Source organism: Pseudorca crassidens, chromosome 10 (genome assembly GCF_039906515.1).
Source record: "Pseudorca crassidens isolate mPseCra1 chromosome 10, mPseCra1.hap1, whole genome shotgun sequence".
NCBI lineage: Eukaryota > Metazoa > Chordata > Mammalia > Artiodactyla > Delphinidae > Pseudorca > Pseudorca crassidens.
The window spans coordinates 9,247,886-10,389,944 of record NC_090305.1 but is presented as its reverse complement, the minus strand read 5'-3'; the positions used below and the strand labels follow the sequence as shown (position 1 = coordinate 10,389,944).

Below are 1,142,059 nucleotides of genomic sequence, written 5' to 3'. Positions count from 1 at the left end.
CTGACTTCCAGTGCCTCTCTGAGGCTGAAGATCAGGCTGTGCTCATAGTTTGGACATGGCTTTCAGGGAGGATGCCCAGACCATGGACGGGACATTGATGAGAATGAGAACTTGGATTTTTTTTGGGGGGGGGGTCCACTAATTGATAATACAATGGCATCCGGAGAGTTAGAGGTGGGATTCCCGCTCTAACTCTCCAGGATATAAGGTTTCATGGCTGGACTTCCCTGGTGGCACAGTGGTTAACAATCCGCCTGCCAATGCAGGGGACACTGGTTCGAGCTCTGGTCCGGGAAGGTCCCACATGCCACAGAGCAACTAAGCCCGTGCACCACAACTACTGAGCCTGCGCCCTAGAGCCCGCGAGCCACAACTACTGAGCTCACACACCACAACTACTGAAGCCACCGCAACGAGAAGCCCGCGCACCGCAATGAAGAGTAGCCCCCGCTCGCCGCAACTAGAGAAAGCCCGCGCGCAGCAACAGAGACCCAACTCAGCCAAAAATAAATCAATTAATTTTTTAAAAAAGTTAGGAAAAAAAAAAACCAAACAGCTTCATGGCCTATGTCCTTGACTCAGAATCAAGGGATCAAAGGGTTCAAGATGGAAACCCACAGGGAATGTGACAATGGCCAATGACTAGAGCCAGGTCAGAGCAAGACCAGCACTGGCCTGCTGTGTGGCGGCCACTATTCTCGTTAGCACCGAAATAGCCATGAACAAGACAGATGAAGTCCTTGCCCTTATGGAGGCAGAGTATAAAGAGAGAAAACAAATAAACAAGTAGTTAACAAATACTGATAAATAACATAGAAAACAGTTCAGCCGACTCAGGGGGATAGAAATGTTGATGGTGGTGGTGCCTGCTATTTTCCATAAGGGAGTCAGGAAGGGCCGCTCGCTACGGGACACGTGAGCTGAGACTTGAAAGCAGTGAGGGAGCAGGCTGTGCAAATATCTGGGAGAAGAGATTTACAAGCAGAAGGAACAGTAACTGCAAAAGCCCTGAGGCAAAAGGGTACTTGGGGCGTTGGAGGAATAGCAGAGATGGGTTTCCCAGGTCGGGTTCCCCAGGGAACAGTGTCTGAGTTGGGGATTAGCACACAGGTTGTTTATTAGGGAACGCTCTTGGGGTCAACCTGTAGAAGGGAAGGGAGGGCCAGGAAGCAAGCCTGGGCAGAAGAAGAGGAAGAGCTGTGATGGTCTCAACAAACGCCTCAGACCACCAACGGGGAGTTCTGGAGATAGGATGGCCCTTCAGAGCTGCCTCACATTGAGCAGAAGGGGCTGAGCTCTCACACCCTGGTGTCCGTCAGCCGTGGCTGCCATGGGAAAGGGGCAAGATGGGATGGGGGGGCCATCTCTCCTCCTCCGAGGCATCCTCAGTGCCTGTGGGCTGTCAGCCAGCAGCACACCCAGCGCTAAGTCCTCAGTTCTTGATGGTTCTGGGTGGCTCCTCCCACCATCCACTGCCTGCTGGTGTGATTGGAGCAGAGTGAGCAAGGAATTAGTGACAGAAAATGAGCTCAGAGAGGTGTCCAGGGGCCAGATTGCGAAGGCCCTTACAGGGCTTGGTGAAGACTTGGACTTTTGTTCCACTGGAGGTGGGAAGCCATTGAAGGTTTTTTGAAAGTAATCCTAAACTCTAGCTTATGTTTTAACCTGCTGGCTCTAGCAGCTAAGTGGAATCGACCGTAGATGAGCAAAGGGGGTAGCGGGGGAAGGGTTAGGAAGACTCATTCAGAGATACTTGCGATAAAGAGGTGACGATGGTTTAGATCAAAATGGTACTGGTGGTGGTTGTGAAAAGTTGTTGGACTTTGGGTATATTTTGAAGGTAGAGCCAATAGCATTTGCTGCTGGATTGGATGTGGGGTGTGAGTGAGTGAGAGGAAAAACAGAGACAACTCTACTGTCCCCTGGAGTCTAGGACACTAGAGAGGATGGAGCCGCCCTTTCCTGGCATGGAGAAGCCTGTATGTATTAGTTTCCTGTTGCTGCTGTAACAAATCGCCACAGACTTAGTGGCTTCAAACAACATAAATTTACTCCCTTACCGTTCTTGAGATCAGAAGTCTAAGGTCAAGGTGTTGGGTGGGTTATGTTCCTTCTGGAGGCTTTGGGGAGAATACATTTCTTGGCCTTTTCCAGGTTCTAGAGGCTGCCTGCCTTCCTTTGCTCATGGTCCTTTCCTGCATCTTCAAAGCACATCATTCCAACCTCTCGTTCTGCTGTCATATCTCCTTTTTCTCTCTGTAACTCTGATCCTCCTGCCTCTATCTTATAGGACTCTTGTGATGACATTAGCCCCACCCACATAATCCAGGATAATCTCACCATCTCAAGATTCGTAACTTGATCACATCTGCAAAGTCCCTTTTGCTATGTAAGGTGACATGTTCAGAATTCTAGGGATTCGGACATGGACCTACTTGGGGGGCCATTATTCACACTGCAGAAAGAGCTGGATTTGCAAGGTGGAATCAGAGCTTAGCTGTGCCTATGTTAAATTTGAGATATCTTGTAATATCCAAGTGGAAACATCAAGTCAGCAGTTGGATAAATGAGTCTGGAGTTCAGAGGAGAGGTCCCAACTGAAATATGAATTCGGTAGTTTTCACAGTATATTTAAAACCACATGACCAAAGATATTACTTAGGGACTGAATGCAGAAGGAGGAGAGGAGAAGTCCTAGGACTGAGTCTTGGAATATATTCCATTGGTTGGGGATCCATAGAAGAGGAGGAACCAGCAGAGAGGGACAAGGGCGGCAGGAGGAGAAGCCTGAGAGAATGGTGGTCCAGAGGCCAAGCCAGGAAAGGGGTTCACAGCAGAGAGAACAGTCAGCTGCTGAGAGGTCAAGTAAGATGAGGACTGCGCAGCACCCATCAGACTTGGCTGGTGACCTTGACGTGAGCAGTTCAAGGCCGTGGTGGGATGAAAGCCTGACTAGAACAGGTTCAAGAGATAAAGGGAGGAAAGGAATTGGAAACAACTGGTATCAACAACCTTCTGAAAGTTTTGTTGGAAAGAAGAGCAAAGAAATGGGTCAGTAGCTGGAGTGACTTTGGGGTCAAGAGAAGGCTGATGAGCCTAGGGTCTTCCAAGGACAGCTCCAGTTCCAGAGTCTGGACTGGGCGAAGTCTGGGGGTGAGCGCAAAGGGGGCCCAACTGAAGCTTGGAGAGGAGAGGAGGGGCCAAGTAAATCCTGCTGTAATGAGTGACAGGAGCAAGGAAACACTAATACAGATGTGCCTCTCTGTACAATGACTATCTTCCTACAGATGCTGAGAAGCTGGGTATGGACGGAGGCTTTTGGAAAATTTGATCTTACTTTAACTACACAGGAAATTATTTAGAGGACACAGGGGTGATGTTTTAATGTGGAAAATCCTTTCCAAATGTAACTATTATGAGAATGTCCGTGTATCAGTTTTCCCAAAAACTGCATACACCTCTCATTACACTTTTAGTTCCCCACCAACATCTAATATGAAAGGAAATATGATTATATAATATTTTCTTCAAAGGATGAATCTTAAACTTTTTTATTTTTGCAACCGAGGAGATCACAGTGCAGTTGTGAGATGACAGAATAGCACGTAGTTTGAAAAAACTAAAACACGGGGCAGGAAAGTCATTTTCCAGATGTCACTGAATAAACCTGGCCAAGCCTGGCAGTGAAGCAAGAGAACAGGAATTCAGGGCCAGCAGGCCAGTTGCCCTCAGGACCCAAGGGAGATAGACGCACATTAGGAGCCATAAGGGGGGTGGGTGTGGGGTTAAAAATTCAAGGACCAGAGTCTAATATATAAACAGGACCTGGATAGCAGCCTGGGGCATGGGGACAGAAGACACCCCAGAATGCCTGCAGCGCGGCCAGGCTAACAGCTTTGGTTTACACTAAGGAGATGGTGCCCCCCACCCGTGCTTGGAGACTCAAGGCTATAGAGTATCACCTTGGAAATGAGATCTTCAAAATCATCCAGATACACCCAGAGAAAACCATCATTCAAAAAGACACATGCACCCCAGTGTCCACAGCAGCACTGTTTACAGTAGCCAGGTCATGGAAGCAACCTAAATGCCCATCCTCAGAGGAACGGACAAAGAAGATGTGGCGCATATATACAATGGAATATTACTCAGCCATAAAAAGGAATGAAATTTGGTCATTTGTGGAGACATGGATGGACCTAGAGACTGTCATACAGAGTGTAGTAAGTCAGAAAGAGAAAAACAAATATTGTATATTAATGCATATATGTGGAATCTAGAAAAATGGTATAGATGATCCTGTTTGCAAAGCAGAAATAGAGACACAGACGTAGAGAACAAATGTATGGATACCAAGGGGGAAAGGGGGGGGTGGGAGGAATTGGGAGATTAGGATTGACGCATATACATTATTGATACTATGTATAAAATAGATAACTAATGAGAACCCACTGTATAGCACAGGGAACTCTACTTAATGCACTATGGTGAACTAAATGGGAAGGAAGTCCAAAAGGGAGGGGATATGAGTATATATATGGCTGATTCATTTTGCTGTACAGTAGAAACTAACACAACATTGTAAAGCAACTATACTCCAATAAAAATTAATTTAAAAAACAAAATCAGCCGGCCTCCTCAGGGCCTTTGACGCACTGTTCCCTCTGCACCGCCGACTCAGCCCTTCCCTGCACCCCTGGCTGACTCTCCCTCATCCTTTAGGTCTCATCTGAAATGTCACTTGGTCAGGAAAGCCTTTTCTGAGTGCCCCAGCCAGCCTCATTCCACCTGAATCCATTTGCAGGGCCAATTAATTTGAAAGCTACAAATATTTTTTCTATCCCAACCTTAGAATAAAATTTTTAAAAACTGTTTTAAAGAAGGTAAGCATCTCATTCTAATCAGGTATCGTTGAGGCCATGACCAATGCTTTGTGAGCTAGGCCAATTGTGTAGACGCTGGAGCCCAATATAAGATTCTGGGCCCCTTCCAGTTCTCGGAGTTAAGGTCCATAATGTTTCTGCCTGAAGCACTCTTCCTACAAAGGTCTAGAGAGCCTGCTCCCTTTTTTCTCTAAGTCTCTGCTAAGCACCATCAGAGTCCGCATTCCTGAACTCTCCACAAAGAATGGCAAATTCACCCAGGCCACCGCATTCCCATCCCTCTAACCTTGTTTTGTGGTTCTCCACAGCCTCTGCTGGCATTTTCACGTGTCTGTTTATTGGCCAACTTCCCCCTTCCCATGAGGGCAGGGAGTGTCTTGTGCACTGTTGTATCCCCAGGGCCTGGCGAGGAACAAGTGCTTGATAAATATCTGTTGAATGAATGAGTGGATTAGTCAATGTCAGACAACGGGGAGGGCAGGCTGCCCAGATACTGACCTGCCCATCACACCCCAGCCCCTAGCACAGTCCCCAGGCCTCCAGGTAAGGAAAATCCTCCAGACTTCCCCTCACCTCCTTTTGTTGCTTCTTCTGCAGCATGGAGGTGATCTCCTGGCCTCTTCTCCATTTCTTGCTTTGGTTCTCACCTTGTCCTGGCCCTGATTTCCCCGTACCTCTTGGATTAAAGCAAGGCTCTGGCGGCCTGTTCATGCACTACTGTTCTCCAGCAGCTCCCCTCTGGCTCCATCCCGCCAGTGCTGAATATTGTACACCTCTTTATCTATTTTCACATTTTATGGCTCATTTGTAATAAAAATGGATTAAAATAAATCCGCCACTGATTGGCTCCAATTTTTACATAAAAGAAACAAACTCAATGGCTCTATAATTCTGAAGAAGTCCCGATTTTAGTTCAAGAGGACTGTCCTCTCTGAGTTGGCCTAATTTAAGACAATTCTAACTCCTGCATTTTTCACACATTTATTATGGCTTAAACGGGGCAATCTTCCTCACCCTGATGTCCACGGGAAAACTGGAAAGAACAAAATGATCAGACTGGGCACCATCATGATACAATGACAAAAAAGAGAAACTTTTAAATGCTTCTTTGAACCTGCCTGCAGGATCTGAAGGACGGCAGAGGGCCCACTGCTTCTCTGTACAGTAAGAGGGGAGCTTAGACTTCCTAAAGAGTAAAACCAGAGCTGTGCTCAAAGGAGGAACATCCTTTTCTTGATTTATGATCGGACTGACCTTGGACCCTGAGGAACATTGTCTCTGTAATGTGTTTACTTCATAGATAACTTAAAGAACATAGCTCTTACCAGGTAGGGAAATAAATCAAAATTAGGGAGCTCATGTTCGGCTTCTGTCACGGGAGCTGTATTAGTCAGGGTTCTCCAGAGAGACAGAATCAGAGGGAGAGAGAGAGAGAGAGAGAGATTTATTATAAGGAATCAATTCACAAGGTGATGGCAGTTGAGAAGTCCCAAGATCTGTAGTCAGCAGGCTGGAGACTCAGGAAAGCCAATAGCATAAATTCCAGTCTGAAAGCTGGCAGACGTAGACCCAGGAAGAGCCAAGTTTCAGTTTGAGTCTGGAGGCAGGAAAAGACCAATGTCCAAACACAAAACAGTTAGACAGAGAGTTCCCTTTCACTGGCAGAAGGGTCAGCCTTTTTGTTCTATTCAGGTTTTCCACTGATTGGATGAGGCCCACCCACATTGTGGAGGGCAACCTACTTTGCTCAGTCCACTGATTCAAATGTGGATCTCATTCCAAAACACCCTCACAGAAACACACCCAGAATAATGTTTGACCAAATATCTGGGCCCCCAGGGCCCAGTCAAGTTGGCACACAAAATTAATCATCACAGGATCACAGACTAACGATGAGACAAAGAAGCATGTTCATGTTGGAGGTTCTATCAATACTTGAGTTTTCTGGATGGAAAGGAACCTAAGAGGGAAACTCCCTCTTGTACAAAGGAGTGTGACTATCTCCCTGAGGACTTTCCCTGGCTGCCGGAGCACACTCCCTCTGAATAGCTGGAAGGTAGGGACCCACCGCCCCAGGGGGAGCAGTCCTCAACCAATGATGATTGCAAGTTGGTAGAGAAATACCCCAATTTCCTCACCTCTCTCATCAAGCAAATCTAACGTATATTCTATACCGCCTCCCAGAGGACCTTAGTGGAATTGGGCCCCAGTTGTCCAAGGGTAACTCATCCTCATTAATGCACCTTATCCACTTCCTTTTCTTGTCTAATCCCACCCTCCCCTACTGGGGCTACCTGAAATCACCTCCAAAATAAACTACTTGCACTCAGATCACATCTCAGGGTCTGTTTCTGGGGAAACCAGACCTAAGATAGGGGATAAATTGGACTTACTGATGAATTCACTTTACCTGGTCCTCCAAAAAAATCCTACCTGAAATTTTGGTCTAATGTAGGCCAGGGTAGTAAATTATACCTGGGAAAAATAAGTACAACTCTTCTCTGATAAATGTATTTTAAATCCAAGCCTCAAAAAATTATCAGAGATAGATTTCCAAGGAATATGAGCACACAATAAATATATCTCAGAACATACAAGGAAACAAGCCCTCAGGCACAAGAGTTAGCAAAATCAGAATGAAATTTTTTAAGTGAAAAAATATTGATCCAGAGATTCAGTGCAATCCTTGTCAAAATCTCAGCACATTGTTTTGAAAAAATTGACAAGCTCATTCCAAAATCTATATGGAATTGCAAAGGGCATAGAAAAGTCAAGAACTTTTGAAAAAAAAAAAAGAAAGGAATTACACTAACTGATTTCAATACTAGCTATAAAGCTACAGTAATTAAGACAGTGTTGTACTGGTGTACGAACAAGCATATCAATTAATGGAATATGGTAGAGTCCAGAAACAGATCTTCACATATATAGCCAATTGATTTTTGACAAAAGTACCAAAATAATTCAATGAGCTAAGGATATCTTTTCAATAAAATGTGCTGGAAAAACTGGATAACCACATGGAAAAAATGAGCTTTGACTTTTACCTCTCCCCAAACCCCAGGATTAACTTGAAATAACCAAAGACCTAGACCTAAAAGCTAAAACTATAACACTTCTAGAAGAAAAGATAGAAAAAAGTCTTCGCAATCTCGGATTAAGCACTTGAAAAATGCTCATCATTTTTATTAACCAGAGAAATGCAAACTAAAACCACAAATTAAATCCACTAGAATGACCAAAATTTTAAAAACTGACAACACCACCAAGTAAGTGTTGGCAAAGATGTAGAGCTGGTGGAAATATAAAATGGAACGACCACATTGGAAAATAGTTGGGCCATTTCTTATAAAGTTACACTAATCATATGACCCAGCAATTCTACCCCTTTTACTTTACCCAAGAGAAATGAAAGCATTTGTCCACCCAAAGACTTGCACATGCGTGTTTAAAAGCAAAACAAAACTGAAATTAACCAAAATGGCTGTCAGCAAGTGAATTGATAGACACATTTTGGTATGTCCATATAATGGAATACTACTCAGCAATAAAAAGGAACAAACTATTGGTATACCCAACAGGGATGAATTTCAAAAACATTATACTGGGTGAGAGAAGACAAATACCAAAGAGTATACACTCTATGATCCCATTTTTATGAAATTCTAGAAAAGAAGAAAGCAACCTACAATGACAGAAACATTCTCAATCTCATACACATTTTTTAAAAGGCAAAGTAAAACCACAACTAGATGTGGTTTTTCAATCTGTAGGATCGCCAAAGTATGTGCTTTGAATAAAGCACAAATCTGCAGCAGAGGTCAGAGCTGGAGTCTGGGAACTGACTGCAGAGGACCATGAGAGAATATTTTGATTATGGTGGTCAATACCCAAGAGTATACATTTGTCAAAATCCAACAAAATGTACACTTAAAGTGGATTTTATTGTAAGTAAATTATCCATCAACCAGGGGAATGGGGAGTTGCTGTTTAACGATTATAGTTTCAGTTGGGGAAGATGAAAAAGTTCGTCTTTTTCATGTGGTGATAAATGGTACTTAATGTGAATTTCTAAACAACAATGTGAATGTACTTAATGCCATAGAACTATACACTTAAAACATGGCTAAAATGGTAGATTTCATATTATATATATATTTAATATAATTTAATATAAATTTATTTAATATAATTTAATATAAAGTTCATATTATATATATATATTTACCACAATATATTTACCAAATATATATATATATTTATTATATATATATATATTTACCACAATAAAAAGAATTATACCTCAATAATGTTGATTTTGCAAAAATGAAAAGAGGGTGTCCAAAATATAAGTTTGAAAGAGAATGAAATACAATGTCTGGAAATGAATATATAATATTTGGAAATATCTATGGAGGATCTACTAAATGTTAGCAAGATGTTAGACTCTGTCAAAGAAGACAAAAATGGCAGCCATAGAGTAGAAAAACAGTTGGAATTCAAAGCCAGAGTTCTAGCACCTGCACAGTTCCCTGTGTGGCCTGGTCATGTCACTTTTCCTCTTTGAGCTTCAGCTGCCTCACCAGTAACACGTGGGTGATGGACTGGCTTCCACCCAAGGGCCCTCCAGCACTGCTAACACTCTCTGCTTTTATGTCCATTTGGGGTTTACTTCCTTATAGAGTGAGAGGTGGAAAAGGGAAGATCCAAAGCTTGGGGCAGACAGACCTAAGGCGTGCTTTAAAGAAGTGAACATTTGCATTCATGAAAATAATGATTTGTCTTAAAGAAGTCATGCCAGTTTGTTTGTTTTCAGTTAATTTTTACTAAGCACTCATGGTTTGCACCCAGGCTTATCTCTCTCTTTCTCTCTTTGTCTGTCTGTTTGTCTCTCTCTCTCCTGCCCTCCCTCCCTCTCTGTTTTTTTTCTTTCTTGTGACTCAAAAGCCTGTGTATCAACCCTCCCCCAAACCTGTTCTACCAAAGGTCACAGTGACCTGCTTCCTCATTGCCAGTTCCAAAGCACTCTTAAATCTTCATCTTACCTGAATTCTTGGCCAAATGCTGATAACTCCTCCAATCTACTAAAATTTTCGACTCTTGTCTTCTGAGCTGCCAGTCTGTCTGAATCTCCTCCTGTGTCCTAGACGGCTCCGTGTCAGCCTCCTCTTATTCTCTTCATCCCAGATTCCAGGGTTTGACAGATGTTTTCTGTAAAAGGCCAGATGGTTAATATTTTAGGCTTCATGGGCCACAGGGTCCCCCACTCACTCTGGGGGTTCTTCCTGGGCCACTCCACCCACTGCCATTGCTCCAACGCCCATCTGTAACCCAACAGCCTCAATAGTGATGCCCTTTAAGTTCCATCTTCCCATCGAGGGGTGTAAGGATGCCCCATTTTCTGCATTCCAAGAAAAATTATAGCTGTGCAAAAGAGAAAAGGGCAAAGTACACGAACAGACGATTTACAAAATAATAAATGTCAACGGCTTTAACGCATATGAAGATTCTCAACCTACACGATAGAAGAAAGGCAAAGTTGAACCACAATGAGATGTTGTTTTTCAATCTTGCAGGCTAACAGAAATGAAAGAGTGATAACCAAAAGTGTTGTTGGGGTATTGGAGAAACAAGCATCGTCCTTTTTGGTGGGTGATTCAGCATTATCTATCAAAATATAAAATGCACATATCTTCTGACCCGGGAGGTCCATTTTTAAGTAGTTATATGAGAAAGGCAGAATGGAGAATACATGTGTGGCATGTTACTACTTGTATACAGAAGGTACGGGGAGAATATATGCATAAACAACAGCTTGTTACAAGTGGTTAGGGCGGGGCAGAAACTGGAGTGGTAGAAGTCAAGGGTGGGGGAGAAACTGACTTTTTTCACTGTGTAACTTTTTGTATTGTTAGAATATTTTTGTCTTATGCATATAGTATTTTTACCAAAAAATTAACATAAGTAAATGAGTGGATAGATAGATAGATAGATAGATAGATAGATAGATGATAGATAGAAGAATCTTATAAACAAAAAGAGAGAAATAGTTGAGGTAGAAGGGTCCATAAGGGCCATTGTACCCAACACCACCTTTTGCAGATGAGGAAACCGAGCCCAGAGCAGTTCTGACTTTTCTAAGATCTTACTGTTACTGTTACTTGAGTCCAGGCCTCCAAATTCCAATCCAGCACTGGTCCCTGTATACATACTACATCACATCTCTAAGCTGACGCCCTTGATTCAGGAAGTTCATCTACATAATTTGAACTTGAGGAAGAAATAAGGCATTTATAAAATTGAACATTTGCAATGTATTTTCTTTAAAAAAAAAAGTCCTTTCTTGTATTTTTAAAATTACCAAAGTATAGGCATACCTCATTTTATTGCGCTTTTCTTTCTTGTGCTTTACAGATACTGTGCTTTTTTTTTTTTTTCTAGCAAATTGAAGGTTTGTGGAAACCCTGCATCGAGCAAACCTATCGGTGCCGTTTTTCCAACAGCATTTGCTCGCTTCATGGCTCTGTGTCACATTTTAGTAATTTTCACAATATTTCAAACTATTTTACTGTTATATTTGTGTTGGTGATCTGTGATCAGTAATCTTGTACTCGTGAAAAAATTATGACTTGCTGAAGGCTCAGGTGGTGGATAGCATTATTTAGCAATAAGGTATTTTTAAATTAAGGCATGTACATTTTTTTAAGACATAATGCTAGTGCACACTTAACAGACTACACTGTAGTGTAAACATAACTTTTATATGCACTGGGAAACCAAAAGTCCACGTGACTCGCTTTATTGCGGTATTTGCTTTACTGCGGTGGTCTGGAAATGAACATGTCATATCACCGAGTTATGGCTGTATTAGATGATTTGGTATCTAGAGAACTGGTAGAAAATTTAAATAATGCAGAAGTGTATTGTAGTGTTGTTTCCTCAACAAACATTCCACCCCTCTCCATCATGTGGCAGCCATGAGTGATTTGCGTGGGACAGATCCCACTCCCAATTCCAGGGGACACCCTGATTGATCCAAGCAGGCCTCCTTGCTACAGTCATTTATTTAGAGTATATAGGCCTTAGCCAATCAGCATTTGCCATTCCCCTGGCCACAGAGGTTCATTCGGGATTGATCCAATCAGTGTCAAACCTGAAAACTTTTGCTGAGAATTATGGGACACAAACACGTGCTGCCTCTGGGTTCCATGGGGTACATATGAGAAGCTTGGAACTGCTGCAGCGTTTTTGCTACCATGAGAGAACCTTGTCTAAGAATTCAGCTGACACGCCAGAAGGCAGAGTAGAGAGGTAGAAAGAAACCAACTCCTTGAAGACATTATTAAGCTGCCGAATCACACCAGACCTCTGAACCTTCCAATTACATGAGCAAAAGTCCCCCATTTGTATTAGAGCTAATTTGAGTCAGGTTTTGTTACTTCTCCATGAAGAGACCTAAATGATACATATTTAAAGTAAAGAAGTGCAAGTCCTCCCACTTCCACCATGTCTAAAGAATAACTACTATAAATGATTTGGTGTGTGTCCTTTTTTACATACACCTATGTATAATTTTTTGAAGAATCAATTCTACTACTCACATTCTTTTACAACCTGTGTTTCACCTACTCAATAATGTGACATGGGTAGATTCCCAGTCAATACAAACAAAACTACCTACTTGCTGCATAGTATCCCAGGGTGTGGCTGTAACATTTATCAAACTATCCTTCCAATTTAGATTTAATCTCTATATTATAATAATGCTGTGAGACAGGGAGCGATTATACCTGTGGGCTCTGGAATCAGACTTATATCCTGGCTTCACTAATGATTTGCTGTGAAAACTTAACTACCCTAAGCCTCAGTTCCTTCTTCTGGAAAACGAAGGTAATTATAGACCTACGTTCAGCAGGCCGTCTTGTGCAGAAAGCGAGGAGGTCCACGTAACGTACCTGGCGTGGGATCTAGCTCACTGCACTCAGGTAAGGTAAGCGGCTGTTACTTTCCCTGGAATCAGTTCCTAAAATTGGACTCTCTGGGCACAAACATGTTTACCTTTGAAATTTTAATAGAAGCTGCCAATTGCCCTCCAGAAATAAACCAAGTTACACTTTCCCTCAGAGCGCCCTTTAACCTCCACCATTACCAACGCTAGATCTTTTTCATTTTTGCTAATCCAGGAGGCAAAAAAAAGTCACTCATTGCCATTTTAATTTGCATTTCTTAGATCACAGGTAAGCCCTCTGATTGTTTGTCAGCCACTTGTTTTGCTAATACGCAAATCGCTTGTTCATCTCCATTGCCTCCTGTTCCTTGAATTTGTATTTTTCTTTCTAGCTCTTTGTGTGCACTGAGGATACTAAACCTTAGTCTAATATTTGTAATGTAAATATTTTATTGTAGCCTGTCATATGTCTTTTAACTTTTTTTTTAATTTTAATTTTTGGCTGTGTTGGGTCTTCGTGGCTGTGCGTGGGTTTTCTCTAGTTACAGCGAGCAGGGGCTACTCTTTATTAGCGGTGTGCGGGCTTCTCATTGCGGTGGCTTCTCTTATTGCGGAGCTGGGGCTGTAGGTGCGTGGGCTGCAGTGGCTGTGGCGTGCAGGCTCAGTAGTTGTGGCGCGTGGGCTCTAGAGCACAGGCTCAGTAGTTATGGAGCACAGGCTTAGTTGCTCCACGGCATGTGGGATCTTCCCCGACCAGGGTTCAAACCCGTGTCGCCTGTATTGGCAGGTGGATTCTTAACCACTGTGCCACCAAGGAAGTCTCATTTTTTTAAACTTTTTAAATGTCTTTTTTTTGTTTGTTTAATGTAGTCAAATCTTGTCCTTTTTTTTTTTTTTTTTTCTTGTGGCTTCTGGATTGTGTCTTTTTAGGATAGTTTTTGTTCAGGATTTCTGATGCACATTTGGCTTTTCTATTTAGAGCAGGGCTGCTTCTGGGTTTGCAGCATATCATGGGCTTTTTTTCTGGAATGATCTGGGCCTCCTGGGCATCATTATAGGCTATTAACTCCTTGGTGGGAGAAAGGCTTATAATGCCGAGCCCTGGGGGCTTGAAACTGTGTCCACAGTGCCCCCTCCTGGGCACCACAGGACACCCACCCTAGAACAGGCCCGGGGCAGGGAGGGTTATGTCTCTGGCCTTCAGTTAGTTTAGTATTTACTGAACTACTGAGCATGGTATTTAGCTGTGGGCTACAGGTATGATACAGGATATAGAAACAATAGTGTTCCTGCCCCAAAGGTACCTGGAGGGTAATGAAGGAAACAGACACAGAAAAATCCTTTCAGTTTTTTTCCTAATGCCTGATTAACCATCTACCTTCACAAAACATTGAAGTATAGATACTGAGGTTGACTAGCTTACTTCATTTACTATTCCAGAATTCTACCTTTAATTTCTCTTTGTATCCCACCCAGCACAATGTCTAACATGCAATGGTGTTAATGAACAAATGAACAATTTTTTTTTACAAATTCCACTTTTAAAAATTACTAAGTGTGGCAACAATTAATATTTCTACTCTAAAACTTAGATGCAAGGATTGCTAAGCTCAAAACAAAGAAAAAGCCAGGACACATTTTTTATATTTGAGGACATGTATATTATGAAGACAAAATCATTGTCACTTGGCTAACCCTGAGCAGTAGATGCTAATTGTTGGTAAGGAATCTCACTGAACTTCCCTATCTCTTGACCTTTCCTCTTGGCCTTGGTTCAAGGAGGTGAGTCTTGCACTGGGTTCAATTTAAGGGTTTAAAATAAGTGTTTGAGGGAACTCCCTGGCTATCCAGTGGTTAGGACTTGGTGCTTATAATAAGGGGGGCACGGATTCGATCCCTGGTCGGGGAACTAAGATCCCACAAGCCACTCAGGGTAGCCAAAAAAAAGAATACATGCTAGAGAAAAAAAAGTCTGTGGAGGAAAAAAACATCGAGATCATAGTGATGGAAGCGAGTGGCCTCTGGAAAGAAGTGGGCATGTCGGGAAGCAGGAGGCAAAGTGGAAGAGAAGCAGGTCGCTGCCTGTGCAATGCTGCTCCTGATGAGATCAGAGCAGGCCAGCCACCAAGCGCCCAACGCAGCGGTAAGTGCCTTGTCTCCTTTCACTCCTGCAACAGCTCTGTGATGTACTTATCCTTCTCCCGACTCTACTGATACAGAAACTTGGGTTTAAAGAGGTTAAGCTGAGGTTAAGGTGAAGGTCTTACAGCTGGTGATGGCACAGCTGGGATTTGGAGTTCGTGTGGCCCCAGGGCCCACACTCTTAACTACCACTTCCTCTCAGCACGTTGTACTCGTCTGTCTGTCACTGCGCTACAGGCCCCTTGAAGGCAGACGTTTTATGTGCATCTTGCAGGTAGGTTTTCTAATTTTTTTTTTTTTTTAATGGGAGAATATAACAATGGCTTGCCAAATCAGTTGATTTTGATTCAGGAAAGCGCATCATACTCCCCAAATTCATTTTTCTTGTTATTCAGCATAATATTTACTTGAGGGTGGTAACTCATTGAATCAAGACCTATTCAGTTAGAATTATCAAACACTTAGCATTTATTCTGTGCCAGGCACAATTTCACTTGATCTCTGTATATTAACTCACATGATCCTCCCAGGAGCCCTCTAAGCAGGGCAGCAGCCTCCAGCCATGCAGGTTGTGACCGGTGCCCCCTAAAACTGTGCCGTTTTCAGCCTGCACAAGTTCATGTGGTGCCCTGCCTGCAACCCTCAATATACCCATTTTACAGATGGAGAAACTGAGGCATAGAGATGTCCAGTGAAACTTTCTTAGTTCAAGTTTTAATGAAACTCATGCTAACTACCTAAAACTATTTAAAACTTGGTAAGATAAAACCACATTAATTCAGCCCAGTTGTGAAGGTGAGTGGGAAAACTGGTAGCATTTACTTGAAAAGTGTATAAATAGTAGACTCATTTCTAAGAATTTAGTTCTAGTACATTAAACTACATTTAACCAGTTTGTTAAATACTATCAGAATGTCTATCGAAAATTACAGTCATGTTCCTTTAATGAAAGCTGATATCTCATTTACAGTCAGGAACAATTAATAAACTAATCTTAAAATTAAAAAAGGAGCTAGCTTTATTTAGTCAGTTAAATATGCCCCCTTGCAAGTCAGTTGGCTAGCTTGACAATTTATTTACTAAACAATTTCTACTTAAATTCCTCAGACTTCACCATATTCCAAATAAAGGCATTACAATTCAGAACTGAGTTCAAGTTAATGAGGTTTTTTTTTAATAGGATTAAGCATTCTTTCCTTAAATTTATTTATTTATTTATATATTTTAAATTTATGTATTTTATTTTATTTATTTTTTGCTGTGTTGGGTCTTCGTTGCTGCACGCGGGCTTTCTCTAGTTGCAATGAGCACAGGCTACTCTTCGTTGTGGTGCGCGGGCTTCTCGTTGCGGTGGCTTCTCTTGTTGCGGAGCACGGGCTCTAGGCACGCGGGCTTCAGTAGTTGTGGCTTGCAGGCTTCATTAGTTGTGGCTCGCGGGCTCTAGAGCGCAGGCTCAGTAGTTGTAGCGCATGGGCTTCACTGCTCCGCGGCATGTGCGATCTTCCCGGACCAGGGCTTGAACCCGTGTCCCCTGCATTGGCAGGCAGATTCTTAACCACTGTGCCACCAGGGAAGCCCAGTAAGGTTTTATTATATTGTTAAAGATTGAGTTTGGAAGGCCCTAGGCAGGAGTTCCAGAGAAAAGCATTTCTAAACTTTTGACAGAATAACATTTTTTAATAGCAATTCTTTTTTATTTTAATTTTTAATTTTTTATACAATTTTTAAAGGTTACTCTCCATTTACAGTTATTGCAAAATATTGGCTCTATTCCCTGTGTTATACAAGACATCCTTGAGCCTATCTTAAACCTAAAAGTTTTTTTTTTTTTTTTTGGTCTACTTTCTAAAATAAACTGCTCAGTTAAAAAAAAAAAAGTCTACAGAATTCCAAATAAAGTTTTTTTAATGCACACATTAATGAGTTGACCCTTGAACAACACAGTTTTGAACTGCGCAGATCCACTTATATGCAGATTTTTTCAATAGGAAATGCTACAGTTTTATGTTGCATGATCTGTGGTTGATTGAATGCCTGGATGTTGAACCAGGTAGACGAGGCGGAGGGCCAACTCTAAGCTCTATGTGGACTTTCCACCGTGAGGAAGGTGGGTGCCTTTACCCCCATGTTGATCGTGGGTCAACTGTATTTATTATTATTCTTACAAAAGTGGCATTAAATGTTGCATAGCAGCTTGGGCTTCAGTCTTCCCAGCCTCCGATATACACAGAATCACCTGGGGATCTTGTTACTGTGCAGATGCTGATCCAGTAGGTCTGGGGTGGGGCCTGAGAATCTGAATTTCTAAAATGCTCCCAGGTGAAGCCGATGCTGAAGAGTTTAGTGGAACTCAGTCTTCGGAAGCCACATAGTTGGAGCTAGATCAGAATTCTAGCTCTAACACTTATCAGATCTGTGTCCTTGGGCAAGGAAGTTAACCTCTCTGTGCCTTAGTTTCCTCATCTGCAAAATGGGGGTAATTATAATATTCTATACATCATAGGGGTGTTGCAAGGTAAGATTAGTTAATAAATGTAAAGCAATTCAAGCAGAAAAAACTGGCATTATACTACACATGCAGTTGTAATTTGCCTTTGTCATCTAGCAATGTATCCTGGGCATCTTTCTATGTCAGTAGAATAAAATCTACCTCATTTTTCTAACAGCTTCCACGGTTGGATATATGTTGATCTGCTTCATTCCAGTAGATTTTTTTTTTCTATTTTTTTAAACTGTGGTAGAATATACATAACATAAAATTGACCATTTGGACCATTTTAAATGTATATTTCAGTGGTATTAAGTACATGCACACTGTTATGTAACCATTACCATTATCCATCTCAAGAATTTTCTTCATCATCCCAAACTGAAGCCCTATACCCATTAAACAATAACTCCCCAATATCCCCCAGCCCCTGGTAACCTCTATTCTATATACTTTCTGTCTCTATGAATTTGCCTATTCTAGGTCCCTCGAATAAGTGGAATCATCCAATGTTTATCCTTTCGTGTCTCCAGTGGATTTTGAAGGACGTGTTTTCTCAATGGCCCTTCCTGCAGAATCCACACTCTCAATTTTGAAACCTCTGAGGAGATGGTAGTTGCCCCTCTTCGTGGCCTAGGCGAGACGTAGGTCCAACTGCTGACCTTTTATGACAGGCAACCTCGGCAGGCTTCTGACTCTGTAATTAACAAAACCCATCGTTGCTTTCATTCCCTGAGCAGCTACCCTGGGACAGCGCTGTACCTGGTTTTGCAGGGTGTTCTCTGAGGTTGGGAAATGCAACCTCATTTTACAGCTGCAGACGCTGAGGATCAGAGAGGCTAAATGACCTGCCCGCTATTAGTTAGGGACAGATGTCGGTTATAGTCAGGGCTGGCTCCAAAGCTCATGCCCTTTCTACCACCTACTAGTCTGGCAAACGAAAAAGCAAGCATTTCCAGTGTTTTTCAACAATATTCTGATTAATATAGATAGAACTTAAATAAACCTCATAAGTGGAGACTCTGATATATAGCCAAAATACCTGGGGTACTGGCTAAGCAAAAGAACTCATCACAGAAGCTCTCTTGAGCAAAAGCTTCTCATTTCTTCCTCAGCTTCCCAGACAGAGAACATTTCAACTGCACGTGTGTCTGAGTAGGTTTATGCTGCCTGCTGCTGTGCAGCCTCCTTTTTCAAGGGGTCTCATTCTCATCATGAGAGTATGTTAATTTAAAATGGTAGTTAATGAAAGTATTTCCACTAAGATCAGGAACAAGACAAGGTTGCCCACTCTCACTGCTCTTATTCAACAGAGTTTTGGAAGTTTTAGCCACAGCAATCAGAGAGGAAAAGGAAATAAAAGGAATCCAAATCGGAAAAGAAGTAAAGCTGTCACTGTTTGCAGATGACATGATACTATACATAGAGAATCCTAAAGATGCTACCAGAAAACTACTAGAGCTAATCAATGAATTTGGTAAAGTAGCAGGATACAAAATTAATGCACAGAAATCTCTGGCATTCCTATACACTAATGATGAAAAATCTGAAAGTGAAATCAAGAAAACATTCCCATTTACCATTGCAACAAAAAGAATAAAATATCTAGGAATAAACCTACCTAAGGAGACAAAAGACCTGTATGCAGAAAAGTATAAGACACTGATGAAAGAAATCAAAGATGATACAAATAGATGGAGAGATATACCATGTTCTTGGATTGGAAGAATCAACATTGTGAAAATGACTCTACTACCCAAAGCAATCTACAGATTCAATGCAATCCCTATCAAACTACCACTGGCATTTTTCACAGAACTAGAATAAAAAATTTCACAATTTGTATGGAAACACAAAAGACCCCGAATAGCCAAAGCAATCTTGAGAACGAAAAACGGATCTGGAGGAATCAGGCTCCCTGACTTCAGACTATACTACAAAGCTACAGTAATCAAGACAGTATGGTACTGGCACAGAAACAGAAACATAGATCAATGGAACAGGATAGAAAGCCCAGAGATAAACCCACGCACATATGGTCACCTTATCTTTGATAAAGGAGGCAGGAATGTACAGTGGAGAAAAGACAGCCTCTTCAATAAGTGGTGCTGGGAAAACTGGACAGGTACATGTAAAAGTATGAGATTAGATCACTCCCTAACACCATACACAAAAATAAACTCAAAATGGATTAAAGACCTAAATGTAAGGCCAGAAACTATCAAACTCTTCGAGGAAAACATAGGCAGAACACTCTATGACATAAATCACAGCAAGATCCTTTTTGACCCACCTCCTAGAGAAATGGCAATAAAAACAAAAATAAACAAATGGGACCTAATGAAACTTCAAAGCTTTTGAACAGCAAAGGAAACCATAAACAAGACCAAAAGACAACCCTCAGAATGGGAGAAAATATTTGCAAATGAAGCAACTGACAAAGGATTAATTTCCAAAATTTACAAGCAGCTCATGCAGCTCAATAACAAAAAAACAAACAACCCAATCCAAAAATGGGCAGAAGACCTAAATAGACATTTCTCCAAAGAAGATATACAGACTGCCAACAAACACATGAAAGAATGCTTAACATCATTAATCATTAGAGAAATGCAAATCAAAACTACAATGAGATATCATCTCACACCAGTCAGAATGGCCATCATCAAAAAATCTAGAAACAGTAAATGCTGGAGAGGGTGTGGACAAAAGGGAACACTCTTGCACTGCTTGTGGGAATGTGAATTGGTACAGCCACTATGGAGAACAGTATGGAGGTTCCTTAAAAAGCTACAAATAGAGCCTACCATATGACCCAGCAATCCCACTACTGGGCATATACCCTGAGAAAACCATAATTCAAAAAGAGTCATGTACCACAATGTCCATTGCAGCTCTATTTACAATAGCCCGGAGATGGAAACAACCTAAGTGCCCATCTTCGGATGAATGGGTAAAGAAGATGTGGCACATATATACAATGGAATATTCCTCAGCCATAAAAAGAAATGAAATTGAGCTATTTGTAATGAGGTGGATAGACCTAGAGTCTGTCATACAGAGTGAAGTAAGTCAGAAAGAGAAAGACAAATACCGTATGCTAACACATATATATGGAATTTAAGGAAAAAAAATGTCATGAAGAACCTAGGGGTAAGACAGGAATGAAGCCACAGACCTACTAGAGAACGGACTTGAGGATATGGGGAGGGGGAAGGGTGAGCTGTGACAAAGCGAGAGAGAGGCATGGACATATATACACTACCAAACGTAAGGTAGATAGCTAGTGGGAAGCAGCCGCATAGCACAGGGAGATCAGCTCGGTGCTTTGTGACCGCCTGGAGGGGTGGGATAGGGAGGGTGGGAGGGAGGGAGACGCAAGCGGAAAGAGATATGGGAACATATGTATATGTGTAACTGATTCACTTTGTTATAAAGCAGAAACTAACACACCGTTGTAAAGCAATTATACCCCAATAAAGATGTTAATAAATAAATAAAATGGTAGTTAAGCAAACAAAGGACTCAGAGAACCTCAACAAACAGTTCCCTGTAGAGCTAACCCTCTCCTAAAACACTGCAGCCTTTCCCTTCGTGCTTCTGAAGGAACGAGAACACAGAGGCAACCACTGCGATCTCTGGAATACAGAACAGAATCAAAATGCTGGTTTCATTTCTTCAGATATTTCGCGCCCAGCTAAATGGGCAAGTGGGGTGTGTGTGTGTGTGTGTATTCAATTACTTTACAGAACTAGAATCAAATGTTCTAGTTTTTTAAAAACCTACTTCTGAATTTGCTGGAAAAATCCTCTAAAAATGGCCATAACTATCACATCTAAAAATTCTGTTTCTTTCTCCTCAGAGCTGTCTTTTGTGTCTTGTTTTTGCCAAGAAGAGCTCTGTTTACATTTTGCAAAACCCTCTTCACGAGTTCGGGATCCTCTTCCCCAGGCTCATGGGTTTTGGCAGCCGCAGGCCTTCTCTGCTGCTCCGACCCCTTAAAGGAACCTTGTGCATATGTGTGGAGCCAGGGCTGTCCCCCGGCAGCGGCAGCGGTAGGAAGGGTGTACTGCATGTTGTGATTGCGGGATGCTATGCTTTGGGTCTGTTTTGACTAGCTGGGTGTTAAACCAGGGTGATGAGGGAAGGCTTGATAATATCGCTTGAATATGAAGTACTACCCAAAGCCACTATCTTATTCATGATGAACACTAAGAAAGAAAAATAATATCCACAAGGCCTCTTGGAAGGTGTGCTGGTCAGGTCAAGATTTTCCACGTCTGATGCTTTCTGGTGACTTGGGTCAAGTTAACATTTCTGTGGTGATGACTAATATCCACCCCCCTACACAGTTACTACAGATTTTATTATAAGAAAAACTTCTGGTTTGTTATTATAAATAAGTCTGAAATTCAGATCACATGCAGCTCCATCTACTGAATAGCTTTGAAGGATCCACAAGAAGCAAGTGCCTTAAACACCATGGCTGTGACACAATCAAAGACTGAGGGTACGTGTCACGCTAGGAAGTTGTTCTTTTTTTTTTTTTTTATTGCAATCAAAGCTGCTGCCTTTCTTAACTCAGACTTCGTGTCAGAAGAGGATCTGAATGTTTGATCCCTCTCTTTCAATGGTTTGTAAATATAATCGTGCATCCATGTTCAGTGAGACTCTTTAAATTATGGCATTCATGTTACATACAGGGTCCAGAAAACCAGGGATATAAATAGAGCCATCCCTCCAGTTTTATATGCGTGTCACTGACCATCACCTACCAACCACTGGGGTAGGTGAAATATGATGTACGTGGCTTCTGAGGTCCACATATTCTGCAGAGACTGTTACTGTATGTGCTAAATTCTAATTCAGTCCATATTTACTGAACTTTTTTGAGGCTGTGCTTGCCTTCAGCCAAGAGACAGAACTAAACAAGGGCACGAGATGAAATAGCTAGTGGCCCACCCTTCTGAAAATATTCTCACCTTTCTCTCTTCACCCCAATAACGTGTGCCTACCCAGGGTGGCTCAACAAACATGTGAAAGACACAATGAGGTATATCTTTAAGGAACTTACTATCTAGTTCAGGAGAAAAGATGTGTATACATAAAAGAGCTAGAGATCAATGCAAGGTCATATAGAATTAAGCGCTAGAATGTCGTGACAAAGATGGAGCATGGACTGGAATTTTAAAAGGGGATAAAATGTCTGGTCTCAGGTTAGTGAGGGTCTTCTGTGGAAGATGGAGGCTTGCGAACTGGCCCTTGAATGAAGTGAGGAATTGAACTAATGTAAAGGACAGCAAAGTGGGCTTTTCTGACTGGAAAACAGATGAGCTCAAGCAAAGCATAGAGCTAGAATGAAAGGACTGTGCATCCTTGTTTCCCTTTGCCCTTCCTTCATATTTTTTTCTGCTGCTTCACACATCAGAGTTCCTCCAACTGCAGCTAATAGGCTGCAATTTTATAGAATAGCCACCTGTATTTTACGCCATCTGTTCAGGGAATATTTTGTACATACTCTCCCATCTTTGGGGGCAGGGGAGGTGCATCATATTCAATGAGGAAAAGATGGAATCATTAAAGAGAAGTGGCTCTTTCCCTGCCTGGCCCTTCCCTTTCTTCCCAAATGATCCAGTCATCCTAAAGTATTAGATGGGGCAGAGCAAAGTGGACATCCATGGTGTGGGAGAGAGGGTTAGGTGTGGTGTGTCGGCACCCAAGCAAGGTAAAGAAGGTCTCCATGCAAGAGGGAAGCCTGCCGTGGGGGTCAGAGCCCATGAGGGTGGGAGCGTCCACATATGGGGTGGCTCCGTGTGTGTGTCAGAGTCTGAGCACGATGACCAAGGCATCCTTGTGTGACGGTATCAGAGCCTGAACAGAGAGGAAAGCATTCATAAGAGGGGAGGGGTGGAGGTAAGCATAGGGAATTGATCAGATAAATAAATATATGAAGGTTTCTCACTCTCAGAGAAAGGAATTACAAATATGGAAAGGGAGAAAACTAGAATGAACATGGTGATGTTGGGTTGGAATTGGATGTATTAGCACAATTTTCAAGATGGAAGGATAAGTCATAGAGACATAGAGAGACTAGACAGATGATAGATAGAAATATAGGCATAATGTGCATGTGCACATATGTACTGCAGCGTACAGACTCCCCAGTTCTTCACTTTGGGAGGCCTGGGTCTCCCCTTGCCTTTGCCTCTTAGTCAGGTGATTACAGTAAAAGATCCTAAGATGGTCCCCAATGGTCCACAACTCCTGGTACTACTCATGCCCTTGTGTGATTCCCTCCCCTTGTGTGTGACATGACCTATGACTTGCCTTCAACCAGTAGAATACAAAACTAATAAGATATCATTTATACAATTATGCTCTATAAGATTATGTCTATCTTGCTTGGAGACTCTCTCCCTTGCTGGCTTTGATGAAGGAAGCTGCTGTGTTTAGTGACTTGCCCTGTGGAGAGGCCCACATGGCAAAAAAAAAAAAAAAAGTGGGTGCAACCTCTAGCCAGCAGCCTCCAAGAAACTGAGGCTCTCTGTCCCACAAACCCACAGAGAGCTGAATTCAGTCTTCACAAGGGCTTGAAAGTGGGTCCTTCCCCAGTTGAGCCTGGAGACAAAAGCACAGCCCCAGGTGACAATTTGGGGGTCTGTGATGCAGAGGAGCAGCTAAGCCTGGCAGGGCTCCTGACCTCAGAAACCATAAGGTAATAACTGTGTGTTGTCATACGCTGCTAAATTTGCGGTCATTTGTTATGCAGCTATAGAGAGCTAGTACATATACTAGTACTAGTAGTATATGTACCTTAGCTCTCCCTGAGGACGCCTAAGGCAGCAGCACTCCAGCAGAAGTGATCACACCTCGTGCCCACATTTGGGCTTCAAGGCCATTTTCAACTAAAAGGAACCACGGCTCTTTAGAGAAATGGCTGATTCCAGGACTGCAGCAGAGAAGGTACAAAATGAATCTGGAACATTTTCTTGTGCCAGAAAGTAAGAAAGTGCTCAAAGAATGATGGGGACATGTCAAAAGGATATAGAAGCCAGCCTGAAAGAGCTCCCACGAACGAAATCAGGGATAATTTGAGCAGCAGGATGAATGATCGTAGTAGCAGATTAGGAGCCTATTGAATAAAATAAGAAGCCATGAGTCCATAGAGTTATCAGTAAATAAGCTCATGAATAAATTGAAAGTTTGGTAAGTGAGATATTTAGATCATTTCAAAATACTTCGTCATATAACAGTTACTAATTATAAAGAGGAAAAGAGTGACTTTATATCAGAGAAGCCTGACAGATACGACCTTTATTAAATGATTGAAGTTCACCTCATCATTAATGGGAAAGATTGAAACCATGTAGCCTGATGGTATGCACTGAGAGGAACACAGAGATACTTATATGAGATTCCTGCCCAAGATGCATAACTTGAGCCTACTCATGAGGAAATATCAGACAAATCCAAATTGGGGGACGCTCTAAAAATAACTTGACTGTGAACTTCAAAAGTGTCAGTGTCATGAAAGTCGAGGATATACTAGGAACTGGCTATGGGTACGTGACAAGTCAATGCAATGCATGATTTTGAACTGGATCCTTTGGCTGTGAACAATGTTATGGGGCAGTATGCAAATTTTGAAGAGCATGTGAGGATTAGATGGTAGCAATGTATTGGAGTTCCAATGGTCATACTCTGGTGATGTAGCAGAATATCTTTGTTTGTAGGAATTCCACACTAAAGTATTAGAAGGTGATGGGCTATGATGTTGGCAACTTATTTTCAAATAGCTCAATAAAAAAAAAAGGTTTTTGTACTGTATTTCCAACTTCTTTGAAACTTTGTGATTGTTTCAAAAATTTTAAAAATACATTAAATGAAGAAGAAATTCCAGTCCAGTGATTGATCTCAGAGTGTGGTCCCCCAAATAGAAGCAGCATCACTACTTGGGAACTTGTTGGAAATGCAAAATTCTTGGGTCCCACCCTGACTCCATCCTTTAGGTGATTCTGAAGCACTCTTAAAGTTTGAGAACCACTGTACTAATCCATTTATTCAAAATATCATTCAAAAAGCCGTTGTTTTTTAGCTGAGTGTAACTTGAACTACTGAATGCAAGTAAGATTGGTCTTTTTGAATTCCTACCTCTCTTTCTGTTGATGATCCATTATAAAGGTGACAAACTTGATACTAAGTAAAGAAAGTGGAATAATAGATTTTAAAGCTGTTTTGGAAAAAGAAGAAAGGAACTACTATTTATCGAGAGTATGTCCTATGCCGGGTTTCATGCTAGGTTCTTTCCCATAGGAAAGAAAATCCATAGATTTTCAGGATAGCCTCCAGAAATTTAGAAAATTAAATTGACCAGAATTCCCCATCCCAATTCAATGAATATTCTAGGTTTTTAGAAATCTATTCAACATTCATTCAATAGACATCTATTGATCACCTACCATATACCATACAGTGAGGAAAGCACTGGAAGTTATACTGCAGTAGATTCATACCCACAGTATTTGGTGTCTAGGACCCAAACCTTCACAGTACATATAATCTTCTTTTAAATCACAGCTTTACTGAGCTATATTTCACACAGCACATAATTGACCTATTCAAAGTGTACAATTCAATTGTTTTTAGTATATTCAAAAGTTGTACAACCATCACCACAATCAATTTTAGAACATCTTCATCACCTCAGAAAGAAACCCTATACTATTAGTAGCCACTCCCCATTCCCTCCTCCCAGCCCCTGGCAACCACTAATCTACTTTCTGTCTCTGTGGATTGCCCTACTTTGGACGTTTCATATAAATAGAATCATAAAATATGTGGTCTTTTGTGACTGGCTTCCTTCCCTTAGCATAATGTTTTCAAGGTTCATACATGGTGTGGCATGTGTCAGAATTTCACTCCCTTTTATTGCTGAATGCCATTCCATCGTATGGCTATGCTGCCTTTATCCACTCGACCACTGGTGGACATTTGGATTGTTTCCAACTTTCGACTGTTATGAATAATGCTGCTATGACATTTGTGAACAAGTTTTTATGTGAACATATGTTTTCATTCATTCATTTTGGTAATATACCTAGGAGTAGAATTGCTGGGTCATATGATAACTCCATGTTTAACTTTTTTTTTTTGCTGTATAACTGGCCTCATTTATTTATTTATAATTAATTTTTTTATTGGAGTATAGTTGATTTACAGTGTTTATGTTTAACTTGAGAACCCACCATACTCTTTTTCACAGTGTCTGCCCCATTTTGCATTCCCACCAGCAGCGTATGAGGGTTTCAATCTTTCCACATCCTCAGCAACACACTACCCGTACATGTAGTCTTTGCATCATAATCAAACTGAAAAAATTCATTCTTAAGATAAAAGCCATGGGGTGGGTTAGAAAGACCTGGAATCAAGTATTATGAAGCTAGCTTGTTCGTAGCATCAGGAAGGTTCAAAGGAGTGCCTACTAGGTGTAGGGCATTGTAATAGGAAGTGGGCTCTTCTGAGGTGTTTATCTTGGCTTGTTAAGCAAATGGGACACCTATGACTCAGATTTCCCTGGCAAGTCAGGAAGTATCTCAAGATCTCTACATCTGGTTCTACAGGCAGAGCAGCGTGACTGAAAAAACTGGTGCTTCCAATCACCCACTGTGGGCAATGGGCAGGGGCAAATGTAACAGTTTTAAAATTTTTTAAATTTTTATACAATTTTTAAAGGTTACTTTCCATTTACAGTTATTACAAAATATTGGCTATGTTCCTGTGTTGTACAATACATCCTTGAGCCTATTCTATACCCAATAGTTTGTACCTCCCTCTTCCCTCCCTTTATTCCCCCCTCCCACTGGTAACCACTAGTTTGTTCTCCGTATCTGTGAGCCTGCTTCTTTTATGTTATATTCGCTAGTTTGTTGTATTTTTTAGATTCCACATATAAGTGATATGATACAGTATTTGTCTTTCTCTGTCTGACTTATTTCACTTAGCATAATACCCTCCAGGTCCATCCTTGTTGCTGCAAATGGCAAAATTTTGTTCTTTTTTGTGGCTGAGTAGTATTCCATTGTATATATGTAGCACATCTTTATCCATTCATCTATGGATGGACACTTAGGTTGTTTTCATGTCTTGGCAATCGTAAATAATGCTGCTATGAACATTGGGGTGCATGTATCTTTTTGAACTAATGTTTTTGTTTTTTCCAGATATATACATAGGAGTAGAATTGCTAGGTCATATGGTAGTTCTATTTTTAGTTTTTTAAGAGACCTCCATACTGTGTTCCACAGTGGCTGCACCAATTTGCACTCAGCAACAGTGCCTGGGGGTTCCCTTTTCTCCACATCCTCACATTGTGGTTCTGAAATAATAACAGTTTTCCGCTTCTCAGGGAGCCAGACAGAAGTAAGACAGCAAGGCCCATCCAGGACATCTGTAATTGGCCTGAATTTTCAGCTCTGAGTTCAGATCAGCCTTTGGGCCACCAAATGGTCACTCATTAGCCAGATCTGACCCACAGAAGTGTTTTGTTCGGCCCGTGTCGTGTTTCAAGCATTCTGATTTGAATTCCTTTACAGTCTCTAGTGTGTTACAACTCCCACTGATCTCTATTGTTTTATACCGCATTGTCTTCACTCTTTTACATTATCATCTGTCTCCTGGGAGTATTTGAATGTGCACATCCTGCTTCGGATGATGTCTTAGTCAGATGGTTAATGCCTGGGCAATTATTAAGTAGAACATCATTGCCATCACTCCAAAGCAAATAGTCACATATCTACACTTCACTGTCAACAAGAAGCAGTAACTAAGCAGATAATTGTGCAACATATTACGTAGAGAACAATACATAGATGGGACCTGTACCTACTTGGACCTTAGAGACTAAAATAAACCCCACTGACACAGACAGACATTCATGTGGCCGACAGAGAATGGAAAAATACATACAGACCATGAAAATAGACATGATGGAGGTCAGCCCTGGGCCCGACAGCACAGCCAAACCTGTGACAGGGCTCCTGCTTACATGTGCATTCTAAAAACGGACTTCCTTACAAAAGATACTCTTCCCAGATTATTCCTATCAAGATTTGAAAGTATTTGCTGGTTATAACTCCATAATATGATTTGCAAGACTTGTGAAATTCCAACACTCTTCGGTAATGCAAGCATGTTTTTTTCTTTCAGAGTTCTCTAACGGCAGGTGTAGCCACTAAAATGATCAGCTGTGTGATTAGAATGTAGTTTGAAGCAAAGTCCATGCATCCTTAGATGCTACTGGTGCCCTGACCAGTTCTCCTTACCTGCCGGTGTGCCCATCTCAGGCTGCCATGAGCGTTGGTTACCAAGGGCTCCCTCCACACCCTTCTCCAGAGAACTACCCTCGCCTGAAGGGAGCCTCCTTGCCCAGAGATGCCCAGGATGTTATGCTCCCCCAGGGAGGAAGGTGGTCTGCGGCTAATGAGTGATTAATACAGGTTCTAAAAGTCCTGGACTCTTGCCTAAGGAGAGGGCAATTCTGTCGTGCTACATACTCTCCAGCTCCCCAAGCTGAAGCCAGACTTCATGGAACCTTCATTTTTTCCTGGCTTCTTCCCCTGCACTGTCCTGCTTCCCTTATTCCCTAACAGATTTCACTTGAGAGCACTCTCCCCCCAAAAGTCACCTGCATCAGAAACCCCATCTCAGGGTCTGCTTCTAGGAAACCTGATATAAGACCCCTGACCTATCCCACAAAGTTATCCTCATGGAGTCAGATTTTTAAATGGTTGTTAAAGTATAATACACGTGACATTAGGCATGTAATGGTTAAAAAGTAACAGCCCTGAACTGTGGCAGCCAAGGTGACCCTCTAATAGTGTCCTTAAGGCAGCTTTATGGCATTTATGCTTCTGCTCAGTGGAAGAGCCATTTCAATTCATACCCTAATTATAAAATTACTTTTCCATCAAACCAGAGTGCTTATAGCGCCCCCCTTCTTTTTTTACTGAAGTGTGGTTGGAACCCAGAGGGAGAGAGAGAGTAAGCTACAAAATTATGAAGACAAGTCGTGAATCTAGACTTGCTTTATCGATGTATAAAATTTACATAACACGTGAGTTCTGCATCTGATGGAAAAGTACATTCAAATAAAAAGCACTGCAGTTTTGATGAGGGAGAGATGTGTTACCGTATCACTCTAGCTTCCACCATCCACAGTATACTTAATCTTTTCAACGACTTTGTACAACTCTTTTACCCAGGACCTAAAATGTTTGAGCTGCACGTGTGGCCTCTGTAACAAATGACCGCAAACTTGGTGGCGTAAACCAGCAGAAGCTTATCCTCTCACAGTTCTAGGGGCCAGAAGTCCAGGTGTTGACAGGGCTGCACGCCCCCCACTTCTGTAGGGGCAGATCCGTTCTTTACCTCTTCCAGCTGCTGGTGGCTGTTGGCATTCCTTGGCTTGCGCAGCATCTCTCTGCTCCATCTTTACGTGGCCTTTTCCTCTGTACGTGTCTCCTCATCTGTCTGTCTCAAATCTCCCTATGCTTCTCTTCATAAGGACATTTGCCATCGGTTTCAGGGCACAATGGGATAACCCAGGATCATCTTGTTTCAAGATCCTTAATCACATTTGCAAAGACCCTCTTTCCCAATAAGGTCACATGCACAGGTTCATAGGTGGATATCTTTTGGGGGGCCATTTTCGGGTCTACCACATATGTACATGTGTGTACAGACACAACCACAGCAAGATAAAGAGAGACATGCACATGGGAAGAATCTGATCAGGGCACTGCTTGCACACTTTTACTCATATTGAACACCCACAGTCTTTAGAAGCAGTCCAGAAAGTTCTTGACATAGTTCTGGTTCATAATTCTGCCAAGCACAAACTGTATCGCATGTGTGATGAGGTTATTGCACGACATGAAACTATGCACTTGATCACTGAGTGGCCTAACCAACTACCCAACACCCACATGTCAGTGTGACTTTGACATTCTCTAATCATGTAGATTATTCTCATTATACTTATTGAATTTTATGGAGTGGCATAACATGCTATAGTAGAATTTGGAGTTTAAGGATTTCGAAAGCTCTTGGGCCTCTTAAAAATGCCAAAGATTGGGAATTCCCTGGCAGTCCAGTGGTTAGGACTTTGTGCTTTCACTGTCAAAGGAGCAAGTTCATCCCTGGTCGGAGAACTAAGGTCCCCAAAGGCATGCAGCCAAAAAAAGGAATGCCAAAGATAAATTACCTATGTGCAATTGTCAGATGGACAGTGGCATAAGGCGCATATGAAGGACTGAGACTGTTGGTGACATTAGGAGACAGACCTGTAATTCCACAGCAAATGCCACTCCTCTTTGAATGACTGACATCTATTTCTAAGTTAAATATTCTTCGGACAATTGCAGCTGAAACAGAAAAATACTAAAGAAGTCTCTGAGACAGTTTTTAAGATACAGATGTTCTGACAGCTTTGAAATATTAAAAATTTTAAAAGCCTCACATATTGCCGGGCATATTTTTTGCATATCTTTAAAGGCACTTAAGGAAAACAAGCAAAGATGCTTAAAAAATTAATTACCAAGCATAAAATTATATAGAGCCATGATGAAAGAAATAGTAAATTGTGAAATAAATCACTTCACTAAATTGCTTTCTTCTTATATTTACTTAGATAACAAATTAGGCCTTGTACCTTCATTGAGGATCGTCGTGGTAAAATATGTATACATGTTAGTTACCTCCACGCTGTAACCTAGGTACAAAGAAACTTACACTGAAAAAATTCATTTTGGTGACAACAATGGGTTAGTCTGCAGAATTACTTTTTCTGGGATATTAGAAAAATAGCCCTGGTGCTCTTTGTCAATACTGTAGCACTTTTCATACTCTACCCTGAAAAATTGGTTATATAAGTAATGTTCTCTCCCACAAAACTTAAGGACCTTAAGTTCTCTCCCTTTCTCTTTCTCTCTCTGTTTTTTAAAAAATTTCCACGTGCTGCTGCCTGGCACTGTGTATTGCATATAATAGGCATTCAATAAATTATGACTGAAAGGCAGCCCACATCTCACGAAAATAGGTGGCTAACTCACAGAGGGTAGGCAAGTTACAGCTTTTGTCTCTAAAGAGCATCAGCTATTTCTCTAAGTCCTTGTTATTCAAAGGATGGCCTGTGGACCAGCAGCAGTGGCATCCCCTGGAAGCCTGCTAGAAATGCAGAATCTCAGGTCCTGTTCAGCAAATGCCCACATCCAGGTTTGAGAAGCCCTGTTGTCATTCATGTGTACTCTTGCCTCTCCAACTAGATTCTATTCACTGAAGGAATAGTTTCCATACTGCCTTTTTCATCTTTGTAATCCTTCATTCTTTTCCTTACTCTGTGCCCAGAACATAACACGGGGTTCCATACACAATAGGTGCTTCATAAATGCTCACTGAACATTACTCCCAATTTGGACCTCTTCCTGTTGCAGTTTCCTAGCATTGTTCAGCCATTTGCCATCCAGTTCAATTTGCCACATGTTAGGGGCAGAAATATCCTGACTCTGTTCACGTATGGTATACAGCCTGTCCAGGACCCTAGGGTAAATCATACTTTATTGGTCACAGAGTGAACTTGTTATCTTCTGGGATTTCATTGCTAATGACTTGGTCTTGCCATTTAGTGTTGAGAATGTTTTATAAGAGATGTCAATAGAAGGGTCTAGAACTGGGATCAGCCAGTACAGCCTGTAGACCAAGTACAGCCTGCTGCCTCTTTTCTTGTAAATGAAGTTTTGTTGGAATGCAGCCATGCCCATTGCTTTATGTATTGTTTATGGCTCCTTTTCATCCACGAAGGCAAAGTTGAATAGTTTCAACAGGCACACAGAGCCTAAAATATTTACTATCTGACCCGTTACAGAAAAAGTTGGCCAATTCCTGGTCTAGAAGCTATATTTGATGTGTGTGTGTGGCAAGTGCAGTCCCCCTGGATCACCGGAAGTTGCAACAACCCTGTGATAGGCACTTTTCAAAGGTGGCCTGCAAGATCCCTGCCTTCTGGTATTCATGCCCTTGTGTCATCCCCTCCCCTTGAATGTGGGCTGGACCTAGTGACTTACTCTGAACAAACAGATTATGGCAAAAGCGATGGGACGTCACTTCTGTGATGCGGTTACAAAAGACTGGGACCTCTGTTCCGCTGCTAGTGCTTTCTTGGCCTGCACATTTTGACGAAGCAAGCTGCCATGTTGGAGAGGCCTATGTGGCAAAGAACTGAGGGCCACTTCCGGCCAATAGCCAGCAAGGAACCGAGGCCCTTAGACCAATGGTCTCCAGAAACAGAATCCAATCCTCCAGAAACAACCACGTAAGTGAGCTTAGAAGTGGATCCTTCCTCAGTCAAGTCTGGAGATAACTTTAGCCCCAGCTGACACCTTGAATGCCCATGAGGTTTCTGAGTCACAGAAACTGTATGATAATAAATGTTGTTATTTTAAACCACTTAGTTTGGGGGTAATTTGTTCAGCAGCAATGGATATAGACAGTACTACAGACGGCACACTACAGACGGCACACTCTGCCATCCCATTTTCCAGTACCTAGGAGGATACTCTCATGGACACTTACTGAAACTGGCTGGCCAGTGTCTGCACCTCTTTCCTAGTACTGGAAAATCCTTGACTGAGAGCATCAGTGGCCACTGTCCCATTAGGGCAGTGTGTTCTAACTTCTTCATGTCACGCCAAGCATAGAAAATGAATGAGACGTGTAAAGCGCTCTATGAACGCACGGGGCTGCTCACTGCCAGAAGGGACCACAGGCTCTAGCCACTCCAGGCCCACCCTGAGCTGAAGGTCTCAATAACTCAGTACCTCTATAAGCTGGGGATATCTGCTCACTGGCGGCCCCTGGCATGAACATGCAACCTAGGCTTGGCCAACTTTGAAACATGAGTGAGTAGTAAAAAGACTGGAGGTCGGAAAGGTGACAGTCTAGGTGGTGGAGGTGGCATCTGATGGTGGCTGATGAGACCAGTGGTGGGGCCAGTCTATTTGTGCTGCCTGAACCCTTTTGGTCTTTGTTTTAGGCCTGGTTGTCTAGCCTTCTGGTCAATTCTGAGACCCACCAAATATCATTCCAATAAGTTGCTTCCACTTAAGAGAGCCAGAATTGGCTCCTAACTGTTCACTACTGAGAACCTCAGCAGATATGTGTGTATCAATATTACAGCAATACATGGGAAGGACTGAAAATATAGGTGCAAAAATGTTGTGGACAAGTTCAAGGCTGGTGGATTTTTATCATTTACATCTCTATGTAAAAGTCTAATATATTGGTAATAAAATTTTAATTATGTATTATAATTGCCCATTATAGAAACATTTTGTGATTTTCCTTCATGCCTTTTGCTAACAGCTTTGGCAGTGTAAATTATTGTATAGCCTTTTTCCAGTTAGAACATCAGAATCATTTTTCCATGTCTTCATTTTCAAGAGGGTATATAATATTTATTTCAGGCTGTGCTTGTGCAGGAGGCCTGGAAGGAGTGGGTAAGAAACTGGGCCCAATATCCACTAAGTCAAGAGAAAGGAGTGCCTTTTCTCTAATTAGTTGGCCCTGTCTTTTGGGGATTCCACTGCCCAGAGGGGATGCATTTAAAAAAAATTCAAACAAATTTCCTCTATGTGCTCCTGATTCCGTTGAGTGGAATTTCGTCAACTAGTCCCTTCATGCTGGGCACTTAGTTTGCTTCCATATTTCATCTATCAGTACTATCTGTTGAAGCTTTTTAGGCCTAAATTTCTTCGACACTTCAGATTTGTAGTTGTGGCTCGTGGGCTCAGTAGTTGTGGCTCACGGGCTCTAGAGCACAGGCTCAGTAGTTGTGGCATACGGACGGCTTAGTTGCTCCACAGCATGTGGGATCTTCCCGGATCGGGGCTCAAACCCATGTCCCCTGCATTGGCAGGTGGATTCTAAACCACTGCGCCACCAGGGAAGCCCAATGTCAAGATACTTTTATTCTCTCTGCCTTTCCTAGGATATGTAAAGTTCTAAATGGTTTTTCAGTGTGCTGACAGAAGAAAGTACACCGTCATAAATAAAACCTTGGTGACTATTTCAAGAAAGTTTGATGAGACTTGGAGCCCATTTATTCTACCTTGGCTAGCCAACATTTAAATAGAGCTTGGTTTACATTTAACTCGTTACTTTAATATAAATGACAGGCTTAGAACAATTTACATACAATGACATCATGTAATTTAAAGTGCAGTGGCTTGAAAAAAGTCATCAAGCAGCAGGTTAGAATTATCGGATATTTTTATTAAAGAACAACAGGGCATCTAGTTGCTGGGTAATTGAGGGAGAAATTAGACTAAATGACTATTAGTTCTGGCCAGCCGTTGAGGGCCTTCAATTAAATCACCATTTACCTACCCTCTTCAAGACAAAATAATTCTCTATTCAGCAAAGAACACTCCTTGCTTATTTGGCCAAACAATTAGCACCATAATATCTTTGGAAGCAAACAAAATACCAATTTGTATGGTGTAGATTACACGTGTAAAGCTCGATTTTGCCAGCTAAGGAAACGATAACCTAAACAAAGAGATGTGATGAAAACAAAATAGTAATGTTAGGACGGGTCAGAGAGCAACACTTGGCGAGTTGTGCCCAATTAGTCGACCAAGCAAAGCACTGTTGGGAATTGCAAAGTAGGAAGTCCTATTTTTGACTCTGCTGACCTCAGTGAATATTTCCTTGTTTTCAAAATGGTCATAATTCTTTGCTACGTAACAAAGAGGCCTGTTACGAAAACGAAGGAGTCTCTAAAATGTTTTGACGCCTCCAGAAGCCCTGCGTAAATACACCTTGTATTCGTACGGTTCGTGTTCCTGCTCTTTGATGAGATGCCAGTCTTTATTAGCATTCCTAATAAATTAGTGACACCTTCTGCCACCCTGGGTTCACTTTAAGTCCTCATAAAATTACTTAACAAAATGCTCCCTGTTTTAAGTGGGAGACTTTCCCTTCAGAAATGGTTATGAAGTATGCAGAGCAGTTGGTTCCTTAAGAGTGAGACGGCAAACAGGGACCTGTACTGGTGCAGGAGCTGGAGCCCGAGCAGCCCGTGGGCGCCGCCCGGACGGCTCGCCCCGGGGACCCAATTTGGGAGCCGGGAGCCGGAGCCGCCCCGCTCGTCCCTGGGGCCCGCAGACCGGACTCGCGACGGCCCCAACGGGGCTCGATTACTTTCGCCTGGGCGAGAAGCGGGCCCCGCCGCGCCAGCGGGAACCCTACGGTTGGGGAGGTGGGGCGACGACAACAAAAAGAAGTAAAGTAGGAGGAGATTCTCCCGGGGAGGGCCCGGGCGAGCGGGGCGAGGCGGCGGGCTCCCGGCAGAGGCGGGGACCCCAGCATCCGGTCCGCGAACGGCTGGCGGACCCGGGCAAAGGCGGAGTCCGCGCGGGGCCACCCGCCTCCCTAGTGCGGTCTCCCGGCGCCGGGACCCCCGCGGGCCCGCCCTCCGCCGCCCGCACGGCCCCGCCCCCCGCTCGGCCCCGCCCCTCGCGCCGAGCTCGCCCCTCCGGCCCCGCCCCTTCGCCCAGCACCGCCCGCGCGCAGCGTCTCGCGCCGGCCCGGCCCGCCCGCCGGGAAACAGCCGAGAGAGTAGCGGCCGCGGCTGCTGCCACCGCGCCTTCTCTTCCCGCGCCTCCGCCTCGCCCCCGCCCTCAGCGCCTCGTCCCGGGCCAGCGCCCGCGCTCCGGCCAGCGTTCTCTCGGGACCTCCCCGGGCCTGGCGCCCACTCCCCCGGCTCCGAGCCCCCCAACCGTCGTGCTTTCTCCCTCTCGGCGCGCGGCCCGCCGCCTGCTTCCGGGGCGGGCGGACTGGGCGCCTGGTGCCGGCGGCCGCAGCGACAGCGCCCCCGGGAAGCGGAGGAGGAAGGAGAGAAGAGGTGGAGGTGGCCGCAGGCTGAGTCGCGGCCGGGATGTCCGGGCAGCCGCCGCCGCAGCAGCAACAACAGCAGCAGCAGCTGCCGGCGCCACCGCCGGCGGCCGTGGCCCCGGTGTCCGGAGTCGTCCTGCCGGCGCCCCCGGCCGTCAGCGCTGGCTCCTCTCCGGCCGGCTCGCCCGGCGGCGCGGGCGGCGGTGGCGGCTTAGGGGCCGCGGCGGCCGCCCTGCTCCTCCACCCGCCGCCGCCGCCGCCGCCGCCGCCCCCGGCCACCGCGGCCCCGCCACCGCCGCCGCCGCCGCCGCCGCCGCCGCCGCCCCCGCAGCCCGCCTCGGCGGCCGCCCCCGCCACCGCGCCCCCTGCGCCCCCGGGTCTTGCCGCGGGCCCCGGCCCGGCCGGAGGCGGCCCGGCCCCGGCCGTGGCGGCGGGCAGCAGTGCTGCGGCCCCCTTCCCGCACGGGGACTCGGCCCTGAACGAGCAGGAGAAGGAGCTGCAGCGGCGGCTGAAGCGCCTCTACCCGGCCGTGGACGAGCAGGAGACGCCGCTGCCTCGGTCCTGGAGCCCGAAGGACAAGTTCAGCTACATCGGCCTGTCTCAGAATAACCTGCGGGTGCACTACAAAGGTACTGGGCGTGTGTCCTGCGGTGGGAGTGGGGCCGCAGACCCTCGGGCCGCCCCCGCCCTCCCGGGGCCGGGTGTCCTCGGAGGGGACTCGCCGCCGGCTCTGGTGCTCCCAGGGTGGGATTGGGGTCGCGGGGAGAGGTGCGAGGGAAAGCAGGCGATTCTGGGAAGGGAAAGGTGAGTATAATGGTCCTGGGTAGAATGGAGCTGGTAATCCCAGGCCAGGAGCAGGACACCTCGGGGGAATCCAGGATGACAGGACATAACTCGCTTTCTGATTTCCCTTTGAGATAAATCGTAGGGCTGGGATGGAGGAATCTATGGGCTCGGAGTTGGGTTACATTGTTCTCCAGGTGGTGTTGGGTCAGGCGCTCTCCTCTTACGTGGGGGGAAGAGAGGCACGATTCTGAGGGATAATTTCTAATTAAGGGAGAGCAGGGATGTATAGGGGGAGGAGTAATCAGTGGAGGATTTTGCCCCAAATTAAGCTAGAGATTGTCTAGGGGAACACACGGGCCGGGGCCCCAAGTTTGCCGTCAGTGTATCTTGCTAAAAGCAACTGGAGGGTGCGAGAGGTGAAACCTCAGGAGTACGTGTTTTCTTAGGGGAGCAGTAACCTACCACGACTGATTGGATATGCCCTATATTTATATGTTGGCATTATGAAAGTCTCGTTGAAAACAGGGATTTGTTAAAAACGTTATTTAGCATTTTAAAGAAAATTGGCTCCTATTTTCCACCTGCAGTTAAAAAAAAAGCCTTAGGCTAGTGCTCTCCCCCTCCTCCCTCACCTACCTCTCCTATGTTAAAACAAAGCTTTAAGCAGATCAGTTGTATATAAAATTATAAATTGCTCTGGGAGTTTTTGAAATGTAGCCCACATTAATAACACGCATCAAATTTACTTATCTGGGGGAAAAAAATCAATCCAATGTGTCAGTCTATCTGGAAACAAATCCAGTTTTTTAGGCCCCAAACCTGCTGCTTTTACATTCAGAGCAGCCTCATTTTGATTGGCTTCAAAGGGAGGGTCTTTATCAGATCCTAGTGACATGGATATAGAGGGTATAAACAACCATTGTGGTGAAATTCTTAAAGTTTACTGGACTGAAATTTGAGAAGAACCTTGATAAATAAGTTACTATTTAATCAGGAACGAGAATGGCCACCGAAGTCTTCCAAATGATTTGGCTGCAAAGAATAACGCACAAAAATAGGCCTTGTTGAATATTCCTTCCTTTTATCCATAGATCCAGAGAAGTACTTTCAATTTTAAATGTTATGCTTCTTAATCTAAGTGGCTGAAATTTTCCAAATATTGGACCTTTGGTTTTTCTTAAGTTAGGACATTTTGTTAATATCCTGTGAAGGCTGTTGTTTAATTTTGTGTTTTAATTTGTGTGAACAGTGCTATGTATGAAGTGTTTACTTCTGATCTGGCTACCAGAATGCTTTTTGTCAGACTCCACAAAACTTTACTTTAAATTTTATGGTTGATGGTTGATAGTTGGCTTATAAAATCAGAGGGAGTAGATATAAGAGATTATTGAACAAAGAATTCTAGCTTTCCGAGTCCTGCCATCATTTGTGATTTTAGGCATGTTACCAGACAGGGTCTCAGTTTCTTCCTCTGAGTGATGAGGGAGTTGAGCTGGGTGTTGGTAAGGAGATTTCCAGCTCTGAATTTCCATATCTAAGATCTGTGATTATAGTCTATTTAGCACTGTAACATGCCTTGACTAGTTTTACTAACTACTTTTACATAAAATTGATGATTTGGGTCACGCAAAAGTGCAGCTTATGTGAAATTGGTTGGAGTTTGGAATATTTATGACACTGCTGTCTCAGTTATTTTTCCTCTTGGCCTCTTTATTACTTTCTGTTGTGTAATACTAAGATTCACTTTCTGGAAACTTCACTCTTTTGTAAACATAAACCATTATTTCTGGAAGAACAGATTTTGCTGTTTGTCATTCTTTTTCTTTCCTCTCGCTTTTTTCTATCTCCCCTTTGTCTCTCCCTTCCCCCTTGTCACAAACACGGGCCCTTTTTCCCCTTCTACTGCCTCTTCCTCGTCTTGTTATTTTAATATGTGCCTCTGTGTTTTTCCTGTTGTTTTTCTGTGTGCCTTCAGAGTGGACCACACCAGAAGTTACTGGGCATCTAAGCAAGGGGGAAGTGTCTTAGGTAGTGGTAAGCAAATTTGAAGTCAGAAAATAACATTAAAAACTATTGTTCTTAAAGTATTTTTGCATATTACAGAATTTCAAAAGATTGATGATAATTATTTTCCATATGATGAGGATTTTTCTTACCTTTGAAATATAAATTTCTTTTGGTCTGAACGTATTCTGTTTTGAAGATGTTATTCTTCTAAATTGGAGTTACTCTTTTGGAAACAGTGGGGTTCCTTAAATGATTTGAAGGGATTAATGTTAAACAGTGTCAGCCATACAGACCAAGTTGATTGGATTGCAGAGGAATTGGGTGTGTTTACTACCTGTTAAAAATTTTTAGAAGACTTTTTGCTTAGCAGTCACACACCAACTGTTGAAATCCTCAAGCATGGCCCCTTTTGTTTTTGAAATTCTTGTCAGCTTTGAATAAGTATAAATGTGACAAGTTTAGACCTAGTTATAATGATCACTTTATTCCAATTTAAAGCATTTTAATGAATGTGACAATGGGTTTGATTAGTCTAAATGTTTCAGTTACAGGTTGCATTTTTATATTTGTGAAATTACCACGATTTGTTTACTTTGCCAAGCGTTTTGATACATACACTCAGGAGCATGTTAGTGAATTTGCATAAGATGGTGGAATTCTCATTTAAGACGAGAAAAAGTGGGAGCACCTGGAAGTTAGAGCTTCCCAGTCACAAGTAAGCCAGGATTGGAAACTAATTTTCATTGATTTTAGATTTAGTGTTCTTTCCACCACACTGTATTGCCTATTTCAATTTGTATGAGACTTAATTATCTCAAGTAGTTAAAATCCAGTGATCACATTTATAACTTTTTGAAGAATAGTTGACTTTGAAGAATAGTTGATGTTGAAAGTACTTCCTCTGGGGAAAGTGCTACCTGGAGCACACTAATGCCATGGAAAAGTCCAGACGCTTTGATTATACTGATTTAGGGCAGCTTAGAAGAAATGTAAGATAAGTGAAAGTTGGGAATGATAGGAAGAAATGAATAGTGAACTGCACCTTCTAACTGAAGTATTATTAACAGTGACCAAATCGGTTGAACTTTTGGTATGCCCAGCTCCCCTCCCCCTCCGTATCACCAGCCACTAGGCCTTTAACGTGTCCTCAGTTTAACTGCTTATCTAATTTCTTGCACTTCTTTATGTAGAATAAGTATCTCAACACATATTTGCTTGCTTACCAATAGAAATGTCTTTAGAGATTTATGGGAGGTGATACAAAAATGTGCTTCAAAATCAAGGAATTTAAAAACCAAGCTTTCCCAGGGATCCCTTTGCCAAAATTGAGCTTTAAGAATGCTAGTTATAACTGCAAGGATTAAGTGATTCTAATAATCATATTGAACAGAAGTAGACAATAGTAATGATTTTTTTTTGGTAATTTATTGAGCAATTGCTGTAGGGCAGATATTCTTCTAGACAATTTGTATATATACCTTACTCTCTATTTATTCATTTTGTTTATTCAGCAAGCTTTTAGTGAGTGTTTACTTTGTGCCAGGTTCTGGATACTCAAAGGTGAATAAGACACTGTTTTTGAATTCGAAGAGCTCAAAGGACATCAAGCAGTGTGTGTAGTAGGGAAGTGTCATAGAGTACTGTGGAAGATGGGGGAGCATCTGCTGCAGGCTGCCCTTGTCAGGGGTGAAGTTGGTGGGTCAGGGAAAGCTTCTTGAAGGGGATGAGGCCAGCGGTCAGTCTTGAAAGATGAGTATGATATAGGGGAGGAGGGGCTGGGCATTACAAGGGAAAAAGCATAAACAAAAGCATAGAGGAGAGAATTATTCTATATGTTTGGATCTACAAGCAATATGGGGTTGTTGGAATTTAAGTGTGTGACAAGGTACAGCTGGGAAAAGATCATGCGGGGCCTTATAGAATATTTTATCGAGCTTGGATCTTATTCTGTAGGAGACAAAGAATCATCTAAGGATTTTAAGTAGGAAGTGACTGGCTCATTTTCATCTTTGTCGGATTATACAACTAATTGGGAGGTGGACTCAAGGACACAAGCCTGGAAATAGCAGACTCATTTAGAAGGCTGTTGCAAACCACATAAGAAATAAGGACCTGAACTGGTCAGTGGTGGGGGCAGAGAAGAGCAGACATATCTGTGATCTGTGCTGAAGTAAATCTGACTGGATATGATGGAATGATGGAGAAATCAAGGCTGATGCTGGGTTTCCAGCCCTGTTAGGTTTTTGCAGTGAACCGTGAAGCAAATAATTATCGCAAGGAAGTATTACAGTACACTTAGAGGTAAGTGAAAATGGGAATCTTAGCCATGTGATCTGACCATGTAAACCAGAAGAAGCCAAAGAAATAGCGTTGGAGAAAGAACAGAAAGAGGTCTTCTGGAGTTAGGGTGGCTCTGTGTCATCACCACAGCTGGAGTTCCTGATTTGTCACTTTATTCTAATGTTCAGATGATTCAGCTACAGTGCTAGTTTCTGGTGGTTTTCTGTTCTTTTCCCTACTAACTGGTTTATCCTTTTTCCTATTTTAAACTCCCAAGAGACTCAGCAGATTGGCCTAGCTAGTTGCCGTCTTTCTTAGTTGGGCAGAGCTTTTCATTCTGTGCTGTGGAGTGAATTGGTGGCCTTCCCATAGATGCTGACCTGTGTTGAATCAGCTGTAGGGGTGTGAGGGTTGTTATGAAATACAAAATGTCCTCCTGGTGGAAGGATAGTGTGGACCCCACTCCTCTCAGTAGGGACAGTGTGGGGGTCAGTTTCTCCTAGGAGGGGCTGAACCTGGAGGAGAGGCTGAGGTCATGACTGACCTGGGAGTCGCCTGTAGCTGGTAGTTGAAACTCAGAGTGTGAGAGAGAGTGAGTAAAGTGAGAAGAGCAGTGGGCCAAAGATGGAACCTTGAGCAAGACCAACATTAAAAGACTGCAGGGAGCCCAAGAAGGAGTAGTTAAGAGGCACCTGGACAGCGGGGAGGGTGGTGTCACAGAAGCTGAGCAGAGGAGTGTCAGAAATGAGGAAGTGAACTTTCGTGTCAAATGCAACATATAGGTTTAGTGACTTAGGCACAGAAAAATTTCCACTGGATTTGGAAAGTAGTTTGTTGTGACCTTAGGTAGAACAGTGTGAATTGAGTGATGGGGGCAGAAATCAGGGTCAGTAGAAGGGACCAGGCAGAAAGTATAGTGAATATATGTTATTCTTGAGAAATATAGATGAGGAAAGAGATTAGTCAATACCTGGAGGAGAATGGAGGTTAGGGCAGCTGTGGGTTTTTGTTTTTTTTTAATGATTGATATTGGAGTTATGTTGTATCTGGAGATTAGCTTATAACATCAGCATGTAAGATGAAAATCCACATACTTAAAATTATCCCTAGAAAACCCTTTGGAAGTTACTGTGTTAGAAACTATTGTATCATTTCTAAGTAGGCCTAGTTTTAGTTTGGCTGCGTGGGTAAAACTGAAGTGACGTAAGTTAGATGACAGTATGATGTTAGTGCAAGGTATGGAGTCTCAATAAGTGTCTACAGAATTTAATGTGTTTTAACAAATAAGATAAATAGTACCAATACTTGGTTTTATTACCTTAAAGTTAAAAAAAAAGTTCATTATACTAACCACCAACTCCAGTGCATTATTGACAATGATTTATAACACAGAGACATATAATTTTATGAGAAGGATATACATTTTTGGGACACTGTGCCCTTATAGATCGAAGGGAAGGAGAGTAAAGAGGGAAAGGATGAAAATACAAGCTTGGGAGGCTGACAGAGTAAGGACTTGGAGGGAGGAAGGTGGTTCAGAAGCTTAAGATGCTTGCCCTTGAAGAGGAGAGGAGTACGTACTGTTCCTTCGATAACAGTGGAAGAGGTGGACTGGTGTAGACAGACGAGTTAGTAATGCGTGAGAGGAGAGTAGAACGTAACCATATATATATGGCTGGTATATGGTATAATGTTGGAGTCCCATTTCAGTCCCGTTTTGTGATAGAGGAGGTGAGGTAGTTTGCTCACTGAATTCAGGTAGAGGACTTAAAGCCTAAAGTGAATGATGGAGATGTGGACCATCTTCATCTTTCTAAAGATTGCTGTGTGGTATTGATAACAGTGGAGAATGCCAGCTGACATCATTAGTTCACAGTGGTGACTGTTTGCAGGACGGTTGGACTTTATTCTGCAAAGGCCAGCTGCCCAGTGCAGGAATAGGGAAGGTGGATTATAATGTTGATTTAAGGCTGTGGTTTTGCTGGCTGGGTTTGATGGAAGGATAGGCATATGAGGGAAATCAAGATATTTGGGAGCTTTTAAATAATTACCATGTATACCATCCTGGAAGAGGAAAGAGAAGAACAAACAAACAAGAAAGGGTTCAGTGCACTGGAGTTCCTTGACTTTTTTTTTTTTTGCGGTACTCGGGCCTCTCACCGTTGTGGCCTCTCCCGCCGCGGAGCACAGGCCCCGGACGCGCAGGCCCAGCGGCCATGGCTCACGGGCCCAGCCACTCTGCGGCATGTGGGATCTTCCCGGACCGGGGCACGAACCTGCGTTCCCTGCATCAGCAGGTGGACCCTCAACCACTGCGCCACCAGGGAAGCCCTGGAGTTCCTTGAATTTTGAAGTGCAGAGTGAATTCTTTAGACAGGGGAGAGGATAGGGGGGTGTGTCCTAGGGGAAGATGTCGGTATTTCCACTGTAATGCCAAAATTGTGTTGCTGGAAAAACTTAATGTTTTTCACAGAATTGCGCACTAAAAGTAACAGGGCTTATGGGAAAAATAGGGCTGGGGCAGACCACTTAAAACCTATGGAACTTTGTAACCAGAGCACTACAGAAATAACAGTCCTAATAAAATACAAGCCCAGTTAAATTTCCACTCCCATGTGTGCCCAACATCACAGGCTGCTGATCCTTCACAGCCTTCAACCCTGGGGTTTGGTCTTCCTTGTTAGAGATGTAAGTTCTTGACAGCTGTTTAATCAAAAATAAAAATCTGATTCAGGGTTTAGCTCTTTTCACCTTTTTTTTTTTTTAAAGCAATTGGAAATGCTTAGCTTTAGCTATTAGAATGGCTAAAATCCAAAGAAAACCTGGCCACGACAACTGCTGGTGAGGGTGCAGAGAGCAACGGGAACTCTCATACTCTGCTGGTGGGGGTGCAAAATGATACAGCCACTTTGGAAGATGGTTTGGCAGTCTCTACCAAAGCTAAACATAGTTTACCATATGATCCAGCAGTTGAGTTCCTAGGTGTTTACCCAACTGGTTTGAAAACTTACGCCCATACAAAAACCTGCATGTAAATGTTCATAACGGCTTTTCTCGTAATCACCAAAACAGGAAACAACCAAGATGTCTCTCAGTAGGTGAATGGATAAACTGCAGTACATCCATACAATAGAATATTATTCAGTGATAAAAAAGAAATGAGCTATCTATCCACACAGAGACACATATGGATCTTAAATGCATATTGCTGAGTGAAAGACTCCAGTCTGAAAAGATAACATACTGTATGATCTCAGTGATATGATATTCTGGAAAAGCAAAACTATAGAGCTAGGAAAAAGATGAGTGGTTGTCAGGGGCTTGAGGGGATGGAGAGAGGGCGAGTGAGGCGAAGAACAGGATGTTTTAGGTCAATGAAAGTATTCTGTATGATGCTGTAATTGTGGCTGCATGACACTGTGTGCTCATCAAACCCTCAGAATTTTAGGACATAAAGAGTGAACCTTAATAGGTACATATTTTTTAGAAAGTCACTTGGTGGGGGGGAATCCCAGTGTAGAATGTAGCATGTGACAAAACAGTGTAACTATATTACAAATATATGAAGCAATCTCAGAAGAGGAGGGAAAAGGCACTGACCTAAATAAGTAACTGGAAATCAGTGGAGTCTGTAAAACTAAAGGTAAAAGAAACTATATAAGCACTGAATTCTTGTTGATAAGTTGCATCCCAGGGGGATATGAGTTAACAATTCTGATACTGCTGTCCATGTATACTAGAACTTAACAGTTAAATCAGTGGATGGTGCACAGTGGGAGCTGGGTTTCTCACCACTGGAGTGGTTAGAATGATCCACATGGTAATGGATTAGAGCCGGAGACAGTAGTATGAACTCATGTTCAGTTTAATATGTACACAGATGATTAAATAAAAAGCACAGATGTGTGTATATACAGGGGTTTAGTGTACACACATATATTTCTTCGCTCTTGTCAATGAGAGGGCCTAAAAGCAATGACACCCCAGTAACTGTGAGCATACCTAGTACCTAGATCTTGGATTCTAATGCCATTTGCCCATAAAAGGAGCCAGGACCCCTTGGAGAAATGGCTGATTCTAGGACTAGGGTAGGAAATGCACAAGATGAGCTTCCAGCATCTTGTAGTGCCAGAAAGTAACAAAAACAAGAAACACATAATGGAGGTATGTCAGAGCGCCAGAGCAGCCAACTGAAAAAGCTCCCAGTGGCTAAACGGGGAACAGTTTGAGCAACAAAAGAAATGAACTAGTCTTGAATTATAACCCAAAGTATAAAATAAATATGCATGAGATGCATGAGTCCATACTGATATAAACAAAGAGGAAGTATCTTAGCTTTTTTTGATCTGTACTGCACTTGAATTTTCCCCAGATGGGTTAATACAGTGGCAGGTATAGCAGTTCCTGAAGCCACCAAACACTGGGCACAATAGGAATGCACTTCTGGAGGAATCCCAGCTTTTTTGACTTAGGGCCTCTGTTTATTGCTAAAATTTTCTCTTTAATTCATTAATGTACTGGGAAAAGCTATGTTATGAGCTGAGTGACTTCTTTATTATGCTGATATCATTGCCATGTTTATCAAGTGCATGTGGGCTAATTTGTATTCAAGAAATGTGCTTTGTAGCAAAACAGACTTTACTGCAATTTAATATTTCTGAGGTGGAGTAGTTTCAGGTGATGTCAGCATCCAGAGTGTGGCTCCAGGAAGAATGATTGAAATTAGAATGGAAGTCAGTGGGAATAAAGAGGTCTGGAATTAAAATGCAGAAACAATAAAATAATCAAAATTAAGTGTTAACATGTGTTAATGTTGTGTGGCGGGCATATAAAAAAGGTTAGACCGAGTCAGAGAGACTAGAGAAAGAATAATTGAGGAAGTAAAACTTGAACTAAGATAGAAGGGCTGAGGAGGACCTGGCCAGTCTGAGAAGGAAGGGTACACAGCTTTCCAGTTAGAGGGAGTAGCTTGGGCACGGCCTGGCCTGGCCAGTGTGGCTGGAGCAGAAAGGAGGAGGTGGAAAATGCAGAGGGAGGGCAAGATCAAACAAGGTTTTCTGGAAGTTTATCTTTTTCTAGCCTGAATGGGAAGGAGTGTTAGTTGTCTTGAGGGCTAGTGGTACAAGGAAGGCTGATTTATATTTTCAGAACGGCACTTGGCTGCAGGTTGGAGAGTGGAGGGGTCTGGGGGAAGGCTTTATTCAAACCCTTTCTGTTTCAGTTAAATGCAGTCAACAGACTGAATAGGAGGAGGTGACCTTGCTAGTCTTAGAGTCCTGAAGCAGTACATGTATTTTCTTCTTGAACCATCTAGAAAACACTTAACATTGAAGACTGTGGTTTTAAAAATGTACACTTTGGTAGTGTGAGGGTTGTACTTTGGTCACCACAGAATTGAAGGTAATAAACTTCCTGCTGATGAACATTATTAGAAATAGGCTCTTCACTCTGATATTAATATCTTATATCTCAACTTTTTCTTGAGTCTTTACATCTTAAGGTTAATTTTAAAATGGAACAAATCCTTTTAACATTTACAGAATTTTTCTATAGTGTCTTGGTAGAGCATAATGAATATACTAAAACCTTGAAGATTTATGACTCTGTAGTTCTTTACAGTTAATTTTGCATAATGGTAAGATGTAGGGGATTTTAAATCAGACATAGATTTAATGCACGATTCTACCAATTTTGGGCAAGTTATATAATCTCTGTAAGAATTTCTCCATTTTTAGAAATGAGGTTAAATTATACCTATTTCACAGATGTCGAATGAGAAAAATCTATACAGAAGCACCTAGTACTTTGAGAGATTGTTTACTCTCAAATATTAGTTTTCTTTCTCTTTTCCCACAAAAGTAGCTAGAATAGGAGGTGGGAATACATGTGAAGTGATCCCAGAACGTTCCCTGTAACTAAATCTTTCCTGTGGGTTCAGAGCTCGCACTGGATCAGGCTTCTTGAATTTAAATCCCAGCACAAATCCTGGTTTGGGATTCTCACCCAGCAGTACGACCTGAGTTTCTTTATCTTCCCTTGGCTTCCTCAACTATGAAATGATAATAAATAGTACCTACTTCATAAGTTGTTTTGAATGTGAAATGAGTTAATAAATACAGTGCTTTTATTTATCATTTTAAAAATTGAAGTACAGTTAATTTACAATGTTGTGTTAGTGTCAGATGTACAGCATAGTGATTCAGTTATACATACATACATATACATTTTTTTCAGATTCTTTTCCATTGTAGGTTATTACAAGATATTGAATATAGTTTCCTGTGCTATATAGTAGGTCCTTGTTATTTATCTGTTTTTTTTTTGTTTTTTTTTTTAATGATCCATATAGCATTCTTATTTTTCTATTTCTATGAATACCAGCTACTTTCAGAGCATATTATCATTAACTTCTGAACCTCTTCTTTTTTTTAATTAATTAATTAATTTATTTATTTATCCTTGGCTGTGTTGGGTCTTCGTTTCTGTGCGAGGGCTTTCTCTAGTTGCGGCAAGCAGGGGCCACTCTTCATCGCGGTGCGCGGGCCTCTCACTATCGTGGCCTCTCGTTACAGAGCACAGGTTCCAGACGCGCAGGCTCAGTAGTTGTGGCTCACGGGCCCAGTTGCTCCGCGGCATGTGGGATCTTCCCAGAGCAGGGCTCGAACCCGTGTCCCCTGCATTGGCAGGCAGATTCTCAACCACTGTGCCACCAGGGAAGCCCTTATCTGTTTTTTGTATAGTAGTGTGTATATGTTAATCCCAAACTCCTAATTTGTCCACCCTGCCCACCCCCCCATCACCCTTTGGTAACCATAAGTTTGTTTTCTCTGTCAGTACAGTGCTTTTAGAATGGTGCCTTTCACATAGTATTAAATGTATGTCAACTGTTATCACTTACTATTATTAAGTATACTTTGAGATTCCCTTATCCCTAAAAGTTTTGGTCACTTCTCTTCAGAAAAACCAAAACCAAAAATAAGGGCTAGTTGATTTAGGATTCCTGGGTTAATTGGGGTTTTCTTTAGATTTATTTTTAACTGTCTAAATTTTAAAAGTGCTTTTAGTTTACATGACCTTTTCCCAGGCAGCCAATTATTTGAACATAATGTTACCGAAAAATATATTTTGCTGAAACCATAATTTATTAAATGTCTGTTTTTAAAAAGTGATTAGTGTATCATTCTGCAGATTTATGCCATTACTTTCTTCTGCTTAGCTCCATGTAAATACTACCTACATATATTAAAGCAGTTTTATCAGCATCTGTACATTGCTGCTTCCATTTTTATCTTTCTAGCCAAGTTTATCACCTCTCAGTGTTCATCCTGCTGAGACATATACTTAAGACATCTATGAATGGTAATAGAGTGGCTGAGTTCATTTAGTTCCTTTTAGGCCATGTGAACATGTGCTAATTTGCATTGCAAGTGTAAACTTAACTGTTTAATGGTAGGATACGCATTGATAATTTGACAGAGTGTATGGTAAGGGAAGATGTGATCTCATTGGTGTTTGATGGTTCTTGTATAAACAGGATATAATTTTTGACTGATAAGAGGTGTTTAGTTTTAAAACAGTCATGGTAAATTTGAGAAGGGGAGTTCTGCTACCCATGAAGGTAATGGTATAGTCTGACTGAAAGATTAATGACATAAGTTTGTATTGGGTGAAGCATATCTAACTAGAACACCTGAGTAATGATTTGGAGCATTGTTGCTCATACGGCCCTTTTCGGGATTGTGGAGTCTGTCTCACTCACTCTCTCTGAATACTTTCTGACATGCTACTTCAGCTTTATTCTTCTGGTGGTTTTATGGGCATATTTTCTCTTGCTCACGTGGTTTTATTCACATGCTAGCTTTCAACGTAATTTGTGTCTTGGGTGATGGACAGGGGAGGTGATCTTAGTGAATAAAACTCTGGGTTAGATTGAGGAATAGCTAATTTAACAAGTTTAAAAGCCTTTATCTAACAGATTCCCTAAAGATGTCAGCATTAGTATGGTTATTATATTGCTTTCTTAAAAAAGAAAGAAAAGACAACGAGAGGTTAGCTATGTTTCTCAGAAGGCTGTAATTGACCAAAGAAATTTTATGGATCAGCCTTTGGATAGAATTAATGATCAAAGATTAATGATTTTTTTTTTTACATATTAAAATTTTTAATTTTTCTAAACACCAACAATGCAATTTTGCTAAAGTTACAATTTTGGAAAATTGACTGGCCTCAAGACCACTCCCAGGCTTTCTGTCAAGTGTATCTGTCTGTGTATCTGGTCTCTACCATCTCAGGGCTGTGTGCATTTCTCCCAGGACTTGGGGTGGAGTAAAGGTGGGTAGAGAAGATTTTCTAAAGGTCTCCTGGAGTATAGAGCCCAGGAGAGTCCTAAGTGAGGCCCTGGGCTCCTTGAATGCTGTGTATAGTAACCTCTCTCTGCCCTTGTCTCCCAAGCTCTCTTTTGCCTTCCTCAGGTTTGGTATCTGGGAAGTTTGATTTTCCAGAGGAAATTAAATATTTTTAAAAACTATTTATTGATTGATTGATTGCTGTGTTGGGTCTTTGTTTCTGTGCGAGGGCTTTCTCCAGTTGTGGCAAGCAGGGGCCGCTCTTCATCGGGGTGCGCAGGCCTCTCATTATCGCGGCCTCTCTTGTTGCAGAGTGCAGGCTCAGTAGTTATGGCTCACGGGCCTAGTGCTCTGCGGCATGTGGGATCTTCCCAGACCAGGGCTCAAACCTGTGTCCCCTGCATTGGCAGGCAGACTCTCAACCACTGCGCCACCAGGGAAGCCCTTAAATATTTTTATGTCGAATTATATTACAATAAATATTACCAAATGCTTTCCTTTTACGTTGTTCCCCATCTAACTGTTAAGTTCAGGTAGTTGAAATGTGGATGATGAAATGAGTGAAACCATCAAAATCTATCCAAAGTTTGGATCTAACCAACAAAATTGTAAATTCTTAAAGTAAGAAAGCTGTTATGCCAATTCAATCTAATTATAAAAATTTCACTTAAAAAAATAGTGTATGAGGGCTTCCCTGGTGGTGGGGTGGTAAAGAATCCATCTGCCAATGCAGTGGACACGGGTTCAAGCCCTGGTCTGGGAAGATCCCACATGCCGCGGAGCAGCTAAGCCCGTGTGCCACAACTACTGAGCCTGCGTGCCGCAACTATTGAAGCCCTGCTCACTGCAACTAGGGAAAGCCTGTGCACAGCAATGAAGACCCAACGCAGCCAAGAACAAAATAAATAAATTAAAAAAAATAGTGTATGATACAGGTGCTTCTGGTTTAAAAAGTTAGGCCATTTGGCAAAAAAGTGTTGTTTAGGAATTTGATAGATTATATGCAAATTTAGATCTAATAAAATTAATCATATTCTCATCTTGTTCTTAAAGTGTATCCTTTTGTCTCTTAAAAATACCGGCTACCTTAAAATACTTTATTTAATTTGCATAAAGGACTGCTAGGTTCACTGTGCTTAGATTCTGAAATTTTATCAAAACTAGTAATAGTGTGAAGAGTTCCATGTTTAACTTGGGCTGTGTTGCATATTGGATTAATTGTGATGATAAATGTGTTATTAAGTCTTTGATTATTTGTACTGATGAAAGCAGAAATGTGTATCTCATTCAAAAACCATATTGGTTCCTGAATTATTTGTTAAGATTTTCATTTGATTATCTCTCTTGATTTTTTTTTTCCTTCCTGTTCCTTATGCAGGTCATGGCAAAACCCCAAAAGATGCAGCTTCAGTTCGTGCCACGCATCCAATACCAGCAGCCTGTGGGATTTATTATTTTGAAGTAAAAATCGTCAGTAAGGGAAGAGATGGGTAAGTGTACATTTTGATGGGAAAATCGTTTGCTTACGGGTAATTATTTTTGCTTTGATTCATAACCGTTTATGATGTATTTGGAAAATTGGAATTTTTGGGAAATTTTGGTAATTGGAAAAGTGGAATATGAATATTCTAGTATAGCATGTTGTACCTGGCTCAGCTTAAATACTAGTTGAAGTTAACACTTGAGTTGGTGAAATTACCAGGTTTTTCTGGTAGGTTTGTCGTTAAAGTGGAGAATTGGAATAAAACAGTAGAGAGATAATGACTCATTTTCCATGCCTTTCTTACACTGCCATTTTCTGAATTCTGCTGAGAAATTAAATCTTCTCAAAGGTAATTAACCAAAACCAAAAGGTGATTCATAGATATTTTACAGGGATGGGGCCTCAGAATTTTAGGTTTAGATCAGGGAATTGTATGTTTGTATGCTCTCAGTTGGAGGCCATTCCCAAGTATTAGGATGTAGTTTAGAAGCTTCCAAATGAGAACTTCATGTAGGTGCTAGAACCAACTTTTATATCATTGCTTTTCAACTTGAGATCACTGGGTGTATGTGTGTGTGTGTGTGTGTGTGTGTGTGTGTACACATCAGAGTCACTTAGGGGACTATTAAAAATATAGTAGTTTGGGTCTTACCCCAAAAGTTCCTTAATCAGTATTTTCAGATGTAGAGTTTGGAAGATAGGCATTTCGAGAAAGCTCCACAGGGAATTTCGGTGCATCCCTCTGATTGAGAGCTAATTACGTAGAATCATTGGATCTATCCTGTGGTATTTCCTGATAACTTCATTGTGGTATCAGAGATCCTTTAAAGCATCTATAGAGTCATTTGTGCAGCTACCAAGGTAAATTTATGGGGCTGTGTAAGTTTACCTGTACTTGAAGTGAGTCATTTAACCCCTCTTGGTGCTTCTTCTGTGTTTAATTGACAAAATAAGTATGTTCAGTAGATCATTCCTCTTTATTTGCTGAATATTCTCAATGTCAACAATACGGAAAGTACAAAGTGAAACCTTGGGTTCAACGATAACTTTTTAACTACCTTAGTTTTCCCAGGGTGATCAAGCCAAAGGTAAAATCAGAGAAGCCAACGATAAAGTGGTTGAGAGACCCCCAAATTGAAATAGGCACATGATTGTAACCATTTCTAACTCTACTGCTGTATACTCAGTAAGCCAGTTCTTTTGTACTTCAAGTTATATCACCAACTCCATAATGGTGGTGTTGCTCAGGATAATTCCCAGGATTCTCTTTACCTTTCACTCTGCATATTGTATCTTTGCATGAGCTTGACCTTATATTTTCATGACTGCACATTCCCTGACGAGTCTCAAATCTAAAGCTACATCTCAGGTCATTCCCTTGAGCTCTAGACCAATATATCTGCCCAGATGTTTGTATTTGAATGTCCCACAGGCATTTAAATTTAGCTTGTTTAAAATCTTTTTCTCAGCCCTAGCTTGGTTAATGGTTACACTGTTGCTAGAAACTTGAGAATTTCTTGCCTTAAACTTTCTCTGTCCATTTCTACAGTTTCTGCCTGAGTCAGGTCTTGGTACTTTGTCCCCTAAATTACTGAGGTCTCCCAGTTGCTCCCTATTTTGCTCTCACTCCAGTGAGAGAGCAGTATAACTATTGCTCATCTTCTTCCTAATACAGAACTCAGTTGTGTCTGTCCCTTCTTGAGATTATTTGGTACACCTGTTGCTTTGAGATTAAAATCTAAAGCTTCTTAGCAGGGTCCTTCATGATGTGACCTTTGTAATTTTTCAGTCTCATCTTTTTGTTGCCAGAATCCCTCATTATTTTTTTTTAAATTAGGTATGTTTTACATGTAGTAAAACTTACCGTTTTTAGTGTGCAGGCCTGTGAGTTTTGACAGATGTGTACAGTCTTGTAACCATCACCACAATCAATATATAGAACAGTTCCATCACCCTGCAGAATTCCTCCATACCCCTTTTTAGGCAACCTTTCCCCATCTCCAGCCCCTGGTAACCACTGATTGGTTTTCTTCCTTTATAGTTTTGCTGTTTCTAGGATGGTGTATAAATGGAATCATAGAGTATGTTGAGTAGAGTAGCCTTTTAAGTCTGGCATCTTTCACTGAGTGTAATGCATTTGAGGTTCATCTCTATTTTTGTATGTATTGGTAGTTCATTCCTTGTTATTGCTGATTATGTGGATGAACCAACCACAGTTTGCTTACTCACTCTTCAGTTGAAGGACATCAGATTATTTCCAGTTTTTGGCAATTAGGAATATACCACTCTAAACATTTATGTATAGGTTTTTTCGTAAACATGAGTTTTCATTTAACTCGGGTAAATACAAAGGAGTGCGATTGCTGGGTCCTTTGTTAAATGTATTTTTAACTTTATAGGAAACTGCCAAATCGTTTTGCAGCATGGCTGTACTAGTTACGATCCCACGAGCAGCGTGTGAGACTTCCTGTGGCTCTGCCTCCTCAGTAGCACTTGCTGTTGTCAGGGGTTTTGTTTTGTTTTGTTTTAAATTTGTAGCCATTCTAATAGGTATCTAGTGGTTTTCTTGTTGTGGCTTTAATTTACTTTTCCCTAATGACTAATGATGTTGAAGACATCATTAATGTCTTCATTAATTCTTATCTGTCCTGTTTTTTTTTTTTTTTTTTTTTTTTGCGGTACGAGGGCCTCTCACTGTTTTGGCCTCTCCCGTTGCGAAGCACAGGCTCCAGACGCGCAGGCTCAGCGGCCATGGCTCATGGGCCCAGCCGCTCCACGGCATATGGGATCTTCCCGGACTGGGGCACAAACCCACGTCCCCTGCATTGGCAGGTGGACTCTCAACCACTGGGCCACCAGGGAAGCCCTGTCCTGTTTTTTTTAAACAAACTCAATAGTTCCTTTATTTCGATTTTATTTTATTTTATTTTTAAGATTTTTTTTTTTAATATGGACCATTTTTAAAGTCTTTATTGAATTTGTTACAGTATTGCTTCTGTTTTATGTTTTGGTTTTTTGCCATGAGGCATGTGGGATCTTAGCTCCCCAACCAGGGATCAGACTCCTGCATTGGAAGGTGAATTCTTTAACCACTGGACTGTCAGGGAAGTCCCCTATTTTGATTTTAAATTAATTACTTGTCAACCACTGTGGACATGGTTAAGAAATGACTTAACAGAGATATACTTAAAAATACTGAATTGACAGCTCAATTGAACGGAATGCTTCTTAGGGCAGTTCTCATTTTGGCATTCACCCTGATTAAATTTAAGGTCCTTATTCCTCATCTCTTTTCTGAGCTATGGGAGCTCTAACTGGGGCATCCAGTTAATCTCCATTTCCATTTTTCTGCCAGCTTAGGCTTGGAGAAATAAGCCCCAGAAAATAGAAAGTAGTATGTTAAACAGAGTTGAATCAACATAAAGTGACCCCAAAGGAGAGGGATGGAACCCCAAAGGAGAGGGATAGGTTAGAAAATACTACCTAACCAAACTGGGGTCCACTTGCCCGGCACCCAGCAAAGCCAATCTACTGACACTGGGTTGTGGTAAAGTACAGTGTTTATTGCAGGAACCAAGCAAGGAGGATGGGCAGCCCATGCTAAAAAGACCCAAACTCCCCAGTGGCTTTCTGGGAAGGGTTTTTAAAGGCAGCATTAGGGGTGAGGGTTGTAGGGTGTGTGATCAGCTTGTGGACTTCCTTCTGATTGGTTGGTGGTGAGGTAACAGGGTGTTGTTTTGGGAATCTTAATCATCAGCCTCCTGGTTCCATCCTGTCCAGGGTGTACATGCTTGTGGTCAGCACGAAGTCACCATCCGCCTCTTGGGAGGGAGACTTAGTTTCTGCAGAACTACTCAAAGATATTTGTCCGATTGTTATGTATACGCCTTGAGGAGGAAGTAGGACCCTGTTCTGTGGCTGCTGTTGTTTAAAGCTGTCATCACTTCTCTTGCTTGACTGCTTTTCCTTGGTTTCTGCATTCCCTCGCTTCCCCAATTAGTAACTGCTTGAGTCTGCTCTTTGGAAGTCAGGAAAGGCCTAGGGACTAAAGCCTTTTTCCTACAAACAAGAAGCACAGAGGGGCTTTTGTACCCGGGAAGGTCTCGCAGGGTCCTACTGGGTTTCAGTCTCCCTTTTTCTTTGATACTTCTCAATCCTGAGGGGAACAAGTGTGCGACAAGAAAGGGAATAAAGTTTTGGATAGAGAGGTTAACCATAAACCTGGCAGGGGGACTTGGTTTCAAAAATACCCCCAAAGACCTTTTTCTAATCAGAGTTGGCATCTGTGGAAAGTAGATGGCAGGTATGTAGTGCCGTAAGATACTCTCTGTAGTTCTCTGATGGTACTTGCTGGCTCATGTTTCTAGTTGTGTGCAGGTTCTTTCCTTCCTCCTTATATTCACCTTCTCTTGTCTCTTTTCCCATTTGCCAAGCTTAACTAGTTACTCTTCAAGTCGTAGTTTACAGTTACTTTTTTTTGGTGGCACTTTCTCCTCCCCAAAATAAGATTGTGCCTTTATTATGCTTCCTTTGCTTTTTGGGCAGACTAATTATAATATTTATACAGCTAACTGTCTGCTTATTGGTGATGTAAAACGGTACAGATTCAAGGGTGAGGGACTATTTTATATTTCTGTAATTCTAGTACTTACTTTTTAGCTAGCACTCATATGAATGAACAAATGGATGGATGAGAAACAGTACCCACCTCCTGTATATTCTTGGAGAAAACTGTTGTGTTTTTTTGGTCTGATTTTGTTTATTTCTGGTAATCTTTTTTTTTTTTTTTTATTGTAATCTTTTTGAACACAGTTTTAGGTCCAACCCAATGCTTTTGGAAGGAAAGAGCAAACAGTTCACTTATGGAAGAAAAGCAAGTCATGTAGCTTATTTTGGCCAAGTATTGTCTTTCTGGAGATATATTGAACTGTATCAAGAAATATAAAAATTCCTTCCTAAAATCCTAATGTCATTGTAAAGACTTGACCAGAAAGAGCAGCTGTTAGTTACCTTTCATTTGCAGTGATACATGCTCATCTGAGAGTTTATTATACTTAATTTAAAATTGAATTTTCTTTTAAACAGTGTGTTTATCCAAGATTAGGACAGGTAAATAAATATTTGGATCCAAGATGTCAGTTTTATTACGAGAAATTGTCTTTGTAGCAAGTTTTCTCATGAAATGGCAAGAGTTGGGTATGAATTGCTTCTCAGTTTTTTTGTAAAATGCATGATTTCTAGGTCTGCCTTGGAAAAGTAGGAATATGACTGTGTTGATTGGTACTTGTTTTCTTCATTACCTAAGAAGTGAGGCTTGAAGGAAGTTCCTTTTATTGAATGAAACAAATAATATGTTCTGTTTTCTGCCTTGGATTTTCATTTAAACTAAACATAATTTTTGTGTATGTTCAGCAAAATAAGCTTACTTTATTAGGACAAAATAGCCTGTCTCAATTTTTTGATTAATTTGAAAATGAATTCCTAACACCTTTTGCACCCCAAAAATTAAATCACCTTATCTGCATGAAATCATTTTCTTCAGGAGACATATTTAAAGGGTATATATTTACTTTATGTTCTTGTTAATTCTTGTTGACTGTCAAGATGAATTTCTAAAAGTAGTCTCTAAAAGTGTCTTTTGAACGTACTTTCAGTTCAGGAATTTTATTCAGGTTTTAAATTATGTATACTGATAGAGGCAATGGAGATACAGTTAATTATAAATGTGAGAGATAATAAAATTTTTATTTGGAAATTTTTAGAATTATAATTTATTATGAGTGTGATATTTTTAACTCTTCAAACAAAATATTGATGCCATTCTGCCAGTGTGATTCAGGAGAAATCAGCAAGTAATCCAGTCTCTGTTCTGTTCCTAAATTCTGCTGATAATAAAAGCATAGAACATTCCTTCTATGCTTCCTGACTTTCTGGATTATTTCTTGGGGGAGTGGAAGAGAAATAAAGGCCTTTCTTTCCATCTAGGTTTAAAAGGCTTTAAAAGGTCTTTCCTTCTAGTTTCTATTGGTGGTAAGCAGTAAGTGGAAACACAGATGGAAAATGTGAACAAAGATATCAAATAAACTATATATTTATTAACTTAATGAATATATATTGAACGGGTATGGTGTATCTGGCATTGGCAGCAGCTGAGCGAGTATAAGAAATTATTTTATTTATCTCTGTCTTATCCATAGTTTCTAGTAGAGGACCTGACACTTAGCAGAAACTCAATAAATGCATTGAGTGAACTGAATGTGCGTTCTTGTTCTCAGGGAATATTGAATTCAGTATTTGGAGGGTACGGTGGGGCAGAGCAGGGAGCAGACATATGCAAATAACTCTAGATTAAGACATAATATACTAAGTACTTAGAATGAGAGAGTATATGGGAGAACTGAGGAGATGATGATTAATTCTAGCTCAAGGAAATAGATTTATAAAGGAAGTAGTGTTTGATAGGCCTTAGAAAATGAGTAAAAATTTGAGACACTTCGATGGGGAAAAATATTCCAGACTATGACAAATGGCTGGACTTGTCTCATGGGAGGAATGGAACTGTATGGTGTCTTTGGCTGAGGTAGATGACTCAATATTGCTGGAGACTTGAGGGCTTATAGTGAAGAGTTTACAGAAGTAAGAGTGGAATTGGAATCATATTAGAGAGCCTTGATGATAGTTCTAAGGGCAAATGCTCTATAGGTAGTAGGGAGCCTTCAGTCTTTTTGAGTAGGGCAGTGATAGGGTATCTGTTTTAGGAAAACAGTACTGGGTGGGGAGGGGATGCAGTGTGTGATGGCAGTGTGAAAGATGGCTAGAGATAGGAGTTAGGCTACGAGGCTATTGCCTAGGGATGAATTGTGATAGAGGTTAAAAAAATAGAGGAGGAGGAGGTAGTTTAACTTGTTGGGTGGTACCTAGTATGTACCAGATACTGTGCTAGGAACCTAGGGTTTACAAGGAGGGATTGGCCAGGACAGGGTCTCTGCCCTCCAGAAGTTTGTAGGTAAGAATAGAAATGAACATGTCAATAAATAATTAAATATAGCATAAAAAATGTATAGTAATAGCTATATGAACAAAGTAGAGAAGCAGTATGGTGGAGGAAGTGACCAACTCTGTTGGAAGATGGGGTGGCAATCAAGGAAGCCTCTAGAAAGCTTGCAAAGAGTTATGGAAGAGGAAGAAAGTTAAACATAAGTCTCTCTCACTTCCCTGTCCTTCAGCTACCTATTTACCCTCCTTAGACTGATTTCCTAGGAATTACTCCAGAGATACTCTATGAGCAGAGTTTTCAAAGATGAATAGTTGTTTTAGAAGCTGATTTAGTTACTTTTGCTAAGAAATACAGTGAAATACTTTGGGACAAGAAAGATGGAGATTTGAATATTGGCTTTGCCACTTACTAGTTCTGTGGCCTTGTACTTTTCGACAAACTCTTTGTTTCCTTTTCTGTAAAATGGAAACAGTAGTGCCAGCCTCATAGGATGAGATTAAATAGTTCACTTAAAGTACCCATTAGAGTGCCTGCCTGGTGCACAGCCTTGATGCTTCTGTTGCTGATGGAGAAGGAGCAACACAAAGGTTTGTGGCATGAATGTGTCTGGAGGTGATCATGAAGGGACTTCTAATGGATAATCTTTATCTTCTAGGTGCTAGCTTTAAAAGGGAATGATAACGATTGGATTTGCATTTTGGGGAGGTTACGCTGATACAGAAAAGAGAGGTCTGAGAGACGCAAGAGGTCCAGTTGGGCCATTATGATTTTGCATTGGCTTAATCTGTGTAGTGGAGTTAGTGAGGAAAGTAGATAGATTTATTAGCTATTTAGGACTTTAAAGAAAAAGAAAAAACTTGATTAGGAGGTGGGAATGGTAAGGGTAGCTGTTGAAAGGGAAAGAATGAAGGGTGACTTCCACTGTTCTGGCTGGGACAGTCGATTAGATAGATGGTGCTGTGACTGAACATAATAAAAAATACTGGAGAGAAGTAGAACTTTGAAATTGCAGATGATGGGGACATTGTTTGAACTGCTGTGAGACATCCAGATGATGAATTAATAGTAGGAGCTTTGACTGAAAATAAATGGGATTTAGGAGAGAGAAAAGTTGTAGGTGGATTTTGGAGTCATCAGAATGTAACTTGTTGAAGCCATGAGGATTGATATGATCACCCAAGTATGTGGTGTAAAAAAAGAAGAGGTCTGAGAATGGACATCTGAAACACCATATTTACTAGAAATGTAGGAGGGAAGAATCTAGCTAAGGATTCTGAGAAGGAATGGTCCGAGTTAGAAGGAAGATTCTAGAGAGTACTGTGTGTTAGAAGCCAAGGAAGTCAATTAAAAGGAGAACTGAAGTGTCCGCTGGTTTGTCACTTAGGAGGTTGTTAATCTTTATTCTGGCAGTTTCCTTAAAGTTGGGGTGGGAATGAGTGCAGTGCATCAGAGAGTTAGAGGTAAGGGATGGAGTTGGTGGAGCTGGAGGACTGCCTAGCTGTGCAGCACTTGTGGGAAACAGTATTTCTCCATCCATTCAGAAAAATCGGCCTAAGAAAATTATATCTTGTATAAATTCTATTAATAATTCAACTTGTTTTCTTCCAGTTTTTATATATACACCTTTTTTACACAGCTGTACTCTTCTTACACATTTTTTTAAAATGTATTTATTTATTTATTTTTGGCTGTGTTCGGTCTTTGTTTTTGTGCGAGGGCTTTCTCTAGTTGCGGCGAGCAGGGGCCCCTCTTCATCGTGGTGCGCAGGCCTCTCACTATCGTGGCCTCTCTCATTGCAGAGCACAGGCTCCAGACGCGCAGGCTCAGTAGTTGTGGCTCACGGGCCTAGTTGCTCCGCAGCATGTGGGATCTTCCCAGAGCAGGGCTCGAACCCGTGTCCCCTGCATTGGCAGGCAGATTCTCAACCACTGCGCCACCAGGGAAGCCCTTCTTACACATTTTTACATCCTGTTTTTATTATTGATTTGCCAAGACATATTTATTACTATGTATTTTTTAACCTAGTTACAGGTATAAGTACTTTACTATGAGATTAAAAGCTCTGACCATCTTTTTTCTTTTTGTTTTATTTTTTTTTGCTGCAACATAGTCTGTTGCAGGTGTATTAAGGCACATCCATAGCTATTCTCCTATCGTTATTTAAGTTGTTTCTAACTCTTTTCACTATTATAAATAATTTTTATGCATGGTATCTGTATTTCTTTAGGAAAGATTTCTTGAAGTAGAATTATTGGATCAAAAGAGAAAGTATGTACACTATTAAGGTGCATGAGGCACTGGCCAAATTACTCTCTAGAAAGATGAGTCCAATTTCCGTGTGGGCGGGAGAAACTTGGTCATATGTGTAAATTGAGGAGAGGAAATCACTAGGGAATCCAAGGCAAGTTGAGGAGGCTAGTTCCTTTGCTGAGGGGAGTGGGGTTGAGGGGTTAAATATAAGTTTGGAATGTGGGCTGGAATACGGAATTGATTAGAACAGAAACATCTCTACTTTGGGAAGCCTGTCTTGACAACCTTTCCACCTCCAAACTGGGTTAGACTCCTCTGTTATGTGCTTTCATAGCACTTTTACTCCCCCTTTATAGGATTTCGTCATATTCATAATTATTTATGTAAGATCTGTCTTCCTTGTTAGAGTGTCAGCTCCACGGGAGCACAGACTTCTGTCTTTTTCACAGTTTAGTCTGTGTTGGCCCACACATAGCTACTTAGTAAATATTTATTGATCAGAGAAGTAAAAGTATTGAGAAACTGTGAGATTTTAAACCATGAATTTAAAATCATGTAGTGACAGCAGTTTACATATGTAAAATCATTTTTCTGTATGTACTCAGCTGGTTGGGGAGGAAAGTTGAATTGTATGATTGATACAGGATGGGAAATCATAGTTTAGGTAAGTTAGAAGCACAGTTGTAGTTGAGGTTACTGGTGAGAGAATGTTTAAATGGACAGTTTTTTAGTTCAGGCTGGATAAGGAGGAAATGAAATCAGTAGAGTGGGTAAAAGCAGACAAAATGGAGAAATTTGTATGTTGCTGTTTCTAGTGAGGTTTAAGAAGAGGTGTGGTGGGATTTCTGAGGTGGGGTTTCTGGAGCTGCCAGGTAGGAGGTACCAATGAAAGACAGCTTATGTGAAGAGAAGCAGGAGGGATTTTGGGTTGATTTTCTTCGCTACTGTCTCCTCAGTGCATAGAACAATGCCAGGCACAAAACAGGTGCCTGAGTGGAGGCGATGGGGTAACAGCTTTGCCTCTGCGTACCCCCAGCTCTGTGCCTTGTACAGAGTATAGGTATTGGTGTTTATGGAGTGAACAAAGTGAGCCTTGGATTTTGGACTTTTCTTTACTGACATTTTGAAACCAGCAAAGATGATTGGGAGCTGCATTTCTGTTGGTGAGGAAAATGTTTAACAAAGTGCCCAGTGAATGTGGGAAAAGTGCCCTAGAGATATATAACCATCACGTTTCTTAAATTATTCTCGAGTTGGTTATCCATCTTCATTGTAGCGGAAATCCGAAATCACCTTTACCCCTTACTCCATCACTTATTTTATACCCAGTAAATGCATGTGGAATTTTTTTAAGAACCTTTTCTCCAGCTGTAAGGTAATGTATTCTTAATGCAAAAGGGAAAATCAAACAGATCCTGTGAAATAGAAGAAAAGCATAACTATTTTTAAAAGCATGTGCAGTCCTACCACTCATACTAAGGTACAGTTGACATTTTGGGGTATATTCTCCCTGCCTTTTTTTTCCCTCTATTCAAACAAATTTTAACATTAGTCCGAGAAAGAAAAATTGGTTTAAGATGTATGTGAATCACGTAAAAGAGATTTAAAAAATATATTATGCTTATGTGTACCACTACCTATACTTAATATGAGTTTAATTAAAAATTCAGAGAGAAAAATCCCATTTTAATGATGTCTTGAAGATACCCATAATCTTTCAATATGTTGTTGAGGTTGTATAGCTTTGTCATAATGAATATATTACTTGAAATCGTATTTCAGTTTTGCAGAACCAGAAAAAGTTTGTAACCAATCTATTTATTTTTATCTCAGATACATTGAGTGCTTGCTGTTTGCCTTCTTCTGGAATCACTTATATGAAAGTAAATGTTCCAAAATAAGGAGACATGGTCTGTTAGTCCTGGACCTTTTGATTTTCTGTGGATGATTTGGCAGTTGGGTAGGTTTTTCAGGAGGAGTGGCTGAGATGTTTAAAATGATTACAGAGTAGTAACTGTTTTGGAACAGAAACACAGGCTGGTGAGGAGTTGTGCTTCATCCCAGTGCTGCTTTCTCTGTGATTTAGATGGTGTGGAATCTCAGCAGTTTTCCTCCCCAACATTTTCAAGCATAAAGACGAGTTAATACAGTGAACAGCCATATACCACCTTGATTTTAGAGTTAGGATTTTGCTCTGTTTGCTTTATCACAGATCTGTCCATCCATGAACACATCTTATTTTTTAATACATTTCAAAGTCAGAGTTTCCAAATTAGTTTTATTTAAATTCTCTAATTTTACACTTGTACCTCTTTTTTCTTACTCTGAAAATCTTTGTTTCTAATGCTTTTGACATAATTTTTTATTTGCTTTGTCCTAGAACATAACTATACGTTTCTAAATTAGCATACCAATATTATTACTAAAAAAATATTGAATACCGTATTTTTTTTTAGTACTTTTTTTTTTTTTTTTTTTTTTTGCGGTACGCGGGCCTCTCACTGTTGTGACCTCTCCTGTTGCGGAGCACAGGCTCCGGACGCGCAGGCTCAGCAGCCATGGCTCACAGGCCCAGCCGCTCCGCGGCATTTGGGATCTTCCCGGACCGGGGCACAAACCCGTGTCCCCTGCATCGGCAGGCGGACTCTCAACCACTGCGCCACCAGGGAAGCCCTTTTTTTATACAGTTTTACACCAACTTGACATATTATTTCACATATTTAAGTTTATCTTCCGTTTATAGGGATTGCTTTTTTCTTTTTGATTTTTGTTTTAATTAAATAAAACATTTGAACATTTACATTGTTCCCCAATTAAAACTGTGCAAGAAGGCACTTCACAGAAGGCTCACTTCATCCTGGTCTTCCTCCCATAGGTAACCATTTTTACTAGTTCTTGTATTTTCTTTGTATTATTTCCTTTTGAAAATATAAACAAATATGCCATAGAAAAGTGTGAACAGATCTCACAAGTAACTGGTGACAGACATTAGTTGCTTCTAGACAGGGGAAGTGGTTAGCTGGAGATAGGAGTGAAAGGAAACTTTAAACATTTTTGTCACTTTTGAATTTTTTTTTTTAATGATGTGGTCTGTTTGCTTTTTTTGGGGGGTTAGTATATTTTTACATTTAGAAAATTATACTAATACCTGTAGTCTCCTCTTTTAAAGATATCCTCTGTTGTGAGCAGTGATGGAATTAGCTACTAATCTCTTCTTGACCTTCCCTTCCCTCTTCCCTAGAATCTTTTTTTTGTTTTTTTTTTTTGGTATTTAAAAACTTGTTACTGATTCACATGCAGTAAAACTCACTTTTTTGAGGGTGATGACGTAGGTCTGTGAGTTTTGACAAATGCATAGAACCATGTAACAACCACCATAATAAGATCTAGAACAATTCACCTCCCAAAATTCCCTCTTGATATCTCTTTATAATCAAATCCTCCCCCATACCCTAACTCTTGGCAACTGCTGATCTGTTTTCTATTCCTATAGTTTTTCCTTTTGAAACCAGAGTGTATTTTGTCATATAAATGGAAATGTCATATAAATGTAACCTTTAGAATATGGCTTTTTTCCCACTTAGCATGATGCATTTGAGATTCATCTAGGTAGTCTAGTGTATCCGTAGAACATTCCCTTTTTGGTAAACTCTCCCCTTCTCCATTTTGTTAATTAATTCTCTCTCTCTCTCTATATATATATATACACACACACACACACACATATACATTAAAAGTACATAACATTTGCATACACAGCTCTGTTGCCTCATCATTAGTGTTAGTTCTAAATTCAGTATATTTAATACTTACCACCAGATCTTATTTCAAAGCTTCTCTTAGGGTTTTTTGGTTGTCTGAAGCTCATTCTTTACTAGAGAGCTCAGGGAGAGCTCATGGGAACAATATTATTTAAGTCCTTTCTGGTTCATAACTTGTTTGTGACCATTACACCCATTATATTTGAAGGTTTGGTTGGATATAAAATCCCTGGTTTACATTTTCTTGAGCTTTGTGGACTTGGATATGAAGTATCACTGTCAAAGTCTTATGCCATTTTTTTCCTTGCAAGAGATTCGGTCTTTTGCTTGGATGCCCAAAAGATTTTTCTTTAAGGAACCAGTATTGAATATGTCTTGGTGTTAACCTTCATGTATGACCTTAAATAATAGGTTCAAGTCTTCTTTTATTTCAGAAATGTTTTCTTCTATGATAATTTTCAATATTTGCTCTTTTCAATTACACAGGTTTCATTTTTGGGGACTCCAATTTTGAGTATGTTGGATCTTCTTTGCCTAACTTCTGTATCATTTACTCACAAAATTTTTTTCTTTCCTCCTTTGTTATTTTAAAAATTTCCTGCATTCTGTTTCATCTTTTCTTCTGGTGTCTATTCACTCTTGTGTTCCATTTAGTTTTTCTTCATTTCTGATGTAATTTTTTTCCTAATTCTCATATAATGCTAATAAAAACACCATTTTCCTACTTATTTATATTAAAAAATGGAGACTTCCAATGAAAAAGTTAAGTTAGAACACTGGTGGAGAGAAACGCTATTGCTGAAAAACAGTAAAGTACACCCCAATCTCCAGAGTTACAGGTACACCTCACTTGGTATGATGGATAGTATCTGTAAAGTTTATAAAATTGAAGTGAGGCAGTTTCTTACTAACTTCTTTGCATGATTTGGAATTACTGCTCTTCATTCTTCATCAATTTTTTAGGGAGATGATGAGAAGTAAGAAGATTTTAAATATGGGGTATAATATAAAGAATTAATTTTATTAACCAAAAACTTCACTTTATTGGAGTTGTAAATAATTTAGTGCCTATGAGGTGAAAGTAGGATGTGTTTTATACCTATTATGTGATCAATTATTTTCATTACCCTACATTTAACACTATAACACGCTACTTTAAAAAATTGATTTGTTGCTCTTGTAATTAACTACAGATCAGATTCTTTGATAGTTATTAGAGAAACTCTAAAAATAGTGTTCTGCTTTTGTTGATCCTAGAGTTTATTGTCTTAATTATTATTTAAAAGGCCGGAAAAATGAAAAGGTACTTGAAGTCCATCTTAGGAAACATAGCCAGGCCTTAATTTAAGGTATTTTGTATTTATATAGCTATTTGAGAGGTAGTGGAAGAAATATGCAACTCAGGGGTTGATGTATATTATTGTGGACTTTCCAAAGGCAAGAAGTAGAGCCTGTTAATTTTTGTTTTCTGTGATCCTTTTGCTTTGGGAGAAATGGGGGAGGGGTTAGTATGGTATATATAGAAAGAAGTAGCTGCTTTACTGTCCGTGTAGAATTAGAATAAAAATTTTTTTACCACAGACAAATGCTCTAGGTTTGAATAGTAATACTGAGAAAAAGAATTTCTGTTTTCTCTAATTTCAGTTGTAAAATTTTTACCTCAATTCTGTTGGCTCAGATATCATTTAGAGATTACTACTTAATTTGTAGTATTTTAGATATGCATATTCTTGAATTTTTTTGTATATTAATAGTGCATATCTAAGAATGTGCATGTTGGATATGGTATGGTAAAGTTGTTGGGACAGCAGAGGCTTGGCAGGAAGTTTATTATACTCACAGGACCCAGAGGGGAGTTACGCATGCCATGCAGGGTCACAGGAGAAGCACCAGGTTTCAGTCAGGTGGCAGAAGATAGTGGGGGAAGGCAAGGCCGAGCCAGGGTAAACAGTTTAGGATTGGCTGGTTTGAATAATATTGGCGGGCCTTGCGCTATAGGGCTGATCTCTAGTTGTTTGGGACTTGACCTGAGATGATTTAGGGCAGGAAAAATTGGCTTGCGTGTGAGAGTAAAATAAGGAGATGATGGGGGCTATGGACTCAGAATCAGTTGGTTTGTATATGAGAGGCATATTCCTGGCCAGGCCCTTTGTTATCTCTTAAGAAAAGGCTTGCCTTGGAAGGGGCTGGTCAGAGATGGGGAAGGAGCAGTCTCTGACCAGCACGCTCTTTAAGATGTCAAAACTTCACATAAGTTACGGGAGATAAGAAACATGACTAGTGCAGCCGCCCAGTGAAGTTTACCTGTTTACTCTGTCATACAATATCTGATATATTCATAATCTTAGCTTTCTAGACAATTGCTTTCTTTTTGTTTGTTTGCTTTTTCATACTTTTTAAACCTTTTGGTTCGTGATTGCTTTTTTTTCTTTTACCCCTGAAATATGCATCTTTTAAAAATTTGATTAATGTATTTTCACAGGAGCATCTGCAACTTTTTTTTTTCTTTTTTTGCGGTGCGCGGGGCTCTCACTTCTGTGGCCTCTCCCGTTGCGGAGCACAGGCTCCAGACACGCAGGCTCAGCGGCCATGGCTCACGGGCCCAGCCACTCTGCGGCATGTGGGATCCTCCCGGACCGGGGCATGAACCTGTGTCCCCCGCATCGGCAGGCGGACTCTCAACCACTGCGCCACCAGGGAAGCCCTATCTGCAACTTTTGATGAAATGATTTTGATTTAATTTTATAGCACTACTGAATGAATCACCAGTTGGATATATGTCAGCAGTTCACTTTTAATGGTTGAGAGTAGACATACGTTTCTTCTTTTTCTTCATAAAGAAGAGATAGATGTATGTTCATATCTTTTTGAAATGTTTAAGATTGATAGCTTGTGAGTTGCAGATAAGTGTCCCTGAGTTTCTATGTAGAAATATTACCTAGATATACATACAGCAGTGAATCTTGCAGCAATACTTATCTTTTGGTGCTCTTATTTGGAGTCTTATTTCATTATATTTATGATGCCATTTGACAGAAATAAAATATTTTATTTCAAAAGGTATTAAGTAATTTTAAAATCCTGTAAGACAAAAAGATCCCTCTTGTACCTTGAGTAACGTGAAAATACTATTCAGAATTTGAAATTTAAAAATTAAACATCAAGCAAGAAATTTGATAGATGACCGTTAGGCCCATTAGAGGAATGCTTACTGAGCAGCTAAGTTATTCAGATTCATATAATTTGAAACTTTCTTTATTTCTGAAATTCCTAAACACTTGTGTTAAGAAATTATGTTTGTAAAATTGCTTTTGAGTTTCAAATAACACACTGATTCAATAAATTACTTTGCAAATTAAAATCTAATTCCAATCCTATAGGACAGAAATGTCTTTTCACCAGTCTTTTTGACATTGAATTACTTCACTCGAAAGGGCCATATCTACCCCATATTTACCCTTTTGGAAAGCATTGTTTCTTTGCACACAGTACAAGCTGTTTATAACATACTTCCCCCATTATTGTTTAATGTCTTTACATTTTATTTAATACTATTTTTATAACAGCATTTATAGTGACCACATAGCACATTCAAGATTAAAACCATGCTGGTGCTTGAACCAATAGTTCAGTGCTTTTAATTACTGGGTAGTCGTCCATTGTCAAGAGGTACCACGTTTCATCATCCCTTTACCAGTTGAAGGACTTTGGGTTGTTTCCAGGTTATGTCAGTTATGAGTATAGGTGTAATAAGTATTTGCAAACAGGTTTTTGTGTAGTTTACCTATATTCTTGTTTTACTGAGAGTTTTAATCATGAATGAGTGTGTTACATTTTGTCAAGTGCTTTTCTATTATGATCATATGATTTTTCTTCTAAATTATTGATGAAAGATTATATTAATTTTCAAAGGCTGAACCAGCTTTGCATACCTGGAATAAACTGCACTTGGTTGTAGTGTTTAATTCTTTTGTATACATTGTTGGATTCATATGCTGATAGTTTGTTGTGGATTTTTTACATCTATGTTCCTGAGAAATAGGTCTGTGCTTTTCCTTTCTTGTAATCTCTTTATCTGGTTTTCATATTAAGGTAATGCTGGCTTCAAAAAATGATTTAGGAAGTCTTCCCTCTGCTTGTATTTTCTGGAAGGGATTTGTAGACAGTTGTATCATTTCTTCCTTAAATGTTTTGTAGGATTCAACAATTAAACTACATGAGTGTAGTGTTTTCCTTTTTGGAAGGTTGTTAATTATTGATTGAATTTCTTTAATCGTTTCTTTAATATAGAAGCATATTCAGATTATCTGTTTCTTCTGTTGTTAGTCTTGGTAGATTATGTCTTTTAAGGAATTGGTCCATTTAATCAAAATTATTAAATTATTATCTAAGTTATTATGAATTGGTCCATTTTATCTATATTATTAAGTTATTATTAAATTTTTTTCCTTTTAATGTCCATGAGATCACTAGTGATATTATTACTGACAACAGTAATTGCTGATTTCTTTCAGTTCTGATATTAATAATTTGTTAGTTTGGCTAGAGGTTTATTAATTTTATTGAGCTTTTCAGAGAACCAGCTTTTAGGTTTCTTTTGGTGGGAAGAATCATTCTGTCCTCCTTTCATTGGTTGATTGAAGTATAGTTGCTTCACAATATTATGTTAGTTTCAGGTGTACAACATAGTGATTGAATATTTTTATGGATTATACCCCATTTAAAGTTATTATAAAATACTGGCTATATTTCCTGTGCCGTACAATATATCCACATAGCTTATTTATTTTATCCATAGTATATGTATAAAATATGTATTTTATACATAGTAGGTTATACCTCTTAATCCCCTACTCCTACCTTGCCCCTCTCCCATCTCTCTCTCCACTGGTAAACACTAGTTTGTTCTCTGTATCTGTGAGTCTGTTTCTGTTCTGTTATATTCATTCGTTTTATTTTTTAGATTCCTCATATAAGTGGTAACATACAGTATTTGCCTTTCTCTGTCTGACTTATTTCACTAAGCTTAATACTCTTCAGGTCCATCCATGTTGTTGCAAATGGCAGAATTCTTTTTTATGGCTGCATAGCACTCGTGTGTGTGTGTGTGTGTGTGTGTGTGTGTGTGTGTGTGTGTGTGTGAGAGAGAGAGAGAGAGTGTGTGTGTGTGTGTGTGTGTGTATCACACCTTCTTTATCCATTTATCTGTTGATGGACACTTAAGTTGCTTCCATATGTTGACTATTGGAAATAATGTGACTATGAACACTGAGGTACATGTATCTTTTCAAATTAGTGTTTTCATTTTCTTCAGGAGTGGAATTGCTGGATCATATGGTAGTTCTATTTTTAGAACTGTTTTTTAATTGGCTACCCCAAATTACATTCCCATGAACAGTATATAAAGGTTCCCTTTTGCCCACATCTTTGCCAGCATTTGTTATTTGTGGTCTGTTTGATGATAGCCATTCTGACAGGTGTGAGGTGATATCTCATTGTGGTTTTGATTTGCATTTCCCTGATGACTAGCAATATATAAAGAACAAGCTTTTAGTTTTGTTGATTTTCTCGGTTTTCCTATTTTCAATTTCATTGATTTCTGCTCTGATTTTTATTATTTCTTTTCTTCCTAAAATCTAAAATATTAAGAAAAATTAATATTTTTCTTAATTACTGGTTTCCTAAGGTAGAAGCTTAAATTATTGATTTTAGATTATTATAATCAGTGCTATAAATTTTCCTCTAAGTACCTTTTTTTAAAGCTGCATCCCACAAATTTTGATAAGTTATGTTTTCATTTTCATTTAATCCAAAATAATTTTAAAATTTCTCCTGAGAATCTTCTTCTGTGACCCATTTGTTATTTAGAAGTGTAATGTTTAATCTCTAAATATTTGAGATTTTTCAACTTTTATTGGTTTCTAGTTTAATTTTATTGTGGTCTGAGAGTGTACGTTGTATTATTTCAGTTTTTAAAATGTGTTAAGGTATGTCTTAACACGGAATCTGGCCTTTCTTGGTGAATGTTTCTGTGAACTTGAGAAGAACGTGTATTCTTATGTTATTGGATGTAAATGTCGGTGAAATCCAGTTGATTGATGATGCTGTTGACTTTGACTGTATCCTTACTGGTTTTCTACCTGCTGTGTCTGCCAGTTACTGATGCAGGTTTGTAGATGTCTTCAGTTATACGAGTGGATTTAACTGTTTTTCTTTGCAGTTCTGTCAGTTTTTGCCTCATATCTTTTGATACTTTGTTATTAGGTGCATAAACATTAAGAATTGTTATGCCTTCTTCAAGAGTTGACACTTTACATAGTGCTCCTCTTTACCCCTGATAATTTTCCTTGTTCTGAAATTTGCTTTGTTTGGAACTAATATAGCTAGTCCAGCTTTCTTTTGATTAGTATTAGCATGGTATACCTTTCTCCATCCTTTCCTTTTAATCTACCTGTGTCTTTATAATTAAAGTGGGTTTCTTGTAGACAGCAGATACATGGGCCTTGTTTTCTTATTCAGTCTGTCAGTTTCTTTTAATTGGTGTATTTAGACCTTTCACATTGAAAGTGAGTATTGTTATAGTTGGGGTGATATCAACCTTGATTATAACTTTTCTATTCATTGCGTTTGTTCCTTGTTGCTTTCTTAAAAATCTCTCCCCCATTTGTTTTTTTTTTGTTGTTTTGTTTGCGGTACGCGGGCCTCTCACTGCTGCGGCCTCTCCCGTTGTGGAGCACAGGTTCCAGACGCGCAGGCTCAGCGGCCATGGCTCACGGGCCCAGCCACTCCGCAGCATGTGGGATCTTCCCGGGCCGGAGCACGAACCCGTGTCCCCTGCATCGGCAGGCGGACTCTCAACCACTGCAGCACCAGGGAAGCCACCCATTTGGTTTTAATTGAGCATTTTTTTATGATTGCATTTTCTCTTCTATCTTAAGATATCAATTACACTTCTTTTAAAAATTTTATTGGTAGAGTTTGCAGTAGACATTTTCAGCTAATAAAAGTCCATTTTCAAGTAACACTTTACCACTTTACAGGTAATGCAGGTGCTTTGTAACAGATTATAACCCATTCCTCCCTCCTGTGCCTTATAATATTGCTGTCACTCCTTTTACTTATCTATAAAATGTGGTTACATAATTCATTGTTGCTGTTATTATTTTGAACAGTTATCCAAGATCAATTCAAAATCAGAAAAATAAAATATTTTATCTTCATTTATCCTGACTCTCTTTCTTTCTTTATGTAAATCTGAGTTTCTTACCTATATTTCCTTCTTTCTGAAGAACTTCTTGCAAGACAGGTCTGTGGCAATAAATAGTCTCAGTTTTTGTCTGATGAAGTCTGTTTGTCCTTTTTTGAAGGATAAATTTCACTGGATATCAAATTCTGGTTGGTAGATTTTTTTTCTTTCACACTCAAATATTCACTCCAGTCTCTTCTTGCTTGTATGGTTTCTGAAGTCTGATGTAATTCTTATTTTTCTTTCGTATAGGTAAGGTGTTTGGTTTGAGTTTTGGTTTTCTGTTTTTGTTTTTTTTGGTTCTTTAGCTTATTTTAATATTTTCTTTTTGACTTTCTGCAATTTGAATATGATAAATTAGGTATTGATGTTGGGTATTTGTCCTATTGGTGTTCTCTGAGCTTTCTGGAATTTTGGGTTGGAAAAAATTCTCGGCCAGTATTACTTAAAATACTTAAGTTTCTCACTTCTCCTTGCCGTATCCTCATTACGTGTTGCACCTTTTATTGTTGTCCCTCAGTTCTTGTGTATTCTTCTCTGGTTTTTTCATCCCTTTTTTCTCTTGCCATGTAAGTTTGGGAAGTGTCTATTCACATACCTTCAAGCTCACAGATTGTTTCCTCGGTTGTGTTTAGTCTAATGATGAGCCTGTTGAAAGCATTCTTCATTTGTGTTAGTGTTTTTGATTTCTAGCATTTGTTTTGATTCTTTTTTGTAGTCCATAGCAGGTTAATCACAGTTATCTTAAATTTTTAGTTTGATAATTCCAAAATTCTGCCATATCTGGTTTAGTTGTGATGCTTGCTCTGTCTCTTCAGAATGTAATTTTTCTTTTTAGCATGTAGTGAATTTTTTTGTTGTTGAAAACTACATGATTTATTGGATAGCAGGAACTCAGGTAAATAGGTCTTTAGTGTGAGGTTTTATAATTATCTGGCTAAGAGTTAGGCTGTGTTTAACGTTTGCCAATTTGTTTGTATTATTTTTCGGTGTCAGAAGCTTAATTTACCTCTAGTTTCCTTGCTTTTGTTTTCCCTGCTGTTTTGGGTTTCCCTAGAAACTCCTTAAATAGAGTCTGTCTTTCAGCTGTCTCACTTGTAATTTGTTTTTATACTGGAGCCTTGTTGATGTGGTGCTAGGTACTGGAAAGGGAAGTGTTCTGTAACTTATGATTAAATACCAGTTGTGGCCTTCCCTGGTGGCGCAGTGGTTGAGAGTCCGCCTGCCGATGCAGGGGACACGGGTTCGTGCCCCGGTCTGGGAGGATCCCACATGCCGTGGAGCGGCTGGGCCCGTGAGCCATGGCCGCTGAGCCTGCGCGTCTGGAGCCTGTGCTCGTAAACGGGAGAGGCCACAACAGTGAGAGGCCCGCGTACCGCCAAAAAAACGAACAAACAAAAAAAAAACCAGTTGTAGTTGACCAGAGTTCCTGGGCTGTGATCCTTTTTTCCTTCTCCCCTTACTTGGAAGAGTTTTACCCTTTTTTCCTTCTCCCCTTACTTCAATTGGGAAGGCTAGCTGGTACTGGAGTTGTCTAATTACCCTTCCTTTAGGTCAAAAAGGCTCTGGAAAGTAGTTACCCTTGAAGGCAGGTCTTTGTTAAAGAGACCAGATTGCTCTGGGCATATCTCAGAATGGTTACTTTTCCTCTCCCCAGCACAAAACTGGAAGGGTTTTCTTTGTTTGTTTAATGATAACATGGTGGAGCTCCTGAAGGTAAAACTCATGAGCATATGGAAGGTTCTCTAAGAGCGGGACCCTAAGAGGTTTAAAGCTCAAGCTAGTTCACACTCAGCCTCCAGCAAGTCATTCACCTTTAAAGTATTTCTACCAGTTAAAGTCTCCAGAGACTCCTACTCCTGGTAAGCTCTCATTCTCTGTGTTCACTTGTCTCTTCAATTTTCCTGGAGGCACTTTGCCCTGTGAACTCAGTTTTCTGACGAATCTAAGAGGGGTGGTTGCTTTTCAATTTGATCACCTTTTTTTTCCGGTTGTGAGGGAGTGATAAATTTCAGTCTCTTTACATATCAGAGTTGAAGCCAGAAGTCCTCTTGTTTATGTTTTAATGAGAGTTTTATGGAGACATAATTCATATACCCATCAAAATTTACCCTTGAAAGCATGGTTTGGTAGTTTCTAGTATATTTACAGAATTGTGCAACCCTTACCGCTGTCTAACTTCAGAACATTCGTATCACCTGAAAAAGAAATCCTATTATATCTATTAGCAGCCACTCTTCCCAGTCCTAGGCAACCACTTAACTATTTTGTTTTTTTGGATTTGCCTATACTGCACATTTTATGTAAATGGAATCATATAATGTGTGATCTTTTGTTTCTGGTTTGTCTTAGTGTAGTGTTTTCAAGGTTCCTCATGCTGTAGCATTTATCAGTACTCACATTTCTTTTTGAGGTCAAATAATATTCCATTGTAAAGATATTACATTTGTTTATCCATTCATTAGTAGGTAGAAACACTTTTTTGGCTATTAGGAAGAATGCTGTTAGGAACATTTGTGTAACATTTTTATGAGTGGATATGTTTTCATTTCTCCTGAATAGATACCTAGGAGTTGAATTAATGGTTCATAAGGAAACTGTGATTACCATTTCAAGGAACTGCTAAACTGTTTTCCAAAGTGAGTGCACTATTTTACATTGCCACCAACTATGAAAGTTCTAAGTTCTCCACATCCTTGCCAACACGTCTTCTTGATTTTAGCCATCCTAATGTGTGTGAAGTGATAGTGGTTTTGATTTGCATTTTCTAATGACTAATGATATTGAGCATCTTTTCATGTGCTTATTGGTCATTTGTATATCTTTTTTGGAGAAATGTCTATTCAGATCCTTTGCCCATTTTTTTAGTTGGGTTTTCTTTTTATTGTTGAGTTCTAAGAATTGTATATATGTTCCGGATAGAAATCACATATCACCTATGTAGATTTGTATATATTTTCTCCTATTCTGTGGTTTGTCTTTTAATTTCCTTGACAGTATCCTTTGAAGCACAAAAGTTTTAAATTTTTATGAAGTCTAGTTTATTTTTCTTTCATTGCTTGTGCTTTTGCTGTCATATCTAAGAAACCATTGCCTGATCCAGGGTCATGAAGATTTACTCCAGTGTTTTTGTCTAAGAGTATGTGGTTTTAGCACTCCCTCTTAGTTTCTGATTCCATTTTTAAATTAATTTTTGTATATGATGTGAGGTATTGATTCACTTTCCTTGGTTTGCATAGATATATCCAGTTGTCCCAGCACAGTTTGTTGTAAAAACTATTTTCTCCTCCTTTGAATTGTCTTGTCCAGCTTGTCAAAATCAACTGATCATAAATGTAAGGGTTAATTTCTAGATTCTAAATTTTATTGCATTAATATTTATGTCTATTCTTAAGCCAGTAATGTACTCTCTTGATTACTGTAACTTTACAGTGAGTTTTAAAATTGGGAACTGTGAGTCCTCCAATTTTGTTCTTTTTCAAGATTACTTTGGCTCTCCTGGGCCCTATTACATTTCCATACGAGTTTCAGGATCAGTTTGTCACTTCCTGCAGAAAACCAAGTTCGACTTTTGATAGAGATTGCCTTGAATCTCTAGATTAGTTAGGGGAATATTGCTATCTTTTTTTTTATTTTTATATATTGCTCTCTTAACAGTATTAATTCTTCCAATCCATAAACGTGGTAGCCTTTCCACTTATTTAGGTGTTCTTTAATTTCTTTCAACAGTGTTTTGTAGTTTTTCGTGTTCAAGTCTTGTACTGTCCTGTTAAGTTTATTTGTAGATATTTTATTCTTTTTGATTCTGTTGTAAATGGAATTGTTTTCTTAAATTTATTTTTAAATTGTTCATTGCTCGTGTGTAGAAATAAAATTGGATTTTCATATTGAACTTGTATCCTGCAGTCATGCTGATTTTGTTGATTAATTTTAATAGTATTTTGGCAAGGATTTTTTATGTACAAATTTATGTTGTATGTGAATAGAGGATGTTTACTCCTTCCTTAACAAGCTGGTATCTTTTCTTTTTCATGCCTTACTGCCCAAGCTGGAACCTCCAGTACCATGTTGAATAGAAGTGGTAAAAGAGGGTATCTTTTTCTTGTTCATGATTTTAAGGGAAAAGCAGTCTCTTACCATTAAGTCTGATGTTAGCTACAGATGTTTTTTCATAGGTGCCCTTTATCAGGTTGGGAGTTTCCCTTTTATTTCTAATTAGTTGAGTGTCTTTATCAAGAAAGGTGATGAATTTTGCCTAATTCTTTTTCTGTGTCTGTTGAGATGATCTTGTGGCTTTTATCCTTTATTATATTAATATTATATTAATTATATTAATATTACATTGATTTTGTTTCTAAACCAGCCTTTATTCCTGGCATAAGTCCTCCGTGGTCATGATGTATAATCCTTTTTGTGTGTTACTGGGCTTCATTTACTAGTAATTTGTTGAGGATTTGTGTGTCCGTGTCCATAAAGGATATTTTTCTGTTGTTTTCTTGTGATATCTTTATCTGATTTTGGCAGCAGGGTAACACTGGCCTTGTAGTATTAGTTAGGAAGTGTTTCTAACTTCGGGGGGAAGAAGAGTCTGAGAAGGATTGGTGGTCATTGTTCTCTATATGTTTCGTAGAATTCATCAGGGAAGCCATCTGAGCATGGGCTTTTCCTTGCGGGAAGTTTTAAGATTGCTTATCAGTTTTGGTAGTTTATGACTTTCTAGGAATTTGTTCATTTTTAAGTAGGTTGTTTAATTTGTTGCTATATAGTTCATAGTATTTTCTTATAATCCTTTTAATTTTTTAATCTTTTTTAGTTTGGTGTTAATATTTTTTCTTTCATTTCTGATTTCTGATAATTGGAGTCTTTTTTTCTTGCTTAGTGGAACCAATTTTTTGGCTGATTGATTCTGTTGTTTTTCTGGTCTCTTTTATTTCTGCTCTAATCTTTATTATTTCCTTCCTGTTGCTTGCTTTGGGTTTAATAGTTTGTTGTTCTTTTTCTAGTTTCTTGAGGTTGAGAGTTGGATTATTCATTAGAGATCTTTCTTTTTTATTTTAGGCAATTGCAGCTATAAACTTCCCTCTAAGAACTACTTTAGCTGCATCTTATAAGTTTTGGTGTATTGTGTTTTCATTCTCATTCACTTCTAAGTGTTTAAAAATTTCCCCTATTATTTCTTTTTTTGTATTGGTTTTTTAGGAGCATGTTTAGTATCCATATATTTGTGTACATTCCAAATTTCCTTCTGTTTGTGATTTCTAACTTGATTTTCTTGTAGTTGGAGAGTATACCATGTATGGTTTCAATTTTTTTTAATTTATTGAGGCTTGTTTTATGGCCTAATATGTCTTGGAAAATCTGTGTGCACTTGAGGAGCATGTGTATTCTACCATGGTTGGTGGAGTGTTGTGTAAACGACTGTTGGTTCTGGTTGATTTATAGTTATGTTCAAGTTTTACATTTCTTGTTGATTTTCTATCAGTTGTTGCATCCATTATTGAAAGTAGGTTATTGAAGTCTCCAACCATTATCATGAATTGTGTATTTCTCCCTAATTCTGTGGGTTTTTGCTTTAAATATTTTAGGGCTCTGTTGTTAGGTTCATATTTGTATATAATTTTTATGTCTTCTTGATGTATTGACCCTTTTTATCATAATAAATATATTGTTTTGTTTCTAGTAACAAATTTTGTCTTAAAGTCTATTTTGTCTGATGCAAGTATAACTATTTCAGCTCTCATTTGATTACTGTTTGCATAGTATTTCTTTTTCCTTCCTTTTAATTTCAACCTATTTGTGTGTTCAGATCTGAAATGTCTCTGTAGACAACATCTCTTTGGATCTTTAAAAAAAGAAAAATGTGTTCTGTGAGTCTCTGCCTTTGAATGATTTTATCCATTTGCAGTTATTGCAATTACTGATAAGGGAGGACTTATGTCTGCTATTTTGGTCTCATGTCTTTTTGTTTTTCTGTTGCTTTCTTTTGTTTGAAGTAGACTTTTTAGTGTACCTTTTAATAATTTTATTGTGGTTTCTTTTCTGTAGTTTTTGAGTTATTTTCTTAATGGTTGCTCTGGAGGATTACTCATATAATATCCTAACTCAAAACAATATAAATTGGATTAATATCAACTTAATTCCAACAGTGTGTTAAACCTAGCTTCATAATATTTTCATTGTCTCCCCTCTTCTTTTTGCTATTATTGTCATAAATTATACCTTTATACAGTTTAGGCCGAGAGAGTTATAATTATTGCTTTATGTCTTTTAAGTTAGATAGGAGAAGAAAAGAGTTACAAAGAAAAATACACTTACACTGCCTTTTATGCTTACCTGTGCAGTTATCTTTACTGATGTTCTTTATTTCTTTGTATACATTTGAGTAACTGACTAGTTTCTTTTCCACCTTATTTCTTTTTTTTCCCACCTTATTTCTTATAGCACAGGTCTGCTAGTGACAGATTCTCTGTTTTTGTTATTTAGGAGCGTCTTAATTTCTCTTTTGAAATATAGTTTTAGTGGATATAGAATTCTTGGTTTATAGTTTTTTTTTCTTTCAGCAGTTGCAGAATATTATCCCACTGCGTTCAGGCTTCCATGGTTTCTCATGAGAAGTCTGTTGTTGATCTATCTGGGTTACATAGCATTAGTTATATAAAGCAATAATAGTAACTTGCTTTTGTGGAGTTTGTGACATATAATGAAGCAAAACATGACCACAGTATCAGAACATGTGGGAAGAGGTAAAAAGGTTTTTAAAAGTTGTGTGTTGCATTGCCAGCATTTGATAAATATACTAATTCAATCAAGAATATGACATATTAAAGGTGCAGTTTTTTAAACTTATGTGGTACTCATTAATGCAATGCCAAAATATATAGCAAAAAGCTAACAAAGGTCATAAAATACAAAGAGCACAGAAAAGGACAAAGCGAGAGAACAGGTAGGACGAATAATAAGTTAGTAAACTTAAATCTATCTATAATAGGAATTAAACTAAACTAGTCCTCTTAGTCTCTCTTCTTTGATATTTGGCACACTATTATTAACAATGCTAATAATGTATAATTTGAAGTTATTTGTATTGATATATTGATCTAAAAAAACTTCATGTCCATTTCCCTTTTTAAACACAAGAAGTCCTCTACACATGAATGAGTTCCATTCCGAGAGTGCATTTGTAAGTCCAGTTTGTTCATAAGTCCAACAAAGTTAGCCTAGGTACCCAACTAGCACAGTCGGCTATATAGTACTGTCCTGTAATAGGTTTATAGTACTTTTCACACAAATAATACATAAAAAACAAAAAATAAAACGTTTTTAATCTTACAGTACAGTACCTTGAAAAGTACAGTAGTACAGTACAACAGCTGGCACACAGGGGCTGTCATCGAGTGAACAGGCAAGAAGAGTTACTGACTGGAGGAGGGAGAGGAGGTGGGAGACGGTAGAGCTGAAGGATCGTCAGCAGTAGGAGGCGGAGGGCAAGCTGCCATTTCACTCACGCCTGACGTCGATGGCACAGGTTCTGGTTCCTTGCTGGATTCAATTTTATCTACCCTTTTGAAAAAACGATCCAGTGATGTCTAGGTAGTAGCTCTTTTTTTCTCATCATAGATGACACAGTAGCACTTGATTACATTCTGAACGGCTGCTTCGTGAACAGTACTTTCGTGTACTGTTCTGTGTTTGGGTCCTGTGCCTCAAAAACTAACAGTGCCTCCTCAAATAAAGAAAACCCCCTTGCCGTTTCCTGCATCGTGAATCTCTTCGGTTTTTCAGTTACTTTTTCTTCCTCTTGTCTCTCTTCGTCCTTTCTCTGGGCCTCCAGTTCCATCAGGTCTTCATTAGTCAGCTCCTTGTGTTGCACAGCAAGGAGTTCAGTGAAGTCGTCCTCTTGCAGATCTAGCTCCAGCTTCTTGCTGAGGGCCACTTGGTCTTCTTGCTGGAGACCTCTTTGGACTCCTCATCCACCTTCTCAAATCCACGAAAATTGTGAACACACTGCTGGCAAAGGTTCTTCCAAATCCCGTTCAGGGTGATGGCCATAACCTCACGCCAAGCAAAGTCAGTGTTTTTTATGGCCTTGTAGATGTTCTAGTCCTTCCAAAATTGTCACAGGGTTGTTCCTGATTCGTCACTTGCCTTTACTGTCTGATGAAAAGTGTGACGTAAATAATATTTCCTGAAAGTCGCTATAACTCCCTGGTCCATAGGTTGGATGAGGGACACAGTATTCAGTGGCAGATGCACTACTTTGACATTGGGATGAAAGTTGTCCCATGAATGGGAGAGTGGCCCGGAGCACTGTGGAGCAGCAAAAGAATGTTTAATGGGACGTCCTTCTCCAAGCAGTATTTCTCTACCTCTGGGCTAAAGTGGTGGAAAAACCAGTCCTGGAAAATGGCCTTTGTAACACAGGCTTTGGGGTTACTCTTCCACACAACAGGAAGAGAGAGCCCTTGGCTATGTGTTTAAGGGCTCTTGGGTTCTCTGAATGATAAACCAAGAGAGGCTTCAGCTTCATATCACCGGAAGCATTGCCACCAAACAGCTGAGTTAGCCTAACCTTTGCTGCTTTATATATAACCTGGCATCAACTTTTCCTTCCTCCTTACTGATGTAACTTCAGTCTGGCATCCTCTTCCAGTACAGTCCTGTCTCATTTACATTAAAAACCTGCTCGGGTAAATATGAGCCTTCATCAATAACTTCTTGAAGTGTTTCAGGAAATTCCTGGGCAGCTACCGTATCTGCCCTTGCTGCCTCACCACTTACTTTTACATTGCGAAGGTTGGTTCTAGCCTTGAACCAGTGAAACCAGCAATGGCTGGCATTAAAAGATGTGCCCTCTGATTCTTTGCCGTGTTTCTTCTTCAAGTCTTCATAAAGGCTTCTGGCTTTCTCTTGAATCAGCATTAAGCTGAGCACCTCGACACATGCTGATCCTGCATCCACACAAGTTTCTCCATCTCCTCCATCACTTTCCCACACTTCTTCGATATTATTGTTGACACCATCGGCACAGCAGACTTCACATGTTCCATGATCTTGTCCTTATTCTTCAGAATCGTGCTGATGGTCGGACGATTCATGTTATAAGAACGAGTGATGTCTCCCATCTTTTCGCCTCTTTCCACTCTCTCAATTGTTTTCACTTTTGTTTCCATTGTTCTCACTTGGCACTTCTTAGCAGTACCAGCTACGTCACCGCTGCTTTTACGCTTGCTTGTGGACATCCTGGGCTTGAAATGAAGATCCTGTACTCTGTACAGTACTGTACAGTAAAGTACCAAAAGCACTACCACTCATAGAGGATGCACTCACATGACAACATACACCAGACACATGAACTAACTTATGTGACTGGACATGCGAACGCACGTTGGCATCTTTGAAAGTTCGCAACTTGAAGGTTCATATGTAGGGGACTTACTGCACATAATACCACAGTAAGTTTCTTGTCCGTCAATTCTTTCCACTCCCTCACTGCTACTGAATTTGAGTGTGTTTTTATATGTCATGCAACACCTCAAGCATCTACCAGCTTTCTTGGTTCACTGTTTGTTGGGAGCCACACCCATCCACATCTGGTGTTGCATATTTCCCCTGTCAACTCCTTCCACCACTTCACAGTAACTCACAAGCTGCAGCCCTGCTTCACCTACTTCCCCAAGTAAACTTCAGGTCTTTTTCAGTGTAAGGTACCATATTTATTGTAGTATTTATGTATTTCTTGACAATTCAACATGTGTAAAACCATTTTTATTGAATTTTGGTGGGTTTTTTTGGATTCTTATATTTTTAAAAATATGTTACTAATGAAGTTTATGACTGTTTTGCTCTTAACCCCACTTCCCCCATAAACTCTGTGGTTTTTATTGCATCATGTTGTATAGTGCAGTGATTTTAAGGAACTCAAATGTCATGCTATGGTAGAACTGACTGTAATTGCTCTATCCCATATGTGCCCATTACTTTGTCCACCCAATGATCCATCTTATTTTTTGATGCATTTCGAAATAAGTAGACTTAACTCCTAATTACTACACCATGCATATCACTAAGTAGAATTTGATACTTGCTTATTGTTCTTTTTTTAATCATCATAAAAGTTACATACAGTGAAGTCTGAAGTGTACCATTTGATGAGTTTTGCAGATGCATACACCTGTGAAATGCAAGCTCCCATCAAAACATAGAACTGGACCATCATCCTCAGAAGTGTTCCCTCATACTCTTTCCCGGTTAGGCCCTGTCCTCACCCTCTCAGAGGTGACTGTTATTTTCATTTTGTCCGTTCGGAACTTCATATACAGGCATACCTTGGAGAAATTGCAGGTTCAGTTTCAGACCGCCACAATAAATCAAATGCAACAAGAAAGTGAGTCACATGAATTTTTTGGTTTCCCAGTGCATATAAATTATGTTTACATTATACTGTAGTCTGTTAATTGTGCAATAGCATTATGTCAGAAAAAGTATTTACATTAAATACTTTACTACTAAAAAATGCTAATAATAAAGAAAAAGTTTGAAATATTATAAAGAATTACCAAAATGTGACAGAGACATGCAGTGAGCAAGTGCTGTTGGAAAATTGGTGCTGATACACTTGCTGGATGCAGGACTGCCACAGACCTTCACTTTGTAAACAAACACAGCATCTGTGAAGCTCAATAAAATGAGGTATGTCTGTAAAGAGAATCATATGAGAAATCTTAGTACGATTTCTTTGATTCACGGAAACATCTTTTGGATCATCCATGTTGTGTATATCGGTAATTCATTTTCCATTTTATTTCTGAGTAGAACATACCACAGTCTGTGTATCCATTCATTTGTTGATAGATACCCAGACTGTTTCAGTTTTTCCTCCATTGTGAAGAGCTCTTATGAACGTATTTGTACAAGTCTCTAGGTGCACGTAGTGCCTTCATTTATCTTTTGAGTGGAATTGCTGGGTCTTGGGATAAGTACATGTTCGGTCTTTTGAGACACTGCCAGCCATAGTTCCAAAGCAGTTGTCCCGTTTTACATTCCCACCAACAGTGTATGAAAGCTCTCACTGTGCCAAATCTGTGGCAGTACTGGTGTGGCCAGTCTTACATTTTAACCGTTCTGCTGGGTGCATGGTGGTATCTCAGTGTGGTTCTAATTTGTGTTTCTCTAGTGACTGACTAGTGCTGTGTAGCAGTTTCATGTGCTTCTTGGTTATTTGCAGTATTATTTTGTGAAGTGTCTATTCAGATCTTTTGTCCATTTATAAAAATTGGATAGTCTTATGTCTTTTGAGCAGAAGATTTTAATTTTGCTGATGTCTGATTTATGAGTTTGTTATTTTATGGTTCTTGCTTTCTGTGTCCTGATAGGTATTTGCTTTATCCCAAAGTCATTAAGACATTTTCACGTGTTTTTTTTTTTAGAAGCTTTATAGTTTTAACTTTCGTGTTTAGGACTATGATCCGTCTTCAGTTGAGTTTTATATATTGTGTGAGGTAGAGATTAATGTTTACTTTTCCAAATGGGTATCAGTTCTATCACTGTTTGTTAGAAAAACTTTCCTTACTCTTTTGGATTGTTTTGGCACCCTTGTAAAGTATTAAATGATTGTATAAGTGTGGATCTCTTTTTGAGCTCTTTTTGAATCCATTCCATTGATTTATTTGTTGATCCTTAATTCTGGTACCATACTGTCTTGCTTACTCAGGTTTATGGTAAATCTTGAGGTCAGATGGTGTAAGTCCTACATCTGTATTCTTTTTCAAACTTTCTTTGGGTATTTTAGATCCTGTTTATTTCTGTATAAACGTTAGAATCAGCCTGTCAGTTTTTACAAAAACCTCCTAGCGTGAGTATAATATGGATTGCATTGACTCTAGAGATCAATTTGGAGAGAATTGCAGCCTTAATAGTATTGAGTCTTCTAGTCCATAAATGTGATATATCTCTCCATTTATTTACATCTTCTTTAATTCCCCCCGTCAGTGTTTGGTAATTTTCAGCAGAGAAATTCTTCATGCCTTTTTTTCAGTTCTTAAAATGTTTTATGCTTTCTAATGCTATTGTAGACATAATTGTTTTTTAACTTTTATCTTCTTAGTGTTTACTGCCAGTATATACAAATACAATAGATTTTTTTATATAATAACTTTATATCCTGCAGCCATGTTAAGTTCACTTATTCTGATTATTTTATGTTTCTTTAAGATTATCTCTTGTTAAATTAATGTTATCTACAAGTAAAGTCAGATTTATTTCATCCTTTTTTTCCCCCAAATAGGATGTTTTTATTAGATGAATATATTTATATGTCTGTATTCAGCTTTAACAATAAGATGTGTTGGGACTTCCCTGGTGGTGCGGTGGTTGAGAATCCGCCTGCCAATTCAGGGGACACGGGTTCGATCCCTGGCCCAGGAAGATCCCACATGCCTTGGAGCAACTAAGCCCATGCGCCACAACAACTGAGCCTGCGCTCTAGAGCTCGTGAGCCACAACTACTGAGCCCGCACACTGCAACTACTGACACCCACGTGCTCTAGGGCCCGTGCTACGCAATAAGAGAAGCCACTGCAATGAGAAGCCCGTGCACCTCAAGGAAGAGTAGCCCCCACTTGCCATGGTTAGAGAAAGCCCGTGCACAGCAATGAAGACCCAACGCAGCCCAATAAATAAATAAATAAGCAAGCTATGTTAAACTCTAAAAATATGTCATACCATTACTTTGTGAGATTTTTTTTTAAAATCAAACTAATCATTCATTCATTTATTCATTCCTTCAAAACTGTGCATTGAGCACCTTCTATGTGCCAGGCCTCCACTGGGCACAGAGAATAAAATGCTAACAGTCACAGTAACACAGTTCTTGTTATAAATTTGGCACATCTCTGAGTTCCTTGCATTTGCAAATATACTTAGCCCGCACAACAAGCCAGTGAGGTAGGTTCCGTTATTATCAGCACATTGTTCAGATGAGTAACTTGCCCAATAAGTTCTGCCACTTATTAGCTGTGTGACATTGGACAAGTTATTTCTTCCTTTTTTATTTATGCCTTTTATTTCTCTTTATTGCCTTATTGAAATGCTTAGGGTTTTCAGTACAGTGTTGAATAGAAATGGTGAGAGCTGGCATTCTTACCTTGTTCTTGATCTCACGGGAATAGCTTTCAATATTTCACTATTACGAATGCTAGCTGTAGGTTTTTTGTAAATGTAGGTTGGTGAAGTTCCCTCGTATTTCTGGTTTGCTGAGAGTTTTTATTGTGAATAGGTGTTGAATTTTGTCAAATGTTTTTCTACAGCTAATTACATGATCATAAGCGTTTTCTCCTAATTTGATAAAATATATTGATCGGTGTTTTGAATGTTAAACCAGTGTTGTGTTCTGGATTAACACCACCTGGTCTTGATATATTATCATTTTGATATATTGCTAGAATTCTGTCTTAATTTACCTGTTGGCTTTTTAACTAATATCTCTGTAGTTTTTTAGTGGCTACTCTAAAGATTTTAGTATATATCCCTATTTTCATAACTTACTAAGAATGTTTTACTATTTCACATAAAATACAGAAATTTGCAACCGTATAGGTCCATTTACTGCCTCTTCCTGTACTTTTTGCTGTAGTTACCCATATGTATTACATCTACTTATCTTATCAACTGGGCAATACATGTTATTTTTGCTTTAAGGAGTCATACATGTTTTTAAGGAAATCAAGAGTGAAAACAGTCTTTTATTATGTACCCATGTGTGTGCCATTTGCAATGCTCTTCTTTCCTTCCTGAAAATCGAGGTATCTATCTGATGTACCTGTATATGTTATATCTGGTATACCTTTATATATATATATCTGATTCCTTTCAGTTTGGCAGATTTACTTTAGTATTTTTCTTAGTGCAGGTCTACTGGCAACACATTCTTTTTCTCTTATCTGAGAAATATTTTTATTTCGCTTTCATTCTTGAAGGATATTTCCTTAATATAACACCCTGTGTTGGCATGGGTTCCCCTTCCCCTTTTCTGCTCTTGTGAATGTTTTGCTCAGCCATCTTCTGGCCTCTTCGTATTTTCTTCTGAGAAGTCAGGAGATATTCAGCTTAGCGCTCCTGTTGAAAGTAATGCATCATGTTTTTCTGGCTGCTTTCAGTATTTTCTCCTCATTCTTAGTTTTTAGCTCTTTGGCTGTGATGTGTGCCTATGTGTGCTTTTCTTTGTACTTAACCTGCTGAGGTTTCTATGCTTTTTAAATGTGTAAATTTTTTTCTTTTACCCAATTTGGGGAATTTTTCTCAGTTTTTTTGTTCCATTCTCTTTCTCCTTGTGGGAGTTCGGTTACATTTATGTTAGACATTTTGCTACTGCCCAAGGGACTCTCTTTTTATTCCATCAGTATTTTTTCTCTGTTCTTCAGATCAGTTCTGTCATTGTTTACTTACTCATTTTGCTATTTCCAGTGTGCCATTAGGTACATTAGTAAATATTTATTTCAAATATATTTCAGCTCCAGAATTTCTTTTGTGTGTGTGTGTGTGTGTGTGTGATACGCGGGCCTCTCACTATTGTGGCCTCTCCCGTTGCGGAGCACAGGCTCCGGACGCGCAGGCTCAGCGGCCATGGCTCACGGGCCCAGCCGCTCCACGGCATGTGGGATCTTCCCGTACCGGGGCACGAACCCGTGTCCCCTGCATCGACAGGCGGACTTTCAACCACTGCGCCACCAGGGAAGCCCCAGAATTTCATTTTTTTATTGTTTCTTTTTCTTTGTTGAAATTTCCTATTTCATTCATTACAAGCATATTTCCCTTTACATCCCTAAGCATAGTAACAGCAGCTGCCTTAAATACTTTAGCTTTAATTCCAATGACTTGAGGCTCTCCCGGTCATTGTCTTGTTTGTCTTTTCTCTTGAATATGGGTCATGTTTTACTATATCTTTATATGTCAAGTAATTTTGAATTGTATTCTAGCACATTATAACTGGATTATAGATTTTTAAAATTCTTAATAGCGTTTTTTTCAGTAATTAATTTTAATTACATTTCATCATTTTCTTTTCTAGTTGTCATTTCTTTGTCCCATGCATTCCTTCTGTTTTCACTTGTCTTCCTGCTAAAGTCTATTCTCAAATAGTTCTTTTGTGAACACTTGTGGATAGTAAAGTGTTAGCTTTCTTATGCCATAAAATATCTTATTTTGCCCTCATTCTTGGATGATGCTTTACCTGGGAATTAAGTTCTAGGTTGACAGTTCTTTACTTTCAGTACTTCGTGCCATTGTTTACAGTCATCACCTGTTGCTGGGGAGAAGTCAGCTGTCATTTTAATCGTCATTCCTTCTGAGGTAATCTGCCTTTCTTTTTGGAAGCTTTTAGGGTTTTGTTTGCATTGATAGTTTGTGATGTGTTTTTATCTTTCTCTGTTTGTGGTGTGCACTTTCAACTTACCAACGTATTTTTCAGTTGAGTTGTGGAAAATCACTAGCTAAATTATCTCAGTAAATATTGGTGCTCCACTGTATATTTTAGTGATGGTGATTCCTTTTTTTCTTTCACATAATCCTAAATGTATTAAAAAAACTTTTTTGTCATACTCTCCATTGTTTGATGTCATCTAGAATGAATTCATGTTCCAGTTGTGTATTTTGTTGGTCTTATATATATATTTGGTATATTTTAGAATTTTGTTTTTGTGGCCTCATTTTAATTAGAAAGTTTAACATTTTTCTCCATTTTGTTTATCTATCTAGTTCTATACTTATTCCCTTTATTATACTTTATAGTTGCTTTCTAACTCCTGGGTCCCCAATCTAAAACCAGGTGTACGTTAGAGTTTCCAGGTTCTTTCTTCAAAGTGGTATTGGGAGTATTGCAGATTCAGTAACAAATCCATTCAGTAACTTTGTTCAGATCTTAAGAGGCTATTCCTTCCCCCTTCCCTTCAACTAGGCAACAATGTCAAATGAATTTTAACCAAGGCAGCAGGTGGTATCAGTGTTTTCTTCCCCTTCAGGAGGGGAAGCCTATTACAGTTGTTGGCTTTAAGCAGTGAGCATAGCTAATGATCCCCTTGTGGAGCCTTTTTAGTCTTTGTTTCCTCAGGAGAAACTCCTACCCATTAATGGGTGCTCAAGGACGCAGAGCTTTACAGGGCCAGAGCACAGTTTTGTGTTTCTTCTCAAAGATTATCTTGTGACTTACTACTTTTTAAAAAAATAAGTAATTACGTTGTATACTGTATTTGGAACAAAGGGGCTGAGTCAAAATACCAACTTATAGAGTCTTGACTAGACATCCAAAATGCTGTTTCTTAATGTTTTGTTATTCTTGTGTCACTTGACTCTTACTCTTATTAGTAATATTGCACTTGTGAATTCCATTTTCTGAGTTTTAATATCTAGTAGGACAAACACTAAGTTTTTTTTAAAAATTTTGTCTTGATCAAAATTCTGTTTTTACATATGAACTTTTAAAATCACTTTCTCTAGTTTTAAATATTCATTTGGAGTATATCGTGAATCTCATTACATGTATATATTCATTTTAGAAAGATTGCTATTTTTGTGCTGTCAAGTTATCCAGATACCTAAAATACTCATTTATTTACCACTTTTAAGATATCATTCTGGAGCTTTACTTGAGCTCTTTACTCTTGTTTTATAATTTCTGTAGTTATTATGACTGATATGTCTATATATTCCACTTCCTTTCTCTAGCTGGTTATTACTAGAAAAGAAGTTAAAATGTTTTTCTTAAATTCAGTCATTTTTCCAAAATAACTAGTTAATTCTAAAAGCTTTTAGTATGTTCCATAGTTTCCTATGTATATAATCAGAGCAACTACAATTAAGATAATTTTATGTCTTGTAATATTTATACTGGTTATTTAGTTCTCTTATTAAGCTTCCTATTTTCTTATTTTATTAAACTAAAACCTTCAAAACAATGTTTAACAGTGGTTGGCGTCTCTATGTTCCTGATTTTAATGGAAATGACTTCATTGTCTCACTGTTGAATGCCTTGCTTGCTGTATTAGATTTGGAAAAAGGTGTGTTATATTTAAGTAGTTTCCTTTTATTTTTATTTGAGTTTTTATTAGGAGTGGTAGCTGAAATTTGTCAGATACCATTTTAAATCATGATACAATCACCGACAATTAGCCTTCTAACAAATGGATTCAGTTTGCTTTTTTATTTAGTTTTTCTTTTTTTGCGTCGATACTTATAAATATATTTCTTTATGCTTTCCCCCTTTTGAACTGTCTTTATCAGTTTTTATTAATATCTTATAAGCTTTTAAAATAAATTGCATACCCTAATAATTACCTTTTCCTCTTGTATTTCTTTTGTGGAGATAATTTTGTTCTAGTGTTTCATAAATTAATAATTGAGTCTCATATTTAAGTCCATATTATCAATTTGCCAAAATACTTTTGGAAAACGAATATATAGATACCCCATAGCATATACTTTTTAGTATAATTCTGTTAAGTATTTCAGATGTTTTTATATGAATTGGATATCTTTTCAGTATGTCTCCATGTCTTTGTGTGTGTATGTGTGTGGAACTAGATTTTTACTGTATCCTTTTGAAAACACATTTGTTTCTTATTTAGTATTTCGTTTTTCTTCCACAAGTCCCTCTATACTTTTTGTTAGAAGTCTTAATTCTAAATATTTGTGTAGATACGTTGGAAAGATTTTTATAGTTTTTAGAGTATTTAAGTATTAATAATACTTTGGGTATATTTATGAATGATTGCTATAGGAATTTGCTGTGAATCTGGATTTTATTGTTGCTTAATATTGCCCTTTTTGCTATTTCATGAATTCTAGTAACTTTTTTGTAGCTACCCTGTGAGTTTCATCTTGGGCTTGGTTCAATAATGTTTGAGAGTGTTTGGTAATTTATACATATATGATTATAATAACCAGCTTTTCTTCCTTCCTTCCTTTTTTTTTTTAAACAGTTACATGGGAATTGGTCTTTCTGCTCAAGGTGTGAACATGAATAGACTACCAGGTACACTTGTAATTGAATTACAGTACAGTCTTATGGCTAACTCTGGCTAAAAATGTCAAGTAATAACTTGGAGATAGTTAAGTACATTAATCTTCTATATTTTTAATCACTTATGAGTTCAAAGTCGAGCTGAATGGTTTTAATAAATTTTATGCTATTTAGCAAAACATAACAAGTATACCATGCATTGTTTTGTTTTGTTTTGTTTTGCTTGTTTTTGTTTTGTTTGTTGGTATTTTTAACTTCCAGTACATAGTCATATCAACTACTTTAAATGTTTTAATGTGGTTGGTTCTGTTTCCTACCCAACACATTCCTAGGTTTTAAACCATTTTTAGTTGTTTTAATATTCTGGGAATGTAGGCTGATATTAAAAGTAAACTAAGAAAGGTGTGAATTGAGGTAGGAGAACTGTTTCCTAAAACCATTAATCATATGGAAGTGATTCTTCGATTATATTTTCTGGTATTCTATTTACTAATGTTAAAAATTAACCTTGGAGGAAATTTTTTGAAAATTGAAAGAAAAATCTTTTGTTATATTAAAGTGTGTGTGTGTGTGTGTGTGTGTGTGTGTGTGTGTATCTGTGTGTGTGTGTGTGTGTGTGCTTAAACCAAATCAAAGCAAAATTCCTTTGGTCTGTTAGCAAAGGAAATATGCATGGAAAATGTGTCTTGCTATGTTTGTTTGTGTTTTCTGATAGGAGTCCTCTCTGTTTAAGATATATTTTAGCATTCCGTGTGGTGGATTTATTTTCCTTAATGTGGTAAGCAGTGTTTTATATAGAAGTTATGTACTGTAATTGTTGAGAATTTAAATGTACTTTTGGGAATTTTATCTTTGTACTATCTGTTGTACTATTCTTGCTTAGCTTGTTATAATCTTAGTGAATAGCTCTAGTATAGAGTAACCTTACTTTTCACTGTAAATATACTGGAACTTTCTCTTTAGGCTGGGATAAACATTCATATGGTTATCATGGTGATGATGGACATTCATTTTGTTCTTCTGGAACGGGACAACCTTATGGACCAACTTTTACGACTGGTGATGTCATTGGCTGTTGTGTTAACCTTATCAACAATACCTGCTTCTACACCAAGAATGGACATAGTTTAGGTACTAAGATAATGAATTGCATGTTAAATAACCAGATGTTATGATTATTGTACTTACATCATGGTAGTAATATTTTTGTGTAATTCTCCTTCATGAGTAGTTGCCTCTGGAAATTATTTCTTTGCCCCTTCTAGGTAGAAGCTGAGGAAATGGTGACAATTTAAATCCGAAGTATAATGGACACATATTCAACTAAAAACCCTTATTTTTTACAATGAAGGCCACATTGTATCACATATATAGGACTAACTAGAAATAACCTCGTACTCAGATATTTATTCTAGTAGTAGAAATGCTAATTGTTTTCTGCTTTGCTTTGAATAAAGCCTGTCCCAGTATGATCCAGTTCTCTAGGTAACAGTTGCTTAGAAGAAAGAGCTGTCAGTTTTTAGTATAGTACGGGGGTAATGACAAAGCGAGAAAAAACTTGATGCCCCCAACCAAATGAAGGGCGTTGACATACTGAAAAATCAGGCCTGCTCACAAAGGTTGATAAAGGATGGTGACTACAAGTTAGTTCTGCAAAAGTGAGCAGAATTAAATGAGCAAATAACAGCAAAACTTGTAAAAGACAGGTGGCAAATAAGTAGATTAATGAAAACATGAGGAAATCTATCCATTGTAAGACTAATAGGAAATCAGGGGTTTTAGTTGAATATGCATAATACTTCAGATTTTAAATTGTGTATAATTGTTATGCTCCCTTTTCTTAGAAGTTGCTTGTTTTTGTTTTGTATTAAAGAAAGTATAAAGGATAGCAAAACTGATGCTTTAAAAGTAAAAAAGTTTCACATTACTTTACTGTTTGAAACATCCTTGATTTATGGCAAATTATTTCTGTTGAAGTAAAGTGAAAAAAGGCAAAAACTAAGTAGCTCCAGAAGGCAGAAAATTCAGTTTGCTTATTAATAGTATTTAAAAAGTAAGCTGCAGATAGTATGCTTAGACATACGGTAAATGTTCTTGAATATAACACAAAAACTATTCTGTAATTTCATAGTAGAAGATTCTAAATTTTTGGCTACATTGGTAATAGTATTTTTTTTTTTTTTTTTAGTGTCTCAACATACTCCTTATATAAAGTTACTGTCTTCTTCATATTTACATTCAGCTTAAAACTTTTCCTTCTGATTATTAATATTGATTCTGAAGTCCTGTGCTATCTAATTTAAAGGCTGTCACAAAGATTCTTACATTCTTTTTGGTGCAAGAATGTTGATAAAGGTCGCCATGCAGATTATATGTATTTGTGATTTGATTGCTGTGGCAAACTGGTTTCCAGAAGGATACAGGCATTGTAGTGTATTTGTTGTTAGTGCTCAGCTCTGACTTACCAGAGCAGTTCACCGGCATAGTCTTCGTTGGCTTGGCTGCTTAAGATATTTGCGATCTTAAAGTAAACCAGGAGAAATCTGCTTTTAGGTATGACCTTCAAAAATGCAAAAGGTGACATTTTTAAAACCAAAATTAATCTTTTTACAGTTTTCAAACTTTATTTCAGAGAAGAAATTTTATTTTAGGAGATGAGAAGATCATAGGTGATGTGATATTATTTTTTTCCTGTTAGATTTTCACAAGTATTTACCTTGAAATTTTCTTTTGAGCAAGGAAGCTGTTTTTAAAATGTGAGATGCTGTTTAAGAAAAGGGTGCCTAATGATAGGATCACATTCTAGAATTAAGTCACTTTGAAATATTTGGCATTATTCATTCATAAATTTAGTAAATATTTATTAAGCACATACAGAGGCAGTATAACAGTGGTCAGTATGGGTTCTTTAGTTGCCTGAGATTATCTCCTGGTTTGGCTGTGTGACCTTATGCAAGTTACTTAACATTTCTGTGCCTCAGATCATAAAATCAGATCACTATATTACCTACCTTATTAAAGTTGTTAGAGCAAGCCAAAGTGATGCATGTGAAGTTCTCAAGTGATTGCCCGACACATAGTGAGTACTCACTAAAGGTTATTTATTATCGTTGGCCAGGTGCTGGGGGTGCAGTGGTAAAACATTGGTGAGCAGAAAGTGTTCCACTGGAACAGAGGCCAGCAAGCTGTGGTGGCCCATGGGCCAAATCGGTCTCCTCTCTGTTTTCTAAGTAAAGTTTCATTGGAACACAGCTACACCCATTCATTTATGTACTGTATATGGCTGCTTTCCTGCTACTGTAGCAGAATTGAGTAGTTGAAACAGAGACCACGTGGCCTAGAGAGCAGAAAATATTTACTTGCTGGCCCTTTATAGAGTAGTGTGCTTATCTCTGATCCAGATTCTAGCATCTAGAAGATAAGAAATTACTCAGTTATGCTTCCCTTGTATTTCCCAAAGTAGATAATTTCTGCCCCAAGGCTGATACATCTTTAGTTTCTGTCTCATGAAGGTTTTCAAAATATATATTTACTTACCATATAAAGAGAAATGGAAAGATTTTTGAGAAAATAATTAAAGGAGAAACATTTCAGTATGCAAGTTAATTTACTTGAAATTTTAAAATTTTGTTTTATTGATTATCATTCATCAATTGAAGATAACTTTTCAAAAAGCCTCTTGATAATCAGATTAGGAAATAGGGGAAAATTATTTTCTGTGTAAAATTTAAATAATTACACAGCTTGTTAAAGTGCCGTCTTTGTGGTCTGAACATGCATAGGTTGTGGATGCTGTATTTGGCAATATTCAAAAGTATTCATCTATAGAATTAAGTTGGGTTTTTCATTAGAGGTTTTGGTAAAGTAAGGATTTCAGTAATTACTGACAGAAGGGAATTTTTGCTAAAACAATATGAATTTAGACAATCTTTATCAATAGACATTTTTGAGGAAAATAATTGATTAGACTGCTGTTTTATGAAAAATGGTAGAAATATGTATGGTCATATTTATTCTTGCTGCTTTCTGTGTTCTTTTTAGTTTTCTGAAATTTTTAGAATAAATTCTCATATTCGTTTGGCCCATAGTCAGTTTGCTTTCTACTTACTAATGAAGCTGAAGGTAATCCGAATGTTTTATGGAGGGTGGGGGGATCTCCAGCTTCGCTTTTCCTTTTGACAAGCTAACATGAGTTCACTAGTTTTTAAAAGTCATAAAAACAGTACTTTAATTACAAAGCACTGTTTTTACTGTTTATTTAAAAACATGTACAATAGAGATTTAGTCACTTTGCCTTTTAACTTTATTACTTTAATAAATAGAGTTAGATAGTTGTGTTTTCTGGTGATACAGCACAATTACAGAGCCATAGACTCTCAAGTGGGAGGAGACCTTAAACATAATATAACAGGAGGGCCCTCCATTTTTAGAAGGCGATCAGCACTGCAGAGGCAGTGGTGCTGGCGTGGCTGTATTTTGTGTCAATGTGTGTTTACACTGGAAGAGCTTTGCTTAGCTGGCTCACCAACACTGCCCCTCCCATTCTTCTAGAGCTCAGTCTTTGTAAACCTATGAATGAGGTCCTGCAGAAATATTTGGTTTGCTTATTACCTTATTTTCAGCTAAGTAATATATTTGAATATTTGGAGGGAGATTACACCATCACTTTGGGATGTCAGTAGATGTATTCCGGTGATATTGCCATTGTGCAAGTGTATTTGGTACATGACTGTTGAAATTACTGTCACCGGACATTTAAGAGAAATTCTCAACTGTATAAATCATTGTCCTTTGAAGGAGGAATTAAAATTTTTTGTCCAGAGTAAGAGCTCTGAGAATGTACTTTTATAAGATTTTTTTAAAGGAAACAAAAGTACTATATTTTCTATTCACCCCCCACCCCCATTTTTAACAGAAAATCTTTCCTTTCCCCTCAAAGTTATTTAAAAGATAAATATAGGTAAGGAAAATTAAATAGTAAGGTTGGATAAAGCAGCTTAGGTGTTAGTGAGAAAAAAATTAGTCTTATTATTTTATATTTAGCTTTTTAAGTTTTTTCTTCCTTTGCTATTTTTCCCCTTCTTTTTAGTTAGAAATTCAGCTTGTCGCCATACTCTGCCTTTGAAAAACAGCTTCTAATGCCACTTTTTTTTTTCTTTTTAGGTATTGCTTTCACTGACTTACCGGTAAGACATAATTTCTTGTAAAAGTAGTTTTGTATTTTTAATTAAAAGTATATAAGAACTAGTACTAATCATGTTTAAAATGCAGTCTTATTGGTAATTAAGTTTATATGCCATGCCATGCATAAGCTAGAGCTCCTTTCTCAAGCTGCCGTTGGTCTGGACCATCAGAAATTAACCTCCAAATTGCACTGGACACCATTGTCCAAGGGAACTTAGCTGTAGCTAAAAACTCAATGGGAAATGATTATTTAAAATACACTTTTTGGTGTCACTGTGGATTCATTCGAAATATGTCTCTGGTATTGCTGGACTTTTTAGTAAGTGGCTGTGCAACACTTCTAGTCATTCACTAATTCAGTGTATGTTGAGTGCCGCTGTGCTGCAGGTTCTGTGCCTGGGCTACACTGTTCAACAAAGCAGATAAAGAGCTCTGTCCCCTTGGAGTATTCAGGCTGAGCAACTTAGAGAATAAATAATGCATTAAAAATATTTTTAAAGGATTTAAATACTTTTTAAAGAAAAAGAAACAGTAGAGCTTGGGAGTACCAAAGACAGAACACACGTGGTATAATTTGCTCACCTTTGTTCAAGGTAATTCTTGAGCAGAGACTTTTGAGGAAGTGAGGGAGTTAACTAAACGGATACAGAGAACAAGAATGTTCCAGGAAGAGGGAATAGTTAGGGGAATGGTACTAAGGCAGTAGCACATCTGGCATGTTTGAAGAATAGCATGAAGGGAGGTAGAGAGACATGAAAGTAGGAGGTGAGTCAGATATGATGACAGGGAGGATGAGGAGATCATCTAGACCTTGAGGGACATTGTAAGAGCTTGGGCATTTACTCTGAATGAAATACAAAGACACTGCAGAGTGTTAGTTATTATGGTATACTGGGATGAAAAATAGACTGCAGGGGGAGGAAGGGTAGAAGCAAGCCGACATGTGAAGGGCTATTGCAGAAATTCAGGCGGGAGATGATGGTGACTCAGCATCACTAGAGATGTAAGAAGCAGTTTGATTCTACATACCTTATGCCCCAAATCTAAGGCTCTATCAGTGTAACATGCGTCATACGTAGCCCTAAGGGCAGCGTGGTGGTGGTGGTGGAAACGAACAAACTAATAAACTATGATAAAGTGCTTTCATATCATTTAGAATTTATATTTTATATTCACTGAATGATCTCTTCAGGTATTTAACTTTTTAATCAGTATCACATTACACACCTAAAAATGTTACAGTAAACGATATAAATTGATTAAAGTTTTCCCCAAACTTCTTCATGTTCAGAGTCCAACCTTTTAAAACACTTGTTCAGAGTTAATGTCTGTGGTTTTCTACATGATATTGTCTTCTCTGCCATTAAGAACATTTCTTAAGAGTTCTCCATTATATCTCTGGCACTTTCTTCCAAGCTCCTGACCGCATTGTACAGGGTTTCATATGCTCACTTTTTTCATGTGACCAGAAGGTATTAACTAAAGGTTTTCTGACACAACAAGGACTCTGACATTCCTTTCTCAGTTGGTCCATAGTGGCTTGTTGACTAAAATGTCTTAGGAATTGCATTTATCCAGCTGTTTGACCAGGAAAAACAGTCAAGACTCAAGAGTTTTTGGTGAGCTCATCCTTCAGCAAATTCACACCTATGCAGGTGGTGACCACTGCTGCCTCATGACAGCTGCCGGAACAGACGTAAGGTGCCAGTGATTATAAGATATATTCCAGCTCTAGAAATGTTTTGAGAGAGATGACAGTAGACTCAAAGGCAGAGAATAGACACCCTATCTATAGGTTATTAATCTTCCTGAAGAAAAATCCTAGAAAAACCAGAAGAAATCCAAGTTATAATAGAAAACAAGCAAGGGAAAATATGGAGTCTTACAGATCAGAATTGCTCATCAAGAGGTGTTATTTGATAAGCAGTGATGGAAGAAGTGTTTATCTTTTTGAAAAAATATATAGTGTTAGGATTTTGTCTGTATACTACAGTAGGTTCCAAATGGATTAAAGAGTTAAATGATTGATAAATAAATAAGATTTTTTTAGAAATCTGAGAGCCAAGAGAATTTTCTGATGGATTGGATGTGAAAATGTAAGAAAGAGGATTTGACTTCAAGATTTTTGGCCTGAAGAGTTGAAAGAACGGAGATGCCACTTACTGATATGGAGAAGGCTGTGTTTTAGCTGGAGCACTTTTTTGAGGGGGGGAATCTGGAGTTCATTTTGGATAAGTTAAGTGGACTTGTCAAGCATGCAGTTGGCTATACAAGCCTGGAATTCAAGAGAGTGATCTGGGCTGGAGATGAAAATTTGGGAGTCACTGGCATTTCAGTGTTTAAATTTAAAGTCATGAGACTGTTTGAAGTCAACAAGGGAGTATGTGCTTGTAGAGAAATGGAGCAAGGACTGAGTTCTGGGGCGTGCCATACTGGGGAGAAGAGAAGGAACCCGCACCAGGAAAGTGAGGAGCAGAGATCAGAGGGGTAGGAGGAAGACTAAGAGCTGGGTGTCCTCAAAAAGCCAACTAAAGAAAATATATCCAGAAGGAAGGAGAAATTAACTGTGTCAAATGCCACTGCAACATACCACATAAGACAGGGCTGTTGATCAGTGGGTTTAGCAGAGTGGAGGTCACTGGTGACCTTGTCGAGAGAGTTTCAGCAGAGTGACGGAGAAGTCCTGACTGGGACAGGTTTAAGAGAGAATCGGAAGAGAGAAGCTATTATAGATTATGGATAGCTTTGGAGGATTTTGACCACAGTAAGGAGTAAAGAAGTGGGATGTGGTAGCTGGTGGTAGAATGGGGAACAGTAGGAGATTTTTTGTTAGATTCAGCAGGGTGTTTGCTGATGAGAACGATTCAGTAGCGAGAAACACAGTTGATGTTGTATACAGAGAGGAAAAGTAGCAATGATCGTACTCTCGACTGGACAAGGGAAGTGATCCAGTGTGTTAAGTGGAAAGAGGAGGCTTTAGAGAAGAGCGGCTGTGGTGGAGGGGCGGGGTGTAGGTGTGGGTGCAGGTAGGCAGGTTCATGTGGCTCAGTGTTGTTGCAGGGGTTTTGCTAAGGCTCCATTCCGAATGGAGTTGGTTAAAGCAGGGATCCCCAAACCCTGGGCTGCGGACTGGTGGCGGGCCGTGGCCTGTTGGGAACCGGGCCGCACAGCAGGAGGTGAGCGGCGGGCGATCGGTGAAGCTTCATCTGCTGTTGCCCACCGCTCCCCGTTGCTCCCCACCACTCCTCATCACTCCACACCGCTCCCCATCACTCCCCATCGCTCCCCATCACTCCCCATTGCTCCCTACCGCTCCCCATCACTCCCCGTCACTCTCCATCGCTCCCCGTCACTCTCCATCGCTCCCCGTCACTCCCCACTGCTCCCCACCGCTCCCCGTCACTCCCCATCGCTCCCCGTCCCTCCCCACCGCTCCCTGTCGCTAACCATCGCTCCCTGTCACTCCCCAGCTCTCCCCATCGCTCCCCGTCACTCCCCATCGCTCCCCACTGCTCCCCGTCACTCCCCACTGCTCCCCACCGCTCCCCGTCACTCCCCACTGCTCCCCATCACTCCCCACCGCTCCCCATCACTCCCCATCGCTCCCCACCGCTCCCCGTCACTCCCCATCGCTCCCCACCACTCCCCGTCACTCACAGTCACTCCCCATCGCTCCCCGTCACTCCCCACTGCTCCCCGTCACTCCCCACTGCTCCCCACCGCTCCCCGTCACTCCGCATCGCTCCCCACTGCTCCCCATCGCTCCCCACCACTCCCCGTCACTTGCCATCACTCCCCGTCACTCCCCATCTCTCCCTGTCACTCCCCACTGCTCCCTGTCACTGCCCTTTTTTTTTTATGACTGTGAGATCTGGGATTTCCACATGTCGCTCCCCACCTCTCCCCATCGCTTGCATTACCGCCTGATCCCCGCCCCCCTCCAGTCTGTGAAAAAATTGTCTTCCACAAAACCAGTCCCTGGTGCCAGAAAGGTTGGGCACCGCTGCGTTAAAGGGCCTATGTAGCTGGTTTGCTTTTCCTTTCTTCCCCCTCTTTTTGTGGCACTGAGCAAGTAAAACCAACTTGTCAGTTAGCAGGTTTTGTTCCTCACTGATAGCTAGTGGGGACCATTTGAAAAAGGCTTAGCTAGTTGTAGACATGTTGACTTTTTTTTTTTTTTTTTTTTGGCGGTACGCGGCCACTCACTGTTGTGACCTCTCCCCTTGCGGAGCACAGGCTCCGGACGCACAGGCTCAGTGGCCATGGCTCACGGGCCCAGCCTCTCCACGGCATGTGGGATCTTCGCGGACCAGGGCACTAACCCGTGTCCCCTGCATCGGCAGGCGGACTCTCAACCACTCCGCCACCAGGGAAGCCCGACATGTTGACTATTTTTGTGTTGCCTTCTGATTATTTTTTGTCCTGCTTTAGAATCGCCAGTTCTACTTTTTGCCTTGTCTGTGATTAACCAAGGTTGTTACTCAGCTCTGTAGCAGTGGGTAAAGTGGTGGTTATGGTGGTAGTTGTAAGTTTTCTTTTAAGATACAGTGGTTCTGAGAGCTCTTTTGTTTTTTTATGACTGTGAGATCTGGGACTTCCACATGTAACATATCATTCTTCTACTTAAAAAGGAAAGAAGAAGTTAGTCTTTCTCTTAAAGGCACCACCAAACAAGTGTTTCTATGTTGTGTACCTGTGATCCTTCACTAGCCAGTTGTAGCATTCAATCCCAGTGGAGAGTATGTTCACAGAAAAAAAGTGTACCTATTACGGAACATAGGGTGCTTTACATCTCAGAAAACCTTAGATGTTTTTCAAAATGATCTTTCTTCCCCAGCTCACCTCACCAGTTTGAGAAATGTCCATGTATAAGCTGACTAATTCAGTTGGGATTAGATAAATTCTTTTGTTATAGAAGCTATTCACGTTTAACATGATGCTGCTTTCTAGTTCCTTGGCCTGATTTGAAATCTACCTTTTATAGAAAGCATTATTTGCTTCAATTTTCTTTAGAAAAAAATCTTTTATATATAAAAGAACAAAACTATGATATTGAGGATATAATTTTATTGTGTATACTTAGCTTTTGAATAGCATTTTTAGTAGCTGTCTTCATCTTTCATGGGTTAATAGAAATGAGACCTATGTATTTTTCTGTTCTTTTCATAGAAACTTAAATTATTCTCACTTCTAATTCTACATAGACAGGAGTGCTTTTTTATTTTAATTTAAAATCAGTTTCCCTGAAAACATTGTTTTACATATATCCATACTCTAGATAGATGCTACAGCGTGGATGCACCTTGAAAACATTATGCGAAGTGAAAGAAGCCGGACAGAAAAGACCACCTATTGTATAATTACACTGATATGAAATATCCAGAATAGGCAGATCTGTGGAGTCAGAAAGTAGATCCGTGGTTGGCAGTGGTTAGGAACTGGTGGTCTGCAGAGAGGGACTGCTAATAGGTATGGAGGTTTTTTCGGAGTGATGCAAATGTTGTAAAATTAGATGGCGATGGCTGCACAGCTCTGTGATTATACTAAGACCCATTGCATTGTTGTACTGTGCTTTTAGAAATCTATAATTTAGCAATTTAGAAGTCTATTATATTTTTAAAAATTTGTAGTTTAGTCAGTTAAGGGCTGTGTCCTTAATCTCTCCCTCAAGTTTTAAGGTTGAGTAAGTGGAATAAAAGGTACAGTTAGTTACTTTTCATTGAGCTTAAACTGACTTTGTCATTTTTAGTTTTTTATCACTTTCTGATTACAGAAGGTAATATAGAGTGTTAGTCAAATGGTAAATGTTTATAAATACAGGAATGTATAACAGAGGAGTTCCTTATAATCCCAGACTCTGTAGATACAATGATTGTGTTGAGTGTATACCCTTCTAGATCTGTTTTAAACTTACGTTAGCCAGTATCTCCATAATTGAATGTAGGATGGAAGAAGACGGGGTCATAGCTGAGGCACTGTTCTATAGCTTGCGTTCTTCATTTAGGAATGTATCTTGGGCCTCTTTCTGTGTCAGTATACACATTTTTAACTCTTCTTTTTGCTTGTTTTTATAATATCTTACTGTGATGTACTACCGCAATTTGAAGATGTACATTTTTGCATATTTTAACATTTATGATATGGGGTGCATCTTAGAATCCATGGCCTGTCAGAGTTTAATGGGCAGTGTTTTTGCTTAGACATAAAATAATGGTAAATCTTGTAGTTAGTGGGGTCTGAGCTTCAGTGATTGTGGTATATAATACCACCTGTGAATAGACATTCTTTTTAATTTTTTATTTGCTATTACAAATCATGCTGTGGGACATATATATTTGCACATGTTTGTTTTTCTGTGGGATTAATTTCTTACAAGTGAAATTGCCTTGTCAGTTTTAATAGATTTTGCTGAATTTCTTTCTTAAAAGGTTCTGTGGGTTCACATTGGTATGTACAGTGGATGAGAGGGCTTATTTTCCCAACGTTCATCAGCACTGGGTATTATTCTCAGTCTTTAAAATCTTAATCTGCTGTGCAAAAACATCTGTTTGTTTTAATTTGCATTTTAAAAAGTTCACTATGTCTCTTCATATTTTTATCATCTTATATTTCTTCAAATTGCCTATTGCCAATTAAATTTTTTTGAACTAGTAATCTTTGTCTTCCTATATTGTGAGAATATTTTTTAAGTATTTGGAACATTGATGCTTATATGTGTGGCAGATTGTTTTCTATAAAGTCTAGTTTTCTTGACATAAGAGTCTTTGGCTTTATATATTTTTGTTTTAAAGTATGTCACAATTTTGTAATGGGGTTTCATGAAAAGAATACTGTGCTACGAGTAGAGAGCCATGAGTTTTTTCCTTTATGTGTGTCATTAACAAGCTGTGTGCTTTTGGAGACACCCCTTAAGCTCTTTAGGTCTCAGTTTTCTCATTGATGAAATGAGAAGGTTGTAATAAGTATCTCACTTGTCTTCGGCTTAAAATTCTATTAACTTGCAAGTTTTGTTGATTGTTAAGAATCAGTACATTTGTTCAGTATCTTTGTGTGCATTGTGTTACCATTTATTTCCCTAATCCAGTGTGAATATATTTCTCAATATTTTGACACAGTACTCCTTCTGTTTCTGGTTTTGGTTGCTTGGTTGGTCAGCTGATTTTAAAAACACCCTCTTTAAAAAAAAAAAAAAAAAACCCTCTTAGCTTTTTGCAGTGAAATCTGTCTAAGCACCTTATATGTACACACGAATTATACTCAATCTTTACCTAATTTTGTACTGAAAATACTTGTGATAACCATTAAAGCAAAGAGATAAGGCATGAATACAGAGACTGAAGATGAAGTAGGATTTGGAGTTACAGAAAGAAAAATTGAACTTAAGATTTGGTGTTAAATAAACCTGTGTTCTAATCCCACCTCTGCCATAGTGTAGAACAACTGTGAGCAAGTTAATTTACCCCTAATCCTCAGTTTCTGTATCTTTATAATGCAAATAATAATAATAATGATTTAACAGGATAATTATGATTAAACCTGACCGTTTAGTAGACATTCAGTAACTTATTCTCCGTTTAGATGTAACAACTAGGGATAGAGCCAAAAGAAGGACTCCTGTATTTTTGTACAAAATTTTTGAAGCTATTAAACTTGATTGTTTTACCTTGAAATCTTGGAGTATATCTTGGAGTAAATGTATTTCTTCATGAATCTGAATATTTAAATCCATCCTTTCCTTTTCTTGAAATGTGCGCGTTTTATTTTTACGTAAAGAATCTCTATTCTTAATGGCACTGTTTTGCTTATAATTAAGTTCTTATCACGATCCCTTAATAAAAGCATCCCAGATGTACAGATAAGTGAAATTATAGAATAGTACGTGCCCAGTTAGGATGTACTTTCATAGTAACTAGCTTCACGTGCAGTTTCTAGAAATGCATCACTTATATCATACATAGAAGGATAAACCTGCGTTATACTTGAGTCTCTACAGCTATTATATGACATATTCTTAAGAGCAAGAATGGTGTCTTCATTTATTAGAAGTATAATGCCACATGGTCTCTGAATAAATAAGTAGCTTAGGTTGCTGCGAATTTTTTTTGATGATTAGATTACAGGAAGTGATAGTTTTCATCCAGCATATAATGTATTTTAGATGATTTGCTGTAGTCTTCCTCTACTAGTTTTTGATTGAGATTTTAAAATATTCATGAAGTAAATTTGTAGTTCTGTAGCATTTGAAAGAATATGTTTTTAACATAAAAGGGATAGATGTTTAGTAAAATGTGTTTGTCTTACAGCCCAATTTATATCCTACTGTGGGGCTCCAGACACCAGGAGAAGTCGTCGATGCTAATTTTGGGCAGCATCCTTTCGTGTTTGATATAGAAGATTACATGCGAGAGTGGAGAACCAAAATACAGGCACAGATAGACCGGTTTCCTGTTGGAGATCGAGAAGGAGAGTGGCAGACCATGATACAAAAGTAAGTGAAGAAATGTGTATTGACATATTCAGAAGTACATTTTTTATAAAACATCTCATCCTTTTGGTAGAAAAGACTATTTATTGAAGCTTTTAAATCTCTTAATATATATCCTAATGATTTTAATGTTTGATTTGGTGACACACATACCAAATTTGTATTTTAGTCTGATTTATTAATTTGCTGGAAGAAATAAAGTGACACTAGATCTCTTAGGTTAATTCATTTGCTATCCTTAGTAACGGATTTAACGGTTTCCATAGGTTACATGATTCAACTATTAATAGTGCCAATGCAAAAGATAAATTCAGAAAGATAATCTAGATTGTATAATTCAGCATTGTGGTATTTGGACATGAACTTGGCTGTGTTGTTCAGCAGTAATGTAAATATTTATGAAGAATAAATTATTGCTCAGTAAGAATAAGCATCAGAATAATGGTGTAATTTACATACTGGAATACAGACTTGATGTGTACATTTCATGTTTCAGGATTTGGCTAAATTTTTCCAGTGAATGGGTTGCTATATAAGAATAATATCAACTATTTTTGTTTACTAGGATCCCTTTTTTTTTTCCTGACTAAAAGCCTCCAGCTTAAGGAATTTTTAAAACTCCATTTACTTATTGTGTGTTCTGTAATTAGACATTTAAGAGGAGCTAAAGGGAATAAAGACCAAGGAACAGTGAGTATGGGGTTAAGATGCCTCAATGCGGGTTAAATATTTAGGAGTTAGTAGTAACAGTGGTAGAGGATGGGCAGCAGCAGAGCAAACAGTGGGTGTCAATAAAAGTACTGCTTATCTCAACTCATTTTTTACCCAAAATTTTCAACTTGTTTTTTTAGGCAGCCTTTTATGAAAAGGTAGAATTCCAATATGGAAGTCAGCAGGAAAATGTAACTCCTGTGACAGTCAACTTTTTAGACTGTGCCTTTGCTTGAAAGGCTAGCCATGACACATGAATGTCAGTAGTACTGAATAGTAGCTCTTAGAACTTGAAATAGTGTAGACTTTAAAATAAATACCAGTAAGTTTAAATTGTCATTCTCCCTACTGTAATCTAACCTGAGAAAATTAAAGATACCATCAGCTTGACACAGTTCATCTTAAATGTCTCTATAATTGCTTTGAACAGTCTTAAATTTACAAATCTAATAAAACTTTGCATATTTTTTTGAGGAGATAATTTTGGACATGATGATGATTCTGAAAACAAGCTTTTTCCCTAGAGCTGTTATCAGAGCCTCAACACTAGTATTTTGTCTTGCACAGTTGAAAGAATAGTGAAACTGACTCAGAATCCCATAGTTGTCATGAGTTAGAGTTGGAGCTAGGATAGACTGCTCTCTGGGGGTCACATCTCTTAATGCTTTGAAAATGGTTACCACTGAGCAACATGGCAGGATAGTTGTAGAGGAAGCATTGTTTATCTTAATCCTATAGCCAGGGTTCAGTGAGGGCACCCCCCCCACCCCATGCTTCAGAAAATTGATACTCACCATGACCTCCTGGGAAGTCCATTTTAAGAGGTTCTCCCCTACCCTCTTAAATTAATTTGAATAATTAGATGAAATAAAATGAAAAAAATCTGGTTCTTAGAGATCTTCCCCTCTGCCACCTCAGTCCCCTTTTCCTGAACCACTGCTTCACACCATTTTCTCATGGACCCCTTAGTTGTGCTGGATGGAGGCAGGTTTAAAAGTTGGGTGTTTAGAGAGATATTGGGTATTCGAGTTAATATCGTGTAGTCAACAGTTTTTCTAAGGTTTTGTGGTTAGATGTAAATGCCAACACCACTTGGTAGCTTTTTAAAAAAAGAAACTTTCCCTTTGGCAGTGTCACTTACATGTAAATCATATTTGAGGAATTAATGTCCTGTGCACGACCATACTAACTGATTTAGATTAGAAGGCTGACTCCTCATTGATTAATATTATCACCCTCATAGACTTTGTTCTGGAAGATTCTCTCTCTGGGTTCACCTTAGTATTTTTTGTGTTCACACCTTGTGATCCCATCTTATGTAACTGATGGATAAAGAAAATGGTTCAACTACAGAACACAAAGAGTTAATCTGTTGTTTTAAAATTGTTTTATTTTACAAAATGGCAGCACTTTGCTAGGATAATTCATATGATAAAGGTAAAATAGAAATTATGGTTAGTACGATTGAATAAGGATGGGAAATAATAGGAAAGGACCTGGGGATAATGGAGTACCAAGAGTCAAAGTCATTTAATGTCCTTGATTCTCTGGTAATACTTATTTCTAGGGAGAGTAGTCTCACCTCAGCATTTGCAGTTATCTTTTTGGAAATATTACATGAATAAGACAAAATGATCTTTTTTAACTTATTTTAAAGTTGAGGTACTTAAAGCCTTAATTGTTCCAACGGCATAGGTTGGTCTTGTGATATCAGAGTAGTCCTTGTTTATATAAATTGTAGTATGAAGCATGTATTCTCTTGACTAAAAGATGTGTGTTTCTTCTTTTTATTTTAAGAATGGTTTCATCTTATTTAGTCCACCATGGGTACTGTGCCACAGCAGAGGCCTTTGCCAGATCTACAGACCAGACCGTTCTAGAAGAATTAGCTTCCATTAAGAATAGACAAAGTAAGGACCCTGTGGTGCATGGCTAACACTTGTTTTCAGATTATAGGTTTGGTTACATTGATTTTTAGAAATTTTATTTTTTAAATTAAAATTTTTTCAAATATATTAACTTGAAATTATGCCTCTGAAATTTATTTTTATTGACATTTTTGAAGATTACATTAAAAATTCACTTATTAGCATTCTGGATGTAGAAAGATACAATTTTGGAGAAATTTTTGTAAAAATATTTGCCATTTTTTCTTAAAATACGTTTTCTTGAGCTTTCAGGAAGTAAACATTTACTAAACAGTGTTTTTTTAAATTGGTAAAGTAGTCCACGATTAGATGTTAGTGGAGATAACATGTAAAATAAATTTAAGTATCTTTGCATTTAAATTGCTGTCTAAATTTAAGATAGTATTGATCTTAAGTATTTATGGCTTAGGTCCTGGTGCTTGTGGCCAGAGCTGTGGAGTCTGTTCTGACCAGGGCAGGTCAGCATAACAGCTGGTTCACAGTAGCCATCCAAAGATTGGTGCGGTTAGGCCATCAGGGAGGGCATGGTTTGATGAAAGTATAGGGATAAAAACAAGACATTACGGGTAAGATCATGATGGATGAAAACAAATTTTTTATAGGTCAGACTGCTGTGATAGCACTGATGACACTGCGTTGTAGCTAATCGTATGCTTGCCTGTCTTTCTCACGGCGTTGTAAGCTCTGGCAAGCAGGAGGTGACCGCTTACTCTTCGTATCCCCATCATCTAACCCACAGGGACTGCTCACTGAGTAGCTATTGGATTCAGGTCTTACTCAAAGGCTAGCATTCGTTTAGTACTGGGTGCAAAAGGTTATAGTATTTGATAAGACACTTGGAATATTATTTCTTTAATGTTTCCTATGGTCTTTTTTTAAAAAAAAAAAACCACTTTTATTGAGGTATGGTTGACATGTTAAAAACTGTACATACTTAGCATATACACCTGGCTGAGTTTGGAGATAAGTATATATCCATGAAATCATCACCACAGTGTATGCCATAACGTACCCATCTTTTTCATTTTAGTGTTTAGTACATCAGTATTGCTCAACAGGTATTTTTCCTATGCTACTTGTATGCGAGTTTGTGGGGTTTTTTAGTAGTTTAATAAAGTACTTGTTTTTCTAATTTTTTAATTTGTCTGAAAATTTTCATTGAAGTAGAAACTGAGTTAGAAAAAGAAGTGGAAAGTAATCATGATAATTTATTTAAAGATTTTTTACTAAATTTTTTTTGAGGATCCACTAAGTTTCTGTTTCTATTCTTTTTAAAAAAAATTTATCTTTTGCTTTCTTTTTCTAAATAGGAATTCAGAAATTGGTGTTAGCAGGAAGAATGGGAGAAGCCATTGAAACAACACAACAGTTATACCCAAGTTTACTTGAAAGAAATCCCAATCTCCTTTTCACATTAAAGTGAGTTTAATAAAATGTTATATTAATGATACATGTGTGTATTATATAATCAAAATTATTTTCATACTTTCAGATATTTGGATATAATTTTGTAATGTAGCCCCTTTAAGTGACAGGTTATAGAATGTGCTTCTGTGTCGAGGACTGTGGGCAGAAGGCAGCTGTTGCTTCGTGTTTGCACTCTGTCATTCTGTCCTGTGTCTAAGAATGTGAAAGTCTGACTTAGAAGATGGATGTCTATTTTTCCTCCTGTAAAGTGCCTTATAGTAAGTTTGGGGCATTTTAAAAAACTGTGGTAAAAATATACATAAAATTTGCAATTTTTGCATGTACAGTTTTCTGGTATTTACATTGTTTCTGGTACATTCACATTGTTTTTCAACCATCCCTTTCTAGAACTTTTTTCATTATCCGAGACTGAAACTTGGTACGCATTAAACACTGCCTCCCCATTCCTCTCTCTCCCCCCAGCTCCTGGCAACCACCGTTCTACTTTCTGTCTCTATAAATTTGAATTTGACTGCTCTAAATACCTCATATAAATAGAATCATAAAATATTTGTCCTTGGTAACTGCTTTGTCTCACTTAGCATAACGGGTGTACAAATATATGTTAGAGTCCCTGCTTTCACTTCTTTTGCATATACAGTCAGAAGGGGAATTGTTGACCATATGATAATTTTGTGTTTAATTTTTTGAAAATTAGTCCTCACAGTTCCGTAGCCCTGCACTGTTTTACATTCCCACCAACAGTGCACAAGAGTTCCAGTTTCTCCACATCCTCACCAACACTTGTTTTCTGTTTCTTTTTTTGTTTTTGTTTTTTTCATAAATAATAGCCACCCTAACTTGGCATTTTTTAATTGGTCGTATGAATCTTCGTTATTTTAAAATTCAGGTGTTATTAGGTTTAAGATTTAAACTTTAAGCACCAGAAATTCTAAGCCCAGTGTCAAAATTGTCTTGCTTTAGAATCAAAGTTTAAATGTGGCCTGTTTTGGTTAAGAGGGATGAGGAAACTTGGGGACTTAGGCTCTTATTTTGTATGTAGGTAAGTATGTATATAAAAGTACATGTTTATAAAGCAATTATACTCCAATAAAGATGTTAAAAAAAAGGTACATGATGTTCTTATGTACTGTTTGGTTTGCTTCCAAGTGCAAATATTATTTTGATTATTTTAGCTAAAAAAAATGAGGTCCATTTTGGTTTGTTTATTATAGCTACAGATAGATTTTCATTTTCTTAGTAAATCTTGATTAAAGGCGATAAAATGTCTTTTGCATTATACTCTCATTTTTCTGGAAAATTTTAAATTGATTCTAAGCAGTACAGTATATGGAACCATGTTTAGTGTTTTTAGCATACTATCTAAAGCCCACATTTACTGATAAAAATACAAGTTCTTAAAATATTTCCTTTCAGAAATCTGTTGCTATTAAATAAACAAACAGTAATTTGAAGATCATGTAAGTAAATTTTTCTTTTCTCTTTTTAGAGTGCGTCAGTTTATAGAAATGGTGAATGGTACAGATAGTGAAGTACGATGTTTGGGAGGCCGAAGTCCAAAATCTCAAGACAGTTACCCTGTGAGTCCTCGACCTTTTAGTAGTCCAAGTATGAGCCCCAGCCACGGAATGAGTGTCCACAGTTTAGCATCAGGCAAAGGAAGTGCTGCACATTTTTCTGGTGAGGTTCAGTCTTATGACGTTATCTTAAAATTTTTACCCTTCTTCGTGGTTTTGAACCAAAATAAAATTTTTTCAAAAATCTAGACATTTCTGCTAGGCGTTTGGTACATTTGTATACTTGATCTCAAGATGTTCTGGAGGAAAAATTGTGGGTGGGTCAGATTCATGTGTTTTTAGTACCAGGAAGTGACTTAAAGATGAGCTGTTTCTAAGAACAGGTTATTAACAGATCTCCATAAATGAAGGGCAACATTCAAGTTGTCTCTAGAAATTAAAGCGGAGATATTTGGTCATGAGAAGGTAATTGTGTGTTTTAGGAAAGGATAACTGTAAAGGCGGTGACGTGGCTGTGGTGTCTGGAGCCACCGATCACCATACCCAGCCACCTAGCCCGGCTGCCTCTTGCTCACTCTTTCCCAGCCAAGCTGCCAGCAGGAGTCAGCTCTGCCTGTTCATTTCCTCCTATCCTTTTCTGGACTCACCAAGGCCTTTGGTGTTCTCTTAATTAAAATTCTCTCCTTTCTTGGCTTTTATGACATCACTTCTGCAGGTTTATTTCTGATCCTTCTCAGTCCTTTTTCTTTGCTTGTCTCTTTAATTCTGTTTTTCCCAAGGTATTATGTTTCCTCTGTACATTTAACGTTCTAAAGCAGAAATCAAATACTGTTTCCTGTCCTTTCAAAGAGTAGAGCAACACCTTTGCGTTTTCTCACTCAGCATATACCTTTCTACGTTGCTGCCTCTCAGCCTGTTTACATCACCATCCTGCACAGTGTGCGTGATTCTCATGTTTGTGTCCTTAGTCACCACCCCCTGACACCATGTGTCACGTCAGGCTTGGACAGATTCTTAGCCTCGGTGTATTCATATGTAAAATGGGGTTATGATAACTGGGCTTCATGGGCGGGGGCTGGGGGGTTGTGAGGATTAAATGAGACCTATAATTAAGCCTTCAATAAATACAGGAGGAGATGACAGCTCACAATTAAGTAACCTTATGTTCTTTCAAAGAAGTTATCCATTTGTTTTCTATTTAAGTAGTCCATTGACTTTCCTGCATTATAAAAGTCTTAAATACATGATCAGAATATGGTACATCTGTTACAACCTTATGTGTTTGTTTCTATTTTTATAAAGTTTCTCTTTCTTTTTTCCCAGGTTTTGAAAGTTGTAGTAATGGTGTAATATCAAATAAAGCACATCAGTCATACTGCCATAGTAAACACCAGTCGTCCAGTTTGAATGTACCAGAACTGAACAGTATAAACATGTCAAGGTCACAGCAAGTTAACAACTTCACCAGGTAACGATATCCCTAGCTTTTGTGTTACTATAAGCAACCTTAATTATAGATGTCATCATTTTTAATAATTTGGAGAAATTGAGTTAGATGGTCCATAGTGGGGCTCTGAGAGTTCCCAAGCCCCCAGAGGTTAAAGGGGTGGGGAGTAAGTTCTCCAAAGCTTTCTGTTCTCCTAGAGTTCATGGAGGCTCATCCTTCTGTTCCTTCCCCTTCCTCTACGTCACTCTTCCCTCTAGTGGGGTGATAGGGACACATCCAGGTTCTGCATTTCATCTTCCTGCCACCGCAGACCCGTACAGGTGGTTACGTACATGCCACTTGTTATGGTTCTGCATTTCATCTTCCTGCCACCGCAGACCCGTACAGGTGGTTACGTACATGCCACTTGTTATGTTTCCATTAGTATATTTAACCTCTGCAGTTAACATTTGATACAGTTACAACTATTTTTTTTCTTTGTGTGTGGTTTTTTTGGTGTAAGTGTGTGAAGTGTTTCCTGAGTTCCAAATAACTAACTTTACAAAAAATATTTGTTGATGAGAACCTATCTTTAAGTAGCTTGCGTATAACAGACGGTTAAGTCATTTAGTAAAAATATACAGTGCGAGGAGAGTATTGAGAACCTGTTGGGTGTCAGACACTGCTGGGCATGGTCTCCACTCGAAGAGCTTTGAGAGAAGAGATGTCTCTCTCAGCATACTATGACATACTCAGGTTTACTATTCATGAAACCTGAAGGTTTCATTTGAATTGAATGCTAGTGTGTGACAGCAAGTTCTTATGGATTTTATCAATTTGATGTTGGTTTGGTCTTAGAACGTGAATTGATTGGTCACACTGCGTTTTGGGGGAATGTTTATCAGTGCAAAATTCTCCCATTGAAGGAGAGAGAACCTAATGTTTACCATGACTCTTAATGGAAATATGACTCTGGAGAAAGAAGTATGTGTAAAAATCTGTTTTCACAAATTTGGAGATTAATCAGAATTTCCAGGTTATCTGTCACAAATGACAAAAATGTACTGAAGTAATGGTATTGTGTGGTACAGGTGATAATGAAGTCCACAAAAATGGTATGAGAAGAACAGTAGGAAAACAGACTCTCTTGCAGAGGAGGTCAGGGTAGTCAGTAGAGATGACATAACTAGAAAATATAAGATTAGAATATTCTGAAAATTTTGTATGGAAATTTAAAAGATTAAGCCTTTAGTACATCATTGTACTTTATAGTATATTAGTACTTTATCATTGTTAGAGGGTTCTACCATAGTTTGAGGGTAGGATTGCAGTTTCTTCATGAGTTTTTCTCTTAAATACTATCTTCATGGCAGGAAGTTGCTAAAGAGACCTATTATTACCTGAGTTGAGGGAAGCAAGCTTAACGGAAGGGGTTGATGACACAGCATCCTCTTTTGTGTGCAGTATAGAAGAAAGTAAGCTTTTAAACTGTCTTAAACTGTTAAGCAGTAACAGTTACTTTCTAGTTGGTAATGGCTTTCCTTACCAACGGTATTGTGAAGTAGGCAAAGATGGTATTAACTGTGAAAACCATTTTACAGATGTAGAGCTGAGTACCAGAGAAGTAAATGACTTTTTTTTTTTAAGGTCCATAATTAGTAACTAGTAAGTTGCAGAGCTGTGACTACTTCCTGGGATGTCTGACTTCTAGACTTGTGCCTTCTCCATTACCCCCCATCAGAAATGCTCTTCTCCCCGCCCTCCTTCTTCTCCCCCATCTTAACTTCTGTTCAAGCTGTAAAACTCAACTTCAGATGTTACCTCTTCCAGGATGTTTTCTTTGATTTATATCCCCGCCAAATGTTGTGTCACTCCTTGTGGAGCTTTCATCACAGAACTGAGTCTCTGTACTATAATAACTTTATTAGCTTTTTCTAGGCTGTTCACTCCTGGAGGGCAGGGGCTGTTTCATTAAATCCTTAGCACCTAACACAGAGCATGGCCCAGAGGCTCTTAAATGTGTGTTGAATGAAAGTATCCCTCTCAAATATTATATTGGATTATGAAAAATGCACTTTAGTATATTAATAAGATCACTAAAAGCTACGATCTTAAGGATTTCCCTTAAATTAAACATTATTTTCAAAGTTTGATTTTTCTTATCAATTCTCAAATTTCATCAGGATACTAAACAAGCTTTTCTGACTGACAGGAATGTCCTGGGGCCATGGCCCTCTTCTTCCTAGATCTCTATGGGCCTTTTTACCCTGATAGGTCTTACGGATAGAAGTATGTATGCACCCACGCGCGCCCACGCACCCAAGCTGTTAACCATTGGTTACCTTTGCTGGCATTATTAACGCATAAGGTGCTTTTTGCTTATCTGCATTCGATGTTCTTTTTTTCCTACAAACATTGCCTTTTTAATGAGAAAAGATCATTTTTATTTAAATATTCTCTAAATTTTCATCAAATGTTTCCTTTTGAGCTGTATAATCATAACCTAGATCTTCATAGGAGAAATTTGGATGGTTAGATATTGTTACTTGGGGTGTGGAAGGATCTGAAGGGCAAATATTGACGAGCTCAGCATGGAACTGTCGGCACATGCTATTCGTTCAGGCAGCGTGACGTAGGTGAGAATTGGCAATGCCCTAAGTATCTCCAGAGCAGTCTTTTAAAAATTAAGATGCAGCAAAAATACTTGAGAATCTTCACCAATAAGAAAGCCTGTGAGAGAAAAATAGTGTTGGGCGCTGGGAAGGTATGAAGGGATGAGACTGAGTAGTTTTGCAGGTTATTACTTGCCATTGAGAAAGAGTATATTTTTGAGTAGTGAGGACAAATGCCAAAACATCAAGGCTGTTAGTGAAAAAAGATAGTCTAGAAGCGAGTCGAGTATGAGGGTGGGGAAAGAGCTGAAGAGAGGTGGGTTCCAGGAGTAGTTTGAGAGGGAGGGTTTCCCTTACACGCTGCAAGTGCATGCTGGGGTGAGGGCCAGGGATTCTGGGGCAGGAGTTGATTAACAAAGAATGGAGAGCAGATCTGAGTTTGAAAAATAGTGGGAAATACGTTCTGAAAAATGATTTCTCCATATTGATCGGAAGTCATCAAACCACTACATTTTAGTCCACGTACTTTATCTCCAGGAGTACAGAGTTGTTAAAGGTCAGCTACAGATTGGGCTTTGAATACATTCAGGATGTAACTAAATACCTTTATTCCAGATTGCTGTTGCCTTGTGAAGTCAGTTTATACGTAGGCTCTGTAGTTGAGTAGTAATTTATTTTAAACTAAGCTGCAAGTATGCTATTTCTAAAATTAGGTTTGTTTTTTCATTTTCAGTAATGATGTAGACATGGAAACAGATCACTACTCCAATGGAGTTGGAGAAACTTCATCCAATGGTTTCCTAAATGGTAGCTCTAAACATGACCACGAAATGGAAGATTGTGACACCGAAATGGGTCTGCAGTGATATTTCTTACATTTTTAATAAAAAATGATGACTACAAGGTTATGTTTTTACTTGTACTGATTCACAGCTGATGAGCACAAATCAAATTTAAAGATGTATGTGCCATTGGATTTTACAGTGATACGTATTACTTCTCGTAAAATTTCTTGTGAGAGGGGGTTGCCAGAGAGGGTAGAGTTTAATTTTTTAGTATCTTCTTTGCTGAACTGTTTCTGCGCAACTGTAGTGCTTTCATTAATGTAGGAGTACTAACTTATTAGTGTTAAATATCCTTTAGGACAGCTAAGGTTGGAGATATGAAAAGTTTTTATACCTATTTCAGTATAGCCAATAAAGGCCAAATGGGTAGAGATGATTTTATAAGTTCTAATCAAACTTTCTTAAATTCATTCAATGTGAATATATGTGACTCTGCGCAGCCCAGCGCCTGGCAGATAGTAGGCGCCTGCATTTGACACCCCCTGGCTCCTGCCCCCTCAGAACATGTGGCTGACAGATACGTTCGCACACATAAGTTTACTTTGTTGACAACTTGTGCAGTAAATTGTACCGAAAAGTTCAACCATCAGCAAACTTTCCCATCAATCGGAGAGTGAAAATTATTGAAGCTTATACATTCTGATTTGTCAGAACGTTAGATTTCTTAGTATTTTGAGATTAAAGGTATTGATTCAGATTGCTAGAAACTACTTTATAAATGCAAACTTATTACACAACCACCTTGTTGTTGAGGATTGTGTGTCCAATGCATAATTCACTCTTTCAAGCAAGGAGTATGATTGAAAAGGCAGCCTAGCTTCACTCTATCAAGTATCAGCAAGCAACCTCAACATTCCAAGAGTCATTTGAGCATAGTGATTAAGAGCAGGAGCTCTAGAGCCGGATCACCTGGATTTGAATTCTGCAACTGCCACTTACTAGCTGTGTAACCTTGGACAAATTACTTAGGAGCTCTTTGCCTCAGTTTCTTCATCTGTAAAATGGGTATAATAATAACTGCCTCATAGCTGATCTGTAAAAAGCTAATAGCACAAAGTAAGTGCTTCGTAAACAGTAACTATTATCATTATCATTAGTGATTTATGATGTTGTTATTAGTGACTTATACTGTTTGTTATTGATCAGTGATTATTGTCAGTCAAGATATACACTGTAAAATTTTTTCCTAAAAGTAGTATTTTTCTAAAAGTAGTATAATTAACCCTTTTGATTAGTATGTGGTGTCTTCTGTGTTTTTATTGGAGTCATTTAGCCTTTCTTACCTTCTATCTCTGTTCTTTGTCAGTTAAAGTAGCCTGAGAAGCACTACTTTTTTCTTTTTCTTTTTTTCATGTTGCTGTAGTTTTAGAAAATCGTGCTTATTATTAACCTTTCATAAAATTTTCCCTGAGACATATGTACATGCTAACACTGAAAGGTTTGTCACCTGACTTTCAGCTGAAAGCTGGGTATTGGATCCTAGACTCTTGAGGCCTAGATAAAGTATACCTTTTAGCTACAAAGTTCCACATTAAATTAAAAATCTGCATATTTAGGTAAAATATTAGGAAGTAATTACTAAATGAAACGTCCAAAATGTTGTAAGCAGTTTATGTTCATTTCTCCCTTGTACTCCAGATGTAAGGTAGTAAAATACCTGTTTGTTTTGCTTACAGAAGTTGATTCAAGCCAGTTAAGACGCCAGCTGTGTGGAGGAAGTCAAGCCGCCATAGAAAGAATGATTCACTTCGGAAGAGAGCTACAAGCGATGAGTGAGCAGCTGAGGAGAGAGTGTGGCAAGAACACAGCAAATAAAAAGATGTTGAAGGTAAGTTTGTTTTTCCTTGAAAACTTATAAATGTGTCAAAGGAACTAAAATGTAGTTTTGTAACACATTGAGCAACACTGGAATTCCTGTTGGGAACTTGGACGCGCGCCCCTCCCTGGCTTCCAGCCCGGCTGAGGGTGCGGACACGCGGCAGGGTTCGGCAGCCCGGCTCTACTGGACAGGCGCTGGACTTCTGTACAACATACAGATTAAATCTCAGTTCTGCCACTTACCAGTGTTGTGTGCCCCTTGTCAACTTGCTTTCTTAGTTTTCTCGGCTATAAAATTGGCAGAGTTATTAGGAGAAATGTGGGTGTGCTGATAAAACTATAAATTTGAGATATTTTTACTTCAGTAGAGATTGTTCAGGGTTGCAGCAAATTGAATGTATAACGTGTGGCTTTTCTTTTGAGATTGGTGAAGGGTTGGGTCATCTTTCACAGGGAAGAGATAAAACACGTCTTCAAGTCTCTTCTGGATTGATGTCTGCGCTGGATATAGTGAGATGGAGAAAATGGAAACAGTTCATTAAGTTAGCCACAGTTCTGTGTAGCAGTTAAAGATGGAGTTTTGCCTACCTTAAGTCAGCATTGCAGTTAGTGGTAGAGATGAGGTTTTTTTCATGTTCATAGAAGTCCCACCAGCCCTGTACACCTGTGAAACATGAACCTAGCCATTGTAGTTTTTTGTTTGTCCTGCACGAGGTTGGGCTCAAAGTTGGTTTGTTACAAATATCTTCTCCTGAATGTTTTGAAATAAGCCCAAAAAACGAAGGGGAGATGCACGTAGGCCTTTACACTGATGCTTGGGTATAGGAGAGGGCGAGACTCAAGACTCCTGCCATCCCTTCCTGACCTAAACTGAGAGAGGGCCAGCGAGCAACACGTAGTAGTGCTAAATATGGCATAAAATCAGTCCCCCCAAAAGAAACCCATCCCAGCTGCATGCACTGTAGCCTCAGTAGAGCACCTGTCTAGTCTAGGATGGGTTAAGAAGCCACGTATATACACCTCCAGATAAAAAGGCATGCATAACTTGATTTTTCCAGACTGGGAATTTTCATCATTATACAACTTTGAGAATCTTTTCTGATATCAACAGTGCTAAGAAACTTCTCAGGCTTTATTATTATTTCACATATCCAAAGCTATCCATTTGGGAAACTTCTTTACTAGGTACTGGGGTTGTTTTAGAGCAGTGGTTCTCAACCTTTTTGGTATCTAAACACTTTAAAAACTATTAAAGATTCCCAAAGGGCTCTTGTTTGTATAAGTTATATTTATTGATTTTACTCTACTAGAAATTAATACTAAAATTATTAATTCATTTTAAAATAAGTCATTGTTATTTTTCATAAGTGTTATTTTATCTTCCTAAAATAAACAAACAAAAATAGAAGAGTGGCCCTGCTTTACATTTTTGTAAATCTCTTTAATGCTAGGTTTAGTAAATGATAAGCTGGATTCTCATACCTGCTTCTGTATTCAGTCTGTTGTGATATAACACACGTGTAGCCTCTGGGAAACCCCACTGTATAGTTTTGAAAGAATGAGAGTGAGAAACGAGCAAGTAATATCTTAGTATTACTATGAAAATAGTTTTGCCCTCACAAGAGACCCTGAAAGGGTCTTCAACCCAGTTGTTCCTGGATCGTGCTTTGAGAACTGATGTTTTAGGAGATACTTGGGGATGTGAAATGTTTTTAAAAAAGAAATCATAGGCTTTTTTACACTGGGTCATCTGACTCTGTTTTCTTGTTAATACTTTATGCTGATGGAGTATGATTTTATGTAGTCCCTTTGAAAATTTCACTCCATTGCTTATTCTTTGATTCTAATTTGCGTGAAGCACAGGAAGTGGCATTACATGGCCTGTCCTCAAAGATACTCCTTGATTATATATTGAATTAAGTGAAGATGTGATTCATCATCTAAAGAATGTGGATGGCTTTGATTTTGTACCTATGACTTCTGAGCAAATGCCACCTACTTCAAGAGATTGTCTTAACATTCTGAGCTGCTTCTCTCCCATTCCCCAAACTTATCTTGATCCAGGTAAGAGATAAGATGGGTGGCTGATCCAGCTTCTAAGCACCTAAAGAACACTGCTGGAGGATTGAGGGTAACACAAAGAGAACTTTTTTTTTTGCCCTGCTTGAGAAGGTTTAGAAATTACTGTTTTCTTTTATTCTTCACTTCAGGTCATGGGTGGTTGAAATGGGTGTTTTTATCTTTAGTTTTGTTTGAATTTGCACAGACTTCTGAAGCATGCATACATGTGTAGAGAGACAGGATTTGGTTAAGGCCGGCTTGAGACTTACCGAAGTTGCCGTAAGGTACACGCGTGTTGTGCTTCCCCTCAGTCGCGGAGTAGCAGGCGCACCGCAGACCTTGGGGTAGCCCACCTGTGCTAAACACGGGCTGGGCGGCCTGCTGCAGCCGTGGTTCTCTTGACCTTTTTCTGACTTTCTTGGTTTTCCTTTCCTGTTTTCCTGTTGTCTTTGTTTTTGTTGCTTACCTGCCTGAATCTGCCAGTGGCTCCCGGGAGAGCCACCTGAATTGTTCAACAGCTGTTTACTGCGCTTGCGCAGAGCAGCAGGGCACCTGCTGGAGGGCCGGGAGAGTCAGGTTAGAGCGAGCAGCCCCAGCTGCAGGTAGCTCTCAATCTAGTAACTTTAGATGCACCCTGTTTAGAAACTGCTACAGAGTTTAAGCCAAGTGTAAGTACAGTTTGAGAATCCTACCTAAATGTCACACTTTGTCAGAAATTTTCCCACTGAGGTAATGTTTTTTCTAAAATAAAAAGTAACCCATAATACCATGATATTTAACAGGTATTTTCAGTTTTGTGCCTTCAATCGCATGGGCATATATTTTATCTGGTTGGTAAGTGTAGTTATCCTATTTGTATTGTTCTCATTATCATAAAAAATGTATTTCCAGTTTCTATGCGTTACTGACAATTATTTTTAAATGGCTACATGATATTCTAGTGTGTTGCTATATCAGTTTATTTAAGCATTGCTCTATTTTTAGATTTTCTATTTGCCTTTTAAAAAATGCTTTGAACACCTTTATACATGTATCTTTGTTTCTTCCTTAAAATTATTCCACTGGAATAAAGTCCTAGAAATAGAATTATTGAGTCAAAGGATACAATTATTGTGGCTCTTGCTACGTGTTGCTGCGTTGCTTTCCAGAAACGTCTACCAACTTAGCAGCAGTAATAAAGGGATGTGCCGGTGGCACTGATACCTTAATTCTACTTTAGTGGGTTTAACATGTATCTCAAAATTGCTTATTTGCATTTCTTTGGTTACTCTCACCAATTAGTCTTACAGCAGAATTTAAAACATTAAGGTTGCTTTGCTGATTTCATTCCCCTTGTAAAGAAAGATGAAGTTCTAGATATTTACTCCTGGGAACTTGATGGCATAAACCGGTTGTTTTTTTTTTTTAAGGGTTTTTTCAGTTTTCTTGCTTAAAGCTTCACTCTACTTGCAAGCTGTGCTTCATAGTGTTGTGTGATCCATCTAAAATCAAGTCTAATTCATATCACTCCGTTATGTAAAACTCTGTTGCCTTATTGGAAAAAATGGAAGCTTTTTAGTGTGATTTTTAGGGTGTTTTAGGATCTAAGCCCTTACCCATGGTTCCAGCCATGCCTTTTCTTCTTTCCAGCCTCAGTTTCCATGTAGCTTGAGCCTATATCTGTGATTGCTTCTTGTGACACAATACACTCTGTTAATAAGCAATACACGGTACATCATTTACATGTCTGCCTTCCCCATAGGACTGTGTGAGTCCTCGAAACAGTGATGAGGTCCTGGTGGTCCCCGTCTGTGTCCAATAAATATTTGTTCAGCTATACTGAAAATATGGGGGCAAAATTTTAGACTTTTTCCTCTTAATATTTAGATTGGTAATTAAAAGAAAGAAACTGTATCCTACTAAAAGAAGTACAGTACCGTGTGGTGGTAATCTCTCACTGCCTCAGTTCGCGTCTAAGATGGGCATAGTAGTAACCACCTCCTAAGGTTATTGTGAGGATTAAATGAGATGATACACATTAGCGCTTGAAACATTGCCTCACACAACATTAGTGCACAGTAAATTACTACCATCATTATCTTTTTCTGTGAATTTTGTTTTAAATGCTAGAAGGTGTATTTGACAGAATGGTCTTGATTTGACTTTTGGGACTACAGCATTTCACCTTTTTGGTAGCATGTCAGGATGTAGACGCAAGAGGATAGTTCTGTGCTTAAAATAGTGATGTAGCAGTTATTCCTTGGACAGATTCTTTAGTCTGTCTTTTAAAATTCATGTGCGCTATAGGGATGGTACCTCATTAGATGGTTGTGGGGTGAATTAAGTCTTGAGCAAAGCTCAGTCTTTAGAAATAGCGTGATTAGAGTTAGCTTCACAGGATATCAGATATTAATCTTTCTCCATCAATAAATTTGGATTGGGGGGAACCAGAAGTAGAATCTAGTAGCTCTGTGAGATGCATAAAATATCTTAAATACTGTTAAGAAGCAGATCTTGCAATCAGCAGGTATATGAAGTTTTTTTTCTTCTCCTTGTATCTACTAGCACCTGTGAGTAGCTGCAGGGGATTCCAACTAGTGTAAGTTCTTCAAAGAACTTTCATTAATAACTGTGGCCAGAAGTCTCATGTGAATGAGATACTCAGCAGTGTAGGACAGTGGAGGTGCCCCGTGTATCCCTGTCTGTAGCCTCAGGCCGCACAGCTCTGCTTTACGGGCAGTTCTTCTCCAGTCATCACAACGTAGAGGCCAATTCAGATAAGAAAGGGCAAGAGCAGGCTTGACCAGGAAGCCTCACCCCCACTAATAAGATGGCTAGAGGGGTGCCGGAGCAGCTTCACGTTGGGAGGTGCTATTCTTTAGGAATTTGTCCTCCACGTGTGAACGAGCAGCAGTTTGAGTGTCGCGCTACCGAATTCACTGGTTTGGTTTCCCCAGCGCCTTTCCACGTGCCGTCTGAACTGGGAAGGTGTGCTGTGTCTACCTGTATCTGTATCTGTATCATAATGTTACTCTGGATTAGGGCATTGGCTTCTGGCAAAACGATAATATATCCTTTACTGAAAGAGTGAGCTGACATTACTAATTTTGTTTAGCTCAGTCCTCATAAACTCTGTGAAATAGGACCTTTTATAATCCCCATTATACAAATGATGATACTGATACTTAGGAAGGTTGTTCTTGCCAAAGGCCACTCTGGTGATGCAGCTTAACTTGAAGCCAGTGTCTGAAACCACTGTAGTTATGTGCTTCCCACAGAAAGATGACAGGAAGACAGAGCCATCGTCTGAAAAGAAGACTGTGTGTCAGTTACTTCAGGAGGGGCAGCTTGAGGATGGCTGGAACTACTGAATGTTCCTGAAGCGGAGCCAGTTTAATTTTGTTGATTACTGAGTTTGAGAAGATGACGTCCAGTGAGATACGCCCAGTTCCCACGTGTGTTTAAAAAAATACATGGGCTGGTCCTAACCTTTTAATGTCAAATTCATATTAGTGGTCATAAATGTTTTCTCTTTCTCTTTACTTTAACCAGTAATATAGCCCATTCCACAGGAATTAAGTTTTTTCCATTTTTATTCTATTCTGTTCTGCATGTGTTGTAGGGATAAGGGGTAGATGATGAAAATGGCTGTTTACAAGAAAAATGAAAACAAATTAGGCTTTGCTGCATAATCTAATTGTTAAAAAATACATAGCCTCCTAGTCATAGGGGTAAATGGGCTTGTGTTAGTCTAGTGCCTTAAAGCCATATTTTTACCTTTCTCTCAACGCGTAATCATGGTGAGCACAGTCGCTGAACTGTTTGAATTAAAAACCAAATTGCTGTGTTTTCAACAGGATGCATTCAGTTTACTAGCCTATTCAGATCCTTGGAACAGCCCAGTTGGAAATCAACTTGACCCAATTCAGAGAGAACCTGTGTGCTCAGCTCTTAACAGTGCAATATTAGGTAAGTGAAGCCAGAAAGCACTTTAGCTAGTCTCTGGGGTATTTGAGATGGTATTTGTGCTGGCATTTATGTTTTGGTAAAATCATAAGGGAAATGTTTTCTACATTTAAAAAATTAAAATTACCTTAAAGTATAGAAAACTTCCTCTGGTATCTCAATCCCAGATTAAATAGATTCAAATGGAGTAAAAACAGGTATATTGGGGTGCATCTTGTGATTCTGGAAGACGGAAGTTTTGTGTGAACGTGTACATAAGCACATCTGGCCCGAGCCACCTGCGTCACAGCTCCCACGGGGCTCGAGTGAGTGCTGTCAGCATCAACCCTTGGAGACACGTGACATTCTCATTGAAGTTCAGCATATTTAACTACATGCCCTTACCAAGTAAAAAAGGGAGGGAAGGGGAGAACAGCAGGCTTAGGCAGGGGGAGCACGAAGTGAGAAACTGGGATTTGCTGTCCCCTGGTTGGTTGCCATTCCTGTGAGCAACTCATTGCAAAGTAGGAGTGTGGTATTTATGTACTGAACAAATACTTTTTTTTTTTTTTAAACAGAGGACAATTTTTTTTTTTAATCTTTATTTATCCTTGGCCGTGTTGGGTCTTCGTTGCTGCACGCGGGCTTTCTCTAGTTGTGGCGAGCAGGGGCTACTCTTCGTTGCGGTGCGCGGGCTTCTCACTGCAGTGGCTTCTCTTGTTGCAGAGCATGGCCTCTAGGCGCGCGGGCTCCAGTAGTTGTGGCTTGCGGGCTCTAGAGCACAGGCTCAGTAGTTGTGGCGTGCGGGCTTAGTTGCTCCGCGGCATGTGGGATCTTCCCGGACCAGGGATCGAACCCGTGTCCCCTGCATTGGCAGGTGGATTCTTAACCACTGAGCCACCAGGGAGTCCCCTGAACAAATACTTTCTATGTGAATTCAGTAACTGCACATTTTGTGCGTTTATATATAAACTACAGGGTTGATTGTTCACATAAAACTTTTCATATCTGGGCAGTTTTTCTCAGAGGTAGTTCAGATGAGAGCGATTTTTCACCTTTTTAGAATGTAATTCCTCAAGAAAAATGGGGACTACCAGTTTAGAAGTCTGTTCTGTGCTGTTTGGCCCTGTTAGGTTTATGTCTGAAACTATCTTAGATAGGATCAGTGTCACACAGAGAGACTTGTTGGAGTGAAGGCCAGGGCTCATGTGGCTGGAATGTAAAGGAAGCAGTTTAAAAGTATGCACGTTTGGGCCTTAATCTGCTTCTTTGTCCTTCTGAAATTCATTATTAATTCATGGTGTTATGGTCTAACACTGAAGTTCTGGAATAGTAGTAGTGTTTTTTGTTATACAAATTCAATGTGAATTTTCTTTGGGTAATGTGTATTTTCTTTGGTTATACGAAATTCATTTAGCTTTATTGGTAAAAATAAGTGTACTTAGTAGCAGTGCTGGGATCGTAGGGCAAATAATGGTTTACTATAATTGTCCTTTTGAAATGACTACATTATAGGTAATCATGAAGCCCTAAATTGCTTTGTATCTAGGTAAACACTCAGACTTCAAAAGAATTTTTGAAAAGTGAACAGTTTTCTTATGACAGTTAAAAATCTTGGGTTCTCCAGGGGAATTAAAATTTTCAGTAGTAAATTGCTTAGGACCATTATCCAGGACATGTGTATTCTTACATGTTGTGCCATGTATTATGTAGTTCAGCTGTAAACAGTGCTTAAACTATATTAAATGTATATACTTCTTGCAAAAGTAATGAGACTTAAATTGCTGTGGATGTATGTGTGCATATTCATAAACTGTGCTGTATCATACAGCTTCACCTCTAAATAGTGCTTCAAGTTATATGATCTGTAATTCCTGTGAGTTTCATATGCTAAAAAAATTTAAAGATGCTTACAGATGTGCCTCCCTCGGCCAAAATAAAACTGTAATGTGCTTACCTCTGAGCAAGGTTACTTCCCTGTGAACCTTCAAGAGATATTTTTGAAAGGATGGTTTCCTTTTCATTGTTTATTGTTATGTTGATTTTGTGTAAAAATTAAATTGTTCCTGATTCTAGCTGAGGCAGAGTTAGTTTATAAAGTCATTCCTGCTTAGAGTTGACCAAAAAATGTATCACCATCAGAATTTAGCTGAAGAGCATCTTGCCAGAGAAGAGCTAGTACTTGAATAATCTTAACCCACAGACCACTTTTCACCAGCGTGTGCATCTTTTCTTGCATTATCTGTATTCTAATATTCTTCATCCTGTGTTACTTCCCCTTACACCTTAAGTCCGGAACCTGCTCCCTTTATTTCTGCCTCATCCCTTCCGGAACTTCTCTTTCTCCCACCGCTATGTGCAGCCTCAGAACCAACCACATGGAGCCTTAACCAGCCCTGGATCACTGTTCTTGCCCTGCTGTCAGCTGTGCCTACAAGGACTGATTAGTAATTTTACTAACTGGGAATCTGCCTAAAATTAAAATTTGGACACCTGCACACAAGGAAAAGTTATCAGCTTCTATGGGTTTGGTCACTTTTATCATTAGTCCAGTTTTTCATTTCTGGCAAAGAATGAATTTTGCTGATGGTTACATTTGTACTACAGCTGTCTGACAAATGTCTGGTAGGTAGGACCCTGAAAATTCCATTTAATGGTGATTTTTACAGATGTTTATCCTATCAATTGTAAATTAACTCCTCAGACTATAGGGTCGTTGGGCTCAGTTGTCTCTCGTGGTCACCATCACCACCTGCTCCCTTACCAACCCAAATGACATTCACCAACATGCCGTGGAAAGGATTCGGCAGCCTCTGTTGGGTCCTGTTCCCAGAAGGGGAAGAATCCATCAGTGAAACTTGTACCGAAAACCTGGTGCCGTTTTCTTTGGTAATGTCAATTGACCTTGGAAAAATAGCAGGGAAATACTAAATATTCCTTACTCCCCACTGCAAACATTAGATAATTACATCGTTTCCATCATAGTAAATGTGGAAGTTTTTGAGTGTCTAACACCTTGAAAGTCTAATTCTGCAAGAATTTTTTCTTATTACTTGAATACCCAGTAACCATATTACCTTGTCAGAGTAGATGTCCAAGGCATGTGCTGTTTGCTTAAAAACCACCTTTGCTAGCTAGCTAGGTAGTTAAGAGCAGTATAGACATCGGTAATTTTGTAAGTAATGCAGTATTTTCCTGATTGAGAGACGTTGTTTGAAATGTATTGCTAATTGCTATTTCCATTTTTAATCATTTTTCCTCAGAAACCCACAATCTGCCAAAGCAACCTCCACTTGCCCTAGCCATGGGACAGGCCACACAGTGTCTAGGACTGATGGCTCGATCAGGAATTGGATCCTGTGCTTTTGCCACAGTGGAAGACTACCTACATTAGCTATGCATTCACGGAGCTCACACTTATATTGTGGCATATAGTCAACATGGAAGTAGACCAGTTCTGCTGATTTGAAATTTAGATTTTTTAAATTATGTACTGGGGACAGGTTTTTGTTGCTTTACATTGCTTCCTAGTTTACAGCATGATGCAAATGATTTTCTAACTTAGTGTTAGGAGAAATTATTTTCCATCTTTAACCTCTTAGTTGTCTAAGAGTTAAATATTACTGAATTTCAGACGTTCAAATTGATCATCACAAATCCTTTAAAACAATTACCTAAAAGAAACCAAAAAATCCTGCCTTCTTTGTTGGGGGGAGAGAGGGGGGAAGGAAACGGAACAAGTTGTGTTTGTGTTAGCATGTGGGTGATGTAAACTTCAAATTGGGAGGTGTTCTGACCCCTGCTCCCATGTAAGCAATTCAATCAGTGTAACTTGCAAAATGCATAAACATCTGACAGTTTGAATTTATAGTGTTGATGGAAGAAATCATTTTTAATGTGTACTGTAAAACTTGAAATACTCAGGAGCTGAGTGAATATGTTTGTTGCTACTTACAATCCCGACCTGTTAAGTCCCAGTAGTTTTGTTTTAACATGGTCTTTTTCAACTTTGTTTCCTGTTTAACTACAGAGACTTCTGTTGTAGACTCACAAGTTTAACTGTTGTATTATAACAGTATTACATGTCAACAGTGTGGTCATGACCTTTATTTATATAAAAACCAAATATTTAGTCAATTTACCGTGTCTTAATTTAATCTTTGTACACCTTCCATTTTTAAGTGCTTAAATGAGTACTATATTGCAATAAAAATGTAGTGATATAATTAACCAGCCATTAAAAATTTACTTCTACAGATACTAGAGTGTCAATTGAATTTATATTAGGTACTGGCATACTTCTCACGATTAATATAAAGTTAGAACAACTAAAATGAGTGGTTGCTACTATAAATCTGAGTTCTGCAACCTCAGACTGCCTTGAGTTTACTGGCCTCTGTGGATTAGGGTCAAACCCGATACTACGGGTGATACAGAAAGAAAGCAGGAAATGAATCTTCTTGTTTTCACAATCATAATATGGCATGTGACTTGCCATTTTTACAGCAAACTCCCAAACTGGTTAAAAGTAAAACATAAAAACAAGCTGTTCAACAGGATAACAACCAACCATGTCCTTTGGTTTGGTAAACCTTCTTTTAAAAAAGAACAGATTATCTAGCTACACTTAGATACTGCACTCTTCCTCGTATTCTGTGAAATTCTCATCAATAGCACAAAAATATCCAAGAAACTAAAGCATCTGAGAGCTGTAGTGGAAGACTTTTCCTGCCACACACCCTGCAGGGGAGGGGGGGAGGGGTAGCAGAGGAGCCCTACTGGTGTGGGCACTGCTTGTGTTCAGTAAAATGGGTAAACAATTATAAAAAGAAAGGAAAACAAGTCCTTTTAAACTGCTTTTTCTTCCAGGATGCTCAAAGACTATAAGGCACAATTACTTATACTCCATGGATGACATGTGACTGGGTACTACCCCAAACAGACTTACGATTTTTATAATGACCCTCTAAAATGATTTGTAAGTCTTTTATTAATCTTTTCAGAAAAATTAAATGCTCTAAACTAAAAATTTATAAGTTCTGTACATACAAAGTCCTCGTTCTTCATTTAGCTTTGATTTACTTCTTAGAAGTTTTCATCTTTATGACCATCCAACGTCTTTTAAACCTCTTGGCATTTTGTTTTTTCTGGGATGCTAGAATAGAAGGTTTTGTGCAGTTAAGAATAATAAAGAGATAAAATCCCCAAGAAACAATTCCAAATTTTCTAGTTAACACATGAGTGTAAATATTAAAATTACGTACATGTGCATACATACTACACTGACCTATTCTTCAGAAGCAAGTTTAAAATAGTAATAGAAGCCATTGTAAGAAAAACATCGATACTGCATGAGTATTTACTATCTCCTTAAAAAAGAACATCTTTCAGGGACTTCCCTGGTGGTCCAGTGGTTAAGACTGTGCTCCCAATGCAGGGGGCCCGGGATCGATCCCTGGTCAGGGAACTAGAGCCTGCACGCGCAACTAAAGATCCCACACGTGGCAGTGAAGATCCCACGTGCCGCACGCAACTAAGACCCAGCACAGCCACATAAACAAAAATTTTTTTTTTTAAAGAACATTATTCAATATATAAAACTATCAGATTCAGAGAATAAAGCTGAATCTTACCCCAAGCATTATTCAAAAACTGGGCTGCGGCCTTTTTCACCGGTAACCTCTTGTTGTCAAGAGACAGGAACTTGTTTACTAGGAAAGAGAATTATTTATCATTGCTTTGTTTAACTTGCAGTTAAAAGGGAGAAAAATAGTCCATAAAGAAATTACCAGTAGTTCTGTTGGTTCCAGGACCATATAAACAATTTTGTATGAAGGCTTTGGCCGCTTCTTGCCTTGAATCTCTCAAATCTTGGTCTTTCAGCCTTACAGCCAAGTAGCTTTTATTCTGGCTGGTAATCAATACGAAAGGTCAAAATGAGGCAGTGCTTATTTTCAAAATAAAGTATTTTTGTTAGTTGACTCAAATAGTGGAAAACAATATCCCAAGTCCTAATTTTGTATATGCACGGGTAAGATGATAAAACTAAATTACAGGACTATTTTACAAGTAATGTTTACATCTTAGTAGAGCAAATAAATATTTTTTTAAATATAAATACCAAAAACTTTCCACAGAGGATCCAATCTGAAACTGCTACTAATTAAGCCAATACTCTCCTCCAAAGGTCTTTACATCCTACACACAAAAAAAGAAGACTCTTCTTACCCAACAGTCTGTACTTTTTGCACTTTTTCTTTAGCTTTCTTTGAGTCACTTCCTTTCTCACATTCTTCATTTTTCTTTTGCAAATTCACTAAAACATTGAGTTATATTTCTAATTAGCATTGGTGTAAAAATAAATCAGGAACACATACTGGAGTTCACTTTAAATACCCACTGCACACCAGTGTGTGGTTTTTATTTGTAAGAAATAAGCTACAACTGGCAGGCCTGTTCCCATGCTCTTTCTAAGGGTCAGTAACATTTGACTGCAAATATCTGCAAATGCAGTTGACACTTAATGAGAAGTTATTTAAATTAGAATAGTTCATACCTTCTTTCAACTTTGCGGGTGATTTCTTCACACTAAGGAAGAACAAGAAGAACACTAATTGGGATGGCAGAGAGCAAAGGTGACTCAACCTGTTACAAAATTTCATCTGGTTTTACAAATAAGATACTCCTCCCCCCCCCTTTACTACCACCATTCTCAGTTTTTACTTAGGCTCTTTAGAAAGAAAGAGTCTCTCCCCAGTGAACTGACAACTCAAAATCAACAAACTATACTAGGTTGGGAATATCTTCTCAGAATTTAAAATCTGAAAATATATTAGCAGGCTTCCAAAGCAGACTGTTGTGTTTAACAGAGTTAAAGTGAAATATTTAAGAATTATATAGTACAGGGCTTCCCTGGTGGCGCAGGTGTTGAGAGTCTGCCTGCCGATGCAGGGGACACGGGTTCGTGCCCCGGTCCGGGAAGATCCCACATGCCGTGGAGCGGCTGGGCCCGTGAGCCATGGCCGCTGAGCCTGCGCGTCCGGAGCCTGTGCTCCGCAACGGGAGAGGCCACAACAGTGAGAGGCCCACGTACCGCAAAAAAAAAAAAAAAAAAAAAAGAATTATATAGTACAGTATTTGAAATACAAAGTGAAAGGTGGTAGGCCTGCCTCACTTTGTTTGGAGAGATCTCGAAGCATTAATTGAACAATTTAGACACAAACGAGGATAGAGACAAGAATTTATAGCCTCAAGAAGTGCGGTCTAATGGAGAGAAAGACAAATGGCAAAATACAATGAGATATCTACACAGAAGCACTTGCACACTGGAAAAGCTCGATGGTGGGGCGAGCGATGGGGTAGAGGGAGTGAGAGAAGACAGGTGACATCTGGACTTGGTTTTGAAAGGTGAAAAGGACTTTGTCACCGTGATGTATCCAGAAACCGAGTAACTGGAAAAAGTTCTTTTACTGAAAATTTGAGAACCACTGTCCTAAGTCAAAGATGCAGGGCTAAACTTCTAAACTGAAAGCAGTAAGAGGAGATAAGGGGGAATGGGGAGGGGGGAAAGCAAATATTTAGAAATGTAAATTAAGTATGGTTTGATTGATTCCCTGGCACAGATGAGGAAAAGTAGCTTTAAACGTGCAGTGGATGTCAGAGCTGCTAAGTGAAATGGGGAACGAGGAGGGAGGCCAGGTTAGCGGCAGATAGGGCAAGTATGGGACAAGCTTGAGTTTTAGAAGCCTATGGATAATTGCCTGCTACTCCACTAAAGGATAAATTTCAAAACACTGTTTTATTCACACCATCTATCCTACCCCTAGTACAATGACAGTGGCCCACAACTTATTGAATGAACACACTGGGATCAGCAACTCAGAAACTAGTTACCTATGGGGAAAACAACAAACATTATAAAAACCAGAAGACTGAAAAGAAGTGGAATATTTCCCTCAACCTGTCCCGCCAAATTCAAATACTGTGTAGCTTTTTAATTTAGACTTTACAATTTCTTCAGTTATTTGAGTTCAAATAAATGTACCAATATGTAATTCAAAGACTGTATGTAGGCAAGTAATAAAACGAGATCCATTACTTACCTAGTTTGTGAAGCTGTAGTTAACTTCTCTAGAATAGTATCTGGAAGAAGTTTTCTTTTCTTAAAAACGTTTTAAAAATCAATTAAAAGTGAGGTACACGACAGTAAGCCCTGGATTGCTTTTAAAAGTTACCATTTTAAGGACAGCCCTACCTCTAGGCAAATAAATGAATTGGGCTGAACACCGCCCTCCACTATCTCTAAGCTGTGGGAAGACTGGGACCAAGCATCTCAGAAACTATTCCACATTCTTTGGAAGATGTGAAGGCTGGAACCCTCAGGTCACTATCATACACTGGAAGCAGTTAATATCACGTCCACATGGAGTCAGTTCTGTGGCCAATCTGCTAAACAGCAGAGAGCACGTCAATCATCCTCCATGTTGGAACGGCCCTTATTATCCAAAGCACTTAATTCTCACGGCGACCCAGTTTCAAATAAACTACTTCCGCCGAGCGTCAGAGGTGGGGCTGACCCTACGATTTCAGGTTCCCACTTCTTCCCACTCCCTTTTTCAATCGGTGGACAGCAAAGAGCACGAGCACCTTGTCACTGTAGTCAGAAGAAAATATTAGCGACTTTCCTCTACCCCACATCCCAGCAACTTTGAATTCTACCCCGAGCCGTGTTGTGAAACGCCGCCCTCCCCTCCAACCTTCTGTTCGATGAACAACTCCTCGCGTCGCTTCCTCTTCTCCTTCAGAAGCGTTTTATCTCTGGGAGAAAAGGCGACAAGTCAGTGCGGGCAGGGACGAGCGGGATGGGAAGGGGCGCTTCTCCCCGCCCGGCCGCGGGCTCCGAACCTGCGCACGGACTCGCGAACTCGCCGCTCCTCTTCTTTCGCTTCCGCCTGAGCGCTGGCGAAAGTCAGCTCCTCCGGGGCCTCGTCGTCAAGCTCATCGTCCCCTTCCTCGTCTTCCTCCAGCGGCTCGGCAGCCGCGCCGCTGCTCGGCTGCCCGAGCAACAGGCCGTGCTCCGCCTCCTCCTCCGAGGCGGGCTGGCCCTCGTCCACCATCGCCGACGCCGAAACCGGAGCGCGGGACGCGCGCGGTCTGAGCTGCACCATGACCCAAGCTGCGCCCGACCTCTGACCCGGAATCAGCACGCAAGCGGAGCGTGACGTAAAAGGCAGGCGCCGCGGGTTCTGTCGCCCTCTGCAGGTTCCGAGGCCCCATTGAGCTATGCAGAGGCGCATGCGCAGAGCGGGGACGGGCGTGGCCTGAGGAAAGCTGGGGGCCCTTCCCTTCCGCCCGGCTCCGGGGCTGCGCGCATGAGGCCTCGCGGCTCCCTCCTCGCTCACGACTGCGAGGGCAGGTGGCCGTGGTTTCTAGGCGGGAAAGATACATCCTGCTGCCTCCTTGGCGGGGATGCCGGGTGCAGGGTTGGCTGGGTCCTCGCGCTCCTTGGGGTGGGCTCGCAGGTCCCGCCTCCGGTGACCACAAGCCCCAGTCGCCCTATCTCCGCCTTTTTTAGCTCCGAGATCCGCTTGGTCGATATTCGGCTTTCCGCACTCCCCACAGCAGTGCAGTTTCAAAAGGAAGACGTGCGCTATAGCGGCAGGACCCCATGCCTTTCAGCCCTGTTGTCGCCGACGAGAGACAAGGTCGACAGACTCGGATTTAAATCGATCCTCAGCACCAAACGTGGGCGTGGCGACCTCGGCCGCCCTCTCACGGGCATCCCTGACCACCAGCCCTCGGCCACTGCCTGTTCTGTGTCCATCACTGACTTCTCGCCTTAACAGCTTGTTGTCTGACTCTCCCGTTAGAACGTGAGCTCACTGAGAGCGGGGACCCCCCTCCCCGGTTCCCTGCTGTAACCCCAGGACCTTGCATGGTGTCTGCCCATCCTACCGTCACTTAGTGACGCAACCCCCCATACTGTGTATATTTATGCCCCCGCCCCCGCCCCAAGTATACTTATTTCATTTCCTAGCATACGTGGCCCTTCATGACCTTTGTGTTTATCTTCTCCCACCCATTATACGATAGCAAAAGATTCATCTTTCTCTGAACAAACCAAGCTATTTCTTATTTACCTTGCATTTGGACATGCTCTAGTGACACACACTCTGCCCTTGCAACTCCTATTTATACCTTCAGAAACTCCCACCCAGGCTGACTTCCTCTTAAAGACTTCAAGCACCTTAAGATCGACCCCATCCCCACTCTGCTCATCTCTAATTGCATTCTCTGAATCTTGAACAAATTTCTGTAACTATAGCTTCCATGCTGTTTACCAGTTCATATGACAATTGTCCCAACCCAGTCTTTGTGAACTCCTTGAGGGACGGTCCATCTCTCTCTAAGCACTGTACTTCTAATGTCTGTCATACGGCAGATGTTCAGTAAATATTGAATTGAATTGAATAATCCTACCGCACATAAACTGTGGAGTATTTTCAATTCGCTTTTCCTCTGCTCTGATTTGGAAGCAATTCCTAGTTTAAAAACAAGACCAAAACATGAACAAAATTGACAAAACAGAAACAAAAACAGCTACTGGTACCAACAACCTAGTAGGAAGGGAGTTGCAAAGAACAGTTCTGAAATATCTGGATCTTGGTCAGATAGAAATTACGAATTAAAAATATAGTCCGACTCCCTGAAACAGTGTTCTGACTTCCATCACTGCTAACACTAGGGAATTGTATACAGTACACTTTTGAGAAGCCCTACAACAAACCTGCTAGAAGTGAATGATGGTATTTTATGTACAAAACCTGCATTATAAGTATTACAAGTCCCGTCAGTGTGCGTGCTTTGACCCACCCACGTAAAAGCATCTGACGGGAGCCCTCAGGGTGCCTGGCTGATCTTTCAGACTCCCTGTGGGTTATGGGCGCCCCTCTTGCCCATGCAAAGGATACTTGGGATTTATTAAAAGGCGTGACTTGCAAATGCAGTACAAAGTTTTATGTCACGGCATCTTGTCATCTACTTCTACAAACGCCAAGGGTGTAATATTAAATGCAATTTTGTAAGGGGTGGGTGGGGATGATATGGACCAGCTGCATAATCACCCAGGGAGCCCACCTGATCCAAGGGAGCTAGTTATGTACGACCTTCATGCGCTGTTTACTGAAGGCCGCTCCTCCGTCAGGCCTCTGATGCTTGCCTTGCCGGCAGCAGGCATCCCTGGGAGCTGCATGAGATGGTGGGACTTGAGGAGAGGGCTGTATTCTTCCTACTTTACGCAGAGGTAGTATGAGCATAAAACTTTCAAGTCCCACGGGAAAAACTCCCTTCAAAATTCAGCGTCGGGGGAAGCGTGTGTTGATGATAGTGAGAAATGTCCTTCTGTGTTTATAATATTGAGGAACGACCAACCATCACCTCTCCCTTTCCTCCTTGTCCGCTCGGAAGCCCAGTGCTAAATTTTAGGCAGCTGTGTTTGTCCTTGGAGTCCATATATTTGCATTATTCTTTTTTCTCATCCTGATTTTCTACCTTACTGCTAATTTCTCTTCCTTCCTTGCCTGAATTCTTGTTGAAAGCTATCCCCCTGGAACTGAGGTTAGGCAGCCAAACAAGATAAACATTGACAAGAGAAAGTCCCCAACAAAGATATCTCTTGGGGTAACACCTTTATACAGTCAATTACCTGCTGTAGAAAGGGATTTTATTTTCCACCAAACCTTGCACAAAAATCAGAAATACCAGGATTTTACCCCTCTACCCAAATACCAAAAAAAAAAATTACTTTTTTTAGACAATCTAATTACAAAGTTGTTTCCCTCCCGGTAACCAACCAAACACATCAGAGGTATCTTATGTTTAGTTCAAACCAGATAACGTGAATTGACTTGAGAAGTTCTGTGACTTCTCCTTCTAAACACGTTTACTACTATTTCCTCTAAGTCCCATCACTTATCAGCAGTTTGGATTCCAGAAGATACATTCAGACCTTTCAGTATTCAGCTCACCATCCACAAGACTGTTTCTCCTGTTGGTGGCCTGGTACTTATAGATGCACTGTGATTTCTTCCTTCCTCAGGGCAATTAAGAAACAGTTTCAGTTTCATGAGGCGCAAGGGCTTCAGGAAGCGTTGTCCCACATGGCCCCTGGAAATGAAACCTGAAATAGCAGGACGAACACAGCAGAGTTAGGAGCAAGATGAACATTCTGCTTCAGCAAGTCAACTTTCTTAGTTACAACCAGAGTAAAATTCACATTCTCACAAATGCGGTCTTACGCGTTTCTGTGCCCAGTTCTTTCATCTAGTTTCTGAAAACTCCAAATGCAGACACTTCACTATGGGTTGGCCCCTGTCACCAAGGGAATTTGGGAAAGCAATTGCTTAGAATTTAGGTGCTATAAATAAGGATTTTCTTTTAAGGAAGAAGGGGAGACATGGTTGTATTTTGTGATTGCTTTGCCAAACTCATAACTGACATATTGTAAGTTTTACAAAATCTTACTGACAGGTAATAAGGACAAGAAAAAAAGAGCCTCATGCGCCATGTGGACCGTACGGACTTTACATGAGGCCACAGGCCTCTGCAGCCGTCCACTGAACTCGCAACTAGCCCTGACTTGCAGTCAGAAAGTAGGAAAAAGAGAAAGATCAAGAAAGAGGAGGGAGAGAAAAGAAGAAAAACCAACGACTTCTGCTTCCTTCAAGGGAAAACACTTAGGACAGGGGGAAAAAATACCCAACTAATTCTAGTGTATCGTTAATAAGAAAATCAACTGAGCACAGTTAAAAATGAAAAAAGCATTTCGTCATATTACTTATTCTTGATACAACACAAATCATGAATGCCTTAGCCCTTGAATACTCTGTTCTCTGTGCCACGAACAGACATCCCCGACCAAATGGCCTCTCTGATCCTTCTACCACTGGCAGCATGTGGAACACTGGCCACTAAAAAGCTCCGCCCCAGCACAGTCCCTTGAGGACTTTCCGAGAAGCACAGCCAGGCACGGAGAGCCTCAGCTTCCACATGTTCTTCCTTGTGCCCCTTTCCACATTCACCCTCCTCCCTATTTACCAAAGCAAGCTGCAGCTCACCTCACCCATCCCAAACCTTACAATGGCGCCTTATCCCAGAACGTGAAAAGAAAGGGATGTCTGAAATATCAGTGTGGATCTGAGAAAACAAACGGTTTCTAAAGACCGGCTAACACATGCGAGCAGGGCCGTTTCATCCTTGCTTTCAGTAAAATTGAAAGAGGGTCTTATAGAGTTGTCAATGAACAGATCACTAAACGTGATTCAAGATTACTATGGGTATTTCAGCGTATAACTTGGAAGGCGGTCCAAAATCTGAGTGGCGATGCCATAATGAAATTCCTTTCACACCCAGGGTTTATGAAGCCCAGGTTTCTCAGTACTTTCATCTATAAAAAGCAAAAACTGGGACTTCCCTGTGGATAAGACCCTGCGCTCCCAATTCATGGGGCCTGGGTTCGATCCCTCATCAGGGAACTAAATCCCACATGCATGCTGCAACTAAGGAGCCCACAAGCTGCAACTAAGGAGCCCGCCTGCCACAACTAAGGAGCCCATGTGCCACAACTAAGGAGCCCGCCTGCTGCAACTAAGGCCCAGTGCAACCAAGTAAATAAATATTTTTTTAAAAAAGCAAAAACAAAGAATTACAATTGACATTGGACATTGAAAAGGCAAAATTTAGCTCGGCCAGTAAAAATCTTCCCTGCCATCCCTCAGACTGGAATTAGAGACACAGACACAGCCAGCTGCAAAGCTAGTAAGAAACACAATTTTTTCCCCCCAGGACAAGCTGCACAGTATCATAACAACTCCCTTCTTTGAGCGACCACTGCTTTGTTACTCACTGAGTAGGAATTCTGTCCTCTAAAATCATACACTACCAGTATGACGGCAGTAAAGAATGAAATATCCTGCATCTGGAGGACCTAAGCCTCCGAGAAGCAGCCTTACTTCCAACCCAGGTGCAGAGCTCCAGGTAAGGGATGTCTGGGACCAGGGTTCCACATCTACCTTCAAGGAAACAGGACCTTGCGGCCACTTTGCAGCCAGAGAAGATCTGACCCCTCTCCACACCCACAGCCCTGCTAGTTGCTGAGTCTATCAAAAACTGCTTCATTTAAACTTTACCTGAACTCAACCCTCCTTCCAAATCCTATAATAACTCCATCTTTTCCTTTGTTTGGGGACATGCCCCGCGGCTCCTCTGGGGTCTCGCTCACTGCAGTGGGTCAGGAAACCTGATCTTCTCAGAATACAGGTTTCCTGTGACCACAGGCCGACTGGGCTACAACAACATGAACTCCGTCTCCTTCTAACAATGCGTAATACTCAGCCATGGATACCCGAACTAATTCAAAAAACTCATGCCCCATGCATCTATTAAGAGGTGCATTTCCCATAGTTTTACTTTTATGGAATTATTAATCAAAATGTATCATTTGTTGTTTTCAACAACTTAGTACTATAAATTACTGCAGTGATAATTCCATCTACAAGAATTTTTCAATGGAACAATTTTTAAGTTTTAAAGAACTTGAAAATAGTTCAGTAACTCATATATTTTACAGCAGAATATAATAGGATAGTCAACAAAAGATTTTCAAGCATAAAAATACATTAATATAAATTTCTACGGTAGAAGTAGGATGGGAATACCAGTTCAAAGAGAAAAAGAAAAAATGTGAAGGTTCTCATTGTTAAAAAGGGCTTGTATATTTATTCTGTAAATGGATGACGTGGGTATCAAGCAGTTGTGACATTTCGATTTGACTGGATACATTCAAATGGCAGTTTAGGATAATGGCAGTTTTATTTTTAAATGTCGGTATTTTATTTCCAGTAATTCGGAATCACATCTTTTTCAATGATTTTGATAAATTTTAGATGTCAAGTTTAAACATGTAAACGGGGGAGCTTCCTGGTGGCGCAGTGGTTGAGAGTCCGCCTGCCGATGCAGGGGACACGGGTTCGTGCCCCGGTCTGGGAAAAACCCACATGCCGCGGAGCGGCTGGGCCCGTGAACCATGGCCACTGAGCCTGCGCGTCCGGAGCCTGTGCTCTGCAACGGGAGAGGCCACGGCAGTGAGAGGCCCACGTGCCGCAAAAAAAAAAAAAAAGTGTAAACGGGGTACAAGAACAAAGGTGTTTGAAGACCCCTGTTCTAGCAGGCCGGTGCCTCTCCCCTCATCCCTCCCATTGTAGGATAACCAAGACCACTGGTGTTTCGCCCAGAATATGTTCATGCCACTTTTATTGGTTAATGTAATGATCCAATTTAATTAAAAATTTAATTAATGCAAAAATATAGCTATTAAAAGAGGATTATTTCTAGGAAAATTAGCTGAATGCTTTGGAAAGACAAAACATGTTATTAAAAACAATTCTGTCAAATTAGATGTAGGTGGACAAGATGAGGGGAAAATGCTTCAAAGTTTTTTTGTATGTTCTTTCTCCACTTAAAAAAAGAAAAAACAGGGAATTCCCTGGTGGTCCAGTGGTTAGGACGCTGTGCTTTCACTGCCGAGGGCGTGGGTTCAACCCCTGGTGGGGGAACTAAGTTCCTGCAAGCCTCACAGCGTGGCCCCCCCAAAAACACAAATAAACAGAAAAATATCTAAACCAGGAGTTGTATTCCAGTGTTTTCCAAGATTTCCTGATGATAAGAATCACCTAGGTCACTCGTTAAATATACAAATAAACAGCCCTCTTGCCCTGGCTATTCTGACTCAGGAAGTCCAGACCGGCGCCTTGGGGTCTGATTTTCTTGGTTATCTGTTTTGTTTTATAAAATAAAGGCTCAGGTGATTTTTCTCCTCAGGGAAATTTGGGGAACACCAGGAGGATTATGAATATGATTTATGCAAGAAAGGTGAGCTCCAGTCAGTAGATTCCCACTAACGAAAAGGCCTTTGGCTCTATCAGAAAAAAAAAGGCAAATGAATGCACACTTATGCTTTAAATGAAAATGAAATACTTACGTGTCCTTTTTTATTATATTCTTGCTTTAAGTGACTTTTTTGGTTAACAGACCACAGGGCCCCTTTGCCTGGGAGAGCACGGGCCTTCCCTATCAAATGTGATCAGCTGTAAATTAAAAGAACTAACCTCTTTATACTCTTGAGGAGTAAATACATAAATAAGACAAGCGATAAAACCATCTTCTAGCTAAGAATTCCTGAGACTTCTCAACTCCACCTGCAGTGAGCTTCTTCTGGGAGCACCTGCCCAGCACACAGGTCACTTCCTCACCGTACCGACCCCTCTACCTCTCCTGGAGCGCCTCCCTGCTCCTTCCTCTCCAAGCATGCTGGCCTCCCTGCTGCCCCTCAAACCGCCCAGGCTTGCTTTCCCCTTGGGGCCTTTGCTCCAGCTGGTCCCGGCATCTGGAAAGCTCTCAGCCCAGACACCTCTTTAGCTAACTCCTTCCCCTCCTCCAAGTCTGCTCAGGCCTCTTCTCAGTGAGGCTCCCCCCACCCACCCACTGAGTCCTGCGACCCACCTGCTCCCCCCAGCTCTACCTCTGCTTTTCCCACGGCCTAATCCCCACTTGTCATAGGCCACAGAATCTGCGCACTTATTATCCCTATTGTGTACTGTTTGCCTCCACCGCTAGAATGCCATCTTCACACGGTAGGGTTTGTGTATCGTTTACTAATATATCCTACCCTAAGCACCCAGAGCAGTGCCTAGTACATAGTAGGTGCTAAATAAACAATTATGGGCTTTGACTAAATTCCAAAGTTTAGAGAAATGCAAAGAGGAACAACAGGTGGTCGCAGGGCGTGGAGGGCCAGGGTGCTTGGAGAGCCCTGCACACCAGCGTCTCGGGAGCACAAATCCCACTTCCGCCTCAACAAATGCACGCAGACCCTTACTTGCCAAGGACCTCTGGGAATGAGTAACAGCTTGAAGCCTAAATCTGAAAATGCCTAGTGTAACGGTTTTTCAGAAATCATCTAAGACAACCATCTGGGACAGGGAAAGAAAACAAAAAAAACTGGAACTAATTAAATTAACACCTTGAAAATATTAATACATTTCAGTGGGAGGTAAATTCTACACGACTTAGACTCTAAATTAGAATTGGGGCAAAGAATCCAAACAACTTGTACAAGGTCGAAGGAGTCTTGTGAGATCCAAGTTTAAAACAGAGGCAGCATTCCCACTATCTATTTAGATAACAAAGAAAATCAGGTTAAAAGGAGGTATCATTCCAATTTTCATTTTTCTTATTAACCTAGAGCAGGGGTTGGCAATTTGCTTTCTGTAAAGAGCCAGAGAGTAAATCTTTTCACCTTTGCAGGCCTGACGGTCTCTGCTGCAACTCCTCACTTCCGCTGTTGAAGTTCAACGGCAGCCACAGACAATACAGGAACATGTGGCGGTGGCTAGGTTCCAATAAAACTTTATTTACAAAAAGCATGGTGGGTGCATTTGGCCTACAGGCAGCAGTTTGCCCACCCCTTGACCTAACTAAAGTTTAGCCAACATCTGTTACACATAAGATGTGAGAAATTTCTGCTTTTGTTGAGCTGCGTGTTTAAACAAGCCTCTTAATCACCCTGGGCTTGGTTCCCCATTTGAAACACTGAGTAGGATGAGAAGATGATCACCCAGGCCTCTTCTAAATGTCAGCTTCGGTGACGCCTAGACAAAAGCATTGCTGGCTTCACTGGTCAGTTATACTCATCTGGGAAAATTCCCAGACTCCGTGGTACAGAGAGTCTCGGCTCCCAAAGGAGCCCACGAGCATCTGTTCTCGTGGTGCTTGTGGTCGGTGCTGTCCAAATCCGATCCAAGTCTCTGACTAGCAAGTAGCCTGTTTGTCTAAACAGAGACACGGCAGGTTTTCAGGACGTGACGCTGAAGAATTCTGGTTGAAGAAGAGTAGCAGCTGCAGCAGGTCTGCGGCTTGAGGAGGCCCAACTTATGAAGTGATATCATTGGTACGTGCCAAGAACCTCTTCTTAACTTGCGTGGAAAACCACCAAGTTCCATTTCCTTTCACGTGAAGACCAACACGATGGATGCCCAGTCCTTGCTGGTCAGTCCTGAGCGTGAAAGGCAGAGGCCAACTCTTATCTTGGGCTGTGGAAACACTCGAGTTTTATTTTCTTCTTTTTCCCTATCTGCATTTTACTTTTCTACAATGACGTGTACTTTTCTGTACACTTATTAGAGATGAGCTGGAGATCAACTGACTGAAAATAAGCCACATTAGAATAAAAATAGAATTTGGGGATGAACCACATTTCCTGCTTCAGAAAATTTACCCTGTCCCCACCTGGGAGCGTTCTGATGCTCTTCCAAGCAGACAAGAGGCTTGGGTTACCTGGCTGCGATGCTACTTTTGATGATGCTAAGTGGCCCAGGTGCTACACGTAAGTGCCACAATGTACCAATATTTTAGTGGATAGGTTAGAAGACAATAACTTTTTTAATAGAACAACTTTATTGAGATGTAATTCACATACAATCCACTCATTTAAAAGGTATAATTTAACAGGTTTTTTAGTATATTCACAGAACTGTACAACCATCGCCACAAGCAACTTTAGAACCTTTTCATCATCCCAAAGTAAACCTGCACCCATTAGCAGTTGGTTACTCCCCATTCCTCCCTACCCCAACCCTAGACAACCACTAATCTACCTTCCGTCTCTGCTGATTTGCCTATTCCGGATATTTCGTACAAAACAGAATCATACAATATGTGATCTTGTGTGCCTGGCTTCTTTCACTAAATACAATGTTTCCAAGCGTCATCCATGTTGTAGCATGTATCAGTACTTCATTCTTTTTACGGCTGAATAACGTTCCACCGTATAGATAACAAGTTTTGTTTATCCATTCATCAGTTAAAGGACATGTGGGTTGTTTCCATTTTTTATTATGATCCATGCTACTATAAACATTCATGTACACATTTCTGTGTAGACATGTATTTTCATTTCTCTTCACCACATACCTAGGAGTAGAATGCTGGGTTATATGTCAACTGTGTATGTACTCTTTTGAGGAACCACCATACTCTTTTCCAAAGCAGCTGAATCATTTTACATTCCCACCAGCGATGTAGGAGGGGTCCAGTTTCTTCACCAACACTTGGGATTCTCCATTCTTTAAATTATAGCCATGCTAGTGGTTAAGTGGTATCTGGTTGTGGTTTTGCATTTCCCTAATGATTAATGATGCTCAGCATCTTTTCAATATGCCTATTGACCATGTATGTATATATCTGGAGAAGTATCTGTTCAAATCTTTGGCCCACTTTTTAATTGGGTTATTCGTCTTTTCATTATTGAGTTGTGAGCGTTCTTTATATACTCTGGATACCAGTTCCTTTAAAATATTAGACTTGCCAATATTTTCTCCCACTCTGTGGACTGTCTTTTTCATTTTAGTGGTGGTGTCCACTGAAGCACAGAAGCTTTAACTTTGATGAAGTTCAATTTCTCCATTTTTCTTATGCTACTTGTGCTTTTGATGTCATATCAAGGAGGCTTTGACTAACTTAAGGTCACAAAGATTTACTCCTATATTTTAAGAAATTTATAGTTTTAGCTCTTACATTTAGGTCTGTGATCCACTTTTGTTTATGGTGTAATTAAGGGGTCCAATTTCATTCTTTTGCAGGTGGCTATCCAGCTGTTCCAGCACCACTTGTTAAAAAGATTCTTCTTTCCCTTTCTGATTTGTCTTCATACCCTTTTCAAAAATCAATTGACTATAAACATGAGGTTTATTTTCTGGACTCTTTTCAGCTTTGTCCTTCCATATACTTAGGTCTTCTGTATTTCTTCCAGCAGCATTCTGTCATTTTCAGAGTATAAGTTTCACACAGAAGGCAATGTTTTAAAAGGTGCCTTCCTGGGGTTTCCCTGGTGGCGCAGTGGTTGGGAGTCCACCTGCCAGTGCAGGGGACACGGGTTCGAGCCCTGGTCCGGGAGGATCCCACATGCCGTGGAGTGGCTAGGCCGTTTGCCACGGCTGCTGAGCCCGCGCTCTGGAGCCCGTGAGCCACAACTGCTGAGCCCGCGTGCCACAGCTGCTGAAGCCTGTGTGCCTGGAGCCTGTGCTCCACAACGGGAGAGGCCACCTCAATGAGAAGCCCGTCGACACAATTAGAGAAAGACTGCCTACAACAACAAAGACCCAACACAGCCAAAAATAAATAAATTAAATAAATAAACTTAAAAGGCGCCTTCCTAGTTCCCACCTCTTACACACAAATGAAGAACTATGGTCTAAGCACATAGGCTGTAGCTGACTAAAAAGACCTGGAGAAGTCTAGGAAGAAAGTCAGCTCACTCACCTGAAGAGGATTATATCTGAGTGTTTCCATACTGTCTGTGACACGATTTTATTCCAATGAAAAAGAGCATTGGTTCTCATCCTGGCTGCACATTAGAATTACCTAGAAAGCTTATAAAAGTCATGGGGCTCAGGCTACACCTCACACCAATTACACCAGAATCTCCTGGGTCATCAGATTTTTAAAACCTGAGGTAAAAACCACTGACTAAAGTAGTGACAAGAAGCTTCAGTGAAGTTTTCTTTTATTTATTCATATTTATTTATTAGTTTATAGTCTACCTTATTCTGGAAAGGAATTAAACAGACTGACAAGAATATATAAAGTACATTAAAAATGAAGAGAGAAAAGCAGGGGTGAAAAAAAGCAGAACAAAGGTGAAGACATAAAATGGAACCTAGAATGAGACTACAAACGAATACTGCGATAATCTACACTTTGCACACAAATTTGGGAAACAGGATCAGTATCACCATATGGCCACAAGTACAAATATTCTTGACAGTGAGACCAAAGGGGAATTTGCCCAGGGAGCCCCACGGTGAGAAGCGTGGGAGATGCAGTTCCGCATGGGTATCTCCTGGGCTGACGTGCCGAGTCTTCGGCTGACCTACCTCTAAATGCCATCACTAAATCTAGCTTAAAAATACAAATAAAAGTCAAGTCTGAAGAATCAAGGAAGAACTTTCAAAATGTGAAAAACAAAAGCCCTATGGCAAACTTCCCGTAAAAAGACACAGCTACCTTCATCTAGGTTTAATACTTTGTTTTCTTCCATCAAAGCAACTATAGGCCAAATAAGAAAACACAAACTCCGTGTTTTTAAATTAGAATAGTAGCAAAATCTGCTTGGATGAGCACGTCCAAACCCGCTCAATAGCGTGCATTCCCACCCTGGTGATCCCGGTACCTGAATCTGTTCGCTGCAACGGTGGCTTCTATGTTAAATTCGGCCACCGGTACCCCCCGGGCAGACACCTCGGGGGCAAACATGGCGGCGGGGTAGACCACGGAGGAAGTTCCCACCTACAGAGCAAACAAACGGAAACGGACAAATGACCACACCGTGGAGAGGAAACAGCTTTTCAGAAAACCTACCAGAAACCTGGGCCAGTTTGTGGTGGCGGGTGTGAGGACAGCTAAGCTGAATGGGATAAGTGGAGAGCGTCTGAGGGACAAACAGGGAGGCAGGAGGCGCCCCTCTGGCTGACCCCTAGAATTCGGGAAGGACACACGATACGAAGACAAAAGCTGCACACACGGAGAGAATGGCAAAGAAATGACTCGATCGTCACCCAAAGGGGGTTCGTTTTAGTTTTGCTTCTGCTCTTTGAAGAGATGCAAATAATCCAGGTTCCTTTTAAGTTAGAAAATACAAAGAGAAAACACATACACGTCATTCATAATCCTACTTCTACCAAGATTATCGCTGTTCGCATTCTGATGTATATTCTTTCAGGCTTTTCCCTACGAATATATATTTATAAACATTCTTTACAAGAGCAGGGAGACCAGACCAAGTTTTACAAGCCAGCTTTCCTTGCTTAACCGTCTATCGAGCACATTGATACTAGATTCAACAGTGGGACGCACTCAAGAAATACCGGCTGAATGAACACACACCCGTGAGAGGCCGCTTCTGCTTTTAGAGATGTGTTAGGAGAATCTGAAATGTGCATGCCCTTTGTCCCATTAATTCCACTTCCAGGAAATCTGCCCTCAGGAAATAACTTGAAGAGCCTGCTAAGAGTTACATCTAAGGACATTCATCATAGCATTGTTTTAAAATATCAAAATCTGAAACAGCCTAAGTGTCCAACAGCAGAGGATTGGTTAACTATGTCCTTTTACATCCATACAAAGGAACACCACCACGCAGCCTGTTAAAAGGTGACGTGGATTTGGACGTACGGGCATGAAATAGGCTAAGTGAACTGCTATGTGAACAAAGCAGCTTCCAAGCAGGACATACAGTATGAACCCACTTTCAAATTTGAATATGTCTACATCTACATAAGCAGAGGTCTAGACCAGGGTGGGTCAACTCTGTGTAAAGGGCCAGATAGTAAATTTTTTAGGCTTTGCAGGCCATGCAGTCTGTCACAAAGACTCAACTCTGCTATTATAGTGTGACAGCAGCCACAGGCAATACATAGAAGGAAGGGTACGGCTATGCTCTAATACAACTTTGTTCCCAAGACAATGTACATCATAGTTTGCTCCCCTCTGGTCTAGAAGAGATCACACCAAAATGCTAACAGGGACTATTTTTGGATTGTGGAATTATTGGTGATCTCTAATGTCTTCTTTATAATTTTATACTTTTTTGTATTTTCTCAAATTTAATAACGAGCATGTGTTACTTTCAAAATCAGAACCAATAACATGCTCTTTTCATTATTTCTCTTCTGGGGGGAAAGGCTTTGAGAAGCCCCAGACATGGTCTTCCCTAGTTTCATATTTTGAGATCGTATCTTATTCACCGTTTCTTAGTTTTTCTGTAGGGCACCCCCCGACTCTCAACACACCCTTAAGAAAAGGAAGGAAGGGAGGGCGGAGGGGGAGAGAGGGAGAAGGAGGGGAAGAGGGAGGAAGGAAAAGAGGGGGAGGGAGCGAGGAAGCAACCCCCACCCCCACCCCCCCGCCTGGTGTTTCAGAGCCTCCCGAGGATCAGGGACGGGCATGACCTACCACGAGACACAAGTCACAGAGGGCCAGCTCCCTGCCAGCCTCCTCCAGGATGGCAGGGTCCAGGTTTTCTCCAAACCACACCACGTGAGGTCGCAGCAGGCCCCCGCATGCTGCCTCTTCACACCTGGAAGAGTGTCATCCTTAAGCCAACCCCAAGACCTGCTCTCAGGAAGATCTGCCCAAGTGGATCGGGGACAGCCAGGAGCTGCACCAGGGCCAGTCTGTCCAGGTAGGTCACTCTGAGCCTTCCTATCCCCCATCCCTTCCCTCCAGCCCACATGAGCTTGTCCTGAAGGTGTAGTTCTACCTGCCCTTATGAAGTTTCTATTCTGTCTGGATGCACCGGGTTGACGTGCTGGTGGAGGCATTTCAGCCAGGCTCGCTCTTCTCCTTCTAAGCAGCTGTCTCTTCCCCAGCCGCTTCCCCACGGTCATGGGCACGGTCGTGCTCACGGTCAGCCAGGCCCAGGAGGAATGTACTGGGCTGAGGTTTGCCTCTAACACGTCAACTGCTTGCTAATTTCATCAGTGACCTCCTTCTTTCTTCTCTCAGATTCACCTCTCTCTTGCCCTGTCTCTAGCCAAGTTCTCCAGCGTCAATTCCTAAAAATCTCTCATCTTTCACTCGTTACTACCCCAGGTCATCTTATAATTTACCTTCTAAAATAATCTCCCCCAAACACCGTTTTCATCATATTAATCTCCTACTCAAGATTCTTTTAGATCAAAACTTTCAGATCAAAACTTCAAAATTTAGTAATGAAAACATTCTTTTAGAGCAAAACTTTGAATTTAGTAATGGAAACCCTCATTAAGAAAAATAAAAAAGGTTAAGTCAACCAGGGAAATACTAACATAATCGCTTTTTAGAGAGTAACAGTGTACTTTCACATATTCAGTGCTCTGATTAGTCCTGCAGTAAAGGAAACATACTTTAACTTCGTTCAATCTAGCGCTTCCATATTTATTTGAGCACATGACATCTTTTTTTTCAAGTAATGCCTATAACTTCACATGGATCTAGTGCTCTGAGAAACACTTTTGGAAGCGCTATTTTAATGTCTAGTTTTGAAAAACTGACATACAAGTTTTTTGTTGTTGTTACTCTACAAAAATTCTATTTGGCCCTACAACTTCACCTTTGCAAGACCTCCTCCTGCCTCCGTGACCCTGGATTGATAACTCTGAAGATTAGGAGGAGGACAGAGAGGGTAGCAGCCGAGGCTTATGGACCAGTTAGTCCCGGGATGCCAGCCTCTACGCCTCGTGTACACTGCTAAGTGTCTACCACATAACAGCTGCTGAAACTTTCACACCTGAAATGATCCCGCCATAACACACAGGAGAAAGGGACGAGACAGAAGCACTTCTCTTAAGCCTGGCTTGGTTCACCTTTTGTCCTTTCGCCCTTGGCCTCATAGATTAGGGCTGTTTTCGGCATTTGCACATCTAAGAGGCATCTCACCAAGTGAACTTGGATTTTGACTCCTAATTTTCTTTTTTTTGCAATCTGGAACACCAAATACAGATCAAAGATTTTTACCCACCGGGGAAGTTCCTCCACTGGGATTCTGGCATCTTGAGTTTCAGGTTCTGGAGCCCTGAAGTAAATAGTATCAGAAAAGAAAGAACGTCACTGGTGTAATCGAAGAACAATGAAATAAGATAACCCAATGAGACTGCCTCTTTGCCTCGCAGTATATGGTACAAAACTCCTAATGAATACACACTGACTTAGAAGGGTACTAGGAGGATGGACACCAAACAGTTGATTACCACTGGTTCTACCTCAGGAGAGGGAATTTGTATGTGGGAAGCGGGTGGAGTACCTGTTATGCTAAGGAGAGTTTCATGATTTGCATGGTATATGTCATCCTAGTTGGAATCATCTGCAATGACATTATGTTAATAAGTTACATGGATAATTTATACTGATTTAAAGTAGCCAGGTAGAATTTTTCTCAATATTCTGAGTCTACTCTTAATTTTTTGCCCTAATTATAATAATAGTAAACGTTCATCATAGAAATGTTGGAAAATTCAGAAAGATATATATAAAGAAGAAATCAAAATTGTCCATAATCTTACCACTCCTGTTAATATTTTGTTGTATTTTCTTCTGGACTTTTATCTATATAAAGATACGTCAACATGGTGTGTTTGTGTTTGTGTGTGTGTGTGTGTGTGTGTGTGTGTGTGTATGTGTGTGTGTGTTTAAATGCAAAGTTGGGATCATACTGTATAGAGTTAGATTCCGTTGTTTTCACTTCACATTGTAAATTGTGAGCAAAACACCTCTTTGATCATATAGCTGTACTGTACCCGGTTTCATTTCGCATAAATATCCACGGGCATCTTAGATGAATGTTCAATTTCTTCGCATTTATATTCAACTTAAGACAAAACGACACACGTCTATTCTGAAGTGCAGTATAATTACCCTTTTCCTGATAAAGCTGGACAAATTGGACTCTTGTAATTCTCAGCCACAACTCCACAAGAGGTACATCGAGTTTTAAATAAGCTACCTGAAAAACAGAAGTTAAACAAGACTGGAATTTAGTATAATCAGGCGCAATTGTCTCCACGTCTAAAAGGGTACGAAATAATTTTGTTTTATACATCGTTTTAACAAATGGGCCTACCCCAGGCATCGCAGGGAACATAATAAAGGCATGCAGTACTACTGAACAAGCCAGAACATCTGCCCTCCTGGACCGCATAACCTGTAGGAGAGAGAGGCGGATGAAATAACTCACTGCGTGACTAAGGAGCTCTCTGATTGCCCTGATGTTCGGGTGGAACTGAAGTAGTCAGTTGGGCAGAAGAAGCCAATCTAACCCTAAGGGCAGGATTTACTAAGTGTATGACTGATAAAGGCTCAATAGCTTGGGACGTGCTTTACAGAATCTTAATTTTGACTTAATAAAGCTTGAATCTTTTCTACAAAAGCAGCTCAATAAATAATCAACTAACAAACGAAGAAAGTAACTGTTAAAACTAGCAATGACTTATTGAGCTTAACCAATAAAAGGTGACCTCAATTCACTAAATAGTCACCCCACGCCCAGTGTTGAGCACGTCACACTGCGGTGGACACACACTGTTCCATTCTGGCCAGGACTCCTTCTTTGGGGAGCCACCTCTCCTCTATCCCAGGCCAAGCTGACGGAGCTGTCAGTCACATCCCCAGATACGAGCTTGGGCACGAGTTCCAGACCGGTCCCATCGTAGCAGCCTATCCTTCTAGCAGCAGTGTCTGGTCAAAAGGGAGGTATGTGACCCAAGCAAGGCCATCCAGAGACTTATTTTCTGAGGAGACAGCTACACTAGAGGGAGCCTGGAGCCCCACTGGGTCACTGCTTCTGGGAATTCCACAATTTGAAATGCGTTTCTTGGGATTGAACTTTTGTAGACTATTGAATGCCCTTGGGGAGAAATTCCTGCATACCCATTTATGCTCTTGTATGAATGAACTGATCAGATTTTCGGCGAGAGCAAAAAAGGGGGAGGATTAAGAAGAGGAAAGAGAAGGGTGTCATTAAGCGCAGAGAAGGGAAGCCAGAGGGATCCAAGACAAGCTCCGCGGTGTCACAGACCTGCTGGGCTCATTGCAGCGAAGGTCACTGAGCTGGAAGCTCCCTAAAGGCTCGAGGGCTGAGCAGAAGCACAGCCTCGGCGGACGCTGCCCATCGGGGACACAGGGACAGTAAATGGTTCCCCCGGGGATGCCAGGCCTTTCCGGAGCTGGATCCTGCTGAAGCCACAGCGGTTCAATGGCCCAAGCCTCCTGCTTCCGTCAGCCCAGCTTGGGGGGCTATCTGGGAACATAAGGCCCCTCAACAGGACACCCAGGGAGGGGAGAGCACATATCAGAGCAGGCGGGGCTTCTCCAGGCAGGGTGGTCCACATTCCAGACACCTGGGGTCTTGTTAAGATGAAGTGGGCCCAGCTGGGACATGGCAGCACCTGTGTTTTCAGGTCTGGTTCCCCCCTCCCACGGAAGACCGAGGGTCCCTCACCATGGATTTCCAGAAGGTTCTTGGTGCCAGCCTTGCGGTGCAGCTCGTCGATGTTCTGCGTGATGACCGTGACCCGTCGGCCCTGCCTGCCCAGCCGGGCCTCACACTCAGCGATGGCCAGATGACCGGCGTTGGGCTCCTTGCTCTGCACCACCTCCCGCCGGTAGTGGTAGAACTCCCACACCTGGGATGGGTTTCGGGCAAAGGCCTGAGGGGTGGCCAGGTCCTGGGGGGCAGAAAGGAGGCAGGGGTCAGGGAGGGAAAGAAGCTCTGATGCTTCAGAAGCTGGGCGGCAGGGCTGCTGCAGCCGGCGGGACACTCCCAGGGCCCCTTTGTTCTAAGCAGAGTGGCAGCTTCGGGAGGTGCCCACAGGGACACGTCCGTGTAGGTACATGTGGCGTGGCAGCCACAGGGCGGGGCCTGGGGCTCACGAGGGACCTTGGAGAAATCGGTTTAACTTCCCCAGTGATGACGCAGGGAGACTGCAACCTGCCTCATCTTCCACTCGAGTAAGTTACGAACGTGAAGTCGAGTAACCGGCGGGAAGGTAATTGAGTCTGGAATCCAGTTTTCCATGGAGCTCCACATTACAGGATGCCAAGCTCATTTATCCAGGAAGAAAAGTAAAATGCCAAATGCCCAACTGAGGTATAATGGCCATAGTTGAAAGCCCCGGTTTTTATAACTATAATGATAGGTACACACACACACACACACACACACACACAATTAGACATATAAAAAATAGTATATACATTATAGTAACAGGATATGTATAAAATACATATTTTTAAAGTGCGATTCCTCTTCTAGGAGAGGCAAATCTCATCGACGGTGGAAGAGCAGTGTGGTCCGCAGCTGTCTGGGGCTGGAAGCTCGGGGGAGGGGAACCCTTGGCAATGACTGAAATGTTCCATAAACGGATTGAGGCAGGGTTGGGATTATGTATTTTACTATGAAGGTCACCCTTCGACCTGGTGGTAAAGTCAGCCTGCATCGGAGGAGCGGATCGTCATCTACATCAGCCCTGTACCTCCTTCCTTCCTGTCCCCACTTAGACCTCCGGTGGCCCGAAGCGGTCACAGGCAGCCCATGAAGCTGCAGCCCTGGAACACAGGTGGACTCAAACCGTCGACTGACTTCTTTGGGTCCCCACAGACCCTGAGCTGCTTTGACACCACCGACCACCCCTCTGGAAGGCCCTCCTGATGCCTGCTGAGCACCCCCGTCCGCCCCCACCCCGCCCTGCTTCTCAGACCCAGGGACTGCCCTCCACAGCTGCTCCTTCTTGTGGGACCCTAAGGGCCCTCTGCTCTCCTTTCTCCCCTCCCTCACCTTTAAGGTGATGATCCCCAGACTCGCCCGGAGGGCAGCAGAGAGGTGACAAGACATCCTAAACATGTGCCAGCCTGAGACATTTAATCGGGAAGGAAGGGCAGATTCATTAACCCTTCCCTCGGTAAGAAACTACCTATGAAATCTGGAAGTCATGCATTGAAGTAATTACTCATGATTGCCTTCTTTCGACCAACAGAAATCTGCTAAGCGTCTACATGTGCCAGAGTTCTGGGAGCTGGGGATAGAGCGATGAAGAAAATAGGCACATTTCCCTGCCCTCCAAAACTAGGGATCTCCTGGGCCAGGGGGAGGGGAGGAGACTGCCTACAGGGGCCTTGAGGGAATATTCTGGGGCACAGAAATGTTCCACACCGTGATCCTGGTGGTGGCTGCACCACTGTATACATTTATTAAAACTCACTGAATTGTACACTTATATTGGCGAATTTTATTGCATGTATGGGGTTGGCCAAAAAGTTTGGGTTTTTCCCAATATATTATACCTCAATAAAAACTGAATTAAAAAAACTGCATGCCCCCAGAGAACTTACATCCTAATGACCTTCATGTAAAGTTTTGAGCATCAAGGCCTAAGCCTTTAACAATTCAACACTGTTTTTCACATGAAAAGTTCAGAGAAACTTTTTAAAAATGTGTAATTCTTAATTTCAACATCGATAGAAAAGTAATGAATTATGCTAACCAAAGTTTTCTGGTTCCACTTTAGTTACTGGAAGAAACCCAATTGTTATCTGAATAAGTGCAGTCAATACATGCCTAGAAAGAAAGGAAAGAGGCTGCTTTGCTTAAATCTGAGATCTTAATCATACGGACCGTGTGTCGATGCCAAAACAAATGGGACAAAAGGGTCATGGTAAGTTTCAAAACTTTCCTCTCTGGGTGTCAGGAGTAGGTATAGGTTGCGAGTCAAACACTATTATGGCTTCATGCAGAAGAGCCTCTCGCTGTTGTGGAGACATGACTAACCTGAGCCTTCCATCTTCTCCAATAACCTCCCGCTCCTCTGAAAGTCGGTACCCCACTCTCAGCACTGACGCCAGCCCCTGAAATGATGACTATGTGCTTGGCTTTTGCAAAACACTTCCGGAAGTCAGCCATACCTAGAGGGAATAAAATCTTGGTCAATTCAGTGCACCATTTGGACATTTACATCCCAAATCAACTGCCTGTATTTTGAAACTTGACCTTGCGTGAAATTATACTTTAAGATGAGCAAATGAAAATCCTTCTCGTACCATGAAGACGGCCCCAGGCACCTGATGTGTGAGTGTTCAACGTCTAAGAAAGAGATAGGGGCTTGGGGCGCACAGCACTGGCCCTGCATCCCACCCCATCTCCCGCAAGAGAGATCTTATGTGAATGACTGACCCTCTGCTATCCTGGGTTTCCTTGGCTGTTTCATGTGCACAATAGTGCCTTCCGTAAAGGGTGGCTACTATGAGGATTAAAAAACGCTAATGGGGGCTTCCCTGGTGGCGCAGTGTTTGAGAGTCCGCCTGCCGATGCAGGGGACAGGGGTTCGTGCCCCGGTCCGGGAAGATCCCACATGCCGCAGAGCGGCTGGGCCCGTGAGCCATGGCCGCTGAGCCTGTGCGTCCGGAGCCTGTGCTCTGCAACGGGAGAGGCCACAACAGTGAGAGGCCCGCGTACCGCAAAATAAATAAATAAATTTAAAAATTTAAAAATTTAAAAAAACGCTAATGGACGGGGTTGCACCTTCCTTCTTAAAAGTAAAAACAAGCTTGTGTGTGTGTGAGGACTGACCTCAGGCCCGCGGGACCCCAAAGCATTCCCTTCCTTTCCAATTTCACTTCCCTTTGAGGATCTTGCTAATCCCAGCTTCGCTCGGCATCACCACCGGGGTGAAGGTGAGGGCCCCTCCTCTGTGAATAAACGCTCTGTCCCAATCTGGACCCATGACCTTCTCCCTTACAGCTCGAGTCAGAGCTGGTCTTTACAACAAGACGTCCCCAGAGACTTGGGGTAACGGAAGGGAACTGAACACAGAGAATAACACGACAGCAGGGAGTCGTGGTCACAGCCTGTGGCTTGCGCTCCAGGATGCAAGGCCTAACCCTGCACCTCCGGGCATCCTCCCGCCTGACCTCAGACCAACAGGGGCAGCAGCCCTCCTGCCGTGAGGGCTCACGGTGCCCAGGCGCCGCACCAAGCACTCGATGAGCATCGCCGCCAAAGGTGGACTTTGGTCCTGAAACGAAATGTCATCCATCGCCAGGCTTGGAACTGCCGTCGTTTCTCCGGGCGGCAGAGATGAGGCCGAGAGCGACGCCCTCTCTCCCAGGCGCCGCGGCTCTGTGGCCCTCGTGCCTGGGGTGAGGAAACGCCACGGCCCCGCAGGCCAGGCCTAAGCAGTGCCGCAGAGCCGAGCATAAGCTGCGGGGGAAGAGACTTCCTCCAGTGCCCCTACCCGGAGAAGCGAGTGTGGACCAGCGCGGCCTGCGGCTGGCCTGGGCCACCAGGGCAGGGTCTGCCGGGCACAGGTATCTTCCAGGAGTGGCCAACCTGCGCTCAACCTGCAGTGGAAGCAGGCTGCTTGGCTGCTGGAACAGGCTCTCTGGTCTCCCTCGGGAGGAATGGCAACCGAGGCTCATCAACCCTCGGACTGATCGAGCGCCCCTGAGACGTGGAACAGGCGAAGGAGGAAGGGAAGGAAGACAGTGGGATGGGGGCTCACAGACAACAAAGTGGACGTTAAACGGAAGGCGACGTCATTGCGCACCCTAGGCTGGTGATGTGCATCTTTGGTAAGATGCACACCAGTTTCTCATACCTGATGGCTCCTCCAGGCAGGGCGGGGACCTCCTCCCCCTTGTAAGCTCAGAGCTGCCTCTATGGCTAGCCCAGGACAGAGAATCTCAAAAGAGGCTCCAAATCTCTCCTCCCCTTCCCTTCCTCCCTGACGACTGGCAAGAATAAACAAAGAATAAAAGCAGAGCCTCAGAAACAGAAGATGCAGAGGCTCCGGCCCCCTCTCCCGCTCGGTCCTGGAGCTCTGGGACCATGCTTTCAGCAGCACAAGCTCAACGGGATGAAGACGGTCTAGGCACACGGTGCCCCTGCGTGCAACCAGCCCGGTGGCCTGCCAACCACACTAGCGCTGCCTGAATTCGCACCCCTTTCAGAGACAGACCAGTGTGAAAAGCAGGGCCCACGAAAGCTGTCCAACCAGGAAGAATTCAGAAAAAGAAACCCAGTCTGGGTGGGTTAGAGGTTGTAATCCGATCTAATCTCCTGAAAGAACAAGATGCTTAATAAGAAAATACATCAGTACTTTTCTAGGAACTATTTACATGACTCCTGGATTCAAAACCTACAAACATCCTTACGGACCTAAAGTTCACCCATAGAACTTTACCCTAGAGGTCTTTTCTACCTCAAATGTAAACTCTGTCATCCTACTGATGAATAGATTCGTAGGTCAGAGTTGACTTGCAGGTTTCTGTCAGGTAGAGATACAAATCATTTCTGTCTGGTAGAAAATTTAACCCCATAGTACCCACAGCACGATCACTAGCTTTCTTGCCCGGCCGAGAGGTGAGGGGTTTAAAATACAAATCATGTGTGAAAAGCTTAAATGCAAACATTCTGAAGAAGCAACAGGATGTCTTAAATGGACTTAACTTGGCTACTGAGAGATAATTCTGACCCTGTCCTAGAAAGGGCTTCCCTAAGGACAACAGGACAGAGCGACTTTCTCCGCCATCCTGCCCCGTACCCACTTCAATACAGACATTCCCCCTCACGGGGCAGGAACTTTCAGGTATTTCAAATTCCACTGGAGATGAGAGGGCAGGCTGCGAAGACCTACTTGAACTTGGACGAGCCATTGTTAGGCAAATCTTGGTTTGTATAGAGGCTGGAGGTTTCAATCCACAATGCAGCTGGGAAAGTAAACGGCTTGGGACAATCCGGAGAGGTGGCATCAGGTTCTCTGCGTCGCACTAATTATTGAGACGGGATTTAGAAAAATCACAAAACAAAGAGAAACAATCAGAAAATACTGGTATTTCTGCAAATATATACATACACACATATATGCAAAAGAATGCCCTTAACAGAAATCTTCTGTAAATTTTCAGGGTGTTCATCCTCTAAACCAGCTGTTTTCATTGTGTGTTCTCAAGCGCTCCTAGGTGCCCAGAATAGTGGTTTACAAAGTATGGTCCCCAGACCAGCAGCAGCAGCATCCCCTGAGATCCTGTTAGAAATGCAGTCATGGGCTCCACCCCAGATCCACTGAATCAGGAACTCTGGCAGTGGGGCCCATCTCTGTCTCCGGGTGATTCTGATGAGTGTGCGAGTTTGAGAACCACAGCCTCAGAGACTTGGGAAGGGGTCAGATGGGAGAACTCATTTGAAACACAGCTTCTGATGCTTTCAAAAAGGTATGAAAACCACTGGCTTCTCAACTTTGCATCAAAATATAGCTTCTATGAGAATGTAAATTCTGAGAACTGAACTAGGCAGGGAAGATATGCGCTATGACAACAAATAGGGTTAAGATGACATCGTCTCAAAGAAACTTGCGAGTCTTCAAGCACATTTAGTAAATCTTTACCTATCCGAGGAGTTATATAAAAGAAAAACAGACACAGAGAAAGGCAATATTCAGATCCATGACATCAAAAGGGTAACTGACATAGCTGACTTCTATCTAGTGGATCACACTGTTGGCAAAACTCAGGATTAAAGGTCTGTATATACAGGAAAAATAGAAAAATAACACATTTCCCAAAACTTTCCAATCCCCTTGGAGGACAACCTATCAAAAACAAATGCATTTTCCCTTTGACTTAGCACTCCCAAGTCTGGGTAGTTTTACAACAGTGACACTTGCACACATCCAAAATGACACATCTACAGGGCTGTTCTTTAGACTACTGTGATTAACAGCAAGAGACTAGAAACAACCTACATGTCCATCTGCAGGGGATGAGTTCAATAAACAATGACACGTTCACAGTATGCAACATGGCTGCTATAAAAAAAGAATGCACGTATGACTCTACGTATATGATATTCTGGACTAGATAAAACTATGGGGACAGAAAACATATTAGTGGCTGCCGGACCAGGGAGGAGTGAATACACAAAAGGGCACGAGGGGATATGGGGGAGTGACAGAATTGTCCTACATCATGATTGTGGTGGTGGTTACATGATTGTGTTGTCACAACCCATAGGACTCTGCACTAAAAAGGTTAATTTTACTGCATGTAAACTATAAAATGGTTTAAAAATAAAAATAATGGGTTTCAGTTTTGCAAGATAAAAAGAGTTCTGGAGAATGGATGCACAACAATGTGAATGTACTTAACACGACTGAATCGCACCCCAAGTAACAGTTAAGATGGTAAATTTTACATTATATGTATTTTACTACAATTAAACAACAACAACGACCCAAATGAACAAAGTCTAATTCAAAGTCTGATTAAATGTGATTTGCTGGCTGACCCAGTATTTATAAGCAGACAGCTCGCTGGCTTCAGAAGTGAGTGTTGCTATCAGTAGAGCAGAGGGTATTCAGAGAGGTTAAAAATAAATGTCTGGAAGATGAGCCTCCAAACTCTGTTAGTGCCAAATCAGATTATTTCATTCCATAAATCTTTCCAATGTTCAGATTTCACATGTTAAAAATAAAAAACAGAATGAGCTGTCCCCTCTAATCTGATAGAGATTTCCAGAATAGGGGACAAAAGTCAGGTGTAAATAGCGCCTTGTAAGAGGAAGGAAGGGGGATACAAGTTATACCATAGTACTTACTTGCATTTGTGTTTAAAAAATAAATGGAAGAATTCCCAAGAAATTAGTAACAAGAATTGGGGTGAGAAGTAGGATGTATGGCGACAAGAGTGGAAGTGAGGATTTTCAACCTCACTTTATATATTTATATATTGTTTATATATTTTGTTTATATATTGTTTGCATTGTCAGTGCTCTCCAGCAGAAGTCTAGAACACACCTGCAGCTGAGCAAGTGCAGGGACGGAGCAGCTCACGGTGAGGAACTGCAGGTGTCCCGGTGATGTGCTGGGAAGGATTTATTACAGGATTTGGGCTTGTGTTGGGTAAAGCTGGGGAGGGTCAGGAAGGAGGCTTTGATCTGGATTGGATGCTGTCAGGAAAAAGTATACTTTAATTGGATAATTCAGTGAGTGTGATCTAGGAGGAAGGAGAGAAGTGAGGCTTGAGCTGGGATTGGTCAAGAGGCAGCAGCCCTCCTATTAGCCAGGGTAGGAGGGTGTTTTGCCATTTTAGTGGTTTAGACAAAGTTCTCATTTATGTCTGGGTTCAGACCTAATTATGGAGTTGTCTTATTTTTGTCCGGATTCATCGTGATCACAGGGTAGCCTTGCCTGATGTTGGTGTTCTGTGAAATTATTGATGTTCAACAGGCCTAGCAGATAGTGCCCGGTCTAAATCTGGAAGCAAACCAAATGTCTATCAACTCTTAAAAGGGTAAACAAATTGTGATTCATCCATACAATGAAATCTTATTCAGCAATAAAAAGAAAAAACTGGTAATACGTGCAACACGGATGCATTTTCAAAGTATTACACAATAGTAATACGACAGTGGAGATGCCTGGCAGATACGACCTTAACCAAGTAACCAAAGTTAACATCACCAGTTCTAAGACATACTGACTTCATCTACCTCCCTCATACTACTTCATCTTCGTCTATCATATGATGCCATGAGAAGAGCAAAACGTCACTTGGGTGGTATTTTTCCCCAAAATGCATTAGTTCAATTTAATTGTAAGAGAATATCAGACAGACCCCAACTGAGCAAGCATTCTATGGCAAAAGTGGCCAGTACTCTTCAACAAAGCTATCAAAGTCATGAAGGATAAAGACTGGGGACATGTCCCAGTTTGTAGACTAAGGAAGCATGACAACTAAATGCACTGTGGGATCCCGGACTGGATTCGAGACATGAAAAGGGACATTAGTGGCAACATATGAAGTGAGCCAATTAGTTAACGGTACTATATCAATGTAAACGTCCTAGTTTAGATCATTGTACTAAACTGAGTAAGGTGTTAACCTTAGGGGAAACAGGGTAAATGGTATATGGGAACTCTGTATACTATGTCTGCAACATTTCTATTAACCTAAAATTATTTCAAAAATAAAGTTGCTGGGCTTCCCTGGTGGTGCAGTGGTTGAGAGTCCGCCTGCCGATGCAGGGGACGCGGGTTCGTGCCTCGGTCCGGGAAGATCCCACATGCCGCGGAGCGGCTGGGCCCGTGAGCCATAGCCGCTGAGCCTGTGCGTCCAGAGCCTGTGCTCCGCAATGGGAGAGGCCACAACAGTGAGAGGCCTGCCTACAGCAAAAAAATAAAATAAAAATAAAGGTGCTTTCTTTTGAAAAAAGGAAAGCATTATGCTTAGTGAAGGAAGCCAGACCTAAAAGGCTGCCTACTGTTTGAGACCATTTATATGATGTTCTGAAAGGGCAAAACTACAGGTACAGAAATCACCTCCGTGGTACCCAGGGACTGAGGGAAGGGAAGGCAGGTAGGACCAGGGAAAATTCTATGTCTTTATTTTGTGGTGTTTTTACAAAACTCATAGACTGTGTAACAAAAGGGTGAATTTTACAGTATATAAGTTGCATTTCAATAAACCTCACTTAAAAACAACAAGAAGCAAACAAACTTTCAAGCAAACAAAATATCAACAAATTTTCACTGTAACCTGTCTCTGCTTTAATCAAAAAGACTGGACAAGTAGCTTGGAATTCTGAAAAAGAGAGTAGGTTAGAGAAAAATAGTGTAGTGTTGGTTTCCAGAACAACCTCAGGGGACAAGACCCTCTGCAGTCATGAGGTCAGAGGCAAAGATAGTGCCAAAAAAGGCCCCTGGCTGACAGGCTGCCAGGGGGAGAAGGTGGGCAGGCTCAGATGCCCAGTGGCCAAGGAGGGCCACTCTGGTGGGCAGCCTGCAGACTACAACAATGGGGATGCCCGACTATCCTGGAAAGCCCCCCAGTGCTTTATTTAAAGGAAGCATGAGGAAAACAACTTGGCAGGATTTTCCACCAGCACGGGCGTAAGCTTCTGACAAACTTCAATTGATTTGGAAAAGCTAACTACTTGAACACCTCAATAACGGTGTAACTATCTACAGTTTATGCTTTATTTTTTTAACTATGGAAAAATTTAAACATATACAAAAATAGAATAGTATTACTAACTCGTATGTATGTTCCCATCACTCAGCTTCAATAATTATCAAGAAAAGGGGTTTTCCTCACATCCAGCTGAGGCTTTAAGATGTTGTCATAGCTGATAAATGTTAAACTTGCCCATCTTGATGAACACTGTAAAGATTAATGTTCCCAAAACTGCTTCACTTTACTAAAAGCTCCTTCTATGTTGCATGAAGTTACTTATGCTATTTTGTGCTTAATATGTTCCGTTATTTCTCTCAAAGATGTTTGATTGCACTGTTGCTTTCTAATATTTAAATCTGGAGACATCAATTTGATCCAGAAAATTATTTTCTTCCTCTGTTAAGTTTTTAAATGTTAGAAAACATTCCCACTTATTTTCAAAGAATTCTAGACCAACTCCTGAGTAAACTGTCATGTTTTTTCTTAGACATGAGGTAGGATTTTTAAAGTCATTAAGCATTTAAAAGGATTTAAGGATTTAAAATCCAATCAACAAAGGCATCAACATAAAGCAATTGACTATACTGCTATATGTACAGCTCTTCTGCATGAGCGTCTAAATAGTGGGTCTTCTGCTGGACAGCTGTGAAATGAAGGCAAATCTTCATTCTACTCTGAACTTAAGTACTGAATTTGTTGCTAATTATAAAGAGTTGTCAAAAATTTGAGATTATTAAGAAGGAGTTTTTAATTAGAATTGACAAAATTAAGACTTGTATTATCTGGGTAAAATGTTATTAATTTTTCATCTAAGTTTTTCTATTCAAATGTTCTCATTATTGAGTAATAATAGTTACTTTCACCATAATACTGAACTCAAAATAATAAAATGGAAAAAAGTTTTCCTTGCTCATGTTTCAATATTTCCAAAAACCACTAGTATCTAGATTGTTTGTCTAGGAAATGCAATGAGCAAGTACTTTGGGGGAAGACAGCTTTAGTTCTCATCTTATGTGAATTATAACGTCTACTGACATACACATATATCTTATATATATATATAAACATATATATGCATATAAACATACTCATGAACTGTATACAATTAAAATACTTCTAAATATGTATATTCTTTTTATTTCAAATCTTTTATCATACTAATTTATTAGTGGAGTCTAAGTTTTTCATGTCTATCCGAAGTAATGCATCAGTGAGATAATTTTGGTCTTGTGGGTTACAAAAACTAAACAGGTCTACTGCCTGTTTTATTAGTCATCACAAGATTTTTTTTTTTAAATGAATGTAGGAATTGTTTTGCTAAATTTTCCATTAACTTACAAGATGTTCTCCAAGTCTCTCAGTAAATGTGAAAACAAAGGAGAGATTAAGAACAAAACTTTTACACGTTTTAGAACAGTGCCACCTGAAGTTTATCTCCATGATTGTAAACGCTCAGAACATAAGTCTATTTTCAAGATGCTACCTCAAAGTATTCATCAGAAGCATCCTCTGTGCCAACACTTATCTGCGTTTCTGAGGGATCAGGGTGGGCAGTGGTTCTAGCTTCTGCAAGCTCACATCCCGATTCAAGTGCAAAAGCAAATACCTGGGTGGTGCGGTGGTAGGGTAGAAGGTCCCCACTGTGCTGAGTCAGAGGAGGAAGAACTCAGGTTATCTGGTCCAAAAGCCCTCAGGGGTGAAAAATGCCCTGGGTGAAGCCACCAATTATCCTGCCTTGCTTTTACCTTCAGGTGGGAAGAAAGGCCCCAGGAGACAAAAACTCATTCATCACAGTCATTGGGAGCTTTCTGGGTGCAGGATAGGTGCCCAAACACTGATATTACTCTGGGTGAATGGCAGTACCTACTTAACCAGGCTTTCTTGTGAAACTGGAAACTCACCTACCCAATTAGAAAAAAAGAAAAATGTCTCAGGTTCCCTGTTGAGAAAGGGGGCACCCCACCAATTCTGAAAAACACAATAAATGTAAGGTTATATTAGGAATTCGAGAAAAAAAAATTTACAGAACATTAATTTAAAATACATGATAATGGGCTTCCCTGGTGGCGCAGTGGATAAGAATCCGCCTGCCAATGCAGGGGATACGGGTTTGAGCCCTGGTCCGGGAAGTTCCCACATGCCGCAGAGCAACTGAGCCCGTGCGCCACAACTACTGAGCCTGTGCTCTAGAGCCCGCGAGACACAACTACTGAAGCTCGTGCGCCTACAGCCCGTGCTCTGCAACAGGAGAAGCCACCGCAGTGAGAAGTCCGCATACCGCAACTAGAGAAAGCCCACGTGGCAGCAATGAAGACCCGTCGCAGCCAAAAATAAATAAATTTATTAAAAAAAAAATACACAGTAAGTACATTGCAAAGGAACTGCAAAAACTTACACAGCTGTTCACTAAATACTTTTTGAACACCTATGAGCTAAATAAATGCAATGCTCTAGCCCCCTGGTATCGACACTGGCAGACTCACTCCCTCTCCCCTACTACCACCTGCTCTTGTCAAGGTCACCAGCCTTGCTAAACCCAAGGCTCCTACTGGATCACGTCTCCGGAAACCACTTCCTCCTCCCGGCTTCCAGGCGCCATCCTCTCCTGGTTTTTCTCCTACCTCGCTGGATCTCCCAACCTCCCAAGGCTTCAAGATGGCGCTCCCACCTCACACAGCCAAGCCCGAACTCCGGAACTTTCCCCAAAACTTCTTCCTACAAAGCCTTAGGGCACCATCCTCCTTGATGCCCACTTCTCCTTTCCTTCAGCATCTCGCACCCACAGCTCAGCAAATCCCGAAGGCTGCAGCTTTACACTACGTGCGGGTCTGGCCGTTCCTCCCAGGCCCACCAGCCGGCCTAGGCCACCCCACATCTGCCACCCGGGCTGCTGCAGTGCCCAGAGTGACTCTACTCCAAGGGGACGTCCTGCCTGGGGCCCCCGGGGTCTCCCCCTTCACAGCAGCCTACCAGGCCCACCTGCCCTGGCCACATGACTTTCCGACCTCGTTTCCTCCCCTCCCTCGTCTCTCGGCCGCGCTGTGCCGGGAAGACACAGGGCCTCGGGCCTCCGCACGTGCGGCTGCGGCCGGGGCTGCCTCCCGGGTCCACCCGCAGAAGTTGGGCGCACTCCCCTCCCCCTCGCGCTCCTCCCCCTCCTCTGCCACCATCTTGGACCCCGGAATCGGCGGGTGCTTTCAAGCCGCGCAGGCGCGCCGCTGGCCGGCTGGCCCCGCCTCCGCGTCCGGCCCGGTGAGCCCCCGGTCCACACCCAGCCGCTGAGCTCGGCCCCGCGGGAACGCGTGCTCTGCCGGACCCCAGTCTGGAGCCCAGGAAGGCCGCGCAGATGCCGGCCTGGCCCCGGCGCAGACGCACCTGCAGCAGGCCCGAGCGGCGGCGGCAGCGGCGGCGGCTCTGGCGCGGGGACTGGACGACGAGGCCGGGGGGCGGGACGACGAGGCCGGGGGCGGAGCGGCTTGACCCACGTGGCCGGGCTTCCGCGGCCCCTGCCGGAGACCCACACCTGGCCGGGTTCCCGAGCCTTGGGGGGCCATTCTTTGGGCCTGTTCATCGTCGAACAAGATTGTTCTTTTGCATTTCTTTCTTTGGGGGCCGACCGGCCCGGGGGAGGGGACAGGATCTTACTTCGCCTTTGTGAGCTTCCCAGATGTGTTGTGAACGACGAGCTGCTTTCCTCCTTGAGCCTGCAGCCGATCGCACAACTTTGCGACAGAGCACTTGGAATTATAGGTGGGCTTCCTCTGAGACGCTATTTGCAATGATGGTCAGCGGGGCTCCCAGGCCAGCCCACCAAAGCTGAGTGCCGGTGCTGAGATCCTGACCCCTTGTCTGAAGGGAACAGTTTCAGGTCCTCGAGGACTCTGTGACCCACGTGGCTGCACGTGTCTGATTGCCCATAAAATCACTCATCTTTCTTTGTCCTTGATTTAGTGTTACCACCAGCGCTAATTTTCTCAGAATAGAATTGCTTCTGGCTGCGCCAGTAATCCTAAAGGCAAGCGGTCTGAGAACTTGGTTGCATAGAATGTTATGGTAACATTTGTTTTCCCAGCTCAGACCTCAACCACTTCCCTCAGTCTGGCTGGAAATTCAGCCCACTTTGCGGCCTCTCTTGCTCCTGCAAGCTGTACCAGCCTTCACGGCCCTATGGAGTCCAAGAAAATTGGAGAAGGGCTTCACCTCTGGCTGCTATATTTTCCTAACATGTACATAGCACTTTGCACCAGCCACCTCTAAGAACTTCACATGTATTAACCAATTGAAATCTTCCCCACCACTCGATAAAACATATAGGGTTATCCCCACTTTCCCCTCAGTGGGGATGAGACCCAAGGAGGTCAAGTAACTGCCCAAGATGGAAAGACTGTTGAATAGTAGAACTGGGATTTGTAAGTGCTTTGGCTCCAGACACGAGGGTCCATGCCACCACATATACTGCTACTCATTAAAGTGTTGTTGTTTCATTGCTTTTCCTGCTTATGATGTTAGCCATCAAGTGTTAATCCTTTCCTTCATTCAGACATTGGGGGAGGAGGGAAGGCAGGCTGTGGGGAAGGCCCAGTGCCCCTCACTGCAACCTTCTGTGGTCCAAAGGCCCAATATGTAGCCCTCTGCCACCTCCCACAGGCTAGGCCCCCTCTGAGGCATCGCATTCCATCAAGCCCCAGGGGTCACCACCCACAGCTACCCACCACACATCCCTCAACCACATCCCTTCTTCCAGGCTTACAAAAGCTGGCTCTTCCATCAGTGTCAGGCTACTTCCTCTTCTTGAAGCATCAACCACCATCTTTTCCATCCTTAGAGCAACTCCAGCTTAATTTCTTGATGGCCTTGTTCTAAAACAAAGGCTGGTCCCTCTTCCTGGAATGTTCATTTTTCATTCCTTCCATAGTAACTCCTCTCATCCTTCCAGCCTAACTCAGTTGTCACTTCCTCAAGGAGCCTTCTCTGACCCCAGCTCCCCCTGCCTCTATTAGGTGAGATGCAGGCTCTTACAGCACCATAGCAGTTAGCCCAATGAAAACTTCAAATAGATTTCTGTTCATTTGATGAAATTTTCTCTCCCCACCAGGCTGTAAGTTTCCCTGAAGATGACCCTTTTGTCTCTGTTTGCCATGATATTTCCAGTCCCTCACAGTGCCTGATAGAAGATACTCAATTTATGAATGCATTTAATATGTATTAAATGAATGAATGAACAACCTTGCAGGAAAAGCAGCCCAGAACTCAGAGGATAATGGCTTGGCTATCTTTACTAAATTGAAGACGAAGCAAATTACTTTTTCTTTCATGTTGCTTGTGGGTCCCTAGCAGCACAAAACAATTAGAAAATAAGCAAAAAACAGTTTATTGATAACTCACCCTATCTACAGAGGTTTTTCTGGGATAACCAGGTAGGTGATGTAAGAGTTTAGGAGCACATATACTGGGAGTTGGTTCTGCCTCCTTCCTTTAGTGAAATTCAGACGTGCCAAGCTTTATCTCTGGAAAGACAATCTTCCCCCACCCTGACTTTTATGTCCTCTTGGGGCCATTCACTTTGCTGATTACCATGCTGCCCCTCAGGCGTGGACTGTCCTCTTTAAGCCTCTGGTACAAATATAAACTTGGACATAAACCCCTAGGCTTGGTGTCTTTCACTGATTGATTTTGACACACTAGGAGAAGGCTAAAACTTTCTAAGGGAGAACAACAAGAAAATAACCATCAAGAACACAAAACTGCAAGAGATAAACACAATCCAGAAATTGTGCAAAATCCCAGCCCCACTCGATTCTGTATTTCCCAGCTCCAACCTGCTTCCATGAGATCGTGCCAACGTAACATCAACACTACGAGGCCACTCCCCACCCCGTGTGTGTTGGGTCTTTCATGGAGGAAGGCAAGAGAGCAAGGCCCTCTCCGCACAGGCCCTCAGATTCTTTAGGCTCCAGTGTGAGTCCTGAGGGGTGGCTAACACTAAGCGTGACCCTGCCCTAGGAGGGATCCACATACACAGCACCCAAGGCTTGTGGCTCTTACCCCCTGCAGCTGGTCAGTGCATGTGCCTAGGATATGGCTACATATATTATAGCAACCATGCACACAGCCCAAGCTGAAGAAGTAACATTGACACGAATAGGTGAACTGAGTGGTGGTGGACAGGAAATGGGGTTGCAGATGTTTGCAGTATCTGCAATGAGGAGTGTAAGGTTGTGAGGACAAGGCTACATCAGACAGTCTGGAGCAATGAGAAGGAAACAGTCTTTCAGGGTTGGATGGTGAGCTGTGGAGGAGCCCATACCTGTATTCTTAATGTCTGAGAGCCCTATCCTTTCTTTTCATGTTTAAAACATCCAGTTTGTTGTTGGTTTTTTTGGTGGATGCAATACCTTCATCTTTTTAAAGATATTGGAAGAATGACCACACCCCCTCCCAAAGAGAATTTCCCCACTGGGTCTCTTCCATTCCACCTTTATCTGAAGATACAGCTCTCCTTTCATGCCCCCATCCATCTCCAATAAGATGTCTGCGTTCTCCACACTTAACGAGTGTTTGCCACCAGATGGAAGGCTGTTCACACTTATTGAGTAGGGGGAGGAGAGGGCTAAGTGGGAAGGTCCATGCTTGAGGACATCTCTCTTCGGAGACCTCTCCACCTTGCTACTTGGTCTCCAGGGTACTTCAGAGATAAGGACCAAAGTCCCAGGAGCTTCCAAATCCTGATTCATCCTGTTGTGGGCAACCTCTGTAGTTTGGGAGGGTTCGTTTATCCACAGTTCCCTTGACATAGGCCAAGCCTCCTCAGCCTCTGCATCTTGGTGTGTTTGAACCTTTTCTGGCTGAGGCCATCTCTACCCTGGCAGAAAGCCTGTGGGACAGGATCATTTCTATGAAAACTACCAGCCAACTCCCCTTCCACGGGGCCACATTCAGCTTACAAAAAACGTGCATGAAAAACTTTCCCTGCCGAACTCTGGAAATGAAGCCATTCCCAACACAACCCTAACTCTCTTTGCTCTGCCCCTTAGGTGCTTCTAGCTGCACCATCCCACCTTTGGGCTTTTTCAGGTACGTGCTGGATATCAATCCCTGAGTCCCTCCAGCTTCAGGGGGACACAGGTCAAGCTCTCTGGGGGGTTTACTGAAGCCCTCCTCACTTGGCATGAAGTGAGAGCAAAAGCTCCCCTCTGTTCCCCCATGAAGGTACAGGAAAGACACCTACATTTTAACAACTATACCCAAAGAATATTTTTCCTTTTATACACCCAAGGGTGGGTGAGGGACCTATCATGCTGTATTCTATATTGTCAAAACCTGGGAACAACCCAAATGTCCGTCAACTGTGAATGGATAATCATATTGTGGCACAACCTTACAATGAGATACTACTCAGCAATAAAAAAGGACAAATGAATAACATATGCCACAATATGGATGAATGTCAAAAGCCTTATGTTAAGTGAAAATAGCCAAACTCAAAAGGCAACAAACTATATGATTCCATATATATCACATTCTGGAAAAAGCAAATCTGTAGACACAAAACTCAGATCAGTTGCCAGGTAATGGGGTAGAGCAAGGGATTGACTACAAATGGTCATGAGAAAATTTGGGGGAGAGAAAGTCTGTATCTTCACTGTAGTGAGGATTATATGACTACATATATTTGTTGAAACTCATAAGACTGTACATGAAAGAAGGATGAGTTTTGGTGTATATAAATTATAACTCAGTAAAACTGACTTTAAAAAATAAGAGCTCTCAGTACTTTATAAGCAAAGAATGAGGACACAGTTTTATATTAGCTATCTATTGCTGTGTAACAAATTATGACAGAACTTAGCAGCTCTAAACAACATTTATTATCTCACAGTTTCTGTAGGTCAGGAATTTGGGAACAGCTTAGCTGTGTAGTTCTGGCTCGGGATCTTTCATGAAGTTGCAGCTAATATGTCAGCTGAACTGCTGTCATCTGAAGGCTGGATTGGGGCTGGGATACAACAACCTTGGGATACTGTAGTTACACAAGCTGTTTGACTAACAAAATAAGTGTCTAACTAGTAAACTGACCTCAGCTTTTTTGCACCCTCAGCTGGTGAGGTCTGGGGACATTCCAGGTATAGAAGAATAGTAGCTTGGTTCTTAATTGCAAGCAACAGAAACCAATTCTGGCTTGTTTAATAAGAAAATTTATCTTATTAAACAGATATTGTATAAATAACTGTTACTACAATAATTTGTTAATGGATAGTTTGATATAAATTGTGACATCAAAAACATGAAATGTGTAAGAGGCACAAATTACTATGTATAAAATATGCTACAAGGATATATTGTACAGCACAGATAACATAGCCAATATTTTACAATAACTTTAAAAGGAGTATAATCTATAAAAAATTTGAATCACTATGTTGTATACCCAAAACTAATATAATATTGTAAATCAACTGTGAAAAAGAAACAAACACCATAAGAAAACATAAAATGTGGAGTGGGGAAGCATAAAAATGTAGAGCTTTAGAATGCATTTGAAAAAGTTGTTATTAATTTAAAATAGACTGTTATAAATATAATTTGTTTTATGTAAGCCTCATGGTAACCACAAAGCAAAAATCTATAGTAGGTACATAAAAGATAAAGAGAAAGGAACCTAAGCAAACCACTACAGAAAGTCATCACAAAGGAAGAGAGCAAGAGAGGAAGAAAGGAAAAAAGGAATTACAGAACAGGCAGAAAATCCTTAACAAAGTTGTAATAAATCTATACCTCTCAATAATTACTTTAAATATAAATGGACTAAATTCTCCAATAAAAAAATAGAATGGCTGAATGGATAAAAAAACAAACCCAACTCTATGCTGCCTATAAGTGACCTGCTTCAGCTTTAAGGACACACACAAACTGAAAGTGAAGGGAAGGAAAAAGATATTCCATTCAAGTGGAAACCAAAAGAAAGCTGGAGTATCTATGCTTATAGCAACATACAGAAATCAGTTGCTTCTGCATACACTGAAAACAAAATATCTGAAAACGAAATTAAAACATCACATTCACAAAAGCATCATAAAGAATAAAATACGTAGGAATAAATTTAACCAAGGAGGTGAAAGACCTGTACACTGATGAAAGAAATTGAGGAAGACACAAATAAATGGAAAGATACTCCATGCTCAGGGACTGGAAGAATATTGTTAAAATGTCCATACTACCCAAAGCAATCTATAGAAACAGTGTAATCCCTATCAAAATTCCAATGGCATTTTTCATAGAACTACAACAAGCAGTCCTAAAATTTGTATGGACCACAAAAGACCCCGAATAGCTAAAGCAAGCTTGAGAAAGAACAAAGCTAGGGGCATCACACTTTCTGATTTAAAACTACATTACAAATCTACAGTAATCAAAATATTATAGTATTGGCATGAAAACAGATACATACATCAATGGAACAAAATAAAGAGCCCAGAAATAAACCCATACATGTGTGGTCCATTATATACAACAAAGGAGTCAAGAATATACAGTTGGGAAAGGATAATCTCTTCAATAAATGGTGCTGGGAAAACTGGACAGCCACATACAAAAGAATGAAACTGGACCCCTATCTTACACTGTACACGAAAATCAACTCAAAATGGATTACAGACTTGAATGTAAGACCTGGAACCATAAATCTCCTTGAAGAAAACATAGGTGATAAGCTCCTTGACATAGGTCTTGGTGATGACTTTTGAGGCTTACACCTAAAGCAAAGGCAACAAAAACAAAAATAAACAAATGGGGCTACATCAAAGTAAACAGCTTCTGTACAGCAAAGGAAACCATTAACAAAATGAAAATGTAATCTACGGAATGAGAGAAAATATTTCTAAATCATATTTGTGATAAGGGATTAATATCTAAAATACAAAAAGAACTCATACAACTCACTAGCAAAAGAAAATCTGATTAAAAAATGGGCAGAGGAACTGAATAGACATTTTTCCAAAGAAGATACACAAATGTCCACCTGATACATGAAAAGGTGCTCAACATCACTAATCATCAGGGAAATGCAAAGCCAAGCCACAGTGAGATATCACCTCACACCTGTTAGAATGGCTATTGTTTTAGAAAAGCACACAAGGAATAACAAGTGCTGTTGCAGGTGTGGAGAAAAGGAGACCCTTGTGCACTGTTGGTAGGAATGTAATCTGGTGCAGCCACTGTGGAAAAGAGTATGGAGGTTTCTCAAAAAATTAAAAATAGACTTACATATGATCCAGCAATTGATCCAGCAATGGTGTAAGTCATATTTCTCACTGGCAGGCAAGGGAGTCACAAGAAAGGGGAAAAAACTAAAATAAACTCTGTAGTGTTGGTTTGGAATTGGAGGTATTGGTATAAACTAATAATATTCATTAGAGAGATAGATAGATGATGATAGATGACACAGGAAGGAAGGAACAGAGAGAGAGAGGGAGAAAGGAAGGAAGGAAGGAAGGAAGGACGGAAGAAAAGAAAAGAGATAGATGTAATGATGTGTATGTGTATATACGTATATATTTTTCCCTGAAAGACTGAGAGCTGCAGTGTCCTGATATCAATTAACACGCCTGGCACAAGGAAAGAACAAGATGATACTGGAACATCTTGTAGGACCAGAAAGCAAGAACGTGCCCCAAGAATCATGCGGACATCAAAGGACACAGGAGCCAGTGTGAAGGGGCTCCCAGCTGGCCAAATCTGGGACAATTTGAGCATCAAAATATGCAATGAGAATAAAGGATGATAAACTATTAAGTAAAACAGAAAACCATGGGAATGTAGATACCTGAAAAGATAAACAGTCGGCTCTCCATATCCACAGGTTCTGTATTCTCAGATTCAACCAACAGCAGATTGAAAATATTCTAAACCTGCCCCCCCAAGTTCCAGAACGTTTCAAAAAACAAAACAAATTCATGCCACTCGTGGGCAACTATTTACATAGCCTTTACATTGTATTCGGTATTCAAAGTAATCTGAAGGTGACTTAAAGTATACAGGGAGATGTGCATTGGTTATATATTGGTTATATGCAAATACTACACCATTTTCTATAAGCGACTTGAGCATCTGTAGATTTTGGTATCCATGGGGGTCCTGGAGCCCATCTTCCACGGATATTGTGGGACATCTAGATCAAGATCTAGACCTAGATCTAAACTTTGATGCAGAACAGGATATCTAGATAGTTTCCAAGTACCACCCCACAAAATACTTTTTAAGCCTGGTATATACCACCTAAATCAAGGGATCAAAGTGAACGTCACCAGTAATGGGACCAAAAAAATGATAGGATACAATCACTTCCAAAAATGATAAAGCTTAATTTAATCAAGAGGAAACATCAGGCAAACCCAACTGAAGGACATTCTACAAAAGGACTGGACTGTTGATTTTTAAAGTGTCAAGGTCATGAAAGCCACTGAAAGACCGAGGCACTGCTCCACACAGAAGGGGACTAAAGAAACATGACAGCTAAATGCTCCTCGTGATTGTGACCTGGATATTTTCACTATAAAATTCATTATTGTGTCAACTGAATAAACTTGAATGGGTCTGAGGATTAGGTGGTAGTGCCGCATTAAGGTTAATTTTCTGATTTTTTTTTTTTTTTTTTTTTTTTTTGCGGTACGCGGGCCTCTCACTGTTGTGGCCTCTCCCACTGCGGAGCACAGGCTCCAGACCCGCAGGCTCAGCAGCCATGGTTCACGGGCCCAGCCGCTCTGCGGCATGTGGGATCTTCCCGGACCGGGGCATGAACCCACGTCCCCTGCATCGGCAGGCAGACTCTCAACCACTGCGCCACCAGGGAAGCCCAATTTTCTGATTTTGATTGTTGTGCTGTGGTTATATAGTAGAATATTCTCGTTTGTAGAAAATACAAAGTATTGGGAGATCATGGGACATCAGATTAGCAATTACTCTCAAATGGTTTAGAGAAAAACTTATTTGTATAACTTTTATTTGTCCCAACTTTTCTGTAAGTTTGTTTCAAAATGAAAAATATTTTTTAGAACATAAAAAGGATATTGGGGGCTTCCCTGGTGGCGCAGTGGTTGAGAGTCCGCCTGCTGATGCAGGGGACACTGGTTCGTGCCCCGGTCCGGGAGGATCCCACATGCCGTGGAGCGGCTGGGCCCGTGAGCCATGGCCGCTGGGCCTGCGCGTCCGGAGCCTGTGCTCCGCAATGGGAGAGGCCACAACAGTGAGAGGCCCGCGTACCGCAAAAAAAAAAAAAAAAAGGATATTGGGTAGCAGCTCTATTCACAATTGTCACCACCCCACACCAATACCCCACAAACAAAACAAAAGGAAATAGAAACAATGCAAATGACCATCAAGAGGTGAATGGATAAACCAGCTGTGGTATATCCATACAACAAAATAGTTAATAGAAAGGAGTAGACTATTAGCACATGCAGCAGCTTGGATGACTCTCAGAGGCGTTGTGCAAAGACATAAAAGACTATCTATCGTATGATTCCATTTATATGACATTCTAGAAAAGACAAAACTGTAGAGACGGGGAACAGAGCAGTGGTCTCAGGGTCGGAAGCAGGGAGGGTATGACCATAGATAGCAGAGGGGAGTACTTTGGGGTGATGAAAACTATTCTGTATCCTGAGTGTGGCTGTGGCTGAACAAATCTATATGGGTCAGAATTCCTAGAACTGTATACTAAAACAAAACGAACATGTCATGAGATGGGGGGGATGGTTATATAGCTCTATACGTTTACTAACACACATTGAGTTATTCAACTACGATGTTCGAATACTCTAGTAAGTGAATTATACCAGGCGGAGTAGACGGTGGGCAGATGGAGGATTTGTATATGTTTGGAAATATTCATATTAAAAAGGTAATAACAACAAAGGGGCACTGGGTATCTCAGAGTATCACTGGGACGGGGACCTCCAGGCAGGAGCAAAACTCAAAATCCCACGGCAGGTCTGCTGTAGAAAGAACGTCTACAGACACCACCATCGAGAACCACATCTGAACTTGGACCATGGACTCTGGTCATCGTGGATACGGGTGCGGCCACAGCACCACTCTCTCTGCTGCCCAAGAACATGGGCTTCTGCATCCTTTGCCAATGTCAGACAGAGTTACGTCTGATTCTTCTTTGTGTCACTAGTTCTGTTTTCAGAGTCCGGAGTAGGTACCTCTGCCTGCCAGGCCTCCGTCCTCTGGCTGTGCCTTGGGAAAGTGAGTATCTTGCATTTCCACCTGCTAGAGTGAAAGGCAGACTCTGCCTCTCACCAAAACTCCTAAGGTGGGAGGATTCCCCAACCATGGGAATGGGTTACAGATGCTGAGCTTGCAAAAAGAAGGACACGCCCACTGTGACAGTCAGCACCATCTCTTTGAAGTCTTGACTTAAATTGGCCTCTTTTGGTCTAGAAATGCTTCATATTCCAGTACAGTAAATTCTCCAAATTTACTGCACAAACGTTTACTACACGTTTTCCGAAACACTAAGACGGTTGACAAAGTATCCACTTGTCTGTCCATCTCTCCTTCCACATGCTCCACCGCAGTTTCTAGACAGACCCTTACACGCTCCAAACCTCTTAGCATTTTCTGCTCCAACATGTTTAATAACACAAGCTTTGTATTCTACATTCTTGGTCCAAAAAAACCAAAGGCAATGAGGAGACCCCAGACTGTTTGACACATAAAGACAACTTTGGGTCACATCAAATCGTTACAGAACAGCCACAGGGACATAAGTAGAAGTCAAGTTTACAAGCGTCCCCTTACTTTGATGCATTTGCCCTTTGGCAAAACCTCTGTGGTGGAAGAGGGCTATCCTCCTTTGCTTAAATTTCACAGAACACCAAAATGGCACCTAAGTGGTTCATTTCCGCTCTGGAACTGGCTATCATGCTATACTTATGCTATCCGTATATTATTGCAGGAAGGATTTTTATAGTGCTTTATAGGTCCTAAGTGCTCTCAAATCATTAATAAGTTATTCATCCCTGAATCTTCTGGTCAATGTTAACATCTTCTGATTGAAGTGCAGCCACCTGGACGTAGAGGTTAAGCGCCTGGCCCAAGGTCAGGGGGTGAGGCACTGTCAAACCTGGGATTGCATGATTTTATAGAGAAAGAATCCAACACTATGTCATTCATCGGAAGAAGAGGCTACTCTTGACCCAGGCCACTTTAAAAGTCAAAGGAAAGATGAATTAAGTGCTGAGCTGGTGTGTTTCAAAGTTTGCTTAGGGGGGTACCAGCCGAGGAAGGGTCAATTACTTTGCTGTGATAGGACTTCTAAATCAATCCAGTTCAGCATCTTGACCACCGAAACTAAAACTGTCCCTTGAGGTGTCTCTCCCTGTGTTTTTATATATTCACACTCATGTTCTAAAAATGACCTTCTAAGGGATTAATGGAAGAGGTGATTTAGACCCAGAGTCACTAAAATTGATAATAAAAGAAAGAATTTTAGCTTTAATGCAGTAGTCATTTCTTAAACACGCTCAGTAGCTAATATTCTATTATTCTTTTCTTAATAGTAGGCTCAAGTTAAAATATATTTGGCAAAAAATATGATACTTTTTTTGTAGGACTCTCCAGCAGGGGAAGGTTAAAAGCAGTGAGAGGACTCCTCGGGCATTGCCATGCAAAATCAATAGTTGCTACCTCCGGGCTGCAGCATCAGAAGCTTGCCTGTCTTCCAATTCCCCTTCTTACGTTCCTCAGAGAGGCTGAAGAAAAGCTCCAGAAGGGAATTCAAGCTCAGATTCCTTGGCTTTCCAGAGATCGCTGTAATTAAGCAACAGTGATTTAATGAAAGAATCTAAGAAGAAGGATTCAGTCTCAGTAGAAAAAGCTTCTGCCTAAACCAACTTCTTTGTTCACTCTTGCATTCTGTTTTCTCGGCACCTACGTGTCTTCTCAGCTCTTCGCTGTGAGTTGTTTGTTTGTGAGGCAGCATGAAGCAGTATTTCTAGAGAAGGCAAGTATATGATTATTTGAGCCAGAGCAGGTGGAAATGGAGCCTGAGGAGTGAATCACTGGGGCCAGGAGGCTGGAAGATGGTGATTGGCCAGACTTGGGTCACATGCCCTCCTATGGACTAGAGAGGTGGGTCAGCTCCATCTGAGCCACATGTGCTAAATAAGAACAGAAGAGGGGGGCTTCCCTGGTGGCGCAGTGGTTGAGAGTCCGCCTGCCGATGCAGGAGACACGGGTTCGTGCCTCGGTCCGGGAGGATCCCGAAATGCCGCGGAGCGGCTGGGTCTGCGCGTCCGGAGCCTGTGCTCCGTGACGGGAGAGGCCGCAGCAGTGAAAAGCCCGCGTACTGCAAAAAAAAAAAAAAAAAAAGAGGATGATCACCCAAGAGAAAATTAAGATGCTATTAGAAGACAAAGGAGAAACAGATGCTGGGCAGGCAAAAGCAACAGGTGGCACGACAGAAGTCCATCTTATATATGAGGAAAATAAGGCTCAGAATGTTTAAGAAACTTAGTTGAGGCCATGTAGCTAGTGGTCCAACCAGGCTTGTGGCACTATTATTTTTATTAGTCTGATTTCTTTTCCTAAGGATATTTTAAGGAAAATATAGGGAATGCATCCCATTCTCAGAAAATATCTTAATCATTTTGAGAGTTACATATAGTCACTAGGACTCTGTTGACTTTATCATCTTGCATCCATGATAAGTATTTTCACTGCTAATGACAATCTGTTAGTGTTGAAACTGGCGAAAATTCAATCCAATGTCAGCTTGTGAGCCACAGTTAGTTACTGCTCATGCCTAGCATTCCTGGACCTGAGGACTCAGTTCTGTCCCCAGCCAGCCCTGTCCCTTCTGGCCTTACATCTTTGACTCAGCCTGCATCTATAACAGGGAGAAAGAGATGCTTAAGGACCGTCTACACCACATCTCCGGGTGAGACAAACTGCCGGTGAGGGTGCTAGTGGCTCTCAGCACACCCCTGAGAGCTCTGGGGCAGGAGTGACCAGAGGACACAGACTCTTCTGTCTCAGCTTGGAAACTGTGCTTCAAGAGGGCCAGGAACTCCCGGAAGTAAGTTAGAGAGACACATAGAGATGATCCAAGGGGTTAAAAAAAGAAGTAGTTAGCTCATTTAACTCGGAGAAAGGAAGCCTGAGCATAGTTCTGATTAGAGATGTTAAATATCAACTTTAATCAAGACATATTTATTGAGCCCACCATGCACTGGGCCAGGACTACCCACGAGGAATACTTGCCTGGGGAACAATGCCTCGCTGTTCTGTCTCTGCTGAGGATGGAACAAAGGAAATGGATCTGTGTGGCATAAGAAGAGCTTCAAAGTAGCTGTAATGGAGAATTTTCCACATCACATAATGAGAGTCTTTTAAATACAGGGCTGGCTCGCCAGGCGGATGCCGAGCCCAAAGCGTGCCTGGGGCAGGCTTGCACAAATCAGTTCTGGCTGGTTTGAGATGTGTAGTTTACAGCAATCAATTGTCCACATAGGGCTGGGGTTGAGATACGATGATGTCGTTTTCCTCTGTGTTATTTTGAACCCTCACTTTAATAAATACTACCGAGAAACTTCTCAGAAGTGTTAAAAACAGGTTATTTGGAGAAAAGAGAAGTGAGTATCTGAACTCTACATGAAGGACGTTACAATGGAAAACACCCAGAGGTTTAAATAAACATTTTCAAATGTTGTAAAGAAAAGCACGGAAACCTTAAAGGAAGATAGCAACCTGAGGACAATACTGAAACTATGACCATTGACAAAATATTTGCTATCTAACTGTTCATTGCAGTTGGTTAGGAAACATTAAAATCCCAATAGATAACTGGATTAAAAAAAAAACTCATAAAAAATTTATATTTGGCCAAAAATGAATGAAACAAAATTTTGACCTACTTATAAAGCAAAATTCAATTTAAACAATGTACTAAATTCTTTTCTCAAAAAATCACCTAATTTTTTTTTCAATAATAATTTCCGTTGCTGATGAAGACACTGAAAAAGGAGCCTATCTGGATATCAATGTGACTGTTTTATAGGTAAAACTCCTTTAAAAACATTTTTAGTAATTCCATTTTTGTTTTTGGAAATCTATCCCTAAAAATATTTAAATCCAAAAATAGCTTTGCTCAAAAATGTTCATTGCATCATCCATAGTCCAGAATAAAAATGTTTAACATCACCTGCAACCACAAGAGACTGGACGTAACCCAAATGTCCAATGGTAGGTGAATGTTTCCTAAATTATGATGCAACAACTCATAATACTGGACAGCAATTAAAATTTTTAAAGAGTCATCATCACGAGATTTTAAGCCAAAAGCTAAGCTTAGAGTGATCCTTGGAAAGAAATAGGTCAATGGCAGGGGTTGTCTCTGTGAGTATTCAACTATGGGTCAAATATGGTTCAATGATTATTTTCTCTACATTTTCCTTTCTTTGTATATTCTGAGTTTTTCCCTTGGCTATTTCTACTACTTTTATAATGGATGAAAAGACCAAGTTTTAAAACAAAAATTTAGTTTAATAGAATGCTTATTACTCAACCATAAAAAAGAACGAAATATTGCCACTTGCAGCACCATGGATGGACCTAGAGAATATTACACTAAGTGAAGTAAGTCAGACAAAGACAAATACTATACAATGTCACTTATATGTGGAATCTAAAAAATAATGCAAATGAATCTATATACAAAACAGAAACAGACTCACAGACATAGAAAACAAACTTCTGGTTACCAAAGGGGAAAGGGTCAGGGGGTGGGATAAATTGGGAGTATGGGATTAACAGATACAAACTACTATACAGAAAATAGATAAGCAACAAGGAACTTGTTGCACAGGGAACTATATTCAATATCTTGCCATGACATATAAAGAAAATAATCTAATATATATGTATAGACGTACATATATATACATTTATAACTGAATCACTTTGCTGTTCACCTAAAACTAACACGATATTGTAACTCAACTATACTTCGATTAAATAAACAGTTTAGTTTAGAATACTTTCCAAAGAGAAATAGAGTAAGTCACTAAAGTTCAGACAGAAATTACAAACATTAAATTTGACAGTAAAGTCAATGACTTTACTGGACCAAAACATGATGTCCTGGTCATCGAGGACAGAGGGGTTGCCGTCACCTTCCTCCCAGCGCCCATGCCTCACTCTCACCATTTTGTTGTCTAGGCCATGCTAGGCCACAACTGAGCCTAAATGGGGCTTTTCCGGTGTTTATAAAGCTGTCTGCACGGCCCCTCTTCTTATGCTTCTTGCATTCTTTTCTCCAGCAAGCAGAGAACTGCAAAGGCAGATTTTCCATAAGTAGTCAAGCTTTTATATAACCAAAAGCCTGCTTCATCTTGCTTGACTTAATGAATGCCTGAATGGAGTTTAATGTTTGAATTCTCCAAAACCCTAGTCTCTCACCTTGAGTCAGCAGTTAGTGGCTCTTAAAATAAAGTTTTTAGAATTCTTATGCAAAAAATTAATCAAATAAAGGAAAAAACCTACCAGCAATTTTTGTCCTAGGGCCATCAAGTTCTGCAAATTGGGTGGCTAAGGGTGCACGTTCATTCTTTTGCACATACACCGACACGTGTGACACACGGGTCTGCTGGGAGGGAAGGAAATGGGGGCCGGATGTTGCAGAAAGGAGCGATGACCCCTGAATTCTAATGTTCTGGTATTCATTTCAGGGCCAACTGTGAATAGGGCTTGGGGAAAATATCCTCAGATAACCTCCCTTGAATTTATACACGTCTCATGACCAGAAAACATTCAGAACCTTCCCTACCCCTGTGCTTCCTTACTCTCTTGTTCTTTTAAAAGTCGTTTGATTAACAGCTGTGTCATGCCATCCCCACCTTCTTGCCACTGGCTCCCCTCCCACCCCAGGGCCCGCGAAGAAAGCGTCTCTTCATGAGAAGTGCAGCTGTGCAGCTCACAGCACTCTCCTCCCAGGCAGGAAGGTGGAAGTCTCGCCTGAATGAGATGGGCCAGGCCCCCTCCATCCCCACCCCCAGCTCTTCAGGGCTGCTTTGTGAGGCTGGCCCTCATGCCCTGAACTTAACATAAATGCTGTCTTATCTTGGCCAGCTCTTCCTTGGTCTCCTTATTAGCTACAGAAGAAAACTAAGAGGAAAGAGTGCCTGGAGTTTTTGCTGTGAACGTGGGTAATAGGTCATGCCGAGATTTTAAAAATAAATGAATGTGCCCCACTCTGGCCACAAAATGTCAGGCAGGAGTCTGGTGCTTTATTCTCTGGAGAAGCTGAAAAGAAAAGCCTTTGCCTTAAAGCAGGATTTCTCAGCTTTGGCACCACTGACATTTTGGACCAGATAATTTTTTGTGGTGGGAGACTTTCCTGGGCATTGCAAGATGTTTAAGCGTCATCCCTGGCCTCTACCCACCCCTGGAATTGTAACAACCGAAAATGTCTCCAGACTTTGCCAACACTATCCCCTGGGTACCACCAGGTTACCAGATAAAATATAGGATGCCCAGGCACATGTGAATTTCAGATAAATAATGCAGTATTTGGAACATACTTAAACTGACAAATTATTTGTTGTTTATTTGAAATTCACATTTAACTGGGCACCCTGTGTATTTATTTGCCAAATCTGGCAACCCTAGCGGGGGAACAAAATCACTCCCAGTTGAAACCCACTGCCTTGAAGATACCAGAAACTGGAGGCATAGTCTTGAGGCTTGGGGTTGTCATCAGGGGATCAATTACCTAATCAATCTGAGAGCCTGGGAAGGGAAGAGAAATTAATTACCGTGGCACTCTGTTTACTATGCCAGGAGATAGGGGAGAATGCCACTGTATGTCCAACTCTTTCTTTTCAAGGAGTAGCATTCAAGACATCCCTACATTCTTGCAAAATTAATTTCTCAGTAGAAAGAGTCTCTCAGAGAAACGAGTGCACAACTCACAGATTCGAGATAATTGGGATCAACTGGTTTTTCCCTGGCAAGGTTGACATCAAGACTGTCTCTTTCCTCTCTCAACTCTCAGCTATCAACCCCTTTGGCAACATCGACGTATTGGTTTCTCAAACATATGTTTTGCCTGGATGGCTGCCCTAAGGACCACAGTTTGGCTTGTTTTCTGTGTGTGCTTGTTTTTGTTTTGCCAACGAGTAGGTATGGGGCCAGGGCCACCCACAGCCTTGCCTCTTGTGGACACTCTGGACTCTCTGAAAAGTGCTGTGATGGGTGACGTTTCAGATATCCTGAAGGAACACAACCACTCCGGGCCGGCGCTCCTAGATGGAGTCTCTCCATCTACCCAAGGCACCAAGATTCCCTTTGGTTGGAACTGAGTAGAAGAAATTGGGGAAAGACTGTAATTTATTTTAAAATTAACCCAAGGAATTTGGACTTCACACTTAACTTACAAGGGCAAACATATTTGATTAATTCCTTTGAAACTGAACTTAAAAATTCTGGACTTCAACTTCTTTGGGATTTTAATCTTTGAACTTTAAAGCCGTGGTGGACATCATGATAGGAGGAATGTGTTGTTGGCGTTTTACTACCATTATGATACCATTTGAGCTCATGGCAGAACCTCTATAATAGACTACACTGAACAACCCGACTGATGATTTGGGATGGGAAATCGACTAGGGAGAGGATTTTTTAGCTTTCCAGTACTTTGGAGTTAATTGGAAAGGGAAGGAGGGAATGGATTTAGGTTTTACGAGGCCTGATGCTTATACACTACGGTGACCCTTTTAAGAAAAAGAACAAAATTATGAATATGAAATTATATGTGAAAGTATCTATTTAGAATGAGAAAAGAAATCACAACAAGTTACAATTTTATAAAGCTGACAGGTACCACAACTATCACAAATCCAGAAAGTACCATTAATATTATTTTAAATAAATTGCTTGATCCTCCTCTACATTTTTTTTTTCTGCCTACTCTTTGGTTATCTCTTCACAACAATGCTTTCTAATATCATTTTATGTAGAAAGATTAGAAAGATAATCTGGTTAATTAACTTTTCCTCAATTGCACATTTTTCCTCAGCAGTGAAGGTTCACCTGAAGAAGTAGAGCTTGACCTTAAAACGTATCTAAAAAGGTGAGTGCTTTCTGCAGAACTCAGCTTCCCAAAGAGAAAGGCGCAAAAGGATGACTTCTTCCAAAATCACCAATCTGATGAGTGACTGCTCCTCCCCGAGGATGCAGGGGTGGGTGGGTGAAGACCGTTTAGGGAAAAATCCCTCCTCATAGAACCAGAAAAATGGCGGTGATGTAACGAGTGTTCTCTCTTCCCTCCCCCAGCTTTTTGTTGCTGTAACCGGTTGGGCTTAACCATTAAATCTGTGGTCAAAAAGAGTGGGCTTGGCCCCCTTCGGGGAGAAGACCAAATTGATCAGGGAAGTCCTGCTCCCACCTTCCTTCAAGACCAATCCCTACTCTTCTGTAGCTCCTCTGAGCAATGTTGGCGAACAGCATTGATTTTGTCCTCAGAAAACTTCCCAAGTGCTCAGAAGCCCAGAGGTGGGTTGACCTTGAAGCTAATGAGATCTAAGCTCCAGGGCCTGTCAGTTGTGCAGGCCTCTCCGGGGGCTCACCCACCGTATTCTGCAGAGCCCGCAGTGGGTTCTGTTTTTTTTGTTTTTGTTTTTCTTTTTTTTGGTGGTACGCGGGCCTCTCACTGCTGTGGCCTCTCCCGTTGTGGAGCACAGGCTCCGGACGTGCAGGCTCAGCGGCCATGGCTCAGGGGCCCAGCCGCTCCGCGGCATGTGGGATCTTCCCGGACCAGGGCACGAACCCGTGTCCCCTGCATCGGCAGGCGGACTCTCAACCACTGCGCCGCCAGGGAAGCCCTGTGGGTTATCTTTTCACTTCACTGATGATGTCCTTTAAAGCACAAAAGTTTTTAATTTAGGTGAAATCTATGTTTTTCTTTTGTTGCTCATGCTTTTGGTATTATATCAATATAAGAATCCTTTGTCAAATCCAAGGTCATGAAGACTTACCCCTATGTTTTCTTCTGAGAGTTTTATTGGTTTTGCTCTTACATTTAGATCTTTGATCGAGTTTGCGTTAATTTTTTATATATGGTATGAGACAGGGCATCCAACTTCATCTTTTCCATATTTTATCCCAGCACCCTTTGTTGAAAAGACTATTCCTTCTCCCACTGAATGGTTCTCATACTCTTGTCAAAAATCATTTGACCATAGATGTGTGGATTTATTTCTTAACTCTCGGTATCTATTCCATACATAGATACATGTCTATCCTTTGCCAGTACTACATTGTCTTTGTTACTGTTTCTGCTCGAGTGTTGTTACAGTATTTCATCAAATTAATTTTTATTTTGGAGCTATTAAAATGTAAAAAAGAATGGTCAGTGTTTATTGTAATCCAATTTCAGAGATACTAAAGTCTTAGAACTGATTAAGTATGCTGCATCTGGGGAAACTCTCACTATAGAGATAGAAACTATCTCTATAGTATATGTGCTTATGCTAGCACTTATACTATTGTGGCTGTAATCATCTTAGAACAGTGGTTCTCAAAGTAGGGTCCCAGGCTAGCAGCATCACCATCACCTGAGAACTTGTTAGAAATGCAAATTATCAACCCCCCAACCCCGGACCTACTGAATCAAAATTCTGGGGGATACAGCAACTTTTTTTATACAAGTCCTCCGGGTGATTCGGATGCACAGCAAGTTGAGATTCTCTGTATCAGTAAAGTCTGTGCAGGCAGGAACCATACTTGTCTCCCCACTATTGTGTCCCTAGCACCAAGACAGGTGGGGTAGTGGTGCCAAGCATGGATTAACGATCAGTGAATGTTTGTTGAATAAAGAAATGATGTGACTTGCCCAAGGTCACACAGCCAGGAGGTGAAAGTTTAGAAGTAAGTTACCTCTTTTTGCCCTGGTTGCCTGGTTTATGGTGTGAGGTTGGTAAGAATATCCTAGTCCATTCAACAGCACCTGTTGAGGAATTACTATCTATTCAACATTTTTCAAAATTTGTCCAAATATTCCAGCTTTGGTAATAACTTGTGAGGCATCAATGGATAGCTTTTTAAGATAATTAGAAGCAGTTAGAGTCCAAAAAGAATTGGGGAAAAGTTGGACTTTATTAAACACCAGGGGGAGCTTTGTGAAGTAAGTAGCAGACCATATTGTAGGGCAAGCCATCTCAACATAAGGCGCTTATTATTTTTAAGAAAAAACGTGTTCAAAGATGCCCATAGACTGAATTTTTTATAGATAAACCCCTTTTCCTCACTAGACTTTATTAACTGGATATTTTCATTACTTAGACATAATAAAATCACTTAAGATCGCTACAAGTCTTTAAAAAACACATTTACAGAAAAACAATTATACAATTTCCTGAAATAATAATATTCAGTTAATCACAAAACAGATGCATGGTAGCCAGGGATACTTACATTTTACACAATAGTTTTGAGTTCTACAGGGAAAAATGAGAGATTAACTAAACAAAGCACATTGTTCTTCCAGAATTTTGAATGGTTGTGTAGAGTTCAAGGATTTCTATTTCAAGAATTATTAGAACAGTGATGCTTTTCTGATAAATCCTTGCGAGTATTTAAAGTCTGTTCTAAAAAATATTAGGCACAGTAGAAGGAAACCACTCCTGTGAGTTTGATTAGCTTACTTTAAAAGGCAAAGGTTATCATTCCAGAGGAAATTGAGTTACGTGGAAGGGAGAACACACCGTTTATGGCCAAGTTCAGCATCTACACGTGGAGTCTCATTACCAAGGAAAAGCCTTCCTCAGTCGTCCAAGTTTCATTTGACAATACTGCTTTAGTAGAAGTTCACACTCTGCTGCTTTATCAGAAGTGGATCTAATTCTGGGAAAGTGCCAGGACTTTGTGGGTGTCCAACAAGCAGCAAGTGAATGAACTGAATCAACCACAAGTTTTCCCTTGAACTTCCCAAGACTTCTAGCTGTGCTCAAAGGGGAAGACCTACCGTTTTGTGTGGATTGGCTGCTGCTAAGGCAAGATGGATAATACAAAGTGGACGCAAATTTAAAGCTACAGACCATGGACTTTCAGCTCAAAGCCCAGTGTCCAGCCAGTTATTCTGGAAATGTTCCACCATTCAATAAGAAAAGGTTATTCTCTAAGGATTTAACTATAAGGTTTTAATTAAAACAGGGGCTGAACGAATGAATGGACTTAGGTGATTTTAGGTAAGTTACTTAGCTCACCCATGCCTATTCTCTGATTTTGAGCCTGAGAATAGTAATACTACTTATCTTGCGAGGTTATTGTGAGGGTTACGCACGCCCAGAGCTTTGCAGAATGTCTGGCAAATGCTCACTATTCAGTAATTGTTCGTTATTATGTACGTACATTTATTTCCTTTGACGTTCAGCTCCACAATCCCTTATCTGCAACTCTAAAACCCCCAAAGCTCTGAAAACCCCAAATTTAGTGGTACAACCTTACCTGAATTGGTAAAAGGTTGACCCGTTTAGTGAAAATATTAATATGTTTTGCCACAGAAATATTAATGTCTATACCTTTCTAAAATCTGAAAATTTCTAAATTCCAAGCCACTCAGGCCCCAGACGTTTCAAGTAACTGATCATGGGCCTATTTCAACACGATGCCAATACAACTCAGAGAAAAACCAACTAACTTCGGATTCACACACCTGGCTTTGAATCCAGGCCTGGTCATCACTCTGCATCCTTGGGAAAGCTACTTAACTTCTCTAAAGGCTCAAGCGGTTGGTTGTTTGATAGATAATTCCTTTTATCTTTTTATTTATATTTATTTATCTTTTATTGGATTAGTTGCTTTACAATGTTGTGTTAGCTTCTGCTGTACAGCAAAGTGAATCAGTTATATTTACATATACATATATCCACTCTTTTTTAGATTTACTTCCCATTTAGGTCACCACAGAGCACTGAGTAGAGTTCCCTGTGCTACGTAGTAGGTTCTCATTAGTTATCTGTTTTATATATAGTAATGTATAGATGTCAATCCCAGTCTCCCAATTCACCCCCTTCCCCCTCTTCTCCCCTTGGTAACCATAAGTTTGTTTTCTACATCTGTGACTCTATTTCTTTTTTTTTTTTTTTTTTTTGCGGTATGCGGGCCTCTCACTGTTGTGGCCTCTCCCGTTGCGGAGCAACAGGCTCCGGACGCGCAGGCTCAGCGGCCATGGCTCAGGGGCCCAGCCGCTCCGCGGCATGTGGGATCCTCCCGGACCAGGGCACGAACCCATGTCCCCTGCATCGGCAGGCGGACTCTCAACCACTGCGCCACCAGGGAAGCCCTGTGACTCTATTTCTGCTTTGCAAAAAAGTCCATCTGAACCATTTTTCTAGATTCCACATATAAGTGATATTATATGATATTTGTCTTTCTCTTTTTGACTTACTTCACTCTGTATGACAATGTCTAGGTCTACTCATGTTGCTGCAAATGGCATTATTTCATTCCTTTTTATGGCTGAGTAATATTCCATCGTATATATGCACCACATCTTCTTTATCCATTCCTCTGTTGATGGGCATTTAGGTTGCTTCCATTACCTGGCCATGGTAAATAGTGCTGTAGTGAACATTGGGGTGCATGTGTCTTTTTGAGTTATGGTTTTCTCTGGGTAAATGCCCAGTAGTGGGATTGCTGGGTCATATGGTAGTTCTATTTTTAGTCTTTTAAGGAACCTCCATACTGTTCTCCATAGTGGCTGTATCAATTTACATTCCCACCAACAGTGCAGGAAGAGGGCTCCCTTTTCTCCACACCCTCTCCAGCATCTCTCATTTGTAGATTTTTTGATGATGGCCATTCTGACTGGTGTGAGGTGACACCTCATTGTAGTTTTGATGTGCATTTCTCTAATAATTAGCGAGGTTGAGCACCTTTTCGTGTATTTTTTGGTCATCTGTATGTCTTCCTTGGAGAAATGTCTATTTAGGTCTTCTGCCCATTTTTGAATTGGGTTGTTTGTTTTTTTGATATTGAGCTGCATGAGCTGTTTTTATATTTTGGAGATTTAATCCCTTGTCCGTTGCTTCCTTTGCAGATATTGTCTCCCATTCTGAGGGTTGTCTTTTCATCCTCCCATTCTGAGGGTTGTCTTTTCATCCTTTTCATAAACCTGTTTATGGTTTCCTTTGCTGTGCAAAAGATTTTAAGTTTCATTAGGTCCCGTTTGTTTATTTTTGTTTTCATTTTCTTTAGGCGGTGGGTCTGGATAATTCCTTTTAATACACAGGATGTGAACCTCCTCGAATTCCTGCGCTGCCCCACCGCCAAATGTATCTTTCTTTTCATTCATCCTCAGTGACGGCCCATCTTTGGAGACTGTTGCATGCCTGGGCTGTTTAAGGCCACCCTCCCCCTGCGCACCTCACCAACTGAATCACAGGTGGGTGCATAGGAGCCAAGTGAGAAAGATCTATGGAATTTCAAGAATTAAGAGAATGGTTTGGATGAAGGGGTTGGTTTGATTTGTGGGTCTTTTCCTATTTGCCTCTCACTGACCTTCTGCCACTAGCAGTGGATGAGTTAACTTCCCAAACGGTTGCTGACCCAAAGAAGTGTATACACGCGTAAAGGTATAAACGGCTCACAGCTTAAGGTGGCGTCGGTTTTAATTCACATATAGACTAGAAGGGGGGAAGAGTGGAGTTTCACCTCCTCCTATCATTGTTGGCTGCAGAAAGCAGCAGTAGAAAATTGCAGGACGTGTGAGAGGCAAGATTCAAGGATGGTTCATGGCCTGGACAGAGTTAATTAAGGGAGCAGCTTTAGGCTAGACATTCTCAATTCTGGCTGCACAATAGATTCATCTGGGCACCTTAAAAGAATGCCCAGGTCCTCTGCAGATCAGCTGGGGCAGCATCTGTGAGGAGGGGGGCCCAGGCGTCAGTGTTTTAAAAAGTCTCTCCAAGTGATGCTATATTCAGGCCTGCCTTAGGCTTGTGAAATTCGTTGGAAACACTTGAGAGCTTTAAAATATTGATACTCAGGTTCTGCCCCCAGAGATTCTGATCCAACTGGCCTGGAATATAATTGCTCTGCCCCATCAGGGGCAGCTGGGGCAACAGGATTCTTACAAACTGATTGGAATAGTGAGAAGCATTGCCTGGGTAACCCAGGTGTTCTTCAGATGTGCAGTATTCCTCGCTCCTTTCAACTAGGTTTCCTAGAATTTTTATTAAGAACTTCAGATAGTGTAGCAATAATGTTCAGATAATACAATTTAAATGCTTATTTGGCTCTTTACTGAAAATTCACATTTTCAGGAGACGATTCCATTTTTGAAAAGCCTAAAATAAGTTGGGCACATTTTAGTGAGAATGGAAAGCATAACTCACAGCCATTGAATTGAATCAACTGAATTGACTACCTGGCTGGGTATATTTCCTGTTGCTAAGAATCTCTGTTATCAGATGAATTAATACCCTGACACTGAGAAGGAATGGAAAGAACTGGGGAATATAGAACATGCAGTGAGAATAACTTAAAATGTTTTATCTATGAAGTTGGTATATATCACAAGCACGATATATTTTCACAATCTACTGTATGTTTGGTAACTGAGAAATGTTTTGTTTTTCACCAGCAGCCATATAGTCTACCAACGTCGCTGCCTTCATGGCACTTTACCCAGCACATGAGACCCCAGAATGAGGGTGACAAGCCTGGCTTCTCAGAGATGAGCAGTGGAGACTGAACTCACGGCTAACGATCCTGCTTCATCGCCCTTTGAATAATTCTTCGACTTTGTTTCACACCCACTGTCGGTAGCCAGAAGGGCCAAGGGTGCTTTCATTGCCCTGACCTTCAAGGGCTCCCCATTCCCTATGAGATACTGTCCAAACGCTTTATCTGGGCATCCAGGGCCTTTCCCCACCTGACCCTCACCCCCTTCCAGCCTCTTCTTCTGCCCAGCCCTTACCATGCAAGGAGGCTGCAGTGGGCAGCTCACTATTCCGCCAGGTCACCTGACCCCTGACCTTTGCCATTCTCCACCTGGCACACTGAAGTACCTTTTACCATCAAATATCACCCCCTTTGTGAAGCTTTGGGGAGCAGAACCCCTCTCTCCTACCATGCTCCTTTTACTGAGTCAGGTTCCTTTTGCCCGATGAGCAGCAGGCTGAGGATGCAGCAGAGAGAGTTATTCACAAGGCAGCCAGGAGAGGAGCCGGAAGAACAGGTCTCAGATCCACCTCCCTACAGGCGAGGGCCTGGGTTATTTTTGGGATAAAGAATAAAGAAGCAGCGTGGTCTGAGGCGTGGGGAGCATGGGGAAAGCTGATTGGAAAAAGTTTCGGTAGTCGTCTTTCTGCGCAGGTGTAACTAAGCTACGGCCTCTGCCCGTTCAAAAATGGAGGTGCTTAGCGCGATCTGAGAGTGGAGTTTTCAGCCCTCCGATGTCAAAAGGTCACCAAGAGGACACTCACCCAGTTGGAGGGTTGTTGGCCCTACCCATTCTTAACCAGCTCAGCTTGAACTAGACACAGCTGACTCCAAGTTCCTGGAGAATAACTCAGGCAAACATCTTATTGTTTACTGCTAAGTGCTGCCTGGCGGACAGGCCAGTCTTCTGTAGCAACGATGAAAACAGTCTTGATGAGTGAAGACAGGTGAAATGAATTTGACTAATTATTACCCACAGTTTCACTCTCAGAATAGTTTAGCTTCTTAACTACTGGACCAGCCATATCATCAGTGAGAGAGAATGTTCCCTGGGTCTGTGGACAGAGGAGCTGCCCAAATAGAGGGAGAACATTTTAAAATTTCATGCGTTCATTCATCCATCCGTTTAGCAAATACATATTAAGTGCCTGTGACCTGTTCAATACAAGATAGTATTGTAGGTATGGGAGATACAGCAGACCTCTATTTTCATTTGGGGGTTGAGAAGATTGAGTGTGGGAAATAGTACACAAAACAAAAATTTAAAAGATAATTTCTAAGAATACAGATAAAGAAAACAAAACAGAGTAATGGCAGGGGCTGCTATGTGGAGACACATTTGAGCTGAGAGACCTGAGGAAGTAGTCCGCAAATGAAGATCTGGGGCGAGAAAGCTCTGGGATTGATTCTAGAACTTTTGTGAGGGCTGGGTCAAAACATCTACACGTGCCTTCTCCCTCAGCTGCATTCCCGAGCACACAGCTGGGGGAGCCCTAGTCCACAGACATCCCCATTGTCTAACTGTGGCTTCACCCTCACGATTACTCTTCCCCAGCTGAGGTGAGGAGATGAAGATGTGCTAGCCCAGAGAGGCCACAGGATGTTTCCTCCACTCAACCTTCCCACACTTGGGTAATAGCCTGAAAACACCCGCCTCCCCAGGATCCCCTGACTGCATGCATGCCGCTCCCCAAGTTGTGGACTTATACTTGCTGTAAGTGTGCAAAGGACACCAACAACAAGGCTTGTCTCTTCCTCTTCTGAGTTTTCACAGCAGTTTTAGTCATTATCTTGTTTCATCTTCAGAATGATCAGCTAGACCAGACTTGTTTAATCCCTATCTTGTTGAGGTCACGGAGTAGTTAAGTGTGGGAATTTCAAGTCAGGCAGGTCTGGTTGATAATCTTGGTTCTGGAACATTCTAGCGTGTGACCCTTGATAAGTTCCTTTATCTCTTTGAACCTTGGTTTCCTTGTCAGATCCAGACGTGCCATCCAGCTCACAGGTCGTAGGAAAGAGGAAACGTATAAACTGTTTAGGAAAGCCCCTGGCGTGTAGTAACATCTGATGTATGTAGTTATGATCACTGGTTGCGGGATCTGAGACACAAAGTGCCCAATCGCTGGTTATACACCCGGCACACTCCAGTGTGGGCTGGGCTTCCTCCCAGACCCCCCTCTGTTACTCCTGAGAAAACAAACACTACTGCATTCGTGTGGCATCCCCTGACCTCCCCCCAAAGGCACTGGATTTTATTCCCTCTGGACCAATAAAGAACAGTCGCGCATCGTGGGTTTTGGGTAACAGGCAGGGCCTGTTAACTATCTTCATCTAAAACAACAATAACAATCATTGAAAACCGGTTGAGTCAATGTTTTCAGCCGGTTTCTAGAGAGAATAAATGAATCCCCCAGATAGATTAGTGGTTGGGTCAAAATGCCAAGTTAGGACCATCATGGACTCCTCTGAAGTCATTTGTTAGGTTCAGAAAGCGCTCTTTGATAGGCTTGGTTTAGAAAAAATTCCCTTCATACCTGTAGTGTTTTCCTGCCACAGAGAAACGAAACTTGCCAGCTCCGGGGCACCTCGGCCGGGGAAGGTGGTTTGGGGAGATCTCGGCCAGATCCCAAAGTCTTTCAAATCACAAGCTGGGGGCTCCCCATCGATGAGTCAGTCCTCTCGAAGCACTTCAGTTAATCAAGATTTCGGTGAATTCTCCTAACGTCATCGGAAGCCGAACATCTCACCAGGCTCCCCTGGCTGCCGAGCCCCAGCTGGGTTTCCGGTGAGGATGAAGCTCTGCCCGTCTCCTTCAGGGTGGCTCTGTAGCTGAGTCCCCCTCTCTCCCATACTTCCTAGTCTTCCTTCTTTAATGCCTTTCTCCATAGGTCAGGAGCATGGAGACATGTCTCTCTCCACCCTGAGACCCCTCCAGCCCAGGCACAACCTCTCGTCTTTTCTTACAGCCCAACTTCTGAAAGGAAGCCCCCGCTAACTCACCTCCTACCCGCTCATTGAGCCCTTAAGATCTGATTCTGTCCCCACAACTCAGTGGAAAGCTTTGCCCAAGGGTCACCAATGTCTTCTTGTTGCCGCATCCAGTGGGATTTTCTCAGTGCTTCTCTTGTTTGCCCTCTCTGCAGCACATGGCAGTACTGACTACTGTTGCTTTGAGTATCTTCTTCCCCTTGTTTCCAAGACCCTGGACCCTCTTGGTTTTCCTTCCACCTACAGGAGCCCTTCTCAGGTGGCTTTGCTGTTTTCTCCTCTGCTCACCCTTCAGGGATGCCATTTCCGGTTACCTCCTCTCTTGGTTCTCTTGGAGCCCATCAAACCCATACCTCCAGCCTGGGTCTCTGCCCCTTTCTCCAGGACCTTGAGTAAGTCATGCATCTCCCTTGCCCTGACTTCCTTATCTGCAAAATGGTGGGCTGGACGATGCCTAACATCTGACCCTCAATGTTTTAAGGTGTTAACTGTTGTGTTTAGGCAACCATAGCATGATTCTTACGGATGCAGAGCTTCCTAAGGTAGAAAAAGTCTAACCTTGGAAAATTGTCAGAGCTCCGCCATGCTAAGCTTTTTGGCTTATATTAGAGACCTGCCTATGGCCGGGTAAGCAGGGTTGAAGTGCATGCACATGTATGATGCATTCACACGTGCCTGTTGGTACATATTGATACCTCTTTGGGGGAAATAAGAATTAAAGCCCTGGTCCCTCTATTATTCAACAGAAGTGTACACAGGTTTGCTTAGGGGACGCCTGGTTTGTATCAACCTCTGTTGGCATTTTAGCTTTCCTAGCACAGGAGGGTTTTATACTGATTTTATTTGATAAAAACATAACTCAGAATAGTAGGCAGAGCCTTTTAGGAACCTCTGAGTGATCTGACTCATTGGTCAATTACATAGTTGGAATAAATATGTCCTTTTTGGGTGAGAAATCATTCTGCCTCTTGTTTACAGGACTGAATTAACTAGAATTATATCACACAATGCCTTTCACATCTAAGATTCCTTTCTATCTTGTAAAAATGCTAATATTCAAAGAATGACCATTGCAGATTCTGAGAAGGAAAGTCACTTAGGAAACAAAGGACTGGCCTGACACGGGGGTGTGCGCAGGTGCTGAGTCGCCTGTGGCTCTGGTTTTGAGACTCGTCCTTTGAAGTTAGCCCTCACCCCTTCTTCCTCCCTCTCCTCTCCTAGCCTTTATTTCTATCTGTGACCTCTCTGCTCACTAGGCCAGGCTCCAAAGCCTCCAGATATTGCTTTTAAAAATAGAACAGAGTCGGAGTGCGAGAGGCAGCACGGCCCAGGGGTGAGCCCACAGAGCGGAGCCCAGACGATGTGGGCTCCAAGCCTTACTGGTTCTAGAACTTACTAGGTTTGTGACTATAGCTACACATTTCATTTCCTTTTGCCCCTGTGTGTGTGTGTGTGTGTGTGTGTGTGTAATGCAGGCTTCAAAGTCTAAGTCAGGGTGTGGTTAAAGGCTTGTCATTCTGGTTCCCCAAATCTTTCCCCCTGTGCCGTCTATCACACCCCATCTGCAAACGACGCGCTGCGACCACATGCTCACCTTTTATTCCGGAACCCAGCTTCTGCCCTGAAACCCAGCTAGCCCTGGGGGTAGCTGCCTCCCCCCAGCTACCTCCATTGTGCTTGGTACGCTATCCCACCTGGTGACAGAGCTGGGAAACTAGATCAGCCTGGGCTGGCCACTTACCTGCTTCTTTCTCTAGCCCCACATGGACCCCTTTGGGTTCTTAAAGTATAAGGCACTGCAAACCCCCAAACGTACCCCAACCCCAAAACAGATTTCAAAAGACCATTGCCCCAAAGCCCCCTTCCTAATATCTATTAACTCTTATGATTATTTCTCTCCTTTCAAATGTCTTATCCTCAGCCAATTCATTTATTCAACCAACCTACCAACCAACCAACAAATGAACAAGTTTACCCTAGCTCCACGTGCTGTGTGGAAGCCAGTTCCCCTGGAGAGTTATAAGTGATACCTTAGTAGTGAGCTCTGGTATGTGGGAGCACAGCAGAGGGACATCTAGCCCAGCTGAGGGGTCCATGGGTAGAGTGGTAGGGAAGGAGTCTTTCCAAAAGAGGTCCCTGTGAGCTGGGTCCCAAGGTTAAGTGACAGTGCGCCACATGAGAGGCTGGGGTATGCAAGACATCTTCTAGGTTAGACACAAAACAGCTAGATTGGGAGGGAGACAAGGCTTCTTCCCGGGGCAGCGGAGCCTGAGTTCAAACACTGGTTCCACGACTTCCTTGCCATGGGACCTTGAGAGTGGTGGGTAGAATAATGGCTCCCTAAAGATACCCCTGTCCTAATATCAGTATCCTGTGACCATGTCATCTTACACGGCCAAAGAGACTTTGCAGATGTATTAAGTTCAGGATCTTGTGATGGGAGAGTATCCTGCATTATCTGGGTGAACCCCATGCAATCACAAGGGTCCTTCTAAGGGGAGGCAGGAAATCAGAAAGGAGAGAAGGCAATGCGACGATGGAAGCTGGTCAAGCGCTGTGGCCACGAGGCAAGGAATACAGGCAGAGTCTCTAAAAGGCGGAAGAGGCAAGAAAACACAGCTCCTCGGGAAGAAACGCAGCACTGCCGGCATCTTGATTTTGAAACTGATTCTGCACGTCTGTCCTCTAGAAGTGAGGGTAGTGAATTTGCGTTGTTTTAAACCACTAGGTTTGTGGTAATGTTTTACGGCAGTCATAGGAAACTAACACAGAGACTAGTCAGTTAACATCCCAGTGCCTGATGACCTCGCTTACATAATGGGGTTATGAAAGCACTTCCTGAGAGTTGAGTTAGATAACACAATAGAAAGTGCTTAGAGCACTGCCTTGTACGTGGCAAGTATTCACTTACCTCCTCATGCTGAAAGGTTTTTTATTCCATGAAATAAGGAGCTACAGGAGCATTGTAACCAAGAAAATGACATAAGCAGATTTGCATTTTAGGCAGATCCAACGGGGCCACATGAAGGATGGGTTCATGGAGTGAGGGTGGAGGTGAAGCAGGCCGGTGGCTGGAAGACCAGTTAGGAGGCTACGGCCATAACCCCAGCCGGTGGCAACGGGGTGAGATCTAAGCCCGCCTTTCCTGACCCCTCTGTTGTTACCCCATTTAATTTTGAAATGCCCTTTTAATATTGTGTCAACACTGTTGGCTGCAACCCAGAATGTGTCCCCCTCTTCTTCCTTCCTAAAAGGAACCCTAACGTTGGTCCCTTAGTGCCCTCCCACACAGCCCCTTGGGGCAGAGACTCCGTCCTCTTTGATCTAAAGGGAATCCCATTCCCTCTGCCAGTCTTGGTTCTGGAATAGGCAGGTGACCCAATTATAACTAATGAGACTTGAGGAGAAGTCTACGGGGGGTTCTAGTGAAGGGTCCCTCTCTCCTTGGATTGCCACAGGAGGAGAAGACCTCTCTTCTCCCTCTGGCTTTGGTAATATCCGAATGGGATGTCCGTTGCTGCTGCAGCCCTCTTGCTTCTGGCTTTAGGCTAAAGCAAAACAAGATGGTGGAGCAGAAAGATAGGAAAAATCCTGGGTCCTTGATGACATTTTTGAACCCCTGATCATACATCTCCGAAGTCTTTGCCAGAATGGGAATTAAGCCAGTTTCTTATACCCAACAGACAAAAACAGTTTAACACCGAATCTGAGATGACTTTGTTTATATGTTGATTCCTATCTCACCTGATAAGCTTGTAAGTTTCTTGACGATGAGGTCTGTATGCCTGTAGAACTGCCTCCCTCCAGCTACCTCGATGGTGCTTGGTACGTCAGAGGTGTGCGATAAATATGTTTTATTTGACTTTTCAATCGGGCCTGGTGACTGTTGGAATATGGGATGTTGGGGAAAAGGGAAGAGTCCAAGATGACATCCTGGTTTGGGGCCCAAGTGACATGTTAACAGGCCTGCCATCAATAGAGCAATACCGGAAGTGGAACAGCCCAGACTCATGACACCACTGGGCATTTTTATAGTGACTTTTTGGACCTCTGTCTCCACCACATCCCTGGTTGCTACCATGGACCCTTTGTGAAAACAGTGAGTAAGGGAAAATGGGTGGGACCCCCAAGACCAAGATTAAGAAACATGGGCTGGGCCACTTACTGTTCCTCACCCCTTCTTTTCCCCACACCCCAGCGTATTTGGGACTCGGATATCTTTCAGTGTGGGTCTCCTCCTAACGTGCCGTTTTGTATAATCATTCTCCACTTGAGAGAAGTTCTTGTCAAAACTCATCAGGATTCTGATCTTCCAGGTGCCGTGGGAGACGAAGCTGAGTGACAGGTCTAACAGGGGTAAGAAACGCCCCCCTTCCCACAATTTAAATAAAATCCATCTCATCGCTAATAAAAAAGATACACTATAAAAACTCCCCTTCCAACCTGCTCACTCCCATCACCACACAAAGTTTTCAAAGCAGTTGTCACTCAAGCTTTGCGATTGTGGGTCTTCAAAACAGCCGGCCAAGTGCTGGGAGGGCCTTACGATCTGGCCCCAGGAAGTCCCTCTAATGAAGGTGTTTTGTATTCAGGCCTCGGAAGTTGCTCTCTGCTTTGAAGCATCCTCCTTCTCTCCGTGTTTTCCTGGTTATCAGGAGAAAGTCCTGCCTCTCCTCTTTCCTTGGTAACAGATTGAGCTCCCGGGCGCCACCCGCCTTCCTCCCCTCCTTCCTCAGCAGAAATCCTTGGCCAACACGTGCACCACCCCCTGTCACCTCTGCCACAGAGACAACTACGGCGCTGTCTGCTCCAGGACCACGTCTGGCAACTGATCTGCTCTCTGTCGCTGCTTTCCTCCTGAATGAATTAAAAAGAAAAAAAAAGAGAGAGAGAGAGAGATGCCAAGGGTTAAAAGACTGGCTCAGAGAAGAAAAACAGCCCTTGGGTATTGATTCTGCTCGTTCTTGATAAAGGTTGGGGGGTCGGGAAAGAATTCTCCTTTGTTAGGGGAAGCTAGGCTGGAAGGCTCTGCTGATTGAACCCCGGGGCCCGTCCCTGGAAGAATAAACACAGGAGCTGGTGATGGTCGGGTCTGCTTAAAACAGTTGTGTTTTTGGAGGAAGCACGAGCCACTCCCCGTTAGCTGGGTTGGAGAGGCAAGAGGCATCCAACCGTCCGGGCGTGGGCCGGGTCAGGATGAGAAGGGTGGGTCACTGGCTGATGCGCCCCCTTGCTTCCGCTGCCTCTTCATCCTCTGCCCTCCTCCGCCCTGACTGTGGTCCGTAGCATCTATAGGCAGCTTCACCAAGGTCCCTCGGCCCCGGGGCTTCCTGCTAATGGTGGGCACCTGCAGGAGATGGAAGGGGCGGGGCCGTCCCATGGGTGGCTCCAGCGCTCCCTGAGTTCTGGTGACCCGGTCCCTCCATCAACCCCACAGTCCGAGAGGTGGTGACAACTTCCGGCATTTGTTGTTTCCAGGGCCTCACCACCCCCTTGCTGCTTCCTTTAATCCTGCCTACCCTCTGTAAACAGTCCCTTCATTAAATTCTTTTCAGTTAAACACTTTGGATTGTGCCATCTGTTTCCTGCCAGGCCTGGCTGATACTGCCAGTAAACCTTCTTTTCCTTTAGGCTTAAAACAAGTTGGTGCTGCCTGTCTATCCAGAGTTAGTAGCAAACACCTGTAGCGGCTGACTGCTTGTGGGCTGAGCTCTTGGTTGTGCACCCCCGTCTGGGTCCTAAGTGTTGGCTCTGCCTTTCCCAAGCTTTCTATTTGGGCCATTATCCGTTTATTACTTTGCTTCCTAGCCTGAGTTCATGATCTGTAAGGAAGTAGGAATAGGAAAATTGTAGGCAGCTATAGGATAGTGTGGTATAGTGTGTGACCTTGGGCAATGACACAACCTCCTCGTGCCTCAGTTTTCCTCATTACTAAAATGGGTAATAATATTAGCATCTTATCTTACAGGGTTTTCATGAGAGTTAACTAAATTTACGTGTGTAAGTACATAGGATGGGGCATGGCACAGAGTAAGTGCTCAGTAAATGGGAGCTATTTTTATTACCTTATTAGAGAAAGGATCTTACTTGGAATTAAATGACAAGGTTTGGATTCCAGTTCTGTCACTGAGTAAGTGGGTGACTTTGGAATGATCCCTTAAGCTCTTCAAGTCAAAGTTTCGACGTTCCTAGCATGGGATTCATAATTGCCTCACTCAGTGCGAAATGTTTTTGTAAACTTGCAAGCGCTATACAAATACGAGGTAGTCTAACCACATGGTGGCAGAAGATTCCCTGATGTCGTATGTGGGTCTTTGCTCTGGTTCATGAGTTACCATCTTGCTAGGAGGGATTCCCAAGAGAGAAATGGCATTGTTCCCCATCTGATATCTGTGGGGAATGAATTTTTATCCAGGGAAGAGAAGAGAAAGGCAGGGTGATGGTTACGGAGGGAATCTGTGAGGGGTATGGTGGGGTGTGCGTGTGTGTGTGCGTGTGTGTGTGTGTGCGTGCGTGCGTGTGCGTTGTGTGTGTGTGCGCGTGCACGCGCGCGTATGTGTGTGTGTGTGTGTGTGGTACTTGTTCAGCTTTCAGAGGAGCCATGTTCTGCAGGAGCCCAAGGCCAGCTCTCCTTGGCTAAGGGTGAGGGTGTGCCTGGGAACCTGGGTGACTAGGAAGGACAAGGCCCAGAAAAGACCTGGAATATTTGGCCATCAGGATAGAGAGGGCACAGCCTGGCTGGGATGGAGGGGGCTGCAGAGATCACTGCTGGTTACCAAAGGGCCCAGCCCAGTGGACCCTGAAAGCCTATGGGAGCCTGAGGCTGTCACATGACACTTGTGTTTGTGTTTCCGCTTACCTGGGCCCATCTATACCAGCCAGTATTTTGGACGCTGCCCGTCTGGTAGATGGTCCCTCCTCTCCAGGGTGGTCCTTTCTTTGTCCCTAGGCATTTCTGGTTAAAAAGTGCAGAATGATGATTGCTGTTACTTTGTTTCAGATTACCTGGACCCCGACCATCCCCATGTAATATGCCCAGCGCTCCTTGCTCTAGGCGGTTTCTGGAAAATCCTGTTGGCTCAGCGTCGGCAGAGCCCGCGTGTCTCCCCTCTGACCTCGCTGCTCCTTGTGGCCCGGCCTGAGGCCCAGCAGACTCCAGTGTTCCCAGCCAGCCTCCTCGGCCTGATGCAAACGCTCCCCTGGCAGTGACCCAAAGGCTCTTTCTGAGGCCCTCCCAGCATCTGTGTCCAAGGGCAACTGTGCCAGCCTTTGAGGGACCCACGTTTCTCTGTCTCCAGACTCTCCTTCCCTCTCCCGTTGCCCTCTTTTCCCAGCAAATTACTCCTCCGTGACTTTGACTTGGTCGCCCTGCGGTGATGGGGTGTTTCTCTGCCCCGGCTTGGGTATTTGTAGATGCTGACAGACTGACCCACTCCCCCTTTGCTGAAGGTTTGGTTTTGTTTTCTTCAGTTTGCAGAGACACTTGCAGGCACTGGTGTCCTGTCTGCCTCACCTATCACTCAGCCCCAGTGAGTCCACACTGTTTGGGATTCACTGCTGTCAGACCCGGGGGGGCCCAGAGCACCCGGGCCCCTCCCAGCAGCCTGGACAGACTGACAAGGGACCTGGCATCTCAGGGGAAGCTTGGCTCTCTCCTTGTCCAGCTCACTCCTCTCAGAACAGAAAAGGACAGTCAGAGGTCTGGAATCCTGGACTGAAACGTCAAATCAGGGCACCCATTTGACAAGGCTCTCATTATACTGGTCAAGATTTCGCACCAAACAACTTCCCTAAAAACCTGATTTCTACTTTCACTTAGAAACCATTATGCTGAGTCCCGTCCTTCACGCCTGCTTGGGCCCCACTGATGAATTATTTGGGGAACAGAGCAGATGGGAATTTCTTCCTTTGTGTCCATTTCAACAAGTTCTCTGACCCAGTTCTGCCGGTGCTGAAAAAATTTAATGATTTTTTTTGTTTGCAGATTCCAATACAGAGTATGAGTTTTCTGAAAACGCCTATTCTTAAAATAATTAAAATGCTTCAACCTTCAAAAGTGCATTTATTATTAGGTGAAAAATCTCCTGTTATTCTTCAGAAAAAAAAAATCAAATATCCTAAGTAACAACCTTGGTTCTGGCTCTTTTTTTTTTCTTTTTTACAGATGAAACCACTTAGCATTCCTTAGCTAAACAGAAATGTAGTCAGAGGAAGCTGGAGGCAAATATTTGCATTTATATATGATTTTAGTAGAAAATATTCTAAGCTTTTCCCGGACAAAGTGGGAGAACTACAGAAGCATAACAATGGTAATTAATGCATTTTGAAGCTAGTAACAGGGATTTATATGATAATGTGGTATATCATCTAGATCTTTGGAAGGCAAATCTCAAAAATCCTCATCAGGGGACTTCTCCGGTGGTCCAGTGGTTAAGACTCCGCCTTCCAATGCAGGAGGCGTGGGTTTGATCCCTGGTCAGAGAACTAAGATCCCACATGCCGTGGGGTGTGGCCAAAAACTTAAAAAAAAAAAACAAAAACCCTCATCAGCTACTGTGGTTTCAATTGCAGGAAACCCTGAATGACATGCTCTGGTGGAGACAGGGAATTTTTTTTGACAGTGTTCTTCCCACCATGTGATATGACGATCATTTTAATGAACTCCATGTCCTTGAGTCATATCTTAATAAGAACTTGCTGGCTGAATAGAAAAGGAAGCTACGGATCAGAGCAGGACAAAAGTACTTAAAGAATTTCATTATTAAAACCTTCATCTTCCAAAGTGTAAAGAAGGTGTGTGAATTCTTCCTGTCATTATTGGGTTGGGACATGGTAGTCTCATGAATATTTCTTTTAAATGGCTCATGATAGAAAGTTTCAGACAATAATATAATGAAATTCCACTTCTGCAGCACCCAGTTTTAACAATTGTCAACATTTTGCCAACCATGTTTCATCTACCTTCTCCGGATTAGTTTTTTTTTTTTTTTTTGCGGTACGTGGGCCTCTCACTGTTGTGGCCTCTCCTGTTGCGGAGCACAGGCTCCGGGCGTGCAGGCTCAGTGGCCATGGCTCACGGGCCCAGCCGCTCTGCAGCATGTGGGATCTTCCCGGGCCGGGGCACGAACCCATGTCCCCTGCATCAGCAGGCGGACTCTCAACCACTGCGCCACCAGGGAAGCCCTGGATTAGTTTTTAAATTAAAAACAATTGTTTTTGAGTATTTTAAAGCAAACTCCAGGTAATACAAGTGCTTGTGTGATGATTAATTTTATGTGTCCATTTGGCTGGGTCACTGTATTAGTCTGCTAGCGCTGCCGTAAGAAAATACCAGAGTGGCTTAAACAACAAAAGCTTATTTCTCACAGCTGTGGGGGCCAAGTCCAAGATCAAGGTGCCAGCAGCATGGATTTGATTCTGAGGGCTCTTCTCTTGGCTTGTAGGCAACAACCGTCTTGTGGATGCTCATGTGACCTCTACTTCGTGTGCACTTACTAAGGTCAATTATCCTACTGATCTGGGCCCCACCCTTATGACCTCATTTAACCTTAATTACCTCCTATAGGCACTATCTCCAAATACAGTTGCATTGGGGATTAGAGTTTCAACATATGAATTTGGGGGTGGGGGTGGGGGACACAATTCAGTCCATAGCAGCCACTGTGCCCAGCAATTTGGTCAAATATTCTGGATGTTTCTGTGAAGGTGTTTTCCTAGATGAGAATAACGTTTAAATCTGCAGACTCAGAGTAAAGGAGATTGCCCTTCGTAATGTGGATGGGCGGCATCCAATTCGTTGAAGGCTTTAATAGAACAAAGACCAAGCAAGAGGGAATTCTCCTAGCAGACTGCCTTTGGACTCAAACTGCAGCTCTTCTACCATCCAACTCTGCAGATTTTGAACTTAACATCCTCCAAGATCATGTGAGTCAGTATCTTAAAATAAATCTCTCTCTTTCATATCTATATCTCTATATATCTCCTGTATCTATATCTATATCTAATCTCCTATTGGCTCTGTTTCTAAGGAGAACCCTGGCGACAGATCTTGTAAAGACTTCAATGTGTACCTATGTATCTCTAACAAGGAGGACCTCAAAAAATTTAAAAAACTCTCAATCACATCGAACAAAATTAACAATTTGTAATATCATACATCACACATTTCATGATCCATTTGCTTCAGCTGTCTCAAGAATGGCTTCTTATCATTTGGTGCATTTGAATCAGGATTTAACAAGAGCTACACATTGTATGTGGCTGATAGATTTCTTGAGTCTCTCTCCCTCTCTCTTTTGCAGTAAAAATATTTTGATTATTATAAAAAATTTCAAACATACACAAATGTAGAAAGAATAGAGTGGTAAAGCCCCAACTGCACATGCCCCAGTCTCAATAGTTATTGATATATGGGGGATCTTATTTCATCTATACCCCCTTCCCACCTCCATCCCACCCCTATATATTATTTTAAAACAAGTCTCAGACTTTATATAATTTCAAAGGTAAATACCTCTGTATATATATCCAAGAAATAAGGAATATTTTTAAAAAGTATGACATCTACAAAAGTTAAAAATGATTTCTTAACATCATCTTGTAACAAATAGGTAATGTTAAAATTTCCCTGATTGTCCCATAAATGTCTTTTTATAGTTGGTTTGTTGCAATCAGGATTCAAACAAGGTCCACACATGGTGTAGGGTTGTTGCAATCAGGATTCAGACCAGAACCACCTCTATTGTGCTTACCTTATGTGCTATTGGCTGAATGTGTCTCCCCTCCAAATTCATATGGTGAAGCCCTAACCCTGTGTGGCTGTATTTGGAAATAAGACTTCTCGGAGTAATTAAGGTTAAGTGAGGTCATAAGTGTGGGGATCCTAATCCAATAGGATTGGTGGCCTTATAAGAACAGGAAAAGAGATTTCTCTTTCTTTCCATGTGCACACAGTGAGGAAAGGCCATATGAATACAGAGCAAAAGGGCAGCCGTCTGCAAACCAGGAAGAGTGTTCTCATGAGAACCCTGATCTCAGACTTCTAGCCTCCAGAACTGTGAGAAAATAAATTTCTGTTATTTAAGCTACCCAATCTATGGTATTTTGTTATGGCAGCCTGAGATGACTCATATAATATACTTCTAAAGTTTCTTACACTTCCCTGCTATCAGCCTTTTTTATGCAATTCACTTGTCAAAGAAACTAAGTCATTTGTCCCGTAGTAATTCTCACATTCCAGATTTCACTGATTGTCTTCTCTTGATGTCATTTAACGTGTTCCTCTATCCCTGTGTTTCTTGTAAACAGGTAGTGAAACCTAGAGTCTTAGAGTCAACTTCATTTGGCTAGAATCCTTTAAAGGAAAGGTAGTTCAGTGTGTATTCCTATTACGTCATATCACGAAAAATATGATGTCCTGCATTTCCATTTTTCATGATTTTAAGTTGACTGGTGGTTCTAGAAATTGTCAGCCTGACCTATTCATAATACAGATCCTTATGGACCTTTCACCTAATGGTTTTAGCAACCATTGATGTCTATGGCCTAGATCCATTAATTCAATAGGTATTTGAAAGTGATGATTTTCTAAATCTGTCATTTGTTTTGCTTTTATTAGCTGGGATCGTGCTATAAAGAAAGAATTTCCCATATCAACAACTAGGTTACCCTGAAATACAATTTATACAGAAAAGGCAAAATAAGATCCTTTTATTTCACATCATGTCAGGGAGTTGGTGCCTTGACAACCTTCAAAGGAGATACTAATTTGTTTTTAAATTATCATTGTATAAGCTATTAGATTTTTTTATATTTGATGTATTTCAACCTTTTATGATTATTACCTTCTTTGGTGTTCAAATTGACCCAACTATGGATGGCAAGAGCCCCTTCAAGTTAGTTTCAATATCCTTTTGCCAGGAGTCTTTGATAGTGGCTTTGCTCTCAGGTATAACAACATGTTCCAGCCCTATCTTGAACAATTCCTGCCCCACATCTTGAATCAGTTGTTTCTCCAAGGAGCCCTGGTTTCTTTTAGTGAGAAATGGTTTTCAGAAACCATATCTGGTGCTAGAATTGCTCATTGCCACTGAATTGTCATTGCTTCCATCTCTGATGAATAATATTATATTGAAAATATCTTCAATAATGAATGAAACTGTAAACATTTCTTAAATTAAGTTACTCAAAGGCTTCTTCAGAGATTTTTTTTAATTAAGAGAAAAAATAATAATTGAGAAAACTGAATATTAGTAGAAAATAAGTGTTAGTGGAAAATCAAACTATCAACTTGGATAGATAAATGTTTTATAAAAATGATGATAAATATTGAATTTATATTGGTTGTATTTCTTCTCATGTTATTTAATTCTTTTTAATAATGGTGGCTTATTCAATATAAAAATATTATTTAATTATATCATTACATAATAACATAACATTAATTATATAATTTTAAAATTATATTACTATACAATAATATAACATTATACAATTATTTAATCATATCATTATATCATTATTTAATAATATCATTACTTAATTAGTAAAGTCCAGTAGAGACAGCTAAATAGATGAATGACACTCATAAATCAGGTTAGAGTTCTTTGTTAAGCCCTGCATCTTGAATTTGGGCTCAGAATATATGCTCATCTCTAGTGGAGAATGATGTGTCCAATGGTCAGCTGCATTATTTGACCAGGAGGCTTTGTTCCAATCCCTTCTCCCCCATTAACCTGATGGGTATTTGCCCTCCTCCATGGACCACTTTATAGGGAAGGGAGCGTTCACTGACCAATAGACTTGAATATTTCAATTAGCTAGGCAGTTGCATTTCTTATGACAAAATTACATATAGGCATTTTGATTTACACATCTGTTTTCCATGACTTTGGTCAATGTGAGTCAATCCCCAGAATCTGATTGACTGGATAAACTGAAAAAACGGAATTGCTGGACATTCTCAGATCAAACTCTGGACTAACAACCCCACCAAAATCCCATCACTGAGGGAAACCCTGCCTGCAAAGCCAGGCTACCTCTCCTTTTGAAGTAGCATTTTATTTTATTTTATTTTATTTTTTGTCCTCTTGGGAAGGGAACCTTTCACCATCAAGAAGATTGAATGGGGCATTAGCCTTATTTTCTTTGATTCTAAACACTTTAACTTTTTTTTCCCCCCATTGGGCTCAACTGTATGTTCTGTACCTTGCATTCTTCAACCTCATCCCTCCATGGTTCTGCCTCAGAGATACTGCCCTGCTGTTTCTTCAGCCATCTCCCCCCTCAACACACACAAAAATAATTACCTTCTATTCATTTTTTAGATCTCAGCTCAATTATCACCTTCTCAGGGAACACTTCCCCAGCCCTCAGACTGGGTGAGATGTCCTTCTGTTACATGTTGTCATGGCATGCAGTGCCTTTCCTTCCTAAGACCTGTCACAGTTTGTAATTAAACATTTATTTGTGTAATAATTAGATTAAGGTTGAGAGATAGGGACCACCTGTATTGTGCTCACCTTCATATCTTCTGTGCCCATCACAGGCCCAGCACAACAGTAGGTGCCAATTACTGACATCAGTGACTGCATGAATGACTGGCATCTCCCCAGGAGAGGACAGTGAATTCAGCACACTAGGAATCCAACACATTTGGGCACATGCGATGGATCAACTGCCTCACCCAGACTCCTCCTTTCTCCACCTGCAGCTCAGCATCCCTCAAACCTGAACCAAGCCCAGACATTTATTCTCAGATTCACCGGTTGGCTTAACCATGGAACGTAACCCTTCATCCTGGGTTAGTCAGGTGCTGTAGGCTGGTGTCAAGTGTGTTTTGGAGGTACCCATCCCCACGCAGTCTTGTACTCACACAGTATTGGTCCTTGGTTTCTGACCAACTTCCCTCCTTAAACTCCAGTTTTCTTCTGTGGTGGGTGCTCTGCCTCAAACGCCAGCCCCCCTGATGCTCTGCTCAGCACCTACTGTTCTGTCCCTCTGGGGTACCAGCCCACTGTCACGTGACTGAGGTTTCAGTCTATCATTTACTGGCTGTGTGATCTTGAACATGCCTCATTCGCTTTCTGAGCCTTAGTTTCCTTAATGAAAATAGTGGGCCACAGCCCTGTCTGCTACTCCCACGCCAGGGTGCTGGAGGAACGAATTAGAGAATACAGATAACAATACCTCCTCACCGAGAGTAAAACAAAAAAGAGAACCTGACAACAAGTCCAGATGTGGGGAAAGCATCCCTGAAGTGGAGACATTTGAGGTGAGATCTGAAGGACAGATGGGAGCTACTCTGAAAGATGTACGGTGGCTGTAATGACAACTGAATTCATTTCAGTGAGTATTTTGGGGAGCAATTGCTCTGTTTCCAGAATTGGGTTATTAGTTTGGAGAATGCAAAAAGGCACGGTATGTTGCTGGCTTCATGCTGCTTACAGCTGTGTTATCGACACCACACATACACACAGACCCGTGGTTCTCAACTACAGATTTTGTCCCCGTAGGGGGAACAATCTGGAGATACTTTTGCTTGTCATCACTGGGAGAGAGGGGTGTGCTACTGGATCTAGTAGGTAGAGGTCAAGGGTGCTGCTAAATAGCCTACACTGCACGGGACCGCCACCGCGGCCAACGTTCATGGTGCTGAGTTTCTGGTTTGACCCCACCAAAGCCATTATCCAGGACGCCGTGCTGAACATCAGGTGCCCAAATGAGGGCTACAGACATTTCCACTTCTTAAAATCTGACTTATTTTTCAAGATTCATCTCACATCGTATCTCACCCTTAAAGCCATCCCCAGGTGCCCCGAGCCAGCCTTACTATAGCCCATCGTTTAAGAGCACGGACTGCAAAGGCAGGTACACCTGAGTTCACAGCCTGCTGCAGGCTGATTGGCTGGGTGTCTTGGGGTGAGTGTTCTCACCTCACTAAGCTTTTGCTTTCTCATCTGTAAAACAGAGATAATATCCCTGCCACACAGTATCGAGGTGGTGAACAGACATGTAGAACACAGTACCTGGCACCTGGTGCACATCCAAGAATAGGTGACAATTCTGCCTTGTATTCCCACAGTGGTTTTCTTTGTAAGCTGCCCAGGTAACCTGGCTAATTTCACCTTGTACTAGGTATGTTTGCTTTTACTCTGTACCAGGCATGGCTCTAAGCACTTAATATATTTCAATTCATTTAATTCTCATAACAGCCATTATAGGCTGAATATTAGTGTCCACCCACATCATATGTTGAAGCCCTAATGCTCAATGTGATGTTATTAGATGTGACCACCGGAAGGTAATTAGGTTCAGAAGAGGTCACGAGGCTAGAGCCGCCATGATGGGATTACTGCCCTTATAAGAAGAGACGCCAGAGCTCCCTCTCTCTTCACCAAGTTAGGATGCAGCGAGAAGGTGGCTGGTCACTTGCAAGCCTCACCAGGTTCTGAATCTGCTGGCACCTTGATCTGGGACTTCCAGCCTCCAGAACAGTAAGAAATTAATGTTTCTTGTTTAAGCCACTCAGTCCATACCGTAGTAGCCTGAACTAAGAGAACAACCTTATGAAACAGGGATGGTTTTTACATACCTTTTTTTTTTCTGTGGTATGAGGGCCTCTCACTGCTGTGGCCTCTCCCGTTGCGGAGCACAGGCTCTGGACGCGCAGGCTCAGCGGCCATGGCTCATGGGCCCAGTCGCTCCGCGGCAGGCAGGATCCTCCCAGACCGGGGCACGAACCGGTGTTCCCTGCATCGGCAGGCGGACTCTCAACCACTGCGCCACCAGAGAAGCCCGGTTTTTACATTCTTTTAACGAATACGGAAACAGAGAAATTGCATGTTCTACCCACGGGCACGCAACTAGTAAGATGAGTTGGGATTTGAACCTGGCTTCTTTGCTTTGACCCCTCTTAACTTCCCTGCCTCTCAATCACAGTTGGTTATTTAACATTTAGCTAAGAGGGATGCAGGATTAGTATGCATTGATTCATCTCTATCAGGCACTTTGCTAAGGAATGGGGATATACAATCAAAAAGTCTCTGCAAATTCTCTTCACCATCTAGTCAGGGAGACATGCAAAGAAGTCATTGATCACAGGAAAGTGTGATAAAGCCAAAGATGCCATCCCACAGGGAGCAATGGGGTAGCAGAGGAGGGCTGTGGGTCAGAGGGGGAGGGGAGGGGTTAGGAGAATTTGAACCCAACTTTGAAGTCCAGCTTGACCTCTTACTACTGTTTTAAATTGCATGCTTTGTTTTTTTTTGTTTGTTTGTTTTGCGGTACGCGGGCCTCTCACTGCTGTGGCCTCTCCCGTTGCGGAGCACAGGCTCCGGACGCGCAGGCTCAGCGGCCATGGCTTATGGGCCCAGCCGCTCCGCGGCATGTGGGATCCTCCCGGACCGGGGCACGAACCCGTGTCCCCTGCATCGGCAGGCGGACTCTCAACCACTGCGCCACCAGGGAAGGCCTCTTACTACTGTTTTGACCTTGAGAAAACCAGTTAGCTTCTCTAAACCTTGGTTTCCTCGTTTGAGGAAAGGGGAGAGCACTTACTGGCAACTTATTGTGATGATGAAATTAAACGGTGTGTGTGGAAGGGATTCCCTAAGATGAAAGAGTGAGAGCCTGTGGCCTCGTGTATCTGGGAAGGCTTCATGGAGGAGGAGATGTGTGTGCTTGGTTTGAAGAGGAGTGGATGCTCCAAGCTGTGATCATAGCAGCTGGGTAGAAGGTTGTGGTTCATCAGGGTTTAATCACTAAAGTGACCCCGAGTTGAATTTACCTCTCGTCTTGGACACTGTCTGATGTGGCCCCTCGTGAGCTCACAGGTGGGCAAGCCTCTACTGCCCGGTGCACCCTAATTTTGCCCTAGACCCTACTTCCTCTGCCCTGCAGCAACGGTGAGTCAGGGGGCCTTCCTAAATGGCTGGATGATGAGGAAAAAGGTAGCATTCAGATCTGGCCCTGGCACCGACTAGCTGCGTGACCTAGGGAAATGGTTAAACGTCTCTGAACTTTGTTTTCTTATCTGTGCTCTGGGGACAATGTTACCTATTTTGAATGTTTGTTTGAACGCCTGGAAATAACGTATGTACAAGACCTTACACAAAGCTTAATACGTAGCTGTTATTCCATAAATTGGTAATCATTTCTGCTAAAGATTAAAAAATTAAAATTTAAAATTTAAAAATTTAAAACATTACTACTAAAGATTTAGGAAGGCTTTGTGCTCCTGAGCAGGGAGTGGCCTATTTAACATTACCATAAACTGCTGGACTGCTCAAAAAAATAAATCACAATTAAGGTCAGCCTACCTTTTCTCTCAACTTTATTTTAAAAAAATTCTGAAATACACAAACATAACAAAAAAGTGCACACATACATCATAATTACACACCTTGTTAACCTTTTACGAAATGAACACATCCATGTAAACAACAGTCCAATCAAGAGATAGAACGCGACCAGCCCACCAGCATCCCGCCTTGGTCCTCCTCCCAGCCAGCCGCTACCAACGTCATGTTATTCTCCCTTCTGTCGCCATAAATTTGCCCGTTTGTGAACTTTTGTGTCTGACTTCTTCCACTCCACATGAAGTCCGTGAGACTTGCCGGTATTGTTCTGTGTAACTGTAGTCCTTTCATTCTCATCGCTACATAGTATTCCATTGTGTGAATATTCACAACTTACCTGTTTTAATCGTAAATTCTTGAACAATTTTTAGTGCAGGATATCTGGACAATTTTCTTAACTGGCTACTTAGCCTTTATGAACTTGTACACACAAAAATGTTAATTTGTTACACTGGGACCTTGCTGATCTTGGCAAGAAATTGATTAAGGAACCCAGCGGGTGTGCTGGCGAACCCGTTCTCTCACAGTCCTGCCAGAGAGAATACAAACTTCTTACCCAGAAGAAAGACAGCTCTACACTGAATGATCAAGTTGGTAGAGGACAGCCCAATGGGCATTGCAGTGTCCTTTGAAAAACAACTTCTGTTTCCAACTACAATTGTTTGTTTCTGCCTGTCATCCATATCAGGGAGAAGGAGATTTCCAACCTCAGAAACCTGAAAAAAAAAAAAATCTTCAAAGCTGCCTCACTTCTTGGTGGAGCTATGGCTATACTGAAAATGTTTGCTTATTTGCTTAAGTTCATGGGCGTGATATTGCTTTTATACTGGGGATCCTACCTTCTGTTTTGTTTCTTTTATTGAAAACCTCAGGTTAATATCAAGTCAGAAACTGGCCAGCCCAGCTGTGGATGATTTGAGCTGGGCAGCTGGAATCACTTTTCAGATATTTTGACAACAAGGAAATCCCGAATGTATTTTGCCCCAAGCACTTCTGCACTTCTTTTTAAAAAAATATTTGTAGTGTAGAAATAAATTTAATCTCTGAATCCTTAATTACTTTAAACTTGACTCATTCAAATAGTGTTTATAAAAAGATACTTTGTTCCAAGAAACCTGTAAGACATTAAAAATCCTTCTCACTCTACTTTCTGTTGCCAGAAGTAGAAAAAGAGTGACTGCCAAGAATAAATGAAACTTCACAACCACTTTGGAAAACGGTTTGGCATTATTTCTCAAAATCAAACATTCATATAACCTATGACCCGGCAGTTTCATTCTTGGGTGTATACCCAACAGAAATCCCTGCAGAGATATGCATTAAAAGACACGTACCAGACTGTTCATACCAGCACAATTTCTAGCAACTCCAAATTGTAAACAAACCCAAATATCCATGAACAGTAGCAAGAGCGAATAAATTGTTGTATAGTCACATGATGGAATATTACATAGCAATCAAATGAAGGGATTACAGCTTTACAGAACACCCTGGGTGACTCTCCAAAACAATATGTTGAATAAAGGAAGTCATACCAAAATATATATATTATATTACTCCATTTATGTAAAAAATTTAAAACTAGCAAAACTAATCTTTGTTGTTAGAGGTGAGAACAGTGGTTAACTTTGGGGAGTGGGGAGGGGATAGCAATAGAGGGGGTTAGAGGGGCCTTTCTGGGGTGCTGGTAATGTTCTACTTATTGACCTGGCAGGTGTTACACAGATGTGAGCACCTTGGGATAATTCACTACCCACTTTTGATTAATGAACTTTTTAATAAACGAGTTTTTTAAAGTAAAAAATGCATTATAAACCTCATAAATTTTAATATTTTAGGAGAGCAATCTAAATCTGAGAAAATATATTCTTTTTCCCCAATTCTTATTCCCATTGCTTCACCTAATTAGAAGGTAGCCTCCATTATGCAGTACACAGTTGTATATCTGAATCATTTGGAAAATCCAGAATGGACATCAGTATAACAGTTTAGGTTAGAAGAAAAATAATCAGTTGGTTTTCTGATTATAGAGTAGATAAAGATTCTCATAGCTCTCTTTACAGGTAAACTGCAGTTTTCTTATAATTCATTAAAAATATCCATGTCTCTATTCGCTAAAAAGAAAAAAACAAAAAAGAATTCACCTTTAGAGAGCTCAACTCTTTTCTAGTGCAACATGGCTTTCTGAATCCTGACACAATCTTGACATGGGATTGGAGCTCAAACATATGAATAGAAAATTTCCAAGTCTTCAAATGATAAAAAATGTATTCTGTGTATTTCAATTTGCTTACTGGTGAGCTACGTGCTCCTGCGAAGAGTAACTACTTGAGTTCTTTTTTAAAATTTTATTTTATTCAAGTTTGGTTGATTTACAGTGTGGTGTTAATTTGTTTGAGTTCTTGAAGGATTAAAACGAACCACCCAACTTTTCCTTTCAAAGCCCCTGTGCCTTTAACATCTTATGAATGTTAATGGGGTTGGCATAGCATCTAGTATGGGCGTATTTGGGTATTAGATCTTCATGCAATGGATATAGTAATAAGTACTTCCATTGTTCTCAGAGAAAAATGTGGTTACTGAGTTTTGGAGCCAGTTTTCAAGGAGTGTTCTACTTTAACCACAAAACCTGCCCACGTGTATTATAACGACTATGCTATGGTTAATGAGAGTCACAGGGAAGAAAAGTAAAGGTAGCGTTCTGCCTTCTACATCCAGACTTGGACTGGTCTGTAGTTATACCACAGTCTACTTATTTGTGTGCACATTGTAAACAAATCTATTGGAGCAGTTATTTTTCAGTTTCTCTTCTCTTTTCCCCTATGGCACAAGTACTTCTAGAACGGTCCAGCGCAGTACCTGACGGGGATGAACAGGTTCATGGAATGAATGGGTACAAGATAATGGACACTAGTTTATGCAAACTGGGTAGGACCTTGGTCACTTACTCACACAATCCTCTCACTTTTCAGGGAAGGAGGCTCTAGTCCAGTGGAGCCAACAGTGACCAACTGTTGAGGTGGAGAATGGCTGTGGGTCCTTCTTTGTCTTGTCTACTCTCTCTTACCCTCCGGCTGGTAGAATAGGGCTGCTGTCTGCGGCTCTATGTAGCAGAACTTTGGGTAGGGAAGCTGATCTGAGAATCGGAGGCCATAGCAACAGGTTTCTCAATTCTTGTCACCCCGCTGCCCACTTGTCCATGGTATAGCTGGCGTTAGAAACCTGTTACCTCATCCTTCCATCCCAAGGGCTCTACCTAAACCTCTATTTCCAAAGCTTGGCTTTCAAGTTGCCCTCTCAGATGTTGCCATAAAAGGCCCACACTCATATCTCTCCTGGGAGTTCTAAATAAACTGTGGGATCCATTTGACTGCTTACTTGTCTCCATTCTAGTGAGAGTTTTCTCCCCAGTGTTGGACGGGTCCCAAGATGCTTCAGTGGCTACTCTGAACTATTCTACTGATTCTCTTTACAACACTAAACAAAAATATGCCCCCATTTATGTAAGCAAAAAGAGGCAGGTCACCTGCTCAGCACTCAGCCCAAGCAGAGTCCTTTGCAAGTGGAAAATGACTGAAAATGAGAGTTAGCCATAGAAGGGAGAAATCCTGAGCAGGTGACTGCCAAATAATTAAAAATGAAACTGGCGCTTCTGCCTCTGAGACTCTTGAGTAACTTGGTAATGCCACCACTGGGACATGCCTTTAGTTTAGGTGCTCACTGATTGACGAACCCAGCAGCAGCAGGTCCTGGTAACTTACACAGATGCCACCTTTGATACCTTGTCCATCCCGTGACTTCCATGAATGCAGGTCTCATTTCATAAAGGAACCAGAATTTGGTTAGCAATTCTGGGTGCCTTCAAAGAATGTTTGAATTTAAAATACGTGGCTCCCAAAACAAGAGGAAATTCCATTAGGCTAAGGGGAAATGGGATCTGAGGGCAGCCCTAAATATTTATATATAAATATATATAGGTGGTATTAACTTGATACATCTTCATCCATTCTTGAAATATATACCTATAACTGTAGTTTAGTGTAATGTTTGGCTTACATATACCATCTTTTATTTATTCATTTTATTAATGAACATTTAGGTTGCTTCAAATATTTCTCTACCATAATCAATTCAGTAATAACTACCCTTGTATGGGTCTTCTTGTGCAATGGTGCCAGAAATTCTCTCTGGAAAGTCTACAATTGCTATACCTGGGGTTGTCAGATCACCGTGTATGTACATGTTTAGTTTTACTACAGGCTGCCATATTGTGTCCACAATGGCTCTAACAATTTATAATCCCACCAGCAATGTATGAGAATTCCCATTTACCCACATCCTGGTCAACCCTTGATAATTTTAGATTTGTTAATTTTTGTCAGTCTGATGGTTGAGAAATAGAATCTCATCCTGGTTTAAGTTGCATTGTTCTGGTTACCAGTGAGATGGTTTAAAGGTCACTTAGGTTGCCTCTTCCATGAATTACCTATTTATTACTTTTGCCTATTTTTCTACTGGACTGTTTGTCTTTTAGTTACTTATTTAATGGGGTTCTCTGTTTGTTCGGGATACTAGAGGTTGCAGATATCTTCTCCCTGATGGTCATTTATCTTTTAACCTTGGTTATGGTGTTTTTTCCTTTATGGCATGTGTCTGCATGTCTGTGCCTGATTTATGAAATCTTTTCTATAATCATAGATATTGTCCCATATTATCTTCTAAAAAAATCTAAAGTTTTGTGTGAGGAGGGATCCAATTTTATTTCTTTTTGCAGGTAAGAGATTTTGTCAGTTACCTATTCCTACATCACCAGTTACTCCAAAACTTAGCAGCTTAGAACCACAAACATTTATTACCTCACAGTTTCTGAGGGTCAGGAATCTGGGAGTAGTTTAGCTGGTGGTTCTTGTTCAGGGTCTCTTCAGAAGTTGCAGGTGGGGTGCAGTCATCTGAAGGCTGTGCTTCCAGGATGGCTCAGCCACATGGCTGTTGGCAGAAGGCCTCAGTTCCTCCCCATAGAGACTCTCCTCGAGGCTGCCTGAGAGTCCTCATGACACGGAAGCTAGCTTCCCACAGAGCCCAAGATCCATTCGAGAAAGAGAGAGAAAGCGTGAGTAAGCAGGAAGCTGCAATGCCTTTTATGACATAATTTCTAAAGCCACACATTGTCACTTCTACTTTGTTCATCAGAAGTGAGCCCACTTCTATTCACTAAGGTAAGCCCACACTCAGTGGGAGGGGAATTTATACTCCACATCTCACAGGGAGGCATATCAGAGATTGTGTGGCAGTTGAAACCCACCATAAGTGTAAAGAGTCGTTTGTGCCGACCCTACTAACTTGTAGAAGCCCTTCTAATCTGTAATGACACTTCTATAATTTATCAGTTTTCCACATAAGTAGACATTTGTTTCTGGGTCTTCTGTTCTAATCCGTTGATTTATTTATCTGGTCCTACACCAACACTACACTTTTTAACTTTACAAATCTCCATGCATGATAGGTCATTTGTGGTACGTACCCGATGAACCACACTACCTGTGTACAGACCTGTGTAGTCCCCAACTCTTCAATCTATTGATAGATTTGCCTTGTGACTTGCTTTTATCTTAGCATGGGATAGAGGTAGTACTATGCCAGTTCCTGGCCTAAACCTTAGTCCTGTAAGCTTTTGTCTTGTGCTCTCGGGAGCCAGACTAGTGACTCGTGTAAGTAGTCTGGCTACCTTGCTGGAGAGACACCACAGGGAGATATCATCCAGAGAGGGAGAAACTCAGAGACTCCCTAGAGAAAGAGAGAAGACTAGTTCTCTTAGCAAGCCAGCGGGGCCTAGCCCTGTGCTGAGCCCCCAGCTGAACATAGCCACCTAAGTGACCACCTGCAAGGGCAGCAGAACTGCCCAGCTGAGCTCATCCCAGGCTTCAGTCACGGTAGTTGTTCTGAGCCACTAAGTGTTGCAGAGGTTTGTTGTAAGTCAGTAGATTACTGATACTTCTCTTTCCCCATCCTTACACTTCTTTTTCAAAATTGCATTATATTGAACTTATAGATTCATTTGGAGAAAGAATATTAAGTCTTTCTTTTTGTCAATGTATTCAGCTTTTCTTTTTTTAAGAAGACGTTGCGGGTAGGAGTTTATTATTAATTAATTAATTTATTTTTGCTGTGTTGGGTCTTCGTTTCTGTGCGAGGGCTTTCTCTAGTTGTGGCAAGCGGGGGCTGCTCTTCATCGTGGTGCGCGGGCCTCTCACTATCGCGGCCTCTCTTGTTGCGGGGCACAGGCTCCAGACGCGCAGGCTCAGTAGTTGTGGCTCACGAGCCTAGTTGCTCCGCGGCATGTGGGATCCTCCCAGACCAAGGCTCGAACCCGTGTCCCCTGCATTAGCAGGCAGATTCTCAACCACTGAGCCACCAGGGAAGCCCCCAGCTTTTCTTTTTTAAACACTTTTTTTTATTTATTATTTTTGGCTGCGTTGGGTCTTTGTTGCTGTGCGCAGGCTTTCTCTAGTTGTGACGAATGGGGGCTTCTCTTGTTGCAGAGCATGGGCTCTAGGCGCGCAGGCTCCGTAGTTGTGGCTTGCGGGCTCTAGAGAACAGGCTCAGTAGTTGTGGCACATGGGCCGGGTTGCTCTGCGGCATGTGGAATCTTCCCGGACCAGGCCTCGAACCCGTGTACCTGCATTGGCACGTGGATTCCCAACCACTGCGCCACCAGGGAAGCTCTAAACACCTTTTTATATTGAATATTTTCCCTATAAAGTCCTGAATATCATTTGCTTAACTTTTTCTTAGATTTAATATTTCTATTGCCATCATGAATGAGAAGCTTTTCTACTACCTTTTCTAATTGGTTATTGAAGGTATAAAGGGATGCTAATTTTTTATGTTGATCTTATTTGCAGCAATCGTGCTAAACCCTCTTGGTTTTTCTTATGGTTTGTTTGAAAATTCTCTTGGATTTTCAATGAAGACAAATTGCAAATAATGAGCATTCTATCTCTTTCTCCCTTATTCTTTTGCCTCTTCTTTTCTTGTCTCCTTTCATTGGCAAGGACTTCCTGTCCAATGTTGCAAAGTCAGGGTGAAAATGGGCACCCTGACTTGTACCTGAACTTAAAAAGACTTTGTTTAAAGTTTCATCACTTAGTATGATATTATTATAGGGTTTTTTGGGGGAAATGTTTTATCAAGTTAAGTTCCTACTGATTTTTAAAAGTTTTATTATTTTTTAATGAATTTTAACTGAATTTTATTGCTTACATTTTATATATTTTTCTGTATTTATTGATTATCATATGGTTTTTATCCTTTTTATATCTTCATATTTTATAGTAATATGGTACATTTTCTAATGTTGAGTCATATATATTTTTACAGGATAAAATCTACTTAGTTATGATTACTTTTATTACTGATAAATTAGATTTGTTAGTTTTTTATGTAAAATTCTTGCATTTATATTGATAAATGATATTGGTCTATACTTTTGTTTCTTTTTCAAAAAATGCTGTTCTTTTTACATATATTAACCTAACAAAATGAATTAGGTAGCTTTTCCCTTTTTCCTACTGTCTGGAACTGTTTGGCTACGATAGGAATTATCTGTCCCCTAAAGGTCTGGTTAAATTTGCCTGTCAAGTTGATGAATCTGTTACCTTTTTTGAGAAGAGAGATTTGACTAGCCATTCAATTATTTTAATAGTTATTGGTATATTCAGACTTTCTGTTTCTTCTTGGGTCACTTTTGTAATTTATATTTTTTTGTAGAGTTGACCATTTCATGAAAGTTTTTTAAATTGTAGGCAAAATTTTGCTGTAGTATTTTTTTGTCCTAATATTGTTTATTTTGCTATTTCTCCTCTTTCTAATCACTTTCTGGAAGAGTATTTTATTATTTTAATTCGTGATCTTTTGGTTTTATTGACAATTTTTATATTCTTGGTTTTAGATTCTATTATTTGTGCTTTACATTAATTTTCCTTCGATTCTTTCTTTCTAGATTATTATTTTCTCTTTCTAAATCATTCAGTTGAGTGCTTATTCATTAATTTCCAACTCTCTTGTTTTCTAAAAAAAAAAAAAATACGTTTAAGCTCTCAGTTGTCCCTTGAGTATAATTTTAGCTGTATCTCAAATGTTCTTATGTGCATGTTTTCGTTGTGTATTATTTCTAAATGTTTTTCATTTTCATTACGGTTTCTTTTTTCATCCACAGATTATTTAGAACAGTATTTTTTTATTGTCAAATTTATGGGATGGGAGAATACGTGTCTACTGTTGGTTTCTATTTTCAGCGCATTGTGGTAAAAGAACATATCCTGCATGAGATCATTCCTCTGGAATTCGTTGTGATTTCCTTTGTGCCCTAACCAATAGTCAAATGTGTAAATGCTCTGGGTGGGCTTACAAAGGATGTGTACTCTTTATTTGTTGGGTGAAGATTCTTTCTAAATAACTATTATTATTTCTAAATATGAGGTATTGTTTTCATAATAAATATATACTTTGTTTGGAAAATAGGATTAAAAAAGAGTCTGTCTTTCAGGAACCTCCTCTCATCAGAAAGGGAGGAAGGGTTCCAGAAGCAGAACCTGAGGAAGAGCCTGGGAAACCAAAGGCATCACCTAGTCCTGGAGAAACCAGCCCTGCCACCGCAGGCTGCACCCCACTCCACCCCAGGTCTAGTGTAACGCTCCTGCCCTTGGACATGCCAGAGCACGTTAGGATGGTGTGAATGTCAGCTGTGTCACCGCCACTGTGACCCGCTCCTAACAACCAGAAAGGTTGATGCAGAAGTGGTCTCTGCTCAAACAGCACAGGTAGGACCCATGGTTAATCGGGCCCTTCCTCTTTCGGTTATTTCTCCTTTGCCGATACCTGATAGGGGTTCCTTAACTTGGCGTATGATCTGATTAGATCAGAGTGGGTTGACATGAATTAAATTAAGGGGAATTGTATATTCATTTAGTTTGGCCCGAGGGTTGGTGTTCCAGCTAGGGAAGGTCTCTATCCTATAACTAGTCCTTCCTTTAGCTCCGTGTGAGTCCTTGTGGGGCTGGTTCTTTCTTTCAGCTGGTAGAATTGTCACCAGAAATTCAGCAACAGGAACAGGACTTCTCTCCAACTTTCTAGAGCTGGCCTCTCTTAGCCAGGCTTTTCTCCTTTCTGTGCTCTTCAGCAGCCAGGGGTTCCCTTGCTTCCTCTTCCTGTCATCTCTCTGACTGTGGTCTTGCACATTCATGAGCGCCACTCCACTGCTAGATGACATTCTAGCTGGGGCACAAGCAAGCTTCCCAACCTGCAGGCAGAGGGCCCAGTGAGTTAAATTTCTGCTTGAGAGATGGTCTCTCCTCCCCCAGGGGACCCGAGGGCCCACAGGCAGTCACCCCCACCCCCATGAGGCCTTCCTTGGTTTACCCCAGTGTGCCGTCAAACAGCGTTGATCTGTGTACCACGAAGTGGCAGAGGTAGGCAAGCTCTGTGAGCTGAAGGTAAATATGCTTTAACTTGTAAGCCGCATTTTCAAGTTCCATGTTATACCTGATATGATTTAGCTCCCAGCCCTCTGCAAAGTTTTGTTGAAAAGTTGTAGTCATGTCTTCGCTGTGTGTGAAGAGGAAGGACAAAAGGTGTGCGCGAGCGGCCTGGGGTTCCAGGGGTGGGAAAAGACAGCCGGGTTATTGTGGTGGTAGCAGTAGCTGGTGAGAGACTTCAAAGGCAAAGAGAATTCCAGAAGAATCAGGGCTGCTCCCCCGCCCCTGTGTGGACTGCCCCTCCATTGCTTACTAGAGAGGGTCTAAATTCATTTTATTGAGGCAAGGAGCATTTCCTATTCCTTTCTACTAACTTGACCACCACCTCTCCTCTGCCTCTGCCTCCCTCCCCCATGGTTTGTGTGTGTGTCACAAACTGTAGTTTTATGCTCCCCACATACTACATTGCAAGTGCCTGTTTGCTTGTCTGTCTGATGCCCAAGGCCGTGAGCTCCCTGAGGGACACAATGGCATCTTTCAGCTCTGTATTCCCAGTGAGCATTTAGGGGACCCACACAAAGCAGGCGGGAAATGACCCTACATTGAATGTAGGGCCGCTGGTCAGCTGGCACGCACGTACCCAGCCTGGTTGTATGGCTCGTGGAAATGGTCAGCGGCTGCCCTGAGCTTTGAGTGCTGTCACCCCACAGCCCTGACCTCTCCACCAGGTCTCCCGGGCCTGACCAGGACTCAGCAGCTAACCTGTTGCTGTTTGATCTAGCAGGGGGCCTCCGAGACTCTGCTCCAGGGGTACCGGCGTTTGTTTGCATTGGTTTGTGCCCATGATATACCAGATATTAAATAGTTTTACTATCATCCCTGCCTGAGTGAATGAATGAATGAATGAATGGCCTTGGTTTCCTTCTACTCCCATTGTGCTTGAGTTGCATGCCATGTCCTTTCTGCTATTATTGTCCCAGGCCACAATTTGCCCCTGATTCCCTCTGTGTAAGAACAAGCCCTGTGTCTCTCAGCCCTTTGGACCGCGTAACTACAGGGCCACAGTCTACATTATGGTATCTCTGCCCCGATACGTATAGCTCAAGTGATTGACTTTTGGGTTCTGTATGTTGCCTTGGTGAGTAAATAGTGACTTCTTTAAAATGGAGCATGTATTGCTTTATGTGCTTACCCTTTAAACCAGAAACTGTTCCTAAAATCTGAATTGCAAAGGCCACATCATTCTCTCCCCAGTAGTATTTACTTTCTGCCAGACTGTTACAAGGGTTACTCTTCTAGTGTGCTAATCTGTGTATGTAAGCAGTGTGTTAATGATTTGGGATGCTTAAGAGTTTTCCTATGTACTTATTGATCTGTCCGATAAAAGCACCCTACATACTTTGTTTATTTATGGAGCAATTCTACCATCTGCCCCCATGCCTTCACATGCTGACAGAAGTAGCCGAAAGTTACACAGAAAAGCATTATTCCAGAGAATCATGGGCCTGAAGAGGCTAAGTGCCCTGAGGATTTTCACACATCAAGAAGAAAAGTTCTGTATTTTCCACTTAACCTTGCGATGCCCAAGCACCTGCGTACTTACTTTAAACCCATTTCCACCCTCCGAGAGCCACAGGTTTGGTGGTGGTGCTAAAGGGCATCTGAGTTTCTCTTGGCCTGGCGAGCAACACATAAGAGATCTGTCGTTAAACCACCTAGTTGAGTCAACTATTCTTTTTGTATTTCAGAGGACTGGTAACTAGCTAGACGTATTTAGGCTCCCTGCCTCTACGAGTTCATTTACTCAGAGTTGGACCTGGAGATGAAAGAAATTTCTGAGCATGGGACCAGAGCTGTTAGTTCATTTATACCTTTACATGTTTTTTTTTCCTTTATTTCAAATGTAAGAAAAAAAGGAAAATACAGTCATGTAGAAAGAAGCAGTTTTTATTTCGTAGGTTATTTCTTCTTAAAAATATGTAGTTCATCATATATATGGAATCCAAAAGAATAAAATGGTTCTGATGAACCTAGGGGTGGGACAGGAATAAAGACGCAGACACGGGGGACACGCGGGGAGGGAAGGGTAAGCTGGGACGAAGTGAGAGAGTGGCATGGACATATATACACTACCAAATGTAAAATAGATAGCTAGTGGGAAGCAGCCGCATAGCACAGGGAGATCAGCTCCGTGCTTTGTGACCACCTAGAGGGGTGGGATAGGGAGGGCGGGAGGGCGACGCAAGAGGGAGGGGATATGGGGATATATGTATGCGTGTAGCTGATTGACCTTGTTATACAGCAGAAACTAACACGACATTGTAAAGCAATTACACTCCAATAAAGATGGTGAAAAAATATGTAGTTGAATGCACAACAATGCGAATGGACTTAATGCCATTGAACTGTACAGTAAGATTATGAAAATGGAAAATTTTATGAATATTTTACCCCAATTAAAAAAATAGAGTTGCAATAATATATATATGCAGTGTTGTCTTCTTGGCTTTTTAAATATAACATTATGCTATAATCATTTTTCCATGCCATTGTGTGGTATTAGAACATTTTACTGTGTGATTAATTATTCAACAAAGATTTATTATGTATCAGTAAGGTACCAAGTACTGTTTTAGGCCATGGAAATATAGCAATAAATGAGGCCAACAAGAGTTTTGGGTGCAAAGAGCTGATATTCCAGCCAGGAGAGACAGGCAGTGGTCAAGGAAGCAAACTCCAGAAGATTGTGTACATGGCTGAATGGAATTAAGAAGGGCGGTGTTGGAAAGCAGCCCAAAGCGGGTTGGAAAGAATCTACCATCATTGCAGTGGGGAGGATGCCACATGTGAGTTGAGTCCAAAAGGCTGAGAATAAGCCAGCAGGTGAATGGAGGGCCAAGGAGCCGCACTGACAGCAGAGGGAACAGAAAGTGCAAAGGTCTTAAGGCAGGAGAGAACCAGGCAAGAATGCAGAATCAAGAGGAGGCGAGTGTGACTGACACTCAGCTGGAGAGCGAGTGGTATCAGACACGGAGGGGAGGGACAGAGCAGAGAGCCTCCCGGGACACATAGAGGGGTTTAGATTGTGCTGCAAGGGCAGGAGGAAAGCAGCAGAGGGTTTGAAACAAGTCAGTGACATGCTTTGCAAAGTTCTCTCTGATTACTTACAGATCAGAGGTGTCGAGTGTAAGGGTCAGTGCTGTTAGGAGGCTACTGCGGACGTCCTGGGGATGACAGTGGGCAGTACTGTCCCTGCCCCTGTTCCCTGGGAGCAGCGGCACAGCGGGGCACCTCTCTCCTGACCTGGATGGCAGCTCTAGTGAAGCCCTCCTCTGGGGGTCAGTTGTCCTTTGTTAGGGGAAGGGGACAAAGAAGAGAAAGGCAAGTGTGTGTCTGTCTCCATCTTCTCTAGAGGGCCAAGTGCCCCACTGTCAGGGCAAAATAGGGGCCGTGGTATCGCACATTTTTTACGTAGCAGTTTCTTTATTTGGAATAATGGGGATAATTGTACTTACCTGAAAAAGCTCTGAGGAGTAAAAGCATAAACGTGCTTAGCTTCTGCCTCATGTATAGCAGCACCCAATAAATGGTAGCTATTAACAACAACAAAAACCCAGAATTGAAAGTATAATGATAAATAGGTACTTTAAAAAAACTCGACTGATGGAAACAAATTTGGGTATAAATTTCAGCATGATGCATATTAGAACTGTTTAGTAGAATTGCTCTAGAATCTTCGGCAGTCATAACTATGCTAGTTTTTCAACTTGGCAAAGCTCTATTTCTACAAAGAGCAAACGGATTTCATTCCACAAATGCTAAGATTTATAAGGATATTGGGTATTTATGGACACTCACCTAAAAATATCCAAAGCCTGTTTCTACTCTATATCAGAGGAATAAACAAATCTAAATAGCAAGACTTTCTCGTTTTCATTAAAATAGTTCCAAAATTGTGGAAGCAAATAAACCAAGTTATTTACAGCAGCTATGTAATGATAGAGAGATTAAGGTAGGAGTCATCTTGTTTTCTGAAATTTCTGTAATATGTATAAGTGACTTTTATAATGAAAAATATTTTAAATTATCATTAAAGCTAAATTAATATGAGAAAAATTCCATTTCATCATCATGCTAGGGCTGTGAATAAAAAATAAATCCTTTCTCTTTTCATTTCTAAAAGAAGGTTTACAATGTTTTTTAGGGAGTCACATGACAATTATCTGAAATTAAAATAGGGCCTGAAATCTTCACCCAAATGCAAACAGTAGAGGTTGGCAGCTAATCCATGGATTGAGGGGAAAGAAAATTCTAGGCCTATTTTCAGAACTGTTTTAAAATATCAAAATGTCAGGTTGTGCTGGGATTCAGGATCCAGGTTAAAGGAGGTTTCACAGGCAGAACGTGAGGAATAACCGTAAGATGTGTCGGAGGGTATCGTGTGTATAAGCGCTATGGTTCAGAGGTCTGTGTTATCAGAAGCTCAGAATTGATGTGTAATCCTCCCCAGCTCAGCGCTGATCAAGCAAGTCCTGCCGAGCCGGTGAGAAACAAATGTCCACCCAGCTTCTCTGTTAGCCCCAGGCTGGGAAGTTGCCCCAACTCCCGGGGCCGGAGGCCCCGGAGATTTCATCCTCTTGCAGTAGCACAAAGTGCCCTGTTTTGTTTGTTTTTTTTTTTTTGCGGTACGCGGGCCTCTCACCGTTGTGGCCTCTCCCGTTGCGGAGCACAGGCTCCGGATGCGCAGGCTCAGCGGCCATGGCTCACGGGCCCAGCCGCTCCGCGGCATGTGGGATCTTCCCGGACCGGGGCACGAACCCGTGTCCCCTGCATCGGCAGGCAGACTCTCAACCACTGCGCCACCAGGGAAGCCCAAAGTGCCCTGTTTTATCACAGGCACCTGTGCCCACATCCTCAGTCCCCTGCCTGCCGCCTTTGCTCAGTCTCCTTCCTTCACGCTCGGGTTACTGCAGTGGTCTCCTTGCGGCTGTGATGGGTGCAATCCATCCTCCATAACAGAGCCTGAGCGATGGTTCTAAAATGCCAATCTGATAGTGCACTGTCTGCTTTAAGTCTCTCAGTGATTCCCCATCACATCCTGGCCTCCTTCACACAGACCCTCCCACCTTGAGTTAGCTTGTTTTCAGCCTCCCTCCCCTCTTTCTTCTAGCTAACTCCAGCAAGGCTTTTCAAAGCCTGGGTCCAGCTCACTCCTCTCTCTGAAAGCCTTCAAAGGCTTCCCATTCTGATTTCAAAGCCTTTCTCTGCTCCCAGATCATCCCCTGCAGGCCCCTACTTGGCCTGAGTTGCCGTATTGCCATCGTAATTCATGTCCCCAGTCAACAGGCCACCAGGGGCAAGGGCTCTGCTGTCCTCAACCTTACTTTTCCAGGGCCTAAACCGTTATGTGGCATGTGGCACAGTTCTAAGGAGTTCATAAATATTAACTTATACAATCCTCATAATAGTACATGGTTATTAGAAGAATGTATAAACATTTGTCCAACAAATGTATATCATCTAGCAGGTGCCAGATACAATTTCAGGCACTGGGGATTCAGCAATGAACAAGACACACAAACTTCTGATCTCAATAAGTTTATAGTTTATTGAGGCAAATGGATGATAAATAGATAAACAGGTATCTAATACAATGTGAGGCGGTGAGAGGAGCTATAAAGAAAAATAAAGCCAGACAAAGGGATGAAATGTGGTCAGAGGTCATTTTAGATAGGATGGTCAGGCAAGGAGACCTGAGGAGGGGACATCTGAGCAGAGGCCTGAGTAAAGTGAATGGGCCACGTGGATACGTGAGGGGGTGGTGGTGGGAGTGGGCAGAGGAAACAGTGAGTTCAAAGGCCCAGGCTCAGTCTGTATAGTGCGTCGTGAGGAGGCCAGTGTGCTGGTAGGTGGGGTGGGGGGAGGAAAGTGGTAGGACATACACAAGGCAGGGGTGGGGTGGGTAGGTCAGGTAGAGCTCTTCAGGCCATCCTGAGGCCTTTGACACTGGTAGGTGTCAAGCCTGGTGGGACAGGATCTGACTTGCCTTTTAAAAGATCACTGTGATGTGAGTGGAGAATACACACTATGGTGACCAAGAGTGGAAGCAGGTAGAGCGGTGAGAAGACGGATGCTGTGGTCCAGGTAGTGATGATGGTGACTCGGGCTCCCCACCACGGCAGCGAAGCAGTCAAACTCCGGATGTACTGTGAAAGCAGGGCAGACAGGACCTGCTGATGCTTGGTTGTAGGGTGTATAAGAGAGAGGGGAGTCCTGAATGTTTCCAAGGTTTTGGGCCAACTGGTGGGTTGGTGGTACCATTTGTTGAGATGGGGATAATCGAGGGAGCAATGGTTTGGGAGATGGGTTGGAAATGAAGCGTTCTGTTTTAGACCTGTAAGCTTGAGTTGCTGCCAGGATTCAGTTTTACCTTCTGTGAAATGGGGATCATGTTTATTTTATGCGTTTCTTATGTGAATTAAATGTGATCATTTTCTTTTCATATTATGTAGATGGAAGGTTTATTTTTATTCACACTGCAGTTAGGGATAGAGTTCCCTTTAAAAGAACAGAAACAACTTCCTCTTAGTGTCTAGATGTTGCTGCCCTTGTACAATTGTCTCTCCCATCAGGGAATGATGTTGGTAACAGACCCAGTCTCCATAATTATTTAACATTTATGTAGAGCTGACTATGTGCCAGACACCATACTAAGGACTTTATAAAACTAACTCATATACTCCTCCCAAATCCTTGGCGGTATACGCCACTATTCCTCCAATTTTACGGATGAAACTGGCCCAGAAGTGAAGTAATTTGCTTAAGAGCCTACAGCTAGTAAGTACCACAGCCAGGAGTCAACCCCACATGCTCCAGCTCTGCTTCCAGCCCCAATGCCACATTCTACATCCTCTGCTCCATGTAAGCGGTACCATCATTGACATGTGACCTGGCCTCTGGGTACTGAGAAGGTGCCTCTTGTCTAACTTCATTGCCTGCACCCCTGCCCCTGTGGGCGTTCCTGCCTCAGTTCTTCGAAAACCTCTGCTCTAAAGAAGGCTGTCGGTATTGATGGCAACACCCCTTCTGTCTCAGCCACCCCAGCACTGTGTCCTCTGTGCCTTTCTTCTAAGGCCCTGAGGTCAGCCTCATCCCTGTACTGTTATACACATGCTTTTTTGGTAACCTGCTCTCTCCACACGCCCCACCTCATTGCCAGCTGTTACAAGTTGTTTTATTTTATTTATTTGTATTTGTATTTTTTTAACATCTTTATTGGAGTATAATTGCTTTACAGTGGTGTGTTAGTTTCTGCTGTGTAACAACGTGAATCAGCTATATGTATACATATATCCCCATATCTCCTCCCTCTTGCAATCTCCCTCCCACCCTCCCTATGCCACCCCTCTAGGTGGTCACAAAGCACCGAGCTGATCTCCCTGTGCTATGCGGCTGCTTCCCACTAGCTATCTATTTTACATCTGGTAGTGTATATATGTCCACGCCACTCTCTCACTTCGTTCTAGCTTACCCTTCCCCTCCCCGTGTCCTCAAGTCCATTCTCTACATCTGCGTCTTTATTCCTGTCCTGCCCCTAGGTTCTTCAGAACCATTTTTGTTTTTGTTTTTTTAGATTCCATATATATGTGTTAGCATACGGTATTTGTTTTTCTCTTTCTGATTTACTTCACTCTGTATGACAGACTCTAGGTCCATCCACCTCACTACAAATAACTCAATTTCGTTTCTTTTTATGGCTAATATTCCATTGTATATATGTGCCACATCTTCTTTATCTATTCATCTGTCAGTGGACACTTAGGTTGCTTCCATGTCCTGGCTATTGTAAACAGTGCTTCAGTGAATATTGTGGTACATGACTCATTTTGAATTATGGTTTTCTCAGGGTATATGCCCAGTAGTGGGATTGCTGGGTCATATAGTAGTTCTATTTTTAGTTTTTTAAGGAACCTCCATACTGTTCTCCATAGTGGCTGTATCAATGTACGTTCCCACCAACAGTGCAAGAGGGTTCCCTTTTCTCCACACCCTCTCCAGCATTTACTGTTTGTAGATTTTTTGATGATGGCCATTCTGACTGGTGTGAGGTGATACCTCATTGTAGTTTTGATTTGCATTTCTCTAATGATTAGTGATGTTGAGCATCCTTTCATGTGTTTGTTGGCAGTCTGTATGTCCTCTTTGGAGAAGTGTCTATGTAGGTCTTCTGCCCATTTCTGGATTGGGTTGTTCATTTTTTGATATGGAGCTGCATGAGCTGCTTGTAATTGGAGATTAATCCTTTGTCAGTTGCTTCATTGCAAATATTTTCTCCCATTCTGAGGATTGTCTTTTCGTCTTGTTTATGGTTGCCTTTGCTGTGCAAAAGCTTTTAAGTTTCATTAGGTCCCATTTGTTTACTTTTGTTGTTTTAAAAGCTTCCAAGTATCACACTTTTCACTCTTGTGTTCAGGCCGACGTGTGCCACATTGAGCTGAGTGCTGAAGACGAGAGATGCTCATGACAGGACGTCTGACATCTCCAGAGACTTTGGACTAGAGGCCAGGTCCCCTGCCTTTCAGCGTGAGTCACCCCTCCTACCACCAAGTGGGGGCAAAACAGGCATTCAGTGAACATTCATTCATTTATTTAGCAAATATTTATTGAGCGCTTACTACGAGCCAGGCAGGCAGGATGAGAGGTGCCGATGATATGGCAGGAACCCAGACGTGCACAGAGTTCCCACCGCTCCAGGGGCGCTGGGCGAGCCTCGGCCTGGCCCGGCAGCTCTTCCGCCAGGGCTGAGGAAGGGAGCAGAGGGTTGAGGTGGGGGAACAGGATAGTGGAGGCCGCGGAAAGGGGCAGCGAAGGAACCAAAGCCCGAGGCCAGAGGCTGGCTTGGCTTCTGGCCCAGCGACCCCTCCGTCTCCAAACCCAGACGTGACACACACGTGCCGCAGCCGCTTCGGTGACCCCTACGCCACTGGGGCCGCCCAGCACAGCAAAGTCTAGGCGCGTGCCGACCTCCCGGGGAAGGAGAGCTTAGCAAGACAACACCGTCTGGTGTGAAGGCGGCTGGACGGTGCGTGCGCGGCCGGAGAGGGTGGCGCACGATTGGAGGCTCTCTTAGAAGGAGAGGGGAGAACTCCCCCGCTTGTCACCCAAACTCTGGAGCCTGGATTCCGATCCCAGGCCTGTTGCTTACCTGTTACGCGACCATGCGCAAGTCCCTGAACCTTCCCAGGACTCAGTTACATCATCGGTTATATGGGTTTCCTATAACCTTAAGGTTGGTGCGAGGAATAAGGGAGAATGCGAGGAATAAGGGAGAATGCAAGGAAAGCTTCTTTAGCGTGATGCCCGGCACGGAGGAAACGCTCTCGGAGCGGAGGTGGTAATTACCCGCTGCTCACACCTGGCCGCGTGCCCCGGCCTTCTCTGGGCCCGGGCGCCCGCTACTCTCTTGCAAGGCACAGATGACTAGCCTATTAGGGCGCGCCCTGACTCGATAGAGGTATTGGCTTGTTTGGGGCGGGGCTTGGAATGAGGCGAGGGGAAGAAGGAGGTGGTGGACAGCGAAGAAAGGGAAGACGCGAAGGCCAGGAGGCGAGCTAGCTAGGGCGGGGAAGGAGCCGGGCGTGTTCTGGGCCCGGGCGCAGCGCGCACCCCGAGCCCGCGGCGGCGGGGGCGGGGGCGGTGCGCGGCGGCCAATGGCGCGCGGCGCTGCGGCGGGGGCGGGGCAGGAACCCCCGGCCGCTGACAGCCAAACTCGCCAACTCCGCCCTCCCGCGGGATCCCGGAGCCCTAGCCTGCCCCCGGGCCGAGGCCGCCCGAGCCGCGCGGCGAGCGAACATGGCAGCAGAATGAGAAGGCTGGCCCCAGGTCGTGGCCGCCGCCGCCGCCGCCGCGCTGCAGCTCCATATCCACGCCCGGCGCCCTCCGAGCCTCCAGCTTAGCCGGCCTCCTGCTGGTCGCCAGTGCATTTCATTCGGAGCAGCGGGCGGGGAGGAAGGGGACCCCCGCAGCCCGGCCGGTCCGGTCTGTGGCAGTGTGTCGAGGCTCCTGCGTGCGACTCGCAGGCTGCGGAAACGACGCGGGGGAGAGCCGGTCCCGGCTGCGGCGGCACGGGCGCGGGGATGAGCCGGCCATGGAGCGACCTCGGCGGGGCGCACGCAGCCGGCCCGCGCTGTGGCGGGGACGCCGCCTGAGCCCGGGCTCCGCGGGGCTTCGGGGCCGCAGGCGCGCCTCGGGGGGTCCCTGCCGCTGCCTCCGGGAAGGACTGGAGCCCCGCGTGGCGGACACTGCAGCAGTCACCGTACTGAGGCGGCCGAGCCTGCTCCGCCTGCGGCTCGGTGCGCTCTGGGCACCCGGGCGCCTGGCCCGGTGCACGGCGGCTGGCGCACCGCGGCGAGCCGGCTGCGGGACTGGCTAGAGGGCTGTGCGTGCGCGTGTTCGACCGGAGATCCGAGCTGAAAGCAGAACCAGGCGGGCCGGAGCAGCCATGCTTCCCGGGGTGGGCGTGTTCGGCACCAGCCTCACGGCCCGTGTCATCATCCCGCTGCTGAAAGACGAGGGCTTCGCGGTGAAGGCGCTCTGGGGCCGCACGCAGGAGGAAGCGGAGGAGCTGGCCAAGGAGATGAGCGTCCCCTTCTACACCAGCCGCATTGACGAGGTGCTGCTGCATCAGGACGTGGACTTGGTGTGCATCAACCTGCCGCCGCCCCTCACCAGGCAGATCGCAGTCAAGACCTTGGGTGAGCGACCCCTCCCCCTCCGCCACCCCATCCCCAGCCTCGCTCCTTTCATCCCCTGCTTCTTTTCTCCTCTTGCCCTCTCTTCATCCCGGAAGCTTACATGGCATCTACGCCGACCCGGGCACCTGAGATCCCATATCCCACTCGGAGCTTTCTCCTTCCTTATCCCTGGCCTTCCCCACACCTACGCTTCCCTTCTCCCTTCTGGCACCACCCGGGCGCGCTTTCACACGCGCGTGGCGCCCAGGCTGCAGGAGGCGCGTGTGTTCCGGGGAAGTCGACCAGGCTGAGGAAATTCTTAAGGTTGGGGACGGGCTGCTCTGAGGGAGACAAAACTAAGTCGCCGGCTGAGTGTGCAGTGCCCGAGTGTGTGCGTGCGTGCGTGCGCGCCTGCGAGAGCCGAGTGCGCGCCCTGGAACGCCGGAATAAAGGGCCCACACGTGTCTCGGGTTTTCCTGGGGGCGATCGACTGCCTGACAGTCAGCAGCTGTGGCGCCCTGCTAGGATAGTTTCTTTCTTCCTGCTGGGAGTTAGTTTAGTGGGAGATTATAGAGATGTGACAGTTAGCTGGAATTATTTCCTCTTCGCTGAAAGCAAGGATGGTGAGAGTGGTTGGATGGGAGCGGGGGATCTATTAGGACGTCTTCGTGGCGGGTGGTGGTGGTCATAGGTTAGTAAAGACTAATTTGATAAAAGCAGAGGGAGTTAACTTTCGAGTGCGGCAGCTCGAGAATTGTCTTCCGCGCAGATTTGGAGTAGGATCTTAGAATTTTAGGGGATGAGCGCAGTAGTTCCAGAGGCACGGATGCTTTGTGTGGGGAAAGGCCCCATGCTGCCAGTTTCACGTGGAAGCATGCAATAGTCCCACCTTAATTCCCCGCTGGAGTAGTTCCTAGGCCTGGTGACAGGCAGGTTGGGGGTGAGCTTACCAGCCTTCACCGTCGGGTTCCCCCACCTAACCCAGGCTGACTGGACCATCTCAGGGCAGAGTATCAGAGTCCCTGCCGTGCCCAGAGGAAGAAGTGCATGTTTTTTTGTCCATCAGCAGTCCTCACACGAACCAGGAAGGCTGCTCACTCCTTAGGTCCCGAGAAAATGTTATTGCCCACCCTTGAAAGTTGGAATTTTTTGTTGGCCAGGAAAGAGACAAAGCTTAGAAGGCAAAAGAGTTAGAAGGCAAGAACTGGGAAGGAACAGAAACCAAGGGTAATTTATGCAATCTTGGAAAGAATGTTTTATTTTTAAAAACAGGCATGGATTTAGGGTAGGTGACATGTACATATATTTTAATTCTATCTTCCGAGAATTATGACCAGAATGTAGAACTCTTTCTCCCTAGAAAACCACTTTCATCAGGCCATTCCATTCTGTTGTTGACTCGGATGGGACATCTGAAGATTCCTAATGAGACCGTCCAAGGCTGTCCGTTTTCATGTTAATTTTATTAAGCTTCTGACCTTTGTTGCCTGTTTTCTTTGGCCTTGAATGGAATGTCATTAGGTTCTGGCCAATATTTCTTTTCTGTTTGATCGAATATATACGTTGGGTAGCTTACGTCTGTGCTCACAGTGGATCTGTACATATTCAGTAAATGATCACCATCTTATAGCATAAATCTAGGAGGGCAATTCATGTAAGATGGGTCCATCTAGAGCCCCGTCTCTGCTAGAGGGCTTACGACCTATCACATCAGAAAGACCTTGTTGTCACATCCCCCCCCTCACCGCCCTCCCCCTCCCATCCCCACCCCAGCACAGCCCTCCAGGTCAGACCCGCAGAGCAGCCCTAGAGCATGTCTTCTGGAGGCTGACAATTTGGGAAGCAGGGATGTTCCTGTTTTCTGACCATCTCTGGTACTTTAGCCATGAAAGCATTTGGGGGCTCTGGCTTTGGGAAGTGGCACAAATTATACATTACTGGATACTTCTTCTGTTCTTATTTTCAAAAACCCCTATGATTATTTTTTTTTCTTTGACAAGACTGAGGTGGGTTACCTTTTCAAAACCAAGTGTCAGGCGTAAGAAATAGCCTTGGTTTAATCATCATGACTGAGGAATAGGGGTTTGTTTATATTTTCGTGCTAAGTCTTGGGCTTTTTACTTTTCTTTTAATTCCTGATTTCACAGGTGATCAGACTACCTGATTCTCAGGTAGTCTCTGCTTGTAGGAAACGCGGAGGCTTTGGGTTTACATGTGGCTGGACCGTAGGCTTGTCCCAGGGCTTCATCTTCAGTGGAAAATCCCCAGACGTGGCTCTTCTTCCCATTGTACCTGCGAGTACCCGGTGGGGCGGTCATCTTGGCGTGCTGTGTGCTGTCACAGTTAGAGGTTCAACACATACGACACAGGAAGTGAAAAACCCCCAAACAGTTATTGGGCCGGTCTGGCCGTTGGAGGTTTGTAGATATCAGTGGTTGCCTAATGTTGAAACAAGCCAACCTTGACTAGTCCTGGCCTTGTCGTCCTGTCCTCCTTTGAGTTGCTTGCCCGGCAGTGGTGAGAGATCTGTGGCCCTGGATCCATTACTGGTCATGGGCCTGTCGAGGTGAGGGGCTGCGACCAGTATGGAGGCATAAAACTTGCAGTCAGTTGAATCACAACATCCTCCTTTGATTTCTAAAAATTTCCTTGAAGTCCCTTCCTAAGCGAACTAGGCATTTCTCTGTTGGAGAGACGTTTCTGCAACGTATAATCTCTGCAGCATCCAGGCTGCCTCTTCTTATGTACCTACTGTGTGCAACGTGGTAAGTGCTCTATATGAAATGTTTCATTTCTTGACTAAAATAATCCTCGAAGGTAGCTGTTTGCCCCATCTTACAGATGAGGCTGGAGTTGAGTTGCTCAAGGACATGTGTCTCCCCCCAAGTCATTGCTTCCTCTCCCATCCCCTAAACTTGCTCCTTTTGCACTTACTTCTGTCAGAGAGTGGCAGCCCAGGTGAGATGGTTGGAGGGATCCTTTGTTGTGTGTCTACCCCACTCACGGAATCAGTTCCCAAATCTGGTTGATGCCAACCCCCCGTCCCTCTTGTATCTGTTCCCTCTTCTGCATCATTGCTTCCTCCGTAGAAGGAGCTAGGCCCTGACTGCATCTGAATTAGGCTGCAGTCTGCCCCTCGCCACCCTTGCCTCTGTCCACCTTCCACTCTGCTGCCAGAATTATTTTGAAGAACTGCAGACCTGATCACGTTACTGCTCCCCCATTTCATCACTTCTAGGCAAAGCCCCAGCTTCTCGGCATGACAGGCAAGACCTGGCCCCTGACGAGCCTGCCCAGCCTCCTGTCCTGCTGGTGGTTCTGGAACCCCACGCGCTTCAGCTAAACCAAACTGCAGGTGTTTCCCGGAAAGGCCCTTGTTCCTTCATGTGTCCCTGCCTCTGTCAGGAATACCCTTCTGCCTCGTGTGTGTGGTGGATGCCTGTTCATCCAGCCTCAGCCCCAGTGGTATCTCCTCCCGGAATCCTTCCCCTTCCTCCATCCCGCCCCCCACCCATACCCTTCTGTAGGCTCAGCACTGCGTGCCTCCACCTTTTCTTGCACTTACTTTAATGCATTTGCTTAAAAAGTAGCTTTTATTTAGTTATTATCAATAGGTCATAGGTTCATGTGGTACAAGTTTCAAGTGCTCTAACACACTTGAAATAGTACACAGTGAAGAGGAGGTGTTCCCCAGCCCCATCCTTCAACTGGAGGCAATCACGGTTATAAGTTTTGTTGTCTCCTTTTGATGACTTTTCTAAGTATGGACTGGTGAATATGTGTGTCGAGAATTTGAAAAATATTTTTCACACAATTAGTAACATCTTATACTCACTGTTATATACTTTGCTTTCACCATGCAACAATATGATCTTGAAAATTTGTGTATATATACACATAGATGTATATTTAAAACTCAGAAGGTAAAAGTATTCTCGCTCCTGTTTCTGGCTGCGTAGTATTCCACTGTATGGGATAAACCAAAGTTTACTTAAGCAGTTCCCTATTATTCAACATTTAGGTTGTTTCCAAACTTGTTTTTGTTTTATTTTATTTTTTTATACAGCAGGCTCTTATTATCTATTTTATACATATTAGTGTATATATGTCAATCCTAATCTCCCAGTTCATCCCACCACGTCCCCTCCCCCTTTCCCCGCTTGGTGTCCATACATTTGTTCTCTACATCCGTGTCTCTATTTCTGCCTTGCAAACCAGTTCATCTGTACCATTTTTCTAGAGTCCACATATATGTGTTAATATACGGTATTTGTTTCTCTCTTTCTGACTCACTTCACTCTGTACGACAGCCTCTAGGTCCATCCACGTCTCTACAAATGACCCGATTTTGTTCCTTTTTATGGCTGAGTAATATTCCATTGTATATATGTACCACATCTTCTTTATCCATTCATCTGTTGATGGGCATTTAGGTTGCTTCCATGTCCTGGCTATTGTAAATAGTGCTGCAATGAACATTGGGATGCAGGTGTCTTTTTGAATTATGGTCTTCTCAGGGTATATGCCCAGTAGTGGGATTGCTGGGTCGTAAGGTAATTCTATTTTTAGTTTTTTAAGGAACCTCCATACTGTTCTCCATAGTGGCTGTATCAATTTACTTTCCCACCAACAGTGTAAGAGGGTCCCCTTTTCTCCACACCCTCTCTAGCATTTGTTGTTTGTAGATATTCTGATGATGCCCATTCTAACTGGTGTGAGGTGATACCTCATTGTAGTTTTGATTTGCATTTCTCTAATAATTAGTGATGTTGAGCAGCTTTTCCTGTGCCTCTTGGCCATCTGTATGTCTTCTTTGGAGAAATGTCTGTTTAGGTCTTCTGCCCATTTTTTGACTTGGTTGTTTGTTTTTTTTAATATTGAGCTGCATGAGCTGTTTATATATTTTGGAGATGAATCCTTTGTCCGTTGATTCATTTGCAAGTATTTTCTCCTGTTTCCAACCTTTTGCAACTTGTAATGAATAATCGAGAGCAGATGTCATTTTGCACACGCCAGTGTGCTCGTAGAATGACTACGTGAACTCTTTATCACAGTTGGCGGTAATCTCTTTCATTTGTTTGCTTGTTCTTCTCTTTGTTATTTGTCTCCCCAGATAGAATGTAAGTTCTTTGAGGGGGTAGAGCCTTTGTCTGCTTGGCTCACCCAGTTGCCTTATCTCCCCTAGACAGTGCCAGGCACTGAGTCACCTCATAGGCACACTGTAAATGTTTCTTGAACGCCAAACGAATGCTTTTCATCGAATGAACGAATGTTTGGCTTATCAAGAGGATGTGTCGATCAATACAGAACGTTTTTGTCCTGCATGCAATAGCACAGTACCTCTCAAACTTTAATTTGCGGTTGCATTACCTGGGGATCTTGTCAAAATGCAGATTCCAGGATGGGACCTGAGATTCAGAATTTCCATCCAGCTCCCAGGTGGTTTGGATGCTGCCACAGCCAGACACAGAGGCGTGATGGCTCTCTGCCTTTGGGAAAAGAAGACATCCACGGCCTTGAGTCGTTCACCTGGCAGGGGAGCTGTGTTAAAACACCTGTTGCCTTTGTGTGTCATGTGGCGACGTCTGTTTTCATGGTCCCTGCCCTGGTTTTTGGAGATAGTAGTGCAGGCTCCCTGGGGAAAGTCTCTCTGGGGGATGGATGGCGCTTTGGGGATAGTGAATAAGGCTGCAGAGTTTCATTGAGCCCTGACCTTGCTGCACACTGGTCTTGCCCCAACTTGTTTGGCATCATTAGCCGCAGACTGGGAGCGCTATGTCCTTTTCTGCCCTACTTCACAGTGTCAGCAAATTGCTCAAGGTTGAGAAGGGCTGCTGGGACAGGCCTGAGAGAGCGGGAAGGAAACGGGGCCGCACTGGTCATGGTTGCCACACTAGCAGAGATAGGGCTGCAGATAATGAAATTGTGTATTTGGACTTGACAGTCACCATCTGAAACTCCAGCAAACCCTGCATTTCCTGTTCTTCCTTCAAGTCTGTTCTCTATCTATGCCTGTCTGAAGACGAGTAAATGTGATTGCATTTTTCTCCAAGTTTCCGCCCCTGAACGTGGAGAGAAATGATTTCGCTCTACTGATTTGGTTTAGAGTTGAGGAAGCTCTGGGGCATTATGTAAATGACAGAAATGACTCTATTTACTGTGAGGAAAAGTCAAGCATCACCAGCCTCATTTTATCTAATTGAAATTAGGCTCGGGTGAGTGATTATTTTGTTGATGGTATCTGGCTTTGCAAACGTACAGTTCTGCAGAAGTTTATATTGGAGCAGGGAGAAGCCAGATGAAGAAGTTGGACATTTTGATACCTGAAACTGGGAAAGAACAACAACCAAAGTGAAAGTAAATAGCATGTTTTTAGGGTTTCGCTGAGAACGTAATATACAGGCAATTCGTTCTATATTTTGATTCAGGGAAATCATGGTCCAGCAAAGAGCATCATGATTTAAGATGTGGTGATACACAAAACTAACTGGGAAAACTTGGCAGTGTGGCACTGTGTGGCTTTGGGAAGAGGTAATGTCCTTCCTGAGCCTCATTTTTTTCATCAATAAAATGGAGCTAAAGATACTATCATATAGAGTTGATATGACAATTAAAATGAGGGGGGTAGATAAGGACCTAGTCCATGGCCCCCCCTTAGCTGTCTGCATAGACTCAATAAACGTTAGTTCTCTTTCTTCTCACTGTGGTCAGTGATTTAGCCTATTCCAAACGGTGCTTCTGAAGATTTATTTTCCCTCATTTTTCTCATGAGACGATTCCTTTCTGCTAGACTCAGAAAATACAGTTAAACGTTTTTTTATTTTAAAAAGGAAATATGCATAAGCCAACTTCAGGTGCTGTCTTGGCTGAAAATCTAGTCCTTGCTTCACAGATACGTGATCTAGAAAGTGCCGATGGTGTTACCAGGAACTCACCATCCTCCTGGGAAGCTTTATCGTCACCGTGGGAAGGATGCAGGGCTGTCTCATGGAACTCGGGGCAGGGATGTAGCTGGGTCTCAGTAGGTTCCTGGAAACCATGAACTCCTGGAATTTTACCATTTTGTGCTCTGCTTCTCTCCATGTGTCGCCTTCATCACCCATCCGTCTTTCGAGCAGACTCCTCTGCTTCCTGGGCTCGTGTGATGGGCAGAACACTGTCCACATGTAGCTCCCAAACAGAAATATTACCAGTTCAGCCACCTGAAAAGTGCAGTCCTCACCTTGCTCCCCACCCAGGTGTCCCTGCTTGTGCCTGATGCTATCTCCTGGCTCAGTCTTTTTGGAGATTAGCTCGCAATGTGGAGGACCACTCTCCTGGAGGGCAGTGGAGGTGGAGGCATTGAGTGGTCATTCTGAGCTGGGCCACACTCCACAAAGGTGCTGATTATGAGAACATAGACTTGGGTGAAGACTTTACAGATGTAGACATTTCTTAATTACGTAGGTTCTTTACCTGCTTTGTGAAATACACATTTGGCATTTTGCTGCTCTTCTAATGACCGTAGTAAAACGGCAGAGAGAAAAATATATGTCATGATGAGATGATGCCAACCTTGTTAGGATTATTAAATGTAGGGTGTGCATATGTTGAAAGTCGGTGATGGGAGAGCAGGTAAACGTGACCCACTCCATGGAGTTTAATGGTCGTCTGTAGGTTTGCAAGCCTTATTGAGTGCCACCTCCCGTGTGGCATGTGCCAGCAGAGGACCACCAGGAGACAGAGACCCTTTGAGTTCAAGTATTAGCTTAGGACCTCTAAGGAGCCAGGAAAGACTGAGGTCCCGGAGGAAGAAGGATTTCTGCTTCAGGCTGCTTTCCTGCTGGGAACTGCGACATCAGCTCTTCCCGGGTCTCCAGCCTGCTGGCCTGTCCTGCAAAGTGCCAATCCCCATCATGGCATGAGCCCCATCATGGCATGAGCCCCATCATGGCATGAGCCAATTCCTTAAAAGTAAACCCCCCCCATGTATACATATCCTATTGGTTCTGTTTCTCTGGGGAATCCTGATGAGTACAGATTGTGGCTGGATCAATGCCACCTGGCCAGGCGAGCTGGGCCATGAGACACCCAGCAGACGTGTCACACAGACGTGGGCTTGGAGAGACTTGTTGGTGGAGAAGCAGCTCTGGGGAGCTCAGCTGATGGGTGTGGGCCCCTAGGAGAGCACTCACTGAACATCGTTCTCTAAGCCAGAAGACCTTGGGGGTGGAGGGTTCTTTTTATTTCAGACTCAAGCCAAAGGGAATGTTGGGAAGAGACTTGGCCACACGCACCACTGAGAGCCACGCTGACCCCTCGCCCTGATGGTTCTACACCTGTCAACAGGGCTTTGGGGGAGTTTATCAGTCAGGTTTGGGCAAGTCTGGGATGCCTTGGGGTTTAGACTTTCCTTGAGAATTGTTAATGAGTATGAAAAAAACGTGGAAAAATGACTTTACATTAAAATGATATGAACTGTTTTCAATTTCCAGTTTCCAGCGATAATAGCCCTTAGGCTATTGAGATGCTCTTGTCGTTAGCGTAATATCCATAAACTGAAACTGGAGCTTTGAAGCCCCAGATTAAGTTGCAGCTTTAGCATTGCTTTTTAGAAAAACAAACGAAAACCCCAGCTTCACTGAGATATGATTTATATGTCTTAAAGTCACCCACTGGAAGTGATCTCATGATTTTCAGTAAACGTATATGATTGTGAAACTGTCATCACAAAAAGGTTTAGAATACTTCCAACATCTCCAAAAGTTTCCTCATGCTTGTTTTTGGACAATTCCTGCGCTCACTCGTAGCCCCAGGCAAGCACTGACCTGCTTTCTGTTTCTAACATTTTGCCTTTCCTAGCAATTTTGTATAAATGGAGTCATACGATATGTAGTCTTTTAAGTCTGGCTTCTTTCACCTAGCATGTTTTCGATGTTAGCCTGTGTTGTTGCATGTATCAGAAGTTTATTCTTTTTTTTATTGCCAAGTGATATTCCATTGTATGGACGGAACACATTTTGTTTAACCGTTCACCATTCAATGGGTATTTGTATTGTTTCCAGTTTTTAGCTATTGTGAATAATGCTGCTGTGAACATTTGCATACAAGTCTTGGTAGACCCGTGTTTTCATTTCTTTTGAACAGATATCTAGGAGTGAAACTGATGGGTTATATGGTATGTATATTTAATTTTTTAAGAAACTGCCCGACTTTTCCAAAGCAGCCATCCCACTTCGTATTCCTGCTTGCTAGGTAGGGAATTCTAATTTCTCTACATCATCACCCACACTTGATCCTGTCAGTCTTCCTGCTTATAGCCATTATAGATAGTGCATAGGGGTATCTCATGATGATTTTGATTTGCATTTCCTAATGACTAATAATGTCGGGCACCTTTTCATGTGCTTATTAGCCAGTCATATATCTTCCTTGGTGAAATGTCTATTCAAATCTCTTGACCATTTTTAAATGGGGTTGTTTGTCATCTTGTTATTGAGTTAGTAGCAATGGTTTTACGATTTTGTTATGTTGTTAAGTTAGGGGTAGGTTTCTGGGGGCTTTGAAAGACTTCTCTCTATTTTTGATTTTGGAACTAGATACAGCTGAACTAATTCTCCATCCCAAGTGAAATTAGCTTTGCCAAATATTCATTGGAATGGTTCACTATTTAAGAGAGCGAGACAATCATGTGAACGGATGCTGACACTATCGCTCCCGTATTGCCCTGGGCCCTGATGAGATACAGAACACCCTTTGAGGGACATTCCCAATTTGAAGATTTTCAGAAGTGCTCTAGGACCTTTCAGTTACAGTTACTTATTTTGTCCAGTGTCTGGAGAGTGTTTCTCTCTCTTTTTTTTTTTCATTTATTTTTCTTTAATGTTCTTTAAAGATATGGCCTTTGTTCTTGAGAGAAGATAAGCGTACACAAGCACACAGCAGTGCAACAAAACATGTGATTAAGTACAGTATGAATCGTTATACTGCAATGGCAGGAAGTGTTTGCTTAAGGCAGTTGAGTAACCCCAAAATATCAGTATTGGATTAAGGGTTGGCTACCCGGGCAGCCTGACAGTGCCAGTCTGTAAAGGGTGCTACAACAAAGAGGAAAAGTAGAGAAAATGTTTGAACAGAATTCTCTTCATAAAAAGTGCTGTATGGGGTTTCCCTGGGGGCGCAGTGGTTGAGAGTCCGCCTGCTGATGCAGGGGACATGGGTTCGTGCCCCGGTCCGGGAAGATCCCACATGCCGCGGAGCGGCTGGGCCCGTGAGCCATGGCCGCTGAGCCTGCGCGTCCGGAGCCTGTGCTCCGCAGCAGGAGAGGCCACAACAGTGAGAGGCCCGCGTACTGCAAAAGAAAAAAAAAAAAAAAGTTCTGTGTGGATGGAATGGGAGATGCAACAGAGTGAGACTTGGAAGGGGCTTCCTCTGACAGGGGGTGAAGTATTGCCATGTTGTTCTCTAGAAGGGCTGGCCCAGGTTCATTGATGAGCTTTTGTTTTGATGAGGGAGGAGTTTGAGGTTAGAGCTAAAATGCACATCGCCTGTGAGAAAAGGCCACACTGGTCCCCAGCGCCCATCCCCTCAGGCAGCCTGGGTCCCTTGCAGATAATGGATGTTGCCTCAGAGCTGAGGACAGAGGAATTCCTGAGGGCTGAAGGGTTTGGGAAGAACCTTTGGAGGAGGTGGGGCTCATATGGGACCAGCGGGTCGGATTTAAATAACTGAAAGGGAGTTGTAGAAGCCTCTGTGATGTAAAGTCCTCTTCAGGGAACCACCTGGCTCTGTAGCAGCACTCAGGAAAAATTATGTTTCCTGTAGTCGACCACTACAGGTCGTGCTCGGTTTCTGGTTTTGTGCTGTGTCGGATGGTGGGCGTCTTTCTGTTACACGGTCGAGGCCCTTGTGGTCCAAGGGGCAAGGCGGGCTGGGGCTGTGAGTCACCGTGTGAGAAGGGATGAAGGACTCTCCTTGGAGAAGGACACTCAGTGCATGAGAGGTGGACATGCTTGGCAGCATTAGGAGGTGAGAACTTGTGGAGGTGATGACCAGGAAGCCACGGCAGAGGAGTCTGCTGCGTGGGCGATGGTTTTAGGGAACGGCCCCAGTGATGGCATGTGTAGTTAGTTCTTGGCTTGGGACCCAGAGTCAGTTAACAGGGCCTTGCTAGGTGAGCGCGCTGGCTAGGCTCTCAGAAGATCCCCACCCTTGACACTCTGCATAGCCATTGCTGTATTTCATAAGAAAAAGTTCTTTCCTTTTCCAGGTTTCCAAAAAAAATGTTGAATTTGGTGTCATCTGTAGAAAGTAAAGTGAGGTATCCAGATGCTTCTGTCATCAGGGGAAAAGTTGACTAGTTTTAAGAGGCTGCCCCATCCTGCATATGGCCTGGCGTTGAGTCCTTCCTTGCCACTTTCTACGTGGCTGGCAGTTCTCCACTTAACTCTTCTGAGCCTCTGCTTCTTTATGTGTAAAACAGAAATAATAAACATACCTAACTCAGAAGGTTGTAGACATAAACAGGAATTTGTTTAAAGTGAGTGCTCAAAAAACATGGGCATCCTGCTTAATCAGGACATTATGGTGAGCTACTGTCCATTCATTCTTCCCTTGAACAAATCTTCATTGAGCACCAGCTGTATACCAGGCACTCTCTGGATCTATGCTTTGCAATACAGTAGTGACTCACCCTACATGGCTGTATGCATTTACATAAATTAAAACTAAATAAAATAAAGAATCCGGGTCCTCAGTTGCCCTAGCCACATTTCAAGCGCTCGAAAACCACATGTGGCTAGCTGGAGGCTACCATATTGGAGGCCGCAGCATAGAACGTTTCCATCATTGTAGAAACTTTATTGGACAGCCCTCATCCCTAGACTGGGGATTCGGCTGTGAACAAAGCAGCCATTGATGCTTGATGTAAACAGGGAGTTTTGAGAAATCCAAACTTTTGGGTGTGTTTCCTTTTTTTTCCAGGATTGGGATGTTGGGGAGTCCATAGTGTGGGTTATTGAAGTCTCATAAGTAATTAGTGGATGTTTAATGACGTGTAGGTACCACTTTCCCTATTTATTAGTAAGGACTTATAATAAGAAGGAGAAGTGCTGTGGAAAGCCTCCTAAAATCCCCTTTCACTGTCGGGAGTGTGCAACCAGATAAGTGACACTATGCCCCACCTTGGGGTCCTCCCAGGGGCTTTGGGTAGCAGGTGGCACAGATGAGGCTGAGTGATGCCAGGCCAGGAATGCAGCTTCTCTCGCTAGAGACGCTTCCTTAGCCTCTCAGCAACCCCCTGAGGTTTTCCTTGCTTTTGGCCGATGTAGAGCCCAAAGGACGTAGAGTCTGCACCTGGGGGTAGTGGGGGAAGGGACTAGATTCAGGCCCCTTAATCCCGAGAGAACCCAAGAGAACACTTCCTGCCGGTTCTGGGGCCTGGGCATGGGGGAGAATACTGCCTCCCTCTCCTCTCCACGGCCAACACTCTGCAGCTCTGGGCGAAATGAACGTTCTCACTCAATTCCTCCTCTCGCCGCTCCCTCCGTCCTCCGTTCCCGCGAGGGGAGAGGCTATACAGGCACTCAAGCGCGAAGCCTCAGCGAATAGGTAATTACTATTTTGGTAATTATTATTGCTTTTTTTCCCCTTCAAGTCCCACTAACTTTGTGAAAGCAATACCCATCTGTGTGAGTGTTCCTTAGGGAATCGGGTCTGTGAAATTCCAGCTAATTGGAGCTTGGAGGGAGCGGTGAGTGCCTTTGTGAGGGTGTGAGCGCACACGCAATGTCAGGATTTTAGAAGACTTGTCATTTAAATTTGTCACTGGCAGCGCTCTCATCTCCTACAAGACTATGAATAATCGAAAGTGGGTGGTGGAAAATGAGATTGTTTTTCCCTGCTCTGTCTCTCCTCCTTTTCCAATAGAGCTGGGGCACCAGAGGAGAAAAAAGCAGCAGGTGTAAACATTTTGGGGAAAAAACCCAATGCCACACGATTCTGCTTGTTTGAACTTTTGTTCCTTCCAGCACCACCCACATGGGACATTTGTTTACACAGCACAGTGTTGCTCTCAGGGAGTCCTGGGGACAGGTTTAGAGCCCCTGCGGACATAGCCTGTCTGACTTAATATGCACAGCCGTTCACATCGAGGGCACAGAGGCAGCCCGGCTTTCCCCGCGAGGCCTGTGGGTACCACAGTGCCGCGTTTGTCTGTGGACCTGAGACGTAGCCACGGGTGCTGACCCCAGTGCAGTGGGCCGCCGTCCACAGCCTGCCCATGGGGGGTTCCACGGGGGATGTGCACCCAAGCACCTGGCATTTGCTTTTCTCTTTTCCGGCCCCTGTGACCCAGGATGACACTGCCAGGTGTGCTCATCACCTCCAGGTGCTGGGGGAGCCAGTGGGATTGCAGGGGTCACACCCTCCAACAGGGGCATTTCTCAGTTTTCAAACTAGTTCAATACTTGTATTCACAATCCATTTAAGTGCCTACAATGTGTATGGCATTGTTCTTGGTCATTGGGGGTGAGAAGAGGTCAAAGACATATGAGATATGATAACTATTCTGAAAAGAGCTTATCATCTATCTAGAACCTACCCATCCCTTTTGGAATGAGATGAGGAACTAACACTTTATCGAGTACTTCATACCAGGTCCAGAGTCACACAAGTGTCGCCTCACAACCAAGCTTCACGGTGGGCATTTAGCGTCTCCATCTGACAGGTGAGAAGTTTAACTGGAGAGAGGTTAAATGTCACAATCATTGATCCTAAGACACATTTTTTTCCACACTTCCACGTCTAAAATAGGGACCTGACTTGTCATCGATGTCAGGTCGTAGTGTCATTGGCAGTGGCTTTTCTTTCTTGGTAGGAAGTAAAATCATCATAGGTCTTGGCACTGGTGGCTTAGATTCTGTGAAGCAGGGTATTTTGTCAGGTTCACCCAGCTAAGGAGAAGTGGAATCAGAATTCGGCGTAGGACTGCCTGACTCGGAAGCTTGCGTTTTTTCCAGCACAATATGCTGCAAAGTCCGTGCGCCATATGCAGAGTCCATAGGGCTTTCGCAGACGTGGCATGAAAAGGGGGAAATGGTGACTAAATTGGAGCTCACGTCATCTATTCCATCACTGTGGGGACAGTAGCTGGGGAACTGCACGTGTCAAACAGGATGTTGAGAGATTGAGAAAATGTTGTCTCATTGTCTCCCCTTCTCTACCGATTATAACTCATTGTTGAAAGAGGCCAAAAATAAATGGCCAACTCTTGTGTGGACGAGGTGGAAACAGGAGCGAGGTAGTCCTCCCTTGGTTCCGTGTGTTCTGGGCCGAGGGCCATGTTTTCACCTGCAGGGACCCATGGGGGATGTGACTAACGGTCGCAGGCACAGCGGCCTCTTTAGTGTCCTGGAGAACCCTGATAGGAGACTCAGGCCAGCTCTCTCCCCTGCATGGCTGAATTCTGGGAAGTCCCCAAGCGCGGGCCTGGGTGTGTTTATTGTTGTCACACTGCCCTCTGGTCAGCTCACTCAGGTATGAAGGGAGGGCTGTTGAATTCCACAGCTGACCTGGATTCAGCAAGCGCGCCGAGGACCGGGGCCGGGGGAGAAACAGCCAGTGTGGCTGCCGCGGTTTGCAAGTCGTAGGCTTGGCCTGCATGGCCCCGTCTGCTTAAACGAGTCTGGTCCCACGATGGGCTTCGACCAAGTCCTTCTCCTGAGCAGCTGGTGTGAAAAGCAGACAGATAGAAGGGAGATTTGGTGATTTGGTGTCTCAGGGGAGGCTGTGTGGAATGGTGGACAGAGACACCCTGACATGTCTTGGAGGGACCTATCCCCTAACACCCAAGGGAAACCGAGTCTCAGAGGAGTTGACTGGCTCGTTGGTGTTCACACAGCTAATCGTTGACAGCTGAGTCAGGACGGAACCCGGGTCCCTAGAGGCCGTTCTTTTTTACCTTAACAGACATTTGGTCACTCGGGGCCTGTGTTTCTCCAACAATGAAAAAAATGGGAGGTTGACTTCTGGGAAGCTCTCCCGAGGAAATAACCTCGAATAATAACGACGAAAAAACGCGCACACACAATAGTGTTCAGTGACGTCTTGTTTACGTTATGAAACACTAGAAACAAACATAAATGTTCCACAGTAGGGAAGCAGTTAGGTAAATATGGTAAATATAGTTGATTAAATGCTAAATAGCCATTGGAATTATGTAGAGGAAGACTGTAGCCATGTGGGGAATTTTTATGATATAATGGTAGGTAAAGAAAAAGGATACAGAAGTATTTGTATATGATGGTGATAGCCTTGTTCAGAACACACAGGCCCAGAAGATTAAAGCCTGGTAGGTAACCAGCCAGAATTCTAACGCTGGTTATCATGGGGCTGTGGGAATATGGATTTTTATTTCTTCTCTGGATTTTCAGTTTTTAAAAATATGGTCTTAATGGAAAAAATACATTGATTTCTTTTTTTTTTTTCAACAGAAAGAGACAGTAACATGGGGAAAAATGTTTGGTTGGAATGACCCTCCGGTTCTTATATTCTGAGATCCCTTGAATCTGGGACAGCTGTCTCCAGGCACGTGCAGACGTTTGTGATGTGTAAAGGGGAAGGGCAGTCTTCCAGGAAGTGGAAGTGGATGTATGAACGTATAGAAGCTCTGCTGTTGTTGATAATTGGGGGTGAATGAATCTGGGGAGAAGCCATAGGCTCTTGGTTCTAGGGTGATTTATTTGTAATTCTAACCTTGTGCAGACAAAGGCCAAACGCTGCTGGAAGGAGCTGGGGCAGCCCCATCCTTTGCTGCTGCCTCCTGACTTTGCCCCGGGATGGGAAGTGAAGCTCTTATTGGCTTCAGCCCTCCGAAGAAATATAGGGATGGTGCAGTGGAAGTATTTGCAGTTTTCACTCACCCTTTTCTCTGCAGGAAGTTTTCGCTTTAGCCAGACCTGTGCTGGTGTAGCCGGTGAGCAGCTTCAGAACCATTGTCCTGGGAAACGCATCGCACCACCGTCTTCTGGAACTCCTTCCTGGGCTTTGGTGGGGATGTGGTGCAGCCAGAGGGTGTTGGCCTGGGGGCCTGGACAGGCCATTCTTATCCCACAGCACAATTAATTAGCTGTGACCTTGGGTGAGTGACCTCACCTCTCTAGACGGTTCACTACCTTCGCTGTAAAATGCGCCGGAGTCAAGCGTGTAAGAGCCCCACCTGGCAGATCTATTCCAACAGCTCGCTTTAAAAGCGTGGCACTGATCGGGCAAAGTGATTTGGTTTGGTCAATACTTTTAAGTGCTGTTTCATTACTACCGCTGTCATGGTTGATTACTCTGACCTGTTGTTTTTTAATCTGTTACACAAATACACACAGCTCTCCTTTATACCGGGAAGATAAAGTTTCCCTTTATCTGCGAGGGAGATGTGTTCTGGGGGCAAAGCGGCCTGACTGGTGTGGCTTGGTGGGAAGACTGTTAGCCTAAGTTGTGTGCGCACCTCTGTGTGTGTGTGTGTGTGTGCGTGCGTGCGCGTGCGTGTGCGCTCACGCACACCCGCCTGTGCGCATTGTGCCCTTGATGGTGTGGGTTTCTTTTTTTTCCTTTATTATCACGGCTGAGAGCACATCTGTAGGGGTAGCTGCTCCTACCGGCTGCCAAGCTAGTAATTCAGTGGGTTTGGTGTGATTTCTGGGCACAAGTGTATCAGCGCAGGAGGTTGGGTTAGCTTTGTCTGCAGGTGCCTCGTGAAGCAGATCGTCGTCCACAGCACGAAGGGAAGATGTAGTTTTGCCCAAGAAGAACTACTGCACTGTCAGCAGCAGATCAAAGGCATATTCCCTCCAAGCAACTCCAGGCCAGAACTTGTTCTGGGGACAGTTTATAGGAGGTGGTTATAGAGAATGTCACCCTGTCATTCGTGAGCAGGTGTCTGGGTGCAGCCACTTTTCATGCTGGTGTCCGCCCAAGACGGGCTCCCCCTGCACCTCAGTCACCCTTCCTAAAAGGTAGAGCACATGATGGGAATAAACCGGGTGGAAAACCTGGTGTTACTGATCATAACCCTGGCAGAGGAATTAGTGGGCTTCACCTGGTCGGCGTAAAGATAAGCGCAGAGAGGGTTTGAAAGGAAAATCACTCTGTTTACTCCTCCCATCTTTTCTTCCTGTCATCTCCCAACTCAGATGAAAAATCCGTGCCGTATGGGAACACTAAGCAGTGCAATCATATCATCTTGTACCTTCCACAGGAATTACATAAGCAAAGAATCAGGGGCCGGGGGAAGATAAAGGCGCCAATAGAGAAAGGATCTGTGTCTACGTAGGACATTTTTGGGTCATCCTAGAGCAGGGTGACTCCACCTTTCCCAGCATTAATTTTACACTTGGTTTCAATGTTTGACAGTCATTAAAAATGGGAAGGGTTCCTGAGATCCAGCCTAAACCGAGTGGTTCTTTGTGTTCATAGAGGATCCTGCTGGTGCCTCTTTACGGAGGAGTTGCTTGGTGTCATGACAGTGACTTGCGTCCGCTGGGCGTTGTATGATCCAGGTTTCGTTTTAACTTTGCTGACAGTGCACATGGATCTTTTCCTCTTTCCTTTACGTTTTTAGGGAGATAGGAAACCTTGCGGGGGGCCGGTTCCTGATGGTAACTCACTTTGCAGCCTGACCGTCTCTTGACTTTTCCGGTCTCAATTCCTCTTATAAAATGAGGGGTTTCTTTTATATGATGGTTCTCAAGCTTGGCTAACACAGTAGGAGCCCCCGGGAAGGTTTTCAGCATCCTGGGTACCCAGCCTGCGTCCCAGACCAATTACATCAGAGCCTCTGATGGTAGCAATTGGTATTTTTAAAAGCTCCTCCAAGTTAGGAAGCTTTGTTTAAAACAGGGCTTCTCAAACTTTAATGTGATATAAACCACCTGAGCATCTTGTTAAAATGGCAGATTCTGGTTCCCTAGGTCTGGGATGGGGATTCTGCGTTTCTGACAAGTTTCCAGGGGATGGTGATGCCACTGGTTCATGGACCAAGCTTTGAATAACAGGATTTAGATTCTAAATCTTAACGTTGGTACCAGGCTAGTTAAGAATTATGTTTGCAAAAATGTGCACAAGGAGTATACTACAGAAATGAGCACAGAAGAAGCAGCAGTTATGTTGGCAGAGGAAATCAGGGGTTGCTGCACAGAGGAGGTGGCATTTGAGAGAATGCCTTGAACAGTGAGGAGGGTTTTTTCTTTGGGGCAGAATATTGAGTGTGTATTAGTTCGGGAAACTTCTCTTTCTCCAGAGAAGCAGACCAACAGGATGTGTGTTCGTGTGTTTGTATGCGGTTGCCCCTTGAACAACATGAGGGTTAGGGGTGCCAACTCTCCGCAGAGTTGAAAATCTGCATGTAACACATAGTCGGCTGCCCATCTCCACAGTTCCTCTGTATCTGCAGCCTGCATGGATTCAACCAACCGTGGATTGTGTAGGACTGTAGTATTTACTATTGAAAAAAATCTGCCTGTAAGGGCACCCATGCAATTCTAACCTGTATTGATCAAGGGTCAACTGTATGTGTGTATATGTGTGTGTGTGTGTGTGTGTGTGTGTGTGTGTGTGTGTGTGTGTGTGTATGAATGAGGGAGAGAGAAAGATTTAAGAAATTGGTTTATGCAGTTGTAGACACTGGCAAGTCTGAAACCAGCAGGGCAGGACGGCAGGCTGGAGACCCAGAGAAGAGCGAGTTTTGCAGTTCAAGTCTGAAGGCAGTCTGCTGGCAAAATTCCCTCTTCTTAAGGGGAAATCAGTCTTTTTCTAGTAAGGGTCTTCAACTGATTAGATGAGGCCCACCCACATTATGGAGAATAATGCACTTAGAGTCTGCTGATTTAAATGTTAATCTCATCTAAAAAACACTTTCACGGAAACATCTAGAATAATGTTTGCTCAAATATCTGGGTATCATTTCCTAGCCAAGTTGATGCATAAAATTAACCACCTCAACGAGGGAAAGGGTATTCTAGTTTCTTTTGGCCTCTGTGAACAATAGAACTACAGCTGGAGTGGGAGGAATGTGTGGCCTAATGGAGCTAGAATGATTTCTGGGCATTTCTTAAGCTTCGCTGTTGACGATCTGACAGTTCTTTGTTCGGCTGTAAATGTCGCAGAGCCGGACTTCACAAGCCACAGAATCGGCATCGGCTTCGCTGTGGGTCTGTCTGCCCGCCCTGCCCTCTGCCCCTGCCCGTGTGTGGGCCCTGGAGCCCAGACAAGTGCCTGGGCCTTCCAGCTTCTTGGCTCGGTGCCCAGGGGCAATGGATTAACAGGGAAGAGCACACAGGGTAAATCAGGTCTGGAGGAAAACTCATGTGTGTCGCTCTGCAGCAGACACTCGACCTCACTGTCTCGTGATTTGAGTCATCCAGAAAAAGGGGAAGGGGAGTGGGGATAAAAGCACCCAAATACCTACGGACGAGGAGCACGCTCTGGTGCAGAGGGTCTAACTTTTTCTGACCCTGACCACAGGAAGAAATATATTTTACATAGTGGCCCAGTAGATAGAAAACTATAAATGTATTGATATGCAGAGCATACATGCGCTTGTGTGTGTATGTAAATGAAATGGAATCAAATTGAAAATGTTTTATCACCTGACACTTCCCCTTATGTCATCAGCACATGATACTGGCATGATATTTTCTATTCTCTGCTGTTGCATTAAGAAGAAGAGCTGGTCTGTCCCACTGACCCAGTTTCACGGTGCTCGATGGATGCATACCTGCGGTGAAAGTGAGACCCAAACCCCGATGGACTGGAAAGAACTTGGGGAGTCTCGTGATCAGAAGGGGTGCTGTCCAGTAGAACTTTCTGTGCTGACAGAAACATTCAGTTTTGCGCTGTCCAATGCGGAAGCCACTGGCCCCATGTGGCTATTGTGTCCGTGAGATGCAGCCAGTGCAAATGAGGAACTGAATTTTACATGTTATTCCATTTTAATAAATTGAAAAAGTCTCCGCCGGTGGCTGGTGGCCCCAGTGGTGGACAGCCCAGATCTGGGGGACTGCCCTGCCCCTGCTTCTAACTAGCTCTATGGCAGTGAGCGCCCACCTTCACCCACACCCCTGGGACACCCACACCCAAAGGCTGGCCAGCTCCACCTCTCTGGAGTCTTGGTGGTCAGGAAAGCCAGGCTAGATGCTTACTTGGGGCACGTAGTTAATTAAGTGCCCTGCACAGTGTTACAGATAACGTGCTTTGCATTTTTAAATGGTCCTTAGGAAACCTTTCCCTTCTTCCCTTTCAGTTGCTTAATTGCTCACCTGTGTGACTTGGCAGTTTGAAAAGAGAGATGCTTTTTGCTTAATGAAATCTTAGCAACCCATCTTCACCGACTTGCTGGGCTCCGGGTGGCATTTGCTACCTGAACACGAGGTGCTTTTCTTCCACTGGTTGCTTTCTTGGCTTTCTTCTCGAGTGGAGGAAACCTCTCCCCGGACAGGTGTAACGGCCCAAAGCAAGAGGACTGTGGGAATTGGGGTGCAGAGGTTAACCCTCAGGCTGTGTTCTTTTTTGTTGTATGTGGTTTGCAAAGCTAGTGATTACAGTTGAGGTTTGGTGGACAGAATTTGTTTAAATTCAAGCAGTTGCGATTGGAAAAGACCCTTTACTTCACTGACCTCAGGGCACTGCTAGAAAAGATGAAGGGATCTGGGAAAGGGTGGGGGGAGGAGTGATGTCTTCCTCACTCTCCAGAAAGTTCCGGTAATTAAGAGTCAACCTTGACTGAGGGGGGACTCTGCAGGGCACCTAAGTCAGCTTATTTTACTCGGCAGAAAGCGGATTCTTCTCCCAGGCAGGTCCCCCCACAGCTGACCAGACTGAAGGTGAACTGAGCGAGCAGCTCAAGCCTGTTGCTCTGTGTTGAGCCCGGATTTGAGCTGAGATGTTCTGCCAGTTCATTTCGGCTCCGATGGGTGGGTCAAAAGAGGGACAGAAATTCTCGGAAGAGCCCTAACTCGTGACATTCAGAAACTGGGATCCAAAGAACCGGCCCCTGATTGGAATTACATGGTGCAGCTGCTAGGAGCAGTCATCTTGTTTGCTTGTTTTCTCTGTGGATAGGTAATGAGAGGGGTTTTAAAAGGGTGCAGTGACCGCAGGGAAGGTGAGCCATATCAAATGCCACTACACATAAATGCATCCCCTTTTGTTAAAAGTACAATATTTGTCATGTGCCAGGCATCTCACTTAATTCTTACCACCACATGCTGACGAAGTGGTGGTCTTCATTTATAGATGGAGAAACAGAGAGGTTAAGTAACTTGCCCAATGTTACACAGCTAGGAATTGGCAGACGCAGAACCCAGATCTGCTGCTGGGGCTTTAAGCTTCAGGCCTGACAGGCTGCAGGTGGCCTGCTGTGCCCTAGAACACTGATGACTCACTGCACCGTGCATGGTACATGCAGATGGTGCGTGAGGCACACGATGGCGTCCTTGGTGAACATCACTCCGGAGCTGGGAATGCCAGTCCTCCACTCGTTGGCTTTCTTGGTGGAGACTGAGCCTGGCTCGTGTGTTTTCTGGGAAGAGCTGAGTCTGGGGCGAGGTGGAGCGATGGAGGCAGGAGCCTTCTTTCTCTCTGAAGGCGGAGGGAGGGAGCTCCTGGTAAAGGAGAGAGTGTACCTCGTGCATACCAGACGAAGGGGAAAGCAGCAGCACACCCCTAGCAGATCCAGCTGACAGGAAGCAGCTGAAGGAGGAACGGCAATGCCAGGGCCGAGTGGCACCACCCTGCTCTGGAGGGTGCAAGGTGTGAGCTGACAGCGGATGGAAAAACACGAGGGGGAGTTTTGCATCTATGTTCATCAGTGATACTGGCCTGTACTTTTCTTTTCTTGTGACATCTTTGCCACGGGAGCAGCATTGATGGGCTGGGTGGGGGGGGGCCCACCATGTTCAAGACACTCGGCCAGTGGCTGCAGAGGAGACCCAGAACGTGATGAGATGGAGACCCTGCTAACAAAGAATCAAGCTGGGAGATCAGAAATAGACGTTATACAACAACAGAACAGAAGAGACCAGAACAAAAGAGCAACTGTCAGAGTCGACATTTGAAGCTGCCATTTGGCCTCTTAGGTTGCTCTGCTGAGCTGTCTCTCAACTTCAGGCATGACAAGTTCAAGGTGACCCGCTGTGCCTCAGGTATTTGTGACTCACTGTGTACCTTTGACATCCCTGGAACCCGTAGACATGGGCGTCGCTGGTGCCCACCACCCAGAGGCAGGAAACAGAAACCTAAGGCAGATTCTGGGGCCGGCCAGAGGAGTGATGGAATTCCCTTTTTCTCTCCATCCAATACCAGCCATCTGTGGCCTTGGGGGAGACCCACTGGAATTACTCAAGTTGGGCTCAGCAAATGGTTTATTTCGAATCTGTTGGAAACAGAGTGAGTTGGGGTCCCTGCCCCCAAAGAACTCACAGTCCCTCGGCTTGTAGGATGGGATAGGCTGCTGGGAAGCAGTGAAATCATCCCTTTGAACCACTGACCCCCAGTGTGACCTCCAGGAATTGTGTCTGGAACCTCTGCTGTTGCCTGGATAGAAAATACTTCTTGCTTTCCACTGAAGGTCGTCATGGAAGGAGCCCAAGCGAATGATGTAAGAGCACTGAGGACGGAGCCAGTGAAAGCCCTGTGTCCATTTTTCTCGCGATAACAGGCCAGCGGGCACTTCCGAAGAACATAAGTTATACCGTCCAGTTCAGAACTATGTTGAGGTTGTCTTGCTTACTCTGAATCACATCCAGCTGCAGGCATTTGTTACAGATGGTTGCTAACACTTAGTGGGAGATACCTGCTCTCCATCAATAATCAATAATGTTCCTGGCATAGGAGAAGTATCAAGTGTAATGTTATCCGGACACAGGCTCTAGTCCCAGCTCTGTCATTCCCCGGGCATGTGACTCTTTTTTTTCTGCATCAGTTTCTCAAAGTGTTTCTGAGGATCCTGGGTTGGGGGTGGATGAGGGGCTTGTTAAAAACAGAGACCCTTGGCCCCTACTCTGCTGTAATGGGGACTGGTGTCAGGGAGGGCCGAGTTCCTTGGTTGGCTCTTTGCTGGCGGCAGGTTCTTAATCATCATCTCCAAACACTGACTGAGCACCTGCTACCTGTTGGGCGTAGTTTTACATGCGGTAGAACTTTCTAGAAACCGTTCTCCATTTTAGGCTCGGGAAAATTACGGGACTTCCAGGTCACCTCTCACATCCCTAGCAGGTGCCCACTTGCTTCTGGGAAGTCTGACTCAGGATCCATGGGAGGGAGCATGTTGTGGGAGGTTAAGCCCCCCTTGGTCCTTCCCACTTTCCATTCGGGCAGCTGTGTCTTTTGTCTGCACAGCTGTGTGCTGTAGGCAATGTTGCCCCTCTGCCTCGTGGTTATGTTGGAAAGACCCATCTTTGACTTTGCCATGTGGGTCACTAAAGTCACCTATTAGTCATGGGAACAGGGAGGAGTGGGAAGGTTCCCCCATGTGTCCGCAGGCCGAGTACCCTGCACGGCGCTCCCCAAACTCCTTGGCTCGGGTCCCCCAGGGTAGGGGGAGGGGCAGAGCTCAGCACCTTCTGCTGGGACAGTCAAGTCTCTTTGAGGTCTCTTGTCCTTACTTGAAAAATCCATGGAAACTTTTCATTCTTTTCAGTAGTGTCCCGGTGATTGAATATGAAAGCTTTTATTCCCAGGAGGCTACCATCTGCCTGGTGTGTGTGGGGGGTGGGGGTAGGGGAGGGGTGCAGGCACGGGACCTCACATTCTGTTCAGGATTGATCACGGGCAGCAAGAGAGCCATTGCGCTCTTTCTACATATTTATTTCGAGTCTTGCTTATTCTAGAAAGGATGAGAGGTGACTGCAGTATGTAGTTTAAAAGTTAGCGTGTGTTTAAATGGGCAAGAGAAAGTGGAATAAGCCTCCTCTGTCATGGCGCTATTCATTACAGTGTTTTAGAAGCTACAACATCCTATAAGAAGCCTCGCTTCCTCTTGACCCTTTGGGATCTTGCTGCGAGGCAGGGAGGCTGCACTTTGGGCCACCGCTGACACCCCTGTCTGTTGTGGCATGAGGGCCTCCCCGGGCTGAGCCACGGGAGTCACCAGCCTTCAGTCCCGCTCTGCCCAAATCTCGCCTGGCCCTGCTTTAGGAGTAAGCAGTAGTCAAGCTAGAAGAACGGTCCTATGGGGCTCGCGTGGAGTCTGGTTGGCAGTGCCGTCCGCAGAGGGCCGATGAGGCAGACGTTACACCACGACCAACTGGGGGATCAGGTGAGGGGGCTTGGGGTAATCCCTTCGCCATGAGAGCAGGTTCCAGCAGGAGGGTGTACAGACAAAGGTGCGCAGGAAGGCTATGGGGCACTTTGACCTTCTGTGTTCTTCCTGATCTAATGTGGGTATCTGTGCTGAATGTGGCCGAGACGTTTCTCTTCTGCACGGGCTTCCTTGGTCCAAACAGGAGGCGAGGCGGCCCGGGCGGGGCACTGCTGATGGGCCGTCAGCAGGGCCTCTGGTTTCCTCCTGTTTGGGCTTGAGGATAGCCCTTTGCCTGCAATTTCAGAAATGTCCCTGTCAACCTGTGGTGCGGTGTCCTGAGGGTTTTCCCTTTAGAAATAACACGTGTTTGCATCTCGGGCGTTTCTACAACCAAATTCAGACCAGAGACAAGGTTGCTTTCCCACACACGGCTGCCTCCCTGCCTGGGACGATTCCCCACAGCTTCTGTGAGCTGGGCCTGGCTTCCTGCTCAGGAAACAAAACCCTGATGGGCGTCTGGAATTACCAAGGTGATTTAACGATAGGAACTTCTGAAAGAACTAACCCTCAGCGTAAAACTCAGTCCAGATGAGGTCAGAAACCTGACCCCCCGGGCACCTCTCGGGGTGTACCCGCTCGCTGCCAAGCTTCCAGAATGCCTAAGGAGGCGCGTGCTTCGGCTAGGATGCTGGCAGGGGCCTGGGGGGAAGGCGGGGGGGATGTGTGTGTGCAGAACCCCCGTGTGACGGGCACACGTGAACAGAGATTCAGATCAGAGGGCCTCACGTGACTAAGCCGTAGACTCTAGTGGGAGCCACAGTATCAGATGGTATAAAATCTCACCCAAGTGCATTTATAATCTACTTGGGGTTTTTCATATCGGGGCAGCCGGTAGGAGGTTTGCTGTGAGTGACAGCCAGAGGATGAAGCCAGGTCCTGAGGGCTGAGGTACCCCTCTCGCTCTTCCCCAGCACTGCTCTGGTGTCCTCTGTCGGGGGCCACCTCTGTCTCCCTGCAGCCCCCATTGGGCCTGCGAGGCATTGGCATCCGTCCCCGGCTGTCAGCTGTCACCTCTGAATCACCGCAGGCTGTGGTCTGTGGGAGGTGGAGAGCTCAGCAGTGGCCTTGCGCAGCGGAGAGGGAAGTGCTGCTTTGCGGGTGTGATGTGGGTGTGACAGCATGTGTGCTCCTGGAAGGGGGCGCGTGCGCTATTACTCATTCCAGGGAGCCAGTGGGTAGCATGGAAATGTCTTCTTTTGGTTTCTGTTTGGTTGGTTTGAAAAGATGTAGCCACTGAAAAGGCCAGGAAGTAGGATTAGGGGATGTACCAGCGAGCAAGAAGCCCGCTAGCATCCAGCATCTCTCGCTCTCCGGTCCCACAAGCATGCGTCACCGTGTCAGTCACTTTGTTACTGCAGGACTGTCCCTGAGAAGGAGACGTCAGCCTTGCTGGCTCCAGCCTCCTCCTTTCATTAGCTTGATGGGCTTCTGTTAGTTTCCTGAGCCTGCCCTAACAAGGTACCACCAACTGGGCGGCTTAAACAACAGAAATTAATTTTCTCACAGTCCTGGAGGCGGGAAGGCTGAGATTAAGGTGTCGGCAGGGCTGGTTCCTTCTGGGGCCCGGGAGGGAGAATCCATTCCAGGCCTCTCCCCCAGCTTCTAGGGGGTCGCTGGCCATCCTTGTCATTCCTCGGCTCGTAGAGAATCCCACGTTCAATGGTGTTCTCCCTGCATGTGTGTCTCTGTGTCTAAATGTCCCCTTTTTACCAGGACACCAGTCATGTTGGACTAGGGCCCATTCAATTACCCCATTTTAACCTGATGGTCTGGGAAGACCTCCTTTCAATAAAGTCACCTTCACAGGTACAGGGGGTTGGGACTTCAACATCTTTTGCGGGGGGAGGGGGGACACAGTTCAACCCATAAGAGGGGCAAAAGGGGTTTTGTGCTCACCTTACATGAGAGGCCACGGGAGTGTGAGTTATGGGGTCTGATGGCCTGGGATTGAAAGCTGCCACTAAGTAGCAGTGTGTCTTTGGGCAAGTTGTTGCCTTGTTTCCATACAGTAAATTGGGCAAATTAGAAAAAGGTGGTTGACGGATCAAATAAGTTAATACACATAAGGTTCTTTAAACAGCACATGGCACATTTAGCTCTCACTTATGTAAGTTGCTTCTGCTATTACCTCTACTATTCACTGGCTTGTTTAAAGTTATGAGCCTTTTGTGTTACTGAAGATGCTTTCAAAAGGGTGAATTGAAAGAGTTACGGATGTTAGCCCCTGAATTTCTAGATTCATACATCTTCAGATGACGAAGTAATTGTCCCCTCCAGGGAATTTGCTAGGATCCATTGTACTTCGAATACTGAAAAAAATTCGTCTTTGAAACTAGGTTTATTCACTTAACAAACATTTATTCAAGCCTTGCTATGCACTGAATACTTTGCTATGTGCTAAGGTGGATTTAAAAAAAAAAAGACTAGGGTGCTGTCTCTGGGTTTTCAGGAACTTGCAGCCAGTGAGAGAGACATAAAGCAAGGCGTTCAGGCAGGAACGGACGTCCTGCATAGAGCTGCGCCCGGATTAACCCGTGTAATCCGTACAGGGACCTGATGAAGTGGATACAGGGCTACGGTCCCCGATCCTCAATTCTGGGGGAAAAAGAACAAAACCAAAAACCTCAACTCTGAAAATTGAATTTTGTCCTTGCTTTGGTGCAAACTCATTCGATTACAGTACCTGAGCTGAACTGCTGTGAGGCAATTTGTTGTTTAATTATTTTCCCACATCACGTGAACATTCACACGTTTCTCTACAGGAAAGCGTGGGGGTGATATGTAACGTCCAGCAGATGCACCATATTACCTTTTTAAAACCTGGAATCTGGGGCCAGGGATTTTGGAAAAGGGCTGGTGGGCCTGTACGACTAGATGTGTTACGGACAAGGAACGCTGCGGTTAAACTGTGTGGTCAGGTCTCAAGCTTCGAAGGGATGGAGTCGGCCTTGAGAGCCGCATGGCCCGGCTCCAGGGCCCTGAGCTGGGTCCTGCGTGATTCTGAGCGGGAGAATCAGGACTGGGGAAGCGCTGAGGGCTAACGTCTGACCTGATGGGCCCTGCCGTCCCCGGCCCCCATCTCTAGACTCCTTTCATCTGGAACATTCCCACAGCCTTTCTTTATCATAGTGAACTCTGCAAGCTTGGGTCAGCTGTTGCTGCCCAGATTCCTTAAGCCTGTGTTGCTTGCAGGTCCCAGAAGCAGCTCCGGGAGCAGGCCTCCAGGGGCCGGGCTGGGTGAGGAATGATTCGGGTACACGGTGTCTCCCGGAGCCCCAGACGGAGCTGTGGCCCAGCCTGGGGGAGGGGCCCAACCAGGGGCCTAGGAACCAGGGAGCTTTCTTGTTTCCCATCAGAGCTGCTTTCTGTACCGTTGACTTTTCCTGTTTCCCGATCCGCACGTTAGAAAGCAGCGACCACCACCCAAACCTGCCTTTATTCCTCGTCCATTGAAGGCAGTAGCCAGGCAGAGCTAGTCTCTTCAATCCTACTCACATCCCCACGTGCCTGCTTCCCTTCCATGTGTGAGAATGAAGTATGGGGGAGGTGGGGTCTCTTTAAGAAAACACAGCACGTCGGCGCCCTCCTTCCAGGTGGATTTGATCTGGGATTCTTATCAGCGACTTTGGGGGACCATCCCGCTGACCTTGGTCCTCACTGCTCGGGTCTGATGCCATCTGTCCTGTTGCTGATTCGCATTTCTGCTGCTTTGGGATGACAGTCCCGCCCGTTTGCTTGGGGCCGGGGGGAGCTGCTTGGCCTTGGCCACCCTTGACCCCCAAGCTCCTGGCTTCAAATTGAGCGGCCTCTGGAGCTGTCACACCACCACTGCTTGGAGGGCTTTGCTGATGAAGTCTCAAGACATCTGCCGGCGGGCCCCATGTTGATGTGGATACACTGGGCTTGAGCTGCGTGCTCCGTGGCCTCTTGTTCACCAGGACTGAACTGCTAGGCACCCCTCCCAGACCTCACCAGGCCTGGTCACACAGCCAGGCCGCTCCCTGGGCTCAGGCCTCCACATTGCCCATCTGTTTCTCACCTACCCATGTAGGCCCATGGGTCATGGCTGAGGGCCATGGATCAGGGCCGGCTCAGCGTCAGAGGCCGGGAGAGTCTGGCAGGGGAAGAAAGGCTTTCAAATGCAGACTTATTCTGGGCAAGTCACTTACGCTCCCTAAGGGTCTCTTTCCTCATCTGTATCCTGAGGGGAATGAACCAATGTTCTTCCAGGGCCCTTCTTGTTCTGAGAAATTCTGCGATGTCTATCAGGGACTCTGGAGTTGCCAAGGCTGTGCAAAGAACGGACGTCACAGCTGATGGAGAGGAAGGCATGCGCGTGGAGGCGGGCTGGCCCTCAGGTGAGAGCCCTGCTAACGCCAAGGCTGGGAGGAGCCTTAACAAGGAGCAGCCCGGGCAGCTGTGGTCTGGGATTCACATACCTCGGCCTGAGTCTCAGTTTACTCACTATGCAGGCCTGAGTCTGCTCCGCTTAGAGAGGCCGGCTCGCAAGGCTGACCCTTGGCCGGTGTCTGGGAGCTTGACTGGTAAACAGTTCCCTACGCCGATATAAAACTTTCCCTTGGGCTTCCCTGGTGGCGCAGTGGTTGAGAGTCCGCCTGCCGATGCAGGGGACACGGGTTCGTGCCCCGGTCCGGGGAGATCCCACATGCCGCGGGGCGGCTGGGCCCGTGAGCCATGGCCGCTGAGCCTGCGCGTCCGGAGCCTGTGCTCCGCAACGGGAGAGGCCACAACAGTGAGAGGCCCGCGTACCGCAAAAAAAAAAAAAAAAAAAAAAAAAACTTTCCCTAAGGAATAATCGTGGCGCATTGTGCCTGTTTGTGCAAACAGTATGGTTTATACTGAACACCATCTTGCCTTCTGGGAGTCTGGAATGTTGGCACGTGCCAGGCAAGAGGGTGCCTCTGTGGCCAACCTCCAATAAAACCCTGGACACTGAGTCTCTGATGGGTGTCCCTGCCTGTGGTCACCGTTCGCTGCTGGAGGAATAAAGCACATCCCGTGACACTCCACAGGGAGAGGACTCTTGGAAACTTGTGCCAGGTTCCCCCAGACTTCACCCCATGTGCCTTTTCCTGTTGCTGGTTTTGCTCCGTATTCCTTCACTGTAGATGTGGGTATAACTATATGCTGAGTTCTGGGAATCTTCCTACCAATTCACCTCTTTCCAAGCCTGGGGGCGGCCTTGGGGACCCCTATACTCATGGACTTTAAAATGACTGAAAACAAGTAGAGACAAGCCCGACACTGCAGTGTAGCCCCCCAGTGCTAACTCATGGCACACCGGTTCTGGTTCCTCTACCTGCTCTAAGAGGAGCTTCACTTCGTTAAAATCCGTAAATATTGCCTCCTTAAGCACTAAGGTCGCCTCCAGCCACACGGAGAACCCAGATGTTGCACTGTCCACTGAGAGGCCGGATCATGCGTGGCCCAGGTGTAAAAAGTCAGCCAGGACCTCTGGCTCAGCCAGACATTCCAGGATAAGGAGGGAATTCTCTGAAACAGGATTTGGCTGGCATGCCGGCTTATCAGGGCGACTCTGGCAGCAAGATTCTTCATCAAATGAGGTTATAGATTCTCTAGAGCCAAGTCAGGAAAGCCAGTGCGTCTGATATGTTAGGGAAAATTCCTGGATGGGGGAAAGATCATTGGAGAGGAAATGCAAGGTCTTAACCCTAGCATATTTAGACTGTTTATGTGAGCGTTGAATGGAAACCACATCGCTTTTCCTGAACGCTTTCGGAAAGCATTCTGTTTAGAATAGAGTTCTGTTCCGGGGAAGTCAAGTCTTGCACTCTTAATGGCAAGAACTGTGAGTCTGTAAGCAAATGGAGGAGAGTATGAACTCTTGTGTTTGGCTGTCATATCTTTCATGGACCGTGAGAACCCAAATCGCAGATTTTATCCTCTAAGCAGCTCTCTTTTCTGCTTGCAGGTTGCCTGGGTAGTTGAGTATTTGGCCCTCTAAGGGCAGAAGATCACTTGACCACATCTCATATTCCAGCATTTAAAATAAGCCCCTGCTTCAGAGATGCTTTTGGCCTGGTCTCTAGAGGCAGCGTTGGAAGTCAGCAGCTGTAGGAACAGAGCATCTCAGGAGGCGCTCCAGGCCTCCGCCCACTGGAGCGTGGTGGCTAGAAGCATGGCTGTCAGAAGCAGTACTTAGAGTCTGTAGATCCCCTGGCAGTTCAGTGGGGTGAGACACTGACTTTACCCGCATGCGGCGTAAGCACGTTTCTCCTTATCCTTAGCGGATTCAAGGCATTGAATCATGCAAAAAGCTACTGCAAATGACATGCGAGGAGGAGGCAGATCTTCTGCTCCTCTTGGCTTTGGTGAGGAAGGCTGGGTGTTGCTATGGCATTTGGAAACTTTCATTTTCTTTTCAGAATTGTTCACATGATCCCTATTTGGTGGAAGACCAATAAGAACACCCTCTCCTTGGGGCTAAAATGACAAAAAAAGAAACTGTTGCCAGTGCTTTTGTTGAGCATCTCCTTTGAGCAGAGAACACGCTGTGCCACGTGCCTGACAGGGCTGGGGATGGGCACCGGGCAGACCAGGCTTCTCTCCCTTCCAGGGCTTCCCTTTGGGCTGGGTAAGGGGGCAGCCCTGCAGCTCCTACCATTACCTGGGAGGAGTGATTGATGGGCACTTGCAAAGCAAAAGTATAAATTAATGGAAAATACCTGTGTACGTGAGCACATTCCCTTACGTAGGATGGCTTGTAGCCAGAGTCAGGCGTGGCCAACTAGAGATGTTATTAAGAAAGAGGTTTTCGAAGGAATCGTTAAAGCCAGACATTTATTCAGAACCATCTCCTTCTTCCTGCCAGGCCAGCTGGCTCTAATCCCTTCCCTGGCGCTGCTCAGGGCACCACGAGGCCCCCCAGGCTCACACACCGGAGACTTGGAAGGCATTCTAGCTGTCCCTCTCCCTCGTGCCCGCCTACCCATCACCCCAGACTTTACCCCCTCCTCTCCTCATTGCTGCCAGAGCTGCCCCAGTTCAGGCCCTCATCTTTTCCCCCGAGTTTTTATTTGGAATTAATTTCAAGCTTACAGAAGGGTTGTAAGGATAATAGTGCAAAGAAGAGCATCGACCCTTCACCCAGATTCACCAACTGTTAACATCCCTTTTGTGTTCTCTTGCTTGTACTCTCTCTCTCTGCACAGACACCCACCCCTCTCATCTTCTTTTTAACCATTTGAGGATAAGTTGCATACATCATGGCCCTTAACTTCCTAAACATTTCAGTGTGTATTTCCTAAGAACTGGGGTGTTCTCTTATGTAACCACAATACATTTATCAATACATTTATCAACTTCAGTGACTTTAATTATTGATACAATGCTTTAATCTACCTTCCATATTCCAGTTCTGCCAGCTGACCTGATAATGTCTTCTATGGCATTTCCTCCTCTAAACAGGATCCAGTCTAGGGTCAGGCACTGTATTGGGTGGTCATGTCTCTTTAGCCAATGTCAATGTCTGGAACATGGTCAGGCCTTTCTTTTATGATATGATATTTTAGAAGAATACGGTTTCTTCTTTTTTGTTGTTTTTTTAAAATAGAATGTCCCTCATTTGAGGTTTATCTGGGTCTCCCAATGGGTAAATTCAGGTTCCAATTCTCAGCAGGATCACGTCTGGAGACGCCTGATGCCCATCTGTCCAGCATTGGCGGTGTTAGTTTTGACCACCTGGTAAAGGCGTGCCCGATTTCTCTTCTGTGTGTGACTACTTTTTTCCGCTGCAACTGAGCAGTGATCTGGGGGAGATTCTTGAAGACCATTTGGCCTACCATCAACATTTCTCCCGGGATCCCGCATCCATCAATGGTGTGGACCTCATCCAGTCTGTGTTATGATGGCTGCAAAATGATGATTTTCTGACTCCAGCGTTACTGTCGTCTTTTGCCTGGATCAGTGAAATAGACAGATGCCCTCCTGACGGGCAGCCCCATCTTTATTCTCACTCATTCACCCCTTGTCTGTTCTGGTTCCATCACTCCCATGCGTAAGTGCTTCCAGTGGCTTCTCTCACCCTCAGGGTAATCCTCAAGCCCCCTTTAGCCCGCTTTACCTCTTCCTCTTCACCTCACTCGCCGTGTCCTTTATCATCTAGGAGTACTCGGCTTGTGATGTTGCCTCAAATGTGTGCTGGCTTATTACTGTTATTTGCTTTCTTGACCAGAATGCCTTTTTCCTGATGACTTTGACTGGCAAACTCCTATGCACTCTTCAAAACCCAGCTGGGGGCTTCCCTGGTGGCGCAGTGGTTGAGAGTCTGCCTGCCGATGCAGGGGACACGGGTTCGTGCCCCGGTCTGGGAAGATTCCACATGCCGCGGAGCGGCTGGGCCCGTGAGCCATGGCCGCTGAGCCTGTGCGTCCGGAGCCTGTGCTCCGCAACGGGAGAGGCCACAAGAGTGAGAGGCCTGCGTACCGCAAAAAAAAAAAAAACCCAGCTGGGTTTCCCCTCTGGTAGGCCTTCTCTTACACCTTCCCCTTCTCCTCCAAGGCTCAGGTAAGTTTCTCTCCTCTGGGCTCTGTCATAACACTTATCACAGTGCCCTCCCATCCACTCTCCATCACCCCCCAAACCTGATTCCTCAGCTCTTATGTATTTTTGGAGTCTCAGAGCCATAGTCAGTACCTGACGTGGAGGAGGCACTTCCTAAATGTGTCTTGTAATAATGAATCTTTAGGATAGGGTTGGAGCATTTCTCAAACATACTGGACCAGAGGATTCATCCTTTCTCTTTTATACACACACACACACACACACACACACACACACACACACACACACACACACATATATCCACATATATTAAATATATTTTATCTTTTAAAGCATTTTATTGACTTATGACTGACGTGTAAAAATCTATAATATCTAATGTATACAACTCAATGAGTTTGGGGATAACTATATACCTGCGGAAGGATTCTCTTTTTGCAGAGCAGTTTTAAAAGCTGGTGTCCCATAAGACCCCCAGTACTTCAGAATGTGACCTTATTTGGAAATAGGGTCACCCAGTTAAAATGAGGTCATTCCGTGGCCCCTAATCTAGTATGACTGGTGTCCTTATAAAAAGAGGAACTTTGGAAACACGTACACAGGGAGAGCATCACGTGAGATAAAGGCAGAGATCGGGGGATATATCTACAAGCCGAGGAAGGCCAGCAGTTGCCCACAAACCCCCAGAAGCCCAGGGAGAGGCAGGGGACAGATCCTCCGTCACGGCCTCGGAAGGAACCAGCTTCGTTAATATCTCGGTCTCTGACTTCCAGCCTCCAGAACCGCGAGACAGTACATTTCTGTCATTTGAGTCACCCCAGTCTGGAGTACTTAGTGGTGCAACCCTAGCAAACGCGTACACCCTCCAGCCTGAATCTTTGACCTTTTGCAGTGATGGTGAAAGAGCGGTTTATTTACTTTAACATCCAGGAAGGCATAGAGGTTCCAGAAACATCCCTTAAACACTCCCTTCCTGATGAGCAAATTTTTGCCAAAAAACTTTGACACCCAGTGTGGATGGACCCAGAATTTGGGATGCCGCCTCTGCTTTGGGCCGCTAGGAGGTAGGGGTCCGGTGAGGATGAGGGCTGGTCAAGAGAGGAAGAACTCAAATGTGTACCTCCAGCCTCTGAAAGCCCTTTTCACCGTCAGCAGGCCGGTTAGTGGGATCGTGTTGGCCTCTTCCTCTTTCTTAGGACCCCCGGTCCTCGCAAGGCTTGCTGTAACCGGCCGCCACCTGGATAGCTGTGTTGGGGGAGTGGATGCAGCCTGCATGTGTGAGTCACAGCCAATCTCAGGGGCGTGTCTGCTGACGCTGCTTGAGAACGTCACTCCGGGATTAACAAGGGCCCACAACAGGCCTGGTTTGACCGTCGCCTGTCATGCACACTCTCCCAGCTTCATCTTCCTCCTCGCCCGGGGCTGCGCACCCAGACTCTTCCTTTTGAGTGGTTTTTCCAGAAGGATGGTCCTCCTCACAGTGTTGCCCCCAATTTAGAGATCAAGGCTACCAGGTGATGTAACTCATCACCCGACCAGTGGTCCTCAGAGTTCTAACAAATACAGCCTCTAGTTGGATGCCTTAGCCTCCTCCTCCTGGGGTGGCCTGGGAGTGCTGGATTTTGGGATGCAGTTTGGGGAGTCATAGGTGAATAGATCTGTGTTTGGAGGTTTTCAAGATGATTTGACATAAATCCTGTTTAATGATATGGATACTTATAAAGCCTGCCCCCTGTTGTGTCACAGTCCCCAGAGCTGTGGCTTCATTAACTCTCCGTTCTTGGCCTCATCATTATGCTAGGAATGGGGCTGTGCTTGGTAGCAAAGTGGGCAAAGTGGGAGGTTCAAACTCCAGCATGATGGCTTGTGGTCCCCTCTCCCTCTGCTAGTCTTTTTTGGTCTGCCAGCAATTGAACAGACCTTCTCCAACCTTCCCTCTGCCACCCTGTGCATTTCTTTTAATCAAGGCTGCCATACTTGGCTGGGTCCTTGGCGTGATGCTGTATTAAGAGACCAGACCTCACTGTGGTGTCCAGCCCGAGAGGCTTAGGATGGCCGCAGGTTGGACGTGTGCACCGTGCAATCCAGCAGGATGGGCTGTGCCACACGTGGCCTAAGGCTACTGGCCTCTTAAAGATGAGATGTGCACTTTATTATGTTGGTGCATCCTCTGAGCTGCAGCAGTAGGATGTCTCGTATTGAGTACATCTCTTGATTTCAAAGGAATAAGGGAGAAAGCTTTCTTTTGAAAGCAAGCTTGTTAGGAGGAACAGAGATGCCAGACCCACCTGTCATTCCTGCTTGTTCTGTGGGCGGAGGAATCTTCTCTCCGCTTCAGACTGTGGTTTTGAGAGGATAGAATCCAGGCTTTGCCGAAGGACAAGATCTGCTCGTCTTTGCCTCTGAAAAATGTCAAGCGAGTTTGTTTTCCTAAATCATTTGAATTCTACGGTTAATCGGATAGGAAAGGTGGGTTTGGAGCTGCTGCTTTTAGATGACTGTGGTCAAATAGGAGATTATGATCAGGCGGTCTTGGATCTCATTGAAATGTGTATTAGCTCCTCAGTATTCACATATGAATATAAGAAGTGGTGCTCCATGAACATCAGGGAATCTGGCCCTTTATAGAGACAGGAGCTATGAAGCGTCCTCAGGCTTGGATGGCTGCCAGCCGTCGCCTTTACCAGAACTCTACTCCCCTCCCTATCTTCCTCCACTTCACCCTCCGCCAGAGGCTGAACTGCTTCTTTGCCTGTTTAGAGCCCTCGCTGTGTGCGTAAGACAGGATGTCACCGCATTACCGGTGATAAACGTGCTGTTCTAGGAGGACTGTTACTTGTATTATTAATTTAGTTACCTTTTAGGGGGGTTCACTCAATAATCGGAGTGATTTTTATAGTGGAGCTGAGAAGATTGAAAGATAAGTTCTTTGCACAAAGTATGAAATTGAGGAGAACTCTAAATTCAAGTATTTGCCCCTTTGCCGTTGGGTAAGTGTTTCTGTGGGATGTGTCCGTGATGAGGGCCGCATTTCATTTGAAAGAGACCTATCGTTGGCAGTGATCTCAGATTTGTCGTTTTCCAGGAAGCTTTTCACCAAAAGTCCCACCAGTTCAGGAACAAGGGAGATCAAAACACGTAGGGGTGTGGTGGCAGCACGCCTGTGAGCGGACACAGGGGGAGAGCAGATGCCCGCGCTGGCACCCATGGACCCGCAGAGCTGGCGGGGGTCTCGGTACCTAAGGAAATGAGGGCCCCGGGAGTCTTTAGGTCTTAGGTCTCTTGCCTGAGGTCACAGCTGGTTGAAAACCACAATGGTCGTGAGATAAGCCTCCTGGCTTCACAGCCCAGTAGAGTCTGTGACACCATGGACTTGGCCGGTTCTCGGTGAACAGGGCACAACATGTGAACCCAGGGACGGGCAGTATTGGTCTGGGCTACAGACACATGCCTGCTCACCTCTCTGTCCTGGGAGCTGACATCAAACGTGTTGCTCTCTGATGTTGAGGACGCCACTGTGCGCACATCGCGGCCCTCGCCTCTGTAGGGAGGGCTCTGGGAGGAGGACTTAATGCTAAATGCTTATCATGTAATGATATCAACGTTGGCTGTCGTGGATCCTGGAATGACTTCTTCACGATGGTCTGATTACTTTCTGATTAGCTGATGCAGTAGTCAGTGGACTGGGCCAAGCCGTATTCTTTTTATTCCTGTCCATGTGAAAACCCAAAGGTTTGCAGTGGTTCCCGTCTGTCACGTGGGGAGGTGCAGTAGAGAGGAGAAAAGAGGAGAGAGTGTTTCAAGAGTCGGGCAGACATACACCCGGGCCGTTTCGACAAAGCTGCAGCTTTTTTGGAGGATAACAACATAAGCACTTATTTTAAAGTATTTAAAGGGCTCTTTATTTCTTAAAATGAACCAGGGCTGTTTGGGTAATAACCCGAGGACTATTTACATAGAAGGCTGTTCTCTGATTTAATAGGAAACAGATCTGGTTTTGACTTTTGAAAACATGTGTTGGTAAAATTGCTGCCAGAAGACCAAACCAGTCCGGGGTTGGGAGGAAGTCTGAGCTCTTGGTTTTCTAGAAATGAGGAGAGCTGCCCAGAGGGAACTCTGAGAGCAGACGTCGAAGACTGATTGAAATACAGTCCAGGAGGTGGGCACGGTTCACAGAGAACTCGTGCTAACCCTGCAGTTGAAAGACCTGAAACGGCATGGAAGACCTGGACAGCCTGGAATGGTGGAGTTGGTCTTGTTTGGATTTCCTGTAACAATTATTACTGATTGCTAGCACCTAATGGTCTTCATTTCACCATGGAGTGTTGTCTAGGTAAGCAGTTAGGATTGCAGGCTCAGGAATTGGAGAGACTTGGGTTCGTATCCTGCCTCCTCTGCTTACTCGCCCTGGTGCTGTGGTTCTCAATCTTGACTGCACGTTAGAATCGCCCAGGGAGCTCTTAAAACTCTGGATGCCCAGGCTGCATCCTAGAGCAGGTGTATAGGCATCTCTGGGAGTGGAAAACAGGCACGGGTATTTTTTAAAGTATTCGCCCTCTCCCCCCATCATGGATAACTGTGTTGAGAACCACGGCTCAAGTAAGACCATGGAGAAGTTTACCAGCTCAATAGCTGTGTTTCCTTGCCTGTGAAGTGGGGATAACGTTATCTAACGTATATGGTTCCTGGGAAGATAAAAGGAGAGAACACACGCAAGCCAGGTGCTGAGCCCAGCGCCCGGGACGTAGTCAGAGCTCAGTAAAGGACAGCCTACATCACTAGCTCAGCTGTTCTCCTTGCAAAGAGAACTCTTGAAATGCAGATGTGACACTTCTCACATCCACAAAGGAAGGCTCGGATGACAGGTCTTGCACTTATTTGAGACAGACAGACAGGCGTGCTCTAAGCTGGCGCCGGCAGCAGAGGACTGTTGAGCGTCGGAGCCCCTCCGGGTTAGGTCTGCACAGGGTGGCTGTGCTGCTGTGGTCTCACTTTCTCAGACCTGCAGGCACACCGAGTCCATTGGAAATCACAGAAACACACGTTCTTCTTTTATTCTCAGTGGTTTATGCTCTGCTCTCCTCTGCCTCGGCATTGCCATGGCTGCTTAAAAACCAATCCTGCGACGTGCTCGACCAGCGGCGGTCTCCAGAAAGCCAAATGTGAGGGAAGTTTGGGTCCCGTATCTCAAAGCTTCTGCCTGGCACATCTGGAACAGTTAATTCCCAAGTACTGGGACTGCAGGGATGGATGTCTCTAGAAGTCAAGAATCCAAATCACCCTCTGTTTCTGTGATGTCGTTCTCACTCACTGATAGAAAATCACATCTACTTATGTGATGTACTTATTTCTACTTAAGTAAAAATTCCATCTACTTATGGAATATTAATCTGTGTCTTTATCACCTCCATAAGTATTAATTATAAAATTAATACATCATGTCTGGGTTAATTCTGCTCTCAGAACATGACCAGCTCCTGCCTTCACCTTAGTACTGGCTCTGACACAGATTCACTGGTTCAGGGGGTTTAACTGGCACCTGCGTGGTACTGGGGTGTGTGTGGGATGCTGCAGAGACGAGGGCTCCCTCCTCAAGTGAAATAGAGTGGACAGCACGTCAGTGAGGCCATGAGGAGTGTGGAGAGCGTGGGCTTCAGGCCTCAGGACGTCTGGGTAAGGATCCTAGGTCAGAACTGGGCCACTGAGACTCGGTTTCATCTGTAAAAGGGTGACCGTGGTGCCCATATCGCAGGACGGCTGGCGATACAGATTAGAAACTATATGAATTATATATGTCAGGTCCATAATAAATGCTCAGTAGTGTAGGCAAATCTATTAATATATATAATAAATATATATTTCATATATTTTGTTCTAATATATTATAATTAATATATTACTCATTGCAACAAGTCATACCTGTTTTTACATTTAAATGTATTATGTCCTATTCATTTTTGAAAAGATGTAATTTTTATTTATTTATTTATTTTTGCGGTACGCGGGCCTCTCACTGTTGGGGCCTCTCCCGTTGCGGAGCACAGGCTCCGGACGTGCAGGCTCAGCGGCCATGGCTCACGGGCCCAGCTGCTCCGCGGCATGTGGGATCCTCCCAGACCGGGGCATGAACCCGTGTCCCCTGCATCGGCAGGTGGACTCTCAACCACTGCGCCACCAGGGAAGCCCCAGAAGATGTAATTTTATATTCATAGGTGGCACTGAATTTTCTCAGAGGCTTGTGAACTGGTCTCGGATGGTTACAAGATACAGTAAAAGTCCATGTGTGATTGCAAGCAGTTTTCCTTGGGAAGAAGGTTATTGCATCCTCGTTCCTCAACATTTTTGCTGCCTCGCCTTCGTGTTGAAATGAACTTTCTTTTCTGCCCCTTCTTATGTGAACACTGTGTGCGCAGTTTCTTTATCCTGGGCTTTAATGGAACAGGCGCAACGTGGGACAGGGGTGGGGAGGTGCAGGGGTATCCGGCACTGGGAGGTCAGTACTGCATCTACAGGATTCCACTCTGGATGGAGGTGAAAGCTCAACTCATGCCCTTTGAGTTGATAGCCCATTAATATTTTCCTGATTTACAGATGGAGAAAATAAAGCCACAGAATGGTGATGTGCCCAGCAATTCAGCAATGGTAATCAAAGTTCAAAACATGCCCACCCTTCACCCCTACAATTCCACTTCTGGGGATTTATTTAGCTATATTAGCATAATTATTTATTGCAACATTATAATATTGAATAACTAGAAACACCCTAGAAAGTTACTTTAAGGAACTTCTTTTGTACCTGCTAATAACTCAAGAAGTGAGGATGGGGGGAGGGGGGCAACCGGCATTCCAGGCAGAGGGAACAGCATGTGCAAAGGTAACTTTCTCATGATGCAACGAGAAGATTTATAGCACCCTTAGCACAACCATCGTTTTACAAATCAAGATTACATTCTCCAAGGGCCATCTGTTCCTCTACGTCCAAGTTTAGTCCTTGGTTTTCTTTACCAGCACTGTCCTCCCAGGTAGGTAAATAGAGATTGTAGCCCAAGGCTGCAGGCCCCCAGCCCCTTAGATGAATGGGGAGGGGGGTCATGAGTGTAGCATAGCATGTGCTTGGAGGTGCCCCAGAGAGAAAGCCCTAGAAAGGGGCAGCTCTGAGGTTGCCCTGGGGGGTGTTTGGTTGGAGACATGTGCCCCTCCCTCAGGATGTATGCGTTTATACAGAGACCTTTTGCTGTTACAAGGGGCCTGTTGAAGTGAATCAGATGCTGGTGAACGTGCGGCAAATTCTCCAGGCCTCTGGATTTCCGGCCACGCTTTGCGTTGTTTGTTTGCATCTGGTGCTTCTGATGCGCACTAGCCTCCAGCTTGCTCTTCCCAGAACCCACTGCACTTCCCTCCGCCCTGTCTTAAGGAATCCCATCCCGCTCCACCTGCCTAGCTGATTCCCACTGGTCTTTTAAGGTTTGACTTGAACATCGCCTCTCTGGGGGATGCTGACTCCTCCCCTTTCTCCCCCAAGCTGAGTTGGGCATTTGACTTCTGTGTTTCCATGGTGCCCTGCACTTGCCCTGCGCGATTCTGTGAGGCCGGCTGCCTGTGACTTCCATGCTCTCCCAGGACGTGGTACTTCTCAGGGCTGCACATGCTTCCTCTTGGCGTTCAAGGCCTGGAGTGGCCATACAAGAAGTCTCCAGGGATGCTTGTTGAGTGAATGGTTCACAGACAGGCAGCTTTAGGAACCAGAGCAGGTGATGCTCTGTGGACTGGAGGGACCTGTACAATTCTAAGGGAGGCATCTGTTCTCTGCTGACCCTCGAGGGAGGGTGAGAAGGAAGCCACAGGCACCTGGGTGAAGGTGGTGGAAACGCACTGAAGAGAGAGAGAAGGTGATGTGTGGTGGAGCTGGGGGAGAGAGAAGTGTAGGCACGGTATGAAAACTCCCCTGTGGGCTTTCCCCCGTGGAGGCCCTCCAGCAGGTCAGCCCAGGTCTCCGACTGGGGGAGATTTCGTCCCCAGGGAACATTTGGCAGTGTCTGGGGACAGTTTTGTTTGTCCCAGCTGGGGAGGTTGACTAGTTAAGTGGACCATGGCTTAGGGACATGTTGATTACGTGGACTCGGGCAAGGTGAGTAAGTGTTAAATGTTTCTAGTTAACTTGTCCATCTGACCAGTGCTGTGGTACAGGGAGTGTTTTATGACCAGCGATCCTGAGAGGAAGTGGGTTTGGGGGCACATGGCTGCTTTGTTCATTGAAGCTTTCTGCCTCTCTCATTATGAGGACCCAGGTTTGGTGGGATAAATGGTTAGAGGGTGGGATGAGGGAGATGCCTAGGAGGCACAGCCTGCAAGTCCTCTGTGCTGCCCACTCCCGAAACAACCATGGTGGCTCAGTCCCATCATGCACAGGCCTTTGACAGGAGTGGATGCACAAGGGGGACCATGTAGGAGGGTGTCCTGATAAGAGGAAGGCGCTATGGACAGCCTGTTGTGCCCCACCAGAATTCTTATGTTGAAGCCCTAACCGCCATTGTGATGGTATTTGGAGGTGGGCCCTTTGGGAGGTAATCAGGTTGAGATAGGCCATTAGGGTGGGGCCCCATGATGGGATTAGTGCCCTTCAAAGAAGAGACAGGAGAGGGATGATCTCTCTCCCCTGTGTGAGGATGTAGGGAGAAGGCAGCCATCTGCAAACCAGGAGGAGGGGCCTCACCAGGAACCCGACCATGCTGGCACCCTAATCTCAGACTTTCAGCCTCTAGAACTGTGAGAAAGTAAATGTTTGTCATTTAAGCTACCCAGTGTATGGTTTCTTGTAGTAGCAGCCCAAACTGACAGAAGGTGAAAGGACTGGATGGGGACACTTTATGACCCTGCCTTCCCTGAGTTTCCCTTTGGCAGAAGTGTCATTGTGGACATGGAAATAGGAGTTCTGCCTTGTCTCCCTCATCTGTTTTCTTCCCAAGATTCTTATTTCTTTTGGACAACATTCAGCCAGGATGAAACCTGGTTACCCGTTGTGTGGCGCTGGCTGTCTTCTGTTTTTGGACTGATCGTTGTGGTTGCACCTGTAGCTTGCTGTTTTGACACTGGCTACTCAGGGTGGGTTCTGAAGCCATCGGGTGTGCAGGGGGGCTTGGCTGGGGCTGAGTCATTGAGGGGTGAGGACCTCTCTTCCCTGAGCTACATTAAGAGAGCAGAGAGAGGATGCTACTGGGGGAAACAACTTTTGTCTTGGTGATTGTGAATATTGAGTGTGGAGAGAGCTGCTCTTTCCATGAAATCTGCTATTGGAAGCACAGATTCTGAATGATCACCTGTTTCTGGCAAGCTCTGGGTTTTGAAGGCAGGCAAAAGGGAGGCGGACCCTGGGGGAAAGGAGTTTAATTAGAGGTTCTTAGCTGGCGACGTTCCATACTTGGTGGCAACCTCGGAACGAAATATAAATGGTCATTCAAGTTTGTATTGAGATGCTGGGTTATTGCTTGGGGATGTTCCCCATTATTAATGATATGCTTTATTCTTAAGATGGGGTTTGCATGTTGCTACTTAGAGTAGGGTCGTATGGAGAAAAGAGGGACTGCAGGGTCTTCTCGTACCACCAGAAAAGTGCCACCTAGCTTTGTGGTTAAAAGGCATGTGGCCCTCTTGATGTGGGTGGGAATCGCCTGGAAGGAGGGGGAGGGCTCTTTCTGCGTAGGACTGGGATTCAGGAAGTCTGGAGTTGAGGCTGGGCAGGTCCATTCGCCATGTGGTTTAGAGGTCTGGCAGCCCACGAGAAGGCAGGAGATGAGGTTAGACATGTGACATTAAAGAAAGAGCACAGAGGACATGAAAGTCTGAACAAGCAACGTGAAAGTGCAGCTCCTCAAGGTGGGGTCAGACCGTGCTCTTCTTGAGTCATAGGAGGATGTGAGCAGAAATGTGGAAAGAAAAGGAGGTCTGGCTAAGGGGACTTGGAAAAACTGCTTCAAGTTTCTGAGCCTCGGTTTCCTCTTCCTTGGCTAGAGTGGTGAAGATTGGAAACCATGACCAAATAGCCTCACCACAGAGTTTGGTCCTTCCACCATTGTCACCACCGTCACCACCCCTGGGAACTGAAGGTGTCAGTTCCCTCCTCCAGCTCACTTTCCTTCGTGGAGTAGTTTTTCACACAGTGATGCAAAACAAGCAATGCAAAACCCAACGGCCCCAGTTCAGTCCCAACTCCATCACTTAGCGGTTTGACCTTAGGCGAATGTCTTAACCTCTTTCTCCATGCTTCAGCTTCCTTAAGTATATAAGTTGGGTTGTGAATATTAAACAGGTAAAGCATATACAAGGTTTTAGCACAATGACCAGAAGTAAGGGTTTGAAAAAGTTGGATATTGAGACTCCTTAGGGAGGGAGGGGTCCTGCTGGAGAGGCAGGAGAAGGTGGGAGGGTGGCGTTTGGTAGCGATCCTGGAAGGTGGAGGTGGGGCGAGCACTCCTGAGACTGGCAAGTGGCCCTGGTTTCCGCCGTCTGGAGGTTGTGCTGGAGGCTGCAAGGCTGGTGGGCAGAAGGACCACTCCTTCCCCACCTGCTGCCCCACCGATCCTGCAGCACGTGGGCTCCAAGAGCTCCTTTCATTTCCTCTCATTACTGGTGTCCTCTCTATTGCTCACCATTTGCCAGTCTCCCTGGGAGCCCTGTATAGGAGCATTGGGAATACGGATGACAATGCAGATAACAGCTCGGCAAATCCCTTCCCTCTGCTTGTTCTTGAAGGCCACCATCCCATACTGTGGTTCCCATTCCTTTCAGAATAAACTTATTTTGGTCTGTTACTGAATCCCAGACAGGGCTGTTGGAGTGTGGTGGGCTGGAAAGAGGACCAGGCTGCTGACTGGGGTTACTGGGATTTTGGTCCCAACTTGGCTGTGTATTAGCTCCGTAAATTTGTGTTTTCTGGAATCCGATTTCTCATCTGTAGAAGGAGGGTTTGGGTTGGATGATTTTTCAAGCCAACTCTAAACTCTCATAAGTTGTATGAGTTCTTGAAAGCTTGCCTTTTATGACAGAGCTTCTCCAGGAAGCAGCCTTCTCTGTTGCATCTCCCCATGGAAAGGTCGGCTCTTCTTCCTCGTCTCCCCTTGCCTTCCTGTTGCTCTGAGCAGGATTGAGAATTCACCTGTTGTCTGGGGTCAGGGGCCTCACTTGTTCTCTCTCTGTTCAATAGGAATGATAATGAGGTGGGCTGTCCCAGGGTTGCTGGGAAGACTGAAGGAATAGCATGTAACATGTCCAGCATCGTACCAGGCTCCGTAAATATTTGTAGAGTAAATAAGTGAATGAATGAATATAAAGTGAGTGATGGTCTAGTTCAGTGTTTCCCAGACTTTTTTGGTGTGAGATAGATGTAGGAGCTACATTTTATATTGCAACTCAATGATTCTGCTTCTCTGTTGCTGCATAATGAGTCACCCCAAAATCTAGCAGCTTGAAACCATAGCAGTCATGTATTTAGCTCTTGAATCTGTAATTTGGGCAGGTTGGTAGGGAAGCTCATCTCTGCTCTACGTTGATCATCTGGGTGGCTCTAAAGATGGAGAGAGGCTAGAGTCAGCTGAAGGCTCGTTTACTCATTTGTCTGGTAACTGACATGGCTCTTCACTGGGATCTCAGCTGGGCTGTTGGCACAAACACCAGTGTGCGGCTTGGGCTTCCTCACAGCATGGTGGCTGAATTCCAAAAGTGAGCATCCGGAGAGAGCGTGAGTCTTCTGGAAGCCATATCGCCTTTTATAATTGGAAGTCACATAGCGTCACTTCCACTGCATTTTTTTTTTTTTCTCACTGCGCCAGTTACAAAAACTAACCCAAATCTAAGGGGAGGGTCATAGATTCTGCCTCTTCATCAGGAAGTGACAAGATTCTAGAGGAATATGTGAGATCATAAATACTGCCGTCACGTTTGAAAAATACAATTTGCCACACCAATATATACATGGATGTGTATGTCTAATATAGGTATAATAGCATATTCATAGTGACATGTATATTACATGCATATAATACGTGAATATATAAAATGAATGAACTTATTATACAGGATAGCAGTCTATTTTCTGTTCTGTTCTTTTAAGAAAGATGCTCTTTACCCACCCACTCAGTCAATTTCATGGCACACTCTTGTGTTGTGCCCTGGTCTGGTTCTTCCAGAAACTCCTGGGCAGAGAGCTGTTTCTAAGAAGCCCAGTGTCTGAGTTATGCCCAGGGTCCCCAGGCAGCACCAAAGTTTCTGGCCAAGCTTTTTGTATCAGCAGTACCTAAGTGACTCCAAGATCTTGACCAGCAGGAAACACATACTTTTCTGCCTGCGAGGACCATGGAACTCACCCCTCATAGTCTCTGAAATCTTCCTCCTTCGAATCAAATAGGCAGTCGGGCAGTTTCTGGCGGAAACTGGCGGAATGTCCTGGCTGATGGTATGTGAAGGAACCAGCTCCCAAATGTAGCCACCCTTTCGTGTTGGGGCCACTCAGCCCTTTGACAGTGCCGTGCCTGGCGCGTGGGGACCAGCTCTGCCCTGCAGCCTGTTGTGTCGCTTCCCGGCCCGGGCAGCCGAGGCCGGTGACTGGGAGGTGGGGTGTGTCTGGCTGGAGCCTTGCATCCTGCATGGAGGTACCTCTGCCTTTCTTGCATTCCTGGAATGAACAGATCCCCCACCCGCCTTGATTTCTTCTGGGTCTTTCTCCACGTTTCATTTGTGAGGCACCCGGGAGCACACCTTGAGCTCCCATCCCACCTTGTCACCCAGAGGACGCAGTAGGGGCTGGGGGAGGACGGACCTGAGGTTGTTTGTGGGACATTGAGCCCCCTCCTTGGCTGTTTCTGTGGCTTCCGGCTACTTGTGTCTTCTGCCTTGTGGGAGCAGGCAGGCTGGACCTGAGGCTTGCCTTCTCGGCCCAGAACCCTCACGTAGGAGGCGCAGTGGAGGCAGGTAGGAGGGAGGGAGCTGGAGACCCAGCCTCAGCCTGACTCACCTGCTTCCCCCGTCGGATGGCGCCCATCAAACTTGGTGACAGGTGCCTGTGCCCACAGCTATGTGAGCCGGACATCTCAGACCCTTTTCCTCTTTTCTGGGAAGAAGTGGTGAACATGGCTGTCCTTTTCAGCTTAATTTCCAGAAGAACCACATGGAGCCTACTTCTGGTTGGCTTTGTCTTGGCAGGGGCCAGGGTGGGAGCGCTCAGGCCACGTGTACTGGTCAGGAAGATGCATGGAGTGGAGACCCAGAAGCTTTCAGACCTGAATGAGGACTGTGACCCTCGTTTCTGTCTCTGAGTAGCCCCACAAGCTCACAATCTTCAGATGGTTTTCATTCATTTTGAACTTTTCTCCCAGAAGTTTTTTGTGGTAAGATATACATAACATGAAAGGTACCATCTCAACCATTTTAAGTGTACAGTTCAGTGGTATGTATGTATGTATTTTTTTTGGCCGTGTTGGATCTTCATTGCTGCACGCAGGCTTTCTCTAGTTGCGGCGAGCGGGGGCTACTCTTCGTTGTGGTGCACAGGCTTCTCATTGCGGTGGCTTCTCTTGTTGCGGAGCACGGGCTCCAGGTGCGTGGGCATCAGTAGATGCAGCACGCAGGCTCAGTAGTTGTGGCGCACGGGCTTAGTTGCTCCGTGGCACGTGGGATCTTCCCGGGCCAGGACTCGAACCCGTGTCCCCTGCATCAGCAGGCGGACTCTCAACCACTGCGCCACCAGGGAAGCCCCTACAGTTTTATTGTTTGTTTTTTACAGAATTGTGATTATACTGCTTTTATAATGTTCTCATTAACTGTATGTGGTGGGCATTTTCTTATGGTTTGGAGTGTCCTTTGAAACCTGATTTTAATGGTATTATGATATTCCACCATTCAGGTGACATAATGTATTAAGTTTTCTCTTTTGTTCACATCCAAATATATCCCATATGTACTGGATAGGGTGTTAGGTTTGAAAGGGAACCCCTTGACGTCTGGCTTCTCTGTGTAATGAGGATTTAAGATGAACATGGATGCCATCATCATTGTCAACATCATCTTCCTGATGTTTGCAGAATCTGCTACAGAATTGAGCACACTCAGGACCAATGGATCCAAGCTATGTGAGGGCAGCTTTCAGCCCAGTGTAGAGACAGAGCTTTTGACAGTCGGTTCACAACTCAGCCATGGAGTGGCAACTCGCTGAGCCCACTGTCACTGTAATTATTTAAGCAAAGGGTGAATGACCGTCTGCTGGGGACATTCCTGCTTTGGGTGGGAGGTAAGTCGTAAAGGATCTCCAAGGAAGGAGCCATCCCTGAGATACTTTCAGAAGGTCCTTCACGTGAGGCAGTGGAACGGGGCGGGAAGAGAGTGCATCCTGGATCCAAGTGGCTCTGCTACTTACTTATTGAATAACATTGGCATCCTCTTCTGTATGGTAAAGTGGGTCTGACTGCCTTGTCGGGGAGACATGCGACACTTACAAGGACACTTATAGCTGGACTAGTGCTTTGCACATAACAGGTTCTCAGTAAAGGAACCTGTCCTCTTAGGAGTGTCACTGTCACCGTGAGTGAATTTCAGGTGTTGATGGGAACAGGTTCTCAGTAAAGGAACCTGTCCTCTTAGGAGTGTCACTGTCACCGTGCGTGAATTTCAGGTGTTGATGGGAACAGGTTCTCAGTAAAGGAACCTGTCCTCTTAGGAGTGTCACTGTCACCGTGCGTGAATTTCAGGTGTTGATGGGAATATGTTCTCAACCGAACACTGAGATTTATGTCACTTTCTGTCTGGCAGGTACTATGCTGGGCTCTAGATTTATTCTCAGATGTAATGCTGTCTGGGGTTTCCTTGCATTATTTTCTTTTGGGAGTGAAACAGACGTTCAAAGGCATTCTCTTGGTTGGTTTTCAAGACTGTTTCAGTAGATCAGCTGTGACGGGTATCGTGGCCCCTCAGACACCACTTCTGTGTGAGAATCACATCTGTTCCCACGCATGTGCTTCATCTGGGAGGATCTGCATTTAAAAGGGCATTAGATGTAGAGGAAATAGGCAGCCAAAGCAAGCTGGATGTAAACTAGTTCCTCGGGTAAAACCGCTAGTCACACACATTCACACAACTTACCCGGCTAGCTGGAAGTCCAGAATCGTCAGACCAGGGTAAGGCGTTCCCACCAGAGCACCTCCTGCTTTTGCTAAGAGAAAAATTCTTGCTAAGAAGCCTCGGCCTCTGGTTCCCTGTAGCTTTCAGGAAAGCCTTTGTTTAAACAAAGGAACCAGCCCGCTGGTATCTGGGTGAACACATGCTTCCTACTGAGATGGAAATGATCTGAGTCAAAAGGAAGGTGGATTTCTTTATTCTGTCTTTTTCTGTGTTCACATCCACCTGAAACAGCTAGTGACTTACTTGGGAAGGGTCCCAGTGTAGATGTGGAAGCACGTCTGCTTTTTGGGAAGTGTCTTCTTCTGTCCAACAGAGGCATTATTTAAACCAAGTCCGGAGCAAGTGGGGAAGCGGGAGGATGAAGGAGGGGATTTATTGGGTGGCGACTGGGGTTGGAGCTGGGGAGGGCATGGCATGGCGACACTAAGCGTCACTTGGTAAGCCTCAGCTTCCTCCTCTGTGGGCGGCAGGGGGGGTTCTCTTATGTCCCTTCCAGCCGTCACGTTCTCCGCACCTGCTCTCTTTTACTCTTCGGAGCACCTAGCTGGGTGGTATGAGTTCCACGGGCCTCTGGTTCCACCTGGGGTTTTCACAGCATCACAAACCGTAAAAGTGAACTTCTTGTTCTTTTTGTTGTCATTAGAACCTAAGGACTGAATCGCAGCCTTAATTGCAGAAGGGTATGATTAGAGGAAAGGGAGATCATGTGCGTGTGTATATGTGTGCATTGTGTATTCACATGTGTTTGTGTGTATGTTTGCAAGTGTGTGATTGCTATGTAGGTGAGTAGGTCTGTGTGTGTGAGTGTGTGTGTTCCTGTATTGTGTATATAGAGAGGTGAAGGAGAGGGGTCCCCACCAGTCCCTAGTTTTCTGAAAGCCTACTGAGTTGCGTTCTTCCTTCCTTAGAACTATTTCTCCTCGAAGGAAGTATAGCTTATCATTTCAGATTTTGCCCCTTGGTGCTCCCCAGAGGAAGAAACCAGTCATTGATGTATCCATCACAGGTTTCTGTGTCTGTTTGGTTGACAGCTGTGGAGAAAGGCCGTACTTGCCCAGCAAACCTTCTGGACGCTCACGGAGAACCTCCTTAGACAGGAAGGGCTTCTGACCCAATAACCTACATAGTCCCTCCTGTGACATTCATCTCAGTGAAAGCACAAAACGTGGTAGATGCGAAAAATGCTGATTGAATTACAGAATGGTGTTTTTTTTCTTTCCCCCATCTGTCTCTCAGAGGGAAGGCTGAAAAAGACTGATAATGCAGCAGTTCAGGTAGAAGGACCAGAGCTTGTGGGTGGCGTAGCCTTTTGTGCAGTTGTCAAATACAGGGCTTGGGGTGGTAGGAAAAGATAGATGGGGCTTTTCTGAAAATACAGGTGGATAGACGGTCTCCTGCTGAAGGGTAATTTTTCTTTTCCTTAGATTTTTATAGGCATGTGACTATACAACAGGGGAAAAAAAGCTTTCAAAAGTATCCATCCTACAGTGTACCACACTTTCTTTAATTACTCACAATAAAATGTTATATCTACTCCTTACCGAGCACTCACTGTGTGACAGGCACTGGGCTAAGAATTTTTGTTTTGTTTTTATGGTTTTAAAAAAAAATTTTTATTTTATATTGGAGTATCACTGATTAACAATGTTGTGTTAGTTTCAGGTACAGCAAAGTAATTCAGTTGTACATAAACATGTATGTATTCTTTTTCAAATTCTTTTCCCATTAGGTTATTACAGAATATTGAGCAGAGTTCCCTGTTGGGCTAAGAATTTTACATGCATTATCAGTCTTATTTTGAGATATTTAGGTTGTTTCCAGCTTTTTTCTATTATCGTGCTGAGATGAATATCTTTGCAAGTAACTTTTTGCCTGATTTGTGACATCCTGTTTAGAGTGAATTCTTCTAAACACAATTACCGAGCGTGGAATTTAAAACCACCACTCTTAAAACACATTGCAGCGTAACTTTAGTGCCACGTCACGCTCCCACACAGAGGAGGGCGGCCCCTGCCTACTTCTCCCTAGACTTGGAAAATCAGTCCTTTGTTGAATAGAGGCATCAGCCAGCTGCATAAATAGAAGCCCCAGAAGTTAAGATAGACACCTGACCAAGTTTATTCCAGAGACTTAGAAAAAAAGACAGCAGCGCTTTCATTGCATTTCCATGTGATGCAAATCAGAGGCATCGTATTGGAAAGAGGAAAACACACACCTTTGTTCTCGCAGAGTTGGGATGTCTGCAGGAGGGCTCTGGGGTCGTCTTGGTTTATGGTAGCTTCTGGCTGTCCTCTGCTCTTCTCTGCTGCTCTTAACTTCCTCTGCTTTCCACACATAAGTTAGCTGTGTCTCAGAACAAGATGGGATGGGATCTTCCACTGAGAGATGCCTCAGAGTTGGGGCTGTGCTTGAGATCTGAGCCCGGGGTGGCCCCGTCCCTCTGGGAAGTCGTCAGCTGATGCCGCTCTCTCAGCCTCCCTGCCAGGCCTCCCTGAGGCTTGGTTGTCACTCTTCAAAAGCAGGGCTACATGGACAGATGGAAGGGTATATATTCAGAAACAAATCTATGTGTACAAAGAAACCAGAGGGTCCAACTGGCCTTGGGTTTTCCAGCGGAAGTGGTGTTTTCTCCATCCAGACCAAGTTTAAAGGCGTGGGTTCAGTTCCATGCAAGCCAACAAGTATGTATTAAGTTCCTTCTGTGTGCCTGCCGTTGACCCAGACAGGAAAGCAAACAGACAGACCAAGTCCTGCCCACATGGTGCTCAGAGCTTCCAGTGCGGGGAAGAGAAACACCGAAGGAGTGATTGCAGCCCCGCAGCTGGGGTGAGCGCGTCGTCCAGGAGCAGAGTCGGGAGGGGACAGAGAGGGATGGGGCAGGTAGGGATGCGGGAGGGGCTGGCTCCCCTCAGGTGGCCAGAGAAGGGTCCTCTGACGTTTGAGCAGAGATTTTCAGGAAGCGGTGACCATCTGGGGACATTCACAGGTTGGATGCTCCGGGTGGAGGGGAAGCCAGCACAAAGGGGTTGGAGCGAGTTGGATGTGTTCTGTGACGGGGGGAGGCCAGGGGACCATGAAGGGCAGAGCAGGGGGAGAGTCAGGGCAGGGAGGCACCGTGGACGCTCGGGAAGCCACAGCGAGGACTCAGATTCTGCGTTAGATGTACTGCAGAGCCACCGGAGTGTTGGTAGCAGGATGACGATGTGACCTGAGGTTCTGCTTCCCACGACTGGCTCTGGCTCTGGCTCTGGTTTAGCAGAAGACAGGGGCGGGAAGGAAGGGGAACAGCAGGTCCTGCCACAGTCCGGGGGCAGGAGATGGTGGCAGAGCACAGCGTGAGGAGTGGTCCCCGGGAGCACACAGTGCCGGGAGGTCAGACATCATTTGCCTTCCCTCCATTCCTTGGAGTAGGGCTCTGAAAGCTTTCCCTCCCCCAGGGAAGAGCAGGAACTTCTAAAACAGTCTGTTCCTCTTTGAAATCGTGCTCTCCAAGCCTCAATCACATCCGTCTCTTTTTGGAAAGATGCTTTCCTCTCAAATGGGCACGAATCTTTCTTCCCAAGTTTTCTTCAACAGGAAATGCAGTAGAAGTCCAACATGGCAGCCCACACTTGAGCCGGAGCCATCTGTTTCTTTCCGTCCATGCCAAGCCTTCTGCTGGATGGGAACTTAAGAAAAAACCCCACAAAACCAGGAACCACCTGCCAGAGCTCTGCAACTATACAATCCAGCCAGGAAGCACTGAACAGACAATCGCCAGGATGCATCCTGAATGTCTCATCAGCTTCGACACCTGTTGGACTTCCTTCTAGGGCTTTGATAAGTTTATTACTTTTATTGATAAGTTTAGTAAGAAGGGCTGAGAAACACTTCCCAGTATAACAGGAAGGCGCTCACTAGACCAGGGCTCAGGAGACCTTACTTTTCCTTCTGGCTCTACTAGATGTGTGCCTGGGAGCATCATCCTTGCTAGGTCTGTTGCTTAATCTTTTTTTTAAATTTTTTTAGCTACATTGGGTCTTCGTTGCGGCGAGCTGGGGCTACGCTTCGTTGCGGTACGTGGGCTTCTCATTGTGGTGACTTCTCTTCTTGCGGACCATGGGCTCTAGGTGCACAGGCTATAGTAGGTGCAGCACATGGGCTTGGTAGTTGTGGCTCGCGGTCTCCGGAGAGCAGGCTCAGTAGTTGTGGCGCATGGGCTTAGTTGCTCCGCGGCATGTGGGATCTTCCCGGACCAGGGCGCAAACCCGTGTCCCCTGCACTGGCAGGCAGATTCTTAACCACTGTGCCACCGGGGAAGTCCCCTGTTGCTTAATCTTGAATGTGAGCCCTAGACAGCTTGGTTTCTAAGACGCCTTTCAGCTTTAACATCTTACAGTTCCAAGGAAGAGTTGAATAAGAAATAAGGAGCAGCAGTGACTGATGAAACCAATACTCTGGGCTTCTAGAGAGAAATTCCACGTGGTGGTCTGGGTTTGAATTTAGGGCAGACTTCTCTGTGCCACTTTTTATGGCCTCCACATTCATAATTTTCAAGATGTCAGGGGCTGCATGACTTGCCTTATTCTGTTAAAGGAAGGATGAACAAACTGAAGGCTGGAATAAAAAAATAAAACTTCTCCCATGCAAGGGCAGTCATCCAGCGGGCTGCATGTTCTGCAGCGGACTCTGGTTTGATGAGCTGTGTGTCAATCAGACTGCGCGTCTGGGTTGGACTTTTGCATCTCAGAAGAGAAATTAACGAGGGAGGGACAATTACCCACCCAAGAGATGACTGTTTACTGCAATTCCAGCCTTCATTTTTTGGAAGACGCATTCCCTATTTTGTTATGATTTATATAGTCTTGCCTGTCCCCTGCAGTGGCTTTGGTTTAGACTTTAGAGTAGGGGAGTGGCTGGCTTCTAACAATGACAGCCTTAGTCAAGGTGTGGGGTGGAAGCCAGGTCAAGTAAGTCTGATTGATGCCTTTCTCTCTCCTTACCTACAAGTTAACCCATCCTTCCAGGCTCGGGCATTCACCTTTAGAAAGTCCCTTTCTCTTCTCACTTTGTTTTCGTGTCCTCAGTACACCTGCTGCATATTGTGGTGTACATTGTACATTGTACATTGACGTACATTGATGAACGTGGTCCACGTCTTCCCAAATGCAGTCTTGCTAAAATGAGTGTGTGTGATTCACCCCACTGAGGGTGGTTTATACTCTTTCAACTTAATCATTTCTCAGCAGGTTCTCAAGTCCAGACATGGATTATTGTTTCAGTGAGGATGTGGCTACTGATGGCGTTATTCATGCTGTGGTTGAAAGAACCCTGTGTCCCAGCGATTCTCTACTGCTGCCTTTTTGAGAAGCTATCCCTGGGCTGAGGGCTTTGTTGCTGTTTTGAGCTGACATTGTTCTGGGTCTTTGTCTGACAGGCTGCTTGACGCAATAAGAAGCCTTTCACGCTAAGTGACACCATCTGTACTCGCGGTACCGTTGCGTTGGTAACAGCACTGGTACTTTGTGTCTTTAGGTCTGTCCCCTGGCTTTGCTCTTGGAGCTGACTTAAATCAACTGGACAGTTGATCTGAGCAGTTGTCAGGTTGTTCTGGAAATTATTTCTAGACTCAGCCATTGGCAGTAAGTAAAGCACGGAGTACTGGAGTACGCTGGAGTGCAGGATAACCTAGCACGTGCTTCTAATGGAACACACTGCCCTTCAAAGTGCCACGTTGATAGTTGGTGCTCTATAAATAAGTTGAGTTAATCTTGTCCTTTGGTTAAATGATAATCGTGCCTGGGAGATGATGATGATGCCGTAGCTGGAGAAGCCAGTGGCCATGTCTGAGCTAGTTTCTTCCCTGAGCCCCATTCATTCTACCAGCAAAGCCTAACTGCTGTCTTTGCTCTTATGTACATCTCAAATCTGTCCACTTCTCTGTCCCTGTCTCCATCACCCCAGTACCCATCACTGCTATGTTGCTTAGATAACGCAAGTAAAATTCTTATCACAGAGGCTGGCACACACTGAGTACTCAATAATGGACAGATATGAAGGTTTGCTGTGAATAAGTGAAGAAAGTGTAATACATCTGCTAACACCTTTCAGAGACTCCCAGTCCCTTAGGATAGAAATCAAACGTCCTTTCGAGGCCGATGGCTCTAGCCCCCGCCCGGCTCTCCCACCTCACCCAGTGACACTTTCCCTTGTGATGGCATGCCAGCCATACTGACTTTCTGCCATTTTTTGGACCTGCCAAGCTTCCGCCCACCCCAGGGCCATCATGTGCGCTTTTCCCTCCACTCAGAGCGCCCGGTCTCTCCTCTCTTGCTTTTTCTCATCCTTAAGATTTTAGCTTAAATGTCACTTCACTGAGGCCTTCCCTGGTGACACTACCGACAGTAAGTTCCCTCTTGTTATTCTCTGTCACAAACTCCATTTGATTCCTTCCGAGCCCTTCCGCGACCTGAAATGATGTCTCTCTCTGTTTACTTGTTTACTGGCTGTCTCCCCAACTAGATTCTAAATTCCTGGAGGGCTGGGACCATGTGTGCCTGGCACATGGTTGATGCTAAAAAAGCATGGTCAATGTTTGTTGAGTGAATGAATAGAAAACTGAACACTAATCATAATAAACGTACAGATAATAACGCTAATGATCGGGTAGGCGAGTGGCCATCGCGTGCCAAACGCTAAACTGCGTGCCTTGTGTTCATTATCTCATTTAGCCCTTTCCACGGTCCAAAACAGATCTTCGTGAGCCATCCAATAAGTCCACTTGCCCAGATGTTGAAGCCAAACCCACACAGGTTCCGGTCTGTTACTTGATGCCCTGCAGAGGTGAAGCCGGAACCTCACCACCCCCAGTCCGCCCTGGTCCAGGACTTGGACAGATGCCTCACCTTGAGGAAACGTGAGGGTAGGAAGGCATCCCAGATCTGTAGCTGCCTTCGGGGCTGCACCACGCCCTGTAGCATCCACGTTCTGAGAGCTGTGTTTTGTGTACTGAGCTTGGGTGGCCGAGACAAGGTGGGTGGGGGGAGGAGGCGACTCAACCATACTGCGTTCATTTCAGGAGAGAGAATGCCCTCCCTCAGGGGATGTCAGTGTTGAAGGGGCTCAGTGGGCGGAAGGGCAGGGCAGAGAAAGGTCATGTTTCCTGTGATCAGGCATGTTTTAGAATGATCTCATGAGGAGATTTGTATGTTCAAGTTCTGGAAAAGGTGGAAGAGGGGAGGGGACTGACTTTTAAGAGCACATGAGAAAGGGACGGTGTCTGGGTCTAGCCTCTGAGGAATATGCTGTGTGTTCTCACCGAGGAGGGTGACAGCACTGGGGACGGACCTGAATCCAGGCAGTGAAGAGTGAGTCCTTGCGGCAGGCAGCTGGGCTCGTTCCCTGCCGCTAGGTGTTCTGGGACGTCGTCGTGATGCCCCTTGCCTTCAGGGTTGGCTTCAGTTCCCTGCTCGGACGCTGCAGCTGCTGGTCACCCACAGGAACAGCAGGCAGCCTTCTGCTCCTAATCACGAGCTGGGGTGACAGTGGCCTTCACTCTGACTTACAGCCTGTTCTCACTAACGCCATATTCATGGCACTCTAGGGCCTCTCCCTCCCCCTTTTTTTTTTTTTCTTTCATTGAAGTATAGTTGACTTACAATATTATCTTAGTTTCTGGTGTCCAGCAAAGTGATTCAGTTATATATATATGTGTGTGCATTTTTAAAAATTCTTTTCCGTTGTAGGTTATTATAAGAGACTGAATATGGTTCCCTGTGCTCTACAGTAAACCCTTGTTGTTTATTTTATACCTAGTGCTGTGTATCTGTTAATCCCAAGCTCCTCATTTATCCCTCCCCCACTCCCTTTCCCCTTTGGTCACCATAGCTTATTTTCTTGTCTTGGTTTTCTATGACCGTGAGTCTGTTTCTCTTTCGTAAATAATCTCCCTCCCTTGTCTTGTTTAAAATTAAAATCGCTTTCTGTTAACGAACCTGTCTTTTACCTTAGACTGAATGTGCTGACTCCTGCCACTAGCTGGAGGGAAGCCCTTTAGAAGTCCAGACCCGTGGTAGTGACTGCTGACACTTATCAGGCACTTCCTGTGTGCCAGGCACCGTGCAGAAGCCCTTTCTACGACAGTGATGCGAGTGCTGTTTATCAGTCTCCACTTACAGCTGGAGCTCTGGAGGCCCGGGGGCATCCTGTGAGGGGCCCAAGATCATACACGTAGCAAGCGGTGGCGCCAGAAGTTGCCCGCAGACTCACTCTCCCCGACTCTGTGCTGGGCAGCGTGTCCGGCCAGAGACGGCCCTGCCCGCCCTGAGCCACCAGATACACCACCTGCCCCATTTCCGACCCGCAGCTCGGCTCTTCGGCCTCTCCAGTCTTGGCCGACTAGTTTTGTGTAGTTGGTTGGATGTGCAGTGGGGCTGGGTGACTCTGGCACTCTCCAAATTCTTAAGCACTGACACCTGTGTCATGCGATCTGCCTCCATCCTGTGTGACCGCACTGCCATCTCCAGTCATTTCCAAAGATGCACATCTTTTCTCCCCATCCAGATGGCAAGATTCTAATGGACAGGGGCCGTGCTGTGTGCTTCTCCCGTGGTCTCCCCAGAGCACGTGGCATATCAGTGGGTGCTTAGAAGTGGTTTAATAACACTTAGCCTGACTAGGGGACAGAGTAACCTCCTCTTAAGTGGCAGCCTTCTACAGGTGGATACAACTTGCATTGGACTGGTATTAAGAAGCCCTTCTCTGTATAACACACGGGGTTTGCTTTGGCAACTGTAAAGCAGAGGAAAACATCACCTGTAAACTCCAGAACCTGATTTCTGTGATGGTTTTAGGGGCTTAGCCATCTCATGCATTTTCTGTTGGCCTCTTTATAGCGAACATCTTTGTGCTGTGTAATTCCCGAAGGCATTGCTGTTCTCAGTTATCTGTTCAAGAGACAGAACCAGATTGAACTATGAGATTGAACCTGGTTCGCTCAGCAGAGTCTTGGGGGCTGATCTGCCAGGTTGCTTGTTTGCTTTTGCTGTGGGTTGGTTCACACACGTGCTAGTGTGAGGGCAGCACAGGCTGCTTGACGTGCCAGGCGGTGGTAGCTGGTGTGGCCCTGGTGCGGGGGGCAATGCATGCTTCAGAGCGGTGCTTCCTCCCACTCCCAATTTGGCCAAAGAATGCTCAGACATTCTTCTCAGGTTTCCTCACCCTTGGCTTACTTTAGATGAGGAGAATAGAGAGCTAAATTCCAGCCATGTGGGAGCTCCCTGCCCTTCTGGACCGAATGCCCCTGTGGGTACCTTCGATTAGAAGAAGATTGCATTCGTTTTCCGTGGACCAGACCTCCTCTTTTGATTACCTTGAATGAGGAACGCGTGCTTGTCACTTCTCATCATCCTTGCCGACTCTGCCTGGGCTCACGTACCGTGGTGGCAGGAGAGAGTGGAGACCAGTAAGAGCTAAACAGTCCCTAGCAAGTGGTGACCTACTCCCCACGCCACCCAACCCCAGACAGATTTGTGAGACTGAAAGTTCTCCTCTGCTCCTTTCTCCTGCTGCCCGAGAGAGTGTGAAAGGGTCAGGGCACTGTGGGCAAATGCTCCACCAAATCGTGTGGCCAGCAACCTTACAAGAGGAGAATGCCAGGTGACAGCAGAACGTAGTCTCAGGTGCAGACCTTCTGGGGGACGTGATGGCCAAGGCTCACTTGATGACAGAGCAAGGGGGGCCGTCAGCCTGGGTGTACTCAGTGCTCTGGTACAACTTCCTTCCCAGTTCAGATTTCCCTGGGCTGCTTGCGTGTATAGTGGGTGGCACCGACACTGCCTGGAATACTGTGAAAGGTGCTGAGCAAACAGCGTGCGTGCGTGCTTGTTGTCATAGCAACCCTGTCACATCCCTCAGGCGCTCCTGAGCCCAAGGGCTCCTCAGATGAGGATTTGGTGATGGCCTTGCTCAGAGGAGCCCCCTTCACCCCTTCACTGTTGCAACTTTCATGCTTCAAAGAAGGGAGGCAGAGATGCTCAGACGATGCAGGGCCCTGGACTGTGTGAGCCCAGAAGGGGAGGCAAGATGAGGGGGGTAGGAAGCAGACTCATTCTCACTGATTCTGTAGCAAAAGGCTGATTCTCTCACACAAGGCTGAGCACCACTGGGCTAAGACCAACAGGAAGTGGGGAGGGGGTGGATGTTAAAAATAGTTTATAACTGATATCACCAATCAGATGTGACACTGGCTCTACTTCCCCATGGGTTCACACTGGCTGAATGTCAGTTCTGCTAAAATAAGAGTCAACCTGTATGTGTTTTAGTTTGCTGGGGATGCCATAACACAGTACCATAGACCGGGTGGCTTCAACAACAAAATTTATGTCCTCACGTTCTGGAGGCCAGAAGTCTGAGATCAAGGTGTTGGCAGGGTTGGTGTCTTCTGAGGCCCCTCCCTTGGCTTGTAGACGGCCGCCTTTTCCCTGTGTCTGCACGTGGTCCTTTCCTTCTATACACATCTGTGTCCTAATCTCTCTCCTTCTTATAAGGACACCAGTCATACTGGATCAGGGCCCACCCTCGTGACTTCCTTTACCTTAATGACCTCTTGAAAGACCCTCTCTCCAAGTACAGTCACATTCTGAGGTACTGGGGGTAAGGACTTCAACATACGAATTTCCAGGGACACAGTTTAGCCCCTAACACTTATTAAGGGCTCAGTGGTAGTAATGGTCCTCACGGCCCTTCCTGTGTCCTGGAACTGTGCTCAGAGCTCTGCGTGGGCCAACTCCTCTAATCCCTGCAGTAGCTCTAAGGTAGCTATGAATGTTCCCCCCATTTTACAGATGAGGAAACAGAGGCACAAAGAACTTGAGAAAGCAGCAGAGCCAGAACTGGGCATCCTGGTTCCAAAGCCCATGCGCTGAGCCTCTGTACGCAGCCTTGGAAGCAAAGACTTAGCCCAGGTCTCTCACCGGACACTGTGCTAGCGTCAGCTGAGGAGACGTCTAATCTCAATTCGTTGAGAGAAGAAAGTGCCGATGTGCTCTTTTACCCTCAGGCCTGGTTCCTGTCACAGGCTGGGAGGACAGGCCTTCCTCTTGGGGGCCAACCGCTGACCTCTGTGTGGGGGGCGGGATGTCTCCCAGGTGACACTGTCCCTGCATCTGAGGAGAACAGGCCGCCCGTTGCAACTGGATAAGAACGGACAGCTGGAGTCTCTCTGGGTCCTCCCCTCGTAGTGGCCTCTGGCCGACAGCCAGAGGTTTGATTCCTGCAGGGCCTGGAGCCGCTGTTTTCACAGCTGGCGTCTCTGACTTAAGGTGTCCGCTTGCCTGGAACCTTCCTTCTGTTGCCCCTCCTTCCTTCTGGCAGTGCTGGGGGGAAGGACAGTGGCCGCCAGGGCTACACGTGAACGTGGCTTTTTGTAGGGCCCTGGCTCTTCCTGAGCTTGAGGCTTTATCATACACCTGGGTACGAGGCCCTGGTTACTTTGAAAGCATTTCCCATTGTCTCCGTGAGGTTAAACTGCTTCGCTGTGTGAATAATGATGTGCCCTCCGCTGCCCAGACAGAGCATAAGGGGTGGGGTTGGGGGTAGATAAGGTTTTGGTCTTCAGCGTCAGGGTTGCCAGATGTGTCTTTTTCTCCCACCACCCCCCCCCCCACTCTTTCTCTTCTCTTTTTCATCTTTCATCCAAACTGGTCAGACCTCTATCCTGGGAGTCCCCTGATACGAATTCTGACCTTTCACATTGTTCCCTGCTTTTCTCCTGCCAGCATACCCTGACTAGCAACCTCCTTTCCACCTTCATTGTTAACTGTCAGAATTTACCAGCACTAGGCAGATGCTCCCTTGCGTAGAGGTCAGATCATCTACGCAAATGTAGCGTGAGCCAGCTGTGGTGTTAGAGCCAGGCCCTGGGCTTCCAGAGAACTGAGTCCAGAGCAGGCCACCCTATCTCGACTGATCGCATCTCTCCAGAGGGCCAAGGAAAACAGTTCAAATCTCTTAGGGCCTGGGGTTTTATTTCCCCGTGCTACCTGCCTTTCTGACGTCATTTACCTCGGTTGGCCTTGGACGTTCACCCTACCTTCAGAATCCTGCCAGGCTTGAAATCTGTATCTTTTCAGAAATTCAGCAGATTCTGTTTCATTTCAGTTTCTTTCTTATCTGTCAAGTTCAAATACTGAAAGGACAGTATGTGGTAAAGTCCCTTTAAAATGATTTCTTACCTATAAATCTACCCGTCTTCCTAACCGTACATGTACATAAAGGTATAACTGGACCGTGGTCACCTGACTTGAGGATGGTTGCTGGATGGCTGGTGGGATTTAGAAGTTACATTTTCCTCTTCAGAGTTTTCTGAGTTAAGTAAAAAAGCAAACAAAGGGATATATGTGATTTCTCCAAAAGGCTATAAAGTCACCCCCAAATAAATGAACATTTACATAAACAAGTGTATCATCCCGACCGAGATGGCCATTGCGCACCGATGGCCAGGAACACACTGAAAGTAGGGGGCCCAAGGCCTGTGCCAGCGCCACTCTGTCTCCTGCTTATTAAATCTTTTGCTTGCTTGTGGCAGGATTTTATTTCAACCCACTGGCCTACTTTTCTTCAGGTCCTAAGTTGTTCACCTGAGCTCCTTTTCATGGCTGCTTTCTCCCTGCCAGGTCACATGGGGAGGTTCTCACAGGCACATGTACATTTTTACTGGAGAAGAAAGTACCCTAGAAATAGTACTTTCTCCTCACAATTAACAGGGTGTTTTTTTTTTTTTTTTAAAGTGAAATGTGCCCCTTATCAAACTTCTGCTTCAAACCATAGGGAGGAACCAGGGGAAGCTTTGGTCTAGCTGCCTGCTGCCCGAGATAAGGGGCATGCGGTACTGTGCAGAAAATGTAATTAGGCACAAGAAGACAATCAACCCTGGGTCCTGCCGGAGGAGGAAGGGAAATTAACCTCTGCCTGCCACAGCTGGGGCCCAAGGTCAGGTTCAATTGTGTTCTGACCAGGCTGCTATTTCCTGAGCTGGAGAGCGAATGTGTCAGTTCATAAACATTCTCCACATGGAGACAAACAGTCCGGTGACAGGCCCCGGGCCACTCTCCCTTCTGCAGTGTCACATAGGGAAGGGCACGCTTCTCACATACCTTCACCCGATCACGGTTTTCCTGGGAGCAAAGGCAAGTGCTTGCATCCTCTGGAAGCTGACCCAAGTCTTTGAACTTCTGCTCTTTGTTTGGGCAATCGGGGAAGGTCGGTTGGAAGGGTGTGAGGAGACGAGGGGGTCGAGTCGGAGTCACCCTATTTATTTCATCACCAGCTACGTTAAACAGAGGGTTTGTGTTTGCAGTTCTCTCCTGATGAAATTCAGTGACTCAGGAAAAGACATCTGACTAAATTCGGTTGCAACAGTTTGTTCTCTGAGCCCCATTTGATCGTAATTTCCCCCCAATTTTCCACTTTCATTTTACTACCTAGAACATCATGGCTACACAGAAGATGTTTATACAAAAACCCAGTCTCTGCTTTGAAGAAGGTTTTGATGCTAAGATAAGCCATTTGAACTGGGCCATCTTGGACAGTTTTCTTGGCCGTTGTAACAGGGTGTTTCAAAAGCACTCCAAAGACACAAGACAAAGGGCTTTGTTTTCTTTTTTTTTTTTAAATTAATTAGTTTATTTTTGGCTGCATTGTGTCTTCATTGCTGCGCTCTGGCTTTCTCTAGTGTGGCGAGCGGGGGCTACTCTTCGTTGCGGTGCGCGGGCTTCTCATTGCGGTGGCTTCTCTTGTGGAGCACGGGCTCTAGGCACACGGGCTTCAGTAGTTGTGGCACGTGGGTTCAGTAGTTGTGGCTCACGGGCTTCGTTGCTCCGCGGCATGTGGGATCTTCCCGGACCAGGGCTCAAACCCGTACCCCCGGAATTGGCAGGCCGATTTTTAACCACTGCGCCACCAGGGAAGTCCCCAAGGGCTTTGTTTTTAATATCATCCTTTATTCAAGTGTCTGGTCATGGAGTGCTGCTTTGTTCCAGCCTAGAGTAGGCAGCATATAGAGGGAGATGGAGACAAAAGAAGGTGATGAGAAAGATGAATCTCTGTAGCCCAGGAGCATGTAATGTAGTCAGGGATGTAAGATTCTTCATCAGTAAGAGGTAGGAAGAACCAGAGGCTGGCTGTCCAGAAGGAGAGCCAAAGAGTGAGTGTATTAGTTCAGGGCTCTCTGGAGAAACAGAACCAATTGGAGATATATCTAGATCTATGTCTATATCTATCTCTCTGTAGCTCACAGTATGGTGTAATTAGACAACGCCTTGTCTGTCTCCCCACTGACCACTGGCAGGATCGCATCTTATACACCACTTTACCTCCAGCGCCTAGCACAGGTCTCAGCAAATTACAGATGTAGCACAGACCCCCGGCTGCCCCTCTCCTCCCCCAAATCAGTTCTCCTCTTCTCTAGTAACAGAACCATTAACTTTCAGCTGAACCCATGTTTGCCAAGAATAAAGAAAGAGATTTATCATAAGGGAATAGGTCATACAATGATGGAGGCCGGGAAGTCCCAAAGCTGTAGTCGGTAAGCTGGAAACCCACTAGAGCCAATGGTGTATATAGTTCCAGTCCAAGTCCAAAGGCCTGAGAACCAGGGAAGCCAATGGTAAGTTCTAGTCTGTAAGCCAACAGCCTTGAGACTCAAGAAGAGCTGATGTTTCAGTTTTAGTTCAAAGGCAGGAAAAGACTGATAGCTCAGACAGTTGGGCAGCAGGAGGTCCTGTTAGCCTTCAGACTGAGGTCTTCAGTTAATTGCATGGGGCCCACCCACATTAGGGAGGGCAATCTGCTTACTCAGTCTATCAGTTCAAATGTTAATCTCATCCAGAAACACCCTTCCAGATAAAGTTTGACCTAATGTCAGGGCGCCCTGTGGCCCAGTCACATAAAATAACTACCACAGTGGGGTTCTCTGTTATAGGGGTATCGTCCTTTCTTTTCTTCAACAAATAAATCCTAAGCATGTAATTTCAGCTACCATAACCCAGTTCCAAAATAAATTTCGTTCTCACACAGCAGCCCCTCCAAAAGCAGTCTGCCACTCCACACTGTCTAGGCTCCAGGAACCTGTCTTATCACACCACCATCCCTAGGGTGTTGTCCTTGACTACATGGCCCAAGATGACCTCACCCTGGTCGGTATTCACACAGGAAGAAGGGAGATGGAGAATTACACCATGGGAACTTTGTATTATATATATTATATATATAAAATCACTTCTACTCATATCCTATTAGCTAGAACTTAGTCACATGGCCACACTTTACTGCAAGGGAGACTGGGAAATGTAGTTTTAATCCTTAGCAACTGTGGGTCCAGCTAAAAATGAATGGTTCTGTTACCAGAATCTTTGGGGAGAGGGGAGGGACGGCCAGGGCTCTGAGCTACACCTGTGCTTTGCCGAGACCCATGCTCGGCATCGAAGATAGAGGGGTGTGTAAGATGCTGTCCTGCCAACGGTCAGTGGGGAGACAGACCATGTTGTGTAACAAGTCCTACCACAGGGGTAAACGCCTGCAGCCCAGCTAGAACAGGACTGTCAAAGATGGCTCCCCAGTGAGCTGCCGTAAATCATTTTAAAGGGCAACTGTGTTAGGCCCAGTGGGTTGAGAGTCCATTTGCTTAAACCCCAATCTCAGCTGGACTTGTATTTTTCCCATCTTTGGCAGTCAGAAGTCTGAATTCAGAAGTTGAGGTTCAGATCTTGGTACTTCATGTCAAACGAAGAGATCCAGAATATCCCAGGAAGCATGAATTAAAAGCAAGTAGGATTCCTTCCCTTTTCTCTCTCTCTCCTTTCTGCCTCCCCCAACACCCCACATTTGTTTAGTCTAGGATTAGGGAGTTCTGCAGCCCTAGCAGGAACGCAGGCGTCCTTTCTGTGCATGTGAGGCTCCTGCCAGCTTTGCGCAAGATGCCCTTTCAAGGGTTTCAGGCTGGGGGCCGGGGGAGGAGTGGTGGGAGCCAGAGCTCTTTCGTAAGGAGGTCAACAAACAGCACGCGGGCGTTCTGTCTCCCATTAGCCGGAGAGGCATTTTATTTCCACTAGAAATGGGAGCAGATGTGAAAGCAATTAGTGTTAGTGGGTTTACAGTGATGTCCCTGGAGCCAGCAAAATCCTGAGGCCAGGTGGCTGTACTTTCCTGGTTTCTTGTTCAGAGAACATTCGTGAGTTATTTCCACCCCTGCCCATCCCACCTCCTGCCAAAAAGACCCAAAATATCACAGTTGGGAGAACATAATATTCCTTGAAGAGCAGAGGCAGAACGCCTGTTCTTTGGAGCTAGAGAAGCTGCCTCAGAAGCTGGGGAGGGGAAGTCAGGAGTACCTGGAAAATCCTCTCCCCAGGACCCTTCGGGCCACCGCTGAGTGGGGGCCTGAGCTTGAAGCAGATTTAAATATTAGGAGTGGTCCTCTCTCAACCCCATCTACTCTTCCTTGCTTTTTCTTCAACCCTGTCCTATCCCACCCCCAATATGCCTGGAGTAGGGAGGATGGAAGTAGAACCCACAGCAGAAAAGGAAGCCCTGAATATCTTCTCCCACTCCTGCACTGGAATCACATGATCTCAGTTTCACTCCATCTCAAACTTCAACGTGACCACTGTCACCACCGTGACCGCCAAAGCCCCAGAATCTGCCCCTTCAGTAGTTTCTAATGTCAGTGTTCTTTTCCTGTAGACCCCCACCTCTTCCTGTAAGGTCTTACCGCACATGGTTTGTCATTGGTTTTCTATATCTGCGCCATCCAGTTCGCAAGCTGCTGGCCAACCGTGGCTATTGACCACTTGAAATGTAGCCGTTCCAAATTGAGATGTGCTCTGAATGTAAAATACACACCGATTTCAAGCACTTAGCTTGAAGGAAGCATATAAAATATGTGTTTTTTTAACTTTTTTCAGGTGACTATTAGAAAATTTAAAATTATGCAAGTGACTTGCATTTGTAGCTTGCGTGCTACTTCTGTTGGGACAGTGCTGGTCTATGTTTTAAAATATTTTAGCGCCATATTTTTTAAGTTATTGAAAATATTAAAAAGAGCCTTAAAACCTTCCAAAATTTTAAGTCTTTTTTAAGGAAAAAAAAAAAAAAAAGAAGAGGCTCTCCAAACATTTGTAAGAAGAAAGTTAACCAACAAAGATTTCACAACATTTGAGATAGGGTGTAGAAACAGTCATCTTCAGGAACCAGACTAGGATGTAAACAAGTGAGATATGCCTGAGGTTATACAATAAGGAATGGTTGGGCTTGTGGGTCGCTGGGAGGAGGTGCCCCATGTAAAGGCATCCAAATTCAAAACTTGTAAATGCTGGTTCCTCCATAAGCAATGTCTTCAGGTGGAATTTGACCCAGAGGACTCCAGCATGCTACTCTTGGGACCTTTGAAACAAACTGTTTTTACACTACAGATCCCATGAAAATTACCCATTGTAGAGAATTCACACCAAGCTTTGTAAATTGGAATTCCTTTTTTAAATCTGGAAATGGCATTTTACACTTTGCACCCAAGTCCATACATAGGCTTCACTCTGTAGCTTACATGTTCTTTCACTAAGAACATGGCTAACAATGAACTCACATAGACTGAGTTCACGTTCTGGGAGATGCCAGTGTTGTCTCATATAGTTCTTGTAACAGCCTCATGAGGCTGATTGTATCTTCGTTTTCGCTGAAACTAAGCAAAATTAAGCCGCCCACTTGGCCATAACAAGGAAGTGGCAGACTGAGGTTCAAGTCCATGGAGTTTGGATGCCACAGTCGTAACCTACTAACACAAGGTCTCAAAGTTTTACTCCTATGTTTTCTTCTAAAAGTTTTATAATTTTAGCTTTTACACTTAGGGCTTTGATTCATTTTGAGTTAATTTTTGCATATGGCATGAAGTGAAGGTCCAACTTCATTCTTTTGCATATGGATATCCAGTTTCGGACATCACTTGTTGAAAAGACTATTCTTTCCCCATTGAATGGTCTTGGCACCATTGTTGAAAACCAATTAGCCATAAGTGTGAGGGTTTATTTCTGAATTCTCAACTCGAAATATTTCATTGATCTATTTGTCTATCCTCATGCCAGCACCACACCATCCTGATTACTGTAGCCTTAAGTTTGAAATCATGAGGTGTTCGTCTTCTAACTTTGTTTTCTTTCAAGATTGTTTTTGCTCTTCTGGGTGCATTTCCATATGAATTTTAGGATCAGCTTATCAATATGTAAAAAATAAAAGGGGGGGTTGTTAGCTGGAGTTTTGATAGAAATTGTGTTGAATCTGTAGATCAACAGATTGGGTAGTATCACATCTTAACAATATTAGATCTTCTGATCCATGAACATAGGATATCTTTCCAATTATGTAAGTCTTCTCTAATTTCTTTCAGCAATTTTTTTGAGTTTTCAGAGTACAAGTTTTGCATTTGTTAAATATATTTCTAAGTAACGAAAAACCCGAACGACTTTCTGGCCAACCCAATATTTTATCCTTTTTGGTGCTGTTATTAACGGACTTGTTTTCCTAATTTAAGTTTCAGATTATTCATTTTTCTGCAAAACTTTAACTATTTAAATACCATCCAAAATACTGATACGACATTCCACGTGTTGTAAATACCTAAGTTAGCATGTGTTAGTTCCCTTCACTTTCTTTCTTCCTTCCTCCCTCCCTCTCTTTCCAGTTAGCCACCAGACCACTATTGGACCCATAACAATTAACAAGAATTCCTTGCTCTCATTCATTACACAACCCAGAGTCACATCTCTTGGATTGTCACTCGAGTGTCTTCTCATGGTTTGGCCTCCTCAAATCAGGATCCAAACAAGCCCTCCCCTTAAACCTGGCAATGATATCTTTCAAGTCCCCTTCATTTTCTAATGGCTCCTCTGTTCTCTTTTTCGTGCACTGAGGATTTAAATTTATATAATTCAGGCACAGTGAGTCTCTGAGCTCATACAAAGCTAACATCTACAGTCAGATAATCCTCATTAACTGGAATCAGAATCCTCCTGCTTCATTTCAGATAAAAAAATTTGAAACGTAGAATTACTTCCTCTGGCAGTAGGTCCATTGGTCTACACAGTGTATGATGCAGTTGTTAACTCTCCAAGCACCTGCTGAGGAGAAATAATCTCTGCTGAAGATACTGGACACAACACCATTGTTTCCTATCCCCCCCCAGCCCCCCCATACTTGAGCAACAAAGACTAATTGTTCTAAGGAGTGACAAAGAAGGCTCTCACTCTTCTCAGTTTATTTAGTAGGGTGGAGAGCTAGATTCCCCCAGCCCTGCGGGAGAGTTGCTCACTCAGGGCCCCTTGTGTTCCCATTTCTCATCCCTGGCCTCCAGTCATCAGATGTGGTTTTCTCTCTGTTCTTCCAAGATTCCTCCCTCTTCTCATCGTTTAAAATGTTTATCTGGAAGCGAGACACAAGTCTGCAATTAGGGTCAAAGCTGGGCTTCCAAGTGGAAACACCCCTTAAGAGTTTTTACATGGCGTGTGCCTAAAAAAAAAAATCCCACTTTTGTGTTTTTTCCATTGGCAGCAGTTCATTCTGACAGAGTGTGCTCTTTTGATCACTCTATGCTTGTGGATTACTCTTAATTCATATTGTTCTTGCAGGGGAGGCATTAAAAATATTTCCCCTCCAGGGTGGCCAGACACCAGCCCCTCAGCCCAGAAGCCACCTTACAACTGGAATAGGGTTTTGTCTGTGTAGCTGCCAACCTTCAAGTTGCTGGACCTTGGGGAGGTGGGAAGGCGTCCCGGATGGTGGGGAGATGCTCAGAAATCTCAGGGCAGAGGCTATTGACCAACTGATAAATACACGTTTTCATTTTTTTCCACCTCTAATTGGTTGAGTACTGGCTAAATCCCGGCCCCAGCATGGTGCACGTTTCTGTGTAATAGCCTGTGCCGTGTCCATTCTAGAGCTTCCGCCTTCCATCAAATCTTTACTCTCTCCCCAATATATCAGAAGAGCAGAGGTCTCTCCTTTTAAAAACAAAAATCAGCATTCTCATGGTTTCATAGATAATAATCCCTTTAGGGTGGAACTCAGCTTCTTAGTGATTTACTGTGGAGGATTTTAGGAGAAAGAGAAACAATGCATTGGCCTCCTCGAAAGGGAACATGCCATCAAAGACGTCAGACACCTCTCTCTCTCTCTCTCTCTCTCCCTCTCTCTCTCTCTCTCTCTCTCTCTCTCTCTCTCTCTGTCCCTTTCTGTTTCTCTCTCTCTTTACTTCACGGAGGTATACTTTATATACAATAAAATGCACTCGTTTTACGTGTCTAGTTTGATGAGTTTTAATAAATGTATATACCTGTGTAACACCACCCCAGCCTCAGGGTGTAGAATATTTCCATCATTCCGGAAAGTTCCCTGAGTTTACCTTGGGGTCCACACTCTACCCTCCCAGCCTCAGCCCGGTACCCACTGCTGTGCTTTCTGTCGTGACAGCTTACTTTGCCTATTGAACAAATCTCATAGGAATAGAGTCATAGAGTGTGGGCCTTTTTCCACCTGGCTTCTTGCACTCAGCGTAGCGTGTCTCAGGTTTCTCCACATTGCTGCACGTCTCAGCAGCGCATTTGTTTTTCTTGCCGAGTAGATTCCATTTTCTGGATGTACCACAATTCCTTTAACCCTTCAGCTGCTAATGGACATTTGGGTTGTTTCCAGTTTGGGGCTTTCATAAATAAAACTGCTATGAACGTTCACGTTCGGTTTTTTTTCTTTGTTTTTTTAAGCAGAGGTCTTCTTAGAAGCCCATATGATTTTAAATTTTTATTTATTTATTTATTTCTGGCTGTGTTGGGTCTTCGTTTCTGTGCGAGGGCTTTCTCTAGTTGTGGCAAGCGGGGACCACACTTCATCGCGGTGCGCGGGCCTCTCACTATCGCGGCCTCTCTTCTTGCGGAGCACAGGCTCCAGGCGTGCAGGCTCAGTAATTGTGGCTCACGGGCCCAGTTGCTCCGCGGCATGTGGGATCCTCCCAGACCAGGGCTCGAACCCGTGTCCCCTGCATTGGCAGGCAGATTCTCAACCACTACACCACCAGGGAAGCTCCATATTCAGGGGTTTTTGTTTTTATTTCTCTTCAGTACATTTCTAGGAATGGAGTTGCTGGGCTTTAGGGTCGATATATGTGGGGGGTTTTAAATATATATTTTAAAAATTTATTTTATTTATATTTATTATTTTTGGCTGCGTTAAGTCTTCGTTGCTGCACGCGGGCTTTCGTTGCGGTGCGCGGGCTTCTCATTGTGGCGGCTTCTCCCATTGCAGAGCGCAGGCTCAGTAGTTGTGGCACGCAGCCTCAGTAGCTGTGGCGCACGGGCTTATTTGCTCCGCGGCATGTGGGATCCTCCCGGACCAGGGCTTGAACCCGTGTACTGTGCACTGGCAGGTGGATTCTTAACCACTGTGCCACCAGGGAAGCCCTCGATATATGTTTTACATTCTTAAAAATCTGCCTGTTTTCCAAAGTGCCTGTATAGCCCTTTTCTTTTAAATGCCCAACATTATTATTAACTAGCTCGTGTTTTGTGCTAGAAGAAATAAAGAGAACGAGCAGAGTCAACTGGTGTCCGTAGCATATTTGTCAATAGAGAGGCTTTTTGCGAAGACCCTGAGCCCCTGAATGGCCCTCGATGGTTCCTGTTCTGGGGTGCGGCTCTGAACCCTGGCTGGCCTGAACTCTGGCTGGCAGGAAAGAGAGAAGGCGCCATTGATTGAGAAGCACAGGAGGGCTAAGTTTTATATATACATAGATAGATAGATAGCTGTGTGTGTGTATATGTATGTATATGTATATATGTGTATATATATACACATACACACATAACATTATATAATATATAATAGTATATAACATATATATACTGTATATTATATATAATACATAATATTATATAACACGTGTTATATATATTGTATATGGTGTTATATAACATCATATATGTTATATATACTATATATAATATGTATAATAAATATTATATCACATAATTTATCACAATACAGTGACTAACATGATACAACTAGTGGCTAGCTGTGCCAGGAGTCAAACACAGCTATGAAGGCTCCAGTGTTTGCACTTTTCCCTAAACCCAGCTTCTCAGACTTTCTTCTGAGTTATTTGTTAAGAAAAGGGAGTACAGACTTAAGGAGACATAGTATCTGGGGACATGGCCTATAGTCGGAAATTTCTTCTTCTAAAAATTAATGCAGAATTTGTATTTGGTTCCACATGTGTCTGTGTTTCTTTTAATATAAAATATACTTAATATAAAAATGTTCACCCCTTGGGACTTCCCTGGTGGTGCAGCGGTAAGGAATCTGCTTGCCAGTGCAAGGGATGCAGGTTCGAGCCCTGGTCCGGGAAGATCCCACATGCTGTGGAGCAACTAAGCCCGTGCGCCACAACTACTGAGCCTGTGCTCTAGAGCCCGCGAGCCACAACTACTGAGCCCGTGCGCCACAACTACTGAAGCCCACACGCCTAGAGCCCATGCTCTGCAACAAGAGAAGCCACTGCAATGAGAAGCCCGCGCACCGCAAAGAAGAGTAACTCCTGCTCACCACAACTAGGGAAAGCCTGTGCACAGCAACGAAGACCCAACGCAGCCAAAAATAAATAAATAAATAAATTTTAAAAAGATTCCCTGTATTAAAAAAAAAAAAGTTCACCCCCCCCCACCACCACCCAATGGTCAAGTCAAAACACTCCAGGGGGATGCACGTGGGCTGGTGTGTCCTGACACACCTACTGCAGGACACCACCGTCTTCTCACGACTGCTAGGGCTGAATTGCTGTCTGACCAAGTATATTTCCTATTCCCCACCTGCTCTCCTGTTTTGCGTTGGCTTCTGACCTGGCAGATAGAGGCAAACGTTTGCCCTGCCAGGTGCTGTCAGGGCCCTCGGTCTCTCCCGTGGTCCCCCTCTGGGGTTTATGATATGTTCTGTCTCCCATCCTTCTGGGTATGGCTGGGGCTGCCCCCGAGATGAGGGAGGGCCTGGGAAGTGAGGAAGTGAAAGCAGGTAGTGGCAGTGCAGATGAATTTCTCGCAGCAGGCTGGCTGTCCTCCGATGGAGAGCAGAGGGACCTGAAGCCAGACACCCCTTTTCCCTTTGAGGTCAGCTTCCACGGGGCTCCACAGTCCCCAGTCACTGCTGGATTCTCCCCTGAGGAAGTCTCCCCGGTCACTGCTGCGAGCTTGTGAAGTGACGGTCGTGGGTGCCCTTGTCTTTCCCTGAGCACTTTCCTCACCAGGCCTCTCCGTGCTCTGAAGGTGTGGGTCTTCCGTGGCTCACTGCACTCCTGTGATCACTGCCACTCCAGAACTTTCTCCCTCCTTCTGGGAGGTAAATATCCCTCCCACTGACATGAAACATCTGGTGTGTGAGTTTCCTATGGCTGCTGTAATAAATGATGACAGTCCTAGTGGCTTAAAATAATACAGAGTTGTTCTCAGAGGTGAGGAATGTGAATTCAAGGTGCTGGCAGGGCTGCGCTCCTTCTAGAAGCTTCAGGGGAGAATCCTTTTCCTTATGTTTTCCGGCTTCTAGAAGCTGCCTTGGCTGTGTTTCTTGTTGATGATGTTCTCACATCACTCCAACCTCTTGCTTTTGTGACACGTCCCCTACCACCCATTCTGATCTCTTTCCTCCTTCTGATAAGGACCCTGTGATTACATCAGGCCCACCTAGATATCCAAGCTAATCTCCCACCTCTAGATCCTTAACTTCGTCATATCTGCCGAGTCCCTTTTGCCATCATATAAGAGAACGTTCACAGATTCTGGGAATTGGGATGTTGACCTTCAACCTACCACCACAGGGGGCATGGAATCTTTAGAACCCACTCTTGGGAAAGGCCACCTGTCCTGTAGGGGACAGTGCTGCTGGTACAGCTAGCAGATACTCAGCGTGGCACTCACGTTGAGAGGCGCATTTGAAAGAGGGTGGCCACTCAGACCAGAGTTCAAATTCTGACCCTCTTGTTGTTGTAGTGAAGTTGTGACCTCTGGCAGGTGAAATATACTACCTCTGGGGCTCGTTTCCTCATCTGTAAAATGTAGGCGGTAACCTAACTTTGCAGGAAAGATCAAAGATAAAGCATCTAGCACTGTGGCTGCAAAGAGTAGGTGCTCAATAAATGATGCCTATAATTATTTGGAGAATTTCTAGTGAACTACCTAGAAGTGGGACTGATACAGTTCCCCAGCTTAGTTTGCACGTCGGGTGGTTTCCTAGATACGTCTGTGGTTGTGAAAAACATACTAGACATACAAATGCTGTTCCCCAGGCTCCCAAATTCTAAATCCTCTTCTGCAGGTTTGAAAAGGGCAGGCAATGGTGACCTCCTAGGATTACCTTCCTGCGTTCCCCTCCGCCTGCCCTTCCCACCCCAGGCTCAGTGACCAGCGCGTTTAGTCCCAGGATCAGATCTTTTTGGAATGAATGGACCCCAAGCTGGGCCTGGAATTGTCCCAGCCCCCCAGACCAGGGATAACACAAGCCAGAGTGGGCGCTCCCAAGGGAAGGCCCCCAGCTTCCCCTGCTCATGGCTGAGGACTCACTCAGGTGGGAGAGATGCTGGCTGGTATTTATGCCCAAGAAGTTTCTTTTTAGTGGGGAGCAAAGACCAGGGAGCTCAGGAAGGCTATCCCAGTGACGGTAGCTTCTGGATCCTTTATTGCTCATTTATGAGTGAGGACTGCTAGCTGGGCACTTTACGTAAGTTATCTTTATTTGCTCCTCAGGATATGACTGCCTGCCTTTTGCTGCTGAGAGGCTAACACTCTTATCTGAGTTAGCACAGCAGCTAAGGGCCAGGCCTGGCTTCTGCCCAACTTCTAAGCCAACCAGCCCGTGACACCGCAGTCTCTGAATTTCTGGATAACTCATGAATCTCTTGTATTACAGGAAAGGAAAAACAAGATTCTCCTGTCAGAGGCCAGCCATGATATGAGAGTTTTATCGAGTGATTTATAGGCTCGTTATCGTGTACCCAGTGCCTCTTGGTAGAGGGCCCTGTCCAAGGCCCAGCTGTCACACTGCTGGATGTGCCCATGACCCTCCCTCCTGAAGCTTAGGCCCCTACCTCCATCCAAAGGACATTGTAAGGGTTTTTTTTTTTTTTTTTGATTTTCAAACAAAAATTGTAATTTTATCTATTCATTTTAAAATTTGTAATGCGCTCACTGGGTTTAAAATTCAAAGAGAACAAAAGCAAACATGCTGAAAAGCCCCCCTCCCATTTCTTGCTCTGAGCCACCCATTTCCTACCCAGAGGCACCCAGCGTTACTGGTTATCAGTGTTCCCTTCCAGAGATATTTTACGTAAATACAAGCAAATATACATTTATTCTTTGCCTTCTATACAGATGGTAATATAGCAGGCACGTTTTTCTGCCCCTTGCCCTTTTTGTATGACTTTCCATATCATATATAAAGAGCTTTCTCATTTTTATGTGAAAACAAAATTTACATAGAATCATGAAAAAGATCATGTTTAATGATAAAGTAAATCTTTTAAAAACAGTTTATATACTTATTTATCAGTTAGCTAGCTAGCAAAATACGTATACATTATTCCTTTAAGAAACTGTCCAAGGAAAATAATGTACTATTCTTGTAGAGTCTAAATTAATTGAATAGGTCATGATGCCTACACACAAAAAAAAGTTGTTTTGAATCAATTTTTAAAAAAATTTTGAAACTCAAGGAGCACGAGTTGGCATTATTATAAAGAAATGCTTCAGTAAGTTTTGGTGTCACCAGATTCCAGAGAAACGAGAGACGTGTTTTGGGGGAACCCCATTGCTCCACCTGGATGGAGAGCCTTGATGCCACTGTGTTCCTGCAGGGCTGCATGGGACTGGTCCATGGGGGCCTTTCCGCAAAGATGGTGAGCCAGGGAGTATGGCCACAGAAAGCCCGTGTCACCTCTTTTCTTCCCTGGAAAGCTCCCTGACTTCATTTCTCCTATCTATCCACCTCATCTACTTACCCTGTCTCCCCGATATGAAATGAGCCAATTATCTGCGAGGACCCAGGGGCAAAACACACTGAAGCAATTTTTTTTTTTTAATTGAAGTGTAATTGATTTACAATGTTGTGTTAGTTTCAGGTGTACAGCACAGTGATTCGGTTATACACACACACGCACACGCACACGCACATATACATACATATATCCTTTTTCATATTCTTTTCCATTATAATTTATTACAAGATATTGAATATAGTTCCTTGTCCTATATAGTAGGACCTTGTTGTTTACCTGTTTTATAAATAGTAGTTTGTGTCAGCTAATCCCAAGCTCCTAATTTATGCCCCCCCTCCCTCCCCTTTGGTAACCATAAATTTGTTCTCTATGTCTGTGAGCCTGTTTCCGTTCTGTAAATAAGTTCATTTGTGCCATCTTTTAGATTTTGCATAGAAGTGATGTCATATGATATTTGTCTTTCTCTGACTTCATTTGATGATCTCTAGGTCCATCCATGTTGCTGCACATGGCATTATTTCATTCTTTTTGAGTAGTATTCCATTGTGAATATATATACCACATCTTCTTTACCCATTCATCTGTCGATGGACATTTAGGTTGCTTCCATGTCAGAAGAAGCAGTTCATAATGAGGATGGAAGTATGCTGCATACCTGGTCAGCAGAGTTGTTTTGCCTCCCACCCCCCCCCAGCCTCCCACCCCAGAGTTGTTTCTGGTCTAACAAATTTCAGAACCTCAAGTTCCTTATCTACAAGACGTGAGCAATGGGCCAGCCTGTTCCCCAGCTATCTACTAAAAGTAACTGTTTATAACCATTTTAAAGAAATTCCACAACATCCCTTGGTACAATAACATGACCATCGTTACTGTTTATTGAGCACTTACTATGTTCCAGACCCTGTGCTAAGTTTTTAAGATGATTCTTACAACTCTCCAATGAAGCTGGTACTCTTTTTAGTCCCATTTTACAGACAAAGAAGTTGAGGCTTACAGGCATAAAGTTACTTGTCCAAATAAGTGGTAGAGCTCTGAGGTCAGACTCAGTCCTTGGTCTGGCTCCCCTACATGTGACCTTCATCAGTATTCTTTGCTGCAGCTTCACTGGTGTCATCAGGAAGTTTCAGCCAAGATTACTAAAATTTAAGTCCAATTGTCATCTTTTGCCTTCAAGGAGACAAACAAAAAGAAAATCTAATGTTCATCATCCTCTGTAAAAATAACCCTTTATATCCTTGAAAACCATAATTAAGTATCCTTTCAAACTTACTTCCTCTGAATTCTTTCCTCCTTCCCCCTTGGGTTAATTTCAAGGAGTAAGGATTTATTGAAGATGGTCATTGTGCTAGGCCATTGGAGGACACCAGGAAATAGAGATGGTTCCTGGTTGTTCCAAAGGTTTCACTGGTTGGTTAATAATAGCACTTATTAAGCACTTACTGTGCCAGCCACTGTGTGAAGTAGCTTACATGCATTATCTCGTTTAATCCTCATAACAATCTTTTAAGGTAGATACTATTCTTACCCACATTTTATATAAACTGAAGCCCAGAAGGTTTGGGGGAATCTTGCTTACAGTTGTAGAATTCACAGATGGTTGGCAGCTTCAATATTACACGTGAAAATATGGCTAAGAATCCCAGATGTTATATAATGAAGGTTCAGAAAGATATACCTGATGCAGGCAGCAAATTAGAGATGGAGAGATACCTGAGGCTTGGAGTCCTCAGGAAAGATGTCTCAGAGGAGACAGCACTTAAGTTAGACCTTGGAGCGGGGGTTGGCACAGTGGAGACTGGAGAGGAAGGGGGCAAAGATCTGAGGGTGGGAAAGTGTACGGTGAGGCTGAACCTGTTTGAACTTGAGAATCCCTTTAGAGGGATAAATTATGGCCAAGGCATGGGAAGCCTCAAAGGCCATACGATGGGGATGGGCGATGGCAAAGATTAAGTTTCTAAACAGGAGGGGCGTGTGTGTGTGTGTGTGTGTGTGTGTGTGTGTGTGTGTGTGTGTGTGTGAGATATGCGTATCATTGTTTGGAAAAGACTAATAGTAAGATAGATTGGAAAAGGGATGTTAAACATTTTTTAAAGCCACTGTATCGACACAGTATAGACCTTTAAAAAATGGATTGCATTATCAACAGTTGGCAGAAGCTCCTCTATTTGAATTTTGCAGTGGGTCGTTTAGATGTCCAGTTGCTGAGAATTTTTCTAAACAGTTTACCAAACCTCTTTCTTTTCAACTCATTCAGCCTAAAGGTGTGTGTGCAATGGAGGTTGGGCAGCATGTGCTCTGCAACGTGTCCTTGGGTGCTTTCGCACCCCTGAATTGTAGCTTCTAGAAGGACTAAAGCGCTCTCCTCCCTTGAGGCCGTGTGGAGGGCCAGCTGCAGCACCACAGGTAGCCCTGACTTAGCACCACAGCCCCTCTGGCCCCCCATCTTCTCTCTATGCCCCCCAAATAAATGCAGATTTGTGATTCACTTAGCAAATCACGGTATAAAGAATATAAATCGTGGATGTTACACTTGGAGCCCCCCTGTGGAACATCTAGTCCAGACACTAGCTGTCTCTCTTCTCTCCAACATGCTTCACTATAAAGGGGGAAAGGTTGGATCGCTGGGGGTTTGTTCCAGTGTCGTTGATTCCTTGGAGATGCGCGCAGTCATTAATGGCTCAAAGAAGTACTATATTAGAGAAACCTTTTGCTGATGGAGAGGGTGCTTGCAACTTGTATTTATTGTGTGTGTGCCTGTGTAACAGGGTGCTTAACGTTGCTTTAAAAACCATCAAGACAGGAACACACAGAAGCATACGGGGCGAGGGTGGTGATTGGCAAGTCGAATCTCTCTGCTGGGGCAGTGAGGAATGAGATCTAGGCTGGGGCTGGGGCTGGAAAACAGAATTGCAACTAGTTTGCATTTTTAACAAGCACTTCCCATACTTCTTAACCCTAGAATCCTTTTCTCGTGCATGGCAGGGCGATGAACACCCTGTGGGGCGAGTGTTCCTCGGAAGAGGGGCTTCAGCCCAGCCCCTCACTTTGTGGATGAGGGAATGCACGGGGTCAGAGTGGGGGCCGGGCCATGGGTACAGGATCCGCAGGAAGTCTCCACCGCCTGTCCCCGGCCTCGTGCCCACAGATACTGATTACTCAACCTCTGATAGCGAGGTGTGTGTGGAGCGGGACACTGCCTGTTAAAAACCACCAGGCAGGGGCTTCCCTGGTGGCGCAGTGGTTGAGAGTCTGCCTGCCGATGCAGGGGACACGGGTTCGTGCCCCGGTCCGGGAAGATCCCACATGCCGCGGAGCGGCTGGGCCCGTGAGCCATGGCCGCTGAGCCTGCGCGTCTGGAGCCTGTGCTTCGCAGCGGGAGAGGCCGCAACAGTGAGAACCCCGCGTACCGCAAAAAAAAAAAACAAAAACAAACCACCAGGCAGAGCAGTAGGATAAAGGGTGTTTGGAGAGGGGAGCTTTGTGCTGCCAACGCACTGGTGGGGGAGTGGATGACGGCCCTGGAGAGCAGGTTCTGCCAGGTGAATGACTCTTCTGCTGGCTCTGGATAGCAGGGGACAGCCCAGTGTCCTCCAAGCAGAGCAAGGCTCCTCCTCAGGGTGGGCGGAGCTTTCCAGGCCGTGGCCCTAGAACTGCTGATTCATTGGCGTGTGTCCAGCGTCAACACAGGGCAGGTTTGTTGGCCTGGATTTAACAAGGGGGACTGGGGTGAGCTAGAGACTCTCTGGGACATCAATGTAGGGACCCTTTAGGGCCTGGGAATAAAAGGAGAACAGAGGTCCACAAACACAAAGCTGTTTGAAAAAATAAGGATAATTGTCCAAACTCACTACCGTCAGGTAACCAACCGATAAGGACAGAGGGTCTTCTAAACTGGTGTTTGATGGAAACGAGGTATGACAAGAAACCTAAAGGAGAAGTGAGCTGCATAGACAGAGCAGGCATGACTGAGGAGGGAATAGTTCATGACTTTATTCTTCTATATTATTATTTATTGTTATATTTGTTATTATTATTCTGCTCTACGAGTGCTTTAACTTTCACAGAGGACATTCTTTAGGCCTTACACCCGAAAAATGGGTGAACGGCTCTGTTTCAGGCGTGGTGCTTTACCTGCCCCTCACCCACACTACTCCACTAACACTTAGCTCTCTTCTCTCACTCTCCCACCCCCTCAACAGAAATTGACCTGCATAAAAAAGGCACTCAGCTCTTCAGTGAGCTCAAAAACCCCTCGATGACTGCTTCACCTTAATGCACCGAAAGAAAAGAGAAATGATTCTGTTCTTTCTTTTCCCAGCCTGGCAGAAATGCACGAGAGGAATCTTCTCTAGGTCCCAGACCGCTATCTTCCTCTCCCCAGCCCCAAGCAGGACAGCAACGCTTTCTTGTTGCAGAACGATCGGTTTTTACAGAAGGTTCCCACCATCATCACTTGCCAGTTTTAAAGACCGTTCCATGAGCTCCATCGGCATTTTTAGCTTGCTGATGTCGTCTCTCGTTGGTTGGGACCAGAGCCCTGTGGGAGCAGGTGCCTGGGTGGGTCCTCTCCTGCCAGCCCTGTCTGGAGATGCTGACACAGGCCTGAGATGAGAACGTCAGCCTCCCTGTGGACGTATACCTCCTCTGCTCTCCCCCCACCCCAACCAGGGAAGTGGCTGCAGCTGTTGCTAAGCAACCAGTTTACTCTGTGCTCTCCTGGTCAGCAGATACAGAAGCAGCCCTGCAACTCCTGCTGGAGAGTTCCAGCTGGGAGCTACCCAAGGGCTGGACTTTAACTCTGCTGCTGACCCTCCCCTCTGCGCTGAGGGGCCCGTCTTCCCAGAGGTGTGGGTTTGCCTTTCGAGACCAGAGAAAATAACCTAGATCATTGACATGATCATAGATTCAGCTTAAATTAAACAGAATCTCAGCAGTTTAAAGTGATGTATACCTAAAGGTTATATCTCCATGAGTCCTTAAAACCCTTCAGAGGCAGTTGATGGTGTTACTTTGCATCAGAAAGCTCAGAAAAGTTTATTTATTCTCTAAGGTCAGGAAGGTGCCCTACACGTCTCTGCCCCCTAGCTGGTGGGACCTGTGAGCTTGGAGTATCAGCAGCCCCTGTATCCCTCACACCTCGCTGGACCTCTGTAAGGGCTTCTTCAGGCCAGATTCAGACTTTTTTTTTTCAGGTTCAGACTTCTATTGTAAATTGTGAACAGGTACTAAAGAGTATCTACAGCAAGCCAAGAACTATGCCAAGGGGAAACCAAAGTATTGACCAGTATAAGATGGCTCCTGCCTTTAAAGAACTTCTAACCGTAGCTTAGGGGAGAGAGTACATAGAATGTTCTAGAACAAAGGTTCCCAAACATTCTTCATTCATGGTGCTCTTAATGTCTCAGTAATTTTTTCATGGTGCTCCTAGGCCACAAGAAAGACCTGGCAATTCCATTTAGTAAGTCCAAATAATAAGATCCAAGTAGTATCCAATAGACATATATACTGTGTCTCAACAACATAACAGATACTTGAAAAAATAACACATACATGGAAGGAATAAAAATATTTGTATTGCATTCTTAAATGATCAGAATGAGTTACACTGGGATATGTGTGCCCATTGGGCACCGCACAACTTCTCAAACCACAGAATCAGAGAGGACACACCGCCCTCATTTCCCGTCCTGCCTCGATTAGTTTATTTGCTTTTCATCACAGCAACTGCCGAAAACCGAGCTTCACAGAGAGGGCACGTTATCGAAAGGAGTGTAGTGCAAATCAGTATTGAAACTGTGAACTTTTCAGAGCGAGTATCTCCCGCAGCATCCGATAGACGTCGAGTACCACTATGTTTCCCTCAGAAATGAAAAATACACTGCAGTGCCCCTGCGAGTTCGGTATGGGGTCCCTGGATGCCTTGGGTGCCGAGACGTTCAGGCTGGGAACTGTGGTTCTAAAGCACAGAAACTAGTAGAGAACACAGTAGTAGGAAAATACAAGACCATGTAGAGGCTGGGCACCCCCCTCCCACTGCTTCCCCGGGAGGCCCTTACTAAGTGTTTGTGGGATGAGCGAATAATTACATGAAAATCCATGATTACAGCTGGGTTCCTCGGCAGTCATGTTTTACTGCCTGTCAAATTGTATTTAGAATCACGATGTACTTTTCAAGGTGAGTCACGGGTACGCGGAGGGAACCAGAATATGTGGGTTTGAATCCCGGCTCTACCACTTCCTAGGATGTGAATTTGGGCATTGACTCTCGAGGGTTTGGCTTCATGGTTCGTGAAATGGGGGTGACAGTGACTCTCCAGGGTGTTGGGAGGATCTGATGAGCGCAGCTGCGCTTTGCCGGGTGCTTTGTACCTAGTGCACTTGTCAGTCACTACATGGTAGTTGTTTCCATAACCCTTCCTCCTGGAGTGGACATTTAGACTTTCTGCGGTTGAGCACGACAGGCTTTTCTCAGGAGGAGGGGTTGATGAGAGGTGGGTGGGTGAGGGCTGTCGTGGAGGAGGAACGGGGACAAGCCACACCTGCCTGCTCTCCAGGGCCCTTAACGACACCCGCCCCACTGGGGAACAGAGCAAACCAAGCCTGGGTCTCTGTCCTTGTTCTCTGTTTCTGGCACACCTTTAGGGCTCTGCTGTGTCTAAGATATCTGGACATCTCCCCACAGTTCTGTGCAAGTCTGACGTGTGGCCGGGTGTTCACGAGCCCCAGGCCAGGCTTATTCCAGCGCTGTGCCCCTGTACAGCCCTCCTCTGGGAGTCAGAGCCCCTTCCGTGCAGGAGCTCCTCCGGATGTATAAAGAGCCGTTATCACCTGTATGCCTGTATCCCACCTCCTTCAGGGCCTCACAGTAGTACTATGTGGAAGAGAAAGCATTAAGACTTGACTCAGCCCGTCTCCTCATCTGCACAATGGGGCTGCTTCCCCGCCGACATCACCAGGCAGCCCATGAGCTGTCTCGCTTTTCAGGCTTTCAGCTAGCATTGCTCAGGCAAACACAGACCCAGGTACGCCCAGTTTTCTGGGAGCTCCTGCCAGCTAGGTTTTGGCCTTTACAAAGAACTTGCATTGTTTGCAAATTGTTGCCCAAAGAAAACAACAGCAACAAAAGCGCCAAAGCGCTGTGACTCACCCTAACCAGCACCTGGGCCTTTCAGCCACGGTTGGCTAAATTTGCTGAATCTTCATCTGCCCAGTGCAGGGGATTGTCATCTGGTCCAGAGAGGAAAAACTGAACACTGTCTCTTTAAGAGAAAAGGTTGGTGGAGGGAGGATGTAGCTGGCTTCTGCGCCGCTGCTCGGGGGGAGGATGACGGATCTCTGTGTTCAGTTAGGGGCTTTGTAACGTCCCCCTGCCAACCCCACCCTCCCCGAGCCTTGCCCATTTCTGAGGTTCTGAGTTCTGTGGACAGGGCCCTCGTCCTGGTGATGACGGTAGCACAGATCCGTGCAGATATCAGCTGCAGCCTAGGGTGAGGGCTGGTTCTCAGAAAAGGGATTCCAGTCTGCAGCCTCGGGCACTAGCTGAGCTTCAGTTATTTACAGGAACAGCTGATAAGGTGCCCGGCCAAATGTCTCATGCTGCCTTTGCCCTTCCGCCTGCCCGGCCTCGCCTCCCGGGCCACCCCACATAGCCAGTGATGCCAACGGAAGTCCCTGCCGGGGTGTGCCCCATGTCAAGTGACTCAGCACCCCGGCCGGTGCATCTAGCATCCAGCCCGGGGATTCCAGGCAGAGCACGCTGCAGCAGATTTGTTCTTTCGGGGGACTTTTTTGCTACTGCATCTCAGCAGTAACTTCATTCTTGCAATAGGCTTATTCCTTCCAGCAGCCGTTCCTCAAAACTATTCATTTCGTATTCTCAGCAGTCCCGTCAAGCTGGCGGGGCCGGGTATCAGCCCCATTTCACAGATGGCTTTTGCACACGCATCAGTGGCAAAGCCAGACTTAGAACCCATTTCGATTTCAAGTCTTGGTACCTTGACCACTGCCAGAACCACACACCACCACGCCCACCCCTTGCTGCGATGCACTTACCTCCCTGCCCCTGATCTCTTTTGAATTTTTGTCTCTCTCAGAGCTGACATGAGCTGTTTTTATCTGGATGTGTTATTGAATTCAGCAGACATTCATGAGCACTTTTCATGTGTCGGGACAGTACCTGTTGTCATTTCATCCTCAAGGCAGCCTTTTGAAGAAGCCGTTATTCTTCCGATTTTATAATAAGGGAACTGAGCTCCCTCAACATCAAATGGCTTGGGTCACACAGTTCCAAAGGCCAGAATCAGAACTTCAATCCACGTCCCCCCGACCCCCACTCCGCTTCCCTTTCCAATAAATCACGCCGGATCTTGGGCTGCTTTACTTATGGGTCCTCAGTGGTTCCTCTGTCCCGAAATCAATCTTTTCAGAAAGGCGTCCAGAAAGCTTGTAAACCTGTTGTACTAGAGAAGCATTTTAACTGCCGACAACAGAAATGGCCCGGCCGATTTTAGCAGAATGGAATTTTTTGAAAGGACATTAATTCGTCACAGAAATGTTCGGCCGCCTGGGGAAGCAGGCTCGGAAAACAAGAAGAACAAAGAAAGGCTTGGCAGCTGGAATCGGTCCAGATCACACAGAGAAACCCAGCCAGTGTGGACGGGGACGCTGTTGCTTGCGATGATGCTGGCCCTGGGCCGCAGGTGCCCTCTTTGGCATCACTGCCACCGCAGCCCTTGGAGACCGATGTTGCTATCCCCACTGCCAGCCTTTCTGCTTCCTCGGGTTCCAGGCCCAGGCAGTGTCCCTGGCTGGCCAAACCCAGGTGTGCCTTCACTGCAAAGGCTGCTGGGAAAGCAACCCCTGGCTTGGCTTCCATAATGGGAAGAAGCTCTGCTTCCCACCAAGATGCCCACACGGGAAATTCCCACATGGAGCAGGGAGATGCGGGTGCTGGGCAGCCCCTGAACATTACAGATCTCCAGCACCCCCACCCCCCGCCCAGACATACACAAACACCGAGTTAATTCTAGGTTACTTCTCTGTTTCTCATCATCACCACCTTCCCACCACTCCCTCCCCTCCCCTCGTCACAGGTTTGCTCTAACACGTGGAGGTGCTGTAGGTGAAGGTGCTCTGGGAAGTGGTTTGTTAACGATTATCCCGACCTGATATTCCACAGCCCTGGATCCGGTTTGCCTCCTGGCTGTGGGAAGGGTTCGTTACTGTTGTCTGCTCACATCGGCAGAAACGTTGCACTTCTGTTCCCTTTGCTTCTGGATGGGGGCAAGATCCCTTGTTTCTACGTGAGGAAGCTTAGAGCATCAGGCTGCTTTCTGGCCACACCGAGGTACTTATTCCCCCAAGGGTCATGGTGGGGTAGGAGTGTGGCCCCGCCGTCGTTTTCCTGCTGCCACACTGTTTCTTAGGGGTGAAGTGTGGGGCAAGAGCATTGCTACCTAGTTCCTTCTGCCGAGGTAGCAGGTGCCTGCGTGCAGAAGGCCAGACCCTTAAGGGCTTCCTTTATTCAATGTGGGAACGCAGTCACCACCATGTTTCCACGGCCACTCTCCTTCCTGATGATAATCTTTCAGTTGCTCTGGCCAGTTCACTGCCACAGGCGTAGAGCAACGACGTCGACCTGTCAAGGACAGCAGTGGCTGTGGTTCTCCCATGTGGAGCTCCAGCCCTTCTTGGTTTTCAGCTCTTCCCCCTCCAAGCAGTAACCGGCCTCCGCCCTCCCTCCGTCACCTTCCTGAATCACTTCTCAACTCAGTGCTGAGGTCCAGCGGGGCCCAAAGGGTTTGGGCTTCTTTTATTAACCCGCCTGGTGCTCTGAGGCTCAGTTACCTAACGCTACTCCCACCCTCCCACCGGTAGCAACTCCCTACACGGAAAATGGAAGACAGAGAGCTCTGGGATCACAGAACTGAATTTGCAGCTGGACCTGTGTATGTCTATGATCTTGGGCAATCGTGGTCTCTCTCGGCCTCCATTCGCTCTTCTGGACAAATGGGGATAACGATGCCTGTATGATGCTTAACTGAACCAACGGGAAACCTGGGCACCTGGTGGGTTCATAACAATTTCAGCTTCCCTTCCCTTCCTTGTGTTCATTCTAGCGCCCAGAGGCCAAGTCTGCCACCTTCCTGGCCCTGTTCCTATTACCACTGCCTACAGGGAGCCCCGAATTGAGGACACAATCTCCGTGGTGATGAGGAGACTAATAATAGGTTTTAAAAAGCCTAGAGTACCTCATCGAGTCCTGCTTGATGGAGTAAAAACTACTGCAAGAACATAGAAGCAAAGGGAGGTCTGGAAGGGATGTTGACACGTGTCTGAAGTGCTTTACTTGGGAGAATACTCGAGAATCTTCCTCTTGGCAGAGTTTTCTAGGGCTCACAGGCAAATGAAGGGACTGGGCTGGAGTAATTTTAAGATGACCTTCGCCCCCTGCTGTCACTCCTGTGATTAGTTGTGTGGCCAAAGGGAGATGATCTGGGTGGACCTAATCTAATCACAGGAGCCCTTTAAGGACAGAGTTCTCTCTAGCTGCTGGCCAAGGGGCAAGTCAGAGAGATTCCAAGCGTGGAAAGGACTGCCTTCCCCATGATGCTGATACTGTCCCGGAGATGGTGCCACTCCTGAGGGATGCAAGTGCTTCTAGAGGCTGCACAGCCAGCACGGAAAGCAGCAGGGGACCTCAGGCCTGCAGCCCTAAGGAACTGAATTCTGCAGACAACCTTATGAGCTGGAAATCACATTCTTTCCGGCGGGAGCCTTGTGAAACCCTGAGCAGAGATCCAGCTGTGCCCGCCTGGATTTCTGATCCAGAAAAGTGGAAGATAATGGGTGTTGTGTTAAGCTGCCACATTCATGGTAGTTTGTTAGGGTAGCAGTAGAAAACTGATATAGTCAAGCAATAGGGATTGGTGGGGACTGTGGTCTACAGAGGGCGCTATTCAGCTCCAGCTGATTCTTGTTGTGTGGGAGGCTCTGGAGGAAGAAACTCAATACTTCTGCATTTTTCTATTTTTTATAAGAAGGTAGACTGTGTGAAATATAGTGATTAAAAAAACCACAAAACACCTGCTTGGTGAATATACCTAAGGTCCCTTCACTAAAGCATAACCCCTCTTGAATGGAAAGAGTTTCCTACTTTTTTTTTTTTTTTTGAGAAGTTGCCTAGTTTTAAGTCTTGTCTTACATTCATATTAGGTGTACAGTGAGGAGAGTGCTTCTCTGAAGCGTGTTAACGTGCCATTGACAGGGACTGAGGTTTTGTCGGGGCCTCCGGGGAGGCTCTGGGAGCTACCACGAGTCTCCCACCCTTTGGGATGTGTGATGAGAATTCCCACTATAAATAGGAAAAGGAAGTACAGATTTCCTTGTTTCTCTGTAGCCACCCCGATCCCCATTCTAAGCTCCATCTTTAGGGGGTAGGTAGGAAACGGAGTCATCGTGCAATCTGGTCATCTCACCAACGCCATCGCTTACATTTTCTTGTAAGCAGCTCGGTCTCTTTTGGATGAGTCTGGTGGCCCAGTTGTTCAGGACTCTACCCTCTGCCCGCCTCTGCTGCAGAAGGTGGCGGCTTCTATGGGGAAAGTGAGGCTTGAGTGACTGGTTGTGTTCCCTGGATCCAGGTGGTGCCTCTGACTGTGGCTTGTCCAGGTGTGCGGTGGCAGTGCAGGCCACTCCCCAGAATAACTGAGGTGCGGTAGGCGTCATCTGGCCATTGGGGCCCAACAAAGAGGGACTGATGGTCCTGGCCATTTTCCTCTGTCCCGTCCCGATCATTGCAGCCACTGCAGCCAGCCCCAGACCTCTGTCCTCCAAGGCGCCCTCCCACCACCTCCCTGCCCCTCTCCACACTTGGCTCTGCGTGGGCCACCTCTAGGCACGGAGGTTGGGAAGCTGGCATCCACATACCCACTGCTGTTGCTAAACCTCTCCTCTTGGTTTCCCGGGGCTAGACGTGGCGAGCTTTTCTCTTCTCTCCTGGGGATGCCTAGGCTGGAAGGAGCTGGTTAGAAACTTCCCAGCATTATATCCTCAACCTCAACCTGTATGAGCCGTAGCGGTGGAGATGTGTGCGATCGACCGATAAGGAAACCGCAAATGAAGAGTGTTTCAGGAGTGCCGTCCCTGTTATGGGTGTTACAGGCTCAATGATTAGATGATACTACTATACATGAAACCATCTGAGAAAATCTAGCCACCAACAGGGATTCCTGTGCAAAAGGAGGGCTCTGATGACAGGCCCGGGTAGCGGAGGAAAGTCCATAAAAAGGGTTGGTGGGATGGGGGCCGGCCTTTAAGGGCGGGCTGTATACAGAAAAGCACTTGAACATCTCAGTCAGTTCAAGATCAGGTCCTGTCCACGTTAGCCGTGCTGACTTCCTTTGTTTGGCTGTCCCCCCTCTTTCAGAGCCCACAGAGGGCATCCTTGACAAAAGGGGCTGAATATGGGTCACGCTGACCCATTTCCATCTCAGGTTTGAAATTAGAAGTTGCTGTGGGACTGCGGGCGGTCATTCAGCTGAGCGCTGGGCACACCTGCCCACCACTGGCCCGGTTTCTGGTGCTCACCCCAGCCCATTACACCACCTCCTGGGAGCCCTCCTGTGGTGCCATGGGCATTGCACGTGTGTGCATTGACACGTGGGGCTGGCCAGAATGGGAGCATGTGTCTGGGTTCAAATCCCAGCTGTCCTGGTCATTGAGTTTTGTGGCACCATGGGCAAATAGCTTCCCCTCTCAGAGGCTCGGTTTCCGTGTCTGTGAGATGGGGACAGGGTTAGTACCTGCCTTGTGGGGTTGTGTACACACACAAAAATGGAAGGGAATGTAAGATATGCAGCCTCTTCTGGCACAGAGTTGGTGCTCCGGGGGCGGTGGTGATTGCTATTTTAAATTATGTCAGGATTATAGTGAACACATCAGATTAGGGCTGTGAGTCACGAAGTTGTTTGTCAGGAACTGTCATGGGGATTGAAGACGAGGGATTTAATCTCTCCAAAGGGGCTCTTCTCCCAACTTACATGGAAGAAGGGCCAGAGGGCAGAGAGCAGGGTTGAGACAGGTCATTTCTGCTGATGCTTTTCTCAGCTGAAAGAAAACACGTGTGTGTGTGTTGGGGCCAGAGGGGCAGGGAGCAGGGGAAGGAGATAACAGGGGTAGGATGGGAAGAAAGGAAGGAAGGGACCGAGCTGGACTGAGTGGAGTGTTACAGTGAGGGGGTGAAACTGACCACATGTCCCATGTCTCCGGGAGCAGAGAAGGAACGATCACGAACAGCCCTGTCTGTTCAGATACTTAGTTCTGTTGAAACCAGAGGTCTATCTTGGCCTTTAAAATGTTTTTTTTCTTCACTCTTAACTGTAGTTCTGCTTCATTTCCTTTGAATTAGAGACACTTTTAAGACTCTAATGATCTTCTTCCTCAGAAAATGAACATCAGGTTTCACACAATTTTTTTTAAATAGTCCAATTTTAGTGGTTTCTCAGACCCAGGTTAAACACCCTTGTTTTATTTTATTTTTTGAACAGTGCAAATCTTTTTACATTCAAATTGCATTTCAAATAAAGGATTTTTTTTTTTAAACACCCTTGTTTTAGACCATTTTCTAAATGGGACCCAAAGCTTCTGAATGAAGAGGTGAACTCTTACACGTGCTTCAGAACCCTGCCCAAATGTCACCTCTTCAGCAGAGCTCCCTACCACGCCCAAGTCAGTTGGGCAGCCCCTCCTTTGTGCTCTCATCGTTTATCCTTCTATTAGATCCTTCTATTAGATCCTATATCTGTTAGATCCCATAATCACTCATTTCCTGGTTGGTTTCTTCTACTAAACTGTGGGCTCCTTTTCATCTTTCTTACTCATTTATTGGGTCCCAGTGCCTAGCACAGAAATGTTGCAGGAATGGACTATAAAGGAAGATAATGCGTTCCCTGCTTGAAATGCAAGGAAAGCCCTTTCTGCCTTGGGTGAATGGGGTGGGGGTGGGGAACTAGGAAGCTGTATCTGATGGGACTTCTTGTGGGGCTCGGCCAACCCGCCGGGACAGCGCAAGCCAGCCTCCGGGACCAGCATCCGTTTTGGCTTTCAGAAGATAAGGGGCTGTCAACACAAGTGGAATGATCGGGAAGAACTGGTGGGAAAGTAGCATCGGCCTCCTAGATCGCCACTGTCGATTAGATGAGGGAGTGTGTAATTGGGTTTGTGCCGGCAGGGAGGGATGCTTTGAAGTTCCAGGCTGATTATGCTAAAGAATGACTCTGGGTGGCTGGGTGGCATCCATATTTCTAGGTACCACCTACCTGATCAAGGGCAGGAGAGGACGGCAGCTCTTTGGGACAGCAGAGAGCATGTGTCTTTCCCCGGAGGTGTCAGTGGGAAGCCCCTTGCCCTGCTCCTGGGGTCCCTGGGTTGGAGTATCAGCCCTCCTAAAAGCTCCAGTCTCTGGAGAGAGAGATGGGTGGGTCCTCAGCCACAGCTTGGAGACCCTGAGCTTGGAGGGCGTGAGGGGCACAGCTGCCTGAAAGCGACTGTGGGGTCTGTTGGTTGGAAACTCCTTCCCTGTGGCACTGAGTCCTCGGAGGGCCGTGGACATTTGGACTCGAGAGCACACACTCAGCAGGCTCTGGAGGAAACATGTTCTCCATCTCCCTACGAGGGAATCTCAGGAGGGCAGTAAAACTCCTTCTGAAATGATTTCATGGAAAAACTCCTGACAAAGAACAGGCATACTGCCTTGCACATGACACTTTCACCTTCCAGAAATTTCCCACGATCTCATTTTCTCCCCGACTTCAGCTCCGTGACATAGGTGAGAAGGCATTAACCCCACCATCCTCCGGACAGAGAGCTCTCACTTTATTTGCTGACAGGGGCTTCTTGTCTTGATAAAGTAAGTTCGTTCCATCCCAGAGGCTCCCCCAAGACCCAACTTACGTTCTTTGTTCTCACACAAACGGGCAGACGGTGTGCATGGAGGTGGGTTAGGAAGACTCCCCAGGACACGCAGACCAGTCTCCACACGTCCTCTGCCACCCAGCAGAGTCACGTTGTACCCCCTTGACAAATGCAGCAAGGTCCCGAGACAGCCATTTCTGGTGCAGCCACGGGCCCCTGGGTGGAGCCAGCTGAGCGTGGGGCGGTGGCGTCCCCGCAGGGAGCGGCAGGGTGACCACCGGCCGCCGTAGCCCAGAGAACCAAGAAAGCTCCCGCTGTTCTTCTGCATCCCTGTGAGAGCCAGTGGGCTTTGCTGACGCCGTCCAGCTGCTCGGGAAATGTTTGGGGTTCGGCACAGCCTCCAGCTTTCCCTCGGGCACTCGGGACTTTCCCCCGGTCCATTTCGCACTGCCTGTGGATTTGGAGTGAAATCAGGTCCGTATGTTTCAAGTCCCTTTGCTTGATTCTCTGCCGCACGATTTTCGCTAAAGTTTTGGATCTCTTGCCTTAGAAGGAAGACACATCTTGCCACAAGACGATGTGAGCCCCCAACCTAAAGGGAGTGTGTGTGTGTGTGTGTGTGTGTGTGTGTGTGTGTGTGTGTGTGTTTCTGTGTCTGTCTGTCTGCCTGAGAGACGTGTGGATGCAGGGCAGCGCAGATGGCGCTGCTGTACTTTTGGCAAAGTTGTACACGCAGGAGTGACAGGGCATGGGCTGTCCTCTTAGGGTTTGCAGAGCAGAGACCAGGGTGGTAATTTTCCTGTTAGGGGTCAGCCATGGCTGCTTTGAGGGCGGGCTCTGCCTCTCCCTGAGCTCTTCAGTTCCTGTCTCCTTGGGAGAATCGACTTATCTTCATAGCAAAGGAGTGTCAGAGCCATGGGCTTGGGGAGGATGCCCCTACTTATTATTTCCTTTCCAGCACAAAATGGAGTGGGCTTTTCTCTGAAGAGCCCATTCCAGCACTTTCTCTGGAGGTGGCGAGAAAGGCATGGTGCTAAGACATATGCAAATCATGAAGACACCAAAGACCTATGATATTTCTGGAGAACCAGACCCAGGCCGACAGGGGCAATTTGGAAGGCAGGGATCTGTCTGCTTTCTTCGGGAAAAATCCCCACATACATTCAGTGGCATCGGACACACCCAGATTGTGGGCTGTGTCACCCCTCTGCGCAGACAACACAAGCTCCCTTTATATGGCATGTGATTTTAGGGGTGAGGGGAATGCTCTGTGCCACGCTGATGCCACACACACACACACACACACACACCAGTATCCAACGACTGAAAGTCCACACACACACACACACCAGTACCCAACGACTGAAAGTCCACAATTAGAATGGTATTCTTTAGCCTAAGCCCTTGGTTCTTGTTAAACTGCTAAGAACGTTGGAGTTCCAGGTTCTGAGCGTTTTGGAAGGGCAGATTTTGGTGGGGAAAAGCGGGCCAAGAGAACCTAAGGATCTTGGTGGTCGGGGGATGGTCCCAGAGGGCACTTTGCAGAAGCCCTACCGAGAGGTAGCGTTGAGGGAAGATTGTGTAAGACAGAGAAAACAAGCTGCTTTATGAATCTGTGAGCGGTCTGCTAGCTGTGCATTCCTCTGAAGCTGGAAGCATGATCTTATTTTGAACAATACGTTATAGGGGCTTCTAGGAGTTCTCTTACAACTTACAGTGGAGTTGCCTGTTCTTCAGAACCCCAGGGGGCCCTGCACAAGCTGGGGATGTGGGTCAAGTTTTACGTGTACGTGTGAATTGACCTTCTGAAGAGAGTCCGTAGCCTTCGCCAGAATCATGAAGAAGTCCTGCGGAACTGGAACAGGAAGACCTGAGCCCTGGAAGCATCACAAGTTCAGGGTCAGAGGGGCTTTCATCAGCTCCCTGGGCACAGGAACTGGGGCAGGTCCATGAGCTCTGGAACCTACCTGGCCTTCCATGGCTTTGGAGGGCCCTTCTGCCTTCATGTTAAGTCTTCGTGTCTCCTTTGGACCTAAAAAAGAAAAACAAATGTTTTTCTGACCGTAAAAGTTAAAACTCATAAAATATGGAAAAAGGTAGTGAAGAAAATAAAAATTAGTCTTAGTCCTACTAATCAATGAACCACTGTAAACAGTTTGAGGTATTCCCTTCCAGGTTTTTTTCTTTTGTCCTTTTAAGAGAGAGTTGAGATCATAGCATGTCTGTGAATAGAGCCCTTTTCACTTAACATGACCTCATAATCATCTTGCTTGCCATTAAAAACTCTTTATAAACATCATTTTCAATGGCTGCACAATACACCATTATGTGGATGTGTTACAGCCTACTCACCCATTCTCCTGTTGGGCATTTGCATTGTTCTTAGCTTTTTGCTTTAATAAATCACGCAGTGACGGCATCTTTGGGCGAGAAGCTGTGCTTACATTTTAGAGGATTTCTTTATGCTCGATTCCTAGAAGTCTCTTTTGACTTTTAAGATGTTGTGTGTTAAGACGTTGCCAAGACCCATCTGTAAAGTGTGGACGGTGCAGAGGACTGTGGACAGAGCGGTGGTGACAGGCGGCAACGACCTCTGGCTTCCTGCACACACATCGCGTGCCTCTAGGTGCCGTGGGCATAGAGGAGACTTAAGAAAGCAGAAGGCCCAGGCTTGATCCTTGAGGAAGCTGCTGTCTAGTGTGGGACCACAGCACACTTAAATAGCCCAAAGGAAGAGATGCCTGTATCTCAGAATCTTGGGGGAGGCAGGCCTGCATTCTTCTGGAAACGGAGTCTATAGCTTTCACCAGTATCTTTTCATCTACAGAGCTTCAAAGAATTACCCATGCGATGGTTGCTTTGGGTATGTGGAGGGGAGTGAATTATTTTTCTCAATTTATTTTTTCTTTTACTGTTTTATCTGATAGTTCTTAGAATAGAAAAAACAAGATAAACTTGTTTTTTCATGTGTCATTAATATGACAATAGCATGTACTCAGAAGATGGCCGTCAGGGGTCTTGGTGTTGTGGACCCTGAGATAGGGTATAGGAGAGGCCACAGCCTATACCCAACAGGTGTGAGGCAGATTTTGGCAACGTTTGTCACCTGGACCTGTAGTGACCTACCCATCTGTTTACATAGAAATCTGCTCCTGCCGGCATTATCCCGTGTTACGTGAGCCTAATGCCGATAGGACCATACTATCAGAACACGATGTCACACAGGTGCGCGGCACTTTTGGTAACACAAACCAATGTTTCCTCACCCCTCTTCCAGAGCCTCAGTCCTCACCTGGTTACTCAGAGGTAAAGAAGCTTCTTACTGTTCATTCAGGGTCGTCAGGAAAACCAGCCCAGCTCTGCCAGTGTGGAGGAGGCCAGGAGGTGGGGTCGTTGTGTGGCTCCAGGCCTTTCACTCGGGGCTGGAGTTCGATGTGCACCTGGAAACTGACAGCCATCGATTGTATTTATTTTCTCCAGTCTGTTCTGGCCACTTCTATTGCCCGGCGAGCTCTTCCGATGGGAAAATGAGAGCACCACGTGCCTGTGGCCTTGCCCAGGCATCTCCACTGGACAGACTCCTACAGTTGTAGGGCTTCCACGGGACCCTCTTAGCTGGGCTTGCTGGGGGTGTTCATGGATTTTGTCAAGTCAGGTGCCTGTGGTCAGGACAACTGGGATGGGTGCGAGTCTCGTCACCCCATCTCCCTTGTGGCATGTCCCTTGTCTGTGGCTGGAGTGTTCCGCTCTCCATAGGAGGGTCTACGTGCAGAACAGGACTGGACAGCAGAGAACTCATAGGCAGGCATATGCCTTGACTCTGAAGCTTCCCAATCTGGCATCCTTCAATCTGGCTTGCTAACAAATTGGTATACTTTTTAAAAAATGATTATTTTTTTGAGTTCCAACTGGCTGTTTCTCCAGGTTCAGCTGAGTTGTCTTTCTTCCCTCTTAGCTTTATCTTGGAATAAATCCTTTTCTTATTCCCTATCACTCTCCTATCCTTGGATCTGTGGTTTTCTCCTGACCCGGAACCACTTAGTTTCCTAAAGGGCTTCCGCCGACCTATAACTTAGGCACTCGGTAGAGTCATCACATAAGCTTAATTCTTATTTGGCCTCAGCTCCATTGCCAAAGGCACCAACGTCCCCACCCTCCCAGGCCGTGAGACAGATGAGGGTCGAGTCACTGACCATCCCTCAGATATAAGGACTATCCGCTCTTCCCGTAAGGAACAGGAAAACATTAAACGAACACGTCTGTGAGCACAGCCAGCTCTAATCCATAATGCAAAATAAACAAGCAAGAAAACACTCAAAACATAATCCTTGGTGTTTTCTTGCTTCAGTATTGCAGTAAACAAGCTTGCTGGTTGTGGGAGAGACAGCTAAAAGCTTAGACTTTTGAAGTATGTGGTTAAGAAATTCTTCCTCATCCTTAATCAGACTCGCGTTGCCGTGATTTCAGCTTATGTGTTCAGGTTCTGTCCAGATAAAGACATTGTTCTCTTCTCTACGTGTGATATTTTTAATAAAAATTTTATTTTACAAATAAAATAAAACATATAAAACATTTCACATGTAAGATAACTTTCAATAAAATATATGTAGAACATATTGTACACCTTAATAGAACTTACATTTTGTATTTAAATATTTTAACTTTACAAAATATATTTGTATATAAAATGTTATAGATTCATATAAATAAAATATTAAATGAAGCATTTGATATTATATTGGTGAACATTTTAAAAATTGCTAAAATATAGACTATTTAAATGTATGAAAATAAATCTTAATATTTAAATCAATGTGATGGTTTAATACTAAAGTAATTCGACATAAATATTTAAAGTAACACTGAAATGTATAGAATATGTTATTTTTGTATAAGTAAAAGGTGTTATAAGATGTTTTAAAAGTGTAGTAAGGGTAGCCGGTCGGGTCTGGTTCCCGGTCCATAAATTACGATTTGGGGGCCACAGCGGCCCCTGTCGCTCGCTCGGCGCCAGCGCCCTGACGTGCTGTTTGTCCTCCCGCCCGCAGGCATCGGCAAGAACGTCATCTGCGACCGCACGGCCACGCCGCTGGATGCCTTCCGCATGATGTCGGCCGCCCACTACTACCCCAAGCTCATGAGCATCATGGGCAACGTGCTGCGCTTCCTGCCGGCCTTCGTGCGCATGAAGCAGCTCATCGAGGAGGGCTACGTGGGCGAGCTGCTGGTGTGCGAGGTGCAGGTGCACGGCGGCAGCCTGCTGGGCAAGAAGTACAACTGGAGCTGCGACGACCTGATGGGCGGCGGCGGCCTGCACTCAGTGGGCACCTACATCATCGACCTGCTCACCTTCCTCACCGGCCAGAAGGCTGTTAAGGTCCACGGGCTGCTCAAGACCTTCGTGAAGCAGACCGACCACATCAAGGGCATCCGCCAGATCACCAGCGACGACTTCTGCACCTTCCAGATGGTGCTGGAGGGCGGCGTGTGCTGCACCGTCACCCTCAACTTCAACGTGCCCGGCGAGTTCAAGCAGGACGTGACCGTGGTGGGCTCAGCCGGGCGCCTGCTGGCGGTGGGCACCGACCTGTACGGACAGCGCAACAGCGCCCCGGCGCAGGAGCTGCTGGTGCAGGACGCCACGCCCGTCAGCAACTCCCTGCTGCCCGAGAAGGCCTTCAGCGACATCCCCTCGCCCTACCTGCGCGGCACCATCAAGATGATGCAGGCCGTGCGCCAGGCCTTCCAGGACCAGGACGACCGGCGCACATGGGACGGGCGACCGCTCACCATGGCCGCCACCTTCGACGACTGCCTGTACGCCCTGTGCGTGGTGGACACCATCAAGCGGTCCAGCCAGACGGGCGAGTGGCAGAACATCGCGGTGATGACTGAGGAGCCCGAGCTGAGCCCCGCCTACCTGATCAGCGAGGCCATGCGCCGGAGCCGGATGTCCCTGTACTGTTAGCCCGGATTGGGGACCCAGCGCGACCTAGGGCTCCCGCCTGGGGCCCAGAGAGGGGGAAAGGCTGGGGGAGAGGTGGCCTCGAGTAGTGTAGGGGTGGAGAAGTGGAAAGGCAGGGTGAGAAAATGGCATCTGGGAGGCTGAGCCCCTGTCCCGGTGAGGGGCCCCAAACGAGACTGTTGGGACGGTGACCCGCGGTCCCTGAGGTCGTCCTTGCTGGCGTCGGCTGAGACGGAGGCGGTCGGCCGCTTCAGCTGCCCTTTACTGTGAGAAGCCGGGAGGGGTTGCCGGCCTCCGCCCCTCATCCATCGCCCCCCACACCTTGGCCTCCTTGGCAAGCCAAATACTCCTGCGTGCTCTGAGCCCTGTTTCCAGGGGCGAGCTCGGCTGGCGGGAGACGGTACATCTTCACGTGCCCACGCAAGCCTGCAGGTGTGTGTGCGGGGGTGGGGGGGGGGCGCCAGTGGCTAAAGAGAAAGTTCAGATTCCAGGAAGCCACTTCAAGTGTCTGAAGGAAAAAGTACTTGGTAGCAAAGTGTACAGCTTTCTGGATGGATTTGTCTTCCTCCCAGGAAGCCCGAGGGAGGGAGTGTCTTCCTAACTGGCTCAGTGCCCTTTTCCTGGCCTGAGGTGTAGGGTAAGGGAGGGCCAGGAACAGCAAGCAGAGAATCGGGTTCCCTTGAGCCAAAAGGAGAGAGCAGGGGCACAGCCTGCACTGAGACAGATGAGGCAGAGAAGAAAATATCCCTTCGGATTTGCCAGCAATTAAAAGCCCATTTCCGGTGGAGTGGAATGGCCTGGAAGGAGGGATTCGGTACTGAAGCGTTGAGGTTGTCCTTGCACGGGGCCGAGGAGACAGCAGGAAGGAGGTGTGCGTCTGACCACAGGCTCCTGTGCTATCCTCCAGGACCGGGGGCAGCCTTGCGCCCCAGGGTCACAGTGGCATTTCCCAGCAGGAGGGCAAGTGAGCCCTGGACCCATCTCTCCTAGCGAGCTGGGGAAGGGCTCTTAGGAGACTCCCCAGCTTTGTAGATTTTAAAAGGGGGGCCTTCAGGTCCACTCAGATATAATCCTCTCCCCTTTAAAAGAAAAAAAAAATAGTCAAGGCTCTTTTCCTTAGCTTGGACCTTCGCTTTCACGCATCAAAAAAAGAAAAATTTTGAATAGGTATTAAACAAAAGGACAGCAAGCAACACACTTTTCGGCGTCTCTAAATGGGGTTTGAGAACCCTCTGAGGTGTATAGTTCCCATAGGCTGAAGAAGGCTAATGTAGGAAAAAGCATCTTCTTCCTCTTGGTCTCCTGTCTCTCTTGTCTTGTCATCCTCTGCTTACAGGGAGGGCTTTTACTGGAGATGGCAAACTGCAGGCTTGGAGCAGGCAGTGCCCGAAGGGAACAACCAGACACACACACACACACACACACGCACACGCACACACACACACACACACACGGATTTATAAATGCTCGCTACCACCATTGTCACTAAAATCGCTCTTAAAAATTCAGACCTAGTCTTGAAAGAAAGCCCAGGTCAAATACATTTTGAAAATGGGGAATTATCCTTTTGTTATCTTTTCTTAATCCTTAACCCCACATCGGACATTTGTCGAGCTTGGCTGTGGAGACTGTCGCTTGTAAACGTACACGGCGTTTGTTCACAGTCACAGAAATCCAGCCGTTGTCTTTGGCACACAAGTGACGTCTAGACATCTTTTCAGATGGCCCCGCACTGGAGCTGGAAGGGAATTTAAGGGGCTGAGGGTGAACCCCAGGCTCTGAGTGGGCAAAGTCCCAGAATGAACCGTGCGCTCAGTTGCTCCCTCCTTCCTCCTCCCAGGGGCAATACACTGAATCCCAGGCTGCCCGTGGGTCCTGCGTGGCCGTGTCCAAACACCACGGGAATGTGGTATTTTCTAGCACGGAGGGGTAGGGATCGCCTCCCTAGAAAGAATTACCCTGCTTCCTGGTCCCTTACCACAATGTGGGAAGGTTAGTGAGCTAAAACTCTCCGTCGCACGATTGGTCCCTGCTCCGTTCACAGAATCAGCCTGCCAGCTTTCCTAGCTACCAGTTCAAAACTAGAGGTTTGGTAGAATGGAAGTCTCCCAGTAAGAATTTGAGCAGAGGGCCATGCCATGGACTGTTTTGGTTCAGATTCTCCTAAATTCCCCTCTGGATACATAGCTTTTGTGGACACTGAGTGGAAAGAATATTTTCTTTTTCTAGTTGGCCCCGAAAGGCTGTGATCAAAGATGTGGAGAAAGGAAACCAGTGACTCTATGAGTCTCATTTTTCTAAGTCATTTATAATCTAAGTAGGGCTGTTCCTGGGGTTTCAGTTTTGTTTCTGTACTTAAAATACTTGGGACTACTTTCCCCCCAAAGATCACTGCGGTCCGTGATAAATATTTAGTGTCTAAAACAGAAATTCTCATTTGAGGCTGGGGTATATGGAAAGAATATACATTCTTAAAAAGAAGCATGAAAAATATTTTAGTAAGTGTTCTTAAATTCTGTCTACTGAAATGCATGTAGTAGGTAGATGCAGGAACAAGTGGAAGAAAAGACATAGTTCATTTTCTTAGTGTAAAATCTACAGTAAATGGGTTCTTCAGTGCTCCTTGGGCCCCAGGCCTATCACTTGCAAAGGCTTGATTAGGAGTCACAATATAAAGCTGAAATCTGAAGCTTTCAACATTCTATGGAAGGACTTTGTCCCAGCCCAGCACCCCCAGTAGTCCCCTCAGGGGACTGGGTACCATCAGCTGGGTTCGAGCTCAGACGAAGTCTCTGGGGTAACCCAGCCCTCTCTGCCTTGTTTAATGTGTTTCAAGGACCCAGAGTAATGGAGGCTCCATTTTAGGGTCATCACATTTAGTCCCCACTTGCCTGATTTGTTCCCGTTATTGTGAGGGGGCCTCTGATGCTGAACATTTGGGCTCACGCCACTGGCGTCCTCTGCAGAGTGTTACAAATTCCAAATTCTGAGAGGGGGGATCAGTCAGGGTAACCACAAGTGCTTGGGAATGCTCTGGGCTTATTTGGAAGGGTTGGATTCTCTGAGTTTTCTCCCGGAGAGAGAGTTCATGACCACTGTCAGCTCCCCTACGACTTCTCCCCGCAATGGAGAGGAGTGGCAGGGGACCACAGATGCTCCTTAGCCCACCAGGCAGCAGATACCTCGGGACTCTAAGGGCAGCTTGGCTGACTCCAGCTCAAGGGGGACTTCTCCCAGACCCTTTCTCCATCCTCAGAGAGCCACGCCAGTACTCTCTGCGCTCCCACATTCCTTGATCATCTACTGTGTGCAGGGTATTTTAAGTACGTTATCTCGCTTAATCCATAAAAACAGCCCTGTAGTATTGGGTATTGTCGGTCCCATTTTACACATGAGAAAATTGAGGCTGAGAGGAAGAGTAACTTGCCCAGAGTCACAAAACTATTAAGTAGAAGTGGGGTCACCTGAATCCAAACCTTTCTTCTCCTCCAAACCACGTTGCCTCCCACGAAGAAAGGTTTGAGCCTCTGCTATTCCTCCCGGGCAGGAGAGCCCTTCTTGTCGAACCCTGTCGGGGTCTGTGGAGCAACAGCGTTTAGAGTTCCATGTGACCTGTGGGTGCCCCTCTGCTGCTGTCGACACCTGCCTGTGGAGCAGGATGCCATGTTTGATGTTCTGCCAGAAGGTTCCTTGTAGAGCTGCAAATAGAAAGAGTCGATCTTTCTTCCTCTTCCAAAATGGAAATAGCACTCAGCTTCTTTTCAAATCAACGTCCTAAGTTGATTCTGACTGTAAGCGATGCGGCAAGCCACAGAGTTGGGGATTTTCAGAACGTTAGCCGATTATCATGGATGGCCTTGGGTTTTGCTCTCGCAGTATATAGCATAGGAAAATGTCTTTTCTCAGGGAGTGGGGCTTTGACAGTTCATTTGTGTGTGACTCAGATTTTAGCTGTGCGTTGCATTTGTACCTTTAGACCCTCTTAACTCTTCATCTTGTCTCAGAGCCGCAGCTGTTGAATACGACCTGTGGTCACAAAGTAGGTTTCTGATTGCATCACTTTTATTCTGGTGGGTTTGGGGCGGGGGAGGAATTCAGCATTGATAAGGGTACCCTGGGGAGAAAGTAAAGCCAGTTGCATCTGGAGGGACTTCAGAGCCCAATATATTCAGTTCCTTTACTTTTACATCCCCAAGAGGTTAAGTGATGACCAAGGTCACACCGCTTCCTAGTGGTAGAGCCAGAACTAAAATCCCAGTTTTCTGACTCTAAGTCCCATCCTGCATCTTCAGAGCCTCAGATGGGGAGAGGGAGGCCCAGAGAGGTGAAATGACTTGTCTCAGGTCGCAGGGCTAGTTGGGGCAAGAGTTGCAGTTAGAACTCAGACCTGCAACTGACAGTATTCCCTGAGCTGTTGCAGCTGAATCAGTTTTTTAAAAACTCAATTATGTCTTGAATGTACTCAGAAAACTAGCTGTTTAAAATTTCCCATTGTGACTGTAATGTGAACAGTTACCTCTAATTTGTATTCTATTGGCAAGGATGGGGGATATACATTCAGATGCTCACCTTTGGGATTTCCTGAGGCCAGCTCTACTTCTGGGCTCTACCCTGCCCTCTGCGTACAGATCTAGGTCTTGACTAGCTTAGGATTCCTGCCCCACCTACCACCTCCGTCTTTGGCCATCCAAATCCTGAAGTTTATAGGGCAGAGGTCACGACCCTGGGGAGGTTTTTGTTTTGTTTTTTTTTAAATCGACTCTCCGAGCCCTGCCTTTCAATTCCCTTTCGGGGACAGGGAGACGCGTAATAAAATAAAAGCTGTGCTTGTCTGCAGCCCATGGGCCCACCCCAGCCTGTCGCATCCTGGGCAGAGAAGCGGGCGGTTGGGGGTACCCCAAGTTTGAGGGAAGAGCCCTGAGTTGGGCTTCAGAACTTTTCCCAAGAGGAGTGTAGACCTGCTGTGCTTCTTTAAGAGGTGTTGGGCTCGGTGGTCTCATCAGAGTGTGCTGGTGCAGCCGGTAAGTACCGTGTACCTGAGTTCCACACCAGTTAGCAATGAAAGGCAGTGGCCTCCTGACCTTTTCTTCCCCATGTCACGGTCCCTATTTGCTGGAGCTCTTGAGAGGGGCACCAAGCGTCTGGCTCTGTCAGGCTCCTCAAGTGTTGCGCTACTGAATACTCCTGAATCTGTTGCCTCTTTCTGTTTACACCAGCAGTGAGTAGACAAATAACAAGGCCCTGGCACATGCAGTGGCTCCGTGCTTGGCGTGGCAATCATGCTTGCCTGGGTGGTGTGAGCGGGGCCCCCAGACTGACCCAGGTCCAGTTCTCTGCTGTCCCCTGCAGCCACCATAAGGGCTACGTTGTTGAATGAGCCCCATGGTTTCTCCCCAGCAACTCCATGACTGATTTGATCCTAGTCCCAGGCTAAGAAACAGAACCCAAGGAAGCGACCTGCCTGCTCCTTTGCTCCCCTCCTTCCCCATCAGGCATCCAACCATATTTAGTATTCTTGCCCTGTGCCTTGCCCAGGGGAGGGAGAAGTTTCTAGTACTTATGGTTTTCTGTTGGTTGCCTGGTGCTTCTACTGTTATTTTATTGTGTTGTTGTTGTTTTTAACCAAAAATTGCATTTGTTTGGTTGTCAATGTCGAGTGTGTGTTTATTGTTCTACAAACATGAGTATATATATGTATGTATATGTATAAAAACAAACATAACATATAAAAAGTCAAGGCATGTATACTAGATATTTTAAAGAGTTATTTATCAAGGGAAAAAGATGTGTGTTATAAAGTAAACAGAGTCTATATTTTATATATAATGTAGATAGCAAAAAATAGCTTATAAATTATAGAAGGTTTGGGTTTTCTTTTTTTTTATTATTAAAGCAAAAAAAAAAAAAAAGACAATGAACGCACCTGTTCTTAGTGTTTTAAAAGCTAAACTGCTGTGGGAGGTGGCCTTCCCTACCAGGCCCTCGGGCTGTACAGTCTGTGCTCCAGGCCCGGAGCTGCTGATGCCTCGCGTTACCTCTGCAATGCTCAGGGGGCCATGGTCACCATCACCCCGCCAGCTGGCATGTGCCGCTTCAAATGTGGCTTCCTGCTGTCTTCCCCAGTTGGTGTTGGTGGGATAAAGGAATGGAAGTAGCAAATAAAGACTGAAGAGAAGATATAATTGCAGCTGTTTCCCTGTTTATTACACCTGGGTGCTCTACCTGATGAGTTAGGTAGCTGGCCAGTTTGGGGGATCTGAATTAAGAATGGGGGTGGGAATGATGGTGGTGCATCTGGGGGGCGTGTGTGCCTAGTGTGGGCTGGTCTTTCCTTTCCACCCTCTGCTGTCTTAGGCAACACACAGGTAATTCTTCTGGTCCATGCTTTCCCTTCACTTAAAAACAGTTACGAATTGGGAAGAAAAATACAAAAGCTGAGAGCGCATGGTTCATTCCTCCATGAGCAGATCGTGATGTTAGTGCATTCAGAACGCAGCCCGCCCATTCAGACAAAGTTGCAGCAAATCCCTGCATTCACATGGATTTTGACAATGCACACATAACATTCTCACACCTTAAGGTCGGTTCTGAAGAAGGCCGTGAGAGAGAGTGCTTCGTCAGAGCTGAAAGCCCCACTTGCCCAAATGTAAGATATGGTTGCGATGAGGTCCATTTCTCTAGTTTCTTCCAGCCAAGTGGCCTGCGAGCCAACCCCTGATGGAAGACACCACACTCCTGAGCGTTTATGTACATTTTCAACCCAGTTGTTTCTTCACAGATTTGGAATCTCCTCGTGATGCTGGTTTCTCTCAATTTAGGCTCATTTCTTGTTACGTAAACCGGGGACTGTGCCTTGTCCTACTAAATTACAGGATATGATCACATTGCTTTCGTAGTCTCTGAACTGTTGTTTAAAAAGAACAGTTGCAATTACATTGCAAGTCATTCAGACTGTATCGATAGTTTACGGGTCAAACGAAGAAGAATCTATGTCTCCTCCTATGCCGATCTACCCTCTCGCCACTCCCATCCCACCACACACGTACACACACACAGATACATAGGACCATTTTCCAGTTTCACCTTTTATCTTGTGCATTTTTAGCACCTATTTTGACAAGTCTGGGTGATACAACGTGAAGGATACAATGACTGCTACAATTGTTATGAGAATGAAATACGCATCTACAAAGTGTGCACAGTTTTGTATACAAACGAAAGAATAATAATTTCACCTCACTCTAAGTTGTATGCTCCCATTTTATCAACACACATTTACCTTAATCTTGCCTGAGAAGAAAAGATCCCTCTGCCTAGATATTCCTCGACAGTCCCTACATGCACTCGTCAGTAGCAGTGCCCCCTGCTGGAAGGCTGGCCAGGAAGTGTAGAGAACAGAAATGGAACAGACGCCACTTCACAGAGCTGAGCCATGTCACAACCAACTAGACAGCGCGACAGCTTACTTGAGCCAAAACCTCTACAAAGAAGCTGATGCAAAACATTCAAAATTCTTCACCTTGTTCATTCAGGTTCAGGCTTCCTTTGGAATCCTATCTCTCAGTCTCCATCTGCTGGGTAAATTCCTGAGAGATGACTTGAGCTAGGACAGCCTTTGCAGCATTGCTGTGCTCCAACCACAGCTCTACAAGATGAAGTCATATCTAAGTTGGCTGTTGGACTTCCTCCAAAAATATCCTAACGAAGGGAACACCTTTCTCTCCTAATGTTACATAGATTGCGATCACCTTGGGTCAAACCAAACTCTCCCTTTAGCCACAAGTGAAAAGGAAAGACTAACTTCAGAAGCAACTTATTGGGCAATTGCAGATTCATTCCTTTCTTGGTGAATGATTTGTATATTGACAGAGCTCAATCCCAGAATTACCATCTGGGGTGTACATGTACCGAAGTCCCATCGTCTCTGACCCATTCATCATTGGCCACCGGCACCTTGGAAGCAGGACACCCTGGGGAGGAGGAACCCTAAGAGGGCTGTGAGTGGCTGCGACAGATGTGGAGTTCACGTCCACAAAGCACACGAGGCCCTAGGGAGTCCCCAGTCTTGAAACACCCCCTATCCAAGTCACTACCTCCCTTTTAAAGAGCCCTGAGGGGTCTAAATCATGCTGAAGCCAGACCCAAGCTGCTTGAGGCTGTCTTGGGGATGGTGACTCACTCCAGACCCCTCAAAACCAAAGACCAGGGCTTCCCTTGGTGGCGCAGTGGTTGAGATTCCGCCTGCCGATGCAGGGGATACGGGTTCGTGCCCCAGTCCGGGAGGATCCCACATGCCGCCCGTGAGCCATGGCTGCTGAGCCTGCGCGTCCGGAGCCTGTGCTCCGCGGCGGGGGAGGCCACAACGTGAGAGGCCCGCATACCGCAAAAAAAAGAAACAAAAAAGCAAAGACCAAGCAGGCATAATAGCTAGTGAAACTACAGGGAGGGAGGCAAGGCCAGAGCCCCCGCTGTCTTTCTAGGCCTTCTGAGGCTGCCTGTCTGGGATGTGGTGGCTAACAGGGAGGCTGGAGCATCAGTCACCCTTCAGTGTGCTGGGCTTAGGCATCTGACTTGGCACTCAGGTTTCCACCATGAAGCAGAAGAGAGAGTCAGCCTGGGACCAGCAGCTGCGTATCAGTACAGCTGTGAGATGCTGACACGCATGTATCACTAAGAAAGAAGTGAGCGGGAAGAGATGGGGAAAAGAAGAGAAGAGGGAACTGGGGTAAAGGCAGGGCAGGGGAGACACAGAGCAGAAGCAGGAGTGGAAATTCGTGCCAAGGGGAAAAAAGAGATGAAGGGAGAAAACGTGGAGAAAGGGCAGAGGCATGCGTTTGAGATATGGAAGTTTCTGTAGATAAGCAAATGTTACACGAGATAACTGAAACGCCGTTCCTCTGTGGCCGACAGGCCTAATCTGTGCTCTGAGGACAGCTTGAGAAAGGAGGAGAGCGGATGAGAAGGCACGAGGGAGGGATTCCTGTAGAACTTGGCACAGTCTGGCTGACTCACTCTGGGAGCTGTTCAAAGCGATCCAACTGTCGGCATTTGCTAGAAAAACTTCCATACCAACCTCTGTGTTAAATAAGCACCACCAGACCCCAAGTGCACCCTGAGCCCATCCTCCTTTCTCGTTGCTTTTCTTATTTGCAATCCCTGCCCCCAAACCTGAAGTTTCCAAGGATTCACCAGCTGCCACTTTGCCCTGTCCCTTAGTCCCCTCCAGGGACTCTTGGACACATTCAGGAATCTTCCAGGTAGCCTTTTTCTTTTTTTCTGCACACACAGAATCTCTCATCCCTCCTCAGCTTTCAGAGACCCTGCCCACCAGGCCATTGCTACAACCTGTTTTCTCCTTTTGCACCGGAGCTTTTCTGAAGAAAGTCTCCGAGGGAGCAGGCCCGGCCCAGCAGGAGCGGATGCTTGTCAGCTACATCCAGCCCTGGCTTCTGCTGTCTTGAGTCCCCTGGCTCAGTCCTTGGATCTGTCCTGGGTCTTGTCAGGTTGCCTGTGACATCCAGGCTCTTCCCTTCCTTGTTCACAACATCCTCTTGCTTTCATTTATCCATTCATCCGAGCGGAGGTCATGTGACGAGAGCCTCTCCACCTGTTTTCCTGATCACCCAGCACGTGTTGTATCTGACCCGCTTCCTCATCCTGGCCTGGGGAAGCAAAGGCAGACATCTTTCCCTTCTAAGGCTGCATCTCATCCCTTCCCAGCCTGCTCTCATTCCCCACCCGGAATCTCTCCCTGTCCACTGAACTCTCCCTTCATCCTTCAGCTGGGCCAGAGTATAGATTCAGGGAGTCTTTGAACTTGGATGGAAAGAAAAAACCAAAAACCAAAAAAGTACATCTTAATTTTCACTAACTCTACCTGAAATTATCATTTTCTTCAATTGTATCATCAAGTTACAGTTGGATTAGCAGTATCTGTGACTTTATCACCAGTAAGAATCACATGTATCTTCAGATCTTATCACTGGTTTTACAGGTATCTTGAAATATCATTCATACTCATCACTGCTCTAAAATTATGGAAATCATTATACTATAACCAGATCTTTTAATTTAATACTGCAGTTAAAAGCCCATACATTGCCCTATCACAATTTTAAAAATTTGGGGGGTACATATAACAATATAATTTGTTACTTTATAGTCATATGTGTCTTATTTTATACGTTCAAAACAGTATTCCGTGGGGTTAAACACATTACTCCAAAAAGGGGTCCATCGGCTCCACCAGATTGCCAAAGATATACAAGGCACAAAAAAGTTGAGAACCTCCGAGTATGGCAGAAATAGCCTTAGCATGGTCCTTACTCTCAACTATAAACTTTTTCCATGGTGATTGAATATGATTTAAATAATGACACAATTCGTTTAAAAGAGATACTCTGAAATCCGAAGACCCCTTCTGGGCGTCCGAACCCATGTCTTCCTTTGGAGGAAGTTCTTACTCCAAAGCCCCGTTTCCCAAAGAAAGCTGAGCAGCAGTACCAAAAGGGCTGCCTTAATAGAAGCAGATCTGGGGGCTCTGCACCTCACCACCTGCATTGATTTGGGGGCAGAAGAGGTAGCTGGAAAATTTTAAAATGCGAACAACACGGGCATCTATTAAACAGCCCGCACTGTAATTATACAATGAAAGTTCAAATCCCTTCCATCCCAGACCCTCATTTCCACTCCCTAGAGGCAACTGCCACCCACAATTTGTATCCTCTCCCTGAAAGTATCCCAGCATCCGCACAAGTATTATACATACACTGTACACACGGCGCGGTCTTGCTGTTTTTTTCGTAATGTATTTTTAACCTCTTTCCACATCAGCATGTAACATTGACCTCATTCTTTTTTTTTTTTTTTTTTTTTTTCGGTACGCGGGCCTCACACTGTTGTGGCCTCTCCCGTTGCAGAGCAACAGGCTCCGGACGCGCAGGCTCAGCGGCCATGGCTCACGGGCCCAGCCGCTCCGCGGCATGTGGGATCTTCCCGGAACGGGGCACGAACCCGTGTCCCCTGCATCGGCAGGCAGACTCTCAACCACTGCGCCGCCAGGGAAGCCCTGACCTCATTCTTTTTCATGGCTGTATCGAAAAAAATCTGCATGAAAAATTCTAACTGAAATTTTTTTAAGCTCTGGAGATAGATGGTGGTAATGATTGCATAATCATGTGAATTTCTGAGGACCACTGAACCATACACTTAAAGATGGTTAAGATGGTAAATGTTATGTTTTGTATATTTTACCACAATTTAAAATAAATGTTAAGCTCCCCAAGTAATTGAGCTGCAGACCCGGACCCTACCTCCTCCCCCCACCTCCCTTCAGGTCGGCCAGCCTGACATCTTGGAAACCCCTAGTCCTTTTTCCCTCTTTGCTGCCATTCAGGGCTCTCTCGTTCATATTTCTTTTCAGAAACAAAAGCTCTCCTTTCCACGGGTGGGTGTTACCAGAATGTAAGTGGATGAAAGGTTCTTTCCTAAGCCTGTCAGGAGTCAGCAGACAGCTGCAACACCACTGACAGTCCCAGCTCTGGTGAGGACAGAATCCTTTTCAGCTCTGGAATGTCTTTCATCCTCAGTGTTGAAAGCTTTGTGGAAATTGGGCCAGGGCTCGCCAAACAATTCAAGCCTGGTCACAAACAACCCCAAAAGTCTATGCTAATGCCTCCTTGGACTGTTTTTCACTGGCATTTTGACGTCCTTGACCAGATAAAGGGCTCGGAAAAAGCCTTTTCACCAGTGGCCTGTTCAGATAAGTTAAATCCCCTGAAATTCAGCACCGTGTGGGGTATCCCTAGGGTTTAATGTACTTCCATTGGTCTGTGGACTCTGAAGCAGTTCAGATCAGAGAGAACAGAAGCTCGTCCAGAGTACAGCATCCTGGAACTGTCACCCCAGGCAGATGCTCCCAGAGCCTTGGGCCATCGCGTCACATCAAGTCCATGGGATGTATTGCCTTGGCTACAGACGGACTCAGGGCACTGAGTCAGACACTTACCTTAGTCACCTGGAAAAGTTACTGTGACACCAAATTCTTGTCTCTCCCTGTGAAGGAGTCACTTAAACTCTGTTTTAAAAGCCTCCATACGTACCTGCCACATTCAAGTAGCTTGGCTCTGGGAGTTTGTCCAAGCCTCATGAGTTGGGTCCTGCCTGTGACGTGACTGTACTGGAGATAAGGATTTTCCCATGTCCTGTCCCTCCCTGGAGGGTTTCGCCGTGTCATTGCATACATCCGCATTCCAACACTTCACGGAAGGAGGCTTTGGTTTGGTGAGGCACGGCTCTGAACGTTCAAGTTCATTGGAGATTTCTTTTCAGTTTTCGACTTCTTACTGAGTTACTAACGGCTGCTTCTCTGGAAGGTCTCCTGGTGCAGCCCCTGCCCTTCCCCTGCCCGCGCCATTGCCAGGACTGTCTGTCCATCCATTCACGAACTCTATTGCATGTCCCCTCGATCAGATTTTTACCAGCTCACACATCATTTCTTTGAGGCATCGGGGCCTTGCCCAGCCCCGGCATGGTTCGTCTTTGAGCTGGAGCAACCAGTGAGTGCAGAGGCCTGGCTGTTATATTCAGAGAACTGTGAAAACACATCCACTGTGTTTTCATTTCACTGCTGCCTTTCCTCTGAGATCAGATTGCTCTCAGACCTCATTCTGTGACTGAGGTCCTGGCAATTACCCTATAAGGTGAAGAAAAGGAGCCAGGACAAGCCCCACGGAGGTCAAAAGGCCCCAAATCTCCTGGCAAGATGGGTTTTTTTAGATAAAGCCCTTGCTCCCGGTTGCTGGCTTCCCTTGATGTCTGATAATAGACCATGTATAGCCTTTTTAGAACGGTTTCCCAAAAGTTAACTAGTTCTAGTCTAGGGTGAGCTTCAAGAGACTTGACTTTCAGCTGAGCAAAGAAATAGAATCAGCATTCAATTTTGCCTTTTATGCTCTGGGCTCCTCGTTGGCAACGTTTTCCTGCAGGACACCTGAGAGATGGTACCAGCTACAATGGGAGTTCTGTGCTCTGTGATCATTTTTGCTTGGATTTTTAGTCAGACCTGTCCTCTACCCCTCCCGTGCTCCCCAAGTCCATTCTAGGGGGTACAGCCGACTCTTGGGCTAGGGACAGATGTGTATATATATACACACATACCTACATATATACTTTATATATATTTTACATATATATGAATTTTACATATATACATACATAGAACTTTGAAAAGTTACCTGCAGAGCAGCGATTCTCAAAGTGTGTTCCCTGGCTCAGCTGCATCATGCAGGGAGCTTGTTAGAAACACAAATCCTCGGTCCCACCCCAGACCCTGGATACACAGGGCCTAAGCCCAGCGAGCCCTCTAGACCCGTGTGAGGCACGCTCACTGTATCACGGCCCTAGGTGAGGCTGTCTTCCATCTACCCCCATTAAGAATCACAGCTCTAGACAGCGGCTCTCAGCCCTGGCTGCATCTTAGAATCACCTGGGGAGCTTTCGCAAAATAGATACCCTGGCTCCTCCCATAAGCCCCAGGCTCTGCTTTAACTCACCTGCCGGAGGACCCAATCATAACTCTTCAGGTGACTCTAATGGACAGCCAGGGTTCCAGAACTGCTTCTACTGTTCTCTTTGTAGATTTCAGCAGCCTTGTAGGTGACCACCTGTTTGTTCCCTGCTCCCTCCTCCCAGCACAGAAGGAATTTACTGCTTGTAACTCATCACGATCACTCATCAGCCAGAGAGACAACAGGAGGGAACACAGCATTGCCAGAAGGGGAAACTTGGATTTCTAAACCCTGCTCTATCTTATTTCCTGCTGGACTTCAGGAGAATTAAATCCTCGCGCCTTTCTAGGGCTCTAGTTGCCTCATCCCTAAAACAGACACTAGATGAATAATTCCTTCCTTTCTTCAAGTCAGTGAGCTAGTTGATAGTCTCAAAGTCTTTTCCAGAAAAAAAAGAAACAAACAGAAAAATGAATCTTAGCTTCTAAGAGCTTTTAAAAGGTCAGAACTGGTCTTCAGCATAGAATTGCTAATATTTGGTTTTACTCCCTCCAGGATGGGCAGAAAATATTGTGAGCTGGTCAGTTTTGTGTTTTTGTAGTTGAGTCTAAAAGGAGTTGGTACTCAGACAAACAGATGCCAAAAAGGAAGCCATTACAATGGTTTGTATTCTTACTCTGCCCTAGAATGTTCCAGTGGGCACTCAGCAGTGTATCTGGAGGGCAGCCCACTTTCATGTTCATTCCAGTTCCCCCATGTTCATGGACATCTGATTCTTTTCACTTCTACTCAGCCGCCCACCTTTCCTCCCAACTTCTCCCCCTATCCCCCGCTTTTTTTTTCTGCCTCTGCAAACATTTTTACAATAATCCGCCTGTGATGAATCTTCATGGAGCTTGTCCACCCCCCATGACAACATACACACTCCTGTAAAAACAACTAGAGTGGGCCAGATTGGAGAAAATGAATCGGTCAAGTGTTTCCTTAATTTTTCTGGTATGTTCACTTTCTTCTTCCCAGAAAACAAGATAACTTGTTTCCTCTCCTCCCACCCCTGGCCCCAACAGTAAGTGATGCAATTAGGAGGCTGAGGGAAGATGGTAAATGGTTTCCAGGTGGTACTGTATCAACAGTACTATGTAATTAGCCAAGTAAACCTGTAATGTCTAGGAATTCCTTCAGAGAGGAAAAAGAAAAACTAAAAAAGGAACCCAGGAACGTGGCCAGAACATACAGTCACGCCTTCCCAGCCGTGGCCCGGGTCACCCTGGGGACAGCACAGTTCTGGATGTGTTCAACGTATATGAATCCACCTTCCATTCTTTGTCTACATCCTACTCCACTTCTATAATCCAAGAACTTGCCTTTTCCTGAGGAGATGTGCAGGAAGGGGGACTTGGACAGCCAGCTGCAAACCCCCAACCCCTTTCTAGGCTTGAATTTGGGAGACTCAAGTGCAGCTGGCCAAGACCTATAGCTATGCTTTTTTTTAATTTATTTTTTATACAGCAGGTTCTTATTAGTTATCTATTTTATACATATCAATGTATATATGTCAATCCCAATCTCCCAATTCATCCCATCATCATCACCCCCCACCCCCACTTCCCCCCTTGGTGTCCATGTTTGTTCTCTACATCTGTGTCTGTTTCTGCTTTGCAAACCAGCTCATCTGTACCATTTTTCTAGATTCCACATATATGCATTAATATACGATATTTGTTTTTCTCTTTCTGACTTACTTCTCTCTGTATGACAGTCTTTAGAGCCATCCACGAGCCATACATTTTACTAAGTGTTCTGATCAAGGTCAGTGACCACTTTTTTTTTTTTTTTTTTTTTTGCGGTACGTGGGCCTCTCACTGTGGTGGCCTCTCCCGTTGCGGAGCACAGGCTCCGGACGCGCAGGCTCAGCAGCCATGGCTCACGGGCCCAGCCGCTCCACGGCATGTGGGATCTTCCCGGACCGGGGCACGAACCCGTGTCCCCTGCGTCGGCAGGCGGACTCTCAACAACTGCGCCACCAGGGAAGCCCCAGTGACCACTTTTATTCTCTTTTCCATATGCTCCCCTCACTGCTGAAGAGATCTGTCTTCTGGATCCCAGGTCTGCAGTCCTATCACGCCACCTAGAAGTTTCTCAGGGAAGTTGGTAAGGGTTTAGATGTGTAGATTGTACACACTAATTCTGAGAGTTCCTACTGCTTTTATGACTAAAGAGATTTTTGTACATTGTTTAATTTTCTGGTTGCATCTTTGATTCACTTTTAAAAAAACTAATTGAGGGGCTGTTTTAGCTTCTAACTGTTGTTAAATCCTGATGAGACCCAGCTAGCCTCCAAGACAACTTCTCCTTGCTTTGGGGCATATTTGGAATTCTGTATTCATTTGGATATGTTTAGGTGTATAAAACAGAGGCTCAAAATAACAGAGGTTTAAACCAGGTAAGAGTAGCTTTCTCTCTCCGTAACAGCTGAAGCTGGGATGGTGGGTGTTCTCAGCCAGTAGTCAGGGCCTGGTCTCTTTACCCGGTTGCTCCATCTTCCCTAGGAAGTTGTCTCTGTCTGGAGGGTTCTAGATGGCTCACAACTGTGTCTGCATTCCAGCCGGCAGGAGAACGCGTTCCTTCTCTTTAAGCGCATGACCCGAAGTTTCACACAAACGTCCCCCTCACATATTTTGGCCAGGGCTTAGCCTACTGACCACACTTACCTGCAGGCAAGGCTTAGAAACGCAGCCTTGACTCTGACGGCCCTATTACATTCACACCTGACGTTTTCCCACTCTGACCCACCTAGACCTAATTTCCATGTTCACCCTTGACTTTCAATTGAGGTCACCCCCTAAAGACTCAGCTTCAGCTATCTTCCCACTTGTGCTCCAGTTCCTAGCCCGTCTCCCCACCTCAAGAATGTGGTTCCAGTAAATCCTCCCCGTTCTGGCCAGATCAGCAGTTCTTCCTTTGCTACCGTACCATTTCATAACCATACGTACATGCTATTTCTTACTCTGGACTTCACTTCCTTATCACCCCAACCCCAGCTGCCATCCATTTCTTTGCTTCTCTTTGCAGCAAAACTTCTCAAAAGAGCCGCTGATGTGCTCTGTCTCCAATTCTCCTCCCATTTTCTCCTAAAACCACTCCAATCAGGCTTTTGCTCTCAATGATCTTAAGGTCAACAACGACCTCCTGTGCTCAATTCTCAGTCTCCTTTTTTACTTGATGTATCAGCAGTATTTGATACAGCTGATCGATCCCTCCTCGATATACTTTTAAAATTTTTATTTATATATTTGTTTTATTTATTTGGCTGCATTGGTTCTTCGTTGCTGCGTGCGGGCTTTCTCTAGTTGCGGCAAGCGGGCGCTACTCTTTACTGCGGTGCGCGGGCTTCTCATTGTGGTGGCTTCTCGTTGACGAGCACGGGCTTTAGGCCCGCGGGCTTCAGTAGTTGTGACATGTGGGCTCAGTAGTCGTGGCTCACAGGCTCTAGAGCACAGGCTCAGTAGTTGTGGCGCACGGGCTTAGTTGCTCCACGGCACGTGGGATCTTGTCAGACCAGGGCTCGAACCCGTGTCTCCTGCATTGGCAGGTGGGTTCTTAACCACTGCGCCACCAGGGAAGTCCCTCAATATCCTTTTAAAATTTGGTTTCCAGGAAAATCTCCTGATTTTCTTCTTACCTCACTGATTGCTCCTTCTTGGTCTCTCACGTGAATTCCTCCTTTTCTCATGACCTTTTGGTGCTGAAGTGTCCTCTCTTTCCTTCTCTCCTTCATCTTCCCACTGCCATGGTGATCTCATGGCTCTTCAGTAGCCCTTATATGCTGACAGCTCACAAATTTTTATCTCCTTCCTGGACCTCTCCACCGATCCCCATCAGTCTGGACCAATCAGGAGACAGACACCACACAGTAATTTGAGCCGGGACAGTTTCATATAATTATCACAGCAGACTGGAGTAATGGAGGGTTGGCTAGCCGGGAATAAAGACGGCTCTGAAGAATACAGGAATAGCAGCTAGGGGAATAGCCATGACTCCTAGGGCTGAGATAGAGAGCCCAAGGAGGGAACAAATCTGGAAGAGGGGACCCCCATGCACACCCTAGGGCTGAGATCCAGACCTGGTTGGAGAGGGAACAGCTGTGGTTCATGGGATGGTGGAGAAGTTTGCTCAGCAGCTGCTCTGGTGGGACTTGCTGAGAAATGGCCCTTTTGGGTGCTGGGCAAGCTGTCGGCTGCTTGGAAACTGTGGCAAAGCCGCACAAAAAGGTCCTGAAGGAAGCCATCCGTGATGGGGTGTCTGCTGCTGAACCTGCCAGGAGCTGGCGTTGGCTGTCACCCACTGCAAGAGTCAAGCTCTGCAGATGCCGTGCACAGTGCAAGTGACTGCCAAGAAGAGCTCACCAGAGTCAGGAAAAGAAACCCTCTCTTCTTGCAGTGTCCTGGCAGGGCACTCTGCCGAGAAAACTTAATATCATGCCAGAGGGCAGAGGAAAAACGTTTACAGGGTTTAGCTCCATTATCACAGAGCAGGCACGGAAAGGTGGATTTGGAGCTGAGAGGCATTTAACTGACATCTCTGGACTTGTGATCAATCATCTACATGACATTTCCACGTGGATGTCTGATAGACATCTCAGACTTACTACGTCCAAAACTGAACTAGTGCCCAAATTCTCCTCCCTGACGTCTACCTGCCGTCTTCCCCATTCTTGCAGTTGCTCAGGCCCAGCTCTCCAAGTCATTGCTGACTCTCACATCCTCGCAAATCCTATTATGTGGGTGGACGTCTTTCTGTGCAATGCTGGTCAGGTGCTTCTGAATCAAGGCAGAGCTGAGCATTTTCCCCTTTATTTCCTCAAAGGAGGAAAACGTCTGCAAGTGAACAAAGGACACTGCATTTTATTACTCTTTTCCTGTAACAAACTCCACTGCTGCATTTAAAAATGTTACTTATGCCTTGACAAGTTCCTTTTTGTTTATGTTTTTGTTTTCCTCTGAGAAATGCCGCTTCTCCTAGAACCTTTCTCCCCCGACATTCCTAGATAGCAGCTTTTTGATGCCGAAGCTAGAATAAGGCCAAGGGCTCATCTTTCAACTGAAAATTAGGTATTTTTCATGATAGGTGACTAGGAATAAATCCTTGTGAAAGCCTGGTTATTTCATGGATCTTGGGATCTTTTGCTGTGTCAAATGTACGTGCAAAAGATGCCTCAGCAATACCTAAGGGCAGATGTTAAACAAAATGATTCCATACACCATCTGTTTCTTTATAATTTTGTGCTTTTCCTGAGTCATTACAAGAAGTGAAAAGGGTCCTGCTCCTTCTGAAGTCTTATCAAGATTTCTCCTTCCCTTCTCTCCGTCTCCATTGCCCTCCTTCCTCTGCTTCCACCTCACCCCTCTTCGTTATATATATATTTTTTTGTGGTACGCGGGCCTCTCACTGTTGTGGCCTCTCCCGTTGCGGAGCACAGGCTCCGGACGCGCAGGCTCAGCGGCCATGGCTCACGGGCCCAGCCGCTCCGCGGCATGTGGGATCCTCCCGGACCGGGGCACAAACCCGCGTCCCCTGCATCGGCAGGTGGACTCTAAACCACTGCGCCACCAGGGAAGCCCTTCGTTCTATTTTAATCATGACCATCAGTGGAGCTGTTGAAGGGTTTACAGGAGTAGCTCCTCCATGTTTTAATCCTTGTGTGGGGCGTTCATTTCCCTGGTAAAAGGAACAGATCTAAAATCCTACAGACTTTTATGTCTGTGTTATGAACTCCACTGCAGTGCTTCTCATGCAATCTTGTGACAAAGAACCAGCTTTAAAAAAAAATTCCAATCTGTTGTGGACTTAACTTTTCTCAAATATAATCAATATGAATTACTAGAAAATGAAATTAAAAAGATACAAATTCAAGCCCTCAATTTTTATTATTAGATTCAATAGGCATAAAACTACTCTCCCAAGTTGCTCTCAGAGCGTCTAAGGGTGTGCTCTGAATTTCTGTACTTCCTGGGCTGCACACCCATCCCACACAGTCCGTGGACCACCACTAGTCAGAGGACTACACTTCAAGCAGCTCTACTCCAGCAGTCTTGTTACTACTGCCTTACAGTGTTTTGGTTTATAAGGAAGATCCAAAACACCTGCAAATTCTCCATCTTACCCTAAATCTAAACGACTGACAAAAACTATGCACCAAAGCACAAACACGCACACGCACACACACACACACACACACACACACACACCCCAATAACAGTACCACTGCACAGAGAGGTCACATAATGTAGGTTAAGTATGGGAGCCAGATATCAACCATCTACAAGTTGCATCCACTTGAACTCATCTCCTATAAAATGTGGTGGAAATAGTAGCACCAGTTGCTTCCATTTGTTAAAATAGTTAACAGGCGTGATATGCATACAGCTCTTAGAACACAAGGCACTCAATAAATTTAGCCGTTATACTTTTTACTTGAGAATAAAGAGGTCTTTGTTACTTTGCTCAGCATTTCCATCTGCAAGAAGATGGATCTGTGGTCTACCTGACAAGCCAGGGTCCATCTTCCCTTCCCAAGCATCTGGAAATAGCTGCTAGATCTTGGTGGAGGCAGAATCCCAACACCCCCTTAGGCATGAAGTTCTCCCTAGCTCAGTGCGAGGAACATCCCAACCGCCTACCGTTGCTGCCCTCTGCTGCTTCCATTGAGAATTACACCGAGCAGAGTTTCTACTGCGGAAGGCTAGCAACATCTCACCCCAAGTGGAGGGAGTTATCAGCATGTACTTTGTTCCAGACTTGATTGAATGTCTTAGACTTTGCTCTTCACGGTGCCTTTAACAGCACAGCTTTGCACGTTCACATGGGCATACGGTCTATAACTGCTTCTGGACTTTGCCATCAAATGCAGACTTTTGTTGCCTCAAGCTCGGCCTATTTGCAAGGATATGAGGCCAGTTCTCAAACCTTGCTGACGCCCTCGTCTTGATTTTTCATGCCCCATATCCCAGATATCCAGTCTTGAGTCCCAAGTTAGCTGTGACCTCTCATAGCCTATCAGATGCCCAAACCCATCCCTCCTTCCCTCTGCACCTCCAGAGAGGCCCTCCTGCCTCCAAGTCTCTTCCCTTTACAGGTCTTTGAGACCCATGGTTACAAAGTCTTCCTGATCTGAGTCACCTGTCCGCTGCCCGCACTTGGTCCAGCTCCTTTGACCTTCTCCATCTGACCCTTCCTGCTCTCAAGCCTTATCTCTTGTGATACCCACACAGCTGCCATTGGCCAAGTCCCATTTCCACATACACATTATCATTTCCTTTGTGGTTAGTGGGTGCTGTTTCTTTTGTCAAAAATACCACCATTTATACAAAAAATGCCTGCTCGTGATCATTACAAAAATAAATATGAAAAAAGAGCAACTCTTTAGTGATCGTGGAATTAATCTGACAGCGATTAAATGTGTTTAAGCGTCTGGCATGTCTCCTAAATTGCACCAGAAGAATCTGGAAGCACTTGGTTTGGCCTCAGAGGCAACGGAAGGAGGGGAAGGGCTCAAATTCTCAATACTCAGCTCAAATTCTCTTTCCTCCACGGTGTCTTCACCTACCACTCCAGGCAACAGTACCTCAATTTCCGTGGCCTTTCTTATGTGCTACTTAGGTTGCCCTTATCAAATGTATTGTTACTTGGGTAAATTTCTTCTTAAATTATTTTTCTGATGAAACTTTTGTTGAAGTTTGGTGAATGAATAAAGAAAATGGTAAGATTAAAAATGATTTTTGGCCCTCTGTCTCCAATGAAGGTGTGGAATAAGAACGACAGGTTTATCTCCCACCAACTATCTTTTCTGACCACAATGGTATGAAACTAGAAATCAATAATAGGAAGAAAACTGAAAAAAATGCACAGATATATGGAAATTAAACAACACACTCCTTAATAAACAACGAGTGGAAGAAGGAATCAAAAGGGAGCTCAAGAAATATCTTGAGGGGCTTCCCTGGTGGCGCAGTGGTTGAGAGTCCGCCTGCCGATGCAGGGGACGCGGGTTTGTGCCCCGGTTCGGGAGGATCCCACATGCCGCGGAGCGGCTGGGCCCGTGAGCCATGGCCGCTGAGCTTGCGCGTCCGGAGCCTGTGCTCCGCAACGGGAGAGGCCACAACAGTGAGAGGCCCGCGTACCGCAAAAAAAAAAAAAAAAAAAAAAACACAAATCAACAAATGGGTATACTACTTTAACAAAATAAAGCATAAAGATCACAATCATCTCAATAGAAACAGCATTTGATAAAATTCAACATCATTTCATGATTAAAAAATCTCTCAATAAATTTGGTATATAAGGAATATACCTCAACATAGTAAAGGCTGTACAAGACAAACTCATAGCTAACATCATACTCAACAACGAAAAGCTGAAAGCTTGTCCTCTAAGATCAGGAACAAGACTAGGATGCCAACTCATCCTGCTATTTGTGACAACATGGATGAATCTAGAGGACATTCTGCTAAATGAAATAGGCCAAGCAGAGGGAAAAAATTGATGCGCATAAGATTCTCCACCCAACAACAGCAAGATACATAGTAAGAGTATATCGAACATTTACTGAGATAAACCATTAAATGATTCCCTATAGTTTTAAAAGAATTCAAGTCATAACAAGTATATTATCTGACCACAACAGAATTAAATTAAAAATCAGAAATAGGAGGATCTCTGGAAAATTCCTCAAATCTTTGGAAACTAAATAACCTACTTCTAAATAATCCATGGTTCAATGAAGAAATCAAAGGGAATTAGGAAGGATTATGAACTGAGTTATTTAAATTTGTGGGATGCTGTTAAAGTAATACTCAGGGAGAAATTATAGTAATAAACGCATGTATTATAAAAAAAAGCCTCCAAGCAGTTTCCACCTTAAGAATCTAGAAAAAAAGAGCAAATTAAACTACAGAAAAGAGAAGAAAGGTAAGAATAAAAATCAGAATGGAAATCAGTGAAGTAGAAAACAGAAAAATAATAGAGAAAAATCAATAAAACCTAAAACTGGTTCTTTGAGAAGATCAACTAAATTGATAAACCTCCTGCCAGACTGATCAGGAAAAAAAGAAAGAAGATACAAATTACCAAGATCATTGAGTGATAGAGGTGATCTCACTATAGGACATGGAACTGCAAATCCCACAGCCACGAAAAGGATAATAAAGATACATTATGGAAAACTTTACGGCAATCAATTTTAAAACTTAAATGAAATGGAGAAATTTCTAGAAAGACCTAAACTACCAAAGCTTAATCAAGAAGAAATAGATGTCCTGCATAGCCCTCTATCTTTTAAAGACATTGCATACATAGCTTAAAACCTTCTCACAAAAAAATCTCTAGGCCTGGATGGTTTCCTTAGTGTATCCTACCAAACATTCAAGGAAGAACTAACACCAGTTGTACACAAACTCTTCCAAAAACTAGAAGTGGAAGAAGGAATACTTCCCAACTTGTTCCATGAGGTCAGCATTAGCCTGATAGTAAAACCAAATAAAGACTTTACAGGAAAAAGAACACTAAAGAACATCATCTCTCATGAAAATAGATGCAAAATTTATAAACAAAGTTCTAGTAAATCAAATCCAACAATATATAAAAACGGTAATACATCATGATCAAGTGATGTTTATCCCAGGAATGCACAATTTGTTTACCTTTGAAAATCAATCCGTGTAATTCACCATATTAACAAAGTACTTATGAAAAACCACGTGATTATCTCCATGCAGAAAAAGCATTTGGCAAATTCTAACATCTGCTCCTGATAAGAATGCCTTTGGGAGATGTGTTTTGCTGGCTCTGCCGCTTCGGGGTCTCTCTCTACTTTCTCCTACATGTGCCCTGCTTGCTCTCTACTGCTTCTGGAAATTCTTCAGCCACTTTATATTTTTTCTAGTTTCACTGAAACTGAAATGGAGTTTTCATTTTAACTTTGATGACTTTACCTGCCATCTTGACACTAAAAGGGCCAAAGATTCATGCAAAATATAAAACAGGGCAAAGGTCAAATAATTACCAGTGGCTAATGGATTCATTATTAGCTAAATGACCCCACGTGCACGAGGCAACCTCTGACCTCTGACCAGAGGTTTCCATATCCCAGGACAGTATTGGAAGGCTGTAATCACATCCACGTAATACATATCCTACCAGTTTTGACAGGTAAAGTAATATTTCCTCCCTCTAACAGGACAACTCTGTGTACAATCATGTATCCTGAAAAAGGGTCATGAAAACACACCACTAGTGCCAAATGATGCAAGTATAAAGTAGGCTTTATTAGAGGGAAGATTTACAAGTAGAAAATAGCGGAGCGTATGCAATCCTTCGATTCTATTCCACAGCTTAGGCAGGGCATAGAGGGTCCATGCACTGCAGACAAACATCACAATCAAGGGGAGCCCCTTCCCCTTAATTTTTCACATATTTACAGTGATGGGGTTGGGTGAAGCACAGATCTGCTATGACACTAAGGGAAGCTCCCTGGTCAGAAAGGGGAGACTCTGGGGGCCTGCACCTGGTGTCTGCCTATGATTAGCCAACTCAGACCTGCTGAACAAGTTCTCCACCAAATGACCGAAATGAAGGAGAAAATAAGCCTCCGGGATTTGTCCCTCTTCAGATGTTTTGGAGGTATGATTTTATATGTCAGTCACCTGAATTTATATATTCCCCCAATCATGTTTTAATGGATTTTTTTTACTATGTTAATTTTGCTTGCTGCTCAAAATGAAGACAGTTGCCTTAGAGCTGTAACCTCACTGGGTCTCCATTGCCTTATCTCTTAAACAAAGAGGGGCGGGCAGTGGAGGTTTCTGGTACTTGATAATTGCTATCCTACCACAGGTGAATTTAAAAAGACGTGATGCCGTTCCTAAACACTTTGTGCTGTTTTCATACCCTGAAATCTAGCTCTCAGCCCCATCACATCGAATGGAACGGGCTGACCTTTGAGTCCCTTTCAATCTTGAAAGTGAGTTGACTAGCAGGGCAGTTATTCCCATAATTTTAGTGAGAATAATTAACCACCAGAGGATAGTCAGGTTACAGGGCATTAAGGGGTGAAGGTAGCAAGGGATACATTCAAACAAGGGGCACCTGTGATGTTTAAAATTCTTATTTCCATTCAGTTTCACAAAATTTTCTTGCCTGCTAAGATTATGATAAGCGCTGTGGAAGAAAGGAAAAGTGGAGGTGAGTATGGGAAGGTTGAGATTCAGGTAATGGGTTTGCCGTTTTAGGTAAGGTGCTTGGAATAGGACTTTGGAGGGAACATTTGTTCAAAATTGAGGTGAGGGAATAGGCCACGTGGTTCTCTGGGGAAACAGCATTTCAGGCGTGGAGGACAGACATGAGAAGGACCCTCGTATTTGATAAGGTAAGAGGAGGCACTCGATGCAGACACTGGTTTTTACTCTGGGTGAAATGGGGAGCCACTGCAGGAGTTTGAGCAGAGGAAGGACATTTTTAAATGGTCACTCTGGCTGCAGTGTTAAGAATCGTCTCCAAGAGACTTATTTCCCGTAGAAGCTTCCAAATATTGTCTGTCAGCTCATCAAAAAGCACAGTGAATGACAGTTAAAGGCAACCACGTTCTGTCTCCATGTAGCTAATAGCAGCCAATTCACACATAACCTCACTGTGTCAGGTGCCAGGCATCGCCAAGAACTTTACACAGTTTCTCACTTCATCCTTCCAATACCTCTGTGAGATCATCACCACTATTAGTTCTACTGTAAAGGTAAGAAAAAGAAGATTGTAAGACTTAGTGACCGGTCCAAAGTTTAGATGAAGTAAATGGAATTCTTGAAAGCTAAAACTTGAAAAACTCTACTTGCTAATGTGAAGAAACACTGCCTAAGCAAGGCTTAGAACCCCAGTGCTGAAGAGCTAAAGATGGTGTTTGCGGGTCGGGGAGAGAAGCACAGGTGTTTGCCTTCAACCATCACGCGCTTCTTTTTTAAAGTTCCGTGTAGCCGTTACACCACAAACCTACTGACACCGTAACTGGACTGACTTTGGTGTTGATTTCTAAGAGTCTCTAGAGCTTGGCCCCTGTGTGGTCTGCTCTGTACACATTTGGGCTCTTAGGGAAGCCGCTCCCATCACTGAACTGACTTCTCTTTAGGTGGTACTGAGACCACGGGTCAAATCCATTTCACCTGCCTTTACTCATCAAGGTCGTTTTAAGGCTGCATGTCCTCCAGGTGGCCCGTGGCCTAAGCTATAAAGTAACGGGGATGGGGCGGGTGCGCAGCCATCAGTGCAAGGCTGAGGCCTTAGTGCATGACTGTCAGTGGTCCTGCTCTGCCGACGGTCAGCATTGCAGTGGTCCTGGTGGTGGCGGTCGCCCTGGGTCACAGTCTGTGGGGCCCAACTCTGTTTGGGGGGCCTGAGGGCCGGCTGGGTGCTGGGTGCCTGGCTCCCTCAGTGATGACGGCGGGGCTGGGTCTGGGGACCCGGCCCTGAAGGTGCTGCCGGCTGAGACCTGCCTCTTCAGCCGAGTCTGGATGAAGGCCAGAGGACCCACACCCGGTGCTGGACGAATGCACCCGGCCAGGGTACCCGGTCCACACAGCGACCCTCTCTTCTTAGGACCTGGGCCTCAGAGGACGAAAGTTGAGCCTTAGGACTTTGACCAAGTAAAATGAGGGGTATTGATGTTACTTTGCTTACGGGATTTGTTACCTTTAGGAGTATTACACCTTTAGATAAAAAGTTGTAGAACAGAGAATAACTATTTGTTTTGATGGAGGTTTACAGGAACATAGTGACCTGACCATGACCTGATCTACATGGACAGCTGCAAGAACAAAGGATCGGACACCAAGAAGTTTTCAACAACTAACCACAGCCCTCCCTCACCTTTCCTGTAAAAGAGGTTTTTAAACCTCCTGCCTCCTTGCTTGGCCCTGCAATAAACCTTTCTCTGCTTCAAACTCTGACATTTCTGTATTGCTGGGCTCGCTGTGCGTTGGGCACAGGGACTCGCGTTTGGTAACAGTAAGATGTTTGCCCGAGTTGTTTTGCAGGAACTTGGAATCAGCTGTGTCTAGTTTGAGTTGAGCTGGTTAAGACTAGATGGGACCACCGACCCTCCAACTGGGCATGCCTGAATTTCTGCTTGGTGATCTTTTGAACGTGCGAAGGCCTGTAGCTTAGTTACACCTGTGTAGAATGACCTTCCCACACCTTTTCCCAATCACCTTTCCCATGACTCTGATCTTCCTGCTTCTTTTTTAGCCCATAAGTATCCCAAGCCTCTTTCAGGGAAGCCGCTTTGAGACGGTTCTCCCTCTCTTTGCTGCAAACCTTGGCGTCTCAGCGTTTGGCTTGCTATGCATCGGACAAAACAAACCTGGCTCGGTAACAGTTCCTCGTAAACCCAAGTGGTTTAAAAACCCACTCATCTGGTGCTGCTTGGAGGGCTGTCCCTGAGACCAGTGCTGGTCTGTGACAAGGTAAGCAGAGAAAGTGTTTATAAACTTTAATAGCTATTTTAAAGAGTAATTTTGTCTGCTGAGTCTAAAAACTTGGGGCTTGTATATCTTGTTTTTAAACTTCAGTTTTCAAAGAATTTATAGTGTTTTAATTGAGAGGCTGAATATACAGACAGTAGTCGACCATACATGAAAATAGAACGGACCCACAACCTGCCTAGAAAAACAACCCCTTATCCACAAAAACCAGCCTAGGAAGCCAGCCTGACTGCTAGCTGTAGAAACAACCCAGGAAGTGGAACAATAACTACTGTAGCAACTGGCCTGGACTTGATTAGTAACTTACAGCTTCCCTAATTTGTATCCCTGCTTTTCAACTTAGGACCAGCCAGAGAAAGCCAGATGTGGCTAACGGATCACATAGGACACCCGGCTTTTCCTCTACCTGCCGCTTCCCCATGCCAACAGCCTCCCACGAGGGCACACCTGAAACCTTCCCTTTTTTTCCACTATCAACCTTTCCCCTCCTCTGCCTGCCTTTGAGTTTCTGCCCAAATAGAAGTGATAGTGGGGCTGACTCTCTCGTACAGCAAATTCTCAATAAGTTGCTTTACACTTCTCATTTGGTTGGTCATTTATTTCCACATACCAGGAAAAAGGAAATAAAAACAAAGCAGGGGTCTGCCACCGCAGACAGATTAAGGAGTACCATCCTGGGGTCTGCGATCACCTCCAGGGTAGGGTTGGGGAGAGCATCCCGGGCACTCGCCGCCCGGGACAGCGGGAGTAAGGTAGTCGCGAGATTCTCCAGACCAGGAATGAGTAGGGGGAGCAGGGAGACGGGTGCGGAAAATGGGCGGGGAGCTTGAGATTGACTTGCATCCCGTTACTTCACGCGTCTGGGTTGCAGAGTCTCCAACCCCACGGCGTCGGGGGCGGGGGTGGAGCTTCCGCGCAGGCTCTCGGCGCACGCGCACTCTCGGCACCGCCCCGTGGAGCGGAGCTGACGTCACGTCCGGCGGACGCCGCGGCTGCTGGGTATTATCTCCTGGGCGCGGGTGTTCAGCCGTCTCCCTCCGCCCGGCGGGCCTTGGGCGGTCGGCAGGTCCGCGCACCGGGTCGGGTTTCCGCTGCCTCCCTGGAGCACTTAGTCTGAACCCGGGTGTGGTTTCCACCACTAGAGGTGAAGCATAATAGGGAGAGTGGGACCTGGGGTCTTGGATCAGGGTGTGTTTACTTTTCCCGTCAGGTGGGCGCTGCTGGGCAGCAAGGAAACTTACTTTATTTCCTCCCGGAGGACGCGTTTGCTGTTGCATTGCAGTCAGAGGATGGTGTCCTTAGATGGCAGCCACCGAATCGCCTTGCAGCTGTTTGGATGCTGCTTTTAAATAAATCCCACCTTATTTAGTGTTTTAATGCTTTGGAATTCTGCTTTTAAAAAACGTTTGGTCCTAAGAGCTCAGTACCCTGTAGAATTCCTCAATCTAAACGAATTCTATTCTTTCCTGTGCCCGAAGCGTCTCAGTGAGGATCTTGTCAATAAGGAACACCTTGGCTGTCTAGAACTCAACCCTCCCCTAGCCCCTGGGGACATCTCGGAATTTCTAAAACCTGAGGGTTATACTCTGCACCGACGCTTTAAGCGTTTGGGGCAGGCAGTGGTATATTTTTTGGAAAATGCATTACATCCATTCTGTTCTTAAAACACAGACCTAATTTGACCTTTTCCTGACGACTTGCCTTCAGTCCTACTGAAGGTTATTGTGAAAGAACCAGAGAGACCAGCGAACTTTTTGAGTTCTGATGCCAGATTCTAAGTCATTATTTTGTCTCCAACTCTGTGATATCACTTGTCAACCGGCTACATTCCTGCCCCTCTTCTGGTTTATAATTTAATGTTTAATCTGTTGTGGGTTTTGAATTGACAATTACATTTGATAGAATTGTGTTTAAAGGAAAACTAAGTGAGGAACTTGGGTTTGTGGGGTTTTTTTTTACTCTTTTTATAACTCAGTTTTTTGTTTTACAAAATGCCCATTTTAGAAAAGACAGCTAAGCCAAAGAAAGAAAATTAAAATTATCTGGAATCCTGCCTAAAGATAACCATTGTTAACATTTCGGAATACTCTTAATTAAAATTTTTTTTAAACAGTCATCATGTATATTTGGTAATCCCTTTTGCATGACATTTTGTCTGTCTTCCTATTTCAGTAACTTTTTTCTTTGAACGTGTGTAACAGCTGCAGAATATACCATTGTGCTAGGTTCTCTCCTAATAGTGCTAAGGCATGAACCTTGTGCCATCTGTTACAGCAGCTCAGAGGACTTTTGTTTTATATCTTGGTTTTTGGCCAAGGTGCAAAGGTGAGGTGATGTTAGGGTGTGTAAAAGGGAAGGTTTAATACTGAGTCCTATGCAAGGGCAGGCCATTTATCATAGTGTATCAGATTCATGGAAAAGTTGGAGAAAATCATTCAATTTTTCATCAATTCTTCATTTGTTTTTAGGCTCACTCTTTTCTGCTCCCTATTCTGTCTCTCCAAGAATGAAACATGACTGAGGACTCCCAGAGAAACTTCCGTTCAGTATATTATGAAAAAGTGGGGTTTCGTGGAGTGGAAGAAAAGAAATCATTAGAAATTCTCCTAAAAGATGACTGTCTGGGTGAGTTTGATAAGTTAAATTTACCTTATTGGTTCTCAGTCATTCCCAGATCTTCTGAAATTAAATGTTACCTTTAAAGATGTCCAGAGGTATTGGTTACCTGCCGTATTTTTTTAATGATAGGATGGCAGCAGAATGGTATATTTTGGGAGAAGTTAAGGATTTTTCAAGTTTATATTTCACTGAGTCAGAGCCAGACCTTTTTGAAAGGCCTCTTTAGTAGTCAGTAATATTTTTTTCTCTTATTAGACCCATGTATTTTCTTTTCTCAATTTTCAGAGGTGTCATCATAGCTTCTGGGTAAATTTGCAGCAACCCTTGCCATGATTTTCTTTTATGGAAATACTGAAACTGCATTATATATTGACATTTTTATTCTAAGCCAGTCATAATAAGGCCTGTTCTATTGCTATAGAATAAACTGAGCCATAGTTAAAAACAGTAGTTTAAATGCATAGAGTGTTTTAAAGTTTCAAAAACATTTCCCACCTGACCTTTGATCCTCACTAGGCAGTCTGTATTTTAAGTATTCTAATTCTCACTTGACAAGTAGGGAAACTGAGGCCCAAGATGGTTGAATGTGGCTTACTGGTGAATGTGGGGATTTGCAGGCTGACTGTGCCACTCACCGGCGATGTAAACTTAAAGTCGCAAACTGCTCTGAGCTTCAGTTTCTGCATCTTTGAAACAATAACTACCCAACAGGCTTGCGATGTGGATAAATGAAATAAGTTCTATAAATAGTAACTACTGCTGATGTTATAGTGAATGTAGTAATATATGCAAAATGTATCTCCTACACCGTGAAACACGAATTGTTTTTAAATAGCTAGTTGGAAAAAAAAATACATAGCTAGTTGGAACACCTGGGCTGGCAGTCTACTGTTACCTTTCCTAGATTTGCTGATTATATAGCAGCCTGCCTCCGAAGAGATGTCTTACCATACTTTTGGTTTTCAGACATGAAATGCATCTTTACCTATTGTGATCAGCATGAAAAGCATCTAATCTTTTGTTTTTTCTTCTTCTTCCTCTAGATATTGAGAAACTTTGTACTTTTAGTCAGAGGTTCCCGCTCCCATCCATGTACCGTGCATTGGTCTGGAAGGTGCTTCTAGGTATGATTTCCAAGATTTGGAAACTTTATCTTCAAAAATATTGAATGATGGGATCACTGGCATCTTATCAGTCAGAAAAAGGATTTCTTTAGGCCTTTTACTGGGTGTACTGGGTCTAACCTCGGGAGCCGGAATCACCACTCACTTTGGAAGCCTGGAAGAAGGTGACCTTCAGAGGCAGTCCACTGCGTGTCACTCTTGAGTGTCCGGTGACATTAGAAGAGACAGTGATGCACCTTCCTGAGACAAGGTGTGGGAAGAGCATTGGGCCGGGAGAAAGGCAAACTGGTCTGGGCTTTACTGTCAGCTTAGTAACCTTCCAGAAGATGCCAGTAGGCCTCTTTTTTTTTTTTTTTCCTTTTTTTCTTTCATCTGTAAAATGAGGATATTGAGCTAAATTAACTCCTAGGGTTTAGCTCTGGATTTGTTAGTCTGTGACTCCCAGCTGTAGAGGTATAACTTCCTAAGGAGTGCTGTCAGAATCAAAAAAGGAATTGAAGAGTTTTTACTTCCTAGAAGCACAAATGAATAACTTACAGTGAAGAGTGGCTGAAGGAGAAGGAAAAACAGTCTCGCTCAGTTTCTGTGGAAGAAAACGTGTATTAGGTGCCCCAAGTGACTGGCAGTATGCCTTTTGAGCTAAGGATTTATTTTTTCTGTTATTGCTGAGCCTGCTGATGTAGAAAATACCCATCCATTACTACCCTCCTTTTCTTCCTTTAAAAAAAACAGAAGTTAGGATGATCCTAGAATTCCCTTATGAGGCAGGTATCAATGTTGCAATTTTACCAATGGGGAAAAAAGACTGAAGCGAAATAACTTGCCTGAAGCCTTATAGCCTGTGAGTGGCAGAGCTAGGATTTGAGCTCAGGTTTGTAGAGCCCATTTGAAGTTAGGCTAGATTTCTAGACCTTGTTTTCTTTCCAAGATGTACTATATTTTCAGGACCTGAAAAATCTGGAGTCCCGAATCTGATTGTGTAATGTGGAGCCAGCGAGGGCATGCAAGCCGTGCTAGAAAGCACTGTGCTTTGCCTTTTTTGTTGTGCCTCTTGCCAGCCTTTGTACACTTACTTTTCTAATAGGTCACCGTGCGGTTAAAATATAGAGAGTGTGTGAAAACGACCTCAGTTTTTCCCTGAGCATTTAAAAAATCTTAGTGTTTCCAGCGCCCATCAAAGTAAATGCCTTTTAGGTGGGAATGTCGATCATATTTATATCTGCTGAGAAAGACTGTGTGTCTTATTAACTGATAATGCCAGTGGGTTAGTGTGAGATGGACAGTTGTCCTTTGCAGCTGAGCGCCAAGGCCTGTCAGGCTGTCCATCACCTCCCTTCTTCGTGGCTTGCTTTATCAGGTGAGTCTCCCTTGTTTTTGCCATTAAAGGCACTCGAGGGACTTCCCTGGTGGCGCAGTGGTTAAGAATCCGCCTGCCAATGCAGGGGACACGGGTTTGAGCCCTGGTCTGGGAAGATCCCACATGCTTCAGGGCAACTAAGCCCGTGCGCCACAACTGCTGAGCCCGTATGCCACAGCTACTGAAGCCCGTGTGCCTAGAGCCCGTGCTCTGCAACAAGAAGCCACTGCAATGAGAAGCCCGCCCACCACAATGAAGAGTAGACCTCGCTCACCACAACTAGAGAAAGCCCACGCACAGCAATGAAGACCCAAGGCAGCCAAAAATTAATTTAAAATTTTTTAAAAAGGCACTCGAGATTTAGAGCTGCCACGCTATGTTGGGAGTTTGGTTCCAACATTAACCTCCCACCGTGTTAGTCTTCAGAGCTCATCCAAGTTACGTTTCCCAGAATGTTCTTTAGAATACTGGATCTGTGGTAGTTTGCACCAAAGAGAGAGCCATAGTCAAGTGTACTAGCTAATAACACTTACACTAGCTTAGTATGTGCCATGTACTTTTAGTGTTTTATGTATGTTAATTTGTTTAGTCAGCATTCCAGTTGTGTGAGATGGGTATTATTCTTCCCATTCTTCAGATGGAGAAACTAAGGCACAGGAAGATCAAGTAAGTTGCTGAGGGTCACCTGCTGGTTAACTGTAGAGCTAGACTTCAGACCCAGGAACTTTGACTCTGGAGCTTGGGCTACGATACAGTTTCGTGAAGTTTAATGAGGCTGGGGTAAATAAAGGAAGATGTTTTTCTTTATAGCAAAACTTAAAGCCTTAATTTCATTGTCACCACTCCCCAAATCTATTTGACTCTGGTACTCTTTTTCTCATGAAGACCCTTGGGGGTCATGTTCTGCCGAGAACATTTGGTGAAATGCTTACCCATGCCATTTCCTGCCTCTGGAAGATAAGGAAACAAGTCCCCGGAGAGACATTTGTGAGCATCTTGGTGTTAGCACCTCTGGGACTAGTTGACTGAAGGCCCATCCAGTGCTCTTTCCAGTGTGTTTTCTCCATGCCATTTGTTTGTATTTTAAAAAATGTGGTTCTTGCCCCAAAGTCTAATGAGTAGACATCATGTTTAAATATATTAATGAGCATAAAATGGCATTGAAATGTAATATAAGGTCACTTTGGCAGTGAAAATTAGAGATTTTTTTTCCTTCTAAAGAGACTTTAGGACTTTGAGCAAGTTTTAGTTGTTGGGGAAGAAAAGGATTTGACCACTTGGTGGTGGTTCTAAGATGAAGGGGGCTGTGTTGTCAGCTACAACTCCCTTAACAAAATACCACAGACTGGGTGGCTTAAATAACAATTTATATCCTCACTGTTCTGGAGGCTGGGAAGTCCAAGATCAAGGTGCTGGCCGATTTTGTTCCTGGTGAAGTATCACCTCCTGGTGTGCTGTGTCCTCACACGGCAGAGAGAGAAACCACACCAGCTCTGGTGGCTACTCCTTTTCTTACAAGGGCACTAGCCCTGTTGGATTAGGGCCCCACCTTATGACTTCTTTTAACCTTAATTACCTCCTAAAGGCCCTGTTGCCAAATAGAGTCACATTGGGGGTTAGGGCTTCAACATATGAATTGTGGAGGTTGGGGGATGGGAACAATTCCATATTAGGGGCCAAGCACAGCAACTGGAGATAGGCCTTTAGCAGCTAAGGGTGGCCCGAGGCTGACAGCCGTAAACTTGAATGACATCATTATTGTAACTGGTGTGATTTATCTTGAATTTATGTGGCACATTTATTCAAAGGCTTTATGGTGTTTCATTTCTCTTTAATATCAATGATGTAATTGCCATTTGATATTGATAGTATTTAAAATTTGATTTATAGTGTGAATTTCTAAAAGATAATCTATACGGTAACTAAATATTTGTGTGAGTTCTAGTCTAATTGTGGTAGGCAGCTTTGCACAGGATTCTCTTTCATAGAAGAGGAATTTGGATTCGTGCCTCAGTATTTTGCCCTTTTTTTTTTTTTTCCCCTGCCCCGGGTCTCTGTAGGCATCTTGCCTCCACACCATGAGTCCCATGCCCAGGTGATGATGTATCGCAAGGAGCAGTACTCTGATGTCCTTCACGCCCTGGAGGTCATTCGCTTTATCAGTGATGCCACCCCTCAGGTTGAAGTCTATCTCTACATGCATCGGCTGGAGTCTGGGAAGTTGCCTCGAAGCCCCTCCTTTGCACTGGTCAGTGGTGCTTTTGTCTGGCCCTTGGTTCAGCTTTAGACCTGCTCTGTCTGCCAGCCTTTGTTTGCGTTATGTTTCACCTTAGGAACTTTCAATGGCTCCTCTTTGTAGAATAAAAGCAACACATCTTTCCCAGACATTCATAGCCCTGTACATTTTGACCCAATCTCCCTGATGTTTTAAAATTTTGTTTTGAAGTAATTTCAAAGTTACAGAAAAGTTGCAAGAATACTATCAAGAAATCCCATATACCCTCTATCCCGGTTCCCTAGTCATTAACATTTTACTATGTTTGCCTTGTTATTTTTCCTATATATGTATACATATTTTTTTTCCCAAACCAGTTGAGAATAAGACGTAGATGCGGCATCCCGTTCCTTCAGATTCCTGCAGTGTATACTTGCTAAAGATGAGAACACTCCCCTAGGTGACCATAGTTCTGTCATCAACACCAAGAAGTTGACATTGATACAGTATTAACATCTAATCTTCAGACTCCATTCCCGTCTGACCAATTGTCCCAATAATGCCCTTTATCTAAACAATAAAAGTTGTGGTTCAGAACTTATCAAACTTTCAACTACTAGTTTTACCATTTGTTGACGATTAAAAAATTTTTTTTTCTGTTTTAATTCTTCATTTTAAGATAGTAGAAAAAAGTTGCATAAAGAGTTAAGTGTTCCCATATACCTTCACCTAGCATCCTCAGATGTTACATCTTAATTATACTCTGGTTACTTATCAAAACCAGAAAATTAGCAGTGATACAATACCATGAACTAATCTGTAGGTGTTATTGAAATTTTACTGACTGTCCCACCAATGTTCTTTTTCTGGTCCAGGATCCAATCTGGGATCATGCATTACGTTTACCATGTCTTAGTTGCCTTTAATCTGGAACAGTCCCTCAGTCTTCCTCTGTCTTTCATGACTGACAGTTTTGAAGAGTGCTGGCCAGTAGAACATTTCTCAATTTGGGTTTGTGTGTTTACTCATGATTAAAATCTAGTTTTGCGTTTCTGGCAGGAATTCCACAGAAATATGATACTTATTACTCTTGCTGCTAACTTTGATCACTTGGTTAAGGTGGTGTCTGCCAGGTTTCTTCAAGGTGAGGTTGCTGTTTTCCCTTTGTAATTAATAAGTAACTTGTGGGGAGGTACTTTGAAACTATGTAATTATCAATCCACTGACTCTGGCCTGAAACAATTTTTACTGTGCTGATTGCCAAATGGTGATCTTCTAACTCCTTCGTTCCTTCTGCATTTATTCGTTGACTTTTCTGTAAGGAAGAGTTTTCCCTTCTCCCTCATTTATGTATATCAGTATGAATTTATAGATTCCTCTTTTATTCAATGGCCTATAATTCATTACTACCATTATTTTGATGTTAAAATTGTCCCATATTTAGCCAGCGGGAGCCCCTTCAAGGTGACTTCTTTGTCTTTTATTTTTTTTATTTTTTATTTTTCTTGCAGTACGCGGGCCTCCCACTGTTGCGGCCTCTCCCGTTGCGGAGCACAGGCTCCGGACACGCAGGCCCAGCGGCCATGGCTCACGGGCCCAGCTGCTCCGCAGCACGTGGGATCTTCCCGGACCAGGGCACGAACCCGTGTCCCCTGCATCGGCAGGCGGGCTCTCAACCACTGTGCCACCAGGGAAGCCCTGTGACTTCTGTGTCTTTTTGACAAGTTCCCATCATTTTGAGCACTTTCTTACTTTCTGGCACAAAAAGATATTCCAGGCTCATTTTATACTTTCCCTACCCCTGGCTTGGAATCAGGCTTTTTTTTTTTTTTGGAGTACTATAGTTAGAAACCAGGAACAGGGTGCTAGGTATATTCATTGTCCCTGGTGTGTCATTGCCTCTAGGCCCTCTCAGCAGACAGCTAGGAAATATACACACACCTATATGTTTATATATCTATTTATTTCTATATTGAAGACCCTGAGTTAATGCCAGAAGTGCCAATTCCTTTCTAATATCACAAGTTCATTTTAGCCCTCACCCTTTTTATATTTGCAACTTCCTTCTCTGGCAGTGACAGTGAGGCTAATGGAAGCCTCTTCTTATTTGTATTTATTTCTTTGCTCGTTCCTCTGTCTGTGACCAACACGGCCGGCCACCTCTCTGGCCCTGGCCTGCAGACCACACAGGCCTTGTAGTCACTGGCTGCCTCCTTGGCCCTGACCCCTCCTTGGCCTCAGGCCCACAGGCTCCAGCCTGCTTTATAGATTTCACCTTTGACAAATCGCTCACTCTAGTTTCTTGGACTGCTTATTGTTTATAAAGGGAAGAGAGGGGGAGTGGAGGAGGGCAGGCAAAGTAATGACTATAGCTCTTGGGCTTTGGCTATTTTAATACAACTTGCAGTTCACTCTAAGCATTTTAACTTTTGGCTAAAACAGAGTGAATTGTTTGGAAGAGGGATTTGCCTGCAAACTGTGCTGTTCTGTAATTTTTTTGGTGGCTGTTGAAGATTGCAGTGTGCTAGCACAGCAGTTTGGACTTCGACTTGTGCTTTGTTTTTGAGGCTGCTTTGGGTCCCATGGGCAAATCTTAGGTCGTCCACTTTGATGAAGTTTATCAAGAGAGAACATTCCTGAAAATAGTTGGAACCCTCAAACTTTAAATTTTATTTCCCATCGGCAGAATGCAGTTAGCTGATAGTACTACACAAGTTCCTAAACTGTATATGAAGTTAGGTTAGATTATCCATTAGCTCAAGAGATCTAGATGGTAGGTTATCGTTTCCACCTCATCCCTGTTCAGCTTTCCAGGCTTGAGGTCCAGGCACCTGTACCGTGGCCTCAGGCTGACGTGCTGTCCAAGTTTTGTTCTGGGCTCAAGCCTCCTTGGTCACCAAGCCCTAGAAGCTGTATTTTCCTTAACTTTTAATGAGACTTGTGTGACAGTGCTCGGCACAGGGCTGGGCACATAGAAGCTGCCTTCAGCTGGAGGGCGCTGGTCCTCTTGGCTGTGTCTCAGAGTAACTGGGAGCAGCGCTGAGATGCCAGGTTCAGGAGCACCCAGCACAGCGCCAGGGCCGGGTGGGAGTCCACGAAAGGAGACTTTCTGCTGTTCCTGACATTTTGTAGAATGTTCATAAGTGGATAGGAGGCCTAAAATGCAATACTTCTGTTAAAATAGGTATTTTGGTTTTAACTTGGGACTTCTTAGGGGAGTAGAAGGAAACTTTTTAGTTTCTTTTCAATGTTTAAAACCTTTCAGCTGTTAAATCCTAGATGAAAATGTAAAGCTTTTGGTGTAAGATATGGTGTTAGAAAACAGGTTTTTCAAGTGGATTCCAGTTTTTATGAGATTTCTTTCAAAACTTACTTGAGGGTTTGCTTTCATGCTCTGAGTATTGACACAGGGTTTGAGAAATGCCATTCTTCAAAGTCCTAAAATTCTGATTCTAGGGTCATTTTTAGGTTTTTAGGTGCTTAAAGATAGAACAAAAATTTAAAGCTATGTATGAATGCTTTGAAATAAAATGCTTATTAGTCCTTTTGGGGTCATTTAATGTTTGCAAATTATTGACAGAGGTCTCCAGTTGTTTGCTGTTTATCACTTCTGTTTGAAAGGAATTCTCCTCCAGCGCAGAGAATACTCTTGGGTGTAGAGTCAGCCCTTGCTTAGGGTTTGTATTGACTCTTTGGCCTTAATGTTAGAAGTTGGAAAATCTCTGAACGTTCAGCTTGAAAGCTGAGTGTTCAGAAGCAGCGCTGACTCGGATTCCTCTGGTTACTCATCCTCATCTCCCCTTGGTCATCTTTTTAGTGAGGGACTGTGCTCTTTTGGTCCCACTTTGATTTATTGCAGGTCCTTCAGAATCTAGGGAGCAAGGCTTCATTATTATTAAAGAATTCTGTATTTCTCTCTTCTACCTCCCTCTTGAGAGTTATTATTAATCTTGCAGGAGCCAGAAGATGAAGTATTTCTTGCCATTGCTAAAGCCATGGAAGAGATGGTGGAAGATAGCATTGACTGTTACTGGCTCACCCGATGCTTTGTGAACCAACTGAATAACAAGTACCGGGATTTTCTACCCCAGCTGGTGAGGGATGATGTTATGGCTATTTTGGGGTGGGCGTGAGCAATGGTGATGGGGGTCCTCAGGAAATGACCCTTATCTCCTGGTGCTGCTACAATTATGCGTGGACCCTCTGTGGTGGGAATCAGCAGATACCTTCTGTAAAAGGCCAGATGGTAAATATTTCCAGCTTGGTGGGCTGGGTGTGTATGTCTCTGGTGCAAGCACACAGCTCTGCTGTTGTCACACAAAATACATACAAGCATGGTTGTGGCCGGATTTGGCCTCTGCAGGCTGTAGCTTGCCCACCCCCCGCTCTATGGTATTCCTTATCTTGATCCAGAATCCCCTGACTTTAGCTAGAATTACCGTCTGTACTAAGGTTTAAGTTTGGCTGTGTAGAATGGGAAGCCCAAGTAACAGAGGCTTTGTCTTCTCTCATGTAAGCAGAAGTCTGGAGGGGAGGCAGCCCAGGGCTGGTGCCACAGCCATTGTATGGCCAGGAACCCAGGCTCGTGTCCTCCTGTACTAGCCTTCTTAGGTGTGATCCTTCCCCTCGTGATCCCATGACAGATGCTGGAGTGACAGCCATGACGTCCCTGTTCTAGGCAGGAAGGGAAAAGCAAAGATGAAAGTAAAGGAGGAGAAGTGACAAGCCAGGCCAGCCTGTCACCCTTTAACAGACTTGCCTTCTGCATGACTATTGGCGGGCAGGGCTGTGTCACTAGACCACCCCAGTTTGCAGTGGAGCCTGGGAAATGTGGTCGGTTCGTTTTAGCTGGGCACACTGTGATCTCACATTAGAGTCGGGACTCTGTGAGGAAGGCAGCCGGTGGCCTGTACACTCTGACTTGGGAATCTGGCATCAGCACAAGCCAGGGGTCCTTTGACATTCTCTCTGCCCAGTGTTTTCCCTCATGTTATAAAAACGAGTCTTTTCTCTTAAATCATTGAATTGTTTTACTTGGAAATTCTGTAGAAAGCAGTAACCGTGTACAGGACGCAGGGTCAGGTGCGGGACACAGGTCAGCCAGGCCCTGGAGATCCATCCCTGCTGTGTCCGTTAGGGTGGTCGGCGAGACTCTTCGGCCCTCCGTTTCCCAGGGCACTGAACAGGAGTGTTTTTATGTACTTGCATTAAGTAAAATTTGATTTTAGAATTTTGAAATTTAATTCACTTAATTTCAATAAAAGCATGGCATTGGAGCATATGGAAATGAAATGTTAGCTGCCTGATTAAATCAAGAGGTGCGAACCATACTGATTCGCTTTTCTTATTATTGGAGTAAATGCAGTAGCATTTTGATAGTTTGTTTAAAAATTCATTATTTTTAATAACATAAGTAACAGATACATTCTCGAAGTATTAAGTAATCCAAATGAATCCAGTGTTGTCACAGACCTGCACCAGCGCCTCCCCTCCCCCACTTTCTAAGACGTGGGCATTGTCATCGGCTTGGTGTGTATTTGTCTAGACTATTCTATGTGCATTGGAATGGATGAGGTTGCGAGTGCATTCCCATGAACACGTGTGTGTGTATATGTATATAACATATATATATATAATTTTAAGATGTAAGTATTATCATACTGTTCATACGGCCCTACAATTCTTTTTAAAGATTAATGTCTGGGAGCTTTTCCATGTCAATACACATAGGTAGTTTTCAGTTCTGACTTCCTATTAGTACCACCTGTGAGCTCTTAAAAATGACCAAACCAATGAAATCAGAATCTTCAGAGGGGTGAGGCCCCAGAATTCTACTTTTTTAAAACTCCAAGTGATTCTGAAATGAGGCTAGGATTGAGAGTCGCTCATTTAGAACCACTTTAAAAAATTCTCATAGTATTTTCCGTTAAGAATTTGCCCCAATTTAATGTAAAGGCTCCATGCTGACAGTCCCACTCCGTGTACGTGATGTGTTCCCATGTGTGTATGTGTGCGTGTGTCTAGGGTGGGTTACCTATACAACAGATGCTCAATTGCAAGAGACATACTTAAATTTGTTAACTACCAGGTTACTTACCCAGAAGTTGTACCAGTTTTGCTTCCCCCCACAGTTTATGAGATTTCCTGTTTTCCACCCCATTGCCAGTACTTGATAGTATCACTCTCTTAAAATTTTTCCAATCTGATAGTGAAATGGTAGCCCATTTTAATTTCCATTGCCTCATTTTTGAGTGAAGTTAAGCAGCTTTGGGTATGTTTATTGGTCATCATATTTGTCTACCTTTCTATTTTGTTTCCGTCTTTCCTTTTTTTTCGGTGAGAGTTATTGCTATATGCTGGATGCTGGATATTCTTTGTTAAATAAGTTAAATATTTTTTCTGAAAATATTTCTCCCTGTTGTATAAAGATGTAAAGGTTTGATACCATTGGATTTATCGGTATTTCTTTTGCTGTTTTGTATCTCAGTTAGAAAGCCCTTTCTAATCCCAAGATTTAAAAACGAGTTTTTAAAAAGCTTCTAACTTTTAAAAATATTTGAACATTTAAAAATTTAGTTCTTTAATTGGTGAAGGACTTACCTTTGTGACTGGCATCAGACGCAGACGTGACTGTTTCTTTTGTGGTTATAACTGCAGCACAGCTTCAGCCAGCACCCCACCGCCCTCTTCCTCCTCGCTCTGGTCAACAGTTTGAGAACATGATTCATGCCAACCAAGACTAAATTTGCTTTGCTGATGAATTATTTCATCTTAACACATCTGTTTTTACAAATGAGGACACTGAAGCACAGAGCAGTTAAGTAACTTGTCCAAGGCCACACAGTTAATAAGCAGTAGAACTACCACTTACGCTGTTGGTCAGTTCATTCTTTTCTTCACAGATTTGTAACGCCCTCTTTATAATGTACTAGGTTTATATATATATTTATCTCTTTCTGGGCTCCTTTTTTTTTTCTATCAAGGTATTTGTCTGTTTCCTGGCCAGTACCATATGACTTACCTTAACTTCCTAGCATATTTTCATAGCTGGTAGGGAAATTTCCCTCTTATTCTTTTTCAAAAATGCCTTGAGCTTGCTTTTTTTTTTAAAGAAATGCATTTTAGAATCGGCAAGATACTTAATGTCCCTATGTCCCCTGAACCTTAATTTCCCCATCTTCAGAAAAGGGGGTTTATTTTCGCATGTACATTATAGTGCCTAGCACATAGGTTTTTTATAGTTGCAAATTTTTTTTTAAGGTTCAGAATGTGTAAGAAAAGCTAAATTTCCTTTGTGTTGCTATTTGATTTCGCCATCAAGTGACTTAAACTTTTTTTTTGTGTGTGACTTAAACTTTTAAAGTCAAGTTTTAAAAAAAGTTGTCTTTAGTTAAACCTTGTTTAGTCCTGCTTAAAATTTTTTATTGTTGTATACTAGATCTCTTCTGCCCAGCTTTTTGTTAGTTTCTAAAATCTTGTCTGTCATCTTTTCCAATTTTTGTGGTTTTACCAAATTTGTTATCACAGAGCATAGGTTGTTTCATAATCCTGGGGAAATGTGCACATGATAGACGGTGACGGGCTTTTGACATCCAAAGAAAAGAATATTTCTGGTGATGATGCCTCTATGTTGTAGTGTTCTGATCTATAGGATTACATCACAGCTTTCCTCTCCATACAAGCTTTTGGAAATTCTCTTTGATGAGGCCTCTGATTGCCAAGGAGAGTAGAGGCCAGCTTCAGTGGTGTGACATGGAAGGTCTCTGTTGTTCTCTTCAGATCAGACTGCCTTTAAGCCATCTCAGTCTTAACTGTGTTTAGTCATTAAAGTAAGTGACTTTTCTTTCCTTGCCATTGATATAATTTTTAAAAGCTGTCCTAAAGAGAGGGTTTTTTTCTTTTAATGAACACTATTAGCAGCCTCTTCTTAAGTTTAATATAAATTCCTCTCAAGGTGGTTAAATCTCTTGCCAGGTTTTGCCTTCTGTTGAGGTATGCTTTATTTCCTTAAAAGTAAGTATATGAGAGTCATGGAAATATTGGAAATAACCTAAATGTTTTACAGTAAAATATAAATAAAATCATCACATCTACCATTTCTGCTATTTGCTGTGTCCTAAAAATTTCAGGCAGTATAAATGTCATCTTCCACTAAAAAGAAAAAAAAAGCACACATGGATATGTATTTATATTCACCCTCTTAGATTTAGCAGTAGTATCTGATACACGTTTTTCTTCACCCTGCTTTATTTTTTTTTTTTAACCTAATATATGCTGGGGATTATGCCATGAGCAGTATATAGAGACATTCCTTATTCCTTTTCACAGCTGCATACCACTCCATCCTAGTTTATTCAACCCATCCTCCATTGTTGGCTAATTGAGATGTTTCCAGTCTCTTGCTGTTATAACAGGTGAATAGCTTTGTGCATGTATCTTTTTGTATATTTGCCAGTATATATGGGGGATAGATTTCCTAGAAATGAATTGACCTAGATCAAGGGGTAAAGGCATATGTTACTCAGCTAGGTTTTTTTCAAATTCCTCTTTGTAGAGCTCATACCCTTTTGCGTACTCATGATCAACAGATGAGAACACCAGTTTCCCTATAGCCTCGCCAACCTGGTATGTGTTCTTGCCAGCATGATCGGTGAGAAAGGATACCTTACTATAGTTTCAGGTTGCATTTCTTTTATTATAGCCAGGTTGAGCATCTTTTCATATGGGTTAGAGCCATGTGCATTTTTTTCCTATAGAGGTTTTGGCCTTTTCCTTTTTTAGAAGCTCTCTTTATTTAGGGATATTTATCCTTTAAGCTGGACCAGATATCAATTTGTGGCCCTCTTTGTCTGGCCAAGTCCCATCCCTTCTTCGTGGGCCAGCTGAAACGTCAGCTGTCCTGGGAAACTCTTTCTGGCTTCTTAAGTTTATAGGTTAGGATTCCCACCTGGATGTACCCATCGTCTCTGCTTATTCCCATCATAGCATCTCTGCCTTCAAGGAGCTTCCAACCTGGTTGAGAGAGCGGCAAAGAGCTAACTATAACACACTATAATAAAGCTATCTTGCTTTTTACTCCCTTCCCTATATATGTAGCAGTGTCTGGCTACGGTGGACATTGTAAAGGTTATGAATTGCCTCTTTGGCAGAAGTACAGTGGTGCAGATATTTAGTTAAGAAAAAAAAATTGCATTTGGCCAGGTGATATGGGATCTGGTTGTGCCCTTCTGGTTAGAGAGTACAGACTTGAGGGTTTGACCTTAGGATCTGTGCTTTGCCAGAGAACCCTGTAAATACAGCAGACCCGTCTGGGAGCCGGCTTTGTTAGCTCCCACCCCAGTCTTCTAGTGCTGGCTGCTGTGTAACCGTACATGGGAGAGGCTGCCAGACGGAACCCTGGAGCATTGTCCCCCTGTGTTATTCCTGTACCTCTCCGGAATTCTTGTGCACATCTTGCTGGGGACAGAGCTACCCCTGTTGTAGCTGCCAAGTGCAGAGTGTGCTCCACGTGGGTCAGCGTAGGTGGCATCAGTGACTGCTGGGCCTTTTCATCTCCATTCTTCCTAGTTCCCTGTCCCCGCTTTAGTCCCGCTCTGTTTCTTGGGTCTTAACCCTTGTCCTTTCCCTGAACGTATAACCTGCTGCCCTAGAGCAGCCAGAACGCGGGCCTTTCTTAGCTCCCCAGAGCAACTGAGTTTTGGTTTGGACTTTTGTCTTAGGTTGTCGAATCTGGCTAGCACAATTGGGACTAACTAGGGTGACTAACGGTTCCTTTTAGCCTGGGACTGTCCCAGGAAACCCCTTAGTCCTGGACGCTTGGTTCCTCTGGTTAGTTCTGACCTGGGAAACTGCTGCTTCACCAGTGACTTAAATGCGCCTGAAGCTTTGTCTTCTAGCATTTCCTGCGTTCAGCATGTAAACTTTTCCATCACAGGCTGTAAGATCAGGTAACATTATGTCACAGGAACTGAGTAATCTCTTCCTGTTTAATCATTAGCCAAAGGCTTTTGAACAATACTTGAACCTGGAAGATAGCCGACTGCTGAGTCATCTGAAGACGAGTTCTGCAGTGTCCAAACTTCCCTATGATCTCTGGTTCAAGAGATGTTTCGCTGGCTGCTTGCCTGAATCCAGCTTACAGAGGCAAGTATTTCTTTCAAATACGGACTGCAGGCTCAGAGGCAGAAAAATCCTGTGTTCTTTTTTTTTTTTTTTAACGTGATCATCTTGGAATATGAATTTGCTTTAGAACAATACAATAATTTGATGCTGACTTCTCCAGCAGCTAACATAACAACACACGATTCTGCTTATTATATATAAAGTTAGAAACATTAGAAATATCTCATTAATATAAATATTAAAAATGTTACAACATACAGTTAGAGAAATTGAAGGCCCTCAATGTGTTCGATGCTGTTCAGTATTCCCGTGTGAAAGAGTCTCTAGGGGTATATGTGGCCTTTTCCAGAAATGGAGCAGGTCCTAGAGAAAATGTGTATTTCGAAAGTAGCTGAAGGCAGTGAGAGGCTTGAGACTCAAACTCAGCTCTTCCATCAACTTCAGACGTGTTACGGGTATTTCGGTGCCTGGATCACCCCATCCACAGCTTTGCCGTTGAGAAAGGTAAATGTACAGAGGACGTTACAAGACAATGCATTTGGCATGTATAGAATAATACCAACTGTAAGAGTTTACAGGAGTTATCAGAATAGTTATTTTAGAGTATATTCAGTTGGCTCCCGTTGGCTCCTTAATTAAGGAATTTAAACCACTGGAAAATGAAATCGAATTTATCATTCATTTGCTGCTTTTGTTGTTCCTTACCGTGTAATGATTATATGAACATTACAAAATGTTAGTAAAATCTAAGCTTTGGTTTAGGACTTTCCTGCCCGAAAATGTCAGTTTCGAAACATTAGGGAATTGGCATACTGGTCAGTTCCTAGCAGAGCAAATATTGATACTTTCTAGCCACGGTTCCTTCTTTCCTTCCACTGCTGATTGCGTCTGAAATAGATTTCAAACGGCTGATCTGTGTTGTTTTCCTTGGTGATGATTTCTTCGTAGCTCTTCTCTGAAGCTCATGAACTCAGCCCTCTGTATCCGCAGATGCGCATCTGCAGATTCAGCTGATCCTGTGCTGTGTTTATAATTTGTGGTTGGTTGACTCCTTGGATGTGGAATCTGCAGATATAGAAGGCTGACTGTACCACCTCATTTTACACAAGGGACTTGAGCCTCCACGGATCTTGGTATCCACAGCAAGTGAGTCCTGGAACCAATTCCCTGGGGATACTGAGGGACGACGGTACTTAAAAGAAAATGTAATTTGATTTAATTTTGAAATTTGAGCTGTTTAGATAAACATAAACGTCAAACTCGTAATTTGATTATATCTTTATTTTGCAGGGTTTGGGATAAAGTCATAAGTGGATCCTGTAAGATACTAGTTTTTGTAGCTGTGGAAATTCTCTTAACCTTTAAAATAAAAGTAATGGCACTGAACGGTGCAGAGAAGATAACAAAGTTTCTGGAAAATGTAAGTGTACTTTGTTTTGTTTTAATTTTGAATCTAGAAGGGAAGTCAGTTTAGCAAGCCAGATTTTTCTATTGCATTAAATTATTTCAGAGACATAGTATACTTTTACATCATAAGAAACAATTTTCCCCGGGAAGTTTCAAGTTGGTCTGTGGATGTAGTGCTGTCCTTTGGGGTCAGTGGTCTGCGCAGCAAGTCTCCATGAGTGTATGCGCCTGGGACTGGAGTCTCATCCCCTGATGTGACCCCTAGGAGGTTTGTCAAGAAGAGGGCGAGGTGAGATCTTTACTTTAGGGTGGCTGGTCTTTGTTGCTGGAAAAGGAAACCTGATGCTCTGAGGGATTTTGTAAGTCCTTTCATTTCTGCTGCTGTCTCTGGTAGAGTCCCGGTTGGATTTGTTAATGTGCTGAAATGTAAACTTAGAGCATGTTGGAGAGGGTCAAAAGCAATCTGTTTTTCCCCGTCTTTGTATCTTAGAATACCCTTAACCAGGCAAGAAGAGGTGGAAGTAAAGAGACTTAGGTGTGAATGAATGTCACTGGACCCCAAATCTATATATTTTAATCAGTCAACGTTAACAGTTGAACAGTGGCCCAGTAAATAAGTACTAAGTGAAGGTATGTTGGATCAAAGAACCGTCATCGTTGTAATAATTAGTGGCTCACAGTGCCAGGGCCACTGCTAAGTATTTTTTGTGAATTATGTCATGTAACCCGGTAAAGAGCCCTGTGAATTGCGGCTATCATTTGCCTCATTTTAGAGACGGAGATCTGAACCCAGGGAGCTCAGATAACCTGCCCAGGAGTCCACAAGTAGTGGGCAGTGCAGGATTCGACCCTAGGCGGTATGACACGACTGCTCCTTGCTGCGGCCTCAGGTGGCGCATGAAACAGATCCTGGCACTAGCCTCCTGTGCGATCACTTTCTGAAAAATGCTGAAAACTCCAGTGGAAATGAGATTTGTACCAGAGTGAAAATGAGGGAGATACTGAAGTCGGAAACACATTTCAGAGATTGGTTTGCTTGTTTACAGATCCCCCAGGACAGCTCGGATGCGATTGTGAGCAAGGCCATCGACTTATGGCACAAACACTGCGGGACCCCGGTCCACTCCGCCTGAACATTCCTGACTTTGTGGACAGTCTGCCAGGCCTGCCCAGAGGGCTTTTTTGGGACATGATCTACTAAACTGATAATAGGGTTCTCACTTTGGTACTCAAAGTGTAATTGTTTTCCCAGCAAAATTTATTTAAGATACCTGGAGTCACTGTGTTGTGGAATGGCATCTTCTGATTACACAGAACTACAGAGTTCAACTCTGAATAGCATTTAAAAAAAAATATTTTATTGAAGTATATAGGTGATTTACAATGTGTTAATTTCTGTACAGCAAAATGATTCAGTTATACATACATATACATTCTTTTTCATATTCCTTTCCGTTATGGTTGATCACAGGGTATTGAATATAGTCCCCTGTGCTTATACAATAGGAACTTGTTCTGAACAGCATTTTGAAAGCGTTGTTTGAAAATAGCTCCCAGCTTGTACAGCAGTTGAGTCAGGGTGGGTGGGTGCTTCAGGAAGCAGGGTGTAACCAAGCTTGCCCTGCTCCTCTCTACTTAGCACCAAGCTAGTTACTTTCTAAGGTCTATTTCTGGAATGACAAACAGCTTCCTTACGTTGACAACTCAGAATCGGCTTTTGTTGATACAGTACCTGTTGAAATCTAAGCAGACTTTCTAAATCTTCTGAAATCTAAATCTGTTTTCTGAGACTTTGTCTTGCTAAATAGGTTTAAATAAAGGCCTTACATTTTTTTTTTCTCTTTGTGCCAGTTGGAGTGAAATATTACTGAACAAAATGTGTCTAAATTTACCTGCTAAGAGAGGACTTGTTTATTTTGCTGGACTCATGCTTTTTCTTGATGGGCCGTTAAATGTTGGGTGAGCATCTGGGGAGGACTCTGCCACCCGGAATAGGAATGGGTGAAAGGGCAGGTTCAGGTTAATATCTAATGCCCCCCCACCCCCACCCCCGGCCATGTCGTCCCCTGATGGTAACTATTGGTTGAACAGTTGCAGGCTTTGAGCTGGGCGAGTGAGACGGGGCCCTTTGTTTGAAACTGATTCATGCACCTGTCAGACCTGCAGGAGCCCGAGTGGTGAGTTGGATTCTCCACGCCCCCATCCCTCTGCCCAAAAAAGAGGAGACATGGAATTATGGAGCTCTCACTCCTGAGAGTTCAGTCCCTGCCTAATGTGGAAAATAGCTGTAGAGAGAGTTCAGCGCACACGGAGTTGTTGAAACCAGCTGGCCCATGTGTAAAGTAACATATCCAAGAGTATTTAATTTTTTTTAATCAAAAATACACTCATAAGAAAACTTCTTAAAGCAAACTGTGCTTACAGTTAATACTTTACATTTATCCAGTGATCGCCTCTGCCCCGAAGAACTTTGAATCCAGTAGGAGATGTGAGCAAAAGCGCGCGAGGAGTTCCTGCTGCACTTGTCCGCTACCTAGTGAGTGAACGTGGGGTTTATGTGAAATTCACAGAAGTCATAAGCGCTTTACTTCTAATTTATGAGCCACATACGGTTACAAACCATAAAAGTTTGCACAACTTTTTGGTAAAGATTATAAGGTCAAGTGCTGTTAGTGAATCCCAACTGCTGGCTCCCACCTCGGCACTGGGAGAAGCAGGGGCAGGCCTCACAGAGCAGGGGGGAGGTGGGGGGAGAGGGAGGGAGTGCACCTGGCGGGGAGGGGGCCGAAGGGGCTGGAGTTCCGCTTAAAATTCTGGTGAGGGTCCAGATGAGCCAAAACGGAAGACTATTGCCCTACTGCTGAGGGATAGAAAATTAAATATTCTGCAAGTACAGTATATGCTGTCAAACCCTGTTTGGCAAAACCTTGTCTGCTATAGGGTGTGGGTCTTGGGTCTTGTTTTGTTTTGTCAATCTGATTATCATGCGTTTTCCTTAGACAACGAAAGGGCTCCATCTGGGCAGAATTTAAGGCCCACTCTAGGGACACAGAGGAGGTGAGGATCCAATTCCATTTCAGTATCAGAATTTTATTTTACTGAGAGTGCAGTATTTTGAAGATGTTTCTGCTCACTGCCTGCTGTGAGAAGCACAGCTCCTGATGAAAATAGCCCCACGTTCCCTTTATTCGAGACGTTTTGTCCGGATACTGCAGAAACCCAGGGTTTCGGTTGTGGCCAAAACTGTGGTGGCTAATTGTGGGGTTCTCCCCCTGCCTTGGAAAACTGGGATTTAACGTTACTAAGTTGAGTTTCTAGTTCTTCCTTCTTACAGCGTCGCCTTAAACATAGATGAGAGAAGCTCTAGATCTGAGGGCAGGGAAGGTTGGGGTGTGTGTGTGTGGCTTTTGCCTGATGACAAATCAAACTGACAGATTGTACACATGCAGGCTTGTGTGTGTGTGTGAGGCCACTTCAGGAAATGAGGTCAGGGTTCATTAGCATGAAGTGCTTTTTTTTGTTGTTAATGGAAAGTTTGCCTGAAAACTGTGGGCAACCCTCAAATCCCGCGATGTGTGGAAAGAGCTCTAAAGGCCTCCATCCTCTTTTGTTCTGGGTGTGAGACAAGACGGCCTCGTCTTGAATTGCTGCAGCATCACCCTGGGCCCTGTGGTCGTCAGCTCCCCACTGTGACTGGGGGTTTAGTTTTCCTCCCTGAAAATGCAGAATGTGGAGTGAAGTCTCTGAGGGTGGGGAGGGTAAAAATAGAGCACGTGTGCCCAGGACTATGTCGAATCTCCTGCCTAAGTGACAGCCTCTGTGAGCAGCGCTGCAGCCCGAGGCAGCCTCTGGGAGGGGTTAGGGGTGCGGATGGCTGGCAGGGCCTCTGCCTCTGCCTTTTGCATCCTCCAGTGGTCCCAGAGGAGAAGCAGCTTTTGTCTTCAGCTGGGTGTTCTGGGTTTGGAAGGCCTAGAGGCTGCTTTTCTTTGCCTTGACAGGTGAAAAGGTGTCTTTGTAGCAGGAGTTGGGGACCTTTTCCTCTGGTGGATGGAACAAAGAGCTGTTTCTCCTTTAGAATCTGTGCCAAGTGAAACTGCTCGTGGCTCCTGGCAGGAGGCCAGATTGAAGAGGCCGGGGAGGGGTGGATGGAGGAGGAGGGCGATGTGAACAGAGGGGGGAGGAACTTTCCCGGAGGCCTGCAGGGCAGGCTGGGGTGCCGGCCCCTCACTGCCTTCCTCACCAGTCACTCCCTTTCCTCTTTGGTCTGCCAGCCTTGCCCTATGGAGGTTAAAAAGTGAGTGGGCGGTTCCTTGCTAGGTGAGGTGACAGTTCCTCACTCGGGGCTGGTCTCACTGTAGGGCCACCACCCAGAGGGGGGTTGGAGAACGTGATCAGAGGACAAGGAAAAAATCCTTCAAGAAGCTTGTCCCGACCGAGCAGAACCCCCAGCAGAATAGCACAGCAGGCGATCGGGGTTCAGACCTCAGCATCACACCTAAAGCCTAGGGATTACTTGGTTGTTTACTAGGAACTCATACAGGGGTGCTCGGGCCTGCTGGAGCTCACGCTAACCTCTGACCCTCCTGTTTGGTCTCTTTCTGCTTGTCTCCCGTCACCCTTCTTTCCCTAGAGTTTTACCAAGTAGCAACCGGGTACTTGTTGGAAATGTTGGCATCTCTTCCCTGCCCGCACCCCCCACCCCCGCCCTCTGGGCTTAATGCCATGAAGGCTTGTGAGGGTGGCAGTGAGGAGAGCTTTGGATGATTCGCTTCTGTCAGAGGCTGTGTCCATGCCCCGGCAGGCCTGCGTCCCCACCTCCTCTCTCCCCTTTCCACTCTGTGGTTCACTTGTTCTCGTCTTCATTCTCATTCAATCATGAAATAGATTTGAACACACTCCCATTAATGGCCCAGGTACTGAGTTTAATTGCTAAGTTGTATTTGCCCTGTTGGAGCTTGTAATCATGCAGGGAAGACATATTAAACAGGTATGTATTTTGTTTTCTCAGTCTTTAAGAGGACCTCTCACTCCTGAGCTGCCACACAGGGTGGAGGTGACCTGGGCTTGCCCAGAAGCTCTGGAGGAAAGTTAGTTACTCTGCAATGCATGGGTCTTTGTCCCCTTCTCTTATTCATGCAAGAGTGACAAAGAGCCTTGGAAGGCGTGGGTGCTGGGGAGGGTCTGAGCCTCTGCGCTGACCCGTTAGTTCTGTGACCCAAGATCACTCAGTCTGCAGCTGTTTCCCCATTACCTTCAGGAAGGTACTGGAATTGCTTACTCCTCAACTTGCTGTGAGCATCAGGTGAGCTTAATGTGAAAGCACTTTAAGAAGTACAGGGCTTCCCTGGTGGCGCAGTGGTTGAGAGTCCACCTGCCGATGCAGGGGACACGGATTCGTGCCCCGTCTGGGAAGATCCCACATGCCGCGGAGCGGCTGGGCCCGTGAGCCATGGCCACTGAGCCTGCGCGTCCGGAGCCTGTGCTCCGCAACGGGAGAGGCCACAACAGTGAGAGGCCTGCGTACCGCAAAAAAAAAAAGAAAAAAAAAAGTACAGAGCTCTGAGGAATGTTGAACAATTTCGAATAGCGTGGTTTGCAAGCCTGTGGCCAGGCTCTGCCTCTGTTTGAATCTGCCCTGGGCTTCAAGGCCTATCTGAAACTGCCCCTTGTTAATTTCCAAGCTGCACGCACGTGCCTTCTCCTGCTTCTGAGCTTCTGTAATGTTTCATGCATAATGGTTCAGGAGTCTTTGGTTTGGTGGTCTCGAACTTTAATTAAACTCCATGTGCTTTCCCTCTAAAAAGCAGGCTTCTTGCGTCCAGGCTGTGTCTTGGTCCCTTTTGCACGTTTCTGCTTTACCTAGTATAGTTCCTCATATGTGTTTTCTCCCTGAAACCGTGCTGTCCCCCACCCGTCTTTGGGCATGCTGGTATCATCTTGGTCAGGAACACTGTCTCCCCACTGCAGGGCTACATCCTCCTATCTCTATTCAGCTCAAGCATCCCCTCCTCCAGGAAGCCCTCCCGACTCTCTGCCCCTTGGCTTCTGCCCTAGGCTTGTTTCCTTCCATGGTACTCTGTGTCTTTTTTTTTTTACCACATTTAATACATTGGTTTAGAATGACCTGTTTATATTGAACACTAGCCTGTGAGCCCCTCGAGGGTATAGATCATGTCTTATTCTTTTCTTTTCCCTCGGTGCCAAGGACATCTCAGCCTGCCTGGGCTCTCCCTGAGTATTAGGTGAATACATGAATGCCTCACTCCTCTGGTGACAAGTAACAGAATTGTTCTGGCGCTGGCTTGCTCAAGGAGACTTGATCACAGGATACAGGGGGTGAGGTTCAGAACCCACTGGGGGTAGGGCTAGAATCTGGGACAGGACTAAAGAGACTCTGGCCCCCTTTATCTTTGACCTGCTCTGTGTGTCTGCTGTTTCTCTCTCTGCTGTCCAGGTTGCTCTGGTGGAAGATGCCTTACCCTGAGGTCCTAAGTTTATCTGGTACAGGTCCAGCCTCTGGAGACAGTCTCTTGGCCCCGTTTCCTAAATCCATGGGAAAGAGCCTGTGGTCCATCTTGGGTCTGGAGCTGCCTGTGGATCGATCATCCATCCCCATGGAGACAGACTCATGGCCCCCAGGAGCCTCCCTGTGTCCATGGCAGCGCAGGGCCGGTGAGCAAGGGACACTGTACAGGGGCCACTGTGAACAGGGAGACACTCTCAGAAGCTCCCACTCCATCTGACAAACCTGGTGACTGGACATGCCCTGCACAGGTGCCAGGAGGGGTACCAGGCGCCCTCCATTGTGGACTGCATCTGAGTGGTCTCCCTTCACTGCTTATTTCTGGTTTCTGCCGGCCGGTCTGAGCGTGGTATGGCCGGCCCTTTGCAATGAGGTGGGCAGAGTGGGAATGCCCCACTGGCAGCTTTGGCAAGCAGCGTCTGGCATGGCCAGGTGTTTCCTTGGGAACATTTCCGATCAAGTCTAATTCTGGAAGTTGACGGGAAGTGGGCTTTGCCCGGCTCCTTCCCCTGCACCTGAGTCTAGTGAGAAGGCTGGTGGGGGGGCAGGGGGCGGCTGGAGCAGCTGTGTGTATTCGCCTCTGATAGCTTGGAAAGATGTTATGCGTCCCCTGGGGTGTCCAACATCTGCGTCTGTAGACTGAGTTGGGCTCTGGCCAGCCCCGGTGGCAGTCGGGTGGATCTGGATAAAGTCGGGGTTGGCCGCTGCCAAGGCTGACTGACTTCGGGATCAGAAGGGAGGCACACCTGGACTTGAGCGTCCGCTGGAGGAAGGCGTGCCAGTCACCTGGTCGACACTCCCCTCCCCAGTACTCAGAAGAGAAAAGCGAGGTTCTGGGTGGTGACGGGGGTTGTACCAGGTCACCCACTGGTAGCTGAGAAGCCTTTGGAACGCAGGCCTCCTGGCTCCCATCCCTGGCTAGAGCGTGCTTCACCATGCCAAGCTTCTCCCTCATCCTGAAACACTGCCCTTATCTGTCCTCTGAGCCTTAACACCCCTGAGGAGCTTGCTGGCTGGGCACCTTGGCACGGTGTCCTCCTGTGTAACATGATAGTGATGGTAGCCACCTTACAGGATTGCTAGGAGCGTTGAATGCAGCAGGACACACAGTACCCTCGTGTCAGTGCCTGGCGCGTGTAAGCACTCAGTAAACATTAGGTGTTACTGAGTCGCAGCGATAACGGGTAAAATGTGTGTTCTCTTCCAAGAGGCGACACTGTGACTTACAGTCTCACTCAGCATCTTAGAGAGGATGCTTCCTGAGAAGTGTTCTAGGAGATCAGAGGCCCACTGCAGGTGCTTTAAGTCTTCCATTTGTAAAGCTTACATACATGGCAATCCCCTAGGGCCCCTGTTAAAATTCGGATTCTGATTTAGTAGCTCGGGGGTGGGGCCTGGGGTTCTGCATTTCTAATATGCTCCCTGATGATGTTGGTCCTTGGGGACCAGAGTTTGCATAGCAAGGAGGCAGGGACTGTAGATTTCAGATTGTACCTTGTCAGAGCTTTAACCCGGGTTGCTAAAGAAAGAAAAGCTACAGAGAATGCTACCTACCTGTGCCATTTTCTCATTTTTAAATTAGTCTGGCTTCATTTCTAGGGGATGTTGGGGATATTGCTAAAAGTTTATATTCAGGATGTGATGAAGTACCTTATAATCTCAGTAGTGAGACACAGATGTCCTATGAATTATTTGCTCTCCTCGCTGGGTCACTGGAGGTGGTTTCACTCTCACCTTATCATGAGTCAGCTCGTTACTGAGAGTAGCTCTGTGGCAGCCAACCACCCATATCTATCCTCCCCTTCCTTACTAACCAAACCTCAATTTTATTTGAGGCAGGAGTGTGTTAACAAAACTTTATTTCCCAGTCTTGATGCAGAGGAATGGACAATGCGATAGAAGCAAAGTCATTAGGTAGGGCTTACAGAAAAGGTTTTTATTCACGGAGGATTTACTCCACGGTCAGGTAACCGTTCCTCTTACTTCCTGCCTGGAACACATACAGAATGACTGGAACTCCAGCAGCCATCTTAGGACATGAGGCAACCTCAAGGATGGAAGTCACATGGTGAGGATGGTGGGGCAAAAAAACAGAGCTGTGGCACATTGATGGTACCACAAGCCCTTCCCTACTTAACTCCAGACTTCCTTTACATTAAAACAAACAAAAAAATCCGGTTGTTTCAGCCAGTATTTGACAGGTTTCCTATTACGTGAAGGGTGCTAAACCCAGTGGTAACTGACCCCACCAGAGCAGGTGCAGTTTAGCAGGGCAGACACGGGTTGAAATCTGTGTCTAAAACTGTCATTCTTCTGAGCATCCTTTGTGGGATCCCCTAGTCACGTAGAGGCAGGGGAACTGGATTGAGGGTCAGGAGCCCAGGGTGCTCAGCTCAGCTTTGCCATTTCCTAGTGGTAGGATCCTGTTCCTTTAACCTCAGTACCCACTCCTGTAAAATGGGGGCGATGGATGACAGAGTCCAACATAGTGCGAGGTGCAGAACTCACTCTGCCGGTGTTGGGTGAGGGGTGGGTCTCAGGATGAAGGAGAGGATGCAAAGACCAGCTGGCCGCAGTGGCCGATGCTGATGTGAGCAGCGAGGGGCCGTGCAGGGGTGCAGCTCGGGGGCAGGCACTGATGCACCTTTCAGTGCTTCCATTAGAGGTGCCCACCTTGGTGCCCCGAGGGCCACGGAGCACTGCAGCCTCTGCTGGAACCGAAAGGGCTTGGACTGAGTGCCCCGTCTGCATGAGTGAGAGGCTGGTTTTGCCCAGAGGAAGTGGGGTGGCACGAGTAGCCTTCAGCTGGCCCTTGGGAAGCCTGCCTCAGGCCTCCTCCGCCAGCCCTGAGCTTTAAGCCGAGGCCTGCGAGGTGGCTGGCAGCATCTCGGCTCCAGCACTGCTTTGCTGCTGAAACCCACAGGACTGCGCCCCAGCTCCTAACTTTGGAGCAGCCGGATGGGCTGGGGGGTCAGCAGTGAGTGTGCATACTCTCCTGCTGCCTGGAACCTGCAGTGAGATGTCTTCAACCACAGCACAGCTGTCCACACCTCCTTCATCCAAACCAGAGCACCTTTTTGCTGCCACTTTCTCTCAACCGTCTTCCAGACCTGAAGCCATCTCTCTCCATCTTCCTCTCTTGCCCACCCCAATTCCTTACGTTGGGCACCTGCACTATTTCCACTCACACGGTGCCAGCTGGTCCCTGGAGGGCAAAAACCATATCCTTACAATGAACTGAAACTATCAAGAGGCATCTTGTCTCCTTGCACACAGAGAATGGAGAGCAGAGGCCGAAATAGGACTGCTGGCAGTTGGGGAGGGGACCTCTCACAGCTGGGCCATGTGGGGCTCCATCTTTCTGACCAGCTGCTAGATGGTCTGAAAATGCCATTTCCTTACTGCAGCCTCTTCCTAGATTTTTTGATATGATTGAAACAAGGTCCGTCTGAGTGGACATGGTCCACATGGGTCAGTTTCCTTGCTCAGGGATGACAGAGGCAACCAGCACAGGTATGTACTTTCAATCCCCTGCCCACCTTTTTAAAAAAATAGTTGTAACTAAACTTTTTAATGGGAAAGGGCTATGTGCACGTGGGAATAAAAGGCAACCAGGACAGGAGAGTATGCGTTGCACGGCCCCTGTCCCTCCACCCCAGTCCCTTCCTCACAAGCAGCTTCTGTCAGCTGAGACGTGAGCAGGGTATTGTGCATACCTTCTAGGACGAAAGAAGGGACAGCACAGGGTCGTGCCCTGCCCGCTCTGGGGCTGTCGCAACCAGGTCAGTGGGAGAGAACTGAGGAAAACCCAAGACAGTTAAACTGCGACCAGGGGCTTTTCTTGTGTTGCCCCGGCTGGGAGGGTTTGGAGTGGGGGCTGAGGCTGGCGGGGGTGACGGGAAGCATTTTAATGCTGGCTTGGAACAGACGTCAAGGCAGCACATAGTGTGAACGAGGCCAGCCCCCTGGGGAGCGGGGCCAAGGCCTTTACCCTAATTCTTTGGTGGGGGGAGTTTGAGATAAGCCCAACTCATGTGTAAAATACCTTTATTTGTGTAGCTGAAGGGACGGGGCTTGCCGCCTCCTGGGTGGAGACTCTGAAATCACAGTCCTCATAAGGATGTAGCCTCGCGTGGGACCCCCTGTGAGACCCGCCCTGGACAAGGTGTCAATGACAACCATCCTGCTCCAGGCTGGTAATTAAGGAACAGATGGAATTTTTTGTACTGTCTTCCATTATTTTGTCTCGTGTGTGCGCATGTGTGTGTGTGTGCGCGCTTAATTAAAGAAATTTAAAAACACAGCAATGATCTCACCACATAGGAAACACTGAACCTCTGCAATTACGAGATGCAAAGTTGCAATCTCTTACGGAGGAGAAAAGAAATGGGTGTGTGCAAGTCCAGCTCAGAGTAGCATGCGTCTTAGCTGGATGTCACAGCCTGGGAGGAGAATCAGTTAAATTTTGCTTTTGTGGTTTACTTTTCCTTCCTCTGCAAACGGATTCACGAGTTCACGTAACAAGACTGCTTCGCGTTAAACCTCGTGATTGGATGATCATGGCTTCCTATTATGAAATGAGAGCATTTTTTGATTAATGGCACATAAAGAGCAGAACTTATTTTTAAAACCAAAAACAGCACTTAGGAAACGGCCTGGCTGCCCACCCACGACTGATTAAGTGTCAGATGTGTTCTTCCTCTGTGGACCCAGCGGCATGCTGCTCTCTTCCTGTCTCTGCCACAGTGCTAGGTGGACCCACGCTGTGCAAGAGCCTCGTTCGACATCATTTTCCTCGCAGGAAGTCATAAGTATTGGCTGACAGGCCGGTGGTGGGAGGTCCCCACTGGCGGGCACACAGGCAGGCAGTGCACAGGAGCGGGGAGGAAGAGCTAGGTTAAGGAAACAGCGTCTCCCTACCTGGAGGCTGGGAGGCAGGTGGGTATCTTTCCTGATCTGTGGTTCTCGGTGTCGGAAGGTGATGGTATCACCTAAGACAGGGAACTGGGATAACTGGACGGAAGCTGAGAAAGTGTGAACTCAGCAAAATGGAGGCGAAGCAACGCATGCATCGGCCTAGCAGGGAGGTTAAGAGCAATGCTTTAGAGCTGAACACACTCGGCTTTGGAAGCTGTGAGGCCTTGTGAGGATTAAATAAAATTGTGCATGAAAATGGTACAGCGCGGTGCCAGGTACACAGTGAGTGTTTAATATTTGGGAGCTGCAGACGGTGGCGGCAACAGGAATCAAGTGCCCAGACAGCTGCAGTTGGAAACTGGGGTGCCACAGTCAGGTACCACAGGGTACAACTAGGCATTCATACCGTGGCTTTTTTTTTTTTTTTTTTTTTTTTGGTATGTATGAGTGTTCTGACTCCTCAGTAGAGTTCTGAGGTCATCAAAGTGAAGGCTCTCTTGGACTCTATTCAGGGAAGCTTAAGTCCACAAAGCCCCTAGTTAGTGCTGGCTGTCCCTGAGGGGGTCACTGCAGCATGGTCACGTGGCCAGCCCCCTCTCAGGGCTCCCGGGCCACACACACCATGGGGGTCTGCTCCGGGACCCCTAGGCAGGAGGACCGGCCACACTGGTTCCGAGGATGGTGGACTGGAGATTGGGATGTTATTGGTCGGATAGTGGGGCCTGCTGCAGATGTCAAGCAGGAGAGGGGTGCGCGGAAGCTCGTGTTTGGCCAGAGGACTGGCAGCAGGATTGGACTGGCTACAGCCACAGGTATGGAGAACCACGAGTGTGAACATGCAGGCAGATGAGGACCTTAATTAGAGCAGTGAAAGAGCTTCTAGAACTAACTGGCAAGTGTTCACGATCAGCTGGAAGCGGAAAGGAGGGAGGTGACTTCTAGGTAATGCCATTCACTGAAAAAGGAAATAAGAGGAGAATGGGACTGGGGCAGAGGGGTGGGGTCTGAACATAGGAAAACGATAGTCTGGGACACACAGAGTTTGAGGTGCTTGTGAAACGTGTGTCAAGCATAAGAGCTAACATTTATTTAAAATTTTTTTTATGGAATATCAGTTTTTATTGGATTATAGAAGATGAAAAAAATTAAAGACTAAGAAACTTCACATAAGAAAGGTAATTGAAAAAGAATATAAGTGTAAGCACATATGAAATTAACATTTTGTGAAAAGTACAAATGATAAAACTTGGTAGATAACTCAGATATGAAAATCCAGTGGGGGAACTACGGATAATTGTTTCTTGGTAGGTTTGCTTAGTGTTGCAAATTTTACATTATTTTGTAAGGAAGTCATAAACCATAGTTGCTAAACACGATAGCAAAGCTTGAAGTTTAAAATCTAAAGACACTGTTTTCTTTCTGTAGTCAAGAGAATCATGTTTTTGAAGATTAATTAACTTTTGGTACCTCTTAATCCCCTCCCTATATCTTGCCCCTTCTCCCTTCCCTCTCCCCACTGGTAACTACTAGTTCTCTATATCTGAGTCTCTTTCTGTTTTGTTATATTCATTTGTTTTCTTTTTAAGTTTAGATTCCACATATAAGTCATAACATACAGCATTTGACTTTCTCTGTCTTACTTCATGTTACCCTCCATATCCATCCATGTTGTTACAAATAGCAACATTTCATTCTTTTTTTATGGCTGAGTAGCAGTCCATTGTAGATATATACTATATCATCTTTATCCATTCATCTATTGATGGATACTTAGGTTGCTTCCATATCTTTGCTATTGTTAATAATGCTGCTATAAACATTGATTGGGGTGCATGTATCTTTTCAAATTAGTGTTTTCATTTTCTTCATATATACACCCAGGAGTGGAACTAATGGATCATATGGTATTCTGTTTTTAGGTTTTTGAAGAACCTCCATACTGTTTTCCACAATGGCTACACCAATTTACATTCCTACCAACACTGTTCTAGGGTTCCCTTTCCTCTATATGCTTGCCAACTTTTGTTATTTGTGATCTTTTTGATGATAGTCATTCTGACACATGTGAGGTGATATCTCATTGTGTTTTTGACTTGCATTACTCTGAGGATTAGCGATACTGAGAATCTTTTCATGTGCCTGTTGGCCATCCGTATGTCTTATTTAGAAAAATGTCTATTCAGGTCTTCTGCCCATTTTTAATCAGGTTGTTTTATTGATATTGAGCTGTATGAGCTGTTTATATATTTTGGATATTAACCCCTTACTGGTCATATCATTTGCAAATATTTTCTCCCATTCCTTCCTTAGGTTGCCTTTTGTTTGGTCAGTAGTTTCCTTTGTTGTGCAAAAGCTTTTAAGTTTAATTAGGTCTCATTTGTTTATTTTTGCTTTTGTTTCCTTTGCCTTAGGAGACAGATCCAAAAGATACTGCTACAATTTATGTTAAAGAGCGTTCTACCTGTGTTTTCTTCTAGGAGTTTTATGGTTTCTGGTTTTACATTTAGGTTTTTAACCCATTTTGAGTTTATTTTTGTAAATAGTGTGAGAAAATGTTCTCATTTCATTCTTTTACATGTAGCTGTTCTATTTTCCCAGCAACACTTACTGAAGAGACTTGTCTTTTCCCCACTGTACATTCTTACCTCCTTTGTCGTAGATTGACCATAAGTGCTTGGGTTTATTTCTGGACTCTCTGTTCTGTGTCTGTTTTTGTGCCAGTACCATACTGTTTTGCTTACTGTAGCTTTGTAGTATATCTTTTTTGTTGTTAACATCTTTATTGGACTATAATTGCTTTACAATGGTGTGTTAGTTTCTGCTTTATAACAAAGTGAATCAGCTATACATATACATATATCCCCATGTCTCTTCCCTCTTGGATCTCCCACCCTCCCTATCCCACCCCTCTAGGTGGTCACAAAGCACTGGGCTGATCTCCCTGTGCTATGCGGCTGCTTCCCACTAGCTATCGATTTTACATTTGGTAGTGTATATGTATGTCCATGCCACTCTCTCACTTTGTCCCTGTAGTATATCTTGAAATCAGGGAGTGTGATACCTCCAGCTCTGTTCTTCTTTCTCAAGATTTCTTTGGTTATTCAGGGTCTCTCATGTTTCCACTCAAATTTTAGATTTTTTCTGGTTCTGTGAAAAATGTCCTTGGTATCTTGATAGGATTTGCATTTGATCTGTAGATTGCCTTGGGTATTTTGATTATTTTAACAACGTTCTTCCAATCCATGAATGCGATATATCTATCTATTTGGGTTGTCTTCAGTTTCTTTCATCAGTGTTTTATAGTTCCCCAAGTACAGATTTTTTTACCTCCTTAGGTCAGTTTATTACTAGGTATTTTATTCTTTTTGATGCAATGATAAATGGGATTGTTTTCTTAATTTCTCTTTGACAGTTTGTTGTTAGTGTATAGAAATTCAGCAGATTTCTGTATATTAATCTTGTATCCTGCAGCTTTGCCAAATTCATTGATGAGCTGTAGTTATTTTTTGGTGGCATCTTTAGGATTTTCTAAGTAATAGTATCATGTCTTCTGTAAACATGACAGTTTTACTACTTCCTTTCCAATCTGGATTCCTTTTATTTTTTTTGGTCTAATTGCTGTGGCTAGGACTTCCAATACTATGTTGAATAAAAGTAGTTAGAGTGGGCATCCTTGATCTTAGAGGAAATGCTTTCAGCTTTTCACTGTTGAGTATGATGTTAGCTGTGGGTTTGTCATATATGGCCTTTATTAAGTTGAGGTATGTTCCCTCTATACCCACTTTGAGAGTTTTTAATCATAAATGAATGTTGAATTTTATGCATCTGTTGAGATGATCATGTGATTTTTATTCAGTTTGTTAACGTGTATCGTATTGATTTTCAGATGTTGAGCCATACTTGCATCCCTGGGATAACTCCCACTTGATCATGATGTATGATCCTTTTAATGCAATATTGAATTCAGTTTGCTAATATACTTTGTTGAGGATTTTTTTGCATCTAGGTTCATCAGTGATACTGGCCTGTAATTTTTTTTGCTTGTGATATCTTTTCTGGCTTTGGAATCAGGGCGATGCTGGCCTAACAGAATGAGTTCAGAAGCATTCCTTCCTCTGCAATTTTTTGGTATAGTTTGAGAAGGACAGGTGTTAACTCTTCTCTAAGTGTTTGTGAAGCCATCTGGTCCTGGACTTTTGTTTATTGGGAGTTTTTTATTAATTTCATTTCTGGTAATTGGTCTGTTCATATTTTTTATTTTTTGTTCATTCTTAGGAGAGTGTACATTTCTAGGAATTTGTCAATTGCTTCTAGATTGTTCACTTTATTGGTGTATAGTTGTTCATAGTAATCTCATGATCATTTGTATTTCTGTTTATAGGTTGTAACTTCTTTTTCATTTCTGATTTTATTGATTTGGGCCCTCTTTCTTGATGAGTTTGGCTAAAGGTTTATCAATTTTATCTTTTCAAAGAATTGGCTCTTAGGTTCATTGATCTCTTCTATTGTTTTTTAGTCTCTATTTCATTTATTTCTGCTCTGATCTTTGATTTTTTTCATTCTACTAACTTTGGGTTTAGTTTGTTCTTTTTCTAGTTCCTTTATGTGTAAGGCTAGGTTGTTTGAGATTTTTGTTTCCTGAGGTAGACGTGTATCACTATAAACATCCCTTTTATAACCGCTTTTGCTGCATCCCATAGATTTTTGGATTGCTGTGTTACATTTTGATTTGTCTCTGGGTATTTTTTGATTTTTTTTTCTTCAGTAATCCACCGTTAGTTTAGTAGAATATTGTTTTAGACTCCAAGTGTTTGTGGTTTTTTTTGCAGTTCTTTTCTTGATTTCTAACCTCATAGCATTGTGGTCAGAAAAGATGCTTGATATGAATTTCATTTTTCTTAAATTTACTGAAACTTGTTTTGTGGCCTAGCATGTCACTATGTAAACTGGTGCAGTACTTTGATATAAGGATTGTTTACCTGGCTTTCTTCTCATTTCCATTTGCATGGAATATCTCTTCCCATCCCCTCACTTTCAGTCTGTGTGTCTTTAGATCTGAAGTCAGTCTCTGTAGGCAGCATATATACAGGTATTGTTTTTGTATCCATTGAAACACTCTGTCTTTTAATTGGAGCATTTAATCCATTTACAGTTAAAAGTAATTATTGATAGGTATGTACTTATTGCCGTTCTCTTAATTGTTTTGGGGCTGTTCTTGTAGTTCTTTTTTGTTTTATTCTCTTCCCTTGTGATTTGATGACTACCTATAGTGTTATGTTTGGATTCCTGTCTCTTTTGTGTGTATCTATTATAGATTTTTGGTTTGTGGTTACCATGTGGTTTATATATAGCAATCTATATGTATATATGTAATTACATTGCTGATCTCTTAATTTCAAATACATTTTAACAACCCTGCATTTTTACTCCCCTCCTCCCACACTTACTTTTTTTTGGCATCATATTTTACAACTTTTTGTATCCCCGTAACTACTTATCACAGATACAGATGATTTTACTACTTTTGTCTTTTAACCTTCCTACTAGCTTTACATGTGGTTGATTCACTACCTTTACTGTACTGCCTTTACCAATCAGCTTTTACCATTCATAATTTTCATGTTTCTAGTTGTGGCTTTTTCTTTTTCGCTTAGAGAAGTCCCTTAACATTTCTTGTAAAGTTGGTTTGGTGGTACTGAACTCTTTTTATCTTTTGCTTGTCTGTGTAACTTTTTTTTTTTTTTTGGCGGTACGCGGGCCTCTCGCTGTTGTGGCCTCTCCCGTGGTGGAGCACAGGCTCTGGACGCACAGGCTCAGCAGCCATGGCTCACGGGCCCAGCCGCACCACGGCATGTGGGATCTTCCCGGACCGGGGCACGAAGCTGTGTCCCCTGCATTGGCAGGCGGACTCTCAACCACTGTGCCACCAGGGAAGCCCTGCTTGTCTGTGTAACTTTTGATCTCTACATCAAATCTGAATGAAAGCCTTGCTGGGTAGAGTGCTCTTCATTATAGGTTTTTTCCCTTTCATCCTTTTAAATATATTATGCCACTCCCTTCTGGCATGCAGAGTTTCTGCTGAAAAGTCAGCTGATAGCCTTATGGGAGTTCCCTGGTACATAAGTTGTTTCATTTTCCTTTTAATATTCTCTTTATTTTTAATTTTTACCATTTTAATCACAATGTGTCTTGGTATGATGCTCTTTGGTTTGGTCCTGTGCTTCTTGAAGGTGGACGTCTATTTCCTTTCCCAAGTTAAGCAAGTTTTTAGCTACTATGTCTTCAGATATGTTCTCCGCCCCTTTCTCTCTCTCTCTCCCCCCTCCTTCTGGGAGTCCTATAATGCAAATGTTAGCATGCTTGATGTTGTCCCAGAGGTCTCTGAAATTGTCCTCGTTTCTTTTTACTCTTTTTTTCTGTTCCACCTCGGTGATTTCCACTATTGTCTTGTGGGTCACTAATTTGTTCCTCTCTATCGTTTAATCTGCTGTTGATTCCTTCTACTGTATTTTTAGGTTCAGTTATTGTATTCATCTGTTTGGCTCTTCTCTGTATTTTCTGACTCTTTGTTCGAAACTTCTAACTTCTGTATCTGTATTCATCCGTTCTTCTCCCGAGCTGTTTGATCGTCCTTGTGATCATTACCTTGAACCTTTATTGGCTAGACTGTCTGTCTCCATTTCACTTACTTCTTCTGTGGTTTTATCTTGTTCCTTCACTTGTAACACATTCCTCTGTTTCCTCATTTTGCCTAATTTGCTGTTTTTATTTCTATGTATCTGGTAGGTTGGTTACATTTTCTGACCCTGGAGAAGTGGCCTTTTGTAGGAGACGTCCTGTGCATCCCAGCAGTGCACTCACCTCTGGTCAGCAGAGCTGTATGTATGCTGTAGGGGTGCCCCCTATGTGGGCTGCCTGGGTTCTCCTGTTGTGGTCAGCTGACTGCTGCTGGCAGTCTAGTAGGTACGGCTGGCCCCTGGTCCAGTTCGTTGCCAGGCTGCTGGTTGGTAGGGCTGGGTCCTGAGACAGTTGGCTGTGGAATCTCAGAGTGTCCTGGGGCTAGGGCTGGCCCACTGGTGGGCAGAGCTGCGTTCTGGGGGTGGGGACTGGGGTTCCCAGATCTAGTGTTGACCTGCTGGTGGGCAGGGCCATGCCCCAGGGGGTCCTGGTGTGTGGGGCTGGTCCTGGGGTTAGTGTTGGCAGTCTGGTGGGCAGAGCTGGATCCTGGTGTCCGGCTGCAGGGATTGGGGCTCCTGGAGCTGGTGCTGGCCCACTGGTGGGTGGGTCCCAGGGCTAGTGTTGGCACACTGTGTATGGGGTTAGTTCTTGGGCCCTCTGGACAGGGCTGTGTCCCTGGGCAGCTGTGGGCTCAGGGGGTCCTAAGGCAGCAGCCCTGCTGGTGGGTGGGTCTGTATCCCCACGCTGTTAGTTGCGTGGCCTGAGGTGTCCCAGTGCTATTCCTGACAGGCTGACTGGCAGAGCAGCTAAGAAGCTGGTGCTAAGAAGCTAGAGAGGATTCCAAAATGGTGCTTGCCAGCTCTGGTGTTCTCCTGGTAGACAAGCTCCCAAAAATGGCTGCCACAGTGTCTGTGACCCCAGTGTGAGTTCCAGTTGCCTCCTGCCTTTCTGGAAGGCTCTCCAAGATCAGCAGGTGGGTCTGACTCAGGCTGCTTTCAAATTACCGCTTCTTCCCTGGGTCCTGACGTGTGAGATTCTGTGAGCACCCTTTACAATTGGAGTCTATTTCCCATGGCCCCCTGGCTCTCCTCAAAGTCAGCGTGCTGGCCTTCAAAGCCAAACGTTCTGGGGGCTTGTCTTCCTGGTGCAGGACTCCCAGGGTGGGAAGCCTGATGTAGGGCTTGGACCCCTCACTTCTCGGGGAGAACCTCTGCCATTATAAGTATCCTTCCTTCTGTGGGCTGCCCACCCTGGGGTGTGGGTCTTGGCTAAACCTGCCCCTGCCCCTCCTAACCGTCTTTTTGTGGTTCTTTCTTTATATCTTTAGTGGTAGAAGATCTTTTCTGCTGGATTCCAGTCTCTCTCATCAGCAGTGGCTCTGCAAACAGTTGTAATTTTGTTGTGCCCACGAGAGGAGGTGAGCTCAGCGTCTTCCCGCTCTGCCATTCGGCCAAGTCCTCAAGAGCTAACATGTAGTGAGGCCTAACTCTGTGTCAGACCCTGTGCTGAGCACCTTACGCATATTTAATCCTGCCAGGCTAGAAATAGGTGCCATTATTCTCATTTTACAGATGAGGAAGCCGAGGCACAGTGAGATTAAGTAACTTGTCCAAAGCTGCACAGCTAGTAAGGGGTGGAAGAGCCAGAATTTGAGCCCAGGGCATCGATTTGACCCACACTGCTGCTCTGTGACATTTGGACACCTGGGTCAGGAGCTCAGGGTGGATCTGAGTGGTAGCCGTAGACATGGAGTCATCTGAGGCCAGGACAGCACTTAGGCCCCGTGGAGCCAGCCAGGAAACGTTCCCAGCATCAAACTCGTCCTTTGCATTAATAATCAGGGGTAAGTACCCACATCTGAGGTGCCCTTGAACTTGGGGGCACTGTAGGGGACAGTGGGCCGTTTCTTAAGCATCACTGCTCAAGCCTACAAGCCCCTCCAGGATGATTTGCCCAGAGGAAGGGGGAGGCGGGACGGCATAATCGGGTTGACAGCAGCTTTGGGACAAGCCCCCACGAAGACACGTGAGACAGCGCAGGTCCCAGTGCCAAGCAGCCCTCCAGGAGGCCAGCCCAAGGCAGGGAGGGGTGGCAGGTGTGGCATCCAAGCTGTTCTCCGAGAGCCTTCCCCAGCAGGACTTACCCAAAGCTTACTCTTTGCTAAAGACTAAGTTTAGTGTTTGAAAAATTCAGATAAACCCAAATCTTAGAAAGCTGATGTCCTAAAGGACACTACAGGACACCTAGTTCAGTGTCCCCACTTTCCAGAGGAGGACATTGATGCCCAGAGAAATTAAGTGACTTGGCCAAAATTGTCCAGTTAGATGTCGTGGCAGGGCCACCACTTCGTCATACGATGATCCAAGGGTGGACACACCAGGTCCTCTACCTGTTGAGAACGTGTAGCCATGACCTTCTTCGTAAAGAGCTTTCTCTTAGGATGATGGCCAGTTTCCTTCTGTGTTGCAGGCCAGAGCCTGTTGGAGCTGTTCTTATTCTAGTCCTTTCACTCCCCTAGGCAGCTGCAGTCAAGTTCTGACTTAAGGTCAGAGAATTCTGGAGTGAGGAGACGGCAGAATGATGGAGAAGCTCTTAGCCTGCAACCTGCAATCCTTTCTGTAAACCGCTTGCTGCCGCTCTCTGCTGTGGCCCCGCCAGCTTGGCGTCCCTCTTCCTGCACAGGTGAGAGCTTGCGCAGACTGTGATGCAGTCACACGGACCCCCCAATAGGGCTTTGCCGCTGCTGCTCAGCAAAGAAAACAGTGCACCCCGCTTGTTACAAGGAGTGGTCACGCCGATCTTCTGAGGCTGGTGATTCCCAGGCACAGGGAAGGTGGTCCCCATTGGATTGATCTCCCACGCCCTTGCTGCTCAGAAGTGTGATTCCTGGACCAGGGCCATCAGCATGGCCCGGGAGCTAGTTGGAAATGCAGAATCCCAGGCCCACCTAGACCTCGGAGTCAGCATCTGCGCTTTGAAAGGACGCCCAGGTGCTTCCTGGCAGTGGCGCAGGGGAACGGCGCTGTGCCAGGTCCTCTTTCCCAGAGCCACCTTCCTAGGTTACCAGACCAAGGGCATATTATCAACAATCCCACCACCTAAAACGCAGCCAGCAAGCACTGCAGCCCTTCTTGCTTCCCCTAAAACCTTCAAAAAGACAAGACAGGACCAAAAGGTTGAGCGGAGAAGGTCTTTGTCCTATAAAGCAAATTCTCAGGTTGCTCAAGAAAGGGGGCAGACGTAAGTACTCAAAGAACAAAGCTGCCTGGGGCCTTCCCTCGGGGCAGTAACTTATATTCATCATTCCCAGGTTACTAAAGGACAGAAAGTTGGTAAATACATTTAGATATTCTTTAGAAGTTTGGAAGAAAAAAACTTTGGTACGCTAGGACTCATCTAGAAAGTTATTTGTGTCCAACAGTCCTTCCTTCACCGATAACACCAAATAACATGAGCTGGTTCTGTGTCCTCATAACTTGCTGTTGTGCCGATGCGCTGACCTACCCCTTCCCCCGACCCCTACCCCAGCCAAACCAAGAATTTTCGGTGGTTCCTGCTGGTGGTCGATAAAACAACACAGGAGTCAAGGAAATGATTTGTTTTTAAGACTTTTTTTTTTTGGTTTGTTTTTAAAGAAACTGCATACATCATTAGAGACAAACAATAATTTAAATACCATGCAGTTTCTGTATGTACAAAACCTAGGCCATAGAGATCCAGTTTAATTTGTGTTCTATTCACACTGTCTTCCTCGTACAGCCGGTGGCTGTTACAGCAGAACACAGGAGAGTGCTCTGATACAAAGACAAACTATGTACAGACACCCGGGAAGCAACTGGAAAAAAGCAACCGGTTTGGGGATCAACAGACAACTGGGAAGAAAAAGTTGTTTAAGGTGACCTTCGCCCACTGGCTGTGCACAGGGAGAGCCTGAAATTCCATTCACCGAAGCACACACCATGATTTTCATTCGGCAAATATAAATACACGTTGATAAGCAGGAGAAAAATAAGCTCGGAGGTTTTCATCACATCAACCGTCACGTCGTTTGGTTTCTCTAATCTGACATAAAGGCTAAAGTTTTACAGAGCTTTGAGGGCCTTTGGGGAGGAAAATATCAACAATTTCGAAACAGTAAGTAGGCTGATGGCCGTCTCTTCCGTCATGGATGGGGTGGGGACTTTGGGCGATTTGATTTCGAGAGGGGAACGTTTTGAGAAATCTCAACGTTTTTCTTCTGATGCTAATGCAAATGAAAAAGGCTCTAACTGCAGCTTTTCCAGAAAAGGGATGCTTTGTAAACCAGCCAGCCCATCTTCTCTTTCCCCCTTAATATGGAATCGTCATCTTGGAAAGAAAGAAACACATTTTTCAATTGTCATAACAATGTGGCAAAAAGGAAATTTGGATAGATTTCTATAAAGACCTCAAGATTTCAAGGAAGGAAAGACAGCAGAGGGCTCATCCTGTGACCTACGGAAGTTGCTGAGCTGCTTACAGCGGGCTTGGAAGAGCCCAGCTCGCGGGTGGTGACACGGGAGGGGCACCCTTCCACTTGCAGGGAGGTACTTCGGGACAAGGCTGCCCTGCAGGAGGAGAAGTGGAAACTGCGTTCAGTTTCTTCCACGCACAAAGTGGCTACAACCGTAGGGCACTTTGGGCGGGCACCCGGGACCGCTGGCTAGCTGCGGGGAACTCGATTTAGGCATCGTGTTCCCGGGGAATCTGAAAGGCCCGGAACCAAGGCCAGCAGAGAAGCCACTGGCCTCTGCGAGGCGCCCAGGCAGCGGAGTGAGGTCCCTTAGGACTCACTCCTGGGCCAGGGGCAGGCTGACTGTCGCTCCAGGCCACCGCGAGCCACAGGAAGCCCAGACTCAGATCCTGGCCCGGCGGGCACCTCAGCCTGGAAGACGCGCCCACTGCGGAGGAGGTACACGGCAGAGCCCCACGTCCCTCGGCGTGCCACCTGCACTTTCAAAGGTCAGTAAGCCTTTCGGGAAGACGCCATTTACAGCCACGCTACAGCCCTGGCCGCATCTTCCCTGAATCAGTCACCCCACCCACGGCCGTAGCTATGCGGATTCACCATTCAGAGAAAAAAGGATGGGGTGACACGTCCTCCTGGGGCTGGGCGCCAGGCGCTGCGAGGAAAGCGTGCACCAGCTTGGCACGAGCCGGTGGGCACTGCCTGGAACGCTGCCCCAAGCTCCCTGCCAAGTGCACGGTGATGCCGGCCACAGGGGCCGTGAGCGCCAGCGGAAAAGGAACTGGCCTCACCCATGGCTGTGGGGCCCAAGAGTAAATTGATCCCACGCGTTTTGGGGTGGGGACCAGTTAACTCTTTTTTTGTGAAGCCCAAGCTTGGCATCTTTCTAAAGCCTGGGCCTCTGTGGCGGGGAGCAAGCCGTCACTGGGAGAGCTGGTAGGACCTACAGGATCACGGCAGGACGCCAGGCAGAGCTGCACGGCTGAGGGCCCTACAGGCTCCATCAGGAAGGAAACCGGAAGCAGCTCAAGCGGCCTCCTTCAGAGCGCAGTCAGGGTTTGGAGAGGCCCCTCCTCCACTGCACATCCTACCCTCACCTACCCTGTCACCGCTGCTTTCCTGTGGTCCCGAGAGAGGAGGGTGGTCAGAGATACATCTCCAGTCACCCTCACCAGCATCAAGGGGGAGAGGAAGGCTGCTCCCCGGAGAAGCAGGCATGGAAGGTCCAGCACAGCAGGTATGGCTGGCGTCTGCCCAGCGCTGGGGCTTCTGCACAGACTCTTCAGTGCAAAGCAAGCCTGGAAGGCCCTCAGGTGGTTCTGGAGGACCAGTCCACCAGCGGCTGGAAATTCAGCCTTTCAGGAATGGTTTCTGGCCTGCAGGCATCGGTCCTCGACTCAAAGGCCATTAACAGCCAAGCCACCCGGTCACCAGCCCTGGGGCACGCAGAGAAAATGAAGAACATGGGCCAAGCAGTTTGTCACCCCAGCCTTTATGCCCTCAAAAGGGGGCTCATGCTCACACGTGTGATCCCACCACGCCGCCCGTGGCTGTTGGTATGCGTAAGATCACCCGTGACACCGGGCTTTGCTACTGACAACTTTCCCCTTCTAAACCAGAGCTTCCTGGAAGGCAGCCCGGCTCAGCCTGAGGGGACAGGACAGGCGCTCGTGCCAGCCTTCCAGGCCTGGAGCACGCACTGTCAGCCACAGGCTCCCCCAGAAAAGGGCTCTCCCTTCAGTTCACGGCCTGGGTGATAGCTGGAGGGAGAGGAGGACGCTGCTCCCTCAGCAGCCGCCGCCTCAGGGCCCCCCAAACCACATGGCACACCTGGAGCCAGTGTATCTGGCCAAGTCTAGAAGGCCAGCCGGCTCGCCCGCTTTGCACAGTCATCCCAGGCCAGATCCACCGCCTCGGCTTTCCTTGGACTCTGCCTCCAAAGTGTCTGTCGCCTAAGGCTCGCCGGAGCCTGAACAAACGTGGTACCTGCCAGCCTGGCCGGAGAGGCCCAGGGCTTCTCCTAGTGCTGGAAAGTCTCCGGTGTCCTCGGCCCTGCCCGGGGCAGGGCACAGTCCCTTATCAGCAGTGGCACCAGCACCTCTGACCACGGAGCCGTAACCATCGCCATCCTGCTTGTGTTTCCTTTTCCTTTTCTTCTTTTAAAAAAAGGTCGTTCAGAAGATTTACATCGTAATGGGGAAGTGAATAAATACCAGCACTTATGGTTCTTATAAACTTATGTTTTGAAGACAGCATAGCACTCAAGAGGAATTCGACTGTTAAGGTCGGTGAAACCTAGGAAAACAAATAATTCAATCAAGACCCGGGGGCTGCGAAAGGTGTCGGATTGGACACTCCAGATCTCCGTCCTCGAATTCCTTGTTTCTGACAGCCACAGGGAGGCTTAAATCTCCACAGGACCCCTCAAGAACTGTAGGCCCACCGAGTTCACCTCTGGTTTTGGAGAAGTTTAGCCTGGAGCTCCCGGCGCCCTCAGCCCAGGCAAGGACTCAGCAGCAAGGTGGGGACCCCAGCCTCGCGTCTCCGAGTCAGGCACTGTTTCTCCAGATGTTCGCCCAAGGAGAGGGTCAGAAGAACTCAGCGGCTCCGTCGCTGACTAGCCCTGTGACCTTGTATAAGCCCCTCCTATCTCTCTGTGCTTCAGTTTCCCCAGGTAGCGTCACACACGACTGTCTGGGAGAACGACATGGAATCAGGCGTGATCCCGCTTCCCAAGTCCCATGTGGATTCGGTACTTTATCCTAGTTTGGTCTCCGCTGACTGGCTGTACATTGGCAAGTGATCTTTTCTCCTCAGCTTATGTTCTCATAACTACCCACCATGTTGGTGGTCTGGCATTTAGCAGATCTTCAGTTTGAATGAGTTAAAAACTAGGCTTTGAGAAGGCTGCGTTCAGCCTGGGCCTTTCCTGCTCCTTCCCTTACTTTGAGAAACCACAGTGGAACACGTGGATCCCCACGTAGCTCTTTCTTTTATCTTCTCCCCTCACTGCACCCACCTCACCACTTGTCCTCCAGAAGCAGCTAGGATAGCTCAGTTTGCGGGTAAATGTTATAATTGGAGGGGAAAAAAACCCACTTGATACTAACCTTGTTAAATGTCTACTCAATTCGTGAACTTCCATTTCAGTGCTTTTAAATTCATTGAGCTCCTTCCGAATGGCAGCCTGCAAGGAAGAGAAGCCCGTGAGAGTGCAGAGGATGGAAAGCAGCTCACCTTCTTTTATTCCTATGCTTTCTTTCTTCGACAAAGCCATACACGTGCATAAAACGGATTCTTCCACCGGGAGAAACAAAATCACCTGAGGTCTCCTTTAGAGCCTATGCAGAGTCCCGTCCCCCTAAATCTAAGTTGCGAGCACTCCGATTTGGGATCCTGCCCAGAGCTGTTCCACCTGGGCAGCGCGAGGGCCCTTCCACCTGGCCCACACTCCTGGATCCTGAGTGCACATATCTTTCTTTGGTGAATCTAAGCTCATCAGAGGCACAGCGACACCTCGGGATGGATACTTCTAGAGGAGGTGTGTGAAATTCCCCAACCAAACGAAGGGGTGACGGCCAGCTGCCCCCTTTCCCTTTGACTCATGAAGCCTTGGCTCCTTTACAAGTCTGTTGACTCTGAGGTGATATATTTCACCATGGAGGGTATGGAATGTGTTTTGAATAACCTCAAACACGCATGAGATAAACCTGAATGACCTCGTCCTCACAGTCACAGATGTGGCCATCGTCTGGGGCCACGAGAAGGCGGAAGGAGGACCGGAGCAAAAGAACGTCTGGGGTTGGAGAAAACCTTACCTCTTCCTCGGGGCTGAAAATTTAAACGTGGGCCCATTCCCATAGCTCTTTCTAAGGTTGATACGTGCTTTGATGGGAAGATAATCAGGGCACGGAGAGTCTGAGGATGGAAAAGTCTTTTTTTTCCATTCATCCAAAAAACTTCTATTGTGTGCAGTTGTACTGTGCTAGGTGTATTATGCAAAGAGGAATCAGAAAAGTTGCCACTGTTTGAGAGTTAACAGTCTAACAGAAGACATAAGTGCATAAATAATAATTTATAAAATGATAGGCATCTCTAGAAAGGAACAGATAAAACAATTTCTACTTCAAGTTGGTCGTCCATTTTTGGAGAGCCAGTTAAGATGCCACCCCTCAGTCAGACTGCTTGTATAAGTAAGATTAAGGGCAAGGCAGAAAGCAATTTAATACTTCTTGTTTTTGTGTATGTGAGAATTTTTATGATTATGAAAGTAATGCGTAAGATTAAGGGCAAGGCAGAAAGCAATTTAATACTACTTGTTTTTGTGTATGTGAGAATTTTTATGATTATAAAAGTAATGCGTGAGAAAATGGGCAAGGGACTTGAACAGACATTCACAAAAGGCCAGTCAACATATGCAAAGGGGCTTGAGCTCATCAGAAAACAGGGAAATGCAACTAACCGTCCTGAGAAACCACTACACACCCACCCAAAAGGGCTAAGATGATACCACGTGTTCACCGAAATAGGCAACGATGAGAACTCTCATAAGCTGCTGGTGAGCGTGTAAATTCATACAATCACTTTGGGACACTCTTTGGCATTACTACTAAAGCAGCGAACCCTCTCCACACTGCAGGACACACATATTCTGCTTCTAGATTCAACCTCAGCAGAAACGTGTGCACTCGTGAATGAAAAGACATGGAAAAAGAATGTTCATAGCAGCATTTTCATCACAGCAGCGCTGTCAGTCAACAGTAAAGCAGGTAGCTACATTTTGGAAGACTCGTAACTCTAAATACTATGGTATTTCTCTTTACAGTCCTCTTTGTGCGTATTTTATATTAAAGATACACACTCTGTACCCTTCCAATAAAAATGTAATAACACAAGTGTTTCTTCCTAAGATAAAGTTATTTGTAAACATTTTAATGATCACACGATAGTTGACCGTATTCTTGTTACTGTGATCATTAACATGCACTGTGTGCCAAGCACTGTGTTCAGTACTTTGTATTCTCTATCCAGCCTGATCCCAGAGCGCTATGCTCCAGCACAACCATCGTTTCATGTCCTCACCTACGGCTGAAGTCCAGGCAATCTGCTTCTGAGGCTGCTGGTCCGCTAGTCCTCAAAGCGTTTTTATCTCCTTATCAAACCGTTAGCAACGAGGGCCACCACCTCAGGCCCACTGGCCTAGCCAATTCCGTCTACCAGAGCAATGCTAATACTTGGGACAAAGTGGACGTGGTACCACACTTGCTGCTGGTGTGGCTGTCCTCCAGTTTATCTATTCCTTTCTGGAAATTTCAACCGTATCATCTCACTCTTACTCTCACAATTCTGCCTCAAAAATGTGACTGAAGACAGGAGCTTAAGAACCCTGACAAGGTACTTCCATAAGCTTCCTTTTCTTTTTTTCCTTCCCACTATCCCCCAGGCAGGAAGGAGCTGACTTGACGTTCCCGCTTCTTGGCTGGGGGCTTCCCTCTTCGTTCCTTCCAAGGAAGCTCCTCTTCCTTAAGGCAGTAAAACCACATGGTCTAAGAGAGACCAATGGGAATGTCTTCTATGCCATGGAAGGAACGCTATGGTCTGAGTCCTCCAGATGTAGCCCTTGATATGGGACCAGAAGACTATACCAGCAATTGGTAAATATCCCAAACAAAAAAATACATTGCTCTACTCTCCAAAAATTTATCTTTGTCTTACAATTACTAGTTTTAGTGTAGAGTGAGTGCCTGTCTCACCTCTCTCCTGACCTGTATTTGTTTTTTGTTTTCGTTTTTAAAATTTTTTTTATACAGCAGGTTCTTAGTAGTCATCAGTTTTATACACATCAGTGTATACCTGTCAATCCCAATCGCCCAATTCATCCCCCCACCACCCCCTGGAAAAGTCTTTACATAGGATCAGAATGGCTCCTCCCAAGTTAGGAAGGCACTCGGTTAAAGTGCCTGGCTGCGGGGGTGGGAGGTGTGGGCACTGCTTCCCAGCAGCCCCGGAGGAACTGGATAGGCTCCCTCACAGCTGCTTAGGATTCTAGCTGGTACCTTCCCTTGACGTTTGCCAGTTCCCTCAGCCTTGGTCAGCAAGCACGCTGCAGTGAGAGTGTGAACAACAGAGCGAGGTCACATCTATGTGACACAACTGCCTGGGGTGGGACGGAGGGGCCTGTCTGCTGCCCGAGGTGAGGGGTGCCGGTTCTTGGGGCTGCTCACCATGATTTCTATAGAGGGGAGATGTGAGGTTTCCACTCGTCAGGACCTGGGGGCTGGCCTGCCCCGGGCGGGGCGGGGGGAGGGGGACGGTTTCTGGGAGGTGCCTCTGGCCGCGTCAGTTCCCTCCCCCTCCCCGCCTCCCAAGTGCAGCGGCTTCCCTGGGCTCACACTCCAGCCAGAGGCCAGGCTCCGGGTGACCTCCTGCATGGCCTGTGAGGAAGCCACCTGCCCCGGGAAGGGATGGGGCAAAGGCAGGACTCGAGGAGAAGGTCCCCGGTGTACCCGAGTTCCCTTATTGTCACTTGCACACTGTACCGCGTTATTGTCTTACACTTTTTTTTTTAAAGGCCCTTACCCTCCAGTTCCTCATGGTGCCTGGATAAGAATCACAAAGGATCCCCAAGCAGAGGTCCCCTTAGATACGTGTATGGATGAAAGGCATCTGTCTTGAGCCTTCTCCAGAGCAGGGGAGGACCAGCTCAGCGCCCTCTCTGCACGCTGTCTGGAGCCCTTGGGGAAAGGTGCTGGGAGCAGCACCGCAGCCTGCCCGGCAGCCACTCAGCCCTCAGTACCGACCCAGGCACCGGCACCCTGGCTCTGCGCGCAGGCTCCACGCAGTCTCCGGGCGGCAAGCTGGAGACCCAGCACCCGGCTGGCCGTGTGGCCCCGCCCCCTCCCCGCCCCTCTTACTTTGTCGGCAGCGGTGAGGCGGGTCCAGGGCTTGTCGGCCCTGCGGTCATAGTCCTGAGCGTCGGCCACCTCCACGTAATCGCTGAAGCGGATGAGGATCTTCCGTTCTCTCAGCTCTTCCACTGTGGGCCTCTGGCTGAGCTGCGGGACGGAGAGATGGATGTGGTCAGCCTATGACGTTTAGATCACTTGGTCCATCCGTGAATTTATAGGTGGGAAGACGAGGTCCAGAGAGGCAGCTGACGCATCACACACACGTGAGGGGCAGGGCCCAGGGGACACAGGGCTCCTGATTCCTGGACTTCTCCAGGACTCTGTGAAGGAGTTTACTAACTCATGAGCTGCCTCCAGGCCTATTCAGCCAGCCAGCCAGGCTGTCTCTTAATAACACTGCAGCGTCCCGGTCTGTACACGCGGGGTGTCTGTGCATGGCTGTGGGTCTTCCCACGTCTGTCCTACCTTTCCCATCAGGGGACAGAAATCTTACACAACAGTTTTTTTTTTTTTTTTCGATACACGGGCCTCTCACTGTTGTGGCCTCTATCGTTGCGGAGCACAGGCTCCGGACGCGCAGGCTCAGCGGCCATGGCTCACGGGCCCAGCTGCTCCGCAGCATATGGGATCTTCCCGGACCGGGGCACGAACCCACGTCCCCTGCATCGGCAGGCGGACTCTCAACCACTGCGCCACCAGGGAAGCCCAACACACAACAGTTTTATATTCTCGATTTGTGAATCCACATCTGTGTGTTAAACTTAGTGCTCTCTGCAAGATGGGTTTGTAATACTTTCTGTGTATGTGTCTTAGACACAAAGAAAGTGTATGTGCAAACGGTATGCAAACTCCGGGGTGTGCAGGAATGAGAGTATGTTGATTTATGAAGTCAGGGAGACCCTACCCCTCAATAGCTCAAATGAAAGGCGAGTCCACAAAGGCAGAGCTAGCCCGCGTTGATGCCAAAGAAGACTCAGACGGGCTCTTTGGATAGGTCTGTGGTGAAGGAAGGAAACAAGTGAATTATTCAACCATCTCCCAGTGTTACCCGCTAGCATCCTTCCTTTGTACTTTAACAACATAAGGCTGACATTTCTATTATCTCTTCCTGTCACCAGATTTATTTCTTCTGGAGCAACACAGTTGCTCTCTCTTTAGGATGCTGTCAATTCATGTTCAACCAATGTTAGTTAAAAGCAATTTTTCTCTAAGCCCTAGACTGTATTTAATTCTATTCACAGAAGATCCAGTCAAATAGAATCTTACCACAAAGGCCTACAAAACAAACACACGCAAGTGAATCCAAACCACCCCGGCTGTTTTGACTGTATATCACGCAGCTGCCATACACCTTGGCTGGTGCCAGAGTGTCCCAGCTTGCTACCAACCGGCCTACGATGGAAGAGCATCGTTAGATGACTGCCTGGCTGGTGCCGAGCAGAACGGTGACAGCTACTGCGAGGCTCCGGACAGGACCAAAGCAGCCTGCGGGTCCCCCTTGGCCAAGGGAGGAAAAACCTGGGGCTCAGAGGCCTACTGGGCTGTGGCACTGGTCACCTGTCTAGACGCTGTGTAGCTCCCCCACTCAGAGTGGCTGCAGTCTGTCCCGAGGTGGCCCTGGTTTTCCCGGGACAGGGCATTTTGGCATCAGCTGTGACCCGTCACAGGAAACCAGAGGTCTCCCACGCTCTATGGTTAGGGGTGCTGTAAACAAAACTGGTGGCCTATCCTGACTCCAAGATGTGAGTGCAGGGCGCTCTGTACTGTCATTAGAGTACGTAGGCATTTACCGTAATACCACAAGGCATGAAGACTTCTACTCCAAGCCCCAGTTTGTGTTTCTAAGGACTTACTAGCTCGCCCTGGGGTGTTAGACAAACAGTACTATTTTCTCAGTACGCCATGACAGGAGAAAGGTTGTTAAAGTCGGAATTTCTAATTTCAGTTTCTCACAGTCATGATGTGGATTCTATTAATAGCCTGTCTATGTAGAGTCTGGAGTGAACAGAAACCTAGAGGCTGGCTCTGAAGGTGAGGGGCTCTTCTTCATGCCTGAGTCTGGTGGGGATTGGACACGACCCTCTCCAGATCAGTAAGAGACCGGGCCCCAGTGCCACCAGGGAGTGAGTGAGGAGGACGCCGAGTTCTCCTGCCGGGAGAACCACTGCCCGGACTCTGCTGTGAGCCAGGGCTCACACCCCTGGCCACACGGGGCTCAGGAGAGGTGCCTTTGGCTCCTGGATGGCTCTAGCCCTTGGGGTGCGTGCACCCAACTTCCTTGCCTGGACACTAAGGAAATTATCTTTGCAGCCAAAGTTGGTTTTCTGCGGATGCTGGGCTGGAAGAAGGGGTGGGGTGCAGAGGTGGGTAGCGTTATGTTTCCATCTATGGCAGCAATAATATCGTTTGCAACCAATTACTCAACAAAAGGGTACGCTGAGACCCCAATTCCACTATTAACACAACCTGACCCCGGTACATTTCTTCCCTTCCTTCCCTCCACTCCTTCCTCCCTTCCAGCCATCCTCCCTCCAATACTGCTTCCCAGCCAGCCAGCCAGCCAGCCAGCGAGTTTTTGGAAGTGGGAAGCAGGCATTTATCCCAAGATAAAGCATGGAAATTTTAGGTTAGTTTCAATTTGGCTGAAGAAAATGCCTGGTCTGTGGCTCTCAGCATCTGCTACTGTGTTTTATTTTTCTCAGTGTCTTAAATAGAACGATACTGAGGAAATCCTCGGGCTGAGGGTGAGTGCAAAGCATCCCCCACCACTGGCTTCTGGTCTTGGTGTGATACAGGCTCCCGAGGAACAGAACGTGCCCAGAGCCAGGAGGCGATATGGATTCCCTACCTGCTGGCACGCTCCACATCTCTGTTCACAAAACCAGATGTGAACGCTGCTTCTGGTCTCTCCCCCATAAACAGTTTATCCCTTCACTCAGGCTCATTATTTCTAATTCCCCAAGCCAGTCCCAGGGGAGGCAAATGCTGAAATTACAAGGCAGTTTTCCTGGGAGAAGGAAAGAGAGGTAACCAGGGGGAGGAAGAGGCATTTATCGATAGACTTGAGGACCTGCAGAAACCCCACCCCTAGTATTACCCCTCCCGGGGCAGATGGGTGTGGGAGGAGACCCTCTTCTCTCGCCCCGTCCTGCCAAACTATGCAATTAGTCAAGCTTTCCCTTGCAAAATCGAATGCTCTTTTTAAAGAGATGAGAATTAGGTGCATGTCTAGATCTTTCCCTATTACTAGTTTTTAGCAAGAAACCCTACAGTTTAGGAGAATTTTGGGGTCCCAGCAATCAAGTCCAATGAACTTTATGAAAATCTGATTAAACATTTTTTCTGAATGTCTAGACCTTTCTCTATCAGAAATGAGGGGCCATCACCAGTCTCCCCTTGATAACCTCATCATTTCAAAGACACACTTAGAATAATGCATCTCCCCCGGTCCCCCTCACTACTCAGTCTCAGGAAAAGGGATGCCCTGCGTCCAAAGGCTGGGTGGTCTTAAGGATGTTAAGAGTCAGACCTTGACTGGAGTGAGGGCACCTGGATGAAGTGAGGGCCCTTAGCTCTTGTTCGAGTTTCCCACCAGGGGACACCAGCCCGTCAGCGGCTTGTCAGGCCCTTGCTTATCCTACTCCCTTTAATTGGGATGGTGTCTGGCTTGTCACCGTATGTTTGGGATGCTCTAAGGGCAAGAGCGTGTTGAGAAACACAAATCATCACCTTGATAATTGGTACGATATTTCAGGATCTCTGAATTTCTTCCTTTGCATAATATTTCTAGGGAGAAAAATCCATGAACAAACCTTTAGAAAATTAATTTTAATGGGTCTCTTAACTGTCTCTAAGCTTTGAGTATCTTTCTCTCAAGATGGTCACTGTAGGAGGCTGATGAAAAACACTTTAGTCAGACAGAATATAGTAGTACACCTTCTGTGTCATTAATTAAAGCTGTCAACATCCTCCAAGAGTAGCCTCAAATAAGAGTTTATTATCAAAGAGGAGCCTCAAATAAGAGTTTATTATCAAAGAGGCCACTCGTAGAATTAGATCCACTTGGGTCTCCATGACATTGCCAAGCCATCTACTTTGGGGGTTAAAAACATATAAAAATTCTAGCTTTCTGACTTTTATCTAAGTGCTTTTCAAACATCTTCATTAGATTTATCAATACTTTTGGCATTTTCCTAACTCAGTAATTCAAATCGGATTTAGCATAATAAACTCAAATAGTTCTTAGGTAACAGGTCAGGAAGAGTACCAGCGGAGACAAGGAAAACTCGCACTTTCCCAGGGTCATAGCAAATAACTGATACATTTGAACTTGTGATTTTGATAATGAATTTCCAGTTGCCTCATGGGGTTACGGTGAATTTTTAAAAACAAAATATTCACTGTACCTGCAGATAGAATGCACTTGACATCAAGTTGCTTGGGGGTAGGCCAGTGTCACCAGCCAAAAGGACTGAGGGTCATGAAGCTGAGTGGACCACTGGCCCCTGGAGAGGTCCTAGAGAGTCCAGAGAGCTGCATGCCCTGACACCCGAGGAATGGAACCATTAATGTCACTTCCAATGGGCCAGGCAGCTGCAAGGCCAACACAGGGCACAGCAGGGGAGGGTGGCCCCCTGTCCCGCCCCAGCTCAGCATGGAGAATCGTCTCACCTTCCGAGTTAATCTCCTCTTGATCTCCCGTTTCTCCTCTTGTTCCTCTTGTTCATTCCGAGCTGAAAGAAACATTTAAGATGCTTTAGATTTTGGTAGCAGTGTCGCACAAAGGTGCAAGCGCTGCAGGTTCTAGGCCAAGCAGCTCAGTTTTTTTTTTTTTTTTTTTTTTTGCGGTACGCGGGCCTCTCACTGTTGTGGCCTCTCCCGTTGCAGAGCACAGGCTCCGGACGCGCAGGCTCAGCGGCCATGGCTCACGGGCCTAGCCGCTCCGCGGCATGTGGGATCTTCCCGGACCGGGGCACGAACCCGTATCCCCTGCATCGGCAGACGGACTCTCAACCACTGCGCCACCAGGGAAGCCCCAAGCAGCTCAGTTTGAAAAGGAGGAGAGAGTTCCCATCCCCTACCCTGGCCACCCTTTCTGCTTGTGGGGACACTTTCCAAACTGCCTGTACTGTTTCAAATGGGTGGTGAGTGGGTTGACCTTATTTTGTTTTACGTCACACGGGGTTTCAAGTCTGCAGGCCGAAACGCTGGGCCAAGAAGAGGGGCTACGAGGCAAGGAGGTAGGTCCTGAAAGAGTGGGGTACTGTCTGCAGTGACACAGGCATCCGGGGAGAGGTAAGGCTCCCTTCTTTGGACAAGACCTGGGCCTCACGCAGCTCTGCCTCAAGCCTCACAGCGACTGAAGGGGACTCGCTGTGATGTGGCCCTGGTGCCCGGTGCCCTGCGTGGATGGAACAGAAGCCAGGCCCCGCGGGGGCGCCTGCCACCTGCCACAGAAACAAAACGAGGCACGGCTGATGCCAAACGCAAGGCTGGAATTTCAAAATGCTCACCTTTCACAAGCCCTGATTCCATGAATTCTTTGACTCTTCCAAGAAGTCCACAGAGCACGTGTGAGGCCACAGTGTGGGATACAACTGCCTACATTTAGACTTCTAAGGAGCGTCTTAGGAGAGCAGACCCCAGAGCTTAAACCTTCTCAGCTCAACATGTGGGGTGACCTAGCATCAGGTGTGTAAAGCGCCGAAGGGAGCAGAGATTCGGAGGACACAGAACGCGGGAGTATCTAAGTAACGCAGTGACCTTGGGTACCTCACTTTCCTCCCAGGCCTTGCGATGGAAGCACGGATCACAGCATAATACTGTCTAATTTGAAGAAAAATCACGAACGTCAGCCTGGCTCCCATGCCTCTGCTTCCTGTCTACTGAACTGAGGGTGGCATCAGAGAGAGACCACCACTGCCACTTGATTTTGCACCGGCTGCATCAAAAGGGCCCTTGTTCCCTCATTTTGAAGTCACCGTTGGAAATTATGGTTCCATAACGCCATTAACTTGCCACGCAGTGCGCACTCACCCTTGAGTGGTCTCAGTACAGGACAGGGCTTTAAAACAGGGACCCCCTTGTGCCTAGAAGGGGGGTGCCCTCGCCCCTCCTGCCAGCCTGATGGCAGCAACCACAGCCTCAGCTAACTCACACCGCAGGTGGCAACACCTCCCGCCAGAAGGAACGGCGGTGGCTCAGAGCACAACTCACGTCCTTGAGCGATACCCCCGGGGGCACGGTTTGGCCAGTGTGACTGCCTGTGGTGACCAGGATCTTGGACCAGGGCAGCTCCAGAAATGGCCACATCCTGCCGTGGGCCAAAGTCCCCAGGGGTCCCCGCTGCCCCAAACCCCACGCGAGAGCTCCTTCCTTTGAATTGAAAGGTCCTCCTTCCCCGCACCCCCGCCCCCGCCCCAGGGTTCCTTTTAAAAATGAGAATTTCTCTTGGATAGAAGCCTGTTCAACTAGTCAGCCATCACTATCTTAGTATGAACTAATGTATCAGAGAGAAACTGGGAGGCAGACTGCCAGCCGCAGGAGAAGGGAAGCCCCCAAGAGCTGCATTTGCAGGTGGGAGGGAGGACGGAAGGAAAGGTCTAGAGTGGATGGTGAGCGCCCGGGGGGCAGCTCGAGGGCACTGGGTTGGAATGTACAGACTTGTAGCCATGTCAGGGCCAGGGGGGGCCCACGAGACCGCCTAGGCCACTGCTCGTGGTCTGGAAATGAGGATAGGAAGGTCCAGGGGGGTTGAGCGGCTGGCCACACACGCCATGGCTAACAGACGGACAAACAGTCCAGCTCCTTTTCTTGCTTGGCTACGCTGCCTCCGCCCATCCCATTTTGCTCAGGGCCAGCCCTCTCCTCCTCACTGGTTACTGGCCTCAGACTCCACTCGGAGCTGCCTCCTCCTACAGGCCCCCTCCTGTCGAGCCGTGAAGGTCGACATCCTGCCCAGAGCACCGAGCCCTCATCGCCTACAGGTGTTCCTGAGGTCCCTCTGAGGGCTAGGGGCCCCAAGCTACCACCTACGGAATCTATACCTTTAGTTCAAAGCCATTTACAAACCCAGGGTCATGAATTCTCAGGCAGCGGGGACCAAGACAGCCCCACTGGGCAAGTGAGAAGGGAGACCAGGAAAAGCCCTCGAGGTCACGGCCTGCTGCCACCATCAGAGAGTGCACTGTGTGCTCAGATGTGCCCAGGGTCTCACTGGCTGCCCAGTGGAGCCAGTATTGCCCACAGGGCCGGGCAGCCTGGGGTGGAAGTCGGCTTGCAGAGCTCCACCGCCCAGCAAAGCCACCGCTCTGGGCCTCTCTCCTGCACACTTAGAGATGTGGTTCATCCCTTGACTTACAGCCCAGATGATAATTCTCAGAATACACTGTTTGAGGGTTGTCTTCTGATACCACGAAACATTTCTTGTTTAACAATCACACAAGATTTTAAAAAGAGAAAGAAAAAGCTATTTCGGAAAACAAAATTTCAGAACGCAGGAGGAAAAAAAAACAATACCGACAGGAAAAATAAGCTCCTTTCCGGAAAGTTCTGAAACTGCGACATGATGACCCTGTTTGAATGTGGTCAAGTGATCCTTCAATTTGCAACTGCTCAAACGGACAAACACGCAAGAGGCAACAACGAAAGGGAACTGTGGGAACAACTTGTAAGCCCCTGGCTCCCCTGAACCTGAGCCCCCAGGCTCACTGGACGCAAGTAACTGTCTCTAAGACCCGAGTGTCTTTCTGGAGGGTGAGAAAAACCTAACTTGAGGGGCCTGCCCGCCGCCTCCCATGGATCTGGGCAGACGAGGCGTGGAAGCTGGTGCCTTTGGGAAGCAGGTGAGCTGGGGATTCTCTGCCTTCTCTTTCCAAAACCTGTGCCCTCGCCGAGAGAAGTGCTGTCTTCTGAAACATGAACAATTCCACAGACGTTTTTAGCCCCTTCACATTTAGGAGTTAGGCTGGGGACCCCAGGTACCGTGTGGCCCTGTAAGAAAGTTGTACAGAGATTCCTTCGGCAGGACCACAGATGCGTGTGAGGCACATCTGGGGGAGACGTTTAAAAGGAGAAGAAGAAAGCCCGTTCACCAGATTTCTGGCTTTAGGAACAAACGGACACCTTTTTATTTTTCTTTCTCTCTAAGGCAGACAATTTATAATGGATCAGCTATCAAGTTGGGGCAGAAAGGGAGACACGCCGGCCAAATGCTTCCCCAACCAGGAAAATCATCTGAAAGCATTCGAATTCTGTTTCACGGCAAAGTAAACTTAGAAACTTTTAAAGGCACCCCCTTCGTTACGAAGAATGTAATCATACGTACAACTTCCTAGAGATCTGGGAAATGGGGGAGGTGGCCTCAGGACTGAGGAAGGTCAAGGCTGAAAGGAACAGCCACCGCGAGGCGAGGGCGTGGCCGAAGCCTGAGCAGCACGGCAGGATGACGGTGGAGGCACAGGGCACGCAGGTGGGTGCCCTGGGGCACGGGTGCTGTGGGTCACGACACCGGCCCCCCCATCACAGCTCTCGCCCGTGACATTCAACAGCAAACCATTGGGCGCGGACCCAGTCGCAAGGCCACAACGAGCAAGGCGAGAAAAGCAAAATCAGGAACACTTTCGTTTGGTCGAAGTGGAAATTCCCAGCTACTCACGCAGGGGCCTCACGCGACCGGGGCGTGGGTGTGTGTGTGCGTGCGTGCGTGCGTGCGCGTGCATAGCACAGAAGTTCTGTAAAACTCTGCGTAGCATGTATTTCTCTTTTCTGGAGCAAATCAGAAAGGGATAGACGTGTGGGGAGAAAGGGTCTGAAATTAAACTAAAAATATCTGTTGACCATCTAGAGGGCAGTGTCGGTGAGAGTGTAGCATGATGAAGCGGAGAGGTTTTAGTTTTTAATTGCTGCATATCTCCCCCTAAATTGAGGCATACTGGCTGGTGCCCATGAGATGCTTGGTTTCTTTCAGCATTTTAAAAATAGGTATTTTAAGCACCACATGGACTCTCTGTACTTAGGCAAATATCTCTGTGTCCTGAACCAAACAAGAGGCTCGTCGGCCTTTTCTGTCCACAGACACAGTGACAGCGAGTTTTCTTCAATGACAGCCTGGGCAGCTATACCAGGGGCCAGTTGGAGGAGGCCTGAGAGGAGGCCAGGAAGGATTTCCCCTTGGAAATGCTCTCTTAGACTTTAGGTTTAATGCTCAGAGGGAGGGGGGATTTTATCCCCAGCAGCTGGCTGCAGTGGAAAGTCACACTTTCTGGTCTTCGTTTTCAAATGGCTACTTGCCCTATTTTAGCCATCCGTATCATATTTGCAGTTTTTCAGCCAGTCTGGCTTTAAAGGTGACCCCAACTCTCACTTACTAGTAAGTTCTCTCACTCAAACCTTTCAGCTTCTCTGACTTGGCAGCCCGCTAAAGGGCAGGTTCTTGCAGACCCTGAGGTCCTCGCGAACCAAGTGCATTCGAATTTGCCTGCTCTGTGGGGATGCTCTCTCAGATGTTCGAACACACAAGGGCGAAGCCTCCACCACCAGAGAGGGTTTCGATCGTTTCCACACCACCACACAGGAGAAACCCTGTGGCCTGCCATCAAACAATAACCAAAGCCACCACGAAACAGCAGCGCTCGCCACGGGCTCGGTCACTTACGTTTCAAAATGTTCCTCTGCTCCAACTCCTCTGCAGTTGGCCTCTGGCTCAGTCGCCTGCGGAAGAAATCCAGGAAAAGTTTTTGGACCATATCATAGCCTCCTTGGGTCGTTAATCTCCCCGGCCGTCGCAGATACATGGGGCAGGGTCAGCGGCTGGAGGCCCTGTTCCATCCTGTGCCCTGAAAGACTGGCGCTCACCACCAATGCCTCCTGAGTTCCTCGTTTTCAACCCCAGGAAAGGCACCGACGTGATGTCACGTGGAGCCGAACCCCCTCCCTCCATCGGCCCCTCCCCAGCCCTGCTCCTCCGGGCCTCCAGGCGCATGGACTCTTCTCACAGAAGTCCCTTTCTTTCGTGTGGCCTCCCAACTTCGGGAGCATGGCCTCTGCTTTTCTCCCCCCGGCCCCGAGGCTAGAGCTTGCCTCTTGCCATGTTTGTGCAGACTCAGAACACAAAGAGGCTCACGGCCCCATGGAGACGGGAGAGAGCACGTCTGTCTGCAGAGAACAATAGCTGCTCTTTTGGTCCCCACCCATCGCCACCAGAGCCTTACTAGACACAAGGTGGCAAATGAACAGGAAAAGAAATGACACTTGGTGCCGGCACGTAATTTAGCCACAACAAGTGAAACATCACAGCCAGGATGTGAACTTGCTATGGTGCAACAGCAGGGGCCGGGGGCAGACAATGGGCGGCACCAGGTAGGGGCAGAAGTTGCCAGAGAATGGGAAGGGCACCGAAGAGGAGACTACACGTTCTTAGAGATGCTTTGGCGGATCTGACTCCAAAGGCAAGGGAAATGAGCAAAAACAAGTGTGACTACATCATACTAAAAAGCTTCTGCACAGCCAAGGAAATTATCATCAAAACAAAAAGGCAACCTACAGATGGAAGAAGATAATTGCAAACCACATATCTGATAAGGGGTTAAAATACAAGGTATATAAAGTGTTAATACAACTCAACAATAACAAAAAGCAAACAACCCGATTAAGAAATGGGCAGAGGGGCTTCCCTGGTGGCGCAGTGGTTGGGAGTCCGCCTGTCGGTGCAGGGGACATGGGTTCGTGCCCTGGTCCGGGAGGATCCCGCATGCCACGGAGCGGCTGGGCCCGTGAGCCATGGCCGCTGGGCCTGCGAGTCCGGAGCCTGTGCTCCGCGATGGGAGAGGCCGCAGCGGTGAGAGGCCCGCGTAACACAAAAAAAAAAAAAAAAAAGAAAGAAATGGGCAGAGGATCTAAGTGTCCATAGACAGATGAATGGATAAAGAAGATGTGGCACATACATACAATAGAATATTACTCAGCCATAAAAAAAAATGAAATTGAGTTATTTGTAGTGAGGTGGATGGACCTAGAGTCTGTCATACAGAGTGAAGTAAGTCAGAAAGAGAAAAATAAATACCGTATGCTAACACATATATATGGAATCTTAAAAAAAAAAAAGGTCATGAAGAACCTAGGGGCAGGACGGGAATAAAGACGCAGACATAGAGAATGGACTTGAGGACATGGGGAGGGAGAAGGGTAAGCTGGGACGAAGTGAGAGTGGCATGGACATATATATACTACCAGATGTAAAATAGATAGCTAGTGGGAAGCAGCCGCATGGCACAGGGAGGTCAGCTCAGTGCTTTGTGACCACCTAGAGGGGTGGGATAGGGAAGGTAGAAGACGCAAGAGGGAGGAGGTATGGGGGTATATGTATATGTATAGCTGATTCACTTTGTTATAAAGCAGAAACTAACACACCATTGTAAAGCAATTACACTCCAATAAAGATGTTAAATAAATAAATAAACATAATATGTTGCTTTACAAGGAAAAAAAGGCTAAACAACAACAACAAAAAGAAACTGGCAGAGGATCTGAATAGACATTTTTCCAAAGAAGACAAACAGATGGCCAACAGGCACATGAAAAGATGCTCAACATCACTAATCACCAGGGAAACGTAAATCAAAACCACAATGAGATATCACTTCACACGTCAGAATGGCTATCATCAAAGAGACCACACAAAACAAATGTTGGCAAGCATGTGGAGGAAAGGGAGCCCTCGTGCACTGTTGGTGGGAGTGTAAACTGGTGCAGCCACTATGGAGAACAGTATGGAGGTTCCTCAAAAAATTAAGACTAGAATTACCATAGGACCCAGCTATTCCACTTCTGGGTATTTATCTGAAGAAGAGGAAAATCCTCATTTGCAAAGATATCTGCACCTCCATGTTCACTACACCATTATATACAATAGCTAAGATATGGAAGCAACCTAAGGGTCCACTGATAGATAAAGAAGATGTGGTACATACACACAATGGAATATTACTCAGCCATGAAAAAGAACGAAATCTCGCCATTTGCAACAACATGGATGGACCTTGAAGGTATTATCCTAAGTGAAATAAGTCACACATAGAAAGACAAATCCCATACGATTTCACTCCTATTAGAATCTAAAAAAACCCCAAAGAAACGAACAAACACAATAAAACAGAAACAAACTCACAGAGATCAGATCAGTGGTTACCAGAAGGGAAGGGGACCTGGGGGGGGGGTGAAATGGGTGAAGGGGGTCACTGTATGGTGACGGATGGTAACTAGACTTGTGGTGGTGATCACGTTGCAGTGTATACAGCTGTTGAATTATAATGCTGTAGACCTGAAACTTATATTTAAAAAAAAGAAAAAGAGAACCACATGCCCGGATAAAGTTCCAGGAATGATCACACAACGGGCCTCAGCATCACAGAGATGTTTGTGTTTCTGAGGCTCTTGAAAATTATTTAACAATCCTGCAGCTAATTACTCAGCATTCTGCTTCCCCCATTGGGATGAGGTGTGTGTGAGACGAGAAAACTGTGGAAGGAGTTTGAGGCCCCTCTGAGTCCTCCGACGGGACTAAGGGGTAAAAAAGAGTGCCGTCCCGGCAGCAGAGACTACAGCCCCTCCCGAAACAGTGGCAACTGGCGTGTACTGTTGGCAAGATGTTTACACCATGGACTCTGGAGACCCAGAGTGAAGATAAGAAGTCCACGGAGTTGCCAAGTGTAACTATTTTAAACCCAGTGCTCACTGACAGCTCATTCTGTGATTCCCCAATATCATCATCACTTAGGCTGTAGACAGGGAATGGGCCTCAATGCCAGAGAAAGGAGTTTTGATCAGATACCTGTCTGCAAACCCCTTAGCACCCTGGAAACTGCTGGAAATGGTATTCCAAAGTGTTTTTAAGTCTGTAAGAACATTTTCACGTCTATTCTTCATTTTCTTCTCAAAACATCCCATGAAGGGATTACTTATCCACCCTGATAAGGGCCCTCTGGGTATCTGGAAATTCACAATGCTGGAGGTTCCAAATTTGGACTCAGCAGTCTTCCTGTCCTTTCTAAAACAGCATTCTCAGACTGTAGGAAGCAACTTGAGATTACACAGCTGGGCAAGCTGGTGTCATAGGTCTGGAATGCAACTCCTGACTCCACTTAGAATGAGTTCCTTAGAGGCTCTGCCTCACCTTTCAATTTATTTTCCCTGAGAAAACTGGTTTCTTTGGTAGGGACGCACAGCCACCTTTCTGGGACCATTTAGTAAAACCCAGGTTTTTACATGAAGCTTGGGTTTGGGGGCCGTATGTTTTGAAGAAGCCCTCCAGACTCAAGGCGGAGTTTGCATCTCAGAAGGTGGGGGGGGCAGCGTTTTGGAATCTTATGCCCTGAAGTGTCTGCAGAAGGTTCCCTCACTGGCTTGTGTTAAGCGGCCCGTGGATCCCACGACCAGAGGCGTTGCCTGGTTCTATTCTGGCCTTTTTCTGTTTTTGTTCTTCTTATGTGACATGTTTGAAGGGGACAAAACAATGAGTGACTGAAATCTAACCAGAGAAAATGCTATTAACTAGGCAGCCTTATCATTAAACACACATGATTTCAAATGAGGCCTTCTATTCACGTTTCACTTCTCTTGAAAGGGTCTGAGGACATCCAGGCTAATCACAGATATAAAATGTAGCTAAGCCCTCCCGAAGGGCACGTATTATAACTAGTTGTTTTGACTTTGAAAATTAGATTCGGTAGGAAAATGATATTGTGGCTTAATGACAAAGTGCTAAACAGCTCAGGAGTTAGGGGACCTGGGTTCCACTCCTGGCTCTGCCCTGAACCCACCTGGACAAGGTATTGGACCCGCTCAGCCCTATGTTCTTTTCTCTGCAAATAACAAGAGTAATTGAATAAGCTAATGCTGATTTAATGCCTAAGAAGTACAGGCGTGGTTCTAAGAACTGCACGCATATTAATTCATTTAATCTTCAGGTCAGCCCCTGGAGGTGGTACTATCAGCATCTCCATTGCACAAAGGGGAAAAGGGAGGCACAGGAAGTTGCATACCTTGCCCCGGGTCACAGAACTAGCACAGGGCAGAGCCAAGACTTAAACCCAGGCACCCGGGCTCTAACAGTCTCAACACTCTTAACCAGTGTACTAGTTCCCTATTGCTGCTGTAACAACGTACCACAGATATAGTGATTTAAAACAACACAAATTTATTATGTTACAGTTCTGGAGGTCGGAAGTTTGGAATGCGTGTCTATGGGCTAAAACCAAGGAGTCAACAGAGCTGCACCCCTTCTGGAGGAAGGGAAGAATCTATTCACTTGCCTTCTTCAGCTTCCGGAAGTGCCCTGCCTTCCCTGTGCCTCTTCCAAGCCCGCAGTGTCGTATTTTCCAATCTCAGACTGACTGCAAGCGTTCTTGTGATAACACTGGACCCACCCAGATAATCCAGGATAATCTGTTCAACTCAAGATTCTTAACCACAGCCTCAAAGTCCCTTTTGCTATGAAAGGTTATAGGCTCCTAGGCTTGGGGATTAGGACACGGATGTCTTTGGGAGGGGGAGATATTCTGTCTACCACAACCATAGTACCCTACGCGTCAGAAATTGCAAACTGATGTCCAGTGGGTTGCATTTGACTCTGCAAGTTCTTCTCCTTGCTCAGAGGTTACAGTTTTTGCCCCCCTGAATGCCTTTAGAGAGGGTATGTTTGTTCTAGTTAGCCCGGTCCCCAACCCTCTCTCAGATAATACCTGTCCTGCTTTCTTCCTTTGCAATCATTCCTGGCCCTGAGTTTGAGACCCCTGGATAAGATCATCAAGTCGTAAGAATCCCCACTTTTGTTTTCCTTCTTTCATCCACCCATCTACCCAACGCTGACTAAGAACCTCACTGAGGACTGAGCACTGATAGCTCTTAGGAGCTCAAAGCCTAGAGGTGCGCGTTAGTGATGAAAATTTGCAGGTTGAAACTGGAGCTATACTTTTCAGGAGCTAGACTGCAATAGAATGCCCTCGAAACGGCCGGCAACTTGGACGTGATTTAGACCCTCATGGCAGTTTAGAAGACGCTACAGACTCTCTCAGTGTCTCAGCTTGGCTAGCAAGAGGGTTAGCCAAAAACAGATCAGCAGATGTGTGCGAGGCGGGCTGGGCGCCAGGCAAAATTGTGAAGGGGATCATGTTTTTGTCAGGGTTCTGTCTCCTGGACCCTTCCCCTCTCAGGTTCTTGGAATTACATCATCACTCTTTCTATGTCATTCCTGTCAAGACCGGTTCTTAAAACAGATGCTATATACTTAGCCACATTCAAATGTAAATTCATTCATTCGTTTCACAAATTATTTATTGAGTGCCGGCTCTGTGCTGGGCATCGGGGACTGGCAGAAACAGATCAAGGTCCTGCCCTTCGGGAACTTAGAGACTGGAAGAGGCTGGGAGAGGCAGTCATTAATCACATAGTGACAGGGGGATAAATTAGGAGTTTGGGATTAACATATGCACAGTACTATACATAAAACAGACAACCAACAGGGACCTACTGTATAGCACAGGGAACTATACTCAACATCTTGTAATAACCTATAATGGAAAAGAATCTAAAAAAAGAATATATATGTGTATAACGGAATCATTTTGCTGTGTACCTGAAACTAACACAATATTGTAATTCAACTATATTTCTTTTTTTAATTTAATTTTTTAGTTTATACTGGAGTACAGTTGATTTACAATGTTGTGTTAGTTTCAGTGTTAGTTAGTACAGAAAAGTGGTTCAGTTATACATATACATATATCTATTCTTTCTCAGATTCTTTTCCCATATAGGTTATTACAGAATATTGAGTGGAGTTCCCTGTACTATACGGTAGGTCCTTGCTGATTATCTATTTCAACTATATTTCAAAAAAAATTTTTAAAAACTACCAAAAAAATTAAAAAAAAATTCACATGGTCATAGAAAGAAGTATAAAACTCTAATAAGAGGTTCCATGGTGAGGCATCTGGGGCAGTGATACTGGGACCTGACAAAATTAGGAGGTCAGGAAAGGCTTCCCAGAGGAAGTGATACTGTGTCTGGGTGCAGATCTGGAGGATGGAGGAAGCCAGGTTCCTGGAATGGACAAAGCAATGGGAAGAAGGATGGTGGGAAACAAGCCAGGAGCCAGGCCATGTGCCCATGGAGGCTATGTTAAGGAATCTGATCTCCCAAGGAGCAAAGTGAAGTCACTGAAGAGTTTACATTTAAGGATAGGAGAGGGGAGGAACAAATGAACATTTCAGGTTTACAACAGATCACATTGTCTGCTGTACAGAGAATGGGTTGGGAGACGCGAGAGGCAGTTTAAACAGGAGCCTCAGAGGCTACTGCACACCTGGTAGAGGATGACGGACACCTGGGCTAGGCTATGATGGTCGATGTGCAAGTTCTTAGGGCGTCCAGCTGACAGACCATGGAGACGCAGCGCCTACGGACAGAGGGGGAAGGAGGAGGTATATTGGATATCTCTTAGGTTCCATAACTTACGCAGCTGGACAGATGGTTATATGCTACTCACCCAGAAGGCGGGAAACACTGGAAGGGAACTGGGGCATTTTGGGAGAGGACAAGGGAAGGGTGGAAGGGAACCATGAGTCTGAGTTTAGATCTGTTGAGTCAGAGTGATTGTGCGACGTCAAAGTGGACGCATCCAGTAGGCAGTTGGATATACAGAGCTCGGTGGAGAGGAGATGGCTAGGCCAGTGACAGAAATCTGTGGCTAGTTTGCAATTAGATAATATTTGAAGTCAGGGGTATGGAGAGAGCATAGAAAGAGAAGAGGAGAGGGCTTAGGATGGAGCCTTACAAAATTCCAATATTTAATTCTCAGACTAAGGAAGACACACCTGCCAGGGAGTTAGAGGAGGGGCAGGGCACGGAGACAGGATGAAAATTAGAACATGGCATCCTGGAGGCAGAGGAAGACGCGCGCGGCCAATGAAGTGGGCAGACGAGGTCTGGAAAGACTGCCCACTGGGTTTAGCACCGGGGAGGTTCTCAGCGAGCTCACCTAGAACTCTTCCAGGGGGTGGTGGGGACAGAAGCCAGGCTGCAGTGGGTTGAGAACAGAGGTGAGAAAATGGACACAACAAGTAGGAAGGCCTCCTCCGTGAAGCCTGGTTTTGAAGGGACCAGAGAGTTGGAGGTGAAGGAGGCTCAGGTGAGGTTTATAGTTTTTTAATGGGAGGAGACTGACATGTTTAACAGAAAGAACCCAGATTAAGTGGTGGTGGTGCCGGTGAGAAGCTAAATATATAAGGAGGGCAGAGGCTCCACGGACAGTGCAGGAGTCCTGAGAAGGCAGGAGGGGTTGGGGTTTTAGGGGCAGAGAAGACCTTATCTTTCAACTGGAGGAGGGACAGCCCTTCACCGTGACAGGAGGCTGCAGGAGAAAGTGCGCCGTATGGAGGTTTGTCTGTTTGGTATCGGAAGAAAAAAGGGTGCTCCCAACTGATGGCTTGTACTTATTCTTTCAAGTTGGACTGTAATAAAGATGACTTACACTAGTTTAAAATATTACCTTTCCTTGAGGGATTTGTCTTTGAACAGAGCCAAGTTCACGAAGCAAACGGGTAAAGCTCTAGCTTCAGTCACCAGAATTTTAGGGGCACGCCCGGGGCAGCCTGCCATCTTCACCAGGTGAAGCAGCCATCTGCTTGGTTCCTTTTGTTTGTTTTTTTGTTTTTGCATTACGCGGGCCTCTCACTGTTGTGGCCTCTCCCGTCGCGGAGCACAGGCTCCGGACGCGCAGGCTCAGCGGCCATGGCCCACGGGCCCAGCTGCTCCGTGGCATGTGGGATCTTCCCGGACCGGGGCACGAACCCGTGTCCCCTGCATCAGCAGGCGGACTCTCAACCACTGCGCCACCAGGAAAGCCCTGCTTGGTTCCTTTTAAGATCTACCTTGTGTGCAAGCTTTGGTTAATAGAAAGCTGAGCAGAAGGGCACGATGACCGTATTAATGAAATGGGCAGTTTTATGAATAATCCCGAGGAGCTAATAATTCCGAGAAGAAAAGCAGAGATGCCTTCTGAATGCACTGAATCTCTTACGCTATCCTCACCTTGACAGTAGATTTAAGTAATTGTATCTGATTTAGACTAACATTAAATTAAAATTTTTCCTGATTAGATATTTAAACATGACCGTTCACATGCTAGATGACACAGGAAACTCCTTTTTTGGGAGCTAAACATTTATATAGAGTGAATTACCCGAAAGTAAAGGTTTAATGTCCTTTCAAGTGATGTGTTTAACTAGCTCTGCTATTATATATGTGACCCTGGTTTACACAACATCTCTGAGCAGCAAAACTGTTTGCACGCCTCAAATGATTTCTCCTTTACCGTGGATCACGGCTAAGTGATTTCCACTCACCGTGAACTTGAAAATCACTGGCTCCCATTTAAGTGCCACTTGCCATCCACTGCCACACACGAGCCTTTTATTTTCTTTCAAAATGTAAGAATGGATCTTATTCTTTATCAGTCTGAACAACTCCATCGACACCACTGACCATAAGAGAAAAGCAAACAAGCTAACATTTTTCTGTGAAACCAACCAACCAACCCCAAACAAATGGCACTCAGGTGTGTTGGCCTTGGAAGGAGGAGACTGCTAGCAAATGCAGCAGGAAGATGCTTTAAATATATGCAGAGCAGCGGAGAGCTGTCTTCGAGCATTACAGCATCTCCCCAGAGAAGTGACACGACCCTTGTAGGTTTTGCTGGTTTGACTTGACGCCGACAAGGATTCGTTCTGCGGCACGGATCTAACGAGCCTTCTCCAGGCTTCGGAACAGCAAGGTCACAGCTTTCACTAGTATTTACAACTGCTTATGGTTTGGAGGGCCCTGATTTCAAAGCCTGGATCTCTGAAGCTGTATCTGCGTTTCAGGAAAAAAGAAAAGCAGAACTGACTTCGGTTTGTTTGCTGCATCTCAGAGGGAGGTAACTGCCTTTTCAGACAGTTGGAAAGAGAAAAGGCAAAGGTGCTCGTGGAGATTGACAGAAAGCCAGGTCCTCTTTCCTAAGGCAGGAGAAGATGGGGGTTCCCCCCCATCTTAGACAAGCACGCTGGGGCCAGGTAAAGGGGGGAAGCACTGAATTCCATCCCCTGCACCTCCTTTGGCATCTTTCCCTAGGACCTGTCAGTGCCATGAAGCCTGGGGCATTTCTGTCTGGTCCTGGTCATCACTACATCGCCAGTTCCTAGGAGACCACCGAGACCATCACAGGTGCTCATTTAATAATTATCTAACCCAGATCCTACGAGTTCTGATGCCACACATGTTCCCTGGATGACGTCATGACACTCACGACTTCAGTTAGCATCTGCATGCCAGTGACTCCAGATTCCATAGCCCTAATCGTACTTTTGAGTTCCAGACACCTTTCCAACTGCCTTCTTAGACTCTTACAGGCCATCAAACTTAAAGGGTCCCAAAGGAATTAATTTACCTTCTTCCCCTCCTGTGAAGGTAGTTTTGCCAACTGGACACATTATTTTGTCTACCAATAATATTCTGACCCCCAGGGAGCTGCCCAGGAAACTGGGAATTATCCCCTGTGTACTTCACCCCCGGGGGTCACTCAACCACCAAGTCCCAACCATCTTTCCTTCCATCCCATCACCACCTCCTCCAGAAAACAGGCCTCCAGCATCTCCCCCATGCTGCCACCCTATCCTCTTCCACCCCAGACAGAATGGTCTTTCTAAGGGGCACATCTGATTCCTGCACTCCCGGCTTGAAAGCTATGCACACCTTCCCGATGCCTGCAGGGAGGAGTCAAAATACCCAAATGTCCTCTAAGGTTCTTTGTGATCTGGCCGCCTGCCAAGCATCACCCCGCCCTATTCTTTAGTCGTACCCACCTCCTCTTGGTTCCTTCCAGATTTGCATGCCCTTCCTTACATCTAAATATCCTTTCTCTTCCTCTTTATCTGGCGAACTGACAATAATCCCCAAGACTGCAGCTTAAAACTCAAATATCACTTCCTCTGTTCAGCCTTTGGTTAAGGTGCTTTCACAGTCTATGACAATAGTCCTGTGTCTCTTGTATCCTGGTGCTTCTTATTCTTCCTACTGCTCATCTCGTCCACTGGAGCCCAGAGCTGAGGCTCTGTGAGGTGCGGCCATGTCTGCCCATCCACCACCAGGGCTGGTTCATGAGTGTACGACCTGGGCAGTTGCAGAGAAACCCCCCACTCAGAAGGGTCCCGTGCCTGGAGCTGAATGTTCTTGAGGTCTCAACCGCCCATCACAATCTGGCTTCTGTCCACACCACTCTATTGTGCTGGTTTTCAACCAGGGACAACTGTGCCCCCCAGGGTGCATTTGGAAATGTCTGGGGACATTTGTCATGATGGGGGAGGATGCCTTTTCTGATTCCACCAGGCACAACTGGTCACTCCCTCTGCCGCGTCCTTCCATCTTGAGCACGCCTCATCCACCACACTGATAACATCCACTTACACAAAGACCTCCTCAATCAGACCGCGAATGCTTCAAAGGCACAAGTTATGTCTTATTTACCTCTGTGCTTCTAGACTTAGTAGAGCGCCTGGTGCGTGGAAGGGACAAGTCATAATACTGCAGCCTTGTTGTGCCCGTGGGGATGACCAGAACCCCTTGCTCCCGGAGGGGCTCCTCGGGGAAGTTGGGCAGCACTTTGCTTTTACACCTCAGTACTCTGCCCTCTACCTTTCTTTGTAAATGAGGCAGCATGACTTTTTTTTTTTTTTGCCATACGCGGGCCTCTCACTGCTGTGGCCTCTCCCATTGCGGAGCACAGGCTCCGGATGCACAGGCTCAACGGCCATGGCTCACGGGCCCAGCCGCTCCGCGGCATGCGGGATCCTCCCGGACCGGGGCACGAACCCGCGTCCCCTGCATCGGCAGGCGGACTCTCAACCACTGTGCCACCAGGGAAGCCCGATTTCCAGGAATCTGAGTCCATAATTTTCCCCTTTTGTCCCCCTCCTCCTCATTCCCCTCAAGCTGTTAACAAATAGCCTGGCTACAGCATAAGAAAGAGCACAGGCTGGGGAAAATGCACTGGGATTTGGAGCCCTGCCCTCCTGGCCTATGTCCACCATTAGCCAGAAGGCCCCCTGGGTACATCACAGTGCTTTACCTCTCCCTGCACCCGAGTTTCGCCAAATGACAAACAGCCATAACAACAATCTGAGAGAACTGAATGAGAAGAAGATGTGAGAGTCGCCTTTAAGATTAAGTATAAAGCATGAAATATTATTTCTGGTAACTTGAAAAAAAGCCTCTCACCTCAACTAGCTAAACACGTTACTCTTAAGAGAGAAATGGTTTTGGCTTTATTCACTGGAGGCTGTGGCCCCGGTGTGAAGCCCCGTGGCAAAGATAAAATATTGTAAGGAATCAAATCAGAAAAAACATTGGAATAATGCTGGTCGTGTTGAGATGAAATCAGTTTGGGGAAAACAATGGGACTGTGTGTGTTGCATAGCATCAAACTAAAAAAAACAAACAGCAGGGCTTCCCTGGTGGCCCAGTGGTTGAGAGTCCGCCTGCTGATGCAGGGGACACGGGTTCATGCCCCGGTCCGGGAGGATCCCACATGCCGCGGAGCGGCTGGGCCCGTGAGCCATGGCCACTGAGCCTGCGCGTCCAGAGCCTGTGCTCCGCAACGGGAGAGGCCACAACAGTGAGAGGCCTGCGTACCACAAAAACAAAAACAAAACAAAACAAAAAAACAAACAGCACAAAAACTGAGAGCCTACAGCCTGAATACTTTTAGTGTTCTTAAGATTATTAGATATAAGCCCCAATGAGCAATCAGGAAGATTTCACTTTGAAAGAGTATATGAGCTGTTACTATAGAAATTAGATAGTTAAAGAAGTTAACCTAAGACTATACTCATCTCAATAAGGTTATGTTTACACGAAGAATCAACCGAAAGAAATGCTAAATCAATGTGATGTCAAAAGATAAGGAATGTGGGAATAAAAATAAATGTCCTCTATTCTACTTGAAAGCGACTGAGGAGACTTGGTCACCTTTAGCTTTATCTTATCTGTCTGTCCATCCACCCGTCCATTTGTCCATGCACCCATGCATCTGCCTGTTCATGAGTGAGTCTGTCCATTCATCCATCTGTCCATCTGTCCATTACATACCAGACATTGGTCTAGGCCTTCAATCAGAGCTAAGCATAACAACTAACAATATTAACAAGAATGACTGGGTATGGATGATATGATAAAGTTCTGCCATCAGATATATACTGTGTTTTATCTTTTGTCCTTAGCCTCTTCCCAAAACATTAAAAACTGAAATTTGGCCTTTATTTTTGTTTTGTTTTGTTTTTAATCCTTCAATAGATAGCTCTACTGTAAAAGTTAACATTCTCCCTAGGAACACAAAGCATTTTTAAATAAACTTCCATCAGAATCTTCAACAAGTTTAGTATGATCTGGTGAGAGGTCAAGGCAAAAGACTAAGAGTGAGGGCTTCCCTGGTGGCGCAGTGGTTGCGAGTCCGCCTGCCGATGCAGGGGACACGGGTTTGTGTCCCAGTCCGGGAAGATCCCACATGCTGCGGAGCGGCTGGGCCCGTGAGCCATGGCTGCTGAGCCTGCGCGTCCGGAGCCTGTGCTCCGCAACGGGAGAGGCCACAACAGTGAGAGGCCCGCGTACCGCAAAAAAAAAAAAAAAAAAAAAAAAAAAAAGATTAAGAGTGAGGCAAAACAAGTGCATCAGTACAGCCCCTAAGCACCACACACCTCACCAGTCAAGTGGGAACAAAAAATATCCTCAAGTTGTCAACTCAAGCTCATCCTTGGTCCTCTTCCTATAGCGTTTTGTCTGTTCTCCTGATCTCTGCCGTTTCTGAGTCAGTGGTTCTCAATCTTGTAGCACATTAGAATAACCTATATTACCTTAAAAAAGACTGATGGCTGGGCCACGCTCTGGACCAATTAAGTCAGAATATCTGAGGGTAAAGCACTGTTAATATACTTTTTAAAGCTTCCTAGGTCATTTTTCAGCAGTAGCTGGGAACTCCTTAACTGTGGCAAATTCCTGGGCGCCAGACCTACTGAATTAGGAACGTTTGGGTGGAACCCAGCAGGCTGTGTTGTTTAGACACAGGACATGACGACATACGGATCTTCAGGAGAGCTGCATGCATATTCAAGTGTGAGAACAAGGGCACCGGCACCTGGATATTCTTTTCTTAACTTGAGCCTTCCCCCAGGTACCCCTGTACTTCTTGTCCTTACTTCTTTAAAGAACATTGCTTCTGATGAACAGATCTCTGGAACAAGGACAAAAAGGGATTCAAAGAGGAAACTCCGGGGTTCACTGTTGAGTGACTGTCCTGGACAGTATCATGGTTAGGATGACTTGTGCAGTCTAGACAATACAGAAATGTCATAAGAATATATACTTATTCATCCACTCATTCATCCACAAAATACTGTGGTTCCAGATTTCCCCAATGCCTTGCTTTGTTGGGCGTCAATAAACAATGTATAAAACGCTTGACTACTTTCCAAAGCAAGGCAAGGGATGGAGAGTTGGAAGTAGGTCCCCTGATGCCTCCTCTTGTGCCTGCTCTGACTATGACACCTGGGCGACTCCAGGACCTACAGGGTCTGTGCAGCTCACGCTCTTTTCCTGTTCCCCCCAAAGGCCAATCTGCCATCTTGGGGCCATCAGCACCTCCCAAGGAGAGGCTGAAGGGTCTTATGTGAGACAGAGGCTGGGAGACAGCTGTCAAGCATGCCCAGCCCCTTCTCTCCTCTTCATTCAACAGGACTACAGCTGTTTTCCTACAGCTGCCTCTCAGGGCCTCTCCTGAGCTCCTATTTCTGGAACAAATCACAACTCCAGCTCAGATGAGATTTCACGCTGTTTAGAAACCTGGAGATGAAAACACAAAAAACCCCCAAAGAGTCCCAGAGGCTCCAGTAGAGGGGATGTTGATCATCTGACTTTGCAAGGTTTTCTATAATTCTCCTTTGTTAGAAGTCTCATTTCCATACTGTTTCCTCATCTGTGACGCCACAATTTTAACATAAAGCTTCATTTTAAAACCATTAGTCCTGTAGAACAAAAGAGTGGTAAAGAATATAGGTATCCTCATTAAAGCAGAAGTGCTTAACCATGATAAAATTCCATAAAATACATATATATGATGTAACAGACATCATATATACGTATATATATACACATATATATGTATGTAACAGACATCATATATACGTATATATATACACATATATATGTATGTATGTGTATATATATATACACACACACACACACACACATCTTTTTCCCCCAGCAGCATGGTGGATTTTAGGAATGTCTAACCAGTTTGGATTTGCACTTTTGCATTTTTTGAAAATCTATTTGTTAATTCTAAAAGAATCAGGAAAAATGGAGTTCTAATAATGGAATGGGTCTATTTGTCTAGGAAAGGATCTATAATATGGGAAAGGCAGAGAAGAAAAAGAATGTAAAAATGGAGCGTGATACGGCTGCTTCAACCGACTTTACCTTGACTATACAGGAAACAAATATAAACGCGTTTACTAATTTCTTGGCCTTATCTGTACAATGGATTGGGAGACAGGTAGCTTGTAAGAAGAGACTGTATCCCCTCAAGTATGTTCCCCAAAAGAGACCATGAATTCGTAGCACATGTCTAACATAGGATCCTTAGCTCCCAGCGTGGTGGACAGTAGGCCATATCCTTTTCTCTCGTGTGTGTGTGTGTGTGTGTGTGTGTGTGTGTGTGTGTGTGCATAGATACATCAGCATTCTATTATTAATCAATTAGGAAACATACCATGTAACACACAATGTAAATGCAGGACAAATTTAAGCTACTTTCTTAGGTAGGCTAAACCTGACATTATATATATGCTTTTTTTTTTTTAATGAATAAGCTTATTTTATTTCTGCCTGGACAAAGTTGTATGAATTTACAGCTCCTTCGTGGGAAACGCCTGAGTATTACCCAGGTGCTGCTGTTGACTGTGGGGTGAGAATCAGATTTCATAGGCTGTGGCCCCAAATGGCTACATGTGGTTAAAGACTGTGAGGAGAGAGGGTAACGCGCGAGAGAAATGAGATGGAGAAATGCTCCGAGGATGTGCTGCGCGGACTCAGCAGGCTCCAGGCAGAAGGTACCTGCTCAGCCTCACTCAGCTTCCGCGAATCTAAAGGAAGTACCAGGTCACTCAGGGAGGGTGAGCTGAAGGCTTCCCGTGGATGGGACACTGCCTGGGCAGCTTGGGGTGGAATGTGCAGGTGGCAGACTCATTGGTTCAATCAAATTTGGGGAGGGCAGCTCTCATTTTAACTCACAGGAAGAGGTAATGACCTCTCTCAGCATCTTTCAAGGGGGAGCTTGATAAGTTACAATACGCAGACGAGCAACACGAGGAAAATCATAAGAGTCCAAAGGAGGCTTGGACTGACCGCAGGTAAAGCTCTTCTCAACACACTGATCACCTGTCAGTACCCAGTATTTATCTGTCTGCCTGCTGTTTTTTCCCAAGGCACTAATAGGGCTGCCCGTTTTGAAGAACTATTGTTTTAGTGGTTCATTGGGCACAGAACATAAAATTTTCATGATCACACTTCCTAAAATAGAAGCGTATTCACTTATATTTCAAAGGAACTGCCTTCGGAATCAGAGGGAAAAGCGATTTTCCAGGGTTTGTATCTTTGGATGACTTCCCTTGTTTATATTCTGTCAAAAAAATCACTGTTTAGTTAGCATATATGCAATTTTCAAGGCTATTCTAAAAATCTTTGCATTCTAAACCAAGAAGAGTGAAATGAATATAATGAAGATAAATAAAATGAATTACTCTTATTAGCATTTTGCATGAGAGTTAGGGTTTTTTTTTTTGCCAGTCAACAAAGATGTGAGGGGACCTATGAAAAACAACTGTTGTGCAAATGTCTCAGCTGTAATCCAGTTCTGCTATTTAAATATTCAGGACTGTGTGCAAGGTCTAAGGAGAGCTGTCGAAAAATCACCTTCAATCAAACCTGCAGCCAAAGTTGGTGGATGAGGGAGAAAGTACTCTACATACCATGGAAATTATCCTGGAGACGAGAAATGCCGACTTCACCGTTGAAACAAAGAACAAAGAAATCTTCCTAAGTATAACGGATTAGAGCTTCACTTATCATCTGAATGACAGAATCACTAGAACAGGCCAACTCCAAACTAAGGCATCAGATACAGAATCTTCAAAAGTACCTGATCAGTCTTCAAAAATTATTAACGAGATTTTCTCAGCTGTGATTAACTATTAAGATGGGGAAATGTCTCTCACTTGGGCACTTCATTTAAATGTTCTTTTAGCTATGTGGGATTGAGGAGGAAACAGTGCCCAGGAAAGAAACTACCTATGAGAGGATTCACAGATTCCTTATTCATGGGCTTTTTAACTTCTGAAAATGTTTCTTAAAGATTTAATTCAAAACCTTTGAGTCATTTCTCTCTCTTTCAGACATGAATTGAGAAAATCAACTGAGATCTATGACTTGTCATACTTTCTAACAAATAACTGGCCTGTTTCTTCCAGTGAGAAGGGAATACATCTCTCCCCTTTCTGGGGGATATTAATTTTTAGCACTGGCTGGGGTCAGAGGTCTTGGTTTCAGATCCCAGTGTAGCCAGATAACTGTATGAACTTGGCTAGCAGCTTAATTTCTTTTGGCCTCAGTTTCTTTAACTGTAAAATTAAGGGTGCTAGAGGCAGTCATTCAGGAGATGCAATTGTGAAGGAGGTAAAGAAACTCACAAATAGACTCCTTGTGATATAGGTACAAAGCTCACTGTGGGAAAAAAAACCTCCAAATAAGCTAATCTGAAAGCACTAGACCAGATTCTGAAGTACTATTCCAGGTGACAGAAGCATCTTTCAACCAAAGTCTGGTGCTTCGTAAGATGATTTAACTCACTGTTTATTCATTGCCTCCCAGCAGATTCACAAATGGCTTTGAGAGCTCCTTTCATGAATAAAAGTTTGATAGCAATGACACATCCTTATGACTGTTTTAGTTTATAGAGGGATCAAAAGATTGTAGGAAAGAAAAAAAATATGTTACAAGAAAAATGGTCTGACAACTCAAGTTGAAGTTGTTCCTATTAACACATAAATGTTTAGATTATTCAGTGATTAAGTTATCCAGAGCCCTGTCCCATCCGCATTCTCCCAGGAACATTGAAAGGAAAAAAAATGGAAAGAGAAATAGTCTAAAATACATTCCCACCAATAAAAGGATGTGGCCCAGAAGGACCCCCACTTTCCCCACAGAACCTGCCATCAGTATCTCTTTCCCAGGCTAAAACAGAGAACGATGGGTAACCTTGACTAATCTCTTTGAAGGAGGATTATCCAGCTACCTTTTTTTTTTTTTTTCCTGGTCACATTGCAGGGCTTGTGGGATCTGAGTTCCCCAACCAGGGATCGAACCCATGTCCCCTGCAATGGAAGCACTGAGCCCTAACCACTGGACCGCCAGGGAGCTCCCTCCAGCTACCTTTTAAATGATACCTCATACAGTGTTGTGCACCATCAATTCTAAAAGAATTCCAACAGAATCAATTTGTCGAGGTTCCATGGTCTCCCTTAGTAACTTGTTTCCCTGAAAAGTTAACCTTAAACCCACAGAAAACAAACTTATTCAGCTCAAGGTGCACTGTTCCTTTCTGAGATCTCCCAGTTGTACTTAAGCTAGTTTTTTCTTTAAACATGAGCAGTATTTATTTTGGGCCTCATTTTTCTCTAATGGAGATTATTTTGATCTCCTGGCCCTCAGGAGCAGTCCATTCACTGACACAGCTCATGGGCATGTAGTGATGTCGGCCCCAGCACAGGCCCTCACAAACTTTCCACATGATCTGCTCCCTTCAGATGAACCATGACTCTGCACAGCAACCGCCAACTGGCTACCTTCTTCCTTCAGCCAATGTGAAAAGCCTTTTATTTATTGTTGTTTTTGCCAAATGAAAATTGTATATATTTAAGGTGTACGATGTGGTGTTTTCATAAATGTCTATATTGTGAAATGATGACCACAAACAAATTAATTAGCATCTCATTCTACCTCCGAACGGGAGAAAGTCTTTGCAAACGAATCAATGGACAAAGGATTAATCTCCAAAATATATAAACAGCTCATGCAGCTCAACATTAAAAAAACAAACAACCCAATCAAAAAATGGGCAGAAGACCTAAATAGACATTTCTCCAAAGAAGACATACAGATGGCCAAAAAACACATGAAAGGATGCTCAACATCACTAATTATTAGAGAAATGCAAACCAAAACTACAATGAGGTATCACCTCACACCAGTTAGAATGGGCATCATCAGAAAATCTACAAACAACAAAATGCTGGAGAGGGTGTGGAGAAAAGGGAACCCTCTTGCACTGTTGGTGGGAATGCAAATTGATACAGTCACTATGGAGAACAGTATGCAGGTTCCTTAAAAAACTAAAAACAGAACCACCATACGACCCAGCAATCCCATTACTGGGCATATACCCAGAGAAAACCATAATTCAAAAAGACACATGCACCCGAGTTCACTGCAGCACTATTTACAATAGCCAGGTCATGGAAGCAAGCTAAATGCCCATCGACAGATGAATGGATAGAGAAGATGTGGTACATATACACAATGGAATATTACTCAGCCATAAAAAGGAATGAAATTGGGTCATTTGTAGAGAAGTGGATGGACCTAGAGACTGTCATACAGAGTGAAGTAAGTCAGAAAGAGAAAAACAAATATCGTATATTAATGCATATATGTGGAACCTAGAAAAATGGTACAGGTGAACCGGTTTGCAGGGCAGAAATAGAGACACAGATGTAGAGAATGAACGTATGGACACCAAGTGGGGGGGAAGGGGGTGGTAGTGGTGGTGGGATGAATTGGGAGACTGGGATTGACATGTATACACTAATATGTAGAAAACAGATAACTAATAAGAACCTGCTGTATAAAAAATAAATAAATAAAATTCAAAAAAAAAAAAAAAGAATGGCAATCAGTAATAACAGACAAACAAACAGAAACAGATGTGTAGCTGCCCTTAACTTTCTATCAGTCAGGTCACACTGTAGCCTCCACTCAACTCAGCACCTTTTAGAAGATGTCAGCCTTTCTGGAGGGCTTTTAAGAGAGGATTTTCTATTTTGCCCAGTGAGTTAATGGGAGATGTCAAATGATCTGAAAGCCACTGAGCTGCTCGAAGATTCCACATGTCAGTTATGCAAATGCTGCAGGATTCAATAACTCCATTCTCGTCCTATTTCACCCGATTTAGCTTGTTCTGATCACTCAGTTCAGCTTGGTGACTGCTACTTAATTTCAGTTTTCTTTATGGGAGGGTTCAGAATCCACAGAAAAAGCCCACTGACCTGAGCCATTCCCTCCCAGGCTTTGCGGATGTGAAGATGAGCGGACACAAGTGCCCTCTTTTTTTTTTTTTTTTTTTTGGCGGTACACGAGCCTCTCACTGTTGTGGCCTCTCCCGTTGCGGAGCACAGGCTCCAGACGCGCAGGCTCAGCGGCCATGGCTCACGGGCCCAGCCGCTCCACGGCATGTGGGATCTTCTCGGACCGGGGCACGAACCCGTGTCCCCTGCATCGGCAGGCGGACACTCAACCACTGCGCCACCAGGGAAGCCCACAAGTGCCCTCTTCCCTCTCTGCTCTCCTCTCTGGTCCCCTCTCCACTCCATCCTTCATCACAGTCAAAGGTGAGGAGGGTGCAGATGCTGCTGCAAGGCTGCAAAAGCCAGGCGGACAAGGAAGCTCCTCCTAAACTTCACTCAGGTCTATTTTCCTCCCTTCTTTCTCTCAAGTGATTCACAGGGACACACGTCCAGGACACCCTCAGTCAGCCAAAGTTGAACTGAATTCATAGAGCCTTTGATTGTTATTCCGTTTTTTAGAAAGTGCTTTTGCAGCAGAAGAAATTACCTAGCCTGGGAAGGTACCAGCTCACACTTAGCCATCAGCCCTTAGATTTGGGGGGAGATACTATTTGCCACCTTGGAACTAGGCTTCGGTGTATCGAGATTCATAACACTGATTTTCCCAAACCACCAACAGTATGCAAGCTACAGTCAGAAGTCAGGACTACTGCATTTTATTGCCTGTGCTATAAGCATGAAAAATGGATTTCAAGTTTCTCCCTTGAACACTGTATTATGATTTAAAGCAGCACATAATCCTCTGTACATATTATTATTTTTTTTATTTTTATTTTTGCAGTACGCGGGCCTCTCACTGTTGTAGTCTCTCCCATTGCGGAGCACAGGCTCCGGACGCGCAGGCTCAGCGGCCGTGGCTCACGGGCCCAGCCGCTCCGCGGCATGTGGGATCTTCCCGGACCGGGGCACGAACCCGCGTCCCCTGCATCGGCAGGCGGACTCTCAACCACTGCACCGCCAGGGAAGCCCCATATTATTTTATATTCTGCCTATAGTGTGAACTACTTAGGAGCATAAAATACAGGTTTAGAATACTCTTTCTTTCTAGCATATTAAATTCTGAATAAGAGAGAATAACACATTAGGTTTCATGGGGATGATCAGGTCATCACTTTTCCACCTCCCCTATCTCATTCCCCACCCCCCTGCCACCGCAAAGACAACAGCTATATAAGAGGCGGCCATCATAAATACCAAGGAGGAAAGAAGAGGGAGAATATTGGTAATTTTCAAAGGCGGGTCCTACATCTCATCTGCCCTATGATGCTTGGTGTGGATCTCATGCTGTATGTATAGATTCCAACTATCAACAATTACCAGTGCTTTAACCTTAAACCCTTCTGATTCCCAGACTCAACACGCATTAAGGAAAAGAAAGCAGTGACAGCTATTTCAACCAACTTCTTCATTCAACTTAATGTGTTTTTCCATAGTCACAAACACTCTGAAAACCAACTGACTAAACTCCTGAAAGCTGGGTCAAAGTTCTTTCTAGGAATAGAGTATATATTGCTTTAGTGATTAATCCACATAACCACATTCAAATTAACTTGGACCCTAGAAGATGTGAATTCCCAACTGCTACAGAGAGACACATGCACATGCTCACACTGACATTTATCACACACGGAAGAGTTCTATCTCATGTCATCAAAGTGCACAGTGCACGCCCATAGAATTTAGGACTATACGGTAGATAGGAAAACCTATGGTTTCTAGGTCAGAGATTATATCCAGGGGGCACAGGCTGAGACATGATCCCGGGGCTAAACGTAACCCATAATTATATTCTGCTTGGTCTGTCCAATGTTTAAAAAATTCGGAATTTTCATTTTAAAAAAATCCAGATTTTTTTAAAAATAAGATCTGACAAACTGGTCTTTCATTTCTCCAAAACAAGAGGGGACTGAAGCTGAAGAGTGGTGACCCCTTTTGATAAAGGATGGACTTTCCATCTCACCCCAGTTCCCAGCACTCCCTGTTAACAATCTTAGAACTGCCTGCTTCCCTTATGTTCAATACCTGCCTGGCCCCAGGTGTGCATTTGAGTTTGTGGCTCCTTTTCTAGGTAGACCCACTTTATGCTTCCCCAAATGGTATGGGCTGAATTGTATCCCCCCAAAATACAAATGTCGAAGTCCTAACCCCCAGCATCTCAGAGTGTGACCTTATTTGGAGATAGGGTCTTTACAGAGGTCATCAAGTTAAAACAAGAGGATGAGGGTTGGACCTTAATCTAAGATGACTGCTTTCCTTATAAAAAGGGGAAATTTGGACACAGAGATACACACGCTGGGAGAAGATGAAAGCAGAGACCAGGAAGGCCAAAGACTGTCAGTGAACCACCAGAAGCCAGGGGAGGGGCCTGGAACAGATTCTCCCTCACTGCCCTTAGAAGGAACCAACCCTGCCGACACCTTGATTTCAGACTTCCAGGCTCCAGAACTGTGAGACCATACAGTTTTGTTGTGGAAGCCACTCAGTTTGTGGTACTTTGTTATGGTAGCCCTAGAAAATGAATACTCCCAGCAGCTGAAATTAAGTCAGCATCTCCTTTGATTGTTGGCAAGAATCATAGGTGAGTGGCCTGAACCACCAGCTATGTCTGGCCTAGGAAAAGGACATCACAGGAGAAACATCCTTTCCAAAACCCAGCACGGTTTCCAAAGAGTTTCCCCGTAGGGATGCTTCCCATTTTAAGGCAGGGCTATGCCTGCTCCAGCTCAGAGGGAGGCTGAAAACATCGTGGTCAACCATGACTGCAAAAAAGATGATGACAACCTGCTGTATAAAAAATAAAATAATAGAAATAAAGTTTAAAAAAAGGAAAAAAAAAGATGATGACAGTTCACCCGAGTGGGACACGGATATCTTAAGGGTGAAGAGATATTTTAGGGGAACAAGTATGTCACGGAGGCAAATTGCCCGAATCCTTATTTATTCCTGAGCTTAATTTAGATTAATATACTCTTACGTATACTGCAAGGCACCTCCCATTCTATTGTCCTTCCCAGGCTTTCTCTCCCCCTGTCTGATCCAAACCTTACAGAAGGTATTGGAGGGGACTGAGGGAGGGGCCTCAGTTGGAGAGGACTGGACAGCTGGGTCTGAAAGGCTGGCTGTTCCCAAGAGAAGGCTTAGGCGCACTGGCTGTTGAGTAACCAAGAACAGATCACGTTTCAGGGTCTTAGCTCCTTTTTAAAAAAATAAGTAGTCTTAGTGACTTACAGGATGATTCACTTTCTAAAGGATGTTTCAGAAGCAAAAGGACAACTCCTTTAGGCATCAGACTTCTATTTAGTCCCTCAAAACTCCATTCCCAATGGTCTTGAGCGCCATCCTTTAGTTGTGTGTGGGGGGTCATTTCTTCAATCAATGCCCCAAGCTGGAAAGTAAGTGGCTTAGGCCATATCAGCTGTCCCCTGACTGATCAAGAAAGAGGTCATCCTCACTATGAACACTGAGAAGTATGTCTCCATGTCTAATTTTTTACATAATGATTTTTTTGGGGGGGGGAGAAGGGGGTAGTAAGATGTATTTCAAATAAATAACATGGAGTCATGTGGGATGAATATTAATCTTAGGGGAGTAAAAAGCTTGGTAAATGAAGGGAGCTGAAAGTGGACTGGAGAGCTAAGATCACACAGGCTGACCACCTCCTAGGGTTCAGGTTGAAGGGCCCAGAGAAGAGACTCAGAGAGAAAGCAGCAGCATCCTGAATTCGGGGGCTTTGCAGGGGTGAGGGATGGCCCTGAGGTCTCTACCTTTCCACTGACTAGAGAGGTCCCTGGAGAGGAAAGGACCTGCTCACGCAGCCCTAAGAAGGGACCCTCAGACCTGTGGGCTCGAAGCTTCTTGAGAACTCGGTCAATTTAATTTTTTAAGCACGTATCCCCACACATGCCATTTCTTTATTTATAAGTTATATACAAGTACTGATACTACTGCATTGATATATATGTGCATTATAACACAGACACAATCGACTTAAAAAGAATGCCATAAAATAAATTTAAGTCGAAGTTCTACTATTTCATCCCTCGGACACCCCAGCGGACGGACGTGTTGACCCCTTGGTTCTCTGCAACCGGCCTGAGTCTGTAATACACAAGGAGCAGAGAAACGCACACCCAGCTGACAACGTTCATGTCTCAAGGGCAGCCCTCACTTCTCAAATGGCGGTTGGTTGAAACAGTTATTTACCATCAAAGCACCCAGATGACTTGACGACCGAGGTTTAGGAGAGTCTGCCCAATAGCATCAATGAGAAAACATTTTTGGAAGAACAATATTTTGGCATTCTTAGGTAGAAACTCTCCCTTAATACTTGACATCATTTTACTTGATGTTTCTGCTCCCTTCCCCCAGTTTGGGATTATCCTTGGAGTGCTACATTATTCTTTTATGCTATTAAAACTGTCAGACTAAAATTATGTTTTCTATCTTGCTCACTCCGCGAGGACCGCAGACCTGGCCGTAGGCTTTTCGAAGAGCTTGATATTTCCAGTACATCTTACTACCTCACATAACAGCCAAAGAAAGCCGCAGCCTTGTAGCTTCGGAGATGCAAACTCTACAACGGATTCCTGCAGACTTTTAGTTACTTTTGATGATAATGAAGTTCACGGTTTGCACAAAGTGATCAGATGACCTAATCCCCTCAGATTAGGAAATGCAGACCCAGAGTGAGCAAACATCTGCTTAGGAAACCCTCAGAACCAGAGCTAGAAGCCAAGGCTCTGGGCCTCAGATTAGTTCTCTCTCTACCATGGTCACCTTCCGGTTCTCAGATTTCTCCTTCATTCTCCCCTGGCTTCAGGATAAATGAGTGGCTGGAAGCACCAAGCTGGGTTCTCATTCAAAAGAGAATCGTCCTTAAAATTCCTTTCTAAAGAAGACCTTGAGACGTGGATTAGGCCTCCCCACCAGATTTGCTGAACTCTGTACAACTTTGTTGACTTGCTCAACACTCCTGATGTCCTTTCCTGATGCCCAGTTCCTGTAATCTGGCTGAGATGCCAAGGGTTAGACCAGAAGGAAATAAACTCCCTAGTTGAAAGAGTGAACAAAGAAGAAATGGAGTCAGAGCTCAACACTTGGAATATGCCCAATGCTGTCCTCTCTACCTCCATCGTTCTCTCCCTGGTCAGTGTGTCTTCTTCTACTGACCAGGGTGAACGAGGGTTGGGAATAGACATCACTATGGTGAACGCTCAGTGGATTTTATGAATCCAGAAGAGGAAAGGTTGGGAAAGGGATGATTTCCAAGGATAAATCCTCAAATGCAGAGACCTTCCTGCAGTGCATGGTGGCCTGTGTCTCTTCCCACCTCTGGTTGTGTCACTGCCATAGCCACGTGCTAATCGTGGTGGGATGCTGGTATGGATTCAGGCATGAGAAGCTGGGCTGTGTCTTTTTAGGAGCGTGTTCTGGGACAATGGCCTTTTTCGCTTTGTCAGTTTCCTCCAGGTGGATGGTGCTCTGTGGTGGACAAGCAGAGTGGCCGGCTGCACACATCTGCTTTCCATATCTCCCACCTTTGTCTCTCTCTCCACAGAAGATGCCACCTTGGGCAGCTAGATGTGTTGGCATCTCACATACATCTGCAGAGAAGTTTTCAATTTTCCCCACAATCCTGGGGCTCTGCTTATACCGTCACAAAGCTGGGAAAATGGAAGTGAGGGAAAGAACTAGAATAAAGGATACCCATGCTCCTTTGTCCTAGTCAAAGGATAATGGAAATGAACTTTTGGGAAGAGGAGCTGGGGTCAAGGATCTGCTTCTTCTCTTATTTCTAGTCCCCCAATGGAGAGCCCTATTTGTATCAGGTGTAAAATTGAACAAGCTGGTTCAGGAAGCAGCCTAGAACTATATCCACCCAATCCACTGAACCCCAGAGAGAGAATGCGGCTATATGCAGTGTAGGAAAGGAGACTTGGGGAGCCAGTACCGTTGCCTCCAAGTGCCCGAAAGCATGTGTGTTAAGAGGAGTGAGGTAGCTGCAGAAAGAAAAGAATATGACCAACGGGTGGGAAATGCATGGACAGAGATTTCACTGCAACAGAAGGAACAGTGTTTAAAGTCAGGCTCTTCCACCACGGGACAGGCTCCCCACAGGAAGTTAGAGAGACTGTTTTAAGTGCTTTACTTATATTGTTTAATTCTTGCAACTCCCCATCTTATAAAGGCAGAAAACACAGGGGAAGAGAATAAGTGACTTACACGAGGCTATGGGGCAGTAAGTGGGAAAGTCAGGAGGAAACCCTGGGAGACCTCTACACACTGCATCCAAACAGCGAGCACGGTGCCTGGGCCAAAGTGAAGGTTCACCTGGTGACTATCATTACAGAGGCAGCATCATATATGGCCAAGAGGGAGCTCTCCACAGCCATTCTGTCTGACGTTACGCAGGTAACTCAAGTTCTCTCTCGTGTTCTCATCTGTGAAATGGGCATAGAAATGTCCATTTCATAGGGAAGCTCAAAGATTAAATGAACGAACGCACATAAGATGTTTAGAAGAATGCCTGGCTAATAAGTGTGTCACAGATGTTAGCTAACACCACATAAAGATGCACTAGGTTATGAACACACACGTAAGTGTTTAACGTATTAATATGACATACTGCTTTGCCTGTGTCTGTAATACCCACTCATAGGGGCAATCACTCAAGAAGAGTCCCAGCTCAGTAATGAGGCAACTTTACCCACCACTGATGTCTTCTAGTTGCACAGTCTAGCAGAAAAGTCCACTTATTCGATTGCTTTGTGCTTAAGCAAACCACAGTGCCTAGGTATATACGTCCTCAATTCTACTGGATGATGGGAATTGTTCTACAGGTGCTTATTCTCCCTAGAAATCTTCCTCTCAGCTTGAACCTTTAGTCGAGTGAAATTTCTAAGACTTTGATGAGTGAAAAAGAGGGGACCATAAAAGCAATCCTGCAGAAGAAATGGAATATTTTCCACGGACTTTTTCTACAGGGAGCTCTTCAGAGACACTCAAAACAGATCTGAGGATGGAGACTGAACTCTTGCATGGAAATCCGTGCAGCCGCGGGCTGCGCTGTCCTACCTGGTGAGCTTGGTGCCGATCTGCTGCCTCAGCTCCAGCCGTTCCTCGTCCGTCTGCCTCGGAAGGATGTTCTTTTCTTCCAGCTCTCGCTTGGAGGGCCTGTTGCTGAGTTTGATGGCTAAGGAGTCCTTCCTGCACACCTTCATGGCCAGGGAGCCTGCAGGAAGGGAGACATGAGGTAATAAGGCTGTCACCAACCTGCTCGGGCTCCCCCCAGGGACAGCCGTGGACCACAAGGTGAGAGGCGGGGAGACAGATATAAGAGCCCAACACCTGAGCGCGGTCAAGACCTCGGTCAAAGGAGGAAAGCTGCAGTATGTGACTTTCATACCGTTCCTGCAATCAGCATGTCCCTTCTACCTCGCGGTACGCTGGGCACGTGCGGGGCACATGGAGAGCCTGTGATTGGATCTCTGCTCCCCAGGAACTCCCCCCCCCCCAATGTGGGCAACATCACAAAGGAGGGGAGGACAGACTGCGGAGTGCAAAACAGAATGCAAAGGGCGGAGGAGGCGCGGCCGCCACGTGCAGGGTAAGTGAGGCCAACAGGCAGCAGGCCGGTGGGCATCTGCGTGTGTGGACGCTCAGAGGTGAAGGATAGGCGGGGGAATCACAGGAAACAAAAGAGATCAGCTACAGTGGGGCTGGAGGGTACAGGCAAGTAAAGTTGGGCAAAGTGGGGTCCGTGTGGGGTGGGAGAGGGGGCAAGCTCATGGAAACAGGCAATATTCTGGGTCTGCTTTTCCTTTTATTTCCTCACATCTGGAATAAATCCATGATTCTCAATCAGGAGTGATTTCTGCCCCCACCAGGGACATTTGGCAAGGTCTAGAGACATTTTTGGTTGTCAAACTCGAGTTTGCTGGGGAGGGTGCTACCGGCACCCAGTGGGTAGAGGCCAGGGATGCTACCAAACATCCTACAGTGCACAGGGCAGCCGCCATGACAAAGAATTATCTGGCCCAAGATGTCACTTGTGCCAAGGTTGAGAAACCCTGGTATAAAGCGTTCCATTCTCCGGGCAGGAAACAGTGAGCAGAGGCTGGGCAACAGCTCCTTCCCTCACGGCCCATGTGGGCCTTCGGCTGCCCCTCCAGGGTTCTCTCCTCAACACCAGGACTATTTCCATCACTCAGGTTTAGCGAGCTGTCTGAGGCCTGGTGAGTTGTGAGGCAAGAGGAAGAGACCGGGAAGCAGCAAGTCTGGGGGGCTCCTTTGGACCTTATATAGTAAGTACTTATCTTCCTTCTTTTGCCACTGCTTTTAGAACGTGGGTTTTGGAATGAGACACAGGCAGCTTCAACTCTCAGCACTGCCACTTAGTAGACGTGAGTCTCTGGGCAAGTCCCTTACCTCTCCATTTTCTCCCCTCACCTGTAAAATGGGGCAGTAGTTTATGCCCCTGAGTGTTGTCAGATGTAGATGAGAATAAAACCTTAGCATATCGTCAGGCACACGGTCGGTAAAAGGTTGCTATCATAAGTTCACGCATTAGAAAGTTGATCACTGAAATTTAAGTTCAGTGGTTGAGGTATGCTTAAAAATGAATTGGTTCCATATACAATGGTTAGTATTTTTATATATTTTGTAGACTGGAATTGAATTTTAAGGTGCCTCCCCTCCTTGCTTTTTTTTTTTTTAATTGATGGGGTGTTGCAGCCCAAGGGAAGCCATCAAAGAAAAAAAGAGACATCGAAAAGAGGCGAGAGATGGTAGCACGATGTTGTAATTTTTAGAGCTCTGAGGCTGTTCAGAGGACAGTTACCCTTTCGTCTTACTAATGAAGAAACAGTAACCTCGGACCTCAGATTAGAACCCACAGAGGTGGGCAGCTCTTCCCGCCAGCCACGCCCCTCCCACCCTCAGCGAAGAGTTTAGATGCACCCACTGGTATACAGCGAGCTGTCGTCGTCCTCATCCTCTTCCCCTTCTCTTGTGTACAGGCAAGAAGAGTCTTCGTAGTCTGATTCATGAGGCACATTTTCTTTATTGTCATCACATTCAATCACAACAGTTGGCACTTGTCTTATTTCCGGAAGGCCCAGAGGTCCTGCTTTTGTGACACTGTCACCCGAGTGCAAACCAGAGCTGTGGTAAGAAGTAGAACAGGGTACCCGCTGCTCAGAGCTGTTTAAAGAGAAAAGAGCACATTTATTCTGTCTAACGTGTCATATTAAATGCATCAGAACCTTTTAAAAACTTAGCCATTATGTCCTAAGAGACAAAAGGTCTACTGGGCAATTCAAGTCTCATTTCTCACCTAACAGCTAACTGTTTAGGGGCAGCTGAGTTACTGGATGGTGGTAGCAGCACAGAATAGGAAATGAGAATTCTACTGCCCTGCGGATGGACGGTGGTGACGGTAGCACAGTAATGCGAATGTACGAGAATGCCACTGAACTGTATACTTTAGAGTGGGGAAGATGGTGAATTTCATGTCCTGTGTATTTACTGCAATTTAAAAAATAAAAAATTTTAAAAATAAATTTGACTCTTTTTATTTCTGGTTAAGAGCAACAACCCCAATGGTCAAAGGAAGGTTCATTTGCAACCCACATGTCTTAAAGGAGTAAAAGGGTTAATTTGATGGTGAAGTGAGAGACCCAGGAAAGAAAGAGACAATACATGAAGCTCCAGCTTTCAAAGCTATACAGCATGACTGGTAGGGGCTGACTGAAATGTCACGGATGGAGATGCAGAGAAACAGAAGAGGTGGGACCATCAGGCTGGAGACCCACGCATGACATCGGGGTGGACATGGGCAAGGGCGACTCAGACCAAGTTCTCTCCCAAGGACCATGTCAGACCCTCAGCAGACACAGGCAACGCCAGTCTGGTTTTTCAGCAGGTCAGTGTTCCCAGCAGCAATGATGATCGTATTTTTGGTTTTACCTCTTTAATTGAGCCAACTCAGATAAAAAATATTTTTTAATTAAAAATGATCTGCTTCTTAATAAAAGCCACATGAGTTTCATTGTAAGAAAATCAGGAAATGTGTATTATCAAAAATAAAGAAAATTAGTTATTTTCTTATTAGAGTCTATCCAAGGTTCCTACAGCAAGTTAGAATCCTTTTTATGACCGGCTCTGAATGAAGTCCAGCAAGAATAATGGAGCCTGAAACCCACAGTTAAATTTTATAACTTTTTTTTCAGATGAACTTCAAGTGGAATTTATGTCTTTCATTTAAGGAATTTCTAAACATAGGAAACTGAATGCATTTTACCATCCAACAGTGTTTGACGTGTTAAGAAACGGAGTGTGAGGCTATGCTGTCTAGCAATAATTTTACGTTAGAACATCTTATCTAAAAGAAAACTCTTAAGGACATGTGAATGCATGCTAGGTCTCCTTTAAAACTTTCCTTACATTTTATTCTTTTTAAAATGTGTCTAATTTCTAAATCTCAGCTTTTTATTTCTTTTTTTAAAATTATTTATTTATTTTTGGCTGTGTTTGGGGCTTTGTTGCTGTGCACAGGCTTTCTCTAGTGGCGGTGAGCGGGGGCTACTCTTCGTTGCAGTGCGTGGGCTGCTCACTGCAGTGGCTTCTCTTGTTGTGGAGCACGGGCTCTAGGCGCATGGGCTCAGTAGTTGTGGCACACGGGCTCAGTAGTTGTGGCTTGTGGGCTCTAGAGCGCAGGCTCAGTAGTTGTGGCACATGGGCTTAGTTGCTCCGTGGCATGTGGGATCTTCCCAGATGAGGGCTCAAACCCGAGTCCCCAGCACTGGCAGGCAGATTCTTAACCCCTGCGCCACCAGGGAAATCCCTCATTACACTTGATTGCTATGTCTAATTTAAATTCAATTCACTTTCTTCCTTCCATTGTTTCCAAAGGGCTGTTTTTCTCTTTGTATTTTTCTCCTAAGTCTTTAGTGACACAAATGGCAAATCTAGTTGACACATCATGAGCTATGGTGTTCAAGGAAATGAACTAAATCAACTTAAAAAAAAAACTTCAACCACTGAATAAGATTAAATCAATCACATGTTTATAAAAATGCAGCATCTTAATTAGACATTAGCAGGTTAGGGGGCCCATTTCCCACCTAGTTTAATAGGAATGGCAGTGAGAACAAGAAGGTGGAGTACAGAATGGATGGTCTCGCATGACAAATCCAAGAGCTGGCTGAAAGGTGACGGACTACACCACCTCCCGAGGCGGCCCTTCCATCAGACAACGACACCGGGCTCCAACCGCGCTTGGGTTTCTACACTGGGTATTAAGGGAAGTTGGTGTGGAAGAAGCAAAACTGTAACTCCATGGCCCCTGTTTTGCCCCACCCCTGCTCTCTCCCCTCCCTGCCATTTCTAGTTTAATTATTGGCTCCAGTGAAGGCAGGGCGCTGGGGATACGACAAGAGCAAGAATGAAAAGAAGCCAATAGCTATTCATGTCTGGTGGGAAAAGTCTTTTGAGGAAATAAAAGTTGGAAACTAGAAAGCACAAGAATTCCTTAAGGTGACAGCTCCAACCTGCCCGAGAGGACAGAGAAAGGAGAAATACTATGCAAAGAAAGATAAGAAACTCAGCTTCCCAAGTAGTCTATGATAAAGAGGAGACTGTGATTTCTCCTCTCTCAAAGATCTACCAGGAGGGGCTTCCCTGGTGGCACAGTGGTTAAGAATCTGCCTGCCAATGCAGGAGCCACGGTTCAAGCCCTGGTCCGGGAGGATCCCACATGCCGCGGAGCAACGAAGCCCATGCACTACAACTACTGAGCCTGCGCGCTAGAGCCCACGAGCCACAACTACTGAAGCCCACGTGCCACAACTACTGAAGCCCGCGTGCCTAGAGCCCGTGCTCCGCAACGAGAAGCCACCTCAATGAGAAGCCCGCGCACCGCGATGAAGAGTAGCCCCGCTCGCCACAACTAGAGAAAGCCCACGTGCAGCAATGAAGACCCAACGCAGCCAAAAATAAAAAAAATAAAAATAAATAAATGTATTAAAAGAAAAAAATGATCTACGGGAAGTGTGAAACCGTGAGAAGAAGGGGCTTATAAGGCAGATCCCTCAGCCCCTGGGGCAGGTCCTACATATAAGACTGCCCGCCTTGGAAAATAGGGACCAGTCATAGAGACCAGCGACTGCCTGGTTGGGGCATCACAGCAACAGCTGAAGACCTTGCCTGGCCGATCCGGCCAGTCTAGCATGTGACAGAATGTCCAGTTTCCATAAGGACGAAGAAAGTGTTTTCCAGCAAGCTGGGTGAATCCACCAAAAGGGTCTTAACAAATATTCTATTGATAAATATATGCCAACTCTGTGTTAGGAAAAATGCTGAGAAGGAGGAAGACAAATACCAGATGATTCCACACATCTGGTAGCTCTGGAGGACCACAGGGTAGCAAGCAAAGACACAAGGGGATAGAAGAGTTGGCTGGGAAGGAGGCCGGAAAGGTTCTGATGGGGCCTCGGTATGAGCAGTCAAGACATAGCTCCAAGTCCAAGTTCCGTCACTGACTCTCTCATGACACTGGGCAGATTATTAACTTTTCTGAGCCTCAGTTTCCTTGGGTGAAATTGGGTCAACGGTATCTTTTTAGTAGGTCTGGTGCACGTGTGTCCCACTGGCATGGCCTCAAGGGAGCCCCTCACTTGTTATTTATAGGAAGGGCCCTTCAAGGGGTTTCCAAACATTCTCCGTTTCAGTCTGTCCTCCAGACTGTCGTCAAAGCAACTTTCGGAAACTCAGATGTAGCCATCTCATCTGTTAGAACCCTGAATGCCTGCCTCGGCTACAAAACCAGTGCTTCAAGAGTGACACACATGGAAAATTCAAAAAAATCCACATTACAAGCTATATTATTCACAGCAAAGAACTAAATCAACTGAAATGTAGCCGCGTCTTACATCTGGCCTCCACCGCTGGTGGTAATGGGCAGGAAGGGGGACACCAGTCCAACAGTCTTAGTAACGCTGGTTTTCTAGAATGGAGTTGTCACTTAGAAGACCTGCTCTAAATAAAAGGTGTCACTGCTAGAGGGAGAACCGTTAGCCTGGAAGCAGTAATTCAGACACAGCCTGCCATGCAACGCCTCGCATAATCTGACCTGTATTATTCACCCAGCCTTGCAACCCCTCCACGCCTCTGTCCCCATACAACTCACCCTTCGTTCACATGCAACAATGCACTGCACACTCTTGGCCTGGGATGTGAAGGGATCTCACCTTCACCTGGTTAATTTCTATTTATCTTTCAATACTTGTCTTGGGCAACACTTTGCCTAGGTTCTCAGGAGATTCCACAATTGTGAAAATTGGGAGCATCCGTTTGCTTACTAGCTTCCTCTCCCCAACCAAGCAGTAGATGCCTCCAGGGGCAGGGACCATATCTTCTTCATGTCTGTAGCAGGGGCCTGACACCATGGCTGACACTCAGTTATTGTTTATTGCTTTTGCTGGAAGAAAGATGGGCTGGAATCACTGACATCTAGGTGCATTTTAAGTGGCTGACGAGTCATACTCAAAGGGTATTAGTGCAGAGATCATTCTTTAATTTTCAGGGAGTATTTTCAGTGTATTGTATTTTCAGTGTATATTCAGTGTATTGTATAGGTGCCCCTGACTTGACTGACACTTTTATTAATGGCTTAGTAACAGAATCAAATATGTGGAAGAACTAAGGCAGAAAAGGAAAACAGTAAACATTTACTGAATGTGCTGCCCACTGTTCTGGAGACTTCCACATCTCATTACATTGTTATAACAACCCTGCAGGAGAGGTGTCACTATCCTCGTTTTATTAAGCAGGAAATGGAGGCTGTGAGAGGGTAATAGGCCCATGAGGGCGTAGGTAGTAAAGGGAGGAGCTGGAATTTGAACCCACTCTATTTCAATATGCTGTATCCAAACACTGAATTGTGATACTTGTAAGATTGTGTACTTTGGTTAAACACAAACCGCACTAACTGTACACATGCAAAGTGAGGAACACATCACACTTTGTCCACAACATGTGTACAAAACGGGTATCATGACTTTATAAATATTTTAAATCTTACTAACCAGGGTAAGTTAGAGTGTCTTCTCCTGCCACAGTCAGGCCATACCTGGGGCACTGAGTTTAAAGGATGCATCAGACACTGGGTTTAGAAAAGTCAGGATGGGAAAAGAACTCAGCTGTTTACCTATTGTCATGGTGACTTTTGTACCAAAATGGTTGAGAGGTTGCAGCAGAGCCTCAAATATTCACTACCCAGTTATTTTACAGAAAAAGTTTTCTGACTCCTCGTCCAAACCAACGGCTTCTAACCTGCATCATCCCACACTCCTTAGCCATATTTGATGTCCACTTACGCTATTATTTACTTCGTATTTTTAAGTCAACACTTAAAAAAAACTCAAATACTAATTTAGCCTCATCTTAAGCAACAATATCTTTGTAATCACTGGTTTTATGTTAAGTGTGTGTTTACAACTTACATTAAAATAAGTACGTGTCCATTAAAACTTAAAAAAGCTCGTCTTAAACTCACTTTGGGTACCACCAATGACGTATATATCACATTCTGGTTAAATGTCGGGCTAGGCCAGAGTCTCTCAGCCTCGGCACGGCTGACATTTTGGACCGGACCCTTCTTTGTAGGGGGGGCTTGTCTTGTGCATCGTAGGCTGTTTAGCAGCAAACCTGGTCTCTACTCACTAGATGCTAGTGGCATCTCCTCCAGTGGTGACAACCCAAAATATCACCAGATATTGCCCAATGTCCCCTGAGGGGCAAAACTGCCCATTTGGGAACCACTGGCCTGGAGTATGCATGACAGCTTTGCCACCTGCTGCATCTTCAGAGTTGTACCACCTGAGTCTCTTCTCATGCAACTTGGGTATTAACTCTCAGGAATGTGCAGTATTTGCTGAAGGATGAACTGCCCAGATCTCATCTCCTAAGTTCCTGACGTGCTGTAGCTCAGGTTGCTGCTCTGGGGGCGGTACCAACGATCTGACACCATGACAGTTCCGCTGAGCATGTTACCTGTGCCGCTGCTCTAGTTCCTGAGCAGCTACCCCATTAATGCGAGAGCTCCAAACCAATTCGAGGGAAGCAGCTTTTCTCATTATGTGGCCCAGATCAGTGATGTACAAAATGACACTCCGGTGGCCCGAAAGAGTCACCACATCTTCCAGAGTACCTGTCCAAGTCCCCAGGGAAAAGATGACTCACATAATCAGATCTATTCTGGACCATTCACGTCAAAACTCTTCAGAGATTAAGCACTGAGTTTGCTTGGAATTCAAACGGATCTCATCGCGTGGGGGTTGTGGTCACTGTACCTCTTCCAGGTGGGTGAGCAGGAATTAAAACTGCAGGTAAACGTGGAGACCCTCATCCTGACCTCCTAGGCGGCGCCTCCCTAGCTCTTCCTGGATCGCTGCACATAATGGTGAAAAGAGCTAACACTTTAAATGCTCACATAGTGCCAGGGATGGGTTCACTTAAGCCTAACGACCAGCACCCTATTAGACAGGTACTACTGTTACCCTCCACTTCAGAGAGGAAAAATGAGGCACGCAGCCACGGTCACAGCGAGAGGGGTGCAGGCATTACTGAACTCGGGCAGTAGGGGCTGTAGAGCCTGAGCTCGTACTGGTGTCATCTGGACAGAAGCAGAGCCCTGAAATGGCTTCAAAACTTACTCTTTTTCCAGAACCTTCTCTCTTCCTCACCACCACCCAGTCCTCTCTCTACTGCTGTCAAACAGTTCCGGTCATATAATTCCAATGAAAAGACCTTTGAAGGGTCTCATTGTCAATTGGATAAACCTCATCACCCTCTTTGGAATGGCCTAGGGAGCACCTCACCACCTGGCCCCATAATTCCTCCCCATCTGATCTGTTGCCATTCTTTACCGCGCACCCAGTGTTCCAGCCACCAGGCCACCTGTCGCCTCCCGAGCACGTTGTGAGCTTTCCTGCCATCCCCCCACCTCAGAAATAGCCCCTCAGAGTTTGACTGGAGCAGTCCACCCACCCTCAACGAGAGCTCCAATGCCATTTCTTTGGAGCAGCCTTTTCTGATTTTTCAGCGGAAAACAGTCCCTTCTCTGTGCTTCCACAGCTTCCATTCCCACCTGTTACAGCATCTGTCGCATTATGTTACAATCACACATCTAAGCATTTACCCCCTGCCCCCATGGACTGTAAGCCTGTCAAAGACAGAGCCTGATTATTAATTCTCTTCATATCTCAGCCCTGTTTTTGTGCACGTTTTGGGAACTGATGGAAAAGTCAATCAAATATTTGAAGTCTCTAGTAATCAGAGTAGGCCATAATATACTTAGCATCTTTTTAATTCACTAAAATAATTATCCCTGACCCTTAGATAGTCTTGCTGTGTAGGGAAAATATCCTATGAAAGGAGAATTAAAGCTGTGGAAATAGTGATCTAGAGTTCTTCCCAAGAAGATAATCCAAAGAGATAAGGCACAGATCTGTGCAAGGAAGAATGCCAGGGTACCCGTGTGCCTTCCATCCCAGGACGGTGTGAGTATAGAACGTAACAGAGACAGCTTAACGTCAGCACATTTCCTAACTCTACGCTCTCAGGCCACTTCAGTTAAGACTGTCCAGAGTTAGGCTGCTTTGTAAGGTGAGGTAGTTGGGCTAGATAAGATCTAGAAGGTTTCTTCTTGTATGACATTCTATGATAAATTTAAATTAACACCAAAGGTCCTAAATTATTGTCCGGCGAGGGGGCGGGGGGGAAGATGAGATTCTGTTCCCCATCTGGGTCGCTCCAAATGATGTAATTTTCCTGAGAAATGAAATAGGGATGAACATGCAAAAACCTGAGAGCGCTCCGTAACATTTGCAAGATGTTGGTCAGTCGCACCATGTTGGAATATTTCCATTCTAGTAATTAAATACACCAGGGGGCTCCACAAATCAGGACAAAGGAGCAGGCCATCTTTCAAAACAGCAACAACAGTTAACACATAGGGTCCTGTATGGGTCCTATCAAAGTACTTCGTAAATGTTCGTTATCTCATTTAATCTTCCCAAAACTTGCAAAGTTAGGAAGGGTATTGTTATTATCCGGATTTTATGGATGAGGATGTTACATTTCTGAGGAAATAAGTGATCACTCAGTTGTGATCACAACAGGGATATGGATGTGGGTTTTCTCCCTCCAGGGCCTGTGTTCTTTCCATTAACCACACTGTCTTCTCCCAAAGAACCCTCAGGGCCGTTATTTTCTTGTATATGGACATGCTGACTATGAAATGCAATTGGTACCACAAATTTAAAAAAAAAAAACATGGGAATATGCTAATTATCGTATAACAAAAAGCAAGGACAACAGATGTTCACAGAACTCAGCTCCTTTTTTGCTATGAATTTTGCTGGGAAGAGCCCCAAGGTTGGAGACTCTGATGGGACACAGAGACAGGTTTGAACTCCTGACGTGGGTGGTACATCCGTGTTTGTGTGAGTAGCCCGTGGCTGGGGGCGAGTAGGCTGCAGAGAGAACAGGATACAAGAGAGAGTGGGGCAGAATAATCACGAGGCTGGATAGTCTAGTCTTGCGTAATGGTGCGTCACCAACAAGAAGAAGGGATGCAGTGGGTTTACTGTGGCCACATCAGTGACGCAGTTCCTCGAGGACAGAAAGGTATCACCATCATAGGTGATGCCCACTCCCCTGCTTTATATTTTCTTCAGTGTATAGATGTATATACACAGCATATAAGATATTCATTAGTGTATCACCTGTCTCCTCCACTGAAAGGTAAGTTTGTGAGGATGTCAACTTTGTTCTGTCCCGCTTTCTCCCCAGAGGATGGAAGTGCCTGAATGTCTTCCTTCATGAAAAAAGTGAATAAACCAGGAAGAACAGACAGAAGTGTACCTAAAACAGGACGCCTGCCATTTACAAGAGACACACGAAAACAGGATTCAGAAAGTTTGAGAGTAAAACACCAGTCCTAAATCAGTAAAAAGCACTCATTTCAAACTCTCTTTGCCTTCACTATGTCCCCATGCCATGCCAGGGAAGTGAAAAGCCGTGTCCTCTCTCCTTGGTCCTGTCTCCAACAAGAATAACGTTTAATGCGTCTCCTTTTTGGAAAACTCTTTTTTTTTCTTTAAATTCAACTCTCCTTTTTGACTCTACTAAACCAAGTAGGAGAGACATAAATTGAGAACACAACGGCACGCCTCAGGTTCCCTCCCCCTTCACCGCATTTTCCTATCATCTAAACAGTCACATGTTTCTAAGAAATCCCTAGACTTTGAACATTAAGAGACTGTTTTACCTTTCCTGTTCGTTACTGGTGAGGGAGAGGCAGCTTATTTTTAATAATTCATCAAGAGATGAATGCAAGACATCTACAACAACTCAGGGTCAGTAAACAGCTGGCTCCCTTCCAAGGGAGCTTTATAACCATCACTGCGTCTCCATCACATGATAACAGGTAGATGCATAGTGGAGCATCGTGACCCATCCCTGGGCACGGGATTACCCACGATCAAGCACCTTTGATACTCTGCTAGGAAATCAGGGGCAGGTTCTGAAATGAAAAATTCCTATTTTAAATCCTTCCTCTTCCTTGAAAATACATGGGAACCATTTCACCACCATTTTTAAAGAAAAACGTGTCATAAAGGGATACTGCTTTCCCACACATGATTTCAGCTGCACCTATTGTTAAAAAAAAAAAAGAAGACAATAATCTCTTGAAAGGACAGAGAACATTTATTACCCTCCAATATGATGCTGAAAATGAAATTCAACAGGGACAGCTTTCGTCCTTCTGACTGCACAGAGTTATAAAGAGAGTTTTCAGAAAGGAGAGGGAACAGTCAGACGTTTTCTCCTCGGAGCCCAAAAACGTGTGAGAAATTATGCTACAAATTGCAGCGCCTGCGGCTGGAGAATGACGGAAGTAACCTCTGACACCCAAGAAAACAGTTAATCAGCTTCATTTTAGGAAAGCAGGCACACATTGTACGCTCTATCACAGCCTTCTGAGATAAGAAACTCAACATTGGAGCCTTTGTGTTTTTTTTTGTTGGACCTTAGTCAGCAGGAAATGATGCCATTCTATATATAGACCAGGGGACTGAGCTTCCCTGAGTGGAGGATGTGTTTTGAGCTGCTTTTTTTCCAGCCATGGTAATGAATGTAAATTAGTTCACTCACATCCCTTTGTCTGTCCTTCCAGGGACCAATGACCCACACTTCTGAAACAGTGTCTGGGGTCAGGATGTGATGAATAAAACCGTAAGACACCCAGAATCTCACCAACAGCAACCTCCATTTCTGATGGAGGAACCAAACTGGTGGCTTTTCCACAGGCCTTTGTCCCTAGACCTCAGCCAATGTCCTAGGTCATGCTTGGCTGGATGTGATGCCAGGATTTTATTTTTGGTTCTTTTTGGGGGGGTTGTTTTGTAATAATTTTTTATTTTGTAATAAGTTTAGCTTTACAGAAGAGTTGCAAAGAAAGCACAGATAATTCCCATATACCTTTAAGCCAGCTTCCCCTCATGTCAACATCCTTCATGACCATGGTATATTTGTCAAAACCGAGAAGTTAACATTGATGCCACATTGCGAAACACTTCCTTTCGCTTTTTGACTTTTTTTTTGGCCGTGCCACGTGGCATGCAGGATCTTAGTTCCTCGACCGGGGATCAAGCCCAGGCCCCCTGCAGTGGAAGCAACAAGTCTTAACCACTGGACCGCCAGGGAATTCCCTAGCTTTTTAAATATCCGTGGCCTGCAAAATCTTTTTGGACAAGGGTTTCCAAGAAGATCGAAGCATCTATACTTATTCATTAAGCAAGGGCAGGGTTTCTACTCAGGTACACATAGGAATTCAGGGGCAGATTCTCTCTTATAAAAATACATTTCCTTTTTTATCCTCTTAAGACTTTGAAAGATGTCAGTGGTTCATCTAGTCTCATTGTAACCTTCTTCTGACCAGGTGGCTCACCAGCCTTGCAGGGGAGGACCTGTCTTGCTCAGGGTGACATTACCTTGTTCTGAAATCTCCTTCTGCCTCTTAAAGCAGCAGTTAAATTGCAAAACAACAGCTACAGGCAGCCGCTTACAGATGATAAATACCTCCTGCAAAATCCAAGCACTGACCTAAAGTGAGGCGTGGACACCTCTGGCCTCAGAGGGTCAGGGGCGAATGTCTCACCAGAATTGGAGGAGATGTTGAAGAGACGGTCATCAGTATAAGAAAGAGGATCTTTCCCTGGAAACACAGTTCATTTGAAAATACATGCCATTTGCTCTACGATGAACAAAATACCGCACTTCCTCAAATAAATGTCATTTCACAAGCAAACAACATTTAGCTATTCAGAGGTTCATTTTTCCTCCGGTACCAAGGCACAGCTACTCATCATCATGAACACTGATTTGCAGGTGGAAACACTGACATAAACCACTGCGGTAATTACGTCAGACTGTTAAAGCCAGAAGAAACCCCAGGGACCATCTAGTTCAGGACCGAGAATCCTTCTTTAGACTTTCCTGTGACCCTGAAGGCCACATAAAGTAACTGTCACCCCAAAATGTTTTTATACTAAGATTATAAATGAACTGTCATCTTTGAAAAGTCTAATTATGGAATAACAGAATTATTAAAGACTGAAGGGGTTTGCGGGGCTACTGATTTCAATTTCTTCTGTCCAATGCTGAAATTGTTCCTTTTTCAATAATCTTGACAGGTAGTAATTTAATCCCTAGCTAATGTAAGCAGTACTCAGTAAGTGTTGGCAAGAGTTCAAGATGGTTCTGGAAGCCTTTCTGGTTCTGGTTGACCATTGTTGGTCTGGACTATCTGTATTAACACCAATGTATAGCTAACTTCCCAGGAGAGGTAAAACCACTCTATTTCTATAAACATTCACATTAGAGATAACTTCAGTATTACTGACATGGAGTTACAGTGTTGGACAGGACATTGGCAGACAATCTCACCTGTAGGGTTTTTCTTTAGGAAGCCTACAAGTAAACCATTTGGGACAGCTGCTAGCCTGATCTTTTCAAAAGATCTTTTGTATTCTCTCCAATGGTTCCCAGGCTCTTCCTTACATCAGATCACAATCTTCTGTCATTTCTCTCATTCTCTATAATTGTCCCTCTAAAAAGCTGGAGAGTAACTGTCAGCTTCCTGCCTTTTCTTCCTAAAAATCTCATCACCCGTTTGGAGACAGTGTATCATTCTTTCCTCTAATCTGCCTAGAATATTCTCTCATCCCTTTTCTCCGTCTTCTCCTGGTTCTTTCTATCTTTGAGATTTCAGTTTAAATGCAGCTCTCCAGAGAAGCCCACCTACCAGCTGACCCCCTGCTGTGCTCTCCCCTCCCCCCAGCTCCCTCGCTGGCACTGACTCGCCCAGGTCACACTCCCAGCAGACTCTAGGCCACGCCGAGGGCAGCCGCCCTCTATATTTTGTTCACCGCTGTATCCCCAGTGCCGAGCACAGAGCCCCATTCAGAAAAGGTGCTCGATAAAAAATTGTTGATGGACCTTCCGGTTGCTAAGGAAACACCGATACTTTCCTTTTTCTTCGCTGGGCCTGTTTTTCACTCAAGGTGTATAAATCCTTAGCCTCAGCGATTGCATGAAAATTTTCTCCTGGGATTAAATTTTCTGCTGGCAAATGTCCCAGCTTTTCTAATCTAACTGTTCAGGGATTCTGGGAGAGGAAAAGGTAGAAGAAGCATGAGTTTATCAGAACTGTAATTTATTTGTCCACTTTTTTTTCTTTTTTTTTTTTTTTTGCGGTACGCGGGCCTCTCACTGTTGTGGCCTCTCCCGTTGCGGAGCACAGGCTCCGGACGCGCAGGCTCAGTGGCCGTGGCTCACGGGCCCAGCTGTTCCGCGGCATGTGGGATCTTCCCAGACCGGGGCACGAACCCACGTCCCCTGCATCGGCAGGTGGACTCTCAACCACTGCGCCACCAGGGAAGCCCTATTTGTCCACTTTTAAGGCTCATATGTAGGAAGTAAATTTCTCTCTCTAGGATTAAATGTATGATACTTAAACCAAAACCCAGTGAGTGAAAATAAAATACATTAAAAATATCAATTGGCTGTTGATATACCTAAATGATAATAGTGACACAAACTCAATATCTGGCTTTTTTAGTTTAAACCCGGAGATTTCAATTATTCTTTCCATGTGGCCTTACCTGCTTTACTATCTAATACACATCCTCCTAATACGCACAGCTCTGCCTAGGGTGTCCCACTCATTCTCCTGCCCCTTCACCTGGCTGTTCCCATCTTCCAGACCTTGCTGTAAAAACCTGAAAGTTAATTTTAGTTTCAGTCCAAGGATGCTGAACGGTCAATGATAAATCTCTACAACTCAACAATTTGCTGGAGGAGCTACAGACGATCGTTTTCCCCAACTTTATCATATATGCTGGCTATGCTCCAAGAAAATGAAGGAACAGTGAACTTCAGTGGGAAGAGTTCGTAATCAAAGTTACAGCATCTTCAACTCTAGTTTGACATGACCACAAGCAAAGACCTAGGGTTAACTTTAAAGGATGAACTTTTTTCTTTGCTTCTAACATCTGCAAAAGCAAAACAAAATGGGCACAACTGAGCAACGGGCTGAGGAGCGTACCCACCGCTAGAGCCTATTTGCATCATTAAGGGAGTTTCCAATAAAACATCAGAGAGGAAGGGGTGGGGGAATGAGTGAAACAGGTGAGGGAAATTAAGGGGTACAAACTTCCAGTAACGAAATAAATGGGTCATGGAGATGAAATGTACATCGTGGGGAATATAGTCGAAAATCATATCATATCTTTATACGGTCAACAGGTACAAACTTCCAGTTATAAGATAAACAAGTACTAGGGATGTCATGTACCACATGATTAATATAATGAACACTGCTGTCTGTTCTGCATAAAAGTTTCTTAAGAGAGTAAATCCTAAGAGTCCTCATCACAAGGAAAATAATCTTTTCTCTCCTTCTTTTATTTTGTACCCATATGAGATGATGGATGTTCCCTATACTTTTACTGCGGTCATCGTTTCTTGATGTATGTAAGTCAAATCATTAGGCTGTGCACCTTAAACCTATACAGTGCTGTATGTCAATTATATCTCAATAGAACTGGACCAAAAAAAGCATTAATTATGCTCACAGATTAAAATACCTTTCTATTTCAAAGATCATAAGAACTTTTTTTTTGCTGTACGCGGGCCTCTCACTGTTGTGGCCTCTCCCGCTGCGGAGCACAGGCTCCGGACGTGCAGGCTCAGCGGCCATGGCTCACGGGCCCAGCTGCTCCGCGGCATGTGGGATCTTCCCAGACTGGGGCACGAACCCATGTCCCCTGCATCGGCAGGCGGACTCTCAACCACTGCGCCACCAGGGAAGCCCCATAAGAACTTTTGATAAAATACATTTAAGAAATGTTTACTGAATATTTCCTATATCATGGGTCCTGTGATGAACTGGGGGGGCGGGAGTCGAGTGGGAAGGCAAGGATGGCTCCTGCCCACATCTAACAGAGAATACACCAAGAAACGCACAACAGGACGCAGTGGGTGCAAGAGGAGGATGTGCAGGCAGAGCTTCCTCTGGGAATCTGAGAAGCGATCACAAGAGGGTGTGGTATTTTAATAAAGTCTTGAAAAATAAGCAGAACTTTTCTTTGCAAAATGGGGTGAATTCCAGACAGAGGGATTCATTCAAAAATTTTAGGATCATGAGCAAAATTAATACAAAAGGTTAAAGACACGGTTGCCGCACGATCAACACCACTTAGTATTTACATAATGTGTGTCTTGTGAGAACTCAAAGCTCAAAAATGAAAAAGAACAGCAGAAGCAACCTAAATATCCATCAGGACAAAGTGGGTTAATAATAAGGAAATACCATAGCAGCTACTAGGGGCTCTACATTCATTCTTCATTCATTCGTTCATTCATTCATTCAAAGTGGTTCTCACCCTTGCAGACTGCACGTTCTACTAGGTAAGAAAGAGCAACAAGGAAAGTAAAAGGCAAACGTAGAATGTTAGATGGTGAAAAATGTACGAAAGAACAAAGGGGGACTGGGGAATAGGCTGTGTTGGGAGGAGAGTTGTGATTTGAAATAGAGCAATCAGGGAGGGCTTCACTGAGGAGGTGGCTAGAGACTCAAAGAAGGTGAGGGAGGGAGACTTTAGGATACAGGAGGGAAGAGCAGTCTCAACTGAGGGAACAGCCAACGCAAAGGCCCTTTGTCAGGAGGATGCCTAGCACGTCCAGGCCTTGTGGTAGGAGAGAGTAGCAATGTGGAGGACAGCAGATGTAGTCATAGGGCTGACAGGGGCCCAGGCCGTGGTGGGCTTCTGGGCTGAGGCGAGGACTTTGCTTTTTACTCTCTGTGAGCCGGAAAGCCAAGGAGCGCTTGTGCACGTTGTTATGGACTGAACTCCACTCCCACCCAATTCGTGCTTAAATGCTAATCCCCAGCACCTCAACATGTGACTTATTCAGAGGTGACTATGTTAAAGGAGTAATTCGGTTAAAATGAGGTCAGCAGGGTGGGTTCTAACCAAATGACTAGTGTTTTTATCAGAGCAGGAGATGAGGACACAGACCCGCAGAGGAGAGACCGTGTGAGGACACAGGGAGAAGACGGCCGTCTGCAAGCCCAGGACAGCGGCCTCAGGAGAAACCAGCCCTGACAGCACCTTGACTGTGCACTTCCAGCCCCCAGAACTGTGAGACAGTAAATTCCTGCTGTTTAAGCCCCACAGTCTGCGGTACTTTGCTATGGCGACCCTAGCGAATGAATAGAGTCATGATCAGATTTTCGTTAAACCTCATCTCTTTGACTGTCATGTTAAGGACAGACCGAGGGGGCAGGAGTGGAAGCAGCAGACCAGGTAGCAGGGACCCAGCAAACCAGGTGAGGGACCACGGGGGCTGAGACCGTGGGGCGGCAGGAGCACGTAGGAGGTTGCCCAGCCTAGACAGGTTCTCAGACCTCTTAGGACCTGCTGACCCCTCAGCCACAGGGTATGAGAGAAAGAAAGGTGTCAAGGGTGACCCCGAGATTTCTGGCAGGAGCCGCTGCAAGCATGAAGTCTCCTGTCATTGAGAAGGGAAGGACTTGTCTGAAGTGCATTCCCTTAAGACTCTTCCTGGAATTCTTTCAGGGTCCACACGTGTACACATCCCGCCTTCATTTTACTAAGACGGAAACCAGAGCACACAGAACTGATCAACTGAACTAAGACGGGAAAGAAAGTTAGTGTCTGATCAGGACTTTCAGTCTGAATTCCAGGATGGACGCCACCTAGATCACAGAGCTGACTGCAGATATTAAAAGTAAACATCGAATAATATATTTCTTTTCAAGTTGGAATCATTTAATTGACTAATGCCTTTGAACGGGACACATTCAGAGCTTTTTCATGTGCTCACTCAGGCTTCAGGGCAGAGGGAATGGATTGTACAGACATATCGAAGACGTAAAAATTTATAGAAATATATGTATATTTCTCTAATAGTTTAATGGAAACTAAAAATCAGAGGCCTTTGTTCTCTCCATTTGTAGCAAGTCAAGCTCATTTACCCCAGAGGACGAAGAAGGGTTGCCTCTTACACATCCTCCTTTCTTCTTTGGACCCTGTCTCCACCCAGTAGAGCAGCAAGCTCAGAAGATTCTGAGTATAAGGAGGTCGCAGAACGCTTGGCAGGGAGGGGAGGGAAAGGGACACAGAAGGCTGGCTCCCTCCCACCTCCAGCAGTGCCTGGATTCCTAGAGGCTTTGACCTGCTCCTGGCTCCCAAGGGCCACATTAGGAGCTCTGAGCAGAGCCGTGCTTACTGACTGTCCTCTTTCCCCGACTTACTGGGCACGTACATTACATATCGCAGCATCATCTCTCCATCACCAAACGGGCAAGGGAAGAGAACACTGGTTTGCAGCAGCAGGAGGCAGGGCTCTCATATCACACCCCCATGCCTCCCAGCTCTTCTTCTGGGATGGGCTCAATCTCTCTCCTTGGTGGAGAAGCAGCAGCTAAGAGTGAGGGTCCTCGCCTGGCTCAAGCCCGAGTCCCTGTTGAAGAATGAGGACCAGGGCAGAAGGGGTGGCCCTGCGAGGCAACCACGCTGCTGTGGAAGGAGGCCCTAGGGCCACCCCTGTGGAGTCACCTCCAAAGAAGATGTGACTCATCAGTGAAGAGAAAATAAATGAAGATGATCGAATTCCAGGAAACCGACACGAAATTTCCAACAAGATTGGATCCAATCTGTTTGCAATATGCCTTTTAGGGGAACTGAAGGTCAGTTCTGTGTGTTGAAGAATTCTGCTTAACATTCACTGTCATTTACTGGACACTTACTATATGCCATGTAATAAGACGACTGATGTAGACTGTCACCTGTTCCTCACAAACAACCCTGACGAGGTTGGTGGTGTTATTACTATCCCTGTTTTAAAGATGAGGAATCAAAGGCAAAAAAGAAGCGGTATCTCTGAGACTGAAACCCTGGCAATTAGAGCCATGATGCAGGGGCTGCCTCCAGATTGGCCATGCTGCCTCGTGACTTTGATAAACACGGAAGCTGGTCTCTAGTTCCCTCCTTCCCCCCAAATCTGGCGGGCCAGTGCTGTAACTAACTAATGTGATCTTTCAATGTCATTAAGTAGGGTCAGGTTAGGTTAACAGTTAAGAACGTCTTCATACAAATCCAAACAGATTTAGAGTAATCTTGGGAGAGCAGGAACAAGATGGTAAAGGATCTAGAAACCGTCTCAACAGACGATTCCATGAATTTGGGATTATCAGCCTGAAAGAGAGAAGCCACTAGATAAAGGGAACAGTAATTATTTTTAAAGACTTGAAAGCCTCTCACAGGAAAGGAAGATTAGAAATAAGACTGGGACAAGGGATTACAGTAAGTAACACTTTTCACTTAACATAAGAAAGAACTTCGTAGTAATCAGACCTTCTGGACAGTGGGGCAGGCTATCTTGGTACCTAGGGAGGGTCCCATTCCCACAGAGACCAGAGGACAAATCGTCAGAAATGCTACAACAGGCAGCAGGCTGGCTGCCTTGGTCTTAAAGGTCCCTTTCAATTACAAGATGACTATTTATTCAAATTTATAGTCCTAAGTCAGGCATTCATGCTGTTAAATTCATCATTCGATTTTTGCATTACCCACAATGTTTCACCAGGATCAGACCATGGTTCTGGACTAACACCCCGTAGGGCACGAACGTTCTATGAGATCTCAGGTTCTTTGCGGGCAGAATGCCTATGCATTCAGTAATGTTCCTTCCTTCTTGCAGTGCTTTTTGGGGTCACTGGAAATTGTCAGGAGAAAAAGGAAATCATCCTTTCTGGATGAAACTTGGCCAGAACAAGAGTGAAATCATGTTGACAGGTAGGAGGGAGAATTTCCAGGTCGTAAAAAGAAAGGTGACATCACTGGAGACAGCGGCAGTTCCTGCACTAAACTGAAAGGTGGCCCATGACCTGTTCTGCTCCCAGATCCTTCCAGGACTCCTGGAAGACGACGTGGGTCCTCAGAAACATTCTCAGTCTTTGTCTGGCAAGAAGACCTCGCTTTCTCTGTAGGGCTATCTTTTTTTTTTTTTTTTCCTGGTATACGGGCCTCTCCCGTTGCGGAGCACAGGCTCCGGACGCGCAGGCTCAGCGGCCATGGCTCACGGGCCCAGCCGCTCCGCGGCATGTGGGATCTTCCCGGACCGGGGCACGAACCTGTGTCCCCTGCATCGGCAGGCGGACTCTCAACCACTGCGCCACCAGGGAAGCCCTCTGTAGGGCTATCCTGATGATGTAGGCATTAATTCCCTGTGTCCTGGCTGGTTCACCAGAACAACACTATGCCTTGGCCTATGGTTGGTGGGGAGGGAGACAGGAGGTAAGGAGTGTCTGGGGGTGACACAAAGCACAGGAGGTTGCCTTGGCTCAGCTGCCGAGACCATGCTGCCCTTCTTCCAACCTCCTCCACCTGCAATATCCCGATATCGCCTTCCTTTCCTTGCCCATTTGCTGTCTTTGATTCATTTCAATAAAGAACCTGACCCAGTGTAGGTCCAACAGACCTATGCATTGGTTTACACTCGACTGAAATATTCTATAAATACACACGGAAATTACTGAACTGAGGAATATCACATAACTTATTGGTTAGTACTTTCAATGGAAGCTTTAAATGGCATGTTTTAGATGCAAATGTATTTAGCAATATCCTACTAATATGCTCTCATGAGTATCTTTTTCAGATGCTTATTATCTCCGGAAGAGATACAAAAATATACTGGGGGTTACAGGAGACGTGAGGGCAGTAAATGACATTCACTGCTAGCTGTCTTTTGGAAAGCGGTTATGCTATAGTCAAAGGAGTTCTGGATTTGCAGGAGGACGATCCAGGCTTGAAGGCTCGGCCGCTTGACTTACTACCTAGGACAGTGCTTGGCAAAATGTCTATGGGGGTAAGGCCAGCACTATCAAACTCTTAGAGGAAAACATAGGCAGAACACTCTATGACATAAATCACAGCGAGATCCTTTTTGACCCAACTCCTAGATAAATGGAAATAAAAACAAAAAGAAACAAATGGGACCTAATGAAACTTAACAGCTTTTGCACAGCAAAGGAAACCATAAACAAGACCAAAAGACAACCCTCAGAATGGGAGAAAATATTTGCAAATGAAGCAACTGACAAAGGATTAATCTCCAAAATTTACAAGCAGCTCATGCAGCCCAATAACAAAAAAACAAACAACCCAATCCAAAAAATGGGCTGAAGACCTAAATAGACATTTCTCGGAAGAAGATATACAGATTCCCAACAAACACATGAAAGAATGCTCAACATCATTAATCATTAGAGAAATGCAAATCAAAACTACAATGAGATATCATCTCACACCAGTCAGAATGGCCATCATCAAAAGGTCTACAAACAATAAATGCTGGAGAGGGTGTGGAGAAAAGGGAACACTCTTGCACCGTTGGTGGGAATGTAAATTGATACAGTCACTATGGAGAACAGTATGGAGGTTCCTTAAAAAACTAAAAATAGAACTACCATATGACCCAGCAATCCCACTACTGGGCATATACCCTGAGAAAGCCATAATTCAAAAAGAGTCATGTACCAAAATGTTCACTGCAGCACTATTTACAATAGCCAGGACATGGAAGCAACCTAAGTGTCCATCATCAGATGAATGGATAAAGAAGATGTGGCACATATATACAATGGAATATTACTCAGCCATAAAAAGAAATGAAATTGAGATATTTGTAGTGAGGTGGATGGACCCAGAGTCTGTCATACAGAGTGAAGGAAGTCAGAAAGAGAAAAACAAATACCATATGCTAACACATATATATGGAATCTAAGGGAAAAAAAAAGGTCATGAAGAACCTAGGGGTAAGATGGGAATAGACACAGACCTACTAGAAAATGGACTTGAGGATATGGGGAGAGGGAAGGGTAAGCTGTGACAAAGAGAGTGGCATGGGCATATATACACTACCAGACGTAAAATAGATGGCTAGTGGGAAGCAGCCGCATAGCACAGGGAGATCAGCTCCGTGGTTTGTGACCACTTAGAGGGGTGGGATAGGGAGGGTGGGAGGGAGGGAGATGCAAGAGGGAGGAGATATGGGAACATATGTATATGTATAACTGACTCATTTTGTTATATAGCAGAAACTAACACACCACTGTAAAGCAATTCTACTCCAATAAAGATGTTAAAAAAAAAATGTCTATGGGGAGGGACCAGTTTTGTTGGTCGGTTGGTTGATTTACATACTTTAATTTTTAATCCATCACAAACTGATGCTTTCAAAAATATAATAAAAATGCACAACAAATAAAACCCCTTTTTATCGTAAGACAAAAAATTATCCTGTCAAATTGCTATGAAGGTTTCTAAAAGCTTGTTCTCAATTTCTGTACAATTTCTGCAGATGGGCACCAAGTTTGAGCGGCTGGCATTGGGGAACTCAGCCTTCCTTAGTTTCTTGGCTGACTCAAGTCTCCCTAGGTGGTGTGAGGATTCAGATAATAACAAAGGTATGTATTCATAATAGACTACGAACTGCCATCCAGATTGTAAATTACGACTGTCCTCATTAACAGTAACAGTAGTTGGAAATGATGGCAGCGGCCAAATACATTTTGTTTTTCAGTGAAGGGAGATATTAACGTGAACCTATCAAGTCAGAATTCTTAGTGATAACTTCCCTTGGAGTCATTAATTTTCCAAACATAGAATACTTGGCTGACACAGACGGAGGGAAAAGCCACTGAGAGTCAGGAAACTACAACAGAAAGCTCTCGGCTGTGTCCATCTCGCCCCTGGCTCTCCGCCCGGTGACCGGCTGCATGCTTTCCAGGCTGCAGTTTTCCTATCTGGTCTGCAGGACCCAGTTAACTAGACTGGGTTGGAATCACATTGGGAAATCTCAGCCACCTCCTGGGCACAAGCGAGGTGGTATTTGAACGCGTGCGCACGCGCGCACACACACACACGCAAGCGATCCAGAACCAGCACGAGAGATCTCCCTGGGTGGTGGGGAGTCACGGTCTCCGCTGCAGGCCTGCCCTTGGAATACCCTTGGCAGTTCTCCCTGCAATGCTACTGGAGGCAGATTCTGATGAAAGAGGGGACTTCACCAGTTGTTGGTAAATATCTGAGGCTCAAACTCCTATAATCAGACTACGTCTGCCGCTTCCTCCATCGGCAAGAACGAGGGCGTACCTCTCCACCTTTCCCTCTGTTATTCCACCACCGCCCCGCCAGCTCTCATCTCTTCTTATTCTACATTCACATTGTTTTTTACATCATAAAAGTAATATACACAAAGTAAAAAATTAAGCAGTACAGAAAGATACAAAATACAAAAACAAAAGATTTTCTCCCCATCTCCCTGCCCTAGGGGTTACCACATTAATGATGACGTGCACCTGCTTCCAAACCACGTTAAGGTCTACAGAAGCACGATAGGTACGATCTATCTATCCACCCGCCCACTCACGCATACTCAGATGTATACATAAGCACTACTTTTTCTTTTTGATAAACGTGACTGTTCTATAGTTTGGCAACTGGCAACAGTTTTTTCTTCCATACTGTCCTTGACATTCAGATTCCGGTCTGATTTTACCTTCACCCCCCCTCCCGAATCCCACCCCCCCCAAGTGGGTGTGAGCCCTTGCTTGCGCTGGTCTTCTCGCTCCTTGGTCATGGTCGGAGCGCCAAGCCCTCCTCTCCTGCCCTCACCCCTTCCCTCCGTTACCTTTCCAGCCTCTGCATGGTCATGGCCAGCGTTTTGTTCAGCTCATCTATCATCCTGCAGCCCGAGGGGTGCATGGGGAGGGAGCCGGTGGTGGCAGGGAGGTGCTGGCTGAGGCTGCCGTACTGCAGCTGGTGCTGGATCTGGGAGGGCAGGACGGTGTGGTGGTGCTGGGCCCCGCCCTGCTGGCCGCTCTTCTGGGCCGCGTAGGACGCCAGCGAGAGGTCTGGCCCCCCCATGGGCATACAGATCATGACTTTCTTTGGAGGTAGCGGAGGCGACAGCTTCACTGGCAGACAAGGCAATTTCACAGGGGCGCCAGGATCTGCGGCAGAAGGAGGGCGAGAGGCAGATGTGAGTTTGGGGGCATCAGAAAAAACGTAGCACACCACAGGTGCCCACCCGGGGACCGTGGTCCTGGAGGCGGGCCCCTGAGATGAAACGCTTCAACCGAAGAACCGGCAGGTGAGCGCTACTCCACAAGCACCCAGCAGCTCTCACTTCCTGCTCGAAGCACGCTGCCCCCCAGGGCCCTCAGGGACCCAGGTGTCGGTGGCGTGTGTCACACAGCTGCCAGGCTGGAGCTCACCAGCAGAAAGGGGGAATGCGCTCTTCTGCTCATGGAAACCCAAGCACCTTCAAAGAGACCTTTGCTAGGACATGTGCGACGCCGACAACTGCGCCACCGTAACGTGGACACACCCTCTCGGCTGGCGCTTTCTAACAGGCACAGGATTAGCAGCCAGCCCTGGGTTCAAGTCCACGAAGAGTGTCTTCCTCCAGCGGTGACTTTAATGCCACCAACCTTAATTCCCTCATGTGGGGATGCTCGTCCCACCGGAGAGGAGGCTTTCTAGGATTTGTGGTCACAGAGAGGGCTCAGGTGCCCCGTGCCGGGCCTCAGTGTGAGCACGGTGGCTGGGCTGACCACTCCCGTGGCATCCACGGTGGGCTCTTCCCACTGTCGGGAGGCTCCGACAGGCACTCTGGGGGCCTGATGGTACCTGCACCCACCCCACCCCTTGGTTCCGTGACGGTGGCACTGAAACTTCCCAGAGATGCTCCAACTTAAGGGGGGCTCCAGGTCAGACAGACCAGCCCTCAGGGTGTCTTTGGGCTGACCTTGTAGTCCCCTGTCTGGACTTCACATTCCTAAAAATCACCTAGCCCTGGGGACTGCGGGTCCATGGCTGAGTCCTGTGGGCTGCAGGCCACCTGGGAGAAGCCGGGCCAGAGGGCAGTGGCAGGCGGGGCGTGTGTGTGACCTCACACCCGCTCCATGCCGGGAGCACTGCAGGCTCCTGCCTCTTGGTCTCTGAGGCCTTCGATTTTTTTCCAACTATCTGCCTGAGTGTGGCCTTCTCCAGTTTGACAGCCTCAGTCCTGCCAGAATGACATTCTTTTGGCACAAATCTGATCCTGTTGCCCTCCAGTTTGAAACCTACCAATGGCCTGGAAATAAAGCCCAACTTCCTGACACATCATCAAGGCCTCTTTGTGTCCCCACCTTATCTCTATAGAGTCTGTGCTAGTTCCCCCGGCTAGAAATAACCTTGCCTGTTGCACCTGAAAAGCTCCTTTTCTCCTGGGACACGGCCTGCTTTCCTCCTGTGGGTTTGACTTCCTTGCTGACCCACGCTCAGTCTCCCTCCTCAGCTAAGTCCCTGGCTGGCCTTTGTCCCACACATGCTCAGAAGGGCTGCTGTGTCTCCACTGGTGGCCTCGAGGCTCTTCACCTCCACAGATTTCCTCTCCTGTTTCACAGAGAAGCCCAAGGAGGGCGCTTCAGGCCCCTCCTTCTCTTTGGATCGGCCTTCTTTTCTCCCCATCACCCCAGGTAACCACCCTCACTCCTGAACTGCTGGGTTCCCCAAACCACCTGACGTTTCAAACCCCAGAGCCTTGGTTACCTGCCCTCAGTTCTCTGGTTTGTCTTCTGGGTCAATCCCTACTCTCCCTTCAAGATTCAGCTCAAACGTTACCTCCACTGAGAACCTTCCTGATGGGTTACATCACTCCCCCTATTCTGCAGCCATTGGACCCACTGTGGGCAGGTGGTAGGTCAGTGCCAACAACCATGGTGACGATGACGATGACAGTGATAGATACTGCCAACCCTCCCACCATGAGCCAGACAGTGTTCTAAGTGCTTTTCTTATCTCACCAGCTTAATCCCCTCAACAAGCCAGTGACGTACACACTATGATCTTCTCACTTTTTACAGATGATAGCCCTGGACTCTGCAGACACTGCACCGTTCTTCCTGTTTACGCAGCTATCTCCTCCCACACAGAGCAAGGACCGTGAATAATTTGTCATTATAGCCTCAGCATCTCGTACAGTGCCCAGCTCACCTAGCAGGAGGCTCAACACGTTTACAGAATGAGCCGAAGCTGTGATGCTCTGCTATGGGATAAATTTACATGTTGTTCAGAAATAGAAACTTGGACAGCTCATCCTGTTCCTGTGAGCCTCCAAGCACAGGACACAAGGTCACCATGTTCAGGACCAAAGCAGGCAGTGCTAATTCCAAAGTGGCTGAGATGCAGAAACTCAGCACCCCTGTCTGTGTCCTGTTACTGAAGGGTACACTGAAGGCTTCCTATGGAAGCCATAGCGTAGACCCAGCAAGTACAATGTGTCCTGAAGTGTTAGGGTTTTCATCCAGGGACCCTTAACCCACGACTCCTTCATTTGTGGGTCTGGTTGTCTAAGGCAGTAGGGACTCATCTGCTTGGGCAGAAGAGAGCAGAGCCAGGAGGGCAGCATGGAATTGTCTGCCTAAGAAGGGTCAGTGATACACGATGGATTCCACCCATCTTGCTAAGCTACAACTTTCTGCACACACAGTATTTCTTGCCACTACTTCCACAGCAAAACTTACTTGGCTTCATCACCAGAAAAATGGACCAAGTGGATGCCAGGAATTCTAACAAAACAGGCAAGGAAGACATGACCAACAGGATCGATTTAGTGGAGGTGGTTCCTTTCATTGATCTAAGAAACACATGCCAGGGCCCATGGAGAACCCCTTTTTCTCCTTTCCTACCTGCATCTCTCTTCCGGTTGTTTCACTGCACATGGTCACCAATTAAATAAGGGTAGAGAAGGAAAGTGAATCATGTCAAATAATTTTTGGCTCAGTGGATGTGGTACAAACAGAGGAAATGAAGAAAAAGGTTAAAGTCAAGTGAAACTGTCTACTTTCAGTGAATTAGCTCTGCAGCCCCCATCTTTCTATAACATGTGGATAACTGAGGAGAGCCTGGGAAGCTCAGATTGGCAGTACCTTGGCAAGACCTATTTTTATATTCTTATGACATCTTTTTTTTTTTTTTTGCGGTACGCGGGCCTCTCACTGTTGTGGCCTCTCCCGTTGCGGAGCACAGGCTCCGGACACGCAGGCTCAGCGGCCATGGCTCACGGGCCCAGCCGCTCCGCGGCATGTGGGATCTTCCCGGACCGGGGCATGAAGTTTACAAAGCATGTCCACATTATCTTGTCTGACCCTCACAATGACCTGTGGGAGAAGCCTGGAACATATCATATTATTATTATTTCAGAATGAATTAAGACTACATTTGTTGAACTCCTGTTACATACACGGGAAAACTGAAGCTCAGGGAGGATAAATGTCTTAGGCAGAGCTACAGGGCTTCTTGGTCTTAGAGCTGAGATTAAACTCCAACTCTTCGGGCTTCCCTGGTGGTGCAGTGGTTGAGAGCCCACCTGCCGATGCAGGAGACACAGGTTCGTGCCCCGGTCCGGGAAGATCCCACATGCCGTGGAGTGGCTGGGCCCGCGAGCCACGGCCACTGAGCCTGCGCGTCCGGAGCCTGTGCTCCGCAACAGGAGAGGCTACAGGGGTGAGAGGCCCGCGTACCGCAAAAAAAAAAAAAAAAAAAAAAAGCCTTCTTTACCTTGATAGCACCTCCCTGAATACAATACTTTGCGTCGCTATGACGCACGACATGTACGGATTATGGGAGGACACACACTACCTCTTGCATTTTTAACGACAGTGGCTGCTCCTGCTGGGGCACACACAAAGCTCTCTGCTTGCTGACTTAGAAATGGATGAGTCTTTGCCTAGAGTCTGTCATACAGAGTGAAGTAAGTCAGAAAGAGAGAGACAAATACCGTATGCTAACACATATATATGGAATTTAAGAAAAAAAAAAAGGTCATGAAAAACCTAGGGGTGAAACAGGAATAAAGACACAGACTTACTAGAGAATGGACTTGAGGCTATGGGGAGGGGGAAGGGTAAACGGTGACAAAGCGAGAGAGAGGCATGGACATATATACACTACCAAACGTAAGGTAGATAGCTAGTGGGAAGCAGCCGCATAGCACAGGGAGATCAGCTCGGTGCTTTGTGACCGCCTGGAGGGTTGGGATAGGGAGGGTGGGAGGGAGGGAGACGTAAGCGGGAAGAGATATGGGAATATATGTATATATATAACTGATTCATTTTGTTGTGAAGCTGAAACTAACATACCATTGTAAAGCAATTATACTCCAATAAAGATGTTAAAAAAAAAAAGAAAAAAAAAAAAGAAATGGATGAGTCTTTGGCAGCCAGACTGATCGAGAATGCAGTATATTCATAAAACTGTCTCTGCTGATAGAGTGGAAAGAGCAAAAACAACCAGTTCCAGAGAACAAGAAAAATAAACCCAAACTACGTCACAGAGCCAGAAAAGCCAAGGCGGCTATATTTCCAAGACTGACACACCTCTGGCTTAGGACTTCACACAAGAAAGTGAAAACCCCCGATTACTTTTGTAGTTGAGACTGGTGCCAGAGGACTGTAGTCTATACACTGAATGAGTCTGGGCTAAATGAATACGCCCCTAGCCTCTCTCCTCACTTTTTAAATTAACAACAGCTGGAGAAGCTGGAGACGCATTTATCACTTTATAATAGACGATTCAGATACACTTGCCAATGATAGTAGCACTTAACGTCTTAATGAACAAAAGTGTTGTAAGAATTTCTCAGTCATTTGCCACCTGGTTCTAGTGGGTTAGAATCTCTGATCTCCTTTCATAGATACAGGCATCCATCCAAGGACATGAAGAGTCTGTAAGAAGTGTACTTAGAACTTAAATAAGAGTCCAGTACCACGAAACCACAGAATCAGATTCCCCTGGCTATAAGAAAGGTACTTATAGGAGCCCCACCAATCACTTTGGGCCATCCTGGGGATTTTAAGGTAGTCTGGCCTTTTTTATTTTTTGGCCAGATGCCTGGAAAGGCAAAAATATGTTGACTGACCCCTCGTGGTGAAAGTGCTAGAAGAGTATCAAGTGATTTGTGTTCAATGCCCTCAGCCTGGCTTGCTCTCCTAAGCCAGCCCAGCACACGGAAACCTCAGCAAACACCTGACGTTGTGGGGATTGTGTCCTGAGACCTTCCAGAATCTTAAAATGAGGGCCGTGATCATATTCGCATCACCAGCACCTGACTGTTTCAGAGCCACTTTCCACAAAGACACATTTTTGTTTTTAAATGGACCCTTCCCAAGGCCACCTGGGGAGATGACAGCAAGTAGGGAAGTGAGTGCCTCCCTGAGATGGTGACATGGGGCAGTGGAGGCGTGGCTCACCAGCTAACTGGGTCACTTGGGCATGTCAGCTCTGCCACAACTACATTCGATTTTGTAAAAGTCAAACTACACCTTATTCATTGTCGGGAAACTGCTCTCAAAGATTCAAAACTGCAGACGTCTCTATAATCACAAGAACAAACACCTGTTCATAAGATCGGTATTTTGTTAGAAATTGTAAGTCATTGATAAAAACACATTCTATCGTTTATTTTTGCAGCAATGCAGACTAGTGTCAGTGCTCCCAGGGAGACCAGGCAAGGAGATGGCCAGGCAATTGACAACTGGGTGGCTGAACCCGAGCCTTCCACGAGACAGGTGTAAAGGCAGGCAAGAAGGTCCACAATGGGCAATGGAGAGGAGCCTGGACTGGACGGTGCCCACCAGGGAGGACTGCTATCTTGAGCATCCAGCAAAAGCTGAGAGCGAGTCAAATCAAAGTCACAAAGTCATGGAGGCAAACATACACATGCTCGCCTGGTCTCAGAACATGGGAACCAGGGGATCTATCTATGAAGTTTTAAGCAGTAAATTTAGATCACATACAATGAAATACTACTTAGAGCATATCCCGATTAAGAGTTAGTACATTCATGGTGAAGGTATCAAGAAGTTCAAGCTAGATCCATAAATCTTTTTTTTTTTAAGTCTTAATTTATTTTTGGCTGTATTGAGTCTTCATTGTGGCGAGCAGGGGCTACTCTTCCTTGCGATGCGTGGGCTTCTCATTGCGGTGGCTTCTCTTGTTGCGAAGCACGGGCTCTAGGCACACGAGTTTCAGTAGTTGCAGTACTCGGGCTCAGTAGTTGCAGCATGTGGGCCCTAGAGAGGATTCTTTCTTTTTTCTTTTTTTAAAATGTTTTATGTTATTTTATTTTATGTTTTTGGCTGCGTCGGGTCTTCGTTGCAGTGCGCGGGCTTCTCTCTAGTTGTGGCGTGCGGGTTTTTCTCTTCTCTAGTTGTGGTGCATGGGCTCCAGAGCATGTGGGCTCTCTAGTTGTGGTGCACAGACTGCTCTCTAGTTGTGGCATGCAGGCTTTTCTCTTCTCTAGTTGTGGCACGTGGGCTCCAGAGCACCTGGGCTCTGTAGTTTGTGGCACACGGGCTCTAGTTGAGGCGCACAAGCTCAGTAGTTGTGGTGCGTGGGCTTAGTTGCCCCACGGCATGTGGGATCTTAGTTCCCCGACCACGAATCGAACCCGCGTCCCCTGCACTGGAAGGCAGATTCTTCACCACTGCACCACCAGGGAATTCCCTAGATCCATAAATCTTATAAAGGCAAATGAGGACAACTACAGTTCATCTCTAACCCTACACCCATCTGATGCACGATATTTATTCACTGTCAGAGGTCACACTCAGATTTCTTGCATTTATACTGATGGTGGTAGCTGGTCTAACCATCTGCAGGGTATCCCCATATCCCCATGAAATTCCGAGTGTCCTCCCTGACACCTAAGGCTGGACCACAAGTTTGCCCGATGGATGACTGTCATGTTCTAACTGCTACCCTTACGGGAAGTTGCTTTTCTACCTGGGTTATCATGCTTCCTTCAGACACCACAGAACCCACGAGAATCAGATTTCATTTTTAGCAGCACTCAGAGCCGGAGAACAATGTGCCCAGCTTCTCCTAAAGAAGCAAGTGTCCTGCCAAGAACTCATGGGCAAATGACCACCCAGCTCCTCCTCCAATGCCTCTGCAGCGGGGCTCTATGCCTCTCATGGCCTCCTGTCCTCCTGCAGAACAGCACTAGCTAAGGACACAGCAGGGAACAAGGCAGACTAAATCCCCACCCCCGGGGACACTTCCCCCTCGGACACTGAAACAACGTCCACGAGGAAGAGCCAAGGGCAGCCCCAGTTACATTCATCCATCCAGTTGTAAATCCATCCAGCAGCAGTAGCATCCATCTTATCCGAACATCAAGGAGACAGGCTTGGTTGACATCAAGCAAATGCTGCTAAACGTCCACAAGAGATGCCCTCTTCCTCCTCCGAAGTTAAATACCTCGTTGTGGCTTTCAAGGTTCTCCACAGTTACCCTCAACCCACTGCTGGCCTGATCTTTCTCGACTTCCCTACAGGAATCCCACATCCCTGCCAAGCTGCGCTATTTGCTATGCCTTGAACATGCTATGCCTTGCATGCATGTGCCTCTGTGAGCCCTGCTTCCCACTTCCTGGAAAGCTCCTTACCCACATCCCTACTAGTTTTGCTTATCTTTATGGCCTGTCTTAAACATACATCCTCCTCCATGATGCTTTTCCTGATTCCTCCCAAAGGATTTGATCTCTTACTATTTGAATTTCTTTAGAACCATGTTTATACGTCTTCACATTAAACATTTTCCGTAGCTTACAACCACCTACGACTCTGAGAAGAAAACACTTTTTGTAAATGATACCAGGGCTGGAAGAGCACTTTGCTCATGGTGCAAAAAATACACAAAATATAAGTGCCATTCAGCCTTACAAAGGAAGGAAATCCTGCCACATGCCACAACACGCGTGAACCTGAAGGACGTTACGCTAGGTGAAAAAAGCCAGCCACAAAAAGACAAACACTGTACGATGCCATTTATATGAGGTACCCAGAGCCGTCAAATTCATAGGAACAAGGAGTAAAATGGAGGTTCCCAGGGGCTAAGGGGAGATGAAAGAGAAAGGGGTGTTTTTAATAGGCAGAATTTCAATTTTGCAAGATGAAAAAGTTCTGGAAATCTGCTGCACAATGTGATTATACATAACATTACTGACTGTACATTGAAAAATGGTTAAGGTGGCAAATTTTATATTATGTGTTTTCACCACAAAAAGTGCCAAGTGAATTAAATCTCCAACCTAACAGCGCTCCAAAAACAGAAAGGTATTTTGTTGCAATCTTTGCCTTGATCATAGATGTCAGAGCAGAAAGCATCCTTTTAATCATGTTTTAATCCATAGATAGCCCTTAGAGGCACTAAGAAAAGAATTTCTGCATTTTGAGAAAAGAAAATCAAGACCAGAATACTATGGAGAAATGGGTATAAAGAGTAAATTCAGGCAAATTTCCCATTCCTTCAGAATCGCAGTTATCGAGAGACTGTGAACCTCTTTATGAGGCCTCTGGGTTACGATTCATTTTGTCCGTTTAAAAGCACAGATGAGGTCCAGGGTCTCAATGGTCTAATCATCAGTTTTCTTGCACTTTCTGAGTAGAATACCAGGAGGGAAGGCAAGGACAGAGACAAAAGTAGTTAGATGATTTTGGAGGGTTGGAGAGGAAGCTGAAAGAGGAGAACAAAGAGGGTGGGCTGGGATATATTGAGGAGAAATGGGGACAGAGAAACCTAATGAAATTACAGATCAGAATGTGGGTATAGAACAGCTCACTGTAGACACTGTCCTCAAAACTAGAGAGACAGCTCTAAATAGAAATACCGGTTTTACCTTGACAAGCTCTGCAGAGAGGATTCTCATTAGACACATGCTGGGGCTGAAAAAATACCACGGGGCACGGCTGCTATCTGGCAGGGAAATTTGCAGTTGCAAATACTTCGTAACGTTGAAACTAGCAATCAACCAGTTCTGATAATACAGTAAGCTTCCCTGTATTTCAGGTTCTAAAGACAGTGCAACTATACCCTGGGCCCGTCCACATTAGCAGAAGGACTTGTTTCTAAGGATCAGCAAGAGTTCCCTTTCTTTGCTGAGCTGTCGGTTTCTAACTGTGGTCAGGTGCTTCCCATGTGATCGGCCCCGTTCCTGATTCTTAGACTGTCTCTTTCTAGCATGTTCTTTGAAACTCTTTATAATCGAGTGCCTTAAGAACATTACTTATTTTCGAAAGGCTGGGCAGTTTTTTTGTCTTTGAGTTATACAAACAAAGCAGATTTTCTAATTTCTTAAACAGATTAAAAACCAAAGAGAAAATAAAAAAGCAAACCAAAACAAAAAATAAATAAACAAAACCCAAAGAAAACTAATGACTCCGTTGTTAGGAATTTCAAGAATAGGTATCTTAGTAGAGGTGTTAGAGCATCTCACAACGGAGATCTCTTAGTAGAGATTCCATTGTTACGAATTTTAAGAATAGGTATCTTAGTAGAGATGGTATAAACTAACGGTTAAGAGGAGGGCTCTGGGGTAAAACCAAATGGGTAGAGTCTGTCTCTGGACTTACTAGCTACGTCACCATGACTGAGTAATCTAACTTCTCTGAATTTCATTTTCCTCCTCTGTGAAAAGGAAGGAATAAAGAAAATAGTATCTACCTCATAGGACTAAATGGTACGTTGTAAATTTCTCCAAAAATGGCGCCTGCCATTATTACCCAAGTGTGACTGTCAGACTGTGAAGCTCAGCTATCACAGAAGTTGATTATCCTTCCTTCCAATGGCACCTGTGGGCTACCTAATCACAGGTACCTTATGCAGAAGGACTGGATTATTCACGCAATGTTTAACATTTGACTCCTGGAGCCAGGATGGCTGGAGAGGTGACTGATGGAGACTTAGAAAAGTAGGAGACAGTATTTTTTGCTTCCGCTACCCTTCTCCTCTGGGGTCAGCCATTATTCCAAGAAGGATGCGTTTTGAGAATCATTATCTCAGATCATATTCGTTATACAACCAGCTCTGCTGGGCACTGTCCTTCCGGAATGGAAGGGAAGCTGACACCCAACAACTCCTGACCCTGTGATACAGGCCGCTGTGCATACTGATGTTGGAGATAAGAAGGATGAAGATGACAACAAGAGGAGTTTGGGACAGCAAGAGGGCTTCCCTCTATCCGGCTAAAGAACAGAGAAAACGTATAAGGCAAATAGTCTCCAAGTTAATTACGATTTTCCTGATCAAATGGAAGCAAATGCCAAAGCAGAGATATTTCTGCATACCCTTCCCTGATCGTGCGCCCAGAGATAGCCTCCGCCCAGGCTCACGCTTCCTCCAGTATCTACTGGACCAGTAACCACTGTCACTCTTTACCAGCCATGCTCGGTGCCTTTCGAGTTGTTGCCTGTTTCCTTTCAAAAATGTCAACAGAACGACGGACACTGAGAACATGCTAAAACTCTCAACTTAAGAGTTCTAGAATTCTCAGCTTATTAATTCCTGCTCACATGGCCCAGGTGCCTCTAATGAGTAAGAGAACAGGGTTAACGGGGCTGCCTCATGGTGAGGCAGATTCATTATGACTGATTGCTGTCTTACAAAAATGAAGCAAGTCTAATGGAGTTTAAACCCAAAAGGGAAGCACCAGACTCGCAGTCCACACACCCCTGTGCCTGTCTTGCCTTCCGCATATTTAAGAGGCTACCAGGTACAATATGGCAAAGACCGTCAGCTTTTATGTATTTTTATCCATTTGACCCAAGCTCTATGGAGGTGAGATGTACAGATAACAGATAAAACCCGCTCTCTTGGGGAAAGAACAACGGAAGCTGGAGAGACTGGGCTGACAGAGCAAGAGAGGCCCGCGGATACCAGGCTGCCCAAGTTCTGGGCTCATGGCTGAAGGTGACACGTGCGTCTATTAATTAGGTAACTAGATACATTAGATTTAATGTTAGTTTAAAAAAATGCTGTCAGTTCTTCTTTTAAAATGTCTTGTCTACTGGTCCATTCCCTCTCTTCCCACTGCCATCAGTCAGATGCTTTGAGTTTCTATTTCAACAACTGCAGCGGCCTCTTAAAGTGTCTCCCTGCCTCAGATTGTTCGATTTAATTCAACCAGTGATTTCGGAGAACGAGACACAGGGCAGGCCTCGGCGGCTTCTCTGTTGGGCCTTCAACCTTCCCCTCTTCCTGTTCATTCTACACAGTGACCCAGGAGTAGACCTTAAAGTCTAGTTTTCATCATACCACCCACTCCCCAGCTCAGAAACCTCCGAAGGCTCTCCAGTGCCACGGGAATAAAATCTAAACCCTCACATGCCCTACCTGGTGAACGCTCTCTCTCAATAGACCCCAAGACGGACCCGCCAGCCCAGCTCAGCCTCCTTGTCACCGGCCCAAAGCATGGCCACCTCTGAGCCTTTGTGCAGGTCTTCTTTTCTGGAATGTGCTTTCCTCATTCTCTATAAAAGTCCTTCATGCTTTAAGGGTGAGCTCAGGTTTCAGGCTCTCCTAGAACCTTCTATCAGATCGTGCTGAACCGCAAGTATTATACCCAACAGTAGTTATTCTGGTGCTCTATTTTTGGATATTTAAAATATATACTCATATCCATATATATATACCATATACTTATACATTGAACCCTCATGTATTTGTACCCACTTTGATACCTAGCACAGTATTCTGCCTAGAGTTAGATGTGCTGAATAAATAGGTACTATATGCAGGAGTTTGTTTTTCAACATTTAATCTTTCTCAAGGGAAATCTGGCATCTAAGTCTTAAAAGGTACACAGCCCTTAAAACGTACATCATTTATTTCTAGAATTAGAATTAGCAATTCTCGTACCAGGAATAAGTGAGGAAAAACTCAGAGGTGCTTATAAAAATACATGCACACTGTTGAGATGTTGCGTTTTTTACAACAAGGAAGATGGAAACCTCTTAAGGGGTCCATCATGTCAATCGGGATCCCCGCCACGTAGCTAACAAAATCACGTTGTGGGATATTCACTAACGTGAGAACCAGTTCATAAGTCATCACTGAGAGCAAAAAGCAGGTGATAAAAGAAAATGTGCAGCAGTATTTGATTTTTATGAGATAAATGATAGATGGACGGTGGTTATGCCTTAGAGGGAGGCTTACAAGGGCTTTTTTTCCTTTGTGGTTTTCTATGCATTTAAATTTGGGGGCACTAAAGTGTTACTAATGTGTTGAAGGAAATTTGCTCTTTTGAACCACAAACCCTGACTTGGATGGATGTGTACATTGATAGAGGAGCTTGACAAAAACCTATATTTAAATTGTAACCTAATAAAACTCAGTGCCATGTGAGAGACATCCTGCCACCGTGGAAACAACATTCATTGAACTAGGAGTTGGGAAACACAGGGTCTAACGGCGGCTCTACTGCAGAATTCCTGCCAGCCCGGGAAAAGTCACTTATTTTCTTGAACCTCAGGTTTTTAATGATAAAACAGGTGAACATTCTTTCATCCCCATCCCATCTTACAAAAGTATATAGAGATCAATAGAGACTATTTATAAAAATAGCAAACATATTGTAAGTCGATCAGTATCAGGTGGGATTAGTATCAAGGTTGGAGAAACACCCCTCTGAAATCTTGAATCTCTGATTACACCACAACCTTAAATCACAGAGTCATGACCGATACGTGTGCTAATGTGCCATGAAGTGCAATTTCACTAAATGATCAATTTAATAACTGTGGGTGCATTTGTTAAATAACACTTGAACAATGAAAATATAAAATCATTTCAGGTTATTACAAGATACTGAATATAGTCCCCTGTGCTATACAGTAAATCTTTGTCATGTATCTATTTTGCATACAGTAGTTTGTATCTGTTAATCCCGATTATAATCTGAAAGAAATATATAACTGAGTCACTTTGCTGTATATCTGAAACTAACACAATATTGTAAATCAACTATATTTCAATTTTTAAAAAGTCATTTTAGGACAACATTCCTCAGCTTGCTCCTCTCTAAAAGCATTTCCCACAATACTCTGCAAATTACTGTCTTTGCTTTTTTCTCCCCCCCCCCCAAAAAGAACAGCACAGACATAAATTTTAATAGAAGAAATACACTGGGCTTCAGACGAATTATTTAAAGACAAAAAATTTAAAGTTTGGCAAACTCATTATGAAGGGAGCAGGCGCTACTCTTGATCTCTGCAAAGATTTTGACGGTGAATCTAATTCACCTACATGGGCAGGTAATCTTTACTTAGCCACATAAACGCCAATGTACATGTTTACAAATGCACACGACTGCAGCCTCTTAGCCTACGACTGGCAGGTGCACATCGCATGCTTCTGGACACGAACACACAAACCCAGGTCACGACGGCATGTATCAAGACACACACAGAAACCCTCAAATGTCCCACAGAGTGACCTGACCAAAGAGGTGCATCGGGCCCCAGAGAAAAAGAAAAAAAAGCACAAGAAAGGATCCCTTGAAGGGAAGGCACGGCTGTGGGTCCCCAGAAGACATCTTGACTCACCTGTTAAGTGGTTGGCAATCCTGGTAGTGGGTTTGGGAGGCAGGGCAGGGGGCTGCTTGAGGAGAGAGAGCTGCTTCACTGGGGTCTCCGCATGGTCTCCAGGGAAAGCAGCAGGTTTTTTGGGGGGCAGGAGCAGGACGGATTTGGCTGAAGGATCTTGGGGCAGGACTCCAGACTCACTGGCAGAGGGACTCTCTTCAGACACTGAGGGGACAACCACATGACACACAGCGACATTACACAAACGCAGTGCAGGTGCGGCCGGCAGAAGCCGGAGGGCACACAGGACAGGGTTAGCGACACAGCAGAGCACCGACTGCCCCAGGCTGTCAAAGTGGGGTGTTAAAGGGAGGACGCCAGAAATCCAATAAAGCCATGGTGAGGGTGGGGGAAGTAGCGGGGAGGGAGAGACAGAAAACAGAGAGAGCTGGAAGGATGAAGAGGGAGAAGAAGGAAGAGGACACTTCCTCAAACCATCCAAGGCTTCATCCCTTCAACCTTGGTGTTTATAATGCAGATTCTACGGGTGCTCCAAAATGTGACTCATGGGACCATGGCGACAACCGACAGACGGCAGGTGTAGCGGATCAAGACCAGGAGCCCCCTCTGAACCACACCAGCACCAAACGCCGGCATCTTCCTTCGGGCCTGTTTGCCCTTTGCTGGGAAGGAAGAGAGAATGCATTCCGGGGTCTTGTTTTTGCCTGCTGGGTCTCCTTGTGTCCCTGCTCCCCGGGTCTGAGGACAGCCTAGAGGCTGACACTGGGCAGGTGATCCCCACATGCCTGGGGCAGCGGCTGCTCCTCCAGGTTTGGGGCCATCCGAGCTGGGCAGCAGCATCCAGGGAGTGCGCTGCAGTTTTAGGGGCTCCTGCCAGCTCCGATACACCTGGGTAAGGTGAAGGATGCTCCAACTCAACACCCTTTTCATTTTCCACCTTCCTTTCTCCTGCACTCGCCAGAAGCACGGTTTTCTGGTTTTGATTCTGCCCACTTCTCATTGCTCTGCCCCGGGCCTGCTTCTTCCTCTCCCCCATGGTGGGGCGGGCGGAGGGCGGGGGGACCAGGACCGGCTCCAGTTAAGAGCTGTCACGGGTGGTAGCACAGGCTCTCCTACCATGCTGGCAACCCAGCCAATGACAGAATGAGACTCTACGACTTCCCTGGGATGACAGATCTCACTACAGCCATCACATCCATCCGATCCCAATGGCACAAGGAAGGCTGGGAAGAAGTCTCAATATACTGCTTTAGCTGGAACGATCTCCCCAGCTTGGGGAGGAGGAGGGAAATGCAACTCAGATGCATCTCTCTCCCCCCCCCCACCCCCATCACTGCTACGGGAAGAAAGCCTCCCTGGCCCTCCTCCCTCTCCCCACTCTGGGTAGCAGTGTTTCCGGCAGTCAAAGCCCTGTACACAATCCTCAGGGGAACCAGGTTCTCCCCTGTCTCAGGGGACACTGTTGTCATCAGCGCTGGACACACCGATGGAGCAGCGACTCGCTGGGTCCCAAAGTGAAGCATGGCGCTGACTCTGAAACGCCATCCTGCTCGCCTCCCGTCTGAGTTCCGTGACGCAGACTTTGCACACGGTGTGGGGGAGGCCGTGGCCTCCTCCCCAGACTCCAGATATTCCCAGAGGCCCCATCCCCCAGGCTTGTCTCCTGACAGCAAGGACCTCTCCTTACTGGCTGCTGGGAGGGTACCGTCTTCTGGCTAATGAGGACCACTGTGCAAACCTTGCGAGGGAGTGAGGACCGGCCACTCAGAGGGCTTTGGACCAAAGAGGGAGTGACAGACGGCATTAAAATGATCTGTCAGCAGGATACCGGTAAATTGTAGACGATTAACACATTAATTGATTTTATATAGTAAATTGGCACAATTTACTAAATCGATATAACTATTAACTGGTATATTGGGATTAGGATTCAAAGGAATACCAGGGCCTTGTGACCAGGTGGACTTAGACGGGTGCCCTACAGAAGCACAGGACTCTCTAGCTTTACCTTAACAGAAACGAGGGTTAGAAAACAGACATTTTAAATCATCAGTATTACAAAACAAGACATATCTTCTTTAAAGAGATTAAGATTATAGAAGTGTTTTTAAAGACTGTAGAAAAATAAATGGACACATCCTCCATATTTTTACACTCAGCGCGTACTAACTGGTCACCTTCATCCCCATTTCCAGGAGATCCTTATGTTCAGGGTGGTTCAAGATAGAAGCCAAAGTCCAGCCAGGCTGAAGCCCCCTAACACCGCATGCCGGGGACCAGTTCCATGTCTACCAGGGGCATTACCTGTCCCATCCATGATGTCGGAAGGCTGGAGCACCTCGTATGAGCAGGGATCCCTGGGCATCGGGATTGGCTCCATCTCGGACAGGGCGGGCAGAGACAGCTGGCTGGAGCTCAGGGACTGCCCGTTTTCCAGGGAGTCATCTTCATTCGATATGGAGAGCTCCCCGTCTGTCAGAGCGAGGAGAGCGCAGAGTTAGACCACGCCTGCCTTCCAGGCAAGGGTGACACTTACAGCCTGCTACATGAGTCTAGATGCTTTTGAACAATCTGTATCAAGGCCAGTATGGAAAGTCTACACTTGTTCTTTTGCTTTTAAGATCTAACCACCAGGGCGACAATTTCCAGTGATCTTCAGCAATATGCCTGTTTTCTCTCCATTCTTCTAATTATCGACAGATGAATGGATAAAGAAGATATGGTACATACATACAATGCAATATTACTCAAGCATAAAAAAGAATGAAATAATGCCATTTGCAGCAACATGGATGGACCTAGAGATTATCATACTAAGTGAAGTAAGCCAAACAGAGAAAGACAAATATGATACTGCTTATATGTGAAATCTAAAAAAAAAGATATGAATGAACTTATTTACAGAGACTCACAGACACAGAACATAAACTTATGGTTACCAAAGGGGAAAGGGGGTGGGGAGGGATAAATTAGGATTTACACATACACACTACCATATATAAAGTAGATAGACAACAAGGACCTACTGTATAGCACAGGGAACTAGTCTCAATATTCTGTAATAACCTATAAGGGAAAAGAATCTGAAAAAGAATATATATGTGTGCGTGTATATATGTGTACATACATATATAAAAATGTGTGTACACATATATATGTGTACACACATATATAAGAATGTGTGTGTGTGTATATATACACACACACACACAAACACACATATATATGTATAACTGAATCACCGTGCTGTACACACCTGAAACTAACATGATATCGTAAATCAACTCTACTCCAATTTTTAAAAATTTGTAAAAATCATTATCTACTATATTTTCTATGTGTTTTTTAAATGGAAATGAAAATAAATTTTTCTTCATAATTTTTTGAAAACCTGGAAAACCTGAGCAGGACTCAGAGATTGGAAAACCAGGTCAGGAATTCCTACTTCGAAGAGCAAAGGGCTTCAAGCACTCAACAAGCACCAGGACACGCTACACCAAGGCCCCAGGAAAAACTCACCCTGTCTTCTCTTTATCTCCGCGCACATCCAATTTCTCTAAATGTTTAGGAGCGCTCTAAGCTCCAGCTGAAGGGCTGCAGCAGCTCAAAGACTCTGGGAGGTGCCAGGATTCTCCCAGTGCCCACCAGTGATCCTGCCAGGCGGGGTGCAGACTTTGACCTTGCTCAAAGCTCAGCAAGACGAGGGGCAGCTAGTTAACACCATGGTGGAGGATCAAAGGCTCCCGCACAATGGCTGTTTGTCAAATCAAAATTCCCCCAGTGTGATTTCATCCTAGCCCCGGGGAGTCCTAGATAACTAGACATTAAAGTCAAATTAATTTTTAAAGAGGACTGAAAGCTATTCCAGTCAGATGAATAAATATCCAGACGAAAGACTCTAAGTTATGTTTCGGTAGAAACACAGAAGCCAGCAAAGCAATTACCTGCCTTAAAATGGGAAGATGGATCATTTACTTGTAGAAATAAAACAGTAAAATGACTCCAAGGTTAATCTTGGATAAATAATCCTTTCCTTTCGCTATGTTCCTCCCAAGGCTTTAATTTTATACACAGTGATAATATGGCCGCAAAAGATTCCTCTGCCCACCCCCTTTGCCCCCAATTAGAATTGGCCTGATGAAATGTATGTTCAACAGAGCAATTTACAAAACAACAGGCTTTAGATAGCATATGGTTCAAGGACATATGATATTTGATCTGAATTTTTTATAAACATAGAAAAAATATATATATAATGGACACCAAAAAATCATCTGAAGCAGACAATATAAAGCACTGATTCTTGAAGATTGTGGGTTTTTTTCCCTTCTTTTCACTTGGCCTTTTTATGTGTCTCAAATGGTAATAGCAGTCACGATAATTGTGATTAACAATATGACGACTTCTTAGTAGGAGAAGAGCAGTGCAGACTCTCAGGCCAATGCTATGGAAAGTACACAGCTGAACTGAGCGTACGCAGGATGGGAAGGGCTGTGGGTGTGAGCGTTAGTGCATCAGCGTCCCATAATGGATGGTCCCTGGTCCTCTTAACATGCTTTGGTTTAGCTTGTTCAAACTAACACCGTGGGAAGTAGCTCTACTTCAAATTCCCAGTTGGTGGAATAATGATGTAGCTGCCATTAGGTTTAATACATCTCTGGGAAGCCACTTTGATTTTTGATGTTCCAAGTGTAGTCTTGGATAAGACCACCAGAGGAGGAAGGGGTTTCAGGGCTGTTGCCATGTTCTGCTTCTTTGGGGCAAAGATGTGATGGAATGATTGCTATACATTTTAACTGTTAAAAGTACCATAGATGCAATATCAGGGAAAAAAAGATACAACAGAAGTTGCATTACGTTAGATTCTATGAACCTCTGTTTCATCAAGGCAGTTAGCTTAGTGCTAGAAGTTTTGGTGGTAACAGAAGGAATATTACTCACTCCTCTTGGGACTGATTAACTCTTAAAAAATTTAGCTCCCTATGGATTAAAAGTGCCTTTACTAAATCACAAAGGCTCAAACCACTTCGGAGAGGAAACAATCTTGCTAATTCCACTGTCATAATTTCTAAATACACATTTTCATTAAAAAAATGAAAACAGGAGAAAAAAAGAAGAAATAAGACACTGATCATATCTCTACCCTAACAGAAAATTTGTTTTTCAATATTTTCCATAGTTGTAACAAATTTTATTTTGTGTTTTGTTTTTTAAAACTTTTATAAGCATTATAATTTGTATAGTTACCATTTAATAAATTATACTGAATGAATATACATGTTTATTTAGTTATCTCTCTGTGGTTGGTCACAAAGGGATTTCCAGTGTTTTATACTATTATGAAAACAGAAATCTCTGCTGACTACCTTCCTGTATAAAATCTTTTCTGCAATTAGAATTCTCCCCCTTTAGGAGAGATTCCAGTAAATGAAATTTATGTGTATTACTATTTTAATGTCTAGTGACACATACCTAGATCTTGTGAAATTGTTTTCCTACAGGGTTGGTCGATTTACACAGCAGCAATATACAGACCACACAAATTTCTTAGCTTTTGGTCATCTCCTCAACATTTACATTGATAACCATGTTTTACCTATTGACCTACCTACTTACATAAATATATGTATATACATATCTAGCAGAAATAAATTAAAACCATGCAATAGGTACAAATTTATTATTAATATCATTTATGACTAACTAAGATGGGAAGTGACAAAACTGAAATCTGAACTGGATTCATATAACACGGAGATAAAATGACGCTGCTACTGTGAAGCAACTGTTATTTTAAAATTCTTATGACATTTTCAAATGTCCACAAAAGTAGAAGCATTAATGTAATGGACTCCTTATACTCATCACCAAGCTAAGGAATTAGCTGGGAATTCCTAATGCTTGGTAATTCCAAGTTTGATTAATCTGAAGACTATTTATTTAATTGGCATATAGTTGATTGACAATGCTGTGTTAATTTCTACTGTACAGCAAAGTGATTCACTTTTACATATATATACACATCCTTTTACATACTCTTCTCCATTATGGTTTATCACAGGATACTGAATATAGCTCCCTGTGCTACACAGTAGGACCTTGTTGCTTACCCATTCTATATAAAATAGTTTGCATCTCTAAGACTGTTTAGGCTCTCCGTGTCTTTTTACTATTGCCAGCTCTGTTTACCAGCATCATGAGAAAAACTGTGTTTTCCCCCCAGGAAGAATTTAACCCTCCTGAATAAAATGAGTCTTACGGACTATTTGTACTTTCATCTATCTAGAGCATCACCACCTCTTGCTGTGATGAACGAGAAAGAGCTCACTGAGTATTGGAAATTATTTTGATGTTTTACATGGTCTTCTAAAATTATCTGGAATAATGGTTTTCAAAATGGTGCAATCACCTTCAAGCATAAAACGTTTCCTGCTAGAATGAATTAAGTGTGAATAGGAGGAAGGGAGAAGGCAGGAGACTAGATGGGTTAAGGCAATGGTTCTCAAACTTTAGTGGGCATCACAGTTTCCGGGAGGGCAGTAAACACAGATGACTGGGCCTCATCCCCAGAGTTTCTGACCCAGTAGGTTTGGGGATGGGACTGAGAGTGTGCATGTCTAATAACTTCTTGCGTGATGCCAAAGCTGCTTTTGCTGCTTAGGGTTCCACACTCAGAGAACCACTGGACTGGAGGTAAGGATCGGACAGGCGGGAGAACCTGGAATAGCAACAGTGCCTTTTCACGATGAGGTTTAGGGCAGGGAATGTTGTTCACGTGGCTAACATGGAACAAAGATGGTTGGTTTAGGGCTTCCCTGGTGGCGCAGTGGTTGAGAGTCCGCCTGCCGATGCAGGGGACACGGGTTCATGTCCCGCTCCAGGAAGATCCCACATGCCGTGGAGCGGCTGGGCCCGTGAGCCATGGCCGCTGAGCCTGCGCGTCTGGAGCCTGTGCTCCGCAACGGGAGAGGCCACAACAGTGAGAGGCCCGTGTACCACAAAAAAAAAAAAAAAAAAAAAAAAGATGGTTGGTTTAAATCTCAAAGAGAAAGCAGGAGGTTGTATTGTCTAACCATGGATTATGAACTTGTCACAAAGGACAATGGGACTGGAGAGAGCAATATGGTGGAGAAGAAAAGTGAAATGTAAGGCAGCTGCAGACATATCTAAAAAGGTAAAATCAGGTCACAGAACTGGTAGAGAAAAGAATGCAGAAGTGAGTGCGGGTCAATGTCATGACTTAAATGATGAGCGGTAGAAGGCAATGGATTACGACAGAGAACTGGCCACGGCCATTGTCTTCTCTTTCTTGTGGGGCACAAGAAATGAAGACTCTGGTACAATCAGGCTGACACCAAATCAAGAAGAGTGAAGGGAAAGGTGAGAGTGAATGAATTCATTCAACTGACGAACACCTGTTGAGATCTGATCATTAACAACAGGGATCACATACCAGAAACCGCCAACCGTCAGAAATAGATTTGCTATTAGCTCCTTAGGATATACATGGAGAAACTACTGCCAGGTCTGCTGGCTCCAAACCCTGGAGGTGAGCCACACCCCGCCCTGCCTCTCCTCCCACAAGCCAGGCATTGTGCCAAATGCTAAGGAGAAAACAGACACGCCTTGGGGAAAGAGTGGGCCAAGACATGATGCAGAAAGGCAGACAGGGAGGAATTTGTGCAAGTTAGCTGGTGTGAGAGTTGAGAAAAAGAAGCAAGAGTGAGAAGTTAAGCCCTGAGAAACGGATGAAGAAAAATAAGAGGTGAAGGAAGGTAGAAGATGTGTGTGCTCAGAATAGATGGAGATCACACAGAGGATCTTGCCTTGCATAAAGTTCTCTTAATGTTCTAAAAATACAGTCTATATAAAAGTTGTGTTCCAGAGGATTGGCTCAAAAGATATATTTCAAAATATTGTTTTTGCTCTAATTCAGTTTATTGAGGAATTACATCCACCTATCACTGGATGTCACCTTTGTGACTATATTCCAAAAAAGTTTTGTTTTGTTATTGTTATTGTTTTGCTTTAGGAATACTCTCGGTTTTAGGGCGACTGACATCAACTACTGATCAATTTAATTTCTCAAAGCTTAAGGTTAATAAGTTGTGTTTTTTTTCTAATAAGTAGATGAATGTTGCCATGGGGAATGGGCAACAGGAATCCTTTCGGGTTCTCCTGGATACCTCCATGATAATGGTTTCTACTCTGAAAAATTGCATGAAAGTTAGACATTTTGTTCTGAGAGAGCTCAGGGATCATGGCCCTTTGAAGCTTAAGACAAAAGAGTCTCAATTTTAATTCTGAAAACCAAAAATACTTTAATATAAACTTAAGCCTGTAATAGGGAAGAACAAATCTGACTCCATACTGGATCTGTTTCTTTTAAATTAACCTTTGTATTCCATTGCTTTTGCTACAAGTTAAGAATGTCGCCTAGCACCTGAAATATACAAGACAGCCCATTCTCAAGACCCTGACCTTTAAAGGTGTAAGGAGATACACAGGAGAGCCCATTCTCAAGACTCTGACCATTAAAGGTGTAACATTCTTCCAACCATAAAGAGCTAAAAAGTTTCAGAACAGAGAACAACATTTGTCTTGGAGGTTTACAGGAACATTGTAATAGGATGTGGACCTATGTGGATAGTTGCAAGAACAAAGGATTCTGGCACCAAGGAGTTTGCACCAACCAACTACACACCCTCCCCCCTTTGAGTAGGAAAGAAGCCTGAATTCCAACTTGGGGAAGATGTTCTTTGGGACACGAGTCCACCATCTTCTCAGTCTGCTGGCTTCCTAAATAAAGTTGCTATTCCTTGCCCTAACAACTTGTCTCTCAATTTATTGGCCTGTTGTACAGCGAGCGGTACAAGCTTGGACTCAGTAATAAGCTCACCACCGAATTTGATTTTTTAGGATATGCACTATGGTTTATATAAAATCCTGTGCTTAGAAGTGTATTTCTAGTTGGATAAGAATTGCTTACTTGATAAACAATAGTTGAATATGAGTATAAAGAATTGCTTTACAGCTGTATATTGAACGATTATTGCAATAAATTTCACACAGATCAAAAAACTAAAACTTTAAAACTAGGATAGCAGATGGCAGAGAGCAGGAGCAAGAAGAACTACAATCCTGCAGCCTGTGGAACAAAAACCATATTCACAGAAAGATAGACAAGATGAAAAGGCAGAGGGCTATGTACCAGATGAAGGAACAAGATAAAACACCAGAAAAACAACTAAATGGAGTGGAGATAGGCAACCTTCCAGAAAAAGAAAGCAGAATAATGATAGTGAAGATGATCCAGGACCTCGGAAAAACAATGGAGGCAAAGATCGAGAAGATGCAAGAAATGTTTAACAAAAAACTAGAAGAATTAAAGAACAAACAAACAGAGATGAACAATACAATAAATGAAATGAAAAATACACTAGAAGGAATCAATAACAGATTAACTGAGGTAGAAGAACGGATAAGTGACTTGGAAAACAGAATGGTGGAATTCACTGCTGCGGAACAGAATGAAAAAAAAAGAATGAAAAGAAATGAAGACAGCCTAAGAGACCTCTAGGACAACATTAAACGCAACAACATTCGCATTATAGGGGTCCCAGAAGGAGAAGAGAGAGAGAAAGGACCAGAGAAAATATTTTAAGAGATTATAGTCGAAAACATCCCGAACATGGGAAAGGAAATAGCCACCCAAGTCGAGGAAGGGCAGAGAGTCACATACAGGATAAACCCAAGGAGAAACATGCCGAGACACATAATAATCAAATTAGCAAAAATTAAAGACAAAGAGAAATTATTGAAAGCAGCAAGGGATAAATGAAAAATAACATACAAGGGAACTCCCATAAGGTTAACAGCTGATTTCTCAGCAGAAACTCTACAACCCAGAAGGGAGTGGCATGATATACTTAAAGTGATGAAAGGGAAGAACCTACAACCAAGATTACTCTAGCCAGCAAGGATTTCATTCAGATTTGATGGAGAAATCAAAAGCTTTACAGAGAAACAAAAGCTAAGAGAATTCAGCACCACCAAACCAGCTCTACAACAAATGCTAAAGGAACTTCTCTAAGTGGGAAACACAAGAGAAGAAAAGGACCCACAAAAACAAACCCAAAACAATTAACAAAATGGTAATAGGAACATACATATCGATAATTACCTTAAATGTGAATCGATTAAATGCTCCAACCAAAAGACACAGGCTTGCTGAATGGATATAAAAACAAGACCCATATATATGCTGTCTACAAGAGACCCACTTCAGACCTAGGGACACATACAGACTGAAAGTGAGGGGATGGAAAAAGATATTCCATGCAAATGGAAATCAAAAGAAAGCTGGAGTAGCTATAATCATATCAGATAAAATAGACTTTAAAGTAAGAATGTTACAAGAGACAAGGAAGGACAGTACATAATGATCAAGGGATCAATCCAAGAAGAATATATAACAATTATAAATATATATTCACCCAACACAGGAGCACCTCAATACATAAGGCAACTGCTAACAGCTTTAAAAGAGGAAATCAACAGTAACACAATAATAGTGGTGGACTTTTAACACCTCACTTACACCAATGGACAGATCATCCAAAATGAAAATAAATAAGGAAACAGAAACTTTAAATGACACAATGGACCAGATAGAGTTAACTGATATTTATAGGACATTCCATCCAAAAACAGCAGATTACACTTTCTTCTCAAGTGCGCATGGAATATTCTCCAGGATAGATCATATCTGGGGTCACAAATCAAGCCTCAGTAAATTAAAATATCTGAAATCATATCAAGCACCTTTTATGACCACAACGCTATGAGAGTAGAAATGAATTACAGGGAAAAAAACCGTAAAAAACACAAACACATGGAGGCTAAACAATACGTTACGAAATAACCAAGAGATCACTGAAGAAATCAAAGAGGAAATCAAAAAATACCTAGAGACAAATGACAATGAAAACACGACAATCCAAAACCTATGGGATGCAGCAAAAGCAGTTCTAAGAGGCAAGTTTATAGCTATACAAGCCTACCTCAAGAAATAAGAAAAATCTCAAGTAAACAATCTAACCTTATGCCTAAAGGAACTAGAGAAAGAAGAACAAACAAAACACAAAGTTAGCAGAAGGAAAGAAATCATAAAGATCAGAGCAGAAATAAATGAAAAAGAAAACAACAGCAAAGATCAATAAAACTAAAAGCTGGTTCTATGAGAAGATAAACAAAATTGATAAACCACTAGCCAGACTCATCAAGAAAAAGAGGGAGAGGACTCAAATCAATAAAATTAGAAATGAAAGAGAAGTTACAACAGACACTGCAGAAATACACAGCATCCTAAGCAACTCTATGCCAATAAAATGGACAACCTGGAAGAAATGGACAAATTCTTAGAAAGGTATAAGCTTCCAAGACTGAACCAGGAAGAAACAGAAAATATGAAAAGACCAATCACAAGTAATGAAATTGAAACTGTGATTTAAAATCTTCCAACAAAGAAAAGTCCAGGACCAGATGGCTTCACTGGTGAGTTCTATCAAACATTTAGACAAGAGCTAACACCCATCCTTCTCAAACTCTTCCAAAAAATTGCAGAGGAAGGAACATTCCCAAACTCATTCTATGAGGCCACCATCACCCTGACACCAAAACCAAACAATGATACCACAAAAAAAGAAAATTACAGACCAATATCACTGATGAATATAGATGCAAAAATCCTCAACAAAATACTAGCAAACAGAATCCAACAACACATTAAAAGGATCATACACCATAATCAAGTGGGATTTATCCCAGGGATGCAAGGATTCTTCAATATACGCAAATCAATTAATGTGATACACCATATTAACAAATTGAAGAAGGAAAACCATATGATCATCTCACTAGATGCAGAAAAAGCTTTTGACAAAATTCAACACCCATTTATGATAAAAAACTCTCCAAAAGTGGGCACAGAGGGAAGCTACCTCAACATAATAAAGGCCATATACGACAAACCCACAGCCAACATCATTGTCAATGGTGAAAAACTGAAAGCACTTCCTCTAAGATCAGGAACAAGACAAGGATGTCCACTCTCGCCACTACTATTCAACAAAGTTTTGGAAGTCCTAGCCACGGCAATCAGACAAGAAAAAGAAATAAAAGGAATACAAATTGGAAAAGAAGAAGTAAAACTGTCACTGTTTGCGGATGACATGATACTATACATAGAGAATCCTAAAAATGCACCAGAAAACTACTAGAGTTAATCAATGAATTTGGTAAAGTTGCAGGATACAAAATTAATGCACAGAAATCTCTTGCATTCCTATACACTAATGATGAAAACTCTGGAAGAGAAATTATGGAAACACTTCCATTTCCCATTGCAACAGTAAGAATAAGATACCTAGGAATAAACCTACCTAGGGAAACAAAAGACCTGTATGCAGAAAACTATTAAAGAAAGAAATTAAAGATGATACAAAAAGATGTAGAGATATACCATGTTCCTGGATCGGAGGATTCAATGTTGTGAAAATGACTATACTACCCAAAGCAATCTACAGATACAATGCAATCCTTATCAAATTACCAATGGCATTTTTTATGGAAATAGAACAAATCATCTTAAAATTTGTATGGAGGGCGCAGTGGTTGAGAGTCTGCCTGCCGATGCAGGGGACATGGGTTCGTGCCCCGGTCCGGGAAGATCCCATGAGCCATGGCCGCTGAGCCTGCACGTCCGGAGCCTGTGCTCCGCAACGGGAGAGGCCGCAACAGCGAGAGGCCCGCGTACCGCAAAAAAAAAAAAAAAAAAAAATTTGTATGGAGACACAGAAGACCCTGAATAGCCAAAGCAGTCTTGAGGGAAAAGAACAGAGCTGGAGGAATCAGACTCCCTGATTTCAGACTATACTAACAAAGCTACAGTAATCAAGAAAATATGGTGCTCGCACAAAAACAGAAACATAGATCAATGGAACAAGACAGAAAGCCCAGGGATAAACCCACGCACCTATGGTCAACTAATCTGTGACAAAGGAGGCAAGGATATACAATGCAGAAAAGACAGTCTCTTCAATAAATGGTGCTGGGAAAACTGGACAGCTACATGTAAAAGAATGAAATTAGAACACTCCCTAACACCATACACAAAAATAAACCCAAAATGGATTCGAGACCTAAATGTAAGACCGGACACTATAAAACTCTTAGAGGAAAATATAGGAAGAACACTCTTTGACATAAATCACAGCAAGATCTTTTTTGATCCACCTGCTAGAGTAATGGAAATAAAAACAAAAATAAACAAATGGGACCTAATGAAACTTCAAAGCTTTTGCACAGCAAAGGAAACCATAAACAAGATGAAAAGACAACCCTCAGAATGGGAGAAAATATTTGCAAACGAATCAATGGACAAAGGATTAATCTCCAAAATACATAAACAGCTCATGCAGCTCAATATTAAAGAAACAAACAATCCAATCCAAAAATGGGCAGAAGACCTAAACAGACATCTCTCCAAAGAAGACATACAGATGGCCAAGAAGCACATTAGAAGCTGCTCAACATCACTAATTATTAGAGAAATGCAAATCAAAAACTACAATGAGGTATCGCCTCACACCAGTCAGAATGGGCATCATCAGAAAATCTACAAACAACAAATGCCAGAGAGGGTGTGGAGAAAAGGGAACCCTCTTGCACTGTTGGTGGAAATGTAAACTGGTACAGCTACTATGGAGAACAGTATGGAGGTTCCTTAAAAAACTAAAAATAGAATTACCATATAATCCAGAAATCCCACTACTGGGCATAAACCCAGAGAAAACCATAATTCAAAAAGACACGAGGGCTTCCCTGGTGGCACAGTGATTGAGAGTCCACCTGCTGATGCAGGGGACACGGGTTTGTGCCCCGGTCCGGGAGGATCCCACATGCTGCGGAGTGGCTGGGCCTGTAAGCCGTGGCCGCTGAGCCTGCGCATCCGGAGCCTATGCTCCGCAACGGAAGAGGCCACAAGAGTGAGAGGCCCGCGTACTGCAAAAAAAAAAAAAAAAAAAAAAAAAAGACACATGCACCGCAATGTTCATTGCAGCACTATTTACAATAGCCAGGTCATAGAAGCAACCTAAATGCCCATTAACAGACGAATGGATAAAGAAGTTGTGATACATATATACAATGGAATATTACTCAGCCATAAAAAGGAACGAAATTGAGTCATTTGTTGAGATGCAGATTGATCTAGAGACTGTCATACAGTGAAGTAAGTCAGAAAGAGAAAAACAAATATCGCATATTAACGCATGTATGTGGAACCTAGAAAAATGGTACAGATGAACCGGTTTGCAGGGCAGAAGCTGAGACACAGACACAGTTGAGACACAAACGTATGGACACCAAGAGGGGAAAACCACGGTGGGGTGGGGATGGTGGTGTGCCGAATTGGGCGATTGGGATTGACATGTATACACTGATGTGTATAAAATTGATGATTAATAAGAACCTGCAGTATAAAAAAACAAACAAACAAAAAACCAGGATAAATTGTTTAAATAAATACATGTACATACATACACACGCATATATACTCACATACATATTTATTGATTTAGGTTGCATAAGAAGGAAGCCAGATGGATAGTTTTAACTTACTCATAAACGTTTACATTTTTAATTTACAAAATAAAATGCTGTACACCCAATGTAAGAAAAAAAAAGGCAGCATAATGGGGAAATATGAACATAGCTAATAAAATAATGGCTATTCCCAGTATGCAGAGCATTTGTACAAATAAATAAAAATCAAGTCCCAGGGGCCACTTGTGACATGCACAGCCTGGCTGGCAATGAAAGAAATGCGAGTGAAATGACCCTGTGGGTGATGCTGAACCCTGCAAATGTGCTTGAAACAATGTCAAGTACAAAAGCAGGAACGGAGAACAAAATGGACATGTTGATTACAATGCCCTCAAGATGAAATATGCATGCGTGCTGGCAGAGTTCTGAAGTGATTTTGGCTTTGATATGAATAGAGCTTAATGATCATTAACTTTTTTCCTGTGGAGATGCTTACATACATAAAAAAATAAAACAAAAAATGGCATGCTACCTTGTTAAGTTAAATGAAAACATAATAGTTTTGTTGGAGGAGAAAGCCTTCCTCACTCCTCTGGTTTCTTGAGGAGGTATTTTCCCTGAGCCTGGCTTCCTACCCCTTCTCCACAGTTACCTCATTGCTAGGATGCAACTTCTGCATGAAAGACTGTTAGCAAACTTGCAGTAGAGGAGAATAATGAAATGAAATCATGGTTACACTGGTGCTTCCATTATAAAGAAAAATGACTATGTACGTGAAGCGCCATGTGAGAATTTTAGACTGAAAACACTGGGAAGTGTTCGCTGTGCTGCATCTCTGCTGTTAACTCAAATGTGTAGAATTCACACATGCGGGCCTGTGAAAATTCAAACACGTTTTAATTGACTGGCGATCACCAATGGCTATAATTACAGCAAAATCAAAAAGTGAAGCTACCTATGTTAAAGCAAACCACCATCTTGTGAGGACATGGAACAAGAGCCCTAATGCAAGTGTTTGCTAATTGTTTTTTTCCCTTTGAGACAAGAGCTGCTGTTGTAGCTTCCCAGACATACTCTTTTTTTTTTTTTTTTTTGCGGTACGCGGGCCTCTCACTGTTGTGGCCTCTCCCGTTGCAGAGCACAGGCTCCGGACGCACAGGCTCAGCGGCCATGGCTCACGGGCCCAGCCGCTCCGCGGCATGTGGGATCTTCCCGGACCGGGGCACAAACCCGCGTCCCTTGCACTGGCAGGTGGACTCTCAACCACTGCACCACCAGGGAAGCCCCCAGACGTGCTCTTTGACCAAAAAGGGCATCTCCACTGAGTGGCCGAAGGGTTACCCCACAGAGCTGAAGGTGTTTTCCCAAGAAGTGTCACTCTGGTGGTGGTGAGCTATGAAACAAAGACTTCATTCAATGTCTTTTTTTTTTGTTTTTGACACTGATATACTTTTTCCATTACAGTACAAAAAAATTCACCCATTAAGGGAGCACAGCCATTGTTTTGTAACCCACAGAGGTGTCATTTTTGCAACAATATACAGAGTTTTGAAAAGCTTCTGTTAATCCCAATGACCTTTTAAATCACTGCAATCAAAGCCACTAGCTGCTCTCATTGTCAGTGAAATGATGTGCGGAGCAACACTTAGCTAAGAAATAATTTATCTAAGGATTTCATTGAAAGATTAAAAGCTTTGAACCTAAGAAGTTGGAAATGGCTCCCTGGCCGTTGGAAGTATTTTCTTCAGTTTGCCTGAGTTCAGGGAGGTGATGTCATTAAACTAAATGGTGCTACAGATATCACTGTGTAGAATTTTAAACATACATCGAAGGCCACACATTTCTAGTAACACTGCATATTTACTACTTAATGTATTTGAATCTTGAGCATTTAAAAAGACAAACTGGGCTTCCCTGGTGGCGCAGTGGTTGAGAGTCCGCCTGGCAATGCAGGGGACACGGGTTCGTGCCCCGGTCCGGGAAGATCCCGCATGCCACAGAGCGGCTGCCATGGCCGCTGAGCCTGCGCGTCTGGAGCCTGTGCTCCACAACGGGAGAGGCCACAACAGTGAGAGGCCTGCATACAGCAAAAAAATAAAAAATAAATAAAATAAAAATAAAAAGACAAACTGAGAGTCTTATTTGCACAAACAAAAACTACAGTGTGTGTCTCTCTGTCTGTGTCTCTTCTGGTGTATTTTCTTTCTGAATGAGGAAAAGTCACTATAAGTGTGTGTCTGTGTGTCTAAAAGTATCTCTGTGCCACCTAGGATTTAGGGCAGACACTGCAGGATTCTGTAGGATCGCTGAACCTATATTTCCGGAATCCGTAAGTTATCTTCCAGTTTATCTTTCATGTCTGTTTGCAGCCAGAAGTCTCTGGATTATTCTGACCAGTTTACACGGAAGAACAATTTTGCAAGAGCCATGAGGTTCCTTTGTGTCTTCACACAGGCACCTTGGCAACTCAGAGAACCCTTCTGAACCTAATACCTTGAAAATCTATGCAAGATGGATTTCAATCTCAGAATGTAATCAATTGCGTGCTACTCTGATTGGATGATTTTAAACACAGAATGGAATGATACATGTTTTTTTGCTTGGGGAATCAACTTACTTTTTTTTAATAGTTGCTATTGTTCTGGATTTAATATCCTATTTTGATGTTAATAATATTTCCCTTCTTGTTCAGAGGTCTTTGCCTAAAACCCTTAAGTATGTGAGTTGCAGTGACTTCCTATCACAGATGCGGTATTGACCTTGGGTAGCTTCTTTCAGTTGCACTTCCTTGTGGCTGTACCCTGCTGGATTTATCAGCATTTTCTGCCTTTTACTGGACCTCATGGTCAGCAAACCACAGCTCATGTGAATTCTCAGCTGCTTCCTCGATCACAAACACCTCATCCCATCAAACCGTGGTGTCTGTTTCCCAGAGGTGTTTCTTTCATCTTTCTGGGTACAGTTATACCTCCTCACCAGTCTTCACGCCAAGCCCATCGGTTCTTACATCATCTATCCTGATGAAGTACGATGGTTCTGACCACTATTTCCAAATAATTACTCGTCTCCAAGGTTTGTAGCTGAAAGAGGATTTACCATCTTGCTATTCCTGGGCATTTTGATATCAAAAATGCAACTGGGGCACAGACTGAATATAAAATGGATGGAATGACACAGTTTCTCTCCTATGCTATTTTATGAGAGTGTGAATCTCACAGAATCATACCTCGTTGTGCAAGGGGCCCTTCAGAGTTAATAGGGAATCCAAGATTTTTTAAGAAAACTTTAATGGCTAGAGTTGGAGAAGGAAAGTGATACGGGCTGGCCGTTTCAGAATGTAAGCAGCTCTGTTTCTTTAGCTGAGCTCTCCAATAGCGTACCCACTTGCCACGTACAGTTACTGTTTTAGTTAAAATTTAAAATGCAGTTCCTCAGTCAGACTAGGCACATCTGAAGTGCTCAACAACCACATGTGGCTGCTGGCTGCTGTGCTGCCTGGCAAAGACGATGGAACATTCCTGTTATTGCTGAAAAGTCTACAGGACAGCACTGCTCAAGACAGACTGAAACATCACGATAATGGGCCTATGAATATGCAAAAGTGAACCCATTTCTGGAACTGGGAGATTAAAATGACGTTGCTAAACTGGTCCACATCACAACGAATGGTCAGTTCAGTGGATACTATTTCCTTTAGAGAAGCTGCAGTGGTGGGAAGGCTGCACCACAGGGAGGAAAGACGTGCTCTAGGGCACGTGTGCACGTCGGGGCCCTGAGAGTAGCAACACACAGCTACAGAGGTGGGCGTGGCCTTTGGAGAAGTCCCGAAGCCTCAGGATAGAATCTCAGCTCTGGCGGGTGGAAGCAGAGAGAGTCTAGGCTTGGGTGAAGGGGAACCGGGAAGGAGAGACAGGCATCTAAGAAGAGCAGAGGCGCAGTCCAGGTCACATGTCTGGTGGAGACCATTGCTGACATTTATTGAGCACGTACTCTGGGCAGGCAACGGTCTAAAAGCCCAGATTGAATTATGTCCCTTGATCCTCCAACAACCCCATGAGAAGACGAGCAAGGGCAGAATGGAGTTGAAGAGTATGCCTCCAGGGGTGTACCCAGATCTAGGAGGACCAGCTGCTTGGTAACAGGCTGTCTTCAATCAAGCAGGCTGGGGGCTGGGAGTAGTGAGAGAGGATCAAAGGAAAGCATGGCTTTGCTGGTTGGAGCACAGTAAGATCCTGGGGTTACGTTCAAACAAAAAGCAGAGTCCAGGGAGACAAGCGGCTGCCCTGTACCTTCTACAGACAGAAGATGAGGGAGCTGGGACCAGAATCCTGGGCTTGGGGCTCCTAGGAGAGCTCAGTTGTTTTACAGATATTTATGTGGGGTTAAGGCTTGAATGCCCCCCTGACTTATTTGACTTTATCTGAGTCCTAGGCAAACGTATGAAATCAGGAAAAAATTGTTTAAGTACAACTAGCTTTCCTTTTATTAGCTATTACCTTCCAGAGTTTGGCTTGCCTTCTCATGACAAACACCAGTGCAGGTCAGTGGCTGTGGAATCAAGCATCAGACGTGGGCAGGGATGCTCACCGTGCCTGAGGTACCCTGCCCTGCCCTGATTTCATCGGCAGGGTCCAGGGACAGGCAGCTGGAAGGGTGATACCGTGGTGGGTCTTCCAAGGACAAATTACACTAGGTAGCAGCTCTCAGGAGCTGACTGTACCTGCAACACTTTGGTTTATGGAAACATCTGTCAAAATTAGGGAAAAAGATATCCAGGGGTTATCTCTAAAAATTCTGGTCAATGAGAAATGAGGGTAATTCTGGAGAACCTTTGGGGAAAGGTTTTCTTGCTCTTAGAAAGAGGTACCAAGAAGGGGGATAGCCCTCTCTCTCCCATCTGGATGTTGTATCTGCATGTAATGCTGGAACTACTGCAGCCATCTTGTTACCATGAGGGGTGATAGCTTGAGAATGGCATCCCTTCACCACGTTACTGAGCTGATGAATTCACCAACTCTGGAGCTGCCCTACCACTGGATTTTATGACGTGAGATTCATTCATTCACTCACTCACTCACTGATTCAATAAAAATTAATAAGCGCTGACAAATGCCAAGCATTGCTCAAGGCATTTGGGATACACTAATAGCAGGGGTCCCCAACCTCCGGGATCTAATGCCTGATGATCTGAGATGCAGCTGACATAATAATAATACAAATAAAGCGCACAATAAGTGTAATGCACTTGAATCATCCCCAAACCATCCCCCTTCCCCCAGGTCCGTGGAAAAATTGTCTTCCACGAAACCGGTCCCTGGTGCCAAAAAGGCTGGGGACTGCTGCAGAGGACAAAACACAGGAAGATCATTGGTCTAAATTTGCTTATTGCTGCAGCCTCCTTGAGTTAAGTTTTTAGTTACCTGAAACTATAGGCCTTTTAACTTACACCCTGCTGACTGCACACTGGCTTCACAGGTAACTAAGGAGCCTATAATTAAACAGCATAAACATTATCAAAAGGACGCTTCCTATCTCGTTTGATGTGTCTGTATTTGACACTTCGGGGAATTTTTTCCACACTACGCCACTGTCCTTGGACTTCCATAATGCTATACATTTCTGGGTTACTTCCTATTTTTCTGTCCACTTCTCAGTTTTTGAGGGTTTTCTTATTCCCAGATCATTTTTTTTTCTAACTTCCAGATCACTCAATGCTGGGGTGCCAAGGTGTTTTCTATCAGTGCCACTTATTTTCTCATTTTACATCTTCTTTGAGAAATATCATCAATCTATACGACTTCATGACCATTTACACACGCACAATTCCAAACCTGCATCTCCAACCCACATCTCCCTCTTGAGTTTTAAATCTGTACATGTAGTGCTCTGCTTAGCCATTTGGATATCTCAAACGCAATGTGGTCAAACCATCGCGATATTCTGTGCTCTGTAATTGCTTCTCTTAGGTCCCCAGCTCAGGGGACCTGTACCCGTCCCCCGTATCTGTCCACCAAGTCTCCAAGCCAGAATCCTGAATGTCAGCCATGCCTTCAACCTCCCCTCCTCTCCCCAAATCTAAGCAGTCACAGGCCTTCCTGACTCTACCTCCTACAATTCTCCAGTCTCTCCTCTCCCCCTCCCCCCATTCCTACTACCCTCATTCCTGCCATTTACCGTCACATCATCTGAATCCCAGCAACAGTCCGCCACCTGGTCTCCCCGACTCATGCCTTGGTGTCCCTCCAAGTCTTTCTCTCCCACGGGCAGAGGGATGAGGCTGCAAGTCCGATTGTGCAAAAAACCCTTCCAGAAATCCTCATCAATGCTCTCAGGACAAAGGATAAGCAACTAATATCATATTCCTGCCTGCAAGATCTGCCCTGACTTCCCCTCACCATATACACAAGCTGGACACCCTCTATCTTTCATTATCCCCAACGTGGTGCCTCCCCATGTGCTAGACCTTCTATTTCTAACATTTTCCCAACCCAGCCCACCTTCTCCAGGATAATTCTCATCACCCTTCAGGTTTCCTCTCAGACACTGTTCCTTCCAGGATGCCTTCCCTGAGTCTCCAGGCCTGGTGGGTGACGCTTCCACGCACCCCCGAACTTCCTGTACTTTCCTCATCATAACTGCCAAGCACCTGAACCCGTTACGGGACCGTAAGTGCTGTTAGGGGAGTCCACCTTGACCCTCCTAGCATCCCTGGCGCCCAGAACGACACCTGCAACATAACAGGTATTCAACAAACACGCAAGAGACAAATACCTTTGTAGGGAACATTTGCTCACTGATATAATAATAACTTCATTAATTTTTTGCCTTGGGATAGTGATTTTCTGAAAGAACACTGTTGCTTAAGAGAATGTGGACCACAATTTCTCTTTATCCGTTTTCATTTAATCTGCTTTCCATTTACCCCACTAGGGCAATCCACTGCATTAGGCGCTGAGACGCTACATAAATGATTCTACGTCACTGAGTCTGAAAGTAAACACTCTTTCCATTTTCACACAGTTACTCCGAATCACAGCTTCCAGAAGATGCCATTTCTAGGTGAGACATGAGAAACAGCTAAAAATGTGACAAAATAACAATGTCCGGTCAAGGCTGTGAAAAGCATGTCCCACAAACTGCAAGACTTGAAAAGTCTACACAACTGGGACACCAGATAAACAACGGGACTTAAAAGGCTCAAGTCTAAGAATTCATCTCCTCTGATATAGGGGAGAGTTGTTATTTTTATTTTTAAAAGATGATGACCTTTTAATTTAAATACCAGCCTTTTTTCTCATGAATGCCTGAGAAGGGGGGAACTGTAGCCTCTGCATAAGAGAGTTATCCATTTCAGGGAGCTGCTATTTGCGTTGATAATTAAAAATAACACCTTCCAAAACGTTGCTCTAACTTGATGACGGAAAAAAGCACACCTCGGTGCACTTTATTATTTGCTGTGAAATGTTATCGCTAATTCCCAGCGCACAGTGAAAAGGGAAGTTGCTCATTTGCACACAGTCAGTTCTGTTCTTCCGTGACCCCTGGTCTTCCTGCTCCGGTGGGGCTAGCTCTCCCGTCAGGTCTTCGTGGGACTGCAGTGAGCAACCACCTGGCGACCAGGGGAGCCGCAGCGGCCTCAACTCCATCCCTGCAGGTGGCCACACCTCCCAGCTCCCTGCCCCCATCTGGGGTGTGGCGGTGTGTAATATACAGGGGCGACAGCGTGTTCTTCCACGCAGAGAGATGGTCTCCTTTCCCTCTTTTCCCTCCTCATAAGTGATATATCCACTCATGTGAATTAAACACACCCATACTGTACAAAGCACGTGACAGGACTGTGATAGAACTGAGGTTTCACTGGAAGATCCAGTGTTGAAAAATACGGAACAACCGCCATTGTCATCCCTAACATCCTTTATATACAACATCATGCTTATTTGTAGAGCTCTTTTGCAATAACCACTAACAGCATTATTTATTAATATCCTCTGATGACCAACAGGCAATATATTACAAAGGTTTTTTGTGTTCCTATAAATTCCAAACAAAGGACAGAAGGTCTTAGCAGGGGTTTTCAGAGTCCACGCTCGCTGGCCGTGAACCCTCAGGCAAGTCTATAACCTCGCTGGGCTGCAGCTGCTTCTACTCTACTTTGGAAAAATAACAGAAGCCAGGTCAGGTGACCTCCTGAGATCCTTGCTAAGCCTGAGAAATACCATCACGATTTTACTGATGGCCAAACAGTCCACTGCTTTCAGGATATTTTTCTCCATAACACCTAATAACCACTGTTTATAAGTAGAGTATGTGGCATCCATATACATGAATATACGCCCAATATAATACCGCCTATTTAAACAACTGGCAACAACGTTTCACGAACCAACAAATGAATAAACAAGAGGGATCAGAGTTCTAGTGCTCTGGATTTTGCCAACACAGGTGTACAGACCAAGTCGTGTGTACATGCAGATAGCCTCAGCCTGGCATTTGTTGTTTTTCAATAAACATACTGAGCATTGACTATGTCCCAATAGGACACAGTGCTACTGTAGGCAGTCGGATGCCACAACGTCTGTGAACAAACCAGACAGAGATCCTGCCCTGCCTGGTGGAGCTCACCTTTCAGTAAGGAGAGACCGATGAGAAAAAGGCTAATACAACACATATGTAATGTATAGATTGCAGGTGATAAGAGACAGAAGGAAAAAAAGAGAGAAAGAAAGAACACAGTAGAGCAGGGTCAGGGGATTACAGACCTATGGAAGGAGGTGACACTTTAAAACCTGGAGGTCCCAGGGAAGCTCCATTGAGAAGGTGGAATCTGAGCAAAGACTTGAAAAAGGAGTGAACCACGTGGATGGATATCTGGGGGAAGAGGGTTCTAGGAGGAGAGTGGAGCCAATGCCAACATCAGGGGCTGGAAAGCAGGGTTAGCAAGATGCCACAGAGAGGACGTTATGAGGAAGTACCGCCAGGGAGTTGAAGCAAACTTAGGGGTTGGAGGGCAGATCGTGGAGGGCTTCGTAGGCTGTCGGAGGAGCTTGAAACTTCTCTGAGTGAAGTGGGGAGCCACTGTAGGCTCTGAACAGGGGGTGTTGTGCTCTGATTTACAGAGAACTGAGAGAGAGGCAAGTGTAATACAGAGGCTTTAATTTAAAAGAAACATACTGAGTCAATTTAAGGAACTTAAGGGCTCACGAATTAGGTTACAGGTTGTTTAGAAGTAGTAGTAGGACCAATGCTCCTGTTTCAGCCACCCAATCACTGCATTTAGGTCTCTGTGCAAATATCACCTCCTCCAGAGGTCCTCCATGATTGCATTTATATAAAATCATGGCTCCCCCTCTGAATTTATCTCCTTACCCTGCTGCTTTGTTTATCTTCGTAGTGCTCATCACTCCTTGGCAATATATCATAGGCTTATTTAATTATTTCCTATCTCCTTTAGTAGAATGTAAACTCTGAGAAGGTGAGACTCTTGCTTTTTTGGTTATCACTATAGCTCAACACTAGAGCACCTGGCTCAGAGGGGGGATTCAGTACCAATTTGTTGAATGAATGAACAAATGTTCCAGGAGTCTAGGAGAACCCTTAAGTTCTAATTTAAAAAAACAGACTATGGAACCGGGGATTAAATAGTTAAAAATAAGCTGTCTACAAAATTATAGACCATTTTCCATCAGTAGTTGGTTTCACATTTTTACTCTTTAGAGTGATGACGGTTCACTGTAATGTTTCATTGTGTTTTTCACGAAATTGCTATATCCATATTGTGGAAAATATGGAAAATGGGAGAAAAAGAATTTAAAATTTTATGTTCCTCTACATCGTGATTAACAATTTAAAGTCTTCTTTGTAGTTTTTAAAGTTTGCTGCATTTTTACACGGCCTTGATATATCCAGACATCAAACGATTTTCTCTGATCTTTAAAGTTTTATCTAAACTTTCTTCTGAACTTTATTTTTTTCTATAAATTTATTTACTTATTTATTTATTTTTATTTTTGGCTGCATTGGGTCTTCGTTGCTGTGCCCGGGCTTTCTCTAGTTGCGGTGAACGGGGGCTACTCTTCGTTGCGGTGCAAGGGCTTCTCATTGCGGTGGCTTCTCTTGTTGCGGAGCACAGGCTCTAGATGCGCGGGCTTCAGTAGTTGCGGTGCGCGGGCTTCAGTAGTTGCGGCGCATGGGTTCAGTAGTTGTGGCTCGCGGGCTGTAGATCTCAGGCTCAGTAGTTGTGGTGCATGGGCTTAGTTGCTCCACGGCATGCGGGATCTTCCCCGACCAGGGCTCGAACCCGTGGTCCCCTGCATTGGCAGGCGGTTTCTTAACCACCGTGCCACCAGGGAAGTCCTCTTCTGAACTTTAAATGCATGTGGTTGTATATGGAAACCAATAAGAAAATATAAGCCATCCAGTAATGTAAGCTCTTTACATCTACATTCCATTAAATGAAGGATTCCTGAACTAGTTTCTAGAGATACTGAGAACATTTCCCCTCTTCAATCCAAGCTCTCATTTTGCCTGATTTAAATTTATTGACTAGTGTGGGATTTTAACCTGCTAAGAAAAGCATAAAGAATTTCGAGGAGAACTCTCAGAATAATAAAACCTCATTCGTTCTAAGTCCGCCGTGCCCAGTTACAAATCTCATATCCCTACAGTTTATCTTAATGCTTCCTACAAACGAGTACGGCATTATTAAGCAAAATCAATAACATAAAGAGTTGGAAGAGAAAAGCTCATCTACTAAAGATAAACTGCTTCCCACCACCTTAGCAATATCATATACAAAACAGTGTAACTGCAGCATGAACAGGGGCCGGCCCTCGTGGATGGGCTGACACAGTAACTGCACATTAGGGACCATACATCTCTGGTGGAAACCGTTTTGCTGCCAGGTGACCAGACTCATGGGTGCAAAATGAGGAATGACCAAGCCGGGCAATGTGGAAGGACTGCCGAAAATCTAAGAAATTTATCTTTGCAGCAAACAACTTGGAAAATGATGAAAGGTTCTTTGCCTCTTGCTGTTCACTCAGGATGTGGCAATAAAAGTTCATTTGTTTTACTCACTAGAATCCCAGACACAGCAAGTTGAATGATGCTGTAGAAAAGGGAAGGATGAATGACAGGAAAACGACATGTTTAGAGACTGAAGAGGAGACAGGGTGGAGGGGTGAGAAGGTAATTAAATCATATACCAAGGGGCTAGGTTCTCGGCCACCCACGTTGGTAAGGCCATTGTGAGGGGGGGTTGAAGATCCTTGCACTTAAGAGCTGACAATGATGTCCCTTCCTAACTCGTGGGCCTGAACTAGGCTAAGGAACATAAAGGGTTTTAAAAAATATAAAGGATGATGATGATACTACTACTAATAACGGGGTGTCAACAATTTCTTGAGAACTTATGGGATGATAGCCAATATTTTACTCTACATGTTGTTATGGACGGAACTGTGTTACCCCCTCCCCCCCGCCCAAATTTATATGTGAAATCCAAACCCCCAGTGTGACTGTATTTGGACACGGGCCTTTACGGAAGTAATGAGGTTAAATGAGGTTCTAAGGGTGGGCCCTGATCCAACAGGACTGCGTTTCTTTTTTTTTTTTCGCGGTACGCGGGCCTCTCACTGTTGTGGCCTCTCCCGTTGCGGAGCGCAGGCTCCAGACGCGCAGGCTTAGCGGCCGTGGCTCACAGGCCCAGCCGCTCCGCGGCCTGTGGGATCTTCCCGGACCGGGGCACGAACCCGTGTCCGCTGCAACGGCAGGCGGACCCTCAACCACTGCGCCACCAGGGAAGCCCCAGGATTGTGTTTCTTGTGAAAAGAGGAAGAGACACCAGGAGTGTGCACACACAGAGGGAAGGCCATGTGAGGACACAGCAAGATGGCAGCCGTCTGCAAGTCGAGGAGGAGGCCTCACCAGGAACCGATCCTGCTAGCACCTGAATCTTGGACTTCTAGCCTCCAAAACTGTGAGGAAATACATTTCTGTTGTTTAAGTCACTCAGTCTGTGGTATTTTGTCATGGTAGCCCTGGCAAACTAATACAGATATGTTATCTCATGTAATCCTCATTACAATATTATCCACACTTTCAAATACGGGAATAGAAGCACAGAGAAGTTATGCAACTTCACTAAAGTTGCACAGCTACTCAGTAGTGGAACTGGAATTGAATCCAAGCAATGATTACAGGACTCACGTTCTGAACAGCTGATGTAACATAATACAAGGTAATGTGATTAATATCCACAGTGATACAAAATGGATGCTTTTATCAGAAAAACCCACAGCAAATACAAACTTCTATATCTACGATGTGCAATTTTAGTTTCCCTCTACTCCCATTCCCATCATACAAACAATAAGCATTTTTTGAGCCAATCTATCTCAGCCACTTTCTGAGGGGGTCTGGCATCAAGCCTTATGAAGTCCATGTTCTCCTGGAGTTAACGTGCTAGTGAGGAAAGCCGGCCAACAACAGAACAGAAAAAAGCAGACAGCGATAATGCAAAGACAAAAATAAAACCGGAAGTTGTGGTGACAGGCGGCGGCCAGCCTGGTCCTTTCCTCCACAGCCAGTTACTGAGACCACAAACAGGACACAGCTCCGAATCCTTGGGCAACTCCTAATGGGGGCTGGCAGGCCCCAGACTCAATGTCCCCTGTTTCTTCCTCTATAAAATGGGCTTTTGCTCTAACAGTCTATGGCTTCTTTGATTAAGTCAGGAAGTTACTCCGGCAATATTTACCCTAACTCAGTTATTAGGTATGATGGAAATAATAAATACTATACTTAAATGTATCCTCTCCTTTAAAGGATTCCTGAAATTTTCCTGTAAGAGACATAAAGTTTGCAGGAAGAAAGGAGGGAGGGGGAGGGATCATTTAACTGGATCTGAACAGGCTTTCGCTAGGACAGTAATCTTTATTTAAGCCCTGGGATGCTGACCGTGTAATACCATACCTGTGGTCAGACACTTCCCATCTTCACCGGGGAGGGAATATAGAGAAAGGATTTTGAGATGAAACATGGAAACTTAAGGTCAGTATAAGGGAGGGTTTGGGGGGCCTGTACAGAAATAAGACATTGGAGAAAAGTGACGAAATGATGCATTCTTTTTCTCTGGAGAGCTTAATCAACCAAAGAAACTGTATCTTGGTATGTCTCGCCCAGAAGTAGAAGGACGATGTGACTCGCCGGAGGGATGCCTTGGGGCCAGGAGGCTCTGCTAATGAACAAAGGCGGTTTGAAACAGCACAGCGTCACACCCTACCTGCTGCATCCCCTGCCACTAGGGCGAGAGCAGCGCCACCTCCTACTTGCAGCGTTTCAGGGTGGCAACGTGTGCTAAGACAAAATACTTCCAAAGTGCCGTCAGGAGGCTCCATGGCAGGAGTGCATGGGGTGAACTGTACCACCAGAGGAATAAGGACCAACTCACTGAAGACAGTGGAATCAGACAGAAGCGCCCAAGTTAGAAACACAGCCTGCCTTTCTGTATCAGAACACAAACTAGGCATGTAGAAGACCTACAAAAACATGGAAAACTGACTGCACGGTCAGAATTACAGGATCACGTTGATGATCAGGGTGGACCTTTAAAGCGGAACATGTGATTTAATAATCTGGCCCAACAAATAATACTGGCCTCAAATAATAAGATCTAGAACAGACAATTATTACTGATGACTGTAACAAGACTGGAATAACAGTTCATCACGTCTCTTAAAGCCTTAAATGAAGGATGGTGAGAGGAAGGGGAGGGGAGTGAAGAATAGTTAATGGGTAAACCACTGCATACCTTCGTATTTAAAGGCAGTAGTTCAATCAGCAAAAGACACGGGATAAGTTCACCAGCAGACACTTTTGGACACATTCACAGTGCATTTGTAATCACTGGAAATATTATCATTTGAAACATGTGTACATTTATATAAAATTATATATAATTTTCTCCACTTTGATTTCTCCTATTGTTGGGAGATGGACGGCCCCAAAAAACCTGTTAGAGAAATTCTAGGTGCTTGTGGATTTTTAACATTTGTCCTGGGAACCCCTAGTGCCTGAAAGAGCCTGAGCAATTAAATTCACCCCAGCTGTGTGTGTTCAGACACCAACAGGCTCACCACCAGTACCGACAGCATTCCTTGGGCCACATCGTTTGTCTCAGCATCCTATGGTTTGATTCCAGTGCTGAGAAAAAGGGAGCTTTCGTTCCCTCTATAATAGCAATCACTTCAGCGCTGTCTGCTACATCCTCTGATCTCTCCAGAAGTGTCTGGAGTTTTAAAGGTTCAAACTCTGATAAAGTGATACAGAAAACGGAATCCAACTCCAAGAACTATGCACACAGATTCCATGCACGGCTTTTTTCTGGCTCATGGAGACTGGAGTGGTCCCCTTACCTTTATCATAGATTTCCTTCAAGACCCCTCGTTTTATTAGCTCCTCTCTGCTTTGCCTCATCGATATTTTCCTTTCCAGGGCTGCGAGCAAAACACAGAGAAGCAGGGGTGAGTAGGTAACAAAGACGTTTCTAAAAAGCATCGTATTTTAAGATGTATTGAAATGTCATATATGGGAAAGCTTCCGTAAGTTATACTTTACTAATGTAAGCTAATGATACCAGTTAATACGTTTTGATACTATGATCAGCATTTTAATCCAATTATTTAATCATCAAGACAATCAAATTACCTATGAGGTAGGCACTTTTAATCTCATTTTATTTAACCGTGATATATGGTTGAGGAAACTGTACCATAGAGCAGCTCAACAACCTATCAGAGTCATACTGAGAAGAGCATCCAGGATTCAAAGCCAGAAAACACTACCTCTGCGCTCAGCTTAACCTCTGCATCACACATCTTCCTGAGTGTGGCCTTTCCTCACAGGTGGGATTTCTTTTTTAATTACCTAGTGCATACAGATCATGTCTCATCGAGGATTTTGTTGCTTCCCAACTATTTTAAAAGTCATTTGAAAATATCTCCTAAAAAGCTCCCTGGATTGGCACCCAGGTTCCCGAGGAGAGCCTAGGGGGCGGTGGGAGACCTCCATGCGACACCCACCCACTGCTCTCCTCTCTTGGCTCCAAACAAGGAACGGACTGTTCAGTTCCCAAACACACTTCCACTTGACCAGCCATTCACCTGAGCCAACCGTTCGGGCAGGTGGGAGCTGCAGGGGGGAAGAGGGAGCGCTTCCTCTCCGATCAGTGGGTATGATGGAGGGCAAGGCAAGTGGAAACAGAGCCCCAGAGTGGGGAAGTGAGGGCAGCACGAAAGGGCAGGCCTGTGGCCCCAGGTAGGGAAGGGGAAACCAGCGGAACCTGCAGAGGAAAGAAAGCTATTCCAGCAGCTGACATTTCAGTAAACACGGAATGGAGGAGGGGAGAGGTGACAGCAATCACTTTTGTCAACTTGAGATTCTTTATATCCTTTGGATACACAATTATTCGGGGGGGAAACACCAGTTATAAAATAAGGAAACAATTTTACGCACACAAATTTAGATGCAGATTACACATACACACACACCCCTCAACAGAATTTCATGCAAAGAATAGGAGTAAGAACTAGAAAGAAAGCAAGGAAACAAGAATTGTGATTGCAACTATGTTACCCACTAGCTGTGTGCCCTTAATCAAGTCACTGTGCCAGTCTGGGAAGACACTGGTGCCCCCACCCCAGCCACCACGATTTACCCACAGACGTGAGGGCAGGAAGGTTGTACGGAAGGGCAAGGGTTAAAGGTGAGCGGGAGAATCAATGGAGCGGTGTTCGTTTTGGGAGGTGAAGGAGTTTTATGTCCCAACCCAAATAGCAAGATATGGTGGGAAGAGGGCAGACGGGGTTCTCGTGCAGAAGAGGGATGCCCGGGGAAGGGGAAGAGAGGTGCGTGCAGCTCGGTTAGAAAGTTCTGCCTGATTTTAAAAAAGATTTGCTCAGCAGCACGGTGGGAAAGATGGAACAGGCAAGATGAAGCGGGGGTTTTTAAGTAAAAAGTTTGTTAGCGATCTTTTGGGTGAATAAACAGGTGCTTTGCCATCCTGTACTGAACCATGTAAATGAACAGATTTCTCTTCAACAAAATGAGGATTCCCAGGGGCTTTTCAAAATCGTGGAGTAAAGAGGATGAACCTGACCCACGGCACTCAGGGAAGGATCTGCAGCGAGGCGGACAGAGCCTAGACGCAGAGGTCCGAGATCTCAAGTATCAGCAGAATACGGTCACTGTCAGGCCAACCACTTAGGTATCCGGACCTCAGCTGTCTCTCCGCACTCATTCAACAACTGAGGACCAGCTGCCTGGAGTGCAAAGCTACTCTGTCAGGGACTGGAGATGATGGTGACCAAAGGGACAGCCCCTCCCTCACAGGGATTATAGACTAATGTGTGATTCAGTCATCAAATGATGATATCGCCTAATGTGTGACTGCAAATTGAGATGGGCCTCATAAAAGAAGACATGGTTCCTTGGGGCTTCCCTGGTGGCACAGTGGTTAAGAATCCGCCTGCCAATGCAGGGGACATGGGTTCAAGCCCTGGTCGGGGAAGATCCCACATGCCGTGGAGCAACTAAGCCCGTGCACCACAACTACTGAGCCTGTGCTCTAGAGCCCGCGAGCCACAACTACTGAGCCCGTGCGCCACAACTACTGAAGCCTGCACGCCTAGAGCGCGTGCTCCGCAACAAGAGAAGCCACCGCAATAAGAAGTCCACGCACCGCAAGGAAGAGTAGCCTCCACTCACCGCAACTAGAGAAAGCCCGCATGCAGCAACAAAGACCTAATGCAGCCAAAAATAAAATAATTTTTTTTTAAAAAAGAAGAAGACATGGTTCCATCAGAGCATATGATAAATAACCTCCTCCACTGGGGAGTTAGAAAAGGCTTTTCTGAGGAAGAAACCCCAGAGCTGAGTTTGAAAGATAAATATACCTTATCTTAGCCCAGGGCAGTTGGGTAGGAGCTGACAGAAACACTCCAGATAGAGCAAGCTTGGCAACGGCTCCTGACGGAGGAATCAGGGTGCCGTGGACAAGCAGAAAGCAATCTGGTATGACTGTACCACCAGCACCAGGTGTAGAATGATGCTTTAAGATGTGGCCAAAGGGGCAGGGGGCCTGGGCCATGCAAAGGCCTTATTAACCATGTTATTCGAAGGGAAATGGGAAGAAGTGATCAGATTTAAGTATCTGAAAGACCAACGCCCATTTTAGTGTGGAGGATGGGTTGGAGGGAGGCCAGTTACCAGGTGATTACAGAAGTCTGGGCAGAAGACGATGGCAGCTACCCTAAGATGCTGAAGACAGAGACAAGGGACACACTCAAGACACGTGAAGGTGGCAATGTTGCCACGACCCGAAGGTAAGGATTGGCCATGGGGTGTGCGGGGGAGAGAGGGGTCAACGAGGACTCCTTGGTTCTTGACTTGAGTAATTAAATGGACAGTGGTGTCAATGACTACGGTAGGGGACACAGAAGGAGAATCAGGCATGGAGGGAGGATGGTGAGCTCAATGTCATCAACACCCAGGAGGAGCTATCAGGTATGTGCTCGGGAAATGTAGTGGGATACATCATGAAACAGGGATGATGAGACTGTCCTGTACGTGGCAGTGTTTCTCAAACTTTTCCATGTGATTACTCCTAATGGTAAAGGAGTAAGGCCAGGGGCTCCAAGGGTATGACTGAAGTTCCCTGTCCCAAGCATGCCATTTCTTTAATGTATTGAGTTTTTCCTTAAGAACGAAGGTGGAGCTCACAAAATATATCTGCTCTTATTTAAATAAGAAAGTACCCCCCCTCCACCCTCTCCCACATGCACACCAATTTCCACCTTTAACTGACATTCCGGGAAGAGGTGGCTTATTTATACCTTGGCTTTGTCCATTTCCTGTGCAGAACCCTGTGCCCAGAGAGGATACACAGATCATTGTGAGAAGGGTGGATGTCATGTCACTTCATTTAATCTTCACCACAGTCCTGCGAAGTGCTATTATTCCCATTATACAGATGTGGCACCTGAGGCCCAGCAAAATTAACTTGCTCAGGATCACAGAGCAGTAAGTAGAAGAGCAGAAAGAGACTTTAAAGCCTGTGGGGTTTTTTTTTGCCTCCACAATACCACTTTATTATGGAGATTGTTATTATGTATATAGGCTCTAAATATAATCTAATGTATACCGCTTTAAAAATGGAAGGCAAGAATAAACAACAAGGTCCTATTGCACGGGATACTATATTCAATATCCTGTGATAAACCATAATGGAGAAGAATATGAAAAAGAATATATATACGTATAACTGAATCACTTTGCTGTACAGCAGAAATTAACACACTGTAAACCAACTATACTTCAAGGGAATAAGTTTTTAAAAATAGAAGGCAATTTTATTACTAGTTTATTTGGGGCTGAGCATCACAGTAAAATAACATAATTACACTTTGGTTCAGGAGCTTCTTCTAAGGCACTCTTCACTATCTCTCTTAACAAGGTATACGTGATGCCTCTCTGCTAATCTTATTTTCAGCAGTTCCTCCAAAGTTCCAGCTAAGTTTAACTGGGGTCAAAGACAAGCTCACCCACTGCCCGAGGGAGTGAAATCAGATGGGCTCTTGGGGCAGGAGGACAACTCAAATCACCTGACCTGGGCTACTACTAAGCCATAAACCCCCCGGGGGAAGAGGATTCCATGTGGGGAGAAAGAAAATATAACGGTTTCCCTTTCACCGACCAAGGCTAGGTCCGATCCTCCCTCTCCGATAATTCTGGCTTTGGGTAAAACAAAGACAAAAAAAGAAGAGAAGAGAAGAGATTATGAAAAGTTAAGGAAGTCAGAAGATGAGGAACAATGCATCGGGGAAGAGAAGGTATAACGTGTACTGCATCTGTCCAAAGGATAGGAGGAAGAAATCAGGTAAGAGCATACCGAGGTGTGACAGGGAGCTGATTAACTGGGGGATGTTGGTCTCTGGGAGATGGGAAATGGAAGTTAACAGAACAACATCATTTATCTCTCAAAAGGAAAATAAAACTGAAAAGCTACTTCGTTAAACTGGTGGCAAAAAGCACACAAGTAGGTAACATTTTTATATAAAAAAATAAAGTAAGGACTTAGTTTAAAATAAGATCTACTATATAAGGATCACTCCAATATTATTCAGTTATTAAAGCACAGGGCAAATAAAATCTGAGTGACCACACATGGGCATGTGCTGGTGTAAACGTTTTGGTTATGAAACTGGAACGTAGTGATTGTTGCACGACTCTTCAGTTTTACTAAAATCACTGAGCTGTACTCGTCCAAAGCATTAATTTTATGTTGTGTAAATTATACCTCAATCAAGCTGTTATGAAAAAAAAAAATAGTGACCACCAGGGCAAAAACATGAGTTAAAAACAAAAATAGTAAATCTAAGCAGACGATTAAATTAAACTTTAGGCCACCGTCAGCAAGAGGACAACAGTAAAATACAAGGATTAGATACGTAGCATACAAAAGTAACTTTCTAAAAACAATCATTTTAACCTCTAACAGGATAGAAACAAAACAGAAAAAGCAGGAAGCTGGTTTCCCCCCAAAATGAAAATACAGCTCAGAGCACAACAACGCAACTCCTTGGATCTTTAGAAAAGAACCAAATCTCCAGGCGGTAGAAGGTGCAGAACACTGTAATAGGCTCTTTTTTTTTTTTTGCGGTACGCGGGCCTCTCACAGTTGTGGCCTCTCCCATTGCGGAGCACAGGCTCTGGACGCGCAGGCTCAGCGGCCACGGCTCACGGGCCCAGCCGCTCCGCAGCATGTGGGATCTTCCTGGACCGGGGCACGAACCCGTGTCCCCCCTGCATCGACAGGCGGACTCTCAACCACTGCGCCACCAGCGAAGCCCTGTAATAGGCTTTTGGGATGGGCCTGTGGTGACTGAAACATCAAAACCAAATTGCATAAACCAGCAAATGTGCAAGGCTACTGCAGGGACACCCGGTCTAAAATTCTACGCCAGCATGTGAGACAGCCCGAAGAGGAAAAGGCTAAAAATGACTGGCTGGCTTTTAGAGGCAAACAAAGACAAAGAATTAGTTGAGTAGGTCCAAACGCATCTTAAAAAGCTTCACATACCCCTCTTTCTCTCCTGAAATGAGTGCGAGAAGTACTTCTCAATTACTGTACCAAAAATGGCCCCAAATGGCCCCCCAAAATGATATTAAAAGGTTGGCATGTCCAAGGAAGGCTCTCGAAGCTTGTCATTAAACAAAATATTCATATAAAAACCATGCAGAAAACCTTGAAAGGCCTTTTTAATATCTTTATTGGAGTATAATTGCTTTACAATGGTGTGTTTCTGCTTTATAACAAAGTGAATCAGCCCTACATATACATATATCCCCGTATCTCCTCCCTCTTGTGTCTCCCTCCCACCCCTCTAGGTGGTCACAAAGCACCGAGCTAATCTCCCTGTGCTATGCGGCTGCTGGCACAGGTATTCTTGCATTTTATCACCATCTATTGACCGTGCCTTTTTATTTTTCGTACTTCTGATACGTTGACATCTAGGAGCCATGCTGATCCTAGAGACAGACAGCCCCTCCCAGGGCTAACAGATTCCTACGATAGTAAGTGACTTGCCTGTGAGCCTGCCTTTCATATGCAAAGCGACCACTCCAGAGCCCCTATCCTCAATCATCTCCTTTACGGAGTCCTTGCACTACAGGCCAAGGTTCTCCTGCCCTCATCACCCCAGGGCCAGGTACCAGACAACTAGAGACAGTCCTCATGCCCCAGAGCCACTAAAATGATTCACCCTAGCCAGGCACACCTGCTAACCCTGTCCCGCACATTCCTTCCTGTGGAAACGGCAATAAAGGCTCTTGCCCACGTTCTCCTCCCTTTCTGCTTCCTGAACAACCCTGGGGCTTCTCCACGTGGCTCTCCATGGCCTGGCATGACCCGTTCTCTTCGGGATCTGTGAATGTAACAGACTCTCTTTTCAATGGCAATTGTCTCTTGACCTGTGGGCTTCACCATACCTGAATAATAATAAAGCCTACATTTTAACACACACCTATTCTTGCACTGGTTTGTAAACAAAGGGAAAAACTAATGAGGGTTTTGGTTTTCACAGCTTTATGTTCCATTCTATTGCTCTGAAGTCTGTTTACATTTGAGCGAGTGCTTTAGTCACAGAAAGTCTGGTGAAGGACCGATTCTCAGCAGTAACTTCCACCAAAGCACAGAGACTAACTCTGGTAATGGAGTGACAGCAGTTCTAATCACTACCGTAAACCTCTTTTGAGCCACCACTGCAGTAGATGCCATATTTACTAAAAGCCCGTTCCCCATCACCTCCCCCTAATTATTTTTTCTTCAGTCTCCCTATCCACATGGTACGTGCTAAGCCACGGAATCCTATGCTCTTTAACATCAGTGAATTTAAAACAGGCATCTTGGATGGGCTTGTTCTGCTTAGTGAATGCCTGCGATGGATGACTTTGTTAAAAATAACTAGGACATTCTCTTTTTATTTTTTTCATGTGCTCACATACACGTGTTCTTTAATTTTTTTATTTATAAAAATACATGAAACCTTTTCACTGTAAATAATTCAAGAAACAGAAAACAAACTCCTTTTTCATTGTCCCTCCTTCCATAGACCCAACTCATCAAGTCTCACTACTGCCCTTCTTTGATATTTTCATTCTCTCTTTTCCTTCCTCCCTCTCTCTCTCTCCCTCTTTCCCACACACACCCAACACTATATAAATACAGTTTTTAAAACTATATAAATACAGTTTTTAAAACTCTTTTTTCTCCTCTCATTTATAAATATGTTTTAGAGATCTTCCCATCAGTACATACAGAAGCACCTCATTCTTTTTGAGTACCACATACCATGACATGGGATATAAGCGCCAGAACTGATTTCACCATCTGCAGCTGAAGAAAATTTAAGTTGCTTTGCATTTTTGGCCTACAAATATTGCTACTGTGACTATGCCTGTTCAGGCACCCATGTGAACAGGTAAACGAATTTTTCTAAAATATATCACTAGGCTTACTGGGCAGGGTATTTTCGCTGTGCTCCCCATACTGACGGAAGAAAGAAACTCTTGTATTTCATAAAATGAGGAAATGGGGAATAAAAGTAATATTGATGCTTTTTCAGTCATCTGGTTCTCAGAGTACCAGAGCAGGGAGTTGTTCATATTTTTCTCTAGGATAATCTATCTCTGTTGAATTCTCGGCTCAACTGCCTTCAAATTACATTCTGTATGGGATATAGAAGTTTGAAGGGGGGAAAACAATGGAGAAATGATGAAGTCTGCAGTAGCTTACTGCAGAGTCGTATGCTTTCAGTGGTTAGAATAGTCAACTTGCAAGTAAAGTCTGTAGCTTTTATCCCTTTAAAATTTGACAACTCCAGTGAAAGTGAATTTATGCTAGAGATCTACAAGTAGCAAATGGAGTGAGCCTGCAGAACCTGGAACCTACCTCCACTTCCCAGCTGACATCATCAATACGGAAAATTATTAATATGATGCCACTACATCCTAGAAGGACCCAACATAAAACAACCAACCCACATTTACACTATTTCCAGAGAAAATGCATCCATTTTCCTTAAGATGAAGAGACTCTCTTTCAAAATTAAATGTAAACGGGCTTCCCTGGTGGTGCAGTGGTTGAGAGTCCGCCTGCTGATGCAGGGGACACGGGTTCGTGCCCCGGTCCGGGAAGATCCCACATGCCGCGCAGCTGCTAGGCCCGTGAGCCGTGGCCGCTGGCCCTGCGCGTTCAGAGCCTGTGCTCTGCAATGAGAGAGGCCACAACAGTGAAAGGCCCGTGTACCGCAAAAAAAAAAAAAAAAATTAAATGTATACATACAATATATAAAAGAGGGGAAAGGAGAGCAAGGATTTGGAGGAAGGGATAAATCCAGAGGTCTTCCATTTCAAAAGATCAGATGACAAATACCAGTTGATCTTCTATTTCATAAGGAAATTAAGGAGAAAAGCAACAAGGTTGTCAATCTAAATGCTGTGTTGAAGAAAGAAGTAGAAAAGAATGCAATTTTAAACGTCTAGTTTCAGACAGAATGGTATGATGAACACATTCAAGAAGTCCTGTTAATCTAGAAGCAATCTGTATGAGCACCGACTTTTACCAACAGATGATGTTGAGGGGTCCTATGAACAGCTAAACATTTTGCTAAACGTAGACTCACTAGGCAAGAAGGTTTTTGATTACTCGATTATCCAAAGAAAGCTTATTGAATTACTAATTCAAAATGAAAAATCGCTTTTAACATATTTGGCAATTAAGGCCGAGTGAGCCTCAAAATCAGAAAGACTGAACAACGTCCAACTGCATAGCACAGAGAACTATATTCAATATCTTGGGATAAACCATAATGGAAAAGAATATATAAAGAATATATATATATAAACAGAATCACTTTGCTGTACAGCAGAAATTAACACATTGAAATCAACTACACTTTAATAAAAATTTTTTTAAAAACCAGAGAGATTGACCAGTTTAGAACTATTTTCTCCTCTAAAAATCTAAACCATGTGGAAATTTCATCTAAAAGATTGAATCTAAGGTGTAATTGTCCTCATCACATAATAAGCATAGATCCTGATTCACATTGTTACAGCGTGAACTCCAGCGATGGTCCAAGTGGATGGGGTGCATGAATAAGGTTCCTCATCTCTAACATGGTAACCTACCCAATGTACTCGTGCAACACTGAGTAGCCAGCTTACATAAACTCTTCCCGGCCCATGAGGTAGGAGATGAGATTGTTTATTTACTGTTGTTTGTGATTACATCCAAGTCATCTAGATCAGCACTTTCCACAGTCTGTTCTGCAGAATAGTAACCCCCAGAGATGCTCTGAGGAAAGGGTTGGAGGACAATAGTTTTGGGAAATGCCATGTACCACTGGAGAATCACAGTGTTCGTTAGCAGGAGAGGACCTAAAGAAACCAGTTTAACTCAGTTTAACCCAGTGTTTCTCCCAAATTCATTTGACAGTATGACCCTTTCATGGAGTACCATGGGTCTTTCATTCCGAGGAAAATCTTCTGCGAAACAATGATCTATATTACAGCTTGCAGGAAGCAAATGTGGTTGTTCTGTTGTAAAAAGGAACCAGGGAGGTCAGCTTTTCTAACTCAGCAGGGACACAGGGGGGCCAAGATCTTTCATGAGGAGTTTTCTGGTCAATGTTTGAATCAAACACAACAGAAAACCTAAAGTCCTGCAATATTAAATGAGCAAAGGCATGACTGAAAGATCCAGAAAGATCCTAATAGAGCAAAGTGACCAGCCATCCATCTACCAGTCCTCCTGCGGTCCTGGTAGAGACTTCAGCTGGTAGACATCTGCATTCCAGTGACCTCCCCGGATGGGCAGTCCCCCATCCATTCTCCAGATAAGTAAAGACTAGACTTAACCTTGATCAGCTCAATACTTCAGAGTATCTGTCCAAAACAACAATCTGGGTTTTGACATAATTGGTATTAGGTACTTCTTTCTGACAGTAATGCAGACAGTATAATTTCCTCTGGAGTCAGAGAGCATGAGAGTTGGACATGTCATTAGCACAGACAAGGCGATTTATTTCCCTCTTACTGTGGGAGAAATGCCTGCAGTCAGGTCCCACAGGAGCCTTATCCACTGATGAAGTGTATGAGAAAAAGGATCACAGACTCATTTCAAGCTGTAAGGTGTGCTGTTAAAAGCACCTTTTTCATGGATCTTGATTGGATCCTGGTTTGAACAAACTAGCTATCAAAGCATTTGGGGGTCAGTTGGGAAAATATGAATATGAACTGGGTATTAGACGATATTTTAGGGAATGACTATTAGTTTTGCTACCTATGATAATGGAATTGGGGTTACAGAGGACATTTTCTTGAGTTTTTAGAGATGAATGATTAGAGATGTCTGTCATTTACTTCAAAACACTTCAAAAAAAAAAAAAAAAAGCAATGAATATGGCCACATCTTAGTAACTGTTAGGTGATGGCTATATAACTCTACAATTCAACTGTGCAATGATATCATTATACAATTCTCTCATGTTTGAAAATTCTCAGAATAAAATGTAAACGCACAAAATGAATGAATCTTACAAGTAATGCTGAGTGAAAAGAGCAAGACAAAAGAACACACACACCGTGATTCCATTTATATAAAGTTCAAAACTGGCAAAACTAAATATATGGTTTAGAGATGCATCTCTCTAAACTTTAAAACTACAAAGAAAAGGATATGATGACAATAAAAAATCAGGACAGCGGCCACCTTTGGTGGGGAGGGAAATTGCAATCACAGAGGCACATTAAGGGGCTCCCAGATACCGTCAATTTTTTCTTTTTCTTTTTTTTTGATGTGGCAGCAGTTATATGCACTTTATAACCATCTGTTAAACTGTACATTGATGCTTAATGCACTTTCTCAATGTATGTTTTATTTTCCAAAGCAAAAGCATTCAAAGGACCTCGTTACTAATTCTGCTTCTCTTTTCACTGATGTATTAGCCTCTGAAGGGGAGTAAAAAACTCAGCCACCACAGAATGAAATTATACAGTTGGCCAGCAGACAACTCTTGCTGATGAAAGAAAGGGTGATCATAGGCAATAAAAGCCACAAGTTCTTTCCTGGTCATTTCTTCAAATAGTTCAGATATGAGCACAGAATGGTTGCTCTTAATGCCTGCAGGTATCTGGGCAGCAGAAGAGGGACCTGAAGTTTGAGGGGGAGAAAGCTGGCAGAAAGTTTTCGAGGTGAGTAATTTTGCCAAAGTAAGTATTCTGATTTTTGAAAATAGGTTGAACTGTTCTTGGAGTCCATCCTTGAAGTCGCATGTAAGAAGCAACTTCGGGGAATTAGTTTTGCAAGGATCAGGCTCAACACTCTTGGGAGGGCACCGAGGAAAGCTTATGTTACAATTGGCAGATTCCATCTTCTCTCTCTCTACCCCAATCTGCACAGGAAAACTTCAGACCAAATTCGAACAGAATAACTATCAGTTTTCTCTTCGGAGATTTACAAGACACGGTAGAAATAATTCCTTCTCCATTTATTGGTCCCCTCTTATGGGAACATGGTAGAACAATGATTTAATAAAACTAAGATCTGAAAAGTAATGTAGGTTAAGCCCTGTTTACAACCTTCATTTTGTCTTTTCACCTATATATCACCTATTACAAGGGACTTTATTTCATTAAATGTGGAACAGGTGGCCCTACGGTGATAGAGAATGCAATGTAATGAAAGTATTTATGTTAGAAATAAAGGTTTGATGTTTTGGTGTTTGCTTCTTTTACTTGCAGGGAAGTGTGTCCTAACATCTAATTTTTTTTGTGATTGTGTACCAAGCTACAATTCACATTTCCATCATATTCTCTGCTACCTCTAACACTCCGGTCAGGAATAAAAAAGAAAATTCATTGATTTAGAGCTAGTTAAGTGACTTTCTCTTCCAGATGTAGGAAGCATAATGCTGTACTGTATTTCATTCTAGACACCTAATTATTACTGATTGCTTTATGACAGAAAGGTATCGCCCAAAGCACTGAAGAAGGAAATCTGAAATCCTGCCCAGAACAGCTTAATAGCCCAGGTACCACCTGTTACCCCAAAGATAATAGGGCCGTTGTTCAAAGGGTTTTGTGCTGTCAAGTTAATGGAAATAGGTTTGCCTCTTTCACTGCTTGTTTTTCCTCTAATGGTCCAATCAACTCTGCTGCAATGAAGTCTTTAGAAGGTGGTGTTAAGATGTTTAGGCTTTAAAATCTTACTTCTCTGATTCTTTATAAGACAGAGAAAGACAGCAGTTAGACTGAGGGAATTTATTTGCTCTTAGTATCTAGTCAGATTAAAGTCAACTAATGATTTTGAACAAAAATTTTAAAAACCATAACTATATACAGTTACGTCAAATGTCTACTCAGACAAATATTTTGTCTGAAAGGGACATTTTTGTGTGAAGACTTGATTTCTCCCTTCCGTTGCCATGGTAACACTCACGCTGCATTAGGAACTACTTACTGCGCTTTCCACGTAGTACTTTATTGTAAGTTTCACAACAACTCCAGAGGCTTATCACCATTTTGCAGATAAACAAGATGTTAAGTAACTTGCCCAAGGTGCAAAATTGGACTTGAACCCAAGCCGTGTGATTCCAGTGTGTGAAAACTTAAGCATGACATTATACTGCCCGTCGCCTGACAACTCATCGAGACTATCCGTAAATAAACAAACACGTACAGATAGGCTACAGTGTATATACAGAAGAACGAAAGATATGCCTTTTGCTATTTTCTGGGCCAAATTTTGTAGCCTGTAAACTCTGATCATTTCTTAAATCATCTTATTAAAGTTTAGCAGTGACTTAATTGTCACCAAATGAGGTTTCACAAATGAAGACAAAGCATCCTGCCTCACGCATAAAACTCAATAAGTTGTGCGATTGTTTTTATGATCACGCTGTACTTTAGGAAAAAGTTAAACTGGCCAAAGGAAATACAGAGTCACACAGAAATTTATAATTTCACTCTCTTCTTTTATATGCGTATGTTAAGTAACATCCATGTTTTGGAAGGTAAATATCCACCCGGTTACTTCCCATCAGTCATTTCCGATGGAGAGACTTATAAAGGTAAGAAATGTGCAGATTTGCTATGTCCTTGAAACACTGAGCTGCATGGAGCCTTTTATACCAAAGCAGAACAGAAATGCTCACGAAGAAGAAATGCGTAACTGCATATAATTAAATAACAAAACCTTCCAATCTAAGAGAAAGTCCAAGTAATTTAGAAACATCCTTTCCTACTCTGCATACCAAACATGTTTTTTCATTTCTGTCTCAACCTTCTCCTCTTGCATGATAAGATGCTTCACCCAGAAACAGACCGGGTTTGGCTATTCTTTATCTAAGCATCCGCCAGCTAATGAGAAAAACAATATGGCCGGGCTTCCCTGGTGGCGCAGTGGTTGGGGGTCCGCCTGCCGATGCGGGGGGCGCGGGTTCGTGCCCCGGTCCGGGAGGATCCCACATGCCGCGGAGCGGCTGGGCCCGTGGGCCATGGCCGCTGGGCCTGCGCGTCCGGAGCCTGTGCTCCGCAGCGGGAGAGGCCGCAGCAGTGAGAGGCCCGCATACCGCAAAACATAACAAAACAAAACAAAAAAACCCAATATGGCCAAATAGCCATGATCTACAAATAGGAGAAGAGAGTTATTAATCTGTAATAGGGGGAAAAACTCAACCATTAGTACCTAGATATTATTCCCTGAAAATCCCAGAATATTTGAATAGCAGGTGTGTGAATCAAACATTTACCCAAGCAGCAATTGGAAAAACTGAAAAACATAACCACTGCCAAAAGAAGCAGAAATCTCTTAACGTATGAAACGAAGAACAAAGGTCCAGAAGCACAGGCTGCTCAAAGCTTTCCTTGAGGCTCTGCTTGTTCTCACAGATGCCATCAATACCCCCTCCCTTTATGACAAAGCAGCGAGACATGACAAGCAGCACGTTGCTCCCTTAAATGAACACGCAGCCTTCTCTGTTCCTCCTTTGTGATCGCAACTTCCGAGTTTTGTTTCTGATGGGTATTTCTGCGCTCCTTTTGAAGTAACTGTCGCGTGCAGAGTGAAAGGTAACAAATGTGCAACGCTTAATTCACCCATGGAAATAGCAGAAATCAATGTCTTTCATTTGCTTGACACTGATTCTTTATGACATCATGAATGGAACTTTTTTTTCCTCCATAAAATTACCCAGCAGTCTCTTAATTCTAGGGATTGACTCTGATTTGAGGAAATGTCTGGGCCAGGGCAGCAACTTAGAATTCAGATGTTGATTCTTAGTACCATCTGGGCTTGAGTGAGGGAGGGGATGAAGGATTTGATGGCCATGGTCCTGATGGGAATCTAGCTGATCTCAATGGTGTTCAGAGGCGAAGTAAACCATCAACCCATTTTCTTTCTTCCTCACAAACCCACAAAAGTGGCTTTGCTGGCCTCATCGACAAGTTAATAGAAAAACCTTGCCCAAGGCTGTGTCTATACAATGTTACAGGAATGAGCCATGAAAACAGATCAATCAGCTTGATTTGATTTCTTTTCCTATCAAAACATCCTGTCACCTGGCAGCGCTATAACTAGATAAGCTAACCGCTGTGAAAGCGTGAAGACAGAGACAAAACAGAAACTGTCTGGACTTTGTCACACGTTCTGTCAAAGCTACTGGCTCAGGGATGCGATCAGCTTAGCATTTTTTAAATGGTGATAAAATACACGTGACATAAAATTTACCATTGTAACCACTCCCAAGGGTACACTTCAGTAGTTTAAGTATATTCATATTATTGTGTAACCAATATTTTCATCTTGTAAAACTGAAGCTCTATGCCTATTAAACAATAACTCCCCATTCTTCTCCCCTGCCAGCCCCTGGCAACCACCATTCTACGTTCTGTATCTATGAATCTGACTCCTCTGGGTACCTCATATAAATGAAATCATACAATATCTGTCTTTTTTTGTGACTGTCTTATTTCACTTAGCAAGGTACATCTATGTTGTAGCATGTGACAGAACTTCCTTTTTAAAGCTGGATAAATATTCAATTGTATGTGTATATATCACATTTTGTTTATCCATTCATCTGTCGATGGGCACTTAGGGTTGCTCCCACCTCTTGGCTATTGTGAATAATGCTGCTATGAACATGTGTGTGCAAATATCTCTTTGAGATCCTGCTTCAGAAGTGGGATGGCTGGATCATGTATGTAGCAGTTCTATGCTTAATTTTTTGAGGAACCACCATACTGTTTTCCTTAGTGGCTGCACCGTTTTACATTCCCACCAAAAGTGCACAAAAGCTCCAATTTTCCACATCCTCATAACACTTATTATATCTTTTTTTTTGTTTGGTTTTAAATAGCTATCCTAATGGGTGTGATGGGATGAAGTTAGTTTTAAGATGTCAAAACTCAGGGAGAGGAAAATTATGAGACTCTAATGACTAATGTTTGGCCATGAGCTTAAATGCTTTTAAAAGTTGCCATTTCTTCACCTCGGATCACAGAAATAATATCACAAGCTAAAGGTCTCCTTTGACCCTCTGGGATTATAAGACTTGATTTCTTTATAGAGGAAAAGTGGGGATAAATTTAATGGAAAGGATGAATAAGTTAAGAGGAAAGTTCACATTTTTCAGAGAAAAAGTTTTGTTGTTATTGTCATTTTTATTTCCAAAATAGAAACTTATCCACAAGTGTCTTTATAATTCATGAAGGACAGTAGCTACACTGCAAATATTTGTACCTCTCTCCATTGTGCGTGATGAAAGTCTTTAATTATATGAGCCAAAGTTTCTAGTTTATGAGGAAACCTGGCTACCTGGTATGCACACGGTTGCTTTCTTTGAAACTTCCATGGGGCTTGAAACAATGCTGTCCATTCAACTTGAGTTCCTCAAATGAAACTTTGGGGGGAAATACAACTGCGTTCAAAGGTAGCAAGTATGGATTCTGTAAGCATTTCAACTCTATGTTTCAAACAGGCAGAGAATATATTTATAATGAAAAAAAGAATTAGTTTGTGACTATGTAGAGCAGGTGTCGGCAAACTTTTTCTGTAAAGGGCAGACAGCCACCAGTCTTTAAGAAACTACTCAATTCCGTCATAGCAGCTCTAGACAGTACACAAATGAATAAGGTGGCTGTGTTCCAATAAAACTTTATTTACAAAAACAGGGTGGGAGATGGATTTGGCCTGTGGGTCATAGTTTGCTAATCCCTGTTGTAGAAAACCCAAGAGAAAGAACTTTATAGAGTTCTCCCATAATTTGAAGAGGGAAGAACAAACCTTCAAGCTGTGTGGCAAAAAAAAAAAAGACAAACGGCAAAAGAAACCTTCTTGACATCATTGCTTTCAAAACTAAGTATAAAACTGTGGCTTTCATATAAAAAAATGCATTTCCGGGCTCCATGTCATGTTCACACTTTTGATCCTTGAGCTGAAGAAGCTTATGATACATGAGAATCAACAGAACCTCGGATGTCGAACCTTGAAATCCTAACTTCTTCAAAAGCTAAAGTTTAACTTTACAAAGAAGAAAATCTCGGGTAGAAATGGCACGTTTCATCCTAAGTCACTTAACAAATTCTTGTTGTCAGTGTGAGGAAACGACGTTTTCCTCACCAACTACAAATGGAGGCTGCAAGGTAACCACTGGAAGGAAACGCTGGACCAATCCCTCTGACATCCGCCTCGTTTTCCCCTTGGAGTTTCTCCCAAAGTGGTGAGAAAGGCTCTCTCCTTGGCCAAACTCTAGTCCAGAGGCTCCTCTAAGCCTCTTCTTGACCTGGCCTCTAAGAACTCAATTTTCAACACTAACGATTTTGTCCACCCCTGACACTACGAGACTTGAAGCAACACATACAGTTTCTAGCAGCTCAAGGCTGCATCCCCTGGACGATGACGACAGCTCCCGCAAGTACCTGCCTGAGGAAGCTGAGTACTGCCCAAAGAACCTACTGTTTGTTCCAGCCGAAACCTGACACAGGCCCCTGGGCTCCCTTTTCTTTGGGCATTTACTTTAGAAAACTGACAATAGTAAATCCTTTCTCTGTGCCTTTGAGACAGAGGCAGATGTATACATATCTTCTACAACCCAGGAGTGTCCTTCTCAAGGATATGGAAGCCATTCCTTTGAAACATAATCATCAAAAAGGACCGAGCCCCTGTCTTCCAGTCTCTGTGGGAGGGTAGGAGCTGAACTTCAGCAAGAGCCAGTGAACAGACACAGACGGCCCGATCACACCCCTTACTGGCCTTCAGGGCTTTTCCTTTAGCGTACCCAGTGTTACACGGGGTTCTATTTACTATTGCAGTAATAAGGAATAAAATCTGTCTTACCGCCTGAAACTAACGTCCAGCTTTCTCTTTGACAGTTACTTCTCCACACTGCCTTCAGGGGACACTGCTCAGTCTTTAATGCTGAGGCCCCAAGAGGAACAAAACTCCCTCCTCTTATTTTCCTTAGCATGTCTTTACACACATCACCCCTTCCAATCCCAAGAGGCCCAAGCAGACACTCTCTGACTGATGCTTCACAGGTGAGCCCAAGAGACATGTTTTCCTCTCCCACCACCTGCAGCCTGCTCTCTCACTTTCGGATTTCTAGAGCCATGGGCCTCTCTGTCCAGGTGAATGACAACAGGAACAGACCCACCCATTCTCATCCTCATTCCCCGTCACCACGTGCATGGGCCACCTGTGTATTATAACCACATCTTAGTACAATACAATAGCACAGGATTCAAACCACAGGCATTACCAAATATAGAAACCAGACTGTTACTTTATTTTTACTTTGGACAAAAGAGGGTGGGGGAAAAGGTATGTGGATCACTTAATCCCAGTAATTTAAACCTTCCAGTGAGGCAACTTTTTTTTTTTTTTTTTTTTTTTTGCAGTATGCGGGCCTCTCACACTGTTGTGGCCTCTCCCACTGCGGAGCACAGGCTCTGGACGCACAGGCTCAGCGGCCATGGCTCATGGGCCCAGCTGCTCCGCGGCATGTGGGATCCTCCCGGACCGGGGCACGAACCCGTGTCCCCTGCATCGGCAGGTGGACTCTCAACCACTGCGCCACCAGGGAAGCCCTTTGATAACTATTTTATATTAATTTCTTTTCTTAAAGAAAAGTCTAGTGCACTATTTTACTTATAATGGTTCTTGGAAAGGATATGCAAAGAAAAGAGATTAGGGTATTTCATGGAAGTCAAATTTTGAATGACATCTGAGTTTAAGCTCCTTTTTTTAAACTTCTGGCTTTGCGAAAGCTCCTTTCTACATTATTAAAAGAACATGAGAGGATTACATGTTTGTGTTTGAGGTTTAATCAGATCATTGAAATGAATCCTTAAAAATATTTAACAGGTCTACCCAACAGATCTAACAAGCTAAGGAAGCTTTTAAAATATTTTAATTATTATTTTAAAAAGCACAATGCTACATGTTGTCAAACAAAATGAAGTTAAAATTTCATAAAAATTTGAATAGGCTTTTAAAACAGGGTAATAGTAACGGAAAGGATTTAAAACTAAACCTTGCTCTTGACTTAATTGAGAGTAATAGGAATGAAAGGTAGCATCTACACAGCTTGTGACTAAAGTTATTTTTAGCGAAATACCAGGGACAGATCCCACCAGATGTGCTCAATCTCAGTGGAAGAGTCCTCCCAACCAGAGGCTGATTCTGCTTGCCTTCCAGTGCCCTGAGTCATCATAGGATTTTACACTAACAGGAAGGACAACCAAACCTCAACTGTCTGCTCTGCTTCAAGTCAATGAGCAAATTTTGAAATTTTTTTTTTTTTTTTTTGCGGTACGCGGGCCTCCCACTGTTGTGGCCTCTCCCGTTGCGAAGCACAGGCTCCGGACGCGCAGGCCCAGCGGCCATGGCTCACGGGCCCAGCCGCTCCGCAGCACGTGGGATCTTCCCGGACCGGGGCACGAACCCGCATCCCCTGCATTGGCAGGCGGACTCTCAACCACTGCACCACCAGGGAAGCCCAATTTTGAATATTTTATCTGTGCATTTCATTCATTCTTTCTTCCAAAAAAACGACTTGGTATGTGTTGATTTTACCACATCCTATGTCCTAGGCACACAGGTAGGCATCTGGTATTAAAACCTGTGGCTAATCCTGCTGTGCCCAAGTATTCTGATCCTGGAACCCCAGTTGCAGTAACTGAGTCCTTTTCTCAGTTTCATCCTTGAACTCTATTCTTAAGGACTAAGATTCTCCTGTTTCTTTCACTTTTGCTAGGGAGTTTTTTCCTGAGGATTTTTGCTGGGGAATGCAATCATGTACTTGAATCCTCAGGCCTGTGTCTGAGTTTCTGTTGTGTTCTTTCCTGACTCTGATGACCCACCTACCTAAATGGATTCAGATAACTTTCCATTACCTTTTCATTCTCTTAGTGATGTAAGCACCTAATTTCTTATATCATATCCCTTTCTGCACTGAACTTCAGTGATGCCCCAACCCTGATGGCGAGGTTAGGAAGGGGTCTGCTTTGGGCTGGGGGTGGGATAGATTCATCTTTTGAATGAGTTGGGATATCCCAATGAAAATGTCTTACGGTCAAACTGAATATATGTAATTGGAGAACTGACAAGAAATCAGAAGCAAAGGGACAACCAAAGAGGTCTCAGTATAAAATTAAGGGAGAGAACGGGCTTCCTAGGGAAAGTGGACGAGAAACAACAGAAAGACAATGACTGAGCCTTAGAGACTATCACAGTGATGAAACTGGAAGAAAAATATTCACCGAAAGTGAGAGGGGAGGGCTTCCCTGGTGGCGCAGTGGCTGAGAGTCCGCCTGCCGATGCAGGGGACACGGGTTCGTGCCCCGGTCCGGGAAGATCCCACATGCCGCGGAGCGGCTGGGCCCGTGAGCCACGGCCGCTGAGCCTGCGCGTCCGGAGCCTGTGCTCCGCAGCGGGAGAGGCCACAACAGTGAGAGGCCCGCGTACCGCAAAAAAAAAAAAAAAGTGAGAGGGGAAAAGTAAAGTTGTTGGAAAGTGGGCTGTAACAAATTCTAGGTGTTTTGAATGTTAAGGAGTACTACTACTCTATTTCCTAGAGGTCCTCTATTTCATATGAGGGTTGTTTGAACTATTGTTTGAACAGCACCTTAAGGATTTACTGTGTCGTTCATATTCAAAGTAGAATTTTTACCTTCTTAAATGCTCATGTTAAAGTTACTGTCATTTCCTAACTTGCATAGCTGAGAAAAGACACTTTAACTGTCTAAATAAGGAAATTACACATTCAAAACTCGTATGTATCTGCCTATGAACACTAGCCTACAATTGACTTATTCAGATATAGAGAAAATCCAGTCATATTCTCCTATCAAGACCCCAAAGATAAGAGAGAGATTTTTCTAACCCTTTTTTCCTCTTCAAATCTAAGTCTCAGCTTACAAATTTGAGGTGGAAATTTTACAGGACTAGCTCCCTTTAGAGCATACCAGGTTTTGTTCGTTTAGAATACACCTAAAAGGTTATTTTCAAATGCACCTGTCTAAAATCACAGGTTGGATGAATTTTCTAATGAAGTCATTAAACTATTTTCAAACCTCACATTGCCAGTTTACGAGAAGGTTCAGTTAAAATTTTAATTTGCCTCAATGGAATTGCAAAATTTATAATGGGCTCATAGTTGCTTAGCAAAACTACGCAAGAAAGAAAAAAAGTCCTCTCAGATTGTGAGCTGAAGCTAAAGGAAGAAAAATCTTCCATACGTGTCCATTTCTTCTCAGTTTAAAGAAACCACTGGAATAGCTGGTAAGCCAGTTACATGAGAATATGATTCTGAAACTCAGATAATATTTTTTCTTCATATTGATGTATTTTAATTCAGAGGGCTTTCACCTTTATTAATGATTTGAAATAGATTCAACAAATTGTCTTCCTCTGTATGAATCCAGGCATTACTTTAAAATACTTTCCAGAGTTTTAAGTCACGAATCTAAATCAGAGTCAAGTTTCTAGCTAGCAAGAAGCCAAAAAAGCAACGCAGCCAGCAGTATGGATGGCACAAATCCATGCATTAAAACTCATGCAGTTAAATCATTCTGAGGGCTCCCCAAGCTCCCACTCCTAGCTAGTTTACTTTAATTTTAGTTACAAGTTAAATGGGCTTGGTTGTCTGGTTTTCTAGACCATAGAAACGTAAATTACAAAGCGAGAGGCAGCCTGATAGGAGAAGTAGCATCTTAGAGACATGGAGATGGGGGAGGGGATTTTAAAGCAAAAAAGACCGAACTGTCCTACACCCTTAATAGCCCGAGAGCATCATTATTCAGGGCACGCATAGTAATAAGTGTATTAATAAAGACCCTGAAGCATGAAGAAAATATAAAATTAGGTTTACTGTACTCTAAGGAGAAATGGGAAAACACATACTTCAAAAAGACTACTATTGAAGATTATTTTAATTCTTTAAGGCGTTTAAGAGAGATAATCTTTTGGTAAAATCACTAACGCACAACCCCTAATTCCCTAATGCTTAATGAAGCATTATGATATTTCCGTAATGATGTAAATTGACATAAATCACATGGAGACAGGATTATGTCTACAGCGATGTAACACCGTGCCTGCGCTTGATTGAAAACATCAAAGAAATGAACAATTTAATACAGGCACGCTGATGTTACTATTTTCTAAGCACGTCAACAACTTTAGTACGTATTTCTGAAGTTCAGAGTAATCACTCAAAGTGACGAAGCCAGGACACAGTTCTAATTCTACAACATCATGACCATCAAGCCTAGTTCATTTACATCGAGCTTCCTGAAGGCCGGTGGCAGTTAAAATTTCTGGGAGCTGTCACTAAAGCCATCTACCCTTTAGAGAGTAAGAGGATACCTTGGGGGTCCTACCGGTCTCTGATTTTGAGTAATATCCTCTTTGGTCAAACATGACAGAATGCAAGTATGGCTCAAAATAAGCCATTTTTTTGTATAAGCCACTCAACCCCAAAACGAGACAAAGACTAGCACAGAAAAAGCAACAAAAACCATGGCAGGCTTCCCTGGTGGCGCAGTGGTTGAGAGTCCGCCTGCCGATGCAGGGGACACAGGTTCGTGCCCTGGTCCGGGAAGATCCCACATGCCGCGGAGCGGCTGGGCCCATGAGCCATGGCCGCTGAGCCTGCACGTCCGGAGCCTGTGCTCCGCAACGGGAGAGGCCACAGCAGTGAGAGGCCCGCGTACCGCAAAACAACAACAACAAAAACCATGGCCTTCAAGCATAGTGAATCATCTATATGCAATACAACATCAGAGATAGATATACGTTTGTATTTTCATACACATAAGTCATTTTAAATTTTTTCTATAAGTTATAAGCTAGTGTACATGTCTTCACATTATACTAATACATGACAAATATCAAAGAGATATGAAATCATATATTTTACGAATGGATGAGAAGTCAAGGACTTTCTATTCCAATCTTCTGAAAAACAGATGCTGAGAGAGATTCCAATGATGTACATGCTCAAGTTTAACACCAAGCAACTATGACCAAAAGCTAAAACTCTAGGATACTTTTCAACCACACCAAGAATCAGTCTCAGGAAGGTCAGATGCATGGACTACACAAATCTCTCTTACTTTCCATTTTCATCCTTCGAGTCTTCTTATTCCCTCAAAACAACCAGACAGGCATTTCATATGGACCTTGTACTAAGAAGTCAGGTGGGGGAAATGGAAAAGGAAGAAGGATTTCCCAAAGGTTAATAGTTTTCTTGAGGTAGTCAGTATCTGCCAAAGTTAAAAAAACTTCTGTTCAGACAACTTCTACTTCTATATGATTCTTCAGAAATAGCGGCAATTGTCTGCATTGTACAGAGCATTTTAAAATACATTAATTTATGCCCCCGACTTTCAGCACCTACTACAGAGAGAAAAGGCAAATAAGAATGTTGATGCTGGGACTTCCCTGGTGGTCCAGTGCTTAAGAATCCACCTTCCAATGCAGGGGATGCAGGTTTGATCCCTGGTCAGGGAACTAGGATCCCACATGCAACAGGGCAACTAAGTCCATGTTGCAACTACCGAGCACATGCGCTCTGGAGCCCACACACCACAACTACAGAGAAGCCCACGTGCCGCAACAAAGAGCCCGTGCACTGCAACGGAAGATCCTGCATGCTGCGACTAAGACCCGACGCAGCCAGATAAATAAACAAATAAATATTTTTAAAAATATATTGATGCTTATCTCCAACAATTCAAATGCAAATCCAGAAAAATGGGTGGAGGTGTACGGGAAAGTTCTGACATACACAGATTGAGGTGAGGAACACAGAATTTGGAGTCCAACAGACCTGAGTTCAAATTCCATTGACCCTGGACAAGTTACTGAGCCTCTCTGAGCCTCAGTTTCCTTGTTTGTAGATTAGAAATGATGATGTTTGCCACATAAGGTGACTCTGATGTTTAAACGAGCAGGCAGACACTGAACACATGCTGGACATTTAGCTTGGATACTGTGGTGGGTTACACGTTTTGGTTCTAGGGCTAAGAGGCTTATTCAAGGCCATCCCAATCCTTAGTGGGAACCAGGCCTCCATCTCTTGGTAGAAACCAGTCACCCATTCTCCTGACTTGAAGAGGTGTATCCAGCATTTAGCACACTTCCATTAGCAAGCAGTATTATAAAGGCATCTGTGGTTATTTTCTTTCCTGCCCATCTGAAGAATCAAGCAGCTAAATTCCTTCTCTTTCATTCTCTCCCTTTCCCCTTTTTTCCTCCCCCACCCCAAACACTGATCTGGTACTTACCAGATTCAAGATGCTTTGATGTTTATTATTACTTAAACATAAATGCAATAATGCATCTTCACGATTTAGTAGACTGAGATAATTTCTACTTCACATACACATATAAATAGAGCTAACTCAGTCATATCATTTATGTTACTTTTGTGTCTTTTTCTCTTCTTCTTGCGTGGTTATATGGTGGTCTGAACCCCAAGAAGAAGTCTTATTTGCATAAAAGAAATGTTACTAAATATTATCAAATTCTTAGTATTAAATATTAACCAGGCACAGATGCACGATCTGGACATCTTCCATGTGGAAATATCTTCACACAAAAGGCATTTATTTAACCTGGACTATGTTCAATGTAATATTTTTTTAAGACACAAGAACTACAGCTCTAAATGTTGGGCATTTCTCATTTAAATCCTTTACTACAGAGTGAAATTTTAATGGACTTTTAGGAATGATGTATTTCTTCCTCCGTTGGCAGGAGATAGAAGATGAAGTCCTAGGACTAACTGATTTTTCAGTGGGTTTCTTCCGTGGATTGTAACATTAAAAATAACTGAAAGGTAAACTAGAACACCCTCAAAAAGCTGCTGGCCTTGAAAACAAGATAAAATCAAGTTATAAAAATAATTGTGGGCCATGTCCTTCCCACCATCTGCCACATATAGTGGGGTGTTGCGCCAGGACCTTGCTTCAGACAGGATGAGTTAACAAAGACTTTGGAGACAGATTTGTTGGGTTTGTATACGTGCTCTATTGTTTTATGTGCTCTATGGCTTTGGGCAACTCAGGCAGCATGAATCTCCTCAGCACAGACAGAAAGCTTCACTGAAAACTCATTGCAGAGCGGCAGGGGAAGCCGGATGCCATGACAGCAACGGCAGGGTTCGCGACAAGAATCACGGCTTGCAGGCCACCCGAGGTGGTCTCGTCTTCTTGCAGCTAGTAGACCCTCAGGCTTAGGAGCTGTTTCAAGCACACAACCTTGAGAGAGTAAGGTGTTCTTGAGACCACCTGTACCAAATCTGTGACTGAACACAGTGAAGACATCTATATAAACGTTTAAGATACTGGCAGCACATGCAGAGACCTACTCTTATCCACCAGCTGCTGAAGACAGCCTCATAGACAAAGGGCTCCCAAGTCAGCCTGTTCTAGCTGAACAGCTATTGTAGAACCTTATAATCTGACGTCATGATGGAGACTGCCACATTCACTGTTATGCGGCTGGCAGGGTGTGGGAACTCCAGCTGGGGACCAGGCCTGAGCCTCTGAGGTGGCAGAGCCAAGTCCAGGACATTGGTCCACCAGAGACCTCGCAGCCCCACGTAATATCAATCGCTGAGAGCTCTCCCAGAGACCTCCATCTCAGTGCTGAGACCCAGCTCCACTCAACAACCAGCAAGCTACAGTACTGGACACCCCATGACAAACGACCGGCAAGACAGTAACACAACCCCACCCATTAGCAGACGGGCTGCCTAAAATCATAATAAGATCCAGGCACCCCAAAACACACCACCGGACACGGTCCTGCCCACCAGAAAGACAAGATCCAGCCTCATCCACCAGAACACAGGCACTAGTCCCCTCCACCAGGAAGCCTACACAACCCACTGAACCAACCTTACCCACTGGAGGCAGACACCAAAAACAATGGGAACTACGAACCCACAGCCTGCAAAAAGGAGACCCCAAACACAGTAAGATAAGCAAAATGAGAAGACAGAAAAACACACAGCAGATGAAGGAGCAAGATAAAAACACACCAGACCTAACAACTGAAGAGGAAATAGGCAGTCTACCTGAAAAAGAATTCAGAGTAATGATAGTAAAGATGATCCAAAATCTTGGAAAGAGAATGGAGAAAATACAAGAAACGTTTAACAAGGAACTAGAAGAACTAAAGAGCAAACAAACAATGATGAAGAACACAATAAATGAAATTAAAAATTCTCTAGAAGGGATCAATAGCAGAATAATGGAGGCAGAAGAACAGATAAGTGACCTGGAAGATAAAATAGTGGAAATAACTACCACAGAGCAGAATAAAGAAAAAAGGATGAAAAGAATTGAGGACAGTCTCAGAGACCTCTGGGACAACATTAAATGCACCGACATTCAAATTATAGGGGTCCCAGAAGAAGAAGAGAAAAAGAAAGGGAATCAGTAAATACTTGAAGGGATTATAGTTGAAAACTTCCCTATTATGGTAAAGGAAATAGTCAATCAAGTCCAGGAAGCACAGAGAGTCCCATACAGGATAAATCCAAGGAGAAACACACCAAGAAACATATTAATCAAACTATCAAAACTTAAATACAAAGAAAAAATATTAAAAGCAGCAAGGGAAAAGCAACAAATAACATACACAGGAATCTCCATAAGGTTAACAGCTGATCTTTCAGCAGAAACTCTGCAAACCAGAAGGGAGTGGTAGGACATATTTAAAGTGATGAAATGGAAAAACCTACAACCAAGATTACTCTACCCAGTAAGGATCTCATTCACATTCGACGGAGAAATGAAAACCTTTAAGACAAGCAAAAACTAAGAGAATTCAGTATCACCAAACCAGTTTTACAACAAATGCTAAAGGAATTTCTCTAGGCAGGAAACAGAAGAGAAGGAAAAGACCTACAATAACAAGTCAAAACAGTTAAGAAAATGATAATAGGAACATACATAGTATTACCTTAAATGTAAATGGATTAAATGCTCCAACCAAAATACATAGACTGGCTGAATGGATACAAAAACAAGACCCATATATACGTGCTATCTACAAGAGACCCACTTCAGACCTAGGGACACATGCAGACTGAAAGTGAGGGGATGGAAAAAGATATTCCATGCAAATGGAAATCAAAAGAAACCTGGAGCAGCAATTCTTATATCAGACAAAATGACTTTAAAATAAAGACTATTACAAGAGACAAAGAAGGCCACTAAAAATGATCAAGGGATCAATCCAAGAAGAAGATATAACAATTGTAAATATTTGTGCACCTAACACCTCAATACATAAGGCAAATGCTAACAGCCATAAAAGGGGAAATCGACAGTAACACAATCATAGTAGGGGATGTTAACACCCCACTTTCACCAATGGACAGATCATCCAAAATGAAAATAAATAAGGAAACACAAGCTTTAAATGATACATTAAACAAGATGGACTTAATTGATATGTATAGGACATTCCATCCAAAAACAACAGAATACACTTTCTTCTCAACTGCTCATGGAACATTCTCCAGGATAGATCATATCTGGGGTCACAAATCAAGCCTTGGTAAATTTAAGAAAATTGAAATCATATCAAGTATCTTTTCCAACCACAATGCTATGAGAGTAGATATCAATTACAGGAAAAAATATGTAAAAAATACAAACACATGGAGGCTAAACAATACGCTACCAAATAACCAAAAGGTCACTGAAGAAGTCAAAGTGGAAATCAGAAAATACCTAGAAACAAATGACATTGAAAACACGATGGCCCAAAACCTATGGGATGCAGCAAGAGCAGTGCTAAGAGGGAAGTTTATAGCAATACAATCTTACCTCAAGAAACAAGAAAAATCTCTAAACAACCTCAACTTACACCTAAAGCAATGAGAGAAAGAAGAACAATAAAATTCCAAAGTTAGCAGAAGGAAAGAAATCATAAAGATCAGATCAGATCAGAAATCATCTCACACCAGTCAGAATGGCCATCATCAAAAAATCTACAAACAATAAATGCTGGAGAGGGTGTGGAGAAAAGGGAACACTCTTGCACTGCTGGTGGGAGTGTGAATTGGTTCAGCCACTATGGAGAACAGTATGGAGGTTCCTTAAAAAACTACAAATAGAACTACCATATGACCCAGCAATCCCACTACTGGGCATATACCCTGAGAAAACCAAAATTCAAAAAGAGTCATGTACCAAAATGTTCATTGCAGCTCTATTTACAATAGCCCGGAGATGGAAACAACCTAAGTGCCCGTCATCGGATGAATGGATAAAGAAGATGTGGCACATATATACAATGGAATATTACTCAGCCATAAAAAGAAACGAAATTGAGCTATTTGTAATGAGGTGGATAGACCTAGAGTCTGTCATACAGAGTGAAGTAAGTCAGAAAGAAAAAGACAAATACCGTATGCTAACACATATATATGGAATTTAAGAAAAAAATGTCATGAAGAACCTAGGGGTAAAGCAGGAATAAAGACGCAGACCTCTTAGAGAACGGACTTGAGGTTATGGGGAGGGGGAAGGGTGAGCTGTGACAGGGCGAGAGAGAGTCATGGGCATATACACACTAACAAACGCAGTAAGGTAGATAGCTAGTGGGAAGCAGCCGCATGGCACAGGGATATTGGCTCGGTGCTTTGTGACAGCCTGGAGGGGTAGGATGGGGAGGGTGGGAGGGAGGGAGACGCAACAGGGAAGACATATGGGAACATATGTTTATGTATGACTGATTCACTTTGTTATAAAGCAGAAACTAACACACCATTGTAAAGCAATTATACCCCAATAAAGATGTTAAAAAAAAAAAAAAAGCAAAAAAAAAAAAAAAAGAAATGAAGGAAATGATTACTAAGATCAATAAAACTAAAAGCTGGTTCTCTGAGAAGATAAACAAAATTGATAAACCATTAGCCAGCCTCATCAAGAAAAAGAGGGAGAAGCCTCAAATCAACAGAATTAGAAATGAAAAAGAAGTAACAACTGACACTGCAGAAATACAAAGGATCATGAGAGATTACTACAAGCAACTCTATGCCAATAAAATGGACAACCTGGAAGAAATGGACAAATTCTTGGAAAAGCACAACCTGTGAGACTGAACCAGGAAGAAACAGAAATATAAACAGACCAATCACAAGCACTGAAGTTGAAACTGTGATGAAAAATCTTCCAACAAACAAAAGCCCAGGACCAGATGGCTTCACAGGCGAATTCTATCAAACATTTAAAGAAGAGCTAACACCTATCCTTCTCAAACTCTTACAAAATACAGCAGAGGGAGGAACACTCCCTAACTCATTGTATGAGGCCACCATCACCCTGATACCAAAATCAGACAAAGATGTCACAAAGAAAGAAAACTACAGGCCCGTATCACTGATGAACATAGATGCAAAAATCCTCAACAAAATACTAGCAAACAGAATCCAACAGCACATTAAAATGATCATACATCATGATCGAGTGGGGTTTATCCCAGGAATGCAAGGACTCTTCTGTATATACAAATCAATTAATATGATACACCATATTAACAAATTGAAGGACAAAAACCATATGATCATCTCAATAGATGCAGAAAAATCTTTCAACAAATTTCAACACCCATTTATAATAAAAACTCTGTAGAAAATAGGCATAGAGGGAACTTACCTCAACATAATAAAGGCCATATATGACAAACCCACAGCCAACATCGTTCTCAATGGTGAAAAACTGAAACCATTTCCTCTAAGATCAGGAACAAGACAAGGTTGTCCACTCTCACCACTATTATTCAACATAGTTTTGGAAGTTTTATCCACAGCAATCAGGGAAGAAAAAGAAATAAAAGGAATCCAAATTGGAAAAGAAGAAGTAAAGCTGTCACTGTTTGCATATGACATGATACTATACATAGAGAATCCTACAGATGCCACCAGAAAACTACTAGAACTAATCAATGAATTTCGTAAAGCTGCAGGATACAAAATTAATGCACAGAAATCTCTGGCATTCCTGTACACTAACAACAAAAGATCAGAAAGAGAAATTAAGGAAACAATCCTATTCACCGTTGCAAAAAAAAGAACAAAATACCTAGGAATAAACCTACCTAAGGAGACAAAAGACCTGTATGCAGAAAACTATAAGACACTGATGAAAGAAATTAAAGATGATACAAACAGATGGAGAGAGATGTTCTTGGACTGAAAGAATTAACACTGTGAAAAATGACTATACTACCCAAAGCAATCTACAGATTCAATGCAATCCCTATCAAACTACCAATGGCATTTTTCACAGAACTAGGACAAAAAAGTTCACAATTTGTATGGAAATACAAAACACCCCAAATAGCCAGAGCAATCTTGAGAAAGAAAAATGGAGCTGGAGGAATCAGGCTCCCGGATTTCAGACTATACTACAAAGCTACAGTAATCAAGGTAGTATGGTACTGGCACCAAAACAGAAAGATAGATCAATGGAACAGGATAGAAAGCCCAGAGATAAACCCATGCACATATGGTCACCTTATCTTTGATAAAGCCGGCAAGAATATACAATGAGAAAAGACAGCCTCTTCAATAAGTAGTGCTGGGAAAACTGGACAGCTACATGTAAAAGAATGAAATTAGAACACTCCCTAACACCATACACAAAAATAAACTCAAAATGGATTAAAGACCTAAATGTAAAGCCAGACACTATAAAACTCTAAGAGGAAAACATAGGTAGAACACTCTATGACATAAATCACAGCAAGATTCTTTTTACCCACCTCCTAGAGAAATGGAAATAAAGACAAAAATAAACAAACAGGACCTAATGAAACTTCAAAGCTTTTGCACAGCAAAGGAAACCATAAACAAGACAAAAAGACAACCCTCAGAATGGGAGAAAATATTTGCAAACGAAGCAACTGACAAAGGATTAAACTCCAAAATATACAAGCAGCTCATGCAATTCAATATCAAAAAAACAACCCAATCCAAAAATGCGCAGAAGAACTAAATAGACATTTCTCCAAAGAAGATATACAGATTGCCAACAAACACATGAAAGGATGTTCAACATCACTAAATCATTAGAGAAATGCAAATCAAAATTACAGTGAGGTATCACCTCACACCGGTCAGAATGGCCATCATCAAAAAATCTACAAACAATAAATGCTGGAGAGGGTGTAGAGAAAAGGGAACTCTCTTGCACTCTTGGTGGGAATGTAAATTAATACATCCACTATGGAGAACAGTATGGAGGTTTCTTAGAAAACTAAAAATAGAACTACCATACAACCGAGCAATCCCACTGCTGGGCATATACCCCAAGAAAACCATACTTCAAAAAGAGTCATGTACCACAATGTTCATTGTAGCATTGTTTACAATAGCCAGGACATGGAAGCAACCTAAGTGTCCATCGACAGATGAATGCACAAAGAAGATGTGGCACATATATATAGTGGAATATTATTCAGCCATAAAAAGAAACGAAACTGAGTTATTTGTAGTGAGGTGGATGGACCTAGAGTCTGTCATACAGAGTGAAATAAGTCAGAAAAAGAAAAACAAATACCATATGCTAACACATATATATGGAATCTAAAAAAAAAAATGGTTCTGAAGAACCTAGGGGCAGGACAGGAATAAAGACACAGATGTACAGAATGGTCTTGAGGACACGGGGAGGGGGAAGGGTAAGCTGAGAAGAAGTGAGAGAGTGGCACTGACATATATACACTACCAAAGGTCAAATACATAGCTAGTGGGAAGCAGCCGCATAGCACAGGGAGATCAGCTCGGTGCTTTGCATCCACCTAGAGGGGTAAGATAGGGAGGGTGGGAGGGAGACGCAAGACGGAGGGGATATAGGGATATATGTATACGTATAGCTGATTCACTTTGTTATACAGTTGCAACTAAATTAACATTGTAAAGCAATTATACGCCAATAAAGATGTTAAAAAAATAAATAAAAATTAAATAAATAAATAATTGTAATAGAAAGAGTGTCACTGAGTTTACTAGTTACAACCTAAGAATACAAATCAAAATTAGAGCAGAGCAAGTACACAAGAATGTTCAAAAAAGATTCCTCCTAAAACCACCATAAATCTACACATATAGCAGGAAATAATTATAGCCAATGCCCATTATTTGTTATGTTCTGTAAGAATACTGGATTAATGAACAGTGAACCATTGGTCCTAGGCGAAATACAGGGTTAGTTCCTGCGAGCCTCTGTCACAACGTTTTTGTCAAGGGATCAATACATGATTGTGTTTCACGTGTGTTTCTGGGTTTTATTTTTTTTTCAGCTTTACTGAGGTATAATTGACAAAATTCTAAGATAGTTAAAATTCTTAGATAGTTAATTCAAAATGATTATTTGCTATATGCATACATAGTGAAAGGACTCCATTACATTAACACATCCATCACCTCACATATTTCTTTAATACATGTTGTTGGCACATTAACCTTGAACTCTGACAACAGCACTATAACTCATACCTGAAAAAAATCTTACAAACACACGTATTTCCCCCATAAGACATATCACAACCCTCCTGCATTGAGGAACACTAGACAGCACTTCAGCAGTACGCTTAGGGGCCATCTTAATCAGAGAAACCACCAACAAAAAGCATTAAAACACAAAAACATGGCACTAAACAGACTGCGAGAAGGACACATTCACCATAGGAGAGCTGAAACAAGAAGTCAGATGATTGCCCTGTTGGCCTCAGCTGGGAATGTGTGTGTTGAGGAACTCAAATTTTTCACTGCTCTGCAGATGTCTGCAGATGACTGCAAAAGTGTCCCGAGTACTGATCTTGGGGTTACAAATAAATGTTAGTGAGTAGGTGAATTCGCAAACATCAAACCTGTGAATAATTCTCAACTCTATTCTCGTTACAAATGAAGCCACAATAGGGTGATCATTAAATTGCCCTAGTGCCTTAAGTATAATACTTGATTACAGGAACATGATTTGGAAGGAATCATGCCTTTTTTGTAAGATGAGGCCCAAATCTACAACCACATAAACATTAACACATGGAAGCTCGAACCCAGATGAAGGATTACTCACTCATAAATAGATGATGTTACACTGACGCAGAAATATGGAAACCCAGCAGTGGTGGAAAGGGTTTGAAAAGAAGGAATCAGAACGAGATCACTGACTTACACAGTAAGTGTGTTCGCCTGGCAGAGGGGAAATTCCTCAGGAATTGTTTGGTGGGTATAAAACTTAATACCACTGCTTCAGTAAAAATTGAGGTCAGAACCTTTAAAAAAAACTAAGTCAAATTCTCAGTTGTCCTGACCTGTGCTGTCCAGTATGGTAGCCCCTACCCACCTGTGACTATTTAAATTTAAGTTCATTAAAAATGAAACAGAAATAAAATCCAGTTCCTCAATCCTACTAGCCACTTTTCAAGTGCTCTGTGGCTAGGGTCAATGTACTGAATGGTACAGAGTGAGGTGGGTGTCAGGTGAAGGGCTTCAGGCAGAGACCCCTTTTGTTTAGTGAAGGAGCCCAGACTGTCCACATCTGGAAGACTTTCCTGTGGCCTGAACACACCCCCTGGTTGAGTCCTCTAGCCTTCTTAGAAAACACAAGCCTTGGCTGCTGGTATCCTAGCCCTTGGGGGTGGGAGAAAAGATGAGCCCCATCACAGGTCAGTATGCAGTCATGCATTATTCATTACGGAGCTCCTCTGCCCTAGTGGGCATGGCCCCTATGTCCATAATCACTGGTTCAAGCTCCACAATGACTGAGTGTCATTTCTTTTACCAGGATTGCAGAGGAGCAGTTGTTTCTCTGCATGGGGTGAATGACGGGATCCAGAGATCTAATCCCTTCTTATATGATCTTTCAAAGAATCTACCTTTTCTAATCCCACCTGCACCCCTGTCTTTAGAGGTGCCTGAAGCCTCCAGCTCCTGAACCTTTCTGGGGTTCTGCAGGAAGGACGGTCTGGCCCGTGGCTTCCCCACTGCCAGGAGTTAGTTTTCACCTTTCTCTGGTCTGCTGAGTACATTCATCTGCTTTTCAACTTTGAAACTTTGTTGGATTTTCCCTCTGCTATTCTGTCCTCCACTATTTTGTTTGTCTTAGTAGGTTCATGTCTCTGCTACCCTTTAATATCATTTACTGGTGTTTCACGAGGGTGTGGGGACAAAGTCATTGTTCAGTCCATCATGTTACCTGGATGCCCTTAACTTGCACTTCAAGATTTGGGTCTTGTCACAGATTAAAAATTTGTGTCCCCTCCTCAAATTCATATGTTGAAGCCCCAGTGTGATGGTATTTGGAGGTGGGCCTTTGGGAGATGAGGTAATGAGGGTGGGGTCCCCATGATGGGATTAATGTCCTCATAAGAACTTTCTGTCTCTCTCTCTCTGCCACGTGAGGACACACCAAGAAGGCGGCCATCTGCAAGTCCGGAAGAGAGTCCTCACCCTAACCCAATCATGCTGGTACCCTTATCTTGGACTTCCAGCCTCCAGAAATGCAAGAAAATACATTTCTGTCTGAGCCACCCAGTCTGTGTATTTTGTTATGGCAGCCTGAGATGCCTAATACAAGATGCTGTCTTTAATCAAAAAGCCTTTATGGATATAAATGAAACAATATTTGACTAAGAATCAAAACAAATTTGAATTGCACTAGTGGCCACAAGGCACAGAGGTGAGTGGGGTACCACTGACAATAAACTGACCAAGTAATTGAGTCATAACGAGCCTGCACACTGGACTACCACTGACGTGCTTGCTTCAATGCTCTCAAGTGGTTTCATCTCATAGGGAACACACATAATTATTTCGTTAAGAAAATAAATGGAAATAGACGTTACAACTGCTTTTAGTGAACTGAACCTTGGTGAACACCACTGGTTGGGGAATCCCATGGTACTGGAAGACATGCTCTGTGGTTCTTCCAAGTTGGTTGGAGATGCAGCCCTGCCCCAGGATCCACACCTCACGATCCCAATGGTATGCATCTGGTTAAAACACTGGGCAGAGAGAGACCCACACGGATGCTGGAGCACTGCTCACAAATGAGCTCTTTGTGGCTCAACTCCCCCCAGACCCTTTGACGAAGATCTTACTCAGCCTTTTAAATGCTGGGGCATCTCCTTGGGTTATTTGAATATGGGGGAACCTGTCCCCCTCTTAAACTCGAGATAGCAAGCTCCCTTGCCCCTTTGAGACTTGGGCTGTCTGACCTCTGAGCAGGGTTCAATGCCTTCATCTGCAAAGCAGCAATTTGAAACACTGCCCCTCAGGGCTGTCTGAGCCCCCAGCCCCTGACCACAGGCTACTGCGATGTCCTGAATGCAAGTGACATCCACCCAGCGTGAGATGCAGGTAATGAAAGGGATATGATAAGGGCCAGCATTTCTAGCAATGTATGCAGATGCAGTTCATGAGCGTTTTCTTGATTTCAACTTGACATTCTTTTATCTGTGCCCGACCCTGCCTCAAACCAGCAAGGACAGACAGAGGTCTGCCAATGTGATGGAAGCTATTAACAACTTTCATGTTCCCCAGCCAGAGCTGGCTGTAGGATCTGAATTTAAGTGGCCTTCCAGCTCTCATTTTGAGAGACACGCACTCATTATAAGCCTTTAAATGTTTAATGCTTTGCACCTGGGGGGAGAGAGAGAGACACACGCTGTTAAGCTTCTCCCTCCCTGTCCTTCATTTATATTCTGGTGACAACCCCATTCAGTGCTCACTATTTTTCCAATTATAAGAATATGCAGGACTTCCCTGGTGGTGCAGTGGTTGGGAGTCCACCTGCCAAAGCAGGGGACACGGGTTCGAGCCCTGGTCCGGGAGGATCCCGCATGCTGCGGAGAGGCTGGGCCTGTGCACCACAACTACTGAGCCTGCGCTCTAGAGCCCATGAGACACAACTACCGAGCCCACGAGCCTCAACTACTGAAGCCCGAGTGCCTAGAGCCCGTGCTCTGCAACAAGAGGGGCCACCGCAGTGAGAGGCCCATGCACCGCAACGGGAAGTAGCCCCGGCTCACTGCAACTGGAGAAAGCCCGGGCACAGCAACGAAGACCCGACACAGCCAAAATTAAATAATTAAATTAATTTTTTGAAAAAGAATATGCAGATTTGGATTCTCCCAACATCTCTGAAATGTTCCCACTACTTCAGTCTGATCCCTTGGGAGCTTAGCTGTAATCTGGCCACTCAAGGAAAAGGCAATAAAACTCTCTTCTAAATCACTACCGGCACCCAGGAGCTGGAGACAAGCTGAGCTAGCTTTAGTAGAAATTAAGAAAGAAACATTTGTCTTCAGCATAGAAACTACTTTTTCACTTTTTTAGGTCCTTTTTTCTCCTTCCAAGTGCTGGGAGCCACCCTCCTTGGACAGTTTGCTCTGTTCTTGATCTTTATGTTACTTCTTCAGAATTCATCCCATGAGTCATTTCCTGGGAAGCCTAAATGTCACACCTCTGGCTTCTAAAGGAGCCTGTTCATTAAACAAATAAACCAGAGCAAACTGCTGCTGTCTGATGAATATCTGCGGAGCACTGTGTAAACTCACAGGTGGTAACCCCTGTTCATCTTCAAAAGGGCTCAAGGCATGATGTGAACTGATGGAGTCAGTATCAGCCTGGTGGGAACATCAGGCTGAAGGATAAGGGGTCTTTCCAGTGGCCCTAAAATCATCCCATATCCTCTCTCAGGAATGGTTCCTAATAGCATCTTCCAACTCCCCAAAGTGTAATTCTCCTTCAAAATGAAAGAAAAAAGTGCACTGAAACTCTTCAAAGTAATTTTTTAAACTCTTCAAACATTTTTTTCAATGTTTTAATTGTCATTGGATCCTTTTTTTTTTTTTTTTTTTACTACTTACAAAATGCCGGCAAACATTTCAACACATGATGAGCGAGGGGTGGCCGGAGGGCTCAGGGACAGACTGCTCCGGTATTACACAGAGGCAAACACACAATCACACCATAAACACACGGCAGGTCATAATACTGCCTATAACTTCTCTTACAAGACTCTGTGTATATGGATATACACACACACACACACACATAGATACAGAGACACAGTTATATATGCACACACACATATATACATGCATGTAAATATATATATTTAAAGCCCAGAGTAGCCCTGAACTTCGTGTTACAGGATACAAACTGAATCCAATAAGTCCCCCTCCACCTGCTTCCCTCATCCACTCAGGGGGGAATCTTGTTCATATGCTCTCTGTCACTTCATCCACAGCCCTGTTCAGGTGGACGGCTGCAGCCCTGGTTACGGACCTTCTGAAACCCTGTCTCGAGGGAGAGAGGCATCTGACATGTATCTTCCTGCACCCAGTCTCACCCATTTCCCCCTCTCCCTCACACTGCTGCCAGAGTTATTTTCTAGAAACCACATCAGACCATATAAAATGCACCTCGAGCCCCTTTTGAGACTCCCCATCACTTACAGAATAAATTGACGTTCATCAGATTGGCATATTAGGCCCTATGCCACAGAACCTCAAATTATAATAGTCAACTATTACACTATACTATATGTATAGTATTACATAAAATTATACAATTATTACATATTATATGATCAATAATATAAGATCTCTGATATATTAGAGTGCTTACTACACAACAACCCTATGAAGGAGGTACTATTATTTCCATCTTACTGAGGGGGAAACTGAAGCACAGAGTGGTTAAGTAACTTTCCAAAGGTCACCCAGCTTTAATAGCCAGAATTGGGAGCTGAGCCCAGGCCATCCGGCTCAGGAGTCTGGACGCTAACCACTATGCTCTCCTGTCTCCCCTGACAGGCCTCCCTCTTGGTGCCTCTACCCCTAACCCCTCCAGCACGCCAGTCACCCCCTCCAGGCACACGGTGCTTCTGGGCTGGCACTGTCTCCCTCACCTGGAAAACCTCCAATGCCAGGGAGTAAAATTTCTTTCTCCGGACTGCCCAGACCTGAGTTAACATCATCGTCTTCCACTAAGCACTCCTCCAGCGCCTCTGCACCTTCTCCGGGTCTGCCCGGTGTTGCCATCCACTGCACACCTGTCTGGACACCACACAAACGATTCGCTCTTTAGTCTGGGGAGCACGACTTGTTCTTTATCACCCGGAGGGCTGAAGCTGGCTCTCAACTACTGGTTACTGATTTGAATTATAAAAATGGGAAGGAATAGGGTGACCCCACAGGCCACAATGTTGGGTACGTTTTCGTTAACAGCAGCAAACACAGACTTTAAAATAACATCCATAACAAGAACTACATCAGTCCTGACAAACTACGTCTGGTCTTTCCTCAAACTCTGATTTTCCTACAAATGACTAGGTTATGGCAGGGAGGAGAGGAAGGGCAGCACGTCCTGGACCACCATCTCCATCCCTGTCCTGCAGAATTAACCGAGACATGCACACAGCAGTCTGCGGAAGAGGAAGCGACGCCCCGTGCTGCGTGCTCAGGATGAAGAAGAAAGGAAACCAGCTCTCCCCACGTGTCTCCTTCAAATCGCCACCCTCCCACCCCCTCTCACGCCAATGGGGACAGAAGCGGGCCAGTGACACACTTCAACAGTTAGACCGCCTGACTCTGCTGAGCTCATTTCGAGCCATCATTTTCCTATCAACCCTGCACGCCAAGAAGGTGCATCTCAGCATCTCAGCAGTGTGGGTGTACGATGCCCCAACAGGACGCCTCATCACTCAATTTTACTGGGCCTTCTGTTTTCCTAGTTCGTTTAAAGGGATTCTTTTCCTTTTAGGAAAGGAGGACAGAATGGAGGGAGGGAGGAAGAGGTTATTTTAAAACACTAGACTGTAGACCAGGAGAGAAGCTCCTTATTCTATTTCTGTATTTATCCTTTATGTGTGGGAACAAGTCATAAAAGCTCTGTATGCCCCTGAAGCACTGTTCCCCTGGGGAACAAGAGAAAGGAATTTCCAGAACTAAGACTAAGCAGAAGTTAGGATTAGAGATGGGTCACGTGACCGTGGCCCCAAGCTGGTGTTTGCTGTTGACAGGGTGCATCTTCACTAAGCAACCTCGTCATCAAATAGAGGTGAGGTTTGACTTGGGTGCCTCCATGAAAGAAAGATCCTTCAGCATACTCCGGGCTTCTCTCTACAAGTTTAGATTCCTCAGAGATGACACGGGCAATAGTGACTGGGAAAAAGAAAAAGAGGGGTCAGCTTTTCAGGCACATGTCAGTATTGCTGGAAGCGTTCCTGTAGCTGAAGTTGTGGTGTTCGAGATCACAGGGGCTAATGCTTCCGCACGCGCAGCCACCTGAGACTTCTCCTTGGTGGGAAGCGGAGAAGGGAACACACTCAACCACGTGCTGTAGCTGTAGCTCCTGTCCTGATCCAGCGGCCCCGGGAGGCCACCGTAGGCGGAGATGTGTGTGTGGGGAGCCCTCGGCACTCCCTGTGCATCAGACAGCATCGACTTCCTCTAATTTGGGGTTCATAATTAAACTAAAAAGGTTCATAGGGGCTTCCCTGGTGGCGCAGTGGTTAAGAATCCACCTGCCAAGGCAGGGGACATGGGTTCGAGCCCTGGTCCGGGAAGACCCCACATGCCGTGGATCAACCAAGCCTATGCGCCACAACTACTGAGCCTGCGCTCTAGAGCCCGCGAGCCACAACTACTGAGCCCGTGCGCCACAACTACTGAGCCTGTGCTCTAGAGCCCGCAAGCCACAACTACTGAGCCCACGAGCCACAACTACTGAGCCCACGTGCCACAACTACTGAGCCTGCGCTCTAGAACCCACGAGCCACAACTACTGAGCCCGTGTGCCACAACGACTGAAGCCCGCGCGCCTAGAGCCCGTGCTCCGCAACAAAGAGAAGCCACTGCAATGAGAAGCCCGCACACCGCAATGAAGAGTAGCCTCCGCTCACAGCAACTAGAGAAAGCCCGCGCGCAGCAACGAAGACCCAACAGAGCCCCAAATAAATTTATTTTATTTATTTATTTTTTTTAAAAAAAGGTTCATAATACGTGCAGGGCTCTATGGTGGCCTTCCAATGTCATGAGAAAAGTGACCTATGATCAGGAAACTGCTCATCTTGATCACTGAAAAAGCTCAAGCCAGTTCCAAAGCCAACGGGTGTTTTCCAACCAGTATCCCGAGCTTAAACTAATCCCTTTGGGTTCTCACAGACACACTGCACGCCACCGGGATTTCACTAGAAGAGATGCTCTTCCTCCCATGCACAAGGCCCAATTTGCTATTATATCTTCCGCCATATGCATAATATGCTTGGGAAGGAAAAGAGGGGATGTTGAAAAAAAGTACCTCACTCTGTTCCTTATGAGTTAGAAAAAACAGAGAGAAAGCCTGAAAAGGGAAAACAGGGAAAGGAGGTTTCTTACAAACTCTCCAATAAAGGGAGAAGAAGTATTTGTTCAGGGCCTATTACGTGTTAGGAGCTTTTAACCCATAGGTACCCTCACTACCAACCGTCATTATAAGAACTCTAGTTTCCACTTTACAGATGGGGCACCTGAGGCTCAGCATTGCAGGAACAGTGACAAAAGACTGAGTCTAGAATGTGGCTGAGCAGAGGTGCAACCCTGGTGGTTCTAGCTCCAGTGTGGAGGTTCTTTCCTCCCTACCATACTGCCCTGTGAGAAAGGGCCCTGCTAGAGCATGCATCAGAGCAGTGACCTCGTGGAGAGGTACAAAAGCCCCCAGGACTTGGGTAAAAGTCCCAGGAAACCGGCTTCTTGGGTTCTTGCTTTCCTGAGGCCAATGCCTCTGTTCTGGCCTTTCAGAAGGATAGAGGGAGCCACAGTGCCTGGGTGCAACGGATGGAGAACACGCAACTCTTCATGTACATCCAGGAAGCCTACGTGCTTCCCAGCAGTAAAAATGGACAAAGAAGAAGATCGATCAACACCATCATTTCACTTTTCCATTTTAGAAAAGTTTAAAATATTTCTCTGAAGTTTTGATTCCTAGGTAGAAACTGACTGAAAATTGAGTCTGTCGTTTGATTCCATCTAGCTTCGAGGACCAGCAGTGAGGCCGGCATCCTGGTTTCAGTAAGAGAGTAACGTGAGATTCTACATGCAACGTGAATATTTAAAATTCTCCTGCTCATAGAAATCAAGCATTCAGTGGAGAGGCTCTGGTGTGCATTAATTTATTCGAGACATCTGTTGAGTACTTACCAGGTGCAGAGCTCTGTGTGAGGTGCTAAAAGGGTGAGGAGAAAAGGCAGAAAAAAGAAGGTAGCTAAAAATGATTACAATACCCAAAGGGTGACAGAAGGAGAGAGTGCTACGATCACCGATGAACAGAATGGAGAAATGTGATGTGCATGAGCTGAGATTACCAGGTGAATTACTGAAAATTATGTTATATGTCAATTTCAAAGCCCACCTTGGCAGGATTTAAAATACGTAAACACATTCACACATACCCCATCTTCCTGACCAAAGACCACATTTCTGTGAAACTTACAACACGTACCGACTTGTCATAAAACAGATGCCAAATAAACACTTGCTTGATTGTATCAAGCAAGTCAGGTGGTGACTGGGATTCAAATTTTAGCCCTTTAAGAGCTAAGGATGTATTTTGATATTTAAACTGCCCTTTATGAACAGTCACCTGAGATTATTCAGACACCCATTTCACAAACACATCCCCATGACATTGGTACTGAAGAAAAGACTGTTTCCAGAAAGCGACCAGACCTGACAGGATGGAAAGGTTATCAACTGAAACCAAATCCCAAACCCAATCAACATGGCACCCTGCTGGGGGGTCAAGCCTACAGAAACTAGATTAAGGGGTCTCTTGCCTTTATAGCTACAATTAACTGGTGGCTTTTAGTGTAAAGGAAAATCCAAGAGATGAGGAGAGTGGCTGGTTTCTGCAGAAAAATGTCAGCTGCTCTGAAACAACATGGTGGCCAAGTTCTTCCCATGGGGCACTGGGCCACTTTGCTCCTGTCATGTTGGGCCACAAGGCTCCATCAGTGAGTGGCTACGTTAGTGCAGGTTGGCTCAGGTTGAGAATAAACCAAGAAGCTGCTGAGCACCTCTTCAATGGGACAGCTCTGACACTTTAAAGAGTGAAAGCATCATGTCTAAATAACAAAACTCACCAGCTGAAAATAGTGTAACTGAGCAGGACCCTATGGGGCCTTCCCGGGACAGACACCTCCCCCATATCCTCTGCAGTAGCTCCACTCTGAAGTACCTGGGTAACAGTACCTGGTGCACACTTGCTGAGTTGTTTTACAGATGCTAAAACCACCATCAAACGGAAGAAATGAACTACTTGATGACCATGAGCCCCCAGACCTAGCTGTGCCTAAGGATTGATCGTGTTAACACCTGTGACACCACCCTGTCACCTCACCATCAGCCAATCAGAGAACTGTGCATGAGCTGATCAGATACCCTGTGACCAGCCCCTCCTTACCTGGTGTTTAAAAAATGCTTTGCTGAAGCCCACTGGGGAGTCTGGGGTATTTTGACCACAAGCCCCCTGTTTTCCTCGCTCGGCCCTGCAATAAACCTCTCTCTGCTCCAAACTCTGTTTCAGCTCATTTGGCCTCACTGTGCTTCAGGCACATGAACTTGCATTTGGTAAACAATAGTGTGACTTGGGACGAGTCATTTAATCTCCCTGTCCCTCAGTTTCCTTATCTGACAACAGGTATAACATTGTCATCTACTTCATAGGGTGCTGTAAGTATGAAATGAGATAATGCAAATAGAAGCCTTACAAGTTTCTCACTATTTCTCTCCTCCTCAGAAGCTATAGCTTTTCTATCTAGTCATTAAACACATGTTTAATATTTTAACTTTATTTCAATTGCAAAAGGTCATGCACTTAAAAAAAAGGTATATAAAACATGGATGTATTGTATATTATGCTCACACATGTGTGTGAGCACCACTTAGAAATAAGAAATAGAACCTTGTCGGCTCCACGAAGGACCCTCACATGGCTCTTCTCCACTCCAAGTGCCTCTATTCTTCCTGAAAATAAACACTGTTCTGTCTTCTAACAGACTACCATATTCTCTCAAGGTGGCCTTAAAAGACTTAATGCACGACAAGTGCTCGATAAATGTTGGTTACTGGTTTTTAAGGAAAATACAAGGTACACTCAAGCAGTTTTCTGCTTCCTTCTATCTCATTCCGTAATTGCACTTATATGTAACGTCTCTCACTCAGCCTGTCTCAGGGCATCACCAGGTTGCATTTGCCATTCTGAATATGGTTCTCAGACCCCACAGCGCACCGGGTTTGTAAAACTGTATTAATTTAAGGCACATCCTTCCAATTTCAGTCTAGTTAACTACTATCGTAAGCACCCTCGAGAGCAGCCATGAGGAAATGTAGCCTTAATATTGCCTCTTGTTCGCTGGATTTGTCCAACACTTTTATAGAAAAACCAGATACTTCCAGCAGCATTTTGAAAAAAAAAAAAGTGAAGAGAGAATGTGTCAAGAAGAAAGTCTATACACAGGGACCCTCCTGATCCCATACCCCAACAGCTCCACGTCACACCAGCAGATCTTTTTCTATTTGTCTGAAGCAGAAGAATATTCAGAGGACTTAGTGGAGAGATCACTGCGCATCTGCTGTTCTGTCCCTGGGCTTAGTGAACCTTTCAGAAGAAACGGGTTCATATCCTCTGGCCTAATTCTGAATTCAGCTGTAGCTTCAGAGCACAGTTCTACATGAACTCAGACCCAACTTCACTGAAATCATCCCTTCTCAAGGATACAACGCTTATCTGCGTCATCCCACTATCTGTCCCAAGCCCTTTAATGTTCAACCCCAGTGCAAGAGGAGCCTGAAATGGGTGGATCTAAAGCAATACATACAGGAGCTCCCAGTGCACATGCTGGTAATCTAATAACGCACCTTTATACTTGCTTTTCTCTCTCCCTGACTTACTCTGCCTCATTCCCATTTCCTGAGCTCATGTGCCAAATAGAATGCCTGCACCGAAACCCTTGTCCAGGCCCTGCTTTCAGGCTATCGCAAACTAAGACATGGATGTCAGGGAAAAGGAGTAGCAGCTCTGGAAGGCGTTCCTTTGTGGGGGACAGAATCAAGTGCCGTAAAGACTGATACCTGGGAGTGTGTGAAGGGGTTGGGGGAGGGCTTTTCTCAGTTCTACCTTTAACCAGCCACAGAGGTCACTGTATGTTAAGTCATGTATTAGTAAAACAAGATCTTCAACCAAACAGCTTTCTGGGAGCATAAAAATAACTCTGGGCTAAACTTGCCCCACATCATTAGAGCATTTAACTATAAGGACAGAGGAACAAGCTTACATTAGGATCGCACACAGTTCTGTCTTCTACGAAATGAGGGCACTGGCCCTAACTTGGGAGGCAGGTAAGCCTAGTTAAAATTTCTGGCTCTGGGGTCAGACAGATCAGTTTGAATTCCAGCTTTATCACTTAGTAAGTGATCATCTTACAAAGCTTTTGTAAACTTTGTAAACTTTTTGTAAGGTAATCTTACAAAAGTTTTTACACCTCTTTAAGCTTCAGTTTTCTCACAGGTATAAGAATAGTACCTTCCCATAGGAATAGCTGTGGAGGTTCCATGAAAATATGTATGCGATTTATTTAGCACTGTGCATGGGATATAGTAAGTGTTTAATAAATGTTCGTTGTTATTATTGTGATGCTGGTTTAAATTTATAACCTTTCTAGGAGTTGATGGATTACAGCAGAGTTTCTCAACCTCAGCACTACTGATATCTTGAGGAAGAAAATTCTTTGTTGTGGGGCTTGTATTGTAGGATGTTTAACAAGATTCCTGGCTCTACCCATCAGATGCCAGTCGCACCAACACCTGCCACCACCAAACCCTCATACTGTAACAACTAACAGTTTTCCAGACATTGCCAAATGACCCCGGGACATTTGCCTCAGTTGTGAACTACGGAGCTCGAGAAATTAGATTCTAACTCTAAACCTGTTGATTACTGATTCTGAAATGTATCATGTGACAAATTGTCTTCCTGCTGTATATATATTTATATATTTGTTTCTTAACACTTTTTTTAGTATTCAACTTTCCAAATGCAGCATATATGTCATAATGTTTTATTGAAATATAGTTGACATATAACATTGTTTAAGTTGAAGGTATACAACACACAGATTTGATCACTTATACTGCAATAGGACTGCCACTTGGCTAACACCCCTATCCAGTCACATCATTTGTTCTTGAGGTGGCAACAACTAAGATCAGTCTCTTAGCAAGTTTAATATTTATAATACATCTTAATACTTACGGTATCTTGATCCTCTCATCCTCTAATAGAATAATATTTCCCAGGGGGAATTAGATGTCACTAGATGCTCCACATCAAGTTAGAAAGGAGCACCTGAGCCTGTGAGGATCAAGCACTTATTCTTATGTAGGTACCAAGACCAGGAGCTCTAGGGATGAACTCAGACCAGTTGCTTTCCCTACTCTGGAGACCTCTCTCAGCGGTCTCAAGGTAACAGAGAGGTTTTGGAAAGAAAAGAACTAGTCTTTCCTGCTCTTGCGCTAACCCACGAGAGCAGCGGGAACAGTGCCTGGCAGAGGGAAGAGAAAATGAAGCCACCAGGAAGACTCTGCTTATGGAACTAGAAGGCATGAAAGCTAAGCCCGAGTGGCACCAGCAACCTGTGCCTGGCGCTCGGCTCCTTTCAGCATCAGAAATCTGTGCTGTGCATGGCTGTGAGTGAAATGTTTTTGCAGATCTTTCTGTTTCCATTTTGGATTTTCCTAGTATTTTTGTTTTTCTAAAGTTAATAAAGTTTTATTGCTTTTTATCCAGTTGAAACCTGATTACTTGTCGCTTCTCTTGCTCAATACTTTTATTACTTCTAATAACTAGTCTAAGAGCTGTGTGTGTTTACCTAAACTATCACTTAATCTGCAAACAATGACAGTTTGTTACCGTGCTTCCAATCCTCATAATTTTAATGCAATGTTCTTACTACACTGACTGAGGCCACTAGTACAATGATGAAACAGAAGGCTGAAGAGTGGGCATCCTTGCTCTTTTCCTGATTTTAAATGCCTTTTTAACATTTCAGAAAAAGGGAAGCACTCAATAAATATAAATACGCTAGAGCTAAAAAATAAAATTATTTTAAGGAAGACATTGTAAGAAGAAAAGAAAAACAATTTAAAACTCCAGGAAGGCAAAAAGTTTTCTGAGATGAGAATTGTAGTAACGTATCACCTCTGCAGAGAACATCATTACACAGACACAATAATGTAAACAGTGTTTACTGATTTAACTACACAAGTATATTGAGAAGACTGGGGAAGAAAGATAGAAGACTGGAGTAAGAGTCTAACCTAAAAGAATAAGAAGTAAAGAGTAAATATTAATACTAATAGTAGCATTATATTACAGTAGCATTATAAGATCTAATTTAGAAATCCAGAGTTAAAACTGGTTTCCTTTGAGCAACAGGGCTGGAATAATGAAGTCTGCGACGGGAGATGCGGTTTTCCTCGTAAGACCTCCTGCACTATTTGATACTTTACAACATGTACATAATTTAACTGGATGGGGCTTCAATAAAAGGCCAAGAGGTGTTATGCAAATTCAAGCATAGCAATAATAAAATAATGAATGTCCAGATGAACGATGTTCCAACAATAAGACAGCAAGTTTTGCTTAAACTGAAGATTCTTTTAAAATCATTTTAATATCCAGCACTAGCAAGGTCATGGTGATATGCACAACCTCATATAGTGATGTTGGGTTTAAGCTAAAATCATCTTTCTGGATGGCAATTCGGTAATCTGTGCAAAGAGCCATGCAAATGTCTACTTCCTTTGACATAATTTCACTTTATCCTATGGAAATAATTTTTTAAATGTACATTAATATTAACGCACTACAACTGGGGTCAATGTTCTTGTGTAAATTATGGGCGAGTCTTCTGTAAATGATGGTATATCCACTCGAAAGACTGCTCTCCAGTCATTCACAAGAGAATTTCTGAAAAGCATGGAAAAGGGTTAGAATATGAAGAGAGAAAGAAAGAAAAAATTAGAGAACAAAACTCTGTAGGAAGGGCAGAATTTCAGCTTTCAGACATGACAGAGAAATCTAACTTGACCTGTGACTGTAAAAAACCAGAAATCTGGACAAAACTTAAAAATCAACTGTTTTCAAATAGTTAAAACACACTGAACAAGGCTGGGATCTATGAGAAAAGGAAAAAAAAAAAAAAGACCTGAGCCCTAAGATCTCCCCAGATTCCTGTCTCGAAGCACTTTACAGATTTGGTACTGATACCTGGATATCAAGTAGAGCTTAGCGGTCCTGTCGAGTTGAAGAGACAGAAATTGAGGAAGCTGGAATATGAGAATTAGAGTACCAGAGATGAGAGAGCTACACAGAGCAGAGGTGCAGAAATTCTCTTGAGTTTTCAGCTGATATGCAAAGCTTTGAGCAAACTACAACCTCTGGGGAAAGAAAATTACTGGAAAGGCAGATTCATTTAAATTCTGATCATTAAGAAGAGAGAAAATTCACTGAACACCTGTAGCATTCTGTACAGACTCCAGAAGGCTGTACTCGAAGGGCTAAACTAGCCCTGGAGGAAAAAAACACCCTAGACCCATCCAAAACAAATTTGAAAACAAGCTTTGGAAGGACTGTGCAAATAATTGCTAGCCAGAACAAAACTCAGTACTCTACAGTGGAGTAAAACAAAACACAGAGAGTCAACAATGTGACAGGACAATGCTCAGTATTCAATCAAAAATTACTAGGCAAATGAAAAAGTGGGAAAATGTAAACTATAAACAGGAGAAGAATCAATCAACAGAAGCAGACCTAGAAATAATGGAGAATTGCAAGCAGATACTTAAAAACAACTATTTTATTTATACCCAAGGCTTGAAAAGTAAGCATGAACATAAGAGAAACTGAGAAAAATTTAAGATCTAAAAAAGAACCCAAAACTTGGAAAGCTAAAAAATACTATATCTGAATTAAAAGTTTCACTGAATGGGTTTAATAGACGATTAAACAAATGCAGAAGATCAGTGTACTTGAAGACATACGAATAGAAACTATCCAAACTGAAAAACAGAAAAGAGACAAAAAATTTGAACAGAGCCTAGAAGTCCTATGGGACGATTTTAAATGTCCTAGTACACACATAATTTGAGTTCTAAACGACAAAACGAAAGGAGAAGGTGCCGAAAATTTTTGTAAAAATAATGGTTAAATTCTTCCAAATTTGATTTACAAAACTATAAAAGTATAAATTCACAGATCCAAAAAGCTCAACAAACCCAAGCACGTTAAAATAAAGTAACACCAAGATACATCACAAATTATTCAAAATTAATAATCAGGAGAAAGTCTTTTAAAAAGTAGACAGTTAAGGAGATATCCCACATACAGGTAAACAAAAATAAGAATAATCTCTAACTTCTCATCAGAAATAATGCAACCCAGAAGAAAATGGAATAATACCTTTAAATTGCAAAAGGAAAAAAATAAGTCCATCACCTATAAATCTATACCCAGAGAAAATATCCCACAAAATTGAAGGTAAAATAAAGAAATTTTCAGATAAGTAAAAGTTGTATGAATTCATTGCTAGTAGGCCTCCACTCTAAAGCATATTAAAGGAAGTCATTTAGGCTGAAGAAAATTATATCAGATAAAACTCAGATTTACACAAAAGACCAGAGTAGCAAAATAGTAACTTTTTTCTCAGTTTTTAATTTACTTAAAAGATAAATAACTGTATGAAAAAGTAATAAAGATACACTGTGGGGTTTATAATATAGGTAGAAATAAAATGTATTTCAACAGTAACGTGAGGATTGAGAAGAGAAATGGTATTGTTTACTGTTTTGAGGTTCTTATACTACACACAAGTGCCATAATATTACATAAAGGTCGTCTGTAAATACAGTGAATCCTAGAGCAACCAAAAGTAATAAAACAAGGGAATATAGCTAATAAGCAAAATAAATGTCCAAAAAAAATTCAATCCAAAAGAAAGCATAAAAAGTGGTACACAGAACAGATGGGACAAATGGGAACTAAGCAAGAATGGTAGATTAAATCCAACCATACTGATAATTCCACTAAAATAACACCCAAATTAAAATGCAGAGACCCACTACACACTACCTACTACAAACAAAACACACTTTAAATATAAATACAAAGATTGGTTAACAGTAAAAGGATGGAAGAAAGATACACTATTCAGACACAAATAGTAGGAAGCTGGAATGGCTACACTGTATCAGACAAAATAACTAACATTCATGACAAGGAATAGTGCCAGATATAAAGAATGCCATTACATTATGATACAAGTCAACTTTTGAAGAAGACATATATAACAATCTTAAACAGCAGAGTTTCAAAATACAGTCATCAAAAATTGACAGGGGGCTTCCCTGGTGGCACAGTGGTTGACAGTCTGCCTGCCGATGCAGGGGACATGGGTTCGTGCCCCTGTCTGGGAGGATCCCACATGCCGCGGAGCGGCTGGGACCGTGAGCCATGGCTGCTGACCCTGCGCGTCCGGAGCCTGTGCTCCACAACGGGAGAGGCCGCAACAGCGAGAGGCCTGCTTACCAAAAAAATAAATAAATAAAAATTTAAAAAATTGACAGGGACTTCTCTGGTGGTCCAGTGGTAAAGAATCTGCCTTGCAATGGAAGGGACGCAGGTTCAATCACTGGTCAGGGAACTAAGATCCCACATGCCTCAGGGCAACTAAGCCTGCATGCCACAACTACTGATGCACCTCAACTAGAGCCTGCAAGCTGCAAACTACAGAGCCCACACACTCTGGAACCCACACATCACAACTAGAGAAGAGAAAACCAGCACACAACTAGAGAGGAGCCTGCGCACCAAAACGAAGAGCCCGTGCACCGCAATGAAAAGATCCTGCATGCCTCAATGAAGACCATGCGTGCTGCAACTAAGACCTGACGCAGCCAAAAATTAATTAATTAATTAAATAATAAATAAATCTAAAAAAAATTGACAGTATGGAAAAGGGAAATAGACAAATTCATAATTTTATTTGAAAATTTCAAAACTCCTTTTGCCATGTTTGCTAGAAAAGTAGATTTACAAAAACAAACAAAATTTGAACAACACTGTCAACCAGCTTGACCTAATTGTCATTTATAAGATACCTTACCCCACACTGCAAAGTGAACATTCTTTTCAAGGGCACGTGAAACATTCACCAAGATATTCTATATACTGGTCTATAACATAAGTCTCAATAAATGTAAATGAGCTGAAATCCTACAAAATGTGTTCTGTGATTATAATGAAATTAAATTTGAAGTCAAAAGCAAAATTATTTTAAAATAGTTACGTATTACAAAATTAATACCAATATACATAACGGATAGGTCCAAGAAGAAATCATAAGGAAATTCAGAAAATATTTGAAACTGGATAACAATGAAAATATAACCTATCAAGCTTGTGGGATGCAGCTGACACAGTGCTTAAAGGGAAAAGAATAAAACTTTAAATACTTAAATTACAGAAAAAAATCAATAATATAAGCTTCCCATTTTAAAGGAACTGGGGAAGCAAAATTGAATTGAAAAAGTAAGTAGAGGAAAGAAAATAATAAAGACTGGAAATCAATGAGAAAGAAAATGACAATAAACAAAAATCAAAATAAAATCTGATTCTTTGAATAGATCAGTAAAATTGATAAGCCTCTAGTAAAACTGATCAAGAATAAAAGAGAATTTTAAAAGTTATCAATATCAGGAATGAAGGAAAAACTAAGGAATATCATTAGATACCAAAGAATAACTAAAGTATATTGTGAAAAATTTTAGGCCAAAAAATTCAACGACTTACATGAAACAGACTGCTTGAAAGACAAATTATCATAACTTATATAAGAAAGAAAAAAATGCAAATAGTCCTATATGTATTAAAGATATTGAATTTGAAACTGAAATCTTTCCCACAAAGAAAACTCTGGTTCAAGTGGCTTCACTGATGAATTCTATAAAATGTTTAAAAAGAAAATAATAACAATTTTTTAAAATTCATTCATAAAACAGAGGAGAAGGAAACCATTTTCAACTCATTTTACAAGGTCAGGTTTACCCTGATAACAAAACCAAACAAAGACATTTCAGGAAAATTACAGACTAACATCTCTCCAGAACATAAACATGAAAATCTTTAGTAAGTCCCACAGTATCTAAACAGTACAATACAGCATGACCAAATGATGTTTATCCCAGGAAATGCAAGGTTGTGTAACATTCAAAAGTCTTTAAATTGCAATCTATTGCATTAACAGAACAAAGGAGAAAAATCAAATGATCATCTCAAAAGATGAAAAAAAAGTGTTTGACAGGGTTTCCCTGGTGGCGCAGTGGTTGAGAGTCCGCCTGCCAATGCAGGAGACGCGGGTTCGTGCCCCGGTCTGGCAAGATCCCACATGCCGCAGAGCGGCTGGGCGCGTGAACCATGGCCACTGAGCCTGCGCGTCTGGAGCCTGTGCTCTGCAACAGGAGAGGCCACAGCGGTGAGAGGCCCGCGTACCGCAAAAAAAAAAAAAAGGGGGGGGGGTTTGACAATATGCAACATCCATTTATGATTTGAAAAAAACTCACAGAAAACTAGGGATAGAAGGAAACTTCCTTAATAAAGGGCATCTATGAATAACCTACAGCTAACATCATACTTAATGGTGAAAGACTGAACAATACCTCCTCTAAGGATGTCCACTGTCACAATTTCTATTTAACATTGTACTGTATTATAAAATGTGTTTTAAAATATACTAGGTAGCCAGCACAATGGAACAGGACAAAAAATTAAAATAAGTACAGATTGGAAAGGAAGAAATAAACTTTATTTGCAGGCAATATGATTGTATGTTTAGAATATCCTAAGGACAAGGTCAACGTACAGAAATTATTTGCATTCCTATATACTAAAAGTAAATGGTTGGGAAATGAAGTTTTCAAAAACACCGTTTGCAACAGCATCAAACATTAAATACTTGGGAATAATTTAACAAACTGTAAAAAATCTATAAACTAAGCCCCAATAATGCAGAGAAAAAAAATGATAAAAATGTATATGAGAATATTCAGTGGTGTTATCACTGTGTAGGATTATGGGTGCTTTTTATTTTTTTCTTAATACTAAAACCGAGCAGGACCCTGTGGGGCTCCTGGGCATGCAAGCCTTTCTGTGTCCCCCGTTCCTTATTTGTAGGGAACAGGCTTCAGCCTCCATGACCTTCCCTGAGTTCCAAAGGGCAGGTTCAAACAGTTGCTAATCAGGGAAGGGAGGGGATGCGGAGACAAGAAACTGCAGTGCAGTCTTGGGACAGGATCTGCAGAACTAAAACCCCCAACAAATGGCAGATGTTAACTACATCTTAAGATGTTAACATGATTCAGCACTTCTTCATTCCAGAGAGAAGATCCACCTCCGGAGACCACCTGAGGCCAGATTAAAGGAAGGCAGGCCCTGCACACACCCTGGTCCTTATCAGCAACTCCGCCCTTGAACCATTCCTATAAAACTCCTCACCAAATCCCCCCCATCCCCATGTTTGGGACACACAGCTTTGAAGGGCATGAGGCTGCTGTGTCCCCCTTTGCCTGGCAAAGCAATAAAGCTATTCTTTTCTACTTTACCTGAAACTCTGCCTCTAAGATTTGATTCAGCACTGGTGCACAGAGGCTGAGTTTTTGGCACCGATAGTTTTTGTATTTTCCAAACAGTATGCTATATCACATATTTTACTCTCAGGAAAAAAAAAAATTAAGAAAAACAAAAACAAAACAGAATTTGGCCTTTGTCCTGGGAGAGAGCCTCTGAATCCTTGCAATTTTCTGAGTGACAGGAGTATCTTTGTTATTCATGGTTGGCCCTGATAGTTTATGCTAAAGAGGTGACCCACAGTGGGCCTCCGGATACTTTCAGGATAGTCATGCTAGAAAGACCATATGATTAGAGGATTGAAGCTTTGAGCCACATGGTATCAGCCTGACCTTCCAACTTCCAGGGAAGGAAAATGGGGTTAGAGATTAAGTTCAATTAAGTGGTCAATGTTCCCTCCTAATGAAACCCTAATAAAAACACCACTCAGTGGAGCTTTCTGGTTGGTGAACACATGGATGTGCTGCAAGGATGACACACCCTAATTCCAGGAGGAGAGGGCATGGGAACTCTTCATTCAGGACCCTCCCAGATCCAACCCTATGCTTCTCTTCATTTGATGATTCCTCATCTGTATCCCTTATAATAAAACCATAGTCACAAGTGTAAGTGCTTTCCTGAGTTCTGTGACTCCGTTAAGGAAATTATTGAACTGGAAAGGGGCTCCCCTGGATTTGTAAGGAGTCAGTCAAAAGTGCACGTGGCCTGGGGGTCCCACTTGTTGCTGGTCTCTGAAGTCGGGGCAACCTTGTGGATTGTGTCCTTTAACGTGTGGGGTCTGAGCTAACTCTGGGTGGTTAGTTCAGACCTGAATTGCAGTATACCCAGTTGGTGTCAGAATAGTTGGAACAGAATGGAAGCATAAAACAATGTTTGTGGAACTGGGGCATGTGTGTATATCCATTCAACAGTCATGTACAAGAAGAGGTGCAGCATCGAGAATTCCTGAAATTTTTACCCACTGGACTACGTTCATAACCCTCGTGTATACTGTGTGCTGGGAGAAAACAGGCTGAGGACCAAGGTACTAAGATGAATAGATGAGTTTATAAATGGTTCAACTGCTCACCAAAGTCATATTTTAGTAAACAACTTTAAGTTTTTATATTATAAAAACCTATTAATTTGAATCACTAATTTGAAATTTATAGCATATGGGCAAGATTCTGATTGTGGTTCATCTCTGCTTAGCCAACATTTTTTTATAATTAAAAAAAAAGGTAAGATCCTTCTCAGGGAGAATATTTAAGGAATAAAATTATTTTTTGAAGCTGAAATAATCTACTATATACAAATAATACTTATGCTAATTATAAACTGGCCTTACAGGTAATAATATCTCCTAGACCACAGTTAGAATGAAAAATCTATATCAATTTAGAGTTTTCTAAAACTAATAAAATGAAACCCAATCTATTTTTAATATATTTTAAAATTCAAATTCAACCTTTGTTTTTTAACCAAATCTTGGTGGCTTTTAAAATATTAATCTGAATTAGTAAAGTTTATTGAATAACACTAAGTCATCATATATCATTAATGTATTGGAAAGGCCTCTGGAATATTTTTGTTCAAGCAAACAAGGAGTTCAAGTGTTTCCTATTCAACTATCATACCCACCCCCCAAAACTCACACATGATCTTCCCACATATATTTCACCAAATGCACAAAAAAATCTACGAAACATTTTTATGAGAAAGACGAATGAAGTGTTATAGGTTACAGGAGGCTAAGGAGAAACAGCAGCTCAATTCAACTTGAGGGCCTAGAAAAGAAAAAATCCATAAAAGAAAAAATAAATTAATGGAAGAACAGATGGAATTTGAATAAACTGTAGTTTGGTTGATAATATGATACCAATGTTAATACCCTGTCCTGGATCGTGGACTATGGTTATATAAGATGCCAACATTAAGTAAAGCAAAGTTCAGGATATGAGGAAGCTCTGTAGGTGTGCTATTTTTGCAACTTTTCTGCAAGCCTAAAATTAGTTCAAAATAAAGAGTTCAAAACAAAGAAACATTTCTACCCCATATTAACATTCTGACATTTTTTACAAGTTCAGCTGGTTCTAGAAAGAGAAAAGTTCATTTTAAGAAGCTACTACAGGTACTGGGGTGTCGGTGAAATAATGGTAGTCCTACAAATTGTATCACTTGTTATTTTTACTACAATTTCTTATTATAAAAGTAATATGATCACCCTTCAAACTTTGTGGAAAGTATTTGCAAATTCTCGCAACAATGAACCAACCGCTGGTAGGGTTGTGTCTGCATCTCTCCTGTTTTTCCTTGGAAAAGAACTCAGATGCTATCCTGTATCTAAAGCTGGTACAGAGCTCGTATTCTGCAGTGGTCACATCTAATTTCTACTATGCCTCCAATCAGACCGAGTGCTTAACACTAATATACTTGCCAGAAAAGCAATAAAATGAACAGCATGGCACTTTTTCCAACAGGGCAAAGTAATTTATTTCGAATGTTTCCAAGCCATATGTATGATAAACCTTAGTAGGTAGAAGTAAGTAGAAATTTATGTTTTTTTGTTTTGATAGTATCATAAAATGAATTCCAATCACATCTGAGCTTGGGCAGGCTGAGCCACTCCATGAAGAAATAAAATAGCACAGTTTGGACTGCCTTACGCTGCAGAGTGAAGTTAAGGTCGTGAGCTCCTTTAGTGAGCAACCTTCCTGGATAGAGGCTGACTGGCCAAAAACTAGGCAGTGGGTGTCCGTCCATCTGTCACTTTAGAGATTACTTTGAAAGGCATGGTTTGCTTATGAGTAATATATAATGAAACATCAATTACATTTTCCAGGTTGTATACACTGCAATCACCCCAGGATGTTTTGTGAACTTTTCAAAATAAGTTTTTCTTGCTAAATGCAAGTATACATATGGAAACAATTTTTTCCCCCTCCAACCCAATTCTGTACATCCTCAAGTTTGCACTCAATCTATCCAGACATCTACAACTGATGTGGCAACAGCTCTGGTTGCTCTGCAGTGTTTCCAAGACAAAAAAATAAAAAAAGACAAAAAATAAATATACTTCTCAGTGTAACTGCTGTGAATTCACAAACAATGCTGTTAAATACTAATATTCTCCCTGTCTTTCAGTTCTAATTACAAAACCTACTATGGCGATCTACGATTTTTATTCATTTCATTTTTGATCTTTGAGAATAAGAAAATATTCCAAACTGCTGAACCATGGTTTTTCACACTGTAGATGACCCGTTCCAACAAACCCAGAAACTCCCATACTCCAGGCCAAGGAGAGCGGTTTTAATGAATCTCTGGAACAAGTCAATGTTGAATTCTGATGATTAGTCTGAAACTTAATTGTACTTGCCTCTCCCCCAGCCCAATCGATAGCTCCTTGCATGCGGCTTATTAGAAGCTGCCTGTTAATTACCTGGCAACTGCTTCACCCTCAGGGAAAACAAAAGAAAGCGCTATTCTAATTGCAGAGGTGCAGCTCTGGGTCAACGAGCAATACCAATGTTTTCCCAGTTAGCCCAATTTTGACAAGCTGGTAAGGAAAGCCTTTTCAGAGGCTCTCCGGGATATCTAGAAAGTGGATGTCCAGCGGGACCTCTTTGAAAGTGGGGGTATTAACCCATGGGCAGCAAGAACCCTCCAGGGAAACTCAGCAATCTAAGCATCTGTCTCCCCCAGAGAAGCTCCTCCAAGGATAGCGTGGGCCTCCACTGGGTCGAGAGCTCTGTGTTGATTTTTTTTTTTTTTTTTTTTTGCAGTACGTGGGCCTCTCACTGTTGTGGCCTCTCCCGTTGCGGAGCACAGGCTCCGGACGCGCAGGCTCAGCGGCCATGACTCACGGGCCCAGCTGCTCCACGGCATGTGGGATCTTCCCCGACCGGGGCACGAACCCGTGTCCCCTGCATCGGCAGGCGGACTCTCAACCACTGCGCAACCAGGGAAGCCCTCTGTGTTGATTTTAAGCAGCACAGTTGAGCCTTACCATTAAGTTTGTGACTGGCATTCCTATTGCAAAAGTTAAGCTCCTGTTTTAATCTCTTCAGAGCTGTCTTGTCCTTTCCCACATATTCAGATTCTGGCAATGTACTTTCTGCATCTGGATGTACAATGTAGTTTCCACATGGTCAGTGTGGGTGCTGCTTGGACCAATGGTGAAATACCGTCACTACTCAATACATTGTTTGAAGTTCCATGCCCACCATATTCTGACCACACAGCTCTGGGAGTTACATAACCAGAGGTTCTCCTATGTTTTCTCAGCTATTACTCCTCCTTTGTGAGCACAGATGGATTGCAAAAGTGGCAAAAGAATGGAGGGAGGAAAATCATGTGTCAGCTGCTGCTGCTGTTGGCCAGACTAAACCAGTTCTACTCAAAGTGTGATCAGAGCACCGGTAGCAGCATCACCTGGAAGCTTTTAAAGATGACAATATATGGGCCCTTATGTGGGCTTTACTGAGTTAGAGTCTTTGGAGGGTTGCGGGGTGGTGAAGTCCAGGAACGTGAGTTTTAACAAGATCTTCAAAAGATTCAGATGAACATTAAAGTTTGAGAGGAACTGCATGGGCCCAGCCGCTCCGCAGCATGTGGGATCTTCCCGGACCGGGGCACGAACCCGCGTCCCCTGCATCGGCAGGCGGACTCTCAACCACTGCGCCACCAGGGAAGCCCCTCTACCCTTTTCTTTATCCCAGTGACCTGAGCCTTGTTAAGTATCTGGGGAGGTAAGAACAGGGCTCAAGCATCTTATCACCTGCAGAGTCCTCATTTAAAGCTCATAGCTGCACAGTAAGTGCTTGTCAATTTATGAGTTCAACCTACAGAGGGTTTCCCGAAGCTGATAATCACATACTGTGGTAAGGACCGTGACGTTAAAATACCAAGCAACCAGCCAGTTCACAATTTGGGATTTAAGAAGCTGAGAAATAAGAACATCAAGAGTGCCATTATAGGGTAGAAGAGGAATCAATAAATATATACAAAGCGCATAAATGTGGGGCTAGGGTACAGGGACACAGAATTTTGAAGGTAAGTAGGCAGAGCTGAAAAGAGAATTTTTCTCCAATTAGTTACAGAATAGCGTGTCTCCATAGTTTTGTGATGTATCCACCATAGGCAGACAATTCATTAGGTTTCAGGGTTGAGAATTAAACTGTTGGCCAGGTCTCTGAGGCTAGTAGTTCTTTTTTTTGCAAATCCTAGAAAAATATTTTAGAAATCTTAGGCTCTTGGAATAACGTGACTGTTCAGATGTTTCAAGCGGTATCTTGACTGAATTGTTTGTATTAAACGAGACAGGTAAAAAAAAGATTCAGAACAGAAACAATGTGAAAGTTTCACAACCTTGCTTAATCAAGAGAATATGAAATACTCTGCTGGTGAGCGGCCTTGGGTGTAGTGCTATTGCCAGGGGCTTCAGTCTTTTGCATTTGTGTACAGCTTCCTTTTCTTAATTTTATTTATATTATTCCTTCCCTCACCACCAGGATTTTACAGCACAGTGTTTGCTTGTTTAAATATTCCTGATTATTATGCAGTCAAGTAAAGTAGAACTAACCCTGGCTATGACATTAAATCAGCCACCCTTCCTGATTTACCCTCTTCCATAACACTTAGAAATTATAGAGGACTTTCTTTGGGGCAGGTGCTAATTTTCAAATGCGTATTTCTTTTCCCAATTAAAAAAAAAACCCTATGTACTATCGTGGTAAAGTTAAAGCTGAAAAATGTGTTTAAGCATGAATAGCTCTTGTTGAAACATTCCAAGTTAATGCCATTTTACTGGGCCCATATAACTATGTTTGGATTTTAGCAGATAGGTTATCTTTCATGTCTATTTAGAAATTCTTAAAGGTTAAACACTCTTCAGAGGCAGAAGGTAAAAGGGCTCACATGTTTATAAAAACAGAATATCTCCATTAGGAGTGAGTTTTGATGGGAAGCAGGAACACTCATTAATATGCCTCAGATGCAGCACCATGGGAACCGGGCTCGTCCCATCACCAGCAGCACCAAAGGCGCCAGTGTGAGCCCCCGGCGTCTAGTTCAGTTCCGGGGGGTGGGGGTGCGTTTCTATTCATCACTCACTCACTGATTCATTCAACAACTCTCATTGGGCACCTACCCTATGCCAGGAGCATCTAGGACTGAAGAGTCAGAGGGCCTATAGCTTGCAGTTTACTGGGGGTTACAAATGTTAGGTCATCAGAAGAGGAGACATGTGACTGTAAATTGAAAAAGTTCTATGAAAACAAAAATGTATGATGAAGAGCTGTGACAGTGGTGCCTGATTTGAATTGGAGGATATCTGAACAAGGGACGTGAGACAAGACTGAAGGAATACGTAAGATTCATTCAGATGAAGACTGGGAAGGTGTGTGCCAAGGCAGTGGAGTAGGGACAATGAGCACAGGGTAGGCTGTGTGGCTGGAGCAATGGGGCCAGGGAAGGGTGGCAGGGAGTGCAGAAGGCTTGCAGGTACGGCTAGCTCAAGCAGGGCCTTCTGGCCACGCCAAGAACTCTGGACTCTATAAGTGTACTGGAAGCTACCAAAATGTCTTAAAGAGGGAATATGACGAGGTTTTCACTTTTATGTCATCACTGTTGCTAGAGGGCAGAGACATGATTGCAGAATGCCAAAGCGTATGTAGAAAGACCATAGGAGGCTATTGTGAAATTCCAGACAGATAACACAGCAGTTGACCTAGGAAGGAGTAATTGGAACTAGAAAAAAGTGAACATGACCTTTAAATAAATAGGAGCTGAAATTAACAGGATTTAGAGATTGACAATGTGAGAGGTGGTAGACAAGTAGGTGTTCAGAATCGCTCTCTGTGTATATCCTGAGTAAGAGTCAATGGAGGACAGAAACACAGAAGGAAGATCAGGTTTGGGAGAGGGATGATGAAGGTGATTGTGGTCATACTGAATTTGTAATAGGGAAGAACAAATCTAATTCTAATTCCATACTGGATCTGTTTCTTTTACTTTAACCTTTATATTCTATTACTTTTGCTACAATTAAGAATGTTGCCTATAGCTTGAAATATACAGGACAACCCATTCTCAAGGCTCTGACCTTTAAATGTATAACACTTTTCCATTCATATAGAGATTAAAAGTTGCAGAACAGAGAACATTTGTCTTGGAGGTTTATAGGAACATTGTGACCGGACCCACATGGACAGCTGCAAGAACAAAGGTTTCCAGCACCAAGAAGTTTGCAGCAACTAACCACACCCCCTCTCCTTTTAGTATAAGAAGCAGCCCGGATTCAGGGAAAATGGTTCTTTGGGACACTAGTCCGCCATCCTCTCGGTCTCCTGGCTTTCTGAATAAAGTCGCTACTCCTTGCCCCAACACCTCATCTCCCAACTTATTGACCTGTCCTGTGGCAAGCAGTATGAGCTCAGACTCGGTAACAAATTTGAGGTCCTCATGAGACACAGAGGAGATATCAAGTATGAGTCTGGAGCTTAGAAAAAAATCTGGAAATATAAACTTGGGTTTTGTCAGCATGTACCTGCAGCCACATGTGTGATCAAAACCCTCTAGCGAGGAAGTGCAAGAGGTGATGGCTCAGAACCAAACCCACAGGGGCTGTAGCAGTGAAGGACTGGGAACACATGGAGGAGTGGTCAGAGAGAGAGAAGGAAAAGCAAGAAAATGCAATGAAACAGAAGCCAAGAGAAAAGGACATTAAAAAGGAGGGATGGGTCAACTGGACAAATGTCTTTGGGATGTTAAGGTAGAGGAAAGCTTAGAAGGAGCAACGTGGATGGTGTGAACCCTTTAAAGAGCAGCTTCAGAAAAGCAGGGAGCAACTCCAGAAGTTCAGCCATGAGAGGGAAAATGCCTGCACTGGTAGCTACAGGGTCGAGGGAGAGCATTCCAAAGGTGAGGTGCCGAAGCATCTTTGACCGGCTGAGGGAAAGATCCAGTAATAAATGAAACGTGAGTTCTAGGAGAGAAAGGAGAGGAAGGAAGATACTGACTAGATGGGAGACTAGTATCCAGAGAGTTCTTTAAAAGGTAAAGGGGAACTTCCCTGGCAGCCCAGTGGTTAAGACTCCACGCTTCCCATGCAGGGGGCGCAGGTTTGATCCCTAGGCAGGGACCTAAGATCCTGCATGCCGCACGGCATAGTCAAAAAATAAGAAGAAGAAGAAAAGAAATTTAAAAGGTAAAGGGATGTTTCTTTTATCACAACAGGACAACGCAGAGAACAGGTAGATTAGACAGTGGGAAGTTGGGAGCATCCCCCCCGAGGGCTACCATCCTCTGTATTAGGCTCAGAAGGTAAAATTGCATCCAGGAGGCGAGAGTAGGGGGCTAGGAGCAGGGATGGGAATACGAGCAGGGAGGCACTGAGATACTTGCGGAAGGATGAGTCACTGAGGACAATGGGACCATGGACATACTAGAGAAACGCAATAGGGTTGCCGAGTGGCACTGAAGCCACAGTGAGGCTGCTGGGCTTACAGGGAGGCGTTCTGCCGTGGTTGGATATGAAACTGATTATGAACTACTCAGTGCCCATTCTAGCCAGCTAGCCAGGGCATGAGGGACATTCTTCAGTTTTAAGCCAGTTGCCTTATAGCTTTCTCGTTTTGTACAGCTCAAAAGTAAAATAACTTTCTGTTGCTCTACAACCAAGGAAATAAAATCTCAGAATTTTACTACAAGTGACTCATGATAAAGCATAAAAATAACAATAAATTAGCCCTCAATGAATTATCTTAGAGTACAATCACTGCTTTACATTGTTCCTGGTGGCAGCTGGGCAGGAGGTGAAGAAGGTTGCAGGGTCTGGGAGTGGTAAGGACGGGGGAAAGGATCACGGAGGGCAAGCCATAGATTAATTTGCCTCAGCCTGGATAATATTTTCTTAGAAACAAACCCCTCTTTAACTGGTGCAATGCTTCCCATTCTGCATGGAAAACATAACATGAAATCCAGTAGACCATTTGGAGACTTAGAAACAGCATTCCTTAACCAGAATACCAGCAGAACTCAAGGAAACTCAAACTGACCCTATCTGCAGCCTGTGGGTTGCAAGGAGCTCACTTTGTTCTGGAAAATTAGTGTATGCCTGACTTGTCTAAATTTGCATTAATGGGAAACACAGTTTCCAATTATGAATGCTTATGGCAACCAACAGGCTGAGTCTTAGAAACATCAGATTAGCTCTTCCCCATGCATCTAAAACTTATACTACCCTGCCTTTCTCTACCACCTTTGTTTTTTTCCTGTGGAGCACAGATGCAATGACAGACCTTTTCGGGCTTCCCTGGTGGCACAGTGGTTAAGAATCCACCTGCCAATGCAGGAGACACGGATTCGAGCCCTGGTCCGGGAAGACCTCACATGCCGCGGAGCAACTAAGCCTGTGCGCCACAACTACCGAAGCCCACGTGCCTAGAGCCCATGCTCTGCAACAAGAGAAGCCACGGCAATGAGAAGCCCGCGCACCACAATGAAGACCCAACGCAGCCAAAAATAAATAAATTTATATTTTTTAAAACCCAAATACTTTATTTGAATGTCTAAAATATTTTTTAAAAATTTTAAAAATAAATAAAAGACCTTTTCACGAGACCTCCCTAGTGGTCCAGTGGTTAACAGACTCCATGCTTCCAATGCAGGGAGCATAGGTTCGCTCCCTGGTCGGAGAACTAAGATCCCACATGCCTCGTGTCGTGGCCAAAATGAATGAATTAATTAATTAATCAATTAATTAAAATAAAATAGACTGGAAAAGTGCAAATGAAGGAAAAATCTTTTTAAAAACTGTATGGCCTTTGATCCAATAATTACCATCTAGAAATCTATCCAAAGAAAACAGAAATTCAAGCATAGATTTAAAAAATAAATAAAAGAGCTTTTCACTATTCGAGAAGTCGTGCACGACAGCAGAGAGAAACTACATGCCTCGTGAAACTATTCACAGAATATATCCAATCTGCTTGTTACGTCTCCTGGCACCTGTATATCTGGAGCCCTTCCCTAAAAGTAATACAAAAAGCTACGCTTAATAAACAAATCTGTCAAAACACTGACTTATACCTCAAATCCAAATATTTTAGAAACAAATGAAAAATGAAGATCACTGACGTTTCTGCACTAGCTTCAGTTCTCTGGGTTTTGTCATGTCCTCGGTCTTTCACTTGCTCTTTTTCTTGCAGTGCGTATCTTTTTTTATAATGTCTGCAACCTCACAAGTCTAACTACTTATTAATTTGCACCCAGTGTCATTTGATTTGCTTTCCCCAAATAGGATTTCCCTATGTTTGAAGAGTAAGAATGATGACACATACGTAAGCAGCCTTCCCTCCCCATGCTCTGCTTTCTAAGGGCTGTCCAACTGTTTCTAATTAGGCTGTGTACTTGAAGGATCTGAAGCATTAGTTTAATCTCTAATCAGAAGAGGAATTTCTCTTTTACCTTTAGAGTCTTGTGAATGAGCCCATCACTTATTTACTCTTAGGATAACAGAATTAATACCAGGGGAGTGGAGAAGACACGGTCACATTTATTTCTTTAATTTATCAACTTGATTTCCATCCAGGAAAGCATGTTGGGATAAAGAGGGAGATAAAAGTGTGGGTTCAAAAGACTCTCATTTTAACCTCTGTAGGTGGCCTAATACACTGGCTGACTGTGGAGTGGCATAAAAAACTCAAAAGTTCCCATCATTTGTGGGGATGAGTTTGAAAAAGTAGGGAGCACAAAGGAAAAGAATGTCATCCCCAGTTGTGATTATTTCAGACTCTAGCTATTGGAAGGCATGTAGTTAGAAAAAAAAAGACACATAGATCAAAAGAGATCTCCCTTCTACCTTCTGAGTTTCAAAAACTAATTGTTCCTATCCACTCAATTTCTTCTACTTACATGACTTAACACACAGACATGAAATGAGATAAGCCAATAGATCAAAACCCAAGTCTTCTTTTTGAACCCAAGTCATCCAGTTAGTTTTACGAGTCTTTGATCTAACAGAAAGCTTCAAAATAATCCACTTGAACTGTTAAAGTTTAGTATCAGGTACATTTCCAAATTAAGTTCAAGGTCATCTCTCTCCATCCACTCTTCACCTTCATGCACATAAATCTTTGGATGACCTTCCCATTGTGGGTAGGTTTATTTTTTCAGTCTCTTTATTCCTGCATAGGAATGCCACTCTAGAGTCAGGATATTCTGGAGATCCTATAACACACATTCTCTTTATTCAATGACTAAAATAAACCAAAACCCAAGGAAGGCAGAGACCATGCCTGTTCTACTTCCATCCTGTAGACCTAGCAGAGCAACCCGAAAAGTGAGCCAGAGAGAGTGTCAAGGATGGTGATGAGATCTACCATCGACACATAATTTAAATCGCTCACACTGAAAGATAACATGTTCTGTCCTTTATTTTCTTGTTTTAGGACTTCAACATATGAATTTGGGGGACACAACATTTAGTCCATACCAAGGAGAAAGAAGGGATGAAATAATGCTGCAGACCTCTGTGGTACAGGAGTGTAACCAAATGTACAGAATTTTATCCTCCCATCTGTGTCAAAACTTTGTAGTTGATTTGTGTTCTCAAAAACGCTTATCAGTTTGGTGCTTCCATCTCTCTTATCTTTAGCCTTTTTTCTGGGTTCCTTACCTATATCCTGGCTCCCTCCTCTAAACCATGAAGACGCATTACCATTTAAAAAAATACAATTATGGAAAAAAGTAGGAAGCAGATAATATGTTTTAATTTTAAAATGGAAAGTTTGCTCAGCTAACTTTAACCTAAAATAAAAACAGCAGACCCTGTTGGAAGAATGGCTCTTCACTAACAGATTCAGCCCTGCCCCCAAGCCTATTTACTGGACTATTTTAACTTCCATTCTGGTTTTCAGTCCATGGTTTTTGTTTTTGTTTTTTCTTTGTCTTTGCCTAATGCTTTTCATCAATGTAATATTAACAAAAGAACCTGACTAAAACCCAACACAGATGATACAGACTGAAACACCAATTTTAGTCACAACCGAATTAATTGAAGGCATGGAAGCTCCTGTTTTCAGTTTGTTATCTTAGTGTCTTATTTGCGCTAAGCTGGACAAATCAGTGCTGAGGGTATAGTTACTAACGAAATTGGCCTAAAATATGGAACATGGCTGCAATTTTCCTGCCATAGTGCTTGGTGTGGCGTGCTGGCTGGAATAGCAATAATAGTGATAAGGTGAAGGAATGATGATAACAATTAGGTATTGAACATTTCTAATAATTGGAAACATTGTTTTTTCACGTAACTTTTAACTTCACTCTTCATTTATGGACTTGGATACATGTGGTATTCTTCTGGCTAAACACAGCTAAATACTAACATATTTTTAAACTATTGTAAAAAATATATACACATAAAACCACGTGGCTGGCTCAGAAGACACCTCCTCTTTGTAATTCATATTAATGCACTAAGAAGTAAGCACAATAAAAAACCAGGTGCTTCTGATTCATTTATACCTCACCAGAGCTCTCAGAAATCTCACAGCAGTTTCCAGCACCCCTAACACCAGTTTCTAAATAACAAAGTAGATACCTATTGCTCGTTATCATCAATCACTCTGTCAACCATACAAAGGTAAATCAAGCTTGGACTGACCCTGAGGGGTTTCCCAAATTCATCACTCAGAGACACAAACAAGATCCTGGCTAAACCACTCTAGGCTACTGGGTCTATTTTAAAGTTCCTCAGATAAGAAGATTCCATAATCTCCTCTAGTTTGTTTCCTATTCTAAAACCTTGTGAAATATGGAAATGTTATTCTCCCTGTGAGTCTGTCAGGCTGTAGTTCACCATGTTCTCAATGAAGGTGAAAAGCATTTGCCACGTTCAGCGGCAAAGCACCTAGCATCCCACCACCGCTTGCTAACAGGCAGAGTTCGTTCGTTCATTCAACTGTTCCTTCCTTCCTTCCTTTTCTCTCTCTCTCCTTATAATTGTATTTTATTTATTAAGCTACAGTTGATTTACAGTATTGTGTTAGTTTCAGGTATACAGCTTCAGATTCTTTTCCATTATAGGTTATTACAGGTTACTGAATACAGTCCTATGTGCTATAAAGTAAATCCTTGTTTATTTTACATATGGTGGTGTGTATCTATTAATCCCACACTCCAATTTATCCCTCCCCCTCCCCTTTCCCCTTTGGTAACCACAAGACGTGCAAGCAACCTAAATGTCTATCTACAGATGAATGGATAAAGATGTCGTATATATAGAGAGTGGAATATTACTCGGCCATAAAGAAGGATGAAATATTGCCATTTGCAGCAACATGGATAGACCTACAGATTATCATACTAAGTGAAGTAAGTCAGACAGAGAAAGACAGATATCATATGATATCACTTATATGGGGAATCTAAAAAAATAATACAAATCAATTTATTTACAAAACAGACACAGACTCACAGACGTAGAATTCCTTTTTGTTTCTTGCTCTACCAGGCGCTTCTTAAATCTTGGTTTAGCTTTTTCACACACTTCCTTTCCCTCTTGAAGATCTCATATAATCCTCCTCATTAGACTGGAAGTTACTTAAGAGCAGGGACTATATCCGCGTTGCTCACCTCTACATTCCTATTACCTAACACACGATCTAGTACATACAAAGTATTCAATAAATATTTGTTGAAAGAACAAATAATATAAAAATGAAAAGAGACCCAAGCTATGTTCCTCCTTCTTATCTCACTTGACTAAAGAATACACTCAGTGAACCACAGCTATAGCGTTCAAGGCTGAGCAATGGCTGACCTATGATGCCAAGTTGGATCCAGCATAGTTGTCTTGGGGATGCTACTCCGGAGGGACCTTTGAAGGGATAAAAATGGATTTAAAAAGAAGCCAACAATGCAGTGCTACTCCCTTCTGTTGTATTACTTGGCTTCCGACATTACAACCTATCTGAAAGTCCACTGGTGCCCACTTCTGATTCTAAAAGACATATCCCATTCATCACATACTTCACAATTAGGAGAAACCTAAATTATGTAGATGCTGCAGGGCATGTGGGTTGATTTTCCCCTGCCCTCCCCACATGCGTTCATTCCACTGTGGTTACAATTTGCCAGTTTTATTCTCTAGCAACATAGCTTGCCAAAGCATTCTGGAACTACAGTGATAGGCACTGAACACACAGCTAGAAGGACAGGAATGAGAAATACCATCTGGAATGTGGAGACCTGGTTTTCTATTACTTATTTAGTGCTGACCCCATTGTATGACTGTTGTTGGCAAGTCAGTTCATTTCTCTGGCCTTGGTTTCCTCAGTTGATGAAAAGTTCAGATAAGATGACTTCAAAGGTCTTTTCAAGCTCTTACATGTTATGATTATTCCTAAAAAGATGACAGTATGTTGAGCCAGAATTCTTCAGGAAACAAGCTGATCTATGCCTGATGCAGGAAGCAGAGAAAAACCTGTCCTAAGCCTGGTACCCAAGGACACCTGCCCTCAACTCTGCCCCTCCATACAGGTAAGATGTCTGGGCCAAGGGAGTCTGCCCACCTGAAGTATGCATCCCCTTTTAAACCATATTCTGGGTATTGGGTACTTGGGACCATTTAATTCTTTGCCTAGATGGCCAAGACCTTCAAGAAGATGGATCTTGGGCAGGTGTTCTGGTGGGTGTCCACACCTGTGCCCCAGAGGCTCCTCGTGGTGGGGGGATGGGCCTAATGTGGGAAGAGAAGGAGTCAACCCAAGGGCCAAGGGGGAGGGCGACTGCGTTTGTACTCTTGTCCAGACCTGACAACTCACAGTGGAGGACTCTAATTGGAGGTCACTTTATGACTGAACAATGACAGCAAAGGTAAAGGAGAGAGGGCGGATGAAGCAACACCTTCCTACCTGCTTGTGGAAAATCTAAAACCAATCACTCTGTTTTCTGGTCCTCTGAAGTTCTGTATATTAAAAAATATAATTGGCACCCTGTTTTTGCCAGAGTCCCTGTTAGGCTCAGAGGATACAGAGTTGAATAGTGTCACACTGTCCCAGCCCTGAGAGCACATGAGGAGCTGTTTTACTGTGTATTACATTGTATCCTCTGTCCTCCTGCAGACGAGGGAGTCATTTAAAATGTTGAAGTTGACTTTAGAAGGCCTTTTTCAGGATTACTGGGGGGACAATTTTATGATATCCAAAAGGCTCAGAATCAAAGGTGGGCAAAGTTTGGGAGGAAAGAATGTCCTATACAGAGAGTAGGGGCGAACCAAAGACTCTTTGATCCATGTTTAGAAGGCACTGGAGAGCAGACATAGGGAGGAATTTTTCCAGATCTAAAAAAGCAAACCTGCTACATAGGTGCTGGATAAAAGTGAGTGCCTGAAACATAGTAATTATTTATAAAGATTTGGGAATAAAATTAAAAGAACCAAGATATACACATACAGAGGACAGAACCGGGAAACAGATATTTGTAAAGAAGTCAGAAGATTCAGGTCCTTTAGGGGTGAAATGGAGAATCAACTATATAAACCAGAATCCCAGCTCCCAGTGGTTTTTTTGGGCTGTCAAGAATAGAATCTCTAAAAATTATCATTATGTTTTGTTATTACTTTTAGCTGATATATATGACCTCTATTGATTATATATACACATACACATATCAATATATATATACACATATACATATCTATATATATACACATATACATATCAATATATATTAATATATAAACACACATATATTAATCTTATATTCAGCAATCTTGCCAAATCTTCCATATTAGTTCTAAGTTCTCTATAGATTCTCTTGCACATAGATTCTCTATGTAGAAATCATCATATCTCATTTCTCTAGGTAGGACCTCCAGACTAGGTTAAATGGAAGTAGTGAGAGTGAACATTCTTCTCTTTGAGCTATCAGCAGAAAAAATGTTTCCAATATTTCACCATTAGTGTGGCGTGTTTTGTAGGTACACTTTACCAGGTTAAAGAAGCCTGCTTTTATTTGTAATGTGCTACCTTTTTTTCTCTCTTTAATATCATAAATGGATATTAAATTTCATCAAATGCTTTTGCTTCTTTTGAGATAATTATAGGATTTTCTCCTTAACATGGTCATATGGTAAATTACATGAATACATGTTCTAATGTTAACCCATACTTGGATGGATAAACCCCAACTGGACGTATTTTCCCCACTTACTGGATTTAGTTTGATAGTATTTATTCTATGTTCGCAAGTAAAACTGATCTACAAATTTTCCTTTCTCACAATGTGTTTTTGGCATTGTGATTATACCATAAAATGATTGGGAAGCTTTCTCTCATTTTCTGTGGTCTGGAATATGTAATTTGCAGTTGTTCCTTGACAGTTGGGTAGCATTCATCTAAATTATCACCCAGGCCTATATTTTATTTCTTTCTTTTCTTTTTTTTTTTAAAGAAGGGTGATTTTAAACTACTGTAATTTTTATCCAGAATATATAAAGCAGTCTGAAAACTCAGAACAGAAAAACAAACAACCCAGTTTAAAAAAATGGTCAAAAGATTTTTAAAAAGATATAAAAATGCAAGTAAATACATGGGAAGACTCTCAACATCATTAATCATTAGGGAAATGCAAATTTAAACCACAGTGAGATGCCACTCATACCTAGTAGAATGGCTAAAGGAAAAGAATGGACAATACCAAGTGTTGCTGAGAAGGCAAAGCAACTAGAACTCATTACTCTGTTAACAGGAATGCAAAATGGTACAGCCACTTTGGAAACCAGTGTGGCAATACCTTATAAAATTAAGTACACCCTTACCATATGACTCAGCAACCTCACTCCCAGTTATTCACCTGGGTGAAACAAAAATATGTTTATACGTAACTGTCAAAAACTAGAAAAAAACCCCAAAAGCCCTCCAACTGGTTTGATGAATACACGGCGGCATATCCACGCAATGGAATATTGCTCACAGGAAAAAAGAACGAATTGCTGGCACACATCATAACAGGGATGAATCTGAATACATTCTCAAAAGGCTACAAACTTTCTGATCCTATTTATGTATCATTCTGGAAAGGACAAAACTATGAGGACAGAAGACAAATCAGCTGTTACTGGGGCCTAGGGTAGGAGAAAGAGTTGTCTACAAAAGGGCATGAGGGAAGTTTTTAAGAGCAATAAAACTGCATTATGAATTAATTGTGGTGGGGTTTACATTTCTATACTTAATTATCAAAACTCATAGAACTGTACATGAAAAAGGGCGAAATTTACTGCATGTAAACTATACCTCAATAAAAAAAGTTTTAGAAAAGGATGATTTTTAAACGACTCATTTAATTGGGATACTGGTTATAGTTTATTCAGGTTTTCTATTTCTACTAGCTCCTATTTTGGCAACTTATATTATTTTCTAGGAAGTCTTTAATTTAGGTTTTAAATTTCTGGCATAAAATAGTTCAGCTTTTTCTTCTGAATAAAAACCTGCACTCTGTAGTTACGTTCATTTCTAGTATTTTTAAAATTTGTGTCATCTTCATTTTTATGTAATTACTTTTGCTAGATTTTTATCTAATTCAGAGGTCTTTTCAAATAACTGTTTTTAGGTTTTATAGATCTTTTTTAATATGTAATAATTTATTTATCATTTATTTCTTAGTATTCTCTAGTTTTTATTATAAAGTTTTCTTTAATTCAGTAATCATTTAGAATTGGATTTTTTTTTTTTAGTTTTATTTATTTATTTATTTATTTTTGCAGTATGTGGGCCTCTCACTGTTGTGGCCTCTCCCGTTGCGGAGCACAGGCTCAGCGGCCATGGCTCATGGGCCTAGCCGCTTTGCGGCACGTGGGATCTTCCCGGACCGGGGCACGAACCCGTGTCCCCTGCATCGGCAGGCGGACTCTCAACCGCTGCACCACCAGGGAAGCCCTATTTATTTTTTTATACAGCAGGTTCTTATTAGTTATCTATTTTATACATATTAGTGTATACATGTAAATCCCAATCTCCCTGTTCATCCCACCACCACCACCCCCATCCCCCCGCCACTTTCCCCCCTTGGTGTCCATACGTTTGTTCTGTACATCTGTATTTTTGTCTATAGATCTTATTTATTGTTTCATTTTCTTTTTTTAAATTTTATTTATTTATTTTATTTTTGGCTGTGTTGAGTCTTCATTGCTGCACACGGGCCTTCTCTACCTGCCGCAAGCGGGGGCTACTCTTCATTGTGGTGCGCAGGCTTCTCACTGTGGTGGCTTCTCTTGTTGCATAGCACAGGGTCTAGGTGCACAGGCTTCAGTAGTTGTGGCATGCGGGCTCAGTAGTTGTGGCATGCAGGCTCTAGAGCGCAGGCTCAGTAGTTGTGGCACACAGGCTTCGTTGCTCAGCAGCATGTGGGATCTTCCCAGACCAGGGCTCAAACCTGTGTCCCCTGAATTGGCAGGTGGATTCTTAACCACCGCGCCACCAGGGAAGTCCCTGTTTCATTGTTTTCTGATTCATTAACTTTGGCTCTTTTCAATCTTTCTTCTTTTCTAAGGTATGCATTTAAGGTCATAAACTTCCCTTTACTGCTTTAACTATATTTCACATATATCTGACATGTAATATATTTTCAGTCAGTTCTAAATATTTAATATTGAGTATAATTTATTCTTTCATCCATAAAGTAAATTTGTATTTAATCCATAAAATATAACTCATAACACATTTAATCCATAAAATAATCCATGAAAGATGTTAATTTTTAATTTCTAAACTTACGACGGCCTTTGGCCATCTTACAGCTTAATTGTGTATTTTTGTTCTCTTTATCCTTACTTCTTTTTGTCGGCCTGACCTATCAATGATCGACATATATTAATAGGTTTATTCATTTATCTTTGTGTTTGACCAACTTTTGCTGTATATATTTGTGACTACGAGGTTAGATACATACATATTTTGAATTGTTACATCTTCCTACTGAATGGTCCTTTTATCAATACACAATGATCCAACTTTATGTTTCTTGACTTAAATTATTTTTACCTGATATTAATGTAGATAAACTAGCATACTTTTAAAAAAATATTGCTTTGTATATCTTTTATGTCCTTTTATTCTAAACTTTTCTTATGTTTTAGGTATATTTCATAAAGAACTTATATCCTAATTTTGTTATATACTTTTTAGCAACCTCTATCTTTTAACTGGTATATATAGACCATTTACTTTTATTATAATCACTGATATACTTGGATTTATTTCTACTCTTATTCATGCTATCATGATTTTTCTTTCTATTTTTCCTTCTTTTAGAGAGATGAGGTTTCTTTTCTTTTTCCTTTTCTCTCTTCACTAGTTTAAGTTATATATCTGCTTCTGTTCTTTTAGTGGTTAGCCTTAAATATTTTTTTTTTTTTTTTTTTTTTTGGTACGCGGGCCTCTCACTGCCGTGGCCTCTCCTGCTGCGGAGAACAGGCTCTGGACGTGCAGGCTCAGTGGGGCTCAGGGGCCCAGCCGCTCTGCGGCATGTGGGATCTTCCTGGACTGGGGCACGAACCCGTGTCCCCTGCATCGGCAGGCGGACTCTCAACCACTGTGCCACCAGGGAAGCCCAGCCTTAAATATTTAATATGCTTACTTGACTTTGAAAGTTCAAAATGAATCTCTATCCTCACCTCCCATATAATACTGTAAGCTTAGAATGTCTTTACTCAGGTCTTGCCCTCCTTTTTTATATGTTGTTATCTAGTATACTAGTTCTGCCTTTATTTAATTAACCCTCCAATTGCTCATAATAATCATGTTTATTCTTAAACAATCAGTGCTTATTTATAAGGTTTTACCAACTTATTTGCTCATTATTGCTTCCTACATTCTACTCCTTTTTTATGCATTCTACTTTCTTCTTCCTGAATTATATTTCTTCATTTCTTTTTGTGATTATCTGTTTATAGTAAACTCTTCTAGATTTTTATTGCTAAAAATGTTTTTATTTCACTGGAATGATAGGTTATCCAAGCACAGAATTGCTGGTTAACAGTATTCCCCCTCAGGACTCTAATGATATAATCTTCAATAGTCAGACATCTCTAGTATGCTGACTTGGAGCGAAGTGATGCCTTATGAGGGCCACTGGTGACTGGGTGGAGGAGAAGGAAAGCATGGAGAGGGCACCAGACGAGGAGGAAGGAAGGAAGAAAAAGGATGGCAACATTATGATAAACAGAGGTAGGAGGTAGAATAATGTGGAGTAGATGATAGAGGGCCATCAGTGGTATCCCCAAAAGTCTGTGCCTAGACCTTAAACTATCCCTTCTTGGCTCACAGTGTTCTTTCTCTTTAAGTATTAACATCTGCTCTGGCTCAAGAGAAAGGGTGGCAAGAATTATCTTACCTGCAATTCTTTGTGACTTGTTAGTCAAACTAGGAAAGGAACAAGAAATGACAAGTGGGCCATCATTTGTTATCATATTCCTAAATTCCCTGTAAGGGTAGCCTACTGCTATAGCATTTAAAGGGCCAACCCACACTTCTTTTTGGCTTCTTATTTACATAAGTCTTCAGATAACATCATACAGCCTTTTCAAATAGTTATAACCTGGAACAGCAGCTGGGGAAGGTGTTGTGCAAAGAGATATTTTGCTAACATTTGCAAATATTTTGTCTATCTTTTCTGCTGTTACTATATTTGAATGTAACAGAAAACTTAATAAAATTTGACATGTTTTTCCCGTATGTGTTAATTTAAAACCAAAGAGTGTTAGGGCTGGCCAGGGCCTCAGAGACTATCTATTCCAAACCCTTCACTTTATGCATGAGAAACAGAACAGCAGGGGAGTTAATCTAGGAGAACAACCCAATTCCGGAAGGAAAATGGGGATACACCAAGACATCAGGCAGAGCTTCACTCATAATAATTACTGCTCTAATTTTTTTATTTTCAACACTTTTTGGGTACATGAAAAGAGTGACACTCAGGATTTTCTCACCCAGTATTTTAAATATTGCACTCTATCCTACTCTCTCCTTATGTGGGGAAATAATCCATTGCTATCCAACACATTTTGATTTAATGTTGATGTAACAAATTGTCTGTACTCCGAGCGCTCGCTGTATTTTTCTAAAAATATTCTCATTTTTAGCTCAGCTTGAAAAATCCTCTGGTTTTCTATTAAGGAAGCAAGCCATTAAAAACTTTTACAAAGGGCTTCCCTAGTGGCGCAGTGGTTGAGAGTCCGCCTGCCGATGCAGGGGACACAGGCTCGTGCCCCGGTCCGGGAAGATCCCACATGCCGCGAAGCGGCTGGGCCCGTGAGCCATGGCCGCTGAGCCTGCGCGTCCGGAGCCTGTGCTCCGCAGCGGGAGAGGCCACAACAGTGAGAGGCCCGCGTACCGCAAAAAAAACTTTTACAAAACTAACATTGCTGTACTACCTAATCCCTAACACCTCTTTATCCTCTTTTCCACCAGGTTTTCTTTTGATATTTTCCTTCCTGTGACATTGTTTATTGTCCTCTAGGACAATGTAAGGGAATTTCATTTTCACAGACAGCATTTCTGGCTCCTGATCAAAGTTTATTCCCAAGATTACTACTTCTAGACATCAGACACAGGCAGTGCACAGTGCTGAAAATAGGGGAAATAAAATAAAAAAAAAGCATTTATCCTATTTTGTTCACTGAGCATTTGAATTATTAGGTCTTGGAAGACCATCTATATATTCGGAAGGTTACCTCATTTTAGAGGACTTTGCAGAAGGAAATCACGTGCACCAGTGATTACTTTACTTTAGCATCCTGAAAGCCTTATCCCTTTGGACCCTGTACACCCCCCAGTTCCAATTTAGGCAACTGGGTAAGGATTTCAATAAGGTTAATTTTACCAATGAAGCACGTTCGTGCTCACAGAGCCTCTAGGCTTATTTCAGAAGTCTCTGGCCCACTCTTGTCCTATAGAACGTGAAACTCCAGCATTCTGACTTAACTTTTTAAAATATCCCTAAAGAAAAGTGTTCAGTCTTCTAAATCAGGAGTGAAGGTTGTGTGGGTCTGGTGGGAAGGAGGGCAGGGAAGGTCTGGAGACAGTATTCAATGTCAAGAGTGCTGGCAACGGAGCTGTTCTAACAGGAGGATTTCTCTGGGGCATGTTTCTCACATAAAGCTGGATGCCAGTGAATTTTTTAGCCTTCCAACACATAGAATCTGTTCTTGGCTACAGCAATAGTGACAGTGAGAGAAACTGGTTAAATGATTTTCTCTATACTCGTAGAGAAGAATGCCCGGCTGCTGTCAAAATGAGAGAAGGCTTAGATGTGACCGACCTTCGGACATGGTCCAATTTAAGCCTCACATTTTAAAGATGAAGAGATAAGGTTCAGAGAGGTGAACTCACTTGTCCATGGTCATACAGCTAGTAAGAGCTAGACCAGTGACCTTGCTAAGATACGGCACTGCTACTCGTAACACCCAACTAAAAAAAGAAAGAGCAAATCACTGCACACCCTGATATTGGGATATAGTGCAACTTTCTCAAGGACTAATAGGAACCCCATAAATAGAGTGTGAGCAGATTCTGGGCATATCCCTTGTCAAAATCCCTGGAGATATGTTTCTGAAACCTATCACTGGGCACAGAAGTGGCTTGCCAAACATTCTTTGGCCTGCAATCCTAGTACTGCATATCTGCATCTCCCTCAGGGAGAGAAGTGAAAAATTAATGAGGAGCTCAGAAAAGCTCATTTTCAGGGCTATAGAGATTGGAAGAGCAATGAAATTGGAAGTGAAGGGAAAGGTTTAAGCTATCAGCCTCAAGCTTTGGAAAATCATATAAATGGGGTATAAATGTAAATATACCAACAGAAAAATGGAAAACCACCAAAGAGCTATTTAGGGAAGGACTGGATCTGAATTATAAACACCCAGGGCAGAGCTCTTCATGATTCACTCATGCGTGCCCATCCATCTGAGATGCCCAAACTTATAGCCATCTGATATACAGAGCACAGCCAAGGTCTCCTTGGGTTGGCATTTCATGAGGAAGGGCCACGTATCATGATCCAAATGTGTTTTCCTCTGATCCTGCTTGGACACACCAGCCTATAAGCCTTATGAGGATGAGTGTGAATCTGGAAAAACCAGATACCTTAACAAAATTTGGGGGAGGATATTATTATTTTTTTCAACAAGGTGAAATAATTCATTTTCCAAGAAGAAGAAAACCAATTTGAGTTAAAAGCTGTAAACGATTTTATGGACAAAGCTTGATGTCCGAAGCAGAAAAAATATGGGCACAAATCCATTTCTACTGGGTACTGACTGTGGGACTCTCTTTGCACCTGAACACCCTGCGTCCCCCCAGCTGGGGCTCTGGTTTTCACCTGTCCTTTCTCTCAAGCAGTTTATTCCCAAGTGAGAGTACTCTAGCTATTAGGCATGTGCTCCTGGCTATGCACTACTTTTCCTGGAGGAAAAGTCCTTCTTGGGAGAAGGACTGCCATTGCTTAGAAGTGCTCTAGAGCTGAGAAGCCAGGAGGATGCCGTTCATGGGAATAAGTGAGGTACTGACATTCCTTTGCTAATTAAAAATATTTACAAGTCCAGTAAGGAGTCGCCACCAGACCTCAGCTCTTACTGACATGATAAAACATGTTAAGCCAATGATGACTTGCTCACAAACCTCCAGAAGATGCCTAAGAAGAAGAGAAACCTGAGAGCAAGAAGGCCTTCATCTCTTTCACTGTTGGTGTGGGCTGAATTGTATTCCCCCCACATTCACACGTCATGGTCCTACTCAGTATCTCAGAATGTGACCTTACTTGGCAATAAATCCATTAGAGATGTGATGAGTCAGACTAAGATGAGTGGGTGTTCGAGGTAGGATGGGCCTCTAATCCAGTCTAACCGGAATCCTTATACTAAGGGGAAATTTGGACACAGACACACACACAGTGAAGATGAAAGCAGAGACCAGGGTGACGTACCCACAAGCCAAGGAATGACAAAGGTTGTCAGCAAACCATCAGAACCTAGGAGACAGGCACTGACAGATCTTCTTTCCACAACCTACAAACCAAGCCTGCTGCTTCCCTCGATCTTGGTCTTCCAACCTCCAGGACTCTAAGACCATAAATTTCTGTCGTTCAAGCCAGTCAGTTTGTGGTGCTTTGTTGTGGGAGCCCTAGAAAACACACACCCCTGCCTCATGCAGTTAAAGCTGTTCTCTCAAGACACAACGGAACCCAGCCTGGGCACCTGGCATTCCCAGGAGATGGCCTCTCCTTCCTTGTGTGATGGGGGCCTTCTAGGCCCTCTCTGGCCACGAGGATTCCTTGTCAAAAATGAAATGCCCTTTCTCTTCTCATCGCCTGAATTCAACTCTTACCTATTCCTGTTAAAAAAAAGTACCACCAATCATGAGGTACCCAGGGTCAAAGCTCCAACGCTATCTTTGATTTCTCATTCTCCCTCGCCCCCATATCTGTCTCCCAAGTCTTGTCATTTCGACTTCCTCCGTGTCTCTCAAATCTCTCTTCTCCTTTTCCTTCGGGATGACACCACCCCAGGCAGGCTCCAATTATCTCTTGCCTAGACTGTTACTAACTGGCCTCCCCCTGCCAGGCTCTCTACTGTCCCCGTCGGCTACATCTGTAACTGCCAGTGAGTCACCCACAGGCCAGCTGTGATTACGTCACCTCCTTGCTCAAAAGTTGGCAAGAGAATAAAAGCCCAGCTCCACAGTCTTTACTATTTTCCACGATCTAATCCTAACATATGTCCCAGCACCTGTCTATTATGAACCCTCGCTCCAACTAAGTCAAACTTGTAAAACACGCTTCTGACTTTCCACCGCTGTGTCTCTGCTTATCCCATGTGCTCTGTTTTGAATAGCCTCCCCCCTCGTTCTCTCTGTCCAAAGTCTAGCCATTGTTTAAGGACTGTGGCTGTGGTGCTATGGTTAAGTCTGCAGGCTTTGGAGGGCAAAGAACCAGCTCGATCCTGGCCCCCCTACTCACGAAGACGTGACCTCAACAAGATACTGAACTTCCCTGCATTTTACTTTCTACAAATGCAAAAGGAGGATAATAACACCTTGTGGGGCTACGGTGAGAATTAAATAAGAACATGCATGGACCACATCTAGAATAATAGTACCTGGCAGATTAAGTACTCACTAAATTTCATCTATTATTCACAAACACTTTTGTGGGAGTTGAAGGTAACAGCTTTCTCCCCTGACCTTGAATAGCATTCCAACTAATTTGCTCTTAAGACACTTAACTTTCTGGGACTTCCCTGGTTGTACAGTGGTTAAGATCCGCCTGCCACACATACCCTGCGAAAACCATAATTCAAGAAGAAACATGTACCACACTGTTCATTACAGCACTATTTACAATAGCCTGGACATGGAAGAAACCTAAGTGTCCATCGACAGATGGATGGATAAAGAAGATGTGGGACATATAGACAATGGAATATTACTCATCCCTAAAAAGAAACAAAACTGAGTTATTTGTAGTGAGGTGGATGGACCTAGAGTCTGTCATACAGAGTGAAGTAAGTCAGAATGAGAAAAACAAATACCGTATGCTGACACATATATATGGAATATATTTTTTAAAAAATGGTTCTGATGAACCTAGGGGCAGGACAGGAATAAGGACACAGATGTAGAGAATGGACTTGAGGACGCTAGGAGAGGGAAGGGTAAGCTGGGATGAAGTGAGAGAGTAGCATGGACATTTATACACCACCAAACGTAAAATAGATGGCTAGTGGGAAGCAGCTGCATAGCACAGGGAGATCAGCTTGGTGCTGTGTGACCACCTAGAGGGGTGGGATAGAGGGGTGGGAGGGGATATGGGGATATATGTATACATATAGCTGATTCACTTTGTTATACAGCAGAAACACAACACTGTAAAGCAATTATACTCCAATAAAGATGTTTAAAAAAAAAAAAGAATCCTCCTGCCAATACAGGGGACACGGGGTCAAGTCCTGGTCCGGGAAGATCCTACGTGTGCCACAACTACTGAGCCCGTATGCTGCAACTACTGAAGCCTACGCACCTAGAGCCCATGCTCCGCAACAAGAGAAGCCACCGCTCGCCACAACTAGAGAAAGACCGTGCACAGCAATGAAGACCCTACACAGCCAAAAATGAATTAAAAAAAAAAAAAAACTCTTTGAAAAAAAAAGACCCAAGTTTCTTCTTTCATTTCTTTTGGACCTGTCTCTCTATAACTTTGCAGCATTTTTCCTGTACCTGGAATATCTCGTCTCTCTTACAGAACTTCAACGCCCATTCCAAAGTCCTTATAGAACCTTACTCGGTCTTCTTCGCTCCTCCGTGCTCTACTACAGTCTCTCCTCCTGCACCAGTGGGGCCAGGCTCAAGTTCCTAAGGGTAGGAACTGGATTTTTTCATCTTTCTGTCCGAGGGCCCAACTCAGTGCTTAACATTTAGTAAGTACAAAACGAATGCTCACAGAACAAACAGAAGACCAAATGGTGAGACACTAGAAGGTTTAACTTCTCAACGGGCAATAACTATCATATTGTCTTCATATAGCTGCCAGTGCTTGCATTTCTAGGTGCTACATAAGTGTCTGTTGCGTGCATGCACGCACAGGCACTGAAAAAACCCAAGTATTTCCCAATGGAGACTTCCGGTCATTTCCCCATGCAGTAATTCTCAATTGGAACTGAATTAAGACAATCAAGGAACTACTTCTTTTGTGCTTCCAGACACTCTGTGTATACTTCATGATCACTAATTTGGCAGCCTTGGAATTACTGGTTGCCAGTTCTCTTTCTTCCGTTAGGGTGTGTTCAGTGTAGGCAGACTTTTGTCTTATTTAACTCTCAATTTTCCATGCCTGGCATTTAGGAGATCTTGGGTAGGTATTTGTTGTACAAAGGAATTTGGAGGAGAAACCTCAGCTACACGACAATGGGGCACCGTGAGCCATTAAGTAGCATCAGACAGTCAGAAAAAGAAGATGTTCCCTTGCATTGTTTTTTCAAATACTCCACTGCTATGAAGGTTTACCTGATCAGATATTACTGTCATTTCCATGACGTAAGTTTGAAAAGAGTGAAAGTTTTAGCTGCATTCATCTTATCACCCTGGCTTCAGATCCAGCTTAAGTTACACTATGTTGTTGTCCAAGCTTGATGTAGGTAGACAGAAAGCCAAAAGACCCCTTGGCATACGACCTTGAGCTTATAAAGCTTTCTGCATTGGGGTAGTCAGGAAGCTGAGGCTGGGAGCCTGCAGCTTGAGATGATAGAAGACAGATGTGAGTGTGTCCTAGCCAACTCATTGGTGGGGACTCACAGCATGCCTGGAAGGGATAACTCTGTGCATTTCCCTTTTGGAAAGCAAAACCACGGTTGATAAAGACGAAGGAGGGGCTTCCCACCTTATATAATGGCCTCATTGTGGGCAGATGAAGGCTGAACAAATTCTGCACCTGAAAAAGAGGCACTTTTTGGAACAGAGGCCAGAAACAACCTCAGTCTCTTAATAAATAAAACTGTTTAGAGACTAAACAAAAAGTACTTCAACTTAGTAACAAGTAATCGTATATATTACCAAGACCTTACTCTAGGAACAGCTTCCTGTTTCAATGCCGACCAATTAAAATGACTGAACGAAGGCATAGTGGGCTGGGGTGCCGGGCTACTGGAGTTCGAGTTCTGTTTCTACTCTTTAAGAGCTGTGTGACCTTTGGGCAAGTTGCTGCTTAACCTGTCTGCACCTTTGTTCCCTCATCTGCAAAATGGGAATAAAAATAGTTCTGGTCTTATATGGGTCTGTGATTATTAATATGAGTTAATACATGTTAAGAGCTTAGATAAGTAAATGGCACATAAGTGATATATGTGTCGATGAACTAAGATTAAATCAGGCAAAGATGATGTCTGTTTAAAATTCACTAAGAATGTATCTTTTATAATTATTTTGCATAAGAGTAACATATACTTAGGGCAATCATTCAAATGCAAAGAAAGGAATACGATGAAATGCAAGCCCTCCTCCTTCATCTAACTACAATACTCAGTTCTGTTCCCCAAAGCCCACTACACTCCTAAATGCTTCTTCCATATTTTTGCAGAAAAAAATTTTATTCAGAAACCAACATGTCTACGTATAATCTGTCCAGTATTCAGTACAGTATTATTAAGGGAAATTTGCTAAGAGTAAGTTTTAGGTGCTCTCATCACACACACAGAAAAATGGTAACTGTATGAGTAGGTGATATGTTAATTAGCTTGACTGAAATAATCATTTCATTACATGTGTATCAAATCATGTTGTACAACTTAAATATATATAACTTCTATTTAAAAATAAAATTAAAAAGATGAAATACAGAAGTAAAAAAATAAAATTATCACGAATAAGATCACAACACACCTACTGTTCTGCACCTCACCTGGCTTTTTACACTTAACCGTCCATCTTAAGGTTCTCCCCGTATCTGAAGATATGTACCTTAGGCTTTTTTTGTGGCTCACTGGCACTTTGTGTAGAAAGACCATGATTTATATAACCAGCCCTCCACCGACGACATTTGTCTTGTTTCCAGTTTTCTGATACAATGCACAATCTGTAATGAACAGCCTTGCACATCCATCTTACTGCAAGCACACATGTAGGTTAAATCCCTGGAAACGTGTGACTCCTTCTGGGCATGCGCCTCCTCAAATCTGTAACTTTGCGGCATCTTCTGTCTGGAATGTTCTTCCTGCCTCACCATCCTCTGTTCGGAGGATGAATTGTAAGGTCAAGGGTAAGTGCATTTAAAATTTTGATTACTTGGGCTTCCCTGGTGGCACAGTGGTTGAGAGTCTGCCTGCCAATGCAGGGGACACGAGTTCAAGCCCTGGTCCGGGAAGATCCCACATGCCGCAGAGCAACTAGGCCCGTGAGCCACAACTACTGAGCCTGCGCGTTTGGAGCCTGTGCTCCGCAACAAGAGAGGCCATGATAGTGAGAGGCCCGCGCACCACAATGAAGAGTGGCCCCCGCTTGCCACAACTAGAGAAAGCCCTCGCACAGAAACAAAGACCCAACACAGCAAAAAAATAAAATTAATTAATAAACTCCTACCCCCAACATCTTAAAAAAAATTTTTTTTTTGATTACTTTTACCGAACTGTCCTCTAGAAAGCTTGCACTGACTGATTCATCCTTCCACCAACAGTGTATGGGAGTGGCTGTTTCCCAACCTACTCTTGCACCTGCTGACAGTGTGGTCATCAATTTCTTTTATCTTTGCCAAAATCATAAGCGAAAAATGGTAGTATCTCACTCATGTCAATTTGTGTTTACTTATGAGTGCCAGTGATATATTTTTATATTTATGGGGCATTTATACTTTTCTTTGATTTGCTAGTTATTTCCTTTGCCAATTTGTTTTAAATTGAAAATATGAACTGTGCTTAAAACCCTGCTTAAAACCTTTAATGGTGACCCACTGCCTATAGGATAAGGTCTGGAATCCCTAACATATGGTCTGGTCCCTTCTAAGCCTCCTCTCTCATGTACTTGTTACCCATGCCTCAAAATTGACGGTCTAGTAACACCCAGTTGCTTGTGGTTCCGAGTCTGCATCATTTCAACTTCAGTCAAGACTCACGGGGTGACTGGTTGAAGGAATTCCAATTTTCATACAATTCACCTTAGATAAAGAACTATTATGAAACTTCCAACAATTTCTTGGCGTATTTTCTGTTTCTTATTAATCCTATTATCAGAGGCCATTTATAAATAATACGTCTGTCATGGTTTCTGCTGGTTTACACTGGTGATGATATCTAGATATCTTCCAGCTGGCTCTCACTAAATTCTCACTGAAGTTCAATCATTTGATGGGGAAAATGTTCAACTACAAGTGGATTGCAACATTCACACCAGGAGTTTAAAATTAACCATAAAAGAAGAAATTAGTCCAAACAGAGGCCAAAGATCACAAGAGCTTCCCCGAGGGCCACTCTGCACAGACTGTCCCATGCTGGAATATCCTAGACATCCCAGTCTACTCCTCCCTGCTTGATTTCTCACTGACCACACTTAGAACTAACCACTACACATCCCTATATTCCAGCCCTGCTGCGGGTGAAGTCATTACCCTCCACATCACATTACAACCTTTCTGGAATGCAAGGGCCAAAAAATATTTACCCCCAGCGTGCTCCAGAACCAATTTTCTACCCTAAAGACAAAAGTACAAAGGAAAGAAATGCTACAAACACAGATGTCTGTGGCAGGGTTATTTATAACAACACACACCCAAGGGAATATTTTACAGTCATTAGGAAGGTGACTTGGCTATGAGCAAGAGTTCTACTCCAACGTAACATTAAGTTAAAAAATTAAAATGAGAGCGAGATCAAATTATATTTATGTAATAGGGAAGAACAAATCTGACTCCATATTAGATGTTTCTTTTACTTTAACCTTTGTATTCTATTGCTTTTGCTTTTAGTTAAGAATGTTGCTTATAGCCTGAAATATACAGGAGAGCCCATTCTCAAGGCTGTGACCTTTAAGGATATAACGCTTTTCCATTCATATAGAGATACAAAGTTGCAGAACAGAGAATAGTATTTGTCTTGTTAGAAGTTTACAGGAGCTACTCAGCTAAAAGAACAAAGGATTTCTACACCAGGAATTTTGCAACAATCAGCCACACCCCTCCCTCACCTTGCCTTTAAAAATGTTTTGCTGAAACCCTAAAGGAGTTCAGGGTTTTGGGAGGCACGAGTCACCCATTCTCCTTGCACGGCCCTGCAATAAACCTTTCTGTGCTCCAAACTCTGACTTTTCAGTTTGTTTGGCCTCACTGTGTGTCGGGCACACGAAGCTGAGTTATGTTTTGATTTCATCTATGTGAAGTCACTATGAATGAATGTAAGCAGATATGTATAATGATCATAATTTGTCAGCATGCAAGGATGAAGGGTGAATTTTCTATTTTCAAGCTTTAATGGAATCCTTTTATTTAAAAAAAAACACCTCAAGTTTTCTTATTTAGAATCTAGATACAAAATTATGACACTAATTACCTTACATGGGGAGGCAGTTTGTGGTAATACCGTAACATGACTCTTTCTCTTTTTAGAGATATTTATATATCTACGGTTAGCATTCAACACACAAGAGCCCAGTTGTCTTTACAAAACAACCACAAACTGATGTGACTACAGCCATCATGGAAGGCCCATTATCATGGGTATCTCTGTAAATATCGACCTGACCCAAATCTATCAAGTTTCAGTCATTCATGAGGCAGGCAAGAACGATCCTCATTGTAATGGCAAATTTTCTGTTAATAAATCTTTCCAGCTGTCCATGCACGAAACAGAGTTTTGTGCTACAGTGGAGAAACTGTATAACTTTTTTTCACTTAGGAATATATTAGTATAAAATGATGTTGTAAAATGACAGTTCATAGTTGCTTCACAGAATCTTCATAGAAACACCTGGAACTGTAATTACCATGCTGCTCAAACTACCTCATTAAACAACCCCTTCCCAGAGGCTGGGAAGCATTTAAAGGCCCTTTTCACGTGCGCCCTTGACAACCAGGTGCAGTGGTAGGAGGCAGCTTCCTACAATTTCAGAGCCTTTCACGGCTCCCAAGAAGCCAGAGAACATAAATCCTGGTACTATGGAACAAAGCAGCCTTTCCAAGGACACGAAGACGTTGCTATGCCACAGAAGAGACATTCATTCTCTTTAGAAACTCACGCTTGGTTATTGGAGGACAAAAATAGACTAAATGTTACAACAGTCTTCTATGCCGAAATCACATCTGCATCTGAACATCATCAGCCCTCCTCTCTTCTACTCCACAAAGACCTCTCAGAGCATCGCTTCATTATAACTCACTGGGACGAGACAGGAAAGTCCTCTGTGGTATTTGAGGTTATCACCCAGGTCCTCCCTCCCCAGGTCAGACTGCCACTCAAGGCCGGTTCTCGGTACACAATGCTTTCTTTCATTCATATGATTTCATGAATACCTCACCCAGTTTATATTCTATTCACGCATTGCCCCCACTCTAACTCACCCCTGGGCTAACCAAAAGAAGAAGGAAGACCTTTAAAACTGACCTTCAGAAACAATTTGAATCATGTGTGGGCTGTGTATTCTCTTATTAAGGTTACTTGATATTTGTTTTAGGCAAACAAGCCCCAAATCATAATTGATTCACTGCCTAATGTCATTCCTCTATCTCCTACAACTTTACGAGGAAACCAACACCACCACAAATCAACCAACACATAAAAGAAGTCATTTTTTTAAAAGACACGTTCATATACATCATAGAGGTATTGTTCTCTGCCTGAGAAATGCCAGCATTAATCACTGAACACCAAGTCTTATTTCCAATATTATTTTGTCTTCTTAATGGGATCTGCTTTCTGAATTCAAGTGTGTTTAATATCTGTCTACCTAGATATACATACATCGTAACCTTTTCACTCTTTCTGCTTCCAAGTCACGTGTAACGGTGAAATTTCCGAGCAAAGCCTAGAAGACTTCGGTGTGAGACGGGCTTGCATTCATATCGTTTAGGGCTTTACCACTGACCAGCCAAGGGACCCTGGGAAGTTACTAGCCCTAAGCCTTATTATCTTTATGTATAAAACAGATATTCGGAGTAATTGCCCAGGACTGTTAAGGCTGTGAGAACTATATCGAAGTTCATTCAGTATCTGCCATGCAGTGGGCACCCAGCTATCCCCTACTACCACTGTTATTACTAGTGGTAATATGTTATTATTGTGTTTACAGTGAATAAAGTCCAAGGGAAAAGGTCAAAGAATTCCGGGGAAACACAGAAGGTGAATCTCTACAGGCAGACTTCAGAGACACTGTGGTTCGGTTCCAGATCTCTACAATCAAGCAAATATCACAGTCAAGCAAGCCACATACATTTTTTTGGTTTCCAAGGGCAAATAAAAGTTACGTTTACATTATACTGTAGTCTATGAAGTGTGCAATAGCATTCTAAGAAACAACATACATACTTTAATTTAAAGATACTTTATCGCTAACCGTCATCTGAGCCTTCAGCGAGTCGATCCCTGATCACCATAACAAATAATAAAAAAGTTTGAAATATTGCACAAATGACCCAAGTGTGACACAGAGACAGGAAGTGAGCAAATGCTGTTTAAAAATGGTGCCGATAGACTTGCTGGACACAGGGTAGCCACAAACCTTCAACCTGCAGAAAATGCATCATCTTCAACACGCAATAAGGCGAAGCATGATGAAACGAGGCGTGGTTATATATTAAAGCGATAGTCGTGAGAGAAGAGTGCACACTGCAATTGGACTGAATAAGGAACTACAATAGATGCTTGATTTCCAGTGTCCCCAAAGTGAATGATGATTCAGAGAGTCAGGGTGCTTCCGGACTGGAAGCCTGTTAGGGCAGAAATGAGGCATTTGGTGCACACATGCTTATTTAGGTGATGGTGGGAAGGTCCAGCCAAGGGCTAGCGTCAGGGCAGAGGCTGAACCTGCCACCAGAGATCTGAGTCCACTGCCACCATATCGATGGAGCCAGCAAATGACTAAGAATGTAATGGACTCAGGAGACATCAGAGCTTCAGATGGGACAAATGAGTGCTCCCAGAAGGAAAGGGGAGGAGAAGAATGAGAAGGGAAAGGACGCGAGGAAGAAGCATAAAGAAAGAAGAATGTGGTGAGCCCAGCCGGGAAGCGCTCAGGGCCAGTGGAGCATGGCCGTCAGGGCTGGTCCAGGGAGAGGTGGCAGCAGAGCTTGAGGTGTGCTCCTGGAGGGCCTGGAGGTGGGGAAGGCATCGTGCTTGCTGGCCTGGGAGCTGACCAGGGTCACAGACAAGAACCGCGGGGAGAGGTGTCGAAGGAAGACAGAATCCATGATTAGCCAAAGAAACTGGCCCTGGGACAAAATTTCCGATCAAGACACCCAGCAGAAGTGCGGGAGAGGAGAGAGACACACAGTATGAGGGCTGGGAACAAAGAAATTTACTTCTGTAACTATGCTAAGGGACTCAACCACCATTAATGGATTCCACTGAAATGGCAGGCAGTTGAGGGCTGTCTGAATGTTTTTATGAGTCTCAGTCCCGACGGCTCTTTCCACTACGCCTTGCAAGTTAACTGGTACTTCTACTGTGTTTGCAGAACAGAACTGGCCTCAGGGTCTGCAACTTATGTCCATGTGGCTTTAGCGTCTCCATTCTCCCCGCCTTGCCTGGCACGGGCCCACCTCGCGCTTATTATCCTGGCAGAAATAGTAATGGCATCTCATTTTACTGTCAAAGATGCCCAGGTCTGGAAAATAAAGCACACGGTATCCTGCCTACGTCTTTCTCTACTTTTGAGCATTCTGACTTGCCACAGAGATCTGATTTTCAGATTACATGCTCGTTGTTTTTTCCCCCCAGAACACCTCTTCATACATCAGTATTTTTGCCTACGATGCAGCAAAGGAAAAACAGGATGAAGCACTTCCTCAGGGGCCACTGTGTGTGTCCACTTAATTGTAAATTCTTAGAGAAGAGGAAATACTTTAGTGACCTAACTTGTTGGTATCTAGGAAAACACGGCGTAAACTCCAGCTTGGTGGGATTGTACGATGTGTCTAAAAGCAAACTCCTACACCCAGTACCTGAACAAACATTCCCAAAATCTAAGAGGAGCTCATAAGAATTGTCATCTGAGAGACACACACACCATCCAAAAACTGAAACTATGAAATAAGAAGTCTTTTGTTCCTCTTGGATGTTTGCTTACTTTTTAATGCATTTCTAAAAAAGAAATAATGGTAGATAAAACTTACAAAAAATTTACTACATGCGAGGTATGATTCTAAGAGCTTCCACAACTAATTTTTTTTTCCACCCTCACAGCTTTAGGAAGTGTCAGTTTTATTCCTATTTTAGCTGAGGGAACTGAACTCAGACAGTACAAATAACCTGCCTGAGAGAGCTCAGCAGTCAGGCTGTGGGGTCTGTGCCCTAACCAGTGGTCCACACGACCTCCTCACATAGAACTCCAGATTATCTTGGAAGTCAGTGGCCAAGCAGACACCTTATGACAAATGCTGTAAGGCCTGTGTCCTTTCAGAATCAGTTCTGCAAATGTCTAGCCCTAAATCTAGCACCTGCTCCAGAGGTCTGCGTGGTCACTGTCTGCTTACCTAATCCATGCATCTTTTGTTTCTATGTACCAAATAGCAGAAAGACATCTTGTTCTACTGCAAACATAAATGTAATGGTTTTGAATGGTATTTGTTTGCAGCCAGTGTCAATTTATTCTTTCTTAGCCATTCAACAAACAGGAAGTGTCTGTGGTATACATGGCATTGAACTAGATACTGTATGATACAAAGATGGGTAAGCTGTTAACCCCTGCCTCTAAGGGCATTCAAGAAAGACGTTAGGACCTCCAGGGTTGGTGCCTATTGATGCGATTCTCTTCCTTCACATTTCAGCTTTCTAGAGATAAGTCAGAAAAGGAAAGTGTCCTGTCACATCACTGTTCAGTGCAGATGAATGATACGTTTTAAAGCATCTGAATTATGAGTTCCCACACTCATGGACCCAAAACACAATGTACGTGATAAGATTCCAGGTTAAGTTCAAGTTCCAACTCTTCCATTTCTAACTGGAAAGTATTTAGCTGCGCTAAGCCTCAGTTTCTTCACCTGCCAAATGGGCTTAATAACACTATGTAGGTCTGTTGTGAAAGTAAAGTAATAACGCCTGGACAGGGTCATGCACGTGTCACATTCACAGAAAACCCAACAGATTATAGCAACTGCTGTTGTTGTTGTCAGTATAAAATTGTAAAAGCAGTCTACCTGGAAAGAAGGGAATAAGGAGCACCTGCAGTTTTCTTAGACCTCAACAATGGAGGTAGCTGGCTTCCAATACTGGCACCCAATGAACCATGCTCCTGGCACTCACACCCTTGTTTCGTTTGCTCCAACAATGAGTCTGGGCTGCTCCTGTGACTTGTTTTAAGCAACAGAATACTGCAAATGGGATACTGCGCCAATTCTGGACTTGAGTCTTAACGGGCCTGGCAGCTTCTACTTTCACATTCTTGGGGGCCCTGAGTCATCCTGCTGGAGAGACCACGGGAAAAGACCACACGGACTGGCACTGAGAATGCCTGGAGGAGAGAGGCCTACAGCTCTCCCCATGGCCTGGTTAGTCTCCAAATGACTCCAATCCCATCTGCCTGCAAACACGTGAGAGACCCCAAGCGACACCAGCTGAGCAACCACCCAGCTGAGCCCAGTCACAGAACATAATACAACTGAGTTTGTCGCTTTAAGCCACTAAGTTTGGGGGTGTTTGGTCCCATAGCAACAGATAACCCAAGCAACAGTGCTGCCCAAATAACCTGACCTGTGAACAGCTCTGAGAAACTGAAAAGCATTCGTGGATGATGGCAAGTTCTTCCAAGGCCGGGACCTTCCAGCTTATGCTTCAATCACTGTCCTTACCTCTCCCCTTTCAGACCTATTAAACAGAGGACCTCAACAGTACGGTTGGCTGGCCACCGCATTCGGGTACCCGCTACATCAGGTGCTCTACTTAATGCTGGGGGACAGAGAGGCAAAGGCAGGATCGCTGTCATCAAGGACCATATAGTCTTGACATGCAAGCAAAGAATGTTGGATAACATGCACTTTGAGAGGTAACAATGATATCTTTACAATCCCCACTCCGGGAGGGTGCCGATTCCCACAACTTTTAGCCTGTACCTCCTAGAGATGTCCTTTAAAAATAGGGCCTCTACACTTCCCTGGTGGCTCAGTGGTTAAGAATCCACCTGCTAATGCAGGGGACATGGGTTTGAGCCCTGGTCCGGAAAGATCCCACATGCCACAGAGCAACTAAGCCCATGCGCCACAACTACTGAGCCTGTGCTCTAGAGCCTGAGAGCCACAACTACTGAGCGCTCGTGCCACAACTACTGAGCGCTCGTGCCACAACTACTGAAGCCCACGTGCCTAGAGCCCATGTTGAGTGGCAAGAGAAGCCACCGCAGTGAGAAGCTCACGCACCAACATGAAGAGTAGCCGCGCTCGCCATAACTAGAGAAAGCCCGTGCGCAGCAACAAAGACACAACGCAGCCAAAAATAAACAAATAAAATAAATTCATTAAAAAAATAATAAAAACAGAAGAAAAAAACTCTTAAAAAAAATAGGGCCTCTAAGTCTACTTTGCCTTCTAACCTCTAGATGTTCCCTTTGTGAGTCATGATGGATACGCAGGTAAGAAGATTCTGTGCCTGTCCATGCTCATTCTTTTTTTTTAAAGAAACTGAGTTTTCCAATCGTACAAAGAGAACTGTGATCCAGCCAGGTGCTGAAAGCTACACAACTTGATGATTTCTTATTAAGATCAGATGCTCAACAGTGCTCTGATTATTTGCATGTCTTTCTCCTAGTCATGAGACTTGTCATCACTGAAAAATGCGCGGAAATACAGTTATTTGGCCTCACAGTCGCTGCGCTGGTGTTTCTATTCCCCTTGGAATGCCAAAGCCATGTTAAGGTGAACTCTGCATCTTGACACAATCCAACCAATCTCAAACAAAAAAACACCTCCCTCAAGCTCTACCCCCTTCTGGTGATTACTCTATACTTCTCCTTCTCCCTCCCAGACGAACTCCTTAAAAGAAGTAGTCTGCTTCCTCAAGTCTCACTCACACCATAACCATATGCTTTCTAAACTCCCAGCCATGCAGCTTCCCGAAACTGTTCTCCCCAAGGGCACCAGTAATGAGTTTTCACTGAACGCTCCAGACACTTCTCAGTCCTGACCATCTTGCCGGGACCTGGCAGAGTGGACCCTCCTCCTTTCTTGAACTCTCTCCTGCTCCGGTCAGGAGATACCAATGGCCCCCTCCTGGTTTTCCTCCTAATTCTCTGGCGGGCCTTATCTGCCTTCCCTGTAGACTCTGCTGCTGCCTGTGTTCATAACTTGCAGGTCAGTGGTCCTCAGGGGGCTGCCACAACCCCTCTTTGCTTCCCATGTCAAATTCTCCTTTGGAGTTTTCATCCCATGGCTTCAACAAATATCCCTCCAACTGGGGTATCTTGGAACCACATGAAAGCCAGCATGCCCCCAAATAAAAGCTCATTTTGCCCATAAACCCGATGTAGTATGTGGTACCTCCATCCATCTAACGGCAGGTCACTGCTCAGAGAGAAACAAGAGCGTGGTTCTTATTCTTCCTTTATCCTCCACATCCAACCTGTAATCACGTCCTGCTCATTCTATCTCCTAAATATCCCTTGCAACTGTTCACAGCCTGTAGCTCCTAATGCCACTCTTTTAGCCTAGGTTATCTTCATCTCTCCCCAACAGTAATAATTAACCACCTGCTAACCAGTTTCCTTGTTGCCAGAATCAACAGACACACTTAATATTCCGTTGGATGTGACAGCAACGAGGTATCTTCTTAATTCTCTCACAAGTAAATTTTCTCTCATTACAGACACAAATATATGGAAGAAGTTATATTAACAACTTGAAAATAACATTGGGTACCACTCCAAACTCTTCCCATAGCATGGAGAATGATCTTTCAGAAAGGCAAGTCTTCTGATAGCTTCATTAGGGTAATGCATCAGGATAAAGCCCAGACTCCACGACGTTCTACTAAGAACCTTTATGAGCAGACCCTTGCCCACCTCTTCAACCTCATCTCTCAGTACTCTGTACCCCTCCCTGCCCAACAGTCCTTTCCAAACCACAACCTCTTTCCAAGCTATAGATTGTCAATCTCTCCTCCTCTCTTTTCCAGGTTTTCTTACATCCTGTTCTTTCCACTGGGAGAGAAGACTTCCACACATTCACTGCCTAATTCCTTGGTTAAACATTCATTTCTCTAGGAAACCTTTCCTGGTAAGTTATAGCTCAGTTGGGTTTGTCTCCTTTGAGTTCCTGAAGCCCCTGCGCGTCTTCTGTTGCTTACACTTTGTTGTGAGTATTGGCTTAACTACCTGTTTTTCCCTCAAGACCATAACCTTTGGGAGATGTCTGTCTGCACTGTTGCCTGTTTTTAGCGAAGGTGGCAGTGCTTGGCAAATACATAAGCGCAACATGCCAAGTGGGTATCGTTTCTGAACTCCCTACGGTTCACAGAAGTCTGAAATCCTAACCTCTGGCCAGGCAGATATCCTCAGCCCACCCCACACTCCTTGCTTTCCATTCTCCAGCCACTGGTCATCCTTGCTTTCCTAGCTGGCTGACCCCTCCTTCTTCCACCACAGGGCCTTTGCACATGCTGTTTCTGCTACCTGGAAGGCTAATTTTCTAAATTCCTACGCCTCCTTCACATCCCAGCTCAAACTTCTCTTTCTTAGGAAAGTTTCCCTACTCCCTCAAGCCCCGCCCCCTCATTCTTTCAAGTAGCTTCCCTTCACTGTCCTTATCACAGCTGTGATCTTAACCTTTACTCTTGTAATTTGACTGTCTCTCCAGAGACACCGTGCATGCCATGAGCTCACCGACAAGGTCCAGTTTCCGCTCGCAGTCATACTCCCACGGCCAGTTTCAGTAAGTGATAGGCACTCCGGAAGAGGTTTTTATTTTTAATTTTTTTGCTCAAGGCCCTAGGGGTGCAGGAAAGCTTAGAAGCACAAAGCGAATTTTGGCACGTTGTAGACTTCCAGGGCCAACTCTCGCAGCTTATGATTTTCTTTCAAGAGGAAATAAAAGCATAACTCGGTGGCGTCTTCACAGCTTATTCCTGCCAGTTCTGCTTTTCTATAAATACAATCCTCATTTCCAAGGAATCTGGATAAGATGGCTGCAGCTGACTATTTTGGGGAGGCCCTGTCGATTCTATTTCAGAGTGGATGTTGTCATCTGTCTTTGCTCCTGGGGCAGGTGTGGAATGTGTCGTGGACCCCTGTCGCTGATTCTACAGAAGAAGTTGGACATGTCAGGCTAATTGCTTCACAGGCCCTGGACAGAGCCTCTGAGGACAGGCTGAAAGGCATGTTGAGATCTCCCGAGGACCCATTATTTTATGTTCTATCCATTACTGTTTTACTCCTACTGTCGTGTGATGCTTCTGAGAGAAGCTTTTTGTCCTGTAGTGTTTTCTCCACCAGAGTTCAGTGCTGAAGGCCGTTTAAGGACACCAGCCTCCAGCTTACAATAGGAAGATGTCTGAGCAGCATGGGACGTGGAGATCGGTCTTTGAAAAATTCATGTAATTGTTGATGCCAAAGTTAAGGAAAATGTTGACATCATAATTTTCCAATGTAGTTTTCTTATTGCTACCATGACTTACAAAGCAAGATTTCTGGGTGCACCTTTGAAAATGCTGCATACACAGGCACATACATCCTGTAACTTGAGTTACAGTAAGACTACAGTATAGCTAATTCCGGCAAATTATAAAGGTAACTAACTCACTGTGGAAATAATAACAGGCCAAGTATGCATTGTAATCATGTAACCTTTCATGTAATCAAGAAAGCACACAACTTTAAATACAAATACATAATATAAATGTAATATCTGGACTTATTCTTTGTATTTAAAATTGTGGAAATTATTGTACATATGAAAGGACATTACAGACACACACATATAAGACAAGTAAATGCATAACAGCTAAAATTGGCCAACCAATTAATACTCCCACAGTCAACCCTCTTGTATATTTAATATTTGACTCTTATCCACACATAGGAAAGTCTGCACTTCAAAGTACTATTTGAACATATATATAATTTATCATGCTAAACATCCTTAAATTGTCAGTATTTTTCTCCTTGGAGCTAAAAACTAGCACAGAAAGTCTCTCCTTATTTCCAAAAATAAGGAATAATATTTCTGAATCCAGTTAAGAACAAAGGATACTACAGTGTAAACCACTGGTTTTAAAAAACCTAGAATAGCTTGTTATATCATATAACCATCCATCACAATATACGGATATGCTCTAGTCTATCCTCTATTTTCTCTAATTCAGGAGCTGAATATGTCTCTTTAAAATAAAACCACATACAAAAAAATAAAATACAATAAAACCACATACAAATATGGCATTCGGTTGCCAAATTAATCAGTTTGACCCTCGAGATCACAAGAACTTGCTAAGAATAGTTAATAATAGGATTAAAGCTGCAACTTTGCCTGTCTCATGTTTTAATTCTTTCCCTCAAAAGTTTTAAATGAAAACATTTTCAGACTTTTAATGGTTCATGAGTGGTTTGATGCCACTGTACTTGCACCCATCAAAGGACAAGTTCTCCAACATCTTTTTTTTTTTTTTTGGCTGCATTGGGTCTTCGTTGCTGCGTGCGGGGCTACTCATTGCAGTGGCTTCTCTTGTTGCAGAGCACGGGTTCTAGGTGCGTGGGCTTAAGTAGTTGTGGCAGGCGGGCTCAGTAGTTGTGGCTCGTGGGCTCTAGAGCACAGGCTCAGTAGTTGTGGCGCACAGGCTTAGTTACTCTGTGGCACGTGGGATCTTCCCGGACCAGGGCTTGAACCTGTGTCCCCTGCATTGGCAGGCGGATTCTTAACCACTGCATCACCAAGGAAGCCCTCCGACACCTTAAAAAGTCTGCACGACGGTTCAGGTGCCATTTCACATGAGAAGCACCAGACCTTCGCCCTGTGGTCTTGCCAAATGGACTACGCAAAGCTCTGGAATGCCAGGAGGAAATGCATCTGCCACCGTCATGCGGGAATTCATGCTGACAAATGGCAACTATTTAAATGGATGTGTGTATTACTACAAACCATTTTCATAGCAGAGTCAGGAAGACCATCGTAAAGGAACTTGTGGAATCTTTTTTTTTTTTTTTGCGGTATGCGGGCCTCACTGTTGTGCCCTCTCCCGTTGCGGAGCACAGGCTCCGAACGCGCAGGCTCAGCGGCCATGGCTCACGGGCCTAGCCGCACCGCGGCATGTGGGATCTTCCCGGACCGGGGCACGAACCCGCGTCCCCTGCATCGGCAGGCGGACTCTCAACCACTGCGCCACCAGGGAAGCCTGGAACTTGTGGAATCTTTATTGTTATTTTTTCCAGTGCTTACAGAACATTCCCTTCTTCTTTCCTGTTCACATGTCTTACCCCTCACTCTGCCTGAAAATATATTTCATTTAGATTTCTCCTCTCCAAGGCCATGATGTAAGTGCCCTATTCTGTTTCACTCCTAGGGGACACAGAGGAGTCATCCATTAGAGTTTCCCTTGCACGTAAATCTCTCAGTAGTGTTTACAAATACGTAAGCGACGTACACATTTTATGCCACCTTAACAAGTCTGTACAATGACCAAAAGGGAGAATGCAGTCAGGTGAAGAGTGGGGTGTAGTCAGGTAAATGTCAGCGGCGTGACAATTTAGAAATTCATGGAATTCGGAGGTTCACTGTAATCTCAGGAATGAACAAATTATATACAGCCACAGGGCACTGAGGTTTCCACCTCAGAAACAGTCAGAAAGCACGAAACTGGGGATGTCTACCATGAGAACTGTTTCAGATTCCAACTTTCCTATGTTTGTTCTTCTCTTTCATTCCCCAAAGCAGCTAGCATGAAAATTCTCAGATTCGTGGACGAGTATTCATGTACAAGAAGCAGATCATCGCCTATTTCACAGTTTAGACGTGAGCCAAAGCGGGGAGAGGACCAAGAAACAGAGGAGGTGATGATTCTGAGGAAGAGGGAGAACAGGCTGAATTTTTGAGGACACAGAGGAAGAAGGAAATAAAAGCCCCAGAGTATCCCTGGAATGACCCGGGTACCAAAATCAGGACAAAACAAACAAAAAGAATCTGCACGGCTCCTCCATCACCTCATGTCAAACCCGACAGGGTCAAATCAGAACTCTTCACGTTTCTTTCCCTATACATCTCCCTCTGCAATACTCTTACTTATTAAAAAATACCCACATAACGTGCCGCCATAAACACCCCACAAACACTAAGTCATGTAAGGTACTATTTTCACCCCTATCTTACAGGTGGGAAACAGGTACGGAGTTAAATTGAGCAAGGTCATGCAGCCACCAAGTTTCAGAGCTGGGACTTGAACTCATACAGTCTGACTCCAGAGTCTGTGCTCTTCACACCCCTGCCACGCTGACTTTACCCAGATTCCTTTGCCGTCCACTCGGCTATGAACTATATAGTTATCTTTGTCATTACAATGATGCTTCGCTTACTCAAGCTTTTGTCTCCATGAAATAACCTATTCCTATCTGCCAATAACCATATATAACTTACTTTCTGCTCCTGTGTTGATTTTTATGGGAGCAGGGAAAATAAGGATGAAAAATGAGAAATGGACTGTCGACGCTAGAATGAAAGCATACAGGTATGGGAAAGGTGGAGTTCTAAGTTCAGCTATTTATAGATCAAATAGAAGTGGTGGTTTTATAAATTGCAAAGCAACAACCAACAACCTGAGCCATGAGAACACACATAGGACCTAAAAGCCAATCTCCATCATTCTGAAGGATCACTAAACACAAGAGCAAGCCTAAGGCTGGATTCTCTTCCTTTGGTTCCGACAGCCTAGGGTAATTAAATTCTACGAATGAACGTACAGAGCTGAAGAAAACAAACGCCCGATGAGAAACAAAGGAAAACATAACCTTACCTGCAGACGTGTGTTTGAACTTTTCACTCTTCTTCTTCCTCCATTTCCAAGGCTTGAAAATCCTTCCCAGGTTGGCAAACTTACTCCTCCTCCGGATGGGTGGGGTGTGGGTACCCGGGACAAGGGAGTCAGATCGCATTGCCGCCAGCCTCTCCACTTCCTCAGCTTGTTTTCCCGAGAAAGAGATGGAAAAGAGCGAGAGAAGGAAAAGTGTTAAAATGGGAGCCTCACAGATGGCCAATGCTTGCCATGGTTACAGATGACAGAAACCACATGACCCAACTTCCGTTTCTCTTTCTGCCTTTTGGAATGGAAGTCCTACCAACGTGTTCTAAAGGCTGGTGACAGTCAGCCCAACCCTAGGAATCTGGAGCACCCCAACCAAATTTGCCCAGCCTTCACCTAGGCTTGAGCAAAAGGATGAGGTGTTGGAGGAGGAACAGAGCGCCCCTGACCCATCGGAGCCTCCCCTACGAGGCAGGGACAGGGCATCCAAAGAGTCAAATGACAGTGTAGCTACTGGCCCAGCACTTTCTCAAATAAGACTTGACAGATGCCATCACTATAACACCGTCAGCTGAGAAAAGAGGAGGGAGAAAACATTTATCAACCGTCTATTCCAGCGCCAACATCTCCACCACCCACAATGCTCTTTCCTACAACCATGCTTCACCCAGACCTGCAGAAGTACTAGCATCTACTGAACGAGTGCCTCCGCCTTAAAATCCACTGACCGTGTTTAGAAACATTTACACTTCATAAGATTTTACAATTGCCACAATTCGTTTAGGTCTTTTTGTTCCTGGTGCTTTGCTTTAATAAAAAAAAAATTCCTGTAAATTGAGAGTTGAGCGTGACATTAGGTACCATCTAGCCTAATCCCAACAGCTTGACGTTTTGAGGACATGAAGACCTTCAAACTCATAATGCCCAGGGGACCCTTTCTTAAGGGCCACAAGCACTCTGACCGCTTATCACTTGGAATAAAACTCTTTTCCAACGTACATGAGCATCTATAGATCTCAGTGAGGTAAAGAGGCCCCGACTTGAATTTTTATGACAGGCATAATCTGAGAAAATAACCTCCTTGGCGAAATCAAGGCAGGTGGGAGGGACTTGCCGTTCCAGAAAGTCCAATTACATCTAGAGCTGCGGCCAATCCAGAACCACTCTGCTGGGCCTCTTGACACCATCCTTCAGAAAAATTTCCTGGACTTTGCAACACAGGTTGTTCTTGGAATCTCGATCTTACAGCCTGATGTTCTACCTACTACCATCCAATATGGTTTTAACCAGGAGATTCAATCATTCAACAGATACATATGGAACCCTCAACCACATGCCGGGCCATGTGCAATGGTGACAGATGACGACAGGTTGGCAAAGGCTCCTGGGCAAGACGGAAAGGAAGTAGATGAATCTGAGTGACATCTGGGAAGCCAGGAGTCAACAGGACCTGGGACTGACTGGGTGGATGAGGGAGAGGAGGCAGGTCATTCCTGATGGCCACATTCACATCGGCGGAGTGGCCCCCTTCATTCATGGAAGCTGGGAACATGGGGGACATAAATTGGGCGGGGGAAGGCAGTAACGATTTGGACGTATTGCATGGCGAAGGCACTTTGAACTTTTTTAAAATTAATTAAGTATTTATTTATTTTTGGCTGCGTTGGGTCTTCATTGCTGCGCACGGGATTTCCCTAGTTGCGGCGAGCGGGGGCTACTCTTCGTTGTGGTGCGCGGGCTTCTAATTGCGGTGGCTTTTCTTGTTGTGGAGCACGAGCTGTAGGTGCACGGGCTTCAGTAGTTGTGGCACACGGGCTCAGTGGTTGTGACTCGCGGGCTCTAGAGCACAGGCTCAGTAGTTGTGGTGCACAGGCTTAGTTGCTCTGCGGCATGTGGGATCTTCCTGGACCAGGGCTCGAACCCGTGTCCCCTGCATTGGCAGGCGGATTCTTAACCACTGCGCCACCAGGGACGCCCGCTTTGAACTTTTGACTTGACGTGGTTCAATGAATGGGTAATCCCCTCTTTTCAATCACTGTCTTAAGTGACCACTTAATAGTGCGCCAGACACTGATTATTTCTGGAGCAGATGCACAGAAGATCTGGACACGGCTGAGCAGACTCTAGCGGAAGAGTCAGAGACATCAGTGTGGAAAACTGCTGTGACGGGGAACTCCGCCAAATTCAACGGAGGCAAAGAGAAGCTGACTCTGCTTCACAGAGTTGGAAAACACCCCCCGGGCGTGCCACGTACCATTTGGGGCTAGATTTTGAAAGAAAAGGAACTGTTCTCCCCACGTGAGGAAGAAAGAGGAGTGGATTCCTGGAAAGAGGAAGAGACCCAAAAGGAACAGAGAGGCCTGAAAGAACATGGCATGTCTGGGAGCTTCAAGAAACCCAGAGAAACCCGGAGTGTCAGCCAAGATGGGGAACCAGAGGTGAGAGGTGCGAGAGGGGGCTGGAGCCAGATCCTGCAAGCCTGGGGGAAGTTTATTAGGTGTTTGGGTTTTATCCTATACCCAGAGGGAGAAGGAAGAGAATTCGAAAATGGGGATTGACATTATGACATTCAACAAATATGTACGGAAAGCTCGCTCTGTTCCAGACACTTAGGCTATGTCCGTAAGCAAAACAGATACAAACGCCGACTCAGGGAGCCCGCCCTGGGAGGTAGGGTGAGCAGCAGACATTCCACAGTCAAGCTAAATCAACTGCAGAGTATGGCAGAAGATACTTGCTTGGGCTTCCCTGGGGGCGCAGCGGTTGAGAGTCCGCCTGCCGATGCAGGGGACACGGGTTCGTGCCCCGGTCCGGAAAGATCCCACATGCCGCGGAGCGGCTGGGCCCGTGAGCCACGGCCACTGAGCCTGCGCGTCCGGAGCCTGTGCTCCGCAACGGGAGAGGCCACAACAGTGAGAGGCCCGCGTACCGCAAAAAAAAAAAAAAAAAAAAAAAAAGATACTTGCTTGGGGGAGAAAAAAAAAGTGACTATGATACAAGTTAAATGAGATCAAGAGTGCCTTGGTGGAGGAGGGGCTCAATTTTAATCAGCCTGACCGAGAAGACCTACCACCAGGACACAACCAGATGTGCTTCTTAGGAGAATCATTTTCACAGCAATGGCATCTTAACTGGAGTGTGAAGAAACAGGTGGCAGAGGAAGTAATGAGGAGGCTACTGCACTCGTCTGGAGGGACAGAAGGGACACAGAGAAAAAGATGCAATCCAGCACGGGGAAGAATTATCTTGGTAATTTTCCGGATACACATGGGGGAGGACAAAGAAGCAAGAATTAAGTTTTTGCTTTCCATGACTGGGGAGATAACGAAGCCTTTACATTTTTTAACGAACTCTGAGTATAAAGGGAAGAAGCCAGCCGAACAGGATGGTCGCTCAAGGACAAGGGCTTTGGAACCAGATAATGCAGTTTTTGTTTTTGTTTCTTGCATACCTCTTTAGGGAGTCGGACTTTATTTCTTAAGGTAACGGAGCACAACTGAAGGAAATGTGTCAGGATGGGGAGACGGGATCACGTCAATAGGCTGAGCTGCAAGAGCCAGTGCAGAGTAAGAGGCTGAAGATGTAGGGAAGAGATTGAGAACTTTGTGAAACAAGGTTCTTAGGGAGGAGAAGAGGTGGGATGACAAGTGCTTATAGAAATTCGTCATCGGAGGACTTTACTCTGAGTCACTGAACATCTGAACTGAGATATCTGGTCACAAATGGCACAGATCAGATGGGAGCCTCAGAAGGATTAATGTGGTAGCAGTGGATAAAATGGATTATTGGAGCCTGATGGGAAGAAGATAAAGACTGAGGTGACTTTAAGTAAGTTTGGGTTACAGAGAGGCTGAGGAGACTGTTTTAAAGAACGAACTGCAATGAGTAAACAGAAGCCAAACGGAGGAAGTGAACAGCCTCTGGAGCAACACTGAATTTGGAAATTATTCTCTTTAAAGGGTATCAGCTGCTGGAGTTGGTGCTCCCTCAACAACGCTCAGTAGCTGGGAAGAGCCACACAGCGACAATTGTGGGAAACCACACCAGGGAGGTTTTGAGTCCAGGATGCAAACCAACTCAAGAGAGTCTGGTGATCTGATTCCCACAAGATCCCTTTCTCTTTTCTATGCATCACCTTTTAAAATTTTCTTGCTTCAGTTGCTAATCTCATTGTTACCTGTCCACATTTTGCAAGTCTCCAAACCTACCTTCCCAACCCTAATCTCCTGCCTTCAAACTTGTATTTTGAACTGCTGCTAGCTTACTCTTCCAGAAGCCCACTCTTCTCAGAGACTTTCAAGGAGTCCACACAACTTACAGTAGAAAGTTCTCGTTTCTTGCTTTGCCCTTCAGGAAACTCTGCCTGAGCTCCTGCCCAGAATGATCTTCCAGTACCTCTCTAAACATATGCTGCGGCCCAAATGAAACACTGTCTGGGTCCCAGTGGGCTTTGGGGGTGGGGATCAAACCCCCGAAAAAATACACAAAATTTCATGTCTATCTGAGTATCTACATTTGGTTGGAAGAGTTCCCATCTTTGAGTCTCCAAACAGACTAAGACACAAAACGTAAAAAATTTAAAGCATCCCAGTTGAGGCTTTATATGAGTTCAGCCAACTTAAAACATCCTCTGCTACGGATTAAAGGGAGGGAGTATATACTAAAGCCAGAAAAAGATAAACAATGAAAAACAAAACCAAGATACAAGTTATTCAGGATTGACACGAGTTTGCTCTCATCGTTGGCACTCCCTAATGGTTTGTTTAATAAGTAAATGAATGAGAGCATCTGATGCAGCTCCTTCACACCATCTTGAGGTATGAAAATCAGCATCACTCTTCGACTTAAGACAAATGTACCACAAGGACCAAAAACCTGCTTCATAATCACATTTTCCAAAAATGAGTAAAAATTATTCTGAAATTACCATGTTAAAACAATTATAAGGGAGAGACCTTCAAGATGGGCAGAGGAGTAAGACATGGAGATCACCTTCCTCCCCACAAATACATCAGAAATACATCTACATGTGGAACAACTCCTACAGAACACCTACTGAATGCTGGCAGAAGACCTCAGACCTCCCAAAAGGCAAGAAATGCCCCCACGTACCTGGGTAGGGCAAAAGAAAAAAGAAAAAAGAGACAAAAATAGGGATGGACCTGCACCAGTGGGAGGGAGGTGTGAAGGAGGAAAGGTTTCCACACACTAGGAGACCCTTCGCGGGCGGAGACGGCGGGTGGCGGAGGGGGTAGTTTCGGGGCCGCAGAGGAGAGCACAGCCACAGGGGTGCGGAGGGAAAAGCGGAGAGATTCCCGCACAGAGGATCAGGGCCGACCGGCACTCACCTGCCCGAGAGGCTTGTCTGCTCCCCCGCCGGGGCGGGCGGGGCTGCGAGCTGAGGCTCGGGTTTCGGTCGGAGCGCAGGGAGAGGACTGGGGTTGGCGGCCTGAACACAGCCTGAAGGGAGCTAGTGCACCACAGCTAGCTGGGAGGGAGTCTGGGAAAAAGTCTGGAGCTGCCGAAGAGGCAAGAGACCATTGTTTCGGGGTGCGCGAAAAGAGGGTAAGATTAAGAGCGCTGCTTAAAGGAGCTCCAGAGACGGGCGCGAGCCGCGGCTAACAGCGCGGGCCACAGAGACGGGAATGAGACGCTAAGGCCGCTGCTGCCGCCACCAGGAGGCCTGTGTGCGAACACAGGTCACTAGCCACACGCCCTTCCGGGGAGCTGTGCAGCCCGCCACTGCCAGGGTCCCGGGATCCAGGGACAACTCCCCCGGGAGAACGCACGGCGCGCGTGGTGCAACGTCACGCTGGCCTCTGCCGCCTCAGGCCCGCCCCGCACGCAGTGCCCCTCCCTCCCCCGGCCTGAGTGAGCCAGAGCCCCCGAATCAGCGGCTACTTTAACTCCGTCCTGTCTGAGCGAAGAACAGACGCCCTCCAGCGACCTACACGCAGAGGCGGGGCCAAATCCAAAGCTGAGCCCCTGGGAGCTGTGAGAACAAAGAAGAGAAAGGGAAATCTCTCCAGCAGCCTCAGGAGCAGAGGATTAAATCCCCAGTCAACTTGATGTACCTGCATCTGTGGAATACCTGAATAGACAATGAATCATCCCAAATTGAGGCGGTGGACTTTGAGAGCAACTGTAGACTTCGGGGTTGCTTTCTGCATCTAATTTGTTTCTGGTTTTATGTTTATCTTAATTTAGTATTTTAGAGTTTATTCTCATTGGTAGATTTGTTTATTGATTTGGTTGCCCTCTTTATATATAGATAGATAGATAGATAGATTTTTTTCCTTTTTCTTTTTGTGAGTGTGTATGCATATGCTTCTGTGTGTGATTTTGTCTGGATAGCTTTGCTTTTACCATTTGCCCTAGGGTTCTGTCTGTCCATTTTTTTTAGCACAGTTTTTAGCGCTTGTTATCATTGGTGGATTTCTTTTTACATTTGGTTGCTCTCTTCATTTCTTTTTTTTAATGACTTTTTAATTTTTAATAATTTATTTTATTTTATTCTTTCTTTCTCCATTTTCTACTGAGTCATATGGCTGACAGGGTCTTGGTGCTCCGGCCAGGTGTCAGACCTGTGCCTCTGAGGTAGGAGAGCCGACTTCAGGACACTGGTCCACCAGACACCTCTGGGCTCCATGCAATATAAAACGGCCAAAGCTCTCTCAGAGATCTCCATCTCAATGCTAAGGTCCACTCAACGACCAGGTCCACTCAACGACCAGCAACCTACAGTGCTGGACACCCTGTGCCAAAAAACTAGCAAGACAGGAACATAACCCCACCCATTAGCACAGAGGCTACCTAAAATCATAATAAGGTCACAGACACCCCAAAACACACCACTGGACATGGTCCTGCCCGCCAGAAAGACAAGGTCCAGCCTCATCCACCAGAACACAGTCACCAGTTCCCTCTACCAGGAAGCCCACAAAACCCACTGAACCAACCTTAGCCACTGGAGGTGGACACCAAAAACAATGCAAACTACGAACCTCCAGCCTGTGAAAAGGAGACCCTAAATACAGTAAGTTAAGCACAACAAGAAGACAGAGAAATACACAGTAGATGAAGGAGCAAGGTAAAAATCCACCAGACCGAACAACTTTAGAGGAAATAGGCAGTCTACCTGGAAAAGAATTCAGAGTAACGGTAGTAAAGACAATCCAAAATCTTGGAAATAGAATAGACATAATGAAAGAAACATTTAACAAGGACCTAGAAGAACTAAAGATGAAACAAACAACGATGAACAACACAATAAATGAAATTAAAAATTCTCTAGAAGGAGTCAATAACAGAATAACTGAGGCAGAAGAACGGATAAGTGACCTGGAAGATAAAATAGTGGAAATAACTACCACAGAGCAGAATAAAGAAAAAAGGATGAAAAGAATTGAGGACAGTCTCAGAGACCTCTGGGACAATATTAAACACAAAACAATCGAATTATATATAGGGGTCCCAGAAGAAGAAGAGAAAAAGAAACAGACTGAGTAAATATTTGAAGGGATTATAGTTGAAAACTTTCCTAATATGGAAAAGGAAATAGTCAAGTCCAGGAAGTGCAGGGAGTCCCATACAGGATAAATCCAAGGAGAAACACACCAAGACACATAATAATCAAAGTAACAAAAATTAAATACAGAGAAAAAATATTAAAAGCAGCAAGGGAAAAGCAACAAAGAACATATAAGGGAATCCCCATAAGGTTAACAGCTGATCTTTCAGCAGAAACTCTGCAAGCCAGAAGAGAGTGGCAGGACATATCTGAAGTGATGAAAGGGAAAAACCTACAACCAAGATTACTCTACCCAGCAAGGAGCTCATTCAGATTTGACAGAGAAATGAAAACCTTTACAGACAAGCAAAAGCTAAGAGAATTCAGCACCACCAAACCAGCTTTACAACAAATGCTAAAGTAACTTCTCTAGGCAGGAAAGACAAGAGAAGGAAAAGACCTACAATAACAAACCCAAAACAATTTTAAAAAAATGGTAATAGGAACATACATATCGATAATTACTTAAACGTGAATGGATTAAATGCTCCAACCAAAAGACAGAGACTGGATGAATGGATACAAAAACAAGACCCTTATATATGCTGTCTACAAGAGACCCACTTCAGACCTAGGGACACATACAGACTGAAAGTGAGGGGATGGAAAAAGATATTCCATGCAAAAGGAAGTCAAAATAAAGCTGGAGTAGCAATTCTCATATCAGACAAAATAGACTTTAATATAAAGACTATTACAAGAGACAAAGAAGGACACTACATAATGATCAAGGGGTCAATCCAAGAGGAAGATATAACAATTGTAAATATTTATGCACCCAACATAGGAGCACCTCAATACATAAGGCAAATGCTAACAGCCGTAAAAGGGGAAATCGACAGTAACACAATCATGGTAGGTGACGTTAACACCCCACTTTCACCAATGGACAAATGAGCCAAAATGAAAATAAATAAGGAAACACAAGTTTTCAACAACACATTAAACAAGATGGACTTAACTGATATGTATAGGACATTCCATCCCAGAACAACACAAGACACTTTCTTCACAACTGCTCATAGAACATTCACCAGGATAGATCATATCTTGGGTCACAAATCAAGGCTTGGCAAATTTAAGAATATTGAAATTGTATCAAATATCTTTTCCGACACAACACTATGAGACTAGATATCAATTACAGGAAAAAATCTGTAAAAAATACAAACACATTGGAGGCTAAACAATACACTACTTAATAACCAACAGATCACTGAAGAAATCAAAGAGGAAATCAAAAAATACCTAGAAACAAATGACAATGAAAACACAACGACCCAAAACCTATGGGATGCAGCAAGAGCAGTTCTAAGAGGGAAGTTTAAAGCAATACAATCCTACCTTAAGAAACAAGAAAAATCTCAAATAAACAACCTAACCATACATCTAAAGCGATTAGATAAAGAAGAACAAAAAACCCCCAAAGTTAGCAGAAGGAAAGAAATCATAAAGATCAGATAAGAAATAAATGAAAAAGAAATGAAGGAAACAATAGGAAAGATCAATAAAACTAAAAACTGGTTCTTTGAGAAGATAAAAATTGATAAACCATTAGCCAGACTCATCACGAAAAAGAGGAAGAAGACTCAAATCAATAGAATTAGAAACGAAAAAGGAGAAGTAACAACTGACACTGCAGAAATACAAAGGATCATGAGAGATTACTACAAGCAACTCTATGCCAATAAAATGGACAACCTGGAAGAAATGGACAAATTCTTAGAAAAGTATAACCTTCCAAGACTGAACCAGGAAGAAATAGAAAATATAAACAGAGCAATCACAAGCACTGAAATTGAAACTGTGATTAAAAATCTTCCAACAAACACAAGCCCAGGACCAGATGGCTTCACAGGCCAATTCTATCAAACATTTAGAGAAGAGCTAACACCTATCCTTCTCAAACTCTTCAAAACATAGCAGAGGGAGGAACACTCCCAAACTCATTCTACGAGGCCAACATCACCCTGATACCCAAACCAGACAAAGATGTCACAAAGAAAGAAAACTACAGACCATTATCACTGATGAACAAAGATGCAAAAATCCTCAACAAAATACTACCAAACAGAATCCAACAGCACATTAAAAGGATCATACAACATGAACAAGTGGGGTTTATCCAAGGAATGCAAGGATTCTTCAGTATATGCAAATCAATCAATGTGATAAACCATAATAACAAATTGAAGGACAAAAACCATATGATCATCTCAATAAATGCAGAAAAAGCTCGTGACAAAATTCAACACCCATTTATGATAAAAACCCTGCAGAGTGTAGGCACAAAAGGAACTTAACTCAACATAATAAAGGCCATATATGTCACACCCACAGCCAACATCATTCTCAATGGTGAAAAACTGAAACCATTTCCTCTAAGATCAGGAACAAGACAAGGTTGTCCACTCTCACCACTATTATTCAACATAGTTTTGGAAGTTTTAGCTACAGCAATCAGGGACGAAAAAGAAATAAAATGAATCCAAATCAGAAAAGAAGAAGTAAAGCTGTCACTGTTTGCAGGTGACATGATACTATACACAGAGAATCCTAAAGATGCTACTAAAAGACTACTAGAGCTAATCAATGAATTTGGTAAAGTAGCAGGATACAAAATTAAGGCACAGAAATCTCTTGCATTCCTATACACTAGTAATGAAAAATCTGAAAGAGAAATAAGGAAACACTCCCATTTACTACTGCAACAAAAAGAATAAAATACCTAGGACTAAACCTACCTAAGGAAACAAAAGACCTATATGCAGAAAACTATGATACTGATGAAAGAAATTAAAGATGATACAAACAGATGCAGAGATATACCATGTTCTTGGATTGGAAGAATCAACATTGTGAAAATGACTATACTACCCAAAGCAATCTACAGATTCAGTGCAATCCCTATCAAACTACCAATGGCATTTTTCACAGAACTAGAACAAAACATTGCACAATATGTATGGAAACACAAAAGACCCCGAATAGCCAAAGCCATCTTGGGAAAGAAAAATGGAGCTGGAGGAATCAGGCTCCCGGATTTCAGACTAAACTACAAAGCTACAGTGATCAAGACAGTATGGTACTGGCACAAAAACAGAAATATAGATAAATGGAACAGGATAGAAAGCCCAGGGATAAACCCACACACATACGATCATCTTATCTTTGATAAACCAGGCAAGAACATATAATGGAGAAAAGACAGCCTCTTCAATAATTGGTGCTGGGAAAACTTGATAACTACATGTAAAAGAATGAAATTAGAACACTCCCTAACACCATACACAAAAATAAACTCAAAATGGATTAAACACCTAAATGTAAGGCCAAACACTATCAAACTCTTAGAGGAAAACATAGGCAGAACACTCTATGACATAAATCACAGCAAGATCCTTTTTGACCCACCTCCTAGAGAAATGGAAATAAAAACAAAAAGAAACAAATGGGACCTAATGAAACAACAGCTTTTGCACAGCAAAGGAAACCATAAACAAGACAAAAAGACAACCCTCAGAATGGGAGAAAATATTTGCAAATGAAGCAACTGACAAAGGATTAATCTCCAAAATTTACAAGCAGCTCATGCAGCTCAATATTAAAAAAACAAACAACCCAATCCAAAATTGGGCAGAAGACCTAAATGGATATTTCTCCAAAGAAGATATACAGATTGCCCACAAACACATGAAAGGATGCTCAACATCACTAATCATCAGAGAAATGCAAACCAAAACCACAATGAGGTATCACCTCACACTAGTCAGAATGGTCATCAACAAAAAATCTACAAACAATAAATGCTGGAGTGGGTGTGGAGAAAAGGGAACCCTCTTGCACTGTTGGTGGGAATGTAAACTGATACAGCCACTATGGAGAACAATACGGAGGTTCCTTAAAAAAACAAAAGTAGAACTACCATACGACCCAGCACTCCCACTCCTGGGCATATACCCTGAGAAAACCATAATTCAAAAAGAGTCATGTACCATAATGTTCATTGCAGCTCTATTTACAATAGCCAGGACATGGAAGCAACTTAAGTGTCCATCAACAAATGAATGGATAAAGAAGATGTGGCTCATATATACAATGGAATATAACTCAGCCTTAAAAAGAAATGAAATTTAGTTATTTGTAGTGAGGTGGATGGACCTAGAGTCTGTCATACAGAGTGAAGTAAGTCAGAAAGAGAAAAACAAATACCGTATGCTAACACATATATATGGAATCTAAAAAAAAAAAAAAAAAAAGAAAATGGTTCTCAAGAACCTAGGGGCTGGAAAGGAATAAAGATGCAGATGTAGAGAATGGACTTGAGGACACGGGGCGGGGGAACGGGAAGCTGGGACAAAGTGAGAGAGTGGCACTGACATATATACACTACCAAATGTAAAATAGATAGCTAGTGGGAAGCAGCCATATAGCACAGGGAGATCAGCTCGGTGCTGTGTGACCTAGAGGGGTGGGATAGGAAGGGTGTGAGGGAGATGCAAGAGGGAGGAGCTATGGGGATATATGTATATGTATAGCTGATTCACTTTGTTATAAAGCAGAAACTAACACCCTATTGTAAAGCAATTATACGCCAATAAAAATTTTTCAAAAACAAACAAAAAACAATTATAAGAAATTAGGAGTGCCTTTTAAGAAATTTAGAGTGGCAAAGAGCTCACAAACATTATAAAGGCCTAACTGTAACTCTATCATTAAATGAAGCCTTAAGAAGTATATTAGTAAATTCAAGATGCTTAGCCCTTAAGTCCAGATTTTTGAACAGACTGGATTACTTTAACTGGCTGATGTTTAATCATCCACGTGACTTCTTCCCCCAGTCCATGTGATGAGAGGGCCTAGACCTCAAACTTTTTTGCCACCACATAACGAATGTGGAAGGCTTGACAGTGAGGAAAGAGACCAACTGCAAATACAGTTTGAAGAGGAAGAAAAGTAAGAAAACAGAACAGGGCTGAGAATCAAGTGGTCTCTATCCGACCAACCGCAGGGACATGAGAGAGGACAGCGTGAAGGTGAGCAGAGCCAAGGTGTGTTTATGAAATCAGCTTTCTGTCGAAACAGATCAAGAAAAAGCTGCTTGGCCCAAGCCCACTGCTCTCAAAGGTGGCTTCCTCCTGCTGCCGAGAGAGAAGACGGCGGTCTGGAGAAAATGCTCACTTAGACACGAGTCAGCTCGAGTGTCCACTGCCAGGACTGAGAATGCTGACCCCCAGAGGTAGGAAGCTAGCAGCTGAGCTCATTCAGAGAGCTGAGGGGGGCAGGCGAAGCCTGGACCAGATGACCTCTGGGGTCTTCATAGTGCTTCCATCCAAACAAACACCCTCCTAACAGACCAGACGGTCTGGGCTCCCTTTCATGACATGACTGGGGGTGGCTTTATCATAGGGAGGGTAGTGGCTGGGAGGTGATTTTTCTTTCTCTTTAGAAAAGCAGGAGACAAAATTCCTGATGGATGCACTGTTGTAATTACCGAGAAGCCAAGTAGCTGTGTCTGGGTGTGTTCTGAAGCCACCCGTCGTGGCGGCCCGGGGTTGCTCCTGGCGGGCTCTTAGCGGATGCAGTGGGGAGGAGTGGGCAAGGGGCACTTTAGCCGGCTTTACCTTACCATGGTATTTCTCACGGTGGCTTAGTTTTCAAAAGGCTTATCCAAAGAAAGCGCCAACTTTGGTGTCCTGCTGGTCTAGAATGTGTTAGTCATCCAGTGCCCCCCAGAGAAGTTTGGAAAAAAGGAAGTCGCAGTGTCTGGGCTATCTGATGTCTAGTCAACAGAAGAGGCAGAAGGGCCAGGACATCTGGGGCCCCTGCTCTAGATCTCCCCATATGCCAAGTGCTCTTAGGATTTTGGGGGGACGTGAGATGCTCCCAGGTTGGACATGTGCTTCTCAACCCAAAGCAATGCCCCAAACAGAGTGCTTATGTAGCAGGATCTGATAACATTCACTTTCCTTCCAATCTCATGGGAAGGGGTTATGTTTTCATGATATCTCACCAGCCTAGGAATGGCAGCCCAAGATGGGGGTGGAGGTGAGGATAGCTGTCAGTTAACTACACTGAGCTGCCCGGAGCCTGAAACTGTCACCTTTCTGCCTCAAGCAGCATTACCTTTGCTTACAGCTGCAAAACGATGTCACACAAGTCCCTAGCCATTTAGAAAGTTCTCAAGGACTATGGCTTTCCCCTTTTAAAATGCACTTTCAGTTCTACAGAGACACCTTATCACAGGGAAATGGAGAATTGCTATGAATGAACAGGCATAAGAGGGCAGTGGTTTCCCTTTTTCACTCCAAAAGAAGTCATGGCACGCTCTCCTACAGAGGTCAGACCTCTTTGAAGAGTTTCTGTCTAACCTAGGACTCACCTAGGACTCATCTGTGCTAACTACGAGGTGTCTTTAAAAAACAGAAGAGTGATGCTTTTTTTTTTTTTTTTTTTTTTTTTTTTTTTGCGGTACGCGGGCCTCTCACTGTTGTGGCCTCTCCCATTGCGGAGCACAGGCTCCGGACGCACAGGCTCAGCGGCCATGGTTCACGGGCCCGGCTGCTCCGCGGCATGTGGGATCTTCCCAGACCGGGGCACGAACCCACGTCCCCTGCATCGGCAGGCGGACTCTCAACCACTGCGCCACCAGGGAAGTCCAGTGATGCATTTTTATTCTAAAAATCCTGAGACTGCCTAGTCCCAGGAGGTAAGGAATGGGATGGAGATGGGGGTGCAGAGGGGAGGAGACTGGGCATTAGAGGTGGTGGCCAGGGGGGCAAATGGAGGCTCCTTTGTCCAAAGAAGGTTGCCCGGTTTAGAGAACACATGTAAGCCTAAAAGGGCTGAGAGGTAAAGCAACACTGCCACGTTGCCCATGGAGCTACTGAAGGGCTCAGTGCAGTGCCTGAAAACACACCAGCGTTAACGCTGCTGAGGGCAAGGACGTATAGTGTTCACACCTTCTCTTCTCACTCTGGCCTTCCCGTGACCTTCACTGTCCTTACACATTCTCCACCCTCTGCGTGCCACCCTCTTCCGCCCTATATCCCTCACCACCGCCCTATATCCCTCACCACCAAGTCAAAGATGGATCCCATCTGCATATTAGAATTAAGGTACAGACACTGATACTGGAGTAGCACAATGTTAATGAGAACACAGCTGCATTAACCAAAGGCTTCTGTCCGTCTTAATCTAAAGGCTGGCTAACTTGAGTAGTGCTGGCCCCAACGAGGAGGGGAAGAAGCTCTGGAGGCCCTCGGCTACCTGGACACACAGGTGGCTGCCTTCTCTACTTGGGTCTCCCCAAAGGAAAAACCAATCACATGCCCCTCAAAACAGTACCCACACTCCAGATGCAACCATCACACACCATTAGGACACTTGAGTCTTAGCCACTGCACCTCTGGAGGGACAGGAAAATGCTTATATTGAGACGGTTGCTAATCAGTCCTGTTACAGGAAGGGTATTCTTCACGGAGGAAGAACCATTAAGGGGTGTGTCTTAATGGCCCAGGACAACACAGTCCTGAGGGCTGGGAGCAGGGAGAAAAAGAAACTGAGGCTGCATGTGCCTGGGCCCATACTTCTCAGCATATCTGCTCAGGCACCGGCCAACTTCCTCCTTTCTTTCTGGCTCCAGAGATTTCTGCCTGGTAGGGGGTAGTCCACCCACTGCTGGAAGCGAGCCCCAAAGGGCTTTCCCAGGCTTGCCACTGCCTTCCACGCCAGGGACAGCCATCCTTTACTGGCACCTTGGCAAAAGGAGGCTATGACAGCACGGAATGGAGGGAAGAGAGGGGAATTCATGAATCCCATGGGACCAAAGACGGCCCAAGTCATGTTTCTGTTAATCTGCTCTTGAAGCAGTAGTTGAAATCCAAGAGGAATATGAGACTGTCCCTAAATCCTGTGCCCTAAGATGTACTGATTTTTGAAGAGGGTAGCTCCCCTGGTTCTGAAAGTGTAGGCCACTGTATAAGCAGCTATGACTAACATGGTCTACAGAACTCTGCAGACTGTGAACAGGGTATCAGTTCCTTGTAACAGGAAGAGAGATTCTGAACAGGATGGTGCTTCCGTGGGCATTCACGTCAATGATGACAGTAATCATGATGATGGTAACCGTATCAATAATAGCGGCCATTTTTAGTCACTTAAGTCTGCCAGGCACTTGACCTCCACCCTCGATACGTATTACCTTATGTCATCCTCACGTTAAGCTTATGAGGTAGTGCTATTATTATCTCCATTTTACAGGTGGGGAAACTGAGGAGAAACTTAATGAACAGGAAGATGTGATTCTCAGGAAAGAGAAACCCAGGCTTTAAATGAAGACTTGTCTATTTTCAAAAATCCCTTCTTACACTATGAAAGGCTTGCTTTTCAAATCCCTGTGTTAGTGACTAAAGTAATAGGAGGGCTTCAGGGACAGGGAGAAAATGAGCTCCATTTTGCAAAGGCTACAAAACAGATGCCAATATAAATGGATCCCACTCTAGCAACAGAAAAGTGGTGTCACCAGTCTTATCCTAAAATGTCATAAAATATACGCATATATAAAATGCATATGCATAAAATACAAGCATATATGCCCTGGACGATACCCACCCGAGGTCACTAGCACATTCGGAACCATGTGTAGGAAGTTCTCTATTAAGCACTTATGCCACAGGCTACAATTAGCAACTCAGCAGGTACCAGTTTGGCCTGGAAAAGGCTATACATTGTGTATGGTGGTGGCAAGAATCTTAGTTTTGAAACCAGGAGGATGTGGGCTCAGATCTACAATCTACTGCCTAATAGCTGTTGGTGGATAAGGGTTCTTTCTGCCTTCCAGGCAGGAGGCCTGGGCTTCCTGATTTTCCTCCAGAGGATCTCTCCTCCATTTCCAGTCCTGGACCTCTCCTCCATTTCCAGTCCTGGCAGCTCAGTAAAGGATGATCTCACTCCTGACACCAGAGGTGGGCATGGGACCCAGTGTCAGCGAATCAGAACATTTCATTCTCCACCCACCCTCCCACCCCTAGTAATCCATTCAGGGATGAGCAATTGAGTCCCTCCAGGCAATGAGACTCCATTACAGATTTTGCTGGGGCTACTGATAGACGTGCTCTTTCAACTGGGACTGTATATTAGGCTCTAAGTCTGTTCGAAGCAGGGCCCATAAACTTTAAAACCTTCCCTCAGACCTGGTTAATGTTAAAATAATTTCTAGGGCACAATGGTAATTCATATGCTTTGAAAGGAAACAATTCTATTACATCAAATACTTTCTATTTTCTAAGAACTGTGCTGAGAGGATATTCACATTCCACGAACACAGTCAAGGGACAAAGCACATTGCTAACAGACTAGACAGGTGGGGAAATGTCTTATTTACATTTACACAGGTCTGTGGTGTATTTATTGAGATAGTATATGTTATCTGCGAAGTTCTTCCTGAGATATTCAAAACAAAATTTCTGTTTCACGTCCCAGGAATCTAACCTTCAACCACCAAAGCATGTAATGACTAAAAAAACTTATAAAACATTCTATCGTTCCTTTAATCTACATACTTGTGCTGGGAATGGAACTTGTGTATTTAAATTGTAAACGAACTCTCAAGTCTTTTGTTAATACAAAGTAATAATCTTTAAATAATGTAAATTCTTTGTTCATCTTAAAACCTCAGACCCTGGGTCTCGAAGTAAATAAACAGTGCCTCTCAGATTCAAATCAAACCGCAATGAAACCTGGTTTCTCCTGCAGGGGTCAGCAAAACTTTTTCCATAAAGGCAAATCAAATACTTTGGGCTTTATGGGCCATACACCGCTGCTACAAATCCTCGATTCTGCTGTTGCTACATGAGTGCGGCTTCAGACAATCACATACAAATGAACATGGCTGTGTTCCAAAAAATTTTTATTTACCCAAGCAGCCAGCCTTTGGGACTACAGTTTGCCAAAACTTGCCCTATAGCATGGAGCTGCTGGCAATCTTTCTGCCATCTGGAGGAGAGAGGCTGCCTCAGAATTGAGCCAACAGAGAAAAAAAAAAAAAAAGGCTGAGGGAGGGATGGCTCAGGTGAGAATGAGACCTCATTATATCATTTGGGCCCCTGGATCCAGCCATGCCTGGAACCATTCTAACCCTGGACATCTGCCTTACATGAACCAATAAATTCTCTTTTTTACTTAAGCGAGCATGGGTTGGGTTCGCTTTCACTTGCAACCAAAAGAGTTCTAACAAATTAACTGTGTGACCACCAGTCTGCTCTCCCGTAAAATAAAGACAATACTGACTTGTAAGGATTAACAGGTATGTACTTAAAAACACTCTTTGGGGGCATAGAAGAGGAGCTCAATAAAAGTTATCTAAAAATGAAGTCTCCTCTGGTACCAGGCAGACCACCTGGCCAATGAGGGTTCCTCTAGGGCTACAGTCCCTTACCTCTTCACCCTAGGATGTCCCTTAAGGAATTACATGAATTTTTAAAATTTTGGAATCTCTGAACTATGCTGAGACCCTCCAGACTGATGTAACAACCAACCGAAGTAAGTACCTATGAAACTTTTGATCGCTGGGCTCCATCTTAAACCTGCTGAACCAGAATGTGAATGTATAATACGTAGCCCAGGTAATTCTGATGCCAGCATTCCAAGAATCGCACTTGGAGAAACATACTAGATAGAGCATTCCTACAGAAGCCTAGACTCCTACTCCCAGTTGAATCCATAGCCTTTGAGTGGCTGGCTAAGGAGAATGATCCCTAGTGCAGAAAATTAGGTCATACTTCAGTGCCATCAGCCGGCCCCCAAATCCTCAGATCACTGAGAATTCTTTAAAGATGTCTAATGCTCGTGGAGTGCTTTATTTCCAAGTGTTTTTACATCTGTTAGCTCATTAGATTTTCATAACCTCCCCGTTATGTAGGTAGGGTATCAAATTTCCTAACTTTGTTTCCTTACAATTATGATTGACACACTATTTTCTCATCGCAAAGAATCACATCACAATTTAGCCTTTTTAAGACTTGGAGAAGGTCCGGGATAAACCTTTTGTTTAACCCTTTGTTTCCCAAACTTAAGTTAATCGCAAATATGGTTGTTTGGTGTTTCCTTGTGGGACACGATTGAGGTCTCATCATAGACTAGTGTTCCACAGAACAAAATTTGGAAAATGCCAAGGCAGTGTCTTTTTTGTCCCTTTTTACAGATGCAGGAAGTTAGACACAGAGGGGTCAACTGATTTGCCCGGAATATGCCAACTCACACAGGAATTAAAGTGGTCCAGGGCTCTGAGTCTAGAGATGGGTCAATTGTCAGGCACACCTCGGATCTCTTGGATGGCTTGAGAATGCTTAAGACCAGGGTGTGTAGGTTACTGGATTCGACCCTTTTCCAACAGTCTTTCCCTCCAGTAACACCATCAAGGTTCATACACTTCTCAGCATTTTTCCTCCCTTGAGCTCATTCCGAGATCTCATAATAAGAGTCACTCAGTTACCTATTGAATATAGCGTGACAGAGAACCTTATGAAGCCTTACGTTCCCCTGAAGAATCATTTCTTGAGTCTGCTTCCTCTTAAGCTCAGACTTCTCATTTTCTTCCACTGACGACATTACACCGTTTTCTTATTTACCTCCCATTAGCTCATAGACCAGTTCTTCAGTGCCATTTGTCATCTGTGTAGTGACTGTGAAATCTAAATAGTACTTCTGGAAAAAAAATATTTTAGCAGGAATGAAGGTCCTTGATAAACATCCCTGTTTTCTTTCCCTTTTCCATGTGTGAATAATTACCATAAGTAGCTCTAACTCGGGCCTCGCCTTGACCCTTACTCAAAAAGTAAGAAACTGCTTATATATATTTTTTTGCCTCTTTCATAAGGAATTCTTAATTTCACTTGTTTCAGAACACAGAAATTAAATTCCATTAGTCTTTTTTCAGAGGTAAATGGCCTATTCTTTTTGTCCTGTCAATAATTCCTTTGAGACCTTTGATTATTCTTCTCCATGAAAGATGTTCAATTTCCAAAGAGGTCTCAGCAAGGAAAGTCTTTGGTTCATTTTTCCCCATAAGAAGTTCTGAATTCACAAAGAATTTAGAGTTTATTTAAATTCTTACTTTTTTTCCTAATGACCGAGGGACATGAGCTGCCCCACTCACTGACTCCGACCCAGCTCATCTTTGTTTTCCTCAGACACAACAAGAAACACATCATTTCTGCAAGAAGGCCTTTACACCTGCCATTCCCTCTGCCTGGATGATTATTTGTTTCACTTCTGAACACCACTTTCCTCCTTAACAGAGAATGTTGCACTCTTTTCTGCCCATCTTCCCTTCTAACAGAACCCACATCATCACGCTCACCTGTCTATCCCTTCTCCACAGGACCACAAGCTTCCTGGAGGCCCCGCCCCCAGCACTAGTGGGTGGATCTCTGATCAGTGATTGACGGAAGGTGGGTAGCCCGCGCAGACCTGGCCATTGAGATCTGTAAGGGGTGCCTATATAGGCGGTCGGGCTTCTAAGAATGGCTTCTTTCCTCTTAGAGAAAGGCACCAAGAGACAGTCCTATTTCTACTCTGATTGCTGTGGCATCAGGATGTAAGGTCTGAACGGTTATAAGCATCTTGCAACCAGCCTGGGGATGGAGTCCTGAAGCCAAAGAGGGCAGAGGAGAGAATCACAGGGCAATGGGATCACGCTCGAGCCTGTCCCACTTAGGAATTTATTATGTTAGACAATAGATGATCTAATTGTTTAAGGCCAAGATGTCCAGGGTCTTTCTTCCCTTACTGTAGCCAAAAGCATCCTAACTGACCTTCCCCTACTAGACTGATGACGCTGGAGAGCAAGGGCCATTTATGGCACCTAGGAAATGATCAGTGAATATTTTTTGAGTGAATAAATGCATGAATGTTTCTCAGAAAAAGACACGATAGGAAATATTATATATATGCAAACCAGAGCCTATCCCCTGGAATGCGCATGGTGAGGACAAACAATTGTAGTTGAGATTCATTCTTTATTTACTTGCAGGCAGAGCCATGGCAGGATGTGGGGCTGCGGCAGAGGAGACAGTGTCTACCTCTAAAAGCCACAGGGAAGAAATGACACAGGGAGATTTCGCTCACATTTTCCTGTTTCTTAGAAGAGTTGTCTTAGTTGTAAGTGTTATCCCAAATCTAACTGAACTGGGCCTTTTGCTTCACCTCAGTCACTGGCTTTTCACAAAAGTTTGTCCCACATGCCACAAGAGATCTGTTGACCTGGGTCACGTTTGATATATTATTGAAGGGTAGCATCACAAACTAAACTCCCTGTGTATTTTATTAGCATAAAAAGACAGTGACCCAAATGGTCCAATCACTAGGGATTAATTAAGGGACAAGCACTGAACATAAACTATGTGGCCATTAAAAATGATGATGGACACCTCTAATTATTGACATGAAAGCTGCCATGATTTCTTATTCAGTGGAAAGTAAGTTGTCAAGTATTATATATGGTATAATTTGATTTTTCTAAAAGAGGTTTACTTACCTATCTATCTATGCATAAGCATACAATCTGGAAGAAGAAACTTGGCTAAACAGTGGTTCTATTTGGGTCATAAAGTCAGAGATGATCTCAAATTTCTCTATAATTCTATTTTCTGATGGGGGGTAGATTAGATGTAATCCCATCTCTGCCATCTACAAACCACATACAAAGCCCCAATATATTCCTTTGTACAAGAGAGGAAGTAAGAGAACCTGTCTCTTAAATTGTTATGAAGAATGAATATATTTGAAGCATTTATATCTAGCGTATCAGCCATTGTGATTATTCAATTATGAAAAGTTTATTGCCATTACTGTAACGTGAATATTGCATTTGTGGTTAAGTGTAACAGAAATCTACAAGTGGTACTTAGTAGAGGTGTGGTTGAGTGTATGGGGCATAAAGGAATTACTGATAACTGAATGTCACCTCTCCTGCCAGAGGCTATCACTGGGGTAGGTGTGATGCAGCATTTAAAAGCCTGACTTTGGAGTGAATAGACATGTGCCTCATGAACTAAAGCAAGTTTCTCCACTTTAAATTGGGAATAATATCATCTTCTTTACAGGTTTTTGTATTACATAAGATAATGTACTTACATGTGGAATACAGTTCCTGGCCATAGTTAAGACCCCAACAAATATTACTATTATTATTACAAATTCATCATAAAATTATATTTTAAATGTAAAAATATTACCTTGACATTCCACTAATTATAATTCTTACCTAGCAAATTTATTGCATTTTAAAAAAGAGTTGTAGTTTAACCAAAAACTGGAACAGTGCACTAAAATGGTTTCCTGGGTTAAAAGAAAAAAAAAATCTGCCACATTAAACTTTTCTGGAATATTAATATTTTGAAAGGAGATAATCAACTCCTTTCTAAAAAGTGGATGGGGGAGGGAAGGGGCTCTTTATAAGTTCAAATTTAGTTAGATGCCAAATTCATCTTTATTCTATAGGATTTAATTTACATGAAAATGGCACTCTACTGAAAAAAAAGAAGTATAGTCTTTATAGATTAATAAACAACAAAAAAATCCACTAGCTAAAACCCCACTAGCTTATTAACCCACTAGGTTAATAAGACATAGTTAAAATTAATTTTTGTCTTGGGAAGATAATTTGGATTTTAATCTTAGAGCTAAGTTGACTACAAAAGCAAAGAGTAATTCAAATATATTCACACCGTTACCATGCAGTGCACAAAGCAGACACTCCACGCATCCTATGAAGGCTTCGGGGGCGTGTATGTAAACAGGAATTGCCCGAGATCTGGGGTAGATCCACTAAGGAGAAGGAAATACGACACCATAAGGTCAATATTTTCAGAGGTTTTCCAACAGTATTTGATATTTGTTGAACTATCCTTCAAGGAACATTGAAGGTAATTTCCTCATCTATTTCCTGGCTCTCTGCTCCCCAGAAAAGTAAATTTTTGCCATGCATACTGGCTCAAATGCAAATATAACTGTTTCCTTTTACGTTTACTTAAAAATTAGATGCAGGGGCTTCCCTGGTGGCGCAGTGGTTGAGAGTCCGCCTGCCGATGCAGGGGACACGGGTTCGTGCCCCCGTCCGGGAAGATCCCACATGTCGCGGAGCGGCTGGGCCCGTGAGCCACGGCCGCTGAGCCTGCGCGTCCGGAGCCTGTGCTCCGCAACGGCAGAGGCCACAACAGTGAGAGGCCCACATACCGCAAAAAAAAAAAAAAAAAAAAAATTAGATGCAGTAACATAATTGAATGTATTCGAGAAGACTCAACTCAGGAGAACAAACCCGGTTAAAAGAATCCTTATTTGCAAATGGAGAAGACACAGGAAATTTAAGTCTCACAAAGAAGTCCTCTCTGTAACACTCAGATACTCATAACCACGACCCCAAAACCAATAACAGGATTTTTAAAAAATATTATCTGGAGAACTCAGCTACACACCCACTGGGGGAAAAAAAACAGCTGTTTATTTTTAGCTCTTTCTCAGCTCACCAAGAGAGCAATAACTGAACCTCTAAGATAAAATATGAGGGGAAGTGGTTTGGAGGGAAAAAATTTCTATATTAAGTACTTGAACAAAAATTGGTTTCCCTATCAAACCACCTTTTATGAATTCAGTTCAACATTTACTGAGCATCTGTACTCTGTGCAGCTTTGTAAATTAGAAAAAGATAAGCCTCAGCTCTGCAGAAGTACTCACAATATTGTGAGACACACACACAGTCATCTAATAGCTTCGATAAGACATGGAGAAAACAATTTTCAGATTTTCTTGAAGGTAGGTTGTACAGAAATTTTAGCAGAAATATTTCTTGAGACAGTTTTGCTCTATCATATTTAGTATAGACAATTTTATTAAAAATCATAAACTAGGGCTCCCCTGGTGGCGCAGTAGTTGAGAGTCCGCCTGCTGATGCAGGGGACGCGGGTTCATGCCCGGGTCCGGGAAGATTCCACATGCCGCGGAGCGGCTGGGCCCGTGAGCGATGGCCGCTGAGCCTGCGCGTCCGGAGCCTGTGCTCCGCAGCGGGAGAGGCCGCAACAGTGAGAGGACCGTGTACCGCAAAAAAAACACAAAAAAACCCCCATAAACTAGCACTTAGCGAGCTAAGGGGACAGGAGTAGGCAAGTGAGCTCTATCTTTATAGCACCAAGAAAGTTCTTTTCTAGAACAGTTCAAACTGCAAAAGTTGAAGCAAAATGACAGTAGTCAGATTTGCATGAATTAAGCTTCAAAAATTCTGACAGATTGAATCAATACCACATACAGGGTTTTCCTGTCTGGTTCTGAGCTTGACCAATGAGGATAAACAGCTGGAAATAAACAACATTATGTGTTGGTCCTAAAATTTTTTTTTGTCTAATTGTCAATACATGCTATGTATGGCTGTTTATAGAAAGAATCAATGATATAATGGTACATTTTAACAGAATGTACCCATACAAGACAACTTGTCCATAAAACTCTGGCAATAATACTTTTGTGCTATTATGCTAGCCTGACATCATGATACAGTGCTATCATGTTAACAGTAACTATAATAGGTCAAGTGTATCCTGAAAGTGAAAAATGAGTTCAGTTACATGTCTGCAATTTATTTGGGGCCACAAAAAAGAAAAAATATCCTCTATTATCAGTTCCCTGCCAAAAAGCAACGGTAAATATTTTGCTGACATTAAAAATCTAATGTTTCAGAGTCTGAAGATGATTTTGAGTTAGTCCTAATTTGGGGGGATCTGGTGGATGGAGGGGGACATTGAGTAACGAAGCCACAGGTCCTTTTGATGACAAGAAAATGCACCAATGCTGTATTTATACAACTGCGCAGAAATTTTAGCTCATTTGGTTAATCAGCTGCTGTTCTCCACAGATTTTTCTCCTTATAAATGTAGTTTCCAGTTAAGAGTAGCGGCCAGGATGTTGCTAAACATCCTACAATGCACAGGACAACCTCTCATAATAAAGAATTATGTGGCCCAAAATATCAATAGTGCCAAGGGTGAGAAATCCTGTTCCCTATAACTTACAACACATGACTCAGAAGAAGCCAGGACCCGATCAACAAGCTCTGCTTTCACCTCTTGCACATATTACTGCTGGATCATTGGCTCAGCACATACGTGACTGTTCACAGTGGGTGCTCCCAACATGTAACACAGACTGTGCTTCACGACCAACAGACAGCTGTTTTGCTTGTGTGATTTGTCCTGTTTTTGCTATAATATAAACAAATCGTTTTGAAAAGCAAATATCTCAACTCGTTTTAAAGTTCCTAGTTTATGAGCACTGGATTCCACTTTAGGAAATCACTGATTAACAGAGCCAAGCAATTAATTGATTCCAAATGTAAAACTAAGTCATTTATGCACAATGAATGCTAAAATCTTCCCCATCAGAATTCCTATTTAATTGAAATTCCAGATTTCTAATTAGTGAATTTCTTTACAGTCTTCATTTTAAAAAACTTACATTGTCAACTTCTTTTCTTCCTCTTCCTATTAGCTACGACATATCGAGTGCCATGTCCCAGGCACTGCGTGCATTACGACACGTGAATTTTATATTTACAACAACCCTCACAGGTAGGAACTACAGATACCATTTTTCTTATTATTCTTTAAACTCAAAAATCTGCAGATAGAAAAAGAGGGCTGCAAAGAAAACATCTGACCATAGCACTCACAAGCGTGAGTTCGATGTGAATTCATTTACTACAATGCAAAGCAAGAAGGAAAAAAGCCGGGAGGATATAAAGAACACTTAGGAAAATTACAGTAATGGCCACAACCTACAGAGCGCTTACTGTATTCCAGGGTCAGTGCCAAGTGCTTTATTTATATTATCTCATTTGATCCCAGCCCCAAGTGTGGATGCTGTTAAGTCACCATTTTACAGGGGCTTCCCTGGTGGCGCAGTGGTTAAGAATCCGCCTGCCAATGCAGGCGACATGGGTTCGAGCCCTCGTCCGGGAAGATCCCGCATGCTGCAGAGCAACTAAGCTCGTGCGCCACAACGACTGAGCCTGCGCTCTAGAGCCCATGAGCCACAACTACTGAGCCCGCACGCCTAGAGCCCATGCTCTGCAATAAGAGAAGCCACCACAATGAGAAGCCTGCGCACCGCAAACAAGAGTAGCCTCCACTCGCCGCAACTAAAGAAAGCCTGCGCGCAGCAACGAAGACCCAACGCAGCCAAAATAAATAAATTTTAGTTTTTTCAAAAAAGAGTCACCATTTTACAGATGCAGAAACTGAGGCGTACTCTGAATTAAAACCACTCAGTTAGCAAGTGGCACAGCTGGGATCTGCACCCTCTCTCACACTTGAGAGTCTATACCAGGGGCTGGCAAACTATAACCCCCAGTTTAAATTCAGCTTGCTGCCTGTCTTTGTAAATAAAATGTTCTTGGAACACAGTCACACTCTTTCATTTCTTTATTGCCTGTGGCTGCTTTTGGGCTACAACAGCAGAGCTGCCACGGATATCTTACGGTGAAAGCCTAAAACGTTTACTGCCTGGCCCTTTACGGAAGACATTTGCTGACACTGTCTGAACTCTTCAATAGTAAGTAACATCAACTCGACGCTTGTGCTCATACTATTAGACATTGAAGCCCATTGCTTTCTACTTCCTAGGTAAGAAGCTTCCTTTCCTCTCAATGTGACCTCCTGTGTCATCTATTTTTGTAGCCATCCTGAGGGCTAATACTATTCTTTTCTTCAGGAAAGAGTTTAGTTGAATCATGGTAACGTTATACACCAAGTGCAATGTATGAAATCTGATTTCCTTGGTCTGAAATCGTTAAAAAGCAAAAACAAAACACAAAATTACTAATCTTCTACTGGGAACACGTTATGAGCCAGGAATACAAAAATGAGTAAAACACCATCTTGCCTTCAAGGAGCTCACAGGTGAGTATGAGAAACAGGTGCACAGAAAGCAGAATGGCTTTCCATGAACTATGCTCAGAGGCCTGGGAATCCAGGGAAGGGGTATCTCTTCCTGGGCCAACCAAGGCCTCAAAAGGAAGATTTTTGAAAAGGAAGACATTTCTTTTTAAGAAAAAGGTCTCCATTATAATAAATAACAGAATTCAGTCTGACTTGTTTAATAAGTAGAACTATTATTCAGACATGGAACGACAGAGCTAAAAGGGATTTACAAGCTCAGCCCCTTCATTCTGTAGTTGGGAAAACCAAGAAGTACGTAAGTGGACCCAGTGATGATAGGAGATAACATTGCCAAAATGCCTAGCAGCTGGGCATTAATAACGTGCTCCAGAAGCCGCAAAGCTGAGAACTTAAAGGGCAAGACTCTGGAGCCAGATTTGGGGTGAGCTGTTAAACCCTTCTGAGCCTTGGCTTCCTCACGTGCCAAATGGAGACTGCATGCAGAGGTCATCGTGAGGAGTAAGTGCGTTCACATATGGAAAGTACAAAGAGCAGTGCCCAACTCAGAAAGTAGAACAAGTGTACACTACTATGAAAAGTAAAAATGAGGCATAGAAATGAACTAAAACCAAAATCTTTAAGGGAGCCCATATTCTACCCTGTTCCTGAGATCCCAGCCTGCCTTTCTATTACACCTGCACCCTTCCCACTGGGGAGAAGGGGATGGGAGAGGACCACCGTTCTTCTTCCCTTCTTCATCTCTTCAGCCTTTAGTTCCTATTGTCAAGAAACATCTCTGACACCCCTTTCTGCTCCAATCCTATTGCCACTACCCTTGGCTAAGCGCCGATCACAGCTCTACGGTTTTGATCCTTCTCGGCACCACCCTGCCTCAGCCCACCCGCAACCAATTCCTGGTGCCTGCTGCAGAGCTGATGCCACGAGCTGAACCAAAATACGCTTTGCACGTTATCCCTCCTCTGCTGAAGAACCTACCACCACTTCGTGTAGCACATCGCTTTAAGTCCAGGCACTTCTGCCTATAATTTAATATCTTTTAACTTTACCTTGTATTAAAAAGAGACCTGATTTCAAATCCTAACCCCAGCACTTATTACCGGTGAGACCAGCGTGTTGCTTAATCCCTCGGAGGCTCAGTTTTCTTTTCTGCCAAGCTGAAATAAACAGTACCTATCTCATGGGGCTCTTGGGAAGATTAAGCCCATATTTCCCATCACTGACACAGGGCTTGGCATTGGGCAAGTGACTAAGACATTACTGTTGTTATTATCTAACAATGATACACTTACGCTTCCTCCCCCTCCTGGCTCCTGTTCTTGTGAACCCTTCCACTTAGGATCTCTTCCTTCCTGACTTCTGCCAACCCACATCAGCCCCTTCACACAAACCCCCCTCCTGGGATTTAGTCCACACTGATCTCTTGCTTTGGTGAACCCACTCATGGTTGGCACTGCCCACTCTGGCCGGTAATCAGTGATTCTTAACCCAGGAGCAACTTTGCCCCCAGGGGACATCTGGCACTGTCTGGAGACAGTTTTGGTTGTCACAAGTGGGAGGTGGGTGTATGAAGCATGTTTTAAAATATTTTCTGTACTTGATGAGGCGCTGACATCCTGGAGCCTGGAGAGGCTGCGCCTCCCAGAACTAGCTAATTCCTAGAGACAGTAAACAACTTGCCTGCCAGGGCACCTGTCCTACGCAAACCAAGCAATCCAAATAAAACTCTGGGCTATGTTCTCTCCTGAGTCCTTCTGCCTCCTGACCAACCCTGGTACTTCCCCAGGGGGTGCTGCATGGATGGGGTGCCCCTTCCCCTTAGGAGTTGTAATGAACTCTTCTCTCAAAGGCAGTTATCTCCCTGTCTGTCCCCTTACCATACCTGATTAGAACAAACCCCAGGTACATTTTAAGACAGTAGGTGCTACTGGAACTTAGTGGATAGAGGCCAGGGATGCTGCTAAACGTTCTACAATCCACAGAATACCACTTCCCACCCCAAACAAAGAATTATCTAGTCCAAAATGTCAACAGTCATGAGACTAAGAAACACTGACCTAAAACATTCCACACTGAGATCACAGGTCTCTAGAAACCCCAGACCTGCCATACGGTTCTATCACATCGCCTAACTAGGGAAATAGAGAAAGTACCTAATTCCTGGATTGACTGAAACAAAGGTATAATAATTTGCATTCATAACTCTTTTAACCAAAAATCACTAAACATGTTCAGCAAAAGTGAAAGTATTTCTTCCCAAGTACTATGAAGTTTCATGCCAAGAGCTTCTGGTCAGAAAGAAGAATTCATGAACAAACCTCATCGTTCTGTGTGATTCTGTATCTTTCACAAGTGGGAAGGAGTCAATCAATGGAGTATTTTCTATGGGAGGATTCTGAAGCCATACATTAATTTTTTTCTAGGGCGTTCATCACCTGTGAGGCTCCTCACTCCTCGGAAAAAAACCACTGTGTATGATAAAATACATTTGGGTAAAGAGGTATAAACACTCTGTTCCTGACGTTTCACTAGGCACATGGGCACACCGAGGGCTCAGAAATTAAAACAATCTACTTAACTTTGTTTTTTAGCTCAGTTTTCCAAGTTAGTTTGATCTTGACATTTTCCACATACCATCTATTACCATCCCATGGAGCACGTGTTCTACGGAACACATTTTGGAAAACATCTCATTAAAGTTGACAACAATTCCCAATGCTGAACTTCAGAACTTGAGTTTTAAAATTTCTCACTCTGTAATCAGAGCTGCTTTGGGAAGCTCAGTAGCAGAGAAGCGTGACACAGCCTCCTTTACCGTAAGACGTCTTTGGCAGGAAGATCAGTGCTTCCGCAGGTCTCTGTTGGAATGGCACAGACCCTGGAATTCGGGCAGAGGCCATATTTCCAAATGGCATGGGAGAACTTTTTTGCCTTGCTACCTTGGACTGGTTCTAAGAGTACAGACCTCAATATAGGTAGATGCCAGGCAGAAAATTATTATTTTCCCACAAGCAATACGGCTAATTTAAACTTCTCTGTGCCGGGGGAACCCATCAAAATAGGACCCTGCATGTCCATAAGGAAGCAAAAGGAGTAAATTAAAAGCAAAGGTGAAGGTACAAAGTACCCCGATTTTCCCACCCGCTTCCTAACTAGTCCATAATCCACTCTAACATCTTTTATGCCTACGTCACGGACGTATTTGTACACTTAAAAAAATGCTGTGATATCTATGGATTTAGTCAGACGGCAGAGGACTGAATTCTGAAGAGGATCTGTAATTCCTTAGGGGCCTCAGCCCACCCGCTCTGGCTTGACTGGGCAGCTGCCGTCTTTTGGGCAGGGGGACCGGCCATGGGCAAAGGTACTAGGGTTTCTGGAATAGGCTTCAGGAGACTGCTCTTCAGAGCTCACAGCTCTGTGACCTGCAAGTCTGAAAAGGGCTCGGCTGGGCATGGGGGGAGGCCACACGCAGGCAGAAGCAGATGGCAGAGTCATCTGTTCATCTAGCTCAGGGGGTCCCTCTGCTCTTTGACCTTGAGAGAAAGGGACTATTGTTTTCCCAGTCCCGCAAGCCAGGAAGCCTTTTCGGTCCTCCATCCTTCCACCAACCATCACCACGAACAGAGAGGAGAATACAAGGAGAAAAGGGAAACCTAGTTCCTTCATCCCTTTAGAATGTGGAAGCTAGCACCACGGATTTAAAAGCACAAAACCCCCTGTGTTTTCTATTTTTGAAAACCTTCCAGAAGCCTCCTGAATCTTCTCAACACCCTCTGGAAAAACAAGCACGATCCTCCTCTCCTTCACCCCTTTTCGCAAGAAGGAAAACAAAGGCCAAGACTGAAATTTGTCTGAGGCCAGTTTGTACCAAGGTTACTGGCACCAAGACTTAGGGGCCGGATTCCCAGAGGATGCTTTGTTTCCCTAACCCTCCCCTGGAGGCTGCTAATTCCTTCTCTCTGGTAAACATTGCCAGGAATTGCACTCTTAGGGTTGTGCAATAAAAATAAGCCATGTTGGGGCTTCCCTGGTGGCGCAGTGGTTGAGAGTCCGCCTGCCGATGCAGGGGACGCGGGTTCGTGCCCCGGTCCGGGAAGATCCCACACGCTGCGGAGCAACTAAGCCCGTGCGCCATGGCCGCTGAGCCTGCGCTCCGCAATGGGAGAGGCCACAACAGTGAGAGGCCCGCGTACCGCCAAAAAAAAAAAAACAAAAACAAACAAAAAATAAGCTATGTTTGCTTTCTAAAAGCATGGTGGAAATCCTCCCAGTTAAATCTTACTATAATTTAGGCTATGATATTTTCAAAGTAAATTTGTGTTATTTCATTCATGGCGAATTATGTACTTTGAGCTAGTAACACACACTGACCCATCTACTTATGGTTTAAATGCTAAGTGTCATTCCTGTTTGGTCCTCAACACTTGCTCATAAATCCAGTGGTGAATTCAACAACGTTCCATCAACAATGTTAAGGAGGAAGCAAAAAGGACTGTACACCTCATCCAATTGTATGTTGAGCAGTTGCCATTTTTAAAGAGGTGATGATTAATGTTGGCACGAGATTAAACATTCCTCGTGAAATAATTTGAAGCTAAAGATGTTATGTTACTACCCGTTTATATGTGATGTCATGCAAATCTGCAGCCAATATATACACTTTCCCCCAAATTAGCTCTATTCTAGGTTGTACCGTCTATGAAAAACCTACACCTTATTTGGTTATACCTGATTTAGGTCACAAGCTGCTCTATGAGATGTTCATCATCTTCACAGGATAAAAATTGGGGATATAATGTCCCCAGTTATGAGCTGATGTTTACCTTGTAGAAATGTAATTAATCATTCTACACTGTATCTCATCTAAATGGAGTAGAGCAAAGAACTTTAAACCTGTGGTTCTGGAAAGCTCTAGGACTCTATGGCACTCTGTGAGGACAGGCCCTCCCCCGGCCTAAACCAGCATTCCCCCTTTTATCTGGTTTATATATGGGGGTCTTCCAAGATACTCATAAGTTTCCTCTTCCAAAGAGTAACTCTTGTCTTTGGTTATGTCTCTTGTCTTTACTTTTATTTCTTGAACATAGATGCTCCTTTTTCTATGTATTCCCTCTTCTGCCTTCTAGAAAAACTTGAAACATTAACCTAGGCACACAGCCCAACGACTACTACACGCACCAGTATTCCAAGCTACTTCTATTGTCTTACCACAAGAAATCTGCATTTACATTCCTGATGCCACCTCAAAGACGGGGCAAGGATGGGAGGGGTCCAATAGCGCATCATTTCTACTTCCACTGCAAAGGGCTCCTTCAGCTGAGTTTATTAAAATCTGTTCCTTTATCTTCAGTTTTACTTTGGGTGGTGGCGTTCTGACCACAGCCTGCGTAATAGTGCATGAAAAATTCATATCATGGCTAGTTGGAAACTGCAGCATACTATTCATTCTGGCTATGAAAACATTAGGGCTTTGGGCAAGCAAAAAGGTTCACTGCGTGTTCATTTGGGTGGATGATAAGCTCCTGTCGGTGGCTTGTTTGGCTTTTTTAGTGAGCTGGGGAAGGGACCCATCAATCAGTGAGTTACTGAGATTTGGAGGGGCGATTCTTGTTTTTTTTTTTAATTTTATTTATTTTGGGCTGCCGTGGGTCTTCGTTACTGTGCACAGGCTTCCTCTAGTTGTGGCGAGCAGGGGCTTCTCGTTGCGGTGATTGTGGCACACGGGCTTAGTTGCTCTGCGGCATGTGGGATCCTCGTGGACCAGGGCTCGAACCCGTATCCCCTGCACTGGCAGGCAGATTCTTTTTTTTTTTTTTTTTTGCGGAACGTGGGCCTCTCACTGTTGTGGCCTCTCTCGCTGCGGAGCGCAGGCTCCGGACGCGCAGGCTCAGCGGCCATGGCTCACGGGCCCAGCCGCTCCGCGGCATGTGGGATCTTCCCAGTCCGCGGCACGAACCCGTGTCCCCTGCATCGGCAGGCGGACTCCCAACCACTGCGCCACCAGGGAAGCCCTGGCAGGCAGATTCTTAACCACTGCGCCACCAGGGAAGTCCCTGGAAGCGGCATTTCTTGAATATGCAGCAAATCCATGACGGTGCCCGTAGCCAAGATCTGCTCTGGACACACTTCCATCATGTGGAGCAGCCCGGTTCATCAGACAAGTACGTTTCCAAACATATAAACATTATCTACAGTATCTGCTGCACGTGTTAGACAAACATTTGCCCGTAAACAGACTCCAAGTCTCTCAAGAAATAGGCAGTGCTGGTATGTGCCCAGTCCGTCAGTGATGGATGGTCGCTAACTGTGCGGCAGATTGCACTCCTCACTTAGTGCCAGGAAATCGCGGTGCCAACTCTTCCTGAGAACACCTTCAGCATCTGGAGGCTTCACTACAGTGCAGCTCCCGATAATTCCAACCGCCAGGCACAGAGTCTGGTGGGCGGTTATTCCTTTCCTAAAGTTGATTTCCTATTACTGGAAGAATCAAATCAGGCTTTGCTTTTCCTTTTTCTTGCTTGCTTCTGTCTTTCCACTCATAACCTTGGAGCAGTCCTACTCTTTAAGATGGGTGCCTCAAAAGCAGCTAATGCTTCATTGAAGACTGCTGCTCGACTTAAAATAACTCACGAACTGAGGTGAGGGGGCAAGGGAAGCAGAAGGTGACAGTCCTGAAAATGAAAATTAGAGGGCTTCCCGGGTGGCGCAGTGGTTGGGAGTCCGCCTGCTGATGCAGGGGACACGGGTTCGTGCCCCGGTCCGGGAAGATCCCACATGCCGCGGAGAGGCTGGGCCCGTGAGCCATGGCTGCTGAGCCTGTGCTCCGCAACAGCAGAGGCCACAACAGTGAGAGGCCCGCGTACCGCAAAAAAAAAAAAAAAAAATGGAAATTAAAGAACAGGAACTTTGTTCCCCTCCCAAGAGTCACTGCTGGGGTTACAGCTTGTTTAGAAGCTAATAATTTGATTTTATAATTACTTTTGTGGGTTGCAAAATAATTACTATGGAGGCAAATCTCCATCTGCCCAAATAGCAGAGGCGATTGTTCTAAAGTTCACACCGAAACAAAAGCAGAGTCAGGATGGTTAGCTCTTAGGTGGGGATTAGAAATCCATCCCCTTTTGTCACATGTGCCAGCCTGAAACCCTCATAAAGGTCAGAGTAGGAGTGGGGGAAGGAAAGATCTCCACAAACCCCATTCGGAGGAGTCGTTTCTTTTTACCTTGATTTGCATTTTAAATCTGTCCCTCTGCGTACACTAGGACATCATTTATAGCCTTTGAAAAGGACTAAAACTGCAGTTCTGGTGAATGACACTGAGATGTGATTGAGTCCCTTTCAATCCTAAGATTAGATGTGGTGTTAAAATGGTCGGTATCGGTATCTCCTAATTACAGGAACTGTGATGTATCAGGGGTCAGCAAAATTTTTCTGATAAAAGCCAGAAACGAAATATTGGAGGGTGTGCGGCTCTTTGCTGCAGCCCCTCAACTCTGCAGCTGTGGTGCAAAAGCCACCATAGACTGTACGCAAACGATTACGCATGGCTGTGCTCCAACAAAATTTTATTTATGGACACTGACATCTGAATTTCATATGAGTGTCTTGTGTCATGAAATAGTCTTCTTCTTTCGATTTCTGTCAGCCGTTTGTAATCGAAAAAAAAACATTCTCCACTACAAAAACAGAGGGAGGGCTCAGGGATCACTGCTTACCAACCCCTGATCTAGATGGGTTTTAGGCATCGCAACATCTTCAGGGAAGAGAAATATCTCACATGTGGAAGAAACTCAGGACAGAGGTGTCTTGAGAGCAGATAGAGGGTATCAGCGGCCCGAGGCTTCCCAATTCTAACCAAACGCACTCTCCGCCATATAATTTCCTCTTGCGCTTTTTAATGAACTGACAGTTTTCTTTTGGTGTTCCTTTTTACCTGAATTTTCCTGAAAGAATCACTTTCGTATGTAATTAATCACTTTAAGATGTTAAACCTCATTGGCCAAAACAAGTAGTCTCTTCTTAGAGGTTCACATCTCAGAAGCAGCCAGCCATGGCTGCAGAGATGGAAGCAGAGGGATGGCCCAGGTACAGTAGCAACAGCAGGTGACACGGAGGAAGCCATGACCACTGACCCTCTCTTCCCTCCTCCCTAAAACGGTCACAATAGTATTTCCAACCTTAAAAGGAAATGTGACGATTACAAGGAAATAATAGGTGCAAATTATAAAGTGTAACATAAATAGAGTTATGTGTCTACGTTTTCTAAACTTATCGGTTTTCTTAAACAGACTGAATCAGCTCTCTTCTTGACCATCAACTCAGAACCTTCTCACTCTCTCTCTTAATCCTCCAGGGCGACAAAAATCCAAAACACAGATAATGAAAATCATTGGAAATGGGACTTTATCTTCATTGCTGTTGGGAACATACAATGGTGCAGCCACTTTGAAAAAGAACCTGGCAGCTCCTCAAATGGTTAAACACGGTGTTACCAGATGATCCAGCAATTCTACCCCTAGGTATATACCCAAAAGAAATGAAAACATACATCTACACTAAAACTTGTGTATAAATTCTTCTTTGAGCATAAATGCTCAAAGAAGAATTATTCATAATAGCCAAAAAATGGAAACAACACAAATCACCATCAACTGATCAGTGGGTAAGCAGAATGTGTCACAGTATAGCCAAGAGTGTACAAGGAGGAAAGGACACTCTTCATAAATGGAAAACTGAACAGCTACAAGCAAAAGAAATTAAACTGGACCCCTATTTTACAACCTACACAAAAATCAAATCATCAGGCCCCCTCCTTTCAGCCATGTCTTCAAACTCTATAAACACCTATTCACGTCCGAAAAGTTCTTACCATTTGGATTAACTAGCAAACTACAGAAATGACTATTGGGGGCTAGCAAACAAGTTTTGATCCTTCCCCTCTCAATACAGTTGTATGTGTATATTTTATCTACTGATCGTTTTAAATTTCCTTTAGACATACGGGTATATTTGAAGCTATAGATTTTTACAAATATTTTAAACATTTCTTCTCCTAAACTGAGTGAATATTTATAGATGTCTATAAGTCAGAAAGATATCAGAGCAGAAGGGGAAATTATTTGCAAAATTACATATGAGCTCAAAGTTATGCTGAAAATAAGGCAAACTGACTTTGAATTGCTGGTGCTTGAAAGTGTTACTGGGCCTTTTTATGAGTCTGTAACAGAATAGCAGACTCTTGGTCTTTTGACACTTACCGCTTAAGGTCTTGAAATGACCTTTCTTGGCTATGAGTGTTGGACCCAGGCCCTTTCTCGTCTGGTCCCTGCTTAAGCTCTACCAGCAACACCATCACAAAAACCTACTCAAATTTGCTCCAATATAATATAGGAGCGGGGGGACGTAGCTGATGAATCTATAGAGATCATTCTCTCTCCTGTATACTTTTGTATATGTTTTTCATAATTTTTTATAAGTTTAGTTGTTTTTTTTTTTTTAGGTAATTTAATCATGCTACCTCTGCTTAAAAATCCCTGTGCTACCTTCAGTGTAGCTGACCTAAAACAGACAGACTGCCAGTCACTTCTCCAGCAAAAAGGTGTATTTATTCAGGATCAGCAGAGAAATGCAACTGGGAGTCTACAACCTGTGAAGGTCCCCAAACAGCAAGGAAGGGAGGATGCTTTTATAGAAGGGAAAAGGGAGTTGGGAGGGCTTAGTAAACAGAGTCCCTGGCTTTTCATTGGCTGAATCCTTGCCAGGCAAGAAGAGGAGACTTTCTTTTTCCTGTTGGGCTCTGCTATCCTCCCAGGGCATGAAAGCTCCCCTGTCCGGTCTCCCAACTCTACTTAGTTGAGACTTCTGTTTATTAATATTTTTACAGTGCTCGCTGAATGAAATATGAACTCCTTCATAAACTGTACCAGGATTTTCCTGATTTCCCTCTTGCCCAAGTCGGGCCTGACACTCTCTACTTTCTGCCTCCAAAACACCTGCCTCAGGCTTCCCTGGTGGTGCAGTGGTTAAGAATCCACCTGCCAGTGCAGGGGACACAGGATCAAGCCCTGGTCCGGGAAGATCCCACATGCCGTGGAGCAACTAAGCCCATGAGCCACAACTACTGGGCCTGTGCTCTAAAGCCCGCGAGCCACAGCTACTGAGCCCATGTGCCACAACTACTGAAGCCCACACGCCTAGAGCCCATGCTCTGCTACAAGAGAAGCCACCATAATGAGAAGCCCGCGCACCGCAACGAAGAGTAGCCCCCACTCACCGCAACTAGAGAAAGCCCGTGCGCAGCAATGAGACCCAATGCAGCCATAAATAAATAAATTTATTTTAAAAAAAACCACACACCTACCTCTCTCAAACTTTTTTTTTTTTTTTTTTTTTTTTTTGGTGGTACGCGCGCCTCTCACTGTTGTGGCCTCTCCCGTGGCGGAGCACGGGCTCCGGACGCACAGGCTCAGCGGCCATGGCTGATCTTCCCGGACCGGGTCACGAACCCGCATCCCCTGCATCGGCAGGCGGACTCTCAAACACTTTTAGAACTGTGCATGTATCGGTCTACCTATGTCCCTGTGCTACATTTAAGATCTTTGAACACAAAGACCATGCTATCTTACTGATTTTTATATTCCCAATGCTTAACCTGGCACATAAAATTGCTGCAGAAATATATCATCGGAAAAAAAATGAAGAATTGCCCCTACATATGTTTCTAGACTACCTCATGTCATTTTTCCCTACATTCCACCAATTCTACCTGCTGAACTTCTCCCCTTTTCTGGGCAAGCTATGCTCTTTTGCAATTTAAACCATTTGCTTTTTTTTTTTTCTTACCAAAATGCCCTTCCTTATTTATCTGAGAAAACTCCTCCATTAGGCCCTAGTGCAAATATCACCTCCTCTGGGAAGCCCTCCTACCTTACTCACACAGTTAATGGCTTCCTCCAATAATTTAGCAGTTTACTTTCCTGCTGCTCTAAGGTCGATTCTTCAAAGGCAACAACTGGTTATTGTACCTCTTGGTATCTGAGGGGGCCCTGCACACACAACCTGCTAATTTTATAAGCAAACATAAGAGAATCAATCAATAGGTCAGTTGTGTGAGTACAGTCTGCCCTCTGAATCCGCAGATGCAAAACCCACAGATGTGGAGGGCGGACTGTATTCATTGTACTGGCCATTTTATATAAGGGACGTAAGCATCCCCGGATTTTGGTACCTGCAGAGGGTGCCTGAAACTGATCCCCAACAGATACTGAGGGACGATTGTACGTGGATACTTCAACAGAATTTTAAGAGCCCACCTTCATTAGAATTCCCCTCCTCTTTACACCTCTTCCTAACACCCCACTAAGCCCTTCTCCACTCTCTTCACTACTGTCTGAGCACATGCTTTTCTTTTCAGGGTTCCAAAGAACCTTTACACCCTGCCCAAGTTGGAGCCTTTCCTAAGCTCTCCTGACTTCATGCAAGCAGTTTCCCACCTCTACCCCTTGCTTCAGGTCACATCTTCCCTAGCTGTCCCTCTTACTCTCAGTGTCCATTGGGCCCATGTCGATAGAATTCTCCAGTAATTATTGTTCTGGAGAACAATACAGTACAACAGTAACAATACTTCATCCAGTTGTTCACTTTTCCTCTTCCGGAGAAACAACTGGATCTCACCTTGCCTATTTTCTGGAATACCCGACTGACCAAAAAGTGCTTAGTCATTGTAAATTTAGACACACGTGAGCCCTTTTACCTAGAATGAACTGGTCATGATTGTTAAAATTCTAAAACCAGCACAACAAAATACTTTTGACATGCACAATGTTGAAGGGGCTCTTCCCCAACCTCACTTTTACTTGCTTTTATTAAAAATATGTTTTCACTGTTAAATTCAGAGTAGAATTGGTGCGTTCATCTCGGACCCAATCCAGGGATGTTTAATTACGGAAGAGACCAAAGAGCACACAATAGCGGGAGGAAAAATCCAAGACGAAATTGAACTTGGCAGTAACAATACAGACGACAGTAATCACAGCTAATATTTCTCCAGCACTTTCTCTTGCCAGGCACCATGCTAAGTGCTTTGTGCTAATTATCTCATTTAATCCTCACAACGCCACGCAGTAGATAATACCGTGGTGTCCTAAAGTCACCCAGCTAGCAAGTGGAGGAGCCATTATTTGAAAACAGGCAGTGAGGTTCCAGGAGCCCCCTCTGGACCACCACTAGAAACTTCTTCATGAAGGAACAGTTCTGTGAGTAGCCCTGACACCAAATGGTGGCTGAATTTTGGAGGACTGCTCACCTAATCTTGATGCACCTCTGTTTTCTCATCTGCAAAAAGAAGGATTTGACCCACAGAAACTCATAAGGCATTCTTTTCTAAAAAGCTGTCTTGTGGAATGAACCCTACAGAGTAACAGAGAAGTATTGTGGCAAATTGTTTTTGTTCTAAAAGTCCACATTGGAATCCATTAGAATAACGTGTGAAATATTTCAAACTCCGAAAACAAAATTTGGAAATGCATCTAGTGAGTCAACGGATTAGCGAATTTGTCTACGAATATTTGAAGAATAGAAATCATATTTAGTGAAATGAAAACAACCTTGAAATATTGATTAATCACATGTAAAAGGCACTGAGTAGCAGCTACAATCAATATGTCTTGTTTCAACACCATACACAAGAATAAACTCAAAATGGATTAAAGACCTAAATGTAAGGCCAGACACTATAAAACTCAGAGGAAAATATAGGCAGAACACTCTATGACATAAATCACAGCAAGATCCTTTTTGACCCACCTCCTAGAGAAATGGAAATAAAAACAAAAAGAAACAAGTGGGACCTAATCAAACTTACAAGCTTTTGCACAGCAAAGGAAACCATAAACAAGACGAAAAGACAGACCTCAGAATGGGAGAAAATATTTGCAAACGAAGCAACTAACAAAGGATTAATCTCCAAAATATACAAGCAGCTTATGCAACTCAATATCAAAAAAACAAACAACCCAATCCAAAAATGGGCAGAAGACCTAAGTAGACATTTCTCCAAAGAAGACATACAGATTGCCAACAAACACATGAAAGGAGGCTCAACATCACTAATCATTAGAGAAATGCAAATCAAATCTACAATGAGGTATCACCTCACACCAGTCAGAATGGCCATCATCAAAAAATCTACAAACAATAAATGCTGGAGAGGATGTGGAGAAAAGGGAACCCTCTAGCACTGCTGGTGGGAATGTAAATTAATACAGACACTATGGGGAACAGTATGGAGTTTCCTTAAAAAACTAAAAGTAGAACTAGCACACGACGCAGCAATCTCACTGCTGGGCATATACCCTGAGAAAATCATAATTCAAGAAGAAACATGTACCACACTGTTCACTGCAGCACTATTTACAATAGCCAGGACATGGAAGAAACCTAAGTGTCCATCGACAGATGAATGGATAAAGAAGATGTGGCACATATATACAATGGAATATTACTCAGCCCTAAAAAGAAACGAAATTGAGTTATTTGTAGTGAGGTGGATGGACCTAGAGTCTGTCATACAGAGTGAAGTAAGTCAGAAAGAGAAAAACAAATACCGTATGCTAACACATATACATGGAATCTAAGAAAAAGGAAAAAAAATGGTCATGAAGAACCTAGGGGCAGGACAGGAATAAAGACGCAGATGTAGAGAATGGACTTGAGGATGCAGGGAGGGAGAAGGAGAAGCTGGGACCAAGTGAGAGAGTGGCACTGACATATATACACTACCAAATGTAAAATAGATAGCTAGTGGGAAGCAGCTGCACAGCACAGGGAGATCAGCTCAGTGCTTTGTGACCACCTAGAGGGGTGGGATAGGGAGGGTGGGAGGGAGACGCAAGAGGGAGGAGATATGGGGATATATGTAAAGCTGATTCACTTTGTTATAAAGCAGAAACTAACACAACATCGTGAAGCAATTATACTCCAATAAAGATGTTAAAAAATATATATATATGTCTTGTTTCTAAATCTATCATTCGATTACTTTTTAAACAGGCCACTATAAGACAGAGGCTTCAAAATATTTCTAAAAACTGTTTTTAAAATGTTTCATTTCTATTAAAATTACTTGAAATTACATTTTAATACACAATTAATAACACTGTAATTCCTACAATAATTCCTCACTACTAATAGACTCAGAAGGAATTCAAATAAGAATAGAAAATATATATGAAATTATATAGAGAAATACCTTGTTTTCTAGATTTCTCCCTAGAGTTGATTTTTAACTATTTGTAAATTAAATCATATTCTCCTATTGACTTCCAATATAAGTTAGGTGATACTTTAGCTATGTCTCTTGCAGCTTTTTTTTTTTAATTAATTAATTTATTTTTGGCTGCATTGGATCTTCATTGCTGTGTGCAGGCTTTCTCTAGTTGCAGCGAGCAGCGGCTACTCTTCGTTGCGGTGCGCGGTCCTCTCATTGTGGTGGCTTCTCTTGTTGTGGAGCACGGGCTCTAGGCAGCCAGGCTTCAGTAGTTGTTGCACGCAGGCTCAGTAGTTGTGGCTCCCGGGCTTTAGAGCACAGGCTCAGTAGTTGTGGTGCACGGACTTAGTTGCTCCACGGCATGTGGGATCTTCCCGGACCAGGGCTCAAACCCGTGTCCCCCGCATTGGCAGGCGGATTCGTAACCACTGCGCCACCAGGGAAGCCCTCTTGCAGCTTTATTATGTTCATAACTTCTAATCTATTTAGCTAAAAATTTCTCTCTCTCTCTATTCCTACCAATGCCAGCCTCTCTATCAAGTATGTAAGGCAGATAAAATTAAAGGTACTAGGAAATTGCGTAGTTCCTTCTAGTTCTATAGCTTAATAAACCTGGCTTATCAAGACTGCACATGTATATAACACAGACACACACACACAAAACAGTACTTAATTTTCTACATTCAGTATAGGTGCCATATAAAAAAATAATCAACTTGAGGCGCACTGGAAAGCACCTTAGTTTCAAAGACGAACAGAGAAGGATTTCAGTGTTTTTTCTACCCTTCACTTGTTTGTGGCCTTTACACCAAAGTGCTACATAAGCTTGTTTCCTCGTCTGAAAAAGGCTTCGGTATTGAACCAAAACGGCAAAGGTGAAGCAAACACAAACTGTCTTTGGCCATTAATGGTGAACTGTGTTCTACAATTTTTTTAAGTAATTTTCTACTTAAAACTAAGGTCAGCAAAGCATCCCTGGTACTAGTTAGTGGACACCCGGAACTTAAAAAACTACTCTGAAGTAAAATGGCAAATGCCAAAATGTAATTTCAACTTTCATATGTCCACTGAGCCAGGGATACTCTTTCTTTTAAAATTTATTCTATATCAGCCAAATACTTTTAGTTATAGATCGTCTTCAGGCTGAAAGTTATTAAAATATGCTTTAAATAGGTTTCAATATATTTTATATATGAGGAAATTAAGAATGAGACTCAGTGAGCAACGCCTCTATAAAATTTTCCCTGCATAAAACTTCAAGAAAGGGCTTTCCAGCCGGACCAGTATTGTCCTTGATGGCTACTAAATGACCTCAGTGGTGCTGAGGAGAAACCTAACACATTTATGGCGCTGGACACAATGCAGGTACACCCCACCGCAAGAAACGTCCTCCTCTATGGAGCCCTACCGAATCTGTGAGCATTACTACAATCTTTACTACACACTTCCTTTAAAAGAGCTGGCATGCAGACAAGATGACTCAAATTGAAAACAGCTTCTGGAGAGCTTAGCTCACAGAACATCCACTCATGGCAAACTATCATTCAAGGTCAATCTCTGCAGAAAGTGAAATTCATGTGAACTTCCTTTCCTTTCACAGTGGGCAGTGCTGCTTTGGGCCCTGGCAGGGTTAAGCTCCTGACCTCATTTTATTTCAGTGACTGACGAAGCACACCCCACACTGGAAGGCAGGATTAGCAAGTGTAGAATTCAGCAAAAATTAGGTGCCACAACATGAGGTCTCCCCTAAACAAGAATCCTTTGAAATCAAATGCTTTAGTCCTATCAGGTAATATGTGAACATCCATAAGTAGCCCCGTAAGACATTCTGGAGTGTTTGAGGTGGTAGAGATGAGGCGTGTTGGAAGCGGAAGCATGGTGTTCATAATTACACACATGAACACACATCCTTGAGTGTAGATACAGACCTTTCCTTACTGTAGCAATGTTCAGAGATCCTGATTTAAATAACCCCCCAAGGTTGTGGAAGTAGCCCATGTGGGAAGCAATTCAGTCATCAGAGTGACTCATTTAATAAATATTTTAGCCTGCATCTCATGCTCTATTACATTAAATGGTAAAAAGTCTGGCTTTAGATCGCCCCATTAATCCATTCATATTCCCTAGGCGTCCGCAGCTTATAGAGTAACCAAAGGACCAAAACACATGTCAGTGTGTGCTTCTCATAAACAGATATCCTCCCCCAAACCTAACCGGAGCTGCCTCAGCGTGTTTTGTGTGCCTTCCTTCCTTGTGCACGATTTTCCCCTCGGATGCCTGGTACCATCGTGCACAGCCTCTCTGGCTGTTTAATCAAAGAAAAGTATAATTACGCTAGCAGGACTCTAATTCTGAAAAGACATTAGCCAAACCAGTCGCTTCATTACGCTGCACCTCAGAGGCCAGCAGGAACCGGAGAAATTCTAAGTGATAACGCGTTCTTCCGAAGGCAACAAGCGAAGCGGCCTGGTGGATAGGAAAAATCTGCCTGTCTAAGCAGGTGTGAGTGTCAAGGAAGGCGATGAGCTTCAGGCTGGCCAGTAGCTAATGCTTTCCCTGCAAAACCTGCTGCCTAAAACTTTTCCAAGACCTCCAGTGGCCCTCCGGAGTCTGCTCTTTGAGCTGCTTCGAACCGCCTGGGAAATGCACCGCCCCACAGCCGCGTCCACGTCTGCGGAGGCTTCTGCCCGGTCCGCGCAACGCGGTCCCTCCTCCGTGGCGCCTTCTGCCCAGAGCCGCCGGCAGCCCGGCCCCCTTTCACCGCCCGGCTCCGGACCGTTCGGAGGGGGCTCTTGGGCTCGCAGGGCACACCTGGAGGAAGCCGCCGCCGCTCCTCCCCCACCTCCCACATTTTGGCCCTTAGGCACCAGCGCAAGAGGGACCAGCGGCGGCGCTCCCAAAATCCCGGCCATGTTCCACTCGGAGCGGACATCATTCAACAACTCCACAAGTCTAGTCTCCAGGGCGCTGTGGCCGAGGCCCAACCACCGCTCCAAAGTGAATCCACCCGAAGGCCACATCTGTAACGCAGCCCAGCAAAGCTTATATCCTATCCTAACGCAACAATGGGAGAACAGCTAAGAAGCCCAGAAAGCTAAGAAAACTGGCGGAAGCATCTTCTTAAAGCTAATAATCTTGCCCCTTGTGAAGCCCCTAAAGCCCCACCTTCCCCAAAAGAAAAATCCCAGAGTTGCCGCTTTAAGTGTTTCAAACACCTCCTGTAGGGGAGCATTTCCATCAATGGTCTGTGCACGGATACGGTCCGGGTTTGGCTCCGGGCGGCACTCTGCAAAGTGCCGGACGGGCGGGCGTCACGCCTGGGTAGAAGGCGGATGTCCCCGCAGTTCTCGGGACAGAGACGCCGGCGGCGCCCCCAAACCGGGGACCGGCACAGCCGCCTCCCGCGCTCGCCGCCGCCCCGACGCGCCCCGGCACTCACCGTCCCGGGCGTCCTCCCCACGACTGCAGTTGCTGCAAATGTGTTTGATTTCCTTGCCTAGTTGACAATGGATCACAAAGGACACGTTGTTGTTGTTGTCGTTGGGGGCGGGCTCCTTCAGGGGCTTCAAACTCAGCAAATAAAAAGCTTTCTTTTTGGGTCTCTGGGAGCTCGCGCCTGGCACCGCGCCCTCCCTGCAGCGCGGCGAGCGGAGCGCAAACCTCCCCGGCTCCGCGGTGCGCGTGGGCTCCGCCATCCGGCCCCCGGGCGTCCCGGGCCGGACGCTGCTCCGGCCCCCGCGCGCTGCCACTCGTGCCCCGCCGCCTGGCCAGCATGCCCCTGCCACGCCCCGCACCCGCGTCTCTACAGCGGCGCGACCGCGGCGGGGCGGGTCAGAAGAAGGCGCCGAAAGGGGCTTGACCTCGCCGACCTCCCTGCCCGAGCCAATCCGGATCCCGAGGCCCGAGTAGGGTTTCCGGAAGGCACTCAGCGGTCCCACCTGGGATGCTCCACTCCCGCCTCCCCCGTGGTCTCACGCACGCATCCTCCACCGGCAGCCCCACCCTCCGTAAGTCTCAGCGCCAGCGACCTGAGCCTGCCGGGTTTGCAGCTACCTTCGCTCTCTTCGAGCTGCAGGGCAGAACGCTAGCCTCCCCTCCCCCTTTTCCTCGAGCCTCCCGCTGCCAAATGAAAGCAAGATACACCACACAGAAGGCTGCTACGCTGGGAGCCCTCGGGGTGCAAGCGCCTCTCTGGGACCAGAACAGATTACCATTCTCGGGTGGGTCCAACCCACAGCCCTTGACTTTCACTGGAGCCGACAACCTGTTACAACACAATTGATGTTTTCACGTTCAATAGAGATTCCCCGACCTGAAGGGCGGCCTTACACCAGTATCATTAAAACTTAGAGCGAAAAGGGACAGAAAAGGCTGCTTTCGTCAATCCTCAGGAACGACAACTTGCAACTTTGCGATCCCAGCTAATTTGGCTGAAGATTCCCCGCTGTCTTAACACCGTGAATAAGGCTTAGCAAGGCAAATGACATCAATTGAAAGCTCTAAAGAAAGAAGAGTGTCTTAAGGCAAACCCATGGCTCAATAATAATAACAGCTACAAGTTATCGAGCCTTTGTTTGATCTGCACGTTTCCTGTTTTTTTTTTTTTTAAATGACGCTATATTTACACAATTAATCCTGACTCCGGTATTGTGAATCCTACATCACCTTTTGGAGAGCTAAGGCTTAGAGAATCCTCGCAGCACAATCACCTTGTGTGCTTATTTTAAAAAGAGACTTTGGGGGCCTCAAGGCCTGAGATCCTGGCTTAGTAGGTCAGTGCAGGGCTCAGGAACCTGTAGTTTTAACAAGCTCCCCAGGTGATCTTGATGCAAAGCCTAAGTGGGGAAACAGGTGTTTACAGCCAGGTGTGCCTGTTATTCCCTCCACGCCCCATTCCCTGTGAACCCTTGTCCTCCTTTCCAGACATTGAAACAGTGTCAGTTAAAGGATGAGATATCACCACCAACTGTTTCCAGGAACTTCTCCAAAGTGAATTTCATAATACCCTGTGTCTTCCACTACCACAAAAGGCAGGTCATTGCTACTCTCTCCTCCCACTGGGCAAATTCTACACGTACAACTCACCTCATAGAGAAGTGAGTCAACCACCCACTGGGGGTATTAAATTACTGTGTTATAATATGCTCTGATCACCACAATTCTCCCACCCGGTCATTTACATTACTTCTCATCTGCAAAGCATTCTGCCCAGATCAGCACATTCCAAGCTTCATTTGCATGCTGTGGTTTGGAACACCAGGTGTCCAGCTGCCATGGCCTGCTCTAGAAGGAGAAGTCAGGGGATCCTAGGGTTAGAGTTCTGCTGCCTTTAATTACATCACAACCCAGTCTCTCCCTGTGCCCAGCGGGGCCTTCAGGGACCCCTCCCTTCTCGCCTGGATTACCAGCCAAAGCAGCCACAGATAAATCTGTTTTTTCTCATGTCACATTCACATCAGTTGGTCCCTGCCTGATTATAAGCCTCCTCTTAGAGGTGGCCAAGGACGCACTTGCTCTGCTGGAGAAGTGTATGAGGGAATTTATTGCATTGTGTTTTGGGCAAATATTTCTTATTCTCTTTTTCAAATCGTAGATCCCTCTCCCAAATTGTATCACCTCTTAACTACCTTCTGAAAAGAAAAAATATACATACATCTTTTTCTTAAACGAGGTTTTTAAAATTGCATGCCTTTCCCACCTCTCTGCCCACAGATGAGAACAACAGACCTGCAGAAACCCCGCAGGGTCTTATTAAATCAACGGAGCCCAAAGCAGTCTTATTCGCTTGCTGAATACTAAACCACACCTGAGAGCTCAGGTGTCTCTGTCTTAACTGGCCAAGTTATGATGTAGTAGAGAGAACACTGACATGACCACCAGCTTAGTCTCAAATATTGATGGTGATGCCCTGCAGCTCGGGGGCTCTTTATTCAGGTTTAGTGTGTAGTGGCCTAAGGTGAACCTCAGAGAGCTGTCCCCTTGTTCGGTGGTTCATCTTCCTCAACAGTCTTCCCTGAATCTGCAGCTTCTAACTATGCTGGCCAGTAATGGTATCCACGAGCCTCATGTGGATATGTACACTTTAGTAAATCAAAATTAAATGAGATTCAATCTCAGTGCCTCAGTTGCACTGGCACACTTCAAGTGCCCAATAGTCACATGTACGTAGTGGCCACTGTATTAGGCGGGCCAGGTGGTAGAACATTTCCATCAGCGCTGCAAGTTCTATAAGACCTTGCTCCTCTTAGAAGGTATGAATGTTAGTGTCTCGGCCTGAATTAAAAAGCTGAGAAGCCCAGTCTTCTATTGTTACAACAGAAAGTGGGTGGAGAGGGGAATATACCTTAGTGCTGGCTGCAGTTTGGAAGAAGATGCCTGTGTCTGGTGGCTGCCAGCACCCCCTTTCCTCTGACCCGCAGCAGGCAGAACAGGTGTGCACACACCTGACATTTTTTTCTTGATCCTGCTCTGTACCCTGAATGCTGCCTCAGCAAAGCTGCCTCCTGCCACCCATTACCCTAATGTCCCTATAGCTCTCGATGCCAAGACATGTCACACAGAGTCTGTGTTCGTCGCATCCCATAAGACAAACCTGTGTTTAATTATGATCCTTGTAATTACGGCTCAGCTCTATTGCTGCCTTTGATAATCATCTCCCTGCATTGACAGTGGGAGAAAATAAATGGTCATCCTACGGCATTCTTGGAAAATATAGATGGTATTGTGGCATTTTTTTTTTGACTTTTAAGAGAAAGGAGGGAAACATTGAAGGGAAAGACAGTCCAGAGCGTTTCTATCACCTACCTCAGGGGTTCTCAACACAGAGCCTGTGTAACTTGCATGTGCTGTTTTACCCAGATGATCTACATGGGATGGAAGAAACGCAGCATCTCAAGCTCTATCCCAGAATCTGCATTTTAACAGATCATCCTGGTGATTCAGAGGCACATTAAGGTTTGACAAGCACCTGCTAGGAATCAAGCCCGGTAATAGTATGAACTGCCTACCAGTGGAGCACATTTTTTGATTCTGAAGAAAGTAGCAGATAGGACCCCTGATCTTGCAGAGCTTAAAATTTAAGAGGAGAGAGGACGCACTCAATGAAAGGACATATAACACAACATACCCAACTGAAAACATGTGTGTAAACTTATAATTAGGAGCAGCCATGGAGAAAAGTACAGTTACTATCTGAGTGTGAGCGTGTGTAAAGGGAGTTCTGCAGTGATTTAATGTGGACGAGATGGAGTTGATGAAGGAGAATTTCCCCGGGAAAGTTCATCAGCACCAGTTGGGGTCAGAATGGTGGGAGTGGTGGTGGCAGTGGGGTGAAGACAAGCTCATTGGCTAGAAGGAGTTCATAGTGGGGGAGGGGATAGTCAAGGATGGTCATTAGTCTGGCAGGAGAGTTACACTCAGCAAGGCAGGGGGTGAAAACTGAGCTCTCCAGAAGACGCCACTGTTATGAGGATGGGAAGGCAACTGCAGACTGAGATGTTGTTCCGCTTATCTGCTTGTCTGTGCTCCATCCTACTTTTAATGCTCAACAGTTACTAGGCTCAAAGGAAGTCAGAATCAAAGTTAAGCGTAGAAATTTGGAAATGCTCATATAGCGCTTTAACTCTTATGAAAAAGAGTCAAAATACAAAATAGTGTCAATACAAGACAAAGCAGCGGAACCACTCAAAGAGAGATGTACTTAGAAGAATATCACTATACACATCTGATGGAAGAAAAGATTCAACATTTCTTTTCTTCCTTAATTTTTTTTCTTTGATTTAAACTCAAGCTATCTGATAAATTTTCTTCCTGCTTCTGTCCATCTGTCCGTCTCCTTTCTTGTTCCTATCTTCCCTACAGTGGGTTGAATGGTGGCCCCCCAAAGATATGTCCATGTCAAATCCCTGGAATCCATGAATATGACTTTATTTGGAAAAAAGGTTCTTTGCAGATGTAATTTAGTTAAGGATCTCATGGTAAGGAGATCTTCCTGGATCGTCTGGGTGGACCCTAAATCCAATGGCAAGCGTCCTTATTAAAGACACACAGAGGAGAGACAGAACTGGTCTCCAGAACTGCGAGAAGATAAATTCCTGTTGCCTTAAGCCACCAGCTTTGCGGCAGTTTGTTACCGCAGTCCTAGGGAACTAGCACACTCCCTGATTATTAACTCATATAAGAAGAGCATCTATTCTATTTCTCACAGAGGAATAGCATCTATTCTTTTCTAAGTTTGATCTAAATGTGTACTGTGTTAAAGCCAGAGCTGTAAGCTAACCTACGAAGCACAAATTTAAGAGCAGCTTTAAAAATTACTTCCAAACGGATCACGAACACAGAATTGTGCAACATTACTGCTACGTCTGTGTGTGTGTGTGTGTGCGTGTTGTTTTTGTTTTAGTGTTTTGTTTCTATTTTTGCTGATGCTGGAATGGAAGTATGAAATGGAATGGAAGTAGACTGTCATTTAAGACGGGCATACAGCTTCCAGGCTGTTTCACATTTAGTAGACGGCATTTATATTCTGAGCAAGGAGACGTGATCAGAGCTTGCTGTGGGAGACTGGTAAAAATTCTTCAGGCAATTCAGTGATGTATCAGTAGAGCTCATATTCAGCCCTTGTGCACTGGTACAGCTGTATGGATTGCTTACGGCTGATATCTTTTTCTAATAGTCTCTTTGACTCTTGCCAAGTCTAGTTATTAAATATTTTGTATATCACTCCTGCAGATAGAGGTTAGAAACCATCTGTACAATTGGCAAGCCTTGATTCTCCTAAAAGAAGGCTTTCTACCCCAATGTTTTTCTTTAAACTGTGTTTAAGAGCCTATAGCAAAAATTCTTTTGGCCCAAGCTTTTCCCTTATTATTTCTTAATCCAACCTGATGGGTTTTTGGTATAAGAGCCAGGAAGAGGTCAGTGGACAGTAGGTTTGAAGAAACAATTTCATATCTCTGTTTTTAGAACGTAAGCTCTTAAAAATATAAAGACATCTAAATGATGTGAGCAGTCTTTTGGTGTGCGTGTGTTTTTTTTAATTTTAGCTAAGGATTTGTTTTTTCTATTTTTCTCCTAAAACTCTGAATAGAAAGCAATTTTCCTTCTAGGTTTGTGATAATTATGCTTACTAAGGGATTGTTCTGTGCAAATTGTTCGGCAAATACTTAGCAGATAGCAACCTAATGAGAAGGGGAGATTGGAAGCAGTTACACAAAACAGGTGGAAAAAGGTGATCAAGGGGAAATCATCAGAGTGAACTCCTGTAGTTTCTTGATTACAGTGTTATTTTGGAATGTTTCTTTCTTTTTCTGCATTGCCGTGGGTGGGAAGAGGACTGGAGTGGTCTAGTTCTTTAGTCCAAATAAGAGGACCTTCTCCATAATGGGCCATGCTTTCAGAGTGAACAGAATCTCTGTGACTGATCAAAGAAGGCAGGACATTTTCTGCAAAGTCTTGTTCAAGTCAAGCATCTTTAAAGGCTGTATTGCCAGTGTCCAAAGAAGACTCTTAGTCTAAATTTTAAAATTTGGGATCGGATATTTCTGCTTATTCCCAGGGTAAAAGAGAGGATAGATAGGTACAGGTTGTGGATTGTTGAAGTGTAGTTAAGTGAGGGGTCTGTTGTTCTGAACTATTTAGTTTCTTTACATTTTGCCGCAAATGACAAATCCCATTTAAACGGAGACTTACAGGCTTATACACATAGCCTTATGCTTTCCTTTCCGAACCAGGTTAATTTTGGCAGATTTAGATCCTTCTGGATATTTAGCTTACAGAAAGAAAAGCCCCAGAGTATAAAGATGTTATAAATATAACATAGGTGTGTTTATATTGCAATGGATAAAACAAAGTCCACCAATAAAGAAATGGCTGCATAGATTATAGTATGTTTATAGCATGATGTCACTAAAAATAATGAGTTATATTTGAACAAGTTGGCTTGGAAGGATTTCCACAATGCATTGTTAATAAGGAAATTAATGTCCAGAGAACTGACTACAATACTATCTCATTTTTGTAAGACAAATATTGTAGGCATTAAGACTGTCCTCCAGATATTTCTGATTTACTATCTTCAGGCTTCAGGTACATGGTTGGATTGTAGTCTGTACATCTAGATCCCCTTGGGGGTGGGTGGAACCAGGTGACCAGTTCTGACCTATGTGTGATGAGCTGAAGTTCAAGGCGATGGCTGCTGCTACATTTTGGGTTATGGAGTGAAACGAGCCTGCCTGCTGACAGGCAAGGGACATGTAGTATGCAAAATGAACTTGTGTTGCTTTAAGCCACTGAAATTTTGGAGTTGTTTTTACTGAAGATTAATCTAGCCTATCAAGACTAATACATCAATGACAAATGTGTGTGTGGATGTGTGGGGATGCATTTGTATATTATAGATCACCTCATTTAATCATCACACCAACACTGTAAGATGGAACCATCATTTCCATTTTATGCTTCATGAAACAGAATTTCAATACCGTGAAATAAATTCCCCAGGTTACACAATTAGCATTCTGCCAGGTAGAAATCTGATACAAAATATGTGTAACAGCCAAGCACACCTTTCCTTCTCCAACCATCCCGCTGGCACACAGAGAACTGCTAGGTAGTTTTTCTTCAGAGGACCCTCAACACTATTTTAGGGCAGACGCACATGGCATCATGAAACCCAACCAAGAAAGGGTATGAGACGGCAGGCACGGGACACAGAAACCTTGCCTGCCATGCAGAGCCTAGCTGCTGGTAGTAAAGAGAACAGGGGTAAAAATAGGACACACAGGTTCTTACCTATCATCTCTATTGGCAGATTTGTGCCCTTTCCACCTTTAAAACAGACAGCAGCTAATACTCACTGTTATCCTTTTAGGGCGGGATGGTATCAACAGTGTGTTGGGCACCTCAGGGCTGTTTAACAAAAGCTCATGATCAGCTAATGATAACTGGCCATTAGGACAGAATCACAATTGTGTTCGTACAGAGCAGGTGCAGGAACAGGTACTAGGATAATGTAACACTGGCAAGAAATGCAGATTGGCCCTTTTTCCAAGTGGCAGAACTTCGGTTATACACGAAACACAACTGAGCGTGCGGGGTTGCTGTCAGTAGCCCGCTACAGGGAGCTTCTAAGTGGGTATTGCGGGTGTGCAAATGTGTGACATGCAAATTATTTCTCTCTCGGAAAATAAGATGGTCTAATTCACTGAGGGAAGCATTACGATATGCACTAAGACTTGTGAAGTGAATGATCAAAGGAATATCTCTGCTTCTAACAAGCCAGGTTGTACTCATCTTCCCAACAAGCCAGGATCCTGTGATCTCATGAGCTTCCAAAACAGTTTTTTATAATAGAGAAGCATGCTGAAGAGGAATTCTATTTATGTTTATACATCTTATGTCAATAGAGCTTTTTTCCTCTGTGATAACATATTTTATCCACACAAATTATTGTAATAGTTTGTTGCCATCTTACATGTAAAAGGACATGTTATTTACAGGAATGGAAGGGGAAATTAAAAAGCTAAGAAGAGTCTAAAGAGAGATCATATTAGAGCGAGTAATTGGAACTTAAGAGTAGAAGAACAGATCCACAGCATACGTAGATAAAGATATGCTTTCAAAGCTATTCACAAAGGATCACAAGGGTTCGTTTGCAGGGGAAGACAGTCCATTGTAGCAGGCAGGCAGAGAGAGACATAGCGCTTGGCTGGGCTTCTAGTACGTTTAAAAAACTCTACTGGGCTTTTTCCTGATGTATATATTAAATATTTTAATGTATGCATTCATTTATAAAATATATTTACATGATAATAAATATAGTAAATACTATATATGAACACTAAATGTCATAAAATTATTTATTTTTTGATATTTTTAACTAAAAAATTAGCATTGAATCCTCATAACAATTCCAAGAGTTGAGGTGTTCTGACCACCACCTGACAGTGAAGAAGGCAGAGAGATGAAAGAAGTTGCTCAAAGCTGTCCAATGCGGACAAGGTTGGGCCCCAGACCTGAAATGAACGCAGATTTTCCCATTCAGAGACCAGTCACTCTCCACGATTTCATGCTGCTGTCCAGAAATGTGCACATAGGAAAGAGGGTATATTGAAGGTAAAAATACCTTTCCAAGCCAACCTTGGAAGAAATTCCTGCAGGACTTCCTTAAAGATGAAGGGCAAACCTGTTCACATTCACTGGGATCTACCCAGTTACACTGGAAGCAAATCCATCTTTCCATTTTATGGATTAAGAAAAATTACTGAAATGAACATTCTTTCATTTCCCAATCTGTAAATTATTTTTAAGACCATTTAAAATCATTTTTTTCCCTTGAAATTCAGCAGGTGAAAAAAAACAAAATTATTAAACCTTGACAAAAATGATCAATTTTTAGAAAATGTGTGAGTTATGATAAAAATGAAGGAGACTTTCAGAATCCATGGATATTAAATCAATATATTGTTATATTTTATCAAACCTAATGAATAGAAACTATTTAAAATAAACTTTTCAAAAATTTTAAGTATGCGAATTCCTTTTTTCCACACTCCCTTTCTCTTTCTTTTCCAAAATTGACAATATGTCAGGGGAGCCCTGGAGAGCCAGGTTAAGCTCCCCTGATTTCAAGGAAACAACCATGCCTTCTCAGGCTAGTGCCCGTCCCCCAAATCTATCAAGTCCTTAAAGGCAAAGAAGCCTTTTATTCTCCTAAATCTTAATCTCAACTTTACGTTAAAAATTAAACACTCCTGGGCTTCCCTGGTGGCGCAGTGGTTGAGAGTCCGCCTGCCGATGCAGGGGACACAGGTTCGTGCCCCGGTCCGGGAAGATCCCACATGCTGCGGAGCAGCTGGGCCAGTGAGCCCTGGCCGCTGAGGCTGTGCGCTCCGCAATGGGAGAGGCCCGCGTACCGCAAAAAAAAAAAAAAAAAAAAAATTAAACACTCCCGCTTTGCTTGCAAGAGAATGGTGTAGGCATTGCCCTATAGCCTGCCTGACGTTCCAGAGTTCTCAGACATGTGTGTAGTCATATCCTGAAATTCAACAGTCTGAACGCAAACCATTCTCATTGTCTCCTTGTGCAAACCACTGCTCCTTCCCAGGTCCCCCATTCCTCCCAGTCACCTGGACTGGAATCCTCTGTGTTATCTATGGTCTTCATCTTCTGCATACAGTGACCAAGCCTTATGCGTTCTTTACCTTAATTCTCTCACTTATGATAAAAATCCCCAAATTAGGGGTAGAATGAGATGGTACCCTATCTCATTCTTCAGAAAATGAATTAGAGACAACTTCTTTTATTAATTTTCATAATTAAGAATCCATCAAAATAATTTGTAATTTATTAAGCACCCATCTGTATATATCACAATATTACTTTCATGAAATCCTCTACCAGTGAACAACTTCTCTGGACACAGTCTTTCCCCGACTCTTTCCTAGGAATCAGTTCTTCCAAAAAGCCAACTGAGTTAACTTGGATTGCAAAGATTAAAAACTTTCAGAGTGGTTTGCCCTCAAAGTGACCAATACGTTCTTTAGTGGATAAAATGAAGGGATTGGACCAGTAGATGATTTGCTAAGGTCTTTCCAAAAATGCAGTTCTTTGACTCTAGGAGATGTTAAACTGCAACGATTGGAAGTGTCCAGGAGGAAAGAAACATAAAGAATCGATTGTGTTGGAAAAGGAAAATGACACTCTAAGTAAGAGCTTACAGTGAACGTTTAACCTTTCTAAGATATCAAATCTCAACCAACAGCTAAGCCAGGTCTGATCTTCCTCTGCAGCCACATCTTCCACCACCTTGTGTATCTCCTACCACTTCGCGGTTAGCTACTCCAGGGCACTCACAGTTCCCACAATGCCATGCCTTATCCCACATGCTATCTCCTCCTCGAGCTTCCCCTTCCCGCTCCCAGGAGCCTCTTTCTCATTCTTATCACAGCGCTGAGTGCTCAGCACACTCGGGCAGACAGAGCTACCAGCTCTCTCCTCAGCGCCACCTTGGCACCGACTGCTGATCGAAAGCTTACTGTAACATCCTGTAAATATTAAACTCTTAATTATGATGTATGTCACAGATACAGAAAAAGATAGTGAATTCTATACTATCCGCGTGTGCATTATTCAGTTTTTAAAATGCTGACATTGTGTTCTAGGCTTTAAAAATATAAAGGGTTAAAAATTACAGGTATATTGGGGCTTCCCTGGTGGCGCCGTGGTTGAGAGTCCGCCTGCCGATGCAGGGGACGCGGGTCTGTGCCCCGGTCCGGGAAGATCCCACGTGCCGCGGAGCGGCTGGGCCCGTGAGCTATGGCCACTGAGCCTGCGCGTCCGGAGCCTGTGCTCCGCAGCGGGAGAGGCCACAACAGTGAGAGGCGCGCATACCGCAAAAAAAAAAAAAAAAAAAATTACAGGTATAGCCAAAGACCGTCAATCTTCCCTTTTCCCACCCTCTTTCCCAGAGGCAACTACTATCCTGAAGTTGATGTTTGTGTATCCCATCTATTTTTATATTTTTACCATATGTGATACATTTGCAAGCATTATGTAATATCGCTTTGTGGGTTCAAATATACATAAGGGGTATCACATTTTAAGAATCATTTTGTAATATTCTTTAATTCAACATTATGTTTTAGGATTATTGCACGTGGATTCATGTAAATGTAGTCATCCGTATTTCCTGCTGTATTAGTATTCCAATATAGGATTATACCACAATTTATTTATGAATTCCTTCATGGAAGATTATTTAGCTGGTATCTACGTTTCTGGCAATTGCAAACAATCCTCCAGTGGGCATCCTGATGAAGTTCTCTTTTGTGCTCTTCTTATGCAATAGTTTCTCTAAGGAATATAACTAGAATTGGAATAGCTGTGTCATAGGATATGCACATCGTTAGTTCAACTAGATACTGACAGATAGCTCTCGAGGTGATTGTAACAGTTACCATCTCATCAATAGCATATGAGAGTTTCCATTTCCACGTCACTGCCACTGGGTATTACCAATATTTTAATTTTTCAGCATGCTGAGTATGATTTAATCTCTATATCCTGATTATCTCTTACTCACATTTCTTGGTCTGTAAATTGCTTGCTCATATTTTTGTCCATTTCGATCACTTGTTTATGATTTGTTCTGTTCTCGGACTTTTAAAGAAATTCTTTCCCGCGATGAGGTTATATACATTTGTCGCCTATGTTCTGTTTGAAAATTCATATTATTTGGGCTTTCTGCTTTAATTATTAATCAAATAATTAAACCTGTATTATTTGGGCTTTCTGCACCTCTTGGTCTCTGATTGATAGAGTTTTCTTTCTTCCTCTTCGCGCTTCCTTTGGTTTGGAAGTTATATGTTTTATTTCTATTTTCTTTAGAGTAACCATTAAATATTTAACATATTCTGGACTTATCTATCAGGCCAATATATCCTGAATAACCCCAGAATGCTTGAATCCAATCACCCCTCTCCACCTTCCATGTTATTATGGCCTTGATCTTACCTTGTTTATAATCCCCCTTATTTAAAAAACATTCCAACATTCCAGCATTTTTGGTTTTGTTTCACTTTTACAAACATACTTGCCAACTTCATATCTGCTCCTTGAATTCCACTCTTTCTTTGTTGGTTCAATTTCTTTCTTTCTGAATAATATGTGGTTAGTTTGTTTAGTGCAGGTCTATGAATAGTAAACTCAGGGTCTGTCTGAAAACATCTTTAGCTCAGCATCAATCTTGTATAACTGAATCATAATTATCCATGAAGTATATGTAAATAGCTTAAAATTTTTAATACGGCTAAATGTAGTAGTCTCACTTCCCCAGAAATAACAATTTTCAACTTTTGGGGGAGAATTATTCCTTACGGTATTTACCTCCATGGTTTTAAATAGTGTGCTTATAATACTCTCTTAATTCACTAATTTATAATATTTTTTATCAATGATCTATTATGGTAGACATCAATTAAGTGCTAACAATTTATCTCAAAAGTACAAAGCCAGGGCTATAAGAGTGATAAAAGGGAGAAGCAAAGCAAAGAAGGATGGGAAGTGATGTTAAATAATGCATTGCTGCACTGGCTACTGCTTCACAATGAGCCAAAAGGAGACAATGCAGGTGGATCCCAGGTGAGTATGGGGAAATGGGACTTTGGAGCAGTTCATTGGGAAGAAGATGCCTGGTTCCCTCCTTGACCCTAATTCCCATCTCTTAACTTTACTCTGCATGAGTTTTCTCATCTGTAAAATTGGGGCTAGTAATAGTACCTACCCCAGAGGGTCATTATGAAGCTTGAATGAATTATTAATTATTAGAGAAGCAATGTGAACAGAGCCTGGTATACAGTAAGGACTTAACAACAGTTAGGTATCCTTATTACTATTATTTTCCAGGTCTCTTAATACATCATAGTTTTCTTCTTATTACTCTAAGTTTCCTTCTGAGTGATTTCCTCAGATCCTTCAGTTTACTAATTCTCTCTTTGGCTGTGTCCACTCTGCTATTTAATCCAAACACTTCATGCTTAATTTCAAAGACTACATTGTTTATTCATTTCTAGATGTTGTATTTTTTTTCCTTTTCTAGTCTGTCTTTTGTTTGCTTGTTTTTTCCTAGGGGTCTATTCTTTCATGATGACTTCTAGTACCTCTTTAATTTTCCTATTGTAAGTATCTACATTTTACAATAACCTTTAGAAATAGATTTTTCTCCTATTTCTAGCTCTTCCTTCGTTGTATCTGCTGACTCTCCTTATTGTGGTCTATTTCTTCATGTGATTTGGAATTTGTCACTGTGAATTTATGCTCAACAGGATGGTTTTTAATTCCCTATAATTTTTCATTTGCTTCTATCAGTATCCCAGTGATTCCAATGGCCCAGGACAAAAAGTTATGCTCATTTTTGGTGCTGGGGTTCCCGAATCCTATCAGCAGGATATATTTGAATACCACATAAAGAGTGGCACGGGCTTGCAGTTTGAATTTCTCTCAGGGGCCTTCCTGCCTCTACTCACATTCCCAGAGCTTAAAGTTCCTCACTACCTCCCTGCCCTTACAGCCAGTTTTCTTGCCTTCATTTTCCTATTTCCTGGTTTAAGTTTGGGCAGACCCTTGAGGAACCTTCCCTGAAGTAGGGTCTTATCTCATGGCCTCAAGCAAGGCCAAGGACACTTCTCCTGTCCCTGAATTGGGCATTGAAACTCCAGCCCTCAGTGTCTAGGGTGTATATGCAGGCCAGGCACCCCAATGGAACATCAGTTGAGCCGGCTGTGCTGCTAAAAGTCCTTCTAATTGAGTCTCTACATGTTTGTCTCCCTCACTGGTCACTAAGCATCTCTAAGGCAAGGACCACAGTTTATTACCCATCCTTTGGCTCTGCTCTGCTCTCGTAGCTTCTAGCATAGTCCTGAAACTTCGTAAACAGAAGCTTGGTAAATATTAGATGGATGAATGAGTGAATGAATGAATGAATGTCTTTAATTTAGGTGAGTTTGACATCTACGTAAAAGTCTTCTACAACTTGTCACTTGCAGCACAAAGTAGAATATTTCCAAGACACAGGTAAGAGATGTGTCTGAGAATTCAGAGGACTGGAAAAAGACACTTGGAGACGTATGTGGTACCTGACTGTTCTGACCGGGTATTCAACTAGTTTTCTTCCTCACTGTTTGAAACATTGTTGAAATTAAATAATTAAAACTGTATTAAAACCCAAGAACAGCACTCAGGTGTTACATATATCTTCTGGCTACCTAGTTATGCAGTACACTGAAATGAGGCAAGAAGCTTTTTGGCGATTTAATTAACATCTTTCCAGATCTTCAATTTCTTAAAAATACCGGGGTGCTTCATTTTCAAATTGCTTACAGTGCAAGAGGAAGGCACTCTGATTTGTCCTTCAACATCTGTCATAGGGGATCGGGGCGGGGAATTGGAGGAGGGAGAAAGAGGGAAGAAGAGCCTTGTCCTTTATTAACCTAGAACACGCCCTTTTCTTGAACTTTAAGTTAGTTGTTTACCTTTTGAACATGGTAAATAAAAATGCATGTGTTGTCAGTGAATTTTGGATGCAAAAAAATAGCAATACTAATCGCTACTGAAAGACCTTTAATGATAGTAACACACACACACACACACACACACACGCATGCGCGCAAACATAGTTATGTCAATGCCACAACTGAGAAAGGCCATGTATTCTGATGTGAAATTTGCAGGTTTATCGCGTTAGTACTTGACATTTTCATTATCTGAGCTCCTTGGCTCAGATATGATAGTTTACTCTAATTAAACTAAGTCCATTTCCTTCTTGAGCTCACCATAGTGTGCTGGCCACTTTGGATAACGTGCCTTGTCATCCAAGTCTCGTATTATTCCTCCGAGGCTGGCCAGCTCTGTACAGCAACACAATGCTGACGAAGTAGTTTGAGTTCTTTAGTTATAGTTGTTTTTTTTGCTTTTGTTTTTTTTAGAGGAAGAAAAAGATGTACAAACAGGACTGTGTCAGAGAATAAACCAAAGAGCTGAACCGAATATTTGTAATGAAATCAGAGAAACGGCAAAAGCCAACTTTTCTGTATTGCTGGCCTCTTCAGAAAGCATTCTGTTGGGCAAGTATTTTCGTCAAAATGGAATGAGCTGTTGTAATTACTGAGCATTGACTTATTGGTCAGCTCTGTAAATGGAAAATTTTCCCATGTGGGGCAAGCCTGTGGAGACCCATGCTACTGCTTTGCAAACCACAGCCATCCCTAGAGCGTGCACAGTCCTTGCCTATAGAAACTATTTGAGTCACTCCAAATCAGCACATTAGCACTGATCTCACCTGATTTACGAAAGAAATAGCTGGCCAGTGGGAGGAAACTGCTAGGCAGGCCACCCTTCTGGAACAAGGGACAGGCCACAGGGCCCACCACCCACCCATAAGTGGGAGCTTTGAGCTCCTTAGGACATCTGGTCAACCTCACATGCCAGGCATGGGGTGGCATGGAGTTTGAGGGTTGGAGAATATCCCAAAAAGGAGAAACAGGCATCCAAGGTCCACATGGGTTCTGGTCCAGGTCCAGGGCTCCCCATTCAGATACCTCTCCAGTCCCAGGCGCCTAATGAGGTCTTAGAAAATGTCAAGAAAAATGCTCCAAAGTGGGGGTCAATGAGGTAGAGGACTGAAGGGATTATCCTAGGATGGTGGGCCTGAGTCAGGCACCCGGAATTATATTGCTGTAAACAGCCCACCGTCTTAATATCCTATCTAGCTGGCCTCCTGGATATTGGTATGACCAGCAGCTCAGAGGTCATCTCCCAGATGAGACTTTCTTGCCCATGTGGACAATTATTCATTCTTCCCTCTGTGCCTCAGCTCTCACTTGGCTTTGCGAATATGTGGTTCTCTCTCCCTCTCCCCTTGTAGGCTTGCAGACTCTACGGAGAATAATTACGTATTGTGTTTCTTTATATCTCCAGTGCCTGGATGCCTGGAATAGCAGTGATGTTTGGAAAATGAACGAATGGTTTGTCCACCTGGTAGTCACCTCACGTAGTAGAATTCCATATGCTGATTGCTAATTACCATGTATAGGACACAAAGCTCTATGGCAGGCATTGTGGTGCCATGTTAAATATTCATACTGAGCTGTTAAAAACATGAGTTTCCTTTAAAGCCTTTATTGTAGCAGCAGGTTGATCAAGAAGCACACTGTTCTAGGGGATCAATGTCTCTTAGTGGGCTGTGTGAAGTTCAAACATGTATATGAGAGCTTTCCATTCTAGTCACACTGATGCTGTCTTGCATTTGAACCCTGCTTTCACATCCATCATCTCTCTGATCCTCTCAAAACCCTGTGAGATGGGTAGGCTCTTTTATTTTATAGCAAAGTAAAACAAGACAGATTAATTGATGCATCCCTGGTCCCCAAAATTTCGAACATGACCTTCTTGGCCAACTTGGATTTTTTTCCCACTATACATTTGCTGTCCTGATGTTGGCCAAATTGTTTAACCTCTCATCAATCTTTTTATTTTTATTTATTTATTTTTTGGTTTTGTTTTTTTTGGTTTCTTTTCTGTTTGAATTTTATTTTATTTATTTATTTTTATACGGCAGGTTCTTATTAGTTATCTTTTTTTTTTTTTTGGCTATACGCGGGCCTCTCACTGTTGTGGCCTCTCCCGTTGCGGAGCACAGGCTCTGGACGCGCAGGTTCAGCGGCCATGGCTCACGGGCCCAGCCGCTCCGCGGCATGTGGGATCTTCCCAGACCGAGGCACGAACCCGTGTCCCCTGCATCGGCAGGCGGACTCTCAACCACTGCGCCACCAGGGAAGCCCTCAAGTCTCCAGTTCTACTTCTGTAATTTTCTCTGCCTGGGATGTGCTTCCTACCCCCTACTTCTCCATGTATCCAAACTTTTCATAACCATCAAGATGCCATTATGCCATCTCCTCTTTGATTTAAAAAAATTACAAACATATTTTGCCTTTATTTAGCATTTCCTTCAACCTGCCTTGTATTAGTTAGCGGGTGACATATTTGTCTCCCCTACTTGTTCATAATCTTTTTGAGAGTGGAAACTAGGCTTTCTTTCTTTCTATTCAGTGCTTAAAACTGTTCCTTGCAGCAAGCACTAAATTAATTTATATTGATTTGAATCCACAAACTCAGAATATTATATAGGAAAAAACCCAATGGACTGGAAATCTCGGGGCATGGGTTTTGTTCTCAGCTTCACTAGTAAGTGTCTGATTTGATTGTGGGATCTTGGGACATCACTTTCCTCACTTGTAAAAATCAAGAAATTGGTCTTCATTATCTTTAGGGGCTCCTAGCTTTCATGATCAAAGAAGAAATTTAAAACTCTCTCATTTACCTTGAATATAAGATCTTTACTTACACACTTATTGTGAATGTACACCTCATTTATTGCAGCTACAAAGGAAGAACTTTTGAAGGTCAAGAATTGATGCACTGGACAGACGAGAAAATAGAGGCTCTAATAGCGGTAAAATCTGGAGCTTGGACCCAAGATGATTGATTTCAAGTCTAGTGGGGGTTTTTTTGTTGTTTTGTTTTTTGCGATATGCGGGCCTCTCACTGCTGTGGCCTCTCCCGTTGCGGAACACAGGCTCCGGACGCGCAGGCTCAGCGGCCATGGCTCACGGGCCTAGCCACTCCGCGGCATGTGGGATCTTCCCAGACCGGGGCACGAACCCACGTCCCCTGCATCGGCAGGCGGACTCTCAACCACTGCGCCACCAGGGAAGTCCAAGTCTAGTGTTTTTTTATGCAGGTAAACTATCCCTTGAGAGCAAACCTAGAAAGGGAGCTTTAGATAGGTTAATCGTTACAGTAAGTAAATAGCTGACAGGCAGTAGAAAAGTCATCACTCACGTCCCAGAGGAAAGAACTAAAAATAGATTTAAGCAGTGGTTGAAAAAGTTGTGTTGGGGAATGAAATTTGGGCAGTTCCCGGTGGAAGAATATAAGGTGCGTGGTGTTGCAAAAGCAGCAGCACGTAGCAAGAAGAGGCCGGATTATTCAGGGTAAGTGGCACGATGAAAAGGTTTAAGAATTGGGATGTTGGGATTAACACGTACACACTACTATACACAAAATAGATAACCAACAAGGACCTACTGTATAACAGGGAACTCTACTCAATATTCTGTAATAACCTACAAGGGGAAAGAATCTGAAAAAAAAATAGATAGATATGTATGTATAACTGAATCACTTTGCTATACACCTGAAACTAACACAACGTTGTAAATCAACTGTACTTCAATTAAGAAAAGAAAAAAAAAAAGAATAGGGATGTTGGGACCCGCCACTTAGATGAAATGTGACTTTACAGTTTACTCAATTTCAAGTCAATATGCTATCGCTTAATCTCCTTCCAAAGACAATCAGGAAAAGAGGCCCGTTGAGATTTGGAAAGAAAGAAGAGAGGCCAACTAGATATAGGAACATGAATTCGGGGGATGCAAACAACTTGATGTGGATCAAGTAACTGCTCAATTTTTCTGACCTGAACAAGACCCTGGGGATAAAACACAAAGGACTAAAAAATATATATATATAAATATATATGTCAAGACAAGTTGAGGCCCATGATTAAGTTACTACAACAGTCCACTTCTCTGTGGTTTGTACCCTGACGTTTCCTCCTTCTGTAGCTCAGGAACTTTCTGGTCGACTGATCATGAGATGGCCGAGTGAGGACTGGAAATGAACATGGGTTAAGACAGCTATCCCACAGTTAAGATTCTGAACTGGAGAACTCCTAACCCTTTAACTAGGGTGAAAATGTCTACAATTTAAATAATATGTAAAGAAAAGTACCTATGCTCGGGGATGCTTTGCAGAATTTTTCCTAAATAACCAAAATAGAAATCTTTCCAAGGTGCATTTTTCTCAGATAGCTTACATTCTAACAGCAGAAGGGACTTGTATGCCATTTCTTTCAGTCTAGAGGTTTTTCTGCTATTCATGAGAGAAACCAGGAAGAGCCGAGTCATGCAACAATAAGAAGACGTGTGGCTGAGCAGCTCCCAATAGTTCACTTTGCAAGGAAGGCAGACGTCGGGAACAGTCTTGATGGTATTGTCTTTAGCATCTTCATTCAGGTTACTTTTTGCATGAGTACTTTATACAGGTATAGTCACAAAACCTGCCCTAAAAAATCACAAAGTTCTTGGCAATTCCAAAATTAGCCATGGAAAATGCCAGTATTCACACCATCTCCCAAAAATGTAGCACTATGCGGGTCTCACCATTGCCGGCTGCATGGCTAAAGGACTTCCAATTTGTAACCCTGTTCGAGAGCGTTCCCACCAGTAAACTCGGGGGAAGCTGGTCAGGTTTACGTCAGACAGAATGGCAGCACATCCCCAGACATCTGTGTAACCTGCGCACAGCTCAGAAATGGCAGGAAGAGTAGGTGGAGCTATGAATACTGATGCCCAAATTTAAGTTTAAAGCAATTGTGTAGGCAGATTCAGTCCTACCTGGGAATTTCTGAAAAATTAAAATAAGACTAAGGAAAACTATTTTCAACCATATAAGTAACAGCAAGACTATCTCCCGGCCATCTTTATCTTTGGTCTGCACCCATGTCTCTAGGAAACCGTAAAAAGAATTTGTGTAAGACTTAGGAGATGGGCGTCTCAAGTGACAGTTTTCATGGACACACAGTGGGCATTTTTTTAAAAAACCTGCCCACTTCATCCTATCCTCCCTGCAACGACCACACATAGAGGTCTTTCTGCTTAGGACTCAGGAATCATGAATCCAAACTCTCCACAGTTTCAGCCCCTAACTCTCCTACGCACTCAATCCAGTGCTTATTGGACACTGCTAAGCACGTGCCAGGCACTGTACTGTGCCGTTCTGGTGGCAGAACCCAAGGAAAGCTCATTCCCTTCCAGAACGTACAGTATGAAAACGAGAACGCAAATAGCAGAATAATAGCAGTGCAAAGAATGACTATGAAGAGAGACCCAAACCAACTGTTACTAGAGGGGGAAGCATCTGGCTTGGTGGATCAGTACGTAATCCTGGGGAAGGTCACACTTAGACGTGGGCCGGCAGCCTTGGGGAAGAGGGAAAAGGAATATTTTTAGCACGGAGCAAAGTGTGAGCAAAAGCAGAGAGGTCACCAGGCACAAAGCACATCGCCCCTCTACGGGGAGCGCATCACATGTGCTGCTGGGCAGTGCTGGGGTTGAGGGCAGGGTGAGGGGTGGGAGATAATGAATCATCCTCTCAACCTGGTCACCTTAAGGCCTCTGAGGGGATGGATGTGTAGGAGCAAAGCAAGTGAAAGAGGCAAAGTGATAAACCCTTCTAGCATTTGTCGCACACGCGGGTGCACGCGTGTACACGCACACACACATGATTTATGATTTTTTTTCTGTAAGCGTTTAGAGGCCCCAGCATTTTCACACTGTAGATGAGAAACTCTGTTACATCAAGGACTTCTCCCACCTTCCTTGTGCTGCGACACAAAACAACCCTCCATAATTTGACCAGGCTATCATAATTATGTCATCATTTTACCAGCAGTCGACTGAACGTTTCTATCTATCGTGAAGAGTATTCTCTCCACTCATGGCTAAGAAATCATGCTAACTGTGAAAATGATTTCATTCCTGTGCAAACAGAAAGGAACCATTTGGAGAGCCATCCTCGGAAAGAGAAACAAGTCTTAAATCACTCATTCCAGATCAGCTGTGTTATTTAGCAAGCATTTGACAGCTAAAGGATGGGCAAACTTTCATCCTTTGATTTTGTTTTGGAGAGACTCACAGTGCCTTACAGAATTCCCAGAATACACTCTAACATTGGTTGCATGGAGGTTTTTTGGTGGGGGTCATTGACTTGAAAGGAAAACTCACTGTCTTGGATCCCCTCCAGCGCAAACATAGAAAGGGAATGTTTCTTGAAACAATGATGCCTGTGTGTGAAGCTCACAATGCTACCCAACTTATGCCAGCACCACACAGTGCAAGCAAGGAAGGCTTGCAGGGGTATGCAGGCTGGATACACTGCCAGTCTTTGGGGGAGGCGGGGCGGAGTCTCTCCCCACATCTGAGAACCCACCGCCAACTGCAAAGCAGAGCTCAGGAGGGCCCCCTGGACCTCAACGACTTTTCTCTCTTAAGCATATTTGCACTATGAGCTCCTGAAAGTAAGATCCACTAGCTGCTCTATGTTCTTAGTTTGTGCCTAGAACAGCATTGCCACATTGAGAGAGGCACTTAATGGATTCAGAAACACATCTGATGATTATCATAATGATTAGAAGGAATCAGTGCAAAGGGAGAAAGTCGGGAGCAGGTGGAATTTCTCAAGCAGCAAAAAGAAAAGGAGGGCTCACTCTCCTTCTTCCCCCACCTGAAGAAAGAGAAATACAACAGTTCCTGGCCATGGCAGCCCCTGATCCCTCAGGAACAATGTGCTCGGTGGCTGGGTTGGAGGTGGAGAGGGGAGACAGCCATCTGGCCTCACCTTTCAGGTGAGAGGTCTCCAGGCCACTCTCTTCTTCAGCTTTTTTTTTTTTTTTTTTTTTTGCGGTACGCAGGCCTCTCACTGTTGTGGCCTCTCCCGCTGTGGAGCACAGGCTCCGGACGCGCAGGCCCAGCGGCCATGGCTCACCGGCCCAGCCGCTCCGCGGCATGTGGGATCTTCCCGGACCGGGGCATGAACCCATGTCCCCTGCATCGGCAGGCGGACTCTCAACCACTGAGCCACCAGGGAAGCCCTCTTCTTCAGCTTATTAACTCCTGTCCTCAAGCTTTGTAGGGGGAGAGATAGAGAAGTTCATCAGAACAATCAAGTGTCCCAGGAGTTAAGACACAGGTATGTGAAGGTGGGCGCAGTGAGGGAAGGAGGACCCATCTCTACTGGGGATCCTGGAGAGACCTCACCATCAGATGATTTGAGAGTGGGACAGGCAGGCACGTAGGCAGGAGAGCCCGACCTGCTTCAGGAACAGCAGCCACTGTGGATGGCTGGAGTGTGGAGGTGAGGCTGGCAAAAAAAAGTACTGGAGGAGCAAGTGAGACAGGGTGGCGCCTGGGGCCCTTTGCTGCAGGGTTTGCGCCTGGAAAAACGTCTCCTCCGGCAACAGAATACAAAGAAATTACAAGGGGCTAAAGATAACTGCACACATGCATAGTTGGGGCAAATTATGAACAGTAAGATACAGAAGGACTTCCCTGGTGGCACACTGGTTAAGAATCTGCCTGCCAATGCAAGGGACACGGGTTCGAGCCCTGGACCAGGAAGATCCCACATGCCGTGGAGCAACTAAGCCCCTGTGCCACAACTACTGAGCCTGTGCTCTGGAGCCCGCGAGCCACAACTACTGAGCCCGCATGCCACAACTACTGAAGCCCGCGGGCCTGGAACCCCTGCTCTGCAACAAGAGAAGCCTCCGCGATGAGAAGCCTGCGCACCACAACAAAGAGTAGCCCCTGCTCGCCGCAACTAGAGAAAGCCTGTGCACAGTAACCAAGACCCAACGCAGCCAAAAATAAATAAATAAACTTATTTAAAAAAAAAAAAAACACAAAAAAGACCAAAAATCCAACTGCCACTTCTGAGGTGCTGGGAGCAAAATCAGGGTCTTACACATGATCCCTGCACACAGCACCACCAAGTGAGTGGGCAGACCAACTAAGCCTCCCTTCTGGCCCGACCCACGGGTCAGCCCCTACGCTCACCCCATTAAGTAACGAGCTTGCCCCCTTCTCTGGGAGCGAGCAAGGGAACCTGTTACTGGTTTTTCACTCTCTTGTGCTGCAGCACGAGTCCCAGTAAAGCCTTGCCTGAATTTCTCATCTGGCCTCTTCTCAATTTCTATTGATTAAAGGGTCCAAGAACCTGGGTCAGTAACGCAAGGACTGGCTCCTTCCGGAGGGCCTCGGACGCCTTTAAGGAATTTGGGCTTATCCTTAAGATACTGGGGAATCGGGAAATTTACATGAGGCTGTGACATGATTAGATTTAGATTTTGAACACTTACTTGGGCAGCCAGTGCGGGGTGGACCCATGCAGTGGACTCCAGGCAGGCAGGGGACAAGCCAGGGCTGCTGCCCTCAACCCAGCCAGACAAGATACGGCCAGATTTCTCGGGATGGAAGGAAACATGGTGGAGGACAATGGGACATAGGGGCAGATTTATCGTGAAGGTTATGATGCTTAAATTAGGCAAGGGCCCCTTCCATGGTCCTGGGAAGGGATCTAGCAAGGTGTTCCCAGGCATTTACTAAATTTCCAACGTCAGACATTTTTGTATGTTTTCTTAGAAAGACCCCTCCAAAACAAGATGTATGATTCAGACACAGGGAAGCTGAGGTTCAGAGATGTTAAATGACAATGACATTGGAGTGGGTCAGGGAAAGAGAAGCTGAGAGAAGCAAGACAGACAATACAGAAATATTGCTTTTTTAAACTAAATGTTCTATGGTATGTTGTGGAGATCAAACAGAGACAAGGTCTGGAAAAGACTTTCTGTGACATCAGCCCCCAGTCCCTTTCTCTATTAGCGCCGTGCTCCTTCAACCTCTGTCCTTCCGTAACTGTCAGTTATTTTGTTCTTAGGGTTAAACAGATTCCACAGCACAAATCCTTGCAGACCTTATTTGACTGGAGGATTTCAACATTTTACATTTATCATTGTAAAGCCAAGGGCAACTTCATAACTTTCTTGGGGGGTTTTGTACGAAGCTGTTACATGTAGGGATAAGGTGAAAGAAAGAAATCCTAGATCCTTGTCCTTTCAAGTTAGGTGTTTTGCTGTTTAAATGAACTTCGTGTGTGTGTGTGTGTGTGTGTGTGTGTGTGTGTGTGTGTGTGTGTGTGTGTGTGTGTGTGTCTGTGTCTGTGTGAGAGGGGTGGGGGTGAAGGAAGGGTGATGGGGGAGGAGAAGGAAGGGGGGGAGATATAGAGCCATGTGGTGGAGTAGAAAGAACACTGGATAAGGTGTCAGAATACTTGAATCCATAAGCTCTGGGGTCCTGATGGATGAATCTCTGAACCTTTGAAGGTCTTGGTTTCTTCTTGAGTCAAGTAAGAGAGTCGAATTAGATGCTCTAGAAACTCTGTTCGTATTCTAAGAGTCCAAGTATCATGTAAGTCAAATCTTATTTAATATTCACCCAAGGAGTTTCACTTTTTTACCAGATTGACTGTTTCCTAAAGAAGTTACACCTATACTTGGCTTTATCGGCATATTCAATATGCCCTTCACATACCACCTCTCAAAGGAAATCTAACAGTCAGCAATCCTGCTCTCTTGTCCTGAAATACAAAATGATTGAAGCTTAGAGTTGCTTGGCCAGCCTTCCTCTTCCATCACCTCCTCCCTCGTGATTGACTGCTAAGCCTCTTCTATATTTCATAGATGTTGGCAAGTCGGGTTCTCAGAAAGTTCAGAAGGGGAAGAATGAATTGAATTATCCTATTTCTAAGAGCATATCTGAATGCTGAAGCATTTTAAGGAGGAATGGATGATCATAGAACCAACTGGCCCATTTCACACAAAGCATTGGCTATGCATTAAAGGAAAGACCCATAAAACATGAGAGAAGGCTCTTGGCCAAACTGAACCTTCGATACTAAGCAATTAAAAATGAGTTCCTTGTTAGTTAAAATGTCACAGCGTCATAACATTTTTATGTGATATCCTGAAGAATGGGTAGTGAGAGGAAATTTCATCGCAGATTTTTGCAACGTAGTGGGTTTTTAAAAATATTTTATTTATTTATTTTCTATCTTTTTTGGGGGGGAGGCTGCATCGGGTCTTCATTGCAGCATGCGGGCTTCTCTCTAGTTGTGGCATGAGGTTTTTTTCCTCTCTCTCATTGAGGTGCGCGAGCTCAGTAGTTGTGGCGTGAGGGCTTAGTTGCCCTGTGGCATGTAGGATCTTAGTTCTCCGACCAGGAATTGAACCACGTCGCCTGCATGGGAAGGCGGATTCTTTACCACTGGACCAGGGAAGTCCCTGCAACGTTGTTTTTTAAGAGTATTTCTATGTAAATTATATAAAGCATCCGTAATTTACTAACATACACCCTCTTCACTCTGGTCAGGATTTTGGTGAGCTCTTCTTTAATGTTTAGCTACAAATTTATTCTCTTGTCTGTGCCCACTGTGAAGGTAGCATGCACACACTGCTAAACATTATAGAACAATGGCTTGGAATTTCTGGTACATTCATGGCAAGTTTAAAAGAAACCAAAACATCAGACCACTGCTTTCTCATTTCCCAATTGACCATTTCTTTCCCATACTTCCCCCACAGGTCTCACACACATTGTAGCGGATGTAGTCAGCACCCTGCCCATATCCTACTGGTAATTAGAAAACTTACTGGGAAAGCCTGCAAGTCTACACAGAGGGCTTTTTTCTGACTATAGGAGAAAAGGAGCAAGAAGTGCTGGAGAGACAATGACCCTCAAAGCAGCATTCAACCAATGATGGAGAAAGAGTGAGTGAATAATACCCAGTTTCCACATCTCTCAATTGGAATAACTTGAACGTGTGTTGCATACGATGGTAACTGGCTTGACAACACACCTTTTATTGCCTTCTCTTTTCTCCTTCTCTTTTCTGTCTTATTTCCCCAAACTTCTGCCAGTACTTCCTGAGTGCACCTCCCAGACAAACTACTTGTACTCAAAATCTTATCTCTGCGTCAACTTCTTGGAAACCCCAAACCAAAATCTAACACATGGTTCCCATAACCACTAAATGTTCTCAGCTTCTAAGACATTGGAACTGAAAGGCACCTCACAGTCCTATGACACAACCCTGATAGGTTTGATTTTCATATGGAAACACTGAGATCCAGACAGACTGACCCCAAGGTCACATAAGCAATCAGTGGCAAAGATCAAACACCTTGAGCCCCCCAGGATTCTATTTGGAGAGTAAGACTTAAATCTGGCTAAGGACCAAGGACATTTTTGAACCAAAATACTACTTTTAGCAGAAGTCTGTGGCAGGATTTGAATAGAAGACTAGAAAAAGTCCATGGTGATATGCTGAGTGTAAGAGAACAAAAAATTAAGAGGATGATATATTCTGTGAGGGTGACAGGAGTTATAGAGAAAGGTATCATTATTAGTTAAGGAGTGCTGAGAATATACGGGAAAATCTTCATAAGAGCTAAGGGAACATCTGCATCGTCTTCAACTCTCAAACTCCTACCACTCAATATTTTGAATGTATATGAAAAATATGGTAAGTCTTCCCACCTTTGGGAGAACAACCCTTTCAAGCCCCAGACCCTTGGAATAATAGTAGAAAAACCCCTTTCTCTGTACTCTGCTTTTGGTCAGCAGGGTCAAGGTTTTGCTCTTCATCTTCTGTTGGAATTTGGCCCTTGACTTTGACAATTTCAGCTGTTGCTGTAGGAAGTAAACCTGGAGCCAAACAGGCACCAGAGAACCTTTCAAAAATAAGACCCTGACCTATTTAAAAAGTACCTTATGAAGCACACAGTCATCTTAAATGACACTGTAGAAGAGAAAGCGTGCCTCAAAACAGTTTACGAGCAAATATAAATACTATTCTACCTGTGCATTCGTCCTCATTTGTCCAAACATCCTCGTTCCTTTGATGTGAGATCTCTCTGAGGGCTTGACATATTAAAGCAATCCTGCAATTTATCGACTAATAATAACACCTTCAAAGGAAAGTAATATACTTAGTGGCACCTCATCAAGGTTTTAATTTATTTTATTCCTCTAAAGTTTCAAGAGACAAATTGGAGACAAATAATTAGTATTATTTGATTCAAGTCTTGATCTTGGTTGTTATGAATAAAGAGCAGCTTTTGAGTTTATGTTCAAGGTCAAAATACGGAAGATTACATTTATTCCGAGACTCCTTTCAAACATAGGTTTCTAGGGTGGGTGTGGGGTAGGCAGAATAATGCCCCCCCCCAATGATATTCACATCCTAGTCCCCTAACCTGTGAATATGTTACTTTACACGGTAGAAGGGACTTTGCAGTTGTGATTAAATTAGGGCTCTTAAGATGAAGAGATTATCCTGGATTATCCAGATGCTCCAATGTAATCACAAGGGTACTTATAAGAGGGAAGTGAGAAGGTCAAGTCAGAGAGGAAGGAGATGCGATGACAGAAGCAGAAGTTGCAGTGATCCCATTGCAAAGGAAGAACCAGGATCCGAGGAACGCTGGTCTCCAGAGGCTGGAAAAGGCAAGGACATGGATTCTCCCCAAGAACCTCTAGAAGGAACCAACTCTGCCTTTATCCCGTTGAGACTGATTTTGGTCTTCTGATCTCCAGAACTGGAAAGCATAAATTTGTGTTTCTTTAAGCCACTAAATTTGTGGTAATTTTTTACATGAGCAACAGGAAACTAATACAAGGGGTATGTGAAAGAATTAATGCTGAACAATCTACCAAGGGGCTCCTTCAACCCATGCCGTGCACTCTAATTTGCCCAATCTCAGGGCAGCAGGGTGGAGCAGAAAAAGCAAAGCCTTAGATCAATCAGACATCCTCTGAGTTCCAATCCTGGCTCTGCCCCTTACTGTCTGTGTGCTTTGGGGCTGGTTATTTCACCTCCTTGAGCCTTAACTATCTCATAGGTAGAGCAGTGGTTGTCTGCATTTCAGATCCAGTAGAATTACATCTCTATGGCAACAGCAATAAATCATCCAGCTAGAATAAAGGTACCAGTAGGTTGTCGTGAGGTTTAAATGAGATGATGTGTATAAGGGGTCTCTGCAGTGTTTATTTTACAGCAGATGCTCCACAGAGGCCAGGTCTCTTTACTTCACCTCAACCTCGCACAGCAGAGGTTGATCCCACAGGGAGCTTTCTAAAATGCAGGTGTATGAATCTCATCATCAATACCTTCCTGCCTCAACTGGGAGAACATCAAAACTTCTTATCAGGGTTTATAAGATGCCTTTCGATTTTTAATGGCATTATTGAGACATAATTTACATACCATAAAATTCACCCACTTTGTGTACAATTCAATGAATTTCAGTATATTTACAGAGTTGTACAACCATCATCACAATCTAATTTTTGAACACTTCCAACAGTCTAAAAAGAAAACAAGTGCCCATTTACCATCACTCCTTATTCTCACCCTAGCCCTACACAACCACAATCTCTATTCCCTCAGGTGGATTCCAAATGCAGTTCACCCTTGCCTCAAGAAGAAACTTTCACTATTTAAGCAAATAGACACTCATAAGCTTACTGGCCATCACTTCAAAATTCTATATCAGTTTTTCTCAAAACTGAAAAACAGGGTCTTTTTTCAGTATCCCTGAAGGGACCTGGGTTTTATTGGTTAGAACTTCCAGTATTACAGGGAACTGAAATTTAAAGGGTACACTTTCAAATCATGATTTTTCAAGAATGTACAAATTTAAATGCTCCCCTTCTCACTTCTCCTCCCCAGCCCCACTCCAAAACTCTGGTCTCAGTGGTGAGAAGGCCCACTGTTCTAGAGATGAATATACATGGACCCAAAGTCCCCGGGGACCCATCAGCTCCCTAGTGCATGGAAGGTGGTTCCCATCCCCTTTCCCCTTCCCTCCATACCACATAGGTGTCTTCAGTAATCTGAGGGCCAGATCCTTTCCATTTTGCTTACCCCAGGCTTCTAGGTGGTCTGTTGTACTGTTGCTGGGGGGGCCTGGCTTTTGTCACCATGGGAACGGGTTCCCTGGGGATAAGTTTGGGCAGGAAATTTCTAACCGGGGCAGTAGGGGATGTCATAAGCCACAGGGTGGCCAAGCCTGCATCTGTGAGAGAATCTGAAGTCTAAGTACTGACAAGAACACAGGTAAAGTATGATGTCCAAAGAGGTCAAGAGATGAGTTTCAGGCCCTGGAATACCAGGCGCACCAGGCTAGCATTGAGAGAAGATGAAATCAGAGAAGAAACAAGTGAAAGTGAGACAGGCTGGTACCCTTTGCTGCAGTGCTTGCACCTGGATAAACAACTCCTCCAGCAATAAAATACAAAGAAACTATAAGGGACTACAAATAGCTGTGCGCATGCAGCAGTTGGGGCAAATTATAAACAACAAGATACAAAAAGACTAAGAACTCAACTGCCACTTCTGAAGAGCCCGGAGCAAAAGCAGGTAAGGAACCAGCTCGCCCCGTCCAGCTCCCTGAGTACGCAAGCCAGGGAACCTGTTACTTGTTCCCTCCTGATCACTTTCTGTTGACTGAGGAGGCCAAAGAACCCTGCTTGGTAACAAAAGGGATCCCAAAATATTGCCTTCAGCACTAGCTGGTTTGTGCTGCTCGCTCTGGTACGTGAATGCATTAAGTTAACTGCAAGGGCCAGGGCAGAGCACACGGGCTCAAAATAGTGGATGGACTGCACTGAAGAAGAAATATCTCTTCCCGACTGTCCCAGCCATGTCCATTCTATTACCGATCATTCTACCGATCATCTCTATACAGTTTCAATTCACGGAGATATGGTTTAGAAGACAACTTTTGCAATGATGGTTGTTTTTGTCATTCTTAGATTCATGCCCATGAACTACCCATAGCATAAAATGGGAAACATTTATATGGCATCCAAAATCTTAATGCTTTACCACCTGTCATCATAATACAACTGGCCAAAAAATGGGATGGGAGAAGAATGGCTTTGGGGAGGATTAATTCAACTTCTAAAATATGCTGGGCACTTAGGTCCTCTTCTTTTGGATTTAATATTTAAATAACTTGATACAGTTATTAGACAACTTGGGTCTGTAAACATCTACCAGGATAAATAAGGGTACATCCTTTTCTACCTTGCCATAGTTTGGATTTTCTTTTTTTTAATCAGAAATGAGGAGTGAACTTAAGAAGTAACTGCACCTGGGACTCCCCTGGTGGCACAGTCGTTAAGAATCTACCTGCCAATGCAGGGGACACGGGTTTGAGCTCTGGTCTGGGAAGATCCCACATGTCACAGAGCAACTAAGCCGGTACACCACAACTACTGAGCCTGCACTCTAGAGCCCACGAGCCACAACTACTGAGTCTGTGTGCCACAACTACTGAAGCTGGCACTCCTAGAGCCTGTGCTCTGCAACAAGAGAAGCCACCGCAATGAGAAGCCCGCACACTGCAACAAAGAGTAGTCCCTGCCTGCCGCGACTAGAGAAAGGCCACACGCAGCAACGAAGACCCAACACAGCCAAAAATAAATAAATTTATTTTAAAAAAAAAGTAGTAACTGCCCCTGTTGGCCAATTATTGTGAGAAAGAGAAGTTCAGCTTCAACCAGGCTACAACTGAAATAATTGTATTTGGCAGCCGGTCCCTCATGTTTAAGTGTACAATATTTAATTACCCAACCACAGATAGCACCTTCAGATACTTATGGGTGCGCTTGGTAAGTGAGTCATCCAATAAGGTCCACTGGGGTGCAGTTATAACCAGAATCCGATGTTCCACAGAAGTAATATTATGTTTATTTTATGCTGGAGACAAGTGGATTGTAACATCTGCTCTTGATGTTTTTAAAGCAAATTTTTGACTTGATTTTTTTTTGTGTAGGGTTCTGAGTTCTCAAATATATGTCTAAGTACTCAAGCATATACACATTTTTTTGTTGAGTATCAAAATGTTGGTTGTACCCCCTAGTTGTATCTGTAGCTCACTTATGAGAGTAAATAGGGAGACCCTCCATAGAGGAGAGAATACAAGACCAGTTGCTAAATTTTCATAGCTGAATGTCAACTCTGCAGTCAGCACATCAGGAATCTAAAGCATCTGGCTCTTTCTTTTATCAGCAACATAGAAATAGGCACTCAGGCTCTTATTAGAAAAGTCAAGTATGAATGCCCTGCAATCTAATACTCACCAAAGACTCAGGTGAGACACCTGACTTTGAGAGAGGCAGCCTAGAAAAACGAACTCTGCTTTTCCAGGTCAGAGCATCTCAATGCTGGCTGCACACTAGGATCACCTGGGGTGCTTTAAAAATACTTACGCCAGAGTCTTACCCTGAACACTTGATTTAGAATGTTTTAAGGGTTTCCTGGGGTCGGGAACCACTATTCTAGAACCTTGCTTCTCCAAGTGTGGCTCAGGGACCAGCAGCATTAGCATCTCCGGGGAGACTGTTAGAAATGAAGTGCTTTTGAGCCCCACTCCAGGCCGGCTGAATCAGCATCTGCTATTAAAAAGGTTCTCAGGTGATTATAATGCATTTGCAAGTTCGAGAATCACTTTTTAAAAGAAGGTTCTAGGAGCTCTTCATATTGTCAGCTCATGACAAAGCAGCCCGTCAGCAGATCTCTCTGGTGAAATGCCTTAACTGAGCCCCAGCTTCATGATGTGCCTGAAGATCAGTATAGTCCATTGGTGTCAACTATACAACTCTCACCAAAGACATTTTCCCCATGATACGCCCAATATTCCTTAATCAAGAACCCATGCAATGAAAGTCCTCTTACACTTTAATGACAGAAAAAGCTCATGTCACCACATGCATTTAGTTCCTACTTACATATAATTTTAAAGCCTGTAGAGAATCTAATTCACAAAAATCTCTGAAAATTGTAGGTGTTCTATATAAATGGGCTTGGCGGTACTCTTATTTCATAAACTAAATCTCTGTGGAGGCCACAGAGTTACACAATCATTCCAATAATTATGTAAACTACTTCATTTCTTTGGCCATCAATAACAGTCCACAGGAATTTCGAGAGGTGGCATCATTGTTAAGTCATTAAAACACGTCCCCAAGTAACCATTAGTGGATGCACCTGGAGTGCTCTCCACTTGCTTTAATACCCATCTCCCTGCCACTCAACTGCAAGTCAGCGGTGAGAAGTGGGAACAGTATAGACGAATGGTTCTTCAAGTAGGGCTCCAGGACTAGCAACATCACATGGGAACTTGTTAGAAGTACAAGTTGTCAGGTCACACCCAGACCTACTGAATCAGAAACTCTAGGGGTGGAATTCAGCAGTATATATTTTAACAAGACCCTAAGTGATTCCGATGGATGTGTGATTTGAAAACCACTGGGAGCATTCAGTGTGAGGGGAGCTCACAGAATTTTCATTTCTAACAATTTCCCAGGTGAAGCTGATCAGTAAACTACAAAACCACTGTTGAAGAGCATTGAGAGGGAAAACAGAATAAACATTATTCAAAGCCATTTTAGGAGACTTTTTAAAAATTCTAAGAATTTTAGTTTATTTTTCAAAAACTCAAAAATAGGCCGTCTTGGGTTCAGTGTCCTGTGAGGAGCTTCAGCGCATGTTCTGAGCTGAGGTGTTGGCTCAGCCGTTTCACAAGGGACTCTGGTCTGAAGGGCTGGGGCAAGGCCTCTGCATGGGGCCCGCTATGAGCAACAGAAACAGACTAAGCACAAAGCGAAAAAAGTTGGAAGGGCTAGGCCTGAAGTGAGATTACCAGATTTATGTACTTTCCAGATGAAATGTGGATTCTCTAGCAACAGGAGCCGTGTGGCTGACAGCGTCTTGGTGCTCCAGCCGGGTGTCAAGCCTGAGCCTCTGGGGTGGGAGAGCCGAGTTCAGGACAGTGGACCACCAGAGCCCTCCCAGCCCCATGTATTATCAATTGGCAAGAACTCTCCCAGAGATCTCCGTCTCAACCCTAAGACCCAGCTCCACTCAATGACCAGCAAGCTCCAGTGCTGGACACCCCATGCCAAACAACTAGCGAGACAGGAAAATATACTCACCCATTAGCAGAGAGGCTGCCTAAAATCATACTAAGTTCACAGACACCCCAAAGCACACCACCAAATGCAGTCCTGCCCACCAGAAAGACAAGATCCAGCCTCATCCACCAGACCACAGGCACCAGTCCCTTTAACCAGGAAGCCTATACAACCCACAGAACCAACCATAGCCACTGGGGACAGACACCAAAAACAATGCAAACTACAAACCTGCAGCCTGTGAAAAGGAGACCCCAAACACAGTTAAGTTAAGCACAACAAGACAGAGAAACACACAACAGATGAAGCAGCAAGGTAAAAACTCACCAGACCAACCAAATGAAGAGGAAATAGGCAGTTTACCTGAAAAAGAATTCAGAATAATGATAGTAAATATACAAAATCTTGGAAATAGAATGGAGAAAATACAAGAAACATTTAACAAGGACCTAGAAGAACTAAAGAGCAAACAAACTATGATGAACAGCACAATAAATAAAATTAAAAATTCTCTAGAAGGAATCAATAGCAGAATAACTGAGGCAGAAGAACGGATAAGTGACCTGGAAGATAAAATAGTGGAAATAACTACCACAGAGCAGAATAAAGAAAAATTGATGAAAAGAACTGAGGACAGTCTCAGAGACCTCTGGGACAACACTAAACGCACCAACATTCATATTATAGGGGTCCCAGAAGAAGAAGAGAAAAAGAAAGGTACTGAGAAAATATTCGAAGAGATTATAGTTGAAAACTTCCCTAATATGGGAAAGGAAATAGTCAATCAAGTCCAGGAAGTGCAGAAGGGAGTGGCAGGACATATTTGAAGTGACGAAAGGGAAAAACCTACAACCAAAATTACTCTGCTCAGCAAGGATCTCATTCAGATACAACAAACATATTAAAACCTTTACAGACAAGCAAAAGCTAAGAGAATTCAGCACCACCAAATCAGCTTCACAACAAATGCTGAAGGAACTTCTCTAGGCAGGAAACACAAGAAAAGGAAAACACCTACAATAACAAACCCAAATAATTAAGAAAATGGTAATAGGAACATACATATCAATAATTATCTTAAGTGTAAATGGATTAAATGCTCCAACCAAAAGACAGAGACTGGCTGAATGGATTCAAAAACAAGACCCATATATATGCTGTCTACAAGAGACCCACTTCAGACCTCGAGACACATACAGACTGAAAGCAAGGGGATGGAAAAAGACATTCCATGCAAATGGAAATCAAAAAAAGCTGGAGTAGCAACTCTCATATCAGACAAAATAGACTTTAATATAAAGACTAATACAAGAGACAAAGAAGGACACTACATAATGATCAAGGGATCAACCCAAGAAGAAGATATAACAACTTTAAATATTTATGCACCCAACATAGGAGCACCCCAATACATAAGGCAAATGCTAACAGCCATAAAAGGGGAAATCAACAGTAACACAATCATAGTAGGGGACGTTAACACCTCACTTGCACCAATGGACAGATCATCCAAAATGAAAATAAATAAGGAAACACAAGCTTTAAATGAAACATTAAACAAGATGGACTTAATTGATATTTACAGGACATTCCATCCCAAAACAACAGAAGACACTTTCTTCTCAAGTGCTCATGGAACATTCTCCAGGATACACCATATCTTGGGTCACAAATCAAGCCTTGGTAAATTTAAGAAAATTGAAATAGTACCAAGTATCTTTTCCGACCACAATGCTAAGAGACTAGATATCAATTACAGGGGATAAAAAAGAACCAAAAAATACAAACACATGGAGGCTAAACAATATGCTACTAAATAATCAAGACATCACTGAAGAAATCAAAGAGGAAATAAAAAAATACCTAGAAACAAGTGAGAATGAAAACACGACGACCCAAAACCTATGGGATGCAGCAAAAGCAGTTCTAAGAGGGAAGTTTATTGCAATACAATCCTACCTCAAGAAACAAGAAAAATCTCAAATAAACAACCTAAACTTACACCTAAAGCAATTAGAGAAAGAAGAACAAAAAAACGCTGAAGTTAGCAGAAGGAAAGAAATCATAAAGATCAGATCAGAAATAAATGAAAAAGAAATAAAGGAAACGATCTCAAAGATCAATAAAAATAAACGCTAGTTCTTTGAGAAGATAAACAAAATTGATAAACTATTAGCCAGACTCATCAAGAAAAAAAGGGAGAAGACTCCAATCAACAGAATTAGAAATGAAAAAGAAGTAACAACTGACACTGCAGAAATACAAAGTAACATGAAAGATTACTACAAGCTACTATATGCCAATAAAATGGACAACCTGGAAGAAATGGAAAAATTCTTAGAAATGCACAACCTTCCAAGACTGAACCAGGAAGAAATAGAAAATATGAACAGACCAATCACCAGCACTAAAATTGAAACTGTGATTAAAATCTTCCAACAAACAAAAGCCCAGGACCAGATGGCTTCACAGGTTAATTTATTCAAACATTTAGAGAAGAGCTAACACCTATCCTTCTCAAACTCTTCCAAAATATAGCAGAGGGAGAAACAATCCCGAACTCATTCTACGAGGCCACCATCACCCTGATACCAAAACCAGACAACGATGTCAAAAGAAAAGAAAACTACAGGCTAATATCACTGATGAACATACATGCAAAAATCGTCAACAAAATACTAGCAAACAGAATCCAACAGCACATTAAAAGGATCATACACCATGATCAAGTGGGGTTTATCCCAGAAATGCAAGGATTCTTCAATATACACAAATCAATCAATGTGATACACCATATTAACAAATTGAAGGATTAAAACAAATGATAATTTCAATAGATGCGCAAAAAGCTTTCAACAAAATTCAACACCAATTTATGATTAAAAACTCTCCAGAAAGTAGGCATAGAGGAAACTTACCTCAACATAACAAAGGCCATATATGACAAACCCACAGCCAACATCGTCGTCAATGGTGAAAAACTGAAACCATTGCCACTAATATCAGGAACAGGACAAGGTTGCCCACCCTCACTGCTATTATTCAACATAGTTTTGGAAGTTTTAGCCATAGCAATCAGAAAAGTAAAAGAAATAAAAGGAATCCAAGTCGGAAAAGAAGAAGTAAAACTGTCACTGTTTACAGATGACATGTTACTATACATAGGGAATCCTAAAGATGCTACCAGAAAACTACTAGAGCTAATCAACGAATTTGGTAAAGTAGCAGAATACAAAATTAATGCACAGAAATCTCTTGCATCCCTATACACTAATGATGAAAAATCTGAAAGAGAAATTAAGGAAACACTCCCATTTACCACTGCAACTAAAAGAATAAAATACCTAGGAATAAACCCACCTAAGGAGACAAAAGACCTGTATGCAGAAAACTATATGATACTGATGAAAGAAATTAAAGATGATACAAACAGATGCAGAGATATACCATGTTCTTGGATTGGAAGAATCAACATTGTGAAAATGACTATATTATCCAAAGCAATCTATAGATTCAATGCAATCTCTATCAAACTACCAATGGCATTTTTCACAGAACTAGAACAAAAATTTTCACAATTTGTATGTTAACACAAAAGACCCCGAATAGCCAAAGCAATCTTGAGAAAGAAAAACGGAGCTGGAGGAATCAGGCTCCCTGACTTCAGACTATACTACAAAGCTACAGCCATCAAGACAGTATGGTACTGGCAGAAAAACAGAAATACAGATCAATGGAGTACGATAGAAAGCCCAGAGATAAACCCACACACATATGGTCACCTTATCTTTGATAAAGGAGGCAAGAATATACAATGGAGAAAAGACAGCCTCTTCAATAAGTGGTGCTGAGAAAACTGGACAGCTACATGTAAAGGAATGAAATTAGAACACTCCCTAACACCATACACAAAAATAAACTCAAAATGGATTAAAGACCTAAATGTAAGGCCAGACACTATCAAACTCTTAGAGGAAAACATAGGCAGAACACTCTATGACATAAATCACAGCAAGATCCTTTTTGACCCACCTCCTAGAGAAATGGAAATAAAAACAAAAATAAACAAATGGGACCTAATGAGCCTTAAATGCTTTTGCACAGCAAAGGAAACCATAAACAAGACAAAAAGACAACCCTCAGAATGGGAGAAAATATTTGCAAACGAAGCAAGTGACAAAGAATTAATCTCCAAAATATACAAGCAGCTCATGCAATTCAATATCAAAAAGCAAACAACCCAATCCAAAAATGGGCAGAAGACCTAAGTAGACATTTCTCCAAAGAAGATATACAGATTGCCAACAAACACATGAAAGGATGCTCAACATCACTAATCATTAGAGAAATGCAAATCAAAATTACAGTGAGGTTATCACCTCACACCAGTCAGAATGGCCATCATCAAAAAATCTACAAACAATAAATGCTGGAGAGGGTGTGGAGAAAAGGAAACCTCTTGTGCTGTTAGTGGGAACGTAAATTGATACAGCCACTATGGAGAACAGTATGGAGGTTCCTTAAAAAACTAAAAATAAAACTACCACATGATGCAGCAATCCCATTACTGGGCATATACCCTGAGAAAACCAAAATTCAAAAAGAGTCATGTAGCACAGTGTTCATTGCAGCTCTATTTACAATAGCCAGGACGTGGAAGCAACCTAAGTGCCCATTGACAGATGAATGGATGAAGAAGTAGTGGCACGTATATACAATGGAATATTACTCAGCCATAAAAAGAATGAAACTGAGTTATTTGTAGTGAGGTGGATGGACCTAGAGTCTGCCATACAGAGTGAAGTAAGTCAGAAAGAGAAAAATACCATATGCTAACACATATATATGGAATTTAAAAAAACGGTTCTGAAGAACCTAGGGGCAGGACAGGAATAAAGACACAGACATAGAGAATGGAGTTGAGGACACGGGGAGGGAAATGGGTAAGCTGGGATGAAGTGAGAGAGTGGCACTGACATATATACACTACCAAATATAAAATAGGTAGTTAGTGGGAAGTAGCTGCATAGCACAGAGAGATCAGCTCTGTGCTTTGTGACCACCTAGAGGGGTGGGATAGGGAGGGTGGGAGGGAGACGCAAGAAGGAAGGGATATATGTATATGTATAGCTGATTCACTTTGTTATACAGCAGAAACTAACACAACACTGTAAAGCAATTATATTCCAATAAAGATGTTAAAAAAATAAAGTCTAGAGAAAGAATGCTTGGTTTTAGGTAAAGTTTCGGGAGAATGAGAAAAAAGTGGGTAATCCCTTACAAACGCGTATTTTCAATAAAGGCCTTCCCCCTCAACTAGTAAACCCAGGCTTGTACAGTACATATATATGTACATAATGTTGATAATCACCAATTTATTATTAAATGTCTTCTGGATGATTGATACTGTATGGTGAACTTCCCAGGGAAAGAAAAGGAAAAGTAGAATAAAAAGAAAGAGAAGCAAAAAAAACCCCAAAAAAACCCAAAAAGGAAAAAACTCGAAAATAAAGAGAAAAAATTTTTGTCCTATTCGTTCAGACAATGGCTCCTTCGAAGCCGCTGTTTTCTAAGAAATTCTACCTCAGGTTTGTAAGGGCTCAGATACTAACATTATAATTTCAGTAGAGAAGTTATCTCCTGAATAATCATTTAGCAAATGGAATGTGGTGAAAGGAATATGAAATTCCATAAAAGATAATGAGTTTGAGTGGAAATCATGGAAGCCAGCAGCCACCTTCCCCTCAGGTTATCCTCCCTGAAGGATTTCTGTAATTCTAGTGCGTGGAGCACAGATTCCCCAAAACCAATATGAAGTCTGCTCTGTCAGATTTGGAAATCGCAGCGCCCAGGGCTCTGCCCCTACTACCAACTCCAGAACCTCTGCTCAGGCATCTGTTGGCTCTTGGCAAAACAGGGCTTCCTGTTCTCAAGATACTGTTTAAAATGGCTCATAAAAGGTTTTTTGGACATAACCAGTCCTTGCAAAGCAATATTTTGATGATTAAACTGTAAATAAATCAGAAACATATGGAGCTAATTTCCCTTGGGTTTGGCAAAAACACACTTTGGACTGTTTTCCGTCCAGAATATTTGAAGGATGGTTTCAAGTGTTTGTCGAATCAAACATGGCTTCATTTTCCCTAGTTCCCTTTCAGGCCGTGGCAGTTTAAGAACAAGACAAAGATTCCTTAAGGTTCCTTTGTCTTCGCCTTTGTTCCTAAATTACCAGATCTCTATACAAATGCAGAATTTGTTCACCTAAGAGTCACAGTTGACTATCTAGTACAGTTGCCAGCAGCATTGCAACTCTCTCTCTTTTGGTTTCAGAATAGTTCAAGAGATTTCTTTTTAATTTACAAAGGAAGGGTTTCAGACTTGGGTTATTTCAAAGAATAGAAACTCCCTTGTAGGTGAACTCTTTCCCACGTACCTACAGAGATCCAAGCTATCTGTTCTCAAAATGTCTGGCCTTTGAGCTCTTTGGGCAGAAGCATTTTTGATGGAGTTCACAGTTCTGGAGGGCACTTTCCCTGTGGCCAGAAAGAATGCTCACCTTCTGGACATCTTGGGGGGGGCATTTAGAAAGAAAGAAGGAACTCAAGATTCCGACAGGAGTCTTTTTTTTTTTCCTATTACATACTGTTTAAAAGTTTTTTAATATAATAAACAGCTCTGGCATTTCTTAAACGAAACACCCTCTGTTTTTGGATACTATTATATCTCCAGGCACAGTACTACTAGGAGTCCTGTGGAAATAACCCTTAATACCTAAGTGTTGAGGGAATGTTTAATTTCTTAGTGTCTCAAGGACATAGGCAAATAAGTCTCGATGATACAGATTTGGGAAACAATGAGAGACTTTATATCTTTACAAAAGTTCAAAGGTAACTGATATCCAAGAGGAAACACAAAACAAGGATCATGTTATTTTATGCCAGGTTTTCCAAATCTAATACACAAATAGCATAATCATGTTTCCTCTGTTAATGAGAACATCTGTAAATAAACCATAACATTATTAATGTGAATTGTAAGAATGATTATGAGAACAATTCTTCTTTTTTAAATTGAAGTATAATTGACTTATTATATTAGCTTCACGTGTACAACATAGTGATTCAATATTTTAATACATTGCAAAATAATCACCACGATAAGTATAGTTACCATCTGTCACCATGCAATGTTATTACAATATTATTGACTATAGTCCCCAGGACTCATTTATTTTGTAACCGGAAGTTTGTACCTTTTATTCTCCCTCACCTATTTCACTCATCGCCCCATGGCAACCACCAGTTTTGCTCTCTGTATCTATGAGTCTGTTTCTGTTTTGTTATGTTTATTTGTTTTTTTAGACTCCATATATGAGTGAAATCATAGGATATTTGTCTTTGTCTGTCTGCCTTATTTCACTCGGCATAATACCCTCTAGATCTATCCATCTTGTTACAGATGGCAACATTTAATTCTTCTTTATGGCTGAGTAATATTCAGAGAATAATTTTTCTTAAGTAACATGTATTACGTTCTAGGAATCCTTGAAACGTTCAAACTTTTTAAATTAGACAGCACAATATAACATAAAGTGTCCCATTTCTGAAGCTACCAAGTAAGTTTACCCCTCTGCAACATAAAAAGACAAAAAAGAATAAAAGCTAAAAGCTAGGAGAGAAGAACAACATTCTTGTGGGAGAGAAGAATTTGAACAAAAACATGAAAGTAGGAAAATATGCAGTGTAAAGACAGAATATTGGAAAAAATAACATTAAAAAGAAGAAACTAGAGAACAAGATACGGTATTATTAACATTAATGCTTCTCTTCCTCTAAGATCTCAAATTCCAAAACTTCTCTTTGGTATTACAACCTCCAGGGTCACTCTGCCTGGGTTTGAATCCTGTTCTGTTGTTTATAAGCAGGGTGTCCTTGAGCAAGTCACTTTACTTCTTTGAGCCTCACTCTTTTCATCTGTAAAATGGGCATAATAGTTCCTGAGATCATTTAGCTAGAGCCACTTAACAATACCTGGAGTACAGTGAGTGCTCAAAAATTAAAACTGGCATTTCTGTTCTCAAGCCCCAGCCCTTAATCCCAGTTGAACCTGCTGTTTACCCTTCCTGCAACCATCCACCCTCAGGCTCTCCTGATTCCAATAGGTTATCACCTCCACCTGACTTCAGACTCCTCTCAAACCTCTTCCTGCTCTTTGCCCTCCATGTGCAATCAGTGGCCAAGTCCTGTTGATTCTACTTCCTAAACCATTTGTAATTCACCTCCTCCCCTCCATTCTTCATTGCTACACCTGGTCCAGGCCTTTGTTAAGTTATTACAAATCTATATCATCACAATATGACATTCGAATCTGACAGACTGGGTTTGTGCCTGTTGTGTGGCCTCAGGCAAGGTCCTTATCCCTCCCTCCCGACCCCAGTTTATATCTCTGGGGAGAGGGTGTTACCATTGTCTTATTTATTTATTTTTAATTTATTTTTGGCTGCATTGGGACTTTGTTGTTGCGCGTGGGCTTTCTCTAGTTGCAGCGAGCGGGGGCTACTCTCCATTGCAGTGTGCAGGCTTCTCATTGCGGTGGCTTCTCTTGTTGCAGAGAACAGGCTCTAGGCACGCGAGCTTCAGTAGTTGTGGCTCTCAGGCTCTAGAGCGCAGGCTCAGTAGTTGTGGTGCACGGGCCCAATTGCTCTGCAGCATGTGGGATCTTCCCGGACCAGGGCTCGAACCTGTGTCCCCTGCTTTGGCAGGTGGGTTCTTAACCACTGCACCACCAGGGAAGCCCAACCAGAGTCTTCTTGATATTCAAAGTAGCCTTGTTCTATGAAGTCACTGTGAAAACGGAATTAGTGAACACTGAACCATTGTTCCTAGGAGAAATATAGGGTTAGGTTCCTGGGAGCCTCTGGTCACAGTGTTTTCATCAACTGATCAATGTATTGTGTCTTATGTGTGGTTCTGTTTAAAGACACCTTGTTTAGTATATATTGTTGATCCATTAACCTTGAACTCATGGCCGACGGCACTATGACATGTCTGAACAGGCATATCTAACACACGTATTGTCTCCCTAAAGCACATCACAGCCTTCTTGCATGGAGGGACACTAGACAGCACTTCAGCACTACACATGGGGACCATTTTAAACAGAGAGATCACCAACAAGAAGCAAAAAAAAAGTGAAAAGCATGAGACTAAATAGACCACAAAAATGACACTTGTTTACAGTATGAGCTGAAACAAAAAGGCAGAGTATCACCTTCTTTAACTTCACTGGGAATGTACATGTGGGGCAACTCTGCACACGTCCATGGATGACTGAGAATGTACCAAGAGTATTGATTTTGGGGTCACAAATAAATTTTAGCGAATAAGCCAGATTTGCAAATACAGAATCTGTGCAGAATGAGAACTGACTGTATTTGTACCTGTCTTGAGGTTTGCTGTGCAGATTAAAGGCAATAATCTAAAGAAAAGGCTCAGCAGCTACTAGGCACTCAACAAGTGAGACCTATTTATGATCATTATCATTACTGTTAACCTTTACCATGTTCTCCACCACCACAGCTGCGATGTAACCGCAGGGTGCACTCACCATCTCTCTCCATTCACCCCGCCCTGCATCTAGTTTCAAGCTCCGACCCTGCCATTCTCTGCTGGATATTCAGGTTTTTTCCAATGTTTCTACAACTGGTTGTTTTCTTCACCCTCTCCTCCAAAAGAACTGACCTGGCCTCCTGGCCTCACGTGCAATCCAGGTGTGCCTTCTTCTACAATTTTGCTTCCCGCTTATTACTCCCTCTCCTCTCTTGGAAATGTCCTCTGCCCCCTCACCCTTCACGCTGAAATATACCTATTCAGCCCTCAAGACTCTTGTTAGAAACATTTCTAAAAGCTTTTCTAGCTGGAATTAATATTTCCCTCTTTTCAACCTCAATAACCATTTTTTTCTGTTCTCGTGAAGTTGTCATTTTCTATACTTTGTTAAAACTTGTATGGACATGTTTTATTTCTCTAGATAGATGTGGGTAGATCTGATTCATCTTACCTTGCAAAACTCTTGGCATAACACCCTGTCCTTAGCTGCAGTAGATAGTAAGTGCTTACTGATTAAATATAATAACAGCAACAACAACAAAAACTCCAAGGTAGGGCTTCCCTGGTGGCGCAGTGGTTGAGAGTCCGCCTGCCGATGCAAGGGATACGGGTTCGTGCCCCGGTCCGGGAAGATCCCACATGTCGTGTGAGCGGCTGGGCCTGTGAGCCATTGGCCGCTGAGCCTGCGCGTCCGGAGCCTGTGCTCCGCAGCAGGAGAGGCCACAACAGTGAGAGGCCTGCGTACCGAAAAAAAAAATTAAAAAAAAACAAACTCCAAGGTAGTTATGTTTTATTTTGTGCTTTACCAAACACATTTTTGTTTGAGAAAGTCTACATATGAACAAACCAACTTAAATAAGAGTTCCTAATCTATGTTATTGGTTTACATGAAAGCCAAAGGGAACCAATACTGGTTTTCTTAAAATCTGATGGTTTGTTCCTGAGTCTGCATTCTTATCCTTTTTAGCCTTTAGGTCCTTTTTCTGGCAAGTCATGAACCTTAAAATCAGGGCTAAATAATACAGGCACTGATATATTCTGAATTACATCATAGTTCCTTTCAACAGTTCCTTTCTAATAACCCAAACGAGAGTACTTGACACTTAGAGAGCACATTGCATCCAAATAGTTTGAAAGTTGGGCAGACTGATTTGGTGCACTAACCCGTGACTTCCCCTGCCTCTGGAATGGATCCTGGTGAAAGAGGAAAGCTACTAGTAATGGAGTGAGTTCTTGTTTGTGCTGAAATGGTACTGGGAAGGATCAGGAGGTATGATCATGATGCTTGGGGAACTGATTCTTTCCTCTTGGGCATTGGAAGCACACCTTATTTTTAAGGAAAAAGGACACAATGGGGTTTTTACAAGTTACTAAATATGTGCTTCTTTGTTCCTCCCAGTATAATTTTTCACCACCATCAGTTGTTTAAAAAGGAAAATCAAGGTACGTGTCTTGCTTGCACGATGTCCTCATGTGTCCTGTGTGGCTCTAGCCGCCACACTGCTAATAGGGAGCTACAATGTGCCCCACCAGAGGACGCAAGTGGTCCAACCAAAGGGGCAGCTGCGAGTGGGGAGGGGGAGAGGAAGGGAGGGGCACACCCACCCTTATCCGTGTACACCTGCGAATCACCTGCTCCTCCCCTGACATCACTTTCTCCTTCATGCCTTTTCACGCCTGTGAATTTAGAATAGACATCAGCTTCCCTCACTTCCCATATTTGTGGGGTCATCTCAGCCACGAGCTGGGCCCCATATCCCTTTCTCTGAAATCAAAGATCTGAAATTTAGGAAGAAAGTGATGTGTACGTATCACTTACAAATCATCTTCCTCTCTATCCACAAATTCTGTTCGTGGAATAAATAAAGGTGCGTGTGTGCACGTGTGTGTACGTGTGTATGTGTGTGTGTATTTCAGGTAACCATATCACTGAATATCATGGTTCCTACTGAAAGGGAACTGGGAAAGTTGGGGACTGACTGAGGAAATTGTGGAAAGTATGCATGACCACGCTGCGCACGGCAGGAACCCAGGTTGTAGGATCAATTTTTGACTTCCTTTAAGAGACAGAATATGGAAAGGAAGTGGGAAACTAGCCCATGAAATGCCATAATCCTTTTGACCTCAGAGGAGCATCTAATCCCAAACAATGTTAAATTCATCCTCCAAGAATAGCTTTCACCATAGAGATGCAAACTTGCTAGGGACAATCTGCTGGTTCTTTGACAGAACACCCAGGTGGAAGTGAAAAACACAAGGTCCTCACTTTTCCTCTTAGTTGAAATATGCCTGAAAGTCAAGTTACTCCTGAATCTTGGCCCAGGTCTACCAGGCTACCTTCCAAGGCATGGTCTCCCTATGGTTATTCAGAGATATCATTTTCCTTTAGACAGATGCCATTTTCTTTTATAAACCTTCTAAATTCCTAGAACAAGAATATACCTTTTAATTAATAGCTATTATAGGATGAACTGTGTTTCCCCCAAATTCATAAGTTGAAGCCCTAACCCCCAGTACCTCAGAATGTGACTGTATTTGGAGATAGAGCCTAGAAAGAGATAATCAAAGTTAAATGAGGTCATATGGGTGGGGTCCAAATCCAATAGGACTGGTGTCCTTATAAGAAGAGGAAAAGACACATGGATTTGCACACACAGAGGAAAAGCCATGTGAGGACACAGCAAGAAGGTGACCATCCTCAAGAGAGGCTTCGGCAGACATCAACTCTTCCAACATCTTGATCTTGGACTTCCAGCCTCCAGAGATGCGAGAAAATAAATTTTTGTTTTTTAAGCCACCCCAGCTAGTGGTATTTTGTTATGGAAGCCCTAGTATAACAGTAATTGGTTATTCATTAGCTATGGATTATCCAAAGGGATTTTCTTCTGCATTATTAAGAAGAAAATTCTGTTTCTTAGTCATACACACATTCTTTCCTTTTGGGTCAATTTTCCTTAATACTGTATAGTTACGGACACCTGCCTGATAGGGCCAGATGGAGTTCAAGTTCTCAGCATTGTGGAGGGGAATGTTCTAAGGGTCTGTTATCTCTCTAGTTTTGACACAGTATCTCATCTGTTCCTCTCAGTAGCCTTGAGTGTAGGGTAGGAATTATTGTCATCTTTTCATAAATGAGGAAACAGATTCAACTGAGTGATTGACCCAGGACTGAACTCATAACCAATTCTTTCAATCCCACTCTCTCTGCTGTTTCTCTCACGTTCCACTCTTTTTTCCCCCTTTTTCCTTAGCATTATAATATTTCCAAATTTGGGGTGCTTTTACATTTCAAAATTTGCTTTGTTATTTTTGAATCTAGAATCTTATTTTTCTGAAATTCTATTGGATTTTTTTCTGTTTCTCTTAATTTTAGACGTTGGTATTGTCCTTGTGGTAGATTTCTTAGAAGAAGTCACTCTATGCTATTCTTCACTCTGCCATTTTATGACCTATCCCAAGTGGGATTTTTTATTCAGTTAGTTTCCTTGAGAAACCCAGGCGATACCTAGAAGACCTTTTATGAAATCCCTTCTCTTAACCCTTTCCCTGTACCAGTGGATTCTGAATTTTGCAGGAAACTGAATACCTATGGAAGGCAAAAGTAAAGGTCTTTTGGCATCTTTACCCTTTAGATTAATTACATGACTGTCTTTGGACTTTATAGTATATGATGGGGAGTTTGTTTTATGGGAGGCATTAAATCCCTATGTTAGAAGTCTTCAAAGAGAAAACAGAAACACAGTCTTTAAGGGGTTGGACAAGGGCAGCAGATTCTGTATTGTCCCCAGTGGACACTTGGAACTGGGTACTCATGGTCACGACCACCCATCGGCATGAGCTGGCCAAGTAGGAGACACCTGTAGGGACTCTGCACTCAGCAAGTTCAGGAGGAGAAAAGGGAAGAGCCACAACTAATAGCAGGGCTGAAGCAGGGAAAACCAAGCCTTCAGCACCAAACTACAATACTTCCCTGGGAAGGTTATCTGAGGCTTTCTAGAGACAAGGGCTACTTTGCCCTTGTTAAACCACCCCTGATGTGGATGCCCAGCAGGACGATCAGGAGGGGTGTGATCCAGGGGTGGGGCACAGAGTCTGGGGACAAATATCCCCCATCTGATGCTGCCACTGATGTCCTGGGTGCCTTCAACTACTTCAATGGATTCTTCTGTGTAAAACATGGGGATAACGATGCCTCCTCATAGAGAGGAATAGACGTGCTAATGACTTAATTCCAGAACATTCTGAGGATCACCAATGTTGATCTAAAGTTGCACAGCAAAGGGGAGGCGGGGATGAAGTGAGAGAGTGGCATGGACATATATACACTACTAAATGTAAAACAGATAGCTAGTGGGAAGCAGCCTCATAGCACAGGGAGATCAGCTCGGTGCTTTGTGACCACCTAGAGGGGTGGGATAGGGAGGGTGGGAGGGAGCCACAAGAGGGAAAGGATATGGGGACATATGTATACATATAGCTGATTCACTTGGTTGTACAGCAGAAACACAACATCGTGAAGCAATTATACTCCAATAAAGATGTAATAAATAAATAAATAAAGTTGCACAGTATATGCTTTGTCTCTGGCATATCAAAAGGTACCATAAGTGATAACAATAGTAACAGCAGATACTGATTATTAGACGCTAACAGTGCCAGATACCATACTAGGTGCTGTTGTATTCACACGGTATTTTATTTACCCCCATATAACCTCTGAGGTAAGTACTATCGCTATCCAATTTTACAGAGGAAGAAACTGAGCCTTAGAAAGGTCAGGAAACTTGCCCAATGTCACTCACTGAATAGGTGGCAGAATTGGAATTCGAACCTAAGTCAATCGGAACACCAAAAAACTTATGCTCTTAACCAAAGCATCTATATTTCTATGAGAACTGGATTTTCAAGAGCTTCTCAATTTCATACCTTCTGACCAGTTGTCCCATAAACTATTTAACTGTCCCCGAGACGGACATCTAAACTGCAACCTGGCATCTGAACTGCATTTCCCAAACTGTCCCTCACACTGAAAGTAACGTAACATAAAAATCCTCCGTAAGACCACAAGTCCTGAGTCTTGGTGTGAAATATATGGGCACCACAATTTAAGCAGATTACCAAATTTTTGAGAATTAGAGAGGAAGAAAGTGCACTCAACACAAAGTGTTCAGAGCATCACGTACTCTTCTGTGATTTAGAAGGCACTGCTGGATCTTGTGGTGTCTGGAAGTCACCCCTATGAATTTCTATCCTCATTATATTATTGAAGTGCAGAAATGCAGATTTCCAGCAAGTTTCAACAGATAGAAATCTGGATGAAAGGAACTCACTGTGCTGACATTAATTATTTAAGCGGTGCTTTCTTGAGGGACTACCATGGCTTGCAAAAGGGGCTCCATGAACTGTTTTCTTATATTATGAATATTTATAATGTTATGCTGTCGATATTTCAAAAGTGGGCTTTAATTAGAAACCTCGCTATGCTACGCCTTTTGGTTTTGCTGTCATTGTTTAGTTTTCTTTGTTGAGCATCAGAAGATGGGGGTGTCAGGGCCACAGTAGACAGAGGACTCTAGAAATTCACCGTCAGCTAAGTTTTTTCAATTCCCAAATACGGTCCATGATCTAAAAGATTTAAGAACCACTGACTCAAGATCATTTTTATTCTAGTACCCAAATATCCTCTCGCAGTGATAACTGTATCAGTCTAAGGAGTTGTTTATACCAGACATATTCAAATCACATAATTTGCCCAAAACTGGGAGTAGGATGGGAAAGAGGGGAAGGGAAGGGCAGCAGGAACTTGAACACATCTTTGTAGGCATCATTCTAAGCACATTTTCCCTCTGGTTCTAACATCCCCATATTTTGTTTAGAGCATCTTCTGTAGTCAAGAAGAATAGCAATTAGAAATGCACTCTTCCATCCAGCTCATTACAAATAACTGAATTTCGTTTCCTTTTATGGCTGAGTAATATTCCATTGTATATATGTGCCACATCTTCTTTATCCATTCATCTGTCGATGGACATTTAGCTTGCTATTGTAAATAGAGCTGCAGTGAACATTGTGGTACATGACTCTTTTTGAATTATGGTTTTCTCAGGGTATATGCCCAGTAGTGGGATTGCTGGGTCATACGGTAGTTCTATTTTTAGTTTTTTAAGGAACCTCCATACTGTTCTCCATAGTGGCTGTATCAATTTACATTCCCACCAACAGTGCAAGAGGGTTCCCTTTTCTCTACACCCTCTCCAGCCTAGAGTCTGTCATACAGAGTGAAGTCAGAAAGAGAAAAACAAATAGCATATGCTAACACATATATATGGAATCTAAAAAAAAAAAAGGTTCTGAAGAACCTAGGGGCAGGACAGGAATAAAGACGCAGATGTAGAGAATGGACTTGAGGACACGGGGAGGGGGAAGGGTAAGCTGGGATGAAGTGAGAGAGTAGCATGGGCATATATACGCTACCAAATGTAAAATAGATAGCTAGTGGGAAGCAGCCGCATAGCACAGGGAGATCAGCTCGGTGCTTTGTGACCACCTAGAGGGGTGGGATAGGGAGGGTGGGAGGGAGACGCAAGAGGGAGGAGATATGGGGATATATGTATATGTACAGCTGATTCACCTTGTTATACAGCAGAAACTAAAACACCATTGTAAAGCAGTTATACTCCAATAAAGAGGTTAAAAAAAAAAAAAAAAGAACTCTTCCAAACTCACATCCTGCCTATTTCTCCGGTTCTCTAGGACCCAGTGGGAAAAAAAAAAAAAAAAAAAAAAGAATCTTATTCATGCCAAGTGAGCTGTTATCAGTTTGCTTATTGATTTTTATCCCCATGCTGTAAACCTCAAAATGCCACAGCCCCAGCTGGGATCCCACCAAACCCATTCCTTTACTTATCCTTTCATTTTCCCAGTCGTCTTTCTTTTTGATCCTTGACAACTTCTCCCTGCACCCACCTTCCGGGAATTAACAATTGCCCATTCAATTTTCCCTCTCCTGTCTCTTTAAGTCAGAAACTTCCCTAGGTTCCTAAGCGCTGGCGGCCTCCGCAGGCATTCAGGACTCCCAGCAAGTCTCCATGGCAGTGAGATTTGCAAGTGAATCTCCCCGATCTGAAAAAATAGCACCAGTTTCCTAAGCGATCTCTGACTTCCAGACATCTACAAGGGCACCAGTGGGTTTCAAGACATCCAGTGAACCAAGTCCGAGGACTGAAAAACCAAATCAATTGATAGCGGCAGCTCCAAAAAGGGAAAAGTCCCCAAACCGAACAAAATACAAAAGCAATATAAAATCCAACTAAAGGGCACACAAACAGCAGTGAAATGCTTTAAGATTCAAATGCCTACCTCACAGATTTCCCAAAGCTCTCCGCTCACACAGGCATCCTCCGCTGCCTCTGCTCTCTGGCTCCCCAAAAACTATGTTTTCTTAGCCTGAGCAACAGTCTTCTCAAGTGTCAGGCTCTGAAATACACATGCTACACACGCTCAGACAGCCTCTTCGTGCCAGGTAGCCCCTTCTCCTTCCTTCCCAGCCCCGGGCCAGCCCATGCCAATTCCCCGACAGGAGAGCAACTCCTCCATGGGATGGGACTGGGGAAGGGAAGAGCGCAGACAGGAGTTGGGGATCAATTTAAGTCGCCAAGGACCGGGGGGCCACCCATCCAGGCGGGAAGGGTCCATCTTATCCCTTTCCTAACCTTAAAACCCCTCCACAGAAGGTTTCTCCAGCCTCGTTCAGATCCCAGAACAAGTTGGCAGACTCCTCCTGGCGTCCCCGGCTCGCACCCAGACCCCTCCAAGGCGGCAACCCCCAGCCTGCAGGACGTGGATAGCTTCTTACCTTTACAAAGCCCCGGTTCTTAAAAGCCTGGCTGGAGCCTCCAAGGAGTTCTGCGTTTTCCTTGACATTGGAAGCCACCAGTTTCAGAAACAGGGCACATTTCTAAATGAAACAGAAAGTAACCCGGGAACCCAGGCCAGACCCCCGACCTGCACTTGGCTTTGGCTCTCCGTAGCCTCTATGAGTCCTGGGACTCAGCCAGCCCGCCCAGCTGTTTCAGCCCGGAGAGAATTCAGAGGAAACTGCAGCTTGCAAGTCTGGAACTCACGGCCTCGGCTTTGCTTTTCTTTTTCTTTTTTTTTTTTAAGTATTTGTTGAGCTTTTTAACATGCAGTTTGTCTCCTTCTGCAGGGAATTACTCAGTGAGCCTGTCACCTGACTCACAGCAGCTCCATTATATAATTCAAACTGTGTTACTTGAGTTCTGATCAGAAAACCACACTCCCTTTCCCCCGTCTCCCCTCCCCCGCTTCCTTGGCGTGGAGGGAGAGGCACTCAAAACACCAAACAATGAAAATTAATCTTTCTTGAAACTTCAGTGGAGGGCTTTCCCTGGCAGTCCAGTGGTTAAGACTTCGCCTTCCAATGCAGGGGCTGTGGGTTCGATCCCTGGTCGGGGAGCTAAGATCCCACATGACCGGCAGCCAAAAAACCAAAAAAAACCCATAAAAAAACAGAAGCAGTATTGTAACAAATTAAATAAAGACTTTAAAAATGGTCCACATTAAAAAAAATGTTTAAAAAGAGAAGAAATTTCAGTGGAGCTGCTGCATTTTTGCAGTGTATTTTTATTTCCCTTTGGTTTGATTTTTCTCCGGCAGAGGACTTCCTAAATGCCAATGCTGAATTAGCAGGGATTTCTCAAGATGTAACATCTCAAGATGTAACTGTAGCAGTTTCCTTGACTTTCATTTAGGGTGGCTGTCTGCAGATGAGGTAAATCAGCCAGTGGGTTTGCAAATGACAGAGCGCATCATCAGTTGAACAGCCTCAAGTAGATTTATAGCACCTGTGCAAATGAACTGCAAAGCCTAGAATGTTTATTACTTTAGCCACAGTATCTAAGTTCCCTGAAATGTCAAAGGGGTAGATTGGGTTGAGAGGTCTTTAGCCAACCCCCTGCCCTGACCTTAATCTTCCTAGACCCTCTCCGGCCACCTCAAATAACATAACATCCAACTGAAAATTGCATGCTTGCTATGCAAACACCACTTAATGGCCAAGCCCCATTCTCTACTATCAACAATGTGGAAATCCTTAAGGCCAATCTAGATGGATACTTTGAAGCCAGCACTTGGGTGAAAGTAAAAAAATTATTTCAGTCCCATTTTCCCCTTCTTAGCATCTGTCATCTCTGTTCAGATGATATATATTGAGGAGCAAGTATGTTAAAACAGAATTGACCCACGAATGAGATCTTTGAGAAATTTAGGTGGCATAAATAAGCATAACATTTAAAGCACCATGAAATAATCAACGTTAAAAAACTCCAACCTGTTTGCTTTTTCCATGTCAAAGCTAGATGAACTGTATGCCTTGGAGGATCTGGGCTCCCAGTCTCCTCCCAGCCAGTGGAGACATTGCTGAATATGGGATATACTCCAAAATGGCTGTTAAAGTCTAGGGGAACAAATGCTAATATTGGTCACCTTCTTTGGGTTTTTCCTGGTCTGAGCTCTTTTCTCCCTTCTGCATTTCCTCACTCATATCTACCCAAGGAAATTACCCTGTCTTTCCCGCCAGACTCCAGCAGTGTACTAACAGTAGATACCATTGCTATATTAAACTGTGTGACATTAGACTGATACTGTGCCCAAAGAATAGCTTGCAAAATACTTTGTAACTATCTATCCACATATCCCTCTGAAGTGGGCATGGGATAATTATTATTCTCTTTGTCCAGACCCAAAGAAAGCCAGTAATATAGGTGAGAATTAGAAGTCAAGTTTCCTACTCTCAGAGCTCTATTTTACAAAGGAAGACCAAGATACACATGAAAAAGCAAAAACAAAAACACATGAATGTGTAAACCTGAATGACAGATTGATGTCTGTTTATACCTTTCTCTCCAGGTGTGGTAAATACAATGTATTGTGGCAGTTGCTATGGTAACCACTTCTTTCTTAATGAGAATAAGGCTACATAGTAAAATATTAGAAAACATCAGGTGGTGAGTGTGGTGCTCCAGGGACAATGGTGCTGTAAGGACAAAGGACAACGCTGCCTGAAAAAATGTCAGCGTCTCACACCCCATACCGGACTCCCTGCCATGTTGTGATGGTTACAAAATTCCTGAGCCCACCTGGGTGATGGGACCTGTCCCAAATAAGGAAAGGCATCTGCCCTGTCCCACTCCCACCCTATAGAAGGAAGATATATGTGCCTCGACCAATGAGTAAACGAAAATTTCATCTCAGACCATTCCTTTGTTTTCTGGCTATAAAAACTGATCAATAGCACATGTTCAGGCTTGTCTCTCCCAGACTACTAGGAAGTCGGCCTGCTGATCTGACAGGGACCCTTCCCTCTAATAAATTCGATCTTCTTTACATTCTGCCTAGTGTCTGGAAATTCTTTTCCAACCCACGTTCGGACCACAACAGTGAGACCCATACTAGTAATGGGAAGAAAAGCAATAACGCAAAATATACCTTTGGTCTGAATATAGTCCTTCAATATTGACACTGCAAAAATCAAATTTCCTAGACCAGTGTTGTCCAACAGAAATACAGTATGAACCACGTATGTAATTTAAAATTTTCTAGCTGTTGCGTTAAAAAAGAAAAAAAACTGGTGAACTTAATTTTGGTAATATATCTGCTTGACAAACACCAGCTGTCCAGCCCAGGGGCCCATCTACCTCTTACCTCAAATCCAATCTATTCAAAATATTGTTTCAGACTTCCCTGGTGGCGCAGTGGTTAAGAGTCTACCTGCCAATGCAGGGGACACAGGTTCGAGCCCTGGTCCAGGAAGATCCCACATGCCGCAGAGCAACTAAGCCCGTGCACCACAACTACTGAGGCTGCACTCTAGAGCTTGGGAGCCGCAACTACTGAGCCCACGTGCCACAACTACTGAGCCCACGTGCCACAACTACTGAAGTCCACGCGCCTACAGCCTGTGCTCCGCAACTAGAGAAGCCACCTCAATGAGAAGCCCGCGCACCACAACGAAGAGTAGCCCCCGCTCACCGCAACTAGAGGAAGCCCACGCACAGCAACGAAGACCCAACACGGCCAAAAATATATAAATTAATTAAATTTTTAAAAATTTTTAAAAAATATTGTTTCAACATGTAATAATATAAAATTATTAACAGAGTATTTTATATTCTTTTCTTCGTACTAAATCTCTGAAATCTGCTATGAACTGTGTGTGTTTTACACTCACATCACATCTCAGTTAAGAGTAGCTACATCTCAAGTGTTCAATGGCCACAAGCGGCCAGTGGCTACCACATCAGATGGACCAGCTTCACGCTATATTTGGTCATTTTGGCTTCAAATTTTTTCTGTGAGTACACATTTGTCTATCTCTACTTGGAACTTTTAGAAAAATGAATTGCATTCATTTGGTTCTAGCTTTATGGCATAATTCAACTGGTGTTCTCTTGGGTGGAGCAAGAAAATATCAAATAACTTGGAATTGAAATAGTATTAAAGATTCAGCTTCTTTTGTGCCACCAGAGGATCGTGAAGATTAAAAACAATAAACCTCAGGTTTATAAAAAGTTCCTTCCTTGGGTTGTCCCAATCGCCCAAGTTAGGGACCTCAGAGTCATGCTGACTGTCCTTTCTATGTATCCCCTCTCTCTGCCCTCTTTTTTCAGCCCCTCATTGTTTTTCAAGTCTGAGGACTTCTGCGATAATCTAGATGAACCCAAGAACTCGTGCCTGGTCTCCCTGCCTCCACTCTCCACCCATTCAAGTTCATATTCTATCCTGCCTTCAGCGTAAACATGCACTGAAAGCAGACATTAATCATGGAGCTTCTCAGGACTTCCCTTCTGGTCCAGTGGGTAAGACTCCATGCTGCCAATGCAGGGGGGCCCAGGGTCGACCCCTGTTCAGGGAACTAGATCCCGCATGCATGCCAAAACTAAGAAGTCCGTATGCTGCAACGAAGATCCCGTGTGCCGCGACTAAGACCTGGCACAGCCAAAATAAGTATTAAACAAAAAATTCATGGAGCTTCTCAGCTTAAAGCCTTTAATAGCAACCTGCTAACTTTCAAATAAAATCCATACTCCTTGTCACGATATAAGGCAATCATCAACTGGCCTTCTGGGAACTTTCTGGCCCATCTCCTGGCTAACCATTCTTTAATTTTACCCAGGTCTACATTCTTGGCTGTGCCATGATTTCCATGACTCCATGACTTTGTTTAAAGTCTGTTCCTTCTGCCTGGAACGTCCTTCCTTAAAATGCCTACCCCTCACCAAACAGCAAAATCCATCCAGCCTAGCTCCAATATTTACTGTAGCTTTCCTTGATCTTGCAAAATTAACAGCCAACTCATCTATGTTATCATGACACTTTTATAAACAGATGTGTTATAACATTTATCACGTTCTATTATAATTATATGCTATGCTAGACAAAGATTTCCTCAAGAAGGGAAACCACAGACCACTTACTTTTGAATTCACCTAGGGACATAACAGGATCTCAATAAATGCCTAAGGGATTCCAATACTCTTTTCTTTCTATTTCTCCTTCTTCTAATTGTCTAACCACATGGTACATCATCACCATCATTACATAGCAGCCAATATTTATTTGTACTACTGTGTACCAGACACTGTGTTAAGCATTTTACATAAATTTCATTTAATTCCAACAACAAATCTACGAGGTAGGAACTTAGCCTTGATTTTTAAAAGCGGTGGTATCTTGAATGCCATTTCATTCTTTCAAGAGGTGTTTTAAGGTCATTCTTAGAAACACTGGTTATGACAAGTAGATATGCAGGTATGCTTCTAAAGAACACAAGATTGCATACTTGATCGTTAACTCATTTGTCAACAGGCTACTGCATGTGTCTTGTTTTACAGTTTTAGTCTCTCCATCCCTTCAAAGCTTCCAATTCTTAGCGGGCTGAGAAAACAGAAAACCTAACTTAGTAATATTTTGCACAGAATAAGAGTATGGTGGCTTTGAGTAAGGGCATGAGAAACCCTGCCCCATCGATATCACAGGATGTGACATTTAGTTTTGTTGCTCAGTCATTTTGGGGTTTACATCTGGCTCTTGAGTCATTTCCACATAATTCAGTTTAGTCGTGCTTTAAAAAGTAGGGGGATCGACACCAAATGCTGGTGAGAATGTGGAGCAACAGGAACTCTCATTCATCGCTGGTGGGAATGAGACATGGCGCAGTCACTTTGGAAGACAGTGTGGTGCTTTCTTTCAAAACTAAACATACTCTTGCCTTGCAATCCAGCAATTGCACTCCTTGGCATTTACCCAAACGGACTGAAAACTTATATCCACTCAAAAACCTGCACACAGATGTTTAGAGTAACTTTATTCATAATTGTCAAAACTTGAAAGCAACCAAGATGTCCTTCAGCAGGTGAATGAATAAATAAACTGTGGTGCATCCAGGCGATGGCATGTTATTCACGCTAAAAAGGATGAGCTATGAAGCCATGAAAAGACACAGAGGAACCTTAAATGTCTGTTCCTAAGTGAAAGAAGTCAATCCAAAAAGGCTCCGTAAGGCACGATTCCAGCTACATGACATTCTGGGAAAGACAAAACAATGCTGACAGTAAAAAGATCAGTGGTTGCCAGGAGTTGGGAGGACGGGAGGGATAAGTGGAGCACAGAGAGATTTTTAGGGCAATGAAGCTACTCTATATGATACGATAATGTATGTCATTGTACATTTGTCCCAACTCATTGAATGGACAGCACCAAGGATGAAACCTTATGTCACCTAAGGACTTTGGGTGATAGAGATGTGTCAGGGTAGTCCTTGTAGTACTGTGTCAGTGTAGATGCTTCAGTTGTAACACACGTAGCACTCTGGTGCCTGAAGCTGACAGCGAGGAAGGCCAGCGCATGGGTGGGGGTGGGGTATACGGGAACTCTCTGTACTTTCTGTTCAATTTTGCTGTGAGCCAAAACTGCTCTAAAAAATAAAATCTATTTTTAAAAAAGTGGAGGGACCAGAGAATGGCTTGTCCATGGGTGCCCAGGGACTGCGCTCACTGGCTTCTGGCTTGATGTACAAGTTGTTTTCCTGCTAGGTTGTCAGTTGCTCAAATTTATTAATTGCTTTCTCCACTTTGTTTCCACAACACCACTAAATAAACGGCATATGCTCAGGGATTAATAAATTCTTGTTTAAATGAAATGAAGGGAAAACACACTTAGTGCTTCGAATAATAAATACGTATTTCCACCCACAGACACAGCATAATGGCTTTAGTGTCAACAGAAAACCTCTTACTGAGGCTGTTTCTGGAGACTCTGGAGCCTGGGACAGCCTCAGGCTTGGAGGAGGGGTTGCCCTGGAAGGTCTGGCGGTTGTGGGGGGGGGGGGGCAGCTAGAAGAGCAGCTAAGTTGAGAAAATTTAACTCTCTCTTTGACTCAAGCCTGGACATGCTCTCTGTGCCCTCGGGGACCAGCCCTTGGTCACCACCTGGCGGATTTACAATACGTTGCCCAGAGCGGGGCTAACTGCTGAGCAAAGTACTTGCCCTGCAGCCCTCAGTTTCTTCATGTGTAAAAAGGGACGAGGGTACTGTGGGTTACGCTGGGTGTTCCATGAGATCATGTCTATAATCACTCTGACGCAGCGACAGTGTTAACTGATGGACAATGTTCACTCTTAGTATTACATATTATTAGATATTACATGATGATAATAAAGCACTGGAGATGCCGTTAGGGAGCTCAAATGATGGCAGTGCCTGTGTGAACCCCCCTTCTGCTATCTCACCACGCTTTCTTTCTACTCAGTTTGCTGTTGGCACATACTGAGATGGTGAATTTATCGACTTCCATGACCTCTGTCTTCCTTCCCTCCCTCCCTCCCTCCCTCTTTCCTTCCTTCCTTCGTCCATCCCTCCCTTCTTCATTTTCTTTTTTCCTCCCCCACCTCTTCTCTTTCTCTCTCTCTTTCCAGTTATTATTTTTTAAACGAGCTTATTTTGTCCCTTGCTATTCTTGGCCAACCAACTAAGACTCTTTGTGTTGAGATCTTCTTGCCAAAGCCACGTTAAGCTCACCAGGTTGCTAAACTTAGACCAGCCTGTTTCTGTTCTCTCGGAAGATCTGCAATACCATAAATAAGAGAGGTAGCAGGTCAAAAGATTCTTGTTCACAGCTAAGGGGGCTGCTTCACACAGAGCTTCCCAGAAGGAAGACAGAGCCTGACAGGAGGAAGATCTCAGGCCTCAGGCATAATCTATAAGAGAGCAGTTAATACCTCACTCCCTGCCAAGTCAAGGCGACTTGCCAATCTCAAAAGCCATCTTTCAAATTGCTTTTTGGCCAGCCCAGCATAGTGTCCATGTGACAGCTCTACTTTGTGCGAACAAGAGAAAAAAGCAGTTTCCCGGAGGGGTAGGCAGTTCCCTTTTCTTTCTACAAGATAAATACCCTTTAATTCTCTCCAAAGCACCATGTGGGATTTATGTGATGACCTGTGTCCAAAAAGGACTAAAGACCCAAGAAAGACACAAGAGGGGAGAGGGGACACACAGTGGCCTTAAAAATGGGGCGAGTGAGGTTTTGAAAGGCGGAGAATGCGGTGGAGAGAGCTCTGGGATTGAACTCTAGTCCTGCCCCCTGCTCACTGGAGGCAAAGTAATTGGCCTCCATTCTTCCCGTATGAGATGCTAATGATAATAAACTGGGGGGAAGTCTGGGGTGACGTCTGTAAAGCATATATCAGGTGGCCTGGTGGAGAGCAGGTGCAGAATGACCCAGCCAGGTGGGTAGAGCCTCCATTCTTCATGTCTAAAGTGTAAAGAGACTGCCACGTTCCTTCTGTAAAGTTCTTTGGCAGAAGTTAAATGAAACCTCCAGCGAAGGGTAAAGACCACATGTGTGTGTCTTCCCTCTTACACCCCTGCCCCCCTGCCCCGGCCCCAGATCTCCATGCTGCAGATTATATTTTCCACAGATGGACACAACTGTATCTCCCATCCCACATACTGGTCTAGAACCTCGCCACTCCCCTGTCAAGTGGTGGGATCGAATTCCTCTCCCTCTGAATCCGGGGGAGGGGAGGGGCGCTTGGATCGTGCTTGTAGCCTGTGCAGTAGAAGTCTTCCTGTGGGACCACAGAGGCTACGTCATAAAAGGCAAGGCAGCTTCCACCTTATTAGTTGGAATACTTGCTCTTGAAGCCTTCAGCTGGCGGGTAAGCAGGTGACTGCATTGGGGCCACCATGCTATGAGGAAGCCCAACCTGGCCCATGTGCAGAGACCATGGAGAGAATTTCCAGAAGCCCCACCCTCTCCCCCCAACCCCACATCACTGACTGACGGCAACCTCAAGAGAGACCAGAGCCAAAAATCACACATCTGAGCCCTTCCTGAGCTCTCGATACATGTTGATGGAATGTAGATGATAACACACAACAAAACCCAACTGGGGAACATCCCCAGCGGTCCAGCGGTTAAGGCTGTGCGCTTCCACTGCAGGGGGTGCGGGTTCGATCCCTGGTCGGGGAGCTAAGATCCCACATGCCATGCAGTGCAGCCAAAAAAAAACAAAAAAAAAAACAACCCCAAAACAACCATGATTGGAAGAGAATCATGGCCTCCGTTACACTCTCCTAGAGCAACGTAACATAGGGTTCAAGGATCAGACCTGGGAACAGGGGAGAGCCAGGGTTTAAATTGACCCTACTACTTCAGCTTGTGACCCTTAACAAGTGCACATGTCTAAAAAGGTGATAAAAATAATGCCTAGGGACTTCCCTGGTGGTCCAGTGGTAAAGAATCCGCCTTCCAATGCAGGGTCGATCCCTGGTTGGGGAACTAAGATCCCACGTGCCGCGGGGCAGCTAAGCCCATGCGCCACAACTGCTGAGCCCGTGCGCCTCAACTGAAGAGACAAAACCCGCATGCCGCAATGCAGAGCCCGTGCACTGCAACAAAAGATCCTGCATGCCATGGCTAAGACCCGATGCAGGCATAAAAATAAAATAATAATAATAATAATGCCTAGGTCATAGGATTATTGTCAGGGCAAATGAGGTGGTCCATGTTAAGTTCTTAGTATCGTGACGGGCACAGAGCAGACACACATCTTAGATATTGTTTGTCATCACCGTCATCACTACCACTAACTCTTCTAATCATTACGATGAGTTTTGTTTCTAAGGCCTTAGAGCTGGCGAGAATATACCCCCTTTTCCTTTAATCACACTTTCTTCTATTTAGACATGTGCCCTTCAACCCATAATCTGTACAATTGCATTTCTCAGCCTTCATGCTAATGTCGCAATCATGAGGAATTGTTTTAAAAAATCCAATCAGTCTTAACTCCTTCATCCTGCTCACCCGGAATCAGCCATCACTTTGCCCTCAATGTTTTTGACTGTCTTAGTCATCATTACCTAGGAAACGCAAATATTCTGGAGCAGGAAGTCTGTTTTGACTAAGGATGCAGACCCATCTATCTATGTCTGTTGGACCACTCAACTCAGCATTTCCTTCCGTGATGTGGAAGGGCCCATCCAGTACCTACACTGAGCCAACAGAGGAGAAAATTAAGGCTCAGAAAGATTGGAAACAGCATTAGAGTTTCATTGTTCATTCACTAACTCCTTTGTATATTCATTCGATCATTCAACAAATAGCTATTAACAGCTTTCTCTCTGCCAGGCTCTGGACATACAAACATGAACAGTCTCATTACTTTTTTTTTTTTTTTTTTTTTTGCGGTATGCGGGCCTCTCACTGCTGTGGCCTCTTCCGTTGCGGAGCACAGGCTCCGGACGCGCAGGCTCAGCGGCCATGGCTCACGGGCCCAGCTGCTCCGCGGCATGTGGGATCTTCCCGGCCCGGGGCACGAACCCGTGTCCCCTGAATCGGCAGGCGGACTCTCAACCACTGCACCACCAGGGAAGCCCCAGTCTCACTACTTTTGATTTTGATTTTCCCCCAAGTCATTAATTCAATACATCACTCATTCAAAAATAAACATTCTGTTTTTCCATGTGTTTTTTTCCATAGTCTCTACTGTTATGAAGCTTGTAGTTTTGCTCAAGGGCAGATAATTAAACATACAACAATGGTAAAGAGCTATTGAAGGGGAAACAGAGATTTGTGCTTAGTAATAGGACTTAGTCTGGAGGAATGGTGAAAGAGGGCTTCCTGGAGGAAGTGGCTTTATATGGGGACTGAAAGAGAAGTGGGAGTTAGCCAGATGGAAGGTGGGCAGAAAGGGAGAGTGATGTAGGCAGGGTCAACTGCTTGTGTGAAGGTCCTGAAACCAGAGCAAGTGTGGGAATAACTGAGGAACTAGAAAAAAAACTCAACCCAAAGGTCACCAGGAAGTCTTCAATACCCCTTTGATCTCCACTCCCAGAATTTGCCTTTGTCCTTTCTACTTTTTCTGGCTTACAAAGTGCATGTTTAATAAATGCTCATGGAACTGCTGTTTGCCTTATAATAATCTGATGGCACTATTATTTTAAGGGGACAGATATGGTTTGTTTGAAGCACACAGCTACACACACACATACATACACAAACCCCCAACACTTTTAATAAATTCAAAATAAGGGAGTTATTTTCAGTTTATGTTTTTTTAAAAAGTTTATGTTTATAGACGTTGTTTAATTAATTTTATTTCCAATTTATTTTTTAATTAAAAAATTAACTATAGGTATGTCATTGTGAATGGTGAGGTGATTTTTCTTAATTAACTCCATTGCTGTTTAATCCTCTTTAACATGTTTTCCATTCCCAGGCAGCTGGCTTTTGTCATCAAGCAAATAGAGAGGTAAAACTGTAACTGGGCAGATTGAACTAGACGCTTAGAATTGAGCGTACCTAAGAGCCCAGAAGTTGGAATCAGCCTCTCTCCCTGTACGCACTACACTGGGATTTCTGCTATCACTACCTTAATGCCCAGACACACTGTGATTTCTGCTTTTCTTTCTGTGGCAGCTGTCTGGTAATAAAAGAAGAGCTGTCCGTTTTGTCATCTGTAGAACAGAGGGTAATGTCTCTTAATTAAAGAAAGGAAGTGGTGCAATGTAGTGAGAACATTGCAATTGTTTCCAATTAATTCCACATGCAGTTTGGCAAAGCTACTAATCCATAAAATGACCTAGGATCTAAATACGGAGAACAATAATCTTTTATCGGTCATTTTTCTATCTTCCCAGCGAAAGCAAGAAAAGTCCAAGGCCAGATGCATAGAAGGTCTACAGACTTACAGTATCATAAGTTCCTGACTATAATCATAAATAGAAAAGAAATTTACATGTGCCATTCAGAGCTTATGAATTCCCACATGTTCTACAACCTCTATAATTCACCATGTATTGACAGGTGTCAGTTCAACCACCAGTGGAGCAGTTATTTGACTGTTTACATCATTTGTCACCAAAGCAAAGGCATCTTCATGGTCATGGAAGAGCAGGAAAGACCTTTTCATTCCATCAGACATTGCATTTCTAAATCCTTCAAGGATAGAGAATGAGTGTGTCATGCACATCCATGAACCCCTAAAAAGTATCTCATGGAACATCTTACTCCAGCCCCATAATACCTTTTTAAAAAATTAGGGTAAAATACACATAACGTAAAATTCACCCTTTTAAGGAGTATAATTCAGCGCCATTTAGTACATTCACAATGTTGTGCAACCATCACCACTTTCTAGTTCAGTAATATTTTAATCAACCAAAAAGGAGACCGTGTAGCCAAGAAGCACTCACTCCCCATTTTCACAATACTACGTCCCTGACTCACGTTGCAATGGCTCACCCGTCTCAACATTATTCACAGCTCTGCAGCTCCCCGGAATCCCAGGGTTACACTTAAAGGATTTTTAGCTCCCACCTGCTTTAGATGAGATTCAAGCAGAGAGGCGGGAAGCGGTGAGAGGGCAGGAGTGGCGTCCAGCTGCAAGCTCCCCAAGGGTCCTGAGCTGGGTGCCAAGACTGCTTATCTCTTCTTTCCTTTCAGTCAGCGCTCCTGAACCAGGGTTTTCTACATGCTTCTGTTCACAGTTATACTGTGCAAGGAAGACGCTTCCTTTACTCTACAGGGGAGATTTATGCCATAACAAATGGTTATTAAGAGCACCGCATGCAATGGGCCAAGTGACGGACACCATATAGGAGGCTGGTTAACCATCACTTCCTTGTCACAAATCTGCTGCCACTCTGGGGATACTCCTTAAAGGGATGTTTACTGCTGGTCTGGTTTAGCGTTTCACCAACTGAAGGTTTATCCAAACGTACCGGGGGCCCAAGGATTTTCCGTAGGTGGACTGGCACGGGTGAGTGACCTTGGCCGTAACCCTCGCCAGTAGCAAATGATGGCTCACATGGAATTGGTACCATAGGGACCCCAGGAAGCATAACATCCAAGTGAAAACAATATGCTTGTTATGCGAACACCTCTGAAAAACCAAATCCCCAACGAGCCTCTACTTTAAACCATACTGAAATTCCCAAGGCCCATCTATATAAATATCCTGAAGCCACCACTGTCTTGGGTGAAGGTAGCAAGAGTCATTTCGGTCTGCCCTTATTTTTCTGTCCCAGCACCTGCAATGATAGGACAGCAAGTGTCTCTGTCCAAATGATACGTATTGGGGCAAGTGTGTTCAAACATTGGAATTCATCTATTCGTAAGAGGCTGAGAAACGTAGATGGCATAAACGAGCATAACACTTAAGAGTTTCATTAAACACGGCTATCATCGTAAACATTTCCAAACTGTTTGCTTTTTACATGGCAAAGCGAGGACGAGCTGTATGCAGGACATGACACAGGGAGGCTGGGAGTGGGCATTTCAGTCCCTTCTGGCAGCACATGGTCCCCAAAGCTCTGTGAGAACTCATCTCTTCTTCCATTCAAGGTTTGAAGTGTATTGAAATTCTAAAGTGTTTGAATTCTAAACTGAATTCTGGCCAGCCATCTATAAAGCAATTTTATCTCCACTGAATATTTCACCATCCTAAATAGAAACTCTTCCAGCCTATTACTCTGTTATTTAAATTGTTACTAAAGAAAAGTCATTCTAAAACAAATATATTGAGGCTTCCATGAGTTAAAACGCAAACCTCTCACAACTGCACTCTGTATGAGAAATTCATCTTTTAACACTGAAAGATGAAAGGCAATTTTAAGAAGCCTGAACAATTCCATCCTACACTGTGAGTAATTTAATTGCGGTAGGAATACATGTACCAAGAAACATTCCTTAATTAGTCTAAACCTAAAACAGCAGTTGTTAAAAGTGAGACTTGAGCTGACGCAACAGGGTGTGCTCTAGCCATGTGGGGCAGAGACCGCGATGCTTTTCAGGTTTTATTTTTGAAGTTTGGGTGACTACAACTTAAACCAATAGCAGAGGGGAAAGGAATCATTTATCTGTCTCTCTTATTACACCTCTGCTGCAAAATGTTTCCTTTTTTGTAGCATTTACCTAGCTAGCGAGGTGTTACTCTGTGTCCTAAGGACTGAAGCGTCTGCGGTTTGATCACAAATTGTATAGTAAACAAACTGAGACAGATGATTGCCACCCTAATTCATGATAAAATGGGAAAAGAAACAGCACTCATTTAATTCAGCACCCGTGCTTGATATAAAACTTGAGCAACCAACAAGCAGCAGTTTGGTGTAGAAGAAAAAGTTTTGGACACAATGTCAGGACACCTGGATTTGAGGTCCCCCTGCCACCTCGGGCACGCCCCTCACTCCCTGGGCCTTGGTTCTCTTCGGTGCTTTCTTAGGTTGCATGCATTTCTGAGATACTAGGACCCTGTGATCAGGAGGGTACAGCAATACACAGCAGTGGGGTGGCATGAAGATTGGCCTTGGCTAATCTACTGCTTTCCTCTAATTAGTACCTGCCATGAGTAAGCCTTAGACTTGGATGGGATTTCACAGATGAGGAAATAGTTCTGGAGAGGACAAGTGTCTTGTCGACAGCCACACGGTTAGTAAATGTGGGAGAGAGTGCAAACCAGGGATTTCTGTGCTAGGTCATCTAGGGCCATCTCTCCTCAGATTACAGAGAAACCAGGCGCCATCTGAATGGAAGGCTTCACACCTGCACTTCTCAGTGCTACTCACTAACCTCGGACTAGCAAAAGATCACAGCTTTTGGAATCGAGAATTCTCGGTTCTGGTTCATCGTGATTTTGCCACACGATGCAGCCTCTATGTGTCCTATTTTAACCTTTTTTTAAGAGAAGCTGTATTATGTAGTGATCAACAGTGTGGGTCTAACACAAAGATTTGTATGTGAATGTTCATAGCAGTTTAATTTGTAATAGCCCCCAAATGGCTATTAATATAGCCCAATGTCCACTAACAGGTGAATGGAGAGACGAACTGGGGTATATGCAATACAATGGAACACTACTCAGCAATAGAAGTGAACTGTCGATACCTGTGATGTGGATGAATCCCAAGCTAATTATGCTGAGTGAAAGAAGCCAGACGAAAAAAGAGTTCATACTATATGATTCCATTTGTATAAGACTGTAGGAAATGCAAGCTCATTTATAATGACAGAAAGCAGGCCAGTGGTTGCTTAGAAACGGGAGTGTGAACAGGGATGGATTGGGGAAGAGGTGGTGAAAAGGAGGCGTGAGGAAACTTTTGGGAGTGAGGCAGATTCATTATCTTGATGATATGATGGTTTCATGAGTATATACATATGCTAAAACTTCTCAGATTTACACTTCAAATACGTGCAGTTTATTGCATAGCAATTATACCTCAATACAGCTGTTCCAAAAAACAACCCTCCCCCAAACCTCAAGGGGCCTGGAGTTGAAACCCAGCCTCACGATCTCCTAGCTATGTAACTTGGTGAGTTACTAACCTCGTCTCCAGGAGGACGATACTCATTTCTATCTCACGGTGTTGCTGTGAGGATTAAATGAGTTAATCCTTGTAAGGTTCTTAATACAAACTAGCTCTTATTATTATTTTCCCAGAACCACAGAGAAAGGATTCTGTTTTATCTTTTGCATCTCATTCCCATAAGATTTGAATTCATTAGTCTATTTAAGCCATATTAAAGTAAGGCTCATTCACGCAGGTTTTTCAGATCTCTACTCAGCAACCCTTTTGGGAGCTTTTTCCTGACCACACTCTAAAACAGCGCCCCTTCCCCAGTCACTCGTGAGACACTTTATGATTTACTTTCCTCCCTGACACTTATCGCCGTCTGACGCTACTGTATACATCTCCTTATTTGTTTACTCTGTCTCCCTTCACTGGAACATAAGCTCCCTGAGACTAGGGAACTTGGTCTGTTGGGTTCACTGACATAAAAGTCACTCAAGAAGTGTGGGTTGAGTGTTGAATAAATGAATGACTGCATTATCTCCAAGAACCTTCCTTGGTGGTGGTGGCAGTATGGTGGTAGCTGGCCATCACCATGGCACTGTGCATACTGGTAGCGTGTATATGTCCATGGTCCCCTGCGATCGCTGCAGCTGGCCTAACCCCATAGATAGCTGGGCAAAAAGAAGACCGGAAATTGGTCAGATCAGTGAGTCCTAATCTCACTTCATTCCTGGCTCTGCAGGAGTTAGAGACTGCATAGGCTGATTAATGTATTTGAAAAAATAAGATCAGGGCCTGGGACTGTTACTAAAATGATGAAGAATAGAAATCTAAAGTTTTAGAAAGTTGTGAACATGTAGGCTTTGGTGGAACCCATCCCTAGACTCTTTCTTTTGACAGTCAATACGAAGGGAAATTGGATTAAAAATTGGGTCCAGGGTACAAAGTTACCCTTGCCCTCCAGGGGCCCTGTAAAGTGAAACCAATTGGTTTTGGCTTGGGTAACTCAAGACCTGCCCAGACTGTCTTTTTTCCTTCTTTTGAATTCTATGAATGCAGGTTACATGTCTAAGCCTCAAAGAAGTTAATTGTTGATTTGCTTCCATGTGCCTGTCCTGTCCTCCTCCTGCCATGTCCTGTAGATGCTATTTCTGCAAGTTTGAAGCTTTAGGAGAAATGTGGACATGGCATTAAGGTCAGTTCAGTGTTACATCTTCTAAAAAGATGCATCTAAACAACACTCTGTGGAAGGTACGCTTGGACCTGCAATCGTATTGCAATCAATCCTTGTGTGAGTCCGTTTATTTGATATCTTTGTATGTGCAGATCACAGAATTTATTCTGCCTTGAACTCTCTCCTTAGGAATCTCCAAACAATACCTTATAAATAAGTAGCACATGTTGCAATGTATACAAAAGACTTCCTGAATTAGCATTTGTCATCTTTTATGTTTTAATTATCTCATTTGATCTCTTTATTGTTGCAATTACATTCTAATTTTGAGTGCAGACACTTGAGTGCCCTGGGCTAGATGAATCAATTAATATTACAATTACTATGATAGCAATAGAAATATAAGTAGATAGGTGGTTACAGTAGCTCCAGATCCATTACTTTAATTCTGAATAGGAGTCTGGCTGTGGAAAATTCTTTCAGACTAGTTTGAAGTTAAAAAAAAAAAAACGAGATTCTTCCTCAAATCCTAAAGGCACATAACGGGCTTGGATTTTTTTTTTTCGGTTTTGTTTTGTTTTGGTGCTAAGTCAATACTTTTTTTTTTTTTTTTTGATGCAAGCATGCATAGCTCTTTAAGGAACAACACGACTCTCTTTATCTTCTTTTCTACAACGCTTAGTCTGAAATCTCACAGCAGAGGCCTTGATCAATGGCTCTCAATGAACAGGGAGTTTGAGCCGGTTGTCAGGGCATTAGGGTTCAGGCAAAATAAGGAGACATATCTCAGCCATGGGGTGACCTCCCTGTTCAGGGCACAAGTCTAAGAGATCTTCCAGAAGCCCACTGCCTCTCACACAAGACACACAGGCTGGCAGCCACCATGAGGGCAGGGCCCAACACAGAACTGAGTTCGTTCTTGCAGCTTTGAAGGAACCCTATGGTTAGATGGAAATAAAATGAGGAAGACAGGGTCCTAAGGTCTTTTTCAGTCCCAAGAAAGATATTCATCCTCCAGATTACTTCTCCCCTATCAGACTACCCCCAAACCAAAACACACACACATACAGAGTTACCAACATCTACATATTCACATGCAAACACATGCATGCCATAAATAATAAATCAATATCTGAGACGCTCTTTTCCCTTTATCTGAACTTCTATGTTGTAACATCAATATGTAGTATATTGTGCTTTTCGTTATTTGTTCTCTAAACCATGGGTGCATTTTGCTCACACGTTGGTTTGAAGCCATCCGTAACATTTATTGAGTCTTTGCTATGGTCCACACAGTGACTATTATCTCATTTAATCCTTGTAGCAACCCTGTGAGGAGGATGCCACAGATAGGGAAACTGAGGCACAAGAGGGGTACATAACCCGGTGAGGTAGAGACAGGGTTTTGTACATCTTGAGTGTCCCTCAAAGAGCAGAACAAACACATACAAGGTGGCTAGCAGAAAACTATTAGAGTTTAACCCATCTGGTGAGTAAATGCATGCTTTGTCAGGGTCCTTGGGAGCTGATGCAAATCTGAAATGATCCTCAAAACCATGGCTCATGAGAGCCATGGAGTAAGTCTTATGGACTGCCATGGGTTGAATTGTGCCCCCCCCCAAAATATATGAAATTCTAAGCCCCAGAACCTGTGAATGTGACCTTATTTGAAAACAAGGTCTTTGCAGATATAATCGAGTTAAGATGAGGTCATTAGGGTGGGTCCTAATCCAATGTGACTGGTGTCCTAATGGGAAGAGAAGAAAGCCAAAGACAGACGTGTACATAGGAAAGATAATGTGAGACCCACAGGGGAGAAGGCCATGTGACAATGGAGTCAGGGGTTGGAGTAATGCCTCTACAAACCAAGGAACACCAAGGGTTGCAGTCTGCCACCAGAAGCTAGAAGAGGCAAGAAAAGTTCCTTCCATAAATTCTTCAGACAGAGAACGTGGCCTTGCTGACACTTCGATTTTGAACTTCAATCCTCCAGAACTGTGAGAGAATCAACTTCTGTTGTTTTAAGCCACCTAGTTTGTGGTACACTGTTGCAGCAGCCCTGGGAAACCAGTATACACACCAACCCGTATTTTCCCTTTTTATACAAGATCAAAGAATAAATGTCCTCTCTGACTTCTACAGGTTCCTTAAACAAGGCTCATGCTGAGTAAAGAATTGCCCAGCTGCAGCTGGGACCCCAGTAGGTGTGGGCTAATGTAGTTTATGTAGGAGCTCTCTTGAGGAGTCCACGGTTTCTAGGGAATGCAACTCTAGTCGAAGGGTCCACTCAAGGTTTGGCACTGCTGGTCCTGAAACTGAGCAGGATCCTGTGGGGTTCCTGGGCACAAAAGCCGTTCTGTGTCCCCCATTTCTTGGAAATTACAGGAAATAGGCTTCATTCAGCCTCCATGACCTTCCCTGAGTTCCAGTGAGCAAGTTCAAACAGTTGCTAATTAGGGAAGGGAGGGGATGCAGAGACAATGGAGGAACAGTCAAGAAACAATAAAGCAGCCTCGGGGCAGGGTCCTGCTTCCCACTCAAGGGATACACAAAACAATATCTTTGTAATATTTTGCAGATACTGAAACCCCACCAGGTGGGAGAAGTTAACTGTCTGCTGCCCACAAGCATGTAGATCCCAGACCAGTTGGAACCAGAAGGTTGATGATGTTGACCCCCAATTACCTCATCACCAACCAATCAGAAGAATGTCCACGAGCTGATCACGACCTCTTTGAACACCATTGCTATAAAACTTCTCACTACCCCTTCCAGATGGGGACACACAGTTTTGAGGGCATTGGCCCCCTGTGGTCACCTTTGCCTGGCAAAGCAACAAAGCTATTCTTTTCTACTTCACCCAAAACTCTGTCTCCGAGATTTAATTCAGTGTCAGGGTACAGGGGCCGGATTCAGTTTCAGTCCCACTCTTGCTTCATCCATATTCCCCAAAAGGGAAAAGTCTGGACCTTTTGGGAATATGAAGACATTAAGATGTGCCTCCAGATCAGAAGGAGAAAAGCTATCCTGAGGTGCAGTCAGGTATCTAATATCCTGGCATGAACCTCATTTGTTGGCTCTTTCTGATTTGGCGCTGGAGTTCCAGACTCTGTCCTGTGTTGGTCCATCAGGAATCGTCACAGATCTTTAACAAAAACAGTCCTTTTGGGGGATATATTGTTTTTATTCTGAGATTATGCTTTCTATTTTTAAAATGTTAACATGTCCTTTGTTTTGTGAAATGAAGGTGATTCTAAATAGTAAGTTTTTTTTTTTCTTTTAATAGCCTTCCTGGACAAAATAAACAAAGTTGGTATTCCTACGCCAATCCCTGATTGTTTATTGAAATTTTATAATCTGTTCCATGGAAGTTCAAAGTCTGACCTTCTCAGTTAGGCTGTTTGTAGCCCAGAGCTGTATCGGCTACCTTCTTCCTGATCTACTGTTTAGCAGGGAAATATAATGGAAGAGAGATGACAGAAAAAAGAACTGAGAAAACTGAGGGGTTTTTTTACATATAATTTACGTACAGTGAAATGCACACATTTTAAGAGTCATTTTGTTGAGTTTTGACAAGTGCAGAACCCATGTAGGAAAGCTGAGTTTTAATTCCAGCTCTACTCCTATTCACCTATAGGACATTGAACATGTTATGTAAAGTATGCTCATCTGAAAACAAAGAGGATGGACTAGCAGGTCTCTAGAGATACTTCTCATCCCAACAAGCAGATGTTGAGGGCCACCTGACTCTGATTTTTTTTTTTTGGAAGTCCTCTTTGAAGATCAAGAGTCAACTCCACGTTTATTTTTTCTGCAAGTACATGGTGAACACATGCTAATAGCATGGCCCTCTTCTAGAGCTGGGGACATAGCAGGGAATTGTCCATGAAATAGTTTGAAAAGAAAAAAGTACTTTGATTCAGTTGATACTGTTGGTGCTCATCTCAATGAAGATAACAGAAAGAATCAGCTTGGAGACGTCCATTCGTGTCATGGATTCTAACAGATATATTTGCTACCTTTGTCTCCTTCTCTTTTCTCCTAGTTTTCATAGCATTTAGATTCTCAGATTATGATCTGACCATCATTTTTTGAAGTATCCCTTTAGAACAACTAGTTTTATTAAGTGAAATGTCTTGTCCCATGAACATTTTAATTCATATAATCATTCTCGAGTATGCAGATATTTGTGGGACATTTACAGCTTATAACTTACGATTGAATTGCCAACCGTAAGAAAAATATGAAGTCAATACCTCATTGAGATTTGGAATGAATGCTAGACATACAGATAGACACGTAAGATCAAGGGTAATGACTTGTGAATTTCAGCCCCCCCTGCCCCGCCATTTCCAAACTCTGTAAGCCCAGGCAAGCAGTTGAACCTTACTGAACCTCAGTTTCTTTATGTGTAAAATGGGATAAAATAACAGTGCCAATTTCTTAGGGTTATTATGAGGATTAATGAGATAATGCTGATGAAGGACTAAGGAACTGTCTTAGCCCATTTGGGCTACTATAACGAAATACCACAGCCTGGGTGGTTTATAGAGAATAGAAATTTATTTATCACAGTTCTGGAGGTTGGAAGTCCAAGATCAGGGTACCAGCATGGTCAGGTGAGGGCCCTCTTCCAGGTCACAGACTTCTCATTGTATCTACACAAGGTGGAAGATGCTAGGGATCTCTGTGGGGTCTCTTTTCTAAAGCACTAATCTCATTCATGAGGATTTTGCCTTAATGATTCCCAAAGGCCCCATCTTCTAATACCATCATCTTTGAGGAGTTAGGATTTCAACATATGAATTTTGGCAGGGGAGGTAGAACACAAACATTCAGACCCTAGAGGAACCGTCAGGATCACTGAAAGAAGTTTATTATTTGAGGAATTGGAATTGTTTAGCTTAGAAAAGAGAAGAATAAACAATGATTTCACAAATGTCTTTGAGTATACAAATGATAACTAGAATGACAAAAGATTTGGAGATCTCTTGAAAAGATTAAAGAATACATGGGCTTCCATTATAATGAGAAGAGGTTTGGTTATAAAGAAAACAAAAGAAAGAAAGAAGGAAAAGATGTATTGCCTAAATACTGATTACACTGGAACTAGCTAACAAGGAGAACTTATGATTCCCATCCTTGGGGATATCCAGGAATACTGCTGGTCACTATTGCTACCTTGGATGGTCTGCATATTTACTATAGAGACAGGCAGATGAATAAGAGAGCTTTTTGAAATTCCATACTAAACTAGGATTCCAGAACAGGATCCGTCACTCTCTTCCTGTGAGATCCAGGCCAAGCCAAGCTACATCCTGGGCTACACTGTTGTTCTCAGAAGACATCACGCAGTAATGGCTCAGTCACAGGCAGGAGAATACAGGTAATCAAAGGAAAGCAGTTATCTAGAGTTGTGGTCCTCAGACTTGAATATGCATCCGAATGATCTGGAAGGCTAATTTAACACAGATTTCTGGGCCCCACCCCCAGAATGTGTGATTCAATAGTTCTGGGGTGTGGGACCTGGGACTTGCTTTTCTAAAAGTTTCCAGAGGATGCTGATATAGTGGTCTGGAGACCATACTCTGAGAACCACTGATCTGTAGAGAAAGGGATGCTGAGAGGGGAAGAGTCCTACTGTCTGAGTGATGTCTGAATGCCAGAGTGGTGGCCTTGGTCCCAGCTGACTGAATCTCCCAGTGATGAGATGCTGAGATCACCAACGAAATGAGTGATAAACCCTTTCCTCTCTGTCCTCAGCACACCCCTGCCAACCTCTGCTGGTCTGCACTTTGCAGGAAGTATACAAGGGCAAGCCAGAGTGCACACTCCTAGGCCTTTGTGCTTATGTGAATCCGTTTGTGCGGGATTCTGCTTTGTGAATATCACCTCTATTTAGCTGGAGTCTCTGGATGCTGACATGAACATTTTCATTTCATTCATCCCTTAACTCATTCACCCATCAAGCCAGGCTTTAAATACGTACTCAGTGTTTATGAGTACATAAACTATGTACTGTGGTGTGTGCTTACTTAGACTCTATCTCCAGTCTTCTCCTGGATTTATTTTGGGTCCCTGGGCATTGATATTAACTTGCCATGGTAGAGACTGCTGACGCCTTTCTTTTAGTAAGAGAACCCCCTCAATTTAGTAGGACATATAGCAATTGTGCTCAAATTGTGGGTAAGTTTGCCAACCCTCCATGCAGCTAGGTTTGACCATGAGACTAAATTCAGGCTAAAAGGGGATGAATCAAAGTAATGTGTATGGCTTTGGGGTTACCTACTTTAAAGAGAAATGTGCTTCTTCAAACTTCCTCTCTCCTGTCCCACTGTCTGAGAAGTGAGAGTGGCTGGAACAATCCTGGAAGCCACATGTTGAAGATGGCAGAGCCGCTCCACCAGCCCTGGACCACTCCTTCCTAGGCTGTTACGTTACAGGAAAACAAATTTCTATCTTGCTTAAGCCACCGTATTTTGGGGCCTCTTTGTTATAGCAGCTTAGCCTCTACCTTAACTAATACAATTGCCTACATTGCTGTCTTTTGCATTCGTTTGGACTCAAGATTCAGCTCAAACTTTTCTTCTTCTTTTTTTTAATTGAGGTATAATTGTTTTACAATGTTGTGTTAGTCACCTCAAACTTTTAGAATCATGGTACTGATACATTCTTTCTTATGCCTAGAACTGGCCTTGAATTGGTATTTGTTTCCCCCCCTCCCAATCAGAGTTCCAGATTGAGTCCCCCGTGCCCTCCTCTGTAGTGACTTATAACCTAGAGTACTTGTCCAAGGGACAAATAAATATTGAAGGACAGATGTGGCTGGTAATCCTGATATACACAAGCTGTTATAACAATCCAAGCAAAGACAGTGATTACCAAATACCTGAGTAATTGTTTGAGAACCGATCATCAGCTCTCTGACAGTTCTCTTGTATCATCCTCAAAGAAGTCCTCCAGACACACAAAAAAGCTCTGTTTGAAGGGAGTGTTTGGAGGTTTCATCAATAGAGAGAAAGTCTTTTGCTTGCAGCATTTTAGAGATAAAATATTTTATTTTAAAAAAAGTAGTGCACAAATATTTAAAGGGCAGCCATAGCCACGCTGGTGACTCAAAAGATATTGTCATTTGCATCAACATTTTAAAACAATGATCACTCAGTCAAGGAGCGCCACGGAGGCATTTACAGAAAATTAAAATGATCACTTCCGACAAGCTTGAATGAAGGAGCAATCTCAGTAGAGGCTGATCAGTTAGAAACTATTCAAGAATATCATCTGGGGATCCTGGATGTGTTTTTCTAAACTAAGGTAATATAGTGAAGAAGTTGAAGGCTCTGGCTGTGAATAAACAGTCCTCAAAAGAGGTGAGCCTGGAGCTGCTCATGTGGTGTGACGGAAGAACCATGAGTCATTGCTTCTTCAGATTTGTCTGTGTCACACCTGAGAGTCACTATGTTGCCTCAGTCTTCCTTGGATGGAACCACTGCCCTCTACGCTCTTCCAATAAAGGGACAATGCATCATTTGCAGATCATATTTTAGAGTCCATACATCCTCTGTCTGGGAAATTTTACCACCCTCACTACCAATAAATCCACGTCGAGTGTTACTGTGGATAGTTTGAAGGACTGGGGGATCAGCAGAGCCTAGATGGCGTTTCAGGTGTGTGTGACTTGCTAGGTGAATGCTCTCAGGAGAGAGAGTGAGTAGGGGCAGATTAGGGGCTAAAGGCAAGGATATGACCTTGGAAGGATTGTGGCACCATCCCGACCCACGGGGAAGCTCTGAAGCACGAACAGCTCCACAGAGTTGGTCCCACCTTTAGTCCGGGGGGCCAGCCCTTTGTCCCTCTGTGCTAATCATGCATTCATTGCTGCCAGCTGCCCTGGCTGGGGCATGAGTGGAGGGTGAGTGCGTGGGCATAACTTCCCAGATGGAGCAGTTCTACTTTGCTTAGGGCAGGACCTCCTGGAGAGCTTTAACAAATACCACTGTACTTCTTCAATCCTCAGGCATCCCCCTCTGCTCCTTCAAGACCTATGCACCCTTCCTCCGTGCAGCTTTTCTGTATCCCTGCCTCGGGGTGGGTGGACACATCAGCTCTGCTCTCTTTTAGCACTTTCGCCTCTCTTTGTTGTAGAATCCATCACCCTCTATGGAAGTGGTCTTTCTACCCATCCACCGTGCCCACTGGACTGGGCTCTCCCTTGAGGATACGGACAGTTTTCATTTGTCTCTCTCTTGGCCCCTATCCCAGTGCCTAGCACAGAGGACAATGTCAGGGTTGGTTATGTGAATGAACGGATGAGTGGAACTGCAGTGTTTCAGATGAGTGGTACAGACACAAATTCTCCAGGGCCTCTGAGCAGGAAGCAGTCCTTCAGGGCTGGAGCAGACTTTGAGGGAAAGGTGTAAATTAAACCAGGACTCTGAAGGAAAAAGATAAACAAATTCCTGTACTGTTCTAGTTTCTCCGTCATTCTAGAATCTTGGAGGTTAATTTCAAGCCAGTTTGGGGGGTGGGTTGCAGGATGGAAGCTGGATGAACCAGGTGTTTTTTAGTGCTGCTCTCAGCAGCCTGCCAGAAGGACTAACTGTGGTTTTTAACACACGTAGTGAAAACTGCTTTGGAAAGAGATCCTGCCATTCCCCTGTGGCTGTCTGAAGACGATCACTCACCCATCAGTGGGCCTTCCTCTCAGGAGGTATCTGTCCTTCTCCCCCTCAACTTGTTAATGAATCCCGGGTGAAAGAGTGGGGCATGTGGGAACAGAGCCAGCCAGCTGGTAATTATCAATGGCTCTACTGTCCCTCCTCATCTGAGCCTGACAGAGGGGCTCCAAAGCTTACACAGAGCCTGCATGTGACCATGACTTGGATGAGAGCCAACAACCCAGCTGAGGTTCATTGCTGGTAAGAGTGAGATGTTGCCAGTGGCAAGAGGCAGAGCAAGATACACCCGCAGGCAGCACCGGAGGCCTCGCCCTCGTAACTCAGAGATGTGCTAGTCTGCCGGGAGGATGATTCCGCTTAGACTCCCAGGAGACAGCAGGGGCTAAACTCACCCTTTTCCTGTGCAGAAAGGTTACATCTACCTGCTTACAGGTGGGCTTCAGGATGTTCCTGGGTTTGCCCTTCATCAGACTGCTTTCTACAAAAACACTTCAGATTCTCCAATGGTCCTGAGCCCCAGGCTTTGTCATCACGGGCATTTGGTGTAGGCATGCACGTACCTATTCTATTCCCCATGGTGTATAAGGGACCAGGCTTCGGGACTTCCCTGGTGGTGCAGTGGGTAAGACTCCGTGCTCCCAATGCAAGGGGCCCGGGTTAGATACCTGGTCGGGGAACTAGATCCCGCATGCCGCAACTAAGAAGCCTGCGTGCTGCAACTAAAAGATCCCGTGTGCCTCAACTAAGAACCGCACAGCCAAAATAAATTAAATAAATAAATAAATTTTAAAAAAAGGTTCAAATCCTGGCTGTGTGACTTTAAGCAAATAACTGAGCTTCTCTGAGCCCCAGTTTTATGCTCTCTATAATGGAAGTAATAAGAGTACCTTCTTCATCGGCTTATTGTGTTAACTACGTGAGATTATCCATGCAAAAACATTTAGAGTTTTTCCTACAGCATTATAAGGGATTTAAAGTGTTGACAGTATTTTTGTTGTTGTTACTATTATTAATCTTACAAAATTGACAATCTTTGCAAGTCTATGCAAGAGACTGTACATTGAGGAAAAAGGCGAAAGAGATCTAGTTCTAAAGAAGTCATAGTCTAGAGGGGCAGATGTATTCAAGTGCACTAAACAGATGTCCCTTTTGACACTGGGTCACCACTAGCCTATACTGAACCTTTATGTGAATTAGAAAAACAGAAGATGGTAGAGTAGAAGGACATGCATTCACTCCCTCTTGTGAGAGCACGGAAATCACAACTAACTGCTGAACAATCATTGATAGGAAGACACTGGAACTCACCAAAAAGGATGCCCCACATCCAAGGACAGGGGAGAAGCTGCAATGAGACGGTAGGAGGGGGGCAATCACAATAAAATCAAATCCCATGGCCCCTGGGTGGGTGGGCGACTCACAAACTGGAGGACACTTATACCACAGAGGTCCACCCACTGGAGTGAAGATTCTGAGCCCCACATCAGGCTTCCCAACCTGGGGGTCTGGCAACAGGAGGAGGAATTCCTAGAGAATCAGACTTTGAAGGCCAGTGGGATTTGATTTGTGTGTGTGTGTGTGTGGTATGTGGGCCTCTCACTGTTGTGGCCTCTCCCGTTGTGGAGCACAGGCTCTGGACGCGCAGGTTCAGTGGCCACGGCTCACGGGCCCAGCCGCTCCGTGGCATGTGGGATCTTTCCAGACCGGGGCACGAACCTGTGTCTCCTGCATCGGCAGGTGGACTCTCGACCACTGTGCCACCAGAGAAGCCCGGCCACTGGGATTTGATTGCAGGACTTCGACAAGACTGGGGGAAACAGAGACTCCACTCTTGGAGGGCACACACAAAGTAGTGTGCACATCAGGACCCAGTGGGGGGAGTGGTGACTCCATGGGAGACTGAACCGGACGTACCTGCTAGCGCTGGAGGGTCTCCTGCAGAGGCGGGGGGTGGCTGTGTCTCACTGCGGGGACAAGGACACTGGCAGCAGAACTTCTGGGAAGTACTCCTTGGTGTGACCCCTCCCAGAGTCCACAATTAGCCCCAACAAAGAGCCAGGTAGGCTCCAGTGCTGGGTCGCCTCAGGCCAAACAACCAAAAGGGAGAGAACCCAGCCCCAACCATCAGCAGCCAAGCAGATTAAAGTTTTACTGAGCTCTGCTCACCAGAGCAACACCCAGCTCTACCCACCACCAGTCCTCCCATCAGGAAGCTTGCACAAGCCTCTTAGATAGCCTCATCCACCAGAGGGCAGACAGCAGAAGCAAGAAGAACTACAGTCCTGCAGCCTGTGGAACGAAAACCACATTCACAGAAAGAGAGACAAAATGAAAAGGCAGAGGAATATGTACCAGTTGAAGGAACAAGATAAAACCCCAGGAAAACAACTAAATGAAGTGGAGATAGGCAACCTTCCAGAAAAAGAATTCAGAATAATGATAGTGAAGATGATCCAGGACCTCGGAAAAAGAATGCAGGCAAAGATTGAGAAGATGCAAGAAATGTTTAACAAAGACCTAGAAGAATTAAAAAACAAACTCCTAGAAGAATTAAAGAACAAGCAAACATAGATGAACAATACAATAACTGAAATGAAAAACACAATAGAAGGAATCAATAGCAGAATAACTGAGGCAGAAGAACAGATAAGTGATCTGGAAGACAGAATAGTGGAATTCACTGCTGTGGAACAGAATAAAGAAAAAAGGATAAAAAGAAATAAAGGCAGATTAAGAGACCTCTGGGACAACACTAAATGCAACAACATTCACATTATAGGAGTCCCAGAAGGAGAAGAGAGAGAGAAAGGATCCGAGAAAATACTTGAAGAGATTATAGTTGAAAACTTTCCTAACATGGGAAAGGTAATAGCCACATAAGTCCAGGAGGTGCAGAGAGTCCCAGGCAGGATAAACCCAAGGAGAAACACACTGAGACACACAGTAATCAAAATGACAAAAATTAAAGACAAAGAGAAATTATTAAAAGCAGCAAGGGAAAAATGACAAATAATATACAAGGGAACTCCTATAAGGTTAACAGCTGATTTCTCAGCAGAAACTCTACAAGCCAGAAGGGAGTGGCACAATATATTTAAAGTGATGAAAGGGAAGAACCTACAACCAAGATTACTCTACCCGGCAAGGATATCATTCAGATTTGACAGAGAAATCAAAAGCTTTATAGACAAGCAAAAGCTAAGAGAATTCAGCACCACCAAACCAGCTATACAACAAATGCTAAAGGAACTCCTCTAAATGGGAAACACAAGAGAAGAAAAGGACCTACAAAAACAAACCCAGAACAATTAAGAAAATGGTAATAGAAACATACATATCGATAACTGCCTTAAATGTGAATGGATTAAATGCTCCAATCAAAAGACACAGGATACAAAAACAAGACCCACATATATGCTGTCTACAAGAGACCCACTTCAGACCTAGGGACACATACAGACTGAAAGTGAGGGGATGGAAAAAGACATTCCATGCAAATGGAAATCAGAAGAAAGCTGGAGTAGCAATACTCATATCAGATAAAATAGACCTTAAAATAAAGAATGTTAGAAGAGACAAGGAAGGACACCACATAATGGTCAAGGGATCAATCCAAGAAGATTTAAAAATTATAAATACATATGCACCCAACATAGGAGCACCTTAATACATAAGGCAAATGCTAACAGCTCTAAAAGAGGAAATCGACAGTAACACAATAGTAGTGGGGGATTTTAACACCTCACTTACACCAAAGGACAGATCATCCAGACAGAAAATTAATAAGGAAAGACAAGCTTTAAATGACAGAATAGACCAGACAGATTTAATTGATCTTTATAGGACATTCCATCTGAAAACAGCAGATTACACTTTCTTCTCAAGTGTACATGGAACACTCTCCAAGATAGATCATATCTTGGGTCACAAATCGAGCCTCAGTAAATTTAAGAAAATTGAAACCATATCAAGCATCTTTTCTGACCACAAGGCTATGAGAATAGAAATCAATTACAGGGAAAAAATATAAAAAACACAAACACATGGAGGCCACACAACACGTTACTAAATAACCAAGAGATCACCAAAGAGATCAAAGAGGAAATCAAAAAATACCTGGAGACAAATGACAATGAAAACATGATGATCCAAAGCCTATGGGATGCAGCAAAAATAGTTCTAAGAGGGAAGTTTATAGCAATACAATCCTATCTCAAGAAACAAGAAAAATTTCAAATAAGCAATCTAACCTTACACCTAAAGCAACTAGAAAAAGAACAAAGAAAACCCAGTTATTAGAAGGAAAGAAATCATAGATCAGAGCAGAAATATATGAAATAGAAACAAAGAAAACAATAGCAAAGATCAATACAACTAAAAGCTGGTTCTTTGAGAAGATAAACAAAATTGATAAACCTTTAGCCAGACTCATCAAGAAAAAGAGGGAGAGACTCAAATCAATAAAATTAGAAATGAAAAAGGAGAAGTTACAATGGACACTGCAGAAATACAAAGCATCCTAAGAAAGTACTACAAGCAAATCTATGCCAATAAAATGGATAACCTGGAAGAAATCGACAAGTTTTTAGAAAGGTATAACCTTCCAAGACTGAACCAGGAAGAAATAGAAAATATGAACAGACCAATCACAAGTAATGAAACTGAAACTGTGATTAAAAATCTTCCAACAAACAAAAAGCCCAGGACCAGATGGCTTCACTGGTGAATTCTACCAAACATTTAGACAAGAGCTAACACCCATCCTTCTCAAACTGTTCCAAAAAATTGCAGAGGAAGGAACACTCCCAAACTCATTCTACAAAGCCACCATCACCCTGATACCAAAACCAGACAGAGATACTACAAAAAAAGAAAATTACAGACCAATAACACTGATGAATATAGATACAAAATCCTCAACAAAATACTAGCAAACAGAATCCAACAACACATTAAAAGGATCACACACCATGATCAAGTGGGATTTATCCCAGGGATGCAAGGATTCTTCAATATATGCAAATCAATGTGATACACCATATTAACAAACTGAAGAATAAAAACCATATGATCATCTCAATAGATGCAGAAAAAGCTTTTGACAAAATTCAACACCCATTTATGATAAAACTCTCCAGAAAGTGGGCATAGAGGGAACCTACCTCAACATAATAAAGGCCACAGCAAACACCATTCTCTTATTTTTTTTAATATAATTTATATTTTATTTATTTATTTTTATTTTTGGCTGCATTGGGCCTTTGTTGCTGCACGTGAGCTTTCTCTAGTTGCAGTGAGCGGGGGCAACTCTTCATTGTGGTTTGCAGGCTTCTCCTTGTGGTGGCTTCTCTTTATTGTCAAGCACGGGCTCTAGGTGCACAGACTTCAGTAGTTGTAGCACTCGGACTCCATAGTTGTGGCTTGTGGGTTCTAGAGCGCAAGTTCAGTAGTTGTGGTGCACAGGCTTAGTTGCTCCATGGCAAGTGGGATCCTCCCGAACCAGGGCTCAAAACCATGTCCCCTGTATTGGCAGGCCGATTCTTAACCACTATACCACCAGGGAAGTCCCAAACATCATTCTCAATAGTGATAAACTGAAAGCATTTCCTCTAAGATCAGGAACAAGACAAAGATGTCCACTCTCACCACTATTATTCAAAATTGTTTTAGAAGTCCTAGCCACTGCAATCAGAGAAGAAAGAGAGATAAAAGGAATCCAAAATGGAAAAGAAGAAGTAAATCTGTCACTGTTTGTAGATGACATATACTATATATAGAGAATCCTACAGATGCCACTAGAAAACTACTAGAGCTAATCAATGAATTTGGTAAAGTTGTAGGATACAAAATTAATGCACAGAAATCTCTTGCATTCCCGTACACTAACAAAGAAAGATCAGAAAGAGAAATTAAGGAAACAAGCCCATTCACCATTCCAACAAAAAGAATAAAATACCTAGGAATAAACCTACCTAAGGAGGTAAAAGATCTGTACTCAGAAAACCATAAGACACCAATGAAAGAAATCAAAGATGACACAAACATATGGACAGATATACCACGTTCTTGGATTGGAAGAATCAATATTGTGAAAACGACTATACTACCCAAAACAATCTACAGATTCAATGCAATCCCTATTAAACTACAAACGGCATTTTTTACAGAACTAGAACAAAAAAATCTTAAAATTTGTATGGAGACACAAAAGACCCTGAAGAGTCAAAGCAATCTTGAGGGAAAAAAAATGGAGCTGGAGGAATCAGACTCCCTGACTTCAGACTATACTACAAAGCTACAGCAATAAAGACAATATGGTACCAGCACAAAAACAGAAATATAGATCAATGGAAAAGGATAGAAAGCCCAGAGATGAACCCATGCACCTATGGTCAACTAATCTATGACAAAGGAGGCAAGAATATACAAGGGAGAAAAGACAACTTCTTCAATAAGTGGTGCTGGGAAAACTGGAGAGCCACATGTAAAAGAATGAAATTAGAACACTCCCTAACACCATACACAAAAATAAACTCAAGATGGATTAAAGACCTAAATGTAAGACCAGACACTATAAAACTCTTAGAGGAAAATGTAGGAAGAACACTCTTTGACATAAATCACAGCAAGAGCTTTTTTGACCCACCTCCTAGAGCAATGGAAATAAAAACAAAAATAAACAAGTGGGACCTAATGAAACTTAAAAGCTTTTGCCCAGCAAAGGAAACCATAAACAAGATGAAAAGACAACCCTCCAAATGGGAGAAAATATTTGCAAACGAATCAATGGACAAAGGATTAATCTTCAAAATATATAAACAGCTCATGCAGTTCTATATTAAAAAAAACAAACAACCCAATCAAAAAACGGGCAGAAGACCTAAATAGACATTTCTCCAAAGAAGACATACAGATGGCCAAGAGGCACATGAAAAGTTGCTCAACATCACTAATTATTAGAGAAATGCAAATCAAAACTACAATGAGGTATCACCTGACACCAGTTAGAATGGGCATCATCAGAAAATCTACAAACAACAAATGCTGGAGAGGGTGTGGAGAAAAGGGGACCCTCTTGCACTGTTGGTGGGAATGTAAACTGGTACAGCTACTATGGAGAACAGTATGGAGGTTCCTTAAAGAACTAAAAATAGAATTACCATATGACCCAGAAATCTCACTACTGGGCATATACCCAGAGAAAACCATAATTCAAAAAGACACAGGCACCCCAATGGTCATTGCAGCACTATTTACAATAGCCAGGTCATGGAAGCAACCTAAATGTCCATTGACAGACAAATGGATAAAGAAGATGTGGCACATATATACAATGGAATATTACTCAGCCATAAAAAGGAATGAAATAGATATGTGGATGGACCTAGAGACTGTCATACAGAGTGAAGTAAGTCAGAAAGAGAAAAACAAATATCATATATTAATGCATATATGTGGAATCTAGAAAAATGGTGCAGATGAACCAGTTTGCAGGGCAGAAATAGAGACACAGATGTAGAGAACAAACGTATGGACACCCAGGGGGGAAAGTGGTAGTGGTGGTGGTGGTATGAGTTGGGAGGTTGGGATTGACGTGTATACATTAATATGTATAAAATAGATTACTAATAAGAACCTGCTGTTTAAAAAATAAATTAATTAAATTAAATTGAAGAATAAATAAATGCAATGGACAGCAAAAAAATAAAGACAATAAAATAAAATAAAAAGAAAAATCAATGCTCCCTCCTGCCAGTGGACTGGATTTTAGATGCTTGCTTTCTTGGCCAGGTATCCTCGCTCAGTGAACAACCTGAACAACCGTACATAATGACCATATGTTATGGGCTTCGCCAGTAGCATTAGCAAAACTCTGATCATTATATTTGGGGTGGTAAAAATAAAATAAATTTTCAAAGGGATGGTGGCATCTGAGCTGTATCTTAAGCAACGAGTAGATTTAACAAGCCTTGTAAGATTTGCCAGAAAGAGCAGTGAAACAAAGGCACAGCGGCATGGAAGAGGTTGGTGACTTTCTAGGCTAGAAAGCCTGGTGGCACCAGAGTGTGAAGAGCCTTGAATGTCACACAGAAGAGGTTGGTCTTTTGTCTATAAGCACTGTGAGCTCATGATCAGCTCTGTTTGAGCTCAGTGCCTGCGAGGTATTTGTGTTATGGATTTGTAAACAGACAGTAGAGAGAGAAGGCCACTCTACAAATCCTGATAAGAGGAATGAGGGCCCAAAGCAGGTTGTGATGGAGAAGCAGCCACAGCAAGAAATGCTACAAAGGAAGAATCTTCAGGACTTGACGGGCAACTTTCTATGGAGATAAGGAATATGAGTCTAAGGTGAGTCTAAGTCATCTAACCTGGGAGGCTTGATGGATACTGATGTTGCAAGACAGAGAAGGAAGCAGGTGGGGCAGGGATTGGGGGTAGCCAAGGACCTGGGTTTGGAGGAACATAAAGTTTGAGGTACCTGTAGAAAATCCAAATACAGATATGGATCTGGAATTCAGGTGAGGATCAGGGCATAGATTTGGAAGTCATCAGTTCATGGGGCAGAACTGAAGCAATGGGAATAAATGAGATTCACCAGGGAAAGTATGCAATGAAAAGAGATGATCCAAGACAATATTTTGGAAACACAAATAAAGGAATAGAAGAGAAGATGAGACAAAGTTTGGGAGAAAATGGATCCAAAATGGTAGAGAAGATCCAGGAGAGAGAACGGAAGGAGTGAAAGACATCAGGGCAACCATAATTCTAGAAGAAGAAGAAGTTAGGCCAGTAGGGCTAACAGCTGCAGAGTTCTAGCAGTATGAGATCTGAGAGGTAGCATTTAGGAATTCATGGGAACCTAACTAAAGATGCTTCAGTAGTGAGGTAAAGTCAGAAGCCACACTGCAGAGGGAATGATATGTGAATTTAAGGGAAGACAGTGAAGGAAGGAATATAGACTATCTTTTCAAAGATATTAGTGAAGAAAGGAAAAAGAGACATATGATAATAGCTCGAGGGGAAGGCAGGGTTTATTAGTATGACTTTGAAGATATATAAGAGAGAGTCTCCTAGAAATGGATTATGTATTTCTGCTGTGGGTGGCAGAGAAATGAGAGAGCCTTTATTGGATAGTAGAGAAATATGTCATTTTTGTTTACCTTTGGATTTTAAGTCTAGGCTTCTATAATTTCCATGTAATTGCAAGATGGGATGCTATTTTCATGTGTTTTTCTAATAGGAATAGTCATCAGCCAAATCTAGGACTGCTGAAATAAAATATGAATTCCAAATACTAAGGAGAATAGGGAAAATATACCAATATTTATTGTACATATGCGAAATTCCACTCCATGGACTAGAAGTTTTACGTACATCATCTAACATAATCTTTAGAATCACTCTATGATGTAGGAATTTTTGTCTCAGAACAGGGGTTCTTAACCTAGGAATACATGAAGCTCTTGATATTTTCTTAAACTCTCTGTTTATGTATATGTGGCACTTGGGAGAGTGTTCATAGCATTAATGAGATGACCAACAGTGTCCAACAAACTAGAAAGTGTTGACTTGAATGACTGTTCATCCCCCAGATAGTATAACATAGTAATGAGCATTATTTCTTTTTGTTTACTTTTATATTCTTCTAGAGTAGTTACTACATCTTATACCCCTTCTTTATCCCAGGCTCCATAGTCTTGAGCAACTAATAGGCTCTCAGTACTTATTGATTAATTAATAGGCTCTTGTCTTTACTCAAATATATTTATAATCTGGAAGAAAAAGAGAAAATTTCACTTTCAACCTATAGCTGATATCGCAACTTAACCTCTTATATCAACAGGTTAGTTGAGCCCTCAATAAAAAGGTGATAAAATTGTTGGGAGCTATTTGTGCTTGAGATCTGCATCACAAATTTCCTATGAGATATTTGATTGTATATAAAATAAAAATGACATCTGTGCATCTGTATTAGCAACTACCGCTAGGAAACATATGCCAAGATAAATAAGCAACTTAGGTGATATATCTGAAAGAGAATCAAAGCCACAGAAACAATCCATGCTGGCATAATGAGCTTCTCACAGATGATTTCCATCATAAATGGTATGTATTGAAGGGTAATGCAAAAAGAAATGACTTGAAAATGTCTATTTCCATTGTGATCATCAGCTTGTAATATAAATGCATAATAAAAAGCACTTATGCATTTTTAAGATGGGTCCAAACGAGTGTAAGCAACTGCTGAACATGATTACTTACTGTAATTTAACGATTTTCATCTCACATTATATCTCATTAAGAATTCATGGAAATTAGCGCATTGTCAAAAGCTTGGCAAATCAGTGTTAATGAGAAATTTAACAAGTTTAGCGTGGCTGCTTATAGAAACACAAAATAAAACCAATAATAAACTTGTATTTTTATTTGTATATGGTTTAAATAACCTAAATAATTATGAATCTACACATGCTGGTATATATGTGTGTACACTCATAAACACATTTATCTATATCTATACATATCCATAAAAATATGTGTGTATATATGTGTTTATATACATACACACATTACCCGGAACTCATAGTCTCTATAATCTATACTATAGGTCAGTTTAGCTTGAAGGACAAATCTTTTATATATTCTAAAATACTTTCAAAAAAATAAAAACCACAATTTGTATTTGGTGATCACATTTTTCAAGATTGAATTAATAAATTAAAGAGGTGCTCCTTATTTACTGAATGTACTTTCCAGAAAGCAGAGCACGATTACCTGAGCAGGTACCTAACAGAGTGGTCAAAAACATGAACTTTGGGTCAGATCTAAAATCTTCTTTGACATGGGGATATATGTATACATATAGCTGATTCACTTTGTTGTACAGCAGAAACTCACACAGCATTGTAAAGCAATTATACCTCAATAAAGATGAGAAAAAAAGATTAATTGGAGAAAAAAAATCTCCTTTGACCATTTTCTTTTTAGTTGTGTGATCCTGGCAGAGTGGGGACCAGAGTGAAGCCAGCGAGGTACCTGGGGTGCAAAATTTAAGGAGGCACTCACTTTCCAATGGCAACTTGCACAAACCTGAGAAGTAATGCCTCCTTAAATTTTGCACCCTAAGCACCTCATCTGCCTCTGTTTAGTCCTGGTCTGGACCTTGGACAAGTTCCTTCATTTCTGTAAGACTCTTCTATAAAATGAGCTAGTTAGTACCAAACTCAAAATGCCAAACTCAGTGTCAAGCTCCAAAGATTGTTTCAAGGATAAATGAGGTGTTTTGCACAGTGTTTGAAACATAGCTCATTACCCCAAATTGGGAACAATTAGTATTAGGGGTACTGTTTTCAGGTTCCCTGGACTTGAAGGCATAAAGCTCCCCTCTTTAGATTTAATGACATGTCCAACATGGTTCAGGCACTGGCCAGGCAAGTTTAGGGCGCTTGCTTACCGAGGACACACAACACGAAATAATAATAGCTGTGACAGCTCTCACAAAACACGGCTAATTTTATGTACATGGCAGCTCAATGTCAACAAACACAGTTATAAACGCGCTGTCAAAATCTGTGCTCAACTTCTTTCACTAAATGAGGTGTAATTATGTATAAAACAATTTGTGTTTGCAATCTGAGGTTATGGATCTGTGTGCGTGATGACAATGGCTACAGGATGAAAAGTAATTAATTCTGGCTGCTCAGAAGGAGTAATGGGCGTTTTTAAATGTCAGCCCATGTTTCCTTAGAGCTGGCTGACAGTCCCTAGATTGGAATTGTCAACAACTCCTAGATAAAGGAGGAAAACTTGGAGGCGATTTGGGACTGGGCCAAATGGACAGCCCTCCAACTAAGACCCTGAACAAGTGTTGTCTGGTGGAGACCAATCTGTGGCTTCTGGTAGGAGTGATTTTTCCTGGACTGACTTATAAAGGTGGTCCATCGTGCAGTGCTATTGTTTGGCAAGGAGTTAACAGGGCACGTAGGGAGAGCATGGGATGAAAGCTCTGAGCCGGTATGCTCTTCTTGTACCTATCACGATGGGGGGTGCTAAGCTTCATGTCCTAGAAGACAGGATCATGTTTTTGTAGTTATTTTTGCTTCGCATCAAGCACAAAATTCTATTTTTAGTGCTACCATCAGAATAGCAATGCCTGGATGCCAGTCACCTCTGCATCCCCGCGTTCCGGGTTCCTGAGCACAGCTCAGTGCATGAGGGTCGGTGTTGAAATGAGAGGCAACATCCAGCTCTCTGTTTGAACTGCCTTTTTTTTTTTCTGCGGTACGCGGGCCTCTCACTGCCGTGGCCTCTCCCATTGCGGAGCACAGGCTCCGGACGCGCAGGCTCAGCAGCCATGGCTCACGGGCCCAGCCGCTCCGCGGCATGTGGGAATCTTCCCGGACCGGGGCACGAACCCCCTGCATCGGCAGGTGGACTCTCAACCACTGCGCCACCAGGGAAGCCCTGAACTGCCTTTTATTTGTGGGTCTGTCCTTGGAGTTGACCAAAGGCAGCAAGTTCACAAGGAACACGGATGATTCTTCTGCCAAGTCCCTCCTTAGGGTCAACCTGAGAAGCTGTAGGTCTTAGCTGGGCTCCAACCTGTCCTGTGCAATGGCATGAAACAAGAAAAACCCCGGCTCTGCTGCCCGTCTCCTTGAGACAAATTCATTCAAGAATACTTATCAGCATTCTCACTCACAGGAAGGCTGATCTGAAAATAATACACTGGCGTGCTACTTGAAGAGCTGTCCCTAGTCATGGAAAAAGGGATTGATTAAACCAACGTGAGGATTAAGGGAGAGAATCCACGTGCAGCACTGAGTTCCGGGCACACTAATTTTTTTTTTATTGACGTATAGTTGATTTACAATATTGTGTTAGTTTCAGGTGTACAGCAAAGTGACTTGGTTATACATATACACATATGTATAGATGCATATTCCTTTTTTCTATTCTTTTTCATTATAGGTTATTACAAGATATTGAATATAGTTTCCTGTGCTATACAGTAAATCCTTGTTGTTGGTCTATTTTAGATATAGCAGTGTGCATCTATTAATCCCATACTGCCAATTTATCCCTCCCCTCTCCCTTCTGCTTCGGTAACCATAAGTTTGTTTTCTATGTCTGTGAGTCTGTTTCTGTTTTGTAAACAAGTTCATTTGTACTATTTTTTAGATTCCACATGTGATATCATATGATATTTGTCCTTATCTGACTTACTTCACTCAGTATGATAATCTCTAGGTCCATCCATGTTTCTGCAAATGGCATTATTTCATTTTTTAATGGCTGAGTAATATTCCATTATGTGTGTATGTATATATATATATGTACACATACATACACTACATCGTCTTTAACCATTCATCGGTTGATGGACACTTAGGTTGCCTCCATGTCCTGGCTACTGTAAACAGCTGGTACACTTACTCATTAGCGGAAGCCAGAATTATAATCACATATGTGCACTCTGCTTACCCGTGCTGCTCATTTTCCAACTAAAGTTTAAAACGTCATAGAACTAGAAACAACCCGATTTCTGAGTTACTGTGCGTGAAGTGCTACAACAGCCTCTAATGCTGATATGTTGAAAGTAGAAACCATTAATCACTGTATCACTGACAACTTATTCTACGCAGGAGCCCAGGCCCAGAAGCATCCAATTCTCCTGAGAGTTAGCAGTTATTAATCATTTTGAGTTAGCAATTGTAAATTTCCAGATTATCCACATTATACTTTTAAGGGTGCATAGGTAGGAATGTCTAGCATTTTTACTTTGATCTATTATTCCCCCAACCCCACAAGACACGTATGCTGACTCCCTAAATGATACTGTTCTCCCAGCTGCACAGACGTGGCAATAACCGTGTCACCCAGACTCTTGATGCTCCTCTGATCGCCCATTCATTCCCCATTCATCATTCAGCAAACGTTTATTGAGTGGCTACTCTACCCCAGACAGTGTAATAGGTGCTGGAGATAAAGAGTTGAATAAGAAACAGTCCCTGCCCTCTAGTTTGTAAGCCGATGACAAAGTCTGACATGTAAACAGGTAATTTAAAATATTGCCTGTGAAGAAATAAAATGAGAGCAGAGGGAGATGAACAACTGGATTGTCCTGGTTGCTGGAAAGGTTTTGCTGAGAGTTAACATCTGAGCTGGAACTTGAAACATGAGTAGAAGTTTTCCAGAGGAAGGAAGCGAGGAAAGGTATTCCACACAAAGGGAAGGCCCTGTTCTGAAGGAGAGCCGTGGGAATTCAGAGCTTGGTATGGGAAACTCAGTCTGGTGAGAATGGAAAGATGAGGCTGCATGACATGAAGGTTGGGAATGACCTGATGCCAGGAGAAGGAGTTTGGCAAAGGAGGACCACAGAGGTGTTTTTTTTGTTGTTTTTGTTTTTGAATTTTATTTATTTATTTATTTTTGGCAGTGTTGGGTCTTTGTTTCTGTGCGAGGGCTTTCTCTAGTTGCGGCAAGCGGGGGCCACTCTTCATCGCGGTGCGCGGGCCTCTCACTGCTGTGGCCTCTCTTGTTGTGGAGCACAGGCTCCAGACGCGCAGGCTCAGTAGTTGTGGCTCACGGGCCAAGTCGCTCCGCGGCATGCAGGATCTTCCCAGACCAGGGCTCGAACCCATGTCCCCTGCATTGGCAGGCAGACTCTCAAACATTGCGCCACCAGGGAAGCCCGAGGTGGGTTTTTTAAGTTAATAGACTTGCTTGGTTTTCTACAGTCGTTTTAGGAAACTGAGCAGAAAGTACGGCGAATCCTCATATTCCCAGCCCAACGGTCCTTCCTGTTATTAACATCTGACTTCAGCCAATTAGGCAGCAGAGGTTTGTAAGCAAGAGCATAATAAGGATGCTTTGGTTATTTTAGGAAGATTCCTGGTATTTGTGTGCCGATAGGACTGGAGTCGGGATATCCTAGTGGCAGGAAGACCAGTCACAAGGCCATGGCCAAGGTCCATGTGACGGCTGAGGAGAGGACAAACCACAGCAGAGGTGTTGGGGGTAAGAGAGAGGATTCTATTCTGGAGACATTTATCTGCTAAGTGTTCGCAAGATTTGATAGCTGAAGGTGAGGGAGGGAGTGGGAGGGAGGAGTTTAGTTCGGGCAACCACCCCAGCCATCAATTTATTAGTGTTCAGCTCCAGAGTCACCCTTCAGTACCTGCTCTGCCAGAAGGAACTGGCCTCTGTCAGTATTTCTCCTTTACCCTGTGAGTAGAGGGTGCTGGAGGGACACTGCAGGAAGAAGGAAGCTTCTCTTCCTGGTGTCGAACGTTGAGTTGTGCTTTTTCTCCTCTTGCTACATGCCAACAGAGGCCAAGGAAGGAGACAACGTCTCAGATCACTCAACAGAAGCAGTTCATCTTCAGAGTTTGCTTGGAAGTTCACGATGTTCTCAGGAACAACATCCCCAATGTAAACTCGTCACCTCCACAAACACTTCCCGTTTGCTAAGAGTGAACGATTATTAAGGGATAGCTGCTGTATGACGGTCTTTGCTTCACTGTGAAATACATCCACAGGCCCACAGCTCATGGTGCCTCTGGACTATAAAAAGCACTCACGTCCCTTGGGATATGAGGCCCTGAGATCCTCTCTGACACTGAGAAGGCAATGGGAACAAGAGTGCGATGCCTTTTGCCACTCCAGCGGTGGAGCTTAGCAAGGATACCGGAAAAATAACTCTACCCCTTAGGAGTCTCCTTGGACTCAGGCGCGTGCAGAGTGGATCTGGAGTCAGTTGGACGCCGCTGGTGTGAACTGAAGAGCTGTCTCATCACTCAGACATTTCCCGGGGAGATCTGGTCTCAGACGCAAGCTGTTGGCATTTGATCAGTCGTACCAAATACCAAGCTGCCCAGTGCCTAATTGGCACACAGCTCTTGGATTTGAAACAAGAGGGTCTTGGGACTTTGAGTGCTGGCTGAAATTTGCATGCAGTTTTTGACACGTTATGTGCCCATGGGACACAGTGAGAACTCACGGTCAATTTGCCTGGCAGCATAGCTGCATAGACAAGTCACTTGACAAATCTCCGGAGCCAGTGCTGTTCCGTATTCTGTATGGTCTCTCCATTGACACCTAGGACATCATCTTCTGTGCCCTTATTAGATGGGGTCATTTGACTTTTCTGTTTTGGTCATATGTCTACATTGGGTTTTTCTGTAGGATACTTGGTTTCTCACCTGATATGCTCACCTATGCATCCTAGGGATTGGGGGGACAGATACGAAGCCTTTTGTAATAGGATGAAGCCATCCTATGAAATGTACTTATGACGGCTCTAAATGCCAGTTTAAAAAATTGTCATTTCTTGAGACACAAAGACTAAACAGAAACTGTGTATTAGAGAAGGCCAGCTATTGGGGTCAGGGAGGTGGAGGGTGTGGCCAAGATGACCTGGGCATGGACAGTGGCTGCTTCCCTAGCATCTCCTTTCTTACACGGGCATATCCTGGCTTTACAGACACGTGTAAATACTACCAGCCGACAAAACCTTTTTAAAACCAAACAACGGGGACTTCCCTGGTGGCGCCGTGGTTAAGAACCCGCCTGCCAATGCAGGGGACACGGGTTCGATCCCTGGTCCGGGAAGATCCCACATGCCGCAGAGCAACTAGGCCCGTGCACCACAACTACTGAGCCTGCAAGCTGCAACTACTGAAGCCTGCGCGCCTAGACCCCGTGCTCCGCAGCAAGAGAGGCCACCGCCGTGAGAAGCCCGCACACCACAACGAGGAGTAGCCCCCGCTCGCCACAACTAGACAGAGCCCGCGCCCAGCAATGAAGACCCAACGCAGCCAAAAATAAATAAGTAAAATAAAAAAACAAAAGTAAAACCAAACAACGGATTCTCTCTTTGGATAACACAATCTGTGCATGCCCCACATAGAATGAAATAAAACCACTCACACGGACCCTCTGATTAGTTTTAGAAATGGGGTCCCGTAAAAGCCTGCCCTTGTCAACTCCTGAGATTAAACGCTTTGGGGGAAGGACAAGACATAAAATGTCTCTTTGTCCTCAATTATGTATTTTCCTTCAATCTTCCTCTCTCATCTGTTGGTTTTCAGGTAGTTAAGTTAATAGAGCTTTCAGCTGAGCATTTCACAGTTGGTGGTGGAGAAGGTTAGCTGCCCTGAATCATGTGGAGGTTATTGTGTGAATCTGTTTGGAAAGGGGACAAAAGCAATGATAAAGGTGTCCACTCTAAACCCTTTGAGAAACAGCAAAAACTCAAATGCTGCTGTTTTTCCAGTGAGACGCCTATGGGCTTTGTGGATTTTGATTTTTAAACAAAGACCCATTTGAGTATCCTATAGGCTCTGGACCTTGCTTTTGAACTAAAACAAAAAACAAAACAAACACACAGAAAAGCAATGAAACAAACAAAAACAAACTTGTGTCACATCCCCAGAAAAACAGCCACGTTATTATTTACCAGGGGTTGCCCTCTAGCAGATGATTCAGTATTGCAAGCATTTTATTCAGAAAGTTTTTCCTTACCAGCTCTCTGGCATATATATTATTATGCCTATATTATCGACCTAGAGCTGGTCTTAAGAAGACATGCAGAAAAGAACCTGCCCAGTCTTCCCTCTAGGCCGGCCTGGGTCCCCTAGGTGTTTACAAAGGCTGGACTGGGCTCTAATCTATGCAGAATTGAAGAGCAGATGGGCACACGTTAAGGTACCAGGCCAAGTGAGATTAAGCAGCGCCATTCCACAGATCTCACTGCTATGACCAATAGAAGGGCTGCACAGCTTGCCAGGACAGGGCTGGATGGCTACTGAGGACAACTGGGTTCTTAGGATGAGGGACTGGGAAGGATCACAAATGGTTGTTTGTTTTGTTAGAAGTGCGGGGCGTCGTGGGGCCAGACGATGGGCATGTGTGAGTGGTGAGCCTAGCTCAGGAGTTACTGAGCATAACTCCTGGGGAAATTTCAAGTGTTCATTGGTGATGTCTGAGGGAACGCTCCCAGGCCTCAGCAGGACAACCAGGATGCCCTCCTGTTGCTTTGGACATGGGTCCATTTTCAAAGTGACTCTTGTGAAGACTCCACGTGGCAAATGCACTGAACAGGCACTGAACTTGGAAGGGGTGCATGGGTCATTGTATCGACATGGCCCTATTACAGATGAGCAAGGTTTGTTTTCAGCTACTGGTAATACTCATTTCTTTAATCTACTGATTCTGAAGACACTGCAACAGGCTCAATGTCCTGCCTTTCAAATTTTTTGATTCACTTCCGTGTTCAATTAACATGATTACAAAAATAAATTTAAAACTAATCGTAATATAATTCTGTATATAATCTGCATATCATTCCATATCCCAGCATTTGCAGTTACAGGCACTCATAGCTATTATGAGAACAGTTCCTAATAGCCCAGAAATGTGACTTAATTGCAGTTTAAGTTGACACTGTGATATAAACAGTGACATTGCTAGTATTTCAGGATCATTACACTGTGAGGAAGAATAGGTTGCAATTAAGCTATGGTAGAAGGGTCATCAGGTTCCATCAGTAACAAGACAGTAACCAAAATCGTGAGGAGATGGGAAACAGTGTGATATGGAATGGTTGAAAAGGCTGGAGTCTAACAAAAAAAAAACCTTCCTGAACATGCATTTTATTGACACCCAGTCAGGTACTGGGTCCCGAGGATTTTACCTGCTTGATAATTTGGGCCCCCATGTCGCCCCTCCATCCCCATTGCCCAGGTACGTTACACACCAATCTTTCTGCCTTTCTCCTTGTCCCACCATCCCTTCTTCTCCTCTCTACACAAACATCTGACATATTTTCCTAAAGTGAAAATCTGACAGTGTCATTTCTCTGCTAAAAGTCACCCAGTGGCTCTTCATGACTTGTAGGATAAGTGATTATCATGTTGCCAAGCAAACCTGTAAGTACCTTGGGGATGCTGTTTCCTTTGTATCATGTACCATTTCTTCTCTCCCTTTCCCCCTACCGCCCAGATGCTGACTTGCAGTTCCATGAAAACACTGCTCTTAACCCCACCCCCTGCCCCAACCTGTGACTGCCTTTGCCTGCGCTCCCTCTACATGGAGAGGCAGCCAGGCTCTTCTCCCTGCCAAGCTCCATCCCATAGGCACCTGCCCAATTCCTATCTGCCTTTCAAGACTCAGTTCAAACTCATCTCCTTGGTGATGCCTCTCTTGACTCCTCCAGGAAGGGTTATCTCCTCCATCTTACTGCCACACAGCATCTTGCTTTTAATCTCTGCAACTGCACTTATCATATTTTTAATTCGTTTTGATTATGCATTGTGTCCTATGCTAAACTCTAAACTGTTGAAGATAGCCACCAATCTTTTTTTTTTTTTTTTGGATAGTGACTCCTTTCTTTTTACTTTTTAATTTATTTTTAATATTTATTTATTTATTTATTTGGCTGCATCGGGTCCCACTTGCGGCACTCAGGATCCCTAGCTGTGGGCATGTGGGATCCTCAGTTGCAGCGTGCGGACTCCTAGTTGTGGCATGTGGGATCCAGTTCCTGGACCAGGGATTGAACCCGCCCCCCCCCCCCCAGCATTGGGAGCACAGAGTCCCAGCCACTGGACCACCAGGGAAGTCCTGCCACCAATCTTTACACCAGAACTTAGCTCACTGCTTGATCTATAGGCAGTCTCTATTTGATCAGAAATTCTATTTTTGATAAAGAAAAACTTTGGTCTAAAGAACAGATGGGGCTTCCCTGGTGGCGCAGTCGTTATGAATCCGCCTGCCAATGCAGGGGACACGGGTTTGAACCTTGGTCTGGGAAGCTCCCACGTGCCGCGGAGCAATTAAGCCCATGCACCACAACTACTGAAGCCCGCATACCTAGAGCCCGTGCTCTGCAAGAGAAGTCACTGTACCACAACAAAGAGTAGCCCCCACTCACCACAACTAGAGAAAAGCCCGCACACAGCAATGAAGACCCAACACAGCCAAAAAAACAAAACAAAACAAAGAACAGATATATGAGGGCTGGATAACTGTCTTGCAGTATTTGAAGGTTGTCATACGGAGAAGGATTTGGGCTCGTTCTACCTGGTCCAGCGTGTGAAGCTTGGTCGATGCATGGAAGATACAGTGAGACAGACAGTGGATCAATATAAGGAGCATCCTAAATGTCACCTGTTCAAAGACAGAATCAGCCGTCTCTTGAGACAGGTACTGAGTGTGTGATAACTGAGGTATTTAGGCTAAGCTGAAAATTTTGTAGGAATTATTCCAGTATCAAGTGGATGACCACACTTGTCTATCTTGTGATATAATGATTAAAACATGGCACGGATGTTCCATTATCATAGCTGTCTATATCTCAAAGAAAATAAACCCATACATGAAATTGTTGGGAATCGAATCTGCCTATGTCATTCCCTTCAGATGCTTGATAATAATTATTGAATATTAAGGATATCAGTACTTGTTTTTACCAGGATAGTTACTGAATATATGATGTAGTTCAGAAAGATTTGTAACATACTTTAACATTTAAGATTTTGATTTTTTTTTCAAATGATGTTTCATGTTTACTGGGGTGTGGTCTAATGATCCTTGAAGATGGAAGTGAAAAGAAAGTTTTCACTTTCCTAACTTGATCCTGAGATGGCATCAAGACTGTGGTTACAGTTTTTATTTTCAATTAATAGTTTGAACTCATTCAAATGTTTGATTGAGACTTTTGCTTTTGCTGAGTTACCTGTACATTTTGAGAAACAACAGGAATTCATACCATAAAGTTTCCAAAGACTTCATTACAGTTGTGAAAGACCCATCACTATACAAGATTTCATATATTACATCATTTTATGCTGCTTTTATTTTTTCTGCAGTAGTATGGGATGGACAAAATGATTACAGTGAATTTTAGATGCTGGACCATAATGGTAGTACAAAGCTAACTGATCATTTTTCCTCTCTTTATAAACTCCAGTTTTATTGCAGCAGCCAAACCTTATATAGTCCCTAATTTAGCTTCTTTATATTATTAAAGCCACATAAGAACAAATTTCTGTTATCTAAATTAAGCCCGAGGAAATTTGACTCACACTAGTTGGAAAGTGTCCTCTTAAAGACGTCTATGGGGGGGGCTTCAAGATGGCGGAAGACTAAGATGTGGAGATCACCTTCCTCCCCACAGATACATTAGAAATACATCTACATGTGGAACAACTCCTACAGAACACCTCCTGAATGCTGGCAGAAGACCTCAGACCTCCCAAAAGGCAAGAAACTCCCCCACATACCTGGGTAGGGCAAAAGAAAAAAGAAAAAACAGAGACAAAAGAATAGGGACGGGGCCAGCACCAGTGGGAAGGAGCCGTGAAGGAGGAAAGGTTTCCACACACTAGAAGCCCCTTCACGGGCAGAGACTGCGGGCGGCGGAGGGGGAAAGCTTCGGAGCCACGGAGGAGAGCGCAGCAACAGGGGTGCGGAGGGCAAAGCGGAGAGATTCCCGCACAGAGGATCAGTGCCGACCGGCACTCACCAGGCGAGAGGCTTGTCTGCTCACCCGCCGGGGCGGGCGGGGCTGCGAGCTGAGGCTCAGGCTTCGGTTGGAGCGCAGGGAGAGGACTGGGGTTGGCGGCGTGAACACAGCCTGCAGGGCGTTAGTGCGCCACGGCTGGCCGGGAGGGAGTCTGGGGAAAAGTCTGGAGCTGCCGAAGAGGCAAGAGACTTTTTCTTCCCTCTTTGTTTCCTGGTGCGCGAGGAGAGGGGATTAAGAGCGCTGCTTAAAGGAGCTCCAGAGACGGGCGCGAGCCGCGGCCAACAGCGCGGACCCCAGAGACGGGCATGAGATGCTAAGGCCGCTGCTGCCGCCACCAAGAAGCCTGTGTGCGAGCACAGGTCACTCTCCACACCCCCCTTCCGGGGGGCCTGTGCAGCCTGCCACCACCAGGGTCCCGGGATCCAGGGACAACTTCCCCGGGAGAACGCACGGCGCGCCTCAGGCTGGTGCAACGTTACGCCAGCCACTGCCGCCGCAGGCCCGCCCCGAACTCCGTGCCCCTCCCTCCCCCGGCCTGAGTGAGCCAGAGCCCCCGAATCAGCTGCTCCTTTAACCTGGTCCTGTCTGAGCGAAGAACAGACGCCCTCAGGCGACATACACGCAGAGGCGGGGCCGAATCCTAAGCTGAGCCCCGGGAGCTGTGAGAACAAAGAAGAGAAAAGGAAACCTCTCCCAGCAGGCTCAGGAGCAGAGGATTAAATCGCTACAATCAACTTGATGTACCCTCCATCCCTGGAATACCTGAATAGACAACGAATCATCCCAAATTAACAAGGTGGACTTTGGGAGCAAGGATATATATATATATTTTTCCCTTTTTCTCTTTTTGTGAGTGTGTATGCGTATGCTTCTCTGTGTGATTTTGTCTGTATAGCTTGCTTTTACCATTAGTCCTAGGGTTCTGTCTGTCCATTTTTATTGTTTTGTTTTCTTTGGGGGGGTTTTTGCTATAGTTTTTAGCACTTGTTATCATTGGTGGATTTGTTTTTTGGTTTGGTTGCTCTCTTATTTCTTTCTTTTTTTTATTACTTAAAATTTTTTTTCTTAATAATTATTTTTTATTTTAATACCTTTATTTTTTATTTTAATTACGTTATTTTATTTTATCTTATTCTTTCTTTCCTTCTTTTTTTCTCCCTTTTATTCTGAGCCGTGTGGATGACAGGCTCCTGGTGCTCCAGACAGGCATCAGGGCTGTGCCTCTGAGGTGGGAGAGCCACGTTCAGGACATTGGTCCACAAGAGACCTCCCAGCTCCACATAATATCAAATGGCGAAAATCTCCGAGAGACCTCCATCTCAACGCCAAGACCCAGCTTCACTCAACGACCAGCAAGATACAGAGCTGGACACCCCATGCCAAACAACTAGCAAGACAGGAACACAACCCCACCCATTAGCAGAGAGGCTGCCAAAAATCATAATAAGGCCACAGACACCCAAAAACACACCACCAGATGTGGTCCTGCCCACCAGAAAGACAAGATCCAGCCTCATCCACCAGAACACAGGCACTAGTCCCCTCCACCAGGAAGCCTACACAATCAACTGAACCAACCTTAGCCACTGGGGGCAGACACCAAAAACAACAGGAAGTACGAGCCTGCAGCCTGTAAAGGAGACCCCAAACACAGTAAGATAAGCAAAATGAGAAGACAGAGAAACACACAGCAGATGAAGGAGCAAGGTAAAAACCCACCAGACCAACCAAATGAAGAGGAAATAGGCAGTCTACCTGAAAAAGAATTCAGAATAATGATGGTAAAGATGATGCAAAATCTTGGAAATAGAATGGAGAAAATACAAAAAACGTTTAACAAGGGCCTAGAAGAACTAAAGAGCAAACAAACAGTGATGAACAACACAATAAATGAAATTAAAAATTCTCTAGAAGGGATCAGTAGCAGAATAACTGAGGCAAAAGAACGGATAAGTGACCTGGAAGATAAAATAGAGGAAATAACTACTGCAGAGCAAAATAAAGAAAAAAGAATGAAAAGAATTGAGGACAGTCTCAGAGACCTCTGGGACAATATTAAATGCACCAACATTCGAATTACAGGGGTCCCAGAAGAACAAGAGAAAGAGATAGGGACTGAGAAAATATTTGAAGAGATTATAGTTGAAAACTTCCCTAATATGGGAAAGGAAATAGTTAATCAAGTCCAGGAAGCACAGAGAGTCCCAGCAGGATAAATCCAAGGAGAAACATGCCAAGACACATATTAATCAAACTATCAAAAATTAAACATAAAGAAAAAATATTAAAAGCAGCAAGGGAAAAGCAACAAATAACATACAAGGGAATCCCCATAAGGTTAACAGCTGATCTTTCAGCAGAAACTCTGCAAGCCAGAAGGGAGTGGCAGGACATATTTAAAGTGATGAAGGGGAAGAACCTACAACCAAGACTACTCTACCCAGCAAGGATCTCATTCAGATTTGATGGAGATATTAAAACCTTTACAGACAAGCAAAAGCTAAGAGAACTCAGCACCACCAAACCAGCTATACAATAAATGCTAAAGAAACTTCTCTAGGCAGGAAACACAAGAGAAGGAAAAGACCTACAATAACAAACACCAAACAATTAAGAAAATGGTAATAGGAATATAAATATCAATAATTACCTTAAATGTAAATGGATTAAATGCTCCAACCAAAAGACATAGACTGGCTGAATGGATACAAAAAAGATCGTATACATGCTGTCTACAAGAGACCAAGTTCAGACCTAGGGACACAAACAGACTGAAAGTGAGGGGATGGAAAAAGATATTCCATGCAAATGAATATCAAAAGAAAGCTGGAGTAGCAATTCTCATATCAGACAAAATATACTTTAATGTAAAGACTAATACAAGAGACAAAGAAGGACACTACATAATGATCAAGGGATCAATCCAAGAAGAAGATATAACAATTGTAAATATTTATACACCCACCATAGGAGCACCTCAATACATAAGTCAAATACTAACAGCCATAAAAGGGGAAATCAACAGTAACACAATCATAGTAGGAGACTTTAACACCCCACTTTCACCAATGGACAGATCATCCAAAGTGAAAATAAATAAACAAACACAAGTTTTGAATGATACATTAAACAAGATGGACTTAATTGATATTTATAGGACATAGGACATTCCATACAAAAACAACAGAATACACTTTCTTCTCAACTGCTCATGGAACATTCTCCAGGATAGATCATATCTGGGGTCACAAATCAAGCCTTGGTAAATTTAAGAAAATTGAAATCATATCAAGTATCTTTTCTGACCACAACGCTATATCAATTACAGGAAAAAAATCTGTAAAATATACAAACACATGGAGGCTAAACAATACACTACTTAATAACCAAGAGATCACTGAAGAAATCAAAGAGGAAATCAAAAAATACCTAGAAACAAATGACAATGAAAACACAACGACCCAAAACCTATGGGATGCAGCAAGAGCAGTTCTAAGAGGGAAGTTTATAGCAATACAATCCTACCTTAAGAAACAAGAAACATCTCAAATAAACAACCTAACCTTACACCTAAAGCAATTAGAGAAAGAAGAACAAAAAAACCCAAGGTTAGCGAAGGAAAGAAATCATAAAGATCAGATAAGAAATAAAAAGAAATGAAGAAAACGATAGCTAAGATCAATAAAACTAAAAGCTGGTTCTAGAGAAGATAAACAAAATTGATAAACCATTAGCCAGACTCATCAAGAAAAAAGGAGAAGACTCAAATCAATAGAATTAGAAATGAAAAAGGAGAAGTAACAACTGACACTGCAGAAACACAAAGGATCATGAGAGATTGCTACAAGCAACTCTATGCCAATAAAATGGACAACCTGGAAGAAATGGACAAATTCTTAGAAAAGCACAACCTTCCGAGACTGAACCAGGAAGAAACAGAAAATATAAACAGACCAATCACAAGCACTGAAATTGAAACTGTGATTAAAAATCTTCCAACAAACAAAAGCCCAGGACCACATGGCTTGACAGGCGAATTCTATCAAACATTTAGAGAAGAGCTAACACCTATCCTTCTCAAACTCTTCCAAAATATAGCAGAGGGAGGAACACTCCCAAACTCATTCTACGAGCCCACCATCACCCTGATACCAAAACCAGACAACGATGTCACAAAGAAAGAAAACTACAGGCCAATATCACTGATGAACATAGATGCAAAAATCCTCAACAAAATACTAGCAAACAGAATCCAACAGCACATTAAAAGGATCATACACCATGATCAAGTGGGGTTTATCCCAGGAATGCAAGGATTCTTCAATATACGCAAATCAATCCATGTGATACACCATATTAACAAATTGAAGGAGAAAAACCATATGATCATCTCAATAGATGCAGAGAACGCTTTTGACAAAATTCAACACCCATTTATGATAAAAACCCTCCAGAAAGTAGGCATAGAGGGAACTTACCTCAACATAGTAAAGGCCATATATGGCCAACATGCCAACATCGTTCTCAATGGTGAAAAACTGAAACCATTGCCACTAAGATCAGGAACAAGACAATGTTGCCCACTCTCACCACTATTATTCAACATAGTTTTGGAAACTTTAGCCACAGCAATCAGAGAAGAAAAAGAAATAAAAGGAATCCAAATCGGAAAAGAAGAAGTAAAGCTGTCACCGTTTGCAGGTGACATGATACTATACTTAGAGATTCCTAAAGATGCTACTAGAAAACTGCTAGAGCTAATCAATGAATTTGGGAAAGTAGCAGGATACAGTATTAATGCAGAGAAATCTCTTGTATTCCTATACACTAATGATGAAAAATCTGAAAGTGAAATTATGAAAACACTCCCATTTACCATTGCAACAAAAAGAATAAAATATCTAGGATAAATCTACCTAAGGAAACAAAAGACCTGCATGCAGAAAATTATAAGACACTGATGAAAGAAATTAAAGATGATACAAACAGATGGAGAGATATACCATGTTCTTGGACTGGCAGAATCAACATGGTGAAAATGACTATACTACCCAAAGCAATCTACAGATTCAATGCAAACTACCACTGGCATTTTTCACAGAACTAGAACAAAACAATTGACAAGTTGTATGGAAACACTAAAGATCCCGAATAGCCAAAGCAATCTTGAGAAAGAAAAACGGAGCTGGAGGAATCAGGCTCCTGGACTCCAGACTATACTACAAAGCTACAGTAATCAAGAGAGTATGGTACTGGCACAAAAACAGAAATATAGATCAGTGGAACAGGATAGAAAGCCCAGAGATAAACCCATGCACATATGGTCACCTTATCTTTGATAAAGGAGGCAAGAATACACAGTGGAGAAAAGACAGCCTCTTCAATAAGTGGCGCTGGGAAAACTGGACAGCTACATATAAAAGAAGGAAATTAGAACACTCCCTAACACCATACACAAACATAAACCCAAAATGGATTAAAGGCCTAAATATAAGACTAGACACTATCAAACTCTTAGAGGAAACCATAGGCAGAACACTCTATGACATAAATCACAGCAAGATCCTTTATGACCCACCTCCTAGAGAAATGGAAATAAAAACAAAAATAAACAAATGGGACCTAATGAAACTTAAAAGCTTTTTAAGCAAAGGAAAGGAAACCATAGACAAGACGAAAAGACAGCCCTCAGAATGGGAGAAAATATTTGCCAGTGAAGTAACTGACAAAGGATTAATCTCCAAAATTTACAAGCAGCTCATGCAGCTCAATATCAAAAAACAAACAACCCAATCCAAAAATGGGCAGAAGACCTAAATAGACATTTCTCCGAAGAAGATACACAGACTGCCAACAAACACATGAAAGAATGCTCAACATCATTAATCATTAGAGAAATGCAAATCAAAACTACCACGCGATATCATCTCATACCGATCCGAATGGCCGTGATGAAAAAATCTATGAACAGTAAGTGCTGGAGAGGGTGTGGAGAAAAGGGAACCCTCTTGCACTGTTGGTTGGAATGTAAATTGATACAGCCACTATGAAGAACAGTATGGAGGTTCCTTAAAAAACTAAAAATAGAACTACCATATGACCTAGCAATCCCACTACTGGGCATATACCTGGAGAAAACCATAATTCAAAAGAGGCATGTACCGAAATGTGTCATTGCAGCACTATTTACAATAGCCAGGACATGGAAGCAACCTAAGTGTCCATCAACAGATGAATGGATAAAGAAGATGTGGCAAATATATACAATGGAATATTACTCAGCCATAAAAAGAAACGAAATTGAGTTATTTGTAGTGAGGTGGATGGACCTAGAGTCTGTCATACAGAGTGAAGTAAGTCAGAAAGAGAAAAACAAATACCGCATGCTAACACATATATATGGAATCTTAGGGAGAAATAAATAAAGTTCATGAAGTACCTAGGGGTAAGACGGGAATAAAGACACAGACCTACTAGAGCATGGACTTGAGGATATGGGGAGGGGGAAGGGTAAGCTGTGACAAAGTGAGAGAGAGGCATGGACATACATACACTACCAAACGTAAAATAGATAGCTAGTGGGAAGCAGCTGCATAGCACAGGGAGATCAGCTAGGTGGTTTGTGACCACCTAGAAGGGTGGGATAGGGAGTGTTGGAGGGAGGGAGATGCAAGAGGGAGGAGATATGGGGATATATGTATAGGTATAGCTGATACACTTTGTTATAAGGCAGAAACTAACAAACCATTGTAAAGCAATTATACTCCAATAAAGATGTTAAAAAAAAAAAAAGAACCTAGGGGCAAGATGGGAATAAATACACAGACCTTCTAGAGAATGGACTTGAGGATACGGGCAGGGGGAAGGGTAAGCTGGGATAAAGTGAGAGAGTGGCATGGACATATATATACTACAAAATGTAAAATAGATAGCTAGTGGGAAGCAGCCGCATGGCACAGGGAGATCAGCTCGGTGCTTTGTGACCACTAGAGGGGTGGGATAGGGAGGGTGGAAGGGAAGGAGACCAAGAGGGAAGAGATATGGGAACATATGTATATGTATAACTGATTCACTATGTTATAAAGCAGAAACTAACACACCATTGTAAAGCAATTATACTCCAATAAAGACGTTAAAAAAAAAGAAAAGAAGGATGTCTATGGCTACTTGAAATGTGATGTGCCTGAAAATCCATTTTGCCTGCAAATTAGGCAAAGTCCTTCAAATTACGCTCTGGACAGAGAAACTGGCTTTCTGAGTGAAGTCTGTTGCATTATTGAACAGAACACTAATAGTGCTTTCTCACTCTCCCAGTCATTCTAGTGATACACCACAGTATTGGAGAAACACCCTTCAAGATAATGAATCTTCCGGATCACCAAGCAGGCGCCAGCCAAATGGTGGCATTTCATATTCACTTCACATCTGTTGTCACCTAGGGACACATGACTCCTTTGTGCCACCACCTATAAGTCTGACCACAGTCCAACCAGCTAGACAGATGCCCACCTCATGTTCAGGGCAATCAGTCAACAGAAGGGTCTATGGAAATGACAGTATGTTAAGGCTTATCTTTAGAAGTTACTGCGAAGATGGGTTAGGATAGTTCGGGATTTTGGTAGATATTTGAAGTGTTAAATCCTTTTCTCCTGCTGCCCAATTTCTGTAAGGTTCTATGTGCTATTCGTAAATCTGTTTTCTCTTATGGTGATTTGTACTTCTTTGTACTTGCTTCTTCACCATACCATCATTAACAAAGATTTATGCAGCAGCGTCCAGATACTATTTTAGACAGTATAACATAAAGGTCTCACTGGGTCAATTAGTTAAACTAGTTGAAATCCATGCATGAAGAATGGAATCAGATACATATATAATATTTTAAAGGTTATTATCTATCTGTCTAGCATCTATCACCTATCTTCCTATCTAATCTATATTATAATCTCCTTAAAATTATCTTTTAAGGCTAAAATTGGAAAAATAGTGTCCAACTGGTTCCATTACCATTTCTAAAGAAAAATACACCAGCAGAAGGGATATGGTAAATGTGAATCTTAAAAAAGTAGAATTAAGAAAAGGAGAAATTCAGAGTTTAAGGCCTGAGAAGATTCTCTAACTAGCTGGCTTAATGATCCAGTCTACCCACAAAGAGGGTAGGCATGCATCAAACTGGCATAGATGGTCACCACTAGCCATTAAGAGTATCCTAGTAATAGATCTCGCTAATGTTTCATGTTCGCCAAGCAACATTGAGATTAAAATTTGGCTTCTCCTAGAAATTTCCTCTGACGGAGAGAAATCGTTGATTATCCCCTCTTTGAAGAGCCACTGCAAATAGTAGTACCATTTCAAGTATTAATTGAGGAACTGCTTACTTTGTCCCAGTGTTCCAGGGTAGGAAGTTCATTTCAGATTTACATTTTGAATGTGGATATTGACTTTAGTGTGAAGAGTGGATTTAATAAGGATGAAGGATTGAGTTGGGATATCAGAAGAGTAGAACCATAGCCTAGATTAGAGATTATGAGGGTCTGTATGTGGTAGAGGCAAAAAAGAGAGGATGAGAATGGGGAGAGGGGTTATTAAGAAGACAGAATTAGGAGGGCTTGATCACTGTAGATATATACATGAAGGGACGTTTCCAGAAAATTTTCAGGTTTCTTCTGTGAGTTTGGTATTAGCCAGATTTGGAGATACTGATAATGCTTGAGTGTACTGGGGGAAAACAAAATTTCTGGATCTTCAAAGCTGAAGACCATCCTTAGACCAAAGTTGACCTTCCCAAGGTAGTTCTATCCTGTTAGAAACCAATGATTTTCACACTGCAATAACTATACAGAAATACAAATACATTAACAACTTTTTTTTTTTTTAACATTTTTTGACCACGCTGTGCAGCATGTGGGAATCTTAGTTCACCGACCAGGAATCGAACCCATGCCCCCTGCAATGGAACCGCGGAGTCTTAACCACTGGACGGGCAGGGAAGTCCCTACATTAACAACTTTTCATAGAAGTTTTACACAATGAAGAGCACAAAAATAAAATTGCTTATCATTTTCAACCTTATCTCTTTCCTCCCCAACCCCCATCTACTTCTCTGGAGAAATAATAAACTCAGGTAATTAGGTTTGGTTTATTTATTTTTAATTTATAAAACCATAATTCTTTTTTCTGATATACTAGTTATATGAACTACTAAGAATTTTCTCAGCAATTGAATAACAAAAGAGTTTGTGATGTTACAGAAAAAGCCTATTGTTCACTGAAAACAAATGTGTCAGTAGCTGAAAGGATTTTCAAAAGGGAAGAAGTCCCACTAAATGTAGTAAATTTTTCTATTGGATCTTTATTTTTTACTTAGTGGAAATATTAAAATTTTGAAGGCAGAACAAGAGAAACACTATAATAAGGAAGAAGGCTACCAGTAATGGTCATCTCTTAACTTGTCTGCCCCCATGTCCTTTCTCAAGGGAACTACTCTTTTCCCCTCCTATGGTTCTGGTGGGCTGGTCCATCAAGGATGCTGTCTCACCACAGTGGTGGAGCCAAGGGTCAATCAGAAAACATCATTTTCCTAGACACTGTGATTGGTCCAGAGTAGGCACATGGCCCAACCAGGGCCAATCAGAGTTCTTTTGGGGATTTGGAAGGTTCCTGGAGAGAGTTTCTCTTTCAGCTACCACGAAGTGTATTCATATTCAGGCCTTGGACCTGTCAGGGTCTAGCTTTCCCTCTGCGTAGAGGGAAATTGCTAGAGAATAAAAGCAAAACTGAGAGATGAAGAGACCCAGACAGAGTCTTAATGACATCGGTTGAGTCTCTGCATCCATCTTTGCCTGAACTATTACTATCTCCTGAGCCAACAAATTCTCCCATTTTTTAGTTAAGTTTGAATTTCAAAGGAAAGCATACTGACTACTTATATATCCTGCACTGAATTGTGTTTTTTAGCTCTCAAAGCTATAACATACAGATTATCTGAGGGAAGGAAATATCCTAGTTTATTATCAATAGCGCTTTTCAGTTACAGATTTGGAAGCGTCTTTAAGCAGGAGGTTTTGGAAAAGGGAAAAAATTGACCCCTGAGTCATCTAACTATATGATAATAGGAAATGAGAACATGGAAGCATAATGTATGTGGAGTTTAAGTCGAGTGTCAATTCTGCAATGCTTTGATGTCCCTCCCAATTCCTAAATTCAATTATTTATGGTCGAATACCACTGAACATAGGAAGTAATATATTTTTAAACCATTCTGACTAAATGGTTAAAATCAGAGCTGTCAACAGGCCAACTATCTGGGAATTGATTTTATACTCAGAGCACAACTGACCTTTCCACTCTTCTGTCTCATATACAGACAACGATAGGCACATAAAAGCTGTCTTCATTAGCCTATCAGATAAACAGAAAGGTGGGAATGAAGTAAGAAAAAAAAAATTTGCAAAGTAATTCTACCTGTATTCTAGAACTTTAAAAGTTAGAAACAATATTAGAAATCATTTATTCAACTTTTAAAAACATACTGTCAGGATGTTGACACATATATATTTTCCAGGAAATGTAACTAATGGGATGTTGCTGTGTAGTGATACTCTAAACCCCTGTTATCCAAATACTATCCCAAATGTATGATAGGTGTCCACAGACTTACACTAATAATTTTAAGACAAATTAAGATAAATCATGCTTGTTATATGAAATTGGCAAACTCTCCTTCCCACTCGTGCCACCAACATCCTGTCTTTGGACCTCTCTTCTCTGTTCAGGTAATTCCTATTCATCCTTATCATCACCTTCTCTGAATTTGCTCTCAGGCCCTCCCCTTCCCTAACCCTGGGTTAGTGGTCCTTCTCCAGTGCACACCGATGTGGGGACATATCACACACAACTGTCACTGTCCTTTGTTTTCTCCGCTAGACTGGGAGCCACATGAGGCAAAGATTGTGTCAGGCAAAGATCCCACAAGAATAGCACAGTTCCTGGCACATACGTTCAATGAATTATGTGTTTACATGAACACACGAATGCGGATTCCAGCTCTAGAATCAGCATTGAAGACCTTTCTTAAAAGATATGCAACACACTACATTCAAATGGATCTCACCATGAAAAGGTGCTTGAATGGTTGCTTACCACCAAACCTCTGCTTTACCAGAGTGCGGGTACCCTAGGTCCTGATCACCTGTTAATTCTGTAGTTCTTGGCCTTGGATGGCCATTAGAATCCCCTGGGGAGGGACTTCCCTGGCGGCGCAGTGGTTAAGACTCCGAGCTCCCAATGCAGGGGGCCTGGGTTTGATCCCTGGTCAGGAAACTAGATCCTACATGCATGCTGCAACTAAGAGTTCACATGCTGCAACTAGGGAGCTGGCGAGCCGCGACTAAGGAGCCCGAGAGCCACAACTAAAATCCAGCACAACCAGATAAATAAATAAAATATTAAAAAAAAAAAAGAATCCCCTGGGGAAACTTGAGAAACATATAGATCCCTTGTGCCCATTTAAATCAGCCTCCCTGGGGGTGAGTACCAGGCATCAGAAGTTTTCAAAAGTTCAGTAGGTGATGTCAACATTTAGTCAAGGGTTGAGAAACACCGAATTAGCCAATGGGTGAGAAGGCTCCCTACTATCAGATCTGCTTTCCTATGACTTTCCTGTTATTTCTGTGGAGGTGGTTGGGATAATGGCCTAATAAATAAAATAAATACTGAAGGCTTACCATGTGCCAGGCACTTTACATACATCATCTCCACAAAACCACAATTGTTTCCTTCTATGCTAAGGAAATGAGCCTTGGGGGTTAAGAAGGAACAGAGCCTGGGTTAGGATCCCCTTTTCTCAGAAGCCAGACCATGTCCTTTACATAATGGTATACTGTGCGGGTTGGATGGGATTCTGATTATGCTAGACTGAGAACTGGTCAGTGACCTCGGGGTATATAATTGGTTCACCCTATAGGTATTGAGCTATTTATCCTTCCCTGGGTCAAAGAGGTGTCAGAAAAATAACATGGACGGTTTGATGTTTAATGTGATTCTCATGCCAGGGAAACTACTGTGATAGGCAGTTTCTATAAAAGAAGCTAGCTAAAAAAATACAGCACCACCAAAAAAAAAAAAAAAAAAACCCTAGCTATGGCTTTTCTCGTTGACTTGTTAATCCCTATGTATGTTTTATTCATTCAACAAACATCAATGTTCGTTGTTCCAGATGTTCCAGTATTACACACTGGGAATATAAAAAAGAATAGCTTGATTACCCCCTAAATCCTAAAATAAATGTAGGTATTCTGTTAATCAACAAACTTTCCATTTAAAAAATATATATTTGAAGGTTCAAAGCAAGATTTTATCGTTGAAAATTTTAAGGCAGTTACCTCCTTCAAAAGATGTTAAATTATGAAAACATGTGGTATCATGAAGAAATGAGAAGAAACCAAAAAGTCATAGCTATCAGAACTGAATTCTTGACCTATTTAGAACTGTTTAGGAATGTTAATAGGCTGAAATCTCTCTTCACTTACCCCAGGCTTTTCACATATTTTAAAACGCAACTGGTGGAAAAATATCACTACGGCCAAAGATTTTAAAACTATTTTGTTTTATACGACCTTTGGGGATTGCCGTATTTCTGCCCTTTCATAAAATAATTAAAATCCCATTTCATTTGTGTTTCTGCGTTATGAGGGGGAAGCCATGAACTCCCCTGGGGCCAAGGAGAAGGTGCTGGGAAGAAGGCGGTGGGAAGCTGAGAGAACTGTACACCGTGTACTCATTCTTAAATAGCAAAGAGGAAACAGAATCAGGGAGTAGGACAAGTCCAGTCCCGTTGCCCTTGTAAGGAGGTGAAACTCCTTCAGCTTTTCACTTAACCTTGGAGAGCGGCAACCTTTGGTCCTGCTGACCATCTGGTTGAGGTATTTGCAACACCGCTGTCTAAGGGTGGTATTGGCGACAAGGACATTCACTTCTTGGCTACTGATTCACGGCACAGCCTCCCTTGAGTCACCTCTACCTTTACCAGGCAGTGGTTGTGCCTGACCCCGTTCTAAGTGCTGCCCTGGTCCTGACTCACTCGAGCCTCACAACAGCCCCGTAAGTTATCCCCACTTTATACCTGAGGACCCTGAGGCACAGACAGGTGAAGGAATGTGCCCAAGAGCTGGGCGTGGACTGCAGGTGCTGTGGCCCCAGAGCCCATGTGCTTCACCCCCCCTCCCTCCCCTCCCCTCCCCCCTCCCTCCCCTCCCCTCCCCCTCCCTCCCCTCCCCTCCCCTCCCCTCCCCTCCCTCCCCTCCCCTCCCTCCCCTCCCCTCCCACGTGGATGTCTGCTTCCCTTCGTGCATCACTCCTCATTCCCCTTTGCCTCAGACCTGTGAACTGAGTGGGTGGGAACCGCTGGGAAGCTTCAGAGCTGGTGGAAGAAAGCAGTCACTTCCCAAGCTGTCGTCCTTGGGAAGCTCAGGGTTCTCCGGGGCTGGGCTGCTGGGGAGTGACCTGTTGAGATGGCCAGTGGGGTGTATTGGGCTCTCGTCAAAGCACAGATAGTCCATTCTGTGTGGTGAGAGAAGCTGCATGTTCCCTGGGGCAGATATGCCTTCTCCGTGCGAGTGGGCTGATTAAACTACAGCTCAAGACGAGGAAACGGATGCTGGGCAGAGCAAGTCCCGGTCTAAGCTCCTCGGCCTGGGCAGGTGTGTGGAGAAATAATTTGCAGAGAAATAAGAGACACACTGGGATACCTGAGACATGGTTGGCTGATGGAGCTGATGCTGTGTTCACTAGAGGGGGTTTGGGGGAAAGAAGTCTTCAAATGGGAGTGAATAGAAGAGGCTGTAAGACGGGAGGAAGATTGTTAGGAAAACTGTCCTTAGAGCAAAGTTTTCTCAGCCTTGGCTCTACTGGCATTTGGTGGCGGGGGGGGGGGGCGGGGGCGGTGATTTTTGCTGAGTGGGGGACTGTTCTGTGCAATGTAGGGGGCTTAACAGCACCCTGGATTCTCCCACTAGATGTGACAACCAAAAACGTTGCCAGACGTTGTCAAATGTCCCCTGGGGAGCAAAATCTGCCCCCCTCCACCACCTGTTGAAAACCACTTCGTTCAGGCTTAGACACTGGAGTTGAATTTTCAGGGCCTGGGTCTGTCTAAGGTGCCGACTCTCTTTCCTCTCTTAGGCTGTACAATAAGAAGGTTGGTAGAAAAACTCCTGAAGTTTCATTTTCATTTTCTTCCCTCCCTTCATCCCTCTCTTCCTTCCTTTGCATTAGCTGTCCTCCCCCTCTTCTTCTTCTTTTTTTTTTTTAACATATATTACCACCTTTGGGGAAGATTATAAGAGGAGCCTCTTGTTCTCAGGTCTCCTCAACTTTCTTCACTTCCTATGAAGGCCAAGGTGCCTGCGTCTAAACCAAAATTACCTGTGATCATGTTCTTGGCAGTACTGTGTAGACATTGTTGCAAAACTGCTCTTATAAGCAGAAAAGAGAATCCTCCTTAGCTAGCTTCCCAACTCAGAGTGTCAGGGCCCCCAAGAACCCATTCTTTGCCTCACTCCTGACTCAGCGTTCTTTCTTTCTTTATCCACACAAAAAGCTAAGCGAAGGGGAGCCACCAGCATGGGCTCCTGCAGCCCCTCCCCTCTGGCTGGGGGAGGACAAGCATCTTGTCTGCTCTCCCTCAAAACACAGGGCAGCCTTCTGACTGTCTCCTTCATCAGCATGCCTCTTGAATTGCCCCTGGCAAAGTCAGAGGAAAAAATACCAATTTAAAAATAAAAATAGAAGATAACACTTGTCTGAACAGTATAAGAAAAACAAAGCAAAGGAGGCTTACACGTCAAGCTGGCAAGCAAAGTGTTGAGTTAAAATGAAAAACACACACACAAGAGTTAGGGATGATGAATGAAAAGTAGATAAAGTACGCACAAGGCAGAGACATTTATTTATGGAGTCAAACAGAGAAACTGGGCTTCAAGTGAAAAAAAAAAAAAAGGATAAAATACTACAATAAGCAAAGACCATATAAAAGGGATCATCATGTAAGCAACCAGGAAATCTAAAGCCTGAAGACCTCTCAGTGAAAAGATGAGAAGTAAAAGTAAGGTTAAAATAAGAACAAATCGCTACAGTGATCAGAAAAAAACAACGAAAGAACGAGGGAAAAGAAACAGCCAAACACATGAATAGAAAGTAAAACAATAAACTAAAAACAAAGAATGGGGAAGGGATTAAGACAACTTTTTTTTTTGAAGTTCAAGCACTTTAAGAGACTAGTGAGGGCTTCCCTGGTGGCGCAGTGGTTGAGAGTCCGCCTGCCGATGCAGGAGACGTGGGTTCGTGCCCCGGTCCGGGAAGATCCCACATGCCGCGGAGCGGCTGGGCCCGTGAGCCATGGCCGCTGAGCCTGCGCGTCCGTAGCCTGTGCTCCGCAACGGGAGAGGCCACAGCAGTGAGAGGCCCGTGTACCACAAAAAAAAAAAAAAAAAAGAGAAAAACTCAAGTGGGTTGAAAAACTGAAGCGAGGCACCAACAGGGGACCAGGAGGTGGTATAGATGGGTATGTTGGAGACGGGGCAGCCAGATAAAATAAAACATTTGCCAGAGATTTGCTAAATCTGGCAACCAGGCCTCTAAGAAGGCCAGCCGGGCAGAGGGGATCCCCAGACTGGGTTTTTCAGCTGCCAGCGCAGAGGCCACTGGCGGTGAAAGGGCCGGTGTGCGTGGGCGAGGTCTCCGTGGGGCCCCCTTGAAGCCCACACCTCTCAGCTGGAGGGAAGAAGGCAGAGCTCTGGGGGTGCAGACCAGGGAGCGGGGCTTCCTGCAGAATGAGCTCACAGGATGCCACAGGACAGCACAGTCTGCTGACTAAGGGTAATGTCGCACACCTTCCTCCCCGGGTTGTCTGCTACGCATCAAAGTCTGAGTTGCTGAGAACCTAGAGCCATGCTTTTAGGTGGGTCCTAAACGTTCCTTATGGAGTCTTTTCCACACTTAAGCTGTTCTCAGTCCATGCAGCAGAGGGCGCAGGCAAACACACGTTGATCCCTAAGAAATGTTAGCTTGCCTCCTCCACTTGGCTGCTTAATTTATTGTCAGAATTTTGTGAATGGCTGCAAGTATCTTCATAGAGAAACACCTTCATTTATAATTTCATTCACTTGGACAAATTAAATGAAACATATTCGTTGGGTAATTTTAACAGTTTATGGCATACAGACATGACTAAAAATTATCAATGCATTAACTAGAGTAACAGATAAAGGGCTGATTTGTCATCTTTCTTTTTATTTATTTATTTATTTTTTGCGATACGTGGGCCTCTCACCGTTGTGGCCTCTCCCGTTGTGGAGCACAGGCTCCGGACGCGCAGCCTCAGCGGCCACGGCTCACGGGCCCAGCCGCTCCGCGGCACGTGGGATCTTCCTGGACTGGGGCACGAACCCGTGTCCCTTGCATTGGCAGGCGGACTCTCAACCACTGAGCCACCAGGGAAGCCCAGTCATCTTTCTTCTGGGGATGTAACAGGCAAAGGACTGATTTGTCATCTTTATTCTGGGGGTAGTTTTACTATTTTTATGTCTTTAAAATGATTGTTTCCATCAGGATTCCATATACCACCCTGCACTAGGAAAGTAAAATCATGCTGCCTTTATTCATTGATATTTATCCATCACTTACTGTACATCAGGCAGGTGATAGATTTGTGTGATGAATAAGATTCAGACTCTGCCTTTATGGAATTTACAGGCTTCTTAAAGCGAGAAGACACAAAAAGAGGCCATTTCAGTCCAGTATAATAGATGATATGATGGAATGACACATACATGCTCTGGGTGAACACAGAAGGCAAAGACCACAGCCTTGGGGGATGCAGGAGGTTTTTACTGGGGAGGCCGTATGTGAGGATATGTAGATGGGAAGTAGGCAAAGCAGAGGAGTGGATGGGGAGCTCTGTTGGAGGGGGTGTTTCAGATCCAGGGAACAGCATATGCAAAGGACTTGAGGTGACACACAGTAAGGCAAGTGCCTGAGTCCTCAGTGCAGTGGTGCTGGGTGACACAGAGGGCTGGAAAGACAAGTCGGAGGGAGGTCAGAGAGAATCTTGCAGAGCACATGCCAAGAGGTTTGTATTCTACAAGCAATGGGGAGGTCCTGATAACTAGGATGGATTGTGCTATAGAGAGCGCGTTCTGGCTGCACCATGGCGACTGGATCAGCAAGAATGGAAGCGGGTTACAGCCACTATGCAGAACAGTATGGAAGTTCCTTAAAAAACTAAAAATAGAACTACCATATGACCCAGCAATCCCACTACTGGGCATATACCCTGAGAAAACCATAATTCAAAAAGAGTCATGTACCATAATGTTCACTGCAGCTCTATTTACAATAGCCAGGACATTGGAAGCAACCTAAGTGTCCATTGACAGATGAATGGATAGAGAAGATGTGGCACATACATACAATGGAATATTACTCAGCCATAAAAGGAAATGAAACTGAGTGATTTGTAGTGAGGTGGATGGACCCAGAGTCTGTCATACAGAGTGAAGGAAGTCAGAAAGAGAAAAACAAATACCATATGCTAACACATATATATGGAATCTAAAAAAAAAAAAAAAAAAAGAAAATGGTTCTGAGGAACCTAGGGGCTGGAAAGGAATAAAGATGCAGATGTAGAGAATGGACTTGAGGACACGGGGCGGGGGAAGGGGAAGCTGGGACAAAGTGAGAGAGTGGCACTGACATATATACACTACCAAATGTAAAACAGATAGCTAGTGGGAAGCAGCCATATAGCACAGGGAGATCAGCTCGGTGCTGTGTGACCTAGAGGGGTGGGATAGGAAGGGTGTGAGGGAGATGCAAGAGGGAGGAGCTATGGGGATATATGTATATGTATAGCTGATTCACTTTGTTATAAAGCAGAAACTAACACCCTATTGTAAAGCAATTATACGCCAATAAAGACGTTAAAAATAATAGCTATAGCAACTTCAAAAAAAAAGAAATAGCTATAGCAACTTGCAAAAAGCAAAAAAGAGAATGGAAGCGGTATGTCCTGCCAGCAGGTGACTGAGATGATCCCAGTGCAAGACAACACTAGCTGCCTAGATTAAAGCGGTAGTAACGTTACAGACTGAATGTTTGCAAACCCCCTCCCCCAAGTTCACATGCTGAAACCTAATTCCCAATGTGATGGTGTTCGGAGGTGATCAGGTTATGAGGGTGGAGCCCTCATGAATGGGATTAGTGCCCTTATGAAAGAGACCCTGGAAAGCTCCCTCATCCCTTCCATCATGTAAGGTTGTAGTGAAAAGACGGCCATCTGGGGACTTGGAAGTAGACTTCCACCAGATATGGAATCTGCCAGCACCTTATCCTTGAAACTCCCAGCCTCCAAAATGGTGAGAAATAAACTTCTGTTGTTTTATAAGCCACCCAGTCTTGGTATTCTGTTATAGTGGGATGAATGGACTAAGATAGTAGCTCAAATGAAGAGAGGGGTCGTGTCTGAGACACTTAGAAGGTAGGCTTGACAGGATAGGGTGTTCTGGTCATCAAGGATGATTGCCAGGTTTCTGGTTTGGCAAATGGGCTTCTGGGGTCGCCACTCACAGAGACATGGAATATGGAAGTGAGTGGGAGAGCCGAGTTTGGGACACGCTGAGATTGTGGGGTCCAGTGGATATATGGTTTTAGGGCACAGGAATGCAATCAGGGCTAAAGTGGAGTTTGAGAGACATCAGCTCACAGCTGGTATTTGGAGACATGGGGCTGGATGGAGCCCCAGGCAGAGACCCTGCAGAGAGGAGAGAGAAGGGTAGAGGGCCGGGCAGTGTGTAACCACAAGATGTAGGGGAGCAGAAGGAAGCACAGGGGGCAACACAGGACCCCAGGAATGGCCAGAGAAGTGAGAAAAAATCCCCAGAGAATGTGGTGGCCCGAAGTTAAGGAAAATGGTGTTTCCAGGAGAGAATGGTCCACGGTGCTTCATGTTGCCTGGAAAGTCAAGTAGTAAAGACACCAAAGTGCCCCTTACACTTTGGAACAAGACATAAGGGGTCATTGGGGTGGAGAGGACTTAGTGGAGTGATAAAGGTCAAAGCCAGATTGAGGATGTAAGTGATGAAGGATGTAAGGGGAGGAAGTGGACACTATAAATTAGGTGAAGTGTCTGTGTGTGTGTGTGTGTGTGTGTGTGTGTGTGTGTGTGTGTGATGGGTAGGGGGAGTTAGGCTGAGAGCCTGTGGCAATAATAAGAAGATGTGGGATTGAAGGGGGCTTTATTTTTTAGCGTGGGAGGGATTGGGCATGTTTCATGCAAATGGAAATCTTCTAGAAGAAGGGAGTAGAAGGCGAGGTTGTGAAATATTTTCTGTGTCCACTATGTAGCAAAGGGACACAGAAACCAAGGCTGATGATGACTTTCATTTATTATTCAGTTCAGTTAGGTGCTGTGTTCAGAAACGGCTCCTTTAAGGACATGATCATGTTGACTTGAGGACTTGTATTTGAATCCAACTTTTCCACATCTGCTGCTGACCCAAGTGACTGGATTTAGGTGGAATTCATTGTGACAGCACACTGCTCAAGATGGCATCCTGGGACCTTACAGTCCAATGTCAAGAAGGGATCAATAGAACTTTCGGCTACTTCCCTTTGAATTCTACCCTTAGCCCACAGGAGATATACACAAAACTGACCTTGCCAGTTCTCTAGAGAGATCTTCCCATCACTCCCCTAAAACAAAGGAGTGGTACTTAAAAGACAAGATAGAATTACAGAGATCAAAACCAACTGCGTAGGAAGAAAAACATATAAGGAACAGTCAGTTCGCTGGAGTTTTAAAAACGAGACTTTTATTCCCTAAAGAATTATGGTTAGAACTCTTTTCGGCACTGAAGAATGTTTCTCTGCTGTTTACGTTTATTTTTAACTACAGTCTCCCAGGGAGTACAGACTACACCAATGCCTTTATCTGGTTTTTGTCCCATGGGACTGTCTGGCATTTTGGTCCCATGTGAAGCGTTCACTGTACCTTGGGGTGGGGTGGGAGGGGGCAGGTGATCTGGGCATGCTCAGTTCAGAAAAGGATGCTCAGAAGTCTGGTGTATGTAAAACGAGAGCAACCAGTAATCAGGCTGAGAGAATTGTCAAAGGAATATGTGGTCTATATTTCAAAAGAAAAGGGAAGAGAAACTCCCTCATAAATCTACCAAATGGTTCTAAACCAATTACAACATATGTGCCGTCTGCAGTTCCCAGGTTAATTTCCTCTGCCTTGCAACTGAAGCCTGTGTTAGTACTCATGTTGAGTTATAAGGTAATGCCTGCTGAAGGGCTTACTATACTACAATGGAGAGATGCAGTCCACATCTTTATGCACACAAGGGTTATGATTGATGCATGTAAAGTCATTGTGGTATTGGAGGTTACCTAACAGATATTTACCTACTTGCATTACTCTGTTAATTCCCTACAATAGCTCTGAGTGGTTCCAATTAGCGTGAGGATACAGAACTTGCTTTGTTGTCTCTGAGAAATACGTCACGCTGGGTGTTCTGGATTCATCTTCAGACACGCACTCACCGAGGGCTTCTTGATTAGGCTGTCTCCCCTCTTGTGAGGTCTCCCTGACACGAACTCTGTGGGTAACTCCATTCAAAGTAGAGTTTCTCTACCCTGGCTGCATATTAGAATTACCCTGAAGTTCTGGTAAATACACCCTAGTGAGATCCACCTGAGACCAATTAAATCACAAATCTCCAGGGGCTGGGACCCAGGCATGCTTAGTGCTAAAATTTCCGCGGTAATTTTAATTTGCAGACAGACTTAAAAATCATGGATTAAGGTTCAGAACAAGATGATGTCACTTTGGTTGCACGTTGATGGGTAAATCTGCACCAGAACTTGCATTTTATTTAGAAAGCAATCACCACCATGATCGCTGTTGATCTTATAATCACAAGGTTGGCTGAGGGACCCCTTTGCCGCTATGCAGTAAAACTCAAAACTCCACTGCCCTTGCTTATCATAGTTTTGTTAATAATAAAAATAAAAAGAAATGTATTATCAGATGAGAATAGATTAGTTAAATAAATATGGGGTAGCCCCAAAGTGGAATATTATACAAGTATTAAAAGCAATTATGCAAACTGTTTATTCACAGTCACTTATTTAACAACGGCTTTTAGAGAACCCCTTGGGTACCAAATATCGTTCTAGGCTCTAGCTATATAGCAGTGAGCAAGAAAGAGGCATTAACAATTTTTAAAAAGAAGTTTAAAAACAGAATGCGTGTTATGATACTACTTTTATAACACATGTCCATAAAAATATGGGAGATTTATATTAAAATGTTAATCGAGACAGTTATCTCTGTGTGATGGGATTAAAGACGATTTTAATTTTCTTTCATGTTCTGGATTTTTTCTCTATGCTGGGCATTTATCACTTATGTAATTTATGTATATAAGGTATACTCCATTCTGCTTCTCAGATACCCCACAACTCTAATGGGAACATGTTAAGTGACCTGTCACATAGCAGGACTTGTCTAGCTCTGTAGGGGCTGAACCCGCAGCTGGAGGCTGCGGAAGTTCAATGTCTCTTCAGACCTGGCCATACAAACCTGACTGCGAGGATTAAAGAGAATTAAGTACTAATTTCAGTAATAATCATAGTCTTTCTTACTCTTTCCTTTTATCAGCTTGCTTTTCTGTGCAACGCCTGAGATATCAGGGGCATAAAAAGTACTTGAATAAAGGAGTGAATTGATTTGCAACAGCGGGTTAACCTGCGCCGAATCATTCACGTGCAATATTGAAAGAAGCCACGAGATGGCGATAACGTTTAAAAAGTGAAAGTTAAAGGATTTTTTTTTTTTTTCAGTAAAAATTCCACAGGTCAGGAGTGGAAGACGTGTTCCCATGCAAATTGCCATTAATGTGAGCTAACTGTCACACGTGCTATCTTTCTGCCTGGGGTCTTCCCTCCCTTACCCCTGCTGGGTGGAGGGCAAAACCGGCCTCAAGTAACTAGGGATGCAGGTTCTTGAATCTTCTCTGCCTGGAGCAATGGGGCTGCTTTGAGGAATCTGGAGGCCCATGTGACTCCTGATGCAGAAAGGGGTTTTGGTTTTGAGTGAGCTGCCTGTGTAGAGAGGACCTCAGCTGTTTGTCCCCAAGAGGGGAGAAGATGAAATCGGTTTCTTTGATCAGCCTGAGGCTGGAAACCCGGGGCTGTCACTTGGGTTGAAAGCTATTGGTGTTATCATCACGCAGGCTGCAGAGGCCCCAGGCACAGCGGGTCACAAGGAGGAGGGATGAGAGGGACCCCAAAACATTTAAAAAATCATACATATAACAATGAAGGGCTCCCAGGGCCATCTTGACATATCTACAACCTGTCCTGGGAGCAGCTGGCCAGTTTGTGACTTATCTCTCTACTTGCTAACTTTTAAGCCATTCTGTTGTTTATATTATCCTGGTAGCAACTCCTATGGAGAATCTGGAGAGGTAGGGACAGCAGAACCTTAAAGCAGCAATTTTCTACCGTTGACAAATCCAAGTTCATTGAAAGATAACAGCAAAGTCTTGCGCTCCCCTCGACTCTAGTTTTGGATTTCAGTTTCCCAGCCTACCTAGCATTTGTGTATCTGATGCAAAGAGCATAGGCTCTGGAGTCAGACGGACATGGATTTGGCTTCAACTTTGTACCTGAGTGGCCACGTGACCCTTTTTGACCTCTCAGAGCCCTGGTTTCTCACCTGTACACTGGGGTTTACAGGCAGAGTCAGGAAATCATGTTTATAAAGTGCCCACCTCAGCCCAGCCCATAGTATGGGCTCAAATAATGGGATTTTCCTTCCTTTCCAACCTCATTTTCAGCCTGGATGCCTGGATGCCTGGATGCTGGGTTGGCGTTTGCTCTTTATACTTTAAGTTTTGCCTGGATGCTCTTTATACTGTCAAGACTGTGTACTTTTCCAGTTCCTCTTCCCTCTCTGGAAGCCTCCCTCCTTTGCCTTAAGAAATCCCAGCCTTACCTGAAAGCCTGGTGCAGGTAGGTCTGACTCTTCCTCAGAGACCTATCACCCCATCCCTGAACAGCCTTCCAATAAAACCTATAATCCTTTCCTGGCATTATTCACATCACCTGTAGAATTGTCCTACTCAGTAATCCTACCCTCCCTTACTCCACATTTTGTATTTCTTGAGGACAAGATCATGACAATGGTTTTTTTTTTTCCATTTTTTAAAAACTGGGGTATATTTGCTTTACAGTGTTGTGTTAGTTTCTGCTGTACAACAAAGCAAATCAGCTACATGCATACATACATCCCCTCCTTCTTGGGCCTCCCTCCCACACACACACCCCCATCCCACCCGCCCAGGTCACCGCAGAGCACAGAGCTGAGCTCCATGTGCTGTACAGCAGGTTCCCACTAGCTATCTGTTTTACACATGGTAATGCCTATATGCATGACAATGTCTTACAGGTTCTCGTATCTCTGGATAAGTAGAAGGATGAACTTTGATCACTCATACTGTTCTGTCTCCGTGGAAAGGAAAGACGTGTTTGTCAATGTGTCTGAAATGCTACCTGCCATTGCTGCCGCTCTGCTTTACCGTCAGCTCAAGATACAAAGAAAAGGAAACATCTTAATAGACACTATTATTTTAACAACCAAACTGGATCTTATACTTTAAGATTTTGCAACTAAGTCCAAAATACCCCCAACACAGCTATAAATCCATATGGGTGTGTACGTTTCACCACTTCCCTCGAACAGGTCCAGATGCAGCTCTATCTTAATCTGATCCAGATCTGAAGAGCCACTATCCAGGCAAAAGAAGTTATGCGTGTGGAGTCTATTATTTGCATGAGGTGCAGCCCACATTAAATGCATTAAAGTGATCTGAACACTGCCCTGAGCTTTTCAGTTCTTTTTACAAAGAGGACAATGTTCTCTAGTGCGCTCCTTCGGCAAAGACTACTAACTTTGACGAGAGACTTCAAACTCAGTGAAACTGCTTGCCTGCTCCTGTCATTGGGTCTAGCAAACAAGAGGGGCTCGATTTTTCAGTACTTTATTTGGAGAGGCTGAGAGTTCGAGGGGAGTGCTCTATCGCTCACGTACCCAATATGGACTTTTAGCATATCCCCATTTACTAAGCTGGTCGCTTTATAGGGAAAATGCATCTCTCTCATGTAGACTATTTACATTCTACTTGGACAAGATTGGTGGAAGAACTAACAGAAGCCGTAAGTGTATTATCTCATTCAATCGTCCACCAACCCTAAAGTATGCCCATTCTACAGATGAGGAAACTGAGGCTTGGGGAGCTGAAATGACTTGCTGAGGGTTACACACCCAGCAGGTGGATGGAATTCAAGCCCAGTTTGATTCAGAGTGAACTGTTATACGTGCAAACCTTGTAAGACTTAGTAAAACCAGACTCTCTTTGGTTCATTATTCATGATCTAATCAAGGTTGGGTTGTATGTTTGTAAAATACAGACTCTGAAAAATGCTGTCAACAGGGGGCGCAAATGCTCTAACAGAAGCACCAGGCATTATGGAACTTTGTGGAAGGAGCAGGGGGATCAGGAAAGCTATTTGGTAGCAGGGTAGGTTAGGTCATGAAAAAATGGGAGTTACTTGGAGCAGCCATTGGTCAGATTTACCCATTGGAAGGCTCCGCTTGCACCCTCCAATTCCAGTTCTTTCTTTCTTCATGATAAAATGCAGATATTTCCCAAACCAGGCAGTGACAGCATGCCTGGTTTTGACTTTTCGTAACAAAGTCAAAGCACGAGGGAGTTTTCCTTCCTCTATTTGGCGTTCAACTCACGTTTGAGTAAACCACTGGGAAGAGGGTAGTTTAAAAAGATTAGGGTTTTCATATGGATTCAATTACAGGGGACTTCACAGCTACCCCTTGCGCTCAAGGGTATGATCTGCAAGATGGGAGGAGTAAAGTCTAGTTTTTCACATTCATCACCCGAATGTTACACGATAATGTTCACATGCTGGGGTTTTTTTCCCCCAGGGGAAATTGACACCACTTTGGAAATTGCTCCTTACTCAGCCATGATAAATAAAGGCTTATGTTAGAATATTCCAGGTGCAAAGTAAGTTTTTATAATTTTTGTTTGAAAAGCTGTGGAACATCTACTCTGTGCCGAGCATGAACGTTGGCAATTGGGAGATTTTTCAGTGAACAAAATAAAGACGCCTGGTCTCATCAAGTTTATATGAGAGAGGGAAGGCAGGTATTTAAGAGTAAACATCGTAGGCAAACTACTAAGAAGGTTAAAAGGTGATAAGGTTGCTATTGAAAAAAGAACAAGCAGAGGAGTGTCAGGAAGACCTGAAGGAGTGGGGCAGTTTTCATAATCAAAGTTGGTGACCCGCATATTCGAGTAAGGGAATTAACCAAGCAGATACCTAGGGGGAGATCACTGCAGGCAAAAGGAGAAGGAATGCCTAGAGCAAAGGCCCTAAGATGGGGACATATTTGGTTCCAGGAGAAAGAAGGCCAAAGAGGCTGGAGCAGAGTGAGTGGGGACAGAGGGAAGGAAATGGCAGGGGTCAAGGCCCAGGTCAAGTATGACCCCGGAAATGATTGGAGGGGTTGGCGTTTGCTCTGAATGAAACAGCAGCCCTTTTAGGGTGTTAGCACAGGAGGCATGCTCTGACTTCTGATTTCAAAGGCTCACTCCGGCTGCCATGCTGAGAACTGCAGGGGGCAAGGAGGTAAGCAGGAGAGGTACCAGGGGAATGAGGCAAGAGCCCAGGTGACCTGAAGGTGCCCTGGACCAGGCGGCAGCAGAGAAGCCAGAGAACCCGACAGGCCAGAGCTCCAAAAGTGGGATCCTGGTAGCTTGACTCCGGTCAAGCTCTGCTAGTTTGAGGAGAGACTTAAAAAGAAAAACGGAACCATGGAAGATTTTCGCTGTCATCAGGTGTCAAGTCTAACTTGGAGTTATCTCATTTATTAAATGAATGGATCTGTGAAAATTAACACTAGAAATGCATCAAAATGGCGATGAAATACTGGCTAAAGGAAGATCGTTTAGCTCATGAGTGGATCCTTCTCGCTGCCGTCTGCCCCCAAATGATACAGACATTGAAGAGAAGGCTGACAAAATCACTTCAGTTCCTTTCCGGGCCTCCAAAGTGCAAGGTGGAAGCACGTTAGCACGCTGGTGTCAGATTAGCATACATTCTCAAGTATCCTGCTTTCTTGACGTTTGTGATTCTCCCAGCGTGCACTGACTAGTACAAGTTTGATCATTGTATATCTTTGAAATAGACATAGATATAAATACAGGTGCAGCCTCATCTATCCAGCAAAACAGGCTTACGGAAGCCCTGGGAATTCAGTAAACGTTAGCCTTCCTCCTCCACCCCTTGCCTGTGGGAAGAATACATCCCCACCCCACTGATTTTGACCTGGATGTTGTGACCTGCTTTGGACACTGAAATGTGATTGAGGATGACATGCACCCCGTGAACGCACTTTGAGGGGCACTGTATGTTTCTACTAGCTCCCTTACTCTTTCTCTCTCAAAAGCTCAGCAGAGCCCAGATACCGTTGGCACGGGTTCTGAAATCAGAAGAGACATGGAACAGAGCCACAGCTTCTAAGAGAGCCCACATGTACCACGAGTGAGACATAAATGTTACAAGCCACTGAGCTCTTGGAGCTGTTTGTTACTACAGCCAAACTGACTAACATAAAGTCATTCTGGAGAAGTGCATTTTCTAGATAGCTAAAGGGTTTATTTCTTAGAGTGCAAATCTAATTAAAAACACACGTTTTAGGGCTTCCCTGGTGGTGCAGTGGTTGAGAATCTGCCTGCCAATGCAGGGGACACGGGTTCGAGCCCTGGTCTGGGAAGATCCTACATGCCGCGGAGCAACTGGGCCCGTGAGCCACAATTACTGAGCCTGCGCGTCTGGAGCCTGCGCGTCTGGAGCCTGTGCTCCGTAACGAGAGAGGCCGCGATAGTGAGAGGCCCGCGCACCGCGATGAAGAGTGGCCCCCGCTTGCCACAACTAGAGAAAGCCCTCGCACGGAAACAAAGACCCAACACAGCCAGAAATAAATAAATAAAGCAAACTGTCAACAAGTAAAAATAAATAAACACTATTTAAAAAAAAAAAAAAAAGAAAATAGAGCTGTAATCAGACAAAGAAATTTAAAAAAAAAAACAAAAAAAAAAACACACGTTTTATTTACCAGAAATGGGTTACTCAATTCATGGTCTTTAAAAAGAGTCAAATGGCTGAGTTAAATAAAACTCCTTTTTTGGATAACTTTGGATTTTTAAACTTTATGATTAATTATAAAGTGCTACCCTAGATATAGTTGATTAAAATTTGGATTTCTGTTCAAAACTTTTCTATTAAATGAGAGATTTCTTGAGATTAGGAGTTGTGTAATAGACATCTTTGTATCTCCAGCACCTAGAAAAATGTCTGGCACATACCAGAACGCACAAATGTTTGTTAAAAGCACGTGGCAAATGAATGAAGTAATAATAAAGCGCTAATATCACGTCTTCAGTGCTGGAGAACTGCTGCTCTTTGGACTAGAAAGGAAACATCACAAGGATGGGCAGACCGGATGATGAGGGTCAGTGATGCAGCGGAGGAGAGAGGGCCTGAGTGCTTAGCCTTGCTGGTGGGTTTTGGATTAGCCAGGACGACTCGGAGAGAGGAAGAACAGAAGCCTTGAGCTGCGCTGCACAGTTCTAAGGACTCAGCAGAAAGCTGCAATGTATTAAGCTTATTATAACATCAAAACTCCCCTTCACTGTCTGCAGGCACTGGCTGTTCCGGCATGGAAGTCCCTTCCTTCTTCCTGTTGGTGCATGTTCAAAAGAGCCCAGAAGCCCAAGAGGAGAGGGACAGGTGGACATGAGGGCTTGGGGAGCTCAGGAGATGGCTTGATCTCTCAAACTTGGGAGGGAGGCACCTGCTAAACCAGAGGAAAAGGAAGCCCCCTTGTGCATGGCTGACTGAGAAAGTCTCCAGCTCATGAAAAAGAGAAAGTGAGAAGATGAAGGTAGAGGAGAGGAAACATCTCATCACGTGGAGCTGAACACTGGTCTGAAGGCAACCAGCCACTTCCGTTGGGATCCCATGCTTGGAACCCAACTTTCATGCCTCATGATCTCCATCCTCTATTCTTCCCTCTACTGTTTTTTGAAGTGGTAGCTAAAGCATAATACGGATCTGCATTCGTTAAGTTTCCACCTGCCTCAGACTCTTTTTTTTTTTTTTTTTTTTTTTTTTTGCGGTACGCGGGCCTCTCACTCTTGTGGCCTCTCCCGTTGCGGAGCACAGGCTCCGGACGCGCAGGCTCAGCGGCCATGGCTCACGGGCCCAGCCGTTCCGCGGCATGTGGGATCTTCCCCGACCGGGGCACGAACCCGCGTCCCCTGCATCGGCAGGCGGACTCTCAACCACTGCGCCACCAGGGAATCCCGAGAGTGACCTTTTAACTTGCAAAAATGTTCCTTCATTTTCAGGAATGTAAATCTGTGACATTTGAATATGTTTTTTTAGCAATAAGACAACGATTTTAACGTGAGGGTACATGCACTTGTGATTTGCTTTATCACAAGACTACAATGAGCCTGTATCTTAAGGTCATAGAATCAGAGAACTCTTTTCCATTGCATTTTGCTTCCCCAGACAGGGTTTTAACGGTCAATTGTGTCCCCAGACCTTATTCCCTGTGTCCCTGTCATTAGACGAGATCCCCCCTAGTTTTCCATGCTTGTAAGAATGTATGTAGAAAGTGAACAGTATCTTCTCTTAGGAACACCATTGACAAGTGGCCGTGTCATTGTCAGGGAAACTTTCAAACAACAATCCTGGGGAAGTGATTCACAAAACAAAACCTGCAGGAGAGGCAAAGAGAGAAGGAAAATGCATCTTTGCCATTTTTAAAGCCAGACTATAATTTTAAACCTCAAAGTGAAACAAAAAGGCAAAGCCTCAAACACCCCACCCCAGCTTACTAGAAAACCAATTTTCCAGATAATAGGAATTCTCTGATCAAAGGCAAACAGGTATTTCCCATCAAATAGTTCAAACTGCCTACATTAAACACCCAAGCTCATAAATTCTTCAGCATTCTGGGAGCCTGCAGGGATCTGGACAGCTTGCAGGCAACCATCCCCAAAATACTTTCCCAAACAGCACCAGATGAAGCAGAAAGGCTACTCTGGAGATGGATGAAAGCATTTCTTTACCATGGGGCTGTCTGGCCCTGATGCAAGGGGATTCCAAGGAAGCTCCCTGTACTCCACAGGGATGTGTGGTAACCTCGCTCCAGCCTGTGACATCAGCGGTGACTGCAGACTTGCACTGTCTTCACGTGAGTCAAAGGATGCTCCTATTCACCCCTCAGGACCCTACTCCCCTATGCCTAATGCTTAATTACCAAGGCAAATTCAGTGGCTCCTTTATCCACCACTTTTTTTTAGCATATGTTAAGCCATCCTGTAACTATTTATGATTAGTCATTTTATTTATTTATTTTAAACAAAACTGAGTTACTAGAGAGGAGGGATTTGTGTGTGTGTGTGTGTGTGTGTGTGTGTGTGTGTGTAATGTGTGTACTGTGCATAGTGCCTGGAGATAACAGGCACTCGGTGGTGTTGAATGAATGAATGAATGAATGAATAGATGATGTATTGGTGCCACTTTGAGGTGTAAGAAATTCCAAAATTTCAACCATCTAATTCTGCAGTTTTCTGGAATGAGTCATGAGGCTCATCTCTGTGTGTCTATGATCCCTTTAACGAATGTTGTGCTAATTGATGAATGTATAAAAAGAAATGAAAATGGAAGTAAAATTCATATAGATTTTCTGGGCACAGAACTGTGCCAGGTCCTGGAAGATAAAGATGTGTGGCATAGGTCCTTGCCTTAAAAGCTTACGATCAGCTGTGAGAATGCATGCAGATGAAAACATATATAGACTGTGATCTTATAAGACAGGACATGATGAGGCCAAAGGACTAGTACAAGAGAAAAAGATGATATTTAGGAGGAAAGAAAAAGGGCTAGGAGAAGACATGAAACCAGAGAGAGAGTGGGATGGGACCACCATCAAGTTGCCATCATCCATCAGCCCTAAAGCCCCCGCTTCAGCCACCTGTGCCAGCTCTGACCCTGTAGGGGAGGAGGGGACAGCAGGAAATAGACCATCCCTGGAGAGCCTGGAACTCTGAGAACTCAAATCCCTGGGGGCCTAGAGTTTTGGGGCATTTCTTTTTCTCCACCGTGCACATTTTAAAAAATCATCTTATACCTTTAAAAAGAAACTTGACATTCTTGTTTTGAGTTACCTAAGTATGCGTGCTCCGGAGCTGGCTCTCCCTGGCTCTCCCTCGGGCAGGCTGCAGTGGGTGTCCTCTCGTCAGGTTCCCTCTCCATAACTTGGATTTATCACTGGGGTGAATAAATAGCGGGGAGGACCCCACTGCTGGCAACGCTGGATTCCTGCCCCCGGGGGCAGGAACATCCCACTAGAGCCATTAAGCCTCCTGTTGGTCCAACGTTTCCTCTGAACAGGTGCTTTCAAAGTTCTTTGCAGGAGGTTGCTGGAGACCCATCAATTACCTCTCAAAGGGTGTTCACAAAGCTATCTTGTTACATCTGGGATAACGAAATCACTGTTAAGCATTACCGCACCACTCGCGTTCATTTATAACATATTTCTAAGAGCCTTACGGTTACTGCCTTACAGCACATTATTTTTCTGTTGAACCTATGCAAAAACCTGTCAAAGAAGGTAAGAGACCAGGAACCATCTCGTTTCCCAGAACGGATGGTCACAGTTCCAGAAGGGCAAGGAGTTTGCTTCTACCAGGGAGCTATAGCCAACATGCTGGCGAGAGTCCTGGTACTTCTCTTTCCTTCCTTTACTTTAACTACTTTTTTCTTTCTCAAATTATTTTCTCATTTTGTTTCTGATGCTCTATTTTGCCCCTAAATTGATTTTAAGCAGGTGAAAACATTTCTTTCCATACGGCAATGGCATCGTTAGTATTGCTTTTATGTCTTTTTATATTTGTCTTCAGAGGTCTGACTATATGGTAACAAGACAGATCTCCACAAGTCATCAAAAGGTCATGATGTGGATTTCGGTTGTCAGTTTCACGTCTGCCTCTCCTGCGGGGAGATGTCCTTGCCTTGTTACCATTGTCCCTTTCTCTTAAGCATCCTCAATCTCTCCCTTTTCATGCTTAATCCTCTCCTGTCTAGGAATTGCTTTCTCTTACATTTTTCTCCCCTCAAGCTACTATCTTAACTTTTCCACCCTGTTTCCCATTCAGAGATGCCCAGGGATGGGCAGGTAGCAGTACCTGCCTCTCTCCATCACACTTGTCTCCCCCTGTGCTCAGGTGTGTGTGCACCGTCCAGTGGAGCCTAAGCCCCCAGGAAAGCCTCGTTCTTGCAGTTCACTTTCCTTGCCGTCTCTGCAGTATTCGACTATGTTGAATTTTGTATTATTATTATTTTCTTTGGATATACTCAGCCCTTGGTCTTCGGGACACTTCTGTATCTTGCTTCTTTTCCTACCTCTCTGATCTTTGACTCTCTTTATCTCGTCCCTGCCTCCTGCACAGTGAATATTTCCAAGGGATTGGATCGTAACCTTCTGGTCTTCCCTCTCTTCCCTCTGCCTACATCCAACATTATAGTTTCATTTATTTGTTTATTCAAATATGTTTATATTTATTGAGTTTAACAGTGCTTAATACTATTTACTAGGAATCCTGAGTCCTGCTATGTCCCCGAGACCTCTCTAGGTCCTGGATCCAGTGGGGACAGAACCAAGCCTCCTGGGGGCCAAAGACTGTGAACAACAGACACATCACAGCTGCCGAGAGTGGTTAAGTGTCATGAACTAAGTAAAGCAGGGTAATGGGATAGAGAGAGTGCAGGGGGCTGCTATCCTATCTGAGGGTCAGGGAGGGCTCCTCTTAGGAGGTCACATTTGAGCTGAGCTATGAATGATAAAGAAGCCGTGGCATCTCTGGGGGAAGAGTATTCAGGAAGCGGAGCGAGGACAGATGACATCTGTACAGATGACCCTGAACTCAGGGCCACAATTCATGGCTCCTAAAAAGAGCGTTCCTTCCCCCCTCCCGCCGCCCCCTGCCTCCTGGCTACACTCACTGTCACTGCAGGTACTGCTTGTCTGCAGCTAAACTCTGTGCTTCACAAACACTGGCTCGCTCTCTCTTTCCTGATTTCTCTGCCTCTTCTGTTGGTGCCAGTTTGGCTGGAAACTGAGGAGTCACCTACCACCTACCACTGGCCTCTTTTCTAATATTCAGTGTCAGTAAGAGTCCTTAGCGCCCTTTGCTTCCTAACCCTCCGCCCTTTCGTGCAGCCCCCGTGGCTAGGTTGCTATGTACACAATTCAGCCTGTGACCCACAGTCAGATGAGTAACTACCATCTACTGGGAACCTAACATTATTCCAGGCATGTGCTTGGCACTTTGCACACATCAGCTCACACCACTCACAGGGTAGTGCGAATAGCTCTGTTTTACAGATGAAGAAACTGAGGCTTGGTATATCCCTAGATCATGGCCTTCACTATGTCTTGTCTTTTCTTTTGAAAAGATTGTCATGAAAAAGACCACGTTTCTCAGCTTAATAAACAAAGGCCCCCAACTCTCTTTTGAACTGCAACTCACCCGTTCCTCTCAGCATCAGATCTCTGACTCTCCTAATCAGTAAATCCATTTCACTTCCTCCCGTCATGTTTTCTCACCCTGACCTCCTTGCCCTTTTCACTTTGCTCGTTCAGATCTCGCCTCACCTTCTCTCCTCTCCTCAATGACGTGTTCTCCATTCACTTAGGTCATGAAAACCCACAAAAAATAGGGTCAATTTTTGGGGGGTGGCTCTTGATCGTGCGTAAGTTTCCTCAACGTAACCGTGAGCAAACCTGTCTTGCAGGAGAGGATGATGCCTGAAAGTGTGAACTCTGTGGACAATCTCAGTTCGAATCCCAGACCTGTCCGTGGCAGTCATGTGATCTGTCCATTTCCTTGTCTATAAGCGAGAGCTGATGCTAATAGTCATTACCTCACAGGGTTGTGATGAAGTCAAATGAGCGAGTGCACATAAGCATGTCGTCAGTCTAGCGCATGTCGTCAGTCTAGCGCAGAGTGTGCACATTCAGTGATCGTCAGCTGTTCGCGTCCCAGCCTAGCATGGTATTTGGGGAATAATGTGGTCTCCATTAATATCCTTTCAATATTGATTCATTCAAATCAATAAATATATGCATAGCAGTCTTCTAACTACTATGAAGATGGATAGAAGTACCCACATAAGAACAGAAGAACTGACACAGCGGACCAGATTCATCACCTGCTATTCATGTATGAAGTGGGGTAGTAAAGTGGGCGTTGTGGGTTCAAATCCTGATGCTTTGCCTCTGTGTTGCTTGGTTTTACCATCTGAAAAGTGGGGATGATAATATTATCTGCTTCCGAGAGTTCTTATGAGGACCCAATAAAGATAACTGTAAAATACTTAGTACTCAGTGATTGTTGGCTTTTGATATCATTATGTTTTGTTGTTGATCCGGCCCTGCATATGGCTCTGACATGGGCACAAAGGTCCTGAGGGAACGGGCACAGATCAGATTTGAAGGAAATCACGAGGAAGGAAAGAATTAGAACAGGAGCTTTGAAACTTCTGGAAGCTTCTGGAAGATTCCAGAGGATTCTGGGCACCTGAGAAAAGTGAGGGGAGGATGCAGAAAGGAGCCTCCCTCCCAGTCGCCTGATTCAGAGGCTTCCCTGCACGGGTTACATTTAAATTGGTTGAGTGGCCCTGGACAATGACATTCCTCTTGACTCCACCCTCCTGCTCAATTTCCACATTCAACTGGGCGAAACAGACCCAGGCTCTCTCCCCAGAGAGCTTAACCCTCTCCCAGGTCTCTCCCCTCCCCATCTGCCCCACCGCCTCGGCCTTGTTTCCAACTCATTGTGCAAGTTTCCTGCTCAGATGATTGCTCCAGCCCCCCAAATTCGCCATAGCCTCCAGCCACACCTCTGTCATCCTCTCTGCACTTGAGCAAAGTTAACCTGCTTGAAAAACATGACTGCAAGCAAGAACCGTATTAAAATATTGAAACTGTGAACCACCGCACGGCATCTCCAGAGTATCAACAACCCCCTGGTGCTACACATGCCATCGCAATGCTGTTGACCTGAGAAGAGGCAGAGGTGAAATTTTAAGTGGATGAAAGATTGATTGCACGGAGCCATAAATTCCAAATGAGTCCACTGAAAACAGTGCGTCTGAATCTGTCCCAGGCTCTTTATCCACCTCCTCCCGTTTTAGACGACGGTTCCAAAGGATAATATCTAATACTTCCAAGGGAAGTTAAAAGAGAGGCAAGACAACTTGATGAGGCTGAGTTTGCACAGGTGCTCTAAATATTGCAGAAGTGATTTAATTCTCAAGGGACTCCTCTAACATCCTCAGGGCAACCACGTTACCAGGCTGAGCTCCAGCTGCACTTGTACTTGTGGGCTCCCCACTCAGCCCTTGGTTATACACAGTATTCCATGTGTAAGTTAGCTCGGCATCCCGTCCCTGCAAGATGGTCAGTTCCTCGAGGACTGGAATCAGGGACTCAATCTCTATTGCCCAGTGATTCTATGACCCCGGTAATAATTTCAATCCCAATTTCCTTCTATCTTTCAATTATACGGGTTGAATTATATCTATAAGCCCCTGGCAAACAGCAGAGGTCTTTCAAAAGTTCTTCCATAAAAAAGTTCATCCATTCATGCATTTGGATCAATACATTCATAGTACCTTATTATTTTCTCAATCTGCAGATAGTTCAAGTATTTATGATTTTGTGGGCATCATCGAATTATGATTTATAAAGGGGTTCCTTATACACATGGCAGAGCATTAGATAAGATCCTCCCTGAGATCCTAAGGTTTATTCATCCCTTTATTTACTAAATATTCATTGAAGACTTCTTCCGTGAACTCTGCTAAGTGCTCTGGAATCAAGGGGCAAAGGTATGATTTTGACCTTACGGAGTGACAGACATTAAAGAGACAACTATGCCCAACACGATAGGAGTAGGAAACACAGTTGGAGACTTTCTGCAATTTTACATGAGAAGTTCGCTTGCACTTTCCCCCCTGTAACATGGGTACACGGATCATCCTCATTTGCCCAAGAATCAGCTGATGCTGGAGAGTGAACGAGCCTGGGTGGGAGAAAACAGCATCTGACTCCAAAGCCTGAATTCTTGACACCAAACCCAAACTACTCTGGTGAACGTTTGGAGGGAGACAGGAAAGGTGTCACAGGGTGGTGATGTAAGAGTCACCCAATGACTGAGGAACAGTTTGCCAGGTAGACAAGCTGATTCCAAGGAGTGAGAGCAAATGCAAAGCCATGAGTGTGAAGGCCCAGAGCACACTCAGGGCACGTCCGGAGTGCTGTGTGCTAAACAGGATGATGGCTGTGAAGCAAGGCTGAGGGGTAGATAAGGGACCAGACTCTAGGACTCTATGCGTTTGGTTCCTCTGTATACTGGATGGTCTGGTATACAGCAGGCGTTCTCTGTTCTCAGTTGGTTAATTAGGACTGGATCATGTGCCTCCTTCCATTATGCAGTGTTTCTTAGTATTTTCTTCCAGGTGATGCATTGTCTCAAAAACTACTCTACTTTTACTCTAAATCAACACCCAAGCCTTTGAGGATCATTTGCTGAACTTCAGAAGGAAACAGCCTCCTATTCCCCAAAACACACACATCATCAGCTTGACAACAGCACAAGCACACCTGCAAGTCATTTTACTGCAGGTGGTTGGTGGCTTTCGATGTCCACACAGATGGCTTTTCTATGAGCTTAGGCTAAGGGTGCGGCACGTTTGGGGCACTTTTTCCCATGATGTAAATTTTGGAATCAATATTTCTGAGCCTGGGTGGAGTCTCTTTAATCTGACTGTACAGAGTAAGTATCTTCATGCTCAGCCTTACAGGAGACGTCTTTCTTGACAAGACAGTGAAGTGTTTTCATTCCTACAGGCAGGGATACGCTGAAGCTCAGAGGATCATTTTCTCACCAGAGCTGAATTCTAACTCTGAAGTTCACTAACTGTGTGACCTTGGGTAAGTCTCCTACCTGCTTCTTGCCTCAGTTACCTCATCTGTGAAATGGGCATAATAATGATGCTAATATGAGTATTGTTGCAACTGTAAATAACACATCGTTGGATTATTATGAAGGTTACAAAATTAACATATGCTTTCACTTAGGACAACACCAGGCACATTGTAAGCAGCATTTAAATATTTGTTCTTTGTATAGGAGGCCCTACAGACAGTATGCGTGAAATCCAGTCTTTGCTCTGCTCACGCAGCCCTGTGTGTGCAGAGGGGCGCCTTTTCCTGACTGGCACAGAGGCACTGGATGGACCAGCAGCAGCCCTGCTTGTAGAGGCGATGAATTTGTCCTTATTCACCTGCACTTCTTTGCTCTCTTTCTTTTCTGTTCATCGAGAAATATTTGTGAAACAGACACACTGGAAAGCTTTATTAGATTGGTTATGAAGTGTCCACAATCTCCTGTCATGTTTCTAACCTGCACAGCTTTATCGTAACAGGTAGCCAAGAAACACACGGTGGACCAGACCACCATCATCATTCCATGCATGGTCTCTGGTCTTCCTCTGCGCTTGTACACAGAATGCTGCCACCTCACAAGCGACACTTAAGGCACCTGTTATCATGTGGTCACACTGGTTTCTTCAGTTCCTCTCCAAAAAGCTTGAAACACACGACAATGCAAGCCAAGCTTATTTAGCAATTTCCCCATTGATCTGAACTAACTGAAAGTCTCCATTGCTGCATGGGAGGGGACATAAATATCCAGTGTTAGCCCAGATTTCCAGTGTTAGCCCAGAAAACAGAAGAACAGCTGAATAACACGAGGGGTTATACTTACAGGTCAAATGGGACTAGGCAGCTTCCGTTTACTGGTCTGTCAAGTACAAGGTAATAAATGGATGATTTTTATTCCTAGAGGCAGCACAGAACATTGAAGAAAGCCCTTGACTTGATATCAGAAGGCTGAGCTTGAGTATTGGCCCTACTTGGCTCTCAGTGACCTTGGGCAAATCCAACAATTCCGCTCTTAGAGCTAGAATGGGCCTCAGCGGTCATGATATTGAGCTGGTGAGTTTAAGTGACTTGCCAAACATAACTGAGTGAGTGACAGAGTGGAGACTCTCACTCTTGGCTCCTGGCCCAGGGCTCTTGGAGAACCAAGAAACCTTTGCTGTCATGATAAGGGATAAAAAAATTTTCCAGATAAATTGTAACATGCACTCTATTGAACACACTAAGTATAAAGTCCACATGTAAAGTTTCTGTGGGAATTCAGTCCTTATGTTTCTGAGTCATTTGGAGTTAACTCATCTAAATGTTATTCTTTTGAGAGCTATTGATGTCCAAAGTGCCCTTAAAGCTTGCTTCTTTACATAAGTCTTTTTTCTTTCGTTCTTTTTTTTTTTTTTGATGAAAAAATAGGAAATTCTTTGCCAGGAATAAACACATTTGAATGCCAGATGCTTTAAAATTTTCTTTCAGACTCAATATCTGCCAGATCTGAGTTAGTTCTAATGCTCTATTTTTTTTATAAATTTATTTACTTATTTATTTATTTTTGGCTGAATTGGGTCTTTGTTGCTGTGCATGGGCTCTTTCTAGTTGCAGCGAGCGGGGGCTACTCTTCATTGTGGTGCGCGGGCTTCTCATTGCAGTGGCTTCTCTTGTTGCAGAGCACGGCCTCTAGGCGCACGGGCTTCAGTAGTTGCGGCGCACAGGCTCAGTAGTTGTGGTTTGCGGGCTCTAGAGCGCTGGCTCAGTAGTTGCAGTGCACGGGCATGCTCTGTGGCATGTGGGATCTTCCTGGACCAGGGCTCGAACCCGTGTTCCCTGCACTGGCAGGCAGATTCTTAACCACTGCACCACCAGGGAAGTCCCTAATGCTCTATTTTAAAAGAAGAGGAGAGTAGGGGCTTGTCCCAACTTCAACTCTCAGAACAGCAAGCTGAAATAAGCAAAGCATATCTTAAGTCATTCGAATATGCGTTCTTATTTTTCTGTAATGTTTATAAGGATTTTGTTAACGGGGTAGATGGAAATCAGGATTGCTATTCTATGTGTTATGGTTCAAGGTAGAGACCCACTGGATTTGCTCTTCTTACGTTTTACGAGAGGTCCTTTTAGTTTGATACTACATTTGGAAAAATGTTTGGGCACCATATTACTGTGGCTAAGAAAGGCATGTAGATGGGTGGTCCAGTGGGGATGAAGTAAATGGGAGGGAGCCTTGTGTAGCCCACCAATGAGGAGAGCTTTAGCTGAAAAGGAATAGAAGTGGAGAGAATGGATGCAGGCATATGGTACTATGGTATAGCCCTGTTTTGAGGATGAAGAAAGACATGATTAATGACCATTTGGTTTCTAAAACTGTTCTTCTAATAGCTTAAGCTGTAGTTACTGAAACAGGGCTCTGCATCTCAGTGAACTGCAGTAAGTCAGGTTGTATCCAGAAATAAGGTCAGCTCTGTCTATATCCACAACTCTCAGGTGCTTTCTGACAGATTGTCCTTCCAGAAGAACAAGCTCTGAGAATCCAGAGTCTCTCTAGACCTTTGTTACTCAGAGTGTCCCCAACTGTCTAGCAACGTTGGCATCACCTGGAAGCTTCTTAGAAATTCAGAGTTTTAGGTCCACTTAGTCCTACTGAATCAGAATCTGCCTTTAGACAAGATTCCCAAGTGATTTACATGCACATTAAAGTTTGAGAAATACGGTTCTGGAGAAGAGGTGGGGAAACTATTTCTGCAAAGGACCAGATAGTAAACATTTCAGGCTTTGCACACCAGAAGGTCTCTGTTGCAAATACTCAACTCTGCCATTGTCGTACGAAAGCAGCCATCAACTCTCTGTAAACAAACTGGTGTGTCTGTGTTCCCATAACTGTTATTTACAACACGGGGGGGTGGGGGGCTGGATTGTGGCGTCTGTGTTCCCATAACTGTTATTTACAACACAGGGGGCTGGGGGGCTGGATTTCGCCTGTGGGGCTGAGAGTCACAGCCATATGTTGTTCCTGAACAAAGCAGAAAACAAAGTCCCTTGCCTTATGTCCTTCTTGGTTCATACTCCTCTGCCTGTGGACATTCACCTCCCCCTCCCTAAATAATCCTCTCTTCTTCCCTTGATTCCATTTCCTTTCACTGTCTGGGTAATTGCTACTTATGTTTAAAGGCTCATTTCACATACTACCTCTTTTCTAGGCTTCCTGTGCTTCCTCAGAATTAACTGGTCCTCCTTTATGTTTCAAAAACCCTTTACAGGAGCATCTAATGCAGTGCTTGTACTTCACACAGAAAGTTTTTCTCTTCCACTAACTTCCAAGCTACTTAAAGCCTCTGTGGGCATCTACTGGTTTCCATGTCTTTCCTTCCCCTGAAAATGTAATCTCCTTGAACAGGCACTGTGTTTTCGTTATGTTTGCACATCTGGTGCCCAGCACGGTGATACAGTGTGTACCAAATAAACATGTATTACTTTTTCATCTCTGATCTAAACTGGTCTTGCTTTAAGAAATACATTTAGAATTCAAGAGAAAAATGGACTAGAAGAATCGCACAACATGGGAGTACCAGGCACTGAAAATACAAAAATGTGGTCCCTGCCCACCTTGAGGAGGGTATACCTGGATCCAGCACATCTAAAGCACTATAGCAAAGAACAAGAATGATGAAGAACTTCAGGGGCATCCTCACAACATGAGGGAAGGTTGAACTAAAAAAGTCACAGGATTGAAACAAACCAGGTTCACAATTCATTAATGTATAATAGGGGATTCTCCTTTTTAGGGTCTAAAATATTCACGCTGTGTATCCCCCTACTTTCTTCCTTGTATCAAGATACTAAGAGAACTGAGTGATTAAGATGTTGCTCTATGTACATGAAATCAGAAAGAAAAGTGAAAAGGTAGGTGTGTGTGTGTGTGTGTGTGTGTGTGTGTGTGATATAACCCCTTTTCAAAACTTTTTATCATGGAGATGTTCAAACATCCAGTAAAAGTGGAGTAAATAGTTTGAAAAACATGCCCATCCTTCACTTCCAATAACATTTTCCAAACCTTTTTTCCACCCCTCTGCTTTTAAAACGTTAGGATTTTTCAAACAACTCCAAGCCATCGTGTTATAATATATCACTAATAAATACTACAGTGCACACCTTTAACGGATAAGTTTTCTTTCTATTGTAGTCACCATACCCTTATATATTTCCTAGTTCTGTCCAATGATAAAGCTAAGAAGCAATGAAGATCCAGTAGTAAAAGCACCCCTAGCATCTCAATTGTGGTTTTAAAATGTCACTTCCCATTAAAAAGGAATGAGGGCTCCTTGGAGAGATGGATGACACTGGGAATAGGACAGGAAATGTACAAAACGAGCTCCGGACATCTTATTAGGCCAGAAAGCAAGGATGCTATCAGAGACTACTGGAACCATTTCAAAAGGCACAGGAGCTAACTTGAAGGGGCTCCTACTGGCCAAACATGACACAGTTTGAGCATCAAAAGGAATGATGACAGCAATGGATTAAAACACATTTGGTATTTTAAAACCCATGTGTTCATAATGGTACAAAAACTCGTGGTGACTCACTGGTCACCAACTCATTATTCTGACTATTTATAAACAAAAGTAAAAATATAATGAATCATACAGCCTGCCTTTCACACATCCTGAAATTGTATTTCGAGGTAACCAAAAGTTGGATGAGGGAACATTTTTCTTTAAAAAAGAAATTCAGCTAATAAATGCAGAAGAAATGAACGCATTATAAAAGACCATTTCAACCTGAAATAAAATAGTGAATCTCAGCAAGAATCATTAATGGCTGTTAAAATATTTAGATGTAAATTTGATGAAGAACTTCAGAATGGATGAGAATACCTAACAATACTTGACAACTTCAGGCTGATGATACCTAAACCCATTAATCCATCTTAATATCACTAAAAGTGGGACAAGCAGATAGTCCATGACTACCCATGAAGTGACTACCCACTTATGGCAAAGGACTGAACCTGAATCTAACTGAGCCAGTTTACAGGAAATATGGGGAATGGAATCACATGTTCAATGACACCACAGGGATGAAGTGAACTCAATCTAGAATGTGGGGAATTCTACAGATGAAAGAAAAAAAATTCTACTGCTACTTCCACAATAAATGGAATGATAAAGGGGGGAGACTTATGAATGAAAAGGGGTGTACGAACCAAATGCAATGTGAGATTTTTTTTGGATCTTGATTAGAACAAACCAACTGTAAAAAAAAAATTGTGAGATAGGACATTTAAACACAGTGAAGAGTTTTGAGGCATTTTGGGGGGGGTACATGTGAGACATGTCAAAGCCTAGTGAATCAGGTGTCAGATCTACAGACTCACGTGCCAAGGTCAACGGCTCCCAGAGCTGAGTGAATGTTGGCAAATTCTTTATCTGTCCCCTTTTGCTTGAATTTGGCTTCCTATTCTCTGTTAGGAAGCCTTTCTTCTTCTTTAGCCTTCAACTTTCATAGTGACCATCATATGCCTTTGATTCCTCCCTGGATTGACTAGATTTGGGTCTCTGTGTTTCAGCCACATATTTACTGACAGTCTCCTGTGACTCCTGTGACTTCTCCACGAACCTAAGTTCATTCCTTATAGATGATAATTATAGTTCTAGTCCCAAGATGGTGATTTTATTTCCTGGCTTTGAGAACTACTTTTCCTCAGGGAATGATATTAGCACTTGGTTTTGAGAGCAAGTTGATAAAAAAAAAATCACTTCAGTGAAGACCTTTAGAAGCTGATAAAAGCTAGCTTCCAACTCTTACCAGGCCAAGGATCCCCAACATAAAATGAACATGTGTGGCTCTTTACTTTCAGACGGAAGGGAAAGTATGTGTTATGAGGATGGGGTTGTGAAGCTTTGACATACTCAGAAGGGGAGATCTCATGTTCTTCAGAAGAGAAAGAGAAGAACGCATGTGTGTGACGTGTGCAATTACGCGTGTACCTGTTGTAGACCCTCCAGGTAAAATTCCCGAGGGATCAGGCTCCATTGTGTTTTCCGGATGATGATCATTTTAAACTTTTCAGAGGCTGACATTTTCTAATAAAAATCATTGTACCAACTCCCTCTCCAAACAGGGGATTCATAAAATCCCCTTGATGAAACACGTAATCATACATTAATGAATCTTCCATTTAGATGAATGGAATTAGGTTGTAGAGCAACATTCTGAAAAAAGGGGAAAAAAGGAAAAGAAAAGTGTTCCAAACAAGATACACATTTCCCCGAAATCAGTGTGTCAAAGAATCTCTTTGAATTGACAGAGCAACGTGTTATTACACCTACAGGTGCTGCCACAGTCTCTGACAACGTATTGAAGAAAATGTGTATGTTTTCTCTGAGCCAATTAGGGATGCTCTTGATGCATGGGAAGCGCTGGAGTTTTCTGCTGCGCCCCTCTTCAGCTACAGTGATCATTCAGCCAGCTCATCTGTTTTTCCCCTTTCATTCTATCCAACAAAAGGTACTGAGGATCTGTTACCGGCACTTTGTCAGATGCTCTAGGGCCATATAAATTCTCAGACTATGACATAAGGTCATATATGGCCATGTCTTAGTCACCCTATAACCCTAGCACCTAGGACAATCCTTGGCACAGAGGAGGAGCTCAGGGACTTTTCGTTAAAAGGATCTAAGGCATTGCACCCAAGTTCGCCTTTACGATCTTGTGTGTGTGCGAAAGATATACACGAATGCGTATAATTATTAAAATAGAATGTGCTAAATACTTCAAGCAGGGTAACTAAGAAGAGCCATAGACAGAGAACACGGAAGGAGAGATTCCAATCCAAAGGAATCTCACACAGGTGGTAAAATTTCAAGAATAGAGAGTATGAAGGGCATTTAGGCAGAGAAAACATTATTAACATAGGCACCATGGTTGGCAGGAAAGAGGAGGATGGGCTTGCTATACAGCAAAGGGTCCAGTTTAGTTGAAATGAAGGGCATAGGGCTGAAACTCAGGCAGAGTTTCAGGGGATGTGAGATAGGGCTGGACCAGCAGGTGGGCTTACAGTAGGACCATCACTGTGGTACAGGAGTGGGAGGTGGGTTGGACTATTAGGTAGAGGTGTAGGGGGGGTGGGGATAGGGCTGGATCATTAGGGAGAAGTACAAAGGATGGGAGATAGTGCTGGACCACCAGGGAGAGGTACAAGAGGTTGAGATGGGGCTATAATATTAGGGGGTGGAGATAAGGCTGCATATCAGGTAGAGGTTCAGGGGGTGGGAAATAGGACTAGACTATTAGGTAGAGGTCCAGGGAATATGAGATTGGCCTGGGTTATTAGGAGGATGGTGCAAGGGTGGGAAATAGGGCTGGGCTGTTAGGCGGAGATAGATGAGAGAAAGACCTGAATGTCATAGTAAATTTGCTCCTCATTCTGTATGCCCTGGGGAAGCACTGTCAGCTCCAGGCTGGGAATATATCACTGCCTTGTGAGTCTCTCTCCTGGCTCAGAGCGATTATTGCTGAAGTGCAATCATGGCTTCAGATTTGAAGGAGGTGGATGCAGATCTGAAGGAGGATGTGGGTGGCAGTGGGAAGGGGCTTGGATGAAGAAGAGAGGATGCTGGACCGTTGCTATTGATTATGTAATGAATTCATGAGGACAAGTTACTCAAGACCTGGATCTTAACAGGGGGCATGTTCTAGGTTACTCTCACTGTTAAGAGGTTCTAGATACTCTATGGATAGGATTGAGGTTCCTGACTTTTGGTGAAGGGACTACTCAAAGATATTAATTTCTCATCGTTCTAAATGAACGGGATGCCTGCCTGGGGTCTGGATCCTGGGCATGTCTTAAACTGTCCTTAAGTTTTCATACCCTCTTTCTAAATCTCTGCATGATCCTCTGGGAAAAGACCAGGATGGTAAGAAAGAATTTGATAGCTTTCTTCTCTTTTCCCTCCCCGGCTTCTTTCTCTCTCTTCCAAGTTGTATTTCTATTCAGTGTGTCCGTTATCTGCCCCTGGTGCTATTTTGGTGAAATTTGATGAGAAAGTCTTCATCCATATGTCTTGATAGACTATAGACTTTCTCCCACCCCCTCTGTCTTTCATGCATCCTCTCCTCCACCTCCCTATTGAGTTTGCCATCTCCAGAAATGTCTTTTTATACAGAATACATCTTTAGAGTGTAGGTTCAGATAGCATCCTGAAAAACAATTTAAAAAGATGGCTTAAAATAGACAACTAGGGCTTTCCTGGTGGTGCAGTGGTTAAGAATCTGCCTGCCAATACAGGGGACATGGACGGGTTCAAGCCCTAGTCCAGGAAGATCCCACATGCCGCAGAGCAACTAAGCCCGTGTGCCACAACTATTGAGCCTGGGCTCTAGAGCCTGCGAACCGCAACTACTGAGCCTGCGCACCTAGAGCCCTGCTCCGCAGCAAGAGAAGACACCGCAATGAGAAGCCCGTGAACTGCAACAAAGAGTAGCCCACACTTGCCTCAACTAGAGAAAAGCCCGCACACAGCAACAAAGACCCAGTGCAGCCAAAAATAAAATAAATAAATTAAAAAAAATAGACAACCAATAAGAACCTACTCTATAGCACAGGGAACTCTATTTAATGCTCTGTGGTGACCTAAATGGGAAGGAAGTCCAAAAAAGATAGGGTATATGTATATGTATAGCTGATTCATTTTGCTGTACAGTAGAAACTAACACAGCATTGTAGGACAACTATACTCCAATAAAAATTAATTAAAAAAAGATGGTTATCGCTCTTTAAGGAATTGAAGAGATAAGTGTTCGAGGGGTCCTCTCATGCACCCGGTCAGCATATAAACTCAGTCCAACCAAATCTGCCATTTGAAATGGGAACATTAATTGCTGTGAATTGTGTGGCAACGTTAGTCTGAAAACAAGAGGGCTTGGCACACAGACTCTTCAACCCCACGTGAATCGTGGGCCAGTTCTTCCTTCTCCTTCCTTCATTCTTCCAGTAATCTAGCTAAATCAAGCAAGAAACAAAAGGAGTGAAAAAAAAGCAACCTGTATAGCTCTATTTTTCCCTATTGGCATTCCAGGTCAATATGATTCCAAAACTCTTACTGTTGACAATGACAGCGACTTCAGGTTTCATGAGGAGCTGCTCTGTGCCAGGTGTGGGAATAGGGATGAGCTACTAGGCTGGGCCTCTTGAGTGACATTGCTGGGGTTAAAATCCTAACTCCCCCATTTTCTAGTAGCTTGTTCAACATCACATTAATTAACCTCTAGCTCCAGTCAGTTGCCCTCTTTGTACCTCGATGTCTTCATCAATGAAGTGGGGACGATGACTGAGCTGGAATCATTATTGTACCTATGAGGATAAGTGAATTAATACATGTTAAGCACTCAGGAGAGCATGGCAAAGAGGAAGGGCTCAACAAGTATCTGCTAAATGACTTCTCATTTAATCCTTGGAAGAGCCTGGCCAGTTAGGTATTTTTATTTCCAGTATGCAGTGAGCCTAGTGAGGTTCGGCTCTCCTCCGGTCCCTCAAAGCAGCCAAAGACCCCAGGAGACACACAGGGTGGAGTCTGCCGATATGATCAGAGAGCTGCACATGGGTGACGTGACCTGGCTTTGGGTCTTGTCCTCTAAACTGAAGGCCAGAGGGCCACCAAATGACCAAGCTGGTGGTCAAAGGGAGCCCTGGACCAAACATGTTGCAAATCCCCCTCTGCTGGGGGTCTTATTGTTTTTCCACCAGTGCCTGAAGCAGCTTAGTAGTCTTGCAAATTGTACTGTTGGTAATTAACTACCTGAGTCCACACAAGCCATGAAATCTCTCCTAGACTCTCCTCTCACTTCACCTACAAAGGCTGGTGGTTAAACTATTGATAGATTACCTCCTCCTTAAATTCTGTGATTCTCCAGACTGTGACTTACATGAGTCAGGTTCATACCTCCTTCTGGCTTACATCCTGTCTACCCTGCCCAGAAGAGCTGTCCACGTAGAGGTCATCTGTCATTCCCAGAACAGAGGACATTTGTGTCCAGTTCTCTCTGTCTCTCCCCTTTCTCCTATCTCTCTCCCTATGTCTCCCTCTTTCTCTCTCTCTGTATCTTCTCTTCTCTGTCTCTGTCTCTCTCTACATTTTTCTTTCTCTCTCTCTCTGGATCTCTGTATATATCTTTCTCTTTTTCTGTTTTCTCTATCTCTATGTTTCTCTTCTCTCTCTCTGTATCTGTGCCTTCTATGCCCTCTCTCTCCTTTTCTCTCTATCTCTATATCTACGTCTCCTATGTTCCCTCTCTCTCTCTCTCCCTCTCCCCCTATCTCTCTCTCTTTCCCCACTACCAGTTCCTAACGATCTGCTACACTCAAGATGTTGTAAACACAACAGGCAATTGAGAGGAGGGGATAAGAGGAGAAATAACAGCATTCTGCAAAGTGGGACTCAGCTCAGGAACCCATGAGGGACCACGTGTTTCTTTCGAAAGCTTTACTTTAGCTCAACAGCAGTGAAAACCAGAAAGACTAGCTTGGCACCTACGGTCACTTGACTCCCTAGCATACAAGGCTGCGGAAAACACCTCCATCTATTGCTGGTAGTTCTTTTCTGTCACCAAAACACAGTCTCTTCTCATCAAGGCAACTTGCAGAATGTTTTATTTGCAGAGGGAAGTTAGGTGCCCTGCAGGGGCTCCTTAACCTTCGTGAACACAAATGGAACCTTCTGAATGTGCCTTTTCAGTTACCCCAGCTCAACCTGCAGAAACATGGCATGTGTGTGGGCAGAGAGGACTGAACAGGCTCAGCCTTTTAGGCAGAAGTTCTTTCCAAGAAACAGAATAGCAGCATTGGGCTGGAGGGGAGAATTCTTGAAACTTTTCCATTGTCTCTTGGGGAGAAAGGAACAGATGAGAGAACTTCAGAGTTGCGTGGAATCAGTCCTTCACCAGGGATGTGGGTGGAGGGAGAGAGGAAGAGGTTAAAATAGCCCACGAGTGAACGTTGAAAGGTAACCAGAATACTTTTCGAACTTCTTTCCTTTACCAGGAAAAGCTCAGGTCCTGTAACACATGAAATCTGCTGGCTTGATACACCATTTGTTCTGGATGAGAGGAAGTGAAAAGCTTTAATTCTGCAAGTCACAAACCCCACCCTCAGCTTGAATGACTTAGACACAGCAAAAGTACACACTCTGGTGTATTTATCACAATGTTTCTTCCCCCAAATGGTAGCTCAGGCTGAAATTTGCTGGGTATGGTGCCTATTCACAGGTGACATCAAACATAATTGAAAAAGCTGTGTATCTCCTTCTTTCAGTCAGAAAGACAGTAACTCAGGGCCCCTTCAATTGTTCCCGAGAGCGCCTTTCTTAGGGTGAGGGTAGAGGAGAGAAAGGGCGAAAACTAAAGGATGGAAGGAAGGGCACAAAGGTTCAAGTTCTCCCATTGAGCTTCATTACTGGGTCATTTGCATTCCTTGGCGAATAGAATCATAAGGTTTCAGAGCTGTGGGAAAACATAATATCAAACTTCCCATGCCAAGAATTGCTCCCCCCAATCCAAAAAGGCCATGGATATTTGTGGGGACAATGTAACAAGCTCTCTGAAAGTGGGACTGTCCTGGGAAATCAAGGAGTTAAAACCTTTAATTTTATAGCTTTGCAAGCTACATTTGAATAGCACTGAGAACAAGGAAGCTTTCACAACGGCACATTATGACAGCTCTAGACTACCCAAAGACTAGCGCAGTAACTGCGGAAAGGGTGTACATAGGTGCCCACTAGAGAGAAAGAAAAGACCAGGGAGCTGGAGATGAGAAGAGCTTAGGGAGGAGGACTGTCTGTACACATGTGGACCCATTAAGCAGCTGCACGGTATTTCAACAATAGCTTCCCCCTGGAATCTAGACAGAAGGCAGCAGGCATGACCTTGCTGGTATTTGTCAGATCAATTCGTCATTTCTGAAGGATGTTTTTTGCTCCTAGGATGCCATAATTGTCAAAGGATTTCACCAGTGTGCAGCAGCGATGCTAGTATAATGATGTGATCCGTAGTTATTATCCTCCCTTCTCTCCACTTTCCCCCAAGGTCATTGGCAACCTTCTGTTAGTGTGATCAACCATCCTAGTTTGCCGGGGCTGGGGTATTTCCTGGGATGGGGAGCTTTCAGTTTTAAGAGCTGGGATGGTACCTGGCCAAATTGGGATGTGTCATTGACCCAACCTTCCACCTGTTCTCCCTCTACCCTCTGCTTCTTGCCCTAGGCTAGCTCTACCTAGCTCTACCACATTAGCACCCACACGCCATATTTAGTTGTGTGGACAGAGAGGACGAATATTCAATCAATGACACAAAATAGAGAATCAAGAACAAAGAATGCAGTTGATTATAAAGTGCTGGGCTATACAAATGAAACTTGAAATCCTTTAACCTACTGAAGAAACCCACAATGGAAACTAAGTCCTGTGCTAATCTGTGGAGAGCTCCATGTTTCTCATGATTTTTCATCTGATCTCTTCAAAAGCACTAATTAGCTTAAGGAGCTCTTTCTTAGAATTTAACACTCAGTATTGGGGTGTAATTTCTATCTTAATTACGTGGAGTTTGAAAGAGCATCACCCTTTTTGAACCAGCAACGTTGGTATCACCTGGGAACATAGGGGGCAAATTCTCAGGCCCTACCCCAGACCAACTGAATCAGATACTCTGGGGATGGGACTCAGCAATCTGGGTTTGTATGACCCCTTCAGGTGACTCTCATGCATGCAGCAAAAATTTGAGAAACACTGAATTAATGTACCTATAACCTATCTTCCTTACTTGTAATTGATACTAACCAGTAGTGTAGACAGAAAAGTAAGTATTTTTCATGGTACCAAATTCATCACACCTTAGCATCTATGCATGAAACTTAATGCTATCCTCTCTGCTCCTAACTTACCTTTCCTATGTTTGCTCACAAGTTAATCTCATAAATAATGAACTGCTATAGAGCCAGCCTTCCCTGAACTGCCACTTAGCTCATGGTTGTTCCGGCAATTCTGCAAAGAGTTAACTGGGCTTTTCATTTATTTTAGCATCACATGGAAGATATTTTATTATTTTAAAATCTGGAAAAACATAACAAGTATATTTTATGAAAAAGATAAACACCAAATCAATTATCATCCTATATTGCAAGACGAAATCATGATTACCCAAACCTGATTTTCTTAACATCAATTTAAAGGGCACATTTATTTCCTGAGGATGCCTTACCAGGCTGTCTTCCTCCGGTCAGATCCTGCCTGGGGCTCTTGGCTTGTGCTTTGAATGGAAAGAACTCATTCCAGACATTTCATAACCTCAAGTCATTATCTTTTTTCTTTTGGGTTAACAAAACAATGATTATCTCAACATGATGGTGTTATAGACTGTATCCCTCCAAAATTCATATATTTAAGGCCTAACCCCCAATATAATGGTATTTGAGGTGAAGGCCTATGCTGAGATCATCAGGTTTAGATGAGATGATTGGGGGGGGGACTCTAATGATGGGATTAGTGCCTTATAAGTAGAGGAAGAAAGACCAGAGACCTTGCTTTATCAACCATGTAAGAACACAGACAGAAGGTGGTCGTGTGCAAGCCAAAAAGAGAGCGCTCACCAGGCACTGAATCTATCAGCACCTTGATCTTGGACTTCCCAGCCTCCAGAACTGTAAGCAATACATGTCTGTTGTTTGAGCCACCAACTCTGTGGTATTTTATTATAGCAGCCCAAGATGATGGATGGATACATACGCAACTGCAGGACCAGCTCACACTGGTCCTACTCTGTGGATAACAGGATGTCTAGTTGTCTTGCAGAGACAGCAGAGCCAAAACTGCAAGTCGTAATCTGGGCATGCCCAGAGGAGGAAAGCCTTCCTCAAATAACACTCAGAACCCATGTTTCATCCCCGAGGAACCAAGAAAACTAGAACATGACCCGAACCCTTTCAGAAACAAGGGGTCCGTGGTCCAGGAAGGTCCGGTGCTGAAATTCACCATCCCATACCTCAAGGGCCAAGTATAAAGCCCTTCGTTCAAATCCTGCCCCACCAGCACTTCCTCATACTAGCCTGTCCTCCCTAACTCATAAAAGTTTGACTGAATCCCAGATCCAAGAGACAGATTTGAGCCCCGCCTCCTGTCTCCTTGCCAGGCGACCTTGCAATAAAACTCTTTCTTCTCCTAAAAGCCGGTGCAATAGTATTGGCTTCTATGCACTTCGGGCTGCAAGCCCTTGCTGGGTAACACATACTGTAAAGGTTCCACATTCATAGCTTCTCTATCTACACTGCTGGTTAGTAAATGCTGTTGACAATGATATCATTTCAGAGTTCATAAAGCCCTTTCATGGATTATTGGGAGTCCCCATTTAATGGTGAAAAACTGGGGTTCTGGGAGCTGAATGACTTGCTCAAGGACACAGCTGGCAAGGGGAAGCACTAGGGTGGAACCCATGTCTTCCTAAGCAGAGGTCATTGTTCTGTCCACTGCAACAGAGTTGTTCCAATTGCACAGGTTATAAACTATTAGTGTCTGCTACATACTAGTATTGATATGAGTGTGTAAAGTACTATGTGTATATATATATATATATGTAACGTTTATGTAAAGCATAATTATATATATATAAATTCATATATATTTACAAATGTGTGCTTATATGTACATATTACATATTTATTTCACATGTTAATTAAATAGATTAATCAAAATTTTCTATTGTGGTATAGGGCCAGTTTCTGGCTTTGGTCAAAATGTGCATTTGAATTCTAGCTTGCCAGAAGAGATGATATTAGATCTTGCACTGATTATGTCTACATTGGAGAGTATGGTTAATTACAGGTTTAAAGACAAGGTAAAGAAAACAACTGAGAAGGAAAACTTGTGTAAACTGCATTGTCATAACTGACAATAAAACAAAGAGGACAACTATATGCATGTCCTTTGCATACAGCACGGATCCCCTACACTCTTTCAATACGCTTTTCTCTCACAGCCAAGTAACTCATTTGTCTAGAACAGCACAGTGATGGAAGGTCACTGGGTGAAGCATTTCCTCAGCTTCTGTTTCTTCTTTTCATCTCCATGTATATTTCACTACAAGAGGCTAAAAGGCTTGTTTCAACTTGAGGTTCCTGCATCAGCTGTTCTAGTCTCAGGAAGACTGGGAGTTGGCCTTATCACCATTATTTGCATGTGTTGGTTTACCAGGACCTGTGGGCAGTCCAAATGAGAACCAGATTGGCAGATCACAACGCACGCTGCTTTTCCTCTCTTGCACAGGAGTGCTGGGTGACCGTTTTCAAGCCTCTGCCTGGGACCTGTCTCTTAGGAAGTCAGGGCCATGACATTTGCCCAGCAGGCACGTTCCTGATGCTCAAGAAGTTCCATGTGAGACAGAGTGTGCCCACTGACTTTACTTTTAAACTCCTACATGATCAAAAATGTTATGTTTTGGAAATTCATTTCTAATATATTAAGGAAATAGTTTTCAGTCACCAGCATATCAAAAGTGTGTGTGATGTTTTGGGAAGAGAGGCATGGCCCCCTGTGATAGACTTCTGTGGACCACATGTGCTGGGCAATGACATTATGTGAGTGATCTGAGACTACAAATCTACTTTATAATGCTACCTTCCTTGTCCAACAAAATTGGTATCGTTTATGTAATACACCAACGACTTATCTTCTAACTGTTAAGCAATCCTTATGTCATAAACTTGGGAGAACGGTGCACTTAAGATACCACTGTTAACCCATGTGGCGCCTTAGTGATGTTGATGTTTCTTAGCTCTGAAAGCTGTGTCTAATAATACCAGCAACTTTTAAAAGGTTCTCTCTGGAATTACCATCTGTTGTCCTCATGTATTAGAGTCCATGTTAGTTAATGATGGTGAACGCATTGGTTCTGGGCAAGGGTACAGAAAAATGGTTGGTAAGGCACCATCCATAAGCAAGAGGAGAGCTCAGTCATTCGTGGGACAAGCAGGCTACTTGCGTGATGCTCTAATTCATAGCCCTGATCCCTAAGAATGAACTCTGCACACATGGTTTTTGAAGTGTGTTTGCCACTGCTGTAAAAAAAACAAAAAAACCCCTTAGATAGCTATCTTCTCTCATTGCCTCTGGACTTTTGCCTACATAAAACCCACCATAGTATCAGATTTAGATATCAATTAGTACAACATTAATGGTACAACACTGAATTCATGAAATATACAAGCCATGGCAAACTCTCACCAATTTGTATAGAACAGGAAGGAAAAGCTCTAAATTACTACATAAATAGTATAGATTTACCATATATAATACATATATTGGCTGTACATACTATTTATTGATATAAAGCAGGCTTGGGACAGCTTTTTCATGGTTATATCCCAAGTGCTATATATTTCCATAGACAAAAAAGTACGTGTAAGGGGTAAAAATAAAGAATAGCCAGTAACTTGTGAAGCTATTATTTTCCTTAGCTTTCCCTTGTTTCTTGTCACATCTTATTGAGTCATTCTTGTAAAAGTGTCTGCAGTTAATAAAGTTCTTGCAGATATGTTTTTATTACTTCATGGGAAATTGTTTGCTTCCTGTCTAACACCACAGGTTTTAGAATAAGCCAGCCTCAAAAGGTGGCTGTGAGGCTGATTTGTTATGTGACCTTGAATTTGTTATGTGACCTTGGAGAATTATTTAAATTCTCTAACCCTTGGTTTCCTCCATTGTAAAACTGGCAGAACAATGTCTACATCTTAACACGGAGGAAAAGAATGGACTACATAACGTCACTGCATAAAAGGACACATGTCAAGCACTTAGCACAGCACCTGGTTGAAACACTCAATGAATGTTAGATATTTTGATAGCTAGACTTTCATCTCCAAACTTAGCCACATACTTAAGAGGTATATAGGGACTGTATTGTCTTTATTATTATTGCCATGTTGACAGATAAGAAATTAAGGTGTCAGGTGCGATTATCCAATCCTCTGGGCAGTTGTATGTTTATCTGTAAAGTAACAAGTTGGTTTTATGATTTATATATAAATACTTCAGCTTTCTCAGAGTACGAAGAGCATGTGTTGGTCTTCCGGAACCTGATGGGCACTGGGACCCTGACCAGAGAGAATTTCTAAGTCTGAAATGATGAGTGACATGCGGATTGTTGGGGAATTTATCAATATTACTGTCACCTTCTAAGGTCCCTTCAGAAGCCCCTCCCAGTCTTTTCCCAAACTCACTGTGTACTTTCCATGCCAGCTTCTATAACCTCCGTTATTTTAACTCTCACATTGCAGGGTAATTTTATATCTGCTTCTCCACTCTACTGTAAATGTATTGAGAATAGGCTATATCTTTTAATCTTTGCCTCCCAAATGCCTAGCACAGTAACCGGCATGGAAGAATTCAATACCTGTCTGTTGAATGATTGAAATGACCTGACCAAGATTACAGTGAATAAATGGTGAATTCAGGACCTAAACCTAGATCTTATAAATACAAATCCCTTATTTGGTTTCCACAGACTTTAGCTAAAGAAGGCTGATTGAATCTCATCTTAAGAGTAGGAAAATTATACCTAGTCCTGATAGGCATTAATCCTGGTAAAGGACTGAAAGATATAGCATAAAGCTTCAGTAATATAAAAACCCCAAACCCCAAACTCATATTGTTAGCTGATTCACTTGATTATTTTTATCACCCGTTGAGCACTATCCCTGCCTAGGAGAATGCTGATTGGTACGAACGTGCATGCCTGTAACTACATTAATCTGGCTCTAAGTGCTTTATGTGTAATTTACAGATCTTTTTCTTATGATGACATTTGACCTAATTTTTATCTAAGCAATAAATTCCCATCTAACTGTGGCCGATAAGCAGGAAATAGCTGATAGGAAAAAGAAATACAAATATCCTATAAATAAAATCAGCATTTGGTCCACCTCAAACACAGAGCTACTTATTGAGAACAGGAGATTGTTTTCAGGTTCTGTGTTTCAGAATCATACTTTTCTCAGTTGTCTGCTTGGTCTGTTTGAAACACAATATTCCCCAAACAGACTAACCCCCAGTTTCAACAGAGAACGAAAACGACTGAGGCCTCAATTTTCATAGACTGAGAAGAATTCTGAGGTTCTATTACTCTCACGGGGCCCTATTCTGTGGTCCCACTGCTCAGGAGAGCACGTTCTCTGGTCATTAGTTAAGAGGAGTATGCTCAGGTCCTTCTGGCTTATTTCTCATGTAAACACAGCATTCTGTTGAGAGCTTGTCCAATGGTGTGTCACTGCCCTTTCCTGGATGCTTCTGTCAACGGGTTGAGGCAAACAGCCAAAGCCGGTGGCAAACGGGATCGTTACAACAAAAATCCAGCAGGAAGCGGGATTCTTCGCAATCACAGGCAGGTCTCATATATTTGGCTAATCACAAAGGAAGATTGGCATTTGGTTGTGCAGTTATTTTTTTTTAGATAATTCAAGAAAGAGTGAACTTTTGGAATTAAACGTAAGTAGATGGTGACTTAATGAGTTGAAAAGACTAAACAATTATACTCCCCTGGGGACCCAAGAAGATAGGGCAGTAGTTGAACTCAGATTAGCTTTTCCACTGATACCTTCAAATAGAACCTTCATCATTAAGAATATATATTATCTTTAGCACACTCTTAATCCAGTGTAGCAGCTTTTGATTGTGACTATTAATTTCAAGGTTTACTATGTGCTGGGCTGTAAGTCTCTGGAATTAAGAGAACTCGGGAATTCGCTATAAGCCACTCTGCCAGGAAGTAGCCAAAGTGATACATTTATAACCTGTATTTCCATTCTCATGTCACCATTGTTCTCATGTCCCTTTCAGATTCTGAGCCACATTTTTAAAAATTAGGTATTCAGGAAGCCCTTGGACAGAAGCCATCCATCACCCAGTGACATTTCCATAGGTACACAAAGAAGCATTCTATCAAGATTTGATAGAAACAAGGAAAATGAAAACAAGGTACAAATATCCTTTGAGACAAACAGGTCAACCCAAAACACATCCTATTAGCCTGACCTACTACCCTACATCTGAGGAAATGAAATAAAAAAAGAAACATACACATTTCCATGACAAAACTTTAAGTAGATTTTGGAGGACGCTTGCAGTTGGCCACTCTTTGGAGAAATGGGTTCTTCCGATATTTATGGTTCTATTTTAAATGAATTGATTACAGTAATATGTCGTTATTGTCCCCTCAAAACACTTTTATTATTTCAGACAAAAAAAAAGTTAACTTTCCTAAGACACTGAAGGTCTTCCATGGTCTGACTCTTAAGTTACTTTTTGGTTGTCACTATATCCTTATATACACCCAGTCGTATGGAGCTGTCAATACATCTAGTTGCATATACATGCCCCATATGCTTTTGTTCCTGGTGTTGTCCTAGTCACGAATGTTCATGTCCCAAACATCTGTCCACTGACATCCTATTCATTCTGTAAAGTCTATTTAAATACATTCTCCTCCATGAAGCCTTCTTTGTGCCAACGATTTAGAATAAATTGTTCTTTCTCTTCACTCTCACAGCACGTTACTTGAATCTCTATTTAGCATTAAAAAAATCATCTTGACTGTAAAGCAATTATACTCCAATAAAGATGTTAAAAAAAACAGATAAATTGTCATATATTATAGCTCTGTTTTGGTTCTTATTCAATCAATAAAAGAGGCGCTAAACTTTGAAACATTAAAAAAAATTATCTTGAGTCATTACTGGTGATATGCGACAGTGGTTAACAAATAGATCTTACCTCTTATGGCAAATCTGATCAATGTCTTTTGCCTAGCTAGGTGTTGTGTTGAGGATTCTGAAACTGTGTCCACCAGTGGGAAAAAACAAATACAGTGATCAGTTAATAATGTATGCAAGGGACACAGGGCAGTGGTGGCACACTTGCCATAGGTTTGCCATTTCTGGGACTATTTCTTATTTGATTTATATATTCTACAATGTCTTGTTTCTTTACATTTAGCAGGTGCTTAATATACATTCTCTGGATAAATTGCATTGTAAGGGGCAATGCTGGAGACTTAGGTTAGAACTAAGGATGAATTATTGATTATTCAGGTTGTGATATGATAGAAGGGTTTCTGACAGAGGCCAGGGATTTCCTGCCTAGAGATTTTAGGACACAGGTTACAACCCTTGTGTGCAGGATGCTTTATGTCCAGTTCTGTTGAAGCAAGAGTGATATATTTAGTCATCTCTTGGGCACTCTTCAGATCCAAGAGCCAATGATTCCTAGAGATTCTTGCTATCTTAGCATGGATGGATAAGGAGTTTGTATTTCAAAACAAGTTCTAGAAGCTTTGCACATCATAGATATATTAAGTCAGACTCTTCTGATTGAGTTTATAGCTTTCCTTTGTAAGATTTTCATTGTTTTCTTTTGTTAGTTTTTTTATGTATGTATGTATGTGTGTGTGTGTGTGTGTGTTTTGTGTGTGTGTGTGTGTGTGTATTTAATAGGTTAGGGTGGAAGGAAGGGAGGAAGACATGAGTCATCCCAGCTCTGGGCCACTGCTTGGCCATAGTTGGGTCACTGACACTTTAAACTGGCTTTTCGAGAATTTCTCTTTAGGAACTCAATACTCCTTACCACATCTTAGAACATATTAATAAATGCTGTTCTCAAGCAGTAGTACCAAAGCTCATGATACACATGGCAAGAGAGAAAAACCTTCAGGACAGCAGTGTCTAACTGTTTAAAATTTTCCTTTTTAAAAAAAGAAAATTCAGAGTTTAAAGTTAAAATGCTTTAGAATAAGTAGGTGAAATCTTCAGATTATTAAAGTGATTTGAAAAATCAAAGCAGAGGAATGTGAAATACGTATTATCACTCAGATGCTGGATTCTGTGTTCTAACTTAGGTTTACCATTGCTCTGCCTTCTGAGTTATTGGGTACTTGTGTAATGAATGATAAAAGCGTATTTTTATTGCATTATACTACTATTACTTATATTCATCTTCTTTAGGAAACTTACGGGGGGTTGATTAATTGAAAAGGAAAGATTTGAGTATCCTTGGATTCCCTTGCAATAATATTTTCTAATGCCATCACAACCCACCCCTATTCTCAACAGTACTGTATTACTTTATTAATGTCCTAGATTGTTATTTAAATCTTCATCCATGCTTTATCTGCTAAGCATCTCTGTAAGTAGGGATTTAAGGTCCAAAGCTCTGTCTTATGCTCTTTGCATCTCCTGCTCAGTACCCACTTCCCTGGTATGTGGTAAGTATTCTTGTTGATCCGTCCACGCAGGGGCATGTTGAGTTTCCATGAATCTGTTGTCTATGTATGAGTGTGGAATGATCATATCCAGTCTTTGGAATCTGGGTGAGGTAGAATTTTTTTAAATGTGTGAACACAAGAACTTTTATAAAATTGGGAAGAATAATATATACCTTATGGATGTATTAAAACAGGGCACTGGAATACTGACATGGGTTTAATTATGCCCCCCTCCAAATATAGTGAAGCCCTAAATTCCAGTACCTCAGAATGTGATCTTATTTGGAAATAGAATCTTTGCAGATTCAAGAAAGTTAAGTTGAGGTCATTAGGGTGGGCTCTAATCCAATGTGACTGGGGTCCTTATAAGAAGGGGAAATTGGGACACAGACTAGCACAGAGGGAAGCTGATGAGAAGACACACAGAGGAAAGACGACCATGTGACAGTAGTGATGTATCTATAAGCTACGGAACACCAAGGGCTGCTGGCACACACCAGAAGCTGAAAGAGGCAAGGAACGACCCTCCTCTAGAGCTGTCAGAGACAGTATGGCCCTGCTGACACCTTGATTTTGTACTTCTAGCCTCCAGAACTGTGAGACAATAAGTTTCTATTGTTTCAAGGCACTCGGTTTTTGGTGCTTTGTTATAGCAGCTCATGGAAACTAATACAAATACTGAGTGAGGTCCAAGCCCCCTGGGAGACCCAATTGGGTTCAAAAGTGATGTTCTGCTAATGTGAAGACAAATGATGAAGTAAAGTTTCCTTCTCCAGGTAATGTCTTACAGGAGGAGTGGCAAATCGATTCTGTCCTGTCTGCAAAGTTGATCTACTAGTAGTGGCTGCTGGGAGCACACGTTGAGAGGGATTTTGCATCTGTATCCAGGCTTGGTGGGAAACTTTGCAGACATCCCTTAGGAGAACCTGCAGTGAAGGGAAGGCAGAGGACGGAGGGGTAGGTACCAGGCTAGGGCAGCAGCACCTGTTGTTACTCTAGTTCTTTCCTGGCGGTTGTAAAGGGGCAAGGAGATCCCATACGGGGTAGGCTTGGGGGTAAGAGTGCGGAGTAGCGATGAAGAGGTAAAATTGGACTGAGGCAAAAGGAAAAAGGACCCTTGATTGTTCCAGATCTCAGCCCAGGCAGTCAAATCCCGTGACCTGCTGGGAGAAGGGCCATAGAAGACAAGAAACCCCCTGGATCTCAAAGCCAGTCCAGGAAAGAGAAGCAGACACCGATGTTTATAGAATGAAGTTGCCCAGGAAACCTCAGTGGCCCTAAGCAATCTGTTCACTTCATTTTGAATAAACTTGTGTCTTTATTTTCTGGAAATTTAAACCTCTTAGCATAACTCTGTGGCCAGGAATTGTGTAAGTATGTTTTGTATTTTAATTTTTCCTAGGAGTCCTGGGGATAGAGGAAGGGAGACTTGTTCACCATGATTTTCTGATTATTTGGAGTTTGGGGATATCATTAAATATTGCACAGAATATAATAGTTACGAACATAATGTTGGTGTCAGAGCTGGTGAAATCCGACCTATCCCAGGCCTCACCGGCACCAGTATAGCAATGGAATCATAGTAACAGCAACATCTCAAAACTCCCCGGCTTTTGCCCGTCCTCCTCATATGGAGTCATTGGCCGCTTCCTAAGGTCCACGCGGTTATTTCTAGGAGTGCACAGACTACCTCTCCTGTATTCTTTCTCTGCAGAGCCGACCAATAATCCATGTGCCCACTGGGTTTTGCCTGCAGCCCTTCTCCACAGGGGTCACAGACCATCTGTCACTGTCTTCGGGGGCTTTGCTATTAAGTCTCCCAGAACCCCCAACAATGGGGCAGGGCTTTCCTAACTGGTTCGTTCTCTCATACGCTCCCAGGGAGCTTCTCTTATTGCCCACAAGCTGGAGGAACTGTAGCATCTAACTCAGCGGTCTGCTCAATACCACCGCTGGGACTTCCTGCCGGGGAGGAGTGGCATCCAGCTCACCTTTACAGGGAGTTGCACTGTGGACAGTGAATTAGGCACCGTCTGCAAAGTGATTTGACTTGCAGCAAAGGAGAATATTCCCTGTCTTAGAAATCCTAGCTAGAACAGACATTGATAATTAGAGGCAGTCAGATTAAATATGCTTTGAGACATACGTTTAGTGGCATTTTAGTGGTTTTAATGAATGTCTTTTGATTCTTTTTTTTCAGCTATTAATCCAGAATCTCACTGCACTTTCTTTAAAGAAATTTTTTTTTGCTTCCTTTAAGTTGAGGTGGATTTCTTTCTCAGGGGAGTTCATGTAAGTGTTCTCTGATAGCAGAAAGCCATTTGAAAACAAGTTCAGAAGCAGAAATGGAGCCTGTGCTCCGCAACGGCAGAGGCCACAGCAGTGAGAGGCCCGCGTCCACATACACAAAAAAGGTAATGTATAGGAAATAGCGAACACTATTTTTAAAACCTCAGCTAAATGGTATCATTGAGGAATACATTGTTTTAAAGAAGTAAATTTTGAGGAATGTTGCTTTGTTCCTTTAAAATCTCACTTTAATTATTTAAAATCAATTTTAGATGAAAATATATCAGCTATTTCCTGCCTTTGGAAATAGAATACACATCCTGAATATAAAGTAGCATTTTTAATATTTTAAAATAAAAAATTATGTTTCTTGCCTTGATATTCTGCCACTGAAACATCCTGGGACGTGCTTTGTAATTTTTTCTCTCATGTTACATGCTCTCGGATTGCTGTTCTCATTGAGGTTTCATGCTTATTTTCATAGTTTTACTGTTTCTTTCTCTCTAAGCTGATAAATCCTGGCCATTATCAATATCAATATTAATATTAACATGAATACAAATAACTAAGTGTGTTAGAATTGCACAAACAATAAGAGTAATAGATTATGACTGAGTACAGAAAAGTACTTAATATGATTAAGATTCATAAGCTCTGTGTCGTCTAGTTTGGCTATTGAAAGCTCTTTTTAATTTGTTCCCTTCTTGTCTTTTGACTCATCAATTTGCCATATATGAGGTTGCTGAATATCTGATTTCCAAACAGTTGAGGGGAGATTATTTTTTCATATCTATTTATATCTGTTAATAGATGCATACACATATATATATAGATAGATGTGTATAGCTGATGTTAAAAATGACATCACCAAATGTGATTATACCAGCTGTTGTAGAATTACCTACAACTGTGATGATTATGCAGCAACATAAAAGGCTTATGATGGAACATTATCTAAAAAAAAAAAAGAGCAAGATGCTGAGTGGTATATAAACTATAATTAGAATTATCACAAATTCTCTAAAGTTGTGGAAAAAGGCCAACGAGAAATACGTGAAAAGAAGCATTCATTATTGGGTTAAGATGATGGCATTATACATTTCTATATTTTGAAATTTTCCACAGGGTTAATAATGTTAAATTAATTAAAGAAGGAGGCCATCAGCCTGAGGTGGTTCTAATACCTTAGCAACCTACCTAAGCAAACCAAAACCTAAGCCCAAAATGCATCGAGGTTAAGAAATCAAAACCCAAGGACGACCAGTCACAAGCAGCCAACAGGGCTCTGTCAAATAACGCTACTGCTAAACCTGTAGCCAATCAAATAATTTCCTTGCTTGGCTACCACGTATCCTCTGTAAACATCTCGCCCCTACCTCCTGTCTGCGGACTGTTCCTAACCACTTCCAGCTTGCATTGCCCAATGTGAATCAAGTTTTGCTCAAAAGAAACTCTTAAAATTTTTCATAGTCCTCAGTTTATCATTCAAGAATATCACTTCAAAAGTTAACAAGCAAGGAGATATGGGGATATATGTATAACTGATTCACTTTGTTATAAAGCAGAAAGTAACACACCATTGTAAAGCAATTATACTCCAATAAAGATGTCAAAAAAAAAAAAAAGTTAACAAGCAAATGTATAACCAAAAAGCCCAGTAAAGAGCCCAAAGTTCCTGCCACACTCTACTCTTTAGAAATCTGATTTTGATTAGTAAGCAACATCATGCCTGCCATGCAGCTCTGAATCTTGGACTCAAGGCTTTGTTAGGAAAAGAGCATCCTCCCATAAGGTTCACTAATCCAGCAGCGGGGATCCTTAAAACGTGAAAGGAAATTGGACTTATTAGAGTACAGGGTCCTTAGAACTGTCACTGTTTTTGAAGAAAATGTGCAATATAATCTCAAGACGAGTATTTGATATATGGCATCAAATTTAAATTTTCGACATTTAAGATTGCATTTAATATTTAAGATCTCCACCTCAGTCGTGAATGTTTATCCATCAATGCAATCCCTCAGGAGATATTTATTAAACTCTTACTGTCTGCCAGGCGGTACAGCACACACACTGAACAACAAAGTATCAACATGGGGCGAAACTCATCCTTCTGAATAGAAGCCTGCGTTCCACAGCGTTTAGGCTTCAGTGTCGTTTTGTTTTGTAAAAAAAATAACCTCAGAATGGGCATAAAGTCCTCTCCTTTCCACAGTCCTCACTTTTGCTATCTGCAGACAAATTACGTTTAAACTATTCACCTCTTTGGCTTGATTTTGGAATAGGGTAAGGAAGAGAGACACATTCCGCCGACACATGAGGTCTGCTCACAATTGCTTACTTTGTTAGAAGAAATTTTAAGCTCAATACAAGAGCTCTTTCATTTATTTATTTATTTTTTGCAATACGCAGGCCTCTCACCGTTGTGGCCTCTCCCGTTGCGGAGCAACAGGCTCCGGACGCGCAGGCTCAGCGGCCATGGCTCACGGGCCCAGCCGCTCCGCGGCATGTGGGATCTTCGCGGACCGGGGCACGAACCCGCGTCCCCTGCATCGGCAGGCGGACTCTCAACCACTGCGCCCCCAGGGAAGCCCACAAGAGCGCTTTTAAACAAAGAGGTCAAAGTCAGTCCTACAGACTCTTAAGAGAATGCTGTCTTCTGGTGAAACAAATGGCCTTTTAAAAGGAATAAGATAACGTGCATGGCAAGGATGCATGTGAAAAATTCCCTATCAGAGCCCATAGAAAGAACTTAATAAATTGTAAAGATCTAGTACTCAGGCATGTGGGGAGCATGCTAAACAGATGCATTAATCCCAGCAGTTATCTTCTTTTCAGGAGTATTTTTTGGTAAACAGTACACAAAAGCCATATATATGATAATAATCTCAGCACATTAGACAGTCTCCATGCTGAACAGAAATAGTAATCCGCCGAGGTGAAATATCTACTGTGCTGTGGGTGCTAGTACTGCCATCTGATGCTGCAGAGCAGCAGAAGAGATGCTCAGCGTTAAGGGGGATTTTTCACAATGATAGCTTTGCACTCCGTTCCTTTTGCCCTGCAAAAGGATGAGCAAGGACCTGGCAGCAGAGCCTCTAATGCACAGGAGAGAGTGGGGAAGGATTCACAAAAGATCTGGTAGCATATGTGATGGGATATGCCTCACAAGAGCTGGGGAAGAAGAAAAGAGACCAAAATAACTTAGGGCATGTCTGCACTTTCCTTTATATAGATCATGCAAAGATGTCTAAGCACATAATCAAACTGTAAATAAAAAAAGCATGGTTTTGAAAAATACAGACTCGTAGTCGCAGCTGTACGTAAACATGCACATAAAAACACACACGCCACATGGACACCATTATAGTTTTATTTAATTTCTTTTTCTTCAAAATGTTATCCCAGGGGAGAACTGAGACAACATAGGTGTCCCTTTCTGCAACCAGTTCATTTGTGGTTACCTGGGGGGCTCAAATCTTGAGTGTAGTTATTTGTTTCCACCAGTAGAGGGCTAACCATGTTTCCCCTACTAAGCCTACAGATTGCTTTAATTGTGGTCGTGATTTCATCCCCAAGCCACTTCTTTCCTGATTTTTCCAGGAGTACCTTCTGCTGCTGTTTTTCTTCTCTTTCACATTTACTTCTTTTCTCAAATATTTATTGAACAGTTTCAGGCTCTAGAAGGCAGATATCCCATCTAGCATTTCACTTCACTCTATAGTAGTGTTTTGCTTATATTAATAAATTCTATAATTTATTGAACCTGCTTACCAATCTATAAACTCCTAAGAGTAAGGGCTTGGTCTGTATGCTTAATCTCCGTCCTCAATGCTTAGAACAATGCCTGGAGCATTGCAAAGGACACCAAGACCTGTGCATTTACCTCACTGATCCTCATAGATGCAGAGTTGATTCTTATAGTCAGATTTTTAATCTAATTTTACATATGAGGAATCTGGGATTCAGAGACATCAACAGCTTTGCACAAGGTCACACACCTAGTGAGAACAGAACTGAAATTCAGACCCACATCTGTTTGACTTTAAAATATATTTAATTTCTACTACAATATACTTATTCAAAGAAAGAAAGAAAGGGCTTTTATGACCATATAAAATTTTATTCAAATGTAAATATTAAATTGACTTGTTCTCAATGAAAGACAAAGGGAACTTTGCTTACGAACCCGTGTCCTCTGCATCGGCAGGCGGACTCTCAACCACTGCGCCACCAGGGAAGCCCGAGTACTTATTTTTAAAACCATAATTTCTAGTCTCCCTTTTTGGGCGCTGGATGGCTACAGTAAACAATGAAATACTAAATTATTCCATTTGGCTAACATTTCTTCCCAAGCATGATGGAAATTTGATTTTAATCTAGTCATGAGCAGATCAAAATTAATCTTATTTGCCTAGTCATATAACAAAATAGAAAATCTTGATATCTGATGCTCAATTCATATATATCATGCTCTTTTCCTTGTAAGTAAAAGTGTGCAGAGCTGTGGAGCTTGAAGTCCTGCCTGCTTTAATCTTAATGATAGTCTCCTAGAAGTTGGCAAGTTCAAGGTAGTGGCCCGCTCATTTCACCCTAGGCAAATATTGCAGGGGAGCACTTTTGATCTTCAGTAGGATGAGCCTGTGCAGCAAATGAGAACGAGAAGGAAGCAGCACGCTGGTCTAATGGAAGGTGGGGTCAGTGCCTTGTCTGTCAACATTAAAGTCTGACCTTGACTGTGTCACTTAACTTCTCCAAATCTCAGTTTCCCTCTCTCACACCTCAAAGACTTGCGGTAAGGATGAAATGATGTAACTATCAACACATTGGAAGAGCTTAACACAGAGCCTACTATGCAAAAAACAGTAAAACAACAAAGTTCTCATCATATTTCTCAGTGTAATTCACTCTAATGCAGCCAGGGTACCCTCACCTACAGTGTCACCTGTTTAAGGTCTTGTCTGAGCATGGCTGAGAGAAGGACCATGTCATCCACTAAGTCAGCTCAGCTTCAGAGTCTGCAGCATTACTTCCTTTACCAATTCAATGCAACAGCATTTACTGAATGCTTCCTTCACACACAGTGCTCTTTTCAAAGCATTGATAACACCTCCGGAAATGTTTTTTAAAAGGCAAGAAGAAATGGTCACTACCTTTGAAGACACGTAAGTTGGTGAGTGGAGGGTATGGAGTTATGCATTTTTTTTCTGGCAGAGATCGTGATATGGACAATATAGGCATAGGTATAGAAAATCCATGCCCATATTACTCATTAATACAGAGGATTTCACTCAAATATGCATTATAAGGTAGCCCAGGAAGTTCCCCTGCTGCTGACGCACTGGTGTTTCTCTCTGTGGATGAGGAAGCAGGTCCAAGCAGCAGTGCAGAGAAGGTCTCTGCATGTTCAGCTGTCTGGAAGTCTGCTTCTACAAGGCAATCCCAGGACATAAGCTTCCCTGGCCCCTTTCTCATGCACAAAAGCTTCTTCTCTGTTATGCTTAGACTGTGAGCATAATGGAGCAAGTTCATGGAATGAACAGCCAGTATGTAAAGAAAACAGACTAGACATGCCAAAATACCAGTTTGACTAAAATCAGTTATTCTGCAGTTTTAGATCAATTTCTATAAAGATCTATACCATGCATTCTTGAGGAATTAACATCAAAAAGAACAGAATACCCATGTTTAAAAATAATTTTTAAAGTTAGTGAGACAGAACTGGATCTCCCTGAAGTCTCCTACAGGACGCCCACCTCAAAACTCAGTGCGTGATTTCTCATCAATATATGTAACTCCTCTACTTTGGGGCTGGGAGTGATCTCTGGTAACAGAGGAATAAGGTAACGATCCCTTGTTCTTGCTTGGTGGTACACTCTCGCCTTCTTGCCACAGACCTTTAATGTCTCCTTTTGCACAGCCTACTCTCACTACATCTGACTGAGGTGAAGCACCTGGAGTATTGCCAGCTGGTCTTATTTCTTTCATTTCAATTTAATGAGATGTGTATCATGTGATATAGATGAACTCACCGTCCTTCAAACTGTGTATATTTTGATCTGTTCGTGACTGGTATTCTGCTTTTATTAACTGCATCCGACTTTGGGATCAAGTTGGGAGGCTAAGGCCTGAAAGGCTAAGGGTATCCTGGGTACACATACTTTGGGCCACTGGGACCAGGTAGAAGGGCCCATAGGACCCGTGAAGTATTGAGAAGGGCCAAAAAGTACCCTGGCTACTCTGCTTCCTGCCATAGTACAGGCCCGACTCTTACTGAATCCCACTAAGGACATGGTAGGGGGTGGAGGGGTTTGTGGATATCCTGCTCCACTCCCCACTGACTGACTCTGAGAGAAGGGGTACCAGCTTGTTGATGTCAGGGTGTACGTTCACAGCAGCTAGCATGGGGTGAGAGTCAGAGCAAGGGCCGACACTATTCCTTGGCCATAGGTAAAACTCTTATCCATCTTCAACAAGATAGTCCTATAACATTTTGAAGAGAATATTTGGGCCCACCTTTAGTCTTCTTGTTTGTGTCTTAAAGTTCTTGGTTTTTCACAGCAAGTTCTGAGGTTCTGAGACTGGACCTTTCTATGGTTAGAATCCAGGCCCTGCCACTTACCAGCTATGTGACATTAATCTCTCTAAGACTCAGTTTCTGCATTTGTGAAACAGGGGTAATGACAGTTCCTTTCTCACAGGGTTGTATTGGATTGCATATACAAAGCATTTTAGAATAATTGGCATGTGATAAACACATACCAAAAGTTAGCTGTCACTATAATCATCATCATCAGTAGAAGCAGCAACAGTCTTATGATCATTAAAATCCCCACCATCTTTGGAAGACCCTAGTCCCCAGAGACTGCAAAGACCAGAGATGCAGGTAGGGCATACCAAACACGGTCAAACTACCCAGGGTGATCAATTCCTGCACTGATGCCGTTCTGCCTCATGTTGGGTCTTGTGGCTACTTTTAACCACATTTAGGGGAACAAAACCCACAGCCATTTCTTAGCTATTTAGTGGAATTCTCTTCGAGTGCCTGTGTTTCATGAGTGCTTTGGCACTCATTGATTTAGAGTCACAATTATTTTCTGAACACACTCCAACAAAATGGCATCAAAAGCATAAACAAACAGGAGAAAACAAAAAGCCTTCTGTTTTATGACATTTTACTTAACTATTCATTTTACTGAATACAATTTAACTTGTTAGAAAACACTAATTTTAATATTTTCCACCGCAGGCTGTCTTTTCCTATTTTATTTCTATGAAGTTCTAAAGTACTGTCTTTGCTTAGACAAAGAAGAATTTTATAGGCAGCAGAGGTCATGGTCTTCTGACCTAAGAATTAAAAAAAAGGAAGGGATGGTAAGATAGGAAAGAAGGAATTGGGTATTGGACACTGTGGTGGGCAGACCCAAGGTGGGCCCTGATCCATCACTTCTTGTTTTCACACCCTTGTGTGATCCCTTCCTCTTGAGTGTGGGCAGGCACTATGACTTGCTTTTACTCAATAGAATATAGTTGAGGTAATGGGATGTCACATCTGTGATTAGGTAACCTAGGGAGACTCTCTCCCTTGCTGGTTTGATAAATTACGTGACCCTTGTTGGGGTGGCCCACATAGCAAAGAACCGAGGGTGCCCTCTAGGAACTGAGGATCCTTCAGCCATCAGCTCATAAAGATCCAAGCCTTTCAATCCTGCAACTGCAAGGAATTGGATTCTGCCAACAATCACGTGAGCTTGGAAGTGGATCCTTCCACAGTCAAGCCTTCAGATGAGACTGTGGCCCTGGCCAAAACCTTGATTGTAGCTTTGTGAAACCCTGCAGCAGAGGACCCAGCTAAGCTATGCCTGGAGTCCTAACTACAGAAACTGTGAGATAATAAATGTGTGCTGTTCTAAGCCACTAAGTTTGAGATAATATTGTTATGCAGCTCCAGATAAGTAACACTGACATCTATTACTGTCATTCACTGGATTGTTACTTTCACATATATAGCTTTACAAGACTCCCAGCAATTCTAGGAAGAAGGCTTTATTCATATTTTTCCAGAGAGAAAGCTGATGCTTGGGGATATTGGGTAACTTGCCTAGGGCTATTCAGCTATATTGAGGTAGGGTTGTAATTCTTAGAAAGCAATTCTTGTGGTTTGTCTTATCTTTTGTTTTAGTCAAAATATGCTAAGTTGGGTAAATAAAGGGTGTCTCTTGCTTATCTTTTATTCTCCATAAGTAGTATGAAAAAGATTTTAAAATATCTGCTCCATTTTTTCATCACATTAGAACTAATAGGACTGATGAGATAATGCCTTTAAGAAACTCCTTGCTCCCTGGAGAAAAACTTGTAAACGCAGTTAACATTTGAAATAATTTTAAAGATTTTAAATTATAAATGAATGACTGAGGAAGTAATTACTGCTTTCTTAGAACAAGTCTTTCTTCTTTGTAACTAAAAGACACAAGTATGTAATTTAGACTCTAGCAATATTACACAGAACGTATTTCAATTATCATTCCCAGAAATGGACACCAAAGGCAAATGAGTCCTTCTCTGAAATACACAGTATTTCTTTTTATCATTCTTTATTGCATTTGTTCTCAAAAATTTGCAAGGATGATAGTTCGATTAGTACTCAGGGATGCCTCTCTACCTTTCGGTTCTCTAAATATTGCTGGAGACTTTCTACCCTTATATTCAGCCTAAAATCCTGCATGTTGGACTAATGTTATTGGTTCATTCTGAAAGGGATAAAGCCCTGAAAACTAAGACTCAAAAGAAATCTAGTTTTTGACTTTGCTTTTTAAAATTCACCAAACTGTGCCACCAGAAGAATTCAGATAAATTGTCTAGCCAATGGAAGAAAGTGGAATAGGAACAGAAGCAGTCAGTAGAATAGAAATAATATTTGTCCTGTCTACCTTACAGGGTGTTGATAGAATAACACGAAACTATGGTAAAGGATAAACCACTATAGAAAACATAGCACATTTTAAATATTCAATCTGTCCCCCATCATATATCTCCCAAAAGGGGTCTATAAAATTTGTATAACATTAGTTGGTGGGAAGAGACTTTTTTCATTTGCATAGTCTTTTGAAACTTTTGAATTTTGAATGATATAATGTATGGTCTATCCAAACATAAGTAAATAAAACTAAAGCCAATAAATGTTGAAAAAGAATGCTTCCTCTATTTGACCTTCCTTTAGGCGTGGCACACTGAAACAGTCACCTTCCAGACAGAGGATTAGATAAGCCAGCAGTTCAGACCTCCTCTCTCTTATACTTGCCTGTCCCCAGAGTCTCATGTCTCATGCTCTGACACAGGCATCCCCAGAAATGTCTCATTTTCCTTTGGCCAGATCCCTTTGATGGGTTGAAAAGAAGAAATGTCTTCATAATTTGGCCTGACCCACTATACCCAACCTGACTTCTCACTCCTCTGACAGGTATACTCTCACTCTCAGCACACATTCCAGTCGAGTTCTCCTCTGTCCACAGATTCTCTCCTCTGGGTTTGCCCACCTACCCCCGACTCGCCCAGCTCTTCACATGTCCTCCAGGCCCAGGCTTCCTATCATCTGCAAAGCTTTTCACCCGAACTCATCACTCACTTTTTCTGAATTCCCTTGACTGCTAACCGGTTATGAGGCAACAGCAAATCATTTCACCTTTCTGGGGATCAAGATCTTTGGAAAGGGGGTATTTGAAGAAGTGGAGGTGCTTCCTCTGCTGGTAATCCATCATTCTGTTCTAGGATGTTCTACGCTGTTCTAGCAACTCATCAGAAACAAGTCACCATCAGGAGCCTGATTCAATCTACTTGCCTACAAGTGGAAAAACCTTTATGACTATGATGTTCTGACTCATTCTGAAGACAATATTAAGAGAACCATTTATTTGGATGTATACATTCTGACTCCCGATTTTACACTCTCATTTCCTAAATTGATGGCTCTGACCATCATATTCCTAAAGGAAGGATAATCTGTGTTAGTATCATGTTTTGCTTGAATCATTAATGGTTTTGTTTCCATCCACTGTTATAGGTATCTGGACTTAAGTATGTACTGACCATATTTTTTGCATCTGTGTGAATTCTCTGTCTGAAACAGACACCTTTTGCATCGGGTCTATTCTTGGGTGCTTAATTTGCAGATAGCTAAATGTGATTTAAAAGTGTAAGTTACATGAAGACACCTTGTACCCTGTATTTTAACTTCTGAGTTAAAACTGTCATGTCTCTCCATGAATTTAAACTTGTTTAACTCTGCCCAATCTGCAGAAATTTCAACTTATAGAACCAGACATCACCAGCTCAGGCCTCTCCAGGGAAGAAGATTGAGACGTTTCTTCTACTATCTATAGATCTATTGTGCCCATCAGGCCCCAGAGTTGACTAAACTAAATTAATTCACCCAAATGGAACATATTTTATTCTCTAAAGTCTTCAAAAAATAGAAATAGAGCAACCACTATGTGCTAGGCAGTGTTCCACTGATGGAGAGAAGAAGCAAATCTCTTTATTTTGGGGTGGGTGGGAATAAAAGTGGCAAATGAGTGGACACATACAAAACGAATATGATTTTAGATACTAACGCTATGGCAGAACTAAAGCCAGATGACCAAGTGGAAAGTGACTAGAGGATACTGCCAGGATGGGGGTGGGTAGGAAAGGCTCTTTGAGGCGGGTGGGCAGCATCCAGGCTGTGACCTGGATCACAAGAAGGACCCAGCCACGTGGTGATCAGGGAAGATTCCAGATAGAGGGAGCCATTAGCGCAAAAGCCCTAAGCTGAGAATGAGCTCAACATGTGTGAGAAGCAGAACAAAAGCCAGAGCAAGTGCGCCTGGTGAAAAAGGCAGGAGCAAGATGAGAAGGCAGGGAGCAGATCACGCAGGGTTTTCTAGGCAGGTTAAGGGGCTGGGATTTTATTTCAAGTTAGTAAGAGGCCATCAGAGGATTTATACATAAAAGGGCTCACTCTCGCTGCCACAGAGAACAGATCGTGTGTGAAGTTGTCTCTGTGTGTGTGCGCACGCACACGTGCAAGAATGGAAGCAGGGGGGCTTCCCTGGTGGCGCAGTGGTTGAGAATCTGCCTGCCAATGCAGGGGACACGGGTTCGAGCCCTGGTCTGGGAGGATCCCACATGCCGCGGAGCAACTAGGCCCGTGAGCCACAACTACTGAGCCTGCGCGTCTGGAGCCTGTGTTCCGCAACAAGGGAGGCCGCGATAGTGAGAGGCCCGCGCACTGCGATGAAGAGTGGCCCCCGCTCGCCACAACTAGAGAAAGCCCTCGCACAGAAACGAAGACCCAACACAGCAAAAATAAACTAATAAACTCCTACCCCCAACATCTTCTTTAAAAAAAAAAAGAAAGAAAAAATGGAAGCAGAAGACCACTAAATAACACAGATGATTCCATATATATGCGTTAGCATACGGTATTGGTTTTTCTCTTTCTGACTTACTTCACTCTGTATGACAGTCTCTAGGTCCATCCACCTCACTGCAAATAACTCAATTTTGTTTCTTTTTATGGCTGAGTAATATTCCATTGTATATATGTGAAGAACCTAGGAGCAGGACAGGAATAAAGATGCAGACACAGAGAATGGACTTGAGGACATGGGGAGGGGGAAGGGTAAGCTGGGATGAAGTGAGAGAGTGGCATGGACATATATACACTACCATATGTAAAATAGATAGCTAGTGGGAAGCAGCCGCATAGCACAGGAAGATCAGCTCGGTGCTTTGTGATCACCTAGAGGGGTGGGATAGGGCGGGCGGGAGGGAGACGCAAGAGGGAGGGATATGGGGACATATGTATATGTATAGTTGATTCATTTTGTTATACAGCAGAAACTAACACACCATTTTAAAGCAATTATACTCCAATAAAGATGTTAATAAATAAATAAATAACTCAGATGAGACATAGTGTTTTCAAACACAATGATAGTGGTGAAGATGGAGAGAAGTAGATACATTCAGATTATGTTATTCGAGTAACAGAGGTTCCTAGAAAAGTGATTATCTGGTATATCAAACGATATCTTAGATGTACCCAGCTTTAACACAGAAAAGGAAGTAAAAGGCCAAAGAGCATGCGGATCGTTACTTTACATCATAGCATTTCCGAGGTAGAAGGGGGTCTCAGACGTTACTCACGAGGGGTCTCAGAAGACGTTGATCCTTATAGGTAGGATAACGTCCTCAAAGACATACAATTAACTGGCTTCAGAGCAAAGACTACATCTCCTCATCGCCTGTCTTTCTCACCATGTTGAGGCTCATTACTAATTTGGAATTTGACATTTGGACCACACTATAGTCGGTACTCTAAAGCCGCAGGTTACTTAAAGAAAATCTCAGAAAGACCGTTTACATATAAGCACCTCACATGTTCTAAGACTTTGGTTGTGATGGAAAAGAAGTCAAATATCTTTGCTCGGAGAGAGAAAGTATTTTAGCATTTAGCATCGTCAGAGATTTGCCTATCTTTCTACATCCCTGAGTCTATTATTGGTACTACTGTGTGCCTGACAACAAGAGAATTTCTGCTGTCTAATAAAATGAGTTTGTGAGTGTTCTCTCCTCTTCAACTTTTTGGAAGTGTTTGAGAAGGCCTGGTATTAATTCTTCCTTAAATGTTTGGTAGAACTCACCAGTGAAACCATCTAGTCCTGGGCTTTTCTTTGTTGGGAAGTTTTTAATTACTGATTCAATCTCCTTAATCATTAATGATCTGTTCAGATTTTTTAATCTCTTCATGACCTGGTCTTGGTAGGTTGCATGTTTCTAAGAATTTACCCATTTCTTCTAGGTTGTCCAATTTGCTAAGAGGAGTAAATGCAATTACTGTGAGAGCATTAAACACTGATGGTTCTGAATCATATGGTGGTTGCCATTCTTGTTACGTCAAGGAACGTGATAGAACAGAGAATAATTCCAGTCCGGCCAAAGTCTCCTAAGAGACAAAAAACACTTCAGACCACATCTGGAGCATCCAATGTGAATTCAAACAAGGGGCAGACATCCGATCTATGTCTTTGTACCCAATTATGGATACAAAGTTAGTTTTGAAATGATAGATGAAACTTCCTCCTATTTTAAGGATGTCATCCCTTGCTCTAGGTCACCAAGGTGCAAGCCACAATTAATATGTACCTGAGCTCCTGAGTGAAGGGTTCTTTTCTGGATGATTCTCCTCATTTTGGTACCATGACACTCCCTATTTCCTAACAAACCTCATGTCTATGAACAACAAAGATTGTATCCCTAAGTGTTCACATAGTTTTAAAAAATGCACCACAACTCAATGTTTATTCATTTATTTGCTCATTTATCTAGTTATTCAGTGGATATTTGCTGAGCACCTACTGTGTGCATTGTAATGGATTTTCAATCAGAAAATACAGAGAAACATTTCAACTTTATTTTCTTTCTCTGGGGGAAACTGATATATAATAGTTCTTTTCTATCTTCATAAGCTTAGGATTGCATAACTTTTTAAAATGTTGTTTATGTCTTAGAAGAACTGAGTCATCAATTAGTATATGCTGCTACTAGGTGATAACAGATTGGTGGCCTAAACTCCATGTTCTTCATTTTTTAGTGTTTTTCATCTCTCTCTCTCTCTGTGTGTCTCTGTCTCTGTTTCTCCATCAGTTCATCATCTTAATTTACATATTCAATATAGAAATGATCAATGTGAGCTTTAAATATGTTGATTGCATAAAGCAGAAACTTAAGCAAATATCTTACTATCAATACCTTTTCTTTTTCCTAAGACCCTTGAATCCTTTTCTGATGGCAATCTACAAAGAGAATAGAGTAAGATTCTAGGAAACCAGGTCAGCTGGGTATCAAACTCGATTAGAGTTTTTACTTTATTTCCAGTTTTTAGATTCAGTCAGCTGTGAAATAAATAAATGGTGTGTCTTAGATTAAGTGAACTAAGGACACCTTTACTTTTCTTTTATAATCTGTTATTCATCTCACCCATAACATTCATAAAACTAGAGCCCAATTCAAGATCTCATCTGGGCCATTTTAAAGAGTCTCAACACCTTATTAAGCTCATTCTTCTTTTTACTCCATTCCCCAAGCCATTAACCCAGGGTTGCAGATTAATTTTTCTAAAGTATAGCACGAATATTATCACCCATCTACTCAAATGCTTCCAAATTAATTCTCATTACCTCCTAAATCAAGTGCAAAACTCCTTGGTCTTGTACTTAAAGCTATAATGTGGTCCCAAACTCTTCTATAGCCTAAGGCTATATTAGGCTGAGATTCAACTTCATGTAAATATTTCCTTCCACTACAAGAAAGACACTATTAGAAGAGCTTTTTCTCTAACTTCTAAATGGGTGTTTTTTACTGTATTTTTCTCTCTCTGTCTTTTTTTTAGAAACCGCACTCACACTCCTTTATATCAGGCATTGCCTGGCCTGGCCTCTGTCATGACTCCCCTTGACCAAAGGCTGCTGTGTAGATCTTACCTCTATTCCAAGTTGCTTTTTAAAAGGACCTGCATCTTTTACAATAGAGCATTATTTTACCCCCAAAGTGAAGTTTCTTTTGTTGCTTTTTTGCTCATTACAAAAGCAATACATTTCCATTTCAGAAAAACTGGAAAAGAAAGATAAAGAAACAGTGGGATATAGAAATCACCCATAATCCTACTTGTCTAGAGATAACTACAGTCGAATTCTCACGTATTTCCTTCTCCTTTTATAAGAATATTACTCTTTTCAAAGTTCCCAAATGTGGATTTAAAGTAATACTAAGACACCAATTATTACAAATATAATAGAATACCCTTGATTGTCTACTTCTCATAGTCATTTTCTTATAAAAAGAACACACCCATCCCCATTATTTTATACAATCTAAATTTACTTCAATCTCAATCTCCGGGTTTTCTCACGTGCAATGGTTTTGTACTGAATACATATAGATATGCTACAGAAAATGTACAGTATCAGTTCTAATATTTAAGTAGGTAACTGCAGAAGTTCAGTGGCAAATCCTAATTAGTAGGAGAATAGAGAGGCATAATGTTCCACTCTAAATTGAGAATTTCATGACTGCCTATAAATAAATCTTTTGGGCTCATTGGCATCATATGCTGCAAAATCACAGAATGACAACTCTATTACCTACCCACTCGGTCAACTGTGATTTGTTAAGAAATAATCAAAGCCCACAGCTACTTCTTTGTATAGATACTGCTAGCGCTGATTAACCTGACAATCACATTCCAAAATTAAGTTTTCTGCTGAAAAAGAGAGACATCACACAATTGTTGAAAACCAAAGTGACTAATGAGTATCAAAAAGGTCCACTATTACATCATAATATATCCTAACTATTCTATTTATTGCAGGACCCCCTCCTTCACAGAAGACAAAAAATGGATCTCTTCTATTCACTCTTATATTGTCATACAGTGTGGACGCAAGGTTATATTAGAATCCACTTCCGCCTCTTTCGTATCACTGGTATGCTTGCTGAGGGCTAGTCTTCTCAGGAGGGGTGGACAATTCTAAGCTGGCTTTTGCTTCCATAAAATATTATATTTTGGCAGCTCCAGGAATATCGTAGTCATAAAAATCAGCTTCTGTTAATTCTGGTAAATCGGATCTTCACCTGTGTTGGGTATTTATGTTGCCTTTCACGTGAATGAAAATACCTTTGCAATCTGACTATTGACGCTGACGTGTGGTCATTTCCAATTAAGTCCCAGAGCAAGATTTTCCATATACAGGCTTTCATTTATGTGTACATATCTTGAAATAATCAGAGTTAAGTCAGAACAAGTGGATCTTTGAGTTAGAGGGCCTTTGTGAGGGCTCTAGGAGGTCTACAAAATCTCTAAAGTCATACGTAAAATCTAATATTAAGAATCTTGGTGCATTGTTCTGGGAAGGGGTCTATAGCTTTCATCACTTTCTCGAGAGTTTGTAACCCCAGAATGTCTAAGAACCCTTGCATTACATTAAGTACAACAGTGAATTTGCTTTCATGTTTACGGAGTAAAGTTACAGCAGCTATTTGGCTAGTAAAAGATAGGAAACGTTTTTCAAGAAAAGTGTAGGAATTTTAGTCAGTAACATAATTTCAAGATGTGCTGGTTGCCTACCTAATTGATAGCTTAATGACCATCAGCTATATGACCGTAAACAGTTAAGGAGGATGACAAGTGATGAAATGTAGGTGTCCCACAGAATTGCCTTTATATAGGTGCTTATGAGGATATTATTAGCAGCCCATTTTTAAACTGAGATGTAATCAACATATAACATTGTATTAGTTTCAGGTGTATAAGGAATATATATATGCATATATATGTATATACATATATCTATAGTGAAATGATCACCACAGTAAGTCTAGTTAATCTCCACCACCAGTCATAGCTACAGATTTTTTTTCTTGGGATAAGAAATTTTAAGACCTACATTCTTAGCAACTTTCAAATAAACAATACAGTATTGTCAACTATAGTCACCGTTATGTACATGACATCTCCAGGACATATTTATTTTATAACTGGAAGATTTTACCTTGTGACTACCTTCACCAATTTTGTCCACCTCCCATCCCCACCAATGGCAACCACCAATCTGTTCTCTGTATCTATAAGTTTGTTTTTGTTTTGTTTTTTTTAGATTCCATAGCATCCCATTTTTAAGGCTGTTAAAAGAATTAGTCCAATGGAACTTCTTGATACTTATGTCAAGATGTCATGGAGAAAGCTATTCATTGCATCAATGTGATGCAATGAGTGAGCTCATTTTCATGAAGAGTCCCAGGAGAAATTCCTACTTGACCTTGATTTCAAGATTAATTGTCCTTAACTGAGTCATCATTTCCTTCATATTGATTTATGAACACTGAGAATTGTGCAAACCTGGAAGTTCTCTAGCACAGTATGTTTAAGACATATTGCAAGTGATTGTGATTATTAATATTAATGTAATGAAGTTTATAAATTATGTACTTAAGGAATTAGAGAAGATTTAAGGCTATCCTATGACTATGTCACAGTCATTTGAATTCCCATGTATTTTCCTCTTGAGTGGCAGAGAGAATAAATAGCAAACTGGCTACAGTTGGGTCCCTCTGTCCTATAAGCTGAGGCAGAGAATACATTGGGAATGTTACTAAATCTGATCAATTTTCCATTTTTCTAGCCAAATATATGAACTCAGCAAAAGTCACCTGTTCGAGGCCACGGGGGTGGTAAATGAGGATGGAGCCCAGATTCAAGCCCAGGTACCCTGGGGTTCCAGAACCTGTGCTTTCTTAACCACTACAGTATGTGTCAGATTGAAACACACATTGTCAGAACATGTATATTAATGTTAATGCTCGGAAATTTCAAAACCCAAATACATTAACAGGCTCCATTATTACATGATCAAGAAGGGATTAAGTGTGCAATGAAAATAGTGCTAGGAAATAGGACAGCGTTATCTATTTCCTTTCCAGCCTCCATGTCTGCCTTCACTATCCCCTTCAAACTTTCTGAATTCCATCCATAAACCTTCCTCCAGAGAAGTAGATTGAGGATGGAAAGAATTTATATGGCTTCTCTCTTCTTTAATAGTATGCAGAGGTATAATCCCATTAGGGACATCAGGCAGGCAACAGAATTTTCCTTTCCTTGGAAGGAAAAATGAGTAACTTTTGCTCAAGTTATGTTGGGCAGGTAACTTTTCACTTCCTTTTCCTTGGAAAGAAAATCATGACAAAGTTATTTCAGGAATGCATCAGATCAAAATATAGTCACACCCAACGAAGCAGCAAATGACCTCTAATAGCTCGTGAATTTTAGCTTGTATTTGTCTGCAAAATAAGGAAAGAAGATGGATATGATGAGCACTAAGTAGAAGCTTCTAAAGTGTTAGGAAACGATTTCTGCTGTATTATAACAACAGTCGAAACTCTGGTCAGAATCAAAATAGAGACTGAACCTTGAAGTTCCAACTGAGAAAGAGATCTTCTAAAAATCGATTATTGTGGGCTTCCCTGGTGGCGCAGTGGTTAAGAATCCGCCTGCGAATGCAGGGGACACAGGTTGGATCCCTTGTCCGGGAAGACCCTACATGTCGCGGAGCAACTAAGTCCGTGAGCCACAACTACTAAGCCTGCGCTCTAGAGCCTGAAAGCCACAACTACTGAGCCCGCGTGCCACAACTACTGAAGCCCGTGCCCCTAGAGCCCGTGCTCTGCCACAAGAGAAGCCACCACAATGAGAAGCCCGCGCACCGCAACGAAGAGTAGCCCCCGCTCACGGCAACTAGAGAAAGCCCGTGTGCAGCAATGGAGACCCAACACAGCCAAGAACAAAAACAAATAAGTAAATAAATTTTAAAAAATCAATTACTGTAATTCAATACAACACTGTGATCTGAACATGAAAGGGGGTCAGCTTGCTTCTAGGACATCCACACAGATCTCCAATCTGTTCAAAAACCAGCAGGACAGATCCGTCCAAATCCATAGGCACACTTGCTATGCCCATAATAACCAACAAAGTACAGTAAACAATTTTTTTCCACTTTACTCAAGAAATTCCATGCCTCTTATTGGTATTTGAATTAGTGGAACATTTCTTATATTTTATTTTATTTATTTATTTATTTTCAGCTGCGTTGAGTCTTAGTTGCTGTGCGTGGGTTTTCTCTAGTTGTGGCGAGCAGGGGCTACTCTTTGTTGTGGTGTGCGGGCTTCTCATTGCGATGGCTTCTCTTGTTGCAGAGCACAGGCTCTAGAGCGCAGGCTCAGTAGTTGTGGCACACGGGCCCAGCTGCTCTGCAGCATGTGGGATCTTCCCGGACCAGGGCACAAACCCGTGTCCCCTGCCATGGCAGGCGATTCTTAACCACTGCACCACCAGAAAAGCCCTATTTTATTATTTTTAAACTCATCTCTCACTTAACTTCTTGGCTTCACTGTGCTGATTTTCATCAAGTTCACTTAAAATTCCAAATTAAATGCTCCCCATGTGTCATTCACTCTTCTAAGCACTTTAAATACAGGAACTTATTTGTTCCTCTCCCCAAATCTTATGAAACAGTGACATTATTCCTTCCATTTTGCAGAATTAGAAATCTAAGCATAGAGAACATGTGTAACTTGTTCAAGGTCATCTGGGTGATAGTAGATGACAGAGCCTCTGCAATTAGGTGGTGTCCACAGATGGTTAGATGTTATGACTTCGCCTTGATATATTATACAACCCTTCCTGATAGGACATCGAGATGCCCATTATATACTGTTCAGTAAATCCACTATCAAGGCACCATGAGGTTTATTTGTTGTCACTGCTAAGCCACTCCTATCCCTGACCTAAATGTTACCATTAAAGGAGGACTTGAGGGTAAAATCAAAAGGCATTCCCCTCTCTATCCCATAAACTCTCTTGAAAACTCTCTCTGTGGACTCAAACAAAGCAAAAAATACTTTTCTCACTTAAACCTTGAAACAGTCTCCATTCAATAATTAGTATGTCCAGCCTGGGCTATTATCCACATGCTGACCATTAGCTGAAGTCAAAGCTGTGGGCCAGGACTACTGCAGACCAGAAGCCTATCCTGGGGAAAAAAGGCCAATCTGCTTCCTTTCTTTTCTGATTTGAGCTTCTGTCCGCCTTACTGCCCTTGCCGCTGACCTCTAGCCACACACTCACCAGATGCCCTTGCTCTTCCAGGGTGTGAGAAAGGTAGGGAAAGAAGAGAGACAGGAGGAGCAGGGAATTTCGTAGCTGTTTAGAATTGTTGTGAGCTGGCATTGGTTTCCCCTGGCCATGGCAGAGTTTTAAAGTTCATTCTCTCTCACGCGGAACTCTGTGGCTTGTTGGGAGGTCTTCATCACCCAGCTGTCCCCCAGCTCTCATCACTTGGTTTCTCTGCCTTGTCTGGCTGGTTCCTTGTGGCTGCCCCTTAGGTCTCTGGTTCTCAGGAGTCTGTCATCACACAGGCTTTCCCTGTTGGGGTCTCACTGCCCCTCTGGGAGGTCCTTTATGGCAAAATCCATTTAGGAGAGCTCCAGACTAGTTTTCTATTTCTGCCCACATCTTGTCCTCTGGAAACACACACCTTTGACTTTTATTTCATAAGAGTCCAATGACTTATAAAACTGCAGACCTCTATTCTGTGGCCATAGTCAGGTTCTTGTCCTTTATGTTTTTTCAGGATGAAATTCTACAACAGCCCACTGTGTCCCGCAGCACCATAGGACACATAACAAACTCTTGTGATTTTTTTTTTTAAGCTTTTCTTATTTGGTTTGAAGTCAGGGGGATGCACATCAACTACGGTCTCCTTGTGTGGCTAACAATTAAAATCAGTTTCCCCCAAAGTTTCTTTCAAGGAATTTTCAGATTACCGAACACTATTTACAAAGACAGTAAAATCTGATTGCTGAGTTCATTTACTCACAGCTCTGTGTTCAGATATGGACCAACTTGGATGAACTTTGGCAACTTATTTAACCTCCCTTGCTGATTTGTAAAATGTGATAATAATATCTAGAGATGTTTTAAACATTGACAAAAACGTGTGTAAAGCATTTAACCCAATATCTTGGCACATAGAAGGCACTCAATAAACTATAGGTATTATCGTTAAAAAAAATCCTTAAATTTTTTCCACAAAATATCCTTTGAGTTGCTTCCATTTATATATAGTCATTGAAAGACTAAGTGATTGGCTGCAGATTGGAGTCTGGAAAAGTTAGAGGTGAGAAATGCCCTGGGATTTCTGGTATGTGGTTTAAGATCCGAGTCATGTCCATTGATGCTTAACTTCTCATGCATTTGTCCTTTTTCATTTGAGTATTTAAGACACAACCACATTGGTAGACCTCAGAAAGATTGTCTAGCTTATATAATTGCTCACAAATTAAAAGTCTTTCCTGAAAAGTTGAGATCTCCATACTAGGTTTTCCAATGAGAAAATATTTGAAAGTGGTTTGAAAAGGTGGAAGGGAAAAATTAAATAAGGCATTATTGTCATCACTCAAGAGCGATGGGAGGTTTCCTTTTGTATATTTTTTTCTTTTATTTTTTGGCTTGGTTTTTGGTGATGATAACCATTATTTTTATAGAGAGTTTATACAGGTAGTTCTCATATTTTAGCATTTCAGTTTCTATTCTTAATCAGAAGAAGTACGTTGGAATATATATATATATTTTAAAGATTTTTTTGATGTGGACCATTTTTAAAGTCTTTATTCAATCTGTTACAGTAGTGCTTCTGTTTTTTTTCTTTTTGGCTGCGAGGCATGTGGGATTTTAGCTCCCCAAGCAGGGATCGAACCCGTACCCCCTGCATTAGAACGTGAAGTCTTAACCACTGGACCGCCAGGGAACTCCCGGAATATATTTTTAAGTTTGAAAAAATAAAGAATTCAAATTTTAAATGAAATGTTTAGCTCTTTGATCTCAAATTAGTTTCCATTTTCCCTTGCCAAAGTGGAAGCTGTGCCTTTGTAAATCTGTCTGGCGAGTAACACTGCTGTAAGGATATGGTACCCAAAGATAAGAGATCAGAGTGGAAGTGAGAGAAAGGAATGGAGGAGAGGAAAAACATACAAGTGAGGATTACAGGGATATTGTATAAGGCATCTATTTGCTCTGAAACACGTTTTTATTGTTTTCAGAAACATTAAGAATACTTTTTCGCTGATGAGGTCCTGACAGAGTGAATATTCAATCCCGTGGGCAAAAGGTTAGGGAAATAATAGGAAATTTACCCTCATATGAAATACTCACCCCTACTCCATCCCCTCAAATATCTGAGTTCTTATTGTTTACTTTCCTTCCAATGTCTGAATCAGTGCTGCTAATGTGTAGAGTGGTTTCCTACGAAAGGAGTTGCTGAAAATTTAGGCAGCAACTGAAAGCAAGTAATCCATGATCTGGATAATTAAATTCTGGTACTTTGATAATCCCAAGAATACTCCAGAATGAGGATGATGACTGAGTTGAAACTGAGATGGCTTTTTTGCTCCTCTCTTCAGGTTAGATTTATCATTTATCCTAATCTGAAAATGGCGAAACCAACATTACTGCTTACTGAGTCACTTACTGCTTTGAATGATTACAGACCTTTTTGAAGCTAATAATGATAATAATAGTAACAACAATGCCATCTCTCTAAATATTTTTATTATTTACAAATAACTTTTCCATACATGACTTCATTGATCATCTCAACAATACCTCTTGGGATAGGCAAGAATTTATGCTGCCAATTAGCAGAAGAAGCAATTGAGACACAGTGATGTAGTTTGTAATGCCCAAATTCACACAACTAAGAAGGGATGAATTTAAATTAGTACCCAAGTTTTTTCCAGATTCTCATCTTATTCCATAAGTGGGAAATTATCATATATTTCAAATACTCTGTCCTGTGTGGTTGAAATACACGAGGGACCGGGAAACTGGCTGTTTGAATTGCCCTAGTATTCCCCACAAGAGCTACTACAGAGCAAAAGAGAAAATCTAGTGACTCCATGGAATATTCTGTTTACAGAAAGTATAGCTATAAGTTGTAACTGCAGAGAATTTGCCATTCACGTGACACAGACATATGTCTCTTTTCTCATCACCACTCTCAGATATTAAATGATGAGTCATAAAAAACCTATAAAAATCCATACAATCCAATAAAAGAAAATAATTTCCTGATATGGAAATAGAGCTGAAGACTAGACACACCGATCAATCTCAGGAGGTCAAGGTGTTTTCATGGAATACTTGATGTTCATAATCTTCAAGCCACCACGATTTAGTGTTTTGGCTGAGACGCTGTGAAAGGTGCAGCTGCAGTGTTGTTTACTTAGTTCAAATGTTTTCCAAGCTCTGATTTTTCTAGTTAATGTCCCCTGCAAAAACATCTCTGACATTTCCTCTGCCTGTATTTTCTTGAATGAATGTGGAGATGCAGAATCACTCCACTTCTCAACATGTTTTTCAAAGAGTAAAGGGGAGTCTGCCTTGTGTAGAAAGTTCTGGACCAATCTGTTTTGGCTACGATCACCCTGCAAATTTTATACCTACATTTGTAGTGGTCAAAAAGCCAAGACGTAGATGTAGATAATGATTCTGTATCCTAAGAAGTGTTTCACTTTTTTCTAAAGGTTTTGATTTTTTTATCAGAGCAAAGTTGTAGACTATAGAATATTCTAAAGAACTCTCATTATAGCTGTGTAAGGAGATTAGAAGGACTGGTTAACCTAAAACCCCTGTATCATGGAGTATGAATGGCCAAAAGTTCTTTGCAGTAACCCCCACCAAGTGGTAGAGGCTGTACTCTTTCAATCTGGGTTAGCTATGTGACTTACTTTGGCTGATCAGCAAACAGAGGCTTAAAAAGTGCTTGCTTATTGGGGGTTGCCCTTTCTAGCTGTTGGAAACCTTTTGCCATTAAATGAACAAGCCCAGGCTAGCCTCCTATAGGATGAGAAACCACTTGGACACAGGCTCCAGGCAGTCCAGCAATCTCAGCTGTCCCAGTTAAAGCTCCAGACATGTGAGTGAGACCATCCTTGACTACCCAGCTCCAGCAGGGCTGGTCCAGATCAGAAGAAGAATGCAGGCAACTCACAGAATCATGAGAAATAATAAATGTTGTTTTAGGCTAAGTTTTTGCACAGTTTTTTGCATAGTAAATGCTAACTGATAAATATTCACACACATCCCAAAAGGAAAATAATTTAAAAGTAAGCATTTGCTTAAAATGTCCATACAAACAATCCACAGATTCAATGCAATCCCTATTGAAATTCTAATGGTATTTTTCGCAGAAATAGAAAAAAAATCCCAAAATTGTATGGACTCGTGAAAGAACTTGACTAGCCAAAGCAATCTTGAGAAAGAACAACAAAGCTGGAAGCATCACACTTCCTGATTTCAAAATATATTACAAAGCTAGAGTAATCAAAACTGTATGGTACTGACATAAAAACAGACATATAGATCAATAGAACAGAATAGACAGCCCAGAAATAAACCTACACAATATGGTCAATTAATTTACAACAAAGGAACCAAGAATATACAACCAGGAATGGATAGACTTTTCAATAAATGGTACTGGGAAAATTGGACAGCCACATGCAAAAGAATGAACATTGACCCCTATCTTATACCACACACACAAAATCAGCTCAAAATGGATTAAGGACTTGAATGTAAGACTCCTAGAAGAAAACACAGAAGACAAGTTCCTTGACATTGGTCTTGGTAATGATTTTTTGGATGTGACACCAAAAACACAGGCAACAAAAGCAAAAATAAACAAGTGGAACTGCATCAAACTAAAAAGTTTCTCTACAGCGAAGGAAACCATCAACAAAATAAAAAGGCAACATACTGAATAGGAGAAAATATTTGCAAATCGTATAGTTGATAAGGGGTTTATATCTAAAATATATAAAGAATTCATACAGCTCAATTCCAAAAATCCAAATAATCCAATTAAAAAATAAGCAGAGGAACTGAATACACATTTTTCTAAAGAAGACCAACAGGTACATGAAAAGATGCTCAACATCATTAATCAACAGGGAAATGCAAATCAAAACCACAATGAGATATCACCTCACACCTCTTAGCATGGTCATCATCCAAAAGACAAGAGATAAGTGTTGGCGAGGATATGGAGAAAAGGGAGAAAGGAAGCCTTTGTGCACTGTTGGTGAGAATGTAAATTGGTGCAGCTCCTATGGAAAACAGTATGGAGGTTCCTCAAAAAATTAAAAATAGATCTACCATATGGTCCAGAAATCCCACTTCTGGGTTTATATCCAGAGGAAATGAGAACAGGATATTGAAGAGATATCCTGGTGGTTTGATTTCAGTACTCACCTTTCCTGAAAAATATAACCAGTCTTCCAACTTACTGTTAGAAAGATCCCAAAGATTTGAAATCTCTTTTCTCACTTCTGGACAGTGTAATATAACAATAACAAAAGCTATCATTTATTAGGCACTTACTGTATCCCAGCTACTGTACTCAGTGCTTTAGATGCATTATCTCAATCGGAGCCAGGAAGACTTTATTCTTCCCATTTTCTAGTTTAAGAAACTGAGGCTCAGAAAGATAAACTTATCCAAGATCCTATAGTAAGTGGCAGAGCAAAGAGTCAATCCCAGATCTGATTCCTAACCATTTTAATTTATGGCTTCCCAAGCCATTTATTACTGCTATGAATAAGTTGAAAACAATTTTCCTGGAATTTAATGAATGGAAAAGTCTAGAGAGGTATAAAAAGCAGTAAAAAGTTTGCAGAAAAAGGAGACAGAAGATATGATGATAAACTTTACCTGCTTCATAATTTTACTTCTATAACTGTTTCTTGGTTAAAGTCCCCTTTGTTAAAGAGTCTATTCTCCTACTACTCCCTGAAAATACCAAAAGGCAGTGATGGCGTATGAAAAATTATCGTCTTTAGACCACTATACAAGTATGACCAAACTTGTACTTCTCTGCCAATCAAGGAAACCATATTACCACCGAAAAAATCTGATTGTTTCATGCATACACACACACACTGCCCCACTTCTTCTTTCTCTCCCTTCTTCAATATAAATTATGAGTATCCTTTTGAGTCAATGCATGTTTTTTTTTTCTTTCTCATGGATAAACCCAGTGGGAACCCTCACAGTTAAGACAAGCCATAATTTGGAATTCTTTTGAAGTAAGACTCCTGAAGTCTTTTGACACTTTGTGAACATATCCTTCTGACAACCCTGGTTTGTTAATAGCATTGGGAAGATTTTTAAAAACAGCAACAACACAACAAATCAAAGCCTCTTTTTTGAGCTGTGGCTATCGCGATTTATAAAGACAAAAACAAGTTTACCACTTCTGAAAAACTGTACAATACTTTAAAGTTGTGAGGATAGAAGAAAGCTGTCAGACATGATTTCTGACAGACAATCACACAGAGACAGATGTCTCTGAACCATGATGTAATATAATGCAAGGCCCCAAGAACAAAAAGTGTCCTGTCTCAGAGTAATCACTTTCCCCTGGGGAGTGAGCCTAAACAGGCTTTATCTCTCCTTGACAGGAAACCCAAGGCACACATCCAGAGAGTTCAATTACATAAGTCTAGAAGACTAAAGAGAATGACTGAATTTACCTTGGAGAGAACTTCAAATTAATAGAGGGATAAAATATTTAAGAGATGACATCCATTCTTTGAAACTCAAAAAGAATGGGTCTGTTGAGACATCTCTCATAAGAGCGTACGTGGTTCATTGCTCTTTTGAATATAGCAAGTATTATCAGGTATATTAAGAAGATAAGTTGACAGCTTCTTCATGTAAATGCCAAAGTTCATGAATCTCTAAATTAGAAACCATTTACTCAGTTCCAGTTCTGAGTTGACATGGAGTCATTTACGGTAGCATTGGTGGAAGGTTCTAGAATATAATAATATTCATGTACAGCTCTTGTTCACATATCTAATAGGGTCCATTCTCAGGGTGAAGAGCTGTGCTCACTTAACTTTCTTTTGTCCTATCCACACTGGAGAGATTCTTCCCCTCGGAAACTGAGCATTGGCCCATGACAACCTGCCTCGTTCGCCTAGAAGATGGTCATGCACAAGGAGAAGGGAACTAACTTTACTCCATAGAAACTCTTCGTTTCTTGTGAAAAGGCTCTACATACTGTTAGGTAATAGAAGTAGGCTAGGCCAGAAAAGAGACAAAGGGACAAAAGAGACAAAAAGACAATAGAGAGGAGAAAAAATAAATGAAGGACAATTAAAGAGATCCCTCCTTAATTACTTTCCCCAAAGACTGGTATTTGGCCCCCTGTTTTGGATGTGAGCTGGGGTCTCTGGAATTTGACTTAATTTGGGAGAAAGTAAAGTTAAGTAGACTGTTTCTGCAGCTCCACTTCCTCCTTCCCATGCAACTGCCAACCTACACTCAATAAAAAGGAGATGATTATTTTCTTCCTTTTCTATTCTAAAGCACAAGGAAGTAAGAGCAATTTCACTAGCACTCACTAAACACCTGGGAACAGATTGATTTGCCACATTCGCTGTTTATTAGCAGTGACCTGGCCTCAGAGAGAATGATCAGAACAGGTAAGTTTGGTGTAGGGAGATTCAAGAAGAAAAAATTCCAAATGTGTGGTTCTCAGTAGAGAAAAGAATGTTGGATAGCCTCGGGGGAGAGGCAGCATGGAGGCCTATGGATAGAGAAAAAAGGAATGCTGGTCACTACTCAAAGCTGCTCTTCAAATTTCCCTGGTTTGGGGCTCCTTGAGATGCTTTGGAGAGAAAAAGCAGTATCTATAGGTTGTTAAAATTTTTCTGAAACGGCAAACAAAGCATGGTGGCCCTCCTATTGCATGGGCGACGTGTCTACATCGAATTAGAATTCAAAGCAAAAGGCAATTAGAACAGAATCCTTGAGCATGATTTTTAATTGTCTGCACGGGAGACTATCATTACAATGACAGTTGGTACCATGACGGATAAACACAAAGTATTGAAGCTCAAAATTAATCTTTTCATGTTGTCACAGAGGAATTTGCAACTGTGCTCAATGCATGTTAAGTGTGCTGTGCTTTGAGACAAACTTAATGGAGGATATCTCAAAAAGGACCAAGGATTTGGGCTCTGGGTTACATAAAGCAATCACAGCAACTCAGAATCACTAATGGAGGGGGGATTAATATCTGCGGAAGTGGAACAATGAAAGTATATTTGTCTCAAGGGATACCCTTCAAGCGTCTGACGAATTCTACACAGTACAGCTTTTTTTCACTATTTGTAGAACATCTGGTGGGTGATGGCTTCCTCTGGGAGGCAATACATAGAATGACAAAGTCAAAAAGGAACATTGTGGTCAAAGCCTCATTTTATAGGTTGGGAAATTGAGGGTGAAGGGACTTAGCTAAGTTCACACAAAACTAGTCAAAGCCTGATTAGGTACCAAAACACCCAGGTCCACTAGCTCTCAGTTCAGCTCCCTTTCTGGAGTTGAATAAGGATACAAAATTTCAGTTACACAAAATAAATAAGACACATAAGTTCTAGAGATCTACTGTACAGACTAGTACCTATAGCTATCAATGTACAGATACACTGTATGTATGTATATGTACAATGTATGTATGTATACATATGTATGTATACTTTGCATATTTATTAGTAGAGGAACTGTAACGAGATGAAGAAGAGAAACAAACATACAAATAAAACATAAAATAAACAGAGAATACTTTTTATACCACACTGTGTTCTTTGATTATATATCCTTCCTTTAAACATCTACCATGATTCTTTTGTTCCAAAGACGGTACATTTTTTTCTCTTTTTAAACTGTGGTAAAAAATGCAAAAAAAGTAATAGATAAGTACATATTAAGCATACTTTGTATACTTAAAATTTGCTAAGGAGATAGGCCTCATGTTAAGTGTTCTTACCACTGAAATAACAATGATGATGATAAAGGGGGCGGGAGGAAACTTTGGGAAGTGATGGCTATGTTTTGGGGAGGTGATGGTGGTAATGGGTTCACATTGTATAATTATGAGTGTAAACTTGTCGAGTTATACACATTAAATATGTATACCTTTTTACTGTCAAACATATCTTAATAAGGTGGGTTTTTTTTTTTTTATAGAAAAGGAACATTTTTGGAACATCTACTCTGTGCGAAACACAAAGTACTTTTCATAAATCTCTCTTTTTTTTTCTTTTTTTCGGTACACAGGCCTCTCACTGTTGTGGCCTCTCCCGTTGTGGAGCACAGGCTCCGGACGCGCAGGCTCAGCGGCCATGGCTCACGGGCCCAGCCACTCCGCGGCATGTGGGATCCTCCCGGACCAGGGCACGAACCCGTGTCCCCTGCATCGGCAGGCAGACTCTCAACCACTGCGCCACCAGGGAAGCCGCATAAGTCTCTTTGATCCTTATCACAACCCTATGAAGATGAGGAAGCTGAGGCATGGGAGGTTGTGATTTGCTTATGACTATATCACTCATGGAGAAAGTGCCTGGAGAACTTAATCTTCTGATTCCTTTCTCTCTTCTTATCACAGCACCATCAAGAGAGGGCAGTCCCGGGCATCTGCGCACCAGAAAGGGGCTAGAGCTCACACCACAAGTGCTAGAAACTGCTGTTTCCTTAGGTGACGTGAGAGAACAATAGGAATTCCATGTGACACAGAGGAGCTAGAATCAGCATGGAGATGGAAGAGGATGAGGCTTCACAGGGGAGATGAAATCGAAGGCGCTTGCTGGAAATGGACAGCGGTATCCAGAACAAAGCACACGTGTTTCTCAAACTCTGCCATGTTTAGGAATCCCCTGGGCGTCTTGTTAAAATGCAGATTCTGACCTAGTAGGTCTGGGTGGGGTCTGAGATTCTCCATTTCTAACACATCCTGGGGGGATGTTGATGCTGCGGGTCTGCAGACCACACTTTGAGATCCAAGGCTCTGATCGTTCTTTTTCGGCGCCTCCAGAAAACTGCCGCCAGTAGCTCACTTGCTTCTAGTGTTCACCTTCATCCAGCTGCTGCCAGTGGTTGCTGCAGTCTCTGAACTGGTTGTATGAGTTGGTTTACTGTTAACAAAGGGGCAGGTGGAAAGTGGAGAGTGACCATTCCAAGGCCAGAGCAAGAGGAAGGGTTCCGAACCCCGGCCAAGAGGTCAGTTGGCCATCAGGGACTCTGGGATGGTAGAGTACCCCTCACACGGTGCAGATACACCTCCTCATGCTGTAGAGGAGTTCGGGTCCCTAGACTGGTAGACCACAGACCTGGCTGATGCCTCAGAGAGTCAGAGAGAAAGTTGTGACGCAGTAGTTCCTAAATTATGAAAATCTGACAAAAACTCTGCATATTCATCCCAGAAAAATGCACACACACATAACATTTTCCAGATAATTGCAAGGTATGAATAGACCCCATGAAGCTGGTTCATGACCCCAAGGTTAAGAATGCTGCCCTTCGACTCTCAGAACTTGTGTTTGGAACCCCACATCCCAGAAGAAATACAGAGAGCACACATCTATAAAAATAAAAACAAGTTTCATTGAAGTGCAATTTGTAAATCTTTAACCACCTATTTAAGAAATAGTCAGGGCCCTCCTGTCTGTTTTCATCTCTCTGTGCATTGTTATTACCCAAACTCCACCAAGTTTTACGTTTAAAAAAATGTGTAATTGTTTTTTAGTGTCTCCTACTTGACAAAGCTTCACAACCAATTAGAGAAATAAATCGGCCTAACGAATTATTAAAATCCACCTCTGCTGTGGGTGATTGGTGAAGCCCATGCATATTTAAAGCACCCCCCAACGCCTCATCCAACAGTCTAAAACAGAACCTGAAGAGGCCTTCTTCTCTGATGATCGCCAGGTGATGACAGAAAATTGCTTTCAGGCTTCAACTGCATGAAACTCCAATTACACAGCACGGGAGTGCAATGGGAATTTCTATCATCTTTTAGGTATCCATATTGAGACCTAATGCATGTGATTTCAAACAAGCGAAAGCATAAGCAAGGGTCTGTTTAGCCCACTCTGCAATGTGGGGCTGTATCACTAATATGTCAGCAGGTAAAGGAGAGACAGATGTGGATGTGAAGTAAGGATCCTACAGATACCGGGGCTGGACGAGCTACAGACATTCAGGAACTGGCAAGAGGGACAGCTGTAGTGAAGGGACACTGCACTTGGGGTCAGGAAGTTGGGTCCTAGACCTGGTTGGCTGGTTTGCTTGCTTTATAAACTTGGGCTAGACCCTTGACTTCTTTGAACCTTAGTTTCCAGATCTATAAAATAGGGATAATGATACCTAAATCTTAGGGCTGTTACAAGGACTCCATAAGATCACATGCGTAAAGTATACCTGGCACGGTATCTGGTGCTCAAAAATGGTAGCAATTTAGCCATACAAGGGAATAAAGCACTAATACCTTGTGGATGAAACGTGAAGACATTATACTAAATGAAAGAAACCAGACACAAAAGGTCGCCTATTGTATGATTCCATTTATATGAAATGTCCAGAACAGGCAAAGCCATAGAGACAGAAAGCAGATGAGTGTTTGTTGGGGGCTGGGGGGACTGCTTACAGGGCGCAGGGTTTTTTGGGGGGCCACGAAAATGTCTTGGAACTGGATAGGGGTGGTGGTTGCACAGCCCCGTGAAGGTACTAGGCACCACTGAGTTGTATACTTTAAAACGGTCACTTGATCTTCTGTGCATACGTGAAAAAAATAAAAATTATAAATTTTTTGTTAATAAAAAAAAAATAGCGCTTGCTCATCTGTTTCCCCACACGCTACAGACCAGCTTTCTCTTTCAGAAAAAAAGGAAGGGCCACGAACCTCTATGGTTCCTTGCAGTTCTGGCATTTTCTGACACGGTATGTCCTTAATGAAATCCTTCTATGTATTACGTCCTGTACTGGTGGCCAGAGAGACATAGAGAAAAAATAAAAGATGGTTCCTGCCTTTAGAAAGTGTACTGCTAAGTAGGCAGGAAGAGACAGACCCATGAGTTATTTGAACAAGTCAAATAAAGTCAGAACCACACCAGGGCTGCTTCAGAGGAGGTGATGCGTATAGGGTAGGACGACAGGAAGAGAAGGGAGGGCACTGTGGGGTGTATTTAGGCTAGAGCCCCAAACTGGAGACGATTTGGTCAAGATAAGGATGAGAAGTTAGAAATAACTTATGTGATATCCTTCCAGATTGAAGGATAGCAGACAAAATGCATCAAGTACATTAATCTTAACTGCATAATTCAATGACTTTTATATTTGTATATATCCTTGTAATCCCCACCCACGTCAAGACATAGAATGTCTCCTGTAAGAAAACATGTAACCTTTAAACAAGTCAAATTATTAAAACCTACCAGTTCTTTTCAGTAATGAAACTATACTCTCTAGCATAGCCTTATATAATCAGGGATGTAATTTATGTAATGGTTTTAAATAAACCCAGGGCTAGAACTTGTCGTGCATCTATTTTGAAGGTTTATGTGACCAGGCAAACTGTAACCCACTACATTTTTCAACATTTTCCCAAACTCTTACACTTCCTTCCTCCTATGATTTCGGGAGCTCCCTTATGCAATCTAGGATTGACAGTAAAACAAGTGATGAGGCATCTTCCTATCACGCTAAATCCCAGGACATCTTACAACTCACAAAATAATCTAGGAAATCAGTCTTGTACTGGACATGCTATGGAAGCAGTCTTGCTGAATCCACAGCCATTTCAAGTGTTTCTTAGGCAGAGGAGCACCTAATAGGCAAGAAGATGGACAACTGACACTGAGCCAGCCATGTATAGTCTGGGCAGCAACCCCAGAAGCCTGCTGCTTCATGGGAATTCTCTGTCTGCTACCCGAGGGTGACTGGACAGCCACACGTGCTCTTTCTTGAGGAGTCTGAGTGAGACTCACAGAGAGAAGGGGCACACAATAGAGTGGGACAGGAGCAAAGAAGCACAGAGAGAAGGAAGTAAGCAAAAACCATAACAGGGAAAGGAGGCAGCAAGGAGGTAGCTGAAGGTAGAGGGGGAAGAAGATGCAGTTAGTGAAAGAGGCAGAGTCGACAGCATAGAGGTATGAGCAGTGCACTCCAAGACAGATACTATTGGGTCTCTCTGGAGAAGACGTTGGAATTGAAGCCATCGTCACCTCCCGACAGAGGAAATAGCCTTCCAGTTCTGCAGCTGCCGACACCTCTCAGGGATCTGTACCAGAAACTCCATCCACTGAGAGCATCTAAGTGCCTCCCCATTTCTTGAAACATGAAGGAGCTTCACACAAATTCCGTCTTACATGAAATTCACTGACAGCATCTTTATAAATGCCCGGGGATACGGAGTGGGTGTCAGGTCTTCAGGAAAAGCACTATGAATTATTTTAGGGAAAAAAATAATGCAGGAACAAGGCTAAATTGTCACAAATTAGGGAGCAATTTTAGCCCTCTTTTAAAAATTAATTATCAGTGAGAAAAAATGAGTTTAAAATACCTAGATTTTGAAATGTGTGTACCTTATGAAGAGAGAAATAATCCGAGGGAACATTTCATTTTTAACCCAGATAGATTTCATTTGATTAGCTCTGTTCCACAGCCTTCAAAACCAAATCTATATAAGACTTAGGAGAATTCTTGAGAAGCAAATATGACTAGCCAGGTGATGGAAGTAGGCTGTCTAGATACAGGTTTTAAGTAAATCCAGTTCATTTAGTCCATATTTTCATCTTTTAGTATTAGGGTCTTTCCAAGGGTGAGGCCTTGGACTTGAACACCAAGAAGATAAGAATTATTTTAAACTATATTTATTGTTCTTACCATTAGTCAGAAGAATAAGCAAATCATAAGGTTTGCTACCCACGAAAGACAATGTTTGATAAACTTTATATTTGCGGGGAGGGATGGAGAAAAAGTTCTAAGCCATAGGCCTTTCCATCTGTATCTGATCTTGTAAGAGCAATTGAACTATAACGCTTATTTAAAGCATCTTTTCTTTTTTTTTCCTCCAAGAAAGACATCTGTCTTCACATCTACCATTTGATTAGTCTACATTAGTTCTCTGGAAGGAAAGAGAAGTTTATACAAATGGAGAAATTAAAACATTCCATTGTATGAAAAAATCAATCTCAATTCTTGGGAACAGTTTTGTTTTGTTTTGAGTAGAGTTGGCACATAGGTTTCACGTCTCATGCCAACTTGGGTTAATGCATAACGGCTGCCAGAAGTATTGTGTGGAGAAAACTTGGGGTTTCATCAAGGTTGCTCAGGGCAAAGTGCCGAGATTGGTGAGTGGTGCCTGCCTGGGTGGGGAGTATTGGCTATTCCTGCACTGGGAGGGGTTCCCTTCTTTTCATGTGAAAGACTCTAAGTAAATATCAATGATAGCTTTTATTTTCCCTATTGCTAAAGCAATCCCTGTTCACTGTAGAAAGTTAGAAAATACAGATAAGTACAAATAAGACAGCAGAAGTCATCACCATTCTATCACCTAGAGAGATGACAACACTGATAGATATCCTTTCCCCTTTTTCTGTCCACGTATTATTTTCTATAAAAGGGGTTGTGCTCGTGTAATTCTGTAACCTGATGCTTTAGCCTTGATCATATCTCATGAAAATCTATGTCATTTAAAATATCTTCCTTGTTTTCTATTGTACCAGTTTTATGTAGTTAACCACTCTTCCTGTATACTATGATGGTCTCTAACTTTTACTATTTTAATAACCCCAATTCCATGAAATTTGTATAGCTACATCTTTTGGCACCTACACGATTATTACATCAGGATAAATTTTCATGAGTGGAATTGCTAGATCAAAGTGAGTGCAAATTGGTTTTGATGTGTATTGATGAATAGCCCTCCTGAAATGCTATAAAAATTTATTCTCATCAACATTTTAAAAGTTGAAAGTATATTTTTAAACGTGCCCAAAGACTGAAGAATACTAAGATTTAAGAGACTGATAAAGAATTCTGTTGTATAGATTAGCAATTAGCTCTCTAAAAACTGGTTTCTGCACACGTGATTACAATGAATCATTTTTATGTCATGTCTGGAACTATATGGGTAACAAAATACGTTTTTTTAAAACACAAAGGTATAATGGAAGAGTTACCTGCTTGTCATGAATATTTTGACTCATTAGGTGGGTCAGGACTTGGTACTGAACTCTACTTTGAGATGTCGCAGAGAAAATAAGAAGAAATTCCCCCAAATAGGAAAAGCAGAATTCTACAGTGAGATCCCTGCTTCCAATATGACCTGGTATATAAATTCAAACCAAACCAAACCTGTTAAAATTATGGAAGCAATTCTGTAGCCTAAATGGAAAATTCAATCTCTGAAGATTATACTTGTAAACTGTGAATCTCCGTAAAATAACTGAGGTTGAAGTGTGAATATCTAATACATTTACCCTCACTCGAACAATTCAACAAACTTCACTGGGCAACAAAATTATGCCAAACACAGTGGATGAAAATACTATGCAGACATGGTCTCACCCATTAAAGCTTATCACAAGGCTCTTGGGAGAACATCACATAAATATTTGGGGGATCAGAGTAACAAGTACTAGGATACATGTAAGTAAGTGCAAGACACAGGGATGAGTGGAAGCAACACGCTATGCCTGTGGAACATGACTGAAGGCTTTATAAAGGATGAATATTTTAAGACAGATTCACTAGGAAGACTGTGTTGGTGTGAGATTTTTTTTTTTTTTTGCGGTACGCGAGCCTCTCACTGCTGTGGCCTCTCCCGTTGCGGAGCACAGGCTCCGGACGCACAGGCTCAGCGGCCGTGGCTCACGGGCCCAGCCGCTCCGCGGCATGTGGGATCTTCCCGGACTGGGGCACGAACCCGTGTCCCCTGCGTCGGCAGGCGGACTCTCAACCACTGCGCCAGCAGGGAAGCCCTGGTGTGAGATTTTTGATCAGAGTTTCTGCCTGTTCTTTGTAAGGATTTCACACGCCTCTCTTCTAACCAGTCTACTGACAAACTGAAATACCTGAAATCACACTGATCAACAGCCTGCATCTACCCACTGTCCATCTTTCCTCAGTTCCTCGTGCTTCCATGGGTTGACACAATAATTAACATTGTGAATTATTATTATCGTGGAGAATCAAACTATCCAATGCACACTAGTCTCTCTCCTGGTTTGAAATTCTCCAGAGAAACACTGTCTACCTCTTTAAGGTCATCAGCCTGGGAGAAGAAAAGAAACCGGCATCAATAAATATTCTGATTTTTCTTTTCTAGTTACTATCATACATACACAACTGCTTTTAGAAAGATATGGTTAAATAATCCAAATAGTAATCATTCACTCATCCATTCATGACCTACTCATTGGGTACCCACTCTGTCCTAAGCACTGTGTGAGGTTTTTTTTAAAAAGCCCATCTTTACAAGATAATTAAGCGCTGGAAAATCTGAGAGCACACATGTGCTACAACACCATCTTGAAGAAGCAGACTCTTCATGTTTTGAGAAAAAGAGATTTGTTTGCCAAAATACTGTAGCATGCGAAGAAAAAATAAGAATCTTTGTGTTTTTAACCACAACAGCTGTTTTGAAAAAAAAAGTCATCATAAAAATAGTTAAGTATGGAATGGTAATTACTCAACTTGTCATCTGATTGCTAGATTAAAAACTACAGTGTAATTGCAGTTATCATGCAAACAAATTCACAGTTCTGAAAATATATGTCCTACTGGCTGTGTTTTTTAAGGATAGTCATTTTGCCCAGGGAATCTGATGTATGGTAAGCATGTGAATCATCCTAAAGATTGAATTTATAGCTATTACTAGTGCAAATGTATAATGCAGACCTGATTTATAAAATTTGTTGACTAAATAATACTCTATAAAAACAATTTCTAGTATTAAACCATGGTGTATATAGCACAAGCCATGTTTTTAAAAAGACATTAAAAAATCCAATGAGCATCGGTTAAAATATTCCGTGAGCCACATTTCTGTTATATAACAGACCAAACCTCTATATTCTATTCCATAAACGTTCAAAAGATGTGAGATGATGTCTTCCAGGAGCCCTCGGTGTTGAGGATCAGTTTTGAGCTGAGAGGATCTATGACAAAGTGTAGAGGGGAAAGGTGCAGTCAACTTCAAGCTGCGTCGAAGAAAAGTGCTCTCACTGGAGCGCTGAGACTCTTGGATCTAAGAGTGCGGGGGGGGCACCACACATAGCTCTATTCACTACCCACAGGACCCAGAGGGGAGCAACTCATGGATAAGAGGAGGACAGCTGAGGCTGCTTGCGTGGACACTCAGCCATTGCTTACTGGAGATGAGTTTACTCCGTAGTTAGGGTTGACTTGAGTTGTTGAGTCTCTGAATTACTTTAAATGCACGGCCAACATGTGTAGAATTCCAAAGGGCTGCAAGCACAAGAAGGCTGAGCATGACCGGAGTTAATCTTTTAAGGGGGTCACAGTAGTGCTTAGGTTGAAGTCCGGGTGCAGCCTGCAGACCCGGCATGAGGGTCTTAACCTCCCTTCGCCTGGGCATCTTCATTTGTCATATGGGGATGTTGTTTCTCCTTTCTTGGGGCTTTTAAGAATTAAAGTGCCATTTTGGAAGTGCTGGATACAGAGTAAATACTCTACAACTTAGATAGCATTACCTTGAATTCTTTTTGATCAATCATTAGAAGAGCAACTGTGCCGCTACATTAACTGCCCAGCCAATCTCAAATAAAGAAACAAACCAAAGCAAGATTTTCAGCAGTTTATGACTACTTCTGAAAATGTGGAATGGGGGCTTCCCTGGTGGTGGTGCAGTGGTTGGGAATCCGCCTGCCAATGCAGAGGACACGGGTTCGAGCCCTGGTCCCGGAGGATCCCACGTGCCGTAGAGCAACTAAGCCCGTGTGCTGCAACTCCTGAGCCCACGTGCCGCAACTACTGAAGCCCATGTGCCTGGAGCCCGTGCTCTGCAACAAGAGAAGCCACCGCAGTGAGAAGCCCGTGCACCACAACGAAGACCCAACGCAGCCAAAACTAAAATACATTAAATAACTAAATTTATATTAAAAAAAAGAAGATATGGACTGGTTACCACCACCTGTGTGACACCATTAGATCTTACTCCCTTCGGCCTTTTCTGTTTCTGTTCCCTCCGCCACCCATTCTTCTCCCTACCTAGGCCTGTAAACATTATTTTATATTAATCATACATGCACAGTCATAGTGACTTAGTCTTATAACTGAATAATACTTTAAGTGAATCAATAAATATGAACTGAACAAAATGGAATAAGAGTTTGAATCACAAATGTAGGTCAGTTGGGTTAATTTAGATGTATTAGTTTTAATATTTAAATTTCATGCATGTCTGGGAAAACGTTCTTTGTCTCCAGACACCCCTTTGGATAAAACGATTGTGAAAACAGCAACGGTAGCTGTGGGCTTTGTGTGGAATAAGGCACATCCTGAAAACACAACTTCTTGTCTCTCTGATAATACTGTGCAGTGGAATTTTTTTCCAGAGATCAAACAGTCCAAATGATCTGAAGTCAATACCACAGTATCAAACAGGCCTGACACAGTTGAATAAGCATATGAGGTTAAAGAGTGGGTTTATTTTATTAGAAAATTAAAGCTACTGTGCCAAATTTTAAGTGGTATTTCTTTTTTAAAAAAATAAATGTATTTATTTATTTTTGGCTGTGTTGGGTCTTCGTTGCTGTGTGCAGGCTTTCTCTAGTTGTGGTGAGCGGGGGCTACTTTTCGTTGCGGCGCACGGGTTTCTCATTGCAGTGCCTTCTCTTCTCGCAGAGCACGGGCTGTAGGCACGCAGGCTTCAGTAGTTGTGGCGCACGGGCTCAGTAGTTGTGGCTCGCGGGCTTAGTTGTTCCATGGCATGTGGGATCTTCCCGGACCAGGGCTCAAGCCCATGTCTCCTGCATTGGCAGGCAGATTCTTAACCACTGAGCCATCAGGGAAGTCCTTAAGTGGTATTTCATTTCTCCTGATAACCTTCTGGATTCTGGTGGATTACATCACTCACAAATTAGAAAAGTTTTATTCACTGCTTTCAATTCTATTTTTAAAAAATAGAAAACAAATGACAAAATAATAAGACAAGGCAAAGTAGAAAACACACACACACAGAGGCACATACCTAAGCTCCCTATCCTTGAGCTTAGAATCTACCAGAGGAGATCGAACGTATGCATGTGACTGACGAACAAGGAAGGACATTGAAAATGATACGAGAAAGACACAAGTGGTGGCTGTGGGAGCAGAGCAGAGAATCAGAGACAACCTCATAGAAAAGGTCCTATTTAAGCAGTCTTCGAAAGATGGAGAACATTTTAGCCGGGAGAGGAGGAAAAGGCATTTCATGTTCGAAAATGTTAGCACACACCAGAATCACCTGGAGGGTATATTAAAGCACAGATTGCTGGCTTTACCTTCAGAGTTTCCGATCCAGCAGGTGACAGGTTGGCCTGAGAATCTGCATCTCTAACAAGTTCTCAGGTGCTCCTGATGCTTCTGACACAACACTTGAAGGACCACAAGCAGAAGCACAGGGATGGCCCAGGTGGAATATATTCAGGGAGTCACGCATCATCTGCGCTAGCTGGAGTGTGGGACATAGTAGATACAGGTAGTTGAGGTCAGAAAGTAGAAGGCATTGAATGCTCGGAGGGACCACGAAGGTTTCTGAGCGTGGGGTAGGTATGGCCATTTCCCATTTTATAACTGAGGAAAGAGCCATTCTTTATAAAGTAGTGGGTTCCAGTAAAAGCTTGTAGGGTTGGTTTAAAGGGAGGAAGTCAGAGAGGTGCTTAGTCCCTAAGGCAGGGGCCAAGGGCCTGAACTAGGATCTGGAGACTGAAGAGGAAGGGAAGGGGTATCAGAGACGCCACGAATGCCTCCTACTTGACTGGTAATTGATACAATATGTGGCATGAAAGAAAAAGGGGCATTAAAACTTTCTTCTAGATTTAAAGCAAAGACAACGCTGCTCTCGTGAGACTAGAACAGGAGCATATCCGAGAGAGAGGACGGCAGACTTAGTCGTACAGATGTAGAAGATGGGGGTCCACGCAGGTTACAAAATGCAGACTGGGAACTCAAAAGACGTGTATTTGGTACTAAAGCCTTGAGACTGGACAGTATTGCTAATGAAGAAGATATATAGGGGGAATTGGGACTAACATACAGCATGGAGATGCATTAGTAAGGGGAATAGCAGATTGGGAACTTGGGATTTGGGAAGCAGGAGATGGAGAAGAGCACAGCATTATGAAGCCAAGGGATGCAGCTGTAGTCAACAGTGGCAAATGCTACTAAAACTCAGAGGGAAGCAAATGAGAGGCCATTCACGCGGACAACTAGTAAGTCATCAGTGTCTTTCAGAGAATGACATTGTGGGGGCTGAGGTATGAATAGGAGGTGACCAAGGGGAGGGTTCGAAGGGCTGAAGAGGGTTGTTTTAAGAGAATGTGAGCCAGAATTTCAAGTGACACAAGTGTTTCATGCTTTTAGAAAAGTGAAATATTTGAGGCCCTTTGACCTCAAGCAGACCAGATCATTTAAGAAGAGATTTATTTTAAAAAGCAGTTGAAGAGTTTGACACCCCCAAAAGCACTGTTAAATAACTTCCATATAACACAGTAAATGATGAATGCCAAGTGTGATATTTTCAAGGCACAAATGAGTCATTTCCTCCAAGATAAAATTTTCTGACTTAGCTAACAAGATAACAATAGATTTACACCCAAACTTTACAAAAAAATCTTAACAAGCCAAATCCCGAACCATCCATGTATAACCAAAAAGAAAAATTCTTTTTCTATACATATGTTGAGGACAAGAGGGGTGAGATTCTGAATGGCATGTGAAGTAGTGATTGTTGCTACTGTCCAATTCTGTAGCAAGAACCATGTAAATTAGGATAACATTTTTGAATAAATTCCCTGTGAAGGTTGGTGGGCCCGGTCAGAGTGAGCAGCGCAGGTGTGAGGGAGGAAGGGAAGAGACGGGAAAGACAGGCCAGCCCTGAACATCCCGCCACAGCCCTCCCAGCCCTTAGGTTCCACTCCTGGCTCCAGAGTTCCGTGAATTACTGAGTGCAGCAGTGTTGACACATACAACTTTCAAATAAGAGAACACACAGAGAAGTGATCAAATAATGGGACCAAACAGAGTCAAGCTCAGCAGAGCACAGATAAGACAGTGCAGCTTGTCAACAGATCACAATTTAATACACAAGCTTTGAACGGGCAGCCTGATATTTTAACATGTGTGCTCATCTTGATAACATTATAGAATGTCTCCTCCTCCCTAAAAATGCCGCAGATATGACCTCTTCACGTAAGGTTTTTATTTTGCTGCTCTTATCACCCAAAAGCAGAGAATGGATTTAATTGATTTTCTTTTTAAAAAGGGAAAAAAATACCCCAAACTTGTGGTCACTTTAAAAACTTCTCCTCTCAGAATAAAATGGTAGAGATGAAGCTCTCGGGTGTGATGGGGCTTTCCATGGGGAAGGTCATCAAGTTTAGAGAGGTAATCAGTTCCTTTGTGGTCAAGTTTAAGATATCACATTTCACTGATTTTACTATACATAGTTTAAAAAAAAACATTTTAACACTTAAGAAAGTAGGATGCATCTTATAATTGATCTGATTAAAAGGCACTGTATCACGGTTTAACTGGTTTTCTTTTGGGTGGCAGAGAAAATCATGGTACATCCTACAACTGATGGCATTGTAGATTCAGTGAAACAAAGTATACGATTTCTAAATTTCCTAGAATCACTGCATCAGGCAGGTCAGCTCTAATACTGCTCCTTTTTAAAATTTGTTTCTTGTTCTGCTTCTGTTTTAGCTTAGTTGTGTATTCCATTCGCCAGCACATAAAAATGATTAATTCTTTTGTACTTTTTGTTCCTAAGATTGCTTATTTCTTTTACATTATCATAAATTGCTAATGAGGACTATAAACTAATGAGCACTAAAAATATTTATTTCTTTCAGTAAATAAGTTAGGCTGGAAATAGAAAAGTATAGGTAGAAGTTAGTATCTATCAATACTCATCAACTTGGGCATTAACTGGCTAGGTAACTTTTACCATAATTACATAAAATAACACATAGCTCATTGTTCCCATGATTTTAAGGGGTATATGAATCCAAGGGGTTATATGAGATTAAATAATCACACCAGAAACTAGAAGTTATGTTGTCTCTATGCGAGTCCATTAATTTGAATCCCATGAGGCTACCAATATGGTACAAGTAATGCTAAACTAGGATATCAAAAGGTTAGATCCGACAATTTATTAACTTCTCAGGGGCTTAATCCTTGATTCGTATAAGTAAAGATATTGGCTTAAATGTTGCAGAAGAATCTCATATTTTAGGATTCTGGGATATTGGGAAAGAACTGCGGCAGAGTTTCTACTTCGCTCAATAAAGCTTTATTAAATAGTTCTCATTCACAGAAGGTTTTTCTTGCTTTTGATCTCAAGCTTGCCCAGCTTAATTTAGCCTCATTAAGTCCAACCAAATCTCCAGATGAACTCTAAGATGCCTTACAGTTTTAAAATTCCAGGATTCTGCTAAATGCTTCCTTCCTAAACTTCTACGGACTTCTTAGCTCCTTTTTTGCAATTAATTCCTTCCACTTCTGCCATCCATGCCCTGGCACAGCTGTCTGCCAAGCAGAGAGGATACCCTGTTCTTTTTTATTTTTATTCTTAGGTGTGAACCCCTATAATGCCTTTTGCGGCCTCATTCTGAACTCGTTCTCCTTTGCCTACGTTCCTTATGAGAAGGAAATGCCCAAGCCATACGCTCCTGGGTAGGTGAAATCTGCCAACATCTCATCCAAGAGGGCATGTGGCCTCAATCCTGCAGCCTAGACAATCAGTCCTGTGGCCATGCTGACCATGTCACTAATATGACATGCACAACTGAGCTTTATCACCAGATTAGACTGTGTTTTCCCGGGATTCATCTGTACCCATCTTTTCAGTCTTTTGTACATTCTCCCCTCTAGACTATTATCAGAATATATTAACACGCTCAAAATCTTTCTCCAAATTACTTTACCAGTACAAATTATTAATTTAAGTCACACAGTTACACTTGTCGTTAGCTTCAGTATCTTGAACACAGAGTTCAAAGGCCCTAACGTATTCCAATATATAATTACTGTACATTATCTTGCCAGTAGTTTCACCTAATTTTTTAAAACTATTATACTAAAAAATTTACTGGCACAATCCACTGCTTAGAAACTGAGAACTGGAAGGGACCCAGGGAAATGAATTACTCAAATTGACTTTTAAACTTTAACTCAATATTTTCTAGACCAAAAAACTCCCTCTCGGGCTTCCCTGGTGGCGCAGTGGTTGGGAGTCCGCCTGCCGATGCAGGGGACACGGGTTCGTGCCCTGGTCAGGGAAGATCCCACATGCTGCGGAGCGGCTGGGCCTGTGAGCCATGGCCGCTGAGTCTGCGCGTCTGGAGCCTGTGCTCCGCGACGGGAGAGGCCACAGCAGTGAGAGGCCCGCGTACCGCAAAAAAACAAAACAAAACTCCCTCTCTTTGTTACGACTGCCCTAATGAACTACACGTATTAAAATTAGGAATCACTCTGTTGACTTTAAGAGAAAAAACAATGGCATACAATAAGACAAAATCAATTTGTTTCTCTCGAGCCTAGGAAATGTTTGCGCAAAATACCAAAAGGGTCAAGTCAGTATGCCTGAACGTGTTACCCACTCAATAGTCTTCTTAGGTTGTAACCTTTTGGTGAGATGCGCAGACTATGAGATTTTTCTCTTGCATGCATTGAATGATAACCCATGGATTTACAAAATTAACTCCAGGGATTTATATCCCCTAAAACTCATTCTAACCAAAGAAAAGAATAAACATCCCGCCTGGAGACGGTCAAGTTAAGGAGTTTAAATTTTTTCTTTGTCACTGCTTCTTGCTTCTTTGTTCCTTCTTGATGGAGGAATAGAATGAACATGGGGTTGAAGGTCAGAAGACCTGAGTTCGAGTGCTGTGTCTGTGGTTTATTTATTTTGGCACTAATGTTTTCAACAATTAAATGGAAATAATAAGAATATTTTAAAACTTGCACACAGAGTTGATGGAAAAATTAAAGGAAATAACATATGTGAAAAATTTTGGTCAACTGCAAAATAGTATACCATGCTCTATAGCAGGAGAGCATAATGAGTTCTGAGTTATTATTACTATTATTATCATCTTCAGCTACCTTTCTTCTATGTCTTTGAGTATACGTGGCCACTAGGACGAAAGTTTGCCCATGAGCATTCTATCCAAATCCCTTTTCCTTTATTATTTTCAAGGTCATATTAAACTCAGGTTACCTGATGATGAAATCATTGACACTAGATGGTCAGAAAGTCTAACTACACAGCCATACAGCTTGGCCAGGACCATCAAGATAACTGACACATCATAAATTTGTAACATGTCAGTTTCTAGCAATGAATCTGAGTTACAAGATGTAGGTGCCTTCTTCACGGGTCTCTTTTCCACTCCCAAAAGAAATTTCACTTCCTGTGGAATCCCACCAAATATTGGTATTAGGGCATCTAGCATTATGAGATGCCTTTTTTATTATAGCAAGAAGACAACACAGTTATTTTTCACCCAGAAAAATAATTATGAAAAAATCTGATATTTTGTACACCTAGTAACTGGTTCTAGCTTTGAAAGCTAATGATGTCCCATTTACATCTGTGTTTTGATTTTGGTGGTATTACACGAGATATTACACGAAAAGATGTGAAGGTGAATTCTCTCCAAATGAGTGTCATCTACAGTGTGGCTGGCTCCAGCTTAATGCTTGGCCTCACCTTTCATCACACGCCAGCATTTGGAAAACATCCTTTCCATGCATCATGATGAAACATCACTCTTGTAGAGATCCTTTTATAAATCTTTTATGCAGATGCCTTAATGAAGTGAATCACATGTACCAAACATGTTCCCAAGAAAGGTCAAATTTAAAAATGGATATTGCTTTTCCCAAAGTAACTCTGGTAGAATATGACATTTAGAAGGTGTCACTCAGCCTTTTCACAATTTGACATAATCTTCAGTCAATGAAATGCTTCAAGTTGCTACCTGGAGATCTTCACGAAGGAAAGAAAGGAGAACGATTTTAGAGTGAAATAATCTGAATATTCTTTTGAGTGGGACTGGTGGAATTTTTTTTGGAAAGAGGAACCAACCAGAATAAAAGAATAAAGAGACTGTCCACTGCCACTGTACAGATTCAGGGAAGGCCCATAAACTGCTGACATTTTGAAATCATATGAATTTGTTCTAAACACTGTACCATGGTACATATGCTAATTATGCATCAAAAAATAACAGTACGAAGGTACGCTCTGAAAATTAGCCCAGAATTAAAAACATTTTCCTTGGGCTTCCCTGGTGGCGCAGTGCTTGAGAGTCCGCCTGCCGATGCAGGGGACGTGGGTTTGTGCCCCAGTCTGCGAAGATCCCACATGCCGCGGAGCAGCCGGGCCCGTGAGCCATGGCCGCTGAGCCTGCGCGTCCGGAGCCTGTGCTCCGCAACGGGAGAGGCCACAGCAGTGAGAGGCCCGCGTACCGCAAAAAAAATAAAATAAAATAAAATAAAAAAATTTTCCTTTGCGATACTCTGACCTTTTAGGTGACCATCCAAAGTATACAGGACAAGTCACCACTCCCTTAATTAAAAGGCAGGATGTGTGCTCTTTATGAAAAACCTTGAGAAGTAAACAGGTGGTGCTGTCACCCAAGCACTCGCTTTAAATTGGTCATTTGTTACTCAAAGTCATTTGTGATATAAAGCTTTATTTACTTAAGAGTTAAGGAGTGAGGGACTTCCCTGGTGGTCCAGTGGTTAAGAATCCACTTGCCAATACAGGGGACGCGGGTTCGATCCCTGGTCAGGAAACTAAGATCCCACATGCTGCAGGGCAACTAAGCCCGCGCGCCACAACTACTGAGCTTGTGCTCCTCAACTAGGGCCCACAGTGCCACAAACTAGAGAGCCCGCGCGCCCTGGAACCGGCGTGCCACAGCTACAGAAGAGAAAACCCACACAGCATAACTAGAGAGAAGCCTGTGCGCTGCAATGAAAGATCCGACGTGCCACAACTGAGACCCAACGCAGCCATAAATAAATGAATAAATAAATAAACCTTTAAAAAAAAAAAAGAGTTAAGAAGGCCTAGAATGCCCTTCCAATATTCACTAACTTTTTGAATCACATCAATCTTTTGGAATCTCAAATCAGTTCTTTCCTAGGTTGTCCCTCCCACCTCAGGCAGTGGTAGAAACTTCACTTCGTCTATATCATTATAACACTGAGATCCATTATATATGGCTGCTCTCCCCCTACCCCTTTGCTTGTTTTATTCAAAAAACATCCACTCAAACCTCTCAGTTCCCTTCAGTGAAACCTTCTCTTCCTTCTCCTTCCTTCCTCCTCTCCCTTCCTCCCTCTTTCCTTCTCTCACTTATTCAATGAATGTTCATTGACTGGTGACTCTGTAATAAACACAGCGCCAGGCACAGAAGACAGAGGACAGATACAGCAATTAACCCAAACATCTTGTTTCTGGCACTTGTATAGTTGTGTGTGTGTATGTGTGTGTGTGTGCACATGTGCACATTTGAGAAAGGGAGGGGGGAAGCCCAAGAAAAGAACCATGGAAACAAATAGAAATGGTATTATGTTAAATGGTGGTATCATAAAAATGTAATAAAAACTGAGAGTAGAGGGAGGTTACTTTAAATATGGTCGTTTGGAAAGATCTTTAGATGAAGTGACATTTGAGCTGAGATCTAAATTCCCTATTATCATCTAAGGAGGGAGAGTCCCAGGTAGAGAGAACAGGTGGTGAAAAGCCCCAAGATAAGAATGAGCTTGATGTGTTGACAAAAAGGTCAGTGTGGCTGGAGTGTGGTGAGGGAGGGAAAATGGAGTCTAAGGAAGGATTGGGACCATAGCTGGGCTGAAACGGAACAGCATCTCCACTGGCCATGGGACAAGTAAAACTTACACCTGCCTGGACCTCCACTCCCACTGCCCTTGATATTTCCTCCATCAAAGCAATTAAATTGTTATTTTGCATTATTAATGCTTATTCCCTTTTCCCTCTAGTCTACAAGCCCCAAAATATTATGAAGAAGATGCTCAAAGAATTATTTATTGAGAGAAGTAATGAATGAGTTACCTTTTGCTCATGTGTCCCATAGTTAGAGCCACTGCCATTATCTAACCGAAGGGCCAGTGGGTGACAAATTTACTGGTTACCAGATTGAAAATTCAATGAAAGTACTCGTTCCTAAATCACTACACAATAGCAGTCTATTAATGTATGTTTTTGGTTGTTCATCTCTGCTAAACACCCTTTTCCCAGGGGCTTGTGGAAGTACCCAGTTACCCCTTAGCTGCTTGCAAACTGGATGCTACAGAATTATTATTATTATTTTAATTTTTATCGGAGTACAGTTGATTTACAATGTGGTGTTAGTTTCTGCTGTAGAGCAAAGTGACTCAGTTATACATATACGTATATCCACTCTTTTTTAGATTCTTTTCCCATATAGGTCATTACAGAGTACTGAGAAGAGTTCCCTGTGCTATACAGTAGGTCCCTATTAGTTATCTATTTTATATACAGTAGTGTGTATATGTCAATCCCAGTCTCTCAATTTATCCCTCCCCCTTCTCCCCTGGTAACCATAAATTTGCTTTCTACATCTTTGACTCTATTTCTGTTTTATAACTAAATTCATTTGTATTGGATACTAGTGAATTACCAGCGGGTTTTCACCCCATCAATCTGTCTCACTGCATCTATTGTGCACACCCTAGACTAGCCATCTCCATTACTCCTGGAGGCTCTCAGGTATTGTAAGATCAATTCTCTTGTCTCCAGCTGGAGTTCTGTCATTAGACACCCTCCTATAAATCTCTCTCTCTCTCTCTCTCTCTCTCTTTCACACACACACACACACACACACACACACACACACACACACACACACACACACACACAGTGCTAGGCTTTTTCTAGGCTTTCCTGAGTTTGATATACCAAACCTAAGTTCTGGCTCTTCCACTGAAAAACTCTGTGCCCTTGAGTGAGTGAGTTAGTATTTCTGTGTCTCAATTTTCTCTTCCGTAAAACGGAAGTGATAATAACTGCTCTTCCGTGTTGGTGTGCAGAGTATGTGAGAATGTTTTAGAAGTGCCCAGCCCAGCTTCTGGAATACAACAGGCCAAGAGAGATGTTAGTTGCCTCCTTCTGCTCCTGCTTCAACCTGCCCATGGACTCTAGCCTTGGAGTGTCCTGCTGTTCACGTGCCATAAGGCCCCGTGAAAGTCTCTTCCATGATGTTACCTCCATTGACGCTGAACTACCCCTCCCACCTCTTTTCTCTCCTTAGATGTTTGTGGAAATTTTGGGTGCCCATGCCTAGCACGTATGCTGGGAATCTGACCTAGAAATCAAAGATATGACCTGGGTAGACACTGCTGCCAGTTCAGTCTGTGCTGAGCACCAGGTCTCGTGAGATAACAACATAACAGACAGTCCCAGGCATAAGCAATCTTGCAAGCAGCTTGTCCTGGGAAAAAGAAAATGCTTTCTTGCCCAAATTGTTTTGATCCAAATTGAGTTTTATATATAATTGCTATAAACCAAAAAGCATACATGCTTATTTGAGTCAGAGGGTACTCAAAGTATTGTAAAAGAAAATGCAAGTATTTAGAAATGATAGCAATGAAATCCCCCCACCCCATACATCCCCAAAATGCTGGGTTTTTCCCTTCTTTCCCAAGGTCTTTCAACTTATTTGAGAAAAAGAAAACCAGCTTTTTGGCCTTGGCAAAGTTTAAGTAAATGATACAGTTTAAATCTTCGGATTCCCAAGGAACAGACGTATATGTTGGAATTCTTCTAATTTAAAATATTAATTCTTTATTTACTTAACTTCACAGAATGGCCAAGAAGCATTTGGAAATCTTTAATGAATTTTGAAAACAATAATTACACTAATACGTATAAAATAGATAACTAATAAGAACCTGCTGTATAGAACAGGGAACTCCACCTAGCTGTACAGTAGAAACTAACACAACATTGTAAAACAACTATACCCCAATACTAATAATAAAAAAGAAAACAATAATTTATCTTCCTTCATAAACTTGAAGATTCATTTTCCTAAAATATAAGTTCTGGTTAAGGGAAGACGAGTTTTCTGTCAAGAATTCTCCCTGAAGAAAATTCTCACATTTTTACCCCCCCTAAAAAAAGTCAATACAGTGGACTAATTTACTTTGCCCTTTTAAAAATGGAGGAATAAAAACGTATATAAAATAAACTTCAAAAATCATGATGTTACTCTCCATATAGATCAACTGACCTCCCAAATTACTTAACCTATATGGACACAATGAAAAATGTACCAGGTTTGCTGCCACGCCACCTCCCATTACATACATCAGGTATTAGCAGCCATTAATCACGCTTCACCTTTACTTGGGCAATTTTGTTGCAGTCCCGTGGTTTCCAACTCATCTGTGAATCAAAATGTTCTTCCCCAGGAGCATTAAATCACAGGCCGTTTGTGCTCAGAATGTCTTTATCCTTTTAACATGAATTAATGAGTTTCCTGGAAAGGTTAAGAAAATTGAAATGCAAGATAATGGTTGTCATTCGCAACCTTACTTGACACAGCTAGTTACCCGGGAAGGGTGACTTCAAAAGGAGACCAGTGCTAAGTAGTTAGTTCTGGACTGTAAAGTACTAGTGTCATTTGTTTACATTTTGATTATTAACCAGGGTTTCTCCCTTCTCTCTAAGTAGAATAATCCTTTACATTATTTTTTTGTTTTTTTTTTTTGGTTTTTTTGGTTTTTTTCGGTACGAGGGCCTCTCACTGTTGTGGCCTCTCCCGTTGAGGAGCACAGGCTCCGGACGCGCAGGCTCAGTGGCCATGGCTCATGGGCCCAGCCGCTCCGCGGCATGTGGGATCTTCCCGGACCGGGGCACGAACCCGTGTCCCCTGCATCGGCAGGCAGACTCTCAACCACTGCGCCACCAGGGAAGCCCTATTTTTTAGTTTTTATTCTCAATCCTTGCTACTCAAAGTGCAGTTAATGGACCAGTGGGATCAGCATCTTGTAGGACCTTATGAGAAATGCAGAATCTCAGGCCTCCACCTCACACCTAGAAAGTCAGAATCTGCATTTTAACAAGACCCTCAGATTATCGGTGTGCTCATCAAAGTTTGAGAAGCAATAGTCTATCTAGATCATTTGTGAGAGCCTCCTAAGCGATGGTCTTTCGCAAACCTCCTCCTACACTGTGATCTTTGTAAATTACAGATCTGGTACATAATTCTCCTACTTAAACATGCCACGTCCATTTCTATAACCTGGCTACACTTTGTCTTCGGGTTCCTGCCTTCCTCTCTCTCATCTCTGCTCTCTCTCTCTCTCTCACCACTGATCTCTTTCACACCCACACACCCACTACTCCAGGCGTCCACTGCAGTAGCCACCAGCCACATGTGGTTATTGAGCAATAGTGTAAAGTGAGAGGTGCTCTAAGTGGGAAATACGCACTGATTTCAAAAGCTTAGTATGGGGAAAACGACGTAAAATCTCTATTATTTTACATTGATGACGTTGACGTGATACTATTTTAGACACATATCTACATAAAATACAGTATCAAAATTAATTTCACTGTTCCTTTTGCTTTTTTTAAATGTGGCTTCTGGAAAATCTAGAGTTTCACTTATTTCTACTGAACAGCGCTGCTCTATACCCAACACATTCAGGCTTGTGATCTGCTCAGGCAATGCTCCTGGTTTGGAATTTTCCCCCTTACCCTGTCTGCCAGGAAAATGTCTTCCCTGTTCAAATACCTCCTCTGAGTTCACTGACACTTCATTTCAGGATAAAGCAAGGACGCCCTCAGCACTTCAGGAGTAACTCACTGTAGGTTTATCAAATTGTATCACTGTCATCTCTTCACAGTTTGGTCTCTCTTACCAGATTGATTAATCTGTGAATTAAAGGAGAGTGGTGTCTCACACATCTGAGGGTCTAATATCTGTGAAGTGATCTAGGCATTTTACAAAGTGTCGTGTTCCACTTTGTCCTCACAAGTAGGATAAGTGGACTGAGGTTCAGAGAGGTTAAGTTATTTTTCTAAGGCCACACAGCTGCTAAGTGGCTGAACCAGGATCCAAATCCAAGGCTCTCGAACTTTGAACCGTGCCCTTTCCATCTTATTTCTCTTTGTATCTCTAGGAGTTAGCACAGTACCTGGCATCCTGTTGGTGCACAGTAAGTTCTTTTTAGATTAAGTTTATTTCTAGTTCACACTTTATACTCTCACTTGAATTACTAACAGCCATAGGTTAGTTTTGGAGGAAGCTTTGGGAAAGTGATATTGATTATATGGGAAATATGACTATTCATCAGAGAAAACAGAAATGTGAGTGTATCTCCGAAAAGCTGATTTACACTATTCATTTATTTTTTTCCTTTGCCTTTGGAAATAGAGTGTTATGGCTGAAACACCACTAAGTTGGTAATCACAAATCCTGGATTCTGATGTGGCTTCTACCACTAACCCAACTTTAAAAAGCCATCCACCTTCTGGGTTTGGGTTCTTATGTGATACAATCAGAGTTTGGAGCACTATGTGTCTTCCACCTCAAAGGTTCATAAAAATTTAATTTTCTCTGTGATTTTGCATTTCTTTTGAATCTTGAAGCATAAAAATGACATTATATTGAATTCTCCTTGTGTTCACTTGATATACAAAAAGGATGGAGAAAAAGATACAGGAACTGAAATCCTGCAATATCCTATTTAGTCAAGCCTTATCCCTTACCAAATAGCTTTCTTTAAAAAATGCCAATGAGGGAAAAAAATAACAAATCTGAATAATGGAAAAACTATATACAAAGCTTTTCAGTTACAAGATTTTATAACCCAACAAAACTCTAGAATCAGTACTGGTGGGAACAGTTGCCAACTCTCACATAAGGAAACACTTGACATATATTCAACTTTGACTCTAAAACACTCATGAAATACAGACTTTATAATCGTTTATCAGAGCACTTGAGAAATAGGTCAGCAAAGAATGAAACACCTAATGTGAACGATACCTAATAATTGTCCTTTTCTTTTTTCTTTTCTTTTTGTTAACATGGGGCAAGAATTGGTAATGACCTTGATAATTATCTCAGGGGAGAAATACAACTTTGAAAATAAAATGAAAATGACAAATCTCACCAACTTGACTGGAAGCAAGACAAATCTAAAATCTAAGCAACGGCTTTAACTAGGAGGGAGATTGCCAATAATAGCAAACATGTAGGTGTAAAGATAGAAAAGCTTCAGAATTCCTTTGATTACTCCTTGAAAAAAACTTTAAGATACAAATATAGTGGGGATATCAAGCTTCATGAATGCACAGCTTTATTTAATATCCCTAATCCCCCCCCCTTTTTTTTTTAATTTTCTGGCCGTGTGGCAGGTGGGATCCTAGCTCCCCGACCAGGGATCAAACCCATGCCCCCTGCATTGGAAGCATGGAGTCCTAACCACTGGACCGCCAGGGAAGTCCCAATATCTCTAATTCTTGAATTCCATCTTAATGGAGTCTAAAAAAGCCTCACAGTCCAAAAGAACCCTAGCCTGAGTTTACATTTTCAGGATTCTGAACAGAAATTGGAAGAATATGAGCACAAGAGACTAATTTCTAGGACACAAAAACACTGACATTTTCCCAACCATAGATATAGCATGAAATACATGGGCATAAATGTGATGTCTGCGGCATTGTATTTGAGTTTTCTCAGTAATAAAAATGATTCTGTAGATTTAAATTTATTCAGGATGATGGAAGAACACTTCATTCTTTTATTTCTAATCATAACCTATGATGAAAATATATTCATATTTGTAGTTACATAGTAAATATACACATTTATGTATATGCCTACATCTACTTTCATATACATATGTACATTTACATGTGTATATATTAATACCTCCTTTGGATCTCTGTTCAAATGTCACATTATCAGAGAGGTCCTCTTTGATCCCCCCACTTCATGAAATATTACCCATTTCTACCCCGTTTCTTTCCTTCTTTTTTCTTTTTTTTGTTGCAGCAGAAAAAATATTTACTTAGTAGAAAAGTACATTTTGTGTTTGTTTTTTTTAAATTAATTTTTATTGGAGTATAGTTGACAAACAACGTTGTGTTAGTTTCTGCTGTACAGCAAAAATGTATATTGTAAATGTAAAACATATAAAAATATGTTAATGTAAAATTAATGTAATGTTAATGTAAAATTAATGTAAAATTAATGTAAAAAATGTAAAACATATAAAAATATGTTATACATATATCTAACCCATGACTTTCTATCCCTTTTGCCTATTTATTTATTTATTTATTTATTTATTCTTTCATGACACTTATCACCACTGGCATAATATGAAACATATTATGCTTTTCCTACTATGGTGTAACGCCCAGGAGAGAAGCAGTTTTTCTTCTTGGTCATTGCTACACCCAGAGCAGAAGCTGGACATAGCGGTCTTCAACAAACATTCACTGAAAGAATGAATATGGAACACTGCTTATTTTGTGTGCGACCTCACGCTAGTCGTTCTGCACACAGCAACTTATGGTCTCAATTAATCTTCTGAAAAGATGATGACCTTGGCATATTATTATCGCCTTTCTAGAGGTGAGCCTTAAAGAGGTGAAGGAACTCTCCCAAGCACATCCCCATCGGCCAGTGCATTCAACCAGTCAACTCTGCTCCCTCCTTCCTCTGTCCCTTTGCTAAGGTCACTGGGCATGCACCTTCTTTTGCCAAAGGTTTGGTTTCTTCACTTCTCCCCGAGGACGCCATGCTCATGGTCACTGTAAAGCTTTGCCCAGGTCACTTCATTTGTGGAGGAAGTGAGATCAGTGACAAGTTCCTGGGGTCTTATCCATCTCCAGATATTTGGGCTGATCTAATTCCTTAAACAGATTCCTCCAATTCCAGGCAGAGAACAAAAGCATGCACCTCAAAATGCCATGAGAGGGATGAAGGATGAGACTGCTGAGATCCTCTCTAGTAAAATATCTCCCCATCTTCTAAAAACTTTCACCTACTTCTCTCCTCCCTTTCTGCAGAAAGAATCAGTCACTTGCTTTTCTACGTCCCCATTGAAGCTTAGCCTATTTTTTACACATAATTACTCACATGACTGTTTGCTCCTCCCCTGGACCCCCCTCTGTGAAGCCCCATGTATGACACATAGTTAGTGGTCAACCAGTGTTTGTTGAATGACTACTGAATAGACTTCTATTTTATTTGTCTGCTTATTATTCATTCTCCCTTTTAAAATAACCATATATACAATGGAATGTTACTCAGCCATAAAAAGAAATGAAATTGAGTTATTTGTAGTGAGGTGGATGGACCTAGAGTCTGTCATACAGAGTGAAGTAAGTCAGAAAGAGAAAAACAAATACCCTATGCTAACACATATATATGGACTCTAAAAAAAAAGGAAATGGTTATGAAGAACCTAGGGGCAGGACAGGAATAAAGACGCAGACGTAGAGAATGGACTTGAGGACACTGGGAGAGGGAAAGGTAAGCTGGGATGAAGTGAGAGAGAGGCATGGACATATATACACTACCAAATGTAAAATAGATAGCTAGTGAGAAGCAGTTGCATGCACGGGGAGATCAGCTCAGTGCTTTGTGACCACCTAGAGGGGTGGATGGGGAGGGTGGGAGGGAGGGAGACACAAGAAGGAAGAGATATGGGGATATATGTATACGTATAGCTGATTTACTTTGTTATACAGCAGAAACTAACACACCATTGTAAAGCAATTATACTTCAATAAAGATGTTTAAAAAAATAAACAAATAAAATTAAATAGAATAACAACATTCTAATTTTAAAGGTAGGAATGGGTCTTTCCCTATTTGATCCAGTATTGATAGAACAGTCCATCGAGTTGCCCCACCCTCCCCTGGCCAAGGGTCAGGCAGGTGACCAATCTAGGCCAATCAGAAGTTCTCTTTCTGGAATTTCAACCTTGATCCAAATGGAGCTCACAATTTACCCCGATGGTAGGGACCTGAGGAGATGGGTTCCTGTCTTTCTCGAAGCCTAGTTCATCACTTAGATTCTTTGATCCATCCCATGTGCTTCCAATAATATCCCCTTTTCCAAAAGCTATAGCCATGTTCAGTCTCTGTTCATTCACTCGGCAAATATTTCCTGAGCACCTACTAGGTGGTCTTTAGCACTGAACAAAACAGACAAGGATCAGTGGTCCCAGATGATGCAGACAGGTCTAGAAAAATGCAATATAGGAATTGACCTTTGTTTAGATTTAATAGGATGGTAGGCCTTAGTGGTCTCAGCAAAACCAGTATCAGGGACGTATGAAGGCAAAAATGTGAACCCAGGTGATTTCAAAGGAAATGAGAACAGAGGAATTGGGGACTGTGAGTGTGAACGAAGAAGAACAAAGAAATGATTGCATCATCTAGAGAACCTCAACAGATAGAAACGTAACACAGCTGTTTAGTTCTTAACTTCTTCCCTCTCCCAATACTCTTGCTTCTCCAGTTTCTTTTTTTCAAAGTCCAACTCATGTTACCCCTCTTGTCCCTGAAGATGTGTTTTTGCATTTATTTCCTATGCCCTCAATTCAGTATTTAATCAAATTCCACCTCACATTGTTACTCTACTCGTCTCTTATGTGTCTTATCTGTCTCCAAAATTATTAGCTCCTAGAAGGCAGAGATGATGTTTTAAATATTTTTGGTGTTCTTATAAATGAGTACTAGAATATTACCCACAAAATGGGCACCCGACAAGGTCTTAGCTGCTGTTCTCTGTCAGATTAATATATATTCTCTGATAAATTAACCAATTCCTCACTTTATTAATATTTTGATAGATAAGAATAAATAACAAGTACAAAATTAATATTGGTATCTTATTCCATGTCAAAATCACAACAGTATATCAACATGAAATAAAATTTCATAGAAAATCAGAGACCGACATATCCTCAATGTCCTGATGAAATTCTCTCATTTGTTATATTTCCTTCCTCTCCTTTGCCCCATGAAGTCCTCATTAAAAATATGAAATTTCATACGTCTTTGATAGGTCATTCAAAATCCCTAAAAATAACTCTGACAAGATAATATTCCTCTCCTGCCCATCCTTTCTAGGTTTTTCTTCTGTAAACAAGAGAAGGGGCTTCATTCCTGCAAAGTCCACATTTTGCTAAATGGTGCAAATTAAAAATTTCACTGGTAACTCACACCAGCGGATGTAGTGGGGAACTTGGGGAGGAAAGCCTTGGCTGTAGTAGTGTTGAGTTTCTCTCCTTTAGTTTGCCTGAACCTGCTGTTAATGGACCCAAATACCCTCTTGAAACCCCAGGCCTAGGCCAGTGCAGACATGGGCTCTGCAGTTTGCTCCCTTACTCATCCTGAGGTGCTGGTTCCGGTCTAGAAAGGTCACTCTGGGTAGAGAAGTGCAATGATAAAAACCCCGGAACCTGGGCTTCCCTGGTGGCGCAGTGGTTGAGAGTCCGCCTGCCGATGCAGGGGACACGGGTTCGTGCCCCGGTCCGGGAAGATCCCACATGCCGCGGAGCGGCTGGGCCCGTGAGCCACGGCCCCTGAGCCTGCGCGTCCAGAGCCCGTGCTCCGCAACGGCAGAGGCCACAACAGTGAGAGGCCCGCGTACCGCCAAAAAAAAAAAAAAAAAAAAAGCCCTGGAACCAGAAGTGGCAACATACCAGCCTTGTTCCTGCTAAAATCCCTCGAGGAGTGGTGCTATGATTTAGCATCTGGCCCCAGCCTGACGTGTGATGGGTTTTGAGTAGCATCTGCTGGCCTGTTATGGGAGCCTGACTATAAATTAGAACCAAATTGAACTTTTTCTCACTGCCTTCTTAACCTTTGTGTAAAGGCAAGTTGGTATAAACTCCCCCAATATATCTTTGTTCTTTGCACCAGTATTCTGGGAAACCATTTATTCAGGATGCATCAGACCTTTTCCATCTTGGCCTTGAATATTTAAGATTTGCTCCACAAAAGACCCTTTTGCCTTTCACATTCAAGTCATGGGAGGATACTGTTGTCTTTTTCAAAGGAAGTGGTACAGTGGTCAGAACTCCATGCTTTCACTGCCGAGGGTGTGGGTTTGATCCCTGGTCAGGGAACTAAGATCCTTCAAGCCATGTGCCCCCCTCCCCCCCCCCCCAAAAAAAGAGGGCTTCCCTGGTGGTGCAGTGGTTGAGAATCCTTCTGCCAATGCAGGGGACACAGGTCCGAGCCCTGGTCCGGGAAGATCCCACAAGCCGCGGAGAAACTAAGCCCGTGCGCCACAACTACTGAGCCTGCGCTCTAGAGCCTGCGAGCCACAACTGCTGAGCCCGCGTGCCTAGAGCCCATGCTCCTCAACAAGAGAAGCCACCACAACGAGAAGCCCGCGCACTGCAACGAATAGTAGCCCCCGCTCGCCGCAACTAGAGAAAGCCTGTGTGCGGCAACGAAGACCCAATGCAGCCAAAAAAAACCCAAAAACAAACCAGTCTTTTTCTACAGAGAAAGTTTAACTGTCTTGAGATGAAGTAAAAATTCAAAATTCTCATGCTTTACACTTGCTTTTAATCTCATACCTGAGTTCTAAACTATTCTAACTTAAAAAGACATCATTAGTAGAATGAAACTGACAAGTTGTCCCAGCCTTACACCTAGGGTTGGCATGAACCCTTGATTCAGCCTCCTGCTTTCTCGTGTCACGATCTCCTCAACTGTAAAATGAGGGAGTGATCTCCAAGCTCCCTTTTATCTTCTGCAAGAACTGTCCATTCAAATTACCTCTTTTTCAGTCAATTGGAAAATCATCCTGATTTTCAGTGGCTTCACTAATTGAAATATGTTCCTTGGTAGTAGTACTTTGCTCATGCCTGAACAGCTTATTTCCTAACTTCTCCGAATTTATATAAAACTTATCATTTTCCCTCCATTATAGAAGTTAGGATAGTTGGGATGTCTGTCCCACCCTCTGTTTCTCAAAACTCACTCCCATAGGTGATTTAACTTGGGAGTTTTAAAACATGTCATTTAACAGATGGAATCTTTTTATACATGACCATCATTTCAAGTATGCCTTCTCCTGTCACTGGGGCTTAGCTAAGTGCTTCTAAAATAGGAGAAAAAACAAACAAAATGACTACTTTTATCAAGACTGATGATGGCAGGGCACTGAGAGGTTTGCTCGTGTGCTCTGGAAACAGCTGTCACTTTGAACTCAGCTTCAGAACAGCAATTTCCAGATTGGTAGCTTCCTTGACACTTCAATACTCCAAATACTGTGGTGAGGGAATCTGTCAGTTAATACTGATCCCAAGCAACCTGAAGCACATATGTACAGTGACTAACGATCGACACTTTCCAGAAACAAGGAGTTCAGTTTATTTTCCCTTTTCTACTCTCCTTACTTGAATACTGATTTCTCTTTTTTTTTATTTAGAGGTTTTTTTTTTACATCTTTATTAGAGCATAATTGCTTTACAATCGTGTGTTAGTTTCTGCTTTATAACAAAGTGAATCAGCTATACATATACATATATCCCCATATCTCCTCCCTCTTGTGTCTCCCTCCTACCCTCCCTATCCCACCCCTCTAGGTGGTCACAAACCACCGAGCTGATCTCCCTGTGCCATGCGGCTGCTTCCCACTAGCTATCTACCTTACGTTTGTTAGTGTATATGTGTCCATGCCTCTATCTCGTTTTGTCACAGCTCATCCTTCCCCCTCCCCATATCCTCAAGTCCGTTCTCCAGTAGGTCTGTGTCTTTATTCCTGCCTTACCCCTACGTTCTTCATGACCTATTTTTTTCTTAAATTCCATATATATGTGTTAGCATACGGTATTTATCTTTCTCTTTCTGACTTACTTCACTCTGTATGACAGACTCTAGGTCTATCTACCTCATTACAAATAGCTCAATTTCGTTTCTTTTTATGGCTGAGTAATATTCCATTGTATATATGTGCCGCATCTTCTTTATCCATTCATCCGATGAGGGACACTTCTGAGCCTTAGACCCAATCATGTAGCAAACATCACACTCTGGACTGTCTCAAGCCTTATATTTGATGCTTTGAAATTGATTATTAACAAACCCCAGAATTTGTATTAAGAATTATTTTCCTATTCAAAGGAGTCACCTTAACATGTAACTTATATAATACTGTACATCAACTATATTTTGATTAAAAAATAATAATAAAATATACTTGTAGAACAAAAAAAAAGAGACACCTTAGAAAGCTATAAATTGTAATGCTGACACTGCTCAGACACACACACACACACACACACGAAAAATTTGAGCTCCCGGTTTTGGACTACCATCAAGTTTATGGGTAGCATAAGCAAGTCGGTCACATTCCTTTATGGTCGAACCTTTTGTTATAGTTAAGCCACTAAAGGTTCTGTGCCCAGACCATTATAACAAAGGTCCCATTTGTTGGAAGAAGATGCACTCTCTCATCACCATGTTGATATATTTTGAGTACCAAAGGAAGAGGGGAAAATTGCATTAAGAAGAAAAGGTTTTCTTTTCCCTTCAATTCATGGTTTTAAAATCTCAAAACTACTATGCTGTTATGAGCACAACACAACCCTTGACCTTTGAAGGGCTGTTTTGTCAGGGATGTGAGAATAGACAGCAGCAATAGGGTGGGTACAATCAGTGAAATGTACTCCCCACTACCTTGCACAAAGTAGAAACTCAATAGATACTTGTTGAATGAATGAGTAAATAAATAAAACCATGAGGAATGATTAATGTGTAAAAAACATATATGAAAATGTATATAAATAATATATAAATAATATATATATAATTTATATATATGTTATTACATTATATATTATAATATGTATTAATATATAATTAATGTGTTGAGTCAGAGTCTAGACTCAACACATTGTAAAAGCACTCTTGCTTCAAACACAAGGGAAGAAATTTGAATCTTCCTTCTGTTTTTCTGCTGTGTGTAGTGACTAGCCTAGCAGGTCTGCAGTGAGCTGGTTAACCCTGAACTGCTCCTGTACATTGTTTTGAGACATCCAGGAATAAGACATATCTGCCATCTGGGCAAAATATAAAAAAAAACTCTCTACCATTACATGTCAACCTAATACACACACTTGCATTTGCTACCCTATGTAACAGCTCTCTGTGGAATAGCAATCGAGACAAAGGCAGGGGGTGGATCCAGCAGCCTCTTCTATCCAAAGGCAACATATTCAATTACAGTTGGTGAGGTTCAGTACTTGTCTGTGTGTCAGCTCTTGCAAAACCCATTGTTTTCATGGGTATGTACTATATTTCTTCTTAGAACATAAACTTCTAGGAGGAATTTAATTTTTGTTTTCTCTTTCTCTGTATGTGTATGTGTTTATATCATCATGTATGTGTACACATATATATCATGTTTGTACGTATATATGCACATGTATATCCATGTATATATCATGTATATGTGTATGCATCTATGTGAATATATGTATATGCATATATGTGTGTCATGCATTCTAGCTTTATCTCCTATAAAAGCTATCAAACAAGTATTATAGGACTAATTGATCTCTTGTGTTGATCTTCCCTTTCTCTGAATTTCTAGAGTAATTACCCATACAATTGCCATTTATTATTAGACAATTTTATTTAACATGATATGGTATAAAAAGGTGGACTTAAAGTCAGATAACCTGAATCTGAATCCTATATCCGGTTCTTAGGCTTGCCATTTAACCCTGCTAACTCTTCATTTCTTCCTCTGTGAAAATGAGATAGTAATTTATATGTTTGTATATGGTTAGAAATACATGTAAAGCATTTAGCATGCAATAAACGTTCACTGCAATGACAGATTTATATGGTTGCCTTTCTCCACGATTTGATCAAAAGCTCTTTGAGGCTAAAAAATGCTATTTTAAAATCCACCACAGATTTGTTTATCAAAGCAGCAAGCACATGATGGCACTCTATAAATATGTGTTTATTACATTGAACTATAGCAAAATAAGTTTAAAAATAAAGTAAAAAGTTATCCACTGTCCTAAGAACACAGGCAAAGCCTGCTCACATCCTCTATGCCTTTCTTACCTCACCTTTGCACCTTAGTCGTGGTTGTGTCCCATGTATTTCTGAGCACAAAGAGAGCAAAGAAATATGTCTTTAAATAAGCACATTGAAAAATTATTTTTATTACATATAATTCTCATACTTTGAACCAACTCTCATCCAAGGCAGATCTGATTTCTATAAATGTGAGGCATTAGACCCTCACAGATTCTGACCAGTGTCTTCCTAGTTACCTGCCAGGATGCACAACACGAAAGAATCTGTGCGTTTGGTGCCATCCACCAGGGCAATGGAGGCAAAGAGATGACAAGACAATTCGATGACTTGAAACCAGGGTTCCTGACATTAAACATGTAATACACAAGAAGAGCAATAGGTTTTGACAGCCTTCACTTTTCAGTCCACAGCTCAGACATTCTCGTAACTCATGTAAACTCAAAGTGTTTCATCTACCTTGCCTAAAACATGGCTAAGTAAAGGAGGCCACAGTTCATACGAAATATTCAAAGCTGATTTTTTTCAAATATTTACAATGATTTGACTCCAAAATGAAACAAGTTGAGAACAAATATTTATTTTTCTCCTCTCTATCTCCCAATTGAGTTTCCAGCTGGCTATATATCTCATAAAAGAATAGGCACTAAGATAATTACTATGTCTATTGAATAATTCTTCTTTTTGACAGCTACACGGCCCCTCATTTCCTACCATCAGGGTGCTATCCAGAATCGTTATTTTCTGTTTTTCTGTTACTCTGCCTAATTAATAGTAATTCTCTTTTGAAATTCTATTGCTGTTCACTCTCCAGCCTTACCTAACATTCCCTAAAGGCTAAATACATCTCCTTTCAGTTCTAGCAAACTGTTACTACTTCTTTTCCTGTAATTATCCCATGTGCACCACAATCCAAGTTTATCAAAAGTAAAATGCTACATTTATAGACTTAGGTGGAAAAAAATTTATGCCACTCAATATTTTTACGAAAAACCTTAGCCACGTCCTCAATATTACAAATCTTTATGAAAACCTTAGAAACTGGATTAGAAACACAGGCTGGATTGTATTTCTTCCTCATGAATACAGTCTTCTTATGGTCTGACATTATACCAGAAGGGTCAGTCATGGTACTTGCCACATCTAATGCGCTTTCTGAGGTCATCGGTTGCCCACATGCCCTGCTGGAGAAAGCAGCCTTAGGCAGTACCCTGTGCAGGGGCTCACGTTCTGTGCCATGTTTTAAACCTCTAGATCTAATGAATTTGACCAAGTAGGGGAGGCTGACTGCCAAACCTTAGGTTGACCAGAAACCTAGGAGATGACCTAGTACCGAAGCCCAGCCCCAGTAGAGTCAATATTCACGTGTTAGGACAAACACCTTCTTTCTCCTGGGATTTTGAAAAGAAAAATTTGAAATACACAGCCAACTGGTAATGAGAGAATAATAAGAATGTATTGCCTAGCTCCCTCCAGGAAGAAGTAGAGATGGCCAGAAGCAGGGCACCAGAGAAAAGGTTCATGAATGCTCTTGCAGCTGAAGTGGCAATGAGATGGGAAAGAACTGCTCTGTCCTGGAGGACCCACCATGAAGATGCATAGACAGTGATTGATCTTGGTCTGCCTGCCTCCCGATAGCTATGCTTTTCGTTAAAATAATCTCCCATGAATTGACATTACCATTTTGAGCTTTTCTGTTCCTTCCAAATGAATACCCTAGCTAACAGCGGACAGGCTTGATGAAAGTGTTCTTTTGATCAGGGCAACCCTAGAACCTTTGTGGACCTGTTTGGGAAAAAGCTTGCCAAACATCTGAAGGCAGCCAACAGTTCTTTATGAGCGAGCATTGATTTGAAAATGGTGTTGTCATTAGAGGCTCATATGCTGGGTGGAATGAATATTTAGCAGCGAAGGAACAATCACAAACTTGATCATCAACAGCAGGTGCACAAGGGGTCTGGATTCTCCACCCGAAAATTATCATGGGACTCACAGTGACGCCAGAATCATCCCAGATGCAGAATGTGGGAGACAAGGGGAAGACTTAGAGCCACCAGCCTCTAAGTTCGTGTACAGAACATAGTAGGGGGGACTCCAAAATATTTGGAGAATTCGTCAAAAAATAATCTCCTTTCTTCAAGTATCCCAGTCTTCCTGAGAAGAGTTACAAGGAATGGGAGGCCTCTACATCCCTAGTTGGAATGAAGAATTTCAGTTTTTCATGAGTGACTTCCAGCAATTGCCTGGGAATAGTGTGAGTGTCAAACTGTGCTAAAGGTCCTTCTGCAGCTGAGGGGGAAAGAGAGCAAAACTATGCCTTTCCCTGACCCTTTCCCCAGTTTATCTGTCCTCCAAAACCATCTATCCCATAGGGGTCGACAAGGATGAAGTTTGGAGTCGGTTTGCACTCTAGTATTTCAGAAATTAGCTGTTTGAGATTTCTATGCCTTTTAAAAGTTGTGGAGATCCCTTTCTATAACTTTTGCCTAGGTGTGTTTAGATGACCTTAAGGTACCTTGAACGAATGTATGAAAACACCAGGAAAGCAGCATGTCAAAGTACCTGCCTTGAGCGTGCAGGAGTGCGCAGTTGCTTATTTGCTTGACCCAAGGAGGTCATTATGTGCGCGAATGAAGGTATTTGGGGTAGATGCAAGGCTTTGACTGTACGTAGAAGGCAGCTCCGTGTGCTCTATGCCTTGGAAGGGCTCTGGCAAGACTTACTCTGTGATAATGGCTCTAATCGACTAAGTAGAATTGCCTCTGCATAATTCTGCTGGGTCTGAAGCTTAGAGAAGAAAGGATTTACTATACAAACTCACAATCACATAACAGCAATTATCTGTTTCTGTGTATCAGGCCCTGATGCTCATATATAAAGTTGCCACTGCAGAATGTCTAAGTATGTGCATGCACACACACACAAAATGGAATGGCTTCTCTCTGTCCCCAAACCCCCTTCCCCATGCAAAATGGAATGCTTCCATTGCTCTGTCTTCTAGATACTGGGCTTTTATTAGGCATATACCTGTCAAAGATTTTAAATACTTAAGCAACAGTAACAATCATTTTTATTATTTTTAATATTTTTAAAATATTTTCGGGCTTCCTTGGTGGCGCAGTGGTTGGGAGTCCGCCTGCCGATGCGGGGGACGCGGGTTCGTGCCCTGTTCCGGGAGGATCCCACGTGCCGCGGAGCGGCTGCGCCCGTGGGCCGTGGCCGCTGAGCCTGCGCGTCCGGAGCCTGTGCTCCGCAACGGGAGAGGCCACAACAGTGAGAGGCCCGCGTACCGCAAAAAAAAAAAAATATATATATATATATATTTTTTTTTTTCCACAGTCAGCTTCTTGAAATCCTAAATCCTGCTAAACTTCCTGATTTCTATCCCCAAGGTGTCATTTGAGGGATCCCTGCCTCAGTTTCTTGATATGTTTCTCTCTTCCCTCCTCTTTTCTGGGCTAGAGTAGAGTGGGAACACAAGTGGGCTTGCCCATTGAGAAATGACCTGTAAATAGCACTTGAAAGCTCAGTGAGTAATAGTCAAGATAACAGTGTTACATAACTCTCCACGATGCATTCCTGTTCGAAATGCTCTATCTGTATGAAAAGGACACTTTACTTAAATTAAGCTATATATATATTGAGCAAAAGAGAGAAAAAATATATATCCCTGTATTGCTACTGAGAAACACTGTCATAGAAGATAGTAAAAACATTTCTTTCTAGCCCCTATCATATAATAAATCAGCGGTCTCATGACCAATTCCAATGTGTGGAATGGGGTTCCCCACACCAACAAGCGATGCTTGGACACCAGCTGGGTGTCCTACAATTCAATTCCATGTTGATATTATCTACCCTGGAGATAGCATCAGATCCCACAGGTTAAGGGCTCAATTCTACAAGACTGCCCCTCCACCCCTGTTTGCCACCAACTTCAGAGGGTGTCGCAAGCCCAGGTTGTCACCTGTGTGTCTGACTGACTGACTGGCTATAGATTGGAGAGTCCACAACCCACTCCTTGGGTTCAATTTATTTGCCAGAGCAGTTCACAGAACTCAGAAATACTTTACTTCCTGGATTACCAGTTTATTATAAAAGGACATGATAAAGGATACAGGTGAACATTCAGATGGAAGAGATGGAAGGGCAAGGTATGTGGGAAAGGGTGTGGATCTTCCTGCTCTCTCTGAGGGTGCCACTCTCCCCAAATCTCCATTCTCCCCAAGTCTCCTTCAACCTGGAAGCTCTCTGAACCCTATCCTTTTGAGTTTTTCTGGAGGCTTCATTACATAGGCTTGCTTGACTAAATCATTGGCCATTGATGGATTCATTTGATCTCCAAACCCCTCCCAGAAGTGGGACTGAAAGTTCCAACCCTCTAATGACATGGCTGGTTCTCTTGGCAACCAGCCCCCAGCCTTAAGTTACCTAAAGACTTTCCAACAGTCACCTGATTAACATAACAAAAGATACCTTTATTGCTTTTATCACAGGATATTCCAAGGGTTTTAGGAGCTACCAGCCAGGAATCCTGAACAAAGACCAAATATAAATGAGAAATATATTTTGGCTGTCTGAATGGCCAAATATATATTTCTTATAAACCACAATGTAACAGATAGCAAGGAAATAGTATCTTCAATAAATAAAAAGCAACCAAGAAGGTGTGGGGAGCTTGAAATTAGGGTTGGACTTTGGTCAATTATATCAAATGGAAAAGAATGGGGAGCATGCAACGAAATTAGGGAAATTAGTAGAAATGGAACTCATGGGTAGAGGTGTCTTTTATTTAAGATGAGGTTACCAAGAATAATTTCCTGAAGGAAACTGCATGGAGTATCTCCCAGTGCATTTGCTTTAATTAACTGAAGTAAATATGACATTACAAAGAGGTTTGTCTTAGCTAATGAGTCAGTTTGAGAGTCGGGATTTCTTTCTTTGGAAAATAAAAAGAAGAAGAGGATTCTTGCTTCCTTAGCTTTTTAATATACTGGTCTGCCATGTACAGCTGTGCAGGTTGTCATAGCATGAAGGCATGGAGCCAGGGGGCAGAGCCAGAGGGCAGATCCTGTTGAAACCCTGCCTGGGCCCTGTAGCTAAGGCCCTGCCTGGGACTGTGCCAGCTGGGAGGGGCACCCGGTTCTAATTTTCACAAAGGAACAATACGGGTTAGTAGTGAACCTGCAATATACTATGTAGAAAAATCACACTGCATTTAAATGCTTTGTAACGTGACACTGAATTTCAAACTTTTGTGCTATTCTTACAGAGACTACCCTTTCACACAGTACAGGTTCAGAACAAGTTTACTATTGTTTTTAAAAAAAGGACTACAGGACCAAAATGGAGTCACTTGTGCTAAGCTCCACGTCAGCAAACCAAGACTTAACACCTAACCTAACTGCAGTTTCAACCTCTCCCAGGAATGTAACCTTTAACTGGACAATCTGGAATTTCTTGGTCAGCACTAGTGAGGTAACCTGCCTGATAGACCCCTTTTATCCCCCAAAGAAAGATGAGGTAATACACTCTTTCCTTGTCCCTTTCTGCCTATAAAAGTCTCCCTTTCTATGTAGCTCTCTAGAGCTTCTTTCTGTTTGCTATATGGGATGCTGCTCAACTCATGTATTGTTGAATAAAGCCAATTAGATTTTCAAACTTAGCTGAATTTTGCTTTTGAACACTATCTTCTAGGGCACTGGTTTCAAACAGGTGTCTGTGGTCATGGAGAAAGGGGATGCAGGAGTTCTTGGACATGTTTTTAAGATTCTGCAAATTTTCTATAGGAATTGATTAGATTTGATGCTTTTATTCAGATGATAGTCTAAAAAAATAACATAATCTCTTCTGCAATAGTAAAAGGTAATACTAAAGAGGACTATAAGATGAACCTAATAAGTCAATGATTTATCTGCACCAAGTAAATCCAAAGAAGAAATGAAGACTTCACTATGTTCTACCAGAAAACTATCACCTGGCCCTTGAAATACATACTCATTCTGAAATCAAAATCCCTGTTGCCATAATAGTTAATACCATAGTCACGTTTTGAGTGGTAATTTAATTTCAGCCCAACAACATGTTTTGCCACATTAAATTAGTTTTGTTAATTTGATCTTAATTGATTTTATATTCTCTATTTGATTGTTAATTTGTTTTGATATTACGGTTGGACAAGGGCTCCGAGTATAAGGAGTTTACAATCAGGTTTGCATATGTACAGGTTGAACACGGTTATTATGTTGCATGTGTACATGTCAAAAATAATTTAAGTCAATTCCAGTAATTTTGGTCCAGTAATTTTTTTCTTTTGAAAGGATCCATACATTACTCAACCTTGAGAACCCCCTTATACCTTCCATACTACACCTGGGCCTTTTGAAGTGCTGTGGGACCACAGAGTTATTACGGGCAGTCATCCCATCCATGAGTAGGTACCATTCATTAACTGTAGTCTGAATAAATCTCCAAGACGTCCATGCTATTATTCTTCAGATGTACACAAATACTCTTGTATTGAATGAAGCACAAAAATGTTTGAGTATTACTCAATTCTTCATCATTTCCACAGATCAATGGATATTATATACAAATGCTATATGCATACCATGCACATCTTTACAGTGGGAGCAGGGGAGAGTATTTGAAATTTTCTAACCTCAAAAGTGATCATTTTTACTTAAAAATGAATGAAAATTATTACTCTGTGAGCCCATTGGCTATTTTGTGGAAAAAGTATGGGTCATAACTTCTTATTTCCAATAAAGATGATACTTTGCACCAGGCTGTATCATGTAAAGGACCCTACCTGGTTTTCTTCCTTTTCTAAAGAATCTACAGTCCAGCATCATATTTCCTCAATCTATGAGTGAGCAGGAAGAAGGAGGTAAAGACCAATTTGATTACATAACCAGTACTTGAAGTTTCTTCTGTTCTTAAGTTAGAGAAGACAGTATGAATGATTAATGAAAATAAAAACAAACTTTAAAATAATATGTTCATTTTGTTTAAATAACTCTATTTAATGGTTGGGCAGGATTTTATTCAGACTATGTGAAAATGGAGTAAAAGAACTGGTTATACTATACACAAGGCATTTCTGATTTTCCCTAGAACCGGAGCCCACATCTGCCCAATGACAACTACTGTTTAATGCTTTTCAAAGCTGAGTGGAAACCTTTGCAGGATGGGGCTATGCAACACTGGGAGTGTCAGCTGGTGGACATGATCCAGCACCTAGTTCAACAGAGGCTGCTGAAAGCAGTGATTCAGGTTTTACGGAGTAAGTTTTTCAGCAGAAGTAGAAAGATTGTTTTCTTATTTTGGACTAACTTAAATCTGTAAATTGTAATGAGGCATTTGTTAAGACAACAGAAGAAATTCTCACTTTTTCCTTCAATCTATAAGTAAACAGGAAAAGGAAAATAAAGACAGTGTTGGCTACATAACCAATACTTTCTTCTGTTGACGGGGATATGAATAGTTAAAAGAAAAAAAATGGCCAAAAGATGGAGAAAAATACTCATGTTTGGTTAAAATAGTGTATATGCATTTTTAAGAAAAGAAATCTTTAGAAAACAGCTCTTTTTTAAAACAATTTTCATACATCACTTGAGTAAAATTTGACTAAGGTGACCTTTAAGATTGTAAGAGCCATTAGAACAGGGAATATGGGGATAATGTTCATCACTGTCTTTCTACCTCCTAGAATAACGCCTGGCATAGGCTGAGCATGTAATAAATAATTGTTGAAGTAATTATTTTTAATTATTTAATTTTAATTGATTTTAACGTAAAAATTGATGAATGGTTTCTTGTCCCAAGAATCTATGAAAATAGTTGAGAATCTCCTGTCTTCTATTAGATCTGGAAGTAGGTAAGCCTGGTGATACAGTATATTCTAGTCAAAACTATTGGCAGGAGAAACTCTTAGACTCTGAGATCTTAAAATACCAAGCTTCTAAAAAATTTGCTAGAGTAAGAGCAAAAGAAAACCACCTGCTCCTGGATTCCCATATGTACAAACTGCATTTCATCCTGTTTTGCATCTCACATGAATTTGCATATTTTCTCCAACACAAGAGATTCAAAAACCCCAAAACATTGAATTTTATTTTAATTTGTTACTTGGCAATCACAAATAAATGATGTATCCCAGAACTAGCCTTTACCATCATAATCCAAGTTTAAACTGCGAGCGGTGCTGTGCAGTTACATTAGGGCCCATGATTAATGAATTAGTGAACAGAAATAGATTTATGTCCTCATATTGCATTTACTACATTACGAGTTAACTATGTGGCAACAGATGGCCAGATCCAACTTCCTCTAAATAAACGTTTTTTTAAAAATTTAAAACAAAACCACTAATTTGAAAAGATTCATGCACCCCGATGTTCATAGCAGCATTATTTACAATTACCAAGATACAGAAACAACCTAAGTGTCCATCAACAGATGAATGGATAAAGATGATGTGGTATATTTATACAATGGAATACTACCCAGCCATAAAACAGAATGAAACTTTGTCATTTACAGCAACATGGTTGGACCTGGAGGGCATTATGCTACGTGAAATAAGTCAGACAGAGAAAGACAAATACGGTGTCATATCACTTATACGTAGAATCTAAAAAATACAACAAACTAGTGAATATAACAAAAAAGAAGCAAACTCACAGATATGGAGAACAAACTAGTGGTTACCAGTTGGGGGGTGGGGGAATGATATAGAGGTAGGGGAGTGGAGGTACAAAAAATCGGGTATAAGATAAGCTCAAGGATGTACTGTCTAACACGGGGAATACAGTCAATATTTTGTGATAACTGTAAATGGAAAGTAACGTTTAACATTGTATAAAAATAAAAATTAAAATATTTTAAAATTTAAGGTGTTTATTGTAACTTTTTAAAAATAGTAGATGTCATTTCATTAGGGGTGTTTTTTGGGAGAAGAACATTGGTTTACCGTAGGATTACAAATACTAGGATACTGGTTATTTGAAAAATTGAATAAGATGTGATATAGTATGGGAGTTCCTGAGTAATTAATGTGTCAAAAAGTTTAAGAGACTAGGTTTGTTCCTGGGGAGAAGGACAGTAAAATCCCTTGCTCATCTTTTTAACAGGCTACTCGGGCTGCTGAGGCCCTGGGAGGCTCTTGCCTGACATGCTCATCCCTTCAGCACTTCCTAAGTGGAAAGTCTTCTTGGAGAGACAATAAAAACTCATGGGTCCTTCAGCTGCAGACACACACTGTAACAGTGACTCAGGAACTTCTCAGCAACATCTGCTCTTACTTTATTTGGAAATGACTTTGTTTTTGAACTAAACTGGATTTGATGTCAAGGTCAGCACCTCTTTCTTGCAGCCTCCACTGAACACTGACTATAATATGTCTGTGTTTGTGGGTGAGATATTGCACTTAAATACCCCGCAGATACCTAACTGCTCAAAGAATTATCAGTTTGGTTACATTCAAATCTCTGTGATGTGTCAGGGAAATACAGACATGCCTCGGGGTTGTCAGGCGTTGCCACTGCAGTAGGTAAGATGATAGGATAAAATAGGATAAGATCTGAGAGCGGCTTTATAAAGTGTAGGGGGTTATGCAAACATTCATCATGAATATTACATACAAATATGTATTACATACATATTTGTGGTATTACATATAATACCAAAAATATAGGTAAATATAAAACACAGAGTATTCCCAGTACAAAAATATGTATCCGGGCTTCCCTGGTGGCGCAGTGGTTGAGAGTCCGCCTGCCGATGCAGGGGACACAGGTTCGTGCCCCGGTCTGGGAAGATCCCACATGCCGCGGAGCGGCTGGGCCCGTGAGCCATGGCCGCTGAGCGTGCGCGTCCGGGGCCTGTGCTCCGCAACGTGAGAGGCCACAACAGTGAGAGGTCTGCGTACCGCAAAAAAAAAAAAAAGTATCCATCTCATCTGGAAGAAACGCTACTGTCTCAAATATTACATTTTATTAATTCTCTCACCTTCCAGTTGAACCTCTTTCTTTTTCCCCACCACAGCTTTCTCTGTCCTTTATTTCCATCTATACTCTTTAATTTCCTAGAGTGAAAGTCTTGAGCAAAAATTCTAAGAGAAAAATGGTTTTTGTGTTTAGAATGCATTTTTGAGCAGTCATTTTGATTACCTAATCAATTACCCAATCAATATAAAATGGATGACAAGTATGCTCTAGCTTAGAAATGGAAAGAAGAAAAACAAACAAAAAGAGATGTCTGACTCTCGGAATGTGATAAAATTGGATGTTTTAGTTAAACTGTTATATTTGTGAGCATTATATGAGAAGTAGATATTCTGGCAAAGTGAAATGTCCATGTGGTCTTAAAGATTTTTTTTAAATGCCAAGTTGATGTCTGAAGCAAATATTCACAGCTCAGATATTACGAGATCTGTGAAATCTGAGGTTTGATATTAGAATTGAGATGCGGCTTTAACTGACAGCCTTCTGGTTCTGTTGCACATGGTTCTTAGGGCTAGTTTGAAATGGGGTGTTTTTCAAGCATCTGATTTAAAACAAGGTAATAGAATTAATAAAATTGCATTTCCCGTCCCTCTAAAAAGGTGACAAAATTGTGTACGTCTGAAAAATACACTAGTGTTTCAAATGAGACTAAATGGTACGAGTTATATTAACTGGAAGTTAACTGGGGAACGTAGAACCAGTCGTCACAGCACTCAAAATATTAGCCGACGCAGAGTATACAAGCACATATACAAGGGGCAACTTCCAGATACAAAACACCGTTCAGAAACCTTGGCATAAAATGGAATTTGACTGAGATAACCAGTCTTTTTATTTAATATCTACCACCAATTTCATTTCAGGAAAATGCAAACAGAAACCACCACACACTAATAACTATGTACTTTCAAACTTCTACTAATGAGAGGCTTCTGCTATGTGTTCAATCAGTTCACCGCATTTTAAAGTTCTTTTTATTATTTTAAAGGGCATCTTTTCTTACTTAAAGGTCTCTTTCTTCTCACGTCCATATTGTATCTTTGTATGAATGTCTGGAAATCCTACTAGATTTGGTACAAGCTTAAATTAAAAATGGGACTTGAAAATAGAGTCCATTTACTATGATCTGTAATCAGTTCTAACACTTTCCTGAGCTTAAATGACACATCCTAGTACAAACAGAAACTTTAAACATGTTTTGGGGGGCATGCTTTACCCAATATAAACCAATATATAGCTTTCAATTTAAGAGTGAAGATAGGGTGTTATTTTTGATCAACAAATTGTTGCCCAGGAAGAGTTGATTTCGTGCTTAAGACTAATTAGTATAGTTACTTGGTATCTGAGAATGATGAAACCCACACCCAAGTACCATTTACCCCACCAAAAATAAGTCAAAACACTACAGAAGGGGAACATATGGTCCAAGCACTATGGTAGAGAAAATGTTACTTAACAGATGAATGTAGGAGAAAGGCCAGTGTGTAGAGAAAAGTGGGCACAAAATATCTTGTTACACCTTCAAGTAAGTCCAGATAAAAGAAGAGAAAGAACATAATTATCTGTTGAACCACAATACTTTTGATAGCTTCATTATTGTTAGTTAACTTCCCAAAACCTGCTTTCTCGCCTTATGAAATGTTTCTATACATATATTTGTAAATGTATTCAGAAATTACATTTAAATTGATGCACACATAATTAATGTTGTTTGAATAATTCTGTGACAAAAATCAGCACGTAAATCTGCATATCCTGAATTAGCGTCTGGACCATGCCCAGCACTGTGGGCAACGCGGCTGCTTCTTCGGGGAGCTTGTAACCTCACCAGGGAAATCAGATTAGCTACAGCTCTGTGCATAACTGAAAAACAGAACCAGACCTCTTTGACGTTTGTCCCACTCTCGCTAGCTAGGGTACTTGCTCTCACTTTTCTTTCTTAGCCAACACCTTTGAACCACGAATCAATGTTTAGTAACTCCAGGTTCTAACCCCTGTTCACTCTTCCGTGCACAGCAACCGGGCTTCTATCACTTGATAAACAACCTTTGATAAAGGCACCAAAGGAAAGGACCACAGTCAGCCCTCCCTGGGTCTCTGCTGCATGTGAACCTGCTGGCCATTGCATTTTGCTAGAAAACCCCTTTCTCCCCTGGCTTCCTCTGTTGTTGTTTTTTTTTTTTTGCAGTACGCGGGCCTCTCACTGTTGTGGCCTCTTCCATTGCGGAGCACAGGCTCCGGACGCGCAGGCTCAGCGGCCATGGCTCACGGGCCCAGCCACTCCGCGGAAGATGTGGGATCTTCCTGGACTGGGACACGAACCCGTGTCTGCTACATCAGTAGGCGGACGCTCAACCACTGCGCCACCAGGGAAGCCCCTGGCTTCCTCTTGATTCCCCTCTGTCTTTCTGTCCTCCTCAGATGCTAGCGCTGCCTCCTCTTCTCTCTGAACCTCTTTAAAATGGATGTTCCTTGTGCGGGGTGTTGCCAATTCTCTTCTGTCTCTCACCACGGTTTCCCTAGCATAAGGCTTCCTAATGTTCTGCTAGGTCATGGCAAATACAGAAAAGAATGGTGACGGACTAAACCTATGGTGCTGTTCATTTCACCACATGTTCATGTGTCGAATCATTATGTTGTACACCTAAAACTAATACGATGTTGAGGGTATCCATACTTTGGCATAATACAATCATTGATGAGCCACTGAACAAAAATCTGTGACCTGGGAAATCTTACCCATGTATGAATTTAGTAAATATGAACACTTCTCCCTAGTTCCTGACCCATGTGCTCACTTCTTGAGGCATCCTCCACCAGGATGCCACACAGACACCCTAAAACACACCTGCGTATGTATAAGCCCCTTAACCTGTCCCATGAGTATCTGCCCCAGCCTCTGTCCCCTGAACTGGTGAATAGAACTTAGTAGGTCAAGGGGGAAACTTAGAGGGCCTCCATTCCCCTTCCTATAGTTCCATAATCAGTTGGTTACTAGGTCGTGGCTAGTCCACATTTTAAGATATCTGGATTGTAAATCGATTTTCCATCCCTGCTATTACTGCCCCAGCTCAGGCCTCTATCGCGTTTTGCCAAACCCTAAAGGTGAACTAAGTCTCTCCCTGCCTCCAGCTCCGGCCTTGGCCAATGCATCGTCCTCATTGCTGTTGATATCACAGGGAGCCCTGCATCCTCTGATCCTACCCAGTCTCCCCTCTACAATTTCAAACTCACGCAATGTGCTCCGGTCCCACCCATCTTCTTTCTGTCTGTGGTGTGTGCACACGAACTGCCTTCTTACCTTCACACACATTCTTTCCTCTGCCTTCCTGGGGGACACCACTCATTCCATAAGCCCTACTCAAGTACCACCTTCACTGTGAGTTTCCACTGGATCCCAAGTGCTCTGCCGGCTGATATCCCTATTTCCTGCTGACAGTTGGAGCACTTACGTTATGTCACAGTCTCCTTCCATAGCCATCTTCTCTCTCGTCTGTGCTCCATAATGGCAGAGATATCCAGTTCAACGCACTGCAGATCATATGTGCATATTTTAAGGAATACGTGTGAAACCTAAAGGCCAAATGTATTTTGTGCAGACTGTTTCCTCTGATTAGAATGCTCTTCAATTCTTGAAACTCTTCCCCCCCGCCCCAACGTGCCTCCACACCTGGTTTCATCCATGAGAAAAATCCTACTCATCCTCTGAGGATCAGCTCAAGTGTTCTCCTCAATGAGGATTTCCCAACTCTCCCTGGCAGGGCTGGTCTCTTCATTGCCTATGTCCAGTGATGCTTTGTCTGTGCCCAGACTATGACACCGTCCCTTTCCATTGGAACCATCTGTTTACTCTTCCTCTACCCAAGCAGACTCAAGCTCCTAAGAACTAGGTGTCTGCCTACCTATCTTTTTGTTCCAAGTGCCTAGCCCAGGGTCTGGGTGTTGGGGATGCTAAACAGAGGTAGGATGTAAGATAGCTCTATAGACACCTAGAACACTGGCTCCACTATCACCCCTCCGGGATAATTGTGAAACCAAGTTTAAGAGTCTGCACAGTGGGAGGACACACCAAGGAGGAGGCTTTCCAAATGAAAGGGCAAAAGGATTAAGTCTTCACCGACTCATACCCTGCTTCCCACGTCTCGTGGCATTTCAAACTGCATAATCATCTCAAGCAGTCAGAAGTGACTAAACACTGGTATATCACATCTTTGACCTGCCTACTGAGTTAACTACGTAGCCCCACAAATTACCCAAATTACCTAAAAGAGGCTGTAATCTTGAACCTGCTTAGTCACAGCCTGAATGGCCTGGGACAGCTTGCCTCGGCCAACACTCAAACTAGGGGGTTAAAGAGGTTTTCCTCTGAGCAGATCCGTGCAGAACTGGGAGCCATGCAAAAGCAGCGACTCACAGAGGGATCCCACAGCTGAGCCAGCTCCCTGCGCCCGCCCCAAGTCTGTCTGTGCTCCGCCCCCAGCAGGTGCTGAGGCTCTAAAGCTGATTAGCATCCTGGGCCAGCAGTTCCTACTAATAATACTAGTAAACACCTGCCAAGTGTTTACTGTGTATCAGAAACTCTTTAAGAACTTTACACCTGTTGCCTTATCTAATCCTCACAACTGTAAAATAGGTACTATTATTATTATCCCTGATGTATTGAAAAGGAAGGAAGGCGTAGAGGGGTTCAGCAGCTAACTCAAGGTCCCATACTTGGTGAGGGCCGGAATGGGATGCACACCCAGGGGGTCCCACTCCACAGCCCATGGTCTAACCCACAGACGCCAACCAAGACCAAGATTGGAACTCACTGCTTTCTCAAAGAGAAAAGAAATTTTTTCAAAAGGTGAAAAGAAATTCTCTGGCCATCCATATGAATTCATCCTACCAAGACCTTAACCAAGGAAAAATTCAATCTCTTCTCAGGTTCTTTTGCCTGACAGGGTTTGATGGTGATAATCATTCTTCCCAGGATCTGTTCCCTAAAAGGGGTTTGACAGCATTCAAAGCAACTGTCCCTATAGAAACACTGTTGTACCAAGTCACATCAAACTTGTCAAAATCAGGTAATTACAGGTCCCAGTTGACGTATCTATAGTTCCAATCCACCAGGTCTCCCTCTTTATATCAAAGTAAGATGCCAAGCCCATTATGAGATCATTTTAGTCCACGTGACACTAACGTTTTCTGCTTGATTTATGTATTCGGCTAGAATATGTTAAAGTAATTCAAACAGGATTTATTAACACCTTTTAAGTTTGTCTTTTTTCCTGGAATTCTCCATCCTTTGGCCATTTTCCTAATTAATGACCTCTCCTTCTGAATCCCTTTACACGTTTTCTTCTAGATGTCAGAATGCTTGGAAATGACCCAGAGAGCTTTAAAATTCACCAAGAGCGCAAACATTCTCATTTAATACCATATACCACCCTGATGCATAAATTGCAAGGTTCTAGTCTGGTTTCTTAGTGTATGCACGCGTACCTCTTTATGATTGTCCCTGAGTCACATTTTAAAAAGAAAGAAGGGTGTAAAGGGGGTGGTTCAAATTCCCTACCGCAAGACAGGTGTTCCTCTGGGACGCTCATTTCATCTATAGCTGCATTTACGATCCATTAACAAGTATTCAGAAGACAACAAAAAAGCTTTCCCTCCACTGCTTGAAAAATACATGTGACCTGCAGAAACCGAAATCTATTTTTAGAAGTGTCTCTTTGGAAAGCCTACGTGTGATGATTTAAAAAAAAAAAATCTGATACATCTAGTAATTGTGCTAAGGACAGAAAGGCTAGGAGAATTCTAAATAGCTGTTGACTCCTGCTTCAAGATGCACCTTTCCAGTTGGTAAGGCTGGTATGGGGACATTATAACTGATTCATCATTAGTTTGATTGAAACTGGATTCCAAACCGAGTTAATGTATTACATTAGCTGGGAAATACGGAAATGCTGCATAAAATGTTGGAATGCTGACCACGTGATCTTATGAAATGAACTGCAAAAAAAAATCCACTTTCCTCTTCATAAGTGGCCAAATGACAGGGTAACAAGATAAAATATTTTCTATGAAAAACTGTTAAATTGTATCATACGTATTTATGTCTAGTTTAAAGATGAAAGCATATTTTCAATAGACATGCTTATAGCCGTCACCATAGCCATATTGATTATTCCATATTTAAATAACAGTAAAGCAATAATATAGTAATTTGACCTATCAGCATGTTCCTAGAGCCACTGAAGTAAATAAACACTTGAATGTTAAAGTTGTCAAATTAAATTGATCAAGCAAAACCCGTCTGCTACTTTTCCTTTGATATTCTCAGCATCTAATAAACCATGCCTAAACCACTTATGTATTATACTCAGATGGTGCTTAAATTATGCCTGTCAAATATTAGGCTCAGTTCTGTGAGTTGAGCAGTGGTGTGCTGGTAAATGTTTAACAACCAGCTCTCTAAAGAAAGTTCTGATTTGTAGTAGTGCTTGCTGATTTCCATGGCTGTAAATACTCCCTCCAAGGCTGATTTCAAACTACTGATATGATGTCACTGAATGTGGACTTGGGAAGACATGTGCCTAGTTGGCTCTCATGACCTTATATGAGCTGGCTTCAGCTCACCCCTGGGACTAAGTTATTTTTAAATGTCTAGATTCTGGGGAATTTCACTTTCACTGTCTTTTCTTTCTCTTCTTGGGGACCACAGAGTTCTCTGGGATGTAATTTCCTTACCTGCAAGATATGTTAATTGGAACAGATAACCTCTAAACTTCCTTTAAGCTCAATTCGTTAAATATTTCAATAATTTCCCTGCTCTGAATTTAAAGGCAGCCTGAATCTGACTCCAAAATTAAAAAAAAAAATTCTGTTGAGTCCAAGTTTATTCTCTAAGAACTTGGAGATGAAGGATGACCTCCAACACAGAACATGTTATTCCTATTTTAGTAAGGTTTATTTTATAAAATTTAGGTATAGTTTTCAGAAATATGTAAAAAGGGAGGATCCTATGATCTTGTCACAATGATGTCAGTTCCTATAGTATGGCTCAAAAAGAAAATAAAATGCTGGGTCAGAGAGGAGAAACACATTAAGACTGGCTGTGCCCGCTTCATTTCTACTTCCGCATTTTCAAAATTGGCAAAATCAAAGGCATTCCTATTTCTGATGCATGGGAGAAGAAACAGCTCATTTCCTTCGCAAGAACTGCACTTTAAACCTTTCTTCCTGTCTAGGGGATTACTTGAGAGGGGACCATGAACTGAATATTGATGAGAAAGTTAGTGGTATCATCACAAGTACTACTGCAATGACAATGGAGCGGGAGTAACAATCAACATAACCCTTTTTCCCACATTTTTCAGAAGCCAGACAAAAACTATAGAGAACATCAGGCCTCTGGACCTTTCCCCAGAGGAGGAGGGGCTGAAGAGTTGGATACAGCAAGTCTGAGAGGCCTGACTGGTTTGGAGGCAGCTCTGGGGGTAAGTTTGTCTCCTCCCTCTGCTTCTGCTTCCAGAAATTGTGAGAAGGAAATAAGGATACGATATTTGAAGATGTGTATAGATGTTCCTAAAAAAGGAAAAGAAACTTCATTCATTGCGGATGGGAATGCAAAATGGTACAGCCACTTTTGAGGACAGTTTGGAAGTTTCTTATAAAACTAAACATACTTTCACCATATGATCCAGCAATCGCACCCCTTGGTGTTTGCCCAGAGGAGTTGAAAAATATGTCCACACAAAAACCTGCACACAGATGTTTATAGCAGCTTTATTCATAGTTGCCAAAACGTGGAAGCCACCAAGATGTCCTTCAGCAGGTGGATGGATAGATAAACTGTGGTACCTACAGACAGTGGAACGCTCCTCAGCACTAAAAGCAAATGAGCTATCAAGCCATGAAGAGCCATAGGGGAACGTTAAATGCATGGAAGTGAAAGGAGCCATTCTGGAAAGGCTACACACTATTATTCCAATTATATGTCATTCTGGAAACAGCAAACCTCTGAGGGCAGTAAAGAGATCAGTGGTTGCCAGGGGTTTCGGGGGGAGGGAGAGAGATGAATAAGCTGATCACAAAGAATTTTTAGGGCAGTGAAAATACTCTATATGATACGATAATGGTGGACAGTTATCATTATACATTTGACCGAATCCATAGAAAGTGCAACACCAAGAGTGAACCCTGAGGTCAACTATGGACTTTGGGTGAACAGGACGCATCCAAGTAGGTTCACCAGTTGTAACAAATGCACCACCCTGGTGGGGGATGTAGGTGATGGGGTGTCTGTATGTGTCGACGCAGGGGCCATAGGGGAAATCTCTGTACCTTCCTTTCAATTTTTCTGGGAACCTAAAACTGCTCTTAAAAAAATAAAGTCCTTTTATCAACACCTTGTACACCTTAAACTTACATGATGTTATATGTCAATTATGTCTCAACAAAAAATGAAAAAAATAATGTCCTTTTAAAAAATATGTAGAAGAAATCCAACTAGTTTGGTATAAAGATGACTGACTGATAGCAAAGTGGCCATTACCCTGATGCATTTCTTCATGACAAGTACTTTTTGAGCACCTCTTATGGGCCACGGCCAATGCTAGGCACCAAAGATTCAGGAGCAAATCAGGCGACACAGTTCCTTCCCTCAGAAAGCTTGGAGTCCAGTGGATGTTAATGTTCCTACTGATGGATTTAGGGTTTTTTTCCTTTTTTAATAAATTTACTTATTTATTTTTGACTGCGTTGGGTCTTCGTTACTGCACGCGGGCTTTCTCTGGTTGCGGTGAGCAGGGGCTTCTCTTGTTGCAGAGCATGGGCTCTAAGAGCGTGGGCTTAAGTAGTTGTGGCTCACAGGCTCTAGAGCGCAGGCTCAGTAGTTGTGGCGCACAGGCTCAGTCGCTCCGCGGCATGTGGGATCTTCCCGGACCAGGGCTCGAACCCACGTCCCCTGCTTTGGCAGGCGGATTCTTAACCACTGCACCACCAGGAAAGTCCCGGATTTAGTTGCTGATGAAACATTAAATCCATGTTGAGCCTTTGATGAATGTTTGTTTTTTTGTTATTTAATGAAATAAGTCACAATAAACTATAACAAGTCATCCTTTCTTTTTCTAAAATTTTGTCCAGGTTTGAGAAGGGGTCTTTGGTAATCTAATAAAATATTTATCACTGTGATACAACATCAAGATTTTATGTTAATAAACTAAACTGAGCATGTTTCTGGCTTGAAATGTTTGAATAGTGTTTATTGAGCACCTACTATGCCAGGTACTTTGCTTTATATCCCCCTTTCGTGTAATTCTCACAGCAATTCTGAGAAATTAGTATTCTCATTTTATAGGTAAGCAAGCTGAAGTTCATAAATATAATAAACTTGCCCTAAACTTGCCCAACAGAGTCAGAATTCATACCTAGGTCTGTCTGACACAAGTCCATGGTTATTCCTCTACCCGCAATGTTTCAAGAGCTGTCAGAAGCGTTGTTACATCTTACCTGACCTTAGGTTCCCACGGGGACCAATACTCACTAGACATTTTTCTCCTTCTATGTATGATGATATATTACAAATCTGTAGGCACTCTAGGCAGTTCACCCCTGGGAAAACCAGAGCTCTCTTTTACTTGCCACTGTACTTTCTTTATCTGCTCCTAACTGTACGGCCTCTAGACCTTCATGACAGTGAGGCATTTTATTCTAACACTAGGCAGAGATAGGAATGTAATGGGAGAAATTATGTGGACCTAAGGCCTGAAACTGTTTTCCCACTTAGGGGAAGAAAATAATGAACTCCAGCAACAGATTTATGGAAACTGAGGCCTTACAGGAAAAAAATCTATATTTTCATGAACTCACATAAATAATACAATTGTTTTTCCTTAGGTCACTAAAGAGCAAGCATGAGAGAGATGAAAGGAGTTATAATCTTAAAAAGACACTAGCATGCCCTCAGGATTCATTGTGGTTACTCGACCGTAGTCGAGCTTTCTAGAGATTGACAGAGGACAAAGTCCACTGAGAAGCAGCAACTGGAAAGAGATTTACACCAGCTTTAATATACACCAGTGTTGAGTGTTTCTGTCCAGTTGCAGCGAATGCACCAAATATTGGATTCAATGTACGAGTAGCCGTAACATGCTTCTCATTTTTCCCCAGTTCTGAATGATGAGTCGTGCTGCAGGAAAGATTTCACTTGAACATGACATCTGCTTCTCTACTTGATCCCTTTCTAGGCTTTATTATAACATGTGATTTCTTCCCAAAACCAGTATCACCATTTCAGCTCTGTTTGAGATAACAAACTGAATATGAGTCCCTGCTGGTCTAAGCCTTGGTATGAAGTTAAAAGGAATCACATCTTTCACAATTGGACTTTTTTCCCCAACAATATCTTTTTATCAATTTTTAATTAATGATATGGTTTATTAATTGTTATTCTTATTTTGCTCTCTGCCACTTGCCACCAAAGATCTTAGTTATCAAAGTACTATGATGGTCGAATTGAAATGAAATACCCAACTAATACTTTTGAATTAATCAAGTACAATTTTTTGCAAATAAGTCAGTGAGATATTGAAAATATATTCATATTTGTGTACAAAGGGCCTGCTTATAGTTTTTCTTTAGACAAATCACCTATTATAAATGAAGCTGATGACATGGCAATAAGAGAGAACTAAAGTTATGCCTGATTGAGTGATTATACCAGCCTTTTCTGTGTTGGCTAAATTCAGTCATTGTTTCTTTCCTCTACAATATTTCCAGTTCAGTGTCTTTAATAAGTGGAATCAAGGAGGAGATGGAATGCAGATCCTAGTAGCTATAACTCTGCTGAATTGTTCCTGTAATTGGGTTTATAAAAGGAGTCTGTAGATGATGTATTTCTTTATGAGGTAACGTTACAGCAGAAATCTTTCATACAGATCATATTATATGAGCTGTAACCGAGAGGCCAATGAAGTGACTTTAAGGCTGATCTGAGCTTACTTTGGGTTCACCTGGTATTATTTTTATGGATGGTTCTAGTTGGTCTGAGACTTAACACCCACTTCCGTCTATGTGGTTGCCATCCTCTGAGACAAGTGGTGACACGGTTTGACTCAGACCTGGTAGACAAGAAAAATAAGCATATCTTCTATTTTGAGAAATACGTGTGTTCTTAAGATCCCTGAAAGGATATGATCTGAACTACAGGTGCAAACATATGAATAAACTTTGATAAACAAAGACAAATTTTCAAATCAATTAAACAAGCAAACCAAACATTATTTACAGTGACCATTGCCCATGTTATCTGTTTGCTTCATAAAATGGGGAGGATTTTTGCGGTGAGAATTGAGTGGTACATGGGGTTATAAGGGCCATCTTTGGCTAAAAGGTCAGAAACCACACTAATGATTTATTCCTGAATAATGAGAATGAACTACTTACGTGAATGGATAAAAGAAAACTACCTCAGGCACTGCACAACCTGAAGAAAGATTTATTCACTGTGAAGTTTCACAAAACTGTAATAATGTATCAAGCGTTCAATTTGCTTAAAGTCTATTAGCTAAATACCTTTACATGTCAAAATGCAGTAAAATACACTCATGAAAGTCATGGGGCATCATAAATTATGCATAAAGGGGAATCTATGGCTAACCAAAATTTGGTGTGGTCTGCATTACCCATCATAGCTCCAGACCCAGATATCGGCTGAAAAATTCTGCTTTTATATGAATGAAATCCATAGATTAGAAGGAGCCTCCAAACGGTAAAAGTCAAAGACAAAAAAGAATAAAAATAAAAACTTTGTCACTCCTAATTTTGTTTCCGCCTGTTCTATTTCTATTGAACAAACTGAACATGGGGAAATTGTTTCTAGAACTGAGAAGTTTCCTTGCATGTAGGGCAGCTCTGAGCCCGATGCCAAAACTGCTGGTAGAAGTCACTTTTCTTACTGAAATAGTTGCCTCTTAGCTGATGACTGCCAGCGTCATGACCAGATATAGCAAGGATGTTGCTGGAAGGCCGCCTGGTGCGAGGTCTGGAGTGAATACAGAGCAGCTGGTCCCACAGCTGTGCAAACTATAATTCTGTGGTTGGAGGGGGAGGTAAGGAACAGACCTAGACTTCCACGGAGAACACTGAGGACATTTAACCCCCTCTCTCTCTCTTAGGAATGAAGGTTTTGCCTTGAAACCGCTGGTTGTATTTTTTAAGGTCAAAACAAATAAGCAGGACATTCAGTTGGGGGAAGAGGGAGAGGGTGAAGAAAAGGGGAGAGGAGATTGTGAAAGAAGAGCCATTTGTCTGAGAGTCTGCAGAAGGCCAAGGTGACCTAATACCCCACACGGCACTGGCTGGCAGTTCTACTGTGCAGTACAGTTACTTATAGCTTGAATACGACAGGTACCTTCTCGAGAACTACTATCAAGTGGAAAGTTGAAGTGAGCATGGGACTACACTAAGAAGTGAAAAACTTCTGCAATTCACCAACACTTGTAAAAATTCAAGCCCTTTGTTTCTTATGGATGGATAATAGTATCCTAGAGTGACTGCATTTCATACAATAATGAGATTGACAGTGGAGGCATGAACAGAGCCTACATTTATAAATCGGTAGATGCTGGATTCAGTCTTTCTGGACTGTTAGGCTATATTAAATTTTTGGCCATGGCAGAGGCATTATTTTAAGTAGAATTAGTCTATTTTTCACATTTTTATTCTTGTGCTTTATCTGTGTCAGAGCTAGGCATTTAAGCTGTCCCATTCACCCAGACTACATCTGTTTCTTGCCTTTTTAGGGCACTTAGCTATTGGCAAAGCATTTTCACATTTGGTCCTCAAAGTAACAGTGGGGATTAGACAGAGAGTGTTACCCCATCTCCCAGGGTTCAAGGATTCAGAGACGATTCAGCTCATAAGCAGCAGACTCAGATTTGGGAACAAGCATATCTCCAACCACAGCACAGAACCCTTGTGTTGATTACTCAAGGAAGAGAAGATATTCCCCTTCACGCTCAAAAGCCAAGATTCTATGATTTTTGATGTGCTCTCCTGACCTATATGGATGCCTTTCTCAAACTGAGAAGTTTTGTTTTTCTGTCTCCCTCCTCTTCTCTCCCTGTATTTCTTCGTTTGCTCTTCTTTTTTCCTTCTCCCCTCACACCACCTCCTCCAAGTTTAGAGGATTGTTGGGAAGTCCAGTAGGTTTTTCCTCAGGTGGCCATTTCCATGTGGCCATTTGTGAAAGACATTTCAAAGATGATCCATTTAACTCTAGTTGGACAACAGACTATCTTTAATGTAAATTTCCTTAACTTTCAGAATTTAAGGGTGACTTTCTCATTTTGGGCAGGTTCTATTCATTCTGTAGTGTAAGCAAGAAGGATTGAATAGGGGTGAAATTTAGTAAAGAAAATTTTCTCCTTATATGAGACTTTCTGAATCTGCAGCTCATTTGGTCTTGTAAGATGTGGTACCTAGAGAGGCAATTTTTTTTTTGGTAGTATGTTAGAAGAATAGAATAAAGGTGAGGCAGAACACAGAAACATAAAGGAATAATGGAGTTCATTCTGCACTTTGTGTAGTGAATACTCACTATGTGGCAGGAATTATTCTAAGTTTTTCCACATTTTTTAAATTAATTTTTATTGGAGTATAGTTGATTTACAATGTTGTGTTAGTTTCTGCCGTACAGCAAAGTGAATCAGTTATACATATACATATATCCACGCTTTTTTAGATTCTATTCCCTATAGGTCATTACAGAGTATTTAGTAGAGTTCCATGTGCTATACAGCAGGTTCTTACTAGTTATCTATTTATGTATAGTAGTGTGTATATGTCAATCCCAATCTCCCAATTTATCCCTCCCCAGCTCCAAGTTTAACAAACCTCTAAGGTGGTCTCCATTATTTGTCCCATTTTACAGGTGAGAAAACTGAGGCAGGGTGGGGTTAAATGCCTTGCCCAAGGCCACACAGCTAGTAAGTGATAAAGTAGGGAGTTGAACCCAAAAAAGTCTAGCTCCAGAGTATATTCTTATAGACACTATCCTACGTTGAAAAACAATTTTTTTCTCACTGCTTCTCTTTCCACCCTTTGTAGAGATTCATTATGACTTTTGTGGGTCCTATGCACATTTGTCTTTTACCACAAAACATTTTTAAACTATACTTTATAAGTATTACAAAATATTATGTGTTGGTATAAAGACATATGTAAAACAGGCTGGATTATATTTATTTTTTCTTCTGACTTTAAAAAATTAAAACACTTTTGTGGACCTCTAAATGTATTGTGAACCTGGGCTCTGTGTCTACTGTGTTCGGTAGCTAAGTTGGCCCAGACCTTAGGGTTTTTCTCTTTTACCTTGATTCACATCCAGGTAAGAGAATGAATTGACCACACTCTTACGGGGATAGTGGAAGTCCTAAAGAAGGATTTCCTTGCAAAAGCTTTTTCCGAGTTCAGAAATCACTCCAAGAAAACTATCAAGTAATGTTTTTTAAACTGGGGGTTATAAAATCATTTAGATGAGTTAAAACTAGCATTCTTATAACTAAAATACGTTAGAATAAAGCAGAGTGGGAAGGGATGGGATAGGATAATATAGAAAACATCAGAGTACATTTGTGACTTATAAGGGTATTTTGAGAAACATTTTATTCCAATTCTCAATATGTATGTGAGGTGATCTAAAATGCACTTCTTACAGTGAATCCTAGCCAAACATTTTATAAAATACTGAGCTAGGATGCACCCCTAGTTCCATCTCTTTCTTTCCCTTAGACATGTTCAGCTTCAAATGTAACCTCAAAGCAAAGCTGATAACGTAAGCTTGCTCTCTTATAATAAATCATCCCCATTAAAAATACAGATTTTGAAGTCATATAAAACAGGATCTGAATTCTAATTCTTCCTCTTACTCCCCTTATTAGCTTAAGTTATTTAACCTCTTTGTGGCTTAGTTTTCACATGGATGAAATAAGGAGAGTAATAATAATGCCAATCTCATAGGGTCATTACGAAAAATAAGTGAGGAAATGTTGATGAAGCCCTCTGTAAGGGCTCCCTCTATGTATGCTGACAACTCAAATATTTATTTCTGGGCCAGACTTCAGTTTAACCTTAGACCTGTATAACTGCTTGTTGGATACCTCCACTTGGATGTATAGTAGACATCTCACACTTGCTATGTCTGTATTTGCACTCCTGACCACACCCCACGCCCCTAAATGGCCCTTTCTATCCTTTCAGTTGCTCAGGCTGAACCTTGAGGTACTCCTTGCTCCTCTCCTGCTCTCACAACCCACATTCAATCCACCATAAAAGCCTGTTCGCTCTACCTTCAAATACCTATAGAATCTGACCACTGCTCACTGCTTCCGCTGTACCCTGCTGCTGAGCCAGCACCATCTTTCTGGATTACTGTAATAGCTTCCAAACCAGCTGCCCTGCTTCCTCCTTGCCCCACTATCGTCTGTCCTTAACACAGCAGCCCAAGTGATCCTTTTAAAATCTATTTCACATCATGTTCTCTTGTGCTCAAATCCCTGCCTTGTACCACATTTCACCATGAGTGGGCAATGGCCCACCGGATCCTCTGTTACTAGTCCCCGTTCCCTCCTACCACTTGATTCACTCCTCTCCAACCAAGCTGGGCTCCTTGCCAGGTCCTAAACACACCGGGAACGCTCCTGATTTAGGGCCTTTACACTTGCTTCCCCTCCGTTCTCTCCACCTTCTCTTCCGCCCCATATTGACAGTGCTCATTCCCTCCTCTACTGTGGAGAACTTTGTTCAGATTCCCTCTTCTCAGTGTTGCCTATCCTGCAATCCGTCCCTTTCTTTGTCCCCATATGCCTTATACTCTTAGTTTGCTTTATTTTTGCCTTAACACTTAACCTATGAAATACTATACAACTTACTTAACTATGGTATTGTCTACTGTCCATAACCCACTTTTAGAAGTTAAAATTCATGAGGGTAAGATGTTTTTGTTTTCATCACGAATGTATCCCAAGGGTCTAAAAAGTTGTCTCAACTTCTAAATTAATATTTGTTGAATGAATGAATATTCTATATTATTATTTCTTCTCACCTTCCTCCATCCTCCCCTCATCTCCAAAACAGGCCCAGATGGAATAAGGGATAAATTCAAACATAGCAAGGCTTTTTCTATATTTTTGAATAAACCATGATGGAGTATTAAACCAACTTGTTGCCCTTTGATTGATAAACATCCAGAAATAATGTGCTCTCAACCCGCAGTTGGTTGAATCCGTAGATTCAGAACCATGGATACAAAGGGTTGACTGTATATTGAATCCTCATGTCTGCAATTACAGCCCAGGTATTTAATGTTCAAAGATTCTGCTACTGAATTGTTAGTATAAGGTATACAAATGTGAAAAGATCAATAGGAAATCTACAGGCTTTTACACAATACTTGCCTTCATAAATATTAAATAACTACTATCATGAGATTATTCCTCTTGTCCTTTGATAACCTGTGTGAAAGTCATGCAACTGAATCCATCATCATTCAAAAGGGCCACAAAATCGATTTTGCCTTTTATTTTAACTATCCTTCATTATATAAAAGACTTATAAATTAAAGCAATTAAAATGTCAACATGGCCCACATTTCCCCCCCACACCCCGGAAATCATATCCACTTTATCACCTACTAAAGTGGATGGAGGGGACATGAAACAAAATATGAAAATTCTAGAGTTTTTCTTGTATCATACAATGAGGAAAAACTTATATCTATTATTTGTCCCTTCAGGCCCTCTTCAGTTTATACGTAACACTGGCTATAATGTATGTTCCCTATGTCACTTTATTAATCAAAGAGAAAAATAGCTCTACAAGTTATCGTCTCTTCCCACTTGAATTTTAATTATTTTACTTGCGCAATAAATTATGACGAATTGAAGTTGCATATATCGAAGAATAACTCCGTAAGGAACTTCAAAATAGTTTTGGTCAGTATTCAAATGTATGTATGTAAATCTATTAATCTGCACTTATTCCGACCAACAGTTTGTTTGCTCCTGTCAGCTTGTATGCCTGTCAAGAAAAAGGACACAAAGTTCTTGGTAGTTCATGGTCAAGTTTCGCAGACAGTGCCTAGAAGTTAGGATTCTTCTATTTGTGAATTCCAAAAGGGTACATTGCAGCGTGATTGAATCTTGCCATTTAGCTAGTCTGCACACATATTTCCCTTCCCTGGTAATTTAAAAGGATAAGGGGAAACTATAGATCTTATAGGTATACTCATTTCATTTTAATTATGAAAGAACAGGCTACGAGACTTAAAATGCCAATTGGGAACTGGATTAATATTTAGTTTCCTGACTTTCCATTTATTGCTAAGCTTTCTCTAATACCATATTCAACCACACAACAAACACTTACGGAGCATCAACTGCGTTCAAGACTCTAATCCCTGAATATTCAAATTTAAAACATTTTGATTAATATGGTACATATAAATGTGCCTTCTGGCAATTCTTATTCATTATTAATAATTTATTTTAAATTACTATAATATATATTAATTATTCTTTTAATCAAACTTATTTTTATAACTTTTCTTTGATCAAATATTTTAATTCTTATTGTAATTATGCTAGTCTATATGTTTTATACCATAAATTAGACTATACATAAAATCAGTGGCATAGTATGTATCCATTAGCACAGCCAGAGTTAGAAGGGCCAATTATTCACACAATTTTTTTAGATTGGATGGGACTTTCGAGATTTAAAAATCTAGAGCTGAGTGAATCAAACCCACAAAGGTTAAATGACTTGCCTACGGTCTTAGAGGAAGAGATTAGAATCAGTTCTTCTGACTCCTGTATCTTATTTTTTATATAAGACACACCTCCATCGTCTTCCATGAAATTAGAATATATGGGCATATACAGACAAACCAAACAAGAAACTTAGCATTTAGTGATAATAGTAAATACAATACTTAGATGTTAAAAAAACTTTTTTAACAGCGCCCAGATCAAAAGATCCTAAGAAAATTGAACCATGCAACTCAGATTTCATGTTTTAGTTATCTCATAAATGTATGAATTGTTGTTGAAACGATGACATCGTAAGCAGACAAGTTAAACATTCACGACAAAGGGTTTCCTGTTTTCTCTTGGTGTTAATTACTCACTTTTCTGTACCTCGTGTATATTATTTATGTTATCTGGAGTGGTCTTCATTAGTACCACCTTAATGCATGACATAGTGAGATTATTGGGTTAGCTAACTTTTCCAGTGACACAGAAGGAGGACAAACCTTCAGAGAGCCCCACAATAGAGGCTCCTGGTCAGCTACATGGTCAGCTACTTGGATTCTGGCTACTGAAAGCTAGAAGCAATACTTTAAAGGAGATTTGGGGTCCACCATATAAAAGCCAGACCCACATGCTCTGCCTTCAATTTGAAATCAGTAACAAAAATATTGTGAGGGATACATGCATAGGCATTCCTCAGCGAAAGAGTGAAGGAGAATGTTTACCAAGACCTTCAGATTGGTTCAGCATGACAATATTCACAATTTCTTCTAGAGACAGTCCCCATTGCTAAATGACAATAGCGCATTCTGAGATGTCACTTCTCAATATCAGAACTTTTATAATTTAGCTAAGGGATAAAGGTCTTCCTCCTCAAGAGAGGTAGAAAAGGGATCTCAGTTTAAAACTTAATATGACTGACCCAGCCATTCTTAAAAGTAGCCAGAGAGGGGGCTTCCCTGGTGGCGCGGTGGTTGAGAGTCCGCCTGCCGATGCACGGGACACGGGTTCGTGCCCCGGTCCGGGAAGATCCCACATGCCACGGAGCGGCCACAACAGTGAGACGCCTGCGTACCGCAAAAAAAAAAGTAGTCAGAGGAAAGCCACTTCTGACTGCAATTTTCTTCTAGGCCTGAAAGAGTGGAGGAGACCAATGGGAGTCAGAAACAAATACCTCTGGCTAACATCAGGGACAAAGACAGATCTCAGCCTTCCGAAGAGGATAAGTATTCTGGGGTTGACGACGCTATTAATTTAAAGTCTCCTCCATACGTACAAAGCAATTCTGAGATGTCAACAAAGGTTAAACATACATACGATTAGAGAAGTACTTACTCTTCTCAACAGTGCAAAATATTGGTTTTGTGTTTTAAACAATCCTATATCATCCTAGGACTAGCTTTCCTCCTTTTGACATCCCTTTAAGAACTTTTAGATGTGCTTAAATCTTCTATGTATCACAACACTTTCATTCGTTTTGGTGTGTAATTATGGAGAACCTTTCTGTTTCAGTACCTTCTATGTATCAAATATTCTTCTATATACTGTTAAAGTAAAAATAAATAGAATAAACTAGCCCATGGGGAAATATTTGCTAGATGAGCTGCAAATCTACATTGCATTCACTTCAATACGGTGAATGAACGACCTCATGAGGCAGGGTAAGGTCTTACGAGCTAAATGCCAGTGATGTTCATTACGGAGTGAGAACACAATTAGAAACACTTGCTACGAATAGTGTGCACACACTCTTCTGTTACACGATGTCCTTTTAACACATTTGAATTTCTCAGGAAAAAAAAACTTCTTCCAGTGTTTTAAATGAGATCTAACGTGTCTGAGTAACTTTCAGCAAATACGTTGGCTTCATTCTCTCTAGCATGTATACTATCTTCAGCAAACAATCAACTATCAATGTTTGCATATACTAAATGCTAAATAGAAGGTAAAAAGCCTACAAAAGAGGCTCGTTTCGAAAAATGAAGTCATGGTTCAGAAAAAAATTGTGTTCTCTACTCTCTCAATTTAGACTGAACTTGAAATTAGCATCTTCATAAAGTGATGGAAGACCCACATTTTGCTGCTATTCTTTGACGGACTTGGGACTGTAGGATTATATGCTTCACTCAAGCTGTGGAGTTATTTCTGAAATGATATTAATAAGTACCATCAGGGACAGGGTGTAGTTGAAGGAATGCTTAAGTATTGAATCAATATTCAAAATGCTCAGTCCACTTTATCTGGCAAGTGTACCCATTAGTTTTAAGGGAGTTGGTCCCCAGATGATTTCATGATATCATGATTTCCAAGTAAAATGAATATGTGTATATTTATTTCCTTGAAGCATTACTAAACCTCTCAAATATTAAACATGGGCTTATATAAAATGAGTGGGTGTGAGAAAGGGAATGCTAAGCATAAATAGTTTAAACCAATAAAGAATTTCTCCGGAAAGAATAAAGAGTAAGTGACTAGGGGTAGGAGAGGAGCGGGAAGAAAGGGCAGATGAACGCTTCCTTGCTTAATCGTTTATAAATTGTTGTTAAGAGACAAACAAAATTCTCTCTATGCCCAAATTATGTAATTTATCCAGAGTATGCAGGCTCCTCTCTTCAGCAATGCTGATAACGACGCTAATAGTTTAATTGCAAGTTGCTGCTCAAGGAGATAAACAAGGCTGTTTGCTTTTTAAACCGGGGGTTACAATTACTTTTAAACGCGAGGGAAAGGCACATCTGCGAGTAGATCTTACTATGTCAGAAAAGCAGCCCGAAGCCAGCTGGAAAATCAACAAAGCCCCAGGAGTGAGCTGCCGGCACAAAATTAGAGCAAAACCTCCCATGTGAGCAGTGGAGCAGTGGGCGTGAGGCGTAGTAAACAGGCGGCAAACGTAGGTGGGCAGGGATAGAAAAGTTTTCGGTGGCCAGACCGTGCGCGTTTTCCCTGGGATTCCATCACAGAGAGGGACTGAGCACCCCTCCCTCTGCTGTCGGGCTCACAGTCACGCCTCTCACCCAGCCCTTGGCTTCAGCACCACCGAGAGGACAGCTCCCCTAGTCGCAGAGCAGAACCCTCAACAACTGCCCTCCTCCGTCCTTGAGAAACATCCTCTCCCACCGCATTCCTCTTTCTTGCTGCTGTCTTTCTTGACACTGTGCTTTTAAGGCTACTCTAAGGAACATATTCATAAGGGACTGGGAGCTCGTTTGGCTTGTTTATTTCCAGATGGAAGGGAGACAAGTCTCGTCTGAAAAGTCCAATCTTTTCATTGGCCTCCAGAGCAATTTACGCAGGATAAAAGACTGCAAGTCACTGGCTTTAATCTGGTGGCAAAAGGGTTCAGCCCAACTCAACAGTAGCAGAAACTTGAAACTCTTTTTTAGTGCTTTATTTTATTGTTTTGTTGTAAAAGCACCAGTAGTAGGTAAACAACCTTATTAACTGCCTCTTAAGCCCCCTTCCTTCTCTGCCAAGCCAAAGACACCAAGGGAATATACCAGAGTTTGATAGCAAAGGAATAATTCTTAATTTCTCTGGGTCAGAAAACAATCTCAATCCTAAAAGGAACTCTTCTCAGTCCTTTCCAAGACCCCTCACATCATATTCTGAACCTGGAACATACAAGTGAAGGATTAATAGTTCCAAACGAAGACCATAGGCTACTACAGCCTGCCACAAAAACTGTCAAAGCCTCCTCCAATAAAGTCCTCTTTCTCCAGTGCCAAATCCAGAGGCAAACATTTCAGGGGTGACGAGAAAACACAGGGTTAAAAAAATCAAAATCACTGAGACAGGAAAATTACACTCCAAAGAACTTGGCTACTTCGGCACATTCAGTTACCATCCTATCGGTCATAAAATATGGTTCCTTAGCCAACACATCTTGTTTCTTTATGCAGAGTTTTCTCTTTTGTTCAAACTTCTCAATAATGTGTAAAATAGTCATTATCTGAAGTTTCTCTTTGTTCCAGCACACACACACACACACACACACACACACACACACACACTTTGTTTGATTCAGTTCCATTTTCAAGTGCTGAGTTTCCTAAAGAAAAAGGTATTGATATCATGTTCTTTTTAAACTTATTTTGAAGGAGGATCTTCAGGAAATGCCCTCACTCTTTTTGCACTGGAGTTGCGAGAATACCAAGGGATTCTAGAAAGGAAGAGACACAAGCTTGGAGGGAGAGACTTAGCAGTCTTTCAGAAAAGGCAGCCCAGTGAAGTTAGTAGCGAACAACTTCCTCTGGGTGATAGTGACCATCTACTAGTAACAGGAGGTGAGGTCTGCCTGTGAATCCGGAGCTGCAGCAGCAGTGGAGACAGCGGACACTGGGTGCTTCCTTTCAGGTAACCCTGACAGCTCTCAGTTTGACTCCCTGAATCCCTCAGTCTTCTCTGTGGTTCATTTCTTCCTTCTTTCTTCCTTCCTCCCTTCCTTTTCCTTCCTCCCTCTCTCCGGCCCTCTCTCCTTCCCTTCCTTCCTCTGTCCTCCTCTCTCCTCCTTCCCCCTTCTTTCCCTCCCTCCTCCACGTCAGTTACCCTTTTCACTTAATTCCATCTGGGCCACTTTGGGCACCAGTTCCAGTGACAGCTTCCTATCATCACCCCATATGCATCCTATAGACCATCCTATTATTATCATCACTACAGTTGCTTGCCAAGTGCTTGGTCCGGTTCCCAGCTGTGATCCCCGCCCGGCCCCTCCTCACTCCAAAACCGCAGCAGGCGTGTATCAACCCGGCAAAATCACCAGAGTCTGAACGTCACCAACAAGTTCCACCCCGTAGTAGCCCCACCAGCAAACCACACCAGCGGAGCCTTGCCAAACCCTCTGCCCACAGCAGGTGGAGCATCCCGACCCAGCTCTCGGCTACGCCTACGATCATTGTTATCAGTGACAACACATCCTTCGCTTCAAGGAAGGGGAAAGCCCGCGTGCGACTCCCCAGCGGAGGCAGGGCTCCACGCACTACCCTCCCCCACCTGCTCAACACACACACACACACACACACAAATACACACATACACACACACCTCCTTACTCGGCACACAAAGAGCGAGCGAGCGAGCGCCAGGGACCCGGCTGGGTAGGAAGTGGGGCGCAGGGGAGGGCACGGCCGGGAGGGGGAGGGGGACCACAGGAGGGGCTGGGGGCCGAGCCAGCCGGGGAGGAGGGAAGGAAGCGGCGTGGCGGAGAGAGCAAGGCAAGAGCTTCGTCCTCACCTGCCCCCAGGGTGAAGGAGATCCTGGCCTCCGCGAGGTACGGAGTGTCGCTCTTGGAGCGGACTCTTCTGATGGGCCGCCGGTCTATATCGTCCTCCGAAGATGCCGCCATTAATGTGGGAGGCAGAAGCAGGGTCGCCCGGCGAGCTGAGGGAGGAGATGGAGAGAGACGGAGGGAGGCGGAAAAAGGGGGGGAGGGGAAGGAAGAGGCTCACCCGCAGGGCAAGGGGGAGGGCAGAGGGGGATGGGAGAGGAAGGGAAAGGGGGCGGGGAGGGAGGGGGGAAGAGAGGGGAAAGGAGAGAAGAGGGAGAGAGAAAGAAAGAGAGCAAAGGAGAGAAAAGGGTGAGGGGAGAGAAAGAAAACCCGTTAAGGATTTATGGACTGGAGCAGGGATCGGCCCAGGCCCGGCTTGTGCTCAGGGCTCCCCCTCATTGCACTCAGCCACAGGGCCAACGGGCCAGTGCCCCGGACGGACACCCCGCCTCCTGCCTGCAGCCCCAGTTCTCAGCTCTTGGCACAGGTAGGCTAATGCGAAAGGGAGGACTCCAAAGCAAGGATGCCCAGTCAGCACTGTGCCCTCTCCCGCCAAATGCACTTACTCCGCTTGCTTTTCAAGTGCACACGAGGGTCTCCTTAACCCACAGGATTCTCTGGGCTGAGGATGCCCGACCAGATAGCCCAGCTTCAGCTTTCCTTGCGTGAGTTATTATTCCTGGGGTGCGAGCCTAGGCCCAGCTGGTCATGGAAGAGAGCACGCTATATCGAGTACCCCTCTGCTCCCTCTTCCCCAACCTGGAGCTCAAATAGAGATGGAACCAGATCTGGACTCCCTGGAAGCTCTCTTGCAGGCCCCCGTTGAGCCCTAGAGGTGGAGGACAGAGGGAAAGTGTATATAACTTTGGGGGCAGTTTGGCAGTAAAGTTTCTAGAGTTGATATTCTGAATGTAGACTAGACATATTCATGCAGAATTGAGTGGCTTTCTTACCACCAAGGGTTTCTAGGATATGTTTATCTCTACGGAAGTACCCATTCGGCTTTTTATTTGGCGATTTAGAGCATGAATAATAGTCTTTGGATTGGACCTGTAATCTCTATAACTCTCTACCATTGTTTCTGAAGGAGAGGGTGAAGATCAAGGGCACCTTACATTTCTTTGAATGTTTGCACTGCAACCTTCCCATGTTACACAGCAGCCAAACCTAGAAAGGTTTCTGGAGTGTGAGTCACAATGGTTCGCTGCCCCTACTGAACCTATTGATGGGCTCAACTCTTTGATGTCTGTCTTCCGGCAGCTTCAGTCACGTCTTCTTGTGGCCCGATGTTGCCACATTTCTTTCTAATGAGAGCCCACCTGGAGTACACAGATAAATGTTACCTTGATTCCCTCCCTGCTGCAAAGGAAATCTCAGTGTCAATTCATGCCCTTCAATCTCAGAGGATGAAGTACTGCTTCAGCTCTGCAAGACTTCCCTCTCCATTTCACCTGTCGTTTCTAATTCTCACCCTGTATCCTTGCGCCCGCCCTAGAATCTTCAGTCTCTTTACGCTGGTCTCTTACTTCACACATAGGTAGTAACTCTCCAACTGCCCTAGCCTTGCCGCTTCCTCAATCTCTACCATACTATTTCTCTCCCATTCTGTTTACCCTTCCTGTGGAACGCTTGGCCCCATAGGCTTCATTTTTTCACTCTTAATCCCCTCCTTGCATCCCTACCACTACTTTTTATCCCCACCACTCAGTCAAAGTTACTTTAAAGGTCATCAACATCCTCTCAACAGTTAAGTCCATTTCTTTCTTGAGTAATCTATCCTTCTTGAAATAATCTCCTCCTTTGGCCTCCCTGTACTAGACTAACTTCCTAATCACTAGATTTCTAATAGCCGGTTCCCTGCGTGTTAATTTGAAAATGCATATCCTGGCATTCAGGGCCCTTTATGACCTGACTTCCATCTGGCTTTCCAAATTCATCTCATTATTTCCCTACAGTCTGTTCAGAGTTGTCCAAACAAGGCTGACTCATTTCTGCATCTGTACATTTCCTTGTTTTGTACACCACGAATTTCTTCCCCATCAACTTTCCATGTTCTCCCTCAGGAATGTGAGATAACTGACCCACTAGTCTGTGGCATGAATCCAGTACATAGTAAATGCTCAATAGATATTCTTTTAATACAAAAAAGAAAGGAGAGGGAGAAAGCAAGGGAGCAAGGAAGGAGAGAATGGGAAAAAAGGAGTGAAGGAGGGTTATGTAACTAATGAGTAAATGAGTAGCTAAATTGGGGACCAAATCCATGCCTGACCTCAAATCCTGTCTTTAACCAGTACATTGATTTGCTAAGTAGATATATTTGGTTGACTATCCATATTTTAAATTCATTTTCTATGATACTTGCCTCCTTATTATTTCCCATTTATCTCTGTTAAACATAGATTAAAAATGGATGCCTCCTATCCCAGGAGGAACAACAGGGGTATTTGGCTCATCAAATGAACCATGAAGGTTAATGCTTTTCGATGATTAATCAGGCTGCAAACCAATGTGATTTTAACATTTAGGTGCAAGCTCTTAAGGACATGCAAAAGTAGGGAAATAAACTCCAACAGTTCTGCATACTGTATAAACTATACCTCTCTTTGAATTAATGCAGTGCTATCTGATTGTTCAAATTGTTTGGGATTCCCCAACCCGTTGTATTTTCATTCATCAGCCATGTCTTTAAAAAAAAAAAACAATAAAGTCATCTGAAGGAATACCTAGTCTTAGCTTTCTCTGTTTCTTTGATGTTACATAATAATGGTTCTTCACATAGAGAAATAAATATTTGAATTTCTGTTTCTTATTCATTCAACATTTTAGAGGATTAGGAACTAATAATGCTACAATTTTAGGTTTACCTCTCTTCAAAAGAGTTTAAATGTACTTTCATATTATCTCTTTCATATGGACTATTACTATTGAAATAATTCTAGATATATTTTTTCAAAAGAGACATAAAAATACTACATTTATCCCCATGTTCTTGAATTATCTTATGATATTTTCATTTCTGACTATTACCTTCCAGTTTTTTGGCTTCCATAATTTACTGTCTTCTTTGTCTCATCTAAGTTTTCCCATTATCTTTTCACTTTGCCTCTCTTTTTCTCTCCCATATTTCTTAGTTTTTTATAATTCCCCTACAAAGTCAGTCCCAGATCATGTATCTCACTCTTATCCTGTATGAAGGATTCACTCCTTTATGAAGTTCTTACTCTTGTGGGCTTGTCCCAATGTTTCCACATTCTTTATTCTTGGATTCCTTTCATATATATGACCTTTCATCATAAAATATCGGACTAAGTAACATCAGGGGAAGAGCCCTGGGGTGGGAATCAGGGCTGGTGGAGGCTGCTTCCAGTCCTACCACTACCTCACCAAGTACCACTGGGTAAGTCACCCTGTCCCCTCAGCTAGAGAAGTGCAACCTCTGGCACAAAAGCAGACACATAGGTTGTAGGAACAGAATAGAGCACCCAGAAATGAACCCACGCTTATACGGTCAATGAATCCATGACAGCAGAGGCAAGAATACACAATGGGGAAAAGACAGCCTCTTTAATCAGTGGTGTTGGGAAAACTGGACAGCTACCTGCAAAAGAATCAAACTGGACTACTTTCTCACACCATATACAAAAACAAAAAGCAAAACCCAAAAAACTCCAAATGGACTTAAATGTAAGACCTGAAACCATAAAACTCCTAGAAGAAAACATAGGAAGTATGCCCACTGACAACAGTCTTAGCAATATTTTTTTGATATGTCTCCTGAGGCAAGGGAAACAAAAGCAAAAATAAACATATGGGACAGCACCAAACTGAAAAGCTTTTGCACAGTGAAGGAAACTATCAACAAAATGAAAAGGCTGCCTACTGAATGGGAGAAGATATTTGCAAATGATATATCTGATAAAGAGTTAATATCCCAAATATACAAAGCACTCATACAACTCAACATAAAAAAATAATCAACTCGATTAAAAAATGAGCAGAGGATGTAAAACAGACATTCTTTCAAAGAAGACAAATGTCCAGCAGGCCCATAAAAAGATGCCCAATATCACCAGTCATTAGGGAAATGCAAGTTGAAACCACAGTGGGATGTCACTTCATGCCTGTCAGAATGGCTTTTATTGGGGAGATAACAAATAGCAGGTGTTGTCAAGGATGCGGAAAACAGTGTGGAGGTTCCTCAGAAAGTTGGAAATAGAACTACCGTGCAATACAGCAATTCTACTCCTGGGTATTTGTCCAAAGTAAACAAAAATGTGGATCTGAGAAATGTCCAACTTTATGTTCACTGCAGCACTGTTTACAGTGTCAAGGATGTGGAAACAACCTGGGTGCCCATCAATGGATGAATGGATAGAGAAAATGTGGTATATATATTCAGTGGAATATTACTCAACCATAAAAAAAGAATGAGGTCTTGCCATTTGTGACAACGTGGATGGACCTGGATGGGATGGAGGACAGATACCATGTGATCACACTTATATGAAGAACAAATGAACAAACATAACAAAATGGAAGTGGAGTTGTAGATGCTGAGAATAGACTGGTGGTTGCTGGGAGAAGGGATTGGGGAGTGAGAGAAATGGGTGAGGGATATTAAGAGGTATAAACTTCCAGTCACAAAATAAATGAATCATGGGTAAGATATGTACATTGTGGGGATTATAGTAAGTATGTAATATCTTTGTATGGTGACATATTGTAACTAGACTTATCAACGGTGACCAATTTGAAATGTATAGAAATATGGAATCACTATGTCATGCACCAGGAACTAACATAGTGTTGTAGGTTAATTATACTTCAAAAATAAACAAACAAATGAACTCATAGAAAAAGAGATCAGATTTGTGGTTACCAGAGGTGGGAGTGGGATGGGGAATTGGATGAAGGTGGTCAAATGGTACACACTTCAGGTTATAAGATAAATAAGTACTAGGGATGTAATATACAACAGGATAAATATGATTAACACTGCTGTATCTCATATATGAAAGTTGTTAAGAAGTATGTGCTAAGAGTTCTCATCACAAGGTAAAATATATTTCTTTTTACTTTGTATCCATATGAGATGATGGATGTTCACTAAACTTATTGTGGTCATCGTTTCATGATGTATGTAAGTCAAATCATTATGCTGTGTACCTTAAACTTATACAGTGCTGTATATATCTCAATAAAACTGGTAGGAAAAAAATGTGAGCATCAGACAACGTGACCTTAAGGCCCTACCGAACTCTAATACTCTATAAGTATTTACAGCTATTCTTGTATCTCTACTTCTTTCCATAAATATCCATGGCATATTTTGTCTCTTAATCTAAGAAAATACATTGTTCCTTTGATTTGTAACCAATTATATTTAGGAAACCACATGGTATCCATACTTCTCTCAAGTGATTTCATATTGTTCAACTCTGCTTTATGTAACTATACATCCTTTAGAATCTGTTTCTTTTTCCTCATACTGTTTGCATCAGGTGGCAACACCCATATGATTGTTGGTGGTTTGCGTGTGTATGGATGTGTGGATGTGGGTGTGTGTATAGAAGGGATTGAATTCAACCATGACCTCAACAACTTCCAAATACAGTGGGTTTTTTTGTTTGTTTGTTTTTATTTTCTAAGATTGCTCTTTTTGAATGTGATTGCTGACTCAGGATAAGTGCCATTTTTGTTTCTTTCTGTTTTCTTTTTTTTCCTAAAGCCAGTCAATATTTTAACACTAAAGACACTTATATGCATGTTATATCCAGAGCTAGAGTCAGAAAAAGAGAGGCAGCACAATAAGGGGCTCAAAAAATAACATTTTATACATCCATCACCGGCATGGAAGAGGATGGAGATGGGGAGGGGAGGAAGAAAGAAGAGTGTAATATTTCATCCTGACTAACTCTTCAGGTGAGAAGCTTATCCTTTAAAAATATTACTCAGGGCTTCCCTGGTGGCACAGTGGTTGAGAGTCCGCCTGCCAATGCAGGGGACATGGGTTCGTGCCCTGGTCCGGGAAGATCCAACATGCCGCGGAGCGGCTGGGCCCGTAAGCCATGGCCGCTGAGCCTGTGCGTCCGGAGCCTGTGCTCTGCAACGGGAGAGGCCACAGCACTGAGAGGCCCGTGTACCACAAAAAAATAAAAAATAAAAATAAAAATGTTACTGAAAGTGTGCTTCTAGGATACCTCTACATCAATATCACTTGGAATACTTGTTAAAATGTACATTTTTCAGGCTCCCAACCTGGATCTATGGAATTCTGAGGGGATAAGACCCGGGTACCTAGATTTTCAAAATATTCTTAACTATGTCCACTCTCATCACTTGTGTTCAATATTATACTGGAGGTCTTGGCCAGGGCAATAAAGTAAGTAAAAGAAATTAAAAAGTATCATAACTGGAGAGCAAAAATACAATAAAATTGTGATTAGACATCTATGTTATGATTGTATATGTACATAATCCATAAGGATCTACACTATTATAAATAGTGAATTTGACAGCATCACTGGATATAATAGCAGTATAAAATAATGATTTGTTTCTATATACTAGCAAAATAGAACATGTAATTTTAAAAGGACCATTTACAATAGCATCAAAACCATCAAATATCTGTGAATAAATCTAACAGTTGGTGAGCAAGACTTCTACATGAAAACCTACAAAAAAATTCCTGAAGGAAATTAACAAGACCTAAGTAAGTGGGGAGTGGGGTGAATATACCATGCTCATGCTCACGGACTGAAAGATCCACTAGTGTTAAGGCATCAGTCTCTTCAAATTGATCTATAGAGTCAACGAAACTCCAATCAAAATCCCAGCTTTTTTTTTTTTTTTTTTTTGCGGTATGCGGGCTTCTCACTGTTGTGGCCTCTCCCGTTGCGGAGCACAGGCTCCGGATGCGCAGGCTCAGCGGCCATGGCTCACGGGCCCAGCCGCTCCGCGGCATGTGGGATCTTCCCGGACCAGGGCACGAACCCGTGTCCCCTGCATCGGCAGGCGGACTCTGAACCACTGCGCCACCAGGGAAGCCCCCAGCCTTTTTTTTTTTCTTTCAATTTGACAAGCTGATTTTAAAATATATATGAAAATGCAAAGGGCCAAGACTAGTCAGGAAAATCTTGACAAATTAAAAAATAACTGGACTATTTATAGTAGAAGATACCAAGACATTATAAAGGTATAGAATTCAAAAACAAAGTAAGATACAGTAGTCCCCCCTTATCTATGGTTTTGCTTTCTGGATTTTAGTTACCTGTGGCCAATTGCAGGCTGAAAATATTAAATGAAAAATTCCAGAAATAAACAATTCATAAGTTTTAAATCGCATGCTGTTCTGAGTAGCATGATGAAATCTCGTGCCCACCCATTCTGTCCAGGCCAGGATGTGAAACATCCCCTTGTCCAGCATATCCCAATCTTAGTCACCTAGTAGCCACCTCAGTTATCAGATCTACTGTTGCAGCACAGCAGTGCTTGTGTTCAGGTAACCCCTATTCTACTTTATAATGGCCCCAAAATGCAAGAGTAGTGTTGCTGGCAATTTGGATATACCGAAGAGGAGCCATAAAGTGCTTCCTTTAAGTGAAAAGGTGAATGTTCTTGACTTAATAAGGAAGGAAAAAGATTATATGCTGAGGTTGCTAAGATTGACAGAAAGAACAAATCTTCCATCCTTTAAATTGTGAAGAAGGAAAAAACAATTTGTGATAGTTTTGCTGTTTTACCTTAGACTGAATAAGTTCCAGCCATAGTGTGTGATAAACGCTTAGTTAAGATGGAAAAGGCATTAAATTTGTACAATAAGATACTCTGAAATACAGAGGGATAGATCACATTCACATAAACTTTATTACATTCTACTGTTAAAATTGCTCTCTTTTATTATTAGTTAATGTTTTAAATCTCTTACTGTGCCTAATTTATAAATTGAACTTTAATATAGGTATGAATATATAGGAAAAAAATAGTATATATAGGGTTCAGTACTATCCAAGGTTTCAGGCATCCACTGGGGGGCTTGGAATATATCTCCCACAGATAAGCGTGGACTACTGTAAATGGGCCAATGGAAGAGAATCTAAAAATAGACCAATATATAAATAGTCACCTGACTGTGACAAGAGTCCCACTGCAGTATTGTGGGGGAAAAGATGGACTTTTCAATAAATAATGCTCGAACACTTGAATATACATGTAATGGAAGAAAATAAACTTTGATCCCTACCTCACAGCATACACAAATATCAATTCCAAATGGATCATGGACATAAATGTAAGAGGTAAACAATAAAGTTTCTAGAAGAAAAATTTTTAAGAGAAAAATATTTTATCACATCAGCAAAGATTTTCAAACAGGACATGAAAAGCACTAACCATAAAAGGATAAATAGGTATTTTGGTGCCATTAAAATTAAAAACTTCTTTTCATCACTAGACAATTAAAAATACAACATACCAAAATATGCGGGATGCAGCTAAAACAGTGTTAATAGGGTAGTTTATAGTTCTAAGCATTTATATTAGAGAAGAGTAAAGGTCTCAAATCAATTATCTAATTTCCTAACTCAGGAACTTAGAAAAAGAAGGGAAAAATAATCTAAAGCAAGGAGAAGGAAGGAACTAATAAAGATAAAAGCAGAAGTCAATGAAATTGAAAACATAAAGACAACAGAAAACTAAATAAAACAAAAAGCTCATTATTGAGGAGCTTCAAGATGGAGGAAGAGTAACACGCGGAGATCACCTTCCTCCCCACAAATACATCAGAAATACATCTACACGTGGAACAACTCCTACAGAACACCTACTAAACGCTGGCAGAAGACCTCAGACCTCCCAAACGGCAAGAAACCCCCCAGGTACCTGGATAGGGCAAAAGAAAAAAGAATAAACAGAGACAAAAGGATAGGGACGGGACCTGCACAAGTGGGAGGGAGCCGTGAAGGAGGAAAGGTTTCCACACACTAGGAAGCCCCTTCGCGGGTGGAGACTGCGGGTGGCAGAGGGGGGAGCTTCGGTGCCACGGAGGAGAGCACAGCAACAGGGGTGCAGGGGGCGCGGGGAGCAAAGCAGAGAGATTCCCGCACAGAGGATCAGGACCAACCTATTTTACTTTATAATGGCCCCAAAATGCAAGAGTAGTATAATGGCTCCTCACCAGCCCGAGGGACTTGTCTGCTCACCCGCCAGGGCGGGCGGGGCTGGGAGCTGAGGCTCGGGCTTCGGTTGGAGCGCAGGGAGAGGACTGGGGTTGGCTGCGTGAACACAGCCTGCAGGGCGTAAGTGCGCCGCGGCTGGCCGGGAGGGAGTCCGGGAAAAGTCTGGAGATGGCTGAAGAGGCAAGAGACTTTTTCTTCCCTCTTTGTTTCCTGGTGCGCGAGGAGAGGGGATTAAGAGCGCTGCTTAAAGGAGCTCCAGAGATGGGCGCGAGCCGTGGCTAAAAGCGCAGACCCCAGAGACGGGCATGAGACGCTAGGGCTGCTGCTGCCGCCACCAAGAAGCCTGTGTGCAAGCACAGGTCACTCTCCACACCCCCCTTCCAGGGAGCCTGTGCAGCCCACCACTGCCAGGGTCCCGGGATCCAGGGACAACTTCCCTGGGAGAACGCATGGTGCGCCCCGGGCTGGTGCAATATCACGTCGGCCTCTGCCACTACAGGCTCGCTCCGCATCCGTACCCCTCCCTCTCCCCGTCCTCAGTGACCCAGAGCCCCCGAATCAGCTGCTCCTTTAACCCCATCCTGTTTGAGCATGAACAGATGCCCTCAGGCGACCTACAGGCAGAGGCGGGGCCACATCCAAAGCTGAACCCTGGGAGCTGTGCAAACAAAGAAGAGAAAAGGAAATTTCTCCCAGCAGCCTCAGAAGCAGCAGATTAAATCTCCAGTCAACTAAGATGCACACTGCATCTGCGGAATACCTGAATAGACAACGAATCGCCCCAAATTGAGGAGGTGGACTTTGGGAGCAAGGATATATTTTTTTTTCCTTTTTCTCTTTTTCTGAGTGTGTATGCGTATGCTTCTGTGTGTGATTTTGTCTGTATAGCTTTGCTTTTACCATTTGTCCTAGGGTTCCATCTGTCCCCCCCTTTTTTTTTCTTTGGGTATAGTTTTTAGAGCTTATTATCATTGGTGGATTTGATTTTTAGTTTGGTTGCTCTCGTCTTTCTTTTTTTTTATTACTTAAAAAATTTTTTTAAATAATTATTTTTTATTTTAATAACTTTTTAATTTAATTTTATTTTATCTTCTTCTTTCTTTCCTTCTCTTTTTTTCTCCCTCTTATTCTGAGCCATGTGGATGACAGGCTCTTGGTGCTCCAGCCAGGAATCAGGGCTGTGCAATGAGGTGGGAGAGCCAAGTTCAGGATATTAGTCCTCACTCTTGTGGACCAACCTCCCAGCTCCATGTAATATCAAATGGCAAAAATCTCCCAGAGATCTCCATCTCTGGGATGGAGAAAGCATCAATAGCAGAATAACTGATGCAGAAGAACGGATAAGTGACCTGGAAGATAAAATAGGGGAAATAACTACTGCAGAGCAGAATAAAGAGAAAAAAATGAAAAGAACTGAGGACAGTCTCAGAGACCTCTGGGACAACATTAAATGCACCAACATTCGAATTATAGGAATCCAAGAAGAAGAAGAGAAAAAGACAGGGACTGAGAAAATATTTGAAGAGATTATAGTTGAAAACTTCCCTAATATGGGAAAGGAAATAGTTAATCAAGTCCAGGAAGCACAGAGAGTCCCAACAGGAAAAATCCAAGGAGAAACATGTCAAGACACATGCTAATCAAACTATCAAAAATTAAATACAAAGAAAACATATTAAAAGCAGCAAGGGAAAAACAACAAATAACATACAAGGGAATCCCCATAGGTTAACAGCTGATCTTTCAGCAGAAACTCTGCAAGCCAGAAGGGAGTGGCAGGACTTACTTAAAGTGATGAAGTGGAAAAACCTACAACCAAGATTACTCTACCCAGCAAGGATCTCATTCAGATTTGGTGGAGAAATTAAAACCTTTACAGACAAGCAAAAGCTAAGGGAATTCAGCAGAACCCAACCAGCTTTACAACAAATGCTAAAGGAACTTCTTTAGGCAGGAAACACAAGAGAAGGAAAAGCCCTACAATAACAAACCCAAAACAGTTAAGAAAATGGTAATAGGAACATACATATCGATAATTACCTTAAATAAAAATGGATTAAATGCTCCAACCAAAAGACATAGACTGGCTGAATGGATATAAAAACAAGACCCGTATATATGCTGCCTATGAGAGACCCACTTCAGACCTAGGGACACATACAGACTGAAAGCAAGGGGATGGAAAAAGATATTCCATGCAAATGGAAATCAAAAGAAAGCTGGAGTAGCAATTCTCATATCAGACAAAATAGACTTTAAAACAAAGACTATTACAACAGACAAAGAAGGACAGTAAATAATGATCAAGGGATCAATCCAAGAAGATATAACAATTGTAAATATTTATGCACCCAACATAGGAGCACAGCAATACATAAGGTAAACACTAACAGCCATAAAAGGGGAAATTGACAGTAACACAATCATAGTAGGAGACTTTAACACCCCACTTTCTCCAATGGATAGATCATCCAAAATGAAAATAAATAAGGAAACACAAGGTTTAAATGATACATTAAAAAAGATGGACTTAATTGATATTTATAGGACATTCCATCCAGAAACAACAGAATACACTTTCTTGTCAAGTGCTCATGGAACACTCTCCAGGATAGATCATATCTTGAGTCACAAGGCAAGCCTTGGTAAATTTAAGAAAATTGAAATCATATCAAGTATCTTTTCTGACCACCACACTATGAGACTAGATATCAATTACAGGAAAAAATCTGTAAAAACTACAAACACATGAAGGCTGAACAATACACTACTTAGTAACCAAGAGATCACTGAAGAAATCAAAGAGGAAATCAAAAAATACCTAGAAACAAATGACAATGAAAACACGAAGAACCAAAACCTATGGGATGCAGCAAAAGCAGTTCTAAGAGGGAAGTTTATAGCAGTACAATCCTACCTTAAGAAACAAGAAACATCTCAAATAAACGACCTAACCTTACACCTAAAGCAATTAGAGAAAGAAGAACAAAAAAACCCCAAAGTTAGCGGAAGGAAAGAAATCATAAAGATCAGATCAGAAATAAATGAAGAGGAAATGAAGGAAATGATAGCAAAGATCAACAAAACTAAACGGTGGTTCTTTGAGAAGATAAACAAAATTGATAAACCATTAGCTGGACTCATCAAGAAAAAAGGGAGAAGACTCAAATCAACAGAATTAGAAATGCAAAAGGAGAAGTAACAACTGACACTGCAGAAATACAAAGGATCATGAGAGATTACTACAAGCAACTCTATGCCAATAAAATGGACAACCTGGAAGAAATGGACAAATTCTTAGAAATGCACAACCTTCCGAGACTGAACCAGGAAGAAATAGAAAATATGAACAGACCAATCACAAGCACTGAAATTGAAACTGTGATTAAAAATCTTCCAATGAACAAAAGCCCAGGACCAGATGGCTTCACAGGCGAATTCTATCAAACATTTAGAGAAGAGCTAACACCTATTCTTCTCAAACTCTTCCAAAATATAGCAGAGGGAGGAACACTCCCAAACTATTTCTACGAGGCCACCATCACCCTGATACCAAAACCAGACAAAGATGTCACAAGGAAAGAAAACTACAGGCCAATATCACTGATGAAAACAGATGTAAAAATCGTCAACAAAATACTAGCAAACAGAATCCAACAGCACATTAAAAGAATCATACACCATGATCAAGTGGGGTTTATCCCAGGAATGCAAGGATTCTTCAATATATGCAAATCAGTCAGTGTGATACACCATATTAACAAATTGAAGGAGAGAAACGATGTGATCATCTCAATAGATGCAGAGAAAGCTTTCCACAAAATTCAACACCCATTTATGATAATAACTCTCCAGAAAGTAGGCATAGAGGGAACTTTCCTCAACATAATAAAGGCCATATATGACAAACCCACAGCCAACATCGTCCTCAATGGTGAAAAACTGAAATCATTTCCACTAAGATCAGGCACAAGACAAGGTTGCCCACTCTCACCACTATTATTCAACGTAGTTTTGGAAGTTTTAGCCACAGAAATCAGAGAAGAAAAAGAAATAAACAGAATCCAAATCGGAAAAGAAGAAGTAAAGCTGTCACTGTTTGCAGATGACATGATACTATAAAAAGCGAATCCTAAAGATGCTACCAGAAAACTATTAGAGCTCATCAATGCATTTGGTAAAGTAGCAGGATACAAAATAAATACACAGAAATCTCTTGCATTCCTATACCCTAATGATGAAAAATCTGAAAGTGAAATTAAGAAAACACTCCCATTTGCCATTGCAACAAAAAGAATAAAATATCTAGGAATAAACCTACCTAAGGAGACAAAAGACCTGTATGCAGAAAATATAAGACACTGATGAAAGAAATTGAAGATGACACAAATAGATGGAGAGATATACCATGTTATTGGATTGGAAGAATCAACAATGTGGAAATGATTATACTACCCAAAGCAATCTAAGGATTCAATGCAATCCCTATCAAACTACCGCTGGCATTTTTGATAGAACTTGAACAAAAAATTTCACAATTTGTGTGGAAACACGAAAGACCCCGAATAGCCAAAGCAATCTTGAGAAAGCAAAACGGAGCTGGAGGAATCAGGCTCCTGGACTTCAGACTATACTACAAAGCTACAGTAATCCAGGCAGTATGGTACTGGCACAAAAACAGAAATATAGATCAATGGAACACGACAGAAAGCCCAGAGATAAGTCCACGCACATATGGTCACCTCATCTTTGATAAAGGAGGCAAGAATATACAGTGGAGAAAAGACATCCTCTTCAGTAAGTGGTGCTGGGAAAACTGGAAAGCAACATGTAAAAGAATGAAATTAGGACACCCCCTAACACCATACACAAAAATAAACTCAAAATGGATTAAAGACCTAAATGTAAGACTAGACACTATAAAACTCTTAGAGGAAAACATAGGCAAACACTCTATGACATAAATCACAGCAAGATCCTTTTTGACCCATCTCCTAGAGAAATGGAAATAAAAACAAAAATAAACAAATGGGACCTAATGAAACTACAAAGCTTTTGCACAGCAAAGGAAACCATAAACAAGATGAAAAGACAACCCTCAGAATGGGAGAAAATATTTGCAAATGAAGCAACTGACAAAAGGATTAATCTCCAAAATTTACAAGCAACTCACGCAGCTCAATATCAAAAAAAACAACCCAATCCAAAAATGCGCAGAAGACCTAAATAGACATTTCTCCAAAGAAGATATACAGATTGCCCACAAACACATGAAAGAATGCTCAACATCATTAATCATAAGAGAAATGCAACTCAAATCTACAATGAGATATCGTCTCACACTGGTCAGAATGGCCATCATCAAAAAATCTACAAACAATAAATGTTGGAGAGGGTGTGGAGAAAAGGGAACCCTCTTGCACTGTTGGTGGGAATGTAAATTGCTACAGCCACTATGGAGAACAGTATGGAGGTCCCTTAAAAAACTAAAAATAGAACTACCATAGACCCAGCAATCCCACTACTGGGCATGTACCCTGAGAAAACCGTAATTCAAAAAGAGTCATGTACCACAATGTTCATTGCAGCTCTATTTACAATAGCCAGGACATGGAAGCAACCTAAGTGTCCATCAGCAGATGAATGGATAATGAAGATGCAGCACATCTATACAATGGAATATTACTCAGCCATAAAAAGGAACGAAATTGAGTTATTTGTAGTGAGGTGGATGGACCTAGAGTCTGTCATACAGAGTGAAGGAAGTCAGAAAGAGAAAAAGCAATACCATATGCTAACACATATGTATGGAATCTAAAAAAAAAAGGTCATGAAGTACCTAGGGGTAAGATGGGAATTAAGACACAGATCTACTAGAAAATAGACTTGAGGATATGGGGAGAGGGAAGGGTAAGATGGGACAAAGTGAGAGAGTGGCATGGACATATATACACTACCAAACGTAAAATAGATAGCTAGTGGGAAGCAGCTGCATAGCACAGGGAGATCAGCTCGGTGCTTTGTGACCACCTAGAGGGGTGGGATAGGGAGAGCGGGAGGGAGGGAGATGCAAGAGGGAAGAGATATGGGGATATATGTATATGTATAACTGATTCACTTTGTTATAAAGCAAAAACTAAACACACCATTGTAAAGCAGTTATACTCCAATAAAGATGTTAAAGGAAAAAAAAACTCATTATTAGAAAAACAAAACCAATAATATTGATTAAATTCTAGCAAGGCTAACAAAGTTAAAAATAGAGAAGGTACAAATCACCAATATCAGGAATCAAAGAGGGATAATCACTATAGATCCCATATCCATTAAAAGGATAACAAGAGAACACTACAAAAATCTGTATGCTCATATATTCAACAACATACACTCTTTAAAATAAAAACATCACTAGGAGAGTGGGAAGGCAAGCCAAAGACTGGGAGAAAATATTTTCAATTTTATATATGACAAAGAAATTGTAACCAGAATCTATAAAGAACTTCTAAGTCAATAATGAAAAGACAATTCCACTCAAGTTTCTAATAAATGGACAAAAGACTTGAATAGACACTGCAGAAAAAGTTGATATCCAAATATCCAATAAGCATAAGAAAAGATGCCTAGCATCATTACTTAAACGTAAATTCAAATAAAAACCTCAATGAGATATCACTTCACATCCACCTGTCTGGCTAAACCTTAAAAATCCTTCAGTGCCAAGTTTTGGTTCAGATGTGGAGGAATTGCAGCTCTCGTACATTGCTGGTGACAATGTAAAGTTGTAAAATCACTCTGGAAAACTGTTTATATACATGGTACACCTATGTTTATACATAGGTAAACTTATATATACCCTAGGACATGGACAAGCATGTCCACAGCAGATTTATTTATAATGTCCCCAAACTGGAACCAAAGCAAATGACCATCAATAGGAAAATGTACAAAAATATAATATCTTCATACAGTGTCATAGTACATAAAAGTGAAAAGGAACAAACTATCACTATATGCAACAACATGGATGAATCTCATGGGCATGATATCAGACCTGAGAGAGTATATACTGTAAGAATATGTATATATTCCATTTATGAAGTTCAAGAAAAAACAAAGCTAACATATAGTGACAAAGCTAACATATAGTGACAGAGAAAACAAAGCTAACATAATGACAGAAGATTGACTACAGAGACATTGTTTTGGAGGGGCACAAAGGAACCATGTGGAATGTTGGAAATATTCTATATCTTCATCTGGGTGGTGGTTATACCTTTTAGAAAAGGTGGGTACTTTTGTAAAAGTTCATCAAGTTATACATTTTATATTTGTGTACATCATTCTACATATGTTTATATCATTAAAAGTAAATTTTAGAAAGCTTCCAGCTCACAGAATTATGCTTACTTTAACAAAAATTTGCAAGCTACCATCAGCTACACGTTTGGGAATAAAATAGTTACATGCTTCTTATAAACAAATACATCCTGGTGAAAATAATAGTATGTGGAATATCATACTTATTGGATATCAACCATTATCAATTTAAAAATAAATTATCAAGTTCTTTTTTGACAGTGAAAAAAGCTTCCAACTTATTAAGATACAAAATAAATTTGAGAATTATTGCATTTAAATACCAAACAGTTATAAAACCACACTACTAATAACAATTTAATTTAATTTGACTTGATTTGATTAATTAAAATAATTTCTTAATGTCTTGGGCCATCTTTGTGAATACCAACCTTCCACTGTGTCGAAATTCTATAAGTTTTGTTTCTGTTTCAGCCTTATTTTTAGCCTATCATCATATTTATCTCTTACAACCATAATCTTTTAGATATTCTGCTCCCGGCATCATTGTGTGCTGCATTAAAACCAATGAAAAATAACCAGATTGGAAATGTATATAAGGAATAAAGAAAGAATGTTGACAGTGGACTTCTTGTTATGCCAGAAACAAGGCAGCATTCCCCCCAAATAAAGGAGGTATGTCACAAAGACAAAGGAGCCAGCTTGAAGGGTCTTGCATTGGGACAGTTTGAGCACAAAAACAATTAAGCTCACTAATGAATGATAAACCATTATTATAATACACAGATATTCTCTCTCTTCCTCTCTTGTTCCTCTGTCTCTGTCTCTCCCTTCCTCTCTCTCTCTCTCTCTCTCCCTCCCTCCCTCCCTATCTTTATGTATACAGTTTTATACTCCTCTCTGGATAGATCAATTGATCCATCTATCGATAGATAGATAGATAAAGAGACATTAGAGACGAAACAGCAAATGCTAATCAAATGAGGTCAAATGTTATCAACAGGCAAATCTGAGTAAAGGGTACATAAGTATTTTGCACTATTTTATTTTTGCAGCTTTTCCATAAGTTTTAAATTATTTCCAATAAAAGTTTAAAAGTACTAGTAAAAACATGTTTATTTCTTTCTATTGACAAATTTTCCAAGCGTTAGAGACGATGTCCCATCTTGCTTTAAATCCTTCTGAAAAATTGTCATTGTCTGGCATCCCCACAGGCTGCGGATAAATACAGTATTGATCTTAAGGGTAATTGATTCTGCATTTATGCTAGAGGTGTTTGAATTTTTGTTAAAAAATTGATTCTGGTATAGTATTGTCAAACACCTTAAGAATCTGGGCTGTATAGATGAAGTGTATATGTTACTGTTTGCATATCTAACGTGAGTTAGAAATATAAGAACCTTTACACCTTGCAATTAAACCCAGTATGATGTCATTAATTAGAGTGATGTTACTGAAAATCATTCATGTAGAAAATACAAAATGCAAATAACGAAGATGAGTGTTATTAGTTACAATACGAAGCCAACAAGATTGCAGCAGTAGCCTGCATATCTTAAACAGGTTTAACACAAATGTACCAAAAAGTCTTTGTGCTTTTTATTATAACTGAATTTAGTATGTAGCTGCTGAGATATTTTTTCTTTTCTATACATATGCATGCTTTGCTAGAGAACCAAGAATCTGAGGAATTGTTATTGGTACATCTTAGTTCTTTCTGCTTAAACTTGTAATTAAGGGAGCTGTCCATCCTACACAGTTGTGGTATTGATTCCTTTTTCTATCGGCTAATTTTGCAGGGTCCACAAAGGAGCGGGGATGGCTGTCTAGTTTTGACCGCTGCTCCCCAACATCCCAGCCCCTCAGTGTTCCTACTGGCCCCAGTTTGGGTCTTTAGCGTTGTGCAACTTCGGGTAGCTGTGCACCGTTCACGCCACAGTCCATGTAAATAGAATTATGGAATTGTGAAGGCCACAACTTGTGCAGTCATACCCCAAAGGTGGTGGCTTCCCCAAGAGATGGTTCCATGCGTGGGCATTCAGGCCAGCCCTGTTTCCTATAACCATCTGGGTCTAACATTGACTTTGTACTGACTCTTCTTTTAAGACTTGAATACCTAGCTCTCCTTGAATTGATACCTGGGTAAAGATGAATTCAATACTATTTAATACTATTGGATAGCTACCATAACAATGCATAGTGGCTTCTCCCCCAGAAGGACTACTATTGTGGTTTATGTAAAATTGTGCCTAATTTTAAAACTACTTAACTGATATGAGATCTATTAGCAATACCTGTTCAAGTATGGGGACCCTGTTCTCTATGTTTCTGGAGATTTTTCTGCTTCCATAAAAACTTGTATGTTGTGATAGCCAGCCTCCAAGATGATGCCCAGTGATCCCCAACACTTGGTATTCACGCCCTTGTGTCGTCCCATCCCACATTCAATCAGTGTTGGTCTCTGTGACCATTAGAATATGGTGGAAGTGATGGTGTATCATAAAATACATTGCAGCTTCTGCCTTGCTTTCTCTTTGGGTCTTGGGAGAAGCCAGCTACAATGTCACAGGGACACCCAAGAAGCCTATGAAGAGGCTCATGTGGCAAGAAACTGAGGTCTCCTGTCAGGTGCCGTTTGTATGAGGCACCTTGGAAACCCCAGCTAAGCCTCTGTATGACTGCAGCCCTAGCCAGCATCCTGACTGTGAGCCACCCAGACTCTGAGCCAGAACTGCTTAACTAAGACCTTCTTGAATTTCTGACCTATAGAAGCTGTGAGATAATAAATGTTTGTTGTTTTCAGCCACTAAGCCGTGGGGTAATTTGACATGCAGCACTAGGTAAGTAATACGCATGGGTTCTCAATGGGCTGAGATCATCAGTATGAATGCTTACATGCCATCTATGTCTACCACGAAACCCAAATCTTAACCAGTTTGATAGATTGCTTGGCAAGTTCTAAGACAGAAGGTCCAAACAAAAATTAAGAAAACATTATCAAATGACAGTACCAGTGTTTCCGCTGGAAAACCTCTCTATTCTTTCTCCTCGCCAATCACTGCCTGTCTAAACCCTGCCCATCTTTTACGGCTGAAATGTTTTTATTCCCACCCCCAATCCAGCACCAATGTGAGAATGTGGTATTTTCCACTTTGTCTCTACCTGTGGCACTTTGTAACTTTCCCTTTGTATGAATATATAAATAATATGGATGTTATTTTCCTTCCAGACAATATGAAATAAAAGTTAACTACACAGGCTTTGAGGTTAGCCTTCCTGAGTTTGTACTCCAATTCCATACTTAAGAGTTGAATGATTTCATGCAAGTCACTTACCTCTTATACATCTATAAGATGGGCCTTACATAGTAAGGGTTGCTTAGGGTAAGTAAGGGTACTTCTTAGGGTTGCTGTGAGGATTCAAACATGTAATCTATGTAAAGTCTTTAGCAAAGGAAATTCCCAATAAACATTTATTATTTTAAAACTATTATTCCTAGCCAGCTCCAAGTAAAGCTGTCACTGTGAAATTAAACCTTGGCATAATTCCCAAGCTTAATGCTTATTAGATGTTGGAAAAAAGTTAGTGAGCTCTCCAAGCTTTAGTTTCCTTATATGTAAACTAGAAATAAAATAAACTCTCTCACTGGGCCTTGGGAGGATAAAACATTACATAATAAATGTAAAACACCGAACACAGAGCCTGACAAATGGTAGGCGGGCAACAAATGTTCGTTGCTTCCTTTGCTCTCAGCTTCTTAAAGTAGATACCGTGCAGAGTGGCTGGGGGCTGGCTGCTAAAACATGCTAGATGCAAAAAAGAAAATGTGTTTCAGGCTTGGTGTGTTGAATTGAGTTGGACATAAACCTAAACAGCTTTTTATTGTTGAACATGCCTGGTTAAGATACACAAGTCACTTTTCCAGTCTTGCTTAATAGTACAGGTAATGTTAAACCTTATTTATTTTATTTTCATTTATTTGTATTTTCTGCATGGTCAGTTTTCAATATAGTTGCTGTAATTAATGACATCATTTGAAATCTAAAGATTCTAATATTTCTAATTCTTGTTCAGTGAACGAAAGGGTGACAAATACTTGGACATATCTTTGTATGGCAAACTGCTGGGCTTGGTCACTTGCAAAGTGATCTTAGGGGCAAAGACTATGGGCTTGAATTCCATTTGAGCCCCACGTACAATAACAGGATGTAGAGATACGGGCATCAGACTAGACAGTAGGAGACGAGGTTCTAACTCCAGGTCTGCCATCATTCTTGCCGTCTCTTTTAGATAAATCACCTCTTTCCAGAAAGGCAGGATGTTGCAGGGGAAAGCTGAGTCAGCATTCATGTTTGAATCCTGGCTCTGCCTCTTCAGAGTTCTGTGATTCTGCTGAGTTTTAGTTTCCTAGAAATTGGGGACAGTCATATCTAACTCATGGTTTTGTGATTTTGAATGAAATAAATATGAATAGCTTCTAGTATATGGTAGGTATTTCATAACCACTTTATTGCTTTTCTTTTCTTCCCTGAGCCTCAGTTTTTCACCTGTAAAATGGGCCAGTTGAATTAAGTTACTGCTGGTTCTAATGTTCTGTTACTATAGGAACTACACTGTTAAATGGCACTCGATATTGGAACTCAATGAAGTGCTATATTTGGCCATAATAAGAATAAAAGCATATTTTTGGTGGTGGAGAAGGGAAAATACAAAAATTCCTAAATGTATGTGTCTAAGAAGAAGGCCTGCCCAGTACAGATTCAGCAGTTATTTAATTTGCATTCTGTTGTGTCTACAGATGCGCCAGTGATAGCAATCAAATCACAGGGTATTAGTCAGAGACTCTGTCTAGTTAATAATAGCAGAACAGACCCAGTAACATCAACCCAGCTGGCAAAGTCACCCTTGAGGCAAAAACAATGCGTGGGTTGGTTGACCTTTTCCTCTTTTCTACTAAACCATGTCCCAATTATTTTCTATGTCAGTTAGAATCAACTACCCCAAGATACAAATTATTCATTTATTTTAAATTAAGACAGAGTAAACTAAAAGTAATAAATCTGAAGAGCTTGATTTAGGTTGAAAAAATATGTATGTGCATGAGTGTGTGCCCATGTGTGTAAAAAGGATGTAAGGATATTCACAAAGTTGTAAAGAGTATCTATTTTTAGATGATGGGGCTAGTTGAGTTTGTGTGTGTGTGTTTTGTTGTTCGTCTATATTTTCTAAATTTTCTGTAATTGTTATGTGCTACCTTGGTAGTGAGAGGGAAAAACGAGTTCTGAGTATAATAAGAAACTCCCATGGGGATGTAGGCAACTTGCCTCCCTCTCCATCACCCATTCCTGCAATTCAACCTAGAGGACAGAGGTCTCACCACCCCCTACAGACAGTTTCCCAAGTAAATAAGGTAAAAATTCACTTTAAGAAACTGAATCTAAGGATCTAGTTACATAGAATGACTCAGTTGCCCCATTTATATCTTACAACATTGAGACATTCTGCCATTTGAATGTGTGGAAATACATAAACTTCTTCGCATCCTTGCATCTCTGTTCCTGGAAGTCTTTCTTAGTATTGCCACGGACACCAGTATCCTACAGGACGGCAAGATGTAGTAGGAAGAGTCACAAGGTTCAGGATTATAATTCTGGCTCCATTCCTAACAGCTCTGTGAATTTGGGAAGTTACTTGATGATTGGAAACATGGATTACTTCATCTGTAAAATGGGGATAATAGCAAGTATGTCACAAATGTCCCATTCTAGGACTAAATGAGACAATAAATACCAAGCCCCTGGCACTGAAAACGTGGGTCTTCTTCTCGCTGTCATTTCCTTTTGCAACTTCTGTGTGCATGTCCAGATTATTAAGCAAGCATAGGATGTGGGACTAATGTGAAAAATCAGCCTTCCAGTATGATGTGTGAAGTGTGGTCTTGCTTTCCAGAGACAAGGATTAAACTGGGACCAAGCCAAGTAACTTTTTCTCCACCTGTCACCTATCAAATTTAGTCACCAAATAGTGCACAATCAACTAAATGGAACAGATCTTACTGCGTAGGTTCAAAAGAAAAGTAAGGTCTATCTTTAACCAGCTATAGCTGAATCTCTTTTTTTCTTCCTTTGCAACGTTCTGAGACAGCCTATAGTTCTCTAAAGCGATTGAGTTGCACTGAGATTTCTTTTCTTTAAACTTGTTTTTTAGATGCTCTTATAAGCGTTAACTTGGAATTTTCTTCTTATGAAAACACAGGCCAGAATTTGAGTAATATTGGTAACTTCAGACATTTGGTTGCTATAAATATTTCAAATGGACTATTAATTTTAAGTACTAGTTCTGGGGAGAAAATACTGTATTTACAGGAACAACTTTTAATTTAGAAAATAAATGTTTCCGTTAAATAATCTCCCTTCAAATAAATAGGAAAGGAAAATTAAAGGCCCAGAGGAACCACATATTCAGAGGCAGTTGTAAAACATGTTAGTGAAATTATCTTAGGAATTACCTAGGCACATAGAATATTTTGAATAGTTTTCCAAGCTTTATATCTGTAGAGCTTACTCCCTGCTGGTAATCTATGCTTGGATATTTTATAGGGTCCAAATTCAATATATTCTACATTCAATTTATGTTCCCCCTCCATCTTTTTTTTTTTTTTTTGGGCTGCGGCATGTGGGATCTTAGCTCCCCGACCGGGAATGGAACCCATGCCCTCTGCAGTGGAAGAGCGGAGTCTTATTAACCATGGACTGCCAGGGAAGTCCCTCCCCCTCCATCTTTACTCTCTCCTTTATCTTCTTTCTCAGTGAACAGCTTCATTATCCATCCAATGAGTCCATGTAAAACATCTGGGGATCATGGCATGTACCCCTTCCTCACACTCAGTGTGTTCATCTTACCGTCAGGCAATCTGGAAAGAACCGTCCTAATATTTCAAAGATCCCTCTCTCCTGCTGGATTCACTCTGTCAGTTCCCTTTTCTGACTGTCTATACTTCTTGCTGGAATTTTACTGCAACAGATCTGACGACAGACCTCCTCTGCGTTAGATTCCCTAGTGGATTCAGTGTCAGGTTTGGGATTCCTTAATTAAGCATGCAGAGCCTTACATGTCTTTGCTTCTGCCTACTATTCTAGTCTTTTTTTCTTGCCAGTCTAGATATCTACAATATACCTCTCATTCTGTAACATGTACAGCTCCCCTAAGATATTATACTCAATATGTCCAGGCCTTATCACATGCCAGTTCACACTGCCCGAAACATTCTTTTTTTTTTTTCTTCCTTCTACCTAAATCTAACTCAAACGTAGGTTAACTGTCATCTCCTTTTGGACACTAACTTGGAATCACATCTAACTTTCTCCCCAACAGACACACACACACACACAGACACACACACACTTCTCTCTCATTTGGATGCCCTCATCCGTGCTTACAAAACTCCCAGTGTGCAGATTCTCCTAGCATGTATCTTTTGCAACTGAAATCATTGCTTTATCTGTCTCTACATTAGATAGTTAACTCCATGAGGCCAGGGGTTTTATCTGTTTTGAGTTTGAATCCCCAGCCTATAGATAGTGTTCAAAAAAACAGTGAATTTTCAATGAATATAATCGAATTTTTACTGCATTTCATTCATTTACCTTTCTGGGCTCCATTTTCCTCATTTATGAAAGTGAAGAGTAGACTAGTCAATGGGTCTCAAATTCTACACCTCACACTATTTGCATTAAAGCATCTGAGAGCTACAAAAATAAAACAACCCCTTAAAAATAGGAAAAACCTATTCCCTGGCGGTCCAGTGGTTAGGACTCCACACTTCCACTGCAGGGGGCATGGGTTAGATCCCTGGTCGGGGAACTAAGATCTTCCATGCCATGTGGCATGACCAAAAAACTAGGAAAAACCCATATTACCACACCTGACTCTCAAAGATTCTGACCAGTATACCCGGGGAAGGGCTGTAGAATTTGTTTCCGATCTGTAACCAGGTTTGGAATCACCTGGTCTAGAAGCTCTCTGAGCTCTAGAAATCATTCAAATGTTCTGTGTTTCCTACAGAAGAGATGCCACATTTCTTAGTCTGCTGTTCAAGGTCTCTTTCCCTGAACCCTTTTTTTTCCCTCCAGTTTCGGGTGTCACTTTCACCTGCTTGCATTTTCTGATCCAGTCATGCTGAATTGCTTATAGAAAGAACTATACATGCTGGCTTTTTCTGCAAGGAAAGCCCCACTATTGTGCAAACTCCAGGATGAAGCTTAGGTAACAACACTTCCATGAGTAAGTCTCTGCTTCTTCCTTTCCCCCTTTTAGATCTGTTTTTTGCTTCTATAATGGTATTTGGTATTGTATTATATCATCCTTGAGCTTCTTTTTCTTTTCAATTTATTCTTCTATTTTTTTTTTTAATTTTTGGCTGCGTTGGGTCTTTGTTGCTGCACGCGGGCTTTCTCTGGTTGCGGCGAGTGGGCGCTACTCTTCGTTGCGGTGCACGGGCTTCTCGTTGCGGTGACTTCTCTTATTGCGGAGCACAGGCTCTAGGCACGCGGGCTTCAGTAGTTGTGGCATGACGACTCAGTAGTTGTGGCTCACTAGCTCTAGAGCACAGGCTCAGTAGTTGTGGTGCACGGGCTTAGTTGCTCCACAGCATGTGGGATCTTCCCGGACCAGGGATCGAACCTGGTGTCCCCTGCATTGGCGGGCGGATTCTTAACCACTGAGCCACCGGGGAAGCCCCCATCGTCTTTGAGCTTCTTGAAGACACAGAACAATTATTCAATGAGTGCTCTTTCAATTCTTTATTGTCGCAATTTACTTACTCCTTAAACAAATATTTATTGAGAATCTGCTATCTAAATTGAGAACCCACCAATCTAAATTTATGCCATTTTATCCTTCTACTAATAATATTGCAAGCATTGTTACCATTTTGCAAACGAGAAAACAAAGGCTTATAGAGGTTCACCACTTGAATAGCCAGCCACATTGCTGTTTAATTGTTGGAACAGAATTAGCGTCCAGGAGTTTCTGATGTCACTTTCTTCACACTACCATGTTTTTCTTAAGGGAAAAAAATTTTAAAAATAAAGAGAAATATGATTTAAAGTGGATTCTCCCAAACCTATTTCCTCATTCCTGGGTAAGTGGTGACTCACTTTTAAAAACTGAGGCAACATTGATCCATAACATTATATAAGTTTCATGGGCATGGCATTGTATTTTGACTTCTGTATACACTCCAATGTGCTCACCACCAAAAGTTTAGTTTCCATCCATCACCATACAGTTGACCCCCTTTACACATTTCAACCTCCCTAAAGCTGATTTAAATCACTTCTTGGAAGCCACATTCTGATAAACTAGAGTTTGCTGTAAATTCAGATGAAATCAGTACAGTTTAGCCCTTGTTTTAAGAGAGTTTGCAGGAAGAAAATTCCCAGTAGTAAAACCATAAAGAGGATTGCTTTGGGATTTGTTAGCAATTTAATTTAAAAATCAAAGTTTTTTTGCTTTTTCTTGTTCTTGTGTTTTAAGACAGGCTCACCTTTCCAAGGGCTTGGAAATTTGAATTAGGAATAAATGGTTGTAGAGAAGGCCAGAGATGGGACAGGATAGAGGTTTCTCTTGGGGAGCTAGAGGCCCTGCCACTTTCCTCTGAGGCTTGACAAGATTAAAAGCCAATTAAGGGACTTCCCTGGTGGTGCAGTGGTTAAGAATCCACCTGCCAATGCAGGGGACACGAGTTCGAGCCCTGGTCCAGGAAGATCCCACATGCCATGGAGCAACTAGGCCCGTGTGCCACAACTACTGAGCCTGTGCACCTAGAGCCCATGCTCTGCAACAAGAGAAGCCACCATAATGAGAAGCCCACGCACCATAGCCCTCGCTCGCTGCAACTAGAGAAAGCCGGCGTGCAGCCACAAAGATCCAAGGCAGCCAAAAAAAAAAAAAAAAACCAACCAAACAAACAAACTAATGAACATAAGAGCTAATATTTACTAAATGCATATTAGGTACTTGACATTTTGCTTACTTTCATACTTATTTGTTCAGTGTTTCCAAATGTTAGTCATTCCTGTATCACTTTTATGGATTTTGTTACCTCTCAGTGTCATCCACACTATTAATTACTTAATGTTTTTCCTTAAATGGACTTTAGTCATCCTTCTTTTTTCTTCTTGTTCTAAGCAGTAGTCCGTAAGTATGAAGTCTAGTTATATATTTTTATATTTCAATTAAATATTTCTCACTTTACATTTTTCTAAAACATAATAAAATAAATACATTATTATTATAAAAGAGTTCAATTATTACCTGAAAATCATATATTGGACCATAGTTTGTGAGACACTTGGTTTCATTTAAATCCTCAAAATAACCCTTTGGGTTAAGAATGCTTATTATCATTTGCATTCAAAAGGGAAAAGTGAGGCAAAAAGAGATTGAATAACTTGCCTAATGTTATAAGCTGAGAAGTTTGAACTCAAACTCAAACTCACAGTTTGAACTCAGATCTGTAGTATTCCAAAACCCAAGCCCTAAAATATGATGACATTCTTCAGCCAGCCCTGGGAAAGATTTCACTCATACCTCCAATTTTGTATATGCTGTAATTGTAACCGTAAAAATATGAATGTGCCTGAAATTGACTGAAAGTAAAATAAAAAATTAAAATAGATGTGTGGGGTTGACTTTCCTTTCCATTTTTTCCCCAAAGACATTAATGTTACTCTTGTTTTGCTCTGATTGAAAGAAAAAGGTACAGAGATCTCTAAGATAATCTCTCTGTTCAGTCCCAACATTTCAGAAGTTCAATTTAATACCACTATTCATTCAGTGGTTTTGTAAAATTGTGTGAATCTAACTGCTATTAAAATATTCTTAAACATATTAAGAATGGTATCAGCCATGAGCTGATTTTGATGTGCTAGGCGCCCCATCCTTGCCTCTGCCGGCTCAGTCACAGAGGGTGGTACTGAAAGTTTTTAGGAAAACAGATTTGTTCGAGCGATGAGGAGTGAGAATTTTTCCAAGCACCTGTGAATTGTTTATGCTAATTGGGTCATAGCTGATGCTGACCGTGTGTGGGCTGCATCTTTAATCCACTCTCTATGCTGTATGTGAAAGGAGGAGTTATTAATTGAGCGGAATTATTTTATTGTATTTTCATCTGACTTTCTTCCTCTGTCATCCTCTCGTCTCCTCTCTCTTGTTTGTCTCTTGTCCTCATGCCCTTCTTATGAGCCCTGAATCGCAATATGTGACAAAGCAGATGCTTGCTGGGGGCAAAAGCACAAAGAGCATTGGAAGGCCGTGTGTGGGTAAACGGTCAACACCAAGAATGCTCCTCTGTGTACAGAGAAATGTCCCGTTCAAGAGCACACTCCAGAAATGGAAGGTTGGATTTCACGGTCATCTGTATATGGATAGAATTGGCAGCCTGGCTAGCTCCACAGTATCTTTTCTCTTGATCTGCCTTCATCCTCTCCTTCACAATGTTCCCTGCATTAAACACAGGTTTGGAGAGCCTGAATGTGAGCAATTAAGGGTCGAAAATGGAGTGTGTGGGAAGTTAGGAGGATAAGGCTTGGTAGTTAGCTTGTCATCCATGACTGAAGTACAGTGGGCTGCTTCCTGGCTAGAGTTATAGAAAGAAAAAGCAACCAAAAAAAAAAAAACCCAAAGCAAGTATTTGTTGCAGGTGATGACTTGAGCACCATAAACACAAGGCTGGAAACTATATAAGAAAAGCGTCATCTGAAGCACATCTCAGAGACAAGGGTCCGAAAAATAGTACGACGACATGTAAACTACTTGGTTAGGACATCACAGTGAGGGGATGTGGCCAGTTTTGCTGTGCTGGGCCTAGCAGGACTCTGAAGGGCAGATCAGTGAATGGAAAAGATGACAATCCAACTGGCAACTGTGCCCCAAATGAGGATACAGTTGCTTTACGATCACTGTTTTCGCCTCAATCCTTAAGGAGCAAATTAGATATGAGGTCCTGATACCTAAGGTCCAGATATGAGTCACATGTAAGACCATGACATTAAAGTTTTGGGGGGACAGGCCAGGAGAAGGAAGACAACTTGGCTCCCACTCGGCAAGACTCCTAGAAACACTGTGGCCAGGCTTTCAACGAGTGGTTCTCAAGGTGTGTGCCTCCTGTATGGGGCTTAGGTGGGTATCTACGGTCACCTTTCATTGAGTCTGGTCGGAAGCAGGAGTGGGAATGGTAGCTGGTTTGAGGATTAATCAACCCCAAAGTATAAGGAATAGACTAGGCAGTAAAGGTCTAAAGAAGGAAGGGGAAAGGAATCTTAACCAAGGTACAGCTCAGAGCTAGTTTCCAGAAGATGTTCAGAGCAACTTTTGAATTGATCTCAATTAAGTTCATCAGAGTTACGTTGAAGAGTTCCCCTCTTCCAGAATTCTACTTTTAGGCAGAGTAAGAACTCAGCCTCACAGACTGTTGTACACTAAAAAGTCCTTCTAAGAAGGGTACTATTCAGGAACCCTTGGAAATCTATTTTAAAAGGTTAATTCTCTTCAATAGTACACCAACTCCCTCCTGCTGCATTTTTTTTCTTCTGCTTTTTTTTTCTGGTTTATAGAAGATATATCAGAGTTGATGACTTTCTTCCATTTCCTGCATCTCCATGTATTTGAAAATTATTTTTATCTGTCCCTCCCTTCAGCCTTAAGCAGAGTCTCTATTTCCAACTAAAGATTTTAATTCTTTAAAGGTCGTAGGAAGTTCTATTTTCTCAATCATGAATTGTCAGAAGTCCTTTCCCCGAATCCCAAGTTTCTCTTCATAATGCAGATTTAAGCATTTTCATTCCTTCAGTTCAACAGAGACCTTTAATACTTCTACTGTGTACTTCAATACTTCTACTGTGTACCGAGGATGGTACTAGGCACCCAGAAAATGGTATTTAAGGAGATCACCATGATCTAGGTAGGCAACAGGCACCTAATAACAAAACAATAGCATCAGTAGCTAATCAATAATAACAATGTACTAAACACTGCATAGGCAGACTTGCTTTCATGCTCAAAATCCCCTATGAATTTGGAGCCAGTGTTACATGCATTTTGATTAGGACCCTGAGGCTTAGAGAAGTGAAGCCATGTACGTGAGCTCACGCATCTACTAAGTGGTGGAAGCAAAATAATACAGCATGCTAGTGGCTAGAATGTAGGCTGAACAGATTATGGGAGAGAGTCCTGGAAAAGTCAGGCAAGATTTCACAGAGGAGGTGACATTGGGGCTGGGTCTTAAACACAGGAAACAAAATAGCATGAACTGGGGAACTCCCTGGCGGTCCGGCGGTTAGGATTCCGCGCTTTCACTGCCGAGGGCGTGGGTTCAATCCCTGCTTGGGGAACTAAGATCCCACAAACAAACAAGCAAACAAAAAAAGCAAAAAAAAAAAAAAAATAGCACAAACACATTCTGTGCAGATGACTACTGTCAACGATTTGCAAATAACTGAGTGCAACCAAATGTCTTTGTCTCCGGGGGCCGTGTGAAGAAGTCCCAGAGGTTTAGAGTTTAAGTTTAGAGTACATTTAACTCAAAGCTAAAGATTGAAAAACCAGCTGTTCTGACGGATCTCCCAGGGTGGAGGAAAGGTAGAGCCGGAAGGTGGTTGAGGGGAGGGGCAGGGAGGAAATGGTTGAGAGGGGATTGTAGATGAATTTCTATTTCCAAATACAACTTGGAGAGACTCTTAGCTGCTCACTGTGGCATTCATCAGTGGTCAAAACCGGCATTTCCCTTTGTTGAACAAGACAATGTAGACGACAGAAAAGATGCATTATGACGAAGTAACAATGACTACAGCACCTGGTTCCAACGCCCAGAGTTATTTAAAATGACAAAGAGGGGAAATTGTGGGCAGGAGTCATAAATTTGATTGTCTAGTAACGTTAGTCAAATGGCTGCCTTTTAATGTGTTTTCCCCTTTACATATAATTTATTTTATTTATTTATTTTTTAACATCTTTATTGGAGTATAATTGCTTTACAATGGTGCGTTAGTTTCTGCTTCATAACAAAGTGAATCAGCTATACATATACATATGTTCCCATATCTCTTCCCTCTTGCGTCTCCCTCCCTCCCACCTTCCCTATCCCACCCCTCTAGGTGGTCACAAAGCACAGAGCTGATCTCCCTGTGCTATGCGGCTGCTTCCCGCTAGCTATCTGTTTTACATTTGGTAGTGTATATATGTCCATGCCACTCTCTCACTTTGTCCCAGCTTACCCTTCCCCCGCCCTGTGTCCTCAAGTCCATTCTCTACGTCTGCGTCTTTATTCCTGTCCTGCCCCTAGGTTCTTCAGAACCATTTTTTTCTTTAGATTCCATATGTATGTGTTAGCATACGGTATTTGCTTTTCTCTTTCTGACTTACTTCACTGTGTATGATAGTCTCTAGGTCCATCCACCTTATTATTTGTAATAACTCAATTTCATTTTTTTATGGCTGAGTAATATTCCACTGTGTATATGTGCCACATCTTCTCTATCCATTCATCTGTCAGTGGACACTTAGGTTGCTTCCATGTCCTGGCTATTGTAAATAGTGCTGCAATGAACATTGTGGTACAGGACTCTTTTTGAATTATGGTTGCCTCAGGGTATATGCCCAGTAGTGGGATCCCCTTGCATATAACTTAAAACACCCAAAGACATTGATGGTCTTGGAGAAAAGAAATCTAAAGCAGTAGAATGGGCACTCGTTGGTAAGAAGAGATCTAATTCTAGTCTCCACCTTCTCACTAGAAGCTGTGTGATTTGGGCATGTGGCTGAACCACTCTGAGCTTCACCATCTCCGGAAGTGTGATTTGGTCACAAATGTTACCCTTACTACGTGGGGGGCTGTTGGAGTCAGATACACTTGAATTCAAACCCTGGCTATGCTACTATCTAAATGTGGAGTCCTTTCTAATCTTTGAAATGAGCATTATAATTCCTGTTTCCCCAGGTTCCTTGAGGACTAACAGATACAGTGAATACACAGAAGGCAGCACCTGATACAGAGTCCAGTCCTTTTTTTAAAAAAAAACAGTCCATTTGCACCTTTCCAATGGTTTGGACTTATTTAAAGGGAAAGACCTAGGTAAAGAAACTCAGGCAAGAATAGCTGCGTGATGTGCTAAAATGTCCTTTACCATAAAACGGGAGGTCAGTAGTTCATAGCCCTGGTTGCACATTTGAATCACCGGGGACAATTTAAAAGATTCCCAAGTATGGGACTTAACTGCCAGTGAGTCTGACTTAATTGCTTTTGCCCTGGGACTCCAGCCTCGAGGGCATAAAGGCTCACCAGGTGTTTCTAATGTGCACTAGATTCAATCATTGCTTCTCAAGCTTTGCCATAAAGTACCCGGCAATCTTGTTAAACGTAGATTCTAATTCTCTAGGTCTGGGGTGTCTGCGTTCTGCATTTTTAACAAGCTCCCAGATGAAGCTGATGCTGCTAGTCCGGAATCAAACTGAGTAATTAGTGTTCCATAACAATTCTCAGCCTTCAGTGTCCAGCAGGATAACCCAGCGGCTTGTGGCAAATGTAGCCCTGGGACCTGGGTCTGGCCCTCGCAAATTCTGTTTTACTTGGTTTAGGGAGGGGCAAGAAAAGTCATGGAACTATAGTGTCCATTTCAACCTGAAAATCCTATGATGCCAATTTTGTGATTTTATAATATGATTTCTCTCCCAGTTTAACGGCTCTGTAAAAAAAAATTACAGCGTCTGTAGTTGAGCGTGTGGAATATCATTGTCAGAAACATGAAAGATGGGTGAACTCAAGGTATGTGATGTCAAGACATGGTTGATCTTTATATCACGTGCACCTTCAACCTCCAAAATTCTCCCTTTGAGTTCATGGCGACTTTTCACGGACTCTCCGTGTGAGCAGGGCTTATTGTTGACGAAGCACTCCCAGATGAACTGGGAGAGCACCCTTCACTGACAGGAGATGAACAGAATGACCCTGGACTTTTTTCTGCTCTTCGCAACACATCATGCTTTCTAAGCAGAATCCCCAGAGAATTGGGCTCACCTTCCTTACCTCCAAGGAAAAATGGAGATGGGAGAAAATAACAAGCTGTTTTATTCAGCAGAGCAGAGGACTGACTTGAAAATCTCTGGGAATTTCAGCAGAATCTGTCCCAGGATAGATATTAGATCATTGTCCTTCTTTTTCTTTTTCTTATCCTCCTGGATTCCTCTTGCTTTTACTAGCTCAAAACATCCTCTACCTAGCGACAGGCTTTTTGCCACTTTCCAAGAATAATTGAAAAACAACCATGATGGGGTCAGAAACATTGTTAATTCTGATACTGTTGCTTTGGATAACCATTTTGCATTAATTAATATAGAAGGGGCTGGATCCCCAAAAGTATATGAATTTGTAAATCAACTGATGCAAGGATAGTAATGTGGAAAATGAAAGTCTTATTTTCTTCCTTTCCCCTTTAAAAGTATTTACACCTGTCCTTGATCAGTCTATAGAAATGTCTGCATTCCCTCGAGAATGGACATCTCAAGAATGCAATAACCACACACCAGTTTAGCCAAGGGAATCAATCCTAGGACATCCACATTCCAGGTACTTAATACTGTATTTCCATTTGGGCCTTTTTCATAGAAGAGGGTATCCAGTGGAGGCTCCTTGACCTCAGTAATATCTCTTTGAACCTGGGCTGGGCTGGCCAAGTAGAAAGCTGCCATGTGCTATGATTTAACAGCAGCACAAGGCCCTAATTGCCTCACATGCCCTTCTCAAGAGCCAGCCGCCATGCTGCCCTCCTTCCACTGGTTCTTGGGATCTTGCCAGTGGTGAGATACGGGCTTTAGTCACCTACATGCACATTTGGTTCAGAAAGGGAGGGGTGTAAGCCATGGTCCTCGGCCCTCTGCCCATTCACTGGGAGCCCTTTATCAGGCCGAGGGGCTTGTTATCTAGGAAAGACTATGGCGTCGGTGCTGAGCGGAAGGGAGCTGCTGTGAAGGAGGTGGAATAACGCAGTGACAAGCCTCCCATCATAGTGGCAGCAAAACTCCAGCAAGGAGACCCTGGGGGTGATTGGTCCTAGGTGGTGGGGTTCTGGGGAAGGTGTTGGTGGGAGAGGGGCTTTCAGTTTTCAAGTGATGTGTAGGACTAGGTAGATGGTAGAAGTTGGTCTTGGTTCTCCCTATTTTTCAGTTTTGCCCCGAGTTAGCTTTTGATGTGACAATAAAACAATCACTGTTTTTTTCAAATTAATTTCTTAAAATTAATTTTAAAATTAATTTTTAATTTTTAAAAATTTAGTTTTTAAATTTTAGTTTTAAAATTAATTTTTCTTTTTTTTTTTGGCTAAAAATAGGAGGTTCACTCCTATCAGGTAACATTCTTGTTTGCAAGGCAGTGAAATCTCCAACAGAGGAGAGATGGCCTTTTGCAAAGGTGTTTATTTCATTGATTTGCTTATGTATGGCATCTCCCATGTGGCAGTTTAAAGCACTTTCAATTCTTACCTCGTTATTGCTCTTAACAACTTATGAATTGGGCACTATTATTGTTTCCATTTTTCAGAGGAGGAAATTAAAAATTCAAAGGTTAATTTTCCCAGGTTGACGGTGGCAGGCCCAGGGTTTGAACCTAGGCAGTAAGGATTTGGTTGTAACCACTGTACTATCCTGCCTCTGAGGCTGGGGACATCCCATTCTGGGGTGGAAGGAGAGAAATCAGACAGGATGGACTGGTTCTTAAATGCTGGTCCCCAGAAGAGTGTGAGAGCTGGGGAATTGTCATTGGAGCTCTTGCTTAAAAGGCAAACCTCTAAGACTTATACCTGGATTTCTGATTCAGGAGGCCTGGGGGTTGTTTAGGAAACCCTCACTCTCACTACAGATCCAAGATTCCCTGATTGCAACATCATTCTGATTACCCTAAAATGAACGAGCCACAGTCAGTAGCTTATGCTGCCACCTCCCATGCATTTTCCAGTCCTTCCAGCTCTGGTGTCTAAACCATAGTCACTGATGGCGACAATTCTGTCCACTCCACCCCAAACTCCATCTGGCGGCAACCACCAGACTGCCTTGCGTCCTCTGAGTCTCCCACACCCTGACTGTTTGCCTTCCATAAATGCCTGGAGCCCACAGTCCTCTTAAAGGCTTAAACTGTGTCTACTGCAAGGCAAAATGGGCATCTTTATTATCTATAATTCACTGCCACTCCCCTTCTCTGCTCTGCCAACAGAGACACGGCTCGGGTGTCTGACCCCAGCACCAGATGTTATTCTCCTGTTCAAATGGAAATGGACAGATGCAGCAATGTTTAAACTCAGAGCCAGAGATGGGATTGAGCCCTGCCTCGGCCCCCTTCTCCTTCTGGCCTCCGTTCTCCATCTGTTCCCAGCACCTTCTGACTTGCAGACCCAGAAGGGGCTGGAAGTTCTGACCAGTCTCTCACCCTTCTTCTACCTCAGTAACATTTTCATGTCCCTTTAAGTGGCTGAAAGGAGCAACGCTGACTACACACACCCACAGGAATGAGGAGAATTAGCTATTGTCTCACTTTTGCTAATGGAGGCTCTGCTGATGAGCATACTGACCCCAGCCAATCAACCAGATGATTACCAGCCCCTCTTGACTTGAAGAAGACGGGATCCTGCCCAGGAAAATGGAAGCAGAGAAGGAGGCTTGCAAGCCCTTGAGTTTGCCATGAGAAATTGGCTTAAGAGCTAGGGAAAAACCACTTCAGACAAGACAACTGGGGAAGCCGAGGCAGAATATCATAAGCGCCCTCTGTGAAGCACCCCTGTGTGAAGTACCCATTACCACATAACAGTGAAAGGTGCCAGGATTACCAAAACAGCATTTCCTTTTCTGTCCTGCCTCGTGGCTTTGAAGAATTGAACTACTTCTCTAAGAAAATGAAAGTTGCCTTTCTTCTCAGTGCATTACTTGTACCATTTGGGATATGCCCATCATCAGGTTGCTTTGACTGTATACCCTAAATATTCTATGGAGAAGAGAAAATAGGCTTTAAAAATATCTCCTGCCTGTCAGGAGAGCCCAGTAAATACGCCATCTTCTTCCTGTACTCTAATATGCTGGCAGAACATTCTAAGTGCACCCTGGAACAGAAGAACAAGCCAACTGGAGCCTAACTGACCATCTTGAAATCTGTAATAAAAAGGTACCTATCAGCCACACTTCACAACAGGCGTGTTCCTTAGTGCTTCCCAAGCACACTGTTAATTCCTTGAGGCAGTAATTGATTTCATCTAAACTAGATAAGACAGCTGCAGAAGCTCAAACCTTATCTCAGGAGCCCCTCCTCCGGCTGGATTTCAATCGATAGGTCAGGGTGCCCTAGACCTACTTCTCTAGTGCAGTAGCTGCGCACTCAACCTTTTCCTGTGGCTGGAAGCATCCTCGAAGCCTTTCAAACCTAGACTTTGGTTGCAAGGAGTTGGAATAATTTTCTAACATAGCTTTCCAAGGGTTGTTTGTGTGAAAGCTGGGTAGGTTGCTTTTTAACTACATCAAGAAGTTTAGATGTATTCATTCTGCTGCATGCCTGCCTCGGTTCCAGAAACAGTTCGGTAGAGGTTACCGATTGGGAAATCCCAGTTGCTGAACTTCTGCAGTAGAGCTTACACTGCTACAGTCCACACTGCACTGTTCATATAAAACCAACATGCAAATGAGAGGAGTTTCCTCTCTCTCTCCCATTTAATTACCTTGAGCTCCTTGGCTGTAGAAGAATCTTTGAGCTGACTCAACATCCAAGAGTCTATGCGCAGACTCGACATCCAGAAAATAATCCATTTTGGGATAATCCATCTTCGATGTTCCAGAAACAGTTTTAAGACAAAATAGTCACTTGTATTGCCTATGGAAGAGGAAGAAAATACACAGTATTTTAGACTGTCAAATATGATTTTGGAAGAAGAGATACCCCATTATAATAGCCCATTATTTGACTGACATTCCCCGTTTTAAGTCCATCCCTCAACAGAGCTTTCCTACTGTAGGAGAAAATGCAGCCTTTCACCAACATTTATTAAAAGTAATATATGCTACACAGAAAATACAGATGATCCAGGCTAAAGAGAGATAACATACCGGTCTTTCCTTGCTGTGTATTAACCGGAAAATAAACTTTTAAATTTACATGCTCTCTGTTTTCAAAAGGTCTGTCTGATAAATGACATCATTAAGTATCAGCCATTCTGAGTATGGATCCTCAGTTGATCCAGGGAGTTCTAATTCCCCCGGAGCAGCGAGCATCTCCCGGGAACCAGAGCCTCCACCTCTAGATGCCTTGCGTTTATGACACAGGCTGACATGTTTGCTGTAAAAATGCCTCGCACTCCTTCCTTTTAGCGATTTCCTCTAGCACGTTTTATAAAGTGCTAAGGATCATCACCTGCTTGCCTCTGACAGGCTGCTTTTGAGAAAGAACTCTGGTTTGTAGAGCAACGACAATTATTTCAGAATTGCAATGATCCCCGGGATATTATCGTGCACTAGCTTGTCAGGAAGCTAATGCGCTTCATTAAAAAACATTCAGCCTGTTAGGTTCTTTCTAGCATTTGTAGCCTTTCCCCCATACTTGCACAAATGAAGTATCTCTATTTCTGCAGGATGTTTTTGGAAAGAGTTAACAAGACAAAGTCATTAAAATCAAACTCAGAAGGATAATCCAATTGGTTTTTCTTTCTAACAGTGCTTATTTTAATTTAAGAAACCAAGTCTGGTAGGCGGAAACTTTAAAAAATATCCAAAGCTACCCCAACGGCAAGTCATACTTACTGCAAAAAAGAAAAGAAAAATAAATAAAATCAAGGGTTAACTGCCGGCAGTTAAGAGCAGGAGCAATTTCAGCCACCGTGTCTTTGATCTCACTAAACATTCCCGGTGAAAGTAAACAATTTTGATTGTTTGATTAGATCGGCGATGAATAATGTATACCGTCCGCGGGACTTCCTTTATCAGATAAAATGGCCAGAGCACGTTACCTTAGCAACGGAAGGTGACGCCAGCCTCAGTCTCTTTGTATCCTCCACTGCGAAAGAAGGAAATGACCAGGTTCTCGGGTAAAACTTTGGCAGAAAACCATCACCGTCAAAATCTACATGTCACCATCACGCGGGTCCGATGCCCCATCCCGCCCCCGACCCCTACCCCTACCTCCATCCCCCGGCTGCCGCCGCCCATCTCTTAGGCAGAGTACTGTCATAGTCATTTAAAAAAATGCTTTGGGTTTAATTATTTATATAGCTCCAAGTCCCAGTTTTATTTGCAATTATAACACAATTACACGATTATGCAGTTAATATGGTAGAAAAGTTGTCGGGGCACCAGTTCCTACCCTAACGCAGGCTAAGGGGGGTGGGGAAAGGCTGTTTTAGCTAGCATCAGTTACACATTCCCCTGTTATAATTAATACACGGATCAGTCACCAGCATCTGGGCTGAAAATAACTCTCTCCCCTTGCGTAAATCAGTCCCTGGAAGAAGCTTAGAAAACTGTCTGGAATTTCCTAGGTTTTGAAAGCTGCATTATAACATAAATCTTTTGGGAGATTTCCCCCCCGGTAAAGGAAAGATAACCCAAAAAGATATATATGAAAGAGTCTTGCAGTTAGCAGATACTCACCAGCACTTGTTGGCCCCTTTCAATAGGACCCCGTAGAGCATAAAACGAAGCTGCCTCACGCCGCTGAGCCCACAAGCCCAAATGAACAGCTTCTAATTTTTCCTTCAATCTCAGTTCAAGAGCACCAAGCAGAGGCAAGTGATGGCTTTGCCCATTTTATATTGTGATGAAATACAACCCCTAAGAAGAGATCTGAGGGGAGCTGTTCTTTAGAACACATTAGACTGCTAATTTAAGAAAATTGAAAGGTTCTGTTTTACTGTCTTTTATGTGTTCTCTCTGCTACCCCCTCAATTTAATTTGCATTTAAAATTAGGCTCGTGGCTCCTTGGTTCTCCAAGGTGTGGAGTACTTTCTAATCACAATGGCTGCTTGGGCAGGGTTTGGTGCAATGCCACTTTTATTCTGAGCTGCAAAACAAGGTGGGGAATTATAATTGCGAGCTGTTTTCTGGAGTGAAATACAGAGTGAACATTGGATTTCACCCCCTCCCTCTTCCCTGGCCTTTCGTCCTCTTCCAGCCTCTGATTGCTTGGTCAAATCGCCAGCCTCAATCATGCCAATTTGTCTAAATGAGTTTCACTCTGTCTGAATGTAACAAAGTAAACCTCACAGCAAAAAGAAACTTTGGTTTGATACCTGAGCTTATTCTGGTAGAATAGCCTCCTTACCAAACCTCAGTAAGGACTTTTAGGCATAATACTTTGAGATCCACTCATGAAAGGCATAATGATAGCCAAATACAAGATCTGTAGTAGGTTTTCCATGACCCTCTTGCACCCTTTGTTGACCAAGCAGAATTAGTAATAAGTGTGGTGTGGTGTGTGGCATGTTGTATTGTTAAGAAAAGAGAAGCTGAATTTAAGAAGCCTTGGAAGGAAAACTACCAGACTCCCTTCTCCCATATACACAGCTTTGTGGACTACTCTTGAGACAAACCTGAACATCTCCTTCTGTTTATCTTATGGGCTCTCCCACCCAGTCAGAACAAATCAGACACCAAGCTGGTGCTACAGAGTTAAGCCTGATGAAAGAGGAAGCTGAAACTACCAATCACATGCCCTTGTAGGAAGAGCCAACTTTGGACTCAGAATACTCAGAGCTGTGCCCAGACCCAAGGACTGACTTCTCTAAGGTTACATTTCTGTTCAGCCCCCAGTGGAGACATGCTGAACACTTGACATTTACAAAAGGAGAAAGCTGTCTTCTGGTTCCTTTAGCTTAAGGTGTGGGTGACAGGTTCTGAACTCTCTATTGTGCTTCTACTGAAATTGTAATGACTCAGAGGTGAGAGAGAGAGAGTGCACCATCTACTGTTGGTGAGCCCAGATGAATGTGGGATTGAAAAGGAGATGCTAAATTGGAAATGCGAAAAATAGAGTTGATCCCCAGGGGTTGGGGGATGGCTTTGGAAGTCAGTCATTTCTGGAGAGTTGACCAAGAAAGGGAATTTGAAGTCTTACAAAATGAACATATAATGTGAAAGGGCAATGCTTTAAAGAAAACTTGGAGAGGAAAATTTCAACTTAAAGAAATGTATTTGGGAAGGGGATGATTATTCACTTGCAAAAAGTGACTTTATTTTACTAAGTAATTAACGGCTGAGTTCTTTAACATGATATGACCAGGTTCCGAAATAGATACAAAAGATGATTTTATTCTCTGGGGAGCATAGCTGTAGACCACATATAGCAATATCTGTGTGAGGCATTACTTTTAAAGGTGGGGAAGTATTGTAATGTTCAAAACCCAATGTCAAGATCTGATCAGCTCAGCTCTGTTTTATAACTTTAATCTACTCAAAAGCAGCATTTATAATGGCCCATTGTTCTGAGATATAATAGAACCAGACAGAGAAGAAGGCAAGGTTACAGCAAGTATTCAGAATAACTCTTATGCGTCACTGAACGATTCAGCCCAAAACATCCTTGAGACATCAGCTCTAAAAGTTAACTCACGGCTTCCCTGGTGGTGCAGTGGTTGAGAGTCCGCCTTCCGATGCAGGGGACGCGGGTTCGTGCCCCGGTCCGGGAAGATCCCACATACTGCGGAGCGGCTGGGCCCGTGAGCCATGGCCGCTGAGCCTGCGCGTCCGGAGCCTGTGCGGAACAGCAGGAGAGGCCACAACAGTGAGAGGCCCGCGTACCGCAAAAAAACAAAAAACAAAAACAACCCAAACACGTGGTATATAAATGAAAAATAATAGTAATCCAAAATTTTTTGTCTCCTTACTCACTCAGCCAGTGTTAACATAGCTCAGTGAGCTAGAGATAAACAATCATTTTTAAAAAGCCAGAGTTACGTCTTTTACATCGATGGCATTACAATATGGAAGTTTAGCGCTGTAAGGATGAAATCAATAATCTCGTATTATTTAAAATACATGACTTGGCAGAAATGTTTATACTTTTCTGTCCAGTTTGGTGGTAAGAGAATATGTGTGTGAGCGTTCTATATACAAAAGGAAGAAGCGTTTGATTAATTAAAAAATGAAGGCATATTTCAAGATGGAATCTGGAGATCAGTAAAGATAACAGCTTGTGTTAATTTATCTTTGAGGTGTACTTATTTATACAATTGGATGGCATAAGACCCAGACGATCCGAGAGAGAGGTTCACGTGATTTGCAGTTAGACAATTTGCTCTTTTAATATCATCCAAACAACTTCCATCAGAGTCAGTCTGGGTTTACTCTGTTTGCTAAGAGATAAAGAAGTTTGTGCTATTGACAATTTTACAATTCATATTTTTTTTTGTTTAATTGCTTTACTATATTCCAGAGATCTCTAGAAGACCATGTTTTTATTTGTGTTGGACTACGTGAAGTTCTGCCTTCTACCTGCATGAAATCTTGGGGAAGTTCCTTTTTCCCCAAAAGACTCAACTAACTTTAAAAATATTAGGAGATCTCAAAGTGTGAGGATATTTCGGACCCCTTGGCGGGGAGCGGGGGGTGGTACCTAGACTGAAGATCTTTGGTTAACTGCTAGCTCACTAAACAAGTATAGAAAATAATATATTCATTTATTTTTGCAAATAGTTGACCTGAGAATGATATGCTTCAACAGCAGCCGGTTCTCTCTGCTTGGCAAGTCACTCTCTTATCTCTTGATCCAACACTCGAAAAGAATCTTTCCTTCTCTCCTCAGTAAAGCTTGTCCTTAGATGGTAGGGGAACTGCAGACACTTTATCTGGGGCTTTATTTTTATTGAAATCTCCCTGGGAAAGGAAACATGTTAAACCATCATCAATTACTTTTACTTTAGTATAAATTAATTTCCAATCTTTCCTTGTGAAAAGATTTTGATGATAGTCAGAAAGCTAAAGAAAGCTGGGAGGGTTGGAAAGATGGACTGAGAAAAAAAAAAAAGTCTCACAGGGAGGAGGAACCTAATTTTATTCCATGTAAGCATGTAGTCATGTTTTGAGGGCTTACTTACATATAAGGTACCAAGTATTCAGCTGGCAAATAAGGACGTTAAATCTGTAAACATCTTAGTTTGGACCAGGGCTTGAAACTCCCTTAAAGGACCAGAGACAGACTCTTAAATCCTATTTCAAGAACATTATGTCAAAGGAGTTTCACCTTTGGCCCATCCTCAGCTAGCAGGAAAATTCTTCACAACAAAATCATGCAGGCTTCTGTTCTTGAAACTGCATTTGAGAGATCCACACTAGGAGAGAGGCTGCATTGGCCAAAATGGCAAAGGTCAGAGCCAAGAGCAGCGAAGCCTTTGGTTCCACTTGCTGCCCACTTCTAAAAATATCCTTTCCCCTCTTTTAATACTTTGTAGAAAGGTCAATTCACAGAGTGAAGAACAAAAGTTCAAAATCTCATCTTGCCCTCTGCCAACTGGATTCTAGTAAGCCCATCTTGCTTATAATGTGGAAATTTCTTGGCTTGTCAGAAAGAATACTCATGAATTATATCTCTATCTCAGTGTTTATCTACTGATCTGGATACAGGGAAATGAAGAAATGTTGAGTAGGGAAATGAGGAATTCTCGAGCAACTCTCTACTTACCATAACTCTCAAAACCCTAAATATGAAGACATGAAAATGGCCAACTAATGTTGGAGAAATGTGTTGACAGTAGCAACTCTTTTTTTTTTTCTTTCTTTAAGCACCACTTCGAGGGTACGTAAGAGTGAAATTTGACTTCATTCCCTCTGGCGAGAAAATCACATTGCCCTCAATTCTTGATGTGTGTGTATGTGTGTAATTTGGTTCAACTTTCCCAGAGGAAGCTGAAAAAATTAATCACAAGTTCAACTGTGTTTTCCTAGTCCTCCTAAAAATCCAGATGGCAACCTGAAAAGTAACTAAAAACATGTTGAAGAAAGAAAGAATAATGATTTCTATGTGCCATGAGTCTTACAGACCTTACACAGAAGATATGACCCCTGAACTTCCAGAACACATTAGGAAAAGAGGTTTGGCTATACCAGTGGGAGCCCACAGAGAGTGAATTGTATCAAAAGAGTAAAAGTCAATTTTAGGTCGTTGTGAGGTCATTTTTACAATCCCACATTACTATGCACAGTGAGGATGGATGATAGACAAATTCGATAGATAAATATTGAGGTAGATGTAGAGATTAGAAAGAGATAGAGATGGAGACAAGGATAGAGGTAGAGATTCATAGAAGAAAATGATCAAGATGAATTTAGGCATAGTAGTGACTTTGAACTACCTTTTTTGTGTTCCCAAATGCCGAGGTCAAAAACCAAAGCAGTGTAAGTCAAAGGAACTTTGGGAACTGTTTCATTCCTTTTAGGTTTTGAATACACTAACAAATTCTATAGCAAGGGTTTATGTGCTTAAATAGTGATACTAAATGTTTTCCTTATGCATATTGTGCAAGGGTATTTGAGGCATATCTTTGCATAACAAATATTATTATTCACGATACAGTCTCTGGTTTAATTTCAGAGTTAAATGTCTTTAGGATATATCACCTGAAGGTACCGAGGAGCATCATATACTAGGTACCAAGTTTCCAAATCAGCATTCTCTGCTCCTAGTGGATTGAAGATAACAGAAAACACCCCCTCCCTGATGCTCGTAAAATGGGGGTGATGGTAGGTGAGCACTTGCTTCTGAAACAAAGAGAACCTTATTGGTATTCATTGAGTTTTAATTTCTCACAAGCATTATTAGTATATGGGGAAAAATGTAATATTCAGCCTCACAGCACTCACTGCTGTATAATAAACACCAAAGAAATGTTATCCAGGAGACAATGTAGTAAAAAAGCTAAAAGTACGAGCTTGGGACTCCCGGTTCTGCAGCTTCTTAGCTGAGCAAGCTAACCTCTTTAGGCCTCAGTTTCCAGCTCTGTAGTACAGGAATAAAAATAAGAATCAAAAGGGATCATCTACGTAGACAACACAGCACTTGACACACAGGAAGTATTGAGGTTAGGTATTATTTTGAAATATTTTTAACAGCTTACAAATGCAAGGAGTTGCAGGGGGTGAGACAACCCCACCGCAGCTGCATCTGTCCCACATATCAGTCAAAATATTACCTCCATCATTTTCACTGCAAATAAGCTCTTGGTCCTCTGAAGTCCCATGGTATTTGGTCTATATTTCTAACTTGTGTTACAGTTAATCATGTATACATGAGGATTAAAGGAATTATTAGGTGTAACACATCTAGAATTGTTCCTGGCTCATAGTAAGTACTCCAAGAGTGTAAGTTATTATAATTATTTTCCCTCACAGAGAGCTGGTGGCCCTTAGTGAGCTCTTTAATGTGTGTGCTTTTTCTGGACAGTCATGCAAAGTAAGGAGCATTGAGGACCCATGTCAAGATAGCTCCACCAAAAGGGCCTTTGTTGTTCTTTTTACCACTCTGCTTTCCTGAGAGAAGTTTGCAACAGGGAATTACAAACTAGAGCAGAATTTTGTCCACTATTTTTCATAAGCTCATCTTCTCTTTCCTCAGCCGAGTTAAGTGTAGATGCCGGGCACAGAGTAGGAACTTTATCCACTGAGTACTGAGAGAGTCAACAAATGTTTCTGTTCTTCCAGGCCTGTGTCACAGATATTGTCTAATCCAAGCGTTCAGTCACTATGTGTTTATTTATAAGTATTTTTAAATATATTTTAATTTAATTTAATTTATTTATTTCTGGCTGCGTTGGGTCTTTGTTGCTGCACGCGGGCTTTCTCTAGTTGCGGCGAGCGGGGGCTACTCTTCGTTGCGGTGCACGGGCTTCTCATTGCGGTGGCTTCTCTTGGTGCGGAGCACGAGCTCTAGAGCGCAGGCTCAGTAGTTGTGGCGCACAGGCTTAGTTGCTCCGCGGCATGTGGTATCTTCCCCGACCGGGGCTCAAACCCATGTCCCCTGCATTGACAGGTGGATTCTTAACCACTGCACCACCAGGGAAGCCCAGTTTATAACTCTTTATTGGCACATAATTGTTTATCATTCATTACATGCCAGACATTGCACGAGCTGCTAGGGTTAAAATAATAAACTAGACCAACTCCTCTTCTCAAGGAGATTACAAATTAGCTGAACTTAGATTCTCCCAACTTTTTTCATATTAAGGCATGTATTTGAGAATGATCACATTAGTTCATGATTCAGCAGATGTGTCCAGAGGCAGTCAGCTTCAGGGACCCAACCTGGCGTGCCAGTCGGGAAGCTTTATGTAAGGTGCTCAATTCTTAATGTATTTAATTTCTCCATAACTTTTCAGATTAGATGAATAATACAACACAGTGTCTAGTTGGCAGTGGGGAGAAGGGAGGAGCAGCTACTAATGAAACTTAGTGCAGTGTGTTAAGCTGAGTTTGCAGGTTGGTACTGGGTGTCAGAACTTTGAATTAGCAAAGAAAAGGATTAGAGGGCTAACTGGTGGGGCAAACATACAGGGGGTGAGGGTGGAGCATGTGCGCCATCATGTTTTAAACAGATAATCTCTAGAACGGTTTCAAGAGCTATTGGTTTTAAACCAATTGTTTGGTTTTAAAATATTCTCCCACAACAATTGAATGATAATTAACTTGGTTGAGTTACCACCACGGGCTCTTTTGTGTATTTCACAAATCCCGTCTGGGGAAGAAAATATCGGAACTACATTGTGTTTCATCAGCTTGGAAGTTGTGGAGCCCAAGGTACCTGGGAGAAGTCCATGTTCTTTAGTTTTTTGGGCCTTGAGAGTGACATTTTTGTTTCAGGTTAGTGTGACCTCCTTCGGTAGAGTAAACATGTGGGCTGCATTTTTAAAAGAGCCCCCATTTAAAAAGCTGGTAGTGGTAAACAGCAAGCACCCACTGTCACATTTTTAACGTAGTCCCAGAGGAGCGATGATTTAAAATCAAAAGTCTTCTCATTCCTATGGCAACCACAGAAGTGTTCAACTGATGCTACATGCTGTGTACATTAAGCCGTGCGCTGTGTTCCTCTCCCACCTTCTGCTACCTCCGTCCCTATGGATTCAACCTGAACTTCCCTAAACTGTACACCTTGAAAAAGGCTCTTTTCCAGACTCACGGTTGCTTTCCAACATGCAAGCAATCAAATACATGTAAAAGGGACGAGTCCTCCCAGAGGAAACCTTTACAAACCCAGAGGGGAAAGGTACCCCAAAATAGAGACACCGTCTGTTTCCCTGATTTGACAGGTTTGAGAGCTCCTTGTTTTAAAGCCAGACATGAATCTGTGAAGAGATTCCTCTGAGTTACAACCCTTTTTGGGAGCAGCTACCATGAAGATAACATATGTGGAGAGACAGAGCCAAAACGCACCCACTGGGCTGCAGTGCATCTCCGGGAACATTTATAACACATTCACAGGAAGCTGGAGTGGTTAGTCATGGATATGGAGAAAGACCCCCTCTGTGTCGACTGTCTCATAGCGCTGGGAGCTGGCTGTCATCATTACTGCCTGTTCTTCAAGGAGGACTCCAGTGGTTTTGTTCTCCTGAAGGGCTTGTTCTTTGAAAGAGCAAGAACCTGAAGCCTGGCATTCAAAGATGCAAAGGCCAAGTAAAGACAGGCTGAATCCTGGCTGAGTGCTTTTAAAATTTCCAAGGGAAAGAAAAATCATTTTCAGTTGAAAATGGCCTGGGATATTTTGCATATAATCTTGCTTAGATTCTAAGATATATTGACAAAATATGGACGAGTCACTCACCTCTGTTCCTTGGGGAAGGTTCAGAGGAACATTCTGGATCAGAATGAGGCACCATACCCCTATTGGCTTCTCTCTAGAGGCCGCCATTGTCTGTCTGTCCGCCATGCTTCCTCAATGAGGATGTTTGTTTAGGGGGGTGTTTTGTTAAGACTTCGTCCTCAATCACTGTATTCCTGGTAAGTGTAAGGATTGCGAGCTGGGAAACCCAGATGCTGGTACCAGATCTGTTGCTCTGTGATGTAAGATGTGGTGCTTATCAGCTCCGGGCTTTCCTTTCCCTCACTTGTAAGCTGGAGATGTTAAACTGTTTAGTCTCTAAGTCTCAGGTATCGTATTGCTCAAAAAGTCTAGAATTTCCAGAGCTGAAATCAGTAGAATCGGGGTCTGATGAAAGCTTTCTGACTTTTTCTTTCAATAAAGTGGGACCAGAACATATAGAAGTGGGGACACACGGTAAGTCTTACTGCTCAACATGTGTCTTTGGATGAGTAGCTTCAGCAGTACCTGGGTCCCTGGGAACTGTAGAATCTTGGGCTCCACTCCAGACCCACTGCTTCAGAATCTGTATTTTAACCAGCTCTTTGGGAAATTGAGAACCACTGCCGTAAAGTACTTACAGAGGCTGTATTTCTAGTGATAAATACGTTGGCGGCAAGGTGAACTGTGTTCAGCACCATGGTTCACCTTCCTCTCACCCTGATTATTATTCCCATTTAACAGATGAGGAAACCAAGGTGCAAAGAGATTAGGTAACTTGCCTATAGTCACACAACAGATAGGTTATTTAGTGGTGAAACCGAGGCAGATTTAAAGTAGACTTGCCCTGTATAGCTAGTCAGCTAAGAGGGGGAAGGACTGTCCACGAGGCCTTCTTCAGACTCTCTACATTAAACCTCCCTTGTTTTTTTATTATTTTTTAAAATAAATTTATTTATTTATTTTTGACTGCGTTGGGTCTTTGTTGCTGCACGCAGGCTTTCTCTAGTTGCGTCGAGCGGGGGCTGCTTTTCCTTGCGGTGCATGGGCTTCTCATTGCCGTGGCTTCTCTTGTTGCGGAGCACGGGCTCTAGGCGTGTAGGCTTCAGTAGCTGTGGCACATGGGCTCAGTAGTTGTGGCTCGCGGGCTCTAGTTGCTCCGTGGCATGTGGGAATTTCCCTGACCAGGTCTCGAACCCGTGTCCCCTGCATTGGCAGGCAGATTCTTAACCAGTGCGCCACCAGGGAAGCCCATCCCTTGTTTATTAACAGATAGAGTCTTCTGGCATAGAAACCCTTTCTCAGACCTTACCCACCTCCCAACTTGACATAGCATTTTTCAGTTTAAAAATCATCACTGATGATTTTCATGACAGCATCACATGGAAATCCGGGGTGGAATTATTACTTAATTTTACAGAAGGGATCAGATTCAAAGCCTAGAGAATTAAATTGACTTGTTTGAGCTCATGAGTCACAGAGCCCAAGAAAAGCCTGGACATTTGGGAGCCATACCCAGCATCAGATCATTGCCTTCATATTGTGTTTGATTTAGAATATTTACCGTGCTGCCCACTTGCTGATCTGTGTGTCCGTGTTGACGTCAAAGATCAGAACAATGGATAGTGCCTTCTTGGGGGTGCTCTTTTTAAATTAAATGTTAATTGTGGTACAATATGCATAACATAAAATTTACCATCTTAACCATTTTGAAGCATAGAGTTCGGTGGTATTGAATTCATTCACACTGTTGTGAAACCGTCACCACCATCCGTCTCCAGAACTCCTTCATCTTACACAACTAGATCTCTACCCACTAAAGAATAACTCCCCATTCCCCCTCCCTCCAGCCCCATTCTACTTCCTGTCTCTATGAATTTTGACTGCTCTAGGTCCCTCATGTAAGTGGAATCATACGGTATTTGTGTTATTGTGACTGGCCTATTTCATTTAGCGTAATGTTTTCTAGGTTCATCCATGTTTTAGTACGTATCAGAATTTCCTTCTTTTTGAAGACTAAATAATATTCTAATGTATGTGTATACCACATTTTGTTTATCCATTCATACATTGGTGGACACATGGATTGCTTCTACCTTTTGGCCATTGTGAATAATGCTGGTAAGAGCATAGGTACACAATTATCTCTGTAAGATCCTGCTTTGGGTCTTATCCCACAAGTGGAATTGCTAGGTCATATGGTAACTCAATTTTTAATTTTGTCAAGGAACTGCCATACCGTTTTCCATACTGTTTGCACCATTTTACATTCCCATCAACAGTGCAAAAAAATTCTTTTTTAATTGAAGGAAAATTTAATACCATAATTGATTTTAATGTTCATTTTTCTATCTTCTTCCTTATAGTTAATGATCTGGGAAATTGAAAGGCTGACTTCTAGAGACTTAATCCAGCCCAACAGTATTTTCATTGCTCAGAAAGGGATTATAGCATATCTTTCTTACTCTTAAACATGTATAACCCATTGTGAAGCTCCTACATTCGACAAGTAGCAATTCTTCCTGTAATAATTTTTCATAGCAGCAAGTCATTTTGAACACTAATGCTAGAAGTAAACTGGTCTTAAAAGAGGTAACTATATCAAGGAAGGTGTAGTTTTGAGATATTAGGCTAAATCATAGTGGTTTCACAGTCAAAATGTCATTGAATTAGATATAAACGTATATCGAAAAGTAAAAAATGGTACTTTGGGATGGTTAGGTGGTTATTTTGTTTCATAGAATGAGCAACTGTTGAAATAGATTGTTAAATGGTGTAAAGGATTTCTCATATCATCACTTGGGCAAGGCAATTAACAGAAACATGGCTCTATCCTGTTTGATTTTGACTCTGGTGTCCTTTAGGTACCAGCTGGTCTGAATTTCTCTGAAGCTGTCATCAGAGGAAGCATCTTTCCCAAAAGCTCATTTAAACATAGAACATTCATTGGAGAACATTTCACATCTTCCAGGGTTCACTTTTTTTTCCATTTTAGTTTCTTGTTTGCTCTTAAGAAATGTTGAGAAAAGGTTATATCTATCTGTCTATCTCTCAAACATGCACATACTAAATGAAAAACTCTTCCTAGGAACAAATATTCTCGAACTCAAAGGAGCTACAAAATTTTATTTTATTTTTTCTTTGTTTCTTCCTCTTCTTCTTCTTCTTTTTTAATTAAAAAAATTTTTTTCCACACCATGAGGCTTGTGGGATCTTAGTTCCCCGACCAGGGATTGAACTCACACTCTCGGCAGTGAGAGTGTGAAGTCCTAACCACTGGACCACCAAGGAATTCCCTACAAAATTTTAATTAATTTATCAGAATATAATGAGGCACAAAGGGCTTATTTGGTCTTTATTAGGGCTCAATTTTTTTATGCCATAAAAACTGGGCAAATCCTTGTTGTATTAAGGGAGAAATTGACTATTTGATAATTGTGTCATTTCATAATTGTAAAACATGAAATTCATGGAATAAATACTGGCTTTCTTTTTGAAAATCCAACACTGTTAAATGGAATGTTAATATAAAGTAATTGAGTATTCACTCATTAAATACTGAACAATTATTTGTTAAACAATATGAAATTGCTGGTATTGAACCACTTTTGGTCTGTAAAAGCATCAGGCATTGGTGAGGTGCTTAACATTCAGAAATGATTAAAAATAAGATCTCTGCATTCAAAGAATTCACAGCCTACTGAAGTGAACAGACTCAAAATGTGATTAACGTGAATGTTCTATAATAGAGACAGGTACGTGGTACTTTGGGGGCAAAGAGAATGGAGGGATTAACTTTATTTCAACAGGAATTTTACTTACTGCTATTCACCAATAGGGGTAAAATTTTTATTTTTTGCCTGCACGGCTTGTGGGATATTAGTTCCCCCACCAGGGATCGAACCCATGCCCCTGGCAATGAAAATGTGGAGTCTTAACCACTGGACCACCAGGGAATTTCCAAGGGTAAATATTTTGATAAACAAATCTACATTTTCTTTCCTGGGCTCACATATTCATTTTGAAGGTGATAGCATCAACAACATTATGCAGAATGATAGAGGAGAATCGCCTGGGAACGTTTTCATCTTTTTGTGCTCAAAAACTTTAAACTGTTCTTCTGTCCTCTTAAAAAAATTCACTCAAAAGTCCTTCGGATATCAGTAAGGAGTCTGTCGTCCAATGGTTCTTGCAGGACCAAGCGATGATGTTGTTCCATGGCAGTCAGCTCTGTAGAATCACTCTCAGATCAAAGGTGCAGAGGTCTCTTCTAATTACCTGGGATTATTATAATAATCCCCAAATTATATGTCTTGGGAGATGGCCATAGTCTTTCTTGACACCCCTTTCTTAGCCATATACACGATTTTACATTTGTTGGTGCTGACAGGTCTTCTAATCCTTGCAAAGAACTTCCTTCTTGTTAAAAAGAATTACATAAAGAAAAATAAGCTGAAGAGGACATTTTCTAAACATTGAAAAGTTTCAAACACCTACTCACCTTTAAAAAAAAGAAAGCAATTGCCCAGCAAACCTGCTGATGTCATTTTTCATGAATGTTGACGCATTTAGGTTGTCAATTCTATTTCTGTTCACTTAACCATAGCCTCCGATTTCCACTTATAGAATTTAGCTTGGAAATTGGGCTTTGTTCAAACTGTGGTGGCTGAAAAGGCGTTTAAAGCATAATACAATAAAAATACCCTTGAAGCCACTTAACCTTTTGTGGACAGATCTTGAGTTGCTCTTATGATGATAAGCACGGCACTTTTATCTGGAGCTAACAGTGGAATGAAGGATACAGAGACAAGCAACCACATTACTTAATAAAAAACCCACAACTTATGCACCTGAATTCATCCTAATGCATGAGTATTTGTTTTTTCTATTTGCTAAACTGACATTCTCTTAACTCTGTTGCTCTCTAGGGCAGCCAAGCAATCAATTTGAGTTTAAACAAATAAATGTTTCTTGAACAAAAGAATGAAGCAAACAAAACCTGAATTCTTTTAGAGAGTCAAAGAAGGCAACATGAGTGACCATTTAAGGCTACCTACTCATTTTGCAATTTCTTTAGTTGACTCAAGGATTGGTGCTAAATAACAAAGAAACCACAGAGTTCCTTTCTCAGTGCAGAGTTCATTAAAGAAAGTGTCCTCAAACAACAATTGCAATTCAAAGTTTAAGGTGATTTAGCAGAGACTTGAAAGTGGGGATTTGATCAACTCATCTTGGGCTTAAGAGGACGGGTGTTGTTTGACCTACATCGCAGGCAAGCAGGAAAATCAAGTGAAGAAGCGGGTCTTAAGGCAGAGGGCGCGGCCTTAGTAAGGCATGGAAACGCGGAAGAGCCTAGCTTACTTCAAGAGGAATAAAAGATGGAGAGCCTCCTCCAGACAGGCTCAGGTCTTGGAAGAGGAGGATATGAAAAGGTAAGCTGGGGCCACATCGTGAAGGCTATCCTACTCTGGCTTCATTCTCCAGACTAGAGGCAGGGACTCTTGCTAAGAGGCAACTGACAAAGTCCAGGCAAACTGTGATAAGGACCTGACTTACAACAGTGAAATTTAGTTGGAGATACTTTGAATTTCTAATGTCTCAGAAACATTCAAGCGTAGGTGTTTAAACCAGAAAAAGAAATTTGGGTCTAAAGGGAGAGGTCACACCTATAGATATGGATTCTCACTCAGCATATTTGGAAGTTGAAACAGTGAAAACGAGTGGGTTCACTTAGGAGATACAGCGTTCCACAGAGCAGCCTTGGTGTCACCCACGGCAGCTTGTTGAAATGCAGAACCAGGCCCCACCCCAGACGAACTGCATCATAATCTGCATTTGACTTAGGTTCACATGTGAGATCCATGCACATTAACGTTTAAACCCTGCTTCATATGTTAGTTGACCAGGGTCTAACCATCGCACAGATCATGGGTTATTCTTAGAAGATAATTGGGCAGACCTGGCCAAACCCAGCCCCAGTATCCCCTGAATTGATCAAGCAGTAGTTTAAATCCTGGCTGCACATTGAAAGAAACTTCATAACTTAAAAATATACTGAAGCTCGGACTTTACCCCTCGAGATTCTGATTTATTTGTTCTGGGGCAAGGCCCAGGCATTAGTAATTTAAAAGCTCCCCAAGGTGATTGTAATGTATAACTAGGGAAAAGTATCATCATGCTAAGAAGTCTTAAGGGGAAGCAGAAATCTAAATTCAATGAAATATAAGAGGATTTTTTAAAATAATGAGAGTATAATGCTAGGGATGTATTATTATTATTATTTTATTTTTATTTTTTGTGGTACGCGGGCCTCTCACTGTTGTGGCCTCTCCCGTTGCGGAGCACAAGCTCACGGACGCGCAGGCTCAAAGGCCATGGCTCACGGGCCCAGCCGCTCCGCGGCATGTGGGATCTTCCCGGACCGGGGCACGAACCCGTGTCCCCTACATCGGCAGGCGGACTCTCAACCACTGCGCCACCAGGGAAGCCCGGGCTGTATTATCAATAGAAGCCTTAGTTGCTGTGCAGTGGATGGTGTGAAGGTAATTTTAATTTCTGGAAGGTATCAGTGATGACATAAAAGATGGCATATTCTTTAAGAAAACTTTGAGTTCTTATTAAGCTTAACTTGCAAGAATTTCTGTTAGAAAACTTACACAACACTTTTTTAAAGTCAGCAGAGACAGGATAAAAACTTGTTTTATGTTGAAGTAGTTTGGGAGAGAGGGAGGGAGCAAGGAGTCAGGAGGGCTATTTTTCTCCCAGTGGTAAAGAGCTGTGTGCCTCGATTTGCTAAACCTTGAAATGATGGCATTTTGTAAGACTGAAAGACTTTGTGTAGGTGTAACTAGGATGTCAAGGATGAGTCAAAGATTAATACCTAAATTACAGAGCATGATGGGCACTTTATGCCTCTGCCATGGAGATCAAGCTGGGGAGAAGGAAGTATTGACTGATTCGAAAGTACTACTTATATTGGGTTATAATTTAATCAGATAGATTATGCTCAATTCCAAGAATGGAGAAAGGCTTAAGCCATGTATTTTTAAATAGTTCTGCAAATTATGTCAAGCGTATAGCTTATCCATTGTCAGGCTAGCTCCAACTATGCAAAAAGATCCCAAAAGTTTAGAAGTTCTTTATCTCAGAATGCATTACTCACTGATTGTGATAAGATTTTTCCAAATGCCCGCATCATGTTATAATTAAAGTGGTAATTTCAGGCACTTCCCTGGCAGTACAGTGATTAAGACTCTGCGCTTCCATTGCAGGGGGCGTTGGTTCCATCCCTGGTCGGGGAAATAAGATCCCATATGCCATGAGGTGGAGCCCCCCCCCCCAAAAAAAAGTGGTAATTTCAAAAGTGACCTACCAGCAGAATGATTCTTTATGAAATGTTTTTTTGGTTTTCTTTTGTTTTGTTTTGTTTTGTTGAGGTACGCGGGCCTCTCACTGTTGTGGCCTCTCCCGTAGCGGAGCGCAGGCTCTGGACGCGCAGGCTCAGCGGCCATGGCTCACGGGCCCAGCCGCTCCCGCGGCATGTGGGATCTTCCTGGACCGGGGCACGAACCCGTGTTCCCTGCATCTGCAGGCGGACTCCCAACCACTGCACCACCAGGGAAGCCCTATGAAATGTTCTATATCATGCCTGTATTTTTGTATCAATAGCTGCTTGTTAAATCCTTCAAATTACCCTGGGTACCTTTGGAGGGTATGAAAGAATTGCAAGAATCTCTCTCTCTGTCCTTGAAGAGCTTAAACATTCAATAAAAACAATTAGAGTTGTGCATCTAGGGAAAATGTTTTATTTTCAAGATACAATAATATTGCACTTAAAAATTGAGAGAATCTGTAGTCATAAAGTTCAAGGTTCTAAAAATTGAATGACAACAGTAATACTGGGAATGCAAAACAGCTACACATGGCTTAATATCTGCTGCAATATTTTAAAGAAATCATTATATCAGCTTAAAGACACAGAATACTGGCCTGAGAAGTTGTATTATCCCAGAATTCTCTTTAGAAAATAGGCATAATTACCCGCTCACCCCAATTCTTGTAATAGGTTAGATACAAGCATTGTTGCTTTTCTCACCTGAACAGGTTAATTTTGCCAAGATGAAAACGGAGCCCATTCTGTAATATCCACCCTGTGCCCCGTCTGTTCCCACTCCTGTTCCCTGAGCAGGGTGGCTACATTTAGAAGTGAACAGGCTATTGCAGATTGCAGAGAGTTGAATGTATGATAGACTTTTAGTGTATGCTCACTGTGTGCTCCACTTTCAAATACATCCACTTCATTTCATTCTCAGAAAAATCCTTTTAGGTGGTTGACAGATCAGACTTTGACAGTTTGAAAAAAGAAATGGAAACTCATAGAGATGAAGTTACTTGCCTAAAATCACACAAAGAATTTCAAACGCAGTGTTTTAACCTAAATTCTCTATAGGACAGGACATTGGCTCCCTGGGTTGTAGAACTTTGCTACATGATGGAAATGCAAAAGAGTGAATCTACTTTCAAAGGAGCCCAAGTATGGTTCACGGTTCTCATCTTAGCAACTTTCTTTGGGTCTTCAATCTCAAGGTTTAGGAATTATGAACATGGTCCCTGATTCAGATTTTGGCTCAGCCATTTATTAGTTGTGACCTTGGGCAAGTCAAATCACATTTCTTATTAGACCTCTTTTTCCTTTTCTATGAAAAGAGTTAATGATAGCTCCAACGTCATATGGATGTTGTGAGAATTAAGTGGGTGAAGCACATAAAGTGCTTAGAACAGTACCAGGCATGTGGCAAACGATAAATGTTAGCTGTTATTATTCTCACGATTCTCAAATTTTGATCTCCAAACCAACTAGGTCTCCGAGGCTGCAGACTCATATATCCTCCTGATGCTGCTGGTCAGGATATTTTCCTGGAGAGTCACAGACCTCTCAAACTCATCATGTCCAAAAGAGAACTCACCTTTGACATAAGGTAATTCAAAGAGGTTGTCACAGTGAGCGGTGAATAAACGCTGAATAAATCGTGGTTATCACTATGTATTCCCGACCTATTCTTTCTCCTGTATTCTTCTCTCTGTAAAGGGCACATCATCGTCCAGGGAATCTCATCCAGAAAGCTGAGAGGCATCCTAAATGTCTGAATTTTTTCCTTCCGGAAAGATCCAGACAATCACTACATACAATCAATTTTTCCTATTCATAAGTATCTTTTATACCGTCGGTTCCCAATGCCTCATCTTTTTCACTTCAGTTTTTTTTTTTTTTTTTTTTTTTTTGTGATATGCGGGCCTCTCACTGTTGTGGCCTCTCCCGTTGTGGAGCACAGGCTCCAGACGCACAGGCTCAGCGGCCATGGCTCACGGGCCCAGCTGCTCCGTGGCATGTGGGATCTTCCCAGACGGGGCACGAACCCACGTTCCCTGCATTGGCAGGCGGACTCTCAACCACTGCACCACCAGAGAAGCCCCGCTTCAGTTATTTGAATAGGTTTCTAATGGTCTCTGGGATCTAAGGCATGTCTCCCTCAACAATGATAGAATCAATCCTTAAAATTCAAATTGAGCATGTCATAAACTTGCCTGAAATCCTTCACTAATATGTTTCCAGCCCACAGAATGTGTCTCTCACTCCTTTCTTTGTTTACCATGGTAAAGAAAGCCACATTCTGTTCCAGCCTCGCTTCTCAGATGTGCCAGAGGTTGTAGCCACATGGTCTTCTGAAATCTTCTGTACACTCTCACTCCCGAGGGCCATTGCAAATGTTGTTTTCCAAACCTAGACTGAGCTCTCCTCATTGCTGTAAACAAATATTTTCATCCAAAAGTTTGGGGAACACAGTGTTAATCTGAATACATTTTTAAAATTTAAGTATATGAAATCAAATTCAATATAATGACTCTTTTGGGGGGGTTAAAGATTTGCCAATACAGTGGGTATAGCAAATGTTATTACTAATGGCTTCCTAAGTAGAAACTGGTATAATCTTTTGGATGCTGAGAAAACTATCAATATAATCAGACAAAGTCTCTTTGTCAAAGAATTATGAACGTGAGACAAACCCAAACTTTAACCGTTACACTGGTGCCACTACCGCCGTGAGGGCGAGAGATTCATGTATAATTGAAATATGTCAGTCTCTCCTTATTGCAGAAGCTGATGCTAGCTTTTACACTGGTCACTGGCACTGATTCAAACTACATGAGCCTCTATGAACCACTGTCCTAGAAAATTATCCCTGGTCCCTACAGAGGGACCACTTGGATTTGATCCTGAAGAAGACAATTAAGAAAAACGGCAGTTAACACATCAACAGCAAAAAAAGAAAAATTGTTTAAAAAATCCGGAAAAGTGTGGTTACAATAAAAATTTCACAGAAGAGAAGAAGCAAAGTGCTAAGCATTCCAGTAAGTGGTTGAGATAAATATTCTACATGCAAAAATTCAATAACATGTCATCTTTGCTGGGTCAACCTGTCTTTTTATACACAGCTTCTGACTGTAAACTTAGGTCATTCAAAATCCATTTCCTTTCAGAATCTTCTATCTTAAACAACCCTAAATTAAGAAGTCAATCTGAAGCCCTCAAAACAGAGAGATTTGCTCCTTGCTTAGGAGCAGTGATCTTTGGTGAGTCCTTCCTTCTTCAGGATACAGTTCAAACCCTCCAGTAAGACAGAAAGGACCTCTAGATATTTTTCTTTCAGCAGTTGTCCCATGTCATTGCAACTCCACAAACATCACCCCTCGAGTCAGACCAAAATTGCTGGTTTCTAAAGGCATATTGCTTTTTCGTGCCTCTTTGCCCTTGTACATGCTTTTCTTCTGCCCAGGGTACTCTTCTCTCCCTGAATAAGTCTCTTTCATCCTTTAGTACTCTGACACCGATTCCTAAAGATTGAGTTAAGCCCCTGCTTATGTAGCCCTCTCTGATACTCACATAATACTAGCCCATGTTTCTGTTGTACATATGCACTGTATGGCAATGGTGATGAAGATGACGGTGATGATAGCAAGTATTTCATTCTAGGCTGTGAGCTTTCTGAGAAAAGAACTCTTCCATTCTTTATCCTCAGTTTCTAACTCAGGGCCTCAAACATAATACTGTCTATAGAATGAATGAGTAAAGCATCGCAGCATTTGCTAGATATTTGCCTTTTAGATGGCCTATATTAAGAATTTTGTCTTTAAGATATATGGTTGGCTTTCAGGTGTCATCTGATTATAACGGTCATAAATCCAAATACACTTTTACGGCATGTCTGACGCATTGTCTTGTCTCTGTTGTGCACAATTTATGCTTGATTCCCCTATTTGAGTCTCCTACCATCCTCCTTCCTTTAAGCTCGTTCCTGGTGGATAAAATGAACTGTATATGAGATCCAAATGTCACTTTGGCTTTGACATCTGAGGTGGTATTATATCCATTCATTCACCATCCATCATTCATTTATACATATCTATTGGGCTCTTGCTAGGTGGCAGGACCGATTCTAAAATCAGTTGTACTCCTATTGCATGTTGCATTACACTATGGTGTTCTCTTATAGTTATGAGTGAATGTGGTTGCTTTTGCTCAGCTGATACAGTTCCTGAAACAGACATTTAATATATGATAGGTGAATAACTGGATTGATGAATACATGACCCAATGGCTAAATTTGTTTTTTTATCCAGTCACCGTGTAGTTTAAATTCCAGACTTAATTATCAAACAGAATAAGTGGCTTAGGTATATTTTCCAGTTCAGATGCTCCCTGTTCATGCTTTCTTTGGGATTATAAAATGCCATGATTACGTCAGTAGTTTTCAAATATATGTTTAAAGTACTAGAACTTTGTTTTCAAATGTAGTTCAAAATACGTACAGTATACAGAAAAAGTAAAAATAATTCTTAATCTTATTGTCCATAAGCAATGTTTCAGTTTCAATGAAAGTATCACCTGCAGATCCAGTTTTGCAAAGCACTAGGATACACCATTTACACAGAATTCAATGTGAATTGTGTCCCCTAGAGTTGTCCTATGTGGAAACCCTCATTACCTTACTATCTTTCTAATATGTATGTCTATGTATATTTTTATCTTTTTTTTTTCTTTTGCAGTACGCGGGCCTCTCACTGTTGTGGCCTCTCCCGTTGTGGAGCACAGGCTCCAGTCGCGCAGGCTCAGCGGCCATGGCTCACGGGCCCAGCATGTGGGATCTTCCCAGACCGGGGCACGAACCCGTGTCCCCTGCATCGGCAGGTGGACTCTCAACCACTGTGCCACCAGGGAAGCCCTATCGTTTTAATTTTTATTAACAAAGCATCCTGCTTTCCTAAATTATTTTCCGTATTATTATTTCCATAATATTTTCCGTATTATTATACTCAGTTGACTAGTTACCTCTTTTTACTTATCACTGTTCTGTCCACAAAATTTAGACTCCTATAGCATTTGTAGAGCCCCTGGAGAGATGAGTTCATGCTTTCTGTTAATTTTGTGTTGCTCCCATCAGGAAACTGACATATAGAATATTTCACATAACATCAAGGCCATATCAAAACAGTTTTGTTTCCAACAAAACATATTATATTCACCTGTGGCATGCCATTTCTGAGGGTGGGTGGTGTGCAGATGTGTGAAACAAAGTCTTACAGAGCTAAGTGCCAACAGCATTCATTTTACAGTTTGGTTCATACAGTCCTTTTAAAAAGGAACATATCTAAAAGCCAAAGACAAGTTTGACCTAGTGATACTAAGAATTTATCATAAGGAAATAGTTCAACAGTAGTGAAAATATATGCTCTATTTTTTAGTATGAGTTTTATGTACCATTTCTCTATTTATATCTTTATTTTATTCTATATAACAAGAAATTCCACATGGACTTTAAAAATAAATGTAAAAAAATGAAACAATCAAAAACAAGAGAAAATTTTATGTGAATATTTAATAAATATTTGGGTGGGGGAAACTTTCAATCCATCAAAATAACAGAAATAATAACAAATGACCATACTAGAATATTTGACTATGTAAAAGGAAAACTTTTATAAATAGGAAACATCATAAATAGAGAGGGGCTGAAAAGGATTAGCACCTTTACTATACAAGACCAATTATAACTCAGAAAAAAAATCATCAAAAGTCATGAAGCAGACAGGAAAAATGGCTCATACACACGTAGAGATATTCAAGCTTAGTATCTAGAATACGTAATGAATGAATACGTAACAAATGGAAAGCTATACTATATGTCTCTCTTTCCAGTGAGAAATATTAAAACTGTCTTAATAGTTTTAACTGTCATGTTTAAACCATTTGTCTTTAGCCTGTTCAAATACAAATGTGTTTGGGGAATTCCCAAGAGGTCCAGTGGTTAGGACTCCGCGCTTCCACTTCAGGCAGCATGGCATGGGTTGGATCCCTGGTCCGGGAACTGAGATCCCACATGCCACTGGGTGTGGTCAAAAAAATAAAAACAAAATAAAAACATCTGTTTATCTACTCTTAAAAAAACCCAGAAATGTATTTGTCCCAGCCCTCCACAGTACAAATTCTCCCGTGGTTTCTTCCCTCCTTCTCCACCTCTCCACCGGCATTGTACACAATAGTGCAGAGATGCCTCTCCCTCAACAGCCACGCACTCAACCATCTCTGGGGAAACCCAGGTCCAGCTGTGTGGGGACAGCTCTCCTGTTTCTAGAAGTAGGTGTCATTTGTCAAACTTTTGGGCAAATTTCATCAGAGGAAATAAGAAGGACTCGTGGACTGCCACCCAAGCCAGGATTCCCAGATTCCTCTGACCTGATATAACTTATATAATCAGAAAAAATAGAAAATAATGATGCATAAATTGTCATTAGAACTATATGGAAAAATCTTTGCAAGAAGAAGAATATATACAAAAAGGAAAATAGCTGTGCTGCAGTGATGCAGTAGTTATTTATAGATTACTGTACAACAATGTGTTTTTTAAAGCTGGTTGTTTTTAACTTTTAACAGAAAGTAAGAAACATATTCGCAGCTGTAGCATCACACAATAAACCAGAGCTTCCCAGAGGGGAGATGTAGCCTGCTTCCCTCTGGGCTTCACTAAGCACCCTCCCCTATTCACCTCCGCATCTGAAGCTTAAACAATCTTTGTAGCAATTAAAAACAAGCAAACAAACAAAAAACAGAGTGAAAATCTCCTTGGAGGGCAAGGTAATGAGAGATACAATCATTATGATCCATTTTTTTCAGACATTTTAAGTCATAAAATCAATTCTTATTAAAAAAATTTTTTTTTAAGTACTAAGAAACATCAGTAGGAAACTGAAAAACTTTTGGTGAGGGATTTATTTCATTTTGTTTTGAATTTTACTTTATATGTCCCATAAATAGTAGGAAATATTTTTGGTAACGTGACTAAATGATTTTATGTTTGAAAGTTTAAAATAAGATGGTGTGAATTCTTTACTTGTTAATTCCGTAAGTAACCTTACTCAATTGTGTTTCTCTACATTGTCAGTCAATGACTGAGAGGGGTCACGCACACAATTTTCCTACTGAGAGACATATAGTAGAGCGTTCCATTTGTTACGTATTCACTTCTAGATACTAAGCTTGAATATCTCTACACGTTTATGAGCCATTTTTCCAGTCTGCTTCATGACTTTTGATGATTTTTTTTCTGAGTTATAATGGGTCTTGTATAGTAAAGGTGCTAATCCTTTTCAGCCCCTCTCTATTTATGATGTTTCCTATTTATAAAAGTTTTCATTTTATATAGTCAAATACTCTAGTATTGTCATTTGTTATATTTGTTTTTTTCAATAGGGTTACTTTATAGACATCACAGCAATTCTTTGAGCAACAGGGCAATTATTGTGTTCATAAGAGAGAAGGCCACTCTATTTTCCCATTAGAAAGACCCAGACAATAAGAAATTTTGAGAACATTAAACTGCCTAAGAAGGACCTTACTGAGCCTCTTTCTCTGGTAGAATCTAGGGTGAATCTACACATTTGATTCAGTAAATTTTTTTGAGAGGATCAGGACCTAGAAACATCCAGTCAATAAAATGTCCAATTTACAAAATTATACAAAGAGGTTTTTCCTTCATTTGAACGGGTAAATTCTTATTTTTGGAAAAAAAATTCTGATGGCCTAATATTCTCCCATGGGTAAAGAACACTACACTTAAACTTTGTACTTGGGACTTCCCTGGTGGCACGGTGGTTAAGAATCCACCTGCCAATGCAGGGGACACGGGTTCAAGCCCTGGTCCAGGAAGATCCCACATGCTGTGGAGCAACTAAGCCCGTGCACCACAACTACTGAGCCTGTGCTGTAGAGCCCATGAGCCACAACTACTGAGACCGCAAGCCACAACTACTGAAGCCCACGTGCCTACAGCCTATGCTCTGCAACAAGAGGAGCCGCTGCAATGAGAAGTCCACGCACCGCAACGAAGAGTAGCCCCTGCTCGCCGCAACTAGAGAAAGCCCACATGCAGCAACAAAGACCCAACGCAGCCAAAAATAAATAATAAATAATTTTTTTGAAAAATCAGGAGGAAAAAAAAAACTGTGTACTTGAATAGTCTCACCATTATAAGGGCAAAATATACCTCTGGAGCCCAAATTTTTATTTTTAAGTCTTTATAGTGCATCTTCCAATTGATCATATCATTGCTCTAACAAGCTGAAAAGAGGTAATGGTGAAAATTTTGAGCTTATGGCTCAAGGGAAGAAAAGCACTATTTTCAGTGAAATTGCATTGCATCTATCCTGGCTATTGGTCTCTTTGGGGCATTTTCGTAGAAGACCATGTAAGTAACGCTGCTTACTTACAGATATGGGCTTATAACTAGAACATTGCACTATTTGTTGTAAACTTTCATCTTTCCACAAATAGGTTTTAGACTTGAGCAGTGACTAAGGCAAATAGTTATATGAAGAATTTGCAGGTAAGACACATTTTACGCCTTAGTTTAAAAATAGCCTAAAGGCTCATTCTATGAAAACTGGCTTAAGCGGCCATCATAAGGAGGGTCGGGCCGGCAGCTTAGCCGGGCACTGATGGATGGTAACGGCCTTACTATCTTCTATGAAAACTGGCTTAAGCGGCCATCATAAGGAGGGTCGGCCCGGCAGCTTAGCCGGGCACTGATGGATGGTAACGGCCTTACTATCTTCTATGAAAACTGGCTTAAGCGGCCATCATAAGGAGGGTCGGCCCGGCAGCTTAGCCGGGCACTGATGGATGGTAACGGCCTTACTATCTTCTATGAAAACTGGCTTAAGCGGCCATCATAAGGAGGGTCGGGCCCGGCAGCTTAGCCGGGGCACTGATGGATGGTAACGGCCTTACTATCTTCTATGAAAACTGGCTTAAGCGGCCATCATAAGGAGGGTCGGCCCGGCAGCTTAGCCGGGCACTGATGGATGGTAACGGCCTTACTATCTTCTATGAAAACTGGCTTAAGCGGCCATCATAAGGAGGGTCGGGCCCGGCAGCTTAGCCGGGCACTGATGGATGGTAACGGCCTTACTATCTTCTATGAAAACTGGCTTAAGCGGCCATCATAAGGAGGGTCGGGCCCGGCAGCTTAGCCGGGGCACTGATGGATGGTAACGGCCTTACTATCTTCTGAGCTACTCTCTCTCCAGTTACAGTGAGAATGAGGCTCTCCCCCGTTCTTTGATCTCTCCTTCTCCCAATCTCTCCCCCACATACACAGGAGTGGGCTTGTGCCGTGAGCTCACAGGGTCAGCCTCAAATCTTCCTTCGGATACCCAAAGATTCATTAAAACCCTCTGCTAAGTAATGGTCCTTCCACTTCAGGCTCCTGTTTTCTCCTTCCTTCATCAATTTTCAAAAGTGGAAGAGAGTAATATAAACATTTATGTCCTTGCTAATAAGATTATAAAAACCAATCCTTTCCTCCCTCCACTCATCTGGTGGATGTCAGAACCCATCTTTTCCCCCTTCCCTCCTTTTACAAGTGACCTCAGTCTGTCAAGCATTCCTCCTCTCTCCTCAAACTTCTATTTGGATATAATTTCAAACTCAGAGAAATGTGATTAGAATAGTACAAGAAGATCCATGTACTCTATATCCAGATTCACCAATTGTTTACATTTTGTCCCATCTGCTTCTCTCTCTCTTTCTCAATTCAGAAGGAATCATTTCAGATACATTGGAGAGATAGCATGCTTCTTATCGCCTAAATACTGCAGGGTGTATTTCCGAAGACACTCTCTGACTTAACCACAGTTCAGTGATCAAAATCATGAAGTTTAACATTGAAAACGATACCATTATTTAATCCATGGTCTGCATTCACATTCCATCAGCTTTCCTAATAATGTCCTTTATAGCTATATTCTTTTCCTCTCCTGGGATCCAATCTCAGATGACTCTCGGATTTAATTGTCATATCTCTTAATCTGGAACAGTTCCTCACGCATTTTTTTTTATCTTTCTTGAGCTTGACAGTTTTATCAAATAAACGTCAGTTAAATTTTAGAATGTCCTTTAATTTGGATTTGTTGGTTATTTCCATATGATTTGAAATCAGCTTATTCATTTTTGGCTGGAATGGAACAGACAGGATGTTGTATCTTTTTCAGTGCACTTTGTCCGGAGGTTCATGATGTCGGTTTGTCCCAGTATGGGTAATATTAACTTGGTCAGAGGGGTATCTGCCATATTTCTCCACTGTAAAGTTATTACTTTTCCCTTTGTAATTTGTAAGTTATCTGTGGGGAGACAATTTGAGACTATATTAATACCCTGCTCTTCATCAGTATCTCACTCATGAATTTTAGCATCCTATTATTTCTATTCCATAGAAAATTGCCTATTTTCTATCTCTATCATTCCTTCCATATTTATTAGCTGACATTTAACTGAAAGGAAGAACTCGCCTTTCTCCTCCTCCATTAGGTAATTAATTTATTACATTACTATGGACTTATGGATTTTACTTTTAAAAAATGGGTTACTATTTCTATCATGATTTATTTTAATGCTCAAATTTTCAAGATTTGGTCATTGGCAGTCTCTCCTATATCTTTAACCTCTCCCCTTCTGCTTACTGCTTTCCACCAGCATTTAAACATGCTTAACTCTCCTTTCTAGACACAATTCTCTTTTACCACATCTCTTATTTCTCCTTCAAAGCTACATTTATTGGAAAAGTTGTCTATATTTGCTTTTCCCATTTCTTCTCTCTCATTCACTCTTCACCCTACCTCGGTCTATTTTTCATCTATTGGCTTAGCCGAAACCTTCATTCGGGTTTTGTCATAACATCTTACGGAAACCCGAAAGATCTTTTTGGCCAACCATATACCATTCCACTGAAACTCATTAAGGTGAAAAATGACTAAATTGAGAAAATTGAGAAATATTCATTTTTGATAACGACTCCTCCCCTCTCTATTTCTCCCTTTTAACTTCTTCATTATAAAGTTAAATAGATGCAGAAAAATCACAGAGAATAAATGTATAACTTAGTGCATTGTTATAGGTTGAACACCCTGGTACACATCACACAGGCCAAGAAATAGAACTATGCCTACTGCCCAGCAGTCCTTCCTTCCATAAGTAACCTCTATCTTTTAACTCTTATAATAATAATTTCCTTGCATTTCTGTATGGTTTTATTACTCATGTGCATTCCTAGACACTATACCTGAGTCTTGCTCTTTCAAAATATTGGATGCAGCATTTAAGTTCTTTTCATCTACCTTCCTCTTCCATTCCTTTCTTTCCCTTACAGTTTGACTGTGGAAGAACCCTGGCCATTTCACTGCAGATTGCTCCACAGTCTGAATTTTGCTGATTGCACACTCCTGGGGCAGGGTGGTGTGTTGCTCTGTCTGCTCTATTTCTTGTAAATTGGCAGCTGGGCTCAGACACTTGATACGACTCGGGTTTGATTTCTTTGGCAAGGCTATGGGTGGTAGTGTGTTCTTTTTTTCAGGAGGCACATTATATCTGGTTGTTTCTTAATAATGACTATCAAATCTACATTGTCAGATCATATAGCCATTACACACTAAATTCCCTTCCTTTTAACCCCCTTTTGGTGTTAGTTCTACAAGTTGCTCTATGTTGAATGCTCATCACCTGTCTTCATGTCATTGGCTCTCTAGTTATTTGATCAAAACTTGCTCTCTTGTGGATTCTTTTGGAAGGGATCATAGGCGTTCCTTCGTTGTTTCCTAGTGAAAACATATCTTCCATGCCCTTTGTACTTGGTGGTCTGTTTCTCTGGGTATAAAATCCTTAGTTCACAATCACTTTCTTTGAATATTTAAAGTATTTTATTCCATATTTATGCTTTATATTTATAAGTACAAAGCTTTGAGGTCAAAAAGTCTGAAGACTAATTTTCTTTCCCTTATAAGTCTCCTTAAAGTGCATCATTTTCCTTGAATATGTCTTACTGTTGGTTGTTTTGGATCTATATTTGCAGATGTTCTTGTGCTTTCTTTTTTTTTTTTGCGGTACGTGGGCCTCTCACTGTTGTGGCCTCTCCTGTTGCGGAGCACAGGCTCCGGACACGCAGGCTCAGCGGCCATGGCTCACGGGCCCAGCCGCTCTGCAGCATGTGGGATGTGGGATCCTCCCGGACCGGGGCACGAACCCGTGTCCCCTGCATCGGCAGGTGGACTCTCAACCACTGCACCACCAGGGAAGCCCTCTTGTGCTCCTTCGATATGTAACCTCATATTTTTTTAAATTTTAGAAATCTTCTCTTGAATTTTTGTTCTAAGTATTTGCTCTGTTCCTTTGCTATTGGTTCTCTTTTTCTTCTTTGGTATTTTCTGTTTATTAGATCATCTTTGTTTATCTTCAATATTTGTCACTTTCTCTTGAGTCCTTTTAAAAATGTCTTTCTTTTAGAGTTAAAAAATTTCTGCCTTTTCACTTTATCTTAAGGCAGTATCTGTTGTGTTTATTCACTCTTGTGTTTCTTCCAGTTTAGTTCTCATTTCTAAAATGACTTTTTCTTTTATTTCTAATCATTTTTGAATGCTGTCACCTCATGTGAGGTTTTCTAATTCTGATATATGTTGACCTGTGTAATTTTCTTAATGTCTTTCAGCACATTTTACATATGCAACCATTTTGATCTATTTTGAACATACTTTTGGCTTGTTTTTATTCTTTATAGAATGTTATTCTGCTCCTTATTCTCTTATAGAAACTTTGTAAAATATTTGAACTTGATAATTCTCTTGCTCATTTTCATAGCAACCTAATTTTTCTGAACTTTTAAAAGGATCTTGGTTCTGATAGCTTTTCTAACTTTTAGAACCCCTCTGTCATTCTCACAGAGTGATTTGTATTCTAAGATTTCCTGTCTCTGTTCTTCTCCCCTACGTTGAACTAGACTTCTTCATATGCTCAATTTTGATTTCACTTCTCCAGTGTGGGGCTCTGTCCTACGTCTCAGGAGTTCAGAGGGGCTAGGCTACTTCAGCTCCTTAAGACCTTCTTACTGTGGGTATTTCCAGTTGAGAAATGAAGACTATTCAGAGTAAGGAAATCCCTGCCCATTTCAACTGCTGTTCTCAAATTGGCCCATCGTACTTTCCAGTGAATTTCTGGCTCTATCTGGGTTCTGCTATTCTCAGGTCTGTTGGGTGCCCTGCTGCTTCCATCTGTTTCTCCCACACAGATGCCGAAATCACATGCATTTTTGTCACTGTTGATGGTTTGTTGTCACATCCTTGTATTTTGGAGTTCTTTTTTTCGTTTCTTTTCTTTTTTTGGCCAAACTATGCAGCTTGTGGGATCTTAGTTCCCTGACCAGGGATTGAACCCGGGCCCAGGGCAGTGAGAGTGCAGAGTCCTAACCACTGGACGGCCAGGGAATTCCCTATTTTGGAGTTCTTAAGGATATCTTGTCACTGAGTCTTCTTCTACATGTTGTCCATATGTTTTGGTTTCATTATTTAGGTTCTCTATCTCCTTTTATATTGGGAATTTAGGAAGATTTAAAAACTAACCTGTTGTGCCTCCTGCCACCATCTTCTGGACACCCTTGAAACACTATTATCTCAGTTTGCATTCCAAAAACTCCTTCTAGTTTTTTCCCCTACTTCTCTTACCGCACCTTTTCAGTTTTCTAGGCTCCTTTTTCTACCAGTCCCTAAACGTTGGCGTTTCTTATAGCCCTTTGCTCTTCTAACTCTGGATTCTCTATGGTCCCTGAAGGACTTTGTATACAGTCTCACAGCTTTCATTGCCACCTAGCTTCTGCTTACTCCAAAATCTGTATTTCCAGCTATGACCTGCCTGCTGAGCCTCGGATGTGTATATATCCAGTTTCCTACTGGTAGTCCCCTTGGGGCATCTTCCAGGCCCCTCACATTCAATGTATTCAGGATGAAGCCTAATCCGGCCTTTGTACCCCGACACCAAATTAAATCTCGGAGACAGGGTTTTGGGTGAAGTAGAAAAGAATAACTTTATGGCTTTGCCAGGGAAAGGGGGCCACAGAAGACCAATGCTCTCAAAACTGTGTGTTCCAACCTGGAAGGGGTAGTGAGAAGTTTTATAGTAATGGTTCAAAGAGGGCATGATCAGCTCGTGGACATTCTTCTGACTGGTTGTGATGAGGTAAGTGGGAGTTGGCATCATCAACCTTCTGGTTCCAACAGGTCTGGGGTCTACCTGCTGTGGGCAGCATACAGTTACCTTCTCCCAACTGGCTGGGGTTTCAGTGTCTGCAAAACAGCTCAAATATATTATTATGTGTATCCCCTGAGGGGGAACCAGGACTCTGCCCCAAGGCTACACTATTGTTTCTTTTGACTGTTCCTGCTTGTCTCTGCATCCCCTCCCTTCTCTGATTAGCAGCTGTTTGAACCTGCTGTTGGAACTCAGGGAAGGTCATGGAGGCCGAATGAAGCCTATTTCCTGTAATCAAGAAATGGGGGACACTGAAAGGCTTTTGTGCCCAGGAGCCCCACAGGGTCCTGCTCAGTATCAAGAATGGAATTAATCATCTCACTCCACAAACAACTTCCTTTTCCTTGTTCCTTGGTCAGTAACAAGCACCATATTCCTCAGTTTGCTCAAAGCCATAAGTCTCTTGTTTCCTCTTTCTCATCCAAAACCAATGAGTCCTTCCAGTTACCCCGTAAGTATTTCTCAGTAAGTATTTCTCAGCAGTCTCTCTCTGCTTCACCCTCCACCCTAACACAGACCATAATCATCTATTTCCTGGAATATTGAAATATCTTCCCCTGGTGATACCCTGGCCCCTAGAATTGTTCTCTAGGGACATGTATTGAGTTGTGATGGGTAAGATAGAAGCATTTCCTCCAGTTTCTCCCTTTCCTCCCTCTTACTCTTGCCCTCTGAGGCCTAGGACTAGATCAGGGTTGGAAGGAAATTTAATAAGCAGGTGGAGCTGGGGCCCTATGAAATGATGTCACCAAAGGGGAACATCTAGGTAAATCAACTTAACTCAAAAAAAAAAAAAATCTATCTCTGTGTTCAGAAGCTGTGGAGAAAAAAAAATACAAATGGGCTGTATTATATGTTGGCCTAGTTGGCTCTTATGACTGTAATTAAATCTGTTCAAATATATTAACTGATGACATAGAAACTGCAACAGCAGTAGACTTGCAGAGCTGGGTGACATTCAGGTCACAAGAGCTTAGAGCAAGATAAGACCTCCTATTTCCCATTACTGCCTTTTTCTGATCACTTTCAATAATTTGAATTTACATTGTTTTTTTTTCTGCCAGTTACTGCTGCATTTTAAGTGTTTTTAAAAGGCAAAGTTACAATTAGCAAACTACTCTCCATCATTAATTCATTAACCGTGTCCAAGAGATCTGACTATCATAAATCAGGGACTTTCTTTTCAAAGCTGTCCTCTGCCTATTTCCTACCAGCTCTTGCACTTCTTCCATGACTACCCCCACCTTTCTTGTATTTCTCTCCCTCTTCCTGTCCTTGTTTCATCCATTTCTGCTCTTCTGTTCTCTCACCTGAGCTCTCTTTCACCTCACATTCTTCACTATGTATTTCTTGATCTTTTCAACTTCTCTCCAGAGTACTTGCTCTTCTCATATTTAAAAAATCTTCACAGTTCACAGCCCTTTCCCACTTACTGCCCAGCTCCTATTCTCTCCCCTGCCTCATATTCCACTCAAGTCTTCCTGATTAAAATCTCCCTAGAAGCATTATCGATGGCTTGACCACTTGATGGTCAGCTTTGACCCTCTCGCACTTCTACTCCATTTGGGGGCTATTCTAGGGTGGCTGCTACTGCTATTGCTGCTTCATCTGATGGGACACTCACACGAGGGCCTTTATCATACCTGACCACCTCCTTCCAGCATTCCAGCTGCCTTGTTATGCTTGTGTGCCAGGAAAGGAAGATGGTCTTCAAAACAGGGCTATGCTTCCACTTCTACGATTGAAGGGAAAGTCACACTCCTCTAAAATCTTTGTGGAGAATGATATTCTGCTCTATTCTCCTTGTTCATCTTTCTTCTGCACATTGTTTCCAACTTTTTTTAAACCATGACTTGGACCAGTACCTGAATTCTTTGTTGAGCAGGAGACCTCTCCCCCTTTCCTAAACTCAACACTGAGATCCAGGGTCCTGTTAACTGCTGGCATTGTGGGTTGACATGGCCTCCTGGCACCTAGTAATCCAATCTGGGCTTCCCACACTTGGAAGAGAGCTGGGATTTGGGGTGGAAGTGGGGAGGGGTGTGTGTGTGGGGGGGAATATCATGTTTTAATTGCTGCCTGGAACACCTCATTGGTGGTGGGGTTGGCTCTGGTGTTTGCCTGGTGATGGGTCTCTACACAGCTTGGTCTTGCTGTATCAGGAAACCCTGCCGGACACCATGCTGCTGTTCGCTGCTCCAGCAAAGAAAACGAGAGGCATTGACATTTCTTCTCCTTCTTAACACATAAGGACCTGAACCAAGCAAGTGGGGAAAAAGAAAACCCAAATTTCAAGGCGTCTTTTCTCCTTTGGGATATTCATTTCGTATATAAATTTTTCTGTATTCCTTAACTGGGTAGCACGTGATGCCCATTCAGAGTTGCCACTTGCTCAGTTTGAGACCCCAGCCAATCCCTGGTAGCAGAGAAAGTTAAGTCTACGAATGAAATGGAGAGATCAGAGGATGCATACCTGAAGCCAGAGGGTGTGCTGAGCATTAAGAAAGTAAATTTTGACATAGGAGCAAAAGACTGAGAAACTCCTTGTGCTTTGAGTATAGGCACAGCCTTTCACCCCCTTCACGCTTCTCGCTAGTTTCTCACGACCCTCAGAAAGCCACCAAGTGGGATCCTTGCTGGACAGTCAGATGCAGTCCTCAGAGTTCACCCCAGGTTGCCCAGTTGTCCAAGGAGGGGAGAGAGAACACTTTCGCTCAGTGAATTCCTCAAAAAGGGTCTCGGCCATCATTTCAGAATTTTAAAAGCCTGGATTTCAAGGTCAATATAATAACAGTCCCAGTGAACCCTAACATGTTGCAAATCTGGCAATTCAAAAAAAAATCAGTCTCCTGTGACTGGTGCCTTCGGGCATTTAGCATTTCTCCCTGCCTCTTGCACTAGAGATCCAAATGTTTATTATGAATGCTGGTCAGAAAAAGCTGCACTGAAGCAGAGAAAATGACTTCTACCATCGAACATCAGCTGGTGTGAGAGCATCTGTAAATCTGTCTCAAAATAGGAAAGTGAAGAAAATGTACAGGAGTGTGAGGCGTCCATTTGTATCTTTTTTGTTTTTAAACATCTTTATTGGAGTATAATTGCTTTACAATGGTGTGTTAGTTTCTGCTTTATAACAAAGTGAATCAGTTATACATATACATATGTTCCCATATCTCTTCCCTCTCGTCCATGTGTATCTTAAGTGTAATACAAAAAGGGATGTTTGCTTCTGTTAATTGCTTGTCAAACACACTTATCTCTCCTCCCATTTACTATTGCTTCTTCTTCTTCTACTTTTTAAACTCTTTAGGGAAGGACGCTTAATATTTATTTATTTACTTATTTATTTGGCTGCATTGGGTCTTCGGTGTGGCATGTGGCATCTTTCGTTGTGGTGCCCCAGCTTCTCTCTAGCTGTGGCGCAGGGGCTCTAGAGCACGTGGGCTTAGTTGCCCAGCAGCATGTGGGATCTTTGTTCCCCAACCAGGGATCAAACCCGTGTCCCCTGCATTGGAAGGTGGATTCTTAACCACTGGACCACCACGGAAGTCCCACTATAGCTTCTTAATTCACATTTATGCAGTATATCTGGGACTATAGTCTGAGGTCTTTGCATGTTCCAAAATATTTGTTGTCATTAAACACGAAAGACAGCCTGGGTGTGTCTATAATTCTTGGGTCATGCTCTCAGGTAGGCGAGGGTATGAGAAGGCAGTAAACACAGCAGGATATGCAGAGACCAAAATATAGACCTAAAAGCCTTTTGATATGCCCTGGGTTTTCTTAAACTGCCTCTTTGCCTGGGTTTCTTGGAAAACTGTCTCTGGGAAATGCCTTAGCAGAGAACCAAGGCCACTGGCCTAATGATTCAGCTTTATAGCAATGCTGACTAAAGCAAACTTAAAGTGGACACATGGCTGGCCTATTTTTTTTTTTTTTTTTGCGGTACGCGGGCCTCTCACTGTTGTGGCCTCTCCCGTTGCGGAGCGCAGGCTCGGACGCGCAGGCTCAGCGGCCATGGCTCATGGGCCTAGCCGCTCCGTGGCATGTGGGATCCTCCTGGACCGGGGCACGAACCCGTGTCCCCTGCATCGGCAGGCGGACTCTCAACCACTGCGCCACCAGGGAAGCCCTGGCCTGTCCATTCTAATCAACCTTGTGAGGCACTTGCTTCACCATCCGCATCGGTGAGCCACCTTGCTCCATCCTAAGAACACCTGCTGCTGGCTGTGTCTCATTATCTGAGGGATGGCCAAAGGTCAGGGATCAAGGGATGGCTCTCATGGGGCTGCAGACGATTGGAGACAGGACATTTTCAAGTCTGCAAAGCGATTTTATATCACCTCCCAAGTCTTCTGGTCTTGCTCTATCGTCCACGTGCTCTCCACCCGCACCAGCGCGGTTCTTTGAAAGGATTGACTTCAAACACACAGGCACTGCTCAGCTCTCTGAAGCTTTGCTGCTAGCTTCCTGCCCCACGCACTGACATGTTGTCATCTTAGTGAACGTTTTCTGTTCTTCTGATTGGCCACTATCACATACTCCCTCACTGTAAACCTCTACTTTCTCAGTTCCCCTCATACATTTCTGAACATTTTATCTCGGGATCCTGTATAGGGCCCTTCGTTTGCCCTCAGCCCAATGTTTTTCTCTCATCCCATTCTCATGTGCACAACCAACTCCTAGATGCTGATGAGTCCCAGATCTATCTAGCACAGAATTTTCAGGCATTTAACTCCTGATGGACCTAAGCTCCACCCAGGTATAGCTCCACTACAGCTAAACTCAACTGGTCCCATACTGACATCTTCTTCTTTGGTACCCTGCATTTTCTCTAGGTTGACAACATCTCCTAGGCAACAGAACGTGGGAGCATCCTTAACTGCTCCATCCCTCTTAATCTCCCACAGAAAATAAACCTCTAAACCCAATCGGTTTTTCACTTTCTAATTGTCTCTTCAAGCCATCATGTCTTCTCTCACCTTACCAGCCCTATCCTAGAACAGATACCCTCTGGTGAGGAATATCGTACCAGCCCGCGATCACTTCACCAGCCTTTGGCATTTTCCATCTCAAATTCATCTTGTGCAATGCCAGCAGGGTGATCTATCCAAAATATTAAGCCAACTATGTCATTCCACACCTTGGAATCCTTCGCTGGCTTTCCAGGTACCTGCAGGATGAATCCCAAACTCCTTAACGTGGAGCATGTGTCCCACCGTGTCTGGCTCCTGTATCCCCTCCAGCTTCACTTTCTGTATTTTGTACTGAAACGACACTGAACTCCTAGCGGTTTCTGAACACACAGACCACGTTTTGCTTTCTTGTTTTTACTCACGCTATTCGTCTGCTTGGAAAGTTTTCTTCTACCCTCCGCCCCATTTTGATATTCTTCTCATCCTTTAAGAAAGGCTTCAAATCCTACCTCCCTAGGAAGTCTTCACAGTTCCATCCTCCTGCTCCCCAAGCCCTCTCTGGTAGGTTACAGGATCTCTTAGGATCCCATAACTTGTAGTTTTCCCTCTACTTGAACTAACAATAATGGCTGGCAATGTTTACGTCTCTCTCCCACTAGGATTTGAGTTCCTTGAGGTCAAAATCTATTACTTTCATCTTGGCACGACTAGAGCCAGGCAGAGTGCCTGCAAGAGGGAGCGCTCCGCTAGTGATTGTTGAATGACTCACTGACTGTGAACATCTCTAGCTTTTAGTTTCCTTTGGTAACTTAAGATGTAGGAAAGAGGTAAGAATAGGAAAGTTAGAAAAGGAGAACGTCACTGAAACAGGTTTGTTTTGCCCGACACACACTAAGCCAAAACGCTGAGACGCCGAGGTCTGCAGCAAAGAAAGTTTGATTCACAAGGCAACCGAGCTAGGAGATGGGAGAACACATCTCAAATCCACTTCCCTGAAGGTATGGGATAAAGAATAAAGAAGCATGGCGGTCTGAGGCGTGGGCAGCGTGAAGAGCCTGGGAAGCATGGGCAAGTGTGATTGGAATCAGGTGAGATAATTGTAGTTCTACGCAGGTGTAACTAGGCCACGGGCCTCTCCACATTCTGAAGGTGGAGTTTTCAGCCTTCGGATAACAAAAGGTGACGTTTGCGCATGCCCATTTTGGACAGCCCGTGGTCCTATCCGGTCTTAACTGGCTCAGCTTGAACTAGACGCAGCTGACTCCAAGTTCCTGGAAAATAACTCAGGCAAAAGGATGCTGTTTGAAGGTCATGCGAGCCTTAAAATGACCTTGATTAGTGAAGGCAGGTGAAATGGATTTGACTAATTACCCACCAAGGTTTCAAGAACTCATCATTTGTAATTGTTACACCTGATTGTAATTGTAATTGCTTAATAGAAGCCCTAACTGACAGGGTGATGCAACGGGAGGGATTGAAGGTAGTAGGGATGGGAGATAGGCAGGAGAGAGGTCAGGAAAAGCAAGAGGAGGACCTGGCGTTTAAGCAGGAACTTGAGGAGAGGTCTCGCTGGTAGACATGGGCTCTGGAGTATCATCTAATGTGGGTTCTCTTTTATTTTTAATACAGCAAAAAATAAACAGCAGTTGCAAATGTAGTTTTTTTTTTTTTAAAAAAAGACTAATTTCTTTGCTCATTCCTGCAGTGGTAGTGTACCAGCGAGTGAAGTACCGGGTTCTTTATTAGGGCCAGCACTTTGCAGAGGGAACCGCCATGAGAGGAGAGAGAAAAGTGGTAGGAAAGCGCCCTAGGAAGAGATTCACCCGCTTAGATGGGAGGGTGTCCCCTACCACTCATTACTAGGTAGGGAACAAGCTCACTTGCTTCAAGCCATAAGCCACTCGTGCTTGCTCTCTGGACGATGTCAGTGACCCAGCACCTTGGAATCAGCAGGGAGCCACCACCCACCAAAAGTACAAAACGGGATTCTCTCCAGGTAAGCTGTGCAGTCCTCTTACAGTCTATGGATGTTGAGACCATCGGGTCCTCTGGTTTGCTTTTGTTAAGGAGGAGAAGTTTTCCAAAAGCAGAAGTCATCGGAAAGAAAGGGAAACTTTACCCCAGGCCAGGAATACCAGGGGCTTGAAAGTGGAAAAGTGCGAGTAACGTCATCTAGCCGGTAGAGTGTAGGAATAATGGGAGATGCAACTGAATATTTGTTTCTAAATGTACTTATTTGTTTTTATTTTTGGCTGTGTTGGGTCTTCGTTGCTGTGCGCGGGTTTTCTCTAGTTGTGCCGCACAGGCTTTTCATTGTGGTGGCTTCTTTTGTTGTGGAGCACAGGCTCTAGGTGTGTGGGCTTCAGTAGTTATGGCACACGGACTCAGTCGTTGTGGCTCACGGGCTCTAGAGCGCAGGTTCAGTAGTTGCGGCGCACGGGCTTAGTTGCTCCGCAGCATGTGGGATCTTACGGGACCAGGGATCAAACCTGTGTCCCCTGCATTGGCAGGCGGATTCTTAACCACTGCTCCACCTGGGAAGCCCCTGAAAGTTTATGTTAAGTGAGCTGGTACGATATTTGAACTCTGGATTTTTCCTCCTATGTTATGTGTATATATATGTGTGTTCTGCTGACCTGGGAATTTCCAGGGATCACCGTGGTAGATAAAAGGGTGGCTGTGGGTAAAAGGTCAGAACTGGGACCACTGCTGCAATCTCACTGCAGTTGAGTTAAGCGGGGACACTGCTACCGTCACCCCTAAACAATCTATGCCACAGGTTGGGTCCCTGCTACGCCAGCACTGCTATTGGGTGGGTCCTCTGCACTTTAGCCAGTGTGGTCCCTGAAAATGCAATGCGGCTGCTGCCCATCACCAGAAGTTCCTGGTAGGGACAGCTTTTCATCTGGAGCACCTCATTCCATCTTGCGTGGGTACATTTGATGGTTCAAGCCTTGGGTAGGTGCCCAAGCTGTCTCTAAGGGAGCCTGGCGAAACAAGCGTTTGCTGTTTTCGGTGTTCACTGGGAGGTGACTGCCTCTCTGAGAACTTATAAGGTGGTTTCCTCAAACACAGAAGAGACTAGGCAGCTTAAAACAATTTTTTTTGAGAGAAATTCCAACATACCGTTATTGAAGTTGAACTTTTAAGCTGTAATCATTCATTTCCTTACTAAAGTAAGATTAGAATTGGAAGTAATATATTGTGTCAGTTATACATCAGTAATAGTACAAGCTAATTTTGATTTTACAGTCAAGGCAATCTCCAACCTCAGAATGAATTTGTTTCACAAATTTCTCTTGAAAATTAGTTTGGAACTCTTTTTTTTTCCCCCCAAAGAAATAATGTTTTTCACGTGTAGTTAGTTTTCTGGGCAGGAAACAAACTTCAGTTTAACTCCAAATGTATCAAGGGTAATAGAAAAGGAAGGGATGTCTGCTTATGTATTTATTGCTTTTTCAAATGCACGTTTCACTCTCTTTTTCCAATAGCTTCTTTAAAAATATATATATTTATTTGGCTGTGCCCCGTCTTAGTTGTGGCATGTGGGATCTTTCAGTTGTGGCATGTGGGATCTAGTTCCCTGACCAGAGATCGAATCTGGTCCCCCTGCACTGGGAGCACAGAGTCTGAGCCACTGGACCACCAGGGAAGTCCCTCCAATAGCTTCTTAATTCATTGTATGCAGTGTGTCTGGGACTATAGTCCCCAAGTTCTTTGCATGTTCCAAAATATTTGTTGTCATTATACAGAAAAGATGGCTTGGGTGAGTCTGTAATTCTTGGGTCATGCTCTCGTTCTTTGAGGATTTTGGAGCAGAGCTCCATGTTCTAACACTGTAGAAAAGTCTGAGACTGCACTCCACACCTCTGTTTTACTGTCTGATATCTTTATTTGGGGGTTCTAAATTTCAATGTGTCAAAATTTCAACCTCAAACCCTTACAAAACCAGTTTCTATCTTACTCTTATAATTTTTTTTTGATTGAAGTGTAGTTGAATTACCATGTTGTGTTAATTACTGCTGTTCAGCAAAGTGACTCAGTTACACACATATATACATTCCTTTTCATATTCTTTTCCATTATGGTTGATCACAGGATATTGAATATAGTTCCCTGTGCTCTACAGTAGGACCTTGTTGTTTATCCATTCTATATGTACCAGTTTGCATCTGCTAATCCCAAACTCCCAATCCATTCCTCTCCCACCCCTTCCCCCTTGGCAACCACCAGTCTAGTCTCTATGTCTGTGTTTCTGTTTCATATATAGGTTCATTGGTATCATATTTTAGATTCCACATATAAGTGATAATCATATGGTATTTGTCTTTCTCTTTCTGACTTTCTTCACTTAGTATGACAATCTCTAGTTGCATCCATGTTGCTGCAAATGGCATTATTTCGTTCCTTTTTATGGCTGGGTACTATGCCATTGTATATATGTATCACACTTTCATCCGTTCATCTGTTGTCTGTCTTCCTCTTGACTCTATTTTCATGACCATTTTTACTGGCCTGCTGATTACTCAAGCCCCCTGACTTCTTCCAACGTGTCTCTCAATACAATCACTTGCCAGGTTATTTTCTTCCACTTTTGTAATAGCCCTCCAATCACTTTCCTCCTTCCTATTCTCATAGACATCATGAGGCTTTAGGTCCTTATTTCTCCTTGGCTTAGATATTAAAGCAGCATCTCCTGCCGATCCACCTTCCCAACGTTGCATACACACTGCTGCCAGAATGATATTCTTCTCAAAAACATTCAGTGGCTCTCTATTGACACCAAATAAAGAAAAAAGAAAAAAATAAGCCCCAGAAAACAAAAGCAACAGCAAAGTAAAATCTCTGGTTTCCAAGGGATTCTGTAATATAGTATCATCTTATTTTTCTATCCATCTCTCGCTCTAAAGCAAACTATATTTCAGTGTTCCTGCTTCTTCCCTGAGCACAGTGTCTGTGCCAGGAATGCATTCCATAGAGTGTTTAGAGATAAAATGCTATTCAGGGCAAAGACAAACATCACTTCCTCAATTAAACCTTTCTTATCTCCTCACCTGGGTATGTGAACTTTTCCTTTGAGCCATCTTAGAACATTATCAGGACTCTTCTTGTGCCATTTATCTTTCAAAATATATTGTGGTAACTAATGAAACTGTGATATCTCCCACAGGAGGCTAGTATGCTAAATCCAGGAGTCACATGTGATATATGCCTACATCTGCATGATATATGCCTACATCTGCATGATATATGCCTACATCTGCATGCCTACATGATACTTATCCCCGAGTACATACATGTGTCTGATAGAACAAAAGTGAGAAAACACACATCTTTCTTCAGTCCATTATTTTTAGAAAAGCAAAAATACTACATAATTAAGGTCATTTAAAAAAAATTGTTACCTATTATTTTAAAGAGATTGTGCCAAACAGTTTCCTTTGAGAGTTACACTTGGACTATTTAAGGATTTTTTTGGTCTGTTTTTGCCTTCTGTCCTTGAACTGTGAATTCAGAAGACAAGCGGAATGGAGGAAGCCAATGCAAGCTAATTCACCCAGCACTGGCAGCTGTCTGTCACTGGCGCTTGTCGCCTTGAAAGAGGAAGTTTTTTTTTTTTTTTCCATTGCTCCAGAAAAAGAGCAGTGCAAACACACTTGATGGAAAGGCTATCCCAGACATACGAAATTACTAAAAAAGGAAACCTTTTTGCTTTGCTCCCTTTCCAGATTGTCCTAAGAATAATGAGATCATTTGAAAAGAGAATGAAAGAGAAATTAAATTTCTATAAGTATTTGAAAATAAAATAATTTAGACATGTACATTCGGTTGTTGACAACAAGGAGAGTAATAAAATTCATTAATAATCAATTATCCCAAACACAAAGTATACTTCTCAAATTTCCAGAAAAAACAAATCTCAGCTTTCATTTTAGTAAGGTTAAAGTGCAATTTGGACAAATCAGCATTTTCCCAAGATACACAGTAAGGTCCCAGATGCCTCACTAGAATATAATTTTTATGTACAATCTTTCAAATTGTTTCTCAAGCAGATAGAGGTAATTTGTATGTGTAGACATGGGTTTCTAACATAAATTAGCTTAAAACTCCATTGAAAAGAATTTGCCTTTTTGGACACATTTTATTATATTTTTATAACATGCAGAACATATTCGAACATGCAGAAAAATTGAAAGAATTTTACAACATTGAATGTGCGCCAAGATTCCACCATTAAATTTTACTATATTCCCTTTGTCACCTATCTATCTATCCGCCCTTCTGTCTAGAATATCACCGTCCCCTTATACTTTTTCCTGTAAATCCTGCCCCCTCTCCACAAAGGCAGACTTTAGCTTTTCACCCACCTTAGATTTAAAATTCACATTTAAATGTCACTTAAGGACTTCTTGACTGCTTATATCATTTTAAAGTAGTTGGAAATTTACATAATCCTTTTAATTTTTAAAAGTAATCTGTCTAATGAGTATTCTGCTTTCTAGACAAATCAGAGCCCACATTCCATGGAGAGTCATCGATCTTTAGATAGAACATATCTGGGTCGCATTTAACGTCACTTTGGGTGAGAGTTCACCTCTTTGGGGGTCGGTTTTTCATTTGTAAAATGGAGATATAAATACCAACTCTATACTCACCTCAGGACTGTTGTGAAGGTGAGAAGAAGAAGAAGCAGTTAAAACTTCCGTAGAAATGTACAATATTCTCCTTATTTGTGTAATCAGGCAAGTTGCAGGTGCAGCCTTGGAGATCACCTACTTTCCTAAATAAACATTCTGAGCTTGATTTCCAGGAAAATTTGGTACAATCACATAACTGGCTCAGTGTGCTATAGTTCCATTTTTCTCATTAAAGACATTCAAATTCTCGTACTGCCGAAACATGTGAAATCACTGTTTTCGGCAGTGGCCTTTAATAATAATATGCTTATTTTTAGTGGACTCTACTATTCAAATCAATTTTGTTTATTTATTTTTTATTGTTAATTACGTGGAGATTTAAGAATAAAATACAAGAACATTAAGGCCTTTTCCCTATATACTAGTTGTAGGTCATTTTTGAATTCTTGCTTCAAAGTCAACAAAAAGAACTGACAGCTGATCTTTGTGATTCAAAGCAATTGCCACCTGCTAAATTATTCTGGGTATCAAGCACATAAAGCATTTCAGATAAAAGTCAGTTAGAAACTGAGTCATATAACCATTTTATGTAAGTATCTAAATAGCTTTGATGAATGTTTCATTTCTCCAGTGAATATTCGCCTGGTGGTACATATCTATGTATAATTATGAATTCTACAGCAGTGATTTCAATCTTGAGATTTTCAATATGAAAGTCAACTGAAATGAAAACTTAATAAATTTTACTGTTTGCTTGAAGATCATATTTTCTTTAGGATGGAGAAAATTGAAAACAACCTAAGTATCCAACCATAGGAGAAAGGTTAAGTAATTAATGGCAAATCACACAAGAGGATATTATATTGCCAGCACGTTCATAGTTGCAGACCTATGTGTAGTTTGCTCACAAGTTAGCATAGAAAAAAATAAGGATATATGCATCATAATATTAACACTGGTTGGGGCAGGATCATGGGATTACAGTGTTTTAAAATATTTCATGATCAAATTCCTTTTTTTTTTTTTTTTTTTTTTTGCGGTACGCGGCCGGGCCTCTCACTGTTGTGGCCTCTCCCATTGCGGGGTACAGGCTCCGGACGCGCAGGCTCGGCGGCCATGGCTCATGCGCCCAGCCGCTCCCCGGCATGTGGGATCTTCCCGGACCGGGGCACGAACCCGCGTCCCTTGCATCAGCAGGCGGACTCTCAACCACTGCACCACCAGTGAAGCCCCCAAATTTCTTAAACTACTTTTATTTATTTCTCTCAAGTTAACTATAATGCTTGCAATAGACTGTGCATTGTACTAGAAATATTCCGTTGTTATTTTTTCTTAATTAAACTATGAGCTTTTATTTAAAGATACAAACATTATAGACATTCATAATTAGAAAATAAAAATTCTTAGCTGATATTTTAGAGAAAATTACTATGTTTTTTATACACACACCGGCCACACACACCATATCACATAAATGTTAAGAGCATGGAATTAGTCATACCTGAGTTTGATTCCAACTATGTTGTGTGGTCTTAGGAAAATTACATAATCTCTTTAGGCCTCATTTCATTTATGTCGTTTGTGAAATAAAGTCAATGATAGTTAGACATTGCATAAAGTGCCTAACATTATTTATTCAATAAAAATTACTGTTCATGTACATATATCCATATTTTAACAGAGATGGTATATTTTATGTGCTTTTTTTTAACCCTCTTTTCCTATATATCTTGGACAGTAATTCATGTCAATTCATTATATACGTGTCATTTAAAAAAATGACTTCATAGTCTTGTCATTGTATGTGTGGAACACAATTTACTTATCAGAACCCTACTATCACTATTTCAAGCCACGCTGCAGTGAAACATTATGTATACATATCTTTAACTTCTGCAGGTATTCCTACAGGTTTAATTCCTAAACATTGAATTGCTTTTTTATGAGATGTGAAAAGTATAAAGTTGGAAAAGAGCCATTCATAATAGCCCAACACAAATTGTGACAGCAACAAGACAGCTACTGTAATGCACATGAAATAGCTAGAAATAAATTTAATAAGATTCAAATACACAAAAATGTTATGAAACTCTACTGAGTGACATGTATTAACAGATTAATAAAGGAAGATACATGCTTTTTCTTAGCTAGAAAGACTCAGTTATAAAAATGTCATTAATATGTAATTTAAACTACAAATTAAATTCACCAGTAAGATACTGTTTTATTCACAATAGCTTTATCATAAATGCTTGAAATCTTGGGGGCAAGTCTCAATTACTCTTCTCTTTCAGAATTTTACTGTCTGTTTTCCCTTGTTTTTTCTTCCAGGTTAAATTTAGGCTTTTTTTTCAACTCCTAAAAACATTTTGTTGGAGTTTTGAAACAGAGACCCTGTGGGGCTCCTGGCCACAAAAGTCTTTCTGGGTCCCCTTCCCGGAGTTCCAAAGGGCAGGTTCAAACAGTTGCTAATCAGGAAAGGGAGGCGATGCAGAGACACGGGAGGAGAAGTCAAGAAACAATACTGCAGCCTTAGGGCAGGGTCCTGGTTTTCCATCAAGGGATACACATAACAATATCTTTGAGCTCTTCTGCAGAACTAAACCCCCCAACAAATGGAAGACTTAACTACTTGATGAAGCATTCTTCATTCCAGAGAGGGTCACAGTTCACCCACGACCACCTAAGGCCAGATGATCTCTGTATTGAAGGAATGTGGGCCCTGCAGGCGCCTGGATCCTTATCAGCAACCCTGCCCCTGGGCTATGTCTCCTCACAACCCACCCCCCACCCCACCCCCCTGCAATGTGGATTGGCACACACAGTTCTGAGGGCATTAGCCCACTGTGGCCCCCTTTGCCTGGCAAAGCAGTAAAGCTCTTCTTTTCTATTTCACCCAAAACTCTGTCTCTGAGGTTTAAGTCGGTATTGGGGTACAGAGGCCAGATTCGGCATCAGTTTTAACTAGAAGTACACTGAATTTATTAAATTTATTCCCAGGTAGTCTATAATTTTTAGTTTTGTTGTTGCTCATGGTGAATGTTTTTATTTTTTAATTTTCCTTGTGTTTTTCCTAAATATGGTGTTTCAGCACCAGGCATACTTGACATAATTTAATCTTGTTAAGCATTCATTAATCTGATAATTTTAAGGAGCAGGAAAAGATGGGGGCTTTTTAACAGTTATTTCGGCCGCTCTTGTGATAATCACAACTTCCCATTGGATCTGTTTTATTACTTTGATGGTAGAGGAGCAGATAAAAGGAAATCAAGTAGAAAAGCAAGATCAGGTCAGGGAGGTAGAAAAAGCATGAACAGGAATCAAAAGACCTAAATGCAAATCCTGGATTTACCTTTAACTAGCATTGAGCTTGGGCTGGTTTGTCACACTCTGTGTCTCAGTTTTCTTTCTGTTTTAAGATCCTCTAATTCTCTATTGGGTTAGTTAAAAACCTAGGATTCATGTATTTATAAATTCTTGAGTGGGTTTTTTTGGTTGTTTATATTTATGTATTTATTTAATGTGCTTGGCACTGCTTGGAAATCCCCACCCTGAAGAGGCAACACAGAACATTTAAGTAAGGTGGTCTTTAGTTTCCAATTTCTCATGTAAATGTTACAGCCTTCAGATGTCCTAACTAGAGCTGTCAGTTTACATCTCTGAATTGTGACTTTGTAGGTTCTCGAGAGTGGATTTGTCCAGGGCATGGTTTGCAGCAAGGAGCCTGGGTTAGTTCTTCCTCTAAGTCAGTTCCTTCTCAGCTCCCAGTTTCTCCTCCTGAATGTGGAGCTTTCCCATTTAACCTTCTATGATTCTCTAACCTCCGTGCGGTTTCACATTGATCAACCAGCAGAGAGAATCAGGAGCATGGCATTCTCCAGGTCAGTGATTCTCATGCTTTAATGAATCTCAGAATCACCTGGGATGTTGATAACACTTAGCAGGTCTGAGGTGGGACCCACAGTTCTGCGTTTCTAATAAGCTACAGGTGAGAACGAGTCTGCTGTTTTATAAACCACATTTTAAGTAGCAAGGGGCTAAGTCAGTCTAGACAAGGAGTGAGAACAAGGTGTTCCCTGAGCAGAATAGCGTACCTGGGCAGTCTTGCCACAGCTGGTCAAATTCAACTAATAGAGCAGCAACAAGTCAAAAATATAATCAATTCCTTTCCTGTCCTTCACCTTGCCCTGGAGCATTTTTTCCCCTCCAAGGCAAAATGACTCAATACTGAAAGACTCCTGCTGTCTTAAATCTCAAACTGTGTTATCAAGAATGAGGTTTTAAGTAATCAGCAGCAGAGGGAAAAATAGTGGAAAAAAATCCAAACACCCACACATTTGCTGAACAGTGAGAATAGAGAAATCAGGCAACCTCTCTGAGGGACAAATAAAAATGTATCCTTTACCTTTACCACTCCCCAAATTTTAATTTTTTAATTTTTTAATTTCCCCTCAGTTTTAGTTGAATTAGTAACATGCTTATCATTAATAATTTGACCAGCACTGAAAACAATAAACAATAGAGTAAAAATTACCTAAAATCCTTATATTCACATATAACCACTGCTAATACCTTGGAAAACATACTTCTATGTCAGTCGGACACACACACCCACACACCCTATTTAATTTTACATAATTAAATGCATTTTTCATGTTATATTGGAAATTGGCTATTTTTACAAAATAAGTTTACCTATTAATAAGTCTTAACACTAGTACTTTATTTTTATTGAATACATTTGAAATGTAACATTGGGTAAGTTTAAGGTGTACAGCCTGTTACTCTGATACATTTATATATTATAATATGATTGCTGATGTAGCAATATTTATCATATTACATAATTACAGTACAATATTATTGTCTATATTCATTAGAGTGTGCATTAGATCTCTATGGCTTGTTTACCACTCAATAAAAGTTTGTACCCTTAAATACCATCTCTCTTACTGCCACCCCACTCCAGTCGCCAGCCACTTGTAACCACCATTTTACTCTCTGTGTTTTACAGGTTTAACTTTTTGAGATCCCACCTATAAGTGATATCATACAGTGCTTTTCTTTCTCTGTCTGAGTTATCTTGGTTAGCATGATATGCGCAAGGTCCATCTATGTTGTTGTAAATGGGAGGATATCTTCCTTTCTCATGGCCAAGTCATATTCCATTGTGTATACCTACCACATCTTTTTTTTTTTAAAGCTTTTTTTTTTAAAGTAATTAATTTATTTTTGGCTGCATTTGGTCTTCATTACTGCTCACAGGCTTTCTCTAGTTGCAGCGAGCAGGGGCTACTCTTGGTTGCGGTGCACGGGCTTCTCATTGCGGTGGCTTCTCTTGTTGCGGAGCATGGGCTCTAGGTGCGCGGGCTTCAGTAGTTGTGGCACACAGGCTTAGTTGTTGCGAGTCATGCGGGATCTTCCCAGACCAGGGCTTGAACCCATGTCCCCTGCATTGGCAGGTGGATTCTTAACCACTATGCCACCAGGGAAGTCCCCTACCACATCATTTTTATCCATTCATTCACTGATGGGCATGTGGGTTGTTTCCATATCTTGCCTATTGTGAATAATGCTGTGATAAACATACGAGTACATACATCTCCTCAAAATCCTGTTTCCATTTGCTTTGCGTGTATCCCCAGAAGTGGAATTGCTGAATAGTATGGTAGACCTCTTTTTATTTTTTGAGAAACCCCCATAGTGGCAATTTACATTCCCACCAACAATGTACAAGGGTGTCTGTTTCATCACATCCTCGACAACACCTATTGTCTCTGGTCTTTTTGGTAATAGCCATCCTAACAGTCAACACTAGTACTTTAAATAGCTGCTTAAAAATTCCTGGTATTGGTGCAAGAGAAGCATGTTTGTTTGTTTTTAATTAGGAGATGCTTTTAAAGAATATTTTATTAATTTTACATACCTTACTAATTATGTAAGTTCAAACAATATAGATAATTATAGAGCAGAGAGCACAATATCACCCCAAATTTAACTACTTGGAGTACCTTCTCTAATGTTAGGTGAGCAGCATTCCTGAACATTTTTCTATGCATATATATACAGTTTAAAATATAGCCAAATCAAAAATTTTTATAAAAATGAGACTGGTATATATATATTATTTTTTAATTTTTTTATGGTGGTAAAAGTCACATAATATAAAACATACTATTTTAACCATATTTAACAGTCCAGTCCAGTGGCACTAAGTGCATTCACATTGTTATGCAACTCTCACCATCACCCATCACCCGAATTTTTCACCTTCCTAAACTGAAACTCTGTCCCCATTAAATACTAACTCCCCACTTCCCTTCCCACTGCCCCCCACCCCCCGGCCCCTGGCATCTACCAATGTACTTTCTGACTCTAGGAATCTGACTATTCAAGGTACCTTGTATAAGTGGAATCAAACAGTATTTGTCTGCATCTAATGTATAATATATTGGAGTGCATTTGTAAGGTTAACTTAATATATGTCCTGCAAACAGATTGTACCTTCTTTATTTTTTTTCCCCCTGTGCTATACAGTAGGCCCTTAGCAGCCATCTACTTCATACATAGTAGTGTACATATGTCAATCCTAATCTACAGACATATGGTATATATATAATTTTAATTAAAATGTTTCACATTGAATTATAATATAATGGGGAGGGGGAAACAAACTGAACTCAAAGTTTATAGAATTGGTTCCATACATCCAGGATCTACCACTTAACTTTCTATGGGAACTTGGGCAATTTACTTAATATTTCTGTGTCTCAGATTTCTGATCTGTAAAAACAGGACTTACAGTACCTCAATCATAGGGTGTTCTGAGGGTAAAAAGAGATAATATAAACAAAACATTTAGAATGGAGCCTAGGGCTTCCCTGGTGGCGCAGTGGTTGAGAGTCCGCTTGCCGATGCAGGGGACACGGGTTCGTGCCCCGGTCCGGGAAGATCCCACATGCCGCGGAGCGGCTGGGCCCGTGAGCCATGGCCGCTGAGCCTGCGCGTCCGGAACCTGTGCTCCGCAACGGGAGAGGCCACAACAGTGAGAGGCCCACGTACTGCAAAAAAAAAAAAAAAATAGAATGGAGCTTAGAATATATATTCATAAATGTCAGGGGTTTTTGTATTAGCTCAATTATACAGATTTATTTTATGGAAAACTGGTTATGAAAAATCTCAGAGATAGTAGTCATGTTTTTGGGTTAGGTCCATTTTTGAAAAAAACTCATAGCTTCCTCCTATGAAAGGTGGAGAAATGTATCATGTTTTTCTCCCTCCTCCCTCCCACCTCCTTCCCAATCACATCCTGATTTCTATTTTATTATATTTATTTAACTAAGAGTTTTAACATCTACATTCTGTTCTACACCCATAATTCCAACAGTTGTCTCCCTTTCTGAGAACTTTATTTTGATTCATCTTCTGACTGCATGCATTTCACTTTGGAGTCACTGCTTTCAGCAAAGACCTACAGGTATACTACCCTCTGATAATTTCCAGATTAACAATGCCTGTCTCTTAGTTTAATACTTGAGCAAAAATGTAAGCTGAGTATAAATAAATAACATTTATTATTTATAAATCAATAATAAATTATTGATTTTCCTCTGATTTTTATAAATGTTTTTATATGATCTCCTGGAATTTAACAGCAGTGATTTGTCCTTTTGTAAGTAAATTGCATTTCCTTTGGATGACTAAAGATTTCTTTTCTCTCACTATACTTAACGTTTAGTAACTTCTTTGTGACATGTCTTAATGTAGATCTTCTATTAAAATACACCTTCCACAGAACACAAAATGTCTTTGTGTCTCACAGATTTAGTTCTTCCTATACTTAGGGAAATTTTCTTCTATTATAGTTTATAAAAATTAATTGTGAAAGATATCTACATACAGGTGCAGTTCTGGGCTCCCCAGGGCCACAGAATGCAGCAAAGCTGTTGTGCTAACAATTACAGTTTATTACAGCAAAAGGATACAGACTAAAGTCAGCAAAGGGAAGAGGCGCATAGGGCAGCATCCTGGAAACCAGGTGTCAGCTTCCTGTTGTCCTCTCCAGGGCAGTCTTATGGACAGGGCTTTCCTATTCCAGCAACGATGTGTGTCAATTCCACGTGCATGGAATAGTGCCAAACGGGAAAACTCAACCATGCCCTGGTGTCCAGGGTTTCATGGGAGCCAGACGCATGGGCATGACTGACTGCTCACATGGCTGACCTTCATCTCCAGCCTCTCCAGAGTTCAAGCTGATATTGCATGGCACAAAGCCTCTAGATGATAAACACACTTTTACCAGGCAGGGCATTCTAAGGGCTTAGGGGTTACCTCTTAGAGCTAGTTAAGGGCCAAAACTTTCTGTGGTCCAAGTTAATCTTTAGTGCACAACAGGAAATTGGATATACTACATATAAGTAGACTAGATAGATAGATTTAAGAATTTTCATAAAACAAAGAACTGTGTTGCCCGTGCTCACCACCCAGATTAAGCAATAGACTATATTATGTCCTTTTTAGTTTTCCCAGATGTATTACCATTTCTCTCTGCCAGAGATAACCACTATTCTTGACTTGAGCATTTCCTTTCTCTCTCTTTCTCTTATCAACTTGCTCTTAGTTTTGAAAATCTGAGTAGCAAGTACAAACCTACTTACATTAGGAAAGGACTCATTGGATGAAGAAAACATAAGCTGAACATCCCGTGTCATATTCTGCCTTCAGCTTCCCTTAGAAATAACAGCTGCCTCCTTTGGGGAAATAAGTGGACAAGGTCACAACTGAATCCTGGGAAATACAGGGCCTACCAAGACGGGGCATCTGGCAGATACGAACGATTGGCCAGGTTCTGGATACCTGACAAAAATATGGTCAGAGAGATTGGGCTGCTTTGCATTTTGTGCTTACCAGTTTATTTATTTATATTTATTTATTTATATGTATTTATTTATAAGCAGACATATTTATTGCTTACCGTATATTCATGTGGTCTGACACATTTCCTAGAACCAGTGCAGTTAGGTGGGTCATGTTTCCAGTTCTTGCCAATGTGCAGGGAGTGTAGGAGATGTATGTTACTTCTGGGTGGCAGATTAAAGAGCAAGTAATAGGCCAACTCTCTTTTAACCCTTCACAGCAACTGTGGAAACAAGATGTTAGGAATCAGTGTGTTTATCAGCCTGGGTGCTCAGTGACTGTGTATAGCAGAATATCCATCGTAAGCTACAGTGGACATGTAGTGTGAGAGAGATAGGTCACCCAAATTTGAGAGTTAGTTTGTTACACAGCATAACCATGGATACGCTGATTAATACATCTTGTCATCTTGCCTACTTTTAGCCTCCAGGTAAAGGTGAATCAAGCACACTTCTGGTTTGAAATGAGTGTCTTTAGATGATCTAATACTGGGGCATGGATGGGAGAGCAAAAATTTCTGCAGCATGTAGCTAAGCAATCCAAGACACATAAGAATCTGGAGTGGGCACATCCAGGCATTCTGGGTTGGATTAAATTGTAGGGATCTTGATCAAGATTACTTTCTACATATTTATTGCTTGAGGCACATTACTTCAGACTGGACCGTTGTCTTCTAGAGTATAACTATCATTCTGAGATTTCCCTTTTCCTTGGGAATTCCCTGAGAATTCTCTTTGCCTCTCTCCTGCATTGGATGACCCATTTCCTGTATCCATGCTTCCTCTGTCTTGGTTTATATGCTCATTTCAAAGGAGCACATCCTCCAGTAGCTTCTTATTCAAAGGGTTCTTAAGGCTAATTTTTTGAGATCTTGCATGTTGAAAATGTCATCATCTTACCCTCATACTTGGTTACAGTTTGGCTAACTATAGAATTCTAGATTGGAGATATTTTCCTTCAGAACATTGAAAGCATTGCTGCATTTTTTTAATGGTGTGGGTGCTATTGAGAAGTCTGAGGCCATTCAGGTTTCTGATTCTTGGTATTTAACCAGTTTTTCCTCCTTTAGAAGTCTATAGAGTCGTCTCTTTCCTTGGTATTCTGAAATGTGGCAGCAATGTGCCTTGTTTGCACCTGTTTTTACCCATTATACTGGAAAACCTAGCCAATCATTTAGAAAATGCTTTAATGAAATATAGTTCACATGCAAACCACTTTAATGAGATATAATCTACTACCATACAATTCACTCACTTAAGGTATACAACTAAATGGTTTTCAGTTTATCCAAAGTATCGTGCAATTGTTGTCACAATCAAATTTAGAATACTTTCAATAACCCCGAAAGAAACCTCATACTTATTACTACTAAATTCCCATTTCTTCAACCTGAACTCCCAGTGCTAGTCACCCACTAATCCACTTTATGATTTGTGGACTTGCCTTTTCTGTACAATTCATATAAAAGAAATCATACATTATGTGACCTTTTGTGACTGGCTTTTTTCACTTAGCATAATGTTTTCAAGATACATCCATCTTGTAGCTTGTATCAGTATTTCATTCATTTTTATTGCTGAATAATATTCCATTGTATGGATATGCTACTTTAGTTCATCCATTCATCAATTAATGGACATTAGGGTTTTCCCACATTTTGGCTATCGAGAATATTGTATAATTCACAAGTTTTTGTGTAAACATATATTTTCAGTTCTCTTGTGTAAATACCTAGGAGTGGAATAGATGTGTCATGTGATAACTCTATGCTTCAACTTTTGAGGAACTGCTAGACTATTTTCCAAAGCTACATTATTTTATGTTCCTTCTAGCAATGTATGGGGGCTCCAATTTCTCCACATCCTTGCCAATACCTGTTATTGTCTGTTTGATTATGTCCATCCTACTGAGTATGAAGTGATATCTCATGGCTTTTATTTGTGTCAGCCTGATGGCCAATAATGTTGACTCTTCATGTATGTTTTGATCATTTGTATATATTCTTTGGAGAAATGTAATTGATGAAAGACATCAAGCTACATATTCAAGAAGTGATAAGAACTCTAAACAGCTTAAATACAAAACACATCATATTTACACTTATTGTATTAAAGCTATTGAAAATGAAGAGGAATATAAAATCATTCAGAGGGATAAAAACGTAATGCTTACTTGTTTAAAAATTATGACAATATTGAAGTGTAAACTCTCTTTCCCAATTATATTCTAAGTTTTATTTTTCTTTGCTTTTTTAATGAAGAATAAGATGATATACACACACTATTAGGAAACTTGCATTATTCTTTTCTGAATAACATATATTGTATATCTTTCAATGTCAGCAAATATAAACCTAGATTATTCTTTTTGATTGCTGCAAGGTATTTCAATATGTGGATGTCTACAATTGATTTAACTAATCTATTGAAGGAGATAAAGTAAACAGAACAAAAATTTACACTGAAACCAAAAAGAATGTTGAATATTAATTTAGCTCTTATTGTACATGGTACTGTACTAACTGTTTAACATGCATTAACTGACATTTAAGTAATAAGTTATTTCCATTTTTTAATTAATTATGCTCATATGAATATATGTATTTCCAGAAGCAGTATGCCAAGATATACAGATGGACATACATATACACACATGGAAATACTTCCAGAAGAACATACACAGATGGATATATTTTTGCACAGTATTTCTGGAAGTATCTATGGCCTAATTTTCTAGAAGAAATATTATACTGTGATAGATTTCTGCATTCATTTATGCATTTAATTATGCATTTGGTAGATACTACCAAAATGTCACAAAAATTTATAATTGATGCAAATTCATGACCCAATAAAGAGTTATTTTCTGTCAGGAAGGATAGGCCTTGTGTATCTTTAATAGTTCTTCAGTAGTTTTTAGTCTAGGAGTGGACATGTATGTCAGTTCTGGTCAATGAGACTCAAGGGGAAGACTGCCAAATGATATTTCTCCTTAATGAGGACAGAGCCTCAGAAACCTGGGTCTTTGGCCCTAGACCTTTCTTCCTGCTTGATATTCCCATGTAGCAGCCTAGAGCTGCAGTAGCCACCTCTCCATCATGGGATGATAAGCATGGAAATAAAGAGCCACAACTCTGAAATGATGAGGCAGTAAGATTGAAAGACAGCAGTTAAACCAAGGCCAACAGCTTTCAACCTCCCAGACAGTTATGTTTTAAACATAACCACCGTTTCTCGAATCCATTGTTAGTTGGGTTTTTCTATTACGCACAGACAAAACTGTCCTATACAAGGTTGTATCAATTTATCTACCCACCAGCATTTTATGAGAGTGCCCATTTTCCCACACTATTGCTGACACTGAATATTTTCAGTCTTTAAGATTTTTTCCAATCTAGTGGACAAAAATTATATCTCATTGTTTTAATTTTTCATTGTTGGTAAGGTTGATCTGCTTTCCACATACTTACATCATTTTTTGTTTTCTATTTAATGATTAATATCTATTAGATTGTCTTTAGGTCCTAGCAAACACTTGAATTTTCAGGAGCAGACTATATTGGTTCTTTTTCTTTTTTTGTGTTTCTCCTGGCTGTACCAAGCATATGGTCATTTCAGTGTTCATTAACACCTCTACCAGACAGTAGGTTGAAGGAGGAAGAGAAGATGAACTCCAATCCGTCCATCTGTGGTCTTGTTGCATGAATCTCACCACCCTCGCATGCACTGCTAGAGAACTTTTTGAATTCATAGTGCAAAGTAGAATTGCTTCTTACTGAAAAATGATTCTTATGCAACCCAAGCGTAATGCTCATGTGAAAAAAATAGAGATCAAAAGGAAAATAACATACCCCTCATACAGAGTAAACAAAGAGTGTATGTGTATGCTTGTTATAGCTACAGGCATGGTTAAAAACAATAAATATTTTTCACTTTTTTGCTGTTTTCTAGTACTGCTGACTTTGAAATAATTATACAAATGTGGATATTCACCATCAAAGATACAAATGACTTTGCAGTATAAATTGAAATATTGATAACCATTATACATTTTTAGCTCTTTTTGTTTTCTGTCTATTAGTTGATAATGTACATGGTATAATATGCATAGGAAAAAAATACAATAAGGATTTAACTATTTTTTACTTCATAGTACTTTTTCTGTGCCCTGCCTAAATCCTGCTAGTCTTCCTTGCATTAACTGATGGTAAAACTCGCCCTCAATCAAGTCTTAATTTATTCCAAGATTTCCTCCATGGTCATTTTTCAACATTCTCTCAACAATGTTAGCATATTATAGAAATTAATTCTATTTGTAAAAAAATCTTTCTCTATCTATCATCACTATTCTTACCTAATATATCATCTATTGAGATATATAGATTCTTTTTTCTTATTATATATAAGTATTTGGTTATTTTAAGTTATATAAATATCTATCTGCTGATATATAGATATAGATACACACACATATATATACACACACACACACACACACACATATCAAAACCTGAGATAGTATTCCGCCAAATTATCCTCCAATAAAAAGGGTATTACCTTATATTCAAGTCCTTAAAAATTCTCATATTAAGTTCCATTTCTTAGTATTCTGAATAGGAAATTGCTGTTTGGGAGACGGCATACTTTTTCCAGATGATTTCAATCAGTTCCCAATGATAATTGAATTGAAATGCTGTGCTGGATTGTCTGATGTCAAACTTATTTAACTTTTTATGACTTTAAATATTTTTATCAATATTCTTGAGTATCTTATATTGAAAAAGTTATTACTTTCAAATAATGATAATTTTTTCTAATATTGATATATTTTCTTTATTTTAATATATGACCTGTCACGTCAGAATACTGATAAATAGTTGTGGTGCCATGATATATTTTGTTAATTTTTTCTGCTAGTGATGTGACAGATCAAGTATTTCATTAAGTGCGGTGTAGTTTCTGGTTCTAGGCTAAATTATTATGTTTAAAAAATATACTGTTATCCCTAGTTAACTAATAATTTAAGAGGACTGTATTCTGTTTGGCATGAAAATATTTTAGGAGAGTTTAATTTGATATTTTGGTTTAAACTTTTTATAAATTTCTGGTGTTAATGTAATAAGATAGGAGAAAATAGTCTATATAACTATATTTCTCAGAATTTATTAAAGTTTTCTTTCTGGACTAGTGTATGATCCTTTAAAAATATTTCAAGGACGTTAAAAAATAGGAATATGAAATACAAGCACGTACACACATATGCATATACCTACACACATCTATATTGAATCCAAGTTTATTGGCTGTATTTCACTTAGAAATTGTTTTTTGAGACTAAAAGTAAGTAAGACAACGTTTGAAGGCAGCCATTCCTGCTTTGTGTTTTATGGACTCACATCTGACAGATTTGTAACAATGGTTGTGATCACACATAAGGAAGAGATTTGTTTGCAAGCTGGAATACCCAAGGTTCTGATGATATTCAAGGAAACAAAGCATTTTGGGGTTTATTTTCAATGTGTTTAAAAGTGTAAGAGGTAACATTACACCATATGCAAGAAAGCTCACAAGATAATTATCTCAGTTACTTATTGCCATCATAACAAGCAACTATAAAGCTCTGCAAAGATTTATAATAAACAGTGATGTGTGTTTATCATGTGGGATCAGCTTTGGGTTAACCAGGAGTCTCTGCTCATCTTGTTTGAGTTCACTCACCTGTTGGGAATTGGCTGATCTGGGTTGGCCATGACCAAGATGATGGGCAACTCAGCTTTGTCAATATGTCTCTCACCTTCTGGCAGACTAGCCTGGGCATGTTCTCATGGGGACGGCAGGAAAGCAAGAGCAAGCAGGTACTTGCAAGGCTCCTTAAGGCCCAGGTCCAGAACTAGCGCACCATCACTTGTGCTCATTCTACAGGTCAAAACAAGGCACATGGGTTGGAGAAACACACCATCTTTAGAGGAGGAATGCTAAAGTCACTTGACAAAAGGTGTGCAAACAAGAAGGGGTAAAGAATTGGGTCCATAATGAAATTCATCTACCACAGTACATCCTTTGCAGGAGTTCTATCAGGTTAACCTGGCTTTCTCAGGATAATCAAAAGCACTGACCATTGCTTACAAAAGTCTTTGATGATTACAACATGCAATAATAAATTAATATTTAATATTCAGAGTTATATTAATCAAAAAATTCAAAATATAAAATTAATTAAAAAACATTACGAAAGTTGAACTTCATTGTAGAGATTTTGTGTGCAATGGATACATTTGATGCTAATGAATATGTGCAGGCTACAAAGTAATAAATATAGTGATTCTATGGTTCTTTGTATTCTAAAGTTCCTGTTTGTAGTCTAATTTCCTATATTCGTGGCCTAATTTCCCTCCAGCCTTAGTAGGACCTAGTTAACTCAATTTTCAGAGCAAAAAGATACACCTCTTTTCTTCAACGTGTTTTATCGTTTTATTTTTATTATGTTGGACCAGGGGAGGATGGGGAAGGCACTCAGTACTTCAGGGTCTGAGACACTGTCTTTGTACTTACAGAGATAACAAAAAAAGTAAAGTTTGATTCTTTTTTTATTTTGGTATAATTGTGATGAAGATGGCTATTCATAGGCTATTTTGGCTTTAGAAGCTGTGAATTTTTTATTATGTAAGTTTTCAAGTATCTGCTGAGTTCTTGCAAGGTTTCTACAGAATCACAGCTTTGCAGAGCTAGAAGGGTTTTTACAGTCTCTCTACAAAAATTCTTTACCCATTGCAAAAATCCTTTATATGGATAGAACATCACTGTTAGATGATAATCTGACCTTGGCTTGAACACCTCTCATGATGGGGAGCTCACTTCAACTAAAAGCAGACTGTTTCATAAATATGGATAAATGTACATTACAGCAATTTATTTCTCCTTCCTGTAATATTCTTTGCTTGATACTAATATTATCCTCTGGAACAACTAATCTGTTCACTCTTCCAACATGACAGATGGTCAGAGTTTTGAAGCTCATTATCATGTATCCATTCAGTCTTCCCTTTCCCAGGTTAAGCTTGTTCTATCGTTCCTCATGTGCTCTGGCTTCCAGACTGCTATTGTGGCAATGATACTCTATATGCACTCCAGTTTGTTAATGTCCTCTTATAGAGAACTATCCTATTTTGAACCCCAAGCCCCCAGACACAACTTAAAGAGCATGGAATCTTGTAATAACAGAACCTCCTCTAGAATCCTAATGGTTAGATGTGGAAGATGGAAGTAACTATTGAGAACGATTAGTGACCTAATGTTTCAGAGGAAGAGACTGAGAACCAGAGAAAGTTTATAACTTGCCAAAGGGTCATCACATAATTAAGTGGCAGAATCAAAGTGATGATGAGTTGACTGGAAATGCAAAATAAGGCCGAGAAATCGCAATGGTAAATGCATTTTTTTAAATTGAAGTACAATTGATTTACAACGTTGTGTTAGTTTCAGGTGTACAGCAAAGTGATTCATATATATATATCCCTTTTCAGATTCGTTTCCATTATAGGTTATTGCAAGATATTGAATATAGTTCCATGTGCTATAAGTAGGTCCTTGTTGTTTATCTATTTTATATATAGTAGTGTGTATCTGTTAATCCCAAATTCCTAATTTATTCCTCCCCCTTCCCTTCCCCTTTGGTAACTATAAGTTTGTTTTCTGTGTCTGTTTCTGTTGTGTCAGTAAGTTTTCATTTGTATCATTTTTTTTAGATTCTGCAAATGTGATATTGTTAAAGTATTTATCTTTCTCTGTCTGACTTACTTCACTTAGTATGATAATCTCTGGGTCCATCCATGTTGCTGCAAATGGCAATATTTCATTCTTTTTAATGGCTGAATAATATTTTCCAATGGTAAATGCATCTTACTCTACCCCTCGTTGACATTCACGTAAGGGTCATGACTGACCAAGATCACTGAAGAGACACTGACCCATCTTGGTTTCCTCATCGGTATCAGGTGCTGCTCTAGGCATTTTAAGCTATCATCACATTAAATTATCAAAACAGTCCTTGCAAGTGAGTACTCATGAACCTGTTTTATGGGTGAAGAAATTAAGGTTTGGAGACATTTAATGACTTGCTCGTGTTCTTGGTAGTTAGAGGAGTAGCTGAGGTTCAAGAGAAATTTCTTCCCATTATAAAATGCATGGTATTAGGTGGTTTTAGTGTCCAACAAAGGATCCATATGCAGATGAAAGAAAAGTTAAAACTGATGATTCCTGGTGTAAGGATAGTCCTATAAGGATATAGGACTATAAGGATATAGGACTATAAGGACTATAAGGATAGTGCAACAGAATAGCAGATCAAGACATGGACTGTTAAAGTCAACAGAAATTAGCACAACATTGTAAATCAACTATATTTCAAAAAAGTTGGTTGATTTTCAACAAACATTTCAGGGTAATTCATTAGGGAGAAAATAGTCTTTTTAACAAATGATGTCAGGACAATTAGATATTCATATGAAAAATGAATCTCCAAATTACCTCACAATATATTGTAAAGTAGTTAATATTTTAAATATATATAATCTATACAAACAATATAATAAAAAAATTAACTAGAAATGGATCATTGATATAAATACAAGAGCCAAAAGTACAATACTTTAAAAAGATAGCATAGTAACATTTTCTTCCCCCATGGGAGGTAAATATTTCTTTGATATGACTTAAAAAACATAAATCATAAAAGAAAAAAATATCGATAAATTGTATTTCACTAAAATCCTGAAGTGCTTTTCAAAAGACACTGTTTAGGAGGCATGTCACATAACTGGGAAAAATATTCCCAATATGCATATCAGAAAGAATCTTAATTAGAACATACAAAGAACTCTTATATCTCAGTAATAAGTTTTCTAACTTATAAGATGTACAGATGGTCAATAAGCACATGGACAAATACTAAAAATCATTAGTAATCAGGGAAATAAAATAAGAGATGCCACTCCTTACCACTAGGATGGCTAAACTGAAAAAGACTGATAATACCAAATGTTGGTGAGAGGGCAGAACATCTGAAACTTTCATACATTGCTGTTATGGAGATAAATTGGTATAACTGGGCTTCCCTGGTGGCGCAGTGGTTGAGAGTCCGCCTGCCGATGCAGGGGACAGGGGTTCGTGCCCCGGTCCGGGAAGATCCCACATGCTGCGGAGCGGCTGGGCCCGTGAGCCATGGCCGCTGAGCCTGCTTATCCGGAGCCTGTGTTCTGCAACGGGAGAGGCCACAACAGTGAGAGGCCCGCGTACAGCAAAAAAAAAAAAAAAAAAAAAAAATTGGTGTAACTACTTTGGAATGCAGTTTGGTAGTTTTTTTTATAAAGTTAAATATTCACTTACAATGCTATATAGAAAATCCATTCCAAGCTATTTCCCTAAAAAAACCTAAAGCGTATGTTCACAGAAAGACTTTTACACAAATGTAAGTAGTAGCTTTATTTATAATAACCAAAGGCTGGAAACAACCCAAATGTCCGTCATTATTTGGTTTGATAAATTGTCGTTTGTCTTTAAACTCAATACTAAGTAGTTAAAAGGAACAAACTATGGACATACGCATCATCATGTTTAAATCTCAAAGACATTATGTTGAGGGAAAGAAGGTGAACATAAAACGCTGCATACTGTATGATTAAATTACATGAAATTTTCAAAAAGGCTAAAATGACCTATAGGGATGGAATGCTGACCGGTGGGGTTGCTGGGGTAGAGGTGGACAGATCTGACGGCAAATATTCTCTCTCTCAGTTGTAATGGGTGTTATATTAGGGTACCATTTGCCAAAACTCACTGAATTCCACACTTAAATTGTCTACATTTTCTTGTATAGGAATTAAACCTCAATCAAATTGATCTTTTAACTCTGTAGTTTTTTTAAATTGTAAAAATAATGCAATCTCCTCTACAAAGTGTGAGAAACAAAAAAGAACCAATTAAAAATAAAACTATTATTCTACATCCAGAGAAAACAATATCAAATTAGATAAATTTTTCTTCCTTTCTTTTTTCTGCATAGGTATATTAAAATACATGTATATTTAAATTATATTGCATTATTGGATAATTGCATTATCCAATAATGCAATATTGGATAATTTGTGGTATATAATATTTGGCTGGAGTAAATAATGCCAGAATGAACTTTTCATACAAATTCTTTGACTAAGTTTCCAATAATTTTCAGAGACATATTACTGGTCAAAGGGTATAAAAATTTTTAATGGTCTTGCTATACATTGTGAAATTCCTTTCTAGAATGGCTATATATTTCTACTAAGCATGTGTGAGGTGTGACTTTGGCCTTTGCCGTGTCCTAACCACCATTGCTAACATTGAATTACTCTGCTAATTTGAACAAAGGTTATTTTAATTTGTATTTTTCATAACTAATGAAATTAAATATTCACTTAAAGTACATCTTTAGTTACTTGTGCTTCTGGGAGTTCTGTTCAAGCCCCTTGACTTTTTTTTTCTGTTAGGGTTTTAACATTTTTAATAGACACAACGAGCTCTTTATCTCTTAAGAACATCACCTTTTGTAAATCACATTTGTTGTAAATATTTTTCCCCCCAAATTTTCTGATATTTTGGATTTTCAAACGTTTAAATTTTGTGTAGTCACATTTTTCAATCTTTCCATTTGAATTCTGAGTTTCAAGGTGTCAGCAACCAAACCATACAGGAGTCAGAAATGTTCTTATATTAAGCGCAGGGTATGATAATTATGAAGACAAATATGAAGATATTAAAAAAAACTGGGCTGTGGTAGGAAGGAAAACATTGAGAAACTGTCACCTGCCTCAGGCTTGCAATGACAAATACTTAAGCCACCTTTTGAATAAGAAATGAGTGATAGTTTCAAAAAAGTGAAGTATGGAAAAGAAAAAGCATTAGATGGTGTTTTGGCATATGCCACTCCTTATAGACAAAGAAGTACAGATAAGGAGGTGGGAGGTTAAGTTTGGCTGGTACCTGTTTAAGATCAAATGCTTGAAAACTCACCTGGTCCTAGGGAGCTATTGCCAGTAAATATGGACCTCGTAGTCAGAGTGGTATTTGGACATTGCTAACATTGCCAAGACACTGATATAAGAAGAATAACAATGAACTTGAATTTCACAGATTATTGAACAAACCATGACCTAGGTTTCCAGCAAGCAGCCCATGATGGTTCAAGAGCTTGAGATGACATGAATGGTGCCTAGTGCGTTAGAGTGAATGTGACCACAGGGATCTTTCTGATGTGTGTGAGCACCGCCTGCTGGCCACGATGGGACAACTGGACACTGGAAAAGTGTCACATACGAAAGCATTGGTCCAAAGATAAAATATCATAGTACTTAAAGTAATTGGGCTTTCTGCATATTACAGTGATTACTCACTAAGGAAAGAGATTTTTGCTTTCAAAGTGTCTTGGAATGTGAAGTTTTAAGAATCATTCTTCTAAGTGGAGCAGATGTAGAGAAAAGTTATTCTCATGAACTGTTTGCAAAAGCATAGATTGGTTTAATCTTTAGGATTAAACCAATTTTAACAACGTATCTCAAAAATCGAACTCCCAAATTCTGTTGTTAGGAATTTATCCTAAATAAGTAATCAGAAAATTTAACAGAGATATATTGCAGGGGTCTTCTTCAGAACATTTAGAAATAAAAAATGATGAGGGGGAAAAAACCAAACTAAACTCCATCTCCATGAAGAGATCATTTATATCATCTAATGGGATACTATGCAGCCATAAGAAGATGTATGCAGTTTGACATGTGTTAATGTGAAAAGATACCTATGATTTTTCACTAGGTGAACAATGGAGATCATGAACAATGCCTAATGTACTGTGGACTTGGAGTCAGACAGACTCCCTCATTTTATATGCTGGCTTCGCCAGATCTTAGCATTTGGCTTTGGGAAAGCTGAGTTTTTTTGTCCTCAAAATTTCTTCATCTCTAAATTGGGAATAATAACAGTACCTACTTTTTGGGTGGCATTTAAAATTAGAAAGGAATTCATATAAAGTTCTGAAGCACACTGCACCTAAAATAAAGTCAATTATTCTCATTGTACTTTTGTATTCATATATATGTTCACATTTACATTTCTAACCGTGAACAGCTAGAAGCTCAGAAGGATATACCAACATAATGGTAAAGTTTATTTCATAATGTTGGAATTACAGGTAACTTTTTCATGTTTTCTTTATACCATTTTATACCTTCTGATTTTTTTACTTTGAATATGAATTACATATAAAACTTAAAATAAAAAAAATCAAAGCTATTTCTATACCAAGAAAGAAAAGTAACCTTCTTATAGTGTAGGAACAGTAGGACGTTATTAACAGCATGCTTTTTTACCTGAAAATGATCTAATTGCAAATTTCATATTGTGTTTAGGATGTCATAATAGGTTTGGCCAATGGCGTTAGTATTTACTGAAAATCTTATTTTTCTACTGAAAATCTTATTTTTCTAGCCTGAAATATCCATAAAAGTTGGGGAAACAAATTGAATTCTCCAAAGGAATACTCTCCTTGTGATCTGTATGCTTTAAAGCAAGAGTAGGACATGTTGATATGCATGTGATTATAATAATGATGAAATCAGATTGAATGCTACATATTGTTATTCTTCTGTCATATGTCATCTATGGAGAGGAAGGGACAAAGGAAGAGAAGGAAAGAGGTAATGCGTGATCATTCTAGAGGTTCTGCCTAAATGATTTGATTTTTATTCTCAATGTTATCTCATTTGAATTTTGATGTCAGAGTGTTGAAATAAGAAATTATCTTAATGTGAAATTCCCAAAGTTTCATGTGTATTTCTCTAAAGGGTCCTATTTCACAATACTCATTTAGCAAATCTTAGGGTCTGCACTTTGCCTCACACTCCAACTTGGGAGCAAGAAGCAATTTCTTTTGAGATTACCCTTTCCCAAAAGTCTGTGTTTTTACAACCAGAAGAACAATCCATTCATAAAAATATTGACCATTTTATCGATCAGCATCACAATTAGGCTTCTATGATTATTAAAGTTCATGGTGGAACATGAACTTGCCCGTTTGACCCTGTGCAATAATCCATTTTGTTTCAGATCAAGCAAATTATCCTGACTATCCAAGTTAGGTGGTAAAATGACTTATCACAGTCATCTACTATTCTCCTTCCCCCAATCCCTTTGAAATAATGAATAGGAAGCTGCATGGCCACTGGGAACTAGAGAAGGGCACTGTGGGTCTTGCATAACATCTGAAAAATTTATGGGAGAGGTAGTGAGATGGACCCAGATTGGTGAGAGAGTTCTAGAGAGGGATCCACACCATCCCTCCTGTAAAAGACCAGTGTTCCCGGACGTGAGTGGAGGAGATCCTGGCAAACACTGGCTAGCCTCCAAAAACTCAGAGAAGCAAGGGTTGGAGACAAGCACGACCTATTTGGCAAGATTTGCACCTCACCAGTTGAGTTCCATTGTGAGATGTCAAATGGACATCTACTCACACATCAACTCCAGTTGAGTTATACTGACTGCCTCTTTGTGTTGAGAAGAATTTAGTGCTATGACTGGGATGAGCATTAGGGTTGCCAGATAAAATACAGGAGACAGAATTAAATTTGAATTTCAGATAAACAATGAATAATTGTTTAGTATAAGTCGGTTCCAAAGGTACACAGGACATATTAACACTAATATTGCAAAATTGTGTGGTTTATTCAAATTTAACTGGGCATCTTCTATTTTTAATTGCCATACCTGGCAACCATGTGTAGCAGCAAAGAACACACTGACCATTGGTTTTGTCTGCCATAGTTACTGAAAAGAAAAGTGGGAACTAAGCACTCCTAAGGAGATGTAGGGTTTTTCTACCGTTCATCCTCCACAATCACATGGAGAAATGACTTGGACAAAATTGACTGCTGGGACTGTTTGTGGTGCCGATATTTTCCCCACCACCCAGAATTCAGGACAGCTCAACTGACAGTGTAAATTTGTCCTAACAATACTTACTCTCCCTATTTACCTGGACCCAAAGAATTAGTAACAAGGACACATTCTCTCTCACAAACTCATCTTCACTTTGACTTGACTATAAGTCAGATGGGCAGCAATAACTTGTTTCTAGAAGGTTTAGTACATCACATATCCTGGAAAAGATTAAACATTCATTTTAGGTTAAACCATATAAAATCGCCATGTTTATAAATTTAAAAATGGCTAGAATCCTAGCAATTTTAAATGCTTCAACCTAATAAAAGGAACAGCTCTGAAGAATCAGTGCAAATGCTACCCTCCGAAACAGACTTGCCTCAGGAGACAGTAGGGAAAAAAGTTCAATGATTCCGAGTGTGCTTTCAGCGTGCCTTTAAGAGAGTTTGCATATATGAATCCTAAATAAGTAGTCATGACATTCTAAAATCAGAGTGGTATATATAGAGATGAAAAACACAAGTGTTTAATAAAAACCACGATGTCTACAATTAATAGTAGATTGGATACTGAAAAAATAAAATTTCTGAACCAGAAGAGAAACTCAAGAATTTTTCCTGAAATTAAGGCAGAAAGTACAGAGATAAAAATGGGGGAGAGAATTAGAAAGAAAACGGGAACAATGCAGAGCACAGTTAGGAGCTCACATTGATGTAGATCTGCATTTCAGAGGGAGACAGTGCTGTTGATGATCCCAAATCAGTGATCAAAGAAGAGAGAAGAACATTTTCCTGAGCACTGGAGCCTGCAGATGAGGAGGGCTCACCACGTACTGATGATAAAGAGTGAAGACCCCTTATCGGTATTTTGTGTGCAAAGGTGATGAAAGATGACTTGGGTCTCTCTCAGTTAGTCTAGCTAACTGAGCAAGAAATCAAAATAGAGAACTGGAAAATGTGGAAAACAAGTAGAGATACATCTAACTTACATAAATATGCACATACAACATAATAAAAATGTCGGAAGTTCCTTTCAGGGAAACTATATAATATTAAAACACTAATAATAGCTAATTGAATAATAATTACATAAAAATAATATGGGTCTAAAATTCCAGATTATATCAAGGATAGGAGGAGGTAACACTCGTATTTTTCATCTCACACAGGAGGAATTGAGAGATTTTTTTCTATTCCATAAATTTATCTATTTATTTTGGGCTGTGTTGGGTCTTCATTGCTGCGCAGGCTTTCTCTAGTTGCAGCGAAAGGGGGCTACTCTTCATGGTGGTGCGTGGGCTTCTCATTGTGGTGGCTTCTCTTGTTGTGGAGCACAGGCTTTAGGCACACGGGCTCAGCAGTTGTGGCCCACGGGCTCAGCAGTTGTGGCCCGCAGGCTCAGTAGTTGTGGCCCGCAGGATCTAGAGTGCAGGCTCAGTAGTTGTGGCACACAGGCTTAGTTGCTCTGCGGCATGTGGGATCTTCCTGGACCAGGGCTCAAACCCGTGTTCCCAGCATTGGCAGGTGGATTCTTAACCACTGCACCACCAGGGAAGTCCTTTTTTCATTTTTGACTTTGTGGAGTAGAGAAAAATAAATTTAAAAATAAAATGTGATTACCAATAAAGCACAAACAAGCTATATAAAAAAATAAAGTACAGGAAAAAGAGAGAGGGATGGAAACAGTTCATTTGGTAAAAGACTAAAACAGAAAGAAATAGCAAGGGGGAAACATGGCAGAAGAGTTAGGGGTTTTAACTGCTGTATTAAGCCTCTCAAATTAGAGAAAAATAAATCCAGAATCCAATTATGTGGAGCTTTGAAGCCACAGATTTAAAGTAATAGTGCACAGCTAAGTCAAAAATAAAAGTAAGGGGCAATAATTTTCAGGTAAATACGGTCAAAAGAAATATATGCACATATAGATACATGTAACAGGAAAGACACAAGCCAGGTATTAATAGAGGTTATCTCAGGGTGTAGATTAATGTGGGCTTTTCTTCCGCAACATTTTTTCTTTTTACTTACTGATATTTGCTGATTTTTTTCCACAGTGACATATTTTCTTTTATCATTCAAAACAATTATGGTTACATTTACTTAAAAAATTAATGAGTTTAAAGAATAAGAATAAACCAGTCTCAACATTGCTACATTTATAAGAGGTTACAATCTTTAATATATATATAAATGTTTTCACATCAATCAGAAAAATATGAAGCTTCCTCAAAAATTGGGGCAAATGTAAAGCAGAAATGCAAATGTTCAGTGACTCTGTGTGTTATGATTTAAGTTTTTAAACACATGCATATACACTGCTAGAAATCTTGAAAGGAATATTTTAACATGTTCACAGTGGTTCTTTTAATTATCCTCTTTTTTTTTTAACATCTTTATTGGAGTATAATTGCTTTACAATTGTGTGTTAGTTTCTGCTTTACAACACAATGGATCAGTTATATATATACATATGTTCCCATATCTCTTCCCTCTTGTGTCTCCCTCCCTCCCACCCTCCCTATCCCACCCCTCCAGGCGATCACAAAGCACCGAGCTGATCTCCCTGTACTATGTGGCTGCTTCCCACTAGCTATCTACCTTACGTTTGGTAGTGTATATATGTCCATGCCTCTCTCTCACTTTGTCACAGCTTACCCTTCCCCCCCCATATCCTCAAGTCCATTCTCTAGTAGGTCTGTGTCTTTATTCCTGTCTTACCCCTAGGTTCTTCATCACATTTTTTTTCTTAAATTCTATATATATGTGTTAGCATACAGTATTTGTCTCTCTCTTTCTGACTTACTTCACTCTGTATGACAGATTCTAGGTCTATCCACCTCATTACAAAGAGCTCAATTTCGTTTCTTTTTATGGCTGAGTAATATTCCATTGTATATATGTGCCACATCTTCTTTATCCATTCATCCGATGTTAGACACTTAGGTTGTTTCTATCTCCGGGCTATTGTAAATAGAGCTGCAATGAACATTTTGGTACCTGACTCTTTTTGAATTATGGTTTTCTCAGGGTATATGCCCAGTAGTGGGATTGCTGGGTCATATGGTAGTTCTATTTGTAGTTTTATAAGGAACCTCCATACTGTTCTCCACAGTGGCTGTATCAATTTACATTGCCACCAACAGTGCAAGAGGGTTCCCTTTTCTCCACACCCTCTCCAGCATTTATTGTTTGTAGATTTTTTCATCATGGCCATTCTGACTGGTGTGAGATGATATCTCATTGTAGTTTTGATTTGCATTTCTCTAATGATTAGTGATGTTGAGCATTCTTTCATGTGTTTGTTGGCAGTCTGTATATCTTCTTTGGAGAAATGTCTACTTAGCTCTTCTGCCCATTTTGATTGGGTTGTTTGTTTTTTTGTTATTAAGCTGCATGAGCTGCTTATAAATTTTGGAGATTAATCCTTTGTCAGTTGATTAATTTGCAAATATTTTCTCCCATTCTGAGGGTTGTCTTTTGGTCTTGTTTATGGTTTCCTTTGCTGTGCAAAAGCTTTGAAGTTTCATTAGGTCCCATTTGTTTATTTTTGTTTTTATTTCCATTTTTCTAGGAGGTGGGTCAAAAAGGATCTTGCTGTGATTTATGTCATAGAGTGTCCTGCCTATGTTTTCCTCTAAGAGTTTGATAGTTTCTGGCCTTACATTTAGGTCTTTAATCCATTTTGAGATTATTTTTGTGTATGGTGTTAGGGAGTGATCTAATCTCCTACTTTTACATGTACCTGTCCAGTTTTCCCAGCACCACTTATTGAAGAGGCTGTCCTTTCTCCACTGTGTATTCTTGCCTCCTTTATCAAAGATAAGGTGACCATATGTGCATGGGTTTATCTCTGGGCTTTCTATCCTGTTCCATTGATCTATATTTTTGTTTTTGTGCCAGTACCATACTGTCTTGATTACTGTAGCTTTGTAGTATAGTCTGAAGTCAGGGAGCCTGATTCCTCCAGCTCTGTTTTTCGTTCTCAAGATTGCTTTAGCTATTTGGGGTCTTTTGTGTTTCCATATAGATTGTGAAATTTTTTGTTCTAGTTCTGTGAAAAATGCCAGTGGTAATTTGACAGGGATTGCATTGAATCTGTAGATTGCTTTGGGTAGTAGAGTCATTTTCACAATGTTGATTCTTCCAATCCAAGAACATAGTATATCTCTCCATCTGTTTGTATCAACTTTAATTTCTTTCATCAGTGTCTTATAATTTTCTGCATACAGGTCTTTTGTCTCCTTAGGTAGGTTTATTCCTAGATATTTTATTCTTTTTGTTGCAATGGTAAATGGGAGTGTTTTCTTGATTTCACTTTCAGATTTTTCATCATTAGTGTATAGGAACGCCAGAGATTTCTGTGCATTAATTTTGTATCCTGCTACTTTACCAAATTCATTGATTAGCTCTAGTAGTTTTCTGGTAGCATCTTTAGGATTCTCTATGTATAGTATCATGTCATCTGCAAACAGTAACAGCTTTACTTTTTTTTCCGATTTGGATTCCTTTTATTTCCTTTTCTTCTCTGATTGCTGTGGCTAAAACTTCCAAAACTATGTTGAATAAGAGTGGTGAGAGTGGGCAACCTTGTCTTGTTCCTGATCTTAGTGGAAATGCTTTCAGTTTTTCACCATTGAGGATGATGTTGGCTGTGGGTTTGTCATATATGGCCTTTATTATGTTGAGGAAAGTTCCCTCGATGCCTACTTTCTGCAGGGTTTTTATCATAAATGGGTGTTGAATTTTGTCGAAAGCTTTCTCTGCATCTATTGAGATGATCATATGGTTTTTCTCCTTCAATTTGTTAATATGGTGTATCACATGGATTGATTTGCGTATATTGAAGAATCCTTGCATTCCTGGAATAAACCCCACTTGATCATGGTGTATGATCCGTTTAATGTGCTGTTGGATTCTGTTTGCTAGTATTTTGTTGAGGATTTTTGCATCTATGTTCATCAGTGATATTGGCCTGTAGTTTTCTTTCTTTGTGACATCCTTGTCTGGTTTTGGTATCAGGGTGATGGTGGCCTCATAGCATGAGTTTGGGAGTGTTCCTCCCTCTGCTATATTTTGGAAGAGTTTGAGAAGGATAGGTGTTAGCTCTTCCCTAAATGTTTGATAGAATTCGGCTGTGAAGCCATCTGGTCCTGGGCTTTTGTTTGTTGGAAGATTTTTAATCACAGTTTCAATTTCAGTGCTTGTGATTGGTCTGTTCATATTTTCTATTTCTTCCTGATTCAGTTTTGGCAGGTTGTGCATTTCTAAGAATTTGTCCATTTCTTCCAGGTTGTCCATTTTATTGGCATAGAGTTGCTTGTAGTAATCTCTCATGAGATTTCTGCAGTGTCAGTTGTTACTTCTCCTTTTTCATTTCTAATTCTATTGATTTCAGGCTTCTCCCTTTTTTCTTGATGAGTCTGGCTAATGGTTTATCAATTTTGTTTATCTTCTCAAAGAACCAGCTTTTAGTTTTATTGATCTTTGCTATCATTTTCTTCATTTCTTTTTCATTTATTTCTGATCTGATTTTTATGATTTCTTTCCTTCTGCTAACTTTGGGGTTTTTCTGTTCTTCTTTCTCTAATTGCTTGAGGTGCAAGGTTAGGTTGTTTATTTGAGATGTTTCCTGTTTCTTAAGGTAGGATTGTATTGCTATAAACTTCCCTCTTAGAACTGCTTTTGCTGCATCCCATAGACTTTGGGTCGTCGTGTCTCCATTATCATTTGTTTCTATGTATTTTTTAATTTCCTCTTTGATTTCTTCAGTGATCACTTCGTTATTAAGTATTGTTTAGCCTCCATGTGTTTGTATTTTTTACAGATCTTTTCCTGTAATTGATATCTAGTCTCATAGCGTTGTGGTCGGAAAAGATACTTGATACAATTTCAATTTTCTTAGATTTACCAAGGCTTGATTTGTGACCCAAGGTATGATCTATCCTGGAGAATGTTCCATGAGCACTAGAGAAAAATGTGTATTCTGTTGTTTTTGGATGGAATGTCCTATAAATATCAATTAAGTCCATCTTTTTTAATGTATAATTTAAAGCTTGTGTTTCCTTATTTATTTTCATTTTGGATGATCTGTCCATTGGTGAAAGTGGGGTGTTAAAGTCCCCTACTATAAATGTGTTACTGTCGATTTCCCCTTTTATGGCTGTTAGTATTTGCCTTATGTATTGAGGTGCTCCTATGTCGGGTGCATAAATATTTAAAATTGTTATATCTTCTTCTTGGATCGATCCCTTGATCATTATGTAGTGTCCTTCTTTGCCTCTTCTTATAGTCTTTATTTTAAAGTCTACTTTGTCTGATATGAGAATTGCTACTCCAGCTTTCTTTTGATTTCCACTTGCATGAAATATCTTTTTCCATCCCCTTACTTTCAGTCTGTATCTGTCTCTAGGTCTGAAGTGGGTCTCTTGTAGACAGCAAATATATGGGTCTTGTTTTTGTATCCATTCAGCCAATCTGTGTCTTTTGGTGGGAGCATTTAGTCTATTTACATTTAAGGTAATTATTGATATGTACGTTCCTATTCCCATTTTCTTAATTGTTTTGAGTTCGTTATTGTAGGTCTTTTCCTTCTCTTGTGTTTCTTGCCTAGAGAAGTTCATTTAGCAGTTGTTGTAGAGCTGGTTTGGTGGTGCTGAACTCTTTCAGCTTTTGCTTGTCTGTAAAGGTTTTAATTTCTCCATCAAATCTGAATGAGATCTTTGCTGGGTAGTGTAATCTTGGTTGCAGGTTTTTCTCCTTCATCGCTTTAAATATGTCCTGCCAGTGCCTTCTGGCTTGCAGAGTTTCTGCTGAAAGATCAGCTCTTAACCTTATGGGGATTCCCTTGTGTGTTATTTGTTGTTTTTCCCTTGCTGCTTTTAATATGTTTTCTTTGTATTTAATTTTTGATAGTTTGATTAATATGTGTCTTGGCATTTTTCTCCTTGGTTTTATCCTGTATGGGACTCTCTGTGCTTCCTGGATTTGATTAACTATTTCCTTTCCCATATTAGGGAAGTTTTCAACTATAATCTCTTCAAATATTTTCTCAGTCCCTTTCTTTTTCTCTTCCTCTTCTGGAACCCCTATAATTCGAATGTTGGTGTGTTTAATGTTGTCCCAGAGGTCTCTGAGACTGCCCTCAGTTCTTTTCATTCTTTTTTCTTTATTCTGCTCTGCAGTAGTTATTTCCACTATTTTATCTTCCAGGTCACTTATCCGTTCTTCTGCGTCACTTATTCTGCTATTGATCCCATCTAGAGTATTTTTCATTTCATTTATTGTGTTGTTCATCATTGTTTGTTTCATCTTTAGTTCTTTTAGGTCCTTGTTAAATGTTTCTTGCATTTTGTCTATTCTATTTCCAAGATTTTGGATCATCTTTACTATCATTATTCTGAATTCATTTTCAGGTAGACTGAATATTTCCTCTTCATTTGTTAGGTCTGGTGGGTTTTTATCTTGCTCCTTCATCTGTTGTGTGTTTTTCTGTCTTCTCATTTTGCTTATCTTACTGTGTTTGGGGTCTCCTTTTTGCAGGCTGCAGGTTCATAGTTCCCGTTGTTTTTGATGTCTGTCCCCAGTGGCTAAGGTTGGTTCAGTGGGTTGTGTAGGCTTCCTGGTGGAGGGGACTAGTGCCTGTGTTCTGGTGGATGAGGCTGGCTCTTGTCTTTCTGGTGGGCAGGTCCACGTCTGGTGGTGTGTTTTGGGGTGTCTGTGGACTTATTATGATTTTAGGCACCTTCTCTGCTAATGGGTGTGAATATTTTCCTGTCTTGCTAGTTGTTTGGCATAGGATGTTCAGCACTGTATCTTGCTGGTTGTTGAGTGAAGCTGGGTGCTGGTGTTGAGATGGAGATCTCTGGAAGATTTTCGCCGTTTGATATTATGTGGAGCTGGGAGGTCTCTTGTGGACCAGTGTCCTGAAGTTGGCTCTCCCCCCTCAGAGGCACAGCACTGACTCCTGGCTGCAGCACCAACAGCCTTTCATCCACACGGCTCAGAATAAAAGGGAGAAAAAGTAGAAAGAAAGAATTAGTAGAAGTAGAAAGAAAGAAAGAAAGAAAAGAGGGAGGGAGGGAGGAAGGAAGGAGAGAGGAAAGGAAGGAAAAAAAGAAAGAAAGAAGATAAAGTAAAGTAAAATATAATAAAGTTATAAAAATGAAAAAATAATTAAGAGAAAAAAAAACGGATGGATAGAGCCCTCGGACAAATGGTGGAAGCAAAGCTATACAGACAAAATCTCACACAGAAGCATACACATACACACTCACAAAAAGAGGAAAAGGGGAAAAAATAATAAAAAAAATAATAAATCTTGCTCTCAAAGTAATAAATCTCTAAAATAATAAATCTTGCTCTCAAAGTCCACCTCCTCAATTTGGGATGACTCGTTGTCTATTCATGTATTCCACAGATGCAGGTACATCAAGTTGATTGTGGAGCTTTAATCCGCTGCTTCTGAGGCTGCTGGCAGAGATTTCCCTTTCTCGTCTTTGTTCTCACAGCTCCCGGGTTTCAGTTTTGGATTTGGCCCCGCCTCTGCCGGAAGGCGTCTGTTCTTCGCTCAGACAGGATGGGGTTAAAGGAGCCGCTGATTCGGGGGCTCTGGCTCACTCAGGCCGGGGGAGGGAGGGGCACTGCGTGCGGGGCGGGCCTGCGGCGGCAGAGGCCGGCGTGACGTTGCAGAGGCCGGCGTGACGTTGCACCAGCCTGAGGCGCGCCGTGCGTCCTCCCGGGGGAGTTACTGTCCCTGGATCCCGGGACCCTGGCAGTGGCGGGCTGCACAGGCTCCCCGGAAGGGGGGTGTGGAGAGTGACCTGTGCTCGCACACAGGCTTCTTGGTGGCGGCAGCAGCGGCCTTAGCGTCTCATGTCTGTCTCTGGGGTCCGCGCTGTTAGCCGCGGCTCGCGCCCGTCTCTGGAGCTCCTTTAAGCAGCGCTCTGAATCCCCTCTCCTCGCGCACCAGGAAACAAAGAGGGAAGAAAAAGTCTCTTGCCTCTTGGGCAGCTCCAGACTTTTCCCCGGACTCCCTCCCGGCTTACCGTGGCGCACTAGCCCCTTCAGGCTGTGTTCACGCCGCCAGTCCTCTCCTTGCCTCCGACCGAAGCCTGGGCCTCAGCTCGCAGCCCCGCCCGCCCCGGCGGGGAAGCAGACAAGCCTCTGGGGCAGGTGAGTGCCGGTCGGCCCTGATCCTCTGTGCGGGAATCTCTCCGCTTTTCCCTCCGCACCCCTGTTGCTGCGCTCTCCTCCGCGGCCCCGAAGCTTTCCCCCTCCGCCACCCGCAGTCTCCGCCCGCGAAGGGGCTTCCTAGTGTGTGTAAACCTTTCCTCCTTCACAGCTCCCTCCCGCTGGTGCAGGTCCCGTCCCTATTCTTTTGTCTCTGTTTATTCTTTTTTCTTTTGCCCTACCCAGGTACGTGGGGGATTTCTTACCGTTTGGGGGGTCTGAGGTCTTCTGCCAGCGTTCAGTAGGTGTTCTGTAGGAGTTGTTCCACGTGTAGATGTATTTTTGGTGTATCTGTGGGGACGAAGGTGATCTCCGCGTCTTACTCTTCCGCCATCTTCCCGGAAGCCTTCTAATTATCCTCTTTGTATCTATCTGTGTTCTCTGGAAATGAGCATGTATTATCTGTATAATCATAAAATAATGTGAAAGAAAATAATCTCTCAAAGGAAAAGAAAAAAAAAGTTAAGAGCCATGTGTCCTAGAACCGAAAGTAAGTTTGTGGAATTTGAACAAACTTGCTCAAAGCTAGAGGAAAGATTAGATCTGGGATTGCTCCCATCCGCTTAGAATGTTCGTCCGCCTTTCCCATCTCAGCCAAAGTCTCCTTGCATGCCAGCTGGGCAGGAGCCTGGCTCCATCTACCAGTTGAACAATTAGTGGTAGAAGTGAGATTAGAGGACAGATGTGCTCTCAAATTTAAGCAGAATAGATCAGATCATGTTATTTGGAAGAATCTCTAGGAAGCCACACTCAATTTCTGATGACTAATATAACTTTTCCTGAGAGGTGCTATTCTTGGAGCTTTAAAATGGTCATGCATTGTGCATCTCGCTTTATTGTAAATTTTTTTTTATAAGTGAAACTGTATTTATTCAGAGACAACATTGTCATCTGCATCTCTCCCTAGGGCTGACTGAAGTTCTCAGGTGTCCACACACTGAGGAGAATGAAGTAGCAATTGGAAGGAAAATTGTTCCTATTAAACAGTTGCTTTTGGACTCTACCTCTTAGGAGTGGAAGACCCTGCATGACCCTTCTCTGTGTGTACATGCCTTGCTCCATGGGAAGTGGGATTCTCTATATCCAAACCCACTACCAGGAATTCCAAGTTCACATTAAGACATTTTTCTGTTTTTATAAATACCTAATTGAGGGCCTCAAATCTAGAGCTGTATATCTATCTCTCCTCCAAAGATTTACCAGCACAGATGGCATGTAAGCCAAAGATAGATGTATCTTAGTCCCAAAGAAGGAAATGTGATTTCTTGAGCTACTTCCATTTCTGCAGCAAGCATTACTAGAACCAGTTCTGCATCCCTCACAAGCTCCTACAGATCCTTCAGATGGAGGAGGGATGTGAGCAAAAATCATGCACAGATTCTTTAAAATGTACCAGTTTTCTTCTATTTCTGTGTAAAATCTTAATATACAACAAGTATAATTATTTATGATCAAATTCTGACACTCTACCCTAGGCAATTCTCAGCTTACATTCGGAAGTCCAGACGTGCATCCGACCAGAACAGGAGATCAGTTATCAATCAGCAGCTGGAAGGAAGGGGCCCTGCTGTTGGGACAAAATTCCAGGGTTCAGAGAAGGGCTGTGACCATTTCCACAAAACCAATCATTGAGCAAAAACAGAAACAAGAGTAACTGAACATTTATGTAGCTATTTTATAATTCATAATATTTCACAGATGTCTTCCTTCAGCTCCACCAGTTCTTGTGAAGAATGCCAAACTGGGAGTCTTCATTCCCAATTCACACTTAATGGAAATTTACTCTGAGAAGTTAAGTGACTTGCCCAAAGTCACACAGTAAATGTTGGAACTTCAACTTCTTTCTGTTACCTAAGAATCATCATTCTTTTGCTTATTTCTGGTATCTCTCCATCTGCATGGTACTGAAATTTCACATTAGGACTTCTTCCCTTTAGCTGGAACCTATGCTACTTAAATTTTTCTACAGATGCCTAGATGATTGCAGAGGGACATGATAACAAATAACAGAGGAATGAGATGCTGTGGGGGCTTTAGCTCAAATAGCCTATCACAAATATAAGATTTCTTTACACGTTTGTGTTTTGTCTTTACAATTCTTAGGTTCTTTGCAATCTGGATTTATAAAACCATGCTTGTTTTAATATACAAATTCATATTTACATTCCAGAAGATTACCATATTTTTTCCCCAAGACTGCATACTCTGGCAGACCAAATGTACTTGTAGGATTAAAGGTACCCTGACATGAGAAGCTCAGGCATTGTTTCTTGTTAAAATACAGCTATCACTTTGTGGGGACATACATTTAGATAAAAGGAAGTAATGGTACATCAGTTTCAGTAGTTATTTCCAAGACAGACGTGGATAGGTTAAATCAGGTAGGTGGTACAGACGCAGTTCTCTCTGGAGGACCGGAGAGAAGATGGGAGGTGGGGATTGGAGAATGCTAGGAAACAGACTGGGTAACCAGACTCATGAGTTTATCTAAAACCAACCCTGAGTATATATCCTGGTAAGCATGACTCAGGACAAAGGCATTTAGACACGTTGGTCAATGTAAAAGTAAATTTACCAACAAGTTAAAGAAAAATGAAAAAAAAAATCATATCCTCAAGCATTGAAAAGAAATGATAGTTTCAAGATACATAGAAACAGTGACTACATTATCTGTAGTAACAGTTATAAGGGACAGGCGTATATTATTTCATAATTTGTACCATAAATCTTCCCTTGACTGAGACTGGTTATGATAACATCTTTGAAATAATCCTGACAGCCAAAACAAAAATCAGACCGTTTAGACTTCTACCGTATAAAGGCTATTTTAAAAAAATTACAGTCCCAGTATCACTTAGAAGCCTATAGGAAACGTTATTGCAGTTAATTTTGGGGTTTATTTTTCATGTTAGTACTATAGGATTAGAAAAATACCACATTATTTTATAATTACACATGGATTTTCATATTGGGGTTTTAAAAGTACTAAAAATATTATCCTTTGAAAAGAATGTATTTTTTTTCTGACAACAGTGATCTGGGGCAAAAATAGTGCCACCATTTTTGTAACAAAACACTGTCCCTTTTGCTCCGCACAGGTCACCTCTCCTCTCTAATAACTCCAGTTGTTCTGGGAGTCCCCAGAGCAATGGTAAGCCCTCAAATGCAAGCGTATCTGATGACCCACCCTAAGACTTGTCTGGTTCGTGAAGAGTGAGACAGGACACAGACCTTCCTGGATACCAGCTGGCATCCTTCAGTTCCCTCATTTCTTGCTATCTTGCTGCCAGTGACAAAGAGGACACCTGTGCCATAGATGCCAATTCAAGATCCTGCTGGGTTGTTGATACCTGCCCAAGGTGTCCACCCCGAGCCCTACAGCTGCCTTTTCTCAAGACTGTTGATGCCTGACAGCAGAGGCCACCGATGGCCACCATCTGGTCCTTGCGTGTCTTGTTTCTCTGCCATCGCTGGTTCCAATACTGCTGGTAAGTTTCTTCTTCAAGTTTTAGGGAAATTTTGCTGCAATAGTTCTCTTGGGTTTTATTGCTCTTTCCACTTCAGTCCGTTTGTTCTAAGGGAACAGAGTTGGGAGAAAATCTCCCACGTAGAATTCTTTCCCCATTATCCATGAGTCAAAGTTGTCTGCCGGGAATTTAAGGGTGGGATATTCCCTCCTGGGTTTTTCACCAGAATCTGAACCCCAGTACCCCGCTATAGCAATGAGGAAGGAAAACCAAATAGCTGGAGAAGGTATTGGTACTTACTCAGGAACAAGGAACATCCTATAATTCCCCATACTAATACTCATCACACTTTATAGTAATTACTTAATGTATGTTTTACTGTTGGACTCTAAGTACTGTTACATGAATGAAATAATAGTAATAAGAGCAATAACAACAACAATAGTAACAACAGAGATAACTAGCATTTATATAGCATGTGCTGTACTGGGCACTGTTACGCCTACTTTACTGTATTAACTCATTTAGTCTTTGTAATAACCCAATGTTGCCCTTTTGCAAATGAGGCAACTGAGGCAGAGAGAGATTCAATTAGTAAATGCAAGAGCCAGATTCTCAGTTTTATCAAATGAAAATCAGTTGTTCAGCTGAAACCTTAACCTTCCCAGGCTGAAGTGATATTATTTCTTAGTTTCTTATGATTCCAAAGAACAACCTGGTAAAAATGTCCACACATGGAGATCAATTAATTTAAAAATTGCTTTAATTCAAACCCTGGTTGTTTGTAACTTTTCTTTCATTATTGATTGACTGAATTAAATATGTGTATATTTAATTGACATATATGTGTATATATGTAAATTTTTAAAATCGTTTATGGGTAGATGCAATCCAAGTCCATTGGAAGTGACCTCATCCTGCTAACATCTCCCTATTATGGTCACAGTGACAATTATTGCAGATTGTCTTATGCAGCATATGCTTATAGCTAATGTTCTATATTTATGCTACAGAATCACTTCCACATTTTCCAAAATCAACTCAACCTTCATTTGTTAAGAGCCCACTGGGCTCAGGAACTGCTGTCAGGCACCTCCTTGTGCCAGATGCATTTGTAATGCCAGGATCTGTGCAGGTTGGCTGGCTGCAGTTTAAGCAGAATCCTCCCAAAGTCTGCAGGCTGTGTTGCCATTGTCAGGATGCAAAAGTCAAACTCGTTCTCACATTACTTCTTGGACCATTTGCCTTGAGTATTTAAAAGGTTAAAATGTCCTTACATCTCAGTTGGAAAACCTCTTTTTCTTTGATTTCCTCAGATGTGAAATAGTTTACTACTAGTCCCCAGCTCCTGTCTCCCTGCTGGGGTTCTGAACTTGGTCAGATAATAGTTGTAAAGCACTTTGTGCTCAGAAGAGAGGTCACACTTAGAAGGATGAGTATTATCCACCTGACTGCAGTAGGGGCAAATGTCGTCACCGGCCAAGCTTTCTTCGGCCTTCACATGCCATGTACCAAAGGCATATGTAATAAAGAGAAACTCACTTTTCAAGCTCAAATACAAAAGAATAAAGCAACTCTTGTGCCTGAGGGAGCCTTGGGAGCCATGTGAAATAAAGCAGAAAGCGGTGGTTAGCCTTACAAATTGTTTGAAAAAAATCATCAGACCACAATATTCATAAGGCCATAAATTGCATTGGCCTTACCCAGGCTTACAAAGTATGCCCATAATTCTCCATGTTCTACCTTTGCAAATATTTTTCCTTTCTCTGCTCTCTTGAACTGGAGATTAAAAGAATCAATAAGATAACTGTTCAACTGCTCTTTGGATTTTAATGAACCACAGTCACAAGACCATCATATCACTAAATCATTAACCACTTTGAGAGTTCAACACATTTTTATCATGAACTATATTTTTATTACCATTCATTGCATAGGTTCCTGAGATAGAGATGAATAAAACAGTGAATGACTTCATTTATGAAATAAATAATCAACTGAACGGTTTAACGACTTCAGTTATCTTCACAGCCAAGCAATATTAACTGCAGCGTGAGAAATGGTTTTTCAATTGGCCATTAGTACAACTTTAAACCTATGTGCAATGCTTTCTATGGTGCTTGACACATAGATTGTGTTCAATAAATGCTAACTTCTTCGGTTTCTACTAAAACATTCGGATCTTTGCCATGAGCTCCCTGAGCAGATCTTATATTCTTTTTTTTTTTTATCATTCTACCTCCAAAGTCCAGCACAATTTCTGGCAACAAGTAGATGGTCCGTGATATTTGCAGACTGAGTGAGCCTATCACACAGTGGTAAACGGACATTCGAATGATTTCTTAGCACAGCTTACACTGAGGGTCTAATCAATAAGGTAAAGCACAGGAAAGCATATTCTATGAATTTCTTTTAGTTCTGGGCCGTCTGTTATTATTTTTTCGTAATGGTTTATGTCTGTGGTTGCTGATGGATATTTCATCTCTTTTTAATGTTGATATAAATCTGAATTTTCTTTAAAGTGAGCACCAACAGAGGCATATTGTAACAGATTTATTGAGATACAATTCATATTCCATACCATTTACACATTTATTGTGCACAATTCAATGTCTTTTAGTATCTTTAAGGCATTCTGTAACCGTCACCACGGTCAATTGTAAAACACTGCCGTCACTCCGTAAGAGAAATCGCATTCCTCTAAACCGTCACCTCAAGCCCCCTGCCCGTTGCCGCCAGCTCTACACATCCATGAATCTACTTTCTGTACCTATAGATTTGCCTATTCTGGACATTTCATATAAATGGAATCAGTCCGTGCCTGACTTCTTCTACTTAGCATAATATTCTCAGGGTTCATCCCTGTGGCAGCACGTGTCAGTACTTCATTTCTTTTTATCGATGAATAATATTTCCATTGTACGAATATGCCACATTTTGTTTATCCATTCATCCATCGATGGACATTTGGATTGTTTCCACTTTTTGGCTATCGTAGTAAATAATGCTGCTGTGAACATTAGTGTGTGAGTTTTGTGTGGACATATGTTTACTTTCTCACCTAGGAGTGGAAGGGCATATTTATAAATCCACAAAACAAAACAAATGAAACAAATCCCATATCCCTTTATGTACTAGAAGAAATGGTGGGAGAATTTTAGGCGGAGTGGAAAGTGCATTGACTAGGAGTCTGTCAGGAGACCGCGGCATCCTCCCAGTTCAGGCACTAACAAGGCACATACCCTGGAGGAAAGGACTTCACCTCTGCTTTCTTGTACATAAGTGGTTGGGCCCTTATTTCAAAGGTCAGCTTGCAATGCAGGTATTCAAAAAAATCTAATGTAATAGTGGCCTGGAATTAGTTTTAGTTAAAATTTAAGCCAAAATCCAAAAGTACTAGGTCAACATAACAAATAAAAATACTCCCTTGTTGCCTTTAGGAATAATTAAAAGTTATGTCAGACAGAAAGAAAAAAATTATATTCTTGTCATCTTTATAAAGCAGTGATAAATGACTATTAAAAAGAACTAAGTGAATATCTATGCATTAAACACAGCCTTGCTAGTTAAACAGACTCTTCTACTTTCTAAGAAATGCAGATAAAAATTGGATTTGCAAGGCTACTTTTTTTAATCTAAGGAAACTTTCTTTAACTACAAAGAAACAAGAACATTTTATGAATACAACTGAATATGTAGTAACTATCTCTAAGAAGGGACTATTCAAGAAGAGTCTTATGTTTTCATGAGGAAATGTCAAAAAATTTTAAAACATATTTATGGAGGGGAAAGAATCTTCATGAAAGTTTTCAAGGGGCTGTGCCTAGATAAGTGTTTCCCAAAGTGGATTCCATGGAACACTAGTCCTACAAGATGTTTCACAAAACAAGGACTTGATGATCAAAAGACTTTGGGAAGGGCTTCCCTGGTGGTGCAGTGGTTGAGAGTCTGCCTGCCAATGCAGGGGGCACGGGTTCGTGCCCCGGTCCGGGAAGATCCCGCATGCTGCGGAGCAGCTCGGCCTGTGAGCCATGGCCGCTGAGCCTGCATGTCCGGAGCCTGTGCTCCGCAACGGGAGAGGCCACAACAGTGAGAGGCCTGCGTACCGCAAAAAAAAAAAAAAAAAAAAAAATTTTGGGAAGGGCTATGTACTCTACCCTTCCCTCTCCCTGGGAGGTTGACAAGCATATTGACATATTAAGACATGCCCTGCAACAAAGAAACTCTTGGTATGTTAAAAAAAAATATCCACGTGTAATATCTCCTTTGTTCACATCACCTAGTGGCTATATCGCAGGTCACAGCAAAACGTGGCAAACATATGCACTACTCATGCCTTTCTTATTTTTTCCTCTTAATTGAAAGCTGTCTTCACCCAGGGGTTTCCCTCACGCTTTCTGTTCTTCAATTGCACTTAAATATTTTTCAATTTCTTATTAAAATGGAGATAAGTAGAAATGTAATAGAACCTATACTTAATAGAAGAGGATGTGGAAAAGTGGTTAGACAGATTCCTGTTAAAAAATTATGCTTAGTTAGTGGCATAAATTGATGTCCTCATGCCTAAAAATGTACACATTTTGTACAATATGCCTTTTCCTTCTCTTGTGCTCAGAAATAGTCCATCTTTTTAGGGAGCCTGGGGGTTGCTTTTCTTGTCCCATATATGTCCCAGGCATTGCCTAAGTGATAGCTTGCCTATCACTCTAATAAGAAGACAATGAGTTGTTCTCACTATCACATTTATCAAAGCCTTAATGCTTCCCTATCTTTTACAGACACACACACAGACACACACACACACACACCCTCTTGGTAAAAAGAAGTGGCAGATGGGGGACTTGAGAGAAGAATGTTGAAGAGGATTCCACCCCATTGCCCATGTGCTGTGCTTACCCCGGATTGGCTCACTCTTGATTTTCATGCTTTATATGAGTCTCACCTTCTTTGCTTCCAACCCTTCCCTCTCCTATCGCCCAGCAGCCTCCCTGGGTCATTGCTTCAAGGTGTCTGGTCACTTGAGAAAGTCAGAGTTAAGGTAAAAGATGGGAAATGGGGCTAGGAAAGTTGATCCAAATCCAGAGAGTTTTAAGCATCATTTTTGGGACTACTTTTTTTTCCCCCATTTTTGTTTTTAACACCAAAATACATGGCATTAGTTTTATGAGAAACTAGGCATTTGGAAAGAATGATTTTGATAGGTTTTTGGCCTATCCAGAATAAATTTCAATCTTTTCCAAACTTTGTTTATTCAAAACACTTTTTTTTTTTTTTTTTTGCGGTACGCAGGGCTCTCACTGTTGTGGCCTCTCCCGTTGCAGAGCACAGGTTCCGGACGCGCAGGCTCAGCGGCCATGGCTCATGGGCCCAGCCGCTCTGCGGCATGTGGGATCTTCCCGGACCGGGGCACGAACCCGTGTCCCCTGCATCGGCAGGTGGACTCTCAACCACTGTGCCACCAGGGAAGCCCTAAAACACGTATTTTTTAAAAACTGAAAAAAAGTGAAAAATATTCATATTAATCAACAGTAGAATGGATAGATAATGGTATATTTTTATAATTGACTGCTATTGCAATGAAAATGAATGAACTTCTACTATGCGAAAAACATGCATGAATCTCTAACATGTGATGTTGAGTCAAAGAATCCAGACACAAAATAACACATACTGATGATTCTACTTATATAAAATTCAAAAAACATTTTTGTAATGCATACTTAGATGGTTAGGCTATGATGAAAAGGCAGGAAAGTGATTATCATAAAACCCATGTTGATGTTTTCCTTTGCAGAGGAGAAAGTGGGTAAGGATTGAAAAGTGGTATGAAGGTGCTTTCCAGGGTGTAAAAATCTCTATTTTGAATTAGGAGGTAGTAATATGGGTGTTTGTTGTGATAATTCCTTGAAGGTATAAGGAAGGTATAATTCCTTGGAGGTATAAGATAAGAAAGAAAACAAAACATACATTCATTACTAATATTTGGAGTAGAGGGAACTCAATTAAATATTCAGTCAATCTAGGCATATCCCTCTGGCTCAATCCTATGAGTTTTTGGCAATGATCTCACTGGTGGTTCAAACAAAGTTACAAGGGTTGAGAGGTCTACCAGTGCTCTGGGCTTGGAAGTTCATCTAGGCCAAAGGTACAAAGACCGTGTCCAAAGTTTCCAGAACAGGATGCTATTCAGACTAGACTGGAGTGCAAAGCATTCTTTGGCTGTATGTACTTTTCTTATGAATGCTGTGTTTCCCAACAAAAAATTCTAACTCTTTATGTAAGCAAGTACAGGTGCCGTCATACACAGTGACAAGTTCCCTGTTACCTTTTCCCAGGTAGAGCTATTCTAAAATCACCATGATTTACTGTGTGGAATCACCCTGAATTGTGTTCCTTTTGACATTCATCCCCACAGGTTTATCCAATAATTCTGAGAAAATAAATTTAAAGGTTTTCTTTACTGCAGATCCTTGGGGGAATGATAGAAGGCATGTTTGTGAGTCTCTATTTTGCTATATAAATCATTTATTTTATTTTTTAGATTTCACATGTAAGTGATATCATAGAGTATTTGTCTTTCTAAGACATTTTTAGATAAGACTGCTCAAATGGCTACAATACAAGGCAGTATGATACAGTTAGAAAAAGTACAAAAGAAGAGATGCTCTTTCACAGTAAAGGACATATAGTAAAATCTCCTGATTTTATAAATGAAAAAATTGAAGTCCCAGACCAGTTAAGGAGCTTGATTAACAAAAAGCTAGTCCATGACAGAGCTGAACCTCTACTGAAATTTATTTCTAGTGCCTAACAGAATGGTTAACAAAGAAATGGTCCTCAGTATCTGTTGATTAGAGGTTCTTTTCATTGCAGTTATGCTAATTTATAAAATTATAGATTTTAAACAGTAGAATAGCTTTAAAAAACATGTTGTCTAAAAATGCAGTTTAAAAATAAGGAGATTGAAACCCAGCTAAGTGACTTAGGTAAAGTCATATACTAGCCAAGAGCTGGTCTAGAATTCAGATTTCTTAACTTCTCCATTATTAGTACTTTGCCCATAATACACATAGAGAGGACATCATGCAGAGTGTTACCACAAATCAGAACCAGACCTTTGAAGCAAACTGCTATTCTTCAGTTTTCATTCAAGTGATAAACATATTAAGCACCTGTTAGTTGTAATATCTTATGCTTGATGCCAAGGAGGATATGGTTCTTGGCCTAAAGAAGTCTTCAGTCTTTTATCTACCAAATATTTATTGAATATATATAGTGTATAAAGCACTGCGAGGGACAAAATGATAAAACAAACACAGCCTTTGACCTTGAGGGCTTAAAGCATCTAGTAGCCTTGATAAGACATATACACAAAGAATTATAATTCAGTGAGGATAGAGAAAACCAAAGGGGGTGGGGCAAAGTATTGTAGGTATTTAGAATATGGAGAAGTTACATCACCAGGGATACCATGAAGTACTTTTTTTTTTTAAATTAAAGTATAGTTGCTGTACAATATTATATAAGTTACGGGCATACACAATTTTTAAAGGTTGTACTCTGTTTATAGTTATTATAAAATATTGGCTATATTCCCCATGCTGTACAATGTATCCTTGTAGCTTGTTTTATACCTAATAGTTTGTACCCAGTGAAGTACCCTAGAAAGAGCAGTTGAGGTTGCCTTTGAAAGATGGGTGGGTTTTCAAAATAAGATGAAAGAGAACAAAAGAGACTTCTAGGTAATGCAGCAGAGTGGGGAAAGGCCTGGAAGCAGGAAAACTTCAGTCATGGGTCAAGGGAATGGTGCAGCTTATGTGGAACATGGGTTACACTTTAGGAAGCAATAGGAGATAAGATGGAGAGGCAGGTTGGAAAGGAATAATGCACAACCTTGAATACTTGTACAAAGAGTTTGGAGTTTATTCTGCAGACCAGGGTTCTCACATGTTAGGGTGCATCAGAATCCCCTGCAGAGCTTGTTAAAAAACAGATTCCTGGGCTCCAAGTCCATGAGCGTTGGATTCAGTAGGTCTAAAGTGGGACCTGAGAAATTGCGTTTCTAACAAGTTCTCAGGTAGTGTTGAGCTGCTTGTCCGGGGACTGCACCCTGGGAAGCAGTGCTGAGGGCATGGGGAGCCGTTGGAGGTCTCTCCTCAGGGCAGGAACATGCTCAGTTGGAAGTCTGGTAGCAGGATGCTAGAAGGATGCGGGAAGGAGATCCTGGATGAGGGGGACCAGGTCTAGTCCCGGCGTGAGCAAATAAGGCTAAACTAAGGTGAAGGGAACAAACACAAAAAGGACAAAATCGGCATGAGATACTTCATGGGAGTGAAATTAACCCAAGATAACTAAGAAAAATGATGTACAGTGTGGGATACTGTTTCCAGCGCTCGCTCGCGCTCCCTCCCTCCCTCCCTCTCTCTCTCTGTCTCTGTCTCTATTTCTCTCATATTTGTTGGTGAAGTCATTGTCTAAGTCCTCTAAGTCCTCTAGCTGAACTACCTTATAAAAGGCAACTGCATGTCTTTGGGCTTCAATTTTCTTAACTTTAAAATGAGGGAGTTGGATTAAACCCATGCTTTCCATCCATTTTATTTTTTAAAAGAAACAGAATGTGGGACTGTTTGCTTGAATTGGGCTGGGCCCTTGATACATCTCTTTAAAACTTAAGGGGCTTCTAGGAGCAGAGTTTGGAAACCACTGTCTTTTTCAGTCCTAGCATAAAAATGATTTCTGAATTATATTTATGAGCTGATAGAATTATTACCTAAAAAAAAAGAGTTATAGGCCAGAGATTCTGAGTGCTCAAGACAAAAGCTTCAGAAAAGGCTGTCCCAGTGTATTAATTATGAAATAAACAGATTTCAGCATTTCCTCAAATTGCTTTGGTGTTATTTATACCTATGGAGAGAAAGAATGAAAGGGAGAATAGTTTAGATCAGAGCCACAATGATGGTAAATTTCCAAAAGGTTAAGTAACTGATCATCAGCTCATCTATACTTAATCAGAAAATTAGTCTAAATTAGATGTTATATTTTTAAAATGGGGATTTAGGTTATATTTTAGATTTACTCTGCAAGCAGCCTTCTGCATTTATATCACCTTGACTTAGGAAATGAGAGCCTCTTATAGTTACTTATATGTTTGATTAGCAGTTGAGCATATATCTGTTTTTACCAGTATCTGGATCTTTGCTTTTATTTCTACCATTATAGCTTGATATAATCTAGCTCTTTGTCTTCAAAAAGAAATACTCAAAAATTAGTATAATATCTGTTACTCTATTTATGATTAATAGAAAGCACTGCTCTCCTGGGCACATCGACAACAGTAATCATATTAAATGCCCAGGAAAGCAATTACCAAACACAATTTAATTGCCTCTAACACCAAAGCTGAATTTGGGGGCCAATAGTCTCTTTTAGAACTGTAGCTCTTTTTATGATTTAAAAAAAGTACTTTAGCAATAACAGGTTTCAACAGAAGCAGTGGATGCATGGGAGGAAATTGAAAACAGGGACACGCATAACATTTGATCGTAGGTGGTTTTTTCCCTTTTCCCTTCATGATGTCAGTTCTGTACGAAATTAATCATAGCACATTACCTTTTCTTCGAGGGTTTTCATATCTTTTAAAACCCACCTGCTTGCTAATGTCAGTTCCCTTTTTTAAAAAAGAACAATTGTTAAGAGTTTGTGATGCTTACTTGAAAATGTTCAAATCTGCTAGGTTCATATGGGGACAACTGAAACTTGGTCCTAGACTTTAGCCAAAGAGATCATCTCAGACAGACTTGGTACATCTTGCATCATGAGAGAATTCTCAGAAATACAGAATTACTATTCTTTTCAAAAGAGCCCAGTGATGACAGCAAATATTAGACACAAAAGGGGTTGGCGAGAGCAATTCTTAAACTATTTATGTTGTAGAGAAGAAGCTGAATATTGAGTACATTTAGGGGTTACTTACAGTCACACAACTAGTTAATGACAGAATTAGGACACTAACCTTCTGACCAGTGTTCTCTGTCATCATATGCCTGAGTACCTGAAAGATTGGGTGCATTGCTATATCCTTTTAATGTACACTCTTGCTAATGAAACACAGATCACCAACACAAAAGGGGGAAGGAATTTGTTGTGTATGTCATAGTGTTTTCTCCCATCTCTCCTTTCATTGTCTTTTTAAAGAAAATCTTTTCATCAGATGTCCATATTTATCCATGAGATGCGACGAAGAACTTTTACTGAGTAACAGGAGGATTGATGTGTTAACAGATTATTTGGGAGTAGACCCTATATCAGATAATGTGAACCATCCACCCCTTTTTCCATGGTCCACACTTTACCTCTCTTAGCAGGAATCATCAAAGTGTTGAATATTGTATCTTTCTTAAGCTAGAAGTTTGAATACCCACCTGATATAGCCTAGAATTAGATTACTTTAAAATTGATATAATTAATATACAATGTAATACAGACCTGTGTTCATTTTGATGAGTTTTTAATATTATTTTCAACATTTTATTAGGAAAATTCAAACACAGAGGAAAATTGAGATACATGTATAGTGAACACCCATGTCCTGCCACTCAGACTCAGGGTTGGCTTATTCTTGAATCTACAGGTTTTGTCTTTTCACCAAATGTGGAAAAATTTCAGCCATTATTTCTTCAACTAATTTTTAGGGGGACTCATTCTCTCTTTCCTCTTGTTGTTGGGCTCCAAAATTTCTGTTAAACCTCTTGATATGACCCCAATAGCCCCTCATTCACTATTTTTAACTATATTTTTCTCTCTCTTCTACAGATTGGAAAATTTCTGTTTCTTTGTCTTAGAGGTTAATAACTCTTTCTTCCCCAATTCCCAATCTGCTATTAAGCTCATTCATTGAATTTTTAATTTCAGATATTTAAATTTTCAGTTATAGAATTTCCATTCTGTTCTTTTTTCTAGTTTCAACTTCTCTTCTGTATTTCCTGTCTTTTCTTTTATTATGAGTTCTCTTACATACGTTAGCAATAGCTGTAATAGCAGCTTTAAATTCTTTGCCTGCTAATTCCAATATATGGATCATCTTGGGACCAGTCTCCATGGATTACCTTTCTCTGGAGTGTGGATAATAGTTTCCTCTTTCTTTATTGAATAATTCTGGATTATATTCTGGACAAATGATATGTTGTTATAGACACTTTGAATTCTGTAATGTTTCAGCCAAAATACTGATTTTCAGTGTTAGGCAGATAACTTGACCGGACTCAAACAGCAAACTGATTGGTAACTGAAATTTCAGTTCAGTTCCTTTAGACTCAGCTGAACAGCTAGAAGTTTGCTGCATCCATGTTTTGGAACCAATGAAAGGTTTGGGCAAAGTGTATACACAGTATTTGAGACTCACTCTCTCTGTCCGTTTCTTCTGTGTTTTCCCTTCACTCCCCAGCTATAGTGGTCAACCCAACGCCTGCCATCTTGTTCTTCAAGCTAATAGCACAGCACATTTATATTTGAGTTTTAGCTGCTCTGAATGGTGCAGACCATGGCTTGCCCTTCATGAAATTTACTCAGTTTTGTTTTCTTTGTCCAAGTGTCACCCATCTTCCAGTGTCTGACTTAGCTGCTCTCTAATGCCTTCAGGTAGTTGCATTTTACATTTTGTCCAGAGTTTATAGTTCTTGTCCGTGCATGGAATGTTCTGGTAGGAGCAACTTGGCTATTACCAAAGGTGGAACCCTCTCAGTCCCTGAGTTTTCACATTGTTTACACTTCCGTTGTGTTCATCCAAAACAAGATAGAGAGCATTTCCATCTCCACAGAACTTTTCTTTCTGTTCCATTCAAGTCCACCTTTCCTCTCAACCACTAAGTGATTTCTATAGCCGTTGGTTAGTTATGTCTGAATTTGAATTTCATGTACATGGAGTCACACCATAACACTGTTATTTCTGCCCAGCTTCTATCATTCAGTATGACACTTGAGATTCATCCAGGTTGTTGTGTGTATCAGTAGTTCTTTCCTTTTTATTATTGATCACTCCTCTATTATATGAATATGCCACAATCTGTGTATCCATTTTCCTGTTAAGGAACACTTGGGCTGTTTTCAGTTTTTGGCTGTTATGAATAAAACTGCTATGATTATTCTAGTACAAGTCAGTCTTTTTCTGGGCATAGTTATCATTTCTCTTATGTAAATATGTAGGACAGGAATTGCTGTTTTTCAAAGTAGTTTACCATTTTACACTCCCACCAGCAGTGGATGAGCATTCCAGATGCTCCACATCCTTGCCAACTTCTCATATTGTCAGAGTTTAATTTTAACTATTCTAATGAGTGTAAAGTGATGCTCTATTGATTTTAAACTACATTTTACTAATGGATAATGATGATTACAACTTTTTCATGTGCTTATTGGCTACTTGTGTATCTTCTTGTGGAAGGTGTCTGCTCAAAACTTTTGCCGATGTTAATTGCATTTTTAAAATCAGAGATTTGTAGTCATTCTTTATATATTCTGGGTATGTGTCCTTGGTCAGATAGGTATTATAAACATTTTTCTTTCAGTCTGTGATATGTCTAGTCATTTTCATAATGGAGTTTTTAAACAATAATATATTTTTAATTTTAATAAAGTCCAGTTTATCAGTTTTTTGTGGTAGTGCTTTTTAAATTCTGTTCAAAAAACCTTGCCTATCCAATTCCAATCATACCACTGAATATTGGTAGGCTTCTGAAATAGTTTTTCCTTTTTTGAAGCTTTGAAACTTTGTATGTTGTTTTTTTAACCAGTGGAAATGGTTTTTTGAGGTAAAATAAAATATTTTTTGCAGATTTTTAGAGTTCTGGGTAAGATAGCTGAAAAATTAAATGATGTTTATGCAGTGACTTGCACGAAAAGATACTTAATAGATGTTTGCAAAAGTAAATCAGCTTTTACACTTCCAGTACCAGCCTCATCCAGTGGATTTAAAATTTCTGACTTATTGCTGCAAAGTTTTGTGGTGATCAATCCAAGAGCACTGATTTGTGCAGCTGTTGTGCGAAGGCATGCAGGGCTCAGCACCGAATCTTACAGACACAGCAATTCTGCCAAAACGTATGGAGAGGCACCTCACTTCAGCTCTTGCTTAAAAGATAGCAACACTTTTGCATCAATGACCACAGTGTCAAATTAAAATAAAAGTCCCTAACTTTATATTCTTGCTGAATGCTTAGTCTCTTAACTCAATAAAGTAGCAAAACAATGTCCAAATAAAAGTACCTTGTGTAGATGGAATAACAGATGAAATTCTGAATATGTCAACTTGGGATATGCCTAATGGGTGATGAAAATTAGTGTTTGCCAAGATGGTATTGTAGTTCATAAGGCTGATTTTAAGCATGATTATTGCAGAATGACATTTCCCCATGAGCACTGCTTTTTACAGTGCCTACTCTACAAGGGTCATTTGGAAATGTATCTGCGATGTGATAGGCTATAGCAGAAGAGTTCTGGTTTAGAGCAGTGTAATACCTTTACAAACTCTCTGTCATATAGCTTCCCTGCCTCCTTGTGCCAGCTGAGTTTTACAGAAACTTTTTGCTCCAGAAGTATTGATTTATCCTAATTCCCAGCCTTTTTCTACTTGTGTTCTCAGCAGAATCTTCTCCTGTAGTCAACTCCCATAACGCTCTCAATAATGGTTAAAGATGTAGTCTCAGTACTTTTCGTAAATTATCTCTAGTTTCCCACGCAGTAACGATAGGTATAGATTCTTATACCCATTTCAATTAAGAAGTTCAGATTCAACATTCTGTAATAACCTAAATGGGAAAAGAATTTGAAAAAGAATAGATACCTATATATGTATAACTGAATCACTTTGCTGTACACCTGAAACTAACACAACATTTTTAATCAACTACAATATAAAATAAAAATTAAAAAAAAAATGCCAAAGCCACCCAGCTGGTAAGTGGCTGTTTGGGGACACACACTTCGGTTTGTCTGTCAGCAAAATGAGTGTCTCTCACTGCACAGCATGCTATTTCCCTGGCTCAAGGGCACCATAAAATTGACTGCAGTGGAAGGAAATTCCAGAGTTCCAACTATTGTCAAGGTAAGTCACTTACGTAGTCATATTAGTCATCTTGACAAGCTGTAAACAGCTTTGTAGATATTTCCTGTTGTTTCTCAATGGTAAATTTTGACTTACAGGTTTATAATTTATCTTTCTGGACAATACCATTTCTCTTCTCCAGGGGGAGGTTTCGATATGTCACTAAGTCCTTTTTGGTGAAACAAGGAATAAGGTCACTTCTAGTTTGATTTAGGCAGGGTTGGATTGAAAAGATTGGGCAAATGGCTGGATTTTCTTTGTTTAGGCTATCTTTGTTTGAGCAAGTAGGAACAGAAGGTTAAAAGAAAAAAACAAATGGTTAGAAGAAACAAGAAAGTCATCTAGTTTGGTTTATTTTCTCAAGTCGGTTATTTGTGGCTGGCAATCTACAGATGAAGAATTTTAATGATCAAAACCTAGAAATATGCGTTGTGCTATTTTGAGTCCGTTTCATTAAAATATAAGCTTGCTTGAGGTACAAAGAGAAAGGTTTTGTTGTTTAAAATAGCATACAATATTGATGACCTCTTCAAAGTTGCTCAGAATCACTGTGTAAGTCAGGGAATTTTATATCGAGATACCAGAAGACGTGGTGATGCTTTTGTTTCTTTTTTATTTTAATTTTTTACAGATAAATCACAACAACACACACTGTCTGCATGCCCTTTCATTATGCCCCGTTGCAGGAAATTAGCTAATCTTCTTGGAATGTGCAATCTTTCACTGCTCAAAGTTTTTGTTTTTCATCCTTTTACAAAAAGGATTGTTCTTAACATCCTACCAGGGACACATCAATAGAATCACCATCACATCTGGTGGATATTTTCTGTTATATTGACAGACCAGTGTGCCAAAAAATCTCCGCCTTCTTTATGTAACACTGCAGGTGTTAACAGATGTTTTTTAAAGCAAGAAATAGACGTTTCATTATCATCAGGCTTATTATGAATACTAGCAATTGGTAACTCAAGTTCTGCACCAGAAAAGTATATTTCAGGATGATTCTCTCACAAAAGTTTTTATTTGCTTAATATTTAAATCAAGATTCTTGTTCCTGGCTTCAGCACCTCTGTAATATGTATATCCCCCCACACATGGAATTTGCATTATTGTTTATCATCTAAGTATTTTTCATCAATATCACAGGTTTAGTGAGCTATCTTCATTAAGAATGTCATCAGACACATAGTGACACAAAAAGCCAGTAGATCAGATGAATTCTTCATCCAAAATCCAGTCTACCTTCAGCTAGGCAAGTACTTCAATGATCCAAACACAGAAAGAGTCTCAACTTTGCTAGGAGTGAAACTTGGTAAATGAGACTGTTAAAATAAAAATATTCAGAATTATAAAAGTAAAGATAAATTTTATGTTTGCTCTATTCACAGATCCTCTGTGTTATGCTCCGGCATTTTAAGTCTATATCCATGTAGGAAATGGATGAGGAAGATGGGCAGTCAATTTGGAAATTTAATGAATAGAAATAAAATTTATAACTGTAGGTTTGAAATAATTCAATAGTTGTTCTGCTACCAGGAGAGTGATTCTGGGGCACATACTTCTTGCAGAAAAGAAAGAGGAGAGATAAAGTTGTGACTGCCTGTATCTGTATATGAGGGAGACCAAGCATGGATAAGTGTAAGAATTTTGAGGGGCTCAGGAGGGAGGAAGGGGCCAGATGAGAAGGGAGAGAGAGATTAGCGTGACTGTAACAGTGAAGCTGAATTTTTTCTTTCCCTTTCTCATTGCCTTAATTCATTTTTGGATCTGAGTTGCTTCTTTTGTAAGTTCTAATATTATAATATTTTAGTCCAGTGTGACATATGACAAACAAGTCTTTGCTTGTGACTAGATGGATTGCTGAAGAAGATTTTTCTGACAAACAGCTTTCAAGTATTCTGAGAAGGTCAGCGCAGCCCAAGTTCTCAAGGACACTGGGCTCAGTTCTTGGGATCTACAATAGAGGCTGGTGCTTGCAATCCATCATTCAGTCAGAGCAGGCAATTCTATCCTCCCACCTTTTTACTGATAATACATGCCTTCCCCTTCAAACACACTTCATCTTCAGATTTGGATAACTTCTGCCCACCTTAACGCCCATCAATCAGACTTTATGTAACATCACTGTGTTCTCTTCCCAAAATGAAATCTGTTCTTCAGAACAGCTCTAAGTGGATCAGGCTCAGAAAGAAACTGGATGTCAAATGCTGAAAGTCTAGTAACAAGTAGACTTTCAGAAGGAATACAGGATCCAGTGGTAGCCGGATGTAAATGGAAGATTTAAGTGGAGGAAGTCTAAAATTCTGTAGACAAAATAAGGAGAAATTGCCTTTGTACAAGGACCTCGTATCAGAAAGTATCCCTAAAAATAGAAGACAATGGAAAAATGCAAATCCCTCTGAAATTCTACCAAAACTTTTGTAATTCTGTTAATTAAACTCATGTGATAGGGCTGGGGCTATGAGAATTCTCATAATTGACTTCGTGCACTTTGCAACTTGGAGGCTTGGAAATGTGTAAGGTGGTTTTCTAACTTAATTTGAAACTGGAACTGACCCCCCAACCCCAGTTCCTACTGTGAGACATGTATCAAGGAGAGTTGAATCTCCTGTGATGGCATTTTTGGATCAATGTGGGAACCATTATCTATCATACGACCCATGCATGCTGGTTTTTGCATTGTGTGCCCTCCGGTAAGGAGTGTCCAGTTTGTCCTTGGGGCACCAAACCTTACTAGAAGACAGTCTTTCCTGGACACTAGGTGGCAGCAAACTGCTGAGATAAACAATTAGCCAAAGGACAAAGAAGCTCAAACCTCTTCATGATTCTCAAAGGGAGATGGTGCATATGGGTGTGGATAAAACTGAACGATAAGAAAGAACACACTTGGTTGCCAGTTTCAAAGGCATAACTATACTTACCATATCTCCCAATATTTTCTGAAGCTTCTTGAAGCTACATCTTCTGACCTTCACACTGTAGAGAGCAGTTACACACCGAACAGACCCTAACCCTAATGAAGGCCACCTCCAGTTTCATTATTTCTCAGGAGTCAAAAATAGGTATCCAGATATCATAGCTTCTGTCTGTCATCATGAAAGGTTGTCTTTAAACCTGTGTTGCCAGTTAATCTCTTTTATTTATTTTAGAACTGTGCTTATAGTTGTTTTAAGTGGTAATACTTAAATTCAAATAATTAACAGCAATACAGAAAAAAAATATATTGACATATCAGCCCACTGCTTAGTACAAATGCTTAAAAAAGTATAGGCTGTTTAACTGTGTACAAACCACTCAATAGTGGCTCAGAATATAACCGCCTATGAAAGATTATTAGATTGTCAATAGAGTTTTATTTATTTATTTATTTACTTATTTTTAATTTATTTTAAAATTTTTATTGGAGTATAGTTTATTTACAATGTTGTATTAGTTTCAGGTGTACAGCAAAGTGAAGTCAATGGAGTTTTAAATGTAAAGCAAATAAAAATTGAATCAGTACAATTTGACAATGAGAAATCAGACTCTACAGAAGCAGACAACATTCTAATTTTCAACTTGTGTTTTTCCCTATAAATCTTTTTCGAAATATTTCTTTATAAAATGTTTGTCCCATCCTATTTTCTATGCTCCTAATTGGCTTTTAATGATCCATTCTATACTCCCAGGACATAAGAATAGACATAAATGATGCTAAATATAAACCCTAAAAAGAAACAAAATTCCCAGTGATGGAGCCTAATGTTTCAGGAAAATTCCAGTGACATTGTATGCATAGTAAATCCTCTATGTACTGTGACCAAAGAAAGTTGTTATAAAAGGAAATTTGAAGGTTTGTGAATTCATTTTGAGGCTTTTCGATAGAATTAGGCTTGAGGAATTTCTAAATTTCTGCCAAGTATAAACAGCTCTTTGTGGTAAGGCCATTAGCTTGTCAACTAGACATCATTAAAGGTCTTCATGAGAAGAGAAACAAGACACAGTCATACTCTGCATGGGTAGCTAAGAATATTCTTGAGCTTCATATGGCCATGAAATAAAAATGCTCAAAGTATGGGTGTTATATCAGAGCACTAACATTCTCTTTGGGAATCTTACTTCTTTAGGCTTACATTGCCAATCTTCTACGAGATAAAATAGAATCTGACAAAATATTTTTCTGACTTGTGAACTTAGTTCTATGAAAATTTATGTAAAGGCATAAAAATTATCCTTTTGATTTGCTTATTTAATGCCTTGCTTTCTAGAAAGGAGTAAGTTTATTTGAGAGTAGAATTACCCAGAAAATAAGTGAGATACGGCTGCTCAATAAACAAGACAAATTTTAAATGACTGCTTTAGAAGACTTCTGAAGTTTGAATTTCGCTTTAACATTGATTTTCTTTAACCATAGGAGAGTACTTTTCTCTTTTGATACCTGGATCTATTCTTGGCTAATATCTTCCAGCCCATGAGAGAGAATTCTCTTAGATGTCAAAGGATACACATGCTTTATTCTGCTTTAGTGTAAGAGGGTCTGTTTCTTCTCCTATCAGGAAAGGAAAGGTTATCTATAAAGCCAGAAAGCATCAAATGGTGAAAATTCTTTGTACTGACATCTACTTTAGTGTTTTGGTTTTTGTTTGTTTCTTTAATACATTCGTCCCTCCTCAAACTCCCAACCAAATAAGGAGCTCTTTGAGGGCAGGAACCTGGCCATTTTTCATCTTACTATGTCTCCTTCTGTCTAGCACAGTGTCTGACACCCAAAACCTTTTAATTGAATGTGAATGAATGACCCCCATGGCTCAGCAGTAATGGACAGAAACCCGGTCAAAAGTGAGGGTGTAGTGGTATTCACGAGGGATTATTGAAATTATCTGGAGGTAAAGTTCCCATTAATAAATTAGCCAATTCAATTAAACTATACATTTGTTCCCATTTAATCAACTTCTGAATTTTGAGTTTACGAGCAAAATAGTAAGATGATGCTAGCAGTGACCTTGAATTTGGTTGTCTTTTTTTTCCCCCCCCAGGATGGAAAATTCAGTACCACTAGAGGTCACTCCAGTCATTAGCAACAACATGATTAGAATATTCTGTCTACAGGATAAGGCAGCTCTTGCAAGCCCTTAAAATTTACTATCAGCAGGAGCAGAATAAAGACTAAAAACTCATAAACGGTCAGGGCAAATATACAATTTGTTCTGCCTCTCTTCACCATCACGGTTTCCCTTCCTCTGTATCGTTCCTTTTGGCTCTAGCTGGAGATTGGCTAGCCAATAATAATCATGTTGTTTATTGTGTGCTTATTATGTGTCAGGCAATATTTTAAGCACGTTGCAGCACTTTACAGCCATCCCCAGAGGTCCGTACTGTTACTGTTACCACTTTACAGAAAACGAAATTGAGGATGAGACATGTCACATATCTAGTGAGGGATAGAGCTGGGATTCAAACCCAGTGCCCACACTTTTAACACTAATCTGATACCATTAGCAACGATGGAGTTTGTTTGACTCTCTTTCCATTTAAATAACACGTTTCAATGTCATAACAGGAGAAAAGTTTAGGGGTGCATATATGTGGCGGCAGGAAGTATTTTGGCATCCCTTAAATGATATTGTATAGGTCCTGCAAATGACCAGTGTGGGGAGGTATCGTGTGTGTGTGTGTGTGTGTGTGTGTGTGTGTGTGTGTGTGTGTGTGTGTGTTTGGGAGGGGAGTTGGTTTAGGGGAAAGTATGGGAAATGAATTTAGCAAGATAATGGTGGGATTTGCTGTTCTACAGAGCAGAAAAGGCAGGCCAGCAGATCTATAAGTTCATCACTTCAGAGGGATTTATCAAAAAGAAAAATAAAACAGGTCTTCCCAACCCTGCCATTAAAGAGATATTCCTTGGTTCTGAGCTGCAGTTGGGTAATGCATTAAAAAGAAAGTACCTTTTCAGAACATCTTCAGAATATCTTTAACAATTTGGAGTGAGACCCAGGACTCTGATTTACACCCTATTCTACACAAAAGAGAGCTCTGTTGGTAAAACAAAGCATTTATTTGTCAAGAAATAATGATATGTGTGTATTTACTTAATACCTGTCCCTATGGCATATCCAACTCAATAGTTGAAGAAACGGAGGCAGGGGTAGTTTAAAGACACTTTCCCCAGCTCGCCAAGCAAGTGAACACACACTGAGTTTAGAATCCACAGCCTTTGAGTTTCCACTCAATTCTTGGGCTCCCGGGACCCTGCTTAATGCTTGTTTGTACTGAACTTGGAGATCTTCCCTGTTGAATTTTCTTACAGGACACCTTTCACCCAAAGGTGACAGAGGGTGCCAGCTTACCCTAACAAGGCAAATACCTTAACCTCATAATGAATCTTCATGAAAACCCCCTCTGCTTTCACTCTGAGCCCCACAAAAATCAGTAATCACGAATACTTCTCATCCAAGCAGTCGCCACAGTTGGCACCTGTACTGGCATGTGCCTTTGGAATGGAAAGTCAGGATGGTTTCAAAGTTCCATATACAATAACAGGAAAAAAATTAAACAAAGGAACATTTTAAGCATCAGTCCCCACCTCTGAGCTGTTTCTTTCCTATCTCAGCCAAAGCTCTGCATACTTAAATTCCCTTGAGAGCAGAGAAGACTATAAAACCGACATTTGAGCTTTTTTTGCCCTACAGCTGAGGAAATACAAATCATTATAAACTTTCTCTTCTTGCTGCCTTTCAAAACATGCTAGAATAGCAAGCAGAGAGAGTCGAAAAGGAGAAAAATAACTGAACTCCAATCTGTGTATCTCACACCCTTCATCATTTGTCTGAAAAGTGTTTTTTTCTGGAAATATGTTGAAACAGCATTTGCATTTCAGGTCAACCTTCACATTTTAGCTTTGATACATAAGGGACAGTAAAAGTAGCAGGTTAAAAACTTTCTAACTTGAAGGATGGGGAAATAAGATTTAAGGGAAAAGAAACCTGGTAATATATTGTGTCTTGTAATAGTCATCTGTATTCTCTAGATGAGGTGTTTATTAGTTGTTAAAACTCAAGAGGCTGTCTATAGAAAATCACTACCCTTATTATGAAAGTACAACGCATGGGGCTTAACGTGGTCAGAGAGGCAGTGTTTGTGGTAGAAATTTCTCTGGAGAACAAATCAGAAGAACCTGGACTTAGCTGCATGACGATTTCTCTGGGCCTTGACTTCCTCATTTGTAAAACCTGGGTAATAATACCTTATTGATTGTTCCTTTCTCATAGATCTTCTTTTTTTTTTTTTTTTTTTTTTTTTTTTGCGGTACGCGGGCCTCGCAGTGTTGTGGCCTCTCCCGTTTGCGGAGCACAGGCTCCGGATGCGCAGGCTCAGCGGCCATGGCTCACGGGCCCAGCCGTTCCGCGGCATGTGGGATCTTCCCGGACCGGGGCACGAACCCGCGTCCCCTGCATCGGCAGGCGGACTCTCAACCACTGCACCACCAGGGAAGCCCTCATGGATCTTCTTCATAAAACATTTTATATCATAGCTATTCTGTTGGGATCAAGTGAGCCGTTTAAAGTAATATATAGGGGCTTTCCTGGTGGCACATTGGTTAAGAATCCGCCTGCCAATGCCAGGGACACAGGTTCGAGCCCTGTTCTGGGAAGATCCCACGTGCCACAGAGCAGCTAAGCCCGTGTGCCACAACTACTGAGCCCGCGAGCCACAACTACTGAGCCCGCGTGCCTCGAGTCCGTGCTCTGCAACAAGAGAAACCACCACAATGAGAAGCCCATGCACCGCAACGAAGAGTAGCCCCGCAACTAGAGAAAGCCCATGCGTGGCAACGAAGACGCAACACAGCCAAAAATATAAGTAAATAAATAAATAAATTTATTTAAAACCCAAATTAATATATAGATGGAAATTTTTTTATTATATAGCATCCTTCAATGAAAATCTTTAAAAATTCTCTGTTGTGTATATTTACTTTACCATTTGGAAAGATATATTCAAATGCAGAAGAAGAGGTCATGTTAAATTATTTGCCTTAAGTTCCCCGCAACTGTCACACCAGTGGAATTATAATGACCAGTGCATTCTTCCATTCCCCAGGACAAAAGCCATGCTGTCAACCTTGACTCCTTTCTTTCTCTCACCACCCAAGTTCATTCCAGTAAGAAGTCCTATGGTCCCTCCCTACAAAATGTACGCAGAGTCTGACCACCTCTCGGTGCCTCCACTGCTACCTGCCTGAACCACTACCTGCATTACTGCATCTTTTAAATCATAATCTCAAACCTACAGAAAAGTCACAAGGGCGTTGCAGAGACTTTTTTCCCTGATGCTACCTGAGAATCTGTTGCTGACCTGTTGCCCTACAACCCTAGAATATTTTAGTGTGTCCTTTCTACAAACCATACATTCTCCTATGTAACCACAATACAACCATCCAAACCAAGAGATTACCCTTGGTATGTTACTGCCACCATTGGTTCTAAGTGCTTCTACCTGGACATGCCCTTACAGATCTATTCTCAAAACAACAGCCAGAGGGATACCTTTAAGATGCAAGTCTGATCACTTTCCTCCTCTGCTTGGGGTCCCCAGGAGTTCCCCATCACCCTCAGAGAAACAGATCCTTTCAGTGTGTTGGTTACAAGGCTCTGTGCATCTGGCTTCCTGCTAACGCTATGACCTTCTTCTACCCACTGGCCACCCTGGACTTTTGCTCTTCCTTGAATACACAGCTGTGCTCCCACCTCAAGTCCTTCACGACTGGGAGCCCTCTGCCCAGATGTTCTTCCCCCATGTATCCTCACATTCACACATCATCTCATTCATCTCCTCAAGTGCTTTTCAGATGTCACTCTCTCTGTGAGGTCTTCTCTGAGAATCATATTCAGAATTGAAATCCACCTCTAACCCCAGACTTTCCTGACCTTCTTCCCTGTTTTATTTCTCTTCCATGCTACCTACCATCTTCTCATCTTCTAATATACTCTTTACTTCTTTCTTTTGTTTGCTTGCTTTTCTCTTCCCCCCCACTAGATGTTAGCTCTTAAAAGGACGGGACTTTTTTCCTCTTGGTTCTCTGCTCATCCTCACGCTTAGAACAGTGCTCCACCCATAGTAGACATTCAATCATTATTTGCTGAATGAATGAATAATACAATAGAGATACACATACCTTGGCCTTATAGTGGGGTGACTTCTCCTAAGAGCCAAGGTAACTACCATTTCACTCTTCAGACTTAATGCACAGTCTCTTTGTGAGGCAGATGTTTTTACCTGTACTTTACTGGAGAATGTTAAGCACCAGATGGCTGTCTTCCTCTAAGTCATATGAGCAGTTAGAGAAGAACTGTAATAAGAGACCTAAAGCTCCTTTCAACTTTCAGACCCAATTTTTTCCACATCCTTTACTCCACCACCTCCCCAAAAGGACAAGGTAAAGTTTCAAAGTGGGGCTGGTACAATTTTGTGTGCATCACGTATTTTTCACATGAAGTCTACAGCTTCCATTCTGTATTATAAAACCGTTGCTTAAAAGAGTTTAACCAAGAATTTATCCAGGGAGTTTAAATGCTTTACAAACACTGCTATTTGCACAGGCATGCGTCTTTTTATATTTTACTTAACTGACACGCAGTAAATGCTCGGTTGGGTTTTCTGATACCTGCAATTAAACCAACATATTGGCTTGGCCAAAAGGTTCGTTCAGGTTTGTGAATGAAAGCTGTGAATGAAAAACCCGGAAGACCTTTCTGGCTAACCCAGTATCCCAATGTATAATCTCACTAGGTTGGTAGCTGTATCTTCATTTCAATTCCCATTTTATTTTTTAATTTATAAATTTATTTTTATTTTTGGCTGCTTTGGGTCTTCGTTGCTGCACGTGGGCTTTCTCTAGTTGCGGCGAGCTGGGGCTACTCTTTGTTGCGGTGCGTGGGCTTCTCATTGTGGTGGCTTCTTTTGTTGCGGAGCACAGGCTCTAGGCGCGCGGGCTTAGTTGCTCCGTGGCATGTGGGATCTTCCCGGACCAGGGCTCGAACCCATGTCCCCTGCATTGGCAGGCAGATTCCTAACCACTGCACCACCAGGGAAGTCCCACAATTCCCATTTTTAGAAAAGAAAAAGTTCTTTAGATCTCAAAAGCACCTTCATATCTGGATTGATCTTCAGAAAGACCTTTTGATCTAACAAGTCAATTAAGCACAATAAATTCATTTCTGCTACTCTGTATGCCACAGTAAATCACCACTCAGAAAGCCAACCACTCAGATAACTGTGGCCCATTTCAGAATGATTCAGTTTATGGGACAGCTCTAAAAATGTCACTCTGTTTATCCAGCTTTGGGAATGCCAGCAAGCCTGAACACTCTCAAGAAGTCACCTTCAGTAACGGTGCCTATGATGTGGTAAGAGAGATGCTGGTTTTCCTACTGCTGTTCCCAGGGTGGCTTTTAGAAAACAGAGGCATCAGCTGTGTGGATTCTGTGGTGAAGCAATAGTGAAAGAAATTATTCCGAGTCATGGTAGTACAGGCAGAGACTTTCAGAGGTTATCAAATCTACTTCTTTCCCTTCTGGCAGGATGATGCCAATTCTTACAACATGGCATAGGAGATGGCTCACTGGCTTTAAGTGTTCTAGGTCATTGTTGTTCCAATAGTGACATGAACTATCCATGCCATGCTGGATTAGGACCTTAATTTCCCAGGAGGAACACAGCTATCATACGACCGTGAAACAATCTGGCAAGGGCTACAGGTAGTGGAATGAATTAAGTATTGTAGGAGTGAAGAAGGAATCTAATTCAATTTGCCTGGGAGATGGGTTTGTGTAGGGTGGAGGGAGGAATATCAAGAAATTCTTTAATGTAGAGAATGGACTTGAGGTCACGGGGAGGGGGAAGGGGAAGCTGGGACTAAGTGAGAGAGTGGCATGGACATATATACACTACCAAATATAAAACAGCTAGCCAGTGGGAAGCAGCTGCATAGCACAGGGAGATCAGCTCAGTGTTTTGTGACCACCTAGAGGGGTGGGATAGGGAGGGTGGGAGGGAGGGAGACGCAAGAGGGAGGGGATATGGGGATATATGTGTACGTATAGCTGATTCACTTTGTTAAAAAGCAGATACTAACACACCATTGTAAAGCAATCATACTCCAATAAAGATGTTAAAAAAAGAAAGAAGAAATGCTTTAGAGAGGATGTAATTATTTTTCTGTATTTTGCAGAATCATTATAATTTATCCAGGTTGAGAAATTCAGGACAGATATTCCAGGTTCAAATTTAAGCAGGAGCAAAAAACATGAGGTGTGAAAATCATGGCATGGTTGAAAATTTTCACCAAGTTTATGCTTGGAAGATAAAGAAGAGGAAGAGACATGAGAAAAATAGATTGGGGGCAGATCTTAAATGATTTTCTATGTCACAATGAGAATTTTTAATCAGCGGAGCAAAATAAGATTCATCACTTTGAAAGATCACTCTGGCAAAGTGTAGAAGAATTAGAGGGTCATCAGAATAGAGGCAAAGAGATGCATTGGGAGGCTTTTATTCTAACCCAGGTGAGAGACAAGGGTGGCGTACACTGAATAATGATAGGAAGTTGGAATGTAGAGAGGAGGTTAGAATTGAAAAATACAAAGAAGGAAGATCTAACAGAAATTTCTGTTGGTTGGGCATGGGAATTCAGAGACAGTAAGTCCTAAAAGTAAATAAAATTACTTGGGATAGCTAATGGAATTAGAAACAGGCCAACGCCTGAACTCGGGGGACTACAAACTTTTAAAGGATAAAGAATGATAATATATCTAGAAGGAATATTGAGATGGATAAGAGAACGGGTACAGAGTTAATATTTTAGAAGACAGACCATTGCAAGAAGGAAGAAATGATTGTATTTTGAGAAGAGTTCATTGATTTGTCAGTGAGGAGATTAATAAAGCAATTTAAGAACAAGTAGAGGAACAACAGACTGGAATTGTTTTAATAAAACTTTGTGTGGATCTGTGTGTGTGTGTGTGTGTGTGTGTGTGTGTGTGTTTGCTTTTTAAGAGGGAGAAGAGCTGAGCTGCTTTCATGCTAAACTAGGGCAAAGGAAGAAGATGCAGACCCATGAGAGAATGGTATCACAGGTTCCAGATGAAATATGAAAGGTCCAAGTCTCAGTGATTTAAAGAAAGATTTGGAGAGATGGATACATTTTCCTGTAAGACAATGTGAGGGGGTGGGAGTGGGAAGAAATTGATGGGTGATAGAGAGAAATTGAAGAATTTTATGAATGGTGGCCTGTCCTTCTTCTGAGAAACTAGGACTAGGTCATCTCCTGACAGTAAGTAGATATGGTGCAGTGTTGAAGCCTCCAGGAGACCAAATGTAGAGTTAATCTGAGGAAGAGTGAAAGAACTGCAAGCAATACTTGAGGGTCCACTTGGACTGGATTAACCACAAATGACCATATCCTACTACACACTACTGCCTCTCTTCTGAATTCTCATTTATTCCTCAAAGCTCAATTTAGATGTAATTTCCTCTGGGATATAATCCATGTTAAAAGCCATCCATATGTCTTGTTCAGTTTGGAATCCCTAGATTTTAGTTGAGTGTCTGGAACATACCAGGTGTTCAACACAGGTTTGCCAGATGAATGGGTATTGCATGGCATTGCACGTGTTAATTCCTAGAATGGCCAGAACCAGCTCAGATCAAAGTTTTAAATCAGTGAAATTCATCTTCATCTTCCTCGTCTCCCTGTTTCTCTTCTGTCATTTTCTGTCTCCTGATGTCTTTGCCATCTCTCTTCTTCCTCTGCATCCCACACCCAGCAGTAGTTGTCTACTCTCCTGAAAGAGTCATGCTTGTTCTCACTGACTATGTTCTAATTTCTACCAAGACACCCCTTCAAAATTAATTCAAATGTCAACAACACTTAAAATGAGTACTCCTCCCAAGTGTATTTGTTTTAAAAAGGGGAAACACTGACCGTTGTCTAGAGAAGCAAATGAGCTTGAATATGAAAGAGAAGATCCTGTCCCAATACTTGGAAGCCTGCTCTCTGGGTGGCTTCCCTTTGGCATCTCTGTTAATAGGCTCAGCTAGTTTCTTGAGGGGGGGAGTTGCCATCACCACCTTTTCCATTCTGGAAAAGAACTGACCTCGCCCATTATTTGGAAAAGGAGTTGGGAAAAATAGACACTTGGCACACTGCCTTAATGAGGATTGAACAAGTATGTATATGGTGGACCTCCATGCTCTAAAACACAAATTGTCTACCTCTCTTCCCTGCTCCAGGCTGAACTCTGTCAGTATCTTTCCTTACTGAAAAGTGTCTACTTCCCAAGTTAATTACTGTGACATTTATTGGAGTCTGTATTGACAGGGAGAAATTCTTGTAGGTTTCCCTGTCATTCTCCTTTATGTTCATAAGTTTGAATACTGGGTAAATATCCGTTTGGCCATGAAATGGCCAGGGATACTTTAATATATGACTTCATGACTCCCATCTCTTGCTAAGCTGAGACTAAAAAGGAGAACTGAATTCCCTATGTAGAAAAAAGGCAGCCTTAAAACCAAACAAAATGAAGACATCACTGATAATGTTTACTGAGCCATTAGAGTTGGCATTAATATGTTTAATCTTGGGTGGTGTGAGTCTTTTTGCTGTGGAGGATATTTCTTGGATACAGTGCATAATTTTTGAATATTTCTCAGTGATCCTTCTACACCCAGAGCTTAGAATACCTGGAACCAGTAAATAAAGTTTTCCCCTTGTAGCTAAACCATAATTTGATTGTATTTATTCACTTTGACTACCATGAATAAATTAGCAAATGGCATTTTTTTCCCTCCTAGGACTGTCCTGATTCCAAAGCTGGGAACCTGGGCATTTCTTCCTACTCATTCTCTTGAGTCAAATTAGACTGCTCATCTCCTAGTGACTCCACCATTCATGCTTTTCTTAAGATCTTAAGGCTGGGTTTGCCTGAGCAATACTGAAATCAGATCATTTGAATCCCATTTTTTCCCAAGAGTTTCCTACCTGGTCTCATGCCTCACCTTCCTCATCCACAAATCCACAGAGATACTGCGTCTGGGATCCCAATCAGATTTTGCCCATCCCAATTCAGGCACTGTTTAGAAAAAAAAAAATACAAGAAGAAAAATGGAAGAACCACCTTAATAATTTGTAGTTTTCCAGTTTCTGTGTGACCCTTCTTCCTCTGTGTTATCTCTCTGTCCCTTCCCTCTTTTTCTATAAGCTCTTATTCACTAGATGGTTATGTGGAAATTGAGATTTTGGAAGGAAAAAAATAAACAGAAGCTTTGTGATTTGGTCGTCTTAGGACAAGGTTTACGAAACAGTGACTTCAGAGCTGAGACCATGTAGGAGAAAGAGCCTCACAGAACCACTTTGCAACATCGCAACATGCTTGGGGTGGTCCTGGTTTAGCCTTATGTGGTCATCACACCTAAAAATAGTTTCCTTTTGTTAATAAAATTGGAGAATGTTGATGAATTCATTGAAAGAGTCAAAAGAGGAAAGGTCAGGAATTATAGCGTTCCATGAACGCCATAGTGTTAGTTCCATGAACTAACAAAGCCACAAGAATGCATATTGGGAAATAGCAAGAACTGCAGGTCAGAAGGTCGGCCTGTGATGAGAGGGGAAGCGTCCACCCTTTTCTCCGCAGATGAGATGGAGGGCTCAAAACGAACCCCTCTGTGCTGTCTAAATCAACTCTGATAATTCCAGTTCCCAACTCTCTTTCTTTTACTCATCTTGGATGAAAAGGGAATTGAGGTGAAAGAAATGCCAGGTACACCCTTTAGAAGCTCAAAACCGAAGAAAAGTTGGTTAAGGAAATAATTGCTCCTCCCATTGTAGTTCTTTTTTTGATCTAAACAAACACAAATAATTCTCCTCCTTCTCATCCTCCCTCTCTCCTTTCCCCTTCCCCTTCTTCTTCCTCTTCTTTCTCTCTCTCTGATGATTTAATTTTTTTCCTCCATTCATCTTTGCCAATTAGAGCCGTAACATCTAAGCTCCAGATTCTTCCTTTTTACAGTGTGTTGCTGGATGAGCCCTTCAACTCCCACTGCACCATTATATCTTTTCCTTTATGTATGGAATGACCACCTATTTTATTGTCAAATTGGGACACTTTTGAGAGCAAAAGGGGGGTGCTGTTAATACTTATTCTGAAACGGAAGACATTGATGGGGCTCTAGCGGGTGAAGTGGTACAAATAGTCACCCTTCTTTCAGGTAGCTATTTAGTTGACAGCGTGTTGTTTTGCATTTGTTTGACATGCTGCTTTTGGAATCTTTCTCAAGCTGCTTCTTGCGGGCCAGCTGGGTAGCAAACTCTGGCTTCTCTTCTGCTAGTATTCCTCTCCCTTCTCACTGAACTCACAGCATCTCAGCCAAGGTGTGTTATTTGTTCAGGTCAGGGGGAAAGCATTTAAAATGTCTCTCCTGAAAGGTGTGTATGCAGAAAGGCTGAAATCTGAAAAAAAGTACAAGTGTGCGTAAAAAGTCTCACACCTGCCTGCTTGATTCTGGGACCTTTTTTTGGGGGGGGGTGGTCATCTGAATTTGGAGGGTCCTCTCTGCTTTTTTTGTGTATCTAGACATGACTTCAGGTAAAATAAAACTAATAAAACTGTATTGTGAAACATATGTACAAAAGGGGCTATAAAAGCTTTAGTACAGTTTAAAGAATAACAATAAAAGGAATGGCTGAGTACCTATCAACTATAGTAAGAAATAAAATATCACCAGTATTTTAAAACCACTCCCTTCACCCAGTATATCTCAGTGATCATGTCCTCCCCCATCCCCTTGTCAGAGGTAACTGCTCTCTTTACTTTCCTGTTAATTATTTCCAGCTTGCCCTTATAGTTTTACACATATGTATGCATCCCTAAACAAAATTACTGCTTGTTGGTGTCAGATGGTACTTTCATGTCATAAGGAAAGAAAACACTGTCATTCTTCCTAGTATGGGAACAAACTGTTCTTTTTAGGGGGGACAAACGAAATATGATGTGCTTTCCAAATACTTAACCAAGGAGAACATCAACAGAAGTGTAAGGAAAGAAGTTTAGGGAGAAACCCCAGTACTTGCCTTCCCCTTCCCAGGCTGTCTTTGTTTTCCATTTCCTTCTATTTTGTGATTAAAATACAGCCTTCCATTATTCACAATTTACATGAACAACTAATATCACCAGGGAAGTGGTGACTGATGTGGAATTTCCAACCTGTGGCAATTCTTCAGGCAAGGACAGGGCTTGGCGAAATTACTAACCATGTGAAGCATGTCGACAGTGGCACCCACTAAATTCTTGTCCTGTTACCCTACTGGCTGCCTCCTGTTACCCTGGGCAGCCAGTGCCCTCTCTCAGTATGTATCATCTCATCATTCCAAACCTTAAATCATTTGCACTGATTAACTTCAAGACACGGCTTTTAAACATTTCCTACCATAGTGGTCCAGTGGCAAAGAATAAGGTATTTGGGGAGCCTTTGGAAGTGAACAAGCTGAAGTAAACATAGATTTATTTATTTTTAGTGTGCAGTGTATCGTACATACACAAAACTGTCTAAAATACATCTGTACTATAGAGGATAACAATAAAATGAATATCTGCCTACCTACCACCCAGCTTTAAAACTAGAACATAACCTATAGTTTAAATCCTCCTACATGAACCTCAACAATTTCTTCCCCAAGCCCTCATCAGAGGTAACCACTATCCGGACTTTTCTGTTAATCATTCCCTGCTTTTCTTCTTAGTTTTCACATACATGCATACATCCCTAAGCAAACTATAGTTTAATTTTGCCTTTGGGGGGAATTTATATAAATAAATTATTATATTTATATTTGCTTAGAATTTAATCCTTTTGCTCAAAATTATATTTTAAGAATTCATCCACGTTGATGCTTGTGTCTGTAGCTCACTATTTGCACTGTTGTGTAGTGTTTCAGCATATGAATTCATTTATTCTGCTTTTGACAACCATTTGAACTTGTCCACTCTGCTTTATTCATTCTAATTTTGATCAACACGCTTATTTTTTCTAGTTTGGGACTACTGCAAAGAGCACTGGTATAATTTTGGGGGAACCTGTCTCCTGGTGACTGTATGTAAGAGTCTCTGAACTAGAATTCCACCTAGAAATGGAATGGCGAGGTCATAAACTATGAGTGTTCAAATTTCTAGGCAATTCCAAAGTGTTTTCCAAAGTAATAGTACACATTTAAATCCCTACCAGATGTGGATGAGAGTTCCCATTGCTCAACATCCTCCTTAAACATGCTATTGTCCCCCTTTTTCCCCCAAATCTGGTGCATTGTGACTCTGTCTTTTCCTTTCTCTGATTACTGAAGAAGCTGAGCATCTATTTTTTTTTTTGTTTTGCGGTACGCGGGCCTCTCACTGTTGTGGCCTCTCCCGTTGCGGAGCACAGGCTCCGGACGCGCAGGCTTAGCGGCCATGGCTCATGGGCCTTCCCGGACAGGGGCACGAACCCGTGTCCCATGCATCGGCAGGTGGACTCTCAACCACTGCGCCACCAGGGAAGCCCCTGAGCATCTTATTATGTGTTTATAATAAGCCTTATGTGTTTCCTTTTCTTTAGAATTCCTTTTTGGGTCTTTTGTCTATCTTTCTATTGGGTTGTTTCTCTTTTTCTTATTAACTGATTGGAGCTCTTAAATATCAAAGTAGGAATAGCAATAGGCAATAAATTTAACTGCTAAACTATGTATAGTTTATTTATTTTTATAAATTACATGTTAGGTAATTATCTTTTCTCACTCCATAGCTAATTATTTCACTCTTTTGGTGGGCTCATTTGACAAAGAAAAGTTCTTAATTTTAAAGTCATTAAATTCTTCAGTCTTTTTCTTTAGGGTTTGTTCATTGTGAGTTTTGTTTCTGGGTACCTCCTACGTTCTCTTGGGGTTATGTAGTTCTGACTAGCACATTTATTTACTTATTACTCTTTTAATTTGAGTTTTGTATATAGTGTGAGGAGGGGGTGAATTTCAGCTTATGAAATTTGAATGTAGCATTTACTAAATAGTTCCTCTTTTCCTCATTTATTTCAAATACAGTCTCTGTCATAAATCAGATTTCCAAATTCTCCATTCTGTCCTTTGGTCTATTTATCAATTAATGTGCAACATCACATTGTGAGCAACTTAATTAGTATAGTTTTATAATAAGTTTTGATATCTAATAAGACGAGTTCCTTCTTCTTACTTCACTTCCTCGGGAGCATATTGGCTACCCGTTATCTTTTTGTTCTTTTGTATGAATTTTAAAATCAGCTTACCAAATTCCATGAAAAACTTTTGTAATTGGTATCGTAAATATATTTACCATTTAGATCCAAGTGAGGAGAACTGACAACATTTTATGACTCTCCTTATTCAAGAACATAGTGTATTTTTCCATTAGTTGAGTTCTTTAATGAACTTCAAAAAGCTTTCTAATTATACATGCCTTGTATAACTTTTGTTAGATTTAGTCCCATGTGTTTATGTACTTTAATTTGTTGCTTTTATAAGACATATTTTAAATTACATTTTGTATGTGAAATATTTTGATATCTAGAAATACAATGGATTTTGTTTGACAATTGATTTGTTGCTAAGTATTAGAATAAATGTAAATAATGTATCTTTTGATATTTTGGGCTTTCTCTGTATATAATATCATCCGTAAGTAATGACAGATTTGTTCCTTTCTTTGAAATTCTTGAAATATTTAATTATTTATTATTTTTGTTTATTTTGATGCTTGGGATTTTTCTCACTACAGTGTGGGAAAGAAGTGATGATAGTGGCCATTCTTGTCTTGCTCATGATTTAAAAAAAAATATTTTCAAGCTTTCACCATTATGAATGGTGTTTTCTCTAGAGGCTTATAGGTTTTCTTATCAAGTTAAAGACATTGTTTTCTATTCCTACTTTGCCAAACGTTTTATCATGAATGGTTATTGAATTTTATTGGACATCTTTTTTGCTACTGTGGGTGTAATTATGTGGTTTATCTCCTTTAACTTGGTAATGTAGTGAATTACAACAATTCTGACCTGTAATTTTCCTATTTTGTTTTGCCCTTAGCTAATTTTTGTTTTGACATTGTGTAGTCTCATAAAATATTTTGGGAAGTGTTCCATCTTTTTCTATTCCCTGGAAGAGTTTGTGTAAGAAATGTTTGGTAGAATTCACAAGTAAAACAATCTGGCATGTTATGTTCTTTGTGAAATTTTAAACTACAGATTTAATTACATTTTTAATTTGTAGGGAATTTCTGTTTCATCTTGAGTCATTTTTATATGCTATGTTTCTTACAAATTCATATATTTCATCATTTACAAACTTATTAGCCTAAAGTTGCTCATAATATTTTCTTATTTCTTTTTATATATCTGTGGGAACAATATTTATTTCCCTCTTTTTATGTTATTTGTTTTCATAGTCTCTTCTTATTTTTCTTGATAAATCTGTCTTTTCAAACAACTTTTATCTTTTTGACTACTTATATGAAATTTTACTTTCTGTTTTGTTTCTGAACTTCTTTTATCTCTTTTTTTCTCCTTTCTTTGGGTTTATTCTCTTGTTCCTTTTCTAATTTCTTAGAATGGCTAGTGAACTCATTTAATTTTAAGCCGTCTTCTTCTTTTATAAAAATAAAATTCCTTTCCTCTTTTCTACTGTAAGAATTGTAGACTATATTTTTCCTTTTAAAAACTGCTTTTTTGCACCCCACATATTTTGTATTAGTATATACAATATATAGTGTTTTTGTTAGCTCTAACTGCATAAATATTGAATAAATAAAGCAATTACCTGACATTTTATTTACATCATCTGACAACGTGTTGAGAGCATTTAGGGCACAGAACATAGTTTTCATTATTTCTAATGTATGTATTTCTCTTAACCAAGAGATATACCTCAAATAAATCACTCCATAATTTCCTTACTCTTTTATGTATGCATGTCTCAACAGGGTGAAAAATAAAATTAGCACAGTTAAGATCAGAAAATGTTCCTACAGAGAGCCAGTAGCCTTTTGCATTTTTGCCACCTAAAACATGGAGAAAACTGAAGGTGATATAGCAAGAAAAACCAAGAATTCTTCTCCATTGGGCACCACCGCCCTTGCATTCAGGCTGCTAAAGGAAGCCCTATTCCTGGAGCCCAAGAGCTTGATTTGCTTTTTTTTGTTGTTTTTCTTTTTAAATTTGTTTTTATACTCAAGCCTTTATCACTCTGGATCTTCAGCAAGCCTCAGTTTCCTTATTTCTGAAATGAAAATCATAATATCAAAGTCCCAGTATTTTCCTGAGGATTTAATGAATGTGGAAGCACTTTTTAAAATGTGCTATGAAAATATGTCATTATTTTTCTTCCTATGTCAGGATTAATCTTCAAAATTTTATACCTCGGTTCTTTTTCTCATATGTGTCTTTTTCTATTCTTCTAGGAATCCTTCAAGCTCCCTCTTTATAGACTCTCCTGCTCTAGAGGCCACGTGTTACAGATTCTATCTTTATAGATGTGAAAGCTCTTAAAGGTCATATATTCAAAGCTCCTCCATTTGCAGATGAAAACCAAAAGTCTAGGGAATGATTACCCCAGTGTCTATAAACAGCAGAGGAGAAACTCCCAAGCAGTTAGTGCCAGAGCCAGAACCAGAACGGAGAACTCAACACTTCCGGTCTGGTGTTTCCTATTAGATCCTTACTTGATGAGCGGCACTTTTTATTTTAATTTAGCTTTGAATGTTTTGACCAGCAATTAGCAACCATTTATGCCATTTATGAGGCAGTCATGCTCACCGCTACATCCGACAATGGCTCTCTTTGAGCCAGCTTGAAAGAAATACGTTTTACCAAAAGGTTTAAAGATAGCTCTGCGATTTTGCCCAGAGTGTACTCATTAATTTAAAGATGAACCTCAAGATGCCTATACATTTAAAAATAAAGTAAAATTGGGCTTCCCTGGTGGCGCAGTGGTTGAGAGTCCGCCTGCCGATGCAGGGGACACGGGTTCGTGCCCCGGTCCGGGAAGATCCCACATGCCGCGGAGCGGCTGAGCCCGTGAGCCACGGCCACTGAGCCTGCGCGTCCGGAGCCTGTGCTCCGCAGCGGGAGAGGCCACAAGAGTGAGAGGCCCGCGTACCGCAAAAAAAAAAAAAAAAAAGTGTATTCAACAAAATACAGCCCTCCATTGGGAAACCAGATCTCAAAAACGGGTTTTGGCGTCCATAACGTGGGGCTGGATGAAAAGTAACTCACTGTTGTCCATTTATTTTTCTACCCTGGAGGAAACAGCCCCTATGGCAAGTCACTTAACTTACACACTGCTAGGCTTCATTATATTTATATTGATTGATTTGACAGCGACAGTCACCCACAGAGGTTTATTCAGTCCTTGTGTGTAAGAACATTAGTGCTGTCATGTTTATTCTTAAGGTGCCATGACATTGGTGCACAGCATTTCACATAGCTTCCGAAAGTTCATTAAGCCTGGGGAGCAGTGGGTACTCCTAGTTGAAAGGATGCGGACCCAGACAACCTGATGGCTACAGCATCGTTAACAACGGCTGTGGATCATCGTGTGTTCAACCTGGCTTCAGCATCCTTCATGGAGAGGGAGCCGGGAGGGGTCTGGTCAGTCACGTCTAGTTGGGCAGCTACAAAGAGATTTGGGGGGCGCTGAAGAGGGAGGGTAGCAAGCAATGCTGCTGCGTCTGCGCTGGGAGCAGTTTGGGTGTCCCCTGTCGGGCTCCCGCAGCCCTGAGCCCAGCGGCACCAGGAATCTCTACACACAGTAGAGAAATCAAAGAATTCGAGAGAGCGAGGCCCTGGAATGCCTGGCTGCCAGCCAGCTCTCTCGCGAAGAAGTAATTTCCATTGTTGTCTCACTCTCCTTACCGCACTCTCGGAATCGGCAGTTACTGTATGCCAGCACCTTTCTCCCTGTAAGGAGACTGCTCAGCTGTATCAGAGAGCCCAGAAATCTTATAACATAAACTCAGAGCACTCCCCACATTTATCTTCCACACTCGCACCCGTCTCTCCCGTCAGGGACTGTGGGCTTCGTGACTTTCTCCATGCACTGGACTGTCGCGTGGTCACTATTGTTGGGGGCTCTTTGAAGCGAGCCCAAGCCTGTGTCAGAAAAGGTTGTGATGGATTCCCGGTGCCATCCTGAACAGATCGGGATATCGCACCTTTAAACTGGAGGGACTGGTAAACAATACAGCGTGTACTCAGCTTCATAAACACTCTGCGTTGTTACAAAGGGCATTGCAAACTCAGTGTGATAGGACTTGACCTTAAAAGCTATAGACAATCTAGCGGAGCACAGACGGTTTCATAAAGTACAATCACTTCCTGGAATTCTTGGGCCAGTGCAGTCGGAGCCGTGCAAATCCTGTTTTCCCTGCATTGTTTCCTGCATGTGAATATCATCAGTCTAGCAGGACCGTAACCATGGCGCTTGTAAATAGCAGAGGGGCGACTTCTGATAAAGGCATACAGTTTTAAGAAGATTTTTTTTTTAAGACAGGCCTGAATCAAACCTCACAAATGCCATATGTCAACAACAAAGTTGACAAATTGCTGTTTCAAAAATGCACACATTCAGACCCAGATATGTTTTTAAATTGCCAAAGGAAACAAAATAGATCCCCTTAGTACTGAGAGTAGTGTGAGTTGTTTTTCATTTGTTATATTGTAAACTTACACAAATCCTTACAGGCTGAGCAGAGACGGACTCTGACCAGAATGTAAGTGATTCTTTCCGTAGTATGGTTCCTTTTCTACTGAACAAGTTTGTGAATTTTTAATTGTTTAGTCCTTTGGTTTCTCTAATCAGTAATAAGAAGAAAAAACATTGATGTTACCCCTTGAAATACTCACTTTAAAATTCTTACTCTTCGGAAGTTTGACATCACAGTTGGGCAATTCTACTCCAACTTTATTTGGTACTTGATAGTTTCTTATTTACACATTGAAATGGTGTAAAAGTGGAGACAGACCAAAACAGATTACTTTACCTCCACAGAAAATCCAAAGATATATCTTCCAGACTTGATGTAAATGCCTCAGTATATAAAATTTGGACCTGCTGAATCAATCTTGATTTCTTCAGCCTTGTTACGTGATTGAAGTGTTGGTTGAGCTGACATAAAATTCTTAACAGATTTAAAACATGATGGATACTGGACAAATGTTGACAAAAGTATTCAAGTTTCTGAGAAAGATTTCCTTAGAAAGAAATAAAGAAAAGAGGAGTTTGTAAGACTTTCGATTATGTTTTCATAGATGCTTATGTTTGATTTTTTGATATCTAAAACTCCAAATTATTTCTAAAATAAGCCATGGGGATGTAATGTACAGCATGGGGACTATAGTTAAGAATACAGTGTTTGGAGGCTTCCCTGGTGGCACAGTGGCTAAGAACCCAATGCATGGGACACGGGTTCCAGCCCTGGTCCGGGAAGATCCCACAGGCTGCGGAGCAACTAAGCCCCTGTGCCACAACTACTGAGCCCACATGCCACAACTACTGAGGCCACGTGCCACAACTACTGAAGCCTGTGCACCTAGAGCCCGTGCTCTGCAACAAGAGAAGCCACCAAAATGAGAAGCCCTGAGAAGCCCATGCACTGCAACGAAGAGTAGCCCCTGCTCGCCACAGCTAGAGAAAGCCCTCACACAACAATGACGACCCAGTGCAGCCAAAAATAAATAAATAAAATAAATAAATTTAAAAAAAAGGAATACAGTTTTGTATAATTGAAAGTTCCCAAGAGAGTAGAACTTAAAAGTTTTCATCACAAGAAAAAAAAAAAAACTTTGTAACTATGTGTAGTGATGGGTGTTAATTAGATTTATTTTGGGGATGATTTTGCGACATATACAAGTATCATCATTATGTTGGACCCCTGAAACTAATGTAATGTTACATGTCAATTATACCTCAACAGAAGATCAACAAAAATTTTAATTATTTCTACTTCTAAATTTTAAACTAAAGTCAGTCATATCTGACCAATATTTTCACATGAGTATCAAGGATTAGTTTGATGCCTTTGGGGAAAAATTAAATCTTTATTTCTCTAATACATTATACTTAGTAAGTCCTAAAAGTCTTAGGATGGTAATTAACAAAATACTTCCCAGTTTAGTCCATCTTAAAAAAATTAGCACAAGTATTTTCAATGAGTTGTTTTCTCAAGACATATCTTAGGATAATGATCTGCTTTCGTAGCCTCACGTTCTCTGAAATTCCTCTGGGTTTCAGGTGTTATATAGCTATTTTATAAAATCTTTCAGAAATTGCTTTTTTAAAGTAAACAAGACTCAGAAAGTGCTTGTCTAAAGCTACACAGCTAGCAAGCAGCAGAGTCAATATTTGAGTCCAGATGTTCATGGCTTCAAAGCAATTTTATTTAACCCCAACAATGCAATTGCACTGACGACAGACATCGGACACAAATGTTCGGAAGAATCTGGAGAAATAGGAAAGGGTCAGATAAAACTGATGCACGTGGCAGAAGAGGCTGTGAATCAGGAACAGGGAATAAATGGGATGGTTCCCTCATGAAGCAGCACAATTTCAACTTGACTTTCCTTCTCCTTTGTCCTTTCTCATTGTCTAGCTTGTAATGTGGTCATGGTTATGTCAAGTGGCTAAATTCCTGCATACCTATTTGGTTTCCTCATGGGAGGCAAGTCATTCCTGATTGATTTCGATCAAGAAAATAAAATAAATGCCAGTCCTCCAAACTTCAGTGCCCCAGAGCCAAGACCACATTTTAAATTGATGTATTTAACCACATCCCCTATGTGAGCTAGTGATCTGATGCTAGTTCTCAAAGGATCTGAGTTCTCTTTATGTTATCATCAGTAGATGTTCCCCCACCTCGTGCACAAGGTAAAGAACACTTTCCCGGCAGCCAGTAGGCTGGGACACCATGTCTTGGCACGCCTTGTTGGTAAAAACCACTTAATGGCGTCCTGTTACCATTTTGCCTGCAACCTAATAATGGCACACCAAATTTGGTCCTCTGATAAGCATGAGTAACTTCCTCATGGCCAAAGGGAGGCACATAACATGATTTTGGAGCCAGGCTTGGCTTTATATATTGTATTTACTTTGCAGAATTCATTTACGGGCATAGGCAGGGAAGATAAAATACCTCCTTTTCATGAGGGTCCCAGAGGGACAGCAGGCGTACAATGTCTCTTCATACCACACAAACAATACAGCACAGAAGACTCCTTCTAGCATAATAAACAACCCACGGTCTACAGTCTCCGTGTTCTTGACATTGACAATGCTTTTTAAAGTTAGATCAAAAAGGTACTTGGCCTTTTTTTGTTTTTAAACTTGGTGTCTGTCTGAACAGGGCAAAAATTCTGTCCAACTGTTGGATGCAACAGACCTGAAAATCTGATGATCGAAAAGAATTGTGCTTCCAGCATTTTGAGGCCATTTCTCCTTGAGAGCTACGAGGCAGAAAGAAATTTTAGGCTTTAGTTCTATCCATTGGGTTATATTAATTATAGATTATATCACTTTTCTTTGGGCAGTTTCATTATGCCTGGTAGAATAGAGACCAATTCAATAAAGAAATTAAAGTTTTCAGAGTATCCTTGGAAATATATGAGATTTGCAGTCTCGATTAACTATTAACTATATTAACTCATAATAAAATGTACATAGTAATTTTGATAGGATTTTTAAGAATTGTTTTAAAGAAGAGCAGTGACTGACTCTTCTCTTTTAAAAGAAAACGAGCTTAAACACCTATAGGAAGTGAAGGCCAGATATGAGAGAAACATCAAAACGTTTCCATAAGTCAACCTGTCTCACTCTTTTCGTCGGTCCCTCTTTTTGAAATTTTTGAAAACCTATAATGGAAAATTTCCCCTAAAAGAATTTAAATATCATTTAATCCAGAAATAGGAACGAGGACGTTCCCAGTCCGGAGATTTCACCTACAGTTGTCAGTGTGTACCCATGTGTCTTCCTATTTAGAAAAAAAAGGAAATATACTTAGGACAGGACATATTTACACTCATTAAAAATTCATTCACCAGGAGTATGTGCTACGACTCCTAGAGTAATAGTGAGTAAGGAAAAGTAATTCAGACCTGTGTACAGCCAACATGGGATCACTGTCTGGTAAAGGAGTTAGGGCATATGAGCACATGCATGACTTGGGCGCAAATCAAAAGAGATAAATCCCAAATGACATATATAAAGTGCTAAAGGAGGTCCCATTTACTTAAATGCAAACTCAAACCATCACGAGGGTAACAGCACAGTTTCCTCAGGTGTCGAAGTGCTTTAATCCATGAGTATCTCTGTTGAACTGTCTTGCATGGAATCCCCAAGATACTTGCTTCAGTAAGTTACCGGCTTGCAAAACAACCAAAATTCATTTTAAGTATGCCTTATTTCCTTATTCATACTTGGCAGTTGGAGTTTTTATATAGACTTCTGAGAAATCCATTTTGCCCCAGTTGAAGGAAGATGGATTGCCTGCTGTAAGCAAAGTGTGTCTGGACAAGCTCTATGAGAGTTTTCATGATTAGCAAATACATTGCCCCACAAAAGTCCGTAATAGGAAATCTCTTACTTCAGCCATCAGAAATACCTCATTGATGTCATGGTTGTTAAAGAACCATTTGTACAGCTGTGATGCTGACCCATAGTGGTCAGTTATATCCAAGTTCCTCGCAAGGGTTCTTTCCAGCCACCCCTGTAAACAGCCAGAGCATCATCACAGTTTCCTGAGGTAGCCAATTTCAGCTCAGAGGCCGACCCAGCCCTCCTGAGAAAAGCTAACCTCAACAGGTGTTTCTCCTAATATAGGCAGGGAGGAAGAATTACCTGGTTTCCTTATAACATTGACCAACTCAACCCACACAAAAGCAGAAACTTTCCACTGTTTACAAGCTGTGGCACTTTTTATCAAACTTCTCTGCTCTCATTAATTCTTTCCAAGGTGTAGGGAACGAACACAAAGAGACTTCCTTCCCTTCCCTCCTTCCTCACTCCCTCCCTCTCTCTTTTTCCTTCTTTCTCTCTTTCTTTTTTCTTCCTTCCTTCCTCCTTCCTTCCTTCCTTATTTCTTTATTTCTTCCTTCCCTCCTTCCTCCCTTCCTCCCTCTCTCTTTTTCCTTCTTCCTTTCTTTTCCTTGCTTCCTTCCTTCCTCCTTGCTTCCTTCCTCCTTCCTTCCTTCCTTTCTTTCAAGTTTGTTCTTTAGGCAAAGGCAGGCAGTCTTTGAAAATCATAGGTTGGTCTTCTTAACATTGCTTCACTGTAGAAATAGAGACTATGTTACCTTCCAAGGTGAAGTACAGGCAGGGCTCCTGCTAGGGCTGAGGAAGAAGCTGCCCCTCACCTCTGCCTTCTGAGGGATTTCACCCCCTTGTGAGCAGGATCGTCCTTACACTGTCAGAGTGTGACGGCAGTCTCTCCAGATGTTAGAATTTGGAAAAAAATATTGGTTGGACCTCAAAACATAAGTGTAAATTGTAATTCTGAGACTTTGAAGAAGAAAGGGAACGTTTCCAAATTTTCAACATTTATTGCTCCCCAAATGGTAATTATAGAATAAGCAATGATTTATCAGTGATAAGATTAGAGTTACCTCAACCAGTGCAAAAAATTAGATGGATATTCATAAGACAGATGTTCCTTGAGATAATTCCTGCCAATGAACTCAAATTTGGGCTTCATCCAAAGGGCATCCATAAAAAGACTCAGAATTAGATAACTGAAACTGGGGACAATGGAAGGATTATGAATATTCTGGTGTATCATCTTTTTTTCCTGAAAGGCTTTAGATATTACTAATTTTTCTTTAAGAACAATAGATAATAATGGTAAGTCATTTCTGATTCTCTTGGTCACTTAAAATAAAAATAGAAGTCAAAATAACTCTTGTAATGTCATGGTGACGAAGTCTATACAGTTTCATTAAAATAATTGCTACTTGCAGGCTAACAAATTGTACCCAGCTCCCCTGGGTTTTGTTTTCTCTGAACAACATTTGGAACAAGAAAAAACAAATATAATTGCAGTGATGAATTGGATTTAGTCGTGGCTGATTCAGGCCTGGGCGATGGCTCTAAAATTCTTGCCTATGAGTCTGGACCTGTTGAATCATTGAAGATCAGCAGTGCTAGGGTGCTATATGCTGGTGTAGTGTAAACTCGAAGCCATTAAAGGACCTAGAGCAAGAAACAATTATGCTCTGGGTTGCCTGGGGGATGAATACACTTCAAAATGCCTAGACAGGTACCTAAAAATAGGAGGGCTCTTCAAACTCCTTAATAAATCTGGTGAGAAATGATTATTGGTGGATATTTCTGTGTGGGGCTTTTCCTTAAAAATCAAATTGACAGTTGATTTTCTGGCTCTTAGTTTAATAGTAATAGAGTGAGAATTGCCATGAAGATAAAAATACTGGGCTCAAAATATAGTTGAGATAATTAATCTAAATTCTCTTGACTTTATTTTTTTATTTGAGATAATTTTGTCATTTTTATTTAAGAAGTCTTGGAAGTTGTGGCACATGGATTAAGTTACACTTGAATAACCTTACCTACACCTTCAAAACCTTGCATGTGCATGTTTCAGAAGTTTTCAAGAGTCTGGTGTCAACTGTTTTTTGTTTAGCAGCCAGTCCTTACCAAGAAACATATCAAACATGAAATTTACTTCCAAAAAGTTCAATTCCTTATTCAGCTAATGACTTATTAGATTAAGTCACCTATGTGAGGCAAATATACTCAGAAATGACTTATTCTACCGGATGCTAGTGGAGGAAGCGAAGATAGGTTTACCTTGAAGAAAGGATACACCTCAATTTGTCAACCTAAAATTCTGAACAAATTTTACACTCAATGGATATATAAATGGGTAGGATTTCATTCTTTCTCTATTGAATCAGTTTCTCCTACAGAAGCATTAAAAACCAACCGTGATAAAGTAGCAGGGTACAAAATTAATGCACAGAAATCTCTTGCATTCCTATATACTAATGATGAAAAATCTGAAAGAGAAATTAGGGGAACACTCCCATTTACCATTGCAACAAAAAGAATAAAATACCTAGGAATAAACCTACCTAAGGAGAAAAAAGACCTGTATGCAGAAAACTATAAGACACTGATGAAAGAAATTAAAAATGTTACACACAAATGGAGAGATATACCATGTTCTTAGATCGGAAGAATCAACATTGTGAAAATGACTATACTACCCAAAGCAATCTACAGATTCAATTCAATCCCTATCAAACTACCAATGGCATTTTTCACAGAACTAGAACAAAAAATTTCACAATTTGTATGAAAACACAAAAGACCCCGAATAGCCAAAGCAATCTTGAGAAAGAAAAACGGAGCTGGAGGAATCATGCTCCCTGACTTCAGACTATATTACAAAGCTACAGTAATCAGGACAGTATGGTACTGGCACAAAAACAGAAATATAGATCAATGGAACAAGATAGAAAGCCCAGAGATAAACCCACGCACATATGGTCACCTTATCTTTGAAAAAGGAGGCAAGAATATACAATGGAGAAAAGACAGCCTCTTCAATAAGTGGTGCTGGGGAAAATGGACAGCTACATGTAAAAGAATAAAATTAGAACACACCCTAACACCATACACAAAAATAAACTCAAAATGGATTAAAGACCTAAATGTAAGGCCAGACACTATCAAACTCTTAGAGGAAAGCATAGGCAGAACACTCTATGACATAAATCACAGCAAGATCCTTTTTGACCCACCTCCTAGAGAAATGGAAATAAAAAGAAAATGAACAAATGGGACCTAGTGAAACTTCAAATCTTTTGCACAGCAAAGGAAACCATAAACAAAACGAAAAGACAACCCTCAGAATGGGAGAAAATATTTGCAAATGAAGCAACTGACAAAGGATTAATCTCCAAAATATACAAGCAGCTCATGCAGCTCAATATCAAAAACCCAAACAACCCAATCCAAAAATGGGCAGAAGACCTAAATAGACATTTCTCCAAAGAAGATGTACAGATTTCTAACAAACACATGAAAGGATGCTCAGCATCACTAATAATTAGAGAAATGCAAATCAAAACTACAATGAGGTATCACTTCACACCGGTCAGAATGGCCATCATCAAAAAATCTACAAACAATAAATGCTGGAGAGGGTGTGGAGAAAAGGGAACCCTCTTGCACTGTTGGTGGGAACGTAAATTGATAGAGCCACTATGGAGAACAGTATGGAGGTCCCTTAAAAAACTAAAAATAGAACTACCATATGACCCAGTAATCCCACTACTAGGCATATGCCCTGAGAAAACTGTAATTCAAAAAGAGTCATGTACCACAATGTTCATTGCAGCTCTATTTACAATAGCCAGGACATGGAAGCAACCTAAGTGTCCATCAACAGATGAATGGATAAAGAAGATGTGGCACATATGTACAATGGAATATTACTTATCCATAAAAAGGAACAAAATTGAGTTATTTGTAGTGAGGCGGATGGACCTAGAGTCTGTCATACAGAGTGAAGTAGGTCAGAAAGAGAAAAACAAATACCGTATGCTAACACATATATGGAATCTAAAAAAAAAAAAAAACGGTTCTGAAGAACTTAGGGGCAGGACAGGAATAAAGATGCAGACGTAGAGAATGGACTTGAGGACACAGGGAGGGGATAGGGTAAGCTGGGACGAAGTGAGAGAGTAGCATGGACATATATACACTACCAAATGTAAAATAGATAGCTAGTGGGAAGCAGCCGCATAGCACAGGGAGATCAGCTCGGTGCTTTGTGAGCACCTAGAGGGGTGGGATAGGGAGGGTGGGAGGGAGACACGAGGGAGGGGATATGGGGAGGTATGTATCTGTATAGCTGATTCACTCTGTTAAACAGCAGCAGCTAACATAACAATGTAAAGCAATTATACTCCAATAAAGATGTTAATAACAAAAACCAACCCTGAATATCCAGGAAGACCTAACAGCCTATGTTATTCAGTGCCACTTCTCACTACAGAGTATACAGTATTTTGTGACCTTAAGGAGATTACAGAGCTATCTTTTTGTTGTCCCCCTTCTCCTCCTCCTTCCTTTAATTTTTAGCGGTGGCAGGGTCAGTAAACCAAATGGGGTATGAAGATTGGGCAATTTTAAAACATTTTCAAATCCTTTTGCTTTTAGTATTTGAGGCAAAGAAGCAGCCCTATTTTTATCTAAAGAGTATGGGTTAGCATCTCCAAGCTGCCCCTGGGCAAGGAGTGAAGGACAAGACACTGGCAGTTTCAGAGAGCACTTGGACTCACCTAGGAGGAGCAAAATTCTCTTTGTGAATTCCTTCAAATCGCTGAAGCTGCCTGTCAGATTCAATCTGAGTGTTCTGGCACATCCATCAGGGCCTCGGGCCGTCCCCTGCTGCCAGGGTCCTGAGTCACCCAGAGAGCAACGCCAGGGAGGCAGGCCCTCTGACTGTAAGAAGTGTCAGTGGGCTTCGTTCCCCAAAAGTCACACATGCCCTGGGGTGGACAGCCTTCTGGAAATGAAGATTCTGTGCATAAGATGAAGAGAAAGATAGGAAGGAAAGAGGATGAAGAGAAAGGAGGAAGATAGGGGTGTGAGCAGAAAGAGATAAAGGAATAACTGGACATTTTGTCTTCAGGAATGAAACCCATTTCCATGCCATCCCCCTAAGATTCATTCATCCAAGTATCACTGTGCTTCTGGTAGCAAAAGTCTGCTTGACTCCAAACAGAGTTTCTCCAAGCATTTACATAATATATGTCTTGATCTGGGGATCTGCAGATGTTGGAGGGCAGCGGGTATATCACCCAGAGGAATTCTTCCCGGGAGTGAAAGGGTTTTGCTTTTCAAACATGAGCTGCCCATGGAAGAACTTTCTCCTAAGAGTTGCATGTTGAACAAGTACTCATAAGGATTAAAGAAATAATTTTATGTCTCATGAGGATTGGGATGGCCATTCCCATGGGAAAAGGAGAGCAGCACACACAAGCTTGTTTTTGATAAGAGCTTAATAATTTAAAAGAGGGTGAGAATCTCAGCCAAGTTAGCCATGCAAATAGTGGGAGTCTAAAACAGACACCAACAGCATGATGTTGCTAATGATTCCTCTGCTGAAGGATCCCTGTGATGGACAGCGTTAGGGGTGGGGTGGGAGGAGTTGGTGGATCTCTCTCGACACAGAACTAGTAGATAAAGGTTCATTTGTTTATTACTAGCTAGTTGCTACTGGAAACATTGGGTCTAGCCAATATTTCGGATGGTTACATTATAAAAAGTCCAGTAGCTAGTTGCTACTGGAAATATTGGGTCTAAGCCAAAGTTCGGATGGTTACATTATAAAAAGTCCAAATCTTTGCATCAGTTTTCCAGGTGGGATGTAAAGTGATGAAACAAGTTTAAATACTTTTGCCATTTCTCCACTTTTTGATAATCATCCTTTTATTCTCTTTCTCTTCCTTACCCTCCTGCTCTTTTTAATAAAGTATTATCCATTTATTTGTTTTCCTCTTTATCCTTTTAAATTACACAAGAAATGTGAATACACTCATATGGTGAAAGTTTCAAATATTATGAACATACATAGAATAAACATGAAAGCCCACTGCATGTATCCCTGTATTCCCACTCCCCTCTTCAGAAGAAATCTCTATCAGTATTTTGGTATTTATCCTTTCAGTTATGCATATGTGCATATACATATACACCTACACTTACACTTATATATACACATGAACTACACACATGCATATACTACCTACATATATATCACATCCACATATATACATACATGCATACATATAAATATATACATACATACACATATAATCTACTTAACCAGAATCATATTATTCTTCATATTAAAATCTTCAAGAGATAGATGAAAATTTTGGTAATATATTATTATTTTAAGAGACCCAATTCTAGTGACACCTCAAAACTAGTGTGTAAAATATGTAATCGGACATGCTTTTTCAAGCACACATGCCTTCTATCCCCATTTAATAGTAAAAGTAGATCAGGGCTAAATTCTGTTAGCAAATCGTGGTTATTTCTTTTCATCTGTATGTTACGTGTACTGATTGGAGGGGTAATAAATAAGTTTTGGGGAGATTTGGTAAAATATTCTCCCAAATTTTTGAAATCGCCAATTCATTTAGAGAATTCCACAGGCATGAGTTCTTACATGAACTTGGAAGTACAATGATTAACGACCTAAGCATTTCAGTTTTAACTTCAAGTCTAAAAGTGGAAAGAGACCCACCCATAATTAATGAAGCAATGTTGACTTAGATAGGCTGGTAGGCCTTTTTCCATAGAGAAAATAACTATATCAGTTTTAAAAACAAAACTCAGGACTTACCTATTCAAGAAAACTTGCTATACGAAATCCAAACGTTTTAAAAAAAACTATCAGAGCTTGATGTTTCACCAATCAAACAGATTCCTAATTTTATAAATACTTTCACCATGGGATTAAGATAAAGATGAACTGACCTCACTCATTTACTCAATTACTCATTTAATTCAATTTTCAGAAGTGATCTACTCCCAAACCCTTAGGAATATCACAACCCTATAGTACAAGTTCTATCCAGAAATGCTGAAAATTCAATCTTTCAAAAGATGCAACATAATCAGTCATTGAAGTTACCCTAGAATAGGAGATAGCAAAGCTTTCAAAATTTAAAGTTGGAAGACTATTTCTAACCCCTATAACAAATATGGAATTGGGGCAGGTAAGAATTATATCAGCTTTTTTAAATAGAAGAGGCAAAAGAGAATAATTTGAACCTTATTTTACTTACATGCTATCTATATACTGATGACTGTCATGTTAATATTTTTGGCCATTTTTTTCTGAGTTCAGTCTTGTATATACAGAGGTCAACTTTCATCTATCTCCACTTGGATGTCTCACAGGAATTGCAAATGTAATATCCCAAATTACTGAATTCTTGATTTCTGCTGCCTTTCCCGCACCTTATAGACCTACTCTTTTCCAAGGACATCCTTCTCAATAAAAGACCCCAATTATCTGCTCAGTTGCTCTACTAAAAAATGTAGGATTATTCTTGTCTCCTACCTTTCCCTCAAACCTTACTCTTGATTCATCACCAAACCTTGTTGATTTCACTTCCAAATAGGCCTCAGATCTTTCCATTTCCAATCTAGTCTAGGCTACTATTACATCTTACCCAGAATGCTGCAAGAACTTCCAAAACGGTATTCTTACTTTTAAAAATTTATTTATTTATTGGCTGCGTTGGGTCTTCGTTGCTGCCTGCGGGCTGTCTCTAGTTGCAGAGAGCGGAGGCTAGTCTTTGTTGCTGTGTGCAGGCTTCTCATTGCAGTGGCTTCTCTTGTTGCAGAGAACGGGCTGTAGGTGCGCGGGCTTCAGTAGTTGTGGCTCACAGGCTCTAGGGAACAGGCTCAGTAGTTGTGGCACACGGGCTTAGTTGCTCCGTGGCATGTGGGATCTTCCCGGACCAAGGATCCAACCCGTGTCCCCTGCATTGGCAGGCACCTTCTTAACCTCTGTGCCATCAGGGAAGGCCAGTATTTTTATTTTTAATCTTACTGTCTCATTTTCCATTTTCCAGATAGCAACCAGAGTGATCTCAAAATCCTTGAATAGTTTCCTATTTTACTTGAAGTAAAACCTTGTCACCTTAAAGTGGCTTATATCTAGGGTGACCATCTGTCCTGGTTTGCCAAAGACAATCCTGTTCGTAGCAGTTGACTTTGTTTTTGTAATGACCGTTCCCTTGCATTTCTAAAGTGTCCTGGTTTGGATGGTGCGTTAGGATGACTTACTTATAGGGCTCTGCGTGATTTGGCATCTGTCCTCTCTTCAACTTTAAGTCAGGCTGTTCTGGCCCTTGTTCATGCTACTCCAGCCACATCAATCATCTTTCAGCTCCTCAAATAGGACAAGGTCCTTACTACCTCAGGATCTACAAACCTGGTTATTGCTTTCCATCTTTTCAGTTTCAGCTTAAATACCATCCTCTGAGGGAATCCTTCTCTAATTGATTGCCCAAACTATCAAGAAGATTTGCCCCCTCCTAAACCTCTCTGACAGAACCATGTGTTTTCTTCCCTAGCAACACACGGATATTTACAAGTATACGTTTATCTGTGTATTTGTTGGTACAATGGAGATAGGAGATAGTATTACAGCCTTTAGATGAGAAGTTTACAAAGTTTTTGGTCTCAGGACTACTTTACACTGTTAAAAATGATTGTGGATCCTAAAGAACTTTAGATTATAGAGGTTACTTCAATCTATATTTACTGTTAGAAATTATAGCTGACGCATCTAAAATATTTACCCATTCATTTAAGAATAACAATAAATTTATTATATGTCAACATAAATAACCTATTTTTATGAAAAGCGACTATATTTTCCAAAACAAGAATCAAATTCAGTGAGAACAGTGGCATTGCTTTACGTTTTTGCAAATCTCTTCTCTGGCTTGAGAGAAGACAGTTGGGTTCTCATAGCTGTTTCTGCATTCCATCTGCTGGGTTATGTTGATTTTTTAAAAGTGTATGAAGAAATTCCAGCCTCATAAAGATAAATCATTGAAAAAGTGAAAGAATTCACAGACCACCTGAAAGAGAACTGCTACTGAGACAATAGCTTCCCATTGGATTTTGGCTGGTAAGCGTTAAGCAGAGAAATGACTTGACCTGATTTGTGTTTTAGGTAGGTTATTTTAGCAGCTGTGTGGTCAATAAATTTGAATGAGTGAGGCCACGAATTCGGAGGCTAGTCCATATGGTAACGTAAAGGAAGTGAAAGGGCCAAGGCACTCTTAGTTGTTACAAATGAGGGAAAGAAAAAAGAAGAGGCTGAGTGCATGGAGGTGGTTTCTTTTGGGGATGGCAGAGACGATACTGTTGCTGCCAAATGTGCTAAAGATGACATTTGGAAGACTGAATCTTTGGGAGGTAGGAGGAAGGGTAAAAAGTACTATGGTGAACTATTGTGTAGAGCATCCAGGTAAAGGTGTTGGGAAGACATTTTATCATGTGAGTCTGAGATACAGGGGAAATGCTCATGGTGGGGGAGGACAACTGTAAATCATTAGTTAGTAAGTGGAGGCTGAATATTTGAGAATGGAGTAATTTTCCAGAAAGAACAAATAGAGTGGGAAGAGTGAGCAAGAACAGACACCAGCAAACAGCAAAGTTAGGGTTGGTTTTGGGCAGAGAGAATCCCACAAAGTGACCAAGAATAAAAATCACCAAGAAGGTGTGGTGTAACTAAAACTGTGAGAGTGGCAAGTTCGTGAAAGCTCTGATAACGGGTCAGCTATAGCAGAAAGATCAAGATAATAACAAGAGACATGGTTATTGGTGTTCTTAGAACAGAATTAGTGCAGTGGATTGGGGAAGAATGTAATTCTAGACTGCAGAGGGATGAAGAATAAATTGGGGTACAAGCAGAATGAGCAGATATACCTTTTTCTTAAAACTTTGGCTGAGAATAGAATGAAGAACAACCAGACAGCGAAGAGAGTTTGTCTGATTAGCATAGAGGAGACGAATATGTTTATAGGGTGAGACAATGAAACCAGTTGAGGGAAGAAGTTGAAGACATGTGTCATTAATCATCACAGAATATTCTGGAAGATAAAGGAAAATACATTATCAAGAGAGCAAGTAGAATATCTTTCCCAGTTTCTCTCAAACATCACAGAATATTGATGTATTTTCAGAGAAAATACAAAGTTGTAAAGACTAAGAAATTCAGCAACAAGCAATAACTCATTTGTGTGGTTACTAACAGTTAGTAACTTTTCTACATTTACTAACATGGGATGAGAAACAAGAAACAAATACTCCACCCAAAAAGGGATGGGAAAGACCAGTGAATAGGAGAGAGAAGGAGAAAAGATAAAGATGAGACAGATTAGAAACTCTTTCCCTACCCCACTGATGATAAGGTGTTTCTTAGGAAGGAGAGGCTGGCCATGATACAATGTACTTATGCAGAGTAAAGTGCATATAGTTCTCATTACACAGAGCAAGTGTGATTTTTCTCACATTTTTTGAGGATAATCTTTTTATTATCCTCAAAAAGAACTGAATTAAGAAAAAAACTTTTTAGGGAACTTTTTCTAAATTGTTTCTTGGAACACTAGTATCCTTTGAAATGTTAATAAATCATTAAAAATAAAAGGAGGTGGTGGTCTACAGGCAAATTAGTTTGGAAAACACTGAGTTAAAGCCAAACAGATTTCTTAACAGAAGGACTTCTCAGAATCATTAGTATAATTACATGCATTGGGGGTTATTCAAGTGAGTGACACAGTAGGCACCATTTCCCAAACTTAATCATTGTTTTCATTGAACTATTGTTTTCATTGAACACTTACTGACTTCTTGCCAGAAACTGGTGTACCAGTTTGCCAAACACTGCTCTAAGGTATTGTTAAAATCAGTAGTGCCTACCTGATTAATTAGGATCATGATTCTTGTGTCTAGAATAGTTAACTTGATAAGATACCCCTTTAAAGAACTCTGTCTTAAAGCTTATTTCTAAATAGGTATACTATAAGTCATCAACACACCACAGTGATTTCTAGTTTTGGTGCTATGATTTTCTGTGTTTGATTTTATATATAATACCTACCCACTTGTGAAAAATACTCCATGACCATAGTGGACTCTCAATAACAATGTTTTAATTGATGGCTTTATATTTTAGATGAATTTTTAAGTAATTTTGCTGTTGAGGTCAGTGGTGACATCAATGGGAAGGGAAAACCAGAGGAAGGCATTATCAGTGTTTATGCCCCAGGAAGAAATATGCTGTGCCCAGCGCATCCATGAAGGCCACAGACAGGCCAACAATTGTTTGGCTCATCCAACAAGTTTTTGTCATTTGGTTCCATTGAGAACCAGATGAGTTTGTGGAAAATGCTGCGTCTGGATTTTTTTTAACTCATGATATTCCTTTATAAGAAGAATATCACATGGACTTTTATTCATTTGAAATTCAGAATGTGTTTGAATTCCAGTTCAATCTAGATGCTGTGGGAATTACCAACAAGTAAAAGGCATGATCCCTGCTCGTATAAGCTTACAGTTGGCTTGAGTAGGTAAGAGAAAAAATGAAAAAACTAAGATAATATCAAGGTTAAATTGTGTTACACATTAAATAGAAGGCAGCATAGGGCAGCACATGCTTAACTGAAATAAAAAGTAGACAAGGTAGTATGAGTCACATCTAAGTGCATATATGTGTATGAATTGAATTATCATCCACACATATATGTCTTCCCAGGACCATGCAACACCAAGTTAGAGTAGCAACAAGACAGTCAGGGCTGCTTTTATTGTTTTGGGATACTGAGGAGAGAGCTGAAACACGTCTGCTCCTTCCACAAGTCAAGTAACAGCTGAGAGCACAGCACTACCCATGTGTCTCTGGAGCCCCCCAGCCTCCATCTCCATTGACTTGAATCTCAAAAAGTTTAAGTTCAGGTCTGGACTAAAGGAGAGACTCCATCCCTCAACCTGGATCTCAAGAATCTGGTCTGACACCCAAACCAGACTTCTGCTAACAGCCAGGCATTCCTGACGTGGTCTCCGGATGAGTCGTTTTCAGAACTCTCAAACTTGTGGAGAGCACTGCTTTATTTTCATTCTCATTTTCTTTTTTTCCAGCTAAAAAAGCTTCCTGGCGTTGCCCTTCCTGTAAAGACGTGATTAATATTCAGACCTTGATTAGATCCAAATTTCTATAGAGAGCAATGAACAGGTTGTCCTGTTCTTTCTCTCCAGCTGAGAACTCAGGGAAAGAACGTCATTTAATGTCTTTTCTGCCTCAGGGAGATCCTTGGTGACTTTGTCCACTGTGTTACAGACATCACAGGGATGTGCCCTGTGCTTTCAGTGAAAACTTGCATCCTAAATCCCTTTTGAAATGAGCCGGTAAGAATATATAGCAAAGAAATGGTGGGCTAGTGAGAGTTGAAAGATTGTAGTTTTCAACCAGCAGCTCAATTTGATAGCTCTTTACCCTGTACAAATTGTTAGCATTTATTAAAATGTATAAAAATATGGAATGGAGGAGTTTCTAATTGGGCTAGAGTTTCTAGGTTTACTAGAACTAGATATACATGGCATCAAGGCATATTCAGGACATGTTAGGTCTAGACAAAAGTCAATTAACTAAAAAGAATTGACATATGAAAGATTACTGTTCACTGAGGTATATTCCAGGCATCTACTTGTAATAAAATATTATCAATGGTGATTTTGGTAGCAAATACCATTTCCTGAACACAGTGAAGCTCCTAACCATATGCTATAAATATATTTTTCACACTCTTTTATGATTCATATTTTATTTATTGGGTTTATTTGCATTTCATTTTTTTCCAAAATGCATTCTTGGTCATGATGTTTATTTAACAAATAATAGTCTAAGTAGTGTGACAAGAAAGTGATAAGCCAATCAATAAATGCATGTAACTGTAAGCAGCCAGCAACCATGGAAAGCTCAAATGGAGTTGACACCTATGTGAAAATAAAATAACATAAATAAATATTTCATAAATTTTATAATTAGATGTAAATACATAATGATAATATTTAGGGGTTGAAATATATATGTCTACATAGATATATGAACATAACTTGTATAATCTATTATAACCATGTATATTAATAAATAAACACATAAGGGAAAAGAGAAGCAAAACTAATTCATTGGAATTACATGAAAGTAGGAACAAATATTTCAACTTTATTTCATTTTGACACAGTTGCACAGGAGTCAGTTCTGTGGAGTTTTGAGGGCATTTTATTTCCCTAATTAACTATTCCTGAGGATAGAAAATAAAGTACTCGTACTTTTAAAGACATGAACTCAAGTGAGGGGTTACCAACTATCCATAAATGTTTATAACAAAACCACTTCCTTCCACCGCTCCCAAGTTTCAATAACTGTGGGTAATATTTTTAGCAAATTATGAGACATTTCAGCAGGTCTCAGCAGTGCTAGGTCCTCAGTGAATAAGGAGACAAAAAATTCTGGATTAATATTATTTTTCATTTGCATACCAGGTGTTTGGGTTTTGGAAAGGAATCCATTATCAGAAAGAACAGATGATAGCTAAGCCCTATACATATCCTCTGGAACATAGCACTCCCGATAGGGATGCATTTGGAACATCCAGATATAACAATATTAAGAGAATAGTAGCATTTTCATGACATTAAAAATGCATATTTCCAGGCTTCCCTGGTGGCGCAGTGGTTGAGAGTCCGCCTGCCGATGCAGGGGACATGGGTTCGTGCCCCGGTCCGGGAAGATCCCACATGTCGCGGAGTGGCTGGGCCCGTGAGCCATGGCCGCTGAGCCTGCGCGTCCGGAGCCTGTGCTCTGCAACGGGAGAGGCCACAACAGTGAGAGGCCCACATACCGCAAAAAAAAAAAAAAAAAAAACATATTTCCAAAAATATAAGTTGGATTTACCTATCATAGGCAGAAAATGAATACTATATGTTTGAAGGCCCCCAAATGAATTATTACCTCATCAAAAACCAGATCCGTTTTGCCATTACTAGGAGACAGGTGATGTGGACCTGGGGGGTAGGAGCATTCAGTCACAGAACATTAGCTGTTTCTGATATTAAGTACCATGCTTTAAACAATGTAATTAAACAATGATTTCTTGACTTTTAAAGTTGTTCATTATTATTATTTAAAAAAAAAAACTTTGGCCTTGCCGCACAGCTTGTGAGAACTTAGTTCCCCAACCAGGGATGGAAACTGCTCTTCTGGCAGTGGAAGCACGAAGCAACCACTGGCCCTCCAGGGAAGTCCCAAAATTTGTTCATTAACATTTTTTTTCTCTGAAAATAAGGATTTAACATTTTTACATGCTTCCCCACCCCTATCCTAATTATTAGTAACTGAACCATGTAGGGTACTATGATTTCATTTCCCTTTTTGTATATCTGAGCATTTTTCCTGGAGTTAATTATTGCTTTACTTTTTGGTTTTCTGTGCAGGTAATACAAATTCATCCCCAAATACACCCAAAAAATGAGTAAAACCCCTTTTCATGTAGTCAAATACTTCAGTTGAGCCTATCGTTTCTGTCTTTTTCTTGGAGTCAATTCTTTTGGGACCTTCTTCCTCCTGCTCCAATCTGGATAGATTGCCCTCCAGGCCTTCTTCTTGGAATATTTCTTCTGCATGATGGGAATACCTTTCATTTCTCTTATGTATTGGAGTCCCTATTTCCTAGATCCCATATCTTCCTCTCTCCTGAGGTACCTACTTCTTTAGTAACTCCTCTAATGAGTTTCTGGGATTTATTCTAGATTGTTCAGCCTAGAAGAGAGCCTGGTATACTACAGCCTGTAGGCCAAATTCATGGCCTATTTTTGTATAATCCATGAGCTAAAAATGTTTTTTACATTTAAAAAATGTGGTTTTAAAAATTAAAAACAAAAACCAACAAAGAATAGCATATGGAAGAGATGACATATGACCCATAGAGCCTCAAATATTACTATCTTGTTCTTTACAGAAAAAGTTCGCCAGCCCTTGCACGGATTTTGTAAAGGTAAGTACTCTATACCAAATACTTTTCTTTATAAATTAGCTGGAGTGATTTGCATTATTTATATTAATGTGCCTGGTGCTTTCTTGTTTGTTTGCTTCATGATTTTAAATTACTGATTCAGTATCTTAAATGGTTAGTTTTCTATTTCAAGATTATCTTTTTTTTCTTGAGTCAGTTTTGATAACCTATTTTTCAAAATATGTGAGTTTTTTTGGGGGGGGTTCTTGATTAATTCTACCAAGATGCTGTCAATTTTATTTGTATTTTCATAGAATAAACTTTCGGACTTGTTAAATCTCCATATTTTATCTCTGCCTAGTATGTTACTAATTTCAAATTTGGCTTTATCATTACAGTCTTCTACACTTTTTCCTGCCTTTTAAAATTTCTTAAGTTGAATGCTTATTACTTTAAATTTCAGCTTTTACCATTTTCTAACATGAAGATTTAAGCTCTCTACTTTTAAGTATGGCTTTTCAGTATCACTCATGTTTGATATGTGGTATTTTTGGCATTGAATAATTCTAATTTTTTACTTTCATGATTATTGTTTTGTAACTCAGAGGTAGAACTATGTGTTTTTAAAAAAATTTACAGATATATGGAATAATACTAATTCTATTTTATTTAATTTCTAATCTCGTGGTATTGTGGACAGAGAATTAAGGCTCTGTGATAACAAGTTTTGAGGTTCATTGTTTTGTGAGTTGCACATAATATAGGCCAAATTTTGCAAACTTTTTTCTTTTGCATGATTAAAAACTATATTTGGCATTCAATGTACTATGTGTCTCTCTTATATACAATTTGTTGTGTTATTCAAATATCCATATCCTTACTGCTTGATTTATCAAGTAGAATGAGGGACAGGCTAATGTTTTCCAGATGATGGTGGCTTTATCTATTTCTTCATGTGGTTCTGTCAATTTTTACTTTATACATGTTGGTGATATGCTGTATATATTATCCTCCTGGTAGACTAAACATTGTATAGTGTACATTATGCAGTGACTCTATCCCCAGTATTGCTTTTTATAAAGTCTGTTGGAATTGATATTAATATAATGATGTTGGGTTTCTTTTGGTTAATATTTGTCTTTTACTCTCAAATTTTCTGCATTATAATTTATATGTATCTCGTATTAATAGCATAACTGGATCTTTTAAATCCAATATAATAATCTTTACTATTTGGCTGCTAAATTTAGTTCATTTATATTTATTGTGATTATTGATATATATGAAATTATTTCTACTGTTATTCTTTCTCCTGCCTTGTATAAGTTTCTGAGTATATTTGTTTCTTCTCCTTTTTGTCTTTGAAATTATTTGAATGTTTTCCTCTCATTCCATCTTTTATTTATCCCTCTCCTAGCTTTAAGTTATAAACTCACTTTCTTTTTCAACAGTAGTTACTGTAAAAATTTTACTGTTGCCTACTTAAATTCTGAAGTATGATGCTTAATTTTATATAACAATTTGACTAGGCTAAGAGATGCCCAGATAGCTGGTAAAATGATTCTGAGTGTGTCTGTGAGGGAGTTTCCAAAAGAGATTAAATGAACTGAGTAAAGCAGAAGGCCCTCCCCAGTGTTGGTGGGCTTCACCCAATTCATTGAGGGCCCAAATGTAGCAAAAAGGCAGAGGAAGGGTGAGTTTGCTCTCTCTGTTGGAGCAGAGACATCCATCTTCTACTGCCCTCAGACATCAGCACTCCCTAGTTCTTAAGGCTTCAGACTCAAATTGAGACTTACACCATCAGCTCCTTTGGTTCCCAGGACTTTGGACTTGGACTGAATTATGCCACCAACTTTTCTCGTTCTGCAGTTTGCAGACAGCAGTTTGGAGACCTCTCATCTTTCATAATTGTGTAAGGTAGTTCCTATAATAAATATCCTATTTGGTCTGTTTCTCAAGAACCCTTACAGATACATAGTTACTCATTGCCTTTGCCCTGTTACCTAACATTATAGAACCTAGTACTCTGTAATCCCAAACAACCCCTCCTTTCTTATATACAATATACCATCAGTGCACTGTATTTTTGTTCTTTCTTGTGTATTTTAACAAAATTACAAATTATTACTGTTATTTCATGCAATCACTGCTTGTGTAAGTTGCCCATATACTTTATCAATTTCTTTACTCATCCTTTCTTTCTTCCATATGTGATTACTTACTCCTGCCTAAAGTACTTTCTTGATACTTTATTTTAGTAAATAGTATAAATGGAAAATGCTCTCATTTTAGTTTTTCCTAAAAATATCATTATTAGATAGTTTTTCTGGTATACAATTTTAGACCAATAATTGTTTTTGCATAGCACTTTGATATCATTCAAGGTGTTTAGGCTTCTATCATTGCTGATGAAACATCAATTAATCAAATTGTTAATTTGTCAATATTATGTTTTCTCTTAGACAAATTTTCAGATTATTACTTAGTCTTTAGTGTTTTGCAGTTTTACTATGGTAAGTATAATTGCAGATGTTTTTATTTATCTTGCATAGGATTCTTTGGACTAAGCTGGAAGTGTAAGATTGGGTAGCGAACCTACATATGTGCCAGAGCGTAGTTATGAATTCTTCAGGGAGATTTTTTCCCCTTCTGTCCAATGCCAAGTTCAGGACAGGCACATTTCCTCAATGTCTCCTTCTATATGTGGATGTACTTCTAGTTTGCCTTGAAATGTCATGTTCCAGTGCTTGTTAGCTGATTATTGGCTACACCATTCATGTATAAAAGCCATCTTTTTCTTAAATGTTGGTATGTGCACTCCAGTGTCAGAGATGATTATTTTAGTGTTAGCAGCAAGCTCCTTGACCATTAGAGCACAAAAACTTTGAAAGCTGACCTGAGGCATGTGTCGATCAGGAAAGTATTAGCTCTGCTGGACAACATTCAGTCACATCCTTCCCCATGGAAATGACCTTCCCTTTTTTCAGTGGACGTTTTATGAAACATGAAACAACCGGATCACAAGGACAGTTCTAGAGAGCATTGTCATCAGTTTGAGCTATCATTATTGAAACAGCTTCCAACCACCAACATCTTTGAGGTGAGACGTGTGAGGGAGAGTGGGCCAGGCTTTCCTTTTTTCCTGCTGGTATTTGTTTTTGCCTCTGATGGTATTCCCTGCTCAGTAATATATGCTTTGACTTTGTGACCTGTCTTCCTGCAATAATTCTTTGGTGGAAAAATCCAGTAATACAGCCAAGAGTTAGTTCTTCCTCTGGCCCCACGTGCCTGGCCCAGAGATCACAGCTTTTTGGGTTAGCAAACACGTCTAGCTGGGTTACTGGGTTACTCATTCAGGACTTTTTCCCCAATGCTGGGCCAGCAGGGCATCATTCTGTTTCCAAGTTTAAGATTTTGGTTAATTTATGGATGGCGGAGGATGAATATAACCTGGCATAAATAATGACCAAAGAGCTGGTATACCAACTTCTATCGTTTTATAGTATAAGGCAGTGTGGTGGTGCTGTGGGAAAGCAAAAGCAGAATTGAGGAACCAGAGAAGATTTATTCTTTCAAAGGGTAGAGGAATCCATTGGCTAAAATTATCACAGAGACTCTAACAGAGATAATCAAACTTAGCAATGACAAAAAATAACATTTGCCTTGTTTGCTTTACTTGGGGCTTTGATGCAATAAATGGAATGATATGAGGCACTAAATTGTGTCAAGAAGATCTATGGGCATGTTCCTATTTGGTCATGTATTATCTATGAGTCTGAAGCATATGTCTTGGTTTCTGCATGTATAATATTATCAATTTTAGAGTATTTAAGAAGTAAGTTTGACCTTTGTGCACCCACGCCTTTGTGGGAATCTAAAATGTAAAGTGGTGCAACCACTACGAAAAACACCACGGTAGTTCTTTAAAAAATTAAAAATAAAACTACCACATGATCCAGTCATCTTACTTCTGGTTATATATCCAGAATAATTGAAAGCAAGGTCTTGAAGAGATAGATACACACCCATATTATAACATGACTATTCACAATAGCTCAGAATGGAAGTAACCCAGTGTCTACCAGTGAATGAATAGAAAAACAAAATGTGGTGTGTATATATATATATACATATATACATATATATATACACACACACATACACACACTATGTGTCCTTAAAAAGGAAGGAAATCCTGTCATATGCCTCAGCATGAATGAACCTTGAGGACATCATGCTAAGTAAATAAACCAGTCACAAAAAGACAAATACTGTATAAATTCACTTACATGAGGTATACAGAATAATCAAATTCATAGAAACAGAAACAAAAATAGTGCTTTTACCACTATATGTGTTTTTTACACATACACACACACAAACACACACAGAATCTTTCCCTCATTTTACAGGCTAGATTTTGTGTGTGTGTGCCTGTCTTCTCTATGGTACTGTGAGTTCCTTAAGAATGTACTCTTTGCTTACCTATTACTTTACATATAGCAAATATTCAAGAAGTATTCAACAAATGAACACAGCTTTAAAATATGGAAAAATCCAGGGCTTCCCTGGTGGTGCAGTGGTTGGGAGTCCGCCTGCTGATGCAGGGGACACACGTTCGTGCCCCGGTCCGGGAAGATCCCACATGCCGCGGAGCGGCTGGGCCCGTGAGCCATGGCTGCTGAACCTATGCGTCTGGAGTCTGTGCTCCACAACGGGAGAGGCCGCAACAGTGAGAGGCCTGTGTACCGCAAAAAAATAAATAATAAATAAAATAAAATAAAATATGGAAAAATCTTATTTCAAAGAGAATAACCATAGCATACATTGTTTACATAGTTAATAAAGCCACATCTTTTATGTACACATTTTTCTCAACAGAATGTAGTCAATCTTAAACAGTTCAGCTTTATGAGAAGGAAAGTATGTTATGATGGCTAAGAGGCATCTCCTCCATTAACATTCCTTTTCAGTTTCACAGGTTTCTTACAGTTTTCTTAAGAGTTTTGTTTAGCACTCAGATAATTGAGTGCCCATTTTATAAAAAGCACTATACCGTGAGCTTTAGAGATACAAGGAAGCATTAGACATGGCTCATAGGTTTGAACTGTGGTTGGAAATACAAGGAACCTCAGTCTTAAAATGTTGATAAATCATAAAAGGAGAACATTAAGTAATGAGTAAGAGGCAGTCTTCAATAAGAAAAAGTTGTTCTTTTGTTTACTGATGCAGGATGGTTGGGTTCCCATAGGTAGAGTTCCTTCTGCTCTGGGTTGCAGAGGAATTTGATAAGTGAGGAGGAAATCTAAAAGTTTGTTGGGGAATATAATGAATAAACCAACAGGGCTGGACTACATAACGGAACAACGTAGCAAATACCCTGAATGAGAAATGGTGTGGTCATTCCCTCTCCACATTGATACCTCCTACTGTGGGCTGGACCTACAGAGGGAATGCAGCTGGGCTCTATTGTATTAATCCCAGGGAACTGCTCAGTTGCAGCTAGTGCAGTGCCATCAGTCTATGTGGAAGGGTGCTTTAATGAGAGGACCTGGAAAATTTGGCCATGTGCCTATAGAAGTGGTGTCAGAATGTGGTTGCCGGACAGCAGTGTCAGTAACATGTGGAAGCATATTAAAAATTTGTATTAAAAATACCAATACTCAGGCCCCACCCCATACATACTGCACCAGAAACTTTGGGAGCGGCATTGTAAGTCTGTGTTTTAACCAGACTTCCAGTTGATTCTGATGCATTTAAGGTTTGAGAACCACTGGTCTATAGTAAGTACATCATTAGGGATGTTATTTATTACTTACCCAGTACCGTCTTTATGAGGACTTATGAAGACAAATTTCTTTCTGGCATACTTTCTTGAGCATTTTAAAAAAATCTTAGGAAGACAGTGAATTAAGTAACTGGTCAGTTTCCTTTCTCTCACTGACCACTAAAAAGCTAAGAGTCATGTCAGTGTCTCCTATTACAATAGTTTACATTATGGTATACATTGTTGTGTTAGCTTCTGTCTTTGTTTTTATATCCCTATCTCTTTTCTCATGTACATTTGATTTGTCTATTTTACTGTATTTTATGTGTCCCCCTAAGTTACTCTGTGTTTTTTGAAAATGTAGAATATGAATATCTCAGTGTCAAAGTGTTAGTAGTTGTTACGTGTCAGTCACGGTTAGGCAGCATCAGGACGCTTGACATTCCAGTAGTGGTTAAAATGTTCTTTCCCTGTATTCCAATCCACCCTCCATCTTTGGATTTAACGGCTGTGGAGAAAGCAATTTTAAGTATGGTAGTTCTTAGGTTTTCCCTGATCTCCAGAGCTTGAAAGAGTCACATGCTTTAGAGGACTTCGGGAACTCTGGCTCCCAACTCACTGCCCTCAGTCACTCCTAAAACATGCCACATCAGTTGGCTGCGTTGCCTATCCCATGGTTGTCCCAGGAAAGTTACCTTTCTTGCACAATAGATGTGTTCCTAAAAAGTTGAATGTAATCTGAACCACATTTACACCCTAGACCAATATTTAAGGCGATCTTATGGTGAATCCTTCAGTACTACAAAGAATTGGCCTCTCCTGGAATGTATTATTTTGAAACCAGAGTTTCTGATATCAGAATTTATACATGGTGAGATTTACCTGCCTGTGGTTTATGGTACTATACACGTCCTTTTACTATAAGATAAGGTGAAAGAGTTCCCTCAGTCTGGGGAATGGGAACACTTTTTATAAAGAGTCGGGGGAAAACCCAAGAATCAAAACACCAAAACTTTAATAAGATAATGTATTTTCACTAGGGAAAGATCGAGTCTGGTGATAACAATAGAGCATTTGTGAAGGGCTCATTTAGCCAGACTTTTTTTGTGTGAAAACAGAATTAAGTCAAACCACATCACTGCATACTAGGAATTTTTGGAAACACAGTGGAACATTCCAAGATAAAATATTAGGTCATTTCAGGGCTTGAGGTGGGGTGAAGTGAGCTACATTGGTCCTGAGACTTTTTTTTTTTTTTTTTGAGAGCTAAAATGTGTACTTGAGTGGGAAGAACATGAGAAGGGGTATCAGGAATCACAGATCACTCATTCAATAACTATTTATTATGTGCCTACTGTATGCTTGGCACTGTGCTAATTGTGGAGATACGGTAGAAGAAAATGGACAAATATCCTGCCTGCGTGAAGCCCACAATCTTGACGGTAAACCTTGCTCTGTTCCACGAGGGGAGGATGGTTTGGGTCTGGTCATTTATCTGTTTGGCCCTTAGTTTGCTCATTGGTAAAGTTGTTATCTAGATGACCTTTCTCTGTCTTTTATAGCTCATGATTCTTTGTCTTTGATTTTTTAGTGAAAGACTTTCTCTGATAATGTAAAAGAACTGGAAGGTCCAGAGCTTCTAGTTTTAGGGTACCAAACTGATTGGAAGGGGTGACTGAGGAATTTATGTTGAAGCTACATTTCTACAGCCAAGGTAGTGTTTAATTGAGGTTGAGTTCCATTTAACAGGACGTACAAATGGAAATCAAACGAAGGCTCTAGTCCCCAGCCATCCTCTTAGCACTGCTTACTGCTTTCCCTTCTTTCTATCCCTCTCCTTTTCTTTGCCTCTTTATCTCAGTTTAGTATGTGGAACAACTTGATTCGAGAAGATTAACGAACAAAGTCAGAGCTCCTTCAGAGCAGGAGAAAATGAACTCATTCAGTTCCATTTTGGGGGATAGGGTGGAAAGAAACAGGGGTGTGCACCAACGTCAGAGTCCATTAGCATAGAGAGATGAAAAGCCAACACAACCTGACTGCATTATCTTGAGAGCTGTCTGGATCCAAGACGAAAGCAGGAGGTCCAGGGAAATTTCAAACAGGGCCTGCACTTTTCCTTCTGACGTCCACAGCAACATCTGGCTAAAGAGAACTTAAAGAATCATCTAAACCTACAAACCATTTGTGTTGGTAGTCCTAATGACATCCAATTTATCCTAGTTGGACGAGAACTTCTCTGTTTTTTTTTAACATGCTTATTGGAGTATAACTGCTTTACATTGTTGTGTTAGTTTCTGCTGTATAACAAAGTGAATCAGCTGTATATATACATATATCCCCATGCGTCTCCCTCCAACCCTCCCTATCCCACCCCTCTAGGTGGTCACAAAGCACCGAGCTGATCTCCCTGTGCTATGCAGCTGCTTCCCACTATCTATTTTACATTTGATAGTGTATGTATGTCCATGCCACTCTCTCACTTCGCCCCAGCTTACCCTTCCCCCTCCCCATGTCCTCAAGTCCATTCTCTACATCTGCATCTTTATTCCTGTCCTGCCCCTAAGTTCTTCAGAACCTTTTTTTTTAGATTCCATATATATGTGTTAACATACGGTATTTGTTTTTCTCTTTCTGACCTACTTCACTCTGTATGACAGACTCTAGGTCCATCCACCTCACTACAAATAACTCAATTTCATTTCTTTTTGTGACTGAGTAATATTCCATTGTATATATGTGCCACATCTTCTTTATCCATTCATCTGTCGATGGACACTTAGGTTGCTTCCATGTCCTGGCTATTGTAAATAGTGCTGCAATGAACATTGTGGTACATGACTCTTTTTGAATTATGGTTTTCTCCGCGTATATGCCCAGTAGTGGGATTGCTGGGTCATATGGGAGTTCTATTTGTAGGTTTTTAAGGAACCTACAAATAGAGGTTTGTTAACTTGTTAAGCTTTGACAAAAGGGACAGAATAGGAGGTTTTTAAGGAACCTCCATACTATTCTCCATAGTGGCTGTATCAATTTACATTCCCACCAACAGTGCAAGAGTGTTCCCTTTCTCCACACCCTCTCCAGCATTTATTGTTTGTAGATTTTTGATGATGGCCATTCTGACCAGTGTGAGGTGATACCTCATTGTAGTTTTGATTTGCATTTCTCTAATGATTAGTGATGTTGAGCATCCTTTCATGTGTTTGTGGGCAATCTGTATATCTTCTTTGGAGAAATGTCTATTTAGGTCTTCTGCCCATTTTTGGATTGGATTGTTTGGGTTTTTGATATTGAGCTGCATGAGCTGCTTGTATATTTTGGAGATTAATCCTTTGTCAGTTGCTTCATTTGCAAATATTTTCTCCCATTCTGAGGGTTGTCTTTTCATCTTATTTATGGTTTCCTTTGCTGTGCAAAAGCTTTGAAGTTTCATTAGGTCCCATTTGTTTATTTTTGTTTTTATTTCCTTTCCTCTAGGAGGTGGGTCAAAAAGGATCTTGCTGTGATTTATGCCATAGAGTGTTCTGCCTATGTTACTTCTCTGGTTTTTAAAGACCTCAGGAAGGTGATAATGAGGATGATGATTACATCCTTAACCGTAGAGTTTTGGTTTTGGAAAAGTCTCCTTATTGCAAATCTCATCCTCTTGGTTGATCTCATTCTGTAATTGCCTTCTGTTGTCTCCTTCTGCCATTTGCTTTACTGACTAAAGAGAAGGGAGCCCACCATATACTTCCTTTCCAGTTAAGTGTTGTACATGGTACATGCTTCTTTGGGAAAAGTACCATAGCTGTGCAGTAGTGACCTAGAGACAGAGTGGAATTCATTGTAAACCCCAAACAATTTTCTCCTGTCGTGTTATTTTCTGTATGTGTGCATTGCCTGGAACATATCCTTAAAATCTTCACTGAATTCCTCTCCCACATTGAATAAAATCATTCTGAATTTTAATTTTCTCTGGGTCAGCCTGGGGTCATCGATTAACAGAACGAACACAAACATGTTCTTGGTGCCACCGCTGAGTTGTTGCTGAAAATGTGAAACCCCTGCAGACCTAGGACCTACTCAATAGATATCACTCCCGCACATTATCACATTTCCTTCCTGGACTCATTTGCACTTTATAGCTCTCTTGTTTAGGAATTGCATTGCTAGTCCCTAAGACTCTGGACATCTGTTTTCCTAACATTAATTTCATGTTCTTTTCCACGTCGCCCAGGTCCTTCTTGCAAAGGATACGCCTTGACACCAGGGAACACCGTCCTTTGGATGGATGTGATTGTTTGAAAATGCTTATTTTTAATTCTTTCAAAGCTTTGTGCAAACCTCTTTAAATGTGTGCAAATATCACTGGCTTGCAGAGATTCACTTGGGACTTATGTAAAAGGAGTGTAAAAGCCTGCTAACAGCTTCTGCATAGGAAAAGCACATTGCATTATGTTTGTGTCTCTTGAAATCCAAAAGGATGAATCAGCTGTACATAATATTTAATAAAAAGAACAACTCATTAGAGAGCGGTTACTTCTAGGCAAGAGTGTCTGGGAGATCATCTTGCCTTTTGCCAATTCAAACAGAATGCTTTGTTTTCGACAGTGGCTCCATTCTGTCCCTTTTGTCAAAGCTTAACAAGTTAACAAGTATGAGACAGGGTCAAAAGACAACAGTAACTTATCGAATGGTTCCCAACTGGGCAGATGGTACTTTGGACTACTTCAATGGGCTCCCTAACCTGTGAATGTCTGCTGCCATTTCGATAGCAATGGAAAGCTTTCTGAAATGTTCCTCTCAATTTCACACCAGATTTAGAACTCAAAGAGAAGTCCTGTATTTACTTCAGCTGGTGCTTCTTTAGGGGTTGTTCAAAACCAGTTAATAGGAAAGTTGTCTGCAGACTGGAAGGCATGGAAACCAAGGCACAAAGAAACTAGACACTGATCTATATACACACAATGAGTCATCAGGCAACTTAGGAAATGAATCCAAGTTTCTTGCCTCATAATCCACAGGTTACCATCTCACTGACGTAGGGTGTACTAGAGAGAGGTCCATCTGGGTTCAAATCCCAGCTGTCACTTGAAGATAATGTGACCTTAGAGTAAAGATTTCTCTGAACTTGTTTCCCTATCAGTTGAATTGTAATAAAACCTCTGTCAGAGAATTGAAGACAAAGAAATGATATAACATGAGGACAGCGTGTGGAACACAGCTGGATGCACAATAAATGGTAGCTGTTCCACCAACACTTACTCCTTTTACATATTTTTTTAGTGACTTCCTTTAAAAATAAATACATAAATAAAGAAACCCCAAGCATTGCTAGTTAATCTCCAGGTGTCTAATTCTACATACACCAAAGAGACAGGGGCTGTTGAGTAGGGGACCTTGCAATCAGAACAGGGGACCTTGATCTTGGACACAAAAGCAAGCCAAATTCAGAGTAGATGTGAGAAGGCAAACTTTTCTGGGTCTCCCTCTATCTCTCCTTGTCTTTGTCTCTTTGTCTTTTTCCTCACACAGTCTCATATCCTAAGTTTCAAGTCACTACTCATTGCTGATATTATACATAATTTTATTTATTTTTTCTCCTATCATATATATTCATTATATATGGTTTTCATGTCTTAACTCTTTTCCAGTTTCTCTTGTTCATTCCCTGTAAATATATGAAGCCATGAAACGGGTATACCTTCAGTTGGTGAGGTCATGATATTGGGATTCTATACCGTAGAGAAATATTTCACACCATTTCTTGATGTAAAGAATCATCTTATTACCAGTTTATATTCTTGAGCTCCAACCCATATCTAATGAGTCAATCTGAAGTGAGAGGTAGGTGTGTGAGAGTGTGAGAATTTATACGTTTAACAAATGCCCCTAGTAATCCTTCTGATCTGATATATTTGAGAAACACATCTCCCTGTGGCCAGGTGGCTTTACATAGCTTCCTGGACCCAGGTAGCCGTTACTAACATTGTGAATCTGAGAGAGCTGGGTGAGAGAATGTGGATGAATCCACACCAATTCATGCCCTTTCTGAGAAAGTGTGTTCTTGGTTTTTTTTGTTGTTGTTGTTTGTTTGTTTTTGCGGTACGCGGGCCTCTCACTGTTGTGGCCTCTCCCGTTGCGGAGCAGAGGCTCCGGACGCGCAGGCTCAACGGCCATGGCTCACGGTCCCAGCCGCTCCGCGGCATGTGGGATCTTCCCGGACCAGGGCACGAACCTGTGTCCCCTGCATTGGCAGGCGGACTCTCAATCACTGCGCCAACAGGGAAGCCCAGAAAGTGTGTTCTTTAATGCAGGGGCCCCCAACCCCCAGGCCACGAACCAGTATTGGTCCATGGCCTGTGAGCAGCGGGTGAAAGAGCAAAGCTTCATCTGTATTTACAGCCGCTCCCCATTGCTAGCATGAGCGCCTAAGCTCCACCTCCTGCCAGATCAGCAGCTGCATTGGATTCTCATAGGAGCGCAAACCCTACTGTGAACTGTGCATGGGAGGGGTCTAGGTTGTGCACTTCTTATGAGACTCTAACGCCTGATGATCTGAGGTGGAGCTGAGGCGGTGATGCTAGTGCTGGGGAGTGGCTGCAAATACAGATTCTCATTAGCAGAGAGGTTTGACTGAAGAGAGACCATAATAAATCAGTTGCTTGCAGACTCATATCAAAACCCTATCAGTGAGTGGCAAGTGACAATGAAGCTGTATCTTACGGAGTAGACTGGACGTAAGCAACACACTTCTGGTGTCACTGTCTCACATCACCCCCAGGTGGGACCATCTAGTTGCAGGAAAATGAGCTCAGGGCTCCCACTGATTCTGTATTATGGTGAGTTGTATAATTATTTCACCATATATTACAATGAAATAATAACAGAAATAAAGCGCACAATAAATATAATGTGCTTGAATCATCCTGAAACCATCCCCCACCCGCCCCTGTCTGTGGAAGAACTGTCTTCCACGAAACCCGTCCCTGGTGCCAAAAAGGTTGGGGACCACTGCTTAAACGTATATCCTATGGGTCTCCGTTTGGAGAAATCATCTTATTTTTTGGCCAGTATGTTATGGAAGCTTTAGAATATACACACGGTAATATTCAAAGGGTTTTATTTTTCACACTTGAGATGTATGTAGATTCCTATTAAAGAAGGCAAGCTTAAGCAATAAAAACCAACCGAGTACTTTTCTTACAATTCTGATCGGTCTTTTTTTGGTTACTGTGGTTGTTCACCTTAAGATGGTTTGCCTTGTTCTTTCCAATACTGGCTTCCATCTTGGACCCCATCTCTTCTGGGGAAGAAACAAGTTAAAATATGGTGGGTCCCAGTAGAATTTATAACTTCAATGTGCTGCAGGTTTTTGTGCCTAAAAAACTACTGCATAGTGATGGGGATTTTCAGTCTGTCCTACCCACACCCAACCTTATAAGAGATAATATCTCCTTAGAGATGTATTCAAAGATTTTTTGGGAAGTTGTCCATCACAGAGTTTTTCAGGAACCTAAAAGTTCCTGAACATTTTGTAAAGTTAGTTTTCTTGCTTCACGTCAGATGCAAAATTTTCACACCTAACTTTGAGGGGAAGAAATATAACCACGATTTAAATCAGTCAGCGTGGATTTTGAGAGTTGTCCTGCCGTACGTGAAACATGTTTTCACGCTAAGTAAGCTCACCTCAGTGGTTGACTAAAGCTCATCTAGTCAGTGAGGGGTACTGAACCTCAAAAAGGAAGCCCACACTCAGCTGCCTTTGATGATGGATAATTAAGAAGGGGTGTATTAAAGGTCACTGTCAGTAAATGGATAAGGGTCAGTGTAGAGAAGAAGCAGCACATGGAAGCAAGCCAGTCTGTTTAGCCAACACAAGCTATGCTAACCAAATAGCATTCTGCTAGGAGAGCCGGAACAATAGAGGAACTCACCCTGTGGGGCAGACCACACACACCTGGGATGCCGTGCGTGCAGCTCAAGGAGATTCCATTCACACATGTCACCAACTAGGGAGCTTTAATTTCTGAACATTTCTAGAAGTCAGCTCATGCCATTTACTCCGGCGGGAATGGCAGTCAGCCATACTGGAGAATATTAAACAACTCTCTCCAGTCTCAACAGTGCCTTATTGTCTCAGCATAAAAACATTTGTTTAAATATTAAACAGTGAGATCTTGCCTGGTCATTAAAACCCATAAAGAAAAAGAACAGGACGGAAATTGGTTAATATAATAATGTTAGATTTTGGCCCACTGAGTGGCTAGAATGCCATTTGTTTTGGTGGCATGTCACCCACCCAGAGGAAGCCCTCGACATCACAATCCCAGTTTCATTCTCACACAATGTTTACAGCACTCTCATGATACGTGCTTTTCTTCTCATAAAACGTGCAGATGCTGAGTGCAGTCATTTTCAGTTTTCTCAAAGTGTGTCTTGAATAACCGTGAGACTCAGGATTCTTAATTTCTATTGACCACATATAGTGTTTTGATCTGGGAAAGACAAACTGAATAAAAATGCTTCTTAAATCATATGTAAGTCAGTTAAAATTTACCACGATGCTTTAAAAAAATTCCATTCCATTCTAAAGTATTAGTGGATATCCACAACGAGCTTATCTTCTGTTTAACAGGGAGTGGGGAGGTAGGGGAGAAGGCTTCCCTGACACATATGCCACATGTTATCTGACCAGAGGAGATAACACCCTGGTTAATGTGTCATTCTAATCCTAATGACTTTCTCCTGAAATGGCTTTACTAATATGGCTTCCCACCACCGTGCCCATCACTGATATATTCCCAAAAGTCTTTTTACAACTTCTGTCAAATACAGTGTTGAGAAGAAAGATGTCAGGCTGTGTCTTTGAATCGGTGACCTACCCAGGTTTGTAATTATTTCCCAGAAATGTGTGGTGGTCTCGGTAGAATAAAATACTGTCATCACTTTACCCATAAAAACTTTACGGCTGCTTCAAACACGTTAAAGGAAGTCATTATATATATATTATATTGATGAGTGATGGTTATTTTGTTCAAAGTGCCTGATATTTTTGCATTGGAATGTGACGATTTGGATTTAGTGTGAACATATTGTTCTATCTAGCTGTCAAATTACATTTGACACTATCCTGTTAGCAGTGGTGTGAATTTATTTTGTGATGCAGATGAGGTTAGATGTCCCAGTCTCCTTTATTTAAACAGTTACTTACTGAGCACCTACCATGTGCCAGGTATAAACTACAACAAAACCAAAGGTCCCAATACAGTGTGGCATCCTGGAAGCCAAGGAAAGAAGGAATATCAAAGAGAATAGAGCAAGCAAGTGCACCAGATGCTGCGGGTAGTAAGTCGTAGAGTGTGAGGACTAAGAATTGAGTGTGGATTGAACAGCAAGGTCACTGCTGCTGCTTTCAGAACAATTTTTTTTTTTTTTTTTTTTTGGCAGTACGTGGGCCTCTCACTGTTGTGGCCTCTCCCGTTGCGGAGCACAGGCTCCGGACGTGCAGGCTCAGCGGCCATGGCTCACGGGCCCAGCTGCTCCGCGGCATGTGGGATCCTCCCGGACTGGGGCGCGAACCCGTGTCCCCTGCATTGGCAGGCGGACTCTCAAGCACTGCACCACCAGGGAAGCCCCTCAGAACAATTTTAATAGAGTAGCTGGAGTGGGAGTGGAGAGGATGAACATCTGATTAGAAAAGTTTAAAAGGGAAGAGAGAAGAGGAATGGAAGAAAGATTTTTTGTTTTTGTTCTGTTTGCCTTAAGATGAGAGAAAATAAAAGCATGTTTGTAAGCTGATGGGAATGAATCAGTGGAAAACAAAATAGATGGTACAGGAAAGAGTGGAACGACTGACTTCTTGTATGGTTGTTTGAAGATTCAGATGGAGAAGAATGCAAAAGCGATCTCATAAGCTATGAAGGAGAGATACATTGCTTATCATAAAAACCACAGCAAGCAACTGAAATTGTACAAATGGGGATTGTAGAACAACATTAAAACCTAAACCATGTTTTAATATGAATAAATCTGCTGAGTCCACAACCAGTATGTAGCTTTTAACTGTAGTGATTGGAGCTATACACTAGAGATTGTAGAATATTTTCACAGGAAGATTTTATTTATCCAGGGTGTTTGGGCAATAGGATGTTTTGGCTAAGAGAATTGTACTAATTTTACCTAAAGTGGATTTGAATGGTATAAAATATACTTAACTCTAACACTGCGTCAGGTAGACTTGAATCTTTTATGATTTACACGATGCCTTAAGAAGCTGTAGGGGGTCTCATGGTTCATACTGTGAACACTGTAAAATATTGACTGAGTATAATACAAAGGCAGACAGATTCATTTTATACTAACCCTTTTATACTGATCTGTAAAAGACCAGATAGTAGATAATTTCAGCTTTGCAGGACGTATGGTCTCTGTTGCAGCTACTCCACACCATTATAGCTTAAATGTATCCATAGACAATACATAAAGTAATGAGCATATTCTGATAACATTTTATTTACAAGGGCAGACAAAGGACTGGATCTGGACTATGGGCTGTAGTTTTCCAGCCCCTGCCCTGAAAGATGAGTTAGAGAAATCTCTTAATATCAGATAAAGTCATATTACAGTTAAGGTTTCAGATCCTTAGGGACTCTTAGGTGTCATACCCGTCTGGAAGTTGTACATCTGATATAAGTAAATCCCTGACATGAAAGAGTATTGCATCATTAAGTTCTCAAGTTTTGGAGCCAGTGAAAGGCGATTTTGGATGACCTCGAGCAAGTCCCTTAATCTCTTTAAGCCTTAGTTTCCTCGTCGGTAAAATGGGGATAAGATCTATTTCATGAGACGGTTGTGAAGAGTTACGAGGGTTTTTTGTTGTTGTTATCGAATGCTTATTTTACTTATAACACATTGTTTCCCTGGATTCTGGCTTTTTTCCATTAATGTTGAGTATGAAATTTTTCACTTAGAATTTTTCTAATGTCTGTTATCCGGATGCCACATAAGTGGAGGTTTATTGTCGATGTCTTAGATAAGAGACATCACTATCAACTCTAACTTCCCCCTCCCAAATGTCTTCATTCTATCTTGATCTTCTAGATCTAATGAAAATTTTTAGTCCTAATGTGGACGTTTCTCACCGCTAATGACAGTGTCTCTGAAAGAGTCTAGTCAGCTTCAGTTCTTTGGTTCACTAGCATGGCAAACAATTAAAATCAAAATCCCCATCCAGGGTCTTCCTTTGTCTGAGCTACTGTGTTAAGATGTGGCAACTTGAGATGGAACCATGGGGTAGAGGATCCTGTTTATAAAAGTGATTCTCACTCTTGCTGGTTGTGTGAATTACAACTGCCTTCTTTGCACTTGGATCTGTCTGGACATAAAACACTAGACAAAGGAATATTCACATTCTCGTGGCTTCTAAAATGTCTGGAGATTTGGTGAGCCACACATTGCCCAGGGGCTGGTTCCTGCCCAGCTGGAGAGGACTTGGTACATCTCTGTCTAACTTAACCCTACCAAGCACTGGAGGCCACAGGGGGAATCAGTCTTAATAAATGGAGAAAACCCAACTCCCCTTTCATTTCTGTGTAGCATACCTACCCCATTCGGCACTGGGAGTCACTGCAACTCAGGGAGTAAATGGGCAGGCTCCCTGAACTTGCTGGACCAGTGATGAGTTACATCTAGAAGATAGGTACTTTAAGCCAGGATACAGTTCCTAAGATGCTATAGAAAGTACTATTTCTGTCCCTATGTTACAGATGAGGAAACTGAAGTACAGAGATGTTCATGATCTTACCATGTTAAGGAACCTTTGACTACTTTGTGCTCAAGATCACCCCTTCAAGACCGTTACACTGGACTGTCCATCAGAATGGGTCATTTGCTTCCTCTTAACTTCCATAGCGCTTGCAGATTGCATTGTAATTACCTGTTTCCTTGTCCTGGGGCTGTGCACAGTGTCTGGTGCTCAGCAGGGGTTCTGTCAACTTTTGATGAGTACATGCAAAAACAAACGGCATCAATGATACTAAGTAAAAGCAAGAAAGAACAGTCTGAGAATATTTAGAATAAAGAGTACTTGTCTCAAACTCATTAAGATGTATACGTTAACTATGTATGTTTTTTTTGCATACCCATCATAGCTCAATAACAATAAGTAAGTAAAACCAAGGGGAGCCATTGCTGTGAGGGCAGTCATTGCTGTAAGGATACTCACTGGTAAACACCACATTTTATTTCAGTTGTATTCAGCATTCCCCAATCCCACCCATGGCCTAACTCTATTGCAAAAAATAAAATAAATAAACTCAGCAAGGTGGCAAAGAAACAGTAAGAAGAGGGTCTAACAGGGACAGAGGGAAAAAACGACTCTGAACCTTTTTGTGTTGTTCTTTCCTCTTTAATTCACTCATGTTCCCCAAGTCACTTCCCCTTCATTAAGCAAATTAACGAAGAGGCTCATTGCATTTCCCTCCTGTTGTTTCTTATCTAGATGGGTGGTAAGTCCATTGGGCAGAGGTCATGTCTACACTCTACAAACCTTTCAAAAATATTTATATTATAGGTGGGGGCCAGTCCTTGTTCACAAACCTGACCCACCAGAGAAAAGAATGCAGAGTCTGTAGGAACCAACCAGCCTCCTCCACTTGTGCTCAGGTTAAACCTTCCATCCTGATGCCAGACCACAAAGAACAGAGCGCCCAGAAGCTTCCTGGAAATTGGACAGCACTGAGATGACCTTGTGTCAGTGTTGCCTTGGAGACCGTTGCAATGTGTTGGAATTGGCTGTGGAGCTGCGTGCGTGTCTGCTGCGGCTGACCTCGCCAAAGGGAAGGGCAAGGTCAAGGTTAAGAAGCCTCGGAACGATTTCTGTGTGGCATATTGATTTGGGAAAATATGTTTACACATTAAACCTCTTTTTTTGGTGCTTCCATTTTCCGACTAAATGATCTCCTCTTCTAAGATACAGCACAGTTACTTCTGTTCTCAGAGAAGGCTTGTATTATGCTGGATGGGAAGGGCACCTGTGACTGAAAACTCTGGGTATTGGACAGACCTAACTCCATATCTGTGTTAGGCATTAGAGATATGATCAGATGCCAAAGAGAGAACTTGGTTTGCCTTTCTTTTACGCCAAGCCAAGACCCATGTTCTCCATCCCTTTCCTTCTATACCACAAAAAGAAGACTGGATCTCAACACAATGGTACCGCTGTTGGATCTAAAATTCTCCTTCCATTGCCCCTGCCTCAAATGAAACCTTGGAAATCACAGCCTTGCTGGCTGTATAGATGCTTCTTATTTATTCTTAAGGAACAAAGAATTTGCCATTGACCTGATAGTAAAAAAACACCCAAACTCCTTAAACATCAGTTTTACTTAAAGGGGAGCATTTAGCCTCCCAGTCATTTCAGATAGGATTCCTGAAAGGGACTTTCTTTCATTCTTCTCTCCCTACAGGCATAAACATTCTGCATTTTAAACTTGAAACATACAATGTTATCTACTTCTGGTGTCTTATGTAACTTTTCAGGAATGTTGCAAGACTTTCCGGGCTCTGTGAGATTGGGATGGAGAAAGGAGAGAAGAGGGCTGAAGGTATGGGGGGAGGGAAAAAAAAATCAAATGTTTCCATATATCACTGCGTTGGCTGTTTGTGACAAGAAGTTATTGCAATTAAGATACAAGCCGGATGTGTGGGCTAAACACTCTCAGCTGATATCACAGGCAGTTATTGATAATGAAGACTTGGAGGAAGGGAACTGGAAAATTGTTGTCTTTAGTTGTTTCCAAGGCAAGAGGACAAACCATATGGATTAATCAAAAAATTACTTCACCTTATCTAGAAGAGAAAACTGTTTATTTTACTGCAAAAGGAATGTTTCTGTCAAGTTTTAAGTGTCAGTCTTCTAGGTTTGGGCTTTACATTGTACAGTTCACTGCATAAGCACATTGTCTCGCTTTAAACGATCATTTTGGAGTTGCTGAATGACTTGGCAAACAGCCGCAGCTATGAGAATAAGGAATAAACATTCCAGGGAGTTTACATACAGAAACCCTTGCTTACCTGGGCCACTTTAACCCAACTAAACCTGAATTTGCCTATTGGGAGAATAGGTAAATGTCCCCCTAGACTTACTAAAGCAGAATGGATTTCATTTGAAATCTTGCTACTTTCAAGCAGACATTATCAGGGAAAACCCTAAAAAAATATTCCAGAATGTCCTTTGTAAATGCAGTGCTAAGTTAATGGAATAATTAGTGAAAAGCAGAACTCTGCGAGGCTAATTTAAAAGCGAAATGTAAGAACAGAGTATCTCAGATACTAAGCAGAGAGTAAAAAAATCTGGAAATATTAATGTCATGCACAGAAAAACACAATGACAGAGTAGCAAGAGAGCATGAATCTTTCCAGAGAGCTAAACTTCAGGATCTTTTAGGAAAAAAATAAATGGTGCATGTGAAATGAGCTTTCATAATTAGACATTCACCACATGTTCTTTGCCTTCCTAAAGAAGGCACTCTGAAAATGTCCACATTTCAGATTTTTCTGAGTATGTCAGCCTGTTCAATATATCATCATCTATAGCATGAATAAGAAAGGTTACTTATCACCAATTAAACAAAAATTGGATGAAGATGATTCCTTGAAGGGTACTTATCTGTATGAAAAAGATTGGCCTGCTGGATTATTGAATTAATATACATATGGACTCATGATTATACAAATGGGGCAATATCTCACTGGGACTTTTATCAAACTCAAAATAGCCCATATCCAGTATGCATCAGCTCAGATACTCTTTAGAAATCACTCAGGTAACTTGTTTGGGTTGGAACAAATCTAAAATTACAATAAGAATTTAGGTTGCTTCAGAAAGTCCTTCCAATAATAGTGGACGGTCAGGGAATTCAGATGAGTGGTCCTGGCTTTAAAGATTTAGATAACTTTAGTGTCAAGTCTAGTTGCAGTAAAGCCCATGTTAAATTTACCTGAGTCATGGAAAATTACAATGCCCTCGTAGCATATGAAATGCATACATATCAGAAATAAGTATCTAAGCTCTCCTGTTCTCTGGAGAACTCCAGAACACAGGAAGGCACTCAGTAGACAGGACGTTTTAGTGCCACCTGTTCTTTGTGAAGGGTGGAATGATCTCCTCCAGCTTTGCTTTCCCTCTTTCCATCAACAAGTTCTCATGAGGTAACCAGATATGGAGTTCTATGTCAGACACACAGTCAGCTGACAAACAGGTTTGTGCAATAGACGCATATGAAGAAAATAACTTTCTTAGATATAAAGAGATTCTTGTGTGTTGCAGACCAATCAAAAGACCCAGTAACTGGGATAGGGAATCTTAATGCAGCTGCATTCTGATGAGGCCCTCTGTTTCCCTGGCAACGGCAGCTCTGCAAACACAAACTCTAGATTCCCTTTAACGTTACAGAGAAGAACACATAAGCGACCATAGAGGGGCTTTTATCTGAGTACATTTACAAAAAATCTTCCTATAGTTTCCCTTTTACAGGGGATGAAAGAGAAGCTTTATAACATTTTCCAGATATGGAACACATGATCACAGGGTTTAGAGGCTCTTATCCCAGTGTGTCTGTTCTATTATTCCTAGAGTGTCTTTAGAGGGTTCTTATGGAAGTTTCCAAAACCAAATTAACCATTAAACGGGCCAACCCATTAGTGAGACTCATGCCACTAGCCATTTACACGTGTGCGTACAAACATACATTTACAGATAGGTCATACTCTTCAGGAAATAGAGGGCAGGGAAGATTCTACAGCTGTCCAATATGTTACTTCCTCTTATATACTCAATTTCCAGAAAAGAAACAAATGTCATTAATGTACCACTCTTCATTTCTTCCTGCTCAACCTACACCTTACTGGGCAAAGACCACTGCTCAGAATTACACCCATTCCATGTGCTTTGCTTGCCTTCTTTAACCCCTAGTCTGGAGTAATCTGTCATTTTGCCTTTAATTTATTCTATGCAGAGTTCATTATAACTGTGGTTATTTTTTTGTAGCTCACAGAATAGCAAAATTGGAAGTAGCCTTAGATACTATCTACCCCAGTATTCTAACCTAACTAAGGCGTGACTCCTCTACCGTCCATCATTCTGTGTAGACATATAATTGCAGCATGTGCCTCCCAATGACGGGGAACCCACTCCTATGATTAGCAATTTTAATTTTAAGAGAGATCTTCCTTGTACCTAAACTTGATCCTCTGAAGTGGTACAAATTAGTTTGCTCTTTCTTTCAGAGCAGATTTTTAAAATTAATTTTTATTGGAGTATAGTTGATTTACAATGTTTTGCTAGTGTCTGCTGCAAGCAAAGTGAATCAGTTATACATGTACATATATCCATTCCTTTTTAGTTTCTATTTCCATATAGGACATTACAGAGTGTTGAGTAGAGATCCCTGTGCTATACAGTAGGTTCCTATTAGCTATCTATTTTATATATAGTAGTGTGTATATGTCAATCCCAATCTCCCAATTTATCCCTCTTCCCTCCCCCTTTCCCCCTTGGTAGCCATAAGTTTGCTTTCTACATCTGTGTCTCTATTTCTGTTTTGTAAATAGGTTCATTTGTACCATATTTTTAGATTCCACACATAAGTGATATCATATGATATTTGTCTTTATCTGTCTGACTTATTTCACTCATTATGACAATCTCTAGGTGCATCCATGGTGCTGAAAATGGCATTATTTCAATCTTTTTTATGGCTGAGTAATATTCCATTGTATATAACACCACATCTTCATTATCCATTCCTTCATTGATGGACATTTAGGTTGCTTCCATGTCCTGGCTGTTGTAAATAGTGCTGCAGTGAACACTGGGGTACATGTATCTTTTTGAATTACAGTTTTCTCTGGATATATGCCCCGGAGTGGGATTGCTGGATCACATGGTAACTCTATTTTTAGTTTTCTAAGGAACCTCCATACTGTTCTCCATAGTGGCTGTACCAATTTACATTCCCAACAACAGTATAGGAGGGTTCCCTTTTCTCCACACCCTCTCCAACATTTATTGTTTGTAGATTTTTTGATGATGGCCATTCTGACTGGTGTGAGGTGATAACCTCATTTTAGTTGTGATTTGCATTTCTCTGATAATTAGTGACCTTGAGCGTCTTTTCATGTACCTCTTGGCCATTCGCATGTCTTCTGTGGAGAATGTCTATTTAGATCAGAGCAGATTTTTAATCTAAAGGCAGATACTTTAGACCATATTTCCATTCCTCCCTTTTCAGTTAATGTTCCCTTGAAAGAAGTTTCTGATAAAGACTAGCCCGGGCCAATTCTAGAGGGAGTTGACATAGATGTATACTTGCCTCCATTTTTATAAATGATAGCTAGTGTTACTGGAGTGTTGTTTCCCTCAGGTTAGGACAATGGGGACAAATTAGACTACTCTTCTTTTTCTAGTGTAAAGAGATGAACACCATGTCATCTCCCAAAGGTCTACATGCTGTTCCTTATGGTTTACGAAATAGTAATTGTAGTAATAGTCATGTACTATGGTTTGGTAGCTCAGTCCTTTTCAGGAATTGGGCTGAATAACTGCAGAGGACTGTGGACTTCTAAAATGCAATTCAACACCCATCGATGGTAGAGAATATCAGTAATGGCATCAATTAGGACTAAATGTAACACAACACCCATAACATGAATTACCCTTTCTGTTCCCCGCAGGGGGAACTCAATCCCAGGTAAGCCCTGGCAGGAGGAGCAAGGGCATGCTCTCAGAAGGGCCTCCAGGAGCTTCCCTGGTGGCGCAGTGGTTGAGAATCTGCCTGCCAATGCAGGGGACACGGGTTCGAGCCCTGGTCTGGGAAGATACCACATGCCACGGAGGAACTAAGCCCGTGTGCCACAACTACTGAGCCTGTGTGTCTGGAGCCTGTGCTCCGCAACGGGAGAGGCCGTGACAGTGAAGAGGCCCGCGCACCGCGATGAAGAGTGGCCCCCACTGTCCGCAACTGGAGAAAGCCCTTGCACAGAAACGAAGACCCAACACAGCCAAAAATAAATAAATAAATTTATTAAAAAAAAAGAAGGACCTCCAGATATTTGTGTGCTCTGGAGAGAAGCCTACCGCTGGCACCCAGGCAGAGCTGCAGACCTTCCACCACCCTCAGGAAGCACATGGAAGAGGTTCCCACTGGACATAAACCCTGCTGGGGAAAAAAAATAATCAAAGGGGGAAGGACTGGCAATCTATAAAGCTGTGTTGCATGTGGTTTTATTTATTTATGTTGGAGAGGTTTTTCTTTTCCTTGTCTAAGGAGATCTTTCTCAGTAGTATTCGTTAGAGAATGTATAAGTGGAGTGCTCTGTTCTTGCTTCTTTCTGACTATAGGAATTTACTGATACATCCAGCACTGAATTCACCTATCTAGAAAGGGAGCTCCAAATCTCTCAAGACAAATATGTCACCTCCACTCCATCCCACCCAGGTGAAATAGAATTGCCCCTCCTCTGTGCTGTATGTTGACATCAATTTTGCAAGTGATGATGACTGTCCCTCTTGTATTGGAATTAGTGGAAGTGCCTCTTTCTCCTCCACTGGCCCGTAGGCATCTTTAGAGTGGGAACCCTGTGTTGACTTCCTGGTAGCATCCCCCAGCGATTTCCCATCCTCCCCTCACACATAGATAAACGTACTATCTTAGAAGATTGTTCTTCCAAAGACCAGCAACTTACTCTAGAAAAAGCAGTAGTAGATTCCAGAATGCTCTAGGGTAATGAGAAAATGGACCCATCCAGCCCTGCCGGTCCAAGATGGTCCTGAAGACTCCAGCCTTCCAGAAGGGGAGGTGGTAAGAAGGTCCTTGAGTATTTAAAAGACACTTACTTAAATGCACCGTAAATGAGCAACTGACTCAAGTAAAAGAAAATGTTTTCATGATTTCAGTATACCACATTTGCTTTTTCACCCCAAAGTTAAGCTAGTATACACTGAGTAGCATTCTAATGTTTATGTAATTTAACATGCCTTGAAAGAGGAGGTAGTGAGCCAATATTTTGTCTTCTCTCCATATGAAATAGGTCAGGAGAAAAAATAAAGGTTGATGTCTGCAAAACATGAAACCCTTAATAACAACTATTTTATACTAAGAAGATATGGACTTCTGATGTGTAGATACAGTTAAGAACTAAAAGGTCAAAAGTATAAGAATGAGCCCACTCCCTAAAGTAGAGCAGAAAAACAAAAACCTCAGACAGATATCCAAGATTGGAATCAGAGTGATTCTACTCCACTTCTGTGCAGTCTGGGCCTGAATCCAAACTCAAAACAATTGTAATTTCAGAAAGTCCCACCCTGAAAGACAGGTTGAATTTCCCTCTGGAGAATTGACGGGTCAGTTAAAACATGGATCTCATTGATTTAGTTACATCATCTTTATAGGCATCAGTTGTCTTTGTAATTCTCATGAAAATCCCACATAGCAGCCAAAATGGACAATGTATTGTCCAATAAAGCTTCCAGAAATGGACTGTGGATATGCAGTCTCTCCAACATCCTGTGGGAAGGTTGAGCAACGTTACCTTTGGATCTTTACCTGAGTCACTGACTCAAGCAGAGAGGCCCCCACTGGAGAGCATACATACATATGGATACACACAGAACGACACACATTTCTATGTATGTTCAAAACAGAAGACGGCACAGATGGGAAACAATGTTTGCTATGAGTCTACCGTTTTGTGTTTGGAGACGCCTGTTTCTGATTTTGTATTTATTTTTACTTGCATTTAATATTATTTTCATCTTTGGTTATAATCTATGAGAAATAAGGTATTTGTTTTTTCATTTAAACATTTGTTCTGTAGAACTGCTATTTACCAATGACAGAAGTAAGAAAAAAATTGGAAGAATTCATTTTAAGAAATCTTTATAATGACCTTAGATTGGAGGATTCATTTTTGATGATTTTAAGAATAGACTTTAGTGCCTATCTTGGTTTGGTTTCTAAGAAACCGAATCTGCCAAAATCATGAGAGAGAAGCCAGAAGAACACTTAAGCGAGTATTCTTACTTTGTAACAGTGTGGTTATTTATTTAGTAGTTAACATCTGTTCTACAGTTTTCCCAGAATGATTGTGAATATGAAATCAGATAACATATGAAAAGCATCATTACAAATTAAAAGTGCCGTAAAAATGTGCCATTATAGAAGCTTCCATATAACGGACTCTTATTTTGACATGTTATAAAACCTAAGTTTACTACAAAACAGAAATCTGAGTAGCAGTCTTTGAAATCCATTTCCAGAATTATCTTGAGACCAGACTTTCAAAATCCTTTCAAGTGGAAATGTATTAAAGAAAATAAATTAGTCTATTATGTTCTTCTTCCCCATCCTTACTTCACCAGAGACATTAGAACCTTTCTGAAGAGTTACCAGTTCAAAAGCCACTAACGGCTAGATGCCAGTATTGAATATATATAGACCAAATTCTCTAAAAATGATAGTATGAAGTGTGAATTTCCACCCATTCCCCTTTCCGTTTGTAATAAATTCATTCAGAAATATTTTTATTTCATAGAATTGACTTCTTCGTAAGTCTTCATGAAATCAGCATTAAATATTATCTCCTTTCACTTAGGAAAGAGAAAATGCATTGTACTCTGTCAACAGATAGTTACACAATAAAAATTCAACTTAAAAAAACAAGGGCTTCCCTGGTGGCGCAGTGGTTGAGAGTCCGCCTGCCGATGCATGGGACACGGGTTCGTGCCCCGGTCTGGGAAGATCCCACATGCCGCAGAGTGGCTGGGCCCGTGAGCCATGGCCGCTGAGCCTGCGCGTCCGGAACCTGTGCTCCGCAACGGGAGAGGCCACAGCAGTGAGAGGCCCGCGTACCGCAAAAAAAAACCAAAAAGCAAGTCATTGGGAACTAGGGGAAAATGGATCTTTAGGTGTTTTGAGAATGTAATGGGACAAAATGAGGAAATATTTTTTCCTCTGTCACTTTTTATTTTTTAGAGCTGTTTTAGATTTAAAGAAAAATTCAACTGGAAGTACAGAGAGTTCCCATAACCTCCCTCTCTCCTGTACTCATTTTCACCGGTTATTAACATTTTCCATTATTGTGGTACATTTGTTATAATTGATGAACAAATATCGACACTTTTTGTTTTTTTCTTGTGGTACGTGGGCCTCTCACTGTTGTGGGCTCTCCCGTTGCGGAGCACAGGCTCCGGACGTGCAGGCCCAGCGGCCATGGCTCACAGGCCCAGCCGCTCCGTGGCATGTGGGATCTTCCCGGACCGGGGCACGAACCCGTGTCCCCTGCATCGGCAGGCGGACTCTCAACCACTGCGCCACCAGGGGAGCCCTTGACACATTAATATTTACTAAAGCTCACTGTTTACATTAGGGTCACTCTTTGTGTTGTATGTTCTATGAGTTTTGACAAATGTGTAATAACATGTACCCACCATTATAGTGTCATACAGAATAGTTCCACTGCCCCTCAAATTTCTCTGTGTTCCAACTATTCATCCCTCTCACTCCACCCACCCCTGGCAATCATTCATCTTTTTATTGTCTCCATGGTTTTTTCTTTTCCAGAATGTCATAGAGTTGGAGTCATGCAGTATGTAGCCTTTTCAGACCAGCCTTTTCCAATTAACACTATGCATTTAAAATTCCTCCCTGTCTATTCATGGCTTGATAGCTCATTTCTTTTCATCGCTGAATGATATTCCATTGTATGGATATAACATGGTTTATTTAAACATTTGCCTACTGAATGACACCTTGGTTGTTTCCAATTTTTAGCAATTATGAAGAAAGCTACTATAAACAATTGTGTACAGGTTTTTATGTGGACATAAATTTTCAATTTATCTGGGTAAATACCTAGGAGTATGATTGCTGGATCATATGGTAAGACTATGTGTAGCTTTGTAAGACACTGCCAAACTGTCTTCTAAAGTGGCTGTATGAGGGAAATATTTTTAAACTATTTTTGGAAGCAGCAAATGACATATATCACATGATATGAATTCATTCGTCATTCATATATTGCAAGATATTAAAGTATATAATAGAAAAGAGTATGATGTTTTCTTAAAGGAAAGCCTAATACTATTCACATATGATAAAAAGACATATATTTTCTTAATTTATTACATAATCTTCCATTTAACCAACCAATTCCATTGTATTTCTAGTCCTAGAACAGTGCCTGACACATAGCAAGTCAATGGTGAGTGACTCTATTTGCAATACATGTATATATCTTATCCCTTATCCCATGTCCTTCCTGAATCTCAAAGTCCTTCAGCCTCAAATAAAAGCCTCCCAAAGAGCCCCCTGTTGTTGTCATGGCATCAGCACCATCTCTGCCATAGAGCCATAAAAACTCTAAGTGTGCCGGTGATGCTCACTATTTTGTTCCTCTATGGCTGGGCTGGATCCAGGACCTTGACCTAAGGCCAAGTCATTCATGTGACTGATTCCATTGTTGCTGCTGTGAGGATCAGTCTTTTAGGTTGTCACTGCAGGTAGCAGCCTCCGCTGCTTTCCCCAACCACTAAGCTACTGTACTATCCCCTCTGTAATCCCCCTCTACATACTTCTTGGGAGCAGAACTTCCTCTCTTTCTCCCTTTCTATCATCTTGCCTTCTTTCTTAATTGATTGAGTGTAACTTCTCAGGATGATAGACGTAAATAAGACACTGATTGGTCTGGAAGACCCCAAGTTTCATAGAAGGGGACAAACACGTAACCAGAAAAGTACAGGACCATGTGTTAAGTGAGATATGTGACCAAAATGCTCTCAGATCACACAGGAAGGTGGGGCAAGGTGGAGCTGAGCCTGGAAGACCTGGAAGACTTTATTTAAAACAGTTGGGAGTGTGGAAGGTGAGATTGAGTGAGAAGTGAGTCCTCCTGATAAACATATCCCGCAGAAGAAGTTAAAAAAATAGTAGCTAAAGTAGTGATGTGGAGGAAGGAAAGAATATTTTAGAATGTTCTCACAAGGCCTTCCCAAAGGGGGAGAGGCCCAGCACTGCTGGAGGCCACCGAGACTGGCAGGGTGTCCACTGGTCCCCCAGTACCTTGAGATGTGTAACTGTCCACGTGTGAGAGTTAATTGTCTCTAACTTCGCCCGAGACAAGCCCTACTTTCCGTGAAGACAAGCCTTAGTATTCTGAATAGCTCTGAATACAGGACTGAGGCAATCACTGGCTGGAAAACAAAACTAAAAAATAAATATCCTTGGTTCTTCAGATGGAAGAACCAAATCAATGCTTTAGATTCTTGGACCAGCAACATCAGCATCACTAGGACCTTGTTAGAAATGCAGATTGCCGGGCCCCATCCCAGATTTACTGGATCAGAGACCCTGGAGGTGGAGCCCAGCAACCTATGTTTTAACAAGTCCTCCAGGAATTCTGATGCCTGCTAAAGTTTTGGAACTGCTGCCTTAGACAACTGTAGTTGTCAGTGAGAGGAAGACTGAAATTTTAATCAAGGCTTTGTTTATATTATTAATAAACCAGTTTCTAACTAAAGAAAAAACACATATAACTACGAATAGGACAGTTTCAGGATTTTAGCTCAACCAGGACTGAGTAATATAGTTAAACTAATCTAATCTAGTGCTTCCTTTCTTGAGATAAAGCAAATCCTCTGGACCTATGCAAGAGTGTAAAAAGCATAATAAAGGTGACTGAACTGTAAAAATTTACAGTGCTTTATTTATCCATGTTGACAGTTCAGTAGTAAATGTTTACAACACTTCATAGACCACATGAGAAAGCACACTGACCCACGTGAAAGACATAACAGTCATCAAAGCTTGAGAAATGTTGGCAGGGGCTGGGGGCTCATTGCAATAAAAGCAAGAGAAAAGGGGGCTAAGGGCCAAGCCATATTGATAAATATTTACAAGCAAATCACTGAAGAATGAGAGGGGGTCTATTATAGTCAAAAGGCAACAGGTCATTTTTGAATAGTGGCATCTGAAACTGGAAACAAATTTGTTGCTGAAATACAAATTGGAGGAAATTGCTTTTGTGGGAAAACATTTCCTCTCCTCAGTGGGTTTCTCTTTTGTGTTCTGCCTGTTCTGATCGTGGAATTTCAGAGGCAACTGGGATCTCCTGATAGGGGACTGGCTTCTGTTCCAAGCTCCCCACGGTAGCCTAAGGAAAAAGGTGCCTTCTCCCCTAGGTCTGCTTTTCTCGTCAAATATGGTTACCTTACTACCTAAGTCTCACTCAAAGGCTATAAGATCTTCAGATGATTGTTTACAACACAGAGCATTTAAAAAAACTGAACCTAAAGCTCTCATTTCAATCCTCCCAATCTTCCCCTTCTCCCTTTGCAGTGAGTTCAAAATTCTGAAGGTTTAAAATCGTGGCCTTGAGCTCGAGGCTGTCAGGAATTTTTTCAGCATAGAAAGGAGTTTGTGTCTCTGAAAAGTATGAACAACAGGAAACAAAGACAGCTGTCGTTTTCTTGAAATAATAATACCGAGCACACGCAGGTATCCTGCACAAGGACGTTTTAAAAAAACGCCCATTGAGTTTACCTCCTTGGAAGTTATCATTCAAAGGTCATTGGAGCAGAGCTTGAAGAGTGACATCGAAGAGTGACATCACAGAGTGAGGAGGAATGAAAATGGGGGAGGGCTATTGCTGCCACCCTATGACCAGGGCGGTGACCATCTGCAGGGCTAGACCATGTTCCACCATTGCTGTCAGCCCCCGGGGGGCTTAGGCCCCTTTTTCGGAGGGACAGGGTAGCAGAGGTCACTGCCCTGGGCTGACAGTGCCATGTCATGTTGTTAGGAGATGGCAAGAGCCACTTGCCTACCCCCAATCCAGATACCAATCGTGTAAAACATGGAGGGTGCAACCCCTTGGAGACTGTCCATCAGCCATGGGTTGGAGAAGTGGGCCTGTGGGAAGGAGAGATCCATTTCCCCACCCAAGTCCGGGATCATATCTTCATTTTGCCCTTGTCTCCACAAATTATGTAATCAGCGTATACAGGACTAGTAAGTGAGAGACTAGACTTTGAATCCAAGTCTGCCTTACTCTGAAGCTCCTGCTTTTAACAACAACTATGTTTAAGGCATTATATTGGATTCCAGAAAGTATACAGGTAAGAACCAATTGTGGTTCCTTATGTCAGGGAGCTTAGAATGATGAACAAATTACAATCCCTTCTTTTCGCATAAAATACAGGTGGAGGAGGTAAAGAATAAGTAAAAAGCAATACAGTGTGACAAACGCAAGGACAGAAATAAGCACAGGGTACCTTGGAAGAATAGATGTGAGGCATCTAAACTTTTGGAGGTCAGGGAAGGCTTCCTGGAGGAGTTGACTTGTTAGCGCTAATCTAACTGATCAAATGGATAAAGCTAACAAAGTGTGTAAGGGGTAACAGAAACAAGGACTGGTGACAGAGTGTGTTTGGGGAGCACAAGTAGTTCAGTGTGTCTCCAGCTTGAAAAATGAGATCTGGGTTTGGGGGAAAGGGTATAAGAAAGGCTGGACAAGTGGCAGTCACCTCTTGTGGAGCAGAGGAAAGAGAATCACTGAGACATTTTAAGGGGAAAATGATATAATAAGATTTATATCTAGAGGAAATCATTCTGATGATCAGGATAGTGAACTGAATGCAACTTCTATTTATCTGCCAGTCTCCAAACCCATGAACCAGCCAACAAAGTGATAGAAGGAGAATAAATCAGTAATAACATTAGGAAACAAAAAACGGCATCATTGGTAGACCTGAGATTTTGAGGAATTCATAGAGAATAGAAAGTATAAAAGAAAATGTACTTTCCTAGAGAAGTTGGAGCAGCTTTGGGGAACTCCAAGTTCAAAGGACCCAGTGAGGCAACATCATGGCACTCACTTGGGAGTTACGGTCAAAGCAGCTGAAACTGGGTCCCCCCACGTTGTCTTTCTGCATTTGGGCAGCACGTGAACAGGCATGGTGTGTACCCAACACTGAACCTCTGGGGGTGAACACTGCGGCCAGGAAGATGGCAAGGCACTGCAGGAAGACGCTGGCCTCTCAGAAGGACAGGGCTCTCTTTCTCTTCCCGGCTTATGTCACTTAGCAAAAGGTCCTCCAGATTCATCCATATTGTCACAAATGGCAAGATTTCTTTCTTTTTTATGGCTGCATCATGTTCCTGTGTGTGTGTGTGTGTATTTATGGCTGAATAATATTCCACTCTGTACATATATATACATATCACATTTTCTTTATCTCTTCATCCATTAAGGACAGTTAGGTTGTTTCCATATCTAGGTTATTATGAATAATCCTGCAATGATCATAGGGGTGCAGATATTTCTTCAAGATTCTGACTTCAATTCTTTTGGATTTATACCCAAGAGTGGGATTGCTCGATCATATGGTAGTTCAATTTTTAATTTTTTTTTGAGACACCACCATACTGTTTTTCATAATGACTATAGTTAATAATATGGTATTCAATACTTGAAAGTTGTTGAGAGTACATCTTAAGCATTCTTATCACAAAAAAAGAGTAACAAAAAAAGTAATAAATTAAAAAAATTACCTATGTTAACTTCTGAGGTCATGGATGTGTTAATTATTTTGATCTTGCTAATCATTTTACAGTGCATATGTATCAAATCATAACACCATACACTTTAAATATATACAGTTTTGGGCTTCCCTGGTGGCGCAGTGGTTGAGAGTCCGCCTGCCGATGCAGGGGATGTGGGTTCGTGCCCCGGTCCGGGAAGATCCCACATGCCGCGGAGCGGCTGGGCCCGTGAGCCATGGCCGCTGAGCCTGCGCATCTGGAGCCTGTGCTCCGCAACGGAAGAGGCCACAGCAGTGAGAGGCCCGCGTACCACACACACAAAAAAAAACAAACAAACACACATAAATATACACAGTTTTATTTGTCAGTTATTCCTCAATAAAAGTTAGGACTCTTTGACACTCTATTTTTGTGGTTAACATTCTTTTTTTTCCATTCTTTATTTTTTTTCTTTCTTAAATTATTTTTCCTTTATTTTATTTTAATTTTTTAAACACTCTTTAACAGTGATGCACTTTTGCCATCATCCTGTCCTCACCAGAACCAGCTGCTGCTAACTCAAAAGGAGCCAAGCCAGGGCTCTCAAATACAAAGCACAAAACACAAGATGTTTGGAAAGGACCAACAAAGATCTTAGATTAAAACTAGACTAAATATTAAAACAGAAATTTAATAATTTCCCCAAAAGCGAAAATGATTAATTAGAAAATGTTTTGGAAGAAAAAAAATTCCATTTGTAATAGCGAAAACAAAAACAGAAGCCTGAATAATATATCCAAGAAATGTACAAGAAACCATATAAAACAAAATCATAGAAATGTAGGGAGGGACATTTCAAAAGACCTAAATAAGTATCCATATTCTTGGACAAGAAGATTCATTGTTGCAAAATAGTTGTTTCTCTCTAAAGTAGCCCATAAAATTAATATAATACCAATTAAAATCCCAAGAAGATATTTCATGTTACTTGATAAGCTCTCAATTTTATATGACATAAAAATTTATGAAAATAACCAAGAGAACTTTTTAACAGAAAAAAGATAAACTTGCCTTACTAGATATAAGAACATGTCATTAAGCTATAAATAATTAAAACATTGCGGCATTAAAACAAAACATAAAAACATATTAGTAAAAGAATGGAAAGACTAGAATCAGACTATGTATACGTGGAGTTGTAGTTTATCATGAAGTCGCATTTCACATCATTGGGAAAATGACGAACTATGCAATAAAAGGTATTAGACCATTGCCTACCAATGTGAAAGAAAAAAAAACCACAAAGGACTCTTCTACTTAACACCATAAACAACATGAATTCCCAATAGATTATCAAAAGACAATATAGGATAATTTTTAAATCTATGGTTGGGACAGTCTGAGCAAGAGAAAAAATCCAGAAGCTCTATACGTCAGATGAAAGAGTGATTGATCAATTGATAAATAGATGGAATTCATACAAATGAATTAAAGAATCTTTAAATGGACAAAAAAGTGTGTATTTGTCAAAACACAGAAATAGAGATACTGTCAAAAATATAACATGTTTAATATCTCTGGAATTACTAAGACAATAAATATCATATTTTACCATCATAATTAAAAACATTTAAAAGATAAAATCAGTTGCAGAAACAGGCACTTTTGGTGAAAGTGCTAATAGGTAAAGAATTTTTACAATGTAATTTTGTGCAGTTTCTATCAAAAATGAGAGAATTCATAATCTTTTCTCAGCATTCTACTTTTAGGGAGTCTATTCTATAGAAACAGGCCAGTCACACAAATGCAGCATTTTTAAATTTTAATTTGAATTACTTATTTATTTATTCATTTATTGGCTGTGCCACACAGCTTGTGGGATCTTAGTTCCCCAACCGGGGATTGAAGCCAGGCCTCTACAGTGAAAGAGTGGAGTCCTAACCACTGGACCACCAGGGAAGTCCCAATGCAGCATTTTTTTAAAATAGCAAAGAACTGTAATAAGCTTTAATGTTTATCAATAAGTAAATCACAATATATTCATTCTATGAAATATTTTACAGTAGTTAAACAGAATAAAGTAGACTTTATATATCTAAATGGAAAATTCTCCAAGACAGATTTTTAGGGGGAAAACAAAACTGTGGGATAATACATATGGTATAATCATGTTTTTGCAAACACTAACAAAGGAAAAGATGTATGGAAGTGTGTGTGTGTGTGTCTGCTAAGAGGCATAGGAGACTGGAGGGAAATGAAATTTAGGATGGTGAATGTGTAGGGAAGTGATATGGGAGGGTGGGCAGGAAAGAAGTGTTTGGATAATTTGATATCTGAATTTTCTACATTAAAAATACATTTATACATAATATATAATACCTAATTGTAAAGCTAAAATATTTTAATGAAGGATCATGGCTAAGGCATTCACATGGATTGGGGGCTGCAGTGGGATGATATGGGTAAGCAAAACCAGACGCAATGAGACCATTTAGAAGAGTAGCTCAAAGCTGAAGTGACAGAGAATGGCCCCCTTAGGCTCTGGGCAGGTTGGTTGGGGAAGGTCACTTCTCAAAGCAGACAAATTCTAAAGTCAGGAATAAGGCAATATTGAAAGGACTTGGTGTTAGTTATATCCAGGTGCACAGGGAGTCAAAGTTGATTCCAGCTTTCTTGCTCTATGGCCCTCACCACCTCATACATTCCCCATCCTAAGTTCCCTTCCCAGGGGCATTACTATTAAAGGCTTATTATGCACCTCTGCAGGCTTTCACTTTAATTTCTCTGCATTTTCACACAAACACAACAATTTTTCTTCCCTTCTTTCTTCCCTCTTTATTTTTTTCCTTTCTCCCTTCCTCTCTCTTTCTTTCTTTCTTCTTAATGAGGTTTCTACCTTATGTATTATTCTGCAAACTGAGTTTTCACTTAGTAAGATGTCTTGGAAAAATTCTTTTTCTTTCTTTCTTTCTTTCTTTCTTTTCTTTCTTTTCTTTCTCTTTCTTTTCTTTCATCTCTCTATCTCTCTATCTACCCATACATCCATGCTTTGAGTTCAGAGAAGCAGGCACAAAACAACGTCAACTATTAATAGTTGATGCCATGGTTACAGCTAGGGCTGTTGCCTTGAACCTTACTGTAAAGCCAGGGAGGGTGGAGCAGTTAAAACTCACAAATGTGATTTCGTGACCACACTACGAAGCCTAAGGGAAACAGTTATGGGAAAAATTTAATGTGGTTTATCATTTATTGTCAGGGGACTGTTTTGACTGTCAGAAAATGCAGAGCACTCAACAAATGTGTCCCTACACCACACAATCTCCTAAGCCATCTACAAAAGTACTTTCATTATTTCCTATTTACTCAATTAGAGCATTATTACGCGGCTCTTTTAGGGTTAGTCCAGCTTCCCTTGATGATGGTGGGAAGAACACACATTTCATTCTCTCCATGAGTGTTCATTTGCTTTAAGGTTGATCTGTCTATTTTAAGGAAATCAAAATGCTTCATTTATCTTACACAATTTGTGGAGTAAGATTTTTTTCATCTCATTGCATCATATGCTTTTTCATTTGTTTTTTTGCGGTACGCGGGCCTCTCACTGTTGTGGCCTCTCCCGTTGCGGAGCACAGGCTCCGGACGCGCAGGCCCAGCGGCCATGGCTCACGGGCCCAGCGGCTCCACGGCACGTGGGATCTTCCCAGACCAGGGGACGAACCCGCGTCCCCTGCATCGGCAGGCGGACTCTAAACCACTGCGCCACCAGGGAAGCCCCCTCTTCTTTTTCCTGTTTTCCATCCTGTCTCACTCTCTTCTATACTGCCCAATACTCCCTCCTACTTATAGTTTGGCAGACTGCCAAAAGTTTGAAAAGAACCCAGCTACATATCACAACTTCTTTATCCCTTCATCTGTCAATGGACACTTAGGTTGCTTCCATGTCTTGGCTGTTGTAAACAATGCTGTTATGAACATTGGGGTGCATGTATCTTTTCGAGTTAGTGTTTTCATCTTTTCTGGTTATATGCCCAGGAGTGAGCTTTCTGGATCATATCGTTAACTCTATTTTTTTGTTTTTTGTCTTTTTTTGTGTGTGTGTGTGGGGGGGTGGGTACGAGGGCCTCGCACTGTTGTGGCCTCTCCCGTTGCGAAGCACAGGCTCCGGACACACAGGCTCAGCAGCCATGGCTCACGGGCCCAGCCGTTCCGCGGCATGTGGGATCCTCCCGGACCGGGGCACGAACCTGTGTCCCCTGCATTGGCAGGCGGACTCTCAACCACTGCGCCACCAGGGAAGCCCTATTTTTTGTTTTTTAAGGAGCCTCCATACTGTTCTCCATAGTGGCTGCAAAATGGAATATTACTCAGCCATAACAGTGAAGAAATAATGCCATTTGCTGCAACATGGATGGACCTAGAGATTATCATACTAAGTGAAGTAAGACAGAGAAAGACAAATATCATATGATGCCACTTATATGTGGAATCTAAAAAGAAAGATACAAATGAAGTTATTTACAAAACATAAACAGATTCACAGCCATGGAAAAGAAATTTATGGTTATGAAAGTGGGGAGGGATAAATTAAGAGCTTGGGATTAACAGATAAACACTACTATATATAAAATAGGTAAACAACAAGCTCATGCTGTATAGCACAGGTAACTATATTCAATACGTTGTAATAACCTATAATGGAAAAGAATCTGAAAAAATATATATATATATGACTGAATCACTTTGCTGTACACCAAAAACTAATACACGTTATAAATCAACTACACTTCAATAAAAAAATAAAAAAGAACCCAGATACCTCCATAGAGTGTCTGGATTCTTGTAGCATTAACAAAAATTTTTAGTGTCTAAACATACATATCCATATAAATTTGAAAACTTTAAACATTTAGATCTCTATCACTGTCACAATGCAAGAATTTTTAAAAACGTGTTTTGCAGTATGTTCTGATAGCCAATGAAAAACATTTTGTAAGACTTAGGAAAAAATAGATTTCAAAGCAGAAGCCTGTTGTCCTGTTTTAGACAGTATAGTTGTCTAATTCCATGAATTTTAAACCCAAGAATTATGGGGTATCTTACCCGGACTTTTTCCTTTCTTTAACTTTATGATCATCCATACATGTAATGCTCTATAAATTAAGACGATGCATTCAGTAAAGGCTAACTTACGCTTACAGTTAAGAGGTCTGATTACAAGGGACTATTAAAAGAATAGTTACTTTTGAATATAAATTCCACTGAGTTGGATGGCTCTTAAAAAAAACTTTTTTAAGGCTCTTATAAAAACTCAGTTTGAAAGATGGAGGGCAATGTGTTCAGGACAAATCATCTCATATATTCAGCAAAGTCAAAATTAGAGTATTACATGATGGTAGCCGAACATTTTTATATGCAAAGATTCAAATTAAATGAGGTTATACAAAATAAATAGTTAAAGGGTAAAGAATCACGAGACACACATTCCAAGTCTCTTGTGTGCTGATTTAACTTTCAGATATTTTTCAGGAGCCTGTGTGTGTATAACATTCACTGCTGCTGACCTCAGTGGCACTGGTTGTGTACAGTTAATCACTCCTGAGACCAGTGAAGTCTGTCAGTTAAAAGCATTTTCTGCCCATCTTCTCAGTATGCATCCCTGTCCTGGGAGCTGTGTGTGTGTATATGAAGATATTGCAGAGGGTTAGAAGAGGAGATACCAAAAATCAATGCAAGGTATGTCAGGGCAGAATATATTTCAATATAGTCCTAGAGAGAAAACTCTCATGAGTGGAAGAAGAGAACAATTAAGTAATAAGATAAATGCCCTGACCATCGGCACAATAGAACTTCAAAGAAGAGAATGTTAGCCACCTTCTGGCTGGAGGTTTGAAAGTCTCCAACCTGAACTCCACCCCTAAAGTAGCCCTCCTCCAGTCTCTGTGCTTCTTCCAGAGATTTTTCTAAAATGTGCATCTTTTCATTTGTTCTCGTTACTTTAAAATTTTTCAGTGGCTTTCTACTCCCTTGAGGGTAATGTCCAACCTCTGTAGAATAAACAGAAAACTCTGATGCTTCAAGCTGCTGTACCTTCACATACAAGGTCCCTCTCTGAGGACCATCTTCTACATTCACTCTACCTGATAGACACCTACTTATGCATACAAGATACTTGTGTGTTCAAGGTCAGGTTCATGTCCCAAACGCAATACATTAGGTATTTTCTGGAACACACCACCTTGACCAAGTTGAATTGACAATTTTGGTCCCCTTTATGGCTTCTGAATCCAGTTACTCTAGAATCTGTGATATTTTATTCCTGAGTCTCCATGTTAGGCTGTAAACCTGTAGAAGGACTCGTGTCTTTGTCTCCATAGCTAGGTGCCACGCATCGAATAATCCCTTCATTTGCTGAATAAGGTAACAGACAAAGAATTACTGAAGGAGGTAGTACTTGATCTGGGTCTCCAGTTATTGGTAGGATTTGGGCAGGATTATGGGCAGGGGAAGAGGTATGAGCAAAGGTTTAAAGTATGTATATAATTATATAATGTTTGTGTGAGAGAGGGAGAGAAAAAGAAAGAGATGTTTGGAATAGGGGAGCTTAAATTTGATGTGTAGCATGAGACCACATTCTGAAACCCTGAGAAGCTACAACATGATGATACCACATGAAATAAATAACTTGGGAAAAAAGCCCTATGTATTATGAAGAGGCTGAAGAATAAAATCATGTTGATTTTGAGTTGAGAAGCCCCGTGATCTCTTCCTTTTCCTTGTATGTCACACCCTTTTATAAAATCTTCTTTCCAGTGCAATTGATATGTATTAGAATCCAATGAAGTGTTAATTAAATACTATATGATTGGAAAAATAACACTATTAAAACATATTTAATCTAATGCCTTTGATTACAGTTATAATAAATATATTTATATTTATCATGAGCAATTTGCATATCATCCTTTGATGATTAAATCCACTAATAATAGGTAAAGTTGGTTATCCTGGTACCAAAGAAGCCTAAAATCTAGTTGGGGTTGAAGGGGTTAGAGGGGGAGCTAATATTGAACATCCACTCTAATCTAGGCACCAAAAATTTATATAGTGTATCCAGTTTAGCCCTCATAACTATCCTGGATGGTAGGAATCACTAGCCTCATGTGTACATTTGAAGAAATTAAAGCTCAGAGAATTGAAATACCATCCCCAAGATTACCTAGCTATGAGTAGAGGAGCTTTTCTTCAGCCCTAGGCCCACAGCGCTTGAAAATGAGAAACAAAAGTCAGCCTTTTTTTTTTAGCATCCTAGCAAAATGGTTAGAAATAAATCTTATATCAAAGATATTTTAGTATCTTAGTAATCAGGAGAGCATTTCTCAAAGTAAATTCTAATTCTAATCAAGTCAGTTCTAATTCACACAAAAACATGTACTTTTTGTAAATAATGTGGAAATAAAGGCTTGGGGTGAGGGGAAGGAAGAGAGTTATCCTCTTAGAAATGTTGATTAAGCCAGTATTTTGTAGCCCTTAAAAAATTGTGGTATTTAACTACTTCGATTAATTTAGTTGCTTCACGTCATACACTCCCTCCATAAAGCTCTATCCTAGTACATTTAAGAGACTCAATCTGGAAGTCACGTAGTGGCTTTTAAAATTAAAGTGTAGAATTCTTCCCCAAGGTTTTAAGGAAGACTGGGCGTGTGACATTCTTTAGTGAGGTGTTCTTCCCCTCTGGCCTGATCCTTTCATCCCACCCCTGCGGTAACATGTAAAATGACTAAAGCTATCTGGGCTCTCAATACCATAAATCTTCATGTAAATAGCACAGAGCTTAGCAAAGACAAATAGGGTTCTTGGGTATTTTTTTAGCAATACTGCTTCTATCGCTAAACCATTTGCTTTTCACTCTTCTTGATCAAAGGCATCATTTAATTGAAATACAGGGTAGTCCAGTGCGCTTAGGGAATGTATCTTTAACTGGGAGAATTGTGGTCCTATAACCAGGTTCCCATGTCCTATTGGGCAAGAATTTTACAGTTTTTTGTAACTCAGTTACCGTATTCTTGATATGGCTTACTTCTTTGCTGTAGGAATCAAGGATTCTTAAGCAGCAATGACTCACTATTTGGAGAACATAATAAAACAACTTTGTACAACTCTATGATGAAATGTGAATGTTTTTGGTAGACTGTAAGCTGTACAGGTAGATTTACTCCCAAGATACTTCAAAGTCATCATTTATGACCTCTAATAATATTCCTTCTTAAAAGGAATCCTTGAATCCTTGAATAGTCACCATCGGTATTTCAAAAACTATGCTGTAAACAATTTGCGTTTAAAACTATAATGAAGCTTCATGGATGTTTATTATTGTGTGTAGTTATAAATGTCCACTGAAGTCTTCTGAGCAAGAAGTTCATGGCAGAATGGAGGGAAGAAGTTGGATTTTAGGAGCTTTCTTTTTCTTTTTCCCTAAATGTGTGTGAATATTTTTTTTAATATTTCATCATCCAGGCGGGACAGAATTTATAATGTTCCTGACATCCCTGAGTGAACTCAGCTAACACAGATACATTCCACAAGTAGCTAGGAAGTGGCAGCCCCATTGATAAGCTTCCCCAGTTCACAGAAATTGAGCCATAACATTCCCATTAACTTTGTTTGGAGCAATGATGAATGATAAAGGGTAGAGACAAATCCAAGTTAATATAGATAGGGAACTGTTATTTTCCTCATCCTCTGAAATTTGGCTATCAGTGGATAAACATTCCTTCTGTGGAAGCCTTTCTTCTTCCTGCACACTGGCATGCCAGCAATGTTGTAGGCACTCTATAGAAGGATAAATTAGGAGTTTGGAATTAACTTATATACACTACTATATATAAAATAATCAACAAGGACCTACTGTATAGCACAGGGAACTCTACTCAATATTCTGCAATAACCTATATGGGAAAAGAATCTGAAGAAGAATGGATATATGTATATGTACAACTGAATAACTTTGCTGTACACCTGAAACTCACCAACATTATAAATCAACTATACTCTAATACAAAATAAAAATTAAATTAAAAATTTAGAAAAGAGGGGCTTCCCTGGTGGCGCAGTGGTTGAGAGTCCGCCTGCCGATGCAGGCGACGCGGGTTCGTGCCCCGGTCCGGGAAGATCCCACATGCCGCGGAGCGGCTGGGCCCGTGAGCCATGGCCGCTGAGCCTGCGCGTCCGGAGCCTGTGCTCCGCAGCGGGAGGGGCCACAACAGTGAGAGGCCTGCGTACCGCAAAAAAAAAAAAAAAAAAAAAAAAAAAAAAATTTAGAAAAGAATAAGAAATAAAAAAAATAAATAAAATAAAAGTATATTGGGAGTTAAAAAAAAAAAGGATATAGAATCTATCCTTGTCCAACTTAGTGCTCCTATCCTTTCTAAGAAGTCTTCTCTCTACACCATGATCACCTCAATTTCCCCAATGCCCACCTCCAATTTCATAATACTTTTGCTCATACAGCTTCTAAACTTCCCTAGAATAAAAATACAAAGAAGATGGTAAGAATTTTTAACAGTTCCCACACGGTGATATCTGAAAATTGCCCCCAGGGGAGCAGACCAGCCGTCTGACTCACCAGGAGGGTCTCAGAGGAATTACCTACCATGGACCCCAGCCTGACTTTCAGCCTCGAGGACTCTGAAATCAGATTTTGTTAATGCAGTGGCAGCAGGCAGACCTGGGTTAACCAAGGTAGAACACCATTCACATGTATTCAGTGTGTTAATTTGCAGTGAGAAATACAACTGTCATAGAACTGGAATACTCATGTCGGCATCATCAGGGAAATTACTCGCTGAAGTCGGACCTAAATGGGGAGACAAATCACAAGCAGAATTCGCTTAGACTCAGAACCTGAGGAGTTCAAAGAACTGAGGGTAAAAATATATCAAACTGTCAAGAAGGGGGGTTTGAGCTTAACAAGGGCTTCAGCATTTAATGATATACTTATTTGTAAGATTCTAGTTTTGATGAGGCATAAAACTTGAATTATATTTAATTGGGCAATTACTTTCTGGTTGGTATAACACATAGAACGTTGCCAAAACCCAATTTCAACTAAAGGCTAATTCCTGTGCAAATAGAAAGGTTTTCAAATTGTCCATGGTCAGACAGGGAAAAAATTCCAAACATAAATCAGTTCTATGAGGCTCTGACAGACCAGAAGTTAACCCCAAAAGGTGGAACATGCCAGGTGACTAAGAGTTGCCCTCATAACAGCAGAGCACTGAGAGTAATCCCCCACCTTGTAGCTTCATGACTCTTCATAAAGGAGAGACACTATCATCCAATCTCCGTTCCCCTGTCAGCCAGAGAGAGAAAGTCCTAGAAATGCCACGTGTCAGTGCAAATAAATATACTAACAAATAATAATCATGGTTTTCATGCCCTATGGCTTCTTTCCCCACCTAACCCTACCATTATGGGATTTGATAGATATTCTCTAATAGGCATTTTCATCTTTCCAAATAATATAGGGAAAGAGCAGAAAAGGCTTAGCCTAAAGGGCACTTTCCCTAGGAGGTTAATGAGCTAAAAAATGGACTTAGGAATATACCTCCTAGAGATAAACTTTAGCGTTGCTCTTGCAGTTTACATCATGTGTAATTACTTCATGTTAAAAAAAAAAAACAGTTTGCTCCCTGAAGATGTTGTATAGAACAGGTCATTGCATGCAGCCCAATCACGGTTACTTCTTTCTAAGGTAAGATCAGGCACACGAAGTGTCAGAACTTAGAAATGGGTTTTATGCCCATTTTCTCCACATGCTTGTTCATATATATGGTATATTCTCCTTAGCCACTGCCAAAAGACTTTTCTAAAATGTTTTGTAATGCATGGTTGCTTGGAGACGTTTTAATTTCAAAATAAATAGTTGTACCTCGTCCAAAATGTATACACACTGCACTAAACATAGATTCTTGGCATCCTACAGACCTCTAAGGTTGACATTGCAAGGCCTGTTTCAAATGCATTTTTGGCAAAACCAAATCCTTGATTATTTTTGAAAGAGTGACACAGAAACGTGCATGCTATTATCCCTAAAAAATATCCTAAGCGTATCAAGAAGACCTTTCTCCCGACAGTATTCTAGGACTGCTAATTTGGATGTAAGGAGTTATGCAAGAACTCTGTACCGCAGACAGCAATGAATCACCCTTCAAGCAATTGGGTCTCACTCCCTCTGTTGCTCACAGGACTCAGCAAACTGTGATTAAGGAGGAAAACTTCATGTTCTTTCTAGTAATCCGTGCTGCCACCGATAATAACCTGGGATTATTGTGCCAATGTGTCACTGCACGAAAGCATGCCCGGGGAGCCCTGCTTAGAACTGACGTGTCTACTGTTTTAACAACCAGAAACAGATTTTAGAGTAAACACAGAATGTCTCGAGAGAAGTCCACCTAGGTCAGTCTGGGGGTGGGACAGTACCAGGGAACGCTTATCAAGGTTTGGACACAAGAAAATGCCAATTTGAGTATTTCTACCACTTTCTATTTTGGTAGAGTTATTGAGGGACACTGTGGGGCATAAAAATGGCACAGTTATACAGAGCAAAATGAGCTAGGTGGATACATGGTTCAATCTTTAAGTCACCCCTTCCAGTCCTATCTATCTCACATGCTCTGCTAGGTGAAAAGCAGATAAACCGTTTCCAACTTATCTAAATTGAGATAATTTTTCTTGACACCAGATGCAATTTACAATTGTGATGCTTCTCAGGCATCTCATCTGGGTTGTTCTGTCACTTTTGCCCATCCCTATTTGGAAATCCTTTTCAGGGATTGAGAATAAAGATCTCATTAACCTCAAACATGATTTCTCTATTTGCTATGGACTTTTTTCTTCTTTCACTTACAATGAAATATAAATTTCAAGGACAGCAAAAATCTGAGTACTCTCTGTTCATCTCTGAGCCCTGTGGTCTCATTTTTGTCAGACTTAAAAATAGCCTAAATAATTCAATAACAGAAATCTCTGGCTGATTCAGAAACCAAGTAAGCATATCTCCAGAACAGACAAGACCCATCAATTTGTGAGCAAGGCTGCCTGCTTAACTGGGATTTCTGTCTACAAGGCTCAGCCCTGGTTAACTAACAGTGGAGACCTATAATTTTTTTGAAGCTCAATTTTTCTTTTCTCATCCAATGTTCTGAAAGTTTCCGGGTTTTCTTTTGGACAAAAGGGAAATAGCTTCAGATTTCCTGTTTGTATCAGTGTGTTTCTAATTAACTGATTTTAATTTGATTCTCCCTTTTTTAATCTCTGTAACTTAAGTATATGCCATTTCTATATTTTAGATAATAGCCTTCCTTCTGTTTGCCTCCTTACATCATAAATGTCAGAAAGAAAAAAGTCATCGGTAACACCAAGTCAATGGCCAAACAGAGTTCATGTAACATGTTTCTTTTAGGTTCACAAAACGCAATCTTATCTCACATCTATCTTCCAGTTTAGTTGAATTTTCAGCAGTTCTATAAGAGCAGCTGTGTTGTTGTCTTGTCATCTCTATATGCAATAATTATAATCAAGTTAGGTGATGGGGGACTACTTGAAGTGAGGTGGTGATAACATCAGCCTCCTGAATTGGGTTGACCACTTAGGATAGCTGCACATCTATTTGTTCTCTATGTGACCTTGTGTAAGTCACTGAACTTCTCAGAGCCTCAGCTTCCTCCTCTGTTAAATGGAGAAAATCATGTATTCTGTATCTATTGGTATTAAAGAGCATTTACAGGAATCACCATCTTCACATAGTGGCACTATGGGTTACTGCAAAACGAGAAGAGCATCTTTTGGGTAATGCTTGATTAAACTCAAATAAAAGATTAAAGTCAAATTAAAGTTGAGCAGATTTCTTTATTGTAGAGCTTCTTGATCTGTTGGTACAATAACATGACTCTCCAGTGGAGGTATGGATTACACAGCATTAGCCAAACTTACTTGGAGACCCACAGGATACATATTCAGAAGAGTTTATCCACCTCCTAATGTGATAAACTGTGATAAGTAAGCATAATAATGTACCTCAAATGTTTAGCTCAGTATCTCCTGCATAATAAGGGCTAACAATTACTGACCCCGCCAGGGGCTGCCTGTGTCACTATGTTGAATTGTCATCACAACAATCCTTAGAGGTAGGAGGTATCCCGTTCTTCTCTAGAACCTAGAGATATTGACCAGCTGCCCAGGGTTGTATGCCAAGAAGGTGGCAATGTGGGATTTTTTGATGCCACAGGGTCTGTCTGACCACACTTTAAGATGCTGCTTTCCTGGACTTCCCTGACGGTCCAGTGGTTAAGACTCTCGTGCTTCCACTGCAGGGGACTCCGGTTCCATCCCTGGTTGGGGAACTAAGATTCCACTTGCCCAAAGGTGCTGCTTTCCTGGCCCCTTCTTCTCCTTAGCGAGCCCTGGGACCAATGCTGTGCTGTAATGTGAGCTATTGGCAGGGTGGGCATCAACTTCAAGCTGCCCCTGAAGAGAGCGCTGTCTTTTTATAGAGCTTATCCAGACAGGCTCTTAGACGGCTCCAGGCCCCACATTCATTCAGCCATTTGTTTTCCTTCAACAAATATATATTAAGTGCTTACTGTATACCAAGTGCTCTAGGTAACATGGATACAGCAGTGAATAAAGCAGACAAAACATCCCTGCGCTCATGAGGCTTATACTGTACTGTGAGAGACAGACCAAAACGAGTAATTAAGTAAAACAAACACACAAAAATCATGGTAACAAGTGCTGTGTAGATAAAGGAAGCAGGGAAAAGGTACAGAGAAGGCCTTTTTGTCGGGGGGAGGGATGGTGGTGTTTGCAATTCTAAGTAGGGTTGTGGGGCAGGGGGGAAGACCAGGTGAGATGGTATCAACTGAGCAAAGACCGGGAGGGAGGGAGGGGCCATGACGTCACTGGGGGCGGAGCTCCAGACTAAGGGGCTGGGCAGTGGAAAGATACCAAGGCAGGGGCAAGCATGGTGTGTTAGGGTGCTGCAACAGTTTCTCTTTCCCTAATTTGATTTCAAGGTGATGCAAAGGCATGTAGTCAGGCAAATACTGTTTAGCCTAGCTCATAGACCTACCTTCCTATGCTGCTTGGAAGTGAAAGAACCACGCCATTGAATTTATTCTTTACCCAGAGCAGAGATCTTTCTTGGAAATACATATTTTAAAACTAATGAAAAAAATTCTAAATGCAAGACAATTGTGTCTTGCATTTAGTTTTTATGTGATTACATTTGAGGGTTTCTGGTATGCCCGAATTACTTCAGAATTTTCTAAAGTTCTTGATTAATAAGAGATCATTTACGAAAGTATTTGCAAACTGTTAAGTGGCAAATATAAGGGATTATTTTTATTCTTAAACAGTGAACTTTAAGAAATTGCCTGCGATGTTACCCTGGCTATAAATTTGAATGTATTTTTAAACTCCTAGCATTAACTAGTAATCTAAAGATGTCTTTCTCCATTTTATCTTAAAAATATATTTCAATAGCTTGTCTTTAGCACATGCTCTGTTTACCATAGTATAAATTTTCATAGGACCATGTTCAAATTAAAGAAAACTAAGTACGTTCTCTTGCTTACCTTCATAAACTTCTGTTGAGGTATAAATTGGTACAACCTTTATATTAAACAATTTGGCAACATGTATCAAGAGTTCTCAAAAAATTTGTATCTTTGACCTTGTAAGGTCAAAGTATCACTCCTCTGCATCTTGAGAACATCATAAGTAATAAGGAAAGGGATACATTTGCAAGGACATTTTACCTAGAATTATTTATTTAAAAAAACACTGCAAACAACCTTGATGTGTCAAGTATGGTATATTCATACAAAACGGATCCATTTATAAAAATAATCTTTGCATAGAGTTTTAATAGCATAGGAACTTGCTTATGACGTAAAGTTAAGAGGAGTAAAAGCAGGATGCACAATTGTGGATAAGTGTGGTCTAGTCCAGGTAAAACATAAAATGCAGATGTAGCTAAATGTTAGCAGTGGCTGAACCTGAGTTTGGGGATTTTGGTGCATTGTTTTGCATCATTGCAATTCCCTAGTGTTGTAACAATAATACGTTCAACAGTCTCACCCTCTGTTCCTTGGTCTCAGTAAGATTTCACAATTGTTGACATAACCACATATTAAAAATTCTTCTCTCTGTGCCTTGTCAGCAATGGATGACATCAGTGATGTCTTAGCAAACAAGGAAGCTTACAATCAGTTGTCATGGTTAAAAAGATGAAAACCATTCCCAGAAAAGAACCTTCACATTATAACCTAAAGAATCCCTCCGTGTACATATTTCGATACCAATATATGCTTTGACGATGTGTTTTAAGAGATTTGTGTCTTCAGTGACCCACTGGCTTTCTGACCTCACTTTCCTGTCTTTTTCAAAGCTACTAAAGAAGATAAACTTTAAAATGAAACATATATACTCCCTAACTATGTTTGCTGTTACAACGTAACTTGAGAGAAGTTTGGGGAAGTATATTTCAATAGGCCAGCTAGCCCTTGGACTTGAACAATAGAGTATGTGATAAGCTAATAGGCCCTGGACTAAACTGAGTAAGGCATCTCCTTGCATATTCAAAGGAAAGATCCCATAGAAGGCTACTGGGTGCTCTTATTTCTTCTAGTCTTACGGAGCAGCTGAACTGCAGTATCTTAGAGGCTATTGGAAATCGCTTCCAACTGCTTGTAGTTTGCCTTGTTTCAAGTTCACTCTCTAGAATGTTCTTGGACTAAAGTAACTCCACCAAATGACCAGGGCTGAATGGCTACACTCTTAGCAATAATGGCTCTTCTGTCAACTTGTCATTTTTCACCATTTTCTGGAATAACAACAAATGCATGTGCCTCCCCTACCAGAAATAGAAGCGACAATGTAAGTTGCCTAGTCAAAACCATGCAATAGACAGTAATTTATGTCTTTAACAGTATGTGCTACATGCCTTCCAAAAAAAAAATCTACTATTCAGTTCTTATCTGGCAAACTACAGAAATAGGAGTTTTGTTTCCTGTTATTGCAATGCTCATGGAGTTGGAGAAACGCTTTTGATTTCCTTTCATAAAGTTTTCTTTCTGAAACAATCAGGACTGTAGTAAACACTGACCCAAAAAAGAGGGTTCATTTCATGAATTTCCAGTAATGCCCATACTTTGCATATTGTTTTTGTCATAAAAGATATGAGACTTTAATTATTAATGTCCCAAGGATATTTCATTTGTTTCTGACATTTTCACCAAAGATTTCCCGTATCCTGGGCACTGCTGTGTTCTTGGAGAAACCGGGGGGCACTGCCACACTTTCTGAGCCCCCTCCCTCCAAGACAAATTTACTGAGTTCAGAAATGACTTAACTAAATTGTGTTGCAGTGTGAAGTAATTCTGAGATACCACTTGGCACAATCTTAAGGCACTGAAGAACTTTAGGCATTCCCTACTATGTTTATGCTGGGTGGCAGTTATGCCCCCTGGGTCATTGTATGTTTTCCTTTGAACTCAGTCTGAGTTTTTTCTTTTGGTCTGTTAAGTCTCTCAAAAAGTCCTATCATTCCTACTGGGCTCAAGCCACCTCTTGGTTTTAGTCCTAATGTCCTTAGTGTCTCTTAGTAGACATGGCAGATTTCCATGTTTCTATGAGATTTCAGACCTGCTAACTCACTGCAAAGGCTGAAACTCCATCACGATCTACACGATCTGGTTTGGAGCGTCTTCAGCCACAAGTGCATTTCTCCCTCTGCCTGTGCTTAATGTTGAGATTTTCATGAGCACTTTGACAAAGCTTTGCCACTTTGCCTTCAGCTCATTTCTCCAAAGAACCAGTCTTCGTCTTTCTCCACGGCTTCACCAAGTTTTCTTCTTTTTCTTTCTACATTCCTTACAGTTTCACTATCTTATACAAATGTCCCCACAGCCAAACGGGACCACACCTTTTCTGACACAATGTTTGGTGTGTACTTTCTTTTGTCGGCAGTGGAGCTCAGGTGACAGGTAAATATTAAAAACGATGGCTATTTTACTGGGAGGAAAGAAATCCATTACGATTTCTTTCCTCCATATCACACATTCACAATGTAAAACCTTCTGTTTGCTGCTAACATTCCAATCTTCGTATCAGAATTAGCTAGTCCCACCCACTGGTTTGAAATTCTAGCCTGTCGTGTCTGTCTTGTTACTCCTCCAACTTCCCTATCCCTGGTTTCCAGGAACTCAGGTCCTGACTTTACTTCCAGAGGCATCAAACCCCGGTCTTGATAACCAGCCTGGTATTCCAGTGTTTCTGAGAATAGGGTCTTGCTTAGACTTCATGGGGCCTGCCAAGAAATAGCCAAGTCCAAGGTATAGTCTGGGTCCTCTCCACTGCCGCAAGCCCCAGGCACAACTCCCTGGTGGCCAGTCTGGGATCCATCCCTTGATGGCATTCTCTTTCCTGAAGTGCTCCACCTGCTGGTCGACACTGCTTCCTGTCACCCGTGTTTATCTCTGCCCACTCTCCACCAGGGCCCGTCCGAGGACGTGTTCAGTCTTCAGATTGCGGTCCTTCTCTCTGCCTTCTCTCAGAGTGCCAGCTGAGTCCTGATTCGTGAAAGTTCTGCCTTGGCTGTGGGATTCACTCTTGGAGTGTGGCCTTAGCCCAGTCTCTTTACCCTTTGAACCTCAGTTTCTCCTTCTATGAAAAGACTGAGTGATAAATGTTCCTTATCAGGGATGATTCAGATGTGTGTAAGTTCTACGAAAATCCATGCCCTGGAACCAAAGCCAAGTCTTCAGAGATACAGGAACAATTTATCTTTGTGGTATGAAGATGCGGTTGGACAAAAAACTCTCTCACTGATGAGCCACAGCCCCCAAACTCCCACCATTAAACTCTTTGGGGGTAACACTGGGGTTCTCAAACATTAATCTTTAGAAGGGGCTGCTTTGGGATGACACATTAAATGAGCTGTGGCTAATTCAGGCCATTTCAGTGAGTTTTCCAAAAAAATTGTAATTTTTAAAATTTGAGGAATTTTCTTTGAATATGAAACTAAAACTTTTCCAATTTTTTGGTATTAAAATATCCTTCCTTTTATAAAATTTTTGGTGATATTAAATTAAATAGTAGTTTTGTTGTGGCTATATTAAAGGTTCTTAACTTACCAAAATAAAATGCTTAAAAGTCTTAAACCAGCCTTAATTTTTCCTTCCCTCCTCTCCTCTCCTCTCCTCCCTTCCCCGCCCATCTCTCAAGCATGCACATGCTCTCTCTCTCTCAATTACCAGTCTATGAAAAGCTCTAAGCCTGAAAGCCACAAGATTAAGAGATAGCTTTTTTTGAAACTCATTTGTATCTTGTCTGGTAACAAATAATTCTCAGATTAGTTCACATTAGTCATCAATTCCCCTGGAGGTCTATAGAATTTAAAGCATAGGGTAGGTCATTTTGGTAAGGCGTGAGGGGTAGAATCTTCATGTCCTTACTTAGGTGCAGGACATCAGGGCCAGATGGCTTGGGATGCACAAGTGCTTCGGTGGACAGTCGGTAGAAGGGGAAAGAAAACAGGACCATAGAAACAAGAGATAGAGACCCAAAACACAGTGTAACTGAATTCACAATATTATCTAGGACCAGGCCAACCAGCAAAGTACAGTGACATTACTTGAAATTGAGTGTGCTCAAAATCCAATCCACAACTCCACTCTCCAATTCACATCATGACTCATGCCAGCCTCATTCAGGACCCTCTATTTCTCTTCTTCTGGGAAGCTCCTAGTCTCCTTCAATGAATGTCCCATCAAGGTCTTCCCACGTGTAGTGGACGTACACTTCTCTGTATCTCTAATACCTCCAGAGGGAACCATCTCTCCCTCAGTCTTTAATAATATCTTTCAGTCCAAGTGATTCTTGGATTTCAGTCCAGGTCCCTGTCTTTGCCCAGCTACCCACTAGCCTTAGGAATGGACACTTGACTCAGTTCTGACCACTCAGGATCAATCAATCTTGCTGGCCACAAAGATTGATTTAGGGATGGGCATGTGATCCAATCCAAGCTAGTCTGAGCCCTCTCTTGACCCTTGCCAGAGCTATGGGAAGAGATGGTATCTCTTTCTCTGTGATCATGAGTTCAAAGGTCTATGTAGACTCAGGGTTGCTGGGGAACCAGTCTGTGAAGGTAGGAGTAGACCAGGAATGTGCACTGCTCAGGACAGCCTTAAAATCCAGAGTTCAGTCATATCTAGACTTCTAAGAAATTCTTTTTCTTTCATTAAGTTAGACTGAGTTAGGCTTCTATCCCTTGTTATCAGAAGTCTCAGAGGAAAGTACAGTTCTTGGTATGAGGGCCTTGCCACTAAGAGATCTCTGACCTTAGGAAAGTCTGTCTGAGATCGCTGCAGTCTCAAGGAACATTCTCAATCAGATTCTTTCAATTGTGTCTTCAGCACACCTACCTCCTTGTAGTCCCATCAGGAGAGAGACTGGGCAGCAGAGTGGAGAGAAACAGGTCTCTCTGTAGGGACCCCTTCCCTCTTCACTGGTGTCCGGTTTAACCATAATGGAAAGCCCTATTAGGCCTGAGGCCAGTATCTCAGAGGACCTGTTAGAAAGTTGGCTGTGTACAAAACTCATGACAAAGACTAGAAAGGGACTGTGATTTTTTTCTTCTGCTCCTCTCTAGATTATTTATATTTCACTGAGGACTGACAGGAGAGCTATTCTCTCCTTGCTAAGTGCCAGATCCCCTACTGGAATGTGCCCAGCCAGCTCACTGGCGATTTCCCTCAGAAGGCCAAGGAGCCATCTTCTGAGGAAAGATCCTGTTCTAATAGAATTCAAAGTTGGAAGAGTTCTTTTCCCACCGACAGTTGTCTTTCAGTAAACAGGCAGCTCCAGAATACAGGTGCCTTGGTTGCTTGGAACGCATATTACTGGAACTCGGAACGCATATTACTGCTGCCTGACTGGAACATTCCGGTGAATCTTTATCGGCCTTTCCATCCCCAGAAAGAATAAGTCTTAACCACAATAAAATGTATTCTCACATCAAGAATTTCACAAATGCTCTACCCAAGATCAAAAGTGAAAACAAAAACAAAAATAAAACAAAACAAAACAACCCTGAAGGAAAAGGTGAACCATATGGCCTAACATTAGGATATTTTGTCTCGGTGTCAACCTCTAACATATGGTAATTTTCAATGACTGACAGATGAAATGACTAAGAGGGAGAAGGAAAACTGTTTGCTCCTGGTAGCAAGGGACAGAGCTTTGTTTACCAAAATTCTTTAAGAAGGACATCAGGCTGTTTTTGCAATAAGAAAAATTTCACTTGGAAAGGAAAGCAGCCACAATCCTGAGATCTAAGGCAGAAACACAAACGCACAATCAAAACTAAACGTCATAATAAAATAGCTTCCCAAAGAGAACCTAGCTTTCTACTCATTCATGCAAGAAAATCTTTGCTTGTATCTTAAATTATTTAGGGACCTGCTAACAAGGTAGTGATGGGAAGAGGAAGGAGTTGGAGAGGAAGATAAAAATGAGGAAAAACTATAGAACTCAATAGTCTTGACAACAGAGAGCATTTTTATTAATACAAGATAGTGTATTATCTAGCAATTAAAAGGTGGTGTGGTCACCACCACAAGTCTAGTTACCATCCACACTATAGAGTTGACCCCCTTCACCCATTTCGCTCACCCATCAACCCCCTTCCTCTCTGGTAACCACTAATCTGTTCTCTGTATCTATGAGTTTACTTTTGTTTTATATTGTTTGTTTGTTTCTTTTTTTAGATTTCACATATGAGTGAAATCATACGGTATTTGTCTTTCTCTGATTTATTTCACTTAACATAATAACTTCAAGATCCATTCATGTTGTTGCAAAGGGCAGGATTTCATTTTTTGTTGTTGTTGAGTAATATTCCATTGTATATATATATACCACACCTTCTTTATCCATTTGTCCATTGATGAATGATTATCTTATTTCCATATCTTGGCTACTATTAATAACATTACAATGAACATAGGGGTGCATGTGTCTTTTCAAATTAGTGCTTTCATGTTCCTTGGACAAATACCCAGAAGTAGAATGGGTGGGTCCTATGGTATTTCTATTCTTAATTTTTTGAGGCATTTCCATACTGTTTTCCATAATGGCTGTACCAATTTACAGTTCCACCAACAGTGTTTTAGGGGTTCCTTTTCCTCTCATCCTCTCCAACACTTCTATTTCTTGTCTTTTTGATAATAGCCACTCTAGCAATTGTGAGGTGATATCTCATTGTGGTTTTGGTTTGCGTTTCCCTAATGATTAGTGACATCGAACATCTTCTCATGTGCCTGTTGGCCATCTGTATGTCTTCTTTGGAAAAATGTCTATTCAGATCCTCTGCCCATTTTTTAATTAAGTTGTTTGCTTTTTTGTTGATGTTGAATTGTGTGAGTTCTTTATGTACTCTGGATATTAACCCCTTCTCAGGGATGTATTTGCAAATATCTTCTCCCATTCAGTAGGTTGCCTTTTTTGTTTTGATGATGGTTACTTTCACCGTGCAGAAGATGTTTAGCCTCAGGTATGATTACTGTTGGATCTCCCAGGGCTCCCTTTAAGCTGGATTGCATCTTCGGTAAATGGGACCAGTACTGAAATCTAACATCTGGGCCCTAAAAAATCCAAACCTTCATATGGAAAGTCTGACTTTAGTATATACCTATCTTTGTTTCATAGGCTTCAATTCAACATTGTAGACAGTATCTCACACTTATCTCTTTTTCCAATCTTCTTTTTTCCAAACCCATTTTCATGAGCAGCTTGCTTTCTGTTGAAGCTCCTAATAAGGAGTGACAAAAACAGGGTTGTATCTTTTCATCATGGAACCACCACCGAGAGAGGAGAAAACAGGGAATCCAGTTATTGTGTTTCCCTTGTCAGAATTCTCCCTGTGTTAAATATGTTAAAAATCTGGGAATCAGTAACCATTCTTCTCCCCAACATACATCCCCTTTAAAATAAAACCAAAAAAAGCTATAATTCAAGCTTAGACAGCTATAGAGATGAAAATTAGAGAGTATTTTTAAGGACTGATACAAAGAAGTATCTCTATTTCTTAAGCTCTCAGAGGAGAGATGTATGTATGTGTCTCTTTGCTTGTTTTATTTTTCTCCCTTTGCCACAGAATTTGCAATGTCTGTACGAAGTCTAGAAATATTTTTCTTCAATTCTCAAGCATTTTATGCTTCTGATTCTTCCAACGCTGTTGCCCCTGACTGCTCTGCACACATCAGAATTATGCCCCTGGCTATGAGAGCATATCCACATAAACCAAATCCAGGATTGTGACTAGAGAAAAGTGAAAGACTCTGAAAGATTGTTCCAGCACTGCCAACAGATTTTGGGGTGGGGAGGCAGTTGGTATGTATAGGTAGATGTAGTTTTCTTTAACTTTAACCATACATTTTGATGACTCTAACACTGTCGGGAAAGAGACTCTGTTGATGCTGCGTTTGACTGTAAGAGAAATGGAAATACAAGACGATAAAGTTTCATGAAGCAAATTTACCATGGCATGTTCCTCAACTAAACCTGTTCTCAATGTCCCCATGCTCTTTTTACCTGCATCAAGAAGACGATCCTATGCTCCTTTTGGCCTGGGAAATGTGGTGGAATTTGATGAGGAAGAAAGCTGACATAATTATGCATGGTTATCAGACTTCCAGAGTAAAGGAAACCCTACAAGTAAATGGAACATTAACTCAGAACTAAAAAGGATTTGGGTTTTTTAACTTCACTGACCAGCTTGGACGGTCACCTGAGTGCACAAAGAACTGCTTACTTTATGGAATATTTTCATACTTGTAAAAATTGATAATGTGTCACTGTCAGGTCTAATTTTCTTTCCTGTTGTAAGAGGAAAGGTCATCCCCCTCCTTCTTATTAAATTTGAAAAATAAATATCCACAGCAGTATCTCAACAGACTAATGTGTTTATTTTACACTCCAAGAATGTGAAATAATTGAGCAACACATCGCGGGGGCGGCGAGGGGGGGAAGACCAGGAGAACAGCTTGTTGTGTTTAATAAACTAACTTTGACTCTACCTGCTGGAAAGTTGGTTATTGACAGTTATATATCTTGTCCATGAGCACAGACCTAAAACTTTTATCAGGAGGAAATAAAACTACTCAAAGCTGTAGCTGATGAAATAGCTTTTACCAGCTTAGCGCAATCGCTTCAAAGGAAAAGTACAAATGTCCGAACTTCCCATCCTTTTGTTATTGGACAGGGGAAGAAGGAAACATTTCACAGACATAAACTGCCCTGTTGAATATTGAAAGAATTTAAAAGCAAAAATGTCATATTGACATAATTACAGATATAGAAGTACAGATTACTTTAGAAAACACCCCTTTTTTTCTCCATGATTTAAGGAAAAACATTGCTTTGCCAATTTCAGCCGCTCAAATGCATTAAACATGAGATGGGAAAAGTTCTCTCTGCTCTCTTCAAAAGCTAAGAATATCTTCTTTAAAATGTATCCCAGGATACTGGCTGTCAGGGGCCAGAGAGTGGGGGGAATGGGGAGATTTTGGACAAAAGGTACATTAAAAAGTTGTAGTTATGCAGGATGAGTAAGTTCTGGAGACTTAAGGTACAGCATGGTGACTACAGTTAACAATACTGTATTGTATACTTGAAATTTGCTAAGGGATCTTAAGTGTCTCAACACACACACACACACACACACACACACACACACAAATGGTAACTATGTGAGGTGATGGATGTGTTAATTAGGTTGATTGTAGTGACATTTCACAATGTATACACATAACAAAACGTCACATTGTCCATCTTACATATATGTAATTTTTGTTTGTTAATTACACGTTGAAAAACTAGAAAAACTTTTAAAATAATAAAAAATAAGATGTAACTTACCTTTTATGATGAGTTAGATTAAGTAAGGAAATGTTTGAAACAAATTATCACTGAATTTCTAATGTATAGATGATTCACCTGTGATGAAGGTTAATTACTATTATTAATTATAATTATAATTTTAAGGCTATGTTTTTTGGATCTTCCAGGGCTTTCTAGTTCTGACAGCACCTGTCAGAGGGAGGTAATGGGGAGGAACTTGTCTCCAAGGCAGGAAGAGTTTCTGGGGTTTGTCAAAGGTCACAGAGTCCCAGAGGGAACCGGAAATGCACCCGTAACTTCTCTCCAAGCAGCCCGCACTTCAGCTGTGGATGGAGATTTAGTCACAGAAGAGAGGTGAAGTCAGCAATCTAGAGCTGAGATAGGATTCCTACAGATACCAGACCTATTACCCAGAATGTGGTTTTCTGCCAAAAATATCAGCTTGTAGACTACTTATCTCAAAGGAGCTCTGGTGTCCATGGGTGACATATGGCTTGATGACGAAACTGGAAAGTTGAACTATTGCTCTAAGCAAAAGAATCCAAGAACCCACATGAGACTCCCTAATCTGAGGAAGAAGCTCCCTGATTTCAGTCCAAATCCATAAAACACTTGGGAAGCCTGAATATATTTTTACTTCAGTTTGTCATTATTGATTATTACGAAGTTCTGTGAATTAAATAACAACCAACTGTAGTGCTGACGGTGGTCCTCGTACACCACCCAACCGCTGCTTGTACAGCTGAAGTTCCGCGCTCCCAATAAAATGATCTTATCAGAAGACTGTGTCACTTAAAGCATTTTCACCAAAATAAAACTGCTCCTTTCTCAATCGCCCATAAAAATAAAATGGCATGAAGTTACAACAGGCCAAACCTAAGACAATCCTGAGATTCCAGCTCCTAACACCTTAGCGTAGGAAAGAGGTAAGAAAAGTCACGTGCCCACGTTTACGCAGGCAGGGCAATGATGTGTAATAAGAATAACAACAAAAACAATAACAGCGATAACATTTGTCATTCAGTACTGAGAGCAGGGTAAAAATTTTCTTGTAAGCCTGACAAGTAGAATGTGACCCAGGTCTTCTGTATCTAATTTGGTCCCCTTCCTCTTTCCATCCCATAGACTGTCAGTGGAACCGAATCCTTAGGGAGAAGAGGAATCTTTGTAATTCTTGTCTGGCTATGAAAAGTTGAGGAAATATACAGCCGACCCTTGAACAACAAGGGTTTGAAGTGCATGGGTCCACTTATATGCAGATTTTTTTCAATAAATATATTGGAACAGTTTTTGGAGATTTGTGACAACCTGAAAAAAACACAGATGAACTGCATAGCCTAGAAATACCAAAAAAATTAAGGTAGAGTTAGGTAAAATGAATATATAAAATTGTGTACCAGATACTAGTCTAGCCTGCCTTCTTACTTCTTCCTTTGAAACACATTCTGAAGATATCTGCTAAAATAATTTTCACCAACTGTAATTCGTGTCTTATCAGACCCTTACTCTAAGGAAATCACTGGCTTCCCACTACCCGTAAGAGTAAAGCCAAGTTCTAGATTATGAGCTGGTCTTCCCCTGCCTTTCTCTCAATCCTTACTTCCCTCACTGATCCCCATGCTTTTTCCAACAAAGCTTCCTTCCTTCAGCAACTACACTCATGAAGCTCTAGCCCAACTGACTAATAAGGAGCAAAATGTTAATAATGAGACTTCTGTTCTCACTCTCCCTCCCCATTCCTCATGGGGAAAGATGCTAGGAATTGGGCTTCCCTGGTGGTGCAGTGGTTGAGAGTCCGCCTGCCGATGCAGGGGACACGGGTTCATGCCCCGGTCTGGGAAGATCCCACATGCCGCGGAGCGGCTGGGCCCGTGAGCCATGGCCGCTGATCCTGCGCGTCCGGAGCCTGTGCTCCGCAACGGGAGAGGCCACAACAGCGACAGGCCCGCGTACTGCAGAAAAAAACAAAAAACAACAAAAAAAAAACCCCCCACAAAGATGCTAAAGGATTAGCAAAGCTTCTCCATGTAACACCATCCACAGTAAATCTACAACTTGATCTCTTTCATCATCTTCAAAATTCAAACCTCTCCACCAGTTCTTACTTCAATTAGAGTAAAATGTTTATCAACTGCCAGGGTTTTGGGACCCTCCATGGCTTTAATATCAATTGAAAATATGTACCTTATACCATATCTTTGTAAATTATTTTAGAGTTATTAATTTCTTCCTTGGGCACAGTAGAAGTTTAATAACTCACTGTTGATTTAATTCATAGAAGAAGACAGTACAGTAAAATGTCATCATTTGGATAACTATAGTAAAGGTCAATCTGAATTAAAAACTTAAATTGTAAAATACAACCATGGCTTTCAAAGACATATAGAATGGATTAAATAGGCTTGAGAGCAATGCCAAATGGCAATACTCCAGATTTTTATTTTGATGAAAAGATGAATTCAGAATTAGAGTACTAGTTAGAATGACCTGGTATTCTGAAGCTCTGGAAGCATTCCTTTTGGAGCCTTGTTTATTCTGTTCACTTCTTTGGCGGATATTTTCTTCCTAGAGGAAGCAAAGTTAACTGCAGCGCAGTCTCTGTCCAAATAACCCCAGGTGTCAGTAGGGTGGAAGAGAATAGTGAGGTTTCCTTATCTAGGTCAGAAGAAGTGGAAAGAACATCTTCTACTGGATGCAACATTCACCCGTTGTAATAGAATTCATAACAGCCCTGATTTATTTCAATAGTTAGACAGGCTCCTCCTGCCTTCAGCAGCTGGTCAAATTACCGTATTGTTTTTTTAAGGTCATGGCTCATAAAGAATTAACCCCCAACAGGAACACCTAAAGGTGTTCTCTTCAGTGTGCACAGGGCTCCACTTTTGCACACTGTTCCTCTTATGGTCCCTAAAACATACACTGCATTTTCTACCTCTTTGCTTTTATCTGAGACACATCGGTCTTTTATTCTTAGCCAGTCTTCACTCAACTTTCAAAGAGTAAATCTATTTCACTTCCTCCTTGAAGCCTTCCACGGTCTTTCCTTCTGGGAGCTTTACAGCCCTCACTCTTTCGAATAGTCAGCACTTACCCACCTCCAGGTTATATTTCTGTGTGTATACCATGTATCTCCCTCCACATGGCTGTAAGCTCCTTGAGGAAGGAGGACTCCTTTGCTTTCTTTTTCTAGAATCACTAATTCATTTAGTAGAAAAAAAACTTTTCTCTGTGGGCTAAATTCATATTTTAAAATGATGGAAAAGTCCCAGTGGTTTCCTCAAGGACCTGGAAGCCCATTTTAGAGGTGAGTAAATCGAGGTTCAGAAAGACTAAGTATGTGGACTATGATTGTGCAGAGTTCAATAGAAGAGACTTGAGTGTGAAAATGTTGCCCTAATCATGCTTATCCAACCTTTCCACCCTCCTCATAATCCTTATGGCAGTTTTAACCAAAGATGTTTGAGCCACTGTTTTTCTGCCCCTATGTGTCTTTAGTCTCTGGTCTCTGTATTACTTTGCTAAAGCTGCTGTAACTAATTACCACAGATGGGGTGGCTAAAACAACAGAAATTTATTTGCTCATGGTTCTGGAGGCTAGAAGTCCAAGATCAAGGTGCTGGCAGGGTTGGCTTCTTCTGATGCCTCTCTCCTCAGTTTGTAAACGACTGCCTTCTCACTCTGTTTTCTTACCCTCTGTCTTTAAATGTCTGTGTCTGATTTTCCTCTTCTTATAAGGACACCAGTCATATTGGATTAGGGTCTCCCCCCTCTGTGAAGATCCCATCTTCTAATACGGTCACATTCTGAGGTACGAGGGCTTAGGGCTTCAACACATGCATTGAGGGGTGGGAAGGGGGACCATTGTGTCCATAATAGTCTCCTTAAAATTTTTTTCTTCCATTTATTCTGTGGTGGAAGCTCTCTGGAACTATTAAAATAAATCGAAACCACACATTAGGCAGGCTTCTTCCAAGTCAGATCAATATCAATACACAATACTTTGTAATGACCTATATGTGAAAAGAACCTAAAAGAGAGTGGATATATGTGTATGTATAACTGATTAACTTTGCTGTACAGCAGAAAATAACACAACATTGTAAATCAACTATACTCCAATAAAAATTAATTAAAAAAAACAACATGAGACAGTTCTGCTCATATAATTGTCCTATGTCTCTTCCTATTTGACATTTATGTTGGCTAAAAACTTGTTTAAATCATTTGAGGCTAGAACATAATGCTCTTTCACAGAGAAACCAGTATTTTTGCAAGATATGAATCAAAATTTTTTTAGCAAAAAGAAAAAAAAAAGAGCTAACTTTCCCAACAAATTGATTTTTTTAAAAAAGAAAATGGGTCCTTAACATTCTAATAGAAACAGCAGTGCCGTGACAGCTTTGGAAAGTTCTCTGACATTTTTCTTATCTGCTGAGGTGCCACCTACCCTCTTATCCGCAGAGTTCTTGATGCCAAGGAGCTGCGCCACTGCCATTCCCAACCCCGAGTCCACTCCAAATGAGACCAAGTTACGCTTGGTTTTTCTTCATAGCTAAGTTTTTGGCGGCACATCAGCCAATTGCCAAGACATGTCAGAAACTATCTGTCGGGTTACCTCAGTCTACACTCAATCAGGCAGTGAAATACAACATCTAGAGTAATTACATGGAATTAAGAATCAAACACACCCCAGAGACAGCCCTTTCTATTCAAGAGCTTTCTGACCAAATGACACTACAAATAGATTTCAACCCAAGGGTATTGGAGGGTGAAATCTGTGGATCAAGGTATGGCTGGAACGCCATGACTCTGAGATTTAAATATCAGACCTTAGAGCAGCTGAGTTGCATATAGCTTTATTTTTCATCCCATGTAATCTCAAAGGACATTATGTGATGGGGTACATTTTACTTTCCACCTTAATTATCCATTATCGCTTAGGGCATAGATCTGTCTTGTTCTATCCAGATGGCCACCATGCCAGTTAAATACCATAAGAGAGAAAGAGGCAGACAGTTTATGACATGTGGAACGTGTGAAATAATTTCATTTTGAATGGATACTCTTAACAATGAACTAAACATAAAATATTTCCTCTGAAATCTTATCTGTAAAGGAGATCTATTATTTTATTTCAAATCATATTTCCAAGAAGAATGAATACACCAGTTTCACAGTTGGCTTTTCATCCTAAAAAACTCAGTAGTGAAATACCCCTAAAACCAGTTATTTCTGGACGTAATAGAGGGAAGCAGGGGGATGACATAACCTCTACAATTCCTTCTGCATGTTGGTGTTCACCTTCTTATGATGAATGTTCCCAAAGCAAGTAACATGCCAGCGAAAGACAACTCCAGGCATTCTCAAGCTTGAGGAAGTGACACTAAACAGGAGAGGACTAGCTGCTGATCTTCTTTCAGGTTTCTGATCATTGTATTAACACAAGTAGGCTTTGGATCCAATGTCAGATAACAGAAGAGGACAGGGTGGAGATTGCAAGCCTGAATATTAAGGAGGTGAACTCTTTCTTCGTTTGATGATCTCTTGCTTGGGAGAAGCAGGCTTCAGTGCAGTGAATAGTTCCGAGTGGCATGTGTTAACTGAGCCTATTACTTGCCTTCCTCACACAGCCATCCCCCAGCTCACCTTCGCCCTCCTGTTCCAGCAGGAGAGGGAGGCAATAATCAGCAGAGTGTATGTGGTCACATGTGGAGTTCCCCTCCAATTAAATATAGGGTTTCATGTGGGAGATAGAGTCAACTTGACTAATGTTACATAACCCCCATTAGAATGTTTCCTTCTGCCCCTAATTAGCAGTCCAGGAGTTTACAACCCTCTGAGGTCGTTTTAGTGACCAAAATCTTCTAAAGAGGGTAAAGAGAGGAAACATGGAAAAGGATGTTCACATAATTCACCTCACTTTTTCAGGACTGAACTGGGCTCTCTCTCCAGCCAGCCTGCTTCTTCTCTGAATAGCCTTATCCTGGAAAGAACTGTCTCACCAACATTCTCTTCATAAATGTTGGAAAGGCTCTAAAAGTCAGGTCAGGAAAATCACTTCCAACATGTGGGTACAAATAAGGTAACGCTGAGTCATAGGCCGTATTTACTGGCTCGCTGCACTGACTTACACGATGAGGTCCTCACCCCCGTCCCTCCCGCTGTCCTAACCCTCTCCCAGCTATTTCTGGGATTCCCTTGATGCTTCTCACAGGTGCTCAGCCACTGAGGGCCCTCTTCCATTTGTCCACACTGGCCTGGGCAATGTCCTCTGCTAACTGTGCCCATTACCACCTGGATCCAGCGCCAGGGTATAAATCCCGAGTGTCCTTCAGCTGTGGGCCTGTGGGCACCCATACTGTGCTGTTTGTGTCCCATCTGTACACAAGGAGAATGGTCTTCTCCTCATTCTATCCCTGCCCTCTTATGTTTTGTCCTTTGTCACCGAGGCCTCAAAGCAGTACTCCATGCCCCTCTGTTTCTCTCAATTCCCCTCTTCAGTTTCTGTCTTCAGTTCCTCTTTCGAGAAAGCTCTCACCTAGTCCATGGGCCAAGGGAGGAGAGAGGCCCATTGCTCTCCATAACCTGCTTTTCACCACCTCTACCTCCAAGCTTTTCTGTGCAAATCTTCTCCTCAAATGCCCTTCCTTTTCCTGCAAATCAGTATGCAAATAGGCCTTGAGGCTACTTCTCCACCAGCGGTCCTTCATTCCTGGAGGTAATCATTTGAGTACAGCATCTCCGAAACCGGAAATGATATTTTGTAATTACTTCTCTTACGTCTTTCATAACCACCACCACAGGGCTGAGAATAGCAGTCAAACGTGAAACCTAGTAAATGCCTGTTGCTTGGTTATGTACGCTAGTAAGTGCCTCAACTGCTAGGAAGTCATCTGAAGCCGGAACCTAATGCTCTTTCACAGAGAAACCAGTATTTTTGCAAGATATGAATCAAAAATTTTTTTAGCAAAAAGAAAAAAAAATGAGCTAACTTTCCCAACAAATTGATTTTTTTTTTTTAAAGAAATTGGGTCCTTAACGGTCTAATAGAAATAGCAGTGCCGTGACAGCTTTGGAAAGTTCTCTGACATTTGAAAAACCAGGATGGGAAACTAGAAGCCAGACCTCGATTATAAAAACCTACACGGCTAACGTAAACACTGATGGAACAAAAAAGTACTTAGTTCATTTCACTGTTTCTAGAGAACAGAATGAACTTGCATTCACCAATATGACACAGCAAACCTCTCAGTCAATGACATGAGCACCGTGCTGCTGGCTGGTTTATAAAACCTTAACCAGTATTTGTCCCCAAATCCAAGTCATCTGAGTCAGCCGTGGTTGTACCAGGTAAGGCATCCTGATTTGGAGATGCCTGCCTCTTCGTGCACAGGCAAGCAGTCACTGGTTGTCTCACCTTTATGAGAAAAAGCATTTCAGTTGGGTGCTTGGAAGTAAACGTGGGCCAGAGGGGGCATTCGGATAATGGTTACATGGGCTTCAGCTGTCTGAGGACTTGTGGGAGCAGCTATAGCTGTCAGTGAGTCGGACGTTGCCGAGGCAGGATCAAAATGCTCTTTCTGGCAGGTTGGCTCTGCCTCGGGTCCAAGAGGGGTTATGAAAGAGCTGCAGTTTAGAGAATGAAGGTTTTCCCCTCCCACTGATTTTTATAATGTTAAGGCTTTTCTAGTCATCCAAGGAGACAGACATCTGAGAAAGTTCAAGAGTTCTACTCTGAATTATTTGGAAATAGGAGAAATGGAAACAGAACATATTAAAACAAGATGACAAAGACATGGGTTCCTGAAAGCCTTCAGGAACCCATGTCCATGAGTTTATGGAAGTGAGAAGAATTTATTTGAAAGGTTTTTGGTAGCAAGTTCATTCAGTCTAGGAGATTACTACAATTCTGTTAGGCAAGGGCAATAAAGTAAAGAATATTAGAATAAAGTACGAAGGCATCTCCGAGTCTCCATCTGATCGTGTAAACAGAAAGCTAAGAGGGAATCTAACTTTCCCCGTAGCCGTGCAAAGAATGCCATCGAATGACGTCAAAAGAATCAGTGCAATTCGCAGTTTTCAAACACTTTGTTTTGTTTTTCAGTGTATGGAAAGATAGGAAATATATGTAAGGATGAGGTTTGTTTTTTAAAAGATTTGAGAACCATGCTGCTGAGGATTGCTAAGTATTAAGTTACAGTCTTACGGCATTTAACAAACCAGGAAGCCTGCTTCATTGCTAAGGGATTAACTAAACATGTGGGCTACTTATTTACTCTTATAGACAACAAACAGAGATGATGCTCACTTATTCAAGGGCCATTACTTTTCCTTTTGCTACTCTTTCTTCAAGCCACATTTGACCATTTGGTTCTCATCAGTCACCTTCCTGAGGGGGGAGGCACATGAGCAAGTTTGCATAGACAGGTATGAGAAGTCGGGGGCGCCTTCCACAGCTGGAGCTTCCAATGAAAACGTCCCCCGAAGGAGGTGCTGGCATTTCCTTCTCTTGTGTGTCTTCCGTCACTTCTTCTATTCTCTGGATTGATAATTTCACCCCCGCTCTCCTTCGCCAGTTTAAGCAAACGATACAACCTAAAAAAGTTCAGTAGTTATTTATGAAGCACACGTTATGTAGCAGACACTATTGCTGGCCCTGGGGCTACACTAATAAACAACACAGCTTAGATATCACTTATCGAATTATCTTATTTTATTACCTATTAAACTAACGATACAATTAAAATTATATACGTGTATGAAAAATGAGTGTATGTTCAGCACATTGCAAGGCAGAAAAACATTCACTAAGATTAGAAATGATAGAAAAAAATCAGAAAGGAAAAGGTTGATAGATCTGACTATATAAAAGATTTAAACTTCTCTTTGTACAAAAAGTAATCAAAATTCAGAGGTATTTCAAATTCAGCTATTCAATAAATAAAGGGTCAATTTCATTATTTTATAAAGAGTTCACATAAATTATATAAGAAACATTGATGAAAACTCAACGAAAACATGCAAAGAATATGAACAACATTCTAAAAGGTAGAACGATAACTAGTTCACTAGCACGGAAAACCATTCATTTCACCAATAAAGAAAGGAATTAAAATATTTTTTCACTTATAAAATTAACAGTCTTTTATGGTAATACTGACAAATACTAGCAAGGAAACATAGAAGAAAGAACAGTTGAACTTTTGTCGTTGTTAGCTATGCAGCTTATTTGTGTCTATATTCCAGCTATAATTCCTCCTTGGCAAAGGCTTTTGCTTCTGCATTGAATGGAATTCAAAGTGGCTCTTCTAGTACCCAAGAATTTTGTCTCTGGCAAAATCAGCACAATGTAATAAAGCACACCTGGAACTCCTGGAAGGCCTTTTGCTGCTGGTTACCCTTGAATATGCTTATTTCCTCTTCACAGAAATGTACTCACACATTGAAGAGACCCTAAAGGTAATGCATTCCTAAAGATAACAGGAAAGAAATATCTTTGCAATCCACATAATGGCTAGAGCTGACCATTTTGTGTTTCTGAAGATTACTATTTCACGTTCATCTGGAGACGGAAGAAGGAAGGTCCTTTAGCCTGTCATTGATGGTTAGGAATTTCTACACATCAGGATCCCAATCTTGATGTCCGTAAAAGTTCTGTTACTAGTGCCAGGGGCTCCTCCATTTGCACATGTATGACTATCGCTCACTCAGCCTCCCCCGAGTCTGGAGAGTGGTGCCCATGGAAGATGACATGGCATGTTCCAATCAGGATGTGTCCTAAGAGTCCCATGGGAAATACCATTTCACCCACACAAAAGACTTTTTTTTTTCCCCTTACAAGATCTGCTGTATGTCTCTAACTTGCACATGAGAAGGATTTTTTAAGAGTGGTTTTGAAATGTCATTTGAAATATCTATATTATTCGGATGAAAGTTGTTAGAGTTTTGCTGGATACCATTTAGTTCGAGGCAAGTTGACTTCAGCAAAGAGTTGGGACTGGGCTTGTTTGAGAAGTGATATTTCCTAGAAACTTCTACAATTACCCATTTGATCTTCATAATAAATAAGAGAGACCAATTTATTTTACCTAAGAAGATTTTACAGTGCCTTGTGCAATATACATTCACCATATGGAAAACAATTCCTTTACTAGGACAAAATACCTACCAGATGTGAAGACAACTTACTCATAAATGAAGTTTCTTGGACCCAAAGCCCTGACTTATAACTTAGAAGAGACTAAGCTGTTTCAAAGAAATAAAACTCAGAGACGTTTCTATGATTCTTGGGTGTAAGAAAAGTCATCAGGAAAAAACTGAGACTACAGAATATGCCCCAGACAAACAGACAAAACTAAAACTCTAAAAAAAAAAAAAAAAAAACCAAAAAACTAAAACTCTGAAATTTTATAGTAAGATTAAAAAAAATTATCATACAAACTATTTTATGGATCAAAATTTAAATCTACGTTCAAAATAAATGTATTTTAAGATATTTTTATGAATAAAATAATAATGCAAGGAATTTCTTAGTCTTGATTATGAATTTGTATATCTGAGTATGTAATGAGAAATAGGATTCTGGATGATAATTCCCATTTTCATGATAGGAAGGCCTTTAGTATCATTTTACATTTTCCAAAAACTAGGTTGCCTTGATGGGAATGGGGAAGAGAAAAATTAACATTTTTAAGTGCCTAATATAGGCCATAAGCTGTTACAGACTTTGTTTCATTTTCAGCCTTTCAAAAATCTTGCAGGTCAGATATTTTCCTCACTTCACATGAAGAAATATTTTGCCCAGGATCACATAGTTGATAACTTAGGTGGTTCAGACTCAAACATTCCATGCAATTTCCAGCATTATGGCATGTTACAAAGTATATTCTTTTAGACGTTAATGTTTGGTGTTTAGAAATCCATGGTATTTTGGAAAAAAAACTGATTCCACATTTATGCACATTTAGTAAGACTGGAAGGCAAAGTTAAATGGATTTTTCCCACAGACGTCTCTATGATTTTAATATGCAAATGTAGATTTGGGGTGGTAGTGTTTAACAACCAACTCTCTCATTTAAATTTTATTTAAATCTAATCATGGATGATAAAGCTTGATTTGAACATTCACTTACTGCTAGTTGCTTATTTCGTGGTGTAAATATTCCCAAACACAGCAGATTTCAAACTACCGATGAAGGGGTGGGAAAAGCTGTGCACATTTGGCTCTTACGAGCCACCTCAGTACCCACTGACTCATCGTATTATTTTACTGGACCCAAGGGCTCATTTCACTAAGCATCTCCTAGGCGTGGGGTTCCAAGGAACATACTTTAGGAAACAGAGAATTTTTAACAGGAATCTAACCCTCAATCACCTCTTCTTTATTAAACAAGAGTTGAACTCAAACATTGATTCACTGACCGTGTAAACATTGTGCATACACAGTGGTTTAAGTTAAAAAAAAAAATCAGTTTCTGGGGGATGAAAGTCTGCATTAACTGACTTCTTTTGATTTCTTTTTCCGGATGGCTGAAATAGCTCTTTATTACAACCAATGAGCTAAACTTTCCTTTAAAAAACTCACACTTCTCCCTTGGAATGGCGTGAAAAAATGGGGTAGATTCTCTGCTTTGAACCTATAATTTTCCCACAGACTGATACAGAAGAAGTGGTTACCTGCCCTTGAATCAGAGTCAGTTTATTTACAGCTTATTCATTCAATCATTCATTCAAAAAATAGCTATTAAGGGCCTAGTATGTGTGGCCACTGTTCTAGGCACTTAGGACAGAATCACTGAACAACACACACAGATATTCCTGCCCTCAAAGAGGCAGATACAACATAAGCAGAGTTAATAAGTAAACTATATAGAATGTTTAAAAGACGATAAGCGCTATGGGGAAAAAAGAAGTCAATCTGTATCACGAGGAATGGGCGTGCCAGCGGTGGACTGGGGACTCAGCACGAGGTATTAACATGACGGTCTGTTAAAGTAAGCCTCATTAAGAAGGTGACATCTATGAAGACTTGAAGGAAGTGAGGGAGTAAAAGTGCAAACGTAATCAAGGAGAAGGAAATGACCAACTGTGTCACTGATAAGTCAACTGGATGGAGAATGACCATTGGATTTAGCAGCTTGGAGGTCAGGCTGAGGTTTCAGTGAAATGATGGGGTGAGAGCCTGGCTGGGTTAGTTTAAGAAAGAATAGAAGGAGAGGCACTGAGACAGTGAGAATAGACAAATTTTTTTAAGGAGCTTTTCCTGCTCCTTAAGAAATGGTCCCATAGCTGTGGGGAGAATGGGGACAAGAAAGGGTTTTTAAATTTTGTTTTGCTATGTTTTCATGACAAAGATTCAGTAGGGAGTGAAAAACAGATTCTGTTCAGACAGAGGGCTGGCTGTGGGTACAGTTTTGTGGTAGCTGTAGTTTATGTTTGCTACTCTACAATCTTTTTTTTTCCCCCTTATTCACAATAACCCTGGAAGGTAGGAATTATTGTTTCTACAACTGAGGAAAATATGACGTAAAAGAGAGTTTACAATATACACACTACTATATATAAAATAGATAATCAACAAGGACCTACTGTATAGCACAGGGAACTCTACTCAATACTCTTTAATAACCTAAATGGGAAAAGAATCTGAAAAAGAATAGATATATGTATATGTGGAACTAAATCACTTTTCTGTACACCTGAAACTGAACAACGTTGTAAATCAACTATACTCCAATATAAAAATAAAAATTTAAAAAAGAGGTTACCTAACTTGCCTAGGGCACACGCTATCCTAATGCCCCTAGGCAATGCCACCGATGCCCCCTACATGCACATACACTCCTCCAAGCTCCATCATTTCCACACTTTATTTAGATCTGTTGCTCCTACTTTTGGATTTCTCCTTCTGTCTGCCATCAAACTTTTATGGCCCATTATCTTTGCATTTTCAGCCAGGGAAACAATTTCTGTACAAGGTGTGAATGTGTCGCCCCTTGAGGGTTATTTATATTTTGAGCAGTTCTTCCTAGAGAGAAAAGACAAAGCTGCTTCCAGAGCCCTGGGTTCAAGTGCCAGGGGTACCATTTCTAGCTGTGACTTGGTAAGTCATTTCACTGCTCCAAACCACATGTTTTCAGCTGTAAAGTGGAAAGAAAAATCTCTACCTTGCAGAGTTTTCATAAAGGCTAGAGTTAGCACATAAAAAGCACTATTGTGGGTACTCCAGAAATTCTTGTTGTTCTCTTATCATTAAAAGTGCTTCAACCAAAAGAATATCTCTTATGGGACATGGCACAATATCATGATATGTACCTGAGGGAGATTCTTTGGACAAGGTAACGTCTCGGTTTCTTCAAATTCTGCCACACAGCGGGGTTTGTTGGCAGTCATCTGAGATCTAGTGTCCCTACTTTTCAGGTGTAGGACCCTAGATAAGTCACCTCCTCTCTTTGAGCCTCAGTTTCGTTGCCTACGATGATAGGAACCAATGTTACGAAAGTGCTTTGTAAACCATAAAATGGAGTGAGGACAATGAGGGGGAAAGATTACCGCAAGCTTGTTAAGAATTAACATTTGGCTTCGGGGGTCATCTCCATCCTTCCAGGTTCCTGAAGCATCTTGCATAGTGCACTGTGTGCACAGGAGATGGAATTAGCTCTGAAGATGTCCTCCAAATGAACCCATCTGATCACTCAGGGAAGGCTCTATGTATTTTTAGATCTTTGGATATCATCAGTCAGCCAGTTGTCCCTGCCTAAAGGGAATGCTGCCTCTTATTCCTTTGCTGACTATGTATAACTTTTTTAGATAAAGAGAATGCTATACATATTTCAAATTCACATACTTCCACTGTTTTAGCTGTAAGGCATTTGACGAATGTTTTGCAGCACTTCTGATGGTGTGTAAGCAACTTCACTTGTTCTTATTTTTTGAGCTTCCATGACTAATACTAGGTATGTGTTAAAACTTTGCATTTTTCATCAAAACTTGTGCTGCCAACATTTAATACCAGGCCAGTTCTGTTAATAGAGGTGTCTGTAGCTGTAGAGCTCAAAACTAATTAAGCTGGCATGGACACTGTAAAAGCAAATACTATATACCTTGCCACTAGCTGAATTTTGTATTTCAAATCATCTTCATCTTACAGCAACCTGAGATTTTTTTGCCTACTCTAGTTGAATTGCTCACAGGAAATTCTCCTTTAAAAAGTAGCACTTACTTTGTGTGTGTGTGTGTGTGTGTGTGTGTGTGTGTCGAATTTTCTTTCTTAACATCTTTATTGGAGTATAATTGCTTTACAATGGTGTGTTAGTAGCACTTAGCATTTAAGTTCTGGTTTCTCAGCACACCTTAAGCATAGTAGAGGCCTAAGGGGCTCATGGAGAATTGGGAAGTTAATTCAAGTGGAAAAAAGAATTTGGAGATGGAAAAGATAAACTGGGTGAAAAAGTACCATGAAGAACTTGGCATATCTTGTTGAGTAAAACATAGTGAATTCTTGAAGGTTATTTACTTCCAGTAAGAAGCAGCCATACCATTTTACTCCCTTTTCTTATTAACAGAAATTTCCAAGAAACTCTAATGTGGTTGTTGTGTGCTTTTCTCTAGCTGTGTTTGTGAAATCTTTGGCTCTCATTCAAGAGAGTAATACTTTCAGTTTCTGAAAAGTAGTGCTATGAAGATGTTCCTCATAGCGTTATACACTACAGTGAGAACAAGCTAAGAGAAAATAATGCAATACATAATGGTATTTTGGTGAGACAGAATGTTACCTAGTCATTTAAAATGATGTTTACAAAGAATAAGTGATTACATCAGAAAATACTTATATTGAATAAAAATGGATGTGAAAAGATTAATATAAAATTATCGGTTTTGTGTGTATATCTGTATATATATACACAGAGATCGCACATTCTGCACACACGTATACATTTGTGTCTAGGTGTGCATGTAGAACAGAATACATATATAGAAAATAGTTTAGAGGAAAATCAGTATAACATTATAATCATTTTCGCCGAGCTGTGGTATTAGAGAGACCTGTGTTCGTTTCTGCATTTCTAGATGGTTAAGTCTACCGTAGAGATGATTAAGGTGTTATTTCAGCTCATTTATATGTGTGTGTGCATTTATACCCAGCTTTGTTGTGAAAAGGATTTAAAGTGGCTAGTTTTAGGTAACTAGAAGAATCTAAAATTGAGCACCAAAAAACTAAAATGTTTCACAAACTAAAGAAAAAAAAAGTTTTTCAGGGTTTCAACGGCCACCATCTAAATCCCCTCCCTCAGCGCGCATGTGTGCAAGCATGCATGCACACACACAAACGCACACGCCCTCACAGCATACACAATTACATGTGCTCGCAAGGAACAAGCAATCCTCTCTTCTAGGGGTATTGCAAACCTGTGGGCCAAATCCAGCCCAGTGTGTGTTTTTTGCATGACTTCGTGAGCTAAGAGGAGATTCGACACTTTTAAAGTGATTGGGAGGAGGGGGAAGAGATGCAAAGAAATGAAGAATATGAAACAGACAGTATGTGGTCCTCAACGTCTAAGATTTTGTATTTCATATTTACAGTACAGCCTTTTGCAGAAACAGTTTGCCAGCTCCTGCCCGATTTTCCTCCACATTTCTGGAATCTCTGTTGCAAATCCTGGAAAAGTCCTTTGCCCTGGGCTTTGTCGAAAGAAAAGAAAATCATGGAAACGTGGAGAGTTCATAGTATAATGTGGAGGCAGTTCTTCCTGTGTCCCCATATCCTGATCTGTCTTGATCTTTCCATTCAATTCTAAGGACAGTAGAAGCTCTCACCTGCATCGATAGATGGAGAATAAAATATATAAGTTCAAATATGAATTATAGAAACATTTTCAAAATGCATTTTTATTATTTTCACATACATAAAGAAAAGTAGACAAATTTAGCAAAATGTTTCCAGATAAAAGCTTTGTTCACGACAAAAGAAAATCACACCTGGCTAGCAGGAGTCATTTGCTTTCAAACAATGGCTGTGTCTTTAAAAGTTCTTCCCTTAAGCAGATTGACTATTTCTTTAAACTCTTTGACTCTTAAAGTTTATTTCGCAAACCTCCTATTCATGGAGTGTGAAATTAAACTCCAGCCAGACCTGAATTTTCATAATTGCCAAGTAACTGGAGTTCAACACAGAGACCCACAGAGAACATATTATACAAAGAAGGAGTCAAGATAATCGCAGCAATGACTGGGAAGAAAGAAAATGCACATGGCATACAAAGTGCTGGGGTGACAATTTGAATTACAAAATTGTGCTGTATATTAAAAGAGTAAATGGCAAAACAAACAAGCAGACATCACTCTTTGCAGTGTGAGGAATATTTGGCTCCAGGCTAGAAGCAGAAAAACATGCAGCAGAGAGAGGTTATCCGTAATGTGTTAAGAAGACTAATATGTCTTCATTGACTCCTACACTGAAATGACAGAAGACAACATAGCTTATGTACAAATGACGAAATGTCCCTAATCCTTGCCTCGCAAAGCAATCATCTCACCAGAACTGCCAGGCTGCCAGACAAGGCCTTGGACTTCCCTAGTGAAAGAAAATTTTCCCAACCAACGGCGGAGGGAAAGAAAACCATAGATACTAGTCGACTAAGCACTCACAGAAAACTATGGAAAACTTAAACAAGAAGACAGACTAATTAATTAATGAAATCTATAGGTATCCTGGACTATGTCAGCACAATTAAGCAACAGTAGTGGAAAAAGCAAAGCCATACACTGGGAAATGCAACCAATCCTCCTGGTAGGGCTCTATCATGGAGACTCTTAGGCCAGGTCTACAATACACCACCATTTATTGCTCTGGGTTCTGACCCATGCTCTTGTTTAATGGATAAGTGCATGACTGGAGTGGCAGACCGATTGGAGATGAATCATTCATCTAGCTGGCCATTCGGTGGAAATGCATTTACTTATTTATTTATCCTTTTTTTGACAAATATAATTGTATGTATTTAAATTGTACACCGTGATGATGTAATATACATATACATTGTGGAAAGATTACCAAGATCAAGATAATTAACACATCCAACATCTCACATAATTAATTTTGTGTGTGTGTATGTGGTGAGAATGCTTAAAATCTATTCTCAGCCAACTTTCAAGTATACAATATATTGTATTAACTATAGTCACCATACTGTACATTAGATCTTCAGAACTTACTCTTATAACTGAAAATGTGCACCCTTTGACCTGCATTACCCCATGTCCCCCTCCCCCAGCCTCTGGCAACCACCATTCTATTCTTTTTTTTTTAAAACAAAATTAGCATTTTTTATTAAGATTTCACATATAAGTGATAACATGCAGTGTTTGTCTTTCTCTTTCTGGCTTGTTTTACTGAGCATAGTGTCCTCCATTTTATAACAGATGGCACGATTTCCTTCTCTTTTATGGCTGAATAATATTCCACCGTATGTGTGTGTGTATGTGTTTGTGTGTGTGTGTTCACATTTTCTTTATCTGCTCATTCGTCAAAGGACATTCAAGTTATTTCCATATCTTGGCTATTGTGAATAATGTTGCAGTGAACATAGGTGTGCAGATATATTTTCAAGATACTGATTTCAATTTGTTCTAATACATGCCCGGGAGTGAAAATGCGGGATCACATGGTAATTCAGTTTTTAATTTTTTGAGGACCCACCCTACCGTTTTCTATAATGGCCACACCAATTTACATTCCCACCAACAGTATATAAGAGTTTCCTCTTCTCTACATCCTAACATTTGTTATCTCTTGTTTTCTCGATACTTGCCAACCTAACAGATGTGAGTTAATATCTCATTATGGTTTGATTTGCATTTCCCTGATGATTAGTGATGTTGAGCTCCTTTTTATGTAGCTGTTGGCCATTTGTATGTCAGTGGAAATCTGTTAAGGGTCTCCCATAGTCTACGCACTCTGCAAAGCACTGGAACCACAGAGATGACTAAGAATAGCACTTTCTTGTAAAGAGTTCGCAGTATCCTGTGGAGAAGGTTCTGTATGCAAAGAGCTACCATCCTGTATCGAAGTGTTGCAAAATGTACTAAGTGCCACATGATTGTAGGACAAGGAGAGCAAGACCACTTGTTTGCAGAAGGGATCTAAGGGAGATGGCCCTGGAGTGTTTCATTAAGTCTGGACTGGTACTGGCGGTGTCTCCGGTGAACAAGTGTGGACTGAAATAACAACGCAAGAGAAGATGGTGAGTTATTCTAGAATAAGTAGTTGGGACTCACATATTCCCTAGAAAGACCTGAAATAGATCTGTCTATGCAGGAGATTTAGAAAAGCATGACTAGTCAGTATTTAAAATTCAATTTCAAAGAAAAAAACTTGGTTGAAATCAAGATGGTTATTTTGAGAATAATCCTTCTATTTCAGGCTGCAGTCACACTGGTGTATGTGTGAGTGTTGTGGAGTGTGTATTCAGTGTTTAAGTAGTGTATTGTGTGTGTGTGTGTGTGTGTGTGTGTGTTACTGTATGTGTTTGTAAGGGCTTCTCTGTGCCTAAAAGTAAGGATGACGTCTTCTTGCCCTAGGATCTGGGACAATGTTTTTATCTGGTTATTCGTTCCCATAATAATGGCTTTCCAAATTAGGCTGAATTAAAACTTATCAAAATAAGGATCCATGCATGAGTGTTGCCCCTTTCTTTCTCTAGCGGGCAAGAAAGAGCTAAAGCTTTCTGCTGCAGACCCAGCTGGTAGAGTGGATTCCATGGAAGAGCTGGTGTGTCTGGCATTGGTGAAGTGTTTGAAATCGAGAGCAGGAAAAGACTCTGGAGTGAGAATCTATGCTTCACTGGAGAGCAAGTCTTCATGCTGTCTGACCGCCAAGAAGCTATTGCTTTCTGCTCAAAACCACAGGACAAGACAAACGGCCTGTCCAGCCTGCTGAGAGCCACAAAAAGTCCACAGAGATCTGAGCATCAGTATGTGGCCGCCAGGTCCCAGAGGCCAAGCTGCTCGGTAGGGACTCTGGTCAGGCAGGCTGTGGAGCCAGGATCTGCTCAGTGGGACCAGGAGGCAGAAAAAAAAAACCGAAAAGCAATGAGGATGGACCTGGAGAGAATTAAGAATTTGATGAGTGAAGTCATCAGCCTGTGGCCCTCGGGGGAATCCCTCAGAGGCTGTAAAGTTAGGAACCTTCCCTTCCAGTGCCCCAAAAAAAAAAAAAAGTTCAGCCTTCGGTGCAGAGTGGAGCGCTGTGCGTGGTGGGATCGGCACTGACACAGAACAACACAGAGCTCGCAGAAAGACACCACTCGGTCCATGTGACAGCATAGCACTCTTCCTGGAGAGGAGAGCACGGGATTACGCTGGAAAAATCAGATCTCCAGGCAGTCCGAAGGGTGCAGAGAGCTTTGACATGAAGACAATAAGAAGTAGACAAGTACCCCTGAGGCAGCAAGGCAAAATCAAGGCGCTGTCATCAAAGAAGCAGGTCAGAGACTCAATACTTCTGTGCCCTGGTCAGAAGGACTCTCTTCCTTAATGAGGACAGATGGGCTGTGGGAAGGAGAAACGGAAGGAGCTGAAGGGACAGGGGAGGATGTAGGGATGAAAGTCCAAGTAATTAGCTGGCATTATATACAACGAATATAACCTACTGTTGTAAGAAAAAAAGGTTCCTGAATTGAGAATCCCCTGCCCAAGCAGACAGTCAGGGCACTGATGCTCCCTGGGAGATCACCATCGAAATGGCACCTGGCTGGGATGGAGAGACAAATGGAAGCTGAGCATTGATCTGGGATTTCCAGTTCTGCATACCAGAAGCCCTCAAATCCCATTCCAGAGCTCACGGTATCCTAAAATTATACTCAATGCTCACCCTTTTTGAAAAGGGTGAAAAATGAAGGTCCACTTCTTCTTTATGAAAAATGAAGGTCCAGGGCAATGAAGAGGCTCACACAAGCAATGGGGTTTCATCAAGAGAAAAATTAAAATGTACAACCTTTATAACCAGGTTAGTATTTAACAAAAACCTCTTGCAATGGATCAACAGATACACTGATCAGTTATAATCCAGGGAGTCCAAAATCATTTTATTTCCTAGAAGTCTGTTCGATTTGGTCCATTGTTTCATATGCAGAGATTCTGACGTAAGAATCTCCTTACTTTTTAACTAACGTACTCAGAAGATTGAGTACTTTTTTTTTTTTCATCTCCAACCTGCAATTCACATAGGCTCCGTATTACATCTAGTCATGTAACAAATTAAGTAGGGAAAAGAGCAGGAACGACAACTGATGGGAGGGATATTACAGTGAGAGACCAGAAAGACAGCTCTGGTTAGGGTAAGAGTTGCAGTATTTTCCAAATCTGTCAGCCTCACAATGTGGTGTTTCAATAAAGGCTGAGTCATGACTCCATTTCAGTTACTTCACAAAAGAAAGAAAATTGTACGTGACAGTAGACCATGAATATCCTAGAGCCGCTAAAGCTGCAGAAACAAAGGGCAGGACTTGTGCACTTCATCAGTAATGTGGTGAAGGGCAGCCCGTTGTTTGAAAGCCAGGTGTGAGGTGTGTTCCGTGCGTGTGTTGGAGGTGGGGGAGAGAGAGATTAGAGAAGAAGGGACGTGGAAAGAGAGCGGAAAGAGGAGAAACAAAGGGGCTAGACAGAGAAAAGATAGAGCAAAGAGACCCAGAAGTAAAAACAATCAATTACAGTGACATCATAGAACACACACTGTCACTAGTGATCTCTATGTCATCCTGCTAATTCAGTGGAAAATGATGGTAATAATAACAATAATAATAATTATTATTATATGAACAAATGACTGGACGTTGGGTAAATATAATTCTGAGACAGTAGGTGTTGGTCTATCTGACAAGGTGAATAAAGTGCTAAAGGAATTCAGGTGTTCACAGTCTGCAAACAACGGAGCAGTTAGTTTTCCTTTTGAAAGAATGAGTGCCTAGTTCAGGCAAACTCAGTTACACAAGCAAGAGTTCCCCTTTTCTATGACAATGCCTGCTACAAACTAGTTGCTCAATAAATACCTTTTATTTCATGAATTCCTAAAGTGGAGGGAGGCCTCAGCCTGATTCTTCCCAACCTGGAAAGAGGGCTCATATCCACGCGACACGCTTCATGCTTACTTGCTTCCACATTCTCTCTTTAGCATCCAACTTAAAATCACCCAACAGCAGACTTGCTGTTCCCAAGCCAGGAGAGACAGAGCTCATGTTAGTTATGAAGTGAAATGTGATAAAGGCCTTATTCAGGCTCCAGGAAAATCCCTGGAGAGCCCCTTAGATCTTGAGAGCAAAATATCCTTCCAGCCCTGGGATGTTGACTGGGGCCAGGGGGGAAAGCTTTCCTCTTGACTTCTAAGTTCCTCCCAGGGCTTTTCTCTCTCTGCTCCAAGCATCTGACAGCCAGCTCCCATGGTGAAAACAGACAAATCTCCACTTGTTCACTGGATGTACTTTCTTTTCATTTACTACTTTACTTTTTTTTTTGTCAACTTCTAATTCAATTGATTCTTAGTTGAAAAATTAAAGAATCCATATGAGAGAGTTGAATATTCAATTACAGGAAAAAGAAAGAGCTTAAAAACGTGATTATTAATTTGAGGTCTGGCAATGTGTCTTTTCTACACTCTTCAAGTGTAAAACCCAGTGTCATACAGATATAAACTGCTTAATACTCAGTTGTAGACATGGACTAGGGTTAGGGCGTGATGATGAACACAGCAGCAGACAAGAGGATCCTAAATTAGGAAAGTCTGAGAAATGATGACAGATTAACCTGAAGAAAAGACAGCTGTAATGCTCTTCTAAAGGAGGGATTTTCTTTGCATAAAAATAATGGGAAAATTCACAAAGAAGGATGAGATCTGACAAAAGGAAAGATTAAAACCAAAAAACATCACAAAATCAATACTCAAACAGCAGACTGTAACAAGTATAACAACATGACTAGTAGCCAACATCAATATCCTTAATACATAAAGTACGCTTAAAAATCAATTTTAATAAGTAACTTTGAGAAAGCACGGAGGCGTGTGTATGTGTGGTGTGTAGCTAGCATTGGTTGGTGTCATGGAATTCAAAATGGAAGTTATCTTATATATGGGTAGGCCCTTAGTATTTTCACTTTCATACTCTTTGAATCTCCCTTCACACCTTCACCCCTCTTTTCATGTCACCTACACCCCCTGTTCCTGACTCACTCTTATGAATGACTTTGCCTCACACATTACAGAGGAAATGGAAGGATTCAGAAGAGAAACATCACTCCTTTTCCTCACCAAACCTCAAACTCCCTGCCTGTGAATCCAGCAGATCTGGCTTGTCTGCTGGTCCAAGATCAGAAATGTGTCAAAGGATGTGCCACAGAGGGCAGTGTGTTCCTGTTCCAGACAAAGGTCCGTTCCAGCCCTTCTCAACTTTGAAAGGGTGCAGTTCCTTCACTTGAGTACTCTTTGTTGTAAAATTAACTTCCAGGGAATCCCATGATTTAGTATTTTTGATTAACAAAAATCTTTAACTACTGTCTCCTAAAACACTCATCTCTCATCTTTCAGGTCACCTGGTTTTCCTCTACCACCATCTCATGCTTCTTCCTCCTCTGTTTAGCCTTTAAATGTTGGAGCACCCCAGGGCCATGTCTTTGGATCTTTTCTCTATCTAACCTTCTCCCAGATGACCTCATTCAGTCTCATGGCTTCAAAGACCATCCGTTGTGAGTTGAATTGTGTTCCCTCCAATGATGTTGAAATTCTAACCCTTAGTCCCTAAGAATATGACCTTATTTGGAAATACATCTTTAGAGATGTATTCAAGGTAATGAGATCTTTAGGAGGAACCTTAATCCAAGAAGACAGAAATTTGGATACAGAAAAGGGCAGGGAGAAGAGTGCCATGTGATGACAGAGGCGGAGACTGGATTTATACAGCTGTAAACCAAGAAATGCCAAGGATTGCTGGTGACACCAGAAGCTAAGAGAGAGGCACGGAACAGACTCTCCTCTGGAGGCTTGAAAGAGCATGGTACTGTCTACACCTTGATCCTTGACTTCAGGCCTCCACAACTGTGAGGCAATAAATTTCTGTTGTGTTAATGCATCCATTTGAGGGTACTTTCTTATCACATCCCTAGGAAATGAATACCCCCTTTGTACGCTATTAATTCCCGAATGTTAACATCCAGCCCTGACCAACTCTGAACACCACGTCGCATATGTGACTGCCCACTTGACATATCATTAAATGCCTGATAGGGATCTCAAAACAGAAATTGTGATTCCCACCCTACAACCTGATTTCTCTCCCGTTTTCCTCCACATTTGTAAATATCCCACAATTCACCCAGTTACTGAAGATAAAGATGTAGGTGTCATTCTTGAGTCCTCTCTTAATCCCTCCATTTAATAAGCACATAAACAAGTCTTGTCAGTTTTACTCTAAAAGGGATTTCAGATCTGTCTACTTTCTTTCATCCTGATTGCTACCACCCTAATGGGAACCAACAGCCTCTTCTCCCATCTGGATTTCTGCAATGGTGTGCCGTCTGGTGTCCTGCTTTCACTGCAGTCCACCTTACAAATAATGACCTTGAGAAGTAAATAGCCCAGTTGAAGTTGGTCCCCTGAGCTGGTCCTCCAGTGCTTGAAAGAATAAAAATTATACAAGCTCTCTGCATGCTCTCTAAGACCCTACCTGATCTGGCCCCTCTGAACCTCTCTGTTGTCATCTTGCATTATGCTCATCTCTGCCCTGTCCTCTCCAGCCACATTTGCCTCCTTTCCACTTCATAAAAAATGCAGGGCTGGGGCTCCCCTGGTGGCGCAGTGGTTGGGAGTCCGCCTGCCAATGCAGGGGACACGGGTTCGTGCC

General features: G+C 42.4%; 6 protein-coding genes and 2 long non-coding RNA genes across 27 annotated transcripts; 4 read left to right on the top strand and 4 right to left on the bottom strand.

Moving 5' to 3' along the window:
• Positions 1 to 36,113: 36,113 nt before the first annotated feature.
• RANBP9 (RAN binding protein 9) lies at positions 36,114 to 125,650 on the top strand. The gene is made up of 14 exons (XM_067752026.1): positions 36,114 to 37,038; positions 51,206 to 51,317; positions 89,534 to 89,586; positions 90,538 to 90,705; positions 94,738 to 94,760; positions 103,062 to 103,246; positions 105,752 to 105,864; positions 107,193 to 107,301; positions 108,800 to 108,990; positions 110,151 to 110,295; positions 113,599 to 113,720; positions 115,387 to 115,538; positions 121,426 to 121,537; positions 124,777 to 125,650. Exons 1-14 carry the CDS (start codon positions 36,453 to 36,455, stop codon positions 124,905 to 124,907), a joined length of 2,202 nt encoding a protein of 733 aa, XP_067608127.1. The 5' UTR covers positions 36,114 to 36,452; the 3' UTR covers positions 124,908 to 125,650.
• An 835-nt stretch (positions 125,651 to 126,485) lies between these two features.
• On the bottom strand, positions 126,486 to 130,721 carry NOL7 (nucleolar protein 7). Its single transcript, XM_067752031.1, has 8 exons — positions 130,418 to 130,721; positions 130,270 to 130,330; positions 129,616 to 129,674; positions 128,070 to 128,101; positions 127,742 to 127,829; positions 127,303 to 127,424; positions 127,147 to 127,224; positions 126,486 to 126,668 (listed from the first exon to the last, which is right to left on the bottom strand). Exons 1-8 carry the CDS (start codon positions 130,678 to 130,680, stop codon positions 126,592 to 126,594), a joined length of 780 nt encoding a protein of 259 aa, XP_067608132.1. The 5' UTR covers positions 130,681 to 130,721; the 3' UTR covers positions 126,486 to 126,591.
• Positions 130,722 to 133,183: 2,462 nt separating this feature from the next.
• On the bottom strand, positions 133,184 to 161,593 carry SIRT5 (sirtuin 5). Of its 4 annotated transcripts, XM_067752028.1 has the most exons (11): positions 161,477 to 161,511; positions 159,847 to 160,002; positions 153,787 to 153,919; positions 150,924 to 151,057; positions 148,599 to 148,824; positions 147,222 to 147,302; positions 147,017 to 147,104; positions 146,124 to 146,177; positions 144,578 to 144,701; positions 142,780 to 142,912; positions 133,184 to 133,691 (listed from the first exon to the last, which is right to left on the bottom strand). In XM_067752028.1, the coding sequence occupies exons 3-11, from the start codon at positions 153,899 to 153,901 to the stop codon at positions 133,531 to 133,533; spliced, it is 1,116 nt and encodes a 371-aa protein (XP_067608129.1). In that variant the 5' UTR covers positions 153,902 to 153,919; positions 159,847 to 160,002; positions 161,477 to 161,511; the 3' UTR covers positions 133,184 to 133,530. The 4 variants fall into 4 exon arrangements, with proteins under 4 accessions (XP_067608129.1, XP_067608128.1, XP_067608130.1 ...); XM_067752027.1 differs by lacking the exon at positions 159,847 to 160,002 and having other exon boundaries at positions 161,477 to 161,593; XM_067752029.1 differs by lacking the exon at positions 159,847 to 160,002 and having other exon boundaries at positions 142,797 to 142,912; positions 153,787 to 153,936; positions 161,477 to 161,522.
• Positions 161,594 to 224,275: 62,682 nt separating this feature from the next.
• LOC137231569 (uncharacterized) lies at positions 224,276 to 225,401 on the bottom strand. Its single transcript, XR_010946659.1, has 2 exons — positions 224,851 to 225,401; positions 224,276 to 224,446 (listed from the first exon to the last, which is right to left on the bottom strand). It is a non-coding gene; the product is annotated as an uncharacterized lncRNA (long non-coding RNA).
• Positions 225,402 to 225,448: 47 nt separating this feature from the next.
• GFOD1 (Gfo/Idh/MocA-like oxidoreductase domain containing 1) lies at positions 225,449 to 327,257 on the top strand. 2 transcript variants are annotated; one of them, XM_067752024.1, is made up of 2 exons: positions 225,449 to 226,399; positions 320,427 to 327,257. In XM_067752024.1, the coding sequence occupies exons 1-2, from the start codon at positions 226,147 to 226,149 to the stop codon at positions 321,344 to 321,346; spliced, it is 1,173 nt and encodes a 390-aa protein (XP_067608125.1). In that variant the 5' UTR covers positions 225,449 to 226,146; the 3' UTR covers positions 321,347 to 327,257. The 2 variants fall into 2 exon arrangements, with proteins under 2 accessions (XP_067608125.1, XP_067608126.1); XM_067752025.1 differs by lacking the exon at positions 225,449 to 226,399 and adding an exon at positions 226,840 to 227,001.
• Positions 327,258 to 349,336: 22,079 nt separating this feature from the next.
• On the top strand, positions 349,337 to 369,057 carry TBC1D7 (TBC1 domain family member 7). Of its 4 annotated transcripts, none has more exons than XM_067752021.1 (8): positions 349,337 to 349,440; positions 350,843 to 350,999; positions 352,037 to 352,117; positions 355,535 to 355,722; positions 359,646 to 359,783; positions 365,687 to 365,832; positions 367,102 to 367,231; positions 368,265 to 369,057. In XM_067752021.1, exons 2-8 carry the CDS (start codon positions 350,888 to 350,890, stop codon positions 368,349 to 368,351), a joined length of 882 nt encoding a protein of 293 aa, XP_067608122.1. In that variant the 5' UTR covers positions 349,337 to 349,440; positions 350,843 to 350,887; the 3' UTR covers positions 368,352 to 369,057. The 4 variants fall into 4 exon arrangements, with proteins under 4 accessions (XP_067608122.1, XP_067608124.1, XP_067608123.1 ...); XM_067752023.1 differs by having other exon boundaries at positions 349,352 to 349,440; positions 350,880 to 350,999; XM_067752022.1 differs by having other exon boundaries at positions 349,352 to 349,518; positions 350,880 to 350,999.
• Positions 369,058 to 377,960: 8,903 nt separating this feature from the next.
• LOC137231566 (uncharacterized) lies at positions 377,961 to 394,772 on the top strand. Its single transcript, XR_010946658.1, has 5 exons — positions 377,961 to 386,309; positions 386,664 to 386,753; positions 387,855 to 388,018; positions 389,096 to 392,617; positions 392,973 to 394,772. It is a non-coding gene; the product is annotated as an uncharacterized lncRNA (long non-coding RNA).
• Positions 388,929 to 929,577, bottom strand: PHACTR1 (phosphatase and actin regulator 1). Of its 13 annotated transcripts, XM_067752010.1 has the most exons (17): positions 929,203 to 929,568; positions 928,563 to 928,609; positions 927,282 to 927,433; positions 891,001 to 891,147; positions 673,817 to 673,852; positions 596,489 to 596,653; positions 500,383 to 500,463; positions 473,666 to 473,833; positions 471,362 to 471,565; positions 457,621 to 457,942; positions 435,233 to 435,471; positions 433,345 to 433,501; positions 406,386 to 406,441; positions 401,402 to 401,463; positions 396,737 to 396,877; positions 392,933 to 393,009; positions 388,929 to 392,117 (listed from the first exon to the last, which is right to left on the bottom strand). In XM_067752010.1, exons 3-17 carry the CDS (start codon positions 927,382 to 927,384, stop codon positions 392,102 to 392,104), a joined length of 1,974 nt encoding a protein of 657 aa, XP_067608111.1. In that variant the 5' UTR covers positions 927,385 to 927,433; positions 928,563 to 928,609; positions 929,203 to 929,568; the 3' UTR covers positions 388,929 to 392,101. The 13 variants fall into 13 exon arrangements, with proteins under 13 accessions (XP_067608111.1, XP_067608114.1, XP_067608113.1 ...); XM_067752013.1 differs by lacking the exon at positions 500,383 to 500,463 and having other exon boundaries at positions 929,203 to 929,574; XM_067752012.1 differs by lacking the exon at positions 673,817 to 673,852 and having other exon boundaries at positions 929,203 to 929,567.
• Between the last annotated feature and the right edge of the window lie 212,482 nt (positions 929,578 to 1,142,059).

Excerpts from the sequence above, each read along its gene's own strand:
- RANBP9 (XM_067752026.1), top strand. The coding sequence starts at position 36,453 with ATGTCCGGGCAGCCGCCGCCGCAGCAGCAACAACAGCAGCAGCAGCTG. Across the intron at positions 103,247-105,751 it reads TGGCAGACCATGATACAAAA|AATGGTTTCATCTTATTTAG; the intron begins GTAAGTGAAGAA and ends TTTTATTTTAAG. Across the intron at positions 110,296-113,598 it reads CAAGTTAACAACTTCACCAG|TAATGATGTAGACATGGAAA; the intron begins GTAACGATATCC and ends TTTCATTTTCAG.
- NOL7 (XM_067752031.1), bottom strand. The coding sequence starts at position 130,680 with ATGGTGCAGCTCAGACCGCGCGCGTCCCGCGCTCCGGTTTCGGCGTCG. Across the intron at positions 127,830-128,069 it reads ACCCGCAAAGTTGAAAGAAG|TGAATTTGCAAAAGAAAAAT; the intron begins GTATGAACTATT and ends TCAATGTTTTAG. Across the intron at positions 127,425-127,741 it reads CAAAAAGTACAGACTGTTGG|CCAGAATAAAAGCTACTTGG; the intron begins GTAAGAAGAGTC and ends ATTGATTACCAG.
- SIRT5 (XM_067752027.1), bottom strand. The coding sequence starts at position 153,901 with ATGCCACCTCTCCGGATTGTCCCAAGCCGTTTACTTTCCCAGCTGCAT. Across the intron at positions 151,058-153,786 it reads AATGGCTCGTCCAAGTTCAA|GTATGGCTGACTTCCGGAAG; the intron begins GTAGGTCTTCGC and ends TATTCCCTCTAG. Across the intron at positions 144,702-146,123 it reads CCAGTGGAGGAACTTCCCCG|GTGTGAAGAGGCAGCATGCG; the intron begins GTGGGTAAAAAT and ends ACACTCTTCCAG.
- GFOD1 (XM_067752024.1), top strand. The coding sequence starts at position 226,147 with ATGCTTCCCGGGGTGGGCGTGTTCGGCACCAGCCTCACGGCCCGTGTC. Across the intron at positions 226,400-320,426 it reads GATCGCAGTCAAGACCTTGG|GCATCGGCAAGAACGTCATC; the intron begins GTGAGCGACCCC and ends TCCCGCCCGCAG.
- TBC1D7 (XM_067752021.1), top strand. The coding sequence starts at position 350,888 with ATGACTGAGGACTCCCAGAGAAACTTCCGTTCAGTATATTATGAAAAA. Across the intron at positions 359,784-365,686 it reads GGGATTTTCTACCCCAGCTG|CCAAAGGCTTTTGAACAATA; the intron begins GTGAGGGATGAT and ends TTTAATCATTAG. Across the intron at positions 365,833-367,101 it reads CCTGAATCCAGCTTACAGAG|GGTTTGGGATAAAGTCATAA; the intron begins GCAAGTATTTCT and ends TTTATTTTGCAG.
- PHACTR1 (XM_067752006.1), bottom strand. The coding sequence starts at position 927,384 with ATGGATTATCCCAAAATGGATTATTTTCTGGATGTCGAGTCTGCGCAT. Across the intron at positions 435,472-457,620 it reads ACCATGCAGAGGCTGGAAAG|CTCTGAGCAGCGGGTACCCT; the intron begins GTAACGGAGGGA and ends CTCTTTAAACAG. Across the intron at positions 433,502-435,232 it reads CGACAGCTCGCTGTATACCA|GCTCCCTGGCCATGAAGGTG; the intron begins GTGGGTGCATCT and ends CCCTTCCTGCAG.